This window comes from Artibeus jamaicensis, unplaced genomic scaffold, assembly GCF_021234435.1.
Source record: "Artibeus jamaicensis isolate MK-2021 breed Jamaican fruit bat unplaced genomic scaffold, CSHL_Jam_final contig_525, whole genome shotgun sequence".
Taxonomy (NCBI): Eukaryota; Metazoa; Chordata; class Mammalia; order Chiroptera; family Phyllostomidae; genus Artibeus; species Artibeus jamaicensis.
In genome coordinates this window covers 14,757,794-15,911,226 of record NW_026521874.1, presented here as the reverse complement: position 1 = coordinate 15,911,226, position 1,153,433 = coordinate 14,757,794, and the positions used below count along the sequence as shown (strand labels likewise).

The 1,153,433-nt window shown below is 44.3% G+C and overlaps 14 protein-coding genes, 1 non-coding gene and 1 pseudogene across 46 annotated transcripts; 8 read left to right on the top strand and 8 right to left on the bottom strand.

Moving 5' to 3' along the window:
* The first annotated feature begins 17,540 nt into the window (after window positions 1-17,540).
* Window positions 17,541-63,733, top strand: AP1B1 (adaptor related protein complex 1 subunit beta 1). Of its 3 annotated transcripts, XM_037153262.2 has the most exons (24): window positions 17,541-17,688; window positions 17,876-18,072; window positions 32,117-32,179; window positions 35,208-35,313; window positions 38,224-38,359; window positions 39,115-39,360; window positions 40,142-40,332; window positions 40,929-41,150; window positions 43,778-43,898; window positions 44,353-44,448; window positions 45,434-45,549; window positions 45,891-46,056; window positions 50,507-50,605; window positions 51,021-51,280; window positions 51,934-52,135; window positions 52,930-52,950; window positions 53,558-53,701; window positions 57,813-57,958; window positions 59,704-59,833; window positions 60,115-60,199; window positions 60,872-60,958; window positions 61,056-61,210; window positions 61,865-61,873; window positions 62,729-63,733. In XM_037153262.2, exons 3-24 carry the CDS (start codon window positions 32,143-32,145, stop codon window positions 62,801-62,803), a joined length of 2,850 nt encoding a protein of 949 aa, XP_037009157.1. In that variant the 5' UTR covers window positions 17,541-17,688; window positions 17,876-18,072; window positions 32,117-32,142; the 3' UTR covers window positions 62,804-63,733. The 3 variants fall into 3 exon arrangements, with proteins under 3 accessions (XP_037009157.1, XP_037009159.1, XP_037009161.1); XM_037153264.2 differs by lacking the exons at window positions 17,876-18,072; window positions 61,865-61,873; XM_037153266.2 differs by lacking the exons at window positions 17,876-18,072; window positions 52,930-52,950; window positions 61,865-61,873.
* Window positions 58,481-58,577, top strand: LOC119055189 (small nucleolar RNA SNORD125). The gene has a single exon (XR_005083650.1). It is a non-coding gene; the product is annotated as a small nucleolar RNA SNORD125 (small nucleolar RNA).
* Window positions 63,734-73,868: 10,135 nt separating the features above from the next.
* On the top strand, window positions 73,869-76,500 carry RASL10A (RAS like family 10 member A). Its single transcript, XM_037153358.2, has 3 exons — window positions 73,869-74,478; window positions 75,490-75,614; window positions 75,912-76,500. The coding sequence occupies exons 1-3, from the start codon at window positions 74,260-74,262 to the stop codon at window positions 76,177-76,179; spliced, it is 612 nt and encodes a 203-aa protein (XP_037009253.1). The 5' UTR covers window positions 73,869-74,259; the 3' UTR covers window positions 76,180-76,500.
* Window positions 76,501-76,700: 200 nt separating this feature from the next.
* Window positions 76,701-82,123, bottom strand: GAS2L1 (growth arrest specific 2 like 1). Of its 3 annotated transcripts, none has more exons than XM_053669939.1 (7): window positions 82,017-82,123; window positions 81,185-81,296; window positions 80,430-81,100; window positions 79,017-79,124; window positions 78,832-78,928; window positions 78,575-78,746; window positions 76,701-78,033 (listed from the first exon to the last, which is right to left on the bottom strand). In XM_053669939.1, exons 2-7 carry the CDS (start codon window positions 81,189-81,191, stop codon window positions 76,998-77,000), a joined length of 2,091 nt encoding a protein of 696 aa, XP_053525914.1. In that variant the 5' UTR covers window positions 81,192-81,296; window positions 82,017-82,123; the 3' UTR covers window positions 76,701-76,997. The 3 variants fall into 3 exon arrangements, with proteins under 3 accessions (XP_053525914.1, XP_037009239.2, XP_037009240.2); XM_037153344.2 differs by lacking the exon at window positions 82,017-82,123 and adding an exon at window positions 81,448-81,577; XM_037153345.2 differs by lacking the exon at window positions 81,185-81,296.
* Window positions 82,124-88,732: 6,609 nt separating this feature from the next.
* Window positions 88,733-116,536, bottom strand: EWSR1 (EWS RNA binding protein 1). 2 transcript variants are annotated; one of them, XM_037153348.2, is made up of 17 exons: window positions 116,436-116,536; window positions 112,118-112,154; window positions 111,926-111,977; window positions 110,644-110,767; window positions 105,879-106,065; window positions 103,481-103,648; window positions 101,582-101,793; window positions 100,443-100,623; window positions 97,626-97,663; window positions 97,056-97,088; window positions 96,363-96,481; window positions 92,112-92,241; window positions 91,351-91,473; window positions 90,362-90,524; window positions 89,828-89,925; window positions 89,271-89,523; window positions 88,733-89,158 (listed from the first exon to the last, which is right to left on the bottom strand). In XM_037153348.2, exons 1-17 carry the CDS (start codon window positions 116,446-116,448, stop codon window positions 89,119-89,121), a joined length of 1,971 nt encoding a protein of 656 aa, XP_037009243.1. In that variant the 5' UTR covers window positions 116,449-116,536; the 3' UTR covers window positions 88,733-89,118. The 2 variants fall into 2 exon arrangements, with proteins under 2 accessions (XP_037009243.1, XP_037009244.1); XM_037153349.2 differs by having other exon boundaries at window positions 97,626-97,660.
* Window positions 116,537-116,569: 33 nt separating this feature from the next.
* Window positions 116,570-122,148, top strand: RHBDD3 (rhomboid domain containing 3). Of its 7 annotated transcripts, none has more exons than XM_053669615.1 (8): window positions 116,570-116,726; window positions 117,210-117,350; window positions 117,689-117,869; window positions 119,031-119,220; window positions 119,861-120,237; window positions 121,207-121,366; window positions 121,456-121,743; window positions 121,828-122,148. In XM_053669615.1, the coding sequence occupies exons 3-8, from the start codon at window positions 117,815-117,817 to the stop codon at window positions 122,003-122,005; spliced, it is 1,248 nt and encodes a 415-aa protein (XP_053525590.1). In that variant the 5' UTR covers window positions 116,570-116,726; window positions 117,210-117,350; window positions 117,689-117,814; the 3' UTR covers window positions 122,006-122,148. The 7 variants fall into 7 exon arrangements, with proteins under 7 accessions (XP_053525590.1, XP_053525589.1, XP_037009245.1 ...); XM_053669614.1 differs by having other exon boundaries at window positions 116,570-116,751; XM_037153350.2 differs by lacking the exon at window positions 116,570-116,726 and adding an exon at window positions 116,912-117,043.
* Window positions 122,149-123,337: 1,189 nt separating this feature from the next.
* Window positions 123,338-163,675, bottom strand: EMID1 (EMI domain containing 1). Of its 7 annotated transcripts, none has more exons than XM_053669607.1 (16): window positions 163,059-163,272; window positions 156,127-156,240; window positions 155,542-155,645; window positions 145,284-145,367; window positions 144,127-144,191; window positions 142,542-142,662; window positions 142,255-142,305; window positions 142,099-142,188; window positions 141,158-141,304; window positions 140,161-140,250; window positions 139,817-139,869; window positions 139,306-139,368; window positions 139,159-139,203; window positions 133,564-133,608; window positions 127,635-127,725; window positions 123,918-124,132 (listed from the first exon to the last, which is right to left on the bottom strand). In XM_053669607.1, the coding sequence occupies exons 1-16, from the start codon at window positions 163,157-163,159 to the stop codon at window positions 124,008-124,010; spliced, it is 1,389 nt and encodes a 462-aa protein (XP_053525582.1). In that variant the 5' UTR covers window positions 163,160-163,272; the 3' UTR covers window positions 123,918-124,007. The 7 variants fall into 7 exon arrangements, with proteins under 7 accessions (XP_053525587.1, XP_053525581.1, XP_053525584.1 ...); XM_053669608.1 differs by lacking the exon at window positions 127,635-127,725 and adding an exon at window positions 128,632-128,716 and having other exon boundaries at window positions 163,059-163,270; XM_053669610.1 differs by lacking the exon at window positions 123,918-124,132 and adding an exon at window positions 128,632-128,716 and having other exon boundaries at window positions 127,641-127,725.
* Window positions 163,676-190,974: 27,299 nt separating this feature from the next.
* On the bottom strand, window positions 190,975-250,561 carry KREMEN1 (kringle containing transmembrane protein 1). Of its 2 annotated transcripts, none has more exons than XM_037153310.2 (9): window positions 250,359-250,561; window positions 233,863-234,025; window positions 229,394-229,485; window positions 213,192-213,316; window positions 209,961-210,114; window positions 199,134-199,466; window positions 198,126-198,287; window positions 196,951-197,035; window positions 190,975-194,982 (listed from the first exon to the last, which is right to left on the bottom strand). In XM_037153310.2, the coding sequence occupies exons 1-9, from the start codon at window positions 250,453-250,455 to the stop codon at window positions 194,814-194,816; spliced, it is 1,380 nt and encodes a 459-aa protein (XP_037009205.2). In that variant the 5' UTR covers window positions 250,456-250,561; the 3' UTR covers window positions 190,975-194,813. The 2 variants fall into 2 exon arrangements, with proteins under 2 accessions (XP_037009205.2, XP_037009206.2); XM_037153311.2 differs by having other exon boundaries at window positions 198,129-198,287.
* Window positions 250,562-257,891: 7,330 nt separating this feature from the next.
* Window positions 257,892-259,559, top strand: CUNH22orf31 (chromosome unknown C22orf31 homolog). The gene is made up of 2 exons (XM_037153308.2): window positions 257,892-258,236; window positions 259,137-259,559. The coding sequence occupies exons 1-2, from the start codon at window positions 257,907-257,909 to the stop codon at window positions 259,557-259,559; spliced, it is 753 nt and encodes a 250-aa protein (XP_037009203.2). The 5' UTR covers window positions 257,892-257,906.
* Window positions 259,560-260,440: 881 nt separating this feature from the next.
* Window positions 260,441-459,054, bottom strand: ZNRF3 (zinc and ring finger 3). 3 transcript variants are annotated; one of them, XM_053669620.1, is made up of 10 exons: window positions 458,620-459,054; window positions 457,750-457,929; window positions 318,435-318,560; window positions 272,353-272,427; window positions 271,804-271,935; window positions 270,327-270,437; window positions 269,321-269,488; window positions 267,588-267,690; window positions 265,133-266,872; window positions 260,441-263,838 (listed from the first exon to the last, which is right to left on the bottom strand). In XM_053669620.1, the coding sequence occupies exons 3-10, from the start codon at window positions 318,558-318,560 to the stop codon at window positions 263,795-263,797; spliced, it is 2,499 nt and encodes an 832-aa protein (XP_053525595.1). In that variant the 5' UTR covers window positions 457,750-457,929; window positions 458,620-459,054; the 3' UTR covers window positions 260,441-263,794. The 3 variants fall into 3 exon arrangements, with proteins under 3 accessions (XP_053525595.1, XP_053525596.1, XP_053525594.1); XM_053669621.1 differs by lacking the exon at window positions 458,620-459,054 and adding an exon at window positions 458,284-458,384; XM_053669619.1 differs by lacking the exons at window positions 457,750-457,929; window positions 458,620-459,054 and adding an exon at window positions 398,752-399,318.
* Window positions 459,055-459,135: 81 nt separating this feature from the next.
* XBP1 (X-box binding protein 1) lies at window positions 459,136-464,232 on the top strand. Its single transcript, XM_037153318.2, is given in 6 exon segments — window positions 459,136-459,422; window positions 460,473-460,569; window positions 461,342-461,482; window positions 462,701-462,760; window positions 462,763-462,846; window positions 463,127-464,232. Coding segments are annotated over 6 exon segments (1,170 nt in total). The 5' UTR covers window positions 459,136-459,192; the 3' UTR covers window positions 463,685-464,232.
* A 2,967-nt stretch (window positions 464,233-467,199) lies between these two features.
* CCDC117 (coiled-coil domain containing 117) lies at window positions 467,200-476,678 on the bottom strand. Of its 2 annotated transcripts, none has more exons than XM_053669916.1 (5): window positions 476,349-476,678; window positions 475,648-475,701; window positions 472,673-472,897; window positions 472,067-472,204; window positions 467,200-470,281 (listed from the first exon to the last, which is right to left on the bottom strand). In XM_053669916.1, the coding sequence occupies exons 1-5, from the start codon at window positions 476,528-476,530 to the stop codon at window positions 470,044-470,046; spliced, it is 837 nt and encodes a 278-aa protein (XP_053525891.1). In that variant the 5' UTR covers window positions 476,531-476,678; the 3' UTR covers window positions 467,200-470,043. The 2 variants fall into 2 exon arrangements, with proteins under 2 accessions (XP_053525891.1, XP_053525892.1); XM_053669917.1 differs by having other exon boundaries at window positions 475,648-475,698.
* A 15,577-nt stretch (window positions 476,679-492,255) lies between these two features.
* On the bottom strand, window positions 492,256-505,434 carry HSCB (HscB mitochondrial iron-sulfur cluster cochaperone). 5 transcript variants are annotated; one of them, XM_037153329.2, is made up of 6 exons: window positions 505,128-505,434; window positions 503,977-504,073; window positions 503,573-503,662; window positions 502,701-502,845; window positions 502,402-502,449; window positions 492,256-492,382 (listed from the first exon to the last, which is right to left on the bottom strand). In XM_037153329.2, exons 1-6 carry the CDS (start codon window positions 505,361-505,363, stop codon window positions 492,291-492,293), a joined length of 708 nt encoding a protein of 235 aa, XP_037009224.1. In that variant the 5' UTR covers window positions 505,364-505,434; the 3' UTR covers window positions 492,256-492,290. The 5 variants fall into 5 exon arrangements, with proteins under 5 accessions (XP_037009224.1, XP_053525910.1, XP_053525909.1 ...); XM_053669935.1 differs by lacking the exon at window positions 492,256-492,382 and adding an exon at window positions 492,420-492,700; XM_053669934.1 differs by lacking the exon at window positions 492,256-492,382 and adding an exon at window positions 495,136-495,760.
* A 171-nt stretch (window positions 505,435-505,605) lies between these two features.
* On the top strand, window positions 505,606-536,106 carry CHEK2 (checkpoint kinase 2). Of its 5 annotated transcripts, none has more exons than XM_037153326.2 (17): window positions 505,606-505,677; window positions 506,013-506,109; window positions 506,563-506,731; window positions 507,709-508,045; window positions 510,026-510,150; window positions 510,269-510,416; window positions 512,055-512,145; window positions 518,272-518,380; window positions 520,434-520,487; window positions 524,630-524,691; window positions 526,265-526,364; window positions 528,252-528,338; window positions 529,407-529,570; window positions 529,801-529,916; window positions 530,951-531,036; window positions 534,976-535,056; window positions 535,867-536,106. In XM_037153326.2, exons 4-17 carry the CDS (start codon window positions 507,715-507,717, stop codon window positions 535,954-535,956), a joined length of 1,644 nt encoding a protein of 547 aa, XP_037009221.1. In that variant the 5' UTR covers window positions 505,606-505,677; window positions 506,013-506,109; window positions 506,563-506,731; window positions 507,709-507,714; the 3' UTR covers window positions 535,957-536,106. The 5 variants fall into 5 exon arrangements, with proteins under 5 accessions (XP_037009221.1, XP_037009220.1, XP_037009218.1 ...); XM_037153325.2 differs by having other exon boundaries at window positions 505,616-505,677; window positions 505,897-506,109; XM_037153324.2 differs by having other exon boundaries at window positions 505,663-505,677; window positions 505,855-506,109.
* A 4,844-nt stretch (window positions 536,107-540,950) lies between these two features.
* On the top strand, window positions 540,951-1,117,531 carry TTC28 (tetratricopeptide repeat domain 28). 3 transcript variants are annotated; one of them, XM_037153288.2, is made up of 23 exons: window positions 540,951-541,157; window positions 568,245-568,523; window positions 830,281-830,428; window positions 839,618-839,890; window positions 840,809-840,939; window positions 965,186-965,693; window positions 1,018,909-1,020,250; window positions 1,021,534-1,022,057; window positions 1,025,432-1,025,541; window positions 1,027,160-1,027,289; window positions 1,029,259-1,029,477; window positions 1,031,671-1,031,836; window positions 1,074,781-1,074,921; window positions 1,087,504-1,087,648; window positions 1,096,746-1,096,925; window positions 1,098,796-1,099,516; window positions 1,101,416-1,101,540; window positions 1,103,860-1,104,091; window positions 1,104,727-1,104,803; window positions 1,106,295-1,106,318; window positions 1,107,305-1,107,434; window positions 1,110,290-1,110,397; window positions 1,111,601-1,117,531. In XM_037153288.2, exons 1-23 carry the CDS (start codon window positions 541,062-541,064, stop codon window positions 1,113,229-1,113,231), a joined length of 7,440 nt encoding a protein of 2,479 aa, XP_037009183.2. In that variant the 5' UTR covers window positions 540,951-541,061; the 3' UTR covers window positions 1,113,232-1,117,531. The 3 variants fall into 3 exon arrangements, with proteins under 3 accessions (XP_037009183.2, XP_053525925.1, XP_053525926.1); XM_053669950.1 differs by lacking the exon at window positions 1,106,295-1,106,318; XM_053669951.1 differs by lacking the exons at window positions 540,951-541,157; window positions 568,245-568,523 and adding an exon at window positions 717,474-718,237.
* Window positions 627,441-628,197, bottom strand: LOC119055143 (DNA damage-regulated autophagy modulator protein 1-like; annotated as a pseudogene).
* Window positions 1,117,532-1,153,433: the final 35,902 nt, after the last annotated feature.

The window sequence follows — 1,153,433 nt, the reverse complement described above, 5'->3', positions numbered from 1 at the left end:
TTAGTGTCGCTGTTTCACAGAAGAGGAAATCGAGGCACGGAGAGGTGTCGTCATCTACCAAAGTCAGAGAGCTAGTGGTAACAGAGCTGGCATTTGATGGAGTGGCCTCCATCCCAAGGATAGATAAGATGATCCTGGAAGGTGACAGAGAGCTGTGACCTCTGTCAGGCAAATGGCCAATAATAATAATAATAATAAATAGCAATCCCATTTTAGGAACTCTTACCGTGCGTCAGACACTGTGCTAAACACTTCCCATGGATACTTTTATTTATGCCTCACCCTTCATAGGGATGAAGTAAGTGCTGTGATTAAGCCCTATTTGGCAGCTGAGGAAACAGAGGCTCAGAGAGGTTAAGTGACTTGTTCAAGGTCACACAGCAATGATTTACCAAATCAGAGTTTAAATTTTTTTATTATTTACTGATGGTTCCAAAGCCTAAAGGCCCAAAGAGTAGAGAGTAAAGTCTCCCTGTCCCTCCTTGTCCACAGTCACCCAGCTTCTACCTTGGAAGTAATGAGGGTGATTCTTTTAACTTTTTTTTTTATTTTAATTTTTTTAATTTCTCAGTGACAGTTGACATTAAATATTATATTAGTTTCAGGTGTTTAGCAGAGTGGTTAGACATTTACATAACTCAGAAAGTGATCCCTCTGATACGTCTGGTGCCCACCTGACACCACACACAGTCATTACAACATCATTGACCTCATACCCAGGGCAATTCTTAAGCATCCTTTGGAGCAGGTTTGAGTGTTCACAGACAAACCTGGTGTGTGATTCACATCCAGGTTTAAAGCCAGGCCTATGAGATGCTCTGTCACCCATGGAGGCTCAGAGCTTGACACCAAGTGCCCAGTGTGCCCTGGCGGAGATGCAGAACTAACAAAAGCTTCCATACCACCACCCGAGGTCCCCTTCCCACCGCCATCGCGCCTCCCCAGCAGTTGGCAGAGCTGCCTGCCCGGCTGCAGCAGAGCCTGGGCCCTGGTCCAGGCCCCGCCTTGTGACAGGGAAGTGCTGCAGCAGGCTGTGGGGGACCCCTTCAGCCCAGGCTGACACCCACTTTATTATCCCTCAGGAGGCAGCCCCGTGCGGGGGAAGAGCCCGTGCAAAGGCAGGGGGGCTGGAGTGAGCACAGGGGGCATGTGGGTGCAGGTCAGGATGACCGTGGTCTCTGGGGCCAAGAGACCACGGAGTTTGAGTCCTGGCTCCACCCCTTCCTGCTGTGACACCAGGTGAGTCACCCGCCTAAGGAGCCTCTCTTTTCTCAGGACATCCATGAGGACTGAGACAAACTACCTGAAACTGCCTGGGGAACGTAGCGGGCCCCAGGTGAGGGGGAGTTTGTTTTAATTAGGCTCCTGCTCTGGACTTTTCCAAGCTTCCTTCTGACCCCGAAGAAGCAGGGCCGAAAGACCCTCAGTTCTGACTTCCCCTCCACACGCAGAAGGAATTGAGAGTTAATAAACATTAGGAGGTAGTATCGTTGCTGCTGTTACCATTATCACTCTTATTCGGTGCCCCGTTCTGCTGTGTTCTTGGGTAGGTCCCACTCCACCCCCAGGGGAGACACTCCCTGGGGGAGCCCAACCCAGGAGTTTACCCCTCGTGGGGGGCAGGGCAACAGGGGATGTGTGCACAGGTCTGAAGAGTCAGGGAGGGGCACCAACAGGAAGCTGGGTGCGGTACCAGACAGGGTGCAGGGCTGGGAATCAGGTGTCTTGGTCCGTAGTCTTGGCCTGCCTGAGCCTCTGTTTCCTCCTCTGTGAAAAGGAGTCATCATCCCTCTCCCACTAACCCCATGGGGTTTGAGGTGCTCCGGTGCAGGGTACGTGAAAGCATTTGCCACCTGCAAAGCCAAGGTCACAGGCAGGCAGCCCGCAGGCATAGGAGGCCAGCATCCCAGCCGGGCACTGCCCCTCAGGGGTAGTAACAGAATTTCATGTAGAAATGGGTGGTGGTCGTGGCTCTACAACATGGTCAATGTAACTAATGCCACTGAATGGCACAGTTAAAAATGGTTATGTTACATATATGTTTACCACAATAAAAAATATGGGGAAAAGATTTGAATTAGTTTCTCTTATCTGTCACAAAAACAGAGCCTATTTTTAGGGGGATCAATAGAGGCAATTTTGAAAGGCTGAACAGGAGGTGGTAGGGGAGTGGTTACCCAAACTCATGACCTGAACTGTGGAGGAGGGGCTGTCTGGAGGGCACTGGTGCTTCATAGGAAGGGGAGAAATAACTGGGCCTCTTCCCCTACCAGTCTGCATTGCCTCCCATTGGCTGATCTGCCCATTGGCAAAGGAGCTTGGGAAATGTAGTTCACTGCAGTCAGCCCCACTCCCTCCTGTCCTGTATCTCCCACCCCCCAATGCCAAGCAGAGCAGAAAGGCAGAGGATGGGTCTGAAATTACATAGCAAATGACCAGTACAGTTGTCAACATTTAAAAACTGGGTGATTTAGCATAAAACTCTGAATTCATACCTTTCCTAAAATGCCCCTGGGCCTGCTGCCCTGGCCCTGATCCCGAAGACTGAGAAGGGAAAGCAAGACTAAGGCCCTGGGGTGGTGGGCCCATCTCTGTTCGGTCACGCTGGGACACTGGCCTTGAGGGGCCCTGCTGAAGAGCCCTGATAAGCCCGCAGGACCCCCAGTGTTCTTCTGACCAAGGTCCTCCACCGGAGCAGGGATCAGAGAAGGAGAATCCGTGGAGACCCTGAGCCAGGCGGACTGAGCAGGCAGGGCCAGGGGAGCTGGTGGGCCGGGGGTAGCCCCTGGAAGGAGCACACTGGGTACACGGGACTGAGGAACCCTTCCTGACACAGCTCCTGGAGACTGTCTGATCCCGTGGGACGGGCTGTTTGTTCATTTGTTTTGACTGTCTTTCTGAGGCCGACAGGCCTGTGTTCAGACCGAGGCTTTAAGGAAGACCCCACACACAAACTCGCAGCAGAGCTACCCTGGAGCAGCCGGTTGGGTCGCTGGAGTTTTCCTCTGAAAATCTCTGAGTGGGGGACACTGAAACACCCAGGACGGGTCTCAGACCTGCCCGAGGCTGTGCACAGTGTTTGAGGGGAGCTGTGCTGAGGCCGAGGGCCTCCTGGCTCCCTGGAAGCAGAGGACGCTGACTCTAGAGTCCGTTGGAGTTGGGGCAAGTCCTCACTTCAGTTCCGTGACCTCAGACAAGCCCCTTCACCTCTCCTTAGGAGTCGTCAGTACCTCCCTCACAGGGTGTGTGTGTGGGGGGGGTGAGGGGCTTCCCTGTCAGGTGCCCGTATAGTGGCCGGAAGTGCGGTTGTCATGGTTACCAAGGTGTCAGTCCCAGGGCCGTTGGGATGAACTGGGCCGCCTGCCCTCTGACCCCCAAGATTGGGAGAACCCCCATATTCCCTCCTCTGCCCTTCCCGCTCCTTCCCAGGCCACATGGCCAGCAGGAACCTGTCCCCTGCAGGAGTGAGCAGGGAGAGTCTCCTTTTCTGATGAAACAGCAGTGAGGTGATGTCTGGGTTTTTTATATCCCCACTGCTGAACGGGAGCCAGGCACAGAGTCCTGGCTGGATCCCATTAGCTGTGTTTGTCCTTTGAGCTCCTGGACATTCCAGGGGTCCAGCGGGAGCCCAGCAACTGGGAAGACGTTGGCCAGGGCCGACGAGAGCAGCTCCAAGACGGAGCATTTCCACAGGGTCTCGAAGAACCTGCCTTGGTCAGGAATCTTTTCTTTAAAAAAGCAAACAAACAAACAGAACCCTCATATTATTGTCATTGCTTCCCTCTTATCAAAATAAGGAATGCTTTGAGGAATTACCACTCACCCGATTTTGGAGGGTTAACTGGGGCCTACACAGGTCGCCGACCTTGCCCACAGGGACCAGTTATGTCCAGTCATGGACTTAACCCTGTTAATTCACTGGTGCGTGAGCTTTGGAGGCCTGAGTCCTCATTACCATTCTGATCAATGGTCCGGAGACAGTGGGTAGTGGTGACATTATGGGATAATATTTTAAATCGGAAAAATCCCTAAAAGTAGCTCACACTTACTAAAAAAATATTTGGTCGCAAAAATGTCTGAGGTTGGCATGGTAGCCCCCGAAACCTCGCTCCACAGAGACAGGCTCTAAACCCTCAGAATTCCTCTGGATTGTTTTTTTATCCTTCTGTTACAGTGGTCCCAATTTTTCCCCATTGCTCTCCCCTGCCCCACCCACCCACCCCCTCCCACAGTCAGTCCCCACCCTGTTGGTCATTTATATTTGTTCTTTAATCTCCTGATTACATTTACAAGTAAATGTTAATATTTGTATTTTAATAAGCCTGTGCTATACATTGTTTTGCAACTTGCTTTTTCCAAATAACAGTAGCTCGTGAAACGAGGAGGCTACTAGCCAGGCAGATTCACGGCAGATCTGGTGAGGGAAACAGCTGGTACAGTTTTGTGCAAAATCCTGCTGCAGGTGTGTGTGGAGGGATAGTGAGGAAGAATGTTATCAGGCTCTGAAAAGACTCAGATGCAAGCCCCTTGTTTTTCATATGGAGAAAGTGAGGCTGGGAAGGGAAGGGCCAGGTGAGGGGGGAGCCCCGCCCCTCAGGATGGCCTTGAAGGAGGAGGGCAAGAATGCTGCAGTCGCCTGGCCCTGGGCCTCCTGCCCTGGACCCGGAGAGGAGCGGCACCCTGCAGAGCCAGAAGGAGGGTGAGGGAGCCGGCCCCACCCAAGCTACTGGGAGGGGCCTCTGCAGCTCCTGCGGGGAGAAGATTTACGGCCACCAAGACACTGGGGAGGTTACAGAGAAAAAGTCCGATGCGGCACTTGGAGACGACACTGCCTGCAGCTCCTGCCACGGGCTGCCTTCTGGTCAGGCCTGGCTCCTTCAGGTGCAGAAAAGCCCTCCAAGGGACAGGCTTAGAGCGTGGAGGTGGGCAGGGGTCGGAGGACGCTGTTGGGATCAGGGGCCCCACGGTCCCCTAGAGCTAAGACCCAGAGCCCGGGAGAGAGCATTGAGCACAGAGCCTGCCCAGCCTCTTATTACTGTGTTTTGAGTGTTATCAGTCGGCCGGCAGGCTCTGGGGAGCTTAGACGGCTCAGGACTTGTTCCGCTGCAGCAGGAGGATCTGGTATCACTAACAATCGACCAGCTCAAGCACATCTCCTGGGCGGGGCCCCGTGTCAAACCTTGTGCAGGCAGGGAGTCAGCCTGCCGCCTACCCGACAGCCCCTGGGGGTGGCGTGGGGGAGTCCTTTATTCTCTCCCTTTACAGTGACTCACCAACACCAAGGACACTGGCCAAGGCCGCTGGGGTCAGCAGTGGCACCCTGCGGTTTTGAGCCTGGCGCGAGAGCCCCATCTTCCACCACAGCCCCGCCCCGCTGTCCTCCTGGGGAGGGGCTGCACCCCGGCGGGAGGACCGACCCTGCGAGGTGAGGACGGGGCGGGTTTGTTCCGTTTGAGCTTTTTTACCACAAGCACGTGTCACTTTTATAGTTAAGGGAAAACATTTTTTTACTTATTTTAGAGGGTTTTAAAGTAAAGTAAAAAAGGGTTTTACTTATTTTTAGAGAGAGGGGGAAGGGAAGGAGAAAGAGAAAGAAACATCGATGTGCAAACGAAACATCGATCAGTTGCCTCTCACATACACCCTAACCAGGGACCCAGGCATATGTCCCTACTGGGAATTGAACCAATGACCTTTCCCTTTGCGGATGACACTCAATCAACTGAGCCATGCTGGTCAGGGCAGGAGAAACTTTTTTTTTTTTTTTTTAATCTGTGTTTCTGAAATGATTAGCAAAAAGTCCGGCTTAGTGCCTTATAAGTAGGGACCAATAAAGGCCCTCTGAGGCTGGGGTGCTGCAGTCCTCTGTTCTTGGGCACCCCTCCCAGGAAACATCTTCCTGAGACCCAGCCTTGGGGCCGGGAGAAGCTCCTCCCACGACATTCCTGGCCTCAAAGCAGGGTGGGCTTCCCAGAAGAGGAGGCTCCTGAGCTGGTGGAAGTAGAGTAGGGGGTGAGGGGGTGGCAGGAGGCTTTCCAGACCGGGTGTACCTCTTAGACAAAGGCTCAGAAGTGTTCATGAGTACAGGCTGTTCTTGGAATAGGAAGATTGGCCCAGGAGGACTTCTGGAAGACTACCAAGAGCAGAAAGTGCTCTGTTTTAGCCTGGAGGGCCACATGGCCTACTTCCTCTTGGTGAAACATCCAGGGCCAGAGGCCAGGGTGGCACAGGAGGCAAGGTGTCCAGACCATTCTAAGCTGCTGCTTATGTCATTTCTTCCTTCAGCCTGTCAGTCTTTATTTATTGAGCCCTCTCAGCACTAGACCCTGAGCCTCCAGCTGCTCAGGCAGGAGCATGCAGAGGCATGGGAGCGAAAGCACACAGCTCAGGGTGGTGGTTAAAAATCAGGCTCTGCAAAGAGCACGACGGCTGAGAGTTCCATTCCCTGCTCCACTCCTTACTAACGCTGTCATCTAAATACGTACTGAGCCCTGGCTGGTGTGGCTCCGTGGGTTGGATGTCACCCTGCAAACCAAAAGGTCCCTGGTTTGATGCCTGGGTTGTGCGCCAGGTTCCTGGGGGGAGGGGGAGGGGTTCAAGAGGCAATTAATCTCACACATGGATGGTTTTCTCCCTTTCTGTCTACCTCTTTTCCTCTTTCCAAATATAAATAAATATAATATATTTTTTAATGTTTATTGAGCCCTGGCTGGTTTGTCTCAGTAGATTGAGCATCGGACTGTGAAGCAAAGGGTCACCAGTTTGATTCCCAGTCAGGGCACATGCCTGGGTTGTGAGTCAGGTCCCCATTAGGGAGCATGCAAGGGGCAACCATGCACTGACGTTTCTCTCTCTCTTTCTCCCCCCCTTCCCCTCTCTCTAAAAATAACTAAATAAAATTTTTAAAAAATGTTTATTGAGAGCTCTGGCTGGTAGCTCGCTCAGTTGGTAGAGCGCCATCCCAATATGCCAAGGTCGTGGGTTCGATCCCCTGTTGGGGTGCCTTCTGGGGGCAGCTGATCAATGTTTCTCACCCTGATGCCACTTGCTCTATTTTTCACACACACACACACACACACACAATACCCTTGGGTGAAGATTTAAAAAAAAAAGTCCTGGCTGGTGTGGCTCACTTGGAGCATTGTCCCATAACCGAAAGATCACGGGTGCAATTCTGGTCAAGGCACATGGGTTCAAAAGGCTGTGGGTTCAAAACCTGGTCTGGGTGTATATGATCCCTGGTCTTGGTACAGGAGGCAACCAACTGATGCTTCTCTCTCGCATCAATGTTTCTCTGTCTCCCTTCCTCTCTCTCTAAAAGCAATGGGGAAAAAATGTCCTGGGGTGAGGGTTATAAAAAAGAATGAAAAGAACCAACCAATGAACGCATAAATAAGTGGAGCAACAAATTGATGTTTCTCTCTCTAAAATTAATAAATGAAAATTTTTAAATGTTTACTGAGAAACTGTTATGCACCAGGCCATGGTGGGACAGTTGGGAGCACATAGACACACTCTCTGCCCACACGGAGGTCAAAGCCCAGGGGACTCTCTGAGCCTCGGTTTCCTCATCTATGTAACAGAGGTCACAGTAGCGCCCCTCACCCCGCTCTGTGTGTGTGTGGGGGCAGACTGGGTTAACTCCCTGTACAGTCAGTGTTAAATCTACAGGGCTATTACAGTGGGTGGATTTGAGTAGTGCAGGCCCTCCTGGGTGAATTCGGCCTCAGCTCTCGGCTGCGGCCGCCCTTTATGGGGTACTTACTGTGTACCAGCTACTAAGCTGAGCAGTTTGACATTCATCACCTCGTGTCATCCTCTGACAGCTTTATGAGGTGGGCGCAGCTGCCCCTGTTTGACAGCTGAGGAAACTGAGGCTCAGGGAGGTAAGTCAACCAGTCCGAGGTCACATGGTCATGGATTCACACCCAGAACTCTTGCAGCCAAAAACCTACTGCACTTACCAGGACACAGCCCAGGGGCCTATTGGGATTGTTCCGTACGCCAACAGGTGTGATGCACTCTGTTGACACTGGTCCCTTTTCCTTGTGAAATGGGAATGAGAAGCCTCTTCTACTACCAGGTCAGCTGGACTCGGTGGCTATGCGTGTGGGCTCTGGAGTCAGAGCCTGGATTTGAGTCCCAGCTCAGTCACTTCCTTGCCGTGTGACTTGGATTGATTATTCAACTTCTCTGAGCTACAGTTTTCTCACCTGTGAAATGGGTTGATAATATCGACCTTACAGAGCAGCTGGAAGGTTGAACGTGTGATGACTGATCATGTACATTTAGCGCAGTGCCTATCACTTGGAAGAGCACAATAAGTATATGGGGTGGTTCCATTGTCATTGCCATTATTTTGGGTCACATCCGCCCCTTCCTGTGTCATGTTTTAACCTCAGCATCCCCACCAGACATTAATATCATGGGGGCCCAGCCCCAGGCTGTGGGGACCTGGAAGCCACTCCTGCCATCCACAGGGCCAGGGGGCCCAGGCTGACCCAGACTGCCCGGGCCTCTGAACCACCCCCACGGCCGGGGACAGCAAGAGCTTTACTAGGCAGACCGCCAAGGTGTGTTCCCAGTGACCTGATGAGGCCTCCTCACGTTCTTGCCCTCAGTATCAAAGCCTTTATTCTCTAGAAGGGTCAGGTCCTCTGCAAGGTGCTGAGGAGAGTGGAGAATGAGACAGACATGGAGCCCGTACTCCGTCAGTTTCTGGCTTGAGAGTGAGACAGACATGCACACAAACCAGAGGTGTGCAGAGGGTACAGTCTTGTGAACACATCTAACAGAGTTCAGCCCGGAGTTGAAGGTCAGGGTGGACACAGCCCCACTGGAGCCAGGTGGAGTCAGTGGCTTTACTTCCCGTGGCTTCTTGTCCTACCTGTGTGGCTGCTTCTCCTCTCAGCCAGCCTTGGGTGTGTGTGTGTCCAGGCTGATTCCTGGGAGAGTGTCTCTGGACGGTCTGCCCAGCCAGGTGTCCCCTTGGGAGTCTCCATCAGGACTCTGGGCTGAGGCTAGGACAGTAGGCGTATTTCATGACACTGACCCCTCGTGTCTGAATTTCCTCTACGACCTTGCCCGCCCTACCTCCCACCTCCTCAACTCCCAAAGTTGCCCATCATTCAACCTCACCACCACCACTACCACCCACCTTGTACATCTCATCTTCTCTCCTGCACCTACCCATCACCTTCCTGCTCCTTAGTCCTGGCCTTCGGGAAGTTTCAGGTTGGTCTTTCCATCAGGGACACCCACCAGATGCCGCTGCTGAGGGGCCATTCACAGACTCCATCAATGTCCTCAAGAACAGAGTCTGCATGGTGCCCCAGCAGGCGAGCCAGGTTGGGGGCAAAGGGACCAGCCGGCTTGGGGCTTCCTGGGTGAGGGATCAAGTAGAAGGACACCTGTGGGAGGTTATGAGGGGTTCCATTATCCAGTGGGTTTGGGAAGCTGGAAACAGGTTCCACGCCCAAGTGCTACTGCAGGTACTCCCACCCTGGCCCAAGTTCAGGTTACTCTGTCGCTCCAGTGAGGCCCGGAGTGTGGCTTCCGCCCTGCTCTCCAGGCCTCCGGGACATCTGCAGTGTATCTCCTGAACTGCTCTCCCTCGTGCCATGCCCCCACCTGGACCCCGAGGGCTGGAGCTCTGCCAGCAGAACCAGCGCCTGTGGGTGGGGAGGAACGAGGCTGAAGTCGAGCAGCTGAAGGAGCAGGTGGGCCCATAGGAAAGGAAGTGGGCTCAAGAAACAGGGCCAGCTCGTGCTGCCGGGAGCCAATTCTTCCCCTCTTCGAGTTCGCAGTCACAGCCATGGGTATTTTCAGCATAGAAATCCATGAGTCACTTGACATTTTCACACTTTGGTTTTTGTCCACTTCTTCCAGTGTGGCGGGTCAGGGGCCGGGGAGTGCCAGTACCATCCCCAGTGTGCGGATGAGCAGAGGCTCAGGGAAGGCCAGTGGCCTGCCTCAAATCACACAGCCAGGCAGGGTTGTGTTGCAACCTGCATCCTGCTGCAGTGAGTGGTCCCGCTGCAGTCAAGTGTCCCCCTCCCAGGGCGGTGCCAGGGCGGTGGGCAGCGTCTTGAGGCTTTCCTCACACAATGACTGTGGGGGAGACTTTGCCCGCAAGTCCCCCGTCCACCACGGATGACAGTGACACTACCAAGATATGATCTACCTGGGCAGGAGAGGTGGCCAATTTCTCAGAGGGAAAAGGCCAGGAGCCCCTTCCTCCAGAGGCTTTTGTTGGGTTGTAATACACAGGAATACAGGGCAGCGAGGATCAAATAGTAGATAACGTTTCAAAGAAATCTGACGGCTTAGTCTGAGTCAGTGTCTGTCAGGTAAGGGGGTTGCAGAAACTTTGGGAGACATACTCATTTCCTGCTTGGACCTTTAACATATGAATGAAAGCACTCTCAGTAAAGCAGGTTTCACAGGACTTTTAGGAGTTTTTTCTTATGCCAGATTAGCCCGGATCCCACTCTAGTCAGCAGAGGACTGCACTGCCTCCCCCATCACAGGTTTTCAGGCTTAAGTGGATTAGAGCCAGGAAGCGCTTCTCCCAGAGGACATGGGGACTGGGCTATGTCAGAATAGCCAGGAGGTGAGGCTCCATTACTCCCTCTTTGTTGCAGCCCCCCGAGTCCTTCCATGATGGTCTCCCAAGTGATTATGTCTGGCTTAGGTTGCCCCTCCTCTGAGGAGACTTACCTGTCATGGACTAACTGACCATGCTTTGGGGGCGGGGGAAGGAAGCAGAGGCAGCGTTTGCTACCAGAGACAAGCTTTGTCTCCTTGTGGCTCACATTCCGGAGGTCATTCACTCATCCTTAGCCATGGGAAACAGTTACAACTCCTGCAATCAGGCTGAGCAGTTCCCAACGTGACCACAATGGCCATGCCCCATTTTACAGAAGATAGAGAGGAGACACCAGCAGGTTAAGAAACTCACCCAAGGTCACACAGCTGGAGCCAGCATGGCACCCCAAGTCCTCCTTCTCTGTTTAAAATTGAGCTGTAATTCATATACCATAACATTCACCAACATAAAATGTAAAATTCAGTGCTCGTCAGTATGGTCTCAAGGTTGCACAACCTCCCCCCCCAAAAGGAATCCCATACCCACTAGGGGTCGCTGTCCATTCTCCTGTGCTCCCCGGCCCCTGAGCAATCACTAACCTCCTTTCCGTCTCCATGGATTTGCCTACGCTGGACATTTTATGTAAACAGGACAATATACTATGTAGCCTTTTATGTCTGGCTTCTTTCACTGGACATAATGTTTTCAGGGTTCATCTGTGTTGTAGTTTGTGTCAGTGCTTCATTCCTTTTTATTTTTTAAAAGATTTTATTTATTTATTTTTACAGAGAGGGGAAGGGCAGGAGAAAGAGAGGGAGAAAAACAGTGATGTGTGGTTGCCTGCCATATGCCCCATGCTGGGAACTGGCCAGCAACCCAGGCATGTGCCCTGACTGGAAATCGAACCTGTGACCCTTTCGTTCACAGTCCAGCTCTCAATCTACTGAGCCACACCAGCCAGGGCCCTTTTTATAAATATAGACATTCCCCCACTGTAGAGATATAGACATTTTGTTTCTTCACTTATAACCCAGGTCCTTCTGACCACAAAGCCACGTGCTTTTCCAGGTGGTCCTGGGTGCCGGCCACATGAGCTTGGGGTTGTGGGTCTGTGGCCTCACTCTTGCACCTGGTACATGTCAACATTGTGTAGATCCGTGAACGCATGGCTGAGGGGCTGCGATGCTACTTCAGCAGCAAAGGTTCCAGAGAAAAGTTGGCCGAATGGTGTGGAACTCAAGTCCCCTGGACCTGCCTGGGGTCTTCCAGGGGCCCCTGTCCTGCATCAGAGGGCTTGTGGGTAGACTTAGACTCAAGACAGAAGAAAAAGGAGGTTCCTCAGAGATAGCCTGCTCATGCACTTCTTAATGTTAGTGATGGTACAGCTTTAACAGCAATGACAGTGGTGGTAGTACCATCAATTGTGAAAGCCAAGAACAGGGCCAGTCTGGGGGGTGGGCTTCACAAACCAGGTAGGTGACCCACTCTTCTGAGCATCTACCGTAAACCTGACCTTCACTGGGCCCTCTGTGTGGGTGGAGAGGAGGGAGCTGGGTGGGGGGGGGCTTACATAATAAGAATCACCACCTTGTTCACGTTTGACAGTTATCTTGTAGCAGCCTTAAAATAGCACCTTCCATGTAGCTCTCCTTTTTATTGTACAAATGAATAAAATGAGGCCCAGAGAAGTGAAGTGACTTGCCCAAGGTCACAAGCTACTAGCTGAAAACTTGGTCTGTATGACGCTCAAACCTGGGCCTGCTCAGGGAGCCCTCTCTGCCTCCTTCAGGGAGCCTCCGCTGCCCCTGCTCCAGGTCCTCATCCCTGCCCCTCGCTCCGAGCTACCAGATTGGGACCAGCATTCTCCCAGGAGGGCAGGTCTGGCACAGGGCCTGCCACAGAGTCCACAAGTGTTTATCAAAGATGATGAGCAAATGAATGAAAAGTCCCCAGTTTGTCTTAAGCAGGGAGCACTGAGGCACCCCGCCTCTCCCTCTGTCCTCTGATCCTCACACAAGATGCAGCAGATCACGGATATTGTACATCCAGCTCCTTTGCTCACTTGTTCGTTCGCCCAGCAACCGGCATGTGGATGGGGCAATAGAGTCCTAAAGTGAACGCGGTTCCAGTTCTAGATGCGGTGGAGACCCGGAGCAGCCCAGGCCAGCACAGGCCAGGTCAGGCCCTTCCGTGGAGGAAGTCGGAGAGTGGAGGGGTGTGCCTGGGAGGAGAGCAGGGGAAGTTGGAGGGCTGGTTAAGAGCGTGGACCTGGGGCTAGACAGGCCTGGGTTCAATCCTGCCTCTGTCAACTACCAGCTGAGAGGCTCTAGGGAGATGGTGTATGTGAATCATCTGGCGTGGTGCATGTGGTACCCTCCTGAGGCTGAGGGTAAAGAAAAGAGGGCCACCGCAGCTGATTCCAGAAAAGCAAATACAGAGGGAAGTTGGTGATAACGGCTCAGTCCGGTGGGGAACTCAGGGAGGACAGCAGCTCTGGAAGCCCTGAGAACAGGGCTGCCACGGGGGATCTGGTCATAGGGCTTGCCCTGGATTTAATAGAGAAGTGGGGTGTGAGCTGAGCCTTGCAGGGGGGCCTGAGGGAGTTTAGTGAGGAGCAAACAGGAAGCTTCTGGGGGCAGAGACTGTCTATGGGCCCACCAGGCAGGCCCACCAGGCAGGTGTGGCAGAGGCTACTGGGCGGGTGAAGGTAGAATGCCTGTGAAGCCCCCAGCCCCACATCTGTCCTGGCTGGGGGGCTAGCCAGGTACACAGCAGGCCCAACAGGCAGCTGTGATGACCTGGCTCCTCTCAGGGAAACCTGAGCCCATCATGAAATTGGAGTTTTCCACCCAAAAAGCATTTCACTTCCACCTCAGCAGGGATTCGCCCAGACGGTGGATAGCCGGGACTGTGGGATCAAATGGACTGTGTGCTTCAAATCCCAGCCACAGATAATAACACATTTAGTCTGGAACAATGACTGATGTCTGTGGCGTGCTCCCCGCACACCAGGTGTTGGGCATTGCATCCTTTGGTCCTTGTGGCTGCCCTGTGAAGTAGGCATCGGAGGAAACAGGCACAGAGAGGGCAAGTGACTCACTCAGAGTCACACAGAAGGAATGGCAAGACCTGGGTTCAAGCCCAGGGACCTGTGATTCTGGACTGGGCTCTTCCCAGCTGAACTAGCTCCCGCCAGCTCAGCTCTTTTCCAACCAAATGGGCCTCTGCATCGTCACCTATGAAATGAGGATGACAACGGTACCTGCAGATTAAGGGAGACAGTCCAATTAATTAAATGATTTGTTGGTGGAGGCTGTCTGTCCCATGATGAGTTTTTGGCAAATGGTGCTGCCCTCCTCATTGGCCCGCCAACATCACCATTGTTACTGGGAGGCAGCAAAGCCAGGGGGAGGTGAGCACAAGTTTGTTCCCGTGAGACCAGGAATGGATCAGCGAGAGCATTTGCAGCAGGGGGACGCGGGGGCAGAGGAGGGGTCCCAGGCAGCCTCTAGGCCCCTCCGACCTGGGGGCTGTGCCAGGCCTACCCTGGGTGGGAAGGACTTGGAGCTGCCCACCCTCAGCAAGTGGGGAGGGGGCATTGTTAGTGAGACTGCAGAGAAAAGCAAACACAGAAAGAAGTTGGTAACAGCAGCTCAGTCTTGCCTCCTTCCAAAAAGGATCTGAGGCAACTTTTAGACATTTGTAGCGCAAAAACAACAAGCAGCAGAAATTGAAGGAGAGGAATAGAAATCACAGAAACAGAAAAGTCACCTAGAAGGGAGGTGGGGATGCTGTGGGGCTGCCGGTGTGACAGTTACATCCAAAGGGCAGAGTAGCAGTTAACGTCTCCTGTGGGCCCTCTAGTGGGCTGAGATGGAAAGAACACTCATTTCAACATAAGTTTATCATGCACCAATGTGGACGGAAGGCGAGGATGGGCTCTGAGATGCTGTGTGTCAGAAAGAGAACTGGCTTTCTGAAGGTTGCAAAGTGCCAACAGCAGGTCCTGGATCCTTTCACGACATCATAAATACTCCCAACCTTCCTCTGATTGCAGGAAACCTCATGAGGCAGGGGAGGGGGAGGGGAAAGCATGAGCCCTGCAGTCATCAGCCCTGGTCATGACTCCCAGCTTGGCCCCTTGTCACCTTGTTGAGAAAGTTCCTCAGCTTCTCAGAACCTCAGTGCGCTCATCCGTAAAGTGGGGGTTATCATAGGGCCCACCTTCTTGAGAATGGTGATAAATGTCAGGGGCATACAATGGTGCTTGTTCCGTGATGGGTTCAGAGTTTTTAGAAAGGGGAAACTGAAGCCTAAAGAGATGGATGGGCCTGTCCAACATCAGCCAGCTCAATAGGGCAAGGTAGAAAATGAATAGGACTTGGAGGAAAATTTGAAAACTTCCTCCTCCCACCAGGAGGTGATAGTATTCTCAGTAATGATGGGTTGGTTGGGAGAGACGGGCTCTCCAGGTGGGCGTGGCCATCACTGGCTCTGCTCCAATCATCCTGAAGCGAGGTGCTCTTCCTGCTTGTACCACACATGCCCCAGGTGTGACTGTTTTAGACGCAGCTCTCAGGATTTGATGGTGCCTGTGACTCAGGCAGTGTAGCCAGCTAGGTTTGGTGGTAGGGATGAGAGGGAAGCCCCCAAGAAGCCCACTTCCCCACTTCTGTCTCCTATTTTTACAAGCCGTAATTATTCACCCTTTGGCATTGAACTGTGCCTCCTCTTATTAGCATGATATTTTTAGCTTTCCTACCAGGCTGAGCTGTGAGAGAGGAGGCCCAGGCCCACAGGGAAGTGGGGGAGGAATCGGCTTGCCCACTGGCCTAAGTTTTTTAAATATTTACTTGGGGTCAGTTGTGGAATCAAATTTGGGAGTTGGGAGAGTTAATATGTAGACAAGCCTAGCACAGTGCCTGGTTCAAAACTATTAGTAGTAGTAACATCATCCTTGACAGTTCAGGCTGAATGTCATCTCCTCCAGGAAGCCATCCCTGACTTTCCCAGGCTTCATTTGGTACCCAAGTCCCCAGTGCATTCCTGGTCTTTCTGAGCTGTGTTATAATCATCTCTTTATTGTCTCTCTCCCACAGTCAACAGTGGCCTCAAGGAGAGGTTGTACTACATCTTGATCCCTCTTGATCCATCTTGCATCCCCAGTGTGGCTGGCTGAGGTAGGAGTGACAAATACATTTTAGGTGAATGAGTAGGACTTATGACAGCATGTATGTTGGAGCTTGAAAACAGTGCCTCAGCTCTGCCACTCAGATACTCTTTGACTTAAGCTCCTAGAGTTGCCGTTCACACCTACCCAGATGACATGGAGATGATGTGAAGAAGAAATGAGACCCTCTGCACACTGCCATGCACACCCCAGGTGCTACAGAAATATTCCCTGTTGTTCTGCAATTTCAGATTAAATGCCCCCCCACACACACTTGTCCAAGCCTCCGCTGCTCCCTCCAACCCTGGGGGAGCTTTCATCCCTTCTCTGGACTCCCACTCCCATATCCTCAGTGCATCCCCTATTACAGCAGCAATTCCATTTATGTCTGCTGCTCTGTCACCTGCCCCAGAGAAACTATAGGTTCAGCAAGGGAAGGGCCTTTGCCTCATGCAATACCCAGCCCAGGGCCTAGTTCAGAGTAGGGACTTAGAAGATGCTTTTTCTGAAGGACCCTTGCCTTCCTGTCTCTGCAGTATTGTCCCTGGATTATCTTCTCCTTTTGTCTCAGCCTATACAACTCTGTTCTTATTGGGCAAGGCTGAGCACAAACGCCACCTCCCCCAGGATGTCCTTCCTGAGCAAACTGTCACTGTAACTTCCATCTTCTTGGAAATCTTTTTTTCTTTTTCATCTTCTTGGAAATCTTAAAGCTCTGACCTCTTCACTGAACTTGCACCTTTAGGTTAGTTGATTTGTTTTGTTGGATACTTCTTCTCTTTGCATATTACATTCCCAATGAAATTTTATTTTCTAGTGAAGCAGATGGTATTTGCCAACATTTATCATTAGAGAAACATAGTTCCTCTGGAGAGCTGTGCATAGCACATACATATAAAATTGATTTGTTTCTTGCCTACTTCAGAAAAGGATTTTAAAATGGAATAAGTCCTGTTAATTTAGTTAATAGTGTTGTACCAGTGGTAACTTTCTATGTGTTTTTAAAGAAAGGTTTTATTTATTTATTTTTAGAGAATGGGGAAAGGAGGGGAAAAAACATCAATGAGTTTGAACTGGTAAGCCAGGCCTCTGTCCTGACTTGGAATCAACTAGCGACCTTTGGCTTTGCAGGAGGACCCTCAACCAACTGAGCCATGCTAGTCAGGCACCCAGTAAAACATTTTTAAAGAGTAGAAATGAAACAATGTTTTAAAGGGGATGATCAGAAATTATCTATAAGGAGAAAGTTAATAGTAACAGAGTCAGGAGTGAGGCGGCAATAGGAATTGAGGTCTTGACAGACCCAATCAAAGGGGAAATGGGACATTTTGTAGTTCTCCTTAGATAAAAGTTCCTTGGAGGGTCCGATATTAGCTCCTACAACGTGGAATTCCCAAAGGTCTGCGCTTCAAGGCAGTGAGCACTAGACTTGCAGCTCTAGTTTTGACTCTCACTCATAAGGTAACTGGTCTTGAGAAAACCCTGACCCTCTCAGAGACTCAGTTTTTCCATCTGTAAAACAGAAGGAAGAGATGGACCTCAAAGTCTCCACGACTTTTTCCACCCACGTTAATTACTTAGCAGCCAGCTGGTTAATGTTTCTAAACACTCTACAGCACGCCGCGGGGAAGCAGAGCCGCGGCTCAGAAGGGGTTAATCCTCGCTGGCCCCGCCCCCTGGCCCTGCCCTCTCTTAGCTCCACCCCGCGGGCACCCCGCCCCCCCGGGTTGCACCTTTGACCCCGCCCCCAGGCCGTGCGTCCACCGGAAGTGCCCACGCGCAGGCAGCTCACTTCCGCCTGGCAGGTGACAGTCGCGGGTCTCCGAGCTAGCCGGCGGCACTGTCGCACCGGGAGAGCGGGAGGACGAGGCGGACATTTTGCTGCCCAGCCGAGCCGCGCTGTGGCGCCAGGAGCCCTTCAGACCAACGGGTGAGGAAGCAGAGAGTCCGGCGAGGCAGGAGAAGGCGTGGGACAGGGAATGGGGGTCTGAGATGAGGGGTTTTCAGGGTCAAAGGTCATTGAGAGGACTAGGCGGGAGAGGGCGGAGAGTGGCTTCCGAGACCCCGAAGAGACAGCAGGACAGCAGGTTCATTCATTCACGCCCACTTGTCCGCAGGCTTACGCCCCAGCTCCCGCAGTCCTGCAGCCCCTCCCGCGGCGCACTCTGGGACAGACTCCTAGACTTAGGCCCCGAGGAGCTTGCGCTTAGCCAAAGGGGAGACTCCTGTTCATGCCCTGGTTTTCCCCTTCGTACTCACCCCTGTGGACATCCTGAGGCCTCCTGGTCGTTCAGGACCTTATCTCCTTGCCAAGGTTGGAAAAGTATTTTTTTTTTTAATCCAAGAAACAGCCACCTGATCCGAGGTAGACTTGGATTCGGTCTGTCTCTGTGTGCCTCAAGACTAAGTTAACTGGGGACACCTGTAATAATGCTGAAAACTACTGACGCAAATACTCAGTCCTGGTTATTGAGCCTCTGCCAAGTACCAGGTACAGTGTTAAACACTTTACTTACAACGCTGCACTGAAACTTCACAACAACCCTGTGAGGTAGCTCCCGCTGTCATCCCCGTTTTACCAGCGAGTAAACTGAGGCACAGAGGTTAAATCACACGTGTAAGGGAAGTTGGGTAGTATAGATGGAGCCAGGGTTCCTACCCTGGCATTTGGGGACCTGCAGAGTGTGGAGACGAGAGAGAAGCTGGAGGAAGGTTGGGGTGTACGTGCTATTTCATGTCTTTAGTTGCCGTTATGTTTATTTGCATCTAGGCAAAGATGTAGCATATTGCTTCTCATCTAATCTCAAGGGGCATTTGATTCACTTTCACTAGGATGAAACAATTTTTGCAAGCTATTCCTGTAAGTGATTACCTTTCAGGGCAGAGAGGAAGTTTTTCCTGTTGGCAAGTGTGAGACACACAACAGGCTATCCATGAAACTAATTTAAGGAAGGATATTCAGAACCTTTCTTGAGACTGGTTGTGCTACGTTCCTTTTGGAATGAAGAGGAAGCACGTGACCCCTGGGGATCCTCTGGCCCTAGTTCTGGAAGAGCATATGCAACAGAAGGGTTTGCGTCTCTCTCAGAAAAGTGCAGGCCCTGTGACTTATTGGCTGGGAGCAGTCTTGTCTGGGAGATGGTGAGGTGGTTTGCTGGCCCAGAACTAGGCTCTGGGAGCCTGAGCAGGCATTCACTTGCTCCACTTCTACCTCAGTTTCCCTGACAGCACAAGAAAGACCTGCGGCTTTCCTACCCCTTTCTGGGGGTTATGAGACTTAATGAACCCATGAGGGTTTCCACATGCTTTGGAAGTAAGCCGTGATATAAGTATTAATGTAGTACCTTTTTTAACTCTATGATCTGTTCTCCTAGTTCCACTGAATTCATAGAAACTTAATGTTGTCACCTTTTTAAGATTTTTTAATTGATTGATTGATTTTAGAGAGAAAAAGAGAGAAACATTAACCTGCTATTCCCCCTATTCATGCATTCACTGGTTGATTCTTTTATGTGCCCTGACCAGGGATTGAACCCTCAACTTTGGCGTATCGGGACAATGCTCTAACCAACTGAGCTACCCTGCCAGGGGTTAATATTGTCACCTTAGCCCCATCCTTGCAAGAGAGGATTTGAAGTGAAGCGACTTGTCACAGATGGTAGGAACATGAGCAGAGTTCAGAGCATCTGACTCCCTGTCCTGAGTTGAGCCCACTGGGCTCCTCTGACCTCTTAAAAACTGTCAGAGAGAGCAACTTCACTAGTTCTCAAAGAATCAGATCCCTTAGAGGTTACGTAGAAATTATCTGTTGAATGTGGGTTGAGCAGAGGCTTCATCGTGAGAGGCTCAAAGGGCTCAGGGGTATAATGAAAAAAGCACCCCCGACTCCCCATCAGTCAGCCCTGGGTCTCAACTTAACTTCAGCTTCCTGGACCACTCATTTAGGCTGGGCCTCCTTTACTGCAGCCCTAAAATAATACTGGTCCCTGCCCTTCTTCCCCTCCCCCAGCACTGGTGTGCACCAGGGGTCTGAGGAGACAGTGTGTGCAGGGCCTGTTGTGATGGTGGGTGCCTTCACCCGAGGCAGTTGGTGCCAGCTGGGAGCCTGTGTCTGAGGAAAGTTGTCACCCCTGGTTTGCGGGGTGTCACTTCCTTCTGCAAACAGACCTCTATATACAGGACTTCTCCCACCCTTCTCGTTTCACTTCCTAAAAGTGTTTCAGAGCAGGCTCAGTTCGTTGGTCCAGCTGGCTTTGGGCTTGGACTTTCATCTTTTTCTAGTCATCTTCTGAAACCGTTGGATGTCTTGACCACTCACTTCCCAGAAAACGCCTTCCCTGGCACCAGAGAGGGTAATCCAGGCAGAGGATCAGCCTGGATCAGCCCGGAGGCAGCGAAGAGCTTGGCACTTGGAGGAACAGAGAATGAGGCCTGTGGGTTGCGAGGGCTGTGGGCAAGGGCAGGGCCCAGCCATGCTCACATCACACCCTGTGTCAGAGACCCCTCCACAGACCTCCCGAGGCACCTGGAACCCCACCTCCCGTAGCTCTGGTCACTCTGAGTGATGCTGTGGGAGCAACGGGTGGTAGTCTGGCCTCATGGACAGAAGTGGCCAAGCAGTTCTCCTGCTGGAAATGTTGCTCCCTCATCATCTACACTTTGCCCTCTCTTTTTTCTCTTATCACATATTTACTTATCTTACGTTTATTGGCTGTAAAATGGGCTACGGGGTCTGGCATTTTCAATTTCGATTTTGTCAAAATAGCGTGACAGCCAGAGCAGAGGTAGCTCTGGCCCTGGCAGACACCATGGATGGACATTGGGAAGCTGCTCTCCAGGTTGGTTTACAAAGCATGGAATGTCCCCCCGGGGGGGTTGCACACTAGTTGTGCAAATATTTATTGAGTACCTGCTATTTGCCAGGTACCAGTCTAGGAACTAGGAATGCAGCAGTAAACAAAATGGACAAAATTCTTGTCCTCGTGGAATTTATGTTATGGAGGGAGAAAAAATAGACAACGTCAGTACATTTTATAGTATGTTGGTGATACATACTTTGAAAAACAAGCAAAAGGAGGATAGGGAAGTGGGGTGGATTGGCTAGGAATGTGTACAGTTTTTTTAATTATATTCTATTGATTATGCTGTTATAGTTGTCTTCATTTTTCCCCCTTGGCCCCCCTCCACCCAGCACCCCCACTCTTTCAGGCACTGCCCACATCATTGTTCATGTCTGTGGGTCATGCATACAAGTTCCTTGGCTACTTCATTTCCCATACTGTACTTTATATCCCCATAGCAATTCTGTAACTACCTATTTGTAATCTCCTCACCGCTTCATCCATTTCCCTACACTCCCCTCCCATCTGGCAACCATCAAAACACTCTCCATATCCATGATTCTGTCTCCATTCCTCTATTTCCTTAGGTTTTTTTTTTTTTTAGATTCAGTTGTGGAAGATGTGTACAATTTAAAATGAAGTGGTCAGAGAAGGCCTCAGTGAAAAGATGACATGTGAACCGAGACTTAAAAGAAGTGAGGGACTAAGTCACGAGGCTGTTTGGAGAAAGAGTCTTCCTCCTAACTTGAAGCAGGCATGCAAAGGCCCTGAGGTAGAGACGTGCCTGTTTTGTACAAGGGTCAGCAAAGAGGCCACTATGGCTGGAACTGAGGGAGTGATGGGGAGAACGGGGGATTAGAGTTCAAAAATGTAATGATGGGGCATGTGTGTGAGAGAGAGACAGAAAGGGGTGTACATCTCGTACAGGGCCTTACAAACTGTGAGGCCATGCTAAGGACTATGGCTTTTACTCCGAGTAAGATGGGGATGATTTCGAGCAGAAGGGCGCCACTGTCTGACTTAGGCTATAACAGGGTCGTTCTGTCTGTCGCCGAGGTGGGTTGTAGGGGACAGTGCACAAGCAGCTTCATAACAGTGCCGATGAAAGGTCATAGTGACCTGTGGCCTGGTGGTAGTGAGGGAGCTGGTGAGAAGCTGCCTCATGGATTCTGGACTCATTCTGAAAGCAGACCCTATAGGATTTGCTGATAGATTACATATGGGCTGTGAAAGAGAGAAAGAGTGTATTGTCAAGGGCAACTGAGTTTTTTGGCCTGTGAACCTGTTAAAGATGATGTTGGCAGTAACTAGGTAGTGAAGACTGCAGGATGAGGCATTTGCAGGTAGGGAGGAAGCGGGAGGTCAGTTTCTATCATGTGAAGTTTGAGCTGCCTATCAGCCATGTAGACATTCAAGTTCAGGTATTAATTAGGTAGTTCAGCTACATGAGCTGCTAGCTCAGGGAGAAGGTTGGGCCTGGGGATGTAAAGCTGTGAATTGTCAGCATGTAGAAGATGCGCGCAGCCCTGACACTGGCTGAGATTACTAAAGAGGTGGTGTAGAGGGAGAAGGGAAGAGGTAGCAGGTCAGAGCCCTGGAATACTCCAAAATCGAAGGAGGGAGAGAGAAGGAGGAATCAACAGAGGGAACCGAGAAGGAGCAGACATTGGGGTAAGAGGTAAAGCAGAGAGCATGGACTCCTGGGTCCAAGAGCAGAAAGTTTATCAAGGAGGAGGGAGCAGTCTGCTATGTCAAGTGCCAGTCACTGTGAGACTTATTAAACAGGATCACTCCATCTTCTGCGGCAGGATCTAACCAACTCTGGCATCAAAGACCATCTTTGAATCTCATCCTTCCTTGCCTTCAGCCAAGCAGGGGGTTTCACAGATTCCTGAACCTGCGTGCTTGTTTTGGCCTTGGATAAGTCACTCCTCTCTGTCTCTCTAATTCCTCCTTCTTAAATGGATTACCTTTTAAAGGAATTGAAGGAGCTATAAATTGCTTAGCACAGAGGCTGCACCCCAGCCAGTGTTGCTGGCGGTTTAGTTTTTCTCCATTCACTCCCCATTAGGCTGGCATCTCGTGGGTATTCTCCATGTCAGCCCCTCTTTCCAAATCTGACCGTCTCTTCATATTTAGGCAAGCCCTTCATCTAAGAGGGCTTCTGTCCACGTTCCACCAGTTTCAGACACCTCCTCCTCCGAGCATTGGTGACGATTACCAGGGAGGCATGAACACTCTGCTCTTCACCTGCTTCTTTTACCTGGCTGCTGGATCTCAGAACTAGGGCAAAAGGACTCTTCTTCGTCAGCTGTGTGCATGGGCCTGTGTGGAGCACAGCCCCCATCTCAGAGCTGATGGTGCTCCCTATACACCGTTTCCCACGCCGAATGGATGGATGGCTGCAAACCCCTGCAGATCTTCAGGAAGTGCCCCTGTGTATAGGCAGGGAAACTGAGATGTTCAGCTCTGTTCTGTAGTCTTTGGCCTCCTTGTCTTGATTAGTTTTTTTGCCCAGAACAAGCCCTTGTTACTTTTTTTTTCATGCCCAGAGGAACTTTTTTTTTTTTCTTCTCTTTTTCCCCCCTTCAAATTATAAGCGAAGGTTTCTTTAGAAAGCTACAGAGGTAGTAGAAGTGAGCCAGCTGGGCTGCGTGGGCTCAGGAGACAAGTTACAGAGGCAAAAGAAGGGCCCTCGGAGCTCAGGAGAGAGAAGGGTAAAGGCAGCGCACCTGGGGGCAAGGAAAGGGACAGAAAAGGCTCCGGAGGGAGAGGACCAGCTTTTCTTTCTCTTGACAGCCGATCTCTCCACACATTTCTGCTCATAGATAGTTGAGAACTGGCCCCTGATTCTGAAATTGGGTTCTAGAGACTCAGTGCTGATACAGTAACGTTTACCTGTGGCATTTGTCTGCCTCTAGTTTCTTTTTCATTTGAGGCTTTCATTGCCAATGGGTCTCAGGAGATTAATTTTTGACCAATCAATTTTCATCCAAATCCCAGGAGGCCCGTGCCTTGGCAAGCTCATCCAGACAGACTTTCTCTGGGCACGTTACCAAACTTGACGTTTCTGCTGGCCAAACTGGACAGACTGGTCCTAAAACAACCTGTCATTCAACATCTAAGGGACTCTGCAGGGATGTTTGGCGACATATTTTACATACCTTGTAGCCCGGAGTGTGTGTGTTCCTGCCAGGGCTTCATTCAGAGAGGAGGAACGGGACATGTGGGACCTCATTATGGGGCAAGGTTAGAGAGTGTTGGCACGGCCATTTTCCAGCTGTGTGACTCCAGAAAGACGCATGACCTCTCTGGGCTTCAGTGTCGTCCTCATCTGTAAACTTGTGATTTTATCAGTAATCTTAACATAGCATCCAGCCCATAATGCTCATCCGTTTGCCATTACTACTGTCGCTGCCGCCTTTGTTCTGAGTTTTATGCCAAGCCTGAAGAAGAGCAGCTTATTTTCTCAGAGTTATTGAGCCAACTTGAAAGAGCCTGTCTGTCTGAGTTTGGTGACTACACTGTCTCAGAGAGTAAGTCTGAAATCTGGTTTCCCTACTGCTGACTCACCTTTTAATTTTCAAGTTGGCCTTACCTGTTTTCCTGTCTGTAAAGTGACCTTGAGTACTTACCTGTGAGGACCTTTTTCTGTTTAAAAGGAAACTATTGGACCATTGGAGAGTGGCTAGTAGAATCGTCTTCTCTATTGAAATCTGAGCTTCATAGGGGCCGGGGCAGACTCCAGAGCATGACGTGGAACAGGGAGGTATTTGTGGAGTAAATCAACCTCTGCACTTGAGACAGACCTGAAGTGACAAAGCATGTGGCATGATCAAAGTTTGCCTTTTCTGTTCCACATGAGGAAACGGTGGCCCCATCCTAGCCCATTTTATTCTCTCTTCCAAGTTCGTCTTGACTGTCTTTGTGCTAACACGTGCCTTGGAACAGGTTTCTGAACAGGTATTCATCAGGCAAGGGTTTAACCGTGACAGTTGTCAACACTGAAGTTGGCAGCCACCAACGCAGACTTTCAGGGATCTGTTTTCTCTGCCCTAATATCCTTCAATTCAAAGATGGGTCTTGGCAGATGGATCAGACCTTGCCAAATATCTCGTAACCCTTTCCCTTTGCTAACATTCTCTGGCTGATCTCACACCAGCAGTTGTCTCCCTTGTGAACTTGCTGCCCATTCCCTGAGCGTGCAGTGTGCCCTGCTCCTGCTGCCAGCTTCGCGCTTCTCATCTGATTGCAGAGCATGGACTCTCCTGCCGTGAATCCCTGCCATGAATAGCCCTGGTTGCTGGCTGGCTGTTTGGGGAATTGCTTGACTTGTTACTGTTTTCCTTCCTGCTGGAGACCTAGTAAGGTTTGCTGGCCATGGCTGCATTCTGAATTTTTCTCTTTTGTCCTCTTGGAAACCTCTTTTGTCATGCTTCGAACGTGATCATACTCTGTTTCCGGAGGAATACTCATTGGTGAGGAAATGGGTTTGTCATAGAATGTGAGGTGTGGAAGGAGCTTTATCTGTCATGGAACAGATTGGTTTTCAAACTCTGTCTCATGGAACTATGGATTGTCTGAAGGGCCCCTGGTGAGGAAGGGGAGAGTAGAATGAGCTAGGCTAACAGTTTAAAAGCGAGGAGGGGCTCGACAAGCCATTAGTCTTGTTGAATTCTCTTGTTTGATAGTTGGTAAAAGTAAGGCCCCAGATGGAGGGACTTGCCTAGGATCACACAGCCGTTGGTAGCAAAGCCAGGTTTCCCGGCAGCCGTGTCAGCACTGGGCCAGCCTCGCCATGTTTGTTGCAAGTTGCCTGCAAAACCTTATGTTCCTGGTCTGCCCAGTCATCACTGTCTGGCGCTCCTCAGGGAGTCCTGTTGTCTTGATCTATTATGGGCCCTTTGTTTTACAGCTTCTCCGAAAACCCGTGTTTCCATTCATTTTGTCAGCAAACATTCAGTGAGCTCCTGGAATGTGCCAGGCATGGTGCCAGTCCCTGGGCTGACAGCCTTTGACAGGACAGACCTCGAGTTAGAGTCCTGGGGAGGGCTGTGGAGAAGTCCGCGACGGATGAGGCAAGCGTGGGGGAGGAGGCCTCTGCCCTCTTGGTCTAGAGGAGGCTGCTCTGGGGCAGCAGCGTTTGAGCTGAGACTGAGGGGTGAGCACAGGGAGTGGAGCTGTGGACAGACGTACCGTTGCTTTCTAAACTGTTGTATTTAGGAGAGATGATGCAGGCACGGGATAGAAAATTCCCGAGGTAGAAAAAAGTGAATGATGAATGGTCAGACTCTCACCCATCCCTTGGTAATCCAGCTTCCTTTCTGGAGGAAACCACTGTTAACTTTTTTTTGTTTAGCTTTTTAAAAAAGCTCATGCAATTGCAAACATAGTATTTATGTTTTATTAATATTCATATTTTTCTTTTCTAATAGAAATGGTAGTATACTACATATACTTTTGCATCTTGCTTTTTATCACTTAATATCTGAGAGAGTGTTATATACAACCACATATAGAACTGCCTCGTTCTTTTTCTTGGTTGCATAGTATTCTATATGTCTGTAGGCTATGCCATAATTTTTAAACCCATCCTCTATGGAAGGATGTTTAAGCTGTTCACAATATTTTGCTATTACAAAGGATGCTACACAAGTAACTATCTGCATAGTTTTGTACCTTCAGAATAAATTGCTAGAAGCAGAATTGCTGGGTCAAAGGCTTTGCAGTGTGGATAGCTGTTGCCAGATTGCTGTAGGATTTGTAGCAATTTGGATTCTCACCAGCATCATGTGAAGGTTTCTATTTCCCCACATCATCACCAACATGGAGTGGTGTCAGATTTCTGGGTCTTTACACGTCCAGTAGCAGAAAGATGGTATTTCATTATAGTTTCCATATCCATTTCTCTTATTATAAGAAAGCGTAATTGAACTTCATTTCTGTGAACAAGTCACATTCTTTGCCATTCTTCTATTTGTAATCACTTTATGTATATTAAGGAAAATAGGCTTTTGTCTGTGGTGTGGTGCAATTTCTTGTGGGTTTATCATGTCTTTGTTTTTTATTACGCTTTTGTCTGTGTAGGAAAGCTTGATTTTTTTATATAATTGAATTCATAGATCTTTTAAGACTTCCTGATTTTATGTCATACTCAGAAAGCCTTTATTTCCTCTGGGTTTTGCAGTGTTTTATTTTTGTTCTCCAGCATTGGGTTTTGTTTTGTTTTGTTTTGTTTTAATTAAAAAACAATTAATGCCTGGCCCTGGCTGGTGTGGCTCAGTGGGCTGAGTGCTGGACCACGACCCAAAGCATCTCCAGTTCAGTTCCCAGTCAGGGCACATGCCTGGGTTGCAGGCCAGGTCCCCAGCTGGGGGCATGTAAGAGGCAACCAGTCAGTGTCTCTCACACATCGATGTTTCTCTCCCTCTCTTTCTCCTTCCCTTCTTCTCTCTAAAAATGAATAAGTAAAATCGCTAAAAAAAATTAATGTCTGTATAATTTACATTAAGTGAAGTGCTCATCTCTTAAGTATACAGTTTGGTCGGTCTCCACATCCGGATACACACAGTTTCTGTCACCCCCTAGAGTTTGTATGTTTTTAAAAATTAATTAGAGAGGAAAGGAGAGAGAAACGCTGATATGAGAGAGAAGCCTCAATCTCTTGCCTTCCCTACATGCCTAGGGATGTGCCCTAACCGGGACTCGATCCTGTGACCTTTCGGTTAGGGGACGATGCTCCCACTAACTCAGCCACACTGGCCAGGGCACCACTAGAATCCTTCAGACCCCCTTCAAGTCAGTCCTTTCCATCTAGAAGCATCCATTGATCCGACTTCTGTCACCGTAGTTAGTTTTGCCTCTACTTTGTATTTGAGAACTTCCTGCAAATGGAACCCCACAATATTTACAGTGTTTGTGATTAGATTCTTCATGCTTTCATCCTCACAGTACCCCGTCAGAAGATGTACAGGATATCGGTGGAGCAGGAGGTGGTGATGTCCGTAGTTTCAGGAGGGGAAGTTGAATTACGGAGAAGTCAGCTGTAACTTAAATCCAGTACTCTCTTTGAAAAATTATTAGTTGTCATTATTAGCAATTTTGAGACCTGGAGAAAAGTTGAAATATATTTAGTCCTCGTTTTCTTAATGCATTTTTTTATAGATTTAAATTTATTTCATTAGCTTCAAACACAGAAAGATACTCTTTATCTCTGGTTCATAAAATTACACTTAGATATACCAAAACTTCCTTTTTTATGAAACTTAACCCTAACTCCAGTGGCTAAAATTCAAAAACAATCCAAAGTCTTTAACTGGGAATGTTTTTATGAGTTTTTTCCCCCTCTCCTTTTCTTCCTAGCACCTCATTTTTTACACTCTTAGATCATGTTACATGGGTCTGTGGGTGCCATGTCAGTGATGCTCATCAAGGACTTCTTTTATAACCCAAAAACATAAAACTACTCTATTTCAGATTTATTTCTCATTTCCTGTTTTTTAAGCCTAGTGGCAGGAGGAAGCAGGCATGTCAAATGATGGTTTTAAAAAAGTGAGATTAACAGGAACTGGTCCATGATTGTGGCATCAAAGCCGTCTTCCAAGGATGGGTGTGGGGAGGCAGACTTAAGGCAAGGGCAGTGGCAGTGGCTGCTGAAAGGCAAAACCAGGCCTTCCGGGTGTGCTCCTCTTTTACTTCGGACCGTGCCATTTCTTGAGCCATTCCTTGGCCTGTGCATACAGCAGTGAGGGGTGTTCTGGCCCAGAATGCTGCTTCTTAGCAAAAGTGATTTATTACACTGGCCAGAGCAGTTTCCGAACCAAAAATTCCTTCCAGTTACTGGTTTTTTTGGATTCACCCTGCCAATTTCAAAGATGGAATCCAAACCCTGAGCTTTTTCTTGCCCCAGTGGTCTGCCTACGTTCAGCTGTGGCTCAAGTCCCCAGTCACGTTCATCCAGGAATGCAGTCCTCCCCCTTCGGCCTCCATTGGTGGGGCGTGCCTTATGGCGACAGCGGAGCCATGCCCGCACAGTCTTTCCTGTGGCACCTCCAAGTCTGAGCTCCTTTAGGACTGAGTTGTAGGGGGTTTCCCATTCCTGCAGAGAGAACGAAATTATCTCTTGCACTGACATCCAGGAGGCAACTGCAGCAACCCCTCGATAGATCGACCGTGGCAGGTGATCTTTCCCAGTGAGGCGAGCGTTTGAGGTCTGGGTGGAGTGGCTTTGCAAAGGCGTTCCCCTTCTCCCCACCTCCTCACTCTCCTCTACTTTAATTTCCTGTATATAAAACAAATTCAGAGGGATACAGTTTCTGCATCACCAGTCCCATTGGGCCCTCTGCAGAGGGACATGTGAAACAGATACTGCAGAGAAGAGGCAGCCAGCGCACTGAGTGGCAGTTTAAGCTTGTGCGGACGGGGTTGCTTAGCGCCCGTGAGAGGGAGAGTGTCATCGAAAGCTCAGCACCTGTGGTGGTTTGCCTTGACAGACTGCAGTTCTTTTGCTTTTTTTATTCCCCCAATTGCTCACCCTTTTCTCCACCTGGGTGGTGACCTACAACATAGATTTGGCACCAACAGGTTATGTTCTGGGAACTCGGTGCCCCCCTCCCCCATTGTGTTGTGCCTGCGGATCAGGGGAAGGCCCCCCCGACAGCCTCCTTTGCTGGAGAAGGAAGAACCTCTGGGCAGTGCTGACGTGGACATCTGAGGTAGTTTTTCCTTTGTTCACTTTGATTTCCTTCTAGATTTAATGTTTAGAGGGGTTTGTATGTTACTTTCTGTGATTTTTTTTTTTTTTTTGCCTGTGGTTTTTAGCCCCTTTTGCCTTCATTGGTTCCTCTTCTTAGACTGAAGTGAACCCTGGGAAATGGGGAATGCTTCTGCTTTGGTTGCCTCTGCCAGTTCTGCTGGCAAGTCTGGGACTTCTCAGGCCATGCAGCCCTTTAGTTCATGATAGATAATCTCATTACCTTGTTTACCTGCTCATTCTCAGCTCCAGAAAGAATCTCTAGGTGGATGAGGTTTCTCTGAAAAAATGACTTTACGGGTGCTCAAAAGAAAATTGTTTTTAATGTAAGTAAAGTCCTGTAAGAAACAAGTGCCAAATAGTTATGTAACCGCTGTCAGAAGCAGCCTGAGGCTTTCTGGGGTTCCCAGTGGTCCCTTTCATTTCTTTCAACGACTGAACACTGGCCACATGCGGAGCCCTGGGCCAGGTGGGAGGAGGAGGGTGAGTGCAGCTGGGGACCAGATCGGGTGTGCCCTCCCTTTGTGGGTCTGCCCGCAGCCCCACCCCTTGCCACCGGGACTGGCAGTTCGAGTCCCCGCTGTGGACTGGCAGTGTCAGACACAGCAGTCTCTCCTCTTTTCCGCAGCTCCCATAGAAAAAGTGCTGTCATCCTTCTTCAGCCCTGCAAAGCAAAAGGAAAGAGAATTCTGTCTTTTTCTGTGTATCATGTTGTCAGCCAAGCCTTTGTTTCTTTATCTTAATGGGCTCCACAAAGGATTTAAGGCTGCCCCAGGGCAGCAGGTATTTGTTTCCCACTGATCACTGAGACAAAACTCTGTTTGCGCTTCATTCGGGGAGCAGCCCTGTTGCAGCCCTGCCGTAAGTATAAGCTCAGCCTGGAAAAATACAGCTGGGCTGAAAAGGAGCTTTGTTGGCCTTGTTTCCAGAGACTTTGAAGTGATCCTTGACCCCTCACACCCATCTGACCAGTGACTCTCTCTCCCGACATGGTGATGAAAGATGTTAATGGGTTACGTGTTTGAGCCTCTTCCATGGAGGCAACAGAAGGGACAAAGGGAGTGAGTTTTCTGCATTCAAACGTCTGTTCTGGGAGGGGAGGTTGTGTGGGGTTTTTACCACGTGAAACTACAGGTGGGACCGGAAGGTTACATTGGGAAGTCTCATGCGTTGTGAATCAAGGCCTTAGCCACTCCCAGGGCTCTGTCCGCCCTCTCAGTCGGGGAAGCAGGTTCCGTCATCGGTAGAGCACAGGTGCTGAGCTCAGGTGGACCTAATGTGGTCTTCTAGTCCAGCCACGTCCCAGCCATGTGACCTTGGGAAAGTTTTTTATCATCTCCGAGCCTCAGTTTTCTCATCTGTAAAACTGAGGTTAAAGGCAGTTACCTTTTTGGTAGGATTAAATGAGATAATGTGTGTAAAGCCCCCAGCTGCCTGTTATGGGGCCTCGGTTAGTGAGAGCTTCTTAATAAATGTTAGAACACTCTCAGAAGCCTCGGCCATGTATCCAGGGCACTGGGCTCCTTCCCATGTAGCTTCTTCCATCTGTTGACCAAGAGGAACTAGGGAGGTTAGGTGCCCAGTCAATGTTTGCTGAGTGAAGGACCTGGGTACTTTCTTCGTCCTGTCGCCTTAGAACAGCACTCTGCACCGTACATTTTACACGAGGCTATCCCCAGAGATGCTTTGAGAAAATGCCATCCTCACTGGGCAATGCTATAGAGCCTGCAGTGCAGGGATTCTAACCCTCTCTGCAGGCGAATAGTACATATCACTGATAGAGAAACTTGGAAAAGTTGGGGAGAGAATAAATCTCCTTAGCTTTTTAAACATGGCATGTTCAAGCTCATTTGACTTGTTAGGGCAATGATAGTGCTTCTGTAAGGCTGTGGTGAGGCTTCGATGAGTTAATACAGGCGGAGCTCGGAGAACACTGTGGGCAGAGTGAGCACCACGAAGGGGCCGCTAAGCCATGATTATTAGATGCTTTTGTAATCTGTAGACTCTTTCAAAGAGTCTTTACCTAGTCCCTTATTAATGGGCATTTAAGTCGACCTTCCCAACTGCAGGAGAGGACCAGTCTTTGGTCAAAGGTATACAAGTAGTTGAGCTCCCCTGCTAGAACCTCCAAATAAGCTCTCAAAACATGTGATAGATCTGCCCTGGCTGGTGTGGGTCAGTGGATTGAAACCAAAGGGTTGCTAGTTCATTCCCAGTCAGGGCACATGCCTGGTTGTGGGCCAAGTCCCCAGTAGGGGGTGCATGAGAGGCAACCACACATTGATGTTTTTTTCCCTCTCTCCCTCCCTTCCCCTCTCTAAAAATAAATAAATAAATAAACAAATAAATAAATAAATAAATAAATAAATAATTTTTAGTGTGATATATTCTTCAGAATTATTCTCTAAAATCTGATCAGCCATTATCTAACTGTTCATTTGCCCAGTAAAGAGATAAGAAGCTATATTGGCGGTGGAGGTGGGGAGGGGAGGTAGGAGAGGTTATAGGGGGATAATGGTGGAAGGAGACTGGACTTGGGGTGGTGAACACACAGTACAATATACAGATGATGTGTTGTGCCATTGTACACCTGAAACCTATATAATTTTATTGACCCGTGTCACCCCAGTTGGTTCCATTAAAAGACAGGAACTGTGTTCCCACACCACACGTATGTTGGATCCTCCTCTCCTCTCCCTCCCATGCTCTGTGACTGAGAATGGAATGGACACAACCAAAAGTCACCCCTCTCTCCTGTCTTGCAGAGTCTGGCCACAGATAAGGGACCAAAATGACGGACTCAAAATATTTCACCACAACCAAGAAAGGTACAGTTTGTTTCACTGTGGGGTCTTGTCCTACTTTTTGCCGCCCAAGCCTCCTGCTTGCTCCCTGCAGGGGTGGGGAGTGGCGGTAGCGGGTGTGCAGACCTGGAATCAAGTGGTGGGAATTACCCAGAGTACCTTTTAACCCTGTGGATCCAGAAAACCAAACTGCTGATGGCGTAAGAAATTAACCACTCTTTTTAGAATTCAGGAAGGGGAAACCATTAGCTCAAAGTATGGAGGAAAAAAAGCCCTTTTTTGTTCCCCATGGCTTAAAATTGTTAAATATGATTTTTTTTCTGGATAAAAGAAGGCACACAGTGCTGTCAGCAGCCCCATAACAATATGTGTGTGTCTGGTCCTTATCCTTAGGCACATGTTTTATGTGGTTGAAGTCACGGTTTATATCCTGTTTTTCATTTCACATTATCGTAAACATTTCCCCACGGGTCTGACAACTCAGACCTAGTCTGCCGAGTTGCTGTGCTGGAGTTTGCGCAGCCTGTCTCACTTATGTTGCTGCATATTGTGGTTGTTTCTGCTTTTCGGGAAGTAGAGGCGATGTAGCAGCTGACAAATATGCTTTGACCCTGTAAGCATCTCCTGACTGGCCCTTCCTTCCTCCCTCCTTCCTTCCAAGTGATACTGACACACGCCTGCTGACCAGATGAAAAGAGCCGAGCCAGGACACGAAGGCTGCCGTGCTCGGGCATTTCATTTATGGGCTCAGCCAGTTTTTATTGAACACCTTCCATGTGCGTTAGAGGAGACAGACAGACTGAACTGGCTTTGCCTGTGGTTGAGCAGAGAGGACAGTTTATTAAGTAGTGATGAATCTAAAGGACTGGGGCTGCTCTGATAAGGGAGTGTTGCAGGCTGTGGGAGGGCCCCGGGTGGGCCTAGCTAGATAAACGGGGTTTGGGGAAGGGGGGGGGAGCTGCTCTGCCCGCGGTGCACTCAGGGAAAGAAAGCATTTGGGCACAAGTCACTGAGATGTGTGATGGCAGGTTGGAAAGGTGCAGGGTTCGGTGACACAGAGCCTGCTGGGCCAGGCCGGAGCGGGTACCATAGTGCTGAGTGTGTTGGGGTATCTGTCAGTTGTGGGGTTTTCCGTGGGTTTTCTTTTGAGGACAATGTCTACAGAGAGATAGATCCAGATTTGGCATCAGTGAGGGTTTTAAGCAAGGGAAGGTCCAAGCCAGATTCTAATAAAAGATCGAAGGGAGTGAAGCTAGGAGGAGGCAGGGAGACCAGTACCGCAGCTCTAACGAGATGCAGATGATGGCGCCTGAGCTGGGGGGTGGCAGTGGGGGGGAGGGATCAGATGCCTCATATGTGATTGAGGAGGTAGGCTTGGTGACTGAGGAAGGAGACATTCAGATCTCAAGTTCACCTCATCAGCCTTCTTAGGGCCAAGGTGACTCGGGCCTAGACCCATCAATTGATGGTCAGTTGTACTGTAACTGGACAAAGGTTTCAAGCAAAATAGGGACAACCTTGCAGCAGGGCCCAGGGTCAAAGTCATCATGGTCTGCTGGATTCCACAGCTTGGAGACAGGGCCCCTCCGTACCACAGTCTCTTGGAGGAGAACGGTATGGGTTCCTGCAGCCCTACAGAGCCATGAATTTTAATTGCAAGGTCTGCAGATTCTTCCTGGCTCTGTTGAGCAATATCCTCAGTGTTGGCCTTGCCCTTGACTGTGCTGTGTGTTTGTTCTTAACCTTGTTTGCGAGTTCTTTGACAAACACCACGTTGTTCAGTCATGATAAAAACCTGCTAAGTTTTCTTTTTCTCACTGCAAATCCATCTACAGCTTTCTTAGCACTTTAGCTCCACGTGATAGTCTGCTTCACTCCCATCCCAAGTAACTTGAGAGGGAAGCCTGGGATTCTTATTTCTTCAGAAGAGATAGCCAAGACAGAGGGTCATGTGGCAAATTAATAATGGTAGTGGCCACCCATGATGCAGGCCACTGAGTGCCAGGCACTGAAATGAGTGGTTCACATCTGAGTGTTAAATGAGAGAATTCAGTGCCCCTGTCCTGGCAGAGAGTAGAGACTGGAAAACAGGCCCAGAGAAGCAGAGTGCGCTGGGTCAGTCTGAGCGCGTGAGCTTTGGAGCCAGCCCAGCTGGTTTTGAATCTTGGCCCCTCCTCTGACTACCTATGTGTCCTTGGGCAAGTTACCGAACTTCTTACAGCCTCCATTTGCTCATTTGTAACATGGGGAGATGCAGAGTTGCAAGGATGAATGAAATGAGGGAAAGTGTGGGAATAAGTTAGTGTGGCACTTGGCTTAGAGAAAAGCTCAGGAAATGTCGTCGGCTTCCGCTTTGAGAGCCAGAGGCCTATCACTCCCAAGTCTGCCCTTTCAACCTTTTACGAGGGTTATCGGGGTCCTGACTCCCTCTTCATGGCAGGGCCCCAAACAACCCTGCTTCCTCATTTGCTTTTTCCAGATCATCAGGTTCTGAAGAACAGTTTATTGAGTGTTAGAGAGAGCCCCTGCAGGGCAGCTGAATTCCCATTTTCAGAGCTGAGCAACCACTTGTGGCTCAGGAAGTGAAACCCTGAGTGAGCTGTTTTAACTGGAGGTTCTAAGAAAACAGGAAAGGCCAAGTGTGGGAATTGGGGAGATCCTACCCTTTCCCCTCAAACCTCAAGTCCCCAGATTCCATGATAGACTACCTTGAGGGTTTCGGGTAAGGGTGGCCGAGGTGGGCTGTGCTTCGCTCTGTATGTTTTTATCCATCTGGCTGAGCAGAACTTGCCTTCCTGCTATTTGTTTACCCCGGAACCCTTGTAACTTCCACGTGTCCTCCCTCTCTCAATCCGGTGTGAGCTCTGAGCTCTCATCTTGGTAGTTGTTTCTCTTTGAGCCTGCCCCACCTGAGGCCAGGGGTCTACAGCTGCCCCCAGCTGGCAGCATGGAGTGTCCTACCTGCCTCCCTCCTGTTCTTTTGGAAGTCGGGGATGGGGAACTGTCCCCTGGCAGGAGGGCTTGGATCACTCATGCCTGCCTCCTTTTTCAGGGGAGATCTTCGAGCTGAAGGCAGAGCTCAACAGCGACAAGAAGGAGAAAAAGAAGGAGGCGGTGAAGAAAGTGATTGCATCAATGACAGTGGGCAAGGATGTCAGGTGTGTAGAAGCAGGCCGAGTGGCAGCTGAGTCCAGTTCTCTGCTCTAGGGCATCCCTAGGGTCCCGAGTCTTTCCTTATCCAGCTCCCTTCACGAACCTCCTTTCCAAACAGGGGACTTTATCTTTAAAGGGGTCATGAGCTCAAATGTTGATGGGGTCAGAGGGTAATGGAGTGAGTGAAGTGGACTAGGCTGAAAAGGGAGCAAGTGATGAAGCGGCTGTGGCCTGAGCCCTGTCAGGAACTCCAACTGGGCAGGAGAATGAACCCAGTGTGGCCAGGTCTCCTGGTTTTCCAAAAGAATGCAGAGTTGGAGTTTTCATTTTAAATCTCCCTGCTTTTGATTGCCAGGTGACAGTGAACAAACACTGCCCACATAAAACTTGCAGATCGAATTTGTCGGATTTGGTGCCAGTTTGCACCCTCTGGTGTGCATCTGATTGCCTGAGCCGAGCATGTAGTTCTACTGCCGCAGCTTTGATCATGCTTTTCTCCTGCCCGGAAGGCCCCTTCCCCCTTTCTGTGTACCCAGTTTATCTTTCCATGTTTTGAAATCCATCCAAGGGCTCCCTGTGCCTTTCTCATCAGCCCAGCCTGCTGCCCTGCACACAGAGCATCTTCTCCATGTTCTTGACTATTCTCCTCTTATGTGTACTTGTGGTTACCTGCCCACCACACTGTAAAGTCTCCAAGGGTAGGGACTGGATTTTGCAACAGCTTAACAACTTAAGAGTCTGCAGAACACTATCAGATATTTTCCCAGCAGTTTCTTACAATTCATATATTCTAGGTAATGATGTTTCTACTGTCGAAGAAACCAGATAAAGAAGGAGTACAGTGACTGCCCAATGATCACATGGTTAATGGCAGGACTAGGACTCATGCCTAGCCCTTCTGAAACCCAAATCCAGGTCTTTTGCCCGTGCCCTCTCCTCTGTGCCCTCATGGTGCCCAGCCCTGGGCTTCATAGGCCTGGGTGCTGACATGGGGCAGCTGCCCCCTTCAGGTCCCACAGCAGGATCACACTGCCCCAGACTTTGCCAGGGACTGCCCTGCCCCCTTGTCACCCTCAGCAAGCCCTGCCTGACAGTGCCACAGGGGAAACAGTCCTTCTGAGGGACCTGCCGCACTGAAGAGAGGGTGGTAAAGGGACTGGGCGTCTGCTGGAAAACTGGCCTCCTTCCATATCAGATTCCGTCCAGCAGAAAACCACTCTCCTTCAACGAGAACACCAGTGTCACCTCCACACAGAGGAAGGCTCTTTGTTCTACGACTCAAGTGATCTCGCTGTGCCGGTGTGATGGGCCCAGAAGAGCAAGTGGGCTCCTCAGCTGTTTCTGCCTTCCCTTCCCCCCTTTCTTCCTGGTGTGTTGTCTTCCAAGGTGATCGATCATCTTCCAAGGCAATCAGTCTGTTTCAGCACCGACTGGTCTCCTGCCCGTTGGGCGCAGGAAATTCACTTTGATCTCTTAAGTCTCTGTGTTATACCATGTCCTTACCCATAAAAGTCACAGCACTTGAGAAGGGAGGTGATGATCCCAGAGACAGAAAATGGATCTCTAATCATATTTCATATCTCAAGGGGCCTGAGACTCTGGGCCTGTGGGTACCACGTTGGAAGGGGTTCACCCAGAATAACAGCAGTCCTAAACACGGGCGTTGGAGTCCTCAGGCAGATCGTTTGTCATCTGTGAGCCTCATGTTGTCTTCCATAGAGTGGGGACAATCCCCTGGCTTCTTGGGGCTGTTAAATGAGATCAAGTACACATGTAAAGCTCTTAGTGCTAAGCCTTGTATATAGCACATGCTCTGTACATGCTGAGCTAGTTTTTATTTTACTTTATTATTTTTTAAGATTTTATTTATTTATCCCTGACTGGTGTGGCTCAGTGGACTGAGTGCAAGCCTGTGAACCAAAGGGTCACTGGTTGGATTCCCAGTCGGGGCACATGCCTGGATTGCAGACCAGGTCCCCAGTAGGGGGCATGCAAGAAGCAACCACGCATTGATGTTTCCCTCTCTCTCTCCCTCCTTTCCCCCTCTCTAAAAATAAATAAAAGATTTTTTAAAAGATTTTATTTATTTATTCTTAGAGGGAAAAGGATGGAGAGAAACATCAGTGTGCAGGAAAAACATTGATTGGTTGCCTCTGGCATGCCCACAACCAGGGGCCCGGGCTGCAACCCAGACATGTGCCCTGAACAGGAATCAAACTGGTGACCTTTCAGTTTGGGAGACAACACCCAACCCACCAAGCCACACCAGTCAGGGCCTGAGCTGGTTTTTAGTGGGCACCTGAGCTGCCACCTTGTGGTGAGAACAACATGGCCCATCTCTGCTTCCCTACAACCCTCTGAACTGGTAGCCTACCATAAGGGGCCACGTTAAGTATCAGAGAAGGAAAAACAGTCATTTTCATTTACTTAGCACCTGCCAGATGTCAAGGTGCATCCATCGGGATGGGTACCTTAAGTGTGTTGTCTTCTCTCATTGTCACAAGGGCCAGGTGAGACAGCGTTTTGTTGAACCTTTCTTGCAAACAAGGAAACTGAGACTTGGGGTAGGGAAGGGGGTGAAGGAATTTTCCCGACTTCAGACAGCGAACTAGAGGCAGACCTGGGTGTTAGCCAGGTCTGATGGACTCCAGAGCTCATGTTCAAATCCTGGGAAGAGAACAGAGGACTACTTTTTTTGCTTTTAAAATCTCCCTTTGAAATTCCATTTCTACAAATAGGTGTTCGTGGTAACACAGCATAGTTGATGTCCTGTCTCCCTTTTACTAGGCGGTCCTGTTATCTTTTCTTCACTCCTATTCATTGTTCCCCTGCAGCCCCTGCTCCCATTAGCTGCCTGAAAATCTTCTTCTTCCTTTCTTGGCCTTCCCCACACTGATGCCATTTTGACCTTCCAGTGCCCTCTTCCCCGATGTGGTGAACTGTATGCAGACGGACAACCTGGAGCTGAAGAAGCTTGTGTACCTGTACTTGATGAACTATGCCAAGAGTCAGCCAGACATGGCCATCATGGCTGTCAACACCTTTGTGAAGGTGAGCAGGAGCTCGGCATGAGGGGTGTGTGGGTGCTCACGGCTCCATCTCCTGGGGTGAGGCACTGTGGCCATGGGCCGAGATACTCAGGCTCCTTTTCAGGCTTTCTGACTCCTAGCCAGAGGGCTTCATCTTCCAGCAGAGGGCTCCCACTCTCTGGAAAATCTGGTGGTGCAGACCCTGCTAACACATTCCATGTGAAGGTGCACGAAGCCTGTCCATGCCTGAGTGCCACTGGAGTGAGCCACGGCCTGTGTGCTTTACCAGGGCAGGATTCACAAGTGTCGGAGAGCTTCTGTGTTTCCCTTCTGGACTTTGCTCCCTTCTGCATTTTCTGTCCTCCAGAGTAAGGAACAAGCAGGCACTTGAATGTCAGCTCCATGCCCTTTTAGAGCCTTGGCTCCCCCATCTGCAGCGATGCCGATGTGGGCATATGAGGAGTTCTGTGTCCCAGTGGAAAGATCTAAGGTTGTGGTACTGAACACATGTGGGTTTGAATCACAGCTCCGCCCTGTGACTGGGTGCTCTCCTGGGAGCCTCAGCTGCCTCACCTGTGAAACAGGAAGAGTCTTGAGTCCCTGCTCTGAGAATCAGAGGAATGCAGCACAAAGGCCCAGCACGGTGTCTGGCATGTGCTCGGTGCCCACACGTGGCACTTTTGATGCTGTAGGCCACATTTGGTGGGAGGTCCCATAGCAACCGTCTGATGTTGCTTAGCCCACCCCTGTCCCCGGCCAATGGCTGGTTCCCCTCAGGACTGTGAGGACCCCAATCCCCTGATCCGGGCCCTGGCCGTGAGGACTATGGGCTGCATCCGCGTTGACAAGATCACAGAGTACCTGTGCGAGCCGCTCCGGAAGTGCCTGAAGGATGAGGACCCGTACGTTCGCAAGACCGCAGCTGTATGCGTGGCCAAGCTTCATGACATCAATGCCCAGCTCGTGGAGGACCAGGGCTTCCTGGATACACTTAAAGATCTCATCTCAGACTCTAACCCCATGGTAAGCTGCTGCCACTCACTGCCATCTCCACCACCCCCAGGGTTGCTTGGGAAAGCCTTCGCTTGACCCTCACCAGACAGGCCCCAGTTCCTGGGAGTCAGCCTTGCTGGGTGGGGCCGTTGTTTTTGTGTCTGTAGTGGTTTGGGCACCACCTTTGGGGACAGCTAGACCTGGACTCCTTTCTTTGTGCCCTCTGTAACAAGCTGTGTGACTTTGGGCAAACTGCCTAACCTTCCATATCCCTCTTCATCAGTAAGCTGGATCTGATTCTGTGTGGTTGGCAGGAGTGCTGTGAGGCTTAAGCTATGAAGGTAATATGTTTGGTATAGCCAGGCACACAGTGAGTCTGCAGCCAAGACTAGTGCCTTCCTTCCAGTCACTGCCATTGTCACTGCCTTCTCACCAAGATTGTCTGTGAGCTCTGAACGTGAGATACTGCTCCCTTTACCCACATAGAGGCCCCGCTGGAAGTAAGCTGTTGTTGCTGGTAGATGGGAGCTGTGTATAAAGCAGCTGGTTGTGCTTTCTCTGGCCAGGCACCTTGAGCAAGATCTTTCCTTTGTTTCCCCTCTTCTTTCTTCTTCAATGGCAAGTGCACTTATTTTAGTTCCGGTTTACAGAGGAGTCAGTAGAGTGAGGGGGCCTTTGAGCTGCAGACCCTGCCCATCAGGTCATTTTTCTCAGGATATGCACCCTCTGACTGGCTAGCATCACTGGCCCCACTGCCCCCTGGCCTGTGAGCAGTGCCCCCAGCTTCTGCCCCTTTCACCCTCTCAACCAGGTGGTGGCAAATGCAGTAGCTGCCCTCTCGGAGATTGCCGAGTCTCACCCCAGCAGCAACCTCCTCGACCTGAACCCCCAGTCCATTAACAAGCTGCTGACAGCCCTGAACGAGTGCACCGAGTGGGGCCAGATCTTCATCCTGGACTGCCTGGCCAACTACACGCCCAAGGATGACCGGGAGGCCCAGAGGTGAGCAAGCTGCCCCTTGCTTGCTGGGCCAGTGGGGGCTAGTCCCCAGTGGGGCTCTAACCGTGAGCTCGGCCTCAAGCCTCTCGTGGGCCCCTTCCCAGGGCCTTGTCCCACAGACCATCCTCAGACACACCTCAGGGGAGGCCAGGGCCAGGCTGTCAGTGGTGGCCTGCAGGTAGTTGGCTCACGGATCAACGTGGGCAAGGACAGGAGCCAGGACCTGACCTGGGAGCTGACAGAGACCCTGGGCACCTCGGGTTGAGTGCAGGAGGCGGATGGCATCGGAGCCACTATTTGCTGGAAGGGAGGGAGTTGGCATCTATCAAATATTAGCTGCGTGTGCCGGGCACTGTGCTGGCACTTTACATGCGTTGTCTCACTTAAGCCCCAGCAACTCTGTGAGGTCGGCATCATCATCTCCATTTTCTAGGTGAGGAAACTGGGGCTTAGTGTTTTTCACACACTTGGGGGCAGTTTACAAGTAGCAAAATGAGCATCTAGATCTTCCACTACAAAAAAACGTGCTATGTTGATAACTAAAAGCAGGTGTTCCCCTTGTCCGTCTCTCCTCTTTGCCCCCTCGCAACGGACCTCAGCATCTGTGAGCGGGTCACCCCCAGGCTCTCCCACGCCAACTCCGCTGTGGTGCTGTCCGCAGTGAAGGTGCTGATGAAGTTTATGGAGATGTTGTCCAAGGACCTGGACTACTACGGCACGCTGCTCAAGAAGCTGGCCCCGCCCCTCGTCACGCTGCTGTCGGCGGAGCCTGAGCTGCAGTACGTGGCCCTGCGCAACATCAACCTCATCGTGCAGAAAAGGTACCAGGCCCGCCGCACACGTGCCGTGTGTGCTCCTGGGGGCTCTGCTGAGGGGGACGGGGCTCTGAAGGGGCACTGGTGTGTCCCCTTGCAGGAAGTCTCGATAGCTTACACAGGTGCTCAGCCAAGGACAGCTTTGTCCTCCAGGGGACATTTGACAACATCTAGAGACATCTTTGGTTGTCACAGCTGGGGGTCCTACTGGCGTCCAGGGGGTAGAGGCCAGGGATGCTGCTTAACGTCCTGCAACGCATGGAGCAGGGACCTGTTTCGTCCGTAATGTCAGTAGTGCTGAAGTTGAGAACCCCGGGCCTAGCTTAACCAGTAGCAGGCCAGGTGAGGGCTAGCATGGATCTTCTCAACCACAGGCAATGGATGGCTCTACAGCCCACAGAGCCCTCTGGTGTAAGATTTTATGTGCGTACATGCATTTTTCCTGGGGACAGGGTCTGTTGCTCTAGTCAGATTCCCTGAGGTTGGAGACTCTAGGGCAGGGGTGTCAAACTCACTTTCACCAGGGGCCACATTAGCCTCATGCTTGCCCTCAAAGGGCCCAGTGTATTTTTAAGTCCTTAACAATTAGGGAGTAGTTACATTTATACAGTCCTAAACTTATTTTGGCTTTGAAGGCAACCTCAAGGCTGATGTGGTGCCAGTGAAAATGAGTTCGACACTCCTGCTCTAGGTGGTGAGGCGCTATGGACTGTGCGTCAGCCTCAGGGCCCAGGGAGGGGTATGTCCAAGCCGCTCAGAATGCCGTGCAACCTGTTGTGTCCTCCCCAGTGGAAACCATTGTGGCAGGAAGCCACTGAGGGAAAGTGCCTGATGCCTACAGTGGGTGAGGCTGAAAAGCAATCAGGAGCGCCAGTTCCAGGGGCCTGAAGCAGAAAGGGCTTTCCGGAGTGATGCAGTGAGGGAGCCTAGCAGCTCTGCAGAGCAGGGCTCGGCCCTGGAGTTCTGTAGCCTTTTTGGTCAGGCAGCTTCCTCAGCGTGTGCGACAGCTGCCCTGTTGGTGAGAGTGGGGCTGCGTGGAGAACAGGGGCCTGGCAGACATTCTCTCTTGGAAGACAGCATAAGCTCCTTGTCATTGTAGCATCAGTCTGCTTCTTAGGACACTCTTGGGGGCCCAGAGATATCAGTGGAATTGGGACATTGGTGCAGGTTTGGGAATTAAATATGGGACAGCTCTCTGAGTGCCTGGACAAAGGGGGAGACGGGGAGACAGGGAGTCACGGCTGCACGGCGTAGTGACCAGTGGGCCCTGATCAGCACAAAGGACTCGCCGCTGGCTGTATTTAATGTGGCAAATCTCTTCAGAAGTTGACTGCCTTGCCAGGGCACCACCTGGCTCGGTCCTGACGAGCGGTTGGGCAGCTTCGCGGAGTGCTGACTGCAGAAATCACTTCTTCTGCTGCTCCCCAGCTCGGGATCCTGCCTCCCCACAGGCACGATGGAGGCTCTTTGCTTTTCAAGGACCTCCCTGCTGCCTGCACAGCAGCATGAAGTACCCAGGGTCCCTCCTTTCTCCTATGCTGTGTCTTCTCCCTCCTTCACTGTCTGCTCTCACTGCTTTGCCTTTCTCCTTTCTGTTCTGGGAAGGGTCTAGGAGTGGGAGTAGGGGGTGGTGACCCTCATCTTGCTCCCATCCTTGTTAGCACTAAGTGTAACGTGGTGCAGGCCTCTCCACCTCTCAGCTTTCCTCATCTAAGAAAAATGTGGGTGGTGCCAGAGCAGCAGGACACTCACGGGTGAGAGCAATGACGCCGCCTTCTCTGAGGCAGGACTTGGTCAGGCCAGCTGCTTCACAGCAGCCCTGGTACGTGGGGGTCTGTGTCAGGGTCCCGGGATCACCCCACGTTCAGAGATTCACGTGGGACTCGTGAGAGTCAGCATGTAGTTGTGCTTACGGCTAAGATTTATTATCAGCGTTGTGAGGATGCATAGCTGAGTCCTAAGGGAGAGACACAGACGGAGTCTGAAGGAGTCCTCCCTTCCACAGGGCCTGCCCTCTCATATAGCACACGCCTCCCTGCCTGGGGGTGCCTATTTGAGACTCCAGTAGGTAGCCTTTGCCTGACGCCCCCTGAAATTCCAGATTCCCAGAACGAAAGCAGGTGTTGAGCATAGACCATGTTGTTTATACAGACGGTCTGGGCACAGCTAATCACCTTTATCGGGAATGGTGAGAACACTCCCAAAGGCCGAGTTCGAGGACTCCAGGTCTTTCTAAAACTGGAGACTCAGGTCTGCAGTGGTAACACTTTCTGGCACAGTGTCATGCCCACGTCGTGGTGAGGAAGCAGGGGCCTGAGTCACAAGCTGGGATTGGAACCAGGCCTGATCCCCGAGCCCATTGCCTGATACCTGCTGCCTCTCAGATACGAACCGCCTCTTGCTTATATTCCCTCCTGCCGCCCCGGGATGTGGTTCGACACACCATGGCCGGTCAGGACTTTGCCCAAGTCCGTCAGTGGGCCCAGGAGCGGGCAGCCACAGCAGTGACTGCCTTCGTGGATGTCAGGCTCCCCTCACACCCCAGAAGTGTCCCCGCAAATGTGCAAGAAGAGGTTTCTCACAGGGCTTATGACTTGCTTTTTGCTCTTCGGGCACCCCTGCCCCGCCACCAGGCCTGAGATCCTTAAGCACGAGATGAAAGTCTTCTTCGTGAAATACAATGACCCCATCTATGTGAAGCTGGAGAAGCTGGACATCATGATCCGCCTGGCCTCCCAGGCCAACATCGCCCAGGTCAGCAGAGGGTGGCGGCTGGGGGTATGGGCTCCGGTGGTGGGTGGCAGCACCACCAATGAGCTGTGGCCCCTGGACAGGCTGCTTGGTCTCACCGTTAAGTTTATCCGAGAAGAGTGCTTGGCACAGGACACGGGGCTCTGTGAGCAAGCACGCAGCACATGTTTAGTGATAAAGAATCTGGTCTCCCCATTATCACGTACCCATCCACTGAAAAGTGGCAGTCAGGCGGATATGTCGGCTCACCTACACGAGGGCTGCCCAGCCCCACCGGTTAGTGGGGCTTTCCTCTTGGGGTCCCTGACAGTTTTCTTCCTGCTTTGGGCCTTTCACCTTTAACAAGAGGCAGAACCTCATCCTTCTAGGGGCCTGTGTACCCCCACTGCCCAGGAGTATTCCAGGTGGTTGCCCCACTAGATCCCCTCCAATCCCATCTTCTCTTTTTGGGCCACAGGTCTTGGCAGAACTCAAAGAGTATGCCACCGAGGTGGATGTAGACTTTGTACGGAAGGCCGTGCGAGCCATTGGCCGCTGCGCCATCAAAGTGGAGGTAAGGCTGCAACTCTGTCCTCAGCTGGGGGAGGGGCAGGCAGAGGGGAAGGCAGCTGAAACCAGAAAACCAGCTTGATTCTAGCAGAATCTGCCAGCTTCTTGTCCAGAAAGGCCTGAGGGTCACTGCTAGAGTCCCCAAGGCACCTGTTGTGCAGGTTAGGTGGGGCTCACTCTCCTGCTGTGATCTCCTTCAGGCCTTGGAGCTGTTGCAGACGAAATGAACCCCTGGTAACCGTGGGTTCTCCTGCAGCGTTAGCGAAGGCGGTGGGGCATTCCCAGCTGGCGGTGGAGACGTAGCTTTCAGTTCATGGAACTTTGGATCAGGGGCTATGCCTGTCAAAGGTTTTGGCAAGTGTCACGATTCAGCTGTCCATGTGTCCCTTTTTCCAAGCTCCCAAGGGCTCTACAAAATATGACCTGACATTTTATTTGTCCCATTCTCTGCCGATGGAGATGCTCTTTAACCACGGAGCTCACTTTCCCCAAACGGGTCCACGGGAGGCTAGGGGACTCTGGGACAGCCCGTCACCCCAACCCATTATGGCATTCTTCCATTGGCGCCTGTGATGGCATCCTGAGAAATCCCTCTCACAAGAGGCAGGGGGTGGGTCCACCTAGGCTTTCCTAAGCATTTTGGTCGTGGGAGACCTTTGGGAAACAAGAAGAAGCGAGGCAAGGTCGGGCTGGAGTGCGGTCACTCTGCCCTCGGGGCTTGGCCTGGAGGAGCTCCAAGGACTGTCCGCCTCCTCAGAAGCTCCACTGGCCTTCTCCTCAGTCTGATTCTGTCTCCCTGTGTCCCTGCTGTCCTGACGCCTTCATTTGGTACTCATTCTTTTACCTGTGGTCTGGGGTCACTTCTGTTCTTCCCCTGTGACAAGGAAGGTAGGCAAGGCGTGACTGCACCCTCGGCCTAAGCACAGTTTCTAGAAGTTCTTCTGGAAACAGGCACAAGGCCCCGCCCACACCCCCCTCCTCCCACACAGCAGTCCGCGGAGCGCTGCGTGAGCACGCTGCTCGACCTCATCCAGACCAAGGTGAACTACGTGGTCCAGGAAGCCATCGTGGTCATTAAGGACATCTTCCGCAAGTACCCAAACAAGTGCGTGCCCGTCCCTCCCGGCGAGGCTCTCGTGACTCTTCCAGGGACAGGGCTGATGGGCGGGAAAAGCAAAGAGGAGCCTCTCCCGTCTTCCCTACTTCTCTGCCACAGACAGCACTCTCAGAAGAAACCCTTGGTTTCTTCTTATTTCTCCTGAGCTGTCCCTCCTCTGCTCCCCAGACCAAAATAAGAACTCAAATGTAACAAACTCAGATCCCTTTACTTTCCACCCTCGTGGGGTCTTGAGAGGCATCTGCTTGTCTCTTTTGGCCCCTGCTAGGCCTCCCTGAGTTGCCCAGGCTCCTTCCGTGCTCACTGGCCGGTTCTGTGCTGGTCTCTAGGTACGAGAGTGTGATCGCCACGCTGTGTGAGAACCTGGACTCCTTGGATGAGCCCGAGGCCCGGGCTGCCATGATCTGGATTGTGGGCGAGTATGCCGAGCGCATTGACAATGCGGACGAGCTGCTGGAGAGCTTCCTTGAGGGCTTCCATGACGAGAGCACCCAGGTGAGCCGCCAGGCCCAGGCGTGGGCCCTGACCTGAGCTGGGCACCACGCGGCCCATCCTGCTCTGAAACCCTCCCTCAGCCAGCAGGCTCGGGGCCCCGCCCCTACTAAGACTGCACTGATGGTGTGACAGACAGGTGAGTGCTGCGTGGGTGACAGGTGTGGCCCCTTTTCCTCCCACACTGCGCTCCCTCGGGGGCTGTGAGGATGGCCCATGATGCTGAGCCCTGAAAGCAGGCAAAGCTTTTTGGGCTCGTTTTTGTATTTCTCTTTGGAGAGATAATACATTGACTTGGTTCAGAATGTGAAAATTCTCTTTCCCACCACTTTCCTGGCCACCAGTTCTCCCAGGGATCACTCGTGTTATTTACACGTTTCCTGGAGATACTTCCAGAGAGAGTTTAGGAGCACACCAGCAGGTGTACACGCACCTCTGTACATGTAGACGAACATATGTACAGTCAGTTACTGTTACTCGTGGTTCTCACGTTCTGTGAAGTCACCACCATCTCCGAACTAACCAGTACTAAACCATCGCTTCTGGAAGAAATGCAGAGTTGGGTTTCTATGCACCTCTGTTCCCAGCACTTCTGTCTGCTGGTCAGTGCATAACCTGTTTTACTTGTATTTCTGTTTAAAGGCACCTTATTCAATACGCATTGTCGAGTCGTTCACAATGAAGTCATGGCCAACAGCACTATCACTCCTGCCTCAACAAAGCTCCTCTAACACATGTACCCTCTCCAGGAGGCACATCACAGCCTCCTTGCCCGTAGGAGTACCAGGCAGCCCATCAGCGCTTCATATGGGAGTCATTTTAAACAGAGAAAATACCCACAAAAGGCACCAAAATATGAAAGACATGGCACTAGATAGATTGTGAAAAGGACACTCGTTTGCAGTGGAAGAACTCAGACAGAAAGGCAGAGCATTGCCTCGTTGGACCACAGCTGAGGACGTGTTTTCAGACAGCTTGGGTTTTGTACGTGCATGTGTACCTGCTTTGCATGTGTCTGTGAATGACCATGACTGTGCCGAGAGCATTGACTTGGGGGTTACGAGACTATTGTAGCAAGTAGGCAAATTTGCAAATATGGACTCTTTGAATGAGGATCAACTGAAAATATATATTTCTTTCTCATTTATTTTTAAACACTACTGGTAGCATATTACAGACACTCAAATTGTTCAGCACCTGGCCTTTTTCCCTTAAAACTATATATGCAGGCCCTGCCATTAATTCATGAGAACCTTTTACAGCTGCATAGGGATCCTTCATGCAGAGCTCCTGTGTTTAATTTAACCTGCATCCTCTGATGAGTATGTGTCAGTCTTCTGCTCTGTTAGTCAGTCGTGCTGTCGGTCACCTGTGTGAGGCACATCTGCAGGTACAGCTGGGGATAATAAATTTGTGGAAGCACAGTGCCTGGTGAAAGGGCCTGTGCATTGGAGATTTCCCTCAGTGTAGAGACTGTTGTGATTTACACCCCTAGCTCAGAGGTGGGGAGCCCTCGCCTTACCTCCTTCCCGGCCTATGCACCCTCAACTATCTTTGCCGGTCTGATAGATGGCAGATGGTACAGTGATGTAGCTATGTTTGCATTTCTGTTCTGAATAGGGTTGAGCATCTTTTAATTTGTACTCCCTTTTCTGGCAACTCTCTGGTCATGCAAGGGGGCCTTTAAAACATCTGTAAGCACAGAACATCTTTGCTCTCCCCGCTGGGGCAGTGTGGTCCAGTGGGTCAGAGCACGGGACTTGGGATTGGGGACCCCAGTGTCCAAATCGCTCTCCTGCCCCTTCCTGACCCTTGGCTTTACACCAGTTCTTCACCTCTCTGAGCCTATTTCCTCTTTAAAACACGGGGATCATAAGACTGTCGCTCATCCCGTCGCTGTGAAAGTTGAATGGGAGGCTTTGTGTAAAGTCCTTACCACATGTTCAGCCCATGATAAGCGTTCATTAACGGTAGTATTGGTGTTGGTCCAGGCGGAAAAGGGTGTTGGTGACTGACTTCTGTCGCGGGTAGTTCCAGGAATGTGCCCTCTGGCACCCATGGGTGAGGGTGCTCAGATGGTAGCATTGTGGCTGTCTCTGCCTTTCAGGGGTGGCCTCTCCCTTAGGCCCCCACGGTGGGGCCCACAAAGAGTCAGCACTTTCAGGCTACAGCTTAGAGACCCCTGTAATTACTTCTTCCTCAGTAGTTTCAGCAACAGTCCCATTCGCCTTGTCCTGAGCCAGCCGCTGTGACTCTGGCCAGATCTTTGAAACACGCGTCCCTGGATTACAAGAAGCAAGGAGGAAGACAATTTTGTTATTTTTAAGGAAAGCCAGTGTTTCTATTACCAGAAGACAGAATAGATGCTGGGCAGGCAAAAACAACAGATGCCCATGACAAAATAATAGCAGTAATTACCACCGACACCCACTGCCACCTGCCAAGTCCAGCTGCCAGCCTGCCCCAGGGCCGCCTTCACTTTCACCACACGAGACTCTCCTTTGTCTCTGAGAAGCAAAGCCCGGCCTGGGATGGTTCCTGCCCCTACAGGCAAGTTCTGCCTGGGATTACTGCAGAAGGTGTCCTGTGAGGGTGTTTCTACCTGTGTGTAAGAGTAAACCTTTTGCAGCCTCTTCCCCCTTAGCGAAGCGCACTACAGAGCCAGGTTTAGAGAAGTCAGACTGGGAAAACTGACCGGGGTACTTGGGCAGCCTGGAGCGACTTCACCTTACCAAGCCCATTTCCTTGTCTCTGTCACAGGACTCCTGCAAAGCTTGTTCGGTAATGTGCACACGGCCCACTCCAGCGCTTAGCAAACAGTAGCCATGTGGTGGTGGTGTTTTATTTAACTGGTCTGCACCCTCCGCCTTCTGGGTTCACAACAAAAGTTCAAAGCTTTTATATGAATACTTGTTTAGCCCTGGCTGGTGTGGCTCAGTGGTTGAGTGCTGGCCTATGAATCAAAGGGTTGCTGGTTGAATTCCCAGTCTAGGGCACGTGCCTGGGTTGTGGGCCAGGTCTCCAGTAGAGGGTCCATGAGAGGCAACCACACATTGATGTTTCTCTCCCTCCCTCCCTTCCTGTCTGTCTAAAAATAAATAAATAAAATCTTTAAAAAAAAAAAAGAATACTTGTTAAGTGCCTTGCAGTTTGGAAACTTATTTTAGATTATCTCTTTGAGCCTCCTTGCCCTAGGCTCCTTGGTCTCTCCATGGATGAGAGGCTCAGGAAGTGTTGGCCATGGTAGTACGTGAGTCCAGCCTGCATGTGGTCCCTATCTGGATGGCAGGGGCAGCAGCATCATTGCTGGAGGGCTGCTGGTGGGGGGGTGGGGGTGGGAGGAGTTAGGCTGTGGACAGATCTCCCAGGCAGCGTAGCACACCAGGCAGTGAAGAACAGTTCCAGGCAGGCAGCTGACCTGGGTCGGGGAGAACTTGGAAAAGAGTCCCCGTGTGGTGGCCACGCTGATACTGACGGTGTCGATAATTGTTGTGTATTGAACAGAAGACACAATAAGTTCTTCACATTTGTTTTCTTACTGCCTCTTCCATTAACCCCGTGAGGTATTATACCCATTTTATAGATAAGGACACACAATAAGAGAAGTTAAATGACCTGTGCAGGGTCACCCAGCTGGGAAGTGATAGACCCAGAGTTCAAATTGAGGTGTGATCTAACTCTAGCTCCAAGTCAGCTGCCATAAATTGCTGTGTCCAAAGCTCATGAGACCCCCCTGAAGTGGGCCACAGGTCTCCCTCTTTAACTGAGGGCAAGTGGCTTTCACTGCACCGCCTCGCTAGGAAGCATTTCCAGGACTGTAAGGTGGTGCTGATGAGCAGGTGCCGGAGGCTGCAGCACCGTAGGGTAGGGGACTGGGGCGAGCACGAGATCGGGGGAGTGAGGCGGTGCTGGCCGGGCTGAGGGCAGAGAGGTCGGGGGAAGGCAGCAGTCAGGTGAGAGGCAGAGGCTGAGAGAGGGCTGGGGAGGGCTGGTTACCACGCTCTGGGAGAAGCACACCTCCTCAACGAAAGAGGAGCCCTCCGGCCCAGTCCTCTGGGCCTCACCAGCACCATCTCTGCTTATTGACAGATGGTCCCTGGAAGAGCATACTGGCTACACATGTTGCCTTTTTAACCTGTGAGCTCCTTGAGGTTCTGTGAGGCCCAGAGCCCTGTAGGTTTCTGGGACCCTTGGCAGGGCAGCATCCCCTGGCCTGCCCAGGGTCCCCAGATAGTACAGCGGCCAGCTCCTTCCTAAGTGGCCTAGGCTACTCAGCACTGCCAACAGCCCTGCTGACCGTAGTCTGTGTTCTCTGGCTGTCCAAACCTAGGAAAGCTGTTCTCACCTTCCAGGACGTCTGAACACCCTTTTTCCTCTTTGAGGCCCTCGATGGGGGTCCTGCTCTTCACACGTGAAGCCCACACTTCTTTGTCATTTCTCTGTCTTCCTGCAGGTCCAGCTGCAGCTGCTGACAGCCATAGTGAAACTCTTTCTGAAGAAGCCAACGGAGACCCAGGAGCTGGTGCAGCAGGTCCTCAGCTTGGCCACTCAGGTGGGTACCCAGCCTCCCTGCTGTGCCCAGCACAGCTCTCAGTCCACAGGGGGCACTTTGGTCCAAGCAGCCAGACCTGGGTGGTCTGCCCCTAAGACTGGCACCACTGTGGGTTTGGCCCTGGAGCGATCCGGGATCCCTGCTCACAAAGCCCAGTCGCAAACAAATCAGGATGGAATGGGGTCGGGTGGTGAGCTGGGACAGACTAAATGAGCAAGGAGAGGAAAACTATGAGAACCAGAGGGCAGACTGTCCATAGAGAGTGGAGTGGGCACGGACTGCTAGAGTGGGCTAGAGTGGAAAATCGGCGGCGGCCAGAGGCGGGTGCTGGGTCGGGTGTGTTTAAACACACGTCCCTTTCCCCTCACCCAGTGCCTCTCCTCTGAGTTCCATGAGCTTCTCATTACTCCCCAAGGACTCGGACAACCCGGACCTGCGGGACCGTGGCTACATCTATTGGCGCCTGCTCTCCACGGACCCGGTGGCTGCCAAGGAGGTGGTATTGGCGGAGAAGCCACTCATCTCAGAAGAGACGGACCTCATCGAGCCGACACTGCTGGACGAGCTCATCTGCTACATCGGCACACTGGCCTCCGTCTATCACAAGCCGCCCAGTGCCTTCGTGGAGGGAGGCCGGGGCGTTGTGCATAAGAGCCTGCCACCCCGCACCGCCTCGTGAGTGAAGTGGGCCAGCTGCCGGGCTGAGCCTTCCCGCCGGGTCTCTCAGTTCAGTAGCGTGGGGGCCCAGGCTCTGTGTGGTGTCCCCTGGCAGGCTTGGGTCTGAGGAAGATTATAATTCTGGCAGCCTTTACTGAATGCTTCCTACTCACCAGGCATTGACTGGGTGATCTCATTTGATCCTGACAACGGATCTGAGAGATGTCCCTACCTGACAGATGAGTGCAGCAGGCACAGAGAGTTGAGTGCCTGGTGCAGTATCCCACAGCCAACAGAACTGGGCTCGGACCCGATTCTGTCTGATTCCGGAGCGCTGTTCTCACCTTCCTCCTCTGCCACTCCCAGGTGGCTGCTTTGGCCTGGTTGCCCAGCCCTCTGGGCACTGGTGTCCAGTCTTCTCTGAAGAATGGACCGAGTAGTGGAAATACAGACCCTTCTTTCATCCCCTCGAAGCTGCATCTCCTGAAGAGCAGAAAAATGGATGAGGCAGGGGGCCGGGAAGGAAGGGAAGGCGTGGACAGTCCCCGTGAGACAGTGAGGAGACCCAGTGCCTGTCCTGGGAGGGCCCTGGAGACTGGGGGCTCAGACCTCCCTGAGATAGTCTGCCCCCAGCCCTTCTGATCCTCTCTCTCCCTCCTGTGTCCTCAAAGGAACGAGAGCACAGAGAGCCCTGAGACTGCCCCTGCTGGCCCACCCTCTGGTGAGCAGCCAGATGTCATTCCTGCCCAGGGTGACCTGCTGGGTGACCTCCTCAACCTGGACCTTGGCCCCCCAGTGAGTGGCCCACCCCTGGCTACCTCCTCGGTGCAAATGGGAGCTGTGGACCTTCTTGGCGGTGGCCTTGACAGCCTGGTATGTCCTGGTAGCTCCTCTGGATGACATTGGTAATGATCTTCAGAGAAGCAATCACTGAATGCCCTCTCTGTGCCAGGCACCAACCAGGTACCTTTGCCTGTGAAGGTCATCCTGTAGCTCTCTGCTTGTAGGTGAGAAAACTGAGGCTTACAGAGGTCAGGAGACTGTCCCTCCAGGAGAGCACAGCTGTCAAATGGCAGACACAGGACTTAGCCCTCTGTCAGGCTACTGAGCCCCGTCTGGCCCCTTTTCCCGAGTCTGACCCTACAGGTGCCTTAGCCCTGTGAGGCTGGAGGAGCCAGACCTGTGTCCACTAATCTCCCAACCCTGCAGCATCTGGAGACAACAGCCTGGCAGGGCTGAGACTAGCCCGTTACAGGACAGGGACAGTGTTCCCCTGTAGCAATGGGGTGGTGAGACTGGCCTTGGTCTCTCCCAGGAACTTCATCAGGCAGCGGGTAGAACCAGGTAGAGGGGGTAGCAGAGCCCCTGTCCCGTAGCCAGCCCAACTCAGGTCCCCCAAGCCTGTGACACAGGAAGAGGTGGGAAGGGCTGTGGCCTAGGATGTGGGTGGTGGGTAACCAAGGGGGTGGTGCTCATTATAGAAATAGTCTGGGCCCCTTCTAGGCCTGGCACAGCCTTGCACCAGACTCATCTGGGATGGGGCAGCAGTAACTAATCTTTTCTCTTTCCTTCTCCTCTCCTCCCATCTCTCTCTGCGTCTTCCTTCCTGGCTTTTCTCTCTGCATGTGGCTGCCTCTTCTCTTCACCCTGCCTGCTTCTGCTTGGAGATGGGGGATGAGCCTGAAGGGGTACGGTTCAACCCTTGCGTCACCAAGCCTTCGTCCCTGCTCCTCCTGAGAGCACTGGTCTAACATCCCAAGGGTCAGATGATGTCAAAGCAGTCCCTCCCTGGCCTTCTTTCCAGTGTCCTGGCAGCCTCTGCTTTGACCGCCTGGCATCCAGCTGCCACCAGGCCCCCCAATCCATGAACCCCTCATCCCGTCCTCACTACCCTATGACAAAGTTGCCTTTTTGTCCTAAAGATTGCTGGCCCTCTCTGTCCCCATGGCCACTCTCTGATATCCTGGAGGGCACACTCCTATCTCCTTAGCACAGCCCCTCACAAAGGTGTGCCTCTGGTACCCCTCTTATCCGTGGGCTGAGTGTTAGTTTGCAAGTGTCCTCAGCTTTCCCAGAGGTCACCTCCAAGACTCAAGATTTGCAGGGCATGGGATGGCTCCACCCGTCTTCACCCATCTCACTGTCTTGTTTCTGCAACTGAAAAGTAGGTTGACAGCAACCTTGTGGGACCCCCTCCTGTCCCGCCCCCTTGTTTTCTAAAGAGCCAGGTGGCTCCACTCATCCCAGGCCCCTGATGACCCTGTCTGCCTCTGATGCCTTCCATTGCCTTTCCAGATCGGGGGCCCCAACTTCGTGACACCCCCAGCAGCAACAGTACCAGCCAACCTAGGTGCACCCATGGGCAGTGGCCTGAGTGACCTCTTTGACCTGACCAGTGGCGTGGGCACCTTGTCAGGATCATATGTGGCCCCCAAAGCAGTAAGTACCATGCCCCTTCTTGTGGCAAGAGCAGAGAGAAGGTAGAGACTGGTGTGCAGGCTCCTTACGTGGCCCCTTCCATGGATTCTGCTCAGACCGGCAGGGATGGGCTCCAGGAGCAGTGGTTTCCCAGCACAATGCCAAGGGCCACTGGGAGCTGTGGGAGCACAGGGAACAGATGCTAGGTCAGGGAAGGGCGTCCCAGCGGGGGCCTGGAGCTTAGGCCTGTGGATCCAGACAGAATGAGCCTGGCCTAGTTGGGCAGAGCCTGTGGGAAAGTTTGGAGGTGAGGGGAGAGCCTAGAACCTTCTAGGGAACTGGCCGGAGTCCCATCTGGCTGGAGGAGTGCTTCTCAGTGCTGTCCGACCCAGGGCCTCTCGTCGCTAATAGACATTTTGTGACACCCCTTCCTCTCCTACCCTTGAATGAGATCTGTGGGCTGAGCACCTACCTACATGTACAATTTTTATAATAAGATGCTACCACTGCATGGAGGAAAAGGAAGAAAAGTAGTGTAATTCAATGTCAGAAAGGCTGGGGGGCACACCCACCCCAGAAGACCTGATGAAGTCGTTGGCTGCTGGCAGCAGGACAGAGTCACCGTGAGGGCCACATGGGTGCCACGAGTGGTGTAGCTGCAGTGGTGGCTGACTCCCAGTCCAGTTCCAACAAAACAAAGAACAGGCTTCCCTTGATTTTTACCACAGTTAAGCTCTGGCAGTTTTAGGGAATGTCAAACCCACGCAAAACAATTGCTCATTGTGGGAACTGCTGACCCTGGGCAGCATGTCCAGCATCTCTGACCCCGGTCCGCTGAAGACAATGCTTCCCCGCCATTGTGCTGCCTAAAGATCCCCCACAAATGCCTCCTATGCTACCAAGGAGCAGTGCCCTCTGGAGACGCCTGGCTACACAGAGATCTGGGGAGATTAAGGAGAGAGGAAGCTGGTGAGGTTGGCATCACCGGACTCTGAGGGACTGCTCTCCATCCTGGTGCAACGGGTGCCATCGGAAGGCTGGCACTTGAGAGAGATGGCTGTGGCTACAGTGCGGAGGCCAGGTCGGCAGGGGGCGAGCAGGAACAAGGAGCCCGGGGAGGACACCGGCAGGAAGTGATGCGTGCCAAAGGCAGCCTGGACAAGGAAGGTGCCTTAGGGGATGGAGGCAAGAGGCTGAACTAGAGAGCTCCCCGAGAGGTAGGACTGGCAGGGTGTGGGGGCTGCTGAGGAGGGTGACTCTGGCTCGGGCAGTAGGGTGAAGGGAGGCGTTATTTTCTGAGATGAGAAGGGCAAAGGAAGGAGGGTTGAGCTTGGGGCTCACAGACATGTAGGCCTGGAGGTAAGGAAGGCAGGGTGCGGGCTGCACCCTGACCGTCAGGGAAGCTGCCAGTGGAGACAGACCTGACCTGACCTGACCTGACCTCCTCGTAACACTCAAGTCAGACACCGTGTCTGCCGTTTTGTTCCTGCCTAGGGCCCCTCTTTTTCTTCCAAGTTCCCCTCCCCAGAGCTGGGCTTCAAGGGCACAGTGACATCTTTATCATGACTAAGGGGCCGAGAGGCAGTACCTGCCCTGGCCGCACCAGGTGTACCAGCTGTGCCTGCAGCAATGGTAGCTGGAGCCCCCAGGCAGGATCTGGGCCTGAGCGGCCCACAGCAAACAGCATGTCCAGTGCTGGCGGCTGCACACGTCTGTGCCAGGGACTGCGCAAGTATGGCATGGACCCATCCCACCGGATCATTCCCAGCAGCCTTATGGTGCTGTTATTCCCATTTGCGGTTGAGAAATCTGAGTGCTTTTGCCTGAGGTCACATAGCTGGTAAGTGACTGAGACAAACTGAATGCAGGGAGTGGGAGGTAGCACCAACATCTGTGCTCCCAACTCCTATGTGATCAAATCGCAAAGTGTTTTTAAATGTCCTGAGTGCTTGCCTTTTAATGTCGTGGGTTGTCAGAATCAGTAGGAGTGGAGAGAACATACACAGACATGAAAGGAGGTAAAAAGTGTTGAGTTGACTAATGACTACACAGATTGGCTACACCGGTGCACGAGGCCGACCTGTGTGTGTTAGAAGCCCAGTGTTACAGGCAGGAGGCACCAGGTGACAGAGGAGCAGGAAAGTCTCGTGCAGCCCTGCAGGTGCCGGCCCTTACCCGCCATTGCACAGCTGCCAGGAATACGAAGCCTAGAGCTGGCCCTCAGGGTGCTGACCCTGAGGGAGCGCTGTGTTCATTGAAACAGATGTTATCACTGCTTCCTCTTAGTGGAGGGCAAGGTGGGTGTACCAACAGTGAGTTCTGAAATGAGAGGTGCGGGGATCACCAGGTCAGCAGGAATCAAGGCAGGCTGCCTGGGAGAGGATTCCTTGCAACGTGAGCGGGACTTTGCCCACTATTTAGGCACAGGAGGTTCTTGGGTGTGGGTGCTCTTTCTTCAGAAGGAGTAGGTATGTCGTCTACATTTTCCTAACAGCGCCGCGACTACCTAAAATCGTTAGTCCATGTGCATTTGCCCTCCCTGCCTGTAGGACAAACACATTCTCCAGCCTTCCTGGTTAAGGGGATGAGGCTCTAGAACTTGAAATTCCTCAAGCATTTGAACTAGTGGGTGGTGACAGTTCATTGGTTCTTCTAGTAAATGTTGAGGTTGGTGCTAGACTCTATGAACACACAGTGACCAAGAGATGAAGTCCCCACCCTCAGCAGTAAGGCACAGTGACAGAGAGCCAGTTCTGCAAGAACCTGGGAAAGGAGGCCTGGTGAAGGGTCAGGGCACAGGGAAGTCACCATACTTGCACCCTCCCAGTGCTATTTGCCAGGTCACAGTGGAGAACTAAAGCCAAATCTGATGTCACCCTCAGATTTGTCCAGGGAACCCGAAGGATGAGCAGGGTTAGCAGCACAGTGGGGGTGGGCTCTGGGACACACTTACCAATCGGAGCGGCGGATGTGGGTGCTAACAGAGCAGGCACCAGCCGAGCCCAGGGTGGCAGGCACCAGGCCGTGGCAGCCGTGGGCAGCACAAGTGCTTGCAGGATTGGAGGGATTTTTAAGGTGTCACTATCAGCCTCACCTATTAAAGGGGGTCTTTAGCCGCTCTGGAAATAGGAGAAAGAGGAACTCGGCCGGCCACCAGATGGCTGCCGTCTTACCTGGTGAACTCTGATGGGCACTCAGGTACAGGGGACACCTGCAGAGAGGGACGAAGCCAGGAACCTGGCAGCAGTCTGGAGGTGGTGGCACTGACAGGACTCAGGCTACACGGTGGTGGCCTAGGAGTCAGGGTGGGCTGAGGGGGCCGCTGCACAGGTGGTTCTGGGGTTCCAGGTGCTGGCAACTTGAGAGATGGTGGGACGTTTGCTGTCGTGGGACCTGGGGAAGCTGCTGAGGGGCCAGAGCCTTTCACCCTTGCCGTGAGCCATCTGAGTGAGAACGAGGACCTGAGAGGCGTTTGCACATCCGCAGGATGGCTCCAGCAGATGTCCTTCGTGGGCAGGGCTTGAATTCAAGTTCTTTGCTCAGCAAACACGCCCCGAATACCACTAGGGAAGGAGCCTGGGGGTGGCTCCCCTGAGGAGGCAGCTCTGAAGCTGAGACTCAGACGACAAAGGCAGCCAAACAGCAGACTGCCAGGCCAGGGGGCCTCTGAGGTACTGTCCTTGGTCTGACCAGTTTCAACCGTTAAAGGCCAGCCCCGCCTTCTGCGGGAGAGAACAGGCGGTGATGGCCAGGGAGGCCCGAGGCCCTGGCCGAGGCCCAGGATGGCCTTGAGCTCTCCGCTCTCCTTGGCTCATCAGGAGGCTGGCTTGCGTCCTCACCCTCCTCAGCCCTGCTTCCTGAGTGTCTCTTTGACCTCGGAAGACTTGGTCAGCCTTGGGCACCCTTAGCACCTCCCTGCCCAGAGTGGCTCTCATGGCGGCGGCCATGGGCGGGCCATACAGGATCATGCTCCGGAGATGCACATGGTCTTTCCTCGGTACTGGAGGCAGGGGTGTTCAGTCTGGGGGGCACCTCCAGGGTACAGAGGAGATTGAGGAAGGACCCTCAGGTGGGCTGTTGAGTGCTGAGGAAGTGGCAAACCCCAGCTCTGTCCCCACCGTCTTCCCTGCAGGTCTGGCTCCCGGCCATGAAAGCCAAAGGGTTGGAGATCTTGGGCACCTTCACCCGCCAGGTGGGCTCCATCTCCATGGACCTGCAGCTGACCAACAAGGCCCTGCAGGTCATGACCGACTTCGCCATCCAGTTCAACCGCAACAGGTGAGCTCCTGGGGTAGCCTTCCAGGAGCCCCCCACTGGAGACCACAGGGCAGGGCAGGGCTGCCAGGGGCGTGGCACCTTTTCTCTGGTGAAGGCGGGTATTCCTCACAACCATACATAGGCCAAAATTCTCTAGTTTCCCCCCTTAATGTGGACTCCAGGATACTGGGCAGAGGGGTAGGGTTTCTCCTCTGTTTACTGCCTCCTTCCCCTGCCCCAAAACCTCAGCTCCAGTCGAGGAGCCTGCCTTTGGCAAACACCTTACATGACAGGAGCTTGGAGCCTCCTTTCCAGGCCCAAGTTGCCCCCAGCTTGAAAAGGCTGACGGGGAGGAGACCTGCCTGCCAGCCTCCCCCATGTGGCAAAATTAAACTGTCAGGGCCTCTGGGAGCAGTGACAGCTCCGGGTCCCTCACCCCGCGACCTGGTCCCCTGCACTGGGGATCACTGGGGAAGCTCTCCCGTCTGGCTCAGTCATGGTGTTCTTGGTTGGACCAGGCCAGCTAGGCCCAGCTCTCTGGGGAGCCCGGGCAGCCTCTCCTGATGATCCTTCTTCCTGAGCGGCTCTAGTGATGAGCAAACTGAGCCTCTAAGAAGTTGACTGAAGGGGCTGCTTCCTCAGGGAGGGCCTGCGGGCTGGCGAGTCCTGACCCTCTGCCAGACCAGAAGGGGGCAGCTGCTCTGCCGCTGAGCCTCACACGGCCCTGGAGGCCACAGAAACAACGCTGCAAGCTCCTAGGGGTGGTCCCAGTGATTGCTCATGACAAACTCACTGTGTATTGAAAACTTCGTAGGTTCTCGGGCCTGTGCCAAGGGCTTTCAGAGTATTGTCTCACTTGAGGCACCTGCCAGTCCAGTGAGGCTGATGCCATTACTCCCCTTTCAGTACATCATGACACCTGGGCTCAGAGAGGTCACACAGCAGCAGTGGCGGAGCTCCCAGGAAAGCCTGCGGCGCTGGGCCACCTCAAGGGCCTGAGCGTCCCTGTGTCGTCTCCTGCTGTGTCTCAGGCAGGCCCCACTGCCATTGCGGGCAGAACACGGGGTGGGGTCAGACAGCTGAAGCTCTGGATCTCAGCAGTGCCATTCACCCCGAGGGGTCTGGGCATGGGCCTGCCCGCCACCCCAAGTCTCCATCTGGAAGCTGGGGGGCTGTACACCTGTCACACTTTATGCGGATAGGAGTTGGTACAGCATCACACAGTTCACAGCCTCAGTACCATGGTGACGGAGCAACTGGAGCCCGTGCAGGGGAACCTCTCACACTCACGGGGCTCCTCCCGATTTGTCCCCGTGCCACTTCCCCGAGAAGCAGGGCTTTCTCAAGTGTCTCTGGCCATCGGGTGTGTGGCCAGCTCTGACCCAGACAGTAAGACCTGTGTGTCACGTGGGATAGTCAGGTCCCTCCTGGGAGGTGGGAATTGGCAACAGCGACTTGGGCAGTCTCAGAGTTTGCAGTGCAAAGATGCTTATAGGCCCCTGGTCTGAGATGGCGCTCTGAAGGACAGGCCAAGGCCATGCTCACCTGGGTCTGCCCCGTGCCTAGCCCTGTGAGGCCGAGGCTGCAGCCAGCCCACGTGGCCATTGAGGGGTGGAGGGGCGGGTAGGAGTCTGTCTTCCTGGCTTGGGCATGGTCCTGGGGAGAGGCAGGCTTACTGGAGAGGCTTCTTGCCAACCGCTGCCCCAGCTCTGGGGCCCAAGGAGCCTGCTCCCCTTGCCATCCCCACGGGACGTCTCTCTCCCCAGCTTTGGCCTGGCCCCTGCAGCCCCCCTCCAGGTCCATGCACCGCTCAGCCCCAACCAGACGGTGGAGATCTCCCTGCCTCTCAACACGGTGGGCTCGGTCATGAAGATGGAGCCTCTGAACAACCTCCAGGTGTGTTCTGGGCGGGGCCGAGCACCTCGGTCTTTCCACGCATGCCCACCCCAGAGGAGGAGCCCCGTGGGGAGGTCTGGGGCCTGACCTGTGCTGTCTGTGGAGTTGTGCCCTTGCCACAGACATGCCCGGGAGGCCTGATCCAAGGGGACGAAGGGGCTTGGCTCCCCAGGAAGGTGTGTGAGGGCGTCTGCGGAGGTATGGGCATAGGGAGCGGGCCCTGCCTGGGGCCTTGGCAGTGGAGCCAAGCATCAGGGACGGACTCAGGCCCCTGTTTCTAGGTGGCTGTGAAGAACAACATTGACGTCTTCTACTTCAGCACCTTGTACCCACTGCACATCCTCTTTGTGGAAGACGGGAAGATGGGTGAGTTGGGAAGTCACCCCTGGGGTCCCTGGGATAGATGAGTTGGACGGTTGGCCTTGTCCCATAGCAGTAGCAGAGTCCATGAGTCAGCTGGCCTCTCGGCAGAGCCCTGAGTGAGGGTGCACCTCTCTGGGGCCCCCGGAGTCTCATTAGGCCGGCTGTGCCGCCAGGGGTGGGAGGCTGCCGTGCTCTCTCCAGCTCTGCCCTTCGGCCTTGCCTTCACTCAGCCTCTAAACAGCTGTTCCCTGAGCCCTCTGAGGCAGGGGGCCTGGGCCATGCCTCCCACCCAATGCCCAGCTCCTGCGCCCTGGCTCGAACCCCCAGAAGACTCTCCTAGGGCCCAGAGGACTCACTTCCAGCCCCAGGCTATGTGGAGCACTTGGCTCCCTGGCCTCTCAGTCTTGCCCTGTAACGCAGGCTGACTAAGGAGCAGGCTGCCTCAGGCAAGTGCAGGAGAGAGCGATGTGGGTGCTGGGGAGGAGAGGTTCAGGCCCCGCAGCAGGAAGCCGGCATCTTTCATGGGCGGCATGAGTGGCCACCTTCCTGGAGCTGCTGCAGTGGGGCTCCTGCTGCTCCTCAGCGTTAGGCAGACCCACTTCCTGCTCGGTGTTATTGATTGAGCAGCCTCGAGTTTATCAGGGTCCCATCTTTCCTCCCCACCCCCGTCCCCAGAGCGGCAGATGTTCCTGGCCACGTGGAAGGACATTCCCAACGAGAACGAAGCCCAGTTCCAGATCAGGGACTGCCCCCTCAACGCGGGTAGGACTCCTGAGCACCTCCCCCACCCCATCCACTCTGCCCTTCACCTGTACCCTGTCCCTCCCCTGCCGCTGACTGGGGCGCCTTTCTACCCCAGAGGCCGCGAGCAGCAGGCTGCAGAGCAGCAACATCTTCACGGTTGCCAAGAGGAACGTGGAGGGTCAGGACATGCTCTACCAGTCCCTGAAGCTGACCAATGGCATCTGGGTGCTGGCGGAGCTGCGCATCCAGCCAGGCAACCCCAACTTCATGGTGAGGCCCCCACCCCCCTGCTCTGCCAGCCCTGAGGCCTCTACCTCCCTATTTCAGGCCTGGGGGTAGCTCTGATGGGGGACAGTCTAGCCCAACTAGGCTGGAGTCCCTTTGAGCCTGGTGCCAACCAGCACCCAAATTCTGTCCCTATAAAGGACCTTAGAAAGCTCTCAACTCAGCCCCATCATGTTGCCCAGACAAAACACCAAACTGGGTCTCAAAACAGTAAATTGAACTAGAAGATTCTGTAAACATGGGCCCCGTGAGGCGGCACGGTTGGCCTACCTGGGAGGAGGCCCCGGCCCTGCTGCCCTGCCTGCCTGAGCGCCCCCCAGAAGGACCGTGATTCCGAGCAGCACGTCCTTCCCAGTCTTTGAGGCGGAGCCCAGTCAAGACATGGCTTCTGTGTAGTGTGTCGTTGTCCTGGAGGCCAGGGTGCTGTTCCAGGCCCCAGAGAGCACCAGGCTCTGCTCCTTCCCCGGTGCCCGCGTCTCTGGCAGGCATGGCCCTCCAGTCACTGCTCCCTGGGCCCTGCTGGTGGTGTTGGCTCTGGGGGTGGGTGGGGGCCTGGCGGTGGCTGCGGTGATGGTAATTTCGGTCTCCCTATGTTTGGTTGCTGCATGTCCACCTTCCCTGCTGGTGCCCGTGGTGCAGGACTTGGAGGTTAGCAGATTGCCCTTCTCTTCCTCTTTCCCCTCTGTCCTCCCCAGTCACACCTTGCACACCCGTCTCCCAGCTTGGCTCTGGTGCACCCCTGGCTCTCCTGGCCTCTTCTCACCCTGCTGGCCCCCAAATCCAGGCAGACACACATGCAGGCTGCAGGCAGGAGAACACGCTGCCCTCAGTGGACCCCTTGGTGCTTCCCAGCACGCATGGTGTGCACAAAGCCCTTCAGAGGAGACTGGGGCCCCCAGGGCCACTGCTAACTGATTTCTGGAGCTCCATCTGCCCCTCCCCTTCCTAAGTGCACCCTTCAGAAGCAGCAATTCTGGCAGAAGGGTTGTGGCACTTGTCTCTCCTCTGCCTGTGCTTTCCAGGCTCATGTTGCAAAGTGTCTACCAGGCCTGCTTCCTGTGCAGAAAAGCAGGAGGGAACCGCAGGCCCCCACCATCTCCCAGAGCAGAAACCTGCTCCTGCCCAGGCCCTGTGCCTCCTCAGGGACCTCAGTCCCCCATAGACTATGGGGACCTGGCAGCTCCGCAGGGTGGGGGCCAGGCACTCCCTCACAGCTCCGGCTGCTGATTCACGTTGCTTGCCGGAGGGCTGGGGTGGCTGGCTGACAGCAGGTGTGTGGGCTGCAAGTATATTTGGTCCACACCCGGCTGGCTGTGGCAGCCGCCCCCTCTCCTTCACCGCACATCTGCCCCAGCCGCACTGCTGCCACCAGGCCACGTGTGCGTACCACACTTCCATCTGGTCCCTACCCTCTCTGCCGTCCCCACGTGCTCCTTCCCAGCCTGGTAAATGACTGCCCCGAGAGGAGCCCCGGGAGTGAGGCAGCCCTTCTCTCCCCTGCAGCTCTCCCTGAAGTGCCGAGCGCCAGAGGTGTCCCAGCACGTGTGCCAGGCCTACGAGACCATCCTCAAGAACTGAGGCCCCGGCCACAGCCCGCCCCAGCCTTCCGCCAGCCCACTGAGGAGCTCCCTTCGGGGTGACAGCGCCTCCTCCCAGGAGGGGCCTGGCGAGGCTCCTAGCCACCCCCAGGGCTCCCTGCTCCTGAGGGCAGGGCGGCACCCCTCCTAGAATGAGACCTCAGTGTGTTCCCGAGCCGGGAGGCTCCCTTCTTCCGTTGCTGCTGACATTTAGGATCAGTGAGGAGGGGACCAAAGGAGACAGAGACAGAGCAGTCGCAGACGCTGGACAGGGTGACCCAGAGTTCTCTTTCTTTTTCTGATGCCTGAGGGCAGGTACAAGGGTTCCCTTCTCAGGCTCCCAGCCCAGGAAGCACCCTGCCCCTCAGTCTCTCTTGGGTTGGTGTTAACAGCCCTCCCCCACAGCCCGCCCTCATGGGATGGGCCCTTCCATACTGTCCCAGTGCACAGGGAGGGTCCCCTTGGTACCAGGAGAGCTGCTCTGTCAGAGTGTGGGGTTCCCAGGTCCTGCAACCCTACCCTCTCCCTGCATCCGCCCAGCCTGGGGCCCAGCAGTCACACCAGCTGAGCCACGGCCTCCCGAGAGCCCACCTGCATGGGGAAGACCCGGCAGGAGCTCCCAGAGGCTCTGCCCAGACTCCTGCTCCCCTGGCGGTTGCACACCCCCCACCCCCACGCCCTTGCCCCTCGTGCCCCCCGAGGACCGTCACTGCCTATGACACATTCCTCGGTGTCCCCTGCGCTCCCAGCAGAGACAGGGCTGAGGGACGGGGAACGCAGGCAAGCGGGGTGCGCCTGCCCAGGGTCTCTTTGGGATTTCTCCTTAGTGTCTGCTGCCCTCTTCCTGGCCTTCCAGGCGTCAGCGCTGTCTGACAGAGCATTAGGTTCTCCTGTTACCGCTGTTTAATAATAAAGATTCTGCTTTTGGCAATCACGGCCACTTCTTTCCCGTTCCACCAGATGTCAGAATGGAAACCTGCCTCCCAGTGGTTGAGGGTGGTTTTCCGAGCCCTGCTGTCTAATATATATATAAATAGAGACTATATATTGTATGTTTACTCTTATTTTCAAAAAGAGAAAGTGAATAAAAACGATGACATCAAGCCTGTCCCTGGCCAGTGTGTCAGGTCCTGCCTGAGGCTCTTCTGGTCGGGTCTGGGGCCCCTGGAGCCCAGGGTCAAGCCCAGTGGCAGCGCCTCCCCTGGTGCTCTGAGGACAGCGTGCTTCTCCCTGCCCTGCCCTTAAAATACTGGTCTCCCTGGCACCTCTCCCACCCCGATCCCAGCTCTACCCGAGCAGACTCCGTCTGGCCTTTTGATGTTGGCCTTTTGATGTTCCTTTTGGTGTTCTTCAGCTCCCTGCCATCAGGGAAGCTGCTGGGAGCAGCTCTGGGGGGCGAGCTCTGGCAGGCAGGCTGCGCACCAGGCCTGTCCGGGCAGGCAGCTCCCCACCCTGCAACTGCGGCTCGCTGAGTGTGGCACTAAACTGACAGCCACCAAGGACTCGCCATGCGGCCCTAGTCCTGGCATTGGCCGGGCTGTCAGGGGAGGGCAGCCAGTCCCTGGGCAGGGCTTCAGTGGCAGAGCTGCACTTGGGTTCTCAAGTGTCTCGTGGCTGGTAGGCCTTCAGCCTGCTTCTGAGAAAGGAGCAGCCCAGGTGCCTCTGACCTGTTTCAGCCCCAGCCACTGCCTGCACCCTGCCCACCTCTGATGTGGGGCTGCCTGCGGACGGGGCATTGGCAGGGGCACCTGGCCCTCCACTGTCCCCTGGGTATTGTCATGCTGTCCTGGGAATCACAGAGCCTAGGCCCTGGACTGCAGAGCCCTAGTTCCCATGTCACCGGAAAGCCCCAGGCTCCAAAGGCCCTGCACAAACGCAGCTGGAGTTTCCTCTGCTTGTGGACTAGAGGAGCAGGGTTTTCAGTGCATGAGGAGAGAGACTCTTAACCCCGGCCTGCCCTGTGGCCTGCCGCCTCCGACACACGGGAGGCCGCCTTCCACCCAGACGCCCTGTGAGTGCACTGCTGGCTCTGCCACCTGGGGACAGCACCCTCCACCACTGAGGGCAGAGGAGTGGAAGTGCAGGGTGGCCGCACCCAGTGGGGTGATGACGGGCGGCCAGGCCCAGGACTAAGCCCCCGGGGTGAGGTGAAAAGCTGGTGAGAAAGACTGGCCTGGCCGTACAGATCACCTTGGACAATTGCCAAACATCTCAGGTTTGCTCCCCAGTTCAAGCTATGGCTGGGCCTCAGCAGTTGTAGGCGGAACCTTGCTGTGATTTTGCCCTCTCCCACCCACACGGTGCCCAGCGCGCTGGGACCCAGCGGTCTCAATATACTCGGGGAGAAGCCGAGGCAGGCAGAGCATGCTCACTCCCTGCTCACTCCCCCTTCCCTGAGCCTAGGCTCTACCACGTACCCCTGTCAGGGGGACATGCACCCAGGGCCACCGGGGGCCCAGGGCTCAGGAGGGGTGCTGCGAGGGGTCTCCAGTCTGCGTCCTTCAGCTCCCTGTCCCTCACCTCAGTGAGAATCTGTCACGTGCCTCCTCCCCTCTCCTGGCACTGCCTGGCCCTGACGCGCTGGGCAAGCCCAGGGTTGACGCTTCTCAGGGGCCTTGGCATCCGCAGAAGATTCGCCAGCGTCTGGGCCTTCCCGGCCACGTGGGGGATGCAGCAGCAGCCAGTTGTTTCTGGAACGTCCACCGTAAACCCGGGGCCTGATGGGGTGCCCCCGTGTGCCAGCCACTGTACTACGTGGCTTACATTATTTACTTTTTTCTTACATGGCTTCACTTTACATTTTTTAAATCTTTAGTTGGTCGTTTGCTGTATTTGTTTGTGTTATCTTACGGAGTGATTCTGGACCACGGTAAGGTGAGCCACACAAAGGATTGAGGTCTCTCTCCCACTTTCCCTAGTTCTTTTTAAAATTTTTATTTATTGATTTTAGAGAGAGAGAAATACCAACTTGTTGTTTCCCTTATTTAGGCATCCATAGGTTGATTCTCATCTGTGCCCTGACTGGGCACAGAACCGGCAGCCTTGTCGTGCAGGGACGACCCTCGAACGAACTGAGCCCCCTGGCCAGAGCCCACCCCTCCCTACTTCTTAGTTTCCCTCCCTGGAGACAAACTGTTGCTAGAGTTTGGTGTTCTTCCAGGAATATTTTGTACACGTAGGTAAGCAAATCCACAGAGATATTCATCGACTGGCAGCACACTGCAGGCTCTGCCAGTACTTTGCTTTTCTCACCCCTCTGTACAAACTGGCCCACGTCAGCACCCGCGTCCGCCGGCCAGTGTGGGCTGGACGGAGACGCTGTGGGTCCGTCTGCGGCCAGTCTAAGAACCAGCGAGGTGAATGCCTTCCCGCACACGTCCTCGTTCGAGGGCACGAATGCAGCCGCAGAATCTGGCCCCAGAGTTACCAGAGAGTGTACACATTTTACATTTTATATTTTAATTCTTGTTTTGAAAAGGAAATGTATTCACATTGTTCAAAACCCAAAGGTAGGCTCAAATTTTTATCGGTCAAAAATAAAATCTTTTAAAAAAGAAATTTTTATCGGTCAAAGGTAGGCTCAAAGATGAACTCCATTTTGATAGTTGTTGCTAAAACTCCAGCCGACATTCCCACCCGCCAGGACTGAGATTCCTCTCCCCCTGCTTCCTCACAAACTCCGTACAGATACGTGCCAGGCTGGCGGGTGAGACACTGTATCTTACTGCGTCTTGAGCATGCTTCTGTTCGTGAGTTCCTGAGCCATTTATGTATCCTTTTCCACAAGCTGTCTTCACCCTTTTTGCCCGTTTTTCTTTATGGTTATTGGTCCCTTTCTATCTCTCCCCATTTTGTTACTGCTTTTTACTTTTCCTTGCTGAAGTTGTAATCTTTTCATCTCTTCTTGTGTCTAGTACTTACCTGATCTTAGTGTTTGCATTTCGATCCTGTTCCATCTGGGCTCTTGTTAGAGACGAGGTTGGCGTCCAACTTCCTCTTTTCCCAGATGGTTACCCAGTTGTCTCCACACCCTGTACCGAAGAATTCATTTCTCCCCACGGATCGAAATGTCATTTTATCATACACTAAATATATGGGAGTGCTTCTGTGGATCTGCTCTGTACCAGAGAATTTGTCTGTTCATGAGCCACTGCATTTTTTGAAAATGTATTGCATCTTTATATTTTCATAATTGATGGTACCCTCTTATTTGCCTTCTTTGTTCCATTTGAACTTTAAAAGTACTTTCTTTTTTTTAAAAAAAATATTTTATTTATTTAATTTTAGAGAGAAAGGAAGAGAAGGAGAAAAAGTGGAAGAGAAACATCAATGTGTGGTTGTCTTTCATGTGTCCCCTACTGGGGACCTGGCCTGCAACCCAGGCATGTGCCCTGACTGGGAATTGAACTGGCGACCCCAGGCTTCACAGGCCTGTGCTCAATCCACTGAGCTACACCAGCCAGGGCTAAAAGTACTTTCTTTTAAAAATTACTGATGGAAATATTTTTTATTTAGATTACACCAAATACTTATATTAACTGATGGAGAATTGACATCCTTATAATGATGTCAACAATAAAGCCCTGGCTGGTGTAGCTAGGTGGATTGAGTGCGGGCTTGCGAACCAGAGGATCACGGTTTGATTCCCAGTCAGGGCACATACCTGGGTTGCAGGCCAGTTCCCAGCAGGGGACACACGAGGCAACCAGACATTGATATTTCTCTCCCTCTTTCCTCCCCTTCCTCTCTAAAGATAAGTAAATAAAAAATCTTTAAAAAAATGATGCCAATAATAATACCAACTTCATATCCAAATACAGGTGTAGATGCTTTTCCATTGGTTCATGCTTTCTTTGATATCTCTTTGTAATATTTTGGTTTCTTCACTAAAAGTTCTTGCATGCATATTTATTCTTCTTATATTGTTTCATTATAGTTGGCATACAACATTGTATTAGTTTCAGGTGTATAGCGTAGTGACTCAGCATTTTTACGTACCTTATGAAGTGATCACCACACTGATTCTAGTAACCATCTGTCACTGTCCGAAGTTGTCACAATATTATTGACTGTACTGGTTTATTCTTGCATTGATTCGAGTGTTGTCTTTATCATTTTCTAAATGTTTTAGTTACAGTGACAGAATTTTATTAGTTACAGGTGTACTCCTCAGTGATTAGACATTACATAGCTAATTAAGTGATCATCCCAATAAATCTCACACTCATCTGACACCATACACGGCTATTACGATATTATTGACTCTGTTCCCTATGCCATACTTTACATGCCGTGACTGTTCTGTAACTGCCAATCTGTGCTTCCCAGTCCCTGCACCTTTCTCACCCATTCCCCCAACCCCCTCCCACCTGGGAAATAGCAAAATGTTCTAGTAGCTTATCTGTCTATTTCTCTTCTGCTTGTTCGTTTATTTTTTAGATTCAATTTTTGATAGAGGTGCATTCATTGCCATTTTATTCATATTTCTTCTTCTTGTTCTTGTTCTTCTTGTTCTTATTCTTGTTCTTCTTCTCCTAGAAGACCTTTAACATTTTATATAATACTAGCTTGGTGGTGATGAACTCCATTAGCTTTTTCTTGTCTGGGAAGCTCTTTTATCTGTCCTCTGATTCTAAATGACAGCTTTGCCAGATAGAGTTGTCTGTTTTTTGCTTCTTTTTATAAATGGCTCTTTTTCATTCTTTTCCATATATATTTGTGATCTAAATATACATTTATAAATATACAAAATATAAATATCAGAATAATATTAAATAACACAAATTATATAATAAACAATTTTTCTTTTTTAAATTGGCTTGAGAGAGAAACATTGATTTGTTGCTCCACTCACTGATGCATTCATTGGCTGCTTCTTGTATGTGCCCTGACCAGGGGTCAAACTCACAACCTTGGTGTATCAGGCCGACGCTCTAACCAGCTGAGCTACCCAGCCAGCACCTGTGATGCATCAGTTTTCAACAAAATTGCAAACCTCCCTCAGACTTCACTCGCTTTCCCACTCATGTCCTCCTTCTGTCCCTCAATCCCACGTCCCTTGTGGTCGTCACTTCTCCGGAGTCTCCTCTGCTCTGTGACAGGTTCCCAGACTGTCTTTGTTTTCCATGACCTTGACAATTACGAGGAGTACTGGTCAGATATTTTGTAGACTATCCCTCAATCCAGTTTGCCTGATGTTTTTCTAAGGGTGAGATGGGAGTTTTTAAGAAGACCAGCCCTGGCTGGCGTAGCTCAGTGGATTGAGCATGAACCTGTGAACCAAAGGATCAAGGTTCAATTTCCAGTCAGGGCACATGCCTGGGTTGTGGGCTGGGCCCCCGGTTGGGGGTTGTGCAAGAGGCAATGAATTGATGTTTCCCTTAGACATCAATGTTTCTCTCCCTCTCTTTCTCCCTCCCTTCCCCTCTTTCTGAAAATAAATAAATAAAATCTTTGAAAGTGGTGCCCTTCTGGTCACATCACCTCAGGGGTACCTGCCATCCATCAACATGACTTAGCACTGTCACGTGAGCCTGCGTCACCTGGCTAAGGTGGTGGTTACAGCTTCCCTGCCGGGGAGGCACTTTCTCTGCGGCTGTGCCCAGTTCTCTGGGAGCAAGTCGCTCGTGCAGCCCGCGGCCGGGGAAGAGCGTAGGGGCAGGGAGCGGCTACATAAATCACTCGGTGTTCTCTTGTAAGGAAGATTTGTTTCTGCTCCCACACTTATTTATGAGATGATTTATATTAGTTTGGAGCCATATTTATTTTATAATTCTGGTTTAAGGCAAAACCACATTCCTTTTTTCTTACACGGTTTCAGCTTTGGCCACTGGGAGCTCTTTCAGGTGGATCCCGTTCCCCTCTGACACGCCACTATCCCTGTGTTCCTTAGGCAACTTCCTTCCTCTCTGGCACTCACTCCAAGACGCTCCAGGCTCATCTCGTATTGTCCTCCCCCAACCCTGGAATCAGCAGTTTTTCTCCAAGGAGTCTGCTTCCTTTATCGGTGAGCAGCATTCGAAACCAAGATCTGGGTACTAGGTGTCCTTGTCACCCCCGGGGTGGCACATCTTGGCTCTCTCAGCTGCTGTACCAGAAAATGCCTGTGTGCACACTCACCCAAGTATACAGAAATACCTCTCTATGATGTTTTATGATTTGCATATAAAAGTGAGATGTTCCCCTGGCTCAATGGATTGAGTGCCAGTCGGTGAACTGAAAGGCTGCTACTTTTTTTTTTTAATATTTTTTTAAAATATTTTATTTATTTATTTTTCAAGAGAGGGGAAGGGAAGGAGAAAGAGTGGGAGAGAAATATCAATGTATGGTTGCCTCTTATGCATCCCTTGCTGGGAACTGGCCTGCAACCCAGGCATGTGCCCTGACTGGGAATCGAACCACAATAATCTGGTTCACAGGCCTGCACTCAATCCACTGAGCTATGCCAGCCAGGGCTAAAAAAAAAAATATTTTATTTAATTATATTTAGAGAGGAAGGGAAGGAGAGAGAGAAATATCAATGTATGGTTGCCTCTCCTGCGTCCCCTGCTGGGAACTGGCCTGTGCCCTGACTGGGAATCAAACCACAATCCTCTGGTTTGCAGGCCTGCGCTCAATCCACTGAGCTACACCAGCCAGGGCTGAAAGGTTGCTACTTCTATTAGCAGTCAGGGCACTTGCCTGGTTTGCAGGCCAGGTCCCCAGCTGGGGATATGTGAGAGGCAACCAATCGATCCATGTGTCTCCCATACATCGATATTTCTCTTCCTTTCTTTCTCCCTCAGTTTCCCTCTTTCTAAAAATAAAATCTTAAATTAAAAAATTGTTTTATATGCACAAATTCCATCCCCTCCAGCCTTGCTAAACTGGTGTCTCTCTCTCTCTTCGTGTCATCTCATTCCATCCCACAACGATGCTGTGAAGGTAAGACCAATTCGATCCCTTTAAAGGGAAGGGACAGAGGCTTGGAGAGTTTAAGTAACACCCAGATACATCCCGGGAGAGGCTCTCACTTCTGAGGCCGGAAAGCCCTGACTGCATCGCCTCCTTGTGTCCCAATGGCTGTGGACTCTGCTGGCTTTGGGGGGCTGACCAGTTATACTCGATGGGCAGCGGCACTGCGGTGGTGACCAAGGACCCACTATAGGCCAGGCATCCATGTGGTCAGGGTAATCCCCACTCAGGGCCTGGGACAAGAGGTGTGGAGCTGTAATTCATGGTCAGGATAGACCACGATTAATGGCCAGCGAGTGGCCTAGATGGCTGGGCCAGAGGAGTCCAGAGCAAATGCCACTGGAAGCTGGTTGCAATCCAAGGAAGGGAATTAGGCCAGTTAGGAAGAAGCTGTGTGGCAAAGGCTGGGACTTGGGGTGGTGGGCACCCAGCTGGCTGGCTTTAGGTGGCTTTTAGCAATGAACCTGGGGACGCAAAATCCCCACACAGTGCGTGTCCCTGGCTAGGCCCTCTCAACCGCCCCTCCGCCCACCCCACTTTCTGTGACTAATCCTCTAGGGCTCAGCTCAGGTGTGTCGCCAGGTCCTTCCTGGACCCCCATCCTTGGGCGGGCTGGTGCACCCTGGGGCCCGTCAGGACCCTGGGCCTGAGCCAGCCCAGTGCTCCTGTTTCTACCTGTCTGTGCCTGGCTGTCTCCCTCGGCAGCCACGGAGGGTGGGCCTGGTGCCCAGCGTTCAGTCCTGGTGCTGAGGGAGCACATGCATGGGTGCTTGGTGGGTGCTGCCTGGAGCACTGCAGGGGAGGCACAGGAGAGGTGCGGCAGCAGCCAGCAGCCCGGCTGCCTCTCCTTAGGGAAGGGGGGAGGGGTCGATGAGAGAAAATCCAAAACTTACATCGAGGGCAGACAGGCAGCCCAAGGTGTCTGGCTAAGCCGGGCAACAGCTGCTCACTCCTGTCACTGCTTAGCTCAGCCCCCCTGCTGACGGGATCTTCCTCAAAGTCCCTCCCCACAGGGCCACAAATGTCCTGCTCCTGAAGCCCCGCTAGCCCCTGGGCCCAGATGAAGTTGGGCTCCTCAGGAAGTCAGGCTCGGTGGCCCCGGGTCCTGGGTTCCGGTGTCCGTGCTGCCACTCTCCTTCTGGACAATGTTGGGCAAATCATGGCATCCCTCTGAGCCTCAATGAGCACGCACCTATGGGCCAGGGCTTGGCGCACCACTGGTCCTTCAGAAACAGCAGCTGCTGCCAGCGATGCTGATGGAAGGGTTTCCTAAGGCATGTGTAACCCCTGCCGCGTCTATGGGGCTTTGTGGGAACTTCAGGATGTGCCCTGTTCTGAGTGCACTCCATCATTCCAAAACCACACACTGAGAAACCACACTGGGACCTGGAGAAGCCCCCCCTCCCCAGCAGCCCCGGTGACTGCTCCTGCAGAAGCCCTGCCCGAGAAGACACTCTGTTGGAAAGTGCAGCTGGCTCCCAAGGGTGGGCAGGAGCAAGAAGAGAGGGTGCCCCAGGCTGGGGAGAGGGCCCCACTGAGGGCCTTAAGGAAGACTAGTCTGATGAGAGTGAGCCCCACACCCTGCTGAGCACCCAAAGGGAAGGGAGCCTTAGTCCATTTATTCCCTGCCTTGTTCCCCAAAGGTGATGAGGTGGTTCACAAAACCCAGTAGCCTGGAAAGTTCCAGAGTGAGAAGCGAAAATAGTGGCAGGAAAGGAAGACAAAGCCAGGAGTCGCCACTCACTGGGCCCGAAGACCGGGAACAACTGCCAAAGGTAGTCACAAATCTGACTCTGAGCTCCCTACTGGCCGAGGAGAAAAGGGAAAGCAGGCTCAGGTCCCTGATCCAACGTGGGAGAGTATAAGCTCACCCCACACCCTGAAGAAACCCCCTCCGGTTGCCATCATCTGCTCCCTGTAGGCTGCGCCCCTCCCCACCTCAGGGTTTAGCTCCCGGTCCTGCCTCCACCACCACCACTCCCCTGCCGCCCCAGCTGAGGTGGCCATGTTTGTGTGCTTACAGTTCCTAGATCCCATGTACTCTGGAACCTTCTCTCCTGAAATAGGACTCCCCCCCCCCCTTCTTTTAAAAACCCATCTCAGCATCGTGGCTCGCAGTGAGCGAAACCCTCAGCCAGTGCAGAAACAGGGGAGTGTGCCTTCCACCCAGTACCTACCCCCGGGCGGAGAAGCGGGAGCCCCTCTGCAGGGAGGAGGCAGGCGGAGAGGGCACCTGGGCGAGCCCAGACTTGCCAAGCCTGACGGGGAAGGAGCTTCCATCGGCTCTGGGGAGGGAGGATTTGAGCTTTGAGGGAGCTACAGGTGGAGACTCGGGCAGAAAATTTGGCTTTAGTAGTGGCCGAGGTGGTGGCAACCAATTTCTAAATCTTTCAGCCTTGCTTGTTTGGGCAGGGATTTGCGACGGAGCTGATGCGCGACCTGGTGCGTGCTGGGCTCAGCACCCGCTGTCCCGCCCTCCCTTGGTGATTGCCGTTTGACATATTCTGCAGCGCTGACCATTTACTTCTGTGGGCAGAGGAAGGTGGGAGGGCTCCTCAGAGGAGACCACCTGGCTGCTAGTCAAGGGTCACCCACTGCCCCTCAACTTTGGAGAGTGCTCTTAATCAGATGGAGATTCCAGGCTGAGGCTGCAGATTCAGGGATCACCTACCTAACAGCTTAGCAAGGGGCCCAGCCCTATAGTAGGTTCTCAAGAAATGATGTCTGCTTTTGATGGATGCGGAGCAGAGAGCCAGCGCAGTGCGGAGACTCGCCCAAGGTCACACGGCGGGAGCCATGTCCGACCCGGGGCGGCCCGAGTCCGGCGGGCCGGGGTTTGTCTGAAACCAGCTTCGGGGAGCGGTGTAAGGAGGAGCGGACGCGGACGTGGGCGAGAAGGGCTTCTATTTTTGAGCGGATGAGAGAAGCGCGGTGCGCGGAGGGGCTGGGTCCCTCCCCGGGCTCCCAGCGCCCCAGTCACCTTCCCGCGACCCTTCCCGGGAGGGGCGTCCCGAGCGGGTAGGGGGAGGTGGGAGGGGCAGCAGGCGGTTACCTCATCGCCTCGCTCGCGCCGCCGGCTGGGGCGGCGACTCCAGGCGCCCGATCCGGAGAAGGACGGAGGGATCGCAGCGCCGAGAGGCAGCACCGGCCCCAGCGCTCCGCTCCACTGCGGGACCCTCGCGGCGAGGAGGTGGGATCTCAGTGCTGCCCGCTGCGCCTCCAGTCGCGCTGCGGGGCGGGGGCCGTGTCTGCGCGTCGGGTCTCTTGTCTCCGAGCTTCGGTACCCGCTGGAGCCGCTCGTGCGCCCGTCGTCGGCCTGCTCCGCTGTCTGTCTGACCTCCCGCCGCCAGCTCAGTCCTCTGGCCTGATCTCTCCGGCCCCGGCTGCTCCAGCGGGCGATGAGCTCAATGGGACCGGGGCACACCGGGCAGGGCGCGCGGGGCGCACGGAGCGGCGCCGGCCCATGAGGCTTCCCAGAGCAGGGCGCGGCAGCGCGCGCCGGCCATGGGGGGCAGCCTGCGGGTGGCCGTACTGGGAGCCCCGGGAGTGGGTAAGACGGCCATCATCCGCCAGTTCCTGTTCGGCGACTACCCCGAGCGCCACCAGCCCACGGATGGGCCGCGCCTCTACCGGCCCGCGGTGCTGCTCGACGGCGCTGTCTACGACCTGAGCATCCGCGACGGTGATGGCGCTGGACCCGGTCAGAGCCCCCGGGGTCTAGAGGTAGCGGCTCGAGGGTCGAAGAGGGGTGTGTCAATGTGCGTGTGTGGGTGGGGTGGGGGTCGGCATATACCAGCGTGTCCGCGTGGGCAGCCCCATGATGCCCAACTGCGTGCACAGACTGAAGGATGAATACGTGTCCTGGTGTTTGTGTGTCTCTCCCTTCTTGCTGGCCTGGAGGTGCACAAGACCAGGCCCAAGGCTGGGCGATTTTGCAAAGTGGTTCTTTCTCGTATAAGTGCCTCTGTATTTGCCTGCCTCCGCTGGTGGGTCAGGATTAGTGCGTGGTGGAGCGTAGTCGGGCCTCCCCCAGGGGTGAGCATTGTGAATTTGGGGCCTTGAACAGAGCCGCAGTGGGAAAGTTGGGGCCAGACACAGGGGTGTAGTTTCTTGGGGGTGAGGATGTTATTCTCTGCTCCCTCATTTCTGTGACCTGGAGCAAAGGCTCGTGCAGGAATTCGTGTAAAGTCCAGGACAGACACTGAATCCTTGGAACTGGGTGCCTGGGAGAGGTGGAGGGGCAAAAGCAGGCAGGACTGAGCAGGGTTTCCAGGAGGGGCGGCATTTGGGCAGACCCTGAAGTTTTGACTAAAAGTGGCAAAAACATCCCAGGTGGAAATAAAATAATGTGTTTAGACCTGGAGACCTAAACGTTTACAGCTGCCCACAATAGGCCCCGTGCTTTGGAATTAGTTTTAGGGGCGGTAGGAACCGCCCAGATCGTGCGGGGAGGAGGGGCCTGATCCAGTTGAAAGCTGGGAAGAGGGGGAAACTAGAGGGCAGAGAGGAGGCCGAGAGTGAAGTAGGGCTGGTGGTTGACCGACTTCAGGCACGGTTTGGACATTTTTACCCTGGTGTCCGTGGGAATTCGGGGGGGACAGGGCTCACAGAGGAGGATGGGGACCACCGAGGTCTGAGAATGAACTGTGGGTTTAGCGTCAACGCCCCTGCAGAAGGTCGCGGCGCAGGAGAGTGGGGAAAGGGCGCCGGCAAACCCCAGCCTCCCGCCCCCAGGAGTGGCCAGATCCTAAAGACTGGAGCCTGCAGGACACGGACGCCTTCGTGCTCGTCTATGACATCTGCAGCCCAGACAGCTTCGACTACGTGAAGGCGCTGCGGCAGCGAATTGCAGAGACCAGGTGAGGTTGAGAGGATGCAGCTGGGTTGAGGGGTGGTGAGGAGGAGGGGGGCTTTTTGTCAGTTTGGTCAGGCCTTTGCCTGAAGGGAGTGAGTGGGTTCTTTCGCCATTGCGGGCCTGGTCTCAGGCTTGCTGGGCCAGGCCTTTGTCTGTGGGAAGGTCTTTGGCCCACACAGGGCCTGGTGTTTGCTTGGGGGTGTCTGGCCGCAGGAGAAGATGCTCTTGTGTGTATAAGCCCACTAGGGGAATTACTTCAGGGTCCTTAGCACCATAGCCCTTATTCCCATCTGGCCCCCAGGCCGGCAGGCGCGCCTGAGGCACCCATCCTCGTGGTAGGCAACAAGCGGGATCGGCAACGGCAGCGCTTTGGGCCTCGGCGCGCACTGGCTGCCCTGGTTCGCAGGGGCTGGCGCTGTGGCTACCTCGAGTGCTCAGCTAAGTACAATTGGCACGTGCTGCGTCTCTTCCGCGAGCTGCTACGCTGCGCTCTGGTGCGCGCGCGGCCTGCACACCCAGCCCTCCGCCTACAGGGGGCGTTGCATCCCGCACGCTGCAGCCTCATGTGACAAAAGTGGACCATGACTCTGATTGGGAACGGGCATTTTGACTGGAACAACAGGGGACCTGGACTGGACGGATTTGTCAACTATTTTCGGATTGGACAGGACAACCTCTTCCCTGATTGGATGAGGAAAGCTCCCACCCTGTCTCCTGGAGGACAACAGGCCTCTCTTTGAATCTCATTGGACCCAGCCAAGGCCCCATTAGGACAAGATCAGCCTTTTCTGGGATATGATCTCATTGGATGGAATGAACTTGACTATGAATCTGATTGGAAGCCCCCAGACTGCTCCTGGAGCCCTTATCGGACAAAATCATAAGTCATATATCTCAGGAGCTAATAAAGGGGAAAACAATTCAAGTGCACCTGGAATTTCTGGGATAGGATAACCAGCCGTAAGCCTAAAACAAGCTGCCAGGCTTTGCCCCCAACAACCAACTCCCGAATCTCAACACGTAACTGGGGCCCCCCAAAGGGTATGATGGCCCTAAGGATGAGTCCCCAAGAAGCAGACACAAGTGGCTGGAACAAAACTTTACTGTCAGGCTCTGCAGGGCCACAGGGCCTCAGAAAGGTCCTCACTGGGCTGGCCCAGCCTCCTCTAAGGCATTCAATAATATTAGTAATTAAATAGCAACACCAATCCCCCAGTCGGAATGTACAACAGAGGTCCCATTGTGCCATGTGGTCCTAAGGGGTCTGGTCCCATGAGGTCTGGTCCCCAAGAGGCGCAAGGGTGGGGATGTTCCCTGATGCAGAGGGGTTAAGGCCACAAAGGAAAAGGAGGGGGAAGTGGGGCCTGGGGGCAGCTGGGCTGGTCCATTACATCCAGGAATCTGGCTCAGCCCTTGGGCTGACTGAATGCAAGGTGTGCCAGGCCCCAGGCACCGTGGGTCCAGATGGGCGGCGGGGGCCCCTAGGTGTGGGGATTCGTGAAGGTTTTTGGTCTGGCTGTGAGTCCATCCGGCCCCGTGCCCAGGTCCTCGGGGGCTCAGGGCCAGCCAGGTGGCTCCCAGATGCATCTGGAAGTCCCCCCACAGCAGGGCAGGGGCTACCTTCATCAGAAGAGCTAGACAGGGCTGGACCTCGGCACCCAGGCAGCCCATTGGCCATCCGGCCAGAGTCCCCCGGTTGGCCACACTTGCCACCCAGGATGCTGAGGGACGAAGAGGAGGAGCTGGTGGAACAGTAGGCTGAGTCGGGAGCTGGAGGGTCTGGGGCCCGAGCTAGGTCAGGGGCTGGTCCAGGGGGGGTCCCACCAACAACAGCCTCAAGAGCTCGGGCATTGGCCAAGAACTCCTCTTCCAGGCGCCTGAACAACTGCTGCTCGTGCTGCGGATCAAGCTGCAGGGGGGTGCGGAAGACACTGGCCGGTGTGGTGCCCAGCTCTGGACTGGGGCTAGGGACCCGGGGAGGCCGGGGCGCTGCAGGGCTGCAGGAACGGGGAGTGTGGGGGCTGCTCCTGCCAGAGCCCCCACTGCCCCTACCCCGTGGCACCCACAGGTGCTGCCCATCTCGGTCCCTGCGTACAAGCAGCACAGCATGCTCCTCGCGGCTCTGGCTCCGGGCCCTTCGGGCAGGACTAAGGGTTGACAGCTGGGCTCGCCTGCCTCCTGGGGCCTCCCGGGGCCGGCCCCGATCCAGCTGGTCTCGGGACTGGCTTCGAGGGGCAGGTGGCCGTCTAGGGGAGGCTGGGGTGCCTGTGGTCAGCCGCCGGCTGGGTCGTTCCCTCGGGGGGCCAGTGCTTGAGTCATCACTTCGGGCACCAAGTGGGCCGCTCTGGGCTGAGGAGGCTGAAGAGTCGCTGTCCCCAGAGTAGCGTCGAGAGCGGGGATGAGGGGGCAGTGGATCCCGGGCCCTGGGCATGGGAACAAAAAGAGATGGGGCATCAGGGAAAGAGGACCAGCGTGCAGAAAGGGGAGGGAGAGGAAGCAGCAGGTTTGTGGTTGGTGGGGGTGGGGAAGGCACCTTCGGTGCTGTGGGGGGTTTTGGTGGGAGTTGTCAAGGGCTTATGTCTGTCCTGGGGACTTCCAGGGAGAAGTGAGACTCTGCAGCAGCTTCCCACAGCCAGGGTCCCTACCCCCACAGCTACCCCAAGGCAGTGGAGGAAGCAAGGCCTCTGGGGCCCTGAGCTCCCCCTCCCGAGCCCTTCTGTTTCCTGGGCAGGCCAGAGGGAAGCAGGGTTGGACTGGCTGCCACCCAGCCCCAGGGCCCGCCCCAGCTGTGTTGTTAGTTTGGTTGGGTTGCCATGGAGATGGGAAGCTAGGCCTGCCCCCACCCACGGGAACTATTCCCAGGGTGTGAGTCACTCTGGAGCACAAGCTCCTCCAACCAGGCCAGGGCAGACGTCCCCGTCCCCACCCCCTAGACCCCTCGTCTCCAAGCCCTTTGCCTCTCACCTGAGTGAGGTCTCAGGCCCCTCCTTGGAACTTCGTAAGCTGGTGGGTGTCACCTCTGGCCGGGAGCCTCGCCGCTCACCCCCTGGGGTTGGGCTACCAGCTCGGGGGCTGGGGGTGGGTGACCCCCTCTGGGGGGAGAAGGTCTGGGCCCTCGGCTGGGGTGGGCGGTGCACTGCAGGGAGGAGACAGGTGGCATGTGAGTGGTGGAGCCACAGATAGGAGCCGCCTGCCCGCCTGCCCCTGCCTCGGGCACTGACCTGTAGAGGAGCAGCGGCAAGGGTCGTGCTTGTCTAGGTAGTGCTCCAGCGTGTCCCAGCCACCACCCACTCGAACCATCACATGGCTCCTCAGCACCTGTGGGAGGCCAGCAGGGCACAGTCCATCCTGTGGGCTGGCGGCCCACCCGATGGACTGCCGCCTCCGGGTAGCCCCCCAGTCTTACCCGTACAAAGATAAGCAGGCTGGAGTCTCCCACGCGGTACTTCCCCTCCGAGATCTTGATCATGGGAAATTGGTCTGGGCAGGTGCAACGGCCCAAGATCTCCCTCACCTGAGGCCAGAGAGGAATGGCTGGAGGTCAGGGGTTAAGTCCCTCCTCCTAGAGAATGATGTCAGCCACTCTAGGGTCAAGAGGAAGGAAGTCCTTCCGGGGAATGGGGGGCATGACTGTTGCCCCAGACTTGGTACAACCTCTACACTTGACCTTTCACCAGCTCTCCTTCCCCTTTAATGGGCAAGGAGAACGAGACGATAGGGTAGTGATCAGGTCAGGATCTGGGACTCCTACAAGGCATATTCCCAAAGCCTCTGAGCCTGGGGGCACCCTGGAGCTATGTTCACTCTCCCTTCACCCACTTCACAGACATGAAGACTGAGGCCCAGGGGGAGGCCAGGTCCCAGGAGAAGGCAGATCCTAGGGGCTCACAGCACAGTGAGGCAAGGGTGATGCAGACACACTAACATGCACACTCAGGCCACCTGCCTGTTGAGCATATATCTGCCCACATGTCCCTTCATGCCCGAGCTGCCAGGCTGGCTATGCGGCAGCCCCACCTACCGCTCCGCCCACCCACAGCAGAGCCGGAGGAAATGAGCAGGTGGAGCTTTGGGTGACCCTGGCCCAGGACAGGGGTGGGTGGGGTGGCAGCCTCTGCCCACGCCATCCGGCTACCCCCCTCCAGGACAGGCACATCATAGCCCTAACCTTTTGATAAGAAGGAAACTCTAGGCCTGGCTGCGGGGGTGTCAGGGACACGTAGGTCCCGGGAGAAGGAGGAGGGAGCTGGGGGCATGGTCCGGTACCTCCTGTGCTCAGAGTAGAGCTAATGCCATAGCTCCCAGCAGCCACAGCAGCCCTGGGCTTGGCTTCCCAGACAAATGATGTGCTTGGGGCCTTGGGAACTTCCCTGGGCACCACTGAGTACCTACTGTGTGCCAGGCACCTTGCTCAGGGCCAAGGGTTACAGAGACCCACTCAACCTCAAGCAACATGAATGAAACTGTCTAGTAGTTGAATAAGGGCACCCAGAGGGGATCAAATCATGTGGCCCTGGATGAAGACAGACACAGCCCTTAGCTGGTGCCTGCTTTGCACACAGGGAAGGGGGTCAGCCATGCTGCGGAGCTCACGTTTTGTCCCAAGCCAGCTGGGCCACAGGACCTCACCCAACACCTCTCCCCCTCTGCAGGCCTGCATATCTCCTCAGGAGCCAGGTACACACTTGGTGCTCAACACACTCACCCTTTCCACGGGGCAGGCTGTCCTGCAAAGAGGTTCAGGGACTAGCTGTGGGCACTAGCGCTGGTTCCTGGTAAAACGTGCAGGGTAAGAGCATAGCAGGGCCACTGAACTCACCAGTTCATCGAGGTTGCGGAGGTCCATGGGCGTCATGCGGGGCCCACGGGCGGGAACCCCTGGTGCAGCAGCAGTTCCGGGGGTGTACTCCTCAGCAGCGGGGGCGTCGGGGGCACTGGGGGCGGAGGGTACAGCACGCAGCTCCTGCTCAATCTCCTGTTCAAACTGCACAAGGCGAGGAGCAAGCAAGCCGAGGCGGGCCCCACGCCGAGCCACCTCCAGCAGGCAGAGCACCACGCTCTTCTCATTCTTTCGCAGCACCAGGTCCTCCGTCTCAAACATGAGCACTTCGGGCACTCCCAGCTCCGCTCGGCACCAGCCGATGAAGGTGGCCACGTTGTCTCGGGCCATGAAGGAGCCGGGCACCACGCTATGAGCCTGGAAAGCCACACCTCGAACTGGGCGGGCAGCAGCCAAAGCACGGGCAGCCTCGGTGACAGCGTTGGCATGATGGCACAGAGTGGTGCCGGTGGCCAGGCCCGTCAGGAAGCCATCGCCGCCACTGGGCAGCCCCAGTCCGTACAAGGCATTGAGCCACTCAGCCAGGTCCTCCTTCATGGCCTCCACATAGGCCTCACTTGAGCGGAACGGCCTCACGCTCTTGGCTGCCGAGCTTGCAATGCCTGCCACTGGGTCCGCCATGCCAAGGCCAGCCGCCGAGTGCCGAGTCACTGTGGGCAGGGACACAGATAGGATGGCTGTGAGGACCCAGCAGGCACTCGATACAGATTGAACCACTGACCACCTGTACCCACCTGTCATTTCAGGCTAAATGCCTGGGTGGACCCCTGGCTGTGAGAAATTTCTCTGTGCCTCAGTTTTCTCATCAGTGAAATGAGCACAATACTATTACCTTCCTCTTCAGACCTAAAGGGATAGTTTTTATAAATGATTTAGTGTCCATAAGCGTTTGCTGTTTGGCTACTTTGGGGGAACCTGGCTGAGTCCGCCTCGCTGCCCGCTGTGACAGGGTTGGAGCCCAGCCCTGAAGAGATGCAGCCCACCGCCCCAGACTCACAGTGGAGGCGAGCAGCCAGGTCCTAACTCAGGCAGGGGTTGGCACCATTGCTCCGGGATGCTGTGCACCCCACCTCCTCCTGGAAGGTCTGAGGTCCTCCCACAGCCTCCTTCCCTCAGGACTGTGTCATTCTAACAACGACATAACAGCTACAGTAACAACCGCAAGGACATGCACGGATATTGGCCAGGGCCGAGAAAATTATCTCCATTTTACAGATAAGGAAACTGAGGCGCAGAGAGGGTAGGAACTCCACCAAGGTCGCAGACCTGTGGGTGATGAAGCTTGGGCCCAGCTGATCCCAAGCCGTGATTAGGAAACCGCTGGCCACGGCCAGGCCCCGCCTCCCCGGAGCCTCCCCAGAGCCTCCCCGGAGCCCAGGCTGGTGTGTGCCGGGACTCTGAACGGTCTCCTTCGGCTGACCAGCCCTTCCGGACTTGGGCCCAGAGAGGGTCTGGGGCTGCCCAAGGTCACACAGCCCGGAGGAACTGAGGCCGCCGCCGCTGCCGCCCGGTTCTCCATCATTGCGCACCCGAAAGGCAGGGGTCGCTGGGGGTCCCCGTGCTCACCTGGCTCATCCCGCGGCCTCGGGGAGCATCGCCCCGGCAGAGGCAGGGGCCGGAGCTGGGCCGGACGGCCGCCGCCCGAGCCACAGCGATCCGGTCCCGCCACTGCAGCCACTGCGCTGGTCTCAGCCCCGCCTCCTTGGAATTTGGATCCGGCCCGGAGGGGGCGGGTGGGGCCGCGCTCTTAAAGGGGCCGTGCAGTTCCCGTCCTGGCAGGGCGTGCTCAGGGAGGAGCTGGAGTCGCCAGACTGGGGGCCGGGCCAGGAACCTGATCAGAGGGCCTGGTCCACCGGGGCAGAGGTGGGACAGATCCCCCAGATGACCCTACCACCCTAGATGTCCCATCCTCATCCAGGCTAGTCCCCACAGTCCCTTCTACCCTCTTTGGTCTTCTGGGGAGGGGGTTGGACGCTTCTAATCACACCCCTCCCGCTATTGTGGCCTCCCTGGAGAAGGCTGCAGGGCCCGTTCCCAAGAGGAAATCCGGAAGCGATAGAGGCTGGGGGCTGCAAAGTCACCTCCGGCTGGAATGGACCTCCCTAGTCAGATAAATGAGGCCACCCTGCCCACCGGGGTTTAGAGCTTTCTGTTTGCAGTGCTAGCCTCAGGGCAGGGAGTGGAGGATGGCCGGTTGTGCCCACTCACTGTCCTGTTCCATAATGAATGTTCATGCTTAACCCTGAGCCCCTTTCTTGGATGGGGACACTGAGGCTTAGAGGGTAGGTAAGGGGCTGAGGCCTGCGGGTCTGACCCTGTGACCCCTTGCCTTACAAGCTGGGGAAGGACCAGTCCTGACCACTTTGACCACTTCTGGCTGCCTAGGATAGGGGAGAGGAGGGTGTAAGGCAGCAGCCCCATCAGCCTGACTCTGGAGGGTTAACCCCCCGCTGGGTTTTTTTTTTCTCAAACTGTAGAGGAGGGACCTGACTGGGATCAGCGGGAAATCCTGCCCCCTGCTGCTGCTGGCTGGGCGGGGACACCAGGCCTGGCTGGGCAGCAGCCTTGCTGGCCAAGGCGGGGCCAGCTTGGGATGGGGGGTGGGGGAGCACTGCCAACAATAGCCAAGGTTCAGAGCTTTAATAAAGCCCCTACAGTGGGCCAGACCTGTTCTGTGCCCTTGACCTGAGGTCACCTCTATGAGGGACACTTTTATGCCCAAACTAGAGCCCAGTCAGGAGGGCAGCCAGAGCTGGGGAGCATTCTCATTCTGGGACCAGGGGCACTGGCTGAGAACTGCTGCATGCCAGACCTGCCAGGGCCAGCCACTCACAAGCACCATCTCGTCAACTCCTCATGACCTTTCAGAAAGTGGGCTTTCGCCCCCTATGCCCTAGATACCTAGGTGGTGCAGGTCCCACTCTACCGTCCCCCCACCACAGAGTGAGAAGGGCCCACAGGAACTGACAGTAATGGCTGTCACTGAGGAGGCACCGGTGGTGTACTGAGTGTCTTGGCACTAGAAACCAAGAGCAAAAAGCAGGGGACAAAACAGCCAGTTCCCATTGCCGGCCTGGGAAGGAGGGAGAGGTCGAGCCAGGTAAAGGGGATCGGGACTCCAGAGTGGATTGGGGGGGTGGGAGGGGCCTGCAATTCTGAATCAATGGAGGAGGTTTGGATAAAGGGAGCTGGGTGGGTGGATGTCTGGACAGAGGGCTTTTCAGGAAGAGGGGATAGACTGTGCAAAGGCCCTGAGGTGGGCATGCACCTGGTGTGTTGAGGAAAGAGTGAAGAGTCCCATGTCGCCGTAAGACACATTGAAACCTAGAGAGAATGTTTCATGAGTTTTTTTGTTTTTGAGCCAAACTTACCACAATTGCCAGAAAGCAAAATCTCAACGGATTGAGCATTACTCCAGAGAATGGCAGTATAACAATTTATTTCATACATTCCAGTCAGAGCAGAAGATATTGGGGAGTTACATGAAGTCCACTGGTGACAGATTACGGAGGCAGGAGAAGGCAAAGCCAGGGAATCTCTGGAAATGGATAAAGAGTACAATGGAGAGACACAGACTTCTTTACACTGGTAGGTACAAAATGTTAACAATGAACATTTACAACCCACGGAGATCGCATGAGGGAGAACAAGATAACAGAGAGGGGCTCTCCCGGGAGGCTGTGCCCTGAGGGGTCCAGGAAAAAAGAAGAAAGGAAATTATCTTGACATTCCAAGGTAACAGCAGACAAGCTCAGTTAAGATACAGACTGACCTTTGCCAGGGAAAGATAATTCCCTACTTGCCTTGAACTGCTTTTAGTTAGAAAGTTTTAATTTCAGACCGTCCTTTGTGGTTACTTCAGATCTCTGAGTTGCTCAGGCGGCCACGCAGGCCTCCCCTGGGCTTGTCAGGTTTTGCGTGTGACCCTCTTTTCTTCCACACATGTGAGACAGGAGTAAAGGGAGATGGAGGGAGGAGGATAGAGAAATTGGAGGATCGGGTGGGCTTTGAGGGACAGGGAGTCAGGAGAGATTTAGAGCAGGGGAGACGACATGTGACCTGACTTTTGGCCGTCACGGTTTCCCTGTGGCTGCTGTGGTGCGCAGGGCAGGGCTGGATTCTGGCTGTATTTTCAGGCAAGAGCTGAAAGAATGTGCTGGCGAGTTGGGTGTGGATGTGAGGGCAGAGTCTAGAACACCTTCTAGGTCTGGGGCTGCTGATACCTGAGAACGAGAGGGCTGCTGGAGGCGGGGTAGGAGCTGCAGGTTCCTTAGCGGAAGATCAGGGTGTGGGTACTAAGTAATTTAATAATTTCCAAATAATTGTATGTGTTGTCATTTATAATTTAAGGCAACCGAGGCCCAGAGGGGGTTAAGAGATGTGTGTGGTCAGCAGCTGGGCAGGAACTTGACTTCTGCTTTTAGTTACCCACTGCACTGCCGGGCTCGGGACATAGGAGGGGTCATGCTCCCCCAGGCCCTGCACTTGGTCACTGGGTGAGGAGGGTAAGCGTCATCTGTAAAATGGGACAATAGTAGTAGTCACATCAGGGAGTCGTGAAACATCATACCCTTACTCAGCTCAGCACAGCCGGGTCATGGGTTCAATACTCCTCCTCTGAGGAGGGGACAGAGTGGGGACTTGCTCCTCCCTGTCTCCAGGCCCCTGAGTTGAGGTCTGAGATCACAGAACCCGACTCCAGACTGTGGACTCTGGGACATGTGGTAGGTATGGTGCTGACTGGTGTGGCCTGACCCCTGGCCCAGGTCACGGAGTTTTTGAGTTTGACCCCTTCTGTTTTGTGACAACCTCACCTGTTCCTTGGAGGACTGAGGGAACCCACAGAAAGTACTGGAAGGATACGACGAAGGTTGTCCTGAGCCTGTCCCCACACCCACAGACCCCAGAGGCCACCTTGGTCCCAGCGCAGGGTGGGCCTGGTGCTTGGCCAGTGGGCAGATGGCTGAGTTTCTTGCCCCCACTGCTGGGTGCCAGGGAGCAGCCTGCTCAACCTTGGTTGCAGCTGCAGATCAGACGATGGCTGTGCGGTGTTTGAGCAAAGCCTCACCGGCAGGCCCCAGGCCTGGTGCTGGGCAGCTGCGGTGCTGATGGGGTCCGCTTGAAGTACTCGGGGGGCTACACTGAGCTTGTGAGCACAGCCCAGTGTGGGTGAGCAGGGACTTCAGGCTGCTCTGTCCAGATGTGGGTCCAGCCATGACAACTGCTTCTGCCTTGGCTGTGGGACAAGTGACCCCAAGCTTCCTGGAGCTGCCCCTTGTGCCTGCATGAGAGAGGAGCAAGCGCAGAAAGCCCTAGGGGACCTGCTTCCTGACCAGCTCCCAACCGGCTTCTGTCACACTCTGCTCAGCACCCACTCCATACCCAACAGCTCTGTAAGGAGCGAGGTAAGATTGGGGCAGCTTGAGAGCCAACTGCTGGCCTGCCGGCCTGGTGTCTGGGGCCTTGGCTCCCAGCTGCGTCAGCCACTGGCCCAGTCACTGCTCTGTCCTTGGCCTCACAGCCACTGCAGCCATGAAGCCCCGAGTGCCTTTTGTGGAGCAGATGAGCCACTCCCCGCAGGCCTTTGTTCATGTGTGGGGCATAGACCAGTCACCCAGTTGACTCCATAACCTTTGTCCAGGCCCTCTGGGTGTGGCTTAGTGGGGCCAGGCGGCTGTGCTGGTAATTTTTACTCCAGGTATGGCTGACCAGGAGCCGAGAGTTTGGAGCAGCGTGTGGAAACTAGGCAGGACTTTTTCTCCGACTCCCCCCTCTCACCAACTCTGTGCTCTCTTGCTCCTGCCCATTCCCCTCCACCCTCCTCTCCAGCCTGGAGTGCTGCCTCAGTGCACCTGAGGCCAGGGCCAAGGCCTTTTTTTTTGGCTGAGGCCTGGCCTGAACACCTCCCCCCAGGCCCAGGTACCTAGGACATAGACACCTCTCTCACAGGGCCATTCAGTGCTAACAAGGAGCCCCTCTCTAGGCAGGGACATGAGGCTACTCCTGGGACAGCTTCGAGCTCTAGGCAGAAGGTAATGACTGTCACATGTGGTGGATGTCTGTGTGAGTCTCCAGTAAGGGCTGCTTGTCATCTCTTAGCACTGGCCAAGGGCCAGGAGCTGGCTGATGCATACCCATGGCTGCCAGAGTACCCAGCCTTTCAGAATGAGAGGCCTGTGTGTGGGGAGACCAGAGGGTGAGAGAGCAGGCTCTGGAGGGAGGCTGCCCTCACCTCTCACTTTGGCTCCTTGAAGGCAAGCCCTGTTCCCCCTCTGAGAACCAGGAGCAGTATACTTCCTATCTCCAGGGTTATTAGGGATTAAATGTGCTGAGGCCGTGCTTGCATGTTGCAGGGATTAAGGTTGGGCCTGAATGGTGAGCACCTGGCTCTGACACTTAACACCTGCCACAGGCCTGGTGGGAGTGTCCTGGGCTTCTTGAAGTAACAGCACAGGCCTGTGTGGCTGGACTACAGTGGGCAAGGCAGGGCAGGGCAGGGCAGCTGTCACAGCGGCCTGCAGAGGCCAGAATTGAGGGCCTGTGGGTCCCGCATGGCAAGGGTGGTGGGAGCCCCACCTTTTGAGAATTGTGATGACTTATGGTGTCAAGAAGTCACTCTGGCCTCTGTGGGGAAAGGGCTAGAGGGGAGAGGGAAGCAGGGGCCCATCAAGGTATGTGGCCTAGACTGTGTGGTGGGAGGCGTGAGTAGCTGGCACTGTACTGTACTTTGAAGAGGGCACGATGGGTGTGGAGGGGCCTAGGGTGGGTACAAGAAAACAAAGAATCAAAGATGCTGAGTTTTCAGGCAAGGGGGCAGGTGCCTGTTTGCTGAGATGGGGAAGGGGGAGGAGCAAGACAGGGTCCAGCCCTGCTTTAAGCCCAGCAGACACCCAGGGGCTGGCACTTGGGGAAAGGGTGCACCATCAGTACAGATGGCAGGAGATCAGCTAGGCAGTGAGGGGGTGAGAGGAGCCCCTTCTATGTTGGCAGCACAGTGATGTGAGAACTGAGAAGGAACAATCACTGATTTGGCAACATGGAGGTTGCTGGTGACTTTGAGAACTGTTTCAGTTGTGGGCAAGACTGATGAGAAGCGGGTTCTGCAAAGGGAACAGAAAAAAGGCTCAGCAGCTGGAGGGGGATAATGAAGGAGTGAAGGAGGCATTTCCAAAGGTGGGATGGTGATGACCTGGTGACTCCGGATCGAGGGCTGTCTCTGCCCACCAGAGCACAGGTGAGTAGTGCAAACTCTGCTGCTGTAGTGGGTGGTGCATCAGCTGCTCCGATGCTTTCCAAAGCTCTGCTCTCAGCTGGTGAAGGGATGGCAGGGAAGAACTTTGCCCCCAAATTTTCTTCCTTCCCCTGGCTAAAGGTCACAATCTCTCCCTGAACCTTTGGACAGTTTGTCTTTTTGACTGGAGCATGTTAAGGCCTGTTGGTTTCTTAACATCTGCCTGGCAGTAAACTTTATTACAGACTTGGAAAACCTCTTTCCGCAGGTAGGCATGTTGGGGCCTCAATCGGCAAATGACTGAAGTCACATGTACAGGCAAGGCTTCAATCTACTGGCCTGGACTTCATGCAAGTCCAGACCAGACTGGACTTGACCAAAGTCCAGTGTGATCTGCCAAGTCCAGATCACAAAGTCCAACATGTGAAGGGTCTGGGGCTCTTCTCACCTTGTGCTGAATTCAAAACATGCTCATTGGACAAAGCCTTGACCTTTGCACACAAGGCAACTGAGGACTGGATCCTAAAAGTGGCCTCTATTTTGTTTTAGGCCGTTGACCAAATTTTAAAACATCAACTCTGAAACATTGAGAAAGTGCCAATATCACTGAGCAGGAGGAATAAAAAAATGAGTCTCCTTTTTGAGCTTTTGCCCAGGCAGGCCTTCCTGCAGTGTGCGTGGCCTGAGTGCCCACCAGGCTATGCCACTGCCTGAGCGTGGCACTCAGAGGTCCACACAAAGTGAAGGGGCTTTGGCAGGCTTCATGCCATGGACAGGCCCCCCAACACAGCTGCCCTCACTGCAAACCACAGACCTGGGCTGCCATGTCCCCTCGGTAAGGGTTAGGATCAAGGTCACACACCAACCCCTTTCTATGCCAGCAGCAACAGGACCAACGATGCTGTCTCGTGCTGTTTTCACATCATGACCATTCCAGGTTTTCCCTCCACACTGAAGTGAGGCTTTATCTGGACCACACCCGGCTCCCCCGTGGGGCAGAGGCCTGCTCCAAGTAGACACACAACGACTGCGGAACAGAGGCCGAGAAGAATGACTGTTTATAAACATTTGGAATTTTATTTAAAAAAAAAAAAGAAAGAAAGAAACAGAAACATCACAACCATGAACATTGTTACAGTTAGTTAGTGGCCCTCTTGGTTCTCCACAATGATACTGAGCATGCTCACAAGGGGTTCCCATTGTTTAGTCTTAGTTATAACAACCATCTTCAGAAGGAAAAAAAAACAAAAAACTCAGCACACTACCATTTAACTTGTTTTAATGTTTCTTCACAAATGGTGAAAAATACTAAAGTACAGACAAGGAATAATCATAATGTTGTGACCAACATTATAAATATGGAATTATAAATTTAAAACATTTTCTGGTTTAAAAAATAAATCTGGTAGTCAATGCAGCTCTGCGGCGGCTCTGCATCTAGTAGGGCCGGTCTCTGCGCTCCTGGCGGTGTTCACCTCTGCAAGGCAAAAGAGAGAGGGCACTGGGCAGGGGGCGGGGTTAAGGCCCAAAATGCAAAGGGGCTGCACCCTGTGCCCGGCAGCCCACAGCCCATTTCCACCATCACATACTTATCCATCTTCCCAGGTCCTCCACGCCCTCCTCTTCTTCCTCCCATCTGTTCCATCAAAGGTCCAGGAGGGCCTCCAGGGCCACCTCGTCTTCCTCCACCAAAGCCACCTCGATCCATGCCCCGGCCACCACGGAAGCCACCTCTGTCTCCACCACGGCCACCTCTGAACATGCCACCAGGACCACCACGATCCATGAGGCCACCTCTTCCTCCCCGCATGCCACCAGGGCCACCTCTGCCACGGTCACCACCTAAGGCAAGGGAAAGGACACGTGAGAACAGATCAGGGGCTTGACAGAATGGGTGGATGCTAAGGTTCTGTAGAGACGCCCCAGGGGCAGCTTAGGGTCTCCTCTCTTCTCCCAGAGCAGAGACAAAGCAGATCCTTTCCTTGATCTGAACCTCTCTGCACAGGGCACTATTTCAGCGAATTCAAAGAGCCCCAGGGCTGCACTCACTGAAACCACTGACCTGGTTTTTAATAGTGGGCAGCCGCAGTTAACAAGAGGTTTAGTACCGAGAAGTGGAGGGTGCGCTCCCCAAACCTGTACCTACCCGGAGGTGGGAAGGGCGGTGGAAGGAAGCCTTCAGGCTTCGGAGCCTTACACTGGTTGCATTCTGTTCTCCAGGCAAAGTTCTGATTTCCACACCCCCTGCATACAATTATATCACAGCAGAAACCACCAGTTAATCCACCTAAGAGGTGTAACAAGCACAGGTGACAGGAAGCAGGCACACACTACGCTACACCACCATAAACAGTGGGTCCTGGTCAGACACCTGTCCACAGAAAATGGACCATGGCCTTAGGCAGCAATGTACCCACAGGACTGGTGTTGGATCCTGTAAGATGTCTGTACGACCACATACATGTGGACAACAGAGTCCAGTGGAACTGTGTGTGACCTTCAGAAAATTCTGAAGCAGCTGGAAAATGACTGATTAGGCCACCCCCCCAACAGATCAATGGGTCATCGTTATGCTCCTCCAGACAGAGAACCCACCACTCCCCTCTCTTCAGAATGGGAAGGGGGCGAGATGTAGAGTGATTCACTCGCAGGCCATCAATTTCCCAAGAAAAGTACATACGGATTGGGGCACTGCCAGTCTCCCGCTCGGTGCTGGACATTTCCTCCTCCAGATGGGTTCCCTCGGGAACCCCGGGGTCCTCTTGGGGGGAAGCCTCCTCTGTCTCCTCCACGGCCTCCCATGCGACCCATGGGTCCCCCAGGACCTCCTGGGCCCCCTGGACCTGCAGTAAGAAAGACCCAGCAGCTCTTTGTAGCACCAGATTTGCTAACAGTGACATATCACATATATGAGGGACATATGAGGGAATTCAGAGACGACAGCTGTTATTGCCCCTTCATCTGCCTCACACTTTCCCACAGACCCCAGCACCTACCCCTGCAATCTGCAGCTGCCCCTTGAACAGTGTGGATTTGGACTGCGTGGCTTAGAACGCACAGATCACGGACAGCGCAGTAGGTCCAACCCCATGTTGTCTGAGGGTCACCTGCACCGCAGTCAGCCCCCACAGTAGTAGTGGGAGGGCAGGTGATTCACCTGTGATCAAAGCAGCACATACGCAACAGCCCCAGGGCTGACACCCAGGTGGTGTTCTACCAGGAGCCCAGCTTCCCTGACTAATCGGGCCATGTTCTGCACTTCCTTTTATTCCTATAAACTTTTACTTGTCTGCATTCAGTGCTCTAGTACTGATTCTGTATCCCTTCTCAGTATTTTTTTTGAAACATTAAAAAAAATTTTATTTATTTATCTTTAGAGGGGAGGGGAAGGAGAGAGGGAGAGAAATGTCAATGTATGGTTGTCTCTGGTGTGTCTCCTGCTGGGAACTGGGCTGCAACCCAGGAATGTGCCCTGACTGGGAATCAACTGCATGGGATCCTTTGGTTCGCAGGCCTGTGCTCAATCCACTGAGCTACGATAGCCAGGGCCCTTCTCAGTATTTCGAATTGGACCATCTTCATTCTGGACATCAAGTTTTTCAAAGAAAAGTGCACTGAAAGACTTTCAAAACAGTTTAAGAGAGCTCAGAGCAGGCGTCCAGCACATACCTCCACGGAGTGGCGGCGGCATCCCCCTGCCCTCTCGGGGCGGCATCCCCCCGCGCATGCTGTTCATTGGCGGCTTCTTCCGAGCAAGGGAAACTTTAAGTTTGCTTCCTTGAAAATCTTTCCCTGGAACAAGATGAAAGCACATCCATTACTCCCAACTCCAACTCTTCCCTCCCTGAGGGGCTTAGCAAAGCTAGGGTGCCCCTTTTCATCAACCCCACTGCCCTGCCACACCAGAGCACCCTGCCCATAGTTTCCCAGAGCTTTCTTGGAAAAGCCAGATAAAGCCTGTGAACACACTCTCTGTACCCCAAAGAGGTAAGCAGGGGGTGGGTGTGAAGTCCCGAACAGGGCAGTAAGCAGCTGGGACAGAACGTGTGGAGAAGAGAGGAGAGCTGGGATTTGTCCTTTGGCACTTTCCTGTTGGTTTTGTCTGTGGTGAAACTGCAGGATCAATCTTAAGGCCATCCGTATGTATTTAACCCAAATGTATGGTGGCTAAGATGTCCATGTGGTTTCTGTGCCTTCTCATACCTCTGAAACCACTTCAGAGGTATGAGAAGGTACCACTCTGTTCTCTGAAGTGGCTTAGAAACCAGTGCAGAGAACAATGCCCAAACAGTCAGCATTAAATTATGTTAGTAAAACCCTCTTTACCTGCAAGCTGACACATGCGACATTTGCTATGAGGCCCTCCATGTACCCCAGAGCAGGAAAGTAAGGATACCAGCACCCACCCTTGTTGACATTAGGGCTCCTACCATCAAACCACTCCACGGCGGCCTTGGCAGTTGATGGATCTTCATAGGACACTGTAGCATCACCTTTGGGTTTTCCTGTTTCCTTGTCCAAGTAGATATGGATCATGGGTTGCCCGGTTCTCTTGTTCATCTAAGGCATAAAATTGCATAGTTAAGCTGTGATCAGAATAAACTAGATATTTTGGGGGAAAAGTCCATATGAAATTTAGAGAAATCTCTCAAACTGTCAAAAAAGCAGCAATTTTAAACGGACACACATTCAGTAACATACCATCTTCTCCTGGTACCCTTGATCATGTTCCATGTTCTATACCCACACTACAGACACCCAGTGAAAGCGGCCACCTCTTAGGCACTTAGGTGGTGAGGCACTGATACCATCACTTAAGACATAATTCGTATAAAGTAAAAATAACCTTCAGATCATTAAGTGCAGTACACAGGGCTGTGCGTGCGCTGAAAGGATTCTTGAGGAGTCCAACACAACTAGTTTTTTCCTCCAGAGCTAGAACAGATCACTAGTTTTTCAGCCGACAGCCAGATGCAGTTGGCTTGAGTTCAGGAGCCACATCATTCAAGAATATGGCTTCCTGTGTGTGTTTTTGCATTAAATTCACATTTGATCGAAGTGTAATCTATACACTTGTATATATCTAGTGGTACTTGAGAGTCTGATTATAGGGCTTTAAAAGGAGGGGGGCAATGGCTATATTTACATGTAACTGACACCTATTCTTCATAAGGAACATACACATAAAGACCAAAAGAGTGGTATGTATGATGAGGTATGTATTTTTAAAGAAGACTTTATTTATTTATTTTTAGAGAGAGGGGAAGGGAGGGAGAGAGAAACATCAATGTGTGGTTGCCTTTCATGAGGCCCCCCACTGGGGACCTGGCCCGCAACCAAGGCATGTGCCCTAACTGGGAATCGAACTGGTGACCCTTTGGTTCGCAGCCTGTACTCAATCCACTGAGCTGTACCAGCCAGGGCAAGTTATGCATTTTTAATCTCCTTTATGAGACGTAGAAACGTACAATGCTCATGAGAAAAAAGACCACTCAGTATTATAAAAATGTCAATCCTCAAATCATCTTATAGATTCAATAATACCCAATTGGGATTTTTAAGGAACTTCATAAACTGATTCCAAAATGTATTAGAGAAGAGCAAGGAATAAACAGTAAAACATTCCTGAAGAGAAAGAGCAAAACAGAGTATCTGCTTTACTAAATAATCAAGATGTAGCATCAAGACATAGTGATTAACTGTTGTTATTAACACACAAGACAAACAAGAAGTAGATCTGGGGATGGGTAGAACTTTCTCTGTGACAGACACAGCACTATAAACCTCAGGGAAAAGGGGAGATCTTTCAATGAATGTTCCCAGAACAAGAGGTCTTGCAAACAGAAAAAACAAAGACATGTACTGATAAGGAAAAGAATGATAAAGTTCAACTAACTTAAAATAATTTCTGTTCATCAGCCCTGGCTGGTGTGGCTTAGTGGATTGAGTTGCTGACCCGCAAACCAAAGGGTTGATGGTTCAATTCCCAGTCAGGGCACATGCCTGGGTTGTGGACCAGGTCTGCAGTAGGGGGCAAGCAAGAGGCAACCACATATTGACGTTTCTCTCCCTCTTTTAGAGAAAAAAAGAATTCCTGTAAAAGACTTTTTTTTTTTTCCGGGCCCTGGCTGGTGTAGCTCAGTGGATTGAGCGCGGGCCTGTGAACCAGAGTTTCACGGTTCGATTCCCAGTCAGGGCACATGCCTGGGTTGCAGGCCAGTTCCCGGCAGGGGACACATGAGAGGCAACCGCACATCGATGTTTCTCTCCCACTCTTTCTCCTTCCCTTCCCCTCTCTCTCTCAAAAAAAATTTTTTTCATGCAAAACTTTTATTGATTTGGTTATTCTGAGTTTGGCTGCTAGTGGTAAGAGGCCGGGAATGCTGCTGCACATCTTCCAATGCATATCAAAGAATAATTTGGCCAAAATATCAACAGTATCAAGAAACTTCACAAACCACTTCTGACACATTCAATCTGCCACAGTACCTTCTTCATTCAGTGCACAAATCTTTTTTTCTGCATTTCAGCTGCATTTTACTTCTCAAAACAATAAAGCACAATATGCCAAAAACGTTGCCTATCTTCTTTTGTCTTCAATATTAACACAGCACAAAAATTCACCATTTTTTTTTTAAAGCATGTATGACAGCTGTCACCATATAATCCAACAAAATTATTTCAGTCCTGGCTGGTATAGCTCAGTGGATTGAGTGCGGGCCTGTGAACTAAGGAATCGCAGTTCGATTCCCAGTCAGGGCACATGCCTGGATTGCAGGCCAGGTCCCCAGTAGGGGGCGCACGACAGGCAACCACACATTCATGTTTCTCTCCCTCTCTCCTTCCCTTCCCCTCTAAAGGTAAACAAATAAAATCTTAAAAAAAAAAATTCAAATGGGGTTAAAGACAACAAGCACTACTGGAGCCATCATATGGAAAAAACGAACAGACTTGTTGGCCAACCCAATACAAGGAGAGACCCTCCAAAAACTGAAATTTACTTATAACAATCTTGCTTTTATTTTTGCATGTTTAAACTTCTGTTTTCTTCAAAATACTCTCCATTCGATGCAATATATCTATCGAGACATTTCCTTACTGCTCAAAACAGTTTTTGAACGTCACTTTTGAGCACTTCTGCCATTTTGTTTCACCTCTTCAACTTGGGCAAAACGTTCCCCTTTGAGGACTTTTTTTTTTCATCCAGGGAAACAAAAAAGTCGCTTGGGGTGAGATCTGGTAAATAGGGGGGGGTCATGCCATTTTTGGTCAAAAACTGCTGAACACTCAGCATGGTGTGGGCAGGTATGCTTGTAAATTACCCATGATGAAAGGGGCAAATGCGTTAAGAGTCTTAAAAAAAAAAAAAAAGAAAAAACCAAAAAGCACTGAAGTAGAATGCAGCCTCTTACAACCCCAGCTGGTGCACTGATACAGATGGGATCCTAGAACACTCACCTACTCACCTAGGGGGGAAGCCTGCCCTCATGTATCAACAAATGACAGCCCAATGAAAAATGAGTATAATGCACAGGCATTTCACAAAAGATGGTACGCAGTTTTAACACAATAAGCAACCAGGGAAAAAGCAAAATGAAAAAATCCCATTTCCATTTTCTTCTGCCAAGTTAGCAAAAGTTGAAAGACATGATTCCTAGTAGTGGTAAGGTTGTGGAGAATGTAGATCAGTAATATACGCTTGCCCAACTGAGCATGAGGTCAACAAAAGACAGCACTCTGCCCCCTTATTCCTCCTCTCTACACACGACCAGAGAATCAACCATGAATAACAAGAATGGACTGTATACACAACAGAGAAACCAGTGCCCCATGCCCCAGGAGATGTGTACAAGAGCACTCACTACAGTGTGGCGCTTATATACTACAACCTAGAAACAACCCAAATGTTTTTAAAAGAATGTATGAATGAGTTGTGATGTGTTTATAAATGATACAGTATCCCCAAACTTCTGAGCTTCTGATCTAGGAACCCTATCTTCCTGCCTCAAAATCCCAGTTTCTCAGTCTTCCCCATCTAACCACCCCAACTCCGCTCCAAGTAGCTTAGACCAAAACTTTACAGTCACATCAGCTTTCCTGAGTTTTCGAGGCAAGCTCCTGCCCAAGGATCTCTGCCTCGTTATTCCATTTTTCTGAAATACTGTCTCCACTCTGAGCTCTATGGATGGATATTCCTTTTTAACTGTGTTCCTTGCTATACGTACACTCTAAGGGTTCTTTTCTGGTTTTTCCTGGTGTATTCTCAGACTAGTACTACCTTACAACTGAATTATCAAGTATGCTTAAACCATGTTTATTTAGCATTTATTTTTAAAAAATCACCTTTTGTCCTGACTGGTGTGGCTCAGTGGGTTGGGCATCATCCCGCAAACCAAAAGGTTATCAGTTCAATTACTAGTCACGGCATATGCATGGTTGCAAGATGTATGAGAGGCAACCAATTGATGTTTCTCTCCCTCCTATCCCCCTCTCTAAAAATAAATAAAATCCTTTTAAAAAAAATGGCTTTTCCAGGGGATGTTAAGGAGCAAACTATAATACAACTAGAAAGAAAAGGTCAGGCAACTTCAAAAACTACTCTTAACATCAATTCAGTATCTTCGAAATGTTCTGTGGTTTGAGGATCTGCCAGATTGGATGGCTTTAGTACTGTGACTTACCTTAACAACTCCGCACTGCTTGAAGAAGTCTGCCAGATCATCTAGAGTCACACTGTCATTTAATCCTTGTACATAAATTGCACTGTTGTCAGAATCTTCATCTGGATCAACAGGTGGGCCTTTCAGAAAAAAGAAGACAGAAGGCAGATTACTGTCATGTATGTATAAGGGTTTATCAGCCAACAGGTCCCTACTGACCAATGGTAAGTAGTCATCATAAACTAAGAGAACTACCAACCACATTAGCAAGCACGCCTCGGAATTTCTGGGTTTACTTTATTTAAGGCTTTTCTTGGGTATGTTAAGGAACATAAGTAGATGCTTTTGATAAAGGAAGCCCCAAACTACCCGTAACAGCAAGAATCTGTCAGGCTGCTGATCTCTCTCACACACAACACATTCATTTATATATTTTTTAAAGATTTTATTTACTTACTTTATGAGAGAGAAAGGGAGGGAGAAAGAATAGGGAAGAAAAACAGCAATGTGTGAGAGATACATGGATCAGTTGCCTCTCGCACACCCCCAAGCAGGGACCTGGGCCTATAACTCAGGCATGTGCCCCTATCAGGAATTGAACTGTCGACCCTTAGGTTCACAGGCCAACACGCAATCCAATGAGCCACACCAGCCAGAGCAGTGTGGTATATTCATTTATAAAGTGCAATGTAAAATACAAGAGCTCAAAATTACCTAGATCAAGATCCGGTCCTTCATCCATGGGTCCTGCCAACCAGGAAAGATCATATGAAATATTATTAGTGCACGCCTTGCAAGCTACAAACCTTACAAACACACATAACTATCTACTACACACCACCATTTGATGGGGCTTCATTAAATTCAAAATGACCCGCACTGCTAAAATGGAGCAGTGCCCCTTTAACATTTGTGAAAGGTTTGCTAGGGTTTGTTTTTTATTTGCTGGTTTGCTTTTAAACCATTAACCAAATACACTCTCAATGCTTATGTGCCAAATTAGTGTTAAATTTAAGAGAAAAAATTTCCTCCAAATAAACCAAATTTTAAAAGTGTATTCTCCCCCATATTACAGAAGCAGTTGCTCAATACTTCAAGTTACCCTTTGTTTTGTAACCATAGGTTAACCATATTACCCCTAAGACAATGCCGGCAGTACCCATTAGTTTCTTTTGTATAGGTCATCTTTAAACCGCTTATGAAACTAATAAAAAAATTATAGTTTTCTAAAAACTGACTGTATTTTTTTTAAAACACTATCCATGGTAATACTCAAAAACTTACCACCAGGCTTATTGAAGCCACCTCGCTCTCCAGCGCTGCTGGGGGGATAAACGAAGAAATGAAGGCCTTTCCCTTTAAAAGCCAGTACCGCTCTGAGCCTTGGGGGGGCTCGTGGGGAAGAAGGGCACTGGCTAAACACATCTCCAAACAATGCATCTCTCTCATCTTGTCACTATGCCTTTCTTCAGGGCAGCTTGCTCAAATTTCCTTTATATACAACCTTGCTTGTCTGATTGTACACACCAGTGTGGTTGGTTCCTTTCATTTCAGGGGGCTGGTATTAATAGTGCAATACTTGGCAAATGAGGGGGAAAAATAGATCCCAAACACCCACCCCATCAGCTGAAAAACAGAAAGAGCTTAGTGAAGAGAGGAACAGAAAGCTGGGGCAACTGCTGTAATGAACCTTTCAATGTTCATAAAGGTGCACCCTCAATCTCTCCCAGGGGAGAGCCGACTGAGGCTCTGGCTTCCTAACGAGTCACAGTATAGTAAAAGCAGGAGACAACAACATTGAATGCCAACAACACACACCAGAGGACGCATCCAGCCAATCTTCAGCATAAAGCCATACATTTCAGGGCACGAGTGAATTTAACAATCGCTGTGAAAGGAGAATTTACAACCAATACCAAAGCTCAATGGACTGGGGGTGCAACTTTATAGACATATCAATTGAGAACAGTAACAGTGGCAGGATAAAGTTACTGCCTTATGTACTTTAAAGGGGAAGGGAATACAAATTGGGTCCTTTTTAAAATTGAATAAAGGCAGCTCCTCAGTGGGAGGCCCTGAACTTTTTCTAACCAGTATTGCACCTTTAATACCTGAATATACAATTTCAAGCTGTTGCATGCAGCTTTGTTTCCTTTTTTAAAAAAGTACACACCATAAATGTTTTCTCTCTTTAAACACAAAAGTTTACACTTTAATGTTACACAATTCTAGAGTATTATACCTCCTCTGGTTAATTACCAAACAACAAGTATGCAGTTACCAAAGTTACAGAAGGATTCCATTTATACAATGAATACATTTTGTTAAAAATATTCTATGTATATTTTTCCTCTCCATATGGACACCGTGTCTAGTCCCACTTTTCATTATGCTGCCGGCTGAGTACTGAGTACGGGTACTTTTTAAGTATTGGTGTATACAAGGCTCTCACTTTGTAACCTGTAGCATATAAATGCGACAAAGCATGTTAAAAAGTTTTCCACGTTTAACAGCCAATGAAAATATCAAAATACTGAGGCAATGAAAAAGGGCATGTTAACAACATTGAGTGCCTTACCTGCAGAAGACACTGAAAACCATCACCACACCACAATAAAAAAGAGGGGAGGGGAAATGCCCCTGTCCTGTCCCCAAAGGATCCAACTGACTGCTTCACAGTCTGTTGAAAAACCTATGGGGAAAGCCATGGTTTTTCCTATGGCTGCAGGAGACTTCTCATCCAGAGAGAGGACCCCTCTGCTAGCAATGTCTAGCAAAATTAGAATGATTACTTCTGAAATATTAAAATGAATCAATTTGAAATTGGTTTTGCGATAGGAAAACACTAAGACTTCTAGGTGATTAGAAACGTGATGATAGTAATTTCAAGTGTCTATGTCTATTTTAAAACATCCATAAAGAAGTGAAACCTTTATAATGGAATGACATTTTCCAAATCAGAAGACTGATTTTACTTTATACCAAATTATTCATAATTTTTTCATGTTGTAAAATGATTGTTTCTTCCAATAAAGATTTCACCAAAGAATTTTAAGTTATGCAGAATACGTAAAACAGTATTTTCAATCAGTATCTTTCAACAGTAAACAGATTTACTAACACAAAGTTAAAGATAAACTTTTTAATAGTCTAATTTTGAAGTCCCCTTCTATAAAAGAGAAATCATATTTAACATTTTTTCTTGAGTCAACAGTAACACCAAACCCAATTTATACTTAATGTAACATTCTGCATAACTTTTTTTTACCAGTTTATATCGGGACAGAACACACACAGAATTAAGCCTTCTGGATTATGTTAACCGCCAACATTATATCTCACCTTCATTAAAGTACAGATATCAGGAAGGGAAGCGGGGATGGGAAAAGGGAGGGGAGGGCAGGCACAGATAGCAGGGTTATGCTACTGATCTAAATCAAGTTTTCTAAACCAGATTGTGCCATCCACCAAAATGGCCAAACCGATTTAGACTTCTTAAAATCTCCAATAAGGAGTAATCCTGTAATTAATTATATACATTACTCTGCAAAAAGCTAGTGGATTTTTCTGCACATCAGGTGCACCTCAGGCCATAGTTCAAGGGCTACGGGACCAAGATCTTCAGCATTAAGTTCAACAGTTCCAAGTGCAAACAGAAGTTGGGGACAAACATTGTGGGAAACAGCTGCATTCATTCCTTTTCTGCAGTATATACACCGGGTATTTTCAAGACAACCATTCAGAGACAATTAGTTAAAAACCTAGATTGTTAGAAGGGTTGTGTGTGTTCCATCCCAAGTTTATTACCCATAGAGGCTTTTGACCTCTGGAAACCATGAAGGGAACTGAAAGCTCTAATGTCAAAACCATTCTTTGTTCTCCCCAACCCAACCAAGTTGCTTGGCAGGGAAAAAAAAGCAAACTGCCACTTAATCTGTGCCATAAAGATGACATTTCCATGTTTTAGAAGATGGCTTGGGCTCAACAGATTGTCCATGGAAATGTAGAAATAAATTTCTTATGTCTTTCAGTCCCTTCTTTCCATTGAAAATCCTACGGATGAAACAAAATTAGGTAAAAGGAGAAAAGGTTTGCTCTTACCCCATTCCACCGCGTCCTCCTCCCCGCCCACCTCTGCTCATGCCTCCACGATCAAATCCCCCTCTTCCCCTGCCCCGGTTATCAGGGCCACTCATGCTCCGGTTCTCTCCTGGTCCGGAAAATCCTCCAGACTCCTGCCCATAAACACCCATGCTACTGGGGTGGTCCTGTCGGAATGAACCTGAGGAAAGAGTCACATCTGTAAGCCATGGACCAGCATTTATACCACTGCCTGTTGTACGCTCTCCTGGAATCACAGAATTCTCAAGTGCAAGGCACTAACCAAGGACCATCCTCTTTATACTTGATAAAGCACCCCTAATCATAGGCTCTTTTAAGTTTAACAAAAACTGCTGGTTCATCAAGGCTGAAGTAATCTTATGGTAGTTAGCCTAGAATAAAGCACTTCCAAACAAACAAAAAAAGCCCTCTGGCCAACAGTTCACAGGGTTCTGTGTTCTACGATGTTTCCAAAAGCTGTTTTTTAAAACTACACTCAACAAACAAAAACAGAGCCAGGTTTTTAGGGCTTTAGCACAGTGCTAAGAGGGGGACTCCACCAAGCAGCACAACTCATTTCAGAGTCATAACAAAACATGCTCATGAGTGGAATTTAATGAAGGAAAAAACCCAAAAAAACCAACCCCCCCAATAATCTGTGTAGAGATTAAACTGTGAAAGACTGAGTTTTTGATAGCTTCTCTACATAAATGAAACTAACTATTCCATGAGGACTTTTGCTTTATGGATACAATAAAACAAAACATCAAAACACAGTGTTTATTAGATGATCAAAACTGCAGTATCTTTAACAATGACCTGCTCACTGTCAGTGAGTTGGGATGGGCAGGTCACAAGAAACACTAGCTTCACTCACTGCATGTAACTTCCCCAAAGAGGGCAGGGATGGCAGTGCAAAACATTTTTTCCTAGTCAGTTACAAACTTTTTTTTTTTGCAAGGCATACTAGTAATTAAATTGAACAAAGTACTTTTGGGACATTCAAGCTATTAGCCAGGATGTTATGCCCCTAAAGATGCACCCTGGAATCCAAAAGCCAACTGGTAAAGAACACCTCCCCGTGTTCAGAAACTCCAAACATAAGCACTCTTATTTGGTTTTCTCTCTTAGTAACTCACTCTGCTGCCCGTAGCTGCTGCTCTGTTGGCTATATTGACTTGGAGCCTGGCTGTAGGATCCAGTCTGGGGGGGGTAACTAGTGGGCGGCTGCTGCCCATAGCTGCTTTGTTGACCATAGCTACTCTGCTGTCCATAGCTGCTCGGCTGCCCATAGGTGTTCTGCTGAGAGTAACTGCTCTGATCGTAACTAGTCGGCTGTGTAGAGGAATAGCTGGAAAAAAAAAAAAGGTTTTTAGTTAGGAGAGGCTTTTTTCTTCAAGTCCCCTAAACATAAGACATTCATATTAATGGCATGTGACATAGAAATCTGTAAGATATAAAGTTACTTCCTACACATCAAAAACTTAAATTTAAAATAAGCAAATATACTTAAAAATATTTTTATTTATTGACTTGAGAGAGAAAGACAAAGGGAGGGGAGAAAGAGAGACATACACAAATTAAGTGCAGCATTTGCTTCTCTAAGTCTGTCTTGAATGATAACAATGATTTTTCTGAAGATACCAGGCCAGTTGGTGTGTCCCCCTCCCCAATAAAAACGGTAATTTTCTCTTGTAAATATATCTAAATTTTAAACTGCTTTGCTATATATATAGCTTCAAACTTTTAGGCATGCTGACCACCTAGAAAATCTGGGCATTAGCCACTATGAAAGATGGACATTAGACGGACATTCATCTTTTTGGCATGGCGAGGAAACTAACCAAAGATACATCCTTACGCAGAAATGAAGGTTTAAAAAACTGGTATTAAATTCTAGATGAATCATGATAATGAACACTAAAATATAAAAACATTAAAAAAATACAATTAAACTAAGCCTTTTTCACCACATCCCTCACAAGTGTATGGGTTCAACTGGCTCTCTTTCCCAAGTTCACCTCTTCAATTCTCCAGATTAACTGCTTTCAGCGTAACAGGTACAAGGGGCTCAGTGGAAAAACTGTTTCATGTCCTCCCCGCCCACTGTTACTCCAAACTGTATAGACACCCAGTCAACTGTATTTGCTGCTGCACTTCAGTGTGCAAGCCAATAAAATGAGTGCAAAAAGGGAGCTGTATCTTCTGGCAATATTAACACTTTAGCACACAGTTCTGGAAATTCACTTGAAAACTTACTTCAAATTACATGGGAGTGAAACAATTAACATCTCTCCCTACACTTTTAGGAAACCCAACCTTGACATTGTAGATGCTGCTATGGTTAACATTAAGACAAAAGAATGCAGAACAAATAAATCTGTAATCAAAAGAAAAGGCCTTGGCTCAACCACTAAAAGGCTAGTGCATGCATGGACCTCTAAGTTAAATATAAAATGCTTAAGGTGAAGTTTCATTTTTCTTTTCCTTCCCTTCCTTCTCTTTCAATCATGCCCTGCATTTTACCTGCTTTCAAATACTTCTGTTTCTCAGTCATTTGAATTAATAAAGAAAGCAAAATTAAAAGAATCTAGAGTGGTAAAAAATATTATCTGTACTTAGCCAGGTACTGTTACGGGAATCTGGGACTGAGGTTTTGGGATTTAAAGCAACAACAACAAAAAACCTCACCAAGGATGTGTTTATTGATTTTATGGGGGAGAGAAAACATGAGAGAGAGAGAGACAGACAGACAGACAGACAGACATCAATGTGAAAGAGAAACACTGACTGGGTGCCTCCCATATGCACCCCAACCGGGGATCAAAACCTTTTGGTGCATGGGACTGTGCTCCAACCAACTGAACCACCAGCCAGGACAGGACTGAGGTTTTAAAATAGCAATACGTGGTCAGGCTCATCACTGGGCATCAGATAATATATATCACCTCAGGAAGCAGAAGCAAACTGGTCCATGGCCTGAAAAAACTGTTTTGTCATTCTACTAGCTCACCCACCACAAGAACAACGATACTGACCTGGTAGGAGGATAGGACGGTGGCGCTGTGACTGGCTGCATTGGGTAGCTCCCGGGTACCTGGGGATAACTGTAGTTACTCTGTCCGTATCCCAGGTTGGGCTGGTTGTAACCCCCTGTGCTAGACTGAGGCTGACTAGTCTCAGTGGGTTTGTTACCATCCTGTGGTCTAAAAGGAGAAATAAAAAAGTGAGACTTTTTATTCTCAACCACAAACTCTTGGGCAAGAACTACAAACTGAAGAGTAATATGCCACGTTAGGATTAAGCGTGGAAATAAATACAGTGGTAAAGTGAATGACATCACACCCAACGTCGGTCCATGTGTATTTGCTGGAAGAGAACACGAGGAGGGGCTGAATTAATCACATCCGTGTAAGAGACACCAACATGCTCCTTTCACTCCAACGGCTGCAAAAGGTGGTCACAATATTTTGTGTTGCCAAGTTAAGTCATCTGAGAGGCAGTTTGTTAGGAAAGAAAATGCTGTGTCTCAAAAACACTGTTGAAGACAAACAAGAAACTTGAACAACAATAATTCAAGTTTTACATCTCTATAAATCCATGGCATTTATAGATTTGGACTGCCTGTAGATTTATGATTCATTTATTAAAAACAGACCCCCCAATTTTTTTTTTAATCTTCACCCAAGGATATGTTCACTGAGTTTAGGGGAAGGAGAGTAAAGGTAGAAGATGGGGGCGGGGGGGAGAAAAGAAACAAAAAAACAAACACCCCAACAAACATCAATGTTAGAGAGAGACAAGGACCAGTTGCCTCCTGTATGTGCCCCAACCAGGGAACAAACCTGCAACCTAGGTATGTGCCTTGACTGGGAATTGAACCTGCAATTCCAGTGTACAGGACAGTGCTCCAATTGCCTGAGCCACCCAACCAGGGTGAAAAAAATTTCTTAACTTGGGACTGTTATAACTTGCCTCCAAGTCTCTACAGTGTAAATGCCACAGTAGGGTAAACAGTCCCCAACCCTCTCCTGGCTCAGATGAACTGGGAAATATCCTTAATGTGAGGAAATCCAATCCCAATCCCCAGGTGGTTTCTACCACCTCTTTGCCCTAGCATTTTGCAGCTGGACTGCAGCAAAGTGAGTCTGAGCTTTTTGAGCAAAGACCCAAGAACCAGCAGACAGACCAGAGAGGATGGGGAAGTACTGAAGCTCTTCTCAAAAGAGCATATGGGTCACAAGTACCCCTCTTCTTTCCAGTGGAAAAGGGAATAGCTGTCATTGATCGCCAGAGAGACAGCTGTTTTAAAATGGTAAGGACTGAAAATGAAAAACATCAAAAAGAATGACTTATAAAATAGAAAAACAACATGTGAAATCCTCCAGCTACAGTCTGGACATCCTGTTACGATAGAGTATCAAACGGGACTTCAAATATCTGATAGCACTCTGAAACAGGGCCCTACAGGAATCCCTTTACCCGACTACTAAAAGGGCTAACAGATTTACACTATACCAAGTAGCTCTGATTACTGACTGTTCATTTTAGAAGTAACTTCATGAGCATTTGCCACAGCTAATTTCTTAACCTCCACATGAGACTAAAGTCTAGGTTACAAGTTGATCTCGTTTACTCCCCAAACAATCTTTCACGTCAGAATTCAGTGTTCCTTCAAGATTGTATGCAGAAGCCGCCTAAGTGTATTGCCTAAAGCGTAGACCTGACACCTTCTGTTAAGTAATAATTAACGTTTACCCGCTAACCAGTCAGAGTATGAACTCTGTCTAAACATTCATCACACAGCAAGGTACCCAATTAAGAATTTACACTTGTCTGTGATAGTCAGAATACCAAGCCACCATATAATACAGAGAAAACCATGCCAAATCCTTAAGCTGACTTTTAGATATGGACATACCCTTTATTTACTGACAACTGAATCACAAAACTATTTCTTAAACCACATGATGCCACACCCCCACGCCATCTAGTATACTGTGAACTACAATGTTCGTCTCAGAGAGAAAGCTGTTACCCATTTACAGGGCCAATAAACTGAAAGTACAATTCTGTGAGTTGTGTTGTTGTGAGGGGAAACCACACAATTTTGCTCTGGGTTTAGAGAAGTCAATGCAATAGCTCCTCCTGCCCTAAAAAGTTTCTCTTCAGAAACTTGACAACCCATTTATCAACAATCCTTATTTTGGCCCCTGGATGGCACCATTCTCTACTAAATGGAGAATAACACGTGGTGTGTTACTGTAACGACTGTAGGAACACAGTCAGCACCTGAGAGTATGAGCAGGACCATTAAAAAGAAACTAAGTAAGAAACTAAGTAATAGAGAGCATGTATAGTTGCTCTCTCCTGAAAACTGAAAACGAAAACCGTGGCTGATGCCCCAGTGAGTTAAAAAGATGAATGTGGCTTTACCTTGCAGGTGCCGTGGCTGCTGGCTGTTGCCCATAGGCTGGGTAAGCAGGCTGAGTGCCATACGCAGACTGAGCTGCATAGGAGGCCTGGGTGGTGGTGACTGTAGCAGTGGTGGTATCGTAAGCACCAGTGCCATACCCCTGAACAGGCTGACTGTATGCCTGGGGGGCAGTCGGAGCAGAATAACCTGGAAGAAAAGAGAGCTGTATCAGATTTCTGGCTCCTCAAAGATCTGCCTGGACACTAATTATCAAAACAATTTGTAAACCACCTACTTTCAACCATCACAATATTTAACCCCATTAAATATTTCCCAGTCGGTTGAGTAGCAACAAACCAGTATTTAAAACCTAAATTCTCTGAAAGCACCCTGTCTTCAGTAAAGGATTGCCTCCTTTTGCTCTAAAACCACACCTAATGGAAAGGAGGAGACAAGAGTATGCTACAGCAGAATGTTGGTATAGAAACCAGGGTTCCTCTGCCTGCCCCCTCTCCCAAGAATTTAATAGAAGACACATTTTCTTTTGCTAATTCTACACTGGTTTTCGATAGCAGGCCTCATAAGTTTCTCAACTAAGGACCCAAACAACCTCTAAAGCAGGAATAAAATGTTCCACAAAGGGAAGTAAAGACAAAGACACAGCATCTTAAAATAGCTACAAATAAGGGTCCAGACTTAAGTTTTAACATTAAAACCTGTAACTTGAAATTGCTTGCTTTCAGCCCCAAGTGCTCCATCACGAGCAGTTCATGTTGAATTTAAGGAAGCTGAAAATTCTAGAGAACGTGCTTAATTTTTAGTGGGAGGTGTTAATAATTGAACGCTTCTAAGAACTGCTAGTTTTGTTTCAGGTAACAAACTACTAAAAGAATGCTTGCTACATTAAGCTCTGAAATGGCACATGAGTTATAGATATACTACAAGTTATATTTGCTTAAATATAACCAACAAAGGTAATCCTACATTTAGCTTTTTTGGTAAATTGCTTAAAAGTAAATGTTTCCAGATAATAAAACCATCTGAGACTCTAAGATGGTCATCAAATAACCCATATCCATTCCTCTCTTATTCACCTACCACAAACAAAAAGATATTCCTGCTTGCCTATACTGGAGGTAGACCTTAGAGCTCCCTGTTTCCCTAACCAAATGTCACAAAGACCTGCTCTCACAGACCAAGACAGGTTCTCTCTCTAGTTCCTGCCTTGGCCAGACTAGGAAGGATCCATGTGCCCTTTCACCTGAACTCAGGCCTGAAGCCTGACTCCGCCTCCCCAAACCTGCAGCTCCTAACTTGAGTCCCTTTCCTGTGAGATATTATAATCTTTCCTGGTGCTGGGGTCTCTTCCTGGTCAATAAGCACAAGCCAGCCATGCAATAATAAGTTAGACCTATTATTCTACAGCTCACTACTTCTACCTCTGTGACTCTAACTAAATAAACCCTTCCTTATAATTTGAGGGAAAAAAGTTAGGTCTAAAAAAAGTTAGGTCTAGTTGTCAGCACTTATATCCATCAAAGAAAAATGCAAATCTCACTAAAGTAAAAAGTTTCAGTGCTAAAAACAAATCCTGAATTAATGACTATTATTTTAGTTAAGCTTTAGGACCTCAGACTCCACAGGGTACTGTGTTCTATATCCCAAACATTTTGGGAAGTTCTGAAGTTAATTATACACAAAGATAGTAATTTTCCTCCCAAAACAGAAAAACAGGAAGCCTCAAAAAATGTAAGTTTTTTGAGTTGGCATGTTGTCCATCTGAACGTTTATTAGAAGTTCAGGTCAGAGTCCTAATAATGTCAATCATGTATAGCACTCATTTATTTAAATTTAACTGGAATCTAATTCCACCTACCCTCTTACTCCTAACACAGATTTTTTTCCCCCCTACATGACAGGCCATCTATAAGATTTACAAGAAGAGCAATTAAAAAAACCAACAAAATAAACTGATCAGGGAAATGTATCACAAACTACGCAGCAACAGAGCCTTGTAGAGCTATAGATTACAGTAACAAACGCTGGGTTAATTAATAATCTTTTAATTAATCTGTAGCACCAACACAAGCAGCCAAGCAAAATGAGCAAAAATTCAGAGCAAAATGATTTAACAACAATTTAAAAAAAGCAACAGCAAAAAATCAACACATCTACTATACGCTGACAACTTTAAGGAAAAAGGTACTAAAAAGCATGATATAAAGTGACCAAAATTTTGAAAATTTTAATATACCTATTTCAATTAATAAATTGAGATTTGCATATTTCCCTTTCTCATAGTTTTTAGAACTTCTAGAAGAGAAAAATGTCTTTTCATACATTCCTTCCAATAATTATCTGATGACTGCCATAAGTAAAGGCAGCATGAGCTAGGGGGAAAAGCAGCAGGTGTGCTCAAATCCACTTACTACCTTGTCAGGGTCCTACTTAGTTTGGGTTGGCTTCAGTTTACCCATGGGGTTTAAATTTGGTTCCTACACGCCAGGGGTTCATGGGAGAATTAAGGGAGATATGAAGGGTCCTCCATATACTATGAAGTCTATACAAATAATTCCTCATTCCTTTAAAAAAAATTTGAAAGGAGGGAGAAAGAGAGGGAGGGAAACATTGATGTGTGGTTGCTTCTCTTGCACCGCCCCCCCCCCACCCGGCTGCAACCCAGGCATGTGTCCTGAACTGGGAATTGAACCAGAGACTCTTTAGTTGACAGGCTGGCACTCAATCCACTGAGCCACATCTGTCAGGGCTAACTCCTCATTATTATTAAGTGCAATCTCTTGCTCATCAAAGCTACTGGTTTCCTGTATTAGACTGTCCTATACTTTTTGTGCCCATAGGCTCTAATAATGAGTTTTTCAACCAATGCCAATGTAAAATACATGGCTTTGGAGAGCCTAGACAGCCACTGCATTTCCTGTAAATAATTTTATCACGTCTCTGTAAAGTAATCTAGGGACTCCAAAGGCTGGTATCTAAGAGTATTATTTATTTTTAAAAATGGCTGAAGGTAGTCAAAAACTTCCAGTTATAAAGTCAGTCATGGAGATTAATAACACTGTATTGTATATAGTCGTGTCTTGGTATCTGCCTGGGATTGGTTTCAGATCCCCTGTGATCTGAGGATACTTGGGTCTCCAACAGAAAATGGCGTGGAACAATGCATGCATGTCCGAAATTTGCTAAGAGCATAGATCTTCAAAGTTCTCATCGCAAGAAAAAAATATATAACCATGTGCGATAATGGATTTAACTAGACTTACTGTGATCATCTCACAATACAGTATATACAGATATAAAATCATTATGCTGTACACCTGAAACTGTTGTCAATTATAATTTAATAAAAAATGTAACAGCTTGACTATATAAAGTTCATCTCACAACTTCAAAATTCTCTGCTAAAAATCCAACAGCACAGTCTTAGTTTCAACTTTCCCTAAAGTTGTAACTATCACTAACAGAAAGTTTAAACATTTTGCAACCTATTCAAGATATGTATTAGATAGGTTGGGAGGTACTTCCCATCAAATCCAGGACACTGTTACTCAGTAAGATAAATTACAAATAGGTTTCCCCCAATAAAGATTCTGATAGGTAATATATAACTTAGGAAACTGAAGATTGAAAAAAAAAAAAAAACATCTGTAAGACTTTTACATTAAACGTTCTTTAGTAATAAAAATAAAGATGGGAGTGAATAGGGAGAAGGCAGGGATCCTAAACATTTACATAGCACTAAACATAAAACTACTGTTAGTTTTTCACATCCTTTACTCTCAATTCCAGTATCAGAATAGTTTATTCTAATTCTTAGAACAGTTTATTTTTTAGCTCCCTGGAATGCTGTTTTATAGATACACATATATATATTTTCGACATACTATGGGTTAAAATAATTAACACTTAAATAGAAAATAAAATGTGTCTGGACTGGAAACTGACAGACAGACAAACATAAGTAACATGCAGGGTGGCAGTCTTCGCCTCTAAACAAATCTAATCATGCATCTACCCTTCAGGAAATATGAGGATATCAGCTGGGGAATAGTCATCTGAAATACCTCTGGGAAAGTGAACTATTATTAAGGCTTGACACAAAAAATGTGTAAAATAAAACAAAAGCAGAATCTTCCCCAAAATCACATAAAGAAAAAGACATGGATCTGCGAATGGCACCTGAAGCAGTTTCCCATTAGCACCTTGTTGTGTGTGATGTTAGAAAGTTTGAGGGTTAAACGAATGAAACACCTAAAGGGTTAACATTACAGGGTTAAACAAGATGGAAAGCATTTCCCATGCAAGAATGAGCAGGATAGTCAAACCTGTACTGGTCCCTTCTACTGTGGAAAGCACAAAACAAAAAGTAGAGGGTATACTATCAGATGAAGTAAACAGATGTGAAAATCAGTTTGATTTCTTTTTAGCAGCTCAGTTTAAGAAGGTTCCTTCTTACCCAGTTAGCATTAGTATAATCTTTAAATATTCTCCATTTTGTTGAGATTATTCTCTATACCTAATAAAATAGTTAAAAGGAAGAGTTCTTTTCTCCCTTGGAATTTATTCCACCCACATTCTATTAACAATCCCTCAAGAAGACTATAAGGGAAAAGGAAAAAAGGAAAAAAAAAAAGCTGCTTCTAAGAATAAAGGATCCCCAGATGCCAAGATATGGACCAGAACATACACCAAAAAACACAAGTAACAAGCTTCTTAGCAAACACCCTAGCTGATGTGACCCCAAAATACCCCCAAGGCAGGCTTTACCTGTGGGAGGCTGTCCATAAGAAGTTGCATAGGCTGTCTGCCCATAGGTAGCAGTGGTCTGAGCCTGGGTATAGCTTACATCAGTGGGCTGTCCATAGGTTCCATAACTTTGTTGCCCATATGCCTGCTCAAAAAAAAAAATGAATGCAAAAACTTCATATACATAAATCTTGTATTTTTAGGGAGGGAGGGGAAAGGACAGGTGATCATAGTATTATGAATGCTTGCTTCCTCTTATCTGATTCACATATTTTTGTAAGTTTAACTACAAAGAAGTTCCCGGGATAATTAGGCAAAACCACTGTTAACTATACAGGAGATTTAACAAGACACTCTCAAGGGATGAGCAATAAGGGAACAGGTATATAATTGCCAGCATTAAGTGTAGCAGTCTAAGCAGCTGGAAACAAATGTTAAGACGATAATATGATAAAAGAGAAAACAATTAAAATGGGGCTGAAATCTGCAGACAATTCTGAAAAACAGATTTTCAACAGGACAGATTTCACTTCCAAGGAAATGAACTAGAACACTGCATGTCTCCTTAGGTTTGCACACCAACCGCATTAGCTTTTGAACTTGGACATCAGTAATACAGAAAACTTGGCAAGGAATGGGGTATTCTTTCAGATATTATTACTATGATCATATTCTAGATCTGAATTACCATTTACATAGTATCTGCCACAGACACCACATTCTGCCTGTTCTAGAATGTTTCCATGAAAGTTATTATTACCCATTTTATGCCCTACATACTATTTCAGAATTTGAGGTGATTTTGAAAACCCTAGGAAGAGGCTAATTGTATTCGAATCTGTTGCCCTAGAGTTTTAAACACGGACTCAGAGCCACAGGAGTTGAAAACCCAACGCTCACCGTGTGACCCCTGACAAACGCCTTAATATTTATGCGCTGCCATTTTTTCATTTGTGAAATGTCACAATATCTCCTTCTTCTGTATAACTGTTGTATGATTGAGTTAAATAATTTTAAGCATAATAAAATAGAAGAACCAAACATGGAGCAGGGTACCTAACTTAAGAAAATGATACTAGAAAGGTAACGAAGAGCTAGCAACTCCAAGTTTGGGGATGATTTCATTTATAATGACATTCCCACTGTGAAAGTTTAAAATATATGGTTATTTTATGATTACAAGCATATCACACTTTTCTATTACCTAATTTCTGAAAAAGAGCTGTTCTAACTACTTGTTTTAATAGCTGAGAGAAACATTTTACTTGGGGATGCTGCTATGTATATTTATCTCAAGGATTACCTGGGTGGTCTGTGCATATCCTTGAGTGGGCTGGGCGGTATAAGCACTGTAGCTGTAAGAGAAATTAAATGGAAGAACTCAATATAGAGCATTCAGATTCCCTTACTAAATCCTCCACAACTATAGTGGCCTCTGTACTTTACAAAGATTACTCAGTCACACAAAACATACTGTTGTAAAAGACTGACTTACCCCTGCTGGGCTGCAGCTTGGCTGTAGGTACTGTAATCTAGAGGAAACAAGGAGAGAAAATTGTATGAGGTCAACAAAAAAGGGGAAAATAGGGGGGAAGGAACTCAGGTGGCAAGAAGACGAACTCTTTAAACTGCACAGAGCAAAGAGTTCCAAATGAATACCTCTTATTAACACCAACCCAAAAAATAAGTCTAAGCCAGTTTACTTCATTTTGAATACAGTGCCAACTAATCAGGTCACATTCAGCTGATTTGGCAGAGATACTTTGCATGTTCCCATGGCTACAAACCCCCTTTATTTATTTATTTTTTAAAGATTTTATTTATTTATCTTTAGAGAGGAAGGAGAAAGGAGAGAGGGAGAGAAATATCAATGTATGGTTGCCTATGGTGCGTCTCCTGCTGGAAACTGGCCTTCAACCCTTGTGCCCTGACTGGGAATCAAACTGTGATCCTCTGGTTCGCAGGCCCATGCTCAATCCACTGAGCTACACCAGCCAGGGCCACAAACCCCCTTTAACTACAGGCTGTCATTCCTAATATGTGATCATCACCCCACGACTAACGGAACAAGATGAACCAATAGGATGAGAAGTTTTAGCTTTATATAAAAAGGAGGCAAGCAACATTACAATGCACAACACCAGATTGATTACATTAGTAGGTACACCTCATCAAAAACTAGTTTTTCTATTGCTCTCTCACTTTTGCAAATCAGACCAACTGTAACTCCCTAGCAAGACTGTGAAATGGAATGGCAGAAAACAGAAGTCATCTCAATCCAGTGTTTTAAAGGGTTTGAGGACTGCAGTTGTACAATAACTTAGAAATCCCACCAAAGCAAAGTTAAGGTAGAATAATCCTGATATATGGCAGAGAAGGCATTTGATCTTTTCGGGAAGAATTTGGTTTTAGATAAAACCATCTTTCTAAAAATTCAGCCCTGGCTGGTGTAGCTCAGTGGATTGAGCATGGGCCTGCGAACCACACACGATCAAGGTTCGATTCCCAGTCAGGGCACATGCCTGGGTTGCAGGCCAGTTCCCAGCAGGGGATGCACAAGAGGCAACCATACATTGATGTTTCTCTCCTTCTCTCCTTCCTCTCTCAAAATAAATAAAATCTTTTTAAAAATTTAAAAAATAAAAAATAAAAATTCAAAATGATTTCGCTCTGGCTGGTGTGGCTCAGTGGACTGAGAAACCAGAAGTGTCACTGGTTCTATTCCCAGTCACAGCACATGCCTGGGTTGCAGGCCAGGTCCCCAGTTGGGGGTTAAGAGGCAACCGGTTGGTGTTTCTCTCCCTCTTTAGAAAAAAAAAAAAAAAAAAGATTTTCAACTTAAAAAAAAAAGCAACAATTTTTCTTCCCCTTTCTTCTTTCTCTAAGTAAAAGTTCCTGTAATTTTCCTTTTTTTTTTAAAAAAAAAATCTGCCCAATTCTCTGCTCTCCACAAGAAATACCTATCTTATTCTATGTTAGCAGACAGCACTGCCACTAGGGCCAAACAAAAGGGGCCTTTCTATCCCATTCAGAAAAGTTTCTCATCTGAAATCAACGGTTTGATGTGGCGGCTCTTCATGGAGCAGTTTCCACCCCTACCCCATCCAAAGGCTGCTCCTCAGTCCAGCAGGCGTGAGACCATTTTGCTGAATCCATCTTCTAAGGCTCACCTTTCTACCTCTACACTTTACTTGACTACTTATTTTTCCCTGTATGCCCTTAACTCAGAATTTGAATCAGCATCATCCAATCAACCTCTCAAAGGCTATGAAGTGACTTGCTTAAGACAACCTTAAGCATTTGAAGGTTAAACCTTAGGGCATTATCAAAAGCACCACCAGGTGTGCTCTCTAAGGCAAGTGAAAATGAAACACAAATCACTTCTTCCACGTGGTATTCACAAAATACACCCCCCCTCAAACATAAAAAAACCGAGTACTTCAACCTATAGTTTGCTGAGGTTTGTGTGAGAAACTCTAAGTTGCTGATATCTAAGTTCAATGTTTGCAAGAGGACTTTTATACAAGAACAGTTATATAAGACATAAAATTGGCAAAGCTGATATGTAACAACCAATGTCCTCAGATCGGTGTGAAACCAGATGCTTTTCACAAGAATTTACCTGCCTACAGCACACAAACATATATGTGTATGGCCTCAAAACTGCTACAGTCACACACTGGTCAGATTTAGCAGTTACATTTTGTTTTTAACCCCCAAAGGCACAGTTGAAGACAACTAAAAACAGGCTGGGGGGCGGGGTGTGTGTGTGTGTGTGTGAGATCCAAGTGGGCCTTCAGAGTGTGTGCAATGTTTTAATTCTTGGTCAGACCAGCAGTCATGTGGGAGTTCGAATTGTAATCCTTTGTAGAAACTAGAAACAGACATACACTGTACTTTAGGTACTTTTTTTCCTAATACACCTAAAATTACCTAAATCGACAGCTTTCAGGCACTTTATGATGGTCCTTATCCAATCGGTAGAGATTTAGAGCTTCAGATTACACAATAAAACTCAGTAGGGGGCAATTATGTGGGAGCCACAAAATGCTCTGCCTAAAGGTCAGAAGGGCTCAAAAATCTCTCAAAAGGTCCAGCCTAACTCCTTTATTTTAAAGGAAAGAAAGCCCAAGTTCAGATACCTTATCTGAACTTAGGACTCCAAAGGCCCCCCTGCCGGGTGGGCTCGCTGCTGTCTTCTAGTACAACACACGATGGGTAGCGGTACAGAAGCATGAGCAAAGACGGGGCGGGGGGGGGACCGGCAGTATCCGGCTACACACAAATTTCGACGAACACATTCTGACGCCCTGAGCTTTAACAGGGGAGAGTAACACTCACTCTTACAAAATTCAAACACTGCAGGGAGAAGGAAGGTGGAAAGGGCTCTTTGAAAACCATTTTCCACCAGGCTGTCTTCCTGGGCTGCAGGGTGTCAGAGTCCTCCTTTTCTAGGGGTATTCTGTACCCTGGCACCAACAACCAGCATTTACCTGCCTGATTACTGACCACATGGTTGGGGAAAGCTCTTAAACTGTCCTTAAGTTGCTGGATTCTGAAAGCTTTTCAATTACAACTCTGAAGGACCCAGAGCGCCTCCCGTCTTCCTATTTTCTCCCAATGCTTTTAAAGCCTGGTGTTAGGGGACATAAGAATAATCCTCAGAAAAAAAAAAAGCCCCACTTTACCAATAACCTCAGGTTAGTTAGTGCAGGAACTGGCTGCAAACTGCAGGCCAGCTTTAGCCCACACTCTTTAAAACACTCCTTGCAGCTAGGACCCACCCTAGATACCACGTTCGAACTCCTATCCCGAGGCTTTCTTTCCAAGTCCACTAAGCGCCTCCTTCCCCGGCGGCTTAACCTAGGCACAGAAATGTATGGTAAGACTGCCTAAGCATAATTCCAATGCCGGCTCGGGCCTTTTGTTTCTACTAGGGCAAAGAGGCCAGAAATTTCTTTCGGTAGGGCCTGCGAGCCAGGCAGGTCTTATTATACAACGCAACTCCCTCGACGTTTGCTAAAAAATTGCCCAGAGAAGCTACTTAATTGCTTTCTAGGGCGGGAAGGAGATGGAACTAATGGTAAAAACCAAGAAGCCCCAGGGACCCCCAACGGGGGGGGGGGTCACTCTCCAGGTGGGAACTCAACCCCTTTAAAGCCCACTCAGGCAGAAGTTCAGCTCGGGGCTGGAACTCTCCAAGGGGGCAGCTAGGCGGCACCGGACGCCCCCGCCAACCGGGCCTTAAGGATGACGGGGCTCCCGCTCATAGGCCGGCGCCCCTCGGCTCGTTAATCCGCTATGCCTTTTTTGTTTGTTTATTCGCTTCTCGGTGGGGCAGAATCACCCTCGCGTTTGGGCCGCCACCCTGGAAATAAGGTGTGGAAAGTCACAGGATACTCGTGGCCTTCGAGGCGTCTGGCACCCCGACCTTCGGTTTCGGGGTGCCGAGCGCTAGGCCGGACCGACCCCCCCTCCCACGCGGGGCCCGAGGCCGCAGGCCCCGCCCACGTGGCGGGCGGCGGGGAGCGCGGGGCCCGACGGCCGCCACACAATGGAGACCACTGAAGGACCCGCGCGCCCCCGCCACCGCTAGCCCCCGCGCGGCAGGGGCGCTGGAAGGTTCCAGAACTGGCCTGCCAGGTGGGGGAGGGGAGAGAAATGCGAGTCCTCGAGGTCGTGGAACAGCGCCGGGTACCTCACACTGTTCTCAGAAACTCCACTCAGTCGTCTCGGCCGCCTCCAGATACGAGCGACCCTCGACTTGGGCGCCCTGGCCATGGCCGGCGCGGCCGCATTTTCTCTACACTCACCCGTGGACGCCATTTTCTCTCCTTCCTTCTCGTTCTCTCAACGTCCGTCTCCCTCTCGCTTTCCCTCTAGGCGCCGCACTGCGCAGGCGCGAAACCCGCAACCTCGGGCGCTACCATCCGGCCAGGCCACGGGGGGAAGAGGGATGAACCACAGCTTCCTAGGCCTCTCGCCCTCAGCTCTTTCCCTAATTCTCTCTAAATACTGCCGGCCGTGACGTACGGGCCAAAGTATACCGAAGGGACCGGAGCGGCGGATAAGTGGGTCTCGGTATCAAGGCGAAGTGATTCTCCGTACGAGGCTAAATTGTTCCAAGTGGTAACGTCCTCTGGCTCTAGGGACCGTCTCTGAAGAGTCGCCTTGAAGGGAAACGGAGAGCGGCGGGAGGGCTGGGGGAAGGGACCTGGGCCTGGAACAACTGCTGACTAATTCGCTGGTGGCGGGGGAGGGGGTGGCGCGCCAGGCGGTCGGCCGCGGGGGGGTGGGGGGTCACGCGCTCGAGTGCAAGTAGAATGGTTTTAGGGTGCTCGGGCCTCGGCGGGAAGCTACAGTCCCTATTTCCAGCCGGGCACCCCGCCCGGCTCTTGGCGGGCGGGGGGCGCGCTCCGCAGTGAGTACCCCAGACACGTGGCCTGAGCCGGCTAGAGCGGGGGCCGAAGCCGGTAGGCTGGAAGGGAGGTCCCGAACGTTGCACTTGGTCCCGAGAGCCCCTCAGTAACGGTCGAGGTTGAGAAGGCTCTTTAATCATTCCTCATTTAATACCCTTGTTTTTACAGAAGGGGAAACTGAGGCCCGAGGACTTTTCCTAGTCACAAAACTGAGTCCGACCCACACCTTGGGAGCCCCACACTCTCCATCACCCGGAAGGCTCTTCCCGGTCCTTGCCTTCCCATTCTGTCCTCCGGCTTCCCAATAAGGTAGGCAGGGCCTGACGGTGCATAGCCCCATTTTACAGATTGAGACTGCGGTCTGGAGGGCTCAAATTCCAGTTCTGTTTGCCCATGGTCAAGTCCTGGAGGGGTGGGGGGTTGGTTGTGAGGGTGCAGGAGGAGGCTTGCAGTGGGTGCCTTGGCTCTGGACCAGGGCGACACCTGTCTGCCTTCGTGGACAACCTTTAACCCAGTCTCACCCAAATCCCACAGCCAGGTGGTGCCAAGCTAGTGTTTTGTGTTCAGTGAACACGTGTAAAGCACCAGCTATGTGTAAGGAGCATCCTGGATAACGGATGAATGACCCTCTGTCCCCCACTCTTTAGCTCAGACCAGCTGCCTGTGTGAAATGCAGGCAAAGGTGTACTCATTAGATGAGGTTCATGACGTGAGGGCCAGAAGAGGGGTTGGGGACGTTTGAGCTGGGCTTCAAAGGGTGCAAAGGAGTTTGCATGTTGAAGATCGAGGCAAAGGAGCTTTCTACATGTTTCCTGCAGGAACTGACAGGTGGGTTTTGATGCTGAGGATGTCCTTGACAAGGGAGCAGGGCAGGCTGGCTTGTCTCTCTGGGATTTTGCTTCCTGCCCTGCAAAGTCAGTTCAATGGGACTCCTGAGACAGACAAGCCTGGCCAAGGGTGAGGAGGTTCCAGTAGGGCCTGGACAACAGGCTGGATGTGAGGGGAGATAAAGGGAGAAATAGCGTTGCTGTGAGGGTTGGGAATGGGCACGTTTGAAAGCCAGAGTCTGAACTGGTGAGGCTGGAGTGACTGCCATCATATTGAGGCCTCCCCTTGCTGGGGCAGCTGGTGGCCACATCTGCCTTCCACAACTGGCTGGGATGGCTCAGTTAAATGAGCAGAAGTGGGAGGCTGCCTTGGTCATTCCTTTCTTTAATCCTGTGAGGAAAGGATTTTCTTTTTTCTTTTTTAAATTATTGTTTATTGCACTTGTAGGGCAGGATTTTCTTAATCCCCATTTTACAGAAGAGGAAGGAGAGGCTCAGAGGTTGGAAAGCTTGCCCAGGGATGTACCACGGGCAGTCGCAGATTCTGGAATGTCCCTGTGGAAAGGGGGGCTATGGCCAGAGGGGCTGTGCTGGGGCTCTGTAAAAGGTAATATTTCAGTTCAGTATCACTTCTCATGCACTGGGGGTGTGGGACTCCTTCTGCCCCACCCCCTCCCTAATCTGTGTGCCCATTGGCTGGTCTCTACCTCTTGGTCTCTGGCAGCAGAGGCCAACTGGCTGTCCAAGGTTGGGCACAGTGGAAAAGAGGAGGGAGGAAGACAGTCGCTGTGTAGCCACAGGGCAGCAGAAGAAGGCTGGAAAGGACCCTGAATTTGCCCCAAGGGTCTGTGTCCTTCTTTTTGGGAGTCCAGGGCCTGACTTCAACTTCCCTGGCCCTGTACCTCCCACCTCATATTCTTCTTCAGGGACCAGCAGTGCTCAGACCCTTCTGGCCTGGCTTCTTTCGATCCTCACACATGGGCTTGGTGGACTGGCGAGATGGCTAAGCACGTGTTTAGGGTCTGAGCTCCTCTAGGGCCAAGTTGCTGGGTCTGTCTCTACAGCCTGTTCCTCTTCTGTAAAATGAAGCTGTTGGTAGGGTAATTGAAAGGAAGTCTGATAAAAGCTGCAATAATAACTTACTGTTTTCCTTTGCCTATAGCACACAGCCCAAAGACTGTCCTTGACCACCTTCAGCCAAGCCATGTATGTCAGAAGCCCTCCTGGCCTAATGTCCCCAGCGCTGCCTCTTGCCTCCTCGGTCCTGATGCTGCTAATGAGCTGTCTGTGGCTGGTGGGGGCTGGCCCCAGCCTTGCCCTGGCTCCGGAGATGCTGTTGGACCCCTGGCAGGGTGAGGGCTGGCTTCCTGGGCCTCGGAGGAGGCAGGAGACTTGCTGTAGGGCCTGAGACCATTTGGCAGGAGCAGCATACCTCTTGCAGTGCACAGACAGGGATAGGACCCAGTGCCCCGGGGAGGGTCAGCCTTGGGCCAGAGCATGTCCTACTCATCCACAACCAAGGAGGGCAGAGGAGGCAGCAGAGGGGTGGGAGCCTGTGAGTAGAAACATTTCAGAAGGGTTCCTGAAATAAGAACTAGGGCTTTCAGCGAAGTACGAGAGTGGACAGAAGAGGTGGTGCTGGGAGTTCGAGGAGTGACCTTGCTGAGTGCCTGTTTCCCAATAATAACAGTAGCTTCCATTCACATTTGAGGAACTGAAATGAAGATCACAGAGGTTAAGTGACTCCATAGCTGGTCTGGCTTGTTCTGTTTAATACAGCAGGGGAGCAGCCAGTGTTTGGAAGCCTTTGGTTCACTCCCGCCCCATGAGTGATTGCTGGCAGTGGACGGGCTTTGGCCCCTGGGGAGGGCAGGCTGGCTTAGCAGGTAGCCCTGGCAGAGGGTGATTCCCAGCCTGGCATACCTGCGACAGCCTTGGGGGTTGGGGACCACTAACCTGGCATATCAGCCCCTTCTCTCTCCTAGCACACAGACTGCTGACCCATGCTGTGGGCCACACGGCCCTACCCAGCCTACTCTTGAGTCTGTTGCTCCTGCCCACGCTGGGCTGGTGGCAGGAGTGCCACCTGGGCACACTGCGGTTCCTGCATGCCTCCACCCTGCTCGCCCTGGCTGCTGGGCTAATGGCTGTGCTGCTGGCAGGCCTCGGGGTGTCCAGTGCAGCTGGTGGCTGCGGATACATGCCTGTCCATCTGGCCATGCTGGCGGGGCAGGGTTACCACCCTAGATGGCCCCATGGGGCACTGCCACCGTGGCTGTCGCCATGGCTACTGCTCATCCTGACACCGCTGCTCACCTCTGAGCCACCCTTCCTGCATCTCCTCTGTGGTCTCCTTGCTGGCCTGGCCTGTATCCTTGGCTGGACCCTGGGCCTGTGTGGATGTGTGGGTTGTGGCTGGGCCCCCAGGGTACCTGGGAGGGAAGTGGCACAAGTGGGTCAGGCCAACATCGCCGGAAAGCTGTGCACACACACTTCAGGACCATCTCTGAGTCCTTGTCTAACCAGGGTCTGGGTTGGGGCTTGGGGGGCTTATGGCCAGGTGGAAGTGCCAATTCACATTTAAAGGGGAACTCGGGAGCGTTGAGGTGGCCCAAGGAGGCACCTAACCAGGACCTCCCCCCCAGTGGAAGTGGCCTCTAAGCTGAGACATGCAGGATGGGCATTTAAATAAAGAGAAGTGAAAAAGGAGAGAGGGGCCAGGCAGAGGGTACAGAAAGTGCGAAGGCCAGGGGAGAGAGCGAGCTGGGGCTCTGGGCACTGAAAGGGAGAGTCACCTGTGGTGGACACTGCACGCACATTAAACATGGGCTTTTGCTCTGAAGATGCTTGATGCCTGTTGGGGAAAGCAGTGCACTCAGAGAGCAGTGGGTGCAGGCGGACCCCTGTGGTTGTTTAGGGTTAGGGGCACTAGGTGCTGAGGCCTTGCCAAATCCTGGAGTGGGGGTATGTTGCCCTGGCCGAGAAGAATAGGGGCATGTGTCCCTGGGCCCAACAGTGTGCCTCGAGTCACACACCTAAACACGGAGATGGGGCTCTGGGAATAGAACAGGGCAGCAGCTGGTGAAACAGGATGAGACAGGTTTTTGGGGTGAGGCAGATGTGGCTGCACCTCTTACTGGTTGAGTAGCTTCAGGCAGATCCCTTCTCCTCTGAACTCCCATTGCTGACTGGGGTGACGACACAGCCCTTGCGGGGCCATAGTGAGAAGACATGGGAATGCCCAGCATACACTTGGCATGGGGCCTGGCATGCAGTGTGGGCTCACTCCTGGCTGGCTCTGGTTTTCCTTGACTGGCCGCCCTGCCCTGGGCAGACAGACGCAGCTGGAGCCTTCCAATGGCTGGAGCTCTCTGAGCGGCGGCTGCAGGTGCTGCAGGAGGGCTTCTTGTGCAGGGTCTTGGCGGAGTGCTGGCCGCTCAGGCTCCTTCCCAACCCAGGCAGTGTGGCCGAGCTGCCTTTCACTCTTCCTGGAGTGAGGTGAGGGCGATGCCGAGGATACCAGCCCTGGCGGTGGAAGCTGTGGCAGTGGCTGGCAGACAGGCCCTCTTCTGCTTCTGCCCCTCCAGGCTTTCCACCCCTGGGCCTCCTCACATGGCCTCCTCTAGGCTTTGGTCCCACAGTGAAGACTCAGCCTTATTTCCACCAGGCCTGGGGCCTATGCAGCCGACCTGGAACGGCTCCACAGAGGTTGGCCTGGCCTGGACCGGGCCCAGCTTCCCCACAGGGACCCCGCTGTGGGCAGCCCTAGATGAGCAGATGCTACAGGAAGGGATCCAGGCCTCGCTCCTTGAGGGGCAAGCCCAGGTTCCCAAGGGCTCACTGTGGCTGCCTAAGTCTTCCGTCTCTTCTCTACGGTAAGGCAGGGTGGATAGGGGTGGGGTCTCCCCGTGTGAGGGCTGGTGGTGGCCCTGATACTCTCCGTCCCCTCCATCTCACAGGCTGCAGCAGCTGGAGCGCATGGGCTTCCCCACGGAGCAGGCAGTGGTGGCATTAGCAGCCACAGGTCGAGTTGAGGGTGCCGTGTCACTGCTGGTCGGCGGGGACGTGGGCGCTGAGGCCCTGGTGACTGAGGGGAAGGGTGGGCCCGCTCACCCTGAAGGTCCTGGGCCCCCCTAGCACAGGCTGGCCCTCAGGTGACAAGAGGCCTGGCTTATGTGTCAGTAGTCCAAGTCCCAGCATGCCAAGTCACAGTGGGTACAGGAGAGGCCCTACAGCACCCTGTACTGGTGCTGCTCAGAATAAAACCAGTTCACTTTTCAGCCTGGACCTCCTTGGGGCAGCAGTTGTATCTGACTGGTATGTGTTGGCAGCAGGGGATGAATGAGTGAACAGCAAACGAAGAGCCGGTGGCAGGCGAGCAGTCTCTGGTGTCCAGCGTCACGGTCCCTGCACCAACCATGTAGCCTCTCCCCCCAGGAAGTTATGTTCTCCTCCTCGGGCCTTGGCTGGGCTGGACCCACTGCTCCAGCCAAGGGGCATTCTTTAGATTTAATTTACTTATCTTTTAGAGAGAGGGAGAAAGAGAAACATCCATCAGCTGCTTCTCGCATGCCCCCAACAGGGGACCTGGCCCACAACCCAGGCATGACTGGGAATTGAACCAGTGACCTTTCCGTTTGCAGCCCGGCACTCAGTCCACTGAACCACACCAGCCAGGGCCCAGAGATGATTCTTAATCACCTGTTTCCCAGCTATGTTCTACCCATTCTCCTCTCTCAGCCTACAGAGAGACTACCCTCCAGGAAACCTTCCCTGATTACCCAGGAATACCATCCTTTCGCTGCCCACGTCCCTCAGTGCCCTCGCTGGACAGGGCCAGGTCAGTCAGCCTCCTGGGCCTGGCCCAGAGCAGGCTGGGAGGCTGGTGGCTGTGCACTGCTGGGCCCTTGGGCAGGAAACAATGGGTGGGGGTGCTGTGGGGGAGAAGCTTCCTCCTCTTTGAAGCAGCAGCAGCCCCTCCCCTGGGAGGGGAGGTGCAGACACCTGAGAGGGCAGTGAATAGGGCATGGGTGTGTTTTGGATGGGCTGGGGAGAGGGGTTCGGTGGGGTGGGACCGGGCTACATGTCCCAGGGCAGTCTACACTGTGGTTACCCTGCTTTTGGTCACCAGCTGGGGACCAGAAACTGCCTAGGAAATTTGAGGGCCATGCTGTCAGTTTCATTTCAATCGAGCGAACAGGCTCAGGTGAAGCTGCCCTGAGGTTGGGCAGCCCCTTGCTCCCCTGGCCCCTCAGAATCCACAGCTGTTGCTGGATACCTGGCCAGCAGGTGGGGGTGGCCTACGCCTCTGTTCTGCTCACCTGCCCCTTTGCCTCCCCACTGCCCAAGGGAGCCCCAGCCCTCTAACTCTGTGTGGCCAGCCTCAACCCTGCTGTGCAGGCCGACAGAGAAGGTCACTGAGAAAAGGAAGGAGGCCCTTGGTCTTGCCCTGGCCCCCCCATGGAAGCACACACGGATCAGGCTGGGTGGGGAATCAGGGTGGGGGCCTTTATTGCCAGCAGACACCTATCTCCCCGTATCTGTCAGAAGCTTTTCGGGAGCAGGTGGCTCCTTGCTTTCCATGCCCCCACCTCTCACCTGGGACATGGGTGTGGCTGGGGGCTCGGGACAGAACTGAGACAAGGAGTCCACAATACCCTGTCAGCGCAGCCAGCTTGACCTCAAGGTTAGGGACCCAGCACATTGGGGGGAGGATGAGAGGAGGGGCGAGGGTGGGCTCCTCTGAGGTTTGGTGTGGGGGAAGGGAGGTGAGACTGCCCTCCCTCTTCATCCCTGCACGTACTGAGGGCTGGGCGGAGCTCCGCCTCCCTCAGTGCCTGCCGGCCTGGAAGCCTTGGCAGCTGACGGAAGACAGAAACCCTGAACCTGCCACCCTCTCCCTGCAGAGAGGAACAGGTCCTCACCTTCTGCCTGGGCCATCTCTCCCTCTCAGGTCCCAGTCCCTGCTCAGCCTCAGGTGAGGCAGGTGTGCCCGGGGTGCCATGCCTAAAGGCCTAGGAGGCGGAGGGACCCTGAGAACATTAATAAATACGGATGGGCGGTCCCTGGAGGCAGCTGGCTGAGTCCAGGCTGGGAAGGGAAGCCTGGCCTGGCCCACCCCCAGGGGCCGCCTCCACCCTCAGCCTCTCTCGTTGCGGCTCCTGGGGGCCACGATCCGGTAGTTGGTTGTGTGTCCTCCCCTCTTGCCCCGAAGGAGGTTGGGGGTGCCTGTGCCGGCAGGGTCTGCCCCTGACCCCTCTGGTTCTGCCGGAGGGAAGGAGAGAGGCTGGGTTAGTGAGGTCTGTGTGAGGCACCCACCTCCCCTTGGCCCCCTGGGGGGTGGGGACTGGACACTCGGCCAGGTGCACTCTGTCCTGGCATCCAGGAGGCAGAGCTGTGGGGAAAACGGGGGTCTGCACACTGGTTAGTGTCCCCCCACCAAGGCGTCATCAGCTCCCAGCCCGTGAGCACTCAGGGCCTATGATTTCCTGTGGAGCGGGGATAAATGAACCCACCATGTTCCTGAAATGCTTGGCGTGTAGTGAGCACTCCACAAAAAGTACAGATCATTTTTTTCCCTGCATTTTTGGGGTGAAGGTGTGCATTGAATCGTCCCCACTTCAGAGCTGGGTAAACTAAAACCAAGGAACGGACGCACTTCACCTAGGATTAGGTCGGTTTGGTGGGAAGGGTTTAGCAAGGCCAGGCTGTGCCGCTGACCTGCTTTACTCTGTGGCTCGGGGCAAACTGGAAGTCTGTCAGGCCCTCGGTTGTCTCTCCCCTGAAAGCAGGGGGACAGTTCCAGATATACTCTAGGGTCCTGGCCAACTCCTGTAGTTAGGAAGCCAGTTCCGGTTTGGCTGTGGAGTGTGCCCCAGCCTCGAAATGAGCTGGACCCCAAGAGTGAAATGAGTACAAACGGTACCTTGGTACTCGTCGTTAATTTGTTAACTTGTGATGAGTGCCAAAACTGACATGAGCAATGAAATATTTTTTTTCTCATCAAAATGAGACGAGTACAGGGTTTGATGAGTTCTGAAGCCAGTGAGTACCGAGGTCTGACTATAATGGGTATTCTTGCCATCTAAAAAAACCCCTACTCATCCTACGAAACCTAGGGCAGGTCTCGCCTCTCCTAGAAAGCCCCCTGTGCCTAGCAACCTCGGGCCCTCTCAAAGCGAAATAACCAGGTCAGAGGGTGGGCTGGTTTTCTTGGGGGAGAGCAAGGCCCAGGGAAGAGCCCCAGGGTGGAGGACTTGACTCAGCCTTTGAAGCCCTGTTCACAGGAGGGACACTTGGCTTTGGTGAGCACCGGCCCCTTACTGAGGGCACTGCTGGGAGAGAGGGCTCAACCCTCCTAATCATGACTGGTAGGCGCCTCGACCCTGTGTTCCAGCCTCCCCTGCACCTCTGGGCTGAGATTTGGGGATCGTGGGGCAAATAAGCACATGCCATCACAGTTGAGGGACAGTTCATGCCTTAAATTAGGGGGCTCAGGCACCAGCGTGAGCCAGGGCCCCGTCCTGCCCCACCATACCCTGGTTCTGTGTCCTGGGCAAGCCAGAGGCCTCTCAGCCTCATCTGGAATGTGGGCTCACGTTCCTGTTGTCACACCCTTGCTGCGTTAACGTGACCAGGAGTGGAGAGTGGTTTCCATAGTACGTGTTGGATCACTGGTCAGTGGGATGATGAGCTTTTGACCCGGGTCCCCTGTGGGTCTGGTCACTGTGAGTTTGTTCATGAGGTGCTGCTCTGACGTAATCAAATTCAGGGCCTAGTGAAGCACAGGTGTCGGCAAACCTTTGCCAGTGGAGCCAGAAGAGCCAGGACAGAACTAGCGTGGACCCCTGGCCTTACCGCTGCTGTTCTTATGGCCCTGAGGGAGTCTGTTTTCGTCTGTGAGATGGGCATCGCATCATCCCCCTAGCAAGCTGGTTGTAAGGACAGGAAGTGGTCATTGTAAGTCCCCCAGCCCAGTGGGCTAGATGTGTGACAGCTGTTACTGCTGCCACCACTGATTACATCCTAAACCTGAGTCCCATCTGGGTCTTTAGCGCCTGCCGTGCATGATGGGCCAGTGGGATGGTTCCACCTTCTCCCCTCCTCCTACACCACCCCTTTTGGGCCCACAGCCACAGCTGGCTTGTGGAATCTTCCTTCTAGGCTCGTGGCCATAGAGTGGGCATGGGCCTTCCTAAGTGACCGGCACTTCCTCTGTGGGCTACTGGAGACAGCTGGTGACAGCTGGTGACAGCTGGCTGAAGAAGGGCAGGATGTTGATCCCAGCCACAGTATGGTCCTCTGGCTCCTGCCACAATCTTCCTGAGAGAGGAGGTGGGGGACACCTGAAAAGGTGCTGAGAGCCTGGGATTAGGGCCTTGGTCCCTCCTCTGTGAGAGGGAAGGAGGTCTGGGAGATGGGCAATTATGTTTCCAGAAGGGAGAGGAGCTGTGTGGTATGGTAAGAGGGGCTTTGGAAGTGGGCCCCACCCCCACCCCAACCTCCAGGCCTTTGCCCATGTAAAACTATGAGGGCTGCCCTTCCCGCCTCTTCCTCCTGGTGCCCTTGTTGGGACCTTCCGGGACCTAACACAAGTGTCCCATCTCCCAGGAAGCCTTCCCCCCATACCCCAGGGAGAAGTGACTCTTCCTCACCCACACCCTTAGGTGCCTCTGTACCCCATGACACTCTTCTCTGTAGATACTGAGGATCTCCTGCCACTTGATGGGCAGTGCCCCAAGGCAGGTACCCTTGGGATCTGCACATGGCCTGCCCAGGCCTGGCGCTCGGTAGGTGCACCCTACAGTTTTGCTGAGTGAAGGAGGCTTGGCTTTAACCTGAGCCCTTTTTTGCTTGGAGGCCTCAGTGCCCTCATTTGTAAAATGGATGGGAAGTTGGACACAATGCCTGAGACCTGTGTGCACTGATGCACAGGGACTGGGTTGTGAGATGGGGCAGAAAAGGGATGCTGTCGGTGCCTCTTAGCAGGTAAGGAGTGGGGCTCAGCCCTGAGGGCAGCCAATGCCTGCCTCTCTCCAGAGTGAGCCACAGACTCCAGTTTAATGGGGGGAGAGACCTCCTTAGCCCCACCTTGACAAGCCAGGTATGGGGAGTAGGAATGCCCACTTGGTGTCTAACCTTCCATGCCTCCCTGACCTACCTTCGAGGACCTTCTCAAATTGGGCCCTGGCAGATCCTGTAGCCCAAGTGTTCACCCACTCTGCAGTCTCACGGAACAATCCCTCTAGGCTGTCTCTGGCTTGGCTTTTTCCCATTCTGTTTTGCTGCCTGTTCACTTGCCCTTGACCCCTGCCCGTCAGGGTTCCACCTCGGCAACACCTCCTCCAGGAAGCCCTCCCTGAGATACCCTCCCCAATGTACCACCCTAGCCAGGGCCAGTGGCACTTCTGCGCTTTCATAGATGCCTGTACTCACTCCACCATAGTATTCCTCACTTCCAGTTCAATGGCAGGTTCCAGGGCTCCCCCTGTACTCCCATAGCCTAAACTCCATGAGAACAGGACTATATCTTATCTGTTGGAGCCTGTGCAGGCAAGATACCTGGCACAGAGCAGGTGCTCATTCACACAAGAACCAGTTACCAGAACCTTCTCTGTACCGGGCACTGTCTGCTAGTTGAAGAGCTAAAATTCGAATGAGTGTCTGCTGGCCTGGGTCCTGCATTGGGAGTCTCCTTCTGTGACCCCAGGCCCTTCCCAGGGTCTTCCGGGAAGGGGCTGCCCCTGCCTGCCCACCCTGCCGTTACCTGGCCAGATGATGGCTTCCAGCAGGGTGACCCGTCTGGCCAGGAGCTCCAGCTGAGCCTGCTGCTGCAGGAAGCTCTGTAAGCTAGGAGCCTGATGGGAGATTGAGAAGAGCAGACGGTGCGAGTCCGGCCTCCGAGGGCTGGGCCGGGGGCCGAGGGTAGGGTGTATGGGCCAAGAGCCTGGGTATGAATCTCTTGATCTCCCCTTCTAAGTGGGGACAGGGCTTTCTTGGCTCCTCAAGTGACCAGATGGGTGATGGGTAGAGAACTGGTGGGTGAATTCCTAGGGTGAGGGTCTAGCTTTCTCAGGCCCCTAAACAGATGCTCAGGGCTGGTTAAGGAGGACCAGAGAGGAAACTGAAACTGTGAAGGGGATAGCTGAGGCCAGGAAGGCGTGCCCTGGAAGCTTCTGGGGGCTTATGGGTGAAGCAGGACCAGAATTGGTGGGCAGTACATTACCCGGAATCCCCTGGGGCCTGAGCCTGACTCTATCACTAACGGTCCCCTGCATTTCTGGAGTCCAGCTCCACAACCTATTGTCCCTGTGGGCCTGGAGACTGGCTTGGTTACTCACGATTTCTCTAGAGCTGAAGTCTGGATCCGTTACCCATAATCCTCCTGTGGGCTGGGCTCTGATTTTATTACCCACAACCCCCTGCAATTCTGGCTCCGTTACCCACAATCCCCTGCTGGTCTGGAGTTTGGCTTCACTGCGCATAACTTCCAAACTCGAAGTCTGTCACCTGTGGTTTCCCCTGCAGGCCTGGAAGCCACGTTACCCACAATGCCTGGAAGCCCAGGTCCGACCACAGAGGTGGGGGCCCTGGTTTCTAAGGCCCCCCCTTCACCTGTGGGGTAGGGACCCAGTCACTGAGGGGTAGGTGGTCTTAGCTTCTCCAGCCTCAAGACTGGGCCCAGGCAGCTCCACCCTGGAGGTCCTGGGGGAGGCTGGTGGGCAGGGGCTGGGCTGTCTGTCCGTCTGTCTGTCTCTACTCACCATAGAGCCCAATCATTGTTTCCAAGATTAAAACCCTCTCAGCTAAAATCTTCAAAGCCTCGCGTAGTTGGTGCAACCCCTCCCCCTGTGGAGGAAAGAGACAGATGCAGCCGTGAAGGGGGCAGGGGAGGGGGCCCTGCAAAGCCTGTCAGTGGCCCATGCCCCACCCTGGTCATGCACCCGCAGCCTGCACCCCCTGCCACAGCCCAGGGCCCATGGACAGCCAGGGCAAGACCAGGAAAGGACAGGAGGGGGACAAAGCAGGCAGAAGCAGCCCCCTCAATAAGTCCTGATGGATCCCAGCTGGCTGCTTCCTCCCCACGCCCTTGCTGCACTACGGGTGAGGGCAGCGGTGCTGTCCCAGGGCCTGTGTGGAATGTGCCACAGAACGTGCCCTGGAGGCTGCTGTGAAGCAGCCTCCATCATCTCTAATGATGGGGCACACTTTTTGCCCACCTCCATCAGTGAGATCAGGCTACTTACCAATATGCTTTCCATTCACGTCAAAAGGAATATGGACAAGTAAAATGAGAGCATGTTTGAGTGGCACTGCTATCAGGAAGTTGTGTCTGGAATGCTGGCAAAACTGAGGTCTGGCCCTGGTGCCCCCTCCCCAGCCCTTCTCACTTTGAGCACAACCCTCCCAGGCTCTGACTGCCCCAGGCCCAGAGTCTGCAGATCCTGGAGCCTGGCCCTCAGCCCCACCCTCTTTTCTAAGCAGCATCCCTAGCGCCCAGGCCGAGGGATGTGGCAGGGGGTCCACAAAGCCACCTTCCTCCCAGGCCTCCCTGATCTGGGGCTCCCCACTCCCAAGTAGTGCCAGCTGCCGCCTGGGGGGGGGGTTCATGCCAGAGACCAGCAGCTGGCACTCACTTTCTCTTGCTCCCAATCTTTCTGTCCTTTCCTGCCCCAGCATGGGGTCCATGGTCTTGCCTAAACTCATACTCCCTCTCTCCTCCTTTCCTAGTCCAGACTTCAGCTAGGTCTGCATTATTGATAACCTCAACCCCAACAGAGCACTTGTACAGCAAATAGCTATTCCAACTGTCTTTCAGCCGGAAGTCTTTCTCGAGGTCCTTTACTCAGTACGGAGTAAGTGAAGGGGTGATGGGCAATGTGCATGTTGCTGTAAGGACAATCCAGCCCTTTAAAGTAGCTTCTCCCTCCCCCACACACACATCTAACAACTGAGAGATCTACTAACACACTCGTGAGCCCGCCATGGCCTTGCTGTGACTGTCTGATATGACCCCAGTGTCCTGTCCACATCACATGGATTGAGCTACCCTTAGGCCACTGACTGGTCATTGCAGCCTGGGGGACAGTCACAGTGTCACCACAGGCTGTCCACTAAAGTAATCCCTCTTCAAGCATCACAGGAAGAGGAGCTAACAATGAATGAGTTTCAGAAATTATGTTAAACCACTCCCGGCGTGGACAGTGGACAAGCTGACATCACGAGTCTCCTGCAGAGATGCAGTAAGAGAGCACCACGTCCCCCTGAAGTGCCCCTGCCGAGAGGACTTCACCTGCGTCTCATCAGCAGGAAACAGACAAATCTCGGGGGCTGAACAGTCGAAAAGAGACAAAGAGAAAGAAAAGCGGGGGAGGAGGCCTGCGTTGGGCGGAGAGGGGCTAGAGACGGGACGACGCTGTGCAATGCAAAAAACTTGATTAGAAGTAAAAAAAAAGCCATAAAAGGCACTTTGGGACCACTGACAAAACAAGTATATGTTATGTATTAAATGGCGTCATTTCACTGGATTAATGTCAGCTTTCTTAGGTGTGACGGTGGTATCGTGGCGCTTTGGGAGAATGTCCACCGTCTTTCCAGATACATGCTGATGTGTGCTAGGGGAGACGTGGATGAAGTTTGAAACTTGTCTTCAAATGGATTAGGAAAAAACGTGTGTAAAGATATAAAAAGAGATACAGCAAATGTGGTAAAAATAGTAATCGTCCAGTCTAGAGGAAGGTAAAAATAATATTCACTGTACCAACATTTCTGCATATTTGAAAATTTTAAAAATAAAAATCTTGGGGAAAAATGTGGAAAAAAAAAAGAGCCTTCTATTTGGCTCCCTCCCCAGATGGGGGGCCTGCTGTTGGCACTGATGACACCCCCGCGCCTCCCTCCCGGCCAGGCCTGAGCGTCCGGGGCCTGTGGGACACCCCCACTGGGCCATCGTCCAGACATCTCCCGTTTTTCATGGGCGAAACTTGGCGGGGGCCTGCTCCTCCCACGACTCTCCTTCACTGTGTGTGTCTCTTACCTTCTCACTCTCCCCTCACAGCCAAACCAGCACCCACGTGTCTCTTAGCTCCACTGACATCTGCCCCTCTCCGCTGCCCCCACAGTCTCTTGCCAGGGTGACCACGACAGCCTGTGCCTAGTCGCTTTCTGTTTTTTCCATCCACTCTCCACACGGCAGTAGGGGCATCTCCCTACCATGTCGCTTCCCTGCTCAGAACTATTACAATGGTTCCCCACTGCCCACTAGAACAAAGTTCAAAGTTCACAGTTCACAAAGAACAAAGTCATGAAAGCCTTTGACATCTGCCCCCCCGAGAACTTGCATATGATGCTCCTGCTCCTCTGCCCGAACACCCTTTGCCTGGTCAATGCATCTTTCAGGCCCCAGCATTAATCTCCTGGAGGCGGATGCTAAGTCCTCCCCCATCACAGCTGAGCTCCCTCTGTCCTGTCTCTGCTGGTTACTAGTCTGTTTCCCCCCAACTTCACTGTGACCACCCTGAGGGTGGGGACTGTGTCCAAATCACGTCTATGTCCACAGTGCCTAGCCTGGAGCCTGGCACCCACCCAGGAGGTGTTTGGGGGAATGTTAGCTGGTGCCCCTAGTCCTGGTTGCTGGAAAGCCTGGGCTTCAGTTCCAGCTCTGACTACAGTTCGCTCTGTAGAGTTGGGCCCCATTTTTCCTGTCTGAATAAGGGGTGTGAGCTTTGTTCTATATGGGCTGGTTCAGCGCAGTCACTCCCTAGCAGTGCCTGCAGTGCATGCCCATGGCCACTGGGTGTCACTGCTGAGCCACAGCAGAGTCAGTTTGCTTAAAAAGCTTGGCTAAGTGGATGGGGTTGGTAAGTAAAATGTGTATAGGAATCTTCCGGGCCCTCCCCACACTGCACCTCATTCCCATCTGCTCCCAACAGAACTACTCCCCTAGCCTACAAAGCCTCATGCAGCCCCCAACCCAGCAGGCCCCCTCCCAGGCAGGCAGCAAGCAGGGGCAGAAGTGCAGGTGGGCGAAGGGGAGGCAGATGGATGGGCAGGGGCCCTGCTACCTCTTGGAGCCCCTCTCACAGGTGGTCCTGACCTTGGGTAGTTCAGGCACCCGTTCTCCTGCTGGGATCCCCATGCAGGAGTGGGGCTGCTTAGCCTAATTCAGACTTCACCTCATGCTCCACCTTTCCTGGGCTGGGTGTAAAATGTCCTCGGAGAGGCCAGGGAAGCAGCTGAGGGAGGCAGAGGGCTGGACGCGCACAGGTCTACCTGACCCCGCTCCAGCTCATGCCGTTGCTGGAATCATGCTTAAGAGGCTCTGGAGCCACCCAGGGGGCGGGGCAGGGAGGAGCTGGGAGGGGCTTGCCAGAAAGGTAGCAGGGTCCCAGAAGTCACGGAAAGACACGGGGTTGGACTCGTGCAGGGTCGGGGACTCCCACGGCTGTATCCATCGCTGACCCCACAATCAGGAGCAGAGAGGGCAAGGCAGGAGCTGGGTGCCCTCACTAACTAGTGCCTGCCAGTAAGTAGGACGGCCCAGCCAGACTGCACCGGGGAGAGGGGCCGGGGAGGGGGGGGAGTGGAGGAGGAAGTTACAATACCAGCCTCCAAAAGAGCTTCCCAGTTGTGTCTCCTGTAGGAGTGTCCGCCCCAATCCCGTCCATGTTCCAAATGTCTCCTATGTCAGTGATGGTTTCCAGTCCCTGCATTTTGGGGCTTGGGTCCTCCCCCAGTGTGTCTTTTGGGTGGGTAGATTTCTAAGCCCTGAAAGTCCTTCACTGCAACTGTCTCCAATGACTGTGAAGATTTCCAGGGTCCCACGTGTAGTCTCCAGGTCCCCTTTCCCACTTTACTCTATGCCTCCTGTGTATGTGACTGTTCCTAGGCCTCCCTTCCCATTCGTTATGGGCTTCCTTTGTGTGTGGTGCTTTCTTGTTCTCTTCACCTCATTTCTCATGGCTCTCCTGTGACTACAACAGTCTCTAGGCATCTCCTTCCGCTCATCCTTGGTCTCCAATGGATGTGACGGTGTCTAGGACCTCATGTTAATTATAGGTCTCCTGGACATAGTGGAGTCTTGGTCCCCTGAACTCACTCATCATGCACATATTTACAGGACAGTTTCTAGGCTTCTCTTTCCATGCTTCATGGATTCCCTATGTGTATGATGGTATCTAGGTCCCTTGGACCTTTACCATGGGCTCCTGTGTACCTCAGCATTTCTATGCCTCCCTTCTGACATTTCGTGGCTTTCCTAAGGCCCCCTGACTGTTCTTCTGTGTGGCTATTGCGTCCCTTTTCTGCTGTAGACTGGGGAGCAGAAGCCGAAGCCCTTGCTTGGAGAGGCTTGTGGAGGCAGGGAATGCAGTCTGGACTGGGTCAGCCCAAACTGCCCAGGAGGGGCAGGCAGGGTCACCCTGGCCTGGGAAGGCTGCAGAGGGAAGGCGGAGACAGGGACATGACGACAGAGAGAGAGAGAGAGAGAGAGCATGGGGTCTGCTGATAAGGCTGGCCCTGTCCAACTGGGAGGGATAGGACAAGGGAGGGCACTCAGGCTGAGGACTGTCCGGGCTCCTCCCTGGGACAGCGGCTTGCAATGGGGGTTTGGCTGGGGTGCCCCCATTCCAAAATAATTTCCCAAAGGCCCAAGGCAAGAGAGGGTAGCAGAAAATTAGTGCTGGGCTGGAGCTTACCCAATGGCTCTTCTCACCGGGATCTCCTTTGGGGCCAGGTTCCCCCTGCAAGGAGAAATAGAGGTAGAAACAATGGAGAGGGAAGGAGGGAGAGAGGGAAGGGGGGAGAGAGGGAAGGGGGGAGAGAGGGAAGGGGGGAGAGAGGGAAGGGGGGAGAGAGGGAAGGGGGGAGAGAGAGAAACATAATGAGAGAGAGACAGAGAGTAGCTTGTACTGGACTAACACTAGATAAAATGCAGAAAATAACTGTTTGAAGGCCACAGAAAGTGATCAAGAACAGCCAGAAACTGGAGGACATTTGGCCTTTGAAAGAAGAAAATGGCGCTGGGAAAAATCCACCTAGCTTTTCCTCTGAAGGGTATATACCCCAGCCCCCTCTGTCCAGCAGACAGCTCAAGCAGAAAGCTTTAGGTTCTTTGGCCTGAAGGGTCAGAGGGGGCTGAAGAGAATGGAGACTGCCAAAGAAGGAGGAAATTGAGAGGCAATAACTGAAAGCAGGGAGGTACTACAGAGAATGACATCTGCATAAAGACTCCCTTTTAACCCTTGGATAGTCCGTGAACTGGCCAACCTCAAGTCCCAATCTGAGTCCAACCCACACCCTAGGCCAAAAGTCAACACTCTTCCGAGGAAGAGAATGGGATCCTTCACCCTATAATAGAGTCCCTTCTCTACATTATCTAGATGGTCTAGTATGGAATAAAAATTATTAGACATGTGAAGAAACTGGAAAATGTGGCCTGTACTCAACAGCAAAATCAGTCAGCAGAAACAGATCCACATCCAACCCAGATGCTGAGCTTAGCAGACACAGATTAAATTATCTACATTAAAGAATCTAGCCCTACTTCCGCCAAGATGGAGGCATAGGTGGATAAGCCATGCCTTCTCACACAACCAAGTTTGGAGACAACTAAATATTAGCAACAGAAAACAGAGCCAGAACACAGAAAATTGAACTTTTCGGAAGTCTGTTAACAACAAATTCTTCAGCCTGACCAGTAAGGGGCGAAACCAGCAGCTGGTGGAGCAGGGTTGCACAGGAAAGCTCGGTCAGACGGACTCAGGCGTGCGGAATCCAGGCGCAGGGTTGGACCTAGTGAGCGACCGAGCAAGCGACCAAGCGAGCAACCGCGGGGAAACAGCGAGGGAGCAGGGCTGCGGGTTGACTGTGGTCACACACAGGTGCGTGGATAGACAAGCGAGGGACTGGGCGATTGGACCGGGACCCAGCCGGTCCCCGCAGAGAGCGGCAGGGAGGGCACCGCCATTTCCCTGCTCTGACCCCACCTCCACATACAACGTCATAACCCAGCGAATCTGAGTGGCCCGACCCAGGTGAACCACCTAAGCCTCTGCTCCTCACCCAGCGGCTCAAAACAGCAGAGGGGGCCGCCATTTCCCCGCTCTGACCACGCCCCCACATACAGCGTCACAACCCAGCAACCTGGGAGTCCAAGGTGCTGCTTCTCACACTTAAAGGGCGCAAACAGACCAAAAATGGCTCAAGAAGATCTCAAAGCCCCAGAGCCTATAGATCTAAGCAATGAAGAAATAGCAAAACTCTCAGACGCACAGTTTAAAACACTGGTGATCAGGATCCTCACAGAACTGGTTGATTATAGCCACAAATTAGACAAATATATGAAGGCGAAACTAATTGAAATGAATGGAATTGCACAGGAAACCAATAGCAATGAAAAGGAAACTGGGACTCAAATCAATGGAGTGGACCAGAAGAAAGCAAATAATGGCCAAACAGAAAAGAGTCAAGAAGCAAGAATTCAAAGAAATGAGGAGAGTCTTAGGAACCTCCAGGACATCTTTAAACGCTCCAACATCCGAATTACAGGTACCAGAAGGGGGAAAGGCACAACCACCAGTGGAAAACTTATTTGAACAAATAATAAAGGAGAACTTCCCCAATCTGGCAAAGGAAATAGACTTCCAGGAAATCCAGGAAGCTCAGAGAGTACCAAAGAAGTTGGACCCAAGAAGGAACTCACCAAGGCACATCATAATTACATTAGCCAAAATTAAAATGAAGGAGAGAATCCTAGAAGCAGCAAGAGCTAAGGGGACAGTCACCTACAAAGGAGTCCCCATCAGACTGTCAGCAGATTTCTCAAAAGAGACCTTACAGGCAAGAAGGGGCTGGAAAGAGGTATTCCAAGTCATGAAATCCAAAGACCTACAACCAAGATTTCTCTATCCAGCAAAACTTTCATTTAGAATGGAAGGACAGATAAAGTGCTTCTCAGATAAGATCAAATTCAAGGAGTTCATCATCATTTCATATTATATGAAATGTTAAAGGGACTTATCTAAGAAAAAGAAGTTAAAGAAACATGAACAGTGAAAGGACAACAAACTCACAGTTATTAACAACCACACCTAAAACAAAAGCAAACTAAAAGGACAGCTAGGTCAGGAGTGGAAACATAGAAATGAAGATCTCAAGGAGGTTTAGCAACAGGGGAGTGGGAGGAGGAGAAGGTTGGGAGAAGGTACAGAGAATAAGTAGCATAGATGGTAGGTAGAAAATAGATAGGGGGAGGGCAAGAATAGCATGGGAAATATAGAATCTAAAGAACTTGAGACACATGGACATAAACTAAAGGGGGGTGATGGTGGGGATGGGGGGTAGGGTGGAGGGGAATGAAGGGGGGGAATAGAACAACTGTAACAGCATAATCAATAAAAAAATAAAATAAAATAAAAAAGAATCTAGCCCTGGCTGGTGTGGCTCAGTGGATTAAGTGCTGGTCTTTGAACCGAAGGGTCACCAGTTCGATTCCCAGTCAGAGCACATGCCTGGGTTGCAGGCTGGATCCCCAGTTGGGAGTGCGTGAGAGGCAACCACACATTGATGTTTCTCTCTCTTTCTGCCTCCCTTCCCCTCTGTCAGAAAAAAAGAAAAGAAAAAAAGAACCTAGTGGAAGTAATACAATGGGTGATGGGATGGGCAATTTCAGGGGAGTTGTGAACATTGTAAAAAATAATCAAATGGAAATCCCGGACACAAGAATGATTATACTTGAAATAAAAAAAAATTCATTAACTGGGATTAACAGAAGATTGGCCATAACAGAAGACAGAATCAATGGACTTTAACACAGGTCAGTGAAAGAATTCCAACTAAACCACAGAAAATAGAAAGATGTTTTAAAGAACTGACGGACCCTCAGGAATTTGTGGGAGGATATGAAGTATATACCTGGAGTCCCGGAAGGAGATAAACAAGCACAGGAACAGAAAAAAAATGTTGGAATAAATATGAATCAGTTTTCTTTCCAAATTTGATGTAAAAACAAAACAAATGCCCAGTTTCTGGTCTAGCCTAAAAAGAGCTCATGAGTCACCATTCTGTCCTAACAAGTAAGATGCTGAACAACCTGGAAACCCAACCACTCACGTTTTAGAACCACCGAGGAAGTGAGCACAGGGCAAGCTTCTGCTTCCCCACGTGCGGAGACAGATGGGCAGAAGCCGCTGGAGAGCCGGTGCCAGGATAAGAAACCCTAAACATCATCGATCAACTTCTGGGGCTCAGCGCGGACCATTCTGAGAGTTAAAAATGCCAGGGGGCCCGGTCTTTGGAAGGCCTCCACACTTTTGAGAGTTTTACCTCTGGGACCTCTTCTAGGTCCATACAGCAAGAGTTGAAAAAAAAAAATCCCCTCATGCTTTCAGCAAGGGGAGAGGAAAAGGAAGTGTCTTGAAATGTACCAGAGCATCCTGGTCTTAACTAGGCTTGCCCTCTGGAGAAACTGTTTTACCACAGCCTAACCTTTGGGGTCTTAATCAGAGCTGAATGGCCCTGGGGGTAGGGAAGTACCTTTCCACACAGGGGCAGGAACCTACCCTCCCACCCGCAGCGCCCTCAACGCCCTCTAGCCATCTTGCTCCGCTTCAGGGGGGAAAGGGCGAAACAACTGAGAAGTGCTGGTGAAGTTCCCAGCCCAGGGGCCCGGGCTCGCCCAGAGACCGAGCCCTCGTGTGGGACTGCGGAGCGCCTCTCCCTGCCCTGGCGCCTTCCCGCCCACTGATCACAGTTCCCTTCACCCAGGACATCGTGTCCTTCAGCAAAAATTACAAGGCAGACTAAAACGCAAAAACCACAGTCTTTTTTCTTTTTTTCCAATCCTCACCCAAGGATACATTTGTATTGATTTTCAAGAGAGAGGAAGAAGGAGAGAGAGAAATGTTGATAGGAGGGCGAAACACTGATTTTTAGGGAATTTGTTCAGTGTGATTTGACAGTGGTGCACGTGTGTCACTGCACGTGTGTCAACAGGCACAGAACATACACACCAAGAGTGAGCCCTCGTGTAAACTTCGGACTTCGGGTGATAATAACACGCCGAGGGGGGCTCGCCAGCTGTGCCACATGTACCACCGAGGTGCGAGATGTCTGCAGCAGGGAGAGTGTGGGAATTCTCTCTACTTCGTGCTTAACTTTGCTGCGAACCCAAAATAATGCTCTAAAAAAAGAATTTAACAAAAGAAAGCAACCAGCAAAAACAAATAGACTAGCAACCTAAAAGATCCAGGAATCTCAATGAACACAAAGAAAAGCCAATTACATCGTGATCAATCTGTTGCAACCAAGGGCGGAGAGAAATCTCTAAAGCCAAAGAAAACATGTGCAGGAGGACAAGGACAGGGACGGCAGCCACTTGCTCCTGAGACACTGTGACAGCCGGGTAAGCTGGGAGACCATGGGACAACATCTGTGAAGTGCTGAACGGGGAGGAAAAGGCCAACCTATAATTTTATACCCAGTGGGAATATCTCTTCCACTGAGTATACAGACAGCTTTGATAAACAAAAACAGTGAGGACTGTCTGTCTGCAGACCCACAGGACAAGAAAGGTTAAAGGACATTCTTTAGGCTGAAGAAAAATGATGTCGGGTGGGAATCTGGACCCATAGGAGGGTAAAGAGAGTATTAGAAATGATAAATAGCCCTGGCAGGTGTAGCTCAGTGGATTGAGTGCGGGCTGTGAACCAAAGGGTTGCCAGTTCAATTCCCAGTCAGGGCACATGCCTGGGTTGCAGGCCAGTTCCCAGTGGGGGACCCACGAGAAGCAACCATACATTGGTATTTCTCTCCCTCTCTCCTTCCCTTCCCCTCTAAAGATAAATACATAAAATCTTTAAAAAAATCAAAGTAGAACTCAAGACAAAGAGTATTATCGGAGAGGAAGACAGTCATTTCATGAAGATAAAAGGGCCAAGAAGACAATAAAATCCTGAATGTGTATGCACCCATCAACAAAGCTTAGAAAACAGATGAAGCAAAAATGGACCGAACCAAAGGAAGAAACACAAATTCACAATTATAGTCAGAGAGATGGACAAACAGAGAAATGTAGGCGTCGGAGAAAGAGAGACAGAGGAAGAGAGAAACAGGTACAGATCCTTTGAGACGGAGGTGGCTTGACCCTAAGAGGCTGCCAGGACCCTGAGACCGGGAGGGAGAGAGGAGACCGGAGCATGCCCTGGACCAGACGGGGCGGGCCAGGACGCTGGCCACGGAGGGTGCACGGAGGATCCTGGAGGGGGCGCTGCAGGGTGGGCAGCATCACTCACCCGCTGTCCCACGGAGCCTTGGGGCCCTGGCTCTCCAGGAAGTCCCTGTGTGGGAGGGAGGAGAGTATGGAGTCAGCTGTCAGGTGTCTGACCCAGGGCCCCAAGCCTCCCCAGATCCCTTCGCCCAGGGGCCAATTCAGTACTCACTCTCTCGCCTTTTTCTCCGGGGTGTCCGGAGACTCCTTTGGGTCCAGCGGGGCCTGGGGGTCCCTGAGTAACAAGACAGGGCCTCAGCCTTGTGCTGGGGCAGGGTAAGAGTGGACAGGGGCTTGGGGGCAGAGGTGTGGGGAGGGAGCGGGGCGTAGCCTGCGCCTCTGGGCCTTTCACACATCCCATCACGGTCATGCAGTGAGAAGTCCACACAGCTCGGTGTTCACAGCTGTGGCCCTGGAATCGGACAGCCCCCACCTTGCTCTGGAGATTGCCATGTGCTGGCCACAGCTCTAGGGCAAGTGTCTCCACCGTCCTTGGCCTTAGGTGACAACAACAGGGCTTCTCGTTACTCGGACGGAATGAGAAGCTTTATGGAAAGTAGTTTGCACACTCAGCGCTCCGTAAGTGCTTGAGTGAATGACGGAAAGTAGAGATGGATGGACAGACGACAGAGGGGGAAAGGGTGGGTGGGCAGATGCGTGGGAGTACTTGGAGAAATACTCACTATGTGTCCGGGACTCCCAGGGGTGCCCATGGGACCGGGAGGACCGGGGGGACCTGGAATGAGACAGGCCATCTTAGCAGATGTGACTCGAGGTGGTGAATATACAATACGATATATATACAGGTGATACGTTACAGAACTGTACACCTTGAAACCTGTGTCATGTTATGAACCAATGTCATCCCAATAAATTCAGTTACAAACGAGAAGACAGGATATCCTCTGCACCGAGACAGCGCACAGTGGCTTGGAGTCTCTGCCATCAGCTCCCTCCCGGCAGTCACCGCTCTCGTCCCTGTCATCCCTCAACCCCACCGCTTACCCCAGGCCCGGACTCAACTTACCCATCGGCCCTGGGGGGCCAGGGGGCCCAGCTGGTCCCTGGGGCCAGTGGCTGCTGGCCTCTGTGAAGGTGTTGGACAGAAATGGGTCCCCTGCAGGAGGAAAGGTGATGAGTGGGCAGGGCTGGGTGGGGTGGAGCACCGGCCACCTGTGCCAAGACAGCTGTGACTGCCCTGTGGGACAGCCTGCAGCGTGGCTAGGGCCACTTGTCATCTGCTCCAAGGGTGGGAAGCAGGGAGAGTGTTGGCCACACGGGCCCGGAGGCAGGGAGACGTAGGTTCTACCCTTGCCACAGTCTAGCCAGTGACATCCAGGAAGACTCTTGCTGGGCCAGCACTGTCGCAGGTCAAATGGGAATAAACAATAAAGCTACCATTTTTGCAAGAGTGTCACAGAGCTCTGTCATTGTCCCCACTGCACAGATGAGGAAATGGAAGCTCGGGGAGAGAGACTGAGCGGTGGGACGGCATGAACGGAGAGGGGTCTGGCAGGGCATCACTGTGACGCAGACCGGGTTGAGCCCAGCACCCCAAGCTCTGACCTCGGGCGTCACACGTGTAGGTCAGGCTGGGGAGGTGGTGAAGGGAGTACGGCGGGGTCTCGCTGGGTGGAGGGGGCTGGGGCCTCTCTGAGCACAGGGCAGGGCTGTGGCCTTGGGAGCTCAGGGCTCGCTTCCTGCTACGGGGCCTTGAGCTTCTCTGAGCCCCGAGGGCTGGATCCTGGCCAGCTCCAAGGCCCGGTGGTTCCAAGAACATGGTCAGAGGCCGCCCAGGCCTGCAGCCAGCCCCCCATGCCCCAGCTGTGTGGTCTGCCCTCTCTGGCCCTCAGTTTTCCTCATCAGTGAACAGAGGAGGGCAATGGCACCCACTGGAGCACTGGGTGCCCAGCCAAGGGCCACAGCAGGTGCCTGGTAGACCACAGTGGCATTGTGGTTACCCGATGCTAGCCTCACCCTACTCCCACCCCCACCCCCATTTGCTGTGACCCTGAGGGACTCACCATGCTCAGGGATCCGGGCGTGGGGTGGTCCAATGGGGGCTGGGGGGCCAGGGGGGCCAGGAGGCCCTGGTGGGCCCGGAGGTCCCCTCTCTCCAGGGGTTCCCATAGCTCCGTCCTGGCCAGGGCTCCCTGGGGGTCCCTGTGGCCCTGCAACAGAACCAGGGGGTGGGTGGGTATTCAGGAGGCAGAGAGCCCAGGGCGGCTGCCAGGGGGCAGGACACGGCAGCCCGGGGCCTCGGGTGGGAGAGGGTTGCGGAGGCCCCGGAGAAGGGCTGTTCCTGGGTGACTCTCCTGGCTGTCCACAGGCCGATAAACAACGCAGCCCTCGCTAGGGCCTTTAGGACAGTGGACGCGTGGTGCTTAGTAGACGCTGACTCCTAGAGTGTTCTCTGTGGGCCCTTCCAGGCTTTTGCACGCGTCCTGCCCTCTGACAGGCCTCCCTTTGCCATGCCCGGGGAGTCATTCGGGTCATCCTTTTGGCCTCACCAAAGATGCTGCCCCCACTGAGAAGCCCTCCCTACCCCCACCCGATCCAGGCTGGGTTTGAGATTCCTTTTTGGGGGCTCCCATACCTGCAACATCCCCCTAAGAACCCTGGTCACACGGGTGGGCACTGCTGTGTCTCCTCTGCCTAGGCCCACCCGGGAGCTCCAGGAGGGCAGGGACTGGTCTGGCCCACCCCCAGCGCCTGGCTCAGAGCTTGCTGGGAGCAGCTTCCCAGAGGACATGGGCCGAGTGAACGCAAACGAGGGTTTCAGGAGCCCAGTGTGAACGGGGCACCCTCGGAGGGGTGGTGAGCCGAGAGACAAGTGAGGGCAAGGGGCCCAGGCCACCTCCAGCTGTCAGGGTCAAAGAAGGGAGATCCTAGCCCGGGTCCCCCTGGGTGGGGGGAGCTGGCCAGAAAAGTCTGGGGGGGGGTGGGTAGTGCTGCGGACACTCACCTGGTGGGCCTGTCATTCCTGTTGGGCCCCGGCTGCCAGTGTCTCCCTTGGGGCCGATGGGCCCAGGAAGCCCCCGGGTACCCACTTGGTCTGGGGGAGAAATCTCATCAGCTCCGGCCTTGCTCCGGCCCCACCCAGGCCCCCACCAGTACCTACCATCTCGAGGGAGAAGCGGGGCCCTCAGGGTTTCTCTGGCTCCCGGTAGCCCTAGAGTTGTGGGGGGAGGCAGGGGTCTGCGTCATCCGGAGTACTCCCCCCCCCCTTCTACCAGAGAAGGTGGGGCAGGATCTGTAGGGCCTCCCCGGACTCCAGCGCTCAGGGGCCCCAGGAGATCTGGGAAGACCCAGGCCCCCCAGGGGGTCGATCTGGGAGTCGGCGGCAGAGTGGAACCTGGCGTCTCATTCCCCCAACTCACTCCCACAGGGGAAGGGTGACCAACTCACCTCGCAGGCCTCCGTCCCCAGGACTGCCCCGGGCAGCTGGGGAGCCCCAGAGGGGGGCAGGGTCCTCAGGGGCAGCCGGGGTTGGGGGCACTGTCTGCTCCGTGACAGTCAGCACTGCCACCTGCGGGGGAAGAGGAAGAAAGAGAGATGGGGGTGGGTACCAGGGCCGCATCAGGGACAGGCCAGCCGAGGGGCCCCAGTGTGGGGGACAGGAGACCGAGGAGCCAGCAGAGCCCAGCTTTGTCTAGAACGTCATCAGAAGTGACTGCAGTTTTCAAACTGCACAAATCATCACATTTGTTGTAGACGAGTCACCACTGCCACCCAAGGCGAGTCCTGTGACCGCTGCCCTGTTGGATTTTCGCTTACGCTCACCTGCATAAATCGTGTGAAACCTCTCTCCATCTGTTAAAGCACCACAGGCAGGATTTTTACTGAATTTGAAGAGATGTCTGGGAGCGTCTGACATGAAATGCCAGGAGGTGTTTACAAAACCACTTTGGATGTAGTAGGGATGGGCGGGGTGGGGGGCTCTCAAAGGTGGGCAGTGACCCAAGGCACTGATGAAGATTAAAGACAGGCCGGAATGTCCACTGATGGGGGGGGGTGTAGGGGATTGTGTGGGGAGGCCCAGAGAAAAGCTGGCGCGCTGGGGCAGACCTGAGAACCACAGCCCAGATCTGGGACTGAGCGGCCCTCCTCCCAGCTTGGGAGCTTGGGCGGCCCTGCAGGTTCCGGGCGCTCCCACGTCTCGTATCTGAGGTTCTAGTACGTGGTGTTTCAGGAGCTTGGCTTTTCCACTTGACATATCAGAGGCATCTTTTTACGTTCGCTAATGGAGGTGGTGTTCACGGCTGCCTAATCCTGCGCTGTGCCTTGCTCCCTAATTGGACAACCACCCTTCTGTTCTCTGGTTTTCAAATCTCCCTGTGAATAGTTAACACTCTCGTCAGCATCGTCACAGGTCCTCTCCTTCCCAGAGGGAAGAATAGTGGAGGCGGGCGTGTGCAGACCCAGTGCGTCTGCCTCTGGGCGCATTTAGGGTCTGGAAGAGAAGATGCTGGCGTGTTAAGTCGCTCTCTGGGGGCACAGGTGAGCGATGCCAACAGTTCTCGGGGAGGTGTTTTCCGGTTCTGAGTTTCTCATGTTTCTGAAAATAAAAGTGTCTTACTTTTTCACTGTTAAAACCTTGTTGTCTTGAAATCATTTGAGACATGCAATACGTTGTTTGCTTTGGAAACTGGGAAGACGGTGACTGGGTTACGGGATGAGGGTAATGGGGCAAGGAGGGGCCCAGCCAAGGGCTCTGGGGGTTTCTACAAACATCTGGCTGGGATGGGATTGGGGGTGCAAGTAGGGGGAGCTCCAGGGGATCCTGGAGGAAGAGCAGGGCAGGCTTCCCAGGGCGGGGCACTGGGGCGGGGGTGGGCGGCCAGGAAGGCTGGATGGGAACCAACAGGAGGGTGGCCTGTGCCTGGCGGGGCAGCTGCCCGCCCAGGGGTATGGTGGGGACACTGAGTGGGCCGGGCGGGGGGTGCAGGGCGTGGGTGGGAGGCTGCGGGCGAGGGGGCAGCTGCTTACCCACCTTGGCCTCCAGCACCTTCAGCCGTTCCGTCAGCTCCAGCTGCACTTTGCTGCAGTTGGCACAACCTGTGGGAGGGAGGCGGTTGGGGCTGGGGCTCCAGGTTGCCCTTAGAGACTCCCAGCCCCTGGAGGCAGGATGGAGGATTGAACGGACATCTGATGACCCTGACACATGAGACAGCTCAGCACAGGGAAGGGGCTGCAGAGAACAACCCGTCAGGGTGGACCATGCCCCAAAGGTCTCTCCCAGAGCAGGACCAGGGAGCCGACTGGACCCCTTCAGCCTGGGCATCTAACACGACTCCTTTCCGGGAAGCCGGGGCAGGAAATCCTGTGGCTTCCTCCTGGTTGGGGTTCCCTGGGCTTGCTGGCCTTGGAAACTGACACATTATAGTCTGAAATGGGCTGGCCTCAGAGGGGCCAGCCACTGACTGACCCTCCCTCCAGACCCGTCATCCAGCGCCTCTGGCCTCACCGGTGATACCCCTTAGTTGTTCGTAACGGTTCTGGCTAATTATGGAGCCTCTGGCTTCTGGCACCACTGAACGCTTTATAAGCCTGTCTCTCCAGTCCTCGCCATGACCCTGAATTTCAGGACGAGTGTCAGCCCTGGCTGCACCTGAGGATACGGAACTCAGAGCAAGGGTGGGCGAGCACGTTACAGCCACAGAGCCCGGGGCGGAGTCCCCACGCTGCCCCTTCCTGGCTGTGGGGCCGCAGGCAGGGCACAACCTGTCTCTGACCCTCAGCTTCCTCCTCTTTAAAATGGGGACAGTGGTGCCATCCTGGGGGACAGGGACACAGCTGTGAGGTTTAAACAAGCTGATGATGGAGAGCACCTGGCATGGTGTCGCTCATGTTACAGCCGCTCAGAGAAGTGCAGTTTAAACAAAAAGGAAACTGGGGGCTTGGAATCTTGCACCTGTAAGAGTCTGGGGGTCACAGGTCTCAGGCTGTCTGAGCCCAGGTCAAACTTTCCTCTGGGGCCCTTCCTCTCCCCTCAAGGTTTTCCTTCCAGCCTGGGGCAAGCAAAGGCAGGGCGCCCTTCCTGACCCACACTGCAGGACCCGGATGGCTTTTAGGGAAGTCACCTCATTGCCGGTCCCTCCGGGTCTCCCCTAGCACAGGGACACCCCAAGCAGCTGCCCCAGGACCCACCTGAGAAGGCCGTGGGCCGAAGTGACATCCGCCGCATGGCACTGCCCGGCCACCCGGGCTCTGCGAAGCCAGAGGCGCCTGCAACTGAGGGACGGTGGGAGTGAGAGCCTCGCTCGACAAGACTCCCCTTCCCTGCCCGCCACTCTAGCCCCAGCAGGGATCTCTACCCCCTCAGTGCAGAGGGAGGCAGAGGCCCAGAGAGGTGGGGCGGTTTACCCGGGTCACACAGCATGAACTGGGTTGGGCTGGAACAAGGCTGCAAGCCTGATAGGGCTGGGGCAAGGGGGCTGGCAATGGGTAGGGGCCATGGGTGAGGCTGGGGGCGTCCCCAACAACCCCGAAAGCTGCATGTATTAGAAGCTTAGAGGTAACAGATGCGAGGTTGGGTCTCAGCCCTGTCACTTGCTGGCCTGTGTGACTTGTCTTCTCTGGACCTACTTTCCCAGCTGTAAAAGGGGGTCATAAGGCCCCTGTATCTCCCAGGCTGGTGTGAGGGCTGAGGATGGCAGCATGCGCAAAGGACCCACTGTGTACACACACACACAGGACCTGGTACACAGTAGGCACTCAGTCAGCGGCAGCTGCGACACTGCTGTCCACCCTCTCCCTGCCCTACTGGGTAAGAAGACACTGAAGTGGATCCAGACCTGGTTTGAAATGAAAACCAGAGGGAGGCTGGCTGCCTGGGAGGGCCGGGGGGCTGTTCCAGGAGCCCACCCCTGTCACCACCCCTGTGAGGAGTAGGCTGCTCGGCTGGTCTGGTTTCGGGGGCCTGGTTGCCTCCACAGCTGGAGGGATGGTCTGGCCAAGCCAGCAGCTGGGGGTGCAGCTGGAGGGGCTCTGAAGCCAGCAGGGCAACTGCTCCCCTCTGCCCCCCGGGCCTGCCTTTTAAGGCCAGGAAGTGTTGTCTGGGGGGAGACAAGACCCAAATAAGGCGCAGGCCTGGCAGCTGGGAGCCAGGCTGTGGGCTGGTGCAGGGAGTGAGAGGCGCCAGGAGCTCGAACCAGACTGGTCCCCCTGGCCAGCCCCCAGAAGGGAGGCTGCCAGACCCTCTCTGGGTCCCACCGCGGGCCTGGGCTCAGGCTGGGCCTGTATCGCCAGCATCCTCTCCCCAGCGACCTGTGACTTGCCTGGCACAGGGGTACATTTTGCCCAGGAGGGAGAAAGGTGGGCGGGCAGCCCAGGACTGGGGCAGGGGTTAGGGGCCCCGTGGGCGGGAAGGGCGGTGCCACTGTAAGCCCTGCCCAGTGCGAAGTCTTTTACGTAGCCCAACTGGATCCCGAGAGACAGGTGATAATAACAACAGCTCACGCTTGGTTCACATACCCTCTGGGCCCCGCCCACGAGAAGCACCTCACACGTACAGTCAAAGCCCTGTGGGTGGGTGGTTGTGTCACCCCCACTTCACAGATGGGGAAACTGAGGCCCAGAGCAGCTCGGATGGCCACTCCTCTGTCCCGCAGGCTCGGATGCATGCATGAGTACGGATATTTCCCCTGGGGGAAGGGAGGCAGAGTGGCGAAAAGACTGGCCTTTGGTTGTCCACCTGGAGGCTGGAGTCTGGATTTGAACCCAGGTTGCTGTGACCCCAAGGCCCAGCCTCCTCTGTGCTGGGCCACCTGGCACCTTGAGTCAGCCCAAGTCCCACTGGGCACAGCCCAGGAGGCTCAGCGCCAGTGGAAACGCTGGTCTCTGGGAAAAATGGCCCTGCCAAGCCCTCCTCATTCTCTGCCAAGCCCTCCTCATTCTCTGCTCCCAGGTGAAGGGGTAAAAGGCCACTTTCTTACTTTTCTCAGGAAGTCGAAGAAAAAACCTCTAAGCCCATGGAAGTTTGCATTTTCTCTGGAGGGAGCTTTGACGTAGCCTGCCCCCTGCGCTCACCCCCATACGGTTTCCCTTTTCTCTCTGTGGCACTTCCCGCTCTCTAACATGTCATTTACTGTGGCAGTTCCCCAGCCCCTGCCCTCGTCTGCCCGCCAGGCTGGAGCCTGCAGCCCACCAGGGCAGGGGGCCCCTCTGTCTTGTGCCTGGCCTGGAAAAGGGCCTGGTGCACAGTAGGGCCTCAGCAGCCTGAATAAACCGTCTGTTGATGAATGCAGGAATCTCTGGCTGAAAACAAATTTAAAGCAAGCAACCAAAATAAAAGGCGAAATAATGAGACGGCACACGTTACTGTCCTGAAAATGAGCACAGATGTTCTCACGTCACACTACGGTGTCCCTGGGTTATAAATCCGTGGACTTGTGGCTGAAAATTCTTTTTGGACCAGTTTGCTTTCAGACGTTTCACCGGGAGCCGGAGAGAACCAGAAAAACAGAAGGGAACTTGGCCTGGCTGGCAGCACAGATGTAACTCGCTCAGAGTAATTGTGGGTTAGAATGAAAAAGAACGAAGAAAATTCAAAGAAATAATGAAACTGCCAAAAGAAAAAAAGCCCTTAGAAAATGTTGGCTTTGGACTTAAGATTCACAAAACATTATGCTTCAGTGCCCCCAGATTCTGATAAAAGGGCGGGAGTACTTCAGGGGACAAGCCGGGCTGTAAAACGGTCCTATAGCTCATGGGCTTTCCCGAGGGGAAAAGCAGGGGTTGAGGGGCAGGTCTGTGCAGGACAAAAAGGTCATGTCCCTCCCACTGGCGTTGGCTGAGGGCCCCTGGTGCAGGAAGCCCGCAACCAAGCCCGGTGGTCCATCCTGAAGGGCCGCTTCCCAGCCCCAACCTCACCCTCCCAGGAGCTCCGAGCAGGTCCCAGGGCCACGAACCCCAGATCCACTCTGGGGGCCTGACTTCCAGCCGTTTCCCACCACCTGGGAGGTCCTACCAGTGCCCCGCACCCACCCACACAGCCCCCCACCTTCAGCCCCACAGCTGCTGCTCCCATGCCGTCACCTCCAGGAAGCCTTCCCGGACAGACCATGGCACCCACCAATACCTCCCCCTGGACAAAGCTATCATCACTCCCTGCCTTGACCTCTATAAGGCCAGTGCCACCTGCAGTTTCTAGCCCTGTGCCCCCAACGACTGCTGCCCTTCTGCCCTGGCTGGGTGGCTCAGTCGGTTCGAGTGTCTTCCCCAAACGCCAAGGTTGTGAGTTGATCTCTGTTCGGGGCACACACAGGAGTCAACCAATGAATGTATGGATTGGCGGAACGACGGGTCAACGTTTTTCTCTCTCTCCCTTGCCCTCCTTCTCTCTAAAATCAGTAGATAAAAAAATTAAAAAAATAAAAAAGCAATCAACAAACAAACCAACCGCTGCCCTTCCCTCTGCCCAGTGCTGGGCTCAGCCCCTGCGCCCCTTTCCCGAGAACAATGGGGCCCAGAGAGGCTGCCCATCCACCTAGCAGGACTAGGGAGCTGGGATGAAACCCTGTCCTACTTCCGCCAAGATGGAGGCACAGGTGGAGACACGGTGCTTTCTCACACAACCAAGTTTAGAGACAACTAAATATTAGCAACAGAAAACACAGCCAGAACACAGAAAACTGAACTTTTCGGAAGTTTGTTAACAACAAATTCTTCAGCCTGACCGGTAAGGGGCGAAACCAGCAGCTGGCGGAGCGGAGTTGCACAGGAAAACTCGGTCAGACGGACTCAGGTGCACGGAATCCAGGCGCAGGGTTGGACCCAGTGAGCGACCGAGCGAGTGACCGCGGGGAAACAGCGAGGGAGCAGGGCTGTGGGTTGAGTGTGGTCACGCATTCGTGCACGGGTAGACAAGTGAGGGAGTGAGACAAGCGAGGGAGTGGGCGATTGAACCCGGACCCAGTGGGTCCCCGCAGACAGCGGCAGGGAGGGCGCCGCCATTTCCCTGCTCTGACCCCACCTCCACTTACAGCGTCATAACCCAGAGACTCTGAGTGGCCCGACCCAGGTGAACCACCTAAGCCTCCGCTCCTCACCCAGGCTCAAAATAGCAGAGGGGGCCACCATTTCCCTGCTCTGACCACGCCCCCACGTACAGCGTCACAACCCAGCAACCTGGGAGTCCAAGGCTCCGCTCCTCAGACTTAAAGGGCACGAACAAACCAAAAATGGCTCAAGAAGAACTCAAAGCCCCAGAGCCTATAAATCTAAGCAATGAAGAAATAGCAAAACTCTCAGATGCACAGTTTAAAACACTGGTGATCAGGATCCTCACAGAACTGGTTAATTATAGCCACAAATTAGAGAAACATATGAAGGCGAAACTAACTGAAATGAATGGAATTGCACAGGAAACCAATAGCGATGAAAAGGAAACTGGGACTCAAATCAATGGAATGGACCAGAAGAAAGCAAATAATGGCCAAACAGAAAAGAGTGAAGAAGCAAGAATTCAAAAAAATGAGGAGAGTCTTAGGAACCTCCAGGACATCTTTAAACGCTCCAACATCCAAATTATAGGGATTCCAGAAGGGGGAAAGGAACAGCCACCAGTGGAAAACTTATTTGAACAAATAATAAAGGAGAATTTCCCCAATCTGGCAAAGGAAATAGACTTCCAGGAAATCCAGGAAGCTCAGAGAGTCCCAAAGAAGTTGGACCCAAGAAGGAACACACCAAGGCACAGATCATCATTACATTAGCCATGATTCAAATGAAGGAGAGAATCCTAGAAGCAGCAAGAGCTAAGGGGACAGTCACCTACAAAGGAGTTCCCATCAGACTGTCAGCTGATTTCTCAAAAGAGACCTTACGTCAAGAAGGGGCTGGAAAGAGGTATTCCAAGTCATGAAATATAAAGACCTACAACCAAGATTGCTCTATCCAGCAAAACTTTCATTTAGAATGGAAGGGCAGATAAAGTGCTTCTCAGATAAGATCAAATTCAAGGAGTTCATCATCACCAAGCCCTTATTATATGAAATGTTAAAGGGACTTATCTAAGAAAAAGAAGTTAAAGAAACATGAACAGTGAAAGGACAACAAACTCACAGTTATTAACAACCACACCTAAAACGAAAGCAAACTAAAAGGACAGCTAGATCAGGAGTGGAAACATAGAAATGAAGATCTCAAGGAGGGTTAGCAACAGGGGAGTGGGAGGAGGAGAAGGGGGGAGAAGGTACAGAAAATAAGTAGCATAGACAGTAGATAGAAAATAGAAGGGGGGGGCAAGAATAGCATGGGAAATATAGAATCTAAAGAACTTGAGATACATGGTCATAAACTAAAGGGGGGGTAATGGGGACGGGGGGTAGGGTGGAGGGGAATGAAGGGGGGGAATAGAACAACTGTAATGGCATAATCAATAAAAAATAAATAAATTAAAAAAAAAGAAACCCTGCCCTAAACTGTTCAGAATTGGGGTGTGAGAAGTTGGGGAGTTCCTGTGGGTTCTGCCTTTGACTTTCTCTCCCAGAAGAGAGGGGCTTCCTTGTTCCCAAGCCGCCCCCGGGTCAGTAGGGTCCATAATGACAGGCCACAGGGGCACGGCCTCCCAGTCCCAGCCCAGGTCTCCTCCAGGGAATTTACTTGGCAGTTGTAAATATTTGCTGCTGTTGGCTTGAGCCGGGGGTTGGGGGTCAGGGCCGGGGCTGGGAGCTCCAAGAGCCCTCCAGCAGGCCACCAGGAAGCTTTGGTCCGTGAATAGCCTGGCCTCTTCTTTGGGGTAAAATGAGGTTCCCATTCATTACCTGTGCACCTGCTTTTGGCCAGATCCATGCCAGGCACAGGAGACACAAGAGTGGAGATGGCAGGGTGGGGGCCACTAGAGCCAGGCAGGAGCTCCAAGAAGGTCACAGGCAGAGGGGACAGCCACTGTCTAGGACACGGAGAGGGAGAAAAGGCCAGTGGGGGCTGGGGACAAAATGGAGAGAGGGCAAGGCTAGGTGGCTGGGAGGGTGGAGAGGGGAGCTGCCCGGCTGGGGGTGGAGGGCGCCCTGGCCAGGAGCTGGGAGAGGGGCTGCCAGGCCTCCTGACAGCACCGGGGTGAACGGCAGCAGACCTGGTGTTTAGTCTCGGGGCTCTGAGCCCGCAGAGTGAGGCACAGGTGTGGCACCTGGTTAGTGTGGGAGGGACAGTGGAGAGCCCGAGCTTGAGAAGGGCCCAGCCTGGCAACTCCAATCTGCTCTTTTCAAAAAAAAGATTTTACTTATTTATTTTTAGAGAGAGAGGAAGGGAAGGAGAAAGAGAGGGAGAGAAACATCAATGTGCGGTTGCCTCTCGTGTGCCCCCAACTGGGGACCTGGCCCCCAACCCAGGCATGTGCCCTGACTGGGAACCGAACCGTAGACCCTTTGGTTCTCAGGCCCGAGATCAATCCACTGAGCTACGCCAGCCAGGCAATCTGTTCTTAAAGATTAAAAAAATTTTTTTTTTTTTTGAGAGAGGAAGAGAGGGAGAAGGAGAGGGAGAAAAACATCGATGTGAAAGAGAAACATTGATTGATTGCCTCTCACATGCACCCCAGCCAGGTCTGAACCCACGGTCCAGGCATGTGCCCCAACCGGGAATCAAACCTGTGATCTTTTGCTTTGCGGGATGACACCCAACCAGCTGAGCCACAGCGGTCAGGGCTGGGCTTAGGCTCTTTTGCTGTGTGACCTCAGGCAAACTCCTCTCCTCTCTGGTTCCCCATCGTGGAAGACAAGGGCCGTGGGGCTCCATGGGCAGGGGAGGTATGTGTGCGGTAAGGACAGTGGGACAGAGGGGGAACAGAGGCAGCCTGGTTACGGGGGGCCCATGGGAGAGGAGGGCAAGGGAGCCCCCAGTCCCTCTGTCTTTCTATCTGGGAGGGCCGGGGCTGAGACTGGCTTCTGGCAGCCCCGTGGCGCCCCAAATGCCCGAGCACACTCCTCCTCCTGAGGGGCCTCGGCCAGCGCTGCTGCAGAAGAAAGATCCTGGCTCTGGGTCAGACTGACGGACACCGAACCCCACTGTGACCCTGAGCAGGGCGTTCCCCTCTCCCAGCCTCAGTTTCCACACCTAGGCTCTCTGCACTGTGGCGCGATGGCATGATGCAAGTGGGTACAAGTGACACTCCTTGGCACGGAGGATGGTGGCAACCTTCTTTCCCCTTGTCAATATTACTGAGGCAGCGGGATGCTGCAGACCTCAGGTCAGAGCCCTGCGGAGAGTCCTGGCCGTGATGCTTGCTTGCTGTGTGACCTTGTGTGAAACCCACACCCTCTCTGATCCTCACTTTCCTTGTCTGAACGATGGGGCCGATGGGCGAGATATCTGTCTGCAGAGAGCCCCTAGAGGCACGGCGACATGGCGGCCACAGCAGAGCTCACCAGCCCAGGCCACTGAGCAGGTCAGGACCAGCCCGCATAGTAGGTTTTGGCCTTGGTTTTCCTTGCCCCTTATTTCTGGAGGAGCAGGCAGCCAGGGAGAGCCTCGCCTCCAGGCCCCCTCGCTGCCATCCAGCCCCACGTCCGAGACCTGGAGGCACTGACTGATGCTCGGTCACGCAGGTCCCAGTCCCGCGGCTTTCATGGGCTGAGTAGCCCCAGGCAGTCCCTTCACCTCTCTGAGCCTCAGTTTCCCCACCTGTGAAGTGAGGTCCATTCTCGTCCCTTCCTCAAAGGGCTGTCAGGAACATCAAAGAGACCACCCTCCCGCACCATCATGAACATTCCCATTGTGCAAATGGGAAAACCAGGGCTGAGCGCCGCGGGGTCCACGGCCTCGAGGCCAAGTCTGGAGACTCGAGGCCTGTTTGCCGAGCAGCCAGCCCAGAAGTGGAGTCTCAGAGCTGGGAGGCGGGCAGTTCCTGACAGTCACCACAGGACCCCCAGCACAGGGGCCGCAGAAAGGAGGATGGCATTTCCGGAGAATCTGCTATGGGCAGGGCGTGAGCCCTGGTCTTCTTAATAAGGTACGAGGTGAGTACTTTTCGGTCTCAGGTGATTTCCAGACAGAGATGGAGCTCAGAGAAGTGAAGTGACTTGTCCCAGGCTACACAGCAGAGTGCAACTGATCCAGGGCCAGAGTTTGGAATGGGAGGTGTTCCCTCTCCTTCAGCTCATCATGGGCTGCTCTGAGCCCTGTCGCCCCTGGTGACGCCCCAAGGTCATGTCACAGCACTGAGTAGACCACAAGGTCAGTAACCAGCAGGGGAAACAGCTGGGGGAGCTGGGCCTGGACATGGTGGTCAGAGGAAGGGCAGGGCCCGGGATGAGCCAGCAATGTCCCCATGCCTCCTCTCCCCCGGTCTCCGGGCACCAGCAGAGTTTTCCAGAATATCCAGGCTGGGGCATCCTTTACTCAGGTCCCACCCTGTGGGTGGGGAGAAGCCAGCCCTTCTTGTCCAATCTGACACCACCAGTGCCCACCTAGGGCCCCCATGCCATCTGCAGGGTCTTTACTGCCCACGCCCACCCGAGGCAGACTGTTAGCCCGACCATTTCCCAGGTGAGGACGCTGAGGCTCCGTGCAGGGTGCCGGCTGCTGCGAGAGCAGCTTGGTGCCCTTTAGAGAAGGCACCCCTCCCTCTCCGTGGGCAGGAGCCCAGTGCTGCTTGAACTGCAGCCTCCCCGCCCCCGAGATGGGCTCTTGACAATGACCTGCACAAGGAGGCCCCGGCCCAGGGCCACACAGCTGGTGTGTGGTGGAGCGAGCCTGGCCCCTGAAGCCCGGGATAACCCCGTCCCCAGGCTGGGGCCCGAAGGCCCTACAGAAGGAGCTGGCAGGCATCGGGGTTGGCCTGGCCCGTCCGTCCAGTGTGGTACGCCTTCCTCACCGTCGGCAGAGAGCTTCCAGCCCTGAGCCTGGTGCTTGGGCACATGGCTTCCAGCTGTCGGACTCAAGAGCGAGGGTGCTGCCCCTACCTGTCCTCTGTCCTTACCCCCTCTACGCTGGCTCCCCACATCCGGGAAGGTCTGCCCTTGGGAGAGGAGCCAGGGGCAGAGTGGTCTTTGCCTGGGCAGGCCCTGCAGGCCCAGGTGGCCACCCTGGGGACTTGCTCCCTCCCCACCAGCTCCTCTGTGGCCTCTTTGGCAGCAGCCCCTCCTGGCAGGCTCTCCTCTTGGCCCCCAGAGACCTCCCTTCCCCTCTTCCTGCTACCAGGGAGGGGAGGGAGCTGTTCCCGGCCCCCCTGCAGGCCCGCCCCTCCCAGCCCCCCACACCGGCCTTGGTGGCAGTCTCTGCACAGGACCCCTGCCGGGCTCCGGCTCCTTCCCAGGGCCACCGAGGACTCCCCCGCCCCCATCACACCCATCAGGCCCTTCCCTGCTGCACTGGGTGGTGGGCTCTGCTTTCGGCCCCACGTGACTGAGCATTTCACCCACTCCAGGTCCCTGGGCCTCTGCTGCCCGCTTTGTGAGCAGGGTCTGCGGTAGGGTCCCAGGGGGGTGAAGCATGCAAATCCTTCCAGAAGCACCCACGAATGGTGACTCCTGTTAGCATCCGTTCCCTTGATTCGGAGGCCGCGTTACCCACGTTCCTGTTTCTGGCATCAGACTCCGTCTTGCAGCTGACAATTCACATTGACGGGCTGCTCCGGGGCCCTGAACGGTCTACTGTGGTGCCTACAAGCCTGGTTCTCAGGCGGGTTCTAGTCCAGTCCGTCCTCTTTAGGGCCGTTTCCTAACACAGCCGTTGGTACCTAAAACCTTCCTCTCAGTGGGCTCAGCCAAGCAGCAGGGGTGGGAGTGGCCTGGGCCACTTAGCAGGAGAGGTCTTACCAGGTGACCGTGTGGCCAGGCTCCTGGGGAGCCCGGGCTGCCTCCTCTGTGACTGTGCTGGGCGCTCAGCCCTGAGCCACCCTGGGGGCAAGCAGAGAAGTGGGACATGCCGAGCAGGGTCCCCCTGCCTGGGACACACGCCCCACATGTGGCGCCCATTGGAGCTCTCCCATCCCTGAGGCCCTCGGGGCAGCCAGGCAGACCAAGGTTCCAGTGCGGATGCCACTTAGGAGCCGTGTGCCCATCGCCTGCCTGAGCCTCTGCCTCCTCCGCGGCAGGAGGGGTGACCTTGCTGGCCTGCTGGCCTACATGGTGCTTTGCTTCCACGAGCTGTTACTGAGGCCCAGGGAAATGCTGGGTTTCCCCGTGTTCGGAGGAGAGGCTTGGGATGGCGTGACTTAAGATGTGAGCCACAGAGCATGTATCAAATTTCTCCAGGGATCCTGAGAGTCTCCCACCAGGCAGGCCGACACCCACAGGGCAGCAGGTGCCTACTGCGTCTGAGCCGTGACTCACTGGCAGCTCCATTCAGGGGACCACAGTGTACAGGGATTGCACACTCCAGTGTCTACCAACTTAGCAGCAGTTTGCTGCTCCCCCCATCCACCCTCGGGGAAGCATGTGGCCCGAACCCGGGCCAGTCCTACCTTCCTCGCAGCCAGCCCCCGAATGCCCAGGGCAGCACCTCCACTCCCGGGCGGTCACTGTCTTGTACATCACCTTGTATGTGGGTCTCACCACGGTTCTGTAGCTGAAAGAGTGACCAGGTGGCCCCGCTCAGACACAGTCCTCCGCTGCTTCTCCCACTCTTCCGTGGGGACAAACCCAGAGCCCCCAGGGTCTTCTGCCCCCCTCCAGGCCCCTTTGGAGCCTCTCTCCTCCTGCACTCCAGGATTCGGCCCTTCCATTCCTTCCCAATATTCCAGCCTTGGGGGTCCGGTACCAATTGGACAAGAAGCCCCTGCAAGCTCAGCCAGCCTGTCCCTAGCAATAAATGCTCGCTGAGTGAAGGTATGTGAGTGAATGATGGCACCCCTCCCCCAGGAAGCCCTCCAGGGTGCCCCAAGAGGAGGTGATGAGAGCGGGTAAAGGGCCAACACTCCCTTTGCTCCACCGCCCGGGGTCCCAGCCTGCCCCTGCACACCCAGGGCACCCCCGCCACCAGGCCTTTGCCCATGCTGTGCCTTCACCTTCGAGGCCACCAGCTTCTTCTCTACCGCGGGCTCACTCACCTGTTCCCCGGGCAGCTCATAGGCCAGGGGCAATTCTGCAGCACTCGCTGAAGGTACGTGCCGTTTTGCACATGGCAGGAGATGGTGCGGGTCACCACGTAGGAGCACCAGTTCCTGAAACAGACCCGAGGGGAGGAGTCAGGTGCCACACACAGCCCCCTGCCTGGGGCCCCGGCAGGGAGAGGGCGGAGGGCCAGGTTCTCTCCAGGGTCCCCGAGGCTCCAGGCACAGAGACCCCTGAGCTCTCAGAGTCCTCAGGGCCCCAGTGGGAGTCTCCGTGCTGCTGTGGTTGAGGGGTGAATTCCATAGCCCTAGAGTGGGTGGCCGTGCGGGGGGCTCTCGGGAGGTCTTGAGGAGTGAGCTTCGGGGGACAAGATGGGAACAGGGCACCTTTGAAGGGCCTCTCCCTTCTCAACATCTCTCCTCTCAACCCTGACCCGTCTAGACCACTCTTGCCTCCTGCCTCCCAGCCGCCACTCCAGCAGAGGCCTCTCGTCTTGCCTTCGGCTTCTCCCCAGAGGGAGTGCAGTGCAACGGAGACCTGGCCTCGCCTCCTCCACCCTCGGCCCTTTAGAGATCTTGTGCCCCGTCCGCCTTAGGGCCCTCACCACCAGGCCCTCACTCAGGCTGGGGGCCTGCCTGGAGCGCCCTTCCTCCGCTGCTCCACGGGGGGCCTCTCCCTTGTCTTCCCCACCCCCACCTCCACCCCAGCAGGACTGCTGGTCCCCTGCCCTGGGTCCCGCAGCACTTGGTCCCCCTGTGGTGGGGATTCATGTCAGCTCCTCCCCTCCTGCCCCCCACCCCAGGCCCTGTCTCACTTATCATCCCCGTGTCTCCTCTGTGTGACAGCTGTGATGTGCAGTGTCCCAAGCTTAGAGAACTTCTCCAAGTGCTAACTCATAATCCCAGTGCGCTGCACATATTGAGCACCTATTGTATCCTAGGGGTATTTACATCATCTTCCCAGTGATCCAAGAAGGCAACCCCATTTTACAAAGGGGTAAACCGAGGCTCCAGAGGGGGAAATGCTCACTCACATCACAGAGCTGGTGCACGGTGGAGCAGATTTGAGCCCAGTTATATGGACAGCCCGCTTGGCCCCTAACTCCACCTCCAAGGCCTCCTCTCTGCCTCCCCTCCGTCTCCTGAGTCACAGGCCCGTCTCCTGAGTCACAGGCCCGTAGCTCCTTGTAGGCTCCAGCCTGGGAACTGGCTGACCTCGCGCTTTGGGCCACAGAGGAAAGCCACAAAGGGCTCAGGCTGAGAAGGGTCACCTGAAACGGTCCCTCTTTTCCCAGCCCAGGCAAAAAATGCAGGGCGCGTGACCCCATGCTGGGCCGAGGGCCACTGAGAACCTGGAATGTCACAGAGGCCACAGAGCACCAGCCGTCACAAAGGTGCCTGCCACCATTGAAATCCAGCCCCCCAACGTCTGCCCGGCCCTTACCCAGGCCCACCTGAAGGAGAAAGGCCTACGAACTTGATGTGCGACCGTGGGGAAGCTTCTTAGCCACTGTGTGTCATGCTGGAACCAGGCCAGGAGGAGGGGAAACAGCTTAGCCAAAGGCATGGAGGGGAGAAGGCAGGGAGAAGGGATGGCTGATGGCGGAAGAGCCCTGGGCCGACCGCCCCATGGGGGAGGGGGAGGGGGCAGGTGCTCGGGCAGCGCCCTCAGGAACTGCACAACCTGGGAAAGGTCTGACCGGGGCCACTGGACGTAGGTGCTGGGACAGAGCCCGAGGTCTCCCTGGGACGCCATTAAGCCTGGTTACAGGGGAAAGCCCGCGCAGACCGCCAGAGAAAGACTGCATTTCTATTACACTCGGACAGAAAGTCGAAGACTGTGTACACACGTGTGCACACGTATAGCCATGTGTGGGTGAAGTTAGGGGAAGCTCAAGCTCACATCAAATTGCCACCCCTGGGGGCACAGAGGGGCTTTCCGTAGGCCCCACCTCCTGTGCTCACAGCCGCTTCGGGTCGTGCTTGCCGTGTGCCGTGTGCTGTGTGCCGTGTGCCGAGAGCTGGGCCCCGGGCCCTCCACCACCCGGCTATAAGTGCCGCTGACAGAGGGGAGGGCTGAGGCCCCGGGGTCCAGACAGACCCTACGCACCCTGGGGGAGTGACCTGGTCACGGTGGGAACGCAGGTCTGTCTGACCCCCGAGCTTGTGTTCTTAACCTTACGCTGGAAATGATTTTCCTGAGAAGCAGGTGGGGATTTTTATAAGTTTAATAAGATACCTTAGGGTCCCAGGAGCTGTGGTTTTCAACCTGCTGGGGTTTTTGTTGGGGAAAGTGATGTGTGTTGTGGCTTTTCCCCAGAAAAATGCACAAAAATTGGGGGCACAAGTTCAGGGGGATTCAAGGACTCCCTGCAGTCTGTGAAGACCCCCCTGGCTGGCCCAGGGACGCTGTGAGGGAAGGAAGGAGGGAGGGAGGGAGGAACCTGGGTAGCAACAGAAGCTCCAGATGCAGGAGGGGCCCTGGGCACAGAATGAAGACCATGTGCGAGGACAGACACACACTCACAACACATGCATGCAGCACACTCTTCAATGTACACACATGAGCACAAGGCATGCAGAAACACTCACACATGCTTATGTGCACACAACTCCCAGACACATACAGACCCCTCCTGGGACACGCACACGTTTGGGCACACAGTCGGACCAAAGCAAACCCCACAGAAGTGACTGTCCTCGTAGCACCAGGGCGTACAGCTGCACACACAGGGCTGGGCACCGCCACACATGTGCCTGGACCATGCTGGGGGACACGGGCCTGTGACTGCCCACAGCTGCCCCGGCTGCCCCTCTTTGGGGAGCCAGAGAAAACAATTTTTTTATTCTTCCTTAATTAAACGCTCCCCCCTGTGGGTCGCGGCATGGCTCAGCCGTTCATTTCCCACGAGCTGGAGTTTGCTTGAATCCTCTGCTTAGGAGACAGGGAGCCAGTGGCCAGCTGGCCAGACATTTTAGATGGAAGGGGACACTCAGGCCAGGAGGGACACAAAGTTAGCCCTTGGTCCCCTCCTCCTGGGCCTTGAAGACCCCAAACCTGTTGCCCCCAGGGTAAACCCGAGCTCCCATACAGGGTCCCAGCCTGGTCCCGCTGCCCGTCTGCCCGCCCCTGGGTCCACTTTCCAGAAGCAGCAGAGGCTCTTTGCAGAGCACAGACCTAACGGTGCCACTGCCCGTGGTGGAGTCTGCCCCCGTGGCTCCACATCGCCACCCTGTGAGCCCTGACCGCTCTGCCCCACGCGCTGCCCCCTCCCTCTGCCCTCTGCCCTCCCTCCCACCTGCTGCATTCTCCCGCACCTCAGGTCTTTGCACACTAGAGTCTCTCTGCCTCGAAAGCCCTCCCGCTGCTCCTGCATCCCTGGGGTCTCAGTCCTGAGGACACCAGCAGAACTAGGCATCTCCAGGTGCGCAGAAGCCCTGAGCATCTGGGGGAAGGACATTGTACCAAGCCAGGATGGGATTCAGCCTGAGGGTTCTCGGAGAGGTTTGCTGAACGACTGAGAGCTGTGGCCCTGAGCAGAGGGGTCAGGACTCAGGTTCTCAGAGCCTGGAGACCCTGCCTCAATCCTGCTGCCCCTGGGGGCTTCCTTTCCTGGGTTGTGGTAGGTGATAAGCTGGCCAAGAACTTGGTGAGGCTGGGCCACCTCTGGTGGGATGGGGCAAGGGCAGGGGCCGGGAGGAGGTAGCCCTTCTCTCCTGGGCCTGCCACTTCTGCCTACTCAGCACCTTCTGGGCCACTGGGGGAAGGAAGGAAAACAGGCCAGACCAGCTCAGCCTGGCACCAGCCGTCCCACTGGTCCCCCTCGCCCACCCCCAACTTGCCCTCCACCTCCTGCCGTGAGGGGCCCAGGGGACTTTGTCTCCGAGGGGCCCAGGGCTGCGATCCGGAACAGTGATAGGGGCTAATTGCAGGAGGCAGCCAAATGGGCTGGGGGCCAGGGCCGTTGTGAAAAGGAGAGGAAAGAAAGGGAACCTACCGGCTGGGGGTGGGGTGACTACAGCCAGAACCCCACACTGGAGGCAAAGTTGTGGTCCTAGCTCGGCTGCTTCCTAACTCGGTGACCTTGAACAAGGCCCTGACCCTCTCTGGGCCTCACTCTGCCCATCTGCAAATGGGGACAGCAGATTCTCCTCTGGGGAGGTCTCACACAAAGCGCATAGCACGGTGCTAATAGCTACTGGCAATTCTTGTTCCTGCACTGCCACACAGGCCCCACAGCCCTCAGCTGTGGCCGGGGCCTTCCCTGGGGCTTGGGGACACCAGCACAGCATCTTCCACACAAAGTCCTCTCCACGAGTGCAGGGTATGAACTGTCAGGCTCTGCATTTCACAGAGGGGGAAACTGAGGCTCCGAGAGGGGTCACCTCCCCTGGACACCCATGTAGGTGTGGCGTTGGGTCTGAGCGCCCTGGAGAGAGGCTGGGAAGGGGACTCCCCAGTCTCCTTGATCTTAGCACTTGCCCCCAGGAAGCCGGGACTGCAGCAGGAGGAGGCCTGGGCCAGGACACTGGTGACGGCTTTAACCCCAGATGAGGGTTCAGGTTGGAGGGGACCTCTGAGGGGCAGGAAGCAGTCCCAGCAGGGATGGGGGGACAGACAGGGGTAGAGGTGAGCCAGGCAGCTCTGCACGCCCTGAGGCGCCCTGGTTCCTGGGGTCTCCAAGTCTCACCACATTCCTGGGGCTGGGGGCGGCCCCTTGGATGCCTTCCCAGCACCCCCCCACCAGACACAAAGCCTCTTTTCTGCCTCTTGTCCCTTGGCTGCCAAGGGGCGCCTGGGGCGCTGGGCTGGGGGTGGAGGGAGGGCGAATGGGGCGAGACATCCCCATGCTGTCTCCAACGACGCTGGGGTGAGGCCACAAGGGGAAGTCCTGGCAGCCAGGGCCGACAGATTCCTCCAGCTCGGGGTCCCTTCCCCCACCTAGTGCTGGTGGTGGCAGGAACCTCAACTGTATGGCAGGGCCCGAGGTGGTCCTTCCCATGGGGACCGTCCGTTCCAAGAACAGGCCTGGGAGCAGGGGGAGAGGGCAGGAGAGGGAAACAGAGGAAGCTGAGACGGAAAGTGAGACCCGGGGCTGCGAAGTGACCTCCCTGGCACATACTCAGTGGGTGGGAGAGCCAGGGCCACGACCCCTCACTCCTAACCACGACCCGCAAATCTTTACCAAACCCGGAAGCTGACCACTCTGCTAGGCTGGAAAGGACGCAGGGATCGGGAGCTGGCCGGCCTGGGCCAAGGGGCCTCTGGTCCTTTTAGGCCCCAGTCTGTATCTAGAGACCAACGGCAGTGCCACCGGGGCGTCTGTGATGCTCAGGCCACCGTGGACTGTCGTGAACACACAGGGTGACAGTCCCCAGTGACCACCAGACAATACCCACAGCCACCGTCCTGCTGCCACCCAGGAAGCCCTGGGGGTGAGGAACCCAGGGTGGCAGGCCCTGTCCTGGACTGGATGGGCGGCGGGAGGGCAGGCTGGGCCTTACGTCCTCTCAGACCTCACCCTGACCCAGACAACGAGAATTCCCAGTTCAGAGTCTCGGTCATCTTAGCAGCTGGGATCCTGGGGGTTCACATCCCCCCTTGATCCTCAGTTTCCTCTTCTATGAAAAGGGCACCAGAGAAGCACATGCCTCCTGAGGTGGTTGGGAAGATTTGGGAGGCGCCGGATGCAGGTGACATGCCCAGCCCAGGCCAGCGGCAGCCGGCAGGCAGTAGGTGGTGACTGTGACGTCTGCTACCTGTCTGTCCATCCCTGTCTCAGACGACGGGTCTTCCGGCCTCTGAGTCTCAGCCGCCTTTCCCTTCTAGCTCCACCCATGTCACCTGCTCTCGCCAGCCCAGAGGGGGCATGCTAGCTCCCCAATCACCTGTTGGAGTGAGGAGAATTTCTGAAAGAAATAGAGAAGTGAGGTCATAGCGAGTGGGGGTGGACAGGCATCCCAACGTGAAGAAAAGGCCAGGGAAAGCCTCACTGTTCTCTGTCACTTGCGTGGCTGGCTGGCCCCTCCGCAGGGACCCCCCGGAGGCAGGGGCTGCAGCCCGGACAGTGCCAGGCAGGCTCACATGGTGTCATCAAGGATTGATGCGGATTGGAACCCCAGCCCTTCTATTAATGACCTGCAAGCCTAGAAGATTATATCAATTTGCTGGGGCCTCAGTTTGCTCATCTGCTAAGTGGGAACAAGTGTTGCAGAACCTCTTTCAGTCCTTGAAGGCTTAACAAGGACACTGCCTGTAAAGGGCCCCTGGCTGGTCCTGGGAGATGCTCTGCAAACGCCAGCAGAGAGAAGAGAAGGCTCCAGGCTCCTGAGAGCTCTGCAGAAGAGCAGCCCTCCTATCTCTGTCCAAAAATGCCAGGTCCCAGGGGGCCGACACTAACCCGGGGGCATTGAAACTCCACCCCAGTCTTTTTCCTCCTAGTGAAATAAATAGCCGGTACTAAAAAAAGCCAGGAGCAAGGAAAAGGGAGGGGAGTCCTCGAAGTGTCAGCTAGGGGATGTCCTGGGCTTTCCTAACTGTGGGGCGGGTGGGGGGCGGGGGCTTGGGTTAAGGGGACCAAACTCCTTGCGGGGGGGGGCGGTGTCCCCGTTGTTCCCCGTAACACTCCTCTGGGGATCTGGGGGTGGGGGATGGAGGAGGCTGTCAGGGAGGGGGCGCTGCCGGCTCCAGACACACGGAGTAAGGGAACCTCAGCACTTCTGGGAGCCTCTGCCAGATAGTGGGGCGAGCCAGGGCCCCTGCCCCCACCCGGGCTGGCACTGCGGTGGGGGACTAGGTTCCTTTCCCAATTCAGGGCTTGCACGAAGGTTGCGGGGGGCGGAGGGAGGCAGGGAGTGCTTGGGGTCCCGGGCCCCCACCCCAGGCTGGCAGGGCACAGAAGTAAGTGGCCGTAGGGGCCAGCCCTTACCTGCGTCCGGAGAACTGGGCTGCTCCGACGCTCCAAGCAGCGCTGCCTCCCGGGAGCAGGAGCCCGAGGAAGAACAGAGCCCAGGCCCGCGGGCCGCCCATGCTGCGCCCGGCGCCCTCCGCGCGCGGCCCCTCGCCGTCGCCGCCCCCAGCCTGCCGTCCACGCCCGCCCGCGCCGCCAGCCGACCCGGACGCGCGGATCCCGGTTCCCAGCGCAGCGGCGGGAGGGCGGGAGGGAGGCGGGCGCGGGGCGGAGGCGCGCATCCCGGACTCGCCCGGCCCCTCGGCGCGGCCCCCCGCCCCCCGCGCCGCTGCTGCCAACCCGGAAGGAGCCCCGGGGGGCCGGGCGTCCCCGCCAGGAGGCCGGTCAGGTGCCCACCTGATCCCGGAGCTCTGCACCGCGTGGTCCTTTGGGTGCGGGGTGCCAGTTCGGAGATGCCCTCCCACGTGCTGCAGACTGAGGGACTGCGTCCCGGGCCGCGGTCTCAGAGCTGCCCTAGTCAACCAAGAGCCGGGGGCTGCCAAACCTGAGCTAATGATGGGGCAGCCTCATCCCCCTTTTTTTTGGAGGGATCTTGTTCCTGAGGCACGTGGGATCGGCCATCCATGCAACAAAGGCTTGCTGAGCAGTGAGCGCCTCTGTGTGCAGGACACCTAACCTTCGCCTCACATCCTGTTTCAGTTTAAGCTGCCAATCCCTCTGGGAGGCACGGGCACAGCTATCCCCATTTCCCAGAAGGGAAAACTGAGGCCCGGGGTCTCCCTGGAAGGACAAGACCTGTGTTAATCCCATGAGGTCAGTGTCCCCTCCTCCCTGTATTACATGAGAAACCGAAGCCAGCGAGAAAACATCATTTGCCTAAAGCCCTCCCTCAGTGGTTGGAAGAGCTAGGTTTTGAACAGAAATCTCCTGACTTCAGAGGGGGTCCACTCTTAAGCACCAATCCAGAAGAGAGCACATTGGTCTGGGGCTCACTTTTCCCATCTGTACAAGGCAGGGACTGGCTTGGAGTGGATTTCCTCCACCGGGGGCACCTGGGTGAGCCAGCCCCTGGGGAGAGGGCTGTGAACACCAGGTGCAAGCAAATGTGTGTTTGTGGTGCGTGTGTATGTGCAGGAATGATGGGTATGTTCACGGGGCAAGACCACTGCTGTCATCAGAGGGGACCCAGAATCCTCTGAAACTCTAGCACAGCCTCTCACCCGCTTTTGCCTGGAGTGAGGTGCAGCGGGCAGTCTGGGGCTGGGGAGCCCCTGTCCAGCTTGGTGGTGCAGTGGGGGCCTGTCCCTCAGAACCCTGCCGTGGGTTTGTGCAGATTCCAGATCTCTGCTAGGAACTCGCCAGTGGGAAGGGCCTGCCAGCCCCACCTTTGAGCTCTGGGGACTGCCTCTCCTGGACCTGCCACGGGTGGGTGCACCAGCTCCTGGGGCCCTGAGTCAGCGCCAGCCAGGGTGTGCGGATACTCAGGGAGCTGACCCCTGTCTCCCCGAGGGGGTGGTTCCAACCCAGCCTCTGCCCCCTCTGCTGGAGTCAGCTTGGGCAGCCCCTCCCTTCTCTGAGCCTCAGTTTCTCTTTGTAAGGAACACAGTTGCATATTCCCTAGGGGGGCATGGGCAGGAATGGGATGTTACAGCTATGACCTGACACCCACCCACCTTCCCCTGCTTTACATGGTCTCCCAAGGGCAGCCCACGTGCTCCAATGACATCATCACCGTGCCAGCTTTGCCCCTTTGGGAAGCTCCCTCCCTCCCCTCCATGTGCGATTTTGGGGCACCTCCTATGTGTTGCTTATTTGCACCCCCCAAAAATGCAGCTTTGTGCCTCTCTGGTTAGCCCTTGTTTTTGACACAACTTGATCAGGGACTTAATCCTTTGGGTGACTTGTGGTTCTTGAGGGGCCATCTCCTGAGAGGCGGCCAGGCCCATCCTCATTCTGGTTGAGTGGCCGCGATCAAAAGGGCGCTCTGCAAAGGGCACTCTGAGGGGCAGCGGGTCTTCAGGGAGGGGAAGGGCCGCGCAGTGGCCCCTGTCCCGGGAGGGCTTCAGAGGGCCTGTGAGGTGACCGGGAGCTCTGACGGGTGCCACAGAGCGAGGAGCCACCACCAGGGCTGTCTGCAACATGTCCGAGACAGTCCTGTGATCAATGGCATCTCATCCCTTTCCCACTGAGCTCATGGCAGCTTCCGGCCACTGTGGAATTTCTCCACCAAGGGACCCTCTCAGTGAAAGCTGTCACCAACATTCTGACATCGAGAGGACCCTCTCCTTGCTGTGAGGCAGAGACCCCTTTGGCCAGGGTATTTATTTATGGCTACAGCTACACGGTGACAGTGTAGCCTGATGGTTACTGCATAGGCTCAACACCCCATAGGCCTGGATGTCCATTCCTGTGTGACTTGGGACAAGATACCTCCCTCTCTGAGCCTCATTTACTTGCCTGAAAAATTAAGTCCTTGGACCTTTTTAAGATTCTTCTGACTCAAGAGTTTACGCTTCTGGGAAAATATGAGGACTTTGGGTCTCCCTACACGCACAGTCCAAAGCCCCCCGTTTTTATGGTGTATTTTTTCCGTCACCATTAGTCCCCTTGTATCCCACTCCTCCCTCCCCCGAGCTCCCTTTTAAGGGCACACTTTCCTGGTGACTGTCAGCCTGTTTTCTGGTCTTCTTCCCTCCCTGAGCAGGAAGGGCAGGAAATGCTGCGGAGACCTGGGTCTTAATTATTTGAGGTTTCAGTATTTGCTGAGACCAAGGGTGGCGGGGAGGGGCCTCTGGCTCGAGGTCTCAGGCCTGTCCCTGTGGGCGGGGCCTCCTCCCCAGGGGCTGGTCCTTTCTGCTGCCAAGACCAGACCACAACCGCTAGTAAGGCCAGCAGCTTCCGGTGGGAGCTCTGACTGTGCCAGGTGCTGCGCTAAGCGTTTTGCTTGCTTTGTTCCCCGTCCTGATCTCCACCACCCGTGGGGGCCTTTTCACCCCCAGGTGTGGGGGCTTGCCCCAGGGCCCCAGCTGGTGAGTGATGGCTACCCACTAGACCACACTGCTGCCCTCTGGCTGAGCCCTTCAGTGGGATGTCTTTGGGGGAAACAATGAACACTCATCTCAGACTCAGGCTCCCGTCTGGGAGCTGATGATCTGGGAGAGCACACAGAGACCACACAGGGACACGGACTGGGACACGCACACCCGAGTGCATGCACACCCGCACACACACCCTGTCTCCCGCAGGCCTTCTGGCTGGATTCACAGTGCGTCCACCCTGGCCTAGTCCAAACAGGAAATGCTGTTCTCCCGTACAGAGAGAAAGCCTCCTTCCCCTGTCACCTCCCACTGGGCACACACTAAGTGCCTCTTTCCTGTGCCTGTCTCCTACTGGACAGCCTCCCCAGCTGGGGGCGCCCATATCAGTCCTGTTTACACACCGGTTTGCGTGAGCTCAGGCCGTCCACCAGATCTGGGCCCGGTTTGCGCCCATTCTATCGGTGAGGAAGCCGGCCACGGGGAACGAGCCTTGCCCAGAGTGCATGGTGGCAGCAGCCCTGGATGTCATGAAAGGGAAGGGCCATGTAAACCCAGTGGCCTTCAAAGCCTCTGCCCAGACAAAGGGCCGGCTCGGAGGGCGGGGCCTTCCCTGTGCTTGCAGGTTGGGGAACAATGCCCGCTGCCCGCTTTCTGTGCCTTTGATCTGGAGGCCTGGCCCCCCTGCCCCTCCATCCCAGAGCAGGGGCACCCTGTTGGGCCAGAGTGGGGTTACTGGGGGACCCAGAGAGCCTGCAGCTGCCTGGCCAAGTTATTTATGCCTCACGAAGCTTCCCTTCTCACCCAGCTCATTCCTTTGCCACGGAGCTGGGACTGGAGCTGGAGGGGAGTGAAGGGAGGAAGGAAGCTGCTAGAAAATCATAAATTAGGGGAGGGCCTTCCTGCCCTCCTCAAGAATCCTCAGGAGGAGAAGCCTGCACCTTTGGGCAGGGGGAGGACAACAGAAGGACAGGGCAGGGACAGGCAGGCATGGCAGGCAGGGAGCCTGTACTTGGGGTTAGGAGACCCAGATGTTCGGGGTGGCCTACAGTGAGTCCCTTCTGTCCAGGCCTCGGTCCCCCCATCTGGAAAATGGGGTGGTATAAGAGTTGGGGAATTTCCTGAGACCATGTAGGAATGGACAAATGAGAGGCCTTCTCCTTAAGGTTCATCCCACTTCCCTTCCCCCAAATCCCCTCCTTTCTGCCCCACTAACCTTTGTTGGGATGCCTTACTCTGCTTCTCTTTCCATACCTCTCCTCCTGCAAAAATGGACTAATGAAGTCTCCTGAGGCAGTGTCTACCTAGCTGGAGATAGAGGGAGGAGCTGTTGGCTCATTCACACTAGAGTGTTCAGGACTGATACAGTTAATATGGTTAAATGTTGGGAGGCAGTTAACAGGGATTCTTCTTCATTTAAGGCCTCAGTCCCTAATAGTGGAACTTCTAGGCTGGTAAGGGGGGGGGGTGCTTGCTGAGCAAGGGTCTAGGAACCAGATTTGCCAAGGGGGATGACCTTCTGTGTGGGAAGGTGTCCCTCTCTGCGCCCCTGTGAGGTGAAACCCACCCTCTGCTGGACACATCTGAAATGGTGCCCGGAGGCGCTGTGGGTTGGATGGGTCTGGCAGGTGTGAAGGGCAGGCAAGAGGGGCTACTCAGCGCAGAGACCTTCCAGCAGCCCACCTGCCCTGCACACATCAGGAGGTGCCTGTGGAGCCAGAGGCACCTGGGCCTACCCCACCTGACACCCCCCATGTGAGTGGTTGCCTCCTCTGAGCAGGTGGTTCTGAGGGGGAGGGGCAATGAGAGGAGTAGAGAGAGGGTGGAGCCGGGGAGAGTCACGGAGATGCTGGGAAAGAGAAAGAGGGCCAGTGAGCCAGAGATAGAGTGATGCAAGTGGGTCGGAGAGATGTAGAAAGAGACAGGGGGAAAGACACACAGAGAGACAGACAGGAAGAGAGACAGGCAGACAGACACCGAGGGGAAGGCGCTGTGGGAGGAGGACCCCAGGCTGTGGGTCTTCGCATCCGTGGGAGCTGGGCAGAGAGGCTGTGCCAGGGCGCCAGCCCGGCACCGGGCCAGGGCCTCAGCTGTCCCTCTGCACCCCATGGGCTCTGGCCTCCCTCAGACCTGCACCCCCACAGCCTTGAGGCCGGGGAACCAGCTCTCCCCCCATCTGCCACCCATGTCTGGCACTGGCTGACCAGTGGGCTCGGGACTGCCTGCAGCTGATATAAATTAGGAACAGGCAGTCCTGTTACGCAGACGCAGCCACTGGAGAAAGGATTCCCAGCCTGGAGGCTGGCCCGGGCACTCCTAAGTAGATGGATGGGCTTATGGGGGATGTGCACTCCCCAAGCACCTGGACTCCAGGCTCTTCCTTCCCCACCCTCCCGCCCAGCCCTGCAGGGCCAAGCCTGGATCCCCTCCATCTGCCCATTCCTTGGCTTCATCCCATCTGGCCTCTACCCTCTTGTGGGATGTGGCCTTGGTCTCCTTGGTGGCCTCTCACCTCCTCTCTGACTGTTCCAGGCCTTCAGGATCCTCCCAAAGGCAAATAGCGCCAAGCAAGCCTGTGAGTCTCCCTGCTGCTCTCAGGCCGAGCACTGAGCCTGGCTGCCCATCCTCCCTCTGTCCCTGGACACCAAACGTGCCTGGTTGCACAGTTCCCAACCCAACTGTGTTTTGCAGCTGGCCTCCGGGCTTTCCCATCCTGTCCCCTCTGCCTTCCAACGTCCACTCACCCTTCAGTCTCGGCTCAGACATCATCCCCTCCCTGCCTCTAGGAAGCTGCCCCGCACCCCCAAGGCTGGGTCATGTGTCTCCTGGGCTTCCCCACTCACCGCATTCTGTGCTGGAGCCATCTGTCGATTTCTCTGGTTCCCCTGATGGATCATAAGTAGGTTCAGATACTGGGCCCTTTTGGAATTTTCCTAAGGGTTCTAGGAAAGATATAGAACCCTTGGCTAGGAAAGATATATATGCCAGAAGCCATAAAACATACATTTGGCTACATAAAAATTTCTTCACAGACAAAAACTAGTTGGGAAATTTTGCAACTCATCATTCAGATAAAAAGGCTAATCTCCTCCAAATATAAAGAACTCTTACAAATCAATAACATCAATCAATAGCCAAATAGAGAAATAGACAAAAGTGATAAACAAGGTGGAAGGAGAAAGCATTCAACTTCACTTAAAAGTAACACAAATGAAACCCACAATGAGGTGGCATCGCCTTCCACAAGTGATGGTAAGGACTTAAATCTTTGATAAAATGGGTTGGTGAGTGTCCCTTCACATATAGAGGCTTTGAAGCACAATTGGTAATATGTAATAAAAGCTAAAATGGGCACTTCTTTGACTGAGCAATTGTACATATATTCACAGAGGACACGAGAAAATTAACTGCAATGTTATTTGTAGAAGCCGAAGACTGGAAAGAACCCAAACACCCACTGCCAGAGACTGACATATGAGGGCACATCCATCCATAGAACCTGAGGGAATGGACCAGTGAGAGGCCTTCTTCTTCAGCTTTGTCCCACTTCCCTTCTTCTGGTCTCCACCCCCAAACCCCCTTTCTATTGCCATTAAAAAGAACAAGGGATTCCCTGTCAGGGCACATGCCTGGGTTGCAGGCCAGTTCCCAGCAGGGGCCAGTTCCCAGCAGGGGATGCACCAGAAGCAACCATACATTGATCTTTCTCTCCTTGTCTCCTTCCCTTCCCTTCTAAAGATAAATAAGTAAATAATTAAAAATAAAAAGAACAAGGGATAAACAAATTGCGGTATAACCATTAAAGTGGAATATTAGCTAGCCGTGAAAAAGGAACAAAGTATTGATACCTACTACAGCATGGATGAACCTTGTAAACATTACACTGGGTGAAAAAGCCAGACACAAAAGGCCACATATTGTATTTATACAAAGTGTCCAGAATAGGCAAATCCACAGAGACAGAAAGTAGATTAGTGGTGGCCAGGGGCCAGGGGAGGGAGTGGGGAGTGGCTGCTAATGGGTAAGGGATTTCTTTTTAGGGGGATAAAAACGTTCTCCAGTTAGTAGTGGCGACAGCTACACAGCTCTGAGCATACCGAAACCCACGGGAGTGCCCAAGCTAAAGGATGCGCCCTGTGGTATGTGAAACATACACACAAAGGCGAGGTAGATCTTAGGGTTTTGTTATGGAGCAATTCCCAAGATCAGTTAAGTGAAGAACGAAGTGCAGCTGTGCGTAAAGGATGCTGCCGTTTGTGGGAAATTGCAGGAATGCAGACCCACAAATACTTGAATCATACACTCACTGTCTCTGAAGGATCTCAGGAAACTGGTGACCGGCTGCCTTTAGGAGGATGAGCTGTGGCACTGACACTGTTAGTTTTCGTGTGCATTTAGTTCTTTGCCCTAATAATTAAATAATGTGTGTGCGCATGGTGAATGGAAGCTCTTACCATTCCACAGCCATTATCTGCAGTCATTGCCTGAATGCTGGGTGAGGTTTCTACATGGATTCCCACCTCTGGGCAGGCAGAGGACCCATAAGTACCAGGGATGGATCAGGAACCATACCTCTGAACAGCTGTGCCCCTGGAAGGCCCTGCGCCCCTGTCCTCAGCAGAACTGGCCCAGGGCTCCTGGTTCCTCCTGACACAACTGACTGGAGGCTGTTCAGGGAGGGGGTGGGGAGGTAGGGACCCTGGCCAGAGGGAAGGGCCTGCACCAGGAGCTGGGCGGGCAGACAGCCAGGACTGCCTCCCCACCCCCAGGTCTGCAGGCCGAAGCCACAAGAAGCCAAGATTGGCTGTGTCCTCCCTTCATCCCACCGAGGGAGGAAGAGGAAGAGATGGGGAGGAAAGATAGAGACAAAGAAGAGGAGGGTGAAAAAGGCAGAGAGAGCGCGGGAGAGAGGGAAACTGAATGGCAGAGACAGAGAGATAAGCCCAGAGGGAGTCAGGGAGAGACTGAGCCCTAACAGCAGCATAGAGGAGCTTGAGCCTGAGTTGAGTCACACAGGCAGAGAGTTGCGGAGAGAACAGCGGCCGAAGGAAGACAGAGTGTGGAGAGGGGTGCGGGGTGTAGGGAGAAGGGGCAAGCTTTGACTTGCTTTCTACTGGGACAGTAGAAGCCCTGAGCCTTTAACTGTGGGACTGCAGACTGCGTGCATAGTCACGGCCACCCACACAGGAAAGAGGAGCCAGGGAAGGGATGAATTGCACAGCCAGCGATAGCAGAGCAGGACTCAGAATCTGGGTGCAGCACCTGGAGCAGCCAGATAGTCCGGGCTGAGACGTGGCCCTGGGACCCTGCACTGTGCCCACCTCCCTCCTGACAGGTCCTGTTGGCCTCCTGGGCTCCTCCAGCAAGAAAAAGGGGTCCAATGCTATCGCATGGGGCCAGCATTGTGGGGTCTGTATCCCCTGCATGGCCAGGAGGAGGTTTCGATCCTGCCTATGTCTTCCTCCCTGTGTGACCTTGGCCAAGTTGCTTCCCCTCGCTGAGCCTCAGTGTTCTCGCCTGGAAAGCGGAGATGGCAGCCCTGGCCTCAGGGCGGGTCGCTGTGAGGAACGTTTAAACAAGCTCCTTGCCTTGTGCCTGAGACACACTGCTTGGAAAAGGAGTAGTTATATTGAATCCAAAGGATGTTACATATAGTTGCCAGAATGAGAAATCTCAGCAGCCTGGAATCTGAGGCCTGGGACAGACAAAACGTTTGGTCTTCGGTGAGCAGAATATTGGTAAGGATCTGGTGGTCCCCAAATTGTTGCCTGAAATGTTTCTGTTGGCCAATCTCTTGGGATGAAGCAAAGAAGTCCATGTTGAAATTCAAAACTCTTCTCTAGGAGGACTACTGTGTTTATGGAAGACTAGACAGAATCGTTCATTGACTGTCCTTTTTGTCTTGGTTGGCTAGGGAACCAGTCTTTCTAGGTACTCTGCCTGCAATTAGGAAGCTTGGCCACTAGGTGGCGTCTTGGATTTGTCCCGGCAAAAAAATGAAGGTTTTCATTTGTTCCCTCCGATCCACTCCTAGAAGCTGCCTTTTTAAAAACAGATTTTATTTATTTTTAGAGAGGGGAAAGGAGGGGAAAGAGAGAGAGAGAGAGAAACATCACTGTGTGGTTGCCTCTCATGCACCCCACACTTGGGACCTGGGCCGCAACCATGTACCCTGACTGGGAATCGAACTGGAGACCCTTTGGTACACAGGCCAGCGCTCAATTCACTGAGCCACACCAGCCAGGGCAAGTAGGTTTTTTTTTAAAAACAATTGAGCATAAATATTAGAATTACTAATTACTGTTTGAGACTAGATGGTTATAAGAACTATTTTTATAATAAAGAACATATAATTCAGGAATGGAGAGGCAGCAAGACACTTAAGAAAGTAAACAGCCTTTCTCACTAGTCATGAATGGCTAAGAATTTCTATTTTTTCCCCACAATAAGTTTAAAAAGAGAAACTTGTAATGCCTTTTATTCCCCCTTAATAGTGGCTCTTTCCTGTGTGTTCATAGACAACTCACGTACCTTCTTGCAGTGAGAGGTTCGCAGCTCCGCTCAGGTCTGTAGCTGTCTGCTCACTTGGCCTCTGTCTCAGAGTCAGTTCTTGGACAACACAATGAAGGAGGAAGAGGGCCTCTCAGCTGCCTTCTTCTTATGAATTGCTGAGTTTTATAAAATCATTATGTTGCATCAGTAATCCCTCAAAAGCTTCATAGACTCTTTTTAATGGTAAAACATTATAATAATGTAATATTGTTAAACATTTTTTTAAAGTAAAGAAATCAGGTAACTTGTCTCCGAGCCCACGCAGCCCGGCTGGCTCACTTCTTTTGTCTCTGTGACTTTCTAAATAAAGTTTTGCCCAGTTTTTTTTTTTGGGGGGGGTGCTTCCTTTCTTTTCAGTGCCTTTTTTTTTTTTTGCCAAAAAAGAGAAGTTTCATCCCCCCCTTGCAGATCTTTCCCCCTACCTCCAGAATACTGACAGTCTTCCTTCTTTCTCTTACTGTTTTTTTGTTTGTCTTTTGAAGTCACAGCTGGTTTCATTGTCATCGGCACTGAATGGTTCTTTACTGAGAGTCACACGAGGGGTCGAGGGAGCCAGACGCAGGGTGTGGAGTCATCTTGGTTTCCCCACACACGGCTGTCTGTTCACGCTTCACACAAGTAAACGTGTGCAAAGGGACATCTGCAGGGCCAGACACGAACTAACTCTGGTGCAAATTATGGGTGTGTCTACATTTTCTTGTTTTTATAATTTGTCACTTTGGTGATCTCTAATGTGTCACATTTGAAACTTAAAATATAGCTTCTTTGTAATTTAGAAAACATATTCACCACTCCGAGGTATATACCCGAGAAAAGTAAAAGCATAGATTCACACAAAAACTTGTACGTGACCGTTCATAGCAGCATTATTCATCACAGGCAAAAGGTGGAAACATCCAAATGTCTGTCAGCTGATCAATAGATGAATAACGTGGTCTACCCACATGGTGGAATACTATTCAGCAATGAAAAAGGATGCAGTACTGCTGCATTACAGTGTGGATGCATCTCAGAAACATTATGCTAAGTGAAAGGAGCTGATCCTAAATGACCACGTACTAACTGAAGTTGTTATAGAAAGCACACATACATTCAAACATAGCCTAAGATTTTAAAGGGGGGGAATTATCACCAAGACTCTGAGGAAGGAAGATGGGCAGCAGTGGGAAGGTTCAGCCATATCTGACCTTCATGCACTGCCCCTGCCCCCAAAACACATTGCAAGATGCCAATTATGCCCTGTAGTGGGTGGTGGCAATTTTCTGGTGACCAAGGTGGATGAGGAGACATGGGCCCTGTCCTGGCTGAGGTTCCAGTTCAGAGAGCAAAGACAGGGGAAATCACGTAATACTCCACTTCTGTAGCTTATGGCAGCTACTGTCCAGGGTCTGTGGGAGCCTGGTCCATCGAGGAATGGGGAGGAAAGGCACACCCACACTGTGGCTCGGCAGGTGAGCAAGGCATCCAGGTGAAGCCCAGGGGCAGGATCCCAGGAAGGGAATAGCAGGGCGACAGAGAAACCAGCAGAGCCAGGCCATGGGAGCTTTGGGGGTCAAGTCTGGGCTGCCTCCTAGGCCCTAGCAACCACGGTGAGATTTTAAGGAGAGGAGGAGGTGGATCTGGTCTCTGCTTGTGAGGGATCCTCTTTCACAAAGAGATGGGCTAGTTGCAGCGACCCAGCTCTCACTACGGGGTCTGGGGCCATAAGGAGAGGTTGCATGACGATCCCCAAAAGACACGTCCATGTCCCAGTATCCAGGAATGTGTCTTTGTTTGGAAAAAGAGTCTTTGCAGCTGTAAGGAAGGGTCTTGAGGTGAGATCATCCTGGGTCACCTGGATGGAGCATCCAGGTGACAAACGTCCCTGTAAAAGACACCCAGAGGGGAGACAGAGTGAGGACAGAGGCAGAGTCTGGAGGGGCACAGCCACATACCAGGACCTCATGGAGCCACCAGAAGCCTTCAGAGGGAGCTCGGTCCTGCCAACACCTTGACCTCAGGTTTCTGGCCTCCAGAAGCAGGGGGCCCGGGGTGGGGTGGGAGGGGGGCGGCGGGAGGAGAAGTTTCTGTTGTGTTAAGTCACTGGTGGGTGGTGATTTGTTATGCCAGCCCCGGCACACTAATACAGGAAGTCACCATGGGGATGGAGAGAAGTCACCTGATCCCAGCGATTTTGAGGCAGGAAAAAGAAACCTCCGGTACATCTCCTCTCCCACCGGAGTTCCCAGGCAATGTCTTTTACTCCAACGGCAGCAAGAATTTGAGCCTCCTCCCTCAACTGAAAACCGTGGCAGTCGCCTGTAAATGGGATGGTAACAGCTGCCCGGCAGCCAAAGGCTGGGGGGAGTGTATGCCCCGTGCCTGCACGCAGTGAGAATCCAGTCCATGGTGGCGACCGTTATAAATCCAGAAAACCTCAGAGTATGTGAAATGTCACTGCACTTTGCAAACATCCCTGACACTCAGGACCTTCCCCACCGGCCCACAGGGATGCCGAGAGGAGTAGCAGCGTCAGGGAACGGGAGTTGAACTGTGTCCCCAGAAAGGCTGAAGTCTTCATCCTTCATTTAAAAAATGAAATCCTAAATCCTGTTATTTAAAAATAGTCTTTGCAGGTGATCCAGGTACGATGAGGTCATGCGGTCACGTGGGCCCTCGTGCAGCACGACTGTGTCTTTATAAAAGGGGTCGTTATGGCAACCCCACAGCACTCCCGTGGGCCCCAATGAGAGGCGTCTCACCCTGTGAGGCAACTGGGAGGTCCAGGGCTTGGCTGCCTCTCCGCCCCCCACTGCTGCGGCAGGAGGGCACCAGACACTTCCAGGACAGAAGTCTGGGACGCATTAGGAGATGCTGGCAGAGGGGTTTCGAGTTCAGCTCCATCTTGGTCAGCGGGGGACCCTCCATCTGGATCCTGTTTGCTGTCCCTTGGCAGGGAAGTCTGAGCAGAACAGTAGAAGGAAAATGGTCAGGGAGGGGATGGCCCCCCTCGAGGCCTGGGCGCCGAGTGGGCAGACGGCAGGCCCCGCAGTCGGGCCCTGCGTGGGGCCCTGGGCCTCCCACTTAACTTGCTGGGTGACCTTGAGGCTTCTCTGTCCCCGCCCTCATCTTGGTTTTCTCACCTAGAACACGAAGACAATCCATGGTCGAATTTATCTCCAAATGTTGCTGCCGGGATTCAGTGAGATAATGTGAACAGGAGGGTGCTTGATGAAGGGAGACCTCACACGGTTTATATTTTTATTTTTTTTAAATTATGATAAAATATGGACTTCCGCCAAGATGGAGGCATAGGTGGATGTGCCATACCTTCTCACACAACCAAGTTTAGAGACAACTGAATATTAGCAACAGAAAACACAGCCAGAACGCGGAAAATTGAACTTTTCGGAAGTCCGTTAACAACAAATTCTTCAGCCTGACCAGTAAGGGGCGAAACCAGCGGCTGGTGAAGTGGGGTTGCACAGGAGAACTCGGTCAGACGGACTCAGGCGCGCGGAATCCAGGCGCAGGGTTGGACCTAGTGAGCGACCAAGCGAGCCACCAGGCGAGCGACCAAGGGGGAGACAGCGAGGGAGCGGGGCTGCGTGTTGACTGTGGTCTCGCATTTGTGCGTGGGTGGACAGGCGAGGGAGTGGGCAGTTGGACCGGGGCCGGCAAGCGGCAGTGGAGGGTGCCGCCATTTCCCCGCTCTGACCCCATCTCTACTTACAGCGTCATAACCCAGCGACTCTGAGTGGCCCGGCCCAGGTGAACCACCTAAGGCGCTGCTCCTCACCCAGAGGCTCGAAACAGCAGAGGGGGCCGCCATTTCCCCGCTCTGACCACGCCCCCACATACAGCGTCACAACCCAGCGACCTGGGAGTCCAAGGCTCCGCTCCTCACACTTAAAGGGCCAGAACAGACCAAAAATGGCTCAAGAAGATCTCAAAGCCCCAGAGCCTATAGATCTAAGCAATGAAGAAATAGCAAAACTCTCAGATGCACAGTTTAAAACACTGGTGATCAGGATCCTCACAGAACTGGTTGATTATAGCCACAAATTAGAGAAACATATGAAGGCGAAACTAATGGAAATGAATGGAATTGCACAGGACACCAATAGCAATGAAAAGGAAACTGGGACTCAAATCAATGGAGTGGACCAGAAGAAAGCAAATAATGGCCAAACAGAAAAGAGTCAAGAAGCAAGAATTCAAAGAAATGAGGAGAGTCTTAGGAACCTCCAGGACATCTTTAAACGCTCCAACATCCGAATTATAGGGGTACTCAGAAGGGGGAAAGGCACAGCCACCAGTGGAAAACTTATTTGAACAAATAATAAAGGAGAATTTCCCCAATCTGGCAAAGGAAATAGACTTCCAGGAAATCCAGGAAGCTCAGAGAGTACCAAAGAAGTTGGACCCAAGAAGGAACACACCAAGGCACATCATCATTACATTAGCCAAGATTAAAATGAAGGAAAGAATCCTAGAAGCAGCAAGAGCTAAGGGGACAGTCACCTACAAAGGAGTCCCCAACAGACTGTCAGCAGATTTCTCAAAAGAGACCTTACAGGCAAGAAGAGGCTGGAAAGAGGTATTCCACGTCATGAAATCCAAAGACCTACATCCAAGATTGCTCTATCCAGCAAAGCTTTCATTTAGAATGGAAGGACAGATAAAGTGCTTCTCAGATAAGATCAAATGCAAGGAGTTCATCATAACCAAGCCCTTATTATATGAAATGTTAAAGGGATTTATTGAAGAAAAAGAAGTTAAAGAAACATGAACAGTGAAAGGACAACAAACTCACAGTTATTAACAATCACACCTAAAACAAAAGCAAACTAAAAGGACAGCTAGATCAGGAGTGGAAACATAGAAATGAAGATCTCAAGGAGGGTTAGCAACAGGGGAGTGGGAGGAGGAGATGGGGGGAGAAGGTACAGAAAATAAGAAGCATAGACAGTAGATAGAAAATAGATGGGGGGGGCAAGAATAGCATGGGAAATATAGAATCTAAAGGACTTGAGACACATGGTCATAAACTAAAGGGGGGGTAATGGTGGGGATGGGTGGGTAGGGTGGAGGGGAATGAAAGGGGGAATAGAACAACTGTAATGGCATAATCAATAAAAAAATTTAAAAAAATTATGGTAAAATATGCATAATATTAAACTGACTCTTCAAGCCATTTTAAAGTGTGCAGTTTGGGGGCAGTAGGGGCATTCACGTTGTTGTGAAATATTACTGCCCCCCCGCCCCGCCTCCAGAACTGCCCCCTCCTGCACAACCAAACTGTCCCCATTTAGCACCAACTCCCCGTCCCCACCACCCCCTCCACGCAGGACCCGGTGACCGCCACCCCGCTGTGGATCTGACTGCTCCGGCTCTGGTTGCTCACGCAAGTGCAGTCGTGCCTTTGCTTCCCTGAGCACAGTGTCCTCAAGGTTCCTCCGTGTGGCAGCGTGCATCAGAGTTTCCTTCAGTTTTTTTTTTAATGAGGACTGTACGTGGCTGCTTTGTGCTGCGGACGGTTCCCAGTCTCCTCGGGTGGAGGCACCAGGCCGCCCGCCCCTCTGTTTATGCGATGGGGGGGGGCAGGGACAGGTGGGCGGTGGGGACCTGTCACAGGGTCTACTCCTGGGCCACCTGCCTCCCTGTCTGGGCAGCTGGAGGGAACATTGTGTTAGAGGTACTGGGGCTCCTGGTCAGCTTCCTTTTAAGTTTCTAAAGTTTCTAGAAAGAGATCCCAGGATTCTAGGAATCCACCCTGGGCTGCGGAGGGTGGGAATGGCTGTGCCACAAATGTTACAAGTATAAAGCCATTACGAGTATAAACCTGTGTGAACTAAACAGGGGGAACGACTAAAAGGCTGAGGGCCGGGGACCCAGGCTAATCTGGGGTGGCTCAGCCAGCATCTGACAGGGGACCCAGAAATCTCCCTTCCTGGGTTAACCCGAGTCAGGGTTCACCCTAAGTGTGTTTAGACTACACTGAGAAAACCCTGAGGTTCCCAGATACAGGACAGAGCCCCTGACCCCTGTGTCACCCTCTGCCTCACAAATGGCTGGGCTTCCAAGGCTCCCTCTAACCTCCGACCTCCGACCTCCAGCAGAACCTTGTTCCATGGATACCCTCCAAGCTGGGATGGTTCTTGGATGGATGGTGGACTCAAAGGCTTTGGGGTCACCCTTCTGCCCAGCGATCTTTGTTGCCCAGGGAGAACGGGATGCAGTGGAAGGTGGGGCCAAGCCTGGGGCCTGGGGGGCAGTAGAGGTGAGCTGCCCACTGGCCTGAGCAAGGAGATTCACCTCCCTTCACCAGCTGCGGTATTCTCACCTGTCGGCCAGAGGAAAGGACAGCTGCGGCCACCTGATGGGGCGGGTGGGCGAGGATTCAGCAGGGCAATGAACAAGGCCCAGCCTGCGCCCGGCGGGTTACGTAGGAGTAAATGGTCCTGTTACCAGTAGGAGGGAGGGCAGCTGTCCTAGCCGAATGTGCGGCAGGATGCCCCCTGGATTTTTTTTTTTTTGGATGCGTCAGCTCACTTTCTAGCTGCCGGCCTCTTCTAGAAGTTGCACACAGATAAAAGGTCCCAGTTAATGAGGATCCTGGTTCAAGTTTTAAAATTCACAGCAAGCCCACTCCGCATAATAATGTATCAGAAACACAACAATCCTTTAATCTAGAAGGAATTAATTGCTGGCTTCAGAAATTCGGGGCACGCTGACAGAATCCTTAATTTCTTGAGCTGATGGTTTTCTAAAAGCAACCGATTTTAGACTGGCTTTTCTCTCCGCATAAGTAAGACTCCCACAGTTCTGACAAAGGGGGAGATTGTCTTGATGCCTTGCTCAGTAAGATTCGTGTATGTGGGGCGTGAATTAATGTCAGCTCTGAATTTTGCCTGCTGGGTGGAACGTGGCAGGCTTGAATCCCCAAGAGATTCAAGGCCGGCTCCGAAGCCCGAACATGCTGAACGCCATACACAGAATGTCTTCACCCGTCTTCCGTACGTTTGCTGAGCCCACTTGGAGCCCGAGCTCAGGTTTGGTGTTGGCGATGCACAAACGGTCATGGCCAAGTGCGAAGACAGCCCACAGAGAAACTCACAGCCGGATATCTGTAATTGCACATCGTGATAAGGAAATCATGGGAGAGAGTGAGGCAGGGCACATGAAAGAGAATAACATGGACCTGACTGAGATAGCAGGACTTGGTGGAGGCTGGCAGGAGGCAGGTCCAAGAAAATCTTTGTAGGTGGGAAGCTGGAAGACGAGGGGAATGAACTGGCAAAGAGGGAAGAAGATGCTGAGGAAACACCCTGGGGAAATGCCGTGTCTGCTGTCACAGGGCTAGGAGCTGTCCTCCAGGAGCTCTCCGTGATGGAGGCCCAAGGGACAAGAAAAGAAAAGCGGTCATTCTCCGCACAGCCAGACGAAGGGGGAGCATCAGAAAGGCTGCACATGGGCTCCTGTGCCCTGGGAGCCAGGCTGCACCTCGGGGAATCTGAGCTCTGCTGAGACCCCAGGAGGACCATCTTTGGTGCCGTTTGGAGGCGGGAGACAGTGGAGGGCACAGGTTCCGGGTCGGAGGGCCTGGCCCTGCCTCTGGATTCCCCTTTCAGGATGGGAGGGATGGCCTCCGACCCCGAGTGCAGCGGCTTCTTTATTTTAGAGTTCGTTTTATGTTAGGTCCTATATCACATGCTATTGTTTATTTTGAACAGTTTTAATGAGGTGTGATTGACATACAATAAACTGTGCACACTTAGAGTGTCCGATCTGATCATGTGTGACCTGTGTCTGCACCTGGGAAACCTCCTTCACAATCAAAATAATGAATCTGTCCACCTCCCCATCCCCCAGCTTCCTCTCCCCCTTCATGGCCCCTTCCTCCCCATCCTCCATCCCCCCCCCCCAACACTTGCAGGCAAACACTGATCTCCATTCTGTCACTATAGATTATTTGCATTTTCTAGAGTTTTATGTAAATGAAATCATACCATCTGTACTCTTTTTTGGTCTGGCTTCTTTCTCTGTACATAAAACTGTTTTTAAGATTCACCCATTGTTGTGTACATGGATAGTTCATCACCTTTAAAGAAAAATAAAAAAGAACCCAGATCTTTCTTTTCTTTTCTTCTTAAAAATAACTGTAAAATTTCACTCATTCTCCCACAACCCTGCCTCCCTGGCAACCAGCAGCGTGCGCTCTCTCTATACCCACGGGTCTGTTTCTGTTTTGTTTTGTTTATTCATTTGTTTTGTGTTTTTAGATTCCACATATAAGTGAAACCACATGGTATCCATCTTTCTCTGACTTCTTTCACTTAACATCATGCCCTCCAGGTCCATCCATGCTGTCGCAGATGGCAAGATTCCTTTCTCTCTTTATTGCTGAGTGGTATTCCGCTGTGCGTGTACGTACCACTTCTTCTTCACCCATTCATCTGGCAGCGAGCACCCAGGTTGCTCCCCAGCTTGGCTGTTGTAAATAATGCTGCAGTGAGCAGAGGGGGGCTTGTATCTTTTCGAATTGGTGTTTTGGATTCCTTTGAATAAATACCCAGAAGTGGAATTTCTGGATGGTATGGCAGCTCTGTTTTTAATTTTCTGATACTCTCCACACCGTTTTCCATAGTGGCTGCACCGATTTACCATTCCTTCCTCTCTCTCTCTCTCTAAGATCAATAAACATATGCTCAGGCGAGGATCAAAAAAACAAAAAAGAATTTCTGTTTCTGGGTGAAGAGGTGAAGGGATTAAGAAGTACAAATTGGTAGCTACTAAACAGCCACGAGGATATAAAATACAGCACAGGGAATACAGGGAATGAATAATATTGTAATGACCGTGTACGGTGCCCGGCGGGTACTTAAAATATTCGGGGGATCACTTAGTAAATTATATGATTATCTAACCACTGTGCCGTACACCTGAAACTAATATAAAATAATATTGAATGCCAACTGTAATTGAAGAATAAAAATAAAATAATAGAACTAAAAAAGAATTTTTGTTTCTGTGTTTTGAGTGATATTGAATTACAGTTTTTTTATTCTTGTAATACTCTTATCTAGTCTTGGTGTCAGTGAAATAATGGCCTCACAGAATGAACTGGGATCTGCTTCTTCCTGTTCAATTTTCTGGAAGTTTGTGTGGAATTGGTATTATTTCTTCCTTACATGTTTGCTAGAATTCCCAGGCCCAGTGAAGCCATGTAGGCCCGAAGTTCTGTTTGTAGGAACGTTTTAACCACAGATTCAAAGTCTTTAATAGATAGAGAGCCCTCCAGGTTGTCTCTTGGTTCTCGAATGAGCTTTAGTAAAGGATGTTTTTCAAGGAATTTGTCCCTTTCATCTAATTGCTAGTTTTATTACCAACAGTTATTCAAAATATCCCCTTTTTGTTTTTTAAGTATTTGTAGAACCTATAGTGATGTTATCGCTGTGGCGTGTCTTTTTCTACTGGCCAATCTGTCTAGAGGTGAATCAATTTTATCGGTCTTCTCAGAGAACCAGCTTTGGTTTCAGCAATTTCCTCTATTTTTTTTGTTTTTGATTTATTTGACTTCCACTCTGATTTTTATGTCTTTCTCTGACTTCCTTTGGGTCTAATTTCTTCCTCCTCCTTCTAGTTTCTTAAGGTGGAAGGAAATGCACTTCAATCCTTTCAAGTTAACTGAGTTTCTTTTATGGCCCAACATATGGTCTGTCTCAATAAACGTTCCATGTGCATTTGAAAAGAATATGTATTCTCCTGCTGTGGGGTAGGGGCTTGTATAGACGTCAGTTAGGTTGAGAAGAATGTGGAGAAGTCATGAGCCAGTCCGGGTAGTGAGGTCCGGGGGTCGTTGAAGAAGCTGCAGGGATATTCCTTCCCCCTCCCCCCAAGCCATGGACACCACTGACCCTTTTGCTGTCTCCACAACTTTGCTTTTTTCAAAATGTTGTATATTTGGAGTCCTATAGTATGTAGCCTTTTTTGGGTTGGCTTCTTTCACTGAGTAACATGCATTTAGGTTTTTTCCCATGTCTTTGTGTGGTTGGCAGCTCATTTCTTTTTCGTGTTGAATGATATTCCGTCGTCTGGATGCACAACAGTTTATCCAGAGACCCACCGAAGAGCATCCTGCTTGCTTCCAAGTCCCGGCATTTAGGAATAAAGCTGCTATGTAGGCTGGTGTGCAGGCTTCTGTGTGCATGAGGTTTCAGCCTCTCCTGGTCAATACCGAGAGCATGACCACTGGGTCATGTAGTAAGAATATGTTTAGTTTTGTAAGAAATCCCCAAACTACCTTCCTCTGAGCTTGGCATTGCTTCCAGAAGTCTGAAAGGTGATGATTGTCATTTGTGTTTGGAATGGGACAGCTGGATATGACTCTGGAGGCATAAAGCCCTGGGTTTCAGTGCTAGCTTTGCCACCACTCACCAGCTTGATGACTCGGCAAGAGTGTGTAGGGTTCAGCAGAGAGCCTGGCCCTTAGGCCTCCCATAGATACTGGTCATTGATGTGACCACATACCTGTTCTTCTGCAAGTGTTAGTCTGGGGCTGGGGCGGCTCCTCTTGGCTCTGTGCACACCCACCCCCAGGGTTCTCGCCCGGAGTGGTCTTAATGCTGTGGCTACTCACAACCCTTCACCTGTAGTGAGTGCCGGAAAGTCGGAGGCTTTCTGGGGGTGGGGCCCTAGTACTTGCTCAGAGTTTTGAAGATGTAGCAGGTGTCCCTTCAGAGAGCATCCCAAGGCCCAGCGAATGCACAGGTACAGCATCCCCCACATCTGCCACCCCACCAACCTGCTGTGGACCCACTGGTGGAAGATCAGACACCCGGCTGCTGAGGGCTAATTACTGACTTGGCACCCATCTGCCCAGGGAGAACTTGCAAGAGTTTTTCTCTTTCCAAAGGCATAAACGTTTGTACAGCAAGGAGCCCAGGGAAATCGGAGACGTTCATTTGGTAGTTAACAAAGAGAAGGGCCTTTTTGTTTGAGGGCCAAGTGTCCTTCTGGGCAGGGGAGAAGCCTTTAGGAGACACCCCCAACACTAGCAGGTGTCTCCGAGGGTGATTCAAGGTGGGGCGGGGCAGCTTCATTCCCTGCTGATGAAATAAGATCCTTCTACCAGAAGAAAGATCTCTCTGTTGCCCGTTCTCATGGGGTCAGAGCCCAGAAGACTCACCTTACCGCTGAGCTAGCAAATCGGAGAGCTTCTAGGTGTCATGGTGAGAGTGAGGGTCCTGGGTTCAACAACAGGCTTCGGGCCTGCAGTCAGTGATTCAGGGCCAACCACCTTCTGCAGCTCTCTGTTCTTACCACTGGGCGGCGCTAGCGAGCCAGGCTGCACGGGGATGGTTCCTGCAGCGAAAGCAAGGGTGCGAGAAGACAGGCTCTGGGGTCTGTGCGGCCGGAATCCAGCTGGCAAACAGCTCCTGGGTGCCTTCCCTCCGCCCGCTGACTGCCTGTTGGTCCACATGGGGCCAGTGGGGCACTATGAGAACACCAAATTCTATACTGGTTCCTGACCTGAAGCAACAGATAAAGAAATCCACTGCAGGACAGAAGCCAGCAAAGAAGAGTATTTTCACTCAATAGATAAGTCTCTGAGGTGGTGAAGGTCATTAAGTACTTTTTAAAAAAAGATATTATTTATTTATCATTAGAGGGGAAGGGAAGGAGAGAGGGAGAGAAATATCAACGTATGGTTGCCTCCTGTGAGTCCCCTGCTGGGAACTGGCCCAGAACCCAGGCATGTGCCCTGACTGGGAATCGAACCACGATCCTTTGTTTCGCAGGCCCACTCTCAAGTACTTTTACAAAATAGGGCCACATAATGGATGTACCAGGACAGGGACACTAGCTACTTAAAGGAACCGGGTCAGGAATTATTTTCTAAGGAGGGAGCTGCCCTATTTTTGTGCACTGTGTGCTTGGAGTTGGACAAACGGTTCTCGAGTCCAATGCAGAGCGCACCCGAGGTCCCCATGTTTTTGGTGGTGCCTGTGGGTCTGCTGAGAGCCTGTGATTCAGCCCCCGCTGCAAAGTGGGGACCTTGGGCCGGGCCCTTGACACACGACTCCTCCAGGCCTTTGTGGCTCAGAGTATCACCAACCTTGGTTTACTAACAAAAATCATTAAAATGCTGGTGACAGAAGTAACCCTTTACCTTTATTATATTGTTTAACCTTCACCACAGCCCTGTTACACCTCATGGATGAGTAACCTGAGGTTAGAGAGGCAGAGTACCTGGCCTGAGGTCTGGGAGCTAGTCATGGGAGAACCCACAGGTCCCCAAGTGGGTCCCCGAGTCCAGCGCTCACCGTCTCAAGGCTCCTAAGGAGGAGCCGAGGTTTCCTAAGTGAGGCCACGCCACGTGGCCACGGTCACCCACACAGGGTGCGACATTGAGCCTGCTGCCTTCTCTGGCCCCTCGGGCTCCCACCTTCCTCTGCCCAGCTTCCAGGCCCTCTCGCCCCAAACGGCACACAGGTGCAGCCTGGAGTGTGTTTCTGACGTAGAGACTTCATTCCAAAGCCTTGGGCCCGAGCTGCGAATAACTAAGGTGGAATGGCAAGACGGCGAAGTGCACCAAGAGGAAAGGCCGTCCGTGGCTGTCTTCCCAAGTGTGAGAGTCAGCAGGGGAGGCGAGGCGTTGGGGGGAGTTGAGCAGATTGTCTGCCCCTTTGCTCGGAGGTGTGGAGGGCAAATCTCAGTCCAGCGAGGCAGCGCACAGAAGGGCGGGCCTAACCGGCCCCATGGGGCTGAGAAGAAAGGCAGGTTTCTGAGAGACTGGGCTCCCTGCATGGGAGAGGGAAGTGGTTTTAGAAACATGTTTGGCTGGGAGTCCGCTCATGGCTCCAACTCATGGATGTCAGCGAAGGAGACCCAGGAATTGCTGAGGATGGCAAACTGGTTATAATTAAGAGAACCTGGGAGACGCAAAACAATGCCAGGCCACCAGCTGTCCTGGATCTGGGTCTCCGCCTGGAGGAACAGCTCAGAAAACAGGCTGCCCTCCCCCGCAGTGCAGGCCACTCAGGCGAAGAGGCTCCCCACCCCTCCCTTGTGCTCCCAGGGCCTGAGTGCTGCCCGCGTTAGCGTCCCCCTTTCTGCTCCACCAGCACCTCCGCTCTTCCTTTCTCCACAGTTTCAAGTCACTGGGTCTTGTCTCTCAGGAATGTAAACAGCCTCTGGGGTGGGTTTAATCATCCTGATTCCTGTGCTTCTTGAGCCTCAGTGTCCTCGCCTGACCAATGGGGGTGAGAGCAGCACTTGACTCAGGTGCTGCTGTTGAGCGTTAAGTGCGGCTAGTGGAAGGGGCTGGCGCCGGGCAGAGGGCAGCCGGCTACGGCAGTAGGCATGCCACCTAGCTTTGTTGGGCTTGTGAACGAAGAATGCTTCTCACAGGTGTTAATTGTTGGGGTGGAAAGTCAGAAGAGTAGCACTATTTGGTGACATGTGAATGTGATATAACCTGATAGTTTTTGTGCCCATAAATTAAGTTTCATCAGAATACAACCTGCCATTCGTTTAGATATTTTCTGGCTGCTTACGTGCGGGCCTGATGCCCTCTCCCCATGCCAGTCCCCACCCCTCTGGGAGTTACCTGGCTGGCTCCAGGGCCTGCAGGGATGGGGTCCTGGAGGGTCCCAGTGGACAGGCACTGGTTCTAGTCCCACCAACCAGGGTGGGCAGGGGTGAGTAGTTGTGACAGACACCAGAGGCTACACGGTTCACAAAGGAGGAAACAGTTACTACTTATCCCTTTGCAGAAAGAACTGACCGACTCCTGCAGTAAGTGCCTGACACTTAGTAAGTGATCAGTTAAATGCATTATTATATTCATACTCTTATTGTTGTCCTCTTTGGGTCTAGTTTTAACTTGTAGGTACCAGATACGTACTGAAGAGATTCTAAACCTGAAGTCTATGGGAAGGTTTTAGGTCTTTAAATCTGCAGAATTTCCATGCCGATTTTTGTAGGTGGGATCTTTTTGAGGGAGGGGCATGATAACATTCATCCAATTCTCAAAGGTGTTTGTTCTCAAATAAGAAGTGTAGGTTCCACACCTTCCTTGCCCCAGACAAACTGATCTATACCTCCCCCAGGCTGACTGGAGGCCACATTTGTGAGGGTGAGATACCTGGGGGCTTTGGGGCCCCCCTCAGAGCTCACCTGCCGGCCCCGAGGGGCATGAAGTGCCCCAGAAGTGAGGAGCCCTGGCCTTGAAGCTGGCCGACTCCTGCCCTTGCCTGCCCTCAGCCCCTTCTCTGCGCGGCCTCTGTTCCCAGGCTGGGCAGTCACAAGGATGGATTCTGTAATGTCTGTTGAGTGCTCCATACAGTGTCTCACACACATAAGTGTTGCCCAGCTGTTCGCTGCTGTTGTCCTCCTCGTCCTCCTCCTCCTCATCATCATCCTTGCATTTTCAAAACCTCTTTGCTCAGTTCACCCCGGGGCCCATAAAAAGCTGTGCTAGATTTGATTAAATGTGAGGTTTGCACACCCCTCAGATGCTCTTGATCAGCTTCATCTGTGGTACTAGCAACTCAGGCAAGTCTATTAAACACACTGACACAGTCAGTGTGCAAAACACCAGCCCCCCCACAACTAAGTTTTTAAAAGTTCAGTGGCCTCATTTGAACAGGGACAATCATAAACGTTCCTAAGGAGTGAAATAAGTGAAATCTGAAACTTCTCTGTTGCAAAAGCCTTGGCTGTTTCAGATTTTTCTGTTCTACCCCCCCCCCCAACCAACCCCTACCCCCAGGAGTTAGCCTGGACCTCAAGCTTGGATCTATTTTCCTCCTCAAATGCTTCTCTGTGCAGCCTGGCTCACCAGCCCCGTCATCCTCAGCTAGCAGGTCCATTCCAGAGCCCAGGGACCACCAGCAGGAGGGCCGAGGGCATCCTCGCCGCCAGGCTGTCCCGGAGATGGACCCCCTTGACAGACTGGTCCACGGCCAGCCCGGCCTGGTGCTGCTGCCCCGGCTGCCGGGTGTAGTCCCATTCAGCCGACGGCAGCTGGACACCAGAAATGAAGACTTCCAGCCACAAGCAAATGTTGCTGCTTCTTGAGGTTGAAATATCCTCTACCCCAAGGGCTCCTTTCAGCCAAGCGAAAACGATCCCCCACAGGGACCCGGCCCCTCGCCGAGGAACAAAAGCGTCCAGTTCTCCGAGTCCCAGAGACTGTCTGCAGTTTCAGGCACGTGGGGCCCAGTGGGGCAAGGAGATAGATGGTCATGTGATTTCCAAGCTTGGCGACAAGGGCCGGCCCTTTCTGTCTCCACAGGACCCGCGGGAAGAAGAGGCTTTGATTGCCTGACAAAGGGTGAGGCCAGGCTGACCCGGCGTTGGCTCCTGGGTGGGCGGGCCTTACAAGGTCCGCATTGCTCAGGTTTGGGAAAAGGAGAAGATGAGGTCAAGGTCAGCGGTCCCCCAGGTCCACCCAGATGGGGATGGCAGCCTCTTCCCAGTCCTGCTTTAGTCAGGACAGTTCCATTTATTTATTTTTCTGCCACAGGCTGATCCGTCTCCAAGAAATCCAACAGTGAGGCCACCCCATTTGTTCTCCACCAGCCATTAAAAACATCTTCCCTCAGCACGTATTTGCAAATGACACATCTGATAAGGGGCTGATAGCCCAAATAATAAGGAACTCATACCACTCATTAACAAAAATATAAACAATTCAATCAAAAAGTGGGTGGAGGACACGCAGAGACATTTCTCCGAAGAGGACACGCGGACGGCCAAGGGACACGTGGAAAGATGCTCGACGTCGGGGAAGTGCAACTCAGAGCCGCAAGGAGGCAGCGCTGCGCACCTGTCCGAACGGCTGTCCTCAGAAAGCCGCCTGCTGGCGACAGTGTGGAGAAAAGGGAGCCCGTGCGCACTGTTAGCGAGGCTGGATGTGGTGTGCTCACTGTGGAGAATGGTATGGAGAGTCCTGAAAAAACTAAAAAATAAATCTACCGCTTCGGGGTATTGACCCGAGACAAGCACACTGATTTGAAAAGATATATGCACTCCTATTTTCATTGCAGAATTATTTACAATAGCCAGGATATGGAAGCAACCTAGGTGTCCACAAACAGATAAATGGATAAAGAAGATGTGAGATCATGTGTATATATATATATATATATATATATATATATATATATATACACATTTATATATATGACTCACCAATAAAAAAAAAGAATAAAATCTTGCCATTTGTGACAACACAGTAGACCTAAAGAGTATTATGCTCAGAGAAATAAGTCAAAGAAAAGAGAAAGACAAATACCATACGGTTTCATTTATATGTGGAATCTGAAAAAAAAATCACACATAAATGAACGAACAAAACCAAACAAAAACGGACTCATGGCGGCAGGAGGGCGGGGGCAATGGGTGGAGAGGGTGAGGGGCGGGGCTGACAGGTGCGTGCTAGGCCGGGTGTGGCCGTCATGTGGTCAGGCATGCGGATGTACAATCATGATACTGCACAGCTGAAACGACACAATACTGTATACCAACTGTGCGATATTCCAAAAATCATCTTAAAAAGTCAGAAAATCTTCTCCTTCAAGGAAGGCAAGAGCTTCTGGGAGAGAAGGAAAGCTCAGAGAAGAGAAACTCGCCGGCGAAGCTGGCCTTCCAGGTGCGGCCGCCTTGCAGCGGCAGCCGCGGCGGAGGAGGCTGGAGGGACGGAGAGGGTCACAAACTCCCGTCCAGGTGACGCGCCTGCCAGAGAACCTCCGTTGGTCCTCGCATCATTAATAGGCTCTTGGAAACTGCAACTTTACACGAAACAAAGTATAACAAAGCTAATTTTACAAGAGTTGATAGAAACAAGAGTTAAGTTACTACGGCCTATTTCTAGTTACAGAAAGACATCGCCGAACTTCTAAATAAAGACTTTTCAGCTCTGGCTGGTGTGAATCACAGGGCTGTGGGTTCGATTCTCAGTTAGGGCACATGCCTGGGTTGTGGGCCAGGTCCCAGGTAGGGGGTGTGCAAGAGACAGCCTCACAGTGATGTTTCTCTTTCTCCCTCCCTTCCCCTCTCTCTAAAAATAAATCTTTAAAAAAAGACCTTTCAAAACACTTCTAATATTAAACATTGAAATAAATGTGAGCGAAATCCTAGACACTTTCTGGTTCTTGAAGCCCCCACCTCTTCTCTAGAATAACAAAGCACAGCTACCTTTATGGAAACCACACTCAGGCAGCAACTCATCCCAGCCCCACAGGCAGGAACTCCAACTGCACCCAGCGACAGATGAGAAAGCAGGCACCGGGGGCTGAGTCACTCGCCCAAGGTCTCGTGGGAAGCCCAAGCCCAGGCAGTGGGGCCCAGTCACCGGCCCCTGGCAAAGGGGCGGAGCCAGCTTTCTCTCACCTGGATCCTCCCTCCCTCCGCAGTGCTGGTCGGGGTCCTCGGCAGGCCCTCTGAAACTCTCGTGTGGACCTGTGTCTGCAAGCCTTCTGATGAGCCCCCTCGCCCGGTCTTCTCGCGCCACTCCAATCTGGTTTTCCCAATGCAAACAGCAAACGCTTCTAGACTAGGAACCTGGTGCCACTCCTCCACCAGAACCCTCCCTGGTCTGCGCTGTACACCCCCTGGCCTCTCAGCAGACTGACGGTGGGGGATGGATCCTGTCAGCTGACTCGGGCTGTGCTCTTGGCTCCTACCTGGTGCTCCTCTCTGAGCCTCAGTTTCCTCATCGGCAAAATGGGGGCGACAGCAGCTGCTGAAAGGGCTGGTGGGGTACCCAGCGCGCCCAACAGGAGAGTGCCGGGTGCAGAGCAGGTAGCTCACGTGGCGCTTCCATCGCTGTTCTTAAAAAGGACAGGGTAGCGAGAGGAAGAAGTGGTTGCTCTGCGAGGCAAGGTGAATTCCACATTGGATAATAATAATTACATTAGTGTTTTAGGGCCATTTTCTCCCTTAATCTCACCACCTTCTGAGGCGCAGGTACCGTGACGGTTTACAGGGAGTGAAAACTGCAGCCGATGGGCGGATGGACTAATTTGAGGCCAGTTCAGACCCAGGTCTGTCTGGGTGCAGAGGCACGGGCGGGCGGCCATCCCCACTGTGTGGGGTGCTGACGTGGAGCGCCAGCTCTCTCAGGCCTCACGGGCTGGAGATCAGCTGTGGGTCACGGCCGCAGCGAGGCCCGAGGAAGCCTGGGGCCACTCGGGAGAAGGCGAGCGGGCGGCCAGGCCCGGCAGGAGCACCGAGGTCAGGGGCGCAGGTGCTCCCCCAGCACGTGACCCCTCCGACGGGCGCGCCCACAAACACCACGCACGAGCCAGGGCCCGTCGCCCTGTTTCTACAACAATGAGAATATTTATTTTCTCCAGGCAGTAAAAATAACATTTTTCTCTCTTTTGCAAAAGTTAAGTACCATTACATTCCATTTTCTTAAATAACAAAATCCTAAAAATATATATTAAATTGTATACAGTGCGGCACACTTCATCTCATCTTTTAAAATACACGATGTTTCTACTTTATTCTCAAAGTTGCATATTAAGAGCTTATTTACAAATAAAGCCTTATCATCCAAAGTCGGGATCCCCAGGGGCGGGGAGTCTGGATGCGGGCAGGCCCGGGGGCGGCGGCTCCCCACCCTGCTCCGGAGACGCGTCCTCTCTGAAGCAGCGGACTTGCCTCGGACCCTCCTCCACACCCGGTTTCTGTCTCACTGAGTATGTTGGACTCAGCCAGACGGACGTCCACGCAAAGCGCACGCCCCTGGGGTCGCAGGCAGAGGGGGAGGCGCCGTCACCCCTGAGCCGGCCAGCCCGGGGGAGGCAGCTGCGGCTGGAAGGTTTGAGAAACACCCCATGCCAGGGCAGCTAAGCTGAGGGACCCGGCCAGGAGGTAGAGAGTGAGGAAGGTAAACAAAGACACCGGAGGAAGTAATCAAAGGTTAAAAATCCCCAAGGTAGTAACAAAAGCAGACATCAAACACCAAATAGGAGATTTGAAACCCAAGAGGGTGCCAGTTGACTGGAGTGGAGAGTGGGGCGTGGGCGGCTCCGAGGGACACCCGGGGTGGCCTTGGCGGGCAGGGCAGACGGGATCTGGGAGGCTGCCCACTAAGTGCTCGTGAGGATTAAGTGCCCAGGACACAGAGGCTTGGCAACGGCCCCACCGTGGGCTGACAATGGGGCATGTGGCCTCAGGTCCGGGTAGTTGCACTGGCTAGTGCTTTGATCGTTGTGGGTTTCTGGCTGATCGGAGTCTTGAGCCAGAGCGCACACTTCAGAAGCTACAGGAAGCAACCAGGTGACCTTAACTAACACACAGAGAGGCCTTACCCTGCCCTGACAGGGGGTGTCCATCCCTGCTCCTTCTCTGCTCTGGAAGCACTTGATCATGGGTAAGAACATGGGGCGCTGAGAGCCTTCTCGAGGGGCCGAGGCCGCCGTGAAGCATGGCCAAGACAAGGTGCGGCCACCACGGGAGGCAACAGGAGCGGCTGCCCGAGGGCTGAACCTCGGGCTGGGGCACAGCACCCGTGGAGAAGGCAGGGCCTGGGAGCTGGCAGTGGACGGCTGAGGAGGGCACAGCGGTCCTGAGTGAGGCGCGAGCTCGTGGCGCCCTCCACGCTGCACCTCGGGGCCGAGGCTCTGCACAGGATGCTTTGAGAGCCCGTCCACAGTGGTCCCCGGAGGCCCCCTATTCATAATCTCCTGCTGTGTCATCTCTAATGACCTTTCTCAGGGACGCCTTTCCCATCACCTCCAACCCCCGCTTGCTCTTTTCTAAAGAAGTTTCTTAGAAGACCAAGGGCTCCCTCCTTCGATGCTCCTGGAAGCACGTCCCACCTCTTCTGGGACGAGTTACTTCTCAGGTGTTTACTTAGCTGCAGGGACCTTCTGTAGGTGTTGCCAACAGGTTCTGACCAGGACCATGGCCTGACTGTGGCCATGGGACTTATGGGAGTTTGGCCTGGGACAATTTATGGTGACCTCCCCGCATGCTGTCCTGAGGCTGGGTTTGGGTTGCTTGTGGTCCCTCCCTGGGCTGTAAAGTGATCCTGGTGGCATTGGGCTGCGCCAGGACCAGCCGGAAGGAGAGTCCCGGGGCCTCCCCAGCCTTTCCAGGATCTCTGAGAAAGGGCTGACCCAGCTGCAGGCCCAGACACCCACTGGCTTGGCGCCTGACCGGAGGCATGAGGTGAGCAGGGTCGGCGATCAGAGAAAGCCTCAGGCAGCTGAACAAGGGCTCCGGGCTGGGCGAACCCTTCGCCACATTCCACACTCCCTTTGTGCCGGGGGCGGATCTGTCTGCAGCACAGGGCCCTTTGTGTCTGCACACCTGACGCTTGGGTTTGAGAGGAGATGCCACAGAAGCCAGGAATAGCTTGGACCGGAGACTGCACATGTCAGCGTACTTCCGGCGGTCCTCGTATGGGACAGACCTCTGTCTCCAGACCCAGGGGCCTGTGGACAGCTGCTCCATGGTAACCGCCCTGCCCAGATCAAAGCGCGAAGCCAGCACGGAGCAGATGCATGCTTGTGCTGGGCCTCACGTGGTGGCTGGGGAGGGCAGTACCCCTGCCCTCCTGTGGACACACTGCACCTTTCCCCTCCTCTGAATGCCCCTCTGCCTGCCAGCTCCTAGTGTCTTCCCTGGTCGCCAGGCGTCACCTCTCCCTGCAGACACCTCCCAGCTAGCCCCACACGGCTCTCTGTATTTCTAGCAGCAGCCGGTTTCAGATGGGTTGCCAACAGGGCAAAACCCCAGGCAGGGCCGTGGTAGGCAGTGGCTTAGGGACTTGGGGAAGGCAGGCAAAGTGCTCTGAAGGGGGAACCTCTGAGGCCAGAGGCACAGCAAGACCCAAGGCCTGACAGCCTTTGGGGGGTCGTGTTCTGACAAAGGCTCAGGCCTCACCTTCAGAGGCGTAGGTGGCTCTGCTCAGCCGCTCTGGGCGCAGCCTGCAGTGGCCGGTGGGGGCTTATGACCTGGAGACGGCTAGGACTTTCCATCCGGAGCCACTGCACTCGTAGCTGTCAATCTTGGAGGCCGGTCCTCAGAAGGTCCCCGGTTCCCAAACCCTCCCTCTCTCACTCCTCAGGCCACCGCTGTGATTCACCTCCCACCGGGGGCAGGGCAGCGTGGGACCAGGGTTAAGGGCCCTCTCCTTCTGCACCAAGCCGTTCCAAACCCCGGTCTGTCCCCAAAGGAAGGAGCAGAGGGGGCCACAGAGAACGCCGGCTGTGGGGTGTGTTTCATCTTTTTAAAATGAGGGACGGCTAAAGGAGGGACTGCTGGCCAGCCTGTCTCAGACAACGCTGCCAAAATGCCAACCATGATCGTTACACTCTCTGCTCTGAGCTGAGAGTCAGCTTAGAGCATCGCGGAGAGATGAGGGCCTGGCTCGGTTCCACAGGACCGCAGGCTGTTCGGGGGCCAGGCCAGACAAAGCCAATCCAACGGGGACTTGTTGAGCACCTGTACGAGCTTTCGGCAGAGCCTGTTGTGTGAACGCGTCAATAGGTGTTTCATGTGGCCGCTCCACAAGCTTGCTCTGTTGGTCACCAAGCTATGGGGGAGGTTTCAGATATAACACGAATGGGGGTCAGCAGACCTCGTTCTCAGGCCGACGCAGGTGGGAGGAGGCCTGTTCTCACCCAGTGCCCGGAGGACAAAGCCCCAGAGTGAGCACGGAGCGTGGGCCCTCTTTAGGGCATTGGGACATAGGAGTACTGGACCAGGCCAGCCCTCGAGAAAACCTCAGAATTCTCTGCCCGGCCCTCTTCCAAACCACAAAGACCAGGAGAAAGTGGTCTGTGTGTGGACAACATGAAGAAGCAGTGAGAAAGACTCAACGTACACTACACCTACCCACCACCTGACAGTCATCTAGAAGGTGCCTGAACCCAGTGCCCGACACAACCGCCTTTGTCCTCTCAGCCCCAGTGTCCTGACACCCCTATTCCTAGATTCCTAGATCAGAGAGAGACACACACAGGAGGCCCGGACCCTGGGACCTTGAGTGTCTCTCTCTGAAGTGCAGCGGATGAAGCAGGAGGGACCCAGGCCACGCCGCCCCTGCAGCAGGCGCCCCTTCCCAGTCCACTGGCAGGCGGCGGGGAGGCGGGGACAGTTGGTGGGAGGAAACCACAGGAGGCGGTCCCCTGCGGCCTCGCACTCGGAGGAGCCTCGCGTCCCGGGACGGACGGGTGCTTTAGTCACTCACAAGAGGGTTGCGGTCATCTTGTTGACTCTGACCCTTGAGCTTCTTCTTAAAGATGGAAATCGAAGTAGAAGGCTTGTAAAAAATGCTCCAGATCTCCCCCGACGTCCCTGCTTGACGGCAGTCCCTGAGGTCTCCGGACGCAGGAACACGGTGCGACCTGTCAGGCAAAGATCACTTAAGAGCTCTGTGCGCGCAGCCTCCAAACACCCTGCCATCTCGTGAGACACCTACACCCAGGAAACGGGGCGCTCAGTGCGGGACAGACCTAAACGCCGCCTTGAGGGCCCAAAGGGCCTCGGGCCGACGCAACGTGCCCTGCGGGAGGGGGTGGGAGTGCGGCGGGGCAGACTCCAGTTCAGAGGAGCAGAGAAATTTCTAACTCGGAGAGTTGCTCAGATCTGGAAAGGGCTGTCCTGAGAGATTATGAGTTTTCAAATTCTTTCTTTCTTTCTTTTTTTCTTTTTTTAAATAAAAGAACTCTTTCTTCAAAGGACATTTACCTAGACGCCGACCTAGTTAAAACGGGATAAAGGCAAAACCACTCAGCCTGAAGTGGGTCCTGCTCTCCACCGACACTGCTTGGCAGGGGGGCTGCAGAGGGACCGTGGTGTCGGATGGGAGCCAGACGTGTGTTAGGGCCTCAGTGTGGTGCCGGCTGCTGGGCCCTGGAGGAAGCCTCCCGCTTTCCTGCAGCGTAGGAGACACATGGTCAGGGCTGTGCCTGAGAGGCTTCCAGACCATGTGAAACTGTGACTAAAAAGTACACGTATGGCATGTGAGTGGACTCAGTAAACAATAGCAACATTATTTTCATTGTAAAATGTAACGCCCAGGGTGGAGAGGCTGGGGGTGGCCCCAGTGTGGCCCAGGGCGGCTGTCACAGGGCAGTGAAGGAGCCGTCATTTAATGCACTAGAAAGTCTTCGGCAGACGGCTCGTGAGAAGGTCGGGGAAAAGAGGCTTTCACTGGACACCGATGTTCAGGAAGGCCTTGAAATGGAGACAACTTGGATACCAATTATACCTCAATAAAACTCGGGAGAAAAAAAGAAATGGAGAGAGTCTGGGCTGGGAACCACAGGGAAGAAAGAGTCAAAGTCTAGAAAAAAACAGAAAGGATTCCCCTCTGTAAACACACAAACTTCGGTACCCCCTTTCCTGGGAGAACAACAGTCAAACCAGAGCAGCAAAATATCGGAAATGTTTTTTTCCAAATGGTCAGAATTGAAGGATGAAGTTTCTATAAGCTTCTTAAATAATTTTCTTAAGCCCTGGCTGCTGTGGCTCAGTGGGCTGAGCACAGGCCTGTGTACCAAATGGTTGCTGGTTCGATTCCCAGTCAGGGCACATGCCTGAGTTGAGGGCCAGGTTCCCAGTAGAGGGCGTGTGAGAGGCAACCACACATTGATGTTTCTCTCCCTCTCTATAAAAATAAATAAATAAAAAATATTTTTTTAAAAAGTAAAAAAAAAAGCCCTGGCTGGTGTAGCTCAGTGGATTGAGCGCAGGCCTGCGAACCAGACAATTGCGGTTCGATTCCCAGTCAGGGCACATGCCTGGGTTGCAGGCCAGTTCCCTGCAGGCCAGTTCCCAGCAGGGGACGCATGAAAGGCAACCATACATTGATGTTTCTCTCCCTATCTCCTTCCCTTCCCCTCTACAGATAAATAAATGAAATCTTTTAAAAAATTGCCTTAAAATGATTATTAAGCTATAGTTAATGTTAGTATTTTCTTCCTAAGGACCTTTCCCAATTTCTAGAAGGCATCAGGAATATATATACAGTGTTGTCCTAGCAATTCTTTGCTCTCACATCAAAATCTCTTTTAGGGTCCAGCACAAGGCAAAAAAACCAGAAATTGTTGCTTTTTATGCCTAGACTGTTTCAATCTTCCCTGAAATTATATCCTTTGGACACAGAAGCAAACACAGTTCCTCAGACCTTAGTGAAATTAGTCCAGTTGTACATTTCACCCCACCAAGAATGAGGAACACCGACTGCCTTACTCTCCCTAGGACTGTGGAATCACGTTCTGATGTTACACTTTTACCCGGACAAATGGAGCACAGTAGGAAAGGAGCTCTGAGCCTTCCGTTCGGGAACTAGGCAGCTCTGTTATACTCACTTGAATGTGATGTGCAGAAGTATCTTTGCTACAATGGCTGTGACCGTGAGAATGAGGAGAGTTGCCAGGCCATACACAGTCCATCCTGCAGGTGCAAAAGACAGGCTTTATCAGACTGGTTTGACCTAAGCTTTTCGAAGGAAGCCCTTGGTGAACACTGGCAGCTTAGAAATGAAGGTCTGGCTAAGGAGCTGCCTGCAGGGGGGAAGAGCCACCAAATGCAGCTTAGAGCTAGGCTGCATGGAGTCCCAGCCTTCTGAGCACCTCACCTGGCTTTAGACAGGCAGGTGGTGTGGTCCAAAATGCACTGGACTCTGAGCCAGAAGGGGTCTCTACTGTGCACATTCTGTCTCTGTCATCTGTGCAACCACAGATGAGTTACATAAACTGCAGGCCCCGGTTTCCTCAACTGAGGAAGGAAATCCTACCGGAACACCCTAACCAGTGACGCAGGACAAGCGCTGGGAAGGCTCTCATCCCTGGGCTTCTGTGCAGGGTCCTTGGGGGGACCTGGACAATAGTCTAAAATCTCTAGGCTCGGTCACTGCTAACAGAACACTGCAGCCCTATCAGCTCATAAAGGCCCCAGTTTCCTTGGCAGAAAAGAGAGTATGGAAGTCTGTGCCCAACTAAGTTAGCTAGCTTGAACCACGAGACCATCACCCACTCCCGTTCCTTCTGCATGACTTTCCTTCATAGCTCTCATCATGATCTGGCTTTTATTTTGCTTCTTGTCTTTCTCTCCCCACTTATAGGCCACTGGAGGGCAGACTTTTTTGTTTATTGTATATATAGTCCAGTGCCTACAACAGCGCCTGGCATCATTAAAGCATGTGCGTATTTTTTGAATGAATGAATGAACAGAGCTCTTAAAATTGCCAAAGAATTTGGGGGGCTACAACTTGTGGCTCTAGAAAGACAATTCTCAATGAGAGAAGACACAGATCAGCCGATCAGTCACAGGGGATGGAAGGCGCCCGTGTCGGGTCTGTGTTAGTGAGCTCTTTCCCGAAGGACTAAGGAGTCAAAGGCCAGGCAAACATAGTGACAGAGCCAGGACCCTCGACGTGCCTTTGAACGAGAAACACCCCCCAGCGCTCTTGTTCTGTAACCACCACGAGCACTGCCTTCAAGCTCTGTGGCTTCCAACCCCTTTGAAGGTGCCTGGGAACTGCTACCTGGGATGGTCTGTGGTGGGTGGCTGGGGCTGGTGGTGATGACATAGAGGACTTTGGAGGACCGGGCAGCGCTGACGCTGAGGTTGGCCTGCTCTGTGATCACCTCGGCCAGCGTCTGGTTGGCAGTGGGCCTCTCCTGTGGCGGTTCTTCCTTGACGGCTAGAAGAGCAAAAGGAATTAACTGGGGAAAAGCTGGTAAAGACAATGGATAGCTTGGCGGGGGGGGGGGGGGGCACTCGCTGTGCAGAAAGACTGTTTCCTCTGATCTCACTCTGGGTGCGATCCTCTCCACTGGCCCTGCTGGTGCCCACGCAGAACCTGCTGGGCCCCGGCCCCGAAGGAGGCAGAAGGAACAACCTGTCAACTTCCAGTCGTTTGACTGGGCTCTTGGCAGACGCCTGAGCATACTTTATCATCGTCCTACCCTGAGCCTTCGTAGCTATGGCTCCGTCGGCCTGGAAGGCCTACTTGCTCCCTGTCTACTGACCCAGATCCTGCCTGATCTTCAAGGCTCTCCCTCCTCCCTCTGACTCCCCTGGAGCCCACGGACCGAACCCTTCCTGACACCCCTGACATCTAGGACAGAGACCACGTGTCGGACACCCGCTGAGTCTCTCTGTGCCACAGAGGTGTGCCTGGAACACGTGTGTCCACAGTCGAGGGGCACAGAGCGGGGCTCCATCCCAGGGGGATTTTAGGGTTGGCTGCGGTCCTGAGAGGCAGGAGGATGAACCAAATGACCTCCTCAGAGCCTTCCAGTTCTACCAACCTCAGCTTTTTCTTTCAGCTGTTTTAACCCTCCCATCAGAACTGCTAACTTGGCAAAACTGTCAGGTTTTACCTCTTTTCTGTACTGTAAAATGTATACAAGTTATGAAATGGGAGATGGGGGAATCCGGAGGTTGGGTCAGTAGCTCCTGACTCCGACCACCTGGGAAGAACCGCCCAAGGGCCACAACCACAGGTCACGAGGCAAGAGACACCCGGGGCGCACAGAAGTCTTACCTTGGTATAGGACAGCAAAGCCCTGGGCCTGATTGATGCGGTCGGAGAAGAAATACAGAATGACAAAGTCCCGAGAGACATTAAAGGACAAAGGCGGGCGGCTCCTCCCGTTGAAACGGACCAGGACTCGGTGGGTGTAGCCGTCCAGCAGCTCCACCATGTCTGCGGAATCCCTGATGTCAAACAAGGTGAAACTGAAGTGGATGTGGGCGGCTCCCGGAACCCGAATGGTCCAGTAGCAGACCCTCCCGGTGGCGTAGGTGTCGGGAAAGTCAGGGGAGTAGATGACAGAGGTCATGGCCGAGTAGTTCCCACCGCAGGCACCGATGAGAGCTGGGGAAGACAAAGGACACAGGCCCTCAGCCGGGGCTCGGCCACGGGGCTCACTTTCCAACCAGTTACAAACGAAACTCTTCTTAACTAATGTGATACGGTTTAGGATGTTGGGGTTTTTTGTGTATAAAACCAGACTGTCTTCTGTTTCAGGATCGAATCACAAAATGAATCGCTTAAACCCGGAACTGTGGAGGCTCTTTTATGTTTCACCCAGGAGACCTCGGAACGAGCACACGGCACAGTGGAGCGGCCCCAGGGTGGCGGGGGTGGGCTGGGGGGCGGGGGCCAGGCTGGAGTCAGAGAGTCTGGGTTTGGGACCAGCTGGGCCATGCGATCCTGCACTTCCAGGCGTCTCGCCTCTCAGTCGAGGATGGAGAGACCACCATCTGCTCCCGTATCACGTGGATGTGTGAGGACGGATGAGATAAAGCCCATGAAACCACTGGGACCTCTTTGCGGGGGAGGCTCTCCACGAGGTGCCGTTGTACAAAGAGAAGGGCGATGTGCATAGGAGGGCCCGTGCTTCTTTTTCAAGTGGGAGACGGCCCAAGAAATGACCTCCTGCGTGCAGAAGGCTCACTCGATTCTGATCACTCTGTCGGCACATTCGATTTCTCTGGACTCCTGTTTCTGATCTGCAGCCTCCAGGAAGAGGATACAACCGCCCGACCATGTCTTATGTGGGGACGTATCAACTAGACCCTGGAAATGAACGTCCTTGAGAGGGAGCGTAGGGCTGGGGTTGAAAAAGCTTCCGGGGAGTTCCACTTCCCTTTAGGATGTAGAAAGCAGGAGGAGAATCCTGCTTCCATCCAAACGAGAAAAAGTTCCAAACTTTTATCAACCTGTCAGGAAGCTGAGGTCTGGAGACAATTGGAATTTAATTCTGAAGAGTAAGAAGCCCCTTCAAGGAGAGCCAGACAACACTGAAGTGTTTCATCGTTGACAGAGCACAGAGGAAGAGGTATGAAAGCAAGTACGAAGGAAGCAGCTAAAACTTCAACAAGTCTGAAAAGGCGTGCGGGTCAGCCCCTCAGTCTAGGAAAACCAGCAGCCCCTGACACAACAGAGTCTGCACTCACTCGCAAGCGGTTCTGGGCAGGCCTCCACCCAGTGCCCACCAGAGTGACCTGGTAGGACAGTACGGTTGGTGGCCCGGGTGTGGTGGCAAGATGGCTGCCGCTGGTAGGCAGGTCGGAGACCCTGCGGCTTCCCAGAGACTCCTCTCAAGGGAAGCAAAACCTTCCTTTGAGCTGCTTCCTTCCTTAAGCTGCTGGGAGAGGGGCACCAAACCCTCTTGCTCCCAGAGCCAGGGTAGAAACGAAACCTGTTTGCCCCTGCGGAGAGGGAGTAAAGGACTCTACCCTACTTGCCAAAGCAACCAGGCAGAGATCTGCTTCTGGGGGAAGAGCAGAGGCACAAGCCACCAGCCCCGGGTTGCCCTGAGCCCTAGGATCCTGCACCAGTAAAAGCAGGGGCAGGAAATCTCTCCTTCCCAAAAGCCACCTGAGATGCAGGGCGGTGTTTGGCTGCCAGGGAGGGGGGGTGGTGCAGGAATGCTGGAGAGGTCCCACCGTGAAGCCCAGTAGCACATCCTGTTTAAGAGCGAGGATGGACAGGAGAACCAAGACCCTCCCCGACCCAGAGCACAGCACTAGGGAACAAGCAGCAACAGTCCACCACTGAGGGGGGGAAAGACACCCGTGGGGGCATGGGCTTGCAGCAGCTGCTCGACGCTGAGGGAGCAACAGGAACACGGGAGAAAAGCCGCTGGCACCCCAGGCTCCACACTAAGCATGAGCACCAGCAGCTCGCCCCTGAGGGACACTGAGGGGGCCCGGCTCACACTGAGGACAGTGACAGGGACGAGGGAGCCCAGACGCAGCTCATTGCTGCCAAAAGGGCTCCGTCCCACGCTGGACAGGCCTGCTCTTTCCAGGTGTGAGGTTTTTTCCCCTTAGCCTCTGCTGTTCTTCTATATATTGTGTGTGGCATTCAGTAAAATATTACAACACACACGACAGCAAGAAAGTAAGCAAGACAGGACGAGGGAAAAAAAGACTCATTGTTAAGAGATAAAACATCTGGTCAAAAAATACACGTAATCTCAAATCATTATGTTGTAAACCTAAAAAAATACAACGCTGTATGTCAATTATATCTCAATTTTGGGAAAGGAGAGATGAAACGACCCGGAGAACCAGACTCACTCACTAGTGACCCACGTGCCAGAGCTACCGAGACTGTGAGTGACAAGGAGAGCACGGAGTGGGAAAGGTGCACCACGTGCTGCAGCAGACCGGGCACTCAGCAGAGGTGAGCACGGTAAGAAGAGTCAGGTGTAAATGCTAGAAGTGCAACAAGCCATGATCAGAGATAAAATAACTCCTCTGATGGGCGTATACACAGACTACACGTAGCTCAGGGAAGAATAAAAACATTTGAAGATAGGTCAATAGAAATTACCCAAAATGAAGCACAGAGAGAAAAAGAAGTGCAAAAAAACAGAAGGAGCACCCAGCGCCCGTGGAACTACATCAGGTGGTCTGACAGTCTGTAACCGGCGTCCCAAGAAGAGAGAGAAAGGGAACAGGGCAGAAGAGATACTGCGAGAGAAAATGGCTGAGAATGCTCCAAAGTCAATGGACGTGATCTGAGAGTCTCAGCCAACTGCAAGCAAATAAATTTAAAAAAATAAATGTTAAACAAAAGAGCAAAGAAAACACACCTAGACGCATTGTAGTTAAACGTGGAAAACCAAAAACAAAGATAAAGTGCTGAAAGCAGGCAGAAGATGAGAAGGGATTATGTACAGGGGAATGGAGACATGGCAGACGTCTCTAGAAGCTGTGCAAGCCACAGGACAAAGAAGTATTTCTTGAAGTAGTAAAAGAAGAAAAACCGTCAGTATAGAATTCAATAACCAGCAAAGCCATTTTTCAAAAACGAAAGTCAGTTAAGGCTTTCTCAAACAAAAGACAGCAGACCTGCATTAGAGAAAATGCTAAAGAAACTTCTTTGGGCCAAAAGGATATGATACCATATTCCTGGCTAGTGTGGCTCAGTGGATTGAGCGCCAGCCTGCGAAGAACCAAAGGGTCGCTGGTTTGCTCCCCAGTCAGGCAGGTGCCTGGGTTGCAGGCCAGGTCAGGCCTCCAGTAGGGGGCGCACCAGAGGCAACCACACATTGATGTTTCCCTCTCTTTCTCCCTCCCTCCCCATCTATTATTTTAAGAATATGATACCAGATGGCAAATAAGAACAAAAATAGATGTTCAACATGATAAGTAATTATGGAAATGCAAATTAAAATCATCACACACCTGGTAGAATAGCTAAAATTAAAAAAAAGAGACAGTAGCCCTGGTTGGTGTGGCTCAGTGGACTGGGTGCTGCCCTGTGAATGGAAAGGTCACTGGTTCGATTCCCAGTCAGGGCACATGCCTGGGTTGCAGGCCAGGTCTCCACTTGGGGGCGTGCAAGAGGCAAGTGATCGATGTATCCCTTGCACATCGAGGTTTCTCTCTCTCCCCCTCCCATCCCCTCTCTCTAAAAATAAAAAAAATCTTACAAAAAAAACAGACAATACAGAAGTTCATGTGAGAACGTGGAGCAAGCAACTGGAAGCCTCCTACGCTGTTGGTCAGAATGCAAAGTGGCGGGTGTAGCCACTTTGGAAACCAGTTGGCAGTGTCTTATAAAGGTTAAACACTCATTCCGTACAGGACCCAGAAATCCTGGACTACTAGGTGTTTGCTCAAGAGAAATGCAAACATATGCTCATATAAACACTTGTGCATCTCTGTGGTTAGCAGTTTTATAGCACCTCTATCATAAACACATCAATGTTCATCAACTCTAAATGGATGAACAAACTGTGATCTATTTGTGCAAAAGTACGCTTTTCACAATAAAAAGGAACTACTGAAGCGACATAGGTGAATCTTAAAATCACTGTCTAAGTGAAAGCAGCCAGACACAAATGGTTAAGTAATGCATGATTTCATGTATGTGACCGTCTCAGAAGACAGAACTGCACAGATGGAATACAAGGTCAGTGGTGGCTGAGGGTGGGGTAGGGGGCGGACTGACCACACAGGGTCACGAGAGATCGCCCTTCCTCCCACCTTCCCTCCCTCCCCCTCTCCCTTTCTTTTTAGAGAGAGGAGAGGGGAGAGAAACATCGATGTGGGAGAGAAACATTAACTGGTTGCCTCTGGTACGCACCCCAACTGGGGGCCAAACCTGCAACCCAGGCAGGTTCCTAGGCATGTGCCCTGACCAGGAATCAAACTGGTGACCTTTCATTTTGCAGAGGACGCCCAACCAACCGAGCCACACCATTCAGGGCACGAGGAAATTTTTAAACTGACGAAAATGTTCTATATCTTGGTTGTGTATATTTACTAAATATCACTAACTAAAAGGGTGATATTTACTGTATGTAAATTATACCTCAAAAAACCCAGGTTAAAAAAACAACATGGATTCGTAGGCTCTAATCCCGACCACTTTACCCCACAGTGACTATGTGGTAAGAGTCTTTCTTCTGCACACCTTTGTTTCCCCATCTGTAAAATGGAAACGACAACAGTTTCTCCCTCATGGGGACTGATACACGTTAAAATGGGTTGATACACGTCGAGTGTCTGGGTATAGGACCTGGCACATAATACAAGCTCAGTATGTATTAGCTACTCTGTTATTATCATAAAAGAGTAAAACACCCACGTTAAACTGGTATCTCAACAGCAAAGGCAGACCTTAAACTTAGAACTTTTGATTCCTAGATGCCAGCACGTCCAGTCCAGCGGTTCTGAGAACAAATGCATGGCATCTATGACGGATCATGAAAATTCAGGGGTAATCTAGCAAGAAACCTGAAACTTAGGAACACACTCAAGACCTTCCTTTTTGTGGGGGAGAGCAGCCTGACACGCACAGCCTGGGGTGCGTCTTTCAATCAGCGCGCACCCGTTTAATGGAAGCACTTTCCTCCTCACTGGTGTGTAAAGTTGCGACTCACAGGTGATGGTACCTTGGAGTCTGAAACATGGGGACTAACGACGCAGCCCCCGCAGTCAGCTTCTGCCTGGCCCTGGGCCCTCACTCCTTTCCACCATTACTCTCTTCCCCTCCCACTAAAACACAAGTCCCATAAGGGCAGGATTACTATCTGTGGGACTCTGGGCAAGTTACTTTGTGAACCTCTATTTTCTTGTCTGGCAAATAAGGATAAGAACAGCTGCATCACTGAGAATTAAGGGAAAGATCGCGGGGACAGGGAACAGCACAGTGCCCTGTAAATGTAGGCGCCCAACTAATGTTACAGAGTAAGACCCAGTCTCTTGGATTCATCGATCCCTTCAGCGCCTGAGGGAGGCTTAAGAGGACAGCTTGGACCGTCCCTGTAACCCATTGACTGCCTGACTGTGTTTTTGGTTCTGTTAATCAAGTACATTAAATTCCGGGGGCGGCAGAGGCTCTGAAGCCTCCTTTGGTGCTGCATCTACACACATGCACAGTCTGACTTCCCTGCGCACGTGAGCGCTTGCTGCAAAGTCAGCCGTGGAGTCTAGGACAAATTACTTGATGTGGCAAAGCTGTCCGAGCAGACAGCTTGGCCTCCACAGTCTCTCTCCTGAGGTGCGAATGCAGCCTAAGGGCCTGGAGCCCGAAACGCCCCTTTGGAATGAGCAGAGGACAGAAGGGTCTCAGGGAGGGTCGGAGATCCAGGGTCGAGCCACACTGGTAGCAGAGCCTGATGCTCTAGGACCTGTAACCTGGGACTGTTACCTGGTCCCTCTCTCGCCATCTGAGTTCTCTGATCTCTTCCCAAACTGTGGGGCGGTCTCCGGGCACCATCTTCAAAATGCTCAGCCTTATCCATCCAATGGATCACAAGCATCTTTGTGAGGTGGGACTCGAGCTGTTTAAACGATTCTACTCTCTCATTAGGTGACACTTTAGAGATTGTTGTTACAGCGCCATGTTTTGTACCTCTCTTTGCAAAGCTGTGGGGTATGCACCCGCAGAGCTGGCTACCGTCAGGGGCCCCTGCCAGCCAGCACCCGCCAGGGCCGCAGAGGACGGGAGCAGGCAGCTCCTGAAAAGCTGCAGAAGGGGCGCGTTTGATGATAAGCAGGACCGTGCAAACTTTGTCCACAGACTTTTAAAGTATTAAATTGGATCTGTAATCATGACCTATTTTATTACTGTTAATAAGAGAAATTCAAGCCGCTGAAAGTAGGAAAGCCAAGAGCATGGCAAGCCTGGGTTGGAACCCTGGCTCCCGCACTGGGAGCCTGTCTGTGGGCGGACGCACAGGTTTCTCACCAACGGGGCTGCTGCAGGGATTAAATAACCAAGCAGACAGAAGCGCCCAGCGTTAAGTCCAGCACACACAGCAAGCGCTCATAGACAGCGACTACTTTCACTGTAACAAATTCATTTTAGTGCACCTTGAGTGAGGTCCATCTCCTAGATGGAGCCTATTTATCTCCTAGATGTGTTTCTAGTACCAAAGAGGACACTTGACATGTGACTGAATGTAAAGCAAATTATTTCCGTTTGATACCTCCAGCAGAGGCACTGTGCTAAATTAAACATAATTTCATCTGCCACAAGGCAGATACCCCAGTAAAAATGTGCTGAATGAAAACTTACCATATAAAACCCACATTCTATCGTTTATTAATAAAAATGTCTCCATTTTAACCATTTTAAAGTGTATAATTAGTGGCACCAGCACGTTCACAGTGTGGTACGACCATGCCCGTCATCTGCCGGCAGCAGATCTCCGAAACCCCAGGAGGAGAACCTGTGCCCAGGCGGCGGCAGCCACCTCCCGTCCCTGCCCTCTCCCCAGCCTTGGTAAGCACGAGTCTGTGCCCTGTCTACATGGATGTGCCTGTTCTGGACGTTTCCTATAAATGCAACCACAAAACGAGTGGCGTGTTGTAGCGTGTGTCCGCACTTCATTTCTTCCTGGGGCTCATGACGATCTCCCTGCACAGCACACGGGCCAACCTCAGATACTGCATGTTGGTTCCAGGCCACTGCCATGGGGCAAGTATCGCAATGAAGTGACTATTTCAGTGAAGTCAGCCACGGGAATTTGGGTTTCCCGCTACACATAAAACCTGTGTTTCGCCCTGGCTGGTGTGGCTCCGTGGACTGAGCACTGGCTGTGGATCGTGAGGTCATCGGTTCGATTCCCAGTGGGGGTGAGTGCCTGGTCGGCGCATGCAAGAGACAAGCAGTCGATATTTCTCTCCTTCTCTTTCTTCCTTCCTCTCTCTCAAAGAAATATTTATATTTATTTTATTTATTTTTATAAATTTTATTAAATAATTTTTTTAAAGATTTTATTTATTTATCTTTAGAGGGGAAGGGAAGGAAAGAAGGAGAGAAACATCAATGTATGGTTGCCTCTCATGCGTCCCCTGCTGGGAACTGGCCTGCAACCCAGGCATGTGCCCTGACTGGGAATCGAACTGTGATCGTGTGGTTCATAGGCCCACACTCAATCCACTGAGCTACACCAGCCAGGGCCCAAAAGAAATATTTAAAGGTTATGTTTATACTACACTGTAACCCATTAAGTATACAATAGCATTATGTCTAATAAAAGTACATGCCTTAATTTAAAAACTTTATTGCTAAAAAATGCTGACCATCACCTGAGCGTTCAGCAAGTCAATCTTTTTGCTTTAAAATGGTCTCACCTTTAATTTGTAAAATTTAAAAAAAAAGCAGTATCTGTGAAGTGCAATAAAATGCAGTCTGCCTATACCACATTTTGTTTATCAGTTCATCGCTTGATGGACGGAGGGTTGTTGCCACTTTTGGCTGTACGGGTGTCTGTACGAACATATGTTTCCGGCTCTCTTGGGCACATACCTAAGAGTGGAAACTGGGTCAGAGGTAAGTCTGTTTCATGTTTGAAGACACTGCCAGACCGTTTTCCAAAGCAGCTGCACAAGTCAACGTTTCCACCAGCACCGTATGAGGACTGCCATTTCTCCATATCCTCAGCACCACTTACTTTCCGTTGTTAAAAATTAACACAATACTCAAGTGCTCTTCTATGCACAGGTCAAACCCGGGGGGCACGAAGGAGAGGCAGGGGGCGCGGGGTGTGGAAGCTGCATGCCGGGAGGCTCTTCATTCGTGGATTCCTCTTTCCTGAATAATGGACTTTAAATCTACATATCTATTTGATTGTTTTCCCCTAAAACTTTAACTAAGCTGCTGTTTTCTTCCACGCAACACTGTATACTTGATTGTGTACAGAAGCTGGTGAGCACGCTCTCTTCCTACATAAGCAATGGCAGAGTTTGACATGCAAAATTTAAAAAATTTAAACTGTCCTGATTCTAGTTTGTAAATGGAGAAGCAATCCTACCTTTCTAAGCAGTAATGGAGGAAGACTAGTACTTTGTTTATATTGATATATTTAAGTTCATTTTTTTCCACAATACTTTTGATACCATTGGGTTTCTCCTATTTTCCTAGTTCACGTACATCAGAACACTAAATAACACTGTTGGAGTTTTATGTTGCAAGAACAAATGAAGTGAGCTTGAATAGTGCTACAGAAAATTAATACCATATTCTGTTCAAAGTGGAAAAGCAGGTAGTGAACCCACGTACCCTGCTTCTGTTTACTGGCTAGAGCCCCACACGGCTTGTCCGCAGAGTGAGCCTCAGTGAGTCATCTATCCTCTCACGTCCACGGACCTTCTAGGTCAGGTTGGAGAGATAAAATAGTGCCTTCCTCTGATGGCTGCTGGGGGACCGAATGTAATAATTTCTATAAAGACCCTTTACATACAAGGTAGTCAATGTTCACCTCCTTCCTTTCTCCACTTAAGGGTTTGCTAGACAATTTGTGAGCTCAGGAAACATACTCATCTGGGTTAGGCTGTCCAGGCAGAGGATTTTACAATACTGAACCCTGGAAATGAAAGGTTCAACAGAAGTACGGTGCATACTGTTTGCCAGCTATTCTTCCTTTAACATTAGCCAAGGTTCTGTATCTTTAGAGGCTCGGTTTTCTTTAACAGAAACTGAGCATTTGTCCCTGGACAATGAGAGGTATGGACGTCACTGGCAGTCTCTGCTCGGTGACCCTTCCCCTGCCTCCCTTCCCCCGAAACATAGCTCTCCAAAAAGACACGTCGAAGTCCTAATGCCTGGTGTCTGGGAATGTGACCTTATTTAAAGACAGGATCTCATCTTTACGGACGCAATCAAGTTAAATGAGGCCACACTGGATTAGCGTGGGCCCAACATCCAATGACGAGGGTCCTTATAGGAAATACACAGAGAGACACAGAGGCACAGATAGACACCGAGGAAAGATGAATAGAATACGTGAAGACAAAGGAGAGACTGGGAGTAACGCAGCTCAAGCCAAAAATGCTAAGGAGTACCAGCAATGAACAGACGCTAGAAAAAAGCAAAGAAGGGTTCTTCCCTGGGGCCTTTAGAGGGACCGTGCACCTGATGACACCTTGATTCAGACTCCTAGTTTCCCGGACTATGAGAGAATACATTTCTGAGGTTTTAAGCCACACAGTTTGTGATCATTTGTTATGGCCACCCTAGGAAACTAACACACCATATGACGTTTCTGCCTAAAACTGAGCCACTCTGCCTAGTGATGTTAGGAGTGTAACAGAAACATTATAGACTATAGCATGTTTTAGTGATCTCAAGTCTTTCTCACATCTGCCTCGTTTGTGACCATCTCCTTTCTGCCACCTTGAAATCTAGGACTGTGGTACCAGAGAGCGCTGTTGTGGCTCTCAGAGTCTCCCTCCGACTGAGTGGGCGTGGCTGGGTTATGACGAGGGATCAGGCGGCCCAGAGGTTGTAACCAGTTGTTGGAGAGGCCCAGGCCTCGGATCCATACCCCATTCGGAACACATGCGGCCTCCAGCCAGCATTTCACAAGTGTGGCAGGTCAGGGAGGAAGTGGGTCAGTCAGGGCACACTCAGTACTGGGCCTGGAAGACACCTCAAAGCTTGTGCTCTGCTCAGCTGCATTACAATAAGATATAAATCCCGAAAGGCCTAAGAAAACACTAAAAGGGCTTGGTGGTCACATTAAAACAAGATGATTTTTTGTTTGTTTTTTAAAGAGGATCTTAAAGCTGATGCTGAATCAGTTTGTCAGCGTCTCCATCAAATTGGAAAGGTCATCTTTTCTAGGTTGTCTCAAAAGGCCATGGCTCTTCCAGCACAGGACACACTGTCACTGGTCACTTGTTAAATGAACGCCTTCCCTTCTAGAGGGCAGGGGCGGAGTGTTTGTGTTCAGCGCTGTATCGCAGGGTCTGGTCAGCGCCTGGCCTGCAGAAGGTGCCTAGTAAGCATTGCCAAGTGGATGAAAAAAACCAATGGAAGGAAGGGAGAGCGAGCAGGCCTGTTCCCCAGCCCAAGGGTTCCGTGTCTTCAGCAGCAATGGGCCCAGGGCATACTCACTGTCGAAGAGGATGATCCGGCCATCGCCACCACAGGGCTGGGCGTGATCCCCGAAGCAGACGCTGTTGCACTCGGTGCTGGCGGCCTCCCCGTACTTCCAGTAATCGGGATTGTTGCCACAGAAGCAAGCGTAGCCTGACTCCATCCCAGCAAACTGCCACAACAGAGAAGCGGTACTTGGTAAGTGTCAGCCGGAGATGTCACGTGCCCTGAAGGAGCCTGGGAAAGCTGGCCCCAGCCAGCAACCAGCCTCTCCGTCCCAGCCCACCTTTCCCTCGGGACCTCGCCCTTGTCCTATTCTTGTTAACACTCGCTACACCGCGATCAGTAACTGTGTTACCACCGTGTTTCCCCTTCAGAGAGCATGCCTTTTAAATGTTTACAGTTCTGCTGAATTCAACTAAGTTTTAAGGGGGGAATCCCAAATGCTTGAAACAGTGGTAATAATAACAGCTAAGCATTTTATTGAATTTTTACCATGTGCCAGATGGTAAGTTCCTTAGAGCTAGTCCTCCAGCAAACTCATTGGAGGCCCCGTTTAAATTTTTATTTATTTTTTCTATTACCATTTAGTAAACTATTCATATGATGTGGAGCTCTATGAACTTCAACCCGGGCACAGGCTTGTGTGACCGCTCCTGCAATCAGGACACGGGACAGGTGCATCACCCCCATAACCTTGGTCACGCTGTTACTGCAGTTTCCCCTCCTACAACTCCTGGCAACCACTGACGACTTTTCTATTCCTGCCGTTTGTTTGTTTGTTTGTTTTTTTCCAAAAATGTCATATGCCATGGACTGAATGTCTGTGTTCTTCTCCCCTACCAAATTCCTATGTTGAAAGCTCATTCCAGAAGTGACAGTAATGGGAAGTGAGGCCTTCGGGAGGTGATGGGGTCATGAAGGCAAAGCCCTGGGATCAGTGTCTTTACAGAAGAGACCCCAGAGGCCTCCCCTGCCCCGTCTGCCAGGTGAGGACACAGGGAGAATATGGCTGCCTGTGAACCAGGAAACAAGTTCTCAGCAGACACCTCGTCTGCCAATACCCCGATCTTGGCCTTCTCAGCCTACGGACCAATGATACTGAGTATCTTTTCATGTACTTACTGGTCACTTGAGTATCTTCTATGGAGAAATGTCTATTCAAATCCTGTGCTAATTTTTTAGTTAGGTTGTTTGTTTCCTTATTGTCATATTGTAAGAATTCTTTATATACTCTAGGCGTTACATCCTTTTTCAGATATACGGTTTGTAAATATTTTCTTCTATTCTCTGAGTTGTTTTTCACTTTCCTAATAGTGTTCCTGACACAAAAAGGTTTTAAATGTTGATGAAGTCCAATTTATTTTTTCATCGATTGCTGTTGCTTTTGGTATCATAACTATAAAACCATTGCCTAATTCAAGGTCATGCATATTTATACCTGTGCTTCTTCCTACGAGCTTTATGGGTTTAGCTATTCCATTGAGATCTTTGATCTGTTTTTAGGTAATTCTTGTATATGATGTGAGGTAAGGGGTTCAGAATCATCCTTTCGCATGTGGATCCCCACTTGTCCCAGCATCATTTGTTGAAAAAAACTATTCTTTCCCCATTAGATGACATGGCACCCTTGTCAAAAATCAGTCAACTTCACATAAATGTGCATATGAAATTCTGGACTCTAAATTCTATCCTATTGATCTGTAGGTCCATCTTTATGCCAGTACCATAGTTCTTTTTTCAGAAAAAGTTAATTTTGTCTATGATGTGTTATAAGAATAGAGGTTCATTTTTTTTTCTTTTCCATAAAGAGCTCCAGTTTTTCTCCAAAATCATTGCTGAAAGACCATCCTTTCTCCCACTGAATTATCTTGGCATCTTTGTTGAAAACCAATTGTCCATATAAGTGCAGGTCTATTTCTGGACTCTATTTATTTTCATTGATCTACAGCAGAGATTGGAAAAGTTTTTTTTATGAATGACCAGATAGTATAGCAAATATTTTCAGCTTTGTGGGCCATACGGTCTCTGTTCAATTTCTCAGCTTTGCTGTAGATTAATGAGTGTGATTATGTTTCAATGAAACTTTAGAAATAGGTGGGTGATAAGATTTGGCCCACATGTCATTGTTTGGTGACTTCTGACCTATGGAACTACTGTTATGCCAATACCACTTTCTTGATTACTATATGTTTTTTTAAAGATTTTATTTATTTATGTTTAGAGAGAGGGGAAGGGAGAGAGTGAGGAAAACATTACTGTGTGGTTACCCCTTGAGGGCCCCCTACTGGCGACCTGTCCTGCAACCCAGGCATGTGCCCTGATTGGGAATCGAACCGGTGACCTGTTGCTTCACAGTCCGATGCTCAATCCACTCAGCCACTCATTTTTGTCTTTCTGTATCAAAAACTATGCACTATGCTAATAACTTCAGTCCCTGTCCAACATTACATGCGTCGTTCCAGCTTTCCCTGGCTCCCTTGTTCAACATGAGAAACATGGCTCCCATTGCACTCAATATATTTACTTAGAAGATCAATCCTTTGCAAGCAACTAATCTCTCGATCATGCCGGGCCAACTGTCTTGTTCAGTCACCTTTCTGACAAAGGTCCTGAGCTCTGCTAGGTTATTCTCCTTGCATGGGCCTGATTAATGGACTTTTGACTGAATTAGTAAGGAGGGAAGGAAGAAAAGGGGGGAGGGAGAGAAGGGAAGAAGAGAAGGAGTGAGGGAGGGAGGGAGGGGCAGAGGGCGGAAGGAAGGAAAGAAGGAAGGGAAGGAAACAAGTTAGTTCTTTTTTGATATAATAAACAATAGCATTATTGATTTTTAATGGCCAAAGAATGGATTTCAGATAGAGGAATGGCTAGGAAGGAAAGAGGACATTTGGAACTGTGTCTCGGCTGGGCCCTCAAACGCGTCAAGGAAGTGATAACCTCGTTGGCTTACTCCCAGGTCTCCAGTAGAGCCCGAGTGCCCTGCTCATTCACACAAGGGCACAAGGAAGTGTGTGACTCTGTCAGAAATCACATAGCGATGCAGATACTGGGGATGTTCCCTCAGGTCCTTTTCTTTCAGTCTCCTGAATCCTAAGCCCCACCCTTCCTCCAAATTCTTGGCAGAAAACTATAAAGTTGTATGGCTTACAGGGTGTGTTTCAAAGACACACACATGTTTTTAGGTCATCTCAGCAGAATGCATTTACATCTTTATCTATTTCTATAGATATACAGCCCCAGGGCAATTACCTTGAACCTCTGACTCCGACAGAAACTGATGCAGGTCTGTATGGTCAGTTTGTTAGATGTCTTACTGGCGCCAGTTAGAGGAGGTGGGTTTCCGTGATCCTTGTAGCAGCCGAGGTTTCCAGGCACTGGAGGAAAAAGAACAACAAAGGAATTTCACAACGTCTGGCTGGGAAACACCGAGGCGGAAAAGCATGTTGCACCAGGTACTGTCATCTCAGTCAATCTTTCCACTCCTCAGGCACAAATAAATAACAAATAACAAGCTTTCAAACTGGAAGCCTTAGTGTCCTCTGCTAAATGCCACGTTTTTGTTTCTTTGTTTCTCACTTTGAAGAGTAGGTGAGGCCCATATTACTAACCCTAGGAAACTTTTTTTTTTTACCTGTTCACTATTGATAGAATTTTGTATTGAAGAGAACTAGGAACACTTTCCTTAAAAACAGAAGCTACGATGTGTAAATTGTTTCAGAGTCACTAGAGGGCAGGGAAATGTCTTGGAAGTCTGTCATTTTACCCTTTGTGCCTCCCATCGTCCCTTCAAAAGCTCCGCAGTGGGTCTCCCCAAGGTCCTTTGGTAAGTGTACTAGTGTCCTACTGCAACTAGAACAATCAGAGGCAAAGGCAGCGTAAATTCACTATCTTCAGTTCAGGAGGTCAGAGGTACTAACTGGGTCTGATGGAACTAAAGTTAAGGTGACAGCTGTTTGTCCTTCTGGAGACTCAAAGGGGGAGCCCCTATTCCTTGCCTCTTCCATCTCTGCAAGCTGCCCCTGTTCCTTGGCTTGTGGCTGCAGAATTCGAGCCTCTGCTTCCATCGCCACATCACCTTCTCTTCCTCAGCTCCTCCTCTTCCTCCTCTCTGTTACCAGGGCCTGTGTAATTACATTGGGCCTTACCTGCATAATTCAGCGTAATCTCTCCATCTTGAAATCCTTAACCTAATTACACCCCCAAAGACCCAGTAAGGGATTACATAGACATTGTTTTTGGTGTGTGTCCGAGGCACATTTTTTGGGCCTATCGTAGTAAATGTACTAGTGTTTCACAATCACACAATCAGATGTTTTGGTCTATGCTGTAACTGAGAGTACGGAAACCTGAATATGTACTGACTGCGACACAGCGTTCAAAGATGGCCCTCAATGACCCCCACCCTCCTGGTGGTCATGCCCTTGTGTAATCCCCTCCCCTTGACCGTGGGTTGGAGTAGTAACTTGCTTTTGACTAACAGAATGTGGCAAAGTTAATGGAATGCCACTTCTGTGATGAGGTTCCAAGAGACTGTGACTTCTGCTTTGCTGATAGCAGACTCTCTCTATTGCCTTCTTGGCATATACAGTTTGATGGAGTAATACGTCATGTGAGAGAGGAACTGAGGATGGCCTTCGGCCAACAGCCCGCAAGAAAACGAGACTTTAAGCTTCTGCAAGACTGAGTCCTACCGATAATTACGTACGCCCGAGGTAGATCCTTCCCTAGCGGAGTCTTTGGATGCGACCCCAGACCCGGCAGACACTTTGACCGCAGCTTTACGAGAGACCTTGAAGCAGAGGACCCAGAATAGCCACGTGCAGGTCTCCTGACCCACAGAGAGTGTGAGACAATAAATGTGTGCTCTTTTAAGTCACTGCACTTTAGGGTGATGTGTTATACAGAAAGAGCTAACTAGAACACCTATATAATACATACTAAATACAAGCTTATTGAATGAAGGAATGAATTTATTGTGGCCTATAAACTAATCAACCTCTCTGGACCTTAGCTTCCCATCTCTGTTATTAATTTATGAATTACTCTGCTAGCAGATGAAGCCAGTTCCCACTGTCCTCTGTTTGACTCCTCACAGTTTATATAACTGAAGGCATAATAAGACATGAATGAGGCATGGTCCTAGAGGCACTTCTAGGTCAGTTAAGAGTTACCTGCTATTCGACTCCAAAGTAAGCCATATAGACTCTTATGTTTAAGGCTGGGAAACAGCACAGTCCAATTTAATACAAAAGCTTTATATCCACATTAGCCTTTTGACATGTACAAATATACATGTGTGTGTGTATGTACACATCCAGGCTTTTAATTTCTGCCACCATCTGCACCTACCCAGTGCATTGTAAATTGGCAGGAAGTCCCTCTCTGCCGACCCAGAGTCACCCTGCCCCCTCTAAGCCAAGTGGTTACCCGTCTCCCTGACGTCACACGTGGTTCAAATATAACAAATGTGGCTCGCCACACAAACGCTAAAATGCATTTTTCGGAAACAAACCAAGTCTCTATAGCAGCAATGTAAACAGAAAAAACTCCAGGCAGTAGGAGCCTGGTGTTCAGGGGGCCCGGCTTGGGAATGGCTGGGTTTCAGAATTTAAACAAACGCAGAGAGTTAAGCATCTCTAGCTGGGAGCACAGCATGTAAGCCAAGTTTGTTAAAGGGACTTTGCATATGGAAATGCAAATCATGCACTTAAAAAGTTTTTAATGAGAGCTACTTGATCATGATCATCTTGGTCATTCACTTTGACTTTTGTCTCACTTATTCCTTCATGCTCACTAGTTAGCGTGTTATTAGTATTAGTTTATAGAGAGCCCAAGGCACAGAATCATAAATGTTAAGATTAGACATAAACAAGGCCATGGGTTGCATTAACGCAGCTGGAATCCATCAGCTCTATTCACGACAGTTCAGGGAGCAGATCCAGGCAGCTCGTGCTCCACGGGGGCAGGGAAGTCCCAAAACACACCGCGAGGCAGCTCGATCACTGGAGACCCGGTCACTCGGTGTTGCTGCTCTGTCCACTTGCGTATCAAGGGCCTGAGGTATCATTCTTGCCATCCGACTTAATCACTTGCCAGACACTGTCAATTGTACCTCCTAAAATACTGCAGACGTCTGTCCTTGTCTGTCTTTCCAAACTGCCACTTCCCCAGTTTAGAACATCAACTCCTCCCCTCTTTGATGTGCCGCTTTGGCCTCCGATTCCAGCCCCATTTCCAGGGTCAACTTCCTCTAACTGAATTGGCACACTGCAACCAGGATAGTCTTTACAGGACATTCCAGGCGGAAGAAAAGAAAAGGGCAGAGGCCTAAGGCAAGAATGAATGACCTTGGCCTTTGCAGCAACGAAGAATCCAGTCTGACCGGTGATACAGAGACTGGAGAGCAACAGGAGCTGGAGGAGTATGCAGGGCCCTGCCTAAAACCCTCAGACTCCTGGCTGCTGCTCAGGGTGAAGTCCAAACTCTCTCACACGTTACACTGGCCTTGTCCTATCTGTGCTGCTCCCCTTCGCCTCTCGCATCAGGATGGCCCCCCAGTCTCTGGGCTCATACTCTGTATGTAGGTCAAGAAAAATCCTAGTGTATCTGCAAGTTTCCCAGTTGCACACTGTTCTCTGGCCTCTGGACTTCCTCATATGTTATTCCCTCTGCTGGGAATATTCTTCCCTACTTAAGACGGCAGCCCGTCGTCTTTCTTCCTGGGAAGTCCCATGACCCTTCCATCATACTCTCTGCCGCACACAAAAAGGCTGTCTGCCCCTGCTGTGCCGTCCTATAGCAGCCTATGCTGAACTTGATTCTCAACACCTGCTTCTGGGTTGCTCTCCTCAGTTACCCACAAACCACCAAGGGCAGGACTGCACCTGTCAGACACCACTGTATTCCCAGGGCTGGCACGGCCCCAGTCACACAGCAGCTGCTCTAAGGAACAACTGCTCTGCGTGCCAGCTCAAGTCACAGAGCGAGTGGGTGAAGGTGCTTCTTCGGTGGCAGGAAATGAGGAGAGCAGAACAGAAGGGAAAAGCGGAGCCAATCTGTAACAACGTTCCCTTAAAGCAAGTGACCATGGGTTTTGAGACCCGCCTGCTCCCTGCCCTCTCTGGCTACCCAGGGACACCATTTTAGATAGCTGTTTTCCAGAAAGGTTAACTTTAACACTTATAATGTTATCTTCATGATTTTGGAAGAAACCTTTCTAAAATGCATTAGCTATTTTCCTAAAACAGCAACAATAAAACTTCACTTAAACTACTTAAAATGTTTCTTCGAGGCTTGAGGTTATCAAGTGTACTTCACCAAATGACCCCAGACTGGTGTGCTATTTTAATGTTCTTGTTCTGACTTTTATATTTAATCTGTTGCTCTGGCTGGTATGTATGGCTCAGTGGATTGAGTACAGGCCTGCGAACCAAAGGGTCACCAGTTCAATTCCCAGTTGGGGCACATGCCTGGGTTGTGGACCGGGTCCCCAGTTGGGGGTGCATGGGACGCAACCACACACTGATGTTCCTCTCCCTCTCTTTCTCTGGAAATAAATGGGTAAAATCTTTTAAAAAATGTATTCTGTCTCCTTGGTTACTGTCACAGCAGCTGAACGTTTGAACTTAGCACCTGCCTCTCTCGACTGTCGGTGTGGGCAGTCTGCGCTCACCCTCTTTTTCATTGGCTGCTTCGGAGGCTTAGAACGAAACTATCGAACTTGTTAGAATTATGTGAAAGAAAAGAATAGTTTCTAAAAGAAGGAGGACCTTTATGCTCCCACCTTCTGCCATCCCTATAGTGGCTCGGGAGCTGCCCTTCCTTGCACACCCCCCAGCACGTGGCAGCACCGTGAAGGGCACGGCGCTTCCTTCCTCTGTCCGGAAGCGGTCAGCAATGGTCCCGAACGGGGGCGTTGGGGGTCAGAGAAACCCTACGGTGAATGGTGGCCCCTCTGCCACAGCTTTTCCAAGGTCAGTTTTATCAACAGTGGAATGAGGGACAATACAGCCTCACAGCAGAATTAAAAGAAGATACTGTAAATAAAGTAACGGGACAAGACCTAGCAAGATAGTATGTGCCGAATAAACAGTGTTTATTATCGTTATTTGGAATAAGGCTTTTATCCACCAACCACACAAACAGGAACAACATGCTTACTAACAGAAATGTAAAAGAGTACTGAATTAAAGGACAAAAATCAAAGGCAGCCACCTCAGAAAACTGGCTTTGATTCCAGAGAGTCAAATGTTAATCTTTTCCATCTATCTGGCTAGCATACAACCCATTTTCACGTAAGCATCTTGCATGAAACTCAGAGCCTGCTTAGGAAGCCAGGACAGACGATGTTATTGCTACGTGACGGAGAAGGAATCAGTTTAACGAGGTTAAGGGCCTTGCGTGGGGGAACACAAGATGAAAATGGGGGGCAGAGTGGCGCTCTAGGGGTGCAGATTCCCATGCCATGGTTTTTTTCCTCGGGGTCCCCGGCCCCTTTTCCTGATAGGGCCAGTCTGGGGAGCTAAGTAAAGATGACCCTGAGATTAAAGACAGAATTCTCAAGTGCATCAGTCCCTTGACGCTCGGCGGCCAGCCTCTGAGGGGTGCCACTGCCCTCTGAGTCGCACTGGAAAGTGTGGCTCGAAGTCTCGCCGGAGGAGACACGTCATGTCATCTTCAGAAGCATGACTGGTCAATTGAGTGGATTTCCAGGCCGTAACCCACCCTTAGCTCTTCCCAGAAGCAGAGAGGAAAACTCAATTTGAAAAAAGGATATTTGTTCTCAAATTCCTTTTCACTTTCAATGCTATTTTAAAGTCCTGTGGCTTGGTCATGCATTTTTCGTCTTACCAAAGAGGCTTCATCATTTTCACAAAAAAAAATCATCTTAAAATACTAACGACCCCTTGTGTTTATCATAGCTGATGCTTTAAAACCCATGACGGTCAATCAGATGTTCAGAGTCATTAACAGAGGCAAGTTCTAGAGATGTCACCCAGGAACTGCACTGTTCTTTTACTGCCACCAGGAATGGCTGGGAAGTGAGCTGGGAGGCTTATTTAACGCCTGTGGCATTTGGTGATAACTGTGGCTTCGCTGTGGAGGTGCCACATGTGTCTCTGGTGGGGGGGGCCCACAGCTGACTCCCACGGGGGCCACCAGATTCTCTCTCCCAGGAAGGTGGAATTGGGACTCCGGTTGGTGAGTTGCAGGCAGCGGACCTGTAAGGTTCCGTCGATAGGCGTGAAGACAAACAGCCGTACCTGGGCCACGTGGGCGGAGGAGTGAGCTGCCTCTGCCAGTCCTCAAAGAGGAGGCAGGGTGACCGCCACGCCGAGGGGGCAGAGGCGGGAGCCACGTGGCCCCAGAGAGAGTTGGCCAGAGTAGAAACTTCCTTCCCAGGTTCCTGGGACACTGGGCTTGGGTTCTGTGATCTACTCCCAAAGTCCCTTTTGCTCAAGTCAGCTTGAGTGACTTCTATTCCTGGCGATCAAACAATTCCTAACAAAGGCAGAAAGCGTGCCTATTGTGGTAAAAAACTCAGTTTGAATGTGCATCTTCGGAGGAGAATTTGCATAAGAATAAGTCCTGACTGTCACTGTTTTCTATTCCAGTGCTCTGGAGAGATCTGGGGTATCTGTTTAAGAAACTAAAAGCAAAGTTCTTGTCCTGCATTTTAGAAAACTCTTCCCTGGGTCTGCAGAACATTTTATTTTTTCTTGTAAGTAAAATCTGCTTCTTCAGAAATGATGCAGTGGTTCTGCTTATTTTAAATGTCATGTAACCTTGTGTGGCAGAGACCATTCTGCCCCAGGCACTCAGCACTGATGCCTCAGTAGCCGATTTCTCCTTTCTGCGGTAGGCAGTTAGTTAGACAGATGTGAGCAAAGCAAGGAAGATAGGCCAGGTACAGAAAGTCACCAGGGCAGAAAGCCCTGGGTGCTGGGCAACAGGGAAAACAAGGACCTCACCCCCAAGCTGATCTTCCTCCCCTAGTGAACCACTGGACGTGCGGTTCAGACCCTCCCCCGAACTCTCCTCCCTTGGCATGTTGCCAGTCACGTGGTAAACCCCCTGGAGGAGGAGGAACAAGGGGCCTGAAGGGTGGCCTCATGGGACTCCCATGTGGGCTCTTGAACAACCATTCCCTTAGCAGGAAACCCTAGAGATGACATCTAGGCCTCAGTTGCATTTCAGCTCCAGGCCCAGAAAAACAGCAAAACCAGACAAGTGATGCCCTGGCTGACATCAGCCCAGCTGCACTGACTAATGACCCCCTGCCCTGGCACTGGCTGATCCGTCAGTGGAGACCTCCGTCCTGAAAGGGCACACTTGGAAAGCTGATTAATATTCTGCTGGGATCCTCTCCTGCGACCTCCCCTAAAATCCTCACCCTGAAATTCCCCAAGGACAGAGGACCCAGCGCACACTCCCTCCCAGGAGCACACCCACCTGAACTCTTCCCTGCCCCCCCAGGCCCTGCACCTTTACTTTGCTCTTTCCTAAGCTCCAAGGGCACTTTTTCTGCCTCTGTAATTTGTTTCCTGAGCCCATCTCTTCTACTGCTCACTTCTTCTACCTCTCTGACTTTCTAAATAGACTTTATTTTATAGTTTGAGTCTTGGCTTGGAAACCTTTCCTAGCCAGAACTTAAGTACCGACGTTGCTGAAGCAAGGTTAGGTCCGACACCCCTGGTCTAACCTGGTGCCTTCTCACCACCCCCACTTCCCTGAGAACTAGGACTAAGAACACACGAGATTTTGCCACTGGAATCCTATCAGAGGACTTACCATCTAGAATACTTCCATCAGAGAATCAACGAGGTAAATGTAGATTCATCCACACCCTGAGCCTGTAACCATAAGCATACTGTACCCCATCCTGCCCCACTAAAACGGTTTCAGCCCTGGCTGGTGTAGCCCAGTGGATTGAGCGTGGGCCCACGAACCAAACGGTCACCAGTTTGATTCCCAGTCAGGGCACATGCCTGGGGGGCAGCCAGGTCCCCGGTGTGGGGAGTGCGAGAGGCAACCACACACTGATGTTTCTCTTCCTCCTTTCTTTACCCCTCTCTAAAAATAAATAAGTAAAATCTTTTTTAAAAATTCAAAAAATAAAAAATAAAACTGTTTGGAACCCAACAGCTGTCAGTCATCTTGGTCAAAGTCCCATCACAATATGGCCCCTCCTTACCTCCATGCATTCATTCATTCTAAACACCGACTCTCCTTTTCAGTCACTCCGAGTCTCCAGGCAGCGCCGCGTGTGTCTCTAAGTCTATAATAACTCACCGAAATAAGTAAGTAAACAGCCTTTTCTCCCCTGTGAAATTTTACCTTCGGGGGAAGGTAGCAGGAGTTCCTAAGGACCCCACCCCCACGCAGCCCTGACGGGTTACAGCGGCAGTTCTGGTGAGAGTTCCTTCTCTGAAATGAAACTTCTGGTTATTTAACGTGGCAGACGGTCTCCAAAGGAGACTGTAATGATTTCTTTCCTCCTCCCTCCACACGTATGTGTTGTTCCCTACTTTAATAGTTGGAATCAGTTTCATCTATGCTTGAACCTCAGCTGGCTTTCTGGCTTGCTTTGATCAACAGAATGTGGTGGGCTTCTGAGTTCATGCAGCTCCTGCTTCCTCGTCTTCGGAGGCCAGTGGGCCACCACAGACGAGGTCTGAATACGCTGCTGCGAAGAACAGCCACCCAGGTGGGGCCCGAAGGCCACTCGGAGTGCCCTGCCCCAGCAGAGCCGGGAGCTGAATGCAGCTGCCTGGCCGAGCCCCCGGGAGAGAGGCAGAATCGGGGGAGACGGTCATCTGTTGTTTTAAGCCACTAGGGTTTGGGGTGGCTTGTTAGGCAGTAACAGACAACTGACACACCTTACTTGACAAAAGGCCAGTCCACGTTCAAGAGGAATGATACAGCTGTGTCTCTGGGAAGAAGAGCCGTTTGTTGACTTGAACTTATTTTTCAGGGACACCACAAAGGCCCCAGGCAAGCAACCACAGAGTCATCTTTTCCTATTTCTGCTGTTTCATCCCTTATATGTTATACTTGTCATCAAGTTCAGTCTTCCCCCTAAATGTCTTGGGTTTAACCCTTCCTGACTCATCTCACTGCTGCCGTCATCGCCCAGGCCTTGCTCCCCGGATGCAGAAGTCTGCACCCACTCCCTCCTCCCCACACTCCCTTCCTCTGATCCATCCTACAAACGGACGCTGGGCTCACCTGCCTAAGCTGGGGCTTTCAGCATGTCAGGTCCCCACCAGTGGACTCTGGCTTTCAGGGGCCGATCTGGTTCCTCTGTGTCCGTGCTCTACTCCAGCGGCTTGGTCCCCAACCCACAGGCACAGCTGCGCCCTTCCTCCAACTCTCGGTCAGACTGTTGCCTGACCCATCCAGCTCCATCCGCCTTTCTCTGCAACGATGTCTCCAATTTCCACAGCCCATCCTGAGCCCTCTTGTCTTCAAAAACTCAACTCAATCTTATTTATGTAATTGATGGGCTGCTCTCCAATTTTCTCCCATGTTTATAACTCAGATTCCCAATGACATCGTAAGATTGACAGAACTATTTCTTGTGTTTATATATATATTCCTTACAGTGTATATCTGTCACCGAGGAAAATGTCTATTTGGCTCAGAAAGTCTGTACTTTTAATGGCAAATTAAGTAACACCCACTGGCCAAAACAAAGACTAATTGAGTAGATGCCAGGTCTGAAGTCACAGCTGCCCTGTAAGAACGAGTGCAGGGCCACATCGGTCCCCAGAGAAATGGCCACCACAGATGCTGAGGCGCGCCTCTCAGCCCCGCGGTCAGTCAGATGAGAAAGGAATGGACAGAAACAACACACGGGTGAGGAATGACCTCCTCAGGAACTGGGTGATAGGAAAATGCCAATGGTAGTCTGTTTCTGGGGGGGAAGCATAGGCCACCCCAATACCAGCTGGTGCTTTCGTGCCTACCATGCACCAGGTCCTGGACTGAGGATCGTGTATATTTTAATCATTAATCTTCAAAATAACCGTGGAAGGCACAGATGAAGGCGCTAAGGCCCAGAGGAGAGTCATTGTGCCATAAGCTCTCAAGTGAATAATTCAAACCTAAGCTTGACTGGGAAAAGCCCCCATAAATTCCATCAGCACCCCTCTGTAAATAATATACAATCCAAGCGAAATGAGGATTTGCCTGCTATGCCAATACAGCTTCAAAATAAACCTGTGAGTCCCCCTTTCTAGCTTCAGCCTCTCCTTTACAGAAATTCCAGAGCCATTTCTGCTCCTGCCTTTGAAAAGCTTAGTCTAGTTGGGAAAACAAAACTCATATAAAGCAAGAATAAATAATGAAAAACAGGACTCTGACAATGCTAATTTGGGCAGTCTAAAGAGTTCAATTAAAAACATTACAGAACTGTAATGGAAAGACAGAGAGGTGAAAAAACTTAGTGTGCATGATTTGTATTGGTAACTTTGATATTGCTTTGGCTATGGCCTAAGTCTGAGGTTTCGTTTCAGCTGTAAGGGGTTACTGATGCACAGAGTTGTTGTGTCTTTTTCAAGGTGAACTTCAGCTCATGCAATGAAGACACAGAGAGACCCTGAGGCCTGGGCAAGGCTGCTTGATGCAGTGTTTCATGCAAAGGGTCCAACTCTGGGGAGCCCGTTCCCAGCTGAGAACAGCTGGGCTGGGAACACCCGCGGAGACAGTCCAACATTCTGCAGAGCCACTCTGCTGTGTGACAAATGCTTCCTGGATACCACTGCAGCCTGCTTTACTCCTGGGGCCTGGGATTTCCCAAACCCAAAGAAGAAAAGAAAATGACTTGGAGCTAACAGCTTGAACTGCAGACCCTCTGTCGCCACTGAGCTAATCCTTGGGTTTCCACAATGTCGAAAAGGCAACCTTAATACTTCGGCATACTGTCAGAAGTTCAAACTTTAATTCCCTAACAATCCACAAAGAAAATTCTCAAGAATGACCTCAACAGTAGCCTGGATCCATCCCAGGGCCCCTGTTTTCACGGAAATGAAAGAAATGGGGCTGTTCTCAAGGACTGGAAGGAAAAGGCACTGGGCCTGCCATCGGGGATCCCAGCTTCAAATCCTGCCGGCTCAGACTACAGCCTCATCAAATCACTTAACTACGCTAGCCTTGTTTCCTCTTTTGAACAATGGGTGATGGGTCATTAGAAAAGGACACACCTCTGGCTTCATAGGATTGTCAAAAAAGTTAAAAAGATAATGTGAATATAAGTGCTTTGTACTCAGTTGGTACTGGGTACATAGTTCAGTAGTAGCTCAAATAAAAGCTTAGACAAACTAAAAAGCAGGCTGACATTAAAGTGCAGGAAATGCTAACAAATACGAAACACGTTCTGTCATGGAGAGACCGTCTTGACCACCACTGCCGCAGTGCCCTGGGCTTTTCATTCCCGCTCTGAACATAGCTTTAAAAACTCTTATTAGGAATCACCATTGGAAGCTTTCAGACCCTGTGTTTCAGGCTGCATGTTTGTGAGGAGCAGCAAACCTGTTTTAACAAGGCCTGGGTGCTGTTTAATTAAGAGGAACTTGAGCCAGTGAGGTCACTGGCTGAAACTGACCGAAGGTCCCATGTTGCTCAGGGGCCGTCACCGGCATCCTCGGAGGGGATGTGAATGGCAGGGTCACTAGAGAACCTCTCACAGACTCAGAGGGGAAGCCTCACCCCGAATCTCTGGCACGGAGATTTAAGAAACTATGGAGAAACGTCTCCTTCTGACACTTCACACTCTCCTCAGCCTCGTCCCTGTCTTTCTGGGTCAAGTCCAAGCTCCAGAACCAGACCATAAAACCTTCCATTATCTGGCCCTGCCTAGTTGTTCTCAGACCTCATCTCCTGCCTTCCTTCTTAAAATGTCTGTCTCAGCAACACTGGCTCTGCCGGGGGTGGGGGGGGGTGCACATGCGCACACACACCGTTCCCGCTGCCTCCAGCGTCCTCCTGCCTGTCCCAGCTACTGCTGACGTCTAGAACCTGGCTACTGAACGGCGTGGCCCTGCAGCTCCGGCATTGCAGGGGCTTGTTAGAAACAGTCTCACGTGTATCCCAGCCCGGCTGAATCGGAATCTGCACTTGAATAAGACGCCTGGTGACTGCACTACGAATACATTTTTATAAGGGAATTTAAAGCTGGAGAAGCCTCTCACCAAGACCCCGCTTCTTGCAGAAGCCCTCTCTGACAAACAGCAGCCCCTGCCTCCCACCACGCCAGGGCGGCCACCTGTCTTCAGTGCTCATGTCTCAAATTACAGAGTCTCTTGCATGCGCTTGTCTGTTTCTGTGTCCGTCTTCAGTTCTAGACCAGGGGCTCCCCCCGCCCACAGGCTGCAGACCATGCCATCCTTGTGTTCCCCATGCTGTGTAATTTGGCCTATGCCCAGAGCTTAAAAAATGTCATTTGTCACAGCTCATAATCCCTGAAGTCCTTGTGATTTTAAACTTTAATAACTAACTTTAACAATAACTATCTTTAACAATAACTATCTTTAATAGTTAGCTCTTTTTAAAATATTTTATTTATTTATTTTAGAGAAATGGGGAAGGGAGAGAGAAAGAGAGGGAGTGAAACATCAGTGTATAGTTGCCTCTAGCACACCCCATACTGGGGACATGGCCTGCAACCCAGGCACGTGCCCTGACTGGGAATTGAACCGGCGATACTTTGGTTCGCAAGCCTGCGCTCAATCCACTGAGCTACACCAGCAGGGCCTAGTAGTTAGCTTTAACTTTAATAGTAACTAACAGTTTTAATAACATTAAATACCTACCAGTTTTATTAACTTCAATAACAAAAACTATAATCACTAATTTTAATGACTAACCCAGATACCTGTGAGCTACAAGTAAAAGCATGACAATTTAGGTTACTCTTGTTACACATTTGAATCCAGATACTTTGAACATTGTATGTATGCATTTAACTTTTGTCATATTTAAAATATAATAAAATTTATATTTTGCAATGGAAACTTTCAAATATATACAAAAGTAGGAAAGAATAATGAGCCTATAACCCCACATCAACAAATGTTCACTTTAGGAAAAAAAACATTCTCACCCTGGCTGGTATAGCTCAGTGGATTGAGCACAGGCCTGAGAACCAAAAGATCATGGTTTGATTCCCAGTCAGGGCACATCCTGGGTTGCAGGCCAGTTCCCAGCAGGGGACATACAAGCGGCAACCATACACTGATATTTCTCTCCCTCTCTCCTTCCCTTCCCCTCTAAAGATAAATAAATAAAGTCTTTTTTAAAATCCATTTAAAAAAACCCAAAAAACATTCTCATTTAATCTATTTCCCTTACCTGTATCTACTCACTTTTTGGAAGACTGGGCCATTTTAATACAAATCCCAGATATATTATTATTTCAACCATAAATATTTCAGTATGCATCTATAATCTAAGGGAATGTTATTGGACCTAATCAAATTAATAGTGATTCCTTAATGTAATCTTTATAGTCTATATTCAAACTTTGCTAATTATTTCAAAGATACATTTTTACAGTTGAGTGTAGAAATCAAGTGAACTATAATTGCTATAATTTTTTATAGCAAACAAAAAAGAGCTCCCAGGAATGAGAAGGTAAATTTCTCACGGCCGTGGCCCAAATTAGCTATGTGTGAAAAAAATTATATTGGCCTTTAATGCCATTTGCAGGTTCCTCTCTCCACTCACAACTAGATTTTTTTTTTTTAAAAACCTGTTATAAAGAATCCATAGGTAAAATAGAGCAAAGCAAAAGCAATACTGAGGTCCATACAAGTGTGTCCCTCAAGAGCAGTGAAACAAATAGGAATTGTAATGGTGAGGATGGTTTTTTATAAAAGAGATATACAAAAAATAGATTTTAAGCCCAATGACTTCCCCCTCCATAGCCAAATAGCCAGCAGGCCTTACAGACTTAGAGAGTAGAATCTAGAGGGATGGTATATTTGCTGACGCTATTTGCTTTTAAAATCTGTATTACTTTTGCCTGCACTAAAAACTTGGGGCTTCTGAGAAACATGTTGGTAGAAGTGGCTTGAAGAGCAAATGCAATGATCTCGAAGTCGTTGTCCTCTTACCAGCGAGTTCTGCTCCGTGCTCCCTAGGTCAAGGGCACCGCTCCCACTTCTCTCAGCCCCCGTTTGGAGTCATACTTCATCTAGGCCCCCCTGCTTGTTTGGCTCTCTACATAACACGCCGAGGGGCAGAGATTCCGGCCTCCACACAATGGCCCACCATTCAACCACATTCTGCTTTGTTCCTAAACATCCACTCCCCCCGGCTCCTGCTGGGTCTGTTATATTCAGATATAAACTGTCCAAGGATCTGATCATGTCACAGGCCTTTTCCTGTATGACAAGTTCAATGCTAATCATGAATAGTGGGCTTCACACAGAGGGTTAGTATTATTCATGAAAATTATGACTCCACGTCCAAAAATAGGGCAAAGCGGAAACAGACAGGCTGTATCTCAGCCGAGTCCACGAGTTGGTTACCACGGTCTTTGCTGCCAACCTCACGGGAGCTTTCTCAACGATGTTGGTCACACACGCTGGTGTTCTGCTGGATTCAAGGTCTGAGGCTCGGCTTGATGGGGCACCCTGGCGCCCACAGGGTGAGCATGAGGCTTTTTCAAAGAACCAAAGCCAGACACTCCCTACCCTCTCAATCTAGGTGCTCCCCAGTTCTTACTCCCAATTTCTTTAAGTCTCCCTACCCAGAGCATTTCAAGGCCATCATTAGAAGCTTTGAGAGGGTTACCAAAGGGACATAAAAAAATAAAGTAATATTAAATTTTCCTTTTTGGGAATAGCAAGGCACATCCAACAAATCTTATGAACTGGAGGGGTACTGGGTAGCTTGCATCAATTTTGATCTAATTCTGTCTCCTGAAACTTAGTTTTCGGTGACCACGTGAGTCAGCTCCCATTGGCCCAAATTATATTTTATAAATGCAAGTTGAGGATTATCTTTCCAAATAAAAGCGACCAGATTGAATCCCTTCTTTGCCATTCCTGAGAGAATGACATAGGCTGGCACTAAAAGACTATCTTTGTGTAGAACAAATGGACCGAGGAAAATCTGCTTTCCTTTCCCCCCTGCCCCTTTCTTCTTTACATAACTAGAGCCAAATGAGATGTTTTTCATTTTAAAAATCTGATTAAGCAGACTGAGCAGAAGCCCTTTCTTCTGGGCTTCGCTGTTTTCTCAGTTCTGGGACTGAACCAAGACATACGCAGGTTGGAAGGACAGTGAAGCTAGGGCCTAGCTGCCAGGCAGTGGTGACACTTGGAAGGATAACTTCTGACAGGTGAGAAGGACTGGGCCAGCAGCAGCAGTTAGAAGGGGCCCTCTCTGCCCTTGAGGCATAAGGATCGGACTGCTGGAGGGGGCACGAGGGAGGGGGTCCCGGGTTCCATGCCAACCACTCGATATATGCTGTGTATACAGGCTCCTGGCCTGAGGGATGAGAAACATGGCAGGGCAAGGAGTAGGTTTAAATAATAATGCAAAACAGCCCAGATGGAATTATTATGAGTGAGCGCCCTGCCCTTCAACTCCGGGAACTGAGAAACCCTGCTCCTTTGGCGTATTTAAAAAGGTATTTTGAACATGACATAGGTAAGCTCTTTAGTACCGCATTTAATTTTGGCTTCTGCACTTTAAGTCCTCGTACAATACTGTTTTAAAGTAGCTTTGCTAAGACTCCCTGCCCCATCATACGTTTCCTGGGGCTCAGGGTATCTTCCTGCCTCTGTATCTTGCATCTCATGAACACTGAGAGTAGGCATAATGAGTGAACGGTTAGAAAACAGGCCTCACAGTAAAAGACTGAGGACGTTTGTTTTTTGTTTGTTAGTGGAAAGGGACAAGTTGTAAATTTTCATAAAAAAGCAACAGAACCTCTTTACGCTAATGCGAGGGAAAGAGCTATGACATTAGCTTTGGAGGGCATTTAATTAGATAGTTACTGAAAATCATTTTTCAGGGGACATGAAACATTAAATCCAAATAATAAGTAATGTCATAGCTTAGTTTTACTGTTTTCATTCATTCTAAAAAAAAAATCATTCACAAAAGTACAAGGTGTTTTTCCTGGCTTGCTACGGAGCTACTGTTGCCGTCTCTGTCGATGAAGGAAGAAGCATGAGGAAATGGAGTAGAAGCAGAAATTCTGGTTGAGCTTATCCACCAAGGAAATGGGGTCCTGAGAGAGCCGGGCACTCCCATTTCTGAACAGTTCAACAAGCAAAGTGGAAATCCTCAGGCCGGGATGGCTTCTCCTCTCACCTGCCTCCTGCAATCCACCTGCCAGAACTACCTCTGGCCCCCCGGCCCCCCGGCCCCCAGCAGTGGCCTTCCCACTCTGCACTCCTAGTGCCCCGAAGCCCGCGGGTGGTGCGTTAGAGCCTTACTCTGGCAGGCCGGGATCTCGCAGTACTTCCAGTAGACGCCGTCCTCATGCTCGGCCACGTAGCACCAGGGGCTCACATCTCCATCGGGGTTTCTGTTGGGGAAAAGGACACACCGGTAACACTTCCATCATTCCACGGCAGCTGTCTCATTGCTTTTCAGTTTTACGGAAGAGGAACGCTTCAGCTTCTGTGATTTTTCATAACTGGTATGTGCCTCAATGCCACCTCCTATGAAGGAAAAGTTCATACCGCCTTTCTCCTCCAACATGTACTTCAGAGTCTGGAGGCCGGAAGGTGTAGGTAGGGAGTAAGCAAAGGTGATATGCGCTTCTACAAATTCACCCCAGTGTAACCGGGACAACAGACCACTGAACAAATCACGACAAACAGCACCGGCACCTTAGGTGGGAGTGTGGCGATTCCCACGGCTGAGGGGGCACAGGTCCTTTCTCTGCTGCGGATAAGAACGGAGTGATGCCGACCGGCAGGACGGCAATTTGGAAATTCGAGTCGAAGACCCTTTACTTGGCAATTTCTCCTTTCGTACTTTAAGGAAATCTTTACTTAAAAGGTATACATCACAGCATTTTTATAATATAAAAAAGTTAGAGCCTGGGCTGGTGTAGCTCAGTGGATTGAGCGCGGACCTGCGAACCAGAGTATCGCGGTTCGATTCCCAGTCAGGGCACATCCTGGGTTGCAGGCCAGTTCCCAGCAGGGGACGCTTGAGAGGCAACCATACATTGATGTTTCTCTCCCTCTCTCCTTCCCTTCCCCTCTAAAGATAAAGAAATAAAATATTTTTAAAAAAAGTTAGAAACAACAATTAAGGATTGGTTAAGTAAATATGTTACAGCCACATAAGGGGATGCTGGGCAGCCAGCCAACACGTGGTGTGGAGACACATTGTATTAATGTGGAAAACTTACCTAATAGTCTCCACGGACAGGCTTTCACCTGGATCAGGCTGCTCAACTGGTTCCATAGAAATGGGTCTTATTCTACATCAAAACCCTAACTTCTCAGAGAATTCAGAAGAAAATGAGGCCAAAGAGCTTCAGTCAGAACCTGCGGTCCTGTAATCCCAGTACCAACTTCTGATACAGCAATAATACTTCTAAAATATTAATTTCAGCCCTGGCTGCTGTGGCTCAGTGGATTGAGCACTGGCCTGCGAACCAAAGGGTCGCTGGTTCGATTCCCAGTCAGGGCACATGCCTGGGCTGTGGGCCAAGTTCCCTGGTGTGGGGCACGCAAGAGGCAACCACACATTGATGTTTCTTTCCCATTCTTCCTCCCTTCCTTCCCCTCTGTCTACAAATATATTTTAAAAATTTTAAAGATTTTTATTTATTTATCTTTAGAGGGGAAGGGAAGGAGAGAGGGAGAGAAATATCAATGTGTGGTTGCTTCTCATGCGACCCCCACTGGGAACTGGCCTGCAACCCAGGCAAGTGCCCTGACTGGGATTCGAACCACAATCGTTTGGTTCGCAGGCCTGTGCTCAATCCACTGAGCTACACCAGCCAGGGCTATATAAAATAATTTTTTTTAAAAGATTTTATTTATTTATCTTTAGAGGGGAAGGGAAGGAGAGAGGGAGAGAAACATCAATGTATGGTTGCCTTTCATGCGGCCCCTGCTGGGAATTGGTCTGCAAGGAACTGGTTTGCAACCCAGGCATGTGCCCTGACTGGGAATCGAACCGCGATTGTCTGGTTCGCAGGCCCGTGCTCAATCCACTGAGCTACACCAGCTGGGGCTATATAAAATAATTTTTAAAAAAGAGATTAATTTCTCATTTCTAAGAGTAGGTGGCATTCATGCCCTTAAGGCCGTTGCACCTCGGCGATGCCATGACGATAGTGGGCAACACTGCAGAAAGGAACAAAAGAATGGCAGGGCTTACCGGACACACAGAAGAGCCTCGCCTCTCTCCACTGCTTCCCAAGCTCCCTTTATTTAGGCTCAGAACACTGGAAACCTGACACTCCAGTGAGGCCGGAAACGGGCATAAAGACCCACAGCCGGGGCTTTGAGCAACCCCTGTGGGGTGGGGGGGGGGGGAGAGCGGTAAGCCTATTGTGTGGCCCGGGAGATAAGGCACCCCAATGCACAAAGGGTCCTTCTATTTGTTGTGCCCAAAGGCAGGTGCCAGCGCCCATTCTGCTCCTCCTGTCTCCGCCCCCTCCTCCACCCCAGAAAAGCGCACCCCATCACTCGCCATCTCTCAGACATCTCAGCTGTGATGGGTCTGGAAACATCTCACAAGACAAACACAGTGTCGGATGTCAGCGGAGAAATCAAAGTAGGCGAACTTGTACAGAGCCCTTCTTTAAACAGCATTTCACTGTTGTTCTCCTCCCTCTATTCAGTGTTCTGCTTTGATGGAGCATTTGGTAAGGGCCTTAGAAAACAACTGTTTGTTATCAATGTCAAAACCGCCCCGAGAAGCAACAGAATAGCTTAATAAAGAACAATCGAATGCATCTCTGACTTCACTGCCTTGCTAAAAACAAAAGGCCCAGACTCTCAGATGTGATAACAATCAACAATTTCAGCTTCTTTCTTTGCACGATAAGCTGGTAGTGCAGGTCTGGAACATTCCATCCAATCAGTGCAGGGGAGGGCTGCAGCCGGCCAGGGCTAGGGAGGAAGGTGGTCACCCCAGGCCCTCACTCTGCATTTAATTTACTAGTGCATTTCTAGGAGTCTGTGGAGAAAACAGGGTAACGACCTATGAGAAATGTTGTTTTTTTTTTTTTCATATAAATGAAACCTCAGTCTGTGGAGAAAACAGGGTAACGACCTATGAGAAATGTTTTTTTTTTCCATATAAATGAAACCTTGTTGGAAATTTCAAATTTACCTTAAAGTCAGACTCATCAACAGGAACTCTTCTGAGAAGACTTGTTTGGTAGAAAGCAAGAGACACTTTAAAACAAGAATGTAAATAACTACGTAAAAACAACAAAAACAAACAAACACTGGTTTCCTAAATACTCTTTCCAACCTAACTATTTCTATGAATAGAAAAGCAAGGGGAAGGAAATAGATGAGAAAGGAATTGGGGTTAAAATTTTAATTGTGCAAAAAATTTTAATGAATGTATAGTTTTGAAAATAAATTATAAAAGAATTACTTAATGAGCGTGTGTAACCTGAACAATAAAATACAGAAAACAGCAAAACATGGAGTAGCATATATACAAATTGTTACCTCTGGGAAGTGGGGCTTGGTGGGGGGGGTTTGCAGGGAAAGAGGTAAAATGTGGGACTTTACACAATACATATCTGTAGTTTCTGAAAAATTTTTTGGAAAAGCTTTTAATACTTTTATAGTAACAAACTAAAAAAGAATGCCACAGGAGAAAAAAAACAGAGGGAAGAGCTGAGTGCTCAGGAATCACAAACACAGATCGCAGGCCTGGCGATGTCAAGACAACCACAGGGCCCTCAAGTGTCAACGAAAGTACCAGAGAGGGCGAAAGGTAAACAGTGTAGCCTATGCAATGCAGGTATCAATGTGTTGGCTGAGCTGGGTTGACACGCCGGGCTGAATTTCCAACATATTGGTAGAACCAGGGACACCACGTGTGGCTCAAAGCGTAGCTTAGGGATCATTCTTCCTTGTCCCAGGGGCTCAAGAGCCTGCCCTTGCACCTGTCTGAATAACAGTTAAATTCAACACATTGCTGAACCATGAGTCACATTACCAGGACCTTGGGTATAAATAGCTAAAACAAAGCTGTAACCAAAAGTGCTTGGAATTTTTGCTCTGATCCCTACAGACCAGTACTTTTTTTTTTTTTTTTTTGCTTGTTTTGGATCGCTAATAACTGAGAATCTGATCAAGGTCATGGCTAATCTCCCCAGAAAATTGCAAGTGCTCATTGAAGCACCGTAGGTCTCAGGTTAAGGGTCCCTGCAGGAGTCAGACAGGTGAAGAGCAGAGCAACACCTCAGTCTACAGAAAGGAGGGAAAAGCACAAAGCTGAAGGCTGCCACTGCGGCCGGAGAGAGGGTGTCCTGGGCTGGCGGAAAGTGGGTTAATGCAGGGCAGCTTTTTTTGCCCAGAAGCAGAGGGACGTTTGGGCCACAGATGGTGCTTTAGCTTGACCGCCACATTTGCAGCAGCTTAAGAAGCTTTGCTGTCTGTGATGGTCCCGCCGGTGGCAGGGCCAACTGGGAAAACCCCCCTCAAAGAGACATGCGGGTGGCCAGACAGGAAAGCAGAGCTCTGAACCCAGTGTGAAAGCAACCCAAGTGGAGAAGCGTGGTGGCCTGTACATGTGGCTGTCTGTGCACATGAGGTGTGAGGGACAGATTTTAAAAAACAGGAACAAGAAAGGCCTTCTGAGTTGGCCAAAAGGAGGCAAAACACTTTCCCTTTTTGTGAGCAAGGCTGGAAAAGGCTGAAAGAGGAGACCAGAGATTTGTTTTTTAAAGCACTGTGCGGCCCTGTCTTACCTGCAGTAGTTGTGCTCGCCCAGGCCCCCCTCCCCGTTGGGGTATTTCAGAGTGTTGTACGGGTGCTGAAAAGTCTCGTTCCAGAACAGGCATGGCTTCCCGCCTTGCAGCGCCGTCCAGTTCTGCGTTCCCCTATAATCTGCACCATTGGCTGTGAAACATTCTAGGAGAAAGAAAAGACAGTGCAAACTAATTTTCTGGCAACATCTGTGGTCTCCTCCCTCTCTGGTTGATGTTTGTTTTGTTTGGACCAGGCTGGAAATGGATAGCGTCTTGCTAGATCCTAGACACAGGAACATTAACACTGCTAGGGCTGAATCGAGACACCCTCCAAATGCTGGGCTAGTCTTGGCATTAGTTTGTCTATATCCACTAGAATGTCTGCCCTTAAAGTATACAGATCCCAGCTAAGATATAAACAGGGCACAGAAATGTATTGAAGCCCATGAAGTGTGCCCCCAAATCTGGGAACAGTTGGTAACAGCCATCCATGAGGAGTTCTGGGTGCTCAAGGGGGTCAGTGCTTCACCAGGGTCTCTGTGTGGTAACCAGAACCAGGGCACCAGCTGTAACTGAGCTCTCCCCTACAGTCTGAAAGGCTGCAATGACACTTGGATTTAATAAGACCATCGGATACAGCAATGCTTTGGAATCCCAATCACACAAGTCTGGGAATGACTCACATTCCCTGGTAATGAAGAACAGTTCTCCCCACGCTGATGGAGATAGAGGGGCAACATAACAGTCAACAGCAGGGAGGAAAGGCCGGGTTGGCATTTCCTCTCACCTGTTTCTGAAATTCCTCCCTGAACGTGGCCTCAGATACATTTTGTACAATGAACTAATAGAGGTGCAACGATGTGCTTCTAAAATCTTCTTCTCAGACTTTGGGGGGATGGGAACTGAGGCTGATAGGATTTCCCCCCACATATTGCATGCATTAAATTCACAGAGGTTCATGAGAAAGGCACAGTACAAAGAGCAATTTTTAAAAATTAGCTTAGTTGAAACTGACAGATAGGAGTACTTCAAACACTTCTTTAAGATGTATCACTAGGAACCTGACAATCTGGGGGAGTTACACTAACATTTAGAGCTTTACTTGTTCCCTTCCCTGGGCGTGCACTGACCCACAGCTTCCGGCACAGAGGGCCCCGTGGCGGCACACGTGACCACTCCAGCCTAGGCGCGAGCACACTGCAAACACATCTATATTCTACAAGATGCTTTTTTAAATATTTAGAAATCTATCCACAGGCCATGTATCCCCTTCCTGTACCCCTTTTCTCCCACTAGCTGGGCCCTGTGTTTTGACTGGAATAGCATGGTTTTATGGACAGCCAAAATAATCTGGAATTCCAGGCTGCACAGAACACTCTAGTATTTGGTGGGACATTCATATGTTATGATGTGTGACACTTCATGTACCATGGCAACCAAACCCTCTACCAAGAGTCTGCAGATATAAAAAAGTTCAAAGGTAATTGAAGGAGGCAGCTCAGTGTAGCACGAAACACACTGAACCAAGAGACTAAGCCCTGGCTTTGCATCCTGGACCTGCTGCTGACCAGCTGTGTGACCTTGAATGAATCACCACCATCCACATCACCACTAATGCTTACGGAGCGTTTTACCGCGTGCCAGGCTCCGTTCTAAGTGCTTTACAGACACCAACTCACGGCTGAGCCAGTGAGGAGGTCCCTTGACGCTGCCATTTTACAGATGGGCAGCGGGGGTGCTCACACACCCTGCACGGCCTCTGGTAGACCCCCTCCCATCGTCCCTGTTTTCCCCATCTCCCTCACCCGCTTCCCACTCACCGGCAAACCCTGGCCACTTTCTTAAAATACATACCCTGAAGCCACCCTCTCCTCTCTGGCCTGGGCGCCACCACCTCAGTCCCCTTCACCATCCGAAGACAGTACAGCCTTGTTCAGGTCTCACAGTTTCCACTTTTCTACTTCTGTGACCTGTCCTCTGGAAGACGTGAGCACTGGGAACAAAACTCCAACCCTTCCACCTTGTCTGCAATGCTTCCGGGATGTGGCCCCAGCCCTCCCCCCACGCTCTTCCCCTAGTCACTTGCTGTGCTCCAGCCACACTGGGCCCCTTTTAACTCTGTCCACACTCCACATGACGTCCTGCCCGAAGTGTGATTCCCCCAACACTTGCCATGGCACACCACACATTACCTCCTGGGATAAACCTTCCCCAACACCTCCACTCCCATCTTCTGCCCTTACTTTGTCTGCTTCGTAGGATTATATGTTACTTGCTAGAGAGAGGGAGAGAGGTGGGGAGAGAGACTGAGTGTGTGGGTGTGCACACCACGCTAGAGCCCTTTCCTGATGGCAGGGTTAGAGAGGGACCGGGGAAACTGTATTTCTATAAAGCTGCCCAGCTGATTCTGTTAACTAATCAGGCTCGGGAACCACCAGATTAGATAATTCTAAGAACATCAAGCCAATTGTTAGCAATTACTGGAATTTTAATTGCTATGTGTTAGTACATCTTTTTTCTCCTGTGAGTGGCTAAGGAGTGTTCCAGAAGCTAGAAATGCCGGTCTTTGCAGCAGATGGCAGCCTGCAGGGTGGTGGGGTCCATGTCCCCAGAGGCTCAGACAACCTGATTTGTGACACAGAAGGACGTGGCAGCCACCCACACCTGTGCCGGTCCTCGTGCGAGGGGGTGAGGTGGCATCTGGAGAGGGGACAGACACGGGCAGGCTTGTCTGCTTCACTCAGCTTCTCCCAGACTCGACCTTGTTCTCCTTACCTCACACTAGGGAAACTGAGGAAATGGACGAGATTTTATGATTATTTTTTTAGCAGACTTGCCCAGGGCATGTCAGTTGTGAAAAAGTGCGAGAAAAACAAACTCGAGTCGTCTAGATGAAAGTTATGCGTGCATCTTGATTTCATCAGAACACTAGGGTGTGGTGCTAGGTAATGAGAATCCCGACTTCCTGATTTTCTGCTGCTATGAAACTGACATAAGCTTTGGCTAGATAGGCAAGGAGTGGCTTAAACCAATAAAAAGTAAAATACCACATGGCCAGCTGTATATTTATGCATTAAGTGGAAGCAAATGAGCAGGGGCAATAGATATAATCTCCAGGGTATTATTCCTCAGTCCATTCAACAAATATACAGTCAATACTTACTAGGCGCTGTTCAAAGCACCGGGTCTGCGGCGGTGGACACTGCAGCAGTGGACACTGCAGCAGTGGACACTACATGCTAATGGCAGACATGCTCATAATAAGCTAGTCAAAATTAACGCAGTGAGAAGGGTTATAAGGAAAAATGAAGGGGCTGGAGATCAGTTGGTGTGGGTTTTCTGTTAGATGGGATGGGTCAGGAAAGTCTTGGAGAAAAGGAGACGTTTGAGCAGAGGACAAAGGGAGGGAGCAGACCACTAAAGTGAGGTGGGAACCCCCTGCGAGCAGGAATGTGCCTGGCAGGCCTGGAGAACTGGAGACACCTCCTCCGATCTGACTGAAGCAGGGCAGGTGGTGGGGAAGGGTGGGTGGGGAATGAAGAGGAGGCGGCAAGGCCAGGACAAGTAAGATCTTGAGGGCTGTTATGCAAATTAGACTTTGGCTCTTGTTCTAAACGTGAGAGGAAGCCACTGGAGGGTTTGGAGCAGAGAAATGACACGATCTGACTTACTGATTAATGGAACTGTCTAGCTGCTGGGTGGATGAAGAGAGTCGAGAGTCAAGAACTCAGCAGGGAGACCGGGTAGGGCGAGTGGTTTCTGCAGAAGACAGGCTAGAAGAGGAATCTGGGCCAGGGTGGTCGCTGGAGTGGTGGGAAGTGCCTGGATTCTGGGTGTATTCTGAAGCTTGGGGTTGAATACAGGGCCTCAGAGAAAGAGGAGTCAGGTTCAACAGCAGGGGTTTGGGGCTGAGCCACTGGGTTGAGTGGTGACACCATTTACTGCAGTGGGGAGGACACAAGTGGGGTGCACTATCTTGGGCTAGAACCAAGGGTTTGGTTTGGATCGGTTAAGTTTGAGACACCTTTCCGAAAACTGGATGGAGATATAGAGTAAGCAGGACATTATCAGCCTGGAATTGAGGCGTGAGGCTGAGGTTAGAGCTAGAAATGAGGTGGTGGCAGCACTTCCGCGTGGAGAGAACAGGACAGCTGTGTGTGCAGAGAGAAGACGTCCGGGCCTGAGCCCCGGGGCCCTCCAACATCCCAGGCTTGGAAAGAGGCGGGCCTGGCCATGATCACAGGGAAGTACAGCTGGGGAGGTAAGGAAAGGTGAGCGAGTACGTGGGTCTTGAAAGTCAAGGGGGAAGGTGTTTTGAAAAGGAAGGAATACTATACTGTGAAAACTGAGGAACTTTTCTTTCCTCCCCATCTTCTCCAGCTAGGTCCCAATGACTGCACAGAATTCATCTCTGTTCGACCTCACCTGTCCACCAAAGAACTCCAAACCTTTTGTTTTGGGGATTGAATGAAAACAGTTCAATATAAGCCTGGCAGAAACTTACCAATACAGTAGAAAATTTCCCTGCTAAAAACGTCCAAGGCTGGCATCAAAACACTTAGAAGAGGACTTCCGCCAAGATGGAGGTATAGGTGGATGTGCCGTGCCTTCTCACACAACCAAGTTTAGGGACAACTAAATATTAGCAACACAAAACACAGCCAGAACACGGAAAATTGAACTTTTCGGAAGTCCGTTAACAACAAATTCTGCAGCCTGACCGGTAAGGGGCTAAACCAGTGGCTGGTGGAGCGGGATTGCACAGGAGGACTCGGTCAGACGGGCTCAGGCGCGGAATCCAGACGCGGAATCCAGGCGCAGGGTTGGACCTAGTGAGCGACTGAGTGAGTGACCAGGCGAGCGAGCGCGGAGGAGACAGCGGGGAAGCGGTGCTGCGTGTTGACTGGGGTCGCCTATTTGTGGGAGAACGGACAGGCGAGGGAGTGGGCGGTTGGACCGGGGCCCGGTGTCCCCGAGGCTAGCGGCAGTAGAGGGCGCCGCCATTTCCCCGCTCTGACCACGCCCCCACATACAGCGTCACAACCCAGCGACCTGGGAGTCCAAGGCGCCGCTTCTCACACTTAAAGGGCCAGAACAGACCAAAAATGGCGCAAATTCTCAAAATCCCTGAGCCCATAGACCTAAGCGATGAAGAAATAGCAAAACTCTCAGACGCACAGTTTAAAACACTGGTCATCAGGATCCTCACAGAACTGGTTGATTATAGCCACAAATTAGAGAAACATATGAAGGCGAAACTAATTGAAATGAATGGAACTGCACAGGAAACCAATAGCGATGAAAAGGAAACTGGGACTCAAATCAATGGAGTGGACCAGAAGAAAGCAAATAATGGCCAAACACAAAAGAGTCAAGAAGCAAGAATTCAAAGAAATGAGGAGAGTCTTAGGAACCTCCAGGACATCTTTAAACGCTCCAATATCCGAATTATAGGGGTACCAGAAAGGGGAAAAGGCACAGCCACCAGTGGAAAACTTATTTGCACAAATAATAAAGGAGAATTTCCCCAATTTGGCAAAGGAAATAGACTTCCAGGAAATCCAGGAAGCTCAGAGAGTCCCAAAGAAGTTGGACCCAAGAAGGAACACACCAAGGCACATCATCATTACATTAGCCAAAATTAAAATGAAGGAGAGAATCCTAGAAGCAGCAAGAGCTAAGGGGACAGTCACCTACAAAGGAGTCCCTATCAGACTGTCAGCTCATTTCTCAAAAGAGACCTTCCAGGCAAGAAGGGGCTGGAAAGAGGTATTCCAAGTCATGAAATCCAAAGACCTACAACCAAGATTGCTCTATCCAGCAAAGTTTTCATTTAGAATGGAAGGACAGATAAAGTGCTTCTCAGATAAGATCAAATTCAAGGAGTTCATCATCACCAAGCCCTTATTATATGAAATGTTAAAGGGACTTATCTAAGAAAAAGAAGTTAAAGAAACATGAACAGTGAAAGGACAACAAACTCACAGTTATTAACAACCACACCTAAAACGAAAGCAAACTAAAAGGACAGCTAGATCAGGAGTGGAGACATAGAAATGAAGATCTCAAGGAGGGTTAGCAACAGGGGAGTGGGAGGAGGAGATGGGGGGAGAAGGTACAGAAAATAAGTAGCATAGACAGTAGAAAGAAAATAGATGGGGGGGCAAGAATAGCATGGGAAATATAGAATCTAAAGGACTGGAGACCCATGGTCATAAACTAAAGGGGGGTAATGGTGGGGATGGGGGCGTAGGGTGGAGGGGAATGAAGGGGGGAATAGAACAACTGTAACAGCATAATCTATTAAAAAAATAAAAATTTAAAAAAAAAACACTCAGAAGATTAATTCTACCTTTCCAAGTGGGAAATTCTCCCCCCTCACTGCCCCACCAAAATCTTTCAAAGTATGGCAGATGGCATTTATTTTAAATATTGGGGGTGCTAATTCTATTAAAATTCTGAGGTAAGTAGAATCACAGCAGGGGACACAAATCCTCAGTTGAGAATCACAAGCAAATGGTTTTGTGCAGACTGTTTTCTGTACCTCCTGCTACTGTGCACAAGGCCTGACTCCCCCTGGTAGTGAGATCTAAGAGCAAAGACCCCATTTGGGTTAAAGCTCAAACTCCTTCATGGTTAATAAAAACTAGCTGGAGTTTTTTTTTTTTATCATAAAACTATTATTGTTTATTCTGCTTGGGATTTAGAAGGGCTGGGTATAAAGAAAAGACCAATTGACTAATGGCATATATATATTCTAAACTTTAATATCTATACTTCAAATCCCGTAGGATCTCACAGACATGCTGTATGTAAAATTATTTGAAGATTTCAATTAATGTACAGGCACAGCATGCAGAAGACCTACAAATATTTCCCAACGTATTTGCCACATTACAGTTCTCAAAGTCAGTCTATCTGTTGATGTAATGGGAAATCATTTAACGTTTATAAATGGCACATACTGAACTAGAGAGGTGGCCACTAGTTCCTGGTAAAGGGACAGAGGTTATTAAGCAGTGGAGGGGGCCTGGACTCACACTAACAGGGCTGCCTGACTGCAGGGCTGAGCATCACCGCCTCTCTCAGGGTGGAAGAGCACTGGGCGGGAAGAGCACTGATGAGCGGGAGCGAGAGCTCTGGCTTGGCCACTCTGCTGCCTCGGTGCACAGCACATCCTTTTGCAACTTGTGTTTATCTCCGACACAAAGGGGTTTGACTAGATCCGGAGACCTAATTATTTTAGGGAGGTTATCAGGTCTAGACTAGAGAGAGGACCACTTCGAGATGCTGGGGAGGCGAATTCTACACACATAATGCACTGAGAATCACTCAAATGAAGAGGACATGACCCCCGTTAAGTAGCGTACACTGTGCAGTTTCAGGAAATCATCTGGACACTTTGGGCCTCAGTTTCTTCACCTGTGAAATGAGGGGATTTGAACCACACGGTCTCACTGTCTTTTCACTCTGATTTCAAGATTCTAAGGAAATAGACCTGAGGTTCAAAAGTCTGAAGTGACATGACTACAAAGGACTGACATCCCATCCAGGCTTCAAATTCTCTAATTCTACATGTTTCTCTAATGTAGAGAAACTCCAGCCCTGGCTGGTGTAGCTCAGTGGATTGAGCACGGGCCTGTGAAGCAAAGGGTTGCTGGTTCCATTCCCAGTCAGGGCACATGGCTGGGGACACATGAGAGGCAACCACACAATGATGTTTCTCTCCCACGCTTTCTCCTTCCCTTCTCCTCTCTCTAAAAATAAATAAATAAAATGTCTTAAGAAAAAAAGCTGGAGCCCAGTGCTCTGATAGACAGTAACTTAGTGCATTGTAAGTCAACCCTAAAGGAAACAAACCAAAAAAAAACCCCAAAAAACTAGACAACTATTTGAAAGCACAAGATCTAGAATAGTTAGCACTGTACGCATAGAAACCAGGGGCTCGAAAACTAGCCCCAAGTGCCTGCTGCCACAGCTCTTACGAGACTTGATGACCTTGAACTGTAATTGCTGAAGAAGAATCTGGCCCTGCTTCCACTAGCCTGCGAGTTTCTTGATTAGTTTCTTGAGCAACTCTCTCATCTTTGCACCCTTAACAACTACAGACCACACAGAACATGCCTGGCTGGCAAATGTTTGTTTAATGAGGGAAGCAGGTGTATGGGGAGCTTGGAGGATAAAAAAAAAACATTACAGACATATTCAGAGTGCCCTGTTTTCCTTACCAATTTATGTCTCTAGGCTAGTAATCATGACTTACCTAGGGAAGTTTATGTAAATCAAGTATTTGAAAAGTAAAATACTTGCTATTTAAACCAGGGGAATCTTCTATTAAAAAAAAAAAGCCTATGGTGAAGCCACTTGTAATAGGGAACAAGCAACACCTTTGCAATGAACATACATTTTTATATTCCGAGTTTGCTTTAAGCAGGAGGTACGTGGCTCAAATCTACACTTGGCTTCACCATCTCCGGAGCAACCCTATTGCACACCATCTGAAGCTCTCCATCAGTCTAAAAGGAGATCAAATAAACTGACATAATCCAGCTTCTCGGCAAGTTCTATCAGTATTGTCTGTGCTCTATTTTTAAACTTCGATGGGTAGATTTCTCCAATAATGGTGTGCTGGAGGGCAGCCAACGCCCCGTGGAAGCCAGCCTCTGTCTGAGCTGTTCAGCTGCCCTTGGTTGGTATGAGATGGCCACATAATACAAGAGTTCTTGGGTGGGGAGCTGACTGCCAGGTACAAAGCTTACCTGTGTCTTTAAAGTAAAACCTGAAGCAACAGAGTTGTAATCTTCTATGAAATGGCACAGGGATCTCTCCTAATCAGAGATATTGGGCACGTAGTAGGCATTTGATAAGCACTTGTTAGTTGGTCTCAAGATAAAAATGACTTCAGTGGCGTGTTTCCAAGTGCTGACCAGGGAGTCGGTCTGGAGCCGAAGGAAGGACTCAGTGGTAGCTGTGACCCGTAAGCAAGAACAAGCAATGCGGTCATCTCTAGCCGCCCAGAGCAATGAGGGCAGCGGTGGCCAACAGTTTGATCTGACAGACAAAAGTTTAAAGTTTCACGTAATGTTTCATGGATGTAGACAAAGGCTGCCAGATTTCGCAAATGAAAATACAGGATGCCCAGTTCAATCTGAATTTTAGATAAACAAAGAATCATTTTTTAAGATATTTAAGTATTCATTGCATGAGACAGACTTATACAAAAAAATGATTCACCGTTTATCTGAAATTCAAATTTAACTGAGTATCCTGTATTTAATCTGGCAATCTTAGTTGAGACAGTGAATCACACATCTCCCGATTCCATCAAGATTCCTGAAACACTGTTTACAAAAATGCTTAATGAGCTTTAATACAGATAATGAAGAATCACTTTCTTGAGTGAAAAAATGATACTGATCAGAGTTGCCTACTCTTGGGACACAGGGAAGGGAAGGACAGAGGAACAATACAATCGGGACCCGGTTTCTCAACCTCGGCACTACTGACATTTGGGCAGGACGATTCTCTGCCGTGGGGCTGTCCTGTGCATTCCAGGATGTTCGGCAGTATCTCTGGCCTCTACGGGCTAGATGCCAGTAGCACACCCCACCCTACCCCGAGTTGTGACCACCAAAAATGTCTCCAGATATTGCCAAATGTCCCCTGGGAACAAAATCTCCTCTAGTTGAAACCACTTAATTAGAAGCAATGGTCAAGTAAACAGAGAGTGTCATATCCATTTACCAGCGGTCAGATAACAAACGATTCTTCTCAAGGGAGAGATTTTCAACTTGCCTCAGGTCCCTCCAAGCCCCTGGCAAGGATGAGAAGGCCTAGGCACTTCGGCTAAGACCATCAGAAACCCTTTGGCTGCCAGAAGCGCCCGAGAAGGCTCTTCGGTGAGCCAAGCTGACGATCACAGCACGCAGGGCGTCGCACCCGGCCTTTGAAGACGCTCCTTTTAACTTAACCTCCCCTCCAACTAAACTTTTTCCAAATCTCTTCCTGCCATTTGGAAGTCGAGCGATTCTCAGCTGAAAAGGCCTGTATATACGAGGTGCAGATGGCAGCAGTTACGGCCCTCACCAGATGCTGCAGTCTCTAATTTGATTGAAAGGATATAATTAGACAACAGAAACACTTTAATGAAAGAGCAAAACATGGAGGGAGGGAAGGATTGAAGGCCCTTAACTGATGCCAAAACACCCACCAGTAATAGAGGCTTTGAGTCTGGGGAAAGGGAAGGGGAAAGCCCCTTAAAAGGACAGTCCCCATCCTGTTTATTTCCCCACAGAAATAGGAATAGGGATTTTATTATTGTAGATTTCCACTGTATTTTATGTGGGAACAATCTGATTAAAACCAGAAGGGTCTTCGGAAGAACATCAAAGAAAAACAAATATGGCTTCTGTGGTCATTATTAAAAATATTTTTACCAGCCCGATAATCTTCTTTGAAGATGAATTTTTATAGATTGAGCAGCAGCAAGTAATTTACATACTGTGATGGCATTGGTTAGCAAACCCTACTATTCTAGGGGAGAACTACTTAGTCGCCATACTCTCATCCAATGTCAGGACACCAAGGAACACGGGCAGCCGTCTAACATGTGTTCGGGAGGAAACCATGCAGAGTCCTATATGCTGATGCAGCAACCATTCTGAATCATCCTTAAAAGTTGCCTATGTTGTTTTTACCATTTGCTAGCTTTCAGACTTTGAGTATGAGTATAATGTTCTGGTTCTAACCAAGAATCTGACCAAACTGAAAGAAATCCAGCCCTCAAAACCTGAAGTCGCTAATGTGCTGTGACACTCGAGTTTGGAAGCGGCTGCAGCCTCTGCAGCCCACTGGAAGCGAGGCCCCGCCCTTGTGGTAAATTGAACAATAAAAGTTTAATGCTTTGTCAGGGATTAACCCAGTGGCAAAAGAAAGCAGACACTGGGCCCTGCAGAAGGGCAGCCCTGAGTGGGTCCTGTCATCACTGGGTGGGGGAGAGGGAACCTTGTGTGTGAGGTGGCCTAAAATCTTTGGCCTGCTAGGTGCTTCCTATCACTCAACTTTATTCTTCTTCAAACTGGTGCAAGTTCAGGCTAGGGAGATGTTTACCTAGAAAGAAGATTAAAAGCGGTGGGGGAAACCCTGGCTGGGTAGCTCAGTTGGATAGAGCATTGTATTGATATGCTAAGATTGTGAGTTTGATGCCCAGTCAGGGCACATACAAGAATCAACCGATGAATGCACAAATAAATGGAACAACAAATCAATCTCTCTCGCTCTCGCTCTCACTCTCCCTTCTTCTATCTAAAATCAATAATTTTAAAAAAAAAAAAGCAGGGCAGAGGTGGACACTTCCTCAGAGGAGGAGAAGGCAAGTTTCTCTGGAGTGGCTATCTTTGAGTAGTATGAATACCCTCATGGCATTTTTACAATGGCCTCCCTCCTTTCCCCTTTCAGTCCCAATCCAGGACAATATCTCAGAGGTGAGGTCTGGAGAAGTCCTGCTATCTTGATACGACGACATTGAAGACAACAGAGAGAGAGAGAGAGAGAGAGAGAGAGAGAGAGAGAGAGAGAGAGAGAGAGAAACAGGCTTTTCCTCCTAAACTCCTACTTCCACGTTCCAGCTGGAGTCTCGAGGTCTAACAGAATACGGAAGGAATGTCAAGCACTGTTCTCGGGGCCTGCAGAGTGAGACAGCCAGGAACAGGGCCTTGAGGAAATCTCACTTCTAAACCTGTCCAGGTAGTTTCCCAAGGGAGACATACACTTCCTCCTCTGCTGTCCTTATTCAGGAGGCAGAGACGCAGAAAAGAAAAAGCTACACACCCAAACTTCCGCCCTCTCTCAAGTGTTTTGTATTAACTGTTCTACAGTACAAACACAATCAAGTTGGTATGTTTGAATGTTTCATGCTGTTTTTTCAAAAATGTTTTAATTAAAACAAAATAGTCAGCTGGGCTAAGCACACTGTTGTTTTTTAAGGGGAACTTTAAAAATGACAATAGAACCATGGAAATAAGATTCAACTGTTTAGGAAAGTCACCGAAGTTTGTTTTCTTCTTCCTTTTTTTCCTGGCTGCTTTTCTAAGTCTCAGGGCTGCTGCCACCTGCTCCTAGGCCTTTTCTCTGGGAAACAGACCTCTCAGCGGCTTGTTCCCACAACATCTGCATAGCTGAACGAACCGTAGGCCGGTTCCAAGGCAGGCACTATTTTCTTCACGTAGTGAACACTGAGCCATACTGAATTTCTTTTTAAAGCATTTTTAAAGGTCTTTTTAAAGGCCCACATACATGCACATGAACTTCCTCTGCCCAACGTGTATCTTTAGAAAAAATTTTTGGTAAATTACACATAACGTAAAATTTACCATTTTAATTATTTCTCCCAGATGTCTTTTAAAGTCGGTTAACAGTAAAAGGTTCATTCATTCACCAAAGTCAAACCTCCCTGTCACCTTTCCAGACCAGTGAAAAGATCAATACGTAGGGACCTACCGCAGGACTTGGCAAAGCACAGCCTGGGGGCTGAACCTGGCCCAGGGCCTGTTTTTGTATAGCCCGTGAGCTAAGGATGGTTTTTTTTTTGGGGGGGGGGGGGGGGTATAGTTGTTTTTAATTAGTAAGTATGAAAAACGTCCCTGGCCAAAGTTGTGTTCCATTTTTACTATCAGTAAACAATATAGCATTGAATTGTTGAGGAGGAAATTTGTTTCTGTTGGTATTTTCTTGTCCATTTTATTTTATTTTTAAATTTTAAAAAAATTTTATTTAGTTATTTTTCAAGTTAAGGATGGTTTTTAAACCTTCAAATGGTTGAAAACAATCAAAAGAACAATTTGTGTGACCTAAAAATGACATGAAATTCAAATTTCAGTGTCCGCCAAGTTTTATTAGAACACAGCCGTGCCGGTGCATTTCCATTCTGTGCAGGGCTGTTCCGCCCTGCAAAGTGGGACTTGAGTCACTGCATCAGAGCCGGTGTGCAGCTCCCCAAACCCAAATTATTTAGTTTGGCCCTTTATGAAAATATTTGCCAACACCTGGCCTAGAGCCTCAGATGGGATTATAGGTCCCAAAATCCAAGACTAAAGTCGATACATTGCCCATCACCAAGAACCTCTAATCTGTATTATGAAACTATTTAAAGCAATATATTTTTTCTTCATTATTAACTGCTATTGATCCAACTAGGCTAAATCATACACATTTACCAATACCTATATCAAGTGCACCAATTTGCTGTCTATTTGTACTGAGACTAAATGGAACTACTTTTTGCATTAAGATCTATAAAAGGCCTCACTGTATATCTCAAAATTAAACAGCTTTGTCTAGGCGCCAAACCCAATTTTTACATAAAGACCAGGCTTCTTTGATACCAGGTGAGTTTTGACAGCTTTGCATTTCTTAAAATAGTCAAAGCATAAAAGCGGCTGGCATGCACGTCAGTCACTTTACTCCTCTCAGCCCCTATGCTGCATACAGGTAATCCGATGAACATTAATGAAGTCCCCAAGAAGGACAGGGCTCTCTATACAGTATGAAGCTCTCGTGCTGTTAACGGAACGGATAGGTTTTATGGCCAGATACACTGTTGGCAAAGGGGATGAATTCTATCTGGATGAGGAGTTAGAGGAGAATGAGCACCAACCATAAAGCGCTGTTTACGGCATACGTAACCAGAGTTGAGAACCCCTGTTTCTGTGCACCTGACAGCCAAATGTCATGAAACATCCAAGCAGGTGGTTTGCCTTTGACAGGAAACTCAAACAGCCCAAGTCTACCCAGGCTTTTCTCTTCTTCCCGCCTCTTGGTTCTCCCTGCAGGTCAATAAATTCCAGACGGCAGCTCATTTTGAAAAACCCATCAGCCCCATCCATGGCCCTGGCTGCTTTCCTGCCTGGAAAGGGAGTCAAGCCTCCACCATTAATCTCTACCTTCCTCCTATCAGTTGTGAAGGAAGAAGAGAATCTTAAAGGAAGAATGGAGAGGAGAAGGGAGAGCCTTTGGGGATGGCTACACACTGTAATTAGAAGTAGCATTGACGGGGAGTGAGCTAACAGTTTTTATAAAGTCAGCATTCAAAATTGCAAACCACCAGTAATTTAAATATTACAAAATTGTACAGAATGTAAGTACTGAAATAATTTTTTCCATCCACAAAATTTTAGAGAAAATTATAGTATCAAAAAATATAAAATGGCAACTTTGGCATATCCTCGGAATAAAACTTTTTTTTTCTAATTGGACAGGATTTTAAAAACTAGTGGGTAGACTCTAGATGGGCTGTGATGTTTAAGACCATATGATATCTTCTTAAAATTGCTTTCCGGAACTAAAGAGGAAAAGTCAGAAAAGCACTGATTTACCAGGATAATAGGAAAAAAGGAGCTGACGAGGCTCAATGAATTGGGATTTGGGGCCATTTATCATGTACCCTTTCACAATGGTTATTTATTTGTCCCCACCTCAGACCCCCAAATAGAAGCGCACAACATCTGAGGTTCAAGCTATGTTAGGGTTCCTGCATTTGGCCCTTCCTAGCAAAGCAAAGGTGCCTGGGGAAAGGATGCCACCTTCCAACAAGTGGAAGCATAGTGTTGCCTCACTGAACACTTTTCAGAGCTATTGCGCTGCCCTGTGCAGAAGGGAACCCGTTCGTTTCCACCGGCACCTCTCTCTCCTTAGAGGACATTAAATCCTGACCACACAGATGGCAAAGTGGTGCTAAGGGGTTACTAGGTTACAGTTATGTTGACATATCCTGGCTCTCAGAAAGTTCCTCCTTCATCCCTCACATACGGCAAACAGTAGAAGTGATCAAACTTGTGTAGAAGTTTTTGTAGAGGTCCCCTAGAAGGCTACCACCAATCACTCAGAAACCACTTCCTACGCCAAAGATTTAAAGTACTTGGAGACACCCCCGCCCCCTGCCCCCCCCCCCCCAGCCCCTTCTACTGAACAAAAGCCAAGCTCTGCCTTTTACAGGGATTAATCAGACTGGAAGTTCAGAGCATTCGCAGGGCAAATAAGGTATCTAGTACTTGGTGAACTGTGAAGCGCTATAAAAAGTATTATTAAAATGTTTATCGACTGACTTCTGTGTGTGGGTGTGTACCTGCAGTGTATCATTAAATCTTCACAACACCCTGCAAGGGAATTATCATCATCTCCCCTTTACAGAGGAGGAAAGTGAGGCTCAGAGAGCTGGAGGCATGGCCTGAAGTAACACTGTAAGTGACAACACCAAGTCCTATCTTTCTCACTGATTCAAGCCAGTAAGTAAACAACACAACTCTGAGTTCTCTTTCAGCAGCAAAATCCTGTCTTTTCGACATCACAGCTTGCGACTTTGGGTGGAGAACCCACAGGTTGGTCTTCATACTCAGGCAAAACAGCAATGAACTCTTGCCTCCTTTTCCACTAAAGCCCAATTCTCAACACCCAAACGACCTGCAAAGAAATACAACTGGGCCAGACAACGCCTTCTTTGCCTGGTCTTGAACCTGGAGTGTTCTGCTGCTAGGAAGGATGTGTATGGAAGCTAAGCAAAGTCCCAGCTTCCATCCTGGTCCAGGGCTCCTACTCGGGAAGACCTGGCCTTGGCTTTGGCCTTGGCCTTGGGAGCAGGAGACCCTATTCAAAGGGCGGGGCTCCCCGGGGAACGGGGCTCTGTATCGCAGCCTCAGTGCGCACCCTCAGGACAAGCACCCGAAGCTCTGTAGCGGAGAAGTTCCCCATCACTCCGGCCTTCATCCCTTCCTCTCTCCGAGCAGGGCCGGCACCCAGTCTAGGGGCAGTTCAGAGCGGCCCCGAGAGGTAGGGCGAGGGCGGTCCAGCTGAGCACAGCGGGTCGTCCCGGGACCCGGACCTGCCTTCTGCCGAGCGAGCAAGTCAACTCGTTTCCTCGCCAGGCAGAAGTTACGGCGTGGGGCCAGCGGGGCTGGGCGCCCGCTCCTCTGCCTTCCGCAGCCGTCCTGGGCGAGGAGGCGCCGGGGTCCCCGCGGTGGAGGGGGCGCGGGGGCGTCGCTGTGGGGCTCGCGGAGGGGGTGCGCCGTCTCGAGGCGGGGTGGGGGAGCGCCCGGACCGGGGAGCTTCGCTGAGGGGCCTAAGGACGCGACCCCAGGAGGTGCAGAAGCGGAAGGGGCATCCCTGCCCCGGGGAGGCGCTCAGAGACTTGAGCAGGGACCCGGAGTCCCGACACCGAGATGTGCCGGCCCCGGGGGCGTCCGGCGAAGGGGGCTCGGGAGGTTCTGAGCAGAGAAGGGCTCCCAGGTGCCGAGGCAGGTGGGCACCAACCCGGCCAGGGGAGTCGCCGAGGGGCCTGTGCGGAGCCCCGAGTCCTGGGGCGCGGAACGGGCCCGGCCCGAGGGGGCGTCGCCGAGGGACTTGGGGAAGGAGTCCCGGAAGGCGGTGGCGAGGTGATGGGGACCCCCCGGCGGGCCCCGCGGGCCCGCTCTGCACTGGGCCGGCGTCGGGGGTCACTCACTCACCGGGTCGGGGGCCGAGACCGGGGCTGGGTGCGGGCCGGACCGCCAGCGTGAGCGCCGCGGCGGAGAGCAGGGCGAGGCGGGCGGCGGGCGGCGCCATGGGCCGTCAGTGCGGGGCCCCGGGGCGCGGCCCGGGGGAGAGGGGGCAGCGCAGGGAGCCGGGGGCGGCCATCGGAGCGGGACGCGGGGCTGGGACGTGGCCCCGCCCCGGCCGCCCGGCCGCCCCGCCCCGGCCCGCCCTCCCAGCGCCGCCGCCGCCGCTCGGGCCGCCCCGGGGCCTCCCCGCCGCCCAACGAGGCCGGAGAGGCGGAGCCTACTGCGCGCGCCCGCTCGACCCCACCCGCGCGCCGCGCCTGCCACTCACGCGCCTGGCCCCGCCCACATCCCCCCTCCTCACCTGAGCCCGCCCCCCGCGGAGCATTTTATTGGTCCTATCCGAGGGCGGGGCCAGCAGGTGAGGGGCGGGGAGTTTGGGACCCCGCCTTCGAGTCCCCAAGGGAGGGTTAGGCCCGAGGTGGAGGCGGCTTGGCGCCTAGTGACCCCCTGCTCCACCCTCACTCGGGTCGTGACCCAAGCGCGGGCTCAACCGCAGGGATAATAATCAGGACAGCAGTTTGAAAACCGCGTGGCTCATCGTGGTGGTTGAAGGGTGATCTGGAGTGAGCCTGTCTTGGTTCATATCCCCCTGGGTCACCTGTTAAGGCCTTGAGCACGTTTAAAGAGAAAACAGCTCCCTTATTTCAATGTCCTCATCTGTTAAATGGGGGCGTTTGACAGCAGCTACTCCCAAAGCCGTGCTGCTAAACGAAGCAGTGTATGGAAACTTTTACGCACTCAGTAGGAGCTTGGAAAGTGTTGAGTTCCTTTCTCCATCCCAATTCTTACAGCCACAGAGGCAGCACACCGAGCCCGGTTCCGAATCCTGTCGCACATCCTTTGTCAACTGGAGCAAGTTTCCTACTCTGTCTGAGCCTCAGTCATCTGCAGAACCGGAATCATAAAGGGTCTTCACAATATCAGGTGACATGGAAGCAAATAAAGCGCCTCACATAGAGACAGTCCAGAAGTGGATGGGGTCATGATGCTTTCAGAGAGCGCAGGCTTCCTTTAACTCTCGGCCCCCCTATGAGAGGCCTTTGCCCTTCCCGCTCCCCCCCCCCCCCCCCCGTTTCCCCAGCTGCATTCGGGGTCTGCGGTGGGCCTCCCTCTTCCCCACTCCCCCAGGCAGAGGAGATTTTCCTTGGGCTCCCGCCGAAAGCGCCGCGGTGACGCCCCGAGAGGCAGGTCTGGGCGGCGCGCCGGGCCCTTTCAAGTCCCTGGTCCCGGACTTGCAAGTGCGGGCCTGCGCCCAGCGCGGCGGCGAGAACATCTGCCCTTGTGTGCCGACTCGCCGCGCCCAGAGTGGGTCTGGACCGGTCCCGGCCCGCCTTTGGTGCACCGGCCTCTATGCCCCCTCGCCCACTCCCAGGGTCCGCCTCCCCCCAAGCTGTTCCCAGGGCTGGGCCTCAAAGGCGCAGCTACCTCCCAAGAGGGCTCTCAATCTCCGTCCCTCTCCACCCACAGGACCCAGAGCTGCGGCAAGAAGAATCTTGTCCAGGCATTGTTTTCACGATATCCTTCCCGAATTCAAGAATCCTCTGGGCTTTTTATTGGAGCCGGCGGGGACACCCCCGGCCAAGCGACACCTGGTCCCTGAAGACACACCCTCCACTTCCCACCTGACGCTCACTCACCCTTTCTTCTCCACCATTTTGGACCCTTCCCACATCCCAAACCTCCTCCCCTGGTAAGACCTGGAACTCTTTTCCTCTCCCTTGTGCCCTGGCAGCAGGCGCAGGTGGGGCACACAGAAGGAGCGTGAAATGAGAAGTTGCAGGTGAAACCGTCAGCAAAGAGTAAGCACTCAGTAAGGGTAAACCTCCCTCCACTCAATGAATATTCTGTGAGAGGCAGCGGCAGGACGACGTAGACTTTGGGTGGTGAGCACACAATTGAGTATACAGATATGGAAATATAATGTGGTGCACCTGAAATGTATGTTTTTAGTCAATGTTACTGCAATAAATTTAATAATTAAAAAATTCAGCCCTGGCTGGTGTAGCTCAGTGGATTGAGCTTTTTTTTTTTAAAATAAAAAAAATAAAAATATTTAAAAAAAAAAAAAAAAGGGGTGGGGGGACCTGCGAACCAGAGGATCGCAGTTCGATTCCCAGTCAGGGAGCATGCCTGGGTTGCAGGTCAGTTCCCTGGGACGCACTAGAGGCAACCATACATCGATGTTTCGCTCCCTCTCTCCTTCTCTTCCCGTCTAAAGATAAATAAAATCTTTTAAAAAATTCAGCAAGGAACACGCCAACAGCAGAAAAAGCACAACCTTACATTCTAACCTAGATGAGAGGGCTGGCTGAGCCCCATGGAAATAACGTGAATTTCAGAGAGCACAAAGTACCGCAAAGACAAGAAAATGGTATTGACAGAGAATGATCTGTTGGACTGTTTGAAATACGTAGCTGGGGAAAATTTTTAGCAAAGCAGGATCTGGCTCTCAACAATGTACCAGGCTCTTTTGCATCTCTTCCCAGTATTTGAGGAAGGGGCAGATGGGAGGTTCCAAATAAGTTTTTCCTTGCAAAGTCTGGGGATTCGTGCCTTGTGATAGTAGCCGTGGCCTGTCCTGCACCCCTGCAGGAAGGCACGCCTGCTGGGTGGGTACCAGCCCTACTCCTTCACTTGGCCCTCTGGGCCTGTGTACACCCAGAATGGGCTACGTGACTTGCAGGGCCCAGCGAGAAATGAAAATGTGGGGGCCCCTCATTTAAAATGATTAAGAATTTTAAGATGGCAAACACAGGTCATTGAACCAAGTGAGGTCCTTTCAAGTCTGGGTGCCTGTGTCACTACGCAGGTTGCAGGCCCGTGAAGCAGGTTTGTATCACAGAACTCAGACACAGTGTGCAAGCCCCTGCCCCCACTGGCTGCTGTGGGAAACATCCCTCATGCCTTCCCCAGGCCTCCCTCCCCTCTCTTCTAGCTTAAAGCCCAGCGCAGGTGATGGAAACAGTGCACAGAGGCTAAAAATACAGCTGAGCCAGTCTAGGTCAGGGCACTTAATGGCTCAAGGTCTTTTGCTCAGTTATGTAGTCCCGGCCCCTGGTGAAGAGCAGTCTAAGATATTCATTTCAGTGCTTTGCATGCCTTGGTCGGTTAGCAGCTTTGTTTCATGGAAAGAGTGAGGACACTGATTGTAGCCCATGGGCCTCTAGGAAGATGTTGCTGCTTGTCTGCCTCTTGTGTTCTGCATTTGGACCCTTTGTTTCCTCAGTGGGCAGCAGGATTTGTCAAGAAGCTGGGAGATCGCAGCTGGTAGAGTTTGGGTGATCCTGGTGTCTTCGAAACGCCAATTGGGGTCATTTCTGCTCACAGGGCTGTCAGGTTGTTGTGAGCACTGGATGAGGGGCCTGATTATAATAATAACGATGATAGCAGCCGTGGCTGGTGGGGCTCAGGACTGAACACTGGACTGTGAAGCAAAAGGTCACCGGTTTGATTCCTAGTCAGGACACACGTCTGGATTTCGGGTCAAGTCCCCAGTAGGGGGTGCGTGAGAGGCAACCACACATGGATGTTTCTCTCCTACTCTTTCTCCCTCCCTTCCCCTCTCTCTAAAAATAAATGAATGAATAAATAAATAAAATCTTTTAAAAAATCTAAATGAATGGCAAAGAATTCAAGATGAACCAAATATAAAATTTTTAAGTAAAAACAGGACTTAAGTCCTGATTTTCCTTTGGCCTCAGGCTCGACTCAGCTGGGCGCTGTCACGGATCCTGTCTCCCTGGTTCCTGGGCCAGGCAACTAGCGATGAGTCAGGAGAAGCAGTAACTTGCTTGTTCTGATGAGGGTGAAGGGGGAGAGAATTCGGGTTGAACCTAGTGAGTTAGAGATGTCTGTGGCACATTCAAGGGGTCGTATCTGAGAACTCAGGCAGGTGGAAGGGGGTGGCAGGGTGGGCGGGCACCCTTGTCTCACACACTTGGCCCACGATAGGTATTAGCACATATGGTCTCAATCCCTGGTCCTCAGAGCTTGCGTCATTGTTCAGGAATGTTTTCAAATTCTCACATCCAAAGTTTTTCTCTTGTTTCCTAAACCTGCAACATCACTAGCCTCAGCTATGTTCCCATGTGGGTGTGGATGTTTACTGCTTGGGTGTGAAAAAAACATCTTCTGAGAAGATTAACAGCAACTAAACTCCACTAGAACTTGCAAGTGGGGCAAGAAGGGAAGAGAAAAGAATTAATACCAATTGGCTCAATTTCCTCTTTATTAACTGATCCTCAAGAAGAAGAAGAAGAACCAAGAGAAATTAAAGAGGAGAAAGGTTGTAGGAAAGGAAAAAAGAAAGAAGAAACTTTATAGGAGCTAAAAATACAGTGAGGAGAGTTTGGCTAAGCATCAAAGAAGGGCAGATGTGTTTCCAAATAGAAGTGGTGGTTTAGAGATGTCAGGAAGCACAGCTCCAAATGACGGGCGGGAAATTAAAGTTATTTAGCCTGAGCTCAGAAGAATAAAAAAGGTTCGGCAGTGAATCCAACTGAGGAACAGGCCTTTGAGTAACATGGAAGCCCTACTGCCTCAACCCCAGGTTCATGAATCAAGTGCTGGCGCCAGCGACGGAAACTCTTGCCACGGTTTCAGGATCCTGAACCAAAGAGAGTCTTTCCATCCCGACTTTGTAATTCCGAACAGCCTTTGACAGAGCAACCTCGGTTAAAGACTAGTCACTTTCCTCGGGGTAACCCCAGGTACCTGTCTCCCTTTCTGACTAATGAAGCGTGGGACGTTCCGAACCACTCCCACGCCAGGGGTCATGCACTTTCTGTGAAGCAGATGAATCTGACAAAGGCTTAGTGAAGATGGACCATAGGAAAAGAAATGCTGAGGTACTCAAGTCAGATCAGAATCCTTCAAGAAGCTCACTGCATGGCCTCGTAATCCCGATGGGTGTGCACGAGGGCCCGGGATGAAATCCCCGTCAAATGCAGGGTTTTGTCACTGAGGGGAAGAGCACGGTGAGAACAAGCGTGGGGTGGCGTGCACCTGGGCGGCAGCCAGTCTTTGTTGGCTACCAGCTTTGGGGCTTCGTTCTTGAGCAACTTGTGCCTCCGTTTCTTCATCTGTGGGGCAGGGATGGCAACAGTACCCAAACTCATAAGACTGTGGGTGTCATTCCATGAGATGATACTCGTAATTGTCTAAAACAGTGCTCGGCCTATAATAAGCATTCAATAGATACAAATTTTCCTGACCCTGGAGAAACAGGCCAAAGTGCGCTGGGTTAGTTGTGAGGAACGTGAAGGCGTCTTGCTGGGGTACAGTCAGTTGATGGGTCGGAAGGCACAGTGTGATGGAACTTGAAGCATAGGCATCAGCCACCATCCATGTGAACAGAAGGAGTAGATTCAGAGTGTTTCTCAGAGCCAGGGCCCCGTCGCTTGGTCCCTGAGCGAAAGGCCTAGGAAAGTAAATATACCAGCTGAGTGTCTGGTCCAAGGATGTGTGGGAAGGCGAGAAGGGAAACGGGAGAGCTACTCCCAGGATGCCTTTCCCGTCCCGACTTTTGCCCTCTCTCCCGGCCAGGCGGTGTGCAGGGAGACAGCAGCCCAAGAGCCTAACGCCACCCCTCTGGGATTCACCGGCTGTGAACGGATGCTTGCCTACCCAGCCTCCAGACGTTTGCAAACCTTCCCAAAGACAAACCCTTTCCAACGCCCTGCTCTGAAACTGACCCACCTCCGTGGAGGTGAGGCCAGGGCTCAGTGCTGAATGAGCCCCATTGTCCTCCGGAGCATCTGTGGGTCCAGATGCCGTCGGCCTGGAGGTGGTTCTACCACGGCCTGCAGTGCGGTCTGCCTGCAGACTTTGATTCACTCCAGGGACAACACTCGAAAAAATCAAACAGGCAACACATGCGATTCCAGGAACGCCTGCCAGACGCATACTCTGTTTTTCCATCGTTTCGCTCTCCTCCCCCTCGGGAGGAAGCCTCCTTTGGCATTTTGCGGATGAAAAATCAAAACCACCAACGGGACAAGCACCTGATAAGGAGCTAGGCATTGCCCAAGAGTTCCCAGGAAGACGTGTCTTTGTTCTTGTTTCAAGCCCTTGACACTGCTAACAGCTCTAATTACTGCATTTGCCATGGGATGTAAAATAAAACCACATTCCAGAAACCGTATAGTCTTGGGGCGGGGTGGGGGGGGGGACACGAAGGGAGAGGTGCCCAGGGCTGCAGGAACGTGTTCTTTCATTTCTGGTCCCTAACCTTGGCAGCTAGTCTGAGAACTTAACAGTAACTTCTTTATGTGCACGAAGAAGGGCACTTTTGCACGTGTAAGAATGCATCTCGCTACCTGTACCCGCAAATCTGGTCTGCATATTGGACTATGTGGCATGCAAGGCATCCTTCTTAAGAATGGTAGGAACTTCAAAATTCATCCAAGCCATTCTGGGGGAAGGAATGACTTCAAAAGTTTTTGAGGCTGTGAACACAACAAAACAGAACTTCTCCCAGCATAATTTAACTCTAAAATTCAATGATGTAACACTTACCTACACCCACCCACATCACAAAACACAGTGACATCACAAATACCAGAGATAATGGTTCAAAACTGCTCATATGTGACCGAGGCAGAGAAAGGTAGGTGACTAGAAATATTAAAACAAAACAAAAAAGACAGAGAGAGAGAGAAAAGGAAAAGACATATTTCTTCCCCCTACTAAGCTAGCTAAAATAAAATTAAAGGCAACCGAAATATGGTAAGGTGATTTCATTTTTTACAGATAGCATTTCTTAGGAGGCCAGGTCTCTGTAAAGATGTGATTCTGATTTATCCAGATTGTCCTGCCCTTGTTGGCTGCTCCCAGGAAATGGAGGCCAGCATCATTTACGCTGTGCTTTTGCCTTTATGGACCGACCCCAGAGTGTGTTCTCCTGCTGAGCAGCTTTTCCTGGCTCGTGGCAGTCTGGTTGGAAAGGGTACTCAGGGTTCGGCCGGCCTGCACCTGCCGTCGTTTCTGTGAGGCAGCATGGCTGAGGAGTGACCATGGCTTCTGTAGGACTCTCGAGTGATCCCATCTCCCGTCCTCTTCCCGCCACGGGCCCACTTTGCTTTCCAGCTGACAGGAATTGTCTTTGATTCCTTGTCAAGTTCCCTGACCCTCCACCTCTGGCCCGATACCACTGTGGCCTTGGTAGAAAGGCTTTGGTGAGCAGGGGAGGGGATGTGTAGGGAGATTTCTGGGATGGGTGTGGAAGAGATGGACTCCAAAAAGATGTTAGTACTGTGCCTCAAAACTAGACCAGCTGGTCTCTGCTTGAGAACTAGTCTTTCCCTTTGTTCCTCCTCCCCCTCCTTCTAATTCTAGCATCCGATCTGGGTGAGGCGAGACCCCAGCATCCCCACTTATGGACTCCGACAGTCGATCTCACTGAACAGCAGGCTGCAGGACTGCTATGTGGACTCGCCCGCTCTCACCAACATCTGGATGGCCAGAGCATGTGCAAAGCAGGACATCAAGGCCCCAGCACCAGGTACCACCTCCTCCTGGGAAGTGGTGAAGAACCCATTCATTGCCAGCTCACTCTCCCTGGTTAAGCTGGTGCTCCGGCGACAACTGAAGGAGAAATGCTGTTCAGTACCGGGCAACACTGGAGAAGCAAAACCCTCAAAGAGATTAAAGCCCGAGGACGATTCGGCAGGCAAAGCCACTCGGCGGGGCGGGATGAGAAACTCCATCAGTTCCAGGAGCAAGCAGCCCCTGGGGCAGCAGCCGGGCTCACCCAGGCGCAGGAGGCCTGCGGGGAGTGCCAACGAGGTACACGATGGCTGGTGGTGGAATAGATGTGGTGGGTGGGAAGAGGGGGATGTTAGCTAGAGAACGCTTCAGGCTTGAGAGATTTATAGGAAGCGAAAGAAATGCTAAAGCTGAAGACAGGATTGTGGGGAGTGGGGGTGAGAGCACCAGGTCTTGGGGCAGATTATTTATGCCCCACCTAGTACTACAGGAGGATGGGGTGGCTTTCATAAACACAGATGGCAGGAACTTGATTGAAGGGAAATAAGGGTGGGGAAGGGCGGGATAGGCTAGAGCAGGCAGGCAACTCATGCTGGGCCAGCAGAGGCGATGTGAACCCCCACGTGGAGAACCTGGCAACTGGGGGGCCCTGTCTGAGGCCAGCTCCTTCTCTCACCTTGGCCAGCAGGGCTCAGCATGCACCCTGGAGCTAGGATGTCGGGTTCAAATCCTGGCTTTGACTATAATTAAGGACAATGGTGGGCTTAGCCTTTTTTGGCCTTGATTTTTTGGTCATTTATAAAATGGGGGATACCAGCCTTTCCTTCATAAGGTTTCATGTGGATTAAATGAGTAAATACACGCAAAGGGCTTTTGAACACAGCCTGGCACAGACTAGATGCTCAGGATCCTGTGTGGCATTCAATGGATGACAACTGCGGTCATTAACTTTCTCGTTGTGTGGCCTTGGATAAACCGATTCCAGTTCCCTTGCCTTTAAAGCCGTCTCCCGCTGACCTTGCAGCAGGGTTATGGGGAACGCAGGCAGGGGTGCATATGAGGGAATTCAGTGAACTAGCACACGCTAGACAAATGTTGGTTGTGGCTGTAACCAAGACTCTGGGACACAAATCCCAGATAATTATTCTGAGCTCCCTTCTCAAGTTTTAGCTTTGACTTCTCCGCTTTCTTCCTGGCTAGAGTAAAGAAAGTTCAAAGGAGAAAAAAGGAACAGTCAGCCAAGATCTTGAGCACAGATATGCTGAACATGTGGCTGCCACCCAAGCACTAAGCAGGGACATCGGAACAGCGGCCTGGAAGGGCCAGGCGCTGCTTCCTGAGGCCAGAAAGGGACAGCAGTTTCCCGACATGCTAACCATCCACGGCCTCCCCACAGAGGGCTACCGGGCCCTGTACCACGCCGTGGTGGAGCCGATGCTGTGGAATCCTTCAGGGACCCCCAAGAGGTACAGCTTGGAGCTGGGCAAGGCCATCAAACAGAAGCTCTGGGAGGCTCTGTGCAGCCAGGCTGCCGTGCCCGACGGTGCTCAGGACCCGGCGCCAGGCAGGATGCGGCTGGAGGGCGACCAGGAGCCTGTGCCCAAGTTGAAGAGGGAGAACTAGAAATGGACTCACAGGATTAGGATATTCTCTGCTAGATATCTGGAAAATAAACACCACTTTGCATCTTGCATGTTATCTCAGAGTGCTTTGCAGATCAGTAACTACCCTCTCGGGGAACACAACTGGGTAAGTACAAGACTCATTTCAGACTGAGGGCGGTCCCCCTCCACTCCCCTGAGCAGGTGATCTCCAGGCCTAGATACTTGGGGCTTTTTTTCCCTCCTATAAGCCCCTTTCCCTTAAGTTTAAGGGTCTCTCAGTCCTCCAGGTAGGAAAAGTCCTAGCAGACGAAGCTGATGGTTTTATGACCAGCCTATGTTCTCAATTTTATTATCGTTTTAAAGAGATTTTATTGATTTATTTTAGAAGAGGGGAAGGGAGGGAGAAAGGACAATAAACATCTGTGTGCGAGTGAAATATCAGTTGCCTCTCAACCTGCCCCAACACGGGACCAAACCCACAACCCAGGCATGCGCCCTGCCTGGGAATCAAACCGGTGACCTTTAGACTTTCCAGACAACACCAAACTCACTGAGCCACACTATGCAGGGCTGTTCCCAATTTTTAAAAGGCGGACTGCTAGGATTGATTGCCATGTCCCTCCCTCTACACAGGGCTGAGCAGAAAAACTATCATCACCTCAAGGGCATAATCCCACACACTGTCTACTGGATGTTCTCTCGTGACGCCATCTAAATCCCCAATACCATGGCCTCTCTGTCACCCCGAGAGGAAGTCACAGAGCGGCTCCCACGGGTGAGCTGCAGTTGTAAGGCACCATGCAGAGCTCTCCACTGCGGAGTGTGTGGGCCTTTACCAGACAGTAATGATGACATACCAACAGGTACTTGATAAAATTGTATTTTTTTACAGTCATTTGTACAATTTGTTACAAAACCATAGAAGACTACAACTTGTTTTAAATCATTTTTTTTGGTCGGCAAAAATGTAAAATCTGTGTGCAATTATCATGTATTTACAGGGCCTCATGTTAGTCATTTTCAATGATTATTCCAACAATGTCACACTTTCAACATAAGACATGGCTTAAGATAAATATATTAGTAAATAAATATTCTGAGAACATATTTCCATAAATGAAATGTGCTGCTATACATATACAGAATATACATAAGTTGTTTTCTAGCCTTTAAAACATTTTTTTTTAAATGGTAATGTTGGAGAAGGAGCCCTTAGACCATTTTCTTACAAAATCTTTACAGCAAAGTCTTTACAAAACATCTTTTAAGTGCTCTGGGAGAAAAATTAAAAAAAAATTAAAATAGTGCCTTGTTAGACCAACACAATAGTTTATATAAAGAATAGAAAAAGGCAGTTCTGTTTAAAAAATAATACTCTTGATTAGAAATTATTTTTTAGACCTCATTTCCAAAGCTTTCATCCTACATGAACTTGAGTAGAAACCAGCAGCACAAAAGGGAGCGTCTGAGCAGCGGGGCACTGGATGGGGCTCCAGAAAAGGGCGTGGGCTCAGCAGAGGGGTCAGGGGAAGTGACTGAGTGACAGCCAGCATCCTGGGGCTGTGTCACCAGAGAGTACCTGATTGGAAGAATTCCTGACCCCCCATGTGAATTGGTTGGAGCACTCAGTTTGCTTGGCTGTCCCACAAGACGGCTGGGCTGTGAACCACACCCAATAGTCCTACCCTAGCAGGGGGGTAGGAATTCTCCATGGAAAATGTGATGTTCCCAGTTTCCACAGCTATATAAGCCCCCCAGGGCACTGAGAGGTCCCTAAGAAAGGTACTTATCATCCTTGCAGTCTTACAACTCCACAGAAGGTGTTTCTTTTGACTTCAATGGTGAGGCGATAGTAGAGTTGATTACTATATTCTGGTGACCTCCCTGTCTGGTAAGTCAGCCACAAACTAAAGATAGTGGCTGATGGTTAGAGTTCTGAATTTTTGTTTTTCTGTTGCCACCACCCTGTATACGACCAATATTGAAACGTGCTTCTTTTGCCATCTGTAGTTATTGGTCTTTCAGGTGAACACTGGACACATTCATTTTAATAAGCCCAGTCGAAGCCACATTCTCTACTCATCTATTCATTGCTTAAGGCTGCTGAGCATGGTTTTCCAGCTAGGGCGAAGGAAAGCTAGGTTAGGGGGATGGTTTCAGGCAAGGAAGGTAATATGCAATCAAAGGGATTAAAAAGAAACAAAACCACAAACAATAAAAAGAAAATCTCAACGAGACGCTGCTTTTTGCAGTTCATGGTAAAAGCCATACCCCCAAACCCCCTTCCCCAAACTACGTAATGGAAGCTGTCGTCCTTGGCAGCTGCTGGTTAGATCTGGTCTGAGAAATCAAGGCAGCCCAGATCACACGTCAACAGCTTAGGCGCTTCTCACACCCTCGCCAACAGTGTGCTGCGCACAGGCCCGGGGGAGCAACTCCCAGGGACTGCACCTTAGAGGCTAGAGGACAAATCTTACCCAGTGGCAAGCGGGTGAGTTCCTAAATGGCAAATGGCTCAATCATCTGACACTGGAATTTCCTTCTGTCAAATCCTGGCTAGAATTAAGTCAATTTCCTCATCACAGGCTGCGGTTTTTAAGAAAAAAGGATTCCGATACAGTGAGAGTCTCATTCATAACATTCTGGTCTGGACCCTGGGCTGACCACCTGGAGCCTCGCTGCAGAAGACCGGGTCCGGTCTCCGGGCAGCCCGGGGTGGTCGCTATTTCGCCACCTACAGGGGATCAGCTCCTGGGGCTCCTGTTTCACAAACAGGAGCTTTTCAGGTGGCACATTATCTGAATAAACAAAAATGACCAGAAGAGTTAGTAAACATGGGGCTAATGTGATTAGTTTCTCCTTTAAGAACAAGAAATACATTGGACAAAAAGGATGGACAATCCCTGATCTGAAATACCTTTAAATAGATTCTCCCTTTTGCAATGGAAACGTCCTTAAAAAATGGTTTGGGTTTTTAAACTCTCCCTCTCTCAAAAACAAAACAAAACAAAACAAAAAGACAAAAAAACCCACCAAAGGCTGGAAACATATACAAAAACTTGCCCTTTGGGTCTAAACTATCTGATAGTCTCTCTCTCTCTCAGTCTCATGGAGAATCGACACGCAATAGTGCATTAGGTAGAAAGGATAGTAGACATGTGCAGGCGAGATGAGGGACTTCAGCTGGGAGCAGAGCGCTGAAGAACCCTGAAACAGGGCTTCCGTGGGAACTGGGACGGGAAATGTATCGTTCAAAGGGAGCGTGGTGCCGACCCGATGGGTCCTGGCCAAGGGCCCCCGGGAAGGCAGCTCAAGGATGCAGCAGTTCCGGTGCACCCTCGGGCCCCCAGTCTCTCAGACACTGAAGCTGCAAACTACATTCCTCCTGAGTGTCTGTCCCCATCCACCCCATCGAACCCCTTCTGCAGCCCATGGCAGGAAGCCCACGATCACGACTGCGAACTCTCTCCTTTGCCTTAGGACGATTCTAGGGAACAGACTGTGGACACTGGGCAGAACTGTCCCTGTCACCCAGGGACTAATGAAGCAATGGCTTGTCCCCAGCTCCCCGGTGCTGTAGACCGTCTACCCTGTTCCTAGCTGCGCCCATCAGGCACAGGCTAGGCCGGAGAAGCATGGCTTCTGAGAAGACCTGAAATTTTGTACACTGGGATTTGCCATGAGAAAGAGGCACATTGCATTGTTCCTCAGAGTTTGTACCCATATCGACTAGCTTTACTTCAAGTTTCTGGTTCATTTTCTAAGGCAGGTGTAGCCCTGAGCTTTTCAAAGGCCTGAACTCCCTCCAGGGAGACAACAGTATCTACACATGATGTGGTTCAATTAATGCAGCAGTGATTTTTTTTCAGCAAAAGTTGGCAGTTAGGGTTCTTTAAAATATATATATTTAAATAACTTTTTACATTTACATATAATATCTTAAAAAACAAAGCCAAGAACTCAATCCCACACACCTCGGAACCCCAAGCACACACACTTTACAAAACAGAATAACATGTTATCAAAAAAGGCAAAGACTCGGAGAATTTTGTCTGTTGGTTTGTTAATGGGATGGGAGTTGCCACAGGGGGCTCACATTTTGGGTTGAGAAGGAGGGCTCTCTTTTTATTTTATTACCACTTTTGTGTTTGTCAAAGCTAAAAAATTTTTTTCTTTTCTTTCTTTTTTTCTGAAGGCAGTCAGAGTTTGGGGTCTCTGTACAGTTCCTGTTTCCACACAGAGTTCTCTCGGGGCTCAGGCTCCTGTGCCCGCGCTGGCCGCTGGCCGAGATCTCTGTCCTGGGAGAGAGAGAGCAATCATCAGGGAGGAGCCAGCACAGCACCACAGGCACTGGGGACAATGCACAGGGACCAGGCCAGGGATCAGGGGACCCATCCCCAGCATGGGGCAGGCTCCCGGGAAGTGACAGGTCACAGCACTGGACAAACTGTACATATGGTAAAAGGCTTAAGCCGAGGTCCTCATTCTGCACTGAGAGCACGGGTGCCTCCTAGAGAGCCAGCCTCCCTCATCTGCACCTGGAGAACCTTCCAGAAGCCCTTAGGCAGCTTGAACACACAATGTGCAGAAGAAGTGCATCAGGCACTGGGAAGAGCAGGGGAGAAGCCCCCCCTCCACACACCCCCTCAGCTCAGAGACCTCTGAACAAAGCGATTTCAGGCTGGGAAAGCCTGGGAAGGAGACAGAGGGTGAGAGTAACCTCGGAGGCCGTGGCAGGGGGTCATTTAGGCTGAATTCTGGGGGAGAGAAGCAGCAGAGGCCTAGAGGCTGGAATGAGCTGGAGGAACAGGACGGAAGCCACAGTGGCTACATTTTTAAAGTTCTAAAGGTCACAGCAAGTCACCGATAGGCTGTCTCATGAAAAGACGTAGGTGTATGTTTTAAAAAGACCGCTTCACTCCCATGTGGAATGGAAGGCAGGACCCGTGACAGGAGACCAGTCAAGCTACTGCCTTCACCCTGGGGAGCGGAAATGAGCCGAATTGAGGGCACAGAGGCGGGGGTGAGAGGTCAGCATGGGTACACGCTGGAGGTGGGACTTGCTGCAGTGCTACCCAGGGGGCTGGGCTGCACCGTTCATCACAGAGATGATGTCAGAGACTTCACAGCAATCTAACAACGTCTGCTGAGCCCAGGAACTAGAATCCTGGACTTGGATTAGACATGTCTTTTCCTAAGTTTCATTTTTCTGGGAATTCAACTTTCTGGACAATTCTCAGACAGGTTGAGAAGCCCAGGACACAAGCGTAAGGGGCAAGGTGAGCTCAAGGACAGATAAGGCCAAGGCTACTGAGCTCCGTCTTGGAGGAGAGCACAGAGGGAGGAGCCTGAGAGGACTGTTGTGGACACAACAGACTGGGGTGTGTGGCATCTGGGGGGGGGGGGCGGCAGGGAGTCATGGAAGCCAGAGGCACAATGGGTCTGGAACTCAGAGGAAGGGGTGAGCTGGGGAACATCGGAAGTTGTTGGGTACAGGTGGTGTTTAAAGTCAATGGCATGAAGGGAGTCTCAGAAAATGACTGTGGAGAGAGAAGAGGACCCAGACTCTGCCCTACTGTCACCTGCTCTCACCTGCAGCCTCAGTGGCTGTGGCACTGGACCCCTGAGTGTCCTGGGAGGCACCATGGAAGCTGGCCCCGGCAGGCCCCGCCTCCTCCTGAGGGCAGCCAGGCAGCAGTGGTGCCCTGGGCTGGTGGCGCAGGGACCGCTCTTCTTCCTGGGCTCCTCCCAGGCCCCTGTGGGGCTTTAGGGCATCAGGGCCCACTGTCCCACCCCAGGGGCTGAGGCCATGGGTCCCTTGGCAATCCGAGGGCAGGCCCAAGTCACAGTCCACATCCTCCGGAATGATGGGGATGCGCTGGCTCAAGTCCCGGGTCCCAGGGTGGCAGCTGGGCGGGGACTCCTGGGTAAGCGTGTACTGCACGCTCACTGAGCAGTCCTCAGTGTAGCAGCCGCTGCCCCCTCTGCCGCCACGGGCCACCTGCTTCTCTTCATAGAAGCAGCAGGGCAGGCCCTCATATTTCACCCCATCTGTCCTGGGCAAATGGTCTGGGTGAAGGTGGTACAGGCCCTGGGAGCTCCCCGGCAGGGACTCCACGCCTGCGGGGCCGCAGCCCTCACAGAGCGGAGGGCCCAGGAACAAGGTGCTGCCCCGGGCTGCTCCCTCGCTGGGCTCCAGTGCGGAGGGCTGGGGCTCGCAGCAGCAGGCACAGGATGGCCCCTCGTGGCCCCCCTTCCAGGTCCTCCTGAGGTCTGGGGCGGCCCCAGAAGCCTCGAGCCCCACTTCTGAGGTAGCACTGTTGGGCCCCCTGTGCTCCAGGGAGGAGTTGCTGCTGTAGTTCATCTCCAGGCTGCAGGTGGACAGCTGGTCCCCCAAGGAAGAGGCAGGGCCAGGCCAAGGCTCTCCCCGCCCAGCACCTTGACTGTGGGCTCCTGGGAGCTCCTCGGGTGGCAGGGAGCCCTCGAGGTGCATGACAGGCCCCCGGCCTGAGCCCCCCACATCACTGGTGCGACAGGGGCTCCGGCTGCGATAGATGAAGGGGTCATAGTCGCTGCTGAGGGAGCTGCGGAAGGTGGAGCAGCTCCCATACACGCCCTGGTTGCTGACCTCAGTGCAGTCCACCACCGAGTCGCTGGAAGAGCAGTGGCACTGGCCGGAGCTGCTGCTGCTGCTGCTGTCGCTGCCCGGGCAGTCTGCCAGGTAGCCACTGCACACTGAACGGTGGCCATGGTAGCAGCTGAAGCTGGACGTGCTGCCACTCTCCAGGTGGGAGGGTGGGGCCAAGTGCACCGAGGTGGGGAAGAGCAGACTGCTACTGCCACTAGGGGGAAAGGCACGAGCCGGGCCCCTGGGAACGAGGCTGGGTGGGGCCTGGCCCTCCTGCTCGGGGTAGCTGAGGCCCTGGAAGTAGTAGTGTTGGTACATGGTCTCATACTGGGAGAAGCAAGCTGCCTTGGAGAAGCTGCGGCCACTGAACTTGGGCCTGCGGAAAGGGTGGGCTGGTGAGTAGGCCCGGTGCTCCAGGCCACAGCGGTGAGGGGCCAGGGTGTGGTCCTGGTGGAGGGGTGGGTAGCCTCGGATGTAGGTGGGGGTCTGGGGTGAGTAGAGGCCCTGCTCCCCATGCCGGTCCATGGTCAGCAGGGTGACGGGGTTCCCATGGGAGTCCATGCTTGTCCTCGTCGGGTAGGCTGGGACGGCGTTGGTCCTGTGCACGCGGCCGGGGTAGTGCACCGGCAGGATCACCCTCTGCTGCCGGCTGCGTGTGAGGTTGCTGGTCTCCACACACACGGTGCCTGGGTTTCCCTTTTGTTCTGCAGGGAGGCAGGGGAAACAAAATCAGCAGGACTGAGCACATGGGTGTCAGGGGCTAGACAGAGAAACCAGGGCAATGACCGAAGTAGCAGGATGCCTAGGCTCATGACCCCGCCCTGCTCCACGCTGTCCCCAAACTTGGCTGTGCTGGCAGAGGCTGACCCGCTCCTCTGTCTGAAAGGTGGTCACTCCTGTCAGGGCTCATCTCCCATGTTCCTGCTGCTCTGCCTGACAAAGGCGCCGCAGGGGTTTGTAGAGAACGGGGCAACCGCGATGAAAGGCACTGCCCCCATGGACACACAGCGACCTGGAGTGCACCCCACATCCCAGCCCCTCATCCAACACCGCAGCGGCGCCGGAGCAGCATCACAGCCCTGCCCCTCAGTCACCGTCTCCTGCGGCCCAGGAACAACTCCCCAGTCCCGGGCCTGGGCCACCACTGCTACTGTCATTCCCTTCATAGGGACTGTGGGCCTAGGGCCTGGACAGGCCAGGACGCTGGTTCAAATGAAAGCCAAAACTCGAACTCAGGGCAATTCTTCACAAGTCTTCACAAATTCTCCAAACTCTCCCCTGAGAGTTTGGAGGCCCGATGACTTCCACAACCTGAGTGCTCACACCTCCAAGTCCAGATGGCGACGCAGGTTATGCTGTTGCTAGGCACTTGGTAGGGACAGTGATTCCTCAGCAACAACAGAGGCGGGTGACGATTACCTATGATGTTGTGCCGACAGTGGGGGCAGGTGTGGTGCTGCAGCAGCCAAGGGTCAACGCACTTCCTGTGAAAGCGGTGAGCACAGGGGATAACCCGCAGCTCCTGGGGAGGGAGGGAAGACACGCAGCCTGAGGGAGGGGCCGGGCAGGGGCAGCTCCACCGGTCAGCCCCGCATCCACTGCCTCCGTGGAGCCCTGTGCGCCATGCCGGTGTCTGGAGGCCTCCTCCCCACCTCCTCGACCTCTAGCTGCAGATGGGCTCCATGCCCTGGGGTCAGAGCCCATGCATCCGTTCTGGGGACAAGCAAACGAGCCAGCCCTCCATGGCCCTCAGTGTCAGGAGAGGAAGCACAGAGAGGCAGTCTCTGTTCTGGTCCCTGGAGGGAGGATGGCACACTTATGCTGCACCCGAGGGAAGGCCAAGGCCATGTACTGATGCAGACAAGCAGCCCAGAAGTGTGAGCAGAGGGCCGGGACCTCCGGGACCCTCTGCATCTCTGGGATGGTGGCCGCCTCCACGTACTCCAACGGGGACGAGTAGAAAGGAAGGGGCAAAGCTCTCCTGTCCTCTCCTTTGCTAGACCCTGAACACTCTCCTGGGGCATGTGGTTTATAATAAATAAAGCAGCTTATGCGGTGAGGAGGTGGTGGGGTTTTCTTAGGCAGAACCACCTCTGCAGTTCCTGGGCCCAGGCACCGTCCAAATGTGCTAATTTTACTTTGTTTTTCCATTCTGTGACCAGCTCAATACAGTAATATTCAAACGAACACCTACCACCGAGCCCGACGGTGGCAAGAGTTCTAACTGTATTTTCTCATGTAACCCTGCAGTCACCTGGGTAACCCTGCAGGTCAGACTTGGGCCCACGTCACAAGCACAGGCAGAGGAAACAAAGTCACCTGCCCAAGATCCCAAAGCTAGAACCCACCTGGGCCGGGACGAGAGCCCAGGAGTCTGTACTTAGAGATCGTGTGAGATCCTCTTAATGCAAATGCCTCTGCAAAAACTCATTTTTCATCCAATAGTCTATAGAGCAATGGAATACTTTCATTAAAGGGGCATCACATGCCTGCAACTAATTCTGAAGTGGTTCACCCCCAGATGCGCAGGTGCATGAGCCTCTCTCGAGAAAGAGGTTAAACAGACACGGCAGAGTCACACGCCTGATTCTAGGTGGACGACACAAGATTCACGGTGTGACTTACAGAACGTTTCTGAAGGTTTGAAATTTTCAGAATAAAAAGCTAGTCGGGTAAAAGGGGATATCACATCCCTTGACTCTTTATAAGTAAAAACACCAAATGCCCCGCCCAGCTTTCCAGGAGAGGTTTGTATCAAGTCAAGTCTCAGACTTTTCAGGAGAGCAATTCTAAAATTAAGACATTAGAGCTCAGTGCGAATGTTCTCAAAACCAAGCATTTTCTGGCCTCCCACCTATTTCTGATCAGCTTCCCAAATCACCTACATCCAGCCGGATCCTCTGGAGAGAGTGTCCCTGCACCACGGCCACCCCCTTGCAGAGGCAAAGAGCAGTCAGAATGTCTCAGGCCATTCCCTTGAGACCCAAGGGGCTCGACCTCCTTAGAACACAGGGCTCAGTTTTTTCCCAAGCTCTTCTGCGCCCGCAAAGCTGCGGGAGGACACGGGGCCCCACCTTCTAAGTCCTGCGCCCTCTGCTGACCCGCCTCACTCAGCCCAGGGCCTCCCAGGGGGACCCAGCCTCTGCTGTTACCTCTCCGTCGATGTACTTCTCAAGGCAGATGGCACAGTCGGACGTGGAGCTGCTGCTGAGCGTGTCCAGGGCCCCACAGCTCCCCTCCCGGCGCCCCTTGTTCTTGGAGTTGAACTTTCTGGTCTCCATCTTCTCCAGAGCCTGCACAGCCAGCCTGTTCATGGAATTCTGCGTGGCAGAATGTGGTCCGCATTAGAGTCTGGAGCACACTAAAATCGGTCTCTATCAGGCCAGAACAGACTTTTGGGAAGTCACTAAAAATTTGGACTGCCGCAGCACAGATGTGCCCTGAGTGTCCATGACATCAAACCGGGCTTTTCCCAAGTGGCAGGACCAGCAGGGGTCTACTTCAATTACTTGCCAACTCTGTCAGACTCTGCTCTATTCCAAGGGTCCCTCCTCCTTACCCTAAAGAAAGTCCTGAGGACAAATGGGAGTGTGTGCCCGAGGGCTCAGCACTGGGCAGCTCAGGTGCGCTGGACAAACATAGCCACTGTTTTACCGGTGATGGCCACTCAACCCTTCTGAGAACCTGGCGATTCTCCTCTCAACAGACTGCCTGCCAAGGTCCACCACCGCTCTCCCGAGACACCCCCCTGCTACCCACTTTAGAGTCCAGATTCCCGCTTATCCTCTCTTCACCCTCTACCCTCAAATCTCTGGAAGATGTGGATTTAGATTCAGGAGGTCTGTGGCGGGACCCGAGATTCTGCATGTCCACCAAGCTTCCAGGAGATACTGATGCTTCTGGTCCCCCGACCAAGGCTCCAGGGTTCCATATTACCATTTAAGCATTTTTTTTGAAAAACACCTGGCTGGCAACACCCCCAAGGTTCAGCCTTTGTAAGACTAGGCCTTTTAGAACAGAGAGGAAAGTCATAGTGCTATAAGCGTTTTTCTAGTTTTTCGTCATCTCTGCTGTTGCCAGGTCGCTGGACACAGCCCCGATTTTCACCAACGGCAAGGTGGCTGGCATTGGCGCTCACAGGCTGCTCTGAGGCATTACCTGACTGCGCCGCTGTTTCAGCTTGATTTTGACAAGGAGGATGAGGCAGACCAAGGAGACCACGACAAAGAAAGCCAGGAAAATCCCCATGTCGAAGTATTCCGTGGGTTGCTGGAACAGAACGGAGACACAATGAGTCACAGCTCACTTCAGCCCAGGGATCGGCACATGGGCTGTGTAGGCCAAGGTTCGGATAAGAATGGGGCGGCTGGGGTGCATGTCCCCTCATTTTCAGGAAACACCTGGGGTTCTGCCAATGTGCACACTTGGCGCTATTCAGGTGCAGGTAGCACCCTCCAGTGTGGCCCGGGGGAAGCCTGCGGCGGTCTCAGCCAGGTCTCCTAACAGCTGAGAGGGCTCAGTTCAGACATCCTTAGCTCCTGTGGAAAGTTTGCTATTACCAGTAGGAGCGGCCCTTCCAAATAAACACAAATATCACATTTTTGGGACAAAGGAATGAGTGTCATGTTTTGAGGGAACAGTGATTACTAACCATATAATTAACGGTTTACAACAACTCAGAAAATTGTACACTGCTTCCACAAATATCAGCTTCCACTATAATGAGTCATATTTACCAAAGTGTTCTTTTTTTCCTTTAAAAATAAGCCAGCATGTCGGTTCTTCTGCAAACTCCCTCTAGTTTTACTCCTTACCTTTCCCCCAGGGCTCACCACCTCCTAAGACCTTGAAGGCCCTTCATCTAGGTGGGCCATGCCTTCAGCCGAGAGGAACAGAGTTTTGCTAACCGATTGCTGTAGGGATGCACATGTTATCTGCACACAGAAGAATCATCCCAGATGTGACTATCCCAATGTTTATGAGGAGACACACCCTATATGGGGCACCTGTCCCAGGTTCCTTGAACCTTCTTCAGCTTGAGCTTTGGGCAGAGGACACCAGACAAGAGTTAATGGTCAGCAGTGTCCCTTCAACCCACGTAAGAGAAGCCTTAAATACCATTCATTAACCACCTAGAAATCATGAACTTCAGTCAAAAGCTAACTTTTCCAGAATCAAGTATCAGGAGGTTTTGACAATGCAATTGGCCCCACGAGAAGAAGGAAGTACTGGCTTTCTCCTCTGGTCTGGGGTCTCGTGGAAGGAGGAGACACGGGAAGCCCAGTGCTGGGTATTCCTTCGCTTCCATCTTCCTCTGTCAGGCTTTCAGAGAGACATGGGGCAGAAGAGGAAGAAGAGGTTTCCCAGAAGGAACACCAGGAAGAAGAGACCAGAGAGACCCTGGCCTGGATCATCTACTTCTGGTGAGACTTGTCAGATCCCTGCTAAAGGGATACGGGTGAGATCTCTCCCTGGCTTTCAGCCGTTTATCTGACCTGAACCCATAGGGACTTGGAGTGCCAATGGCATTTGGTCAGAAGGAAGACAGGAACCACAGCCCGAAGCCCAAAGGGAATAAAGGCTCAGGCAGCATCTGGGAAGGTGCGGGGCGCAGCTGGCTGGGCTGGGGGCTCACTCGAGGGGGGCGGTGCTGGATCCTGGCTCGAGCCACTTTCTGCTTGTTGACGATGTTCATCAGCTTGATGGCGTCTGCGCCCTTCACATACACCACTGGCCTCTTGAGTGGGTCTTCCGAGCCCTGGTTTAGCTAAAGGAGAAGAGATGCTCCTGGTTAAGAGATGTGCCTAATTTAAGAAGCAGGAGAGGAAAATGAAAGGCTGGAGGAAAAGAATACTAACTGCCCCTTTGGAAATCACCAAACTCCTCAAGCACCACGGACTGGGGGCTCCCAGAATGGCCAGGCTGAGGATGATTTTGCTTGTTTTAGGGTGGATGGGCAGACTGAAGGCCGGAAGGGTCTCTGGAAACGTCCCCCAAACCCCACCTTTCCTGGCTCTTAACCCCTCTCAATAGTCTTGACTTGGACTATGCTGCCCAAACGTGGACATCTAAGGCCACCAGACAAGTGCAAAGGCCCTGAGACATGGCCGGGACAAGCCCGGTTAACTAAAGGCAGTGCTTCTCTCAAGGAGAAAGCAGCGTCAGCATGGCTGGAGGCGTTTACCTGGTCGATAGCTTCTGGGTTTTCAGACACATCGAAGATGACTGCAGTGGCTCCCCGCTGCACTGCTCGCTTGGCCTGGCAGAATGAAAAAGGGCGGTTGGCACTCTGGACCTCCTACCTTTCCAAAGCTGGCCTTGGAAACCAGACCTATATTTGAATGTAGAATCTGACAGTTACCAACTTATATGGCTTTGGGCCAAGGTACTAATTTTCCTAAGCCCCGACTTTCCCATCTGTATAAAAAGGGCAATGCCACCTACACCTCAGGGCTCTCCTGAGAACCAGATGAGTTAGCATAGGTGAAGATAAATAACTGGGTGCTCAATTAACCTCTGTTTCTCTTCACAACCTAAACATTAAAAATAAACCACAAACCGACAACCTGCCCAGTCAGCATAAAGGTACTCGTTTCAGTATTTTCTGCTATGAACCCAGAACCACTGGCAACCAAAGCAAATGCCTTTGGTCCTTCTCTTGTGGTCCTTTTCTCTTCCCCCATCACCCGGCACTGCAGTGGGAGCAGCATACTGAACATTTCTGAAGGAATCTCAACATGGTCAATGTCAACAGCACACAGGCCGAGGACCACTGGAGGTGCTGTCAGAGGGGAGAGCTACGAGGAGTAACTGTAAATGGGGGTTTAGAGCGGTTGGCCGCCAAACCTGGCTGCACATCGAAAACCACTTGGGAAGTTTGTAAAGCAGATTTTCTGGCTCAAACCACAGAGACTGATTCAGCGGGGCTGGAGGAAGGCCCAGGAAACAGAGTTCTGAAAGTTTTCTGAGGGTTTCTGATGATTCAACCACTTGGGAAACTATTGATCGGAGAGATGAGATTAGACTGTTTTAGAAACAACTATGGTGATATTCTCTGGGGGAGGGGGGCCGAGGGCGGGGAAGGATTTCTTTCCATCCTGATAAACCTTCTAATGTTATGTCCAGCTAAGTGGACAATGGGGGAGAAGCTACAGAAGAAAGAAATATAAGATATAACCCTTACTTTTAGGGACCTGTATTCTTGTTAGGGAAGTAAGACAATCTCTACCATGAAGGGGAAACAACCAAAACCAAACCAAAACCTCCTACTAGGTGGGCAAATGATGGCTAGTGCTCAGAGGTTTGAGATGGTGTCTAGGACCAGGATGCACGAGAAAGAACATCACTTGAATTCTTTCCATAAGATCAAACATTCTGGGCCCTGGCTAGGTAGCTCAGCTACTTAGAGTATCTCGTTCTCAGGGCACACACAAGAATCAACTGACGAGTGCATAAATAAGTGGAAAAAGGAAATCGATGTTTCTTTCTCTCTCTTCTACTCCTTCCCTCCCCCCCTCTCTAAAATCAATAAATTAAAAAAGAAATCACGCTACATGGATGCAGTAAAAGAGACACTGAACTTAAGTGGGTGAGTGTATTACCAGACCAGTGACTTCCCTAGCCCACTAGAGGGCAGTCTTATCCCACAGATTTTACAAGCTCATTCCCTGTGTTTCATACCAAACAAGCAGGACAGTTGAAGTCCTGGGGACACTGCAAAGTCCTCTGTAACTTAAGCTCAGGCACCCAGCTGCCGTGCTGCAGAAGCTGTCCTAGTTCTGCTGGGGACTCTTGCTTGTTGATTTGCAAGTCAATGTATTTAAAATCTCTGCCGCTTGTATATTCCACCCCATTTCATCACCACCACACCGCCGTCAGGAGTGACCCTTAAGAAGCTATTCCTGGCTCTGCCACTGAAAAGCTGCCCACAGCGGGCAAGTCACAGAATTGTTTTCAGCTCCAGCCTCAGTGTCCCCACCTGTAAAAGGAGAGAGCCTATGTCACTGAGACCAGAGCCTCTTCCAATTCCAGTCTTGGAGACTCAACTGACTATCTATCCAGAGCCACGGGGACAGAGCTGGAGCTGCCCTATCACCGGCACAGTGGCGTCACTTTCCTCCCTAAAGCTCTTTAGGGGCAGACTCCTTTGCCTGAGGCTGACAGCCAGGGGACCCCGGAGTTAGAAGTAAATTAGGTGCTTGTGTCTTCCGCTTGAGTGGTGTCCCAATGCTTCACATTCTCCCAAGTTGCAGAAGTGCCTTGAAGAACAGCACAGAAAGGAGGTAATAAACAGGACCTCTCACTCCCTTATTTGGCTCTCATTCCACAGTCAAGCACATCAAACAGCACCTGGGGGGAATGTGCCTTCAGAAGCATCTTGATCCGAAGCGCCCAGCACCTCCTGCTTTGATGCTGGCGCACCTGGAAAGTCTGATGGCCTCGGGATGAAAGCCTGCAAGACGGGGAAATGCAATGCCTTCGGCCACGTGGCTTTCAGGTTTCCCTGCTCCACAAGAAGATGGAAGCTGCAGGGCTTTGGAGGTGAGGCCTGACCCATTCCAGGCAGGCACTTTTAAAAAGACATTTTTAACAAAATCTAGAAGCCTGGCCAGTATCCTGGTTTCTCCAGTGAAGACAGCAGGTGCGGAAATCCCATTTACGGCCTGACTTGAGAAACAACCAGGCGCACACACAGGATCCAAGCACAAATATTTAGTTTGAGAAAATGATAATTCTCACAGTTGACTTAACTTTAAATGTTACCTTTCACGTAAGCTGCTATTAAAATAAGGCTGCATTTCCTGCATGTACCAGAACTGAGCAGGATCCTACTAGGAACCTGCCTGGCTTAGGATTTAAAACAGGCCACAAATAATCGATACTTAGAAAAGGACACATTTATTATATTATTCCCAAAGCCAATTAAGAGATACAGAATGCCACTTGGTCACACCTTCCACCTTGCCGCAGGTTCTCAGTTTGACTGATGACACATATTCCTTAAGCTAATCTTTGTATCTTAGATTGTTCACTATTTCACCTACCTGAGCTTGGGCCAGACTATTTTAAAACCAATCTTAACCATAGCTGGGAGATTACCAGTCTTTTGCTTGCCAAAAACACTGTCTTCATGTCCAAATTTCTCAAGACAAGGCTATTTCAAAGAAAGAAGGGGAACAAGCAGCCTGGTGGATGCTGCTAGTTGAAGGGCACCGGTAAACCGGGCCACAGTTGCAGAGGGCAGTTACCTGTGGACCACGCCCAGAAGGGAATGGGAAGAAGAGCATGAGGAGGGGGTGAGCAGCAGAAAACAGGCGGAGTGTCTCAGCAGGTCCTCCCAGAAGGGGCCAAAGGCCTTGCCTTACTGACCCCTGTGTATGCTCTTCCCCTCCACCCCACCCACGCAGGTATTTTCACACCCTTCATCACCTGTTTTTTTTACCTCTCTGCTGCTTTGATCAGGCCAGGTCAGGTTGGCACCAGCCAGCAGGTGACCAGAAACCCAGCAGCAGAATGTGGATTAAAAGGCCCCAAGCTTCTTTATTTACCTTTCCAGGCCTGCAAGACCTGAGGCTAGACAATGCCCACAGCCACTGGGGCAAGTTTCAAAAGTGCAAACATCTGCACACTTACAGTTTTCAAAGTACACAATTTCAAGCCCTAGAAAACAGGGTCCTACTGTGGTTGGCACTTAACTGCAATGCAAGACTCCTATGGTTATTGAGTAACTGTTTATGCTAGATGAAAGAAAGCCTGCCCAGGACCATACATCCTCTCAGGCTATTGCTCCCTGAACGTGGATGAGGTTTTCCCCTAAGGAAGCCCTTCTCTCAGTATGGTTCTTCAATTTCCAGATGTGAAAGGGGCATTCCGATGAGCATATTCCTCTTCTTACCTTGTGGATGGGAAAACAGTCTAGACACTGCTTTAGTGTCACTGAACTTCGGGAATTCCGAAACGGAACGGACCTGGCGTGTCCTTGGCATACTCGCACTGGGTTCGGGGCTTGGTCCCACCCACGTCTGTCCCTGGAGGCCTTAGGCAGACTCCACTTTCCTCCTGTCGTTTATCTGTGTGTCAGGCACTGGATGTGGTGTCCCCAGTGCCCAACCTTTATTGTAAGAAAACTGACAAGACACAACCTTAACGGGAAATAACCTAAAAGGTGACTAAAAACATCTTTTGTCCCAAACTACTGACCATGGGATAAACAAGGAAGCTGGGGTGTTGGAGCCGATACGGAGACAGGTGTCTCCAGCCTCTTACAGGAAGTTCTGACATATGGGGATCCAAATAGATTTTTTTCCCTCTACTGAGTAAGAAGTATTTTGGTGGTGTTTTTTTTTGCACTTATCATAAGATGAAAAATTCTTTGTCAATATTTTTAAGGGATATATCTTCGATATATCCTTTCATATACTCTACTTGCTAATGTAGTTTTGAAACTTGAGCTATTCCAGATTTTTATTATAATTAATGCTACATTAAATAAATCTTGGTTTACACTTCCAAATTCCTTAGAATGGAGGTCCTGGGCCAAAGAATATGGAGATTTTTAAGAATCTTTTTTTAAAAATTTTATTTAGTTATTTTTCAAGTACAGTTTTTTGTCTATTTCTCCCATTCCAGCCCCCCCACCCCATGCTCCCCACCTCCCTCCCATTTTCTCCCCCCCAGTCCTCATCCCTGTGTCCTTCATACTTGTTCCTCCAAATCCCTCCCCTTTTTCCCCCTTAAATTCCCTTCCCTCTCCCCTCTGGTCACTGTCCCCATTTTTAAGAATCTTAATGTAGCCCTGGCTGTTACAGCTCAGCGGACTGAACACCAGCCTGAGAACCGAAGGGTTGCTGGTTCAATTCCCAGTCAGGGCACATGCCTGGGTTGCGGGCCAGGTCCCCAGTTGGGGGCGCATGAGAGGCAACCACATCTGGTTTCTCTCCCCCTTTCTCCCTCCCTTACCCTCTTTCTAAAAATAAATAAATAAAATCTTTGGAAAAAGAAGAATCTTAATGTAATCCACATAGGATTTTAACCCCCCTCCTTAAAAACCCGCACAACTCATGACCTGCAGTAATGACGAGATTCGATGGCACAGACAATACAAGATAAACCTATCAAGCGATTTAACTTCTGGGTAAACTGACCTGTTGGTAAGCTGGCCAGGAGAAGGAAGTCAGTTTGTTAGTAAGTGCGCATGATACTTCACACGCAGAGACACTCCAGAGTGAACTACGAGTTGATCATACCTATTTTACTGATTCTTCAAGGTCAAGTTCTTGTGCTAACCCGCCCATAAGACTAACAGGTGCTTCTCTTTAGTCAAAGCAGCTCGGATCCCTTCCTGAGCTCTAATGTCTCTAATGACCTCCCTTTATTGTTTACTACTTTTCTGATGCAATTTGCTCCCCAAATATGACCATTTTTAGAGCTTTTGCTGCTTCTAAGAAGTAGTATGTCTCTGATGTGAAAATTTTAGTACAGCAAGACCTTGAATAAAACTGTTCTGTTCAAGTGTTGATGAGATTCCTGGCTGGGGCCGTTGTCTGTGCGGAGTCTGCGTGTCCTCCCCGTTCTCTGTGAGTTTTCTCCGGAGACTCCAGTCTCCCTCTCTGTGCACCTGTCTCCCACAGATGTGCACGTCGGATGGGCGTGTCTGGTGTGCCCACAATGTCCCCACCTGAGTGAGTGCGTGTGCTCTGCAGGGGGTGATGTCCTGTCCAGGGAGTGCTCCCACCTTGCACCCTGAGCAGGCTCTGGCCACCTGCAAACCTGAACTGGAATACGTGGGTTAGAAAAGAATTCTCTTCGTGCTTTTATTCATCTTTCTTAAGTGTGTGTATAAATCACACTTATTTCGATGTTTAATATTAGAAGTGTTTTGGGTCCTTATTTAGAAGTTGGGTGGTGTTTTTACGACCAGAAACATGCCATAGGAACTTAACTCGTTCATATCAGTTAGCCTGTGGTCCAATGGACTGTTACCTGTTTTGCTTAAAGGTGCAGTTTCCAAGACCCTTCTAATGAAGTTAAGTGAGGACTTATTGTGATTCTGAAATTAAAGCAAAAAATAAGTCACCCGTTATTCCCTTATATCCCCTTATATCCCAGTTTTATAACAGAACAGTGTGGCTTATATCCTTCCATTAAAAAAAAAAACCCATTCATTAGCAGGAATAAAATACATTATGTATGTATATACTCACATATTAAAATGATACTTAACAAACAGCCACAAGAGGTCCTGCGGAGTCAAAGGGCACAGACCTCTTGCATGTGAATGCCTCACCCTGGTGCCAGGCTGGCCCGCCCTCAGGGTCTAAACTGAGCCAGGAGGCAGCTCTTACCGACCAGTCTGTGTGCCCCATAAAGCCTAACAAAGTGGACTGCCCTGGGATTCTCCGCACTCAGCCAAAGAGCACAGTGGGTGGGAGCAGGGTTTAGTTCCGTTTGCAGTGCCATTTATGAATTTATTTCACAGTAGTAATTAACCCGCTGCTGTGTGTGTAGGCCCTGGGGATACACGCAGCAGCGAGCAGCAGGGTGGCAGAGCTCTCTGTGGAGGTCAGGGGAGTCATGACGCATGGTCTGGGAGCTTAGTCCCACGGGCAGATGAGTAGGGATTGCGACCGTGGGATCACTTAGCTCATGTCTCTGTAGAAGCCGTCCCCAAGTATGATCAGGGACAACGGATTTTCTCGGCCAGTGTCCTCTGGGAAATGCTGAATGTTCTCGAGGGGTTAGCCCTGACATTTACTGAGCACATTGGTATGTTAAGAGGCTCTTTCAAGCCGGCACCCCCAACTTTTTTGGGCGAAGATGTTTTTTATAGCAACTCTCGTGGGAGACCTCTCGGGACCCAACGCCCTGTGGTGGGTGGCGCAGTAACGTAAGAGGAGTGCCCTCCCCCATCCACTCCCTCACTGCTAACTCGCAGGTAGAAAGAAGGCTGAGAGATGTGACAGGGATCTACGTTTTGATCTGGAAACCACCACGTGTAAAGGACACACACATTACGATTTGGGTGAGATGGTTATTGGTATGAAAACATTCGATTATACAGTTCAATCTGCCAAGTATTTAAGAGGGCCAACTGTGTGCCAGGCACCCCAAGAAAGACACAAGCCAGGGCCTCCTAGAGGCGTCTGTCACAGCGCAACCGCTGCTGTGCTGCAGGCGGAGATCTTGCTTGGCAATGAGCAGGGTGGGCGCGCTGAGAGCGCTCTTCCTTCTTATCCAACCGCGGGCTCACTTGCGGCCCTGCTCTGACACACGTCTATAACCATGTGACCCAATGTGGCAGAAGTCATGGTGCGGAGAATCCAAGATGGCACCAGGTTCCCAGTACTTGGCATCAGCATTTTGCTTCATCTTGGGTCCCTAAGTTCTTTCTGTGGCCATTCCCAGAGCACAGCACACTGTCCCAGACGTCTGTGGGTCATTTCTTGCTCAGGCTAATACGGATGCCTGGGGTCTTGCAGTGAGCCCACCCTTCACCCCATCCTTACCTTACAACCTGGGTTCCCTCCTCAGGAGTGTCCCTCCCCTACCTCCTGGGGGAGGGACTAAGTCAGACCGAAGCCCTTTTCCCTAACCTCTATACTCAACTGCTTACCACGTTTTGCTGATCCCATCTTCCAAATCCACCCATTTTCCCACCCCCGCTGCTGCCACCCTGTGGAGGACACCAAACTCTTCACTTGATCACAGCCACAGCCTCCCTCGGGGGGTTCCCCACTCTACCTCCCTACAGCCACAGAGGGACCCTTCTAAGTCACCGATCTGGCCAGTACCACTCTCCTAGAATGACTCTGCACTACCCTTAGAAGATGTAGGGACCCCCAACTGCCTCCCACAAACTCAGCACTCCAGCCCTCAGTCTAACCAGGCGGAGCTTCTGTGAGTTCTCTGACGGCCCGATGCTTCCCCTGGAGGAACACATGACCTCACCCACACCAACAGCGCTACCTCTTCTCCGACGGGCTCGGGTCCTGCTCCCTCAGTGGTGTTAAGGCCTGTGGCCCGGCCACTGCAGCTCTCATGACATCACGCTGTAATTGCTTAAAGCGCCTCCCTCACTGCAGGGCAGCCAATGTGTCAGATTTTTTTCCTGCTGAATCCCCAGAATCCAGCAAAGGGCCTGGCACAGGATAAATGGTCAAGAAATGTTTGTCGATTAAACTAAAAAGGATCAACTTTTGCCCTTGAGGTCAGCATCAAACACCCTGGGCCCTGGACTCTGAGCAGACTATTACTCCTGGCCACCTGGTCTCCTCAGAAAGACCATTCTTTACCAGATCTTCCTGGAAATCAAGACTGTCTATCCTTCAGATTCCCAGGATCTGCTTTCTTATTAACCAACGCAGGCCTTCTGATTGGTGGTTGGCTGTAATGTAGATAACACTGTCTCTGGGCAACTTTGGCCCCGGCCCCTGGAAGCAGCTCTCTCTGCCTGGTTGTAGATCCTTATCACGCCCCAGGCCTCCATGTGAGTGCATCTTTGATGTCAAACCTCTTAGAAAACAAGTCCATGCACTGGCGGTGTTTGTTCCTTCACTCTCAGGAGGAATGCAAGCCCCCTTGAGAACTCACACCAAAGGAGAGCCGCCAAAATGACCACCCTGGGCATACCCACGGGCATGAAGGAGACTTTTAGTTTCCATCCACCATCACTTAGGGGACCCAAAAGACTGATGGAGTCAAACCTGAATCCTGTGGAGAAAGATCGTCTGCACTGAATGAGCCCATCCTGGGAAAGTCTGTGGCCTGCCTTCACCTGGTGTGAAGATCTGAGCTTGGCTTTCTGAGTGAATGGGTGGCAGATTCCAAACTGCTGAACACAATGGTTTAGGGCAGTAAGGGACCCAAGCACAGGCTTCTGAGGCACATCCACCTGAGACCAGAGCCTTGTACACATCACTGCCAGAATGCAGGGCGCCAGGAACGAGCAGCCCCGCTTATGCTGCCACTGCTGCAAGAGCTGCCACCGCTGCAGGAGCTGCCCCTGTGGCCAGGGAGGGGCGAAGGACCGTGAACCCCGACAGAGACCAACCAACAGTCCCAGAGACTGGGCACGTCTGACGCCCATCAGTCTCTCTTGGCTGGTCCTACCCCAGTCCGGACGCTGGGGCCTCACTGGGGTCCTTCATGTCTCACCCTTTGGAGGCCATGCAGTGGATTTCAAACCCTTCCCTCCTCACTTTTTCCTTTCCCTCTCCCCCTGTGTTCTTCACTTAGTAGTGACCACCCAGGCACCAGGCTCTCCATCATTCTGGTCAGCTGCTGTTCCCTGAAGCATGAGTCACTGCATGTTAGGGGACACGTGTGCCAGGCACAGGGGCTTGTAAGGCCTGTCTCACCTAGCCCTTTTTCCTATAGCAACCTTTCATTCCATAGGAAATGAGGTCACACACCAAAGCACATGGGTAACGGGTGAGAAAACCCTAGTGCCCAGAAGGGGGCGGGTGTCTGAAGAAAGTGGGAGGGGAAGGACCCCAATACATACAAACCCCCCCAGGGAAACCACCGGCCTCTCTGAGGGCATTAGTAGGGAGGGGTAGGGAACGAGGGGGTATACACGGCTTAAAAGAATACCCTGGTTTCTTTTTCATAGACTATACAACATGTATGATATTACCAAACCAAACTTGTAGGGTGTTTTCTTCCTTTCATGGCTTGGAGCCTCTAATCCACAGCCCGAAGGAGACTGCAGAGGAACAGGGGTGTGTGTGGGGGGTTTGCTGGGCAGCCAGGCGGTTTCACTTTCGGGGGTGGGAGGGGAGGTGGGCGCGGGGTGAGGGTGGGTGGTGCAGCCCTGCCCGCTCCACCGACTCCTGGCTCCACGGCTTGGCTGCAGCCTGGCTTGACCTTCCAGGTTTCCCTGGCAGGAGATCAAAGCCGTGAAGCCACAAACACGACTCAGAACTCAGAGGCCTGTGGCCTCCCCCAGGCTCCCTCCTCCCCTTCCACCCTTCCAGCCAGGCTTCTCCACGCCCTCTCCCAAGGTCCTGCCCCCTCTGCTTCCCCACGCCCCCGCAGTCCCTTCCCCACCCAGTGGGGCGGTCTTTGGGGGGCGGCTCCCATCCGGCCTTCTCTGACCCCAACAGGCTGGCCGCACCCCTCCCACCAGGGGAAGGTATTTCTAGCCATAATTAAAGTCATTAAGCCTCAGAAGGCTCCGATCGGCTGCTGGTTCTGAGCTCCGGAACGAAGATGATGCATGTTAAGTCCTAGTTAAGATTATGCTGATCTATTTCGGAGACATGTAGCAGCGAGAATTCAGCGGTTAAGTTAGTGGTTAAGGCTGCCTAAGTTTAAATAATATCATTTATTCTCAAAATATGTAGCAGCCCCACTTAATTTTTCCTAATTAAAGGAACTGACAGAAGCGGCTGCAGTCCGAGGCCATGTCACAGCGCCATGACACAGGTTGGTACCCTTTTCACAATCAGAAAATACCTGGTGTCAAAAAGAAATGCATTTCCCTAGATCTTAATCTTAAACACAGACGTGTAGATCAGTTCCAAAAAACACAATGACCCTTTCTGTTTTAACACCTGACAAGGAGCACCAAAACCCCAGGAAGCCTGTCCACACCCTCCTTTCCATGGCTGCTGCTGGGTGCGGGGCGGGGGGGGGGGGTTATAGAGAAAGGCTGCAGTTGGGGTGTTTTTGTGAGACGTCTGCCCCTGGAAGAGAACCTTTGGGAAGAACTTGTTTGCTATCCTGAGTTGAGCCTCCAGAGTCCCACTTCAGGCCAAATCATATAAAGTCAGCAACTAGAAACTTCAAAAAGGACCACCCCCTTCTCTGCATATGGCAGCTAACACTTGTTTTATTACAAACAAGTGCTAATTAGGTGGCGGAATCAGGCTTAACCAGGAACAGTGCCTGCAAAATCTGAAGACCCTGGAGTAGCCTTCGTGGAGGACAGGCCCTCTCTAAGGGCTGAGGGATGAGCTCCCCGCTGCTGCAGCCACCAAGCAGGCAGACCTGGTTCTCAACCTTGGCCCACCGAGGAGGCAACTGGGGAGATTTAAAAATGACCCATGCCTGAGCCCCGTCCCAGAGATGATGATTTCATTTATGTGGAATGGAACCTCGGCAGCAATATGTTTCCAAGTTTCTCAGTTAGTTTTAAAACTTAGGTAGGGCTGAGAAGCACTGGGCCCCAAGCTGCACGAAGCCTCAGGCATGACGGTTAAATGCTAGTGCTGGGGGCCTCTCCTGATACAGCGGGCCGTGTCGGCCCAGAAGCTAACTAGCCAGCACTCCAGGCAACGCTTAGGATGAATGAGGCAAAGGACAATGTTAGCGGATTTTTGAATCAGCTGGTAAGCTGAAAGAAAATAATAGGATTATTTTGATCACATGATTTTATTTTTACTAAAGAGAAAGAGTACCCGGATGAAGACATTTTTGCATGCCCAAAGCAGGGCTTGGGACAAAACTGAGCAGATCATTAAATAAAACATACATATATTTTTATCTTACCCTTCTTTCTAGACAGATATAGCCTCATAAAGACCTGAAAGGTTAGGTTCCAAATGGGATTTCTCTAACTCCTCAGAGCTCCTCGATAGATCATGTCAGTTTGGAGAAAGCTGACTCCCCCCATTTCAAGGGGGACTTACACATGAGGACACCTCAGCCTCAAGGTCAAGGTCTGTCTACCATTCCTGGGATGAGGGGTATACTGCCAGGGCAGTCTGTCCTCACAAGGATGTCCTGGAGAAGTGGTCTGCAAGGTTCTAGAAGCCAGCACAGGGTCATCTTGGGGGAGTTTGGGGATCCCAGAAATGTTTTAAAATAAAAGGGGGCTTCCCCCCTTGAACTCTTCACCAGGTGGGACAGAATTTTTAGAAGCTGGGCCTCTCTGGCCTGGTCTCGGGCAGTATTGGCCCAACACATCAGACTCCAAGAGAGGAAAGCAAGGGAAGTACTTTTTATGTACTGGGCAAGCCAGTGGGTGCTTTTAAATGGTACTGAACTTGCACTGCATCTCTGCAGAATAGGTGGTGGTGATCCCACTGGACAGCTGGATGCTCAGAGGTTAGCTGGACACTCAGCTGGACACAGCCACAAAATAAGGAGGTGACATTTGACCTCAGTCTCTCTCCGTAATCCCAGGCTAGAGAAAACTCATGTTATTCTAGGGGTATCCAAAATCAAGCATGATGAAGATGTGTGCACATATAGAAGCATGAATGCTGAAACCCCAACTAGCCCATTAACAGCTTATGTAAGTATTGTATTTCCCAATCGTACAAGGAAACTCCAGATCACTCTATCCTAACCCATCTGGACTCTCTCATCTTTGAAAGTCCTTTTATAAATGTCATGCAGTTCCTAGAGTCAATATAAAGAGGGTTGGCGAGGTGGAAAGTTTTACTTTTGTCCAGGATTAGCTGGTTGAAAGCTCAGGGCTTTTTCGTCAGAGGCGATTTCATTCAAAGGAGATTTTTCCACTGCCATTTTAGCCAACACAAGCTCATGAACAGCACCACTTTCCCTCACATACTTGTAAAGATCAATCTAGATTTTTTCAAGACAGACCCCTACATAGTCTGTTGTATCGAGTCCTTGTATCTGTGACTTTGTATTAGCAGAATACAAATCTCTGCATAATACAACTGCTGTTAACAGCAACAGAACCAAATCAATCTCTTGGAGAACGGCAAGGCCGCCTTCACCTGCTATTCTTATCTGAGTGCAGTTTGATGATACCCAAACTAAGGTGACCTTGAGGAAGAAAACAGCTTGAAGGTGACCTGTGAATAGGGGGCCAACCCAGGTTCTTTTTTAGCACTGCCATGGGTGACAGGCAGCAGGAGGAGTTGTCACCTCACACTGCTCGGGCCGAAGTTCTGGCTCCACTTACTAGATCTTGTGACCAAGCAGATGTGATGACCTTCCTGTGCTTCCATTTGTTCGCCCGGACAATGGGATAACACTGACAGGAGGAATTCTCACAGTCGTTGGGAGATAGATGAGAAGATGCCCGGCACATGGTCAGAAGCATTTAGGCACAATCTCCCTCCTTTAGACATGGCACAGGCACTACGTGTGTGTCTCCTTTGGGCACCCGGCCCTTCGGTCAAGGACTGTCTGAGTACAGGACTCTTCTCCAGGCAGAAGAGCCGCGGCACCCTGTCTGATCCCTCCCACAGGCACAGTTCCCACAGGGCAATGGGCTCTCAGAGTCACAGTGATTCTGCCATCTGCACATCACACACACAGGGACATCAGGGTTAGGGCAAGAAATGATGCCATGGTACAAAACGGGAAGGCAGGTGGTCTGTGGCTGTCGGCCCAGCAGCATATGAGAACATCCTGGGGTGCTTTTTAAAAACATAGGGGCAGACCCCTCCCTGGAGACTGAGGGGCACTGGGATGGACGTGGATCTGGCTCCTGTAGGTTTGAAAGCTCTCCAGGCTGATTCCTAGGCACAGCCAAACTGGGTAACCACAAGACCAAGAGCCTAAGGAGGTCAGGGGAGAGAGGGCGGCAGGCAGTGTGCTTCCTAATCCCACTCATCAATCCCCTGTTCCTCCCCTCCCAGAATTGCCAGATTCCTTCAGAAGTTACAGTACTTTGTTTCTAGAAACCCATTTACACTGTGCTAACTCAGACTTAAGGAAAGCACTTGTTAAAAAGAAAAATATGCTTGAAGGCAGTAAATGATTGAGCTTCTTGTGATGTCTGGCTGTGGGAATGATAACCCCTTAACGAGAAGCCTGAGTCCCTTACAATCTTGGGATTTTGGGAACTTGGAGTCAGCCCCTAGCATGGCATCTGGAACCCAGCAGATAGCAGACGCTGCAGGGCACGGATGCTGAGAGGAGGAGCTGTGGGCACAAAGACCATGTCTATACAACATGGGGCAAGACATAGCAGAGGCTCCCTGGGCTAGGCCTTTGGCTGCAGTGATGTCTGGACTCCACGGGGGTCCCAGGACCTTGAACAGGGGACACAGCAATAGAATCTAAGTTCCAGAAATCTTCTGTGATAACAGGATGATAACAATTCCAAAAACTGAGAACCCAGCACTTTTTTTTTTTAATATTTTATTTATTTATTTTTCGAGAGGGGAAGGGAAGGAGAAAGAGTGGGAGAGAAACTTCAATGTATGGTTGCCTCTCATGCATCCCCTGCTGGGAACTGGCCTGCAACCCAGGCATGTGCCCTGACTGGGAATCGAACCGCGATACTCTGGTTCACAGGCCCGTGCTCAATCCACTGAGCTATGCCAGCCAGGGCAGAACCCAGCACTTTCAAGTTTAAGTCCCATTTTTCTTCACAAAACACTTGCTTTCAAACACACTGAGCTGAGTTAACCAAGCCACAGAACTTGGATGCCAACTGCCCGAATAATACCCACTTTTCTGTAGTAAGTCATGACAGCTTTTGCCATGAGGAGCAATTCCAGTGACAGGGACCAGGGGCATGGAGAGGGGATACAGGGTGTAGGAGGCTGTTAAACATAACATGAGTTAAACCCAGAAAAGTCATATTTTAGCATCTAATTCAAAGAACAAGCCCTAAATCCCACATCTACAGGCCAGCGAGTTGAAGGCCATGTTGAAACTGCACTCTTATTTTTTCCCAAAGGCATTCCAGTCCTGGTACTCAATAAACAGTCATGACAATGGTGGTGGTGATGATGGAAGGGGAAGGAAAAAAGGTGAACAGGCACCAAGCTGGCCTTCCTCAGGCCAAGAACAGTTGTGAGCTGGAGAGCAAGAAGTTTTGGGGCATCTCTACCAGGTGTCGGGGTTGCAGCAATAGTACTTCCTGCTCCTAGGTCCGCCATCCCATCCATGCTCCTCCATGTGGGATGCAAAGGAGTTGGGGGGAAGGGCAAGGTCTCATCTGTGCAGATGTGAGCAAGCTACTGATTTATATATATTTATTGATTCCAGAGAGAGAGAGAGAAACAGTGATGTGAGAGAAATATCAATCGGTTGCCTCCCGTATCACCCCTACCAGGGATTGAACTAGCGACCTAGGCATGTGCCCTGACCAGGAATTGAACCTGTTGACCTTTCAGTGCACAGGACTATGCTCCAACCAAGTGAGCCACACTGGCTGGGCTCAGTTGATTTAGAAAAACAGAGTTAGCCCAGCATGGAAAACAAATGGATCAAGAGCTCACCTACGTGAGACCACCTTGAAAGATGCTCAAAACAGGCCTAGAATAGATGAGCTTGAATGGGGGTGATGTGTGTTATGGGCTGGCGTGGTCAGGATGGGCTTCAAGGAGACCGAGCTGCCCAAATGAAGAGGAAGGGAAGACTGGCCAGGAGCTGGGCACATGAGGTGCTGCCTGAGGCGCTGCAGCCCCTTCAGACACACAGCAAGTACCAGAAGGGAAGAGGTCCGCACTTGGTTGCATGATGATTATGTATCATCAGTCCACTCAGAAGGCTCTACATACACTTACTACCGTATTTTATGCCATGCATAATGTGCACCCACGTTTTTGTGTGCATTATACACAGCGCACAAAATCATACCCATCATATAATGTAACCACCATACCCATGTATAATGCACAGCCTTATTTTCCCTCAAAAATTTGCGTAAAAGAAGTGCGCACTATACACTGCAAAATACGGTATCTATTGACTGGCCTTTCAGGGAGCAGTCAGCGTGCCCACAGGTTAATTTCTGGTACACGGCACCCAAGTAGCCCCTGCGGTTTACTGCCATTTTTGAGTCCCTGACTAAAATTGTATTTTCTCTGGATGGGATTCCCTAACCCTTAGACAAGGTTCAGCATGGCAGTTATGTGCTCCTAGGCACAGAGCTTAATTTTGACTGTCCCTCCCAGGATTTATTAACTTGGCACATACTTAGTGAACCTACCCTGCTGGTAGTCCTAAAAGACCTAGTTTCCCTTCTCAAGGAGCTCCAGTAGTCACACTAGGGACCCTGCGTGTGCAGCAAGAAATACTCCTCGGACAAAGTGAGACAGACAGACAGACAAAACAGAAAGACAGAGGGAGGAAGAAGGGCCTGTGCTGTGAGCCCACGTGTCTTCACTCCATGTCAGATTTCAGCTCTTCCCCGAGAGCGGCACACCTCAAGGGTACGCACGTGTTGCCTCTGAAGCCTCACTTGGCAAACATCTACTCCATATGGACACTCAGATCCAACAACAAATACACGGGCAATTATTATTTCAAGAAGACAGATTAATTTTAAAGAATAGTTTGATAGCCTTTAACCATGTGGAAAATTGAAAAAAAAAAAAAAAACCAAACAAACAACAAAACAAAAACCAGTCAATGACTTTAGAAGTCATTACAATGAAAGAGACTACAAGGGACTATGAACCACAGAAAGGTGGAGTTGGGCTGGATCACTTCCTTTGGTCAATAATAGGTTGATGACTGTGTCATTAAGAAAAGGACTTCTTGTTAAGGAACACCTTAATCCCAGGAAAAGGAAAGAGTAAAAAGGTTATATTAAGGGAATCAGGGATAATCTCTATCAATTACCCAGAGCTTTTCCTGTTGGGGAAGTCTCAAAAAGAACAGGAAAAGAGCTGGGTCACGATCCAGGTGCTTACCCTTTGTTTTATGATCCAGGAGTTTGGCAGCCTGGTTTGTGGGTAAGAGGAGAGAGCTAAAAACTACAGGTGCTATTTAACCCTCCCAAACCACACAGATAATTGTAGAATATGGCAATACTGGCTCAAGAGCACCCATCTATCACAAGGGCATGGGGGCCTGGCTGGCATGTTTTTGAGGCTAAACACGTCAAAATGCAGACCCTCCTAGTGGGTGGAACACACAGAAGGACTAGTGAGCCAAATGCAGAAGAGACTGAGCCTACTTCTCTTGGCCCCGAGAGCCAACATGGCCCACCTGAAGAGTCACTGCAGTCATCGTGCAGAGGGACAAAGGGGGCCACTTAAGCAACAGTGACCCTGACTATGGTCCATCTGAATGGTTAAGGGCCCTTTGGTCCTGGAATGGGATTAAAGAGCACCCAGTCCCATGTCCTAGCTTTGCAAAGGATGCAGTGACTTCCCGAGGTCAGGATGCTGGCAGCAGGGGCGGGCGTTCAACTCAGAGCAGACTGCATCCTGTCGACCCTGCCCCCCACTTTTACAGTCCGTTAGGTTTTGTTATGTCCAAGGTTTTCTTTTGGGGGGAAAGTCATTACTTAGGGGAATCCAATGTTAGTTTTCCATAAATAACTAGAAAGTATATTTGACCAGCACCTTTTAGTAAGAACATAAATGTTTTGTGTATTATTTTAAGCAGTCATTACTAAAATATTCCTATACTAAGACATTTGAAGTGGAACATTTAAGGGAAGGATTTTTAAGATGATTTGTGAACAGAACAAGATGACTGTAATGGTCTTGCTTAACTGAGGACACGCGTATGTTAACTTAGAGAGCTAAGGTGACTTAGCTGGAATCCTTAAAAGTGCAAATTAAAATAATTTCAAATGTACCAGTTGAGTTCACTATAAAAAACCCCTAAAGTGAGTACTTTTGAAACAGTAACAGAAGCCCCCTAGTTTCCCCTGTATACTGAGTTTGCTTCTATTGGGGTTAGGGCACAATCAAACTTCCGAAACACAGAGCTGACTGAAGCCAGAGTTCTTCACAGAGCACGCGACCCTTGCTGTTCTTTCTGCTGGTCGCACCAACACACACATAACCCTGTTCTCAGTAGATCACGAACGCGTGCCGCATTAAGATGTGATGGTGTGCAGGGGCCAACGAAGACGCAGAAATACCAGGTACCTCAGGGCCCCAGGCCCTACTTCAGTTTTCGCCGAGCGAAAAAGTGCCCCAGGATCTGGGTCTGACAGTCAAGAGGAGGCTGGGTTTGGGGGTCACGTTAACAGCTAACAGATGAAGTTACAGATTAACTCATCACTGGCATTAGTTGGTTAATGTACAATTTTGTAGGTAACTTCAATAGTGCTGGCCCAAGTTCAGAGTAAAAAAAAAAAAGCGTTCCCCTTTCAAAAGGAATAAACTACTGATACAACCAACATGGATGAATCTCAAAGTAATTATGTTGAGTTAAAGAAGCCAGATTAAAGACCAGATATTATATAATTTATTTATACAAAATTATCGAATTCAAACTACAGTAGGATAAAGCAGATAATGGTTGTCTGGGGATCGGCTAGGAACAAAGAAGAGGTGAGGGAAAGCTTCAAAGGCACTTGAGGAAAATTGTTTTTGAGTGATGGAAAGTTCATTATCTCAATGTGTGTGTATGTGTGTGTGCACGCGCATGCGTGTTGGTCAAGACTTACCAAACTGTACATTTTAAATATGTGCTGTTTATTGTTATCTATAATACAAAACAGCCCTGGCTGGTGTGGCTAAGTGGACTGAGCACCAGCCTGTGAACCAAAGGGACACTGGTTTGATTCCCAGTCAGGGCTCATGCCTGAGTTGTGGGTCAGGTCCCCTAGTAGCGGGTGTGCAAGAGGCAACCACACATTGATGACTCTCTCCCTCTTCTTCTCTCTCCCTTCCCCTCTCTCTAAAAACAAATAAATACAATCTTTAAAAAAACCCTTAAAACAGAGGTGGGAGGAGAATCCACAAATATTCTTCTCCAATTAACTCTCTTATTGCTTAAAAGCAACACTTTAAAAAAATATTTTATTTCTTTTTTTAATTTTTAGAGAGAGGGGCAGGGAAGGAGAAAGTGAGGGAGGGAAACATCAGTGTGTGGTTGCCTCTCACGTGCCCCCACTGGGGACCAGGCCCGCAACCCAGGCATGTGCCCTGACTGGGAATCGAACCGTGACCCTTTGGTTCGCAGCCTGCGCTCAATCCACTGAGCTACACCAGCCAGGGCTAAAAGTAACATTTTAATGACACAAATAACTATCATGTAAATGATGTTAATTTTAGTCAAAATAGGAAAATTCTAGCCCTGGCTGGTGCGCCTCAGTGGATTGAGCACTGGCCTATAAACCAAAAGGTCGGTGGTTCGATTCCCAGTCAGGGCACATGCCTGGGTTGTGGACCAGGTCCCCCATTTGGGGGTGTATGAGAGCAACCAGGCAATCGATGCACATATCTCGTGCACATTGATATTTCTCTCCCTTTCTTCTACCTGCCCATCTCTTTACAATAAATAAAATCTTAAAAAAAAAATATATATATATATATAGGAAAATTCTAAAGCTAGTTTTAAAAATGATCCAGGCTGAGCAAGATAATCCCTCTTTCTGACATCTAAAACTGCCTCAGTATTCCGACACAAACCCATTCTCTGAATCTGGGTAAACAGGAGGGTCGGACCAGCCACACACAGACTGCATGGACGCTGGGGAGCAAGCAGATTCCAGGTCCGTGTGCTCGAGAGAGCACGACACCAACACAGGGATGATCAAGATTAGGGGGTGTGCTCATATGTCTTGCTACTGCTGCCCACAGTCAGGGGAACCCAGTGGCCCAAGAGATCTTTTTTATTCCTGGTTCTTTTACTAAATAGATGCCCTTGGGCAAGTCACTTCATACCTGATCCTCGGTTTTGTCCTCTGCAGAACTGAGATAGTGACAGAACTTCATAAAGCTGCTGAGGGGATCAAATAGTTCATGGGTGTAAAGTACTTGGCATAACCTGGGCACATGGTAGGCACCAACTGGCAGCAGCTATGATTACTATCATTACTCACTGACCTGGTCTTAAATGAGTAATGACACTAAGCGGTGTCGATTCCTGTAAATCAGACAATGCCGCTTGGAGAGAGGCAACTCAAGTTTGAGTTTTAAACTGGGAATATCAATGTTTTTACTAATTCCTTTAGCTTGATGTCATGAATACAAGTGGCACTGCTTTCCCCTGCACTACCTCTAGCTTTCATTTGGAGCGGAACTGAAACCACTTCCTCCACAATCAGATGGGTCTTCAGAATCTAAATTGCTCCATTGTGATCTTTAATTCTTCCTGGCTCAATTGACTTACACCACTGACCCCCAAAAATCAAATAGTTCTTCCTGCCAAGTGTTATAAGAAATTCACACTTGTCAGGGTAGACTGGGCATGGCGGGTACAATACTTTTTGATTCCTCCCATCAGGGGGTGGAGTTTATTTCCACAGCCCTTGAATCTGGGTTTGGGCATGTGACTTACTTAGACCAATGGTTCATTAGCAAGTATAATGCATGCAAGGGCGTGAAAAGTGCCTGTGCATTGGGCTTGTCCTCTTTTGCTGCTGGGAACCCCGAGACCACCAAGTGAACAAGCCTGGGTTAGCCTCCTGGATGATGAGAGATTGACCATGTGTCCAGAGGACACAACTGTTCCAAGTAAGGCTCCAGAAAACCAACAACAGACCACAGAGATCAGCCAAGCTGGCCCAAACCAAAACTGCTTGGCTAACACACAGAATCATGAAGAAATGAAAATGAGAGCTGTTTTTAAAATACTAAGTTTCACGGTAGTTTGTTATGCAGCAAAAACTAAGTGATACACCTGTGCTAACTGAATGCTCAGCAAGATCATGTTATCTCACCTGGGTGGTCCTCTGGGCTATTCCTCAATGCCATTAACGCTGCTTGGGCTCATGAGCCTGCTTCGCTTCTCTGTTTCTCAGATGTTCAGGTTCCTTTTTCTGACTCAAACATGGTCTCACTCACTCGCTGCCTGCCTCTGGAAATTCCGAGACACTAATATCCTATTTACATATCTCTCTCCTTCACTTCTCCTCAGTCCCTTTTATTGGCTTTCCCCTCTTATCATCCTTTATTCCAAGTTTCCCTTGACGTCTTGGGCTGATCCCCTTTCACTTATGAGTCTAATACTTTCTTCCTGGACAAGCTCATTCAGACACTTGGTTTGAACACACACTCCCACCTAACGACTTCCCAACCTTCATCTCCAGACCTGACCCCTTCCTTGGATTCCAAAACTCCAATGCAGCACAACCAACATCAGTCACCAAGTTTCCCTCAAAGCAACAATACTTGTCTCAGATTAATGGAACAGCCATTGTGCAAATCCAGAACCTGAGTCTTCTCCCCACCCCCACCCCAGCCCTTTTCTCTTCCCCTCTCCATTTCCGGTTTGCTCACTTCTACCTCCATAATGGGTCACTCTCAAGTAGGCTCTTCCTTTACATCCCTGCTACCCTGTACCTACCCAGGGGCTTCTCCGCCTCCGGCCTTTCCCCAGTTTATCCCACAGATAAAGGCCAGAATCATCCCCGTGACCTTTACAGACTCAAGTCCCAACTCCTTTCCCTGTTCTTCAAACGTCACCTTAGTCTGGACTCATTCTACTTGGCCTGCCCGCTCTCCCACTGTCTGCCCCTGAGCACTGCGTGCCAAGACACATGGGCACCTTCTCTACCTCTCAGAGCCCTTCTCATGCTCAAGGACAACCTCCTTTTTCTGCAAAGCCTTGCTCAGTTTTTTTTTTAGAATCATCTCTGTGCCACTGTAGCATCCATGGGAGAACCTCGTATGAATCTTTACTTCACTCACCCTGGTTGATGGAACATAAGCTTCTTGTTTTCATGTCCCGTAGGACTAGGATGACCACATGTCTTGTGCCCAGCATGCCCAGCACAGTCCTGGTTTATACGTGTTTTCCCACCATAATGATTAATGAGAGCGCCCCCCTCCAATCTCAGAAGTGCCCTGGCTTGGATGAGAAATGATACGGTCACCCTACAGTAGTCTTACAGAGCTTGACACAAATCAGATGGCGTAAAAGAAGTCTGCTGATCCAACCGACCTTGGATCGTTCTTCAGATTTATGGTTTGACCATCATGAAATATTGGTGTGTTGCTCTCACTTAATTCACTCAACCTTCCACAGGCAATGATGATGGTATTTCCCCAATAGTTTTAAATCATACAACGGTGATCGCAAACTGAACTGCCCACGGGGGCCAGATGTAAGACTGATGGCAAGGGAGGAGCTGCTGCAGTGTGAGGAAAACAGCAGAGTGGGTGGGGACTGCGGCAGAAGGGACAGAGCACGGCTGTCTGATGGGCGTGGTTTCCACACAGCTCAGACTATCTTAATCAGAGGGACACGGCACCAATGTTGTCAGATGGTCTCATTTGCCAAAAGAAGGTAGAAATGGGGATTTGATATTAAATCTTTCAATGTTAGTGTTGACGACTGATTTATACTTCAGACACCGCACAGGTGCACCGTGAGTGCCCAATGCCTCACATCTTTGACCTTCAGCAAACACACAGATCTCTGCTTGGAATGGAAGCAGAGATCCATTTCCATTCCCACCTTCAGGAATGGAAATAAATGAGTGGGCTCCAGAGGCCGGCTGAGTCTGTCTCTGCCACACACCGGCTCTGCCACAAAGATCAGTTTATCCAGAATATAGGGATCAGATAACTTTTCTTTCTAGCCAAGTGTTAATTTTCTTTCCCATTTCAAGTCTTTTGTATGAAACATGTTGCAGAGGTGGCTTCACTGGCCCACTGGGCACGACCCCTCGGACGCTATGGGGAGCTTCAGGCGGGAAGTTTCCCCTGCCAAAGTCCCAGTGCTCTGAGATGCTGCAGCGGCACTCTGCTCACAGCTCGCCCCACCATGAGCCAGCACTCAGCTGGGACAAGTTCTTTAAATCACAATGTGAAAACGTCTCAGTCCTTGAAACTCTCTGGTTAATCAGTAATCGCTCTTATAATACTAAGAGGTCACTCACATATTAAGGAACAAATACATTTCTGTTTCCAATGCCTCTAACAGGTAATTTACAAAAATCCCTAAATTCAAGCTCTGTCTCAAGTCTCATTAAATTAACCCTTAAATTTAAGCCCCTTAAATTAACCTTCACTGAACAAGTGAACGAATGGCCTCATTTAGGCTTTTCTCACTATAATTATTCAGTGTTAGCAAGACTTTACTTAGTAGAACAAACAAAGGAAGTGGGTTCTCGAATAACCTTTTATTTGCTAGAGTTCCCACCCCTTGCCCCAGCAAAGCCTTGTTTTTCATTCATTTTTTTTTTCCTAAAGAGAAAGTTCTCTAACCCGTTCCAACCAGTCCCCACACTTTCATCTTCCTGAGATGGTCGAATGCCACTTCGCCTTCCCCAACACACCTACCACGGGCTGCGAGTACAGCTCGTCCGTCTGGTCTCCGGATTTTCATGGGAACATGAGGTCAATGCACTGGGAAGCTCTGCATGAACTGTGACAGTGACCTTTGCTGGTACCACAGACATCATTTAGTAACTATCTGCTGACCTCTTGCAACATTATTTAGTTTGGAGTATAAGATACAACCCTCATCAGCCAAGGCAGCTTAAGTTTTAATCAGTGCTCCCCCCACCCTTCCTTCCCTTCTTAAAGTCACTGGGAGAGGGAAAGAAGTAGAAGGAAGGATATTAACCCAAAGCAATACACTAAAACCCAATTTCGATTGAACCCTGGATTTCTTAGGCTACAACTAAGCATTACAAAAAACACCAAGTGGTAAGTTTTAGGCAATTATTAGAACAAAGGTTCTGAATATATATCCTTTTACATCACACAGCATATTCTATACCTTTCAGAGGGTTTAAAAGCAATTGTCCCAAAATAGTCAAGTAGATAACATTTAACAAGATACCTAAAATAAGCAGTTAACTCTGTGCAAGATTTGAGTGCCCTATATGGTAGCAAAGTGCTGTATGAGGCTTAGAAAATAACAGGAAGCACAGGAAACAAGAAAGCACACCTCAGATGCGCCAGAAGAACAGACGATGGAGCTGTACACGTGTGGAGGCAGGCAAGCTACAGTGTGGTGAGGGCTGGGGAACGTCGGTCTTCTCTTCCAGGAACCTTGACTCTGAGCTCTCAGCTCCAGACAGCCTGTGCAGAGACTCCCTGCTCCCACTCCCACCTGTTTATTAGTCTGGCACCACACACCCCAACCTGCAGCTGGCCTGCTGTGTGTATGTGTACTTGCTGTATTGTCTCTGTTTCCCCTCTACTGACCGGGAGACCCAGGAGGGGAGGGGACTCGTCTATTGGGGTCGCCACCGCATCAGCAGACTCTAGCACATGGCCTGGGATGTAGCAGGTCCTTAATGAAGGATGAATGAATTCCAAAGATGTAATCTGTTCTTCTCTATGAGCTACAAAAGGGAGCTGCTTATTATCGGGATCACTGCAGGGTTCCTTTTCAGGGAACTCTGCCTCCCATCAAATGAAGGTACTGCGGTAAGATGGTCTGGTAGGTCCTGTCCCCACCCTGGCTTTTGCACGGTGCCGCTGAACTGCCTTTGGCTCAGGGAGCCCACATACATCAAGAATCAGGCCACCTGAGCCTATCTTACGGCTCCAGCAGGCCAAGGGATGACTGCTACCAGGGGAACTGCTGAGGACATGCGGGGAATTAACAAGTGACTTCAGATGGCTGAATGACATCAAAGATGCCACTACTATTACTTGCCTTGTTCAAAAAAAACAAAAACAAAGGCCAATTTTTAAAAAATGGGAGATGGGGAACATGACACAAAAGCAAGAAAAACAACAGTGGTAATTAGAGGGACATTTCTCAGCTCTTCCTGGGGGCAAGGTTTTGGCTAGGATCCCCACAGTTGTCACAGCAGCACGTGGGACATCTGCATGACATTACGGCAACATGGAAATGACCAGGGCAGAGGAAAAATACAGGGAAAGATATTTAGGGAACAATATAAAGACTATTAAGACTTTTGCACAGTTTTTCTTCCCAAGCACGGAGATATTTTTAACAACGCTAGGCTGACCTGGAAAAGCTACCGCTGAGAGTCTGTGATGCGCAGGGCTGTTTATGTCAGATGGTGGTGCCACGCTGACCCGGGGCCCGGCCCACTCTACCCAGCTCCTCATGCGAAGGCAGTAAAGCAGCATTGCCATAAAGCCAGTATTGTTCAATGTATTCCACGTCATCATGTGTATGGCCCCCACAGGCAAACTAAAAAATCTATGATAAAATTTGGTTCTTGACATCTGAGTCCCTTCCCCAACCCGATGATCCATGCCGTTCCTTAGGGGCAAGTGCAAGTTAACTCGCAGATTATCAGAACTCCGCCTGCCCCATTTCAGTCTGACACAGCTCTAATTCAGTTATGAGTGTGTAACTTGGCAAAGTTGTTTGGTTGTTTTGTTTTTTGAGAGAGGGGAAGGAAGGAAGAGAGAGAAACATCGATGTGAGAGAAAAACATCGACTGGTTGCCTTTTGTATGCACTCCAACCAGGGACCGAACCTGCATTGCAGGCACGTGCCTGAGCAGGAATTGAGCTCACGACCGCTTCTGGTTTGTGGGATGAGGCCCAGCCAACTGAGCCACTTTGGCCAGGGCCAAAGATTTTTTTTTTATAACCACAAAAGTAAAGTAGCTACCATACTATGCCATTAAGAATTAAATTTCCAAAAATGCAAATAAATAAGTCAAAGACATATCAGTAAGGTTTTCTTTTTATGGGATCAACCTAGCATCTAAAAATTCCATTTTCTTTTTCTCCATGGATCTACCTGCTTCCCAATGACTTGAGGTAGTTTCTATAAAGCCCCACTGAAAATCAAACCAAGAATAAGAAGTTGGGACACAGACAGTTACTAGCACTTAAAGGATACCCTTCACAGTCATCGTTTTGCCAGGCAGCCAAGACATTGGGCTGTTTTTCTCTAAAAAAGAAGCAGCAGCCTAACCACAAGCATAGAACTGAAAAAGAAACATCTTGGGATTCCCTGAAACTTAACTTCAGACAGTTTGAGCAAGCTGGGGAGTCTGGGAGATAAACACAGCAGACACATCCACCTGGCATGTGACAATCAGAAATGGGTGGCTCTTTGGCAGCACTGGGCTCCAAACCAATGGCACAGCAGACTGTCGGCTGGGGGTCTGTCAGGTCTATCCTTTCACGTGCGTATGAGTGAGGCTACCTACAAGGCTTTGCTTCTAATTCGAAGGACAGCACTGATGTGCAAAGAAGAGTTGAGGGGACCCAGAAAGAGCCAGTGTGAAGTTAACTCGGGGCCTGAGCAGAGTCGTATGTGGTGGCTGCAGCTAAGTCTCTTCTCCCAAGACTCAGTGTGGCCATTGTAAAGGACAGTATCGACCAGCTCACAGTGTTGTGATTATTAAAGAAAACTTTAGCGGGATAGAGCCCAGCCCGGGGCTCACCATGGAGCAGCTGTTCAGAAGAAGCATTCTTATATTTGACTGAGAAAAGTGCAGGGGAAAGATATTTAGGGAACAATATAAAGACTATTAATGACTTCAAATTTTGAAGTCATTTCGGCATCCTGTACTAAAGCAGTGAACTTAATGACAACTGAGTTAACAGCCCTTGACAACACGTCAAATACCCAGGAACACAAAATTTTCACGTACCCCTTCACATTTACCAATGTGAAGGGTGACAGATGCCTCCGAGAAGCACAGCTCCCCTGAATGCCTGGCAAGACACATCGCTCTAGTTATCTAGCACTGTCTGACGTGGGTTCTAAAATTTACCAATAGCCCAATACTTTGGCCCCAACTACACTGCTTATTTGGCTCTTTAGGACCATAGAGAAGTTAAAACGAGTGAGACCATCAGTTCTAAGCCCTTGAGGGTACCTGGGTACGCTGATGATGTACCCACATCAAAACAGAATAAAACTGGTAACATGTGGATTCTCTACATATATGATACTTCTAGATAGATATTTTGAGAACTAGGAGGTGATCAATTTGAAAAAACAAAACAAAACAAGACAAAACACACAGCTCATTTCACTGCCTAGTCAGGGGTGTCCGACCTGTGGCCCGTGAGCCGCATGCAGCCCAGCACAAAATCGTAAATTTACTGAAAACATTAGGAGACTTTTTTGTGTGTGATTACGTGTTGCAATGTATTTAATGTGTGGCCTAAGACAACTCTTCTTCCAGTGCGGCCCCAAGACTCCAAAAGGCTGGCCACCCCTGGCTAGGTCCAACAGGGAAAGAAGCGTGTGGAAGGCTGAAGAGGTAAGAGTCCCTCCACCTGCTTCAAATTCAACCTTCGCCTAGCACCTCAGAACTGCAATTCCCCCTCGCTGCTCTGCATTTTGTTCACACTTCTGTTCGCCTTTGAGACTTAAGAAACTTTACTTGAGGCATAAGCATGGATTTGAGTGTCTTACGGGGTGGCGGTGGGGGGTGGTGGTGAGGGGTAGGGGTGGGTTGGAGGGTATGTGATCCAACTTGGCCAACAACTTCAAACAACTGGCCAATCCAGGTGACCCAGACTCTCCAGCCCAGACCACGCTCTTTGTTTTGGGTTAGGCTGGTGGCAGGGTCCCCTGGCTGTGGTGGGCCCACATTGTCAGCTTGTTGCTTCTTACCCAAAAGAGGATCTTGTTACAAAGAGAAGCTGGAAATTTCTTTGCACACAAGCAGAGACATGGCGGCCCTGCAAAGGCCCCAGGGTAAGGATTAAAGAAAAACAAAATAGAAACCCTTCCATCTCTAATTAGGGTCTTCATTTGCCAAAGTGCCATTCCCCAGCAGGAGGATTTACATTCAGGCCGTTGCTTGGAGTTACTTGGAAAACGTCTCCCAGCAGGTTGGTTCCTCAGTTCAGGCTCCTTTGAGCCAACAGTTTCTGGTTACTTGGAGGAGAGCTGCCCGCATATTGTTTTAACTGGCCTGGCTTCTGCAGCCAGCTTAGCTGTGTGAACAATCTCCCATTCAGAATTCAAAGATAAAAGCACAGTTTGGTTGAAAAATCTTTTTAAAAAAAACTTGGGAATTATAGGTTTTGGAGCTAGCATTATTTCTCTCACACACAAGAGTGTTTTTTCCCCCTCCGCCTTGGTTCTATGCCAGAAAAGGCTGCGTCCTGGAGCCCGGCCAGCCGCCAGCCCCTACTTCCTCGCCATTCACACCATGGGGCTGGTGGCAGCTGGCCATGGAGGCGGACAGGAGCTCCCTGGTTGCAAGAGGTTGACCACAGAATAGTGCAGTCAGCTTGCTGGACCCCTGTGGCCAGCCTAGGCAACCTCCTGTGCACTTATCATTCTTTGTATCTATACCAGCACATCTTCTAAAATACTGAGTCCCGAGAGCCTGGCCCAGGAAGCAAGATTTCTTTTCCTTTCTGGAATTCTCAGGACAACAGTATAGTGTAAGTCAGACTTAGTAGTAAGATATGTTTGTATAGCCTTGTGCATGTTAGGTGAAAGTGAATTAAGGTGCAAACACGAACAAGAGAAGAGAGACGCGGAAAGGAAAAAACATAGAAATTGAATTTTATTAAGACGAAAAAGTTTTGTTTCGTCAAAGGAAACTACCAACAAACTAAAAAGGGACCCATGGAATGGCAGAAAATATTTGTAAATCAGATAAGGGATTAATATATCGGATAAGGGATTATTATCCAGAATGTATAGTGAACTCCATCAACTCAACAACAAAAAAAAGGAAACGACTCAATTAAAAAATGGGCTAAGGACTTCAACAGTCCTTTCTCCAAAGCAGATACACAAATGAGTACATGAAAAGATGTTCAACATCTCTCATCATTAGGGAAATGCAAATCAAAACCACAATGAGAAACTACTTCGAATCCCTTAAAATGGCTATATTAAAAACAACACACACACACACACACACACACACACACACACAGAAAACAAGGAGCATTGAGAGGATATAGGGAAACTAAAGCCCTTTTACACTGTTGGTGGGAATGTAAAATGGTACAACTGTTGTAGAAAATCGTATAGTGCTTCCTCAAAGAATTAAGCACGAATTACCATATGATCCAGCAATTCCATTTCTGGGTGTGCACTCAAAAGAACCTAAAACAGGATCCTGAAGAAACATTTGTGTACCTGTGTTCACAGTTGTATTATTCACAATAGCGAAAGGTGGAAACAAGTCAAAATGTCCTTTGATAGATCAATGTACAAACAAGCGTAATATACATATACAATGGGCTATTATTCAACCACAAAAGGAAATTCTGATACATGCCACAGCATGGACGAACCTTGAAGACACCATGCTAAGCGAAAAGTATACAAAAGGACAAATACATGATTCTACTTATGTGAGGTACTTGGAGTAGTCAGATCCATAGAGACAGAGAGTAGATGTGGTTGCCAGGGGCTGGGGGAAGTGGGGAGTAGGGGTTGGTGTTTAATGTGTATGGAGTCTCAGCTGGAGAGGAGGAAAAAGTTCTGAATACAGATTGTGGTGATAGTTGTACAACAATGTGAATGCACTCAATGCCACAGAATTGCACACTAACGCATGCTTAAATTGGTAACTTTCATGTTATTGGAGGGAGAGGGGTCAAGATGAAAAAAATTAGCACTGCAGAGAAAGGAAATTAGAGCCCTATTTGTGTTTTATGTTGGCAAGTTCCACCAAGCACCACTTTAGTTCATTCACGTAAAAACTGTCCTTGATTTTACATTTTAAGGTCTCCAATGTATTAAGTTGTATTCCTCTTCTTTACTTAAACTGCCATAGAACAGCAATATCAGTGACCTGTCCAGCCTGGCAATTTATTTCCGGGCCTAAGCACATCCTGTTCCCTCAGCTGGAAACCCACTCTACCCCCTCCTGCCCCTGCACACTTCTCTTTTGCACACCTCTTGATGTATTGCCTAGAAATGCTGTCCCCACTAAGGGGATCTTCTCTTGCCCTCTATAACGACGAGGCCCATGCCAGTCACGCTTTCTGACTGGTCCTGGGACACACAACGTATTACTGCTGCTCCTACTGGCCCTTCTTCTGGGATTTGCCCCTCCATCCCTTCCCCACCCCAGATCCATCCTTCCTTCCTTCCTTCCTTCCTCCCTTCCTTCCTTCCTTCCTTCCTTCCTTCCTTCCTTCCTTCCTTCCTTCCTTCCTTCCTTCCTCCCTCCCTCCCTCCCTCCCTCCCTTCTTGCATCATGCTTTATTAATAATAATGCTTCTTAAAGGTTTATGTGCATGTTGACAATTTTGGTTTCTTTTCACCAACAGTCCAGCAAATCACATTCAGTAAAACTGTGAAACACTATAAGCTTGATGTAATGAATGCCATAATACCCAAATACTATATAAAAATGTAATCTCTTTTATGAATGTCAATTGATATTGTAATGTTGCTAATAAAGATAAGAAAAATATTGCCAGAGCTTTGAAAAATTACCTTGGTCAACTTGTAGGTTATATACTAAATAAACCATATATTATATGTTATACATAAAATATTACCTTATATGTAAAGTGGGATAACTGTTAATATTTCTGTTATTTATCAGTCTATTATTAATTAGCTCAGTAAACCCTTTTTATAATGGAATAAAAGGTATATTTTTGCCACAATGTTATTTGTTTCTCATGTCACATGTTAATGAGGCTCATGGTCCAGCCAAAATTTCCCCAAGCCGAGCCATTCTTGAAAGTCAGTTTCATCTCCTCTGTGAAGCCTTCCTGGCTAATGCACTATTTGTCCAGGAAGACTTTCAGGAGAAAGTAATGTTTACGCAAAGACCTGAAGGAGCCCATCCCGATTCTCTGCCCGTGATGGCCCTGCAGTGTCTGGAAGGGTATTTAACAACCTGTACGTGTCCATACCTTAAATTACAATAAGTGAATAAACCTCCTTGGTTAACCAAAATGGATCAATTGGCTACCTAGATTATCACACCAACAGAACCTGGACAAACAAAAGAACTCAAGTGAAGAATCAACTGCAAGTAGTTGGAGACCTCCAACTTCCCTAATCCTTGTATTATAGCTGCCAACAAAGATAATCATTGGTGTAACTGATGAAAAACCTATAACCTTCTGAATTATTCAAGTCAAGAGCCAGCACTAATGTCCTCTCTACCTGGTCTGGATATGAAGTAGACACAGGCTTTCCCATGTCCTTCCCCATTAAATTCTGTCCCAAGAACACACAGAGAGCCCTGGCTGGTATAGCTCAGTGGGTGGAGCACGGGCCTGTGAAGCAAAAGGTCGCTGGTTTGATTCCCAGTCAGCGCACATGCCTGGGTTGCAGGCCAGGTCCCCAGTAAGGGACACATGAGAGGCAACCACACACTGATGTTTCTCTTCTACTCTTTCTCCTTCCCTTCCCCTCTCTGTAAACATAAATAAAAAATATTTAAAAAAAAACACACACAGAGAAAAAGATGCTCATTCATTCAGCCTTGCTGAGCTATGTCCAAGTTAGATTGGCCTGATGCTGGAGAAAGAAAAGAAATAAAACCCAATGATTCAAGTGAATCAGAATCCTAAGCCCCTCTTTCCCACGTGTCTCTTCAAGACACATGCCTGACACTTAAATAAGCCCAAGTAAATCATGCCACCATTAATTTCTTCATGTGAAATTAAAGAATCTCAAGAGGGTTAGCTCAGAACACGGAGTATACGAAACCATCACCTCCAGAGACAGCACACTCAGGGTGATGGGCAAACCTGTCCTCGGAGGACTCCATATCCATGGCCTGGTGCTCTCAAACGTGTGGCCACGATGCCCTAGCTAAACCCTAACAGCTCATGGTCTTCAACTCCCACTAGTAAGAATAGAATTTGGAGCATGCACTCTGCCCACCAAGCGGGACACAGTGGGGATAACATTTGAATACAGAAAAATGGCGCCATCCTCCTATGTCCTTCCTCATCCTCTGAGCATACAAATGAGAGTGGTGCCATTTCAGACAGTTTTGTTCAAGAAAAGAATCAGAGTTTTTGTAGAAATGGCAAATGTACGAAAGAAAAAGACATCACCAAAATATTACAAAAGGTAGAGATTGGTAGCAAACTCACCGAAGGAACATTCAATTTCCCACATATGAAAATTATGTATATGCTATGTATATATGCTCTCCATATGTGTGTGTGTGTGTGTGTATGTGGAGTTCAGTAAGCTCAAAGTAGAAATTAACATCCTTAAACAAAGAGGGGTAAGCTCTTCAAAGGATTTGCACCTTTTAATTCCAGCATCATCATGTAGCAGCCTCCCAAGATCATGAAACCACCAATTCTTTCTCTCCAATCAGATGTGAGAGGTTTCACTCCTCTGCATCACTCAAGAAGCAAAACCAAACTTCAGGTCTGGTGGGCGACTGCTCAGGCCCGCGGGCCCTGGAGGGGTGCAGACAGCGCCACGCTCAGGACCCCAGCTCCTGGGACAGGGAGCAATGCCACCTACCTCGGTTCCATTCTCTACTGGCCCAAAAGGCAGCTCCGGCTAAGAAAGTCCCACGTGGCCTCTGGGCCCCACTACCTTCTCCAATCCAAGTCTTCCTCTTCCTTCCCCTTTCCCACCCCAGACGAGGCCACCTCTTTTCCTATAAGGAGCCTAGGCTTTGCTTGCTCTTTTCTTCAGTTTCAGAAAGGCTCCCAACTCTCTCACCAGCCTATAATCCCAACATCCCATCCAACTCTGCAAGGGGGCACATGAGACTCCTGTGCCATGGAGTGCGTTCCTACGTGTGCCTGCTCTGTGCACATCCACGGGCTTTGCTGGAAGGTATGTCTGTGAGGTTTCACAGCCTCACTCAGCAAAGGCAAAGCTTTCCTCCTGGCAGGCAAGGGTCAGAGGCCTGGCTCCCAGGAGCCGCTTATTGTGTGGCCGCCTGGGGCAGGCAGAGGCAGCGCTGGGAGGGGAAAGGTTCCCTTTGAAGCACATGGTGCTAAGAGCTTCCCAGTGACCATGGAAACAGGCGCAGTGGGTTCCCAGCCTGAGAACCAGGGAGAGCAGCCGTGATTCAAACACAAAACACACACAGGGTCTGAAAACCGGAGACAGGAGGGGCTGGGGTGAGGGGCAGGCAGTCCAGGCTGGCAGGAACTGAGCGGCTCCCTGGTAGGAAAATCCGGCCAGTGAAGCTGAGCAGGTTCACGGGGTTTCCTTTTCATTCCTGAGGCTTTCTTCTAGCTCCCGTCATTGCCCCTCGGGTCCTATTCAGCACCTCATCAGATCAGTAGAGCCGGGCCCTTGGCTGGCCTGCTGTCGGCAGGGCCTGGAACCAGGCGGGAGGTGATCAAAGGAGCCGCCGGTGCAGCCGCCACCCTCCTCCCCTCCTCCCCGCCTGCCTGCTCACCCGCCTCGGATGAGGCCCTGCCAAGGTGATCCAGTGGAAGCCACTGGGGGAGGGCAAGGGAGAGAGGCGGCTTTTATGTCTGCCCTTCTATTAGAAGAGACACAAAGCACAGCTTGAACGGAGACATGCCACTAGGTCAGAACTCCCTCCTTCTGGGATGTCTCTGTTCCCAAACCAGGCAACGGAGAAGCCACCTAGTCTAGCCTGCTTGGGGTATACATGGACGCCCAGATCCTAAGTCACAAAGACTAACGCCCCTGTGACATGCTGCTTCCAGGTCCTCTTCCATAGCTGCCCACCTCTCAACCCTCACTAAAAAAAGTAATCTGAGATCTTGTGCCCCACTTCTTCAGGCTCCAATTTAAAGAGAAGAAAACTATCTGGAATTTTTTAGCAAGGAAGAGGAAGCGATGTGATTAGAGTCTGCTAAGAAGGAAAGATTTTCCACTTACTGATGAGTATCTATTCTCTCAGTCGGACTGAATCAAAGTCCAACAGTGTCCTGTCAGGCACAGGGCCAGGGCCAGTGAGAGAAGCAAGCCCACTTCTGGGCCAGGCCTTGCTGCCACCAGGGAGCAGGGCAGGCTTCGACCTTGACCAGCGTCTCTTGAAGAAGGCAGTGTTTGGACAGGCCTGTAATTCGAGAAGCCCATTAGGTGCATTCTCCCTTTCTTACCTTTGTTGGGCTGCCAAAATATTTACTTGACTTCTTAACTCTAAATCTCTGAAACACACCTGCATTGCCTAAAACAGGCAATTTTCTTATTTTCTTGTATTCAGAGAAGAGAGCCCAACCTCAGCAAAGATGACAATAGCAGAGAGGGATAAAGAGGGCAGGGCCTGGTAGGAGATGCAGCTTTATGAAATACAACCACCTCTTAAGGGAAGGGTGTATAACGCATTTGTCTCTTTTTTCGGTGGGGGGTGGGGGTGGGTTGGTTTGCAAGGCAGTGTGGATGGTTGAAAGTAATTCTACAGGTAATCCTTTTGCAAAACAAGACCTTCTATCTTGACCTTTAGGGAAGAGTCCATTTCTATGCCAAGTGAAAATTCTGTATGGCAGCCAACTGCATTTATTTATTTAACACAATCATGACATAAAAGCAATTGCACTGTAATACCAGCAGACAAAGTAAAGATTGTATAATAGGAAAAATGGGGTGCCTAAGCAACAGACAGTATTTACAGGGTTTTAGATGAATTTCAAACAATATAAATGGCCACAAACAACTGTACCCCCCACCCCTTTCTCAGTGCTTCAGGCATCATGAAACAGAACTTGGGGAAAACAGTCTCAGGTCTAGCAAGTGGGAAGCCCATTTCCCATTGCCAAGTGCGCCTATCAGCTCCTGTGTCTGCCAGGAGTTTTCTGAAGTACGCACTTGCCAAGGCTGAGTGGCCCAAAGTCAGACCTTCCAGACAGGCTGTGGTTTGTGGGTAGAACTCAACAGAAGGTCCCTGTACTGCCTGTTGGTGCTCTTCTTAGGAGTACAGCATACTGGTCAATGACCTTCATTCCCAAAGACACCTGGCCCCCCTTCTGAGATCAAAGACCTGGTCATCAGTTGAGGGAATTATTTTCAGTCGGGTGCTCATCAGCAAACCTTTGAAAGAAAAATTATTTTGGAAACATTTTCCAGATCTTGAATATACTAAAATGGAATCTTTGAGCTGTTATCTTTTCAAAGGCACTAAAAACCCCTGCAAGGGTAAGAAGCCTGACTGACAGCTGTGTCTCGCCTACACCCTTTCTGTAGCATTTCCAAAATGGCACCTCTCTCACCTGTATTCTGATAGGCTGTCTTGTCTTCCCTACTGAGACCTGATGGAATATAACCTTAAGCCCATAAGAAATCGAGTCCCTAAGGTTGGTCAGCAGGAGCATCCACATTCATGGGTACTTTGCTGGGATTCTAGGAAGTTCTTCCCAAAACATCATTAGCTAAAAAAAGGAGGAGGATGGGGCAGTAGCTCTGCTGTTTTCCCATATTTTTAATTTTGACATTCAGCTACTGAGCTGGAACTGAAGAGGTAGGACCACTGTCATGTCTAGTTATCTACCATTCTCCTGGCATAAAGGTATGTGGAGAGTGTAGTGGCTCTGATGGCACAGGTGCAGTCAGGGACCTGGGAGGGCAGACCAGGGCTGGGACCAGCAATAACCGGAGATCAATGCTTCCTGGCCCTTGGTTAATTTAGAGTCAACTTTCAGCTTTGGGAGGGAAAGAGAGAATAAGTCCTTTATTACAAATGCTAGAAGGGCCTTAAACATGACCATGTAAAATACCCTAAGAAAGACAACTAGCAGGTCTCAGTGAAAGAATGAGTCTTCCGATGGTTTTTTAGATGTGACACCAACAGCACAAGCAACCAAAGAAAAAAATAGATCAACTGGAGTTGGTCAAATTGCAAACTTTTGTGCTGCAAAGGACACCGTCAAGAAAGTGAAATGAAAACCCACAGAATGACAGAAATTATTTGCAAATCATATACCTGATAAGAGACATGCATCTAGGACATATAGAGAACTCATACAACTCAATGACAAAAAGATAAATTAATGATTAAAAGATGAGCAAAAGATCTGAAAAGATACTTCTCCAAAGAAGATAAACAAAGTTTCGATAGGCATATGAAAAGATGCTCAACATCATTAGCCATCAGAGAAATGAAAATCAAAACTACGAGACACCACCTCATATACACGACTAGCATGAATGTGATAAAAAAGATGGATGATGACAAGTGCCAGAGAGATGCAGAGAAATCACACCCTGCTGGTGTTAATGTAGAATGCATGGTCACTTTGGGAAACAGCTTAACCTCCTGCAAAAGGTTACACACAGAACTACTGTGACCCAGAAAACCTGTATCTATACAAAAGTCTTATATGCAAATGCTCAAAGGAGCATTATTCTTAAAAACCAAAAGTGGAAACAATCTAAATGTCCATCAACTGATAAAATAAACAAGTAAATTGTAAACAACTTACAATGGAATATTTGGCAATAAAAAAATAACACAGTGACACATGCTTTCATGATACAAGAAATGTGGATGAACCTTGACCTTGAAAACATCATGCTAAGCAAAAAAAAAACAGATACAAAGGACCACATATTGTGTTATTCCTTTATATGAAATGTCCAGAATGGAGTGAAGGTGACTGGTCACAGGTAAGGGTTTTTTTTTTGGCGGTGATGAGAATGTTCACGTATCTGACAAGGGACTTGTATCTATAATATACAAGGAATATAAAAGTGCTGTAAAATTGATTGAGAGAGGGTTGCACAATTCTATGGATATATTAAAACCACTATATACTTTTTGTGTTAGTTAGAAAAAAATATGTTAATGCTATAAATTTTGGGTATTACCTTTAAAGTTAGGTGTATAAAAACTGAAGATTGTGTCGACTGAAACAAAAAAAATATTAAAAAATCTACTGCTTACAAATGAACAAGAAAGCTTTTGAGGCTAAACACTTTAAAATTCTATTTCTAAGAGTCAAGCCAAGGAAACAAAAGTTCCTTGCATATTCTTCATTCTTTTCTCCGAGGTTCATTTAAGAGCTGATACTCCTGTGAAAATCTGTCAGCAACAGGTTAATGTGTAAATGGTGAAGATCAAGTGCCTTTGCACACCCCAAAATATGGCCCACGTTCTTGAGGCTGATGAGAGCTTTATTTTATCCAGCAGTGGTTAGAACAATTAGAATGTGTTGAAATGCTCTAAGTATTTTTATAACTAGCAAAAAATGATGCAGAATTTAAAGTATTTCAGTATCCCAAAGGAACTGTTTACACTGCTTCAAACTTAAAACAGAGCACAAAAGGCATTAGTCAGAACACAGAGCCCAATGTTTGATTTGGAAAACAAGATCACCAAAGCAGAAGGCTACCTTTTATCAAATAAAATATGAAGCATTTTGGAAAGAAAACAGACACAAAAGACAGAAGAAGAATAAGAATTTGCATTTGTCTGCAGTCTGAGATGGTCTTGTAACCTAGGAGGGCAGATGGGATCTTGCCAACATCCCCCTCCTTCCTACTTCTGTGCCCAGAGGGAATTTCTGCCCGGGCTGGGGGCGTGCCACTCTCAGACACAAGTGTGACTCAAGTCCTCGAAAATGTGCTATGGTCAAACCCTGTGTGCAGGTTTTCCAGGGGCTTGGTATACTGTAAACCAATAAATTACACACAGTCACTGTCAAGACAGTCCCCCAAATCTGAAGTGCCCGCGGACATGGCCAGAGACGCATTCGAGTGACAGACCATGCATTTGGGTTAATTCATGCACATGGCCAGGCGTGTGCAAGGCCCCTCTATCTGAGAGAAGACAGGGCTTTGGGGCTTGTCCCAGGTATGGGATTTATTTAGTTCACCCAACTCGGGACTGGTACTATACGTATCACAATGACTTAACGTGTTAGCTTCTAACTTCTTTCACACTTCAAGATGGCCTCTCAAAGGTAGACAAGGCCATTAGCTAATTTGGACAGGCTTTTCCTCTGGCCTGTCACACCATTCCTAGTTTCCTAGGACAGCCTCAAGTGTGGCCCTTGCTCTGCTGAGAGTTCAGTTCAATTAGCAGGGACACATGGCCAGAAGGAATACTGCAGGCCAGGCTTCCCCTGGTCTGGGGAGGAGGCCAGTAGCCTATGCTCCTTGGGTTAGCAGACGAATTATTTGTTCTATTCACTTACTCTATCTTATAAACTCACTTAAGCCTCTCAGTGGATTTTAAATAATGGTTTTGGTTAGCCTTTTATAGCTGAGAATGTCTTAGATGTAGTGGAAAAAAAAGCAGCAGCAGCAGCTTAATATAGCCTTTTAAACAAACGGTTCTTGGAAGGTTTAGGTATAGAAGAAAGGCATAGAACTAAAAGTTTGTGACTTTCAAATCAGACACATGACCTCAGAAGAGAAGTGGTTTTCCCTTTTTAACCAAACATGGGAAGTATTTACCCAAGTGTTTCTTAAAATAAATCTGAAGAGCCTTCCAAACTTCCCCTCCAACAAGAAACCCATCTCAACTCACCTTAGGAAAAGGGTTTGCATCTGCTTTGAGGAGCATATTTACAGAGTGGAGGAATTGCTACTTGTTGAGTTTTACACATTCCAAGAATTAGATACGCATTATATATATTTTTTAATTATCACAACTGTCTTTACAGAAGAGGAGAGAAGTGGAAGCAACGAGAGATTAACTGGCTCAGAGTTACCGGGCTAATCCCAAAGCAGGAGGGTTATCATTTGTATCTAGGCCACAAGACTCCAAGATCTGGGCTCTTTGTGCTACGCCTCAAGTGGAAACAGGAACGTGCTCTAACACTGATCATGCACTTCAGCAAAACATAGCACAGAGGCTGCCATGAACCTGTCGTTACACTGGAGGGCAGTGGGGCAGAGAAGGGAATAAAGGAGGAAAGAGTGGAATTGAAGGTCTTCTTAGGGCGGTAAGACTTATACGCCAGGGTAAGACAGGATTTCTCAACTGCAACACTGTTGACATCTGGGGCCAGATAACTCTGTCATGAGGGGCTGTCTTGTGCTGAGCAGCATCCCTGGCCTCTACCCACTAGATGCCAGCAGCAGCCCCACCCGCTCCTAGGTATTTTTGTCTCCAGATATTGCCAAATATCCCCTGGGCTTGGGAGGGAAGGAAGGTGGGGCAGAAGACGGGGAGCAAAATGCCCCCAGTTGAGAACCACTGCAATTAGAGGAGTTGGATCTGGGGACTGGTGGAGGTTTGACACAGCTAAGTGTCCCAAACATAGGGTGCTCCCAGGGATCCCATAGCAATGAGCTGCAGTCACAGTGCCCTGTGCTCAGGTAGGAGGCAAACACCAGCTTGCTTCCCTGACAGGAGGAGGCTAATGCCTATGATGTGAGCAGCGGCCTCTGAGACCCTGCTACAGTTGTCACCTTCTCCGCTTTCCCATAGCAAGTCAGGGTTTCAGTCCCACCATCCCTCTCGAGACAAGGATCTCATACCCAGGAGTGTTGAGCTGGGCTCAGCATAAGGACCAAGACACTCCAGTATCACAGGAAATGAACATCGTGACCAAAAACTCAAATGAGAATGGCACGCTAAAGGAAAAGCTCCTCTCTGACCCCATAGCAATGTGGCTCGTAACTCAGCAGCTTTACCCAAGTTCCCACAAGCTCCTGCCTCAAGTAAGAGCCCTCCAATCAGCCTGTTCAAGAAGGCCACGGCTGAAGGTTATATAGCAAGGCAAGCATCGAAGATACCAAGGCATTTCTCACCTAAGTTCTTTAAATTCACTGTTTGGTTATTTGTTATTAAATGAGGAAAACAGCAACCCACTGGCTTTATTCAAACTACTAACACTTCAGAACCAACAATCTTTTGGCTCCACTACTGCAGAACAGAATAATTTCATGACAACACGTTCACCTTTATTTCCTGTATTGTCCCCTAGTTTCTGCTCATTTCCACTAACTTCGTAACAAGGTTTCTCGCTCGGTCAAACTCTATGAGATGATCTTAGAGCGGGGACACAATCCTAGCTCGGGGCACTCAAATCTCTGGTCGACTTTTGCAGTCTTACAGTTTAAGAACCCCAAAGCTACTCTGCTTCTGTGTATTGGTATTTTTTCATATGAGGAGTTAAAACCGAAAAGTCTTTGAAAACAAGAATGTGTAAGCACACATTCCATTAGCTGTCAGAGGAATGAAGTCACCACACAAAATGAGGCCTCTGGAAAACTCCACTGCACACTTGTTAGAGAATGACAGGGACGAGGGCACGTGCCACCTTAGTGCTGTGACACCGGCTCTGCCCTGGCGGGGCTCCCTGGGGAGGGTCTTGAGCAGCCCTGAGGGTCCCCTCACCGCACTCCGGGAACCACTGTGCCACATCCGCACTTAGGCCATGATTTTACTCATCACTGTGGGGCGACGACAGTCCCCTTTCTGGATTATTCCGGAGTCCTTTGCTGCCTTTAAACACCAACTACTGCTTATCACTGTATTTCATCTCAGTTTCTGGTTAACATTTGGTGAAGAAACTCAAACGTCTTTGGATTGCAGTTAGTGTCAATTTTCCTGTTTTCTACTGTCATGAAAAGAGAACACAAATAAAATTCTGTTTTTCCTTTACTCAAATTCTCTATTTTGGCCCTGCTTCTTTGAAAGATAAGTAAGGAATTTTCCTGGTCGGTCAGAGGTGCAAAGGGAGACAAGGCCTCTGTCCTGGCTGCAACTGTAACACATCTTATGGGACAAAGAGTGTGCTTTCTGCCAGGCCTCCGCAGAACCAGTCATCATTCAGGATGAGACAATACTCCACTCCTACTAACAAAATGCTTTACTTAAAAAAATAATAATAACACTTGCTAGCACCCTGATTGGTGTGGCTCACTTGGTTGGGTATCATCCCACAGAGAGAAAGGTCGCCAGTTTGATTCCCGGCCAGGGGCACAGGTCTGGGCTGTGAGTTTGGTCCCTGGATGGAGTATGTATGGGTCAACTGATCACTGTTTCTTTCTTGTATTGATGTTTCTCTCTCTAAAAGTAAATAAATACAATCTTTAAAAAAAAACCCACTAGCCATCAAACTCCATATACTTATTGTAAAATGATTTTTTCTTTTTCGTTATTGTGGTAAAATACACATGATATTTACCACCCTAACCATTTGTAACAGTAGCATTAAGTACATTCATATTATTGTGCAATCATCACCACCATCCAACTGCAGGACTTTTCCATCTTCCTCACCTGAAACTTGACACCCATTACACACTAACTCCCCCACTCCTCTGTGCCCCCCTTAAGGGCCTGGAAACCACCATTCTATTTCCTGTCTTTGTGGATTTGACTCCGTAAGTCCTAGCACTTTGAGCACTAAAAGAAACTGAAGGGTAACAAGGCAGGGAGAGACAAAGGAAGAGAGGATGGTCAGTAAGAGTTGCTACTTCATTCGATGCTTTCGGTTGTGCCAGAAGCAACGGCCAATACTGGACACACGAGCTCCTTCAGGTGCTGTTCCCGTCTAAAGAGGCAGAAACATGCAGGTGTTAAGGGGCTGCTCCCAGTCACACACCTCAAAGGGCTAGAACTGAGGTTTTAACTCAGGTTAGTTTGACGTCTAAACCCAAGTGTTAACCTTATGTTACGTGTTCCCTCTCCTCACCACCTCTCTGAAAAAATAAAATTCCTTTGGCTCTGTTTTCTCTCTTCCTGTCCTTTTGGTTACCAGAGTCTTGACACAGTCTTTGCGAAGTTACCAAGACACTCTGACGCCTGGATGTGGCTGCGGAAGTGAAAGTGAGCAGAAGGGCCCAATTCTCCGTCAGCCTCTCATCCCTGGGTTTCCTGCCGCTCATCCAAAGAGCCAGGATTGCAGACCAGCTCTCCTGCCTGAACATTTCACCTTTGCCTAAATGTGAGCACAGAAAAGGACAGATGAGGAAGCTGGGCATCTGAAGGCAAACACCAGGTGCCCTGGGCAACATCACTGACTTGGGCTTCACCAAAGCATTTAGAAGAATCGACAGGTCCATGCAGTTTCTGGGAACAGCCAGCAGCAAAAAGAAATACCCCCCCCTCCAACTAGCCTAGCTGTGACTGCCAAATGAACGTTTCCAAAACTGGAGGGACCCTATGGCACACGTCCCTTTGTCAGAAACCTTCAGTGGCTCCCAGATACCTAAGGGATGAAGACCAAACTCCTTAATCTGAAAGGCTCTTCTTTCTCCAGCAACTTTCAAAGTCCCTTGAAGAACATCCTCTCCCTTTCTCTCCACCCTGTTCCTGGAGATGATTCCCACGTCTCACCCTGTCTCACACAAGCGCCTCTCTGTAAACCCCGCCTGGGCCCTGCAGCCAGGTGGACTCACTTTCCCTCTCACAACACAACAGTGAGCGTCTGGGCCAGGGACTGACCCTCAGTTCAGGGCAAGAGGCCCTGACTCTTCACAGCATACATTAACCACGAGTCCCTTCCAACCTGAACCTCTCTGAACGGAATAAACTGGGGACATCATCCACTGGCTTGGTGACTAGAGAGGACTGCTTAGGAGATGGCAGTTCAGCACTGACCAACCAGCTTTTTCCTGGAGGGCACATCTTCCTCACACTCCCCACACATGGCTGGGCAGGAAGCTTCGTTCCAGTGAGCTCCCAGCCTCAGATCACAGCTGACCAGACTAAAGGTGGGCACCTGATGGGCCAACAAGTCCCTTTTCTGGAATCCTTTAGACTTGAAATCAAGAGCGTCAGGCCCAGGGATAATGGGGAGCTGTGTCTCCCACCAAGTAGATGGAAGGGTGGGGGGAATAAGGCGGATACACAAAGGAAAAGACTTGGGGAGGGGCCATGGGCACTGAGCCCTGGAGTCAGGTGTTCCAGAAGAACAGCAGCACCCCATCATGGTATCCAGACCCTCAGAGCAATGCAGCTCGAGTTGGGTTTCTAGGAACAGTCCTATCCAAGCCAGTGACTACTGAAAAGCATTCGATTTTATCTGAAAAAAACTGATGAAGACAAAAGGAGGCGAGGAGAAGAGACAAACACCAGAGAGGCAACGGAACAGTCTTCACCTCGGGTCTCAGCTTAGCTACCTGGGAGTCAATCAATCCTAGGTTATGTAGAGAAGGTCTCTGGGACTCAATTTCCATATCGCAAAATGGGAATCTGCACTTAGTCTGACAATGAAAGAAGACACTGCATACACCACTCCCAGCACATGCGGGCTGCCAACCCACGATGGCCGCTTTTACACTCTCACCGGGCCTTACCCTGAGCCAGCTGTGCTAAGTGCTCCACCAACACCTTGCAGAGCCCCACCACCACAACAGAAGCAGCATGAGCCCCAATGAGAACAGCAAGGCCCAAGGTCACTCCGGTAAAGCTGGATCTCTGTGACCTAAAATGCCCTGCCTTTTGGTCTTTTCACTAACTTCCTCACCATCCTCTCAGTACTGGAAAGAGTTAAGTCCATGCCTGTTGACCAGCCTTTCTTTCAAAATCCTCCCTAGGATTCCACCCCAAGATGGGGTGTAAAGGTGTGTATGGGGGTGGAGAGTAATCTGCCTCGATATGAAATCTGGGACAGGTGAGCTTTGTTAAAACTCCAGCACATCTTACGTGTTCCCTGCCATGACTCTCCGAGGTTGACAGGTCGCAGAAGCAGGCTCCTGCACTTTGGGGACAGTTTAAAACTCTGACTTTCAACTGGCAAGCTGCTCAGAAACATCAATTTTTTTTCTCTTTTAATTTCCTAGGACTTAAACTGTCACAGGTAACGAAGTCTGTCTTTCATTACTGCAGTTCAAATCTCTCCCAACTAGAATATCAAGGGAAGATTTTAAATATATACAGAAGCTCAAAATATTAAAAGAACAAGTCGCCCAGAACAGCCTCTTCACATTCAGTGAAACAGAGGCCCCCCAAAAGCTAAGACGTGCCCCGCCCGCGGGGGGCTCACCCTCGTCACGACTCTGTCCGTCTCCCTCGCCCACCCTACTGCCTGTCTGTTCCACCTCTTACAGAATCAAGAAGATTACGAGGAGGGGATCATAAATCACTTTTCTCTCCTGAGTTTACAGTGTTCCTTTCAGAGGAGTTCAAAAGCACTCAGTAATAAACCAAGGCGATGAGTTTATGTCTTCTGCTTTTAAAATGAAACTTTATTTGAACTCCTGGAGAGGCATTTACATTTTTTTAAAATTTAGGACATTCCTCTCTTATTCCAACTTTTCGCCCCATGGCACTTTCTGTGGGGGGCGGGGTAGTGAGGGTGGGTGATGGCAGGGGGGCCTTGTGTGTCTGTCCCTCCCCTGTTCTCCCACAGGCTTTTCCGAATGCCTGAAAGACAAAGTCCTCTCTTCTACGGTTTTTAACAAGTCCCGACATCCACACAGAGAAGTGCCTCCCCCGCCCTCCACACTGACTTGGCTGCTTCTCCTTTTTGCTTCTCTCTCCACTGCCCACCTTCTCGCCTTGGCCACGAAGAGCCAAGCCATGCTATCTGCACGGGAGCGGTCTGCCCCGGGGACCGCTTTGCTTTCCTTTGCCCTAGTCTTTTGCCACTGCCCCTGGGGGGCTCAAAAAGGAAGAAAACACAGCTAGCAAAGTTAACACAACTGAAGCTTAGAACAACTACACTTTAAGAAGATGAAAGAAAAAAAGGGGGGGAAGATGTCTGGCTTTGTGCATCTCTTGTACCAACCCAACTTTTAACAAATGTAAAACTGTCTCACCCAAGCATTTTTGCTAGTGATTTTACTCAGGTGTTAAGCCAAATTTCAGTAACTAACCGCAGGTCAACACTGCCTGGCCACCACGCAACCTTTCTAGACAGAAACATGGTGTGCGGCAGGGGGAGGCTGTTGCTTGTAAGCAACTCACAAGCAACACGCTTAGCTTCTGGGCCCCCTGCATTCAATAAATATTTCGTAAATGAATAAACCAAAGAAGTACTTAATAATCTCAGGTATACCTGGGTTTTTATTCCTCCTGGCTTCACAGGCCAGCAAGTCAAACCATAGAAAACTTTCCAAGTAAAACCACTACAGGGTTGTTCTGGGTAAAGGAGGAAACAATAGAACAGAGCATCCCTGGGGACCCCGTGCCAACCCATGTATGGACGCGACAGACACGAAGGTGGGGTCCCACCGAACTGGGGCCAAGCAAATTAAAACAAGCTGCTGAGCCCTGCATAGCAGCAGCTTAAGTAAAGGAGTAAATAAATATATTAGGAGTGTACGACCTGCAAGGAAAGCACTGTCCTTAGAGGGTTTGGGTGTAGCTGGCACTTCTCCTAGGAAAACAATAAAGTATTCTCAAGGGGGTCACTGACCTCCTAGCATCATTAAGTAGTTCTGGCCAACTATTTAAATGCCGACCCATTGGCCTGGCCCACCTGAAACACCCTGACTTAACTTTGTGAACTATAAACCAAACAGGTAATAATTCCTGTGTTTGTCATTTCCTATAAAGGAGCAAAAGAATTGATAAGTGTTATGAAGCTACTCAGAGGACAAGTGGAAGGCGAAAAAAGTAAAAATAAAAAAATCATAGATTAGACCCATGAGGGTCTCCTGGGCCAGAAGTCTTTTAGGAGACACTAGTTGGGCTACTCCAAGGCTAGGAAAGGCTCTCCTCCAAGCATCTTGCATCAAAACCACCTCTTCTCTTGCCTGGATCTCCCAAGAAATCCTCAGGAGTCCAGGAACCAAGACCGCATTTCTCACAGCTGTCTCCCCGTGGTACATAGAACAGCAATTTCTGAGAATGTAAAAAACATACAGACAAAAACACTATCCTTAGGAGATACCACCCTTCCTTCAATCAAAATTCTATTAACTTTCTCCAAACCTTTCCCTTGCACAAAATGATCCAGTTTAAAACAGGTAGTTTTACCTGTCATTTCAAGATCACTGACAAATGGTTTTCCAAAGTAAATTCAGTTCTATCTTATACTGAAGTCAGAGGTAATGCTGATACTCTCGGCTAAAAACAGTGTTTAGTACTTCTCAATGGGATGACAACAGCCAATGGTAGCAGGCATGCTTTGAGAGCTTGGATTCTGTGCTAGACGCTTGCCTCTCATCTCAGTTCCTAACCATCCCATGAGGTAAGTTCTAATACAGGAGCATAATTGCTGTCTGCTGTTCTGAAACCAAAAAAGCTCTAAGACTGAAAAGTTTTTCCATAGCTTACTTGGCAGCAAAACTTACTAGACCTGAACTCATTTTGGAGGCCGAGCTGTCCTCCAGCTTCGCTATTTAGGTTTTAGTTGGCCCACTAATGTGAGTATCTGTAAAGTCTGCCACCCAAATATGACTGTGTTTGATTACCAAGTACTGACCCAGATCGACTGGGAGCTACTTATACAATATGTACATCTTAATGCCTTTCTAAACCCTCCAAGTCTCAGAATTCAGAAACATTTGGCCCCAGGGGTATAGGATAAAGTATTGTGAATCTATTATAAACCCATTTCACAGATAAGAAACTGAGTCGTTGAGGGGAAGTACCTTGCTTAAGGCCACAGAGTGGTCAAGAGGTGGAGGATGGCAGTCTCCACCAGAGTCCTGGCTGGTAATACCATGGTGGGCTGTCACAAGACATGTCTTAGTGCTCAACCCACTGGGCGCCACAGGAAAGAACACTTTGCCAGCGAGCATATTCTCTGTAACCAACTCTCTGAGGAACTGAGCAAATGGGAGAGTGGAGAACAACAATCAGAGCTAGAGAGATTCTGAAGGCCAAGTACTTACCTTGCCCAGGACAGTGAGGCATGGTTTTGGGTCCAATTCTGGCTGTTCCAGCTTCACCACGCCTACCCAGCCATATTCGTACAAGTCCTCTTCATCATTGTTATTACACAGGCCCAGTGGGTGCATCTAGGAAACAAGAGGACAAGAAAACTTCAACTCACCGGCTGCACATGTGATTGACTCACACTGTGCATATCTCGGGCTTGAGAGTCAAAAGTAACCTCTAAGCTCAAAATTATGTGGTGGGTCGAGGGTGCATTTTCCAACTCATCGGGAATCCTATCTGAGCACAATGCGCTGAGCACTGGGGAAAAAGTGATAGAGCCACAATAAATATATTTTATGAATGCTTTCTCACTGCTTTGTAAACAGTGGTCACCCAAGGTGGACACCGCCCTGAGGGATGTAGTGGGAAAAGCATAGCACCCACCATGCAAATGCCAATCTAATTTGTTTGCTGTGTAATCCCATAACATTAAGTAGCAGTTATAGATGAGACTAGCTAGGTTAGTATCCAAGATTATTTGGCTTCTAGACCTTAACAACACATCCACTTCAGCTTATGCAAGAGGACCTGAAAACACATTCTGGAATTTACAGAGAGACCACTAGAAATATGACAGAATCACCAGTATAATTAACAGGCTATTTAAAGGCTATCCCTGGTTACTGGGAAACAGATTAAATTCTTTGAGGCTTTTTCAGAATTTGCAAAGCACAAAAGTCAAAGATAGGTAAAGGAGCATTGTCAAATTTTGCTAGGAAAAGTGCAGTCCATGGAAATCTGCAAACAGAGTAATCTAAGGTTTGTTCTGATACAGCTGAGTTGTACCAGGTCCTAGACTCCCTAATAACAATCTGAGAAGATGAGATCCTCATGGATAAGCCCAATTCATCAAGGTGTTAGTGAGCTCCTAAATAACTGGGAGAAATTTGTCTTTAGAGTCATGGCATTTTAGAGACACAATCTAATCCCCAGAACTGGTGACTATGCCACCTTACATGGCACGTGAGACGACAGATGTGATTAAGTTTGAGGTGGGGAGGTTATCCTGGATTAACCAGGTGGGTTCAATGTAGTCACAAGTGTCCTTATAAGGGAAAAAGGGAGTCAGGGAGACAGCAAGGAGAGGGAGCAACGGGCTTTGAAGATGAAAGAGGGAGCCAGGAGCCTAGGAATATAGGCTCCTACTATATAGGAATATAGTAGGCCTCCGGAAGCTGAAAAAGACAGGAAATGGATTCTCGCTAGAGCCCCCGGAGGAATGGTGCCGTGCCAACCCATTTTTGACTTCTGACTCCCAGAATAGCAAAATCAGAGAAAAAAAATTGTGTTGTTTTAAGCCACTAAGTTGTAGTAATTTGTTATAGCAGCAAATAGGAAACTAACACACCCTCCTTAACACACCCCACTCATTTTACAGGAAGTTGAGCATAAGTAGTTTTTCCAAGACAACACAGCCAGCAAGGGGCTGCATTCAGAGGGAACCTGGGTCTTGGATTCACAGTCCAGTGTCCTCTTGCTTTAGCTGCTTAACTTTATTGTCCCTTCTTCCAGCAGCTGGTCATTTGATGGGGAGAAAAGTCTAAGTCATAAATATTTTAAAAGTTGCCCACCAGCTCCAACTCCTGTGGCATTAGAGTGCAACGTGAGTTTTGTGCGGGGAGTAAGGGTTGCTAGGATGTTTGGGGAGACTGTGCAACTGCTAAAGCTTGAGCCGAGCTTCAAACAAAGAGTTAAACTGGTTTGGTAAGGGAAAATATGAGAGGTGCCAGGCAGTCATTCCAAGCCTGGGGAGGAGAAGCTAAGGTCTTGAGGGGGAAGAGGAATGAGACCCGCCTGATCAGTATGGGGGAGCACAATCCACACCAAGAAGGAAAGAAATGGGCTAGACAACTAAACAGGAGTGTGGACACTAAGACAACAGCACAGATTCTTCAGAATAAGAATCGCACATTGATAACAGTTTATGTTAGGCAGAGGGGCGGCACACCTCTGGCAGTACTGGGCCTGGACTTTAGAGGCATCAGTGGGTAAGGAGTAAAGGGAGCAACCTGGAGAAGAGAGATCCTGGGCAACTCAGTGGAACAAGGAGGCTGGCACAAGCCCGTGAGGCAGATGAGCACAGGGAGCACAAGGAGCATCCAAAAGCAGTCTTTAGGGGAGATGAGGGATAACTGCCCCCTAGGAATTTCAATGAGACAGAGAGCCCCAGGACATCCAATTTCTACATGAGTCCTCAGGCTTTAAGAGTGTGCCCAAAGGACTGATGAGGGTCCTGCAACCTGCCCGCCAGCTGCCCCTGAAGAACTCAGCCCACTCTAGGATGTTCGATGGTTATTAAATGACAAGTGGCTTGAAAAGCTGGCCTCACACTGGGGAGAGGATGGCTAAGGATGATAAGCCAATCATACCAATAGTTCAGTCACCTCTGGTCTAAGGAAAGGGCTCCCAGCCTGGCTCAAGTCAGCTTCCTGAAACCCCAGGTCAAGTCATGTCAATGGTAACCACACTACGGACACTTTTCCATGGTGTTTCATGGTTTTTTAAGCCTGGTCACATGACTTGGACGTTTCCAGATGGAGAGCTGCTTTTTGTTACTTATATGTGTACGGGGTTTGGCCAATAATAAGGAGCTGTGTTGGAAGAAGCAGAGGTTACCATGCAGCGTAAGACCCTGTGTTTATATCAAAGAAGCCAGATACAAAAGACCACATATTACATGATTTCATTGATATGAAATATCCAGAACAGACAAACCTATGGAGAGAGAAAGCAGATTAGCGCTTGCTGAGGCCGGGAGGAGGGGGAAATGGGGAGTGACTGCTTGATGGGTACAGGGTTTCCTCTTGAGGCAATGTGAATGTTCTGGAATTGGATGGTGGTGATGGTTGCAGAACACTGTAAATCCACACCATGCCTCTGAACTGTACACTTCAACTAAAATGGTTGAAATGGTGGATTTTATATCAATTTTATTACAACTAAAAAGTTTTTTAAAAAGTGTCTCAAGAGTTTCCTCAGAGCAACTGTCCTCAGCTAACAGGGGATCCACAGTGAAGGACGGCGTGGTTTCCACCCTTCCAGAGACTAAGCCAGTTGCCGCAGCCCTTCTGGAAACGCTGTCCTGCAAGATGAAAAACAGGTTCTTGTACAAGTAAATAACTTGAGAAACTTCATAGGGATTCAGGATTTGCACTTATAAATTAAAGGTCTGCAGAGGCTTAAGGTTTAAAAAACAAAAGGTTTTTAACCTTTATTAAAACCAGCATTTCCTACCTTTTGATTATAAGCCCGCTTGGTGTTTAATATGATCACACTGTCTCATGGGACAGGCTTTGAGAAATGCATACACGCATGACAGAATAAACCTAAAGCAAACATGATTCAAATGCTGAACACCCATGACGCGAAGAATAAAGGCGATGGTGAAAGAGATGGGGGGACAGTGGAAGGCAGCCTGGGAGGGTGCGCAGGACGTGGGGAGAGGAGGAGGGTCAGAATGGGAACCAAGAGCAGAAGCACAAGGCAAGCCAAGGACTGGCGCTTTGTAGCCACAGGGAGGAGGAAGTCGGTCTGACTGGGCTGGAGGATTCTGCTGTGAGGAGCAAAACTCAGGGCCACATTCAAGGGCGTGTCCTTGAGTATATAGAAATCTGAATGATGTCAGCCTCAAGCACACCTGCTGGTCCCCTTGAGTCTGTCAGGCCTGGTGCCCTGGGCTGCACTTCATGGCGGGCCCCTTGTCCCTCCTCAGAAGTCATGCCCTCCCATTCTACTCTAAGACTCCCCTATCAAATCACCCATTGACACTGGGGTGACTGTTAGCAGCTCGAAATGCCAGCCCTGTCAAGGGTGTTGACTTCTGAACAGAGATCAAAGACTTAAAAACCAAAAGGAATGTTTCTAAAGCGCCAGTGGGTGTGATTGATTGGCATGGGTTGTTTATTTTCCCATGGAGGGCAAAGAGGCCACCAAAAATCGAATCTTAGAGGATCGAAAACCTATCTCACAATCTCCATTTCTGAGTTACTCTTCTCCTGAGGAACTTATTCCAGTTTACATCTCCAAGTGCCCAAACTATTTGTCCTGGTAATTTAATCTCAACTACGTTGCAAGTATAACTGGCCTCTTTGACCCATATGCCGAATATTTTATGATTTGGGTCTTTGTCAGCTCACCTTGATGACAGTATCAGCTTCCAGAAATGCCCACCACCCCAGGCCTCCAACCATTTACAACCTGGGGTTCTCTTTTCTCAAGGGCTTCAAGTCATGAGCTTATCAGAATGTTTTATAGAGAAGAACAAGTAGCCATAACATGAAAATATTCCTTCGTGAACTCACCTGTCTTAAAGGATGAAACCGTCTAGGCAAAGACATAAAATGCGAACAGATACAGAAAGTCTGGGGAAAGTGAAGACGGGGATGACATCTACTATGTCGGTATGTTTGTATATTTTATTTTATTTAATCCTTTTAGTAACCTCTTGCAAATTGTTGAACTATCAGATGATATAATGACTATCTAGACCACATAAATAAATTGCAAATTAGAACTCGAATCAGCCACTGATGCAGAATATAATGGAGTCTACCAAAGTCATATTAGTCGATAACTGGATTCCACTCAAAGCCAGTGGCGACCAGTCTAGTGAAGGATTAAAGAGAAAGAAATCCACATGGGAGCATCCATGGAGAATGATCGAAGGGTTAAGACGGAACTTTGGAAAAAGTGAGAGTCCTCTAATATTTTTGGAAAAATGACTTTTGACGACCCTCTACTTGAAGTCAAACATAAGAAGAATGCCATACTCTTGTACAATTTTGCTGAAAATATCCGAATACCGCCCACATGGGATTCCTTCTTTGTTTACTCTCAGAAATCAGTACAAAGCAACTATTATAATGTACCTTGTTAAATGTAGTTTTTCAGTTTCATGTTTCAAGATAAAGCTCTAACCAAACCTTTCTTTCTACTATTCACTGAGGAAATATTAGCCCCTAATTTAAAAAGGCCCCTAAGTCCCTTTCTGGATAACAATCGTACAGATAGATAACGAGGACTTCCGACATATGGGATGCACGCATTCTCCTGAAGACTCAGCCTGATATTGCTTCCACGCTACCACTCCCAACAGCCATTACATGGAAACCAGCTTGTTAGTTCATACATGTTGACATCAGCCACTGACATAAAGGCAGTGACTACCTGTGAGACCTGTGTGTGTTTCTGAGCACTTAACTATTCAAAATGAATCTTAGGATACTTCAATGAATGATGTGCAAGAATGCTGACTTTGAACATAATGTTGCACATAAGCATTTAAAAATTATAGGCATTTCTGACTTTATTTGCTTAAAATGTTTGACTATTTGGGGTTTAGCTGATCAGATGTTTAAAGTTTACAAAGTTTTTGTCTTAAAAATTTTAAGAAGGTTAAAAATGGTTGAATTGTGTAAGAACTCAAAATGTCAGAAAGAACTACTAATGAAAAGATAAAAAAACAAATAAGCTCAGAAATTTAGAACAGAAATTGAGAAAGACCCCACTGGGCAGAGGACACTGAAGGAATGGAAGGACGGCCTGAAATGGGAAGACAAGCAAAATCCTGGGACAGATCCACAGAAGAACAACGCAAGTAATTAACGAGATACAATTAAAGTATAAGGATATAACAGAAAATATGCCCTGTGTTATTATACCTTTGGTCTTATGCTCTCAGAACAATAATTTTGAGATGCTCAACATCCTTGCTTAAGTCAATTGAAGGAAAATGCCCAGTGGGTTCTTTATCATGAACTCTGACATTACGATGAAACTGTGGCTCCTCTCTTCCTTCTGACTTTGTTCCAAGGGGTGTTTTGGGATGGAAAGAACAGAAGACTTGGAATCATGCAACTTTGTGTCTAAAAATCCTGCCTCTTTCGAGGCACATCTCCCTGGGCAGATGACTCAGTCTCTGTAAACCTTGATTAGCCCATCTGTAAAACGGACAACAGCACCTGACTCAACTGAATGCTGCCGTAAGGATTAAATGAGATACCATATATAATCGCTGTAGCACAGTAGACGCTCACTCAGTGGGAAAGCCCCCTCTTCCTTCACTTACTCCAGACTCACCAAGTTTGCTTACACTTTATGGCTTTGCCTAGAACACCCTGTCCTTCAAGACCAGCTTAAATGGCACCTCTTCCGTGGAGCTTTCCCGAATATACCGATAAGAGCTTGTTGCTTCCACCCCTATGTCCCAAATGCTTGGTTTGGTGCTTAGCACAGTTCTTTCAGCCTCCCCTCTAAGAGGGCACCTGCTTCTAGGAGGACACACCATCCAGAGCCTTATGCCCAACAGGTGTGCACTAAATGACTGCTGGGTAAGTAGCCTCCAGCCTGGAGGCAAGCCTGCTGCCCTGCCTCATGCCTTGTTTTTGGTAAGCCACTTGGATCTCTGCTCACCTAAATGAGGGACCAGGGTAAATGGGTCAAGATTAATTAAACTGCTGAATGAAACTTCAAAGATCTGGCTCTTATAGTCTTTGATGATCAAGTCACCAAAGAAATTCCTGGGCCAAAAAAGACTTATAGGCAATGGCATAGGAGCAAAGGCTATTCCTTCTTCGTCCTGCTGTGGAGCTGCAGCAGCTGGGCATGCAGAGGCGCTCCCGCTTTCTACATACAGAGAGCACCGCACAGCTGCCCTTGACTCAGCAGGCCGTGACAGCACTTTATAAGGGCAGTGGAGCAGGAAAATGAATAGAGAGGATGTTCCTCGCTAAAATGCAAAACCTCGTTTCCCATCCCACGTCTGATTTTGAAAGCTGCTGTCAACTCTAAAAACAAGGGAATAAACCAAGGAAGAGGCAGGTATGGGATCCAGGACATAGAGAATCCAACAAAGCAGAGACACAGAGGGAATTCCCAGGATGATGGCAATAAGAAGTCCCCGGGTAATGGCTATGCAACCAGCCTGACCGGTGACCAGTCCCACAAAGACAAGAGCTGCAGGAGAGACAAACAAAAAATAAACAAACAAGCAATAACCCAAGTCACTCACTACCCCGTGGGTTTTACAGTTCTGAGAAGAATATTATAGTTCTCAACCAGAACATGAATGTGATAGTTACGTAGCAAACTGAAATAATGGGGGGGAGTGACAATCATTAATTCCAGGGGGAAAAGAAAACAAAGTTACACTAGAACTCTAAGCCATAACCAAAGTATGGGCTGTGTGGCCCGGGTGAGAAGGGGACGACCACAGTGTTGTAAACCCTGATCTAGGCAACAATTGTAATAAAACTATAATGTAAAAATGCAGAGAAGGGAAGTGGGGAGGGAAGGTGAGCGGGGAGCGGGCAGTAAGAGAACAAAATCTTCATTCTTCATAGCAGGAAGTCAAAAAATTTTTCATGGACTGAAAATATGAAGCAGCAGTATAAACATGTTATTAGAAATCACTCACAGAAACTCAGAAATATTCACAGAGGTGACTAGCCAGAAGAAATCACTTAATAATTGAAAATAGTTGCCGGAGAATAGCAATCAGAAATAACAATGGGTAGAACCCAGAAATACTCTTTAAAATTTTTAAAAATTTATTTAATTAATTTATGTTTAGGGAGAGGGGAAGGGACGGAGAAAGAGAGAGAGAGAAACACCAGTGTGCGGTTGCCTCTCACACGCCCTGTACTGGGAACGTGGCTGCAACCCAGGCATGTGCCCCTAACGGGAATTGAACCAGCCACCCTTTGGTTTGCAGGGCCACGCTCAGTCCATTGGGCTACACCAGCCAGGAGGAGAAATGTTCTTTTTAATTATAAGCCATGAAGCACTCTTTGCCTTTTTATAAGTATTAATATGCATAATTTTGATCAAAAACTTTATATGTACATTTAACAGAAGTCCCCTTTTCCGGGTGTCCCAGCAGGGGACATTCTATGGTTCCCGTGGGAGAGCCTGCAGGCTCCCTGCAAGGGACAGTGGACACCAGGAGGGAGTCTGTCTGGGATGGCTGCTCTGGGAGCCACCCAGGATCTGGGCTGGGAATGGCTGAGGACACTGCACAGCGATGACTCGGGGAGACACGGTCTAAGAAAGAACCATCAGCCTTCAGCTCCCTCGGACTGTGAGGGAATGACAACCAAAAGCAACTCTCAGGTGCACCCAAGTGGGATGCAGAGGTGGGCATTACAGAGATGACAGACACAATAACCACAGTGATCGTTCTGAGGGGCCCCAGTTTTCTCCCAGACACAGGTCCTATGACCTCTACAAGAGGCAATGAACATCCTACTTGCATGTCCAAATAAGAAGCTGCCAGGGCAAAATGGCTAACACAACACACACTGCGTATACCTGACTATCATCGGGACCGGGTATTCAACATCTGGTTTTATGCTGAAGTAGGAAGACGGACCCTCTTCAAATTTCTCTGAGCCCAAAGAGGTTGTTGACTCTCATGGTTTCACTGTTTTCTTAATGGACAAAGAATTCACGGCAACTTCAAAGCCAAAGGACTATGTTAGACAAGGTTAAATATCTAAAGAAACAGAACTATGTTCCCCTGAGTACGGGAACATCAAGCCAAGCTTTGAAAGCAAGACCAGCTCTTTAAGAAGCTTTCAGTACAAAATCCTTGAGATATACTGGTGCACTTTCCACATGTCTGAAAGGGCAAAACTGAAACCCGGGCTGGTGGTGCTCTTATCCAAGGTTACAATATCTCTACACTCCACTGAAAGTTTAAAATAACTTCAAAAGGGCCGCCTGCTTCTAAGTGGGTTACTGTTACACAAGGAGCCAAACACAGAACTAATAGGAGGAGAGACATTTCACTCTGTAATATTATCTCATCAAAAAATTCCTGGGGATTTAAAAGGGAAACTTCCTTTCTTTTGTCCTTTTGCCGCTGTCAGCCAGGGTAGGGTGTCACTGCGGTACCGGGTTTCACATGAAACAACAGTCCCAGACCTTAAAAGGTACAGTGACTAGCTGGAATCAAGACTTATAATTTATGTGAAGGAATGGAAAAGGATAGCTCCACCTATTTTCTCTTGAATCGTAAGGATTATTTTTTTTCTCTTCTATGCACAATGAAAACAGACAACTGTCTTTGGCTCCTTGAACAAACAGCCTTAATCTTTTTCTGGATCTCGAATCCAGAAGTACCTGAATACCGGTCCCCGGCCCTCCCTCGTCTCCCCCTCCCCCCCGCCCCCTGCCATCATAGCAATGGGGGCAGAAACTGCTCCAGACACAGAAAAGGAGCTGGCTATTACTGCTGTTTGCTGGAAACATTCAAATGGGAATTGCCTGAGGATTAAACCAGCATTTCTTTGCTGAGGGCTCTGGTTTTCAGAACACTGAGCTGGATTCTTTGACAGTGGGTGTCAACTTTTAGAGAAAACCCAAGAACAGCTTCTGTCCTGTTTGGTTCCTTCGTATCAAACACACTGCCTACCTGGACTTGGGTATATTACCAAGTATTTCAAATCCAACTTTTCACTTAACTTTCTCCCATCCCTCTTGAAACTTCATTTTTGCCAGATATTATATAAAAACTTAGATATGGCCCTTTGTATATATCATATCTGACTTTACAAACCTCCACTTAGAATTTCTATTTCCAATTTCAGTTAGGTAAGAAGATGTTTTTCATAATTTTTTTGGAAAAAGAATATAATAGGCTATAGAAAAGCATCTGAAAACATTAGCAAAAGTTGATTCTAAATCCATTCTTCAAGTGACTCATATGGCTACCAGATGACAAGTATTGATCTGTGCACAGAAATTCACTGACAGTTTCACTACAAATTGCAAAGAAACTTAAGAATGGACATTTAATTGTTCTTGTTTTTAAAAGGTGAGGGCTAGGTGATTACACACACCAAAGAGTTATTAAATTAAGAAGAAATATGTAGAAGGGGAAAGGGTAAAAGTGGAATCCTCATTCCTCCAGCTTAGAAAAAAACCAAACACACCATAAAACAAGTCAATAAAACTACATGGTGCTGATCTGAAACTAGAAAAAGAAAACAAGTGGAGGAGAAATTCCAAAAACACATTTAAATTGTTATAAGATCTCACCATGACACAAACCAGGACTAACATATGGATACATAAAGCAATCATGTAATAAATTCTGTTGGGACAGGTGGTTAGCAATGTAGAGAAAAGTTCAGTCTGGCCATCCCTACGTTGTTCTGAGAAATGATGAGGCAACACAAATTAAGAGATGCCTGTAGGCCAATTATCATGATAGATAGCAACAAAGAAATAAAAGAAAGAAAGAAAGAACGGTGTGTTGTTAAAACTTCTCTATATGTTCACAGTAACAAAAAGGAATGAGGTATGTGTGTGTACACACACACAAACATAAAGTTTATAGTAAGAAAATAGATAAATCAACAACCTTGCTGCTGATTAGTGCACAGCAAGATCACCAAAGTAAACCAACCGCTAAACTCCACTGCGGGGGGTGGGGGGAGGGTGGGGGAGGGGGGCTGCAGGGATGCACGTAAACACACTGGCCAGGCTGCAGATGGGCCCCACTTGGGTAGAACTGGTCTGGCAACACACACCAAAGCCCACGATCCTAATGTCCTTCTTTCCCCCATAATTCCATTTTAATTTATTTTTAAAAATATATAGTTATTATAATATTTTTCCATTACTATTTAGTCCCCTTACATAATTCCATTTTTAGAATAGATCCTGAGGAAGTAATGTACAACAAAGAAGCGACTTTATAAGGACTAAACTTTTCATGGTTTAGTCCTCTAAACCATGAAAACTTAGAAAGTTTTCCTTAGAAGAAAACCTTTTTTCCCTTGATTATATGGCCAAATACCAAATAATCAAGGAAAAAAAAAGGACACAATTTATAGGATAAAAAATCACAAGAGGATAATAATGAAGATAGCATTATACAAAAAATACCACACATATGAAATTTGGAGAAAAGTTTATGTATAAAACAATTCCTATTTTAAAATAGCATTTTAAAAAAGATTTTATTTATTTACTTTTAGAGAGAGGGGAAGGGAGGGAGAAAGAGAGGGATAGAAATAGATTCATCAACTGGTTGCCTCTCGGACACACCCAAATGGGGATCTGGGCTGCAACCCAGGCATGTGCCCTGACCGGGAATCGAACCAGTAAGGTTTAAATCAGCATAGGGTGGAATCAACAATAAATACTATTTTAACTGATGATGGCAGCAGTTTACCCTAACACTTTGACTTGGTCAAGAGGGCCACCTGATCATAGAAACTTTATGAAGTTACATCATAATTTTGTTTCATTTCACACACACACAGACGAAAAAACCCCACTCAAACCAGAAAGCTAAATAATTCTTTCACCGTATGCCTGAAAATACACATCCCCAAATATTACAATAAAGTGCAAGTCACGGGTTCTTTATAACATACAGACAATGATTCTTGTTGACCTTTGAGAATTTCTTACAAGGAACCAATGGACCAAATACGCCCAATCTTGCTGTGATCTCGAGCAGTTTTCTGAATGCAAAGGAAGGCGGGCTTTTGAGAGGCAGTTCACTGTCTCCCAATCAAGATTCTAAGTTCATTTTTATTTGGAAAACCTATTTAATTAGAAAAAAAACAGAAAGTAAAACAGGAAGAATAATCCAACATTTGCAAAACAACTGTTCTGAGAAGATTTTTAACCCAGTGTTAAGAGTGTCCAGCCTCGAAGCAGAGCCTGTCATTATGTGACGACACCACTATGGGACTGTGGCAATAACTCACTACGTGTCAGACACCGACAGGGGCTTTGAGACCCTGGCAAGGGTGGATCCCGGCATTGCCGCTTGACTTCTGTGTGGCTTTGGAAGAGCCCCGTAACGTCCGAGCCCTGTCTCCCCATCTTAAGGGCAGAGCTGGTCCTGCCCACCATGCACATACTCCCAAGGATTAGTTATGAACTGGGCCCGTGTGACTGGCGAGCGGAAAGTGGGGCAACAGATAGGATACCAAAGAAACCAAAGGGAAAAATAGATCAATTGGGCTTCCATCATAATGAAAGACTTTTGCACTGCAAAGGACATCATTAAGAAAGTGAAAAGACAACCCAGAGAATGAGAGAAAAATATGTGCAAATCATATATCTGACAAGAAACTAGAATATAGAAAGAATTCTTATAACTCAATAACAAAAAGACAAATTATCTAATTAGAAAATGGGCGAAGGATCTGAATAGCTATTTCTCCAAGAAAGATAAGCAAATGCAAATAAGCACATGAAAAGTTGCTTTCCATCATTAGCCATCAAGGAAATGCAAATCAAAACCACAATGAGATACCACTTCCTTCATTCTGCTAGGATGGTTGTCATAAAAAAGACAGAAAAGCCGGTGTTGTTTAGGGTGTGGAGAAATTAGAGCCTTCATACACTGCTGGTGGGAACGTAAAATGGTGCATCTGCTTTTGAACCGGTCTGGTAGTTCCTCAAATGATGAAACATAAAGTTATCATCTGACCCAGCAATTTCACTCCTAGCTATGTATCTAAGAGAAATAGAAACATGTCTATGCAAAAACGTGTTCATAAATGTTGACAGTAATACCAGTCATAAGAGCCAAAATGTAGAAGTAACATAAACATCTACCAGTGGGGTGAGTGGATACACAAAATGTGGTACATTCATACAACAGAATATCATTTGGCCATAAAAAGGAACAGAGTACTGATACCTGCCAAGACATGAGTAAACCTTGAAAACACTACACTGAGTGAAAGAAGCCAGTGACAAACATCCACAACTCAAATTACTGTATTCATATGAAAGTCCAGAATAGGGAAATCTATAGACAAAAACGTAGATGAGCGATTGCTTAAGGCTGGAGTGTGGAGGAATGGGAGGACAGATGACAGGGGTTCTCAAGAGTTAAATATTTTAGCTTCAGTCATAGTTGATAGACTTAAGTGAGTAATGCATGTGGAAGCTGTTATTCCAGGAACTGGAATGCAAGACCCTGTGCTGGCAGGAGCAAAGCAATCTTTGTGCCTCAGGGACCTGCAAGGATAGAGATGGTATCGGAGCCTTTGAGTTTCAGGGTGGGAGCAGAAAAGTACTAGGAAAATCACATCCCCCTTGCAACTCTTATTCAATTAACCTTTTTTCCAAACCCCTTACTACCCTTTCTTCTCTTTATAAAAAGGTCAGCTTGAGATGAGATATTAAGATGTTTTTTCAGGGTACACAACCTGTCGCATTCTCAAATCGCTGGCATCTGAATAAAGTGCCCATAAAGATTCAATCCTTGTCTATTTATCGGTCCTGGTAGTGACAGGCGGCACCATCGACTTTTCTGGTTTCACAGTGAGGTAGGAGCTCGAACGTATGGCATTTCTTGTAATCAAGCAAGAAACCCATCACAATGAAGGCATGAGAGCAGGACAGTGATAATCTAGGAGGGGGAGAACACCCAGGGAGGGGAAAGACACCTTGGGTTCCTTGAGGACTCACTAGCTACACCCACAGGCTACAGATTCACCCCATTCTATCCCTGCCTCTCTGTAATTGCCCTGGTGAGTTTCCAAACCAGAGCGCTTCAGGAAGAGACACTTGATGAAAATCACCTGATTAAATATTCCTGCATAGTCTGTTAATAGCAGGGGAAGGGGGGTAGAGGGAGGAAAGAAAACCACAGGCTCAAGCGTTACAAGCAATAAATTATATGCTGGGCTTTGCCACCCTGTATGACCTTGGGCAAGTCGCATAAGGGCCCCATTCTCTCTGATCCTTAGAGCAAGGGGAATGCCTGCCACCTGCCTACCCCATGGGGGTTTAGGGAGGATTAATGAGATAATGTCTGAGCTCTGCTTCAGGCTCCTTGGAGACAGTCACTATATATCAGGAATTATTAGCACAAGCTAGGGCAGTTTCTTGCCCATTCCTCACCTCATTAAGCTACCTATGCTTTATTACCTCTGCTATAAAAGTTCTTGCCCAAAGAACCAGTGGGCTGGGGAGGTCACAGCCAAAGCTGGGTCTGCCCTGGCCGATCGTTATAGGTACTCCTCACACCCACACTTGTCAACAAGAGGGCAACTTGGAAATTTAACAAAGTGCCCAACATTTGACACCAGAGATGAATGACTAAAAAGCACCCTGGATTTTTTGTTTTCAATCGAGATCCTTTTGCTTTGTGTTACCATTCCCCGCCCTCACCCCCAACATTCTAGGGCACCTTGGATGGTGAGGGTGCACAGGGGGCAAACTCCTGGAGTTTTCAACAACTCATTTCTTAGGTATCAGACTGATGGACAGGGCTTTGCTGTATCTAATTTCAAATAAACCAGGTGGGTCTTAGGTCACCTGCTAAGAAACCTGTATCTATGGTGTTTCTAAGCAAGGCAAAGCCATGTTGTATGAGTGTGTATAATAGATACAAAAAACCATACTCAATGTGGGTCTCCATCTTCAAGGATCTTTTACTCAGTTGGGTGAATCTGATATTTGCTTACTGACCTTGCTATGTACAGGAGAGAAGTCATAAAAAGGGTCCCAAGAGCTTCAAGTCCAAAGAGAAGAGACTGTGGGCCTGTGGGTCAGAGGGGAGAGGGAACAGCTCGGCCATATCACCCTCACAGGTACCCACATGGGCCACCAGGCACAGGTTTGGGTGACTGTGATCCTCAACGAACAGGAAAGAACTTGGAGGAAGGTGAGATTTTGAGGTGCACTTCAAGGCCATCTCTCTGTCACCTCCCTGTCTCAGGTGGGAGGCTGTCAGGAGACAGATTCTCATCAGCTCCCAGGTTCCAGTGAGGAGGAAGCTCTCTGTCTTGCTCCCCTCAGAACTTGGCCATACCCAGAACTGACTCCTTAGCAACAGGGTATCCCACAATTCACACTGCAGTCATCTGGCCCCTTCTGTCTCGGTGTCAGACATTCTTGGTGTGTGGGACAAAGACCATGAGGAGCTGGCACCTTTGGCTACTCGTTCTTTTACTTCTATGTAAGTAATAAATTGTCTGAATCTGAAAGTGGGTCTCTGCACCTTTACCAGTTCAACCTAGCCTTGGCCTTAGCTTGCCTTGTCATGTGTGCTTGACTAAAGGGTGCATCTACCTCTCACTTGGATTGTATCAACGCCTTAGGTTGGGAGAACTTCCCAGGGACGATCAAAAGAGAAGGCAGGGTAATAAGCCTTAGGCCACGCAGACCAGTGACTCCACCTAGCACAAAAGAATTCCTTCCATCTGTTTTATCATCTGAGCATAAGGATTCCAATGCTGACACTACCGGGTCCTCGTGAAGATCAGAGATAACGCACGTCCAACTTCCAGAGCAAGGCCCGGCACTCAAACATCAGTGATGTTAACAACCACTAAGCCCTGGTGTGCTTGCTGTGTTCTGTGCACCACTTACTGGTTTCATAAATGTTAACTCAATTAACCCCAACAGCCTTTAAGGTAGGTATTCTTAGCATTCTTGTTTTATACAGGAGGAACCCAAGACAGAGGAGGTTCAGTGATTTGCTCAAGGTCACACACAAGTAGGTAGCAGAACTGAGATTTAAACCCAGGCAGCCTGTGAGCCTGGGCTCTTGACCACCCTTGCCTCAGCAGACACCAAATATGGGTGGGGCAAAAGTAGGTTTATAATTAGTTGTTTGTATGAAAGGTAATAATAATAATGAATAAATAGTGATATAAGAATAAACTCTGTGTCTTGCGTACTCACAACTGCAAACCTACTTTGCCCCACTCTATTACTTTCTTGTTGCTAAAAAGAAAGTGAATGTGTTTTATCCAACCAAGTGCTAATTATGGTTCCTGTCTAATATCTCTTCAGTCACTGGGTTGAGCTTGAGTAAAAGACAAAAACCAAAACCATGAGACAAAGAGAAGGACGGACAGGCATCTAAATAACAAGGAAACTCTGGAAGTGATGGGTGATGCAGTCTGGGGCGGCGGTGGACGTTCACCAGGTTCACAGTTAAGGAGAAGTCCAAACTCAGCCCACAACCCTCTGCCTCCACAAGTCAGAGGACACAACTTTGGGACAATGCAAACATCCACAATACATTCAGCCAAATGCTGGACCCGTTCAGGTTAAGACCCAGCAATGGAAACGAAAATACCAAATTCAAGATGGTGGTCACATTTCACAAAAATAAAAAAGGAGGGAGGGGAATACTGTTTCATAGGCTAATTCATGAACATCCAAGTATATGATCTATTGTTCTGGGTCTCAATCCCTCCATATCTTTAGAAAGCAGAAACTTGATATCTTGATGACATAATAAATCCGCCCCTAGAATTCCCATTTTCAAGCACATTCTACCTACTCTATAAATCAGTGATCATCCTACTATGTCTCCTGTCTACTTTCAGGTATTTTCCCCCAAAGCCCTGACTGACAAAAGCCTAGTTCCTACCTCTTGATGTTCGTAGGTTCTTGTTTAACTGGAGGGGAAAGATGTAAAAAATTGAGCGTTTGAAATTCAACAGGGTACCGAAAGACACTTTGGAAAGAAAACCATCAATGTATATGTTTTCCTAACCTGAAAAAAGTAATACATAATAAGAAACAGTAAGTGCACTAACTTGTTCTAGCAACACATTAATAAAGGAAATAGGTCCTGATTGGTGCGGCTCAGTTGACTGGCCGCCATCCTGCAAAGCAAAAGATCACCAGTTCAATTCCAGGTCAGGGCACACGCCTGTGTTGCTGGTTTGTTCCGCACCCGGGGAGGGTACTAGAGGCAACCAATAAATGTTTCTCTCACTCTTTCTCCCTCCCCTCTCTTCTCTCTAAAAACAAACAAGCAAACTTTTTAAATAAAGGAAATAGGTCTTTTCTTTTTTTAAAGCTGGGAGGTGGTCAAAGAAGTAGAGAATATACCAGGTAGTTAGTATGCTGGTACCAGAGGACAGATAACCAGCCAACCTTTCCATCTCCTTCTTCAGGACGCAGCTGACCCCCACCCAGAAGCTAGGAAGCAACTCACAGCCCTGGCACAAAAGATCATCCACTGCATACAAGTCCCAGCAAGAAATCTACAACTTAACATCTTAGCTTAGAGAACTAACTCCAGATCACTCGGGACATCTGCTTAGCTAATTTACCACCCTTAGGAGAGGTGGACAGAACACAGGTTCTGGGTCCCAGCCTTTCACAGCCATGGCCTTGAACCTGTCATTCTGCCCCTTTGAGCCTTGAGGTTCTTCATTTATAAAACACAGGAGGAAACACCCCAACTTGGACAGCTTCCGATACAGTGTGAAACAGAAGGTGCCCACTCAGACGCAGGTCCCCGCCCCACTCAATGGGACTGAATTTGTGGCTGCCTAAGAGCAAATCCTTTAACTGGGATGTAAGCAATAACCTATTGCTTTACTATTTAGGATTAAGGCATGCAATGAAGTAGAAGGGTAGACAGGAAAAAAGACTAATTTAAAACTGTTACTTATCTGTAGATGACCTGTCTTCTCTCTTTCTGTAGTTTTGGAGATTTTTGCCTTATCCCTTCATTGGGTTATTTCACTGCAAAATGTCTGAGCTGGGCTGGTGGATTTATTTTAATTCATTTTATTAAGCAAAGTACTCAGAGAACAAATTGGTGGCTGCCAGAGGTTGGGGGTGGAAGAAATGGATAAAGGGGATCAACGGTGAAAAAATATATTTGTGATCATATATTCGTGATCAACACCAAGAAAAAAAGAAGTCCAAACCACTTCAAAGATTAAAAAACAGCTTTTCATCAGTTCATTTCATCCCATTAAAACCTGATGGGATTTACTCAATTTGGGGAAAAGGGATACATTGTTGATATATACTAGGTATGATGATATATGTAACAAAATCACTTAAAATGTTACAGCTTCGAAAACTTTAATTCAGAAACATGATCTCTTGTTGTCCCCCTCTTGAACCAAAAAAGAATGCCATTACCTGAGATAAGGAATGACAGAATAGGTTTGTTTTGGAATGAACTCAGTCAGAGGCAATGTGCGTGCTGAGACACACAACAGCCCTCCTTGCCTCGCCCTTCCAAAAGGACATTCACAGCATGGGCCACTGAGCATGAAGTGACTGACTTTGTCGCACCTGAACTAAGAGCAGTCCCTTACCTGTGACAGGGTTTTATACCAGCAGACCCAAGGAATTCATACACCGAATTCCAGTGAGAGCCCGAAAGTCACAACAGAGAACATTCTTTATATATATACATACATATATATATACATATATGTATATGTGTGTGTGTATATATATATATGTATTCTTTATTCACTTGTTTATAGAGAGAAGGGAAGGGAGAAAGAGAGAAACATCATTGCATCAATGTGTGGTTGCCTCTTGTGCACCCTTATGGGGGACCTGGCCTGCAACCCAGGCATGTGCCCTGACTGGGAATTGAACCTGTGACCCTCTGGTTCTCAGGCTGGCACCCAATCCACTGAGCCACACCAGCCAGGGCACAGAGAACATTCTGAAGGACAGAGGCAGCAACATGGCTCATTCCTTCATGCAGGAGCTCTTCTGGCTGCAGCTGTCCTCCCCGATCGCACCTCCCCAAATTCAGGCATGTATCTTCACACTCACATGTTGATCCTTCCACACATGACCATGTAAACATGTGTCACTAATGGCACAGGCAGCATGCCACATACAAATACGATACGGGACAAATGATAACACCGCTCCCGGATTCTATCGTGGCTCGCTGCCCAACCACAGCAGCACCAGTACAAGAGTAGCTGCAACAGCTCAAGCTGACAGTGTCCCCCCTCTGTGAAACACAGGTGGCAGGTGGCCGAGTGTGTCTTTTATGGGAGATGAACCAGAGAATGTAAGAACATGGCCTGAGACATGTCTGTACGACAGACAATTTCATCACATCCCTCTGCACTCCGAGCCTACTTTGTAAGGTCAGAGGTTATGGAGAAGTTAGAGGTTAGAGATTAGAGGGTCAGAGGTTATAGAAAGATCAGCGCTGCCCAACAGAACCTTCTGCAGTGATGGCAATGTTCTGTTTCTGCACAGATAATCTAGGAGCCAAAAGCCACGTGTGGCTACTAAAACTGGGGGGCTGAATTTTAAGTCTTACTTAATTGTAATTCATTTAAATGGAAATAGCCACACCTGGTGAGTGACTGCTATGTTAACTTTAGGCTCTGAAATCTCTTACATCCCTATAATGTCAAAAAAAGGGAAAAAGTCCAAACACATTCATAACCTGTCCTCCTCAAGTTATCTTAAAAAGAAGCAAATGAAAGTCGGGGCCTGCTCAAATCTAGAAAATAAAAAAAAACGTGTTTGATGCTACAGGTAGGTTACAGCGGGAATGTTTTTTTAACAGACTGTGTTGCAAGAACACCGTGCAGGTAGAACAGAACACAACACGGCAGGGAACCAGCAAGGGAGGCCTTCCGGGGTCAGAGGCTCAGGCTGCCGCTCATCTCACCCTGTCGTCGAGCAAATAAATAATTTTTTCTCTCTGGATCTCAATTTCTCAACAATACGTAGGGTTTAATGACCTGCCCCGCGTAATTCACAGAAAAGGCGAAGAGTGCTAAAGAGTATCAAATGCTACCTAAAGCAAGCTGTCATCATAAACTCACCTCAATCTCCTGAAATTTTTAATGCCCCATTTGGGGGCTGAGCCCATTCTTTGTAATCCACTTCTAGCTTTACGGCTTCTGTGTGATCTTCCCAGAATCCTTCAGCTCACTGACACTGTTCCCACCTCTCAACACCTACCTGGTTTGAACTCTTCTAAGCTTAACTACTGCATGTGTATTCTCTCCCCATTTGGAAGGAGGGAGGGGAGGGCGTGTCAATCACTGGCTCTGGATCAAATGAGACAATGCATGTCAAATGACAAACTCTTATATTACAAAAAATAAATGGCAACATCATAAAGTGAAGGGTGATAATGTGCTCAAGTGAGTCACAAGGCCAAAGCCAAGGATGATACTGTCTTATACACTTAGAATGACTGGGAACAGCCACAGAACAAGGAGCAGATGGGAAATCCTAACCATGAAACTATAGGGGAACCCTCTAAGGGGAGGATCAGAGCAAGCAAAAGCCTGGCAGGCAATGGGCTCTGCTACAGTCTGAATGTGTCCCCCTAATTCCTATGTTGAAGTCCTAACCCCCAAATGTGACGGTACTAGGTAGATCCTCTGGGGAGTGCTTAAGTCATGAATGGGACCCTCATAAATGGGATTAGTGCCTTATAAAAGAGGCTCCACAGAGCTCCCAGACTCTTCTGCCAGGTAAGAATACAACCAGCAGTCTGAAACCTGGAGGAGGGCCCTCACCCAACTATGATGTCACTCTGATCTTGGGCTCTCAGTCTCCAGCCCCACGAGGACTAAATTTCTGTTGTTTATAAACTACTCAGTTTGCGGTATTTTGTTACAGCAGCCCATACGAGCTCAAACTCTGAACAACGTAGGTTCTACCCTACACGTAGAAGAGGCAGCAAAGTGGGCCCAAAGGTGAACTGCAATTTCTTTCTGATCGAATCACCAGAATATCTCTTTAAAAAATATATATATCAATATGATCAAAGATCTACAGAATTCAGAATGGCAACCTCAGTCCCCAGCCCTCCCTGCTAGATCAACCTTCTAAGCTGTGGTGTCATTCATTAACCATTCATTAACCGTGACTGCAGCTTCAGCCCTTATTAATAATCCCTGGGGCGCTGTTAAAAAGTAGGGATTGGCTGTGAAGAGGCAGGAGGGAACTTTCTGGACTACTTGGCCCCAACGTTCTTGATCTTGACAGAAAAGATAGAGGCCGGCACATGGGATGCATGTGTCGAAATCCATGGGATAGTATACTTGAGATTTGTACAATTCACTCCATGTAATAATGAAAACAACGAAAACTGCAAAGCCAAGCCACACTCTCAACCCCAATCAGAATTTCTGGGACGGGGCAAACACTTTGAGTTTTTAACATGCTTCCCAAGTGATTCTGATGAAGGTGAGCCCCTGAGAACACTGTACAAACTACTTTGAGTTTTTAACATGCTTCCCAAGTGATTCTGATGAAGGTGAGCCCCTGAGAACACTGTACAAACTACTTGCCCACACCAAAGAAAACAGATTAAGTATAGACAAGGAACATACTCAAACTGGGCTTCCCAGTTTCTATGTGAAATTGATTACACGACAGAAATCATAACCGAATACTCTCAAGAAGTGGTAGGAAGAACAGTATGAAATGGCCACTACCTGCCAAGTTTTTATTTGCAAAAATGGCACTTGCATATGCTTCTAATATTGTTATGGTAATAAGATGCCATCAAAGGACTCATGGACATGGACAACAGTATGGTGATTGCGGAGGTGGAAGCTATTGGGGGATAGCATTTATCAGGGGGATAAATGGTAATGGAAAGAATACAATAAAAAATAAAATAAAATAAGCTTAAAAAAAGATGCTATAACTTCAGATCCATGTACCTTGGTAAGTGGGTAACATTAGCCATAGAAAAGCATACTCTTATTTGAGAGAGGTCCACTCAGGCCAGAGGTTTATCTCCATCCTGAACTAGACCGCTCCCTCCAGGAAAGGGAGAGGAGGCAGCAGCTAAGGGGTACGATGGTCAAAAGGCCAAACATTCATCTACTTGCCTCGCTCTAAGCTAAGGGGTAACTACCTAAATGGGGAGCAGTGGAGCTGCTCAGTCAGAGGCCAGTGCAAGAAGACGTGCTTCTTCCTTCTACAAAACCAGCTTACATTTTCTTGTTTCTGAACTCTAGCTTTACAACAAAATCAGAATTCTCACCCCAATGGTGGCCAGACAAACTTGAGAAGCAACTCAGCCCACCCTTGGGAAGGACAGGACAGTGAGTTCACAAAAGGTAATTTTCGCAAGCACTTGTGGTGGGTGAGAAATCCCCCTGAGAGAGAAAGGGTGCTCTCCTCCAGGGCTTGGCCTTCCACAGGACTGCTGCCTTCTCTGTTGATAAAGCTGGTGCTCACTTTGCCAAGCTCCTAGAGTAACCATCGTGCAGTCCTTGCTGTGAGATGCAAGGACACAACGTACCAGATGCAATTCATTCCGTTTTGAACAGAATAACTTGTTGACCTTGAGCTAAGAGAGAAGCCACACTGGGAAATATGCCAAATGAAGGAAACTGGGTAAATTGGTACCCAATAGAGTAGGGAATGAAAGGCAGCTGGTCACATGCCTGAGACTTCTGGAGTCCTCTGTGCCTCACAAGGGCCACTCTTACACCCTCTCCCCCTATAAATGGCAACCACTTAGGGGTGGACAGTCTTTACAACTCTTAATGAGTGTCATTTCTGCTGCATTCTCAGTGAGGTGTGCAAGACAGAGATCACTGCCTCTGTGCAATGAGGAGGAGCCTGGGCTCAGGAGGTCACCAGGGCCCACGTTCAAACTACTCCCCTGCCCTCCCATGCCTCCACTAAATACCCCTAAACCACTGTGCCATATACTTTTCTCAGTAGGAAAAAAATATGACTTTTAATCATTCTCTGGATTTGAGGGAGACAAAGGTAAAACCAACTGTTTTATCCATCTATAAATCTATCCATCACTAATTTCTGGCCTGCCTAGTAAGCACTCAAATAGTCGTTGATGGGTCAACTGGTTAGTGTGTTTCAGCAAAGACAAAACTCACTCCAATGAATTGTAACCTCAGCTCTCATTAACCACTAGGCAGAAGAGTCCTTCACTTTTCAAAGCATCCTTCTGGACTCCTCCCACCCCCAATTCTCCACACTCCTAAACTGGGCACAACCAACATTTGTTCCCACCTGAAAACAAGGCACAATCTCAGGGGGTGCAGTGTACAATCTAGCCCGATGCAGTGCAACAAAGTCTCGGAAAGACGGAGCATTATTGTCTAATCAGAAAGTGATTTGTTAGTTTATAAACTCATTCAATAAATGTACTGAGCACTCTTTGGGTGACAGGAGCTGCAACAGGTGCTGTGAGGGACCCAGTGAAGAGTCAGACCAAGGCTCCCACTCTGGAGTGGCTCCAAAGGATAATCATCAGCTTGGAATTTTCTGTGAGCCTTGTCTTGTAACCAGTGTCACCAAAGCAAAATCTCAGAACTATAAAGACCCACGACAAAGAATTTGAAAGGCACTGTCCTGGCTCCAAATCATAAGCCTATGGTTGTAATAAACTCAAAGACGGTACATGTAAATATACACTGTTCTATAATTCAGCTTCTAAATGCAGGCAGCCTTGAACAAAAAGACCTGTGTTCTGCACACGATGCCCATAACCTTCTAGACCTAATTCCAATCTACCTCCTGAACAAACTGGAAGGGGAAGTGCCAGCTGAAACTCCTGGTGCCTTTGGACCCCACTTTGCTGGTAAGACCCTAGGGCTGAAGATATTTTGGGGTGGAAAGAGGTGGCAGTCGTCAGGCCCTTTTCCTCCACAACTGACCTGGCCTGATTCCAAAGCCCTCTAGGACTATTACACCCTAGGCCTGAAGGGATGGAGCCCTCCCTCCCCTACAGAATACCTTCACGATCAGGGCGGTCTCAAGAAGCAGGAATGCCTCACTCTGTTCTCAGCTCTCTCTGAGATAAAGTTAGAGACAGGAAGGGTGAAGTCTTCTACAGTAACCTAACATACTGCTTTGGGCAATTAACTACATTTTTTTTTTGCACCACTCAAGGTTCAAGACGCTAGCAAGGTGCGGTCAAAGGACTGAAAGACAGGCTCCTTGCATTATAGATAAGCTTCTTCCAAGAAAAGACAAAACTAGCTTCCTCAACCCCATGCTGCATCCTTGGTCACACAGGAAACACCAGCCCCCAGTAAAGGGAAGAGAACAGTCAGGAGGTCCCTTTGTTTATAGGAAGCTAAGGTTTTTATCTGATGTGGCTAGTGCTTAAAAATTAAAATTAAAATTAAAAAAATCAAGAAAAAATATATTAAATGCACCTCAGAACATCTGAAAAATGTCATCAGACCCTTGCATCTAACAGGAAGGTCTACAGTTACTATCCATCGCCTCTCCCTACCTTATCTGCACCACATTCCTATCTAGCCCTTCTATTTGGGGGCAGGCCTTACACATCACTTCACCAGCTCACTTCCATCCCTGAAAGCAGCCTGCAAAGACATCCCTGTGCCCAGCCACCTCTGTGATCTACAAGTAGAGTTTCTTCCCATCAGCCAGGTGGGCCAATGTGCTCTGCCTGTCCTAGGGATGTAGAGAGAGTATGCATTCCCATCCTGCCCGCCCTGTGGGACCTCGGCAAGCCACGTTTAGTACTGGAAGTCCTTTTGATAAACCAATGCTTAAATAAAATGCTAATACAAAAGATGGACAAAAAGCAGGGCCATATTGGGTGAACAGGATCTGAAGCTATTCCTTTAGCTTCCTTGCTCCTGGTAGGGGCTGTGAGGCAGCTCCATGAAATGGGATCTGAAAACCCTCCACTATACTTGTTCCTTCCCAAAACACAGGCCACAAGCCGCCAACCCACAGAGGATTCTGGGTGGTATACAGGTGGGCTTTAACAATAATAGACATCTATTCATTTTAGTGAATTAGATAGAAAAGATAACTAGCACAAATTCTTGATAAAATTCCCATAAAAATACCCGTTTCATCAAATCTAAAATACCATCACCCATATATTTTTGAGTGGACAAGAAAAAAATTTAACTAGGACATGCTGTGGATTGTAAGACATTCCAATTTCAAAGATGATATGATATAAAAAAAGAAGAAGAAAGAAAAGCACCTAAGAATCAACAAAATATTTCTGTAGTAACTTTAAAGAAAAGTAAGTGACCACAGGTGGCACACAGACGTGGCAGAAACTGGGCTGGTGCCATAAGAATGACTAAATAATGTGACAACGGCCCGCAGAGTGTCACGCTGCGCCCCACTCCAAGTGCTTTGTGTACATGGACATAGTTAGTCTTTAAAACAACCCCACAACGTGGTACCACAATTGTGCTCACTTTCAGAGCAGTAAATTTAAGTACAATGAGGGTGGGTGACCTGCCCCATGTCACACACAAGGACGTTCCAAGGCAAGAATCACAACTCAGAACAAGGCATGTGGGTCTCTTCCTGCTCTTCTTAAGCCTCGCTACAGAACCCCAGCTAGGACCATGGAAAACTGCCAGAACTCAACCCTTTCTGATTTGCAAAAATGGCAAGGTCATAGGCTCCAACCTAACCGACATATGTGCCATTTGTTAAATGTCTGATTAATGACTGACACGCGTCTGGCTGAAGAGAAAGATCCTTTCAGGATATAGAGAAATCGCCATCACTGGTGGAATATCACTAACCTCAATCCAAGCTCTGAAACTTTTGAAATATTCTGGAATGTCTATCCAAAGCCCCCTTCATCTTCTTCACTCAGATTCAGCCTCCAGAATCAATGAAGGTCAGGAATACTTACTTGTAGCAGAAAGGTGTAAAATGAAGGAATATAAGCACACTCTTTTCCTAGACTTCGGGGTGGGCCCTCAAGCAACTTTAAAGCAACCTTAAGAGACAACTAATAATTCTCCAGATTGATCTTTCACAGGCTGTGGCTTCGCCCCTGTCAAGCTGTGGCTGAGCTAGCGGCTGGAGGGCAAAGCCATAGCCCAGAGTTGGCCAAATACTCCTCCGGATGAATGATTTGGATGAATGACTAGGGCTAAGGACACAGAATATCAGGGGTTATGGCTAGGGTCAGTTTCTAAAAATAATTATGTGCTAATCAACCCAAGAAGCAGGAACCTCCACCCACCCCGCCTTGCCTGTCAGCACCTGCAGGCAGGGCCACACACTGCCCTGCGCTGGCCCGTACCCTTCACACCCCGGCCTAATCCATGCACTGTAAGATGAATGGGGCCCCTGGAGTTGTGCAACATGCTGGCCCTTCTTGCATGTATGTAGAGAAGTATCTCAGGTTTCTAATAACACTGGGCAAATGCCCAAGGAAGATCTGAAGTTAGGCAGAAACCTGATACATACTACTGTGATCATCTGGGAGGAAGACAAGGAAAAAACCTGGATCCTATTTTAGGAAAATGCTACCTTATTCTGACATTTAATTCACAATATCTAATAGTCAAGAACTTTGTGTGGGTTAATACTCCTGGTTCTAAGACCAGCGGACCCTAATATAGAAAACCCTTTTATGTTTATTTCTTTGCGACTTCTAAAGCTCATTCTCCTTACTAATATAACTCCATTAACTCTTAATTCCAAAGAAGTTTTAAATACACACATTCTCAAGCATTATTTTTTTTAATCATCAAAGCTCTGCACAAGAAAAAAATTAACTCAAGCCGGAGAAGATTATCTTCCCAAACATTATGTTCCTATTAGAAGTAAACTGCTCTTTCCCCTTAAGCAAAATAGAACATAACTATGCAGTGCCTTTTGTACTTAGTTTCCAAAATGTGAATGGGGACACTTTTCTGAAGTCACAAATGTACAAAAGAACCAAACAACATCGCAAAAAAACATGGAAATGAAAAACTTCTCTCTGCTGAAAGGAATTGTTCATTGTTGATAAAGGGAGGTTCAAACATATTTTAAATATTTTTAAACAAAGGCCTAGCTGATGTCCCTTAATCCATCCATCCAGCTCAACTTTCTGCCCAGGCAGCTGCTGCAGCAGAGCGCCCATGCAGAAGGGAGGGCCAGAGGCATTTCCTCAGCGTCCCACATTCCTGGGGGACACGGGACTTAACAAAGTTAACAGCAATTTTCAACCTCCAATGCAAGTACAACAACATCTTCATAAAAGTTTTACAAGGACATCCTGGCAAGAAGCAAACTACCACGAAGGGTAATGTTTCGGGGCCCTGAGCATTCCAGCAGCTCGCTTTTCTTGGCCACCTCCCCTAGCTGTGTGGTGCAAATAGGCGGTCAGCTGGGAACCCGCAGGAGGGTCCCATGGAGAAAGCACTTGGAGAAAATAAAGCCAAATGACCCATGCTGGCTCAATGCTCCTTGGCCCCCCGGGAAAGGGAAGCAAGTGGAGGCTGGACAGATTTCAACATCTTCAATTAATGCAGGGGAAGAGGGATGGCAGAAGAAGGGATGGAAGCACATTCACGCAGTCACCTGCGGCCAGGGGTAATACCGTCTCTCCATCCTTCCAGAAGTCACTGCTCTCAACCTTGCATTCCTCATTAGTGCAAGCATTAACAGAGCAGGACTCTCACATGGCGGGGCACAGGTCACCCTGAGGGACCACCCATGGTGTGACCTGTTGAGCAAAGGTCCAAGGTGAATAACAGAACTACCAGGCCTTAAGAGACAGCAGCCAGCCTTGAGGCCCATTTTAGTTTCCCAGGGCCACCCTAACAAAGTACCACCACGTGGCTTAAACACCAGAAAGGTATTGTCTCACAGCTCACCCAGTTCAGGAGGCTGGAAGCTGCAGACCAAGGGCTGAGGGAGAATAGTTCCAGGCCTCCCCCGCCCCGCCCCACTTCTGGTGGGCTGCTGGTCACCTCTGGCATTCCTTGGTTTGCAGAATCATCACCCTTATCACTGCCTCCCATCTTCATGTGGCATTCTCCTGAGTGTGAGTCTGTGTCCAAATGTCTGCATTTTATGAGGACACCAGTCATATTTGGTCAGGACCCACCCTAGTGATCTCATTTTAACTTGACTACCTCTGTAAAGACCCTCTCTCCAAATAAGGTCACATTCTGATCCCTCAGATACTGGGGGGCTTAGGGCTTCAAACATAGGAATTTGGGGAGGACACAATTCAACCCATAAGAGGGCCCGAAGGAGAACCACTGGTGGTTGGGAAAGGAAGGGCCCTGTATGAAGATATTAGCATTTTCCTTCTTCAGCAACGCTTTCACAACCAGTAAAAGTAAACTACAGAAGCCAAAAGTCTACATCACAATGAAGGAAAAAGTTAAATGAATAATTTTTTAAGTGGGTGGAAAGATGTGAGAGAGAAACACAGGCAAGGTGCCATCACAGGGGGAAACAAGGAAAAATGAGGTGTAAAATGATACGTTCATAGACTGTTTTTGGCAGAGACCTGTTGCCAGTAGGTATACAGTAGACTCTCAGAGTTTGGCAAGATATAAAAGAGGACAAGGCCCAAAATACATTAATGGCCCAGCTATGGCTTTAGATAGAGTCACAATTGGCTGGGAAACACCCTTGTAAGGGCTCACCTTACAATTCCATGAACTGCTAAGTTTGAGTCTCCTGCCATTCAGTGAGGATTTACATGGCAAGGATTGGGTCACGGCCAGCCACTGGCCTGGGCTTGAACTAGACACCAGCCTAAGGTTTTCAGAGTAAGGAGTGCCCTGAGAAACAGTCATATGGAGGAAGGGCCTAAAGGGCCACTACCTTTTCAAACTCAAAACATGAAATAAGGGAAACGCCAACTTTGGCAAAGGTGGGTGATGAAAATGGTCCTCTTATTGGAAGAAAAAAAAGAAAAGGGAGTAGAAAATGGGAAAGCATTTTACTTTTAAAGAAGCCTCAGTGGTAATGGCTTTGTGATTTGGAATATTGCTGAAGACTAGGAAGACTGATATAACTACAAGGTGCACAGTGTATTTTATATATTACGCTATACGTAATATAGTTTCTATCGCCATACAGATTTATGCTAACATTCTCACATAACAGAGAGGAAAGCACTTCAAAATGTTTTTATCCCAATTTCCATGAAATACAATCGAACTCAGCAGTTCTCAAAGTCATCTGTCACCACTCCCCACCCCCAAACCCCCCAGGGTGTAGGGCAGGCAGGAGCCTTAAAACCGTCTGAGGGAAGCCAAGGGCAAAGAGCAACCGTGGGAAGAAACTGTTGCGTGATTCCAGGCAGGGGCGCCAAACCACACCCTCGATTATTGTATATGTGCAATTAAAAAAAAGAAGTTTCCCTTAAGAATGTTGAGGAGGCAATGCTGATGAAGTGATAACTTAATTGTATTAGTGCCTGACTCCTGAGTACGTGCTTTTAAATACTCCGTGTGACAATCCGGGGAGTGCACAGACAGCACTTCCGCTGCACAGTGCAATGGCTGCCTCGAGGTAAAGTATTTGCGTGGCGGTGAGTGGCAAGCCAAACTAGCCACTTTTTTATGGGGCACCATTTTCACTTAAAAGGACAACTGACAAAGTACAGTTATCCAGGTGGTCTAGGGCAGGCATGTTCTCAACAATGAACAGTGTGCTTGTCCCTTCAGGGAAAGCAATTGATGATACTTGTTGCCAATGATAAAATTTGGGCTTTCTTAAGCAAAATTAGAATTTTAGGAAACTTGTGTACACCACCATGAGCTTGATAGAATCCCAATACCTAAACGCTTTTTTAAGTTTTTATTTATTTTTTATTTTAAATTATTTTTCAACTACAGTATTCTGTCTTTTACTCCCATCCCAGCCCCCCGTGCCCCCCACCTCCCTCCCCTTTCCGCCCCCCTTAGTTGCTGTCCATGTGTCCTTTATACTAGTTCCTGTACCTAAACACTTTTCTATTGAGATGGGTGAGGACATTAACGAATGTGATTTTTTTAATGCTGTACAATGAAATGTCTCAGCATTTGGAAGAGCTGCCTGACTTACTCACTTTTTTCTAAATGACCAATGCACGATAAGACAAAATAATTTATTAGTAAAAAGATCCATTCAGAGTGCAACAGGGACCAGTGGATTTCAGTGCAAAAGGTATGAAGCACTCATCTGTTACCAGGGAGAGACCCGACTCAGCCGCCACCTGGCCCGAGGGTCACCTCCTCAATGGGTGAGACAAGTCCCCCTCCTCCTCCTGCCTTCGTTTACTACCCATCCCACCTAACACATCCGTACGGTTTCAGACTCCAGATGACAACTAACCTTTGAGAAACTACCTCTTCTTGATGAGTTTTGATATGGCACTAAAAAGTACCACAATTACCTTAAGAAGCTAATAAAAAAACCCTTTCTCCAACTGTATAACTGCATAAGGCCAGATTTTCTCCATTTACTTCAGCCAAAGTGAATCGAAGTAGAATGGGGCAGAAAAGCAGGTGTGAGAATCCAGCTGTCTTCTGTCAAGCCAGCCATGAGACTTACAAAAAGATAAAACAAAGCCATTCTTCTCGATGTATTTTCCAAAATAAATAGTTTCATTAAAAAGTGTTAGTTAACATGTAACATGTTTGCTATTATTTTAAAATTAAATGTTTTTAAAGTTTCTGTTGGCAAATAGGCGTAGATATAACCCACATAAAAAAACTCTTTCTGTGGTCTTTAACACTTTAAGAGTGTTCAGAACTCTTACAATTCAATAATAAAAGAATAATCCAATTTAAGTGAGGAAAAGATCTGAGTAGACATTTCTCCAAAGAAGATATAGAAATGACCAGTAAGTACTTGGAAAGATGTTCCACATCATTAGCCATCAGAGGAATGCAAATCAAAAGCACGAGATACCATTTTACATATATGAGGATGACTTATAATAAAAAAAGACATAATAACAAGTGTTGATGTGGAGTGAGATAAGGGTTCCAATGTAAAACAGTACAGCACTTTGGAAAATAGTCTGGCAGTTCCTCAAAGCATGAAACAGAGTTACCATATGACCAAGCAATTCCACAGGTTTATATCCAAGAGAGATAAAAATACGTCCACACACATACTTGTACATGAAAGTGCATTAGCAGTACTGTTCATAATAACCAGAGCAGAAACAACTCAAGCAATCATCTATCGACAAACGGAATAATAAAATGTGGTATCCATACAATGTAACATAATTCAGGAATATATGGCCGCTAACAGGGTACCGGTTGAAAGGAAATTCCACCTAGACACCTGTGGACTTCCGCATGCGCCTACTTAAAGGATTCAAAATAGAAGAGAATGTCAATAACTGAACCCTCTCAAGAGAGCCAATCCTGACTTCACCAGTCCACGCCCCCGCCACCCCAACACGATGAAGCCAACAGAAGCTAGTTTCACCCACACTGCAGCATTCTGGACTGGCCCCTCAATGCCTTCCCAGGAAATGTCTGCTACATTCATCATCCTCCCAGCCTTCTGGATTTCCCAAGTAATGGGTGGCAGTGAGAGATGAGGAAGCATGAGGTTTGTCAGTCCATGATTTCATAGCTACTTATCCCTCTACCTCAACCAACCTCACAGTCAAGTTCACCACAACAGACAGTACAGATCTTTCTACCCTCAGCAGCCATCACCTGCTACAGCCAAAAACAAATGAAACCCACCCTTCAGTCCCCAAAATCCTCTCTCTCCACCCCAATGTCCCTAGACGACCTGCTCACAAATCATCATCTGCTAACATATCTCATTTTTCCCATATCACAAATATAAAAAATAAAGATAGGGCCCTGGCTGGTGTGGCTCAGTGGATTGAGTGCCGGCCTGCAAAGGAAAGGGTTGCTGGTTCTATTCCCAGTCAGGGCCCATGCCTGGGTTGTGGGTCGGGTCCCCAGTGCGGGGCACACGAGATGCAACCACACACTGATGTTTCTCTCTTTCCCTTTCTCCCTCCTTCTCTCTCTAAAAATCGATAAATCAAATCTTAAAAAAATAAAGATAAAAATAAAGATAGGATCCATAACTAGTGATTTCAACCACCAACAAGCAGAAGGACTCACAAAGCCCACTGCCGTTCATGTACCTTCAGCAAACGCACAGCCACCTGGACTGTGCCCAAAACACCAACACCCGCGCGGAAGTCAGGCATCACTGCCTGACTCCAAAAGACGTTCTATTATCTTATTGAGTCCCTGCTGAGGGGTATAACTTCCTATCGGATAAAGCCACAAAGCCATTTCTCTCACACTAAGAATGACGGTGGCGTTGATTTAAAACAAAACACAAAAAACAATAAACCCCACAAATACATTTTAATGACAAAAAAGGAAAAGAACAGAGGTATTTTCTTGGTTGACTTATGAAGAATTACTTAGCTTTAAGCAAAAAAACCTCTCAATGTATTTTTGGAGGGGGTGGAGAATACATTTCTAAAATATATACTTTATTTATTTATTTTTAGAGAGAGGGGAAAGGAGGGAGAAAGAGAGGGAGAGAAACATCAATGTGTGGCTGCCTCTCACTCATCCCCTACTGAAGACCTGGCCTGCAACCCAGGCATGTGCCCTGACTGGGAATTGAACCAGCAACCCTTGGGTTCACAGGCCTGTGCTCAAAACACTGAACTACAACAGCATGGAGAATAAATTAAAACAATAACAACGACAAACTTTCCCAGCTTATTAAAGTTAATACCTGATCATTGAAGAAGTCGGAACATGAAAAAAATTAATATACCCTAAAATCTCATTACCAGACAAAAATTGGAAAGCAGAATTTTATTAGTCTTTTTTCTATGTATGCCATACATTTCTTCTCGTTTCTAAATTAAAATTAGTATCATACCATATATTGTATTATACTCTATTTTGTTCACTTAGAGCCTTTTGCCTTGACATTAAACACTTTCCTCAAACAATTATAATGTATGCATAGTACTCTACGAACAAAAGTACTATTACTTAGCCAGCCCTTGATTGTTAGATATTCTCATTGTTAGTAATTTTCTATTGTAAATAACATATTAGTGAAAATCCTCACACAAAAACCTTGATATGCATCTCTAATGCTAAGTTCCTAGAAGAAAAACTGTTAAGTCAAAGAGTATCAATATCAAGATATTGATGTAGAGGCAGCAAGCATGTCCCCATCAAAGTCTGTCAGCTGCAGAAGAACCACAAAGGTACAGCTCCCCTCAGAGCACAGCAAGAATTGGGGGGGGGGGGGGGAGCAGGGGAGGGGGGACAGGAGGCAAGGGAGGAAGGGAAGAGAAAAACATCAGACCATGATACATGGCTACAGACCATGATATATGGCTACAAACAACCTTCCCACCAGCAGTGCAAAGAAGTGTCTATTTTCTTTACCTTTATACTAAAATGGGTGCTAATATTATTTTGGCCTTTGCTACGTGGACAGGGGAGAAAAGGATTAGTTTTTGTTTTAATTCAGGGGGTTCTTTCAGACTCTTGATATCCCACAAGGTCCTTGTTCCATCCTTATCCCCAGCCTCGTCCAAGGCAAGTCCCGAGTAAACAAATCCACGCACTAGCTGAACACAGCACATCAGAACCTGTCTGCTCAGGATAAGGGCCACATATTGGGGGATCCTATTGCTTTCAAAAAAGAAAGAGAAAATTTGATGTTTTGGGGAAAAAATAGAGGTGTTCAAATGTGTGGAGATTTAGGTAATGTGGCAATTCCTAGAGCTCAGATTACATCAGGAAACAAGTTCAGTGCCAACACACACACTTGGGGAGCAGAGGGAGGAGCAAACGGTGCCCTTCCCCTCCATGTGTGTTAATCACATTATATGAAAAATGAGAAGTAAATCAAATAGCTTCAATAAGGAATCACTAGAACATCCACTTCCAAATTATCTCATGACTTGGGAAACTCTACAGTTAGAACTATCTTTGATTCAGCACAAATACTACACACACACACACACACACACACCCCTCCAAACCTCATATTCTAGAGAGAGAAAACACAGGCTGGGAGATGCTGGGAACCCTAAAAGAAATGTGCTAACAGCGGGCCCCTACCCCCAGCCTGGTAAATCTCTCATCTATAATCCAACATGAGAGACAACAGACAAACAGCAAGAGGTCATCTTCAAAGAACTGGTTGCTACGGGAAGCAAGTGTAGAGGCAGAAAGCATGTCCCCATCAAAGTCCGTCAGCTGCAGAAGAACCACAAAGGTACAGCTCCCCTCAGAGCACAGCAAGAATTGGGGGAGGGGGGAGCAGGGGAGGGGGGACAGGAGGCAAGGGAGGAAGGGAAGAGAAAAACATCAGACCAGCAGCAGCTGCCCAGTCGGGCATAAAACCTGGTAGTTTTGTGTCATTCAACCACTGGAAAAGCAAGGGGAGAAAGAAAATACATAAAATAGCATTTCCCGAAGCTGCTTTTTTAAGTGCTAGTCAAATCTTATGACATATGGAAAGATAAGGCCCACAGCTATGGAAAGAGAAACAGAGCCATTAATAATACAATGGCAAGTACCATCTCAGGACAAATATCTCTTGGTAGAAAAACCTCTAAATCTTTATATAAAATGACTTTTTTCCAACAAGACTTCCAGTCTAAATAGAGAAATCTAACGGTGCCCCATAATTAGGATAGAAGCTGCCCTCCTTTTTCCAGGCAAAAAAAACAAGAAGCAATATAGACTTTGCAGCCCCTGATGGGCTTCTGAAATAGTCCCTTACACATCTGACACCTCCAACCCCAAATGTGGCCCTGGCCCTGGAAATCATGTAGAACCCTGGGGGGAGAAGAGCCTGCTAGGGAATCAAGTTCCGCTCCCTCATTCTGAAGACCAGGGCATTAAGAGACTTGCCAAAGGTCACCCAGCTCAACTGGAGGCTAGGTCTCCCAGCTATGAGGCCGAAATTCTTTCCACTGATGGGCAAAAATCCATGAAGGTTTAGGGACCAGAAGGAGGGGGACTAAAAGCCTGGTTTTCATTCTTACTTAGTTTCTGGCTGCTACTCAATGGCTTGATGTGCTTACACAAGAGCGCTGGGTCTCTCTTCTCTTCCAGAGAAAACCTGTCATCTGTTGTTTTTAGTGGGTTTTCGCAGAAGTCAGGCCCAGGCAGGTGGACACATCTGTAAGGCTCTCGCCCCAGCTCTCTGCTGAGAAAATGCCCAGTCTCTCAAAGAAGGTATCATTTTGCTCAAAATGATTTCCTGCAACAGGTGAGAGGTTTGTAGGGCTAGATATACACACACAAAGGGTTCAGGCTTGAAACTGTATCACAGAACCATAGCTCATGTGAAAGGGCAAAGCTAAAATAGCAGGGGTGACTTCTAGCATAAACACTCAGGAATCAAAGGCTTACGCAGTCTGATTTTATCAATGACTCTGTCTTCACTACGTTTTGCAGGTATAAAATGTGCTATGTTAAAAACAAAAATCAAACAAAATTTCAATGGCTCTTTCAATAGGCCAAGGCTTTGTCTGTATTTGTCCTTAAACAGAAATGCACATACATGAAATTATAAAAAATGAAACACTCCTCTGAATTAAAATCAGTAAGTATGTATTTGCACTTACTTCGGACGTCTTACTGGCCACACAGCTAATAAGCACCAAAGTGAGGGCCTCATAATGTTCCTCCTCAGCAGCCACTGCCACCACCGTCACCTCAAGCTAGTCCTTTTTATAGTGCTAGGATTTCTAAGAATCCTTTTTCTACTCTTCTTTTTTTCTTTTAGTGTCAAGGAAAACAGAAGTGTGAGGAAAGATGCAGACACTCACTTACATGAAAACAGCCTTCCTAAGGCCCTTTTCATTCTGTCACTAAAGATGTCAGAGAACTAGAGACAGAAAAAGAAAGGATTGCATGACAGTAATTCGAGTGCCTGAAAAGAGACAAATGTCCAGAAAATGAACAAGCCCAGTGAAATAAATTCCTGTTACATTTGGCCATACACGTGTGTGTGTGCGTGCGCGCGCACGCGTGTGTAGGCTGAAAGCATCAGAAGCTTCTGACTGCAATGGTAAATCAGGGAGGAGAAGGAATCCTTGCTGGGGGGTCTCCTTCACGGTTCACAACTGGAGAGTGAGGGACCCAACGCAACCCAACCCCCTACCCAAAGAATCAGACTTGCTTCTGCCCTCCTGAGCCTTTGAAGGCCAAGAGGAAGACCTCCGTGGCCCCAGGTCAGGCACAGGCAACCTCTGACGCGGAGGGCAAGGGCCTCTGAATGACCAGATTAAGTCTGAATGGAAAAAGAACCTGTGATTAAGTTTTCTGAAGAGTTGGCTCTCTTAGGGAGAGCAAACTCCTTCAAAAAAAAAAAAAGAAGGCAGAAACCTAGTGTGGCTCTCTGTTACTGCCCCGCAGAACAGGGGCAGCCAGCTCTTTGAATCTAGGAGAGTGGGTTTGCACATACACAAGTCAAGCCTATTTTCCAACCAAAGTGTGTTCAGCTGATTTTCTAGGGGAAGGAGGAAAAAAGTAAAACTGCCACACTTCTCAGGATTACTATTTAGACAGTTCAGGTTGACATGGAACATGTGTTTACCACCAAATCCCCCAGGACAACAAACTTAGAAACTTCTCCGAGCCATCAAACAGCAAAGAAACTAGTCTTTCCTTTAACTCATTTAGCCTCATCTTCTACCAAAACTTCTTTATAAGATTGTTCCAGCTTTGCTGGCCCAGAATCATTTCAGAATGTTCTCTACCCCAGGCATGAGCAGGGAAGGAAAAGAGCAAATGCATTTCATCTAACCTATGGCAGCCTGGTTAGAACTGTCCTGGCTACACAAGACGTAGGCCTGCTGAGGTTTTGTTCTGCTTTTCTAAGAGGGGGAGAAATATCAACATAAATCTTTCCTCCCAATGAAAGAGCCAAGGAGTAAGTTAATTCATAACACAGACTACTCATATATCAAGATATAGTTCATTAAAAATCTTGTTGAACAAAATGTTCGATGACCCTTCTATGTTAAAAACTCACATTTGGGTATAAAAGGCTAATCTCTAAAAAGCTGTGGTCGGGGAGTGACAGGGTGGTTGGGAGAAGAAAAAAAAACTCCCAAAACCCTAACGCTTGAACTTGACCCATCCTAGCATGTGGGATGTGAGCCCCTTCTACAGCATCTGGTTCTGCAGCTGATATTTAATGTGTTTCCATTAAGCTGCAGGGGACACAAGAATGAAAGGCACAGATTCTGCCCTCCAAAGAGACTGTAGTTATACAGACAGAAGGCAAATAAAATGTGTACAGGAGTGAGGCTTGAGTATCAAGAGTGAGACCCAGCAAGAGAGGGCTCTGAGAAGGCAAAGATGGGGGGGTAAGGAGTTCTGGGAGGGCGTCAGGATTTGGTCTGGGGAGAGAAAAGACAAGAAAGAAGCCTGTGACATTTGCTTCTATCCTTATTTCTATCCTGAACTCTCCAAGGATTTCTAAAGGCAAGGTTCCACTGAGCCATCGATGTAGCAGAGATTATACACTGATATGTATTATTAACCCCATTAAATATGGGGTGAGGACAAAAGTAGGTTTATAGTTGTTCGTATGGAAAATAAACAGTTTCACACACTCACAACTGTAAACCCATTTTTGCCCCACCCTGTATATGAAATACATAGGATACATTTATATATTTATTGAGCATAATAGCTAGTTCTCGATATGTAGTTATTTAATTTTAACAAATATAAGAAATGTTTTTTTCAGATACTCATAACAAAAACTCAGAAAGGTGAAGTATCTTGCCCACAGTCACTCAGCTAAAAAAGTAACACTTGGAATTTGAAGTCAGGTCTGATTCAAGTCTGATGCTACACTTCCACTTTTCAAAACATTGAAAACCCACCAGTAACATAAAACCTCCAGTACAATACTTATCATTTGATCACTTATTTATCCGTATATCTCCTTAACCACACTGAGTCCCTGCAGGAATCTCTCACCTTTGTATCCCAGCATGGAGTGAGGCACAGAGGACACTGAATGAACGATGTTCATCTTCAGACACGTGGCTTGTGGCACCCAAAATGCCCGAGAGCCTGTCCCAGTGAGAAAGTCATCGAAGGGTTTCCTCGCTTCACCTCCCTGACCCTCAGTTTCCTCATCTGCTAATGGGGATAATAATGATACCTATTTCATAAGGTTGTTTTGATAACTGTGTTAGATAATATACGCTAAATGCTTGGCAGTGCCTGGAACATGCTAAGTACTCCACAAAGGAGGGCAAATAATCTCTAACCTCCAATGCAAGATAAAAGCTAGGTGTGCCAGACCTCACCTTTAACCTACTAGATCTAGAATCCAGAAACTGACACTAAATTTTAAAAGGGTACAAAACAATGTATGCTACCTATTAAAACACAATGGAGAAGATCTAGATATACTGATATAGAAAACTCTTTAAAACATATTTAAATGAAATGAAAGTATGCCCCAAAATAAGAAATGTGTGTGTGTAACTATGTGTGTATACAGTGTATAGAAAAATACTCTGAAATATGTAGGGAGTGGGATGCGAGGAGTGGGATGTGGGAAGAGGTCTTTCACTTCTGTCTTTATGCTGTTCCAATACGTGACTCTTATTATGAAAATAGTTTCATGTATCTTCACTGAAAGTAATAACAGTGTGAAATTTAGTTAATGTACCAATGTTGGTTCCTTAGCTGTGACAAATGTACCAAATATCTTACATGTAAGATATTAACAAGAAGAGAAACTGAGTACAGGGTATACAGGAACTCCATTCTATCTTTCAACCTGTCTGTAAATCTAAAAGTATTCTAAAATAAAAAGTTTTTTTTAAAGCAACGGTATGCATGGTACAGAACTATCTTGGCTTTTCAGAATATGCCCATAAGTATTTACAATCTAAAATGTTAACAGTGTTCTGAGTGGTAAAGCTAAAGATGATGCTCATTCCTTGTACCTTCTACATCAGCGGTTCTCAAGGGGTGGCTGCGGGATCAGCAGAAGCATCTGGGAACTTGTTATAAATGCAACTGCTCGGGCCTCACCCCAGAGGCACAGAATCAGACACTCTAGAGGTGGGGACAGGTGATTCTGATGCACACACAAGTTTGAAAACACTGTTCTAGATCACAAAGCTGGATCTGTAACAAGTGTCACTGGTATAGTCAAAACAATAGAACAATGAGACTTGAAAAGGGGTCCGTGTGCCGATGGATGAATAGCGCTTTAAACCAGACGCATGCCCGGACACAGCACACGCACTGAGAGGCAGGCACTGGCCAGTGCCAACTTCAACAGGCCGGTTCTGTCCGTGCCCCACCAGCTTCTGTGGGGGCCTCTGGGAGACCAACAAAGACAAATCTCAGACAAACAAGTCTGGCATGGGTTTTTTTCCTCTTTTTTAAATTTATTGTAAAAGAAAAGTTAGTTGGCAGCAGCTTATCATCTTCATCTTCAAATTTATGGCCTCCAGTCTCAGTTTTTTATTAACAGCACAAGCCAGGGCATGACAACTAACAGTTTTAAGAGGTAGAGACTCTCATCTTCATAATTAAAAAAAAGAAGAAGAAGTCCTAAGCTTGTATGTAGTAGCAGCTTAGTTACAAGCGCTGGCTTTGGGAGGCTCCTCAAGTCCTTCTTCAGTCCTGTTCCAAGGTCCAGGAGACTAGAAAATCCATGAAGTTTAGGGGCCACATTTGTGGGATGGCTAAGCTCTATGAAAGCCATAATAGTTGAAAAGAGAAGAAAAGAAAAGGCACAGAAATCTAAAAATTAGAAAGTTACTTTAAAGATTACCACCTTGTAGAGCCAAGAGGGTTGGAGTGGGAGAGGACCAAGAGCTGACTGATCGGAAGCAAGATGGTCTACCCTCCTCCCACACTCCCTGGGTTAGTGAGGTGGCTGGGGCTCCAGGCGGGAGTCTCTTTGGAGACCCTAAGACTGCTGCTCGTGGGAGTAATCCTATGTCAGGCTTAGGAAAATGGATTCTCTCATGAACTATAGTGATAGTACTGTAAAATATCATTTCTGTAGCCACGGGAACCCTATGAGCCTTGGAGGAGAAGGGAGGATGCAGCAGGCTGATGGGACAGCTGGCCAGATATGCCAGTGTGAGCACCCCACCTTCACACAGGGTCAGCAGCCAACAGGCCAGGTTCTCAGGGTACAAAGAGAAGAGCCTTGACCTCCAGCAGTGGAGCCTGGTGAGCGTACTTCAGGGGAAGAGCCCGGAATGAAGAGAGATAAATCAAAGCCATGAGCTGAGCACCCCAAAATTAAAGCGACAGGCAGACATGCCATGGCTGGGAACCTCAAAACAACAGGGCTTGATCACATGGGACACTGAGGTGGGTTGCCTGCAGGGCCAGAGCAGACCACATGCCTGGGGCTCTCACAGTGGAGCCTGTAGGGACAGGTGGGTAGGATCTGGGCATTCCTATTTGAGGTAGAAGGAACTGAGATATTCAGAAATTTCATTCTAGAAGAGCCCCATTAGACCAACACTGGAAAAAACAAGAATCATGATAGCCCTAGCCCAAACTGAGGCCACGTCTGAAGCTTAAAGAGATTAAGATCCATGCCATTCCCCCACAAATGCCTCTGAGTGTGTCCTGCTTCATCCAATCTGAATCACAGGACATGGTGGGGTTTGGCTTTGGTGCACCCTGCCTGCCCTACTATGTACAATCAGAGAAGCCCCCATCACCAAGTCAAGGAAAACAGGGTGCATAAATAAATGCACAGAAAAGAAAAACCAGACACGCGGCTGGTCACAGTTGTATCTATAGGAAGAAGAGGATGGTGGGAGGGCTTCTCCTTTTTAATCTAAATACTTCTAGTGTGTATGCCTTCTTGCATTAGAATTCCTTAAAACAAAAAAACAAACAAACAAAAAACTCCTTTTAAACAAGATTCAAGGCCCAAAGGACAGGGGAACCCAAGGAATGGCTATCAATGAATGGCTTTTCATACCAACTCTCAATGCACCTCATCAGCTCTTTTTCCAAAGGGTATTTAAGAGCAAATAAGAGGCAGAGAGAAATGGCCACTCCAAAGTACTCTATACAGAAACAGACTAAAATTTTACGGGGCCCACTAGGCTGAGAAGCTATTAGACGCCACAGCTCCAAAGCAGCTAGGTGGCAGAGAAAGCACTCCAGAGAGCTATTCAAGGGCCGCCAAGGTCTTCCCATTTTTAAGTTTGAAAGTACATTTGTTCTTCTCTGGGCTTAAATTTCTGGGTCACCCAGCCTTTTGTTAATAACCAAATGCACACATCTGCAGTAGAGCAGAACCCCCTTTCTTTGTTTCCCCAAATATGAGAGACCTGAAGAGCATTAATACCTTCGGTACTTCAGCAAAAGCTCTTGACTATGTTTAATTGCACCTCGAAATCACTCCACCTCTGTGAAGCAACTTTAATGACTGTTGCAAATAGGAAAAAGGGTACCATTTATCATTACACAATAAAATAATTACTAGACCCTCTTCTCTGGATCCAGACAAGAGAGGGAGAGAGAGACTGAGACCACATATGTGTGTGTGTAGGGGACTATGCCATGTTGCCAGGAAGTTACAAAATGTCAAGACAGCAAAGCCCATGTACCCACGAGGCCAGTGTTTCTTTGGACAAAATCAAGAATCTTCCTTGATTGAGGCTTAATGTCTCTTCTCATCCTGTTCTAGCATCTCCTTGGAGGAAAAACAAAGCTGACTACCAGAAAAAGTTCCAAGTAATTGTTGATAAGAGATAGCAGCAGAGGAAGCCCTCTGGTTAATGTTTAAACATGGCAGAGGTAATGTTAACTCCTTAATAGTTAGGGTGCCTACCGGAAGATGAGCACACTTGCTCAGTGGGCCTGTGGTTCCTTAGGAACACCGAGTACTTCATTCAGGTTCAGGAATGCTCTTTAAAAAAAAAAATCAGGACACCTAAAACTTCTTTTATTATCACACTGCTCAGGCTTGAACTGATTCATCTTTGAACAACCATAATCTACAATGCTCCCATTTTAGTAAGTATGTTCCAAAAACTTCTGGAGAAATTATGGAGAATAAAGAGAACAGCATGGTAGAATTGGTGTATAATTGAGAAGAATGCATTTGTTTGTGAGCTTAGATATTTTTTAAAACCACAAGCTATTAAAATGCAGCTCTGCTGTAAGAGAGAAAGAAATCTATATTCTACAATGTCAGATGATGTAGTTTGAAAGATTTGGCCCCTATTATAGGTAGAACACACACACCCACACACCCACAATACTTCATTCTAATAAACTTTGACAAACTGTTTCCATATAGTTAGAAGTTCTGCTTGCTTTCTTTAAGGCAGAGGGAGGGAGGGGGAGGAGGCACGGGGAAGAGAGAAGAAAAAATTGATCTCAGAGAAGACATATACTGAAGCCTTACTGCTGGTACAGAAAGGGCTGCAGAGCTCCTGGTGAGCAGATATTTCGTGACTTTCTTCTGTGCAGGTGCTTAAAGGGAGCCAACCACAGCCAGTGACATTCAAGACAAGGATTTAAAGAAATATAGGTCAGCCCTGCTCAGGCCTTCAAGGTTCTATTACTGTAGGGCAGAGCAGCCTGGTGACAGATTATGAGTGCATGTACACAGTGACCCAGGGTCGCCGGTACACTCAAACCGATTCTGCACATTCAAACTGGGAACTGGTCATCTGCAAAAGAGACATTCTGCATTCACTCCAAAGACAGTGGAAACCAGGAAAAGCCAGGTCCCTTCCACTCATGTGGATCACTGGTCAAAGATCAAAGAGGCACCTGGTTACATTCTTAACAATGTTAAGATTTTTCTTTCTTTTCTTTTTTTTTAACTTCAAACCAGGAGAGGCTTTTGTGATGCGGGCCTTATTTTCCAGATAAGGAAACCAAGCCCAGGAGTCTGGTCAGAGCTCTTCCTGGCTTAGGTAAGCAAGCATCAGATCCTCCACCTCCCCACTGCCCCAGGCAGATCTCCCTGCTTCTACACTTTCATCTTTCATTTCAAACAGGCCCTCAGTGTGGAGCCGAACAGGTCCTCTCCATGCTTGAGCAGGGTAAAGTTGTCCACCAGCTGAGCCTCAGCTAAAGGCACCACACAGACCTGTCCCTTCCATAGCCTTTGTTCCAAATTGGCCCCCCACCCCCAATGACCTTCATTGTCCTTACTGTCATTCTCCCAGGCTGTCTACAGTGATGTGTCACCAAGCTGTGTCCTCATCATGCTTTCTGCCTTCTCTGACTATTGGAACCTCACCTATATTTTGCCATCTAACCAAAGCTTAGCTGTTCCTCAATCACACATTCTCTACACATCTGGCTCAGTGGAACTGGGTGGGAAGAGTCCTCTGATTCCAGAATGACAATGTGCTGAGACCTAGGTGAAGGTGGAGAATTTTGTATTTTCCGTTGCAGTATCCCTAGTGCCTAATATAGTAGCTGGCACTGACAGATGGATGGATGGGGTTCCCTAACAAAGCAGTAGCCTCCTTAATTGTTCCCCTCAATTCCCATGTCAAAACAGTAATGCTAGCTTCTGGGTAGACAGAATTTGTGCTATACTAATAACAATTTGGACTACTAATCCCAGGGTTTCCCTGATGATAACTGCGCCACAATTTCAGTCATCTTTGGGTTACAACAGTGCTCACGAAGTAATGTCTTCACCTACTATGCAGATTCTAGCTTTCCTTGGGGGGCAGGGAGAAAAGCTACAAAGAGCAATTGGATCTGCTCCATTTATGCAGGGCCAGTTTCTCGAATCCACGGAAACAAAAGGTTCTTCAAGATATGAACAGATTATCTGTTCATAGATACGTGCAAGATTCATCTAACCATTCAATGGCACGAGACTTTGACCGACAGCTCCAATTGTTGTTCAACCTTCTGGTCAAAGAAAGAAGTACCCTGACAAAAATAAATAAAATTTCTTATCTTCCAGAAGGCTCTAAGGTGCAGGACTGAAACAATTTCTTCTTTTCCTCTAGGGTGGTAGAGCCCTCATGAGTCACTCGCTGTGCAAGGGTAAAGCACCGGAGGTGAGCGCAGCCTGGCTGCCTCTCACACCCCAAGCCAAGCCGCAGGTCCTCCCACCTCCCACCCCCTCACTCCTGCTTCCTCTCTGGGTTCATCACTGAACAGCTAGAAATGTCTATTTGATTAAGACCTATGACAAGGACCCAGTTTCACCACCAGTGTGGTAGGAGCTCGGACCTATTTCTTCAGGAACGGGTACACATGTGTGCTGGGCAAATCCTCCTCCATTTCCTACTCTGACCAAAAGCTCTCACTGAGAGGGTTCAAGTGCTCTGTGGTCAAAGAGCAAGAAGCAGCCAAAATCTATTCTCAGGCTCAGCAATAGCTGGTTCATTAATAACATACCACTGTCCCACAGAACATTTACAAAGACACGTCCTGTTAAGTGACCTGCACGTAACCTGCAGGATAACCTGCCCAGTAGTTAAGACAAACATCACTATCATTACCACCTGACAGATGAGCAAGCAGAAGGCTGGGGCCATTAAGGAGCTCACTGCCAGGACTTCCAACTGCAAAGGCGGCACACACTTAGAAAGAGTACCATCTTCCTCCAGAGCCCCTCCACGCACTTCAGAATAGACTAGGGACTATAAACAGACCTGCCCAATTAACCACTAACTGGTACCTGCTCCCACCACAGATGTCTGGCCAGGAAACTACTCTACAGAACCTGCACATACCACCTGGTGTTTCTAGATCTGTTTAAGCCGACTCTATCTGCTGTATGCAAATAAACTAAATCTTTCACAATGCAAACAATAAAGTTGTATCCTAGGAAAACTAAGTCCAGTACTTAGGAAAGAAAAATTAAATGAAGGCAAATAAAAAATGGCTGAGAACTAAGTGCAACTTTTAAATTAGATGTGGGGGGTGGGGGTGCAAAACTCTGGAAAGCTCTTGATAGCTTTATAAGGTTTTTCTTTGCTAAAAAAAAAAAAAGAGAGAGAGAGAAATGTAATGTTAAGTGAAAGATCAAGGGTAAGGCTACAGAAAGTCTAGGGAGTGCAAATCAGTGGCACTATTCAGAAAGACCCAGACTTGAATGTCCACTTACAGGCTTTAATTAAAACATAATTTTAAACTTTCATTGTTTTTTCATCATTTGCTGCTTCAACTTCACTGACCTCTTTCAATGACCCAACCAGCTACAGGTCCCAAGAGTATCAGATGACAAGGCTCCCGCTAAAGTGTGAAAATCACGGAAGGCACATACTCAGTTGTCATCTGTCAACTGATTTCAATCCCTTGGCCAGTGACATCTAGAAATTTCTGGGTTCTCGAATGGGACAGGTTTTAAAATAATTTAATTCTCATCATGACAGAAAGTGTCCCTTCAGACAAATGCATCAGTAAGCAAGTTAAACTCAATTACTAACCCTGAAGAGTTTCTACAGCAATGGGTCTCACTAAGGACAATTTTGACACCCCCACCCATTCAACCCAGAGGCATTTGGCAATGACTAGAGACATGTCTAGCTGTCATTACTGAGAGGGGAGTTTGCTACTGGCATCCAGTGGGTAGGAGCCTGGGATGTGGCTCAACATCCTCCAATATGCAGGCCAGCCGCCCACAACGAAGAATTAGTCCCAAATGTCAAGGGGGCCAAGGTGGAGAAGCCACCTTGGAAAAAAAGGAGTCCCAAGACCTATAGACTGATACATTATCCAAAAAAGCCAGCTTTTAAACAAACAAAAGGAAGAGCTGATTTATTCCCTCTTGATTCAAACATTACTCAAAGGCCACTGGCTTCCTGGTATTCTTAATAAAACTCCAAATTTCACAGCAAAAATTTTCAAAGACCACAGTTTTTGGTTATGTGGTGAAATGGCAAAACAGCCCTGGTCAGTTTTTTTTTTCTTTTATATTCCACAATACCTCCAATTATTTCATCTATGGTTATAAAAATGAACTTAAAAAAACCTAAGTCTTCATTTTTAAACAACATAAGAGTAGGTAGAAAAGTAAAACTGGATTGGTCTATTGTGACAGTAGGGTTATGGAGAAGCCTTTCCTTTGATTTTGCTTCCCCTTACTGTTATAGTGTCTGTGTACCCGTGCAATGTAATCACTGTAAGTCAAATGCTATAGGAGGACCTTGAATGGATCCTGCATTTTTTAAGAGCCAGCTATGAAAGACATTTCTGAGGCAATTAGAGAAATTGAAATATGTCAAATTCATAAGTGTGATGATGGCACAGAGGTCAGGAGCATACCCTTAACCTTAGCAGATACGTGCTGGCAGACTGGGGGATGAAACGTCAAGATATGGGCATCTTTCAAATGGTAACGCCGAAACACACACACACACACACACACACACACCCCAAAACTGAGAACTATGGAAGCCTAAGCCCCTACAGCAGGGAAGTCACACATTGGAAGAGCGTATCCATTCTACAAAAAGGACAAATCAGGTGAGCTTGCACACCTTGTTCATTTCCTGCTTAAAACCATGAAAGTGCTTCTTCACTAAACGACTTGACACACACACACACACACACCCAATTGCATCAGCCTGTTCTGGAGGAAATACAAATCAAAGCAAATCAAAGAAAAAGAACAGTTCAGGGGAAACCAGTCTCAGTGCAACAAGCTGTGGTTCATCTTAGCTTTTACAAAACTTCCTCATTTCTACATATATAATAAGCCAAAAGATTCTAGATTCCCAGGATCCTTTGAGCAGTTTTACAAGTCAGAGCTAACGCCTTTCTATGAATAGGGTAAGCTGACTTTGCCAATTTTCATGAAATTTCCCTCAAAGCACAAGTTCATACTGATATTTCAAGAAACATGACTTGTCTTATCCACTTTAAAAAATTTAAAAAACACAATAGTGTTCACACTCGAGACCTTTCAAACCAGTTGGGTTAAAATCTACCGGAAGTTCTACCTAGCTGGCTAACTGCACACTCTACAGGAGAGCTGCTGTACAAAAATATCTGAACAAAATGAGCCTGCGCTCACTGCAGCCACAAGGCCATGCCCCCAGAAGGCAAAGGGCGGGACAAGACAAGGAAGGGCAATGGGCTCTACTCCAGGAAATGTGAAGGGGCAAGTCATTCAAACACAACAAAGTTGCCAAAGCAAACTCCATGCCCCAGGTGGTCCTCTAGCCATTACAAACTTCTCCTGGGTTATGCCATGAGTGTCTCAATAATGAATGACGATCCTCAGGGCTGTTTCCAACTTGAGAGAGAGAGATTGAGATAGAAACAGAGGTAGACATCTGGATCTAAAAGTGGGAGACACAGAATGAAAAAAGCAAATCTCAAAAAACCTGGTCACATCCATTAAAACATGTGAACATCTACCATGTGAGGGATATACATGCGCTCAAAGTTTCAAATATTAAAGACATATCACATGCACATATGGAAAGTAATTCATGGTAGAAATATAGGTGGCGGGTACATGGGTGTTAAACAATAAAATTCATTCCCTTTTCCTTTATGTCTGAAATTTTTCCTAATAAAATAGAGGGGAAGAGCCCTTTTGTAAAAGATGGGAGAAATCTGACGGGTAGGTTAAAAAGAGGGGGGAAACCCCCTTCCCAGTCTTGCCCTTAAGAAGCTTACAGACATGGCAAGAGGCATCACGGGGCCTGAGGAGATAAGACAATCTAGAAAGATGCCAGGTATTTAGCTTGAGTAAAAGACAAGAACTCAAGAGAATCGATTTGGAGAGAGAAGAACAATCTGGTTTTAAACAAACTGAGTCTGGATGCCTCTGAGATGCCAAGGTGGACTTCAGTCCCCCTGCCTTGGACTGGAGAGCAGCTGAGATCGCAGTGGTCCCAAACTCCGATGTGGAGAAGACCCTGGGAAGGAACTCAACGTCCAATAGCTGACTCAGTGGCTGAAGGGCTGCTTTGTCTGTGTAGGTATTTGTCTGTAAGACATATTAAGCAAGAACAGGGAATATGGTTGCAAGGTACATATGGGCAGAGGGTTTCATCAATGGGTGTGTTGAACAACAACTAAAGGCAGGGACACTGGCTCAAACTGCGGACACCCAGAATTATGAGGCACTCGTCTGGTTTTTATAAAGACTAGGAGAAAAATCAGGCTGAGGGAGTGAAGATCCTGGCATTCGTCTATATTCTTGGAGACCATCCGCAATGGGATGGCCCTACTTGCCAGCCTCACACAAACCTGTCCCACCTGCTAGAGAAGGGACAGATGAGCTCCCTTACTAGAGGCGGGGCAGGAATGAGCAAAAGCAGCCTGCAGACCCCTTGCCTACTTCACCGGGTGTGTTCCAAAGCCTGACCCACCCAGCAGAGGACCCTGCCTTCAAGATCTCAGGAGTCACTTGGGAACAAACCTGACCACCCTAAAGGGACAAAAATCAGCTGCTCTTCACAGAAGCAGCTTGTCTTTCACGGGAAAATCTGCAAGTCCATCTAAGGCAACTAACTCCAGCCTCTTGCAACATTCCTGCCCTACCGCGGATCCACCAACCCGGAGTGGAGCCCCTCCAGATGCCGTGTGCCCTCCGCAGCACACGCTTCACCTCTCTAAACAAACAAGGGGTGTCTTTGTTTAAATTAAAAAAAAAAAAAAAAAAAAGAACCTGTCTCACAGGCTGAGATTACATCAGCGGAGCTCTCTCATTCTCTGCATCAATCTGAGCTGCTCCCGTGGCTTTGAAGCGCGGCGCCCTTTGATCTTGAAGTTCCCGCTCCGGGCAAAGCCGATACCATCGCTGCACCCACGCCTGGATCCACCATCCACAACCCGATCTCCGGCCAGCGCCCTGTCGTCCCCACCAGACCAGGACACCAAGCGTTGGTCCAGGCTGCCGGGGCGCGGGCACCCAAGTGTACCCGGATGGATCACTTACAGAGTGTGGAGAGGGGGGATGGGATGTCCCTCGGGAGGATATATCACTAACTTAACATTAACCTCTTGTGGGAAGAACATTGGGCTGTTTTTTTTTAAAGAATTTTTATCTTTTAGAGATACTAAAAGATTTACGGAAAAAAAATATGGCTGGCTTTGCTTCGAAATAACATGGGGGTGGGGTGCACATGAAACAAGGGGGGACCTGGGGTTGACAACTTTCAAAGTGGGTGACAGTTGACGGTGGCTGTGGAAGGACATTGTGTACACAACTCATTCTGTCTACTTGTGAATACATGTAGCATTTTCTATAAAAAGAACCTGAAAAAGAAACTAACCTCTAACCCTTTGCTATTTTTAAAGGTTATTCCACACAGGCTTTTAATTTAAGAAGGAATTTGACACTGGATGGAGCGAGGGCGGATGACATCCCACTCTCCTCCTTGCCCCCAAAGCAGTCAGTCATCAGCGATACCCAGACAAGTAGGAGGCCCAAAAGGCCAGCTCCTCCAGGGGATCCCTGCGAGGGGCCAAGCACTGCTGTTAGGGGCTCCTCGCCCATTTTGGGATCTCAGACTTCTTTAAGAGAGAGGTAAGTATGATGGAGTTCATCTCCAGAAAAATGCCCACAAACACGGCACAGCCTAGAAGAAACACCAAACCCACTCTCAAAATCCGTTACTTTGAGACACTGGATGCACCATGGCCCCGGGAGTAAGCACTGCAGGTTGCTTCACTTGGACGACGACTCCTCAAAGACTAGTGGCACTCGGCCAGCCAATGGACGCCCAAGGCTGCCACATGGGGCCACAGTGGGACGTGGCACATCCCCGGGCTGCCCCCCAAGGCCGATTTTGCTCCTTAGTGGCGCTTTGGCCTTGGGTAGATCACCGAACCTCCTCGAGCCTGGCCCCACGCTTCATGAACAGAGAGCTACTGATGGCCTCCCATGCTGTCACCCCGTCTTCTGCTACACATTTAACCAGAAATGGAAAAAATGCCAAGAAGGAAAAGATCAATGAGGCTGCAGCTGAGAGAGCCACGCAAAGATCAGGCACAAAAGGGTTAATGGGAAAGAGACACGGCCCAGGACTGTTAGGTGTGTTCAAGGCCAGAATTTCATACACATAGGCCAGAAGGCGGAGGAAAGGACTAGAAGGGGGTGGGGAAGGGAAAATAAATCCTTCCCATTCAGGTGGATCAACCTTTGGGAGGTCAAACTAAAATTCCAGTGAAGACCATCAACCTACCTGAACCCCTCGGTCAAGGGCACAACCACAAACTACAGCGAGAGTCAAGGAGATAAAATACACGATCACAATAGTTAAATACTTAGAGATGTTTTTAAGAGAAGAACCCAACTGTAACAGTGTGATTGAGATCCAAGAAATGAGTTAAGAGGAAAAGTTATAGGAACACTGAAATAAAAGCCTAAAAATAAAAAGGCAACTAACTGGGCAGTGAAACAGCAACACAGCAGATTGAAAATCGCATGTATGGTCGAGTCCAGCTTGAAGGGGTCTAGGCCAGAAATCTCCACCATACACTGATTCCCAGTCAAATCACACATAGAAAAATGCACACTAACTCCCTGATTTAGTTAAGAACTCCCTGATTTGAAAGATCGGACTCATTTTCCAAACCTTTCTTTTAGAAACTCATTGATCGAGTCTTTCATTGATCGAGTCTTCCATTCCTATTAACAGGAAAATGATAGCATTTCAGTCCCAGATCCTTGTTAGCATCCAACCCAGGCCTATGGAGTACCAGTGGGATACGAGACAATTCACGATGCATGCCTCTGACCTCAGCAGGCCCACGGTCTAGTGAGGAAACAGACACATCTCCAAACTAAACAACAGAAGTAACATTTATATTCAGTGTCAAATGAGTGACCAGACTAGGCCGTTTCAAGCTCAGAGGCAGCAGAGACGATTGGGTGCTGCCATGGTCCAGGAGAGCTAGTGCTGGAAGCGGCCACTTTGAAAGATGGCAGAGCACAGGCAAAGATACAATTAGAGGCCAAAGGCTGTTCGGAGGAGCCGTGTGTCTGGAAGCAAGGGCGTCTGTAGTAGTATACCAAACTGCAAAATGACTAGGAGCAAAATGCCAAGGGGTTTAGAATAGTAGGGTAAGACAGGATTTAGCCTTCATCCTATGAAGAGTAAAAAAGCTCTTAAAGATCTGCCAGGAGGGGTGAGACATCTGGCAGCAGAGTAGCACAATGGGAGAGGGGTTTGCGACCTAAGTGAAACAGACCACTGTGGGGTTGGGGGGGTGCCTTCTGCCAAAAGAGAAACGGCTACTCAATAAACTGGACGGGACCATGTGCGCAGACTACCAGTGGTGGGGGTTTTGGTGTGTGTGTGTGTGTTTTAAACAAAGGGATGAAGATCAAAGGAAACTTCCCAAATGAGAGCCCTCCTACTCCTCTGACTTGTCATTTCTATTCCTTTCATCTACCCTCCTGTTTGAAATCCAGGTGAAAAGGCAAGGCATATGGCCAGTGGACTGCCAGCCTGGCCCTGGGTCTGCTCCCATGTGCAACCGGGGGCAAATCATTCAAGCTTCCCTGGTGCCCTCCCTCCCCTGCAGCTTAGGAAGGTCACGGATGGGATCTCAAGGCCCTTGAAGTAAGTGCCAAGTCTGGATCTAGGCTAGGGAAAGACCAAAGCCTACAGCTAAGGTTTCCTAGAGGTTCGGGCTGCCCATCCATCCCCAAGACCAAGACCTTCAGCTGTAAGAAAGACATAGTTACAGAGCTCTGCAACCATCATGCCTCCCTCCTTTCGAAGGAGAAAGAGAGGGGCAAAAAACAACACTTATGTTATAGAGACATCACAGAGAATTAGAAATTAGAAAAGATCCATTTAAGAAACCTCAAAGCAAAAAAAGCATTTACGTCTATTGAAGTATAACTGATCAGCAAGTGTCAACTGATGAACATAACATGGGTCAAAACTGTCACAATGAGAAGGGTTCGCTGCTCTGCTCCTTTCCCTGAAAACGGTGTTGGACCAGGTTTGGGGCACAAATTAAATTTAATCCTCCATCACTTATTGTAACTTGTAGCTATGAAGAGTAAAGGATCTAAAATCAGCTTAACTGTTATCAGTAGGTAGTAAGACCTTGGATAAGTCATTTCACTTCTTCAAGCCTTAGTTTCCTCAACTATAACATGGGGACAAGAGCACTTAACAGCATAAGACTGTTATGAGGAACAAATGAGACCATTCATTTGAGACCATACCGGTGTGGTATTTTAAGTCACTGGCCCTCACCCCTTGTCTAAGAGAGATAGGAGGTAGTGTAAGAAGATGTATGAAACCCGTACAAAAAGAGCAATTCCCAGGGAAGAAGGGACTGCAAACTGCAGTCCAGAAAGAACTTGTGTGGCCTCATCTGTGGGGAGAAACAGGTTGGCATTCTTCTCTAGAGTATAACAGCTGCCTCTCCTCCCATCTCACCCCAACCCCTCCTCGGCTGCAAATACTCAGGGATTAAGGAGACATTCAAGCTTTGTTCCGTCTCATTTCTGCTCTGGCATTCTTCTCTTTGGCCCCTTTATCCGAAATGCCATTTCTGTTCCACAGCAGGCCCTTAGTTAGAGCGGTGTCTTGCACTTTCTCAAGGTGCTCCCAACCCTTTATTTCCACTGGTCCTCACTTTACCAAAGGGGAACCTGAGGTTTAAAAAGTCAAAGCATCATGCTGGGTCCAGCTTTCCGACTCCAGCAGGGGGGCAAGAAGCAGGGCTGGCCGCTTTAGGACCAAGTGGAAACACTTCGGCTTCACATGTACCCGGGGATACCACCCCCACTGGAGCAGCCCCGGGGAGCAGTGCGGTCAAAGGGATTTCTGCCGCCAACTTTGGCGGCTGCCTTCTAACTATCTCTCTTGTTGAGAAATACTCCTTTTGGGGGAGACTTTAAACATAAACACACATACACAGAGAAAGCCAGCTGTGCCTGGGCTGGAAGCTGTGAAATATGTGAGCAGAACCAACCAGCCCAGTGGGTTACAATGAAGGCTGGGGGCTTAGTCTCTCAGCAAACTCCCTGGAAGAGAAATGCATTCAAGCCCCACTCCAGGTTTTATTCTTCACCAGGTTTTACCCTTCACCGCTTCTCCCAACACTTCAAAGGAAGTATTTTTGTACAGCCCAGGGAGGAGTGTAAACTGGCCAGCTGCTTCCAAAGCAGAGAAGTTAACCCTGGAAGGGCTGCTGGCCTCACAGGGAGGGGGTGAGGAGAACAAGGTCGTGGGGAGCCTAGCGTAAGTCCCCACACTCAGCCAGGCCTGCCCTTTCAGCCCACACCAAGGGCACGGTTCTTAAACCACTACAGAAAGGCAGGGCCTCAGTTCCTCTAAACACGCAAACAGCTAGTTATAAATACCCTCCCAGGCTGGAGGTTCAAAGGATCCAGCAGTTAGCACTTCAATGGAAACTCCAGCTAACAGAACAGGCCTTTCTCAGTGTCCCTCCCTGAACCATGCAAGGAACTGCAGGGCCCAAAAGCTAACACAACAAAACCTGCCCCCAAAAGTCCAACTGCTTCAGGCTTGGCAGCCAGGGGAGAGCATTCTAGCAACTGAGCCCTTTCTAAACAGTGCCTTGAAGAGGGAGCTAACCCTGCCCATGTATTCTGAATGGCAGGCCAGGAAATCTTTCCCAAGGGACAGCTAAGGAAAGAGGAAGACCCTATACACTATTAGGCCTTTGTAAGAGCTTTGACGTGCTTTTAAAATTCTTTACCTTACAGAGAGTGCATCAAACTCAAATTTAGATTCACTGTTCTTCAGTTACTTTGTTGAAATCCGAGGGATCCTGCCAGGTCAAATTAAATGGATGTTGCACTGGACCCTCCGCTGTTTCCCCTGTGATTTAACCTGACAAACACCCCTGCACAGACCACCAAACACACAGCCACCTGTGGATGGGCTTCTCTCCAGAGCACCCGGACCTGGGTGCCTTTTGTTTTTTATTACCAACCACTCCATCTCAAAGGATGATGACTTTACTGGAAACGCCCCCCCGCCTCAGGCATCCCAGCAGGCCCTGGCCCAGGGACGCCCTGAAAGCTCTCAGGTGGGGCTCAGCTCCTACCTACCACCTGGCTGCAAGCTTCTGGGCAATCGGAGGGCGGCAGGCAGGTGGGTGTTCGCCCCATCCCACTGGCAAGAGCATCCTATAATTTACTGACACTGAAAAGTGTACTATAAATAGTTGGTGTCTGTAATGTTGTCGGGCCTCCAGAACAGAAGAGGCCTAACAGCTGTGTGGGGCCGGAGCTTCAGGCATCTCAGGGCTACAATTTGGAAATCCTGGGGGGGGGGCGCAGCCAAAGCATCTTCAAAGAGAGGAACTGCAGGAGTGTCACACGCCATCTGAAGAGACGGCAGCAGAGGGAGAAAGTCTGTCAAAACTATCAATCAGGATGTGCAAACCATCATTTAGCAGAAAAGTGAACAGCACTGAGGGTCTTTTTGTGGGAAGTGCCACAATTCAACAGCAGGAGAGGAAGCGGCCGGAACAGCACCCTGAACCCCAAGATACCATTTCTGACACATTTACCTCTAAGATACAACAGGATGCTCCTGATTAAATAAACATACGATAATTAAAAGGATTCATTTTGAACTCCGCTCTGCTGGGCACTGAAAATACACAGAACAAAACAGATGTGCCTTTTCAACACACTTTCTAGTGGAGGAGATGAGCAATAAAAAGTAAAACAATCTCCAAAAGTGAAGAGGATACCTTATAATTTTAAATCTAATTACACTACAGTCTGGCATAAGAGTATGTACCTAAAAGAAGTTATATTCAATTAACTGAGTTACTTCTAGGCCTTCAGACAGCAATTACACTTCAAAAGAATAAATACATCTCTACGTTTATTTGCTTTTTTTGAAATGACTATCTCCACTGGCTTTCCTAAAACTGAAGCAGCACGAGGATGGGCAAAAAGTGGTGAACAAACTTGGACCCTGAGCACTTGACTCTAAACATGAACGCCCGAGTCAGAAGAACTGATGGCTGACACAGATCTCACGAGGGCTGGGGGGAGCAGCAAGCACGGGTTTGTGTGTACAAGTAATCACGATTAAAAGGCAAAAATTAAAGATGAATGTATTAAAATTGCTACCAAAACTTTATAGGTCTATATTATTTTTTTTTAATTTTCAGAAAGTTATCGAACCACTTTTTGGAACAGGTATTAGAATGAATTCTATCTCAAATACTACATAGAGTCCAGGGTACGTTGCTTTGTCTCTCTTTCACTGAAGCAAGTCCAGAAGGCTCCAGATGGTAAGGGGCCTCAAAACTATCTCATGATGAACAGAAAGAACGGGGGTTGCTTAGTGAAGAGCAAACCAATTGTGTTAGTTTTGCTGGTGGTGGTGGGCAAAGGAGAACTTCCTTCAAAGCTCTGCAGAGCCCTCAGGTCTTAGAGGCTCTGTGTTACGGTCTGAGTTGTGTCTCTCAAATATTCGTGTGTTGAGCCCTGGCCGGGTAGCTCAGTTGGTTGGAGTGTGGTCCCGATAGGCCAGGGTCTCAGGTTGCATTCCTGACCAGGGCACATATAAGACTCGACCAATGGGTACATGAAACACGGATGGGTGGAACAAGAAGTCGATGTCTGTCTGTCTCTCTTTCTAAAAATCAATAGATAAAGAAAAAAAATTTTATTTCATATGGTCAGGTCCTCACTCCCAGGACCCCGAGTGTGGCTATCTGGAGACAGGGGCCTTAATCCAATGGCAGGTGTCTTTATAGAAAGAGGAAATTTGGACACAGAGGGATATGAAGGGCCCATATGAAGACACAGGGAGAAGTCAGCCATCTATGAGCCTCAGAAGAAATCAACCCAACCATCACACCTTCATCTAGGAATGCTGGCCTCCAGAACTGTGAGAGAAATAAATTCTGTTGTTTAAGCCACCTAGTCTGTGGTACTCGGTGGCAGCCCAGGAAAACGAATACACTCTAGAAGGAAAAATGAGAACCAAGGAGCAGAAGTTCGGTTCTGTGTAAGGAAGAGCTTTCTGAGGATCAGCACCCAGCAAACAGGATGTTTCCTTAAGGGAGGGGGGGTCAGTGTGTATAGTTGGGGTGGGGTGGGGTAGGGGTGTTGAGAAGAGACTGAGCCCTGCCCTCAATGTAATAGCAAAGCCTGGGGCCTCATCAAAAGCCAATGAGGCAAAAGGCTGGATGCCCCAGGCCAGGGAGAGCTTAGCTGATGACAATAACCATGAGGTGGGTCAACCCCAATTTATGAAGGTTTTTTAAAAGCCCTAAGTCAACGCTCTATGAAATATGACACAGAGTTGAAGAATTTAAACTTCTCATCTTGGAGTCTCCCCTTAGTACATCACAGGGGGAACATCCCAGCCGTGCTCATCTCACATTCTTCCAATGGGCAGCTAGAGTCAGAAAAGCAAACCTAATCTTTCGTGCATTGACCAAGGAAGACAAACCTGAAAAATGCACATCCATGCAGCTCAGCCTAGTACCACCAAGGCAGTGGGTCCCCAAAACCTGGCAGCCAAAGTCACAGTGTAAGAGTCAGAGCTGGGGAGGACAGCCACCGCAAGTCCAGGATGTTAACCCAGCAAGGGGCAGCTGGCGGGTCAGCCAGAGAGCACGCATTTCATCCGGCTCTAGCGTGCCAGCCTCGGGGGCAGTCTAAGAGACCGGGCTCCGCGACGCGTGCAAAACACAGGGGTAAGCTTTCGAAATGTCATTTAGAACTTCCTAAGTACCCAGGCACTCTTCTATTTTATCTTCCCTCACTGACAGTCCCCGCGGTCCCCACAGCCACCAGATCCCCACATTCACTAAATCCCAACAAAGGCGCTCCTTCTAGCCCCCTCTCTGACAAGTGCCCACAGGACAGGCTCTGTGGGGCTGGGACTGGAGCTGTGCTTGCTTTGGTGTCTTTTGTACCCAGTTGGAGGGTACTTCTGTTTAACTCCTTCATGAATCTTCCCATCCCCACAGAAATTAAATTTCTCAGAGAGAGACACTTACTACAACTCCCTACCCTACCACCCACGTGCAGAGAAGACGACAAAACTGCTAAGCTGAAAATGGAAGAGAGTCCTCTCACAGTTGAAAGGCGTCCGGGCCATTTTTACCGGTGAGGACTGTACCCCAGTGCCCCACAGTCTTGGCCTTCCACAGTCATAATTCAATGGAACAGCAACTGGACAAGTGCAGACCCTAAACCAACCGAATACGGGCTAGCTGGAGCAGAATTTCCCCCAGCGCCTTGGGGCCTTTGAAAGAAAGGAGTTCTGCGATCAAGTATACTTGGGAAATGCCAGACTGGAGAGAGAGCATTTAGATTCCTTGTTAGCAGGATTTCTCAGAGCCCTGAACTCCCTACTGTACAGCACGAATCTCCAAGAGGGAATGATGGCAAACAGTGCCATCCGTGGGAGTTCGCCAGGGAACTCTCTCCAGAGCACTCTGTAGGACTGCTGTCCTTTAGGAGATGCCTTGAGAAAAAGCTCAGGTGGAGGCATAATCCAGAGAAATCTGCACTTGGTTTTAGAAAGTGCTGCTTCTGTTTTCATACGGGTGTGTCAGGGGCCCTAAAGACTCACAACATTCCCAAGCCAAAATAAATCACCAGTCACTCACTAAAGACTCAAATCAGCAAGAGCTGGGAAACTTGTGTCCCTGAGCCTGATGGTCTTGGTCAATCCCAAAAGAACCGCCTCGCTGGGACAACACCGAAGGCAAGGCAGACTCAGTCTTCCCCTCCCACCCAGGGTTTACCCTGCACCTGACATCTTTCCTAGGAAGGGAGAAGCAATAACTGAGTGCTTTGCTTAAGAGGAGGGCCTTTGATTAGCATGTGTAATCCAACATAGCTAAAAGATAGGAGATAAGGATCAAGTTTAAAAAAAGAAAAAGCTACTTAAGCAAAAAAGGAATAAAGGTCACAAGGAGCTGGAACTATGAGCAGCAGGGGAAGATGAAACCAGAAAATTAAACATCCTAGAGAAAATTCCGCCTGGACTGGCCTAGTTCATTCTGCACCTCTTGCCCTAAATAAAAAAGCTGACACGTGCTTTGGTCCTGGCCAGAGCAAGCAATGCTTCTGGAACAACTTCACCTTGGTTACATATTTCTACTTGAAACATTCCGAAGTTGCTGACGGCCTCCCAGGAGCATCTGCTCCTGTTTCTTGGGAGGGAGTTAGTTCCTGTGGAAAGTGTTTGTTTAGTTTGATTACAGCTTTGAAGAAGGGTAGGAATTCTGGCCCAGAAGAATTTAATGGCCAGGCACTTCTCTTACATAATTTGTAAACAAACAGAGTTTATCCCAGTGTGGCTCATTTGGCTCAATGGCTGGATTTAGAAAAATATTGTCCTCATTCATTTGGGAGAAGCCACAGTAAGGCCTGTCAATAACCAGAAAAATGTCCCGAGCAGCCTGTCACTCTATTGCCAAACCCTAATGGACCTCGAAATCTCTCTTCTGAAACCCCGAACTGTCAACACATGGAGCCCAAATTGAAGGGTGATGGGCAAAAGGTGAATGGCAGCTGGTGAATCACTCCCCCAAGTTTCTACACATTGGGGTATATGAAACCCTTTGGAAAAAAGGCCACGACAGCAAATTTCCCCGTGGTGTCATGAACGGCCGAGTATACGGGTAGAGAACAATTTGTTACTAATAAGTTCAAGGCCAAAGTTGGCGTGAGATTTATTTATCTTTAATAAAGTGAATTCAAGGTTGTCACTAGACAGTCACTTACTCCCTTACATTCCAGGATACTCTCGGGAGAGGAGTGACTGCCAGGTCCCCTGACCAAACCCCTAGGCTGCAGGAGAACATGGGGCAGGGAGAGATCGTGTCATCAAAAATTTAGCCATACACATGGACATCATACACATGGTCTCCTGTATGGCTATGGGACTCATTGGTCTGTGTAATAAAAGTCAAATGTCTTTCCTGACATTCAAAGATCCTCCCTTAGTGCGTCCCTTACTCGCCCTCTGAGGTCTGGTTCCCTCCCTGATTCTCCAGTTTGAGTGATTCTCCCTCTCCTGTTCCTGCCTGGCCCTACTCCCCTCCAGGGATCTCGCCCAGCCCCCAAGGCCAGTTTATAAATGTGAGGGCTGAGGATCAGGAAGACTGGCGCGCCTAGGGTCCCGCTTAAGTGACAGATAGGGAGCAGATAAGGTTTTTTGTCTCCTGGCCATGGCCTCACTCTGCTACCAGCACATTCCACACCAGGCAGACTCCAGATACCCTAAAAATGAGGAAACGCATTGTCAGATGCCAACCCAGCTTGGGTCTCAAAAACGAGAATGCCTTGCCCCCACTAAGGACCAGCAGGGGCAAATCTAAACCACAGGCTTCCCTTAGAACCTAGCTGGAGACCTGCCCCCAGAACCACTCTCTGCATTAGTAGGAACTGTCTCTCAGCTCCAGGCATGGGGTGCTCACGTCTCAGGGACACATTCTGTCCTCCCCACTGGCCCATAAGCCCACCCCTACAGACCCTCAGGAGGAGGCCAGCAGTGATTCTGTGAACACTAACCAGAAAATGTCAGGCCCAACATCCATCAAACTGCTCCAAGAGAAAGAGCATTAAGCATGGCCAGAACACCTTTAAACATCCAAAGTCCATTGCACGCACTTTCCCCTTCATACCCAGGAATACAGTAGTAACCAGGCGGACCACATCCACAAGAGGAAAAGAAAGCACTAAGTCACTCTGTTTTTTCTTACTACCTTTTGCATCTAAAGTCTAACAAAGAAACTGAGGATACAAATCAGATTTCATCAAATTCACTATGTAAATAGTGAATTACAAGGACTATTAGGAAATTACAAGGACTAAGAGAAGATGTGCTTTCTTCTTTTCCTTGAATGACCTTTCTAGGAACATAATCATTCTAAAAGCAAGAGCAAATTCTGGTTTGACTGTTTTCAGGGAAAAGAGACACAGTGAAACTCATCCGGTTTAAAGGCAGAGTCCACAGATGGGTTAGCAACGGATCCAACAGGAAGCCCCCGGAACCCGTCAGTGTTTCAAGGTGCTGGCTCCTGTCCCGAAAGGGCAAGATTCCCATAGGTGACAACGAAAAGGTAACACCAGGAAGGACTTTGAAGTTTGGAAAGTGGTTCCAAACCATAAAAGCTTCTTTAGACAAGTGTGCCTGTGAAGCCCAACTGAGACATTAGGCCCTCGCCAGGGAACCGGTGGTCTCCACCGGACTATTAACTTCACCTTTGCTCCCCACCCAGACAATGCTACCGCCAAATTAAAAAACCCAAATTGCAAGCATGGGTTCTATTAGTGTATTATCAATTCAGGCTTTTCCTTTCTTGAGCAAAAACAAATTGCATCCAACTGATCGCACACTCAGCAATCCAGCTAAGTAAGCCTGAGGAAGGAGTGCCCATGCAGAACAAACGGATTTTGCTCTTTTTTTGATAGCTAGGGGGTAGGGACAGACATATCCCATAAGACATGGGACAAATCGATGCTCCACAAGTATCATTAGAAAATGCAAACATCACCTTGAACGGGCCGGGCCCAGTGGTACTAATTCAACCCTCTTGGACTTCTTTCTGTCCAAATTTTGTTAGTGATACCCACTGATCCCCTCCTCCAAAACACAGCTGTACATACTTCAAGCTGTGCTCCCAGACGCCACTGCCTTATCCACAGCATGGCCAGTGTGTGCCGTGGTCCAAGAATAAAAGGATGCCACCAAGGCGCCCAAAAGAAGGTAAATAAATGTAGAGTGTTGTCAGGGGTTCTCTGCAAAGAAGCCTGGGCTTCCTTAATTCTCAATTACCTCTACGGAGCTGAACTACAGCCAGTTTCAACTGCATGCTTCCCACTCTCTGCCACTTGCCCTTCTTCTGAATCACCCTCCCAATCATCTGCTGTTTTAGCTGAATATAAGCTAGTTTCAGTGTGAAATTAAAATGCTATTTAAAGAGTATGGGTGCCAAAGCTGAATATAAATGACCCACCTTCATGGTGCCTTCAAACCGAGCCAAATCAAACATTATCTTTGTGGTTCAAAAGTAGTAGTTTGAGCATCATCACTTCAAATCGACAAATTCAGAAAACATCCACTTCCAACTCAAAGCTCCCTCACTTAGCAGGAAAAACGCAGAAATGACCTTAAATCTCTATTAGCAAAAGGTTCCTTTGGGTTCTGAAGTCTATAAGGACAAAAGAAACTGCCTTTCAATGACATCTTTTGTTCTAGATTAAGTATGATATCAATCAATTCAACAGGTGAAAGTACGCTGACGCCCACTCTGAATCACGCACTGGGGGCAGTTCCGAAGCTCTACTGCATGGCCGCCCCCACTGATGCAGAGCGGTGGGTAATGTGGAGAATGGGATTTGTGTTTCCAGAGAGCCCACGACAGAGACAATGAAACTAGGCAGAGAAAAAAGGTACAGGGCTGGTAATCAAATCTGAATATGGCGCTGGCTTGGAAAACCAAATCAAAGCAAAATCTTATCAACAAATCCCCATGGAACCAGTCCATGAGAAGGCACGGACACCATCTGGGCACCCTGGGGAACAAAAGGATTACCACCTGCTCCCTCGGCGAGGCACTTGTCCATTCTCAAGGACCGTAAAGTTCTCAAAAATTAGGGGAAAATTAGATAAGATTTAAAATAGTGGTTGAAGGATAACATGAAACCATACAAGATAAACTGTCAATTGGAGTGCCATTTGGCATCTTGGGGTTTTACGTAAAAATGACTCCGGGAAATCTTTCTCCAGGTGGCAATTAACATTTCAGCTTAAATTCCCGCAAGGGAAAGGGAAATTTCGGTAAGAGGGAAGGGAGTGATCAGTGACTCAAAGGCTCTGCCTAGCACAGAGTAAGCACTCAATACTTACTTACCTGCTGAATGACAAAATACAAAACCCAAGCCAGTGGCTCTGTCCTGGCCTGATAAGCACCTGCACACAGCACCTCTCTCTGCTGTTGCTGCCAGTTTACCTGACTAATACCTGGTTTACCTTCTTTGCTCGAGGACTATGAACAACAGTCCTTGAGAAAAGACAATTATTTGATGGTGGCAATTCTATGCAGCAACAACCACAGGTTCTAACATATATTAAGCACTTACTATATGCCTTATACATATTATCTCATTTAATCCTCACACTTGTTTGGAGATACAAGCTATACTGTCCCATGCTGGAGATGAGAAGACAGAGGTTCAAGGTGGCTGGGTGACCTGGTCAAGTCACAGAGGCTGGAAGCAAGAAAGCCCAGAGGCACAGGCTCACCTGGCTCCAGGGCCTTGCTCTCCACACCTGTGCCCTTTGCATGGCAGGAGCCTGGTCAGCTCTGAACTCAGAATGCAACACTCAGTAGATTTTAGCTTCATGAGGTTTTTAGCTCTAAGAGGTTTGTAGACTGCCATCAGATTTACCTGACTCAAACTACCTTACGGTGAATCTGCAAACAGAGTCATGAGCTTCAGGCCAGTGTCTCCATTCACTAGCAGTGTTAAAATCTCTCTGCACCTTTGTGTCCTCATCTAAAAATGCAGAGATGGAACCTCTTATTGCTCAGAATCCTCCTGATGATGTAGTAGCAGAAATACTGTGAAGCTCCAAAGACAGAACCTAACACGATATTTATTTATTCAATTATCTCCTCAACCACCTACGTGACCTTCAGCCCTAAAAGGCTTCCACATAGAAGGCAGAGCCAGCAATGATGGAGGGAGCCATGAAAGGTTCTGGGCCCAGGTAAGTGACAGCAGCGGAGAGTTCAAAGACTTGGATCGTTTCACAAGCAGAATGTTTACCCAGCGTCCAGTCTAGAGAAACCGCTGTCCTATGTTCTGTCATTTGTTTTGATTGGTACAAAGTTTACTTTTGCTTTTTCTTAATGGTTTAACAAATCAACATCGAAACTCTGGTTTTCCCATCCCTGAGACTAAAATCTGTGATTCTCTACTGCAGCCAAGAAGTCCGGCAAAGCCAAAACAGAGCAAGCCTGCAACAATCGAGAGGGAATTCTGCCTACCTGCACTTCCCGCCCTGAGTACCTCCTAACCTGCTGAGGCCAGGGCAACACGTGCAGGCAGAGGAGGACGCTGCGCCCCAGCCATCCATAAGGAGACACCTCCACACACAGCGTGCAGGTCTCCATGCTTATCTGAATGCTTTCAGGTCAGTGAGAAAGCAGATTCCTGAGCCAAATCCGAACAACCTCAACCTCTAGAAAGTCCAGGGAAGAAGAGAAGTGCCTTAAACAATCTGAAGCAGGCAGGGTGATACAGAGAGGTGGCCCTTCCTAAAGGAGCAAAAAGAAGGGTCAACCTCGTGTGTGTCTGCGGCCAAAGAGCTTCGCCAAAGCTGCAAAGGAAACAAAAATAAACTAACAGGATAAAAGGAAAGCTGTTGCATGAGGAAGAACTTTTGCTCCAGTTTAAAAAAAAAAAAAGAGAGAAGAAAAGAAAAGAAAAAGAGAGCACACACTGAAATGATCTAAAGCTGCCTATAAATATTTGGGAACATCAAAGGCAGTCCTGTTAAATTAAAAATGCTGTCACACAGATAGGAACTAGCCTCTAGCACTGCCAGCTCCAACATGTGAGCCTGTGATCTGAGGAGCGAGGCTCAGCTCCTCGAGAAATCTGATTCACTAAAGAAAAAAGTGAGCGAGCAGTTGAGTTTTAATAAGGGCATTAAATACCTTAGGAATGAGCTAATTAGAGTTTAACTCTTTCAAGATTGTCCGAGCTCTTAAGAATGCTGTAAAGTAAGCTCTCTTCAGAATCTAGTTAAATCGGTCTCGAAACCTGCAATGTAAAAGTATTAAAATAGCACCTTAGGACTTCAAAGCTGGCAAATCCTATAAGGTCCCCCCAGACTTCAAGGCAGAGGCCGAATGAAGGGAAGGGAGGAGGCTAACTCTGAGCTGTTTTCCGAGGTGATGTTAGGGTGCTTGCTTACTTAGAGGCATTTTTTTTTTTTTAAATTTGGACTGCAAAAGCTCACTTTCTAATACCAGATTCCTTCTACCCTGTGAGTATGCCCTTCACACAAGATGCTTTAAGGGGATCGAGTGGGAAGACTTCCTCCACTGATTTCTCTCATTCGTTCACACGCCACATGAGAAATTACAGTTGAGCCTCCCCAGACACACTCAAGGTCACTAAAGGATGTCACCCAACAGTGTCCCTACCCAAATTCTGGATCAGAATCCAGAGGAAACCAGGAAGAGTTGCAGTTAGGGACGTTCCATCAGGATGGCAAGTCCTTCCAGGAGCAAGACTCGTTGGCCTTTAAAGCAGAAAAAAGTGAAAGCTCTACGGGACACAGGGAGAAAAGCACAGCTGCACAGAGGGAGAAGCGGCGTCTTCCCATCGCCCAGTCTCAGGAATGTGCAAGAAAGTGGTAGACAGAGATGGAAACTACCTTCTCTGTTCACAGAGAGGAATGCACAGCCCAGTCTTGGCAGAGGAGGGTAGGAGTGAGTTAAAAGAGAGGGAGGGAGAGAGAACGAGAACCAAAATGCACTCCTATCATTTCCATTTTTAGAAAAAGTCAATGTGTCTAATGTGGGGGGTTAAGATTAATAAAGTATTTGCTTTGGCAAAAATCACGCACCGGATCAAACCAAGCACTGAAGCCTCTTGTGCTTGCCACAGGTCCCATATAATTAGGCCCCTAGAGCACAGCCTTAGCATATCACAACATTCCACGTGTCCTGGCCAGATCTACAGAAGCAATCAACCACCCAGCGTTCCTTCAGAGCACTCGAGCCCGTATGCAAGCCATGTGGCCCCAGGAACAACAGGCAGGCTGGCCTAGAAACCCAGCCTCCTATCCACTGGACTCACAGTTCACATGTGTGTGTCTGTATGTGCACATGTGCCCAACTGAGAACACTCAGGGCCTGGACAGTGATCTGGCTGTAGAGCACAGGCACGAGCAGATAAAGATGCAGCAAAAACTCTCTTCCAAGGAACAGAATTGAAAAGGGGAGCTGGGAATTAGGAGAAATGAATACACAAAGCCTCTCAAAGAGGCCTTGGGAACCACTCTGGGGAGCCCGTGAGCCCCACACTAGGGAAGAAGGGACACAGAGGCAAGTAGCCAGACACTGAGTGTATTACAAAATGATACGTATTACATGATCACTTCTCAATGAGTAGCACCTTTGAATTCTTTAACCTTCAGAAACTACCATTTCATAATAAAAATTTCAACCATTTGCAAATGACAATGTAAATGTTAAGTATGTCTGAGGGACACTGTGAAATTATGTAGGCTATTTTCTTCGTCCTCATCATCGCTAAACACAAATCACACACCACAACTCATTTAATCCTTGCAACAATTCTAGGAGAGATTTATCGCCATTACAGATGAAGACACTGAGAGCCAGGGAGGCAAAGTCACCTTTCCATACAGGTAACTGGCAGAGTTGGGATCCAAACCTAGGCAGTCTGGTTCCAGACTCGGCATTCCACTGCCTCTCCCATAAGCAGGGCAAATCCAGAGCTGCTTCTTTCTGCAAAATTTGCACCACACTTTAAATAAAACTGACAAACCTTGGGTATCTGCATAGCATAGTTGGAAACTACTGCTTCTAACAGTTTTTATCAACATTGGATGACAAAGGAGTGTCCTCCCAACTCCTCCCAGATACAGTCGGCCCAAAGTTATACTAGTAACATAAAACTAAAGAGACCTTACAGTCAAATCAGGTTATAGCCCAAACGGTAACTTAGAAGTGTGTTGTTAGGAATACATTTGTATATTCTCCCATAAAATGGTGGTGGTGCTGTTTCTGCTCCACAAAGGCCTGCCTTTTCATTCTAGTGCACCGAAGGTTTGAGGACCCTATCCCAGTCAGCACAAAGCAGAAAAGCAGCCAAAGCAGATGTCAAGAATCTGCGTCCTAAATTCTTTAGTCCCCCTTGATATCTTGTTTTCTAACTTTACACTCAATTCTATCCACACATGGTTCCCTAGTTTTCTAGGAATGGAGTACAGAAATCAGAAGTGGCAAATCGGAATTGCCGACAGAGAAGCACTGGAGAAGAGGGGACGACTTTTAGACAGGTGCCACATCGACCAAGAGGAATATGGCCTCGTGCACTGCACAACTCTAGGGGGTGCCATTCACATTTGTGGTCTTCCTAGGTCCATGTTATTACCCCTATTTGTGGCAAACAGAAGACAAGTTTGTCTCTGGAGGAAGAGACAGCTCTTCTTAATTTGTACAAAGGGGTCCTTTGGGCTGGAGTGGGAAAAATGTCAAAAGACACCAGCCCCGCCCTGGAGGAGGACACACTCTAACAGAGAGTCACAGATGGTACCTCCAAGTCAGCAAGAGAAGATTAAAATCTGTGGCCAGCCTTGCCTTCTGCAACAGTAAATTTCCATTCAAAGGAGTGAAGGGTGTGCTCTTTTGTGTGATAAGTCTTGACGGCAGACTCTGCAGGGAGAGACTCTCTAAGCTGTTGAACCTTCACAAATCAGACTCCAGGAGCTCAGGAGACTGTGCCCAGGAGTCCCATCTGGCTTAACAGGGCTGATCAGTTCCCTTCTGGACCTTCCACTGCACAACACTAAGGACCACAGCATTCAGAACAACATTTGCAAAGTGGCAAATGGTATTCCAGTGCGGGATACCAGGGACACATCCCTCTTCTTCCCATCCCAGATCCAATTGCCAAACCTTGCGAGCTGGGCATCCTAAGACCCCACTCATGGGTGATGGCATCTGTGACCACCAGGGTCTTTGCTTACAGAATATACAGGGGTAGGCAAAAGCAGGTTTACAGTCGTTTGTATGGAAAAAGACATACAGGTTATGACTATAATAATACGAGAATGAAGTCTGTTTCACATACTCACAACTGTAAACCTACTTTTGCCCACCCGTGCATAAGAATAGGGAGGGGAGAGGATAGGCCTTCTTGAGATAGGCAGTAGGAAGGAATGAAGATACGAAACTGGGGCAGGGGAGTCTCCCACCCAACACCCTCCTCTCTTCTTTTCCTCCCCTCCCTCGATCAGCCATCACTAGGTTAGAGTTACCAGAGGGCAAGGGATGTGGGCTGAGGGTAGGAGGAGGAGGCGTTGAAATATTAAGAGACAGAAGATTCCCTATTTACCCTGTAGCAAGTAATGAAGACATTCATACATGAAAGGCCCACCATACAACTTCTACGAGTTTGCAAGAGGACAATTAAAACAGCCTTGCATAAGTAAATGAAGAAAATTAATTATTAAAAAAATTAATGTTACCTGAGCATGTAGTAAGAATTCTAGAGTTCTCTACAACTTCTTGTGGGGGCATATATAGTCAATAATCTTACCGGGAATGTTCAAAATTATTCTACCCCATCCCATTGGTGTTTCAGAGTCTCCCCCTTCCAAAATAGAGGTTGGCAAGGCAACCAGAGCACCAGTCACCATGGTCCCTAACCACATCCGCCAGGGCTTGGCATGCTGAGACGTGTGCCAATTCTGTTGTCTGTAGGGCACCCCTGGCCGCAGTGCACAGCAAGCTGTAATCAAGTCAGAAACCACCACATTCGTATAGAACTCAGCTCAACATAAATATCCATTAAATGTGAAAACTTACGGTGACGCAATGTTGAGACTGCAAATTTAAACACAAGAGTCAGGAAATGCAAAAATTACCACTGCCACCAGAACCTGAAATCACCCACACGGCACATTTAATGCCACAGAGCGAGTTTATATGTGTTCTGGGGGTTTAAACAAGTAACACCAAAACTTCCACAAAACTATACATAAGCTGTTCATTTACCTTCCTGGATGAGGGTAACATTTACTGATAGGCACTGAAACATCTGTGGAGTGGAGATGCCATGAAAAGGCACGAAAACCCTCTAGTACAGGTGAAATACAACACATAGATAGACTCTGGAATATTCCTGAAGGTCCCAGTGCCCATATAACAGCCGCTGTTCCACAAAAAACAAAAGACCTCGACATGCCAACATGCGTACATAACTAAGCGACACGGTAGTCCCACCTTATCCACGGTTTCAGTTACCCACAGGTCAACTGCAGTCTGAAAAATTTAAATGGAAAATTCCAGAAATAAACAATGCAAAAGTTTCAAATTGCACACCTTTCTGAGGAGTGTGATGAAATCTCGCACCTTCCTGATCCATCCTGCCTGGGACTTGAATCATTCCTTTGTCCAATGTATCCATGCTGTACATGCTACCTGCCCATCAGTCACTTAGTAGCCATCCCGGTTATCAGATCAGCTGTCACAGTATCACAGTGCTTGTGTTTAAGTAACCCTTATTTTACTTAATAATGGCCCCAATGCAAAAGATGCTGACAATTCGGATATGCCAAAGAGATGCCCAAAAGGAGCCATAAAGTGCTTCCTTAAGTGAAAAGGTATATGTAGACAGGAAAAAAACAGGGTATACACAAGGCAGGACCCCCCCCCAAAAAAAATCCAGAATTATCTTCTGGAGGGCACACCCCTTGTAGTACAGGCTTCCCCAGCTAGGTGAGTGTTCTAGGGACCCATCCGAATCAGTGTGCCAGCTGGCTTTGTGAGAGACTGGGTTCAGCTTCGGTGAATATTTTTTGAAGACTCTTTCAATACCTTTGCCCATTTCATGACGGCTGATTTACAAGCACACCTGCCCACACCATGCTGAGTGTTCAGCAGTTTTTGACCAAAAAAACAGCATGACCCCCCTGTCCCACCCAATCTCGCCTCCAGAAACTTCTGGTTTCCACAGATGAAAAAAGCCTTCAAAGGGAAACATTTTGCTGATGTGGAAGAGGTGAAACAAAAAAAATGGCACAAGCAGTAAAAGGCATCAAAATCAATGAATTCAAAACTGTTTTGAGCAGTGGGGAAAACGTCTCAACAGGCATATTGCATCAAATGGAGAGTGCTTTGAAGGTGACTGAAGTTTACACATGTCAGAATCAACACACAATTTTTTGTAAATAAATTCTAGGGGTTTTGCCCCCCCATCCCCCCACATAGGTTATCTGCAGTTTCAGGCATCAACTGAGGGGTCATCATAGAATGGGGGACTACTGTAATTTAATAACTCCTAAATGCTTATAGTGAGCCACATAAAGAGTTAGATCCTTGGCTGGTATAGCTCAGTGGATTGAGTGTGGGCCTGAAAACCAAAGGGTCTCAGGTTCTATTCCCAGTCAGGGCGTATGCCTGGGTTGCGGGCCAGGTCCCCAGTAGTAGGGGGCATGTGAGAGGCAACCACACACTGATGCTTCCCTCCCTCTCTTTCTCCCTCCCTTCCTCTCTCTCTAAAAATAAATCTTTGGGGAAAAAAAAAAGAGTTCTTCCCTAGGATGTAAAAACTTTAGGAAAAAAAAAAGAGTAGAAAATCAAATGTTTATTAAATTGAAATATCAAGTTTTCCACAGAGAGCCTGCTGGCCTCTTTAGAAATATGACTCTAGTCCTTTAAATCTGCTTCCCACAACACACTTAAACACAGGATCAAGGCCCATGCAAGAAGTTCCAAAGGGGGGGCACGTAACTTGAGAAAATAATACGGTACAAATTTAATAAGGACTCACATATAGTTGCTTCTGATGGGTCATTCCGGAACTGCATATAATTTTTGCTGCTCCCCAAAAGTACCAGTTTTCTAAGTGACGCCAAGATAGTATTCATATTTAAATATGAATAATACACTCCCTAAAAGTCTACAGTCAGACTGAGATGTTCTCTTCTCCAGGATTCTTTGAACAATGTACCCAGGGAGTCACTCCAGGCCTGGAGGAGTTAGATGGTGTCATCTCCCAGTCCCACCTCCTTTTTCCAGACCTCCCTCCTGGAGAGCAGAGGCAAGGTGAAATTATTTTGAGTCTGGTCCACCCCAACTATTTAGAATAGTGCTAGGACACACCCATGTCTGAAAACTGCTTGTGAATTAGTTCTACAATCAAACAAAGTTCTGCCTCAAAAGCCGAGTCTTTTTCTGGCCACACTAATATCCCTACCACTATCCTCTCACAAATTATTTTCATCTAGAAGAAGAATTTCGATTCAGTAAATATTTAAGAGTTCTACTGCAAAGCAGTAGGGGGACAAGTAAGACACGAGCCCTATCTATCAGGAGCTGTGATCTTGTGGGGCAAAGAAAACATTAATGAAAGAATACCTACAATAAGGAATTTAAGACCAGCTGAGAAGTGAAAAATGGAGTGCTTTGATTTGAAGGGACACACCAGGAGGGCTTAGCAATGCTTGATAGGAAGGATGGGAGGTTGGGGAAAAGAAAGAATAGAGGGCAAAGATGGGGGTCAAGAAAGTGGAGGCATAGAAATTATTGTAACACAGAAGGGCAACCCAAAACAAAGGGCATAGAGGGAGGAGAGCTCAGGACCCGTTCGGGAAATACGGGCAAAAGCACACTGCACCCAGACCCAAGTCCCAAAGGTGATAGTGAGAAGAGAGGCTAGAGAGAGCGAGCACAGGTCACCTCCGAACTCGGTAGTAAAGCGTGGGAGGACACTGAATGGTCTGGACCAAAGTGGTGAGGAGATCAGAGGTTACTTTACAAAGAGGGAGGAAGCAAGGGGAGGAAAGAGAGTGTGAGTGAGGCAGGGAGACTCTGGGCAGCACCTAGCATGAAGAAGTAAAGAGCAAACCAAGCATCATCTTGCATCTTGAGTACACCATTTCCCTTTGACTTGGCCACGAGCTACTTTGATTTAAATTTTGAAATGGCTTTGCAAGTCAAGCTTGCAACATTCTTTACATGCCATTAGCTGCCTGCTTACCACCTACTCCAAGACCGAGGCACTTTCTGAAAAGATGCCAAGTCTCTGGGTAACCAGTGTTACTTCCATAAAGGTGTTGAACACACAATGTCAAATGCATTTAAGTGAAAGTGCACAATTAGGTCCCAAGAAAAGCATTCCATATTAAGTGTGGGACAAGCCTTGGCAACCTGAACAGCAAATGGCCTTCTGGGGCAAAATCCAGGGAAGGTGCTCCTAGCCGAGGGGCTAAAACAAGATAATACAAGTGAAAGTGCTGTCGGGACCCTAAAGCACCAGGCTCATGGAAGATTTTCTGGAACTCAGCCATCAGACGTAGGATGCCATTCTAGCAAGACAAGCACGTGAAAGGGCTAAAAGACCCAAGTTCTAACCTCAGCTCCTCTTGTGGCCAAAGGCCTAAGGCCCTTGCTCACAGTTCCCTCACTTAAAAGGAGAGCTGAGCCACAGCATTTTCAGGGTGTCAGTCCGTTCAAACAGTAACTAGTGGTCAACCAAGGGCGAAAAGAGAGAGAAGGGACAAAGATCTTAACAAAGGTGCAGGCCAAATGGCCCTGAGACTTGAGCCTTCGAGAAGAGTGAGAGTTAAAGAGAGCACCCTGGTCGAATCAGGGCCACTCTGGCCCTTCCTCAGTAGCATAACTTGAGGCTCATGGGGTCCCAAGTGTCATAATGCCACCAACGGACATCAGACACACTGGCCAGTTGAGGAAGCCTTCAGCTTCAGATCTTTCAGAGACAGAAGGTGACAAATCCCAATGCCTACAAGGGGCAGATGCTGGTAAATGTAACTACCAGTGAGTGAAGTACGCTGAAGGGATGCGACAGGGACTTGTGAACCATGGGAGGGCCCGTGTCCCACCTGAAGGGAACAGCTGCAACTTCAATGGGGCAGGTCAGGCTATTGCCCACGAGGGAATGTGGGCCTACCAACTGCCAAACTTTTTATTTTTCAAGAGGAGCCCAAACCCCAGATTTTTATGTAACATTTCTACATTTTTAAGGGATCAATCCATGAAGTCATTTTCAGCCCAGGGACCTGCCATTTAAATGTATCCCTGATAGTCTAGGACGTGGCTCTACCTGTGTCTCTGCCTACCACAGACTGACAGTGTTACTCCAAAAGGAGAGGACAGATTTAAACCGCCTTTCCAAAACCAGCCTGCTCACAAGCAGACAGCCTGCACCACAGGGAAGAGGCAGGACAGAAAACAGGGAGCGCAGAAGCATCCCCCTGGGCCACAGTCTGCTGCCCGGCAGCGCACCGACTGCACAGTGGTCCCTTCAGCGAAGGCTTCTCTAGGTCTCTGAGCACTGCCATCTGCCTGGACAGCCACTGTGTCCCTGCCCAGAACACAATAGCAGCTCACTGCTGATGAGTTGTGCTCAGACACATCTACAAGGGAGGTTCCAGATATCACGCCAGGGACCTTCCCTTCTACGTGGACATTACTCATGGCGGAGGGAAAAGCCAGGATTTAGTATTTACTGAATGACTGGAATATGCAGACTTCTATTTTTGTAAAGTTGCTTTTTGGTTCTGGTTGTTTTTAAGAAACAGATGCGACCCAAGGGGAGCAGGGGTGCGTGGGAACGTACCTGTCCCAATCTGGTAGGGGTGTGCGAATTAGAACCACTTTTCTGCAGACCAAGCTGACAACAGGTAGTAGGAACATTAAAAATGTTTACATCCATTGACCCGGTGGTTCTAATTCTAGAAGTTCATCCCATGAACATAAGCAAGGGATAGAGAAAGGCTATTCTTCACATCATTACTTATAATAATGAAAAACAAATATGTTACACAGACACTAAAAATGTTTCAGAGCATTTAGTAAGAGGAAAATGCTCAAGGTGGATGAAGGGTTAAAAACACCATTATGTTCCGTCCCAGCTCAAGGAAAAAAAAAGTTGTAACAAAATACAAAAGGTTAACAGAGGTTATCTATAGATAGTGGGGTTGATTTCCTTTTTCATACTTTTCTATATTTTCTAATAAGCATGCATTATTTTATTTTCATAATTAAAACACAAGCCATCGTTCCGACTGATGTGGCTCAGTGGGCTGAGAGTTGCTGTGCAAAGCGGAAGATTGCTGGTTTGATTCCCAGTCAGGGTACCTGCATCAGGGCCTTGGCTCCCCCGGTCAGGGTGCAGGCGGGAGGCAACTGATGATGTTTCCCTCCCTCTCTTTCTCCCTTCCTTTCTCTCTCTACAAGTAAATAAAATCTTTTATAAAAATTAAAAATAAATAAAACATAAGTTATGGGTTAATTATTTTCAAAGGAAGATCTTGACTCCAATTAGAAGAAAATGAATCTATTCTAATATTCCTGCCTAATTCTACCAGAAATACACCTAGGTCCCAGGCCAGCAGGTCAGTAAATTTGGGCTTCAGGTGACCCAAGTTCAATCCTAGCTCTGTGGCCTTGCTAAGCTTACTTAGACTCTAAGCCTCAGTTTCCTCTGGGGCAAATTTAACTGTCCATATTTGTACGGGAGAAATCACAGAAATAACATTTGAAAAACACACTTCATGGGGACATAAAAGCTATGTTTCTTCTCTAGGCTGTACCTACAGTAAGATACAAATTACTCGAATTAAGACTAAGTAAAAATTCAAGTTTTAATCAATTCTTACAGCACTGGGTGGGACCTTATAAAAAAATCAATTGACTACAACCTCTACTGTTTTATTTTACAAATGCAACAGCTTCTGCACTAGGAAACCAGAAGTTCCCGTTCCAACATGCATTTTCACATCAAATTTCTAGGATCATCAAAGTCTGTTATCACTGACTTGACTTTGCACACTGAGTTTCTAAACAACCATATCATACTGGCTACTGGGGAGAGAACAGGATTAATATTGTCTTACAACACATCTTAAGGGTAATAAAAATAAAATACTCTTCCTTGAACCAAAATGGGTCAGCTGACCTCATTCTCTGTACACTATCATGAGTCAACAGAGCCTCTAAAAGTCATGTTTTAAAACATCTCATTCAAGCTACAAATGGAACAAAGAACCTCTTCTCTTTGCATCCTCCCTATACTGTCTGACAGGTATAAAGGCACGTCTCCACAAAGGGGTTATCATCTTTAACCTCAAAGGTAGGTAAAAATGAGTTAGAAGAGGCCAGGAGGCGCAAATCCAGGTACTGTGTCATTAAAGACATGTTTCTTCAGAATGGGTTGCCCAGGCCTAAACTTAGCACCCTGGGCCGGGTGCTCCCCACCCCCTCCGGTATCCTATGAATGTGGCCTCCCAGATAGCACTGTGGCTCACATGCTGTCTGCCCCTATACTCAGCTGCCTGCGGCCAGGGACAGCGCCTTACTCACCCCCACCTGCTGCCTCGCCTCGCACAGGCACAGCTTCTGGCAGACAGAAGGCAGCACTGAGTGCCTGCCTGCTAAGGAATGCGGCACCCATAATAAGTTTTAACAGCCAGGAGGATGAAAAGAGCAGGGAGAACCCACAGCTTCAGGTTCTTAACAACCTTTTAAATCAAACAGGGAATGAACACAAGACATGACCTCTTTGGAGAAAGCCATGCAGAATCCAACATGGCCTTTAACAAGTCAGCCACAATTCCTTTAAATGCCAGAACACTACAGACAGTCCAACTTTCCTAATAGAAAAAAAAAAAAAAGGAAGTGCCATCAAGTGACAGCTGGATACTTCAAATCACTGATCCCTCTTCCCAGACTTATCAGATTGGCTCCTCATGGAAAAACACAAGTTAGAATGAGACTTCTGTGGTTAAAAAAGAAGGAGGAGGAGGAAAAGAAGAAAGGAAGGTAGGTGGGAAATAAATCTCAGTAAGGGTAGTTCTCTCAAAGTTGCAGATTCATTTCTTGGTCAATCTGTCTGAGTTCATACCCCAACTCTACATCCCACCATGAATTCCCAGCTTCTCATCTGAAGCAGAAGAAAGTGCCAAGTGAAGCACTCTCAGGAAAACAGAAATGGCTTAGAATCAGTCATACCTGAATTTGAATCTCAGCCTTGCATCCGACTTAGTGATTTGGATAAATAACTTTACCTATCCAAGCTTAGTGTGTCATCTACCTCACAGGCTAAATGTGGACACAGCAACAGGACTGTCTTACCAATATGCTATACACCTGAAATGAATACAAAATAATGCTGAACGTAAACTGCAATTGGAAGAAATAAAAAACTCAAAAAAATTGTGAACAAAGCATTGTGCACAGTATCTGGCATATAGGAAGCATCAGTAGCTATTTTTAAAAGTCTGATAGACAGGAAAACAGAGCAACTCAAGATCTAAATTAGAGGAGAAAAGAAGCTGCTTAAACGCAATGTACAAGCTAACAAGAATGGGCCTTCCCCAATTATATCCCTGACCACAAAGCACACTTCGACATCTGCTCTCCCTGGTGCGCTCGGCTGAGGTGTAGCTGGGTGACAGAGAAGCTCCGAAGCCTAGGAGTCGGGAGACCCAAATGTGAATTCAGGTTCACCTCTACTTTGCCACCCGGCTCTGGGCAAGGCACTTCGCTTCTTTGGACCTCGGTCTCCTCACCCAATACATTAGAGGGCTGAATCTGTTTTTTTCTGATTATCAGAAGTGATTTAAATGTCACTTTTCTCGTGAATTCTAAATCCATTCTACAGACTTGAGGAAACACCATCCAGAAGCAAAGTTTTCCCATGGCATATATTCAAGTTAAGGATGATTTTGAATACCCAGACTTTCAAAGTTACTCCCAGGGACATTATGGCTTGGTTTCATGTTACCTCCATCCATAGCAGCTTTTCACATTAGAGCTCTGTCAATATTCAGCATCTTATCAAACAAAGACCACCTTCAGACCTTTATAATGCCAGGTGTTCTGCCCCTGAATTCTCACACACACACACACAGGTCACTCTGGTACAACTTTGCATAATACCAGTGACTGTATCAGAACCAGAGAGAGGTCTACTCTTTCCCTCGAACCCAGCACGTTTCTGGAAATAACAACCCAATAAAAAGAGAGCCCCAAAATGTATAAACCAAACCAAATTAAATTGTTCTCACCAATTAACCCAAACCCACTAAGACCCACTGCCTGCCTGGTGGCAACTCTAAATCCATCGTTCATTCACTAAACATCTAGTGTCTGATAAGTAGCAGGCACTGGAGACCCAGGGGTAAATCCAGGGATGAGCGAAAGCAAACAGACACAAACCCACAGGGCCCAGGTCCACAGAAGAGGTGTAAGAAGTTGCTCCTAAGTCATGGCAACACTGACAGATGCTCCACTTCATTTTCCATTGCGCGGTGAAAGGGAACAATTTACGCACTGCTCTCCTGCATCAAATAGCTGCCTTTCTGCACTTTACCATCTAAGTACAGGAAATTCTTTGAATGACTATTTTCTCACTTCTCCCATGGATGATGCATTAAACTAGTACCAGACAGATGCAGAGGAGAGCAGTTAATCCATTATGGACAATGGATGCTGTAGGAACTAAAGGCTCAATGCTGTGAGGAACCCTGGTTAGGTAGGGTTATCATTCATCCATACACGTCTGTCTTTATAAGAAAGAGACAGTGAACTCCAGGAGACAACAGCATTATAGTGTCTGCTATAGACTAGGGCTTTGGTAAACCTCTACCAAATAAATATGCACAGTGGCAGCGTGCAAACCTGGAGACGACCACTTCTCTACAACTCTTGCCAGCCTGAGCCTGACATCATTCCCCTGAAATTCTTACATGGACTGGATGACAGGTCCTAGGTTAGTGGCTCCTTTTTTCCTCTTGGGGAGGAGGGACATAACAGAACCCTCCAAGAAGCAAAACTGTCTATCTTCACAGGGAAATAAAAGTGCACACACGCAAGATTGTATGCATAATTTCAGGGGTTCACGTGCCATCACTGGAAGTCTGTGACCCTCAGGTTAAGAACCCTTATACTAAACTGTTAAAAAGTTAAACTTGAGTTAATGTCAAAATCCTAACTGGCCAAATCTATTTATTTGCTAAAAAAGAGAACAAAAGAGCCAAACAGACCTGGGTTTTAATCCAGGTTTTATTATTTGCTAGCTATGTGACAATGGGCAAGTCAAATGGCCTTTCTCGGCCTCAGTTTCCTCATCTGTAAAATGGGTTAGCAGTAGTTGCTAATTCCATATTAATGTCAAGATGAGACAAGCAAACATGTGGCATGCTTGCCACAGTGCCCCCCACACAATAAATGCCCATAAATGGAATAATGCCCATAAATGCCACCACCTTCCCTTTAGTCTACAGACTCCACACTTACCCCCCACTCCCATCTTCATCTCCACTAAGAACTCTATTTGTAACTCCCATGAGATTTCAGGAGAAAAGACAGAAAATAAGAGCCCCTAAGATCACAAAACATGGTCCTAATATGTTCTCCCCCAATCGAATGCTTGATTTTAATCTTTGAAGGCCCTTCTGACAAGACAGTCAGCAATCCCTTTCTGCATAAATCCAGATCAGCTGTCAGCACACAAATGTTTTATTAGGCCAAGTCCGTTTTTAGAGGCAGGCCTATTAAGTTAACTTAAAATGGAGATGAAAAGGATGTGTTTGATCCAATGCTAAACTGCAGAAATGCACTGACAGGGAAACAAGGCAGAGGAGTTCATTTCCTAAAATTATTCTCTGTGATATCCTTAGTTAACATTGGATTTTTAAGGACATCACTTAGCCTTTCTAACCCGCCTTCCAGCTCTCCTCATAGCTAAAGGTACCATATTACTGCCTAATGTTTTCAGCTCTTCTCTGCTTCCAAGACCATTCAACACTTAACACAGGATCCAGACAGGCGGATTTTAAAGTTACAGAAAGCCTATCATTCGAATTCCTTCTACAAATGAATTTCTCAAGTGTTTCTAAATATTTGAGTTCAAAAAAAAAAAAGGAAAGAAAGAAAAAATTTCCACTTTAAAACAATCTTTCATCTCTAGTGATGCAAATTTTCTTTGTTTAACAAATCCACATACCACTAGTCAGTGTTTAATTGGGCCTTTATTTAACATGAGTTGCACAGCCAAGTCTGAAAGTTTCAGATAATAATCCCATTAACAGCAATAAATTTGCTCAAAAATGAAATATGTATCAGTATGTCTAAGAACCCTATAAAGCTCCATGCTTCAGAACTCCAGGAAAAATGTAATTAATTCCTCCAGCATTCACATTGCATGCCCGACACTCTCATAAGCAAGTGGGCTTTGATGTTGCATGAAAAAGACAATCAAAGTAATTAACAGCATTTCATATCCACACATTGTTTTCACAACTTTCACAGATGATGTCAAAAAAAAAAAAAGTTCTCTGTGTTAACAGAGCACACTGTGACCTTGGGAACGTTATTTAAGTCTAAAATGCACACGAAGAGAACCAAGAATCCTCTGACTAATCCCAAGGTTTGAATTACTCTCTTTCAAACACAGACTTCTTAACCAGGCCTACCCTTACCCTAAACCATGAAAATGACTGAACAGGTACTTTATAAGTATCTGGACAAACCAGACTATGATAAGATATCTACTGTATAAACACACACACACACACACACACACACACACACACACACCTTCATTGCATATAATATGGAGGGAAATCACTAATACAAACCAATTCTGTATTTGAATTCTTAAAGGAGAGAGGCTCCCAAACAGGTTTTTTCTCCCCTAAACCATGAACAGCGGCTACTGAACCCCGCTGGAAATAGCAAAAGCAATGCCCTAGTGCTACTATTTAGGTTTACTTGTAGAATATGAACTCTGCTCTGAAGATCAGAAAGTACTCAATAGCAAATCCTGCAGGGGGGTTTTAAAGATAAAAAAGTAAAATAAAAGGAGGTTTGAAAAGCTCAATAAGGATACTTAGAAAATGTGATTAATCTGAAGCTGAACACCAATTTGTTTCTTCGGCATTATCATTTCTCCTGCAAAAGGTTACATTCCCTCTCAGCAGTCCTAAAAAAGATTAGCTTTCCTTACAAAAACCTCTTCCAGGGCTGAACACCAGTTCCTTAAATTGGGAAGTGCATTCGAAGAACTAATAAAAGCGTGCCAGCCTCTGTACCCACACAGCCCTGAAAGCCACACTGCACTCCTGTGCATAGAAAGGCTCAGCGACTAGGTCCCCACCACAAAGTTATTAAAGATACAGAGTGAGAATGCCAAGAAATGACTATTCAAACAGCTCAGATAAACTCACTAATATTACTGCATTTATAAGGGAATTAAGGATACCTACTAGTGATTGCTTAACAGGTAAATTTATTAAATACCCTTTAAGTCATTTTTCTTTACTTAGCAGCTGTTTTATATATATATATATATATATATATATATATATATATATATATATATATATATATTTGGCTAAGCTAATGGACTACAAAGAGATAAGCACTTCAAAAAGTTTCGAAAGAGAATGGATACCTTTGGCCAAATTCACACATTATCTCTCTACTCACAAGGATAAAATACTTACAAATGGTGTGTTTAAACTGCTAATTTTGTATTAAATGGGCAACCCAAGATTATCTCCAAAGCACAGCACTACTCATAATGGATAGCTCGCCAAACTACCATGGAGAAAGAGTGCAAGTTAAAACACTGCAGATAAAAATCGCAAACTTCAAAAGTCTCCTTCAAAAAGTGAAGAGTGTGTTAAAACATCTTTTCTCTTGGGAGACCATAAATCAAACATTTCTAAAGCCATCAGGGCACAGTGGAATCCTCAAAGAGAAATAAGGAGTCACAAATTGCAAGTTCTAAGATTCAGACTCGTCTTCAAGGCTGCAACTGAAATGTGTAGGAATCTTCAGCAGACCATCGTCTCTAAAGCTTATACATTAAAGACCATAATTATAACATTATTAAAGAAAAACATCCGAAAGCCTTTAACGTATGTAGTCACAGGACTCAAACAACATGTGTTTCCCTGTCTATTTACCCCGCAGAAGTTTAAGACGGGAATAAGAGCCCTCTAAGACAATGCTGCTAATTAATCGTCCAGCAGAGGCGCCTCCCCAGCTTCGTGAAGACACACCTCTAAGGAGCCAAGCCGCACAGCTCCCTGTCCTATCCACACCGAGCTTTGAGTCTGCACCAGAGAGGGGGAAAGGAAGAGGCTGCTACGCAGTCATTCCATACAGTCCCCTTCTCTTCATTCATAGCTTATCGGATAGTAAAGTGCAGAAGGCCCAAAGCTTGGGCCCTGCAGCCATGCCCATCACCCGAAAAGGTTCAAAAACAAGCCAACCATTTCAAATCGCCCCATCCGAGGCATGCATATTTACCACCATAAGTGCGCTGGCCGTCCACCAGCAAGTTGATTAAATCATAGCCAAGGAAGCAGGAAGGCATCTCTACCCAGCTCACCCACCATCCGCGGAGGCTTGAGCTCAGCTTCAAGCTCTCCCTCGCAAGCAAAGTGAAGGCCCTGTCAGCGAGCGACCCTATCTACCTATTCCCAGGCCTTCCTTAGAAGTCCCTGGCTCTGGAGCAAGCAGGCTGTCTCCCTCCCACCCTCTGTATAGGAAGCACGCAGAGAGGACTGCGTTCCACGGTCACTCCAGGGCACTCCTCCTCGGCCAGCTCCCCCTGCCTGCTGCTGCTCGTACAGAGTCCTGAACAGGATCAGCCCCCAGGTGAGGCTGCCCGCAGGTTCCAGGGAAGAGCCTGATTGTACTCCCCCTCAGACAAACCGGGCTGCTCCCAAAACGAACATGCATGGATGGAAAGCAAAGCCTGCTACCTGAAACGAGCCACCCCATCCTTCATCACTCATCTTTCCAAAGTTGACATTCAACAGGTAGTTCCCGGGACTTGCACCTGAGGCTAACCAACATACACAACCCGCCCAAGGGGGTCGCCCCAACGTGGGTGCCCAGACTCGAGGCTCTCTTTACTGCCCCCAGACTCACAGGGGGCCGAGCCCCCACGTGCGCTAGCCCCCAGCTTTGGCGCCCCGGAGGCCGCGTCCCGCCCGCTCTCCCGCCAGGGAGGGATGCCGCCGGCCCCCTCGCCGCCCCTCCCGCCCGCCAGCCCGCGGCGGGGTCGGCGGGCGCAGCCCCCGGAGCCATCTTGTGGCGACGGTGGCGCGGGGCCCGAGCGGCGGGCAGCTACCTGCACGATCTCGCCCTCCGCGCTGAGCGTGGCTCCGGCCCGCGAGAAGCGGCCCGTGAGGCCGGTGGTGTAGGTGGTGTAGTCTCCGCTCGGGCTCGACTCGAACAGCACCACCTCCACGAACGCCGTCTCCTTGGCCCGCGCCGCGCCGGGCCCCGCGGCCGCCAGCAGCAGCCCGAGCAGCAGCGGCAGCGGCGGTGGCGGCGGCAGGCGGTGGCTGCGGGGGCCGCGGGGGCGGCGGCGGCGGCGGCGGCCCGGGGCCCCTGGGCGCCCGCCCGAGCGTGGCCTCATGGTCCTGCGGCAGGAGGGCGCGGAGGGCGGGCGCGGCCGGGCATAGTCGCGGGCCGGCGGAGGAGCGAGTGCGGGCGGACGCCTCACAGCCCCATCGCGGCGGCGGCGGCGGCGGTGGCGGCAGCAGCGGCTTTGTGGGTCGCAGGCTCGGCTCCGCTCCCCCGGCCGTCGCGCCGCGGCCCTTTCATCTGCTCCACGTGAGGGGTTATCCCCGCCCCAACAGCGTCGTGACCCGCTCTCCCCTCCCTCCCGGCGCTCGACCGCCGCGGCCTCCCGGGGGAGCGGGAAGGCGGAGCGGGCGCGCCTGCGGCGGGGGGCGGGGCCCGGCGGCTGAACACGCCCCCGACCTCGCTCCGCCCCGGCCTGCGCCCCACCCCGTTTCCCCAGCTCCGCCCTCCGACTGTACTCCACCCCATTGTCCTTGCCCCGCCCATCGTCTTGCTCCGCCCATTGTCCTCGCTCCGCCCCGTCGCCTCTACCCCGCCCCCTCACCTTCGCTCCGCCCCCACGTTCACGCTCCGCCCCTTCATCCCCGCTCCGCCCCTGCAGCGCTTGGCCTTCAGCCGCAAGCATTTCTCTTCGCGGTTGACAGAGTTAGGCGGGAATGGGATTTGCTTGCTGTTCTCTGGTGATGTGCGTCCCCTCTGGAGGACCCACGCCGCCTAGTCCGGTACAGTAGTTAGGAGACCCTTGTCCTTCCCGGCTCCCCCACCCCAACCCACAGTTCCCAGGAGCCGGGCGCCCGCACCTGGCCCTCCACGCTCATTCCCACCTCCAGGATCAAATGGGAAAGGCCCTGGAGGTCAGGGGGCCGTTTGCACCTTAGCCATTCTGGCACGTGTCAGGTTCCTACACGGGTGTCGCTTAGACAGTTAATCTCAACGAGGTGGGGCGGAGCCATTTATCCATTTGGATTTTAATGGGGTTCATTTTTGTACAGCCTCGGAGACTATAACTCAAACATTTACCTGGAGAAGTTCTGAAACTGAGTCTTGCCTTAAGCAGAAGGCCAGAGGATTCCAACACATCACCCTTTATGCACAGATTGATGGCTGCCAAATTAATGTACCAAAGACATGTACTACAGGGCCTAGGAGTTCCCAGTTACCAGAAGATAAATTTTCAATTCCCTGCTCCTCTTTGGAACGTGCCATTTCCTTCCTCATCTAGTCCTCTATCAGAATGAAACCCTTCTTTTAAAATTCAGTTTCAATTCCCACTTCCTCTGTGAAGTCTTTCTTCATCCAGCAGAATGGCTTTGGTCAGATATTCACAAATATTTGATTAGAATGATCTGCTTCTACTGGCTACCACACGCAAAATATGAGAAAGAAAGAGAAAGAAAGAAAGAAAGAAAGAAAGAAAGAAAGAAAGAAAGAAAGAAAGAAAGAAAGAAAGAAAGAAAGAAAGAAAGAAAGAAAGAAAGGAAGGAAGAAAGAAAGACTATTTGAGAATCTATCTTGGGTAAACAAGGTTACATTTTAAAGTAGAAAAAAAGACTTTCATGATACAAAATAGATAATACACTTTTTTAAAAACCACAGATCTGCATTGCCACATTTGTACCACCCTGAGCTTTTGCTAAGGAGAAAGGTGCCTGGGAAAGCAGGGATCTGTTTGTGGTGGCTTTTTAGTTTTTCCAGAACCAAGCCTAACTAGTGCTAACTGAAACTGGGCAACATCAGTCCTGACGATTGTATCCCCCTAGGCTGCACAGTGCAGTCTTTATTGGGGAGACCAATTCCTGCAGCCCATCCATGACACTTTGCACTATTTAAAATTCAAGGTCACTGTCAACTGATGAATGGATAAGCCAATGTGGTATATCCATAAAATGGAATATTATTTGTCAAGAAATGAAGTACTGACACATTGATGAACCTTAAAAGCATTATGCCCTGAAAAAAGCCAGTCACAAAGCACCTTGTACTATATGATTCTATTTATATAAAATGTCCAGAATAGGCAAATCTACAGAGACGGAAAATAGATTAGTGGTTGCCAGGGGGTGGGCAGAAGCAGGAATGGGTAGTGACTGCTAACAGGTTTCTTTTTTGGGGTGATGAAAATGTTCTGGAATTAGATAATGGTGATGGTCGTACAACTCTGTACATATACTAAAAACCACTGAACTGTATACCTTAAAAGGGTGAATTTAATGGTATGTCGATTATATCTTAATATAATCATTAAAAATTTCAAAGTCAGCCCTGGACTGGTGTAGCTCAGTGGACTGAGCATGGGCCTGTGAAGCGAAGGGTTGCTGGTTCGATTCCCAGTCAGAGCACATGCCTGGGTTGCAGCCCAGGTCCCCAGTAGGGGACACAAGAGAGGCAACCACACATTGATGTTTCTCTCTCTCTCTCTTTCTCCTTCCCTTCCCCTCTCTCTAAAAAATAAATATTTAAAAAAAAATTTCAAAGTCATTAGTGGTATTTTCATGCAATCACATACACATACATGTACGCAGAATACTTTGTAAGGAGATTCTCAGCTTAGTTCAGATATCACACCTTCAGCAAGACATACCCAGGCTATTCTATTTAAAATCACAATGCACATCGTGTCCCTGACTCCCAACCTCCCTCAGCCTGGCCCCTCCACCCTCTCTTCCCCACCCCTGATGTGGCATTTATTACCTTCTAACATACTAAATAATTTGCCTATTTATTTTTGTCTCTCCTCCATATCCCACAAACATACATGCCAGAGAACAAACTCCATAACGGCTGGGATCTTGTCTTGTTCACTGACTTAGGAAAGCTGCCTGGCCCAGAGTAGGCACTCAGAAAATATTTTTGCATGAATTAATGACTAAATGACTTAGCAATAAGCTCATCCTCATGTATCCTTTCCATTTTGCAGATATTTGGGGCAGCTTGTTAACTGACAGCTGCTTAGGAACACTGGGTTTCATGGGATCAAAATAAATTCTGAACATGGAGAACAGTCCTTTCCGCAGTGACTTCAATGAAAACCCAGATAAGGGTAAAAAAAAACCAGGTTTCAATTTCTAAAACTCTGCTTCAAGAAATATGGTTAATAAGACACAGTCCAGCAACACAAAGGTAACATGATTCATCTCTCAGCAGTATAAAGCTGTTTAGAAATGGAGGTATTTACTGAGTAATGAAATTTCACCAAAATCTGGCAGGCAGTAAAGGGAGATGGAAAAGAACTTCAAATAAAAGATAAGACCCATTGGGTAGGCGCAAGGACTGGATAAGCAAGCTGGATCAAATGATACAAGTGAAGGAAAGTAATGCACTTTCATTATCTTTCATGACACATCCCTAGCAGACTGTCTTGAGTTGAACTTATCTTGTTCCTTTCCCTGTTTATCAGACTCAGATGAAAATAACCAACAACAGGCACATCAGCATCAGTTCAAACTGCCAGACCTTTGGCAAACCTCATTGACTTGGGCCAAAAACCACGCAAAGCTTCAGGAAATTTTCTGCCATCAACATTCTATTTATATGACCAAATAGAAAAGATCAAGGATTTCAAATCTATAAAAATATGCTTTAGCCCTGGCTAGTGTGGCTCAGTGGATTGAGTGCTGGCCTGCAAACCAAAGGGTCACCGGTTCGATTCCCAGTCAGGGCACCTGTGTGTGAGAGGCAACTACACATTGGTGTTTCTCACCCTCTCTTTCTCTCTCCCTTCCTTTCTCTCTTAAAAATAAGTAAATAGCCCTGGCTGGTGTAGCTCAGTGAATTGAGCGCGGGCCTGCGAACCAGACAATCGCGGTTCGATTCCCAGTCAGGGCACATACTGGGGTTGCAGGCCAGTTCCCTGCAGGCCAGTTCCCAGCAGAGGATGCATGAAAGGCAACCATACATTGATGTTTCTCTCCCTCTCTCCTTCCCTTCCCCTCTAAAGATAAATAAATAAAAATTAAAAAAATAAAAATAAAAATAAGTAAATAAAATCTTTCAAAAAAAAAAAAACATTTGCTCTAGTACCTGGAGAGACTTATGTGTATCTGTACTAAATAAAAACAGACATGGAAACATGCTCAGCTGTAAAAAGCTGGGTTTTAAATTTTGAGTTTTAAAAAATGTACATCAGGAGCAGCTGGGGAGGGTTTTTTCTAAAATCAAGTTTGATTTTCTGTGTGTATGGCCATTCTGTAAATACTTTGGGGTTTTTCATTTTTTTGAAAGGAGACCAAATCTGTGGGCTTTTCCCCCTGAAACATTACAAAAGAATCTGATTATTTACATGCAAATAAATTTCTTTGATTAAAAAAAAACGAAAACAGACAGGATATTCAGTGCAGTATTATTTTCAACAATAAACAACCTAAATGCCCACCATTAGCAGATTAAATAAATTATGGTACAACCATTTAATGTATGATGGAACACATATTAAGTAGCCATTAAGAAGAATGAAGAAGCACTCTATGAACAGATACAGGATGGGCTCCAATACATACTGCTTAGTGAAAAAGACGTGCATACGGAATGCTGCAATGGGGTTGGGGCGGGAAGGAGACAACATATGTGTGAAGGCTTACAAACATAAACTGTGTGTGGAAGGAGGCATAAGAAATGAGTTAATGGCTGTCTCTGGGTGACTGGGGGGTAGGGAAAGGATGGAGGACCTGCTTTTCACTGCATACCCTTTGTACCTGTTGAATTTGCTCCAAGACCATATATTACCTACTCACAGGTAGTAAAATAAAATCAATAGACTAATCTGCTAAATAAATCAACAGATGATAATATTAGTTCTCTATACAAAGGCATATTCATTCAATAAACATTAAACACCTACTATGAGACACTGGAATACAAAAAGGAATTGGCGTGTGGTTATGAAAGACATTAGCTTGGGGGAATCTATGTAATAGGTATACAGGACTACTCTGTAGTTCTGCAACTTCTTCTAATTATTTACAAATAGAAACTAAATTTTTAAAACTTGGATTGGCCGGTCCCTCTGTTCAAGTAGTTTCCTTCCTTTTTCCTTCCTTTCTTCTGCAAATATTTGTTACTGTATGGGATGGTTAAAAGTCATAAAGGGTGACAAACAATATACTTTAATTTTTTACAAAAGATTTTAAGTTTGAATTTCATTTTGCTTCTTTAAGATGATTCAAACTTAAGACCTGGTAGCATTCTTCCACAGTATTTATATCTATTTCTGGAAACTTTCATTTATTGTATTTAAACATCATATAATTCTCTTGAAAGGTACAATAGATGTAATATGGACAAGTAGCGGCAGTTCTTTCAAAACTCTTAGAAGTGCCTCTTCCACCTTTGAAGTATACCATCAATCTATGTCTACTTTACCCTTGAGGCAGAGACCAATCTGGGCCCCGATTCATCAGTGATTTAAACTCTGCTTCAACCTGTTCCTGCTTTGCAATGGCCACCCAACCAGGAGTCACAAACTCAAACAAAGCTCCAGGGGTCAGGCAGGGAATGTGACTGAGTGAGGTGGGCCAGGTGTAAGCAAAAATAACTAGCAAGTAAGATGGTAAATGATGAAGGTCCCTCGGGCAGGAACACCCTTAGGAGTGTTGGCCTGGGAACACACGGCTAGTCCAGAGGGCCGATAAGCACATTGTTGTTCTTGGGAACATGGGCCCATGATTCATAGATCTTCTGATTTGTTCAAAAGAACCAAAAATTCAGGTACATTTGTGGTGTCTCCTGATTTCTGAATGTTTGTAATAGATCTTTAAAATTTGTATTGTGTGGGACCAGGTAAATACATCTACAGCACATTTTCGGGCCAAAAGACACAGAAGAAAAGTCTTATTCTGAGTGGATCAGGTCATAAAACTATCACTCCTAGACTGTTAAGGTGGAGGAAGAGACAGAAACTTTAAGATCTACCCTGGCTGGTGTGGCTCAGTGGACTGAGCACCAGCCTGTGAACCAAAGCGTTGCCAGTTCCAGCCCTAATCAGGGCACATGCCTGGGTTGCAGGCCAGCTCCCCAGTAGGGGGCACGTAAGAGGCAGCCACACATTGATGTTTCTCTCCCTCTCTTTCTCTCCCACTTCCCCTCTGTCTAAAAAAATAAGTAAGTAAAATCATTTTAAAAATGTAACCACATGCCTATTTGACCAAGAAAGGTCGATAGTGCATGAGGAGGTCAGTACAGCTTTGAAACATATAAGTTGGGTTGCTTTTACACTGATTATACCTCTATTTGAAGATAAGAAAAAGAACTGAGAGAAAATACTAGAAGAAAATAATGACCAGTCACTTGCTTTTGTACAACTGTACAAGACAGATTGGCTGAGCACAGCAGTGAGTTAAGAGGATAGAGAAGAAAGAGTTGGGCGAGAATGCAGAAATGTACACACATTCCCATTCACACTGCGGGGGAAGCAACATCACTTTGCAGGGAGGTAATAATAAACAGGAATTGTTGACTCAACATCCATTCCTTGTGAGTAAAACTACCCCTTCCTGGCCCATGCCAGCTCTCTGTCACTCACAGAGTTCATCTCCTCATACAGGTGGGAATGTGATCTTGACTGGCCAATCAGAGTAATCCGCTCCCCTAGCTACAATGATTGGCTCAAAGGTAGGCATGTCACCAGATCAAAACCAATTAGTCTTCTATAAAATTTGATCTACTGAAAACTGCAGGACAGAAGGTCTGTATTCTGTAGGATCTCTATGAGGATCATGTAAATTTAAATTGTTTCTGGATATTTTTCCTAACTATATAGAAAACGGTACTGCTATAGGAGAAGAAAGAAAAAGCAGAGACAAAATGAGACAAACAGGAAGAAGGAATGTACTACTGTATTCTTTGAGCCCATGGATACATCCTTATCGCACAGACTCCTAACAAATACCACAACAATAAAGCTGAAGTTCAAGCACCATTGTAGCAACACTAGGAAGCATGCACGTGCATGTGCATGTGCATGTGCACACACACACACACACACACTCCAAAAAACCAGAGAAACTCTGAGATGGAAGTCAAGAAAACCAAATTTTGGTAAAACCAATTGAATCAAACACTAGTTTCATCTTGAGATCTTTAATATATATGCCCCACACCCACAATTACTACAGATCAAGAAAAATAAAAAAGTATTCCAAAGCAAAAGAACTAAAATGGGCAAAACATTCAGTAAATGGGTGAACGAACGAATGAATGCTCTAGTCTCTAGTTCTAGAGACTAGAGTTTCTTATTTCATTTTGAGAACACTTAAAAGTAATTTAGGACTTCCACCAAGATGGAGGCGTAGGTGGAAACACCTTGTGTCTGTGCACAACCAAATCTAAAAACAACAAAGTTTTAACAATAATAAACGCAACCAAACCACACAGAAAATCGACAATACGGAGTCTGAAAATAACGAAATGCTCAGCTAAACTGGTAAGAGGGGTGAAGCCAGCAGCGGAGCAGGTTGGCCAAAAAGATCCCCAACCCAGGTGGTGCACAAGCAGCTGAAGGCGCGGATCCCAGGTGCCGACTAGCTACAGGTGGACACAGGGAAGAGGCTCGGCTGGCTGTCTGTGGTCGGTCTAGCATTTGCGTGCAGATAAACCAGTGAAGAGGCGAGCATTGAGACCGAGAGGCACAGGGTGGCCGGCTCGCACATTTCCGCTTAGATAAACAGGCAGGGGCGAGCGGTGGGATGGACTGGGCCAGCAGAGAGGACCGCCATTGCTCCCTCTCTGACCCCGCCCCACATACAGCATCACAAAACAGCGACCTGGGTGTCCCCGCCTGGTAAACAACTAAGGCTCCGCTCCTCATACGTAACAGGCACAAACAGATAAAAACATGGCTCAAGAACAACTCAAAGCCCCAGAGCCAATAAATCTAAGTGATGAAGAAATAGCCAAACTTTCAGATGCACAGTTCAAAACACTCGTGATCAGGATCCTCACAGAACTGGTTGATTTTAGTCACAAATTAGAGGAACATATGAAGGCTAAACTAATTGAAATGAATGGAAATGCACAGGAAACCAATAGTAATGGAAAGGAGACTGGGACTCAAATCAAGGGAGTAGACCAGAAGGAAGGAAAAAATGACCAAACAGAAAAGAATGAAGAAACAAGAATTCAAAAAAATGAGAAGAGGCTTAGGAACCTCCAGGACATCTTTAAACATTCCAACATTCGAATTATAGGGGTACCAGAAGGGGAAGAGGAACAGTCATGAGTGGAAACCTTATTTGAACAAATAATAAAAGAGAACTTCCCCACTCTGGCAAAGGCAATAGACTTCCAGGAAATCCAGGAAGCTCAGAGAGTCCCAAAGAAGTTGGACCCAAGAAGAAACACACCAAGGCACATCATCATCACATTAGCCAAGATTAAAATGAAGGAGAGAATCCTAGAAGCAGCAAGAGATGAGGACAGTCACCTACAAAGGAGTTCCCATCAGACTGTCAGTGGATTTCTCAAAAGAGACATTACAGGCAAGAAGGAGCTGGAAAGAAGTATTCCAAGTCTTGAAATCCAAAGACCTACAACCAAGATTGCTCAATCCAGCAAAGCTTTCATTTAGAATGGAAGGACAGATAAAGTGCTTCTCAGATAAGATCAAATTCCAGGAGTTCATCATCACCAAGCCCTTATTATATGAAATGTTAAAGGGACTTATCTAAGAAAAAAGAGATAAAAAAGATGAACAGTGAAAGGACAGCAAACTCACAGTTATCAACAACCACACCTAAAACAAAAGCAAATTAAGAGGACAGCTAGATCAGGAGTGAACCATAGAAATGAAGATCACATGGAGGATTAGCAACAGGGGAATGGGAGAAGGAGAAGGGGGGAGAAGGTACAGAAAATAAGTAGCATAGACAGTAGATAGAAAATAGATAGGGGGAGGATAAGAATAGTATGGGAAATGCAGAATCTAAAGAACTTGAGACACGTGTTCATGAACTAAGGGGGGAGAATGGTGGGGGAGGGGTGTGCAGGGTGGAGGGGAATGGAGGGGGGAAATAGAACAAATGTAATGGCATAATCAATAAAAAACATTAAATATGAAAAAAGTAATTTATTATGCAGAAAACAGCAAAACTGTAATATTCAAATATGACATGGAATTCAGAGAAGCCTCACATTTTATGGCTGAAAGACACCTTAGAGGTCCCATAATATAGTTGTCATTTTTGTTTGACAGGTGAGAAAATCAAGACCTAAAGCCCACAAACTAGTAGATTGGTACAACTTATACAGCACAGCCTCCCCAGCTGCCTATACCTTCTCATTTGTACACAGATGATATCTGGCAATAATTAAACACAGCACAGATGTGATGTGGAAGAAAGATAAAACACAAGTTCCCTTTATTTGTGTGTGTGTTTGGGGTCACTGGTTGGCAGCAGCCAACCTTCTCCTACCCTGGTCAGCTAAAGCCTTAAGGATCTTGGAAGCCACAGCCACCAGGTCCCAAGCAATTCTTTCCAAGAACAGCTCTGAGAGTGGCCTTACTTCTACGGCTCTCACATTTTCCGTTGCTCTGGGCATCTTTTCCCTTTCCATTTAAGATAGAAGAAAGAAAAGAAAGATCAAGAAGCAAGAACCTGAAATGAAACAATGCTGAGTATGAAGTTTGAAAGATGCCCAAGATTGATGATGCAGAGTGGAACCTGGGGCAGCTCCTTTGGAGGACAAGTGAGCAAAATCTATCAGAATCCAGAATTCTCCACCTTTGGGTCCAACAAGCTCACTAATGTAAATTTATTTTACAGATACTTTTACACTTCCATGAAAAGATTTATTTACAAGGGACCTTCATTTTAGCACTGTTGACAGAAGCCAAAAAGTGGAAGAGTGTGTGGGTGGAGGTAGAGATCAAATAAAATCAGCACATGTTGGTAATTATTGCAGCTGGGTGTTGGACATATGGAACTCCATTGTACCATTCTCTTTTGTATATGTTTGAAATTTTCCATGATAAAGCATTTAAACATTTAAATCATATGTCCATTAACTGGATATTCTGCAACAGCTAAAAATTAAATAGACCCAGCCCTGCTTGGTGTGACTCAGTGGATTGAGCACCGGCCTGCAAACTGAGAGGTTATGGGTTCAATTCCCAGTCAGGCCACATGCCTAGGTTGTGGGCCGGGTCCCCACTTGGGGGTGTGCAAGAAGAAAGAGATCCATGTTTCTCTCATACATTCATGTTTATCTCCCTCCCTCCCCTGTCTCTATAATTAAATAAATAAAATTATTTTTAAAAGTTAAGTAAACCTATATGTGCTACTATAGCAAGAGTTGTAAGACATATTGCTCCATACAACACGCAAGGTATGTAACAGCATAGATAGTATTTTTCCAATTTATTTTTCTCTCTGAACCTCAGGTTTATAGAATTAGATTAGTCATGGAACACACATCTTGGCCCATATATGGAAAGCTTTTATTTATTTAGTTAGTTAATTACTTTTAATAATGTAATAATACCCATGATTCTACCATTCAAAATAAAAACTAGGACCTTGAAACATAATTACAATAAGACATTTACCATAGATTAAGAGAAGCACTTTTTATAAATTTTATTTTATTGATTATGTAGTATAGTTGTCTCAATTTCCCCCCGTTGCCCCCCTCTACACAGCACCCCCTACTCCCTCAGGCAATTCCCACACATTATCCCTGTTCATGGGTCATGCTTGTAAGTTCTTGACTACTCCATTTCCTGTGCTGTACTTTACATGCCATGGCTATTCTGTAACCACCTATTTGTACTTCTTACTCCCCTCACCTCCTCGCCCATTCCCATATACCCACCCCCCATCTGGCAACCGTCAAAATGCTCTCTGTATCCATGATTCTTCTATGTTTTTGTTTGCTTAGTTTCTTAGATTCTGTTGTTGATAAATATGTATTTATTGACATTTTATCATTCGTAGTTTTGAACTTTTCCTTAAATAAGTCCCTTTAACGTTTTGTAAAATAATGGTTCGGTGATGATGAACTCTTTTAGCTTTTTCTTGTCTGGGAAACCCTTTATCTGCCCTTCAATTCTAAATAATAGCTTTGCTGGGTAGAGCAAACTTGGTTGTAGGTCCTTGCTTTTCATGACTTTGAATACTTCTTGCCAATCTTTTCTAGCCTGCAAACTTTCTTTTCAGAATTCAGCTGACAGTCTTATGGAGACTCCCCTGTAGAGAACTAACTTCTTTTCTCTTGCTGCTTTTAGGATTCTCTCTTTATCTTTAGTCTTTGGAATTTTCATTATAATGTGCCTTGGAGTGGGCTTCTTTGCATCCATCTTGTTTGGGACTCTGTGCTTCCTGGATTTGCATGTCTATTTCCTTCACCAAATTAAGAAAGTTTTCTTTCATTATTTTTTCAGATAGATGTCCAATTTCTTGCTCTTTCTCTTCTCCTTCTGGCACCCCTATGATGTGAGTGTTGGACGTCTTGAAGTTGTCCCAGAGGCTACTTACTCTATCCTCTCTTTTTTTTAATTCATTTTTCTTCTTCTTGTTCTGATTGATTGTTTTTTGCTACCATATGTTCCAAATCATTGATTTGATTCTTGGCTCCATCCACTCTACAGTTGTGTCCCTGTACATTGTCCTTTATTTCAATTAGTGTATCCTTCATTTCTGACTGGATCTTTTTTTATGCTGTTGAGGTCCTCACTAAGTTCCTTGAGCACGCTTATACCAAGTGTTTTGAACCCTGCACCTAGTAGATTGCTTGTCTCTATTTTGTTTAGTTCCTTTTTTGGAGTTTTGATCTGTTCTTTCATTTAAGCCATGTTTCTTTGTCTCTTCCTTTTGGCAGCCTCCCTGTGTTTATATTTCTATATCTTAGGTAGAGCTGCTATGATTCCCTGTCTTGCTAGCATGGCCTAATATAGTAGGTATCCTGTAAGGTCCAGTGACACAGCCTCCCCTATCATCCAAGCTGAGTAGTTGAGGTGTGCCCTTCATGTGGGCCGAGTACACCCTCCTCTTGTTGTTGAGCTTTGATTGCTATCAGCAGGTCAATGAGAGGGATTTACCCAGGCCAGTCAGCTGCAAGGACTGGCCATGACCACTGACCAACAAAATGTGGTCTGTAGCTATCCTCTGGGTGCACAAGCTCTGCAGTTTTCGGGTGGTGCAGGCCAAGGTCAGCCCCCATCTGTGTTCTGCCCTGTGGCCACCCTGCATGAGCTATAAAGCAATCTGAGTGGCTGCTACTTGTGCTGGGCCTGGAGATTTCCAAGTGAAGCCAATCTATGAATCTAAGCTGGCTGCTGCTAGTGCCACACGTGGGTCCATTTAGCAAGAGGTACAAGGGCTGAGGGTTGTGGGCTTACTAACGCTGGATGTTGCTTGTTTGATAGCATTTAGGAAGTTGTTAATTATGAGCCAAGATCAGCCATTCATATCTTGGGTGGCCCACATGTTGAATGGGACAAAGTCTCAGGGGATCTCCGGGGCAGAACAAACAGTGTTAGCCAGGGTGATGGAGTCTCAGATATGACACTCACCTGCTGGCTCTGCATGGGGAGGGTTCAGAAAAGGGACAGTGGCCTCTGCCTGCCTTTCTATCTGGGAGAAAGCTGTCCCCCAGCTCCCACCTTGATACCAGACACTTCAGTTCCTCCCTGTATGCTACTGGTGCCTTTTAAGCTGGTACCCTAGTGCTGGAACTCAGAGGGAGTGAGTCTTAGTAAGTCCATGTGTGGGTTCTTTAAGAGGAACTGCTTTGACTCAATCACCACTGGTTTTTGCAGCTTGAAGTTATGGGGACTTATCTTTCTGGCACTAGAATCCTGGGCTGGGAGCCTGGAGTCAGGCTGGGACTCCTCACTCCCGAGATATCCCTCCCGAATTTTTATCCACCACATGTAGGTGTGGGGTCAGCCCACTCAGCATCTCTACCTCTCCTACCAGTCTGGATGGATGTGGTTTCTTTAATTTTATAGTTTTCAGACTTCCATTCCACTCTGGTGTTTCTGATGTTCCTGAGTGATGGTTGCTCTATATTTCAGTCATTATTTTGATGTGCTTGTGTGAGGAGGTGAGCCATTTTACCTATGCCACCACCGTGACCAGAATTCAAGAGAAACACTCTTCACAAGAGCAAACACTTGGAAATAGCCTGAATGCTCAACAAGAGAAGAATGAAATGAACAAACTGTGAGGTATCCATGCAAGGAAGTATTTATTATACATGACTCAAAATTAGTGAACTTCAATGACTCATGATAATATGGATGAATAGTAGCAATATAATATTATGTGGAAAAATAAAGATAGGCCCTAAAGATTATACTCATTATTATATCATTTTATGAAGTTAAAAGCAACTAAATTGAATAAATAAAAGTTGCAGGATTACATATAGATGCAAATAAAGTACATAAACAGAAAGCAAAGGGTTCAAGATGGTACATAACTCAAGGGGGAGAGGCAGGGTGCTGAGATGAGGAATCTTATAATTAAGTGTTCCTTGTTTGTAAAACAAAAACATATATATAAACGAACACACACACACACACATATATATATATATATATACATATGAATGACACTCTTTCTCACTCCACCCCACCCAAGGTACAGAAAAAGCTATCACCAGAATTGTTTGAAAAAAGGAAAATGGGAAGTCTGGGATGAGAGAGATACTGAATGAATGGAATCCTTTCTCTCACAGTAACAGAAATCAAACTCAAACTGCCTTAAGGAGAAAGAGAAATTAAACGGTTCATGTAACTGCAAGCGAAGGGTAATTTCAGTTTCAGACCAAGCAGGATCCAAGGGCTTACAATGATGTTATCAGGTAGTTTCTTTCTTTAGCTATCAACTCTGCTTTCCTCTCCAATATCATTTTCCTCAGTTTCTACAAGCCAGGTGCCTCTCTTCCAGGCTCTTAGCATCCGTGCTGCCAACACTCTCAGTGAAGAGAGCACTTTCCTCTAGACTCCAGCCCAAGTCCTGAGCTGACTCTCATTGGTCATTGTTGGTTTAGTAGATCTCACCGAACCAATCACTGTGGCCAGGGAGATGGAATTTGCTGATTGGCTAGATCTGGTTCAGTTGCCCCTCTGTGGAGCTGGGCCCTTCCAACTAGATTGACTAAGACTGGCCAGTGACTGTTTCTCCTTAGCAAAGATGAGATGGATGCTGGGCTGGCAGAACCCACAATGACAAAAGTAGATGCGATGGTCTCCTCCTTGCCTGGCTTCTACCCCTGGGTACAGATGTTCCTCTCTCATTTCTGTCACATCTTAAGCAGATCCCTTTTAAAATGCGGATCTTGCTGCACAATGTTTATCTCTGTGCGTGTCTGTTTCATCCTACTAGACCGTTGAACTCCTTGAGGAAAAAAAAACTACATTTTTCACTGAAGTCAGTAATTCTGGGCAAAATGGCTTACACAGAACTGGCACAAAATCAATATTTGTTAATTGAATGAATAGCTTTTCGGTCCATGCCAAAAACAAAGTCCCGACGTCCAAGGCTGTTCCCGATCAGGTCTCAAACCATCCTTCCTGCCCCTTCTGCACCTTCAACAGCCCATACATCAGCAGCTACCCCGCTCTGTGTCTTCATTCTGCTGCTCCCTTAGCCTGACTGCCCTTTTCCCCACACCCAAGGGATTAATGAAGGAGAAACCTGGAAAGGTTGGTCAACCAGCTTTCTGATCACAAGACCCTGCAGTTGAGATTTTTAATTAGACTGCTCAGCTTCTTCTCACCTCCCCTTTTCTTAACACTAGTCCACACACACCTGAGACTGTGTTTGGACAAATGGACTCCACCTGTCTCCCCTGCTGTAGTTGGTTCTCTGGCTGAAGAAGTCAGAACCATGGTGCTAGTAAGTGAATGGGTGGTGCTGGAGCCAGAAAGGATGGAGAGGCTGCTCCTTGCCATGTGAAACGGTAACAGCAACTCCTGTTTATTGAGCATTTATTATGTGTCAGGCCCCATGCCACGGGCTTTGCATGCATTTTCTCCTGTGGTACCTACATGAGGACTGTAGTATCCCCATTTTATAGGTGGGGAAGGGGAGAGAAAGTGGCTTGCCTGAGGTCACAGAGATAATATGATGAGGCCCAAACCAGACCTGACTCGATGCTAGAACCCTTGCCCTTCACCCCAGAATAGAGGAGAGTAAAACATGTGCTTGGTGAGAGGAATTACGTAGTCCCAGAAAAAGAGAGAGAAGGGGACAGTAGCTGCCTTGGCTCCTGATGCCTTTGCTGGTCCCGGCCCCTGTCTTTCAGGAAGCGTATGCTTTCCGATGTTAGGTTAACGCCCTAAACCCTAACAGTTCGTTCTCTTTCATGAGAAAACCAGTTCTGTGTTGTTTCTTTTGCCACTGACAAGCTGTGTGTCCAGGGCTAGTTCTCTCCTCGGACTTGGGTTTCCTGCTCTGTGAAATGTGGGCAATGCTCGCCCCACTCCAGAGAGTGGCATGGGGATTACACGAGATGATGAATGGGCCATGGAGGGCATGGTAACTGGCACATGGATGCCCACGATGGCCGTCAGCTCTGCCTCCCCCAGTTCTGAGCTGAGGGCAGGTTCTGACTGTCTATGTCTGTGCCCACCACGCCTGGCACTGAGACATGCCTATAGAAAGTGCTCAGCAAATGCATGTGCTAACGGAACTGGAGTGGCAGCCGCTCCAGTAAGCAAGACTTCCTAACTTCCATGTGGTTCTCAAGTCCTGGTGCTGAAGATATGCCCACACTCCTGTCTGTTTCTCCAGTGAGTTAATGATTTACCTTCGTTTAATTCTGTTTAAACGGACATGACCCCATTGGTGCCCAAGTCTCTGTCTCTGCCAAAATGGCTCAGGGATCAAAGGAATCCAAAGCCACAGGAAGCCCTCCCACGGCCCCCTCCCGGAACTGTCCTTTAGCCTGCTGGCATCCACCTCTGCACCACTGTGCCCTCGACCTTACCCGCCTTTTAGCCATGCTCTGGCTAGCCCTTAGCTTCTCTTTGCCATTAGGCTGCCTTTCTCTGGCCTTCACTGCCTGGTGCTCCTTAAGCCTCCCTGGGTCCTTCCTGCTTCTCTCTGTAGATGAAGTATCTCAAGGTGTCTGGAGGAGATTCATTTATTCCACTGAGGACACTGGGAGCCAAAGATCCTTCCTCAGTGGCTGTCACTTACACCTCCTTCCAGGGTGCTGTCCCCCCTCCCAGACCTGGGGATCTGGACCTGCCTATCAGTACAAGAATTGCTCTGCGCCCGGTTTAGACACGCTTCATGCTGCCACCCACCTCATACCCTCTGTCCTGCAGTCTCGGTTCCCTGTCCATTAGCTTTTCTGGCTCCCCACTCCAGCTTCCTGCTTGTATTCGTCTCCTAGGGCTACCGTGACAAATTGCCACAAACTTGCTGGCTTAAACCAACAGACATATATTCTCCATAGTTCTGGAGGTCAAAAAGTCTAAAATCAAGTTGTTGCCCGGGCCACATTCCCTCCAAAGACTCTGGGGGAGGATCCTTCCTTGATTCTCCCAGCTTCTGGTGGCTGCCAGAGTTCCTTGGCTTGTGGCTGCATCGGTCACTCCAGTCTCCGCCTCCATCTTTGCGTGGCTCTCTTCTTCTCTCTTCCCTCCTTCTCTCCTCAGTCTTTCTGTCTTCTGCCTCTCATGAGGACATGCCATTGCATTCAGGGTCTACCCGGTAATCCAGGATAATCTCATCTTGTGATCCTTAAATCAATTACATTTGCAAAAACATGTTTTCCAAATAAAATCACATTTACAACTGCTGGGCAGACATATGTCTTGAGAGACCATCATTCAACCCACTATTAACTGAGACTATTAACAATTAGTCTCAGTATTAACAATTCAGCCAGTATTAACGGAGACCAGAAGAATACGAGCATGCGCGGTAGTAAGAACAAAACCAGTGGAGGCTATTGGTGATACAGGACCTGGCCAATATGGCTGGAGCACAGGGGAGTGGGGAGAGGTGAGGCTGGGGACTTCGTGGTGGGGTAGTTCATGCAATACCTAGTAGACTGAAGCAAGATCAGGGCTTTTCTTCATGGCACTGGAGACCCATGAAAGAAAGAGCTTTAAGTGGGAGAATGACAGTCAATTGTCATTGATTATTGAACATCTGGTGAACAGACAACTTGTTATCCATGTAGAAAAAATGGGGGAAGGGCTCTCTGCATCATAACATACCCAAAAATCAATTCCAAGAAGACTAACTACCTTAACTTGAAAAGCACAACTTCAAAAGGCAAATATTGTTTTGACTTTGGTGTAGGAAAAGTTTCTTAAACAAGTCAAACCATAAAGGAAAAGAGAGGGAAATCAAACTTTAAATCTTCTGTTAAACAAAAGGCACTATTAAAAGGGGAGAAAAAAATGCAAACCACAGATGGGAAGATTTTTGCAATATGTAATCAACGAAAGATCAGTATCAGGAAGACAGAGAGCATCTATAAATAAATAGGATAAAGATAAGCACCGAATAAAAAAGTAAGCAAAACATCAACAGGCAAGCCACAGAACAGGCCATCGGAGTGGCCAATACGTGTGTGAAGAAATTCGCTTACAAACAGGGAAGAGCAAATTAAAACCACAGTGAGATTCATTCCACAGCCATCAGATTGGCAACAAGTAACGTCTGATAACACCAGTGCTGATAGCGCCGTGGAGCTGCAGGAACTCACACTGCTGGAAGAGCGCAAGTAGGCACTATGGGCTTGAAGAGCAATTTCACAGTACCTGGTGAAGTGGTGAAGCCGAGGGTGCGCACCCCCAGTAACCTCTCAGTCACACTCCTACACGCACATATCTGTGAAGAATCTTGTTTATGTGCACAGAGGGGTGGATACAAAGTGTTCAGGGAACACTGTTTGCAGTAACAAAAAAAAAAATTTGAGAAGAAAATGACCATTCACAAGAGAATGGATAGCTGAGGCACATTCACCATAAAAGAGCTCAGAGCTGGAAAAGTGCATGAACTACAGGGACGTGCATCGACTTGGCCAATTCATAAACGTTAAATAAAAGGCGAAGAAGAATGCACACTGTATGAGTTCACCAAAGTCAGCTGTACCGACATGCAAAATAATGCCCCTTCTTCTTAAGGTGTATATATATATAGATGTAATAAAGTTACCCAAAAAAACCTCATGGGAATAATAAATACCGAGCATGGGACAGGGTTTACTTGGGGGAGAAGAAGAGAGTGGGAAGGGCACAGGGGAGAGTGTGTAGTTTGGGGCTGTTTTATTTCTTAAGCCATGTGGTGGCAACGCAGGTGTTTATTACCTGACCCTTCATATCTTTGGTTTGCCAAATATTTTACACTTAAAAAAAGGCGATACCAAAGAAGGTATATAAATATCATTAGGTCATCAGGGAAATGCAAATCGAAACCGCAATGAGACACCACTTCCTACCCACCAGGATAGCCACGATATAACTCATTAATTAACAATTGGTGAGAATGCAGAGAAACTGGAACCCTGGTGCGCTGCTGGTGGGAGTAGTAAATGGTGCAGCTGCTACGGAAAACAGTGGCAGTTCCTCAGAAAGTTAAACATAAGTTCACAGTATTCTCCAGCCCTTCCACTTCTAGGCATTTCCCCAAGAGAACCGAACTCAGGGACTTGCACACCAACATTCGTAGCAGCCTCATTCACGATAAGCAAAAGGTGGAAACAACCCGATTGTTGACCAACAGATGAACAGATCAACAAAACGGGGTTATACATACCATGGAATATTATTCAGCTATAAAAAGGAATGAATTCGATACATGCTACAGTCCGGATGAAGTCGAAAACATGTTAAATGAAATAAGCCAGACACAAAAAGACAAATATGGCCCTGGCTGGTGTAGCTCAGTGGATTGAGCATAGGCCTGCAAACCAGGAGATCATGGTTTGATTCCCAGTTGGGGCACATGCCTGGGTAGCAGGTCAGGTCCCCAGTGGTAGGGGGGCACATGAGTGGCAACCACACATTGATGTTTTTCTCCCTCTCTCCCTCCCTTTCCCCCTAAAAGATAAATAAATAAAATCTTTTTAAGAAAGGACAAATATGTTATTTCACTTGTCTGAAGTATCTCGAATAGGGGAATTCACAGGGACAGAAAGCAGAGTAGTGGTTACCAGGGGGCTGGGGAATTATTGTTTAATGGGTACAGAGTTCTGTTTGAGATGAAGAAAAATGTCTGGAAATAGACAGTGATGTTAGTTGCACAACATCTGCATGTACTTATAATGACACTGTATTGTGCAATTAAAAATGGTTAAAATGATCAGTTTTATGTTATCTATATTTTACTACAATAAAAAATTTACCAAAAAAGTAAAGAATGGAAAAAGATATATCACGTAAATTCTAATAAAACTGTAGTGACTGTATTTTTTAAAAAATACTATAGCAGAGTAACACACTACCAAATCTAAGCTAATTGTCACCAATAATTGCTTTAAATGTATTAGTTATTAAACAATAAGCTCTTAAAAGTAAAGTTTCTGTCCCAGAGCATGCACATTATTTAGTGAAATTTTTATTGAAGGTTAACATATTTGGAGGGAAATGCACAAATTATCAGTGTACAGCTTGATGAATTTTTAGAAAATGAACACATTTGTGGAACCAGCTACCAGACCAAGAAACAGAACATTACCCCACCTCCAGGAAGCCCTCCTAACACGTGCTCCAGCCCAGACACCTTCCCTTTAAAAGTAACCATTGTCCTGCCTTGGCTGGCATAGCTCAGTGGATTGAGCATGGGCTGCAAATCAAAGGGTTACTGGTTCGATTCCCAATCAGGGCACATGCCTGGGTTGCAGGCCAGGACCCCAGTGGGGGACACATGAGAGGCAACCACACATTGATGTTTCTCTCTCTGTCTTTCTCCTTCTCTTCCCCTCTTTCTAAAAATAAATAAGTAAAATATTTTTTTAAATGCACACTCTTATTCTATTTTTTAAAAAAAGTAACCGGTATCCTGACTTTGATTACGACAAACGAGTTTTATCTGTTTTTTACCTTACTGTAAATGGAATTATATGGCCTATTGTCTTGTGGCACTTTTAATTCTCCATTATGTTTATGAGATTCATTCTACAGTGGCAACAAATGTTAGTTCCTTCATTTGCACAGCTGGTTAGAATCCCAGAGTGCAGATGTACCCCAACTTATATACCTATTTTACTGCTGATGGGATCTGGGGCCGTGTGTAGTGTTCACTATCAGGAAGAGCGCCGCTGTGGCCACTCCTGTGCACGCCCTTTGCTGCACATGGATGGACGTTTCTGTCGAGCAACTGCCTAGGAAAAGAGATGTTGGGCCATGGGGTGTGTGCATTTTGTCAGCTTCAATAAAAACTGCCAGTTTCCCAGAGTGGTTTCTCAATCATCACTCCCGCCAGCAGCGTGTGGAAGTTCCAGTCATCCCACATCCTCAACAGTGCGTGTTGTTAAATGCCTTTTTCATCTTAATCGATGTACAGGGTACCTGGCCTGCGTACTTTTAAGAGCTTTGGTTCATGTTGGCCAAACGGACCTATGGAAGGTTGCTCTGATTTGCATTTCTGCCAGTAATGCCCAAGAGCTCAGAAATCTTGAGTTCCTTGATGAGTTCAAGGTGAAAAATATGTCCCCAGTGGTCCCTACAAAAACCTGCACCATGTTCCCTTGAACTTGTACGGTGTATTGCCTTTTGCAAGGTACTTTCAGATATAGGATCTGATTTGACCCTTACAACCTGAGACAGGTAGAACAGGTATAATTGACCCAGGTCTTCTGTCTTCTATCCCAGTAATGCTAATAATCGAACACATTTATTGATACCCATTTTTAAATCGCTGGGGGCTAAATCATACAATGGAGATATCTTCCAGGAATGAAGCTTGAGTTTGTTCCAAATTTACATGGAAGAACCTGATCTTTGTGCCTAAATGTAGATACATTCTGTACCTGGGTCTGAAAATCCCAAGCAAAGTTCTGAAGGTCAAGGGCCAAGTTGAGTACATGTTCTCCTACCTCTTAATTGCTTTGAAATGTGTTCACCAACATTTCCACACAAGAAAAGCCTTTTTGCTAAGCCAATGAGCTAACGCATCATCTTCTTCAACCCCTGCTAAGCATTATAATCATGTAAAGAAGGAAACTTTTCTGTCTCTACCCGATGTACAAAGTCACTGAAGTATTGACTCCACACCACCCAGAACCAGCCTGAATTGGTCAACACCCAAGAGATCTCTGCTATTCAAGCCCCATTACATAGAATGCTGACACTGGAAGTATTTTTAGAAATAATTTAAGGTTAACAGAGAGAACAAAAAGTGTTGTTGTTTTTTTCTCATGGGCCAACTCTTACCAGCTGTGGTGTTGAAAAAGATTCCAAGGCTGTGTCAGGGCTCAGTGGGAAAGGCTGCTGGGGCTGGTGAGAGATACCCACCATAATGCAAAGCGGGTGGGAAGGCACGCGGGACGTACGATTGCTGTGTGTGTAGGCCTGCGCTTCTCAGTTCATGGGTGGAAGCTGGTACTCAGAGGCGAAGTCCCCCGGCCTTGAGTACACAGAATGTCATCTGACAAGCCGGGCCAGTTTCCTCGTTCAGACCGCGGCTCTCCCTCTCTAGGGGCGGCCTCAATGGACCATCCCGGCACGTGCTCTTCTAGACATCAAGCAAGACGGTATCACTAAATTGCTTTCTCCCAAACAAAATCTCCATCTACACCTCAGGTTTCCTCCTTCTGGGTGTCCGTTTGTCATTCACAGGCAATTTATTTCCCTAACCACATACGTAATCCATGACAGAGAGGTAAGTGATAGATCCAAGATTTCATGGGTTATCCAGACCTGTTCCCTTGGGTGGAAGTTTGAGCGTCTAACCAGCTGGGGAGAAAGCTCGAGTTTGTGAGCCTGACGTTTTGGAAGGGGTCCGGGGACCAAAGCAAGAGAGCGTATCAACCCCCGGCATGGAACAGTAGGAGCCAGCAGAGCAGACTGGGTCCCAATGTTCTGATCGCCCCCTAGTGCTGGAAGTAAGAACAACACCCGAGGCGAGTAGTAACATTTTCCAGCTGCGAAGAATTGACATCAGACATCTTAATTCAATCAAAACCCTTTATTTCAAGTTCTTACAAGGACACTAATCCTACCAGATTAGTAAGGAAGTTGAGCAGGGCAAGGTCCGAAGAGGTAAAAGGCAATCACTAGGACATATGGTAACTTACAGGTGAAATCAGGACTAAAACTAAGTCCTAAATGTCGACTGCATTCAGGCCGTTTACCACAAAGTGACAAACTCAAGAAATAATTTTATTTAAAGAAGCTAGGACCCAACATAGTACATGCTATAAAACACACAGCAAAGTGCATATAAAAAAGTCTTTCTTCACCCTGGCTGGTGTGGGTCAACGGACTGAGCACCAGCCTGCAAACTGAAGGGTCACCGTTGGATTCCCAGTCAGGGCACATGCCCGGGTTGTGGCCCAGGTCCGCAGTTGGGGGTGTGCGAAAGGCAACTTATCGATGCTTCTCTGCCGCATCAATGTTTCTCTCCCTCTCTCTCTTCCTTCCCCTAAGCATAAGTAAATAAAAGGTTTTTTTTCTTTTTAAGTCTTCCTTCTTTTAGAATGTCAGTTATTTGATGTCAGAACCTTCGGAAATGTACGGAGTACCATGAGGATTAAGAACTGGTAATGACAATGACGATGGCCTTTCCCATCTATCATGCTATTCCCTTGTGCCAGGCACTGGGCTTAGCGGTGCTTGGCTGGTGTGACCACTACCCCATCCTCCTTCTGTTGTTCATTCAACAATACTCATGGAGTGCCTCCTCTGTGCCCGGAACCGCTATTGGTGCCAGAGAGGCCAGAGTGGCCGAAACAGAGTCCCTGCCCTCAGGAAGACTGAAGTCTAATTGGGGGAGCTGGATGGTAAATCAGTGACCAAACACATGGTATGTGGGTGTTGTGGACTGAAAGTCAAAGCCCTAAGCCCCAATGTCTCCGTCTTTGGAAATAGGATCTGTAAGGCAGTAATTACGGTCAAACGAGGTCAAAAGGGCGTGAGGGAACTGATCCAATAGGATTAGTGTCTTAAGACACCGAGGGCACTCGCTTGCTCTCTTTGCTTGCCTGTGTACGAAGAGGTCATGTGAGCGCACAGTGAGAAGGCCACTGCTTGTAAGCCAGGAAGAGAACCCTGACCTTGGACTTCCTGACCTCCAGAACTGTGAGAAGATAAACGTCCGTTGTTTAGGCCACCCAGTTTATAGTTTTGTGTTTTGGCAGCACAAGCTAAGATGGTAGAGTTGTCATAACTTCTCTGAGGAGAAATGAGGCAGGGCCAGGGTGCCAGGGGCTTCAGGTGATGGGAGGTGATAGGCTGCTCCCACTAAGCTGGTGTGGAAAAGCGTCTCTGATAAGGTGCTGGTGTGCAGCTCAAGGAATTGTTTACATGTGTCATGCTCATGCATCACCCACCCAGATGGAGATAGCAAACATTTCTAGAACCCCAGCACACTCCCCGGTGCCCGACGCCAGTCCGTATCCAGCTAAGGGTCACCACTGTTATGACTTCCATCAGCACGGACTCATTTTGTATGTTTCTGAACTTCATGAGGGTGGAATCCTATAGCATGTTGATGGACATTTGGGTTGTTTCCAGTTTGAGGCTATTATGAATAAAGCTGCAAAGAACATTTTTAAACATGGCTTTTAAATTTTTTTCTTTTTTTTTTTTTTTAGACCAAGCATTCAGTTCTGTTGGGTATAGGCCAGAATTAGAATTGCTAGGTTGTTGTAGAGTGTACATATGTTCAGGTTTAGTAAGTACTGACAATATTTTTTTTCAGAGCGGTGATATTAATATATGTTTCCACCAACAAAATAAGAAAGCACCAATTGCTCCTCACCAACACTTAATATATGTCTGTCAGTCTTTAAACTTTAGCCATTCTGGGGAGTTTTTCATGATATACCTTTGTAGTTGTAATTCACATTTCTCTTGTGAAAAAAAACTATGTTGAGCACCTCTCCATGTGTTTATTGGTCATTTTGATAGTATTTTCCCGTGAAATTATCTGTGCAAGTCTTTTGCCCATTTTAAAAAAATGGGTTATTTAAATTTTTAAAATTGGGTTATTTACCCACAGAATGGGAGGACTATTTGCAAAGCACATACCAGGGTCCAGTATCCAGAATATACAAAGAACTCCCATGACTCAATAACAGAAGAAAACCTAATTACAAATAAGAAAAAGGACTTGAATAGACATTTCTTCAAAGAAGGCACACAAATGGCCAACAAGCAAGTGAGAAGATGTTCAATGCCATTAGTCATTTAGGGAAATGCAAATTAGAACCACAGTGAGATACTGCTTCACAACCACTAGGATGACTTTTTTTTTAAAGGAAAATAAGTATTGTCAAGAATGCAGAGCCATGGGAACTTACATACATTGCTGGTAAGACTATATAATGGTGTAGCCACGGTGCAAACGGTTTGATGGAACCTCCATAAGTTAAACATGAAAATACCCCACGACCCAGCAATCCACTCCTGGGTACATTCCCCAAGGAACTGAAATATACATCCACACTTGTACTGATACAAAAGCTTGTATACAAATGTTTATAGCAACTCTATTAACAATAGTCACCATGTGGAAACAACCCAGTACTTATCAGCTGATGAATGGATAAACAAAATGTGGGGTACCATAGGAAGGAATGAAATAAAACATGAATGAATCTTGAAAATGTTATGCGAAGTGAAAGAAGCCAGGCCCAGAAGGTCACGCCTGGTGTGATTCCATTTACATTGAGATATCCAGGGTGGGAAAATCCACAGAGAAGAAAAAAAGTCAGTGGTTTCCAGAGGATGGGGGAAGGGAGGATGGGCAGAGTTTCTCGGGAGGCTGATAAAAAGTTCTGAAATTAGACAGAGGGGCGAGTAGCACAACTTTGTGGGTATACTTAAAGCCACTGAATTGTGTACCTTAAGGCTTCCAATGGCAAACTTTGTTGTATGTATTTTACCGCAGTAAAAAATATTGGCTTGCCTGTTATTTCACATTGATCTGTAAGAGTTCTTTATGCATTACGAATGTGAGACTTTGCCAGATACATTGTGTTTCTCTCCCTGTCTTATCTTTTTACTCCTAATGTTATCTTTTGATGAATGAAAATCTTAATTTTAATGACATCCAATTCATCGATCTTTTCTTTTATAGTTAGTGCTTTTTTTAAAAAAAGGTTTTATTCATTTATGTTCAGAGAGAGGGAAAGGGAGGGAGAAAGCGAGGAAGAGAAACATCAGTGTGAGAGAGAAACATTATACCTCCAACCAGGGACCTGGCCCAAAATCCAGGAATGTGCCCTGACTGGGAATCAAACCAATGACCTTTCAGTTCACAGGCTGGTGCTCAATTCACTGAACTACACCAGACAAGGCTATAGTTAATGCTTTTTATGTCCTATTTAAAATTTCTTTTTGCCTCTCCCCAGATTATGAAATATCCCTCTATATTTTCATCTAGATGCTTGACTTGTCTCAAATTTAAGTCAATAGTTCATTTTAATTAATTTTTGTGTATGGTGCAATGTATGGGTCAAGGTTCACTTTCTTGCATGCAGAAATTAAATTCACCCAGATGGCTTATTGAAGGCCACCCTTTCCCCACTGCACTGCAGTGTCCCCTGGATACGAATCTGGTGACCAGCGATGAGAGGGTCTGTTTCTAGACCCCGTGGTCTACCTGTGGGCCTGTCGCCTGCCCCTTGTACGAATGAGCGCCACCTTCTCCAGCTTGTAAGAGAGTCTAAAGATCTGGGACCTTAGGTCTTCCAGCTTTGTTCTTCTTTGATATTACTCTGGCTATAATTGGTCTTTTGCATATCTATATACATTTTATTATTTTTTATTGAATTTATTGGAGTGACATTGGTTAATAAATTATATCACCTTCAGGTGTACGATACTACAATACATCATCTGTACACCGTGTTGTGTGTTCACTACCCCAAGTCAAGTCTCCTTCCATCCCCATATACCCGCTTTATTACCCCTCGATATCTTCAAACTCCCCTACCCCCCATTCCCTCTGCTAATCACCATCCTGGTGTCTGTCTATACCACATAAATTTTAGAATAGATTTGCCCATTGACACACACATGAGATTTTGATTAGGATTATGTGACTCCACAGATCAATTTGGGGAGACCTGACAGAGAGGTGAGAGGCCACCTGCAAACTCTCAGGGAAGCAGGGGAAGAAGCTGCCCCGCCAGGCTCAGCTGCCCCTCCCTGTCCTCTCATCCGCAAGGCTCCACCAGCGCTGCTTTGTCCCGGAAATACTTGGCTCCTCCTCCGAACTCCTACAGCAGGCCCTCCTGTCTTCCCAAGTACCTCGACAAGACCTCCACTGGGTGAATTCAAGTCCTTTGGTTACCTGGTTGTCTGTGAGCTCCTAGAGGACAGGGGACCATATCTGATCCGTTTGAGAGTAGGTGGGGGGAGCAGTAAATAGGAAGAAAGAAAGGTTCAGACGAGCACAGTCCAATAGAGGTCTGTGATGATGGAAATGTGCTGTATTTGCACTGTCAGTATGATGGTCCGTAGCCAGGTATGGATCGCTAATGGATGCTCCAAATGCGGTGCGCGTGACTGAGGAACTAGCGTTTTGATTTTCCTTCATTGTTAGTAATTATATTTATATAGCCGTGTGTGGCTGTGGCCACCATTCTGAACAGGACAGGAATGGACTTTAGAGGGAGGCGATTGACCCCCAGCTCCACCACTCACAGGTGGTCACCAAGCCCTGTCCACTCTACTCCTCAAAGAGGCCCCAGACCCATCGCCTCCTCCCACCCCACTGTCACTCTTGCTTAAATCACAGCCACAAGTTTGCCCAGACTTTTTCCTTCCTGGTCTTCTGGATAGAAAATCTGATCCTGTCCCTTCTCCACTAAAAATTATTTTGTGTGTTCCACTGTCTAGAGCAGCTTCTCAAACCAGGAGCCAATGACATATTCTCGGGACTCGCTCAGCTCTCTATCTTAATTTTTAATAGATCAATATCAAACCTACAGAAAAGTGGAAATAACCATGTATATACCTTTTATTTAGAATTGCAAATGATTAAGCTTCTGCCCTATCTGTCTCATTCTTGCTGGGCCATTTCAAAGTTAGTGGTTGATAAGAAAATATTTCATTCTTAAACACTTCATAATATATCCTCTAAGAATAAGGATGTTTTTGGCATACCCACAATATGATTATGTTTTTGATTATTCTAGTGTTTTGCTTTAATAATGTAAACAAGTTAATGTAAAGATACTCTGGATCACCCAAACGACCTCTTCATAGTACAGTACTGCCGCTCAAATTCAGCACTTGTGTTAGACAGGACAGGCTAGATGACGCTGCAGTAACAAACAGCCCCCAAACCTCAGTGTCTTATAACAAAGTTCACTGCAGTCTCAGGCTACGTAACCATTACACGTTTGCTGGTACTTTGCTCCATGTCCCTTTAGATGCCAGGGTGATACCAAAGTAGCCCCTGTTTTGAATATTCCTGGTTGCCATTACAGAAGGAAATAAAGTTCTGAAAGGTTTTACATCAGCAGTTAAATGCTCTGGCCTAGCTCACAATTCATTGGTTCATAGGTGCCCCCAAGTCAGAGGCAGAACTTTGGGTAAACAGAGTTAGTGAACACCACCATACCCTTCTGGTTCCAGCCAGCACAAGTCCCCACGGGAGCCCTCCTAGCTGATGAGGCTAGCTATACAGCTCCTGTAGCCTGGGACGGCTGTGGTTTTTCCTCCTTGTCTACCTACCCTTTCCCACCTCCCATGAGCCAGGCAAGGCTCTCATGTCTAATGCTCAGACCCTCTACCACTGTCACCCAGCTGGGCTTGTGATCCCCTCTGGCCAATCAGAACATTCATCCCCATGTCCGCAAGGCTGGGTTTAGGTGTGGGTGCAGGAGTCCAGCAGGGCCAATTAAAGTCTTGTACCACCCTAGAAGCTGCACCAATTAAGGAAGAAGCCTCTCAATGGTTTTGAGAACAGTTGCCATTTTAAACTAGAAACTTTCTAGGCAGAGCTTGTAAAGTGGTACAAGGTCACGCAAATCCCTCACGTTTCCTCCTCTTTCTACCTCTAGGGGTACCCATCCTGGGGAGCCCCTGACACCATCATGCCCAACCCTTCCCTGACTGCCTAACTGCATCCCCTCCCCACATCTCAGATGGATGAAGGGTACCCACTCCTAGAGACGTAAGTTGGGTTTGCTAGAAGCAGAAACTGAGGCAGGCGGGTATTCTTGTGCAAGTGATGTCTTGAGGGAGGGCTCTTGGCAGAAATCTGTAAGAAATGAGAGAAGCTGGACAGAGTCAGGAAGAAGCCGAGCAAATATGAGCTTTCAAGAGAAGTCTCACCGCGGCCCCATCCCACAGGGAGCTCTGGGGGCACTTTTTACACCGCAGAGTTTGTCCTGCCTTGAGGCCAGGGCTTTAAACCCCACCCAATTAGTCAGCCCTTGGCCATGGGCCACCCAGCTGTGTGTGTAACGTCCCAAGCATCTCCTGGCAGGGCAGCTTCCATTAGCTAAGAGAAGCTGCCAAAGAAGAATGGAGCCAGGAGCTTCTAGCTGCCAACACCCAGAGCAGCTGGGAAATGGGCGCGCTGGCCTGATAAACAGGACCTGGGCGGGGCTCGGGGAGCATCCACCATGGAGCTCCAATCACTATCACCGAAGTTCAGTGTGATTTAGAAAGAAATACTCTAAGCAAAGGCTCAGGATATGATGACGAGAAAGGATTAGTGACATATGTGTCCTTGGATATGTCTCCACAAAGTCTCATATGAGAATGATTGATTTTACTATTTAATGTTTGTTATGTCACATTGGTTTAATTAAATTGTCCTTTGGCTTTATTATTTTTTTCTGATGTCAAAAGAAATCTGCATTCACTGTCAATTATCCAAATGCTAATGTAATTTGTAGCTTAGAAAGCACAAGTTCCCCACACTGTCATCCCCCCGCTCCCCACACCCCCATCCTGACACAGGCACCATTCAGGGTTGGAAGTGAACATCTCAGCTGTTATACAGGAGTTGCTGTTCTGAAAAGTCTAGAGAGCAGAAGAGATCTCATTAAATCTGACCCACTAAAAGCCCTTCACAAATATACTTAATGGTAAATTTGAAAGCTTTCTTTCTGAGGCAGTGAATGAGACAAGGTACCTGCATGCATCACAGATACTCACCATCGTCCCAAAGGCCTTAGACAACGCAACAAGGCAGTAATTAAGACATAAGTTTTGGACAGAAAGAAGTCACACTGCCATTATTCAATAGTGACATGAAAGCCCAAATGAATCTAACGATAAATTATTGGAATGAATAAGTTAATTTAGCAAGCTTGCTAGATACAAGGTCAATCTAAAAATGTACTTCTATACACAAGTAACAATTATAAAATGAAATATTAAAAAGTACAATGTACAACTGCATCAAAAATATCTAGAAATTAATATAAAAAATTGTGCTGATCTCTAGAAAAAATCCAACCAACAACTATACAATATTACTGAGAAGTGAAAGATTTTTTGAGACACTGCTCAGGCTTCCAATAGCAAACCTTTCACTTGGGCCTGTTTGGCTGGGTTTCTGTCTCCTGTCTGTCTCCTCATCTTCCCCTAAACATTGGACAAATTGAGAGCAAACCTTTATTTGTCAGGGAACAGTGTCAGGTATATGACATGCATGCTTTTCTTTATCTTAAGAACAGTTCTATCCTATGTTATTATTTTCATTTATTAAAAAAGCCCGAGGATCAGAAATTTCAAATAACTGCCCCCAAGTCACCCAAATAGCAAACTCTAACCCAAGCCTTTACTTAAACTTAGGCAACAGTGCTCAGAATCCCCATTCAATGACTGGAAACTCAATCTTCAGATTTATAATGAGGCAGTCTTTTTAAGTCCAAGGTTGTAGGAACTTGTGTAAAATGAATTTTTAAAATTCCACAAAACAGCAAAGGGTAATCTTTGTGTGAGTAATTTGGTGTGAGTTAACCATTTTGGAGAACTGTGGAATAGAACACTTGCATGGGCAGTGAGAACAACTGACCACTAGATGGCGGTGCAGCTCACATTTAACCCCAGCCTGTTCGGCCAAAATACTGGAGAGCAAAGAAATGAGAAAAATAAGCATAATGTAGGGCATTAAAAAAATATCTTAATGTACTAAATTTGAAAGACCATCCTATATTCTGAGATCACATACTTCCTACTCTTTTGGGTAGTAATAAGTGATTGTTCCTATCGTGAGACCCGTCCCCCCCTTTTTTAAACCTTTTTGAACTGTAAATTCCGAAAGTCTGGGACTAGATTCCCATGGAAAGCAAATCCAAGTCAAATAGTTAAATGTAATTTAAAGATTTCCAGCCCTCAAGCAGCAGCCCTTAAAATAAACAAGCTAAAGTTCCTGTGAAATTTAAATATAGTCATAATCATTTTACTTAGCTCTTTTCCTTCCTTCCTTCCTTCCTTCCTTCCTTCCTTCCTTCCTTCCTTCCTTCCTTCCTTCCTTCCTTCCTTCCTTCCTTCCTTCCTTCCTTCCTTCCTTCCTTCCTTCCTTCCTTCCTTCCTTCCTTCCTTCCTTCCTTCCTTCCTTCCTTCCTTCCTTCCTTCCTTCCTTCCTTCCTTCCTTCCTTCCTTCCTTCCTTCCTCCCCTTGCTGGTGAAATGAAAAGATGTAATAACAGAATCACCAGTCACCATGGCGGGCTGGCTCAGCTGGTTGGAGCATCGTCCCATACATCAAAAGGTTTCAGGTTCAACATGGTCAGGGTGCATATGGGAGGCAACCAGTTAATGTTTCTCTCTCACATCGATCTCTCTCTCTGTCTCAAATCAATTTTTAAAACAAAGAATCATGAAGTCAAGGAAGTGCAGAGTGAGTGGGTGTTTCCCAAGGGAAATATTGTTAAATAGTTGGAGTGTCAGGAAGACACAAAAATCTGGGGAGTTGGTTCTAGAGAAAGTAAAGCCCGAAGTCTTTCTGCACAATTGAGGGGCTGACGAAGAAAGCTCAGAACCACTGGGAGGTGTCCTGAAATGGAAGGGAGGGGAACTGGGAACAGGAATACTGGATGGATATAGTCTTTTGTTCTGCACTTTAAAGATGGCGCGTGTCCAGGGCTCTGGGTGTGGTCAAAATACATCAGGGCCCCAGGGATGGGTGTAGAAGACCATCCAGTTGTGGACTCAGCGTGGCAGCACCCCCACCCACACCCACCCCCTAAGAACTATTGAAATCTGAAACCATCAGCTCAGCCTTCTGGAAGTCTTCCCTGACTCCTGCTGCCTTGCATACACACTGAACCAGCTGTGTGGGGCTGTTTCTTGGCATTACTTAATATTCTATCTACATCAGTGTTTCTTTGGCTAATAATTTCTGCACGCCTACTGTGTGCGAGTCACAGTTCCAAATGCTGTGTTTCTTCAATTTTCACAATGTGAATAATTTCTTCCACGGTATCAGTGAGCACCCTGAGACTACAGAGAGATGTGACAAATTTCTCAGGGTGACTTTCCCTCTTGGTCACACAGGTGGATCCTGAATCCTACCAAGGCCAAGTTCTGGGAGCTGGGCTGGGTGTGGATGCCCTGCCACTGCAGGCGTGGGGTGTGGATGACAGAGGACCTGGTGTCTGAGCCCCGGATGAAGAAAACCAGGGGAAGTCCCAAATGTCCAGTTAAGAAAAGTGGGTGTTGGGTAAGAGTGAAATGAGAGGCCAAGGCTGGGAATCTGACTAGAAGCAAGCAAAGTGGACAAGAAGGTTCGGGAAGCAGTGCTGAAATGATTCCCAGAGATTCAGGGGTCCAAGGGCAAGAGCATTCTGAGGGGGCCACTGCCTGGAACCTGGAATCTATAGCCTCGAATGGCAAAGGGCAGCTATAAAAGAGACTGGCCCCAGAAATGAGACACTGCTGGGAAGGTGGAGGAGTCTGTCCCCTGCTTGGGACAACTGTCTCCCAATTCTCCCACATGTCTCCTCCCCTAGGTACTCTGAGCTCTAAATTAGCCCAGTTTTTTTTGAAGAGGAAATAGGCGTGCCAAAGAGTTTAATAGGCTTGGGATTTGGTCATTTTGTCTCTAGGCTTCCCTTTTAAAAACTAGATTTTAAGTCACATGTGCTGATTGTTTTGGTTTTAGTCAAGGCGAATTCAAAAGGTTTACAACAAAAGCCAGGCATCGATACCTTGCCCCCCCCACTCCCTGCTCACTGATCTTACTCCTCAGAAGCAACTTCTCTGCTGTCCGTCTTCATCTTCCTGGATGGTAACCTTACATTGTTCTGTCTTGATTATCGATCTTTGATTTTGTTAACTGACTTCCAAATGAGGCATTCATTTGCTTTTTACAGTCACCCCATATACCTTCATTTTCCCTACATACTTTATAGCACCGTTTTTATTAATGGGGTTCATTATGAGTATAGAATTATTATTCGCAGCTGAGGCACATAGTAAATGATGATTAAATTTTCTTTTCCTGTGTGGCCTCATATTTTTATTTCTTTTCTATGTACCTATTGCTTTTTTTAAAGCAAACACTTCTGTGGATCTTTTTTTCTCCACATCTAGAGCCTTCCCACCCCAGTGCAGACAGCTTGTTCTCACGGCCAATGGCACAGACTCCCCTCGGATTCTCTTCGCCTCCTCCCGTGTGGGGGCCCCTCTCTCCCAGACCCCGGGCTTCCTCTTTCATGGGATATTCCCTTATTTTCCTAAACACAACTGCCATTTAGTTCCCTAAATATGTTCAATGTACATTTTAAACAGCTTAATTTGGAAATGATTCACACACCACAGAATTAATTGAGTTAAAGTGTAAAATTCAATGGTTTTTAGTATATTCACAGTGTTATGAAACCATCACCACAATCATCACCCCCAAAAGAAACTCCATACCCCTTAGCCATTACCCCAAATGCCTCTCGCTAGCCCCCCAGCCCTAGGCAACCACTAATCTACTTTCTGTCTCTATTAATATGGCTGTTATAGATGTTTCATAAAAATGGAACATACCATATATGGTCCTTTGTAAGTGGCTTCTTTCACTTAGCATAAAGTTTCCAAGATCCATTCATGTTATAGCAGGTATTTACAGTTCATTTATTTAAGTGTTTAATTATAATAAATTATACATAACATAGAAGTTACCATCTTAACCATTTTATTTTTAAAGATTTTATTTATTTTTAGAGAGGGGAAGGGAAGAAGAAAGAGGGAAAGAAACATCAATGTGTGATTGCCTTTTGAGCACCCCCTACTGGGGACCTGGCACGAAACCCAGGCATGTGCCCTGACTGGGAATCAAACCAGTGACCCTTTGGTTCCAAGGCTGGCACTCAATCCACTGAGCCACACCAGTCAGGGCTTAACCATTTTTCAGTGTACGGTTTAGTAGTGTTCATTGTATTCACATAGTTTTGCATCCAATCTCCAAAACTCTTTTCATCTTGTGGAGGTGAAACCCTATTCCATGGAACAGCACCCAGTTCTCCCTTCCCCCACCTCCTGAAAATCATCATTCTACTTTGTCCATGAATTTGACTACTCTAGGTAGCACATATCATTGGAATCAGGCAGTATTTGTCTTTTTGTGACTGGCTTAGTTCACTTAACACCATGTCTTCAAGGTTCATCCATGTTGTAGCATGCATCAGGATTTCCTTCCTCTTAAAGTCTCTTTGTTTATTCGTTCCTCCACCTTTGTATATTTATATACAATGCTGCTATGAACATTTACAAACAGGTTTTTCTGTAGACATGTTTTCACCTCTCTGGGGTACATACTTATGGGCAGCATTGCCGCATCCTGTGGTAACCCTGTTTCACATTTGAGGAACTGGCAGACTGCTTTCCGAAGCAGCTGCATGATTTTACGTATCTATCAGCAGTATGCGAACATTGGTTTGAATTTCTCTACATCCTCATCAGCACTTTTTACTATCTGTCCTTTTCACTGTAGCCACCCTAGTGAGTGTGAAGCGGAACCTCATTGCGGTTTCCATTTGCATTTCTCTGCTGACTAATGATGCTGAACATCTTCTCAGGTGCTTTTTGGCCATTTGTATATCTTCATTGGAGAAAAGTCTACTGAGATCCTGTACCCATTTTTAATTGGGCTACTTGTCTTTTTACTGAGTTGTAACGGTTTACGGATTCTAAAAACAAGTCCCTATCAGATACGGATTTGTAAAATTTTCCTCATTCTGTGAGATGGCAAGATTAATTTTTTGAGTTCTTGGGTATTTAAAGAAATTCCTTATTCTGTCCTGACACTTGATCAGTGGCTTGGGATAGGTCAAGAAATCAAAGTAGAAAATAATTATTTTTTTCAATATTTGAAGACATTGCCTGTGACTTTAAGATTGAAATGTTACTGTTGAGAGATTCTATCCATTACGACTCACAGTCTATTGCATATGATTGTTTTTCTTTCTAGAACTTCAGTATCCTCTCTTTCCTCGTGGGCTTGTAAACTAATGATGCCTTTGTGCAACTCCATTCATTCTGTGTCAGGCAGCCAGAAAACACTTCTCAAATAGAGATTTATGGCCACTAGCTTGAGAAATTTTTTAAAAATTTCTCTGACAATTTCCTTACCTCCACTTTCTCTGTTCATTCTTACTGAGATGTCTCTAATGTCGGACCTCCTGGGGTGAGCCGCTGATTTGCCCATTTTTCCCCTCCTATTGTTCATCTCTTTTGTTCTACTTCCTTGGGGCAAACTTTTTTATTTTATTTTTTAATTTTAATGGTCATACTTCTTAATATCAAGAGCTCATTTTGCCTTTTTATTTTTTAATTTTTAGAGAGAGGGGAAGGGAAGGAGAAGGAGAGGGAGAGAAACATCAGTGTGTGGTTGCCTCTCACATGGCTCCCACTGGGGACCGGGCCCACAACCCAGGCCTGTGCCCTGACTGGGAATCGCACCACGACCCTTTGGTTCACGGCCCTCGATCAATCCACTGAGCTACACCAGCCAGGGCTCTTTTTCCCTTTTTTATAGCATCCTGTTCAGGTGTTGTGGGTGCGATATTTTCTCGGTCTCCCTGAGGGTAGTGACTGTGGGTTTGGGGGCACTGCTTACTATCGTTGTTTTGTTTTCTCATGCTCCCTGTATCGCTTCTGTTTTCTCAGGTCCCTTTTCATTTTTGTTTTGCTCTCAGCCTTTCACAGGGAAGATTTCCCTCAAATGTCTGGGGATCCTTGGCCATCAATTCACAGTTAAGAATGGGGAAACTAGAAAACCTCACTGAAGCTACTGTATTTGTGGAAGGGGCTTGTGAACCACTGGTTTTCCATGAGACATGACCAAGGGGAAAACGTCTTTTTTACTTGAGGACCCCCAAATGACAGTGTGGGGGTCACTTACCTGAAACAGGGAAGTTTCTCTAGAGAAGAACCTTTAGCCTCCTGATTGGGGATAAACTTTCTGGGACGTAGGAATGAGAAAGAGGCCTGGAAATGCAGCCATGCATTGTGCGTTTTCAGTTAATGCCTTTGTTCTCAGTTCTGAGTCTTATTTCCATCTCCTGCCAATGTCCGGGGCCCTAAATTTGGGGAATCTCACATTCTATTTGTCCAGACTCTAAATTTAGCTCCATGGGTGAGGTTTCTAGGGAATCAATCCATTTACTTTTCATGATATATTATTTTATTTTATCCCTTAATGATGGCAAGCCTTTCTATAATGCTTCAAGCATAGGATTGCCAGATTTAGCAAATAAAAATGCAGGGTGGCCAGTTACATTTGAATTTTAGATAAACAATACAATATCTGGGACAATCTTTGTATGTGAATCAGCTTGGGCTGCCATAACAGATACCACAGACGTGGTCACTTAAGCAACAGAAATGGTTTTCCCACATTCCGGAGGCTGGGAGGCCAAGATTAAGGTTCTGGCTAATTTGGTTTCTCGGGAGAGCTTCTTCTCCTGGAGTTCGGACAGCTGCCTTCTCACTATCTATTGGCATGACTGTCTCTCTCTTTAAAAAAAATTTGAGAGAGAGAGAGGAAGGGAGGGAGAAAGAGGCATAGAAAGAGAAAAAGAGAAACACGGATGTCGGAGAGAAACACTGATTTGCTGCCTCTTGCACACATCCCCACTGGGGACCGAACCCGCGACCTAGGACCGTGCCCTGACCAGGAATCAAACCCAGGATCTTTCACTTTGTGGGACCACACCCAACCAGCTGAGTCTCCTCAGCTCAAACACCATAAAGTTCTCCAAAACAAAATTATGTACAAAAGCCGCATGCCCAAACATGAGTAATATAGCAAACTCCTTCCCTCCAAAAGTTGTATTCACAAAACCACCTAAGAAATAACAGAAAACAGTTCTTCAGAGCAACACATTTAAAAATGGTTGACTCCACTCCAGAGAACCTTGTCAAATTGAGTATTGCCACATCCTCTGCCTTTTTTTTAGGATAATCATCTTTACCTTTAAAAACTGTTTTTTTATTTTAATTCTCGAATGAGGTTTAATTAACATCAGTGAGATGCACAGATGTTACTGTACAATTCAGATTTTTTGACAATTGTACATACTCTAACAACTGCCCAAAACAAGATGGACACTATTTCCATCAGCCCAGAAGTTTCCCTCCTGCCTCCGTCTGGCCCCCACCGCAGCCGCTGTGCTGATTGCCATCATCTTAGATGAGCCTGTTCTCGAACTGCGGGCAAGTAAGTCCACACGGGTCATACCCTTTTGTACCTGGCTTCTGAACTTCACAGAATGTTTCGTTTTGCTTTTGATCTAGGCGAAATTCACATTTTAAAATTCACCATTTTAAAGTGCCCCATTCAGTGGCCTTTAGTATATTGTCAATGTTGTGAGATCACCCTCTGTCTGGCTGTCATTTTCGTTACCATCCCGCCCCACAAAGGAGCATCTGCCCCTAATAAGCAGGGAGTCTCCAGGCCCACCCCACCTTCAGCACCTGGCAACCAGGAACTGAAGTTCTGCCTAACCTTTACTTTTTATGGTTTGTCAGTTCTCAGCTGGCTGCTAACATTGCACAACTAGAGAGGAATTCTTTAAAAGAGCTCCACGCACGGGAAGGCAGGAGGAGGACAAAAACAACAGCAGGTGAGGTAAAATTAAGCCGGGCAGTCAAACCACGGAGGACTACATTCCTAACAGCAGCGAGATAAAGCCAGCTTTTCATCTTACGCAGATGCCTCCTGCTCCAACCAGTCTTGAAGGCGGATCTGGCGCTATATACGCAAGTGGTATTTATTTTCTTATCAACAAAGCACAATTCAGTGTCAACGTGGAAAGAAAAAGCCCCACAGCTGTTCTCTCGACAAAAGGCATTGACATAAAGACCAAAGTAAATGTTAGGATCCTGGAAACAGCAGCAGGTGTTTTAAATACAACAACAGCAGCCACTGGGGAGAACTGTGGCCACCTGCTAAGCAGCATCTTCTCAGAATTCCTTTGAAATGGTCATGATAAGAATGCTGATTGACTTCTAGGTGCATTCTTATCATTGGTCTTTTTGCTAGATCTTTCTCTGCATTGCAGGGGACTTCCAGATAATTTCTGATGTTTTCTAATAAGGTTCCTGCTCACCACCCTATTCTTAACACCTCGTACCTAGTGTGATGCTTAGCACATAGTAGGTATACAATAAGAAATTTTGGAATGAGTAAATGATCAAATGGACAAAGTGTCTGGGCTACTAATTGTAAAAGTGGGATTATAAAACCACTGCATTTTAGACTCATAGAAAAACCAGAGAGAAGGAAACAAAATAAACGACCTCCCACAGAGGCTATAATCCCACGTAAGCCTCAAAATTATCTTACAAGCTATCATGATGCCAGCGTCACAGATGAGGAAACTGAAAGTCACAGAGGCACCCCGCTGTCTTCCAGAACGCGGAGCACAAACCTTTCATTTCGTAATTGAAGAAACTCAGGCCCAAAGCAGGCAGGAGTCTTGACCCGGCTGACAGCTAGTCTAGGTAGCAGCCTCCCTAGAATGTTCCCTGTTTCTAGCTGAAGGCACAATGTAATGGTCCTGGAAGCAGAGTGGCCATTTGTGTCTAAGGTATAGAAAGTTTCCAAAGCTAGAATATTTACTTTAAAAAAAAAAAAAAAAGGAGCACATAGCCTCCTGGGCAGCTTTCAGGCAAATAAGCCTCTACCGGTTACCCTGGGTAGGCCCACGCCTCATGAATCCCGGGGACGGTCACGGGTGAGCAGCAGCAGGCCTGGCACTGGGGCACCCGGGGTTTGCCAGTGGGCCCGGGCCAAGAAACTCAGCCTTTCTGTGCCTCAGATAAGCAACTGATTACAGATGCTCTGAGTGCTTGTCCGGCGCTCTACCAAAAAGGGCATTTAGTCGAAAATAATTACTGAGTCCCTGGGGTGTACAAAGGTACTTAGATCCAGTCCCTCTTCCTTTCTCTGATAGGGTGGCCCACCATCCTGGGCCTGTCCTGATTTAAGCACTGAAATTCTCGCATCCTGGGAACCCCCCCTCAATCCCAGGCCACTCCAGGACAGTTGGCCACCTATGCGAGGTCTTGAGGGTCCGAGGAAACCACAACTCACAATAATGGTGAATGCTGCCGGTAGTGTGTGATGCCGTGTCTAAAATAGAGACCCCAGCAAACACAGGACAATAGTGTCATGTCCGCCACGTGAGAGCCTGCAGTAAAGAAAAAAACATCAACACCAATCCTTCTCTATTTAAAAAGGCAGCACCTTGCCCTGACTGATGTGGCTCAGTGGGTTGGGCTCTGGCCTGTAAACTGAAAGGTCGCCGGTTTGATTCCCTGTCAAGGCACATGGGTTGTGGGCCAGGTCTCCTGTTGGGGGTGCATGAGAGGCAATAGATCGATGCACATTGATGTTTACTTCTCTCCTTTCCCTTCTCTCTCTAAAAATAAATAAATAAAATATTTTTAAAAAATTAAAAGGAGGCGCTTTGTTCATCATGGATTTTTTTTGCATTAATTTAGTTTTTCCAACATTGCATCAAAATATTATTTACGTCGATTACTGGATTTTGGAGTACTCCCTTGAGTTTCATGTCAGAGGTCAGCGCTTCTCTTGCCCCACCCTGGTGCCGACCACAGAGGGCAGCCCTCAGTGCCGACCGCAACGCCTCCAGATAGTCTGTGAGGCCAGGGACAAACCGCTGGCTCCTCTGTCTGACTGTCCTCAGCCACGTGCAGAGAACAGGGGGCTACACAGCCCCTAGGCTCCTGTCCAGGTCCGCGGTCCGACCTTTCCTGACTAGGTGTTCAGGAACTGAGAGGAGCAGAAGGTAGATGGGGCCTGGGATGGTCAGGGAGGAGAGAGGGAGGTAGCATGTCTTCTTGTCTAGTTTCAGAGAAATAGAACCAGGAGGATATGTCATAGACGGGGGGGGGGGAGTCCGGCACAAATAACGCCCCTGTTTTTATCACATAGAAATCTTTTATCACAAAATTATAAGCATGTAATGCTGTGACACAACAACATCACACTCGAACATACTCCATGACCTTTTAGGTGAAATGTTCACATTGCTGTCCATCGCATGTGAGACATTCACGTACCCTCCCAAACATACTCAATGGCGTTACTTCTGCTGGGCCCCATGCATTTACATGATGTATACGCACATGTATATGTGAGTGTGTATATATATTTGTGTGCATAATTTCAAGGGGTTGGCTTATGTGGCTGTGGGTCTGACAAGCTGGAAATGCGTAAGGCGGACTGGCACGGGCCGACCCTACGGTTCACAGGTGGCCTTTCTTCTTCTGAGAAACCTGCTGCTTCTTAAAGCCATTTCTTGATTGGATGAGGCCTTTACTTAACGATGATCTTTTCACCTGAAGTCAACTGACTGTAGATGTTAACCACATCGACAAAATTACCTTCACGGCATCATCTAGATTATTGTTTGATGGAATAAGTATCATAGCTCAGCCAAGTTGACCTATAAAACTAACTGTCACAAAGAGAGAAAACTGTTCTGAGAAGTTAGGTAAATTGTCCAAGGTTATCCAGCTGACTGGTGTCAAAGTCAGGACTGAAAATGTGCTACGTGTGACCACAGAGTCCTCATTCTCCCACGAGTCTTGTTGTGCCTGGGCCTCTGGGGACGTTCCTGAAGTAGCAAAGCAGATTTTTGTCTTTCATTCCTTCTTTTTAGTTGAGGAGAGAGAGAGACATTGATTTGTTGTTTCACGTATTTATGCGTTCATGGGCGGCTTCCTGTAGGTACCCTGAGTGGGGATCAAGCCACAACCTTGGTGTATTAGGATGATGCTCCAACCAACTGAGTGAGTCTGATTTCTTGAAAACCCTGTGAGGTGGGTCCTACTATTATTTCGGGTCAAGTGTTAGGAAAATGAAGGCTCTGAAAACTAAAGCCTTGTCTAAGATCACAGAGATTGTAAGTGATAAAGCTCACACTCAAACTCGGACAAGTGGACTCTATCTTTGGCCTGTCTAACCACCCTGCTGCACTACTCAAGCCAAACTGAGCCCGATTAGACCCCAGATATCATCCGACTGGTTTCCGTCAATTCCAGGCAAGGAACAGAGAAGCCCGAGTGTTACAAATGGCTGCACCAGGGCCGAGGCTCTGGGCTCCTAGCTCCCAGGCCACGGGCGCATTGCCCTGGCCGCCTCTCAGAGTAAGGCCTCGCTGGGGACCTTGCATGCCCCGCTGGGTCCGCCAGGTGCTATTTACTCAGTGAGGCGTGGGCTCTGCCTGGCTCCGGGTCTGTTGTTTGCAAGGTAAACGTCACCCTTGCTACACCAGTCTATAACCCCAGCCGAGGAATGGAAACAGAGACCGGCTGAAAGAAGCATTCTTTGCTGGTTTCAGACATCTTACTTGAGTTTTCGGTTTCTGTCTACTACAATGCAAATCACTGCAAGTGGGGGTCGCCTCAGAAGTGTCAGGTCCTAAAAGCAGTGGGCCCGGCCTTTCCGTGCCTGTGTGCTTTCCAGGAAGTCACAGGGGCCTGGGTTTCGATCCCAGTTCGCCACTGACTGGTTGCATGACCTAGGGCTCAATCTTTCAGAGTCTCATCTCCTCCTCTGAGAAATGGAGTCAGTTGCAAGAATAAAAGAGAGAATGGATGCCAATATCTCAATATCTTCACACAGTGCCCGGCACACATTCCATACTCATTAGCTATTGTTCCTAATATTGACTTATTTTATACATCCTCATGCCAGTTTCCTTGAAAATAAATAAAGCATTGGAGTAAGGAGGGCAAAAAGAAGTGTAAATGTTCTTTGCTACTCTGATTTCCTATTACTTGGCTTCTTTCTGTAAAAGGCTCCAAGAATTTTTGAAGTACAACGTAAACAAGGAAGATTTTAATGGGTAAAGAGAGAGAGGCAGATTTTGTCTTTCTCGGGAAAGCCACCCCCTGTAGTTCAACTCAAGACTCAGTGAGTGTCTTCACCTCCCTGATCAATTCCCAACAAGCGGTTCCGGTTCCTGAACCAGGCAGGATATGCAAACAAGGGCCCTTACTGGCTTACTGGAAGGGAGGTGTCCCAGACGGGCTTCCAGATTTCATCAGGTGCGCTCTTTCCCAGGAGAGCTGGTGGCACCTGTCGTGCCAGCAGCCAAGGCCAGAAGACAAGCCCAGCATTTCAAGGTCCACCGGTCCTTTGTCCTTTATTGAGTTTTCAATTTAAGCAGGATGCATTTTAAGAAATGCCAAGGAGGAAACAATGCTGATTTATAACTGCCAAGCCAAGGGAAGTGCAGTGAAAAAACAAAGGGAAATAGAAAAGGTCAGCTACCTCATTGTGCAAAGTGATGAGGCAGGACAGGCGCCGGGTGCACAGCCTCAGAACTCAGCAGCCCTGGATTTCCATCCCAGCTTCTGACCCTAAGAGGTAACCTCTGTCTAGGACTCAAGGGAGACTTATAACCCTGCCCAAGCTTGGACACTCAGGGTCCCTTCTGGGGAGAGGAGAGCAAGAAAGGGGAGGGGCAAGTACAGAATTTAAAGCCAAACAAGGGAGTGTGGTGTGGTGGGAAAAGCCCTCCCTCTTTCCTATTCCTGACTCCATTTTTAAATAAAATGTTTTGGTTAAAAAAAATTATAAAAAAGTCTTGAAGAGGGGTGAGGATGAAAGTAGGAAAGAGAAGGGATGTTCCGAGAGAGTTACAATAAGTATACGGAAATCCAGAAGGATCTTCTTGTCTGCTTAGGGTTGTCAATAGTCGCAGGTGTTAAAGATTGAATATGTATTTTGTGTTAGTTTCAGGTCTTTTTAGCACCAGACGAACTGTTACTGTTTTCCCAAGATTCTATCTCCCCGGCCAGGTGGCATCTAGCTTCTCTAGCAGGGAGAGGGGTCAGGAGAGAAGAAAAGCTAAATCCTGTGCAAACTCCTACTTATTCTTCATGGCCCACAAGAAGATCACCCCCTTTATGAAGCCTTCCCGGGTGGCCCTGGCCACCACTAACGGCTGATTACAGTTATATTGCATCAGAATTATTTACTTATCTCTGTTCTGTCCTAGATTCTACTTCCCTGAGAACAAGATAAAGACAGCACAGAGTTCAGGATGAATGAATGACCCCAAATCAAGGTTTTCCTGGCCATGGTTCTGTTCATGATACTGGAAATACCAGTTTATTGCATGTGGATTGCATGTGGATGCCTAGCCCTTGGGCACCAAATTAAAAAAACCTTTGAATGCCAGTGTTGAAGTTTGGAGATTTGAGGGGAGAAGCTCAAGTCAGTATAAAGGCAAATTGCTCTCTTGTCTCCTCTGACCCACCTCCAGTTGTGCTGGCACCTGGGGGAACGTGGGACATGTGCTCAATCAAGTGTTGTGTACCGCTCTGTCTGTTTTCAGGAATTGTAACTCTTACCCTTTGTGGCTAAGGGCGAGGAACGACCTTTGGAATGCAAGCCGCAGGAGACAAAGCTTGTCCCTGGTAGCAAATGCTGCCTCAGTTTCCTCTCCCTGCCCCCAAAGCGTGGTCGGAAGTCAATGATGGGTAAGACCCCTCACAGCAGGGGGCAACCTAAGCCAGACTTGATCACTTGGGAGGCCTTCATGGAAGGACTGGGGGGCTGCAACAAAGAGCAATGGCCTCTTGCCCTCCCAGCTTTGACATAGCCCAATTCCCCATGTTCTTTGGGAGAAGGGCTTCCTGACTCTAATCCCCTTAAGCCTGAATACCTGATGGGGAGAGGTGCAGGTCCTTGCCTGGCTAGAGTGTGTCCTGGGAAAAATTCTGGCACCACAAAGACCTCCTGATAAACCTGTGAAATCTGCTCTGCTAAGAGTGCTTTCATTCATATGGTAAGGGTTCGAGCAGGAAACCCTAAAACTCTGTTCCTGACAGACTCTGACTCATACTAAATCCTCAGATTTCTTTGAAATGTTATCTACTGTTTGATCCTTGCCGCCCTGTATTCTTGTGTATTAGAACCCAATAAAAGATCCTAGAGGAGGGGGCTGGAGGCCTTTTTCTCCTCTGAGAAACTGGCCACTGCTCACAGCCTTTTTCCTCTGGGAAAATGGCCACTTCTCCCTAAGCAGATCACATCATGTCTCAGTCATATTTACTCACATCCGTGGCAGCTGGGGGGACTTGCGAGGAAAGTCACTCCCACAATCAAGGTTAGGTGAGTCCCTTTAGAAAACTGTTTTCTATTCCCCCCCCCCCAAATTTTAAAGTAAAACCAAGAATCAGACAATCCACTGCCTACAAACCTGAACAAATAGGACTTCTTAAGACACCGATTAGAAACACTTCAGCTGAGACATGTTTATGCTCATCCAAGGGCTAAGCTATTTCCAGGGCAGCTCTCTTCTTGACTCCTTTATCTGTTCCAGAGTGTAAGAGAAGTCAGACGTACATAACCTTTGAGTTGTAAAGTCACCTAGTCACCTGGAAGGTGAATCTAAAGGACCCCCTGCCCCCACTGTATGTATCTCTAGGATGTTGAAGAATCTGTATTCACTCCCTCAGCCACTGCCCCTGTGTCTGCACAGAGCAGCCCCCTGGGTGGGCACCAGAGACTGTCCCCATGTGCCAGGGGGGCTATTTGTGGGCAGGGAGGGCTCACAAAGTTCAGGAACAGGTTGTTCCTGTTGTTATCATCCTCTTTTAGATATCAAGGCAGATCTTCCCAAAATGAAGTTGAGTAGCTCAGGCTGGGATGGCCACCTTTGCTCTGGAGTCTGGAGCTAAATGATATAAGCTCCTTCTCACGTGCTAGGCTCTCTGTTAGGTTGTTTTCCTGCTCATTCCTGCCTCTTCTAGTAAAAACAAACAACAATAACAAAGGAAGCTCTTGAAGAGGTTTATGGTTTATTCCAGGTCACCCAGCAGAGCCAAGTGCCAACCCCCACCAGGCTAAAGTTCAGTGGTCAGTCCACTATCTCTCTGCTCCCCAAGAGGCTACAGATTGCTGCAGATACAAATAAGTATCTTTGGTTACCTACTGTGGCTCCTAAGGACTATAAAAAACGCTATGATTCTGCCCTGGGTGGTGTGGCTCAGTGTGTTGAAGGCCAACCTGCGAACTGAGGGGTTGCTAGTTCAATTCCCAGTCAGGGCACATGCCTGGGTTGTGGGCCAGGTCCCTGGTTGGGGGCACCTGAGAGGCAACCACACGTTGATGTTTCTCTCCCCCTCTCTTTCTCCTTCCCTTTCCCTCTCTCTAAAAATAAATAAATAAGATCTTAAATAAATATCCTGTAATTCTGAAAGTGCATGCTGGAAAATACAACTCATTTTTAAATGGAAAATGAATGTGTTTCACACAAAACAACAAGGTCCCACGTTAAAACTGCAGATCCCGACCCCCCCCCCCCCCCCCAAACACACAGCCTCACACACTGGTTGTGTGTAGAGCGGCTCCCACAGGCCCCCGGCACCCAGTGATGGCGCAATCCCGACTCCGCCCCGTGATCTCTCGGGATGCTCACGAGATTGTGTGTTTAGCTAACATTTGCAGCTCTCTGCTGGGAATGCTGTCCCAGGTCACAGCAACAGGGCAGATCCCTGGCAGCCAGTGGCCAGGTCTGGCCCACCCATGGGTCAAAGTTGGGGGAGGGAGCCACTGGGGAAAACTCGCCTGGTGTCCGTCCTTGTAATATTTTTCCTGCTTCATGGACTCCCACCCCTGCTTGGAATCGGTCATTAAATTTTATACTTAATTAGAGACATTTTAAAGACTTGGACACGCTCTTGTTTCACTTAGCCTTCTAGGACCTGTCAAACTTCTTGATTACCAAATATGGAAAGATATGGAAGAAAAGATGAGACTAACAGAGGACTAGGACCAGTTTGGGAATGTCCAGTGGCCTTAGGGTAACCTGCTTCTGGTGGTGTTGATACTTAACCTGTATTATGTGTTTTCATGGTGTTGTGTGCTGTGTTAAATATATACTCTTGTTCAATGCTTGACTCTCATTTTACTGACAAGGAAACAGAGGCTCAGAGAGATTAAGTAACTTGTCCTAGGTCACCCTAACTAGTATGTTTTTGAGCTAAAAACCCTACCCCCATCTGTCTGATTATTTCATAATCCAAACCCCTAGTCACCAGGATGTAAACATCTGTCTTACAGGGTCTGGAAATGAAAGCTGGATGACCTCCGTCCCAGGGTTCTTAGAAGCAATCATTCTACTTCCCCCTCTGCTCCTAAAGCTTTTTTCTTCTCTCATCCCCTTTCTTCACCAAACCAGAGTTTGGTCTGAATTTTACCCCACTGGCTCTTAGAACCACATACATCCTGGCTGTTTTCATGAAAAAAATAATTGTGCAAGAACAGAAAAAGTACAACTTGCTGTCTATCCCCACATGTACATCAAATGTACAAAGTCAGCCATAAATCAAAGAGGATATTTATTTACCTCTTTATTTTTAGTGTTGAAAATTTCTGGGCCATTCTCAAGAAAACCAGTCTCTTTTGAGCCAGGTTTGCAAAAAAAACCTCACAGCATCAGCTAAAGGCAAGGCCACCTTTCCAAAGGGGGGAAGGAATTCAGTGGTGGCTATTGTGGAGTCAAAGTGCAGAGTATGTATGTACCTGGGAAGGTTCAACTTGAGTGAATTCAGCTCTTCAAAGAAATACTATTTATGGAAATTAGTCATAAAACATTGTGTAACAACAGAGGTATCATACAGAAGCAATAGCAGAAACGCAGAGAAAAACTGGTCAAATCCCCGTGAAGTCCGGAGTTTAGTTAATAGCAGTGTGTCTGTGTCGGTTCCTTCGTTTTGACAGATGTGCCTCAGGTGATGTAAGTGAGTACCACTAGGGGAACTGGAACCAGTTGGGGGTTCGTGCGGGAATTGTCTACTGTCTTTGGAACTCCTCTGTCAACTAAAATTACACCAATGCAAAATGTTTACCAAAAACATTTCAAACCCAGTGGAACTGATATTTATTCTAGCACAAATGAAGGGGGCCTGCGGTGCTTAAACTTCCAGGAAAATAAAACTTGCTTCTCGTGCCGACTTTGAACGTGAGTGTCAATCAAGGGATGGACGATGGAGAACTTTTGGTTTTGTGCTTTATGCAGAGCCACTGTGGGTCGATGCCAAGTGAAAAAGGGAGGAGTGTGATATCTTTGCGCTTTTCAAACGAATCTTTCCTTTTGTTGTTGTGCCCTTTTAGGCTCTGTTTAATTTACTGGGCATATGAACTATAGCCATTTTGCAGAAGCCAAAGGAGTATTAGATTTCTTAGAACGCGAACACGCACAAGTGAACTTCGGGAAGTGTTGCAACTCCTCTCCAGAAGGGGTGGGCTGCTGTGGGATTGAAGGAACTAGAATTTCCTGCTCAGTGTCTCAACTTTACTTGAACAGTTCATAAATGTCCTCCTTTAAAAAACATGTTGATAAAATTAAAAGCACCAGGATCATGAGTCCTAGCGAACCAAAGAACTCCACCCATTTCTAGAGGGTAACAGAGCCCCACGCACCCAGACTGGTTCCTTGGTTGTGACAAAGGTACCACAGCTGTGGAAAGGGACAGACACCGAGGGAGCCTGGACCTGGGTGAGGAGTGTGCAGAGCACTTTCTGCAAGACTAAGTTGAAACTTTGACTTCATTAGGGGGAAAAATATTATAGAAACCTTTGCTGATCACTTTTTCATGTCATTGGAAGATTTTTCATTTTTCTTTGTGAGAATATAAAAAGTTGTCTTAAAATTTTTGCTTTTCATCCTGGCTGGCGTGGCTCAGTGGATTGAGCACCGGCCTGCAAACAGAAAGGTCTCTGGTTTGATTCCTGGTCAGGGCACATGCCTGGGTTGTGGGCCAGGCCTCCAGTTGGGGACGTTGCAAGAGGCAACCAGTTGATATGTCTCTCAAGCATTTGTATTTCTTTCTCTTTCTCCCTCCCTTCCCCTCTCTCTCTAAAATAAATAAATAAAATCTTTAAAAACTTTTTCCTGTTCCATTTTAATTGCTATTTAGCAAAATGAGCAATGTAGTGCTTTCTTGCTGGACTCTGCCTCCTGACCACAGTGTAGGAGTTTATGAAACGTGACCCCAAGAAATGGCAGGGGACGCACGAGTCTTTAACAATAACTGTCAAAGTCATAGCACGAGGGAGCAAGAAGTCCTGAATTCTTTTCCCACTCTTCTCCTGAACTGTTCTGGAATCTGTTTAGTCAGTAAACAGAGGGGCACAGAAGCGATTCGGATGCAGTCCCTGCCGTCAAGGAGCTAACAGTGTAATATGGAGAACCCAGCAGGTGAGACGTATCAAGAGTCACAGGTGTTTTGCCGGAAGTCTGGGGAGGACTGCCCGGGAACAAAGCAGGTGCAGGCTGGGGTGTTATTTGACGTCAGTGTAGAGCGGTGGTTCTCAGCCCGGGAAGATCTTGGCCCCCGGGCAACATTTGGAAATCTGGAGACAATTTTGGTTGCCATAACTTGGGGGGTGGGGGCAAGATACTATTGGCATCTAGTGGGGAGAAGCCTGGAATGCCACTAAAACCCTGCAGTGCACAAAACAGCCCCCTCAACAAAGAATTGCCCAGCCCCAAATGTCAATAGGGTTGAGAAACTGTGGTTTAGACAGAAAGACGAGCAGGAGTTTGCTGGGCAAACTCAGGGGAAAAGGATATTCTGAGAAAATGAAAGGACTGGAGTGTGGGACAGACAGATAAGCTGGGAAGGTAATCTATAGCATTAAGCTGATTATTTCTTTCCTTTGAACTCAAGCTTCCCAGCCACAGAAGAGTGATATTATGATGTTAAATGACTCTTCCTGGTATCAGAAGGAAGTACCACTGATAAAAAATTAGGTCTCTAGTGCCCTGGCTGGCGAGGCCCAGTGGGCTGAGTGCCAGCCTGTAAACCAAAGGGTCACAGTCAAGGCACATGCCTGGGTTGTGGGTCAGGTCCCCGTAGTAGGGGCACGCAACAGGCAACCGCACACTGACGTTTCTCTCCCTCTCTTTTTCCCTGCCTGCCCCTCTCTAAAAATAAATAAATAAAATCTTAAAAAAAACATTATGTCTCTGGACATTTCTACTTTCAGTCGTCCTGCTCAAGCTTACTGGTTCCTCAGCAGTGCCAATAGTCTATTCAGAAGAAAAACAAAGACTGTGCTTGAGAAATCTAACTTAGGGTGGTGTGGTAGGTAAGTTGCCTGTAAAAGTGAGGCCCGTGTTGTATGGCTTGTGACAAAAGCCCAGCCACCATGGTATTAGTATTTCTCATGTAAGTTGGGATCTGGAAGTGGGAAGTTTCAAGCGAGGTCAGGGCCGGAGGGCCACTCCATGATGCCATCAGGTGCCCAGAATTCTTTGGTCTTTCCCCTCTGACGTCTTTATCACATGGCTTCCTTGTTCGTGCCTGCAAGATGTTGCATCTCTTCAATCTTTTGACCTTTCAGCAGCATTCCAGGTAAGAAAGAATTGGAGGAAAAGGGCAACAGGCAAAAGATGACAGGCTTCCTGAGTCTCCTCCATGACACAAACCTTCCTGGAATTCTCTCTGCCTAGAATTTCCACTTAGATGTTGGCCTGACCTGCATTACAGGGCTATTTACAGCTCCAGGAAGACTTGGAGGTGGTATTTAGTAGGACATTCTGAACTTTAAAAAAATTTTTTTAATAAGGAAAAGAAGTAGAATAGAATTAGAATTAGAATTAGAATTAGAATAGATGTTGTGTAGGAAACTAGAAATATTGCCTTAGTGCATTAAAATGAATACATTCCAGACTTTTGTTATAAGAAATTTGCTTTCAAGAAAATGGTATTATACAACAATATTCCAGGAGAATATAAAGGATGTCCCATCATTTAAAGCATACTTGAGACAATCTAATAATTCACTAATCATTAAAAAAATATTGAATGCCTAATATGTAACAAGCACTATACTAAACACAGAAGACCAAAGAAGTATAATACATGGCTTCTGTTCCTAATGAGCTTGTTGAAATTCAATTAAAAACATACAGGGTAAACAGGTGAAAAGTGGGGTGACAATGAAAGTGTGAAATAGCAATCTGCAATAGTTATGTAAGGAATCAGTCCAGTGCTGGTGGGAATGAGAAACAATGAAACCGCTTTGGAAATCCGGCAGGCAGTTTCTAAGAAGTTAAACATACACTTACCACGTGATCCCACAATTTCACTTCTAGGCATTTACATAAAAGAAATAAAAATGGGAAGATTTCTTTCACACAAAGATGTGTGTGTACACAAATGCTCATCGCTCCCTTATTCAGAAATGACAAAACTTGAAAAAAAATTCTATTTCTGAACCTAAAACACAATGGTCAATCTCAGTCTTTAAGAGTCAATGGGATCAGTTATGGCCAGTGTGGCTCAGATGGCTAAAGTGTCGTCTCATCACCAAAGGATGGCGGGTTTGATTCCCAGTCAGGGCACACACCTACGTTGTGGGTTTGATCCCTGGTCTGGGTGTGGGCACAAGCAACCCCCAGTCCGGACATGCAGGATCCCGGCTCTGGGCCTGTACGAGAGGCAACCAGCTGATGCAACCAGCTGATGCTGATTTCTCGAACTGATGTTTCTTTCTTACTTCCTCTCTCTCTAAAAGCAAGGGGGGAAATGTTCTCAGGTGAGGATACAAAAAAAAAAAAAAGAGTAAATGGGATCAAATTTTGTGAAGGTTTCTATTTTGAAAAAAGCACATGTTTTTTTGTCGGGAGGAAAGTTGTACTACTCAGATCTTTTCGTTTCGGCTCCATCTGTTGATTCTGAGAGAGGTATATGTGGGATTATGGATCTGCCATTTTCACATTTTGTTTTATATGTTTCAAAATTATGTCACTATGTTTCTAAAGATTTACGACTGGCAACTTTTACCTTGAATCAATAGGAATCACCCTTCTCTGTCCTTGTTAATACCTTTGCTTTAAATTCTGTTGTGTCTGATACTAATGTTGCTACATATGCTTTCTTTCTGGAAACATTTCCTGATAAGCCACTTCCCATTCTCATGCTGTTTTATGTGCCACCTCCTATAAAGAGCGTGTGGCTGGGTTTTGGGTTTTTCCTTCAATCAGAGCCTTTCCCTCTGACAAAGAGTAACAGTCCATTTGTGTTTATTTTTTATTATATATTTGGGCTTACTGCTACCATGTTACTTTATGTTTTCTACATATTCTGTTTCTCGTGCTTTCCCCTTTTCTTAGTTTTTCGGAATGATGGCTTATTGTTCTTTTTCTCACTCTTGTCCTCTCTTTCTCTCTCCTAATATTGTTTCTATTCTTTTGCTACAATGGTCTTAGAACTTTTTTGTTCATATGATCCCTAAATTAATTTAGTAAAGCTATACACCTCCCATTTTAAATTTGGCATCTAAAATTTTTCATGATAAGATTCAGTAGTGGCAAAGGCTGTTGTTTCCAATGCAAATGAGAATATTGGCATTTTAAGTAAATCTTTTGTGTCCCTGTCTTAGATGTTGTGTTCAGTAGGATCTAAATACCATAATTATAGTTATTAGCTGTCATTATCACACACATTTAAATACGAGCTGAGGAGCTGGCAAAGAATGGCTGGCTGTAGGTGGGGTTGTCACTTTCTGGGGCTGAAGATTCAACTAGCCATTGCCAACAGAGTGGCCACATACATTTTCATACATGAGAATTTAGCAGAGAAGTAACCATATTGAGGCTAATTGTCATAGAATAGAGTTAAATTATGAAAAGAGGGAAGGCTAAAATAAACCTTTTGATGTTAGATTGGAACTGGAGTTTTTGCTGTGCACTTATGAGTTTTTAATATATAGAGAGATATAAAAACAGGGATATATGTACATACATCTATTTCTATATATTTCTAAATATGTGGCTATGTATATACACCCACATAAATATGTTTCTGAGTTTTATTCACTGAAAGGATTTAGAAGAAATGACACCCCAGTAGCAATAAGCATACCTAGTGCACTGATTTTTGTCACTAAAGGTCATTCTCCACAAAAAGAAGTCAGAGCTCCCTGCAGAAAGGACTGATTCCAGGGTTGGACCTGGGAAAGAATAGATGAATCTGTAATATCTTGTTGTGCCAGAAAATAAGGATGGGTTCAGAGAATGACTGGGACGTGTAGGAAAGGACATATGTCAAAAGCAGGCTCCCATACACACGACGCAGCTAACCTTGAAGATAGTGTGTTAAGGGAAACAAATCAGACGCAAAGGGACAAGCACCGTATGGTTCCATTTACATGAGGTAAGTGGAACAGGCAAATGGAAGGGACAGACAGTACAACAGAGGGGACTAGGGGCCGTGGGAAGGGAGCAATGGAGAATTGCTGGTTAATGCACACAGTGTTTCCCTTTGGGATGACAAAAAGTTCTGGAAGTGGATAGTGGTGATGGCAATACAACAGTGTGAGTGAATTAATTCCCTTAATTAGACATCTAAAAAATGGTTACAATGGTAAATTTTGTTATATGAATTTTACCACAGAAAAAAGAGAAAGGGCTTCCACTGGCCAAGCCTAAGACAGTTTAAGGATCAAAATAAATAATGTAGTAATAGATTTTAAAAAGTCATTGATTGCTTAAAAAAAAAAACCTGGCTGGTGTAGCTCAGTGGATTGAGCGCGGGCCTGCGAACTAGACAATCGCGGTTCGATTCCCAGTCAGGGCACATACCGGGGTTGCAGGCCGGTTCCCTGCAGGCCAGTTCCCAGCAGGGGATGCACGAAAGGCAACCATACATTGATGTTTCTCTCCCTCTCTCCTTCCCTTCCCCTCTAAAGATAAATAAATAAAATCTTAAAAAAAAAGTCATGGATTGATTTTAGAGAGAGAGAGAGAGGAGGGGACAGAGAGAAACTGATTTGTTGTTCCACTTGAACATGTGTTCATTGGCTGGTTCTTGTATGTGCCCTGACAGGGATGGAACCCCGATGCGGATCCCGGCTCCTGGGGTCTGCAGCGCTGTAGATGAGACAAGAGACACATTTGCACAGACTGCCAAGTCCTGTGGAGGAAAAGGGACAGCGTGGCTTCTCTCTCAAGGGAAGAAAAAGCTTCGGAGCGCGTGGACCCTTGCCTTGACAAGCTTTTATTGGGTTCAATTTGCCCAGGAATACAGGGTGTATTCGTAAAGCTCATCAGTCATTGTCAGGCAGAAATGATTAAACAACAGATAACATTCAAAGAACTCTAAGGGCTTATTCTGAGTCAGGGCCATAAAACTTTGGGGAACAAACTCACTTTCTGCTTGGACCCTTATCATTTAAATTGAGGGTGTTAGCAAAATAGCTTCCATAAGATTTTATGCATTCTTTCTTAGGCCTGATCACCCTAGGGTGATCCCTTTCCAGCACAGGGCCTCACCCACCACCAGCATTTTTTCAGGCTTAAGTCAGGTAGGGGAAGTAAGGCAGCCAAGAGATTAGGAGACTTCTTTCAGACAGAATGAGGACTCAGGCTATATCAAAGCTGAGGGGCGAGGGCCCATCAGCCCCTTTTTCTATAGCTTCCCAAGTCCGTCCCTGAGGGCCCCTTTTCAACCATGCCTACCTCAGGTCTTCCCTCTTTTAGGGAATCTTACCTGTCATTGGCTAACAGGTCATCCACCCCGGGGCCGAGCAGGGTGAAGAGAAACCGGGCAGAGGTGGTGCCCCTACAAGGAAGATAAGCTTTTTGTCCTAAGTGGCTTGTTGTCCCAAGGTCCTGTTCTCAGCCTTAGCCATGGGGGGGTTACAGCTTCTGAAAGCAGGAGGGGCAGTTTCCAACAGAACCCACAACCTTTGTGTATGGGGAAGACACTCTAACCAACTGAGCTACCTGGCCAGGACCTGTGGTAATAGAGTTTAACCCACAAAGTTAAATAGGACTCCATGAGTTGATGCTGAAATGAATAAATATATAAGAAGGGAAAGTTCTGGCATATCATAGAATTTCAAATCATAAAGACTGAAGGAATTGTGAGCAAATCATTATTGTACTAATTTAGAGAAGAATCATCATCAATGAATCCTAAAACTGGTGGGTGAAAGTCTAACGCATAATAGGAGGGTTAAATATGTCAAAATATCCTCCACAAAATACTTGTTAGTAAGTATAATAGTAATTAATTTCAGAGTGGAGAGACTCGACAGACACCATTTTAAGCAGTTGGTAAAGTTAATATCACTGGTTAGGGGACAAACGAGATCTCGCGCCTCATGATACGATGCACTGAGCGGAACATGGCATCGTACCTGTAGCATTCCTGCCCAACACACATAAATCATGAGGTGTCCCTAAATGCATTGAAACGGAGGGACATTCTACAAGGTAAATTGATCTGTAAATTTCAAAAAAAAAAGTTAAGGTCAGAAAAGACCAGGTCTCAATGGAAGGACATTAACAAGACACAATCATCACCATGTGCAATGCTTGAACTTGGACCAGATTCTAGACTATAAAGGGCACTATTGGAACAATCAGAGAAATATGAATGGAATTTGGTGATTGATAGTGATACTTTACATATGCTAATTTCCTGATTTTGGCGGTTGTATTTATGTTATAAGGAGAATATACCTTGGTTTTAGAAAATATATAAATACAATATTTTAGGAGTAATAGGCATCATATTTGCAATTCATTCATAAGTGGTTCAGAAAAATTTAAATATATAAATGACATATATATACATATATATACACACACACACACACACAGAGAAAGACATAAGACAAATACAGTAAAAAGTTCGTGGAAAGTCCAAGTAAGGAGTCTGGGTGAAAAATATATAGGAACTATTCTTGCTTCTTTTCTGTAAGTTTGGAATTATAACAACATCAAAAGTTTACTTTTTATTTTTTCAATTATATTTTGTTGATTATACTATTACAGTTGTCCTGATTTTTCCCCCTTTGCCCACCTCCGCCCAACACCCCCCACAGCCTCAGGCAATCTCCCCACCATTGTTCATGTCCATGGGTCAAGCATATAAGATCTTTGGCTACTCCATTTCCTATACTGTACTTTACATCCCCATGGCTATTCTGTAACTACCTATTTGTACTTCCTAATTCCCTCACCTCCTCACTCGTTCTCCTCCTCCCCCATCCAGCAACCTTCCAGCAACTAACTTCTTTTCTCTTGCTTTTAAGAGTCTTTCCTTATCTTTAACTTTTGGCCTTTCAATAATGATGTGTCTTGCTGTGAGCCTCTTTGCATCCATCATAATAGGGACTCTCTGTACTTCCTGGACTTAGATGTCTATTTCCTTCACCAAATTAGGGAAATGTTCTTTCACTGTTTTTTCCAGATAGATTTTCAATTTCTTGCTCTTTCTCTTCTTCTTCTGCCCCCCCATAAGGAGAATGTTGGACCTCTTAAGTTGTCCCAGAGGCTGTTTATACTATCCTTTTTTTTTTAGTCTTTTTTCTTCTTGTTCTGTATGATTGTTTTTTGATTCCTTATGTTCCAAATCATTGATTTGAATTCTCAGCTTCATCATTCTGTTGTTTCTTTGTATATTGTTCTTTATTTCAATTAGTATATCCCTCATTTCTGACTGGATCTTTTTATGTTGCTGAGGTCCTGACTAAGTTTCCCAAACATTGTTAGACAGTGTTTTGAGCTCTGCACCTGACAGATCCATTTTGTTTAGTTCTTTTTCTGGAGTTTTCATCTGTTCTTTCATTTGGACCATGTTTCTTTGTCTCCTCATTTTGGCAGCCTCCCTGTGTTTGTTTTTAAGTGTTAGGTAGAGCTGCTTTGACTCCATGTCTTGGTAGTGTGGCCTAATGTAGTAGGTGTCCTACAGGGTCCAGTGGCACAGCCTCCCCATCACTCAAGCTGGGTACTTGAGATACACTCTGTGTGGACTGAGTACACCTTCCTTTTGTAGTTGAGCCTTGGTTGCTGTGACCACTGACCACCAACCTCTGCCCTCTATGGAGGATCCAGCTGTGCAGGTGCAGTAGCTGTCCACTGGGTGAGCTGGCCTTGGGGTTTTCTGCATGGCCGAAGTCAGCCCCCACCTGTGTTTTGCCCGGGGCACCCTACCTGAGTTATAAAGCAATCTGAGGTGGCAGCTGCTCTTGCTGGGTTTGACAATTCCCAGGTGAATCTGTCTACCTCTAGGGTTCGCTGAAGCCAGCTGCTGCTTGTTTGATAGGATTTAGGAGCCAAGATAAGCCATTCTTATAAAAGAGCAGCTAGGGTGGGCCAGTAAGTTGGGTGCGATAGAGCCTCTGTGAATCTCCAAGGTGGGTCACGCAGTGTTAGCCAGGTTGATGGAGTCTCAGATAGATATGGCACCAGCCTGCAGGCTCTGTGGGGGGAGGGTTCAGCAATGGGACAATTGCTTCTGCTCACCCCAGTGTCAGACACTTCAGTCTCTCCTTGTATACTAATGGTGCCCCTCCAGCTGCCGCCCTGGTGTTGGCATTCAGAGGGAGTGAGCCTGAGTAGGTGAGTCCATGTGTGGGTTCCCCAAGAGGAATTGCTTAGGGCTCCCTGCTGGTTTTTGCCACCAGGAGTTGTAGAGATTTCTCTTCCTGGTACTGGAATCCTGGCCTGGGGGCCTGGTGTGGGTCTGGGACTCGTCACTCCCAAGATATTCTCCTGAATTTTTATCCACGTGGATGTGGGGCCACCCTGTTCTGCATCTGCGCCCCTCTTACCAGTCTGGATGGATATGGTTTCTTCAATTCCAAAGTTGTTGGACTTCCATTCAACTTGATTTTGGATGTTCCTGAGTGATGGTTGTTCTATATTTTAGTTGTGATTTTGACATGGTTGTGCAAAGAGGTGAGCCGTGTCTCTCTATGTCCCATCTTGACCGGAAGCCTATACAAAATAAAAAGTTTAAAAAAGTACTAACAAGTTCTTTTATAAGAACCTGTAATTGTCATTTCTCTTTCTCTTTTAAGTTGTAGTCCCATTCAACTTTATAGGATTTTATCCCAATGTAATATAGTTCTTATACTTAAAAGTCTATTCTTGATTATCTAATAGGCTACCCTGCAAAAAAGTACATGTATTTAAGTATTTAAAAACTTTCTTCTTATTGTAAGAATAATTCGGCGTGGAGCTATCATAATTAAGTTAAAATAAGATAGAGCTTATTAAATTATAAAGTTTATCAAAACAATATACATTCCTAATTTTTGATGAATAATTATTAAACATAAAAAGTAAAAGTATATTGGAAATGTATTTTTGGATTCATGTATCAATGATTTAATAGTACTTTTCTCTAGAATGAGACAGGATTTGGCATCACTTTTGTTTTATTTTTCATTACAAAAATGTAAGTGCCCAAAACCATTATTCATACAGCTAAGAGGATGAGGGTGGAAGGCATTCTGTTTGAACAATGTCCTTCAATTGTTTGAACATCTTTTGAGTTAGAAGCCAAGTCACATAATGATTCATCACCCAAAATTTTTGTATTGAACTCACAGCTGACAACTCAATTTTGTCTTCCTTCCATTTTGCTGAAAACGAAGAATGAGAACAGATGAAGTTGGGAAGGAATTTGATACTCAGTGGTGAGGGTCATTTTTTTTTTTTCTCTCAATACCATCACAAATAGCTTGCCTGGCCTATTTGTTCGGAACCCCAGCGGTTTTTCTAAGTCAGGACCAGGCACCTTGGGAAGATTCAGCAGGAGTGAAAGGAGGGTCTCCCCTCTGCAGGGTGCAAGGATGGTGACTGAGAAGAGAGATGGGGAAAAGAATCTGCTTCAGAGACACCATTCTCAGGCATGTGCATCTTGGAAGAGAGGTTTTATGCATGTGTCCACACATGTGGCTGGGAAAGTCTCTTTGTGCCCTTAGGGGCACATGCACATTAATTAAAAAAATCACTATGAACACATCTATTTATTGTAATTGTGTCTAGTATTAATCATTATGCATATCTTTTCACTAAAGGAGGCAGGAACCTTAACACATGTTTATCTACCTTCCTTCTCTCTGTTTACCTGTGCTATCTTACACATTGAAATATCAACTATACCAGGGCTATCCAATAAAATATAGTGCGAGACAAAAAATTTAGCAGTCAATTTTCAAAAAGAGGTAAAATCAATTTTAAAAAAGCAGTTTAACTCAAAATATCAAACATACTATCATTTCAACATGTAATCAATATATCAATATTTTATACTTTTTTATACTAAGTCTTCGAATACACTGTCTGTCCTTCATGTTTGCAGTGCATTTTAATTCAGAGAAGCTACATTTCAAGTGCGTAACAGCCACACACAGTTAGCGACTGCCATATTAGAGTGGTTCTTGAATTTTAGTTTCTGTCTGTTACTGGGTTTTGTATTGTTGCATTGACACTTATTTAGGCTTAATGATTTCCTGCTTCTCATCACTTGATGATTTCCTGCTTCTCTTACAGTTCACCAAGACTAAGAACTTTGTATTGCATATACTTTAGAACTCTTATCACTAGTGCCTAGTAAATGCTTTAAAAGGCTAATGGCATCTGATGCAAGAAACGATCAGATTAGTCTTACATGGAGGATTTGAAACTATTCAAAGGTTTGCCTGTGAGTGCTGGAGACTTCATAAATAGCAATCTGCATTGTGTCAAATTACTTTAAAACGGGCATGATTTAAATTTTTTTTTTTCGTGAAAAGGTAGTTTTTAAAAAGATTTTACTTTTTTATCTTTAGAGGGGAAGGAAAGGAGAGACAGAGAGAGGGAGAGAAACATCAGTGTATGGTTGTCTCTTGTGCGTCCCCCCCTGGGAACTGGCCTACAACCCAGGCATGTGCCCTGACTGGGAATTGAACCTCAATCTTTTTCGCAGGCCCTCAATCCACTGAGCTACACCAGCCAGGGCTGATTTTAAATTTTATCAAAAAGATAAAAGCCTTGAAAACTGGGGGAGTTGGTTTCAACATTCCTTTACTACACAGTTAAGCAAGACCAAAATGAAATCTATCCAACTTTTCTCCTCTGCACCAGCATCTTGGGCCTTCTACACATGGTTGGTTACTTACTACATTATGGAGACCTCATGCATTTTCTTCTTATGCCTAAATGATTTAAATTTCTTTTTTGTTTTCCGGGACTTTTTTCACACAGTGCCAGACATTCTCTTGGCCTTCACAAATATTAACTTAATAAATAAAAGGTTGCATGACAATTACATGACTTTTCTCAGAATATCTTACAGCTTTCCAAGGTCCTTTACCCTTAAATGTGAAATTTTCAACCAGAAGAAAGTCCAAAAACTTCTCCCGAAAGGCCTGGGAGACCAGAAGTGACTCTCCTACCCTTGCAGGTACGTTAGGACCCACGTAGCTCAAGGCTGACCAGAGTTAAGGAGGCATCCTTCTTTGTCCTGGGGTGTCTGGGATCACCACTGCCTCTTTTCCTGTCCATAGAAGCAGCGTATGCTCAGGAAGCCGTGAGCTGGGCCAGCTCATTTTAAGTAGTCACTGATTTCACTTTGCCTATTGGGAGGAAGCAAATACGTGTTGGGAGGCTTCATGGGGCACCCATGGGAGTAACAGGAACTGTGCCCCCGTAAAGGGCCTGCATATCAAGAGGTTGAATTTAGTTCCTTCTTCCCATCTTGTTCCCTTCACACCAAAATATAATTTAAGAATTAATCTGACATATTAACACTGTAGAATTGCCTAGAACTAACTCTATCTTTTCATTTTTTGAAGATATTCCAATCTGGTTAGTTTACTAATCTTTGCCTCCCTAGAACTTAGAACTGTGCTGAGCAGAGGAAACTAATTGTATTACTTTGTGACTCTAGGGAACTTAACAGTTTATTTGCTTTTAAAAAGTAAACTTACGTGTATGAGGTGTTTTCTCGGGTTTTTCCATGTTCGTATTCGTGTGTCTAAATTGGTCCCTAGCTGCTGACCCGAGGACCCCTCTTTCTCAAGGCCGTTCTCCGACCGCCCCCCCCCCCCCGCACCCCACGCCAGCTCCTTCACCCCCATCACGCTGCAACCACAACTGCGGGGCATAAACCTTGAACCTCCCTTCGTTTCTACAAGTGAATTTTTTTTTGTCCTTAAAAAGGTTACATACGCTCATACTAGAAAACTTAAAAATGCAAAGAAAAAATTAAAACACATGTATTCCTGTCACTCGGAGATAACTATCATTTTTTATTAAGCCCTTACCATAAGCTAAACCCACGCTATCTCATCTAAATAAAGGCTCTTAATTTGCAGAATTTCTTTACAGGCTTTGTTTTTCAACTCAAGGCCCGATTCTGCTCTCTCTCGACTCTCCGTCCACTCAGGGTGCCCCGAAGTGGCGCAGGAGTTAAAATTCTATCAGCCAGCGGTAACGATCTGTTCGTCCAGGTAAAAATTCCTCCGTCCGGAAGTCCCCTGGTTTGGAATGAAATCGTCATTCCGAGTAAAAACGCGTCAGCCCAGGGGGAAAACTAGTTTGCTACGGAGACTCCACCTAGCCCCAGCCATACGGGTCCCCGTAATCGGCCAAGACTGGGTCCTGCTGGTCGTCCCAGGAGAAAAAATGTCGCCCGCATATCCCAGGAGAAAAATGCCGCCACGCTAGACGTTTTTGCTCCGCCCCCGGAGGGGGCTCGGAACCAATAGGCGACGATATTTGTTGTGCGTCACTCGGCGCTGGCCAATTGCGGGGGGCCACGACCATAGAAAGGCTGGGGCGGCTGAGCCCGCTGGCTGGGCGGTGGCTGTACTCATTCGTGTGGACACTCTTGGGCCATGGTAGTGGTGGCATCCGCGCAGAGCCCGGCCGCCGGGGCTCCCAAAGTGCTTCTTCTATCCAGCAAGCCCGCCGCTGCCGCCGGAGCCCCGGCCGGCCGGAATGTGCCACTCATGCTGCCGGCGGGCCAGCGAGGGGCCGGCCCAGAAGCAGAGAGCGGGGGTCCAACTCAAGCACGAAAGCGACAGCGCCTCACACACCTGAGCCCTGAGGAGAAGGCGCTGCGGAGGTGGGCGAGGGATCCGGGTCTGGACTGGATGTGAAGCCGGTACAGGGGTCTGGGTCAGGATCGGGCCGTGCTCGGGCGCCTTGGGCCCAGCCAGTCCGGTGCCAACGTGGCGCGGGGCGGGACAGGAAGTCCGGACCGAGGGGATCCACCACGTTGAGTTGAGTCCGGGCTGCTCAGCTGTTTTTATTTCCTTCTTTTCTATCTCGTTAGAGATGCCTAGAGCTGGGTACGCAGGCACCTGGGTTCCAGGCCCCTTTGATGTGTGATCACAGAAGCAGCTTTTCTGAACTTGGAGTCGAATAGCCAGCCTCTCGGTTAACCTACTGTATTTTGAGGAGCAGCTGAAATGACAGCTGTGAAAGGGCTGTGACCTCTGTGCGGGTTTCTAGTCAAATTCAGTCTCCGCGTTCTTAAAATGGTAATTACTTCATGAGGTCGTTGGGGAGATTAAGAGAATAATGCCTGTTACCTAACTAAGTAATGTTAGTTCTTTTCTGAGCAATGCACACTTAGTGGTTTATCGAGTGTCTCCTCCAGCGGATGCGGATGCGGCTCCGGCCTAGGATCGAGGATCCAGGACGTGCCTAGGGTCTCAGCACTAGAGGGGAAGGCGTCAGCCTCTCCCCTGTTTGAGCTGTGCTGGGGGGAGAGGGTTTATGTCATTGCGCAACTGAGGCCTTCACTAGATTTAGATAGTCCAGGTTGATCCTGGTGGAGGGAATTGGAGTCAGGAAGCAACGGGGGAGTAGAAAAGGGAGGAGGAAATTTCTTATGTTACAAGATGAGTAATATTTGTGCCCAGCCCCCGTGCTGTGGCCAGAATAGACTGAGGTGGATGACGCAATATGGGAGAGAATAAAGCAGTTCTTCAACCTGGATTGTAAGAAGGCTGTATTTTTGTTTTCTTTGATTGAAGGGAAGAGCCTGAAGTGTGTTTTACCATCAGTCTACTGTATACTGTAAATTGATGTGAAAGCACCAGCTGGCCACGTTTTCAAATATAAATAAGGTTTGAGATGACTCAGTGTGGTATATCCCTTCTGTTCCTAGGAAACTGAAAAACAGAGTAGCAGCTCAGACTGCCAGAGACCGAAAGAAAGCTCGAATGAGTGAGCTGGAACAGCAAGTGGTAGATTTGGAAGAAGAGGTAAAAATACTTAAGGCTAGACTCTTTTATCCATTGTAATACCCTTCCTTGATAAATGTTATGATATTTGTTGCCCATTCCAAGTTGTTTCAGTCCCTTTAGAATAAAACTGAACCTAATTCAAAGTTAAACTAATCTAAGCGAGGGTAGGTAGGTAGTTGGTTAAGTGGTGAAGTCTGATGAGGGAATGATTGACCTTCTGGCCTGTGGTGCTAGATCTGTTTCAAAGCTGGTGAATTACAACATTATAACAGTGTTTATCAAGTTAGTACTAAGAAGTTATTAAGCGCAGATAGGAAATCATTGCTTAAACTTGAGCCCTTTCCTGGGTTGGCTCAAGTCCACTAACGGTTCCCTGTCCCTTTTAGGGGCTTCCTAATCTTAAATTGTTGCCAGTTACACATCCTGAATACATAAAGATTATTTATATTGTTTTTATTTCTTGTTTTACACATTTTGACTTTATGGTTCACTGTTATAATTACCTGCCAGTTCAAGATAGGAGTTTTTAAAAACATATTTAAATTAAAGCTACAAGTCACCCTTGAGGGTGAGGTCTGTATTAGTTGGAGGCATTGTGTTATTTGTGACCCCATGAAATGACCCTTCTTAAATAACTTAGTGATTATGACCGTGCCTTCTAATACCTAATATGAACTGGATAAGCATAGTTTTTCCAATATAGAAGGAAATTAATTGTAGTGAAACATCATCTAGTGTATTAAATGAAAGAATTAGATGTTTTAATAGCCTCTTATGAACTTTCTTCCAGAACCAAAAACTTCTGCTAGAAAATCAGCTTTTACGAGAGAAAACTCATGGCCTTGTGGTAGAGAACCAGGAATTAAGACAGCGCTTGGGGATGGAGGCCCAGGGTCAGGATGCTTCAGCAGGAGAGGAGGAGGAGACCAAGGTAAGTATCTCCTTTTTTGGTGCCATGTGTGAGAAGTTATATGGTTCTAAATGACATGACATGACCTTTTTCTTTAATGACACTTATTTTCAATTGGGTTTTGAAGAGTACTCAGTCCTAACAATTAAAATAAGTTACATGGCTCTCTAACAGTAAGTACTAACAAATGTTGCTAGCCAGTAAGATGGGCTAGTATTAAGCAGAATTAGAATAAGAGAGCCAGTCAAATCTGACTTTGAGCGTTACTAAATTTATGGTAGCTTTTTGATGAATATGAATGAGTAGGGAAAGGATACATTTTCATAGTGACATTTCTTTACAGCTTTTAGCCCTAGCTGGTGTGGCTCAGTGGATTGAGTACAGACCTGCGAATCAAAAGGGTCTCCGGTTCAATTCTCCCTCTAGGGCACGCGCCTGGGTTGTGGGCCAGGTGCCCGCTAGGGGATGCTCAGGAAGCAACCACACATTGATGTTTCTCTCCCTCACTTTAACAACAAAAGATTTATGGCTTTTAGTCTTTGGATTCTCTTAACTTCGGTGACAATGCTTACAGGGTCTAAGATCGACAGTAGGGCTGTTCTACTCTGTGAAGTTTGTAGTATTCAAGACAAACTTTAAAATAATTACTATCCAAAAAGATTTAGGGTCTAAATTTACTATAGTGCTCTATTACTGAGGACATTGTTACTGAGACTATCATTAAGGTATTATTTTAAAATATCAATCCTAGCTCTGGTTGGTGTGGCTCAATGTGTTGGGTGTTGTCCACAGACTGAAAGGTCATCAATTTGATTCCTGGTCAGGGCACATGTCTGGGTTGTGGGCCAGGTCCCCGACTGGGGACATGCAAGAGGCAACCGATTGATGTTTCTCTGGCACATTGATGTTTCTCTCCGTCTTTTTCTCCCTCACTTATCTGCTCTCTGCAAGTAAATAAAATCTTAAAGAGGACTATTAATCCTGCTTGAATCTTTGGGGAGTAAAGAATGTTTCATAGCATATAAAATTACAATGAAAAGTTAGTCTTACTCCCTTTTCTCATCTTTTCTTGAGGAGGACTCAAGAAAATGGAAATAACAAAGGTAAGGGAGAGATTTCAGCTCTAAAGATTAGTTTTCTAACTTTCTTGAAAGTTGAGAATCACGTTCTCTGTGGGCATTTTCCCTTGGGGATTCTCAGCTGTTTGGGCAGTTTACTCACTTTGGTGTCTCCTCTCAGGGGGATGAAGCGAGGCTGGTGGCCGGGTCTGCTGAGTCCGCAGCACTCAGACTACGTGCACCTCTGCAGCAGGTGCAGGCCCAGTTGTTGCCCCTCCAGAGCATCTCCCCATGGATTCTGACAGTGTTGACTCTTCGGACTCTGAGGTAGGGGTTATTTGAATTTACTGAAGAGCTATAGGACTTGTTTGATGCCCAGTCTCCCTAACCAGACAGATTAGGGTATAAGTTAGCTTGGGTTGGGTTAAGGGTGAACACCTACTACCTTCCTGTGTCCAGGTGATTCCAGGTAAGTGGATTTGGTGGGTTGCAGAGATTATCATACAGCATAATGATTAAATTGCATTGTGCTAAGTACTAAGTATTTTAGGTGGATTCCCAGGTGCATTCTCATAGTTGGACTCCATTTATTTTTTCATTCTTGCAGTCTGATATCCTGTTGGGTATTCTGTTCAACTTGGACCCAGTCATGTTCCTCAGATGTCCTTCTCCAGAGCCTACCAGCGTGGAGCAGCTCCCAGAGGTCTACCCAGAAGGACCCAGTTCCTTACCGGCCTCCCCTTCTCCATCACTGGGGACGTCATCAGCAAAGCTGGAAGCCATTAATGAACTGATTCGTTTTGACCATGTATATACCAAGCCCCTAGTCTTAGAGATCCCCTCTGAGACAGAGAGCAAAGCTAACGTGGTAGTGAAAATTGAGGAAGCACCTTTCAGCCCCTCAGAGAAAGATCACCCTGAATTAACTGTTGCAGTGAAGGAAGAACTTGTAGAAGATGACTTCATTCCAGAGCTGGGTATCCCAGATCTACTTTCATCCAGCCACTGCCTGAAGCCATCTTCCTGCCTACTGGATGCTTACAGTGACTGTAGATATGAGGGCTCTCCTTCCCCTTTCAGCGACATGTCCTCTTTGCTTGGTGTAGACCATTCTTGGGAGGACAGTTTTGCCAATGAGCTTTTCCCCCAGCTTATTAGTGTCTAAGGAATGATCCACTACTACCCTTTTCCCTATTACACTGCCTGGAAGATAGCAGAAGCGGCTTTTTGTGCTTCATTCAAAAGCCAAAGTAGAAGGTACATAGCAAAGTATTTGACTATTCAAACCTCACAGGTCACCCCATGTATTGACATTCAGCAGTGCAAGGTACTCCGGTACAGTACAGTAATGCAGAATTACAGTTTTTGAGGTTGTACCTTTATCTTAAGGGCAGCAGTTTGCCCTAAAATACTTATGTAGAGGACATTAGACAGGGAATTTATGAGGGGCCCTTTATCATTTCTTTCTTCTCAGCATCCCAGGCTTGCCTCTAATTTTAGGTCCTTTAGTTTGCTTCTGGAAGCAAAGAGAAACCTACCTGAGAGGGCTCCTTTTCCCTCATGTACAGTTCCAATAAAGAGTAAGAATCTTTTATAAAGCTGTAGAAATTTACTATGTAAATGCTCAACGGAGTCTTTCCCTGCTAGTGTAACTTCTGAAGGTGCTTTCTCCATTTATTTAAAACTACCCATGCAATTAAAAAGTGCAATGCAGTGTCTTTGTTCTTTGATTCTTTCTTGGACCTTGTCTTATGTTCCCTCTAGGTGTTTTGCTGTTTGGATAAATGGTAGCGATTTATCCAACTTCAGTAAGTATGCCAGTTTTTAAAGTGACTGAAGATTTTTCGCCCTTATAATTATACTGCCTGCTCCAATTCCTGGTGGCCATAAGTGATATACTCTACTCTGAGCAGTTACTGTATTTGAGGGTTTCTCCAGCCTAATGGACCCAATATCACAGCTAGTAAGTGGCATAGCTAAAACCCTTAACCACTGTTAACCACCCTTAACTGATTAGTGGGTATATAAGCCAGTTGTGCTGTATCTCAATGAACATACAGAAGTCACAAGGTAAAGGTTTAATTCTTAGGAGATTATAGACTTTAACCAATGCCATAAAATATTCCTGGAGTAGGCAGCATTACCTTCTGCCTACAGTTCTGTGCCTACTTTGTTTGCTCCAATAGTATGCCTGGAAAAACAAGGAAGCACACAAAGATCGGTGTTACGAGGCCCATTAAATGGCATCATGCTATATACCTCATGATATTTAACATGCCATTAAATATCAAAGTTCTCTTACAATTATTAAAGGAATTAAGAGCATATTCTAGAATCAGACTCCCTGAGTTTAACTGCCACTGTTAGCTGGGTAACCCTAGATGTCCAATATCACTTATTTCCCCATCCGTAAAAGGACATAACAGTCAACATCTCTAACAGTTGTTAAACAATTCACACAGATGATATATTATAAACACTTAGGATATGCTGGGCACCGTCCCAAGCACTCAGAAGTTAGCTATTATCACCTAATCCACTTTGGAAGGATTTTAATCTCTTACAAAATTGGATACACTTGAACTAGTTTCACTAAAGAATGAACCTGTTCAAGGAAAAATCCTACACATTAATACAATCCCCAAACTAGAGACTTGATGACCACATCATCCTTCCTGGTGCACCTCCTGGGAATCCTCTTAAAAGATATTAAAGGGCTTCCTTACTTAAAAACATTTCACCTATGCCAGCCTTCTGTGCCAGTGTTTATTAAGATAACCCCTGGGGGGGTCAAAGTGAATGAGTACAGTACGGAAAAGATGGGATTCACAGTCTCAAGCAGCAAGGAAATGGCAAGGTAGAATTTCAACCAAGTTCAACGGAATGCTTTTGGTGTGACTGGAGCCATGTCCCCAAGCATACTTGCAAGATGGCCTAAGATCCCCGGTCACTGAAGCCGGAGCCCAATCCTGGTTCTTGGCATGCAAGCTTACTTGGACTCTTAAGTTTGTGTATCATAAATGTAAGGACTGTCTCCAGCTGTCCCTGTGATTAAAAACTTGACCACCTGAGTTTCTGTAACTGAAAATTTAAGAGCTGAGAATATATTTAGGGATTGTGTAGGCAGATGCAATTACAGATGCATTTTCTGCCTCCATCATAATAGCACAAGCATCTGGAGATTGAGGTTCAAGTAGTTTCCATTCAATGACATCACATGAAAGAGGCAGCTGTACTAACAGGAAAACACAAAAGACATACATAACCTGTGTAGATTTATCAGGGTTTTCATTTCCTGCACAGATGGGTGAAAAAACTGAACACTGCTCAGTCTTGAGAAAACACCTGGTATTCAAGGACATCTTCATATTGAAACACTAAATCCAATGGTTAGCAACAAAAATCAAGACCTTCTTCCTACAAAACCAAAACATGATTTCTATTAAATGTTAAGAGTTGTCCATAATGGAAAGAATCAGGTGACAGCTGCACACCATTTCCCTGGGCCTTGTAACACCGATCTTTGTGTGCTTGTTTTTCCAGGCATATTATTGGAAAAAACAAAGTAGGCACAGAACTGTAGGTAGAAGGTAATGCTGCCTACGCCAGGAATATTTTATGGCATTGGTTAAAGTCTATAATCTTCTAAGAATTAAACCTTTACCTTGTGACTTTTATATGTTCACTGAGAGACAGCAAGACTGGCTTATTTACCCACTAATCAATTGTTGAAAGACAACATCTTTATCTGGCTGGAGTTATCATCTCTAAAATGCCAATGGTAGAATATTTAAACCGAACTGATATACATAAAACTATATTCCCCCTCAAGTAATGAAATATTATACTGCCTGAACTTCACTGTAGATTTTGATGAAATCTAAATGCTACTTTAAGTATTGCTGCAAAAAGACTATAAAACCACTGGTCAAATCTGAACACTAGACCTGGTGAATTGGATTATAATACAATTTTTATAATTATAGTACAATTATAATTATAATACAATTTTTAGTAGTAGTTTGTCACTACTACTAAAGTTTTAGTTAGCAAACAGGTAAAAACTTTTAAAAGTAACTTTTAGCTGAGATTTCCAAATTTTGGTGAAAAAATAAGATCCTGAATTTTCTATAACTGCAATCCAAACTTAACTCTGCCTTGCCCATAAGTCAAGGATCCATATTTATTAACAATGGTTGCAAATATGCAGGCAACACTGCCACCCAGTGACCTATCAAGTCAAGAAAGGAATGATCATGTAATTGTTCATCATGGAATTTTTCCTATTCCTTATTGTTAAAGGTTCCAAACCTATAAAGACAACAGAACTGTGAACTCTATATTCCATTTTCAACTTCATATTTGAACATTTTTGAAGACTCAGTCACCACCACCATCTGAATACTCCCAACCAATTGCCATTACCAATCAATGCTGCTGATTGACAAGAGTGAATTGCTAGTAAGAGTGGAGAGCATTCTAAGGGCTTTGGAATAGCAAGAAAGGTATGCCTGTTTTGCAAATAGCTAATTCATTTATAAAATTTACCTTTAGCCCCAAATAATTATCTCTTCAGAATACATTTTAGCCCCTCACTGATATGAACACACTTCAAATACAATTTAGAGGAAAGTAGCTATTACATTTACTTAAGTACATGAATACAAATTTCTCAAAAAGTCCAAAACACTTACGAAGTTTTATTGAAAACAATAAAATACAGTAACACCAGGTTCTCATTTTAAAGTAAAATTGACAGAATTTTCCTAGTACTGTACCATTCTTATCACTATTAAAAAACAAAACCAAGTTCCAAATCCAAAATACTTAATAAACTTGCTAGTAAACATTCTTGCCATGGTTCTCATTATTTTTCTAAATTTTATATTTGCACCTTTCAAGAATGAATTTTTTTAAAAAAATTGGCTGATTAATATTTGTGAGAACTTGACTTTCTTCATACTAAAAACAAAACCCACACACACCCTACTCAAACTCAGAGAAAATATACATTTGTTCATTAAAGCTCACTTGCTTTAGATGATTTTTTCTCTTCACACATTAGCATAGAAAGCTAATGTTTGATCCATGCTGCAAAAGCTGTACCAAATGAAAAGGCCTATTCCTTAGGAAAACCTTAAGGCAAAAGCAAAAGCCTTATGCTACAAAAGAAAAACAAAGCAGAAGCCTGGGGACTGTGGAGAAGGCTCAGATAAATAAGCACCACAACAATGAAGTCGACAATTTTTGCATGAACATATGAAAGAATTTTAAAAAGAAGCATTAACCATCCATTTTCCTGCAGAAATAATTATGTCAGATATCTTGACTCCTGAAACAAGTTCTATTTAGATTTGAATTAACAGAATTTTAATCCTCTCCTGGATTTATCAATGGTACCACAGCCTTGCTTGGGGGCTCCTCTTTCCTCCTTTTCATCACACAGACCTTTGATCAGAGGCCTGCCCAACAGTGCCTACAGAAGACAATCGGTGTATCTGGGTGCTTCTTGGCAAAGCCGTCACCTACCCTTCCACCCGAACACTGGGACTAACTCCAAATCCCAGGCAGTTGCTTCATATTTTGGGGTTATACTAGAACAGACTTTTTTTAGCATGGAGATTTCTTTAAGGCTACAAACTTTGCAAGTTGGTCCCATTCAACAATGACCTAAAAGCAATTTTTCAAATGACATGAATCAAACACTTGCAGATTTCAACAGAATACAGTTTACATTCATCTCTAAATCTGAGATTAAGAAACTATTAGCTGGTTTAAATACTGGTTTGAAGTTTGAGTAATTTTACTGTGTAGACATTAAATATTTTGTTTAAATATTAAACATTAAATCTTTTCCTGACTATCCAGACAGAAATAGAGAAAGCAGGAACAAAAGGCAAGAGAAGAAACAGTCCAATAAACAGACTTGTGACTTCTACGCCATCTGTAACAAGGGAAGGTATTTCAGAGTGTTTCAAAAATGTCTGGGAGCTATTTACTAAAGAAGTTACCTCTATACTTAGCATTAATCATTTTTTTTCCTACACAAGGTATCTGATTCCTCCAAAAGGGGAAGAAACCCAGAAAACAAAAAGAACCGGGGTGGTCTCCTGTTCACAATGTGTAAGGAAAGGGCCAGTATCACACTATTACACTCATTTAATAAGTTATAGTGAATGTTCTGTAGCATTAAAGGAATTGTCATTTCACTTTGCACTACTGAGTCCTTGTCACACAGAAGAGTTCTTCCTGAGAAATGAAAAACTTCAATCCTGGTTATTCTCAAAGGACATCTTGAGCTGGTTTAGGTCTGAAAAATGAAGACTTCCTCTAGCAGGAAGCTACTCTCTGCTAACTTTTAGGATACTACACAATAGTTGAAGCACCAGGCAAATTGGCTATTTCAGTAAATCTCAACATTGCCTGCACATATGTCTCAGTTAATTATTCAGTCGTTGTTTTCTAAATTAACATTAAAAGCTCAACTAGCTAATAGAGGTACAATCTTTTTTTTAACTACTGAAGTTATCAATGCTGGGCTTAGTTAATAGCACTTCCTTGGGATTACCTATAAGATAACTTCTCTCATAGCCAATGTGCATAGGGGTTACCTTTAAATCTTTTAAATCATCACTTGAAGTTGATTAAGTTGTAAACATTACTGAATAGCTTGGCTTATCAATCACACAATCCAAGGAGCTACAGTAATACAAAGCAAAAAACCCTCCAAAGAAAATCTCCTCTATTTTCATTGCATTTTCAGAGGCAAATAGGTGAGCCACAATGCTACTGGCTATTTAGCTACATTAAATTGACAACTAATGTACAAGTTTCAGAGCCTCTATTTAAAGTTTCTTAGCAACAGGCTTAAGCTGCTGCTTTCCCCCCTCCTTCTCCCTGATCATAGTCACCCCTGTAAACAGAGCTCATATCTACAGATAAAGTTATGATTCAACTGTCAGGGTACAGTTGTAGTGGCAGTATTCTTCTTTCTTAATGCATCTTTTTCAACTCAAGTGTCTGAATCTTCTCCAAGTGTTTGAGTAGTTTAGATCAGGGGTGTCAAACTCATTTTCACCGGGGCCACATCAGCCTCACAGTTGCCTTCAAAAAGCTGAATGTAACTTTAGGACTGTATGAATGTGACTACTCCTTAACTCAGCGCAAGGAGCTAGGCACTGCCGCAGGGTAGAAACAAGGTGAGGGCTAATCAAACAAAGTGGAGGGCCAGATTCAGCCCGTGGGCCTTGTGTTTGCCACCTGTGGTTTAGAACATGTGACAAATGACTTAAGTCACCCTTACACATATAGTTTCTATACTTGCCTGTGCATACTGTAATGTCACAATAATAATTCCTCTAGAAAACGGTTTTTCCCTTGAGACAAGCTTCCTTGGCAACAAGTTGAATTTAAGAAATGGCTACCCAAAATGAGTCCCACCCCAAATCACAGGTGGAGATACACCCGTTTCAATTAAACACATGAGCCTTCTAAAATTGACACCTTTAGTATAGAAACAGATTTCTAGAGTTCCATCTCTTCTTCTGTGCAAGCAGCTGTCACCAAACTACTGTAAATATTCATCCCTGTTTGCCGAGGTTCCAAGAACAGTTCAGTTCTCCCAGGGAAGGCAGTGCCAGCAACAGCATGCTTAGTTTGGTTCTCTCCTGTGTAGTTCTTAGCATTTGATGATGGCTTTGGCTTATCAGAAAGGAGTTCAGGGAGAGGTTTCCAGAGCACAAGCTCCATAGAAGGACGGCTCCTAAAACATAAAATACAGATTTTTTTAATAAAAAATTTTAGAACATGGAAATAAAAGCTGTATGTTAAAAAGCTAATGTCTGCTATTTAATGTGTAAAGAACATCAAAATAAATTCATGATAATCCACATTAATCTTTAGAAAGGACACTCAAATACATAAAATTTTACAGTTCTGAATTTTTTTAAAACAAACCAACTGGTTGTACTGGTGCTGTGATAAGAATACAAACATCCAATGTGAAAAAATAAGAGGCCTTTAACATCTTAACTTTTTTAATAGTATGGTGTGGGCTACTATCTAGTACTAAACCATTATAGATGAAAATGAAACACTGGACAAACACATTAAAAGTAGCTCAGTATGCCCTTTACTTATATAGCTATGAAGTACCAGTATAAATGCTTTTTGAAGCAAACCTAAACAATTATGGGCCCAATGCCTACACCTGTCCCCACTATGCCCTCCGTCAACCACTAACGGTTTCAGGGTTTCTAGAGCCCAAAGGCAAGTCAGGCAAAATGAAACACAATGAAGAAGACCCCCCCAAAAGTTAGCTTATAGAAAACTACCAAGGCTGGAGGGCAATGTGATCTGCTTACTCTTGGCTAACCACTTGGCTTACTCTATCTACCCACTCTCAGGGTTGGCAGTAAATTACAAATTTAAGCTAGAGGGCTAACCCAAAATCTCTGTGATCTAACATTAAGTAGTGGCTGAACTCACTGTGGACAAAGGCAATAATGCCTCATGTACCTAGGACTAAGAGAATTTTTCAGATATTTGACCCTTACCCACACTAAGCATCAATTCTTACCAGAGCAACACCTAAACGGCACTTCGTAACTTGCCTACAGGAGATGATGATGACTTGAGATCACCTAGGCTCAAGGACTACAAGAATTACAGAGCTATCATTAGTTCTTGTGTTAACCAGCCCCAGGATGTTTTACTTTTTGGGTTCTTATGTCCACTTTCCCGTGTCTTCTCTTATCCTCACACTATACTTCTACTACTCACTACTATGAGTTTGTTTGTTCTGCTCTCACGAGCTGCTGTCTGCTTCTACTTTGATGATCTAGGAAACCAGAAAACTGAACTCATTAAGCTGTGTCTAAACTAGGGGTAAGATGGTTCTTAGGGCTAAAGGCCTTTATACACGATGAGACAAGTACATGAGCTGATTTGTAGCCTTTGTGATACTTTTTTGATTGCTGGGAGACATTTTTTATTCTCTAGGTTTTGATGGTGTTCCCCAGATAACTGAGCAAGCCAGGTAAACAAGAAGTTTTGAAATGTGGATCCTATGCCCCTCTCATGGACCTCGCCTCTCCCTTCCCTCTCCTTCTTCCCCCAAGACACGTTCATTGCCTTTGCCTTTCTCTTCCCTAAGCTCCAAGGGCCTTCTGCCTCTGTAACATGTTTCCTGAGCCTAAGCAAGCCAGTTTTTTTTCTATTTCTATTACTTTTGTAACTTTCTAAATAAACTTCCTCTTATAATTCAAAAATGTCTTTTTAAAAGAATGGATTCTCTCTTGTCAATCCTCCCATTCCCAAATAGAATATAGTGCATTTCAGGACTTTAAGAATCCAGCGTACGTAGGCAAAGCAGCCTGAATCAAAAAGGTCTGTCTGCAACCCGGGCTAAATACGAAACTTACTGTGCTTTCACTTGGCTGGCGATCAGGACATGAAGAAATGACTAGGGTAGGACACCCAGCATCTAGAGACACTGGGTTTTCCCTTCAGGATCGTAACTGAATGGAAACCAGGAACCAAAACTTACATGGACTCAATCATTTTCTTTGTAAAGACTTCATCAAATTCCCTCTTCAAACCTGTTTTCATGGTATCAGAAAGGACAAGACTGGGGAGATGGTTAATATTTCTGTCAGGTTCAACTTCTTCATCTTCGTCAATTATCCTAAATAAAGGCAGCAGGAGCAGAGAAAGAAAACTTACTTAGTCAAGCTATTATATATTCTAGTAACTGGACACAACTTTTAAAATAAAAAAGGGTAAAGGCAACAGGTGCTACATCAAAAGGTCAAGTAAAATAAGGCTATACCTGAGTGAAAAAATTATATACAGAAGAGCTATTCAATAGTTAACAAAAGTTTTATGTTAATGCAACCAAATTTAAAGAATGTGTCCCTGAAAAGTCCCATAAACCAAAAATTAATATTCAGAGATAGGAAGTAAAAATATCCTGTCCAATCCTATGAGACGAGGTTCCTTTACCATTTAATGTGTACGAGAATTTCCTTATTTTTACAGTCTCTCTGAAAGGTTTAGGGTCAAGGTGTCATCACATGATGAATTAGACTAGATTAAAAGAGTAGCAACATTGCAGAGAACAGCAACATGCCCTCTATATATGCTACCCATTTACCTGTCCTCAATTTCCTGAAGCCTCCTTCTGGCAACTTCACACTGAGGTTCTCCAGTTGTCTGATCCATTTCTTCACAAATAACATCTAACATGCCAGGTGCAGAAAGGCCACTAGTGCATGAATTTACTCCATGACCTTCTATATCCTGATGTGCACAAAGAATCCAGTCATTAGGACCGGCACAGAGCCCGGCTTCAGTTAGCCTTTTCTTTCTTACTGGGCAACTGGAAAAAAAAAATTACAATGAAAATCCTGACTAATATAAATGAAATGTGTATCATCCCTCTAATAACATTCTTATATAAAAAAAAAAACTAACAATTTTTGACAGTGTGTGTTTACAATTTGAGAAAGCGTACACTTTCTTTCCTGTCACTCTCACAAACGCCTTCAGATGTCTTCTACTGCTCTCACTGCCAAACTAAGCTGTTCCCCCAAGATTCTGCTTTTTCAAATTAGAAGTGCTCATGGTTGGAACTAAAAGTCATTCCTATTTATTTGACTCTGGATGGGTCGAGTGGGAGTAAGGAAAAGCAGCAATGCAGCACCAGCCATATTTTGTCATAGTGCTGCTGCTCCATCAAACTGGTCATATGGGGAGGTGGTCTGCAGGTACCCTATATTCCCTTATGGCAAAAACACATGCCTCATCACGTCTGTTCCAAATACTACAGGTGATGATATTGTTTACTTCTTGGTACTCTGCCAAATGTCATACTGTCATTTGGCTCTCTGAGTTCTTGATTAATGAGGTACACTATTCTTTAAACATAAACTATCTTTACTTCCTAGAAAACTTTGTATTTCCTAGAGACTTTAGAATTTATCAAATCCAATTTCTTTGTTTTGCAGATTTGGAAACTAGAACCTAGAAAAACTAAAGTGCACCCTCCAAAGTGTAATGTAAGATAGGGCTACATGTTGGGCACCAGACCCCAAAGGTCCTGAATCCTACTTCTGTGCCATTTTCACTGAAACCTCCAGCCTCCTTAGTAGAGTTCAACTGTTCAAACCCTTACCATGAACCAGTATTTGCAAGCACTATGACATGACCAACTAGTCATGCTGAAAGCTGCCTGAAGCAAGTTAAGAGAACCAGCCCCTTTCTATTTAAGTATTTAGACCAAAAGTACTTTATTGTTTGGTATCAAGTATAATCTCAATACCAGAACATAGCTCTACAACCAACAAAATTCATTCATGACTACCACAGCTTCTCATCCTCTACACTGAAGGTCAAAGGAAGCAGTACATTTCACGAGGAGAAATTTCTATTCTATGTTAAGACTATGAAAATCAATATTAAAGTCTCTGGTGATACAAAATCTGACAAGTAATAATGCTCTCTCAAACCTACATTTTTGTTTGGAATCAGCTATTAAATATGTTTAATTTAGCCCTGGCTGGTGCGGCTCAGTGCACTGAGCACCGGCCTGTGAACCAAAGGGCCGCAGATTCAATTCCCAGTCAGTGCACATGCCTGGGTTGCAGGCCAGGTCCCCAGTGGCCGGGGGTGAGGGAACACATGAGAGGCAACCACACATTGTTGTTTCTCTCCCTCTCTAAAAAAAATAATAAAATCTTTTAAAAAATGTTTAATTTATAATTAATTTTAATTCCTAAGAAAATATTAAGAATGTCTAGCTATACATATTTCTAAAATACTTGAATTGTTTCAAGTATGTGATGTTTTGGAAAACAGAAAAAAAGTTAAACACATAAAATATTTTAGAACAGGTCATTTCCTAGCACATCTAACAATTCAACTATTCAATGAAACTAAGTGTAAGTGCTGGGTTCTGATCTCTAGCCTCCAACATAATTTGGACTAAATTATTTCATGCTTATAGGTCTACTTTGAAAATAATGAGGGAAGAGTGATGATTAAGTCCCAAAGAACAGGTAATGTAAATGACTCCCAAGTACTGATAAGAGCTATGGAGTGGCAGCTGGGCCATACTTCTGGACATTCTACACCCAAATGTTGAGTCCCTCATCCTCCCAGGGCCTCACTCTCTCCATCTGTAAGTTAAAGGTGGATAACCTTTTAAAAAATTTTATATATTGATTTTAGAGAGAGGAAGGGATAGGGGAGGAAAGGAGTGGGGGGAGAAAGAAATATTAATTTATTGTTCTATTGTCTTATGCATTCATTGGTTGCTTTTGATCCCTGACCAAGGATCAAACCTGTAACCTTGGCCTATCAGGACAATGCTCTAACCAACTGAGCCACCTGGCCAGAGAGGCACTAGAATCCTTTATTCAACAGCCTCTCATAGGAAAACCCAAAAAGATAAAAGCAAAGAGGTCCCTGTGTACCCAAGGCAACCCCGAGGCAATAAAGAACATACATACTGTCGGGATCAGTGGTTTTTAAAATAAGGCAACTTTCAAATCTACTATCTTTTCCCCCTTAATTTTAAAAATATTTATTTATTTTTAAAGAGAAGAGAAGGGCATGAAAGAGAGAGAAATATCGACGTGCATGGGCTGCCTCTCACACGCCCCTAACCAGGGACCTGGCCCACAGCCCAGGAACTGAACCCTCAACCCTTTGGTTTGCAGGCAGCACTCAACTCACTGCTCCACACAGGCCAGGGCAGCTTGTAAGTTTTTAAACTATCTTCCACAGGAGACACAAGTACTAGGCAACAGGGTTGCCCCTGCGGAGAACAGGGAGCATGGAAAGTAAGCCTTTCCACCATGCACCCTCTTACACACTTGGAATTTTCACTTTGTGCACGTAACAACATTCACATGGCTGGAAATGTAAACTTCACAACCCATCATAGAGTGAAAAGTTTCTGATCTTTGCCAGCCACCCAGTTACTTTCTCCTGCAAATGTCACCACTTCCTGCGACCTCCTTTCAAGACACCTAACGTCTCATCTTTTCACTTAAAACAAATAATTGAGGATATAAAACGAGGTAAGTGAAATGACGCTTAAGCGAGTAAATGACACCTGAAACTTACTCATCATCTTCCAGGTCTAGCTTGTGTTTCTTTTTGCAGGGAGCCGAAACACTGCTGAAACAAACAAACGAATGAATCAGTCACCGGAGAAATGGACAGAGCCTGTGCTTTCCGCGTCCAGTACAAGGTCCCCACCGCACACCTGCCGGGCGGGACGGCTGCACGGGTCACAAGGTCCATGGGGTAAACGCTGCGAGGTCCGGACCTAACCGGGGACTGGGACCCAAACTTTCCCTCCTGTTGCGGGAATGGGAGATACACTTGGGGGATGCACGGAGAAAAAAACGCATCCGGGGCCGGCACCGGGATGAGCGCGTTCTTCCCACGCTCTCTCTAGAAGGACCCACTTCGCGGAGGAGGAAGCCGACGGTCCGAGCCGCGCGGGAAGTCGTGCCCCGCAGCGGCCGCGCCGCGTCTGCGAGAGGGGCGAGCGCGGCACCCGCCGGGGGACAACGGGGCTCCCGAGGGCCCGGGTTCCAGCCCCAGCCCGCCCCGGTCCGGCTGGGGAAAGTCTCCTCACTCCCCAGCGGGGGTGCAAACGGGACTCCCGCGCTGCACGACCTCCGGGGACTTCCAGTGCGGGTCTCTGGGGATCAGTTTTCTCCGCCGTAAACTGCAGCCTGCAGCTGAGAAGCCTCCCCCTGAGGGTCCTGAAGAGGGAGCGCCCGACCCTCCCGCTGCGCGCCCGCCGGGCTCCTCACCGTTCGCGCGCTGCACTCCCGCCGGGGCTGCCGGGGGAAACGCGGGGTCCCGGCCGAGGGGCCAGCTCTGCACCGTCCGCCCCCGGCGGCAAGGCCGGGCCGCAGAGGGCCGGCGGCGGCTGCAGGAAGTCCGAGCCGCTACTCAAGGGGAGGCCGCTGAAGGGCCGACCGAGCGCGGCCATAGCCGGGGAGTTGAGCAGACTGCGCCCGCGGCCCCGGTCGCCCGTGTCCCCAGGTCCGGCAGCTGCAGCCACAGCGACTGCTGAGAGGTGTCCGCCTCCAAGCCTGCTCTTGACCTCACGTCACGCCTTCTAGAACCCTCCACCCCGGGCTGCCCAGGGGCACGCCGGGATTTGTTGTGTGTGGAGAGCTCCTGCCGCAAGGAACGCCGGAAGTTGTAGTCCTCGCAGACTACAAACAAGATGGCTGCCTCGGTTTAGGCTAAAGCCTTCAGTATGAACTGGGTTCGAATCCTCACTCCATAAGGTATGTAATGTATGTAATCTCTGTATCTTAGTTTTCTCAGTAGTAAAACTCGATAATAATAATAATACCTATCTTCATAGGGTTGATGGGAGAAGTAAGTGAATTAAATATATAGAGCACTTAGAACACTTCTCGGCACACGGTGCAGATTCATTAAATATCAGCTATTAATTCCTTCTATGTTTTCATGTAAATGAAGTTGGTGATGCCTCGGAGGGAAAGACAGGGAGCGTCAGTGAAGACCACAGAGCCCTTGGGAGAAGCCTTCCAGTTTCTGCCTGGGGCATCCGAGACTCCGGCTTGCAGGGCAGTTGGCAGAGCTGGTCAACCCCGGCCACCGATTATGCCTATTTTTTTCCATCTCGGGGAATGGCCCCATCGTCCAGTCCGAGTTGTTCGTGCCAACATCAATGCCCATCAGCCAAAGACCGCCGAGAACATACCTCATAATTGAATAAAGATGTGTTTATTAATAGACTCCTTCCAGGGAGGGAGTCTCTAGTAAGTACAACTTTTTGTAGGATTTGGGCTGTCTTAGGTAATTTGCGGGAAGGTTCAAGGAAACAGAGCTTTGTTCTAGAATTAATATTGTTGGGAAGCAGAGATAATTCTATGATTGGGTATCTTAGTCAATCTTTTCAGAAAGGTGTGAGGAATGAAGATTGGCTAAGCATGTAGTTGGTAAGGAGGCAACAGTCCTTCATATTAGCCAGGATAGGGAGATTTTTGGTTGTTTTGTGTTTTAGACAATGTTCACATTTTTGTGTGTATTCAGACATAATTACGAAGTAGTCTTGTTTTTATCTTAAAAAATTTTTTTTATGCTCTGGCCAGTGTGTCTCACACCTGGAGCATCATTCCATAACTGAAAGGTTGAGGGTTTGTTTCCCAGTCAGAGTGCATGCCTTGGTTGCAGTTTCCATCCCCGGTCCTGGGGTGCGGGGGGGGGGGGGGGGGCAACTAGCCAATGTTTCTCTCTCACATTGGTGTTAATCTTTCACTTGCTCTCCCTTCCTCTCTAAAAGGAATGACAAAATGTCCTCAGGTGAGGATAAAAAACCAATTACATTTTTATTGATTGATTTATAGAGAGAGGAGAGAACATCAACTTTTTGTTCCACTTTTAATTAATTTATTTATTTTTTTAAATTTTTTAATTGATTATGCTGTTACAGTTGTTCTATTCCCCCTTTATTCCCCTCCACCCTGCCCCCCCATCCCCACCATCACCCCCCCTTTAGTTTATGACCATGTGTCTCAAGTCCTTTAGGTTCTATATTTCCCATGCTATTCTTGCCCCCCCCTTCTATTTTCTATCAACTGTCTATGCTACTTGTTTTCTGTACCTTCTCCCCCCGTCTCCTCCTCCCACTCCCCTGTTGCTAACCCTCCTTGAGATCTTCATTTCTATGTTTCCACTCCTGATCTAGCTGTCCTTTTAGTTTGCTTTCGTTTTAGGTGTGGTTGTTAATAACTGTGAGTTTGTTGTCCTTTCACTGTTCATGTTTCTTTAACTTCTTTTTCTTCGATAAGTCCCTTTAACATTTCATATAATAAGGGCTTGGTGATGATGAACTCCTTGAATTTGATCTTATCTGAGAAGCACCTTATCTGTCCTTCCATTTTAAATGAAAGTTTTGCTGGATAGAGCAATCTTGGTTGTAGGTCTTTGCCTTTCATGACTTGGAATACCTCTTTCCAGCCCCTTCTTGCCTGTAAGGTCTCTTTTGAGAAATCTGCTGACAGTCTGAGGGGTACTCCTTTGTAGGTGACTGTCCCCTTAGCTCTTGCTGCTTCTAGGATTCTCTCCTTCATTTTAATCTTGGCTAATGTAATGATGATGTGCCTTGGTGTGTTCCTTCTTGGGTCCAACTTCTTTGGTACTCTCTGAGCTTCCTGGATTTCCTGGAAGTCTATTTCCTTTGCCAGATTGGGGAAATTCTCCTTTATTATTTGTTCAAATAAGTTTTCCACCGCTGGCTGTGCCTTTCCCCCTTCTGGTACCCCTATAATTCGGATGTTGGAGCGTTTAAAGATGTCCTGGAGGTTCCTAAGACTCTCCTCATTTCTTTGAATTCTTGCTTCTTGACTCTTTTCTGTTTGGCCATTATTTGCTTTCTTCTGGTCCACTCCATTGATTTGAGTCCCAGTTTCCTTTTCATTGCTATTGGTGTCCTGTGCAATTCCATTCATTTCAATTAGTTTCGCCTTCATATATTTGTCTAATTTGTCGGTATAATCAACCAGTTCTGTGAGGATCCTGATCACCAATGTTTTAAACTGTGCGTCTGTGAGTTTTGCTATTTCTTCATCGCTTAGATTTATTGGCTCTGGGGCTCTGAGATCCTCCTGCGCCTTTCTTGGTCTGTTCGGGCCCTTTAAGAAGCGGCGCCTTGGATTCCCAGGTCGCTGGGTTGTGACGCTGTTTGTGGGGGCGTGGCCCGAGCGGGGAAATGGCGACCCCCTCTGCCGCTTCTCACAGCTGGGTGCGGAGGAGCAGTGCCTTAGGTGGTTCACCTGGGCCGGGCCGCTCAGAGTCGCTGGGTTATGACGCTGTATGTGGAGGTGGGGTCAGAGCAGGGAAATGGCGGTGCCCTCCACTGCCGCTTGCTGTGGGGACCTGCCGGCCCGGTCCAACCGCCCACTCCCTCGCCTGTCCACCCTCGCACAAATGCGCGACCTCAGTCAACACGCAGCCCCGGCCCCGCTGTCTCCCCCGCGGTCGCTCGCCTGGTTGCTCACTGGGTCGCTCAGTAGGTCTGACCCTGCGCCTGGATTCCACCGGCCTGAGTGTGTCTGGCCGAGTCCTCCCATGCAACCCTGCTCCGCCAGCCGCTGGTTTCGCCCCTTACCGGTCAGGCTGAAGAATTTGTTGTTAACGGACTTCCGAAAAGTTCAATTTTCCGTGTTCTGGCTGTGTTTTCTGTTGCTAATATTTAGTTTTCTCTAATCTTGGTTGTGTGAGAAGGCACGGCACATCCACCTATGCCTCCATCTTGGCGGAAGTCCTTTGTTCCACTTTTTAAAACAGATTTTATTTATTTATTTTTAGAGATAGAGGAAGGGAGGGAGAGAAATATTGATATCAAAGAGAAACATCAGTCGGGTGGCCTCTGCTGTGGGCTCCCACCAGGCACCGAACTGCAGCCCAGGCACGTGCCCTGACCAGGAATCTAATGGGCAGCCTTTTGCTCTGCAACCGAGTCACACCAGTCAGAGGTGTTATTCCACTTATTTATGCCCTCATTGGTTGATTCTTGTATGTGCCCTGACCAAGGATTGAACCTGCAACCTTGGCGTATCAGGACAATGCACTAACCAACTGAGCTACTTGGCCAGGGCTGTCTTGCTTTTATCCCGATCCATCAAAGTCACATCTCAGTCCTTGTTTGGTGTGGACATTCTGGGAAATCGTTTGACAGGAAGACCCCAAGTCCTACCTGATAGTGCCAGGCCAGTTTCAGTTACCAAAATATGCTTTTCTCTTTTGAACCAAAAACCTAAGCATCATCCAGTCCATGCCTTCTTTGTGTTCACTCCTGTATTTAATCAGTTAGCAAGTCCTATGGGCTTAACTTGTGAAATGCTTCCAGGTTGTCTTTCTCCATTTCCATTGACCTCATAGTGGCCTAAGAAAAAAAAAATGAACGAACCCCTTTTGCCTAATGTAATAGAATGGATTAGGTTTAAATTTTCTTAGTGGCATTTATAAACCAGTATTGCCTCCCTCAGATAACACCCTGCTTGCCTCAACTGGACTTAAAAGATAGTCTCCTGGGTCACTTCTACAAATGACCACCTGTTCCTCACTTTAAAAAAACACCTTGCCAGCCCCAGCTGGGTGGCTCAGTTGGGTAGAGCATTGTCTCCACCTACTAAAGTTGTGGTTTTGATCTCCAGTCTGGGCACATACAAGGGTCAACCAATGAATGCACGGATGAGTGGAACAACAAAAATCAGTATTTTTCTCTGTCTCACTCTCACTAACTCTCTCTAAAATAAATTTTAAAATCTTGCTGGATAATGTTATGTACACATATAAGTATATATTTATAAAAAGGGAGTCTTATTCTATATATTATTCTGAAACTTCTTTTCTATATTTCTTGAATGCCTAACCAGATTCATTCTTTCATTCACGGTTCTATACCAGGTGGCATATCTCTTATCAGCCAATGTGCTAGAATTAACAATTTAGTAGGTAATTCCTATTTGTAGGTGCTCTTTTTTCAGGTCATGAGGATGGAGCCCTTGTGAAAGAGGGGGGTTACTCTCATAAAAGAGACTCTCCCAACGGGCTCCCTTGCGTTTTTCACCACATGATGACACAGCAGAAAGGTGCCCATCTATGAACTAGGACGTGGGCCATCACCTAACACTGAATCTGCTGGTGCCTTGATCGCAGACATCTCAGCCTCCAGAACTGTGAGAAATAAATTTCTGTTGTTGATACCACCCAGTCTGTGGTATTTGTTATAGAAGCCCAAAGGACTAAGACAGGAGATTAAAAAACAAGGGACCAAAAGAAGAGTGGAGTGCCCGCGGACCCGCTTAACATTCTGTTCCGAGGAACAGCTGGTGGTATGCTGGAACAGGCCTGGGACCTCTCACACTTGAGACGGACTACGGAACAGAACAGCACGTACCGGAGGTGGAAGCCAAAGTTCCAGGTAGAGGGACAGCCTTACTGAGCAACTGAGGTGATGTCAACAGCACCAAGTACCTGTGCTGGATTTCCAGGTGGACCTGAGGAGGCATCCTTAGCTGAGACACCAAGTAAGAGGTGGTTAAAGCAGTCTTGGAACATCTCAGGGAGCTAATTCTGAACCAAAAACCAATGTAATAAAGATATCTATGGGGGGAAAAAAAGAGGTCAAAAGAAGCAATCAATGCCAGCCGCAAACATTATTAAGCACTTACTACGTTACTAGGCACTATACTGAGTACACTCCTTCATGTCAGCACCAGCGTAACTCTGCACTAATATCACCACTTTGCAGAATAAGAAACTAAGATTCAGGGAGGGGAAGGACTTACTCCAGGATCCCAGAGTTTGTAATGATGGTTCTGGAAAGATGTGACTAATTCCAAAGCCAGGAATATCATCACGACTTTCCACAAATCAGTAAAAACATTCTTTCCTGCTGAGCACCCATAAAATGCACATTCAAGGGAAGATCCCTGGGTTAGTCAGTGTTCCCCAGGAAAATGGAGCCGATAGATATACAGAGACGTACAGGGTGTGGCAAGAGTAGGTTTATAGTTGTGCGTATGCAAAATGCAGAGTTCGTTTTTTATTAATTTAGATTTTAGTTATTTATTTTTAGAGAGGGGAAAGAGAGGGAGAGAAACATCGATTGGTTGCCTCTCACATGCCCCTAAGCTGGGGACCTGGTCTACAACCCAGGCATGTGTCCTACCTGGGAATCAAACCCGCAGCTTCTCAGTTCACAGGCCGGTGCTCAATCCACTGAGCCACACCAGCCAGGACCAGAGTTTAATTTTGTATTATTATTTATTAGTTATTGTATGATTTTCCAAAGAAACAACTTTTGTCCCACCCTGGGTATAGGAGGAGATCTATTACAAGACTTGACTGACATGGTTATGGAGACCTGGAGATCCCACCATCTGCAAGCTGGAGAACTAGGAAAGCCAACGAGGTAAGTCAGGCCTGCCATTCAGGGGGCTGATAGTGTAAGTCCCTGTTGGAGCCTGAGAACTGGAGAGCGCATGTCCAAGGGCAGAAGATGGATGACTCAGCTCAATGGAAGAGAGAGAGAGAGAAAGCCAATTTGCCTGTCATCCGCCTTTTTATTCTGGTGGCCCTGGGCAGATTAGATAATGCCCACCCACAGTGGAGGGCCATCTGCTTTACTCAGTTTCCCAATTCAGAGCTAATCTCTTCCAGAAACATCCTCACAGACACACCCCAGAGGGAATGTTTTACCAGCTATCTGGGCACCCCTTAGTCTAGTCAAGTTGACACATAAAAGTAACCATCACAATCTCTAAGGAACCAATGCTCACGTATAAAAAATGGCGGCGCCCACTGGTGTCACGGGCAGACTGAACCCTGTTTGTGTGTTCAGATGTTGCCAATGAAATTCCAGATAGGCGAGCACCTTCTCAGAGGTGGCATTTGTTCTTAGATCATAACACTATTGTTGTATTATGGTCATTGGCATGAAAAAATGTGTGTCTATGAGGACAAAAAGGAGGAGTAATGTGTAGACAGGAAAGGCCGTGTCAAGATGTGGGAGTGTCTCGTGATTATTTTAAAGCAGACTCCAGAATCATATTTTATTTGTAAATGTATTAATGTTTATCTCTAATAAATACTTCTCAGAAAAAGATAACCACAATGCCGTTATCCAGCTTAACAAAATTAGTAATAATTCTTTAAAATTATCTAATCAGTATTCACAGTTTTCTAAGTGCCCCCAAATATCTTTTTATATAGTTGGGTTAATGGCATCACGATTCAACATTGCATTAGGTTTTCCTGCTTCTTTTTTTTTAAGATTATATTTATTTATTTGTAGAGAGAGTGGAATGGAGGGAGAGAAAGAACAATGTGTAAGAGATACACTGATAGGTTGCCTTCCGCATGCCGCCAACTGGGGACCTGGCCTGTGCTCTGATCAGGATCAAACCAGCAACCTCTCCGTTCACAGGCTGGCACTCAATCCACTGAGCCACACCAGCCAGGACGGTTTTCCTGTTTCTTTAGTCTCCTTTAATCTAGGTCCCTCTCTGCTTTCTTCCTTGTTAATTATTTGTTGACTTGCTAGGACATTTGGACGCTGGCATTATCATCATGGGCACTGTTGGTGGCAATGAGGCATCTCCACATGGCTTCCCAGGCCCATATCAACCAGTGAGCCTGGAGTAGAAGAGGAAGGACATGGTAGTTACTACCACCTGCTTGGTAACCGTAGTCCCAGTGGGTGGTAGGTAGCTTCCTCTTGTAAGCAAGTAGGACTTTGCAGAAGAACTGGGGATATTGTATTATTGTGACCCAATTCATTATTGCTTGCCTGCTGGAGCCTCCTTGCTCATCTCGTTGGTCTACTCTTTCCCCTCCAGCCCATTAGCATTAGCCACGGGACAGCCAGACATATTTGTCCACCCACAATCCTGATGTGCTATTCCCCTGCTTTAAACCGTTCCGTGACTCCCTATTATTACTCTTGGGAGAAGGTCCAGCCACCTTCAGGCTCCACATTCCTCCAGGATCCTTCCCCTTCCCATCTCCCCAGCTTCATCTCCTCCCATTCCCCACCTGATGTCTGGATCTAATAATTTGGATTTGCTTCAGTTTTCTATGGAATTGCTCTCTGTTCCTCTCTCTTACCTTGAAACTTGCATACATTTATTTTTGTCTCTGGTAACAACTGCTGTCTTTTACATCCAAACAGACCTTTCCAGTATATCAAATGTTTGTGGTGCTTTTGGAGCCAGAAAAAAATGGCGGTATTGTAGATCGCAGACAATGACAAGTGGTCCTATTTAAAACTCTTGGAGTACCTTACGGAATGTATTGTGCCAAGAGCAGTGTTGAAAATAGGAAACCAGGGATTTTCACACGGTTCTTTGGTGTTCACATCAATGGACATGCCCACAGTGTTCCTTGGTTTCCTTGGTGCCCATGACTGGGGCAGGATAAATGGTTCGTTGGTCTGAGCAGGGGACCACCTCCCTTGTTTCCCCATTGTCCCAAGGAACAATGGAGAGCCTCCAGTACACTCTCTTGGCTATTTATTATACTTTGTTCTCTCAGGTCTCACGTGTGTTTAAAAAAATAAAACTGTGATTTATTAATAAAGTTTTACCCCTGCGTTACATTGTGACGTGGTCTAAAATTTTCTTTATATTATTTTTACATGCACAGTGTGACAGAACGTGCGTGCTGGCCTTGGTCGGCCCGGGGCAGGTATGCTCCTCTCTAACCACAATGCCCACTCACGGTGGCAAGGAAACTTAATCAAAGGCGGCTGCTGCCAGTGCTTTAGCTATCTTCAGTCTTCTGAACTCTAGAGGTTTCTGCCCATTAACATGAGCAATGTCAGAATGAGTTTTCCACAGATAAGATGAGAAGTGCTTTAAGATATACAGATGAACTAGAATTACTAGAGGTGTTTCATCCTGACATTAATAAGGTATAAAAATCTAGTGAGCCCTGCAACCTCCCACACTCGAGATGGCATCCCAGGTTTGATACTTAAGTGGTCCTGTGCCCCATACTGGTGGGGAGGGTTCTTGGTCATATCCTAACACTAGAATATGTTTTCATTGGCCTTGGATGAACCTTACGTGTAAGGAGTTTTGGTGAAACGAAGAGAAATGGAGCTGGAACTTCAATATTCTAGAATAAGTTGTTTGGCTCTTTCTTTCCTGCTTGCTAAGTGTCCGTACCAGAGGCAGATTTTTAGGGGAACTTGCTTTTATTAAAACCTGGTAGAACCAAAGGGTGAAAGAAGACATCACAGGGGAAATTAGAAAATGCTTTGAGATGAATGAAAATGAAAATGCAACATACCAAAATGTAGGGGATCCAGTAGAAGCATTGCCTAGGGGGGCTTTATAGCTATAAACACCTATTTTAGAAAACAAGATCTCAAAATCAATAATCTCAAACTTCTACCATAAGCAACTAGAAGAGGCCCTGGCTGGTGTGGCTCAGTGGATTGAGTGCTGGCTTGTGAACCAAAGGACTGTGGTTTGATTCCCAGTCAGGGCACAGGCCTGGGTTGTGGGCCAGATTCTCCCAGTACAGGGCACATGAGAGGCAACCACACATTGATGTTTCTCTCCCTCTCTTCCCTTCTCTCTAAAAATAAATAAATAAACTTTAAAAAAAGAAAACTGCGGATCAATATCCCTCATGAATATACATGCAAAAATCCTAACAAAATGCTAGCAAGCCAAGTCCAACAACATATTTAAAACCAAATCCAATAACATGCACATTATGACCAAGTGGGATTTATTCCAGATAAGCGAGGCTGTTTCTACACTCAAAAATTAATCAATTTAACCACCACATCAACAGAATAAAGAAGAAAAATCATATGATCATCTCAGTGGACAATTTGGCTAAATTCAACACTCTTTTATGATAAAAACACTCAACAAACTAGGAATAGAAGGGAAATACCTCCTGATGAAGGGCATTTATGGTAAACCTATGGCTAACATACCATTATATCCAATAAGGGACTGTATCCAGAATATATTTAAATTTTTTTTTTTTTAACTTTTAACATCAATGTATGGTTGCCTCTAGCACACTCCATACTGGGGATATGGCCCGCAACCCAGGCATGTGCCCTGAATCAAACCGGTGATGCTTTGGTTCACAGCCCTGCTCTGAGTCCACTGAGCTATACCAGCCAGGGCCGTATTTTTAAATTCATAAAACTCAAAGACACAAATAATCTAGTGTTAAAATGAGCAAAGGATGTGAATAGACATTTCTTCAAAAAAGATTTCCAGATGGCTAGTAAGTACATGAAAATATGCTCAGGATCATTAGTGAGAAATGTGAATCAAAACTACAATGAGATACCACTTTACACATATTAGAATGGCTAAAATGAAAAAGACGGGCAATAATAAGTGTTGACAATGATATGGAGATATCGGAACCCTCATACACTGCTAGTGAGATTAGGGAGTTCAGCCCCTCCTCAAACCCACCCTAAGCTGCAGTTTCTCTTCCTGGGTTTCCTGTCTTAGTCAAGACCCTCTCCGTCCCCCAGTGCTCACACTAGAAACTTGAGGTTTCTTAACTCAGCCCTCAGCATATCCAATTAGCATCTAAGTCCTAATGATTCCATCTCCTAGAATGCTCTTGAGTCTGTTCACCCTTCCCCTTACCACAATGCTGCCTTAGTTCAGAAACCATCACCTCTCAACTCTACCAAAATGTCCCCAGATGGGTCTCCCTTTCTTAATTGCCTATACTGCTCCTCCTGATATGGCTGTGTCTTTCTTAATATATCTCTGCCACTTCCCCACTCCTACCCTCACAGCACTGCAGTAAGGCTCTTCATTTGCATGTATACCGTTTCTCCCACTTACCTACCTGAAAATGCCAAATGCCTTCTTATCCAGCTTCAAGATCTAGCTCCCAGATGCAGTCTCCAGGAAGCCTCTGTGATTCTGCCCCTAAGTGCTGGTGAGGTTCGGGGCCCCTCCTTTCTGCTCCCCTCTCATTGTATGGTACCCACTAATATTTGCTGAAAAATATTTAAAAAGTATTCAGTGTGCATTATTTTATATACTACTCACTCCTGATATCATATCCATACTTCCTCATGATTGAGGTTGATGCCATGGTTATTCACATTTTTACAGATGAGAAAACTGATCTTTAACTGCTCTAAGGCACGCGGGAGTAAGAGAAGGCACCAGATGTTAAACCCAGTTCTGTGATTTTATGAAATCTGCGGCATCACAAATATAATTAGTAACCTAACTTCTACTTCCTTCCCCAGTCCACCGGGTGAGCTGTTTCCTTTTTCACTGTTCGGTTCTCACATCACCTCCTCTGCAAAGTCTGTCCTGCCCCTCTCCTTTCCCCAGCAGAGTTAGCTGTTTCTTGCTTGGTGCTTCCATGGGCCCGGGCAGCCTCAGGGAAACTTCCTGTTAAAATTCCCATTCCAATTCCCCTTGGAAAAAACCAGGAGATTGTCAATACCGTGTCTGAATCTTTGCAGGGCAGCAGCTACCAGAGTTGAGTGGTGTGTCCCTCTTTCTCCCCAGCTTTCAGATGAAGCACTGCTTCTCCATTACCTTGGAGACCTCACCCCTCTCTGATAGCATCCACCTCCACCACCATCTTCTGTGTGTGTTTTCTGCCTGGAGCCCCAATGTCTCTGTACTCTGATTTGTTTCTGAGTCTTTCTTGCCTCCAGACAGCCACCCCTGGAAAGGAAAAGATGGCGTTTTCCCCCCCCCCCCCCCCCCAGTCTGGCCACATCTGCTATGTTCAGCATGTCACCAAGTGACTGAACCAAAGGAATTGTTAAAGCCAAACTGTAGGTCCGGGTCCGCTGCAGCCATTTATTTGTTACTTGCCACTGAACACAAGGTGTAACTGCATTGTCAGCTCAGAGAGCAGCATCTTCTGTGGTGGCTAGAGACAGGAAAACCCCCTTTAGCAATGCAGGTGCTTTCCTCTCTGAATATAGATTGTTTTTATATAATTCCCTTGGCTATGACAGGACTCCCCTTGGCTTCTGCGAAGAAATGAGTTAACAGCAGCTCTAAGATTGCACATCCTTAGGTCTGCTTGGAAGGTTGGCCCTTGGTGCCTGAGAACTTGTATCTGAGACTGTTTCCCTATGCCCAGAACTGATAAGAGTGGTCCTGTCTGCTCCCATCTCATTGTATGGTACAATGAGAGTGGGTCTCAAGAGTGTTCCTGTCTAAATTGTACGAGCAATGTAGTTTATGTTGGGAACTTGTTTTCCTTCTGGGAACCTGGAATTCTGGCACATGCTAAACAGGAACTGTTTATGTTTCCAGCACCCAAGAATGCTCTGGGTACTGAGACTCTAAGGAGCTTCCCTTGCACTCAGCATTTGCTCTTGGATATGTGTTGTCTCGACTTGTTGCTGGGGGAGCTGAGGGTGTCCTGTGTGATTGTGTGACTCCACTGGGAGAGGACGTGGCATCTGGTGCCTGGTTTCCATCAGGTTTCACTCCATGTGCCATTTTCCTTTGTTGATTTAGCTTTGTCTTCTTTCTCTGTAATAAATCATAGCCATGAGTAGGACGATATGAGTCCTGTGGGTGTTCCTAGTGAGTTGTTGAGCCTGGGGGTGGTCTTGGGGACGCCTGACACAGCTTCTTTCTGCGTGTCTGAACCCCATGTCCCCTCTTCCTTGAAGCCTTCTTCCCTGGTTATTGTACCTGAGAGCCATCTCTCCCTGAGCCCAGTGAAACTGTATGCTCAGGCTTTGGAAACAGGGGCTCAGGTCATATCCTGCCTCTGCTTGGTATGGTGCAGGCCCTGGCAAGTGGCCCCTCTTGTAAAAGTTGTTTAATCCTCTTGGCTTGTGCTTAATCTTAGTGGGTTCAGCCTTCCCAAGAGCACAGGCTTTACAGAGAGATCTAGGTTTCAATCCCAGCTCTTGACAGTCTTACCTCCTGAAAACTTGTTTCTTCATGTGTAAAACAAGTTGAATTTGATGGAATCATGCAAACTACTGCACACTGTAATTGTACAGTAAATGGGAACTTATATTATTGTTTTGGTCGTTGGTGTAAAAGTCCTCTCCCCAAGTAGATGGAAAGCATCTAACTGTTCTGTGTATCTCTCCAGGGCTGAGCATTCTTTTACAAAAAGAATGCCTAAAACTTTGTTGAAAGGATAGTATTTCTTCTATAGTAGAAGGCATGACTTTGTTGCCAAAATGAAAATAATACAAGTAGTCCCTTTCATTTAAAAAATCACATTTGAGGCCTAGCTGGTGTAGCTCAGTAGACTGTGTGTGGGCCTGTGAAGCAAAGGGTTGCTGGTTTGATTCCCTGTCAGGACACATGCCTGGGTTGCAGGCCATGTCCCCAGTAGGGGGCGCGCAAGAGGCAACCACACACTGATTTTCTTCCTCTCTTTCTCCCTCCCTTCTCTTCTCTCTAAAAGTCAATCAATAAAACCTTAAAAAAAGAAATGCTAAAAATTTCTTTTAAAAAAGACATTAAAAACACCCACATGTGAGTGCTTACTTGTGTGCCACTCACTGTGCTAATTTGCATAGATAATTTATTTCATTTAACCTTCACAACAACCCTGTGAAATAGGTACTATTATTGCCATCCTTTTAAAGAAGGAAGGAAGCTTGGCACAATGACAGACTCACAGCAAATACGTGGCAGAGCCAGGCTTAAAACCCAGGTGTACCAGTCAAGCTCAAGCTACAATAACAAAATACCATAGACTAGGTGGTTAAACAGCAGAAATTAATTTTCTCAGACACTGGAAGCTCAAGTTCAAGATCCGGGTGCTGACATGGTCAGTTTCAGTTTCTGGGGAGGAGTCCTTTCCTGACTTGTACACAGCAGGCTTCTTTCTTGCTTTCTCACAGGGCCTTTCCCAAGGGCATGAGAGAGAACAAGGGAGCTCTCTGGTGTCTTTTTAAAAAAAATAAATAAAAAGTTGATTTTTAGAGAAAGGGTGACAAAGAAAGAAGCATGGACTTGTTCCACTTATTTATGCATTCATTGGTTGCTTTCTTGTATGTGCCCTGAGTGGGGATTGAATCCACAAACTTGACATATCAGGATGACATTCTAATCAACTGAGCTACCCCACCAGGGCTCTGGTGTCTTTTCTTATAAGGATACCGATCCTCTAGGATCAGGGTCTCGCTTTCATGACCTCATTTAACCTTAACTACTTCCATAGAGGTACCATGTCAGTACAGCTACAAGAGGGGGTGAGGGCTTCCACGCAGGAATTTTTGGGGTGGGGAATGCAAGTGGTCCATAACACCATGACTGTCTGACACCAGATTGGACAGTCTCAAAGTGGAGAAGACCTCTGATTTGCTCAGATACTGTATTAGCAACGATGTGAGGTTGGGAGGTGGGTGCTTCATTTGCTTCACTGAGTCAGAAGCTTTAATCCAAATAGGGCTGCTAACCTCTCAGATATCTAGAAGCACGCCTCCCATAGGGCTTGGTCAGGGAACACTTTCAAGTGTTCTTGGCGTTAGGAGTCCAGCTACACTTAAGGGTTTAGACTAAAAGGGAAAGAATTTGGAAGAGGGGAAAAAAAGTAATCCCACTGACTTAGAAGCTGTGACTCAGAAATAAAGTCTTTTTTCTTTATTCCCCAAGTCAGAAATAATTTACTGGAAAGCCCAGTGACCTTTCCAGTTGAAGGCAACAGGTGAGGGAGTGTTTCTTTGAAGTTCCTCCAGAGATGTCATTTGAGACAACATTTATCTGAGTTCTTTTTTGTGGTCAGATGGTTTTGGTCCTGATCACTGTTCTGGAGAAGGAACGAAGGCTGTCTAGGGAAGTGTATCAAACCCTCCTTTCATCTCCTTCTTTGCCGAAGAACCAAATTTAATCAGCACATGTGCTTGCATTGTAATTATTTACTTAAAGGACTCCTTGTATGTTTTCTACCAAGTAACTCATTCTCCTTGTAAACCGTGAGAGGTTGGAGATTGGACTGATATTCCCAAGTCCCATTAAGCCAGACAGCTGCTCTGGTCAATTTTCCTTCAGAAGATCCACAAGTTCTCAAATATTACTGAGTATAACTGGATCAGGATCCAGAAGATATAAATTCTTAGACTAGGATAAGGAAGGATGCAAAACAGCTGCAGTTGTAAGCTGTGGTGGTACGTACACTGTGATTCAAAACCCTGAATTTTTACAGTTATAAACAAGCAATTCTCTCCAAGAGTTTGAACACTGTTTGCTGGAATTTTTAAATCAGAATTTTCTCTTCTAATCTTCTTTGATCCAGAGACTTAAAAAAAAAATGCTTTTTTTCTTTCTGGAAATGAATCAAGAACTAAAACTGAATTTCCCAAATTCCAAAAGGGGAAGTGGAGTTGCTTCAGGTTGGGTTAGAAGAGCATGGAAATCAGGACGAGAAAATGTCAACTGACAGAGAACTTAAACGTGCTCTGTCCCTAGGTGGAGCTGAAAATGTGGTTAGTGTTTATTTTTTTTTAATTTAAATTTATTTCTAGAGAGGAAGGGGAGAGAGAAGGAGAGAAACATCAGTGTGTGGTTGCCTCTTGCGCACCCCCCACTGGGGACCTGGCCCACAACCCAGGCATGTGCCCTGACTGGGAATCAACCAACAACCCCTTGCTTCACAGGCCAGCACTCAATCCTGAAAATGTGGTTAGTGATTAATGCTAGAGTGATTCTTGATAATATTAACTACATTTTGAAATGTAGGCCAGAGACTCCTTAGGCAGCTTTGCATGGTTACCAAACAGGATGCCTGGAAGGCCATGCTAACAAGAGGACCATCAGTGAAGGAACATGTGGTTCTAGGGCAAAGGTGGGCAAGCCCGTGGCCAAATCTAGCTCAATGCCTGTTTTCTAAGTAAAGTGCTACAATGGCAAGTTACGTAGTTACAACATGAAGCTCACAAAGGCTAGAATACTTACTACCTGGCCCTTTGCAAAAGAAATTTGCCAAATCCCTCCTCGGGCCTTGCGTGGGCCCATCCCCACCTCCTCGTCCACTGGCCTAGCTGGGGACATGGTGTATCAGCATCACATGAAAAAACTGACCCCTCAAACTCTGACTAGGCCGTCTCTGCCAGCATGACAAACTTTGCCATCCATTTATGCTTGAGCCAGAGGTTTAATTAAGATGATATACACAGGTAAAACATATCCAGTCTCAATGAGCAGAAGCCAGCCAAGAAATATACAAGAACTTTATTTTTAAAACTTTAAAACTAGCAACAATTAGAGGGGAATCTTCTTTAATTTGATCTTTTCTTCTACGTTTGAAAAGTATCTCATCTTTGTTAAAATTTCCTTGGCTTTTTCCAAATCATCTGAAATAAACAGAGACATTAGTGTGAGACTTCATCTCAAGCAAGAGTAAAGCTGTCTATCGACTAAAGCAGCCAGATTCAAGTTGAGTCCCAGCCTCTGGAGGGCTGATCAATTACTCAATATGTCTGACCAAGAGACACCTGGATTATTAAGGGGCAGGGGGGGTGGGGGGGGTGGCAGCATCTAAAAAAGACAAAAGCATGCTTACTTACTGGGATCATACTTTAAGTAAGAGAAGCCAATTCTCTTCAGGGCAGTTCCCAAATAATAAATGGTTGTTTCGAGAGCTTTCCTGTACCACACATGGTGATTTAACCCTGAGGAAGACGGGGAAGAACTGGGGAAGAACTGTCTCTGTATCTCAGTTCTGGGAATGAAGCCCTTAAACTGGTGGTTCTCGACTGAGGGTGATTTGTGTGTCTACTGGGAGACATTTGGCAGTGTCTGGAGACAGTGTCTCAACTGGGAAGGTGATACTGACACCTAGTGGAGAGAGTCTAGGGCACTTAGCTGCTAAACATCCCACAGCATAGTGGACAGCCCCTTCTGCCTGGCCAACATGTTGGTAGTGCCAAGGTTGAGAAAATCTGACTTAAGATGTATGTAAAACTAAATGGCATACTGTTATGTTCCTATATGGTTAAAACTATCCAGAAAAGCAAGGGAATGATTAACACAAAATTCAGGAGCATGGTTACAGTGGAAGGCGGATGCAATTGCACAGGGCCTACAGGGGACTGGAAGGCAATGGACATGTTCTATATTCATTTTATTATTATTTTTGTATTTACAAAAATTCTTTTGTGACAAAATACACGTAACATGAAATTTACCACTGTAACCATTTTTACCTGTAGTGTTCAGTGGCATTAAGTATGTTCCCATCGTTTTGCAGCCCACACCACCGTTTAGCCACAGAACTCTTCTCACCTTGTAAACCTGAAACACTGCCTGGGAAACGCCAACTCCTCCTCCCCACCCGTCACTCCGACACCCGGAAACCTCCGTTCCATTTCGTCTCTGTGAGTATGACTGCTCACGTCCGTGGAGCCACACGGTATTTATCTTTTCGAGACTAGTTTATTTTACTTAACATAGTATCTTTGAAGTTCATCCATGTTGTAGTATGTATTGGAACTTCCTGCCTTTTTTAGGGCTGAATGATGTTCCATTGTACATATACACACACACCATATTTTGTTTATCCACTCAACTATTGATAGATGGACACTTGGGATGCTTCCACCTGTTGGCCATTGTGAAAAATCCTATGAACACAGGTGTCAACCAAAATTGTTCTTGACCAAACTCTAGCCAGGTTCCCGAGCTCTTCTTAACTAGGCCTCGACCTTGACCTATACTAACAAACACTAACATAGCTTCTAATAGCTCAGGCCTGTATCCCTGGGATGATCCTAGCTTCTCTTAAAGTGCCTGCCTGAGTAAATTCAAGGCTGCCCCTAAATTTGCTATTTATTGCAGCCAATACCTGAAGACAGGGCCCCTATTTCCCAGGCTCCATGGGAGGGTAGGAGCCTAACTTCAGTAAGTGCCAGTTAGCAAACCTAGGTGGGTGTCACACGGACCAAGCCCCCCATTTCTGCTTTTGGAATTTCTCACTTCCCTGCCTGTAGGGAACCCCTGTGCTCTCACCCCCATTCCCTCATTGTCCTGCTAAAATGCCCAGTTACAAATTGAAGTTGAGTTTAGTTTACACTGGACTATTTTTTTAAAATATTTTATTTATTTTAGTTTTTAGAGAGGGGAAGGGAGAGAGAGAGGGAGAGAAACATCAGTGTGTGGTTGCCTCTTGCACACTCCCTACTGGGGACCTGGCCCACAACCCAGGCATGTGACCTAGACTGGGAATTGAACCAGCAACCCTTTGATTTGCAGGCTGGCACTCAACCACTGAGCCACACCAGCCAGGGCACACTGAACTCTTTTCCCTATTGCAACAGTTATTACTGATAAAAATCTGTACTTTGAACTTGAATTTCTGGCTTTGTTTATCTTTGACAATTATCGGGCACTGTGACTTGGATCTGGATTGAAAACACCATCAGGCTCTTGGTAGTAACAACCAGACCTTTCAACAAGCAGAGACCTTGGCCTAATCTTTAGTCTGATGCTCATTTGGGTATCTTGTGGTGAGTCCAACTTCAGTTCCCCAGGTAAACCTCTGTTGAAGGACAGTGAGGACAGATTTGGAGCTTAAGGATTCTGAGTATACTCTAAAGCTGGGTCAGAGTCCCAGGATGCTTTTGAAAGGTACCCGCTGGGCTAGAATTTTTCCTGGCTCCTTGTTTCCAGTGAGGACTGACTCCTGGGCTGGAAATGTTCTTCTTCCTGGCTCCCTGTAAGGCCTCTTTGTTCTCTCTGTTTGAGTCTGCTCCTCCATGGGAACTTCTCAGTCGACTGAAGCCTCCCTTGTCCAACTCCTGCTGGTAGTACGTCACCGTGGTGCTCTGTGCATTTCTTAGACAGTATGACTTTACCTAGGAAATCTTGGAAGTTCTGTGGCTTCTTTGAGAAACTGAAGATTTCCCCAAACTATCTCCTCCAAGACTTCTCCTTCCCGTCACTCCCACTCCTTCTTCCCCCTTTATCACCTTCCATCTTCCCTTCAGCTCCCTTGCATCCTTTGCTATGTCCGCTTTCAAGCCCCTACCTCCTCCACCGCTCTGTCCACCCTGCCAGACCTTCCCCTTCCCACTCCCACCCCTCAACTCCCTATAGTTCCTGGAACTTTGGACTACCTGTCGCTACTGGGGGCTCTCAAAGGGCTCGGGCACCCCAAAAGTAACTATCGGAAGCTAAATAAGAAAAAAAAACACAGACATTTAGTCCACAGCTTACATAAGATTGCATATCAAGACAAAAACAAAACAAAAAAAGTTTGAAGGTTTTTTTCCCAGAAATATTGGTGGAAAGCTTCAGCCCTTATATCGAGTAGGTAACTTTGAACTTCCTCCATTGCCAGAAACTCAATTCGGATAAATACACAAAACGGAGCAAAAACAAGAACCACTCTATATGTAAACTAATGAGTTTTATATTATTGTATTTATTTATGCCTGACTTATGGCTAAAACCTTAGAATGAAAACCGTATGATCTCTATTTGCCTTGGCCGGTCTGTTATGTTTACATATATAAATGATATTTTCCTACCTCCCGGTGGTATATTACCAAATTAATTTATAAAACTCCTTCAAGGACTTGTATCCTGCCCTGGCCAGTGTGGCTCCTCCGGTTGGAGCGTCGTCCCCTGACTGAAAGGTTGTGGGTTCAGTCCCAGGTTCGGGTGAGTATGGGGGGTAACTGATTGATGCTTCTCTCTCGTATTGATGTTTCTCTCCCTCCCTTCCTCACTCTCTAAAAGCAATGAAAGAGAATGTCCTTGGGTGAGGATAAAAAAAAAATAAAAAAAAGGATGAGTTGTATGCTAACTGGCTTAGAGCGAAATAAGATTTATATAAATGAAATCGTCCTAAAATATCCAGAAATATAGGAACTAATTCAAATGTTTTTCAATTTCACATAATTTAGATAAATCTTTGGTAAATAAGACTTAGTTTGATATTGTTGGTTTAATAAAATAGGTATGTCTTCAGAGTTGCCAACAGTAAATACAATGCAAACAAACGTTTTTATTCTACTTGGGTTTACTAGTCAAATCCACTAATATTATATTAGATAGTTAAGGTTATAGAAATGATAAAATTGATATTACTCAAATTAAATTATTTTGAAAAACTATTTCAATGATAATTGTAGGTTTTTAAAAAAGACTTTATTTATTTTTATAGACAGAGTAAAAGGGAGGGAGGAGAAGGAGAGAAACATCAATGTGTGGTTGCCTCTCATTAGTCCCCACAACTGGGGACCCAGGCTGCATCCCAGGCATGTGCCCTTACCAGTTACCATTCATACTGGTAACCCCTTGGTTTGCAAGCCTGTGCTCAATTCACTGAGCCACACCAGTAAGGGCAATAATTGTGTTTTATAATTAGTCACCTAAAAGTCTTTTCAAAAATCTTTTTGGCAATTTACAAACTTAGAGATATGTTAAGCTAAGTTAAATAATAGACATTCATTAAGTATCTAATGTCTAAATAAGATACAGTTTTATTAAGCATTAGTTTAAGTTTATATACTTTGGCTTCTTATTTTATATGGTCTAGAGAAGCCAAAGATATTTGGGTCTGTTAATAAACATGTTCTCACTACATTAAAAAATGTATTATAAAAAGCATATATCTCTAGAGATTGTGAGAGGGTATATTCACAAAATTTGCTAATCTGCTTATAGAATTCTGGTATATAATAGTTCTCAATTGTCTACTTCCCAGTTTTCTCTATAAAATAAGGATTACTAATAGTTAAATTTATAATCAATGTATAAAAACAAAACTACTACGAACAATAAGAGTGAAGGGAAACAGCTTTGTATACAAAGTATGGAAGAAAAGTAGGATGTGTTTTTATTCAAAAAGTATGCAAGGAAAGGAGAAATGTGTTTCTGTTAAGATAAAGAAGAAAGTGGTTTCTGTCCTAAAGTAGAATGTGAAAGAGCTGGATAAAACCTGAATGGGCATTAAAAAATGTATGTTTGTGGAAAAGGAAGTGTTTATGTTGTCAAAGCTGGCTAAGATTAAGTGGATTTATATATAAAGTGTACTCACATAGACCAGAGTTCCGTTTTCTCTCTGTTAAAACTACAAAGTTGCTTGGATTATTGGTCTGCTCTTAGTAAAAGACTTTAAGAGGCATTTCTTTAGTTTTTGGAAACTAAAACATGTATTCTGTGTCTTCTCAAAAAATTTCCTGTGCTTTATGTCGTCCTTATCATGGCCTTGATTACTGAAGAGAACCAAATCTTACTGTTCAAAGAGCTAAGGTTTCTCCCCCCTTCTTACCTCCTATATTTGTCTTTGAAATCTTTTATCGCCACTTTGGTTAAATAAGTAACTAGTATTGTTTCAAAATGAACTATGATCCTACTTAATTAAATTTTCAAACCTTTTGATATTTTTGACAACTTCCCAAATCAAATTCTAAATAAAGTCTTCTTGAACTTGAACTGAGTTTGAAGTTTCCAAGAGAGTCCCTGGAACACTTCAAAAGCTTTGTTCTCTCACCTTATAAAAAGAGAGACGTGAAACAAATTAGGTGTATTTGATATACTAAATTACGTGAGAAGCAGCATCAAAGAAAAGATACTTAACCTTCCCTAGGTGATAATTGTATGGGTAAAATGTTATTATTTCAGAAATTGTGTAATTTGTAGAATCTGTCTGTGCCATCACTATCCATAATATGTCTTGGTATAATGTGATCAGTCCAGTCATTATTTTAAAATGTGTATGTCACAGAAACAACCAAATTTCCTTGTCAGCTGTGTTATTTTTTTTAAAGGATTTTATTTATTTTTAGGGAGAGGGGAAGGGAGGGAGAAAGAGAGAGAGGGAAAGAAACATCAACGTGTGGTTGCCTCTCACATGCCCTGACTGGGGACCTGGCCTGCAACTCAGGCATGTGCCCTGACTGGGAACTGAACTAGCGACCCTTTGATTCACAGCCCGTGCTCAATCAATCCACTGAGCTATACCACCCAGGGCAGCTGTGTTATTTTTTGAATGAACTTTCATCACATCTTTAACTATGGTCACTTTAAATCTTTTCTTATCCATAGATAGATGTTTTACTCTAATGCTTTCCTAAAAGCTACTGTAACCAGCCACAGGCCAGACTACTTGTGTTTAACAAAAAGGGACTGTCTGGAAGACCCACGAAAAAGGACTGTGCCAGGTACCCTGGGGAACAGGCTTCTGATGGCATTTGCTGAATAACTTTGAAATCAAACCAGTAAACTAAGTCAGGATTTCTAAAAGCCAATGGGTTCATGAAACTGTTAACCCAAGACCAAACAGAATAAAATTAATTACATGGGACTGAATTAACTGATAAATTATAGTCACTTAAGAATGACTATATTTTTTAAAAAGATGCTATTTTAGAGAAAGGGGGAGGGAGAGAGAAAGGGAGAGAAATATCATCGTGAGAGGGAAATATCAATTGGCTGCCTCTTGTACATGCCCTCACCAGGGACCAAGCCTGCAACCTAGGCATGTGCCCTGACTGGGAATTGAACTGGCGACCTTTTACTTTGAGGGACAACACCCAACCAATGGACTCACACTGTTCCGGATGACTATAATTTTTTAATATATTTTTTGTTTGAAATATTGCTGGCTCTTAAATGCCCTATTTTCCAGATATAAAAAAAAATCTCATTCCATTTTCTCTTAAGCTACCTCCTTTTCTCCCTGCCCAATCCCTCAAAAAATTGGAAACTATTATTGACTATTTATTTTCATAGCAATATAGTTATTTGTATAGGTTTCATAAGAATCTGTCCTGTTTGGAATAGAATTATAAAGGTTTTGACTGGGATGCCACATTTGAAAGTGAAGAATAAAATTGGACATGGCCAGACAGTTTTAAGGAGCTAAGGCTGACTCTTTGCATCCAGTGCTTACAAAACCCTCTTGAAAAAACTGGCCTGGTATCTGGCTTAGAGAGGTCTCAGCCTTACAGTGGGTAAGTAAGGTAACTTCCTGGTAACAGGAAGGTAACAGGATATTTCAGGGACTTTGAAAAGAGAGGAATTCATCCACTGAAGGTGATGCCTGAAAGAAGATGCTTGGCTTGACTTCCTAGCCCTGAGAGGCTTTTAAAGACCAACCTGAGATTCCCTATAAAAAGTTCCATAAAGAAAACTTAAACAGGCCTGTATGGTCAATTACCATTCTTGCTGGAGTTACATAAATAATCAATGCAAACTTAATGAAAACTAAAACTATTTTTTAAACAAAAATAATTTTACTTTATCTTTGATTACAAAGGGGGGTGACTGTGGAGGGAAATTTTATGTTTCAGTGGAAAAGTATGACACACTCTTGTGGACTTGTTCATTATCTTCAAAGTTTTATTTACCTGTAAACTGAACTGGATCTTGCCATCTTACACATTTTGCCAGTCCTTACTAAATCCTCAATTCTTCTAGTTTCCTTCGATATCTGGCCACAGCTCTACAAACTGATCTTTCCAACTTTTCACCCTCCCTCCTAACTTGGTGTCACTAAGGACTAAGACCTGACTGCCTAGATCCTTTTTGGGACTTAGGTCCTCTTGTAGTTGCTCCTTTCCTCCAGAATCTGAGAAAGTCCCACGAACTGAAGCCTGGTAACTTAGAGCTACTGGTACATGGGCCACTCAGAACTCCTGCATGTTCCATGCTCTGCTCTGGGAAGTAACCACGACTGTGGCAATGATATCTTTGCCATTGCTACACTCAAACTATCAACCAGGAAATCCATCGGATTGCCGCTGCCACCCTCATGTCACCATCTAAAAATGCTTAAGAGTTCAGTGTTTTCTCAAGTGGCTTCATGCTTGACTCAGAACATGGGTTTATATTCTGCTGCAACTAGTTATCTTTGTTTTTCTTTTTGTTTCTATAGAGATGCTCATTAAATGCTTGATTGCTCACATTATTCAACAAATGTCCTCTAAATATCATCTCCACAGATGCTTCAGCTAGTCCTTAACAAACAAAAGGCAATCAGATGAGAAATTGATTTATATTGTCCAGAGGAAAGAATATCTATTCTTGCTGTCACTTTCTGACTGTTTGTTCCAGCCAACATGTGCAGACAGGGCACCTGTCTCCCAGGCTCTGTGGGAGGGTAGAAGCCTAATTTTCTAAGTTCTAGTTAGCAAATCCAGATCTATTTCATGTGAACCAACTCCCCCCCCTTCCCGCTTTTTGGAATTTTCCACTTCCCTGACTCTGCTTAGCCCCTGTGCACCCCTTCCCTATTTCCTCATCCTCTCTTCAAAGTGCCTAGTCACATGACAACAACAAAAAATTAAAACAAAAAACGACTGTAAAAATAAAAAATAAAATAAAATGCCCAGTCACAAATCAAAGTTTAGTTCATGCTGGACTCTTCCCTATTGCAATAATTATTACCGATTCGAATCTTTCTGCTTTAACTAGTATCTGTTTGCCTTTGACAGTGCACAGATATCTTTTTGAGTCCCTGCTGTCAACTCTTTATGTATAAACCCAAAGGTGGAACTGCCGAATTGTATGGCAATTCTATTTTCAACTTTTTAGGGAATGCCATATTGTTTTCCTTAGTGGCCGCACTAATTTACATTCCCAACAACTGTGCACAAAGGTTCCAACGTCTCCACATCCTTGCCAAGACACTTTATTTTCTACATTTCTGAAAAAAATTTACAGTAGCCATCCTAATGTGTATGAGGTGGTATTTCACTGTGGCTTTGATTTTTATTTCCTTCATGGTTAGTAATGGTCAGAACATTTTGAAGTGCTGATTTATATATCTTATTTGCACATTCTATTTCTTAAGCTGGGTGGTGAGGACGTAGGTGTTGTTCTGTTATTATCTTTTAAATTGTAATTACACATTCTTTTTCAAAATTGTATTTTATATCTAAACAATAAATAAAAGTATACAAAGGCACAACAGGAGCTGAGGGTGGGCCCTGGTGGAACACAATCTGACCATCTTAGCCTTTGCACTGGGTGATATGGGTTTCCGGCAGACACGTGGGGTTCCTGTCTTTTCTGCTGTTAATCTTTATTTCTCATCAGCTTTTTAGAGACCCTCCCTGTGCCTGCTTTTCAGAATCAACCCCTATAGTCTTTGCAAAGTAGGCAGCACACATGTAAGCCTATCCCCATGGCCTTAGCTGACTGTACTGGATTGGACACTGGCTAAAGCTGGGCCCAATCAAATTCCCTCTCCCAGAAATCTAGGGCACTATAGTCAGATGGTGAAAGGCTGTCTGACTATTCTTATAAGGTAATAGACCGAGGAGGACTAAAGAGTTATCCATTGGGAGAGGCCACTTTAGGGCACTATATACCAATAAAGAAGCACATAGAAGTGGTTTTTAGAGAGGAGAGGATGGAATGAAGTACAAGGGACAATGAGTCAAGGGCCAGTCTTGGTTCCAGGCTGCTTTTTGGTTCCCAGCTTCTGTCCCAGAAAAGCTCTTATCACACTGTACTATAACCATTGCCAGGACTTTCTCTCTAGATTCTGGGAGGTGGCCCTGATTCCTTACAATAATTTCCCTTTATCTGGGCTACCCTGAGTGGCTTTCTGCTTCTTGCATTAAAATGAACCCTATGCTAAAGGACTATTATCTCTCAGTTAATTAAGGGGTGATGCCCATTAAGAATGGATTGAAAGGTTTTTCTTGCTTAAAAACAGGTAGCAGTGAACACAGTCTCTTCAATCTGAGAGCCAGGACAGTGGGGACAAGGATGAACATTCCACATTTGTAACTTGGGCAGTGCCCTGCTATGGGCCTCTGCTGGGCTTTGCAGAAAACGGGGTGTGCAAGCCTCATCAAACGGCGAATGTGCAGCTTTGCCCTCAGAACCTACCTGTGTTGGTTTCAGCCCACATCCCTCATCCCATTTTTTCCTACTTGTTAAAGGGGAATGAAAGGACTTTCTCTCATCTAATCTTTCACTGGCACATGATGACTTTTGGTACACAGCTTCTATTTCCGGCAAGACTGGGAATCTGAAGGCAAAAATGTTCACTCTTCTGTATTTAACACATCCCTATGTAACTATCATAGGATGAGTACATAATAGCTATTTGCTGAATGGATATTTGTATAGCAGTGCTTATAATTCTTTCTATATTTGAGAATGTCAAGAAATGAAGACAAGCCCTGGCTTGTGTGGCTCAGTGGATTGAGCGCAGGCCTGTGAACCAAAGCATCACTGGTTTAATTCCCAGTCAGGGTACATGCCTGGCTTGTAGGCCAGGTCCTGAGTAGGGGTGTGCTAGAGGCAACTATACACTGATGTTTCACTCCCTCTCTTTCTCTCTCCCTTCCCCATCTCTCAAAAAATATAATCTTTAAAAAAAATTAAAAAGAAAAAGAAATGAAGACAGTACCTTGTTCAAAAGCTCTGCTCACACTGTCAATCAATTCTTTCTGTTTCGCTGAAAGAGAAAAACCATTATCTTAATTTTTCCATTTAAATAGACTCGTGATATATTAAAAAAGGCTGCATTCCAAAGAGGGAGGGATGTTACAGCTCTAATCTCCAGACAAAATTGGTTTCAGTATACCCAAGAAAAAGATACTCCCTGAATCACTACGATGACCAATATGTACTCTTTATATTCATTTTTCACTTAATGGGAAAACACTCATAATAATAAAATGCTTTTGGTGGTATTTTATCTTTTACCTCTGACAATACATTCAATCTCTTTCATGGCAGCTTCACTCTGAGCCTCTGCAAGCTTTTCATTGATATCCATTATTTCCATGAGGAATTGCCTGTCCATTTCATAATCTGTTCCTTCAGGAATCTCTACTCCATGGAGCTTCAGCTATTGGGGAACAAAGCAGGGGAAATAAGTTGTGTTCAAGAAACTGTGGTCAACATCATAAATCCTACTCACCTTTCCAAACAGGATACTACTCAGGGAAAACGTGAACTATCCTAATAATGAAAGTGTGAGGGCAGTGTGCTGGAGACTCAGACTGAGAAAGGAATGCTTAGACGGGATCTCTTTCTGCTACTTAGAAATGTGTGACCCCAAGGGAGCCATTCCTTCACTTGTGAGTTTGAACTAGGTATTTGTAAAGATTCTATTAAATCCTAAAATTCTAAGGTACTCATTTCTACCTTCCGCCCAAACCCCCCAAATTACTTTCCTTAAAGCCATCTCCATACAACATTGAAATGTATAGAAAATGGTTTTAAAAAATGCAATTAGGCAAGTAAGATTTACAGACAATATTCAGAGAAAAATATACTTATGTAGTATCTTTTGGTCCCTGAATTGGCTCAGGGCTCAAGTACTTCTCTGCTGAATACAGGGGGGCAGCAGGGGTGTCCAACCCCCAGCCCACGGGCTGCATGCTGCTCAGGATGGCTATGAATGCAGCCCAACACAAAATTGTAAATTTAGTTAAAACAGTATGAAATTGTTTGTGATTATGTGTCGCAATGTATTTAATGTGTGGCCCAGGGATGCCAAAAGGTTGGACACCCTGCCTTAGTGCAATGGACACCAGGTAGTCACTCATAGAAGGGTTGGGAAATCACCTTACAAGGTATAGTCCCCTACTCAGGGGGGCCAGAAGGGTCTTGTAGGCATCATTCACCAGGGTTGAATGCTTCTCTGAGAAGTCCTTTTCAGTCTGTAGTGGAGAAGAAGACAGTCTTATTACCATCCAAAGCAGCCATCTTACATTAACAAACTGTTTCATAAAATACTGATTGGCAGGGGCCTAAGGAAGTGGCCAAAATGGAACTGGTGTGGGATGAGCTGTATTTATCTTCCATGGATGGGTTCTAATTCTACAGGGCAGGTCCAGGGCCCAGCTGGCTGCCACAGGGTGGAGCTGGCTGTCCAGCTCTGTCCTGGAGAATCAAATAACTTCAAAACCACAGCCACCCACTCAGAACGCACACATGTTTGGGTATGATTAAGGATGGCCAATGGACTGACTACCTGAGATCTCTGGCTGAAGAAATCTGGGTGGATAAGACGCTGCAGTTGTTGGTACCTACGCTGGAGCTTTGCAGTATCAACTCTGAAGGATCGGTTGCTGGAAGGAAATTGGGAGATAAAATTCATGCATCAAATATTTCTAGATTTGTATACTATGGGCCTGGTTCCTGTTCCCATGGGGGAATATGCAATAAACATGCAGACAGGGATAATTCCCAAAATTGGTAGGTGCTTTGAAGAAAATCAGAATAGGGTCAGAGAGACTGGGAGATGCTGTGGACAAAGAGATGGCATTTGAGCTGCGACCTGAATGATAATGAAGATAATGACAGGAGAGTCATCTACACAGAGGAAACACGCTACTTTGGCACCCCTGAGAACCTTAAAAGAGTTTTGTTACCGCAGTCCATCATAATTGCTCAATGGCTGGTGGGGGCAGATCCCAGAGATTAGGGGAAGGGGCATTACCAAGTCCCACTACCAAATTTTTCCAAGGCCACGGCGTCCCTTCATCTGTCACCCAAGGTGTTTTCATCCAATCCCTTTCCGATTTCCATTCCCAGAGCCTGCCCTATCTAATCAGTTTCTCTCTCTCCAAATTTCACCACCTCTTCAAGCTCCTCAACCTTTGAAGGAACAGGAAAAACACTCATTTCTCAGATACTCTCCCTCCAATTCTTACATTTCCCTTAGACTCTGCCCACCATGTTGAGTTTTCCGTGTTTTTACTGCCTTATTTTGGATAATACTTCGGTACTCCCTTCTTTAAAAGTTTTAACCCAGCTTTCATTGTTCTAAGCTCATCCTTTCTCTAATAGGGCTCTTCGAGTAACCCTTCCCTCAAGCCGTGCCCCTCAAGTCTCCCTCTCTGTAGCCTCTGGCACTCGATTTTCTCTAACTTTATTCTCTGCAACTCCAGTCCTCCCTCCACTCTAGTCTCCATCCCTTACGGGTCGCTATTCAATTTTCTCTTTCCCAGGTCATACTCCATCTTCCCTTCTCCTAAACCCCTTCCTCTACCCTTGGTAGAGGGTTCCGCCCACCTATCTACTAGTCCCACCTTCTTCCCCAGATCTGATCCGCCCTTCCCTCGCACGACAGCTCCTCACGTCTCTCTTGACCTGCGTCTTTCCCAAAACCGCCTCCCGTACCAGTCCATAAGGCTGAAGTGGTCTCTAGTGGGGTCAGGTGGCTGCAGCGCCCGGCACTGTGGGCAGAAGAACCCGTTCCCACGAATGAGGTTCCCTGGGCCGCCGCAGTTCCAACACTGGGGGGAGTTGTTTCCTTTCAGTGACGCAGCATTGCAGCTTAGTGGTTTCCTTCTGAGGACCCCTGTCAGCCAAACCCCTGCCACCCGGGGCAAGGCCCCGATCCTCCCACCCAACATCTGGCAGTCGGCCTTTTTCGCCGTAGTCGATCGGGCTGGGTAAACCGAGAGACAGCCGCCGAACCAGATTAGTGCTGTTGATTGGCTGGAACGCTGAGGGGGCGGGACCACTCGGGGGAAACTTGGATTGTGAGTCCCGCTCTACGTTTTAAACTACAACTCCCAGCTACGCTTGGACAGCCCTTGCTCCTCATTGGTCCAGCCGCAGCAGCGGAAGGGTGTTTTGATTGGTTGAGAGTGAAGTTTGTATTTGTTTAGCGCCACGCCGCGAGCTGCAGGTACTGAGAGTGTGTGGTTCCAGGTGGGCTCACGCGGTGAGTTTTAAGGGGGAAACTTTTCTTGGGTGTTTGGGAGTTCGAATCCCGACCTGAGCGTTTTAATGTGAGCTGAATCGCCCGACCTTCCGCTTTGTCTTCCTTTTTGAGCCCCGCGGCGGGGGAGGTGGTGAGATTGGAGAGGAGTGTGTGGGCGACTCTCTTCCTTCTTTGTAGATGAACTTCCAGGTGAAGTTCATTTCCCCCGTTACTTACAAGGAGAAGCTGGCCCAGACGTGCAGCAAAAGAAGCAGCAAAGTTGTACTCTTCAAAATCAGAGCGAAGTTGCTTTGTGGAGAGTTCTATAAATGTCAGCAAATATTACCGTACTTTAGGTTCAATCTCGAACATACCTATCGAGAGCCTTCTGCTACGCGCTGCAGGGGCAGGATACACACTGACCTGTGTAGAATTCCCTTCAAGCGTCCACAAGTAAGTGTGTGTAATGGGGTGGCGAGGAGAGGGTGGGAAGGCACCAGTCCTCCTTGGCTTCTTTAGTTTGGAAAAAAAAAAAAATGTGTTGCACTTGTAAAGTGCTGTTGGATGCTATGGGACTGGAATTCGGTGGGAGGATTAGTATATTGATACTGATATTGATATATCTTGATAATTCCCAATTATCAAGCGTTGGTGGGGGAGGAGCTTCCGTGCATCATTTTTCATTTAACCCTCAGTATCTACTTTTATCAGATAAGGTTCCAAGAGGTTGCGATCTACCTAAAGGTCATGCAAAGATCTGACTCAGGCGTCTGACTGCAGACCTATTTGCCTCTAACCACTCCTGGCTGAGGTACTCGTGGCTGAGGCTAGTGTGGTCCCCACCTGCTTGACCCTTATTTATCATAAGGGATGATAGCGACCTCTTGACACACTGTCTTTTGCCAGTTTTCAGGGTGAAGTCTCTCTCAAAAAATTGCAGAAGAACACGGCCTGGCTGAGGTAGTATCAATGCAGCTGGAGTAGCAGACTCAGCTCTGGCATCACCTTCCTCCTTTGCTTTAAGGAAAACTCATCAGGACTTTAGTATTTGGAAAGCTGTGTAAATGCAGTCAGTGTGAGTACTGCTTACTATGTTCTCTGGGAGTAGTCTGAATTTGGGAATTTGGAGAGAAAGTAGCTTTTAAAGAGGGTCAGATTAGGGACTTAAAGTTAGGGGTTTGAAAGTTACTTTGACTTTACTGTAGGTTGTTATCAGAGTTTAACTGTCTATCGGTTAATTCTAAAGCAAGGGTGGGAACCTCTGTTAGGGTCTTCTGTGGCTCAAAGATTGGCTCCTGCAAGATTCCGAAGGGCTGGCAGGCCTTTTTGGATGCTGAAAAGATGCTCCTCTAGTTACTTAGCATCATAAAAGACTAGGTAGAGTTGTTTATAGCACTCTTTGTGTTCTGTCTGACTCTTTAAGTGGCCCTGCACTTAGCCGTTAAGGAATCTCTAATCAGCCAACAGAATTTGGTCCTTACCTTCCGGAGCTGTTTTGGGGGAGGAGGAGCACCGTTGGCCTTTTATGTAAATGCCCCCACCCCCGCAGTGGTGCAACAAGTAACTGAGGTTTCTCTTTGCCTATCTGCCACCCCATAGCCACCAGACCCTTCTCCTTTCTCTTTCCAAACAAATGTGACATTTAAGAGTAGTGTTGGTTGTGTTAATGAATACATTTTAGGTTTTATTTCTAATTTTTAGAGACTGGATGAATGCAAACTAAATCTTTCCCCCCCTCCTCAACTCCATTTCATTACTTTTTAAAATTATAGCCTTTGAATAATTTTTTTTTTTTTTTGCTTCTTTCCCCTGCGGTTTGTGGCTATCAGACCAAAAAAACAAAACAAAACAAAAATCCCTGATCTAGAGAAAGTGATCACATGAAAAACTCAGCCCAAAACTATAGGTCTAGACTGTTAGAATTTTAATTTTTGCAGAGCATGCTTGTCCTGGATTTTTTTTTGCCCATTACAACATGCTCATCTTTTATTCCCGTACTCTTAAGTCTTCTTCCTCGAAGCTCACCTTATTGTTGGCTACTTACTTTTTGAGGTCGTGATGTCTCAGGAGCCAGACGTGGAGTACCAGCAGTCCCAGGGCAGCGGCGCCTGCTCCCAGTCACCAGGTGTTTTCCCACAGTCCCAAGGCCCCTCCTCACAGACACCAGGCGGCTCCTCACAGTCCCAGGGCACATCCTCTACCAGCTCCTCAACCAGCACAGTGCCAACGTCCAGCCAGTCATCTCACTCCAGCTCAGGGACACTGAGCTCCCTGGACACAGTGTCCACTCAGGAACTGTATTCTATTCCTGAGGACCAAGAACCGGAGGAGCCTGCCCCTGCCCCTTGGGCTCGATTATGGGCCCTTCAGGATGGATTCTCCAATCTCGGTAAGACCCTTTGTTATATCGGGTGATATTAGTATGGCGTTCAGAAAAACAAGTACAGATATTTGTTGCATTAGAAAGCTCAAGACGCTGCCAGTCGTAGGGCCCGTACAAGTTGACCCAGGACTACAAGCACCTGTGCTAAGACCTGACCCTGTGCCATATACCACAGTTGAAGTGTTGAAGAACTGCAGACTCTTGTCTACAGAGGCTGTATCATTTTACATTCCCACCAGGGATGTATGAGAGTTCCAGGTGCTTTGCATCTTCAATACTTGTTATTTTCCTTTTGGAAAAAAAATTATAGCAATCTTCATGGGTGTGAAGTGGTTGCCTATGTGATTTTTGATAGATCTTGCCAAATTATCCTCCCTAGATGCTGTAAAGTTATATTCCAAGTGGCAGTTTATGAGAGTAGCTGCTGCTTCATAATTCTCATGACCATAGTATAATATGGGCCTTTGGATTTTTGTTAATCTGATCATTGGAACATGGAATCTTAATGTATTTTTGGTTTTTAAAATCTCTTGTATTGAGCCTTGGCTGATGTGGCTCAGTCGATTGAGTTCCAGCCTGTGAATCAAAGGGTCACCGGTTCAACGCCCAGTCAGGGTACATGCCTGGGTTGCTGGCCAGGTTCCTAGTAAGGGGAGTGTGGTAGGCAGCCACAAATGGAGGTTTCTCTCCCTCTCTTTTTCCCTCCCTTCTCTCTAAAAATAAGTAAATAAATAAATTTTTACAAAGTCTTGTATTGCGTTGGCTTGACCACCTTGTCATATGTTTAAGACATTTGTGCTTCTGTCTCTTATAACTTGTTTCTATATGCCTTTCACACTTTTAATCCTCACCTAAGGACACACTCATTGATTTCAAGAGAGTGGGAGGGAGGGAGAGAGATAGAGAGGGAGAGAAACATTGACGTGAGAGAGAAACATTGGTACCCTTTCACACACACCCCAACCGTGACTGCGCCCCGAGGGGCCGTTCCCTGACCCGGACCAAACTGCAACCTAGGCATGTGCCCTGACTGGGAATTGAACCCGTGATGACAGTCCAACCAACTGAGCGACACCTACCAGTACCTCATCATTTTCTACTGGATTGCTTGTCTTTTTCTTATTGATTTGTAGCAACTTATATACATTAGGGAAATCAGTTCTTTGTGATGTGAATTGCTAATATGTTCTCTAGTCTTTCCAGGAATGTTTACATGCCTAACATATGCATTGTCCTAGGTGCTGCAGCTGTACTTTGAAACAAGAGACTCAAGGCTGCCCTCCTGATGTTATGTTCTAACAGGGGGATGCTGGGAGACGATATACAAATAATCAAGATAATTTCCTCTTGTGGTCTATACTTAGAGGGAAGTGAAACAGGCTCTTGTTAACAATAACAGATGTGTGGTGAGGCGGGAGTCTCCTTATGCTGAGTGGGACGGGATCATTGGAGTCCAGACACAAAGGCAAAGTGGCCATGGAAAGAAGTCACTGGGAATAAAGTATGCAAAGGCCATCACATGGCTCGTGGGGCCTGGCATAGGTGGGGCTGTGAAAGGAGTCCAGGGGGGCTGGCGGGTTGAGCCAAGTGGATGGGGGGCACAAGGTGAGGCCAGGAAGGGCCAGGTCCTGGGCATCTAGCCGCATTGAGAAGGAGTGCAGATACGCTGCGTTTGATAGGAGGCCTCCGGAGGGGACCGAGTAGAAAATTATTATATCGTAAGTATTTTTCCAGATGATTAAATCTGGAGGACTTTTAATGACTGCTTGTTATTTCATGGTTATGTATGAACCATAATTTATTAAACTCAGTGTTGGAAAATGTTTGTTTCTTCTCCTCATTTTTAATCTTCGAACATGTTGATAAATCTATCATTTTGATTGCCTTCTTAGGCTATTTTCCTACTAGTAAATGTTATGAACAATTTTGAAAGGTGTTTGATACATGACATTCAACAGCTCTCTGGTGTGTGCTTTGGTGTTGCAGAGTGCGTTAATGACAACTACTGGTTTGGGAGGGATAGAACCTGCGAGTACTGCTTTGATGAGCCGCTGCTGAAAAGAACAGATAAATATCGGACTTACAGCAAGAAGCACTTTCGGATTTTCAGGGTAGGTGACAAATAACCACATATTTGGAAGAGCTGGTAATCTAGTCATCACTCTTTGATATCTTCTCACGATAACTACCCTCTGTTAAAACTTTGAAATCAAATCTTCTCTATTTTAGGAAATGGGTCCTAAAAACTCTTACATCGCATATATAGAAGATCACAGTGGGAATGGAACCTTTGTAAATAGAGAACTTGTAGGGAAAGGAAGACGCCTTCCTTTGAGTAACAATTCTGAAATTGCGCTTTCAGTGTCGAACAATAAAGGTAACTCATTATTTTATGGTTGTTGGATTCTTTTTCCTCCAGTAAAAAGGAAAATCGAGCCCTGACCAGTGTGGCTCAGTTCATTGGACCTCATACCACAGAGCTAAGGGTTGCTGATTCTATTCCCAGTCAGGGCACATCCCTGGGTTGTGGGTTTGGTCCCCAGTGGGGGTGCGGATGAGAGGCAGCTGATCAGTGCTTCTCATGTTGATGTTTCTCTCTTTCTGCCTTCCTTCCCCTTTCTGTATTTAAACTAAAAAAAAGGAAAATTGACATTGTGTTCTTTGTAGACTACCGAGGGAGGACCCTCTCAAAAAATCGGAATTACCTTTTGGAGGGCAGACCCCTTGTAATATGGGCTTCCCCCATTAGGTGAGTGTTCGAGGAACCCATCTGTGTTAGCGTGCCCGCTGGCGTTGTGGTGAGAGGCTGCGTTTGGCTTCATTGGATTTTTTTTTGAAGACTCAACACATTTGCCCATTTCATGCTGGGTGATTTACGAGCACACCTTCCCACACCACACTGAGTGTTCAGCAGTTTTTGACCCAAAACAACATGACTCACATCCCCCTTCCCCCATTCACCCAATTTCACCCTGAACAACTTTTTATTGTTTCCCTGGATGAAAAAAGTCCTCAAAGGGAAACATCGTGCCAGTGTGGAAGAGGCAAAACAAAAAAAGGCAGAAACACTAAAAGACATTAAAATTGATGAATTCAAAAACCGGTTTGAGCAGTGGGAAAAAAGTCTCTGTAGGTGCCTTGGATCAAATGGAGAGTACTTTGAAGGTGACTGAAGTTTAAGAAATAATATACAATTTTTGAAAAATATTTTATTATTTTTAGAGAGAGTGGAAGGGAGGGAGAAGAGAGGGAGACAAACATCAATGTGCAAGAGTCACATTGATTAGTATCCTCTCGCACACCCTCTACTGGGGACCTGGCCTGCAACCCAGGCATGCGCCTTGACTGGGAATCGAACTGGTGACCTTTCGCTTTGCAGGATGATGCCCAACCAACTGAGCCACACAGGTCAGGGCAAGTAGGGTGTTTTCTTGGCAGTTGTTTTCTTTTCCTGAAATAGAGCATAAATAATGAAGAAATAAGGGGGAATTTTTGGGAAAGTGCTATTTATTTAACTTTACAAGTAGATTTGATATGGTCTGCACAATAAATACTGATCTATAAAGGTGTAAATGGCTAAAAGAAGATAATTCTAGTGTAATAATCTACAGCTTAATTTTTACTGGGATGTTTTTTGCCTTGAACAGGTTTATTTATCTGAGGCTGAAAGTTACTGCTTTTAGGTTGTGGTCTTTTGTAATCTGCACAGGTATTCTATATTAATGCAATTGATTAATATTCTGAGGTCCTGAAATAAGACTTGTATTTATGTGTGGATTTTATGCACTATAGTGACAATGATGCTGTGTATTGCCATTGAAGCATGACTTTTGTCACAGTTTTCTATAGCTTCTATGATATGTTTTAGCCTAGCTAAATAATTTCTTTATCTTTAGGTATTAAATGTAATTAAAACAATTGTCTTATATTTCATATATTAACTACAGTTTAGGACTACTCATCTTTTCTTTATCTAATGAATTAATGAGACCTATTTCTGCCATTTTCCCCTTAGTTTTTGTATTTTTCGATCTGACTGTAGATGATCAATCAGTTTATCCCAAGGAATTAAGAGATAAATATATCATGTCAAAAACTCTTGGAAGGTAAGTTTTTTTGTCTTGTGGAAATTGTACTCAATTTTTTTCCTAAACATTTGTTGTTGCTTAGTTTTTAGTTCCTGGTTATGTAACATTCATTATCTAGTCATAATATATTTGTAGGTCACTGATTTGTTATAGATGTGTTATTGATTTATTTAATGTGATCACTTGAAATGAATAGTTTTTCCTTATAAATTTGATCTGTCATAATTTTTTTAAAGAAGTTTCAGTGAGATACTATTCACATACCATATAGTTCAAACTTTTAAAGGACAATTCGGTGATTTTTAACCTTCCGAAAAGAAATGTGTACTGCATTTTTGCCCCACTCAGAACTTGTGACATTTTGGGAAGTGAAATGAAAGTGACCATTGAACAGGGCAAAACATTTGGTCTGAGGACCCTGAAGAGCTTTTTTAATCATGTGTCTTAAGTCTATTGGTATATACTGTATTTGAAATTAAAATGGAGATGTTAATATTTATTCATTAAAAGTAAACTCACTTATGTTAAGATAAATAAGATTAGTGAAAAATAATTATTTTCAAAAAGATTGAGGAAAAGGGCATCATGTCAGATTTTGCAAATCTTTTTGCTATCTAGCTTACTAGAAAATAGCTAGATTGTGATATTTGTTTCTTTTTTAAAATTATATTTTATTGATTATGCTATTACGGTTGTCCTGATTTTTCCCCCTTTGTCTTTGTCCACACCAACACAGCACATCCCCACTCCCTCAGGGAATCCATGTGTCATCGTTCATGTCTGTGGCTCAGGGCTATGAGTTCTTTGGCTACTCCATTTCCTGTACTGTGCTTTATGTCCCCACGGCTATTCTGTACCTACCTATTTGTACCCCTTCATCCCCTCACCTCTTGACACATTCGCCCAAAGCCTCCCTACTATCTGGCAACCATCAGAATGCCCTCTGTGTCCATGATTCTTTCTCTGTTCTTATTTACTTAGTTTTTTAGATTCAATTGTTGTTAAATAATGTATTTTTTGCCATTTTATAATTCGTAGTTTTGATTTTTTTCTTAATTAAGTCCCTTTAACATTTCATATAATAATGGGTTGGTGGTGGTGAACTACTTTAGTTTTTTTTTGTCTGGGAAGCTCTTTATCTGGCCTTCGAGTCTAAATAATAATAGCTTTGCTGGGTAGAGCAATCTTGGTTCTGGGTCCTTGCTTTTCATAACTTTGAGCATTTCTTGCCAATCTCTTCTAATATGCAAAACTTCTTTTGAGAAATCAGCTGACAGTCTTATGAAAATTCCCTTGTAGGTAACTAACTTCTTTTCTCTTGCTGCTTTTAAGATTCTCTCTTTATCTTTAACCTTTGGCATTTTCATTGTGATGTGTCTTGGAGTGGGCCTCTTTGCATCCATCTTGTTTGGACTCTCTGTGCTTCCTGGATTTGCATGTCTATTTCCTTCATCAAATGAGGGAAGTTTTCTTTCATCATTTTTTCAAGTAGATTTTCAATTTCTTGATCTTTCTCTTCTGGCACCCCTATAACGCGAATGTTGGACCTTTGAAGTTTGTCCCAGAGACTGCTTATACTAGCCTCAGTTTTTTGGATTTTTTTCTTTTGTTCTGATTGGTTGTTTTTTGCTACAGTATATTTACATTGTTGATTCTCAGCTTCATCCACTCTACGGTTGTGTCCTTGTAAATTGTTACTTATTTCAATTAGTGTATTCCTCATTTCTGACTGAATCTTTTTTATGCTGTTGAGGTCCTCACTGAGTTTCTTGAGCATCCTTATAACCAGTGTTTTGAACTCCGCATCTGATAGATTGCTTATCTCCATTTTGTTTAGTTCTGTTTTTGGAGTTTTGATCTGTTTTTTCATTTCAGCCATGTTTCTCTGTCTCCTCATTTTGGCAGCCTCCCTGTGTTTGTTTTTAAGTGTTAGGTAGAGCTGCTTTGACTCCGTGTCTTGGTAGTGTGGCCTAATGTAGTAGGTGTCCTGTAGGGTCCAATGGCACAGCCTCCCTTATCACCCAGTCTGGGTATTTGAGGTGTGCTCTTTGTGTGGGCTGAGTACACCATCCTCTTGTTGTTGAGCCTTGGTTGCTATTGGCAGATCAGTGGGAGGGGTTTACCCAGGCCAGTCAGCTGCAAGGATTGGCTGTGACCAGTGACCACCAACCTCTGCCATCCGTGGAGGATCAGCTGAGCAGGGGCAGAGAGGTATTGCTCCCATATGTTTTGTAGCTGTCCACTGGGGGGCACCGGCCCTGGGGTTTCCTGGATGGTGCAGGCCATGGTCAGCCCCCACCTGTGTTTTGCTGGGCTTAGAGATTCCCAGGCAAAGCCAAGCTGTTAAGCTAGGCCGGCTGCTGCCAGTGCTGTGTCTGGAGTTCACTGAGGCCAACTGTTGTTCTTTGAGGAGATTTAGGAAGTTGTGAAGCAGGAGCCAAGATCAGCCATTCATTTGGAAAAGCAGCCCTTGGGTGGCCCATAAATTGGGTGGGGCCAAGTCTCTGGGGATCTCCAAGGTGGGTCAAACAGTGTTAGCCAGGTTGATGGAGTCTTAGATATGGCACCAGCTGCTGGTTCTAGTTGAGGGTGGGGAAGTTTAGAAAAGGGGCAATGGTCTCTGCTCACCTTGATGCCAGAGACTTCAGTTCTTCCCTTTATGCCACTGGTGCCTTTCAAACTGCTACCCTAGTGCTGGAGCCCCGAGGGAGTGAGCCCGAGTAGATACGTCCTTATGTGTGTTCTTTAAGAGGAACTGTTTGGGTCTACAGCAGCTTCTTCCACGGACTCAATCCCTGCTGGTTTTTGCAGCCAGGAGTTGTGGGGACTTATCTTCCTGGCACTAGAACCCTGGGCCTGGGGGCCTGGTGTGGGTCTGGGTGTCCCTGGTCCCAAGATATCCCTCCCAGATTTTTATCCACCACATTGTGGGACCAGCCCGGTCAGCATCTGTGCCCCTCCTACCAGACTGGATGGATGTGCTTTCTTTAATTCCGTAGTTGTCAGACTTCCATTCAACTCAGTTTCTGTTGGTTCTGAGTGAAATTGTTCTGTAGTTTAGTTGTAATTTTGACGCGATTGTGCAAAGAGGCGAGCCGTGTCTGCTTCTACTGCCGATATTTACTTCTTTATTCGGTCTGTTTTGACATCATGTGCCATGCAGCCTTTGGAAAACTACATATAGTTAGTAGAGAATGAAAATGAAAAAGGCACATAATGGTCTTAGTATTATTCTGAAAATAATTTTGACTTTGTAGACACCTAGAAAGAGTCTTGGGGGTCTTTTAGGGGTTCCCTGATCATACTTTGAGAACCGTTTTTTCAGGGAAGGGATTCAGGATACCTTTACCACATTCTACAATGTCCTTCATCCTCCCATTCCTTCCCCACCCCAAAGACCTTTCTAATCTGTTGATATTTTTAGTAACATGAAAATAGAAAATAATGGAAGGAAATAATCATCTGTATTCCTGCCACACAGAATCAAGTGCTGTGTACTCTTTATGACCATCTATAAGAGATATTTTAGTTTATGGGCAATAAACTCAGTAACTCATTGTGTTTCCTTATTTGCGTTGGCTGCTTGGAAGCTCGTAGCCAAATTTGTGCCTGCCTTTAAGAAATAATATGGGACTCTTATTTTTTTCTATGGGAAGATTCAACACACATCTTCTAACTTGTAGCGGGTGACAGAAACTTAAATGAGTCAGTTAAGAAATTTATTTGCTCTCGTAACTAGGAAATACAGGGGCACAACTGACTTCAGGCATGGCTGGACTGGGAGGCCTTTGATCTTTATTTCCCTCTTGAATTCTTATGCTCAGTTTGGCTTTGTCTGTGGCTGGATCTGAAGGCTCCCACCGTGTTGTCATGGCTCTGGCTCTGTCTCTTGATTCAGCTATAATTCGTTGCCTGAGTATAGAATTGCTGTCTCTGTGCAGCAGGAAAAATAACTTCCAGGAGTTCAACATTCATGTTTTGTTTTGTTTTGTTTTTGCTTCTAGAAACCATAGCGGAGAGAATTGTTTTTCTCCCAACATCAGCGTTTGATTCCAGGGACAACCCTGATTAACTTAATTTTATGTGTCTACTTCACATTGTTCTGGTAGTGAGTGTTGTACTATTACAGGCAGTGCCCTGGACGCAGGGAAGACTTCTCCAGCAAAAGGTGACTGTTACCAGCAGAAGGGAAATTGGACAATGGTTTGAGCATTTTAAATGATAATAGTTACCTGGACCATTCTCACGTAGGGACAGCTCTGCGTGACCTTTGATTTGACCGTGGCTACTTAAATGTGGCACCAAACCCACAAGCAACACCAGAAAAAAAAATAGGTGTATTAGACTCCATCAAATTTAAAAATTTTTGTGCATCAGAAGACATTGGTGGGAAAGCGAAACAACTCACAGAGGAGAGAAAATATTTACAAATCCTATATCATAAAGATTTTGTATCCAGAATAGAGAATTCTTACAACTCAAAACAAAAAGAGAACCCAACTAAACAATGGGCCAAGGATTTAAATAGACATTTCTCCAATGAAGATAGACAAATGAGCAAAAACCCTGTGAAAAAATGTTTAGCATCATTAGTCATTAGGGAAATGTATCACCATAGCAAGATACCACTTCACACCCATTAGGATGGCCGTAATAAAGAAATGGAAAATAATAAGTGTGAGGATGTGAAATTGGAGTCCCCATCACTGCTGGTGGGCATGTAAAATGGGGCAGCCACTGGGGGAAATAATTTGGTGGTTTCTCAAAATGTTATACATAGAACGTTGCGGCTCTTTTCACAATAGCCAAAAGGTGGAAACAGCCCAAATGTCCATCAACAATTGAATGGATAAATGAGGGTGATATATCCATACAGTGCAATGTTACTTAGTTATAACAAGGAATGAAATACCAATACACCACATGCTACAACATGGAATGAATCTTGAACACATGCTAGGCGAAAGAAGTCATACACCAAAAAGCTACAATATCGTTTGATTTTACTTTAATAAGATATTTGGAACAAGCAGATTGCCAGGAGCTGAGGGCAGGGTGGAATGAGAGGGAGTGAATACTTAGTGGATATAGGTTTCCATTTGGGCTGATAAAATTGTTCTGGAACTGGATAGGGGTGGAGGTTATAGAACACTATAGATGTTCTTAGGGCTACTGAATTGTACACTTTAAAATGGTTACAGTGCTTTGTTATTGTACATAACATAATTTGTTATTGTACATAACATAATTTTATGTTATGTACAATACAGTACACAATAAAAAAGAGGTCTTGGCCAATGCTTCATGCCACTCAAACCCATAACACTTATAATGGTCTGCTTCAAGCAGGTAATGAATGACTGGTATTCAAGTAGGCACGACTTTGGGCTGACCATGCTTTGGAGAACAGCACCGAAATGGGACTAAGTAGGTACCTGGTGGCATCCTAGGTTTGCGTTCCTCCTCTATTATAATATCCTAATCCATTGTAAATCTGAGAGCTCACTGCAAGCGGGTTAATTGTGTAAAACTTTTGGTTTCCTAGGTATTATAAGTTTATTTAGGGTGTAGTTCATGGCATCAACTGCTTACGCACTTCCTTCGAAGGCAGAAAATAAGACAGAAGTGCGGCAATGAGAGTAATTAATTTGCAGAGATTGTTTGCTGTAACTTGTTTCAGGCACTTATTTTTGACTAGGGCTTTGTTTTGTTGGATGTTTCTCTGACGTCTGGGATAAGGCACTTCTCCTTGTCCTGAGTGTCGTTATGAGAAGGTGACCATCTGGCGTGCCAGTAGAACCAGTTTGTATCAGCTCGAAACCTGGAGTTGGGAGCTGACCTGGTGTTGATGGATTGTCCACATTCACTTACGCCCTTGCCATGTTACGTCGGGGAGGTTTCACCATGTTTCTAAACAGGAACAATGGAAGGATTGTGTATGGACTACTTTTGTGCACTTGTGTGTGTGTGTGATCCTTGCATGGGAGCCATGCTAATTTCCATATTGTTGCAATTTTTTAGCATATGTGCTGCGAAGCAAGCACTGGACCACCTTTAACTTGCAGTAGTTGAAGCGAACTCAGGAGTGATGGGTCTCGTGATTAAAAGCATTCTGACAGTCTCTTTCCATGTTTTTCCCTGTAGTGGGGCCTGTGGTGAGGTGAAACTAGCTTTTGAGAGGAAAACATGTAAGAAAGTCGCCATAAAGATCATCAGCAAAAGGAAGTTTGCTGTTGGCTCCGAGAAAGAGGCAGTAAGTACATGTTTTTGGCTGCTCAGCTGTTCTTAACATTTCTTAATTTCCAAGAATCATTTTGGAGTGGTTATTTTCAGTGTTGGGATGAATTTACTGCTCAGGTGTGTGAATTTGTATCAAAGAACATTGAATGTTTTTGAGTGCATTCAAGTAATCTAGAAACTTGTAAATAATTTGGTTCCGAAAAATATTTGGTTGCACTTAATAATGTGCTAGTAGGAAGTTGGGTTTTTTGTATTCTATGTTGTCATAGGACTGTTTTTACAATAAATGAAAGGAAATTGGGGGGGGACCCCCAGCCATATATATATCGCCACCACTGTAAACCACAGCTGTTTTCAGTTTTCTTTTTCCTTTCTAGTCTTTGTTCATATGAGTTTGTTTTTAGATGGTCAAAATCGCGTTGTATATACAGTTTTGTAGTCTGCTTTTCCATACGAACGTTAATGCATAAATTTTTCCTTAATATGTCCTTTTTGATGGTCAAGTTTCTATTTCATCAACTATATCATAGTTTGCTCAACCATTTCTCTGGCTGATCAGTTAGATAATTTCTGATTCTTTGCTCTTCCCAGTAATGTGGCGATGGATATCTGAGTGTTTATAGATTTTTTTTTTTAAGATTTTATTTATTTATTTTTAGAGGGGAAGGGAAGGAGATAGGGAAAGAAATTTCAATGTATGGTTGCCTCTCGTGTGTCCCTTGCTGGGAACTGGCCTGCAACCCAGGCATGTGCCCTGACTGGGAATCGAACCATGATACTCTGGTTCGCAGGCCTGCGCTCAATCCACTGAGCTACACCAGCCAGGGTTGTTTATAGATTTTTTAAAATCTTAATTAAATTACTTTACTAGTCCCTTTATATACTAGCCCTTCCTTTGATTACATTTTATGTAATACGTTCTTACTGCGTGAATGAAATGTCCAAGTGTATTGGTCTTTTAACAGATGACTCAACACAGTGATGTAAAATGTGACCCGTAATCATGTTTTCCTTTGTGGCCAGCTGTTTCTGGCTATTATACTTTCACATTCCTTAAAGATGAATTTTTTTTTCCCCTAAGACAATGCCATTCTCACACGGCAAGAGGAATTTCCTTTCTGTGTTCACTGTTATAGATCTTTTCCCCTGCGATTCTGGATTTTGTTTCCCATTTGCTGGAGAAAGATTCCTAATGACTTGCAGCAATATTTGAGTTCTTAATTTCATCTTTCAAATCGTTTTGAACTCTTCTAGACCTCTCTATCATCAGAGCACACCCTGACTTAGTAATGAGTTTAACGGCTTACAGGAAGAGGCAGGCTTTTAAAATTAAACATCTGGGTTTCTTAGCTGAAGTCCATTTTACATAAATATGTAATTCTATATCCTCTGTGCTTGTGGAGGGTGTAGCCCATGAGGTTGAGTAACTTGATTCATCCTTTCGGAATTGTAGTGGAGAACAACTTCAGTAACCCTGAAGCTTCCCCTTGTTAAGAATCTCAGTAAATATGTCAGCCTGCAGTTGAAATCGAAACCTGGGCCCACTCTATTCTTAGACATTTGACTTGATGGTTTCTTAATATAGTTTAACCTTTTCATGTGTGGAATTGTTTGTTTTATCATTTTTATGACTGCAAACAATTCCATAGCTAATGAGATGAGCAGAACTTACCGAGTGGTAAGTATGAGAATAGTGGAAACACTTGTTTCGAGCTGTGCAAACTGGAGCAAGTGGCTCCCTTTCTCTGAGCCTCAGTTGCTCCGTCTATAAAATGGGGGTTATTGTGGAACCCAGTTTACTTGGTGATTATGAGCCTTATGTGAGATGATATTTTTATCAACATCTTGGTCATTTATTGAATGCTTTCTCTTTGCCAAGCACTTTACACAGTGATTTCAGGCAGGTTGTTTAAATTGTTATCCTGTGGGCTTTGATTTCTCTGTATGAGTAGAGCTGGGTTTGGCACTCAGGCAGCCGTTACTCAACAAAGTTTAACTGTGAATATTTTCTAACTATTGGCTATTGTTATTATTAATAAACTCTAATGTTATTTTATTTATCAAAGGATCCAGCTCTCAATGTTGAAACAGAAATCGAAATTTTGAAAAAATTAAATCATGTAAGTATTTCTGTAAAATGTGGCTCATACTTAAAATTATTTATCTGAAAATAGGAGAGGAGTACAAAGCATTTCGATGTAATAAAGCTAGTATTAACCTGGGTTCTGTAATTGTGTCTATACACATGCATATGGGTATTTAGTTGTCATTTACCCCGAACTTAAAAAAAAAAAGATTTTACTGGTTTTTTAGACAGAGGGGAAGGGATGGACAAAGTGAGGGAGAGAAATATCATTGTGAGAGAGAAACATCAATTGGTTGCCTCTCGTACTTGCCCTGACCAGGGACCGAATGTGCAGCCCAGGCGCGAGCCCTGACTGGGAACCGAACTGTGACCTTTTGCTTTGCAGGACAACTACCAGCCAGCTGAGTCACACCGGTCAGGGTTACCCTGAACTTTTAAAAGAACAATACTGTGTAAAGATTTCATGATTAAATAATTATGCGATATTTACACTGTTAGTTCTTGAATGGAAGACATAGTAAATCTCCTAAGTTTCATATCTTACAGGGACTTTATCAATTGATTATGTTTGGGAAGATAATGCTAATTTGGTAAATTTGGTTTGATTATACCTGAAGTTTTAATACCTCTAAATACCTTTCGATGGTGCTTTTTTTCATTTACCTCATTTGGAGTAAATCAAGTAAATCCAAGTGGTTTCCAAATATGAATGACAACACCCTGTCCTTAAATTTGAATAAATGGTGTCAGTGTTAATAATTTCTGTCTTTTTTGTTTTGTGCACTGCTGACCTTGTTACCATGGAAGGTTAAAGATGTGAGAAGAGAAAGTTAGAGGTGCGGGACTGACTCCATCCTCCTTGTAATTGTTCTTTCCATTTCTTTATTAATTCATGAGCCCCCCTGAAGTCACGAGCAAGGTGGGCACTGGAGTTAAATTTGAAACAAGACCTCCAATCTGTCTAGCTAAGGATGATCTTATTTTGGTTCCTAACATCCAGACAACAAAAAGATTTCTTCTCCCTTCTATCACCTCCTCAGATCCCCCAAACAAAGAAAAACTAAGACCAAAATCAGTGCCATCAACACAACAATTCAACTCATGGGTGGGTTGGAAAACCCATGAGAGAATCCAAGCGGCTGACACTCCTGCTCTGCTTTCTTCCAATTCCCTTGCAGCTTCTTTCTCTTCTCTGAACTCCCCTTTTCCAAGGCATCTGGAATCTCTTGTTAAAGAGAGGGTTGCCTCAAATATACCCCTAAGGTAAACACTTTGAATGCTCAGAGAATTTTCTGTGGTGTCAGAGGGTCCCCAAACAAAACATTTATATAAATCCAGTGTCCACTGCAGTCGAGAGGAATTTAGAACCCTATAAATTGTCCTTGTAGATATTACTTGTGCCAGGGCACGTGGAAGCCCTTGGGAATTCGGTATGGGCTCAAGAGTTCATTTTGGGAACAATGAGTAGAGCCAGGCACTGATTCGATCAGCTGTCAAACACATTGTGTCAGCCTCTCTTCTGGTGGCGAGCACACGGGGACTCAGCCATGCTTCCTCTCATGTGGCCTGAGTCTGGTGGAGACACAGACCTGGGTTCCCATCCCATCTCTGTCACCTGGCAATGAGAAGGTCATTTCACTTTTCAGAGTAATGGACACAATAGGAGTACTTAACCTTGAAGGTCAGTGTGAGAATTAAATGAGATGTGCTTAGTAGAGCTTTCAGCATAGAAAACACACTTGGGGAGTGATAGAGATCTGTAATTCCTTAAACTTTTCTCTGTATGACCAAAGTGGAGGATCGAGGTTAGTAACCTCTGGTTCCTGAGATACACTTTCAGGTGTGCCAGCTGTAGCCAGTGACCCCGGGGACTGCTTTATGCTTTATTAGCTCCCAGTTACACCCATTCCCAGGTGGTCAGTGCCTATTAAGAAGCCAAGCAGAACCAAGAAGTTGAATGAGCCTACGAAGTGCCTGGGGAAAGGAGACGTGTCTGTGCTTGATGTTAGTTTCTTTTCTTTGCCCTCCAGAGAAGCTCAGCCTGGCTGGGAGACAGATACTGAAGATGCAGGGTGGGGTGGCACAGGTTTGAACCACTGCTGGGTGTGTGGATGCATTGTGAGGGGCACATTTTAGCTGCGGCCTGGTGCCTGAGGCCGCGTGAGACTCAGGCCACAGAGGCTGACACAATGTGTTTGACAGCTGATCGAATCAGTGCCTGGCTCTACCGGGCTACCAGGCTCTACTCATTGTTCCCAAAATGAACTCTTGAGCCCATACCAAATTCCCAAGGGCTTCCATGTGCCCTGGCACAAGTAATATCTACAAGGACAATTTATAGGGTTCTAAATTCCTCTCGACTGCAGTGGACACTGGATTTATAGAAATGTTATGTTTGGGGACCCTCTGACATCACAGAAAATTCTCTGAGCATTCAAAGTGTTTACCTTAGGGGTATGTTTGAGGCAACCCCACCCCCCACACTAGCACCCCCACTCTTTAACAAGAGATTCCGGATGCCTTGGAAAAGGGGAGTGTGCCCGGAAGGCTGGATCACCAGGCAGGAGAGTTGCACAAGCAAAGGTGTGACGCTGGAAAAGAGCACAGGGAATCCAGGTGACAGGGGAGTTTCGCGGCCTGGAGAGGAGGATGTGTGGGACCTGGAGCAGGAGACGAGACTGGGGCATGAAGGCCTTGCTAATAACCCCTCTGAGAAGTTGGATTTTAGCCTCGGGGCAGCACAGAGCAAAAGGTTTTCTTGTTTTCCTTTCTGCCTTGCCACTTCTTCCTTCTCTCCCTCCGGAGGCTCTTGTCCTTCCTGTCTTTAAATATTTTAAAGTCATGTAATATTTGACACATGGAAAGTAATAAACAAATTATAGAGCAAACCATTAGGATGAACACCTTTGAACTCACCATTCGACTTCAAAATGAAAACGCGACCGTACAATTGAAGCACTTTGTACTCTTTGAAGTCTCTCACCACTTGCCTTTTCCACTGGGCATTATGTTTCCAAAGCCCATTGTGCTGGGAGGGGCAGGGGGGCATCAGTCACCGCTGCATAACAAACAGTTCACCGTGGGAAGGTACCATTTGAGGGGGTTAATCAGAGCAGTGGATATGGCGAAGCGTGCTTTGTGGGAAGATCACTCTGACAAGTGTTGCTACTCTTTAATCCAAAATCCTTACAGCTTTCTTCCCCTTAGTTCTGTTAAAATCACAGTCATCCTCCTTGCTGGGGCGTAAGGGAGGTGACCCTGATAGAGATGTGAGACCACATCTTTTATGTCTCTTAACCACTGAGCTCTACTTTTTTCTGTAAAAACCAAAGGTGTGCTTTCTATTCATCAAATCATTGTATTAAATGTGCATTGTAAGCTATATAGTACTATTCTTTATGTTATATCCATCTTGCCTTGACCAGAGTCACAAACTCAGCCATCGCAGATGTGTTTCAGAGTTCTTATGAAACTGGAATTTCCCTTGAAAAATGGGAGGAGCCCTAGCTGGTGTGGCTTGGTGGAATGAGTGCTGGCCAGTGAATGAATCAAAGGGTTGCTGGTCGGATTCCCAGTCAGGGAACACGCCTGGATTGTGGGCCAGGTCCCCAGTAGGGGGCGCATGAGAGGCAACCACACATTGATGTTTCTCTCCCTCTCTTCCCTTCCCTCTCTAAAAATAAATCCATAAAATCTTAGGTGGGCAGGGGGAGAAAAATGGAAAGATCTTGTTGCACAGCGTTCCCATTACCCTGTGGTTCCAGTTACACAGAGCCGAATAACCTGCTGTCTGTCTGCGTGGCCGGGCACCCACCTGGCCTGCTTTCCATTCCTGCCGCTTGTCAGGCTCCTCCAGGGTATGAGGTGTCCTTGAGCACCGATGCTCTGGGGCAGTGAGCAGGAGGGCTGGGAGGAAACAGGCTTCCTTCCGCGGGGCCCTCCTTCTGTGTGAGACATGAACCAGTCCCTCGCCAACGTGGTGGGGTGGCAAGTTTCTTGTACGTTCTCACTGAGGAGCCACATTAATTCTGTTCTGCCTTCTTCCCCGCATGTCCCAAGACGGGACCAGATGTCTGGTCTTGGCCTCCCCCAACCCCTGGGCAAACACTGCGCGTCCTGCTCTTGTGGTTTTCCTCTTGAGAGCTTCTCATAGTTTTCCTCTTTTCCCTCTTTCAGCCTTGTATCATCAAGATTAAAGACTTTTTTGATGCCGAAGATTTTTATATTGTTTTGGAATTGTAAGTAGTAAGCTTTAAAAAAAAAACAAAAAAAAACCCCTTGTTTTTATTTAAATGCTTATTTAAAGACTAAGGCTGGCTTGCGTTTCTCATCCTGGGGACCCTTTAGTGTGTGTGTGTGAGGGTGGGGCCCACCAAGTATTCAAGGGGCTTAGTATCATATCTGAACCCCTCCAGTGTTTTCAAAGGAAGGCAGCTCAGAGGCTCCAGGCCCTGAATCTGAGGTCTGGGTTTCAATCCCACTCTGCAGGTGACTAGCTGACTGCCCAGCACTGGTAGACTTCACTTCTCAGTCTCATTTTCCTGGTGTTAAGTGGGATAATAACGATCCACATTCACAGAGTTGAAAAGATGAAACTCTATGAAGCCCCCAACAGGGCACCTGGCACACATAGGTGCTGAGTCACTGGGGGATGTTATTACTCTGACATACCTGCCTTGGTGGGAGTATTTGCTTGGGATCATAGTACCAGGTTGCTGGTCCCACACCTGAGTATCTTCCAGGTGCTGGTTTATTTCAGTGGCTCTCACATCCTGTTTTATTCCGTGTGATCAAAATAACTTTCTGTCTCATTCCTGGAAGAGGCCTGTTTGATGTCCATTCCTGCATGAATACGTAGTGTTTCTGGGAGCCTCTACTGTGGCAGACAGGCAAAGCTTTGCTCCTGAGTGGCTGTGCAGGTTGTCTGCTAAGATTGTACAATAAAGACCAGTCTTGCTCGGAGCATTAGGGGAGACTAGACAGCCCTTATGGTGCTTGAGGGGTATCTGTTGCTGTTAAATAGAATGTTACCTGACTGACGGGGTCTAGTTAAAACAGTTTAATAGTAGTAGTAATACAGTGACAGTAACGGATACTAATTAAGCACTTAATATGAGCCAAGGACTGCTCTAAGCACTTTAGTTGAATTGAGTCATTTAATCTTCATAACAGTCATCCAGGTAACTTACAAGTTACTGGTGAGCTACTACTTTTAGCCCCACTTTACAGTAAAGGAAACTGAAGACTAGAGGGATTGAATAACCTTGCCAAGCATCTGTACGGTGCCAATCTGCGTCAATTATCTCTTTAATTTTTACAGCAGCCTTCAAAGTAAGTGGGGTCATCCTTATGTTTTTGAGAGGCAGAGTCAAGATCAGAGACATTACATGATTTGGCCTAAAGTCCCCCAGCTGGGAAGTTGTAGAGTTGGGGTTCGGACCCCTGATTATCTGGTTGTATCTACTGCTTGCTGCTCTACACCAGTCTCAGAAAACCCTGGTGTGTGTGATTAAAATGCAGATTTCTGAGCCCTGCCTCCTATCCAGTGAATCAGGTTTTTAATAGCTCGCCAAGTGTCTCCAATGCCCACTGCACCCCCTTTCCATCTTTCCTTGTTTCTTAGTTTCCACTGGGAACATCTTCATTGTGGTTGAAGTTTAGCACCGCATTGCCTTTACGATGGAAGTCAAGGGTGAATAAATATGGCAACTCTTTGCTTGTCTTAGTGAGTTTGTTTTGTTTGTGTTATTATTGTCCACCCAAGTGAGTTTCCCTCCAGGCATGACCCCCTGCTTTGCCTGTGTGTTGCAGGATGGAAGGAGGCGAGCTGTTTGACAGGGTGGTGGGGACTAGACGCCTGAAAGAAGATACGTGCAAACTATATTTTTACCAGATGCTCCTGGCTGTACAGGTAAGACACCCACAGTGCTTAGGACAGCCTACTTTCTCGTCGGCAGAAAGTGAGGGACCAGGGATGAAAACTTGGAGAACAGAGTCTGTGTGTGTTATTTGTTCTGTTCTTGGCAAAAACATCTCCTTTGACTCAGATGAGAAAGCTCTTGCTGTGAAGCTTAAGACAGAGTAAGAAAGGGTGTTCAAGAAATAAACACATGGTCCCACAAATCTCTTTAGCTCGGAGGTATTTCTGGAGGGGCATTAATCTCTATTTCTTTCTGATCCTTTTCGAACCCTGCCTTACCTCTTGGTGGGAGCAGAGCAGGTATAAGGATAAGGCTGGCAAGTTAGGGTGATTGCGACAGATCGCATCTCGGTGGCCCAGCACTAGGTGTCCCCTTCCTATGCAGCGTCCGGTTAACTGCAGCAGGCAGGCAGGCCGGTGTACTGCCTTCTCTTTATTCCATGAAAGTGCTGAGGGGAGGAACGGCTGGTGGCATGTTGCCTGCTTTGAAGAACAGCACTTTCCCAACCCAAATTTGGTTGTGGCGATTCTCAGCCAAGGTTTCTTCCCTTGAAAACCTACTCCGTGTGTGAAATGTGGTGACTGGGACCAGCTCTTGTATTAAGTGAGGAGTGAGGGAGATTCTCCTGGGGCTGGTGCACCTGGGCTTACCTTCCCTGGGGGCTTCACCAGATCCCATTCCCAGGGCACGTGTTTTGGAAGAATTTTTGTTCTAGGGCAGGGATAGCCAGCGAAAATTGAAGCCCCTAGACAACTAACCAGTTCTCTTTCTGCATGATTTATTTACTCCTTTATATTATACCAAGAATATTAAGGTGAAATGAGTGCAGATCATTGTACATAGGAAATTGTTTTCTTAATGAGATATGACAGTGTATAAAAATGAACATACGAAGACACATCACCGTACTACAGAAGGTCCCCTTCTGTGGATGGTTTGACTTAAGATGCATTTGTTAACTCTGGGTATTTAAATGGAGTTAACGTTGAAATATTATTTTCAGGGTTGGAATAACCAGATGTATCATTTTGGTGGAATTTTTATGGTTTACTTTATAATAGGGTCTTCAAAATATATCACTGATTTATATTTTTGTTATTGAAATTGACACCTTGCTCTGGCTGGTGTGGTTCAGTGGATTGAACGCTGGCCTGTGGGCTGAAAGGTTGCCGGTTCTGTTCCGGGTCAGGGCACAGGCTTGGGTTGTGGGCCAGGCCCCCAGTTGCGCATGTGTGAGAGGCAACCGATCTGTGTTTTCTCTCCAACATTTTTTCTCTCCCTATCTTTCTCCTTCCTTTCCCCTCTCTAAAAAATGAATAAGTAAAATCTTAAGAAAAAAAGAAATTGAAAATTGACACCTTATGTTTGAAAAGTGAAATAAAATGTGCACTTACTAGGTTGTCGTGTTCATTTTTGTACTTTTTTAAAAAAATATTTTATTTATTTTTCGAGAGAGGGGAAGGGAAGGAGAAAGAGTGAAAGAGAAATATCAATGTATGGTTGCCTCTTATGTGTCCCCTGCTGGGAACTGGCCTGCAACCCAGGCATGTGCCCTGACTGGGAATCGAACCGCGATATTCTGGTTCGCAGGCCCACGCTCAATCCACTGAGCTACACCAGCCAGGGCCATTTTTGTACTTTTTAAAGATTTTCTTGAAAACACATTTGGTTTTTTCTTAACACTAAGCCCTTTACCCAGTAGTTTTCTGTGATTTGGGGGACTATATTAATATTTGCGAGTAGCATGGCTTACAGTTTCACCCAGATGTAAGGTGTGTGTGCGTGCGTGTGTGTGTGTGTGCGCGCGTGCGCGCTGTGGTCTCTCCTCGTGTGCGTACTGGGTGAAATCTAAGTGTCATGCCTCCCTTTCTGTGTAGTATCTTCATGAAAATGGCATTATACATCGGGATTTAAAGCCAGAGAATGTTCTTCTCTCATCTCAAAAAGAGGATTGCCTTATAAAGGTAAGGAATTTATATTCTGTATATGGCTATTCCCATAGATTTTTGTTCAGAAACTGTGTTTGCAACCATCAGGTAACACGTGGGATCGTAAAAAGGTTGAGAATTCGGTCTTTCCACTTTCAGCAATTATTTTTGCAGATCAGGTGGCGTTGCTTCACTCCAGATTCTAAGGGGCATCTGTTGAGCTCCACCGGGTGCAAGCCACTTTTATGTCCAGAGGGAAGGAGGGGCATCTAAACCGATGAGTGAATTTACTTCCCATTTTCTTCATCCCTCTATCTGAGGCCGTGCTTCCCAAACTTGGCTTCCCTTTAGAATCTCCTGTTGATTAAAAAGTAGTAAGAAATAAATAAAACCATGACATCCAGACTGCTCCTCCAGAATCTCTGAAGATGGCATCCAGGCAGAAGTGTTTTTTCCCAGGCTCTGTAGATATTGCAGTGGGCAGCCCAGGTCCAGAAACTGGGATCTAACAAGAACCATGCATAACTAATAATCCTGCAGTGTCTGTGATAACGGCTATAATAAACCTTTTGTAAGGTTTCAGAGAGTACAGATAAGTTGGGGAAAAAGCACGGGCCTTGAGTTTACTCAGCTCAGGAATTTTAATTTAGGCAAAGTGAACCTGGCTGGTGTGGCTCAGTGGATTGAGCACTGGCCTGCAAACCAAGAGCTTGCAGGTTTGATTTCCAGTCCATGAGACACATGCCTGAGTTGTGGGCCAGGTCGCCAGTTGGGTGCATGCGAGAGGCAACCGATCAATGTTTCTCTCTCAGATTGATGTTTCTATCCCTCTCTTTCTCCCTCCCTTTCCCTCTCTCTAAAAATAAATAAATAAAATCTAAAAAAAAAAAACCCAAGATATTCCTAATTAAAAAATTTAAATAACTTGAAAAGCTCAGAATTGCCTTAAATTACATATGAATTTATCGATTCCAGATTAACAGCAGACGGGAATTGTAGGATAGAAACTGATCTAACCTGCATGTCTTTTGGGACTGGCAGGCTATACTGATATTTTTATTTATGCTGTCATTAAAAATGATTCCTTCTTGTCTTTAATTTTAGATTACTGATTTTGGGCAGTCCAAGATTTTGGGGGAGACTTCTCTCATGAAAACCTTATGTGGTACCCCTACTTACTTGGCCCCCGAGGTTCTTAATTCTTTTGGGACTGCCGGATACAGTCGTGCAGTGGACTGCTGGAGTTTAGGAGTTATACTTTTTATTTGGTAAGAAAAGTTTTCATTGCTTCAGAGTCCGATTGTAGTTAATTAGGTGAAATCAAAAACATGTCCAGGTAGAGGGCTTGTGTTTAATTTAGGTCACTGTTTTTGACCATTGATTTATAGAAAAATTTAATTATTCATTACACTAAAAAAAAAAAAAGAAATCTACATATCTGAATGCTACAGAAAATGCCACTTGATTTCTTTTCCTTTCTCTCTCTACCATTGTTAAGCCTTAGTGGGTATCCACCTTTCTCTGAGCATAAGACTCAAGTATCACTGAAGGATCAGATCACCAGTGGAAAATACAACTTCATTCCCGAAGTCTGGGCTGTGGTCTCAGAGAAGGGTATGGATATGAAAGGGTTAAAAAAAATTATGGTTTGCTGAAATGTATGTACTGTGGTGGGAGATGTTTTGTTTTGTTTTTTGTTTTCAAATTCCGTGATGTTTTTCTCCTGTCGATTCTGTTCTTATTTCCTGTTGTTTTGAACCAAATCGAGAGGCGAAGGAAGGTATTAAGAGCATGGGCTCTGGAGCCAGGCAGATCCGAACTCAAGTCCTTGGTCTGCTACTCTTAGCTATGTGATTTGAGGCAAGTTGCATAAACTCTCTAGGTCTCTATTTATTTGTCAAGGGAACCCAATAAACCCCTACTTCAAAGGGTTTTTGTAAGGGTTAAGTGTAACATACGCAAGTGCCTGGTACCTATTTAAATATGCAAAATAATAAGTAACTGTTTAGTTACAGGTTTCTTTTCAGTAAATAAGCATGTAAGAGCTAAATGTAATTAGTTACTTTGTGTTTAAGAATTTAAGTGTGTAACTTTGTAATTCTCAAGAGAAAAAAAGTAGGAGACTAAAACTAAATGACAAATAATGTAACATAGATGATTGTGTTACATGTAGGTGTCTAAGGAATAACATTGTTGCAATGTACAAGCCAGCCTCCACTGTTGCTGGCCATCAAGCTTTCTATCCGCCAAGCCTGCAGTTCCAGGAGCCTCTCACCGCCTGAGGAACTCTCACCATCCATCTGTGGGTCTCAGGAAGAGCTGGCTCTGTATCCTGAGCGCCTTAGAACTGGGTGGAAGTTCAACTTTAATTAGTTTGAACTTGCTTCCAGCAATGAGAGGAGGAGCAGAGAGCTGAGAGGTTGTGATGTCTGAGCAGGGTGAGATGGTATTCTCGGAGCACTCTGATGAATACGGACAGTGAGGGGGAGTAGGAGGCCCTGCCCACCGTACCTGCTGACTCCTTTATGATCTCAGTCCCTCTCTCTCCTTTCTGGATATTGGCCTGTGATTCTGGCATACTTCAATTTTGCTGATTGAATGTATTTACCCTTCTCACTCTGATTTACCCAATTATCTTATTGCTTTAGCTCTGGACCTTGTTAAGAAGTTGTTGATAGTGGATCCAAAGACACGTTTCACGACAGAAGAAGCTTTAAAACACCCGTGGCTTCAGGTGGGTATGGGGCAATGCCTTGTAGCATAAAATACATGAGCAGCCCTGACCTGTGTCTGAGAGATGAGGAAGAAGATGGAAACGTTTGCTTTCTGTGCCCACATAGTACAGCTGTTTTAGATTGAGCTTCAGGTGTGTGGGGTATGTATGGATGTGTGTGGGGTATGTATGGATGTGTGTGTGAGGTGGGGTGGGGGGAGGTCTTTGTGTGGTGTTTGGGTGCAACCTTTTTAAACTCGATTTGTGGCACTTGGGTGGACAAGCTGACTTTCTGGCCTGCCTTGGTTCTACTTGGCTTCCCTGGGTCTGCAGTTTGCTGTATTCCTTTGAGAGGCCGCTCTAACTCTGACCCTCCACCTCCAGCTGTGTTCCTCTCTTTCCTCAAACCCCCTACCCCAAACAGGTGGGATGGGCTGCATTCCAGCTACAACTTTAAATCAAGGAAGCAGGGGTTGGATTGGGAGGGCAGCTTCCCTGGGAGAGAATCTAACTATTTCTTAAGCCCAAGTGATTGGTTATTAAGAATCCCACTTGTTCATGGAGAGTTAGCATGCCATTAGTGCAGACTGTCTGTCACCTGTGCATTTCAAGCGTGGGTTGCCTCTCTGTCTCTGCTGGGAGTTGTGGCTGCCATTAGATTATGCGCTGACCTCATTCCAGCTGCCAGAGTTGGAAATCCTTTGTGGCTTTGCTGGGGTAATCTTTGGTTTAGGAATTACAGCATCAGGCAGGTTTTCTGATGGATGTCAGCTCTCCTGTTAAGTGCAGTTCCCTTTAGCACAGCCGTACCCCTTTCTATGAACTTCCATTTGGTGTCTCTGTTTCCTGTGGGGATGGGGAACTTAACCAGGTAGTTTGAGCTAGAGGCTCACATACTCTGGGGATCACTGGGCCAGGAACTTCTCGAAACATCCAGCCTCAGCACTGTGCTTCTGAGACTCTGGGAAGACTGTCCCCATTGTCTTTCCCTTTCAGCTCTCTGCATCTAACAGTTTAGCTCAGGGCAGCTCAGGTTGAGAACAACAAATCCTTAAAAGAAATGTTTAAAACGTAGATATATGTGTTTGGGGTGTTGCCCTGGAAACAGCAGTCCCCTCCAGAAGAAATCTGTCAGATGGTTTAGCTCTTAACAGACCACACAGCTCTGGAACAGCAGGACCCTGGAGAAAAGGAATTTGGAAACAAAGGGTGCCTTTGCATGTGGGAGTTTGATTTTGATGAAAAAGAAAAACATGCCTCTTGGGCTCTTTTCATGTGCCCTAATAGGGAAACTCTTAGGGGCCAGATGTGGAAGCAGAGGAGCTGTGCTAGTCTTGAAAAAAGACATGGAGCTGCCTAGTGAGGCCTGGGAACAGGGTTTGCATCTGCCCAGCATTTATGAACAGGCATAGCCTGTTTTTCTTGTATTTTTTGTTTCATGAGAAAAGTGTCATTAACAGCCGAGGGAAAGGTGAAGTTCAACCCAGCCACAGGGTTCTCACGTCAATACTGTTTTGTCTACATTTTGTTTTTGCAGCAAAAGGTGGCATGAACATTAAATGAGTAATAGTTCAGTGTTTACTTGGGGGGAATTCAGGGTTCTTAAAGAAATCAGGTTGTTCCGTGGGGTCTGGCGCGGGGCTGAGCAATGGGAATGTGAATTCTGGTCCGTTTTGTCACTAGCAGGGTACCGTTTGGGGAGCATCCCTTCTATACACTTTTTGCCTCGGGTTCACTTCCTGAAATAGCATTTCTTCCTGCTTGCCTTTGATGCACATGAACAGTTTAGTAGTTTTGAATAGATGGGACAATTCAAAGAAAGCGTGTTTACAGATACACATTGCTAACCGTGACATGTTAGTATTAAGAGCTCTTTTGACATATTATTACTCATTGATCACTTGTTTTATGTACAGGCCTAGATAGGCTTTTGGTCAGCTCTATGTGGCAGCTCTGTGTGGCTGCGACAGGAGGTATGTCCCACTGTGGTTTTATTTCTTCATACATTTGTTCTTTCAGAGGGTAGTTAATGAGCTCGTGTTGTCAGCTAATGTTTGGGCTCCCTGGATGCAAAGAGGAATAAGATACTTAGTTGCCTTGCGGAGCTGAGAGTCTGGATGGGGCCAGCTCTGACCACAGTCTCTATAGAGCAACATGATATGTGGGGTGGTAGTAGCAGGTGCAGAGTATTGGGGATCCCTAAATGAAAGGGGGCCACTACTCATGGGGCTTTGGGGCTTTACACCACAGGTTTACTTGGTATAAAGGGCATCCAAGAAGTGAGTTCCCTGGGGATGATATGGGTATATTCGTTTGTTAGGCCTGCAATAACCAAATACCACAGGCTGGGTGGCTTAAACAACAAATTTATTTTCTCACAGTTCCAGAGGCTAGAAGTCTAATTTTAGGGTCTCAGCAGATTGGATTTCTCCTGGGGCCTCTCCCCTTGCCTTGCAGATGGCTGCCTTCTCTCTGTCCTCACAAGGTCTGTTCTCTGTGTGTTCACATCTCCGGTGTCTTTTTCTGTCACGAGGACCCTGGTCGTGTTGGATTGGGGGACCCACACTAACAACCTCATTTTAACTTGTAATCACCTCTTTCAAGGCAGTGGCTCCAGTTTCAGTCCATAACAATGGGATAGCATTTTCAACCCCGACTGAGTCCTTCCGATATGGAGGCTACTGTGTCTCTTACAGTGCTTAGCATCTAAGGGAAATGTCCGTTCCCTGAGTGAATAAGGAAGGTGGGTAAAGTAGGCGGGTGGGAAGGCAAGAAGGGCATTCCTGATGGAGGCTGTGAGTGGGTACAGGAGGATAAGGGGTGGACCTTTGAGAGTGGCACTGCCTACGAAGTGGGATCCTGAGGGGTAGTGCGCAATGGAATCCAGATAAACTTGGCAGTCTTACAGTGTAAGGGCAGTGGGGAGCCACTCTGAATGATACAATAAACAGTGATGGCAGCAGGTGATTCTAGCTACTAGATACAGAACAGGTGAATGAATCCTCGAGCACTGTAATTTTTCTATAGCCATCAAATTGCTGGGTGTCGGAGGCCTTCGCTTCTGTGTCCTCCCCCCACCCACCATGGCACACTTGGCTTAGTGGGAGGAATGGAGGGGGGTTAGGTGGGAAAGTACATGGGGCTTTGGAATCAGGCAGCTCTGGTCTGTATTCTGCACACACTACTTCTCTCGGCTGAGCTGGGCGTCCCAGCCGGTCCCCAAGCCTACATCCCTAGTCATGGAGGTTTCACCTTTCTGAAGGTGAGGAGAGCTGCACCAGGTGGCCTCTCAGGGCTGCCAGATGCAAATCCTTGATCCCGGGGGAGGTGAGCGTCCAGGGAGGTGAGGTGGGAGTCCTCTGTGTACACTCCCTCCCTCCACCCTTCCAGTAGGAAGACACACCGTTACTGCTGTGACCTGTTCCCCTGTCTTCCTTTCTCATTAGACCCAAGCTCTGGATATGGTGGGTTTAAAGTCCTTCCGGGCACTTTTACAGCACTTGCTGGGTGAATCTTCATAGGGTGCTGGGTTGGTTTGTTAGGAGGGCCCCAGTAACTGGTCCCATTGTTGGCAGGGGGTGGGCCAACCTTCTGGAAGGACTCGGGAGCTGCATGGAGTCAGCCCCAGTCTCTGGCCTCCTGATTGCCATCTCTGTCAGGATCTGGGCTGTGGCTCTGAAAGTCTTCTGACTGTTTGGATCGGTGGTTCTCTTGGACCCACCAAGACCTCTTAAGCCTGTGGTTTTGATTCAATCAGTGCCTATTGAGCACTGACTGCTGATTAGACTACTCTGGGAGGCAGGTGGTCCTTTCCCTCTCAGAGCCTCAGCAAAGGCGTGCCACGCAGGTGGCAGACCGGATGTCTTGGCCCATTTTGCTGTTTCCAGGAGCTTCCTAGCCATATCTTTGTAGGAGCTTTCTCTCAAACACAACCTACTTATGTTTCCCATTTCTTTATAGGATGAAGACATGAAGAGAAAATTTCAAAATTTGCTTTTTGAAGAAAATAAGTCAACAGCTTTGCTCCAGCTCCCAACCCAGGTATTCCAGATGGTGGTCATTACATGTGGGCCAAGTTTAAAGAGCCTGTGAGCAAGGATGATGAATTTGAAGGACCTCTTTAATAGCAGTTTTATTTTTTAGGGAATAATGCGGTAGATATTTTGTTTCAGCTTGATCTGCTTTCGTACTCTTAGAAGATTTAATAATGAAGAATATTCTTAATACATTGGGGAAGCACAGCTAGGGATTGTCATTCAAGAAGTCTCCTGCAAGGCAAGATTAAAAGACTCTATTAGAGGTTCAGATTTGAATGTATTGAAACATTTAAAATTGGGAGAGTGGTTGATGATTTATTGATTATAATTTTACTCCCCCCATGATCTTTATAAGTTAACATCTGTTCATTCTTGTTTGCCTTTTGGTAAATGATAATGTTCCTTTTCCCCTCTCGCCTTGCAATTTTATAAATGGGAAAACAAAAACACAAAAAAAGGCTGTCTTCCCACAAAAGAGCAAGACTTTGGGCTCCCAGTAAAGGGTATTGCTGTCTCTTTAAAATTCATGATTTATGAAAAGATGACCAAGAGGAGGCTGGTTATGCTGCCTACTGTAAATATACACCATTGAGTGATGGGAAGCCACAGGGAGAGAAATGTCCATTCAATGAGTACATGTGAGTCTGGGGGCTTGGTGGGGATTCACATGTCAGTGAGGACAACCAGTAATTCTTGGTACTAGGAGTTTCACATGAAATGCTCCAAATGTACTGGGAGCATATTGGGAAACTTTGATACTCTTCAAGCAGCCAGTGGTTTTCTTTGAACACTTCTTCCTTTTCTTTTTTTCTAGCCTTCTACGAGCCGAAAACGGCTCCTTGAAGGGGAACCGGAGGACGCCGGCACCACAAAACGCCTGGCTGTATGTGCTGCTGTCTCATGAACACTGGTTGAACATGAAAGAAATGTATCTTCTGGAACTCTGCTGACATTTTCTTTATATTTGGTTTTTTTGGTAGTTTGTGTTTTGGTTATAGGAAGAGTCACATATCCATGGTCATCGGTACACAATTAAAAACCTAATGGAACCTGGGCTTTGTGCTTCGGCTTGATGATCTGCTCTTTAGTTGGCATGCTTTTTTGTGTATTTGAAATGTGCTTTTTGTCTGTCACTCTACTTTGCACGCAAATTTCTCAGGATATGTCCCTGATTTCAGCCTGGGCCAGATGCATATACATTCTAAAGGCTCCCTAGAAAGTGTCCGGGAAAGGGTCACGGTGAAATTGGGGCGGAGTCCATAGAGACTGGCTGGCTGCCAAAGTCCTCCTGAGACAGTAGGTACATGGGTGCATGGACCTGTTTTAAATTCTCGTCCTTGCCCTCGTAAAGATACAGGCCCACAGTTACGCTCAGGGAAATATGCTAGATATTGTATGATTCCACTTATGAGGCACCTAGAGTAGTCAAATCCACGGAGAGAGAAAGTAGAAGGGTGGTTACCAGGAGCTGGGGGTGTGGGAAATTTTGGTTTAACACACAAAATTTTTATTTTGCAAGCTGAAAAGTTTTGGAGGTGGATGCTAGTGATCATTGTGCAGCAGTGTGAATGTGCTTAATCTCAACTGTGTACTTAAGAAAAAATTAAGATGTTAAATTTTGTTACGTATATTTTACCACAATAAAAAATTTTTAAAAAGAAGATACAAGACCGCAGTTCCTTAAACCTTGGTACTGGATACGTTGTAAAACTCGGTATTTTCATGATTTTAGGAAGGGGACCTGCATGGCACATCTACTGTATTATGTGTAGTAACCAGCAGAGTCCCGTAACCAGACATTTATATTTCTGCAGCAGATTTCTCAGTAAAAGGGATACAGAAGACTTTAAGGCATATCAGTTCAGTCTCTTCTGTCAGATGAGTTAAGGGTGACTCATTTTCAGAGATGTTTGGGTTTTAGAAACGCAGATAAAGTATGTGGCTTTGTCCTGCTGACCCAACAATAATCAAAGAGGCCCCATGTAAAGCCCCTCCCTCGGTTGGTCTTGTCTAGTCCTCGAGGTGATTCTGTGGGCTACTAGCTCCTCTGACCACCCTCATGTTGTAGGTGAGGAACCCAGGCTGAAGGAACAAGATGACCTGTCAAGTGTCACACAGTTGTTAGTGGCAGAGCTGGGACCCAACCCAGGTCTTTCTGACTCTAATATTCTTCATTTCCTTAGTCCCATATTTAATTAGACTCAGAGATGTCGACTCTGACAAAACTCAAGAGAGACTGATGTCTAAAATCTTGAATGTTAGTGTGTTAAATTATAGGTGGGTACAGCCCTATCTGAAAGTTGGGACACCTTGGTTCAAGGAGCAAGAGGCCTGTTCAAGTTACTTCATGGAAAAGGGGATTTGTTTTCAAGGTTGCAGATGGCTGGACCTGGGAGAGACCAGGACACCAGATAGTTCTAATGGCTACCTCTTGTCTGTGACCCACTCATTTGGCTTCTCTTGTAGCTTCAGCTGGTTGATGCCACATTGTAGCTTGCTGGCCATGCCAGAAAACGAGTGCCTCAGTTCAGATGCCACCAGCGAGCCAGGCAGGGCAGCCTCCGGGGCACACAGCTGTTGCTCCAGGCAGTGGAGGTAGTGGTTGGCATTTTCCATGAGAAGGGTGTGCAAGTATTCTGAGGCTTGGCTGGCCTGGGGTTGCGATGGGGATTTAGGTGGTTTTCATAACTTAAAGGAATGGGGTTGAGATTGCCAAGTTAGATGGGGTTTAACTCATTTGAATAATGTTAAGTCTATGGTTTCTTGGGCATTCTTCCCTCTGGGGCAGTCAGCCAGCTCTTTCTGTTTCTAGAGCACTTTGTATTAGCTTCCTCTGATTATATATACCATAGCAGGCTGAATAATGGCTCCCAAAGATGTTCTCATAATCCCCAGAATTTATGAATATGTTCCTTTACATGGCAAAAGAGACTTTGCAGGTTGGGGTCTTGAGATGGGAAGACTGTCCTATCTTTTTGGGGTGGGCCCAATGTCATGACATTGTTTGTTAGGAGGGACACAGGAGGAGTCAGTCAGAAGAGATGGAGTGAAGCATTTTGAAAATGGAGAAAAGGCCACAAGGCAAGGAATACAGGCTTCCACTAGAAGCTGGGAAAAAAGCAAGAAAATCGGTTCTCCCCTAAAAGCCTCTGGAAGGAACCAGTCCTACACCTTAACTAGCCATGCGAAACTAAGAGAATAAACCTGTGCTGTTTGAAGCCACCCAATTTGTGATAATTTGTTACAGCAGCCATAGGAAGCTAATATACTCACCAGTGGAGAGGTAGGTGCTGATCTAGGGCCATGTAATATTTACTTTATAACCTCTTATTTCTTGGAGAGAGGGTTGTCCATCCCATGAAATGGAGGAGGGGGAGGTGATAAAGCTGTAAGAGTCCAGCTGACCCCTCACTAGGAAGCTGAAGGGCTACCTAGGGCAGGGGTGTCAAGCTCATTTTCATTGAGCGCCACATCAGCCTCACGGTTGTTTTCAAAGGGCCAAATGTAACTTTAGGGCTATAAATGTAACTACTTAACAGTTAAGTGAGAGCTTGGTGCTGCCTCAGGGTAGAAACAAGATGCCAGGCTGAATAAAACCAGATGAAGGCTCGGATTCAGCCCAAGGGCCTTGTGTTTGCCACCTGTGGCCTAGGAGCTTTCCCTGGTAGAGATCGTCCCACTGGCCGGCCATCCAGCTGAAGATGATCATAGGACTTTGAAACTTGAGCAAATGAAGGTGGAGCAAATGGATGACATCAGTGGTAAGAACAATATTGTGCTAATCTGAACTCTGCATTTTCTGACTTTGGCTTTGGGCAAGTGACTTCAAAGCCGGTACAAAGTAAGAGTACCGACCTCATATGGTGTTTATGAGGATTCAGTGGTAGAAGGTCTATTTAAAGTGCCTGGCATGAACATGGTAAGGGATCCATCCATCAGTGTAGGCCTCCATCATTAAAGGTGGGAGGGCCACATAAGTAGCAGGGGGGAGCCACTGAAAGTTCATGAGCAAGGAAGTATCCTCTGTTCAGCTTTTTGGAGGGCACACAACATGGGTAGACAATTGAGATGCCTTTGACCAAGCAGATTTGAGGAATGCCAGGTCTGGGGTGTGTGGTGGGGACAGAGGTGGAGGGGCATTTCCCAGAGATTGAGGTAATTGCCACTCCTGAAGAGCAAGCATGTTGCTCTATGGTGGACCTGCTGTGTGCAGGTCACCATGGTGATGCTGGTGCAGTGGACAGTCTTAATTGTGCCAGTCCTCTATCTTATACCTCTTATTCTAACCGCATCCCCATTTTCCTGGGGAAGAAATCCTTCAACCCACTTGCCCCCACTCCTTGTCCTTTAGGAGAACTTGACTGCACCTGTTTCCTAAAGTGGCTCCATGTAGCCAGGTCTGGCCAATCTTGTGATGGGCTCAGGCAAGGGCATATAACCCAAACCTGAGGTTGAAAATTAGCCCTGGGATTTTGGAGGGAACTATTGGGAATCAGCTCCTGCTTTCCTGGTCAGATATGAGGTAGGACACTGGGAAGAGAATGAAGACATAGGGGGAAGCAGAGCTGAGATTGGAGAGAGACTGAGGGTATTGTTGGAGTGCCTAGATCTAGCTATGCCTGAATGAGGTAACACCCCAGGACTTTTCGGTATGTTCCCTGTTTTATTTTACTTCAGGCTGAGGGTTGTTGGCTTTTTTTTGTCACTTGTATCTGGAAAAGATCAGACTAATAAATTCAACCATTTACAAACTCCAAGAGAAGCTTGGAGACTCCTTTCTCATCCCTAAAACAGTTATGTTTTACTAGGGAAAACATTCTCGGCTCCTGTTTTTCTGCCAACTTTAGGGTTTTCAGAGAAGTTTGGGGCAGAGAATGGAAAGCAAAGATGTGGGAAGTACCGGTCCTTCCAGCTTCAAGGTTGAGTGAACCCCTCCCAGCTAATTACACCACGAGGTTTGGGAGCAGAGCCCCTTTCCTTAAACTTTTAGGAGTCTTGGAAGGATAGGGCCGGAGTCATATCAGTGAAGCTTGAAGAGCTTGGTGTGTGCCAGACATTGTGCTCAGGGACACACATGCATCGAATCCTGAAAGCTCATCTCTGTGAATTATTTCTGCCACTCTCCCTTTGCAGCCTTAGAAATCGCGATTCTCTGGCTCAATCAAGTGACGTACTCAAATTTTCCCAGTTTGAAAACGATGGAGGTGAGATTTAATTAAGCAAAACTTTTTAAAGAGGTCTTGACACCCGTTCACCACTTGGTACGTCTTAGGCGGGTTATTGACAATTTATCTGGATTATTTCATTGTGTCCTCTCAACACACCTTAGTTGTCAGACCTTCCTGATTAAGGAGAAACAGACGCCCAAACACCTGACCTTAATCACGCAAAAGTTAGTAGAGATGCGGGATTCTAAGGGTCTTAATAATGGATTCGGGCTCTCCCAGAAACACCGGGATCCACTCTGCCAATTACGGTAGCGCACGTGCTCGCACACCTCGACGACCTCTCTTCATCTTAGACACGTCTTCGCCCGGCACTTTTTGGGGGTGATTCCCTCGTGGTCCAGACCTTCGCTCCCAGACCCCACGTACAGGGTGAAGCAAAAGGAGCAATGCCAGTAAGAGGCCGAGGAACCTGGCCTGGGGTCTTCCGCAGTGCGGCAGGCGGCGGCGCCGAACCCAGATCGGCTAGCGCTCCAGCAGGGCCGGACTGGAGCAGAGGGGGTGGGTGCCACGCCGGGAACAGCGGCCGGCTTAGAGGGCGCGAGGCGGGGCACGCGGGGAGGGGGCGCGGCGAGTGCGCGCTTGCGCGGTGGATCTGGGGGTGTTCCTCGGGGGCGCGCGGGGAGCGGGCGCGGCGCGCGTGCGCGTGCGCGGTCGCGGAGGAGGTGGTGTGGGTTGCCTCGGCGGCGCGCGGCACGGCGGGAACATGGCGCGCGGAGCCGGCGCGCGCGCCTAGCTGGCGGGACCGTTAGCTCGAAGCGGACACGGCCCGGGGCCCGCGGGGATGGAGCAGTTGCCGCCGCCGGCGCTCGAGCCAACCCCGGGGCCGACCTCGGCACGGAGTCGTAGGCGGCGGGAGCCCGAGTCGCCGCCGGCGCCGGTGAGTGCGTGAGGGGCGCGGGCCGGGAGACTTTCTTTGTGAAACTCCGTCGGTGCGAGCGGGGCCGGGCCTCCGCGGCTGACTAGTGCCCGCGAGGCGGAATCCGCCCCGCCGTACGGGTTCGAACCCCGCCTTGCATCGCTGGGCGGCGGGATCTGGTCTGTCGCCTGCCCCAGTTTTTGCGGGATTTTATGTGCGCGCGCTGGGGTTGGGGGGGGTGGTTAGCGGTATTCAGTCGGCGCCTAATGCGCGCGCTTACTTCCGTTCTTGCGGGGCAGCGGGCCCCAAACCCCGGGCCCACGGGAGAGGTAGGCAGCAGCCGCCGGGAGACAGGTGTCGGCGCAGCCGCGGGAGGCTCAGGTGCAGACATCCATCCCCAGGTGGAATCTCAGTGAGTGAGCTGTCCGTCCCAGGAAGGAAGCAAGTTTGTCGGTGGCTTAGTACAGAATGATTTGGGAATGTTTGTAAACATCCACCCCAGCTCCGTGGTGAGTTTGGAGTATTGGTCAGGGTGAAGGATGCTGAGTGAAATGGACTTTGGAGGTGTGGCATCTTGCTGGATGGGATGGGACGGCCCTGAGCACAGGGTTCTCAAAACAGCCCGGGTGTAGGAGCCCTTGATGAAAATACAGGCCCACGGACTCTTCAAGGCATGCGAGCAGATTTTGAATTTTTAACAAGCTCCCAAGTAATTACGGTCAGGCCCATTTGATAAGCACTGTCTTCCTGGGAGCGGGGGCCTGTTCTGTTTATAGCTCACCATGGCATTCTGGTACCAGGTGCAGTGCTCGGCACATGATGGATGGTTGGTAAATATTTGTGGCAAGACTCAGTGACGTAGGGAGTTTCCAAAATAGTTTTTGAGATATTTTCAGGATCATTTTGAGACTAATGAACATCAGATTACTGTATAATGTGATTTTTTATCAGGTTCCAATATAACTTTTGTGACTCTTTGAAATGCCTTGTTTTGAGTATGTTGTAGGCAAAGCAGAGGATACATTGTTTAGTATAAATTATAAACTATGTATACCCTAGCTAGTTTGAAACTTATTCTGAAACAAAGTTCTGAATAAAAAACTTACATGCTCCACCCACACCTCCCCTCCCAGAATTTCATGTTTCTTTCTCTCCATCATTTGGGAACACTAGGCTGAAGGATTTTGTTCATTTCAGGCAGGTAAATATTTACATTTTCATCAAAGCAAATCTGAATTATTGTTTATTCGAAAAAGTTGGAGATTAGCTTAAGCCTCTGAGTATTTGTCCTCTGTATATAATGTTTTGAAATTGAGATTTATGTTTTGTTCAGAGTCAGTGCTTAAATATAATTATTTGATTGAAAGTTATTTGATATTTCAGGGTTTTTTCATGTTTTTTGAATTTTGGTAGTTGATTTCATTTCATTAGCTTCTTTTTTTGTTCATTGACAAAATATGAATGTGTAGAAAGACTTCCTCAACTTTAGGAGTTGAGATTGCATCTAAATAAGAATTGAAAAATTAGGTGCTCTATTGTTTTAGTATGACATTTTTGTATAATAGTTTATGTGGATGTTATTATTTTTTTAAATCTTCACCCGAGTACATGCTTACTGATTTTAGAACGAGGGGAAGGGAGGGAGGGAGAGAGGGAGAGAAACATCAGTGCGTGAGAGAGACAGTGATTGGATGCTTCTCCTGTGTGGCCTGACCAGGGACCAAACCTAAGCATGTGCCCTACTGAGAATTGAACCCTCAACCTTTTGGTTTATGGGATGATGCTTCAACCAACTGGGCCACACCAGTCAGGGCTATTTTTTAATTTTTAAAATTGAACTATAATTGACATATAACTTATTAGTTTCAGGTTTTCATCAGAATAGTTTGATATTTGTATATATTACAAAAATATCACTACAATTAGTCTAGTAAACATCTGTCACCAGGGATAGTCAAAAAATTTTACCCCTGTCATGAGAACTTTTAAGATATACTCTCTTAACAGCTCCCTCATATACAGGATAGTATTATTAACTAAAGTCATCATATGCCCACGACTTACTTCTTATAAAAACCAACTTTGTTGAGATAATTCACCTACCATAAAATTAAAGTCTTTAGTGTACAATTCCCAGTTTATAGTATACACAGTATATGTCCAACATCACCATTATCTACTTTTAAAGCATTTTTATCACCTCATAAAGAAAGCCTGTACCTATTAGCATTCCTCATTGGCCTTTCTTTCAGCCCCTGGCAATAAATGACCTACTCTTGACCTCTATGAATTTAACTATTCTGGACATTAACCATAATGTAACATGTTTTCTTCTGTGACTAGTTTCTTCCACTTAGCACAATTTTTTTTGGAGGCTCATCCATGTTGTAACATGTATCCGTAGGCTATTCCTTTGTATTGCTGAATAATCTTTAATTGGAAGGATATACCACATTTTGTTTATCCATTCATCTGTTGATAGCTGTGAATTTTTATACTTTAAAATATATTATTTGTTTTTAGAGAGAGGGGAAGGGAGGGAGAAAGGGAGAGAACCATTGATGTGCAAGAGAAATGTCAATCCACTGCCTCTTGCACACTCCCAACCAGGGACCCCCACCTGCAACCCAGGCATGTGTCCTCACCAGGAATCAAACCGGTGACATTTTGGCTCATAGGATGACACCCAACCCACTGAGCCACACCAGTCAGGGCATACTTTTTGGTCATATTTGTCTTTCGGTATCTATGGGAAATTGGTTCCAGAGGCTCCCACAGGTACCAAGATCCCAGGATGCTCAAGTCTCTTATATAAAATAGTATAATATTTGCATATAACCTATGTATGTCCTCCTATATATAGTAAACCACCTCTAGATTACTTATAATACCTAACACAATGTAAATGCTATATAAATAATTTTTGCACTGTACTGTTTAGGAAATTTAAGAAAAAGAACAAGAAAAAAAAGTCTCTGTGTTCAGAGGCAACCATCCTAGGCTTAACTACGTGGTACATGTTAGCAACAACAAAACTTTTCTGATTACTTTCTTTTTAAAAAATATTTATTTATATATATTGATTTAAGAGATAGAGGAAGGGAAAGAGAATAGAGAGGGAGGGAAAGAGAGAGAAACATTGATTTGTTGTTTTATTTGTTTATGCATTCATTTGTTGCTTCTTGTGGGTTGACCAGAGATCAAACCCACAGCTTTGACACAATGGGACAAAGCTCTAACCAACCGACCTACCTGGCCAGGTCTTATGTGACTATTTGCAATCCATTGATGTGAAACCTGTGGATATGGAGGGCCATCTCTATTATGAGTTATGCTGCTGTGAACATTTATGTACACTTTTTAGTGTGGATATAAGTTTTAATTTTTTTTGGGCCTATCCCAGTTGCTGGGTCCAAGAGTTACCCAGTTACATGGTAACTCTTATTTTAACTTTTTCAGGAGCTGACAAACTATTTTCTAAGACACTGGGCTGCATCATTTTACATTCCCAGTAGCAATGTGTGAGGGTTCCAGTTTCTTTACATCCTCGCCAATACTTGTTATTGTCTGTCTTTTTAACTTTAGCCACCCTGATAGGTGTAAAATGGCATCTCGTTGCAGTTTTGATTTGCATTTCCCTGTTGACTAATGATGTTAGGCATAATTTTTTGTGCTTATTGGCCATTTATGTATTATTTTCAGGGAAATGTCTATTCAAATCTGTTCATTTTTTGGAGGGGGGATCCTCTTTTTTAATGAAGTTATTTGTCTTTTTATTAAGTTGTAGGAATTCTTTAAATGTTCTGTATATTAACTCCTAATAGATATATGATTTGCAAATATTTTCTCTGACTTTGTAGGTTGTCATTTTACTTTTTCGATAATGTTCTTTGTTGCAAAAAATTTTTGTGTGAAGTCTATTCATCTATTTTTTCCTTTGTTCCTTATGCATGTGGTGTCATATCTTAGAATCCGTTGTCAAACCTGAAGTCTTGAACGTTTACCCCTATGCTTTCTTCTAAGAATTTTTTAAAGAAGATTTTATTTATTTTTTAATATTTTATTTATTTATTTATTTATGTATTTATGTATGTATTTATTTATTTATCTTTAGATGGGAAGGAGAGAGGGAGAGAAACATCAATGTATGGTTGCCTTTCGTGTGTCCCCCTGCTGGGAACTGGCCTGCAGGGAACTGGCCTGCAGGGAATTGGCCTGCAGGGAACCAGCCTGCAACCCAGGCATGTGCACTGACTGGGAATTGAACCACGATCCTCTAGTTCGCAAGCCTGTGTTCAATCCACTGAGCTACATCAGCCAGTGTTATTTATTTTTTTTTAGAGAGAGGAACAGGCGGGGAGGAAGAGAGGGAGAGAAACATCAAAACATCAATGTGTGGTTGCCTCTCACGCGCCCCCTAATGGGGACCTGGCCTGCAACCCACCCTTCGGTTTGCAGGCCAATTCTCAATGCACTGAACCACACCAGCCAGGGCTCTTCTAAGAGTTTTAAATCCTTAGCCCTTCTGTTGTCGATCCATTTTAAGTTAGTTTTTGTGTATGGTGTAAAGTAGTGGTCCAGATTCATTCTTTTGCATATGTTGATCCAGTTGTCCCAGCACTGTATATTGAAAAAACTGTTATCTCACTGAATGGCCTTTGTATCTTTATTTCTCAACCCTTTATTCTATTCTATTGTATCTGCTCATGCCAGCACTATAATATTTGATTACAATAGCTTTTTAATAGGTTTCAAGATTAAGTGTTAAATTCTATAGCTTTGTTGTTCTTTTTCAAGACTGTTTTGGCTTTTCTAGGTCCCTGGGTTTTCAGATCAGTTTAACAATTCCTGCCAAAAAATAGCTGGGATTTTTATAGGGAGTGTGTTTTTCTGTCCTTTAATGATGTGTTGTAGTTTTCAGGCTCAAATCCTGCACTTCTTTCACAAATTTATTCCTAAGTATTTTATTGTTGGATGCTGTTGTACATAGAAGTTTTTTTAAAAAAAATATTTCATATTGTCCACTTTTTATCATTAGTTCATTGCTATTACATAGAGGGAATACAGTTGAGTTTGGGATATATCTTTTAATTTCATCATTTAGTGGTAGACCAATCCAATTTTCCATTTCAAATCCTCACCCCCACACCAAAATAATGAGGAAGAATTGTCTTTGAAAGCTTAAGTATGGATCTAGATTCACATTTCTAAGTTTTGGCTCTGTTACTCACTAGTTGTATGAGTTTTGACAAAATTTAACTGTTACATCTCAGTGTTCTCATTTATGTAATGGGACAGTAATATCCATCCCAAAGAATTGTTAACTAAAAGAGAATGTAAGTAGGTATTTAGAATAATGCCTTGCATGTGGTAGAAATTTGGTATTTGTTGTTTATCTTCTTCTGTTAATTAACTCCATTTAAAAGCATGCCAAAAAACAAAAAAGCAAACAAAACACCAAACCAAAACAAAAATAACCAAAAAAACCCTCCCTTAAACAAACCCCAAACCACAGACCCACATACACATAAAAAAAAAAACAACCCACAGACAAAAACCTCAAACCTCTTCCTGTACCTATCTCTTTTCTGTGACCCGAGAACACTCTGTGGGTGCTTGAGGAATAGTGAAAGACAGAGTCTCAGACATCACACTGTTGCATGTGAGAGCTTCCTCAATCCAGGCTGCACATGGTGTGTCTGATGTGTATTTGTAATTATGATTAAAAATAATAACTACAGCTCAAAGTCGTTTTATCCCATAGTTTTTATTTAATGTGCTGTTCATTCACTACTTATTTTTCTAAAAATAAAAGTGCTTTAAATAAAATTAATTCTTGTTTCTTTTGGATGATAGCTATTTACAAAAACTGTTACAGACAAAGGTTGATGTTTGAACTTAAATTTAATAGTGCTTTTGGTGTCTTTTCAGTAGGTAGAGTAGATTATTGTGTATGGGAAGAAATCAGAAAGACGATATAACCCAAATATAATGCTTGGAATGTATCCTTTTCATTGAATGTGTATTCAGTATGAACTGAAGAAAATAATTATTCACACTGGAAACACTATTTTTTTAAAAAGATTTTATTTATTTACTTTTAGAGAGAGGGCATGGAAGGAAGAAAGAGAGGGAGAGAAACATCAGTGTGTGAGAGATTCATTGATTTGTTGCCTCTCACTTGTCCCCAAACCGGGGACATGATGCACCACTCAGGCCTGTGCCCTGACTAGGAGTCAAACTGGCAACCTCTCTGTTCGCAGGCTGTCCTCAATCCACTGAGCCACACCAGCAAAGGCTGAAAATACTATTTTTAAAAAAATATGTGTTATTAATTATGCTATTACAGTTCCAGTTTTTTCCCTATGCTCTCCACCCAGCACCCCCCACTCCCTCAGGCAATCCACACATCATTCATGTCCTTGGCTCCTGTGTATAAAATTTTTGGCTACTCCACTTTCTATGCTGTATTTTACATCCTCATGGCTATTCTGTAACTACCTATTTGTACTTCTTAATCCCCTCACCTATTCTCCGATAGCCCTGCATACCATCTGGCAACTATCAAAATGCTTTCTGTATCCATGATGCTGTCTCTGTTCTTGTTTGCTTAGTTTGTTTTTTATATTCAATTATTGATATGTATTTATTGCCATTTTATTGTTCATAGTTTTTATCTCCTTTTTCTTAAATAAGTCCCTTTAACATTTCATATAATAATGGTTTGGTGGTGATGAACTACTTTAGTTTTTTCTTGTCTGGGGAGCTCTTTATCTGGCCTTCAAGTCTAAATAATAGCTTTGCTGGGTAGAGCCATCTTAGTTGTGGGTCCCTACTTTTCATGACTTTGAATATTTCTTGCCAATCCCTTCTAGTCTGCAAAATTTCTTTCGAGAAATCTGCTGATAGTCTTTGGGAACTCCCTTGTAAGTAACTAACTGCTTTCCTCTTGCTGCTTTTAAGAGTCTTTTTCTCTAACCTTTGGCATTTTAAAAAAGGTTTTATTTATGTATTTTTAGAGAGAGGGGAAGGGCAGGTGAAAGAGAGGGGGAAAAATATCAATGTGTGAAACATCGATCAGTAGCTTCTCGCACAGCCCCAACTGGAGACCTGGCTCACAGCCCAGGCATGTGCCCTGACCAGGAATCAAACCAGCAGTCTTTTGGTTTGCAGGCTGGTGCTCAATCTACTGAGCCATTGCAGCCAGGGCATCTTTGGTATTTTAATTATGATGTGTCTTAGGGCTTCTTTCCATCCATCTTGTTTGGGATTCTATATGCTTCCTGGTCTTCCATGTCTATTTCCTTCACCAAGTTATGGAAGTCTTCTTTCATTTTTTTTTTAAATAGGTTTCCAGTTTCTTGCTGTTTCTCTTCTGTTTGTGAGGAGAAAACTTCTCTGTCTCATTTTTTACATTCTTTTTTCTTCTTGTTCTGATTGGTTGTTCCTTTCTTCCTTATTTTCCAAATCATTGATTTGATCCTTGGCTTTATTCACTCTACTGTGGTTTCCCTGTAAATTGTTCTTTATTTCAATTAGTGTATCCTTGGTTTCTGACTGGATCTTTTTTATGCTGTTGAGGTCTTCACTAAGTTCCTTGAGCATTCTCATAACCAGTGTTTTGAATTCTGCATATGATGGATTGCTTATTTGTTTAGTTCTTTTTCTGGAGTTTTGATCTGTTCTTGCTTTTTAAAAAATACTTTTCATATATATTTTTAGTCTTTTTTCCCTCTCTCCTTCCTGCCTTTCTTTTCCTTTTCTTTCTTTCGAAGGGAGGGAGAAAGAAAGGGATAGAAACATCAATGTGTGGTTGTCTCTTGAGCACTCCTTATACTGGGGACCAGGCCCGCAACCCAGACATGTGCCCTGACTGGGAATCAAACCATTGACCCTTTGGTTTGTAGGCTGGCACTCAATTTACTGAGGCTCACCAGCCAGGGCTGATCTGTTCTTTCATTTGGGCCATGTTTCTTTGTCTCCTCATTTTGGCAGCCTTCCTGTGTTTGTTTGTATGTGTTAGGTAAAGCTACTATGACTTCCTGTCATGGTAGCATGGCCTAATGTAGTAGGTGTCCTGTAGAGTCCAGTGGCACAGCCTCCCCTATCACCCAAGCTGGGTACTCAAGGTGTGCCCTTTGTGTGGGCTGAGTACACCCTCCTCTTGTTGTTGAGCTTTGGTTGCTGTTGGCAGGTCAATGGGAAGGATTTACCTAGGCCAGTAAGCTGTGAGGATTGGGTATGTCCACTGTACACCAACCTTGGCCCTCTATGGAGGATCATCTGTGCAGGAGCAGGGTGATGGTGCACTGACACAGACTGTAGCTGTCCACTGGGTGTGAATTACCTGGGTTTTCCTGGGCGGTGCAGGCCAAGGTCAGTGCCCACCTGTATTTTGCCCAGTGCCACCCTGCTTAAGCTATAAAGCAATCTGAGGTGGCTGCTACTTGTGCTGGGCTTAGAGATTTCCAGGCACAGCTGAGCTGTGCATCTAGGCTGTCGGCTGCTAGTGCCAAGTCTGGGGCCACTTAGCAAGAGGTATGGGAGCTGGGGGGTCTCTGAGGCTGTTGCTTGTTTGAAAGTATTTAGGAAGTTGTGAAGCTTGATCCAAGACCAGCCATTCATATGGACAAGCCACTGTTAACAACTATAAGTTGCATGGGATAGATAGAGCCTAAAGGGATCTCCAGGGTGGGGCAAACAGTGTTAGCCAGGTTGATGGTGTCTCAGATATGACACAAACCTGCTGGCTGTGTGGCTCTGAGGGAGGAGAATTCAGAGAAGAGACAATGGCCTTCTTTCTGTCTGAGAGAAAGCTGTCTTCCAGCTCTCACCTTGATGGCAGACACTTTAGTTCCTTCCTGCATGCCACTGGTGCCTTTCAAGCTGTTACCCTAGTGCTGGAGCTCAGAGGGGAGTAAGTCTGAGTAAGTCTGTGTGTGGGCTCTTTAAGAGAAACTACTTGAGACTTAGAAATTTCTTCTACCAACTCAGTCCCTGCTGGTTTTTGTAGCTAGAAGTTGTGGGAACTATTCTTCCTTGCACTGGAACCATAGGCTGGGGGACCTGGTGTGGAGCTGGGACTCCTCACTCCTGAGATACCCCTTCCAAATTTTTATCCACCACACGTGGATATGGGGCTAGCCCATTCCATATATCTACCCTTCCTACCAGTCTGGATGAATGTGGTTTCTTTAATTTTGTTGTTGTCGGACTTCCATTCAACTTGATTTCCAATAGTTCTGAGTGATGATTGTTCTATAATTTAGTTGTAATTTTGATGTGGTTGTGTGAGGAGATGAGCTGTGTTTACCTTTGCCTCCATCTTGACCAGAAGCCTGGAAACACTATTTCAACAAAGCTTTACTTCCCAAATCACAACTACGATTATATTTATACTGTAATTGGAAAATAAAAAAAATTATAACTTGCAAAATCACAGATTGGAACTCACATTTGTATAAGAAAATCTAAAATCAAAGATTTATTAGTCTTCACTCTAATAAAACCCCCTTTTATTATGAAAGCTGAATACGTACATTGTATAAAATTAGAAAATATGAGACAAACTCCATAACCTTACCCATACAGTGATGCTGCTACATTTTTTCCTGGATCTTTTTCTGTGCATCTTTCTAACAGTAGTTACACACATTCACACAAATACATATAGACATTTTAGCTAAAATAAGATGAAAGTGCACAAAATGCCTTTAATTTTTATTATATTTGAAATCTTTATTTAGGTATGATTTACATACTAGAAAACTTAGTTTATCAATTAAAAATATTTATTTATTTCAAGAGAGAGGGGAAGGGAAAGAGAAAGATTAGGAGAGAAACATCAATGCGTGGTTGCCTCTCATGTTTCCCCTACTGGGGACCTGGCCTGCAACCCAGGCATGTGCCCTGAATGGGAATTGAACTGCGATTTTTTGGTTTACAGGCCCGCGCTCAATCCACTGAGCTCTACCAGCCAGGGATTAGTTTATCAATTTTAAGTGTATATTTTCATGAGTTTGGGAAAATATGTACAGTTGTGGTATCACCACCAAAGTTGGTAGAAGTAATAGAAAATTGTTCCTTTTTATTGCTGAGTACGCCATTGTTTTTGTCCTGCAGTTTGTTATTATGCACCTGTTGATGGACATTTTGGTTGTTTCCAGTTTTTGGTGATTGTGAATAGAGCTACCACGAACATCCACGTACAAGTCTTTGTGTGTTCATATATACGTGTGTGTGTATATTTAAATATATTTTATTGATTATACCATTACAGTTGTCCCATTTCCCCCCTTCATTCCCCTCTACCCTGCATACTCCCTCCCTCCACATTCCCCCCTTTAGTTCATGTCCATGTGTCACAAGTTCTTTAGCTTCTACATTTCCCATACTATTCTTGCCCTCCCCCTGTCTTATTTTCTCCTCATCGTCTGTGCTACTTATTTTCTGTACCTTCTCCCTCTTTCTCCTCCTCCCTCTCCCCTGTTGCTAACCCTCCACGTGATCTCCATTTCTGTGGCTCTGCTCCTGATCTAGCTGTCCTCTCAGTTTGCTTTTGTTTTAGGTGTGGTTGTTAATAACTGTGAGTTTGCTGTCCTTTCACTGTTCGCATTTTTTATTTTCTTTTTCTTAGATAAGTCCCTTTAACATTTCATATAATAAGGGCTGGGTTATGATGGACTCCTTGAACTTGGCCTTATCTGAGAAGCACTTTATTTGCCCTTCTATACTAAATGAAAGCTTTGCTGGATAGAACAATCTTGGATGTAGGTCCTTGCATTTCATGACTTGGAATACTTCTTTCCAGCCCCTTCTTGCCTGTAAGGTCTCTTTTGAGAAATCAGCTGACAGTCTGATGGGAACTCCTTTGTAGGTGACTGTCCCCTTATCTCTTGCTGCTTCTAGGATTCTCTCCTTCATTTGAATCTTAGCTAATGTAATTATGATGTGCCTTGGTGTGTTCCTTCTTGGGTCCAACTTCTTTGGGACTCTCTGAGCTTCTCGGAAGTCTATTTCCTTTGCCAAATTGGGGAAGCTCTTCTTTATTATTTGTTCAAATACATTTTCCACTTGTTGCTCTTCCTCTTTCCCTTCTGGTACACCTATAATTTGGACGTTGGAACATTTAAAGATGTCCTGGTGGTTCCTAAGCCTCTCCTCTCATTTTTTTGAATTCTTGTTTCTTTATTGTGTTCTGGTTGAATGTGTCTTTCTTCCTTCTGGTGCACTCCATTGATTTGAGTCACAGTTTCCTTCCCATCACTACTGGTTCCCTATGCATTTTCCTTCATTTCTCTTAGTATAGCCTTCATTTTTCATCTAATTTGTGACCAAAATCAACCAGTTCTGTGAGCATCCTGATCACCAGTGTTTTGAACTGTGCATCTGATAGGTTGGCTATCTCTTGGTCACTTAGAAGTACTGGCTCTGGGGTTTTGAGCTGTTCTTCTATTTGAGACATAATGGTTTGGTCAGTTTGCACCTGTTATGTATGAGGGGTGGAGCCTTAGGTGTTCACCAGGGCGGGGCAACCCAGTCTCTGGGTTGTGATGTTGTATGTGGGGGCAGGGTCAGAGAGGGAGCAATGGCGCTTGTTCTGCTCTGTCTCTGATTTTGGTCCCCTCTGCCGCTTCCCACAAGCAAATTGGGCCCTTCTGGTGCTCGTTCCCGGCTGGGTGGGCTTGTGTACATTCTAGGACCCTGTGGGTCTCTCCATTGAAATCTCCTGTGAGGCTGGAAGTCTCTCCTGGCACCTCAACCTACGCAAGTTTTTTCAGTCGGTGCTTTTAGGCTTTATTTCCCGGTGCTGGGGCTCTGGGTTGTGGAGTCTGTCTAACTGCCCATTTTTTGCCTGGTTTATTTGCACGCAAATGTATGTCTGTGGTCAGCCAACCACCTTGCACGCCTCACTGGGTTTGCTAGTTTCCTCCCTGCACCCAGGTCCACTAACCACTGCCTTTTCCTGCCAGGACCCCTCTCTGCCAGCCGATGACTCTGCCCCTCTTACTGGTCTGGTTGAATGGTTCATTGTTGTTGGAATTTGATACAGTTCAATTTTCTGTCTGTTCTGGTTGTGTTTTTGTTTCTAAATCTTTGTTTTCCTTAAATTTGGTTGTGTAAGGAGGTACAGTGTTTTCACTTATGCCTCCATCTTGGCCCAAAGTCCAAAATATCTGTATTTTTTCATTAAGTACTTAATAGTGGGGTTTTAAGAGTGGGATTACTGGTTTCTTTGGTGAATATATATATTGAGTTGGCTTTAAAGTTTATGTGTTTTTTCCTCATAAAATAAAGGCACGTTTTCATTTTCACCAATAGCTTTACCTATTTGGACATTTTAAGTATGTTGGCTATCTCACACATGGTATAATGTTGTTTGTTCTCAGTTAATATCTTGATTTGATCACTATTAACTTCATCTGGTCATCCAGGGAGAAATCGCCAGCATGAAACTTTGCAAACCATTTTTGACACATTTGATCAAACATAATACCTTCTCCATACAGTACACAGATATATATATATATATATATATATATATATATATATATATATATATATTTGCATTTCAGTTGTATTTTTACCTTTCTTGGAATAATACAGCATAATATGCTGAAAATGTTGCTTATTTTCTTTCATTTTTAATATTAAAATGGCTACACAAAACCACAAATTTTGGTAAGTTTTGAAAAAAATCACACTGATATGACAGCTGTCACAATACAATCTTAACAAAATAGTTTTGAACAAAGTTAAAGACAACTAAGTGCTACTTGAGCCATGCTATGGGAAAAAACCCAACTTTTTGGCCCACCCAATAGATACTGTTTTTGAAACCCACTTTTTTTTTTCAGTCAACAATACCCCAACTTTTCTTTAAAAATTTTTTCCAATCTATTCTAGAATGTACTTTAAAGTTGTGTCACAATGAGTATCTAATTCAGGGCCATGCCTTAATTAGTGCCACTTAAGTTTCTTTTAATTCAACATGGTCCCTTTGTTCATGACATTGACTCAGAGTAGGGACCAAACCAGGTGTCCTGTCTGTCTGGTAGCTTCCATATTTTACATAATTTATCTTATTCCTCTATTTTCTATAATGTAACTGTATAGGCAGACTCAATGGATATAAGTTAAATATTTTTGGCTAGATTATATCATCGGTAATGTGTACTTACTGTTGGAATATCAGGCTCATTTTGTTATTAGTGTTTTCTTGCTGTTGGCAAAGGGCAAGAAGTGGTAATGTCCCTCTACTCTTTAAGTAGAGATCAGAGATCAGATGCTTTTCGCCTAGAGACCAGAAGTAGTATTGGGAGACTGAAAAGGTGGTAATGATAACTAGAGAACAGAACAATGAAAGAGGGGAAGTAGGTGTCATATATGGTTCCAATTGCCCTCACAGTGACCACTACCAAGATCCCTTTTTTCAAAAAAAAGATTTTATTTATTTATTTTTATTTATTTTTAGAGAGAAGGGAAGGGAGGGAGAAAGAGAGGGAGAGAAATATTAATGTGCGGTTGCATCTCATGTGGCCCCCAGTGGGGGCGTGGCCTGCAATCCAGGCACATGCCCTGACTGGGAATTGAACTGGCAACCAACCCTTTGGTTTGCAGCCCACACCCAATCCACTGAGCTATACCTGCCAGGGCCAGAAACCCTTTTTAAATGTTATGGCTATATGACCTCTAAGAGAGAACATCTCAGTCTGAAGAACATGCATTATTTATTTTTAAAAAAATTTTATATATTTATCTTTAGAAGGGAAGGGAAGGAGAGAGGGAGAGAAATATCAATGTATGGTTACTTCTAGTGCGTCCCCTGCTGGGAACTGGCCTGCAATTCAGGCATGTGCCCTGACTGGGAATCGAACCGTGATCTTTTAGTTCGCAGAACATGCATTATTTTAAGTGATTAACAGTGTAGAGCTAACCTGTGGTACTCTGAAATGTGATTTGTTGAGATTCTAGTTTACACTTAATTGGTGATTTGTAATGAGAAGGTGGTATTAATTTTGTGGATAAAGAATAGATTATAGCAGGTAGTCTGAGTAACACAGGGAATCTGACTTTGTGTTGTGGTTTTGCAATAGTAAAAAGAGAGAAAGAGAGAAAAAGGAAAAAGTTTAGCTATGAGTGTCAAATAAGGAAAGGCATATTATTGTACATGGGTTCCTGTTCCATGATTATATTTTTGGTATTTTCATGTTATCTCTTGCTAAATTTGCTGTAGCAGAAGTTCAAAAATTACCATAGTAGTATTTTGACTTACTATGGATTTAGTGTAGAAAATGGTAGGACAAATTTATCGACATTCTTTGTAGTTACAGAATTGTGCAAAGAATATCACTTTGGTAAAGATGAAAATTGTTAAGCTTACTAATTGTCCTCTAATGTCAGTCATCATAAAAAATGAAATTAACATTGGCATTTATATTTTGACAAATCATCAATATAGAAAGCCATACTGCTCACTTTTAGATTATAAACACAAGAAAAATTAGTTCTTGAAAGTGAGGAGGAGAAAGTAATGATAAAATAGATGAAAGGAAAAAGATGTATTGGAAAAGAATCAACCAAATAAGTAGAAAGTGGAAGTAAATGGAGATGGGAGCAGAGAAGAGGATAATGACTAGATTTATAGAACATTCTAAAAAATATTATTGGAATCTGTGTAGCTGGGATACTTTTGTGATTGAACTCTGCAGCATCAAGTACAGCTGTAATACGTTTAGTTTTTTAGGGAAGAGTGAAGTTATTTTCCTTGGTTATTTTGTTTTAGCAGTTGACTAGGCAGTTTAAGGAGTGTAGCTTAAAATAAGAATAAGTCTAGTTTTGACATCTCAATTCATGGCACAGAAGACTTAACACGTTAAGGTAGCAGTAATCCTCCAAATGATTCAAAGATTAAGGGCAATCCCTATCAAAATTTCACCTCTTTTTTACAGAAATAGACAAGATGATCCAAAAGCCCATATAGAAGTGCAGGGTACCCAGAATAGCCAAGATGATCCTGAAAAAATAAGAGCTCTTTTCCCTTTCTTGATGCTACCTTTTGACACAGAAGCTTTCAGTTTTGATGAAGTCCAGTTTATCTACTTTTTGTTTTGTTACTTGTGCTTTTGGTATTATATTTAAGAAATCAGTGAGTCTTGACTGGATAGCTCAGTTGATTAGAGTATCATCCTGATATGCCGAGGTCATGGGTTTGATCTTGGGTCAGGGCACATACAAGAATCAACCAATGAATGCATGAATAAGTTGAACAACAAATTGATGTTTCTCTCTCTTTCACTCCCTCCCCTTCCTTTACTCCTTCCCTCTCTTCATCTCTTTCTCTAAAATCAGTCAATAAAAGAAAAAAGAGAGTGAAAATAAATCCTGCATAATGGGAGAAAATATTTGCAAACCATGTATTGATAAAGAAGTCATATCAAGAATACATAAAGAACTCTTACAGCTCAGTGATACGTAGATAACCCAGATAAAAAGACAAAGTATTTCTCCCTGGCTGGTGTAGCTCAGTGGATTGAGCATGGGCTGCAAATCAAAGGGTTACTGGTTTGACTCCCAATCAGGGCACATGCCTGGGTTGCAGGCTGGTTCCCAGTGGGGGCCATGTGAGAGGCAACCACACACTGATATTTCTCTCCCTTTTTTTCTCCCTCTCTCTCCCTCTCTCTGAAAAGAAATAAGTAAAAATTTTTTTAAAAAGAACAAAGCAAAGAATATATACAGATGCAATAAGCACATATAAAAGTATGTACATCATTAGTCATTAGGGAAATACAAATTAAAACCCTAAGGTACCACTTCACACCTACTAGGATGGCTGAAGTAACAAAGACAAGATAATAACAAGTGTTGCTGGTGATGTGGAGAAATTGGAGCCCTTATACATTGCTGGTGGGAATGCGAAATCATGCAGCCATTTTGCAAAAGTTTGGCATTTCTTCAGAATGCTAAACACAGAGCTGCCACATGGCTGGCCCCATAAGTCCACTCCTGGGTATACATCTGAGAGAAATAAAGGCTTTTGTTTCCACAAACACTTTTATATAAATGTTCATAGCAACATTATTTATAATAGCCAAAAAGTGAAAACAACCTTTACGTGGATCAGCTAACTGTTGAGTGGAAAAACAAAATGTGATATATAAGAATATATGGAATATTATTCAACCATAAAAAGGAAGAAATACCAATATATGATATAATGTAGATGAACCTTGAAAACATTATTCTGAATGAAAGAAACTAGTCATAAAAGATCATACATTGAAAACTCCATTTATGTGAAATATTCAACACAGGCAAATCCATGGAGACCCAAGGTGGATTAGTATTTGCCAGGGGCTTCCAGAGGGGGAATGGGGGATGACTGCTTCTTGGCATGGGGCTTCTTTTTGGGGTGATGGAAATAAACTTCTGATAATAGTTATAAAACTGTGAATAAATAAAAAACATTGGACTGTACACATTAAATGGATGAATTTTATGGCATGTGAAATATATCTCATTAGTGGTGTATACAAGTAAATTAGAAAATAAAAACATCTAATATTTAAAAATGCCTTTATAAGCACTGGCTGGTGTAGCTCAGTGGATTGAGCACGGGCCTGTGAACAAAAGGGTTGTGGTTCAATTCCCAGTCATGGCACATGCCTGGGTTGCAGGCCAGTTCCCAGCAGGGGACGCATGAGAAGCAACCATACATTGATATTTCTCTCCCTCTCTCTTTCCCTTCCCTTCTAAAGATAATAAAATCTAAAAAATAAATAAAATTATTTAAAAAATAAAAATGCCTTTATAGATATTAGGGGTCCTAAATCTTCACTCCCCCCACCCCCATTTTAATGTTCACTAATACATGGTAAAATGAGCAGGATTATACCAGTCATCAAAGATGATCCTGTCATCTAGGGCTGTCTTGTGGAGTGACAAACTAAATTCAAAGGTAATTGTTAAAATAGAATGTTTATATATAAGCATTTCAAGTATATGGGAAAGTACATTGAATCTAACAATAAGCCATTCTATTCTCATTACTTTAATAATTATTAACATTTTGCTAATAATCAGATACACTTGAGAAAATAGTGAAGATTTCTAAAGTAGAATAAATGTTCACTAAGCATTTATATAGAAAACACCAGAAATTTAGATGGATGAGGAAGTTTCTGTGAGTTAAAAAAATGTCATGTGAGCCCTGGCCAGGAGGCTCATTTGATTGGAGCACCATTCTGAACATCAAAAGGATTGTAGGTTTGATTCCTGATTGGGGCACATACCTGGATTGAGGGTTTGATCCCCCTGGTCAGGGCGTATATGGGGGGCAACCAATAGATGTTTTTCTTTCCTGTTCTTCTTTCTCTAAAATGAATAGAAAGCACATCCTTGGGTGAGGATTAATAAAAGAAGTCATGTGAACATGTTAAGATGTCTGAACTTTTTTTGAAATAATTAGGTCCATAAATGACAACATTTTTAATGCAAGCATGTTAATCTTGATGTGTTTATGAGATTACTTTGCCAAACTGTATGTAAAGCAGAGGAAACTGTCAACTCCTTAAGACTTTTTGTGTGACCTATTCTGTATTAGGAACTTAGTTGCCTGATATTTAGCTAGCACAATTTGATATTGAAGAGTATATATTTAAAAAGCACTTAGGGTAGGATAGTACCTTTCATTTTGGAGTTAACTGGTATATTTTCCTTTTCCTCTCAGGGGCTTGCATGTTACTAACATGAATTTGGAATTCAGGCACCTTTATTGAACATTTGGCCCTGTGTATTGTTTCTTATTACTAGGAAAAATATACTATACTGGATTGCACAATTTTCTGATAAGGTACTAAAAACACTGCCACAATTGCTGTTGTTCTCTGTGTGCTGTTTTGTATGGAGTGCTGTCTTGGATCTTGTGATTTTAGTTTATGTAGAAACAGGGTTTTTGAAATTTGTTCCACTGTCAAATAATGTTCTTGTTTAAATTCATTGCTTCCTAATCTCCACAAAAATTTATGAAAGCCACTTAAATTGTTCAGGAAATTGGCCATAAATTCCAAATATATTTTATAAAAAATAAAATTTTCATTAGGCATATTTCAAAGTTCTGTGTAAATTATAGAGTACTTGGGTGGCATAAGTTTAGAGTCTGTTGGTTTCAAATTATTACAACTAACATATTGTGCTTACTATGTATTAGACATTGTTCTAAGTCCTTTATGAATATTAACTCATTTACTCCTCACAATTACCTTATGGGGTAGATACTGTTGTTATCCTTTTTTTTTTTACATGTAAGGAAACTGAGATACAGTGATGTTAGTAAGTAACTCATTCAAGATCACACAGCTAGGAAGCTTAGTTGCTCTGAATTCTAATTTAGCAGTCTAGTTCTGGAATCTACATTCTTTTTTTTTTAGGGATTTATTCAATTTCTTATTTGCTCTCTAGACCATCACATTATTCCTTCTGAAACCATCACTCTTAAGTTAACTTTGTCACATGGATGATGCTATTGTAAACAACACATCCAATTAATGCAAAATAAGTTTGGAAAGCCAGTTGGTGAAGTTTTTGTGGCTTTTTTTTCCCCTTTTACAGTCTTTAGGGGAAAAAAACGAAAGGCTAGATGAGGCGTTGCCCTGGAGCTATTCACACGAATGGCCTCATTTTTTATTCATTGCCACCCACTTGGTCCCTCAGCAGCCAGCACACAATTTTCTGGCCACTAGCCTCCTCCTAAACCACACTGTTTCCATCTGTTGTACTCAGTGCAAGCATATCCCTTCGGTACTGTTTCCCTGATGCATTCGTGCTGCCTGGTCATCCAGTGCCTATGTGTGTGTCATCGCCAAGGTTCCCCCAGTGCTCCTGGTCCCCCAAGTGGCTTCACATGCCCTTTCCTACAGAGAAGGAAGGACACCCTTTGGCAAACTATACAACCATGAACTTTGTGGAGTCTGCATTCTTAACTGTTGCACTAGACTGTCTTTGATTTGAATGATCACCAAATAGGGGTCAAGTATAACTATCACTTGCTACTAAATGTTGTTAGACTTATTGCAGGACAGGAATGTAAACAATTCACCTGGGAATGTTGTTAAAACCTACTCTTTATTGTGAGTTTTAAGGTTAGTTGGCACAGTAGTATTCTGGAATTTGAGTCTCACCATGATGATGATAGAGTAGAGGAATGAGTATTTGATACTAAATTTATTCTTGAATTTTATTATCAATTAAAAGATAAAATTAACTACAATGTAAGCAATTTAATTTTTAATTATTTAAAGTTAGAAAACCTTTTTCCTTTTTTTTGATTTTATTGATTATGCCATTACAGTTGTTCTATTTCCCCCCTTCATTCCCTTCTACCCTGCACCCCCCTCCTCCACCATTCCCCCCCTTTAGTTTATGACCACGTGTCTCAAGTTCTTTATTTTTTATTTATTTATTTTATTTTTTAAAGATTTTATTTATTTATCTTTAGAGGGGAAGGGAAGGAGAGAGGGAGAGAAACATCAATGTGTGGTTGCCTTTCGTGCGTCCCCTGCTGGGAACTGGCCTGCAGGGAACTGGTCTGCAACCCAGGCATGTGCCCTGACTGGGAATCGAACCTCAATTGTCTGGTTCGCAGGCCCGCGCTCAATCCACTGAGCTACACCAGCCAGGGCCTTCAAGTTTTTTAGATTCTATATTTCCCATACTATTCTTGCCCTCCCCCCTAGCTATTTTCTACCTACCGTCTATGCTACTTATTTTCTGTACCTTCTCCCAACCTTCTCCTCCTCCCATTCCCCTGTTGCTAACCCTCCATGAGGTCTTCATTTCTATGTTTCTGCTCCTGATCTAGCTGACCTTTTAGTTTGCTTTTGTTTTAGGTGTGATTGTTAATAACTGTGAGTTTGCTGTCCTTTCACTGTTCATCTTTTTTATCTTCTTTTTCTTAGATAAGTCCCTTTAACATTTCATATAATAAGAGCTTGGTGTTGATGAACTCCTTGAATGTGACCTTATCTGAGAAGCACTTTATCTGTCCTTCCATTCTAAATGAAAGTTTTTCTGGATAGAGCAATCTTGGATGTAGGTCCTTGTATTTCATGACTTGGAATACTTCTTTCCAGCCCCTTCTTGCCTGTAAGGTCTCTTTTGAGAAATCAGCTGAGAGTCTGATGCTAACTCCTTTTTAGGTGACCATCCCCTTATCTCTTGCTGCTTCTAGAATTCTCTCCTTATCTTTAATCTTGGGTAATGTAGTTATGATGTGCCTCTGGGCTCTATTCTGTTTCATTGATCTATGTGCCTGTTTTTATGCCAGTACCATGCTGATTTTCCCCACTACTTTTAGAGAGAGAGGAAGGGAGGGGGGAGGGGGGAAAGGGGATGGAGGGGAGGGGGAGAGATAGAGAAAGAGAAACATTAATGCCAGAGAGAAACATTGATCGGTTGCCTTATTGTATGTGCGCATCCTGACTGGGGAACAAACCTGCAACTCAGGTCTGTGCCCTGACCCAGAATTGAACCTGTGACCCTTCAGTGTGGACAGTGCTCCAATCAACTGAGCCACAATGGCCAGGCCATCATTCTGGTTTGATTACTATGGCTTTGTAGTATAGTTTGATATCAGGTAGCATATGAGGCAGTACTACTGGAAAAAATTGTAAAATACTTGAAATGGAGTTGGAAAAAGATTACGGGTGTCTTCAGTGGAAAACTAGGCTGTCTGAAATGCAGTGTAGCCTTCTGGGTTTTCTGATGCTAAGAAGTTTTTGAACTACTCTATAGCGCTGTACATTGTAGATAACTGAAAGCAGTGCAAATTATTCTTGTCTTAGATATGCAACTGTGCTTTCCACGTTGAGGGATAATTGATTTCACTTTCCTCTTCCTCTAAAAAGGCGAGTTTGTATCAAGTTTAGAAATTCGTGTGTGGTGCTTTGAATTCTCCTCTGAATTGGTTGCAGTATTTTACTGGGTCACTCATTAATAGGTTAAATAAAATCTTTAACAAGTGTTCATTTTACATTTGTATGTGAATCATGGTTTTACCTTTACATAAATGGATATTTTAACAGGAACAAGATTGCTGAGTGGTTTTTATTTCCTGGCTCACCTCTCACAAAATGCCTGTCAAAAAGAAGAGTGTGAAAGGGTTCAGAGATCAGGAAAGCCCCGGGCCTTTCTGTTTGTCATGATTGCTGAAGAATAGTGCTTTTAAAATTTAATGGGATATGATAATATAAATTATTCACATGTACATGTTAAATGCTTAAGTTGCATGTATTCATAAGTTGGTTGGACTTGAAATTTTAATAATTAGTTTTGACCTTGTGTATTTTGAATATGTGTTGTTATGAGTGAACAAGCCAAATATTTTTCTATATTAGCCTTAAAAGAAGGGAATTGGCTATTTACCTAATAAAATGGTATTTAATCACATCAGGTGCATAGAACAGTATAGAAATACAAAGTACGAGTATCAGATTTATGTTGTAGTGAATCTCAAAATCAGGGTTTTTATTGAATGGTTCATAGTGTATTGTCCACTGGCATGAAACTAGGGCATTTAAAAAGCGGATACAGCTTAGAGCTGACTGGCCCAACCTTTCTTAAAACAAAATCAAACCTCAACAGGTTGTAAAATCTAAAAACTAGGAACTGGATTATTTTTAAATGAACAAAAGGAATTTTGGACATAGTTCTAGCATGTCTTGTTCAGGTTGCAAGAAAGACAGGCCTAAGTACTAAGTAGTCTATTAGTATTTCCTGAACTGTAGGAACAAAGTTCTGTAAGATTTTAATAAGTATTCTGGGAGGTGAATAAAATATGTTTTCAAATAATTCTGAGAGGGAGTTATGATATAATGGTAAGATCACAGACTCCAGAGCCAGACTGCCTGGGTTTGAATCACAGCCCTACTACATACTAGCTTATTCCTTTCACACCCTTCCTTTTTGGTTAGTCAAGTTATTTATTTAACCTTTCTGTGCCTCGTTTTTTAATCTAAAAGCAGGGAAAATAATAGTTTCTACTTCATAGGGTTTTGTGAAGATTAAGTGAGTTAACATATGTAAAGCATTTAGTATAATTCAAGGCACATAAGTGCTCAATAATTATAATTATAGTTATGTATAATTATAATTATTGTTTTTTTGGAAACACTGTATATATTCTATCTCTTTCCTGGAAACTCACTATATATGTTGGCAAATTAAAGATTCTAAGGAAGGCTTACAGTAACCAAACTTGTTTTCCTCCAAAATATTGGAAAGTATTGGTAACTTTTCCTGGAATCAGCTAAAAGAGGTTTCAAATCTAAGAAGTAAAATTTTTAAACATGTGAGTGAGGAATTTACCCCAAATTATTTATATTAATTTTCTCTAAATTGTTGGAAAATGGGATACCTTTTCAAGGATGCCTATTAAGATCATTTTTAAGGAAGAGTTTGGGAAGTGCTCACTTAACTGGCCTCAGGAGTGGGAATTTATTGTTACAAACAAATGGCAGCTCTGCTTTAGTGTGGAGAGCTGATGACCTCTTGTGGTGTATCTAGTTTTTTCTTAGACTTGTAGTTCTCTAAGTAGCTGTGTGGTGCGATAGCCAAGGAAGTTTTAGATGAGCTCTGTCCAATAGGACTGCCTGTGAAGACAGAAATGTGCTGTATCTTCATTGTGCAGTCCATCACAAGCTACCAAGTGCGCTTGCGATGTGGACAGCACATCTGAAGCTTTATTTAAATTTAATTAAGGAAAATAAAAATTTAGCTACATGTGGCTGGTGGCTACTGTATTGGATAGTGTAGCTCTAAACAGTTTGGGCCCCATAGTTACCTCTGTTACCTTATATGCCTTTCTACCCTATTCTCATCTACACTGGCTTCTTTGCAGTTCTTCAAACATGCCTGGCTCTTACTGCCTTTATTTTGTTTTCTCTATATACTTAATTCCATATCTTTTTGCATGGCTGATTTCTTTACCTTCTGATTTGTCACTCCTTGATTCAGAGGATCTCTGTTGGGGTCTGGTCGGATCCCTTGTGGTTTGGTTAGGAGGATTTTTTTCCCACTCTAGAAGCACAGCGTTTTACAAGATATGAACTGCTTGAGTCTGCTTGTCACAGATGGAGCCAGTGTTTTTTCTGGTGAGCAGCTTGTACTGTTATTTACAATATACAGATTTTATCTATATGCCCATGAGGGTGCCTAGCATATAGTCGATAATCTTAGTATTTTCTTTGGGTATAGAATTCTAGGTTAGCTGCTATTTCAGTTTCTATCATTTCTGTTGCATTAACTGTTTGTAGCTTCTTTGAAGGTAATGTGTCTTATTTTTCCTTTGTCTGCCTTAACATTTTTCTTTGTTTTTGATTTTAGCAGTTTGCCTATGATGTGTGTAGGAGTAGTTTTCTTTGTGGTATCTTGTGGTTGGGTGAAATTCTTAAAGCAGTGGGTTCAATTTCTATAAGTTGTTGTCTTTCATCAACTCATAGTTTCAGAAAATTCTTAGTCACAAAGTATTCAAATATTGCTCCTATTCCCTTCCCTTTTCTTCTGGGATTCCTATTACATGTGCGTTTCAAGCAGTTTCTGGTCCAGCTAAGAATTCTCCTTGATCTCATTATGTTCTGTGTCTCCCCTCTCAGGTTCACGATGTGCACAGTAAAAGCTCTGAGAAATCTTCCATTGAAACAGAAACTTAACCTTGTCCATTTTAGTATCCTGAGGATAATATTTTGGAAAATGTTACTTTATATTACCATAAATGGAGGGAGTAGAATGTAGACACTTTCTTTTTTTAGTTTGGTTCTTTTCCATGTTGGCATTGAACCAAAATTACTACTCTAAGAAATAGGGAATGCTGTAGTACTAGAATCACATCTTTTTTTACTTTTAAGCTACATATGAATCTAATGATTTTACTTTTAAATGCTGTTATTGCCTTTTAAATTGTACCCCTGAATTCTCAAATATACATATTTTCCCTGTTATTTATGGCTAGTACTGTTGGTGGTGGTGAGAATGGCAGCAGGTGTTAGACCACTGGTGGGGTCAGACTGGACCTTGGTTCACCACCCTTGGTACTTGAGTTCTGTCTAGGAAAGAATTCAGGGCCAAGACTCAAACTGTAAGAGAAGGTTTATTTAGAAAGTCATAGTTGTAGAAGAAGTGAGCTGTAGAAGAAATGGGTCTGGGAAACACATTATGAAGGCAAAAGAAAGGCCCTTGGAGCTTAGAAGAGAGGAAGGTAAAGGTAATGCACAGGGTGGGGGGGCGGTTTGGGGGAAGGAGGGTGAGGGTGAGGGGAAAGGCACAGGCAGCCTCTGGGGAGGGGGAGCTCCTGCTCCCAGGAGGGAGGGAAGGGAGAGTGGACTGGTTCTTTCTCCTAAGGGCTCCTAATGGCTGGCATTTTAGGGGGATGTCTCAGAGGAGATATCAAGAGCTTTGCAGGTGTGTCCTTTCATGGTTGAAGTCTCTGCTGATGGGTCAGCACCAGGGCAGGGGGTCATTAGTCAATCCATCTGGTCCTGAAGTCAGTCATGGCATCGCTTGTCTGGTTTTGCTGCTTTTCTGGGTCCAGAGCGGAAATACAACTGAGACCTAGATGTATCTAATGCAGGTCAGAACCTCATTGTCCTGGAGGCCTAATGCTTAAGGGCTATCTTCTGTCTCCCTTGTTTGCTCCCCCTCTAAGGGGGGACCTGACTGGTAGGACTAGCAACATGCCTGGGGAGGAAGGGTCAGAGGAGGGTCCAAAGTGCAGGACCAGCAAAGATCAGGGGGTCTAAACCATGAGCCAGGGATATGCTAACGGAGAAAAGGTTGCCCTGGGGGCAGGGTCCTTGTTTTCCCCAGGTTTGCCTGTAGCTTTCCACCCTGGTGGCCTTCTGTACCTGTCCTGTCGTCCTTGATCTGCTTGTGTCTGTCTGTCTACCAGAGTACTACCCTTAAGTATTGTCATGATGACTATATTTTCTGAAATGAATTTAGTCTTAGGCATTGTCAGTGTCTTATACATTGGTTTGATGATGGGGATAACGTGATTAAAAATCGAGACTGTTCAGGAAAATCCTGGTTGTTTGGTAAATGTTTCCAAGTCTATTTACTTGCAAGCAAAATGTTTCATGATCATAATAAAAACAACAACTAATGAGAATACGTTATTCGTTAGCCTCTTCCAGTATGAGGAAGTTGAGGGATATAACTTGGACTTTGGTATTTGAAACTTAAGGATATTTTAGTGTGTCAAATTGTCCTGGAAATCTAGGATACACGATATTCCTGTGAGCAGAGGAAGATAGTGGTTGTCTATGTGGGAAATTGGCTCTGTCTTTCTTTCTTCTTTCAGTGGAATTTGTTCTTTTTAATGCAAATAACTCAGTGAGGAGTCTGATAGTTTTGAACAGGTCAGTGTTACATATTAGATCTACCCTCTTTGGAATTGAAGGGCTGGACTTAGTCTTAAAGGAAGATGTGAAGAAGAAAATTACACTTTTTGTTTTAATTTCAGTTAAGGCAAGCCTGCTTACACTCGCAAACTATCTCTTTTGATACTTCTCTCTTAAATTACTTCAGTTGGGACTCTAATGCAGTTCATAATTTTCATATTTTAAAAATAAATAGCATTTCACTGAATCATTCTCTTTGGTTCTAAGGTCACTGCTATAAATTCATAGAAAACTTAGTGAGTTGGAAAATCAACATTAAAATTGGGTCATAAATTGCCAAGATATAATTTGTAGCAGATTTTTTTTGGTGATCTCCAAAAACTGGTGTTCATCTTAGAATTCCATGGTAGTAGCTAAATTAGAGTTACAGATTTGCCTGTCTAAAAAAATTCATTGCCTTGACTGGTGTGGCTCAGTTAGTTGGGCATTGTCCCTCATAGCAAAAGGTCTCTGGGTTCGGTTCCTGGTGGGGGCACATGCCTGGGTTGTGGTTTTGATTTCTGCTATGGGCATGCATGAGAGGCAACTGATGGATGTTTCTCTCTTGCATCTATGTTTCTCTCCCATACTGTGGTTTTTCTTCAGAACACACAAATCTTTTGCCTTTTTCTATGTTTCTCTCCCTTTTTCTCCCTTCCTTTCCATGTCTCTAAAAAAATAAACAAAATCTTTAAAAAAGATTCATTGGTACATTAAAATTTACTTTTAAAATTTATTTAAAAAATTTAATTTACTTTTATAGAGAGAGAGAGGAAAGGATGAAGAAAGAGAGGAAGAGAAATATCAGTTGGTTGCCTGGGGACCTGGCCTGCAACCCAGGCATGTGCCCTGATTGGGAATTGAACCAGGAACCTTTTGGTCTGCAGGCAGGCACTCATTCCATTGAGCCACAAGAGCCAGGGCTGTTTTTTAGTTTTAAACCTAACATATGCTCATTTCCTAACATTTGGATAAGATAAAATTTTAAGAAAATAAGAATAATTCATAATCTTACATTTAAAGATACCTTAGCATATATTTTGATCTTTTTTTCATTATTTTCTTAAGTGAAACCATCTTAACATAGCTGAGATAATATTGTTTATATAGGTTTGTATTTCAGTCTTGCCCTTAGTATAACTTTAAATTGCCAAAGAAAAGCTCAAGTACCCTTTTACATTCATTCATTCTTTCTCTCAATAAAAAATATATACGTATGTAAGCCCTGACTGGTGTAGCTCAGTGGATTGAGCGCGGGCCTGCGAACCACACGATCGCAGTTTGATTCCCAGTCAGGGCACATGCCTGGGTTGCAGGCCAGTTGCCAACAGGGGACTCATGAGAGGCAACCATACACTGATATTTCTCTCCTTCTCTCCTTCCCTTCCCCTCTAAAAATAAATAAATAAAATCTTAAAAAAACAAAAACAAAAAATATATATACACCTATGTAAATGTTACTATGTAAGTTTGTAACTATGCATACACATACGTATATGCGTTTGCACTCAGGCACTATTGTTGGTTGCTTTGTGGGAAGTTCATTGTCTTTTAGGGCACAAAGTTAACTGTAGTGAAAGTAGACCATGAAGAATGTCTATGTTCTCTTGAAGTTCAGACACGGAACCCCTCTGGATTACCAGAACTTTGTCTCACGAAGTCTCTTTGTTTGTAGATTCCTCTGTTTGGCGCTAAGACTGTTGGCCAGAGAAGTCCTGATGGTCCAGTGCTGAGCAAAGCGGAATTTGTTGAGAAAGTTCGTCAGAGTAACCAGGCCTGTCACGATGGAGATTTCCACACAGCTATTGTTCTGTACAATGAAGCTTTGGCTGTCGATCCTCAGAACTGCATCTTATACAGCAATAGATCTGCAGCGTATATGAAAATCCAGCAGTATGACAAGGCCCTGGATGATGCAATCAAAGCTCGACTTCTCAATCCCAAATGGCCTAAGGTAGAAATTTGATTTACCTTCACAGAATCTTTTGTGCTGATTTTTAATTTTGATATAAAATTTTATTGCCTCAGTGCAGGTGTTAATATTTTGATAGCCTATACTTTCGCAAAATGTAGAATGGCTTCATCGAGTTGGTATACCAGTGAATGGTTTCCTTTTTTCTGCTTTGGAAGTATGCTTTCTATGTCCACATTTAATTCTTTTCCTGTATGTTTAAGATTTGAACTTTTTTTTCATTCAGCTTCTTGATAGGATACATTCTAGTTATTTAACAGGTTTTGGACATCATCTTTATTTTTGCACAGATGTTTTAGATGGAATGCGATAGTCATTTTTCTTTCCTTTGATTTAATTACTCCCTGTCATTGCTTATTTTCAGAATGGTATTTGACCAGTGAAATTTCTTTTTCTAATAAACCATTGTAATTATCTGTATTCCCTTGAACGGTTTAAGGATTGAGTTATTTTTGTTTTATAAATATACTTTATTTTCAGTGTGCCTATTTACTACCTAACTCCCAGTTTATTTTAGAAACAATTTCTTAAGATGTGACTGAAGCGTTTGAGATATTTTTTATTGAATGCAAAACCATTTGATCTCATTCTTGGTTGTTGGGCTAACAAAGGTTAATGGCTCTTTCTTAGAGATTTAAAAAAGATTCTGAATGTCTTAATGATATGTCACCATCATCTTCCTTTATACTTCAACTTCAGTAGGTGTTTATTGGCCTCACTCAGTGGAATTTCCAGTATTGCTGCTGCCTCAAAAATTGTTTAGTATTCTGTAATTCCATAAGGGATTTTTTTTTAAGAAAATTGTTTTTCAAGTACAGTTGTCTTCATTTTCACCCTACCCGCCCCCACCTGCCGCCCTCTATTCTACCTGGTTTGGCTTCGTCCTTGTGTCTTTTATACATGTTCCTTGATGACCATTCCCCTTTTTTCTCCTGTTATCCCCCTCTCCCCTTCCCTCTGGTTAATGTCAGTTTGTTCTTTATCTCAATGTCTCTGGTTATATTTTGCTTTAGTAATATAATCATTATAAATGAAGCAAAATCTGTTTTTAAAAAATGGTTATATGACAACATTTGGGAGTTAGAATGCTGTTTTCAAAGGACAGAACTAGGTTCAATATTTTCCCTTCTATTAATGACATATGGCTTTGGGTATATCTCTATTTTATTTTTTCTTTTAATTAAATTAATTTATTTTTAATATATTATTATGCTATTACAATTGTCCCATTCCCCCCCTTTATTCCCCTCTGTCCTGCATATGCCTTCCCACCCACATTCCCCCACTTTAGTTTATATCCATGGGTCATACATACAAGTTCTTGGCTTCTATATTTCCTATGCTATTCTTAACCTCTTCCTGTCTATTTTCTTCCTATCATTTATGCTATTTATTCTCTGTACCTTTTCCCTCTCTCATCCTCTCCCACTCCCTTGCTGATAACCCTTCATGTGATTTTCTTTTCTGTGATTCTGTTCCTGTCCTAGTTGTTTGCTTAGTTTGCTTTTGTTTTTGTTTTAGGTGTGGTTGTTAATAACTGTGAGTTTATTGTCATTTTACTGTTTGTATTTTTTATCTTCTTTTTCTTAGACAAGTTCCTTTAACATTTCATATAATAAGGGCTTGGTGATGATGAACTCCTTTAACTTTATCTGCCCTTTCATTCTAAATGAAAGCTTTGCTGGTTAGAGTAATTTTGGATGTAGGTCCTTGCCTTTCATGACTTGGAATACAGTCCAGCCTGTAAGGTCTCTTTTGAGAAATGAGCTGACAGTCTGATGGGGACTCCTTTGTAGGGACTGTCCCTTATCTCTTGCTGCTTCTAGGATTCTCTCCTTCATTTTCATCTTGGCTAATGTAATTATGTGCCTTGGTGTGTTCCTTCTTGGGTCCAACTTCTTTGGGACTCTGAGCTTCCTGGACTGCCCGGAAGTCTATTTCCTTTGCCAGATTGGGGAAATTCTCCTTTATTATTTATTCAAATAAGTTTTCCACTGGTGGCTGTTCCTCTTCCCTTTCTGGTACCCCTATAATTTGGATGTTGGAACGTTTAAAGATGTCCTGGAGGTTCCTAAGCCTCTCCTCATTTTTTCTGAATTCTTGTTTCTTTATTCTATGCTGGTTGAGTGTTTATTTATTCCTTCTGGTCCACTCCATTGATTTGAGTCCTGGTTTCCTTCCCATCACTGTTGATTCCTTGTGCATTTTCCTTTATTTCACTTAGCATACATAGCCTTCATTTTTCCATCTAATTTGTGACCATATTCAACCAATTCTGTGAGCATCTTGATTACCAGCATTTTGAACTGTGCATCTGATAGGTTGGCTCTCTCTTCGTTGTTTAGTTGTACTTTTTCTGGAGCTTTGATCTGATCTGTCATTTGGACCATTTTTTTTGTCTTGGCATGCCTGTTACTTAGTAAGGGGCAGAGCCTTAGGTGTTCACCAGGGTGGGGCAACTCAGGTTGCTATGTTGTGATACTGTGTCTGTGAGAGGGGTCTGAGAGGAAAGGATGCCATTGTTCTGTTCTCTACTGGTTTTCAGTCACTTCCTCTGCTACCCACAAGCAAATTGGGCCCTTTTGATGCTGACTGCTGGGTGGGTGGGTTTGTGTACATTCTAGGACCCTGTGAGTCTCTCCAGTGAGCTCTCCTGTGAGGCTGGGAGTTTCTCTGGCTACCCCCTCAACCCCCACAGGTGTTTTCAATCAGTTTTGAGGCTTTATTTCCCCGTTGGAACACTGGGTTGTGCAGTCTGTCTCACTCCCCAGTTGTTCCCCTTGGTTTATCTGTGTGTGAATGTGGGACTGCCCAGTCTGCAATCCACAGCTTCACCTGGTCCTCCAGCTGCCTTGCCCTGAGTCCTCTCTACCCTGGCTGCCCATCTCCACCCTTCCTACTGGTCTGGATGAATGTTTCTTCTTTAACTCCTTGGTTGTCACACTTCTATACAGTTTGATTTTCTGTCAGTTCTAGTTGTTTTTTGTTTTAAATTTGTTGTTATCCTTCTTTCAGTTGTGTGAGGAGGCACAGTGTGTCTACTACGTCTCCGTCTTGGTCAGAAGTTCCTATTTTATATATTTCAATTTAGTAAATATCTATTAGGTATTTACTATAGATAAGCATAGTTCTGCTACTCTCTGCTCTGGTAACAGTATATAATTGATTTTTAAAAAAATTATGCATACTGCCTTGGCTGGTATGGCTCAGTGGATTGAGCACCAGCCTGTGAATGAAAAGGTTGCCAGTTTGATTCCTAGTCAGGGCACATGTCTGGGGTGAAGTTGAGGGCATGTGAGAGGAAACCAATTGATGTATCTCTCACACATTGATGTTTCTCTCCCTCTCTTACTCCCTCCCTTCCCCTGTCTCTAAAACATAAATAAATAAAGTCTTAAAAAAATGATGTATACTGACTTTTAAAAAATCGTTTTAGTGTTCTACCTCTTCTTAATGATTTTGGGGAAAAAGGAATGTATTGGTGATCTGTATTTGTATCTGCCAGCTTTTGTTCTATAACAAATCACTGCAAAATTTGGTTGCTTAAAATTCCCTATGTCAGTTGTGTAGCTCTTATGGTTTGGGTTGATGCAACTGATTTCTGCTGGACTTGCTCACATGTTTGAGGTCAGCTAGAGGTTAGACTGGTGGTTGAATCATCTAAGACAGTCTCATCACATTTCTGACATTTCTGACACTTGGTATGGTATTGGCTAGGGGAATAGCAGCAACTAGGCCACATGTCTTTTATCATTTGGCAGATTTTCCTGGGCTATTTTTTTTTAAAGATTTTTTTTTAAATACTTTATCTCGGTATTCTTTGTCAGATCACATTAACAGTATGGTACATATTCATGTACCATCACTTACAGGAGATATCCCTTTTTAATTGTATCTACTTTATTTTGACTTTTTACCCTTTATATTTCTGTTCTCGAATCACATCTTTTCAGACAAATCAGTTGTGAAGTAGTTACTATCATTGTAGTGTGAATTATGAATTACATAAATAGTTATATTATTTAAGGGTTCCTACCATAGAAAGAGAAACCCAAAGGAGCAGGAGATTTTCATATAGTATAACACCATAGAAGGGAAAATTTTACAAGGGGATTTTCCCATTAGTTTTAAAGCACACGATTAATGTCTCTCTTTCTTCAAGGATTTAAAGCTCTTCCCATTCGTTGATCGTTCCTGATGACAGAATTCTGTCATTGGGTATAATACTTGATGACAGAATATTATACCTTATGTGTCAGGTATTATACCTAATGACAGAATTATATGTAAGAAAGAAAATGTTAAAAAATATCTTGGCAACATGTTTCATTTCGACGTACTTATAATAGTAACCAGATATAATAGTTCTTATTGAATGCTTATTTGCTGAAGGATTGTCTGAATCCTTTTATTTGTGATACCAATTTTATACTCACAGTAATCTTATGGAGTAGATATTATTATTCCAACTTTACAATAGAGTATATATTTTTAGAGAATTTATTTATTTTTTTAGAGAGAGGGAAACACTGATATGAAAGAGAAACATTGATTGGTTGCTCACTACGTGCCCCAACCCAGGCACATGCCTTGAACGGGAATCAAACAAGCAACCTTTCACTTTGCAGGATGATATCCAACCAACTGAGCCACACCAAGTGGGGACAATAGAGAATATTTATATTTAGTGAGAGATTAAATAATCTGTCCAGGACATCTAGCTAGTAACTAGAAGAGTTGGACTTTATTTTTTAAATCTTCATCTGAGGATGAGCTCACTGATTTTAGAGACAGGGAAAAGGAGTGAGAGGGAGAGGGAGAAACATTGGTTTATTGTTCCACTTATTTATGCATTCATTGGTTGTTTTTTGTATGTATCCTGATCGGGGATTGAACCTGCAACCTTGGCATATTAGGATGATGTTCTGACCTGCTGAATTACCCGCCCAGGGCTCTGGGGCTTTTTAAGCTACTGTAAGCAGGTAATATTTTTTTTTTTTTAAGATTTTATTTATTTATCTTTAGAGGGGAAAGGAAGGAGAGAGGGAGAGAACTGGCCTGCAACCCAGGCATGTGCCCTGACTGGGAATCGAACCATGGTTGCTTGGTTCCCAGGTCCGCGCTCAATCCACTGAGCTACACCAGCCAGGGCAGCAGGTAATATTTTATTCAAAGACTAATGGGATATCACTGGAAGACTTTAAGTGGAGGAATGACATGTTTAATGTATGAATATGTTTAATTTCACATATTTATGACTCAAAATTTCCTCGTGTTATTGATTTCAAATTTTATTCCATTGTGTTTGGAGAACATACTTGATACCATGTCAGTCCTTTTAAATTTACTGAGGCTTGCTTTATAGTTTAACACATTACCTTGTCCTTAATGTTCTATGTGCATTTGAGAAAACTGCATTCTACCCCACTGTTGGATGGGGTATTCTGTAGATATCCAGTATGTCTAGTTTGTAGTGTTTGTTCAAGTGTTCTATTTTCTTTTTTTTATATTTTAAACTTTTAAAAAAAGATTTTATTTATTTATTTTAGAGAGGGGAGAGGAGGGAGAAAGAAGAAGACATCAGTGTGTGGTTGCCTCTCATGTGCCCCCTAATGGGGGACCTGGTTGCAACCCAGGCATGTGCCCTGACCGGGAATCGAACCAGCGACCCCTTGCTTCATAGGCTGGCATTCAATACACTGAACCACACTAGCCAGGGCCAAATAACATCTTTTTTTTTTTTTACAAATTACATCTTTATACATTATAAACCCATCAGCATAGTCTTACAATTATTGCCTTATACCATTTTCTTTTAAATCAAATAGTTTCTGTCTTTTTATTGATACTCTGTATTTGGTGAGACATTGTGTTCACACTCTGTTTTAAATTCTTTAGACAGCATTTTGTTTAGTACTTTGAATATGTTTATAATAGCTAATTTAAAGTCTTTGCTTATCTCTCTCACGTCAATGTTTCTCTCCTTTTTCCTTTCTCTCTCCCTTCCTCTTTCTCTAAAAGGTCAATGGAAACATGTCCTTGGGTGAGGATTAAAAAATAATAATAATAAAATAAAGAAGTCATTGTTGAGACCACCTGGCTCAGCACTTTCATGGACTTTGGGAGATTTCCCATTCACAGTAAACACCAGGCTGATAGTCGTATTGCAGAGCGTTGTTGCAGATGCTTCCACTTTGCTGTTTGCTGTGTGGACAAAGGATCTGCAGCTCTGCCGTGGCCACTAGTCCCACAGATGGTGAATGTGTACCACACACATCAACGTTTCTCTTTCCCGTACCTTGGCAGTATCCTCGTGGATGAGTATGGCATGGAAGAGGGTTGTCAGCAGGAACTATTGGACATGCTCCAAGCACTATGTAGCCCCACCTTTCAGCTGCTAGCTTAGCAGAATGGGTGCAGAATTACCCTGACATCGTGGATGACCTGTTCAGGCTAGCCACCAGGTTTATTCAATGTGGCCCTGTTACCTTACTGAAGAGCTAGGTGGTCATCCCTATCTTATAGTGAGCCACTGCCTCTACTATTCTGGTCCACCAGGATGCCAACTTCAGTGTTGTGAGGTTCCTACGAGACCTTATCCATACAGGGGTAGCCAACAGTCGTGAAGAGGACTTTGAATTGTGGAAAGAACTGATTGGACAGCAACTTGTAAGCCAGCAGCAATACACATGCTCTTTTTGTCTTCCCCCATACCCTACCAAATATGTCCAAAGTGCTGTGGGGGATCATGCAGGTTGACAGAGCAACTTCTTGTTGATGGTTAGAGAATTCCTTGAAACGTTTGTCAAAGGAGTCAACTGTGGGAGCTCTCAGTAACACACAAACAACTAATAGATTTCCACAAACAAGTCAGTAGTGCTGAGGAATGTAAACAGGTTTGCTGGGCCTTGGGAGACTCACCAGGTTGTTTCAATAGCTCTCATTCCTACACTGTGCCTGTCACTCAGGAATGTCTTTTTAAATTAGAAGACAGGAAGAAACAACAGAAAAAACAGACTGTGTCCCACAATGAGAAACCTTCATTTTGGCAGAGGGGCCTTCACTGCCACCAGGGTATCCCACCCGACAGGGAGAGATTCCAGTCTTTTGAGGTCGTCCTGAGGAGGTCCTGTTTGGAGGTGTGAAGGAAAAAATCAGGGTGGTTTTAAAAAAGATAGCTGCAGCATGTCTGGTGTTGTGGGAGAGGAGCTGGTTTCCTGGCAGACTTGTTTCTAAAATGAAAAATAATTTTAAGGAAATAAAAAAGAAAAAAAGGAAAACTAAACTGAAACCAGAACTGATACATTTGCCTGGCAGCAAACAACACACAAGCATTCATACATGCACTTGCATACATATGCTAACATGTATGTAATCACACAGAAAAAGAAAGGTACAGACATTCTCTGAAACAAAAAACAGTTACTTTGGGAAAATGAGAATTCAAATGAATTAAGTAGCTGCGATTGGAAGAAAAGATTCAGGATCATCTTTTAAGGTTTTTTATTGTTTTGTCCTCTCACTTTTCCACCTTTCTGTAATATTTCCCTCCTTTTTGTAACGAAGTGAGCAGAAATTTCTTCTGTCCTCCCCAGCCATTTCTTATCACCTTTAGAGTGGTTCAGGCAGGGAGGAGTAAGCAAGGAGACTTTTATGTTTTATATAGAGGGCATGTCAGGGTTACTAGGACCTGCTGGGGCCAAAGTTCATCTGTACCCCAACCAACTCTGACCACCCTATTCAGTCTCTGAAATCCCTTCCAGTCCACAATGAGTTGTCAGTCTTTTACAAAAGAGCCAAAATCGGGATGAATGAGATATCAATGTATATTCTAAGTTTTAGTTTTTAAGATTTTTTTTAAGTTAATGTTTTACCCACAGACAAAGAAAAAAGAGGATGGGAATATGAAAAAAAGTGTTTACAGGGCTAACTGTATTTTACTAAAAAATATGAAAATTATTTGACTTCATGGGGATGAGGTGGGAACAGGAAGCCCAAAGCAGATCTGAATGTTTTAAAGGAGTTGTGGTTCTGCACAGGCATTAGATATGGTGCTGTTCTCTCGGGTGTTGAGGCCATCTCAAAAACAAGTCAACAACAGCAACAACAACAAAAAAAATAAATGAATATTTATTTATTTTTAGAGAGAGGGGAAGGGAAGAAGAAAGAGAGGGAGAGAAACATTGATTTGCGGTTGCCTCTTGCATTCCCCCAACTGGGGACCCAGCCCACAAGCCAGGTGTGTACCCGGACTGGCAAACCTTTGGTTTGTAGGCCGACACTCAATCCACTGAGCCAACATTAGCCAGGGCAGAAAAAAGAAAAAAATTTAAAATTAAAAAAGTCTGTGTTTAGTAAGTCTAATATCTGGATTTTTTCATGGGCTATAGTTACCTTTTAATGTTGTTTTATTGTCTTTTGTGAGTTAGTGACTTTCTTGGACTAATTTTTAAAGTCTGTATTCTTTTCATATGTAGCCACTGAAGTCTGCCCAATAAGGGGTCAGATATTGATTAAATGCCTTGAACCGTCCTGACCGGTGTAGCTCATTTGGTTTGACATTGTACTTGCAAAGTGAAAGGTTGCTTGTTTGATTCCTGGTCAGGGCACATGCTCGGGTTGCAGGTTTGGTCCCTGTTGGGGTACACAATCAGTCGATGTTTCTTTCCCTCTCTTTCTTCCTCCCTTCCCAAGTCTCTAAAAAATAAATAAAAATCTCCAAAAATTGCTTTGAACTAGTATGTCCCTAAGCCTTTGTTGAAGAGGGCTGGGCAAGTGTAGAGCCCTGCACATTTGTAGGTTCCCAAGAATATTTTGGAGTTTTTCAAAGCCTTGTATAAACATGTAATGCTCAAAAATTTTCTTTAACATTTTTTTAGCCTCATATTTATCCATCTTGTATTTCTGCTTCAGGCAGCTGTGATGTTAAGCAGTCGACACTGATTGTGTTGACACCTGCCCTGGCTGTTTTGCACTGAGCCATCCCTGAGTCAGGTAAAACAAAGACCTGTGGCTAGGGCTTTCTTAGGGAGCTGCCAGACATGTCAAACAGTGGTAATTTTCTGGGGACGGGATGTTTTGGGAGCTCCAAATCATTCTGACTCCTCTATTGACTCCTAGGCTCTGATTTTCACAAATATTGTGCTTGAGAAGCAGTTGGTTTTCAAGTCGACCACAGGGCTAGGGAAAGGGGATAGAAATGGTCAAAGGTAAAACCCCACAAACTTGGTATTGTTTTGAGACTCAGCAATTTCCCTTGAAGAAAACTTGTCGGGTTCCTGTAAGTTGTTTAATTTCCACAATTCTGAAAAAGTTGATTTTTGTCCTGGCTTGTGTAGCTCGGTGAATTGAGTGCGGGCCTGTGAACCAGAAGATTGCGGTTCGATTCCCAGTCAGGGTACATGCCTGGGTTGCAGGCCAGTTCTCAGCGGGGGATGCATGACAGGCAACCATGCATTGATGTTTCTCTCCCTCTCTCCTTCCCTTCCCCTCTAAAGATAAATCAATAAAATCTTTTTTTAGAAAGTTGATTTTTGACAAGTTTTGCTTGTGTTTTTATTGCTTTTAGAACAGATTTTTGGGGAGGTCCTTACTCTGTCATTTTGGAAGTGTTCCTCTCTCTCTCCACACATGCACATGCACACACACACAGGCACACACACGCATGCACGCACCTTTTGGTGCGTGTGTGGTGAATATAAAATACCATGGTTAGGGACATGGAGAGCAGAAAGGTGAAAGCAAAAGCAGGCAGGCTAATGACGATGCTTAGACTAGAGTAGTGGTTTGAGTTAAGACTCAGTAAACTGTATAACTGGAAGGCTCTCACGGATCCTCACAATAGTCAGCCGCTCGCTGTAGGTGGTGCTGTCTCTAGTTTATAGGTAAGGTGAGATTCAGGGAGATTTAGGTAATTTGCTTGGAGTCAGAAAGTAAGAAAAAAAATCAAGCTTAGAAATTCTATTTACCTGACTCCATATATTCTTTTAAATAAAGAATATAATTATTCTTTAAAATAATTATTTTATTGTTCAATTACAGTTGTCTGCATTTTCCCCCACATATTTTCTTAATATTTCTGCCTCATGACATTAAAGTTTTATGTCAAATACTAAGTTCATAATAAATGTTTACAATAGAGTTCACTATCTTCCTTACATAATTTTTTCATAATTCTTGTTTTTAAGATGGTGAGAACTTAGACTTTTTATACACAGGTGGAGGGTTAATCGGGAACAGGGGGTTTTCACGTGTGGGAGTGTGATACTTCCCTTAAATGTAAGTGAAATTCACCATAGCCGACATTCCTGTTTTGTTGTTGTTTGTTTGTTTCGAACTATTTTATTTATTTATCTTTAGAGGGGAAGGGAAGGAGAGAGGGAGAGAAATATCAATGTATGGTTGCCTCTCGTTTGTCCCCTGCTGGGAACTGGCCTGCAACCCAGGATGTGCCCTGACTGGGAATCTAACTGTGATCCTCTGGTTTGCAGGCCTGCGCTCAATCCACTGAGCTACACCAGCTAGAGCCCAGCCATTACTTTTTTAAACGTTACAGATTGTATTACCAAAACCAATATTATTACCAATCTATCTATGGGAATCAATGGTTTCTTCTTATTAATATATGCCGTAATGTCTTAAACACAATTCCATGACAGGCTTATTATTTGTATGCCTTTGAAACTATGTTTCAGGTGGTTTCGGGTTAATCTATAAATTGTACATGCACATACACACATATAAACTTTTAATTACAAAAGTAGTTCAGTATTCCTTTTGAAGAAAGCTCAAACAATAAAAATTATATTTCTCACATCTACTGCTCAGCTTATTCTCCATTCCAGTCTGAGTATTTTTTGAGGTCTTTCGCAGTGTATCTACAGCTCTACACAAATGTACACATGTGCTCACACACACATACTTACATACTTTTTTATAGAACAGGGATACTTAAAAGATTCTATTCACTTATTCCTAAAGAGGGGAAGGGAGGGAGAGAAACATCACTGTGTGGTTGCCTCTCTCGCACCCCCCACTGGGGACCCAGCCAGCAATGTAGGCATGTGCCCTGACTGGGAATCAAATCAGTGACCCTTCGATTGGCAGGCTGGCACTCAATCCATTGAACACACCAGCTAGGGCAAGAAAAGGGGTACTTTTTAAGCATTAGATTTGTGGGTTTTTTTTTTTTTTGCTAATATGTATACCTAATTATTTTTATTAGCTGTGTAATATTCCATGTTGTGAATATGCCAATATAGTATTTTTAATTTTTTATTTAAGGTGAAGATAAAATCTATAATAAGAGATGAGGTAAAAGTGATTTAAAGGTTTCTATTTTTTTGGGTATGTGAATGAATCAAAGACACAGTAGTCTTTGTTTCTTATTCAAGAAAAGACTATAAATAGAGACTATAACAAAAGTACATTTTCTAGTTGGCCACAATTTGATTGGTAGCTTTTTCTATTTGATGTTGGAAGTGAGTCTCCTGTAAGTTCACTGGTCATTGTTTACTTATTTATATATTTAGTTTTAATTTTACTGTTGTTGATTTGAGATGAAAATCACAGTTTTTTTAACTGAGAAATTTTTCTCATAAACATGAGCCTGAGGTAATGCAGGGTTCACAGCATCTCCTTGGAAACCAGGCTTCTGTGGGATAGAACCAACTGGTTTAAGATGGATGCTTTGTCCTTAGGAAGTGATGCAGGAAGTCTTGTTAAAGGAAATTCAGGATATAGGAGCTCAAGTACTTAAATTCTCTCTTTGTCATAATTCATTTCAAGAATATTCTAATAACCAAGTTATAAACATATGATAAGTAACAACTTTTACTTCAGCTCTCAGATGGCATGTATTTATCACTGAGGAATGTGAATACATTGTTTTAAATGAAGTGAAAGTTTTGTCATTTATACTTGACAGTTGACTAAACTGTAGAGATGTGCTTAACGGGTGATACTATTTAAAGTGTGTTAGGACACAGCTTCTAAAAGTTTCTGTTTATCTTTTCTCCTGTAATAAAAGCTTGATAGCATTTTTTATGTTAATGAAGACAAGCTATTCCAAGGATTTACACAGTCATTTCATAAAAGTAGTCTAAAAAATTTCAGATTAGAAGTTATGAAAGCAACTTCAGAAAACAATGGCAAAGAAATAGTTTTCCCAAAATATATTTTAAAATAATATTAGTAGATGACCAATATAACCTAAATAAAATTAATCTTTTTCAGAAATTGAAGTATTACTACCAAATTAGAACATTCTTCTTATATTTGTATTATTATAGCAATGTAGGAAGTTTTTTTTTTTTTTAAGATTTTATTGATTTATCTTTAGAGGGGAAGGGAAGGAGAGAGGGAGAGAAACATCAATGTATGGTTGCCTCTTGTGTGTCCCCTGCTGGGAACTGGCCTGCAACCCAGACATGTGCCCTGACTGGGAACCAAACCAAGATCCTCTGGTTCATAGGCCTGTGCTCAATTCACTGAGCTACACCAGCCAGGGCAATATAGGAAGTTTTTGAATAAATTTAGTCATTGTTTAAATTTAGTGATTTTTTTCCTTATAGAAGATGAGTTTATATTTCAGAAATGTTAATCATACTGTGTCAGCTTTGAAGAGGGCTTTAAAAGCATTATTTTTACATTATATATTTTTAAAGTTACCTATAGATAACTTTCTAGAATTTTTACATTATTACTTTCATTTGAATTCTCTGGAAAGAGTACCTTCTGGTTTAATTTAAGGAAACTATTTTTTTCTTGCTAAATGAAGGAGGTTTTTAAGAATTGAAGTTAGAATTGCCTCATGTGTTAATTAGTTTGGATGAGTTTTGAGATGTACTATGTGCTACTGTCAAAGCATTTATTTATTTTATTTTTAAGTTGATTTTAAAATAGTTTTATGTTTGTTAGTTTGGATATGTTTTTTAAAATATACTGCTCTCCATTGTCAAAGCATCTATAGATTTTATTTGCTTATATATATTTAATTTAAAAATAATGTGAAACATAGAAAAATTGTGAGATTATTTCAAAGGACTCCAGAATACCCTACACCTAGATTCCCCCAATAATTAATAGTTTACTATATTTGTCCTATAATGTACTCCACATCAAATAAATTGTTATTTTCCGAACCATCTGAGAGTAAGTGCAGGCATGATAACTCATCACCCCTAAATCTATCAGTATGTATTGAAACTGCTGTGATATAAAGCCACAGTATAACTATTAAATTCAAGACATTAACATTGATACAGTACTGCTATTTCATCTGCAGATCCTATTCAAATTTCAGTGATTGTCCTAGTGATAGAGGCACTCCTTCCTTTCTGGTCCAGGATCAAATACTTGGCAAGAAGTTTGCTAGGAGTCTGTTCAGATAGTTAGACTGTATGTAGCATCAGGGCAGTACTACATGCTCACGTGACAAATAACTTATTTGACTGGATTTTTACCACTCCTGGGTCCTTATTCTTATTTCCTTTGTTTGGGCCCTGACTTTTGATCACTAAAATAATATTTTTAACCTTTGTTATGGACTGTCAGCCTTTGCCCATATTACCTAACCTGCAGCTCATTGCTGCTAGTCTGGACTTTTTGCCTGATTCTTTTGATCCTAGCAGTAGTTCATCTCTCTTTTTTGTTCCTTTATCATAATGATACTTGTATATAAGGGGTAAATAACATTTTTGTGCCTTCATCTACCATGCCAGGTCCTTGTGTCAGGTGCCTCTTCTCTGTAGGTAGAATTTAGGTACAGTGTGAAATTGTTGACACTCAGAATAATTTCATGTGTCACTGCCAGCATTAGGATTATATAAAGCTGAATAGAGCTACACACTGAGAGCTGTGTGTGTGTGTGTGTAGATTATATTCTGCTGTGAATCTTGAGGTATACATGTCCTCTGGAGTTATTTTGGATTATGCTTCTGCCTTTAGGTTCTGTAATCTTAATCTGGTTGCCTCACCTACAGGAACTCCTTAGGTGGTAGCGTGTTATTTCATGAGGAAGTGAACTAATGAAATCATAACCTACCACTTGGGATTGGTTGCAACTCTTGGAATAGATCATTGTAGACACAGTATTTACTGTTTGAGAATTAAATAGCCGACATTATTATGATACAGATTTGTATCACTTTGTAAAAGTTGGAGGTCTATTTCCTACATGTAAGTTTATTATGATTCTAATCACTCAACGGATACATTTTAATGGTTTTTGAACATAGGCATTTAAAAAGTTGTCTGACATTTAAATAGTGGCTTTTCCAAGAAGTTAGATTAAAAGGTGGCATAAATATCTGATTAAAAGTAATAATTTTTCTTGATGAAATATTAAATTTAGGTTTAAAATCAATTTGGATAAAGAATTTGTATTATCTAAGAAGCAGTAATTTGATTTCCCGAAAGCATTGAGAAAGGGAAATAGTTTCAGTGCAGTTGACCTAAAGTACATGCATAAGGAATCCTTTAGAAATCCGTGTGACCATATATATTTTTTCTTTTAAATAACATTTATCTTTTTGTTTTAATCTTTTATTTTTTAAAGATTTTATTTATTTATCTTTAGAGGGGAAGGGAAGGAGAGAGGGAGAGAAACATCAATGTATGGTTGCCCTTCATGCATCCCCTGCTGGGAACTGGCCTGCAGGGAACTGGCTGGCAGCCCAGGCATGTGCCCTGACTGGGAATCGAACCGTGATTGTCTGGTTCGCAGGCCCGTGCTCAATCCACTTAGCTACACCAGCCAGGGCTGTTTTAATCTTTTAAAAATATATTTTATTGATTATGCCATTACAGTTCTATTTCCCCCCTTTATTCCCCTCCACCCTGCACACCCTCTCTCCCACCATTCCCTCCTTTAGTTTATGACCAGGTGTCTCAAGTTCTTTAGATTCTATATTTCCCCTACTATTCTTTTTTTTAAATATATTTTTTTATTTAGTTATTTTTCAAGTACAGTTTTTTTGTTTCCCCTACTATTCTTGCCCTCCCCCTATCTATTTTCTATCTACCATCTATGCTACTTATTTTCTGTATCTTCTCCCCCCTTCTCCTCCTCCCACTTCCCTGTTGCTAACCCTCCATGTGATCTTTATTTCTATGGTTCTACTTCTGATCTAGCTGTCCTCTTAGTTTGCTTTTGTTTTAGGTGTGGTTGTTAATAACTGTGAATTTGCTGTCCTTTCATATTTTTTATCTTCTTTTTCTTAGATAAGTCCCTTTAACATTTCATATAATAATGGCCTGGTGATGATGAACTCCTTGAATTTGATCTTATCTGAGAAGCACTTTATCTGTCCTTCCATTCTAAATGAAAGCTTTGCTGGATAGAGCAATCTTGGATGTAGGTCTTTGGATTTCATGACTTGGAATATTTCTTTCCAGCCCCTTCTTGCCTGTAAGGTCTCTTTTGAGAAATCCGCTGACAGTCTGATGGGAACTCCTTTGTAGGTGACTGTCCCCTTATCTCTTGCTGCTTCTAGGATTCTCTCCTTCATTTTCATCTTGGCTAATGTAATTATGATGTACCTTGGTGTGTTCCTTCTTGGGTCCAACTTCTTTGGGACTCTCTGAGCTTCCTGGATTTCCTGGAAGTCTATTTCCTTTGCCAGCTTGGGGAAGCTCTCCTTTATTATTTGTTCAAATAAGTTTTCCACTTGCTCTTTCTCTTCCCCTTCTGGTACCCCTATAATTTGGATGTTGGAGTGTTTAAAGATGTCCTGGATGTTCCTTAGCTTCTCCTCATTTTTTTGAATTCATGTTTCTTCACATTTTTCTGTTTGGTCATTTTTTTCTTCATTCTGGTCCACTCCCTTGATTTGAGTCTCAGTTTCCTTTCCATCACTATTGGTTTCCTGTGCATTTCCCTTCATTTCAGTGAGTTTAGCCTTCATGTGTTCCTCCAATTTGTGGCTAAAATCAACCAGTTCTGTGAGCATTCTCACCACCAGTGTTTTGAACTGTGCCTCTGATAGGTTGGCAATTTCTTGTTCGCTTAGATTTATGGGCTCTGGGGCTTTGAGTTCTTCTTGAGCCATGTTTTAATCTGTTCATGCCTATTACGTATGGGGAGAGGAGCCTTAGTTGTTCACCAGGGCGGGGCTACCCAGGTCGCTGGTTTGTCGACCATATATTAAGAGCTGCAAATTGTTAGGTAAAATGCAGCTTGCCTTTGGTTTATTAGTTTCCCAGACTTGTGCGCCCTCTTGTGTTTAACTTATAGTTAAGACTATTCTACATTATGTGGCTTTAAGGAGTTTGATGAGTTGGGTAAGTACACAAGCCTTTTTGAAGAGTTTAAAATTTTTCAGGTATAATGATAAATATTATGAGGAAAATATATTAAGTGCTTCCCTGATTCTGTTCCCTACATTTACTTTCACATACTCCACATCAAATTTTATTATATTTAAGTAATGTATTTATTGAGGTATATGTCCTTGAACATATTTTTTAAAAGGCCAAGAAAATTTAATTATACTATCATTTTTATATGAAGGTTCGTGGCTGTTGTAAGCTATGTTGGGTTATCATGCTAGAAAGTACTTGGCACATTGTAGGTCTTCAATAAATATTTGTTGAAAGTGAGAGTGGAAGTGTTATAACTAATTACTTGTCTTTGCTTATTGACTGAAATAATTGAAATTAGCTGGATAATTGACAACTTGATATATTCTGAAAGACAGTTTTTTTTTGCTTTGGTTCCAAAGACACCTAGAGAACTAGTGATTTTTGATCTTGGGGTAGTATTTATTTGAAGTAGGGCCTTTACATGTAATGGTACTTATAACTGTATTAAAATCTCAGTCAACAGCCTTCTTCTAATTGACATGGGATGATCCATACCCCACCTTATACAGATCCTTTATGGACTGAATTACTTTTAATTGATTTTATGAATCTCATTAGACACAGATCAACTTTGGTGCAGGTTGACGACGAACCATTGTGCCAAGCCTATTTTATACAAGCTTAGCAAATAGTGTCATAAACAAAGTATTTCTTTCAAATGGGGGAGGAACTAAAAAGGTGATTATAAAGAGTTCATTACCAAAGGTTCAGGATTTGAAAATCCTTTGCCTGCCTAGTAGATAATAATAAAACCGCCTTATATTTGATTTTTATAGGCAATTATAGGCCAAATCATACAACTTAGAGATGAGATAAAGGACCTTACATGGCTTATTTATTATATTCTCAAACTGGATACAATTTACCTTTCTTTTTTTAAAAGATTTTATTTATTTATCTTTAGAGGGGAAGGAGAGAAGGAGAGAAACATCAATGTATGGTTGCTTTTCATGCATCCCCTACTGGGAACTGGCCTGTAGGGAACCAGGCGGCAACCCAGGCATGTGCCCTGACTGGGAATCGAACTGTGATTCTCAGGTTCGCAGACCTGTGCTTAATCCACTGAGCTACACCAGCCAGGGCCAATTTACCTTTTAAAGAGTGAGATGTAGGATTCTTCATGTAAGTCCCATAGATCTATAACTATCTAGTGTCAGAGAGTGGTAGCTTTGTCCTTGATTTTAGCACTGATTAGTCCTGTATGGAATCTTACCTGTGCTTGTGCCCTTGTAATTTTCATTGAATAAGTATTGAATTTCACTGGTAGTTTTGCAATCTACCAAATCACTACTTCAAAAGAAATTACTCTGTAAAAAGTTACTTATATAGTATGTTTTTCTATAGATTTGCTGCTCTGTATCACAAATAAACATACTCATAATCCTGTCCATTTTGTTCTTGTTATATATAGCATGTAGATTTATATTTTGACCTTTTAACTTTGACTTTGTCACTAACAGATTTAAGAGAATTCATTTTTGATGTACCCTGGCTAGTGTGGCTCAGTGGATTGAGCACCGGACTGCAAAGCAAAAGGTCACTCACTGGTTTGATTTCCAATCAGGGCACAGGCCTGGGTTGCCGGCCAGGTTCCCCGATGTGGGGCGTGTGAAAGGCAATTACACATTGATGTTTCTCTTTCTCTCTTTCTCCTTACCTTCCCCTCTGTCCAAAAATAATTAAATAAAATCTTTTAAAAAAGAATTCATTTTCGATGTACCAAATGTGTAGAGGAATTTTGCTGTCTCATCATATTTAGGATACTATAACATATTTTTTAAATGTTCAGTAAATAATAATTATATGCATGGACTATATTGATTATTTCTTAGTTATCAGTACTACATTTGTTTGGATTTATCTTTAGAAATTCACATATATGTAGAAGTATTTACAACTTTCAAATTGCATTTACACTTACTATTTCACTTTTTTTCTTGTTTCAACCCTTTGAGGTCAGCATGTCTTTTAAAGATGAAGAAATCAGCTCCAGAGGGTTTGTGACTTGATTAAATGAATTGATATGTGGGAGCTTCTTGTAAAATATAAAGGCTAAAAGTATAAGAGAATTTTATGATTACTTATTATGCTATTTTCAAATTAAAGTTTTTTTAAGTCTAATATTCTTTCTGTGTACTACATATTTTTCATATAAACAGATCATATCATGTTGGGTAGTTGCTTTTCTGCTGGTGGCCAGTAACCCTGCTTGTTTACATAATTTTGTTAGTATTCATGGTGGGTTGGAAATAGTGTGGTGTGTGTATTGCAATATAATTCCTTTCTTCTGTGTAACTGACTATATATTGGAGACAATTCTTAGCCCCTTCTACTATGTAATCTTTGATTAAGGAAACATGAAATTATTTTACTAAAAATAAACAAAAATACCAACACAAAAGCTTGTATACAAGGTCTGTCTGGAAAAAGTCCAGCCATAGTTAATATAACAAGAACAGTTTGCATGTCATGATGTAACTGAGCAGCCAAGGAGAGTGGACTGGAATGCACGTGTGTGAACAATGATGACTTCACTGTACTAGTCAGTGAGGGAGGTAGATGCTGTTGAATGAGCATGTGTACAGTGTGGCCATTGCATTCAAAATGATTGAGCTATTAGCACAATGAATCTGCATTGAATTTTGTATTAAGCTGGAACATTCCTCTGTGGAAAATTATTTGGATAATTCAGAAGGCCACAGTGGTGGGCAACTGGTGATTGGCAGCTTCATCACAACAATGAACCTGCTTACGCATCACATGTTGTGCAGAGCTTTTTGACAAAACATCAGATCACCCAAGTGACTCAGCCCCACTACAGCCCATATTTCTGTGCCCTCTAATACCTGGCTTTTCCCAAAACTAGAATCACCTTTGAAAGGGAAGAAATTTCAGACCATTGATGAGATTCAGAAAAATACAATAGGGCAGCTGATGGTGACTGGGAGAACTGTGTGAGGTCCCAAGGTGCCTACTTTGAAGGGGACTGAGGTGTCATTGTCCTATGTACATTGTTCCTTGTGTCTTATTCTTTAATAAGTGTCTCTATTTTTCATAGTACATAGCTGGATACTTTCTGGGCAGATCTTGTATACAGTTTGTTTTGTAGGGGCTTATGTTCTGTTACACTGTAATGTTATCTGTTAAAACCAGGGAGTGACAGAAACGATGTAGAATGGTGCCTATTAGGGAGGGAGGAGACAGGGAGTTGTTCAGTGGGTACAGAGTTTCTGTTCTGCAGGATGTAAAAGTTCTGAAGATTCATTGCACAACAACGTGGACAAACTTAATACTACCGAGCTGTACCCTTAAAATTAGCCAAGATGGTAATGTTCTGTGTTTTAAAGTCTGTTATGATTAAATTTTATTGTAAAAAACATTAAAAAGGTAGAGAATACAAAGTTTAACATATCATATATTCAGGAATCTACTTGTAGAATGAGCAAATAATGATAATTTCTCTGCAGTGACTATTTGTGGGGTTAAATTGAACTAAATCTTGGTGTTTTAGCTTGGTAGTAGCCTGGAGGTTTCTACAGCACCTGTATCATCTCAGGTGAAATATAAACCTGCCCTTAAGTTTTAGGCTATTGCTGTAGTTTGTTCAGTTAATATGGTGGGACATTTTTGCTTTCAAATGTATGTTGCTTTTTTCATTCTGGTTTCTCTGATAATAGGAAGAGATTTATTATATTTAGTGACATTTCCATACTTTTACTCAGGAACCCCCTCTCCAGATATCTGTCTGGCACTCATAATGAGCTTTTTGGAGATATCCTGGGCTTTGCAAAATTAATAAGTGATTAGCATAAGATCCTAGTATAGTCATCTGTGATGTACAGTAGTTTATGGAGCTCTTTAATATTTTCCAATAATGACTGTCAAAATCTGATTATTCTAACTTCTATTAAAATGTTAGTAGATGCTGCTGTTTCATCCGTTAGTTTGAAGATTTAATTATAAAATAACCACTAAAAAGTAATTTATTAAAACAGAAAGGTTCACTAGCCAATAGCATAGTAAATTTCCTTCTCAGTATTAATTTTCCTTTTAGTGTTACTTACTATGCAAATGTAACAATTCAAATTGGCAAATACTTACTATGTAACATTAAATAACTTATCATTTCACTTAGAATAAAATTCTTATCATGGCTCATAAAAACTCTTATCTGGTCCCTGTGTACTTTTCTGATATCATCATTTATCACTCACTCATTGGCTCATTCTACTCTACCCACAGTCCTTTTTCCCCCCCTTATTCCTCAATTATTTGCTTTTCTTGCCTACTTTGGGCCTTTTGCATTTGCCACCTGAAGTTGTCTTTTCCACATATAGTTTTGGCTGGTTCTTACATTCAAGTATCAGCTTGAATGTCACTGCTTAATCTAATGTAACTACTTAACTATCTGTAGTCACATTGCCCTATTTAAATTTTCTCTATGGCTTTTCTTTCTACCTGATTTTTTTTGTCATCTGTTTTTGCCTCTTAGAATGTATGCTCCATGAGAATAGGAAGAGAGAGCTTGCCTTTTTTCCCCACCACTTTATCCCCTGTGTTCAGAGCAGTGCCTGACTTGTAGTAAATGCTTAATAGTTGGACCAATGACTGAACAATTCGTTATTGTGTCTTGCTTTGTGCTAGACACTGCCAAGTCCTGTGGAGGGTACAGAGTCCTGTGGAGGTCACTGAGACGGAGAGTTAAATAACTATAATATACAGTGTTAAGTGTTTTTTAAAAAATATTTATTTATTTTTAGAGAGGGAGGAAAGAAGGGAGAAAGAGAAGGAGAGAAACATCAATGTGTGGTTGCCTCTCATGCGCTCCCTACCACAATCCAGGCATGTGCCCTGACTGGGAATTGAACTGGCAACCCTTTGGTTCTCAAGCCGGCACTCAATCCACTGAGCCACAGCAGCCAGGGCCTAAAAATGTTAAGTCTTAAAGTAGAGGGATGTATAAAATGCTGTGGGGCGCTGATCAGTGTGGCTCAGTTGGTTAGGTGTTGCTCCACAAAGTGAAGGGTCGTGGTTCTATTCCTGGTTGGGGCACATGCCTGTGTTGTGGGTTTGGTCCTGGGTCAGAGTGTGTGTGAGAGGTAACCTGTCTATATTTCTCTTTCACATCGATGTTTCTCTCCCTCTCTTCTCCTCTCTCTAATAAATAAATTAATCTTTTTTAAAAAATGCCATGAGACTGCAGATAAAAGAGTAACTAAATTCTCTTCGAGGTAGGTCATGGGGTATTAGAAGTGAATTAATATATTATTAGTGCTCCATACTGTGGCACTTTGCAGATCAGTTACTGACTAGTTCTTGAATTTCTAACACTTCATTTAACCTTGCTCTTTACTTTTCTGTAAAAAGATGGTGGTGATATTGACCTCAATAATGCTGTAAAGATTAATTGCTTAATGTTGGCTAAGTACTAAGGGATAAGATACACTTAAACTCTGAAAGTGGCTTGCTGCTTCATTGATTCTCAATTATCACAGTTTTTCCCCCAGATCTTCAAGAGTTTCCTATTTCATTATTTAATGAAATGTTTTGAAAGTGCAAAAGTTCTTAATCATATTAACAACCATTTTTTATAATTAAGTTTTATTATGTACTGTGTTCCCAATTATTCAGATAGAAATAAATATGACACTTTTTAAGAGAGAGTATTTGGGAGAGGCCTACTGTTATTTGACATGAACCTTTTTACATTGTTTTTAGTAGGAAATAATATCTGTATTTTCTTTTTGCACCCAATTTCTCACCCGAGTAGTAATATACTGTAACCCCCAGGGGGCAGTAGGACACCAAGAAGACTGTGTGTGGAGTGAGCTTGAACCGAAGTGTAGTCTGTTAGTCTTTAGTGACTCGCTTTGACATGCAGAGACTTCCCTTCTCACTGATGATATTTCAACAGGTATTTTGACTTTCCCGTTTCTGTAGAATTGGGTTTTCTTGTGTTTAAGAGTTTGTTTTCATCAAAAAGAGGATTCTGTTTCAGGTCTTAAAGTGGAATATCTAAAGATTGTTTTATATGTGTACACAGAGGTACCTCACTTTATACAATAATATACTATCCTATGCTTTTTTTAATTAAAAAAATTAATGAATAGATTGGAAAATTAATAGATTGAATCTTTCTTTAAATTTATTTTGGCAATGTTTCAACCTTTGTTTCTGCCATAAAGTGCTAAGGGATAAGATACACTTAAACTCTGAAAGTGGCTTGCTGCTTCAGTGATTCTCAATTATCACAGTTTTTCCCCCAGATCTTCAAGAGTTTCATATTTCATTATTTAATTAAAGAGTCCTATTTCAGAGAGTTAGGCTAAGACAGACATCTTGACAGAAATAGGGTGAATGGCTGTAAAAAGAATATTATTTTTAATATTTTACCCTGTGTCCCATTTATCCTTAAGGTTATTTTTATTTTTTATTTTTAAATTTTATATTTAATTATTTTTCAAATGTAGTTTTCCATCTTTTACTCCCATCCCAGCCCACCCACCCCCGTGCTCCTCACCTCCCTCCCATTTCTACTCCCCTTAGTTGTTTTCCATGTGTCCTTTATACTAGTTCCTGTAAATCCTTAAGGTTATTTTTATATTAACATACCAGCAACAGTGTTTTCTAAATTATGATTTAGAAAATCACAATTTTTAACAGTGAAGCAGTTGGACACTTATAGGTTCTTCTGTGTGCTTTTGTAATACCCCACCCTTATCCCTACACTAAATAGGACTTATCACACTGTATCTTAACTGTCTGTTGCTTTTGTCTGTATCCCTAGACTGGGAGTTTCTTGAGGGTGGGGACTTTCTCTTGTTTACTTTATGTGCTCCAGGCCCAGTTTGGTGCTTGATACATAGTAAATGCTCAACAAATACTGTAAATGAATGCTGGATTTGTGTAGACTTGAGATATTTTAAATAAAAATATTTAGTGCAGAAACAGAAAGATGCCATTTACAAAGTTCTTCTGCTGTAGAGGGTGTTTTGGAGATGTTTTACACAGCACATTATATCTGTGAACTTCCAGGAAATTCTTATTTGAATACTGGTTTCAGAGCTTCCTGAAAGCACCAATGGACACTTAGAACTGATTTTAGTCCTCCATGACAAATATACAGATGCTGACAGGTTAGATATTAGGGGTCTTTTTTTAATAGACCATTTTACAAATTTATTAAAATCACTTTGAAGCTTTGAACTTTAATTCTGCTTTCTAAGGTTATAATTCTTCTAAACTTGGTTTTACCAGCAAATGATCAGTATACTCTCAATATTATGTATAGATCAAAAATTTGCATGGGTTATGGTCTGTTTCTGATAAAATTCATATATATATTAATCTTAGGAACAACAGCTTGAAGCTGTCATTTGCAAAGCTTGTCATTATTTGCCAGACCAGTGGGTTTTATAATCTACTTGTTAGGCTAGATTGAACAAAAACCAATATGGCCTTATAGCTCTTAGCAGTTGTAGTCCATTATAATTTCTAGCCACTAAGAGTTTTGTCTTAGGAGTTTTGGTTTTTATGCAATAAATGTTAATTGGGTATCTATTATATGCTGGATAAGGTTGTAGGCACTTGGGATACATCTGTGTACAAAATGAAAAAGTTTTCATCAACTGAGATGGAGCTTTTCAATGGGCAAGAGAGAAATAATCAAAACAAATGGATGGCACTTTAGAAAGTGATAAGTGCTGTGAAAAAAAAAGCAAGACAAAGGTATTGTTGGTAAGATGGATGGGAGTGAGGTAGGTTTTATACAAAACGTAGTATTTGAGCAAAGATGTAAAGGAAGTGAGGAAGTTAACCATGAAGTTATGTGGAGGAAGAACATTCTATGCAGAGAACAACTAAAGCAAAGGCTCCTAGGCAGGAGGGTACTTGGCTTATTTGAAGAAGGAATTTCATATGACTAGAACAGAATAAGCAAAGGGGAAAGTAATAGGACATTAGGGAGACCAGGTCATGTAGGTCATTGTAAGCCATTATAAGAACTCTGGCTTTTACTTGGAAAATGTGGAGCCATTAGAAGGTTTAGAGAAGGAAAATGATAATCTAACTTGCCTTTTAAGAGTATTGTCTGGCTGCTGTGTTGAGACTGGGCTGTGGGGCATAAGAATGAGCACAGAGACCAGTTAGAGGCCATTACAGTAATCATGGGAGAAATGATGGTGGTCGTGTGGAGACAGTGATATAAATATCCAGGTATACATCCAGATCCTGGGCGCATTTCAAAATAGTACCAACAGTATCTTCTGACAGCCTGGAAGGAAGTCAAGGATGATTTCAAGGTGTTTTGCCTGAGCAACTGGAAGGGTAGATTTGCCATCAACTTAGTGGGGAAGGTTAAAGTTGGAGTCGGATTGGGCAGATTAGGAGTTAATTTTGGACATAAATTTGAGATCTCTAAAAAGCATCCAAACGAAATGTTGAGTAAGCAGTCAAATATATGTCTGGAGTTTTAGAGAGAGGTATGAATTGGAGATATAAATTTGTATGTAAAACCATGATACTAGATATAATTACTGAGGGGATGTAGAGAGGAAAGAGGTCTAAAGGACTGAATCTGGAGGTGACCATTCAGAGGTTGGGGAGAGGCAAGCAGAGGAAGTTGTGGAGGAGTGATGAGTGATGCAGAAATAAACAAGAGGCTGTGGCAAGCCATAGTGAACCTCATTGGGCCAAGTTATCATTGGGTGTTAGCATAATTAAGATACTGAAAATGTAGCCCTGGTCCAGTATTTCAGTTGGTTAGAGCATCATTCCTTGTATGCCAAGGTTGTGGGTTTGATCCCCAGTTAGGGCACACACATACAAGAATCAACCAGTGAATGTGTGAATAAGTGGAGCAACAAGTCTATTTATCTTTCTCTCCCTCCCCCCTTGCCCCTTCCCTCCCTTCATCTTCTTTCTTCTCTCTCTCTAAAATCAATGAATAAAAAAAATTTAGAAAAAGATACTGAAAATGTATATATCCAGAGATGCTTTGTGACTGTATCGTTTCTGTAAGTAGTGGGTTTATTTTAAGTGGGTGTGGAATTTGCTGACAGCATTCTAGAAATGTTCTTTAATTGAAATTAACCCCCCCCCAATTTCTACAGTTATTTATAGAGCTTCATTGATCCTGCTAATTTATTGCATAAGCAAATATTTTGCATCATTGCTGGAGATTTTTGGAATTCTTGCAGATTTGTTCTAAATTTTTCATGGAGAAGATTAGCAAGGTCTTCTGTAAGATTTAGGAATTGAAAGATGCATATGAGACCAAATAGGAAGTTATAGGAACCTTTTCAAGTTTTGTTTAATTTTTAATTCATTACGGATAATTGCAGGAAGTTGCCAAAAACCTCATAGACGCTATAAAACTTGATTTACATATAACTGTCCCTTTTAGGAAAAGTGTCGCTAAGAATGTACAAGGTCATTTAGATAAACTAGAGGTTGATAATTTTGTCTTTTAGGACTTACAAACACTTGGGATAAGAATTGGAGGGTCTCGTTTCAGAATATCTCAATGCTACTTTATTTGCCTAAGTGGTAAAAGAGAAATGAGTGCTAAGAAGGCTTAAGCATAGTATATGTGTAATTAGAAATGATGCTCAGTGAAGAATGCAGTTTTTTTTTTCTCCAGGCTCTGAAAACATGAGATTGATAGTATAAATGTATCTCAAATTATTTTTGAAATGCTACTTTAAAAATCATTTATTTAGGGATTCTATGAATGAGCAGGTTTTCGTGAGCCTTGGCAGCAGTGTGTAGACCTTGGGTTTAGGCTTCCCAGTCACTTTATAAAGTTAGGAGTAAAGGTGCAAAAGTCCATCCAAAGTAAATGCTTTTTCAATGGCCCTGGGATAGAATGAAGTTAGGCTTAGTACCTTGTGTGCTCACGGTGGTCGAGGGTCTTCAAGTTTAAGAAGGTATTGTGTTTTTTGTACTCTTGTGCTGTCAGATCTGTTGGTATTTGTGCTAGGTACTAGGAAAGCAAAGGGAAATGAATTTGGATCCTTTCTTGAAAGGAAAAAAGAATCTAGTTGGGAAGATAGACATACTCTATTTCAATTATTGTCATTATTTTTATTTTTAAAAAGATTTTATATATTTTTAGAGAGAAGGGAAGGGAGGGAGAAAGAAAGGGAGAGAAACATCAATGCATGGTTGCCTCCCATGTACCCCCAAGTGGGTACCTGGTCTGCAACCCAGACAGGTGCCCTGACTGGGAATTGAACTGGTATCCTTTTGTTTTTCAGGATGATACCCAACCAATTGAGCCACAGTGGTCAGGGCCAAAGGTTGTTATTTTAAAAAGGCTTTTCCCACTAGTCTTTACCACGTTGATCATAGTAATTTTACATTTCATAATGTGCTAGTTCCAGTATCTGGGCTGATTCTGTTGATTGCATTGTTTCTTGACAGTATGTTACCTTTTTTTTGCTTCTTTCTCTGTCTTACATGTTTTGGTTGAAGGCAGACATCTTGTCAGACCAGTAGAGATCAAAGTCAGTAGTATTTATGCCTGTCATGCTTCTTTTGCTTGGCCTGTGTTCTAGGAGTTGTGTCAGGTTAGTCAGGAGCTGAACTGAGTTTGGGTTTTGTTGTTGCTATCCCTGTCTGTAGTCCAGCACAGACTTCATATTCCTCTAGTGTTATCTTGTGCTCAGGGTGGGGGCTGGTTTACCAGAGTATTTTTTTTCAAAGTCTGACCCACCTTTAGCTTCTCTTTGTACCTTTCTGTCAGAGAGGGTCTCTTTCCAGACTCTTGCCTCCCCTTGTCCCCGCCCCAAGTAGATCTGCCAGTATCTTACTCATTGTATCCTAGCTCGGTACTCGGGGCCAGGGAGGTAGTGTTTTGTGTTGTTCTGGTTCAGCCTCAGTCTTAGGCTTTTGCTGCACTGGGGTCCTTCTTGGTGTTCCTGACCTCAGTTTCCTCAGAGGTGGGAGATGGTCTGGATCTAGAACATTTTCCTGTCTCTTGCCCTGCCTTAGCTCTTTTTATGGTCTCCTTTCCCAGCTTTTGTTCTGTGTGGGAGAAGGAATCTGATGGGGCTTCAGGGCTTTTCTTGGAGCAGTTGCTTTCCTCTCTTGAACCTGCACCACACAGGAGGCCTTCTCCAGTTTTTCACACTGCCCTCACACTTTCTCCCCAGGACCAGGTAAGATCTCTAGGGGAGAACCTGTGGGTGGTTGCCAATTCCCCTTGTTCTGGGGCTCCCAGGGGTTCTCTTCTCTCATCCTGGGCTTTTAGAAATTTGTTAAAAATTTTAGCTGATTTTTTTCCCCTGCCATGTATATAGCACCTGGTATCTGCTCCAGGTAAGCAAGTGTTGTCTCCTGTTTCTCCTTGGGGGGCATCTATGGTTCTTTAGATTTCAGGGTCATCGATTGTCCTCCATTGAGCTTGTAGGGTGGTGATCCTGGAAGCTTCATGTGAGTCCCTGTTCCAAAGGGAATCACTGTGGACAGTGAATGAATCACTGTGTGCTGAAGATATTGTGCACCTCTGTGCTCCAGTTTTGGTTGCCTGAGCAGACCACTGCCACCCACAACTATAACAATGGCATGGCAGTGGCCGCATGGTTTGTACTCTCCTACCCAGAGCTAGACTTCTTGAAAGACTGGTCTTGATTTGTAGTCTCTACTTCTAGTGAGGTTTACAGATCTACTACTCTACTGTAAACTCTCAGTCTGATATTATCAGTGTTCTCCTAATTGCCAAATCTAGTGGCCACTTTTCAGATCTTCAGCCATTGCTTTCTTTTCCTAACCCCTAAAATGATACTTTCACAAAACAACCAGAAAAAGCTTTCTAAAATGTAAATCCAACCTTTTAGTAATTCTCCATCATCTGCAGGGAAAAGTACATCATTCCTGGTAGAATAAAAAGCACTCTTGCTCTATCTAGATCTGCAGTGTCTAGTAGGGTAGGTGGTTAGTCATATATGCAGCTTAAATTTAAATTCAAGTTAATTACAATTAAGTAAAAATAAAAAGTGAGTTCCTCAGTCACACTAGCTACATATATGAAGTGTTCAATAGTCACATGTGACTAATAGCTATTATATAGGTCAGCCTAGATATAAAAGTATTCTCATTGTTACATAAAGTTCTTTGGGACAATGTTGATTGAATTCTAGATATTTAAAAAGGAAGATAGGTCGACATTATACCAGATCTAGTTAGGTTGGGCAAGGGAAGCAGAAGTGATCATGCTAGAGAGCTCATATTTGTTAACCTGCAGAGTCAAGGTTCCTGAAGAGCTGGGGCTGCCTTGAAATGAGGAATACCTGGAAGATCAGCAGGACTGATGGTATCAGGAGAAACAGGAGCTGCTTCTGTGATTATGTGGGACTATGGATGAGGAATAAAAGAGAGAAAGAATGGAAAACTGCTGGCAATTTTACTTTTTGCATTTGGTTCAGCATTTATCTCTGAAGAAAAAAATGGTGTGTATTTTTATTATTAAGAGAAAAAAATAGATGATTGAGAAACAGTTTCTTGGGGCTTTACCCTTCTGGTAAATGAAGCCTCAAACCTGATATTAATTTATTATCTTTTTTGGCTTGAAGGAATTTTGCAAGTATAATGCTTTTGCTGAGCTGAAAGGGATATTTTTATTCTCATATTTTGTCAATAGTCATCTCTAGTCTTTGGATTTATTTTCTGTTCAGTTTATAGTCAAGAATGCTATGACTGTTTTACTTCCATCTGTATAAGTTATTAATGCTGTGATTTTTTAGAGCTCCTGGATATTAATGTTTTAAGTTCCTGAACTTCCGCAAGACAGGGTCCATACTGAAAGACGCAGCTGTAAAATGCAGATGCTGACAAGCAGAAAAACAAAGAGATTTTCACAGGGAATTATGGGTATTTAATGTAACTCTTTAGTTCACAGTTAAATAAAACTGTGTTGTTTCTGTGCTACTGCATTCTGTATTAACCTTCTGTTGTATTGAACAGCTAGTTTTAAGGATGAAAGAAGTGGTACATTTTTCATCTTTCTGTCTTGAATGTTACCTTTCAATCCTCGGAAGGCAGGGATTCCTGTCCAGCACAATTTAATCCATTTGAAGTAGTTTTGTACACATTTTTACTTTTACTGAATTATTGATGAGGAAACTTCAATTTATATTTTCTCAGGCTTGTGAAAGTGAAAATGAATCACAAGTGAAACTGACTTTTTATACTTGCTCTATTGCCTCCCAATGTCCTTTTAAAAATGATTTTGTAAAATAAGAATACTGAAATGGTGTAGAGGAAGAAAGGAAGAGGTGGTTCCATTGCAAGGGCGGATAAGGGGGCAGTCATTGAGATCACTAGGCAACAGGATGTGAGAAATGTAGCATTTCTCATTTGCGTCGTCATGTAACTATGGAAGAACCACCATAGAACCTAACTTGGTATTTCTTTTTAATCAAGTCCAGCTGTTGGTCATGTGAATATACTCTTTCCTTCGTGTATTAAGGGTGTGTTTTCTCCTTTCCTATGGTATCTTAAATAGCTACTTGTGTATCACCTGAAATGTACTCATGTGCTTTTAAGAGCCCCTATTACACTGGTCACTTTTCTTTATGAATCACAAGTAAAATGTTCACCCCAAATTGCATATAAAAACTTTAGAACAAAGAATGTGACTTGACCACATAAGTATTCTTTTTTTTTTCTTTTTATGAATAGAGCTCTTGTTTTTAATTTGATGAGCAGGGAACTTTCCAACTCTAACCCTCGCTTTACAATCTGTCTTTAATTTGCGAAAAAGATGCATTCCAATTTTTCAGACATAAAACTGTTTAATGGATTTTTTTGGATTCGCTGGTTCTCTAGTCGTGTTGGGTTATGCTGAAATTCAACATATGCTATTTCATGGATTTCAATCTCCTTTTCTCATTTTCACATTTACATTTACTGCTTTGATATTAAAAAATAATTAGATGGCATCTCACCTTAGTCCTCCTTAGATAATGCACAGTTACAGCTGTTAGACTGTTTTTATAGTGTTGTTACCAACCAGGTCTTCTCTGAAATAAATATAGAAGCATTTTCAACATATTGGATCATTTAATTCATTTTACCCTCTGTGAGACATAATCTATGTGTATTTTTGCTGCTCTGTGTTTAAGCATGGAACTTTTTATTCCACTATATCTTCTTGGTGGCACTAAAAGAGAACTATTTTTTTCCCTCTCTTTTCTGAGATCTTTTCTCTATCACCCCTTAATGTTGTAGCAAATACTTTAGACATTCTAATCCCTACACTAGACAGAGCTTGGTCAGTTAATCATCCTAATATATTCAGATAAAAAATCTAAAAACCTATATAATAATCATCTATTTTTAGTTAAGAACACTGAGTAGTAATTTTGAGTATTTAGTTTATAGGTCACAACATTATTACAATAATATTGCTTTTTTAAAAATAAGCCACTTAATATTGTCAAAACATTCTCAATAATACATTCTGTCAAAAGTTTATAAAGCCCTTCATATTATTAGTGGGTTGTTTATAATGCATTATCTACTAATAAGGTTATGTCAAGTAACATACATACATAGGAAAATAACCATGTGACAAAAGGAAGAAATGTCATTACAGTGATATCTGTAGATATAAATCATTGAATACTTGTTAGTGGTATCCTCCTCCTACCTGTTGAAATTTCAAATTGTATATATGTGTTTGAAAATTAGTCATTTCCTTAAATACTTCTAATAGTTATTTAGACTTTTCTCCAGCAGATCATAATGTTATACATTTATTTCTTGGAATCTTCTGATATTACTTAATTCACTACCAAATTCCCATTTTTGACATTCTAGGGTATAAAGGTTATCTCAAGGAATGATATAAATTATTAAAGTATAATTAATTTTAGTTTGTTTTACATAAAATATTTTTGTTTTTGAGGAAGGGAAGGAACTATTGTGAAATTAAGAAATAATACAGTAGAATATTTTATTTAAATAAACACTAATTTTCAGCTAGCTCTAGAGAATGTATTTTGAAATGCCTGCAATTTTAGCTTGCTAAGACAGCCTTTGCAATATTTTTAGAATGAGATAGATAACTGAAACCTGAAGACCCATTGTTTCCTCTCAAAATGTCATATTTTATAAATGATTTATAATCTGGTTTTAGGAATTAAGACCAGATTTGTTAAAGAAAAGCAAATAGGTTCAGGTAAAAATAATTACAATTCTATATTCAGTCAGAAGAGTGTTTAATTCTAGATCTTATATAGTGTTTAGTACATTACTAGTATTGGGTATATATTATTGTATAATGTGTCTACTAAATGCTTAAATATAGCTATGTTTAAAATTTGTGTAAAAATGGCATTAGTTCTAAGCAGATGGGTAAATTCATGGGACTCCTGAAAAACTAAGTTGAATACAGCACATAGGGAATCTGTGTAGAGAGGTGAAGAGGGGCTGCAAGACGCCATGGCTCCAGAGAACAGATCGGCGGTTACCGGAGGAAGAGGTTGCAGTGTGGGAGGGATGGGTGCCAGTAGTCAGAAGGTACAAACTTCTAGTTATAAAATAAATTTAGGCATTAATTAGTTAATTTATCGGGTGACTTAAACAACAGAAGTTTATTTTCTCATAGTTCTTGAGGCTGGAAATTCAAGATCAGGGTGCCAGAATGTTTGTGTCTTGGTGAAGGCGTTTTCCTGGCTTGCTGACATCTCCTTTCCATCTGTGCCCTCACCTGGCTGCGGTCATTAATGAAGAATAGTTACCTCTGAAAATGGTAGGCCCATGAATGTTAAGGGCCACCAGAACGACCAGTCATAAGATGCGGAAGACATTGGTGAGGGGTTAGAGAGGTTATAATTGACCTGGGCCTTGAAGAATGCATGGGTGTCTTCCTGGCAGGCAGAGCCATGACGTACACATGTTCTGGAGGCTGGGAGTCCAGGAAGAGAGAGCCAGCCTGGTCAGGTCAGGGAGTTCTCCCACTTGTAGACTTCTATTGTTTCCTCAAATGATGGAAAGGCAAGTTTTGGAAATTCAATGCACACCCAGGTGACTGACTGTAGTTAACAATACATTTTTTATTACATATTTGAAAGTTGCTAAGAGACTAGCTCTTAAATTCCTTATCACAAGAAAAATAATTGTAACTGTGAAGCAACGGATGTTAACTGATTACCTATTGTAATCATTTTTCAATATATACCTATATGAAATCATGTTGTATACCTTAAACTTATATAATGTATATGTCAATTACATGTCAAACTGGAAGAAAAGTGAAAATCTCACTGAGGGGATAAAAAGATGGTGTGATAACTTAATAAGATTTGGAGAAGAATCACATTAAAAGACATAGCCCTATAATAAGAAATTAAGAAGTATAGTTACTCTTTTAGGCTATAGCAGTACATATTATTTGGTAGAGAAGGAGTAATAAGTCAAAAATATCCTCCAGTTTGGACAGAGTGCCACTTCTCTGTGTTTTCTTATTACCCTGTATGTATCCTTATCACTGTCTTTATCACTTAGTACTTTGAAATTATCTGTTTGCCTAGATATATATAGGGAGGGGAGAAAATAGGTTTACAATTGTTCATATGGAAAAACATGCAGGTTATGATTATTACAATAGTGTTATTCTGTATTTTGCATACTCACAACTGTAAATCTAGTTTTAACCCCCTTGTGTTTTAAAGAAATAATGTAAAATATGGGCAAAGATTTTTCAAAAAGATGTCTGTTACAGTATTATTTAAAAGTAATGAAAAACTGACCCTGGCTGGTGTAGCTCAGTGGATTGAGTGCTGGCCTGTGACCCAAAGGATCGTGGTTCAGTTCCCAGTCAGGGCACATGCCTGGGTTGTAGGCCAGTTCCCAGCAGGGGACACATGAGAGACAACCATACATTGATGTTTCTCTCCCTCTCTCCTTCCCTTCCCCTCTAAAGAGAAATAAATAAAATCTTTAAAAATAATGAAAAACTGAAAACAACTTCGAAGTCCTACATTAGGCAGATGGTCATGTAATTTCACTTCCTCCATCTGAGGGGATGTACTGTGTTGGCCTCGTCCTCAGGCCAGTGGAAAGTTGACCACAACAGTTCCAGACACACCAGTGTCCAGAGGGAGCTCTGAAAAGGAGCTCTCGCTGCGTTTCTCTCCGTTAGGACTGTGGAAATCTTTCCCTGAAGTTTCCTGCTGACTGCCCTTATTTCTCATAGCCTGGAGTTGGGTTTCATGCCTAGGCATTGGCAAGGGAGATAGGATGTATGGTGACAAGGGTTCAGTCACAGTGACTCCTACAACAACATGTATAAAACATTAAGAGTGGTTATACTTTTGTCATGGGAATAATTTTATTATCTCATTTTTACTTTCCTAGCGTTGGGGTTTAAATACTGAATAAATATTACTTTAATCATCAGAAAAGTAGATATTATTTAAAATATTTATCTCTGCGTATGTCTATGTCCCCAAGCCATTTGAGGGCAGGGCAGTGGACTATGACTTTTAAAAAAATTTGTGGTAAAATTGGTATATACAACTGCATATATTTCAGGAACTTCTTTATCAGAGTATTCCTGGTGCTTACTTAATCCATGCCTGACACATAATAGGTTCTCAGTATGTTGCACTATACCAAGAATTTAATTAAAGTTAAAAAGAAACACTTGGCTGATACGTCTCAATGGTTTGAGCATTGACCTGTGGACCAGAGAACCAGAAGGTTGCCAGTTTGACTCCCAGTGAGAGCACATGTCTGAGTTTCTGGCCATGTTCCCCACTTGATGGCCTGCGAGAGGCAACTGATCAGTCTTATCTCTTACACATTGATGTTTCTTTCCCTTCCTTCCTCTTTCTCTAAAAAATAAATTAAATGCTTAAAAAAAAAAGCCCTGGCTGGTGTGTTCAGTGGATTGAGTGTGGGCCTGCAAACCAAAGGGTCACCAGTTCAATTCCCAGTCAGGGCCCATGCCTGGGTTGCAGGCCAGGTCCCTAGTTGGGAGCGTATCAGAGGCAACCACACATTGATGTTTCTCTCCCTCCCTTCCTCCCTCCCTTCCCCTCTCTCTAAAAATTAAATAAAATCTTTAAAAATAAACAAGTTATAAAGGAATGATAATGCAAAGATGGGGATTTATTTAACTCTTTTATTCCTTTATGGCACATATGTACACATCCTGTCCTCCTATTTTCCTGATATAATTCTATCATAAATTTGTATAGATTAGAATTGATTGTTTATATTAGCATTACTCTGAAAAGGCAATTCACAGTTCAAGCATTTGGAAGACTATGATTCCTATTAATTTTTTTGTACAACTTTGTTTTCTCTTGAGTTAATAACTGTCCCCAGTGTTTTTCTGTGTATTTACCACCAATTCATTCTCAAATCTCTGCTTCTCTACATCTCCTCTCACTGCATTTCAAATGCACTGAGTGTCCTGTTAATTTCACCATCTTGAGGGCATCTCTTCCGACAGGTTGCCATTAGGACCAGCTGCTCTTTCCCTGCCAACACTGTCGTCTTGGGATCTTCCTTACTGGTCTGAAAATTGCCTTTGCCCGTAGCTGGTGTTGAATCCTGGTTCCTGATACTATTTCTTCTTCATTCATTCTCTAGTTTTGGTGCTGTATTTTCTTCAGTAGCTTCCTGAGAAAGAGTGGGTGAGGTAAATTGTCTGAGATATTTCAAGTCTGAAAAATACCTTTTTACTCTGCCTTACACTTGATGATTTGACTGGTTATAGAAGACTAGGTTAGAAATTTCCCTCAGATTTTGATGGTCTTCTGCTGGGGTGCCCTTCTACCAGAGTTTCTCAATCTGAAGCCATTCTGAATCTTTATCCTCCTATGAAACCTGTTTTTTCCCCATATGGAAGTTTTAAATCACTTTATATTTATTCATAGTATTTGAAATTTCTTGCTGATGTATTTTATTTTAAGAATATTAGGTCTTTGATGATCTCTCTCAATCTAGAAACTCATCATCAATTCTGCTTTTTTTAAAAAAAGATTTTATTCATTTCTCTTTAGAGGGGAAGGGAAGGAGAGAGGGAGAGAAACATCAGTGTATGGTTGCTTCTCATGCGTCCCCCTGCTGGGAACTGGCCTGCAACCCAGGCATGTGCCCTGACTGGAAACCAAACCAAGATCCTTTGGGTCACAGGCCAGCACTCAATCCACTGAGCTACACCAGCCAGGGCCAATTCTGCTTTTTTAATTGTTAATTTATATTTTACCTAAAAAATTTTTCTTTCTGACACTTCTATTTTACAGATGTTAGACCTCCTAGACTGACTTTCTAGTTTTCTTGTCTTTTTATTTTTATGATTTTGACTTTTTTCTCTGCTTTGCAGGAAATTTTGTTTTCCAAACCTTTCATTGAGGTTTTTTTGTTGTTGTTGTTTCTCCTATCCTATTTCTAATTTATAAGAACTTTAACTTTTCTTCTTTTTCTAAACAACCCTGTCTTGTTCCATGGATATAGTGTCATATAAAAGAATAGTTATGATAATATTTTTAAATCTTGATTTTTTAATGAGATGAAAATGAAATGAAGAAAAATGAAAGTTAACTTAGTAAACTTATTGTTAGAGTAGCAAAGTTGAAAGTTTCTCATCCTACATTCAAGTTCTCAAAATATATATATAGCTTCCTTTTTTTTTTTTTGAAATGACTTTACTCTTTCTCACAAGTATCTTACTGGATAGTGTTAGGCAAAGAGAGGGGTAGGGTGTTAGACTGCTTAAACTTGCCAGTGATGGTCTGTTTTAGGATGTAATTCAGCTTCTCTAAGGTACATGTTCAGTCTTTCAGACCACTCCCCCTTTCCTTTGTCCCCTGCGGTGCTTCAGGATGCTATTTGAGTGCTGTGAGGGTTGTTCTAAGGTGGTTTTGTGGTGGTGGTGGAGAGCATCTTGGAACTGTATGCTGATCATTGGTCTTCACTGGTATCTGCTCTAATATTGTTCTTGACTGATTCAACTGCTTAGATGTTTTTTCTATTCTTTGGGAGTGATACCTCCAGAGTTCATGGAACTTCTGGATGCTGTCTCTATAAGTAGGCTATGGGGAGCCAGTAGTATTGCCTCAGCTCATTTATAATACTTGTTGCTACTGGTATTCCTTCTTACCATATGGTGTGAGAGCCATCCTGCATGATGGTCTACTCTCATGTGGAGAGCTGGGCCAAAGCCTCCCACTACTTTTGATTTTTCCCTTGTTTATATATACTAGGAGTGGAAAGGGTGGAATTTCTTTTTTTCCTAATGTTTGGAAGGTCCTTTACTTCACAGCTCCTTCCTTGTCCCACTCCCTTGATTGGAGTTATGATGGCGGGTGAGGTATAGGGAGAGAAATTTGCTAATAAGGGAAAATCCAAAAGTACTACCCCAATTATATTAGTTAATCATTTCATTATATAGCAGGAGAGATTTCATCATCTCCTTTTAAAATGATTTCAGCACTTCTTAATTTTTTTCAGCTTTAATAGTAAATATACTTTTCTGACTCTGATCAGTTATTCAGTCATGACTTGTGATATATAATCTCAAAACAAAATTTGAAATTAGTAAGCCATTAGTAAAGAGATATTTTTGTATTTTTATGGCATTTCCAGAAGTTGCCTGGATGTGCAGATTCCATTATAGTTGCTTTTGATTTAGATGTCTTGGATCAGATCCAGTTCTTTGGAAGATGGATTATGTGAATATATAAGTGTGTTTTAAGAGTATTAAAATTTGTAATCAAGGAATTTCTTTCTAGCACTTTTGTACCAACCAGTCCAAGCAACATATCTTATTAATTCTTTAATAATACCTCCTGTCAGGTATTATAATGTCTCCTGTTTAGTACGTTTTAGAGCAATTTAATTTTGTATGGAAACTTTGGTACATTCAAATTGCTCCTAATTTCTTCTTCTGGAGACAGAGAGCATAGCCATGTATTACCCAGGTATATTGTTTCTCTTGTCTTCACAGCTGAAGTGAGTAATAGTTTTTCTCTGCTGTGGATTATTAAGTTGTCAGCCTAGAGTAGTGTGCTGTATAAGGATGAGCCTCACTGAGTATAGCAGAGATTGTCACTTTTGGTGGGAGATAACATATTCCTCTTTGAGAGTCTGATGAAGGCTATCGATCAGACTTCCTGTACCTTTGCACTACAATAGTTCATAAACACAGTTGTTTCTACTCTAGTTTTTTGCATTAGAATATGTATAATTTGTAGGCTAGTGGTTCTGAAAATCCATGGCAGAGGCAGGGCCAGGTGAAATGAATATGGGGAGAGAGCGATCAGAACGATCTGGAATACTTTAAAATACTTTAAAATGTGTACATGTCCTCTTACGTTCTTTGAGGTATTCTGATACACCTTGTTAGGTAGGTATCTAGCTGTTTGAGAATCACTGCTAGAGTAAGCCACTGTTCTTCATGTGTAGTATTGTTTAGGTGTTTAGAATGTCAGGAGGAAAAAGTACAGAAAACTATCTCAGACAAAAATGTAATAGTGGTCTATATGGCACTATGTTAATGTAATTTAATGTAAAAACTAGTAAGTTTATGGTTGCTTCCAAAAAAGTTGAAGTGTCCCAGCTGGTGTGGTTCAGTGGGTTGAATGCCAGCCTGTGAACCAAAAAGTTGCCGGTTTGATTTCTGGTCTGGCACATGCCTGGGTTGTGGGCCAGGTCCCCAGGTCACGGGCATGTGAGAGACAACCAATTGATGTTTCTCTCCCTCATCAGTGTTTCTCACCCTCTCTTTCTCCCTCCCTTCTACTTTCTCTAAGAAATAAATAAAATCTTGAAAAAAATGTAAGTAAAACAAAATTAGGCAAATAAAACAATTAAGCCTGAATAAATGATTAAAATTGTGGAGTACTCTTTGATGTGGCATCTTTGACATTAATTTTATTCCAGCCTTAGGTTTAAAATATATATATATATATTTATTGTAAAAATTTAACACTTAGAAATTGAGGTAGAATTGACATTATATAAAATTAACCATTTTAAAGTGAATAATTCAGTGGGATTTAGTACATTTGAAATATTGCGCATTCACCACCTCTAGTTATTTGTTACAAGACATTTTAATTACCCAAAAGTAAACCCTGCACCTATTAGGTAGTTATTACCCATTTCTCCCTTTCCTCAGCCTCTCTCAACCACCAGTCCGCATTCTGTTTCTGTGGATTTACCTATTATGGGTATTTTATACAGATCAACTCATACAACAGGTGATGTTTCGTGAGTGGTATCTTTCACTTAGCATAATGTTTTTGATGTTTATCTACTTTGTAGTATTTACAGTGCTTCATTTCTTTTTATTGCTAAATACTACTTCATTGTGTATGTGTGTACATATGTCGTAATTTATTTATCTGTTTATCCATTGGTGGATATCTGGGCTATTTTCACCTTTTGGCTATTGCGAATAGTGCCGCTGAGTACTTGTGTATACACGTGCATTTGTTTGAGTCTTGTTTTCATGTCTTTTAGATATGTACATAGGCATGGAAATGCTGGGTAAAGAAGAAAACTATTGTTCCCTTCTTACACTGTTACAATACCTCTGACATCAGATGCATGGGTTTTTCATACCAAACAGTTCTCCGTTCTTTGTGGACACCAACTGGGTGTCCTACAGTTTAAATCAATTGTGACCCTAACTACTTGGAGTTAGCAGACTACACAGGTCAAATAATCGGAGCTGCAATACTGCTCCTCCACTTCAGACCTTCAGATACTAGTTGCGAGTACTACACTGTCACTTGCACGTCTGACTGAATGACTATAAATCCGGGTTTCTCACACCCCTCCTCCTTGGGTTTAATACTTTGCCGGAATGGCTCAAAGAACTCAGGGTAGCACTTTACTTATTATTATGTATTTATTATAAAGGATACAATTCAGGAACAGCAAAATAAATACATAGGGCAAAGTATATGGTAATAGGTGTGGAGCCTCCATGCTGTCTCCGGGGAGGCCACCCTCCCAGCACCTCAATGTGTTTACCAATCTAGAAGCTCCCCAAACCCCTCTGGTTAAGTTTTTTTTTTTAATGGAGGCTTCATTATGTAGATGTGTTTGATTAAATCATTGGCTATTGGTGATTCAACTCCATTGTTTCAACTCTGGAATCACTTGGTTGGTTCTTCTGGCAACCAGTTCCCATCCTGCAAGAGCTTGTACTCATTATTACAAATGCTGAGCTAGTTGAAAGGGTTAATAACAAAAGATGGCCCTCTCACCTCTGCCACTTAGGAAATTACTAGGGTTTTAGGAGCTCTGTCCTTCTTTAGGGATGAAGACCAAATATATATATTTATTATATCACAACATCACACTGGATAATGTGGTTATTTTGCACTGAACTTTTTGAGGAGCTGCCAAACTCTTTTCCATGACAGTTATGCCACTTTATGTTCCTTTCCCACTAGCAGTTTGAGGGTTCTGTTTTCTCCACAACCTCACCAACACTTGTTATTTTCTTGAAAAAAATTATTATTATAGCCCTCCAGTAGGTGTGAAGTGGTACCTTATTGTGATTTTGATGTGCATTTCCCTAGTCACCCTAGTGACTGATGATGTTGAGCATCTTTTCATGTGTTTATTGGCCATTTATATTTCTTCTTTGCATTAGTCTTTGGTTTTGCACCAACTTACACCATACACAAAAATAAATTCAAGGTGAATAAAAGATTTAAATATAAGCTGCGACACCATTAAAGTCCTAGAGGAGGACATAGGCAGGAAAATTTCAGATATTTCATGCAGCAACATTTTCACTGATATGTCCCCTGGGGCAAGGGACATAAAAGAAAGAATAAACAAATGGGATCTCATCAAAATAAAAAGCTTCTGCATGGCTAAAGAAAACAGTATTAAACAGAACCAACTGTATGGGAAAACATATTTGGTTTTACCTGAGACAAGGGTTTAATCTCAAGGGCTTAAAGGGGAAGGGTTTACAGAAACAAGTATAAAGGACAGGTGGACAAAAACAAGGTGGGCCAGTGGAAACGGGAGGGAGGTGGGGAGGGCTGGAAGGGGTGAAAGTAAAAGGTAGAAAACTGTACTTGAACAATTAAAAAAAATAAAAATTAAAAAAAGTCTTTGGTTTTGATGATAAGGACTGTTAAATACCTTGATTTACAAAGGTATTTCATAGCAAAGCAAATCACTTCAACCCATACTTGCTTTGTCAGAAATTACTTAATTTATCTCAAGGAATTCCAGTAATTTCTAAGACTTATATTTACATGTATGTTATATTGTTAGCTCTGCCCTTTAACAAGGTCACAACATCAGTGACACTCTCTTGGTTAGTAAGAAAAGAATTACAAATATACATTTTCTACTGAAAGTTATTGAGCAAAATCTTTTATTAAAAATTTCAGTAGATTTCAGTCTTTCCTTGAAGTACTTGGAAAGCCACCCTCTATCGAAGGGATTGACTTCAGTGTGAAAGACAGACTTCTCTCGGGTTTTGGCAGTCTTTGGCACAAAGGTTTGTGTGCTGGTTGGTCAGCAGTTGTTTCTCAGCTTTAAACCTACCCTTCTAACTCTGATCCTGGGGATGGGACTCTGCAAATGACTTTTTTTTTGGCCAGCTGCTCCCTTCTTTTAGTGCAAGGTGTTAGAATGAGAGTGGGAGTCAGGAAATAGAAGGTACACGTTTGTTCTTGTTTGCTTGCTGCTTGTCAGTGTCATTCCAGCAAGGATACTACTCCACCCTGGCAGTGGCAGTTGGTTTGAGTCTGTATTTATATCATCCTTGAAAACAACCTTATCTTGCCCTTTCAGAGATACACACACCATTAAGTCTTCATGGTGTTGTTTCTTAAATTCACCTTTATGTGTCATAAATGTGAAATAATTTTTTATTTTGCTCAAATACACATATCTCTGTAATGTACCTATAATGAAGAAATTGAAAGCTTTGTAAGTATAGATACAAGGTAGATGTTGCTGTGAAGGTCTTATATGAAGCTATTTTTAGTTAGCGTTCATGAAGGACGCTATATTTCTTTTTTTTTTTGTTTATTTTTTTTAATTTTTTTATTGATTATGCTGTTACAGTTGTTCTATTCCCCTTTTATTCCCCTCCACCCTACCCCCATCCCCACCATCACCCCCCCTTTAGTTTATGACCATGTGTCTCAAGTCCTTCCGATTCTATATTTCCCATGCTATTCTTGCCCCCCCATCTATTTTCTATGTACTGTCTATGCTACTTATTTTCTGTACCTTCTCCCCCCTTCTCCTCCTCCCACTCCCCTGTTGCTAACCCTCCTTGAGATCTTCATTTCTATGTTTCCACTCCTGATTTAGCTGTCCTTTTAGTTTGCTTTCGTTTTAGGTGTGGTTGTTAATAACTGTGAGTTTGTTGTCCTTTCACTGTTCATGTTTCTTTAACTTCTTTTTCTTAGATAAGTCCCTTTAATGTTTCATATAATAAGGGCTTGGTGATGATGAACTCCTTGAATTTGATCTTATCTGAGAAGCACCTTATCTGTCCTTCCATTTTAAATGAAAGTTTTGCTGGATAGAGCAATCTTGGTTGTAGGTCTTTAGATTTCATGACTTGGAATACCTCTTTCCAGCCCCTTCTTGCCTGGAAGGTCTCTTTTGAGAAATCCGCTGACAGTCTGATGGGGACTCCTTTGTAGGTGACTGTCCCCTTAGCTCTTGCTGCTTCTAGGATTCTCTCCTTCAGTTTAATCTTGGCTAATGTAATTACGATGTGCCTTGGTGTGTTCCTTCTTGGGTCCAACTTCTTTGGTACTCTCTGAGCTTCCTGGATTTCCTGGAAGTCTATTTCCTTTGCCAGATTGGGGAAATTCTCCTTTATTATTTGTTCAAATAAGTTTTCCACTGGTGGCTGTTCCTTTCCCCCTTCTGGTACCCCTATAATTCGGATGTTGGAGCGTTTAAAGATGTCCTGGAGGTTCCTAAGACTCTCCTCATTTCTTTGAATTCTTGCTTCTTGACTCTTTTCTGTTTGGCCATTATTTGCTTTCTTCTGGTCCACTCCATTGATTTGAGTCCCATTTTCCTTTTCATTGCTATTGGTGTCCTGTGCGATTCCATTCATTTCAATTAGTTTCGCCTTCATATATTTGTCTAATTTGTCCGTATAATCAACCAGTTCTGTGAGGATCCTGATCACCAATGTTTTAAACTGTGCGTCTGTGAGTTTTGCTATTTCTTCATCGCTTAGATTTATTTCTGGGGCTCTGAGATCCTCCTGCGCCATTCTTGGTCTGTTCGGGCCCTTTAAGTGTGAGAAGCGGCGGCTTGGATTCCCAGGTCGCTGGGTTGTGACGCTGTATGTGGGGGCGTGGCCAGAGCGGGGAAATGGCGACCCCCTCTGCCGCTTCTCACAGCTGGGTGCGGAGGAGCAGTGCCTTAGGTGGTTCACCTGGGCCGGGCCACTCAGAGTCGCTGGGTTATGACGCTGTATGTGGAGGTGGGGTCAGAGCAGGGAAATTGCGGCGCCTTCCACTGCCGCTTGCCGTGGGGACCTGCTGGCCCGGTCCAACCGCCTACTCCCTCGCCTGTCCACCCTCGCACAAATGCGCGACCTCAGTCAACACGCAGCCCCGGGCTGGCTGTCTCCCCCGGAGGTCGCTCGCCTGGTTGCTCGCTGGGTCGCTCACTAGGTCTGACCCTGCGCCTGGATTCCGCGGGCCTGAGTGTGTCTGGCCGAGTCCTCCTGTGCAACCCTGCTCCACCAGCCGCTGGTTTCGCCCCTTACCGGTCAGGCTGAAGAATTTGTTGTTAACGGACTTCAGAAAAGTTCAATTTTCCGTGTTCTGGCTGTGTTTTCTGTTGCTAATATTTAGTTTTCTCTAATCTTGGTTGTGGGAGAAGGCACGGCACATCCACCTATGCCTCCATCTTGGCGGAAGTCCCCGGACGCTATATTTCTTATTCTCTTTCCCAAGTAGTATGCGATTCTATTTCCCTTTCCTTTTTTGCCTCATTATATATATTTATTAAAAGCATTTAATTACTGTGTTTATTCAGTATTTTAAAGGTGATCTAATTATCTAATTCACCCTGTTGTGTGACTATACATTTTAATGACCATTTCTGGCAGTCTATAAATATGTGAGAATCTTACATGTGCCAACTATTGTGTTAAATACTCCAGATATAATGATCTATAATTCAGATGTGCTTTTAAGGAATACTAATTTTGACAGGACAGACAACTCTTAAGTAATTAATTACAAAGTTAATACTTCATGATAGAGAAGAGACAGAATAGTATAAGAGCATATGCTGGTAAGGAGATTAAGCCATAGTTGACCTACTTGGGTGATTCAGGGAAAGCTTCTCTGAAGTGATATTTAAGACATGACTTAAAGAATGAGTGTAGGTTAGCTGGATGTGAGGGCAGGGTATACGGAAGGACATTCCAGGCTCAGCACTGAGAGGGCATGTGAAGACAGTGGTTCCAGATGAGGCAGAAACCATACCCCAGTAGAAAACAGTATTTTAATATTGTTTTCTTTGGCTTTGGATTTATCTCAAAGCCAAAGGGAAACCACTGGGGTGTTTTTAGCAGAGGAATGGTGTTATGTTTATTAAATACCTGCTGCACGTCAGATGCTCTTGTAGGCACTGAGGGATACAGAGGTGAACATAGCAAAATTCCTTCCTCTTGGAATTTCCATTCTGATGCAGGAGGCAGACAAATAAATATACAGCATCATTTCAGGTAGTGATAAGTGCTATAAAAGAAACAAAGTAAAGTAATGAGATAGAAAATGAAGGGGAGGTAGCAATTTTAGGTAGAGGGATTAGGGAAGTTCATCCTGAAGTGGTCATCTGAGAAGGTCTGAGTATACACTTAAGCAGAGACTTGAAGGAAGGGGGTGAGTCATATTAAGATCTGGGGAAAGTGTTTCCCAGGATGAGAAAACAGAGTGAAAATACGAGCTTCATGTATTCAAGGAAGTGCAGTAAATTTATGAATGAGAGGACAGGTTATGCGTGAGATCAGAGAAGTAGGCACAGCCCAAGTCCTGGCTCATGGGATCTTGTAAGCCATGAAAGGAAGTTGGATTTTATTTTAAATATGGTTGGAAGCCATTGGAAAGTTTGGGGAAGGGGGACAGTGCAAAAGGTCACTCTGGATGCTGATAGAGAATAGAGTATAAAGCAGGAAAACCAATTAGGAGACTATTGCCACAATCTAGGAAAAAAATGATGATGATCTGGACTGGGGTGGTAGCTGTTGAGGTGGTGAAATTAGTTCGATTTATTTTTGTGGACATAGTCAATAGAATTTGCTGAAGGGCTTTGTGGGTTGTGAGAAAAAGAGAGGATAACTTCTAGGTTCTGCGCCTATGCAGTCGGATGAATGCTAATGCCAATTCTGAGATGGGAAGGACTGAAGGAGAAATAGATTTGTCTTGGAGGGTAGAAGTATAAAACCAAGAATTCTGTTTTAGATGTTAAATTTGAGATTCTTCTTAGACAGCTAGGCGGAGATGACAAGTAGGTGTCTTGGCTCTTGGGAGAAGTCAGGACTTAAGCTATAAATTTAGAATTTATTAGAACATAGATGGTAATTAAAGCTATGATTTGCCCTGGCTGGTGTGGCTCAGTGGATTGAAGTGCTGGCCTGCAAACCAAGGGGTCAACGGTTTGATTCGCAGCTAAGGCACACACCTGGGCTGTGGGCTGGGTCCCCAGTGGGGGGAACATGAGAGGCAACCACACATTGATGTTTCTTTCTTTCTACCTCTCTACCCCTCTCTTTAAAAAGAGGAGTAGATGAATCTTTTTTTTTAAAGTTATGATTAAACTTGGTGAGATTCTTAGAGAATACATATGCACAAGAGAAAAGGTTTGAAGATGGAGTCCTGTGACATGTCAACATTTAGGATTTGGAAGGAGGTAGGCAGATGAGCAAAGGAGCCTGAGGAGGAGTGGCGATGTGGTAGAAAAAACTGGAGAACATGGTATCCTAGAAATTAGGTCAAGGAGGCAATGATCCACTATGTAAAATGCTAAGGTATGTCATGAAAACCATTTTGATTATATGTGTATAGCATGAATGAGGGACTACTGAGAGGAAGACTAGAAGTTATAAAGCAGAATGCTGTTGCATCTTCCCAGAAAAGAAATGATATATAGTGCCTTAGATTGGGGCAGTGGCAATTGGGATGGAGCGGCAGAATTTATAGACTTGATAATTGAATATGGGTTGAGTGTTATTGGTCTTAGATATAATAATTTAAAAGACTGAACTTTAAAAACAAAAGTATTTAAACAAGCAAACAAATGAGTAAAATGCACTCCTGACAAGCAGGGTGTGGAAGACTGATTAATTGTTGCAGTGTTGGTTACAGAGAAAATACATCACAGTTACAGTTGGTTCCTGAACATTGAGTTATTCAAATAAGTATGTAGAATTTTTTGTGATAGATGAAATGACCTAAAACAGTCTCTTTTAAAAAGAATTGTAGTTTCACTAAGGAATATTGAAAGCATATTAATGTAGGTAAACCTTTCTGACATTTTATATTTTTGAAGGGAAATCAGGTCTTAAGCTGCTTTGGCTAAGATATAAAGATGAATTGTAGTCATAATTTTGACATTACGGCTTTTTGTCCCTAAGAAATTCTTTAAAAGAATTTACTATCTACTTGTGCAAAATATCAATAATATCATTTATCTCTTTTTTACAGGAATGGAGTGAAGATTAACTCTTTGGACAAGGAAAAATGCCATCTATTAAATTGTTATGTCACATTACTAGAAAACATATTTTCACTGAACAACTGTAGAGAAGAGATAGTTATTATTGATTTTAAGAATTTATCACAAACCTATTTGCACTAAAAATATTGGGAAATTAAAAAGTGCAGATATTGTGAGCAAAAGTAACATCAAAACTCACTTATTAAATACAGAAGTATGGTGAGGATTTGAGGGTATGATATAATCATTTATAACTGTATTTGTAAAATTAGTGATCTTTAGGTTGAGGAAAAAGGGGTAAAGGCCATGATTCCTACAATTATTTTTGTCTTCCAATTAGCTAATCAAGCACATATTTTTTACAAATGTGTGAATTGTAATAAGCAGATAACCACATAGCTCTTCCTTTGAAAAGGGATCTGAACTACAAAATACCCTTGTTGTGTATTTTTTAATTTGAAGATGTTCTTTTTCAATTAATTGGCAAATGTTTGATTTCTATATATTAACTTTATAGTAGGCACTGTGGTAAATACAAAAGAATTAAAACAGACTTAGAAACCAAAAGAGTAGAATCTGAATCTCAGGAGAATAGGACCATTTGTTTTTATTTCTCTGTTCCTGACACTTAGCCCAGGGTCTGTGAACAGGACACACTTACTGAAGGTCAGTCGAATGAATAGATGAATGAGAAGGACCTTGATGGTTGCCCTCCAGAAACTTCAGAGCCCTTAGATAGAATATGATTATACAGGAAACCAGCCTGAATAATAGACAACATATTGTTATATGCTAAATAAATAGACTTCAGAGGTATTAAAATTTGAATGAAACACTAAAACAGTTTTCAAACATGGTATTTGGAGTGCTGTTACCAGAATTTATAGTTGCAAAGCCAGGTGAAGTCTTCTTGAAGAAAGTGGGACTTGAACCAATTCTGAATGATTGGTGGGGTTTGGATGTGAATGTGGAAGGCATCATAGGTGAGGAGAATATCATGACTGATACGGGGATGAGAAAACATGGGCCAATGAGAAAAACGACCTTATTGGAAAACATTAAGCTGTAACAATGTTGCGTTGGTAGGTGGTGTTTGGACAGAAGAGTTTAGCTCTCCAAATTGCATCTTTGCTATTTACCAGCAGAACTGATCTGCTGAGTGCTGCCGGCCATATCCATCTGCCTGTAGTCTGCCTGGCACACTGCCTCTCAGTTATTTGTTCAGATGGTTTGACAGATGCATATGTGGCAAGAAATGGTGCTCTTGGTGTCAGTAAACCTGTACTTTGTGGAAGCTACTAAACCAGCATAACTGTAAGCTTTATGGTTAATGAATTATGGTGATGTTACATAAAAAATGTCACCTTATATGATGTAGGATAGTCTGGGTTTGCTTGATTATTCAGAGGTTGCAACTATGATATCAGGCTGGAATGTCACTGCTCCCTGCACATCCTACTTCCTTAGCATCCTGAGGTGCCAGAATCAAGTGACACTTTGCCCACTGATAAAACAGATCTTTAGAGAAGGGACCATGCTCAGCTTACCATGAGTGCATTTCTCAGTCTTTCCCTAAGATGAGGATTTAATAGAAAGGTAGGTAGCAAGAGCATTAACTCACTGAATACCAGTGAAGTAGGAAAAATAGTAAGAACAGCACAGGCTAGGGGGACAAAGGGCAGAGAAGAGGCTTGAAGAACCAGTCACAAATTTCATCCACATTACAGTTTTGCTCAGAGCTGCATCTGGAAATAATTACAAATTTGTTTAATATTATCATAAGACCTTATAGTATATTAGGATTGGATTTAGTGATTGGATAGAACTGTACAGTATGGATTGATACTAAGAAGAATTGAATTCTCATTCTACCCTTGTCTGTTTATTAGCTGTATGATTTTTTAAAAGATTTTATTTATTTTTAAAGAGAGGGGAAGGGAAGGAGAAAGAGAGAGAGACAAACATCAATGTGTGGTTGCCTCTCATGCACCCCTTGTTGGGGACCTGGACTGCAACCCAGGCATGTGCCCTGGGAATTGAACCAGCAACCCTTTTGTTTGCAGCCCATGCTCAATCCACTGAGCTGCACCACCAGGGCTGATTTTTTTTTTTTATTGTTGTTCAAGTACAGTTGTTTCCTTGGTTTTTTAATAAAATCATTTATTGTATTAATTGAGAAAAGAAGATTACAGGAATCAAGTGAAGTAACCTTGGAGTTCTCTTTTAGTACTAAATTTTTGTGAATCTTTGTGAGCAATAGAACAATGCAGATTGAAATGAAATTCGTGGATACATATAATAAAACCCCTAATGATTGCAATTTGGATAAACATACTCATTGAGGATCTGTTTATATTTCTAATGGAGTTAAGCTAACAATTGTTTGCAGAGTATATACTTGGTCTTTCATAAGCTAGAAGCATCTTTCTACTGTACTGCTTAGTTCTTGGTCAGCTTTATTTTTGATTATAATAGTATATTAAAAAAGCATACAGTTTTTTTAAGAAAGCATGTAATTTATATGAGCTGTCCGGGTACAAGCATTGTTGATTGATTTTTAGTCTCTCAATAGTTTTTATTGATCTAGTAAAAGTAGAATTAAACTGTAATGTATGAACATTGAGATATAGTAATGATTCAGAACTAGTCCTACACCTTTCATCAGATACCTACTTAGAAGATGTCTGATTTGGTAGAGCCTCCAGAACGCTGGCATAGGTCTGGGATGTCCAATGTAGCCTAACATGCCTCTGGTTGGAACCTAGGAAGATGTTTTGGTTGGGAACTGATGACAGGAGGCTCACAGCCAAATTGATCAATTCTTTATGTTGAAGTCAGCCTCTGCCCTGCTGCAGAGCAGAGTTCAACACCAAGATTTATTTGGAGGTTACGTTATTCTTCCAAGATGATCTGGGGCTAGTCCAGATCCCTTAGTGTGACTACAAATTGCACTTCCCTCCCTCTGTCAATTTGTATCAAGGGCATGAGCACTAAGGTGGGGGGAAGAAAATCAAATGTCACTGGATTGAGCATCCACCCTTTGTTAGACAATATTTAGGTAAATGACTAGTAAGTTAGAATTATGTGACATAGAAGAATTCCAAAAGAGAACAGCAGTGTTAGGTGATTAGAAATGGATGAGAGACCTATAATTTTCATATGTAGTATTCTTGATGTAGTGATTGTAGTGTTATAAAACTGTGATTAAAGATGTGCTCATTTAAACATTGGCTGAAGGTTAAATCATTTTAACTGTTTACCCACTGTTAAAACAACGCATTTTTAGAGAATGATCTACATTAAGCTTGCTGTGAATGAATTTTTCGGTCTTTTTCTAGGATCAGGATGTAATAGGGAGGTGGGTAGAATGAACACAAGCTCTGCTTTTGCACAGTTTAATTTTTTGGCTAATGAGAGTTAAGTGATGCATATCTTTAGATTTGTTTTATGATATTTTTTAAAACATGCCTCAGCATTGAAATGTCCTTAAGAATATCACATTATATCATAAGAGTCTGACTATGGAAGGAATGCAGCAGTATTACAGTGAATAAATTTTTTATGAATACAGCCAATGGATGTTAAATAAAAAATGATGGCTTCTTGGATTTGGTCGCAGTGTCAAGTTGTAACTCAAAAATACTAGGTTCATAGACTAGGGATGGAAAGACAACAAGACATTTAGTTTGAGAGGTAGAGAATGTTTTGCATTCTTTGTGAAAGAGAGATGAGAATTTTGAGAGTAGTTTTGCATCATTATTAATGGTAGAACTACTTAGCTGAAATGAGTGAAGTATGGAAGTTTTTATTATTTTCTCTTCATTCATCTGGTGTATAGGGAGATGATTGGTGGTTAAATGAATCTTTGGCTACATTTATGTAGGGAACACTTATTTGGCTATCCCAATCACTGGACAGCATAGCCATAGGAGGCCGTAGCATAACTGCCCATGTTCTGTGGTCACAGACATGCATACACACACAGATCTATCTTAAGAAATCACTTTATTGGGTAGAACTAGAGTTCTGGCTAAGATGGAGGTGTAAGTAGAAACCCTTTCCTTCCTCACACAATCAAAAGGAAGATAACAATTAATCTAAAAACAACAAACCAGAAGTGCCAGAAAATCAAACTTTGGGGAACTCTGACAATGAAGGAATTAAACATTCAAATGGACCAGTAGAAAGAAGACGGGCAGCTGGGCAGGAGGAGGAGACCAGCGGCAAGGCCTCCGACTTTGTGGTTGGGGCTGGTTAAGAGGTCCCCTGGGCAAGGCAGCGGACCAAGTGAGCAAGGCAGAGCTGGCTAAATGGGAAACTAAGACTCAAAGCTAACTGTAAACTATGGGAGGAGGGTTGCCCCAGCGGGAGAAACTCCATCTCACACAAGGGTTCATTGGACTAGCAAGTGAGCCTCATTGTTCCCTCTCTGACCCCTCCTCCATGAGCAAGGAGGGTTGCCCTGCCTGGGTGAACACCTGAGGCCCTGCCCCCTTACAACATAACAGGTGTGCTGAGACAAACAAATGTGGTCCAAATGAAAGAATAGATCGAAACTCCAGAAAGAGAGCTAATCAATTAGGAGATAACCAATCTATCTGATGCAGAGTTCAAAACACTGGTAATTAAGATGCTCACAGAACTGATGGAGCCTGGTCAAAAAATGAAGGAAAAAATGAAGGCTACCCATAGTGAAATAAAGCAAGATTTTCAGGGAATCAACAGTGACAGGAAGAAAACCGGGACTCATATCAACAATTTGGAACAAAAGGAAGAAATACACATCCAACCAAACAGAATGAAGAAACAATCCAAAAAAATGAAGAGAGACTGAGGAATCTCTGGGACAACTTTAATTGTTCCAATATCCGAATCATAAGGGTTCCAGAAGGCAAAGAACAAGAGCAAGAAGTTAAAACATTTGAAAAAATAATGAAGGAAAATTTCCCCATTCTGGTGAAGGAAATAGACTTCCAGGAAGTCCAGGAAGCCCAGAGTCCCAAAGAAAAGAAGGGACTAGAAAGAAGTATTTGAAGTCATGAAAGGCAAGGCCCTACATTCCAAGATTACTCTATCTAGCAAAGCTATCATTTAGAATGGAAAGGCAGATAAAGTGCTTCCCAGATAAGATCAAGTTAAAGGAGTTCATCATCACCAAGCCCTTATTATATGAAATGTTAAAGGAACTTGTCTAAGAAAAAGAAGATTAAAAATATGAACAGTAAAATGACAATAAACTCATAACTATCAACAACTGAACCTAAAAAAAAAAGAAAAAACAAAAACTAAGCAAACAATAGGAATAGCATCAGAGAAATGGGCATCACATGGAGGGTTGCAGTGGGGAAGGGGGGAAGAATAAGGGAAAGGTACAGGGAATAAGAAGCATAATTGGTAGGCATTAAGTAGATGGGGAGAGGTTAAGAATGATATAAGAAACAGAATTCAAAGAACTTACATGTACAACCCATGGATATGAACTAAGGGGGGATACTGAAGGGTTGGGGGGTACAGTGCAGAGGGGGGATAAAGGGAAAATTGGGAAAACTGTAATAGCTTAATCAAAATATACTTAAAATCACTTTATTGAAGTATAATTTACATATATTAAATGTACCCATTTAAGTGTATAGCTCAATGAATCTAACAAATATATAAATATCTAAATATTCAGATTTATATATTTATTTTGACTATGCTGTCAAGATATAGAAAATTTCCATGAACCTAGTAAGTTCCCTGTACCCCTTCCTCATCAGCCCATACCTGTACCCCCACCCAAGGCGAGCTCTTACCTGCTCACTGTCACTATACATCAGATTTGTATGTTCTGGAGTTTTATATGTATGGAATCACACAGCATAGACTCTTATGTTTGGCTTCCTGGCTTAGCATAATGTTTTTCGAGATTCATCCCATGTTGTTCTTATTTCAGTAAGTCATTCCTTTTTTATTTTTTAAATCCTCACCTGAGGATATGTTTTTAAATTAATTTTAGAGAGAGGGGGAGGAAGGGGGGGAGAGAGAGAGAGAGATAAGGGAGAAACATCGATCATTTACCTCCTGCATATGCCCCGACAGAGGTCCAACCCCAACCTAGGTATGTGCCCTGACTGGAAATCAAACTTGCAACCTTTTATATGGGATGATGCTCCAACTAACTGAGCCATCTGGCCAGGGCAGTCATTCATTCCTTTTTATTGCTGATTAGTATTCTACTGTGGTATTCTGGATATGCTACAATTTATTCATTCACTTGTTAATTTACCTTTGGATTAGTTTTATTTTTTATTTTTTTAAAAATAAAACTGCTGTGGGCATTCAAGTACAAGTCTGTGTGTATGTAAGTTTTCATTTCTTTTAGATAAATACCTGCCTGTAGAATTACTGGGTCACATGGTAAGTTTATGTATAGCTGTAAAGAAACTAACAAACTGTTTGCCAGGGGTTTGCACCATTTTACATTGCTATCAGCATTCAGTTTCTTGACATCCTTGTCAACGTGTGGTCTGGTCGGTCTTTAATTTTAGCTTTTGAATTGGTATATGGAAATATTTCATTGTGGTTTTAATTTGCTTACCCTGATTAGTAATGTTGGATGTCTTCTCTTGTGCTTACTGACCATTAGTGTATCTTCTTTGTAGAGTATCTCTTCAGTTTGTATGTGTGTTTTTAATGGGCTATTTATATTCTTATTATTGGTTAATAAGAATTCTCATTATTTTCTGGGAAATATTATTTACTCCTCATTAGAATTTTACTTGCTCATTTTTAAACAGTTGGGATATAACTGATGTACACCTGAAACTAATGTTGTACAACATAATCATTTAATATTTGTATGTACTGTGAAATAGTCACCACATTAAGTCTACCTAACAGCCATCATCACACAGTGTTATTTTTGTGATGAGAACTTTTAAGATCTACTGTCTTAGCAACATTCAAATATACAATATAGCATTATTAACTAGGGTCACCTTGTTGTACATTATATCTTCATGACTTATTTATTTTATAACTGGGAAGTTTTTATTTTTTGACCACCTTCACCCATTTTGTCCATGTGCTGTCTCTTGCTTATGGCAAACACCAATCTGTTCTCTCTCTCTATGAGTTTATTATTGTTATTATTTTAGATTCCACAAATATGTTAAAGCATATGATATTTGTCTTTCTCTGTTTGAATTATTTCATAGTATAATGCCCTCAAGGTTCATTTATGTTGTTGCAAATGGCAATATTTCCTCTTTTCTTATGACTGAATAATATTCCGTTGTGTGTGTATATACATTTTCTTTCTTCATTCATTGATGGGCACTTAGGCTGCTTTGATATAATGTACAACAAGGTGACCCTAGTTAATAATGCTGTATTGTATATTTGAATGTTGCTAAGACAGTAGATCTTAAAAGTTCTCATCACAAAAATTTTATTTACTTATTTATGTTGAGATGCATTTTACTTATTAATTTTGAACTTTAAACGTTTTGAGGAACCTCCATACTCTTTTCCATGGTGGCTGCACCAAATCATATTCCCACCATCAGTGCACAAGTCTTTCTTTTTTCATATATCTTTGCTAATACTTGTTATCTTGTCTTTTTTAATAACAGCCGTTCTAACAGGTGTGAGGTGATAGCTCATTATGGTTTGAATTTGCATTTCCCTGATGATCAGGGACGTTGAGCACATCTTCTTTATCTGTTGGCCATCTTTATGTCTTCCTTAAAAAAATGTCTATTCAGATTTCCTGCCGTTTTTAAATTCGGATTTTTTTTTTTTGCTGTTGAGTTGTATGAATTTTTTATATACTTTGGATAGTAACCCCTTATCAGATGTAATTTGAAAATGTTATCTCTCATCTGGTGGGTTGCCTTTCCATTTTGTTGATGGCTCTCTTTGCTGTGCAGAAGCTTTTCAGTTCATGTAGTCCCACTTGCTTGGTTTTGCTTTTGTTGCTTTTGCCTTGAGTGTGGAATCCAAAAAAATCCTTGCCAAGACCAGTGTTAATGAGCTTACTGCCTGTGTTTTTTTTCTAGGACTTTTATGTTTTCAGCTCTTATGTCCAAGTCTTTAATCAATTTTTAGCTGATTTTTGTGTATGGTGTAAGGTAGTTATTCATGTCCTGGCTGGTGTAGCTCAACGGATTGAGCACGGGCCTGCAAACCAAAGGATTGTGGTTCGATTCCCAGTCAGGGCACATGCCTGGGTTGCAGGCCAGTTCCCAGCAGAGGATGCACGAGAGGCAACCATACATTGATATTTCTCTCCTCTTTTTCCCTTCCCCTCTAAAAATAAATAAATAAAATCTTTTATAAAAAGTTTCTTATATTAAAGAAGGATAGTCATTCAGTTTCACTGTTCAGTTTTTCAAACATCTATTGAAGAGATTGTCCTTTTTTTCACTGTATGTTTTTGCCACTTTTGTCATAGATTAAATGACCATGTATGTGTGGGTTTACTTCTGGGTTTGGTTCTGTTCCAGTGGTTATGTGTCCGTTTTTACTTCAATAACATGTTTTTGATTACTGTAGCTTTGTAGTATAGTTTGAAATTGGGAAACATGATGCCTCCAAGCTTTGTCTTTCTTTTTCAAGGTTGCTTTGGCTACTTAAAGTCTTGTGATTCCATACAAATTTTAGGATTGTTTTATTTTTTTTGAAAAATGCCATTGGAATTTTGATAGAGATTTTCTTGAATCTGTAGCTTGCTTTGGGTGGTATGAACATTTTAACCATATTAATTCTTCCAATGCATGAGTACAGAATATTTTTCCAATCCATGAGCACAGAATTTGTGTCATCTGAATTTTTACCCTTTCATTTTCTTGTTTTTTTTTTAACTAAAATAAGTAAATACTTTTATTTTACTCATTCAGCCATGAGGTCCAAGGAAATGCATGTTCTTGGAAATTAGAAATAATGCCCAAATGTCAGGCCAGCTTTAGAGGTTGCCTAGAATCAGTGGAGTGGGATTGCCTGGAGTGAATTTTGGCATTTTCAGTTTGCTAAGCCATGTGTAATATTTTTTCTAGCCTGTGTAGCAAATTTCTGTGGTAACTGTCTAGCTTGAAGAGAATTGTCAGAATCATGAAGTCTAAATAATTGAGTTGTTTACAGTACTCAAAGCAAAACAGTCAAGAACTGTTGGTTTATCACTTAACTAGTAAATCAAAGTAAATCTCATTAGGCAGCACTACAAATATCCTTAATCATTCCTTTATTTGTTCACTCATTCATTCATGCATTCAGTGAGCATTTATGAAAGAAACACCTACTGTGTCCCAGGAGATACCCGGTTAAATGCTGGAGTTTTAAAGGTACATGTTCTGCCCTCAAGGAACTCCCAGTCTGATCTCCCAGAGAGATGTGGAAATGATGGTTTATTATGAGACGTGCTGATAACAAAAGTCTGATTAAAGGAAAACCTACCATGTACTCATTCTACTGCAGTTTCCGTGGTACAGGTATGTGACATTGCTCCTCTCCAGAGTAAGAGCTGCTTACGTAGCTTTAATCAGTCTTTAAGTTCCAGTGTGACAATGGGGTTCCATAGCATTCTGACAAGTCACGACAGATCTAGAAATGGTTACCAGGTTCCCATTGCTGAGCACTTAGGGACACACAGTTTGTCCTTGCAGAGGACACTGCTAACTCTCATACTTCACTCACTCAACAAGTAGTTACTGAGAGCAATCATGGGCTCACCACTCCTAGACTCCCTCCAAGGCTATCCAAGTGAGGACTCTGCCCTTGACATATGCCCTCAAGAGTTGTACTCATTTGGCAAAACACAAGTTTGTGTTTGGAGGGTGCATGAAGGAGAGTTCCTTCTCTTCTATCTTTCATATGCAGACCTGAACATTGCAAGGCGCACTTCTGCTGGAATGCCTGGCTTTTTGTTTGTCATTGGTGATTTGGGCAAAAAGGTGGAGTGTGTAGGTCTTGCTTAACAAAGGGCCTGACTCGCAGTCTGTAGGGTGGGCAAGTATACAGCCACAGGCATTAAAGAAACAGCAAATGAATTGCCCTCAGCAGCCTCTCCTTTCTCTCTGGGACCTATGTTCTCTTCAAATAAAATGAATTTGAGATGTAAGTTTCAGCTTCTGAGTCTGACTGTATAAAGTTATGCCAGTAACAACACAAGGTGCTTTTAAAAATGGCATTTTTAATGATTTTCACAGGTTGGCTTTGCGGAGGTTTGGTATTAAGTGAAATCTCCTTCCCATAATCCTGCCTTCCATGAGTGCTCCCTGAGACTCACTTTCCCTCCTTGCTCATCTAGCTAAGTCAGCATCCCGGAATCCAGGGAGGGGTTTCCTGTTAGTTGGTCACCTCCATTTACTCTGTTATAAAGTTTTTGATTTCTAATCAGCATTGCTGAATCCATCCCACCTAAAATTATGCCCACTACAGACTGCCAGTCAGCAGTAAGGGAACACCTCCAGCTCTTGTGAGCAAGGAGGCTGAGCAGGACTGAAGTTCAAACTGAGGTCTGCTGTGTTCACTTAGAGTTGATGCATATGTTGGTATTAAGGCTTTTTGATAGAAACATTATGCTTAGTTCATCTAAAAAACAGTGTCGTAGTATTAATTTATTAACCAAATCTTGATGATCACTAGAAATTGAATTTTACAAATGCCCCCATGGTACAAAATTATACAGTTCATTCTCTAAAAATATTTTAAAATATCCTGATTTTACTTTTTAATAAATTCCTCATTTAGTGTAATTCCAGAAATCATTTACACACACACAAAAAACAACAGAACTGAATCTATACAAAAATAAGAGCTCTCCATTTTCCATAACATCTTATCTTTTGTGTAATGAACTTGTGAATATAAAAAGTCAGTTTAGAAAATTAGGACTTCCACCAAGATGGAGGGGTAGGTGGAAACATTGTGCCTTCTCACACAATCAAGTTTAAAAACAACAAAGTTTTAGCAACAAAAATGCAGCCAAACCACAGAAAATTGAACTATATGGAAGTCCGACAATAATGAACCATTCAGCCAAACCGGTAAGAGGGGCAGAGCCAGCAGCAGAGCGGGATTGGGTAGGAAAGATCCACTGGACCTACCCAGGTGCGCGACCCAGGCGCACAGGCAGCTGTGGGCGGATCCCAGGTGTGGAGTAGCAACGGGCGGACCCACTGAGGGCACAAGGCAGCAGGCTGATCGTGGTCACACATTCGCGCGCAGATAAACCAGCGATGGAGCGAGCAGTGAGACAGACCGTGCAGGCCCCAGTGGTGGGAAGCAGCAGAGGGGGCTGCTATTGTCCCTCTCTGACCCTGCCCCCACATACAGCATCACAAACCAGCGACCTGGGTGGTTCTGCCCTGGGGAACAACTAAGGCTCCTCTCCTCATACATAACAGGCGCAAACAGACCAAAACATGGCTCAAGAAGAACTCAAAGCCCCAGAGCCGATAAATCTAAGTGAACAAGAAATTGCCAGCCTATCAGAGGCACAGTTCAAAACACTGGTGATCAGGATGCTCACAGAACTGGTTGATTTTAGTCACAAATTGGAGGAACATATGCAGGCTAAACTCATTGAAATGAAGGGAAATGCACAGGAAACCAATAGTGATGGAAAGGAAACTGGGATTCAAATCGAGGGAATGAACCAGAAGGAAGAAAAAAATGACCAAACAGAAAAATATGAAGAAACATGAATTAAAAAAAATGAGGAGAGACTTAGGAACCTCCAGGACATCTTTAAATGCTCCAACACCCAAATTATAGGGGTACTGGAAGGGGAAGAGGAAGAGCAAGTGGAAACCTTATCTGAACAAATAATAAAAGAGAACTTCCCCAGTCTGGCAAAGGAAATTGACTTCCAGGAAATCCAGGAAGCTCAGAGAGTCCCAAAGAAGTTGGACCCAAGAAGGAACACACCAAGGCACATCATCATTGCATTACCCAAGATTAAAATGAAGGAGAGAATTCTAGAAGCAGCAAGAGATAAGGGGACAGTCACCTACAAAGGAGTTCCCATCAGACTGTCAGCAGATTTCTCAAAAGAGATCTTACAGGCAAGAAGGGGCTGGAAAGAGGTATTCCAAGTCATGAAATCTAAAGACCTACAACCAAGATTGCTCTATCCAGCAAAACTTTCATTTAGAATGGAAGGGCAGATAAAGTGCTTCTCAGATAAGATCAAATTCAAGGAGTTCATCATCACCAAGCCCTTATTATATGAAATGTTAAAGGAACTTAAGAAAAAGAAGATAAAAAAGATGAACAGTGAAAGGACAGCAGACTCAGAGTTATTAACAACCACACCTAAAACAAAAACTAAGAGGACAGCTAGATCAGGAGCAGAACCATAGAAATGAAGATCACATGGAGGGTTAGCAACAGGGGAGTGGGAGGAGGAGAAGGTTGGGAGAAGGTACAGAGAATAAGTAGCATAGACGGTAAGTAGAAAATAGGGGGGAGGGTAAGAATAGTATGGGGAAATATAGAATCTAAAGAACTGGAGACATGTGGTTATAAACTAAAGGGGGGGAATGGTGGGGGAGGGGGTATGCAGGGTGGAGGGGAATGAAGGGGGGAAATAGAACAACTGTAATGGCATAATCAATAAAATATATATTTAAAAAGTGAAAAAATTATAAAGACATTGCTACACTGTCATAAATGCTCTACATTCTCTAGGAAAATATACCTTTGGAAGTAGTACAACTATTGGGAATCTTAATGAAATTCAAGTTCTGTATGTGCCGCAGATGCCTGCTGCAGGGCAGAATTCAAACCCTGTCTGCTGCCTTTGCCACTTCTAAAATCATCTGCGACTTTCAGTAAGGTATAATTTTTCTTTCTTTATATGTCATTGGTGATTTCTGTGGGTGTCCTTAAAGTGACACTCTGGAAATCATAGATAAATGTTATGAAGTAGAAAATAGAACTGAAGGCTACTCACTGCCCATTCATGGATCACACTCACCATGTGATATGCATAATCCTTTTCCTTTGGATTCCACTCCAGCTTGGTTATGGAAATTTGTGAAGCATCAGCAATCACAGGGCTGACAGCTCCACAGGAAATGGCAGAGATGGCCATCCCTACCTGGCATGTGGAGAGGCTCTTCCCCTGGGGACATGATTTGTAAGAGATGGTGGATTGCAGGAGTGTGTACACCACACCACAGATAAAACCCAAAAAGGTACTACTGCCCTGGACCACTGGGACAGCTAATTCCCGAAAATTGGTGACAGTGCCCATTCTGAGACATCCCACCAATTCCAGAGCAAAGGACACTAAGTTAAAAACAGGAGTGTTGAATTAGCTAGGTTGATTCCACTTTTCTACCATCTTATATCTTGTGTACATTATGGCTTGAAAGTCAGAGAGGTTTATCATAAACCCCAAAATACCACTGTCTGAAGGTGTTGTGCCTGTGTCACTGTTGTACGGGAGGAAGGGCTTGACATTCCTGGAGAGCATGGTGACCATGTAGGAGACAAGTGGCCAGGTCACTAGAAGAAAGGGGACAAAGGCCATTCCCTTCAGGAAGCACAGTATCCTGCCACCCAGAGCATGCTGCGCGCAGCTGGGGTGGGTGCCAGGCTTCTCCATGGGGCAGGACAGGAGGCTCCTTGATGGTGGAGGCAGGCCCAGCCCCACTTAACTATCTTTTGAATAAAAGTTATAAAAATCGATAAGGTCTAATTTATTCATGTTTTCTTTTATAAATTATGCTTTTTCTGTACTAACTAATAATCTTTGCCCACATGGATCATGAAGATTTTCTCCTAGGTTTACTATTGTAGAAGTGTCATGATTTCCCTTTTATGTTTAAGTTATGATCTTACTTAAGGTTAAGTTTTGTGTATGGTACAAAGTAAGATTGATACTAATATTATTCCACAGGGACACTCTGGCGCCTTTGTCAAAAATCATTTGATCATATATTTATAGGGTCTATTTCTGGAATCTCTATCTGTTCTATTGATTTATTATGTCTTTCTTCTTACGTAACCATCACACGGTCTTGATCACTGTAGCTTCACAGTAAGCCTTGAAATCAGTAGTATGAACTCTCCAACTTGTTTTTCTTTTTCATAATTTCTCTGACTAGCTTAGGGTCTTAGTATTTCCATCTAAAATTTAAAATTAATTTCTTACCAATTTTTACAGAAAAGTTTATTGGAATTTTTATTGTGATCACATTTAATCTGTAGATTAATTTGGGTAGAAGTGACATCTTGACAATATTGAATGTTTCCATCTATGAATATGAATATGGTATATCCATTCATTTTTTATCTTCTTTCTTTCATCAGTGTTTTATAATTTTTTGTATAAGTCTTATATATTAAATTTATCTTTAAGTATTTAATATTTGGGGGTAATATTATAAATGATATTTTAAATTTTAAAAATTCCCAATTGTCTATTGCTAGTATAAGAAATATAGTTGAGCCCTGGCTGGGTTGCTCAGTTGGTTGAAGCATCATCCCAGTATGCCAGGGTTGCAGGTTCAGTTTCCCATCGGGCACATATAAGAATCAACCAATGAATGCATAAATGTGCTGAACAACAAGTCATTATTTCTGTCTCTCTTGAATCAGTTTTGTTTATCATGTCTCTCAAGGAATTTGTCCATTTCCTTTTAGATGTTTAGTTTATTGGCATAAAATTGTTCATATTATTCCCTCATTATTCTTTTAATGTATGTAAGATCTGTAGTAATGTGCCCTTTGACATTCCTGATACTGGTAATTTGTGCCTTCTCTTTGTCTTAATGAGTCTGGCTAGCAGTTTACCATTTTCATTGATTTTTTTTTCAAGCAACATCTTTTTGTTTAATTAATTTTCTTTATCTTTTTAAATTGTATCAATATTTGTCCTTATTTTTATTATTCCTTTTCTTTATTTGCTTTCGGTTTACTTTGCTCTAATTCTTTTATCATTGATTTTGGACTTGACTTCTTTTCAGTAGTAAGTATTTGAAGACATACATTTTTCTTCAAGCACTGCTTTAGCTGCATTCTATAAATTTAGATATGTTATGTTTGCATTTACCAGTTTATATTTTCTATGATTCTTTTTGTTTATCCCTTGACTCATGAATAGTGTTTTACCTTAAATATTTCAGAATTTCTGTAATAGGTCTTTGTTACTGATGTATCATTTAATATTTTAATACATTTATTTTAATTGTGGTAAAATATACATAACATAGAATTTACTACTTAAATCACTTTTAAATGTGTAGTTCAGTGTCAAGTGAGAGCATTCACAATGTTATGGAGCTCTCACCACGATCCATCTCCTGAACTTGTTCATCTTTCAAATTTGAAACTCTGTGTTCATTAAATAATAACTTCACATTTCAGAATGTGTCTTCTGTTGAGCATTGTTATAATAACTTTTTGTTTTTTAAATATTTTTTTATTTTATAATAGCTTTTTAAATTTGCTTGTTTGCTAATTTCATCATCTCTGTCTTTTGAGGTATATTGATTTGTTTTTTTGTCTGGTTATGTTTTACATGCTGCTTTTTCCCCCCACACTTCTGGCATTTTTAAAATTTGGATGTGGACATTATTAATGTTTCCCTGTTGTGTTTGGATTTTGTTGTGTTTATTTAAAAAGGCTTGTCTGCATTCTAGCAGGCAGTTATTTACAAATCTGTGTAGTTCTCTCTTCTTTGGGTATCTGGTTTGCCACCTTCAATTGCCTCAGTCTTGCTGAACTCTGACCTCTGACTCCTAGTTAGCAAGACCTGTCTGTGCTTTGTTTTTGATTTCCCTATGTGTTCTATGCCCCAGAATCTTCCTAGAAGGTAGAAGGTCCCAAAAGGCAGAATGCATGTAAATATGCATATATTTTATTTATATTTTACCAAACAACCTTATTTGTTGCCCTTCTCTGAGGTGTTACTGTTTTTTGCTGTCTGTGGTCCAGTGTCTAAAGAGAGTTGTTTCCTGTAGCTTGGTCACTTTTCTAGTTGTTGCAGCAGGGCATGAATGTGGTCTTTGTTACTTCATCATGGTTGGAAGTGGAAGTTACCACTGGTTTTAATGTAGTTCATAATACTTTTTTAGGTGTGGTAAATAACATAAGTATCAAAGATTCATCCTAGTAAATCTATGAAAATAGTTTGGTCTTTTCTCATTGCCTTTTAACTAGTATCTCCTTGCTCTGTGGTGATGGTACCCATGATGGAATGACTCAGCATGGTATGTAGAAAGAAGACAGCATCTGGAAAAACTCGAGCTCGTTTTGCCACTGTTTTGTTGTGTGTGTCTTTAGACTATTCAAACTATTCAAATATCCATTTCTTTGTCTGTAAAATGAATGAAGCATGTTAGGCTGACCTAGGATCTGAAGTTTTTTTCCAGTTGCAAAATTCTGTAATTCTGTATTATATCTATAAATGTCACTGCAGATTGAATTCCAAGCTCTGAAACCAGTTAAGCATTATTTAAAAATGAAAAATACGGGTCTGTCTCTGGCAAAGTTCATTTCTCTCTTTTTTAAAGATGTTATTTATTTATTTTTAGAGAGAGGGGAAGGGAAAAAGAGAGGGAGAGAAACAGCAATGTGTGGTTGCCTCATATGTGTTCCCTTCTGGGGATCTGGCTTGCAACTCAGGCATGTGCCCTGACTGGCAATCAGACTGGCGACCCTTTGGTTCACAGGCCTGTGCTCAATCCACTGAGCTACACCAGCCAGGGCTGATGTATCATAATTTAACAGTCTTCCATTAGTGGATTATTTTATGCTTTGCTGTTATACTCAGTGTTATAATGAGTATATTTACTTGTAATTTTTATATTTACCTTAGATTATTTATATTTTAACCTAGCTTATGTTGTGTTTTTTAAACTATGCATAAAAATTTTTAAAACTATGCACAAAAAGAGTGGCAGAATCAATAATGTTGAATTAAGTGTACAAAGGTTCACAGAATTATTTTCTCTACCTTTGTGTATGTTTGAACATTTTTAAAAAATATTTTATTTCTTTATCTTTAGAGGGGAAGGGAAGGAGAGAGGGAGAGAAACATCAATGTATGGTTGCCTCTCATGCGTCCCCCGCTGGGAACTGGCCTGCAACCCAGGCATGTGCCCTGACTGGAAATTGAACCTTGATCCTCTGGTTTGCATGCCTGTGCTCAGTCCACTGAACTACACTAGCCAGGGCTTATGTTTACATTTTTGATCAATGTGCAATTTATTTTAGTGCGAGAGGATTCATTTTTATTTTTTTCCAAGTTGGCTACCCATCCATCTTTTCCCACTGACACACAATTTTATCTTTATCATGTCCTGAATTTTCATTTTCATATATATATATATATATATACACACACACACATACACACACACATATATATATACACACACACATATATATATATATATATATATATACATATATATATAGTCTTTGGATTCTCTCTTTCATTGATATATCATATCTGTCTTTTTTTACCTCATAACTGTGCTGGTAACTATTGTAGCATTATAATGTAAAATTTATGACTATAGTTTAATATCTGAGTTGGCTAGTACTCCTTTTCACTTCTTTTTTTTTATTTATCTTCCGAGTTTTACTTGTATGTTTGTTTTTTGTTTTTGTTTTTTTCAATTATCTTCTGAGTTTTACTTGTATGTTTTTTTTTGTTCACTTTCATTGCTTAATTGATAAGTTCTGTTGTATTTTGGGGGGATTGCATTATACTTATAAAACAAAATAATTCTAGATCAAAGAATTGAAATTGAGCCTTTCTATTCAAGGTCAGATAGACCATTATATTTGTTCAGCACTGCACAGTAGCTTTAAGAGATTTTATCATGTGAATCTTGCACTTTTCTTGATAACCTGATTCTTAGGTCATTCATCTTTTTTGTTACTCCTATAAATGAAATGGTTTTCTCCTTTATATCTTCTAAAGTAGTTGCTTATATTTTTGAAGGCCATTTGTTCTTATGTTAATTTTATTGGCTTTAAAAAAATAGCTTCTTTAGTTCATTTCTTTGTGTTTCCATGAATTCAACCATGTAACTTTACTTCCTTCTTCTAAATTTTTAAACTTTTATTCCCTTAACTAATTGCATGAACTGTTACTGTGAGAACAGTGCTAAGTAATTTTGTCAATAGAGAATATGTTTTTGCCTTTTTTCTGATTTTGTTGGGAATACCTCTAGAGTTTCTTTATTAAGTATGATGCTGTTTTTTAGGGTGAGATCTAAATAAATGTATATGAGGTCTGTCCAGAAAAAGTCCAACCATTGTTAAGAGAAGGAGAATGGTTTGCACCACTTCAGTGTAACCTAGCAGTCAAGTAGAGTGGGCAGGAATGCACATGTGTGAACACTGATGACTTCACTGTACTAGTCAGTGGGGGCAATAAGTGCCGTTGGGTAAGCATGTGTACTCTGTGGCCGTCACATTCAAAATGACTGAGTAGAGCCATGAGTCTGTATCAGATTTTGTGCTAAGCTTGAACATTCCTCGGCAGAAACTACTGGGATTATTCAGAAGGCCGCATATATGGGCAACAGGTGATTGGCAGCTTCATCATGACAACACTGCTTATGTATCAACGTATTGTGCAGAGCTTTTTGGTGAAACATCTAATCACCCAGGTGACTCAGTCCCCTACATCCCAGATTTCTGTGTCCTGTGACTTCTGGCTTTTTCCAAAACTAAATTCACCTTTGAAGGGGAAGAGATTTCAGACTTTTGATGAGATTCAGGAAAATATGATGGGGCAGCTGATGGTGACTGGGAGAACTGTGTGAGGTCCCAAGGTGCCTACTTTGAAGGGAACTGAGGCATCATTGTCCTATGTGCAATATTTCTTGTATCTCGTATCTTCTTCAAGAAATGTCTCTTTTTCTTATTATATGGCTTAATACTTTCTGGACAGGCTTCGTGCATCTCTTACTATGTTGAGGAAGCAACTATGTCCTTTTATTAATTGTGATTTTTTTTAAATTTCAGGCTTCTACTCTTTTGTGTTGATTATATGTTATTGGTATTTTTATTTATATGTCTCCCTGCTTATTTACGTATTTCAGTTTCGTTTCCATGGATACTTTAGACCTGTGTTTAAACTATTTCGTTTAAAGTGGTTTGTTTGAAAATGAAACCAAAATATCAAAGCACAGAAGGTCATACAGAGATTAGAAAGCAAATAAATTAATTTCCATTGATAACAGACTGATAGATTTGCAAAATCACTAGTATAGTGTAAATTAAAAAGTTTCTGTATAATGTTAACATATTACAGAATTACGATATATGAACTTTAAATATTCTGTTTCTGTTTATATTGACTTTTTTAGCTAACTTATTTGCAGTTTTTAACATACTACTGTTGGTGTTACCATATGCATACTTAATAATCTACTTATGATACCAATTCATGTAAAAGGTAAGAACCTTGTAATAGTCTATTTCTGCTTACCACCATCCCTAGCCTTTGTGATGTTGTTGTGATATATATTACACCATACACTATAAACCCACAACACAGTGTTTTAGTTTTTCTTTAAACAGTCATATATTTTTTTAAGAATTGAGAGATACATTTTAAAAAATTATTTTTATTTTGTTTTTATCCTTACCAAGCACGTTTTTGTTGTTGTTGTTGTTGTCATTACTTTTAGAGAGAGGAAGGGAGAGAGAAACATCGATGTGAAAGAAACATCGATTGGCTGCCTCCCGTACATGCCCGGACTGGGAATTGTATTTGCCCAGATCGGGATGGAATCTACAACCTAGGTATGTGCCCTTGACCTGGAATCGAACCTGCAACCTTAGGTTACAGGAACCACTCTCCAACAGAGCCACACAGGCCAGGGCAAGAAAGAAGATGTTTTTTTCTGTTAACTCATCAATTTATCATTTCCTGTGCTGTTCATTCTTTCCCAAAGATGTGAGTTTTCATTTGGTATTTATTCCCTTCAGCTTGACAAACTTCCTTTAGAATTTTCATAGGGAAGGGTTGTGGATGATAAAATTCTCTTGTTTTATTTTTGTTATAAATAACTATTTTTGTCCTAATTTTTGAAGAATGTTTTCACTGAATTTAGAATTCTAGGTGGAGAGGTTTTTTTTAAAACATTTAAAGATATTCCACTTTCTCCTGGTCTCATTGTTGCTTATATGAAATCTTCACTATTTCAAACTTCAATGTCCCATTCTTTCCCAATTAGTACCCTAAATTTCAGATGACAAGCTTGGTGAGACTGTGAATTCAAGTGTTGTCCTAATTCAGCAACACACAGTTTTGTTTCATTTGCAGCAAGATCTGCTCTGTGTCTACAAAGAATAAAAGAGTCTTGTAGAACTGTCGTGGAAGGCCTATGTCTCAGACCATGACTGGAGCTGAGAGCATAGACTTGAGTTTGTCATTTTTCTCCTATGATTGTCATTGTTGTAATTGTGACATTGGTCTGTCAGCTACTTGAGCCCCCTAGGCACTTGCTTCAGTTGGCACTTCATTACAACCACAGGTGGTGTTTTGATTAACTTTGATACCACTGCATTCCATGGGTTATTAATATCCTATTTCTCATTGGCAAGGAGCTCATACTTCCCTCAAAACCAAGGGCTGAAACAGATCAATCCCAGAATCCCATTTTAGGGCTGTGTTTCCTTGGACCACACCCTGTAGCAATTCTGTATCAGTCTGGGTTGAGTCAAGAGACTGATTTAAGCAGAGGTAGTTTAATATAAAGAATTCTTAAGCTATGATAACAGCATATCTATGATTTAAATGAATTCTCTGGAGTAGCCTAAGGTTTAGGGAGAGTATTCAAGAAAAGACAAACTTGGAAAGGTGAAGCTTCCCCAAGCCTGGAGACCTTGTTGGAGAAGGTATACTGTAGTTTGTAGCCATTGGATAGCAGAGAAGTTTCTGGTTTGCTTGGGCCAAAACTGGCCTGCAGTTTCTAGGCAAGTGTGAAGCAACTATTGGACACAGTCAAGCTTCACACTGGTCACCTCACTCTGGTAACGAGTCATACGGGAATGCAGGGGAAGGGAGTAGCAGTGTACACCTGGGCTTGGAGTACAAACCTCCAGGGGAAGGAGCAAGCAGGAGTTGAGGCATCTGCATGGGCAGGAGGCCTAGAGTGTGCAGTATCTGTGTTGAGAGAGCTGCAGAAAGGTAATTACCAAGCTGAACTGGGGGCTGTCTGGGAAATTGTTAAGGGACTGAGTGTTCTTAGCACTTGGCTGGAGCAGAGTGCCACCTCCCCATATTGACAGCACTGATATGTGCAGTAGCCAGGAAAAAAAACGAGGAGTGCCTCTTCCTCCTGCAGTGGTCCTCTAGCGCCCTCTACTGAGAAAGCATAGTATCATATTGACTGTAAAGGAGAATACCTGCAGAGCAGGTATTGAAGGGTGAATTTAGAGCTTAGAGACAATAAATTAATGACAAATAAATTCATCCTCTAAATCCTCAGGCCAGTAAGACTGTGGCTTTCTGTCTGAGTTCTAACTGCCCTTGAACTGTGGACTCCAAGTGTTCTCAGACAAAAAGCCATGTACGTGGAATTCTTGGCAACTGCAGTTCTCTTCTTTCAAGGGTTGACTCCTTTCTATCTTCTGTCTGCTTTTGGTTGAGAATTGCCTTTAAATAGTTATTTTTAAAATTTTGTTTATTGTTTACAACATTTGTTTTGGGAGGGTTTTTATAAGCTACTCTGCCATGACTAGAAGTGGAACTTGTATTTTTATTACGGAAAGAAAAAATTAAAGCTGTGAAAGATACTTGTTAGAATAATTGTATCTGACATATGCTGAACATTTACCATGTATCAAATGGGGTATTTTATTTCAGCCTTAATACTAGATAGTAATTATTGCTAGTAGTGTTTCAGATTGAGGATATCGAAGCTCAGAGTTTTCTTTATTTTACGAAGATCATATGGCAGAGCTAGTAGTTGGGTGCAAATGTGTCCCACTCCATAGTGCATGTCCCTTACCTACAGATGTGAGAATGAGCACAACATTGCTCACAGTGTTAGTATAAGAAGTCAAGAAAAAGTTCTCTTATTAGTGTTTTGACTAGAATTCCAGTCTCTTAAGTGCAGAATGGTGTGCCATCTCATTTTTGTGATGAGTTCTTATGGTACATGGAACATAGTAGATGTTTGCTGAATTGGACCCATTACAGCCTAAAAGCCATACAGATATCTGTAAGTACTATTATTATGAAGTTATTAATTAAAAATACTTTTAGGGTTTAAACAGGTTTGTTAATGCTTAAATATGTTCTTGGTTTTCAGATTTACTTTCATGTTTACATGAAGCTTTAATTAATATTCAGAATACAAGTAAGAATCTGCATTATATTCACAGAACCCACACAGAGTCCATTTGTAGTATTAATGTTCTCTTTGCTCAAGAATTTAGATTCTCTTTGCTTATAGAATTTAGATAATCTGACTACTTACACATTTTATTTATAAAAGAAAAAATGTGTTGTATTGCGTAAGTTTAAGTATTTTCCCTTCCCCAGAGTGATCCTATTTTTAATTATTTAAAAAAGATGCAAGTGTATTTCTGCCTGAAAGATTTTTACTAGAGAATAACTAATAAAATAAGACTTTGGATTAAAAAATTTTAATAACAGAAAATTTTAGTTATAGATCATTTAAAAGATACACTGAGTAGAAAGAAATGTTACAGGTAATGTAACCCCCTAGCAGTAAGCATAAGCCCTCTAAAGATTTTTTTCCTCTGATATGTGTTGAACATTTTTTCATGGCACTAGAATATTTGGAAAAATATGACTTGGAATAATTAAATACTATTTCAGTATATACAGGTATTATAATTTTACTATGATTTATTTATTTAACAATTTTTCTATTCGGGCACATGGAGATTGCTTCCAATTTTTCAACATTAAAATAATACATGAATCTTTGCCTGTGCTTATTCTTTCGTATAAATTCCCAGAATTAGAATTACATGGTTAAAGAGTGTTACAATTTTTGTGGCCAACAATATATAATTCCAAATTGCCCTCCAGAAAGGTTATACTAATTCATATTTTCATCAGCAGCATATGAGAGTGCTTATTTCACCATGCCTTTGCCAATGCTGGAAGTAATAATTTAAAAAATAACTTCATATTTTTGGTGAGGTAAAGAATGGTTTCTTTGTCAATTTGTGTTTCTTTGATTTCCAGTGAGGGTAACATTTTGCATACAGTTATTGGCTACTATTAATTTTTCAGGGTAAATTACTTATTCACGATCATTCATTAACCTTGGAGACAACTTTTTAAAATTTCAAAGACTTAAAATTGTTTTTAATAAGGGTGAATTTTGATAAATTGAAAATTATTTAGCATCTGCTTTTTAACAGTCTTCCTCTTCCTGGTTTTTCTACTAAGTACTATTTTGCCTTTACATAGATTTTAAGAAGGCAGAGGAAAAGTGGGAAAATGTGAGATAATCAATGTAAGGCTCTTGGTGTATTGTGCTTGGCATTTATTAAGCACTTTATAAAAATCATTAGTATTGCCATTGCTTTTATTGTTATTATCATTAAAATATAATGTTTCCTATTGGATTTCTTCAGGTCCTACTTTTTAAGATTTTAGCTATTTGTGTTCCAGATTTAGGCAGAGTTGGCTTCAGTTTGCTGCTTTACTACTTACAGATGTGACTTTTAACAAATTACCAAATCTCCCTGACTTTCAGTTTCCACCTCTTTAAAATGGAAATAATTGCATTTATCTCACAGGTTTCTTATGAGAGTTAAATGTGAAAATGAATGTAATGTTCATCTCTGTGCTATCATATTGTAAGTGATCAACCAACCAATGCTGGTATTTGAAAAGATATTCTTCATTTAACAGGATAAATACCACCAATTTTGTTTTCTTACTAAAAGGAGCTTTCTGAAAATCATATTTCCATCAAAGAAGTAACTTCAGTAGAGGGAATTTCAGAATGTGGCAGGTGGTAAGGGGAAGCTTTTCGAGTGAGGAGCACTTTTTGGTAGTGTGGAGGAAACCTAAGGGAAGTAATTATATTTTTGAAAAGGAAGAAGAGAATTCACTAATACAGAGTAAAATATCATGTGAAAGTTCAGTTCTTCATAGGCTCAACACTCTGACCTTTATAGCTGTCACTGTTGTGGCTCATTTTGAATGGTTAAAACATGCGCAGCAGTGACTGTGTAGATTGACAGGAGAGGATTACAAACTATTAATGACATTAAAAAAAATGACATCATTAACTTTTTATTTCTTATAGCAGATCCTTTAGGAAAGTGACTTACTAATGAAGCTAGTAAGACTGATTTATCTTAGTGTAGATTTTGTTATAATAGGTTATGATTAGTCTCCATTGTTCCCTCTCTCATAGTATTGCAGACTTAAAAGTTTTTTTGATTTTTAAAAAATTTTCTGCAATTTGTGCATTCCTTTATTCAGAGGATCTTTTTTTTAAAAAATTTTATTTTATTGATTGTGCCATTATAGTTCTATTCCCCCCTCATTCTTCTCCACCCTGCACCCCCCCATGTCTACCATTCCCCCCCTTTAGTTTATGACCATGTGTCTCAAGTTCTTTGGATTCTATATTTCCCATACTATTCTTGCCCTCCCCCTATCTATTTTCTACCTACCATCTATGCTACTTATTCTCTGTACCTTCTCCCAACCTTCTCCTCCTCCCACTACCCTGTTGCTAACCCTCCATGAGATCTTCATTTCTATGGTTCTGCTCCTGATCTAGCTGTCCTCTTAGCTTGCTTTTGTTTTAGATGTGGTTGTTAATAACTGTGAGTTTGGTGTCCTTTCACTGTTCATCTTTTTTATCTTCTTTTTCTTAGATAAGTCCCTTTAACATTTCATATAATAATGGCCTGGTGATGATGAACTCCTTGAATTTGATCTTATCTGAGAAGCACTTTATCTGTCCTTCCATTCTAAATGAAAACATTGCTGGATGAGGCAGTCTTGGATGTAGGTCTTTGGTTTTCATGACTTGGAATACCTCTTTCCAGCCCCTTCTTGCCTGTAAGGTCTCTTTTGAGAAATCTGCTGACAGTCTGATGGGAACTCCTTTGTAGGTGACTGTCCCCTTATCTCTTGCTGCTTCTAGGATTCTCTCTTTCATTTTAATCTTGGCTAATGTAATTATGATGTGCCTTAGTATGTTCCTTCTTGGGTCCAACTTCTTTGGGAGTCTCTGAGCTTCCTGGATTTCCTGGAAGTCTATTGCCTTTGCCAGACTGGGGAAGTTCTCTTTTATTATTTGTTCAAATAAGTTTTCCACTGGTGGCTGTGCCTTTCCTCCTCTGGTACCCCTATAATTCGGATGTTGGAGCATTTAAAGATGTCCTGGAGGTTCCTAAGTCTCTCCTCATTTTTTTGAATTCTTGTTTCTTCATTCTTTTCTGGTTGGTCATTTTTATCCTCCTTCTGGTCTACTCCTTTGATTTGAGTCCCAGTTTCCTTTCCATTACTATTGTTTTCCTGTGCATTGTCATTCATTTCAATGAGTTTAGCCTTCATATGTTCCTCTAATTTGTGACTAAAATCAACCAGTTCTGTGAGCATCCTCATCACCAGTGTTTTGAACTGTGCATCTGAAAGTTTTGCTATTTCTTTGTCACTTAGATGTATGGGCTCTGGGGCTTTGAGATCTTCTTGAGTCATTTTTGGTCTGTTCGCACCCATTAAGTATGAGGAGTGGAGCCTTAGGGGCGGGGCCTCCAGGGCAGGGTCGCTGGGTTGTGACGCTGTATGTGGGGGCGGGGTCAGAGCCGGGAAATGGTGGCCCTCTCTGCTGCCTCCCGTAGCTGGGACCTGCTTGTCCTGTCTCACTGCCCACTCCCTCACCGGTTTATCTGCGCAGGAATGCGCCAGCACAGTCAACCCGCCGCCCTTCACCCTCGCTGGATCCGCTGGTTGCTCACTGGGTGGGCCCTTTGCAAACCCACGCCTGGGATCCGCGCGCCTGAGTCTGTCTGACCAAGTTTTCCTGTGTAACCCTGCTCCGCCAGCTGCTGGTTTTACCCCTCTTACCGGTCAGGCTGAAGAATTTGTTGTTATCGGACTTCCGAAAAGTTCAATTTTCTGTGTTCTGGCTGTGTTTTCTGTTGCTAATATTTTGTTGTCTCTAAACTTGGTTGTGTGAGAAAGCACTACGTCTCCACCTATGCCTCCATCTTGGCGGAAGTCTAAAAGTTTTTATTGATCCCTATACCTCCAAAAGGTATAGGGATACTGCCATATAAATATCATTTGGCTTGTAAATTCTCATTCTCCTGTGACTCAGCAGACTTTGGGCTTTGGTAAATTATACGAAACTGAAACAAATTAAAATAGAGGGGCAAGATCATCATTCTTTCATTCCTTGTTAAATATTAATATGATTTGTATAATTTGTGTTTTGTGGCTTTCACTTAAAGGCAACTTTTCCAATTCTTTGTAATTTAGTTTGGCTTTAAAACTTTTATTTTGTCCTGTTCCATAGATTTCCAATTTGCTATCTTTATTAGCCAGACTTTATAATTGTTTACTTTTATGATGATAAAGTAATAAAAAGTTTAAAATCTTTGTTCCTTTTTCTTCACTTTACCTCAATTGTTACTTAGGGTAAATTGCTTAAGTGCTTCTTAAATTTTTCTATAAAAATATACCTAAAGACAGAGTCTATTGCTGCTTCTTAGAAAGTTTGGGCAGAGCAGGCTCCTGTGACTAGAATAATTCTTTTTTAAACTTAGTGATGTGAATTTTGTTTTTTACTTACTCCATAACATATTGGTATTTGTGTTAATAATAGATGACTCAGGTTATTTTCCAGTGAACAAAAGTGATACTGCAGGATGAACCATGTTTTTTTCTGTGGTCTTCTGGGGTTTCTTGTCTATCACTGCCTCTTTGCCAAGAAGTTCTCATATCAGTTTGGGAAGGCCTGCTTACAGAATGTTTTTTCTACCTTTTGGATAAAAAAATGTGAAGGAGGGCCTACTAGAAAATTACAGAGGATCTTTTACAATGGTTTCATCCAGGACTTGCCTTGGGTCACATTCAGGCTGTTTGTTCTTTTTCTTCCCTCCTCTAGAGCATTTCAACAATAGGCTTGGCATTGAGCCATGGCTCCACTGTTTTCTTTGTTAACTATATGATCATGAATAAATCACTTACTCTTTCTGAGGGTCTGTGTCCTTGTTTATAAAATGGGAGTTCTGCAGCTGACGCATCAGGCTATTTCAAAGCTGGAGGGGACAACGCATGCGAAGTGTCAAGCCCACAGAATGCTCTCAGATACTGACTTTCCCTCCTAGCCCCCACCTCCCCTGGCTTCCCGTTGAGAGTCCGAGAGATCACAACTAGAGCAAGTTCTGCCTTGTTGAAGTGCCTGAAGGGCGGAAACCTGTGACTGCCCAGGTGGAGTTTTGATGATCGCAGTGCTATGTGGAAGTGTGTCTTCTGGGGTCAGGATAGTCCTGTCTCTGTGGTGACAGCTGATTCAAGCTGTGCAGGTTTTCCTTTTTAAATGGGCTCACACCCTCTTTACTGAAAAAATGTCTGTTAGTAACAGAAAACACCTAGATAACCTAGCTTTCAATAGCACAGAATCCATTGGGAATGAGCACACCAAGATTTACCTGTGAGGTCTCCTAGCAAACAGAATGGGAAGGCTCCAGTGTTTCTGAATTATCTCTTTGGATGTTGGGCTTGCCAAGCCTCATTAGGGTTATAGTGAGAAAAGATCTGTATCAGTGTGTCATGAGGTTAAACTGAATTATTTATTTTAGAATTAATATTCTAAATACCTGAGAACAGGGAAGGCTGAGTGCCCGAGGCTAAGTGCCCATTTAGTGGCACTCAGCAGCTTCATATTGTACCTGCTTTGTTTTTGACATTATTTTAGGCACTGGTGATAGAGCAGTGAAAAAACAGACCTAGAATCTGTGTTACTGAATTTTTATATTTATACATTGGTTGAAAAGACAAATAATATAGATTGTGAAAGATGCTGAGCAGTAAATACAAAAAGCGTTAGAGAACAACAGGAGAGTCCTAATTGAGATAGGGTAGACATTTCTGAGATTCCTTTTAACAGGAGACATGGAAGCTAAGGAGCATCTAGCTTTGTCAGGAGCCCGAGCACAAATGCTTCAAGTTAGGAGAAATCTTGTGTATTCTCTGTCCTGACAGGGGGGCTCCAGATTGAGATGCAGTGCTCAAGAGGCAGAGTTGTAGGAAATGAAGTTGGGCAGGCAGGGGCAGAACATATAGGAGCTTTATTTTAAGATTAGTAGGAAGCCATCTAATGGATTTAATAGGAAGTGGCATGGCCTGATTTGCATTTTTGAAAGGTCACTCGAAGCTACGAGGAGAATGGATTTTAAGGGGGCCAAAAGTGGAAATGGCGAGATGTGAGGTCATACTAGTGTCTCAGTGTCATGTGCTGATACCTTGGAATTTGGAAGTAGTATTAAAGATAGAAAGAAGTGCAAGTGTAGGCGATAAATTCTGGAGATAGCATTTATAGGCTTGCTAATGGAATACTGCTGTAAGGAGAAGAAAGAAGTCACAGAGGACTTGGAGGTTTTTATACTTAGTACCTGTTGGGGAAGAACAGACTAGTGAAGGACATGGGCAAGGTCAGGAGTTCTCTTTAGGACGTGTTAAGTCTGAGATACCTCTGGTGGACTCAAGAGGAGGTATGAAACAGGTGATTGGAATCAGGAGTTCAGAGAATAATAGGTCAGGGCCGGACATAAACATTAGTGTGTAAATGGTATTGAAAGCCATGGGGTTGGGTGGAATCACTAGGGACCATGTGCAGTTTAAACAAGAGGAGAGGGCATAGTATTGAGCCCTGTGGAACCCCTGCATTTAGAGATCCAGCTGAAGAACCAGCAAAGAAGATTGACAGGAAGCTGCTACTGTGATGTGCTGGAGAGCAGTGTCATCAAAGCTGAGAAAGACTAATTTCAAAAAAGGGTCACAGTCAGATGTGTCAAAGGCAAGTGAGAGGTTGAGTAAGATGACTTTAGAGAAGTGCCATTGCATTCAGCAGTAGGGGGGTATTTTTGACTTCAGTAGGTGTTTTCTGTGGAATGGTTTTGCCAGGTATATTCATATGAGAGGGGGGTGGGGTTTGAGAAAGTTGGGCCACAGTATTTTGGGTGGGGTATACCTGTGAGGTGAAGCAGAGAAAGGGGATGATATTTACTATTTTACATGCCTAAATACTGTACCTGACTTTATCCCAAATGTGTGAAGGAGGAGGCATGAAGGTCACATTAAAAAAAAAATCGACTTTAGACAGAGAGGAAGGGGCGGGGGAGGAAGGGAAGAGAGAGAAAGAAACATTGATTACTTGCCTCCTGTATGCACCCTGACCTGAAGGTCCAACTGGCAACCCTTTGGTGTACTGGTTGATGCTCCAACCAACTGAGCCACCTGGCTGGGGTGGGCACATTTTTTTAAAGCTAAGTTTCAAGTTAAAAATGAACTATATATGGGACTTTAACTTCAGTTTTAGTCTGGTGCAAGTCTGGTCCAGGCTCTCAGAGCTCAGGATAGACACACCAAAGTTCACATCCGAGGAAAGGGTGCTGTAGGAGCCAATTTGAAGAATAGCTTGGGCTAGCCTTCTTTGTCCAGAGGGTTTTATCTGTTTTCCATAGGTGGGAATTTTAGGGGAGGTCCCAGGGGAGGATTTCAATATTCATTAGATTTCTGGGTGTGTTACTTAGTAAGCTAGTGTAATAGCATTTTCTGGTTAGTTTTAGCTTTATCTTGGATTAGTCTGGCTCTAATAGGTTTTTTGTTATCTGTCTCCCTAAAGGTGATTTAAACCTCCTGCTCTTAAGATATCTTTGTTTAGTGAAGATAGAGTCTTGTGATTTATCAGGTAGCTGTCATTCACTTGTTTCCTTATTCTACTTGGCAGGGAATTTTCCTAGTTTCTTAGTAACCTGCCTCAGATTGTATTAGCTTTGGCTGCATAACCACCTCAGAAATCTTTGGCATATAACAATAAACACTTATTTGTAGCTCATGGGCCTCGGGTTGACTGGGTAGTTCTACTTCAAGCTGCAGGTTGTGTTTGGTTTTACTTCATGTGTCATTGATTTGCAGCCCCTGCTGATGGAGTAAGGCTATCAGGGCATTCTCTTCTTATGGTAGATCAATTAGCACAAGACTCAATCCAAACAGTGCAGATGCATTTAAGGCCTTTGCTCTTGGCATACTCCCTGATAATCCATTGGCAAGATACATGGCCAAGCCCAACATTAAAGAGAGTGGAAAATACCTTAGTGAGATGGAGAGTAAAATTTACATGTTCTGAATAAACATTTTCCAGTCTATCATATGGGTATATATAGACTGAGAATTGTGGTATCTTCTTACTGGATTAATTTTTAAAGTTACTATAAAATGTCTCTGTCTCATGATGCTACTTTTGTTAAAGTCTTACATTCATGTAGCATACCAGCCTTTGTTTGGGTTGTGTTTAAATGTTTTATCTTTTTCTATCCTTGAACTTTTGATATTTCTGTATCTTTATATTTAAAATGTATAACTTGTAAGTTACATAGTGGGTTTATTTAACTTTTGTCAATAACAGCTTTATTCACATATAATTTATATACCATTATATCCTTTTAAACACATTTCTTTTAAAAATATATCTTACTTTTAAATTACAGTTGACATACAATATCATATCAGTTTCAGGTGTACAACCCTTTGATTAGACATTTATGTAACTTATAAAGTGATCACTCTGATAAGTCTGGTACTCAACTGAAACCCTCTGTAGTTATTATACAATTACCGACTATATTACCTGTGCTGCACTTTACACCCCCATGACTTTTCTGTAACTACCAATTTGTAGTTCTTAATTCCCTCACCTTTTTTACCCACCCCAGCAACCCCTCTCCCCTCTGGCAACTGTCAATGTGTTCTCTGTATCTGTGAGTCTGTTTCTGTTCTGCTTGTTTATTTTGTTCTTTAGATTCTACATATAAGGGAAATCATCTGGCATTTGTCTTTTTCTGTCTGACTTATTTCACTTAGCATAATAGCCTCAATGTCTGTCTATGTCATTTGCAGATGGCAAGATTTAATTTTTTCTTTTTATGGCTGAGTGATTGTTCATTGTATATATGCACCACTTCTACTCTATCTATTCATCTGTTCATGGGCACTTAGGTTGCTTCCCTATCTTGGCTATTGTAAATAGTGCTTCAGTAAACATGTAGATGTCTTTTGCATTTAGTGTTTTGGGTTTCTTTGGATAAATACTCAGACATGGAATTGCTGAGTCCTCCTTTGTCTCTTGCTGTAGCCTTTGTTTTAAAGTCTGTTTTGTCTGGTATAAGTATTGCTATCCCAGCTTTTTAAAAATTCCATCTTCTGAAATATCATTTTGTATCACTTTCTTTTCAGTCTATGTCTATCTTTCTATGTGAACCGAGTCTTGCAGACAGCATATGTAAGAGCCTTGTTTTGTAATCCATTCAGCCACCTATGTCTTTTGATTGGAGCATTTAATCCATTTGCATGGATTAAATGTAAAACCATTAAAGTAATGGTTGGTAGATATGTAGTTATTGTGATTTTATTATTCATATTTCTTATTCTTTTTTTCTCCTTTTTCTTCTTAAAGATCTTTTAACATTTCTTGTATTACTGGTTTGGTGGTGAACTCTTTTAGCTTCTTCTTGGCTGGGAAACTCTTTATCTGTCCTTCAGTTCTAAATGATTCCTTTGCTGGGTAGAGTAATCTTGGTCGTAGGTCCTTGCCATTCATCACTTTGAGTATTTCATGCCAATCCCTTCTGCCCTGCAAAGTTTCTGTTGAGAAATCAGCAGACAGTCTTACGAGAACTCAGTTGCAAGTAACTGCTGTATTTTGCTGTGTATAATGTGCACTTTTTTTGCCCAAATTTTTGAGGGAAAAATAAGGATGTGCATTATATATGAGTAGTACCTGAAATACCTTGTCTCTGTTCTTGTGTTTTGTACTTATTTGTTATATAAAATTTCTTGTATCATATGTTAAAAAATAAGTGCTAATTTTTTATTATACAGAAAACAGATGTCTAAATATAAATAAATAAAAATTGAATTAAAAAACTAAACAAAAGATTTTTTTCCTGGCAGTTTGGGCAAAAACCATGGGTGTGAATTATACATGGCAAAATATGGTAACTGCTTTCCTTTTTGCCTTCTTTTAAGATTCTCTTTTTATGTTGAACGTTTGGCATTTTAATTATGATGTGTCTTGGTGTAGGACTCTTGGGTTCATCTTATTTGGGATTCTCTGCACTTTTTGGACTTGTATGCATTTCCTTCACCAAGTTAAGGAAGTTTTCTGACATTATTTTGTTTCAAATAGGTTTTCAATTTGAAATTTTTTTCTAATCCTTACCCAAGAAAATGCCCATTGATTTTAGAGAGAAAGGAAGGGAGGAGGAGGAGAGAGGAAAACATCAGTGTGATAGAGAAACATCGAATGGTTGTCTCTCATAGGTGCCCTGACTGGGCACTGAACCTGCAACCTAGGCATGTGCCCTGACTGGGAATTGAACTTGAGACCCTTTGGTCCACAAGATGACGCTCCAACTAACTGAGCCACACTGGCCAGAGTGGTTTGCAATTTCTTGCTGCCCCTGTTCTCCCTCTGGCACCCTCATGATGCAAATGATGGTATGCTTGAAGTTGTACCAGAGGCTCCTTACACTATCCTCATTTTGAAAAATTTGTGATTTTAGAGAAAGAAAAAGAGAGAGGATGGGGATTTGGGGAAGGGAGAGAGAAACATCAATTTGTTTTTTCATTTATTTATGCATTCATTGTTGATTGTGGTATATACCCTCACTGGGGATCAAACCTATAATCTTGGCTTATCAGGATGATGCTCTAACCAACTGGCCAGGGTTACCCTCATTTTTTTATTTCTTTTTTCTTGTTGCTGTTTTGACTGGGTATTTTCTGCTCCCTTATCTTCCAAATCCTTGATTTGATTCTCTGCTTTATCTACTCTACTGTTTATTTCTGGGAATGTATTCTTCTTTTCAGTCAACGTATTCTTTATTTCTAACTGGTTGTTTTTGTTTTCTATCTCCATTTTTATGTTTCCTATCTCTTTGTTGAAGTTCTCACTAAATTCCTCTACTCTCTTCCTAGGTTCATTGAGCAGCCTTATAACCAGTGTTTTGATGCTACATCTGGTAGATTGCAGGTCTGTATTTTGTTTGGTTCTTTTTCTGGAGTTTTTTCTGATTCTTTCATTTGGGCCATGTTTCTTTGTCTCCCCATATTGCCTGCCTCCCCGTGTTTGTTTCCATGTATTAGGCAGAGCTGCTATGTCTCCTGGACTTGGTAGAGTGGCCTTATGTAGTAGGTGTCCTGTAGGGCCCAGTGGCACTGCCTTCTTAGTCACCTGAGCTGGGTGTTCCAAGCGCATCCACCCCCAATGTGGGCTGTGTGTACCCTTCTGTTGTAGTTGAGCCTTGATTGCTATTGGTATATTAATGGGAGGGATTTACCCCCAGGCTGATTGGCTCCAAGGACGGGCCAAAACCACTCTGGAGGATCTGCTATGCAGAGGCTGATCCCACAGAGAAATCACTTCAGCGGGGCTCAGGTATCCTTGTCTGCTTGTGGAGGTGTTTGGGTCTGGAGCTATCCACTGAGTAGGCTTGCTCAGCGGCCTCCTGGATGTTGCAGGCCAAGGTCAGCTTCTGCCTGTGTCCTGCCTGGGGCCACCAGCACGAGCTACAGAAGTGATATACAGATGGTGCTGGGCTCAGAGGTCACTGGTAGACAACCAAGGCTAGCTGCTACTAGCGCTGGGCCTGGGACCACTTAGCAATAGATACAGGGCATGCAAAGATCAGATGCCCTGGTTTAAGAGATTTTAGGAAAGTCCAAAGAATGAGCCAAGAGAGGCCATTCATATGAAAAACCCATTAGAAAGGGCTTGAATGGGTCTTTAGGTTGAATGAGGCCTCAGGGAATCTCCAGCATAGGTGATTGTTACATTGTTAGCTAGGTTAATGGAGACTCAGGTATGGTACCTGCCTGCAGACTCTGTGAGAGGAGGGCTCAGCAAAAGAACAGTGTCCTCTGCCAGCATTTCTATCTGGAAGAAAGCTACCCCTCTGGCTTTCTCGTCTTGATGCCAGACAATTCAATTCCTCCCTGTCAGTGCCTGGTGACTGTCGAGCTGCTGCCATATCACTGGAGCTTAGAGCTAATGTGTATGAGTAAGTCTGTGTGGGTCCTTTAAGAGGAACTCCTGGGACTACAGCAGCCCTCCTCTTACCCGCAATCTCTACTGGTTTTTACAGCCAGAAGTAATGAGAACTTCTCTTCCTGGCACCAGAACCCTGGGCTGGGACCCCTGGCTCCTTAGGGGGGACCTCTGTAGCCAGGAGATCCTTCTGATTTTTAACCAACACATGTGGGTATGGGACCAGCATTTTCACAGTCTTTTGCCCCTCTTACCTGTGTCCCTGTGGCTTTTTTATATTCTTTATTATAGGACTTCTGTTCAGCTACATTTCAGGCAGCTTTGAATGATAGTGGTACTGTAGTGTAGTTGTAACTTGAATTGTGGGAGGTTCTGAGTATCAGAAGTTGCCATCCTGACCAGATGGGCCCATTATATCTATGTAAAGTATATTAATTCAGTGTTCTTCAGCATATTTACAAAGTTATATATGCATTATGACTAATTATAGGACATTTTGTTTCATTCAAAAAAGAAATCTGTACCTTTTACTAATCATTCCCCATTTCCTCTATCTCCTTGAACCTCCCAGCTCGGGAACTACTAATATCTTATGTCTTTATGTATTTGCCTTTTCTGGGCATTTTATATAAATAGAATCATACAATATCTGGTCTTTTGGCTTCTTTTACTTACATTGTGTTTTAGTCTCATCTATATTTAGGATACATTAGGGCTTTTTAAGTATTTATTTTTTGTTCTACTTCAAGTCATTTTCTAGTGGCTTGCTTTCTAGTTCATCAGTAGCCTGCTGTTAAACTCATCTGTTAGATCCTAATTTCAGTAGTTTTTAATTTCTATTACTTCAACTTTATATTGTAATTCTCTGTTGAAATTCTCAATTTTTCTCAATATTTTCCATCAGTCTCTCCATTTTCTAAAATGTATTAATCATGGTACTTTAAAAGTTCTTACTTGCTAACTCTATTTTATGAATCACCTGTGATTCTCTTGTTTGTTTTCTCTCTTGGTTGTCCGCCTTGTCTTTCTTGGCATATCTGGTAAATTTTGATAGGTGTATATACATTGCGTATAAAAGTTGGTGTGTCTGCAGATAATGTTTTCTTCTGCAGAGGTTCTCTCTCTCCTCTGCTGTGCCTGTGGAGTGGGGCTTAAGCATTTTAACCCAGAGGTTGAGCTGAGGCTAGCCTTCTAGAACTTTCAGCTGAGAGCTCTGGGTTCACCATGGCTTCTTGCCTTAATGGGTTCTGAGCTCTAATTCTTTTCTCCTCAGCATTTTGAGACTGCTGAAGACTTTTCCCTGCTTTTGAAGCCTTTCTGCTTAGCCTCTTAGTCCTACACTATTTGGCAAGTGTCTTGAGAAAGTTGGCAATGTGTCAGGCTTATTTCTCTACCTTTCTCTTCTCTATGGATCTTAGCCCCTCAAGTTTCTAATTTTGTTTTACTAGCCTCAGGAGACAGGCAAAAGCTCTGCTTGTTTCTGTTGTCCAGAAGCAACCTTTTTTCTGGAGGAAAGCCTGTATGGATTCTCAGCCTCTTGACCTTTGCCCAGAATTAGCGATGCCCCCAGGGACAGGGGGGGCAGCAGAATGTTCGCTCACCTCTCAGTCCTTTTCTTTTCTCTGGAGTCTTGGCTTCTCTGATTCTAGTTGCTTTATCAGCTCTGATGCTGTTAAACAGGCAATTAAAAAATATCGTATCTGGATTTTTGGGGAAAAAAGTATATATTCCCAAATACACACACACAGGCACATGTATGTTTTGGTCTGCCACCAACTACTGCATAAATACCTAAAATCAGTGGTTTGATCTAACTGGGTAATCTCATTCATTTTGTTTTTGAGTGAGTCAGCAATGTTGGTCGAAGAAACACACTAATTTTTATAGTTTATTTATATCCGTGCAAGTGACTTCCAGTTTTCACTGTAAGTAGGTAAAGTGTTGATACAGATTACTCCAAACCATGGAGATGAGATTTATTTATAAGATGTATATGTGGGACCTAGCTTGTGAAAGGCTCATATAATTGTAAAGCATTTTCAAACATTTTAGTTTATTTGGTGCTTTTACCTTTGTGAGGATAAGCATTAGTATCTTCCCATTATTCAAATAAAAGTTGAGCTTGAAAAGACTGAAGACTATGACTTGTCTTCTGTCTTTCATTTGTTGCTTTTGGGTAGAATTAGGTTTCAAACTCAGTTTATATGATCCCAAATCCAGTGTTATTTCTCCACCTGCATGCATCTGGAGCTCTAGAAACTGGTGTTTGTGTAAATCACTTTGTCTTACTGCCTAAAAGAGCACTGTATAGTGTTATAACTCTACAGCAACGTGTAACGCCGGTATACTCGATGCATACACTTGCTCTTTCTTTCTCTTTAATTTGTCCTAAGTAGAACATCAGCTCACAAATCATTGTGTCTTGCTTTAACAGTTAGCATTTGAAAGTGATAAATTTTGTTTTTATCTTGTTTGTTTTTCTTCATCCTCTAATTTAGTAAAATGACCAAAGCAAAATTGAAGTGCCAGAAGAGAAATAAGACCCTTGAAGAGTTGTTTTCTTCTATTCTGTACAGACTCAGTTCACTGTGAGGGCTCCTGGGTCTGATGGTCAAAATGTTTCAGTCGCCTCCTACTCTGTCAGCTGCCATTTAACATGTTCTCAATGGTTTGTTGATGTAGTCAAGAGTTGATGGCATTTCCTTCCTGTGGTCCTACTTAGAATAGTCAGAATGTGGAGAAGCAGGACTTCTGCCAAGATGGAGGCGTAGGTGGAAACACTGTGCCTTCTTGCACAACCAAGTCTAAAAACAACAAAGTTTTAGCAACAAAACACACAGCCAAACCACAGAAAATTGAACAATACGGGAGTCCGACAACAATGAACCACTCAGCTAGACCCATAAGAGGGGTGAAGCCAGCAGCGGAGCGGGTTGGGCAAAAAAGATCTCCCGGCCCAGGAGCACAGACAGCCAAGGGTGAATCCCAAGTGTGGGGTAGCAACGGGTGGACCCAGTGAAGGCGCAAGGTGGCAGGCTGGCCACGGTCACACATTTGTGCGCAGATAAACCAGTGAAGGAGTAAGCAGTGAGATAGACTGGGCCGGCCCCAGTGGCGGGATGGAGCAGAGGGGACCGCTATTCCTCGCTCTCTGACCCTGGCCCCGCATACAGCGTCACAAACCAGAGACCTGGGTGGCCCCGCCCTGGTGAACAACTAAGGCTCCTCTCATACGTAACAGGCGTGAACAGATCAAAACATGGCTCAAGAACTCGGAGCCCCAGAGCCGATAAATCTAAGTGAACAAGAAATTGCCAACCTACCAGAGGCACAGTTCAAAACACTGGTGATCAGGATGCTTACAGAACTGGTTGATTTTAGTCACAAATTGGAGGAACATATGCAGGCTAAACTCATTGAAATGAAGGGAAATGCACAGGAAACCAATAGTGATGGAAAGGAAACTGGGATTCAAATCAAGGGAATGAACCAGAAGGAAGAAAAAAATGACCAAACAGAAAAATATGAAGAAACATGAATTAAAAAAATGAGGAGAGACTTAGGAATCTCCAGGACATCTTTATACACTCCAACATCCAAATTATAGGGGTACCAGAAGGGGAAGAGGAACAGCCATGAGTGGAAACCTTATTTGAACAAATAATAAAGGAGAACTTCCCCAATCTGGCAAAGGTAATAGACTTCCAGGAAATCCAGGAAGCTCAGAGACTCCCAAAGAAGTTGGACCCAAGAAGGAACACACTAAGGCACATCATTATTACATTAGCCAAGATTAAAATGAAGGAGAGAATCCTAGAAGCCACAAGAGATAAGGGGACAGTCACCTACAAAGGAGTTCCCATTAGACTGTCAGCTGATTTCTCAAAAGAGACCTTACAGGCAAGAAGGGCTGGAAAGAAGTATTCCAAGTCATGAAATCCAAAGACCTACAACCAAGATTGCTCTATCCAGCAAAACTTTCATTTAGAATGGAAGGACAGAGAAAGTGCTTCTCAGATAAGATCAAATTCAAGGAGTTCATCATCACCAAGCCCTTATTATATGAAATGTTAAAGGGACTTACCTAAGAAAAAGAAGTTAAAGAAACATGAACAGTGAAAGGACAGCAAACTCACAGTTATTAACAACCACACCTAAAACAAAAGCAAACTAAGAGGACTGCTAGATCAGGAGTGAAAACATAGAAATGAAGATCTCAAGGAGGGTTAGCAATAGGGGAGTGGGAGGAGAAGGGTGGAGAAGGTACAGAAATAAGTAGCATAGACGGTAGATAGAAAATAGATAGGGGGAGGGGCAAGAATAGAGGAAATACAGAATCTAAAGAACTTGAGACACGTGGTCATGAACTAAAAAGAGGGGATGGTGGGGGAGGGGTGTGCAGGGTGGAGGGGAATGAAAGGGGGGAATAGAACAACTGTAATGGCATAATCAGTAAAATATATTTAAAAAAGAATAGAATGTTCTAATAAGTATTTAACAAGTATGTTTAAGACATTGAAGTGACTTTATGTAGTCTTCTCGGGATGAACTGTGGGACTTTAGGTCTATTGGGAAGGGACACTGCTGAAGTCTTCCTGTTGAGGTATATTCTGTAGCCTGTATGAATTTTCTTCCCGCAGAGGTAGCCTTGCCACTCAGTTGTATACTGGATCCAACCAGAAGTTATCTGGTTGAGATTCTGTCTCTCGTAGGCTCTGCCCAGAGTTCTCTGTTTTTATTCCTATTGTGGGCAAAGGGGAGGGTGGCTATCTTGACTATGTTCTGTGAAATTTTTTTTCTTTAGATTGCTAATTTTGTTGAAGAATGTCGTGTCTTTAATGATGCTCTACTTCGCTTAAAGTTGTGCAAAAGCTGGTTGGAAGAAACTCTTTAGCTACATATTTCCTTGTTTTAATATTTAGGACCCATTAATTTTTACCTTGGGAAGAAAATTTTATATCTTGGTTTTAAGGAACTGTTGTCCTCAAACACTGGACACAAATAGAATGACAGAATTTAGAAATGTAATGTATCAGGGAGTCCACTAAACATGGGAATTGGGGAGCATTTTAGTCAATAGATTTATCCTTACTTTTGGCCTTCAAAGAATGCTAGATTTTTTTATTTTATCCTGTTTACATTCATGTTATAGAAACTATAATTCTAGTCCCAATCTTCTCTGCTAACTGGTCCTTAGAGGATTTGAGCTTTATCCTTTTACTGTCTCTTTAAATTTGCTCAGTGTGATGTAGAGGAAAGCCTTAGAGTCAGAAAACACCTGATTTGAAACCCTAGCTCTGCTACTTACTAACTGTGTAGCCCTGGGCAAGGTATGTATTGTCTCTGAGCCCAAGTTCCTCCCCCATAAAATGGGTTGTGGTGAGTGTTATCTACTCATTAGATTAGGGAGTTGGAGTGAGTATCATTGATAGTATTCTATCATCTTGGAGAAGGCATGCATTTTACAATTCCATCATTGATTTTTCAGAACCATTCTTGTCTTACATTTCTAAATAGATTGTGGTTTTGAAATGCTTAAATAGTTCTTCAGTAGTATCACAATGTCTATCAGACTGCTCATGTCTCAGAAAATTCATAGCATTGCCATATTAGTTTACTGTTTATATTAAAATATGGATAATAAAATCATTTTTCTAAATCACATGAATTCATTGAAATTTTCTTATAAACAGAAATATGTTACTCTTCATTTTTATAAAAAGAATGTAACAAGTTTGTTATGTAATACCTGACTTATTTAATGATTTACATAATTTCAGACCTCACAACATACACCATATACAGTGGCCAGCCTGTATCTCAGCCTCAAGTGAGAAGTGTTAAACGAACAGATTATGAGGCTTTTCAAAGATTGCCCAAAGATTAGGTTTCTTGACATTTGCTTTAAAACCCTGAACAGTTTGTATTAAGAGCTCTGCTATTTGTTAGATTACCTCCATAATCAGCATGTTTTGAAGCAAGACCCCACCTGAAATCTTTCCACAATACTTTTTCAGTTTTCCTGTACTTCAGTGTATGGTTGTATATATAGACCAATGGGAAATACGATTATTTTTGTGAGTAATGTTGCTTTTTCCTCCATTTTTTCACTGCTTTAAAAAAAAACAAGAAGGATCTTTAATACCTCTTTGAAAATAATTATCAAGGTTTTTGACTATCTGGAGTCATAAACATCATAGAATCCACTATATAATCATTTTAAAATCTTTTAAGTGGGGCTTTTAAATTAGAAAATTAGAATATTATTGAAAGCTTTTCTTTGCTAGAAAAGCTGCTTTGATTTTTATTTCATAATCATTAATTAAAAATATCAGTTATGTGAGTTATGATTTACAGCTCACATAGTAATTTTACTCTATCTTCATAAGAAAATTTACTGTAATCTTTTTCATAAAGAGATAGTAAACAGCACCTGCCAGAGCACTGTAGTGATAAGAGCCATCAAGAGTGTATTCACTCTATTATGCAAAACAACAGTGAAAGAGTTAATAGAAGCTGAATACGTTACACAATTACAAAGGTTTTTATTTATTAGGGGACAGGGAGCGCATGGGATACAGGGGATGAAACATTAATAACCTCTCCATTCTGCAGGACTGACCTGTTGCTTTGGAACTCCTCTCAGCCCCACTGGGACTGTGAAACTGTGTTTTGGTGGTCTATAGGAGAGGTTCAACTTGGCAAATGTAGTGGTGAATGATGTCACTGAATGCATACCATATGTATTGAGAGTACGCGAATGCTATTCTCACTGCCGTGAGCAGGCATATGTAAGTGTTGGAATGGAAAAATCATTTTTATGAAAATACGGAGAAGTAAAACAAGAATGTTCTGTCCTGGGCCTGATCAAATCACCAGTAGCTGCCAAGTAAGAATACTCCCTGTAAGGTTTTCTCCTCTTAATTCTCCAGCTTCCGGCCTTTTGTTGGCTCTCAAAGTAGTCCATTCGAAGGCCTTATTCAGCATGTTCTTCCTATTGATATGATATGAACACCAAATGAAAGTCCCATTTTCTCTATTTAAGTAAAGCTGGGAGAGTATTTTAGTGTGCATGGTTTGCAGCAGATGGAAAAGATTAATTGATTTAGCTAACTTGCCAAATTATTCTCTTTTTCCCAGTAGGGAAGCATTATCTGAGAGATTTGTACTGCTAATCATTTTCCCACTCATTGATATATCAGAAAGGATATAATTGTTTTGTTTTAATTATTCTCATTACTATTATTTAAGACATTATGCTTTAATGGTACAGTTATGGATATGTCAGATAAATAAAGCAACTAATTCCTATTTTGAATGTAGTACCTATAAGATAGAATAGAAGAATACATGGAGATACAAAAATGTGAAGTACCTGGGTATTTTATTCTTAAATTTTTATTAACAAGTCACAATGTCCTTAGTAAAAGTCCAATGTAATTCTTCTTAAGCTTGAAATCTTAAGCAGTGTTGTATTATATCCAAAGACCACCTTATATAACAGTATGATTTTAAAGTTATCTAAAATAAAAGCAATATTTGCTCATATAGGTCATTAGAACACATAATAAAATAAAATATTTTGACAGAATTCTGTTATGCTTTTGATAGAATTCCTTCTAGTTTCTGTATATGTACACATGCATGTGTGCAAGAACATATATGTGTCTATTGACATGTGCATGTTTTAATTTTCATAAAATTTGGAAACCCTTTGAAATTAATACTTTTTTTTTTTACCATTTTTACTTGTGTATCATGAGATTTTCCTCATGTCATTAAAATGGTTTTAGAAATCTCATTTTTAATGAGAAATGAGTGTTTTAAAAAGGAAATGCTGCCTTTTGGACTAGAAAATGGTCAGTATACTCTTCCATTTCAGCTCCTAAAATTTGAACCAAGGAAACATGGGTAGGATTAAATCGTGAGGTGGTTGAAGCTATCACTTGACACATTAACTCTAACTCTGTTTTTTTTACATTATGAATTCCTTAAATGGGCTCTTTTCATCCCACATCAGGGCATGACTACTATAGGTATAAAGCAAGAGCTAATGTCATCCTGACTTTGCATCGGAAATTCAAAGGGTGGGCTGGTTAATAACCATTATTATCATGTTGTTCTGAATATGAGTATTGAGGAAGAAATTTCCAGGTGGGAATATTAAAAAAACACATTATGAAGAATTAATATGGACAATTGTTTTTTCAGTTAAAAAAGTTTTATTATAAAAATTTATAAACATATACAAAAGTGGACACAATAGTAGAATGAATCTATATCAAAAATTCAAAAATGATCAGTTCATAGACAATCTTACTTCATTTTATGTCACTCTACCCACCCCTCCTCGCACTATATGCACGACTGGATCTTCTTGACCCAAATAACAGAATTTATATCAGGAAAATATTTTATTAAGAATATGTCTTCCTTCAGAGCTGGGAAGGGATAACCCCAGGGACTGACTGTTACAAAGTATGATTCAGTGTCAGAAAAATGATGGAGAGAAACTGTAAATTTCATTCAGCAAACATTCCCGAATACCTGTTATGTTGAAACATGGTACTAGGTGCTGGGGATGTAGATTTAAAAGACTTTGACCATGCTTACGGAGAGCTCACTTTCTAGGAGTGAGTACACCCCTGCGTAATAAACACTACATTTTTATAATGCAATGGAGCAAATGTTGAGTTTATATACAGGGCTAGGCAAAAGTAGGTTTACAGTTTACAGGGAGGACAAAAGTAGGTTTATGTGAAACAGATTGTTCTGTACTATTATTTGTTAATTATTGTATTATTTTTCATATGGACAACAAGAAACCTACTTTTGCCCCACCCTGTTTATACATATGTATGTGTGTGTGTGGTGTATATATGAGGTAAATTTATAAATACATACATACACACATATGTATAGGATACTATAGGAATACTCAAGAGAATTATATAGCCCAAGGTATAAAATTACATACAAGTGTGATTAATAGTTACTCTTTGTGTGTCTTACTTTTAGTTTATGTAAAATTTTTAAAGTCTTTTCATGAAGGTGGTTAGCAGAAGGAGATACCTGAAAGAGGTTAGTGAAAGCTTTGGTTTGCATTTATCACACAGATGAGAGGGGAGATAGTGTTTTTCTTTACTGTATTCCTGGTCAGGTTACTGTAGAACATAGGAAAAGAAATGTATGTTGTTATTGCCAGGTTTATATTAAAGATCAAAGTCTGTAACTGTAGCAAATATAACAAATTATTGATTTACATGAGTTTATTGACTTAAGTGTACTTGTGAGTGAATTGGAGAAGCTCATCTTTCCAGTATTGATCCACACTTTAAATGGCGTATTCGTTCATGGGGCCGGCTCCGCAGGAAATGCTTCTTTTCTGAGGCACGACTCAGAGAAGGCCTGCCAGGCTCTTGTGTGAGAAGGGCAGTGACTGCGAACTGGAGTCTTTAGATCAGTGCTCAAAGTCTGCCACAGGATGCCGCTGACTGGAACTAATGACTACTTACTCATTTTCATCAGGTCGCCCCATTATTTATTAGCATCTCAATAATCTGTGGGATTTTTAAAGGCCTTAGCAAATACTATTAAGACGTATTTAGTTAAAGCCAACATTACCTATGTGAAACATACTTACTGAGAATAATAGATTAATATTTTTTGCAATATTTTAAAGCTTAGAGTTTGCCATAAATCCTAACAAGTAAGTTAGCCTTTTTTAATCATTGTTTCATTGATATGGAAAGTGAAGCCTAATGATAATTAAGTGACCTTTTAAAATTTACCTAATAAGTAGTAAAGGTAGGGTTCAAACTCATTTATTTATCAACAAATATTGATTTGCAGAAAGCACCAGGGATAAAGTTGTGAAGACTCATGGCACTTATATCCTAAGGGAGAGCCAGATATTATTAAACTAATCAATCATGGGATTAATTATTTAACTACAATTGTGATTAATGATGTGAAGGAGCACAACGCAAAAATGAGACCAATGCAAAAATGAGAGCATACAAAACAGGAAGACCTGACCTAGTGTGGAATTCCCTGGAGAAATAGCTCACCTGAATTCTGGAGAAGATGGGGGAGTGTTTCAGGTAGCTGGAGCATCATGGGCAGTAGTACTGGGCGAGAAAAATATTGTTAGGTTGAGAAACTAAAATTAGGCAAGTGTGTTCAGATGACAGAGAATGTCTGTTGAGAGAGTTAGGGGTCAGTGTCCGAATTACATTTCTGCTTTTTAACAAAAAAATTCAACAAATTCTTTAATGCCTACCATTTATGAGATGATGTGATGCAGTACAAAAGAATACAAAACCTTCCATCTAAATTAGAAAGTATTAAAAAAAAATGCTGCTAAAAGCCAGCCATGGACTTTTATGGACATTTTGGTATTATATGGTCAATTTTTAAAATCATTTTTTTCTTTTTAAATTTCTTGATATACAATATATTAGTTTCAGATATACAGCCCTGTGGTTAGACATTTATATAACTTATGAAGTGACCACCCTGATAAATCTAGTACCCATCTGACACCATGTATAGTTACTACAGTATTATTGACTACATTACCTATGCTGTTCTTTATATCCCTGTGACTGTTCTGTAACTACCATTTGTAGTTCTAAATCTCTTCACCTTTTTTCTTTAAAAAAGATTTTATTTATCTTTAGAGAGGAAGGGAAGAAGAGAAGGAGAGAAATATCAATGTATGGTTGCCTCTCATGAGTCCCCTGCTGGGAACTGGTCTGCAACCCAGGCATGTGCCCTGACTGGGAATTGAACCACGATCATGTGGTTTGCAGGCCCACGCTCAGTCCACTGAGCTACACCAGCCAGTGCATCTTTTCACCTTTTCTACCCATCCTCACAACCCCCTTCCATGTCTGGCAGCTGTCAAAGTGATGTCCGTGTCTGTGAGTCTGTTTCTGTTCTTATTGTTTATTTTGCTTTTTAGATTCTACATCCCTCCTGATTTTTAAATGCCACACGTGGGTGTGGGGCCAGCTCATTCAGCGTCTTTGCCTCTCCTACCAGCAATGTGTCCTCTTCTTTTTTTTGGTCCTCTTCTTTATATTCTAAATAATAGAGGTTCTATTGAGGTAGATTTCAAGCATTCTGAATGATGGTTGTTCTGTACTTTGGCTGCAGTCTTGAAATGGTCCTAGGAGGTTCTGAGTTCTGTGTCTACCTATGCCTCCATCTTGACAGGGCACCTCAGTTTTTACTAATGTAATATATAACCTAAATGAGGACATACTTGCTTTTGGCTTGTTTTTAAGAATTAATCCTTTTCCTTTGACTTGCATAAAAGTTGGAGGAGTGTTATTCAAGATTTCTGTAGTAGACAGCCTTATTGGCTGAGTCTTGTGGAAAGCTCTTTAGAATGACTTTTGGTTGCTACCTTTAACTTTTCTTCTGTAATTTCTTCATAAAGGAGTCTTCATGATTCTTATTGTGTGGCTGGTCAGTAAGTGACATGTAGTGATATTGAAATCAGCTGATGAACATTCCTAAGCTGCAGCTCTGAGCGGTGCCAGGGATATGGGGGATATTGGTGCTCCATTGTAGAAGCAGCAGCTGTCTCCTAACTGGTTGTTACCGGGTGGATTTTCGAGGCTTTAGTTAGAGACCATCGCCAAAAATAGTAATTCCATGCTCTCTTATTTGTGAAATATATATGAAAGTACTATATTAACAATGTAAGTCTTAGAACATTTGATTTTAAAAATGCTTTTTATAGATAGTAGAGAACACTTTTATAGTACTGATCAGCTCTTCCACTTAAAACAGCAGAACATGTAAAATACCTGGAACTTAATGATATTTAAAAAATTCACCTCATCCAAAGAGAATAGATATGAAAAGTGAATAGGTAAGTGATAATTTTTGAAATCATAAATGTGTGTTTTCAACATTGCATAGATTGTGTAAAAAAGCAGAAAGAATATCATAATGAAAAGAATCCTGTCTCATCTATTTCCAGTACCAAGAAAATACGAAGTTTTGAAATTTACTTGAGAAAAGTAGACTTTTACTGCTTAGTAAAAGTCTAATTTCTTTAAAAAATCTGGATCAACACATAAGATTTCTTCAAACATATAAAAGTTGTTCTTGGAGGGGAACTTGTATAGGAAGTAGAATATGAATACATATCATATATTTCAAACTGACTTATCAGATCTGTAGTACAGACATTCATTCTGAGATTCAATATGTGAAGCTTCTTTCTGCACAGGAGTGTGAAATATAAGCTATATGTGTTTTGAAGTAGTATCCTGATCTGACATTTATTTTGTGTCCTTTATTATATCAGGTATAACATCCTGTGATTAAAAAAATATTCCTCTTCTCTTCACTTCCACTGACACTCCCCTTGTTCTGACACACATTAACTTTAAAAACTTCATTTTGTTTATATATAATATACACACAGAGAAGTGCAAAACCATGTCTATAAGAGTGAGCATATTCATATAACCATCACTGAAATAGAAGAAGTAGAATGTTATCAACATGGAAGCACCTCCTTCTGTTCCCTCCCAGTTATTACCCATTCCTCTCCAAAGGTAACCTCTATCCTGAAATCTAACATTGTAGATTTTGACCTTTTTAAAAATGGAATCCAATAATATACATTTTTTGTGGCTTCAGTGTGTTCTGGCTCATTTAGCTTACAGTGTGTTTGTGAGAGTGACCTAGGTTACATGTGACAGTGGTTTGTTCACTTTGCTGTCTATACAATGATTTACTTACCCATTCTGTTGTTGTTAGATACTTCGATTGTTTCTAGGTTTTGGTGATTATATTATGTTATGATCATTTCTTGGGTGTACCTTCAAGTGCACATGTATATACATTTTTGTTTAGTGTATACATGGGAATGTAAATACTGTCATTGGGTAAGTGTGTGTTCAACTTTATAGGTAGTGCCAATCAATTGTACTAATTGGAACTCCCTTAAGAAGTTTATTAGCCTTCCAGGTTTTTCACATCCTTGGTTACTCTTAGTCTTTTCAGTCTGTTTAATTGTAGCCATTCTGGTGATTGTGTAGTGATATCTCATTATGGCTTTCATTTATGTTTCCTTCATGACTAAAGAAATTGAGCACATTTGCTTACTGGCTGTTTGGATATCCTAGTTTGTGAAGTGCTCATTGAAATCTTTTGTTGATTTTATTGTGTGTGTGCTTTTTACTGATTTTTAGAAAAGCTCTTCATATAAACTCTTGGTCAAGACATGCAGTGCATATATTTTCTTCCATTCTGTGGTTTACCTTTACATTCTTTTAAAGGTGTCTTTTGGTAAACAAAATTCTTTTTTTTTTAAGGTTTTATCTATTTATTTTTAGAGAGGGGGAGGGAGAGAGGGAGAGGAACATCAATGTTTGGTTGCCTCTTGTGTGCCCCCTACTGGGGATCTGTCCTGCAACCCAGGCCTGTGCCCTGACTGGGAATTGAACTGGCAGTCCTTTGGTTCACAGGCTGGTGCTCAAATCTACTGAGCCACACCAGCCAGGACTGCCCCTCTTTTTATGTCTGAATAATATTCCATTTTATACATAACTCACCTTTTCTTTGCCCATTCATCTGTTTATGGACATTTGCTGCTTCCATCTTTTTGCTGTTGTGAATGATGCTTCTGTGAACATGGGTATTTTTAAGATTCTGCTTTCAATTCTTTTGGTTGTATACCCAGAAGTAGGATTGCTGTATCATACAATAATTCTATTTTGCAGTTTTTGAGGCATCTCCATATTGTTTTCCTTGGTGGCTGCACCATTTTACATTCCCACTAGAACACTAGACATTCTATTAAGGATTTGATTCTATGAAGGAGTTGATTCTATGAGGAATCAACAAGGATTCAAATTTCTCCACATCCTCACCAAAGCTTGCTATTTTAAGGGTTTTTATTTTTGATAGTCACTATCCTAATAGGTGTAAGGTGATATCTCATTGTGGGTTTGATTTGCATTTCCCTGGTGATTAATAATGTTGAGCATTTTTCATATACTTGTTGGCCATTTGTATATTTTAATGGGAGAAATGTCTACTTTGGTTCTTTGGCCATTTTTTAATCAGGTTCCTTTTTTTTTTGTCCTTGTTGTAGAGTTCTTAATATATTGTGAACATCAAATCCTTATTAGATATATGATTTACAATTATTTTCTCCAATTCTATAGTTTGTTATTTCACTCTTGTGGTAGTTCCCTTTGGTGTGCAAAAGTTTTTAAGTTTTATATGGTGTCATTTGTCAATTTTTGCTATTGGTGCCTGTGCTTTTGTTGTCATATCCAAGAAATCCTTGCTAAGTCTACTGTCATGAAGGTTTTTTCCTTGCATTTTCCTCTGGAAGTTTTATAACTTTAGGTCTCACATTTAGGTCTTTAATTCCTTTTGAGGGTTTTTTTTTGGTATGTGGTATAAGATAACTCTCCAGCTTCATTCTTTTGCATGTGGATATCCAGTCTTCATCCAGCATTCAAAATGACGGAGTAGAGTCATGAATCTGCATCAAATATTGCCTTAGGCTTGAACATACTTCCCCAATACCATTTGGATGGCTCAGAAGGCCACAGCTATGGGCAACTGGTGATTGGCAGCTTCATCATGACAGTGTGCCCGCTTATGCATCACATCTTGTGTAGAGTTTTTTTAGTAAAACATCAAATTATGCTGGTAACTCAGCCCCACTACAGCCTAGATTAGATACCCTGCATCTTCTGCTTTTCCCAAAACTAAAATCACCTGTAGAAGGGAAGAGATTTCAGATTATGAAATTCAGAAAAAAAAAACAAAACTATAAGGCAGCTGATGGTGATTGGGAGAACTGTGTGAGGTCCCAAGGTACCTACTTTGAATGACCTAAACATGAGGGTCATTGTCCTATGTACAATGTCTCTTGTATCTTCTTCAATAAATGTCTCTGTTTTTCACACTACATGGCTGGATACCTTCTGGACAGACGTCGTGAGGCTTCATTCTTGGGCTATTATATTTCATTAGTCTGTTTGTCTGTTTATGCCAGTACCTCCTGTTTTGAATACTGTAGCTTTGAGGTGTTACATTAGGTTGTTTATTTGAGGGCTTTCTGCTTTTTAAATTTAAATCTTTACTACTTATACACTTTCCTTTGTTTTAGAGATTTTGTTTATTTTTAGAGAGAGGGGAAGGGAGAAAGAAAGAGTGGGAGAGAAACATCAATGTGTGGTTGCCTCTCCCATTGCCCCCTACTGGGGACCTGTTCCTGCAATCCAGGCACGTGCCCTGACTGGGACCAGAGACCCTTTGGTCCACAGGCCGGCACTCAATCCACTGAGCTGCAGCAGCTCAGGAATAAACTTTCCTTTTAGTACTACTTTTACTATATCCCATACATTTCAGTATGTTATGTTATATTTTCATTTTCATTTGTCTCAAGATATTTTCTAATTTATTTTGTGATTTCTCCTTTGACCCATTGCCATTCTTATGGATATGTAATGCTATGTTATTGTGGTTTTTAAAGTTTAACTTTTCCGATTAATTAACAACATTATACATCTTTTTCTGTGCTTTATTGGTTATTAGTATATCTACTTTTGGAACTATCTGTTCAATTTTTTTTGCCCACTTTTTTTTTGAGTTACACAATATATTCTGGATACAAGTTCCTCATTAGGCACATTTATTGAGAATGTTTTCTACAGTCTGTACCTTGTCGTTTGATTTTCTTAATGGCATCTTACAAAGAATAGATGTTTTAATTTTTGGTTAAGTCTAATTTATCATGTATTTTCTTAATGGTTCACACTTTTTAGTGTTATGTCTAGGAAGTGTTTGTATACTCAAAGATTATAAATATTTTTTCCTAGATGTTTCATGGTTTTAGCTTTTACACCTGGTCTATGATCAACTCTGAGTTAACTTCTAAGTGTGGTGTGAAATGAGGTTTCAGGTGCAGTTTATTTTCCATGTAGATATCCAGTTGTTAAAGTATCATTGATCAAAAAAACTATCTTTTGTCCCACAGAATTAATGTGGTAATTTTGTTCAAATTGAATTGCTTGTATATAAATTCAATTTGATATACAATTGAATATCACTGAGTCTACTTCTGGATTCTTTATTCTGTTCCATTGATGTGTGCATGTATCATGACAGTAACCTCACACTGTCTTGTTTGTGATCTCTGTTTGGTAAGCCTTGAGGTCAGATAGTCTGAGTCCTCCAACTTTGTTCTTCTTCCCCCCAAAAAAACTGTTTTGGCTATTTTAGATTCTTTGCATTTCCATATAAGTTTTAGAATCAGCTTCTCAGGTTTTACAAACAACTAGCTAACATTCTGATTGGATTACATTGACTCTATAGATAAATTTGGTGAGGGCTGATGTCTTAACAATGCTAATCTTTTAATCCACAAACATAGTATATACTTATATACTCCATTAATTTAGGTCTTTCTTAATTTTTCATCACCAGGGTGTTCCAGATCCTACATGATCTAACCTCTGTTAAATTTTCAGCCCCAATTCTTGCTATTCCCTGCTTCTAACTTCTTTTTCCATGTACACTGAATGATTCATGACTCCATTCACACACCATGTTGTTACATGCTTTGAAACTCATGTGGATTCCTTTCCTGGAACACCTTACATGTTGCATTTTCATATGATTAATAACAGGGTCTGGAGTCCAACAGCCTGGATTTGAATCTATCTAAAGCTTTTAATATAGTGCCTTTCTCATGATAGTTGCTAAAAAAAATGTTAGCTTCTAAGATGCTTGTATTTTCTGTATCCACTAGACTGTAAACTCTTGGAGAACAGTGACCAGTTGCATTGTGTGTGTGTGTGTGTGTGTGTGCGCGCAGTTAGTGCCTCATACAGTGCTTGGTATGTAGTAGGTGCTCTACACAAGTTTGTTTCATGAGTATTTGCAAAAGGTCTGGAAATAGGCCCTGAGGAATATCATTCACAATGTTCAAATTTCACATGAGTAAGAAATATTCCTCTGGCCCTGAAATTTTATCAAATAAGATGCCTTGTTTTTCACTTTGTAAGCAAATTACAAGCGACTGTAATGGAGTGGTCAACATATTTCTATTCCAGCCACAGAGTGCAGTGCCTCAAGTGATCTGTTTCTAGTTTGTCTTCCCCTTGTCTCAGTTTGTGACATTGTTAACTAAATCTGTATTTTATTCTTTGTACAGCTTTATGAAACTTCAGTTTTCAGGAGTCACGCAGAAGAGTCTTACTGCTAACAAAAAGTGTTACTGTTAATGAAAATTATGGGATTAGTGTGATAAGGAATTATTATAAATTTTGAGGTTTTTGCATATTATAGACTTTAATGTAATTAGCTGTGTCCTAGCAAGATTATGTATTATTCAACAGATAAAATAGAATATTAAGGAATACTACTACTTTACCATTTTGTAATCTTTTTTTCTTTGTAATGATGGATCCTTCTATAAGAAAAATATTTTTGAAAGATTATTGCATGTAGCTCACATTACCTCTGAATTCTTGCTATTTTGTGAGCAAACTTGTTAAAGCCATATGGACATAATGATGAAAATAAATGATCTTAAACACACTGATAGTGGAATTCCAACACCAAAACATGTGAATGGATGACATCAAACAAATGCTGCAGCTGTCAGCGAGCTCATGGTAGTCTTTTAGGTCAAGGTGGTGATGGTTCTTTCCTGGAGACTTCTCTCACTTTTGCAGGCTCTCCAAAGGGTTTAACATGAGCATATCAATTGAACAAATATTTATTTAGTACTTATTGTTTGGAAGGATGTTAGAATTAAGGTATGTTATTATTTTTTAGCTTTATTGAGATATAATTGACATAAAATTGTAACATATTTAAAGTGTACGTCACAATGATTTGATTCACATATACATGTGAAAGGATTCCCTTCATCTAGTTAATTAACACATGAAGTGAATGTGTTAATACACTTCATGTATTTATTTTTGGTGCGAACATTAAAGTTCTGCCTTGCAAATTTCAGTCATACAATACAATGTTATCATCTATACAGGTGCTATGTTTTACATGAAATCCTCAGACTGTACTCATAACTGAAACTTTCTGTCCTCTTACCAGCCTCTCCCTGTTTCTTTCACCCTCAGTTCCCTGGCAACCACTTCCACTCTCTGTTTTTTTGAGTTTAACTTTTCTTTTTTTATCTCACATATGTGATGCCATGCAATAATTGTTTTCTGGCTTATATCAGCATAATGCCCTTAAAATTCATCCATGTTGTTGCAAATGACAGAATTCCCTTCTTTTTCATGGTTGAATAATATTCATGATATATTTGAATATATATCACGTACTTTTTATCTATCCCTTGATGGACACTTAAGTAGTTTCCATATTTTGGCTATTGTGAATAATGCTTCACTAAACACAAGAATGCAGATATTGATTTGATATTCTGTTTTCTTTTCCTTTGGCTGTATACCCAGAAGTGGATTGCTGGGTCACATGGTAAAAATATTTTTAGTTTTTTGAGCAACCTCTATACTGTTTTTCATAATAGCTGCACCAATTTATATTTCTACCAAGAATGTGTAAGTGTTCCATTTTGCTCCACATCCTTGCCAACACTTGTTTCTAATCCTTTTGATAAAAGTTGTTCTAATAGGTGTGAAGTGACATCTCATAGTTTTGATTTGCCTTTCCCTGATAATGAGTGGTGTTGAGTACCTTTTCACATACCTTTGGTCATCTGTATGTCTTCTTTGGTAAAATTTCTGTGTAATTCCTCTACCTTTTTCTTACTCAGATTATTTGTTTTTTGAGGTTGAGTTGTATGAGTTCTTTATATTTTCATCTTAATCTCTTATCAATTATATGATTTGCAAATATTTTCTCCAATTCAGATTGCCTCTGCATTTTTGGATGGTTTCCTTTGCTGTGAAGAAGCATTTTCTTTTGATGTGGTCCCCATGGGGTATGTGTGAGTGTGTGACCCTTCCACTTGAACAGTATGTGTGCTTAATTTTTTCCAGCTTTACACATGTTGACATTATGTGACTTTAAAGTGTATAATGTGATGAATTTATATACATATGAGTGATAAGGCATATTATTCAAAACCATACTCGTGGACCTGCTGGGATGGCTAAAATTTTTTAAAAAATCAGATGATAATAATAAGTATTTGTAAGAATGTGGACCTTCATTACACTACTGTTGGGATTGTAAAATGGTGCACCACTTTGGAAAACAGTTTGACACTTCCTCAAAACATGGAAAGTTGTCGTGTGACCCAACAACTCTACTTCTGGAGACATGCCAAAGGAATCGGAAACAGGTACACACAAAAACTTTCACAAGGATGTTCACAGAAGCGTTATTCATAACAGCCCAAAAGTAGAAGCCACCCAGGTGTTAATCAGCTGACAAACAGACAAACTGTGATATGTCCAAATAATGAGTGTTATTCAGCCATAAAAAGGAATGAAGTATCGATACATGCTACCACATGGTTGAATCTTCAGAATATTTTTTAAGTGAAAGAAACTAGATCACATATTGAATAATTCCATTTATATGAAATGTTCATTGTAGGCAAATCCTTAGAGATAGGGAGTAGTTTAATGGTTGCCCAGAGCTGAGGGGGTGGCAGAAATGGGGACTGACTGCTAATGGGTATGGAGTTTCTTTCTGGAGTGATGAAAATGTTCTAAAATTAATCATGGTGATGGATGTACAACTCAGTGAATATACCGAAACCATTGAATTGTACTCTCTTGTATACTTTAAAAGGATGAATTTTCCATTGCATGAATTATATCTCAATAAAGCTGTTATTTTTTAAAAATAAAATGGTATTAGAGTTTACCTAATGGGCTAATTGAGAATTGCAGTTTTATGTTATCTTATCTATGTATACTGTCTCCACAGCTATATTTTAGGTTCTTCCAGGACAGGAGCCATGAATTAGTACTTTCTTCTATTTCTAGGGCCTAGCATCTCTCTATATGTTAAATGTACTCTCTCTATGTACATATCCACACACATGTATATGCACACACACGTATACACACCTATGTATATGTGCCTGTATTTACACACACATATATCACACATGTGTATGATTTTAGCTATTTGAGTCATCTCTCTCTTTTCTTAGTCTAGAGAAGAGTTTGCTGATTTTGTTGATCTTTTCAAAAAAAATTAGCTCTTTGCTTTATGGAATTGTTTTGCTTTCCTTTTTTATTTACTTATGCTCTAATCTTTATTTTCTTTCTTCAGTTAACTTTGGGCTTAGTTCTTTTTATAGTTCCTTTAGGTATAAAGTTAAGTTGTTTATTTGAGATATATATTGTTAAAGATTTTATTTATTTTTAGAGAGAGGGGACGGGAAGGAGGAAGAAAGGGAGAGAAATACCAATGTGTGGTTGCCTGTCATGCACCCCATGCTGGGGACCTTGCCTGAAACCCAGACATGTGCCCTGACTAGGAATTGAACCAGGTGACCCTTTGGTTCTCAGCCCACACTCAGTCCACTGAGTCACACCAGCCAGGGCAAATATAGCTTTCTTTTAAAGGGAGTAGCATTAAGCTTGGAAGTTTAAATCTGCTGTATTATTTGTTTTCAGTATCTCTGACTCATGGTGTCTTATTTCTTTAGATGGTTTAGGGATTTTTAAGCAGCATTTCCATATGAATGGCTGGTTTTGGCTCATGCTTCACAACTTCCTACATCTTCTCAAACAAACAACAGCCAGCCTGGGAGCCACCAGCCCCCATGCCTCTTGCTAAGTGGCCCCAGGCCTGGCACTAGCAGCAGCCAACCTATATTCACAACTTAGCTTTCCCTGGGAGTCTCCAAGGCTGGCTAGCACAACTAACAGCCATCTCACATTGCTTTATATCTCAGGCGGAGTGGCCCCAGCAAAACACAGGTGAGGGCTGACCTTTGCACTACTTGGGAAACCCCAGAGCCTGTGCTCCCAGTGAGCAGCTACAGACCATGTTGGAGCACAACTGTGAACAATGAAATGGCACCCCCCCCCCCAAACCCCTTAGATTCTATCTATGGGTTTGGATTCTATCCACAATTGAATCTAAAAAGCAAACTAAGCAAATCAGAAGAACAGAGACAGAATCATGGATACTGAGAGCTTTTTGGTGGTTGCCAGATCGGAGAGGGCTATGAGGGAACGGGTGAAGAAGTGAGGGGATTAAGAACAAATGAGTAGTTACAGAATAGCCATGCAGATGTAATGTATGGGAAATGGAATAGACCAAAGAACTTATATCCGTGACCCATGGACATGAATGATGGTGTGGGGATTGCCTGAGGCAGTAGGGGGTGCTGTGTAGAGTGGGGCAAAGGGGGAAAAATTGGGACAACTATAATAGCATAGTCAGTAAAATATTTAAAAAATAATAAAATTTCTTTAAAAGACAATTTATTAGTACATATTTATTTAAACGTAGTCCTAAGAGCCTAAATTGAGGTATGTAGATTTCATGTGAGATTTACATTTATTTCTGCCAGAAACCAAGGGCTGTGTACATCTGAGACCATGTTAGTGCTATTAAAGAGTCTCAGCTTAATTTCAGGAAGGAGATTCTGATTCTCGTCATTCAGGTTTCCTTCCTCCATGCCTCTTGCCCTCTTTCAGTTCTTTGTTCCCGTCTCTACCTTAGACCTTTCCCTTACTTACTCAGAAGCTCAGAAGTACACTAAAGGTATTTTTATAGCATATTCTGGATATAGTTATATAATAAAGGAAGTCTTTTTTTTGTTTGCCATGAGCAAAACTCCAAGAAAGTCATTCCTAAGAGTATTGAGAAACATCACATACACTTGCAATGTTCATTCTAGGTTCCATTGATAATAATGTTATGTTACATTCATATAATGCAGGTTTAGTAAGAGTTTTCACATGTCTTCTCATTTAATCTCTATAGCAGCAAAGTATAAAAACCTTAAAAACAAAGGTAGGCATGGGTACCATTAAAATAGTCATTTCCAAGAATGAGGGATTGGCTTTATAAATCATAATCAGGGTGGATATTTTGATATTAGTATCTATAACATGGTGTCTTGTTTTTTGTATTTTATTTTCATGTAGCAACAGAGAACATGCTTACAATGGATAAAGAAAATAAAATTGTATCTTTTATGATTATAATTGTCAATTACGTATTTACGTGGGTAGCCATTAAAAATGGACAGGGCAAAGGTAAAAACACTTGGTTTAAGGTGTCGGGATTATGAAGTTTTGCTCATTTCATTCTAGTGTTGTTCATACAATTATACAGTTAGAGGCATCTGAAATGTATTCAAAGGATATTAATTTCCCAGTTCTCATTAAAATCCGTATATTCATTTGTACAGAGAAAGAAGTCTAAGATGGGTGTGTGTGTATGCTTATTACATGTCAAAATCTTAACTACTGTTATCTTGGTTGTAAGATTTCAATTGATTTTTTAAAATGTATACTTTGATATTTTATAAATGCCCAGTTTTTAAAAGTAAGGGTAATTTATTTTATAATGATAAGAAATGATAAAACTGTTTTTGTTTGGAATAAATGTCCCATGTACTATAAAAACTAGACTTTGATTTTAAAATTTATATTTTACTGGGGCTGAGGGTAGAAAAGCTTATGTCCAAAATAAAAGTAAATTTACGATAACTCTATAACTCTTACCTCCATGACGAAATTACATGGCAATTGAAGACTAAATTTCTCAACTAAATGTTCAGTGAGAGTCACTAGGCTTCAGAAGTTCACATAGTATACTCAAATTTTTGATCACTTAACAGGAAATATCAAACATTTCAATTTCCCTAACTTGTATACATTATTAGAGTAATTAATATTTACTGAGAAAAGAGCCAGGTACTCAGGTACTATATGCATATGATATTTAATGCCACAATCATCTTTAATTTCACAGCCATGCATTAGGTTTCCTTCATTTTGTGCTTTTCTGAAAATTGAGACTCAAGAGATTAAATAATTGGGGCAAAGTCATTTAACTACCAAGTGGAAGAGTCAGAAATTAAACCCAGTTCTGAAGGATTTCAAAGGCTTTTCTCTGTCCAGCATGGTCTCCCCTGAGCAGCAGGTCCTTCCTGCCATTTATCTTATTTGGTCTGTATTTATACCATTTCCACCTGGTACTTGGGTATTTCAACAAAAAAAGATATTAAAAAATACACATAAGAATTGATTAGTTGTAATTCTCTTAAGATTTGAGGGACCCCCTCCCCCCTTTTATCAGTCTGCAAATGGTTAAACTTGATGAAATACTAATGAAGAATTACAGAGTTATTTGTTTGACTTTGCCACTTGGGACACTTGGCAAATGAGACAATTCATCTCAGTGTGCAGCTAGTCTCATTTCTTAAAGAAAATTAATTAATGCAGTTTGTCTTCCTCCCATATCTTTGAGTATAGTCCTTTTATTATACATTCACTTTCCTGCTTTACTTTTCTCCCCTGGAAATATCTGTTTTTCAAGGCTCTCTTGTTTCTTCCAACCTGATAAGTAAAAGCAATCTTCCTCAGTATGAGTGTATATTTGTAATTTTAGTACACTTTAGACAAGACAGAAACATTTGTGCAATATCCTATAGGAAAAAGATTCTGTACTAAAGAATGTCAAAGGCACCAACCCCTTTGAAAAAGTGATTCAATCAATTTTCTTTCATAATTGTCTTTATTACTCATTGTCTTCTTTTTGGCAAGATGGGTTAGTATTGTTTATATCTTACTACAGTTGTCTTGCAGAATAACAGCTCATTACTTAAACTTATTAACAACATAATTTTTTTGTTCTTAATATCTTTAAATTTAAAATAGCTATGATTTGGGGGCAGTTTTTAAAAGTGGGTTTTAAATAACAGGGAGTTGTTTCCTATAATTTTAAGTTACAAGCAGAAATGCAATTTCTTCTGAGTTTGTTACTCAGTCTCTTTGAATGTATTTTTTCCTCTATTTTCACAGTGTGAATATATTTTTTCTCTCTTTTCTTACTTTAAAGGTAGAATGATTACATGCTCAATTTTCTTTCTCTTTTGATAATCATCTGAAAAAGTGGGGTTTCAGTAAATCTAGCTTTTATATCACTTTTAACATTTTTTCTCCACCCCACAAACCTAGCAAGGAATCAGTTGAAAGAAAAAAGATTGTTATCAATAATCTCCCATACCAATATTGTATAAAAATTTTTAAATTATGTGCCCTGAACATGGAGAATTTGCATGAATATATTTAAAGTAACAAATATTACTTTATGGGAAAGAAAAAATGGAAATGCAGTGAATTAGGAATTAAGCAAATTCCTATATTAAGATAGCATTTTGTATTTTTATATTAAAATTAAGTGAAAGCAATATAAAAGTCACTGTTATAGGTTATAGTGGTTTTCAGATGATTTTATATTATATAGAGGATATCAACGTCTGTATAGCTGAAGATGAAATGTGAATGGCTTCCTTCAGTCATGATGTGATACCAGTTTACCAGTGGAAGGGTTTTAGTTTTCCTAATTTTTCTAGCAGATTATGTTTTAGAATTATCAGATCATTTCATTTATTCAGTCTTTTAAAAAAAGTTGACTTTGTATATGTTACAGAAATACTGTTCCCTCATTTTCCTCTGTGATAGCTGATATGTGACAGTTGAATGAATGGTAACCTTTGAAGTGAAATAACTCTGTCATAATATCATGGCAGAAAACTTACAGGACAGTAAAAATATACTGGACTTTGAGGGGCATTCTAGAGAAAGCAGTTTACAAAAATTTTTTATCAGGAAGATTCACAAATGCCATGCTATTCTGTACATTTAGTGTCGAGTTGAGGAGGCAGATCAGACACATGAATCATGTTTGAGGATTTTATGATAACCCAGAAGAGAGTCTTCAGATTTCAGAGAATAGTTCTGAGGTTGGGCTGTTATTCTTTTTTCTTTACCTTTTGCTTGCTTACTTCTCTTTTTGTCTACTTTCATTGAATTCCTTCATTGTAAATCTATATGGTTTTGTCATTTGAGGTTCTGTTGGGTTGGAGTAGTGGAGTGTTTTCCTTTTTTGCCCTAGTCTATTGCGAGTTTAGTATCCACGGTAGGAAACCTGAGGAGCAGGGGAAGAGAATAATTATATAGAGTTACAGTTAGGACATGAGTAGAGGGGACATTTTGGGGGTCTGTACCCCACCATTGAGGCTTCCAGAGAGGAGTCATAAGAACCTCATATATTAAAAATGACAAACCATGGAGTTTGCCTGTTCTTACAAATAAGTTTGACATTCTGAAGTGCTGGAATTATAAAGCTTTCTTTTTTTTTCAATTACAGTATACATTCAATTTTATTTTGCATTGGTTTCAGACATATGGCATAGTAGTTAGTCTCATACTTTACAGTTCATAAGCTTTGGAGGTGATGGATGATGACTGTTGCGGAGCTTTTGATGAGCAAAGAAAGACTAAAGGTTATTGCTTGTCAATCTTTACAAAGTTGAATTACATATTATGAAAAAAACAACCTTATATTAACTATTCACCAATCCTGTTGTGAAGTAGTATATTCTATGTTACTTTTTGTATGTGTAGCCAAACATTTCAGAAGTTTTTACATTTCTTCAGTACCTTTTAAAATTTTGTATTGGATCATCATATACTTAATAGTAAAATATAAGCCCAATTTCTTCATCCAGTGATTATGAGTTTAGTTTATGCTATACAGTTCTCTCATTGTGCAGAGATCCTCTGGCATTGCCCTTGACCCTATAGCAGAAAATATTATTTTAGAAGATTACCCTTTTTGGATATGAAGTAATAATTAGGTAAGATTATATCACAACTATAAATAAACTTTTTGGTTACTTAAATTTAGAAGAACCCCAAATTCAAATGGTTAATATGGCAAGTTTTTTAGAATATTTATCTAGCTGATACTAATACTTGTCTTGAAGAAGAATGTCCAGGTTCAAATTTCAGCTCTGCTACTTACTTACTAGTTGGACAAAGTACTTAAGCTCTTTTTGTTGAGATCCTACATCTGTAAAATGTGGACAATGATATTTCTTACCTCACAGAGTTGTTAGGAGCATCAAATGAGATAATATGTAAAGCATTTGGAGCAGGGCCTGGTTCATACTAAGTGCTCAATAAATGTTTTTATTTATATATATATATATGTATAATTAAGTAATATTATAAGTGTATAATTAAGCACAGCATTTTTCTCTTTTCCACAGTTTTGTTTGCTGTGGTTTCAGTTTCATGTGGTTAAGCGCAGTCCAAAAATATTAAATGGAAAATTCCAGAAATGAGCAATACATAAGTTTTAAATTGCATGCTATTATGAGTATCATGATGAAACCTCGGGTGTCTAGCTCTGTCCAGCTCAGGACATGAATCATTCCTTTGTTCAGTGTATCCACACTGCATATGCTGTGTGCCTACTGGTCACTTAGTAGATGTCTCACTAGATGTATAATGTTGAGTTGGCCAAAAAGTCCATTTAATTTTTTCTGTAAAATAAAAGGTACACTTTTCATTTTCACAAATCACTTTAATTATTTGGATATTTTGAGTATGTTGGTTATGTCCTGCTATTGGCTTCTAGTGGGTAGAGGCCAGGGGTGCTGCTAAACATCTTCTAGTGCATAAGACAGCCCCACAGCAAAGAATTAGTTGGCCAAAATGTTAATGGTACCAAGAAACTTTGCAAACCACTTTTGACATATTTGGCTAGTCACAGCACCTTCTCTAAACAATGCACACATTATTTTTTTTTTGCATTTTGGTTGTGTTTTTACTCTTTCTTGAAATAATAAAGCACAATATACCAAAAATGTTGCATATTCTATCTTCAGTAGTAAAATGGCTGCAAAGAAATTCACCAATTTTAATGTTTTTAAAAATGCATACTAATATGATAACTGTCACAATACAATCTAACAAAATTGTTTTGAATGAAGTTTAAGACATATTCTAGAGTATAGGTGGAAAATATGTTCAAACTAAGCACTACTAGAGCCATCGTACAGAAAAAACTAAACAAACTTTTTACTCTTGTGGTATCACAGTGCTGTGTTCACATAACCCTTATTTTACTTCATAATGGTTCCAAAGCATAAGAGTTATACAGATAATTCAAATATGCCAAAGAGAATCTGTAAAGTGCTTCCTTTAAGTGAAAAGGTGAATTGCTAAGAGCTGCAGTAAGAACAAATCTTCTATCCATGAAATTGTGAAAAAGGAAAAAGAAATTTGCCCTGGCTGGTATGGCTCAAGTGGATTGGGCACTGGGCTATGAAGCAGAGGGTCGCTGGTTCAATTCCCAGTCAGGGCACGTGCCTGGGTTGCTCCCCAGTGTGGGGAGCATGAGAGGCAACCACAAGTTTCTCGCCCTCTCTTTCTCCCTTCCTTCCCCTCTGTCTAAAAAGAAATAAGTAAAATCTTAAAAAAGAATTTTTTTCTAGTTTGCTGAGTGAGAGACATATAGACAGAGTCCATATTCAAATAACTTTTATTCAGTCTAATTCTAGTTTATTATTAATTGTTAATTTATTGTACCATATTTATAACTTGAACTTTATCATAGGTAGAAAAAACACAGTATATAGGGTTTGCTATTATCCATGGTTTAGGCATCCACTGGGGGTCTTGGAATGTACCCTCTCTGAATAAGGAGGGACTGCTATGTATTTTAAAATAAAATTTCCTTCATTAATTTTAGTCATTATTATTTTTTTTTTACTTTTAAAAAATTATTTATTTATCTTTTAAAGGGGAAAGGAAGGAGAGAGGGAGAGAAATGTCAATGTGTGGTTGCCTCTCCTGTGTCCTCTGCTGGGAACTGGCCTGCAACCGAGGCATGTGCCCTGACTGGGAATCGAACCTCCATCCTTTGGTTCACAGGCCCGCACTCAATCCACTGAGCTACACCAGGCAGGGTTCAAAAGAGACCTTACAGGCAAGAAAGGGCTGGAAAGAAGTATTCCAAGTCATGGAAGGCAAGGACTTACATCCAAGTTTGCTCTATCCAGCAAAGCTTTCATTTGGAATGGAAGGACAGATAAAGTGCTTCTCAGATAAGGTCAAGTTCAAGGAGTTCATCATCACCAAGCCCCTATTTTATGAAATGTTAAAGGGACTTACCTAAGAAAAAGAAGATAAAAAACATGTATAGTAAAATAACAGCAAACTCACAGTTATTAACAGCCACACCTAAAACAAAAACTAAGCAAACAACTAGAACAGGAACAGACTACAGAAATGGAGATCACGTGGAGGGGTAGCAACTGGGGAGTGGGAGGGGGTGAGAGGGGGAAAAGGTACAGAGAATAAGTAGCATAGATGGTAGGTAGAAAATAGACAGGGGGAGGGCAAGAATAGTATGGGAAATGTAGAAGCTAAAGAACTTAAGACACACGGACATGAACTAAAGGTGGGGAATGTGGGTTGGAGAGGGGGTGCAGGGTGGAGGAGAATGAAGGGGTGGAATGGGACCACTGTAATGGCATAATCAATAAAATATATTAAAAAATTTAAAAATGTAAAAAAAAAAGGTAACCAGTCTGAATTAACATTGAGAATAAAGTCAGAAAGAGAACATTACTCAAGCCAAAAAGATGAAAGTATTTTGGAAAAATGCTATATAAGAAATGTTTCATGAAAAATAAATAACATTTCACTGACGATTACAGTGTCTAAAAGTATCTAATGAGCTCTTTTCATGTTGTTCGTGTATCAGAGAGGCCTTTCCTGGCTACCTGATATTAAGTATATCCTCCCACCACTCTCTGTACCCCACTCTGGCTGATTTTTTCATATCATGTGCCACCATTTGACATGACATTTATACATACATATATTTGAACATGTAATATAATTAGTGATTAGCTTGTTTATTATTTTCATTTCTCACTAGAACGTAAACTTCCTAAGAGCTGGGACTTTATCTTGTACATAGTTGGTGCTCAGAAATGCTTACTTGTCTATGGAAATAGCTGGGCAGCTTTCTTTCTTTTTTTAAGATTCTATTTATTTATTTTTAGAGAGAGGGGAAAGGAGGGAGAAAGAAAAGGAGAGAAACATCAATGTGTGGTTGCCTCTCACGTGGCCCCCACTGGGGACCTGGACCGCAACCTAGGCATGTGCCCTGACCAGGAATCGAACTGGCGACCCTTTGGTTTGCAGCCCGCACCTAATCCACTGAGCCACACCATCCAGGGCTTGGACAGTTTTCTTAAAAAGTTAAACATAGTGTTACCCTACAGTGTCACTCCTAAGTGTAAATACATGCACACACACATTTATAGCAGCAGTATTCAAAATAGCCAGTAGGTGAAATGGATAAAGAAATTGTGGCATATACATACAATGAAATATTATTCAGCTATAAGAGAAATAGATATCTGCAGCAGGAATGAACCTCAAAAACATTATGCTTAGTGAAAAAAAGTCAGGCACAAAGGGTGCATATGATTCCGTTTGTATGAAGTGAACAGAATAGGTAAATCCATAGAGACAGAATACAGATCTATGGTTTCCAAGTGGCTGAGGGAATGATAGGGCTTTCCTTTGAAGTGACGGAAGTGTTTTGGAACTGGATGGAAGTGGTGCTTGCAAAGCATTGTGAATGTATTAAGTGCTGCCGAAGTGCTCACTTTAAAATGGCTCATTTTATGTTATGGAAAATTTTACTTCAATAAATTATTTTTAAAAGTGCTTGCTTGCTTGCTGAAGAATGAATGTGGTCAGTTTGTTTTGAGTTCCTGAGGTGTGTAGGGCATTGTATATAAGATTGACAATTACTAGCTCTGCTATCTGAGCAAAATGGGAGAGTGGGTACAAGCAACGATTAGACTAAAATTCTACAGAAATCTTTGATTGATATGATGGAAGGGAAATATTTGATTGACACAGGGCACACTTGGAATAGTAGTTCCTCAAACCTGGTGTAATTTGAGGGATGGAGCAGAATAAGATAGCTGGTGCACACAGAATCTCTGTGACACAGAATCTCTGTGACTGTGACACTCGCCTGCCAAGTTCAGAAATGCTCATTCTTTGGCTCTTACCTTCCCATGAGACTGGCTGCCAGTGTGACAGTGTTCATTTTACCTGCTCTTCCTTACTTTATTCTTATTGTGGGTCTTACATTACAGCTGAAGTCTTTTCAGCTAGGAGATGCAGTAGAAGCCTGGCAGCCTCAAACCACCCTGTAATTGGCTGTAAGTATCGCAGTTGAGTGACATGATCTTTCTTTCTAGGGGACTGAAGGAGGAGAACAGTACCAAGAAATTAATCCAATTCTCTCAACATTTGTATTGAGTCATTTTATCCCAGCAGCTGGAAAAGCTTGCCCTTCTTCAAAATAGAACAAATTTCTAATTCCATCTGTTCACTTAGTTTCATTCTGTAGCTTTGTTGGGTTCCACAATGGTTGTCGTATGCAGACTTCGTGAATTGTGCCAATTAGAATCTAGAAGTATTTGGATTATTGTAAATTATAAGCAAGCATCCAGACCTGATGTTTTCTGTACTAAAATACAACCTTTTGTGTATATTCTATAATCACAAAGTGCTTTAAAAATTTTACCTATATTCCATTTTTTTTTGTTTATATTCCCATGTGTTTAATTGTTATCAATGGTTTCTTTATTATAGGAATCTCTCAAAATGGGGAATAATCTAAGCAGGGTTATTCTCAAATGTAGATTATAACTGCTTTATTATGGAAATTAATATTGAACAACCAAAAACTCTATGGTATGTCACCTGTCATATAAGTGACTGAATTAAAAGTTAAAAAGAAACATTTCATTCTTTAAAAGTACCTATCTTGAAATAGCTAGATTTTTGTGTTGGATAACTTTCATAGATGTAATACAATATATAACAACAACAAAAAGAGAGTAACAGAGTAGCGTAGTGGTTTAGGGCACAGGGTTTGGGATCAGACCTAAACTTGCATCCTGTCTCTGCTATTTGCTGGCTGTGTGACCTTGGAGAAATCATTTAACCTCATTAATTCTTTGTTTATCCATTTATAGAATGAGGATGATCATCCTATCTTTGTGGTGTGTAAAGCCCTTTAGTGACAGCCCTTTAGCCCTGTCCTGCCGTGTCCCCCAGAGTCACAGATGAAATGAGGCTAACAACACAAGATCCGCCTGGGGAGAAAAGGCTGGCTAATCTCTCAGAGAAGAGCCCCTCAGTCCTTTCTCCTGGGGCTTTCGTTGAGAACAATATGTGCAGGGGTATATAGCATACATGCAAAGCTCATCAGTCAATGTCTGAAGGCCATAGTTAGAGATAACAGATATTATCTATAGATAACAACTGAGGAAACACAGAGATCTGCCTCAGGTTAGGGTCTGTTAGAGGTGCTGGCCCCAGGGGGTCGTTAATGCGTGGCTCATGAGACTAGGAGTTCACTCCTTCTGCTTTGGAATTAGATATCTGACTCATGGCAACAGGGCTCCACAAAGCAAAGCAAGCCTCAAGGGGTATGATGCATTCTTTAGTCCAGATTTCCCATGGGAACCCTCGATGCTAGTGTCAGGTCATGCCTGCCTCCCAGTATTCCCAGTGTTCTGTTCAAGACTTACAGGCCCTTATTTAAGGACTGGCTTATGTGGGGCTACAATTCCTGATACCACACAAAGTGGTCCCCAACACTGTAGAAAATAGGACCTGATGTTTTGGGGGGTGATTATTATTTTTTAAATATATTTTATTGATTATGCCATTACAGATTATGCCATTACAGTTCCATTTCCCCCCTTCATTCCCCTCCACCCTGCACACCCTCCCCCACCATTCCTCTCCTTTAGTTTATGTCCATGTGTCACAAGTTCTTTAGATTCTATATTTCCCATACCATTCTTGCCCTCCCCCTGTCTATTTTCTACCTACAACTATGCTACTTATTCTCTGTACCTTCTCCCCCCTTCTTCTCCTCCCACTCTCCTGTTGCTAACTCTCCATGTGATTGATCTCCATTTCTATGATTCCACTCCTGATCTAGCTGTTCTCTTAGTTTGCTGTTGTTTTAGGTGTGGTTGTTAATAACTGTGAGTTTACTGTTCTTTCACTGTTTGTCTTTTTTATCTTTTTTTCCTTAGGTAAGTCCCTTTAATATTTCATAAGATAAGGGCTTGGTGATGATGAACTCCTTGAATTTGACCTTATCTGAGAAGCACTTTATCTGTTCTTCCATTCTAAATGAAAGCTTTGTTGGATAAGGCAGTCTTAGATGTAGGTCTTTGGATTTCATGACTTGGAATACTTCTCTCCAGCCCCTTCTTGCCTGTAAGGTTTCTTTTGAGAAATCCGCTGACAGTCTGATGGGAACTCCTTTGTAGGTGACTGTCTCATCTCTTGCTTCTTCTAGGATTCTCTCCTTCATTTTAATCTTGACTAATGTAATTATGATGTGCCTTGGTGTGTTCCTCCTTGGGTCCAACTTCTTTGAGACTCTCTGAGCTTCCTGGATTTCCTGGAAGTCTATCTCCTTTGCCAGATTGGGGAAGTTCTCTTTTATTATTTGTTCAAATAAGGTTTCCACTCATGGCTGTTCCTCTTCCCCTTCTGGTACCCCTACAATTTGGATGTTGGAGTGTTTAAAGATGTCCTCGAGGTTCCTAAACTGTGCATCTGATAGGTTGGCTATCTCTTGGTCACTTAGAAGTATTGGCTCTGGGGCTTTGAGCTGTTCTTCTTCTTGAGCCATAATGTTTTGGTCTGTTTGCACCTGTTACGTATGAGGGGCAGAGCCTTAGGTGTTCACCAGGGCAGGGCAACCCAGGTTGCTGGGTTGTGATGCTGTATGTGGGAGTGGGGTCAGAGAGGGGCAATGCCACTTGTTCCACCCCCTCTCTCAGATTTTGGTCCCCTCTGCTGCTTCCTGTAAGCAAACTGGGCCCCTCTGCTGCTGGTTCCTGGATGTGTGAGCTTGTGAACCCTCCAGGACCCTGTGGGTCTCTCCAACGAACTCTCTGGGAGCCTCTCCCGGTACCTCGACCCCCCCCCAATTTTACCAATTGGTGCTTTTAGGCTTTATTTCCTGTCGCTGGGGCCCTGGGTTATGTGGTCTGTCTCACTGCTCACTCCTGTGCTTGGTTTATCTGTGCGCAAATGTGTGACCACAGTCAGCCTGCCACCTTGCACCCTCACCGGGTCTGCCCGTTGTCAGCCCACACCTGGGATCTGCCATCTGTCGCCTGTGCCCCTGGGTTGGTCTAGCTGCCCTTTCCTGCTTGACCCTTCTTCACCAGCCACTGACTCTTCCCTTCTTACCAGTCTGGATGAATGGTTTATTGTTGTCGGACTTCCATACAGTTCAATTTTCTGTCTGTTTTGGCTGTGTTTTTGTTACTAAAACTTTGTTGTCTTTAAACTTGGTTGTGCGAGGAGGCACAGTGTTTCCACCTATGCCTCCATCTTGGCTGGAAGTCTGATTTGGGGGGTGATTATTTTTTTTAATTAATATTTCGTAAATAAAATGGTGGGCAGAGGTGGAAGTGCGAGTAAATGGGCATGGAAAGAGACTTGACTTTAGGTGGTGAGCCCGTGGTGCAGTGTGCAGATGATGATTTATTGAGATATACACTTGAAACCTGTATGGTTTCATTAACCAGTGTCACCCCAATAAATTCAAGAAAAGAAAAGAAAAAAGTTTGCACAGTAACTTCTCTTTTTTGCACCTCTGAATACTTGCCTACATATTCTCTTTTGGTTTGCTTTCCTCCGTAACTATTTTCACCATTGTCTCATTCCATAAGAAACCGTCTTTTTTTTTTTTTTAAAGATTTTATTTATTTATCTTTAGAGGGGAGGGGAAGGAGAGAGGGAGAGAATATCAATGTATGGTTGCCTCTTGTGCATCCCCTGCTGGGAACTGGCCTGCAACCCAGGCATGTGCCCTGACTGGGAATCGAACTGCGGTTGTTTGGTTCACAGGTCCATGCTCAATCCGCTGAGCTACACCTGCCAGGGCTTATAAGAAACAGTCTTAAAAGCATAAAAAAGCATTAAAAGAATAAAAAAATAGGCTAATCTAAGAATAAAATGCCTTTTCCTCTTGTAGTGTTTGGAACCTCAGCTTTTGACTTGGTTCCTACGTATGCATGCAAATGAAACACTGAAGAACTGTAGAAAGGGCCTAAATAAAACTTTGGTTTTACCAATCATCAGATTGTTAGTGCATTAGAGAAATGTGCCAGACTGCTTTTGACAGAACCAGAATGAAAGGCTTTTTAAACAGCATGCCAACTACTAATTAATTTTCTGAACATTTCAAGATCCCTACTGAGTTTATATTCCTAAGCCTTTCTGTGGAGTCTGTGACCTGATATTGTTGCCAGAAAGTTGATGGTGAGGTCACAAGTGTAAAATATAAGTTTTATGGCAAGATAGTTGGCATAAAATCTTACAATCTATCTATAGCTTAGTTACAGGAGAAACAAGTGTATGAAAAACAAGAGAGAGAAAATTGTTGGATATGTTTGCAAAAATTTCCCCAACTCATTAAACAAATGCTTTTAGAACGAATGCTTGTAGCAGCACTCTGTTTTCCTCATACGCAGCCTTTGTGAGATTACTGCGGTAATCATTGTGACTGACAGTTCACATCTGGAGACTTGTAAAATCTGCATATTGATAACCCCCATTTGGCTTTGCCTCATCTTCTGTAATATGAGCTTGCTGCTTGCCTTTTTCTCTCCCTCAGGAAAAAGATGCTCAGTCTCTTAGGTAAAAATGCTATCTTTCATAGTTTTATTTTTCATTTCTTATATTATTCAGTAAATGCGTAAACATATGCATGAGTTCATATTAGTGGAAGCTTGGAGGAGAAGGGCTAAGACAAGGGGATTGGAATGGATGTTCAGGAAAAGAGAGTGGGGAAGGAATGGGTAAGTCGATAGTGGATGGCAGGGTGGCAGAGATGAAGAGACTGGGAGTGTAGGACACAGGGATGGGGGAGGATGGAGAGAACAAAGATGATTACTTTGACATTAGTGTCAGTGAGAATTTACATAGTTCTCATTTTAAGCTTTAAGATTCGGATTATTACCTCTTACCTATTGTTTTTTGAAAATGTTTATTAATTAATTTTGATTTACCAGTTCTAATGCTTAAGTCACTGGAGGTTTTATTTCAAATTGGGGAAATCAGAGAAGCCTACCAAAATGGAAATTCTCTGACATGCAACAGCAGTGATGAATGTAAAATCCCCACTGTCTTGTGATTGGATAAATCTTTATAGTCCCCCCAAAAGAAACACATTACCTTTTGTATGAGAGTGCATTGTGAGGATACATGTGTGTAGCACTGAAAGTCACCCTAATGGGGTTATACTCACTTCTGACACAAACACCAGAAACACAGAGGCTGTTATGGAGAAACCAGCTTGCTTGTAGTTAACAACCTAAGCCAAAGGGCTCTCTTCATTCCTTCTACTGTTTGTATGTTTTTAAGAGAGATACTTGGATTGAGTCAGCTTGCTGCTCATCATTGAGTACCGCTTTTGGTTGTAGTTCTGTGAAGCCATGGCAGAGGTGTTTTTTTCTCCCTTTTAACTTAGCCCATATATATTGCTTTGACTTGTACTTTTGAAACTTGTTCAGTCAGCTATGGTTTGATTTCTTTCTTCTTTGAGCACTTGCAGTGAGCCAGCTGATACTAGAAGCTGGGAAATGAAAAGTGAGCAAGAGAGGAGGGCCCCTGCCTCATGGAGTTTATATTTTGGGAGTGTGGATGTAGTGAAACAGAAAATAAACAAATGAATGAGCAAGGTAATTTCAGATGTTGGTAAGTCCTGTGAAGACAGTAAATCAGGCTGATGCAATACAGAGTGACTGGGGAGATGGTCTGTTTTAGAGCTGGTAGAAGGAAAGCTACTCTGATAAAGTAACATTTTAACTGTGGCCGCAATGAGCTTGACAGAAGGAGTAAGTAGCTGGTGCAAAGGCCCCAAGGTTAGTTGGGTTGGATTTTTTTTAAAAAACACTTTTAATTATAAAAAATTTTAAACATATAGAAAAGTACCAAAAAAAAGTACAGAGAAAGTATAGTGAACCCTTGTACTCATCATTAGTTTCAATGATGAACCTTTCCATTTCACCCTCATGTTATTTTTCTAGACATCATGTTGTTTTATCTAAGAATATTTCAGTGTGTTTCTAAAAGATAAGGACTTTTAAAAAAGATATGACAAGAATGTCATTATCATAACTAGAAAAAAATTAACAATGTTTCCCTAGTATCATCGAATATTGAGTCAGTGTTTAACTTCCAGTTGTCTCAAAATGTTTATTGGTCATCTATTGTTACAATTAGGCAGTGTAACAACCACAAAACCTCAGAAGATACAAGAATAAACATAGAGTCCGAGGATCAGCTGGATGGTTCTGTGTCTCCAAGCTGGGGTTGGAGAGACTTATGTGTCTGTGGTCAGCTGTGGGTGGATTAGGTGATTTTGTTGGTCTTGGTTGTTTTTTCCCCACATATTTAGGATCTCGACTGGGCTGTCCTGATTCTGCCTCATATGTCTTTTCCTCCAGTAGGCAATCTTGGGCATATCTTCATGGTGAAAGCAAAGGAGCAAAGAGCAAAGCCAAATTGTACTGAAGAGCAGGTGAGAATGAATGAGTGCTTTTCAAGCCTCTTCTTGCTTCACCTTTGCTAAGATCTCATTGGCCAAAGTTAGTCAAAGTTGGAGGGAACTATAAAGATGCAGAACAAAGTGAGGTGAATTCAGGAAAGTCATTCAAGTTTATTAATGCAATCAAGCCAATAAATTCTGTAAATGGTTTTCTTTTACATTTTGTTTGAATCAGAATTCAAGTAAAGTCCACACATTGTGATTAGTTGCTATTTCTAGGTTATTCCCCCTTTTCTTTTTTTAGATTGTATTTTATTATTTAGAGGAGACTTTGGAATTTCTAATAAATGAAAAGGTCAATGAAATAGAATGCAGTAATGAGGGAAAGCATGATAAGCAAGGTTTGGAGAGCACAGTTTAATTCATTTGGTGCCTTGTGGATTATGGGAAGGAGTTTGGGTTTTATTCTAAAAGCAGTTGTCAAGCCATGCTGGATTTGGAGCTGGGGAATACATGATCTGATTTATGTTTTGTTTTGTTTTTTATAAATCCAAAGTACATTTACATGTAGTTAAATACTCAGATGAGTTTTGACAAATGTGTATACTCGTGTAACCAGTACCCCAAATATCAGACATTTCCATTACTCCAGAAGGTATCCCCTTGCTCCTTTGTAGTGAATCTCTACTCTTCCATCTAGTCTTCATTGATCTGATTTCTATCTATCATAGATTAGTTGTTTAGAATTTCATATGAATGGAATCATACTAATATATTCTTTTGTATCTGGCTCCTTTCACTCAGCATAATGTCTGTATAATTCATCCATGTTGTTTCAGGTGTTAGCAATTCATTTATTTTTGTTGGTATGAAATACATAATGGTTTTGCCGGTACACAATTTATTTATTCACCTGATGATGGACATTTGTTGCTTCCAGTTTTTTGGCTCTTACAAAGTTGCTATGAACATATGTATATAAGCAGGGTTTTCTGTAAACATGTTTTCAGTTTTAAAAAATTAATTGGTTTTGGGACTATAAGATCTTTTTTAAAATTAAATTTTATTGATTATGCTATTACAGTTGTCCTGATATTTCCCCCTTTGTGCCCTTCCACCCAGCACTCCCACTCGCACAGGCAATATCCCCACCCTTGTTCCTGTCCATGGGTCATGTGTATAAGTTCTTTGGCTACTCTATATCCTATGCTGTACTTTATATCCCCATGGTTATTCTGTAACTACCTATTTGTACTTTAAAAAAATTTTTTTTAATCTATTTTTTAGAGAGGGGAAGGGAAGGTGAAAGAGGGGTAGAGAAACATCAATGTGTGCTTGCCTCTCATGTGTTCTCCACTGGGGACCCGGTCCACAACCCAGGCATGTGCCCTGACCAGGAACCGAACTGGTGACCCTTTGCCTCACAGGCCCGTGCTCAATCCACTGAGCTACATGAGTCAGGGCCCTATTTGTACTTCTTAATCTCCTTACCTCTTCACCTGTTCCCCTACACCTACCTCCCATCTGGCAAAACTCAGAATGCTTTCTGTATTCAGGATTCTGTCTCTGTTCTTGTTTGCTTAATTTGTTTAGATTTAATTGTTAATAGATATGCATATTTTTGCCATTTTATTGTTGATAGTTTTGATCTTCTTAAATAAGTCCCTTTAATATTTTATATAAAAATGATTTGGTGTTAATGAACTACTTTAGTTTTTTCTTGTCTAAGAAGCTGTTTATCTGTCCTTCAATTTAAAACATTAGCTTTTCTGAGTAGAGCAGTCTTGTCTGTAGGTCCCTGCTTTCCATGACTTTGAATATTTCTTGCTAATCTCTTCTAGCCTGCAAGATTCTTTTGAGAAATCAGCTGACAGTCTTATGGGAACTCCCCTCCAGGCAACTAACTTCTTTTATCTTGCTGCTTTTAAGATTCTCTTTTTATCTTTAACCTTTGGCATTTTCATTATGATATGTCTTGGAGTGGGGGTCTCTTTGCATCCATCTTGTTTGGAACTCTGTGCTTCCTGGACTTGCGTGTCTATTTTCTTCACTAAATAAGGGAAGTTTTCTTTCATTATTTTTTCAAATAGATTTCCTATTTTTTGATCTTTCTCTTCTCCTTCTGGCACCCCAATAATGCGAATGTTTGACTCCTTGAAGTTTGTCCCAGAAGCTGCTTACACTATCCTCATTTTTTTGTATTACTTTTTCTTCTTGTTCTGATTGGTTGTTTTTTGCTTTCTTATGTTCCAAATCATTGATTTGATTCTTGATTCATCCACTCTACTATTGTTGCCCTGTAAATTGTTCTTTATTTCAATTAGTGTTTCCTTTGTTTATTATTTTTTTAAATTTTAATTGTTGTTCAAGTACAGCTCTCTGTCTTTTACTCCCATCCCCCATTTACTCCCAGCTCTACCCCCCGCAGTGCTCCCCACCTCCCTCCCATTTCCACCCCCCTTAGTTTTTGCCCATGTGTCCTTTGTACTTGTTCCTGTAAACCCTTTCCTTTGTTTCTGACTGGATCTTTTGTATGCTATTGAGGTCCTCACTTAGTTCCTTGAGTATCCTTATAACCAGTGTTTTGAACTCTGCATCTGGTAGATTGCTTACTCTTTTTCATTTAGCTCTTTTTCTGGAGTTTTGATTTGTTCTTTCACTTGGGCCATGTTTCTTTGCTCATTTTGGCAGCCTCCCTGTGTTTGTTTCTATGTATTAAGTAGAGCTGCTTTGAGTCCGTGTCTTGCTAGTGTGGCCTAATGGAGTAGGTGTCCTGCAGGGTCCAGTGGCACAGCCTCCCCATCATTCAGTCTGGGTGCTTGAGGTGCACCTTCTGTGTGAGCTGAGTACACTCCCCTCTTGTAGTTGAACCTTGGTTGCTGTTGCCAGGTCAATGGGTGGGGTTTATGCAGGTTAGTCAGTTGTTAGGATTGGCTGTGACCACTGACCACCAACCTCTTCCCTCCATGAAGGATCAGCTGTGCAGGGGCAGGGTGGTGGTGCTTAGATGTGGTCTGTAGCTGTCTATTGGTATGCTAGACCTAGGGTTTCCCAAGTGGTGGAGGTCAAGGTCAGCCCCCATTGGTGTTTTGCCCAGGACCACCCTGCCTGAGCTATAAAGCCATTTGAGATAGCTGCTACTTGTGCTGGGTTTGGAGATTCCTGGGTAAAGCTAAGCTGTGAATCTAGGCTGGCTGCTATTAGTGCTGGACCTGGGGCTCACTGAAGCCAGTTGATGCTTGTTTGATAGGATTTAGGAAGTTGTGAAGCATGAGTCAAGACCAGCCATTCATAGGGAAAGCAGCTTGGGTGGGCCTATAAGTTGGGTGGGGCAGAGGCTCTGTGGATCTCCAAGGTGCATCAAACAGTGTTAGCCAGGTTGATGGTGTCTCAGATGTGGCACCAGCTTGCCAGCTCTGTGTGGGGGAGGGTTTACCAAATGGACAATAGCCTCTGCTGGCCTTGATGCCAGACACTTCAGTTTCTCCCTTTATGCCATGGGTCCTTTCAAACTGCCACCCCAGTGCTGGAACTAAGAGGGCATGAGTCTGAGCAGGTGATTTGGTATGTGGTTTCTTTCAGAGGAACTACTAGAGTCTCCACAAGTTTCTTCCAGTGACTCAATCTGCTCTGGTTTTTGTAGCCAGAAGTTGTGGAGTCTTATCTTCCTGGCATTGGAACCCTGGGCTGAAGGGCCTGGTGTGAGGCTGGTTCTTTCTCCTGAGATATGCCTCCTGAATTCTTATCCACCACATGTGGATGAGGGACTAGCCTGTTCCACGTCTGTGCCCCACTACCAGTCTGGATGGCTGTGGTTTCTTTAATTCCATAGTTGTCAGACTTCTATTCAACTCAACTTCTGACGGTTCTGAATGATTATTGCTTTATAATTTAGTTGTAATTTTGATGTGGTTGTTCAAAGAGTTGAGCCATGTCTTCCTATGCTGCCATCTTGACTGAAAGTCATGTTTTTAGTTTTCTTGAGCAAGTACTTAGGAGTGAAATTGCTTAATCAAATGGTTTAGTATATTTCAATTTTATAAGAAACTGTGAAACTGCTTTTCAAAATTGTACCACCCCATTACTAATCAAGGAAATGCAAATGAAGATATCAGTGTGTTACTGTGTTCATGTAATAGATTTATATAAGTGCCACATAACACAGTCTTGTGGGGGGACAATTATCCCTAGGAACTCTCATACTTTGCTAGCAGGAATTTTAACTGATATAACTGATTTTGGTTCACAGGCCCGTGCCCAATCCACTGAGCTGCACCAGCCAAGGCTTAATATAACTGATTTTGAAAGCAGTATGACAATAGTTTGATAGTTGAACTTTACACTCTACAACACAGCTCTTTCACTCCTAGAGAAATTCTTGTAAAAGTGCTCTAGCAGCTGTGTATCAGAGCTTTGAGAGTAACACTATTGATAATAGTGAGAAACTGGAAACCACCAGTGTCCATTGACAGGATAAAGGATAAATTGTGCTGTTTCACACAGTTACAGTGCTTTACATTAGGGAACAAGAATTAACTACAATTACATGCATCATTGATAAAGTTAATAAACAAGCGAAGCTAAATAATATTTTGTTCAGGCATAATGTGATAAAACTATGACAGAAAAGGCAAGGTGATGATAAACATACCATTAAGAGTATTTTCTTAGGCAGGAGGCAGGTGGATAGAGTGACAGAGGTAGATGTAAGTTATTGGTAAAATTATGATCTTGGATTGCTTTATAACAAATATAATATTTAATATCTTTCTCAGTATATCAAGAGACATACCACAACCCAGGCAGGTGCCCTGATTGGGAATCAAAGTGGCGACCTCTTAGTTCACAGGCCAGCGCTCAGTCCGCTGAGCTACACTGGCCAGGGCTGTTTGCCTTTTTCCAGGCTTCTGCCACAAGTAGGAGGAACAGTCCTTGGAGTGTGACTGTTTCTTAAACAGACTTTTAACCTGTCTTTTCACTTCTAACCAGTCTTCATCTCAGCTTCCAGAGGTACATGTGCTGCTGCTTCCTGAACCCAAAAGAGATTCTACAATATAAATTGGGTTGTTTCACAGCTTTTCTCACTGGCCTAAGTTTTGGTTCTGCTAAGTCAGTTATCACTTTCTACCTTTTACAACTTTGCTACTTTTGCCTCTTCTCCTGATCTTTTTTTCATTGTGAGTTTATGTCATTTATAAAATACTTTTAATGGAATCATTTTAGTGGGATTTTAGAAGAGAGGAGACCTAACTGCCTGTATTTAATCCACCATGTTAAACTAATAGTAATTATTTTTGTTAGAGTATTAAGAAAATTGTGTTAACTTGTTAGGGCTGCCATAAAAAAGTACCACAGACTGGATGGCTTAAAAAAGACATGCATTTTCTCACAGTCCTGTAGGGTAGAAATCTGAGATCAAGGTATCAGCAGGATTGATTTCTTCTGAAGCCCTCTCCTTGGCTTGTAGATAGTCATCTTCTACTATCACCACGTGGCCTTTCCTATGTGCCTGTCTGTGTCCTAATCTCCTTTTATAAGAACACCAGCTGTATTGGGTTAGGCTCATCTATATGACCTCATTTAAGCTTAATTAATGCTTTAAACATTTATCTCCAAACACAGTCACATTCTGAGGTACTAGGGGTTAGGGCTTAAACATTCAGCCCATAACAAGATATTTTTTAACATTTATGAAGTGAATTGATTTTATTATTTTCAGCTTGAATACCTTCTCATTTTCATTTCATGATAGTATAAAGAAATATTTTGCCCTGGCTGGTGTAGGTCAGTGGATTCAGCGCAGGCCTGCGAACAGGAGGATTGTGGTTTGGTTCCCAGTCAGGGCACATGCCTGGGTTGCAGGCCGGTTCCCAGGAGGGGGTGCCCAAGAGGTGACAGTGCATTAATTTTTCTCTCCCCCTCTCTTTCCCTTCCCCTCTAAAGATAAATAAATAAAATCTTTAAAAAAAAAAGAAACTCACCCAACCTAGCTTAAATAGTGTTTTTCTTGAGTAGTCTAAAGTCATTCAGATTCTAAATCCTTTCTTTATGACCCTTTATATATACACACACATGTACACGCATATGTATATATAAACATACACACATGTGTACATGTACACACATATGTTTATACATATATAAAGGGTCATAAGGGATTTATATATATAAAATAAATGTGTGTGTACACACACACACACACACACACACATATTTACCCTTTACTATTTTCCTTCCTCTAGAAGCAAATATAATTTTCACTATTCTGAAATTTCTTCATATGATGCCTTGATATATTTTCATTCATTGCATTGAGTACTTGGTGGATTTCTTAAATCTGGAAATTAATATCCTTTGGAATTTTCTTGAATCATTTCTTTCATGATTTTCTCCCTTTGTTTTCTTTATGTTTTTTGTTGGAAGGTTTGTTATGCAAATATTGGCCCTCCTGGACTGGCCCTTGAGTTTTGTTCAACTTTTTTCTCTCTTGTCTTCAACTTTGTTTTATTTTACTTTGGAGAGACTTCCTTAGTTTTATCATACTATCCTCATAGTCCTTAATTTTTATTTTATATTTAATTTCTGAAAGTTCTTTTTTTATTCTCTGAAGTGTTTTTTATTTTTAAAGTAATCTGTTCTTTTTTTGTGGTTTTAGTTTTTTTATATATTTGAGGATAAGCATACATATTTTTATCAAAATGTAATCTACACACACAAAAGCATACAAAACAAGATGTATAATTTATCATTTAGCAAACAACTATGTAATTACCACCCAGGACAAGTAATAGAATGCAGTTTTTCTATTTCCTTTTTACTTCCCATCCCTGACAAGGATTATTTCTTTACTCCTTGAGGCTCATAACCCCCACTGGTAAAAGAACAACGATGCAAGTCAGTCTTTACCATTATTCTTTCTGAGACTAGCAGCCATTAACAAAAGAAATGTCATTGTATTTTTTTTTTAAAAAAAAGAGTGATAGGGATATCAGGAAGAAAACCGTCCAGAGTGGAGAATTGAAACATGAAAAGTAGATGTGATGTTTTATGTAAATTAATATAAAGGAATGAATGATATTAACAGATGCTTTTTTGTGTTTCTTGGTTGGAGTATTGTGTATGTGGGGCTTTAATTAATTATACGGTAAATAAAAGCAGAATCTGTGAAGGAAGGTTTTTGATACTAACTTCTGTCATCCATTTATCATCTAACCATACACCATTTATTAAGTACTGAAGATGCCAAGATGCATGAAGCACTGTCACTCCCCTCCAGAGGCTCGAAGATGCTCTCTGACTTCAAATGGACCTTTCTCTAAGAGGTAGATCCTAGTAAAGGTCAGAACACAAAGCATTGAGTTTTTTTCCCAAGCAAAGGAGATGTATCTGAGCCTGCCTTGGCAAGAGATTGGAATATTATGTTAATATTCTCAGTGTTCTTTTTCATCTTATGCAGAAATCACACTTCACTGATTCTAAGGTTTAGTGGATTAGAGGAAAACCTTAAACCAGAAAGTTAATTCAAATCCTGTATTAACCCATTTGATCATGTCGCAGTACTACTGGATAACTTGTAATTAGTGACGAGCATTTAGAGTTCATGAGTGATCCTATTTGGGTGATTGCTCTGCTCTTCTGACTTCCATGCTCCCTGTTGTTTTCAAGTGGCAAATGGGTACTTTAGTTATCTGTTGTTCAGGACACTGCTTTGCCTTCACCAAAAGATATAGTATCTTCCCAATTTATGTTAAGCATGCATTTTCCTCTGTAGGTCTTCTCTTTTATCACAATCATTTCTAACTAAGTATATCTTTATTTACTATGGTTTTTAGCTCTAGCGTTTCAGTCTGGATTAGATTTCTGTTAAAATAGGATTTTGTTTTTCTCCATCACTAATCAAACAATTTATAATGACATCTTGTCTTTTCATGTAACTTGAAGCCCGAGGAATTAGAAATTCCAGCACTATAATGACCTATCCTATAAAGGTACTACAAGGAGGGATAACACATTTTGGAAAAAGAACTGTATATATATATTGTTAAGAAGGTAAATAAGAGACTGATAGGCTAATGATTATTCACAAAGTATAATTCCTCAAGTTTTGAAAGATGAAGGGATTGGTGATCCAGTCTCTCATTGTTGAAAATGGAAAACGGCTTCTCTCACTGCACTGAGGTCCAGTGATAGTGTTGGGAGAGTGTAGTTTCTGTACTGAGCTTTTCAGATACAGTTGATTTGTGAAGCACAGTTTGGATTCTCTGGTGATCCTCTAAATCTGTTAGGCCTTAGGCTGAGCTGCAGAAAAATCTGGTCACTTCTTCTCCAGGTTTTGAATCTCACCTTCTCTGGGTATCCACTTCTCTTATATTATTCTCTGCGAGCTAAAATGTTCTCCTTTTTCATTGCTAATGTGTGGGTTTTCCCCATACCAACAACCAAATATCTGATCCTCCAGATGCCTGCTGGGGGTTCTACTAACTACAGAGAGTTAACACAGACCCCACAGACTAAGGGCTCAGTCCCACAAGAGTGCTCCCACCTCAGATGCCAGTTACAAGTCCTAGTTTGCCACCTGTACTAAACAACTGAAAATAAATTGGGGGTTCCCATGACCCCCTCCTCAGGTTTGATAACTTGCTATAACGGTTCACATAACTCAGGAAAACACTTTTTGGAAAAGATATTTAGGGTAAGGTCTGAGGAAAGGGGCACAGAGCCTCCAGGTCCCCTCTAAGCATGCCACTCTCTTAGCACCTCAATATGTCACCGACCCAGAAGCTGTCAGGATCTCATCATTTATATTTTGTGGAGGCCTCATTTTGTAGGTTTGATTGATTAAGTGATTGGCCCTCAGTGATTAACTTAACCACCCTAGAGGTCAGAGGGTGGGGCTGAAAGTTCTAGTCCTCTAATTATTGTGGCTTGGTCTCTCTGGAGACTGGCTCCTGGGGACGAGTCATCTCATCAGCACATACAAGACTCTTATTGCCCCAGACAGGCCAGCGATTTTAGGGGCTGTGGAGAGGAGCTCAGGACAAAGACCAAATATATATTTCTTTCATTAAAAATTTCAAAATTTCTATCAAATATATATTTCTTATTTCTTATTGTATCATAGTCACCTTGCTGAATTTTGCCTTTTTAGCTGTGTTTTAGGTTCTAGTCTCTTCTAGTTTCCTTCTTGAAAATGTACCTTTTCTCTGTCCTATTCTTTTAGGACCAAATACAAAACTTTGTTACGTTATTTTGTTGACAAAGTCATGTTGATGGGTTCTGTTGATGTAATTACATTGGGGAATTCCACTTTCAGGTGGAAAGAGTTTCATCGTAAGGTACGGCATGCCAAAGAGAATACCTAAAGCTACAAGAGTGACTATTGTGGTAGTGACTGAATTTTGAGGTCACTTTCCAACTTTGTGGCAAATAGTTTTATCTGGAGATCATGCATTATGGTTCTCAAATACACTGCATAGCTTTTTATACTTTGACTTTATTGGGCTTGCTTTACATCTTAGCTAAGATTCTGGCTGGCCTAGCAAAATATTGATTTATTGTAATGATTTATTGTAATTTATTGTATCTCATGGAACCTAAAGGCAAGATTTGCAAACTAGGTTACTTGAGGGAATGAAATAGAAAGCAATTAGGCCCTGGCTGGGTAGCTCAGTTGGAGCATAGTCATGATATCCAAGGTTGCAGGTTCAATCTCTGGTCAGGGAATATACAAGAAGCAAGCCGTGAATGCATAAATGGGACAGCAGACTGATATCTCTCTTTCCTTCTCCCCCCATATCTCCCTGCCTCCCTCACTCCATTCCTCTCACTCTAGAATCAATTTTTAAAAAAGCAGTTAGGAATTCATGCAACCACTTTCTTTAGTCTCTCTGTCCAGGGCCAGATGACTTCTGTATCAGTTTCTCATTGCTGTTATAACAAATTACACACTTAAACAGTAATTTATTCTCTTGAGGTAGTGGAGGCTCAGAAATCTGAAATCGATGCATTGGGTTCAAATCAAGGTTTTCTCAGGGTCATGTTCCCTCTGGAGGTGTTAATGTAGGTAGTTAGCTAGATACTAATAAAGGGAGCAAGCAAAGGGATCAGATATCATTAGCCATAATTAATTGGGGAGCAGAAGTTTGCTTAGCCAGAAGGTTAAGGGAGGAACTTCACACACTCCCCAGGGGATCACAGCATTGTCCTAGCAAGGATTAATACCCCTCCCTTTCCCAGTCTAGTACTGAATGGTTGGGGAAGACAGGGGAGGTAAATATATATGCAATAGAAGTAAAAATGGTGCAGGGGAGGTGCTTGACCATAGAGACCTGTCAGTGCAATCTGAGAAAGGGATTAATTGGCTAGGGAGGGACCCATCAGAAGCCCACAAAAACTTGGGAAGTTGGTTGGTTATTTTGAAAAAGCACCTGGTCCATCCTAAGCCTGAGATAATATAACTCAGCTTAACAAAGAAGCATTCCCTCTCCTCTGCCCCCATGCTTTTCTCTCTTTTGCCCGGGAACACACCCTTGCCCTGTTTGTTCGTGCAGGCCTAGCAGCCCTGTAGACTCAAAATGCAGGCTCCAGGTGGGAGCCTTTGGACAGCAGCACAGCTGGGAATAGCTCTAAGCTACCTGGGCAGGGACTGAGACTGCCAGTGCTGGAACAATGAAACAGGAACTCTGGACACTGGCCTTTGTTTTGGTCTTCCTGAAGACAGAGTTGGATATTTCCCATGTTGGGACAGATGGAGATATGACACAGAGGCAGCCTTCTATTTCCACGGGAATAAATCTTGCCATACCTCATCCTCTCTTGTGGTCTTCTGGACTGCTTTTCTTGCAACACCACAGGGACCCCACTTTCACCAGCAACACTGGCTTTAGGGGAGAACATGTTTCCTCACCTTTGCCATCTTCTACAGCTACATTTCTTGCATTCCTTGGCTCATGCCCCCTTCCTCCATCTTCAGAGCAATGTGAAGTCTTAGTTCAGTCATCACATTACCTTCTTCTGTAGTAAAATTTCCCACTGCCCCTCTTTTTCAAGGGTACTTCTAATTATATTTAGGGCCTACATGGATGATCCAGGATACTCTCCCCATGTCAGGATCTTCAATTTTCTCACATCTGCAGAGTAGTTTTTGCCATATAAGATAACACTCACAAGTTTTAGGGATTAGGACCTGGATATCTTTGTGGGCTGTTGTTCAGTTTACCAGTCTTTTGTCATTGCTCTTCTATCTGCAACTGTTTCTGCCTTTTTCCTCTTTTTCTGAAGACCAGCTTTCTCTTTTTTGGCGTATCTAACACACAATGGTGTCCTTAGGTCCTGGGTTCACAAGAAAATAGTCCAGACCAATAGGATAGTAGATAATAGAATTGAATGTCAGTTCCAGATTTCTATAAGAGCTTTGATCCCTAACTTGGTCAGATGTCCAATTCTGGTCAGCTTCCTGCAGCTAGGGGGCAGATTCATACAGAACAAACACGCTTCAGACTCTCAGTCATATTGAGGAGGTTCAGTTCTCAAGGTAAGCAGGTAAAATAGGGGGTCTAAATTGAAGTTGTTAATGTAGCCATGACTAGAGACAGAATAAATAAATGTTCTTGAAAGTCATAATTTGAGTGTTTTGGTTGTACCAAGAAGGAAGGATCTAAGAAGAAATGATAGACACTTAATGATTATTATCTCTTTGCTCTCAAAATCAAATGAGAGCCAGCCCAATGATTGTGCATCAATAGAGAGAAACTTTTTAAAATAACATTTTAGAGTTATTATCTATTGTTATCTTTTTGGTAAACTCATATATGTGAAACAAGTAGATGATAAAAGAAATGATAGTCCAAATTAGAGGAGGAATAGGGCACATAAGCTGAGCATTACATAGTTATGTGTCTACTGTTCATAGTTCTCCTGAGATTGCTGATTTTTTAATAGCTTTTGCCATCACTCTAACAAATAGATTCTGTGGGTCTTGGGATTGTGACCTGGACCTTTCCTAGTTGTATCATGCACCTGAAGATACCCTTCCTTAACCATTCCCACCATTTTTAGGCCAGCCCCAGATTCGCCGTAGGGATCCTATTCAGCTTCTTCACAGAGTATGTTGTGTCATCCCCAGAACATGCCCATATTCTTTGAGGATGTTTTTCTTTTGGATAAATCATTATATTTGTATAACATTCTTACTTTCTTTAATTTTTTTGATATTTCAGGTTTGTTTTTAGGAAATAACAGAAATTCTAATCTTGCAAATGCTTGAGACAGCTTTATTTTATATCTGCGTGTCATGTGTATTTTCTAATATGAAAATTTCATACAGAAGACTAATTGAGGATCCATAATTGATGGTACTTGAGATAGAAGAAAATGACCATATTCAACAGTATATTGTTAGTCTAGAAACAAATTGCTACCACAGCTGCCTTACTGAATAGGCTCACACGATATGTCTGGTTGGACCTAGATGCCAACAGACCAGTAAGTACAGAATTATTATAGTAATTGAAAATCAGTATTAGATTTTAACAAATGAAAGCCTTGGTTTTGTAATTTTTATTGAATTTTCAAGAATTCCAGTTATTAGTATGGATTATTCTTTAAGAAATGGAGTAGGATTTATACTAGTAAAATACATGATTCCTAATTTTGGTAGGGGATACTAATTTTTCACAAATCGAGTAAAATGCTCACTTATAAATTGCCTTCCTAATATATTTTAAGTATATTACAGCTGATGTTGACATAGGTATATTGGATTTTAGAATGCTAATTATGGTAAATTGGGAAAAATAAGTAAAAAGGAGCTATACTAAGAAACTAATGAAGGGTGAGAAGTCTGAGCACCCATAAAATACAGAAGATGGGTGGGTGCTGACCCACAAGAATATGCAGAGTGCTAGGCTCTAAAACCATCTGGCTTAATGCATTTATATAGTAAATTAGAGATGTAAATGTAGCCATGCAGGATTAATCACACATCATACAGCCCTTTCTGGTCCTAGTGCCAAATCACATCTCACATTCTTGGTACTGTGTATGATTTCTTTAGATTTTAACTTTTGTATACAATCTTTTATGCAGCATTAATAAAGCTTCACAGTGGGGTTTTTAGATGCTTGTACCTGCAATATGGAGGAAGGACGTTGAAAGGAAAGAAAGAACAGAGAGCATCACATCAGCATTGTTTTATTTCCTTTCATTGCTCAGATTCACCAAAATCCTTGGTACATTTACTGCTGCCTCTAGGTTAAGAATCTCTTGGCATTTTCAGGTACAACCTTATATTTTCTGGCATTTTTCTTTATTTGTTGACCCCAGCTTTATGAGACATAATTGAATACTACATGATATATGATACTTACATACTACAAAATGATTACCACCAGAGCATTATAATACATCTCTCTCATGGCCCTGGTTGGTGTGGCTCATTTGGTTGGAGCATCGTCCCATAACCCTGGTCCAGGAACCTACAGGATGTGACACTGGTCCGGGCATGTGTATGTGAGGTGACCAAGTGATGTTTCCCCCTCACACTGATGTTTCTGTCTCTCCCTTCCTCTCTCTCTAATAATGCAATGAAAAAAATGTCCTTGACTGAGGATTAAAAAAAAACCACTCTGTCATGTGACATAATTACCGGTGTGTGTGTGTGTGTGTGTGTGTGTATGTGTGTGTGTGTGTGTGTGGTGAGTAGATTTAACATCCACTCTCCTAGCAACTTTTAAGATTATGATACTGTATTGTTAACTATGGTCACCATGCTGTACAGTAAGTCCCAGGAACTTATTCATATTATAACTGGAAGGTTGAATTTTTAACATTTTTTCTAGTTGATATTCTTCATGTCAAGAGTTGAGAGACTTTTGATTGAGAAACTGTAAATTGACTTGCCTAGTGCTCAGAGTCCTAGTGCTCAGAAACAATGAAATGTAATCATTCCTGTAGCAGAAATTGCTAGCTTCTTTTTCCTCTGTAACAATAAACTTGGCAATTATTAACTGGACCTTTGGCCACCCAGAATAAAGACTATATTTTCCAACCTCACAGCTAAGGTGTATTGATGAAACCAAATTTTGGCCAGTGGGGTGTAATCAGAAGTGAGAAGTATGATTTTTAGGACATATCTTTTATAGGGAGAGATGTGCTTTTCTTCCTGTCTTTTACCTTCTTTCTACCTTTCTTTTACCTGGCTGGAATGTGGATAAGATGGCTGGTGCTTAAATAGCTGTTTGCACTATTGTTGAAAGCTGTGTGTTGGAGATGGAGGGAGGCATGCTAGGGAAGTGGATCCTTGTGATAGTGAAGATGATAGATCAGCCTTGGACTCCTGATCTCTGGACCTTGTTTATATTGGAGGAAATTAACTATCTCTTAGTTAAACCACTGTTATTTTAAGTCATCTAATGTATGCAGCTGAATCTAACCCTGACTAATATAATCATTCTAAGACTTATTCTCTGCCTATCATATAGTTAGAGAATTGACTATTTCTAGAATTTAGATATGTATTTAAAAATTGAAATGTAGCTTCTGGTTTTCTTCTTCTTATCTATATCTAACCTATTGTATTTCTGCAATTTTCCTACATGCATAAATCACCCTACAAATTGTATTTCAGTAACACAGCTGAAGAAAATAGTTTTCTCCTAAATGAGAGAAACCAGAGTTTGTCAGTAAACCTAAGTCAGTAACCAGAAAATGTAAATCTATGATGTTTTATACTTCTGCTCATTATATATTATCATTGGACACAGAGGTGCAGAAATATAGTAAGAAATTGAAGTTTTGGGGAGTCTATAAAATAGAAAGCATCTGGTGTGAAGTCTATAAAGACCACAATATCAGGTCATTTCAAATTCTTTTGTAAATTGAAATTTGGCTTAATATAAATGGCTTCCAAGTGGTATTGCTTCCTTCTGTTCTGGAAGAGGATATTAAAACAGTGACGAATGCTATAGTTCAGTTGGATGGGTGTAAAAATTCTTGGAGGGTCAACAGTGCATAGTGTCATCTCTTCCAGCTTTGAAAAGGAAATGATAATGGTGGCAGGGTAGGAACTTAGAGATAGTAGAAAAAGTAAAATAAAATACAGTTCTTGATACTGAGAGAGAAAGATATTTTAAATTATCCTCTAATGAAGATACAAGTTTGGCAATATTTTCCCTTCTGAAGTGAGCAAATGAAGATCAATAGACTCTTATCACACTCCAATTTAATCTTTTTTTCATAGATAAGAAAAACATTTCCTGAAGAAAATGGAAAAGTAGGCACCCTTAAGAGACTATAAAAGATATGTATCTAATCAGGAAAACAGGTGCTAAAGTGGAATCTGGCTTCCTCACTCATCTTAAGGGGGCACAAACATGACAAAGCTTCATTTTCCTGTAAGTACTTCCTTCCACCATGCTCTGCCAGATCTCTCTTTCTGATCCAATTCCAGATTCCATAACTTTCTGTGTGCTTTTGGGTATTAAAAAATTCATTTTGGCTTAATTTAAAACTCCACTATTATATCCAACTTAAAGGTCTTCCTTTCTCTTTTTTCCAGAGCCAGTGGCCCAGGTGTCATCAGAAAAACTTTTCTTTCCCATCTTTTCTGGGTCTCTGGCTCTCCCAGTGTACCAGCAGGAACGAGATAGAAAGGGTTAAATGTCTCTTGCTTTACTGGTACAGTTGTAGATCACTCCCTGTTGATTGCTGCAGTGTCTTTGGTCATCATTTGCAAGTGTGCAGATGCTAATTCTCTTATGGGAGCACGTGTATGAATATTTGGAGGGCCCTTTAGGAGCTTCTCCATTGCAGTTTCTTAATATGATAGACTAAGTTCTAGTTCTCTTTTCTGTCCTCTCTGTGTCCTCAGATATGGCTTTCTTATCCATTTGAATGTATTTTATCACTACTTTGAATTGTACTCTAAGTTTTTAAAATATTGTTTTATTTTTTCTTAAGCTCTGATTTAAAAAGAAATAATTATTCTCAAGCTGAGTTTCATGACCTTGGCAAACAACAATATTTTCTAGTAGAACACATTAATGATTTTATTTATGTATTTTTAAATATTTATGCTGTTACAGTTGTCCCAGCTTTCCCTCTTTACGCCCCCCACCCATGTATTCTAAGTTTTTTGAGGCAAAATTTTAAAACAGATTTTTGCATAAAATTAAGACAAAAGCATATATAGCAAAGATATTTTATACCTAGAAAGTCCAAATAAGTTGACTAAGATACTAGAAAAAGTAAGAGTTCAATAAAACAAGTAACATTTCACCCAAGTTAGAAAATATAATGGAACAAAAGTGGCATATTTATCAGAGCAAAAATTACTTAAGAATAATGCAAATAAAAACTATGTATGATTTTATATAATGACGACAGTAAAAATCTCAACTAAATTTGTCCTGAAATTTAACAGGATTAACTTGAAAGTTATTTGGAAGAAAGGTTAAAATAGCAAGGGTTGGGATATAAAGTACAGCACAGGAAATATAAGGAACAATATTGTAATAGCTATGTATGGTGCCTGGTGGGTACATGAAATATTGGGGGGATCACTTTGTGAAAGATATGACTGTCTGATCACTGTGCTCTACACCTGAAACTAACACAAAGTAACATTCATTGTAAACTATAATTGAACAATAAAATTTAAATACAAAAGAATATCAAAGATTTTCCTTATTTGAAAAAATAAAGCTGGGACTTCGGCTGAGATGGAGGTGTAGGTAGACACTGTGCCTCCTCGCACAACCAAAATTAAAGACAACAAACATTTAGAAACAAAACACCCAGAACTGACCTGTACTGAAGTCCGATAACCATTCATCCAGACCCATAAGAGGGGTGGAGTCAGCAGCTGGTGGAGAGGGATTGCGGCAGAAAAAGCCAGTGGCAGCCAGAACTGGGAGTGCAGGTGGCACAGGGCTGACTGTGGTCACACATTCACGTGCAGATAAACTAGGCAAAAATGAGCAGCAAGACAGACCTCACAACCCAGGGTCCCAGCGGCAGGAAATAAAGCCTAAAAGCACTGACTGAAAAGGTGCTGGAAGAGACTCCCAGCCTCACAGGAGAGTTCATTGGAGAGACCCACTAGGTCCTAGAATGTACACAAGCCCACCCACCCAGGAACCAGGACCAAAAGGGCCCAATTTGCTTGTGGGAAGCAGCAGAAGGGACTGAAATCCAAGAGAGAGCAGAGTAAGTGCCATTGCTCCCTGTCTGACCCTGCCCCCATATACAGCATCACAACACAGTGACTGGGTTGCCCCGCCCTGGTGAACACCTAAAGCTCTGTCCTTCATACATAACTGGCGCAACCAGACCAAAAAAAAATGGCTCAAACAGAAGAACAAATCAAAGCCCCAGAGCCAATACTTCTAAGTGACCAAGAGATAGCCAACCTATCAGATGCATAGTTCAAGGCACTGGTGATCAGGAGGCTCACAGAACTGGTTGGTTTTAGTCACAAATTAGATGAAAAAATAAAGGCTACACTAAGTGAAATAAAGGGAAATGCACAGGGAACCAATAGTGATGGGAAGGAAACTGGGACTCAAGTTAATGGAGTGGATCAGAAGGAAGAAGAAAACAACCAAACAGAAAAGAATGAAGAAACAAGAATTCAAAAAAAATGAGGCGAGACTTAGGAACCTCCAGGACATCTTTAAACGCTCCAACATTCGAATTACAGGGGTACCAGAAGGGGGAAAGGAACAGCCACCAGTGGAAAACTTATTTGAACAAATAATAAAGGAGAACTTCCCCAATCTGGCAAAGGCAATTGACTTCCAGGAAATCCAGGAAGCTCAAAGAGTCACAAAGAAGTTGGACCCAAGGAGGAACACACTAAGGCATATCATAATTATATTAGCCAAGACGAAAATGAAAGAGAGAATCCTAGAAGCAGCAAGAGATAAGGGGACAGTTACCTACAAAGGAGTTCCACTCAGACTGTCAGCTGATTTCTCAAAAGAGACTTTACAGGCAGGAAGGGGCTGGAAAGAAATACTCCAAGTCATGAAAGGCAAGGACCTACATCCAAGATTGCTGTATCCAGCAAAGCTTTCATTTAGAATGGAAGGACAGATAAAGTGCTTCTCAGATAAGATCAAGTTCAAGAAGTTCATCATCACCAAGCCCTTATTATATGAAATGCTAAAGGGACTTATCTAAAAGAAGATAAAAAACATGTATAGTAAAATGACAGCAAACTCACAATTATTAACAACCACATCTAAAACAAAAACTAAGCAAACAACTAGAACAGGAACAGAACCACAGAAATGGAGATCACATGGAGAGTTACCATTAGGGGAGTGGGAGGAGGAGAGAGGGGGAGAAGGTACAGAGAATAAGTAGCATAGATGGTGGGGAGAAAATAGACAGGGGGGAGGGCAAGAATAGTATGGGAAATGTAGAAGCTAAAGAACTTGTGACAAATGGACGTAAACTAAAGGGGGGGTGTGCAAGGTGAAGGGGAATAAAGGGGGGGGGAATGGGACAACTGTAATAGCATAATCAAAATATATTAAAAAAATAAAGCTAATGAAATGGGATTAATCCTGCAATATAAAGCATATAGTTTTAGAAAGCAATAATTAAAACTGTATGATACTACTTGATTATTATAAAGATTTAATAGTCATACATAACAATAAATATGAAAGGAATCGAGACATTTCTATGGAAAACACAAATTCTGAACTTCAGGATATGAGATGGCTACTGGTCATTGACACATGGCTATGTTGCAGGAAGCAAAAGTGCCTTTGTTTTGTTGTTTCATTGATTGGCATTTAAGTTTCTTTTCCAGGTGGATCTTATTGTGACACATAGAATACTAACTGTGTTTTAGGAATGGAATTAAAAAATTTTATCTTTGAAGCGGTCATGGTGCTAAAATTTGTGGGAAACAACCTTTCTATCTACTTTCCTTGGGGGGGCTGTTGAGAAAAGTTTTGTGTATAAGCTTTTTTTTAAGAGCTTATATTCATAGAGGGGGTACGTTAAGCTAGCATATGTTATTATAAAGATGAGTTTCATCTTTATTTGGTCTCATTAGCTTTTGTTCTGTTTCATTGGTTCTAACATGTTGAAACAAGACACTACATAGAGCCGTGGTGTTCTTAATAGAATGCTATGAAGTATTGACATATTATATCTTTCAAATGTACTATATACAATTAAATTATAGAAAATGATTCTGTGGTATATACTTACAATAACCTTATATTATCAACACATGTATGTGAATAGAATAACCCATTCAACTAAGAATATTTATCTGTTTTCTCAACTTTTCATGCTGACATTATTTTGTTAATTTTTAATTTTTGTTGTCTGGTACTAGAAGATGAGTCGTAGCTGATGTCAAAGACAAAAAAAATAGAGAAAAAGTTTTAAACAGAGGGAATTATATATTCATTTAACTTTTTTGTGATTGGGGAAAGCTGATAAAATTTTTTTGTTTTAAATCCTCACCTGAGGATTTAAAAAAATTTATTTTAGAAAGAGGAAAGGGGCTGGCATTTGGGGAAAGTGGTGGTGTGTGGTGGGGGGTGGGAGAGAGAAACATCAATATGGGAGGGAAACATTGATCAGTTGCCTCCTATGTGCTCCCTGACCAGCCAGGGATCGACCCTGCAGCCTTTATGGTGCACGGGATGATGCTGGGCCAGGGCAAGCTGACCACATTTTTTCTAACAGCGTTACTGGAATATAATTTTTGTAACAGCTTTATTGTGATATAATTCACATAAATCTGCATAATTCATCCCTTTCAAGTGCATAATTCAATAGTTTTTTGTGTATTCACAAAGTTGTGCAATCCCTACCTAATTCCCAAAAGTTTCATCTTAGAAAACTTGTATTGATTAGCAACCACTCTTTATTTCCCTTACTTGTCAGCCCCTGACAATCACTGATCTACTTTCTGTCTCTGTGAATTTGCCTATTTTTGACATTCACATAAATGGGTTTGTACAATACACAGTCACTTTTATTTTTAGTAGCTTTACATCTGAATCCAAGTCTAGAAATACCAGCTTTCTTACCAGAGCAAGTTTGAGCAAAACTCCTATTTTATTGTTAGCCTGGATTCCACCTCCCATGAAGTGGGGTGATGCATGAAAGTGTGGATTGAATGGTGAACTCATTAACCCAGTGAAGGGGACATTTCAAGGAGAGGCTCTTTTGTTTAGAATTATTAGTGTTGCAAGAGAGAGAAATGCTTAGGAGAAATGTGAAGAGGAAAATGCCTTAAGATACTACATGAAAATGGAAGACAATTAAAAATAATATTTGTACATTTTAGTTAAGTCTTTACCCCTATTTTGGTGGTTTTTTGCTATTTGATCTTTGCCATTTACAGTAATCACAACTGGTAACATGAAAAGTTACTGTTTGTACTGTGTTCTCCATGCAGAAGACTGACCATAGTAGTGCTAGGTGGTATAATCGATGAGTTTATTGTGGAAGCAGGATCTTCTGAATTACTGCCCATGCAGGTCAGTTAGTAGTTGTCTTATGTGTGCATTCAGAACTTAAATGGAAATTCTTTATGTTCTTGATTGCTGTTGCTTAATTTGGTAATCCACTGTCTGACTCAAACATATACTTTTGAAATGGGAAGTAAAGTCCCTTTTATGTGTGTATGCGGATGGCCACGATAGACAGCACTTTTAAACATTAGCATAGGAATGTTTTGACTATCTCACTTAAGGCAGCCTGTCAGTTTGGCAGCTCCGAGACTGTTATTCCTGTCTTTTCTTTCTTCATTTTCATGTTTTGACAAATGAGATTATGCTTTTGACAAGTGATTTGTACTTCATCTAAGGATCTCAAAGTGTTTGAAATTTATTTATTTAACTCTCCAAAGATCATTTTATCCACCCATTTCTGGGGAATATAAGTTTTTCTCTAATACAAATGGAAATAAAAAGTGATAGCACAAGATTCTTGCAATAAAAACATTATTAGACAATAATTATTTTTCAGAATCATGCTCATTTTTTCAAAAACTTTTATTTCTTTCATTTGAACATCTGCAGACTTAAGTCTGAGCATAGTACTCATTTAAGGGGAACAGTTTCTTTTAATGTCACTTGGGAGAGTGTGTCTTTCAGAAGTGAAGGCAATTATAAGTATCCCTGGCCTAGATAAATGAATGAAAATTTTACTGCATGAAAATTTTACCATGCTGAAAATTTTACTGCAAAAGTAAATATTATATGTTTAATCTTATAGCTGACATTAAATTTGATCATTCATTTAACGAATATTTAATAAGAACCTAATATGTGCTGGGAATTGTTCTAAGTACTGAACTTTCAGTGGTGAACAATACATATCCCACTCCATAGCCCTTACAGTCTGCTGAGTAACATAGAGATCAAATGAGTAAATAATGCAATTTCAAATTGTAAAGTGTTGTATGAAGATAACAAAGTAAAACCATATATAGTGAATGTAGGGAGGGGAACTAATTTTGGTCAGGAGGCCTCTCTGATGACTTACTATTTGAAAAGAAACTTGAATATTGAGAAGGAAATACCTATTATGGAGGAAGAGAATTCTGGGCATTCATAACTGCAGTCACCAAGGTCATGAAGGGAAGCTTAAGAAGATAGGTCTGGTCACAGCACAGTTAAAAGAAAGTGTGCTAAGAAATGAAAGTGAAAGGTAGAGGCTATATTAGTAGGGGCTTGTAGGCCATGGTAAAGGTGTTCTATTTTATTCTTTTTGCAAAGGAAAGCCTTAAGTGGGTTTTGAACACAAGAAATGCATGATCTGATTTACATTATAGAAAGATCATTCTGGTTACACAGAGAAACTGAATTACAGGGAGCAAAGTGGAAGCTATTGTAGTAATCCAGTTGCTATTAATGATGTCCATAATAAGGAAGGGGTAGAGATGATGAGAAGTGGTAGGCTTCGGATTAGAATTTGTAGGTAGAGAGCTGAGGACATGCTAATGGATTAGATGTTGGGGGCAAAGAAAGAGAGGAATCAAAGGCAATTGTAAAGTTTTTGGTCTGAGCTGCTGGATCAATACAGATACCAATAGTTGAGATAAAATAAGATTGAATTAGGGCTGGATTCTTGTGGGGGCAGAGGGGATTGAGAGTCTTGTTTCGGCTATGTAAGTCTGATATGTCCATCAGACGTCTTGGTGAAGATGTTTAGTAGGCAGTTAAGTCTGAAGCTCAGTAGAGTGGTAGGTATTTGAAGCATAAATGTGGGAGTCATCAGTTGAGATGGTATTTAGAAGCTTGGGACTGACAGAGATCTCGGAGGGAGCAAGCAATTCATGGCAGAAAAGAGGGCAGAAGACTGCCTTGGAGCTCTCCAGCATCTACACATATCTGTTTGTTAATATATTTTTATGTGAAAAACATTTGTGTCCCAATAAGAATAAAATCATACGTCTCTGTGTGAGTCAGTGAGGGTTCTTAGTTGCAAGTAACAGTAAACGACTATGACTGTTTTATTCAAAAGGTACCTGCATCTCAGCCAGAAAGGTGCCATAGCAGCCGCCGTACCCTGGGTGACAGCTGGAACCACCACTCCGGGAGCTGGATTTTAGATGCCATGATGAACTCCACTGGCATTCATGATTGTAGTAACTGGGTGTTGCTGTCACTGCTCCCAGAATAAGTTCTCCCTTTCACTGTCTTTGGGTCACTAGTTTCACCATCAGTGTTCTGGCTCAGAACTGAACCTACATGTTAGGGAAAGTAATTATCTGACCTTTTTGGTTTCTGTCATGGGAGATATTTCCTCTATCTCACCAGGACTCAGATAATGGGACAGAAACAGAAGATAGGAGTTCAGATACCAGGCAGTTCAACAACCAACATAAAATAGTGTACGTTTTGTGAATGTAATCCAAGATTGTTTATAAATTCATGAAGTTAAACACCAAGTCATTAGAAGGCCTTCAAATGGGTCTCAAGAATAATATTTTATCTCTAATGACTTTCTTTTCTGATAGCCTGTTTCCTGCCCTAGAATAATGAAGAAATCCACTTTCCCTACATTTTATTTAGCTATAGCCAGAGAAATATAGCCTCTTTTGGTTAAAAGCACACTAATAAATAAACCCCCAGTTCAAGCATCTGTTAAAGTGAAACAGATATTGAAACAACCTATACATAGTTACTACCACTGCGCTCTCATGATTTCTTTAGAAAGGTTAATAAATCAAAAGGGCATATTTTGGCCCAAACATCTGACCACTGAATTTACTCCAGATAAAGTCTATAATTTTTAAAACATTTTTATTGTATTTTTTCTATTACTATTTATCCCTATTACACCACCCTAACCTCTATGATCAGCACACTGTTGTCCATGTGCACGAGTCCTTGTTCCTTTTCACTCTATACATTTTAATGAAAGGTAACATGCTGAAAAATTTCCCAGGTTAATAAATTATATAACAACAAAATGACACATGCTGGCTACTAACCTGGTAGAGAGAAGTATCAAGATAGTAGCCCAAGCCCTGGCTGGGTAGCTCAGTTGGTTAGAGCGTCCTAATAAGGCAAGGTCGTATGTTTGATCCCCAGTCAGGGCGCATACGAGAATCAACCAATGAATGCATAAGTAAGTGGAATAACTCAATCTCTCTCACTCAAAAAAGAAAAAAAGATTGTAGCCCAAAACATTACAGTCAATGGATCTGATTTATATGTGAAAATTTGTACAGTCATAGCGTTCTTATGATAGAAGATTAATTGCTTGCTAAAAAGATAAAGTATTTCCAGGTCAACACGCATGTCCTTTAATAAGTATCACTGGAAAATAGTCGAATGCTGGACTTTTTTTCTTTGAGTGGTAGATTTTGTTGTCTTCCTTTAAAGAGTATTGAATTTTGTTCAGGTAGATAGTTAAGTTACTTGTAGATTAAGTTCGCTTTTTTTTTTTTTTTCAAAGTTTGCTTTTAAGCTTTGCTACGTTGAGTTTAGAGTGTACTTTAGGCTAGTTTACCTGTCTTCTATAAAGACATGACCTCTCTGAGGTCTGAACTGAATGTCCCAAGTGTTCTTCTCTGGCTGGTTGGAGCTCGAAGGTTTTACAGCCCTGGTGAGCGCTGGCAGTTGTTCTAGCCTCCTGGAGTTTCACCCTACATTGGGCAAATTCGTATTGGGCCTGAACTCAAGAAGATCACCGTGTCGGTTTCTGGAGTACTTTATCTGTGTAGCCCTCTTAGAGTTCATCTTCCCCATTTCTTTATTCTGCATGTGCCAGCTACTTTGCCCTCCAGACTTTGATCTCTGTCCCCTCAACTCAGCCAGGTCATTGTTCTCTGGGATCCCCTTTCTGCTCTGCGGTCGAGAAAGTGTTTCTAGGCAAAAAGCCAGGGTGGTCATAGAGCTTACCTCATTTGTATTGTTTCCCTCAAGATTCATATAGCATTGTGCTGATTGTTGTCTGAAACAATATGAAAACAGTATTTTTTCTGTATTTTATCCAGTTTTCTTGTTATGCCTGGTGAATAAGCCTGGATCCAGTTGCTCTGTCAGGAACAGAAGCAGAAATGATTATACCACTGAAATACATGAACATTAATTCTGGCAGTTTGTGGCCCTTAAAATATAATCAACACAAAAGTCTATAGTATGATGAAGAAAGAAGAAAATCAGGATTAGCATAGTAAAACAACAATCATAACAATAATACTAAACATATAGCATCAGTATAGGAAATGTGTATGATTACATATATAATTTAATCCTCCCAACAACTGTATGTAGGTAGGGACTATTGTTATTTCCATTTTATAGAGTTGGAAATTGAGGTGCAGAAAATGAAGTAGCAGAAGGTCATATAGCTAGTGTATGGTGGATCTAAGGTTTGAACCAGGCCGTATTGGTCAAATAAGATCTGCTATCTCAAGGCCCCAGGCAGGTCTCCCACCCAGCCTTACCAGGCAATAAATTATATTGTATTTAGAAGTATAGTATTATTCAAGATTTTATTATCCTTACCCCTCTTTTAAAAATTATTTTATTTATTTATTTTTAGACAGAGGGAAAGGGAGGGAGAAAGAGAGGGAGAGAAACATTAATGTGTGGTTGCCTCTCACGTGCCCCCTACTGGGGACCTGGTCCACAACCCAGGCGTGTGCCCTGACTGGGAATTGAACTAGTGACCCTTTATAGTCTGGTGCTCAATCCACTGAGCCACACCAGACAGGCCCCCTTACCCCTCTTTTATCTTCTTGCTCCAAACTCCATCCCTGGGGGAATAATTTTTTTCTTTAACTGAAATCTTTCTACATGTCATCATTATATGAGTGACCACCAAATCTCTTTATAGTTATAGCTTTATATATACAAGGTATGTTTGGAAGTCCAAACATCATTAATATAACAAGAACTGTTTGCATGACATTGGTGTAAACTGACAGCCAAGGAGAGTAGATGGCAGTGCACATGTGTGAACAGTGACAACTTCACTGTACTAGTCAGTGGAGACAGTGGACGCTGTCCAGTGAGGATGTGTACTGTGTGGTCAGCACATTCAAAATGACTGAACTAGTAGAGCAATGAATCTGCATCGAATTTTGCACTAAAATTCTTCCATCGAAATTATTTGGACGATTGAGAAGCCTGCAGTTATGGACAACTGGTGATTGGCAGCTTCATTATGACAGCATGCCTGAACATACATCGCATCTCCTGCAGGTTTTGTGGTGAAATGTCAAATCATTCAGGTGACTCAGTCCCATTACAGCCCAGATTTGGTGCCCTGTGACTTCTGGCTTTTCCCAAAACTAAAATCACCTTTGAAAGGGGAAGATTTCAGACTGTGGATAAGAGTCAGGAAAATATGATGGGGCAGCTGATGGCGATTGGGAGAACTGTGTGAGGTTCCAAGGTGCCTACTTTGAAGGGGACTGAGGTGTCATTGTCCTATGTGCAGTGTTTCTTATATCTTGTATCTTCTTTGATAAATGTTTCTGTTTTTCATATTACATGGCTGGATACCTTCTGGACAGACCTTCTGAAACTTTAACTCCAGACCATAACTCCACCTACCTACTCCACACCCTGTGTATTTCTTATCACTACCTTAGTTTCAAACCGAATTCGGTATGTACCTGTTCTTTCTGTGATTCATACTTGTTAGCGAGGTATCTCCTTTTCCTAAAACGTGATGAAAATTTGGGCATCATCTTTAAATTTTTCCTGTTCTGTCCCTGTTATGTAACAGGTTTTTAGGACCTGTTTTACTTGTTAAATGTCTTTCAAGATAGTTCTTTTTTCTGTTTCTGCTGTTGTAATTCAAGGTTGTGTTTTTCCTTACTGAGGTATTTCAACAGAAACTTATTTGGCCTTCCTGTCTTGCTTGTTCTAGTCTTTCTGTTCTTCACAATATTTCCAGAGTTGGTGTGAAACTCAAATAGATTTGCCAGTACCTTGCTTGAAATCCTGCACTCACTCATTATTGTATTCTAAGCCAGGAGTTAAGAACAAGGCTTTGGAGTACAACTGACTTGAATTTTCTTTCTACTGCTTTCTAGCCGTGATTCTTTGGGAATTTACTTAACACTTCAGTCTTGATTTCCTCTTCTATAGAATGGGCATAATAATGGTTCCTCCGGGTAAAGTGTTAGGAATAATCAACAACAACAACAACAACAAAAGTGTAAAATACTTGGCACATAATAATTGATTGTTATTATTAACACTGTTAAGATAATAGCATTCACAGCCCTCTATTCTTCACTACTTGTTGTCTTGTGTTCCAGATTTCAGATCTCTTAGATCGTTTGCTACCATGCCCCCCGTGTGCATACCTCCGTGTTTTGGCTCTGTTCCTTTAATCCAAAGCAGTCCTCCACAAACCCTTTTTGAAAGGATATGGTGCTCCCTCTCCTGTACAGCCTTTTTTAGTTACCACAGTCAGAATTAATTACTCTTTGGGGCTTCCATAGTGTTAATGAGAGAATACGTGACTAGTTATGCCATTCCTTTAGCTCTTAAAGAGTCAAAGGAATAGCAAGATCAGTAAGTGTTTGGAGCTGTTACTGTTATTTAAGTTGTGTATCTATTTTCTCCTTCGACCTCTACCATACTGCTATCTCCTCTAGGGCAAAAATCATCTGATTCATTTTTTCTCCTCCCACAGTGCCCAGTGTAGTACCTTGTATATAATGAGTACTCAAGTTGTGTTGAAAGTAACACATTGGGCTTCAGCCTCTCCGACACTGCCTCATAGTGGAAGGAAGAGAGGTGGGTAAGGATGGAGGCGATTCTCTCCGGATATTGTGGAGCATTTTCCTCTCTAGCAATGGGAGCATGGTCCTGCATCAACTCGGCTGTGTGGCAGAATCCTTACTGTAACAAGTTACTTTAGATTTCTTGTTTTAACAAAGCAAGGCCTCTCTATGTTCCAGAAGTACCCAAGTGTATGAAATATCACTAACAACGCAAACTTTTTTGGTCTCAAATCTGCTTCTGCCTTTTTATCCCTTTACTTTTCTAACACCTACCTCTTCAGATACTTGAAATAATTTAGAGGTCTTTAGGAAAATTAGTACATTTTCCAAATATTGTTTCACATTGAGTTTAATATCTCACTTCTAAAGCACAATACATTTAAATAAGTATAAGGCATGCTTTTTAAGGTATTTATGCTATAAGCCATGTCAGACGTATCACTCCTTAGGAAATCTTGAAGAAATTCACAACAGTGAAAAAAGCTGTGCTTTCTTCATTCATTTCTCCTTTTTTGCATTTTGTGCAGATTTGAATTGGCAAGTAGTTATTGAGGAAACTGCTATTTTAGTAGACTGTTACAGTATCCTCTTTTGGGGAAGTGATTTGCAAAGTGCTATGTTAAAAAATGAAGGGGTGGTAAAAACGTTTTCCGGTGGCTGCAGATCTGACGAATTGTGTTCTTCCAGTTTGATATCGGATCTTTGAAACAAAAGGCTAAATTACCATTTTGAACTGTGTTACCTTGGTAGCTCTCTATAAATAATCACAATGGATAAAATCTATTGGTATAATAGTAATTTCTTAAATATTTCAGGTAGAATTACTGACTCAATTTGGAGTAAGCAAAATAAATAAATAAAGACACAAAGGGGGGAAAAGATGATTTAAGGTAGTATTGGTATTTAAAGGCTAGTAGGTAATGATCTTCTATTGTGTGTTACCTATTAAATGAACGCTGCAACACCAGACAGCAGGGGGAGAAATGTGATACAAATAAGTGACCCGAAGGAACTGTACATAAAAAACTGAAAACCAATTTAAAGCCTTGTATCACCTTGCCATTTTAGATCGATCCTGTCTTTCTATAGAATCATAAATATATTTTCTCTCTTTGCTTTCCTGATAAAATTCACTGTGCTCAGATCCTTTACCCCCAATTTAAATAACTTTGTATTTTATTAAGTCCAATAACATCTGATCAGGGGAGATTGCATGTCAGACTGCAGAACATGTGTGGGATGCATATGGGTTCACAGATGCCTTCAGAAAACCACCCCCGCAGATTAGGAACCGTGTAGGTCCCTTAATTTACATACAAGAAAGTGAAGCCTTGAGTGGTTCAAGTCAGCAGTCACAAATTATGACTTGTAGACGAAGTTCAGACCTACAGGCATGTTTTGTTTGGCCTCTTAGGATGCTTTAAAGTTTTTGAGCAAACAGTTAAAAATCAGGAAGTTTTTAGCTTCTTGTAGAGATTAGGGGATCTGGAACTGTTGGAGTGATATTCCTGCAGGACATTAATTGACTAGAGTTACTTAGCAGCTACCTCTTTTACACGATTAGTGTATCTCCAGGTTAGGAATTCTTACTATGCCTGATTCTCTTTCACTTATTCATTCACCTGCCTTTGTCTTATACCTGATTCTCTTTCACTTATTCATTCATCTGCCTTTGTCTTATACTTGATTCTCTTTCACTTATTCATTCACCTGCCTTACCATTTTGAAAATTTTTGTTACATAGTAAGTCAGAGGCAGAGTAGAGAGTAGAACCTTTTCTTCTGATCCATAAGTAATTGTCGGCTTTTGCTCTCATCATTCAGGCATGGGTTTATGAACCCTGGGTTCTCACCCTTCCATTGCCATACACTCTCCATGTGGCATTGAATGGGTCACTTAGCCCCTCCAACTTTCAGTTTTGATAATCTGTCAAATGGTCACAATAAGCACTTGATTATGTAAGTAGTTTAGAAAATCTAAAGGCTTATATTAAAAGAGCCTCATAAAGTCATAGTTCATATTTTGTTGTTTGTTAGATTAATTAAGACTGCTCCTTCCACCATGCTGTTTGCCTACTGTTAATCTCTTCAATGCCCTGCATTCTAGAGGTTAAAACTGAAATTTCTTTGCCTTACAATATTCCCTACCACTTGGTTGCAACATACCTTGCAAAAATATCTTTTTCTTGGTGTGGAATGGAATTTCACTCATGCACTGTTCATTCTCCACATACTCCCGATCTCCATTCTCCATTCCCTATTCCCCATTCTTTTATCCCCTAAATATTGAATACCTTTGTGGTGCCAGGCACTGCTTTATAATCCTGGGGATTATAAAGCTGAACAAGACAAAGTCTCAACCTCTAACACTCTTACATTTAAGCCTTATATTTTAGGCAGGTCATTATCTTGTGTCTTGAATCTTACATATGCTTGCTTCCCTTGTTCTCACTATTCTCCTTTTTCTCTTTCTTTTATTGCTTCAGTCAACAAATATTGATTGATTGCTTATTGTGTCAGGCACTATGCACTGGTGTTTGCTCTGTTATGACAGAGAAAAGTTCCGGCTCCCTTGGAATTTTTGTTTTTGAGGGGTGACTAATACATTAAGTAAATAAATAGCACAGATGTAATAAGGGCTTCGAAGTAAGATATAGCAGTGTAGAGAAGCTAGAAAGTAGTTGCGTGTGAGTCATGGTGTCCCTATTGTAGAAAGAATGATGAGAGGCAGCCAAGAGGGTATCTAGAGGAAGAGTGATTCAGGCAGAGGGTGCAAGAAGTGTCTGCTTGCCATAACCAAAGGTCAGTGAGGTGGCTAATGTAGTTGGGGCTGAGGGGGAAGTGAGAAATGAGTTCTGAAAGGTAGAGGGGTCCAGATTCTGAAGGGGCATTGCTGGCCACGGTACCTTGGCCTTATGTTCTAGAATGAGTTGTATCTTCTCTGCATTTTTAATTCAGATTCCTTTGTAAAACCTTCTCGCTCATCCCTGTTTACTGTAATTTCTCATTCTAACTCCTGGAACACTTATTGACCATGTAACTCATGTGTTGCTTCACTGACTAAGGCAATGCCTGGTTGTCTTCTTATACGTCTTCTGTTCTGTCCTACCTTCTTTACAACTTCCTCCAGCATAGAGCCTTAGTCTTCATTCTGTATGATGCTTTCTACCTCATTGGTACTTAATATATATTTGTATTCTACCAATGCTTTCTACCTCATTAGTACTTAATATATGTTTGTTTTGTGGGCTCTGGCCTCAGATGTCAGTGATAGGAATTTGAAAGCAACGTCTAAGAATGAAGTGAAAGGACTTGGTGGCAGATTAGACGTAAGGAATGATATTATGGTTTTAGTTTGTGATCCTGGAAGAGTAACAGCGGTATGGACAGGTAAAGAAAAGTTGGGAAGATAAACCGATTTGGGGATAGATTGATGCATTTGGTTTGGAGTTTATTGAACTTCTCTTCCTAGTAGGATGTCCAAATTAAGTTGTGCAGAATGATTGGCTATGTTGGAACGTGTACAGAGTATTGGTATTATTTGTGACTGCTGCCTGCTGTGTGTAATTGCAGGAGCATGGGCAGGCTGTTACTCATTTCTAGTGCCTGGAACAGGGACTGACCGATAGTAGGTACTTAAGTCATAGGCACTTAATAGTTTTATCAAGATGAGAGATAAGGCAGCGTGTAGCAGGTCGTGGGAAGGGCTTAGTCTCTGGAGACAGTTTGTCATGGGTCTGAATTTCAGCCTTGTCACCTTCTTTGTTTTGTTTTTGGTTGAACAAGTGACCCCTCTGAATTTCAGTGTCCTCATGTGGAAAATGAGGACCTTCCTTGCAGTGCTGCTAGGAAGGCCTGGGAATAAGACCTTCCTTGCAGGGCTGTGAGATAATGACTGTGGGCGTAAGTCCTGGCATACTGTAGTGACTTAAGAAAGCATACCTATTCATCAGCTGTAATTGTTAACATTATTATTAGAAGAAAGATAATGCTTTCACCATTAAACTTCAGACCCTTAGGTTTAGAAAAGATCTCAGAAGTAATCTGTTTTAGTTAACTATTTTGGCTTTTTAAATGACATTTATATATATCACCTGATCCTGCCAATGCATACAGAACTGTGAGAAGGAGTGAAACATTGTTGGAACATTGGACTCATACCTAGTATCCCAGTTACTATTGTTATGTACACCAGTTAGCTTCCTAGTAACTTACACTACTCTTCATGGTCCCAGCTATCAAAATAGCCTTATGATGGGATAGGAGTTGGTAGACATGTTGGATAACAAATAATAGAACTGCATAGTATTTTTTTTGTATTTAGAGTTGTATCCCCTTAAACAGGGTATAATCATTTTACAGAAGATGAATGAAACTCAATCTCCATGGCAATATTTTTTATAGTAAGAAATAATGTTAAGTTTAGAGAAGCAGAGTCTATTTTTGATTTTTTAAAAATTTTGTCAGATACCTTAAATCTTTTTTGTTCAAATCACACATTAAGATTTTGTAGCCTTTTGGTCCAGAGTCCTTTCCCATTTCCTTTTTCTCTCAGTGTAACTCATACAAAACTAAGTATACATGCTTCGAAATGTTTTCCTGGTTTCGTAGGTCTCTTCTGGCTCTGATTCCTTATGAGCTGTTGGGCACCTCTGAAACGTATGTTTTACTTTTTGGTTTGGAGCAGATGTCGTGGCACTAAGACCCAGAAACCGTTTGCTCTGTGTGGCTGGAGCTGGGCAGGCTGTGCTCGCACTGAAGGGAAGGAAGTCATTAGTGCAGACTGAGCTGTGGAGTTGGGTTCTTGCAGGATTTCCTTCCAGCCTTTCCCCACTAAGGTTCTTGGGAATTAAAAAAAAAATCTAAACACACAAACCAAGTTTTCCTATTTACAGTGTTTAGGGAAGGTAGGCATTCCGGGAAGCAAATCCTTTTCCCAAGTTATCCAAGAAGGAAGAGAAAACAGCGTAAAGAAGCTCTGATTACAGATCTTTGGAATTTTCTTTGCTAAATTTTACAAACGAGAAATACACCCAGAATTTTGGGATTTGCTCCAGGCTGCGCGTGAGGGTTTGATTGCTTGTCTAATCTTTTTTTTTTTTTTTTTTTTGAGAAGAGGAGAATCGCCAAAAGGGGTTTGGATGGCAGAAGCCCGGCTGGGTCTCTGCAGCAGCTCGTGTTCGAAAGCTCTTCTCTGAGGGAGGGTCTCCGCAGCCGGCCGGGGGACCCTCTTCCACAGGCTCCTTTTGCGGGTGCGGCCCGGGTGGAAAATGCCCCGCTTTGGCAGGAGTACGCTGGCTGCTGGGACTTCCTAGCCCAGTGGGACGTGTGTTCGTGGTTTGGGGATACTTTTCATTGAACTGAAGGCGGAAAGACTGGACTCTCCTGGCTTTTTCCCTTTGCAGTGAATATGGGAAAGAATTAGGGGGTGGGAGGGAGGCAGCATGACTTGCAGTCGCTGCTGCCTTGTGTCTGCCCTCAGCCCCCAGCCAGCATCTTGATGTTCCACATATCGGCTGTACAAATATGATGAAATGGCAGCCCCGGAAGAAGGTAAGTGTCCTGGAGTGGGGACGGGGCCCCGATGCCCAACCCAGGGAACGGTGACAGGGAGCCGTGGCCCTTGGGTCCCCCCACCCCTTCCGTAGTTTGCTGGGCTGGCTGGTTTAAGCAGCTCCGTCCCCTTAGGGACTTGCCCCACTCCCTTAGGGATGAGTTACCAAGTCTGGTCTGTGTCCACTGCCTGCTTAAGTTTTTCCTTCTTCGTAAACCTAGACTGAGTCTCAAGGGTGACAGCTCAGAAACACCCGGTGGCTTTAGAAGCCTTGGAACCAGGGACATGATTAGCTTTGCAGGAGCCTGCCAAGAGCTGCCAGGGTCCAATGACATGGTGACGCCCCTTTCTCTGGGGGACATTTGGGACTGTACCCCCCGACACATTCCAGAGCCCCTGCAGGTGGGTGTTGTTGTAGCACCTACTTCTCCAAAGGGGTTAATAGGCTCTGAGCCTCTGGCAGCTGCTTCCCCAGGGCCCCGCTGGGGGGCGAGCATCCCCAGCACAAACTGCCCTGCAGCTGGTTCCGGCTATGGTGCCTCTTGCCCGAGAGCCTCGGCCGGCCCAGGAGGGCTTCTGCCTGTGGGCTCCCGGGCGGTCTTGTGGGCCCTTGAGTGAGCACACTGCCCATTGTGTACTGGTGTGTGTCTGTGCGTGTCAGCATGCACGGGTGTGTGTGCATCGATCGTGGGGAAGAGGGGGAGGGGGCACTTGCTTTTTGCAAGATTACTTCCTAATATGGCTCCTTTGTTGAGAACTCAAGAAAAAAAATCCAGTGGTTCTATCAAAATAAATTGCTATTGGTCCCAGAAATAACGTTTCTAAATGTGGGACTGGTCCTTACCCCAGGACGTTCAGGGAGAAAGACAGCTTTCTTCAAGTTGTTGGCAGCTGTAGGTTTGGCTAGGGCTCCCTTTTGCTAACTTGTCTGACTGGTGCTAACTGTTAGATGAACCCAGGGGTTCACTGCACAGCAGGACCTCCCTCCCGCCCCCCCTCACCCTCAATACCTCAGTTGGCTGTGGTTTTTATTGACATTCTTCTGAAGGAAAACATAGCGAACTGAATGTGCTGTGCCCTTCCCCTGCCGTGACCTGTCTCTGTTAGCAGCTGCTTGGTGTTTTACTTGAACTAGCTAAACTGACTCTTTCTTTGTAGCATGATGTGTGATACCATGTTTTACATCAGAGCTTAAATGGAAATCGTGTGAAATGCACAAGAAGATACTGTGCATTTGTTTTATTGCTAGAGAAGCTGACAAACTCTGCTTCAATGTAGCCTGGTGAATTGGAAGGTTTTCTTTGATATCTAATTGATACAATTTTGATCTCTCACACTAAGTCATTTGTACCTTATCCTGAAGTCAGAATGTCTCATAGATTAGTTCTCACCATAGAGCTTCTTTCAGTGAGATCGGTTCATTTATTTTAGTTAAGAGATCCATGTATCTTCCTCCCAAATCCCCATTAAAATCTAAGTTAGGTGAGAAAAACCCATAGAAGAAACCATATAATTAAGCATTTTAAACAGATGCTGTGTGTTCCTGAAGCCACCCTCCCTATTTCTTCTATATTTGTAAGTTGAATATTTATGAGTGCTTTTTAAGATGTCTGCAAACTATACATTCATAAATGTCTGTTTTTTCTATTTTACCCAATATGCAGTAACTCATGTGGTTATGTCTGTGGAAACCCCTCCGGGTACTGGTATTGCTTGAACCATGGAAGTATTATTCTTGGCAGTCAGGTGGATTTCTGGACTCTGGAAGATTCTGTTTCAAGTGTTAAGATTCACTCTGCAGTATTTACTCACTCTCTGATGCTTAAATTGCTATACCAGAAGGTTGTGTTTCTTCACTATATTTATAATCCCAAATCATCATGTTATAAGGATCCAGATATAATTCTGCAGAGTTCATAGAAGATTTATAAATAAGCTGAGCTATCAAATACTGTATGACTATTTGGTTGTGGCTTGAGAACAGTTCTTGCTTCTATATTGGAAATGGAAGCTTCCTTGGAAGAGACTCAGTCTTAAACTTTGGTAGGGCACCAGTAAGTCTTTACAAAGATTAGGTTTATTTTCTTTCTCTTACAAGAATACTCACATGATCAGATCATTGCCATGGTTTCTGGCTGAGTCTGTTAACACATTTGTAGTGCTACAGTCACATGCCATGTGTTTTACCAAACTGTTTCATAAAAACCATTTACACTACAGATGAGAAGTGAGACTGCATTGATGTGATTTTAACAAAGCTAGGCAGATCATTCACAGAATGCTGCTCTAAGCAACCTCTGTCTATGGCCGGACATCATGACTAGGATTGGTTGGTGACTTGCGATCATGGTGCCTGGTCCGCCTCTAACAGTGCTGGCTTTTGTTAATTCTGGTCTCACTGTAAGAGAATGACCACAGGTTCTAGGTTTCTTTGTTTCCAACTGAGCCTGTAGCTGGAGTACATGATTGAAGGGGAGCTCTTCACTCTGCTTTTCTCTGCTTACTTGCTGCGTTAAACTAAATACTAAAATTTAGGATATGGGCTCTGGAGGATTCAGTTAGGGTCTGCTACTTTTGCACAAAAAAACCCTCTAAAGCATGGTTAGTCATGTTCTACCTTTAGGACCAATGAAGAGCTTAGGACCCAGTCTTCCAGAGAACAGCGGGATTCCTACCCAGAGCCCTGTAATTCCCCCAAGGGCAAGATTCTGTGCAGTTGTGATTGCATCATGGTAAGAGTGGCATTTAACATCATGCAAATAGCAAGTACCATTTTTTAGGTACCTGCTCTATGCTAGGTGTCTCTGCTTGATTTATATGCATTCATTTACCTTTTATCTAATGAAGTAGTAGGTATTATAAATTGTATTTTGCAGGTAAGGAAATAAATACAGAGAGATGACTTAGGCAGAGTCACACAGCATGGCAGCTTCAGAGCTAAGATTAGACCAGGCCTTATTTACTCCAAGACATGTGTTCTCCATCATTGTACTCGGAGATTTTGATGCCCAGGGCTCTTAATCCAAGAAAGATAAAGCCTGGGAGAGGAGATGATCCCCAGATATGAAGGTTAGCCACAGCTTTGCTCCCTCATTTCTAGATACCCACACCAAGACACTCTTTTCCCCCTCCCCTTTTTCTTGAAGAAACAATGATTTTATCTACGTGTGAATTCTTGAAGCATTTGCAATCTATGCCCTTTTAGGCTGATGGTCTTTTGTTGATAGAAACCATTATATCTTTTTATGTAGTACTTTTCTCTCTTTATATATCCTGCCTCTTAATTATACTTCAAGCTCCTTGAGTATAGGAACCATATCTTGCACTTATTTTTTGGTGCCAAAAGTAATGTAGTTCAATAAATATTTATTTGATGTAAAAGTATATAAGAACTATTACTTTGTAAAACTTGTATTTTTAGACTTTATTCTAAGAGGTGGTATAAACTTTAAATATAAAAAGGTTCAAAATGTTTTAGTTTATTCATAGATGTTAGACTCTGGCAGATTATTAAAGAAACCAGAATATTTGAGCACTCACTTCTAATCTTTGGTAGATGACACCAGGGAGGGAGGGGACAGGCCTACTTTCCACAAAACCCCTGTGGCGATCCTTGTTCAGACACAGCATCAGGCTCCACGGACCAGGCTCCTGATCTGAGTCAGAGCCCCTTTGTTGATACAACCTTATTGGCCTGGCAAAATACACTTTCCCCTGCTTTTACAGTAAGAGGCTATCATGCAGCACATTCTTTTTTATCTTGTATTTGCAGAAATGATATTAATTAAAATGTTTCTCTCACAGGAACATGTTTGTTTACAATTCTGAAGTGATTGATTTCTGTTCTTTAAAATCCAAGGACTAGTGTCAGATAACACTGTGTAAGTAAGACTGCAGTCAAAATCTTCAGGAAAACTACTGCTGATTGGATTTTTTTTATTGCTTATCTAATGTATTTTACTGTTCACACATAATAAAAGGTCATTAATGGGAATTTGTCACATAAGCTACATTAATAATGTCATTTTAGAATCATATGATATATTTATCTTGTTATACTTGTCACATTAATATAATGTGAATCTGGCTTCTTAAATGACTTCTCTGATGGACCTTCATTTAGAAAGCTTGTTTGGAAGCTCACATGGAAGAATTTTTTCTTGTAAATTTATGTTCTGGAATAGCTTATTTCTTTTACAAAAGAGTGCATTTCAAGTCCCTTCACTTTCTCAGTGATAATGTACTTCCTTTCTGGATTAGGAAGCTGAAGTCTCAAATTTCGGTGTAGCTATACTAAATTACTCAGTTACCTGCCTGAATGCTGTGCTGGCTGTTACTATTAAATTATTCACGTGGGGTCACAGTTTGCACAAATAATCAAGCATTGTGGACAAAAGTAGTTTTAAAGGGAGGTCTTAGAAATTCCATGATAAAGGTCTTTCTGCAAATACATTCTATGTACCATTCCCAGATCAGTGCAACCAGAGACCCAGGACTTGGTTCTGGCAGTTCCCATGGCAGTTCCCATGACCTACGTCCTTGGGCATGTCATTTAGTCTTTCACATCCCACTCCCCACTGTTACAGTTTAGCTCCTCATTATCACTTGCTGGATCTATTGCAAATGGCATCTGAATGATTTTTCATTTTTATCTCTCTTTTTAATTGTTTTTTCCTTTTTATTCTTTTTAGAGTACTGTGTTTTTTTTTTCAGACCATAAGACACACCTAGGTTTTAGAGGAGGAAAATAGAAAAAAAATTTTTGAAGCAAAAAATGTGGTAAAATATTTAGTAACATAAATAACATAATATTTCACCAATGTAAATGTAAACAGAACTCAACAGCAGCATTAACAACCATTATTCCTCCTAAATTTGTGGGGGGAGTACATCTCATAGTCTGAAAAATATGGTAATTGTTAAACACACACACACATCTGTTCCCTTGGTTCATCTTCCTAGAGTCCTGCCATGTCTCTCCCCAGGCCGGTAGAGGTCTCCAGACTGGGGTAAGCCCACCTTGGCCGAGAGGGTATACAGGAAAATGACTGGGTTATTGAGAAAATAGGAGAAATTCTGTTTTTTAAAATGTATTTTTAAATGGAAAACATAAAAAAATTAAGCTCTGGTAATTTTTCAAGATAGCTTGACACTTGTGCCCTTGTGTTTTCAGATGCCACAAGCGGTTCTTAATGGGGCCCACTCGTTGTTTATGTCAGTCATTTATTCGCCTACAGTGTACTGTGAATTACTGTAGTTTCCATAATAAAAATTCTTGCCTTAAGTGGTTAATTTTATTAACGAGAAGAAGTAAAGAATGCAGTATAAGTTCTATAGTAACGAAGAGGATGATGATCTCTGAAGCTAGACTGCCAGGGTTTGAATTCCAGCTCTGTCTCTTAGTAGCTCTGTGGCCAAGTTACTTAACCTCTCTGTACTTCAGTTGTCTTATCTATTGAATGTGAATGGCACCTAGCTCTTAATACAACTTTGAGGATATAACGTGACATGCTCACAAGGAGTACCTGGCATGTAAATGTGCTTACTGCATTTTTCCTCTTAGTATGATTGTCCCCTGCGATCTAGTTGGATATGGTTTACCAGGCTTCTTTACACTTGTGTCTACTCCTTCCTTTGCCTGGAATGTCTTCCTCCTGCTCTATTTAACTTCTCTGTCTTTTGTCACAGGTTGTACCTTAAGCTCTTCTCTGTATGGATTCATCTATAATTGCTGGGCATAGTTGGCTATACCCTCCTTCAACCATATTTGTATGGGACTCATTCATAGCCTTGTCCTGCAACTGTTAGTATGTATGTCTGTTTCTACTGTCGTAAGGTTTTGAGGGACAGGCACAGAGCGGAAACTCAATGAGTAAATGATTGAAAAAATGTAGTGCACTAAAGGTATAAATTACATTTAATGAAAAATGTAATGCAATTATGGATAATGATGTTCAACCAGTTGGCAAAATTCTCATACTTGTTTGTTATTGGAAATGCCTAACTTGCAAGTTTACCTCTACCTATTTTTCACCCTCTCAGAGCACCATACTGACGATGAGTAAGGGCAATTTATGAAAAGGATAATATTAACTAAGCACCTATTAAAAATAAAGTCACAGTTATGTGGTAGTAGTCATACATCATGTATGTACTAAATGCAACCAAATTGTATACTTTAAGTGGTTAATTTGATGTTATATGAACTTCACCTCTATTGAAAAAAAGAAAAAAATTATAGTTATTTTTTATGTTTCTCACAGTTGATCATAAGACATTAATGCAGCGACAGCATGGTTGTAAAACACTGGAATAAATCTTTATTCCCTTCAGCCCTAAATATTTTTGATTTTGTAAAATTGGTTGGGAATGGTCATCTACAGAAAACTACTTCCAGGAACATTTGAGAAGCTGGGGATTGTTGATAGATTTGATAAGAAGTGAAGGAAGTCAGTGATGAGGAAACTTGATTTGATACCTTTACTGTTCGGGAGCTAGTCAGTAAGTATTGCCAGTGTGAGAGGCTACAGACTTTAATTAGCCCAACTTCAAGAGAGGGAGCCAGCAGCCACCTTCATTTTGCTAGTCAGTCATGGAGGTGACATGCTGTGGAAAACACAGCGGAAGCAAGAGAAAACCTGAAATCCCTGTCAGCTTTAGCTTCCACAGTGAATTCATTATATCATTAATAATAACAATGTTATGCCTCAGCTTTAAGACTTTGCTTTTATTGATGTGCTAAAACCATGTAGTCTTATTAAAAGCTATAAAAATTCTATTATTTAGCTGACATTTTCAGGTTTACATGAAGCTTTTGTCCTGAACTTTCTTCTAAGGAGGAGTATTCTCATATAATGGAGTTGTTTACTTATGAACACTTATTTAACCCTGTTAGTCTTCTTTATAATTTTGAGTATTCTGTTCTTTTAGCATATACCTTTTTTGTAATACACTTAGCATTTCCAGGAAAGTTGCCTGAAGTAAGTTTGTTGGCAATTGTCAAAGCTGCACATGAGGCTTTTGCTGGTAGATGTCTCTCAGTTTGGACTCTGGAAGGCCTGCGATTTCTCTCACTTGTTTCTGGTCGTGTAAGCCAATGCCCATTCATGGATGCACCCATATTTCCAGCATTATTTAATTTCTGAGAGGTAGTATTTTAAATTCATCATGTTGGAGGACTGAGACTTGTAGAAGCAGAGATTCTGAGTTACAGAGTAGTTAACATTTGGAATAGGATCAAAGTGGAGTTGGGTGACAGGGGAGGTCATTGTGTGAACACGTTGTGTTTGGATACGTATTCTCCCAAACATGCGATGTACCCAGACTTGAGCCTAGACATGTGGTAGTGGACAGCAGGGAGGAAGGGACCCATGAGGAAGCGCTGTCGCCCAACCTGGAATAACTGTTGTCACCTTTATTGGCATAACAGCACTTATTAGATTACAAATAGGTTTTTTTTTTAGTGGGTAAATGATTCCTTATTTTGACTCATCCAATGTAGGTGTTCCTGTTTTAAGGAAAATAAAAGTACAATATTTTGAATCTGAGAACAGACTGAAATTCACCTATTTTATATAACTTAACCTTGAATGTCCATTATTTATTTGGATTATTAGTTTGTTGCTCTGATAATTAATTGTTAAGCATGTTAGACATATTTTATACTTTTAATATTTGTAAATGAATATACCAGGAACCCATACACACATTTTCAGAGTCATGCTACACTGTGGTATCTGTGAAAATCTATGTGCTCAAACCCAGATCTGCTAGATGTTTTTGGAGCTGTGTTTGTGGAGTTGAGACTCCCCGGCATAAATGAGACTGCTCTGGTTTGGAGGAGTAGAAAGAAAATGTCATGGTGAGTGGTGGTGTATGCATGAGCATTTGGTGGACTTTAGACCTTTACGACTTAATAATTAGTTTTTTCCCAAGAGAAGGGTGGACTGGAGAAATAAAAGATAAAATGCAAAGTACTTAATTTTGTTGTTAAGAATTTTGGTAAAGATATTAGGTTGAATCGTGGATTGCTGATGCACGACCATCTTTTACCTACAAAAATAGAAATTCACTATGGTTCAATTAATATTTGGGGGGATTGGGAAGGGTGGTAGTAAATATTGAAATTATCATAAGGCTACAATGTATTTGAGGGATTAATTATGAATTTTAATATTCCACAGTCACTATGGTTTCTGTGGAAAATTGCTACACTAATATTTAATTTACCTGTGGTATTCTTGTGAATTTCCTGTTAACTGAAATTTAATTCTACTGCCAGCCCTTATTAAATTTCAACCATTTTTATGTGAAATTTTCTAAAATATACTACACATTTTTTGCCTTCTTATGTAGAAGGTACTAAGCATGATTTAAACTTCTGATTACTCAGGATTATTATCACAAACATGAAATTATTCTACTTTGCTATAATATATCAACATTACAGGAGATTTTAAAGAACATAGAATTATGTGTTCCTATTTTGAATGACCTCAGATTGACCTTTTGTTCCTTTTAAAATCCTTTCATGCCTTCTTTGTATAGTTTTTTATCTTTCTTTACATGTTGCCCAAAGGACTGCTGCTGTCATGTGCCTTCCTCTTGTAACTCTGTTTCATATTTCTTTCTTCTCTGTGGTGGGCGAGAGATGCCACTGAACTGGGCCTTAGCTGTGACTGAGGTGAAAGCAAGTAGGCACTGAATGAGGGTTTCTGTTAAGAATATATGAACTTTAGAGTGTGAGTGTGGCTTTTCACTCTAGAGTGTGTGAGTGCGAGCAGTAATTTTGACTGCTTAGAGATTTTCTTTTTTAAAAACTTAGCTTTCTGATTTGAGGCTGGGTTTTATATAGTTGAGATGGTTAAATAAGTGACCTTTTTTTAATAAGTGAGCTATTTATTATGCTATTAATTCTTTGGGGATACATGGTCACAGAGACTGAATGAGTTGATAAATACTACTGTACTTTTCCCTTTTCTGACAATATTTTGGTTATTTGGCCTGGCACTTTTTTTAATTTATAACTTCTTTAAATATATACAAGCAATACAATGCTATGGTGGAAGGAACAAGTATTAGTAGTTTATGTGGAAGGTAGAATTGCATATTCTAGGGAGTATATGTGATTGCCTTTGAGAAGAAATGACCAAGGACTATGGCATTTATTTAAATATTAATCAGTTACATATTAATTAACCCACACATTTTTTGTGGCACAAATATTCTTCATTTTAAACAGTCCTTTTTGTTTTAGCCTAGACTTTTGTTAGACAGTGTTTATGATATTGTGATTAAAACATTTTTAGAAATGAAAGGCAATTTAAGGAGCATTTAATTTTATAGATTAGAAAGCAGAGTGCCAGTAGGGTAAAGTGACTCCTTCAGAAGAAGCGTGTAGCTAGCTCTTCAGAGGCTGGCCCTAGACCTAAGTACTCTAAGGAGAGGGTCATTTCCATTGTGCTGTAGGGCTTCAACTTCTTCTCTAGGAGTTCAGACTCTAGGATTGGGCGTGTGTGTGCGTATAACTATATATATAAAAGACAGTTATATGATATACTTTGAAGGCACAAAACATCTATTTGCTTTCAGACATGTCTTTGGGGACTTATTTCCCTAAAATCCCTCTGTGCTTTGCTCTCTGTTAGCTTGCTGGTCTGTTACCCAGCAAGACATTCAAAAATGTCTTATAACCTCTTGAGATAGCTGGTAGGAAGAGATCACAGTTACTAAGAGTAGAGAAGAAGCAGCATTAAGGGGGTCTGTGTTTTGTTGGGGGGACAGGAGAAAAACATAGTTAGGAGTGGAAATACAGATGTTGACTACAAACTTCACATATGTCATAATTTCAAGGGAGGACGACCCCTAGGTCAAAGTAAGTGATATAAAAGAACCAAGAGGGAAAAAATTAATGACTACTATTAAGAAAGATAGAAGAGCTTTACTTATGAAAAGTAAACAGTTTATATAGGTTAACACAAATGTGAAATAGACCCCATTGATAAGTAAATCAACAAAGTGTACTTGTCACTGTTCTAATTGTGATTAAAATTTCTCAAGAAATTTTGATGAACCATTTAAATGCTATCTTATTCATAGTGGTAATGAAATAAACTGTTCAGAACTGGGGTCCCCAACCTCCCTTCTCCCTGTCTGTGGACCCCTGTCACATTCCCACCTGAGCTCTGCCTCCTGGTCCTCCCATCCCCACAGCCCTCCCTGCCAGCCCCAGACAGGAAAATATGGTCTTCCATGAAACCAGTCCTTTGTGGCAAAAAGGTAGGGGCCTGCTGATTTAGAAGAACTGCCTATTATGAAACCAGGATTTCCACTAAATAACTAGGCATGGGTAAATTATCTGTGTCAATTTGAACATGACTTTATTTTTTAAAGTGGATTCATAACATACTGTTGTAATACATCATATATGTATTAAGAATGAATGAGAATGTAAAATTCCTAAAGCTAATTTTTAAATTATTATGAATCTGTAGAACATACTGCTGATATTTATAAGCTGATTAAAATAGGATACAATATGGAGTAGATTTATTTATATTTTTGTTTAAAATTCATATGTAAAAATTCTGATTTTGAGAAATATCAGTTAAAGGAAGGATCTTAAATTATAGGTTCTTGACTATGTATAATTACATATGCAAATATAATGAACATTTATACTGACCAAATAAACCAGGGAAAATTAATAGGTACAGAGGTTATAATATCTCCATGATGAGTTTTAAACACTAAATAAAATGTACAAATTTTGGTTAAATAAAACCAGATATTTGTTCAGAGTTTAAAATATACATAATGTATTAATGGGCCCTGTAGTTACTTTAAAGGCTGTTTCAATGATATACTTCTAAAGGGAATAGTTTTATTTATTTTTTCTTTTAAAAAAAATATATTTTATTGATTATGCTATTACAGTTGTCACATTTTTCCCCCTTTATTCCCCTCCACTCTGCACACCCTTTCCCACCTGCATTCCCCCCCTTTAGTTCATGTCCATGGGTTGTACATATAAATTCTTTGGCTTCTGCATTTCCTATGCTATTCTTAACCTCCTCCTGTCTATTTCCTACCTACCATTTAAAGGGAATAATTTTATTTTATTATTATTTTTTAAAGATTTTATTTATCTTTAGAGGAGAAGGGAAGGAGAGAGAGAGAGAGAGAGAGAAATATCAATGTATGGTTGCTTCTCATGCGTTCCCTGCTGGGAACTGGCCTGCAACCCAGGCACGTGCCCTGACTGGGAATCAAACTGTGGTTGTTTGGTTCTCAGGCCTGTACTCAATTCACTGAGCTATACCAGCCAGGGCTAAAGGGAATAATTTTAAAAATAAAATTTCTTTTAAATAATTACATTATTAAACATTTATTTATTGGAGCTACAAGTATGAATAAACTACATTTCCTTTGGAAGGGAGGACAAGACAGGTTGACAAACACCTGAAATATGAGGTGGAATATATTAAGTATTACTAGAGAGAGTGACTAAAAGGAGAGGTCACAGCTCAGTTGGTGGAAGAAGGAGAAGGGTTCTGAATTTGGGATAAGAATTAGTAGACCATGGACTTCTGGCCAAGATGGATGTGTAGGTAGATACAGTGTGCCTCTTTGCACAACCAAAAGAAGGACAACAACAAATTTAAAAACAAAAAATAACCAGAACTGCCAGAAAATTGAACTGTATGAAAGTCTGACAACCAAGGAGTTAAAGGAGAAATATTCTTCCAGACCGGTAGGAGGGACAGAAACTGGCAGCTAGGACAGAGAGGATGTGTGGTAAGGCAGCAGCTGGAAGACCCGGTGGACAAGGCAGCAGCTGGTGGATCAGATAGTCCTAAATTTGTGTGTGGATAAACTGGGAGGAACAACTGGAGATCAAGGTAGTCCTAACAACTCAGGGTTACAGTGCGGGGAAATAAGCCTCAAAACCTCTGACTGGAAAATTCCCATGGGGGTTGTGGCAGCAGCAGAAAATCCCAGCCTCACAGAAGAGTTTGTTGGAGAGACCCACAGGGTCCTAGAATGTACACAAACCCACCCATCCAGGAATCAGCACCAGAAGGGTCCAATTTGCTTGTGGGTAGGCGGGGAAGTGACTGAAAGCTGGCCAAGAGCCTAGCAAGTGGCATTGTTTCCTATCATACCCCTCCCCCACATAACAGCACCATAACTCAGCAATGTGGGTTGCCCCACCCTGGTGAATACCTAAGGCTCCACCCCTTACTACGTAACAGATGCACCTAGACAAAGAAATATGGCCCAAATGAAAGAATAGATCAAAGCTCCAAAAATAGAACTAAGCAATGAAGAAATAGCTAAGCTGTCAGATGCAAAATTCAAAACATTGTTAATAAGGATACTCACAGAAATGGTTGAATATGGTCGCAAATTAGAGGCAAAAGTGAAGGCTATGCAAAGTGAAGTAAAAATGTATATGGAACCAACAGTGAAGGGAAGGAAACTGGGACTCAGATCAATGATCTGGAGCAGAAGGAAGAAATAAACATTCAACCAGCACAGAATGAAGAAACAAGAATTCAAAAAAAATGAGGAGAGGCTTAGGAACTGCTGGGACTTTTAAACGTTCTAACATCCGAATCATAGGGGTGCCAGAAGGAGAAGAGGAAGAGCAAGAAACAGAAAACTTATTTGAAAAAATAATGAAGGAGAACGTCCCCAATCAGGCAAAGGAAATAGAATTCCAGGAAGTCCAGGAAGCTCAGAGAGTCCCAAAGAAGTTGGATCCAAGGAAGCACACACCAAGGCACATTCATAATTACATTACCCAAAATATCAGTTACATATGCAAATTATATGCAAATATAATGGAGAGATATATTAAAGATAAGGAGAGAATCTTAACAGCAACAAGAAAAAAGGAGACATTTACCTACAAAGGAGTTCCCATAAGACTATCAGCTGACTTCCCAGAAGAAACCTTGCAGTCAGGAAGGAGCTGGAAAGAAGTATTCAAAGTTATGAAAGGCAAGGACCTACATCCAAGATTACTCTATCCAGCAAAGCTATCATTTAGAATGGAAGGACAGATAAAGTGCTTCCCAGATAAGGCCAAGTTAAAGAAGTTCATCATCACCAAGCCCTTATTATATGAAATGTTAAAAGGACTTATCTAAGAAAAAGAAGATGATCAAAAATATGTACAGTAAGATTACAACAAACTCGCAACTATCAACAATGAACCTAAAAACAAAAACAAAAACAAACTAAGCAAACAACTAGAACAGGAACAGAATCACAGAAATGGAGATCATATGAAGGGTTATCAGTGGGGAGGGAGAGTGAGGAGAATGAGGGAAAAGGTACAGGGAATAAGAACATAAATGGTAGGTACAAAATAGACGGGGTGGTGAAGAAGAGTATGGGAAATGGAGAAGGTAAAGAACTTACGTATACAACTGATGGACATGAACTAAAGTGGGGAGGGAATGCTCGAGCAAGTGTGGAGGGTACAGGATGGAGGGGAATAAAGGGAAGAAAAAAATGGGGCAACTGTAAGAGCATAATCAATAAAATATACTTAAAAAAAAAAGAATTAGTAGACCAAAAGAGACTGCATGGTGGAATGGCATTTCAACTAGACTTGGTGGGCTCATTTTTACCAGACAGAAATAGGGAGGCCATTCCAGGCAGTGGGAATAATATAGGGAAAGGCAAGCTCTGAGCATGTTTTTATAACATGGTAAGGAATCCCAATTTGGCTGGAGAATAGACTTCAAATGCCAGCTAAAATCCAGATGGTAATTGGCCCCAAAGATGGTGAAATTAGAGTTTCACATGCTTATTCTCCTCCTAATGCTTGGTGAGTAACTGTTTTTTTCTCACACTTTCTTATTAAAGGGAAATGAAAAACTGAGTAGGTTCCAAATGATGGGATTTTATTTGGCTCTGCAAGGATTTTTATAAGTACCAGAGCAGCTGTTTACATGTTTTTCATGATTGCCCTATGCCTATCAGAAGAAATCTCCTCATTGTTCCATGCATAAGTCCACATTTGATTCAAGGCTATCTTTGAATGTTTGCCATTCTCATTTGTTTGTACTCCTTTGGGTAGAATTGGTTACCCGATGATAAAAATATCATCAATTTGGAATTCCAAACACTTCCAACTTCAGAGTGTCATCTCTTCACTACACATATAATGTAGGACTGTTAAACAATCAGTTTGAGGTCTGTAGCACAATTCACAAAGCAAGAATATCTCCTGTATTTCCAAATAAAGTATTTGAAGGGAATGATATTTGCAGAATGTGCTATAGTGGTAACTTTAGAGAGTACAAGATAATTACTTGTAATTATGGCAATTTTTGTAAGGGAAATCATCTTAATTTGTTCCTACTAAGAAATAGAATTGCTCTACTCATAGCATTTGAATCTTTTTAGGAGATTAATGCTGTGTGCCTTCATTACTTTGAATGGACATTACAGCTTTTCACTACATCTGAAATTACCCCATTTAATTCAAGCTTCTGTTTGAATTTCTGTTAAATGCAGTCTTCATTTTTAAAAAATGATATTCCAGAGCCCTTGTTGAAGAGGACTTAACATGTCCATGCTAAGCAAATTGTAAAAGAATAGTACATCTCTACAAGGAGAATAAATTTCCAAAGAAGTCACAGTCTGGATGCTGAAAAGGGCCTTTAACTCATACTTGGAGCAGTCTCCTGTCATGCTGTTCCCTGAAGATTTTAAAATTGAGATGGCCTTAAGGCTGATGGGTAATTGCTCTGCCTTGAAAGGAATGTTCTGTCTCTGGGCATTTTTATGAAGATGGAATTCTGACTACTTTTTTATTTTTAAGTATTTAATTATACCATTTGGGAAAGGTAACTTGTATGTAGTAAAGACAGAAAATTGGAAGGGGAAGAATGGGTTCACACCAGACTGTAATTAATTGGAAAGAGTATTGAACAAGAAATGATGGACATATGTTTACACAGGTGACAAAGGTGATAAATATGGGAAATTCACTCATTGTTAGACTCTTATTGTCCCCCCAAATAAATAATTCCAGTCTTCAGGGCTGCTGGAGTGACTTAAAAAATTCTGCTTTTCAATTAGCACCTTCACATTACACAGGAATTTCTTTCGGCTTCAGTGAGTTGAGGCTGGTGCTGTAGTGCTAACATTTCTGTCTCTCCCCGCCACCCCATGCCAGCCGCAATACTCAGCAGCAATCAGAAGCTGTACTTGAGAACAGCAGCTTTTCAGCAGATCAGACAGAGCTAGTGAAATGCAAAAGTCACCAGTGACTGGAGGGGTCTTTGTTTTTGAAGCGTTGTGACCCTTCTACTAAGGCCCGACCTTGCAGTCAAATTATTATTGCAATAATTATTGCAATATATATTTATTGAAGGTCTTTTATGTGTCAGGTGCTGGCTATTTATATCACAATGAGGAAAAATCAGTAATGCTTAATGGTGACTATTATTTAAAAATTTGGGATAGTTCAGTTTTTCCTTATGAGTAAACATTAAGTAAGTTAGTAATTACTGAATTTGAGAGAACCAACTAATATACTAACTACAGGCACTCTAATAATTAATGAAGTGTTAGACCTTGGGGGTGCAGATTTAGATATAATATGATCCACATTCTCAAAGAGCTTACAGTCTAGACAGGAAGTTCAGGTGAGAAAATAAATTTTTGCAATACAACATGATAACAATGGTACCACACCCAGGGTGCTGTGGGAACACTGAAAAGCAAGAGAAAGGAGGAGGAGGGAGTGATGTGAGCTAACCACGGAACTACGTGTAGAAGTTGTCTAGGTTAATAACCAGCATGAGTTTCTATAGAACAGACATTCTCACAGCTTAATCCCTTCATTTTTTTATTACAGTGATTTTGAAAAGTAAATAATCTTAAAAGAATTTACCATTACAATTTCATTTATCATTTCCATGTTTATCATATTGTTGTTCATAGCTTGATTTCTTCTTAAATACTTTTGGAAGATAAATGTGCATTTCTTACATAGTTGCCTCCAATTAGATTAGTTTTCACAATTGGATTCTTAGTAAAACAAGTGCTACCCTCTAGCCTTTTTTTTTTTTTTTAAAGATTTTATTTATTTATCTTTAGAGGGGAAGGGAAGGAGAGAGGGAGAGAAATATCAATGTGTGGTTGCCTCTCGAGCGTCCCCTGCTGGGAACTGGCCTGCAACCCAGGCACACGCCCTGACTGGGAACTGAACTGCGGTTGTTTGGTTTGCAGGCCCACACTCAATCCACTGAGCTACATAAGCCAGGGCACCCTTTAGCCTTTTTTAATGTTTAATTTTTTGCCTTATGGTGTAGTGTCCTTTAAAAATATGTTAACCTTTTTAATCAAAAAGATCTTTAATCAAGACCTTTTTAATATACCAATACAAATTTTTCTTAGTGTATTTTAAATTTAGGAAATCAGTTCTTAAAATGCACTAGAGTCACAGAGGAGGAAAAAATCTGTAGTTAAATACAGTTAGAAGTGTACACACTGCCTCTTTTGGAGATTCATTAGCATATTGCGAATGTTCTCAGAAGTTGAAGAATTAAAAAAGAAAGGAGAGGAGGGGAAGAGAGACTTCTTTACCTTTATTTAACCAAGTATTTTCCACATATTACCTTTTTAAAAACAATATGAAGATATATTTTGGGAATTGCTTTCTTAATGTGTGTTTGTTTTTGGATTAGATATAAGAATTCATACACATAGTATGGAAATATTCTTTTCTTATGGCTGAAATTAATTACAAAGAAATAACAGAAGAAAGAGACAAGAGGAAAATAAAACGAGACAGCTATAGGAAGAGAGTGCTGTGAGAGGAAAATTTTGGTAATGGCAGTAAAAGGTAAAAAGGAAACTTATAAAAATTATCAAATGTTATTAAAATGTGACATAGTGAAATCCATTTCATGTTCCTGGATTTAGTATTTCCCCAGAGATATGAAAATATTGCTAAGTGCCAAAGTATTTTTCTCACATTTAATTTTTTACAGTTCTTAAAACATTTCCCTACTGTTTTTCCTGAAAAATATTATGAGGGTTTTACTTTATTATTAAAGGACTAAATTTTTAACAATGTAAAGTCAGATAAGAGGGCGTAGTAGTTCCCTTCAAGAATTTCACAATGGGGAAAACATTTTCTCTTCCTGACTTTTTAAGGGCAGATAAGTTTAAGGCGGCATTAAAGGGATTGCTACGCGTGACACCGCTTGAGGTTCTGTGAACTCAAGCAGAATGTCTTTGTCTTCAGTGAAGGTACAAATTTTTCAGTTATTTAGTAACTTTCTTTTTGATGGGGTGCTGTTATTCTTTTGGTTCTCTGTTGGGATAAAAGGCCGTTTCGAACTCGATTAGGGGGAGGTCAGGGAGGGCCTTTGATTCTGTTCTTCCCAACCTTGTCAGGTAGCTTGGATGAGAACAGGAACTGAGTGGGAGGAGCACTCTCTTAAGTCTTGTCAAAATATTCCAGTGAACTCTTGCAGGGTGTGCCATCAAGTAATCACTCTACACCAAAGCAGTCTTAGGAAAGAAATTTGGGAAATTGTAGAGATCCCAAGGGGTTAGAATGTAGCCATCTTTGGAATTAGAATGGCCTGATACAAGGCAACTAACTATATGAAGATAGATTGAGAAACCATGTCAGTCAGACTTTTTATTAAATTAAATTAACTCATAATATTTTCTGCTTAGTTTTTTTTAACCCTGTCATACTTTTTTTATTTTTATTTTTGAAAATGTCATCAGCTGTACTGTAGAGAACCAAAGGAAGATTTCGTTGTTGGTTTTTTCTACTTCCACTAGATTGGGTCATTCATTGAATACATATTACTAAGTACCTTTGAAATTTTTAAATATCTGTTTATTTATATTAGAGAGAGAAGAAGGGAGGGAGAAAGAGAGGGAGAGGAACATCAGCATGAGAGAGAAACATCAATCAGTTGCCTGTCATCCATGCCCTGATGGGGGACCGAACCTGCAACCCAGGCACTGGGAATCAAACCGGTGACCTTTTGCTTTTCTGGATGATGCCCAAACAACTGAGCCACGCTGGTCAGGGCAACCCTATTGAATTTTTATAAGGGAAACAAAACACCTCATGGTGACAGTGAGATGGTGACAGGTACTATCAAAGTGAGTAGACCCCAGGGGAAGATGAGACGAGGAGATATTGTTGGCTCCGTTGTTTTAGTGAGGGAGTTTTGTACTGTTTCTCCGGCACTCCCTGGCCCATCTCAGTTCGCCCATCCTGAACTCATTCCTCAAGGCCTTATTCCAGCCCTGCTCTCCATGGCTGTGTGAGAGCCACCAAGTTGGGATTAATCTCTTCTTTCACTGTACCATTTTGCCCTGATTAGGGCAATCATTGCAGTTTGATCAACTGATCAATGAATTGATTGATTAGTTTATTCTTTCAATGTGTTTGTTACACAGTGGATAAACTATTCTACATATCAAGGAGGGGGCTCATTAGTAAGACTCCACCCCTGTCTTGAGTGAGCTAATTGTGCATTGCTTATTGCTTGTTTATATTGGTTTCTCCACGAGATCGTGAACCGCTACAGAGCCACTGCTATTATTCGTCCTCTCCCATGTGCCCAGGATAGAGCCTGACTGCACAAGGCATTCAGCACGTGCCTTTGAATGTACTGAATTTGTTTTTGTTTCTGGCACACTGAACTGAAGATTCATGGATATTGCTCCATTATAGTTGAAATTTGTGTGAGAGGCTTGTATAGGAGGAAACCAAAGTTCTGACAGCTTATATTAAGTGACATATGCAGCTGTATTTAGTAAGTCAGTAACAGATGAATTCATATTCTGATGCTTTTAATGTTAGTTCACAAGCCATTGAACTATTGTGCCTCACTTTAGCTTATTTTAAATAAACGAAATAACTGAAGAACTGTGTTTTAGAAATATAATTTGTAGTAGAAACAAAGGGTTGGAACTTTGTTTATATGTACAGTGATTTAGTAAGCAATAGAGTCAGATGTCAAAAGGCTTTTAGGTCACTGGTTGAGTAGCATTGTGGTTTATTATTTACCTTTCGCCTACCACAAATGTTCTTCTAATCCAAGAACCCAGAGTAAATGTTTGCTGAAAGTCTCTGCAGTGCCTAAACAATGAAATAGTCACATGTGTCAGTGGTAGCAGAACCGAATGGCCAACAGCTGCCAGTGGGCATTTCTTACTGATCTAATCCAGGAGGCTTGTGAAAGAGGAACATATGGGTTGGGGCTCACTGGAAATTAGCAGAGTTTTAAACGTTTGACTAAATGTGGTGATAGTTTGGTATGGCAAAGCCCAGAGGTGAGAAATGACCTCATGTCAAAGCCCAGTGCTGAGAATGAACTTTACTGGAAACAGCCATGACACCAACGCAGAGTTAGGTATGAGGTGCCTTTACCTCGTACTATATTTAGGGAGGTTATCAGATGTATACTAAGGCCTCGCTAAGGAGATACTACTTCAAAATTGTGTGAAAAAGCATGATTTCTGCCTGGGTATAGTCGGGAAGCGCATATTAATGTTCAATTACAGTACAGTATTCTAAGTATTTTAATGGAAGCATGTACTACAAATCATGGGAAAGGAATGTGGGGGAAATAGGTTTCCCACACTTGAAGGTTTTGTTTCAGGTAGGGCATCACCATAGGCAATGGCAGGAAGATGTGAAACAGTAGATTACATTTATTTATTTCCTTATTTGTTTATTGTGAGAACGTAAAGTATGATGGGCAAGTAATTATAAGAGCTTGATTTCCTGTATTCTTTGATTTTTTTATAAAATGGTACCAAAAATGACAAATGGTAAGGAAAATGAACTTTTCTCCAGGTCTTGATTGTATTTCCTAATGTTTAATGCAGCGATGAGTGAAAGGACAACCTTTTATTGCATCTTTCTATGTGCAGTTATTTTATTAGGTATTTTTCCAAGTTATTTCATGAGGTTAATTTTACATAAGTCAGCTACACTAAAGAACCTGGCATTGTATATGTAACAGTCAAGATTTAAATTTTTCTAGTGATCCCAAAGAGTGATGTAGAAATTTGTGATTTTGATAAAGCAGCCAGTGGCCCATGTCCTACCTGTGAGTTGCTTAGCTAATGAGTGAGCATAGCTGGCTACCTAGCAACCTCATATTAGATCACTTTATTTTTTTAAACAGATTGTATTTATTTATTTTTAAAGAGAGGAGAAGGGAGGAAGAAAGAGAGTGAGAGAAACATCAATCAGTAGGCTCTCGAACATTCCCTGACTGGGGACGAAACCCGCAACCCAGGCTTGTGACCTGACCAGGAATTGAACTGGTGACCTTTCACTTTGCAAGACGATGCCCAACCAACTGAACCACACTGGTCAGGGCTAGACACTTTGTAAATATACATGTTTGGGTTGCTGCTAATGTAATTCAACTTCTCCCTGCTATCAGTGCCCACCATCCCCCATCCTCCTCTTTATCATGATAGCTGATGTGCTACATGGTGGCCATCATCAGCTCTTGGAAGCCCTGCTCTGGTTTTACAGACAGATAAGGTTAATGTAGCTACTGTAATGATGTAAACTAATGGAATTTAGTTTATTTGCATGACAGGATTTATTTTAATGGCATATAAATTACTTTAGTCCAATATTTATAGAACCATTGAAGATCTGAAGAGGGTTCCTAAAATTTTCAGTTATATTTTAGTACATTTTGTGGGGAAGCAACATGCTGCAGTATCTTTTACAAATGTGGGGAGTAAGAATGATTAAGAGAGCCCTGACTGGTGTGGCTCAGTGGATTGAGCATGGACCTGTGAAGCAAAGGGTTGCTGGTTCGATTCCCAGTCAGGGCACATGCTTGGGTTGCAGGCCAGGTCCCCAGTAGGGGACACATGAGAGGCAACCACACATTGATGTTTCTTTCTCACTCTTTCTCCTTCCCCTCCCCTCTCTCTAAAAAGAAATAAATAAAATATTTAAACAAACAAACAAACAAAAAAAGAATGATTAAGAGCTCCTTAGGAATGTCAGAGACCTGTAACAGTTTTAAGTTTTTAACTATTAATCTGGGTTCTTTTTCACTTCAGGTATGTGGTATGTAATACCTGTGTTTCTTCATTAGAAAACATTGTACTATGCTTTTACTATTTTGAATGAAGATGTAAATGACTGGGAATAAAACCACAATTTGTATTATCCATTGATAGAATTGTTAACAATGTTAAACTACATTTTAAAAATATATCATTGAATTTTTAAAATATATTTTATTGATTATGCTATTACAGCTGTCCCATTTCCTCCCCTTCATTCCCCTTCACCCTGCACACCCTCTCCCACTCACATTCCCCCCTTTAGTTTATGCCCTTGTGTCACAAGTTCTTTAGTTTCTCCATTTTCCATACTATTCTTGCCCTCCCCCTGTCTATTTTCTCCCCACATCTATACTACTTATTCTCTGTACCTTCCCCCCTCTCGCCCCCTCCCACTCCCCTGTTGCTATCCCTCCATGTGATCTCCATTTCAGTGGTTCTGATCCTATTCTAGTTGTTTGCTAGTTTTTGTTTTAGATATGATCGTTAATAATTGTGAGTTTGCTGTCATTTTACTATACATGTTTTTTATCTTCTTTTTTTTTTAGATAAGTCTTTTTAGCATTTCATAAAATAAGCACTGGTGATTGGGATGCTCACAGAATTGGTCGAATTGGGTTGCAAATTAGATGAAAAAATAAAGGCTACACCAAATGAAATGAAGGAAAATGCACAGGGAACCAATAGTGATGGGAAGAAAACTGGGACTTATATAATTGAATTTTAAAATAAAAATTAGACTTTCAGTGTTTATGAAATAAGGGGCTTTCTCTCTGAGTTTTAAAATGCTTTTATGCTTATTATAGAAGCATGGATAAAATTTAACTTATGTAATGTTATTGAATGGTAAAAGGTGCAGACCATAAAGAATTTAGAGGTATACAAAGAGTTTAGAGCTATATGAGATTTTAAATCACAAGTGAAAAGATGTGAGGATAAGTATTTGTGGTGTTATTATGTGTTTCCAAAGTAGGCTTTTGACCATTAACCCCTGAAAGGCATCCATACACCTGCCCACTTATGTATGGGGTCTTTACTGCTCATCAGAGCTGTTTAGCTGGGAGACCATTCAAGTATAAAGTCAGAGGAAAACAGCTTTAAAAAAATATTTTGAGCATTACATTATTGCCATTATTGTGTAGAGTATAACATTTTGTGCTTTGCTGACTTAACAGAGATATTTATGTTCATTTACTTCTCTCCGTTTCTCTTAAAAATAATCATTGGAATTTTCAAGAGAAATACAACTGATAACCATAATGCCCCCATCAGATCTGTTTAAAGCTTATATGAGACCACATTTTTTTTTTTTTCGTTCATTATACATCTTCTTGATTTGAAGTAGCAACTATTGGCATTTTGGTGAATGCCCTGAGCAGTTACATAGTTTTACCAGTTCTTGTATAAGGGGAATTTCTTCTTTAAGCAGATAATTGGCCACAAATTAATAATTATTGCTAAAATATGTGGAAGAAATATTCCAACCTCATTAGTCATCAGAGAAATATGATACAAGTTTTTTTTGTAATTTTCTTCAAAAAGTCAGTAAATTACCAGTTAAAATGGAATCAAAACAATGCTTTTTGAAGGTCTCCCCATATTACTTGAGTTATTTTAAAATGAGACAAATTAGTTTTCTGGGGTCAAGTTTTATTCATTTAACTTTGAAAGACAAAGTGTCCATTTAGCATGCAAAGCATCTGTTCAGCTTTGGGATGTGTGCACACAGGGTGGGGCAGAGCAGGACGTGCCCCACTCCTTCCCCAGAGTTAGCTGATGTGGGACCGAAGACTGGAAGAGGTCGTATCGGACTTTTACACATTGCTTTGTCAGGTAAACGGGAAATGTGGCTCTTTCCAGAACTGTTGGTTATTGGTCATCATAATACTGGCTTCTGTAGGTTGCAATTCTATAACATAATAAGTTCTCTCTTTACTTTTATCATTTTAATGGTAAAGAACTTTTTATCAGGTCAGTCATAAATATGATACATAGCTTTTGGATGCAATGTGGTATTATATATTCTTAGGTAAAATTGTTTTTATTATTTTTATTTTAAATTATATTTGATTATGCTATTACCATTGTCCCAATTATTCCCCCTTTGCCCCCTCCACCCAGCCCCCCTGCCACTCCTTCAGGCAATTCCCATACCATTGTCCATGTCCATGGATTGTATATATATGTTCTTTAGCTACTCCATTTCCTATACTGTACTTTACATCCCCATGACTATTTGGTAACTACTAGTTTGTATTTCTTCATCTCTTCATCTTTTCTACCCATTCTTCCAACCTCCCTCCCATATGGCAACCATCAAAATGCTCCCTGTGTCTATGATTCTGTTTCTGTTCTGCTTTTTTGTCTATTTTTTTGTATTCAATTGTTGATAGATGTGTATTCATTGCCATTTTATTGTTCATATTTTTGATCTTCTTAATGAAGACCATTTAACATGTCCTGTAATACTGGTTTGGTGGTGATGAACTCCTTTAGCTTTTTCTTGTCTGGGAAACTCTTTATCTGCTCTTAGATTCTAAATGATAGCTTTGCTGGGTAGAGTAATCTTGGTTGTAGGTCTTGGTTTTCATAACTTTGAATACTTCTTGCCAATCCCTTCCAGACTGCAAAGTTTCTTTTGAGAAATGAGCTCAGAGTCTTATAGGGGCTCCCTTGTAGGTAACTTCTTTTCTCTTGCTGCTTTTAAGATTCTCTCTTTGTCTTTAACCTTTGGCATTTTAATTATGATCTGTCTTGGTCTGGGCCTCTTTGTGTTCATCTTGTTTGGGACTCTCTGTGCTTCCCGGATTTGTATGTCTATTTCCTTCACCAAGTTAGGCAAGTTTCCTGTCATTATTTTTTAAAATAGGTTTCCAATTTTTTGTTCTCTTTCTTCTCCTTCCAGCACCCCCATGATGCAAGTGTTGATATGCTTGAAGTTATCCTAGAGGCTCCTTACACTATCCTCATTTTTTTGGATTCTTTTTTTCTTCTTGCTGTTCTGATTTGCCGTTTTTTGCTTCCTTATATTCCAAACATTGATTTGATTCTCAGCTTAATCCACTATACTGTTAATTCCCTATAAAATGTTCTTTATTTTAATTACTGCATTCTTCATTTCCGGCTGGATCTTTTTTATGCTGTTTTTTAAGTTTCTTGAGCATCCTTAAAATCAGCATTTTGAGATCTGCCTCTAGTAGCTTGTTTGCTTCCATTTTGTTTAGTTCTTTTTCTGGGATTTTATTCTCTTTCACTTGAGCCATGTTTCTCCTCATTTTGGCAGCCTCCCTGTGTTTGTTTCTATGTATTAGGCAGAGCTGCTACATTTCCTAGGCTTGGTGGAGTGGCCTACTGTAGTAGGTGTCTGGTAGAGTCCAGTGGCACAGCCTCGTCTATCACCCAAGCTGGGTACTTGAGTGTGCCCTCTGTGGGGGCTGTGTACACCTTCCTGTTGTAATTGAGCCTTGATTGCTGTTGGCACATCCAAGGTCGGCCACTGCCTGTATTCTGTCTGGAGTTACACATCATAAGCTACAAAGCAATCTGCAGGCGCTAGGCTTGGAGGTGCCCAGACAAGGCCAAACTGTGAATCAAGGCTGGGTGCTACTAGTACTGGTCCTAGTGCAACTTAGTGAGAGGTATGGGGCTCACTGAAGCCAGATGCTGCTTGTTTCAGAGAATTAGGAAAAGCTGAAGCAAGGGCCAAAACAAGTCATTTGTGTAGGAAAGCTACTGGAAACAGCTTGGGGGCCCAAACGTTAGGTTGGGTAGGGCCTCAGGAAATCACCAGGGTGGGGCAAACAGTGTGAGCCAGGTTGATGGAGTCTCATATATGGCACCACCTGCCTATGCTGTGGCTCTGTTGGGGGAGGGCTCAGAAAAGGAACAGTGGCTTCTGCCAGCACGTCTCTCTGGGAGAAAGCTGCCCCTCAGCTCTCGCCTTGATACTGGGCAATTCAGTTCCTTCCCTTATGTCTCTGGTGCCATTCAATCTGCTGCCCCCATGCTAAGGCTCGGAGGGAGTGAGTCTGCATGAGTCTGTGTGCAGGCCCTTTAAGGGGAACTGCCAGGGAGTCCAGCAGTTTCTGTCTTTCATAGCCTCAATCCCTGCTGGTTTTTACAGCCAGAAGTTATGGCACCTTCTCTTCCTGGCACTGGAACCCTGGGTCGGAGGGCCCAGTGTGGGGCTGGGACCCTTTGCTCCTGAGATATTCCTCCAGATTTTAATCTGCTACACGTGGGTGTGGGACACTCAGTTCTGCATCTCTGTCCTCCACCCCTCCGCCCCTCCTACCAGTCTTGAAGTAGTTTCTTCTTTAATTTTTCCATTAAAGTAGTTGTAGGTCTTCCATTCAGCTTGATTTCTGACAGTTCTGAATGATGGTTGTTCTATAGTTTAGTTGTAATTTTGACATGGTTGTGTAAGGAAGCGAGCTGTGTTTACTGGAATCTTGACTGAAAGTTCCTGTGTTGTGTTTCTTGGTTTTGTGACTATAAAAGCAGGATTAGAGTTGCTTTCTTTTAACTGCTTGGGGAGAAAAAAATATCCAGAAGATCAAAGAGCTAAGGTGTGTGTCCTCTCTCTTTATTAAGTGTGATTTCTGTGAACCACTGTACCTACAGGGAAGAGAAACTACCAGGTAAGTATTTAACTTTCGTCAGTGTTTGTATTGTATTTAGTAATTTCTAATTGGTATGAAGTTTAGAAAAATAAAACTATTTACTCAAAGAGTTACATATGAAGTTTTGTATTATTCCCATGTTTTTGTTTTACTGCAACCCTAGTTATTAGTTAGTAGTGAATTAAAAATAGATTTTAAATATGGAGGGAGAGAAGTAGGCATGTTTATTACTCAAGATGAACAGTTAGTCATCGGCCAAAAGCTTTCATCTGTCTTCTCACACAATTAAAACAAAATCTATTAGTCCTGTCAATCAGCAGTCATCTGGGGTGATGACAAGGGCTGTACAAACCCTAGTAGCAGCTGCCAAAGAACCAAAGATGTAACTTTCAGAATCAAGCTAGCCTAGTTCGAAGTATTATAAGTCAGCCTTTCATAATATTGGTAACTTGGCTGCTCAACTTCTGATTAATCTGTACATTACTACCCTGTAATTTGAATTTGGGGCCATTTTTCTTTCACTTAGAATCACATGTAGCTCATTTTCTTGACAATGCACTGAGCCTCTGTCTCATTTTAGAGCTGCTATTGGGAAAATAGCATTCTAAAGCTATCTGATTATTTATAATATTTGGAAGAAATGAAACAAAGAGAAACTGTACAGTCTTAGAATATGACTCGGGTTTTATTTAAGGTGAAGTGAACGGTTTCTTTTGTCACGGCCAGTTTGCTCATGACGGAGGCATCGAGTGTTCCAGTGTAACCCGAATGCCAGCACACCATGTCCAGGTGTTTGTCTGCTTTTTAGTTTTTTGTTTTTACACTTAAGTTGTTGATTTGCTGTTTAATGTTTTCAGCAAGGGTGTTAAATTGACATTGTTTCTTAATATTGTCCTCAGACAGTAAAAAAGGCCAGAGTTCTCCTCTGGTTTGTAAGTTTAATTCAGTTGAACAAATATGTGTGGAACATTTACTTTAAGGAAGAAATTAGATTCCGGAATAGGTTCAGAGATTTCAGTTGGTGAGCCCCCAACTATTAAAGAGTGGTCAACTTCTTGTGACCAGTGCAGACCACCTAGGGTGATACAAGACAGAAGATAAGAAACGTAAAGGGCCATGTAACACAGGGGACAGACCAGTTCCTGCTGAGGGGTTGGCGGAGGCTTCTTGGAAGGAATAACATTTTAATTTGTCATGAAAAATGGGTGGAATTTCAACAAGTGGGTGTAGGGTCTAAAACTATTTAAAAACAATGATATTCATTTTTTCAAGTAATGAGTTTGAAAGAGGGAAATGTTGATCAAGTGAAAAATTATGGCTTTGGTTAGTTATACAAATTTTTTAGCTATGATTTTATGTTTGAAGGGTTTTTTTTTTTAAGTTCTTAGGCTCTTAAGAGAGACAAACATTCAATAGAGAGGTGATTCCTATCCCTGGCCTGGGTTGTGTTACAAGTTACATGTTTCTGGACTCAGTTCCTCAAGAGCCTGCTTGAGTAAATCTTGGTAGAGTTCAGCATTCTGATTTTGAGTTCCCTGTGATTCTGTCCAATATCTTCCAGGGTTTGGAAGATAACCCTCCTCATGAGCTTTTATTGCTCACTAAATATACAACCTTCCTTTCATTTCTAAGTTCCCAAATAAAAGCAAAACAAGACCAGTGGACATTTTCAGTCTATACTTACTTATTTGATCCTTGAAATTTCAATATTCAAGTGAGACTGGAGTTTATTGTTAGCAATAGACACATGGGTGCTCAATAAGTATTTGTTGAATAGATAAAATGTACTAAAAATCTTAAGGATGTATTAGAGAGTACCCCACAATAAATTCCTTTAATGGGTCACCTTGTTTTGGTTAATTTTCTCTTTGTTTGATCACAGTGGTTTATAATGCTCTCGGACTTTTGGAAAAGCCCCTCAGGTTTCTTGTAGCCCGTGCTTGGACCATGCTTTGGTAGCTAAGCTCCTGTAACAATATGAAGGACAGCTAGACTAAGTCATATTGCTGAGGATGTCTGTAATTTTAAGCCTTCTTCTATAGTCTGTGTTTTTGCTTCTTTACTCAACCAAAAATTTGCTTTCTAGAGATTCTTAAAAGGGAATGCACACTGATGAGAATTTTGAAGTTCTAAGCAGTTCAACTGCTGTCATTGGGGGTTGAACTGTACAGTGTATTTGATTTGTTACAGCATCTTTATTCTACAAGCTCAGCATTTTCCAGGCAGTTAATTACACAGTGGCTTTAGGGTGCATTCCATAAGATGCTGAAGACACAGCTTCGCTGGCGTCTGACACACTTTCCTCCTTGGTTACATAGCTAATGGCCACTTTGGGATAATTAGTGAGAAGAAACTCCAGTGGCCCAATTACTGTCTTCTCAAGGTTTTCCCTCTTAATTCTTCTTTGCTCAAATCTTGAGAGATTGGCTCCATTGTAGATTATCTTGAGTGTTGTTTAAAACTGGGTTTTCTTAGTTACAGTCAGACAAAAGGTAAAAGGTCTGTATTTTAATGTGTTGGGAGAACTGTAAGAAGTTGATTGTATTTTAGAGAAACCTTAGAGTAATACCATTCGGAGCAAGAGATAGCTAATATTTTCAAAGCCACAGTAATTTCTGGGTTAAGACTCATAGCAACTGTCCTCATCTATCAGTGAGAGGGGTTGAGGTTTTAGGCTTGGAGCTACTAGGGTTTCCAAAGCTTCGCCTGCTATGTAGATGAGTAGTCCAATGTTGTGCCACTTTTCTGTCAGGAAGCTTGACTCGGGGTGTTGTAACTTACCAATGTAATGAAAATGCATGTGCATATGCCTTGGTAATAAAACTATATGAACATGTCTACCACAGTATTTGGTAGGCTGTTAGAATCTAAGTTGTGCAAATTCCTGAGCCATCTAAGTCAGCCATATGTTTGCCTTTTAAAAACTTCTTTCCAACATAGAGCACAGTGATTTCATTCTTTTTCCTAAGGTCCATGTCAGCATAAGGTACTTCTCATTGGAATTGTGCAAGCAAATGTCTACTTCTGAGTTTTGTCTAAATGAGGGAAAAAATGACTATGTTAAAAGAAACTCCTTTGAAAAATTGCTTTATGGAAAGTTATTAATATTATGGCTATACTATGGATGTGTCATTTACTATGAATGTGCTCTTTATATAGCGAGAAGGTATTCAGTGAGTATTTGTTGATTGAGTGAATGTAGCGAAGTTTTATCACAGGAGTTCTAAATCTTTCCTTTCACTGCGGTCTTCCTGTTTGGTTCACATGTGCAAGCTCTCTTCACAGAGCATGTTACTCTCTCCCCGGCCTTTGTTCCAATGTGGTGTGCTGTGCTTTCGCCAAAGACTCGTGAGGGTTGGTAGGGGTAACTTAAAAAAAACGTTGCAGAGATGAAAGTGAGCCAAACCGTGTTGCTGGAACTCACCCTAACTTGTCTTATTGAAGCAGTAGGACTGATGGACATAAGAAAGGAATATTCTAGGAGTATAACAACAACAACAACAAGTTCTGGTTTACAGCCTGGCAAATCTCCCTCTGGTTGGTCTCTGGCAAAGTTAAAGTTCTCTGGGTGTGGAGGGGGGAGTATATGATAGTCAAATAACTTTCACCATTTCAGGTTGATGCATGGAGGGGCAGTGCCTGCTGAGACTGTTGACAAATCTGTAGGAAGCTGTCACTGTACCAGTAGAATAGATTTCTCTAATATCTTGTCAATTAACAAATAGTTTTGCTCAGAGGAAATTTTTCAAAGGGCAAAGGAAAAACAACTCATCAATCCATAGAATAGTACGATCTGCTGTGGCATAAGTAATGAACCAGAGGTGGAGAATAAGACGATTGAATATGTTCCTTATAACCTTTGAGACTGGCTTCTCCAATGTGTTTAGGGTTTTTTATACTTGCATGATGCAAAATCAGGCCATTTAAAAAATAGAGCCTTCTTTCATAGATAAGGGGATATTTAGGAAAATTTAAATTTTAACCTGGAAATGTTGGAACTTCTTTACAAGAAAGAATTTAAGTTCTCTCCTTACTCAAGGACTTTCCCAGAAATTCTATGCCCTTTGTAAATACATACATTCTTAAACTTTTTATTGAAGTTGCAAAATGTGGAAAAGATAATACATTTGTATTTGCAGTGTTTTAAAATTTTATTTGGAATTATTTTGTCCCTTTTAATAAGTTGCATTATTATTTGGATTTTGCCCAATTTTGAGGGTGAAGTGCCCAATAAAACACTGAAGGAAGAGTTACCAACTGTAGCAGCATGAGCTTCCCCCCTGGTGATGTGACCCCTTTCCTTTCGTTGGAGTTGAAGCCAGCAGGCTGAGGATTGCTGGCACATCTCCTGTGTCCTGGCTTTATGATCACAGGCATATTGTGTATCTGATCAGGGCCTTAGGCTTCTTAGCTATAAAACTGGATAAGAACCTGGCCCATCTCAGAGGGCTGTTGTGAGGATCTCAAGGGATAATATATGTGAAACTGCAAAGCAATACCTTATTATCACTTTGGTAAAAGGGAGTCTCAGATCATATTTACCTTTTGGTTGCTGTGAACTATTATAAGTAAATCTCTATTTAAACTTCTTTTTATTCATTTCTAAATGTGATTTCACCATAGCTCAAGAGTCACAATGAACATATGTTTCATTCTGATTCAATAAAATGATAGATTTTTCTTTTAAATCTTTTAAATCTGTACCATATATATTTTTTTCTAATAAAAATTAAAATTGCTTATCTGCATACCTCCAAAGGGTAGTTTCTGCTTTTCTGTAATTGTTTCTCTGGTTAAAATTTCTCTTATTTATCTCAAGGGAATTTCATTTGTCTGATATTACCTTACATTCCTCTTGTCATTTAAGGAATGTGTTAATTAAGCTCAGACTCAATATCAGCTCTGGCACATGCCGCAGACCCGCTTCCCATTTGACACGTTTCCCTTTGTCATTTTCCTGTGTGATCTCAGAGCTACTTTTCAGTCCATGTGGCAGTGTTCCTATTAGGCCAGTTGTAATTAAACTTGTGATTTGGACTCTGAGACCCTGACTCAGGTATTTTGGTTGAGTACAGTTTTAGATCATTGGTTTTTCCATAATTCAACAAATTATGCAATTAAAATATTAGAAGTAAACCAAGTCTGTACAACCTGATTATATGTTTTTGAAAGTTGTAAATATTGTACTGATTATTGCTTACTACTCCATCTATTTCAAAGGAAGATATTTCTTGAAGTTTCTATACAAAATTGAAATTGTTCAAATTACATGGGGTGTGACTTTTTGGACAACTGTCAGAATTTTGCTCCCCTTTTGGTGTCTAGACCATTGCATATTCACTTTTCCCCCCTCGGGGACTGACTTACATCCCGGTGTTATCCTTCTCTCTTCAGTTCTTCTCCCTCCCCACCTGCTAATACACATGTTTGGACAGACAGCTTGGCCTTTTCGATGCTTGCTCCTGTCCCACCCTGTTGTCTGCAGTGCCCCTCATCTCCCAAGCACATGCTTCCAGTGGTTTGTCCTCGGTGAGAATGTTCTGCCAATCATAGGCAAACTTTGTTGCAGTTTCAACTCAGAACCAGCTTCTCAACCCTCGTGTCACATGAACTGTCTCCTTTGAACATTAGATGCTGGGCTCTCTTCACACTCTCCTTCACCTTACACTATTCTAGAGGGTTGCAGTTAGTATCCCAGATGTTTCCCATATTCCTTCCTGCAGGCGCTCCCCAGTTACAGTCCGATCAACTTCAGATTTACTGTTGCTCTCTAGAGGGCTACGCTGCATCTGCGCAGGGTGTTTGTTTCCAAAAGGTCATTCCTGGTGTGAATTCCAACCAAAGGAGATCAAGCCAGAATACAGCCTTTTTTTATTTCCTTGTATACTCGTTTTACTTGGAACAGAAATTAAGGCTCCATTCAGATTTGCTGCACAGCACAGAAAATTAGGCAACGATGTGACATATTAATGATTGACAGGCAGACATAGGTGAAAATAGGAAGAATAGTTAAGCTCATCTAAGTTTTGACATGTGCCTGGGTTTCATAGTGGATTAAATAGAGAATTGTCTCTTAGTTTGAAATTAGTAGTATGTTCTTCTCATCATTTACAGTATCTCCTTTAAAGCTTTATGATATGTTGGCTTTCTGCCTCTTTGTTGGTTTTAATATCATTTGACTGTTGTCATACTTTGCTTTTGAACAACCCAAAGCAAATATTACTCCTTCTTTTAGTTTGCTGTCAGCATCATCATCAGTGAGATGGAATGTAGCTCACGGGAATAGAGGGGGAAGTTACCCATTGTTTTCTTTTGAAGCTTCAGTTTTAATTAAACGTTTCTGAAAACACAGACTTGTTTCTTTAGCACTCTAAATAATTTTGGCAAGGTATTTTGAAGTATAAGGCATTACTCCTGTGTTAAATATTTAAAATAAGTTTTTCTGTAACAGAATTGATTTCCTTTAACCCTTATAGCTGCCTTCCAGGCTACTTATGGTATCAGTATAAGTACCAGAGTTCATTGCAGCATTTAATTTTTCTCTGGATTTCATGAAAATGAAATCCAATTCATGTTTTTCAGTGATACATCAGAAATAGTCAGATGGCAAAGGAGTCATGAAACACACTGGTGCCTGGACTCTTCATAGAAGCCCAGCTGAATGCTCCCAGGCATTAGAGAGCTAAATAATGTAGCAAGTGGGGTGATTTTTCAAAAAGCTGGCAACCAGAGGTTTAGATAACATACATTAAATGGAGAAAGTTTGTTTATAGCTGTTTTGCATTCCTATCTCCTTGCAGCCTACCTGACCCATTCCCTGCCTATTCTGTCAACGAGCATCACCATTTCTTAACATAGAAAGTATTATAGAAAACTACAGTGTGTGCTAATACTGGAAAATGAACAGAAGAGCAGTGGAGTAAGAAACTAACTCAGAGCAGCGCTGACACTAAAGAAGGTGGAAAACACTGTCAGGTGGAGGAAGGATGAGGGAAGGGTATGTCTGTCTGGCACAGAATTGTGAAAACACCTGGCTAGGTGGAGAAGATCACTGTGGGGGATCTTAATTAGTTTGGTGGGAACTTTAAGGAGGCAAGGCAGAAAAGATATTGAAGGCTTGGTATGCCAAAATAAGGAGTTTGGGTTTTTTTAAGAGCCAGTGAACATCCAAGAATTTTTTTCCAAATTTGGTAGAGAACCACGACCATCTCTTCTGTTTGTTTCTCTTGCTCCATGGTAGAAAATGAACTGGCAAAGAGTAGCTTTGGAGAAGGGGTAGCAGGAAGATCTGCCGACTCCCTGAAACACTTTGCAATAGTTCTACTCAAGGGGGAATGAAGCTGGACTGAGATGTTGATCCTGACCATCTGGCATAGCCTTCGTTCATCTTCTACATGACAGATCCTCAGCTGTCCTTTATCAAGGCATATTTTTGGGGACTTATGAAGTCCTAGCTTTCCTCTCCAACTTGATCAGAGTGTAAGGGTTAGTGACTTATCAACCTACTTGTAGAACTTGCCTTACTATTCTCTCCTCATAACTTTTATGTGACTGTACTTTTCTTATTACTCTGAAATTACAGTGGTTTAAAATATTTGATTATTTTGAAATAAATTCAGCAGAGTTTTAGAACTTTTGGAGAGCAGGATCCTGGACACTTGTATGTTATGATTTTGTTGCCAGATCTCAGACTGGCAACAAAGGACTTTAGTTTTGGTTGTTCTTCCTATTCTTGTAAGGAAAACAAGTGTTCCAGGTATAACAGTTGTTTCTGCTTGTATACTGCTACTGAGCAGTAGTTGTAGTTCCTGAAGTGGTTGGAACAACTCTTTTTTAAGGCCTTACTTACAGTGTCTTTGCAGCCAGTGGAGATCATCAGTAGTGAAGGCCATCGCACTGACATTACAACTGTCGCTGTGAAACTGGTGCTTTCCTGCGGCATCATTTAATTCTGTGTCTTTTTGGAGAGGTTATAGTTCTTATTCAGCCATTAAGGAACGTGGCACTCCTTATGAGCAGTGCTTTCTGACAAACTCTTGCAGGAGGGATGCTTTTTTGCAGAACCTCTTTGAGGTTCTGAGGTTGGATAAGGATGATGTTCTGAACCAAAATTCTTTTCCAAGATTGTGTTTTGGGAATGGATTATTGGAAGAAGCTTGCTTTTAGGTTACCAGATATAATAAGCATGACTCAACAGAGTGGGAATGCCTTCTTTAAGAGTGGAATAACTCTGCACTTGCTTTTCCTGGCTCCAATAGCTAGGATCCCCAGGTGTGGCAGTCACTGCCTGCAGCTGGACTTAAGAGACATTTTAAGGGCAACAAAACATCATAAAAATGTAATACTTTTATCTAAAATCTGTTGGAAGAATTTGATCTGGAGTTTTGCTGAATATGTTTTTTTTTTTAAGGTAATGTCTTCTGAACGTATTTTCATTAGAATATTTAAAAGTTTACCTGTAAAACAAGAGAATTTAGTCTATTACTTTTTTTTTACAAACTTGGAAATAAAGGAATTGAGAAGAATCGAGTCTTATTCAATAGTACGCCCAGATTACTGTTTTAGAAACAGTTGTTCAGGTTATCTTTGTTTTGATTTGTTTTAATTCCATCCAAGTAGGGGAGAATAATTAATGAAAAAATTGTATATTGAATTTTACATTATTAAAGATGCTATTTTTCCTTCCAAAAATTGAAAAAAGAAAGACTTCTACCCCCATATATTCACTTTACTTGCTAGTTCATTAAATTATTTTTCTCTTTTTCTAGACATTTTATCTTTTTATCCTCACAAGTATATCCTAAACTCTTAATTTCAATACTTTCCTAGTTGTATCTTTGTAAATACTCGTGTTGGTATCCTCGTGTTCCTTTAGTGTCTCTTGGCTACTCCCTCTTTTTCAGTGAACTCATCCTTTTTGAATCCCAGATGTCATAATTGATTACTAGGGTGTGTGCTTAAATGTCACAATTTCCTCTTCTCTCATTTATGCAGGCTATGTTATTTCTCACAATTAAATGTTCATTAGAGTGTCATAATTTATTTTTATACATTATTAAGCATGTTTATAATAAAGAGTAAGTAACTTTAAGATGAATGTAGATAAACTGGAGCATGCTCAGGATACCCACTGCAGGCAAGATAGTAGAAGATGGGCAGCTTTTAACCTATTTCCAATAAGGAATGGCAGAAGGAAATGAATGTGTTTAGTAATAGTAAGAGGCATGTAATAATGTTCTCAAATATTTGAAGAATTATTGTGTTTCACATTGTCTTAAAAGGTGTGCAAGGGGTAAATTTTATGGTATTTGAATGACACCTTTAAAAATATTGCAAGGACCAGTTGGTGGGAATAACAGGAACATATTTTGGCTTATTTGTCTCATGTAAGAGAGAACTTTCAGGTAGAATGGTTTCAAGATAGGAAGCCCTCCCTCTAGGAGCGGTGTTTTCTGTTACACTGGAGGTGCTCCACTTTGTGCTGTTGACAGAGTTGAATTAGATGTTGAATTAGATGACCTCCCTGCATTGTATTTCTTTGATGCTGAAAGATGCACTTTTCCCAGCCCTTCAGTAATATAGGAATTGCTAAACAATAGGCGTGATTATGAGAGTGACCTCTCTTTCAGTTTTAAGTTTAGAATGATATGATTTAACAATTGTTATTTTTCTTCCAATGATTATCACCAATTTTTTACAGTAGGAGAAGGGTGGAGTGAAACTCCCACATCTTGAGGGCGGATATTGTATAACATTGCAGGGAGGACAAGGAAGCAAGGATAAGAGTCATAGATTGCAGCTGGAAGCTTGGAACGGATTCCTCTACCCTGTGGTAGCTCAGAAAGGACTGGGCTTCAAGTTTAATGAATAACGAAACACGATCTGAAGAAATGCTGTGCAGGAAATACTCTGTTGCCTGGTTCTTCAGTGACTTCAGTAACTGTGCCTTCTGCTCTGCGTGAGAAGCAGATCTCCTTATTCACCTTCTCTTTCAGTCTGAGGTGATGGTTCAGAATTTGCTTGAAAAGTTCATTTTAATTGTAGGTTAATTTCCAGCACATGTTGGGAGCCTGTGGTCAAATGCAGACCAGATGTAGAAAGCACTGGCTTCCAGACTGGGCTTTTAAAATAAAAGTTGGGACTTCTCCTCCAATGTTTGCTGATTGTATATATTATGAAATGAAACATTGCCATGAGAATTACAGAATCTTCTAGGAACCACAGAAAACACCTGATCCAATCTCCTGGTTCTTCCTGAGGAACTAAAACAATTCACTGGGAAATGGGACTGAAAATTTGTGTTTGCCACACACAATAGTGATCTTTTAGGAGCTTCCTTAATTTATTATTAGTTTTCAATCCTTTGCAACTTTAAGGAAGTCCACTTCCTAGCATTTTATTAATTAGGTCTACTATATAAAAATGTGTTCACAAAACAGGAAAAACAGACACTATAGCTGAGTTCATTATAATTTGTACAGAATATAACTGAAATCTAAGAGAGATTGCTATAAGAATTCATAAATATCTTTGCTGGAATACTCTTTTTAAAAATATTTATTTATTTATTTTTAGAGAGGAGGAAGGGAAGGAGAGAGAGGGAGAGAAACATCAGTGTGTGGTTGCCTCTTATGTGGCCCCCACTAGGGACCTGGCCTGCAACGGAGGCATGTGCCCTGACTGGGAATTGAACCAGCGGCCCTTTGGTTCACAGCTCATGCTCAATCCCCTGAGCAACACCAGCTAGGACTGTTTTCTGAAATACTCTTATTGAACAGTACCAACTATATTGCTACTTGTCATTGTAAGAGTTAATTGATAACCTGTGGCCTTAATTCTTCTACTCAACTCACTTTCCTTAGGAAGGATGTTGACTCTGTGACATACAGTTCAGTCCCTCAGGTTGTGGTACTTGGCATTGTACCAGATCCAATAGAACGGCCCCTCAAGGACTAAAAGTGATTGGCTGTGTGAGAACTAGAAAACTAGAGGAGATAAGAAATTTGTCACCAGGGTGATTCAGTTCTTGTATTTATTATATATATATAAATCACAGTGAATATTACACTTCAAAAGTACCTAGACTACAGATATTATTGTACCTTGTAACAACTTAAAGCTTCTTCTTTCTTATAAAATAAGATTAGAACTATGAAAAATTTAATCAGTGAAGTAGTTAAGTGGATTACTAAGCTACACCTACCTTGACCCTCAGCTTTATAGAAATCAAAAAGCATTCTGTCTTGTCCAAACACCAAAACTTTGTATAAAACACTGTGTGTGTGTGTGTGTGTGTGTATGTGTGTGTGTGTGTATGTATACACATAATAATTCTTTCACATTCCCAAACCATGGAGCTCAGGAAGCCTGGGCATGCCAGACAGGCATGCTGGGGAAAGGCCTTTGTTCATTACAATCTTGGAGAAATAAAAGCCCTGAATACCATAAACCGTGGAAATGATCATTTGCTGTACTTGTGTTTATTTTCATCCCTCCAACTTTCTCCAGAAGTATAGTTTGTCCCAGGTATAGGAAAAGACTAGACAGGCTGGAAGAAAACTTTATTACTTTCTATCCTAGAAAATAAGTTAGAATAGATGAATTTATACTAGTGTGCTGTGAAAAAAAGTTTTCTTATTTATCATTTTTTTTTAATAGAGGAATTTGGGGTGGCAGGGAGGGAAGGGGGAAGAAAGAAACATCGATTTGTTCTTCCACTTACGTATGTATTCATTGGTTGATTCTTGTAAGTGCCCTGACCAGGGATTGAACCCACAACTTTGGTACATCAGAATGATGCTCAAACCAACTGAGCTACTAGTCCAGGGCGAATGTGCCATTTTTTGACATATTTGCTCTCACTAGACAGGTAAGGCTTTTTATGAAGTACTGAGAAGGATTAGTATTTATTCAGTTGCTAAAACATAAAATATGTTTCTTTTTAGTTGTTGCTTTTTTAACATCTCCATTTTCCCTCAGGCAGGCCACATACATAATTCTTTAATGCAGGTTAGAATTTCTAGGGCATTTACTTCCTCAGAGGGCCAAAATTGACCCTTTATATATTTCTGTAAATTTGTTAACAGCCTTTTCAAAGGTTTAAAGCATTTTCATGAATTAACAGTAAACTGCAAACCTAGTTTCAAAGAGGAAATGAAACATAACGGAAGTCCGTTGTCAGTCCTGTGTCTTGTCCAAGGGCCTGGTAGAGGCAGAACTTAAACTCACCCAGGCTAACTGGAAGACTAAGGTAGGCCTTGACTTCTGATGTTCTCATCAGGCATTAAGACTTTGAAATTTAGACTTGTTTCTGAGCTAAAGCTTTTCTTCCCATAAGTAGATGTTTACTAGTGCCAGGTTTTGAACTTTTAATGTAGCAGATGTTGCCAAAGTTTCCGATTGTCTTCCTGGGTGTCTCTGAGATCGTTTTGCTGGATGCCGGTGGGAAAAGCGTTTCTAGGCCCACAAGGCCGTTCCTCTGCACACAGCAGGGCCAGGCTCTTCTCCATCTGTCTCAGCCGTAGACTTCCCCCTGAAATTCCGGAAAACGTGTGCCGTGGTAACTCATTAACAACTGTTTCAAAACAGTCTGATTTCTGACAGTTGGTGCATGTGGAGATACCTAATTAAAATAATTCCAGTCTCGTTAATAAGTGTGTTTTCTAGTTGCCGCGGGACTATTGCTATCAAACACAAAGAGCACATTCAGCTGAGTGAATCATGCTTGTATTCTAGTCCCTTTACCAACTTTATTGTAATTTAAGAGTTTAAATCCTCAGTTTTAAAAATATTTTCATTTCAGTGAATGAAAGAGGTAACTGGAGAAATGTTAGGAAGACGAATAACAACAGATGTAGCACTTGTAGTTCTGCAGGAGATTTAGCTACCCAGAGAAGTTCGCAAGACTGGGATGCTGGCACATGCTGAACTCTCCTTTATCACTATCTCTTCCACAGGTCCCTCAGTCGAAGTTGCTCTTTTCTTCCTCTGAACTCCAGATTGCTTTAACTGTATCCTTCTTATGGTAATTTCTCCTCCCTGCTATAGCCATTTATATACACGTGTAATATAAATGCCTCTGCTTGAAGGCAGACCCTATGGCTGACGTCTCTCTTGTTTCCCATGAAGCCTAGTTTAGTAGCTCACACATTGCTGTTTACTCAGTAATATTTGTTGAGTGAATGACCAATATTTAATCTATTTTACATAATTGTATTCCAGGTCTTGAGAAAGAACATAGAACCTGTTCTTAGGCATGTAGGGATGTTTTTATTTTTAAATTTCAAAAAAATGAAGTTAAAATTATTTTAAAACGTTTGCGTGCTGAATTTTATATCAGAAACTGACATATGATTCTCTTAGCAGAATCAACAAAGTATTGCAGATCAAATACCCAGTATATCAAACCTTCAAGAAAACCCTGCATGGAGACTTCTTCGTGAATTGAACACTGCTCAGAGCTATCACTGAAGTCTTCTGTCTTGACAGTACACACCCACATACTATTAAATGGTAAACTCATGGGCAAACAGGAAAAAAAGATGCCATGCATTTAGGAGGTATTAGAAAGTAAAATACTTGATTAGCCCCTGCTTCCTTCAGTCATTTGTCATTCATAGCCCTGCATTACTGTGAAAATAAATGCTACCATTGCTGTCTGCCAGTTTTCTGACTCTCAGTGGTGATCGCGATCACCCGTACTTCCTGAGAGTCCATCTTCCTTAAAACTCTGCCCTCCCTAGATAATTTTCATGAAACAAATGTTGGGATAAAATGGACAGCTAATAATAGTGTTCTTAGTAAGAAATCATAATAGGCACAGCTGGGCAGATACTGGGAAAGAGAAATGGGAGTAGGTGGGAGAGAGGTGATCGAGAGGATGACTGGAGAAAGGGAGGCTTCTAGAGGCTCGGTGCTGGGATAAGGCTCCGGGTGAGAAGAAGCAGGGGAGCAGGGTGGGCGGACAGGCAGGCCAGTGTGTGGGGGAACAGTGGTCCACACCTGCTGACAGCATTTCCCTGTTGTGTGTGCGTCTTAAAAACAATACATGCATTCCAGTTGTCTCTGTTTTATTACTATTCAAGATGTCTCTTTGTTAATGCTGCATGTCTCTTGCTTCTGGAACCTGTTGTTTTAGAAACCAAGAGATCAAAAGCCAAAAGTCTCATGAAGATGGAAGCTTGTTACTTCAGCTTTCTGGGCTGATGATTCTTTATTAAAAATAAAGGGTCTGTCTTCCCCATTGCCTTTCCAGCTTCAACTGACCCTCTTAGACCTGTGTTGTGAATGGCTGCAGAGATTGTTTTTATGACAAAATGAGACCCATCACCACTTTGAACCACACAGAGTTGGTTACCTTTGATGGCAAGAAGCCAAGTAAAACCTGTCAAATGCTCCATTGTAATCTCTCGCACCCTGTTGTATGTGAAGCAGAAAAAATGAGGCATTTGAGAGACAGGTTGCTATTTAACAGCTTTGATTGGCTGACATGTATGCTGGGAATCAAAGATGCCTTGGTTCAGTGCTTCTTCTGAAGCACTTGGGTATGGTAGCTGGAGGAAGAGCAAAATGGGCTTTTATGGAGATAGCTGAGTCAGGATATTATCTGTACAGATGGCCTAAACAGGAGGTAACATGAACAAATGTTAATCACGCTTTGACTTGAGAATCTGGTGTTGTATATAACACGGCATCAGGGCAATTGTCCACTTAATGAATTGAAGTGTCACTTTGGAATGCATGTGGCTTTCACTGCTATACCTCCCTTTGGACCTTAGTATCACTAATATTATAAGGGGGTAACAGCTTTGTTTATTACCCACTGGTATGTGGCTAGAAGAAAATATTGTAGCCAATTGTGTTTCTGTGTGTCTGCCTGGTAGTAGTGATGTCGGGGATCTCAGCACCAGTGACAATAGATGATTGGACAGTAGCAAAGAGCAGTGATTGTATTCTGTGTTCTTTCTGGTAAGTTTGGCAAGAGCCTGTTAGTAAAATTCCAGGCATGTCTCTTGGTTTGCTTAATAACAGACTGATGTACAATTAAGACATATGAAAGCACAGTATCTGTAACCACTGAGATTGATGACTTTCATGGGTAAATTACCTTCTGGAAACTAGGTAGAAGGTTGTAGAAGCTGCATAAACTTCTATAGAAGTTTATATAGAAGTTGTATAAACCTTATTAGCCTGTGACCCCCCCCCCAAGTAATTAGACTTATAATAAAAAGAACATCTGAAGTCTTGGTTGTAAGGGCATAAAACTTGAAATTCTTTTCTAGTTTTATGGATGGAACTAAAACAGAGGCATAGACAAACTGTAGGAAGTTACTAACACTAATGATAAAAATGTCACCATTTACTGAGTGCCTCATGTGCTGGACACTGCGCTGACACCATTACCTGCTTCATGTGCCAACAACACTGCAGAGGGTGTTGAACTGACTGTTTTACAGAGGAAGAGACTGAGGCTCAGACTGGGCCGGTACCTGGCGGGGATTGCAGAGTTAGGAAGTACCTGTAGTGATCTGGGATTTGAACCTGGATCTGACACAGGTGTGCTGCACAATTTCTATAGTTGCGTCTTTTAAGATGAAAAAAAAAATTACAGACAGGCCTACAAAGAAGTAGTGCCAGACTTCTAAGGCCCAGCTTTCAACACGTTGTTGAAGATCACAAACCAACAACATGTGATGATCAAAATGAGTTACAGAATGAGTTATTGAACTAACACTCTGGGGTAATTTCAGGTAACAGAAATTATTAATAGCTGTTATTTTTACATGTGTCACCACAGGAGTTTTAACGAACTGGTTTTCTGTGCTTTAAAAATGACAGTGCTTGTAAGCACCGTTGCCTCCTGTCACCACGTTAGGCATTATTCGGTGTGGACACCGGGAACTTATTTTTCTCCTTCATCTGTCTACCCCTGCTACTGGAAACAGATGTTCTCCTAAGCCGACTGTCTCAGTGCTTCCTATGACAAGCTCATGTGAAGTGCTGGTATTGTGTTTGCTCTTCCTGCTCTACTACTTCGGGGTTTAAACAGAAGACTTTGGTCTCCAGTGCATCGGCACTTATCTTTGCTGTATCTTTGGAGCTCGTATTTAAGTGTAATCAGTACTGAAATTAGACTTTAAATTTGGACAAGTTTAGAGTTGACCAGTAAGCAGATGGGTGGGAGATGTTGGCTTTTATCTAAAAAAAAAAAAAAGGGTCAACACCTGAAAATTATATAGTGTTATTAACTGGTGTTACCCTAATAAATCCGATTTTTAAAAAATCCTGTGTCTGAAACATAGCATCTAAGAATTAAATGCACAGATCTTTTCCAATGAGTTGATATTTACATTTGGCATCATGGATCAGTACATAAGTTGCTTACATCTGTGTTCCACTGTAGTCTAGCAGTATAGTTTGTTTAATGGGCGGTTTCTTTTTTTTTTTTTTTGTCAGTTCAGGGTAATGGGTTTATTTTTTCACATTTGTAAACTACTATTAATAACAATAATAATAGTTTTTACTTTCTTTTTTTTTTTTTAATTACATCTCAATTTTTTTTAAAATTTTATTTAGTTATTTTTCAAGTACAGTTTTTTGTCTATTTTTCCCATCCCAGCCTCCCCTGCCCCTTGCTCCCCACCTCCCTCCCATTTCCTCCCCCCCCCTTAGTTCTCGTCCCTGTGTCCTTCCTATTTGTTCCTCCAAATCCCTCCCCCTTTTTCCCCTTAACTTCCCTTCCTTCTCCCCTCTGGTCACTATCCCCTTGTTCTCTATTTCAGTGTCTTTGTTTTTTGGGATGGGCGGTTTCATTAGGAGACTTCAGCCCATTGAGAATATTATTTGAGCTGATAAAGTGATTAGTTGTGGTGGTTGTGATTCTTTCCCTTCCTTCTCTCCTTCCCCTCCTCCTCCTCCTGCTTCTCGTCTCAAGGACACTTTATTATTTAAAAAATCCTACTGATACACTAATAAAGAGATACCATTAATTTGATAATAATTATCCTGACATTGGGAGTGTATGGCATGTGCATGTTTATTGCTCAGAGCTTGGTGCTTCCTCCACTGGGGACTGCACCCCATATTTGGGAATGAAGGAAAGAGTACAAATATGTTTTTGAATTTGGCTTCTCTGAATGTCTTGTAAGCAGATTTAAAAGTTTGGGTTTTTATTTTTATTTTGTCCATAGAACTTGAATAAGCACTTAGTGATCAAAACCCTGATTCTGTTCATCTGAGGAGGTACCTTCAGTGCAAGGGCCAGTTCTGCTGCTGTATGTCTGCTTTTCTCTCGTTGTTTTCTTGACCAGCTATAATGCGCCTTTGAATTTTCCCTTCTATACAGCCCTCTACCAACCTACCTTTCTGCTTCCTTTTTAGACTGTGAACTACTCTGTGTTATCTTTCTTATCAAATCCCCAGTTTTGTTGCCCTTACTGCTCCTATTTTCTTTCTCAACTCAAATGTAAACAGGAATTATATAAGCTGAAACATTCATTTAAAATAAGAATAAAAGTCCTGCCTTTTCTGTGATTGATATATATTTGTATTTTTTAATGTAAGGTTTGAAGAAATTGGGTTGGATATTGTTAGATTTCTTACATATACATGCTTGTCTAGCGTATAGAGGGCTGAAATAGTAATACTGGAAATATATTAATAAGTGGCCTGAGGAGTTGGTGCTACTGCTTTTACTGCTAGTTGGACTATCCTAAATGTTTCAGCTAATATTTACATATTAAGTCAAAAGTGTATTCATATCTCAATCAGTGTGAATAATATGGCCTCTAATTGGAAAGTTAATTTTTTCTAAATTGAGGATGAGCTGCTTACTAAGTCAAAAGTTATTATTTTGTATTAAGCTTCTATGATAAGGAAATGTTTCCAAGGACAAGGTGGTTGTATTATTGTAGTTGCTGCTGCTTCTACTACTATTACTATCATGTAAAACTATATGTATATTGCGACTTAGAAGGGGAATCCTGCCACTTTTTGAGATCACAGACTTGAGGTATGCAGATTAGTAAAAAGAAGAAGGTAGATCATATCTGGCTTGAGAGAACTTGAAGTAGGAAATGGTTGATGATTCCAGATTTGATACTAATTTGGACAAACCAGCTGCCTTCTATCTGGGATACTTGGATTTGGTCTGGGTATCAGGTGAGATGGGAAATTATTGGAATGGAAAAGTGAAGGTGTTAAAAAATCAGGCATCAGAAGAGTAGGTCAAATATAATGTTATTTTGAAGATGTGTGTTTGAATATGTGTAGATGGGGCAAAGGGAAAGACCTAACAGGATGTGTCGCTACATCAGAATGTTAAATTAGCACTGCTGATGACTGGGCGATGAGAATGTAAAAGGTGATTTAAAGATATTTTTGCTCATCTGTATTTTCTGCTTTTCTACAATGCACATGCTTCAGTTACGATCACAGAAGTCTGCTTTGAAAATTGGCTGTTGAAGAGGAAGATCTAATAGAGTCTCCTTGTAGATGAAGATATAGGTTGTAGTTGAAGATGACTGTTAGTGTGGGGCCAAGGGAGGCCAGAGTACCAGGTGCCTTGACGGCTTAAATCCAGTGACTTTAAGAATATAAAACACCAAGAAAAAAAAGTTCTTATCTTTGTACTGACAATATTTATGATAAATTTCTCAATTTGTGTGCTTATGAGAAACTAAGTTTCCTAATTATGTTTTAGAGTGATAATATTAATTTTTATTTTCAGATTATACACAGATTATGCTGGAAAGAGCTAAAAAAAATGAGCTGGGTGTCTGGGAAAGCCAGCCTGGGGTTTAAATTTTACAGAGATTATGCAGAGTTCATGGTACTGACAGTTTGGCAGAAATCCTCAGGAGTTACGAAATTTCAAACAAAAGCTGACAGGAGACAGTTGGCTGGAAAATGAAAAAGTCTGGTAGAGTTGAAGTGCATCATATATTAGGATCATCAGCAGTGCAGTGAGTTTTCATTGCTAAGTCACTAAAGCTAGAAAATAAAAAAAAATTGTTTTGTTTCCTTTAGTCCATATTTAAGCTTTAAAAACACATATTTGAACCAGCTATTGCAGTTTTGTTTTTCTAAATTGGGGTAGGCAGCAGGATATAGAAGTGATAAACTGGAATTAGAAGAAGGGATATTGGCCAAAGGCTGAAGATACTCCAGTGGTCGGGAAGTTGTGTCTACTCTGGGAAGAGTATTGCTATGAGGCTGCACCCTACCTGGGAAATAGGTTCCAAAGTCAGTACCTAAAGTGAACAATGGAATAGTCAAAATTACCCGAAGAAATTTGTTTAAAAATTTTCATGTTAGAGGTCAGTTAATCAGTGCAGAAGATTTTTCCTCTACTGTTAGAACAAAGCAACATTTCTTTGGCGGAGCCCCAGATATATGTACTTGGCTTGAGGTTTTGTGCCATGCTGTTCAGGGAAAAGTAATGCTTTATACACTAGAACCATCCTCACCATGGGGGCCGGCGTTCTAGCTGGACAAGGTTGATACTGCAGCGTATAACGCCTGTGTCTTTGGGTACATTTACTCCTGGGGCAACTGGAAAACGGGCTCTCAGGTCATCCAGTCTGGTGCCTTTCAGATGTCTGGTCCTGGTTCACAAATTCTGAGGGGGTGTGGGATTCTAAGGATGATTTGGAAGGGTTGCCGGGGGCTTGGGATATATTCAGGGTTCTTGGATCGAAAGGCCTCTGAGATATTGGAGAAGTCTTTCCAAAGTGAAATTCATGTGACCTGGATTTCCTTTGTGCCGTCTGAGACACTGTATTTTATAGAAGAAAGAACACTGAATGAGAGATCAAAAACTTGCTTCTAGGTCACTACTTGTTTGCTCTGTGTTCTTAGGTCAGTGTTTCTCAGCTTTTTACGTTTGTGGCATAGTTTCTGAGTTTTGGTGACAGAATTGATGGGGATAAATGTCTCAAAACAGCATTAACCAAACCAGTAACAATTTCAGTTGAGTCGTACTTAGAGTATCACCGAGTCTCGGCAGCTATAAAAGCACCCTTGTTTAGTATATGTACTTGGTCACTCTTTGAGCACTGCTTTGCTGTTAGAGCTGTTGTTGACTGCGTGACTGTGCTCGCTCATATCATTGCAATGCAACAGGATTTGTAGTTTCATGAAATCACTCTTTCTTTGGCACTTGCTCTGTGGGGTGTTACTCCTCATGCCTCCTATTCATAGCAAATCTGCATTCTGAATTTGTGCTCTCATTTGTTAAGAGGAGAATGTAAGAACTGTGTTACCTACCTCAGGACCATTTTGAGGATCAGTGAGGTGTAAAGGAAGAAAAGTTTTTAACGCTTTGTATAAAGTTATGAAAGGTTTAAGAACTATAAGATTTTTGTTTGCTTGTCTCCTTGCCTTACTAGACTGTAAGTTTATTGTAACTATAATTTGGACTGGGTTTTTTAACTTTGTTCCCAACTCGTAGCTCAATGTTTAGCATATAAAAAATAGTCAATAAATATTCATTAAATAGAAATTTTAAGTTACTTTTATTCTTAATATTGGATTGGTTTACCACATAGCCAGCCTCTTCTGTGCAAAGTGATGCAGATTCTCAGCCAAGGACCAGTAGATCTCATCCTGTGTACAGAGGAGCAGGGTGAGTGGCTGGTGCCTCTGGTGGGTTTCAGTGGGAAGCAGGGACAGAAAGACAATCAGATTTAGGTGACCTCTCTTGAGAAGCATTCCTAACATAGTCAGTGGGATTGTTGCACAGCTGCCATGTGCACGTTGAGTGCAGCATTTCGTTTAGTCTGGTTTGAGATGTTCCGAGTGGTTTTTATTATTATATGTCAATTTGAGGCTCTTCCACAGCCTTATAGATTTCATTTTCTTTAATTGGGATGGGGAGGGAGAGAGAGAACAGCATTAACTTGGCATTCTTGCCTTTTAGAGCTGTGGGTTATTGATTCAGGGGCCAGGAATAGTAATGCTGGGAAGTAAAGGTTCCCCTGGGAGCATCAGTGTTAAAGGGCAAAGGAAAAATGATTAGAATTTAAATCTCCAGACTCTACTGTATTTGTGGCTTCATTAAAAAAAGGGGTGGGGGGAGGAAGCAACGATCTGGGCTGCTGCTGTAGGCTTTGTTTAACGCTTGCATCCACCAACTGATAACCCTGAATTAACAGCCTTTACAAGTTAAGCTACATGGCCAAGTGTGAACAGCCAACCAGTGGACAGACCATTTTTATTGCCAGGCATCATTTGGGGCCATATTCAGTTAGGGCCAATCGATTGTAGCAGAATATCTCTTCTTTTCTAAGGGAGATTGTAACCTTTGGCTCTGGCTTTCTTTAAGCTAGTGAAATCCACAGTAAACCTCTTTGTAGAACATGTAATCACCAAATTACACGCATACCTTGTTCTTTGATGTATTAATCTTTAGAAATTCTACTTCCTTAAGGTCAAGTTTTCCTTTTAGACTATTTATCTGATACCTAGTATTGGTTCTTAGCGTTCATTTCATATTTATCATGCATTGCTACATTACTATTCTATGAAATGAAATCTAGTCTAGTTAATCTTTCAATTTTCAGCTAATCAAAAAAATATTTTCTTGTGGAATGCATGATTTCGTTGTAGAGAGGCCCTGTGTATAGTGGTTAAAAGCATGGGCTCTAGAGTTAGAATGCCTGGAACAGACTCCTTCCTCTGCAGTTTACTAGTTGGTAGTGGATCCTGGCTATTATTTAATCTCTGTACTTCAGTGTCCTCTTCTGTACAATGATGATATTAATAATGTCCGCCTCCTAGAGTTGGTAAAGGTTAAATTGGGTAATAAATGTAAAGCACTTGTTACAGTGCCTGCAAGTATTTAATAAGTATTACTATTAATTTGTTGTTTTCCCAAGGAATCTGCCTCCCTAATGATTCTATTTCAATAAATATTTAATGTAGCATATATTTGCTGAGTATATCCAAATGGGTGGAAAGGCTGCCAAAATTGTTTGAGTTGCAGGGGAATGTCGTCTTGGTATTACAAATATGGGACAATTCATAAGAAGACCAGAGAGAGTTAATTGACAGGTATAGTTGCTAAATTAACATACATTTCAGAAACCTGCAAAAAGTTCCTATCAATGATCTTTTACCAGTGCTTCAATTTATTTTAGAGTCTGCTTTAAAATACATAGCTGTGAGAAGAGGCATCATGGTGCCCAAGTCAGTAGACTTGGGACCACAGCACTGTGACCTTGGACCAGTCACTTCCTCATTTGAAATCTGATTTTCTCATGTGAAAGTGAGGTGGTTGGAACATCTGATCTCTGAAGTACCTTCGAGCTGATATTTTAGAATTCTGGAATTTAGGGCCTAAAGGTACAACTTGAAGGTGCTTTATTCTTTGTCTGTATTAGCCATACTTTGAACATTTCTTAGATTCTAAAAAGAATGAAAATTTTCAGTGACTTTTCCTATTTTGTCTGCTTTGATGCAAGATAAGCCACTGTTCATATCCAATCAGTGATTAGGATTTGGGCACATGGTTTTTCAAAATGTTGCTTTTATTCGGATATATTTCGTAATGTAAATATTTTGGTTGATCAGCGTATGTCAGGGGTGAAATAGCTCTACAAAGGCATTAGGGTTGTTTATACAAGATTTATATAAATACACAATAACAATGAATATTGGGATTGTTGCTGTTTTATAAAGCAAAATATTTTCTGGCACTATACTTGCCTCCCTCAAGAAGAAAGAAAGGAAGGAAGGAAGGAAGGAAGGAAGGAAGGAAGGAAGGAAGGAAGGAAGGAAGAAAGAGGGAGTGAGGAAGGGAGGAAAATGGATTTGTTTTTTTTTTAAAAATATATATGGCAGATTCGTGTGTGTGTGTTGGAAACAAATTGTATTACTGTTACCATGAAAATATATACACACATGTGCACATCTCTAAATTGGATTAAAGGAGCATTGTCAGGCCTGATTATGGATATAGTACAGTGAACTTCTGATTTCCAAGTTTAAATGAAACTCAAGTCCCTGCCCAGGGACTTGAAATGAAAGATAAAAGTGTAGAAGCTTTCATTTAAAGTGGTATGTTGGTTATGGATTTTGTTTACAATAAGTAGATCATGTCGATGGTTCAGTAAGAGTCACAATTACTGTTATAACTCCAGTGTGTATCTGACTATTCTGAGGAGAAGATAGACAAGATATTGGGCGCACAGGAATAATACAGTATCCTGCAGCCTGCACTATTGAAATGCTGTGTGTTCCACATGCTGTAGTTTGATGAAAACAAAGCAGGAGACCACCCTTATTATGGAGATTGGGCAGTAGCCCAAGCAGTTGTGAAAGTGAATAGAAAACTGTCCCTGTTTGTCTCAGTTTTTCCATTCATTTTGTTCAGAAGTTTAGCATCACCAAGCAGAGAGGATGACATTGCTTATTGGGGTTTGGGAGTCATTCTGATATTGTTGCAAATTAGATATTTTTATAACAGTAAGTTGTATTTTGTATTAGCTGTTGAAGTAGTGATTTTGGTGTGATACATAGAAACCTTAGCAGGGAAGGACTGACTCCTTATTTGGGGCCGAGGGTTTTGAGGAATCCCAGCATTTGGGTTTTGTATTTAATATAATGGGAACAATGGCAAAATAAAGTGTATTGTTTTCAGAATTAAATGCAATAACCGTAAGTATTCTGTTCAAGACATTGTGCTAGTGACTTTGGATCACCAGGTATTTTACTATAATATGATATGTGTATATTCTACAAAATTGTACATTGAAAATAATAGGGCTTATGGGAAAATAGACTAAGTGTAGACTACCCAAAATCTATGCAACTTTGAACCATGGAACCAGAAAAAACTCCAAAACCCCAAAAACCAATAGATTGGACAGCTCAGGCAGTCAGCTCAGCATGAGTAGGAGTTGCCATAGATATTAAAAATGCACTAAAAAAAGAATTTTAAAATGCTGACTTGCAGAAATGTGAGATAATGCATTTGAAAGTGGAGCTGTGAGCCAGTGGGGTTACCATTAAGGTGAATGCAGAAGGAAGTTAAGAGTTGCCCTGAGATGAGAACCAGAAATTACGCCTCTCTTAACCTTGTGTGCAGGCGTCACTTTTCATTTTTCTTACGTAGAGGAAAGAGCTATGTGCAGCCTAGCAGAAGCCATTTTACTTCTCCTTCTGAAGATTACAATTCTCTTCTACTATTTTAGCTCCTCTACCCAAAAAAGAAAAACCATGGGACCAAGTTCCATGTTTTACTGACATGAGCTAAACGGCACTGTAGAAATGTTTTGTAGCAGAATGGACTGTAAAAGTGCACATATGAGCCCCACCTACATGGATTTGATCATCTATCTAGCTGAGAATATGAGAAAGTTAAATGATGAAAGGTTTGAAAGTGGCTCAAAGAAATACTGTAAGAAATAACAGAATGATCTAGGAATTTAGAGATGGGGAAAGAGCTCTTCAGAAGGGACAGTTTAGGACAAGGTTGGGTGGTTGATGTTTCTTTTTTAACCCTCTAACTTTCCATGTGGAGCTAAGTAAAAACATTTCACTTAATCCTTCTGAGGAGTTATACAATTCTTCAAATTCTACCACTATTAGATATTTAGTGTTCTCTCTCACTCATATTTTCTACTTTTCTCCCTTTCACTCCCAGGCATTCTTAAAAAATCTCTCAAAGTAGAGTACTTTATGGAGTCACAGTATATAAAGAATACCTGCATCTGACCCAGGTCCCACTCAAAGACACCTATTTTAAGGATGAACCTTCAGTTTTCTCTTCGTGTTGAGTAACTTGTGATTGTGTAGTCAGTAGGTTCGATTTAGCCATCTTTCTAAATGCCACGTGTGGCACAGCACCGTGCTAATTGCTGAGTAAGATGTGGTCCCTGTCCATCAGTGGAGTGTCGAAAAAGAAGCATAAACAAAGGAACATTAAAGTGGAGGAGAAAGAGAAATGTGAACTGTAAAACTGTGGGTGTCTTCTTGTAAAAAATGGGATTTGAATTGGGCTTAGAATAATTGCAAGATTTTGTCAGACATACGGCCTGAGAAAGTATTTTGGCAGATGTGGAGCAAAGAATAGATGTGGGAAAATGCTGAATGTGGGCAGAAATAGTGAACAGAGTTGTGATGTGGGTGGAGTAGAGTTTGCATGGGGGCTAGTGGGTGGGTGTGTTTAGTAAAAGATAAAGTTGGAAAAGTAGGTTGGAGCCAAGTTGTGGAAGTCTTTGGATACCAGACTGAAGAATTTGATTTACTCTCTGTATAATGGGAAGCCTGCTAAAATTTTGAGCCAGGAAATACGTGATCAGAGTTTGAAAAGGAAAAAAAAAACCCTCATAACAGTTGAGTGCCTACTATGTACATTGCTACTAACATTACATGCTTTATATCCTTATTTTATTTGCTCCTCATAATAGTCCTTAAAAGTAGTTATTGTAGGTATGAGGGAGTATGTGGGAACTCTCTGTACCTTCTGATCAATCTTGCTGTTGACCTAAAACTGCTTAAAAAAGTGAAGTCACAAATGTTTTACTTTAAACAAGTGTTACAGATGGAGATTTGAAAGAACTTAGAGACTAATGAGAAGAGGATAAAAAAGACAGGAAGCACTGCAGATACCCCTTTAACTGGGAGAATATCTTCACTTGGTCACTAAATGTTTAATGTGCATCTACTTATTTAAGCAATGGGTTTTCAGAACTGAACTGAAAATAAAGTCCCTGCTTTTGTGGAGTTTATATTCTAGTGTTTGGGAGAGAGTTAATACATAAATGTATTGGGACGGGGTGTGATTTTATGTTTGGTAGAGTAGAAAGGCATTTCTTAAGAAGTAATATATGATCAGAGACCTGGAGGAAGTAAGGGAAAACCCATGTGACTTCTGGGGGAAAAATGAGTAGGAAAGAGTAGTTCTGGTAGAAGGACTGTCTAGGGTAAAAGCTCAGGGAGGACTGTACTAGGACTCAGTATGGGAAGGAGAACAATTTGGCTGCACTGGAGGGAATGAAAGCCATAAGAGTAGAAAGAAGATAAGGTCAAAGAAATTGGGGGGAGAGCAGATCATGAAGCCATGGTAAGGGCGTTGGCTTTTACTCTAATGGGAGAACACTGGAGGATTTTGAATGAAGAAATTCCATGTTCAGACTGATGCTCAAAACTATTATCCTAGCTGATATGTGGAGAATAAACTATATGGGCACAAGGGCCAGACCCATGAGACAAACTGGTAGGTCTTCTTGTAATGTAGGCCAGAGAAAATGATGGTGTGGACCAACGGGGTAGTGATAGAGTGGTAAGAAGTGGTTGGGTTCTGGACTTTTTAAAATCCTCACCTGAGGATGTATTCATTGGCCCAGAGAAGGAGTGGGGGGTGGGGGGGAGAGAGAGACATAGATGTGAGAAACATCGATTCGTTGCCTCCTGTACATGCCCCCACTGGGAATCAAACCACCACCTAGGTGTGTGCCTTGACTGGGAATCGAACCTAAAACCTTTTGGTGCATGGGACAATGCTCTACCATCTGAGCCACCCAACCAGGGCTGGATTTTTTTTTTTTTTTTGAAAGTAGGACTAATTGAATTTGCTGAAGGATTGGACATGGAGTATGAGAAAAAGAATGGAACTAAGTTAATTTGGCCTGAGCAACTGACATAATGGAGTTGCCATTTATTAAGAAAAGGGAAGAATTTGGATAAACAGGTTTTGGGGAAAGGAAGTTGGAAATAAGAGTTCCATTTCTGATGCTATTAGACATTTAAGTGATCTGAGTACACAGTTGAGTGGCTCACATTTGGAGTTATGAACTTGAAAGTTATAGGTTGTAACTATAGTCAGTTACACTGAAATCACAAACCAGAAATGCAGATAGGTGAGAGGATGTGGACAATTTGGGATAAACACACCACTACTGTGGCAGAGGACAGCGTCTCAAACTCAACAATGTTATTTTCATCAAAGAAAGTGCATAAGTAAAGCAACAGACAAAGAGACCAAGATAGGATCAGAAACCAGGAAAGGGAAACAAGGTGGGATGGCTGGTGAATGAATGACCTCAACTGCTCTTTCTTCATCCAGTGTCTTTGTTTGTGGTACTTCCTAACTGAAGAGGTGGTAGATGATAGAAGAATGGAAAGACAATGGAACCCTTGAGGCCAAAAGAGAAAAAATGTTTGAAGAGTGAGGAAGTGATGGGTCAAGTAAGGTGAGACTGAGAATTGATCAGTTTGACAGCACAGAGGCCACTGTGCTTTTGCTTAGAGAAGTTTTGGTGGAGAGGGTTCAAGAAAATGGGAGTGTTAAGGAGCAACAGGATAGATGGCATCCTGCATTTTGAAGTTCTGTTATAGGTACGTTAACTTTTGATGATACTGCCTTTCTGATGAATTTGTCTTTTTGTAATTATGAAATGTCCCTCTTTATCTTTGGTTGTATGCTTTGTTTTAAAGTCTACTTTAATATAGCCATTGGCTATAGCCACTCAGATGTAGATTTGGCCTAGTTTAGCTCTCATCCTCACTCAGTAATTAATATTTTTAAGGTGAAAGTATCTGCACTGCATTTGTCTAATGTCATGTGCTCTAGACCACCTGCTCATTTGCTCATTCACTTGTGTTGGATGGCTGATGCAGGAGCACTTACCGAAGGTCACACCCATTGACAGTCCTGTCAAAGAATCAAGTCTACTCTGTTATCTATTCTTTGAAGACAGCACAAGGTAAATATCATATTTGTTGTGCCTCATTCATATCAGAAACAGGTTTGGGGGGCTAGGAAATACACAACTAATGATTTGGAGAAAGCAGCTCAAAACTCGCCAAGTTTAATAGAGTAACAAAACACCTTGGAATAGTTGTCACAATTGCTACTATGATACTGTAGAATAGTATATTCATACTTGTATCTTGAGGGAAAATGCAGATAATTTACTTAAATTTGACATTTGGTTAGGTTGGAGGATGGTTTGCTTCATTTCTTTTGATAGCCTGGATCATGCCAGCCATCACGTCTTTCGTGACTACTGTGCTCAACCCTTAATAAGGTTTCTGTTGCTACTTACAATAGAGTAATTAAGTCCTTTTACTGGGTGTGCACTGCTTCCACGATGCTTACCTTCCAGCTGTAAATCTGAATGTTGGGCTGGCCATCCACTGGTGTGCTTTTTATTCTTTAGCCAAGTAATTAAGCACAGACACTTTCTCTTTCAGTACCTCCTGCCAGTGCATGTCACATGTACTTAGGGTAGTGTGGAGATTGAAGGGATGCTTAGTTTTTAACCTAATATACTGAGATATCTGAGAAATATGTGTTTTGAAATATAAGTAGAATATAATTGTTAAGGAAAAAATAGTCTTTAAATCTCACAGTTTTCTTTGGCAGAAGAATAATATTAACATCTGCTTACCGAACTGTGGTACCCTCAAAAGAATTGGAGGTGGTCCAATTTCCAATAAAATACTGGATTAAGTGACTTCACTTGAGTTTTTATTATTTTTAAGTACATTTTTAAACCTCTGTTCTCCCTGTAATTTGCAGTTTGCATTCATTTGCAAGCAGTGATTTTAGTTTACATGATGAATCACTCTCTATACTAACATTTGTAGGATACCACAAAAAAATATCATCAGGATGAAAATGCCAGGTTACCAAAATGCAGCAGACAGGAAGGCACCATATCCTAATAAGATAGCTCCATCTTTGATTCTTATTTTTGGAAGAGAGAGAACTGATATCAGTGGACACTGAACTTGTACCATGAGCCTTACATATTTTATCTCTTTTAGATTTTCAATAAGCCTTTAAGAGAGGCTCATTCATTCCATCAACAATCTGCTGAATCAAGAAGGGCAGATATAATTTCTGTTGCCCTGGTTTGGAATCTTAGATAGAGGTTTGTGCGTTGCCTGAGACCACATAGCCAGTCAGTGTTGGAGCTGGGTCCAGACCCCATCTTTCTCATCCCTAGTCATTCCACTGGGTCTCCTGGTCCTTTTTGTTTTTGTTTTTTTTTAGTTTAATGGTAGAGTTGTAAGAAACTTTAGTGGTTTGTTTTTTTTTAGTTAGTTCAGCCTGCTCACCTAACATCCTCTCTTTCAACATCTGCAAACCTAGTGCATGTAATGTGTTTAATCCCAAGGCGAACACTGTACCACGCTGTAGTATAGGTGAGGCAGGCATGACACAAATGCTAGCAGAGACATTTAACAAGCACTGATTTCCGAGGACCCAGAGAAGTAGTGAGTCGTGTAAACTTTCCCAGTGACTGCAGCACTCACTTGTGAGAGCGGGGACAGTAGTACATTCTTCTTAGACTTGTTATGAGGATTAAACAGATTATCACATAAGCCGTGGGTAAAGTATTTAGAACAGTGTCTGACACAGAGTAGCTAATGAGTAAATATTGGTTTTAGTTTCCTGCTTTTTCTACTCCATAAAACCGCCTTTCCAGGTTAAAGTGGGTAAGAAGGTTGAGTATTAAAAACATGGATCTTATGGACAAGAACGGTAGAGGAGAAAGCATGTTTTTTTCTTAAGGGAACTTAAGCAGTAAGTTACTACTCTTTAACAGAGGGATTGATGATAAGTGATTTGGTTTCCTACAGCGTGTTCCTTATTCTTAGCTCCTCCTGTAGCTCTTATGTACGTAGATCCCCACGTTTGTCAGGTTAGGGGTTTGTTTTATTGTCTGTCCTGTGAGTCACAGCTTTGGGAAGGAGGCATTTTTATTTTTCTGTGTAGATCATGATTTTATGCTGTTCAGCGGTGCTTGATAACCTTATTCTCCCATATACTCCCATTCAAAGCAAACGGAACAAAATCGCTTTTCTCCCCTCTAAGATCTAAAATGTGTTCCCTTTGTACTTAATCCACCTATATTAACAGTGGCACTTTTATCTCTTGTTGGAAGTGACATGCTAACAATGCTTTGTTCTTTAAAAAAAAACCAAAACCATTTTATTTTAAAATAATTTTAAACTTACAGAAAAGTTCCAAAAATAGAATAGAGAGTTCCTATATACCCTTCACATAGTTTTCTTGTCTTTCTTTAATCCTCACCTGAGGATATGTTGATTGATTTTTAGAGAGAGAGAAGGAGACAGACATACAGACAGACAGACAGACAGCAATGTGTGAGAGACAGCAGTTGGTTGCCTTCTGTGCACACCTGACCAGGGGTCAAACCCCCAACTTAGGTATGTGCCTTGACTGGAAATTGAACCTGCAGCCTTTTGTTGTACAGGACAATGCTCCAACCGACTGAGCCACCTGGCCAGGGCTTACATACCTTTCTTTAATATGAACATTTGAATAAGCATAGTATAATTATCTAAACTAATAAGTTAACACAGGTATGGCTCTGGCTGGTGTAGTTCAGTGGATTGAGCACGGGCCTGTGAAGCAAAGGGGCGCTGGTTTGATTCCCAGTCAGGGCACATGCCTGGGTTGCCGGCCGGGTCCCCAGTGGGGGACACATGAGAGGCAACTACGCATTGATGTTTCTCTCCCATTCTTTCTCCTTCCTTCCCCTCTCTCTAAAAATAAATAAATAAAATATTAAAAAAATAAATCAACACAGGTGCAGTACTGTTAACTATTTACAGCCCATACAAATTTCACCGTTTTTTTCACTGATATCCTTGTTTTGCTCTAGTATACAACCCGGTATCTCACATGGCACTGAGTTGTGATTTCTCCTTAAGTTGCCTCTAATACGGGATTTGTCTTCTTTGTCAGTCTTTAATATTTTTTTAAAAAGATTTCACTTATTTATGTGTAGAAAGAGGGGAAGGGTGGGAGGGAGAGAGGGAGAGAAACATTGATGTGAGAGAGGAACACTGATTGTTGCCTCTTGCATATACCTCAACGGGGGGACTGAACCCACAACAGGCTTGTGCCCAGACTGAGAATCGAACTAGTGACCTTTCACTTTGCCAGACAACCCCCAACCAACTGAGCCATACCAGTCAGGGCTCCTTTAACGTTTTTTTGTAGTGTAAGTCTGCTCATGATAAATTCTTTTGAATTAAAAAAATGTTTAAATTTTGTTTATTTTTGATTGTGGTAAAATACACATAACAAAATATACCATCTTAAGTTCCATAGTGTTAAGTGCATTCACGTTATTGTGTAACCAGTCTCCAGAACTCTTTTCATCTTGTCAAACTGAAACCCTACATCCTTTAAACACCAGCTCCCCATTCCTGCCAACCGCCATTCTACTTCCTGTCTCTGAATTTGACAGATGGGTACCACATATAAGTGGAATCATACTGTAGTTGTCTTTTTGTGACAGGTTTATTCACTTAGCATAATGTTCTTAAGGTTCGTATTTTATGTATCATGGACATGTGTATCAAAGTTCCCTTCCCCTTAAGACATAATAGTATTCCATTGTATGCGTACACCACACCTTGTTTATCCACTCATCCGTCGATGGAAACATGAGATGCTTCCACCTTTCGGCTGTTCGTGAATGATGCTGCTGTGAGCATGGGTGCATACATACCTGCTCAAGTCCCTGCTTTTGGTTCTTTTTGTTTAGACCCAGAAGTGGAATTGCTGGATGGTATGGTAATTCTATTTTTAATTTTTTGAGGAACCACCATACTGTTTTTTGTTTTTTTTTTTTAAATTTTCAGAGGGGAAGGGAAGAAGAGAGGGAGAAAAATATCAATGTGTGGTCACTTCTCATGCATCCCCTGCTGGGAACTGGCCTGCAACCCAGGCATGTGCCCTGGCTGGGAATTGAACCACGATCCTTTGGTTTGCAGGCCTGCGCTCAATCCACTGAGCTACACCAGCCAGGAACTACCATACTGTTTTCCATACCAGCTTTTATGTTTGAAAATGTCTCCTTTTTGATATGATGTTTGAAAGATAGTTTCACTAAGTCTGAAGATTTCTTTCAGGGATTTAAAGATGTTGCTCCACTTGTCTCTCTTGTATTGTTTCCATTGCAAAGTTTGCTGTCATTCTTAGCTTTGTTCCTGTGGAAAATCTTTATCTTTTTCTCTGGTTGCTGTTAAGATTTTTCTTTACTAATGTGTTTAAGAAAATTGATCATGATGTGCCTTTTTGTAGTTTTTATTATGTTTTTATTTTTAAAATAATAGTTTTTATTAAACCTGGAAAATTTTCAATTTCATATCCAGATATTTTGCTGCCCTTTCCTCTCCCTTTTCACCTCCGGAGACTCCAATTTGCACGTCCATTAGGCTGCTTGAAGATGTTCATGTAGCCCGTGGTGCTCTGTTGAAACACTTTTACTTTCAGTTGTTTGAATTGGTATGTCTTCAAATTTACCAGTATTTTCTTTAGTTTCTAATTTGCTGTTAACCCCATTTTCTGCGTTTTATTATCAGAGACATTATGTTTTTGGGTCTAGACCTCTGATTTGTATCTGTTAAAAAATATCTTCCAGGTCTCTCCATAACATGGTCATGTTTTCCTTTATTTTCTTGAAGATATAAAATATTACTATAATAACTCTTAATATTCTTTTCTGCTAATTTGTATCATTGCTGGTTTTCTATTGATTTATTATTTTTCACATCATGGGTTGAATTTTCCTGCTTATTTGCTTGCCTGATAATTTTGAATTGGTGGTCAGACATGGTGAATTTTACTTTGTTGGATGCTAGGTATTCTTGTATTTACAAAGTACTTTTTTTTTTAAGGTTTTATTTATTTATTGTTAGAGAGGGGAAGGGAGGGAAAAGAGAGGAAGAGAAACATCAATGTGTGGTTGCTTCTCAATGTGTTCCCTACTGGGGACCTGGCCCACAGCCCAGCCATGTGCCCTGACTGGGAATCGAACTGGCGATCCATTGCTTCACAGCCCCACACTCAAGCCACTGAGCCACACCAGCCAGGGCTACAAAGTACTTTTAAACTTTGATGTGGAGCTTCGTTGCTGTTAAATTACTTGGAAACAAATTGATCCTTTTGAGGCTTGTCCACATTTATTAGGTGGGACCAGAGCAGCCTTTCCACTAGGCTACTTCCCTCACCATCGAGGCAGTCCTCTTTAGAATACTTACTTCATGGAGGATTTTTCATTGTGGCTGATGAGAAGACTATTTATTCATGGCTCTGTGTGAGCTCTGGAGAGTGCTCTGCCTACTTCTTTCTGGCTGTTCTTTCCCCAGCCTTGGATAGTTTTCCCATGTGGCTGCATGGATCAGCTCTCAGGTGAATATTTGGAGTGGGAGAACCCCCTAAAGATACCCACAGTTTTATCTCAGTGCAGCCCTCTCCTCTCCAGTTTCTGCCCTGTGAATTCTGCCCACCACGGCCTCTTTGAACCTCCCTACTCTGTCATTTCAACTAAGGGAGACTGCTTGTTGGCCCAGGCTCTTGTTGGCTTCCCTTTCCCAGAGTTGCAGCCTAAAACTCTATTCAGTGAGCCTGGGCTATTGTGAAACGTATTCTCCTCTCTCTTGTTCAGTGTCTGAAACTGTTATTTCTTGTATATTTCCCAGCAGTTTTTTTTTGGTTGTTTAAGTAATTAGGTAAATAAGTCTTGTCCCTGTTACTGCATCTTGCTTAGAGGCAGAATTTGAGTAGGTTATTTAATCTCCCTATGTACCAGTTTACTCATCTATAAAATGAAGAGATTATGGATTTGTGAGAATTAAATAAGGTAATAGGCATAAAGCTTAGTACAGTTCCTGGCACATACTAAGCACTCAGTAGATGTTACTTGTTATTACTATTGGCACCAAAAAGGGGGAGAGAATGTCTTGAACTAGTCTGGGAAACCAGGACTACGAGCCAGTTCATTTTACTCTGATTCACTTTCTCTGATCTGTAGGTATTAAAGAGCAAGAGCTGTTAGTGGAAGTGTCTTTTTCTCTGCCCCCATCCATCCCGCCTGCTTTCTTTTCCTTCCTTAGTACAGTGATTTCAGACTTAGATTGAAATCCTTGCTTCCCCTTTTATTAATCTTCAGTTTAATTATTCTCAGTTGCTTCATTTTACAAAAAAACCTCCCTATACTTCACACGGCTGTTGTGAGAATGAAGTGAGTTGATGTATATAAAGCCCCTTTAGCACAGTGCCTGTCCCATACTTAGTGCTTAGCTTTCCCAGTATTCACGTGCACACCAGAGATCTAAAGCTGAAATGACCATGTTTAACTCCAGGCCTTGGTTTCCTGTTAGTGGGCTTCTATTTGTATTATACAATTTAGTAATATTTGTATATCACTGTATAGTTTACAGAATGTATTCACATACATTATCTTACACTGCTTGAATCTTCGTTTCTATTTTCCAGTGAAGAACCTCAGACTCAGAAAAGATAAGCAATGAGCCACAACTAGAGAGTGACAAGGGAACTAGTTGTGGTTCTAGTTTAAGTGTTCTCTGCACTGTTCATGGGGCTTCCTAGTGACACATTGTGCCTGCATCTAGATTTACATTCTGTGTCGTCAGCGGTGGGTTTGATATTCTTTCGGGTAAGGATCATATGGTGTCTTACTCTTTTTATTTTGCTTAGTGGCCAGCATTCAGTACAGGGATGTTTTTACATGGTATCTGTGAAAAGAAAAACAATTTTCTTTTGCTGTTTACTCTCAAAATAAGAGTAATTATTGAGTAATTAATACACATTTGTGTAGTATACTATTAAATGGCAATTCTTTTTTTAAAACATAGAAGTGTGACTCTACTCTTGAGAGATTTTAATTTTAAAATCAAATATTTCTATGTAGATAAATTTACTCAATTTTCTTTTCAGGATAAAGCTTCTCTAGAATCACATCAAATGGAGCTATTATATGCCAATTTCATAGAAGGTATATTGATTGCTTTAGTAGATTCCACTTACAGATCAAATGTCTTTGATGAAATATAATTGCTTGTGGCTATATCTTATCAAAGCAGTAAGCTCAAAATAACTTCTGTGGAATTTAAAGCATAGAGGAGAGGCAGGATGTTTCAGATAATGGACATTTTCTATTGTTGCTTTTGAAAAATAGTTTTTATTTTGAAAAAATGTCCATGTTTCTACATGTTGCTTTCAGGGAACCCCCCCAAAAAAACCCCCAAAATCAGAAGAACAAAAAGCACCTTCAACTTTTATTTTATATTTCTTGTCTACATTTTTTATATCCTCATGGGGAGAGTTTTCTCTGGGGCTGTTAATTATATGTTAATCATCATGGCCTATTCATGGTAATTGATTTTTCCTCCTTTACTTCCCTTGTATTAAAATAGTTGTACTCTTGTTAAGGAGCCTCTGTTGACCAATTTATTTTTTATTTTTTTAAATTTATACTGCTTGCAGATTTAGACAGAGGATTACTATCATTTTCAAAAGCTAGTATTGATCAAGTTATCCCATAAGCTTTGTCTAGTTATTTGGTAGTAGTCTTATTTATTTCTGTATCTGCTGGATATATATTATTTTAGCCAATAAATCTACGTTTGGTGGCCCTTGCTCTCATAAATAAAATATCCAGTGAGTGCAGATATTAAACAGTAATATTTTGGAATATGTGATTGATATCTATGGACTCTGGGGTTCATCCTCTGTTCTCCAATGGAAGGGTCTGTCAGTAACCCTATAATGCCCTAGGATGCTAAGTGTTACTGTATAAGTAAAGCAGCTTGAGCATTTTGGGTCCTCTTGATTTTCTCATCTTTTTAAAGAACATTAGATGCTTATACGCAACTAAACCTTTGTGTATCATATGAAGGAAGGGCCTTATGGAAGTATCTGAAGAGGTTTAAAATGAAAGTCAAACTCCTAGGTTCTTTTTTTTTTATTATTGCAAAATAGGAATAATACTTGCCTTATATTTTGATTTTTTAAATATGTTGAGCACCTGACACGTACTTGGCATTTAGTAAGTGCCTGGTAAGTATTTGTTATTTGAATACGTGAAAGGATCCAGTAAAGAGGCTGAAGGCACTTACAAAGCATAAAGTTATTTTTGGGGTGAGCTCACCAATATCTAATGTCTTGTACTGTCTCTTCTCCCTGCCCTCTGGGTTTTTCTCCCCCACTCTGTGATATTCTCCACCCTCAGTCTTTTGTTGTGTATTAGAAGAAAGAGGGGTTCAGGCAAATGCAAACTTCAGCTAGAAACAGACTGTTTAGCTAACTTACATGTTACTGATGGAGGCATTCCTAGTTTTGGGGGTACTTGTGCAATGTCACGTGGTCAGTCAGTGTGTGGTCTCTATCTTTGTTCTCCTGACGTCAGTGTTTGCTCCCTATAGGACAAATCATGCTGCTTTTCACATTTTAGATGTTTGCTACCAGGACATGTTGGCAGTGGTGAGGCACTGAGACATGTTGGCACTGAGATTGATTGAGAGGAACAGGGAAGGAGAAGGAGAAGGAAAAGCTGACCATCAGCATCCAAGAGTCTCCTGCCTGGTCCTTCTGTTAGGAACAGTTATTGCTTCCACCCAAGTACATCAAATGAAGAGCATAATCTTGAGAAAAATAGACATTAGTGTCTTATACTTACTTTCCTCCTTAAAAAATGGTAAATAGGACAAACCATGAACAATAGGGATGTGAGGAGAGGAAGTGGCAGCTGGCAGAGGGTTCAGGGAATGTGGCTGAGACTGCGGGGAGAGAAAAACATGGCCATGTGGGTGAGTGAAATGCTCAAGTTCCAAAGTGGCAGCAGTTTTACACTGAAAATCCTGTAATTACGTGCTTGCGTGTTTGATAACATCCTGTAGTGAAGTTACTATAGATTTACTCTGTATTTGAAATGCAGAGTGTTTCCAATACGTGTGTTATCATAGGATGGGTGCTACATCTTAATTTTTTGAAAAAGGAAATTAGATGTTTCAGTAGCAGTTATTCATTAATTTTACAACTAGAATGATCAATTCAGAGTAACCTGACTAAATCTATCATTTGTCAGTTTTGAGGGTTTCCTGTTTTCTGAACTCTTGAAAGAAAAATGTAATGGAAGCAGGTGGTTGTATTGTTAACTTCTTAGATGCAAACCACCTATGGAAAGCACTGGTAGCAAGGGGTGGTTAGATTGACTCTACATGTCCACGTGCGTGCTACCTGGACTGAGACTGAAGTTCATCATGGGTTACTAAGTTATGGATCCTTGGACTTAGTGCACAGGAGTGACCGTTTTACTCAGCTAATGATAGTTAAAATGAATCTGAGTAAATAGAGTTAACTGTAGAAGTGCCCGAACCACCTGGGGATATTCTTAAAAATACAGATTCTGATTTGGTGGATCTGGGACAAGACCAGAGTTTCTGCCTTCTTATCAATTCTCAGGTGGTGCTAATGTTTCTGGGCCAAGGACAGCACTGGATAGATAACACGGGCTCATGGTGTTGCTTCACTATCTTACTCTCCTCCTTCTTTCTGTAGTTCTGTCTTTCTTGATCTAAGTGTCTCTCCGTGTCTTTCTCTCTTTGTCCTTAGCTTTTATCTCACTGTTTCTGACTTACCTTTTCTGTGTATCACTGCTTTTTAAAAAAATCTCTTTCTCCGCTTCGCTCTGCTTTCTCCTTCTCTGTCTTCCCCTTTTCTACCTCCCCTCTCTCACAAACTGCCTCTCTGCTTCTCTCCTCTTCCAGCCTCCTTCTTTCCCTCTCTCTCCCCACCTCTCTCTCTTGAGCATGTGTGCATGTGCATATGCACAGATGCACGTACACACAGTCTCAGCACACTCGCGGTTACAGTGTAGGGCACAGAAACATTCAACACGAGTATGTGATGATGTTGATGATGTAGTTCCCATTTCGAGTCCAAGCCAAAGCCCCTTTCCCCTTTTTCTCAGACGAGAAAAATGCCAAGCGAGGGTGTGTCTGAATTTTTACTCACCACTGGGATTTTGGACACTGACACATTCTTCCCGAGGTGAACATGGTTCCCTTACAAGTATTAGAAAAGCACATAAATTCCCCAGGCTGGTTTTCTCATTACAGAAAGGGCTATAATGGTAATTCAGAATCCAGCAATTTTGGCTGATAAGCTTGATTCCTCCCCATAATTTAATCACAACCCTTCAAGTAGTCCTACTTCTTACAGCCATACATGTACTTACCCCTAGGATTTAGTCCTGATAGAGTTCAGGCCAGCTAGCTAGTAATTTTGAACTAATTATTTAAACCTTGGGTATTAAGTTCCTCATTTGTAAAGTAAAACAGTTGAACTAGATGGCCTCCAAGGTTCCTTTTAGCTATGATGTTCTATGCTTTTAAAAATCATTAGGTAGAGAACATTTCACATATGGGTGCTTCATTTGTTCAAATGATTGGGTCATTGCTATGTGTGTGTGTGTATATCTGTAGAATGGGGCTAAACTTGATATGTTGTAGGTTTAATTTAAAGGTTAATCAATACATTGCATTCATTTCTCAATGATCTTTAGTATTGTAGGTAATGGGTAATAGAAGTAAAATGTCATTTTTATTTACTTTAGAACATGTTATCTAACTACAACAGAATTTTCTTCCTGGTTGGTTTGCTTGGGCTGCTGCTAGACATAATGTGTTTGTGGAGCTGCATGGACCTCTCACTGTCTGGATGTGATATCTAACACTAGGTGATCTGAAGCCCTCAAACCCAGCTGAGTGTCTTTTACTTTTCGGTGTTCTACACTCTCTCTATTTATTATCACTGAACAGAAGTACAATTAATAACTTATAAGATATCATGGATCTTAGAAACATCTATTATATTTTATTTTGGTTTTGGTGGAGAAGAAATGAGGATACAAAGTAGAATGATTAGGGCCTTGATGAGCTGAGTTCCTTATGTATCTGTGTCTTTTCTTTTATACGTGGTCCCTATACTCATTCCTATACTCATTAAATGCAGCATTCACATACTGGTGCTATTCTTAGTGTCCCATGGATTCAACATCTCAAAGTTTCACATATATGTTTTCTATCAAATTTCTTAATTTGATAGGTGATTATGTATCTTCGGAGAAAAGCCTTGATTTTTTTTTTCAGTGAAACCTTTGGATAAATATATAATTGTAAAGGTAGTGATAATACAGACTGGTATGTGCAATCATGTAAATAAATGTTCATTTATTCTTCAGAACAGGTATATCTCATTTTAAAGAAATGTAGCATGTAGAGAGTCAGGGTTTAACGAAGAGAAATTAATGAGGGCACTATTTACAGAGGTTTGGAGAGGATTAAGGAAATTGAAAAAAGGGTAGTGATGTATGTATCTGAACTAGCATCCCTGGGAAGCTGTCACCACCTCCCCTGGGCCAGGAGAAAAAAAGTGTGTAAGTGTTACTGAAGCCTGATAAGAGGTGGCATTGTTGAAGAGCTGTGTAATGGAAGCTGTAGCTGCAGAGGAATGAAGGCGCTGAAACAATTGCAATGAGGCAGAGAGGGAGTTGCGGGGCTGAGGGAGAGGGAACGGGATTAAATACTCTGATACCTCTCTCTCTTCTTGCATTCTGATCTCTTTTTTGCCAGTACCTCCCATTTACTGAGCTCAACCAGAAGCCAAGGGGTTAAGGGAGCCGTAGTTGTCCAGAGAGGTTGGCCTCCTGATGCACAGAGGGAGCAGACAAAGCAGGCTGGATAAGGGGTGCTGGGGGGGGGAGCAAATAAATAATCACAGAAAGGATACGTCTTGATTTATAGACAGAATTAGGTTTTAATGTAAAATGAAGCACATCTATGATTTCATCTCATGTTTACTATACATTTCTGTTAATCTTATGTGTATATTTTAGCATCTATCCTTTAAACTTTTTACAAATAATTTTCACTATGCCCTGTAACTTTAAGAAGGTGGTATTCTACATAAATGCAAAAAAACAAAATTAGCTTGTTCTGTAGATTTTGTTTATTTCTGTAAATCTTTATTACTCAAGGAAAGGAGATATGCTGGTCATGTGAACATTTTCTTTTAAAAGTGATGAGAGATATTTTAATTAAACATGAATCTTTGAAGAACCTGTGAATTAATTTTTAAAACATGACCAGCTCTCAGATGCAATACTTGGACTGTATAAAGAAAGAATTCTATTTTAGCGCCTGATCTTTTTTTTTGAGTGATGTGTAACTAATGTAATTATAGTACTTGTTAAAACCAATTACACAGTCCTGGCCAGTGTGGCTCAGTTGGTTGGGCATCGTTGCAAAAAGCATAGGGTGCACCCGTTTGATTCCCAGTCAGGGCATGTGCCTTGGTTACGGTGCCATCCCCAGATGGGGTGCATAGAGAGGCAACCACTGATTGATGTTTATCTCTCTCATTGATGTTTCTCTCCCTCTCTTTCTCTCTCTAAAATAAAATAAATATGTGTTTTATTATTGTTCTCATTGGTTTGTTTATTTTTATTGTGGAGTTTTGCAGAGCTCTTTTATCATGAGTATAAGTTCTTCTTCAGATACGTGCTTTACAAAGATTTTCTTTCAGTGTCTGGCTTTTTTTTTTAAATAATTCTAATTGTCTTTTGAGAAGCAGAAGTTTTTAATTTTAAGTTAAAATTTTTTATTTGTTATTTTATAGATTTTGCTTTTGGTGTCATATGTAAGAAATCTTTGCTTATAGTTTCTCCTAGCATTTTATAGTTTTAGGTTTTATATATTAGTCTATGGTTGATTATTGATTTTTGTATATGGTGTGAGGTCTGGATCCATATTATTTTTCATCATGTGGATATTCAGTTGCCCCAGCACCCTCTGTTCAGAAGGCTACCCTTTCTTCATTGCATTGCCTTTGTGCCTTCGTCTAAAAACAGTGAAATTTTCTTATTGTGCTCCCCTGCTTTCCTGCTGTGTCATTCAACACTGTGGGGAAAAATAAGGAGAAAAGGTAAAGGCCAAACTCTTTGGAAAATAAACAAGACCTTTAATAATCTGGTCTCAATTTAACTCTCTTTGTTTGTATTCTACCATAACTGGTCTCTTTCCACCTTCCTCGGTTTTACTGTGTGGAATTGTTCTCGGTTCCCTAACTGTGTTGTTAGCTTTCATGCCTCTGTGCTTTTTTATAGGGTCTTCTGTCTGCCTGAGATATCCTTTCCCCAGTGAAGCATCAAGTTGTTTAAGTCCATCCAAATTCTACCTCTGAGAAACCTCTCATTGCCTAAGCTACCTGTCGCCAAGCACTGTAGACAGACCTCTGCTGAGTGCTTTTTACTTTCTGTTGTGATTATCTTCATACCTGCCTTTAATAACAGACTGTGAGCTCCTATGAAGATGCAGAGACAAGAGTCACGACTAACTCATATTTGTATCATAGTGGCTAGAACTCATTATGTAAGAAAATGACAGGAGATTGGGTGATTGAGAGGAAATTAGAAGTGAATATTTTAAGAGAAAAACTGGTTGAGAAAAAAAATGCATTGTGTTTAGATTTGGTTTACCTTTGTGGGCAGAATGTCATGTAGGCTGTTAGGAATCTTAGATAGGACAAAATTGTTGCATGTTTATTTGTCCGAATGTTTCTTTTAATAACTACATAGTCTTCTTGGTTGAATTTGGTATTGTTTCTTTCATGGTTAAAAGCAATTAGTAAATGACAGAGGAAAATAACTAAAGACCGTAATCAAGAAAGGTATGTTGAAAATGATATTTCCAACAAATATTCATGTAGAAGAAGAGGAAGGAGGCTGTTGGACTAACTGCTGCTGATTTGTGGCACATGCCTTCCTTTTGGGTTCAGCTTTACATAGTATTTAGCATATAACCATGTGCAAACTGGTGTTTAATAAATATACTATTAATATGTGCCATAGTCCATGTTGCGCTTTTAAGCCACTTGTGAATAACAGGCATTAAATACTACTGCCTTTTTACACATAGTTTTTAAAAATTCTTTTTTTTTTTTAACCATGAGGAAGAAACCATTCTTCTCCCACTCCACATATATAGAAACAGAGGCACAGGGAGGTTAAGTAATAGCCCAAAGTAAGGTGGGATGTTACTATTAAGTAATACTATTACTTAAGTAATTACTATTACTGTTACTATTAAGTAATAGTAATAGCCCACATGGAGGGGGAGGATAAAGACTGGATCTGAATATAGATATTTTCTCCAGCGCTCTTAAACAGTACCTCTGCTGCTTCTCTGACTGGGCATTCTCTGTCTTTGGGTGGGGCTTGTTTTCTTTCTTTTTTAAAAAATATATTTTATTGATTATGCTATTTCAGTTGTCTCATTTTCCCTCTTTATTCCCCTCCACCCTGCACACCCCCTCCCACCCATCTTCCCTCCTTTAGTTCATATCCATGGGTTGTACATATAAGTTCTTTGGCTTCTACATCTCCTATACTATTCTTAACCTCCCCCTGTCTGTTTTCTACCTACCATTTATGCTGCTTATTCTCTGTACCTTTTCCCCCCTCTCCCTCTCCCACTCCCCACGCTGATAACCCTCCATGTGATCTCCATTTCTGTGATTCTGTTCCTCTTCTAGTTGTTTGCTTAGTTATTTTTTTTTAAGGTTTGGTTGTTAATAGCTGTGAGTTTGTTGTCATTTTCTTATTTATATTTTTTATCTTCTTTTTCTTAGATAAGTCCCTTAACATTTCATATAATAAGGGCTTGGTGATGATGAACTCCTTTAACTTGACCTTATCTGGGAAGCACCTTATCTGCCCTTTCATTCTAAATGATAGCTTTGCTGGATAGAGTATAAAAATACTTTATTTTTGTCATTTTTTTTATTGTTGTTCGAATAGAGTTGTCTCCGTTTTCCCACCACCATTTTCCCCTGCCCCATCTACCCCCACCTTACCCTCACCTCCCACCCTCAATCATACCCACTCCTTGGCTTTGTCTGTGGGTCCTTTATTTATGTTTCTTGATGACCCTTTTCCTTCTTTCTTCCCTGTTATCTTCCTTCCCACTCTCCTCTGATTATTGTCATTTGGTCTTTATTTCAATGTTGTCTCATTATATTTTGCTTGCTTGTTTGTTTTGTTGATCAGGTTCTATTATAGGTGAGATCATATGGTATTTGTCTTTCACCACCTGGCTTACTTCACTTAGTATAATGCTCTCCAGTTCCATCCATGCTGCCATGAAGAATAGGAGCTCCTTCTTCCTTTTCACTGCATAGTATTCCACTGTGTAAATGTGCCATAGTTTTTTGATCCACTCATTGCCTCCAGCACCTAGATTGTTTCCAGCACTTGGCTATTGTAAATTGTGTTGTTATGAACAATGGGGTACATAGGTTCTTTTGAATTAGTGTTTCAGGATTCTTAGGGTATAGTCCTAGGAGTGGGATTGTTGGGTCAAAAGACAGTTCCATTTTTAGTTTTCTGAGGAAATTCCATACTGTTTTCCATAGTGGCTGCACCAGTCTGCATTCCCACCAACAAGGTGCTAAGGTCCCCTTTCTCCACAGCCTTACCAGCACTTACTGTTTGTTGCTTTGTTTATGACAGCCATTCTGACTGGTGTGAAGTGGTATCTCATTGTGGTTTTAATTTGTATCTCTCTGATGGCTAATGATGCTGAGCATCCTTTCGCATGTCTCTGGGCCTTTTGTATGTCCTCCTTGGAGAAGTGTCTGTTCAGGTCCTTTGCCCATTTTTTAATTGGATTGATTGTCTTCCCGGAGTGGAGTTGTGTGAGTTCTTTATATATTTTGGAGATCAAACCCTTGTCTGAGTGATCACTGGCAAATATATTTTCCCATATCATTGGTTTCCTTTTAATTTTGATGGTGTTTCCATGCAGAAGCTTTTTATTTTGATAAAGTCCCTTTTGTTTGTTCTTTCCGTTATGTCCCTTGCTCTAGGGGACATATTGGTGAAAATATTGCTGTGTGGAATATCTGAGATTTTCCTGCCTAAGTTTTCCTGTAGGACTTTTGGTATCATTACTTACATTTAAGTCTTTTATCTGTCTTGAGTTTATTTTTGTGTATGGTGTAAGTTGGTAGTTGAGTTTCATTTTTTTGCATGTAGCCATCCAGGTCTCCCTACACCATTTGTTAAAGAGGCTATTTTTACTCCATTTTATGTTTCTGCCTCTTTTGTTGAATGTTAATTGACCATAAAAACTTGGGTTTATTTCTGGGCTCTCTATTCTGTTCCATTGATCTATGTGTCTGTTCTTATGTTAGTACCAGGCTGTTTTGATTACTGTGGCCTTGTAATGTAGTTTGATGTCAATTATTGTGATCTTTCCTACTTCGTTCTTCTTTCTCAAAACTGCTGCAGCTATTTGGGGTAATTTTTGGTTCCATACAAATTTTGAAGTGTTTCTTCTGTATCTGTGAAATATGCCATTGGTATTTTAATAGGGATTGTGTTGAAACTGTAAATTGCTTTGGGTAGTATGGACATTTTGATGATGTTAATTCTCCCAGTCCATGAACATGATATAATACTTCCATTTATCTGTGTCTTCTTTAATTTCTTTTTTCAGTGTTGTGTAGTTTTTTGAGTACAGGTCTTTTACCTCCTTGGTTAGGTTTATTCTAGGTACTTTATTTTTCTTGTTGCTATAGCAAACGGGACTTTTTTCTTGATTTCTGTTTCTGATATTTTATTGTTGGTGTACAAAAATACCTTCAATTTCTGAATATTGACTTTATATCCCACTGCTTTACCAAATTCACTTATTAGGTTGAGTAGTTTTTTGGTGGAGTCTATAGAATTTTCTGTGTATACTATCATGTCATCTGCAAACAGTTACAGCTTTGCTTCCTCCTTTCCATTTTGGATGCCTTTTATTTCTTCTTGTCTGATCGCTGTGGCTAGGACTTCTAATACTATGTTGCACAGAGTGGTGAAGGTAGACATCCTTGTCTTGTTCCTGATCTTAGTGGGAAAGCTTTGAGTTTTTGCCTGTGGAGTTTGATATTAGCTGTTAAGTTTTTCATATATGGCCTTTATTATATTGAGGTATGCTCCCTCTACTCCCACTTTGCTGAGTGTTTTTATCATAAATGGGTGCTGTACCTTATCAAATGCTTTTTCTGCATCTATCAATATGATCATGTGATTTTTGTCTTTTTTTTTTGTTGTTTATGTGATGTATTACGTGTATCGATTTGCAAATATTGTACCATCCTTTCATCCCTGGGATGAATCCTACTTGATCATGGTGTATGATCTTTTTGATTCATTGTTGGATATGGTTTGCCAATATTTTGTTGAGTAAAGTGTCTGTGTTCAATAGCAATATTGGCCTGTAGTTTTCTTCTTTTGCTGTGTGTTTGCCTAATTTTGGGACTAGGATGCTGCTGGCCTCATAAAAAGAGCTTGGTAGTCTTCCCCTTCTTCGATTTTTGGGAATAGTTTAAAAAGGAGAGTTAGCACTTCCTTACATGTTTTATAAACTTATCCTGTGAAACTGTCCAGTCCAGGGCTTTTGTGCGAACGATGGGAGTCTTTTGATTACTGCTTCAATTTCACCAGCTGTTATTGGTCTGTTTAGGCTTTCTGCTTCTTCTTGGTTCAGTTTTGGAAGATTGTATGTTTCTAGAAATTTGTCCATTTCACCCAGGTTTTCAAATTTCTTGGTGTATAGTTGTTCATAATAATTTCTTACAATCTTTGTATTTCTATTGGTTGTAATTTCCCCTCTTTCATTTCTAATTTTATTTATTTGGGTCCTCTTTCTTCTTTTCTTGAGGAATCTGGTTAAAGGGTTGTCAATTTTGTTTATCTTTTCAAAGAACCAGCTCCTGGATTAATTGATCCTTTGAATTGCCCTTTTAGTTTCTATGTCATTTAATTCTGCTCTGATCTTGGTTATTTCCTTCCTTTTACTCACTCTGGGCTTTGTTTGTTGTTGTTCCTCCAGTGCTTGTAGTTTTAGGGTTAGGTTGTTTGTTCGAAATGTTTCTATACTTTTTAGGTAGGCCTGTATCACTGTGAACTTCCCTCTCAAGATGGCCTTCATTGTGTCCCATAGGTTTTGGACTGTTGTGTGTTCATTTTCATGTTTCCAGAAACTTTTTGATTTCTTCCTTGATCTCATTTTTCAACCCATTTATTTGCTGTTCAGCCTCTATGAGTTTGAATATTTTTGAATTTTTTCCTTGAGGTTGGTTTCTAGTTTTAAGCCTTTGTGGTCTGGGAAAATGCTTGATATGATTTCAGTTTTCTTGAATTTGTTGAGGTTTGTTTTGTGTCCTATCATGTGGTCTATCTTTGAAAATGTTCCATGTGCATTTGAAAAGAATGTGTATTTTGTTTCTTTGGGATGAAAGGTTCTATATATATCAGTTAAGTCCATTTGACCTAATGCATTGTTCAGTTCCCAATATCCTTTTGATATCCTGTTTGGAAGATCTGTCCATTGTTGACAGTGGGGTGTTAAAATCCCCTACTATAATTGTGTTGCTATCTATATATTTCTTGAAGTCTTCCAAGGATTTCCTTATATATAGGTGATCCTATATTGGGTTCATATATGATTACAGTTTTTAAAAATTCTTAATCCCAATGAAAGGGATTTAACTGGAAATGTTTGTATGATCTAATTTTGGTACTATTTTTACATTGTGTTGCTCAGTGATGTTTGGCAGTATTTCCCACAGACTAATAAATTCAAATTGAAGGGTGAAGAGATTAGAGGTAATAATACACAGACAAATATATACATGTGTACATGCGTTAACAGCCACACATAGATTTTAATTTTTACTTGTTTATGAGAATAGATTTCACCAAAGAGAATAAGATTTGTGTTCTTCCAGCATTTGTAGAAACAGCCTCTAAATCGAGGCCCTGAGCTCATTAGTGTGAATGAAAAGAGTCACCCAAGGGAATAAAAGGTAGATATCTTGTATTCGCATGTATGTTCTCATGTATGTTTTCTGTTACAAATAGTTTTCCAAAGCTTGCTTCTGTGTTTTCAGGTTTATGTACTTTTTCCTGGTAGCTAAGCTGTTAGGAATGACACTTAGGTTTCATAGCTATCAATCATTTCATGACCTTATTTTCTAATTTTGAATATCAACGAAATAAATTTATTATATCAGAGTTCATCGTGTGCACTGATGGTATTGAAAGAAGATTAATGTTTCTGAGTTTCAGACTTAATATCCCTGTCTTCATGAGAAGGGTACCCTTGTACCCAGCTTCGAGAATGTTGGACTTTGTTGAAATACACAAAAGTATTCGTGGAGTACAAAGGATTTTAGGGCAATAAAGTTAACGCATGTCATTATACATTTGTCCAAATCCATGTAATGTGTAATACCCAGAGTTAATAAGCCCTAATGTAGACTATGGACTTTGGGTGATAATGATTTTTCACTGTAGGTTCATCAGTTGCAACAAATGTACCACTCTGGTGGGCAATGTTGATTCTGGGGGCAGCTGTGCCTGTGGGGGAGCATACGGGAAGTCTCTACCTTCCTCTCAATTTTGCTGTCATCCTAAAACTGCTCTTAAAAAAGTCTTTTTTTAAAAAACTAACAAACACAAGAAAGTACACTTAAAAGAAAGTGCCATCCCAATGCATATTTTACCAGTGTTCAGAAAATAGTAGTTTTATGTTAAAATATTATGATCATAATTAGTGTTGGAAACTAGCATTATTGCAAGCTCTCAAGTAAGTTCAGGTGGTCTCAGGCACCGTGGTCACGGCGTTCTGCCCAGGATCCCAGGGGAGGCTACATGCTCGGTTAAGCAGATAGGATTCTCTCACATACACTCTGTCCCTGTTGTTTGCATCTAAGCAGGTACTTTTTAATCTGTTTTATATATTGTGTATCTGGTTAAGATTTTGTTTGAAGAAGGATATTGGATGGTTTGTGATGATGATGCTTATGGAGGGAGGGAGAAGGGAGGGAAAGAATGAGAAAGGGAGGAAGAAGAGGAAGGGAGGGAAAAAGGGAGGAAGAGAGAAAGAGGAAGAAAAGTAAATGTTTTGGATTAAGGATCAGATGTTTTAGAAGCAAACCAAACTCTACTAGTTCCATCTCATCTCGGGCAAATGACTTCTGGGTCTTGACTTCCTCTTTTGCAAATGGGAAGTTATACAGTATCTCTATATTCTGTGCATTGCTTGAAATAGGGGCAACCTGAGCCCACCCAGGTCGGGGCTTTCTGCCCTGGCCCTGCCATTGTCACATCCTGGGGGCCAGATGATCTTATGAAGAGACCTGGCATTAGACATTGATAAGAGGCCACTCCGTTGTCTCAGAATTTGCCTCTGAGCTGAATAGCACCCACTAAACTAGTCTTTTGTGATTTAGAAACATAGTTTTTTGGTTACCAAAGTGCATCTGCTGGGTGGTTGGCAGGTGGCACATGGGCTTATCATGGTCTGGGTTCTGTTTCTTGGGATCTGCCCTTGTACTACATACTACCTGACAGGCAGGTGAATATGATTGGATCCAGGAAGACTGTCCCCCCGAATGCCTTAAACACTGAGAAAAACTCTGAAGCATATGCAGAAGCACTTAGTCTCTAACTCCAGTAAAATCAGTAAAATGTGTCTTATATGAGGAAAAATAGACAATTAGATTCTGGCTGGGCAGCTCTTTCCCTAACATAGTCACTAAACCAAATTTGCTTGATCAGTTCAAAATCTGACTTGAGCAGCTATTAAGGACAAAGGTTGTTTAAACGGTGAGGTACGTGATCATAGTCAAGCAAACCATTTTTTCCTGATATTATTCCACCATGACACCCAGGGTAGCCACTGGGAATAATGGAAGAGATTTTTTTAAAAAAACTTCTTTCCTTTGCTTGCTATTTAATTTTTGTCATTCCAATCTATATTCTAGGATTCAATCCATAGGCCTAAACCTGTTAGTAATTAAAATTATACCAATGTTTTTTCCTCTTGCAGTGGGGTGCTCTTATTAAATAATGTGATTACTAGAATTATCATTATTGTGATCTTAGGAGGTGATTTTGTCATACAGTTCAGTAATTTTCTAGGTTAGAGGAACCAGGTACTTCTCAGGTAAGAAGACCCTGTGCCATTTTCCTTAGAGAGGTGAAGACAGGAAATGTGAAGGCCATGTAGAAAGAGGGGGAGCAGAATAGTAAACAAGGATAGAGCCAATAATAATAAGAACCCATTGGGAACTGAATGGAAGCTACTAGTGAAGAAGGAGAGGAAACATAGTGGTCTTCATTCACTCACTGACTGGAGTTCTTCCATTCTAGGCCAGTGGGGACATTGGTAATTCAGGCCAGAGGCAGTCAGTCACTTCAAAATGTTAAGTTCCTTGGCTTAAAATGTTTCATCTATTGCTCAGGAGCATGAATTTTGTGATATACGAGGATATTATTGGTTTAGGACAAGACTCTCTTTCCTAATTGGAGGTGCTTTGTGTGCCCACTATTAGCATACCAGCTGATTCCTCTGGTATTGCTCTGCAAATTGCTGATTATCTGCTTTTATGTGTTCAGAGCTGACAAGTTGCCTCATTTAGAAACAAACAGTAGTGCTCTATGGAACTAGTCAGAAGTTCAAATTGACATTTAGAAATTGTAAACCCACAGACTTCATGACACGTAATGCTGTCAGTTTAAATTATTGCATTTCTACCTAGAAATAGGATAAAAATAGCTCGTAATATAGCCTGTGACCGGTGTATTAGAGAGAGATTCTGCTCTAGTGAGCTGAGAGATTGTGCTATTTGGATCTAACATTCAGTTGCACTTCTTTTTGCTTGGATATTTTCTGGGTGATCAGCCAGTGTGAAGGGTTGACACTGTGAATGGTTGTAACAAATGCATATTAGTTCAACCAAAAAAAAAAAAAACTCTATTCTTGCTTTCACGGGAGAATTTTGAGAAATTGAATTAGGAAACAAATGAGTTGAGAGTTTAATTCTCACAGTACTTTATGTTAACATGAGGAAGCTTAGCAATAGTTTCTCTAACTGGAAAGATTGCAAGAATTATATAAAGTATGTGAAGGAGAGTAAGAAGAGTCAGGTTGAAGGAAATAGCTCCCTCCTTGATTTTGGTATCTCCTTATTATCCTGTTATAAGTATCTGTGTGGCATTTTGATAAGTTTACCTCCAACTAAATCAAGGAACACGCGCTCCTGTAATGAAAGTATGTTGTCATGCAGGGTGGCATGGTCTCACCTGCTGGCTCTGGCGTCCTTTGTGACTGATTGCTGGTGACTTGGGCTGGGGGTAGGGGGCGGCACAGAATGCTGAGTCAAGGTGCATGCATACTGGATGGGAGAACATTGGAGGGAAAAACTAACTGTACTGGTTATCTTTTCCTTTTTTTCATCTACATGTTTATATAAAGCTGTTGAATTCTAGGATGTAAAAAAATCAATTGAATTTTAGAAACTGTGACTGGTAATGACATGAATGATTTCTACCTAATAACTAAACCAGTGGCCCATGTACAGAAATGGTCACTGTTCTAGCTTCTCTCATCTGCCCTTTGCTGAGGAAGCGTGTTACACTGGAGAGTCCCACACTTGGAGTCAGGAGGGATGGTTTTAATTGTACATCCTGAGCCAGTTTTTTCATGTGTTAAATGAGGATACCTATTCATCTCTATTTATAGGTTTACTGTGAGACTGTAAACGAAATTGGAACTCTTGTGAACTGGGATGTTTTGTGCAGAGTAAGGTGGTATTATGATTACTTTGTAGTATAGCCAGTGCAGTTATGTAAGCTCTCATGCTCAGAAGGAGGTCCTGTGCTTAGAATTTAAGGCTATGTGACCATTGTCTTGGAATTCTGAATAATTGTATCTTTCAATTTGCGTTTTGTAGATAAAGTCAGATGGGGCAATGGAGCATGTGCTGGGGGCATGGAATCATTATGATCCAGACTTTTGCCCCTTCTTACCTCCCTGGGACGAATTCTGAGCTGCCCACTTCCCTGCCACTGCCCAGAGACTGCTGCCACCCTGTACCCTGGCAGAGACTTGGGTGTGGGCACCGGAGAAGTGGGATTTGGTGTGTCTCCTACACATGGAGTCATGGGCGGTGCCTCTGAGAGTGTGCATGGCCTCGTGAGCATCCTCGTGCCCTAGGGAGTACAATATTAAGTATCAAATAAAACAACACCATAACTTTTTTAGAGAGAGACCACAGAAAATCTCTTTCCCTGTTTTCCAACAAGAGGACCCACATTTTTATTTTGCACTGGTCTCTACAAATGATGTGGCTGCCCCACGAAATATGTAACCAGGTCCAAGTATACTGATTTTCAAATTCTGCCCTCAGAGCCCTAGGATTTCTCAGGGCCCCTTCAAGGCCACCAAGAAATAGGTGGTAGTGACTTTGACAGGAGCAGTTTGATAGAGGTGGAGCAGGGAGTAGCTAGATAGGAGTGTATAGAGGATTGAGTGAAAGGTGAGGATATAGACAACAATTGAAACAAACTTATTCGAAAGACTGTGAAGAATAGGGAAGAGTGGTAACTGGAGTGGGGCATAAAATAGAGGGAAGGGTTCTTTATTTAGTTTTTTAATTTAAAGAGAACTGAGCATATTGAAATGTTAATAAGAGAAAGTCAGAAGGGAGAAATTAAACATTTTCTAATATATTTACTGAAAATTCATTATGTTGTTTTTCTGTACAGTCTTGAACTGAGATTCAAATGTTTTCATTTCAAAGCAACAGAAGGTACCTTAAATTCTATTCTTTATACCCAAATAAGAGGAGGGTAGTGTAAGTCCCCTTAATGTGGCTCAGGCCTATCATATTTGTCTGCCTTTTCAGCTGTCATGACTGGTGCTGGAGCAGAAGGCTACACAAACCCTTCTTCTGACTCAGTAGTACAGCAGGGCGATCTTCTGCCCCGCACAATGTGTTTGGGTGCGAGATCTGTGGGGGTTTTGCATCCTCAGCTGTGCAGCCTGCTGGGGGCACCTGTCATGTTGGCTCCTTTAGGTATCTGGCATAGCTTTTGGCAGTGATTACTGTTCTTTTACTCCCTAGGGAGTTAAAATTAATCGGCTCGAATAGAATATTTAACAACATTTGAAAGTACAGTAGTCACTCTCTTATCTGTGGTTTCAATTTTCGTGGTTTCAGTTACCTGTGGTCAACCATGGTCTGAAAATATTCAATGTGAAATTCCAGAAATGACCAATTCATAAGATTCAAGTTGTATGCCATTCTGACTGGTATGATTATATCTCTCTGCCACTCCAAGATGTGAGTCATCCCTTTGTCCAATGTATCCATGCTGTACCTGCTACCTGTCCATCAGTGACTTTGTAGCCGTCTCGGTTATCAGAGCAGTTAATATATATTTTGAGAGAGAGACCATATTCTTGTAACTTTTATAACAGTATATTGTTTAATTGTTTTATTATTGAGTTATTATTAACCTCATTTATGAATTAATCTTTATCGTGTGTGTGTGTGTGTGTGTATAATATATAGGTTCAGCATGTGGTTTCAGGTATCCACTGGGGGTCTTGGAACATATCCCTATGGGTAAAGGACTACTGTAATCGATAAAAGAATTTTGGATTATTATATTTTTGTTTATCTTTAAAATAAAATAATAATCTCTACCTCACAAAATGTCAAGAAGATTAAATGAGATAAGATGTAAAATGCTTAGTACAATGTCTAGTACATGATTAGATACTTGAAAAATATTTGTTTCCTTCCTCATTCCTCTTTTAAAAAAATGAAGTTCTGTGTGAATGTACTTTTCTTGATGCAACAGGAATGGTCACAAAAATTATCTGCAAAATCAATTTAAAGTTGTTAATTGTGTTGGATGAAATGTACATTGAAAGAAAGTGTTCAGTGATAATTTCTTTACTGAAGATGGGGGGGAAACTTTTGTAAAGAAAGTAACTCCAATTAATTAAAAAAATATTTTTCTCTCTAGCATTTATTTAGATAAAGGCAAATAGATATTAACCTCCAAATCTCCCTTTTCTTACTTGTAAACTTGGGATAATAATAATGCACAGCACAGTGTTGTTACAAAGTTTATTCAAGAATGGTGGCTAGCACATTGTAAGTGCTCAATAATTGTTAGAATAATTATTTTATTCTTCAAATGCATATTTTCTGAGATTATTTAAAGATCCTGTGTTTTTAAATACTTGCACCTATATTTGTTATAGCATAGTATTATTATCCTTTATTCTTATAGATGTTTAAGATGTGTTAGTTTATATCATAACATTAGAAGAAAGTGTATTGTGAGTCACATACCACTTCTGTTTATTTATTGGGGTAACATACACAAATCATACAATTTAGCATTTAAACCATTTTTAAGTGTATAATTCAGTGGCATCAAGTACATTCACAATTGTGCAAACCCATTACCACTCTCCAGTTCCAGGACTTTTTTATCACCCAAAACAGGAACTTTGTACCCATTAAATACTAACTCCCTATTCTTTCTTCCCCCAGCCCTTGGCAACCTCTATTCTACTTTCTGTCTTTATGAATTTGCCTTCATAACATTATATAAATGAGAGCATACACTATTTGTCCTTTCATGTCTGGCTAATTTCATTTAGCATAACGTTTTTAAGATTCAGCCATATCGTAGAATGTATCAGAATTGCATTCTTTGTATGGCTGAATAATATTCTCTTGCATGTATATACTGTATTTAGTTTATCTATTCATCTGCTGATGGACATTTGGATTGTTTCTACCTGTTGGCTAATATGAATAATACCTCTGTGAACATTGGCATACAAGTATCTGTTTGAGTCCCCACTTTCCATTTTTGTGAAATATACTCGTATGCCTAGAAGTGGAGTTGTTGGATCATATGGTAACTCTGTGTCTGACTTTTGAAGAACTGACCAACTGTTTTCTACAGTGGCCGTACCATTTTATATTCCTGCCTGCAATGCACCACAGCTCCAGTTTCCCCAGATGTTTGCCTACACGGGTTTTTCTTTTTCCATGTTTTGATAATAGCCACCCTAATGAGTATGAAGTGGTATCTCATCTTGGTTTTGATTTTCCTAACTAATGACATTGAGCTTGTTCTCATGTGCTTGTTGGTCATTTTTATGTCTTGGAGAAATGTCTGTTCAAGTTCTTGGCCCATGTTTATACTGGTTTGTTTGGTTTGTTGTTGATTGTAGGAGTTCTTTACGTATTCTGTAAATCAATCTGTTATCACAAATATGATTTGCAAATATTTTCTCCAGTTCTTTGGGTTGTCTTTTACTCCCTTGATATTGTCCTTTGTTACATAAAAGCATTTAGTTTTGATGCCATCTAACTAGTCTGTTTTTTTCTTTTTCTGTTTTTGCCTATGCTTTTGGTGTCTTATCTATGAAAACATTGACATCCAATGTCATGAAGCTCTTCCCCTTTGTTTTCCTTTAGGAATTTCATACGTTTAACTCTTATGTTGAGGTATTTGATCTATTTTGAGTTGATTTTTGTATATGGCATAAGGTAAGGGTCCAACTTCATTCTTTTGCATGTGGAAATTCAGTTTTCCCAGCACTATTTTGTAAAGTCTATCCTTTCCCCATTGAATGGTCTTGGCATGCTCATAAAAAGTCATTTGGCTATTTACATGAGGGTGTATTTCTAGGTTCTCCATTCTGTTCCATTAGTTTATATGCCTGTTTTTATGGCAATACCTTATTGTTTTGATTACTGTAGCATTGTAGTAAGTTTTGAATTGGGATGTAAGAACCTTTGAACTTTGTTCTTCTTTTTCAAGATTATTTAGGCTATTCGGGTTTTTTGAAATTCACACAGATTTTAGGATGGGTTTTTGTTCTGTCTGTATTTAATACATTCATTTTAATTTTAAAAATACTAGATTAAAAATTGTTAACACTCCATAAAATACAGTCCTTAGGGCTTCCTGTAGATGCCAATGTATATGATAGTAAGAAATATACTGTTGATTTATAATCCTTTTTAAAACTCATACTCCATGTGTACAATGAGACTGTGATACAATGAAATTGATCTTTGTGTGTGACTTTTTAGGGATGCCTTATTATTTTAAAGCTATATCACTACAGAGTCATATAGTGATTAAGAGGATGGCTTTTGAAGGCAGACACACCTTTGCTTGAATCCCGGCTTTGTCATTCACTACTTGTATGGATTTGGCCAAGTTATTTCTCTTTGAGCCTGGGTTACCTTATCTCTGAAATGAAAATAATAGGGTTGATTTGAAAATTAAATGTAACGACATACAAGGATTTTAGCACAATGTCAACTACATTTAAATACTCAGTAAAATAGCTTAAAAGAAATTTAGGCTAATGCTTTTTTCTTTCCATGGGTTCAATCCACTGTATTGGTTTATTTATTTTTTAAATTGAATTTATTGGGGTGACACTGGTTATAAAATTATATAGGTTTCAGGCTTACAGTTCTGTAATCCATCATCTGTACATTAATTGTGTGTTTACCACTCCAAGTCAAGTCTCTTGTCTATCACCAGTTATCCCTCCTTGGGTAGATGTCTGATAATGGAAGAATGGGCAGCTGGTGCTGTGTTCTGCCGTCTTTGCCTCTAACAAGCTGCATGATTGAAGATGATTCTGGGTTGTGATTTTCTTATTTGAAATCACATTATTTGAAATAAGAAGTGTTCTAACTTATAATTCTCTAGTTATATATTTTATTTTTGTAACTTTTATTAGATGCATTTCAAACTGTCATATTCCATATTCCTTGTTTCATCTTCTTTTTCCTATCTTTATCTCCCACCTTTTCTGTATTTTAGGTGATTTCCTTGTATAACTCTTTCTCCCTTTAAAAAAAATATTTTCTTTATTTATTTTTAGACAGAGGGGAAGGGAGGGAGAAAAAGAGGGAGAGAAACATCAGTGTGTGGTGTCTCTTGCATGACCCCCACCAGGGAACTGGCCCACAACCCAGGCATGTGCCCCAACTGGAATTGAACTTGTTGTGTGTGACCTTTTGGTTCACATGGGGCACTCAATCCACTGAGCCACACCAGCCAGGGCTGTTATTCTTTCTAGTCACTAATTATCAGCTGTGTATTGTTCAGACTACCTGTTTAAGGTCCCTGCCCCAAGTGAGGTCCCCTCTACTTATTTTTAGAATTTTTATTTGATTAAAATAAAATCTGCCTGTTCATTTTTTATACTGATCCTGTAAAAAAAAACTTAGCTCCTTTTATCTTCTTCAACAATTTAAACAGAGCTGTTTTTAAGTCTCTTTTAGTCTGTTAAATTATGCCTAGCCCTTGTGGTCCAAATTCTTCCATCTACATTACCACTCTGGGTGGAATTTTTCCAGTCCCTAGTTCATGGGCAGCTTTGGCAACTCTTGATTTTATTCAGGTAGTTCATGCCCACTGAACAGCGTGCTTGAGGCCAGCAGCCTGGGCACCTCTCACGGTAGCTGAAGCCTGTGGACTGATTCCAATACTCACAATTCCCGGGAGCTTTATTGGCTTCGGCTCCTGCTCACCACTGTCTTTTATTCCTCTTTGTTTCTAGCACTTGGGAGATTTCCTCTATTTGAATCTGAGCTCAAACATATAGCCTAAAATGATTCTCATGTGTTCTAGCCACTCTGCGTTTTCAGATTGAGAGCTGTGTCTTTCCTTAGTCGCCCTGTACATCATTTTCGCCATGTTGACTGGAAGCCTCTGTAATATCTGGACATGTGTATGCATACGTCCCTGTCTAATAGGTCTTTAAAGTCTTTGATTAAACGTCTCCTCTTTTTTATCAGCCCTAACTTAGTACTTTGTACAGACTTGGTTGGTACTCAGCAACTAGCTGTTGAATGAGTGAAATGAACGAGATCTAAGATATTGGTTTCCAGTTTTGAAGTTTATAGACCGTTGGTGAAACTTGAAACTTTGTTGTTGCTAAATTTTTGTTTTCTTCTGCCTTTTTCTATTTTAAATGAACTATATATAACCTATTTTAATTAAAGTGAATGATTCAGAGGGTAAGTCATAGAGGGGAGAATGCCCAGAAACTAAAACACATCAGAGATCAGAACTGCATCAGGAATTAGTGATCCAAAGAGGGAGGGAAATATCAATAAATCACTAAAATATATTCTTAGACAGAATCAGCAAAAAGCCCTCAGGGACCTTCTGAAAGGACTGAACAGTGCTTATCAGCTGCCCCTGAATCAACCATTTGTGTTTTTCCAGGAAATTCAGCTTCTTATCTTTATAAACAGACTTTGATAAAAGATTGCCAACCAAGTAGTATGTTGTTGTTGGTTTTTTTGACTTCCAAAGCTGCTTTAATTTTCTCATAAATACCAAGATAATCTCACTTAAAATAAGTGCCTCCTCCCATCTTAGCAGAGCCAGTTTTCCTGCTCTTCAGCTTGGGAGGGCTGGTATCGGCTCTGGAAGAACATCTGCTGGCCCCATATTGACACAGGAATAAATTATTCAGCATGTAGTGTTTGGGAATTTAAAAGCTCCGTGATGAATTCTACAAAACTATATTATGTTTCTGACATTCTAGGGTTTCATTATTTTGTCTTTAATTATTCACAAAGGCTTTTCACCTCTCAAAGCTTCTATGGAATTCTTCAGATCAAATGAGCCCAAGGCTGAAATGAGGCATATTAAGATGTGATGCTTCTTTTTGTTTTGGTATCTTTCTTTCCAGGTGGGAAAGAACCCTTTCCCTACACAGATATGATGGAGACCTGTTTGTAGCGGCAGCGAGCTCTTCTGTCTGTAGAACACGACTTGTCAGGAGACCTTCTCACTGGTGCAGTGGTGCCAGTCCCTTTCTGACAGCCCTGGAGAGCTGTTTCTTGAGGACTGTAACAGGAATTCTTAAACTTATTTACTATAAAAATGATCTGTTTTCTAAATGTGCATAGAATGGTACTTTAAGATCTGAAGTTGAGCAAGAGTTTCTCCTAAATGCCTTCGGAATCATTCTGTTTCTCCACTGTTGTTGCAATAACTCTGGCCCTCTTTGTTTTTGTTTGCATGGTTGTGAAGGCTTTCCACTAACTCAGGGATTCTCGTGTGTGTGAGTGTGTGTGTGTGTGTGTGAGAGAGAGAGAGAGAGAGCCACAGACAGACAGACAGAGACACAGAGACACAGAGACACAGACAGACCCCCATAGCAGTCTGGTAGGGCCTGCGATTACAAAAGGACTGATAATAGAAATACAGTTCTGTCCATAGAGTCCTGTACAGCTCAAAGTGTGAAATGTCTTCCAGTTCAACTTAATCCAGACCTCAAAAAATATTCCATCAAAACTAAAAATTTCCATTCTTTGATTTAACCCCAAAGCAATTTTTAGAAAGTTTGAACAAAACAAATTAAACCATGAAAAAACCTTTTTTTGAGAACAGATAATGAAATACTATTAGTACTCTAAAAAGACTAGAAGTAAAAATAAAGATCCAAATATTCTTACAACATTAATCACACACACAATGCATTCTGTTCCTAAAATTGCTAGTAAATCTGCTAGATGCACAGAATTTAGAATAGGGAAATAAGTTAATACAGCTATGTATGCTATTTGGAATGCAGCTGATGTTTAAACTTGCCACTTCGGTACTGCTCTTATAGCCTGCTGTCGTGGTTGTTTTACATACAATGTGTGTGCAAAGGGACAAGGCAAGGTGAGAGATAATGTTTTTCCCCCAGTGCTTATGTCTCTCTCTGCTAATGAGTTAGGTATTGAAAGAAGTACATTTATTTACTCTTTCCAACTTCCCAGGTGCATACTGAACTGATAGGCTGGTATTGTACATGAAGATAACACTACTGTCTCAACTTCATTGTAACATAAGCTGGGTTGACTTTTCAGAAGTGTTGGGTACTCTGAGAGATTAATAGTAACACCCTGGTGTCCTGTCGTTTATTCCCCCCACCCACGTTTTTTTTTACTAGTTAGTGGAGAGTTAAATCTTTCCTGGGTTACAGTTAAGAAATGATTTGCTTTCATATTTTACCCCAAATACATAATGGTATAAATGATAATAATTACTTACATTTGTATCTGTTTATAGAAAATGTTTACTCATTTGATCTCATTTTATCTGCCCAGTGATTTGTGACACAGGTGTGTTGGGGATTACTTATCTCTGTTTCACAGAAGAGGAAGCTGAGGCACAGAGATGCTGTGACTTGCTTAAGGTCACAGAGTAACCAGGTAGTAGAGCTGAAATGGAAACTTGAGCTTTTTGGTTACTTCACAGTGTTCTTTTCTATAACTTCCATCAATGAGGGTTTGCTCTTTGCTTTCTCTGCAGAATCCTTTTGTACTGCTCAGGCAGATGGATGGGCGTTTTTTCAGTCTTTGTAATGGACATGGATTATGTCCCCATCTGCTTGGTAGAAAAATCAGTGACTATACCCAGCATTGTCCATGTAAAATATTAAATTGCATCAAAACTTATGACATTTAAAGTGCATTTATGATGTAGTTAAGATAACAATTTTGTCTGTTCCTATGTAATTACAGAGGTTTTCAGTCACTTCAATTTAGCAGACTGGAAAAATATGACCTCTCGCTCCGTGGCCTTTTCATTTTGTGAGAGAGAGAGAGAGAGTGTGTGTGTGTGTGTGTGTGTGTGTGTGTGTGTGAGAGAGAGAGAGAGAGAGAGAGAGAGAGAGAGAGAGACTAATGAACTTGGGAGGTTTCATTACTTTCTGCCTTGCTTTTCCAATGGCTCTAATTGTCTCTGCTGCAGCCCCCAGGCCTCCTCCTCCTGTCTGCTGGCAGCAGTCAGGATTTCCATGTGACACGGAGCAGCAGATTATTGATTTTGTGCTTTGTGTCAGGGCCCTGTGTGTGTCACTTGAGGTGGTCTTGTGGGCATTTAGTTCATCAGCGATTATGCATGGGGCCCACTTTAACTCGAGTGAGGGAGGAAATGTCAAACAGGGAAGGGCTAGGATTATTCTTTTAAGAGTTAACATTGGGGAATGTATGCAGGAGAGAAACACTGGCTGTCACTTCTCCTTCAGTGTTGCACTTTGATTTCCAGTTGGCATGTTTAAAGAGCCTGACATTTCGTTTCTTTATGTTCACTTGAGCAGGGAGTGTGGGATCAGAAGCCATCGATTCGTTAGCAGTAGTCTATAACTCTTAAGTAGCATTTGATCATGGATGAAGGCTCCACGTGTTTGGAAGCCAGCCCCCAAACAATTGGGTGTATCTACAGCCTGTGAAGGTCTGTCCTGTTCTGATTCAAACGTGGAGAATTTGGTCTGGTTCCACTAGGCTTCAGGGAAGCCTGCCTCCTCTCAGGTGAGAGGGCCAATTCGAAGGACTTTAGGAAATCTGTGTGCTTTATCTTGGCTCAGGTAACCTCTGGAGGCCTGCTGGGTGAGACCAGCACCTAGCACCCTATGGGAGCCCCAGTGAGTCCTGAATATCATCTCTCTACCTTAGTCCTTCAGCTACGTTCGACCTTTTGTGATGGGAGGCACATAAGAAGATTCGAGGGCCAGAGTGCAAGTGGGCAAGGGCTAGAGGTGTATCTGTTGCTTTCATTTTTTGACAATCTGAGACTACATGTGTGAGTTCTGCCATTGTCCCCAGTGTCTAAGAGAGTAATGGTTGTTTTCTTCTACAAATTTTACCTGAGGGAATCTTCTAGCAGTAGGTGGACCATTGGAAATCAAGGTACAGGTACTAGACTAACTTAACAGCAAAAAGGCATGTGCCTGGTTTTTTCCTGCTTGCTTCGTACTCCCGTGGCAAGCCTGCTTTTGGTTTTGATTGGTTGATACCAATCTGATAGCTCTCAAGGGTGAGGTCAAAAACTGATTGCTTTAAGCCCCTCTCTTAAGATACATGAGATGGCACAAGTACCCTTTTCCTGACACCCTTCTCGGTGGGCCTCACCTGCCTCGAATGATGATCTGGGCTTTAGGTGCTTCATGCATGTACATTTTTGCCGAGTAATGTATGGATCATTGCATCTCAAGCTGCCTGAGGTGAAACTCCAGTAATGAAACTTGGGAGATGAAATTTGAAGTTGAGTGGAGTGCACCGTCACTGAAGAAGAGCTCGAAGTAGAAGGAGCTGGAGGAGCACGTGCGAAGGAGAGAAGGGGGGTGAATTTCAGGAGCTTTCCTGTGAAATCTTTAGTTTGTTTTTAACCTGATTACCTCATTAAATATTTGTTTTGCTTGCTTGTTTCTTGACTTCTAATGCTTTTGTTTTTATTTTTGTCCTTTTTATTTAAATCGTTTTTTATGGCCGTGCTGAGCAGTGTGCTTGCCCAGTGCTGCTCCCCAGCTCCTGCCGACATTCCTGTAACAATGGATCAGGCATCTTAATTTCAGCCTCTGCTCTCCCTGCTCTTCTTCCTCTAAATTTCCTGCATTGTCTGTGTGTAAGAAGTCTTGTAGGTTATAGAAGTTGACCATCCATCACGTGTACCGGGAATGGCTATTAGGCAGTTTCCCTGGATACTTGAGTAGATTATTTCCACAAGTCTCACTCATTGTCACTTGCGAGGGCTCTTGTCAGCCAGTTGCCCTGACGGGTGGCAGCTATTGGATCTTTCCCCGATGTTCTGTAGCTCATTGGTAGCCAGCTCGGATCCCCTGTTCTCAAACTGTGGTGAGAGTTTGGAGCTGGTGTTTATCCTCCTGGCTTTCAGAAGTTTCCGGTGAGAGTAAAGTAGACCCAGCGTTTCAAGTAAGAGCTGTTGGCCAGCATGTTTTCATCCAGCTATTCAAATCGCTGTCCCTGATTCAGTCAGATATGTTAGAACGAAAGCAGTGCAAAACTTTGGTAACCCATTTTGACAATATTGGTGATATCTGGTATAAAGAATGATGAACTATGAACCAACATGTGGAGAGTTAGACCTGAGGTCATGTCCCAAATCTGCCACCTATTATCCTATGGCCTTGGATAATTTATTTATCCTTCCGAATCTAAATTTCTGTTCAGTAAAATGGGCTAATAGTACCTATATTACGGATTGTTGTAGAAATTAAATCACAATATATATAAAAAGCCTGGCATTTAATGTTTATTTTCCTTTCATCCATATAAACCATCTATACCACTGACTCACCCTGAAGACTTAATAAGAACTTAAGGTTTATAAGGCAGAATGAGTGGTTCAGGTTAGTTATATGAAATAATTTCTTGCCTATAAATGGTGATTTTGTTTCTTCTGAGAAAAGGTTTAACATGGAATGAATTACCAATTATCCTAAACAGTTTAATATAATTAAAGTTTGAAGTGAAGATGATGGACCAGTAACTGTTTAAGATCCCCTCAAGCACTATAGTTTTATGATTCTTTGTTGTTTTTGAAAAAACAATATGATATGCCTTTCTGCATTTTAAGTTCTGATTTCTATTCAGTAATAGTCTTTGGAAAAAATGAGTGAGCTTCATAAGAAGTTTTTCTTGCTTATGTAACCGGAGCATTAATGTTTTTGTGATGATGTTTTCTCTTAAAAATAAAAACAATTGAAAATGAGTTTCTCTGCCAAACTCTCCAAGTTGCTTTGCCTTGGGCTCTGTGAGCAAGCCCAGGCAGGTCCATAAAAGGTCATCACAGGCACCTCCGCTGACTCGGTGTCTGTCCTTAGCTCACTGAGCAGAGCCAGGCTGAGGGGAACTGGAGAACCGAAGGGCCGGGAAGGAGATGGTTCTGGACTTGAGGATTCAGTGGTCCCATGTACTATGTAAGGATTTTTAGGGGGTGATTATTAGCATTTTGGCAGTATTTTTTCCTTCCTGGGAGTTTTTATTTTGGGGGTCTAGCTTTGGAAGTTCTGTTGCCCAGCACTTTATTGGCTGTAATATGACATATTCCTTTGTGGTTCCAAATATTTGTGGCTGTTGTGGGCTTTTCCTTTTAATTTCAGTTCCTGTGATATTAAGACCAGCTGGTTAAAGTTATTTATTTTGATATGGAAAGGTATTATGACTCTACTGTGCTGAATAGAACTTGAGTTAGGGAGGCAGCATGCTACAGTGGAAAGAGTAGGCGTCTTAAAAGTTAGATATGAATTTGAATCCCTGCTGAATTGCTTAAGGAATGTGTGTGATGGGAGGCAAGCTGTTCAGCCTCTCAGAGGCTCCCCTCCCTCACTGGAAAAAATGAATGAGCAATTCCTATATTTTGGGGTGGTCAAAAGCATTCATTTACATATGTATAGTTTTGTCCACCTTATTACCCACCTTTTCTCCTTCTTCCTCTCCCACTCTTTATTCATGCAATAGTCCAACCTATGACGTGTCAGAGCCTCACCAGCAACAGTGAGCAGGAAAGGAGAGGAAAACCCTCCCTCGCTTCTTCCAGTTAAGCTCAGGGAGGCTCATTTTCTACCCCCTTGGGAAACTTCCCTATCCTGGTGGTGGGCTATATCTTATTTCATGTAGATTATAGAATTAGGATGACTCTAAGTTTGAAATGGAGCTCTTTTAGGTTGTTAATTGTAATAATCCTCATCACTAGTAATATCAGTCAGAGAACAGAGTTATAGTTCCTTCGAATATTTCAGACTTACATCATATTAGAGACTCATTCATACAATTTCCTTAGGGCTTTTTGATTCTTAGGTTTGGCAGGTGGTATCACGGTTCAGTACTAGCAACAAGGTATTTGTCATGTGTTAATTTTGAAACATATTTCAATAAGATCTTGGTACCAGATTCTTTGGATCAGGAAAAAAAAGCTGGAAGAAATTTAAGTTGAGATTATTTTTAAGAAAGCCTGTTGGAATTTGCTGTTATTTTATTGGTATTGTTATTTCAGGGAGTAAGTATATGTTTCACTGTTCTGCGTGGCCAGTGGGTCTCCTTCAAGACACACCTTGAAGCTGCTTGTTTTGCATACAGCCTGATTTGGTGTTGTGCTGTGACATGGCACACCGTGCTGCTGGGCCGTCGGGGGGCGCACGTTCTCCCACAGGCGTGGGCCGGGTGCCAGATGTCTAGTAGAATGACTAAGGCTGTTTTAAAGTAGTAAAGGCTATTTGTTTCTACTGAATTTTATACTATTGCTTAAGAGTAACTGCATATGTACATATGTGGTCGTGTTCATACATAAACAATCACGTATATTTAATGTTGAGGTTAAAAACAATTTTCTTTATCCTTTCTTTAAGCTCCCAAGGAAATTAAAAATACCAGAACATTGGGTTAATCCAAGTTTTTACTGTTTATGTAGTTTTCTAAAATAGGCAGGAGCTAGTTTTACATCAGCATATGGAAGCTGTAGAGCAGCTGCACCGGTGTGCAGAGTACATCACTCAGTGGAAATGTCGCTGCAAACAGAGCAGGCTCCAGGAGATGTTTATGGATGTTTGCACATGTTCCAGATTAGATTATATTCATCTCCAGTGCCATACTCTACAAAGCTCACCAAAAGGACTTACCTGTGCTCCATGAAAGTAATCCCTTGGCATCCTTGAATTAGACTGAGAACACTGTTATTCCTTTATATTAGAAACTTTTAAAGTCGCATGTAATTTTCCCATCCAGGTTTTTCTGTCTAGTCTGTATTGCATTATATTTTATTCTACATTTAAACAAATTTGTGGATTATACACTTTGGAGATACTTTACACATATCATTCATAAGGTGTTGTGCTTTTTCATTATGTATACATGTGTATGTATGTTCCCTTTGGCTATCAAGTAGAAGTTGTTATAGTGAAAATATTTCTTTTTTGTATGTGTGAGAATAGCCTGGTTCTCTAGTAGCAGAGGCTGATGTGAATTAAAAGGTGTTTGGAATTTCCTCTCATGGGTCTAATAAAAATTTTAGACTAAGTCTGAGTATGTGTATGTTAATTTCTCACATTTATTTGAAGACTACTTTATAGTTTAAGTTAGTCTAGTTTCCCTTATCTGGATAGTCCCCCTCGTGTAATCAGTAGTTTGCTCTATAAATTAGATATGCTGTATGGATACATTTATTTGATAAAATTATGGTTTAACTTCATCTTTGAAATGTCATTTGATTAGATCTATATGAGTTCTTAACACATGATTTTACATATATGCACATGGATATAATGACATATACTTTTTTGTGTGTGTCATACACATATAAAATAATAAATGTCTTACAATAAACTTCATCTTGCTTTGTCCACTGTTATCTATGAAAGGTATAGAACTAAAATTTAAACCAATTTAAGCTAAAATAAAAGGTTACAGAAAATCTGTTTTGTAACAAATATATGTCTGAATAGAAAAATATTGGTAATACCTAAACTAAAATGAAGTACAAATACCATATGATTTCACTCATATAAGGAACCTAATGAACAAACTGAACTAACAAGGAAAATGAGGACAGACTCATAGATGGAAAGAGAGCAGGATGACAGCTAGTGGGGGCAGGGGGGTTAGGGGGTGGAGTGTTTGAGCAGAAAGGAAAAAGGACTCACGAACATGGACCACAGTGTGGTGACTGCTGGGGTGGGGACGAGGTATAAGGGGACTAAAAGGTCATGTAAATAAATTCAATAAAGATAAAAGAATACATTTTTTAAAGTTAAAAAACAAGAAAGTGATGATCTCTGGGTAATAGGATTAAAGGATTAGTTAACTTTTGTTGTGCTTTAATATTTTCTTAAATTTTCTAAAATGAACATATTCTTTAATTAGAATAATATAGATCTTTAAATGTATTTTAAATCTCTTTGAAAGAAACACTTTTACATTTTTGGTCCACTCTTTAGTTGAGAAATATGTATTATTTGATTAATAGTGGATTAGCATAAAGAACTTAAAAGTCCAAATTGCAAACTTAACTGTAAAAATAATTTTAAGTAATATTACCTTTTTATTTCAATATTGCATTAATATGTTCATTATGCTTGGAGAACATAGTTCTCTAACCCAGATCCTATGCAGCAATTAGGAAATTTAACACACATAAACCAAAGAGAGATTACTTTTTATTACAGAGTTTATAAGCATGTCCAGAGTACAAATACATGCCAAAATTTGCTAACATGAAAATGTTTTTAAGATATAAGCTGAGCTAGTTCAAAATTGCAAAAACCATTAGGAAGAAGAGAATCAGGGAGTCTGACAAATGCCAAATAAAACACAAACTCTACTTCTGTTATTATGACTTTGGAATTAATTGAGCAGTTTTTCCCCCCTCCTCTATTGTTTTGATGTATTGGTGTCCAAATGCCCACAGTTATTGTTTGCATTTATCTTCGATTCATCTTAATTAGCCAGTTGAACAAAGACAGTGCCCCTTTTACCACAGGGATAGACGCATCTTAGGATCCTCAGGGCATTAGTATCAGGGATTGTTTTAGGCTTCTAGAAGATGCTGCATGTACTCTTTGGAGATTTTAAAATAAAACATTTTCTCTTAATAGTCATCTAGCGTGATTCACTATTTCAGGGTGAATTTAATGCAGGAAAAAGGCATCTGAGCAATAAAAAGTGTGATGTTTTCAGAGCACTCATTAACCTGTGAAATGTTATTTTTTCTGTTCTGGTCATTTTATGGAGGACCTTGAATGTAGACACTGTTTATTAGAGTCCTGAATGCATAAATCAATTTTGACATTTTCTTTGGTCTAATGATAATGTGACTTGTTAATAATGACGGTAGTAACTTCCAATTAATGAGAATTGTGAATTCAGATTGGGTGTCTTCTAATTAATACTTGGTCGTTTTACTTCATCAGAGAATGGTGTTTGCTGGTCTGGAATTAAGGGAAGAGTTCCATTTGGCAATAGCTGGTTCATTAACACATGGGAAGAAAGGAACTGGCTCACACCCTTCTTGCCAATCGCAAGCGTTTTTGTTAACAGGAAAAGCTTGCCTTACTTTGTAGAGGACAGTGGTGGCAGATTTCTTAGCCAAAACTCTTGCTACGTTTTCTTTTTAGGAAAAAGGTGTTCAAAAAGGAGACATTGCAATGAAACCCAGTGTGGTAATCACAAGGCTCCAAATGATAAGGAATGCAGAAGTACTAAGGAGAAATTGGGGATGCCTGGGCAGTTAGCTCTCTATAAGTAATGCAAGAAGACCGCGTTTCATAGCATAGGGTTTTAGAATGTTACAGTTTTAAAGAACCTTAAGAGATCACTTAACCTTAACCTTCGCTTTAGAAATGATGGAATTGAGGCCCCGAGAGAGAAAGTAATTGAAATTAACAGGTTGTCAGTAACAAGTCTAAGACCAGCCCAACGTTTTTGTCCAGTGTTGTAGTTCACTAATATATATTATTACTGTCTTAATTACTGTTCCATCAAAAAGATTAGACTAGTCTAACTGCTTTGCAGGAAATGTGAAAATTGAACTAGAGGCTGGAGAATGTAGTGATTTATATTCTTTAGGTTTGTCAAAAGTTTGGTACAGAATTATGCCAGAGAAGGTAAACTTCTTTCACCATAAGTAACAAAGTATGTGGTGAATAAGTATAAGGATTTTAAAATTTGGCATGTAAATGCTTTTTAAATTAAATGTCATTTGGAATAAGGAGCCCAAATATGTAATTTAAGAGGTGCAGCTCCTGCAGAAGTGTGGATAGAGGCACAAAATGATCAGGCCAGGATTGAATATTGGCAGAACAAAAAACATAACCTAGTTCATTTTCATATGGAAGTTATCCCCTAGCATCCTAGGGCAAAGGGACATTCTTACCTCATCACATGAAATGCTTTCTCTGCTATTGCAGTGTGAAACAGACAGCTGAAAGGATCAGGTTTTGAGTGGGTACTGATGTCTCTAGACTATTTTGATTCAAGTATACTGATATGTGTACTCTAAGTTATGTCTATTTATGTTGAAATCTGGAGACTTTGCTCTCAGGGGAGGATAAGTGAATGAGACAGCAGGAAGAGATCAACTTTCTAAGCCTCCCTTTTTTGTATTTATTACAAGGTGTTTTTACAGTTGTTACTTTTCTCTACTTAAAAAAAAAACATTTAGATTGTTTGAAAGAAGTAAACTAAAATTTGAATGATCTTCATAGACTAAATTGAGCTTTTATAATTTAAAATTCTATTATTTTTGTTTGCTTTGGCCCTGCTTACTGTACTTAAATATTTCTTTAGGAAGGACTTACTCTGATCTGTGATTTCCCTGGCAAAATCAGTGTAAGCACTTGAATTTCAAATGCATGTTTTTACATTTAAATTACTGGTACTATTCTTTGCTATAAGAAGAGCTCATGAGAATGAGCCATAGTTCACAAGGCTGGTCTCTTGCGGTGAAATTAGAGGCCATTAGAACTATTGGTCTGATTTCCAGCTGAATTAGTTAACTGCCTGTTAAGGTTCAGAGCTTATTGACCAATAGGCATGTATTACTCTGGCCATAATGACACAGTGATTTCCATTACATTCCAGAGTTTATGGAAATAAAATAGAGATCTTGCAAAGAAAGTGGTTAGTGGTTGCATTTAATTATTAGGATTAATTAGGCATTAAAATGTGGATATAAAGTGTGTTTTAAAAACAAGTATTTCTGTTTCACTGCTCCGAGCCAATTGTGCTGAAGGGAATGAAGATGTTGTTGTTCTTTCTTGAAAATACAGCTGGCTCTCTTGTTTCACAAAGTGTATACACTGTAATTGCTGAGCCACGTCTTCAGAGAGTGCTTATCAATATTACAGAACTCAGTAGTGTAACATTTGGCATTAATAATATTCAGAAAAATCTTGAAAATCATCAGCATGGTTGCTGTGGGACAGTAGACACCTGAGAGCTTAAGAAAATGATTTTTTTTTCAAGGACTTTTCATGTGATAAGTTCAGAACCTATATTTCTACCACTTTTATATTTTTATTTAATTATAGTCAACAAGGATTCTTTTTAAAACTTATTGAGTTTATTGGGGTGACATTGGTTAATATAATTATATAGGTTTTAGTTGTACCATTCTATGATATATCATCTATATATTGTATTGTGTGTTCACCCCCCTCCCCAAGTCAAGTTTCCTTCCATCACCATTTACTCCCCCACCCCCTTTTCTACCCCCCCATGATAATCACCATACTCCGCTGTGTCTATGAGATTTTTTTGGTTTGTTTAATCCCTTCACCTTTTTCACCCAGCCCTGCAACCCTCCCCTCTGACAGCTGTCAGTCTGTTTTCTGTGAATCTGTTTCTATTTTGTTTGTTATTTTATTTTATTTATTAGATTCCACATACGAGTGAAATCATATGGTACTTGCCTTTCTCTGACTGGCTTATTTCACTTAGCAGCATAATGCTCTCCAGGTCTGTCTATGAAGGATTCTTTACATAAGAAATCAATTAAATTAGGGACTTTGTGCATCGTTTTGAACTTGTAGTGGTTAAAAATGTATCTTAGGAACTAGTTAAAAGAACGTATTAAAAATTTAATGCATCCTGAAAGAAGGTAGAAAAAAATGACAGATCATGAAGTGGAACCTAGTTTTTAAGCATTTGGGATTTTATCCATTACATTAAAAATTGATATAGAATCTGAATATTCATCTCCAAAACCATTTGAAATGATAAACTGCAGAATTAGAGCTATTTCTCCGTAGAAGACTCATTTGCAAGTGTCAGCCAACGTTCCTTTCAAACAATGTGAAATGGGTTTCTTAATTTGGTTTAGAAGTATGGTTTCAGAAAGTTGATGTAACCAAGTTCATTTGCATTTCTTCTGGACAGGATAAATCCACTTCATTGATATTAGTTTGGATAATTTCTCCCCAAGGGGCAGTGCATCTTTTTCAAACTCAGATATCCAAGAGCATTATGGGTAAGCTTTCTAGGTTAAATTCGTATCTGTCCTGGCTGGGGAGCATGATGAGCTGTATAAAAGATGTAAATATGGATTTGGGCTCTCTGGATTTCAGTGTCTAAGGAAAGGGTGGAGGAGAGAACTGAGACTTTAAAAGACACTGAGTTCAAGGAATGGATTTAAAATCAGAATTGAACATTTAGGAAAAACAGAATGAGAGAAGGTGTGCTAGTGGTGTGGAATTCTTTAGTTAGTAAATATGTATAGGTAGATAGATTATATATCTATTGTCAGTTGTAGTGTATAGATATGAATAAAAAATGATCCTTGCCTTTGAAGACAAGGATCATTTTCTGTTCATTTTTGTTTGTTTGTTTGTTCATTCAGTAATCATTGGTATGTACTCTGTGTCAACACCACACCAGCTATATAAAAATGAAAGGCATTGTCTCTGCACTGCGGGGGCTTTTAGGCTGTGAAGCATATTCCTGACACTCCCATTTGGAACACAGAAAAAGTGCTCCCTTACGAGCACTGTTTTAAAGGGCAACTGTGTGCTGTAGGAGTGGAGACCTGGCTCCAGAGCCAGATAGTCCTGGATTCAAACCTCTGTTCTCACTTACAAGCTATTACCTTGGGCAAGTTATTTAACCTTTTGCAGCCTCAGGATCCCTATCTTTAAAGGAAGACATAATAGTCTACCTTGCAGGATCATTAGGGCTAAATAACATTCATTAAGTGTCTGTCACGTCTCTTTTCTTTTCCGTAATATTGCTAGTCCTGTAAACCAGTGGCATTAGGTTACTGTGAACTGGGTGGATGATATAGCCACCCTTCACAGTATAATTTCTTTTTATAGAAAAAATGCTTAAGACGTTCTAGCAATTGACTTTGAAAGTGAACTTTTATAAACCAATTCCTGTGTAAGTTGGGGAAGACCCATATTCAGTTTTTACATGTACTCGTTTATATGTTGCTTTGGAACATTTTTTTAATTATTATTTTTTGTTATTTTATTTTACTGTTGTTCAATTACAGTTGTCTGCATTTACCCCTCCCCACTGCCAAACCCACCTCCTTTCCTTGCTTCCACCCCTCTCCCTTGGTTTTGTCCATGTGTCCTTTGTAGTTGTTCCTGAAAACTCTTCCCCGCTTTATGCCCTCCCTTCTCCCCTCTGGTTACCGGTCAGATTGTTCTTAATTTCAATATCTCTGGTTATATTTTGCCTGCTTTTTTCTTTTGTTGATTAGGTTCCACTTAAAGGTGAGATTTATTTAATGTGCAGCTTATATGTATGTGTGTGTATATATATCCAAATTGATTACATGTTTTCTAAAATCTGAGATTATGATCTCATATATCCCTGTAGTACTGAATACTTTTATACATACTAGATAGCAAAGACATTTTAAAAATTAAATTTAGTGGGATAACATATAAATTTCAGGTGTACAACTTTATAATACATCTGTATATTCCATTCAAGAACATATTCTTGATAAAAGGTGAAACAGTTATAGAAAAGATGCCAAAGATGAATTAAAAATATGAAGTCATTTTGATTCAGTGATTTAAAACTCGTCAACAAATAATACTAGAAAATGTTTCAATTTTTAAAAAGTCAGACTAAAAGAACTTTTATAGAATGAGAGCTTTAAATGAGGAAGAGAACAATGTTAGCAATTGCGAGCTTTGGAAGAGGGTGTGGAATCACATCATTCCTGCACAAAAATACCTGTCAAATAGTATACCAGAATTATGTGGTGTAAGAGACCCTAATAGGTCAAAGAAGAGTGTTAATTTGGAACTATTTAGCCAACCGAGGCACCAATTGTCTGTGAGTGTTGTTCTTCATGCATGATTACCAAGGCATAGGTTTATTAATAGTTATGCAGTTGTGTTTTGTGGTTGTGCTTCTTTTCAAATGATTTTGTAAAATACAGATAATCCCAGTGAATAGGTAATTTTTAACACATTAATATTATACCTGAATAAAATCTCTGCCCATTTCCCAATAATTTATCAAGTTTCTAGGTATATAGGAACTGCTATGCTGTTCTGATGGCTTTTTTAAAAGAAAATTCATCTGCCCTATCACTGCTGGGTTTTTTTTTTTTTTGAATTGCTGCCATAATTTCATAAGAATGCATCACCAGTAGGACTATTATGCTGATGAATGGGAGCTCCTGCGCCCGTTGGCAGGCACTAAGTAGGCTCTAAGCAAACTGAAATTCACTGAATCTTAGCAGGGCTATTAAGAAAATAAGTGCAAATTGTCAGGAGAAGAGAGATTTGTTCTTTAACATCATCACTTGACTCTTGGGTAAGAAATGTTAGGCAAGAAAGAGACTGTTTCAATTTGTCATTCTCCTGAGACCTCAAGATGTTATCTGCGGTGCTGAAATAAACCATTCCTTCCTATAAGCAGAGAAAATGAGAAAATGGTTTATGCCCAGATTGGTCCATTTAGTTAGGAGGACAGTCACATAAATAACTACTTAAGAAAACAAAAACAAAGAAAGGAAATGGGAAACCTGAATCCCTTGCATAGACACTTGCAGGATTAAAGTCTATGTGAATAAAGTCTATGCAAAACAGAATTCTCTGTTTAAGACAACTATAATGGGCTCAGAGGCAGACACTGTGAACTTTGACCTCTCTTGACCTTAGTTTTTCTATCTATAAAATAAAGGGCATTTTTTTCATGTCTCATAGGGCAAAGCTAGATTAGCTCATGATTGAGAGAAAGCCCTGGCATCAAGGGGTTATTCGCAGTCCGTAAGATCCCGGATGTACACTAGCAGAGAGACAGCATGTATCAATTTCACTTGTTGTCATCAAGTTCTTCCTATTTATTATGTTTTTGTGATTTAGTTATTTTTCTTTTTAAAAATCTATTTATCTATTGATCTATCTATTTAATCTACCAAGAAAGGAGAATCTTTGGGAGTAAGTCATAGGCCACCAGTAAGAAAGGAGGCAGCACGATGTAGGCGAAAAGAGCATTGATTTTGGCATCGGTCCACCCTGGTAGAATTTTTTTCTCAGTAGGTATGCAACTTTTTTTACTTCTCTGACTCGGGTTCCTCATTTTAAAAGGTATGCGATTTTACTTCTTTGACTCAGGTTCCTTGTTTGGATGTAATAATGCCTACTTTCCAAAGTTGTTATGGGAGCTAATGAGTCACCTCATGCCATTCTTTCCCAATGTAGTGCCTTTCTGTAAATTTTTAGACTTAGCTGTCTAGATGTGCAAAGAACCTTATTTGATTTTGATTGGAATTGCATTAAATCTATTTTTGTTTGCTCAGTTTGGGAAGTGTTGATGCTGTACTACATTTAGTCTTTCAGTTCATCAATATGGTGTGCTTCTCCGCATATGTAGGTCTTCAGTGATTTCTTTTATGAGTATTTGGTGGTTTTCAGCATACTCATTTTATACATATTTTGTTAGAGTTAACCTAAATTTTTAAAATTTTGGACCTATTAATAGTATTGTTTGAAAAGTTTAGTTGCTAGTTGTTCTTTGCTGTTATAAAATACAATTGGTTTTCACTGTTAATCTTGTGTACATTGACCTTGTTATATTCATTAATTAGTCCTAGGAGCTTTTTGCATTTTCCTTAGGACTGTCCATGTTGATAATCATATTGGCTGCTTATACGAATATCTTTATTTCTTCTTTTCCAATTTGTTTGCCCTCTGTCTGTCTCTATAGACTTACTGCATTACCACTCCTCCCTGTAGTGTTATTTCTTTTGTCCCTGAAGACCTTCCTTTGCATGTCCTTTAGAGTAGGTTTATTAGTAACATACTGTATTCTTTTTCAGTTTTTCTTCACCTGACAAAGTCTTTCTTTTAGCATCATTTCTCAGGATGTTTTCCTGAAGGGTTGCAGAACTCATGGTTTACACTTCCTTTCTTTCCGCACTTTAAACACATCTTTCCATTGCTTTCTGGCCCCATGGATTGTGATGAGAAATCTGTATTCATTTAAATCGTTTCCCTACATGTAAGATGACATTTTTCTTTGGCTGCTTTCAAGATGTTTTTCTTTGTTTTTTTGCTTTCAGTAATTTGATTTTGTTGTTTCTTTGGGTTAATCCTGTTTGGGGTTTCCTGATCTTCTTGATCTGTAGGTTTATATGTCTGCTTATGTTTTTCACAAAAGGTGGGAAATTTTCAGCCATTATTTGTTCAAAGTTCTGGGATTTTTGTTGTTGTTGTTCCATATTCTTTATTATCTTCTACTGAGACTCCAGTGACATAAATGTTAAACCTTTTGTTATTACCCAACACATTCATGAAACTGTTCATGTTTGCTTTTCATTTATTTTTCTCTTTGTTGTTAAGATTGGGTAATTTACATTGATCTATATTTGAATTCACTCATTCACTTCCCTATCATCTGAATTCTACTCTGTTGAGCCTATTCTTAAGTATTTTACTTTTGGTTATTGTATTTTTATTAAAATGTTTTATTTGTTTTGTCCTATCTTTTATTCCTTTCCTGAGAATGTCTGTCTTTCCATTTGTTGCAAGAGTGTTTACCTTATTTCTTGTAATGTGAATATAAGTTACTTTAAAATCTTTGATGCTTTAAAATTTTTACTGCTGTTTCATCTCAGAGTTGGTATTTGTTGGTTGCTTTATTTCCTTGTGAATTGAAATTTTTCTGGTTTTTCATAGGCTCCATAATTTTGTTTATATTCTAGATGTTTTAATATTCTTCTTTGCATCTCGTTTATATTTTAAGAAAAATGTGGGGTTTTTTTTTGTTTGTTTTAATAAACAATTTACCTGGTTAGGTTTAGGCTGTAAGTCCCAACCAACATTTTGTGGACTTTGGTTTCAAAGTCAGAGAAGTTTTCAGAGCCTTTATAGTTCTATTCAGATCTTTTGTATGTATCACTCAGTGGTCAGCCTGAGAATTACGTGGTAGTCTCCTCCTACACTCTTGGGACCAAGCTCTGTGATCACATGGAAGGGTCCCCCTCCTCAGAATTTTAGCTGCCTGCCCAGCAGCCACTGCTTTTGCTATCTCTGCCACTGCCAGCTTTCCTTGGGGGTGGGGTGGGGAAGAATGGAAACAGGATTTTCCCTACTCTTTCTGACCTGTGGGATTCCTCTTCCTTGCTTCCCTGACCAGAAGAGGAGGACTTTTCTGGGAGTGTTTTATGTTTGGACACAGAAAGGACTACTCCTTCACTTTGTGCTGCCTTTGAATCCAAGGTGGGCCATACCAGATGGGAAAGGATAGGCAAAATAAAACAGGAAACCCATTGCTGGTTTGGTACTGCTTTGAATTCTAGTCTCCTTGCTCAGTTCACCCGCTATCACTTACTGTTCAGAGTCCTCAGAGGGCCATTTCATGAAGTATTTCCAGGGTATAGTTTCTAGAAGATTGGATGGTTACTCCATCTTGCTTAGAAATGGAACCCTTTCTCTTTTGAAAACATATAAAGTGTATTGTTACATTTTTGAGCTGGTAAGTATTGAGAGGCAGACATTTTTTTTCCTCTTAATTTTCATTGTTATATGTGGCACCCTATTACACATGTGCCAGTGTAGAAAGATCACATAACATAGGAAGGGACCAGTAGTAGGCTATAAAGCTTATCACTTAGAAAAACATGTGAAATATTTGTGCAACTGTTTTTTGGTCCCTGCTCTCATCACTTGCTCATGCTACCTTGTTCATGTCCCTCTCCCCAGTACGTGCTTTTTCTGGAGACTTACTGCTAGCTAGCAATTGAAGCAGTTGACAAAAGTAAAGGCTGCCAGGGTTTAGGCAGCATCTCTTAGGCTTTGCTTTCCCAAATACCCAAAGTCAGGAGAGAGGGACTATTCCAAGGATTGGGGCCATAGGCAGAGTGGTGATGGGCATTTTTAAGAGCATCACACACCTGTTATTGCTCAGTCTGGGGATGATGGGCATTTTGAAATTCTTTCTTTCTCTCTGAAATTGTGTGAACTTGTCATTTTATTTTATAATTCTTCATATAAAAATAATTCTCCATTGATTGTAGAAAGGTACCACTGTGGTACAGGATATTGATAGTGGGGAGGCTGTGCATGTGTCAGAACAGTGGTTATGTGTGAACTCTCTCTACCTGTCACTCAGTTTTGCTATGAATCTAGAATTATCCTCAAAATCAAGTTTATTAATTAAACATATTATCTCTCAGAAACTTTAAATAAATTTGACATTTCAGGAGGTATGTTATGTTATTGTATGGCTCTGCCCTTACAGACCCCCATTTGAATTATAATTTGATGAGAAAAGCAAGAGTTGATAGATCAGAAAAGTCAGACAGATCAAGGAGTGAGTCATTAATGGTGGAATTTTATCTGCTCAAGGAAGCCTTATGGAGAACTCCTATATCCCAATATGTAGCACTTAGCTGCAATAATTTCTGATAAATTGCTTCTGGAGGGAGTGGGTTCCCATTAATACGGCGTGATTTGGGTGTATCTGCATTTGGAAGGTGAGATACCAAGTGTTGTTTCTAACAGTGAGACTTCAGGATCCTTTAATTCCCATGTTACTGACCTCAATGTTTTTCTGAATCCACCATTGTTCCTGCTCACCTACATATTTTTTTCCATTTTGCTTCTGGCCTTACCATATTCCCTAGGACTAGCAATGTCTGTGAATGTGACTGAATGAAACCAGAGGTGTGACTACCTGCCACTACAGAAGCCAAACTCGTGAGGCAGTGCCAAAGGGAAGAGGTTTATTTGGGTGACATGCAACCTGGGAGAACGGGACTCCTGTCTCAAAGACCATCTCAGTCTTCCCGATCAGGCCCGAGGTTCTCACAGAGAGAGAGGGAGAGGGCGTTTTCCCATCCAGTTTCTTTTTAGCTTTCTGTGGTGGCCTATGCATCCATCTTTCTAGCGTTCCCTGCATGTTTCGGCCTTATCCATTCATATTTCTAGCTGTTGGCACACTTGGTGTAAGGACCTCCCCAGCCGCCATCTTGGCCAGTGGGCAGAGACGCCCCCGGACCGACTGTTTTCTGTAACGTGAAGGCACACGTGCTCTTTGTTCCAGGGTTGGGGGAGGCTGAGTGGGGCAGGGCACCAGACTCATGCTGCAGCCAGATGATTTCTTGGAGAATGTTCAGGAAACTCCCCCTGGTTTTTATCTTGGCACCACTTTATATTCCTCTGCCACACCCATAGGATGAAGGCATGACATGCAGAGAGGAGACCCATTGCTCTAGGGGACTTCAGACTTCTTTCATTGTTTATTTTTTAAACTTTAGAAGAGCAATTCCAGATTATGATACACAGATTTTTATAATCTGACATGTGCTTTAACATTGGGAATCCCTCAAGTGATAGGAAATTATGCCTCAGTTATTTAACTCCCGGTTTTCATTTCATCTTTTATTTAACTTCTTATCTAATTTTGAATTTCTTTAAAAAATATGTTGCCCTAACACTAGTTACATTAATTTAAAAGTAATTTCAGGAAAAGAAATAGCTGATGTGACATGAAACAATCAGGATTGGAGCACATTTCCTTTAGAAATTGATATCAAATGTACCAAAAGCCAATGCCGGGGAGAGAAGCAATTCACAGCTGCAGATTTGGTTAGAACATTATGTCGAGGCCATTTGGGCCTCTGACTCTGGGTTGCAAACTAAATAATGGTGTTTTCTAAAATAGCCTCCAATCTCTCGCATGTGCTTTCGGCATACAATAAGACAGGCTAGTGAAAAACAGAAGTGTAGTTTTCTGCAGAGATAGGAATGATTACTCCCAGCTGAGCAGGTGAAACACATTGCTACATGAAGAATGTGTTCTTTGCTGATTCTCAAGTTTTATTTTTAATGTAAAGTGTCAGCAGATAGAAGCAAGAGAAAATTCACTCGAAAATGTCACAAAATAAAAGAAGCATAGCAAATTGTATTGCAGGTAAAAATCCATTTGAGCCAGCAAACAAACAACATTGGCTGAAAAGCTTGCTGATGGCTCCTTTTGTTTCTCTTTGATTTAAAGCCTCATGCCTGTAATCTAATTAACATCGAACTGAGTTGCAAGTACAGTGGCCTGTTTGGTTCAATAATAATACATTTTTATGAAAGGTTAATGAAATGAATTTTCCTTCCATCCAATTCATTAAAAATTGTTCTACAATCAACGGTTGCTAATGGAATAGAGATTAAATATTCATGTTCATAAATTTTCTGTGTCATTTCTGATTTTCCTTCATTTCTGCCTCCATAGGTTGAATTTTGCAAGTATAAGAATTCCCAAACAAAAGGCTTGATTTGGAGGTTAATTGCATACTATTAATTTTTTTTTTTAATCAAAGAGGTAGTGTAGAGTAGTGGAAGCAGTTTGGAAGCGGGTTTGTCCCTTTTCACAGCTTTCTGATTTGGGGCAGGTTTCATGATCACCTCTTTTTTGTAACAGTTGTCATAAAAACTTTGTGCAGAATATTGTGAGGGATATTGATGAACCACGGGAAGCACCCACCACAGTGCTGGGCAAAGATCGCTGTTCCACAAATGATAGCTATAAGAGGTTTTGGAAAATAGAACACCTACATGTATGCACGAACCTCTGATAAAGTGTAGTGGCAGGACAGACACGGTGAGACCAGGCTCCTGCATTGTGTAGTGATCCTAGCAATCAGGGTATTAGGATAAACTCAGAGAGGAAGGACGGTTTCATGTTCTGACAAATACATTGTTGGTCCTCTTTTCCACTTAGATGAAAGAACCTTATTTAACTTGAACATGATGTTTTTCTCAAATAGTGAATTTACTAGATAATTAAAGCCTATACAAGCAACTGCCAAAAGTGTAAACATTTTAAAAATCAATTTAAAAGGAAATTTTGTATTATTTTGAATTATTGTTGCATTCAATATTTTTAAAATTTTTTATTTTTTGACTTAGAGAGAGAGGAAGGGGGGATAGCTAGCTAGCTAGCTAGCTATCTAGATAGATAGATAAAAACATCAGTTTGTTCCACTTATTTATGCATTCATTGGTTGATTCTTGTATGTGCCCTGACTGGAGATTGAACCCATAACCTCGCTGTATCAGGATGGCACTCTGACCAAGTTACCCTGCCAGGCTCAATATTATTTTTTATTAGCTTCAGGTGTACAGCTAGTGATTAGACAACCATATAATGTACAGAGTGTCCCCGTGATATTTCCAGTACTCACCTGGCACCAATGTAGTTATTGCAATATTATTGACTGTATTCCCTATGCTGTACTTTATATCCCATGACTGTTTTGTAACTACCAATCCGTACTTTTTAATCCCTTCACCTTTTTTGCCCGTCTCCCAACCCCCCACCCCTCTGCCAGTCATCAGTCCCTTCTCTGTGTCTGTGAGTGTTTCTATCTTGTTTGTTCATTTATTGTTCTTTAGATTCCACAGATAAGTGGAATTATAGGGTATTTGTCTTTTTCTGACTGACTTATTTCACTTATCATAATACCTTTTAGGTCCATCCAGGCTGTTGCAAATGGTAAGATTTCATTCTTTTTTGGGAGTGAGTAATATTTTATTATGTAAGTGTACTACTGTAGCTTTTTTTTTTGAATCCACTTGACTATTGATGGGCACTTGGGTTGCTTCCATAGCTTGGCTATTGTAAATCATATTGCAAATAGCATAGGGGTGCATATATTTTTGAATTAGTATTTTGGGTTTCTTTAGATAAATCCCCAGAAGTGAAATTGCTGGGTCATAAGGCAATTTCATTTTTAATTTAAAGATTTCCCTCAAATATAGGTTTCTTTATAGACTTTATAGTCTTTTGGAATAGAAGATGCCAAACCTAAATCTTAGCTATTTCCTTAATGACCCAAGGTGATGGTTGTGATCGTTAATTTTTGTTTTGGGTCTGATTTTTGTGAGCCCCTCACCCACTTTACCACAGGCGATTTCTAATCTGCAGGCTAGTGATGCAGATGAGCCATCTGATTAAATAGTAAATGACAAATTGATAGTAACACTTAGTGACAAATTCACCTCTGTTCAATTTTTTAAAAAGTACCCACTCTATTTTATGTTAATATGTGATATCAGTTAGCAACTATTGTTGTAACCCTTTGAGGTCATCAGTATCATCCTCTCTGTAAGAAAAAGTTGAACCTGAAGTTTTGTTACTGTAAAACAGTCAGGTGGGGTGGCAGGGCGAGGTTCCACATGGAGTGTGTGAAAAGCTAGCAAAGTAATTGGGTACAATAACCCCCACCCGTACCAGATTGGGGGTGGGACCAGGGGAAGGCAGGCACTTACGCCACAGAAGTCAAAATGGTGCAGCAGAAGGTTCTGGACTGAAGAGGCCCGCCAGTCTAGCCTGAGGAAAGTAGGGATTGGTTGGGAGGTGGACCCACGCGAAACATGCAAAAGTTTGGGAAGCTGGTCAGTTTGAGAAGGCACCTTGTCTGTCCCACACCCAAGCTATTGCAATCCTGGGGCAATAAAGCAGCACTGTTGCTCGGGACAAGGAGAACAGGTGCATTTGCATGCTTTCTCTGGGCCACATGAACCATGGCCTCCAGGAGGGAGCCTCTCTCGCTCGATGATGCACTCGCTGGTACATTGGCGTGCTCTCTCTCCTGGGAGCATGTGGCTGTGAGACCTTGGCAGCCACGTGGCCCACGGCCATGCAGTCTCCACATGCAGGCTCCAGGAGAGAGCCTGAAGTGGTCAGCAGCCGGGAACAAGCTCAGATGCCTGGATGGGGACTGAGGCTGTTCCAAAGGACTGTACTTCAAAATGGAGCAGGAACTCTCCATACTGGCTTTTGTCTTGGCCTTGCTGAGGACAGGTGGGCTTTTTCCATGGTAGAAAGATGAGGTGAGCTTTGAGGCGAAGTTCGTCGTTCTTCCGGGCTGTGCAGCACCTGATAAAACTTCCTTCCTTTTGTACCAGCATCTGCCTGACGAGTCTGGCCTTTGTGGCGACAGGCAGCTGAACCTGCGAGTTTTGTTTGGTCACCGTTTGGCACACGGCTACAGTGTAACTGAGGTTGGGTTTCAGTGTCAGCCATAGGAATCTCTTCTCTTCCCGCATTTGCCCCTGGGGAGTAAGTCACATAGCCTTAGTTCAGAGATTGTGTAGTAGTTATTTCACTTGTTTTGTATCCCTTTCACTTCCCAATTTAGATTTGTGTTTGGAGGTTTGTTAGAGGAAGATCAAACTCTAGAACTGCACTATCCATTCCACCAGCCACTAGCCAAGCTTAAAGTATTTTAAATGAAATAAAATTTAAAATTTAGTCACTCTATTCACATTTCAAGTGTGCAGTGTCCACATGTGACTGTTCGGAGGCAACCATTATTCAAGAGCAGTTCTGTCATTGAAGAGCGTGCTATTAATTTCTCCTTGTTCTAAATGAAACATACATTTCAAACACAGAGCAAAACTAATTTGCATGTATGTGTCCATATAGGATAGGCATCAAATAGGCATCAAATGTGCCTGTTTGATGCCAGATGGTAAAAACTTACTGAGGGCATGGGCCTATGCCTTCATTTTTATGTCACATTTTTTTGTGGCATAATGTGTAATTTGCAATATACAGTATATTTTATAGAAGTAATATGTGTATATTTACATTTTGCTCACATGATGGATATCTAAGTACTACAAGCAGTCTTTTATTTTACCATACAACTTATGCATTCCTTAAAAAGCATATGAAAGTTACACATGTGCAATATCAAATACAAAAATATTATACAAAGACTGACATGTGCAATGAATGGGGAGTGTTAATTCCTAGAGAACCAAAAAATAAAGTCTCATATTGTACTTTTTTTTGAGAATTATTTTTAATATATTCTTTCATTTTATTTTTTTCTATCACGATTGAGTGTAGTTAGTTGTTCTGTGTATATCCAGGGATATTAAAAGGTTTTGTGCTTTTGGCACCCTGTAATCATTTTCATTTTTAAAAAATATTTAGTTTTGGAGTGAAGGGACGGGAGAGAGAAAGAGAGGGAGAAAAACATTAATGTGAGAGAGAAACATTGATGGTTGCCTCTCATATGTGCCCCACCTGGGGACTGAACCTGCAACCTGGGCGTGTGCCCTGACCAGAAATCGAACTGACGACTTTTCACTTAGCAAGATGATGCCCAACCAATTGAGCCACACCGGTCAGGGCTAATTATCATTTTTTGACCCAGTTCTGTTAAATTATAGATTAATGCTGCTTCTTTCTAAAAACTAGTATCAGCATTTCTGTTTTCCCCATTTAGCATTTTTAAATAAAATGAAGGAAATTCAGTAAAATAGTTCTATAATATCTATTGTTTAAAAATATGGTGATGAGGTGGTAGCGGGTAATATGATTGGCTAGCAGGCAGGTAGACCACTATGTTAGAATGACAGGTATTTATTCTTCAGAAGATGTCCAAAAAAGTTGAAATTCAAACAGTGGAAGACAGATTAGGAACATTAAAATACAAACATAAAGGGCTCATAAACAAAGCCAAAGGGGGGTTAGGACTGAGGGTGGGAGGTGGGGGTGCTGGGGAGGGGAGAGTGGGGGCAGGAAAATGGAGACAACTGTTCTTAAACAACAATAAAAAATGTGTACAGATTAAACTGAAGGCATGATATTTGTGAATGGTTGAACTAAGTAATAGACTATGTATTATATGTGTAAATGAATACTCTTAGTTTAAATATTATTACATGTATTTGTCCTATCTTTTGTTATAAATAAATATAGGTATGTACCTCTGAGCGTAGTGGTTTACCTCTTAAGTCGTTTGAGCCGTGGGAGAGTAGGATGTTCGATTGCCGGGTCTGGTGATGCAGCAGAATCGTGCCTGAGGAGTGGAGTGTTCGAAGGGAAGACTTAGAGGCCTTTTGTTGCTTCCAGTGGCACTTGAAGGGTGGATAGCTTACTCTTTCACGTGTTTAGTCTTAGAGGGTTTTTACTTTAACCCTTTCTTAAGTCCAAGGTCAAGGTGACCGCATACTTTGTGTCTTCTGAGGGTCCACTTTCTTGTTAATAGAGAGCTGTCTTCTTGCTGTATCCTTACAGGGTAAAAGGGGAGAGGGGGCTCTCCCTAGTCTCTTTTATAAGGGCGCTAATCCCATTCATGAGGGCGCCCCTCTCGTGACCTGATCTCCCCCCAAATCCCAACCTCTAAATACCATTAAATTGATGATTAGGTTTCAACATACTAATTTTGGAAGGACACAAACATTTAATCTATGGCAAACTTTCTGAGGTGAGAAGAATGGCCACTTAATACAGAATAAATACTAACAGTTTTAACAACAGGACATAAATACCTTAGTCATTAGTTATATTTTTATTACTGCTGAAGTATTACAAAATTCTACAGCTAGTAAACAGTTCTGCAGGTGGCAGTCAGGACATTTATAGTTTTTATATTCTTTCCCTCTAGACTGTGATCACACTGAAGGTACAGGTCCTGTCTTTGTTACTTTGTATTTGTGGTACGTATCACGGTGCCTGGTGCTGTAGATTTTTAGGGAATATTAAGGAAAGAAGGAAGGAAGGGAGGGAGGGAGGAAGAAAGAGAGGGAGGAAGGAAGGGAGGGAGGAAAGGACTTATTCTTGTAACCCATGTATTTGTGAGGTGGTTTATTAGCATTCGTGGAATAACCACTGAGGGTTCTCTGTGGTGAATAACAAAAAACTAAACTAGGCATCCCACCTTTAGCCCAGTGTAGTAACTAGCTCCCTATAAGTTTCTCTTCTTGGCTACAGCTTCAGGTTAAAACCACTGTTCTTAGGGTGCAGGTGCTCTCAACAGTGAGTTCTTATTGCCCTTCCTTCTCCATCTGTGACATAACCAGTGACCAGAATGTGACATCTGTGGTCGATGCTGAGGCAGAGGAATATATCTTCTGAGGTTGGCTGGCCACCGAGTGTTCGATGTTGCTTCATAGGCCCACCTTCCCTTGGCATGTGGCACATATACTACCTCTGTTCAATCCTGAGTGACGAAAAATTTCCTCTTTCCAAGATGAAGCAGCTTCCTTTGAGACCTCTGATTATGAGTAAGAGAAAGATTAGTAGCAGGAATCAATAGGATAAAACTGATAGGCTATAGCAGATTACATCAGTTTTCTTGAAGCTAAGGCAAACAACTGTGAATTTCAGCAGAGTCTGACCTTTGCTTTGGAAGAGGGTGGCAGAGGATGCTGGGAGTGCCTGCTGCGTCTCCCAAGACCTGATTGTGCCGCTTTCTTTTAATCAGGTGGTTCAGATTTTGTCCGGTAGCCTAACAGCATTGAGTTTCCCAGTTGCCAACAGTCTGTTATGGAGCAAGGGGAGGAGTGCATGGAGCGGTGATTAGAACTGAATAATAGAATATGTGTTGGACTACTTACATTCTGTTAGTTTATAATTATGTGTTCTTATTTGGATTCTTTTCTTATTAACTAATAATCAAAAGAGCTAATCATACTGAGTGCTTCCTCTGTCAGGCACTGTGCTGAATTCTTTTTGTTCTATCACAGTAACTCACAATCTAGGTTTTATTATCATTCATTTGAATTTAATAGTGGCATAGCTTTCACAGAAGTATCAATAACTAATTTTTTATTCAACAGTGTTTACACAGGCAATGAATATTGCATGGAACAGAGTGCGAGAGCCACACTGAGTTAGGAACAGGGTTTGTCAGAGCTTGACTTACTCAGCTGTGTTGGCAAGAGTGTAACTCTAAGCTTTCAAGTGAGAAAAATCTTACAAAGTTGGCTTGGCCATTGTGGAAGGAAATGAGGAAAGACCAAGGGAGACCTTTGAGCCTCCTACATTTTTTCAAAATTTTCTCCTGAAGAAAGGAAGCCAGGATTGTGGGCAACCAGGTTCAGTCAGTCACCTTTTCCATCTAATTACTGAGTGTCCTAAGAAAACAAAAACATGCACACTCTTCTTCAACTGCTACGTGAACTCGATGCCGTAACTGGCATTTAGCACACTTTGCCTACTTAGTAAGTAGGTGAGTCATATTCCTCAGTGGTTTCAGGTGGCAGATAGAGAAACTAGTTGTTCTCTCAGTGAAATAATGAATGATAAAGTTTTGCTTTAAATATATAAGAAATTATCAAAATCCATTGCAACTAAGATTTTTGTGTTGTTTTATTGAGATATCATTGACATACAGCACTGAATAAATTTGTTGTACAGTATAATGATTTGATTTACATATATTGTAAGATGATTACCATGTAAATTTTTGTATTTTTAAAAATATATACCAGAAATCAATAACTAAAGACATCTTTTTTCTCTATATAAGTTATAGTTATGGTTTATAGGTATTTGACATGTATATAGTATATAAATAAATTTAAATTGTTTTAGTTTGGCTTTAATATAGCATTTTTGAAAATTACATTAACTAGTTATTTTTAGTTGGAATATGACATATATTGTGTCTTGCATCTTAGAAGTCACCTAAAATGTGAAATGAAAAGGATAGTGAAAAATGTCCATAAAACACATCAAAGATTGAAACAGTGGCTGAGCCCTGTGAAAGGAAGTGATCTTATGAATTAGTAATGAAAGTGCATTTACAGGTTATTGTCTTACTGGGGGTTTGAGTTTTAACAGCTGCTGCTGGTTTAAACTAATAGAAGTCTGAATAGCATGTAATAATCTATGAGTATTTATTCTGTTTATGGGCTGTTTCTTAATAGAAACACTGAATAGTATTACATCTTAAATTACCTCAAAGGGCAGTTGTAAAAATGAAACAAGTAAGTATGTTTGTGAACATTAAAGGTGCTCTCTCACTCTGTGTATATGTGTATGTAATGCAAAATTACAGAATTACTAAGTTTAGTGAGTAGTAGTTTTGGGAGTTGTCTGAAACTTCATTTAGATCTCGTGGATACAATTGTGACAACTCACAGTATATTGGACTGAAAAATCAAACATGCAGTATTGCAGAATGTTTAAGATAAATGGGAGGCCAGGTATTTTGGAAGATGTTATGTGGAGTGGATACATTAATACGTGGCTTTTATGTGTGAGTTAATCAGGCCCAGAGTCCTTTGCTGGGTAAGTACCAGCAATGCTTCGTTCATTTACTTATTTTTACTCTGTGTGCTTGAAACCAAATTGCACTTTCTTGAGACTGTTCTAAAATGTAAATATTTTGTTAATTTTCTGGCCCTTCCTGCAATTAGCTGTAAAGAAAGATGTTCTGCTATAATCAACAACTAATACTAGAAAAAAAACTAATCCAATGAAAGAAAATGACAACAATGTTATTTTGTTTCTAAGCAAAGCATGCATATTTTAGATAGCAGCTTTTTAATATTATGTCTGAAACACTACATTAAATATAGCCTCATTATTAACATTTTAATAATAATCACATTGATTTTTTTCTATTAATTATATAAAAGGGAAAATACAAAACAAGTGGAATCTGAGTATTTCTTATTTACCTTGCACTGTATCACATGCTTTGGGGAGATGTAAAGAAATTTCCCAAACCCTGTTTTTGAGGAGCTTCTGCTGTTAAAGGTGGGATAAGAAATACTTTTTAAATTGTCAAAAAATAACAAAAGCATTATGTAAATAAGTGTCAAAGAATGTGATAAACTTTATGTGTTCTAGAAGTGAAAAGCATAGTTTCAAATATAATTTGCCTACAAGAAGTATGCTTACACTTTATGACATGGGAAGAAGTTAGATTTGATTACAAACTATTACCAGGCTTTTGAACTATGACCGTCTCAGTCTTAGTTCTGCTGACCCATTGTTCAAATGAAGAATCAGCATCAGCCTTGTGTAAGTTACACATGCATTCTGTTTTCTTCCTTTTCAGGCATACTTCCGACAGGGTGTTGCCCTCCAGTATCTCGGACGTCATGCCGATGCCCTGGCAGCCTTTGCATCTGGACTGGCTCAGGACCCCAAGAGCCTCCAGCTTCTGGTGGGGATGGTGGAAGCTGCCATGAAGTCTCCCATGAGAGGTGAGTAGAATACAGCGTTGGGTCTGACACGGGTGTAAAGTTGAGTGTTTCTGGCCTTCGAAGGCTTTAGATGCGGGTGTTGAGAACTGATGGGTTGTCAGATTTGCTAAGACTGTATATTGATTTATTTCTAAACTTTAAGATATCTTTATTAAATAGAAAAGTTACACTATGATTTTTTATACACTATTGAAAGCAATGACTGTTTTGTTTATTTGTCTAAAGTCAGGAGTAGATCCCATTTCTCTCTCACAATATTTCTCTTAATTTAGTTCCAGGAAATAAATAATAGGGTAGATATTTCATATTCCTCTAGATCTATCTACTGGAAAGAAATTTCAGAGCATGAAGAAGAAATAACAGAACATTTTTAGGATCTAACAATTTGTCCTTAGAACTTGGTTAAATTTGGCTTTATCTCAAAGTTGTGTGCCCATCTCCACAGAAATAAGCTTCTATTTTAGTAGTCCTAAAAGAGGTTATATATTTTAGACAAAGAAAGATCAAGAATCACAGTCAGTAACTGACAGTGAGCCAGGATAGGATGATATAAGGCTACTGGCCTAGAAGTTTGTGGAGCTAGATAGCATTCTGGACTTCTGTGCTAACTGACTATAATGTGTGACTGGGTAAATGAATCGATGTCTCTGGATTCCAGAACTACCTGAAGATTCCCTGTGTTTTGTATAGTTCTAAAATCTATAGTAAGATTCTGTACTGCTAAATTGTAATACCTCTAGTAGTAAATTGATTTGCTTAGTTGGACCAATATACCATCTAGCAATAATAAAATAAGAGAAGACGTTAGTTAAACATGCTAATATTTCATAAAAGTAAATAGATGTAACTTTATTTAGGCTGGGAGGGCAACATTTTTCGGAGGAGCATTACAAGATTAGGTTGAAGTAAAAGGAAAGAGGAAGAAACAGACACTAGTTTAAATGGTTTTCTCCTATTATTCTACTTTATGGTTGGTATTCTGGAAAAACAATGGATTGAACATAGTGCTGTGGGGGTTAGAGAAGTTCTAATGCCCCAAACAGATGGCTTCTCTGTGAGGAACATGGACTTTTGAGGAATGAGCTCTTGGGAAGGTGGGGTTGAAAGTGTCCACCAATTGCCATTTTTGCGATGATAGAGACACTAAGGTAGATTTATGACAGACATACAGTGGGAAGCTAATATTTTGTATTAATTAGACTATGTCAAGTAGAACTCAATTTTTGTTTCTGAAAAGGATTTTTTGAATTAACCTAAACTTTTTGATAGCAGTATCATTATACATTTTATCTAGATTGAAAATATTTGCAGCATTAGAGTGTTTTAATATACTGGCTAATACAGTATTTGACTCAAAATGTATGCTAAGTAAAAGTTTGATTAACTAAATGGTACTTATCTGGTCTCTGGGCAATTCATAGGTATAAAAAATATTTTCCTGAAAGTCAAAGATTTCATGTTTTAGAAAACAAGTGGCTAAGGAAACCTCTGAATGTGATTTTATAACTCTACACAAAGCTGAGTCTTTGGTTCGGGAACCTAATGGCTTCTCCCACTGGGGGACCTGCTGTTAATAAACTCTGACTTGGAGCAGATGCGCTTTGGAGCTCCAGGGCTTAGGGGGTGGGGGTGGGGTGGGTGTGGACAAAAAAAAAATCAATTTGTCTCCCCTTTCTGGTTTTCTAATAGTTTCTCATTCTCTCCCTATACCCCTCCACAAGTATTTTACATGGAACATTTTTTATTTAGCTCATGAAGATATCACTTCTTTATTTTGAAGTGTTTCTGCTGCTGCCTTAGAATATTGGAGTGAACGTGTTGAGATCAGCAGAATCATACTTACTGTCGTGCCTTTGAAGCAATTTGCTTAGATAAATGTAAGGAAATCTTCCCTGCACTGTGAGAAATAGCTTAGTGCACTGTCACCCTTAGGGTTTTCTGTGCCGCTTCTTTCCCAGCTTACACTGAGTGACCTAAGGCCGACCCTGGAGAAAGCTGCATCTTACAGGTGCCTGGAGCGCTTCAGTATTTTCTTTTCTTTCCTTAAGGCAATTTAATCTATCTCATTTATTTTTAGCACTGCCTTCACCACTGCCTTTACTCCAGGTGGGCTTTTCTTATTAACATTTTACGGAGACACTGTTTCTTTTCACGGTGGTGTTCTATGCATCATCTCACATCTTGATGACCTCCGTGTCTTTGTTTGGCATAGGATTGTAATGCACACAATCTATCATTTGCTGCCCATTTTTTACCCATTGTTGTTACACGCAACAACGTTACGTGTTGCAGTCTGGGTCACTTCACCCGTAGGTCCGACCTGTTGTGTCAGTTGTTTTCGTTCTGTAACTCTTAAATGCAGCAGAGGACGCTCCCCGGCGCAGATGCTGGTGTCAGCAGGCAGAGCTCCCACGGAATACACCACTTTCCCGGGGCTCGGCCTTTCTGGGGGTTGCAAGATTTCACTTTTTAAAAAAGATAGGGCCAATCTATATTAATATGTCCTTGTTCCCAATAAATATGTTATATTTATCCACATTGAAAACTACTTGATTTTTAAAATAGTGTTGCTGCCTATATTGCTAACTGAATTCAGTCTGTTTTTCTTTATTTTTATGGTTTCACTCATGCTCACCGACCAGATATCAGTTAAACTATTTGTGCTGTGGTCATACTTACATTATATATAATGAATTTCCTTTAAATCATTAATGAACATGTAAAAATAAGTATAAATATAAAATGATAGTCTCTTTTTTATAACTTCTCAAGTTATCCTGTTACTGTTTTCCATTTCTTCTTTTTAGATAGTCTCGCAGCAATTTCAGTTCATTGTAGCTTGTAAATGTTTATGCAGATTTGGATGGTGTAGCACAGTACCACTGCCAACCACGGATTTAATGATATAATTACAAAGTGAGATTGAGTTTACCTGTCTTTGTTCCTCTCAAGACACCAGGGCTGCCTCCTGCTGAGGGTTTTCCTGTGTCTATTTTCCCTCCCCCTGTTAACTCTGTGATCTAAAGACTATTACATTTGCGGACTATCACCTGTCATGGTGTTTCTGCCAGTTCCAGAGGATCCAGGGAAGCTGAGTGGCAAGTGGCTTTTGAATGTAGACGCTTTTTCTCAGAGTCACATCAGGGCTCACCTTTTACTTACCTATTTGTCCACGCTTGGTGAACTCTCTCAGGTGGCAGCTCCTTTTCCCAATCGGCCTCTGTCTGAAATATTATATTAAAAAATATAGACCCCCCCCCCAAAAAAAAAAGGAGACTGGAATCAAATTTGAGCACTGTCACTTGCTCTTCCATTGGCGGAGCAAGACTGCTCACCCTGTGCACTTGCAGTCCTTGTCTGCAAAGGGAAATGGTAAGGCCTGCCTCTAGAGTCAGACACTGGGCTGTGAGGGTGGGCGGCCTGCAGGGGGCCTTCCCCTCTGCAGTTCGATGATGCCCTTCTTCTCCCCGAGAACTAGAGGTAGCAGCGGTAATAATCCTGGGCTTGTATTTGTGGCAGGCGCAGTGCTGGGTGCGGAATGCACACTGCTCGGTGCCCCTGGTCCTTTTTCTGAGTGCTCGCGGGAGGCCTTGCTCTCAGCCCTCAGTTTTAGGAGAAGCGAAGTTTCTCATGAGTGTTGATGGTGTGGGAATTGTTAAAGTGATCCTTTACACCTTTGCTTTGTCCTCTGAAGCATGGAGCCCAGTGTCCTGGCCACCTTTGGGAAGTGTGTCTGCCTGTCTGTGTGCCAAGTTTCATTGTCTTACCCCTGCTTTGCACTCATGTTGACTTTTGTGTTTTCCACTGTATTTCTGTAGAAGGTATTTGGATCTTTTCTGAATGAAGTAAAATATAAATAAATACACAAGCCCAGAAAAATGTGAGGTGGCTTAGACAAAGTGCAAAATGTCAGATTTATTTTCAGTTTTTTCGAGGAGAGTTAAGTTTTGCTTTTAGTATGAACCCAAGTCTTTTAAATTGTAAAGTATACATGTAAAATTGACCACTTTAACCATTTTCAGTTATGAAATTCAGTGGCATTGCACGCATTTACAGCATCGTGCACCCATCACAACTACCCATCTCTAGAACTATTTCATCCTCCCAAGCTGACAGTGTGTACCCATTAAACTGTAGCTCCCCATGCTCTCTCCCCACTGCTCCTGGCAAATACTGTGCTATTTCTGTCTCTCTGAATTCGACTGCTCTGGATATCCTATATAACTGGCACCATACAATACTTGTCTTTTTGTGACAAGCCCAATGCTTTTTAACTTAGTTTCCTCTTTAGGGAATTAGCTTAGGAAAGGTAGAAATTAAAATTATGTGAATATTGTGAATCTTACTTCTAAATGTTATTTTTTGGGGCGGACTACTTCATCCTCACAATGCTTTGCTTACTTCTTACCTCGTCAGTAGTTGCTGTTCTCTCTCTGGATCCCTGTTTTAGAGATTCATCCCAGGGCGGTTTCTCCCAGTCTTCCAGATTTGCAGTTCAGCAGTATGTTTTAGTGATGTGTCTGAGAATAATTGGTAGTGGTTTCACCAGGTTTTTTTTAGGAAAATTGAAGCCTTTTTAGTCATAATGCTAGGGGAATAAGGATAATTTGAAAGGTTCCAGAATGTTTTATTGTGCCTTAGACAGATTGAAGTCTCTAACAATGTTAGTTACCTTGAAGGTGATCTATAGGAGACTGTCCTTTGTATCATTCATTTGGAATAAGGCATTGTGCCTGTTAAATACACTTTTTTCTCAAATTCTGTTTTTGAAAATTCTAAATAGGTCTGAAATTTGTCCCTTGTTTTCCATCCATTTTCTCATTGCAAATACAGAACTCTTCCTCTAACTGGATTTTTCTGGCTTTGTCTGAACCAGTCTATGCTTTGCTATCCTTTTAGAATGACCTTTCTAATGTGTAAGTCTGATCTGTCTTATTCGTCATTCCTCATTGTCCCTGTTGTCTAGAGGATAGACGCCAATCTCCTTAGTATATGATAGCTTACTTCTCTTTCATTCTCATCTCCAGTTTTTAGAAAACAGTTACTTCATTCTAGCTGTAGTTTTTGGAAAACACTGGCTCTTCCTATCTCCATTTTCTATGAAGACGTCCTTCCTTTGGGAAGAAATTGCATTCCCAGACTCACATGGGTAGAATTAGCACCTTTTTCCTCTGAGATCCCATAGCACATCCTACCAATGTGAAGAACTCTGGATTTAAAGCGGCACCCTTATTTTATGTATTACTAAGAAAAATGCTGATAATTAAATAATGACACAATTCTTCCTTATCACTTAACTTTTTGTTTTTATATAAACTGAGAGAGCTTGCTTTTAGGCCCATTAGGACATAGAAGTGACAAACCATTAGGAGGTACCATCAAGTTCAGAGATATTAAACCCCAAATTGAGAGATGTTAAAATGTGAATAAATAAATGTGTATCTCAGAACTGATGATACATAGTACAGTGAGTCTTCACTTAACATTGTCACTAAGTTCTGTCACCTTAAGCAAAATGATATATAATGTAACCAGTTTTACTGTAGGCTAATTAATACAAATAAAAATTAAGTTCCTACAGAATCTCATCAATGCTACAATGAAATGACAATGAACAAAATGGCATTATTTGAGGAACTGCTGTATATCTTTTAGCAGAGTGTGATTATTTATTACTAAGCTCTGCTACATTCCTCAAAAGTCTTTGAGTATCAGGAAATGTGAATTTGTTCATCTTAAATAATTAAAGCCTTTACATTTTGAAAAAACATTACTGGTTTCAATGAATGTTGCATAGGTCTTTTACCTTTTTATGGAGTTGGTTTGACATTGGCTGTTTCATGTATTATGTATAGTTTCTAGAAAGAAAAACATCTTAATAGTGATAGGCTTCCAGAGCTTTGCTCCATATGGCCTGGTAAAATTGTGAAATCAGTGTGTTTGCTAATAGCCCAAGTTTACTCTAGAATAGGAATTAGAATCATAGAGTAATGTAGTTGGAAAGAGTCTTAGAGATTACCTAACCCAGCATGTATATTTTTATACATTAGAAAAAGTATCATATGACTTTTATTCATCAAAAGCATGAATGAATGCTTTTGATGAATAGAAGTGGAATGCTGGGGTTAGTGTAGCTGCTAATTTGAGGTTTTGATTAGTGAGTATGAACCAAAGAGATATAATTATAGCCAAAAGCAGAGAAATTTGACATTGAAAAAATTTTAATTGATGTAAAGTGAAAATCTTGTGTGTGTATGTGCACACACACAGGTACGTGTGTACATGTATGCACATATTTATACACACGTATACACATGCATGACATGCAGGCTCATGTAACCATCACCCAAATCACAATCTGTACATTTGAAAAAGTGAAGAGATGGGGGCTAGATGGCTTTGAAATCCAGACCTTTCTATCCTTAGCTCAGCATTTTCTGTTTTTTCATATTGGCTGTCTTCCCTCTAGGCACGCCCTGTCCCACTCAGGCTGGCCTGTCGATCAGCCCCTGTTAATCCATGTGCCTGCCTCCTGGACATTCGTTTAGGACAAATGTTCTACCTAGAGTACCCTCCACTCTCAGAAAAAAATGCAGTGACTTGTCTGAGTCTTACCCTTCGTGAAATCAAGTGCTGCTTCCCTGAAGCTTCCTGATTACCCTCCATAATCACTCCCTTTTCCAAACTCCAGTAACATGTGCTATATATGAGTTTGCACTATAATTTATCTTTTAATGTATTTACATTTTCTTTCCTATATACTGCAAAAGGAAATCTGAATTTTTTACCTCTTGTTTTTTCAGTTTTATTTCTATTTAGTGAAAATTGGTACAATTAATTTTTTCTTTTTTGGAGGGGGGAGGGGAATGTTCCTAAGAATTTCCCTTAGTCCTCTGTGGGAAATGTCCCTCAATCCTCTGATTTTCCATTACTGGGTAGTTTTAGAGGTTCAGTTAAATGGCTGTTTTTTTTTTTTTTAACTTAGCCATGGTTGCCATGATTTAAACAGTCAGCAGTGGGAGCGAGATATCTCTGCTGGCCGTCAGGCCCTGGGGCGGCGGGGTCTCAGTGCTCTTCCCATGTTGGGGGTTCCTGTCTCATCTCTGCCTCCTGCCGCCTGCCTCCCACTGTAGAACATCAGATCCCAGTTTCCCACCCTTCTTGGGAGCTGGGACTCCACCTTTGATTTAGGAGCTAAAGGCTCAAAAAGAATGTGTTTTGGTGGTGGTGGGTGGCAGTGGTGACACTCATGGTTTAATGGCGGCCTTCAGTACCGGGGGAGGCAGCACTGGAAGCTTTGCCGTCTAGTGTTTAGTTGCAACAGTTACGCTTGTTGCCTCTATCAGGAAGCTCTCGTGACATGATTTTGACTGAGGGCTTGGAGGTCTGGTTGTCCACCCTTCCCAATAGCCACGTGGTGTATTTCTGCTCCACTTGAAACCAGCCAGGATTGGTTTCTTTTGTGAGCAGCTCAGAATTTCCCTGGTGGATGTCATAGGGCCCGGACTTAGAGGCCTGCAGTGGGTCCGTGTCTTGGTGCTGTCCCACACTGTCTGACTTTGGGCGAATCACTTGAATGCTCAGATTCATTTCTAAAGTAAGGGTATTTTCACAGTTTTTTAAGATCTAAAATTATATTATTTTTGCTTCTGCTAAATTGGCCAGTGGGATGCTAATGTGATCATCATTGGCTGCAAAACCCATCAGTGGGTACCACCAAAATTCTGCTCACAGTTCTTTCAGTGTAGTATTGTTCTTTTCTATTACAGCAGTTCCAGGGTTCTTGCGCTTCTATTTAACCCTGTTGGTTAGCTAGTATTTACTGGTTCTGTGTATTGCTTGCACCTTGACAGGTGTAAAAATGTTCTTTGTTTTCTGTTCAGAGATCCAATTGAGGGGAAAAAATTCTCTAGGCATCAGCAGCTTTCGAGGTCTTCGCGGCAGTGTTGATTCAGACAAGAGCTCCTTAATGGACAGTTGAGATTTCAAGTCATAATGTAAAAATTGCACTCAAATGCAGTACTGTTGGCTGAGAGATTCACAGTTTAAAAAGACCAACCTTTTATGTAGTTTTATACATGTGCACAGTGGAACAACTGATGTGAAATAGTTTTTCAGGAAAGCTAGCCACGGATGTGTTGTAAGTGCTGCCTCATTATAGGGCTGTGGTCATTATCGCTGCAGTTGTCTTTTCAAAAAGGAGGAAGGGGCAGCAGGAGTGTAGAGGTCATCCACTTGCAAACCCAACTTCAAATGGGAGGACTTTCCTTTGGCTTCCTGACTGCTAACCCGTGTCTTCACAAACATCACATGAAAATAAAGTATCAACGTTAATGTTGTCTTCCACCGTACCTTAGTAAACTTGGACGATTTCTTTATGCTTTCATTTGTCAAAACAAAAATTGATAGTATTTTTTTATTTGGTCATACTGACCTCAGAAGCAGCAGTGGACACTAGGTGCCCAGTGAGGATGACAGGTGTTTTGTTGGGAGGGCTTCTTATTGCCTCTTCCCGGGGAAAAGGTGGACAGGGCTCATTAATCAAGTCATTCAGATCCAGGTTTAACATTTATTGAACTCCAAATATATTAGGGACTTTTAGGTATGTAGCAATGGCAAGTTTTTTATTTAATGTCAATTGCTATGGAGTTATAATAAAGCATTAAATAGTCCTACAGTGGTTTTCAGATTTAGCTGGGAAAGTATTTTAAAATTAACACACTTGGAACAATCCTAAAATAGTTAAGGGTCGAGCTTCACTAGTAACTGTAAAAATGTAGCAGTTTAGAATGGAAGATTAATGTGGGCTGGAGGACTGGGAATACTGTACAGACAAGGTGGAACTCGAAGAGTGTGTGTAAGTAGATTGAGAGGGCGCCAGCAGGACAGAGAAAGGAAAACCATCCAGGCAAGGCCTGTGTCAGGTTCGAAGGAAGACCGAGGGAGAGGGGAGTGCGGCGCCTGCATGCGAGGATGAGGAGAAGGAGTGGACGGGACTGGGGGGTGTTACAGAGTCACGTGGGTAAGTGGGCAGCGAGGGTGGTACTAGATTAAAGGTTGGAGGGTTTGCACTTGAAACAGGCCATGAAAAGGTATGCTAATCATTTGTTTCTAGAACATCTTAGAAAAGATCATTGTGTGCATTATGTATCCTCCTATATTTTCTTATTTTCTTTTGTTTTTCTTCAGACTCCCTCGAGCCCACTTATCAGCAGCTCCAGAAAATGAAACTGGACAAGAGTCCCTTTGTGGTCGTGTCTGTGGTTGGGCAGGAACTCCTGACAGCTGGCCATCACGGGGCCTCTGTGGTTGTCTTAGAAGCTGCTCTGAAGATTGGCACCTGCAGCCTCAAACTGAGAGGTTCTGTTTTTTCTGCCCTGAGCAGTGCCTACTGGTCTCTTGGAAACACAGAGAAGAGCACTGGATACATGCAGCAGGACTTGGATGTAGCCAAGACCTTAGGTAGAGTCATGCCTCTCTCCTCTAGTTCTGTGCAGAAAGGAAGTAAAGAAAGCTGGTTAACGGGGCCTGAATGAGAATAACATGTGCAGTGACAACTGAGTGTATCTCTAGAATGTACTCTGTTTAGAGTACTCAGGTCTTTAGGACTTTTTGTATAACAAGGTACCAGGGTTCCCAGAAGGCCAAGAGATGTGAATTAACATGTTCATTGCCTTCCTCAGAGATTTGGGCTTACAGATGTAATATCCCAAATGATAGTATTATTGGGTGACTCTTTTGTCTTGTTTCATTTTTGACTACATCAGAACACATCATCATTTTGTTGGAGGAGCCGGCACAGTGCAATGGTTAGGAGTGTGGACTCTGCAGCCAGGCTGCTGTGTAAGCGTGACCTTCAGCAAGTTGCCTCAGCTCTGTGTGCTGCCATTGCCTCACTTGTACAGCGAGTGTGGCTTGTAATTATGATCATCGTTACTGTGATTATTCAAGGACCTGCAGGATGGCAGTAAGGGAAGGGATCTGGTGAACCATCAGCGTACTCGTAAAGAAGGAATATATGGCAGTAGGTTTGGCGTCAAATGACTGAGCCAGCGAGCTGATGGTTATTCGGGACCAAAAGTCATTAGCAGAGCAATGAAGTGACTCAAAGAGCAGCTGGTTTGTGTCAAGGTTTTTAACCTCTCATTTCCAGGACACTTACGTCCCTGACTGCAGTTGTATTTCAGCATTAGTAGTAGTTAGAGATTTGAGTTCTAGGACCATAACCTCCCACACAGAGTATTACAGAAGAAGAAAGGCCTTTTGTAAAAGAAGGCAAGTGAAACCTTAGCTAGTAAGGCTGTGGCTCTTAAATCATCATTTTATAGTAAAATAATGCTATAACTTAGAGAAGTTTTGTCTTTTTTTAAACCCAATCAGGTGACCAGACAGGAGAATGCCGAGCTCATGGGAATCTAGGCTCTGCATTCTTCTCCAAAGGAAATTACCGGGAGGCTCTCACTAACCACAGGCATCAGCTGGTGCTTGCCATGAAACTCAAGGATCGAGAGGTAGGAAGCTTATCTGCAGACCCAAATTACATTTATTTATTTAGCTTTGAAGCATGGAATGTGTTTTGTTGTTCAAAGTGTTTTAAGTACTTTAGAATTTTACTTTCAGAAGTGAGTAATTATTGCTCCTAGTTTTTGTCAACAACCAGGTGTGGGATGGATATCTACTGCCTGTTGGCCTTTGGGGTATAGAGCTAAATAAGACATGGTTTCTGACCTCAGCCTCTAACAGTTGGGTCCAATACTTGTTCTTATTCTATTATGTGCTGTGGTGTAGACCTACGTCAAGTTCGCAAAAATCTCTATCATTGTGATATATTCATTAAATTAAAGGAGCATGCATTATGTTTTACTTGAGATGAACTGGTATTAGTGCAAACCCTTCGCTTTGTTTCTTCCGTGGATTTTTAATGAAGGTGGTAAATGCATATTAAGTTTGATTGAGAGACCTAAACTGTAATGATACAGAAATATTGTCCTAGTCTTTATTAGAGAAATTAAACATTCTCAGAGACTTGACATCTGGTAGATGTGACTTGATTAGAAAGTACCTGCAGAGTAGACAGAGGTGGAGTTTGGGGATGAGGCAGACCCAGTTTGGAATTCCTGCTCTAGCACTTTCTAGCTCTAGGATCTTGGGGGAGTTATTACTTAACTCCTTTTTGCCTCTGATTTTTATTCAGCGAATAATGAGTCCAGTTTATTCCATACACAATTGTGATAGGATTATTAATAATATATGTAAAATACCTAGCATGATACCTAGAATTCCATACTGGAATTCTATAAATGGTAGCTTTTAATAGAATACTTCTAATAAGAAAAAGAAGGTTAATAGCAAAGCCAACAATACATTTATGAATCAATCTATATGTTGGGAAATGTATTTAGTTACACTTGTATCTCAGAATTTCACTATGGGACATTATAGTGATTAATTATATTATTTAAATGATCAGCGTCTTGAAGTCTCTAGAACACTAGGAAGGAACTGGGGGAGAAAATGGCCTGTGCTGGAATTTCCACTTGGGAATCTACAAAGTTTCTCTTGTCCATGGGTGTCAGAAAAAGATCTCTGAAAGCTATCAAAGTAGAATATTAAAGACCATGAACTTTTGGCAATTTTACTCTCAAGAGAATTACCTAAACACTTTTCTCTTTGACAATTTGCTCTTAGATTACAAACAATTCTATCAGCCAGATGATCTGATTTTTTGATGTTAAGAGAATAAAAAGAGGGATCAGACTTACTTATACTCTATTTTCCTAACTTTTATAGTATATGTATTAGCTCATCTACTGTATAGGGTAGGAAGACTTTAAATTAGGGGCATATGATTGTCATAGGTATTAAAAAAGAGAAGTGAAATTTTTCTGCCTCTCCTCTTCTTAATAGTATAATTTTCTATAGTCTGCCCCTTCTGGGTTGTGTAAACCTTTGCTGTACAATGTTATGAAGAAATCATTGAATTATAAGGATGGAAGGGACCTTGAGATAATGCTGGTGCCAAGTCTCTCCCCTAAACCTTCCCATTTTGGAAGTGACCTAGCACAGACGCCCTCTGTCCCTCTTCTGTTGGCCTGTGCTGAACTACCACCGCCGCAGTTCACAAGCCTGCCTACTGGGGAACCCTTCTTGTCTGTAGGTCGGAGGCCCCAAGACTACTTTTTAAATCTATAACCTAGGTGCCTGTCAGCAAATGAATGGATCAAAAAATTATGGTACATATATACAATAGAATTCTGTGCAGCAGAAAGAAAGAAAGGGCTCCTATCCTTTGCAACAGCATGGATGGAACTGGAAAGCATTATGCTGAGTGAAATAAGCCAGGCATTGAAAGACAAATACCATATGATCTCACCTTTAACAGGAAGCTAAACAACAAAACAAACAAGCAAGCAAAATAGAAACAATGATACTGAAATAGAGAACAGGGGGAGAGAGACCAGAGGGGAGAGGGGAGGGAATTTCAGGAGGAAAAGGGGAAGGATTTACAGGAACCAGTATAAAGGACACATGAACAACAACTAAGAGGGGTGGAAATGGGAGGGAGGTGGGGAGCACGGGGGAGGTGGGCTGGGATGGGAGTAAAAGACAGAAAACTGTACTTGAAAAATAATTAAATAAAAAAACCCAAACAAAATAAAACAAAACAACAAAAAAAATATCTTCTTTGGGGGTAGATAAAGTATGTCCAGCTACTGTAATTAATGGTCTTCTCCAAGTTTGTGATTATCAAAACCTAAATAATTTTTTTTATGACCCTCTTTTGGCTGTTCCTATCACCCTGGCCTACTGTGGTTGCTAGTTAGCCATAGCTTGACCACAGCAGAAGCCTCGTTCTGGGATGTTCTGCTCTCTAGCCCATGCTTCTACTGTGTTCCCAAGGCATATTTATCTGATTTCTAGACTGACCTGTAGAATTTATCTTTTCTCTCACTGTGTGCCTCTTCTCTGGAATTTTAGGTACCGTTAATTTTCTTGATAAACGGTATGTTATTTTCTTACCATTTCTCTCATTTTTTAAGGTTCTATCTGAGTGCGGCTTCTAGCCTGCAATTAACTAGAAATCTTTACTTCCATATCCCTGAAACCAGTCACCAGTATTAAGACCAGAGTTAATATTGGTTCAGAACTTAAAGGAATACATAAAATGTCTAAAGGGAACTATTGCAATAATATACGTATTTCTTAGGTACAAAGGTTTAATTGACCAGTGTTCCAGGAGTTAACTGAGTTAAGTGTGATGTCTGCTCATAGAGCACCTAAGGTGTGCAGAGCACTGTGCTGAGGTTCAAGGTCTAGGTGGTGGGTGAGGGGTCACTCTCTTTAAGGGGCTTCTGTTCTCTTCGAGACAGAGCTTTAACACAGCAAGACCATTAAAACCGTCTGAGCAGTAAGTGATGATGTTTTCTTAGTCACTGCCAAGATTCTGGCGTTCTGAAGGAGACGGAGACTGGTGTAGACTTGAGGAAGCTTTGTGAGATGGGTGGAGCTCGGGCTGGCCCCTGAACGGGACACGGAGATTGGCGTGTGGGGTTTGAACCCTGGTCAGCGTGTCGGTCGTGTTTTGCTGAGTGATTAGATTGTTCATGCCTTTAGCAAAGGTCAGATTTTTTCATGATCTTATTTGGTATAGTTACAGGCTCTCAGTTTTTATAAAAGGTAATATTTATTAGTTTTGTTTAATTACATAAGAAATAACAGGAAAATAACCAAGAGTAATTCTACCATCCTGTTAATATTTGGGATATAATCTTTTGAGCATGTATACAGTTGTAGTTGTTTATATCTACTCAAACAAAAGTTGAAATCCTATTGTAATACTGTTACAGAACAACTGGCTCCCTCACCCCCAAGGACAGTATACTAATATCATCCGGACCACCTACTGGGCTTGTCTGTCCGCCACCAGAGGAAAGACATCTCTCAATGCCAGAGATTTGTGAAAAGGAAAGGAAAGGTTTATTTAAAGCTATACAGACTTAAAGTAGTGAACCAATGTCCCCATTGAAACATCAGAGTCCTTCACAGTAACCACAGACGCCCACAGCACTTCCTTACCTCCCTCCCTAATTCAGGGTACCGCAACTCAGGAAACGAAGCACATGTCCGTGATTCAGGCTGCTGGCACCATCAGCTGTGTCGCTGTCCAGGCAGGATTTCTAATTACTCCAAAGCCACGTGGCACCTTCTCATGGCCTACTGGCAAAGAGTTCTTTCACTCTTCTTCCAGGCAAAGTCTCTTCTTTCCTTCACCAGGGCTGTGGAGAGGGTAGGGTTGTCACTCTGGCAAAGCCGAGGGGCGATTCTCTGTTAAAGCTGCGTGGCAGTTCCCCCTACTAAAGCTGCGGGGGTCCCCAATTTGCCAGAAGCCTGTGGCTTTCTCTGTGCACTGCCACAGCCATGTGGTTCCTTCTCCTTCTCACATGGCTGCGGGGGTCCCCACTCTGGCAAAGCCGAGTGGTACTCCTCTAATGGCTGCCATGTCTGGGTTTTAAATCCCCGTGCCAGTCCTCCTTTGCAGACCCATTTCCAACTCCTACAATCAGCTACATTTGCCAGCATTCCTGTATTATTCCAAGTTTACTGGGCTGCCATTGTGAGTCTGGGCAGGTGTGGCCCCCTGGCGTGGAGCCAGTCATCTCCAAGCTCTCACGCAGGCTCTGTAACTTGGGGGACCTGCCCCCAGTTATATCCTGGGTCGAAGCCACTCCCTTCTCTCTGGCTCAGAACTTGGCTACAGCTATTTAACACATCTATGAAACTAATTAAAGGTTATAGATATGTGAAATGACCATGCCAGAGGTTAGCTGCAAAGCCTTTGCTATACAAAACAGCTCTCAATGGCCCTGCTCCATTTGTCCCTTCCCCAACTCACACCTGGCGGGGGGAGGGGTAAGGACATCTTAGTATTTCCTGGACACCTTGAGTTCTGGACCCCGTTCCAAATGTCTTTTGGGGGCCCCCCTCTTGGCTGTGCCCTATTACAATACTGTTTTATAACTTGTTATTTTCACTAATATTTTTCCACTAATTTTTTTGTTTTAATATTTATCTGAGGATACATATTTTTAACTGATTTGAGAGAGAGAGAGAAAGACAGACAGACAATCAGCAATGTGAGAGAAACGTCAGTTGGTTGTCTCCCGTACGTTCCCTGAGCAGGGATCTAACCTGCAACCTAGGTGTGTGCCCTGACTGGGAATCGAACCCACAACCTTTGGGTGTCTGGGACGATGCTCCAACCAGCTGAGCCCCTTGGCCAGGGCTTTCCACTAATTTTTAAACATGTCTTCATTTTATTGAATGTTCTACCACTGAAAGGCTTTATTACAATTTATTTCATCTGCTCCCATACTGTAATTTTGTGCAATTCTTTTCTACTTTTTTTCCTGAATTATTGGGTAGATTAGAGCATTGAGAACTCTCTCAAAACACAAAAATCATCCTAAAAAGCATATCCTTTTGAATATAAAAAGTTCAGAAAATTTACTTTTTTATGGTTATTCTACTCTTGCATTGCATCTGTGACCTCAAATTGTACCTTGGTTTCACTTTTGTATTATAGTTGATTCTTGAACAATGCTGGGCTTAGGGGTGCCAATTCCTGTGCAATAGAAAATGTAAGTATAACTTTTGGCCCTCCCCCAAATTTAATTACAGTTGTCCCTCAGTATCCACAGGGACCCCCAGAGATACCACAATCTATGGGTCCTCAAGTCCCTTATATGAAATGGCATAGAAACTGCATACAGCTGTCCCTCCCCATTTATGGATTTAGAAAAACAGCATCTTTGATCCATGGGTAGTTGAATCCACTGATGTGAAACTCAGGGATGCTGAGTGCTGACTGTGTATCTATTGGCAAAAATCCACACGTAATGGACCCATGAAGTTCACACTCAGGTTGTTCAAGTGTCAGCTGTATTTTGATACTGAAATAAAATACGGAAAACTGCCTTTTGAAGCAAAACTCAACGCTGTGAATGCTGTGATTGGCAAGGATACCAAGCTGCATCTTTCTGCCTCTTACCTCTTTGACTGCAATGCATTTTAAGATTATTCCCATGTAGCAAAATAGCAGCCTGAAACCACTTGGTCCACTTACCTTAAAGAGGAATAGGGCCCTGGCCAGCGTGGCTCAGTGGGTTGGGCATCATCTCACAAAGCAAGAGGTCACCAGTTTGGTAACTGATCAGGGTGTGTGCCTGGGTTGCTGGTCTTGTCCCTGGTTGGGGCTCATTCAAGGGGCAACTGATCAGTGTTTCTCTCTCACACAGATGTTTCTCTCCCTCTCTCTCTCCCTCCCTTCCATTCTCTCTAAGTAAATAAAATCTTTTTATAAAAAAGAGGAATAGGGTTTTTCTTAATACAGTTACTCAGATATATAATAGAGGAGGTGATACCTTCTCCATAGAATTTTTTTCATTCTAAGTAACCTTCTGTCTGCTTTAATGATTTCAAAATTAATTTTGGTTGCCCACAGAGCCCTTCCTGTGAGCTAATATTAGTTGTCAGAAGAGTACATAAATTATATTGTACCAGAGACAATGTCCTTTATTCAGGGAATATGATATGCAAATATGATGACTCTGACTTTTTTTTCCATCAGTCTAATTTCTCTCCTGAACTTCATATTTCTTTATTGAACTGCTGCTTGGACAGCCATCTTCAATTCAATGTTCTTGACTTAACCCTTAACCTGCACCTACGTCTACGTTCACACGTGCCCTATTGCCCCCACCACCTCACTCTCATATTTGGCTTATTACTGGGTTCCTTCTTTCTACCATGGAAATCCCTTTTCTGGCTCCTTCCTTCTGCCATCTTTTGCCTGGACCTTTGCAGTAGCCTTCTCTAAGAACTTTTAATACCTTTTAACATTCTCCTGTAAGCAGCAGAGAGAGTGTCTTCTATTTGGAACTCTGAGAGTACTTGAAACTGCTGCTGTACCCCGATAATGTCTTTCAAGTGTTTGAGAGTATGAACTTTGATATTGGACAAATCTGCCCTGGAACTTTGGCTTGTACTTAGTAACATGTGACCGTGAAAACCACGTAGCTCTTCTAAGTGTGCTGAGCATGTGAGTTGTTTCCAATTCTTTGGCTATTATGAAAAAGCTGCTATAGACTTTCTTTTTTTTAATTAAAAAAATTTTAATTATTGTTCTGTTATAGACTTTCTTACAATAGGTATCTTTGATAGATAGATGTCAGCACTTATATCTGTTAAGTGTTTAGTCATACATATGTCTAGATTTATTAGATTTTATTAGCTTTCTAAAGTAGTTGTACCAAGTCATGTCATCAGCAGTGTAAGGGATTTTTAAGCTTTAATAAAAAATAAAGAAAAGATATATGGAAACACAAATGTCTAAGTAAATAACTCTGTATGAAGAGGAAGGAAGTGATTTTAATGGTAACTGCTTTTTGTTCTGAGAATCAAATGAGTTCATATAAGGTACTTGTTTAGCACAGTGTCTGAGATGTAGTAAGGATTCAAAAAAGATGCTACTGTTATTATTGGCATTATCATTGTCATCATTTAATGATTCATATGAAAATGGCATATGCCTATGTCCTATCAGTGCTTATTTTAGTGTAAAATTGTTTTCCCCTGGATATTCAAGTAAACTGAGCACCCTTGGAAAAAGTGCTGTTTATGTTACTAGGTAGCTTTGTATACCTCTTGTCACACTGGAGTACGTAAATGTTTCAATTTGTGAAATCTGTTCTAACTTTGCCCTGATTCCAGTTTCTACTCTGTCCAATTCGTCACCTATAGAGTTCTGGGTCAGCTCTCAAATTTGTTCTGCTTAAAAGCGGTTGGCAACTTCCTGTTGCCTCCGGGATAAAGCCCAAAGCCCTTCGTGACTCTTTCTGCATTGTCTTGAACTACTCTGTGTGTCATACACCATGCGGCCTGGTCACAAGTCTACTTGCCGTACTTTGCCAAACATGCCGTGCACTTTATTTACCCCTCATATCTTTATTCATTCTGCTGCCTTTGCATAGAAGACCTCACCTTTGACCCCTCAGCAGTGTTTTCCTTATTCAGCTTGAGTTGAATTATCTCTGCCACACAGAAGTTCTCTTTCTCAATTTCCAACTTTTCTGCCCAATATTATACAAATGTTAATGAAACTCATTTTATGAATCCATTTTCTTCAGTGGTTAGTACATTTTATGCCCTATTTAGGAAAATGTTTGTATCCCTAAGTCATGAAGATATTCTCCTATGAGGCTTTATGGTTTTGCCTTTTGCACTTAGGTCTGTTGCTATTTGGAATTTCCCTGTGTTTGGTTTGGGGTAGGGGTCGAAGTCCAGTTTGCTCCCCCATATGAGAACCCAGTTGGCCCAGCACCACATACTCACAAGGCTGCGCTCTGTGCTCCTTCTGTCAGAAGCCAAGTATAAGGTACATAAGGACTCCTTCTGTGCTTTTGATCTATTTGTGTATCTTCATGCCAATAAAATATTGCCTGATTATTGTCGCTTCTTAATGTATCTGGAAATCTCATCACGTGAACTTATAGCTTTGTTTTTCTTTGATTGCTTTGGCTATTTCAGGTTCTTTACATTCAGATGTATGTATATGGGTTAGAATTAGCTTATAGTTCCCCCTCCCTTCACTCAAATGTCCTGCTGGAGTTTTTATTGGAATATCATTGAATCTATAAATATATTTGAATCTTATAGGCCCTGAACATGGTATATTTTCCCACGTATTTAGTCCTGGTAAAATCTCTTCCACTGACGTTTCATAGTTTTCGGTGTGACTGTTGCATACCTTCCCCTCAGTTCTGTCCTGGGTCCTGTGTGTGTATGTGGGCACACACGCATGTGCTGCTGTAAATGGCGTTTTCTAGTTGCACTTTCCTCCGCCCCCTTCCTCTACTGACATGCTCAGTAACCCTTGAGTTCTGCCTGCCCAGCCATCTGTATTCCCCTACTGCCTTGTTTTCATTATATTCTTATCACCACATAAGTAGTATGTGAGTTGTTCATGTAAAAGATAAAACACTGTCCTTTCTAGAAGTAACCCCGCCGCCATTTCCAGTGTGTCCTTTTGGACCTGTACCGTCTGTCCCCTGTGGCAGCTGCTACCACGTGTGGCTGTTGCACATTTAAAATGCGAGTAGATACATGTAACCCAATGTCATTGCTGCACTAGTTACAATAGCCAAGATAGGGAAGCAACCTACGTGTTCATTGGTAGATGAATAGATAAAGAATATTATTTAGCCACAAAAAAATCTTGCTGTTTGTGACAACATGATGGACCTAGAGAGGGTATTATGCTAATGAATAAAATAAGTCAGAGAAAGACAAATACCATGTGATTCACTTACAGGTGGAATAAAAAACAAACAAAAAAAGAACAAAATGAAACACAAACAGACTCACAGATACAGAGAACAAACTGATGGTTGCCAGAGGGGAGGGCCACGGTGGGATGAGTGAAAAAGGTGAAGGGGAGTAAGAGGTAAAAACTTGCAGTTATACAATAAATGAGTCATGGGGACGTAATGTGCAGCACAGAGCATGTAGTCAATACTATTGTGATAACAAGCCACGACGCATGGCTACTAGACTTACTGTGATAACCATACCATAAGGTATGTAAGTGTAGAATTACTATGTTGTATGCTTGGAAGTAATATGATATTCTGTGTCAACTATAATTTTAAAAATGTGAGTAGTTTGAATTGAACATGCTTTAAATGTAAAATGCACACTGAACCTCAAAACTTAGAATGCAAAAAGAATGTCAGGTAGCTCATTACAAAGTGTTCATATTGATTACAATATAAAGATAATATTTTGATACATTGGCTTTCATAAAATATTACTAAAATAATTTCACTGTTTTGTTTTACATTTTATGCAGTTACTAGGAAGTTTTAAAATATATATTTATTGATTATGCTGTTATAATTGTCCCTTTTTTTCTTCACTTCATTCCCCTCCGTCCTGCACACCCCTCCCACCAGCACTCCCCACCCCTGCTTCATTCATGTCCATGGGTTGTACATGTAAGTTCTTTGGCTTCTCCATTTCCTATACTATTCTTAACTTCCACTTGTCTATTTTGTATCTACCATTTATGTTTCTTATTCCCTGTACCTTTTTCCCCATTCTCCCCCTTCCCCTCCTTGCCGATAACCCTCCATGTGATCTCCATTTCTGTGGTTCTGTTCCTGTTCTACTTGTTTGCTTAGTTTTTGTTTTTAGGTTCAGTTGTCGATAGTTGTGAGTTTGTTGTCATTACTGTTCATATTTTTATCATCTTATTTCTCTTAGATAATTCTCTTTAACATTTCATATAATAAGGGCTTGGTGATGATGAGCACTTTTAACTTGAGCTTATCTGGGAAACATTTTACCTGCACTTCCATTCTAAATGAAAGCTTTGCTGGTTAGAGTAATTTTGGATGTAGATCCTTGCATTTCATGCCTTGGAATACTTCTTGCCAATCCCTTCTAGCCTGCAAAGTTTCTTTTCAGAAATCAGCTGATAGACTTATGGGAACTCCTTTGTAGGTAACTGTCTCCTTTTCTCTTGCTGCTTTTAAGATTTTCTCCTTATCTTTAATCTTGGGTAATATAATTATGATGTGCCTTGGTGTGTTCCTCCTTGGGTCCAACTTCTTTGGGACTCTCTGAGCTTCCTGGACTTCCTGGAAGTCTCTTTCCTTTGCTAGATTGTGAAGTTTCTCCTTTATTATTTTTTCAACTCAGTTTTCCACTTGTTGCTCTTCCTCTTTACCTTCTGGCACCTTTATAATTCAGATGTTGGAATGTTTAAAGATGTCCTGGAGGTTCCTAAGCCTCTCCTCATTTTTTTGAATTTTTGTTTCTTCATTCTGTTCTAGTTTAATGTTTATTTCTTCCTTCTGCTCCAAATCGTTGATTTGAGTTGCGGTTTCCTTCCCTTCACTGTTGATTCCCTGTATATTTTTCTTTATTTCACTTTACATAGCCTTCACTTCTTCCTCTATTTTACAATCATACTCAACCAATTCTGTGAGCATCTTGATTACTGGTGTTTTGAATTCTGCATCTGATAGGTTGGCTGTCTCTTCATCACTTAGCTCTATTTTTTGAGCTTTGATCTGTTCTTTCATTTGGGCCTTTTTTTTTTTTTGGTCTCAGTGGACTTGTTATATTGTAAAGGGCAGAGCCTTAGGTATTTGCCAGGGTGGGGCAACCCACATCACTGCGTTGTAGTGCTGTATGTGGAGGAGGGGTCCAAGAGGGAACAATGATGCTTGCTCAGCTCTCGGCCAGCTTTCAGTCACCTCCCCCACTACCCACAAGCATGTTGGGCCCTTCTGGTGCTGATTCCCAGGTGGCTGGGCTTGTGTATGTTCTAGGACCCTGTGAATCTCTCCAACAAACTCTCTTGTGAAGCTGGGAGTTTTCTCCCACTGCCAGTTCTCACAGGTTTTACAGCCAGAGGTTTTGAGTCTTTATTTCCATGTACTGGAACCCTGGGTTGTATGGTTCATCTTGCTCCCCAGTTGTTCCTTCCAGTTTATCCGCTTGTGAATGTGGGACCGCCCAGTCCACCTCACCCACCTGGACCTCCAGCCACTGCCTGGCTGTGCATTCTGTCTGCCCAGATGCCTGTCTCTGTCCCTCCTACCGTCTAGATGAATGTTTCTTCTTTAAATCCTTGGTTGTCAGACTTCCATACAGTTTGATTTTTTTGGCAGTTGTGGTTGGTATTTTGCTTTTAAATTTGTTGTTGTCCTTATTTTGGTTGTGTGAGGAGGCAAAGTATATCTACCTACACCTCCATCTTGGCCGGCAGTCCCTAGGAAGTTTATAATCTGTTTGTATTATACAGTATGGCTCTAGCCCATTTTCTTGTATGGTTTTGTTTTTCAAATAATTGGAACATGATATCATTTTCACTTAATAGTGTTGAACCTCTTTTCATGTCAGCATATACAAATCAGTTATATTTTTTTAAACTTCTGTGTAGTGATATGTAATATGGATGTACCATTCACCTGCTGGTGAAATGTCCAGGGAAGTTTTTTATTTTGCTTTTACAAATACAGTTGCAGGGAAGAAAACTACCTTGTTGAAATCTCTTGTGTACATCTAGGATTAGAGTAGTATCTAACAAGTGGGACCTCTGGGTGAACAGGTACCAAACATATTTTAGATTAAAATATTTTCCAAAAAAAGGCTGTTCTCAATCCATACAATTTAATACCAATATTATATATTTTTTCAAATTGATTGGCAAACCATAGCCAGAGTGATACCTCAGTCTCACTTACTGTTTATTTGCTTGTAATGCTGGCCGTCTCCCCACTGAGTAACTGACAGCTCCGGGGGTGGGGGGGAAGGAGAACGGCTTGTTCATAGTCGTTAATTCATTCCTTCAGCTCATGTTTGCTGGGTGCTCACTGTGTTCCAAGAGGTATAAAGGGGAATATGTCACTGCTTTTGCCCTCAAGGAGCTCAAACCTTCTTCCAAACCTCCTGTAGTGTTCCAGTTCAGTGTTGATAAATGCTTTTTGACCTGTAGGGAAAACATTGAGGGCTTCCCGTAGGTAAAGAGCGCTTGCCTCTCCTTGGTTTTTATGAAAGGTGGTCTTTGTTTTACTCAGAGCTGAAGAAGAAGTTTATGAAGCCCAGTAATAAATGCCAACTAAGCTTACTCATCATTTCATTATTGTACTTATGTTGCTGTGAATAAGTAAAATGTAAAATTCACATTCATAAAGATACTTCTTATATTCTCATAATGCCTCCCACATAAACTATCTTTTAAAATATAATTTCATTTGTTCTGGTCTTGCAGATTAAAGTTAAATCATAATCATTATCAATATATGGCACCTGTGGGTTCACAGGAAGTTACTGACTCCCCCCCCCCAAAAAAAAAAGACCATTTGACTTGGTGAGAAAACTGAACATTCTGGATTTTCTTTAGGATGTGGCTACAGGAAATTCATTAGATGACTTTCAATGACATCATCCTGACCATAGCACTTTCTCCAAAAGCAATGCTATTTTTCTTGGACCTTTTTGCAGACGTTTTCTGCGCCATGTATATTACTGTATTAGCGGTGCTAATAGGAAGTCCGCACAGAAGTTTACGGGGTGTGTGTGTGAGACGGGGATGGAGAGACAGAGAGGGAGGAGGGAAATGCAGTGAGATAATTGTTTTCCTCTCAGCAGCACAGGAGTGTGGTTTAAAAGGTAAAAAGCGTTCCATTTTAGCTGAGAACCATATCCTCGTAGGGAGTGTTAAGTTCAGGAAGGGAATGCTTGACAGCCTTTTCAGTGGGGTGTGTCGCAGGCTTTGGGAAACAAGATTGTGAAGCTGGAACTCTTCAAATCACTGCAGACTGTGGGATTTGGAAAGCAGACACTGGTGAAGAATGGAGATAGGATATCAATTTTTTGATTATGCTCTTTGTACTTTGTATTATGTCAGCTGAGCCAGACCTTTCGGGCCTGTAATGGGTAATGGAATGCTCTCTTTTTTCCTACTGATAAAATAGTTACTACCTGGTGAATATGTGTGTGTGTGCAGTAGTGCATCCTTAACTGTTGTTTTGCTTTTCCATGGCTTCTTTAACTGTGGTCAACAGTGGTCCATAAATACAAAATGGAAAATTCCAGAAATAAACAATAAGTTTTGAATAGCATGCCATTGTAAGTGGTATGGTTAAATCTTACGCCTTCCTGCTGTGTCCTGCCTGGGACATGAGTCAGCCCTTTGTCCAGGGTGTACATTAGCTACCTGTTATCACTTAGTAGTTGTTTCGGTTATCAGATGGACTGTTGTAGTATAGCATTTATATCCAGGTAACCCTTATTTTACTTAATAATGTTGCCAAAGTGCAAGAGTAGTGATGCTGGTAATTTGGATATGCCAAAGAGAAGCCATAAAATGCTTCCTTTAAGTGGCAAGCGGAAAGTTCTCAATGTAATAAAGAATTCTGTCAACTCACATCATCACAAGGAGAAGGGTGAATGCAGTACAACAAGATATTTTTGGAGGACCACAGTGATGTATACAATAGATTATCATTGTTCTATGTCATTATTAGTTATCGTTTTTAATCTCTTATTGTGCCTAATTTATAAATCAAAGTTTATGATAGATATGCACATATGTTCTGCCAGTCCAGAAGGTATCTAGCCATGTAATACGAAAAATAGAAACATTTATTGAAGATGATATAAGACACAAGAAACATTGTACAGAGGACAGTGACACCTATGTCCCCTTCAAATTAAGCACCTTGGGACCTCACACAGATTTTCCAATTGCCTTCAGCTGCCCTGTCATGTTTTCCTGAATCTCATCAATGCTCTGAAATTCTTCCCTTTCAAAGGTGATTTTAGTTTTGGGAGAAGCCAGAAGTTTCAGGGTGCCAAATCTGGGCTGTAATGGGGCTGAGGCACCTGGGTGATTTGACGTTTTGCCAAAACACTCTGCATGAGATGTGATGCATGAGCGGGTGCATAGTTGTGATGAAGCTGCCCGTCCGTCACCAGTCGCCTATAGCTGCAGCCTTCTGAATCATCCAAATAGTTTCTGTGGAGGAAAGTTTAAGCTTAATGCAAAATTTGATGCAGATTCATTGGTCTGCTGGCTCAGTCACTTTGAATGAGATGGCCACACAGTACACATGCTCACTCAGTGGTGTCTGCCACCTCACACTAACTAGTACAGTGACATCATCATTGTTCAAACATGTGCATTCCACTCCACTCTCCTTGGCTGCCAGGTTACATCAATGTCATGCAAACCATTCTCATTATATAACAATGTCTGGGCTTTTTCTGGACAGACCTGGTATAGGAAGAAACATATGTAGTGTTTAGTAATATGTGCTGTTTCAAGCATCCCCTGGGGATCTTGCACCCCCTGCAATTAATGGGTAACTGCTGTATACGTAATGCATATGTTTACATATCATTTTGCCCTCAGCTATTCTATATTTTTCAAGTTCTGTTTTATCATCACTCTACCAGTTATATTTTTGGTTGTCTCTTTCAGCCACAGCATATTGTAGTCTCCTCCTCTACAGAGTAGAAGGAACTTCAGACTAGGAATTAAAAGATCTAAGTTTGAATCCTGATTTTGCCACTACCAGCCATATGTTATGGGCAGACCTCTTGGTTGCTGGTCCAGCATCTGTAAATAGGAACGCCAGATCACATGACCTTTGGAGTGGTATTGCCCAATACAGTAGCCCTTAGCCATGTGTGGTTACTTTAAATTGGTTAGAATTAAAGCAAAAAAAAAAAAATCAGTTCTCCAGGCACAGTAACCACATTTTAAGAGCTCAATAGCCCATGTGTCTAGTGGCTGCCATATTGGACAGCACAGAAAAAAATTATTTTATCAGTTCTATTGAATTAGTGCTTCTAGAGTCTCTTGTAGCTCTAATCTTTAAATTAATCAGAGGGCAGAAGTGCATCATTATCAATCACAGACCACCTTCACTTTTTCATAGTACCTGCTGTTTATACTAGAATCTTTTATGTTCTTTTTAGATACAAAAGGAAAGAGGGAAGGTTCTGCATCAAATAATGGCAAAGTAGATCAGCCACATACAACAACTACAAGCTGGAGAGTAACCCAAAGCAGGCAGAATTTAGAGGAGAATTTAATACTTGGAATAACACTAGATGAATTATCCATTTTTTAATGTCTTTATTTACCACAGTGCCAGCTCCAGATCTCACAGTGTTATTAAAATATGTATAGAAACTTGTAGTTTTATTGATTGTGGAATCAGAGGACAGAGTTTGGGCTCACAATAGCAACCAGAAAATGAGGAGCAAATCCTGGGAAGGAGAGAGCTACATAGGGGAGCCCCAAGTTCTATAGGTTATGACCAGATCTCTGGGTAACCGCTGGAGTAAACATTTGAGGGCACATTCCAAGCAACTCAGCTAAGGCTGAAAGAACTGGGTTTCAGCTGCTGCTCACCTCAGGGGAACAGCTTGGTGTTTGAGTTCATTGGAGTTAACTGTCTGCAAAAAAAAAAAAAGTTGATGCTTTCTGGAAAAATATAACAAAGCCCTGAGTGTCTTCAGTGTATCATTCACAGTGACCAGTATATAGTTCCAAATTTTTATACATATGATGAAACCAGAAAATGATTTGTATTCAAGAGAAAAGCACTCAATAAGGCCACCCCTAAGAGAACTCAAATGTTGGAATTAATGGTAAGGGTTATGAAAGAGTTATAATTATGTTCAAATATGGAAAGTAAAAATGCTCATAATGAATGAGTAGAAAATCTTAGAGGAATAGAAATTATTTTATAAGAAAGTAATGAATACAGAATGGAAATTTTAGCACTGACAAATCCGAACCCTGAAATAAAAATATTTACTATATGGGTTTAATAGAATATTGGAGATAACAGAGAAGAGGCATAAACTTGAAAATAGGTCAGTGGATATTATATGTTCTAAATATCATAGAGAAAATAGATTGAAAAAAATTAACAGAGCCTCAGTGTATTGGGGGCAATATCAATGGGTCTTACATATATTTTGCAAAAAGACAAGATAATAATGGAAAAAAATATTTGTAGAAATAATGGCTGAAATTTTTCTAAATTTAGTAAAAATAAATAAATAATTGTACAGATTCTAAAAACTCAACTAACTAACCTTGAGCAGAATAAATAAAAAAGAAACCACACCTGTGTACTTTATAGTGAAACTGCTATAAACCAAGTATTTAAAAAAGAAAATCCTGAAAGTGACCAGGGGACAGTGACATCACAGAGACAAAACGAGTGTCGGCCCATTTCTTAGGAGAAACAGTGGAGACCAGAGGACAGCGCCACGGAGTTTTCAAAATGCTGCAAGAGAAACTGAGAACATCTGTTAACCTAGAATCCAATAACCAGCAAAAAGAGTTTTCATGAATGACAGCAAAAGAAAGACATTTTAAGATAAGTCAAAATGAAGAAAATTATCCACAGACCTGCACTGTAAGAAATGCCAAGGGAAGATTTTCAGGCTGATGGGAAATGATGTGAAATGGAAACTCAGATCTTCAGGAGAAAAGGAATACTATAAATTAAATAAATACTCATAAATAATAAATATGGTGGGAAACAGAAAAGGCTACTTTTACATTGTTTTCTCATAATTTCTTTGATATGTGAATGACTGTTAGAAGCAGAAATAACAGCAGATCTGGCATTTATGGATGTAATTAATACATTCAATTTTCATATATTGTTGAAAATGTTAAGTGTTACAACCACTTTAGGAAAAGGCCTTGCAGTTTCTTTAAAATCGAAACCTACACTGGCCTTGTGGCCTGGCAGGTCCACCCCTGGATGTTCGCTCAGAAACGGAGAACATGAGTCCACAGAGTGACTCGCCGGAGGGTGCTCACAGCGTTTCATTCATAGTCGCGGAGTCGGAGAGGAGCCGACCTGCCCCTCAGCGGAAGAATGGGCGTGTAAACTGCAAGAGACACACAGCAACATGAGTGAACCTAGAAAACACGAGACTGTGTGAAAAAATACAAGCACAAAAGAGCACATGTTTTATGATTCCATTAGCAACAAGTTCTAGAACAACAAAACTGATCTGCGGTAAAACTGTCAGGTCGGTGGTTTCTGCCTTTGGGCAGATGTGGGGGCTGGGATTGATCGGGAAAGGATGTGGATGGAATCTCTAAGGTGATGGGGAATGTTTTATCTCTTAATATATGTTGGATGCATGGGTGTGTGCTTTTGTCACAACCCATTGAATGGTAATGTTTAAACTGTGTATTTCACTATATGTACATTTTTAATAAAAAAGTAAATATTGAATTTTAGTTAGTGATAGACATGCTGTAGTATTTAGGGAAAAAGTACACTAATGTCTGAAATGTACTTTAAATTGTGTAAAAACAGATGGGTTGATGAAAACGTGTAGATACGTGGTAAAACACATTTATTAAAATGTTATGATTGCAGTATCTTGCTGTGGATATATAGGTATCAATGTATAATTCTTTCAACATTTCTGTATTTTTGTAATTTTTCGGCATCAAATGTTAGAGAAACTAAAGAGGCTTTGGTGGTGAAAGAGTGATAAGCAGTTAATTCCAGTGATCAGACTGCTTGGTGGAAACTGGATGCCTGAACCACTTCCACCACCTACCACCCCGAGAACAAAACCACACCACCGCTCCCTTCTGCTTCCTGAATGCACGTACATAGGATGTTCTGGTGCAGCATCGCAGCAAAATGTTCATGTGTGCAGGAGGCCCGTTTAAGTAAATGTCAGAGACTGAGGCACTGAACCTCATTGGCCTTGTTGGACAGTTGGGTGGTGTGTGCGGAGGGGAGCATCGGTGGTCTGACGGCCTCTGCCTCCGTGAAGGTGGGGATGCTCCCCTTCTCTGTGTGGCCAGTGGTCTAGTCTTACAGCTGTGGCTGTGGCCAGCTGCCTTTTCCTTGCCAGCAGGTGGTAGGCCAGGGCAGTGGGTAAGATTCGATCTCATGGAAATAGTACCTTTTATGCAACTTATTCGAAATCACCACAGCTAACTTTTGATTTTATCATAAGAAATGGGAATCCTATAGAAATAAATTGATTTCCTCAACAGTGAATTATTATCTATTATATTTAAGAATTATTTTCTTCTGTGATTGAATATGACACTTCTAAAGATCCTAAATTAGTTAAGTATTTTCTCGATAATGATACAGTTTGTGGAATATTAGCTGATTCCCACTCATTTAAATGATGACCAGTGATAAAAAAATTATGTATGTGTGATTAATGTTTACTGTTTACAAATAAATTTCTTATTTTCTTATACATTTTTATATTATTCTCACAAAAACCCAGAACAATTATTTGTGTTACAGGAATGGGTTTTTAAATTAAAAAAAAATTTTTATTTTAATTAAATTTTATTGATTGTGCTATTACAGTTGTCCTATATTTCCCTCCTTTTCCCCCCTCCAGCCAGCATCCCCGCTCCCTCAGGCAGTCCCCTCACCATGTGTGTGACATGTGTCATGCATGTATGTAACTTCTTTGGTGACTCCATTTCCTATGCTGTACTTTACATCCCATGGCTATTCTGTAACAACCTATTTTACTTCTTAATCCCCTCACCTCTTCACCTGTTCTCCTCCTCCCCCATCCCACCTGGCAACCATCAAAATGCTCTCTGTATCTGTAATTCTGGTCTCTGTTCTTGTTGTTTGCTTAGTTTGTTTTTTAGATTCAATTGTTCATAGATTTGTATTTTTTGTCATTTTATTGTTCATAGTTTTGATATTTTTTTTCTTAAATAAGTCACTTTAATATTTCATATAATAATGGTTTGGTGATGGTGAACTCCTTTAGTTGTTTTTTTAAATTTTTATTTAATTATTTTTCAAGTACATTTTTTTGTCCCATCCCAGCCCCCCCTCCCGCCCCAGCTCCCCACCTCCCTCCCATTTCCCACCCCCAGTCCTCATCCCTGTGTCTTTCATACTTGTTCCTCAAAATCCCTCCCCCTTTTTCCCCTTAAATTCCCTTCCCTCTCCCCTCTGGTCACTGCCCACTTGTTCTCTCTTTCAGTGTCTTTGTTTTTATTCTGTTTGCTTGTTTGTTTTATTGTTCAGCTTCCTGTCAAAGGTGAGATCATATGGTATTTGTCTTTCAATGCCTGGCCTATTTCACTCAGCATAATGCTTTCCAGTTCCATCCATGTTGTTGCAAAGGGTAGTAGCTCCTTCTTTCTCTCTGCTGCATAGAATTCCATTGTGTATATGTACCATAATTTTTTGATCCATTCATTTACTGATGGGCACCTAGGTTGCTTCCAACTCTTGGCTATTGTAAATTGTGCTGCTATGAACATTGTGGTGCATAGGTTCTTTGAAATTGATGTTTTAGGATTCTTGGGATATAATCCTAGCAGTGGAATTGCTGGGTCAAAAGGCAGGTCGATTTTTATTTTTCTGAGAAAATTCCATACTGTTTTCCATAATGGTTGTACCAGTCTGCAATCCCGCCAACAGTGAACTAAGGTCCCCTTTTCCCCACACCCTCTCCAACATTTGTTGTTTGTTGCTTTGTTTATGATAGCCATCCTGACTGGTGTAAAGTGGTATCTCATTGTGGTTTTAATTTGCATCTCTCTGATAGCTAACGATATTGAGCATCTCTTCATGTGTCTCTGGATATTCTGTATGTCCTCTTTGGAGAAGTGTCTGTTCAAGTCCTTTTCCCATTTTTTAATTGGGTTAGCTGTCTTCCTAGAGTGGAGTCGTGTAAGTTCTTTGTATATTTTGGAGATTAAACCTTTGTCTGAGGTATCATTGGCAAATATGTTTTCCCATACAGTTGGTTGTCTAGTTGTTTTTTTTATAAATACTTTTTTTTAAAGATTTTATTTATTTATCCGTAGAGGGGAAGGGAAGGAGAGAGGGAGAGAAACATCAATGTATGGTTGCCTTCATGCATCCCCTGCTGGGAACTGGCCTGCAACCTGGTATGTGCCCGGACTGGGATTCGAACCGTGATTGTCTGATTCGCAGGCCCGCGCTCAATCCACTGAGCTACACCAGCCAGGGCTCTCCTTTAGTTTTTTCTTGTCTGGGAAACTCTTTATCTGCCCTCTGATTCTAAATGATAGGTTTGTTAAGCAGAGCGATCTTGGCTGTAGGTCCCTGCTTTTCATGACTTTGAATATTTCTGGCCAGTCCCTTTTAGCCTGCAAGATTCTTTTGAGAAATCAGCTGACAGTCTAATGGGAACTCCCCTCTAGGCAAATGACGTTTTTCTCTTGCTGCTTTTAAGATTTTCTCTTTATCTTTAACCTTTGGCATTTTCATTGTGATGTGTCTTGGTGTGGGCCTCTTTGCATCCATCTTGTTTTGGACTCTCTGTGCTTCCTGGACTTACATGACTATTTCCTTCACCAAATAAGAAAAGTTTTCTTTTATTATTATTTTTTAAATAGAAAAAAATCTAATTTCTTGCTCTTTCTCTTCTCCTTCTGGCACCCCTATGATTTTTTCTTCTGTTTGTTCTGATTGGTTGTTCTTTGTTTCCTTATGCTCCAAATCTTTGTTCGATTCTCTATACTTCCACTCTACTGTTTTTTCCCTATAAATAGTTCTTTATTTCGATTAGTGAATCCTTGGTTACTGACTGGATCTTTTCTATGCTGTTGAGGTCCTTACTTAGTTCCCCAAGCATCCTTGTAACCAGTGTTTTGAGCTCTGCATCTGATAGGTTGCTTATCTCCATTTTGTTTAGTTCTTTTTCTGGAGTTTTGATCTGTTCTTCCATTTGGGACATGTTTCTTTGTCTCCTTGTTTTAGCATCCTCCCTGTGTTTGTTTCTGAGTATTAGGTAGAGCTGCTTTGATTCTGTGTCTTGGTAGTGTAGCCTAATATAGTAGGTGTCCTGTAGGGTCCAGTGGCACAGCCTCCCCATCACCCAGGCTGGGCACTCAAGGTGCACCCTTCTTGTAGACTGAGTACACCCCCCTCTTGTAGTTGAGCCTTGGTTGCTGTTGGCAGGTCAGTGGGAGGGATTTACCCCAGCCAGTCAGCTGCAAGGACTGGCTGTGACCACTGACCACCAGCCCCTGCCCTCTGTGGAGGATCAGCTGTGCAGGGCAGAATGGTGGTGCTCTGTCCATAATCTGTAGCTGTCCATTGGGTGGGCTGACCCTGGGGTTTCCTGGGTGGTATAGGACAAGGTCACCCTTGACCTTTGTTTTCCCTGGGGCCACCCTGCTTGAGCCATAAAGCAATCTCAGATGGCCTCTACTTGTGCTGAACTAGGAGATTCCCAGGTGAAGCCAAGCTGCGAATCTAGGCTGGCTGTTGCTAGTGCTGGGCCTTGGACTTACTGAGGCTTGTTTGAATGGATTTAGGAATTTATGCAGCTTGAACCAGGACCAGCCATTCATAAGGAAAAGCAGCTGGGGTGGGTCACTAAGTTGGGTGGGGCGGAATCTCTGGGGATGTCCAAGGCAGGTCAAACAGTGTTAGCCAGGTTGATGGAGTCTCAGATATGGCACCAGTTTGTGGGCTTTGGGGGAGTAGGGTTACAAAGGGACAATGGCCTCTGCTTGCATTGATGCCAGACACTTGAGTTTCTCCTTATTTGCCACTGGTGTGGAGCTCAGGGGGAGTGAGTCCGAGTAGGTGAGTCGGTGTGTGGGTTCTTGTGAGTCGGCTTGGGGAGCCTGGTGTGGGGCTGGGACTACTCACTTCCAAGATATTCTTCCCAAATTTTTATCCACCACACATGGGTGAGGGACCAGCCCGTTCCACATCTGCACCCTTCCAACCAGTCTGGATGAATGTGATTTTTTTAATTTCAGAGTTGTCAGACTTTCATTCAACTCAATTTCTGACAGCTCTGAGTGATGGTTGTTCTATATTTTAGTTGTAATTTTGATGTAGTTGTGCAGAGGTGAGCCATGTCTGCCTACGCTGCCATCTTCAGGAATGGATTTTTAGATAGTTCAATATATTTAAGTAATTTCCTGGAGAGATGGGCTCCCTGGGCTATGCCAAAAGCCTTTTGCTTAATAATACAGGTGGTACCATTATTAGGAACTGTGAACTGAACTAAGGGCTTGCTGAGAAATTTGAGCAAAATGAGTCAAAATTAAAGAACTCAGAAACAGATAAAATCTGACATATTCTGTAGATATGTGTGGCATTGTCTAAGGACTGAGAGGAACTTGAGTGCTCTTATTCCTGAAAGTGCTCATGACAACCCGTAGTGCTAAGATGCTGTCATTTAGTGTGGTGGGTGGCAGGGTTCCCTGATGGAACAGTGTCTGGATTAATCACACTTTCCTGATTTTTAACTTCGGACTTAACTGTTCTGGAGACCGTGGAAACCTATGGAGAAACTGAAGCAAATTGGTGGTATTAGTCCTGTTTTATAGGTGATAAAATTAAATTACGTCTTAAAGAGGGATGGATAATTTTGCTTTGGGCCATACAGCTTTTAAGTGTTAGAATCATTGTTTTGGAAAACAACATGAAATACATTCTACTTGCTATTTGAAATAGGATTTTTTGATACAAATCATTAATCCTTGCTGAAATGAAACCTATTCTGTGTGTCCAGTTTTTAACAAAGTAATTTCCATTATACAGCAACAAAAACCATAATTTTTTACAGTTCATTTAAATTTCGTAAGGACATCACTAAGGTTTGTTTAATTTTATGTCATTGTGGGTTAGAACAACTAAAATCTGATGAGAATAGATTGTAAGAACAATGCCCTTCCTATCTGCTACTACAGATGATACAAATTAGGAATCCTTTCTTTCTTTCAAGTTTAGTTCACTATAAAAAATCTGTTTTCACAGCACTAATCAGAATCTTTTATTCCTGAATAAAAGCACTTTCCTCTAATTACCATAAAACACATATGAATTTCAGAGTTCTTCTTTCTGCAGAGAAATCACGTCCCAAAGAATTTATCATCGAATTGCTTATTGCTTTCATTTCTTAATCCACATTCTCCTGCCGACTCACTCGCCAGGTGTCCACTGGTCTGGGGGGTGTGTCGGAGCACGGCTTCAGCCTTTCCTGGAAGACAGAGGTTGAGTGCACCATGCATCTGCTAAGTTTTATCGTTTCAGTGTCTGAATACACTTCATTAGTTAAACAGTTAACTGATTCTATTTATAATTTGTAATAATTGGTTAAGCCTACATTTTTACCTATTAACTATCTTTTAAGAGGTTTTACTAGACACATCAAGAAGCTTAAATGATCACAGGATGAATAAAATGCTTAGGACAATAGACATTCCCCAAATCTCCAGCAGTATCAGGCATATGAGGAATTAACTCTGCCGATCTGAATTGATAAGCAGAGCATGGGTAAGATCAAAGAGCATTGGCTGAGTCCTTACTCTGACACTTGTCTAGTTGTGTGACTTGGAGTAAGTTACCGAAGCTTCTTTAAGCCCCAGTCTCCTAATCCATGAAAAAGAGGTGATACATGATAAAGTGTTGAGCACAGTTTAGTGTAAAGCGTGTGGTCGGTTGTTCAGTGAGTATTAGCTGGCACCATCCTCATCAACTTCTTTATTATCTTCTAGCCAGGAATCCTTTAGAGAAATTCTGGTTACTATGTATACTTGACAGTATCATAACCACCTATTTAGCCAATCAAATCTTATTACTGATTCAGAACCACCTCTTTCCTGGGCCCAGATCAGCGAGGAACTTATTTTTCCTTTGATGTATAATTTTACTGTCTTACTTGATCCCAGTAGCTTAGGCTAGCCAAGACGCGAGTGTTACTCCATCTGAAGTATCCCTATAATAAAAAGAGTGGTGGGAGCCTCTCTGTGGTTGCTCTTTTAGCCGTCTGTAGAACCGCCCTCTAGAGCCTGGCACTTCTGTATGTCACATTGCTTATGGTAGTTCAGTGCTGCCTCAGCTGGGGGGTCAGAATCACTGGGCAGCCTTTCTAAATCAAACCTGCCAGATCCCACTTTTTAACCTATCTGCTGATTTGATGTTCTCACCGTCATGATGGAGTGGAGTGGTAGACAGCATAGTTTGAGAAAAAAATTTCTTAAAAACTTCTCTTCTCCCACAGTAGCTTAAAAACCTATTACTTTGCTCTATCTTAGAATACCTTTACACTCTCCAGAAAAGCAGCAATAGTGCCATCTTTCATAAAGGAAAGGAAGAAAAGGACTTCATGTAAGAACAATTATAAGGTCCAGTTGGAAATACTTCTGTCACCTGCCTGGTGTGGCTTGGTGGGTTGAGTGCTGGCCTCTGAATTGAAAGGCCGAGGTTTCAATTCCCAGTCAGGGCACATGCCTGCCTGGGTTGTGAGCCTGGTCCTCTGTTGGGGGCGTGTGAGAGGTAGCTGATTGATGTTCCTCTCCCTCCCTTCCCCTTTCTAAAAATAGATAAATAAAGCCTTCTAAAAAAGGATGTGCATTAGATGAGACACTTCTATACATGACTGTCTTTTCGAAGGCTCAGCAAAGTCTGGTAAGAGTTTCCTAAACTGCTGAAATGGAAGAGTATTCAATACCTATAAAGCCCAGACTGGGTTTCTGGCTCCTAACGTCCAGTTTCCAAGGTACCTGCATTGCATATGAGAGCTGATAAGAAAATGATTTGGAAAAAAACAACTGCTAAGTCAGTAAGACTGCTTTATTAACAGTTCGTATCACAGACCATGTACCAATTGTATTTTTTGAAACAAACTTGTTAATGGGAATTTAAGAGCCCTCTCTTTGTTCCAAGTGAAATATGTATGAAGTACAAAAGGGCTTTGCTAAAGTTTTCATGCCTGACTGATAGATTTTTCTGAAAGCGCCCTTAGAAATGTAGAATTTCTTATAAAATGTATGTAACACAGCCTAAATAGTCTATCCTATTTTAAAGTTTTTATTTTTCTAGTGACTGTTTAATGTTCAGTCTATGGAAAATGGACCCAAAATTGTGAGATCCAGGGATTTGTGTTTATTTTCTCCATCCATCCTATCAGGTTTCTCATTTCCTAATATATCCTCATTAGCATCTTTCATGCAATCCATACTCTTTTTTTGTTACTCTTAATGAATAATTCTTTTGTTCTGGTCTTAGATTTTTTTTTGTTTTGCTAATCTTTAAAATTTATTTCTTTTAGAAACAAATGTTTTATGAGATCAAATTCCCAGCCTGGCTCTCAGTACCTTCATCACTTTATAATCTATAGATGAACTATAAGCTTATTTAGTTATAAATCTTAGCTCTAGAAATTATATCTCTCTTTTTCTGCCTCACCCTCTCTCCCCCATATGCGTATATATGAGGTCTGTCTGGAAAAAGTCCAGTGATTGTTAATATAATGAGAACAGTTTGCATGACATCAATGTAACTTGGCAGCCAAGGAGAGTGGACTGGAAGCACATGCATGAACAATGACCACGTCACTGTACTAATCAGTGGGGGCATTAATTGCAATTGGGTAAGCATGTGTCTTGTGGGGCCATCACATTCAAAGTGACTGAACCAGTAGAGCAATGAATCTGCCTGCATCAGACTTTACCTTTGGCTTGAACATTCCTCCACAAAAAATAGTCAGATGATTCAGAAGGCCTCAGCTATGGGCAACTGGTGATTGGCAGCTTCATCACAACAACACACCTGCTCATGCATCACATCTTGTGCAGGTTTTTTTGTGTGTGTGTGAAACATCAAATCACCCAGGTGACTCAGCCCTGCTACAGCCCTGACTTGGCGCCCTGTGACTTCTGCTTTTTCCCAAAAGTAAAACCATCTTTGAAAGAGAAGAGATTTCAGAACATCGATGAGATTCAGAAAAATATGGCGGGCAGCTGGTGGCAATTAGTAAAACTGTGTGAGGTCCCAAGGTGCCTACTTTGAAGCGGACAGAGGTGTCATTGTGCTCTGTACAGTTTTTCTTGTATCTTGTATCTTTACTAATACATGTTTCTATTTTCCATATTACATGGCTGGATACCTTCTGGACAGACGTGTGTGTGTAGATATATATATGTGCATTGACACACACACACACACACACACACACACAGTCTTTTTGAATGAGTGTTTGTGGAATAAATACCCAGAAGTGAAATTGCTGGGTCATAGAGCAGTTCAATTTTTAATTTTTTGTGGAATCTCCATATCGTTTTCCATAGTGGCTGCTTGAATTTACAATGCTCCCAACAGTACATGTGGATTCCCCTTTTCTCTACATCCTTGCCATAACTTGGATTTTGCTGTCTTTTTTCTAATAGCTATTCTGACAGATGTGGGGTGGTTTTTATTTTCATTTCTCTAATGATTAGTGGTGTTGAGCATCCTTTCCTATGCCTATTGGTTATCTGTATGTTGTCTTTGGTGAAAGGTCTACTCAAGTCCTCTGCCCATTTTTTAAATTGGATTCTTTGTTTTTTCTTGATATTGAGGTATATGTTTGGATATTAACACCTTTGCTAATGACATCATTAGCAAATATCTTCTCCCATTCAGTAGGTTGCCTTCTTGTTTTGTTGTTGATTTCCTGCCTTGTGCTAAAGATTTTTAGTTTGACATGCTCCCATTTGTTTATTTTTGCTGTTGGTGCTTTTGCCTGAGGAGACATATCCAAAAAAATATTGCTAAGACTGATGTCAAACAGTTTATTCTGTATGTTTTTTTCTTCTGGGAATTTCATGGTTTCAGTTTTATTTTTAAGTCTAATCAATTTTGAGTTTAATTTTGTATATGATGTAAGAAAGTGCTCTATTTATATTTATTTTGCATGTACTTGTCCAGTTTTCCCAACATGTTTTATGGAAGAGACTATCTTTTCCCCAAGGTATATTCTTGCCTCCTTTGTTGTAGATTAATTGATCATATAAGCATGGGTTCATTTCTGGGCTCTCTAACCTCTTCCATTGATATATGTGTCTGTTTTTGTGCCAACATCATACTGTCTTGATTACTGTAGCTTTGCAGTATAGTTTGAAACCAGGAAGGAGCCTAATACCTCCAACTTTGTTCTTTCTTAGAATTGCTTTGCTTATTCAGTGTCTTCTCTGGTTCTGTATGAATTTTAGAATTATTTGTTCTGGTTCTATGTAAAATGCCATTGGTATTTTGACAGAGATTACATTGACTCTGTAGATTGCTTTGGATATATGGACATTTTAATGATAGTAATTCTTTCAGTCCATGAATGTGATAAGTTTTTTCACCTATTTCTATCTTCAGTTTCTTTCATCAATGTCTTACAGTTTTCAGAGTACAGATATAGTACCTCCTTGGTTAAATTTATTCTTAGGTATATATTTTTTTCTTTTCATCCAATTGTAAGTGACATTGCTTTCTTAATTTGTTTTTTGATGATTTGTTATTAGTATATAGAAATGCAACAGATTCTGAATATTAATTTTATATCCTGAAATTTTACTGAATTTATTTATTCTAATAGTTTTTGGATGGAATTTTTAGGGTTGTCTATATATAATAACATGTCATCCGCCACTAGTGACAGTTTCACTTCTTCCTTTCCTATTTGGAAACATTTTATCTCATTTTTTGTTTCTTTGTTTCCCCTCACTTGAGGATATATTTTTTACTGATTTTGCTTTTTGAGAGCGAGGGGAAGGGAGAAAGAGCAAGAGAGAGAGAAACATTGTTGTGAAAGAGATACATCAGTTGGTTGCCTCCCGTATGCTCCCCAATTGGAGATTGAACCTGTAACCTAGGTACCTGCTCTGACTGGGAGTTGAACCCACAACTTTTTGGTGTATGGATGATGCTTCAATCAACTGAGCCTCCTGGCCAGGGTTCACTTTCTTTTTTGATTGCTGTGCCTAGGACTTCCAATACTATGTTGAATGAAAGTAGTGAGAATGGGCATCTTTGTCTTGTTCCGGATGTTAGAATAAAAGTTTTCAACTTTTCACCATTAAGTATGTTGTTACCAGTGGGTTTGTTATATATGGCCTTTATTTTGTTGGGGCATGTTTCCTTTATTCCCACTTTGCTGAGAGTTTTTATCATAAATGGGTTTTGGGTTTTGTTAAATGTTTTTTTTGCCATCTATTGACATATGATTTTGATCCTCATCTTGTTTATCTGGCATATCACATTGATTGATTTACAGGTATTAAACCATCCTCACTTCCCCCAAATAAATCCCACTTGGTAATGGTGTATGATCTTTTTAATGTATTGTTGAATTCTGTTTGCTAGTGTTTTGTTGAGGATTTTTACATATATGAGATAAGTCCAGAAGGTATCCAGCCATGTAATATGGAAAATAGAAACATGTATTAGTAAAGATACAAGATACAAGAAAAACTGTACAGAGCACAATGACACCTCTGTCCGCTTCAAAGTAGGCACCTTGGGACCTCACACAGTTTTACTAATTGCCACCAGCTGCCCGCCATATTTTTCTGAATCTCATCGATGTTCTGAAATCTCTTCTCTTTCAAAGATGGTTTTACTTTTGGGAAAAAGCAGAAGTCACAGGGCGCCAAGTCAGGGCTGTAGCAGGGCTGAGTCACCTGGGTGATTTGATGTTTCACACACACACAAAAAAACCTGCACAAGATGTGATGCATGAGCAGGTGTGTTGTTGTGATGAAGCTGCCAGTCACCAGTTGCCCATAGCTGAGGCCTTCTGAATCATCTGACTATTTTTTGTGGAGGAATGTTCAAGCCAAAGGTAAAGTCTGATGCAGGCAGATTCATTGCTCTACTGGTTCAGTCACTTTGAATGTGATGGCCCCACAAGACACATGCTTACCCAATTGCAATTAATGCCCCCACTGATTAGTACAGTGACGTGGTCATTGTTCATGCATGTGCTTCCAGTCCACTCTCCTTGGCTGCCAAGTTACATTGATGTCATGCAAATTGTTCTCATATTAACAGTGGCTGGACTTTTTCCAGATAGACCTTGTATGTTTATCGGTATATTGGCCTATCATTTTCTGGGTTTTTTTGGTAGTGTCTTTGTCTGGTTTCAGTATCAGGATAATGCTGGCATTGTAGAATGAGTTAGGAAGCAGTACCTTTGCTTCAGTGTTTTGGAATATTTTGAGAGAAATAGCTATTAATTTCTCTTTGAATGCTAGTAGATTTCTTCTGTGAAGTCATCTGGCCCTGAACTTTTATTTGTTTGGAGTTTTTTGATTACTGATTCAGTTTGGTTACTAGTAATTAGTCTGCTTAGATTTCTGTTTCCTATGATTCAGTCTTGGAAAAGTGTGCATTTCTAGGAGTTTTTCCAGTTCTTGTAGGTTGTCCAGTTTGTTGGTGTATAATTGTTCAGAATGCCTCATAATCATTTGTATTTCTGTGGCATTAGTTATCATTTCTCCTCTTTCATTTCTTATTTTACATATTTGGGCCTTGCCTCTTTTTTTCTTGGTGAGTCTGTCTTAAAGTTTATCAATTTAGTTTTGCTTTTCAAAAAACTAGCTCTTAGTTTCATCAGTCTCTTCTATTGTATTTTTTAAATCTCTATTTCATTTTTTCCTCTATGATCCTTATTACTTTCTTCCTTATACTCATTTTGGGCTCTGTTTTTTCTTCTTCTTCTAGTTCCTTTAGGTGTAAGGTTAGACTGTTTATTTGAGATTTTTCTTGTTTCTTGAGGTATGCCTGTATTGCTCTGAATTTCCCTCTTAGAGTAACTTTTGCTGTGTCCCATAGATTTTGGATCATTGTGTTTCCATTCGTCTCAGTTTTTTTTTTTAATTTTCCTTTTGATTTCTTTGTTATCCTATGGGTTGTTTAGTAGCATGTTGTTTAGCCTCTGTGTGTTGTTTTTCCATTTTCTTCTTTGATTGATTTCTGGTCTTATATTGTGGTGATCAGAGAAGATACTTGACGTGATTTCAATCTTAAATTCATTGAGGCATTTTTTGTGGCCTAACGTGTGGTAAGTGGTCTGTTCTTGAAAATGTTTTATGTGCACTGGAAAAGAGTATGTATTGAGCTGTTTTTTTTTAATTGGTGAAGTGTTCTGAAATATCAATTAAGTTCATTTGGTCTAATGTATTATTTAATGCCACTGCTTCCTTGTTGATTTTCTGTCTGGAAGATTTATCCATTGGTTTAAGTGGAGTGTTGAAGAACCTTACGATTACTGTACTTCTCTCGCTCTCCCCATGTACATCTGTTATTATTTGCTTTATGTATTTAGGTGCTCCCTTGTTGTATTCACAAGTTACTTGTTGGACTGATTTCTTTATCATTATGTCATTCCCCTTTTTGTCTCTTGTTGCAGTCTTTCTTTTAAAGTCTTTTGTCTGATATATGTATTGCTACCCCAGCTTTCTGTTTCCATTTGCATGAAATACTTGTTTCCATGTCTTCACTTTCTGTCTGTGTGTGTGTCTTTTGATCTGAAGTGGGTCTCTTGTAGGCAGCATACGCATGGGTCTTGTTTCTTTCATCCAGTCAGCCACCCTATGCCTTTTATTGGTGCATTTAATCCATTTACATTTAAAGGAATTATTGATAGGAATGTAGTTATAACATTTTATTTATTGTTTACAACTTATTTTCATAGTTTTTTTTGTTCCTTCTTGTCTTGCTTTCTTGTCTTTAACATTGATTTTTTTCTGTTGTGGTATTATTTGGTTTCTTTCTCTTTATTTTTATTTTTTATTTTTTGTATATCTATCATAGGCTTTTGGTTATCTCAAGACACATAGATAACAAGCTAAGTTATAGCATCTATTTAAAGTTGATGATTGTGTACAATCAAATGCATTATAAAGCACTGCATTTTTTGCTTGTCTCCCACATTTATGTTTTCAACACCACGTTTTAGACCTTTTGTGTGTGTACCAATGTATTATTGTAGTTGCATCTGATCGCATTGCTTTTGCCTTTTAACCTTAAAAGTAGCTTTGTTATTGGTTGATCCACTACTTTTACTAAATGTTTGCCATTATCAATGAGATGATTTTTTCCCTACATGTTCTTTTAGTTTTGGCCATTTCTTTTCTGCTTAAAGAAGTCCCTTTAACATTTTTCATAGAGCCAGTTTGGTGGTGATGAACTCCTTTAACTTTAGTTTTTCTGGGCAACTATCTCTGCTTCAGTCTGAATGATAACCTTGCTGGGTGGAATATTTTTGATTATAGGTTTTTCCTTTCATTACTGCCATTCCCTTCTGACCTGCAGGTAAAATCAGCTGCCAGCCTTCTGGGTTTTCCTTTGTAAGTAAGTAGCTGCTTTTCTCTTGCTGCTTTTAAGATTTTTCTCTTTGAGCCCTGGCTGGTATAGCTCAGTGGATTGAGCACGGGCCTGCGAACCACACGATCGCGGTTCGATTCCCAGTCAGGGCACATGCCTGGGTTGCAGGCCGGTTCCCTGCAGGCCAGTTCCCAGCAGGGGATGCATAAAAGGCAACCATACATTGGTGTTTCTCTCCCTCTCTCCTTTCCTTCCCCTCTAAAGATAAATAAATAAAATTTTAAAAAAAAGATTTTTCTCTTTGGTTTTCATTTTTGGGATTTTAATTATGTTGTGTCTTGCCATGGACCTCAATGGGTTAACCTTGTTGGGGACTCTGTGCTTCGTAGACTTGGATGTCTATTTCCTGTACCTGGTTAGGAAAGTTTTTAGCCATTATCTCTTCAACTAGGTTTTGGTCTCTTTCTCTCTTCTCCTTCTGAGACCTCTATGTTATGAATATTGGTACACTTGTTCCAGAGGCCTCTTAAACAATTCTCATTTAGAAAATTTTTTTCTTTTTGTTTTTCTGATTGGGCGATTTATATTACCTTGTATTTTAGGTCACTGATTTGATCTTATGCATCATCTAATCATCTAATCTGCTGTTGATCTCTGTAGGGTATTTTAAAATTTTTTATTTTTATTGATTTTAGAGAGAAAAAAGGAAGCAGGGAGAGAGTCAGAAACAGATTTGTTGTTCTAGCTATTTATACATTCATTGGTTGATTCTTGTATGTGCCCTGACTGGGGATCAAACCCACAACCTTGGCATATCAGGATGATGCTCTAACCAACTGAACTATCCAGCCAGGACCCTCTGGTGTATTCCTTATTTCAGTTATTATAGTCTTCATTTCTGATTGGTTCTTTTTTATACTGTCTGTCTATTGAAGTCCTCACTGAGTTCATCTATTTTTCTCCCAAGTTCACTGAGCATCTTTATAACCAATGTTTTAAATTCTTTATCCAATTGGTTGCTTGTCTTTCATTTAGTTATTTTTCTGGGGTTTTGTCCTATTCTTTTTAGGAACATATTCCTCTGTCTCCTCATTTTGGCTGTCTCTTTTTGTGTTTGTTTCTATGAAGTAGGTGAAATAGCAACCTCTCCTGGTCTGGAAGAAGTAGCCTGGTATAGGACCGTCCCCTTTGTAAACTGCATGTGCTGGATGCCTTTGGTAAGCTAGCTGGAGCTGAAGTGGCCATGGGCTGAAGGGAGTCCCACGGGCACGCTGTGCCGGGGCCACCTTGGCAGGTCAGTTGGAACTGTAGTTAGAGTTGGCTCAGGTCTCAGGTAATCCCAGGGGCAAGCCACATTGGGCCTCAGTCTTGCAGCTGAAGTAGATTCAGCCTGAGAGAAGGGAGCAAGCCCAAAGGAGCCTGTAGCTGTAGCTCAAGTGGGTGCTGGCTGTAGGATGCCTTGGGGTCAGGGTACTTTTGTCAGTGGTTGGCTGTAGCTGTGTAGGGTACAGGCCACAGGAAGTTCTGAGGGCAGGCCTTTTAGAAGCTGCCTTGGCAAGCCAGATGAAACTTCAGCTGGAGCAGGCTGTGGGTATGGAGAGGCCCAGGGGCAAGTCCCACTGGAGACCAGAGTTGTGGCTGAAGTGTGAGTGGACTGTGGGAAGTCCAGATGCAAGCTGAGCTGGGGCAGGAGCTGTAGCTACAGCATGTGGAAGGCTTGGGAAATCCTGAAGAAAGCTGCAGAGGTTGATGTGGGTCTGGGCACTGGGGTGCCCTGGAATGGCTGTGGCTGGCCAGCTAGAGCAACTTGATCAAGCCACTGCCTGTGCAGTCAGGGTGAAGGAGGACATACAAATGGCACTCTCAGGCACCTCTGATCCTGGAGAAGGTTCTTGCAGTTCACCTCCTGCGTGGCAGATGCTCTAGGTTTAGTAAATGGATTTCCTTCTTATACAGTCTAGGTGCCATTTAAAGCAGAGTTTTTTTTCCTGTGTCCCATTGTGGGTGTGTCTGCACGGGGCTCCAGTGTGCTTCTTCCCTCCTGCAGGTCAGTGCATTGGGGCTGGGGCTCCCATGGTACTGTGTCTGTCTGCCTTTTCTACCCTTTTCTGTGTGGTCTTGTTCTTGTTTGTTTGTTTTTGCAGGAGCTGTGCAGTCTGTCCTCATTTCCTCTCCAGGCGGTGTTGCTCTGTGTGTAGGTGTAGATTTGGTGTGTCAGTGGGAGGAGGTGGGTTCAGGGTCTTCTACCACTGCATCTCAGACAGAATTATTATTGTTGATTCTTTGAAGATGTCTTTTCCCCACTTCTTGTTTTTTATTTTTTGCCTTTGGTTTTCTGCACTTTTGCTATGAAATTGCCTGCATGTGGTTTGCTTTGTATTTGTTCTGTGTGAGGTTTGCTGAGCTTCTCAAGTTTGTGGCTTGATGCTTTCATCAATATTGGAACATTCTTAACTCTTACCTCTTCAAATATTGCTTCTACCCCATTTTTTCTGTCCTCCTGGGACTCCAGTTGCATGTAAGTTATGCCTTTTCATCATGTTTCATCTGTCCCTTATGCTTTACACTGTATTTTCCATGCTTTTTATCTCTGTGTATTTCCCCATAGATCTTTTTTCTATCCTATATTTTAGGTCACAAATATTTCTTTTTTAGCTGTCTAACTTGCTAGTAAACCTATATGTCACATTAATTTCAGTCATTTTATTTTTCAGAATATCAATTTGATTAATTTTTATAGCTTTCAGTTCTCTGTTGAAATTCTCCATCTTAGTATTGTTTTTGAATGTATTAATTACAAATATTTTAAATTTCATATCTAATAGTTCATGGGTTTGTTTCTATTTTTTCTCTTGGTCCTGTTTTTCTTGTGCTTGGTTCCCTTTTTTAACTGAATGCTTATCATTGTACATGAACATATTAAGAGATCTCAATGATATTATCTTCCTCCAGATAGAATTTTCTTTAATATATGGTAAACATTTAGAGCAGGAGTAGATCACCCTAATTCAGTCAAGAATGAGGTATTTCAGAGCTGGGTTCCATCGGATCAGTTTCTGGTTCAACTCTACTTCTAAGCTTTAGTCCTTCAACAGTCCCAAGTTTAAGCTTTGAGGTTTTGTACTTACCAGGCTCCACCACTCTGGTGGGCATTGAACTTCAGTTTCTATCTTACCTATACCATGGGAATAGTATTAACGTGGTTTATTGCAGTAACTTTCTAGTTCTTCCTCAGGATATGCTAGTTGTAAAGTAGTGACTGTCTGGACAGCAAAGATGGCTCACACTCTCGGGCTCACTTCTCTGTACCACTGGTCGAATCTTGACTTTCTTGGTAATCCTGAGCTTCAGTTCTTATCCCCTTAGTCCCATGTGATTGCTGAAAGCTCTGCTAAGTTTCAGTGCTTTATAATAGCCACTTTATACTTAACCTCTCAACCTTTTTCCCATAACCTTTTCAAATTGGAATATTTCTCCAGAGGATATTGGATGCACCTTGTTGAGTTTCCCTTTGTCCAGGTTCCTGGTCCCTTAAGTCTCAAATGCCTGGAAACCACTCCACTGTCTTTAAATGGATTTTTAAACCCATTTTTTTCTAGGTGTTTTTAGCAAGTGAATTCTGCTACGCAGTAGTCTGCCATAGCTGAAAGTAGTTTATTATGGACTTTTAAAAAACTAATGAATATTCTGATTCCTTATTATTTTAAGCTAGAATCACAGCTTTGGATCAGATAAGGATCTTAGGAAGCACCTCATTTTATAGCCAAGACAGTGAGGGCCCTGAGAAGAGAGGCCTACCCAAGGATGCACAGCCTATTAATGGCGGTTTGCATGTCAGGGGCTCCCAACTTCTAGTCCACTGGGGTTTGCACTGAGTCGCTCATAATGCAGCATTTGTGCCTTCCCACTGAGGTCATACCATGTCTAACCAGTGTTACATAAAATCAACTCCACCTTGACCTGGTTGAGTGATGATCATGCACTGACAGACTACATGTTACGAGAAAAGAGCTTACATTTTAAGGATTTGGTAACATTATCATATTGCAGGCACACCCATGAAGACTTATCTATGTTGTTAATACTCCCACACTTAAGACTCTGAAGTTTTTTCCCTTATGTTACACTCTACATTTGAAATGACTTTTTTCAATCTAAAGAGGATAATTCATAAAGAACATTACCAGATTATGTCCATCTGTAGTGCTGTCGAGAAGTACATATTAACCACATTAACTCAGCGGGTGTGTCGGAGCAGAATAAGATACACGTGACTGTGGATGACTGCAGTCAGAGTGCTGAACCAAAGAGCATTGTTGTGGACTCTCACAGCTTACTTTGAGAATGTTTGAATAATCTTAATCTTATTTCTTTTATTAGTCTAGTTGATAGCTTCTCTTGGAAAGTATAAACTTATTTTTAAATTCAGAGAGTACACAATAGAATGAATGGAGCTGACTCTGGCTAATGGGTTTGATCTGGCTTATGGATCCCTTAGAGAAGCCATCGACAGTAGCTTTATGGTAACATAGCTTGATTGCCTGGTTTCTAATGGTATATAGAATGTATAAAGTAACATTTGGGTTGCATATCTTTTTGCCTCTTAGTTTTTATGTTAGGAAAAGTGAAACATAAGTAATGGAAATTGCTAAATAGATAAAAACATTAGTGTCCTGGTTGGGTAGCTCAGTTGGTTGGAGTGTCATCTCAATGCGCCAAGGTTGTGGGTTCAGTTTCAGGTTGGGGCAAAAAGCAACCAATAAGTGAATAGAGAGATGGAGCAAGAGATCAGTGTTTCTCTCTCTCTCTCTCCCCCTACACACACACACATATATATAGAAAAAAATGTCCAGGTTCAATGAATAAAAACTAAAACAAGAGAAAATGACATTAATGGGGAATAAATATTGCCTAGCATTTGACTTTTGTGCGTCTAAAAGCTACTTTAAACTGGTTTTTTTGTGTGTTTTCTTTTAAGTGACCAAGTGTAATCTGTGCTTGTTGACAGTATGGAAAAAAAATTCTAGTATTGTTTTGGGCTCTCAGCTTCTCCAGACAAAGTGCATTTGTTAGGCAGTGTCTGATCCAGGTATTCCTGCTATTTAATAGTATTGCCAGAGCCACAATTTTATGTGCTTGCGACTTTTCTCATTCTTCTCTATTTTGTTTTAGAATGAATGTAACCCCAAGGAGTAACATTTCTAATATTTGCCCTTTTTTAAATGCAGTGGTAGGATTCAAATGCTTCCCCAATGTGTCTCATTTTATCTTTTGCCTTTTGCTTTATTTTCCACAAGGATTGAAGGACTAATGAATGAATATAAGGTAAGCAACAGGAAATAAATCAGTAATTTCTTTGTATCCCGGCCCAGGGACACATAAGAATTCTAGAAACTGAATTTTAGAGGTGGAAAGGAGTTAGGGAGATCATTTATAGCACTCTTCTCATTTCTATAGATGAAGAAACCAAGGTACGAGGGTTGTGTATAGAGCTGATTAGGAGTACATTGAGAACTAGTCTGCATGTTCTTCTTCTGACTTCTTATCATTGATCCCCATTCTTCCACATGTGTTTCTTCCACTGAAAAGGCAGGGTGCTTTGGTATTTATCATTGTGCAGCTTGGGCTGTATCTTGGGCTTTTTTTCCCCATTTCTGACTTATAGAGATTGTTGTCACTTTCTTGTGTGAGATCTCTGCTTATCTTGATTATTAAAAGTAGGCTTACAGAAGAAAAAACAACACATGGTCCCTCCTCCACACACCGTTTATAAATATCTTTATCCCAATAATACCAGACTTGAAAAATACTCTACTTTTCCATACTCTTTTTCTGATTAGCATAAATTCAGAGCCAGTTGTTCTGAAAGCTTCATCCCAAAGTTACATGTAGAATGACATCAAGTAAATTTGGCATTTCATGCAATGTCTTGTTCACATCATAAGCTGTTTTATTGTGTTACAGAAATTAGTGCAAGAAGTCACTATGCAAGAAGTCAAAAACTCATCCCTCAAGACAGTGTTGGTAAATGTAGCTAAATAGGTCTGGCAAAAATGGGCAATGTACAAAAATAACTTTAAAGGACAAAACTGGGAAGACTGTTGAAAGACCACAGGGACTTAAAAGCAGAAATTCAGAGGAAAATGAAGAGAGCAAAGCAATGTGTTTCTTGTTGGGCAAAGCTCCCCGAAGGGACCCTGATTTCAAATACTTTTTGACATTGCATTTCAATCCTTAGCTTCCAACGGCCACTGATACCACAGAGACCCAACAGTTAGTAATGGTTCCTCCATCTCCTGGGCCTCTAGATGCCTCCTATTACAGCCCCACATTTAAAAATAGCAGGGAAATGAGGGAAAATCATAAACTAGCTATAATAAAATTAGTGCTTGCGTGAAAGACTATTGCCAGAGAACAGCTTTTAGAAGGCCTAGTGCTGCCAGGAGGCCGCTGGATACTGGCAGTGTTCAGGCATTCACTGGCCAGCACGCCGAGACCCTATTTGGGCATTTTATTAGAGTGTCTTTTCTTCATGATGAGTGTAAAGGGTTTTTTTAAGAAACAGAAAATAGAGCAGAAAAATATTTTATCATAATGAATAAATGTGTTACTCTTTCTTGCCAACATAGAAAAGTAGAAATTAAATAACTTTGAATGAAGAATATGACTGTTTTTCTAAAAAAACCCAACAACAACAACTGGTTAAGTGAAGGGTACACAAGAGCTAACATCTAAGAAACTAGATGTCTATATAAAGAATACCACCATCACTAACAAAAAAAGAACTCTTTATTAACTTGTAAATGGGGAAAAAGTAGGAATTAGACATGAACGTATGGTGAGGATCAGTGCATTTCCCATTAAATGCATACTTGGAGAAGATCTGGAATTCTCATTACAACTTGAAAGGAAAACTGATTCTTTTAGAATCCGATATTTTCAAACTAGTATGTCACAGAGCCTGCTCTGGTTCAGTGGTTCTCGCTACTAAGTATGTATTACCATGGCTATTGGCTTTCATTTCCACGTATATCATTAACACAGATGAGTCTTGAAGAAGTCAGTCTGCCTTTCATGGATGTGTTTCAGTGGCCTGGATGAAATTATTTTTTCACCTAACCTCGTGACTCAGTCTCTTGAACGGACTGTTGCTGGCACACTCCTCCTACCCTGTCTCTGCTGTTCAACCTGTAGTCCTTTCCTACGCCCCCTGCTGGCAGTGGTCTGGGTCGCATTTCCCTGGATCAGTCTTGTCTCTAGCAGCCTTGGGAAGAATGAGCTGGAGGATTTCGGTGTTAATACTGTTACAAGGGCCATTCTAGTGAGAAACCTTGGTTAAATCTAAAAAGTTGGATGGGCATCCAGAGCTCTCATTTTAGTTTTTACTTTTTCAAATTTAATCTTTATTGTATTTTTTCCATTACCATCTATTCCCCCTTTACCTTCTCCTCCTGGCAGTTACCATGGAGCTTTCATTTTAAGTAAACTCTGCACTAGGGCTGCAGGGGCCAGACCATTAGTCCGGTTCATATACTCCATTTGCTTTTTAGTCTCTTGAGTGGACAGAGTATGCATTTGCATTCTCAATGGACAAAAAAAGAGAGCTCGTTCTTGATGGTACAATAGGCTTTGACATGCCCTTTAGGTTTAAATAATATAGAAGACTTGATATTAAACTTTGAAAATGTCAGTAGAAGGATTTCACTGTAGCTGACCAGCTCTACTCCCAAAGGAGATCTCTATGCTGTACTCTTACGTAGGAATGTGGGATAAAAGTCATTTTAGAGAGATTTCAGAAACAATTACTAAAACCTTGAGTACAGACATTTGAATTTAGAAACTATAATATACGTTATTTGCTTTAATGTATCTGGAGAACGCCTGTTTCTGATTAGGGAGTGCAGGTTTAATGCCTGTGTGCTGGTGGGACAACGGGATTAACACAGCTGGCTTCATGTATATGATGATATTCCTCTGCACAACTCAATATGTTTTATATGTCATAGCACATTCACTGTTATGGCTCTCACACATCCATGTTTTCTTCTTGGTATCCTTTATTTCTATTGGTTACAGAAATAATTGGATGTAGGTAAAGAAAGGATCACAAGAAAGCAATGACTTGGGTCTTCCTCCCACCAAATATCAGAAACAGGTATTTTTCATGCCTCCTCCCCATTGCTGAGTGTGGTTTGCCCTGGCACCCAGCTGCGCTAGTGTCCTGAGTGACTACTGCAAGGAATGAATTTCCCAGCTTATAGAGTTTTTTCTAGATTGATAGGCCAAGATTAGACTCCGGATTACTGGAGAAGCCTTTCCAGAATATAGGAATAGAAATACAGCTGCTTTTTCTTCTCTCTAGAAACCAGTGTTTCTGTGTAGTTTGCCAACTGGCTTCTTTCAAGGTATAGAATTTAAACATCACAGAAATTGTAAATAGAAAAGATACTTTAGGTCATTTAGAATTGATTTAGTACAATACCCTGCTGCTCCCCCACATGCACCTAGAAAGTGAACTGTTATACAAAACAGTTTTCTCTAATGGATACAATCTTAACAACTCACTATCCTTGATGCCTTCTGATTTTGAGTTTAGAAGTAGTCAGATAGGAAAGACCCCATATTTGATGCAACTCTATTAAAATCTAACTGCTTACAAACACCAGAAGAACAGCAATTTCCCAAACCCTCGTTCAGACACACACAACTCATGTCATTGTTGAGGTGTCACGTAATCATTCATTCTGGTGGGGTTTGGGCTTTTATAGGGTTGCCGAGTGCACAAATTTCACATGCTTAATAAATCATGTTTAGCACTTTTCTGTTACTACAGTAATGTATGACATAAAAACAACCACAAAAACTCAGTAGCATACAACAATGCACATTTATTTTTGCTTACATATCTCTGATGAGAGCCAAGCTCAGCAGGGCTTCCATGTCTGCAACCAGCTGAAGTCAGGTGCTGGTGGCTCGGTAGCTTCCCTGATCTTGCCCAGCATCTGTCACATGTGGGAGACCTCCCCTGGGACAACTCGGTGGAGCAGACTCTGTTCCACCTGTCTTACCTCCTGTGGGTCACCCTTAGCATTCTTTTTTGATGAAGGCTGAGAAGCAAGTACTTGGCCAGCTTCTGCTTGTATCACATTTGCTAACATCTGACTGGCCTAAGCAATAGAACTTGACTTAGGTCAAAGTCATTACTACATCCTCAATAGGGGGAGTGAAGAATTTCAGCTGTCACGCTACCACATTGTGATGGTTTAATTATTGCATAAAGGAGCATGACTGAAAATCACACACCCAAGTTATAAATACCTTAGTATGTGTTGTTTTCAATATGGTTATTTTGGGAAGTAATGAACTTACTGTCCATGTCTTTAGAAGGAAGACTGGGACAAAGGGTGACTAGAATTAGTTTACCTGGCACTTTTCACATTTTTGTTTCCATTTAATTCCCACAAAAACCTATAAGAAGAATTATTTTAATAACTCTAATAATTATTGCTATCCCTGAAATATTTGGGGTACCTCACCTCTATCTGGGTACTACTGAAGAAATGTTGATGACAACTTTTAAAGGCTATTTTCTACCCTAAATTTTTTATGATTCAGTGGTTACTGCATAATTTTTCTGAGTACATGTCTCATTTACTATGTTATCATGGCAAAATGACTTTGACTTTTTGTTTCAGCATTACTCTCTCTACTATTTGTCTTGTCTAAGAAATATACAATTTAATTGGAAATTTTATTTTTCAGCCCTGGCTGGTATGGCTCACTGGATTGAGTGCTGGCCTGTGAACTAAAGGGTTTCTGGTTCGATTCCTAGTCAGGGCACATGCCTGGGTTATGGGCCAGGACCCCAGTAGGGGGTTGCATGAGAGGAAACTACACATTGATCTTTCCCTCTCTCCCTCTTTTCTGTCTAAAAATAAATTTAATAAATCTTTTAAAAATTATTTTTCAATTATAGTTTATAATCAATATTATTTTATATTAGTTTCCGGAGTACAGCATAGTGGTGAGACAATCATATACTTTGTAAAGTGCTGCCTCCCCACAGTATTTCAAGAACCCACCTGGCACCATACATAGTTATTACAGTATTATTTACCATCTTCACTATGCTGTACTTTATATCCTGCTACTATTTTGTGATCACCAACTTGTAGTTCTTAATCCTTTCACCTTTTTCAGTCCTTTCATCCCTTCCCCTCTGGCCACCCTCAGTCTGTTCTCTGTGTCTGTGAGCCTGTTTTTATTTTGTTTGGGGTTTTTTGTCTTTAGATTCTAGATATGTGAAACCAAGAATTTGAAGTTCATAAATAAGTTAATATAGGTCAGTCATCAATGACCTGACATAGGAGATGGTTTTTTGAGTAATGGTACTGGTCATTTAGCTACTGTGGCGTGATAACAATAGCTACTATTTACCAAGCCTCTCTTGTGTCCCATGGGATACATGCATGCATGGGATACACGCAGTGCCTCTTCTAATCCTCACAGTAAACCACAGAAGTAGGGAATATCATCTCTGCTCTGCAGATGTGGAAACTGAGGTGCCATCTTTGAGAATGCATTTCAGCGGGTGATCCGGTACCCATCTCTTCTCATTCCTTCCCTCCACAAAGACCGATTGGGAGGGAGTGAATTAATGAGCAGTGACAAGCCATTTGAAAAGCTATAGTTACTAGTTCCTCACATAGGGGAAAAAAAGGATTATTTGCATGACCCCACAAAAGACATTAGCTTGAAATTACAAATGAGTAATCCATCAGTCTTGTAGTTCCATTAATTGTATAATTCACGCAAGTTGCTAATAATAATTTCTCAAAATCACATTTAAAAAATGGGCACAGTTAATAAATGTATGTTTAATCACTTTATTTCTTCCAGGTTATTTGTGAAATATCTGTTGCAGATTCTATTTTACAAATGCTGTGCATTTACATAGTCTTATTTCCAATGAACTCATGGGTCAAATGTATTATTTTGTTGAAATTATTATTTTGTAGGCAAAAAAAAAGAATGTTGGTAATTTCATATGGTTTGACCTTTGTAGTCAGTACTGTTATCTGTGACAGAAAATGTGGAATCACTCAGAAAGCACTAGAAATAGTTTCATCCTAGACCTCGCTCTTAAACTTCAAATCTGTATTTCTGACTGTGTTCAAACCTGTATTTCAGGGTGTGTCATAGGCACCTTCAATTCATCAGTTCTAAACCCAGGCTCTTCCTCTCTTCTCCCCCATGTGATGTCTCTGATTCTCCTGGCTTCCTCGATGCCCATTGCAGTGACCGAGAAGTCATGCTAACCTCTCACATTGTCCGCAGCCAAGGCAGTCTTCAGGCGCTATCCAAACTGACACACACACACACACACTGATATAGATCACACATATGTGATAGATATATAACTATCTACATTTTAAAATATCCTTTATTCTCCTTCCCAGGAGACCCTCATCATCTTCCCCTGTACCCATTTAATTTTTTTGTTTGCTTATTTCTATATTGTTCCACAAAGGATGGAAGGGACAACAATCTCTAAGTTGGTCTTTTTGCCGACTCACTCTCTCCTTTTGACCCATCCTCCCTAAGACTCGAGAGCAGAATTTCAAACTGCAGATCTAAATCCAGAACTCCCATGTGTCAAGTCCACCGAAAGCTCACCACAAGTCAAAGTCTAACCTCATTAACCCTGGCCCTTCCTGACTCAGCTCCTAATTGCCTTTCCAGTATCATTTACTGCTATTCTGTTTGTGGATCCTATCTTAGAGCACAGACTAACCTCTTTCTCTCTTTGTCTGGAGATCAAGCCTCAAATCTGCCTCATCCTCTCTGGTCAGCCTTCCCCAAATGCTGCATCAACAGGATCTCTTGCCAGATAGACTCTGAGGAGGGTTTAGTGAAAAACATTATGTGCCCCAGGTTCATTGATCTATCAATGTTACTCCATTAAGAATAAAAAGCTTTACATTCTTTTGTCTACTTTGTTCCAAATGTATATAAAAACTGACACAGGCACCTACTGAATACTGTAGATACAGGAAAGTAGGATGATGATATGAAATAAAAGGCAGACTGCATTGGGATGCAGTGAAATTGTCCCAGTTCAGAATTGAATGTTCTTATTAAAACAATAATGGACACATTTCTGATTTTTTTGCTTGCTATCCATTTTTGTGTGTGTCAGTAGCTGTGTGATATTTATTACAATACATTATTATAATATATTGTAATATGTGGAGCACAAATGTAATAAATTTTATTACAGTTTTTTAAAATTGAGTTATAATTGACATATAAATTATATTAGTTTCAGCTCTATAACATAATGATTCGATATTTGTATGTATGTGAAATGATCACTACAGTAAGCTTAGTTAACATCCATGAGCATACATAGTTACAAATTTTTTTGTACGATATAAACTTTTAAGATTTACTCTCTTAGCAACTTTCAAATATTGTAGTACAGTATTATTAGCTGCAGTCACCATGGTGTACATTACACCCCATGATTTTGATATTTTGTAATTGAAAGGTTCTATTACCTTGGCCAACCCCCACTTACCACCCCTGGCAGCCAGTCTGCTCTCTGTACCTGTGAGCTCCTTGTGGTTGTTTTTGGATCTCACATGTAAATGAGATCATACAGCACTTTTCTTTCTCTGTCTCACTTATTTTACTTAGTGTAACACCCTCAAGGTCTACCCATGTTATTACAAGTGGCAATATTTCATTCTTTTTATGTGATATGTATTCCTCTGTGTGTGTGCACACACGCACCCCACATCTTTTTCCTTCACTCGTCCACTGATTGGCATTTAGGTCGTTTCCACATCGTGACTATTGTAGATATACTGCAGTGAACATGGGGGCACACCTATCTTGTCAAATTAATGTTTTTGTATTATTTTGCTAAATAGCCAGAGGTGAGGCTGCTGGATAATAGGGTACTAATATTTTTAGTTTTTGAGGACCCTCTTCACTGTTTTCCATAGTGGTTGCACCAATTTACATTTCTACCAAAAGTGCACGAGGGTTCTCTTTCTCCACATCCTTGCCAACACTTGTTGTTTCTTGCCTTTTTGATAGCATTTTACCAGTTGTGAGGTGATATCTCATTGTGGTTTTGATTTTTGTTTCCCTAATTTGCTGATTAGGGACGTTGAACATTTTTTCATGTATCTGTTGGACATCTGTATCTTCTTAGAAAAATGTCTATTCAGATCTTCTGTCCATTTTTTAGTGGAATGTTTGTTGTTTTTTTTTGCTATTGAGATGGATGAATAGAGTTGATATTTAAAAAAAAAACTTGAATGGGACATTAACACAATAGAATTGTACTCGGCTGTAAAAAAGAAGAAAATTTTACCCTTTGTGACAGTATAGATGGACCCGGAGAACATTATGCTAAGTGAAATAAGCCAGTCAGAGAAAGACAAATACCATATGATTTCACTCACATGTGGAATCTAATGAACAAAATGAACTAACAAGCAAAACAGAGACAGACTCATAGATGGAGAACAGATGACAGCTGGGGAGTGGTTAGGGGGTGGAGGGATTGAGCAAAAGGAAAAAGGACTCGTGGACAACAGGGGGTGATTGCTGGGGGAGGGGTAGAAGGCAACTAAATGCTAATAGAAAAAATCTAGTAAAGGTTACACTAAAAAATGAGTTAGCTGCTCAGTCTTTCTAAACCTTTGTTCATTCACCTGTACAAGGAAGATAAAAACAAAATACTTCACAAGACTATTAAAGAGATTAAATGCTTGTAACACGCTCACATCATGCAGAGTACACAGTAAGGATACATTATGTAGGTGTTAGTCATTATGATTGTTTATTTCTTTATGCCAGAAACTATGTCATTTATCTCTTATTCATCTCATTTAACATCTGATCCAAAGTTTCACCATGAACCCCTATCCCACAGCTTCCTTTAAAACCACTTTCTACATCTTAACCCTTATCCTGGAATTCTTCCCAACTACCCTCTCTGCTAGCCTGTCTTCCCTTCCTTGTCCTTGCCAGTTCTGATTGGTGACACACCCCTGCCTCCTACCCCTTATTTAGGCTCTGGGACTTGCATCCCGTTCTGCACCTGGTGTGGTTACTTGTCAACTACATTGGATGCTCTCATAGTGTCATGAGGGGCTGACTTCTGTTAGTCTTTCTCAGGTCTCATGAGTCACCCCTCTCCATGAGGAAGGCCGTGGTTCTTTATAGCCAGTTGGGGCTTGTAGGATGACAGAATTGTCATCTTTACCTGCCCTCGAGACAGAAAAATCAGACTCCTCAGGCTAATATTTAGTCAATCCCCGCCTTAGGACTTAACTGAGTGATTTGTATATGATATGTGACTCCTTGGGACCCTTAACTAATGGCAGTCGTATGCCTTCATCTCTTAGTTTAAGGTTTCTTCATTAAGTCTGATTTTATTTTATACATATTTTTAACTTTAAGAGAGAAGTCTCAGTTATTTGTATCAGAGATGAAGCTATAGAAATAGGCTGTTCACTTATATTAGGTTTCAGTGACTAAGAGATATTGTGGATGTATGAGATTTATCTGAGATACTTTGATGTGAATGAGAGAAGATCAGAGAAGCAAATTGGATAATGAATATACTGCTTTGAAAAATGTAATGTTAATTTAGCCTTGCTGCGGTGTGGAAAACTCTATTTTTCTAGTTTAGTGGCTCAGAACTATTGTTCGAATAAAGTCTAATTTACAAAGTTAGTTCCTGAGATAAACATTTGTGTCATGTACAAATGGCTGCAGGGCTGAATTAGTTGTTGTAGTTCAAGCAGTAGAACTACTCTTATGTGACAAACAAGAGCCACTAATAAGGTCTCTACCCAAACCGATGACGTTAACTTTGACTTTCCAGTTGCACAGTATGTTGAGGGAGATTTTAGGTCTGATTTTGCTTCCAAGTACTGATTCCCTTCTCATTGTTATTATTTCACTGTAGCAAGAAAGAAAAAGGATAGATATCTAAAGTCTAAAATTGTTTCATCTGTTTTTCATAACAAGTTTTGTTGATTCTGTGTAATACGAGGTTAGTTAGAATTTTTCTATTAAAATGTTTCTGATACAAAATCTTTGACTATTAGATCTCAAAGGCCCTTAAAGATCATCAAGCCCAATATGTTCTGTTCTGAGTTCTAAACTGTGTTCTGTAAGATGTTAGAAGGTGTTCTAATGATAAAAGGGTTTTATGGACATAGTAGGTGTAAGATATCCAGGGTTAAAAAGTAAGCTTAGTAGGCTTCTTTCTGTAGGAGTTCTTAGAGCTTCAAATGTGCTAAGATACTTTGTTAATCATAAAAGGTTTATGTAGGGAGGGTTAATTAAGTAGAGAGTGACTCAAATTTACTGGAATTCTTTTTATGTGGAACTCCTATTAACATCTATCAGAAGGATCCAGTTAAAATAATAAGACAGAATATGCCTATTTGCTGCTCAAAACCATGGAAATATGTTCCATTCTCACACAGAATAAAAGCCAGGATTTACAGTGGCCTCCACGCCCCTTGAAGTCTTGAGCTCCTGACTTTCTCTAATGTCTTTTCTTGCGACTCCCTGCCTGGCTTCCAGCACACTGGACCTTCCCAGCGAGACCTGCTTGGATTATCCTGTTGCCAGTATACCCTATCCCCCTTGCTGCTCTTTTTCTCCATAGCACCAGAATCTTCTATTATACCAACTCTGTCATTGCCATATTTGATTTTTCATTGTTTCCTCCTACTGGAGTGTTACTCAGTGACTACAGAGTTTTTTTCTGCATTTTGTTCTCTGTTGTATCCCTAGCATCTAGAATACTGCTTCACAGATAGTAGACACTCTGCAATTATTTGTTAAGTGAGCCCACTGTCCTTGAGAGAAATCAGTACCACCAATTGGTATGGTGATATTCCTGAGACTTAGAAGAAAAGTCGATTTTTATCACCTCCATGACTTGGCTGCAGGGCCGAATTAGTTGTGGGCCTGACGGGAGACAAAGGCACAGGCATGAGCAGAGCAGGAGGACCCTCCCTAGGGAGTCCCTGTATGAGAAAATGGGAGTCATGTTATAACCTTGTACAGTGAATGTGGTGACCTTTTCCTTCTCAGGACCAAGGGTGAGAAGGGGGAAGAAGTAGGAAATTAGGAACGATGCTTATGAAATAAGAGTAGGTGACGTTGCTCATCTTACTGTGCTACACTCTCCTGTAATTACAACCAGTAATCACTTGAAAGGACAAGGGCAGCCTTCTCGTATGGCCTGACAGTGAACCCTTAGTTTAGAGCAGAATTGGTCCTGAGTCCAGAAGACATGGGCCTGCCCTTCTCTAAGCACATGTATTTGTGGCATACCAGACCATGCCGAACAACTGTAAAAGGAACAGTTAGTTTTATTTGGGGGATGTTGTTTCTCCAGTGACAGATTTTTTTCTTGTTTGGGTTTAAAAAAATTTTTATTTAAAAAAAACCAGGCTTAATATACTTTCCTTTTCTTGTATAAAGTTACGTGGTGGCTGCAGCTGGAGCCTGGGTTCTCTGCACAGAAACTCTGGTGTGGGTCTTTATACAAGACGGGCGTGAATTTCTCACAGGGAGACTTAGTGAACGTGGTCTCTTTCCAGGGGCTGGGGGGGTGAGCTACCTGTAGGTCTTGGAGATGGCATCAAAGGTAGCCTTGATGAAGCTGCCAGGGTGGCAGTACAGCCCCTGGCCAAGGTGTAGCAGTCATTGACACCAGCTATCAGCATCAGCTTCCTGGGCACAGGGATTGAGACAATGCCAGTAACCCTAGAGGTGGAGATGAGGTGCACTAACAGTGCCACAGTGGCTGGTCACCTTGCAAGGGACAGTGTGAGACCTGTGATTTTGTTACCCCAGTAGTTTTGTCTCACAGGGACAATAGAGAGCAGTGGCTACTTCCTTGGAGCACTTAACACTCAGATTAATGTGTTCATTGGAACCCCCAAAGGTGACAAGTGCCTTGAACTGGCCCCTCTTGCCAGCATGGGTCTGCTTTTGCACCCACGTAATCTTCAAAACCTGTCCATGAGGGATGCTCCCAGGAAAAAGTCGAGGATCTCAGATCCCTTGATGGGCAAGAAGAAGAGGTAAATCTCCTCCAAAGATTTGATTTTCATGTCCTTGTCCAGGAGGCCCAGGTTGGTGATAGGGATCCACTCCTTTTTTTTTAAATTTATTTTTATTTTATTGATTATGCCATTACAGTTGTTCTATTCCCCCCTTCATTCCCCTCCACCCTACCCCCCATCCCCACCATTATCCCCCCTTTAGTTTATGACCATGTGTCTCAAGTTCTTTAGATTCTATATTTCCCATACTATTCTTGCCCCCCCATCTATTTTCTATCTACCATCTATGCTACTTATTTTCTGTACCTTCTCCCCCCACTCCTCCTCCCACTCCCCTGTTGCTAACCCTCCTTGAGATCTTCATTTCTATGGTTCCACTCCTGATCTAGCTGTCCTTTTAGTTTGCTTTTGTTTTAGGTGTGATTGTTAATAACTGTGAGTTTGCTGTCCTTTCACTGTTCATGTTTTTTTAACTTCTTTTTCTTAGATAAGTCCCTTTAACATTTCATATAATAAGGGCTTGGTGATGATGAACTCCTTGAATTTGGTCTTATCTGAGAAGCACTTTATCTGTCCTTCCATTCTAAATGAAAGTTTTGCTGGATAGAGTAATCTTGGATGTACGTCTTTGGATTTCATGACTTGGAATACCTCTTTCCAGCCCCTTCTTGCCTGTAAGGTCTCTTTTGAGAAATCCGCTGACAGTCTGATGGGAACTCCTTTTTAGGTGACTGTCCCCTTATCTCTTGCTGCTTCTAGGATTCTCTCCTTCATTTGAATCTTGGCTAATGTAATGATGATGTGCCTTGGTGTATTTCTTCTTGGGTCAAACTTCTTTGGGACTCTCTGAACTTCCTGGATTTCCTGGAAGTCTATTTCCTTTGCCAGATTGGGGAAATTCTCCTTTATTATTTGTTCAAATAAGTTTTCCACTGGTGGCTGTGCCTTTCCCCCTTCTGGTACCCCTATAATTCGGATGTTGGAGCGTTTAAAGATGTCCTGGAGGTTCCTAAGACTCTCCTCATTTTTTGAATTCTTGCTTCTTGACTCTTTTCTGTTTGGCCATTATTTGCTTTCTTCTGGTCCACTCCATTGATTTGAGTCCCAGTTTCCTTTTCATTGCTATTGGTTTCCTGTGCAATTCCATTCATTTCAATTAGTTTCGCCTTCATATGTTTCTCTAATTTGTGGCTATAATCAACCAGTTCTGTGAGGATCCTGATCACCAGTGTTTTAAACTGTGCATCTGAGAGTTTTGCTGTTTCTTCATCGCTTAGATTTATAGGCTCTGGAGCTTTGAGATCTTCTTGAGCCATTTTTGGTCTGTTTGCACTCATTAAGTATGAGGAGTGGAGCCTTGGACTCCCAGGTTGCTGGGTTGTGATGCTGTATGTGGGGGGCGTGGTCAGAGCGGGAAAATGGCGGCGCCCTCTGCTGCCACTCACGGCTGGGGCCTGCTGGGTCCCGTCTAACTGCCCACTCCCTCACTGGTCTATTTGTGCACGAATGCGCAACCACAGTCAAATCTCCGCCCTGCTCCCTTGCTGGTTCCCCGTAGTCACTTGCTGGGTTGCTCCCTAGGTCCACCCGTTGCAACCCTGCGCCTGGGTTCCATGCGTGCCTGAGTCCGTCTGACTGATTTTTCCTGTGCAACCCCCCTCCACCAGCTGCTGATTTCTCCCCTCTTACTGGTCAGGCTGAAGAATTTGTTGTTATCAGACTTCTGAAAAGTTCAATTTTTTTGTGTTCTGGCTGTGTTTTCTGTTGCTAATATTTAGTTGACTCTAAACTTGGTTGTGTGAGAAAGCAAGGCATTTCCACCTATGCCTCCATCTTGGCGGAAGTCCGGGATCCACTCCTTATCCTTGTCCTTGCCTCTCAAACTGTGAGGACTCAGCCCTGGCCAACCCTGGCCATGACCTGGCCCCCACTGCCAAGTCCTCCTTGGAAGCTCTCAGAGTCCCCCACTACAGGGCCCCAGGCCTGTAGCACCTGCACCATCCAGCATTTTGTGTTTCCTCAGAGAAGTGTCTTGTTTTGTTTCTGCAAAGCTCATTCACTTGGTTTTGAGATTTTGATAATTTCACCTTTAATTTTCCAAATCTGTCATGTTAACAGTGAATTTCTTTTTTGTTTTTCTTTTTTCTTTTTTGTTTTTCAAAAAACAATACAGTACAAGTTGGAGTCTCAGTACTATAATAATAATTCTAGTTCCTGCCCCAAAGAAATAGAGTTTTATCTTTTAGTTGTCTGGTTTTGGGGATTCCTTTCTATCACGTATTGCTCAAAAAAGAATAAGAAAAACTTTTAATCCCATTCTTTTCCAGTTAGGTAAAATACACCACTTCTGTTTTTTTTTAGCTAAAATGAATACATTAGTGTCCTGGAGAGTTAGTCCAAACTTTGTCTCCTTTAATGCAAAATATTCTAGTACAAAATCACAACTACTAGTTTTCTACTTCTACTAGTCCTGCTTCATAAAAGTGAATTGTTTAGAGGTTATGTTTATGTCCCATGAGATTATGCTTTAGGGCGCAATTGCCCTAAACAAAGCACAAGCTGCTCTACTATTCCTAATAAATTATGTCTTCCACATCTGTTCTTGTCTTTCCTCTGAAGCATTCATCCAAGAGAACATAGCATTAACTGAAAATACCAGAATTGTGGGAAGACAGTTTCTGATAAATGCATTGACAGCTGATTGGCTGTGATCAGGGGAAAACCTCAGGAGCAGAGGGTTTGGGACTAGAAACTGACTTCCTATTTCTGCTGCTAGACAGTGTCTCCTTCTGCCCTTTTCCCCTTTCCTTGCAATTTCCTCTGAGAAATCATGTGACCCTGTCACTACAGTTTTTAATGCCAAATATCTAAGTGTCTTTAGAATGCAACACAACACTTTTAAAGGCAAATAGTGAAGTAGTTTCATCTGACATTTCCATTATAGCTGCTCTTGAAGGATTCTTGACATCGTACATAAAGGCAGCGAGCTGATTTTTTTTTTAAATCATGATGCAAACCCATTGAGCTGTCTTTTCATATTTGATGCTCCATCCATTGAACATGCAACACATTTTTTTCCTAGAAATGTGATTTGATCAGAGGATATCTATAACAGTCTGGACTAGATTTCTCTAGCATTTGTCTTATATTTTAGAGATAGTCATTTCTCATAGTTCTGTGACATTTCTAAGTATTTCTAAACTAACATCAATTGCTTTGTTATTTCTAGGACTCTGAGTCCAAACTGAAAAAAGTAAGCCCAAAATGTTAAATTGCCACCATTACTGTCAGATTGTTATTTTGTGTAGAAGTTAAATTGCATTCTTAGACTTTGTATATACCATTTGTTTTTACATCTTAAAACTTTTATTAAATTTATTTTAACTCATGCATTAATATTTCAGGAATACCTATTATGGGCTAGGAACAGTGTATGATTTCAATACAAAGATGTACAAGTTTCATTCCCTGCCTTTGAAGAGCTCACAGTACACAAAGAAAGGCAGCTGGCTAAAAGGAAAATTACAGCAATGACAACAATAACAAATTCTGTGACCACATTTTACCAATCGACACCCCCAACAGTGGACAACCAGATTGCCTTCAGCTTCTCACAACCACAGCAGTGCTTCTATAACATTTGCATTTGTTCCCTTCTGGACCTGTAGGAGAATTTCTTTGGAATATATACACAGGGGTGGCAGCATGAGGTCGTATACATACATACAGCTGATTAAACCAGAAAGTGCCAGATTCTTCCCTGGAGTGGGTATATCAGTCTGTACCTCCACGAATGTGTTCCCACTTCACACATCTCCATTAATACCCTTTGCATGCTTCATCATTCTAATTCGTATTGGTCTAGAAGTGTGACATGATTTCTCCTTGTTGTTTGTACCAATGAATTTGAGCATCTGCATGTATTCTCGTTAGCCTTTGAGTTTCCTCTTGTCTAAATGGTTAGCCATTCTTTGTTGTTGTTGGGGTTGCTGTCATATCGATTTGCAGGCATTCTTATATACTGTAGAGTTCACATCACTTGCCAGTATTAGACACTGCAAATATCTTCTATTACTGTCTTTATTGTGACTTTGTGCAATTATTTGTATAGTTTATTGCATTTTTTCTTATAAAAATCAGTGGGAAATTTAAATATGAAAGTGCTAATCCTAGCAAAAAATAAAGATATGTGGGTCTGGTAAACTAGTACAATTGAGATGAGGACGCCAAAATACTTGGCCCTGCCCAAAATAGTACTTCTTTGTCTTCAATTTGATTGTTTTTTGACTTCTCCTGATAAACGAAGGAAAGCAGTGAGACTAAAGAACAAACATAAAATGCTGAACATACATCTTTGAAGATCCTATCTAATAGCTTGGATGTAATTGTAGAACAAGAACTTTCCTTAACCTGAAATTCATTGTTTGACCTGTACACGTTCAGCTTTTGTTCACATTTTTCAAGAACAAATTACACAGCAAAAGTAGGGCATAGCTTGTCTGAGAGACCAGTTACAATGGCATTGCTAAGTAACCTCTACCACTTTAGGGCACTAATTTCAACTGTAATGTGTTCATAAAATATGTTTGGTTTCTGCTAAGAAGGGTAGAAGGTAGGAGGATTAAGAAGGGGTATAGAGAGCAAGTATTTTATTCTTTGGGGGAAAGCTGGGGGAGCCTTTTACTCAATGGTGTTTCATTAGTATAAAGAAGAAAGGTTTCTGTGAGGACAGCAATGGTAAAAATCAAATAAGACTTCCTACAAGATTTGCCTAAAGAGTTTAAATAGTATGAGTACGTGACATCCTTCTTATCTGTCTTTAACTCCCATGTTAAGAGTTTCTCTTCCTCATCACCCTTATGAATATCTTCAGGTCTCTCCTGTCTCAGAAAACATTTCCTTCACCTTGTGTCCCTTTTTAGCTACACACTATGTCTACCACCAGAGTAAGCCACAGTTCTTAAACACATACTCTACACTTAATACTGACACTTCTCACCTTTCTGGTCACTCTTCCTTAAAAAATCTCTTTAATCATGTTAAAATATTTAATTTTATAAGCTTTTAAAAATTACTGTCAAATCAGACAGGACAGGTTAGGTTATCCTTTGATGACAACCAACCAAAAACGTTTCAGTGGCTTCGAACAGCGAGGTGTGTGTTTTGTTCATGCTGCATATCCTTTGTAGGTCACCAGCAGTCTCTGCTAACTGCAGTCGCTCAGGAACCCAGAGTGAGAGATCAGCCACCATCTCAAGCATCACCAGTTGCCATATCAGAGCAAAAGGAGGGTCTCACACTGGAACGGACACATACTTCTCACCTACATACAGGCCAAGAGCTATAATCTTATGTGCTCAGAAGGCACAGAGCTGGAAATATCTGGTGTTAACAACAATGACAGCCACAGTTGTATTTTGTCACATTTGAGGCTAATAATTCTCAGTTGATTGTGTCTTTTTACTCCCTCACAAGAGAATGGCTCTTGTGTGGTCTGTGCTTTTTTCTCATATTGCGAGATCAGCTTTATTGGGAGTGATTGCGGAAGTGTTATTACTGATTAGCTTTGCCTTTGCTTCTGCTGAAGAAACTCAGGGGTTTCCTTGGTGTAGGATTTGTTCTTAATGTTGATTTCTGGGCTTGAGAGTTCATAGGGTTTGGAAGATTTAAATACAGACACCCAGCTGCTTGTCACACAGGCCGGCCAGGGTTTTAATTTGTCACTGGATATAGTGTTTCTGTACAGAAGACATGACAAATTTTCTGTGTCTTCCAGGAATAGTTTTTCCAATCCCCTTTTCATGAAGGAGGAAGGCCTTCCCAGGGCCCTTGCTTTGTATTAATAGTTTCAGTTCTGGTTCTCTGCCTTCCTCCTTCCCTTCAGGCATTATTCCTCATTAGCCGGCCCCTGGGCCATGTCTCCGTTGGCTCCATTTTGGATGTTTTGGTTTTGAGTTCCCAGTTTCTAGCATCTGAGGGATTTCAACATATTATTGTAGCTGACATTTCTGTGTGCTTTAGCAGGAAGTCCACATCTAGTCCTCAGTAGCTCTTCAGCCATTATAGTGAGTCTTTTCTTCCCCTAATAGACTCAGTGTTGTGTTTTGTTTTTTTCCAGTGGTTCATGATTGAATTCCATTTTATCAAATTCCAGGGATACTTTTCATTGCCTTATCTTACCATACTTTTTCTGCATATTCAGTATCCCTGAATAAGCACTCTTTTTGAAATGCTCTTTATTCTTGGCTCTTTTTCTTCTGATTCTTTTAGTACTTTGTAACTATTTCCTCACTTTCATCCCTGGGCTTTTCCAAATACTAAATCCACTCACCAAAATGTTAATCTTCTTCAATTTTATTTTTCTGTGTTTCTTCTACATTCTTTCTTTGAATGAGTCTGTGTACTTTCATGACTATAATTATTACCAAATATGTATTTCTAGCCTTACCCTTTTCTTTCCTCATATATTTCCTCAGTGGTCTGCTGGACATATGAATTTCAGTGCCCCAAACTAGACTTATCTAAAACTGGACTCAATACTTTCTTCTCAAAATAATTTCTGTTCATGAATTTCTGATATCAAGAAATTGATATCAGTAATATCAGGCTCACAGACAGGAAAAACAGACCCTCATCCTAAATTCCTTTTCTCCTTTAACCTCTCATGGAGTCATATACCAAGACTTGCTGTTTTAGCTCCTAAATATTAAAAAAATTAGTATTCCGTGCTCTGTCTCTGCCACTGTACATGGCTAAGTCCTCATTGTTCGTTCGTTTGGTCATGGAACCAATGGGTATTGGACACCTACTGTGTGCCTGGTACTGTGTGCTAGGTGCTGAGGTCACAGTGGTGACAGACACATCAAAGTCCCTGCCCCATGGAACTCATTCACATGTAGGAGTGAACAAATAAATATATAATGTGATGTTAGATAGCAATAAGTCATTGCATTGCAGTGACATTCTATTGTTACCTAGTAATTTAGATAATTTACAGGGTTTGTTTTTTAGAGTGTGAATAAAATCTGTCTTGAAGGTTTAATCTATAATTAAAGTAAGTGCCAAAAAATGCCATACTATGAGTATTTCTCTGAGTTTTAGATATGCAAAACATAAATTAAGTAGTTTAGAAGTCTGAATAATCAATCATTTCCATTGTATTATTGAAATGTATTCTTTTAAATGATTATTTGATTCTACAGATGTTATTTTTGTGATGGCTTTTTCTTTTAGGTATATTTAGAAATTTTTCTAGAAGTAGAAATATATACTGTCTCTGAAAAGTATTTAAATTTTCTTTCTACTTAATATTTTGTTTCTCAATTCATTCTCTGAAATATCTATGAATACTTTTTGTAGGTGTTTTTAAAATGATGCTTTTTTGAAAACAATGACAACAAATTACGGTTTTTGAATGAGCACTAGAGTACTCAAATCCTCTTTTGGCATGTAACAGGAGGGTGTTCATTTGGGTATCTTTATATCCACATTTTATTGTTTTTTGGCTTGCTGGAGTTCATGATGAATTAGTCAGTGTGTCTCTAAAACCAATGGCTGGACCATATAACTCATAACTTCTGATGGAAGAGGAGCAGAGGGGTAGAACATTGATCTGCTAGGGGACAGTGCCAGTTTGTGGCCTTGGAACACAAACCTGAGTTTCCCCTAATGTCCATATCTTTAAAAGACTCCAGCAGTGCTGATGGAGATGAAGCTGGCAGTCTGAAATGAGGAGGAAAAAGACCCGGCATTCAAGTTATTGCAATTGAAGTGTTTCTGTGGCTTCAGTGGCTTTCATTTAGATAAATGCTTCTAGGAAGATGAGACAACACCATTTGCAGTTATGGGTTTAATCATGGCAGTTAAAGCTTAACTACTTGGCTGCAGTTTGTGGAGATATATACCATCGCCCGCCTCTTTCCCTCCTTTCTTGATCTTGCAGCCATTCTCAACTCAGTACATGTCAGTAGTTGGAACACAGAATAGCAGGTGTTGCCGGCTAAAAATGGTGATTGAAGACTTCATCATCGTATTTCTCAAGTGATGTACTGAAGCTCTGTTCTTGTTGGGGAGCTAGCTGATCTTAACCACTGTCTCTTACTACTACTTCTGGGTAATGGGACAGAACTTGTTGAAAATCGGTTGGAATTGTCCTATCAAATAATTTGGAGCAAAAGATAGAAGTGAAATTACTCCAGTGTTGGTCTGGGGCTGTTCTGGAAGACAGTTGTAGCATGTTACCATGTAGCCTCTTCATGTGCTAAATATTTTATACTGAATATTTTACGGCCATTTTTGAGTTGTGTTGTCACTGCATATAATACAATTTAATCTCCTCTTCTGAAAAAAATGAGTAACTGAGCAGAGAATGACTTACAGCTAGCTGACATGGCTAATAACTAGCTGTCTTGGTGGTCTAGGATAAATGCTGACGGTGCTGGTGTGTGTTTTGCTTTTAATCACATGGAATATAGTGTGAGAGAGAGATAAAGCTTTTGATTCAGGATATTTTTTAAATGGATAGTGGAATGGAATCACTCTGTCTCACAGCCCTTTCCATGTTTCAAAGCATGCATTTTCTCTTGTTTTTATACTGTTGGTTAGGATAAATGTTATCATTCCATATTTTAGACTATGTACACAGCTGAAAGAAGGTTGAATAAATTGGTTAAGATTGCTCAATTAATTACTATTCATGTGCCACCATATATTTGTGAGTCACTTTACATTTTAGTTAATGATTAATGCATGTTATATTTTTGTTGCTCTTAACAGCACGAGTCAGGTATGGAACCCACCTCTCTCATTCCCAGCTACTCTTCTAAACCTGGTGCTGGCAGGTGTTTTCAGTAAAGAGCCAGATGGTGGATACTTCAGGTTTGGGGGGCCAGACAGTTGCAATTACACAGCTCTGCTGTTGGGACATGAAAATAGCCATAGATAATAAATGAATGGGCATGGCTTTGTTCCAGTGAAACTTTATTTACAAAAATAGGTGGTAGGTGGGATTTGGCCCACCCTTTCATTAAACCAGTAGTTTCTAAACTTCCCTTTTCTGAAGGGCCTTTTATGGCTTCCATCTGTGACTCCTTCCAGTTCCCATGTTTTGAGAGTTGAACTTTCAGACACACCCTGTATTGAATTATAATGAGTTCATACTCTCATTTTTTAAATTAATGCCAATCAAAAGTTGACATGGCCATGCTTCTTAAAAGTTGTGACCATTGAGTCAGATATAGCATTACAATACCCACAATCCAGTTTCCTGTCAGGGGCACCGTCACGTAGATGATGACTTGAAAGTTAGATATGGCTTTTGCTTAAGCCATGGGCCCCAGGCTAGTTGACTACCTCCTTCTTCAGCTTCTGTGGTCGGTTACATGCTAACCACAGAAAGGGGCCCACCTTGCCATCAGCTCATGAGGATAATCCCCCAGTGGCTACAGTTGTAGGTTGGTATCCCAGCCGGTCTCTCAATTGCTATGCATCCTCACGAAGCTAGGTTACCTGCCCGTTCCCCACAGTTGCTTCCAGACATAACCCTCATTATTGTTCGGGATAATGTGAAATTATTTCCTTAGTGGTTATCTTTTAGCATTACGTGTTAAAATGTGTTAGTGATTCAAATTCAAGTATTAATATTTTTGTTAGGGAATGTGTACTTTTAAAGTTTAAGAGAATTTGACTTATTAAATTAATGGGTCAGCCTTGTGATTCTTAATATATGTAAGTGAATAGTTGATTAGACATAATTTGAAGTTAGAACTGTAAGTTTGTAAACAATATTGGAATATTTTATAGAGCCCAAGAATCACCATATCTGAACATTTAATTTAAAAGAATTACCTATATTTTTAGAAAGGTTTTGTTTGTCAGTCAAATAAGTAGAAAATTTAAAAGAGAACTTACTATATTAAATTTATAAATGTAGTTTAAAGCATTTAAGTGAGTTTAAGTTAACATTATAATGGCCTTTTTTAAAAGTAATAATATAAAGAGAATAATAAGAAAACTAAACTTGAAATCTTAAGAGTGAATAGAGTTTTGCATTGTGAATGTAACAAGTGGACAAATACACCAGAGCACCTGGATAACCTTTTGTGCTCACATCCTTTTGGGTGTTGAGAAGAAAACCCACACACTAAACAACGAGCGTTGGTAATCATCCTGCCAGCGCTGTGCTGCGGGGCTCCAGGGCAGCGGAGCAAAGTGGGGCCTCCTAGTAAGACTCAAAGCCTACGGGCTCCTCGGGGCTTCAGAGATACTGAAAATGGCTTGTGAGTCTCAGTGACTTGTCTTCCAGGAAACGACGTGCCATTTACTTATATTAGACCCCTCTCTTATGTGTGGCGTTAACTTCGTTGAGTGTTAATTGAAATGTTATGCTTACGGCTGAGAGGCCTCATTTGAGTCACAAAAAGAGGAGTGAAACCTCAAAGATGCTGTTCCAAGGACAGTGAATTTGTCTCAACGTGAATAGTGAGTGAGTGGCTGATCTTCAGGCCTGACCTCTGAGGTAATGTCTCAGAACTGAGTTTTCAATAAAATAGATAAAGAACTTTTATTACGTTTCCTGAGCTGGAAACACATCCATCCTCTCATTTTGCTGGACAATGTGTTTACCATTAAGGGCCGGCTGGTCTCCTTGAGAGCTCGAGGCAGCCAGGAGGGCATGCAACCCTGCTGCAGCGGGGAGCGAAGCTTGGCCGGGTCCCAGTTGCATTACAGGTCCTGGTGGAGGTGCTGCCCTTTTGCCCTTGTCCTTGGGAAATCCATCAGTTCCTAGAGCTGCTAGAGATTGCAAGACATTATCTCATTCAGCCCTCTGACTCCAAGTAGGAATTTACTTAAATTACCTCTGGCAAAGGACAATGTCTTCATGTACTACTTGTATAATTCAAAATTAATTTTAAAGATGTGTTTTTAAAAATTACCTGTGGGATGTTTTGTTCTACCTACTCCTACAATCTGCTAACCTATGGGAAGTAATGATGATAAAGATAATTAGAGCTTACATATTTTGAGCATTTTCTGTGTGACAGATACTGAAGAAAAAACTTTCTGTGCAATCACTTATGTAATTCTCACAGCTACCCAATTGGGCAGATACTGTTCTTGTCTTCACTTTACAAATGAGAAGACTCAGAGTTAGAGCTCCCTAGTGGAAGAGCTGGGGTTTGAAGCCTGGGTGTGTTTCAGTTCAGAAGCTGTGTTCTCAACCCCATTCTGAATTCACCAGTATGGTGTTTAGTTTGTCTTCTAATTGTGTTTTTCTTCTGGGGGGAAACAATTAGGCTATATAAAGAATTATATGATCCAGTGAAAATTGAAAGATTTGGGGGATTGAAGTATTAATGTTATTCCTAAAAATCCTACCTGTTATTAACGTGTGCAGTGTATATGATTGGAAGGAAGTATTTACTCACACGGTAAAATCGGTATAAAAGTAAACAGTTTGCATAGTTCTTCATTTTCTCCCTTAGCCACATATCCCATACCATTTTCTTACTTTTCCTAAGTTTTAGTTTTTTCTTGCTATGTGGAAAAGTGGAGAAGCTAGATGAGTGAATTATCAAGCCCTCATGGAAAGAGTTAGGAAACAAACTTGCAAGAGAACAGTGATTTGAAATAAAAGTGTGGACCTTTATTCCTGGCCCCATATGTGCTAGAAGGCTTAAAAGTTTACAAGGCACTCTGGGTAGGATCCTTTCTCTCTTTCGAAGTAAACATCAACGGAAAGCACACGCCAGGGTGGCTTCAGGGGGTGTATGTTATGAAGGGCAGAGCCACAACCTGAAAAGTGGAGTCGCTTTTGAACTGGAAAAAGAATGACCTATTTATTTAGTCAGTGCATATAATAGGGTATATGTGGTTTATCTTCACAATATTTTTGTAGTTGGCAGTGTTGAGAATTGCATTCTGTTTTAAAATCTGATGTCCTCCTTAATTTAAGAGCACCTCTGGAATTAACTCTCATTTCTCCATGGCATATAAAAGTCTGAGAAAGTAGTAGAGATTAAAGTAAATTCAACCCCCAGCCTGGCCTCTGGTTTCCAGGCTGGCTACGGTGAGAACTGTCAGGGAGATAGATGGGGGCTCTAAGGTTTCCTGGAGTTTTCAGCCATGTGTGGGCACCACATGTGGTGTGTTCAGTGAATACAAATACAAGAACACATGCTGTTTCCATTAGGGACACATCAGACCCCTCTCTGTCCCCAGCCTTACTGCAGAGTTGAATGGGTCATTTATCATAGGCCACTTACTGATACTGACTGGTGCTCAGGCCCTGCTACAAGTAAGCAGCAAAACACTGTGACTTAATTCTTTCAGAATGCTTATCATACAGTGATACTATTTCTTAACAATTCACAAGTTCATATGCAAAGAAGCAGTTTAACTAGCTGCTTATAGAGTGAGATGTATTTAAAATGCAAATCTGTCTAGTTCCTTAAACCTTTCAATGACAGAGAGTCAAAATCACTCAAGACTGCCTTCCACCTTCTCTGCAGCTTCATCTTCTTTGCCTTTAGAAGGCTGACCTGCTGCTATTCGCTCTCCACATACATAAGTTTTGGCCTTGCCTTGACCTCTGCTTTGTTCCTTTTGTTGACAAGACCTTTCTCTGCCATCTTTGTCGGAGTAAAGCATCTCATTTTGTAAGACTTAGGTCAGCTATCACCTCATCCAGCAAAGCCTTCCCTATTTTTCTTCCCCCAGACCGGGTGTAGCCTCCCTCTCTGAGTGCTCAGAGAACGGTGAGCTATCATCTGTCTCAGGCAGCTCTTCTCCTACGGTGCTGAAAACTATCTCTGTCTTCACCTTGCAGTGTGAGCAGCCTTGGGTGCCCAGCCCAGTGCTTTGAGCAGCGAGGAGGCAGCCACTACTGGTTCTTGAACTGAGTTGAACTGCCTTGTAAGCAGCTCCAAGCTCCGCTCAGGCACAGTCACATATGATTCTCATTACATTCCTCATCCCAGTGCCTTACACACCCTCACCATGAGAAAGTTCATACCGAAGAACTGGCCGACAGTGCGACTCCCTCAATTTTCCATGACCGAAGAGCTCAGATACACAAACCGAACAGTCTGTTTTCCTGCGCGAGTGTTGCCATTAGAAACATGACAAGTGCTGTCTCCAGTGGTCCTCCCAGGCGCCCAGTAGCCACATAGTCTGTTGTCTACACGTTGGAGGAAACTGCTGTCTTAGAAAGGGTGCCTGGTATCCGGATGATCTTAGATTCCCCTGTTTGATTTGGCGTAGCTGCCCCAGGTCGGACGGATCTTGTGCTCAGCCAGCATCCTCATAGAGTTTCTCACTGCTTCAGTGTGCGATTGTACCCTGTTTACTTTCTAGAAATGCATTTCGTTCCCAAACAAGTGCTGCGACATGTGCAGAACAGTTTAAAATGGTATAGCTTGTCCCCAGCTTATTGTTTTATTCTATTTTATTATTTTTACTAGTTTGTCGTACTTGGTCTTTCTTCTCCTTGTCATTTCTTGAAGAAGTCATGTGTACAACGAGGAAAAATTGGAGCTTTGACGTTTGAGACCTAGGGGGAAAGCTGAACTTCACCACTTATTAGGCTGTGATTGGCTGGTGGCTTAGCTCCTTTGAGCCTCGATTTTCTTGCTTGAAAATGGGATGGTTCCTATGTCATGAGGCAGGTGAGGATTTAGACAGAGAATGATCAGTGGGATCATGACTATAGCTATGCTGGGGTCTGTGTGGGGTGTGAACTACTGACATGGGAATGAGTAAGTAGCAGTCACATAGTGTTACGTGAAAGGTGGCAAGATCAGCTCCTCAAAGAATCACGGAGTAAACTACCTAGTTTGATTCCCCTTAAAAAACACAGTTTACACTCTGATTATATCATTAACTGTATTGACTCAGATTCACTTCCTTATCTATAAAAACAGGGAGATTATTAATATCTATTTCTTTACAGAAGTGGTCTAAGGTTGAAATGGAGTTATTATTATGTGCTAGCAAATACTGGTATTAGTATTGCTGTAATTAATAGCAGATACATAATCTTCCTACTGCATTTGTTTTTATATTGAATATAGTCTATGATTTTTTTCCCCATCGTGAATCATGGAAAACTGTTAAAATAGTTATTCAGTTCTCATACATCTGTTAAAGAAAATTTCTGCTTCTAAACATTATCAAAACCCCAAAGGGAAGCTACCGTTCCCTGCCATTTGTGAATGTAAGCATGACTTCAGAAAAACAACTTTCCACAGTATAAAAATGATGGTCTGGCCTGGTTTCTCTTGCTACATTCTGTTCTAGTGAGCTCTAAGGGCATCTGAATGATAACTGCTTTCTCTGTTAATACATAATGTCTCCACTTGAACTTATCTTGCTTGTAGGCATGACACAGGCAACATCAAGGCTGGGCACTCTCAGCAGACCTCTTCCCAGGTGCATGTGGACAGCCAGCTAGATCACTTTCACTTCACTGAGCTGTGAAATTGACACCAAATTGTGCCATTAGCTTATTTCTGAAGGGTATGTTGTGCTGGATGTTCTCTTCTTGCTTGCATGGTACATGAAAAAAATGACAAGATAAAAATGTCCCATAAATGAACATGAGTGAGGAAATTTAGATGTAATTTGTCATAAATTAAAACATTGAATAATGTATCAGGAGTCCCTGGAAGCAGAGGTGCTGCGAATTCAGAACATGTATTTAGTACTTAGGGAAAAGAAAATGTAGAGCTTTGAGTTTCTCTTTTGAAGCTTTGAAGATTTTCCTTTGCCTTCTTTATACCCTGCTAGCAAGAGGACAGTCTCCTTTGCAATCAAGTCGTTTAGTAGCACTTATCTATATGCTCACTGATTTAAGTATAGAGGTATGTTTATGGTGAACCTTTTCCCTCCAAGTAATTAAATCCTTCTTTGTCTACTGCTTGATTAGAACATTGAGAAAAATTATTTCTCAGTCACATCTTCCCCTACAGTTGAAAGGTGGCAAAGGGTAGCTGTAAATGTGGCGATGGGAAGAGATTTGTCTGGATGGAGCCAAGGTCATCCTTGTGAAAGCCTTCCACGTGGTGAATTGGTGACTGCTCTCTATCCAGCTTTTATGCCTTCTCTTTGCTCACCTCCCAGATATGTGCTTAGGTCTCTCTCGCTCACCTCCCCCAGGCTTTTACTTAGACCTACTGCGGTCCCGCCTGTCTGCCTTCCCTGCTTCGTTTTCCTCGCGGAACTTATCACTGTCTACCTCATTGCTACGTTTACTGCTTCTTGACATATTATGTGTTTCACAATGTAACTTCTCTGAATTTGGAAGGTGTCTAGCTATCAACGACATCTTTAATCCTGAAAAATAAATATGTATATTAGTTTCTTTACTTTTAGTTCAGCCTCTAAAATGTAGATACCATGTGGGCAAAGAGTTCTGTTTATATTTTACATTCTGTATCTCTGGTGCCTATAACTGCCTGTCATATAATAGGTGCTCAATCATTATTTGTTGAATAAATTGTCTGAAGTTCAAGGGATTAGGGGGAAAAGCTATTCTACATTTTTTCCTCTATCCTTGTCTCACCCTCCTAGCCTCTTCCCAGCTTCTGTGCACCTTTATTGTAGCCTGCTTGTCTAAAATGAGAGGACACTCTCATTTCACCTGGCTCCAATCCCATATTCCTTATGAGAGCACTAATGCAGGGAGCTGAGGTGTACACTGGGTAGCTACCTCTTCCCTCTTCCCTATAACTCAAGCCTGAAACTCTAGGAATTTCCCTGCTGGCTCAGGTCTCACTTTGTCCAGTTCTAGTCTGCAGTCATGACAGGAGCATCAATGCTCACACTGTGTTAGGGCAGCCCTTTTCAAACTCTCTGTGGCTAAGGATCCGTTTTAAATTTCCAGTCCGTCACAAATGGACACAATTTGTAAAATACAAAAGAAAAGCAAAACAAAAACCCCGTAAAAAGTGAAATAATTTTTAGAAAAAATAATTTTTCTAGAATATTGCCACAATATGGTGATATTCTAGAAGAGTGTATATAAATGAAATAGTTTTTAAGAGGACAGATATACACTCCTCAATTTGTTAATGGTTAGATTAAACAGATGTAATATTACTCTGAAAATTGATGGAAACGTTTCTCAGTGCTTATTCTCAATGTCTGCACATACCTCGTTGCAGACCAGTAACAGCGTGCAGACCAGGGCCAGCCTGCGGACCACAGGTTGGGGAGCTCTGTGTCAGGGCATGATTGATGTCGGTTTAGTCCCAGCATGAATCTGATTGTTTTTACTTCTTTCTTTTATAGACATTAATGTTCATAATTAAGACTCTAATTACAATAGGAACTTATCTAACTCAGTTCAGCACTGATAATTTGTTGGTTAATGGAAAAATTCACTTAGGATAGATATCACAACAAGTACACATACAGGCCTATTGTTTCAGCTAAAACAAATGTGAAAAAACACTGACCCAGCAACTGGAAGTTGTGGAACCGATGCCTTTTCCTTAATGCTGGCCTTAGAGTTCAGCAGAGGTGTTCTTACACAAACAATACTCGTCTACAATTTCAGTTTCTTCAAAGAGATGCAAGAACTGAGTGTATCATTTGTAAAGAAATCCGAATGCAGAACATCTAAAGATTTTTTTATTTAAAAAATATTTTATAGTTTCACTTAGAGTGAATTTGCCTCAAATTCGTTCTTTCCAAAGTATTCAGTGTCATTTTTTGAGAAACTGAGCTTTGGTTTTATACTTACTGTTCATCAGTTTACCTTACATCATGTAATTATGTAACAAATTCACATGACATAAGCTGGTTTGGGAGCAGTCATGATGCTCTTAGTAAGTGTTCCACGCCATTAGGCGGAGCAAAGGTGCTGGGAAATGCTGGAGGGAGACGGCAGTTGCAGGGGTCAGTGTGCTAGTGCACTGGACGGTGTGTTCCACAGAAGGAGCAGAAAGCAGGGGCTATGGCGTGCATTGGTGTGAAGAACCCTAGAAGTAGTGTCTGCTATGCCATTTTTTTAATCAGTGCTTTCTTGTCTTCAAAGTACCACTTTTAAGCTTCTATCGCTACAACCTTAGTTCTGTCGAATGAATCTGTTTTCAGCCATCTTATTTATGATTATAAATGCTTCATTCATATCCTTACAAAAGAGCCTGGTCTTTTTAGTGTATAACCATGTAACATGTCCCAATTGTTTGTTTTATTTCCTTTTCTCTAATTACATGATCACTTTCTTACATTGTTGTAAGCAAACTATGTTGAGTCCTGTGCCTGAAACATGAAAGGAGATGAAGTCCATTTTTTGTAACTTTTTATTTTTACATAATTCTGAACTTACACATTATAATATCTTTAAACTATGCGGGTATTAGGGGTGCAGACTTCTGACACAGTCAAAAATCTGTGTATAACTTTGGACTCTCCCCAAACTTTGCTAATAGCCTACTATTGACCCAAAGCCTTACCAATAACATAAACAGTTGATCAATCAACACATATTTTTATGTTACATGTATGATATACTGTATTCTCACAATAAAGTTAGAGAAGAGGAAGTATTATTAAGAAAGTCATAGGGCAGAGAAAGTACATTTACAGTAGTTAAAGAATTTGCACATATGGGGACCTGCACAGTTCAAACCCGTGTTGTTCAAGGGTCAGTCTTAGAAGAACCCTCATGTGCCCTTGACCCGGGTTCAATAATTATTTTGACTGACTTGTTTTATCATATCTTTTCTCTCTCCATATACTTTTTATCTTGAACCTTTTGAGAGCAAATTATGGGCATTTACATTTTATCCTTAAACATTTCAATTTATATTTACTGAGAATAAGAGACCTTTTTTTTATTACAGAACCATAGTGTGGTTATCAAAATCAGGAAATTTATAGTGATTCAATACAGTGATTTAATAATAGCATGTTATGAAATACACTGTTCATATTCAGATTTTGTCAGTTGTCCTAATAATGTTCAATCTGGCTTTTTTTTTTTCCTGGCCCAGGATCCAATTCAAGATATTGTATGTAGTTTTTGTATCCTTAGTCCTTCTTTAATCTGAATAGTTTCTCAGCCTTTCTTTCTTTTTCATGATCTTGACACTTTTTGAAGAGTATCGGCCATTTCTTTTGCAGAGTTTCCCTCAGTTTGGGTTTGCCTGATGTTTCGTCATGATTAGATCTCTGCTATGCATCTTGGGGCTGGAAGCCCACAGGAGCAATGCTGGCTCTTCTCAGGGCGCCCTCTCAGGGACCACGTGGCATTGGGGCCTCATTCCTGGGCCGTGAGCTCTGCTCACTTGCCTCAGTGGGAGCCTGTGACTCCCACTGTGAAGAGACTTTTTCTTTATAATTTCTAAGTAATTTTGGGGGAATGCACTTTGAGACTAGGCTATGTATATTTCCTGTTTATTTTTTCTGGTTTTGTTAGTTGACATTGAAAAGAAAGAAGAGTGATCACTTTTCCACCCTTTATTTATTCATTTGTATGGTCTCATGGATTCTTGTTTTATTTTTTATTTTGCTAAATAGGTTACAAGTCTGTATCTCTTGTTATTTAGTTTGATTTGGTGCTCAAATGGTCCTAGACTTGGGAGCCTTTTTAAGCTGATTCCTATGTCCCTTTGACATGTCTCCATTATTCTTTGAGTTTTTCTTCACTTTCTGGTTCCACGAGACGTTCCAGGCTCATGATCTACTCTCACTGTGCAAGTACCAGAATCAGCCATTTCTCCAATTATCCCTGTCCTTTTTAGAGGGAAATGGTTTTAACAAATCGTGATCTCAACCAAAGGTGTGGTCATTTCTAATAAATTATCAATATTCCTCTCTGTAAACTAAGCTAGAGGAAAAAAAAGTGTGTACATAATATCTATATTTATCTATATATATGCTTATACAGAAATGTAGAAATAGATACATGTTACATGTACATATACATACAAATATTATTATGTAGCTATTTTTACATGTAATACTATGAAAAGTTTTGCATGAACAATCATGAGTCCCTATCGATGCTGCTAATTCCAGCCCACACTGTAACTCAGTTTATTCTAGTCTTTCTTCTTTCCCTGTTTGTCACTCCCTTCTTCAGCAGTCAGAAGCCTGACTTCCATCACCCTCAATACATTTTTTCAGGCCTTCAGTCTAAGGAAAGTTGTTTCAGAAGCACTAATCTGCACCAGTATGAAAAACAAGCTCCCTAACCGGAGTTCAGGAGTTATGTAGGATTGTTTTTATCTTTGCCGGAGGCACATAGTCAAAAGTTCAAAAGTTTGGTTTACGCCTTTCCTGGATTAGTTCCCATTCTTTAATATAGTTGTGTTATTCATTTGACATACAGTTAGATTCCTTTGTTTCTGTTATATAGTGGACAGAGTTTAGGGATGGATGCTGCTGAACATCCTGCAATACACAGGACAGCCCCCACAACAGTTACCTATCTCTGAGTGTCAATACAGGCATACCTCATAGAGGTTGTAGTTCCAGACCACCGCAATAGAGTGAACGTCCCAGTGAAGTGAATCGTATGAGTTTTTGTTTCCCGGTGCATATAAAAGTTACGTTTACACTGTACTGTGGTCTCTTAAGTGTGCAGTAGTATTATGTCTACAATATGCATACCTTAATTTAAAAAATACTTCAGTGCTAAAAACTACTAACCGTCATCGGAGCCTACTGAAAAAAAAGGTGCTAATACACTTGCTTGATACGGGGTTGCCACAAATTTCAATTTGTAAAAAATGCAGTATCTGCAAAGCACAGTAAAGCAATGAACAATAAAACGAGGTATTCCTGTGGTGATAAAACTGAGAAACCCTGATCTATAAGCAGTGAGAGGTGATGAGGGCATAGAGGGTAAGTCTCAGGGAGATTAGCATCTCCTTCAAGGAAATTACTTCAGGAGATGTAGTTATAGGCTCTCAGGCAAGGCAAGACTGACCCTTTGGGCTTAAGTTCCTCAGCTTCATCAGAATACACCCGTGTGTCTTCATTCACTTTCCAGGGTCTCATTCCTCTTTCCTTGATCGTCCCTGGGGGAGCCTGGTAGAGCACCTGGAGGAAACCCCTGTCTGCCTTCCCTGTTCCCCAGCGGCCTCACGCTATTATGCTAAGCCTTTAGTAGTTTGTTAAAACGTTTTAGTTTAATCTGTCTCAGGTAAGTAGATGCTCAGGCTCTGTTTCTCTTTGTAGTTACTTGTCTTTCACTGGATTTCAGGTTAGTTGTCTGCCCTGTGACCTCCAGGTCTGATTAGTTCGGGAGAAAAGACATTTATTTGTACTTTGTTCAGCTTTTTAAAAAAGTTGTAGGATGGAGTGATACTCTGTCCAGTTTTCTGTGTTTCTGAGCTGAAATCAGAAGTCATTAGCCACCTTTTAAGCCTCGTGTGGCTACTGGCTACATTACTGGGCAGAGAAGGTTCTTGAATACCAATATTTCTATCATTGCAGAAAGTCTATTGAATGGCACTGTGTTAGACAGAAGGGAAACTGGAGAGATGACAAAGAGAGAAAAAATTAAAATTCTCCTTTGGTCATAATGACACAACTAGGACTAGACTAGTTCTTCTACTGTAAACAACTAGAACACTTGCCAATCTACATGAAAAGCACTGTTTTCAGACATGGAACAAATAGTGCGGGATTGTGATCCCAGAGAGAGGAAATAAGAGAATGGGGCCTTACAGGTACCCTGGTTTTACCTAGTGGGACTTTATGGTTCACGGTGCGAGTAGCAAAACCCACACAGAGCACAGTGGTCCCACCAAATGGAAGAAAAATAGACCGTAGTTTGATTAGTCTAAATATCTGGAAGTTGTGGAACAGAGACCGGAAGGGGCGATGAAGGGAAAGACCCCCAGAAAGCAAGTAGACACACGGATCCCTTGAGTCTTTGGATGAACACTAAGCTGTATTTGCACAAGGCTGGTTTCCATAAAGCCAAACAAAAATAACCACTGGGGAAAAAAACCCCAACTATTTGGGGGCTGTGTTGAACAAGTACCAGAACTACCACAGAGCTAGACTAGAAAGGCTTTGCGGAGCACCCAGAGGATTTAGTAGAGACCCTAAAAAAACTAGGAGTAGGACTAAACATCCCTGGTTAAGGTTATGCTTCAGGCATCCTCACAAACTGAAAAAAATGTCTTGAAATAAACTGATCTGCAAGTAAGTGATACAGATGATGGACTTAACAGGCGAGTACTTTAAAACAGGTACTAAAAATATGTGCAAGGATTTAAAAGAAAACATATGATATAATGAAGAGACAAATGGAAGTTATCAGAAAGAACCAAATGAAACTTCCAGATTGGAAAAATAGAATATTGAAAGTGAAAAATTACTGGATGGGCTTAATAACAGATAGACACAGCCGAATAAAAGATTTGAAAAGAAGAAAACCCTAAAGATGGAACAGCAGAATCTGTCCAAACTGAAGAAAAGGAAAGGTGGCCAAGGCAGGGAATGGAGCTTCAGTGGCCTGTCGGCCATGTCCAGGGTCTATCATATGTATAACCGAATTTCCAGAATAAGGAGTACAAATACTGAAGAAATAATTACCAAGGAATTTCTGAGTGGCATGAAGATTATACAACAGAGAAGCTTAGTGAACCCCATCCATGCAGAATGAGCATTAAGTTAACCACACCAGGGCACACCATAGCCAAACTGTTGAAAACAGATAATCAGGAGAATGGCTGAAGAGCAGCCAGAGAAGAAAAACATTAAATATATGGGAACAAAGATCAGAATGATTGCTGACTTCTCATCAGAAGCAATATAAACCAAATAACCAATAAAATGATATCTTTGAAGTGTTAAAAGAAAAACAAAGTTTATATGTAGAATCTAGAATTCTATATGTAGCAAAAATATACTTCAGAAATAAAGATGAAATAAAGACATTTTCAGGCAAACAAAAGCTAAGAGAATTGTCATCAGCAGACTTCCACTAGAGAAGTGTCAAAGGAAGTTGTTCCGGTGGAAGGAAAATAATAGCAGAGAGAAACATCCACAAAGGAAAGAAAAGAGCTTAAAATGCAAATATATGGATACATAGGTTGACTTTTCCCCCATTTATTTAAAAGATAATTGATGTGTAAAGCAGAAATAATAGCAATGTATTATGTGGCTTATAACGTGTTGAAGTAAAGTATGTTACAGTGATAGCTCAGGTAACAAGATGAGGAAATGGAGGTACACTGTTGTGAAGGTCTTACATTATACATGAAGCAGTGTTCGTCCAGAGTGAAAGGTGTGTACTGTAAAGCCCAGCAGGCTTTCTCAACTGGAGTTCCTCATCTCAATCACAGAACCCAGAAAATTGAGTAACCATTGTCTCAGTTCTCCTGAGGATAGAAAGTAGTACCATTCTACCATATGTGGAAGAGTTAAAACGTGCCACACAGTGGCTGCCTCAGGTCCTTGGGGCTTAATTCTGCCATAGACTCCCAGTTGAAGAGAGCTGTGGTAGCAACCACAAAGAAAGGGGAGGGGGTTATAGGGAATGAGATAGAGAGAGGGAGAACACTAATATCCTAATAGAGGAAGGAAAAGAAAATCCTAAAAACTGGTCACTTGATCCAGAAGAAGGTGAGGGGAAAAGGAACAAAGGAGAGATGAAGAGCTGGGATTGAGCCAGTTGGTCACCCAGAGTGTCAGAGCCACTCCTAATTGCTTGAGCACCCTGACTTTCTGTGAACATATCTGTCCTGCATTACTGTATTCCTCTCACCTTAACACCAGGGAATTTTCATGTACAGGGTGGGGCAAAAGTAGGTTTATGGTTGTCCATATGAAAAGTAATGGATTAAAATAAACTTTGTGTTTTGCATACTTCCAACTACGAACCTACTTTTGCCTCACCCTGCATAGTCCTCCGGTTTCTGTTGATAGGAATTGTAAAGTTGTGTAATTCTGCTGGTGTTTGGTTTCTCTTCACATGTCACGCTCTGGTACCTGACCCTCTGGAGCTTCCAGGACTTGAGACTAGTTACGTGACCATATCGTTGTTCTCAACAGGAGGCAATTTTGCCTGCATGGAAACATTTGGTCATGTATGGAGACATTTTTTTGTTGTCACAACTCAGAGTGGGTGCTATCAAAATCTTGTATGTAGAAGCTAAGGATTCTGCTAAAGATTCTGCAGTGCATAGGACATTTCTGTATAGCAAATGGTTATTCAGCTCCAAATGTTAATATACAGGATTGAGGAACCCTAGTGTGGAAGCAATGAGAGGTGATGTGGGTGGAGTAAGAACTCAAGGAAGAGTACATCTTCTTCAATGTAATTGCTTCAGGGGAGGCCATTCATTGTACGTTGTCGGGCAAAGGAAGGCTAACCCTTGGGAATCTGAGGTCCTCAGTTTCATCAGAATGTGCCTTCATTCTTTTTTCTGGATCCCATTCCTTCTCAGTCAATGCCATAATTAGTTTTCAATAATCTGAAATCTCAGTTCAGAAAATAAGAGCTTCTTTCAGGACTGTCCAGAAGCTTTCTGGTGTCTTATCCTGACCTTGGGTCAGGAATGAATGAATTAATTAATTAACCAATTTAAAACATTTTATTTTATTTTTTTTTTGAGAGAGGGAGAAAGTGAGAGCAAGAAACATTAATGTGAGAGAGAAACATCAACTGATTGCCTTCTACACACACCCCAGTGGGCCCAACCCACAACCCAGGCATGTGCCCCAACCAGGAATCAAACCAGCAACCTTTTGGTTTGTGGGATGATGCCCAACCAACTGAGCCACACTGGCCAGGGATGGGCTGGTAATTTAAAGTGCTTAGCTCATCATTTTCTTTCTTCTAGTTCTCTATCATACTTAGAAGCAAACAACCAAGCCTTCAGCCTTAATAATTTATTTTCATTTATATGGAAGACACTTCCTGATTACCCAATAAAGAAGTGTTGTTCTTTATTGGTACTTGAGTTCAGGTGACTACAGGTAACATGTTGATAGTCTGTCACGCCACTGTATGTCGTGCACTGTCAGTATCCTGTTTAACACTGGCCACAGAGGCACTGATGCCTTTAAGTACAGTCGGATCAGAGAACTATTCTGGATCCCCTTTTATTCTCTTACCTTGGAACTCTGCTGTCAGGACCAATAGTTATATCAGTAATGCAAGCACACATACTATGTATGTTAGGGAATAAGGGATTTAATATAGGAATTAGACCTTACACAAATGTGGGAATAGCTAAGGAAATGAAGGCCCAGAAGCAGAGGGGTGGAGGGTCAGTGGAAGAGTCCCTGAAGTGTGTCCCCTGAAGCACTGGCACCGGTGGACAAGTTGGAGCTCATAGAAGACTCAGGGCAGCTGAGCACGCCCAGCTGCTGATGTCAGATTATGAGGGGGAAGTTCATGGAGGGGTCTGTGGGGAAGCTGTTGCCTCTTTGCAACTACTGCCAGGTATCTGGGGATGGCCCTTAGACTCCTGTTGGTTGGCAAGACCAGCAGATAGGAAGAAAACCTGAATGGGGAGCAGAGGAGGACAAGCTCGGGTATGCCAGGTGCTTCTCTGTCTCTTCACCATTGTATCAGACCATGAAAGCTTTCAGAGTGATAGCTGCTGCTTCACTGCTACCTCTCAGATTCCTTACAAGGGTTTTTGGCCTGAAACCATACGAGAAAGGGGATTCTAGACAACGGAGTTCCAAGCTTAACCAGGTTAACAGGAGAACATATGTGGTTTCAGATTTTTACATTTTTATCTATGATCTATTTTGAGTTTCTTCTTGTATGTGGTCTGAGGTATGGATAGAATTTCATCTGTTTCCAGAAGCTACCCAGTTTTCCCCAACATTTATTACTGCCTCAGTGCCTTGAGATGCTACCTTATCATATTCTAAATTACTGTTTGTACTTGCATCCATTCTGGGTTTGTATTCTGTCCCATTCATTTTTCTGTTGAAGTGCCACTACCACACTGTTTTATTCCAGAGACTTTCACTGTGTTATTATATCTGACATGGCTAGTGTTCCTTTGTAGCTTGAAAGCCTACATTTAAATGCCACTCTGATCGCACTTTAATTAGAACCTCACTTTAATCAGTGCTTCACCTTGAATATTGGGAGTTAATAACAGAAAGGTGAAATTTGAGATTTAGAGGCCAATTAACTTTGCCACTGATTACTGTGGACCTTCAGTGGGAATGAAACTGCTTTCCTATACAGAGGTAGGTGAGGGCAGTAGACCACACACCGAATACTGGTCCAAATGTCACTTCCTCCTCTGGTCTCTTGGTCTTGCCTATTTTAGAGTGGAAAACAAAACAAAACAAACCGTAAGTCCAATGAAAATATGAGAACAACTAGAGCAGCAGTGAAGTCTGGACTAAGAAAGAGTCATCTGAGGGCTGTCGGAGGCTTTGGTGCTGACACTGTGTGACTCTGGGAAAGTTGTTTTATCTCTTTGGGCTTTAATTTCCCATCTGTTGTAAGAGTGCCCCAGATTAAATACCTCCAACAGTCTTTCCTTTTCTAATATTGTAGGCAAACCTCATGATCCTGTGTATCAAAAAAATCTCAGAGAAGAAACACTTGCAATATACATTAGCCCCTTCCTTAAGGATAAAGGCCTCCAAGAACTCAAGTCGGGGGTAATTATTGTCAGCGAGTATATTTCCAGAGCTTATTACATATCACTTGACAGCCCTACTGGGACTATTCAGCATTATAGTTCCAATTTAGAAGTAAATTATATATAGTCTGTTCAGAAGGTATTCAGCCATGTACTGTGAAAATAGAGACATTTGTTGAAGAAGGTACAAGACACAAGAAACATTGTATGGAGGACAATGACACCTCAGTTCCCGTCAACATAGGCACCTTGAGACCTCACACAGTCCTCCCAATTGCCATCAGCTGCCCTGCTGCATTTTCCTGAATCTCACTGATGCTCTGAAATCTCTTCCCTTTCAAAGGCGGTTTTAGTTTTGGGAAAAGCCAAACAGCGCAGGGCGCCAAAATCTGGGCTGTACTGGGGCTGAGTCACCTAGGTGATTTGATGTTTCACAAAAAGACTCTGCACAAGACTTGATGTGTGAGTGGGCACATTGTCATGATGAAGCTGCTAGTCACCAGTTACCCATAACTGTGACTTCTGAATCATCCCGATAGTTTCTACAGAGGAATGTTCAAGATTAATGCAATAATGCAAAATTTGATACAGATTTGTTGCTCTATTTGCTCAGTCATTTTGAATGTGACAGCCACACAGTACACATGCTCATTCAACAGCATCTACTGCACCCACTGACTAGTACAGTGAAGTCATCACTGTTCACACATGTGCATTCCAGTCCACTCTCTTGGCTGCCAGGTTATATCACGCAAACCATTCTTTTTATATTAACCATGGCTAGACTTTTCCAGACTGACCTCATATGTGTGTATATGTGTGTGTGTTTTCCTAACATATCTCTTAAGAGTTCAAGGATTTTATTTATTCCTTTGTTTCACTGTGTATGGTTAAATATTTCCAGGGATCTGAGCTTCTACCTAATTCTGCACCATCTTGAAGTGAAGATGAGGCCAGCATAATGGACAGTGGAGTTTTGGATCCTAGTGAATTCCCTTTCCCCTAACAATTCTAGCAAACTCCTCCACTTAGCTAGTGATGTATTGGGCCATAGAATGCACATTATTTATGGCTCCTTGTGCTCTTGTAAGAAATATGAAACATGGTTTTGAGTGGGGTGATGTATTGCTGGTGAATTTTTAATGTCTGAATGATATTTGGAGTACACATGTGTTCAACTAGGCAATCAACCCCTAGGCTATTTTATTTTTCACTATTTCAGTAGTTGTATAATAGACATATATTTACATATAAAACAATATGGCGATATTCTAGAAGAATGCATGTAACTATTACTTTAATCAAGATGTGTGCATTTTGTGAGGTATAGAGACATGTTCTTATAATGAAGTAAAATTAAAATATGAGCATAGTCATATCATATATATGGTACAATTTAAAAGCAGGGAAGTATGAGAAAAATTATCCAAAACTCAAATATAAATTTGGAGCATTTTTGCCTACTCTTTCTACCAGTGTACTTGATTTTATCCAAAATTATCACTGAAAAAAATCTACAATTTTAAGTCAAATAATGTATTATTAATAAAGCAATAAAGGAAATACAATTCAAAATTAAAGTGAAAAATTTTTAGTACATAAACAATGTACTGTCGTCATGGGAACTCTAAATCAAAGAAAGAAACAAAACATTTAGTCATAAATCTGCAGGAGACATTCATCAGATTATTCATCTGTTCACACTAATTTTCTCTCTTGAGTCACATGCAGATATCAGTCTGCTCTGCTACTCAACTAGTTATTAAATTACACTGAGTCTCAGTTTCTTCACTTGTGAAATGAAGATTGTACTTGGGTTCTTTTGGTTTCAAGAAACAGAAACTTATGAAAAGAATTTAAGAGAAAGGGAGTTTATTGTGAGGATATATGCACCCTGGAATGGAAACGCCAGTAAGGACCACCTGCTTTCTGTATCTGATGGGCCACTAGTGTCTCTTCCTGCCGAGATCTCTGCCGCTCCCTGAGAATCGTTCTCTCGTTAGTTGGCCTTGCCATGAGCACCCACGCCCCCATGCCTGCCCCGTGAGCCTTCTCTTTTTATGTATCCTTTCTGCTTCGACTTTACTCTTAGCCATCTCATTCTCTTAATATTTATTAAAGTCCTTGAAAGTGGCTTAATCTGATTGGTTAGAGCTCCTTTTTTTTCATTCTAAACTACAAAACAGATCATTGGTCATCTAATTGATTGGCTAGCTCTTAGATGCCCATACATGTTTAAGTCAGCTATGATGAGCTGATTGAAAAACTGTGGCACTCAACATGGCCAGCTGTGGCTCTCAACAGTGATAAAGAAGCAGTTTCCTTTAAAAAGGACTTGTGGACTGGCATTCCCCATAGCTGGCTTGTCTGATATAAGAAAATTAATACCTGACTTACATGGTTAAAGGTTAATAATTTTAAAAATTATTCATGGCTCCTAATTTTCAGCTGGATATTTTCCCAAACATCATGAATTACTGTGGCCTCTAGGTGCATAAGTCTAGAATAACTATTTAAGCCTTGTAGCAAATCAGAAAGAAAATTATTTCCCACTTCTGGTCAAGGTGGCAGCATAGGCAGACATGGCTTGCCTCTTTGCACAACCATGTCAAAATTGCAACTAAAATACAGAACTACCATCACTCAACCATCAGAAATTGAGTTGACCGGAAGTCTGTTAACTACAGAATTAAAGAAATCACATTCATCCAAACTGGTAGGAGGGGCACAGATACAGAATGGGCTGGTCCCACACCTACATGTAGTAGATAAAAATTTGGGAGGGATGTCTCAAGAGTGAGGAGTGCCAGCCCCACACCAGGGCCCCTTAGGCCAGGGTTCCAGTGCCAGGAAGATAAGTCCTCACAACAACTCCTGGCTGCAAAAACCAGTGGGATTGATTCAGTGGAAGAAACTTCTGGAGCCCCAAGCAGTTCCTCTTAAAGAAATCACATATGGACTAACTTAGACTCACTCCCTCTGAGCTCCAGCACCAGGGGGGCAGTTTGAAAGATACCAGTGGCATACGGGGAGGAACTGAAGTGTCCGGCATCAGGGTGAGCAGAGGCCATTGTCCCTTTCCTAAACCCTCCCCCTACTGAGCTAGTGAGCTGGTGCCATATCTGAGACTCCATCAACCTGGGTAATACTCTTTCACTCTCCTTGGAGTCTTGAGAGACTCCTCCCCACCCAATTTATGGGCAAACCCGAGCTGCTTTTCCATATGAATGCCTGGTCTTGACTCATACTGCACAACTGCCTAGATCCTCTCAAGCAACAATTGGCCTCAGTGAGCCCCAGGCCCTGCACTAGTGGTAGCCAGTCTAGATTTACAGTTTGGCTTTCCCTGGGAATCTCCAATCCTAGGACAAGTAGCTGCCATCTCAGATTGTTTTATAGCTCAAGCATGGTGGCCCCAGACAAAACACAAGTGGGGGCTGACCTTGACCTGCACCACCGGGGTCAGCCCACCCAGTGGACAGCTACAGACCATATTGGAACACCATCACCCTGCCCCAGTGCAGCTGATCCTCCACAGAGGGTGCAGGTTGGTCGTCAGTGGTCACAGCCAATCTTTGCAACTGATTCACCTGGGTAAATCCCTTCCATTAATGTGCCAACAGCAACTAAGGCTCAACTACAACAGAGGGTATACTCAGTCTACAAGAAGGGTGCACCTTGAGTGCCCCACTTGGGTAATGAGGGGGCTGTGCCACTGGACCCTGCAGAACACCTATTACATTAGGTCACACTACCAAGACAAATAGTCAAAGCAGCTCTACCTAATACATAGTAACAAACACAGGGAGGCTGCTGAAATGAGGAGACAAGGTAACATGGTCCAAATGAAAGAACAGATCAAAACTCTAGAAAAAGAGCTAAATGAGATGGAGATAAGCAATCTATCAGATGCAGAGTTCAAAACACTGGTTATAAAGGATGCTCAGAGAACTTAGTGAAGACTGCAACAGCATAAAAAAGATCCAGTCAGAAACCAAGGATTCACTAAATGAAATAAGAATAATTTACAGGGAAACAATAATTGAGTAGATAAAACTGAGAATCAAACAAAGATATGGAGCATAAGGAAACAAAAACAACCAATCAGAACAACAAGAAGAAAAAAGGATCCCAAAAATGAGAATAATATAAGTAGCCTCTGGAACAATGTCAAGAGGTCCAACATTTGTGTCAAAGGAGTGCCAGGAGGAGAAGAAAAAGAGCAAGAAATTAGAAATCTATTTGAAAAAATAATGAAAGAAAACTTCCCTCATTTGGTGAAGGAAATAGACATGCAAGTCTAGGAAGCACAGAGAGTCCAAAACAAGATGGATGCAAAGAGGCCCACTCCCAACACACATCATAATGAAAGTGCCAAAGGTTAAAGATAAAAAGAGAATCTTAAAAGCAGCAAGAGAAAAGAAGTTAGTTGCCTAGAGGGGAGTTCCCATAAGATTGTCAGGTGATTTCTCAAATGAATCTTGTAGGCTAGAACGGATTGGCCAGAAATATTCAAAGTCATGAAAAGCAGGGACCTACAGCCAAGATTGCTCTGCTTAGCAAAGCTATCATTTAGAATCAGAGGGCAGATAAAAAGCTTCTCAGAGAAGAAAAAAACTAAAGGAGCTCCTCATCACCAAACCATTATATGAAGTGTTTAGGGACTTATTTAAGAAAAAGAAGAAGATTAAAAACTATGAAGAATATAATGGTAAAAATACAAATCTATCAACAATTGCATCTAAAACATAAACTAAGAAAACAAACACAGAGACAGAATCATGGATACAGATAGCATTTTGATGGTTGCCATATAGGAGAGGGCGTAGGAGAATAGGTGAAGAGGCAAGGGGATTAAGAAGTACAAATAGGTCATTACGAAATAGCCACAGGGATAAAAAGTACATTATAGCCTTGGCTGGTGTGGATCAGTGGATTGAGCGCTGTCCTGCAAACCCAGAAGTTGATAGTTCAATTCCCAGTCAGGGCACATGCTTGGGTTGTGGGCCAGGTCCCCAGTAAGGGGCCTGTGAGAGATACCCAGTCAATGTATCTTCACACAATAATGTTTCTCTCTCTTTCTTCCTTCCTTCCCTTCTCTTTAAAAATCAATGAATAAAATCTTAAAAAAGAAAGGTACTGTATAGGAAATGGAGTAGCCAAAGAACTGATATGCATGACCCACGGGCATGAACAATGACGGGGGATTGCCTGAGGGAGTGGGGGTGCTGGGTAGAAGTGGCCAAAGGGGGAAAAATCAGGACAACTGTAATAGCATGATTAATAAAGTATAATGGAAACAGAAAACTTCCCCTAAATTTTCAATCCGTTGATTGATATTTTAAGTTTCATGTAAATAAACCACTTTCCTTTTTTTTTCTTTTATAAAAGCTGGAATTAATGTATTATTAGAAGGTTAAATGACCTAACAGTTGACTTTGATTCCTGGGAGCAACAGATACCTCTCTTCCAGACATTTGTTTTCATGGACTTTGGAAATGACCATGCCCGGTCTGTTGGAGCTGAGCTCCTGATTGCTCTTGCATGGCCTTTCCCCATCAGCCACGTGCAAACCTGCTGACATTCCATGACCCCCTCCCCATAGGACTTCTAAATGAAACCGAACCTGGAGTCATTCCCATCTGGAATCTGCAGACACCATCCCCTCTGGTACTGGCTTTATCTTGTGATTCCGGGAGGAGTTAGAAGAGTTATATATACACAATCTGTGCATTCTGATTGCATTCAGAATATGTATCTGTGCATTCAGATATAATTCATACCTATTAAATACTTGATACATATTTTACCAGTACTGGCTTACTCATGTAGGCACATACATCTCTCTTACTTAACATTTTTGCCTAAAACTCACACAAAGAATAAAGTAATCAAATTAGACTTGCTATTTGGTTATTCCTCTTGGCTAAGGAGGATTTGAATCCTGGTATTGGAATGAACAAGAGCTCCATAGTTCACAGTTATGGGAAGCTTTTCCTGCCCATAAAGAAAAAAGTTGATTCAACTTACTCTAGACTGAATCTTCAGCCCCTTCCCAGCCGGCAGTATAGGGTATACTTCTGAGAGAAAATACTCCATTTCTGCTGAAACCCTCCCAGCATCTCTCTGTGTCTCGACACATTTTAGTGTATATAAGAAAAGCCCCTGGATGAATCTGTCATGGCATGTGAAGGAAATGCTATGGAGGTGTCTCCTTTGAAGACTCTCCTATGATATCCAAAAATCAGTTAAGAATAAGAGAGTTGTTTTCTGGGCAATGAAAAGACAAAGAACTTCCCTCTGGTGTTCAGGTACAGTCCTATTCTGCAGTCACCTGTGCGTGTGTGGTAATAAGTCTTGTCTGGATCTCTCGAGTTAGAGTTAATAACCTGCAGAGAGCTCCAACAGGATCAATAAGCCTTTCACAGCCAGCAGAGCTCTCTGTGTGCTGCTGCCTGTCTGCAAGGAATTCTGCCTCGGCCTAGCTGGAAAGGGCCATTTGCTTTCACTCTCTGCCTGCCTCTCTTGTACACATACTGCCACATGGGCTGATGTGACCATTGCAAGTAGAAAAAGGGCCTGCATTTTTCTGTGTCAGGTTTTGTTACCTTTCACAGTAGAAGTGACGCCCGTCAGAATCGGCTGTTGCAGGATGTAGGCTACTGCCACGGTGGGTTTTTTCATTCTGTCATTTCCAACTGGTGCCTGTCATCTGGTGACCAGGCCGGAGAGCAGGTTTCCACTATCTGAATATTCCCACTGGAGCCCAGGCCCATTGTGTGTGTGTGCATCCTAAAATTTTGTTCTTCTTTAGAGTTTTAAGAAATATAAATATATCAACATGTTTTAATGGAGCTGTAATTCTCAAAACCCTCTCACAGAGAGGGGAAAACATCATTTATATCTGGTACCAGAGGACATTTTTTGAGACGTTAGACTGTGTCTAATCCAGAATGCTTGGAATAAGGCTTCAGAGTTATTGCCACTCACCCGGAACGACCACCCTTAACTCCCAGTTCATGTGCTCGTGGAAATGGAAGGGGGTGGAGGGGAACAAGCTGTCGTGACTAGTAGCCCTTAGGAACTGGCTTTTTGCCTCCTACCCTAAACTCTAAGTAATGTTGGTTTGAAGACCCATTGGCTTTATTATACAATCGCGAATAAATGGTTAGGAAAATAGTGAAATTAGTTGAATCTGGAGTGTTTAAATAAGGAAGTTGGTTCTGTATTTTACTTGTCTGCATTAGAATGGGGCTCAGGTGGATTGAATCGTTTTGGAGGCGGCCTTTGCTGGGAACGGTTGGTGGTCGTTCATTGTGACAGCTGCTGAAAGTTAATTATCTTCTCAGTCCTCTTGGTCCCCCTTGTTGTACAGCTTAACCTAATTTTTGGTGTGTGTTTTAAAGCCACATGGAGGGCTTATTTGTTCTTTGTGTGAGTTTTAAAGGCAGTAGATAATCTACTGAAGATTGATAAGATTAGCTATCTTTTCCTTTGAAACTAACTTTATCATTTTATTGGGGGTTGTCTTTGTTTTTAATCTGAAAAATACTTATTTTGTTGACATAAATATAGTTTCTAAACAGAAATTTAGATATTTCTAAATATAGAAATATATCTCTAAATTTGTAAATGTAAAAATATATTTCTGAATTTCTAAATTTCTAAATACAGAAATATATTTCTAAACTTAGAAATTTCTAAATATTGAAATTTAAAAATAGTTTCTACCAATAGAGAGGAGCCTTCACTTAGAGTAACTCTTCTGCGAATCTGGGGTGTAATCTGGACATGTGCGTTTTAAAGTTTATTTTGATTGTGCTAAAACTTAACATAAAATGTACCCTTTTGACCGGTTTTACACGTACACTTCAGTGGCACTAAGTCCATTCACATTGTTGTGCAGCCATGACCACCATCCATTTCCAGACTTTTTCATCTTCCCCATTGGAATGCTATGCCCTTTGAACACGACCTCCTCATTCCCCTCCCCACCACCCTGTCCGTCCCTGGTAACCACCATTCTGCTTCCTGTGCGTGAACTTGACTATTTTAGTTATCTTTATAATGACATCATAAGTATTTGTGTCTGGTGTATTTCACATACCTAATATCTTCAGGATTTGTTCATGTAGTAGCATGTGTCAGAATTTCCTTCCTTTTTAAGTTCATTAAATATATTATACATTCATCATACTAAATATATTAATATTATATGTATGTTATAGTACATTTTGTTTATTCGTTCATCTGTGATGGACAATTGGGTTGCTTCTCCCTTTTGGGGATTATAAATAATGCTACAATGAATATGGCTAAAGACCCAATATTTGTTCTGGGTTCTTGCTTTTAATTGTTTAAAAGTTCCTGCTTTAATTCTTTAATCCATATTCTATAAGGATATGTGAGGTCTGTCCAGAAAGCATCCAGCTATGCAATATGAAAAATAGAGACTATTATTGAAGGAGACACAAAAAATATTGTACATAGGGCAATGATGCCTCAGTCCCCTTCAAAGTAGGCATCTTGGGACCTTACACAGTTCTCCCAGTCCCCATTAGCTGCCCCATTGTGTTTTTTTGAATCTCATATACTGTCTAAAATCTCTTCCCTCTTAAAGGTGATTTTAGTTTTGGGAAAAGCCAGAAGTCATAGAGCAACAAATCTGGGCTCTAGGGAGGCTGAGTCACCTGGGTGATTTGATGCTTTGCCAAAAAACTCTGCATGAGACATAATGCACGAGTGAACACATTCTCACGGTGAAGCTGCCAGACACCAGGTGCTCATAGCTCTGGCTGCTAAGTCATCCTAATAGTTTCCACAGTGGAATGTTCAAGGTTTATATAAACTTGGATGCAGATTTGTTGTTCTACTTGCTCAGTCATTTTGAATGTGACAGCCACACAGTACACATGCTCACTGAACTAGCCCCTACTGACTAGTACAGTGAAGTCGTCATTGTTTACAGATGTGTATTCCAAGCCCCTCTCCTTGGCTGCCAGGTTATATCAACATTGCAAAAAACATCCTGTTTATATTAACAATGTCTGGACTTTTTCTGGACAGACTGTGTATACCCAGAAGTAGAATTGCTGAGTCATGTGGTAATTCTGTGTTTAATTTTTTGAGGAACTGCCACACTGTTTTCCACAGTTTCAGTGCACAGGGATTCTAATTTCTCCACATTGCCAACACTTTTTATTTTTTCTCTCTTTCTTTTAATCTTTCTCCCTTCCTACCTCCCTTACATCCTGCCTCCCTCCCTTCTTCCCTCCATTGCTCCCTTCCTTCTTTCTCTCTCTTTCATGTCACTAAGTGGCTATATTATAAAAGGAGAAGGGTCTCAAAAAATGATTTCAGCTTCAACCTTGAGAAACTGGAAAAACAAGAGCAAATTGAACTCAAAGTAAGCAAGAAAGGAAATAATAAAGACCATATCTGAAATCAATGAAACAGAAAAAAGAAAAAATAGGAATCAGTAAGCCCCAAAGTTGGTACTTGGGAAAAATTAATAAAATTGATACTCTAGCCAGACAGATCAAGAAAACAAACAGAGAAGAGAGGAATTGCCAAGATCAGGAATCAAAAAGCAGATATCACTATAAATATTAAAAAGATACAGGAATATTGTGGTTTATGCCAATTTGTGCCGATAAATGTAATAACTTGGAATAGACAAATTTCTTGAAAGATGAAAACTGCTGAAGCTCACTGAAGAATAAATAGATGACCTGGATAGCCCTGTATGTACTAAAAAATGAAACTAATAAATTGGACTTCATCAAAATAAAAACTTCTACATTTTGAAAGACACTGTTGAGAGAATAAAAAGAAAACAACACAATTTAAAAATTGGCAAAAGATTTAAACAATCAAAGAATGGCAATGAATAACAAAAACATTGTAAAAACATGCTCAACATCGATAACTTTTAGAGAAATGCAAATTTAACCCCTCCATACCTATGAGAATGGGTAAAATTGAAAAGACCGACTCGGCCAAGTCTTGCTGCAGATGTGGGAGATGTGGAACTTCCATACACTGCTTCTGAGAATGTAAAAGTTTCCTACCACTTCCGAAAACAGTTTGGTAGTTTCCTAAAAAAGTTAAACACACACCTATCACACAGCTTAACCATTTCCCTCCCAGGTGTTTACCCCAAAGAAAAGAAAGCCTCTGTCCACACAATGATGCGTACTCGAACGCTCATAGCAGCTTTCTCTGTTACAGCCAAAAAACTGAAAACAATCCCAATATCCCTCAGCAGGTGAACAGACAAACAAGTTGTGGTTGTATCCAATGCTGCAGTGCTGCTCACTAACAAAAAAGGAACAAACTATTGCTAAAATTGATACATGTAACAACATGGATGGAACTCAAAATAATTATGTTGTGTGAAAGAAATTCCCCCTCCCCACAAAAATGGGTACATACTATATAATTCCAGTTACATATAAATCTGGAAAATACAAACTAATCTTTAGGCAGAGAAGGCAGATCAGTAATTGCCTGGGGATGGGGCCAAGTAGGGAGGGGCTAAAGGCAGGAATTAAAAGGGGCAGGAGGTGACTTCTGGGAACAATGGGACATGTTCACTATGTTGCCTGTTGTGATGGTTTCACAGGTGTATACAAATGTCAAAGCTTATTAAATTTTACACTGTAAACATTTACTATTTTATGTCAATTTCCTCAAATAAATTGCATGCTATTTTGAATTATCTGTGCAATTCTGCCCTTCTTGAGATCATTATTAAACTTTCCCACCGTGTTTGTGTTATCATTGATTGGTCCCTGGAAGAAAAGTTAGTTTCTTTTAATTTGAAGAGTTGATTGGAGACATTCCCCCAGGTGGAAGCAGGAACGAGTAACTTGGGACCATGGAATGAAAATTTGAGACATTCTTGTTTTTTCAGTGAGATGTGGCATAGCTGTGAGGTTTATTATGAGGTCATTAATGTGTAGATAGTATAGTTTAAGGAGCATGACTTTGGAGGCAAAGAATCTGTGTTTTTGCATTTGTTGCTTCTTACCAACATTGGATAATTTGTTACTCTCTAAGCCATAGTTAACATTGCAGGGTTTAGGACAATTGCTGTGGACATGTTTTAGTCAGGAGTCACTTGTTTTAAGTGAACGAACTGCTTTAAACTAGCATTAGCAACAACAATAACAACAACAAATGAATAATAATAATAATGTAATCACAGGATATAGACGTAGGTAATGAATTCTAGGGCAGGGAGTGCAGCAGGACCCTGAGGAGGGACTAGAGCCAAGGTAATTTTTTCTCTCATCAGCATTCCCTCCCTCCCTCCCTCCCTCTCTCCTTAGTTCAGAACCTTCTGTTTCTCTGTGCACGTTGGTGGGACACACAGCCATCCTGGAACCCAGTTCTGCCGTAGTCTCTAGCTTCCAGAATTGATTTCTAGGCCCCTCAGTCTCAGCAGAAACTCCTTAGAGTTTCTGAGGCCTGATAACAAATTCTCAGAAGACATCTTATTGACTCATCTGGGTTCTGGGGTTCTGGGGTCCATTGAGGTATGAGGAGCTACAGTTGGCCATGGCTGGAAGGATGGAGTCATGTAGCCCACTCACTAGGGGCTTTGAGGACAGATTCTTGAGATTAGACAAATTAGACAGGCACATTGGAGGGATGTCAGGAGGGAGAGGGAGGGGGAGAATGGGGACAAAAGGTACAGCGAATAAGAAGCATAATTGGTAGGCATAAAATGGACAGGGGGAGGTTAAGAACAGGTTAGGAAGTGGAGAAGCCAAATATCTCCTATGTATAACCCATGCACATGAACTAAGGGCAGGGGCAGGGTGGAGGGGGATAAAGGGGAGAAAAAATGGGACAATTGTAATAGCACAATCAGTAAAATATAGTTTAAAAAAACTACATGTATTAAAGAACCTTCACACTTTGTAGATCAGCAGGGTCAGCATCACCTGGGAGCTGGTGAGATTGCAGAATCTCAGACCCTGTGTTTTTATATGACCTCAGGTGATACACATTAAAACTCAAGGAGCACTGCTTACAGCAGGGTTTTTTCACCCGAGCATTGACGCATGGGGCCGGATCATTGTTTGTGGCGGAGGCTTTCCTACGCCCTGCAGGGTGGTTAGCAGCGCCCTGATCTGTGCCCACTAGCTACCAGTAGCAGCCCCCTCCCCGACCCCAGTTGCAACAACCAAACATTTTCTAGACATTGCCAGTTATGCCCTGGGGGAACATTGTCCTGGTTGAGAACCACTGCTGCAGAGGATTGAAAGGAATAATATGTAAAGTGTTTTGTAAACTATTAATATCTGTACAGATATTAGTCAGCCTGGTGGGGTTTGCCCTCCAGAAGCCAAAGGCCATGTAAAAGGGTAGGTTTACTATCAGGATTTAAGTGAATTTTTTATTTCTTTATTATGTTAGGTTTTGTAACACCCTTGTACACTTTATTGCATTAATTTATAAAGTCATTTCCTTTCGTCTTTCATGTTTTCTGATATAGTGATAAATTAATCATGTAGATGTACACCCATTAAATCTTGAACTTAGCCACTTGTTTAACAGTATTTGTTTTTTCATAAAATACCTTTTGTCATTTAACAGTGAGAACCTTTCAAAACAATCTCTTTGGGAAGTGCCCCTCCCTCCACCTGCCCCCACCCTCTTTGGGAAGTTCAAGCTCCAATCATTCAGGAAGTTCCACTGCTGTGGCCAACTGTGGAGACGTAAAAACAGATCAGATCCAGTTCAAATAATTAAGTTCTAATGCACAGATGTTTGAAGCTCATGGAAATGGATTATAAAAGCCAGAATCATTACAATAGCTTTCCTTAAACTTTTAACAATGAACAGTGGAAGTAAATATTTTCTCAATTTCAGTTTCTTTTTTTGGAGAAGTAAGCCAAGTACGCTTTCCAGAGGGACTTTGTTGGCTTCACCTAATATAGTTTAAAAGTTCATTTTTAACGTCCTTAATTGCTTACTTATGCTACTATATAAATTCTGGACTTTGAGGACAGAGTCTGTTGTAGTAATAGCATTGAGTAAGCTCTCAAAGAATACTCGTGGAGTGGAAAGAAAGCAGGGCGGAAGAACGAGCAGATAAGCCGTAATGGCGCACGGCATGCCGGCTCTGGCTGGCGTCCCCGTGGAATGCACCTTCCCTGTTCAGTGTCCTGCTGCGGCACCTTGACGGATGGGCCTCGCCGCTCCCGGATGTGTTCTCTCCACAACTCTGGCTCTACGGACATGTTAATCAAATTAATTCTCTTCTTGTCAGCTTATTTAATGCTTGTCCCTCCTTATGAATGGAGTTCTTTCACTGTCAAAGGCCAAAGGGCCATTTTAAAATGCAGATCTATACATATTTTAAAATAAAATGAAAAAAATGTGTGCATAATTTGATCCCATTTCTAGGGTTTAATATTTGTATTACCAGGCTGAAAAAGGCTCATGTATGTAGATTAGCTAAGACCTCGTTTCCAGTCACTCCCTCTTGGGGTCATCTACAGCGTTAACAATCAGATTTGAAGGATTCACTTCAACTTAAAATCTGTCACTATAGAGAAGAATTGTCTGATACTGTCGTGCATGTCTGAGGATGATGAATATCCCTTTTTTTCTTCCCCATTAGAAGGTAAAGTGCTGAACTCAATGGCCAGCCTCAGAAATAGTCACTGCGTGTCTGCGATCTGACTTTGTTCTTGTACATTAGGTTTAGTCATTAAAATCTCACATGCAGGGGCAGAAGGAAGCCATTCTCACATGCAGAATGAATTTCGAAGAGGAAATACTTTTACTTTAGCTTCAGACACTAAAGATACCAAGTGCCAAGGCTTATGTTTTTCTTGTCAGCAAAGAGAGAGGGGCTTAAAATCACCTTCAGGTCATGTGGATTTTCTGGGTTACTCACAGTGGCAGCTGTGAACTACCCTTGGGATTTTCTCTCTTTTTAAAACATGTGGGTGTTGTGTTCTGCTTTCCCTCTCACATCTGGTGATCAGAGCTCAGGGTCAACAGGGAAAATGTCTGACTGTGCACGCAGATTTGCAGTTTGTCCATAAAAGATTTAGTGCTGTTTTTTCAGCCCTCTGTGTCAGGCTTCAACTGCGTTAATGCTCATTAAAGAGCAGCAGTTATGTGAACCCAGGCATGTACACAGACCCCCATCAGTATTGCAAGAAGTGGGTTGTGTAGCGGGGGATGAGGGAGTGGCGGGGGTGGGGGACAGGATTAGCCTCCTAAGGTAAGATCAATAAAGCATGATTTAGTTGCTCCCTGGATTTGTTGTTCCAAAAGTTTTAATTGAGTAACCATGTGAGAACAGCCTCTATTCCAGGTGTGAGGAATACAGAGTTAAATGGTTAGATATAGCCTTTCCCCTCACATACCCGTAGTCTGTTAGGGGAGAGACAGTTAACAGCCGCAACTTGATCGGTGCTACAGTAAAGGCCTACAGTAAAGACAGTGGGCACATTTCAGAGTAAGTAACGTTTGAGCCAGGCCCTGAAAGTTAAGTAGGATTCTTCAGATGGAGATGGGAGAGATAGGGTACTCCAGGCAGAGTAAACAGAGAGTAAGTCTCTGACACATACAAGTTCATGCCATGTTCAGGATGTGTCAGGCTGTTCCGGTGGTTTTGATCTAAGGAGTGTCAACAAGGAGGGGAACAAGACCAGATGGGCACACAGGCTAGACCGCGGTGGTGGTAACAACACTAAGGGTTTAGACTCTACCCAGTGTCCTCAGCAATGGCAACCTATCAAAGCCAGTTTCTGTCTTCTCCTACTTAGCACCCAGTGCCACTGTCTTAAAGTTCAGCCTCACCTAGAAAAGTAGTCAGTCCTTCACCAGATCAGTCTGTGGAGCAAAGGTAGTTCTGGGTAATTCATCAATTGAATCTAGAATTAGTCTTGTTGCCCTAAACTGTGACATGCCCTGACACTCACACACTCCCTGAGCCCTTTGACTGGGCCCTCACTCCATTCTTATTCACGTGGTCCTGGTGACTGGGCTTTTACTTGGTTTCCTAATCAGCTTCCCAGTTCCCTGAACTAGCGCTTGCTTCAGGCTTCTGCCTCCTTGGCTAGAGCCCAGACATCGAGTCTTTCTCTTAGCAGTCCACCTCCTTGAGCCTAGAGTCTTCTCTCTGTGTTCTAGCTGCTCACTGGGATCCTGCTCCAACTGACAGCTTTCCTGGAGCCACACCATTGTCACCTGCTTGTTGCAAGTACCCGTTACAGTTGTATCTAAACGTCTAAATCATAGCAATGTAATCGCGGTTCTCATCTGGATTTTTGCACCTGTATGGATACAAACTTATGTTGATAATAGGCCTATGCTTCTCCTCCATAACTCAAATTCATTAATTTCCTCACCCTAATCTTGGCTCCTGTCAATTTCTTCCTCTTCCCATTAGCTCATTGTCTGCTCCAACTTATCTGTGGTAAACACACTCTTAAGGCAGTTCCTGGATCCCTGCCTCCTGGTGTTCCTGCCCTTTTATAACCCCTTTCCTTGAGTATGAGCAGGACCTATGACTTGCTTCTAACCAATAGGATATGGCAAAAGTGGCAGGACGCACATAATTGTATGTACGTGGTTATATCATGTAAGATTGTAATGCCCGTCTTACTAGCGTCTTCCCCTTGCTGGCTGTGAGGGAGCGTGAAGCCATGCTCGGGAACTACTTGTGGCAGAGAACTGCAGGTGGCCCTGAGGAGCTAAGGGCAGTCCCCACTGCCAGCCAGCAAAAAACTAAAGCTCTCAGTCCTGCAACTGCAGTGACTGAACCCTGTTCCCAGCCACAGGAGCAGAGAAGCTTGTCCTTCCCCTAAAGAGCCTCCAAGTGAGAGCCTCGGCCAGGTGGACGGACACCCTGCTTGCAGCCTGGCAGAGGACCCAGCTGCGCTGTGCCCTGACTGCTGACTCACAGAACTGTGAGATAATAAATGCGTGAGGTTTTATGCTACTAAGTCCGTGGTAATTTTGTTACGCAGCAATAGATAAACTAATACAATGTCTCAATGGAGCAAAACAAGATACGGCAATTAGAATATGTGTTCTGGTTAAATACTTGACTCTGGTAATTAGATGTGTAATTGTACTTTATTAAACATTTGTTCTCTCTTCTAACATTCCTAAGGAAATGGGAAATTTTTATGTTCTACAAGGAACTGGTTCGTCATCTTAAGTGCCCCACTCCTGAGACAGGTGTCCTAGGTAAGGGGCAGCAGATGGGAACCAGCATCTGGGACTCAGCAGCTGGAGCAGGAAACTGAAATCAGAGGGCCTGTCGCGTGCAGCCTCGTGTGTAGCAGGGAGCACAGGAGAAACAGATGATTCTTAAAGCTTGTCTTGCAGGTGTTAGGGAAGGTGTCAGGGGTGTCTGACGCTCAGTGATAATAAATGGTTCAGGATGGGTAGCTGCCATCACTTTTGACACTGAGACGGTTTCCAAGTGTTTACTGGCAGAAAATATAAACTTTTGTCCAAAGCATTAAAAAAATCTCTTATTTCAGAATAGTATTAGATTGAGCTGTTATTTGTGCATCATCTTCATAGTAATTTACCCACCTATTCATAGTTCTTCTGATCTTTAATTGTTTAACCTCTCTTGGCTTTTGCATTTGTGCAAAAATGGGATCATCTCCATTTTATGTAGGGGAAAAAGTTAAAATGACACTTTGTGGTCACCTACTGAGGACTTTGCTACTTGTTTCACAGCTTGGACGATCTTCACAGCAGGCCTGTGAAATGGGGTTATTATTAAATCTCCATTTTGTTAAGGTCAGAGAGGTGAAGTAATGTACCCAAGAGCACACTTCACAGAGACAAAACATAAATTCTAATGACTTCAGTGATGTCTTTCGTCTATATCAGTTCTCAAAGTCTGGCCTCTGGAACCCCTCGTCCTTGAGATCCTTTCAGGGAATCTGTGAGGTCAAATTATTTTCATAACAATACTAAGATGTTATTTGCTGGGTTAAAAAAAGACCGTGATGATGTTTGCTTTGATGGTACAAAAGCGATGGTGGGAGACTGCTGGTGCTAGAGCGTGAATCTGAACACTTGCAGCAGACTGTTCTAGAAGGCGTTATATTCTGCACTGCTGTACATATGCAGTGAAAAGGGGAAAAAGCCAGTTTTACTTACGAATGTCCTCAGTGAAGCAACAAAACCCACTAACTGTGTTGAAACACAGCACCTGAGTACATGTCTTTGAAGGCTGTGCGGCTGGGTAGCCGGTGTGTGTCAGTCACCTCTTCAGCGGGCCAGCCAGAGAGCCCTGCTGGGCTCGGACGGAGACGCTTACGCAGTTGTTCCAGGTGGGAGGTGAGTGGCTGTCGTTTCATGGAACTCACTGTTTATGTGAAAGAATGACTGACAGGAACACTGTGGTTATGCAGACTGGAGAATATGGGGAGATTTTATAAAAAATGAATGAGTGGGAAAAAAATGAATGAGTGAGCCTATCACTTTAGAGAAAACAGTGTTTATTGCCAATTCAAGGTTTCAAGGAAAAATTAGAATTTTCAAAAACTTGAATTCTAAATTGACAGATCTTGACAACTTCCCAATACTTAAAGATTTTTCTGATGAAATTGGTGGTGTGGTTTTTTTATATTGTATAATAAAATGTGTCAGCATTCGGAAGATCTGTAAACTCAGTGAACCGTATTTTCAGATAATGAATGTGTGATGCCACAAAGTCATGAGTAGGAGAAAGATCCGTTCAAAGTACAAGGCAGACCAGTGTATTTTATTGTAACCGAGTTCACAAAGTTCATTGACATAGGCTCGAATTTCACTTTGATGCCAGCCTTTAAAAAATTGCTACTTGTAAAATTTTGGCATAGTGTTAAAGACTAATATTCACAACTATCCCTTTTCTAGTTCCTTTTTATATCTCTGTGAGACTGGATCTTATATTTCAACCCAACAGCATATTGCAACAAAATGAATATGGAAACATGAAAGTCTTGCAGTAAACATTAAAGATTTTTTAAAATACAGTGATGCCACTCTTTATTATTTTGTTGTTTTAGAGGGCCTACTTACGTTTCCTACAAATCTTATTTGTATTAACCTATAATGGATTTATACTTTTTAATAGTTAATATTTAAATTGTTTCTCAATTTTAATGCCTCACACATTAAATATTGAAATGTAAACCCCACATAAGCAAAGTTCTTTAGTGTTGTATTTGTCAAGAGAATAAAGGGGTCCCAAGACCAAAAAGTGTTGCTAGAACTTTCTCGTTACCTTCATGCCTGCTCTGGACTGAAGGAGAATGCTCTGAGCAGATGAGCTCCACAAGGCGCTATACAGACGCACCTGTCTGGGATGGGGACGGACCCGTTTCACCTTTGTTCTAACTGTCATCCTCGATTTGGCTGTTGAGAAAGAAGTCTCCTGATTATATTAGCAGATTAGATACAATTACCACTTTCCTCCACCTCCACAATTTCTTTTTTCCTAAATGGAATCCATAAATCAGACATGACTGGCTGAACTGATATAAATAAGTATGTGATGAAACTTGTTTTACGTTCATGTTGGAATTTATTGTCAAGTCTTTTGTAGATTTTTCTGGCAGGTTACACTTAATTTTAATGGTGCAAAACTGTAGACCATTTTACTGATCAGTTTATGTATACAGGTTAAAATCAGACATACCATTTAAATAATTCCTCAGCCTTGCAGTCTGGAAGCAGTGTACGTCGGGGTTGTTAATTACCCCCTTCCATCTTTCTTGTGTAGTAGAGCGATTCTTGGGACTGTGGCTTTAGGATGGAGTGTGTCTTGTGTGGTCATCAACATGCAGCTATTAGAAGCAATGAGGTCTCTGACCTGGACATTTAATGACACCCAATGAATCTGCTTGGACTGCCCACAGCAACCCTCTGCCTGTATCTGAGGGTTTTTAATTTCCTCCACACTGAAGTTAAATGTTTTAATCACATGAATTGTATTCTTTAAAATAATATTTATTGTCATCAACATCTTTCGTGAACCTCAAGATCAATAACAACTATGGTTTTGCTGGAACTTTGTGGAAGCTGCCAATATCTTTTATCCATTCTTCCTCAGTGACTGATCCCTTCTTCCCTCCCTCTCAACTTTCCCTATATATACATGTCCAGGCGTGTACATTCAGCTCAGTCAGTTTAGAAATAGCAAAGATGACATAAACACTATCTACTCCCTATTGCACCCCACTTTGCCACTCACAACTCATGTGTTACCACGCACCTCACTCCCAATGCCATACGGCTAAAGGACAGTTAGACTCATTCATGAGTTTGGGCACTGAAGGCTCAGTCCAAGCTCACCTCCTCTCCAAACACTTTTCTCTTTCTTTCCACACCCTTTCACTGAACTCAGTCCAAGTTGAATTGATCACTCCCTCCTTCATGCCCTATAGGAGCTTCTTCCCCAAATCAGTGACAATAATTACTGCACTTGCTACGTGCCAGTTCTCCATACTCTACTCGAAACTTCAGCGACAGGGACCATGTCTCATTCTTGCACTCTGTGGACGTTGAGGGCCCTGTTCTCTGTCTCAGCTGCTGCGCTATCTGCTGAGGACGCAACAGTGACCCCAGTTCCTGCCTGCTCGCAACTCAGGCATGTGTGTCCCTGGCACCTTGCCCTGTGGAGTCTGTGGCACAGTAAGGACGTAGCAGAAAATGTCTGTTGAATGGTACCGGGCTTTTCATTCATGGTCTTTTTTTCTGGTGTTTAAGTTTTTAGCCAGTCAAAGTGTAATGAACCTGTACTCCATGTAAGTCTGGCTTTTTTCTCTCTGGTATCAAGGCACCCTTTGTAGGTAAGAGTAAGAAAAGTTAATTTAAAAAATCTTATATTTGCACTATGCCCAATGATTAATGAACCTTTTCTAATATTTATTTCATTTGATTCTTAACGTGTTCCCAAGGCAGATAGAAAAGATGTATTCTCATTTCGTACATAGTCACTGGGATCCTAGCTTTCTGATTTGACACCACTATACCTGTGCTTACAAACACATTGTCACACACACATGTGCATGCTTTAACACCATTTTAGGTGTTTGTCAACCTAAGATGAACTTACTTTTACCTCTTTGAAGATCAGTTTCACAGTGAGTCACTGTTATAGGGTATGGAGACAAGGAACAAAGAGGACGGGGGAGGCATTATTTCTCAAAGCAAAATCCAGTTAACGTGAGCCAGCGTTGGCACCTCTCTGTTCCTTTTGCAGTGTGTGAAACAATAGCACAGTTGGAGCAGTCCTGGGTGAGTGCAGCGTTCCAGTGTTAGATGGCGCCACGTCAACCGTCTGGCCCAGTCTCCTTGACACGGCTGAGGAGGCTGAATGAAGTACAGAGAAGTGAGATGACTTGTCTACAGTCTCCCAGCTAGTCCAGTGGTAGCCAATGTATAGATCACCTGATGTGAAAATACTACTCTGAGAGCACTGGTCTCCTGGTGCATGCTAAATATGTTTAACAAGGCTATGTGTCTGAGAGACCTTTTATTTCAGCTGACCTGTTTTGAGTCAGTGACTGTAATTTTTTTCGGCAGGGCTCAGGTGCTTTAAGGAGAAATTGCTCTTTCTGAATGATTGGAAATTGACCCTTAAATCTGTAGAGGACAAGCACCTTCAACTTCAGTCTAAAATCTGAGCACACTATTTTCTGACAAGCTTGGCCCAGAGCCTGAAATTTGTTTCAGTTCTATAAAGTCTTAGAGTCCATTCTAGGTGATCCCTATAGCCTTTTTGCATCTTTGAAAGTTTGAAATTTTTCTGGTTAAGAGTCAAAATACTGTATTTCAGAGGACCATAGATTATTACGACTTTATAGTGTATTGATTTGTGTAGGAAAAGGCAAGCTGCCGTTCTGTAAGCGTGGACTAGAGAGCTATGGCTGGTAAACTGGGGGAGGTCAAATGTGGGTGTGCGGCTGCTTTTATTTCTCATTTCCAGACTCTGAGCTTCTTTGTTTTCTGGTTGGGGAACACAGAGGTGTGTTTAGACTCAGGGCTGGGACTTAGCCCTGGTTCTTCTGAGTCCTCTAGTGTGGTGCTCTTTTCACCCACCCCGTAAATGTGCAGGAATTCTGGCAGGCTCCGCCTCGTTTGTCATTGTCTTATCATGTGGCTGAAGAGCCTAAGGTCATGTGGAGTGTGAGCAGGACTGGTGAAGGAGGATGAGAACTGCAGCAAAGCACCATCAGGTTCAACTAATGCTGAGTTACATTGCCTTTAGTCATTAAGAAATGAGGATGTGGATGTCAGCGGGTGCTTCTTGGGAAGTCTGTGTGCCCTTTATTCTTTTTGCAAATATGTAAGCACCTTGAAGCATTTTAGGCAGGATACAGAATGGAGGGAAGAAACTACACATGTACACAATCACACACCTAAGGTCCAGATTTACTGCGTTGTGTGTGTAGTTCTCATTGAAGCAAAATGGCTACACAGGGCAGTTCAAGGTGCATCGTAGTGCTTCTCTTGCCTGCAGGGTACACTCTTCCCAGGACAGTCCCCTTGCACGTCACGTACTGCCAGGTTGAATACCTCCTACTCCATATCCCCCACCCCACATTTTAACTATCATTCTCTCTCTCTCTCATCTATATTTTAAGCCACTTCATTGAGGTAAGATTGACGTACACAAAGCTGTGCTTATTTATTGCATGCAGCCTGATGAGTCACACCCTTGTTTTCTCAGGATTTCATCACTCTTTCAGAAGAGTGCCCGCTTACCATCTATGTGCTTAATTTAAGTGTGTGTGTAAACAGGGCACTCCCAGGTCCTCCACCAGGCTCAGAGTGAGCAAGACTGACTCCTGATGGAGAGAAAACAGTGAACTTTCCTGGGTGTCCCTGAGCTGCCTTCAGATTTCCAGCATCTCTGAAGTCTGCCCTGCATGTTGATGTTTATGGTTCCAATGCCAAGTTAAGAAAATGCAAAGAAATATTTTTCTTCTTTATGCCCAGTGTGTTCTGCTATGAATTTACATAGTCAAGAATCTACAAGGTCAGGAATCTTTGGCCTCGCTTTATAACCCAAATAAACTGAGGCCTAGATGGATAAGTGACGTGTCCGAGGTCACACACACTAAGTGGTAAAGCCAAGATTCATCTCCACACCCTGCTGACCCCAAGTGTGGCCAGCGTGTGCTTTCAGCATGCCGTGCAGCCACGGACAGGGTTTCAGGGCCACTGTTTTTCAGTCCTTTTGCGTTCCGCTAGTGGCATGCTACGGTGAGTTTTAAGATAAACTGACCCACAGTGATTATATTCTGTCTCATCAGTAAAGAACTATTTATTGAAGGCCAGTTTTTTGTGCCTCTTTTTATAGCAAATTAGTCCCCATGAAGTCAAGCGGCATCCTGTTCAAAAGGCTGAGTGGCTTGATATTTGCCCTCAGCATTTTCCCCATAAACGTAGTACATTCAATTCACAGACAGCCTCAGTCACAGGTAATCACCAACCAGGACAATATAAATATTATTTACACATGGAGGATTGTCCCAAATTTATGTTCCTAATAATATTTGATATTTTCCAGTGTTGAAATGTTAGAACAAATACCTTGTCCTGACTAGTCTTCTGTTTGTCCTCCAGGTTTTGCTGCCTTTGCCCCTCCCTCGCTTCTGCCCCAAGTGCAGACTTTCCCCCTTTATCTGTAATCACCTGAGTCACTTGCACTTAACTTGCTTTTGAGTGACGGTTTCTTGTAATAGTGCTGAGTGAAGTCCTACTGCGTACAGCAGCTAGGATGTAGTATGGCTCCCAGGGCAGAAACGGATCAGTTTTCTTTTCCTGGCTTCCCCATAGTCAAAATTCAGTGACTTTTCAAATCCCTGATGAGAGGACCCGTCTCTTTTGTTTATGAAGCCCTCATGCTATTGAAGGCAAAATGCAGCTTCTAGCTCTTAAATGATTTAACAGAGATAATACTAATCAGAGCTCATCTACTGCAAGGGACGTATTAACTAGATTTGTACATCAGCAGAGTAGGCTAAATTTTCCTTTATGGCCTAACGTCTGAGCAACGTGATGAACTAGGTTCTCTTATACTAGCTCTGGACACTTAACTGCTGCTTGGGCTAGCACAAATGCTGTAATTAGTATCTAATGATATTAAAGGAGAAAGTGTTTAGAAAGTGGATCCATTCTGTTACTTCTCCATAGACTTAAAGGACACAAAGAGGTGCTATGTGACCCCAACTTTATGTCAAAGCCCACAAAGAAATCTGGGGAGGTTAGAGCATTTGTTAACCAAAATCTTCTCAGGTTTTTCCTTCCTTCTGTAAATGCATGTGTTTGTCCTCACTTACCAGTCTGTGATCATGGGCTTCTGTGTTTTAATTAGGAATTACTACAAAGTATCTCACAGCTGACCCAGTGTTTAATTAGAATAGTCATGGGAGTAGCTTTTGCAAGTTGGCATCCAAGGGACTTAGGTTGAATTTTAAAGTAATAGTGTGCTCCTCACCCTCAGCTGGTTTCTGGTGATGTTTCCTTTTTCTTGACCTCCCGTGGCTGTTGGGGGGTTTGTACAGACAGAGTGCAGTGTCCCTTTCCTGCTCATCAGACACTTAAACTTCAGCATGAGTCAGTGCAGGGGAAATCAATGTTATTTCATGAAAATCAATGTGTTACTTCTTACAAGGGGTTATTTTTAGGTAAGTCTGATCTCTAAAGTGAAACAAATGATTTGTCCCTTGTTAAAGGAATTCACGCAGAGAAAAAGTAAGGGGCTTTAGGTATGTGTGAGCTCCTTCCCTGATCTAGGAAATTATGCCTTTATTTCGAGTTGCTCTCTAAAGTTTTATTTGAATGTATTGATCCCATCAAGTGTTTTATTTTGTTGTTCATTTAACATCTTCATCACTGAAAATTCTCTTTTAATTCATACTAATCAAATAGGTCAATGATTCACCTGTCTAATATTTTTCCATGTGACTCTCAATTCCCTTAGTCCTTTGGGAACCGCTAGATAGAAGTATCATTTTATTAAAATTTAATATCAACTCGACTCTGGAGTGTGAGCAGCCAGGCAGAATTATCATCAGGGGTAATTTTTAGACTGGGCTTCAGCTACACATGATCTTTTTTTGATTTTGTCACATGTATTAATTATGGTGTTGTACCACCTTGAACAGAGGGTCTGAGAAAAATGAGTCTTAAGAAACCTGAGGATATTTTTAAAGGAAAAATTCAACTCTATCAGAGAGAAGTAAGTGAGGGTGAATAGCGTCATTTCTGTGTGTGTGTGTTTTTAACATAAAATAAAAGAACCTCTCGTCATCTTCACTGGATTCATCTACAAGGTTTAAACTCTTTTTGTTCTTTGCTTCAGTCTGACAAGGAGCAAAGAAACATGAAAACACAGTGGGTGATATTTCCCAAGGACCCGTATGATGGAGATGAGGCCAAAAGTGAGTTGGTTGTGTGTGCTCTACTCAGATCACATTTTACCTGGAACATTGGTTTGGGCTTTTGGTCTGAAGCCTAAGAGATGAAATAAATAATGAACAGTTTTAAGATAAGGATAGGAAACATGTAAGTAATAAAATAGTATTTACTGCTACCAGGAGTCCTCATCATTTAGACACTGAAATTTTTTTTGAATGAGAGTGTAGATACGTAGCTGGGTTTTTCTAGTGTTCCCTGTAGTGTATAGCATTTATGAGTGTTTAATAAATTTTTATCATAATTAATATCCCAAAGGGATTGGGATTTTTCTCTGGGGGATGGAAGGACTAGAGGGTTAGGAATCTCGGGGAAGATTAAAGGTGTTTTTTATGAGCTACTGCTTGGCTGTGTCTGTGGGAAGTCCTGATGCGCCTGTTCGTTGTGTTGCTTGTTCATTGTGTTGATTGCCTGAAGCCTGGTTCTGTGTAGCAAAGTGTAGTCGCTTGGTAGAGTGATGAGTGAGGCAAATATTGCTTCTTCTGGACACATGGTGTGAGAAGATCATGGGTTTCAGAGCTGGACAGACCAGGACTTGAATTCTAGTTCTTTTCTAGGCTGCAAAATGGGGACAATTGCGATTTTCTTATAGGGTTTGTGTGAAAATAGAACTAATGCATATAAAGGACCAGGCATAGTAGAGGCTTCTGATATTAGCTATTACTAATACCCTTCAGAGAAAGGTATTGAATCCATGTGGACACCAGAGTAAGCAGGTTGGCCTACTCTCAGTGGCAGTTGTAGTTAGTGTATTGGCTCATGTCCCATCACAGTGAACCAAATTCTGATAGTCCTCAAGTTCAATTCAACACATTTAAAAATTTTACTATTTTTTAAAATTACAGCTGATATTCATTATATTAGTTTCTGGTATACAGCATAATGATTATACATTTATATAATGTATTAAGTGATCCTCCTGTTAAATTTAGTACCTACCTCCAGCATACTATAGGTATTACAATATTATTGACACTGTCCCCATGACTATTTTGTAACTGCTAATTTGTACTTCTTCATCACTTTATGTTTTTCACCCAATCATTCCCCCTCCTCTCTGGAAACCATCAGTTTATTCTCTGTATCTGCGAGTCTGTTCATGTTTTCTTTGTGCATTTATTTTGTTCTTCAGATTCCACATACAAGTGAAGACATGCAGAACTTGTCTTTCTCTGTCTGACTTACTTCACTGAGCATAATACCCTCTCAGTCCATCCAGGCTGTTGCAAATGGTATAGATTTCATTATTTTTTATGGCCAAGTAATATTGCATTATATACATGTACCACATCATCTTTTTTCTTTTTTAATGGTTATTCATTTACAGTTGTCCCAATTTTTCCATTTTTGCCTCCTTTGCCCAGCCTACTCCCACAATCAATCCCAACACCGTTGTCCATGGGACTTTCACATATGTTCTTTTACTAGTTTTTTTTTTCCTTTCCACCCTTTTTCCCTGCCCTCCCTCCCCTCTGGTCACTGTCAGTCTGTTCCTTGTTTCCATGTCTCTGGTTCTGTTTTGCTCATTAGTTTATTTTGTTCATTAGATTCCTCTTATAGGTGAGCTCATATGGTATTTGTCTTTCACTGACTGACTAGCTTATTTCACTCAGCATAATACTTTCTAGTTCCATCCATGCTGTCATGAAGGATAGAGGTGCTTTCTTTCTTTCTACTGCATAGTATTTCATTGTGTAAATGTGCCATAGTTTTTTGATCCACTCATCTACTGATGGGCACTTAGGCTCTTTCCGGCACTTGGCTATCATAAGTAGCGCTGCTATGAACACTGGGGTGCATAAGTTCTTTTGACCTGATGTTTCAGGATTCTTAGGGGAAAATCCCAGCAGTGTAATCACTGGGTCAACAGGCAGTTCCAAGTTTAATTTTTGAGGAAATTCCATACTGTTTTCCACAGTGGCTGCACCAGTCTGCATTCTCACCACCAGTGCACTAGGCTTCCCTTATCTCCACATCCTCACCAGCAGTTGTTGTTTGTTGATTTATTAATGATAACCATTCTGACAGGAGTAAGGCGATATTGAGGTTAAACTTTGCATTATTTTTTAATTTTATTATTTTTATGGCCAAGTAATATTCCATTGTATATATGTACCACATCATCTTTATCCACCTGTCTTTTGATGGGCATTTGGGTTGCTTCTCTATCTTGGCTATTGTAAATAATGCTGCAATGAGCATAGGGATGCATATTCCTTTTCGAATTAGTGTTTTAATTTCTTTGGTTAAATATCTGGAAATGAAATTAAATTCAGCACATTTTTAATGAGTACTTCTGAATCCTATGGGAGAAGTGAATGGGATGAAGTTTAATCAGGGCTGAGCCCTGTGCAACACGTGTGTGCTCTGATGTTTGGAAGAGAGAGAAGCAACCCCTTTGGGGTGGGGAGTCAGAGTGGATTTTATGAAAGATTCAGTAGGTGAGAGAAGTCGTGAAGAATGGGTGATGTTTTGACAGGCTGAGGCAGGTATGAGAAGGGGGGACCAAGGTATTAAAAATAAGGCAATGGATAACCTTTTTGGGAGATCAATAATAACATAATCAGAAGAGTTTTTGAAGGAATAATACCAATCTCCTAGTGGGGGGGTAAGGCAGAGGTGACATAAATAGCAGTGTCTCTGCTGGTGATCATTCTTGAGCCTGAGTTTAGCAACATTATTGGAAATGCAAATGAATGCTCATCAAATGTGTGGGTCACATGGAATGAGTCCAGTGGGATGGGTTAGTCCGTAGGGCGGGTGGGCTGAGTACAGGGCTGGGGCTGGAGGGCAGGGTTAGGCTTAAAAAAAAACCTTAAACTCCTGATCACAGTCAAATGGAGTAACATTCCATAGAGATCAAAGAATTAGTTGTTTAATTCTGCCATTAAAATAAACAAGCCAAGCTCAGCTGGGTAGGGGAATACATAAAAGTTCATGGGACTTGACCTGGAAATTATCACACCTCCTGTTATATGAGCACAGTTAGGGGACCATGGGGCCAATTCTGAGACTTGGGATTCCTGAACAAATGTAAAGAACCTTTATAGGTTACAGTAAAAATAGCTACCATTTATTGAGTATGTACTATTTTATTGTGACAAATAATGGTTAGCACTTATTGAATATTTGCTTGCTGCCAGGCCTAAAATTAGTTATCTTATACCTTTCAATAGCCTTGCAAAGTACCTCTTTATGCCTGTTTTATAAAGCAGAAGCTGAAGCTCTGGAAGGTTCAGTAGCTTGCTTGCAGGCCTACGTGAAAAAGCCACAGTACCCCTCTCGCTGTCCCAAAGTCCTGTTTGCCTCACTTTACCATGCTCCCTTCCACCAAAAAAAAAAAAAAAACAAATATCTGCAAATAAGTGTAAAAAATAAAATCTGAATATATGCAATACATTTCCATTTTTGTTCAATTTGGACACATATGAAAACACTAACAATTTTTTTAATCCTCACCTGAAGACTTTCATTGATTTTAGAGGTAGAGGAAGAGAGTAAAAGGGGGGAGGCAGGAGAGAGAAATGAAAACGTGGATTGGCCACCTCCTATACGGGTCCCACTGGAACTCCAACTGCAGCCAAGGAAAGCTCCCTGACAGAAAAACAAACCTGCAGCCTCCTGGTGTTCAGGGTGATGCCCCTCCCTGAGAGATATATATATATCTCTCACATCTTAATCCATTCATCTGTTGAGAACACTTAGGTTGCTTCCATATCTTGGCTATGGTAAATAATACCACAGTAAACATGGAGGTGCATATGTCTTTTTGAGTTAGTGTCTCTGTTTCCTTTAGATAAATGCCCAGAAGTGGAATTGCTGGATGATGTGCTAGTTCCATTTTGATTTTTTGAGGCGCCTCCACAGTGTTTCCCGTGGCGGTGGCACCAGTGTGCATGCTCACCAGCAGTGCACAGGAGCCCTTTTCTCCACGTCTGTGCTGGCACTTGCTATTTCTTGTCTTTTTGATAACACCTATTCTAACCCCTGCAAGGTGGTAGCTCACTGTGATTTGTGTTTCCCTAAGGACTGGTGATGTTGAACACCTTTTATGAGTTTGTTGGCCTAGACTTTATTTTAAATCTCATTTTCTGTAGGAGGCCTTCCTTGACCGCTGCTGTCTGGGTTAAGTCTTGTTGTTTCCCCTCATCGAGTGCCCCCCAGTCTTTATCAAACATAGTCATTTCTTGTTTGAAGTCTGTGCTCTGTGCTAGCTTCATACTCTTTGTGAAATAGGAGTGCATTCTGGTCGCTGTCATATCCCCAGCCTAGCTGGCAGATAACAGGTACTCAAAAATGTGAGGTTGGTTTTTTAAATAAATAAATGTGGAGACTGAGAAAATGCTGCTGCTATACTTTACTCTTTTCTCTTGGCTAAGGGACCCTGCTGACCCTCAGTTGTCCCACCTTTAAAGGGAGATAGCACTGTCCAACTCTAGCATGTTAGGAGTTTGTGGGCCGGTACGTGTGAACTGACTGACGCATAGTGGATCCTGAATGAATTGCTGTTTTTCTTTCATAAATGGATAAGCCAGAAGGTAGAGATTTTCCAAGAAATACAATTGTGCTTTTAAAAGTAAAGACAAAAATATTATTTATACAACAACACATAATTTTCTCGTTGTAAATCAGGTAGAGCAAGTCTCTGAGAACCTGTTATCAACTGCTTATCTCAGCAGAGTTGGTAATCTTCCTCCTAGGCCATGTCCAGCCTTCTAACCTGCCAGTCTGTTTATATTGCTCCTTAATTGCTAGATGGAGTGTTTAAGATTTCCTTACTCCTGTTTGTTTATTCCCCATTCTGGGCCTGAAATGCCTTCCTGTGGCTCTTAAATTCCCAGAGGAGTTGTTTTTCTAGCCCTGAAATTCAAAACCCTGCTCTAAACTGCCCTTTCCCAGCCCTGGTGTCTGATCTCTGTGGTCAGGAGTTTGAACTGCCTTGTGGAGGGGAGACACGTACCAACCCTGTCTCTGAGCCTATTTGGTCTTTGTTTATTATTTTGAGATCATACTTTTTAATTATGATTTAATAAGACTAGGATTTTTAAAGAGCAAATAAAACTTTTTTAGTTGCAAATTACTACATACTGCTGTAGAAAGTTAGAAAGCAATGATCAAAAAGACAAAATGACATGCCATTTGATTTCCCATCTGCAAGCTCTGTTAACATTTTGCGTTTTTTAGTCTTTGTCCCTTTCCTCAAAAATAAAGTCAGTTTATTTCTGATTTCCTAAATCAATATTTATAGATAAATTATACAGAAATAACAGATGTCATCCATAGCATCACAACTCAAAGATAATTAGTGTCAATTTTTTTTAATTTCTGGCACTTTTTAAAGAAAAAAGATAAATAATACACATATTATCATGATAAAAATTTAAAAATTATTTTATTGTTGTTCAAGTACAGTTGTCTGCATTTAGCCCCCACCACTGTCCCCCCCGCCCCCCTAGCGCCATCCCCACCTCCCTCCCCTGCTTCCACTGCCCCTTGGTTTTGTCCATGTGCCCTTTATAATAGTTTCTGTTATTGTAAATTTTTTAAGCATTACCAGTGAAGTGAATGTACTCTTTGTCCCTTCCCCATCCTTCTCCCTCATCTGCCCAGACTAACACTTTAGTCCATGTAGTGTGTACCCTTGGTAAGGGGTGGGGAGGGGGGCAGTTGTTATTGGCACCTAGTGGGTAGAGGCCAAGGATGCTACTGAACATCCTCCAGAATATAGGGCAGCCCCTTCTTCCCCCAGCAAAGACTCTCTGGTCCAAAATGTCAGAGGTGCCACTGTCAAGAACCCTTCTTCCCTATCTTGTTCTGTAAATATTCACACAATTTATTTTTATGCTGGCATCATTTTTTTCTGCCTCTTTTTGCTCTAACAATATGCCTTAGAGATTATTTCCAACTCAGTTCATGTATCCTTGACCTTGAACAACATGGAGATGGGGATGCCTAGCCCCCACACAGTCAAAAATTTGTGTGTGACTTTTTGGCTCCCCTAAAACTTAACTATTAATAGTCTCTTGTTGACCAGAAGCCTTTGCCCATAACATAAACAGTCAATCAACATGTAAATTATATATGTATTATATAATGTAGCCATGAAATAAGGCAAAGCAGAGAAAAAAGTTATTAAGAAAAACATAAGGAAAATAAATGTATAGTATTTATTGAAAAAATTTTACATACAAGTGGACCCACACAGTTTAAATTCATGTTGTTCAAGAGTCAGTGGCAGCTCTACCTTATTCCTTTCATGCAGAGTATCCCATTATATGGGTTAAGTTAATCAGTCCCCTAAACAGTCATTTAGGCTATTTATGATATTTTAAATGATTTTTCTATCTGATTCGTTGTGCGTATTTTTCTAGAGGATATGTTTAGAACTAGCATTGCTGAGTTGCAAGGTATTCCTCTTGTTTCTGGGACTACGTGGGAAAGGGTAGATGGGTTGCAGTGTACGTGCAGTGTGTTTAACCACACTTTTCATTTAATCTTTATATGACGCTTCCGACAGAGACGGAATTGGTGCTTTACCAAATCTGTTTCCCCCTTTTGGGGGGCCCATGCCTAGACTAGGTTTCCTAGCCTCCACTGCCCTTGGGAAAGGCCTGTGACTCACTTCTTGACAGTAGATTTTTGCTGCCTCTAGGCCTAGCCTGTAAAACACTCCCCTCGGTGATCATCAAAGCTCTTTCGCAACAGCTAGGTGGACACCGACACTGGGAGTAACTGGAAGCTGCAGGGTGCAAATGGCAGAGCCGCTGGCAGCCGGGGCCTCCGAATGCCCGGGTGGAACAGGGTCCCATCGCCACCCGCTCTGCCTCTGTCAGTCTGGCCCCGCCCTGGACTGTCTCATGAGCAAGAAAGACTTTTTACTGTGAAGTTTTGGTGTTCATTACAGCAGGTACCACTATTTTAATTAGTACAGCGAACTTTTTTTGTTTGATTGAATATTTTGAAAATACCATTTTAAATAACTGCATGGTATCTCTTAATATTATTGCATCATAATTTATTTAACCATTCTGCTATTACTGAGCATTTGTATAATCTTTTCACATTTATAATTTTTAATACTTTTTTTGTTTATAATTTTTTCTTATTGTCGTGACAACTTACCTACAAAAGTTTTCATTTCATTTTCTCATTATTTTGTTTGTATAGAGAAGTGGTTCCCAACTGCAAAAAATTCCCCATGCCACTCCCCACCCCCATCCACAATGTCTGGAGACAGGTTTAGCTGTTACAACGTGGTGTGGTGGGTGCTACTGGCATCTGATGGGTAGAGGTCAGGGGTGCTGCCTAACATCCTAAAATGCTCAAGACGGCCCCTTAAACTAAGAATTACCCTGCCCAATATGTCAACAGTGCCAGAGCTGAGAATTCCTGGTCTTGGGTGTAGAAGAACTACTGCCTCAAAGGACTTCTTAGGACTCTTGATTTATATGTCAAGGTGCTTTTCAGAAACGCTCCAGCAGGTTTTATTCCCACCAGCAGTGCATGAGTGCACCCACCTCACTCCGTTCTCATCAATACGGTGAGGTGTTATTTTCTATACTTTGCCGTTTGAAAACAGTATCTGATTTCTTTTGTGTTCCCTTCATTATTAATAGGATGATTTCCCCTCATGTTTGATTGGCTTTTTACACTGTGTGGGTGAATTGTGTGTTCATTCACCCCTTATTTGTGACAGATATTTTTTAAAGAATTTTTTTTGCTACTTAATTTTTTTAATGATGCTTCCATGTTTCTGACAACAGAAATTAAAATTTCTTATGCAGTCATATTTTTTTACTTTATTCTTTGGTATTTCTATTGTTTTACAGCTTAGTCCTACATTCAGGAATTAAGTAATTACCTATTTTTTATAGTTTTGTGTGCTCTGTCTTTTGTTTAACCTTATTATCTGTCTGATATTTACTTTGAAGAATTGTATATTTTTAGTGTTCCATCTCTATTTGCTTATTAATAGGATTTTTTTCAGAAGCCTTTAACACAATTTGAAGAAAAATAGACTTGCACACTGAAATATGTTTCTCATGATTAAAAATTTAACACAAAGATGAACCATGGCCTACAAGCAGGACATGAGGCAGATGTTTAGAAACAATACGCAGGAGGTCTGGGTTGGAAGGAGAGATGTAATAGTGAAAAAGAAGGTTGGAATCCCATTGTGAAAATCATTACTTGCCAAGCCTAGGGGTTGGATTCCTATGCACTGGTAAGTCACCAAAGGTTCTTAAACGAAGGGATGGCATAATCAGACCTATGCTTTAGGGAAATTAATAAAGAATAGAGAATGGGGAAGGTGGAGGTCAGAAGACCTGTTAAGAGACAATGAAGGCCATGCCGTTGAGAGATAGGAGGCCCAGCATGGGGAAGGTCTGAAGTCAGAATGGGGTCTCAAGAAGCTGGTGCCTGAAGCAGCAGAGGCAGTGCTGCAGGTGAATGAAGTGTGTCTGGATGTGAGGAGCCTGAGGATGTGTGCACAGTGTCTGAAGGGGACGGCCACGGTCCTTAGGTCGCTGTTCCTGTGTGAGACTGTGGGTTAGTGCCGTCAGGGTTGTTGTCGTTGTTGTTGTTCCTATGGAAGTCGAAAGCATGTTTTGGGTTTTTTGGGGTTTTTTTGCTGTAATGTTTCTAATTAAAAAAAAAAACAGGAGTACCAAATGAAACATGTTTACTGGCCACTAGGTGCTACATTAGACATACCCAGAGGTAGATTTAGTAGGACTTGCTTATCATTGAATACAGGGAAAGGAGGAGCTTTAGAGGAACCAAGAGCACTTCGGAGAAGGCAGTGTGCTCCAGTGCGGCGTGGCACAGCACACTGGAGCGAGGTACATTCTGGAGCTGGAGTGTCTGGGCTTGAATCCAGCATTGGACGACCTTGGGCAAGTCACTTCATCTCCCCGCTGTGCAGTGGAGATGACAAGAGCATCTGTCTCACAGGGTTGTTCTGAAGATTTAATGTGTTAATACAAGTGAAATGTTTAGGCCAGTGTCTGACACAGAGTACTCCATAGTAAATGATAATTATTATTTTAAGTACTTGTTAGAATGAATACTACAGTGAAGAGACTGGATTATGGGCACAGCCAGCTTGGGTTTTAATCTTTTCACACTTCTCAGGTACATTATTTTACATTTGTATGTCTCACCTGTAACATGGGGAATAACAACACCTTCCTAATTCTGTTGCTTATAAAGGATTGGGCACAGAGAAAATTGTACAGATACTTGAAAACAAATGAAAATAGACTCTCTTTTATATCATATACAAAAATAAAGACAAAATGGATTAAAGACTTCAATGTAAGACTCCAAACCATACAACTCCTAGAAAAAAGAATAGGTAGTAAAATCTCTGACATTTCTATTAGCAATGTGTTTTCTGATATATCCCCTTAGGCAAGGGAAACAAAAGAAAAAAAATAAACAAACGGAACCATATGGAACTAAAAAGGTTTTGCACAGGAAAAAAAACCATCAACAAAACAAATTGATAACCCACTAAATGGCAGAACGTACTCGCCAATGACACATCCAATAAGGGGTTGATATCCAAAATGTTCATGGTTGTGCAAAAGTATGTTTACAATTGTGGGTATGCAAAACAGAATTTATTTGTGTATTATTAGTTTTTATTATTTTATTATTATTATTAACCTACTTTTGCCCACACCTGCATAAAGAACTCATACTACTCAACCCCAAAAAAACAAACAGTCCAACTAAAAAATGGGCAGAGGACCTGAACAGACACTTCTCCAAAAAGGACATACAGATGGCTAATAGACATATGGAAAGATGTTCAACCTCACTAATTGTCAGAGAAATGCAAATTATAAACCACTATGATGTAACACCTTACCCCAGTCAGAATGGCTATCATCAATAAATCCACAAATGACAAGTGTTGGTGAGGATGTGGAGAAAAGGGAACCTTCATGCCCTGGGAATGCAGATTGCTGCAGCCACTGTGGAAGACAGCATGAAGAGTCCTCAAAGAATCAGAAATGGAACTGCCTTATGGCCCAGCCATTCCACTTCTGGAGATTTATCCTAAGAAATCCAAAGCACTAATTCAAAAGAATATATGCACCCCTATGGAATAATGAAGCTATGGAAGAACCCAAGTGCCCAGCAGTAGATGAGTGGATAAAAAAGCAGTGGTACATATGTACAATGGAATATTACTCAGGCATAAAAAAGAACAAAATCTTACCATTTGTGACAGCATGGTATTATCCTCAGTGAAGTAAGTCAGAGAAGGACAAATACTATATGATTTCACTTATATGTGGAATCTAGAGAACAAAATAAACAAAATTGAACAGACTCACAGATACAGAGAACAAACTGGAGTTTGCCTGAGGGGTGGAGAGTTGGGGGACCGTGTGAAAGAGAGGAAGGGAGTAAGAAGTGCAGGTTGGTAGTTACGGAGTATTCACAGGGATGTGAGTAAAGCATAGAGGATGTACTCAACACTAGTGCGATGACTGTGCACGGTGCCAGTCGAGGTCCTGGAAACGTGGAGGGGACACAGTGTAAAGTATACGGCTGTCTAACCACTAAGCTGTACGCCTGAAACGATACAAAATAAAATTGAAAGAAAAATTATGAAATTAAAAAACATTTTTTTTGCACAATGGTCTAGTCATAACTAGATTTGCTGAGTCCTCTTTTATTTTATTTTTTAAACCCTGAGGAGAGGAGGAAAGGGGAACAGGAGAGAAGGGAGGCACTATGGGAAGAAAAACAATTCTTTAAAAGGAAATTCTTAAAACAGTTCTCATATAATATCCAAGAAATCTTCAATAAATTAACGTTATTTGTTAACATATACGGACTTGGGGGTGGAAGCGGGGCTGAGGAGGGTGCGGTGTGGCCCGGCCCCGTCTCATGTTCCCATGGGTCGCCCCCCACTGACCCATGTTGTTAAGTCCTCTTGAAAGGACTTAGGGGTCCTAATGAGAAAAGCGAAACTGAGGGCTCCTCCTAGTTAATTAACTGTGATTATGATCACTGTTTTCCCCTTTGAACATAATTCCTTTGCCTTAGCTCTTTCCCAGCAAGACCCTGTAGTAGGTTAAGGTTACAGATTGAGCTTGTATCTGAGGAAGCTACCCTCCCACCTCTCATTTCCCCAGGTTGGCCCCACCTGCGTCCATCCCCCCTACTGTTGCTCTCGTTCAGGCCTTTAAGCTGCTTTCAAACCTTGTTACTCAATTCCTGACCCACCCCCTTAGTTCAGTCATGTTCCTTCTGCAGTGCCTCCTTCACCTGTCCCAGCGATCCTTCTGTATCGTAAAACTGGAATTAATGACCACGTTAGTTATTGTGCTGTAGTTTGCTTGCCTTTCTGTGTGCCAGTCACTAATGTCAGACTTTACAACTAAACCGTACAATTCCTTTCTAGAGTGCCAAACATATCAACATATAATCTATAGGCAGCTTGAAATACAGTGAGTTTTTTAGACATTATTTGGGGAATTACCTAATGTTAGTGTACGCACATCTTTCCTTGGGACCAATTTTCACAGAAACTTCCAGTCTACTGCCATAGGTAGCTGTCAGCAGAGCAGAAATTGCTCAGAGCAAAGGGAAGGTGCCCATTGAAGAGAATCTCAGCAGTTAGAATGCAGATTTCTGCTGATCTCTGTTTTTAGTGTAGCATTTCATTTCTATCTTCATCTGCACAAAGTAGGCTTCCATCTTTGGTGGACTTGGGGAGCATATCTGGGCTCTAATTGCCTCTGATATAAACTTATATCCCATCCTGTGTTTCCAGCCCTGCATCCCTTTCTCTGAACTGCAGAAACCTCAGTGCCCCAATTCCTGGTCTTTCCAGCGTTCTGCAGCCGGACTTGGCACCCCTCCTTGCAGGCAGTTTGGTTTCTGTTTTCCCTGTCCTACTAAGTCAGTTACCATTCATCCATCTGCTTTCCATCTTCCAAAATTTTGTGGACATCTCTGTGGATATCTCTCATCTGCTTGCATCTTTCTCGGTCTTTTTGATTTTATGGGCTTATGGCTTTAAAAAATCTCTTTCACTGGAGTTTTCTGACAGAAGTTGGTGGACTTGGGTGTTTCCACTTGTCCCAGTCACCCAGATGTCTATCATACTTACTTTTTTCCAGTCTGTCTCCTCAGCTGTAAGTGACTTCGCAGAAGAGTCTTTGTCTCATTTATCTTTATACTTATTTCTAGGGCCTAGGACATAGTAGGCATTCAAATGAGTGTTGAATGAAGAAGTGAATAAATATACTTTATTCTCTGTTAGCTCTGCAAAACATTTATTTTCTTGATGTTTCTGGAAGCAACTGCCTACATTGTCACTCTAGATTCTGCCACAGTGTCGAGGCCTGTGTCCATTGAACGCAGCTGGTGTTCGCAGTGTGCTCAAGTTACTTAGAAGTCCTGGTGGGCACTGTTATGCAGAGGATTTTATTAAGTACCCAATGATGAATACATCTAGACTCTTATTACCAACCCCCTGAAGCACATCCTTGATGCCCCCGGGTGACTTAATCACAACATTGCTCTCAAGTACCCAACACACATTTAATTCACTCCTCTGGTTTTGCCTCTGATAGCACCCATGAGAAGTATGAGGACCACTATTTATCTTGTTGGAAGGTGGTAGAAGGAGCATCCCAGGGGAAATGTAACTCACTTGGGCACATCTGGATTCTGCTGTGAAAGAATGGCAGACCTATGACAGGAGCTGAGAGGGAGGCTGTGGATGGTGGCCTCTGCCTCTGATCACTGGTTCAGCGAGTATAATGTTCTCCTACAATGCTTACGTAAACAAATCAAAGCTCCGTTTCTTTGACAACTCATTGGGTGTACTTTAAAGTTCCGTGTTCCTTTTAAATTAAAGTAGTCACACTTTCACATTCATAGAAAACTGTTTCTGATAGTTGGATGTTTTAGTACAGGTGTTTTTACCCTTCTATTTCTTCTTTTGCATCCCTTCTATATATACATAAGAGATTAATCCTAACCCTTACCCTCACTTAGTGACTCCCTCTGTTTGGCAGTTGCACCTATTTTTCTTAGATTCCAGGCACATGAGCCAGCACAGAGTGAACTTACTAGGAGTACAGTAATCTTAGAACTTGGGAGGCAAAACTTTATCTTCCTGCTTTCTCCTTCATTTCCTCCCTCTCTCCTCTTCTGAACTATAAGATTAGGTAAGATAAGCTTTAGGTGTAATTAGATATGATACAACATGTGCTCCATTGTGGGGAGAAAGTGCCGCTACTTGCTTGGGAAGAAGCCAGAACAGGAAAAGGCTGTAACCACCCCCGTCTGGAAGGGGGCATCATCACTCATCACTTCACCTTCGCCCTTTTCCTGCTTTCTCTCTCTAACAGTGACAGAATCATCACCTCCCCTTTCCCCGATTACTGGAAGCCAGTTAAACCAATCCATTCCCAAACCCAGATTTTTTTTAATTACAAAAAGAGGCTTCTGAGGTTTCCATAAAACTACACGATTTCCAGCAGTCTTCATTTAATACCATAATACTTGGAATGGAACCTTCTGGACATGGACCCTGGCATCCAGGAGCTGGGCTAATTCTTTTCTTCCTGTCGAGTTCCCAGGACACACATTACTAAGCACATGCAGATGGCCCGGCCTGAATTCACAGCCCCATGACACTGTTGAGAAAACCACCTCTATCCCTAAATGAATAAATGTAAACCCGAGTCACAGCCCATCTTCTGAATGTCTGTTCTTACAGACATTTGGGAGCAGCTTTCTGGGATTTTTCAGGCTGGACATATCACCAGTCCTGGACCTGGCGTAGTCCCTACACTGTTCACTTCAGGTCTCAGCCTCTGTGTGTCATCACGAGGATAATATTAATCAAATTAAATACGTCTCCTTAGTCTCATATGTAGGTTGGTAAGCTTGAAGAATTCTAAAGGTAGTTTTTATATCTTGGGTGGGGATAGGGAAGTAAAAATTTGTAAGGTGCTTGGAAAATAACAGTGTAGTAGAATTGTTGCAGGTTTTTTTCTTCCTTGGTCTTAATAAAATTCTGAATGAACCCAGTTTGTTGTACAATTTCACAATAGCCATTTTGAAAAAAATATTGCAGATTAGAGACTCCTGCCTGCCAAGCTCTTCTAAGCACCTGATTGTGAGCAGCAAAGGCAATGATTCCCTTTTGGAGGAAGCGCCCTTGTCGTTGTCTTCACTTTGCGGCTGGGATTTCTGGAGGAAGCAATGCAGTTTGGTGGAAATATTCTGATTGGCGCTTATGTAGGCCTGGATTTAAATTCTCACCTTGCTATTTACTAGTAACTATTGGACTTTGGACCAGCTACTAATGTGAAGGTAAAAATTCCCATCTCATAGGGCCTGGTGAGGGTTTGGGATAATGTAAACATAGCACCTCATGTATCATAATTCACTGATTCTGAGACACTCTTTTTTATCATTTAGTGTCTCTGGAATCAGGATGATCTTACAATCAATAAGTAAGCATGCTATCATTATTTAATTGCAACATTTGTTATCTCTTTACTTGTGGCACGTGTTGTAAAGTGCTTCAACTTGCCTGGCTGTCAGTGAATAGTCCTCATACTTATTACCTGTTTTTTTCTAAGGAAGATTTTAATGGTATTAGAAAGAATCTGAAGCTTACTAGTTTTTCTAGAGCCCAATTTGGGGTACCGTTACAATTATTCTTAGGAAAAGAGCACTATAACAAGTAATAGTGGCTCCTCTTTCGTCATCTCACGTCTCATGTGAACAATGCAAAGATAAAAGGGGGAATGTTTCGTGAGACTTAGCAAGAATACGACTGGTTGGGTGAGGAGCAGCAGGTAGAAGAACAAGGACAGATACGGGGGACCATGAGTTCAGTGCAGACGGACAGAAAGGTGACAGCGGAGAAACATCTATGCCTGTGGGCCCTACATTCTTGCAGGTATAGGCAGTGTAAGTGCACCAGAGTTTTACTTAAAGAGAGCTAGGCATTGGGAGTATTGGTACCACACAGTCCTCTGGTGTTCTTATGCTGGAGGGATAGGTTTTTTAAAAAAAATATTTTATTTATTTATTTTTAGAGAGAAGGGAAGGGAGGGAGAAAGAGTGGGAGAGAAACATCAATGTGTGGTTGCCTCTCACGTGGCCCTCACTGGGGACCTGGCCCGCAACCCAGGCATGTGCCCTGACTGGGAATCGAACCAGCGACCCTTTGCTTCACAGGCCCGCGCTCAATCCACTGAGCTACACCAGCCAGGGCGGGTTTTCTTTTTCTATATCCTGTGCAAGTAAAAGTCCCGTGACTGTCACTTTGGTTCTTCCAGTATTTGCTGGGCGCCTGCTTGGGCCCCGCACTCCGCTGTGCTCTGAAGTTACACGGTTCCTCTCGGCTTCAAAAAGCCCGTCGCCTGACCTGCCCCATGCTATGCTCTTCTTTCCTTCATATCTTGTATCTTCACTTGTTGCTTCAAACAGAAAATGTATGAATCATCTCTTTTTGCTTTAGAACACATGGAAATGTTAGTACATTTTCTGGTATTCACTTTTATCCAAAATAAGCATACTACTGAAAAACAAAATTTAAGACCAACGTAAAAGAGAATTTGATTATACTTGTAATTAGAAACTTTAATTGTTGGCGTAACCTGTACTTAATGTCAGGTTGAATATTTTATAGTAAGCTAACATTTAAAAAATAATTTAGAACCTTAGCTAACAATGTAGTATGTCTTCAGTGAACACGCTGTGTTTCTTTGTTAGATCTCAATGTAATGTCTCCGTTGTTTGGGGATTCCCACAAAGAAATACCGTGTGCGTGTATACCCAAATAATTTCTGTGCCAGAGGAACAGTGACAAATGTCGCACAAGGGAAATGACATTTTCAGGATTTTTAATTAATATAATGAGAAGGGAAGGAAGGCACTAATTTAGTGCATTTAAATTTTAAATAAATGTACAAAATAGATTAAATGAATATAAATATGTGACTTTAAAATTACTTAATTTGCTCAGTTTTATTGGTATTTAGCATCTATAATAACAGCTAGCAGTAATTGGATGCTTGTTATGTGTCAGGCACACAAACGTGGGCTTATAACAGTCCCGTGAGACAGATACTGTCACACCCACTTCATAGATCAGGACACAAGGACAGAGGCAGTCAGCGACTCCCTTAAGGGGATGTGGCCAGCAGAGACGGGGTGTAATCACTGTCTAGTCACCGTGTTACCTGGAACTGATAAATCTGTTATTATTCAGGAGGCAGAAGCAGTAGCTGTAAGAAAAGTTACTAACATTTGGCTAAAGTTATTGAAGTTTGCCATTGAATTTGTCACTGAAAACTGGCTTGGATTTTAGAGAGAAAAACTGTATGTATGTAAATATATTATACAAGCCTCATCTATAATCAGTGTCATATAATTTAAAAGATAATATTTATTATTTAAAATAAAACAGTCAGAAATCATTTCTAAATGGATCTAGTATATAAATAATTGGCATTACATGAAGATTATTAAATTAAAAACTAGTATTATTTCAGGAGTCTAAAAAATCTGGCCTTGGATGCCTGCTGAATTCGAGGACCAAAAGACAGGGAAAAGTCAATGACAACCTGAGCTTTTGACCAGTTGTTGGAAGAAATAGCAATAACGTTTACTTCTTTTATTAATCATGGGAGTTGCAAGAGTGAGGGAGCCTTGGAAAAGGCAATGTGGGCTTGAGTTTGAGGTGACGTAAGATGCTGTGGTGGAATGTTGGCAAAGCAGAGTGAGGAGAGTACCAGCTTGGGGCCTGAAAACCTGGGCTCTGGTCCTGAGTTTGCTGTCCGTTAGCAGGTTGACCTTCGGCCAAGGTACTTGACATCTCTTGTCCTCAGTTTCTACATCTAAGGACACTGAGGAGTTACATGATTAAGTGGTTTTCCAACTCTGCTCTGAAGAGTCCCACAGGGTGCCATAGATTCTCTTGAGGTTACTTGGGGGGAAAGTGCACACTCTAATCTGAGTAAACCTAAACAACTACACTTTTATCACAAAGTCACATGCATTTGTATTTTGGTTTAAACAAAGTTTGAAAACCAGTGGATTAGGTGATCGATCTATAGGGCCTCTTCCAGCTCTAAAATTCTCTGTCTCTTGTTCTGAAATCTGAGTTCAGAATTGTCCAACAGGAATAGAGGCTGAATCAGCCAGAGTAAGCGAAGGGACAGAGAGCTGAGATTGTGGGCCGTCTGTTCCCAAGCAGTTAGAAGTCATGAATTTCAGAAGGTCTCAGCCTGTGTTAGGAACCTGTGCTGATATTCCTTCATGGATGGTTGCAGAAGTTCTCAGTTATTTCCTAACTTTACATCTTTCTAGGTTCCTCGAAGGCTCTTTTCCATCCAATTTAAATATTTCTTTTTTTAAGTTGTCATCTGCTGGCGCCTGCAAATAAGTTGTCCTTTTCTTGGGCTTTTTTCCATCTGAGAAAGGTCTCCTCTGCCTCTTATATGTGCACTTGTACACATATGTGTTTTCCATCTCACTCCCTCTCCAGCTTCCTTCCTTATATCCTGCCCAGGCAATGCCAGATTTTATGATTAATATAAATACTGTCTTCAAAGGGCGATTGACGACCATCCAGCCCCTACAGTGTTTTATAATGCACTAAAATTCAGGTTGGCTGGCAAGTGTGTAATGGAGCAGCATTATGGTAGAAGGTCTCCTAGCCCAGGTCAAGTGACTGCATAAGGAACTCGAGTGAATTGTGTCATGAAAACTCATTTGAGACTAGGTTATGTGCCTATCAGTCTCCCAGGTAAAACTGAAGTTGTAGGTAAAACTGAGAGCTGGAAATAACCTTAACTGATTTTTTCAAGTGAGTGAGAGAATTTATCCCCAACCTCAACTTCCTAATAGGACTACCAAGACTCTAGGGTGTTTACTTGGTCATCATTTTGTGGCCAGCGAGCTTTGTGGAATGAAGTTTTTCATAAAAATCTCCCAAGATGGGTAACATGCGGCTGCAGTGTTGGGATGTAAAGGAGAGAGGAGAACCCTGAAGTGCCCCGGAGATGTCGGGGAGTGACATTTCTGTGCTCTGACGTTCAGCATCGGCCACACCATTCACAGTCCTTCATGAGGAAGGAGCGCACACTTGTCCTTCCGTTGGCTGCCGCTTGGCCAGTATAGCACATAGCACAGATGCCTGTTGTGTTGCGTCAAGTTTACACGAAGCATCAAGTTTTTAAAAAATGAAATCATTGTAAATTCTGGCAGTTTTTATGGTGTAATTAAAATGTCTAACAGGATACCTCTGGGAAAGTAAATGCAGTTTTACTATTTATAGAGCCAGCAGAGGTAGTGTTTCTTGCCAACTTTCCTATCTTATGACCTATAAATTGCTCTTAATAGCTAATCTGTCATCCCAGCTTCTCATATAAGAAAGCTTGTTTCCTTATTAATCTGTTAATTTGCATCTGCAAAGGACATTTACAGATTCTTGGTTTGAAAACATTGCTGTATTAATGCTGGGCATTATAAATAATTTATTACCTGTGATAGCAACTGTTAGGTCTGGGTAATAGATCTCTCTGACAGTGTGTTATTCTTCCAACCCTAATACAATTTTGATAAAAATAATTATTATGAGACCTTCTCCAAACTCATAGAACTAGAAAAGGCTGACAGGTTTCCATGGAGAAGCTATAACTGTCACTAACCACCCTCTAAGTTCATAGTAATAGATTCAAACAACTCTTTCAACTGTGGTACCGTGTGTGTTAGAAAGAACTCAGGTGTGCACAATTAGCCTCTTACCTTTTCAGTAGCTACTGCAGGATAGTCCTCTAACCCCAGGTTTAGGTAGTGGGACAAACTCGTTAGACTGACTATACATAATACACCCAACACCAGTTATTAAGTATGTACAGCATGAGAATGATTTAAGACTGCTAATGAACATGCAATCATGTTATTTACTTGGTCTTTGTCTGATGTTTAAGCCTCTTCTTCAGGTTATGGCTGTGAGTTCACAATTCTTAGAGATCCCATTTCAGGAAGCTTTCTCCCTGCCAAGAACCTTGACATTTATTATATTTTTGTTTGTGTGTTGTTCCTATGTGTGTTTTCCCTCTATTTTAATCCAAGAAGAATTTATGGGAGTAGGAAATAAAACATAAAAGGGAAGAAATCAGAGCAATGCGATGATGAAGGTCATGTAGCCTTAAGCCAGGACAGAATTTGTACGTATTGTGGGATTACATCAGGCTGTTAAAGGGAAGTTTTGCATCAAGCCATAAGATTCCTGGTGACCCAGTCAGAAAGATAAATTTGACCACTTATAAGATTCACATATTTCCTACGATAAAACTATAATAGTTGCTTAGTAGAAGCATTGAAATCCAAAAGCAATTTCTCCATTGGTCCTTATAGAGATGGCACTGAATGATAAGGACAATGTTCTCAAAAATATAGATTATGAATATTTTTCTTATTTATGTCTATTTGGTTTCGTGTGACTATTGAGTAAGCAACTCAAGACCATTTAACCTTTTATACAGAATTACTTTCTCAGATCAGTGCTGATTAAGGGTAGAGTTTCATGATCAAAGGGAATGGCAGACATGGAAAATGCTTTAGATTTCATAAACCGATGGACGAAGAGCCCATCCTGACCCACCTTTCCAGTCTCCCCTCCGGCGACTCCCTGTGCCCCAGGCCTGAGTGGCTTCTCGCTCTCTAATCATCACACACCTTGTCGTACTTCATGCCTTCGCTCATGCTGTTTCCGTGTCCTTGAATTACCCATGTTCCCAATGAGGAGCACTCCAATTTATGTATTTATTTATTTTTAATTAATAGACTCTTTTTTAGAGCAGTTTTAGATTTACAGAAAATTGGATAGTGCAGAGTCCCCGCTGACCTCCTGTCTTCACCACTGCTTCCCCTGTTCACGTAGTATTGGTGTGGCATATATGTTACCGTAACCAGTGTTGACATATTATTATTATTATTAACCAAAGCTCATAGTTTACATGTAGTTTACAATAGGGCTCACTCCTGGTGTCGTGCAGTCTGTGGGTTTTGACAAATGTGTAATGTTATCTACTCACCATATGGTGTCATGCAGAATAATTTCACTGTCCTAAAAATCCCCTGTGCTCCATCTACTCATCTTCCCCTCGGCCCTGCAACCACTCATTTTTTGCTTTCTCTGTAGTTCTGCTTTATCCAAAATGTCATGTAGTTAGGGTAATACAGAGCACAGACTTTTCAGGATGGCTTCTTTCATTAAGCAGTATGCATTCTCAGTTTCTCTCATGTCTGTTCATGGTTCCGTAGACCATTTCTTTTTGGCATTGACTGTTCCCCTGTAGGGATGTTCCAGGGTCTGTTTAATCATTCACCCTTTGGAAGACCTATTGATTGCTTCCAATTTCTAGCAAAGGTGTTGCAAACATTCATATGTAGGTTTTTGTGTGAACACAGGTTTTCCTTTTATTAGGGTACGTTACCTGGGAGCATGATGGCTGGGTTATATGGCAAGGGTGTGCTTAGTTCTGTAGGAAACTGCCCGACCATTTTCCAAGTGGATGGCCCATTTTGCATCCCCACCACCAGTGAATGGGGGTTCCTGTTGCCTTGCGATTCTGCAGCATTGGCGTTGTCAGTCCTTGGGGATTTTAGCCGCTCCTGTAGGTGTGCAGTGGTGCCTCACTGTGGTTTGAACTTGCAGTCCCTGAGGACGTGGGACATGTAGCATCATTTTGTGTGCTTATTTGCTGTCTGTAGATCTTGTTTGGTGAGGTGTCCGTTCAAATCTTTTGCCCATTTTAAAACTGGGTTGTTTGTTTACTACTTATTGTTGAATTTTTAGATTTGGTGGCATATTTTGGATACCAGTCCTTTGTTACGTGTGTGTTTTGCAAATATTGTCCCTCAGCCTGTAGCTCGTCTTTTCATTCTCTTAACAGGATTCTTTGCAAAGCACAGTTTTTAATTTTAATGAAGTCCAAGTTGGTGCTATCTCTAAAAGCTCATCAAACCCCAGGTTCCCTGTATTTTCTTTCATATTCTCTTTTAGGAATTTTATAGTGTGCACTTTACATTTAGGTCTGTGATTTAGTTCAAGTAAATGTGTATGAAGGGTATAAAGTTGTGCCTAGATTGACTTTTTTTTGCATGTAGTTGTTCCAGCACCATTTGTTGAAAAGACTATTCTTTCCCCATTGAATTACCTTTGATCCTTTGTCAGAACTAGTACATTATGTTTGTGTGAGTCTCGAGACTTTTCTTGAGTATATGAATGAATGAACAAATCAACCAGCCAACCAACAGAGCCATAACACTTCGATGTCTGTAAGCTTTAACCACTCGAAGTGAAGTGCTTTTACCAACCTCCCCTGTCCAACACACCAATGATTCTAGAGTGCCCTGGGGTAAAGGGTGAATTTTCTTACACCCGTGTTTGCAGAAAGGTAATATGGGAACTATGCTTCAGCGTATGAAGATGATGACTCTTCCCACCACTAGTGGGACAAACCTGTGTTGTCTTTTTTCGTTGTGGTAATATAACTGTGTTCTGTGTTCTGGCCATCTTCTACCACATCTCTTAAATGAATACAGCTAAGTGGCTGTTATCTTGGTTGGGGCAGGAAGAGAAACTAGAATCTAAAATTTTAGCATCTTCTGTGTGCCAGGTAACAAACCAGGTTCTTTATAAGTACTGCTGTATATAGTTTTCTTCAAGGCTCTGTGAGGTATTAATAGTCCCATTTTACAGATGAGGAAACTAAGGCTCAGAGATGCTACAAAACTTGTGCAGTATCACATAGTCTATAATTTGAATCTGTGCGTGTCTGATTCTAGAGCCTGTCCCTATTCTATATCTTCCTGTCTTTTGGGTTATAGGTGATTAATCCAGGAACTTGAATTTGTGGGCACTGAACTGCCAGGGAACATAATGTACATGTGAATTTGGGCAGTAAAGAAGAAAAAAAGTGTTTCTGCAGGTTTAGTTCCCTCTTTTAAGACTACATGCATTTAGTCAATCAGCAGTTATATCAAATATTCCTATATGTGCATTTACTCCTTCCACAAAATGTAACCCTTATGAAATACAATAAGGGGAAACGATGCTAGATGTAAAGGAAACGTGTTTCGGTCTTTAAAGTAATGTTTAATGGTGGTGTCATCAGTGTGGTTGTAGTTTGGGTGGTGTAAACTCTGCTATTTTATGTCTCAAACTAAAAACCCTTAAAGGTGGTTTGGAAAAATATGAGCTAATTTTTTTTGTTTAGCTCCATGTCCCATGAAACTGACTTGTCAGATGGGGCTCTTCTGCACATCTTTGGGTCACAGAGCAAGGAGTGATGCCTCCTGTGTGCGAAGTCTGCAGCTGGGAATCATGCTTTGGCAAGAATATGAGTAATTTATGTCTTGTAAAGAGAAAAATATTATCTTATTCCAACCAGATAGTTTGTTAGCATAACAGTTTGTGTGCATTTTAGTATTCAAATACAGATGTTCCAAAATGTTTCCACTGTGGGAAGCAGCTGCTGTTCTTCTAGCACAAAAATCTCAAAGAGATTGATACACAAAGGCAGTGTGAACCTTAGTGGCAAATGCAGCATCTGCTTGAGGTGGGGCCTGTGATTCCCCATAGATGTGGGTCTTCAGATTCTCCTTAACAGCCCGAAACCATGTTTCAGATCTAAGCCTATTCTACAAGAACAGGAACAAAGACAAGTGATTAATTTGTAATTCACTTAGCTGATAAATATCATCACAGGTTATTTGCCCGGGGGCTGTAAAACACTGGACTTTATTTCCTATGACAACTGATAGGAATATAGATGTTTGGTCATAATGACTGATGTTTTCAGTTGCCATTGCTAGCTTCTGATTGGTAACAGAGCTCAGCCCAGCCAGCTTGCAGTCATAAAACATCCATCCACACCCTAGCGATGCATTCCCAGAAAACTCAGCCGTTTTCTAAGGACCCTCGCATGCGCTGCTTCATCCGATCCGACCCAAGCCTGCAGAACTGTGTGCTCTCTCATTATCAGCACGATATACGTAGAAAGTAAGACATGAAGATGCAGAATGACTTAACAGGGTTACACAGCCAGCATCTCTGGCTCTAAATCCTGTTCCATTCTATTATTGTTGTTGTTGTCATTGAATTTATTGGGGTGACATTAGTTAATAAAATTATATAGGTTTCAGGTGTACAAGTTCTATAATATATCAACTGTATATTGTATCGTGTGTTCACCACCCCAAGTCAAGTCTCCTTCCATCGTCATTTACTCCCCCTTTACCCTCTTCTACCTCCCCCACCCCCCTTTTTTCTGTCAATCACCACACGCTTGCTGTGTCTATGTGTTCCATTCTTGTACACTGAGCTGCCTCTTGAGTTTCAGAGACTGTGATGTGTGTTCATAAATTACATCATCCTTTTGAGAGACGCTGGTTTCCAGGACACTGCCATGAGGCATCCCAGACTGGCAGCGCTGCCCGGTAACTGGAGGGTGCCAGGGGAGAGCTAATCCTTCCCACTCTCCCCCGCATCCTGGAGGGGAGGTGCTCCAGTAGTCCTCCCCTGGAGCTCCCCTTCCTTATCTTTGGAGAGCTGTGGCAAACGAGCCCCCGTGTCTCCCTGGAATTGAGACAAGTGAAGACCCAGAAGCAGAAGATCCAGGCTGTCATTTGGCATCGTCATAAACCAAAAGCTCCTAGGAACAGTGCCTCCCGGGGTGTTGGGCCTGCCCGAGGCCCTAAAAGTCCATCCCTGTGGTGCTGGAGGGCTCATTGCCTCCAACCTGGTCTCTTCGTTGGAATTATTACATGAATTATTTATGGTTCACACATTTGTCAGAGGCTCATGGCCAGGTTTGAAAACACTCAGGTCTTGGCTTCTGGCTTGTGCCTAGAAATGTATGTCCAGAAACTCAACTTCTCTGAGTCTCAGTTTTTCAGAGACCCACAGAGTTAATTAAGGGCGGTGCAGTTTTGAACCGAATGTGTCTGATTCTGAGTTATACTAGCTCTGTTGTCACAGAGTCACAGGTTTTCCTTTGAGGTCAGCAAAGATTTGTTTGTGGGAGAGTTCGTGGACTGTGTCCTGCTTGCTAGCCAGGCTTGCATGGAGAATAACCGAGAGAGTGAGGTGCGGAGGACCAACTAGAGAAGTTCAGGAAAGAGGCTGAGTCCCTGGGCTTGCTGCAAAGGAGGAAGAGGAGAGTGTTAGGCAGGGAGAGGAGCTGTGAGAGGCAGCGGGCCCATGCGCAATGTGCCAACATGAAGTCCTAACCGCTGGTCCCAAAGTGGGAACCTGCGAACTGGGGGCCAGGCCACGTCTGAGCGGCATGCTGTTTGGTGAGCACCACTGCCACCTCTGCCAGCGGCCCACTGTGGTGGCACTGCCACGGTCGTGGAAGTGTTTCTGCTCTCCACTGCTCAGGAAGAGAAAGAAAAAAGTAAATCTACAAGTATGTATTTCCTATTTTCCTAAATCTTTTGTTGGAACATCTGTGACATGATAAAAGCAGCTCAAAATGATATGAAACCCTTTGCAAACACACAATTTGCAAGCATCATAAAGATGGTCAGTGCCTCAGTTATTTTGATCAAGAGCTATTTCACAGGCAAAGAAATAGGGTAGCAAATCTCTCATCTCTAAAATATTGATAAAGATGTTCTCAAGTGTCCAGATGTAGAATGCAGGTCATAAAGAACCACCATATTGCGGTGGGACAGCACCCCTGGGTGTTTATTTCCTGGCCTGGAGGCCCTTTTGAAGATCACTTGCCTGATTGTGACAGGGCGTCCTTTGTTCTGCCAGGACCACGTGTGCACGTTAGGAAGAGGGAGCAAGTTGAAGAAAGGGGATTACCCAGCCGCAGCTGTAGGCATATTGTTAGGGAAGCCTCTAACTTAGGGAATGGAAGGAAAAGCAGGCAAAGACTCACGTAACTCCCCCTTCATGACCGTGCAGAGGAGTTAGAAACGACAGAGGAGCATGTCTAGGACTGTGTGCCCTTGGTAGGATTCTAGGACCTGCACAGCATCTCTGTTATTTTTGTTGCTTCCATTTGGTTCACTATACTGATTTAGAGTCATTTTCACGGAAACTTCTGACACACAAAGGGTCTGTGTCCTTTTCTTCACACAAGAAATGTGTGCGTGGCAAGCACTGTGAGGGGACTGCAAAGATACCATTTTTCTGCACAGAGGCTTGGGTCAGAAGAGCCTCTGGTAAGAAAAGCAAAGCCGGAAGGGCCAACGTGGGCCTGAAAAGGGGTGGTGGGGCCCAGTGAGGACCACCCCCTGCACAGTAACTAGCACTGGTGAAGTAGCATTAAAGGAACAAAGATAAGAGAACGGGACCCTTCAGTGGGTCCTGAGTCACAAGATTACAAATCATCATTCTAAATGTGTCCCTTACCATTAACATGTCTACCTGCTTTGGGAGAAACAAGGCTAGAGAAGTGCTCTGGAGAACGAAGGTCCAAGCGTGGATTTTTCCCATGAATGTCCTGTGCTATACTGTAATAACTTTTGGTTTTCTTCAACATTTTTTAAACTACAGATGGTAGTAGCTATTAACATAACATATTGTAATATTAGAAATGTCAATAAGTGTTTAAGATGAAGATTACGTGGACTAGAACATGTTTCTGTGAGATTAGGTATTGAAAGTTACTGATTAAAATGTCATTGTCTTTTTATTAGGGGCTTGCTGTGTGGATGGGCTCTTTTTCAGTTCTGCATAGGTCTGTGAGCAACTGATAGAAATTGGGAATTTGGTTGGATGGCTACAGGCAATCTCTGAAACGTTTTATCTGCTGAAACAAACCAAAGCCATTTTCTGATGTGCTTTCGTTTCCCTGTCTTATCCTTTCTCTCCAGGCAGCTTCTTCAGCCCTGAGCAGTCTGGGCCACGTGTACACGGCCATTGGAGACTACCCCAATGCACTGGCCAGTCACAAACAGTGTGTTCTTCTTGCCAAGCAATCCAAAGATGAGCTTTCTGAAGCCCGAGAACTTGGCAACATGGGAGCTGTGTATATTGCTATGGGTGACTTTGAGAATGCTGTGCAGTGTCATGAGCAGCATCTGAAGATAGCCAAGGATCTGGGCAACAAGCGAGAAGAGGCCCGGGCCTACAGCAACCTGGGGAGTGCCTATCACTACAGGAGGAACTTCGACAAGGCCATGTCCTACCACAACTACGTGCTGGAGCTGGCGCAGGAGTTGATGGAGAAGGCCATCGAGATGCGGGCCTACGCGGGCCTGGGCCATGCTGCCAGGTGCATGCAGGATTTGGAGAGGGCTAAACAGTACCACGAGCAGCAGCTGGGCATCGCTGAGGACCTCAAGGACCGGGCTGCAGAAGGACGAGCATCCTCCAACCTGGGTAAGGACAGAATTGCTCGCGAGGTCCAGGGTCAGTTTTGTAGGCTGGAAATAGCTGCAGTAGCCCACTGTCTTTTCCAGAAGTCTGTGTGTTTATATTCAAAAGAACCTCCTCATTGTGTGTGTTGTATGATTCCTTCAGATATATTTCCTTGGAGCCTGTCTGCTCTAAATCACACGATCCTGCCTGTCATCACAGTGCTCTGGGATTAGAACTCTGAAATACTGGAAAAACAAAACACCCTGACCTTTTAATCTGTGAGAAGAGTGACCAGATTTATCTAATTAGAGAGAAGGGGAATGAAATGAGGATATAAAGCTATGTTTGACTTAAATGAAAGAGAAGCTGTTAGGAAGTCATCAATGAAAGAGAATTTGAGACGAGTTTCGTTCAAAGGGGCTGCTTTTCTCGGTGACTTTAAACCTGCAGGAAATGTGCTTTTCCTCAATAGTGTGTGTGTTCACAAATGATATTGATAGTTTAGTGTAAGTGCAAAATTATTTTTGAAAGATCTTTTGAAATAAGATAGATTTTCAGTCACTGTTTTGATAGTACTTGGTTACAGTTAAGACATAAATTTGGATGAATTTTTATGTTAAGAGACAGTAAGTATTGGTAACTGTCTACTTTTTCAAAGGTATTGTCATCTTGTCTCTGTACCCAGGTGTGGGTTCATAATGAGTGGAAGGAACAGATGTGTTTGGAAGTATAAGCTGAACTCATCCCTGTGCCTGGAGCCCCACAGTTGGTTCTGTGTCCACAGGGACTTAGGGCGGGAAGAGGACAAGGAAGAAGTGATCCGATTGGTGTTAGCGTATCAGACACTAGTAGCAGCAGAATGTAAAAATGAGCCCAGGCACCTCATCTTTATATAATTTGAGCACTGTTCCTCCCTCTCCCCACCTCTGCTTATTGCAAACATATGTTTTGTGAATGTGGTTGCTAGAAAAAGTCTGTAAGATCCCTGGAGATGACTCTAACACTGGTATTGAGATCAGAGTGAGAGTCTAGAGAGTCTGTAAGAAACATGGAAATAAGGCCTTGGCATCATATATTCATCCAGTGGACCAAGGATTGATTGAATCGATCATTTATTGAATGATGTGCTGAATCCTGGAACAGTTCCCTTAAGAGATGGAGAAGTTAAAAAAAAAAAAAAAGCCTTGCCCTCAAAGAGCTTGTACTTTAGTTGGGATAGTAAGATTAAGACGTAGGACAGCAGTGGCCTCCCTGCAAGATGGTGTTAAGGATGCCTATTTCCATGAAATTCCTGGAAGGGATACCCTGAGGGCCGGGAATACCCTGTGAAGCTGGAGATTAGATCCAGGTGGATCTATAAGAATAGGTGAGATTTTGGCCAGAAATGGGATGGCATTGATGGCAAGGGGTATATGGAAGAATGTGTGGGGGGCAATAGGTTGACATATCTGAGGGATGGTGGCATGATTAGACTTCAGGAATGTGCTGGAGGGTGGTAGAAGATTAGCATGAAAACTAGGCAAGGGTTTTGCTAATGAACAGAAACTCCTGAAGGTTTTGAATGGAGGCCTAAGAAGCTAGACTAGATGTTTAGGGAAGACAGGTCAAGCAGCGGCTCATGGGCAAATCGGAGGGTTTAGAACCAAGGTTTAGATGCCAGTGTATATTGGGCTATTTAGATTTTATTGATCACCTTGTATCATTTGGGTTAGTTGCATTTTCCAAAGGCTTTGTTCATTTCATTTAATTTATTGAGTTTACTAGAATAAAGTTGTTTACAATATATTCTTACTTTCCTTTGAATGCCTGTAGGATATATATAATGATATGCTTGCTTTCATTTCTGTTATTGGTAGTTTGTGTTTTTGCACCTGTACCATTTTCTGGACCATCCTAGCTAGCTATTTATCAATTTTCTTGATCTTTTTAAAAAATTGGCTTTGTGTTAGTTTTTAAATTAATTATCTGTTTTCTATTTCATTTATTCTGAGTCTCATTTTTATCATTTTCTTCTTGCTACCTCTTTCTAGTTTCTCAGGGTTGAGCTTTAGGTCATTGATCCTAAACCTTTCTTCTTTCTCATACAAGTATTTATAAATATAAAATTTCCTCTAAACACTGCTATAGGTACATCCAATAATTTTTGATAATTATGTTTTTACCTTCAGGGAGTTGAAAATATTTTCTACAATCATTTGCAATTTCCCTTTAACTCTTGTGTTATTTGGAAGTGTTATTTACTTTTAAAATATTGGGGATTTGTTGTTATCAAATGTTCATTTAATTTCATTGTGTCAGAGAATGTATTTGTAGGATATGTATTGTATTTTTTAGCTCTAGAGTTTACACTTGGTTCTCTAAATGAAAATCTCAGTTTTATTGCTAAGATGTATGTGTTTATTCATTATATATGTATTTTTTTCTTTACATAGCTGAGCCTACTGATTACAAAAGCTCTTAAAACTTTGTCTACTGATTTCATGCTGGCCCTCTTATTTAGAGTCAGACTGTACAGGTTGCCTGTTGTTGATGATGTTGTTTTGTAACAGTGTGGTCGAGACATAACTCACTTCCTGTGCAATTACCCATTTGAAGTAGATAACTCAGTGGTGTTTAGTATAGTCAAAGTTGTGCATTGATTGCCTTTTGTACTTAGTGACATTTTATTGTTTCTTTGTATATCCTCTATCCAGTAATGTGGGATTACATCCAATACTGTGAATGATACTTTATAGAAATTCTGGGTTCTGATATATTTCTGTCAATAGTATTGATTTTGTTCTTGATAATTGTTGTTTTATCAGTTGACTTGCCTGAATTCAGGCTCCAAATTCAGTCTTCCCCACAGTGGGTGGCAGGTGAAATCCCTGTCCAGGTCTTTTAGCTTTAACTGAACTGCTTAGTTGGTGCTGTGCACATGCGTATTTCAGGAGTGAGACAGAGATTCGGGTAGAATCGATACTCAGAACTCAAGGTTCCCTACTGTGGCTCGCTCTCAGATTCCCCCCTGATTCTTCAAACCAGTAAGACTGTGTGTTTCTCTCTGAGTGTTAGCCTCACCATATGATATTAATTGGGGTTTGCCTTTTGGGGAAGAAAAGATGCTCTTTGGCATTTTAAAAATGGGAAACTTACCCAGTGCCATTCCCTTCTTCAAACGGTCAGCTCCAACCTCCCTACTCCTGCAACGTCCCTGCTTTTGGTTGTGCTACCTTGCTTTTACACAGCTGCCTCCCTCTGCCGCCTCCATGCCGTGCCCCTCTCCCCTCACCAGGCTTCACAGTTCCTGTTTATAGGAGGGTTGGACTGACATGAGCTACCCCTCTGTTACTGGAACCAGCACTCCTCCTGTGTGTTTGAACCCGCTGCAGTTTGACTCGCTTCTTTTGTCCCTGAAAAAGATCAGCAGCGGTCTTCTCGTGCTGACTTTCCTGATCGGCACGCAGCACTGGCACGCTTTGCTGTTTCTCGAAATGCTCTCCTTTCTAGTTTCTGTGGAGCACGCTGTCCTTCCTAATTTTCTTCCTGGATGCTCTTTCTATACCTTTTCATTGGTGTTTTTTTTGAAAATGGACAATTTTTAAGTTATAAAAGTGATACTAACTTTTGTAAAAAAAAATTCTTATATTACATAAGTATATCAAGTAGAGAAAAGAGATCCATTCCCTTCTCTTCCACTTACCTTCCCCTTTCCCACTCCTCAGAGTTAACTACTGTTAGAATTTGGCTAGAATCTTTCCAGACCTTTTTACTATGTACATAAACATATATGTACAAAAACCTATGTAAATGTACCCAGGTGTACAGAGTGTTCCTTGTGTTTTGTTACTTGATTCTTTTCTGTTCTTTCTCTATATGTTTCTCTTTATCATCTTTGTCACCATATCTTCAGTTACTGCTTCAGTGTACATTGTCTCAACATCTCTATTCGCCAGCTCTGACCTTCTGTCTCAGCCTCATTTTCACATTTCCAACTGCCTAGTGGATACTCCATCTGATTTTCATGCTGACCTGTCAAAATTAGTGAGTACGAACATGAAACATTTTTCCCTAAATTAAGTGCTTCTCCTAGATTTCCTAATTCTGTGGGTGGCAGCCCCACCCCTCTGGCCATCTGTATTAATTGTCTACTGCTGCTGTAACAAATTGCCACAAAATAGTGGCTTAAAACGATACAGATTTATTCTCTTACAGTTCCATGGAGGGCAAGAGTCTGAAACCCGTTTCACCGGGATAAAGTCAAGGTGTCAACAAGGCCGTTTCTTCCGCAGGCTCTAGAGGAGAATCGGTCCCTGCATTCCTTGACTTGTGGCCTCTTCCTCCGTGTTCAGAGTGCGTCACCCCAGTCTCTGCTCCCGTCATCACAGCGCCTTCTCTTCCGTACTGACTTCTCTTGCATCCTCTTAAAAAGACTGTTGTGATTACGTCAGGCCCACTGGAATATTCCGGGCTAATTTCCTCCTCTCAAAGTCCTTAACTTAATCATACCTACAACATTTTTTGGCATGTAAAGTAACATTCGAAAGTTCCAGGGGTTAGGATGTGGACATATGGGCGGGGAGAAGGGAAGGAGGGGAATGGTATTATTCTGCCTATCATACCATCTTAACTTAGCAATCTAATGTCATGATTGATTTTTTCCCTTTTGGGGTTATTTTTTTTCCAGTTAACTCTCAGTCTAACAGTTTTCATATGAAGCTTCTTTTTCTTCATTGCCTCTTCATTGCCCAGTCTCTCGGATTAACCTGCTACTTGGGTTTTCTTCTAAACCATCTGCCTTCCCTGGTCCCCTCCATACCTCACGTCACAAAGACTGATCTCCCTAAAGCGATGCTCCGGGCAGTAACTGGTACATGTTGGGTACCACTTTGTACCAGAGTCCTCACCTTTAAACCCGTCATCGCAACAGATTAGATTAAAAAATAAACCTGTTGTCATTTCCATTCTTTAATTCCACTACTCCTCTGTATATACTCTTTACCAAAAAGTGCACTTTTCCATCTTCCATGATCTCATCACATTTGTTGGTCTTTCTTGCTTTAATATGTTTCTTGAGGCTATTTCTTTCATTTAGGGCTTCTGTGTCCTGTTTTGCTTGTCTAAAGTTTACCCATCTTTTTCTAATTATCCCAAATGCTATTCACTACTATACTTGAAGCATTTGTTGATAGCAAGATAAGTTTCTTACCTCCTCTGGGCCCCAGTAACACTTTAAAAATTTCTTTTACTCTATTTATACTCCACTATAAATTATGGTTATTTGTGTATTCATATAGTTACCACTTCTGGGTGAAAATCATTAGAAGTATGACCAACGTTCTACTCTGTGGTCTCTGCATCACTGAGTATGACCCCTACCCGTAGTGGGTCACTTGGTGAGTATTTATACGGTTACACTGAAAGAGCCAAAGCTCATAGGAAGGTGTCATGCCCAGGTGAGTGGAAGAACAGCCGTGGCTTTGGGAAGAGGAAGGAGAGCTGGGGGGAAGAACTGGTTTGGGGAGGCACATGATAAGTTGGATTTTGTACCTGTCCATTATTGATTTCTCTAATTTAATGTAATATGAACAAATAGAACTGAAAACAAGTATTCAGATGGCATCATACTAATGACTTTTATGAAATAGGGAGGAAAGCCTACCAGCGAGGCTTAGGGTCACATGGAGAAGATCCAGAGGCCCAGGGAGAGCTGGGGAGGGACAGAGTGTCAGAGTATGGGGGCATGCCACTTCTGTCAGAGAAGCCAAGGAGAGGGAGATGCGGGTCACTGAGAAGGCATTTCGACAGCAGGCGCCTCCTGTGTGTCCCCGAGGGGACGTGGGTAGAGTGCGTGGAGCCAGCAGGATGGCTTTGTCCTCTGGTGGTCTGTGTGTACTAATATTTATGTATTTGCCTTTTATTTGCTTTTAAGTAAAGCATGTAGAAATGATTTAGACTCTTTAGATACCTTACGAACAACAAAGAATAGTCTGGCTGTTTTCTAAGCATGTCTTACTTGTGAAAATGTAAATTTTGGCTTGGAAAATGTCCATCTTTTTCTTTTATGCTCACATCAACTGTAGTGGCATGACAGTGTTTCTGTAGACTCTGTTTTTTGCTTTTTGGGTTTTTTTGATGGCCTTTTTTTATGGTTCTAATTTAGGCGATTGGGAGTTAAACCTCAGTTAGACTGCAGAGTAAGTCACTAGATTAAAGCCTGGAGTCCTCTCACCCTGATCACCACAAATCTTGTTATTTTCTCGGGAGCCAGACAGAATTGCCTCTCATCTTACTTTGAGATAAACTGCAATTAGGAAAGTGAAAAGGGAGACAATTAGAAGGATGGCTAGTTTCTTTCCTTCCTCCCCGCCTCTCCCCCATACTTCCCCACCCTCCCTGCCTTCTCCTCCCCTCTCATCCCCCTTTTTTCTCCCTTTTCTGTTTCTTTCATTGTTTTTCTCTTTCTCCTTTTCTTCCCCCTCCCTCTCTCACCCCCGCCCCCTCTCTGGATGAAGGAGCCACTTCCCACATATACAACAGTGTCAGGGCTGGATCAGCTTCTGGCACTGGCTCAAGTATGAGAAATGGGAAGTGCTTCCCACCAAGGTCTGGGGGCAAGTATCTAATAATTCATCTATGGAAAATAATTGAAATTTTAAAAATAGCTGTCCTTTTTAGTAAAAAAAAGACATACCTGGAAAATAACTTACTTGGGAGAGAAAAGGCAATGGGACTAGCATTCGTTAATTAATTTGTTCACTTATTCATCCTCTGATCAACAAATATTTACTGAACATTAGTTATGTGATAGGCACTATCTACCATTTAATAAGTAAAACTGACAGTTTCTACCCTTTTGCAGCTTGTAGGTGCTCTACTTAACAAGCATATGAGACCTATTCTGTGCCACATGTTTATACTTACTTTCATAGTTAGTCATCTCCGTGAGCCTATGAGATCAAGAGTATTAATTAAGTTTACATATGAGAAAATCAGGTAGGTTAAAAAACTTGATCCAGCTAGCCTTAAGAGACCCCTGGCATAAAAGATTCATTAATATTTCACAAAATGATGCTTGGCCTCTTGTCCCCCTGTTTTCAAACCATCCCGGAGTCTGGTGGGTTTTAACAATTCCTCATATTCGTGGTGCACCAGCTGTGGCAACTCAGCTGTTCTCGTTGTGGAGTTTAGGAACTATCACCTGAATAACTTCTATAAAAATTGTATTAAACATTAAGTTCTGCCAATCTGAATGAGAAAATTTTTAATTCCCAAGTAAAGGTGGAACCTTATTACATATTCTCTACATGATACACACACGTTTTGTATATTATTCCTAAATAGATTTTGTGAATTAAATTATTACTATAAACATGTTATAAAACTCAGTATCCTTAAAAAAATCTGTACTTTTAAAAAAGGTTTTAAAATTTTTTATTGATTTTAGAGAGAGAGGAAGTGGGGTGGGGGCGGAGAGCACGCGAGTTATCTGTTGCTCACTGGTCCACGTCACATCCGTTGTGTCCTGCACGCGCCCAGGCCCTGCAGGCCAAACCCAAACCTCGTACATCAGCATGACGCTCTAACCCTCTGAGCCGCCCAGCCAGGGGCCTAAGAAATCTTGTAGTAAGTTTCTTTTGTAGGGAAAAAACAACTCTAAAATATGTCAATCACTCTCTTTTATCTGTTTTTCACATTTCAGTTTTTACTTACTGGGTTTTCTTAGGCAGAGAGAGGCTTAGCTTTATAGGTAAAATGTTTATAATAATTGTGGGTAGTTACTGATTTACACTAATTGGGTGGGTTTCTGTGGAAATTAACAGTGTGATTAGCGGGGTCATGTTTAAAAGAACCACTCAAGATGTCAAAAGGGTCTATGTGACCTCACATAGAAACTCTTGCTAGAGCAATATAATTCCATCATCTTTGTGTTTTATAGTACCTATTTCTTTTTCTAAGGGCCCTGTGAGGTAAACCATCCTTATTCTTTTTCACAGATGAGGACTCAGAGCTAATGAACATTTGTGACTAACCCAAGGTTGTAGAGGAAGAGGCAGAGTGGAGGCTACACACACATCTGTGTCCCACACCTACGGTTCTTCCGTGATGGCATGTTCCACTAGACTTGGGGGTTCCAGTGGCAGCCTGTAATACTGTCCCAGGGCTAAAAGCCAAAGATGCTTCTGGTTCCGCACCTCCCCACCCCCCACTCTTCTTCCCCTCCCCCAATCATACACAGGAAGATGATAAAGAGGAGGCCCCCAGCAAGGGGTTATAGGCCACGTTGAAGCAGTGGCCCCTGCTCATGCCCAGGCATAATAAGACAGCAGGTGTTCCCAGAGAAGTACAGGTACGGTCAGGCGGAAACAACCCTTTCTTCTTTCCTAGAGAGTCTGTTGATTACTTGCACTGAGCTAGACACTTTCTATACATTTTTTCATTTTTTTCCTTATTACAAAGCTATGTGGTAGGCATAGGACTTGTCCAAAATTCATACAGTTTATAAGCAGCAGAGGCAAGGTCTGTATGCTCTCTTCTCCTGCAGCCCGCAGGACCCCTCCGAACCCTACACATTTACTGAACAGTTAGTTCTGCTTGAGAAGCATAAACGAGACTATACAGATTGTCAAAGTTTAATAATGTCCATAATATAGAAAGCCAAACCGCACATACCAGCTTTTCATTCAGAGCAGTTCCTATTAAGGGTCACGAAAAGGAAAAATGTAAATATAAAAAAGAAGTGTCCCAGGGCCTGAAACAGATTTTTCTAGACATTGAAAACAAAGTAACCATCATGTGCTCTCGTTGTTTGGAGGAGATGAGAAATGGAGAGCATCAACCAAAGCAGATTTCTCTGACCAAGCACCAGGGGACCGTGGAGAGTGATTCAGACCCACATTAAGGTTATGACATGTACATCCTGCGCCGTGGCCCACACCTATCAGTGCCTAATAAATATCAATAATATTTATTCTCTCTTTGAGAGCAAGATTTGTTAACCTGCTTGTCTAGACGTTGCTGTGCTCAAGGAGCTGTGATTTGCTTACAGATAGCATGCGTCCGTAAACGTGTGAGGAGGAACAGACGGGGCGGTAAATCTTGGTCGGGGCTGCACTTTGGACTGTCGCAGGAGAGGCTGCCACAGCGTCGTTGGAATAATGAAGAGGGTGCTTGCTGCCAGGTCCCAGAGTTCTGTCTCCAGCAGGCAGTGTCTAGCAGTAAATTAGCTTATGTTTCAGCTTGGCAGTTGGCACTTGGTTCATTTGTAGATGCTAATTGTAATCTGATGTTATCAGCAGCAGGTAATTGAAATGGGCTTGATGAATTACTTAATTTCCTTTAATAGCTGAGTCTTCAAGAACTGAATAAAAAAGATAAGGTGATCAGGAGGAAAATACAACAGTTCTATCTTTCTAATTAGTGCTTGGAGGTTTTTTCTTCTTTACACAAATGATTATGAACATGTGAGGCTGAATAGGTTTATGAGTCAAAGGCCCCCATGGGGGCATTTCCCATTAGGCAGCCCCGTCCTGAGCATTGCTAACACTTCTGGTAGGACCTCAGAGAGGAACACCTGAGTGATGACTTTGAAGAGCATTGGCTTCTGAACACAGCTCTGTGTTCTCAGACCTAGGTGGGCGCTGCCTGCCAGGGGCGCTGCCACGTTGGCATTCACCCTGCCTTTAGCCTTCTTTTTTCTGGTCCATTTCTATGAGCAAGCAGTGCTGCCTGGCACCCTGCAGCGAGCAGGGGAGCCTCTCAGTGATGCTAATCACTGGCTCCTGCTACCCGCACCTGGCACTGGTGCCTCCCACACCTGCCTCTACCTAGGTCTTTCCATCTGTAGCAGCTCCTGTCTAGCCCTTTGCTTTGCCAGCAGTGGTGCAGATGTGACCCTGGGTCCTGCCATCTGTGCTGGACACTGCATCCTGGGTCTACGCCATGTGACTGTGACTGTGACTGTGACTGTGATGAGCCTTGGGGTCTTTCTATTGGAATTGTTTGGCTCTGCCTTAAAACTCATGTTTGTTCCTAAGGAATCCATCTGTTGTGGGACGACTTTGGAGGAATTTACTTTTGACTGATTTCTTGAGAAAATCAAAATAGCAGAACATGTAGAGCAGTAGAATGGGGTCTCTTAGACAGACATTTGGAGCAGATATAGCCAAGTGATTATTCAGATTGCCCCAATGGTTCTCCTTTACAGCAAATTCTGTTAAAGAGAGCTTGTCTTTAGAGGTGAAGATTCCAGGTCTTACTGTAATCCCCCACCAGGACTGCGACAGTCACTGCCTTTGATGGTGAGTGCATTGCAGGGACTCTGGTAATATCCTACTTCCTGATCTGAGTGAGACAGTCACGTGGCTGTGCTCACTTTGTGAAAAATAATATGCTTAAGATTTTATATCTTTCTCACTGTGTGTTATACCTTAATTAAAGGTTTATTTTTAGAAGGAGGTTTCACTTGAGGGCAGAGTAACATTGGAATGGTATGCCTTTCTTGATGCCATCCATGCCCATGCCTTTCACCACCATAAACCAAGTCTGCACGTGCAGAACTCATTCTGACGGAGACATCGGTATAATCCTGTCCCTGTACATCTCCATCTGTCCCCATAGGCTCTTCTCCAAGCCTGTGATTTCATGTGCTGTATTCCCTGTTTCCGAGAAGGGCGACACAACCTCAGTGCACAACCTAGAAATCTCAGTGATCCTGCAGTCCCTGCCTCCTTCCCTCCCATCCCAGGGCTAGTTGATCAGAGGTCCTGAGGATTTGCCACTCCCAGCAGGCTGGAATATGGCTGGAGGGCTGGGTTTTGAGCTTCCCATCATCTCTTTTCTTGGTCATTGCAACAGCTCCCTCTACACTGTTCTCCCAGCTTCTCCTCCAGTTCATTTTCCACATGGCTTCCATGGTGAATCTCTCGAAACCCCAAGTGCTCAATCTTGTCATATCGTTTCTATACTTAAAATACTGCCCTGGTTCCCCATTACCTTCAGGATGAAGTCCAAAATCCTTGGCCTTGAAATAATAGGAAAAATATGGTGTCTCTTCCCAACTCCCTCCATCCCTCCCATTCTCCCTCCTCCTAACCCCATTCCCTACTGGCACAGAGCTCCTAAATCTTTTATTCTAAAGCAAGGGTGTCAAGCTCATTTTCACTGGGGGCCACATCAGCCTTCGGTCAGCCTGAGGTTGCCTTCAAAGGGCCAAAATAATTGTAGGACTGTATAAATGTAACTACTCCTTAACTGTTAAGGAGTTGAAATTACATTTGGCCCTTTGAAGGCAACCACAAGGCTGACCATGGACCCCGGTGAAAATGAGTTTGACACCCCTGTTCTAAAGGCTCCTGGATAGGGGCTGCTCACCAGAAAGACCAAGCCATGATTAGAAGCTTAAGGTTTTCAGCTCCCACCCCCATTCTCCAGAGAGGGGAGAGAAGCTGGAAGTGCAGTTAATGATTGATCATGCCCGCCTGAGGAAGCCTCCATAAAACCCCATAATAGGGGGTTTGGGGACCTTCCAGGTTAGTGAATGCACCCAGACTGGAGGATGGAGACAGAAGCTCCTGCACGCAGCACCCTTCTACACCTGTGTTTCTGCTCCCAGCTGGGCGCCTGTATCCCTTATCACATCCTTTAATGCGCTCGTGAATGTGTTTCCCTGAGTTCTGTGCGCTGCTCTAGTAAATAATTGAACCTGAAGAGGAGGCTGTGGGAATCTCCAGCCTGTGGCCAGTGGTTTAGAAGTACAGTTGATAACCTGACCTTGCAACTAGCCCCGAGGTGGGGGTGCAGTGGAGTGGGTGAGGACTTACGGGACTGAGCTCTTACCTATGAGATCTGATGCTATATCCAGCTAGATAGTGTCAGCAGAACTGAGTTGAATAACTCGGAATAACAATGCTCAACAGCACAGACCAAGCCACTGACTAGTACAGTGAAGTCATTGTTGTTCACACATGTGCATTCCAGTCCACACTCTTGGCTGCCAGGTTACATCGATGTTGTGCAAACCAGTCTCATTATATTATCAATGGCTGGACCCGGCATATTTATTTTTCAGCAACTCTCAACATCCAAAAAATATTTCTTGAGCATCTACTACGTGCCAGAAACTATGCCAGTAGCTGTTTGATAAAGCAGGAATTTTAAGTTCTTGAGGTAAAAGTACTTAGTGACTTCATAAAATATTACATGAGGTGTAATTTTAATTGGGAGGCTGTCAGAAAACTCTCCTCTAAGGAAGTGGCCCCACTTTATCTTATTAATACCATTTTTCTGCCATTTTCGCCCTTCACCATCACTGCAAATTTATGTCGGACCTTCATATTCTTATTGGCGTAAATGATGTCTAAAACTCTTTACTACTCTAAAAGCTCAATTTCTATTATTTTTCCATAGAAAGACACTGTATATGGCTGAAACTTGATTTTTGAAGCCTTTTAAATGAACCAAAAGTATAATCATCTTGAGAAATAGTTAAGCCAGCAGGTGGTGATTAGGTTCTATGATATCATTTTAGTTTAGTGGTAGGAATACTGAACTGAGTAGATTTTCCACATTCTTTTACATAGTTTTTTGCCCTGCAGCTAAATGAGATAGTCTGATTAGCAGGCTAACTAAAAATATATTAACCTTTTTGGATCTTTATCCAAGAAGTTTACAAAGCACAGCTAAAATGAAGCCCTTTGTGCAGGTTTGAAGAACCCTAATATTTATTACTTTTGGACAAGAAAATCACTAGGGTCTTACACTGTTTCTTCTTTTAAGTACATGAACTTAACAGTCTATTCTCCTCTGCACTTAACATCTAGCCTCAGGAAGCTGACACTGGCTTCATCTTTTAGGTATTCAAATAACAGGTTCCGTGGAGAACACATGAAAAGGCCTTTGTGATCTCCCCAGCACACCTTTGAACTGGCGCAGGCATCATTACAGTAAGAAAAGGAATGACACTTACGGAATGCCTCCCGGGTGCTAACACGTAGCGGTTAAGGTTCTTAGGCAGCGTTTCATTAGTTCATTTAAAAATTCAGAAAAATAAGGCTTATTTTTTCCATGTGGGAATGAGAAGCCTGAAGAACGGAGAGGTGAGCTTGGCAGAGGTCCCGCAGCACGTGCGTGGCGGAGCCTCTGAAAGGGGGCCAGTGCCCTTTAGGCCGCTCCACAGCACTGCCTGCACAGGATGGCTAGCGCTGTCCTGGCTTTGAGTGACAAGGGCAATCTGACATTGTAAGTGGGAAAAAGTGGGAAGTGAGCATTTCTCTTTGCCCACGGCTTCTTCCCACGCTCACTCACTGATCTCTATTTTATACTGGGCGCCCATGAGCACTCTGCAGAATGAATGCAGGGCAGCAGCAGACTGCTTATGTCCCCCAACTTGAACTCTTCTCTGCCTCCCAGCATGAAACCCACAAGAGGCTCAAGTGTTTAAGACTCTCTTCAGCGTAATTGGCTATTTCAAGGTACCTTCAAAAAATAGCTTTCACCAAGAACCATTTTAAGCATGTTGTTCCAGAAATTCTTCTTAAGGCTCTCTGACACAGCAGAAAACACGTTTGTTGAATTGGATTAAAGCCAGAATGCAACGTTTAGTCGGCATTGCTGACTCAGCCTGTCCCCACTTGACTTTCAAACAGCTTTGTTATTGCCTGAATACAGGCTCTCAGTTTTCAGTGGGTTTCAAAAAGTGGTCCTTTCTGCTCTCCTTTGAAGAGTTAAGTCATTCTAGGAAGTGAGTGCTTTCATTCTCTTAAAAATTGCATTAGTGCCATTTAAATGGTTCCAAGAACAATTAAAAAGTGAAATAAACGCTTTGTTGTTATGTGTCCAATGTGCGTGTAAAGGAAAACCTCATCAGAACAGGCCCGGTGGCAAAAAGTAACAGATTTGTGTTCCTGAGCCAGCATGTCAGAGTTGGCCACTTATTTGAAGCAACAGCAATTCTGTAATTATGCTTTCCTGATTCAAATGGAAGGTCCCATCAAATCCATTATCTAATACCAAATAAGACAAAGACAGCTTATAACATGGCCCAGCTGTTGGCGTGCCCTGGAGGGAGATAGAATATGCTCTGTGACTCAGTAAGCAGAAGGTAATGACTAAAAGTTATCAAGCCCTTCACAACCAGGAGATCTGGAGTTTAACCAGGAATTTCAGACTGTCAACCTTAACAAAACAGATGGTGTTCTCCAGTTCGCAGCACCATCCGGCGAGCTGGCATGTCTGCCTTGACAACCCCTCGTACTTCTTAAATGCCTGATGGAGAAAGACGTTTTCTTTGTCATCAGTGAAGAACTCGCACTACTCTGTGACAAAGGGAATACGAAGCACCTACTTGCTGAGCCCTTTACTGAACTCATTCAAGATCTTTCTGTCCTCCAGGGCTGTGGCATTTTGCATAAAGAGTCCTGTTGGACTGTTCTTCCTTCTCCTGGCTCCACAGAGACCACTTACATTGTGTGTGGACCTCTTTCCATTTTGATCACTAAGAAGTCCCTTTCACAAATGGCTCCCCATCACTACCAGTGTTATGGACTTTTACAGTGTTATTTAACTGGGGTGACTGTATTATGTAATTTATCACTAGGGGAGTTCCAGGCACCACCAGGATGTAGAATATAGAGCCGCCATACATTTAACAGACGTGAGAAGAACCTGACTACCAGATCAGATAGCCTGGCTTTGGACCTCAGCTATGCCATTAGCTGGCCTTGTGACCTTGCACAAAGTGCTTAGTTGCTTCCTGCCTCAGTATTCTTATCTGTGACAAGGGCATCATACAGTAAGTTAACTGTGAGGATTGAGTGAGTTGTGTGTAAAGCCCTAAGAATAATGTCTGGAATATAATAAATGCTCAAAAATATTTTAATCCTCATCATAGTTTTGTATCAGCACCAAAAGGCTGGTGAGGCTGGTTGCTCACTCTGCTCTTCCTTTCTCGGTGAAGGGAAGTCTTTCTAGCTGGAGAGTTCCCTCTTGGCACTGAACAGAGTCGGCCTGGGGAATGGGAATGATGCAGGCAAAGTGAAACTGTTCTTCCTTCCTTTCTTGTGTGATTATTCTCAAGGTTTTTGTTCCAGTGTTTTGCTGAAGTGTCTTCAGTAGATTCCAGAACTCTCCCCAAGCTGTTTTTGTTCATGGGAAGCTGTCTACTTGCTGATCTTTGTGAGGGACAGAAGTCGGGATCTCCCATACCTCCACTGTGGTGACATCACTCCGACCTCTGATCTCTTCATCTCTTACTGACAAACTCCGCTATCATTGATGACGTGCTTCTGGTGAGAAGCGTTTCAGAGAAGAGAGGCCCACAAAACATAGCCAAAATTTTGACTACAGAGAACTCATCCTAGATTCTCACTCTGTCATCCCTGTTCACTGGTCCGTGGTAGAAGGCAGTCAGGTTTGGACACCGAGAAGGAAAGAACTCCAGCAGACAGGAGAGGCTGGTGTTCTGTGCTTCCGGGACGGCTGGGCAGGGACTTAGACATCCAAGGGCCCCACGCCGAGCACTGGACCTTGCCTTTTGCAAATGGCTTCCTTCTCCTAGGCCTCAGTTTTCTGACACGCAAAACAATTTACAAAGCCTTATAATGTATTTATTTGTTCTTTAAAAGATGGTTACTCTCATCAAAATGAGAATGTTAATGTGAAAACGCTTTGATGACCATTAGGTCCTAGACAAATAAGAGTCACACCAGTGTGACTTCACCGAGAACCAAGAAGCTAGTGTGTGTGTGTGTTTGTTGTTGCTGTTGCTGTTGTTGTTTAGTTCTTCCCCTGTGAGATTTCTCCTGCTAAGGAAGCTTTAAGGGAGATATTTTCCTGCTAGGCTACAGCAAGTGATGGGGTTTGGAGTGAGGCAAAAATTGGCCCAGCCTACCTCATAGCCACGTGTCTTTGTACAGTATTAGCTCTTCTGACCCTCAGGCTCCATCCTCAGGTATTGTAAGGAGATGCTAGCTCTTTAAGGAGCTTTCTCACGTCCGTCTATCCACATCAGTGCTCTACTGTGCCTCTGCACTGCTCTGTGCCTGACAGGCAGGGAGCATGCTTCGTATTACCCTTGCATGGTCGTCTTGCTTGTCTCTCTCTCCCTTCAGCATGCGAGCCCCGGAGAAGCTGTAGGCTCCCCATCTGGTGCATTTATATTCACAGTGCTTTGCTCTCTGCTTGTTAATCTTTGGTGCTGCATGAATTGATGAGTAGTGCTTAGCACATAGCAAGCACTCAGTAAATGGTCCTGCTGTCATTATGCTGCAAGAGATTTGTCTCTTTTAAAATAAGCTTACAGATGTCTCCACTCATCTCAATTAGGTGGAAGTTAGAATGCAGACTTGAGTAAGGAATGACCATGGCACAGCAATGTTGGCTTTGCAGAAGGTTTTTACAGAAGAAAGACCAACTTCCAGTGATTTTTGTAATGGTAAACCTAGGTTTTTGAAATGCTGACCAACCAGCGATCTCAGACATAGTGTTGAAAGAACCTGAAGGTACACCTGGTAGATTTCCAAATCATCTTCCACTGTTCAGCCTGGTAAAGCCACAGCTTCCTAGGATTCTCAGGAGAGGGACGCTGGCAACCAGGACACAGAAAAACCTGAGCCTGGGTATCCCATAGCCTGGATGTGAATTATAGCTCTACTATTTATGAGCTGTGTACCCTTGAGGAAGTTATAATCAGCTCTTCAAGCTTCAGTTTCCTCATCTGTAAACCAGAGGTAAGATTAGAACCTGTCGGGTAGTCTTAGAGGCTGCAGCTCTTCCGAGGGTTAAATGAGACAGTTTTTGAGGAGCGCTTTGTACGATGCTGGCACACAGTCCAGGCTTGGGAAGCTGTGGCTGGTGTTGCACCGAGACCTCCCTCTGCCTCGGGCGCTGCTGGTACCACTGGGCTCTTTTCCTTCTTCTTTCTAGAGTCCCTTACTCTCCTGCTCTGAGTGACGTCCAGGCTCTGGGGAAATTAAAAGTGTGCAGTTCTTCTTTGCGGAAAACTTGAAGACTCCTGACCTAGACATGTGATTGGACCTAGTTCCATTTTGCCGAGGGATTTGCTAGAAGAAAAGTTTTCTTCCATGCCGGTGAAAAAATAACTTTCTTCCCTTACGTGGTTTTAACTTGCATGGAGCTCTTTTTCCTGTTTTAACATTTTAGACCTTTGTGATCATGACAAACATTTTGTTTTTTTCTAACTATGTTTGTAACAATTGCAGAAGCAGCGGGTGCTGGTAAAGTGCATGCCTGGCTTTTAGTCCATCTCTGTGCTAGGGCCTTCCCCCTCCACCTTCTCTGTCTTCCCTTGAAGAAGGCAGTCACACTAAATGTTGTCAAATAACAGAGTCCTGTTTAAGAAACATGTCCCCTTGTGTTTTTTCTCACATTCATTATTTCTTCATATGCTCCATATATGTGTGTGTGTGTGTGTGTGTGTGTGTGTGTATGTATAGATGCTCCTCAACACAAAATTATACTTGAAAGAATTCTTGAAGTCCAAATGGGAATGGTTGCTAAGCATGAACCATCTGGCTTTTCAGTTCTTTATTTTATTTCTAAAGTATTTCAGTGGTATGTTCTCTTTGACCTTTTGTGACTATGAGCATTAACCCACAGGAGATGATTTTATTATTTCATTAATTTTTTCCATTTATCTGTTTGTCCATCTATCCACCCCTTCTTCCATCCATCTGTCCATCAAATAATTTCCATACACCTACCATGCTTGAGGTATCATTCTGCAAGACCAAAGTCAGTGGGGTAGGTCTCAAGAGATGGGGGTTTTAGTTCCAACTCTGCCATTAATTCATTTTCCACAGAGAGGAGAAACAACTTACTCCATGACATGGTGACACAGAGCTCCTTTGCCCTCTGACACTGTATAATGCATCCATACAGAAGTTTGAGCATTGCTGTGTGCTCCGGTTGGACATTTCATCCTCCTCGAGAGTCATGAAAAATGTACAGATGGCTCTGTTGTACAGTTAGGCACTTTAATTTAAGTCAGCATCCAAGCTTCAAAAGCTCCCATTATTCTGGGGAATCTGGTAGCCGTGGTAGTGTTTATGAATGACAGTGTGCCCATCATGTCATCTTGGGCTTGTATGATGGTTCCCTGGAAGTTAACATTGACTTTGTGAAACCAACAGCAGTGGTGGACAAGGACTGTCAGGAAAGTCCAACCCTGACTTTTCTTCTCTGCCTTTCCTTTGTTCTGTTTTTATAGCTCTAGTAACAGCAATTTTATTACAGCAGTTTGTGTCCTCAGCTCTTTTGCTGAGGCTCTGCATAATTTATGATCTAGATTCCAAAATGTTAGTAAATTGCTCCGCCAGAAATAATGGAATGTGACAGCCCTGGATTCCACATTCTTGGCCCAAATACTGGTGTCTGTGGTTTATAAGTCAGTTCAGAGCACGATTGCTACATTGTTCAAGCTGTTACTGGGAATGAATTCTGACAAAAGAAAAGAGTTGGGGTAATTATAAAAACACAGAATGGGCCTATGCGACAGTATTCTGCTTATGGGCGTCAGGAGGAAGAGAATGTTCGCTTGCGTCCGTCCCCTCCTGCAGACGGGGTCCCCTTCTCTCCAGGCCACCGTGCTGAGAGTATCAGCTTGTGCTTTACTCATGAAAAGCACACGTGATGGATGCATGTATCAGACACCGATTCTGTCGGGATAAAGTAGAGATGTGCCCTAATGATGTGCCCTTGGAGGCATCGCTTTCTTTTTTAAGTTTTGTCTTCCTGGGGTGAATGCCTGATGGTACAGTGAGTGAGGAGTCCCACACAAACCAAGCTGACTCCGAAGCTCCACAACCTGTTTAATTCCTTTTTGTTGAAACACATTTTTATTAGCTCTCTCCCCCAACTATCTCAGAACGACCTGGAAGCAGAGCCTACTTTAAATGCAAAGTTATTTAAATGACTAAAAATTGCAGTTACTTAAGAAGTACTAAAGGGATCGCTGTGGTGTAATAAACGAACCCCTCACTCTCATGTTGATGTGGGTTTTGTTGGTGAGTCAGAAGAGGGTTAGTCATTGTGGAATTAACTGCATGAAGGGATCTGGGAGGTTTACTTAGTATTAAATTGTCCTTAGAATAGCAAAAATAAGATAAAATCGTTTTACCAAATTCTTGGACTCTTCGTGAAAGGAGTCCTGTGTGTTACTTCTTGTAGCAGAGCTGTTAGAAAGGACTGGAGAGCACGCTTCTGCACTTGGAAGGATGGCCTCCAGTTTCCAGGACACACTGCTCTTTTCTCTTAGTAAAAATATTGATGACTTGTCTCCACAACCAATTTGAACCATCACTCTATGATCATACCACTTGGGTCATGGAAAGAATTATGAAGAAGAATGTGTGTGTATGTTTGGTATATGTATGTGTGTATATGCTTTCTTACTGTACCCCCCCGTGATGTTTTATTCATTTGTTTACTGAATATTGAATGAGCTCCATGCCTCAGGTACCACTCTAGGCATCAGAGACAAAGTGGCAAGCAGAAGAAAATCTCCACTTGGCTTTCATTCTAGTACAGGAGGCATGTTTTTAAACAACCAAAGCCAGGGAAATGGTAGAAAGGACGGCGAGTGGATGGAGAGGAAGAAGGGAGTGAGAGTGCTGGCTGGTTTATTCCAGGTGTCGAGGTCAAGGAAGGCCTCTGTGAGGAGATAACATTGGAGTGGATGAGACCTGGACGAGGCTCAGCGTGCGCTTCAGGGAGAGCCAGGCTCGGGCTGGGCTTCCATACCGGCGACTGACTTGCCATTGGACCTCTTGGGACTGGTCTCGTCATGTTCAAGTGCAGTGAATAAAATCCTGCTCGCAGGAATGTATTTACTGATATTTCTCCTCCTCCTCCTTTCTTCCTTTGCATTTAAAAATTAAATACAGCTTTCTATTCTCTGACCACACTGATTAGCCCAGAGTTTACCATATTTACAGTAACCGTATTTTTCCAAGTAAAAAAAATTTAAGGTTCAAAAACCTGATCTGAAAAAATACCTATTTCTGATTTTTAAATTTATTTATAGGAATAAATATCCAAGGGAATTATATAGTTAATTATACTTAGTTACACATTAAATTAACATTTGTCTTTATTGAAAAGAAGGATAGTCATTTCTAGAGAGTTCAGGCCCATGGATACCTTAGCTATGTTTTTAAATGCCCACAGTCCCTTAGAACTCTTTTGGGGAGTTCAGAAGTCAATTTTAACAGATCTTAACTTCTTGGAACTTTCAGTGGGAACAGTGGGTGGCATGCGTGTTGGTTGACCTCAGTGGGAAGTGACAGCAAAGTCCCGCGGTCCGAGTTTCTGGTGCGGTGCATTCCAGAGACTCTGACCTGGCTGGGACTGATGTGGACAGCACCGCTGTCAGTTCACACTAACGTTAGAGCTTTTCAGCAAAAGAGTCTGCTGGGACCTTATTAGTTCTAGAGCCACTAGTTGCTCCGGAGAGAGACTCAGAGACACATCAGCCTCCAAGCTGCATCTGTTTTACATCGAGCTTCCTCTCAGGGAGCAGCCCCACGCACAGCTCAGCCCTGGCAGGACTTCCAGCCGTAGGAGCCCCTGAATCTGAAGCACTCAGTCATCACAGCCATCATCGTAACTCTCTGTATCTGCACAGTGGTCGATTCTGACCCCACTGACAGCCCAGCAGAGTCAGGGCAGACCCCCTGGACCTGATGGGTGGGGAATTCACCCAAAAAGCCAGGGTCACACCCAGACCTGGGCCCGTGGGCAGGTTCCCCAGCCATCATGGTGGGAAGGACTAGCATCCTCAGTGCTGGCGCCGCTGCCCTGTGGTGGGTCCTTCTACAGGATGTCATCCGGGCAGCTGGTGCTGTGACCCTGGTCATTCCCACGAGGTGAGCCAGGAGAGGAGAGAAGGGGGGCTGAGCTCCACACCTGGAGCTGCACAGGGCCCTGCCTGGAGAGATGGCACCTAAGGGGGCCTCGGAGGAGGCTCTCCTTGGAACATCAGGATCACAGATCTTAGAGCTGGAGAGGGACACTAGTGATTGTATCGTCTGATCCCCTTAACACTTAGAAAAACCAAACCAAACCAAACAAAACCCATAGCTCAGAGAAGCTGAGGGATTGAAATCACAGATGGTTTGTGGCAAAGCAGTGTGAGAACCTGGGGTTGCAATGCCAGCAAACAGGTCTCCATAGTTTTTTCCTTCTTTGTATCACGCTAACTCTCTTTAACCTCCCCTGTAATGGGCTGTTACTTTTTCAAAGTTTTATGTTTCAAATTGATCCTCTAGTGCCTATGTTTCCCAAACCCAGTGCTGATCAAAATGTCTTTAATTGAAATGAGAGTGGTGATGAAGGACTCCTGCCTCCGTTTCAGTGGATTATCCTTCCTACTGTCGTCTCCCTGATTTGCAAATCTGCTGTGGAGACGGAGCTCCCAGGGAACTGCAGGCAGGTGTACCTCTCACAGACTGTGTTTGGTTTTCTCTTGTTTCACGTGTTTCTTTCCGTGTCCCTCCTCCCATCTGCGCTGTGAGCTCCTTGAAGGCCTGCTGTCAGGCCTCTTGAATCCGTAGGTTGTGTCCCTGGCACAGCGCATGACCTGCAGAAGGATTCACGAAATGTTTTGTTAGGCGGTCATGTTTACACTGCTTCCTTCTAAATTCCCTAAACTATACCTGTCCCCTTTCCCACCCCAGCCCAAATGCAGGGCGAAAGCAGTTGTCCTATAACCCTAAGAGTGACCAGGAAAATGTGGAGCCTCATAATTCCTGCTCAGGTTTGTCCTTCTGAGTGCCTGTATTTTGAGAACTGCTGGTTATTGTTATTCTTTGTTCATTTGAATGGCCCTCTATTTTTGTTCATTATCTTCGAGTTCAGTTCAGTGATATTGATTTGCTTTTAATGGAATAGAAGCTACCTCAGATCTTTCCTGCATATTGAGTTACATGTTGGTGTTGAGGGAGGCAATGCCGCCTAGTGATTAAGAGCCAAGCAGCGGGGTCAGGGGGGCGCCGCTCTCTCAAACCCTACCTGGGGGGGCTATCTCTGGGCAAAACGCTTGGCCTTGATAAGCCTTGGGATTTTCCCGGACTATGAGAGCCAGAGCTGCACTGATCAAATCAGCATCATTACCATTCTAAACAGCGCAATGTTCCTGGATTGTTTTCTTCCTGGATCATCCGTGCAGATGGAGAAATGGGCTTCTGCCAGAGTAGGCATCTTGATGGTGATACTGGGTAGGAGGAAAAATGCAGAACCTTACGTTTTCAACTCCCTTGTTTTATGAGTTATTAAAGCTTCCCTTGTGCAAATACTTGTAAACATTTGCTCAGTGTTTTTTAAAATTTGCAATAGAAAGAGATTTATTGAAGCATTCAAAGATTTTTGGATCTCATTTCCCAAGAGTCTAGCAGTACATCCCTTTACCCATTATTAAACATTTATAAAAGCAAAGCTTTGACAGTCTTGAGATTATAATGATTCCTGTGTCAGGCATTTATTTACTTTAGGCTCTGGGTGGTTGATACTCTAGTTATTTTCACAGACTGAGTTACAAACTGTTTAAAGAATGCGGTAGTTTTAAAATATATTCACAAATTGAATGACATCTCTCCCTAAATTGAATGACATCCCTCCCTTCAGAAAGTAGGGCCTAATTCTCCTGGTCTTGAATGTGGGCCAGACTTAGTGATTCCCTTTAGCCAGTAGAATATGACAGAAGTGATTTAATGTGACTTGTGCGGCAAAGTCATAAAAAGGGCACAGCTTCCGTCCGCTCTCCCCTCCGTGGGTCGCACACTCTGGTGGAAGTCAGACCGTGTTGTGAGAGTGCTCAGATTTAGCCCCCCGGCGGGAGGGCAGAAGCGCGCATCCCCTCCACAGCAAGAGGGGCCCCTCCGTGAGGGGCCTGCAGGAACGGGGGGCACACTCTTTGGTCAGAGGCCTGGCTGTGTGCTGAACGCAAACAGAGTCTGGAATCTGTGCTTTCTTGAGGGGAGAGCAGGAGGGTAGAGATAGGGGCCGGCAGCAGAGAACTGGCATACCCTGTTTGGCAAGCCAAGCATGCACGGCCTTCCCGTGGACCAAAGAAGTTGGCTGGAGGCAACTTTCTGGAAGTCCTCCCAAGAAGGCTGCCTCTGGATGAGGAAACCCAAGCAGCGCAGGGCTGTGGAGTGTGACACCAGGGATGGGATCTGAAAGAGGGTCCCACATCAGGGAGCTAGCTACGCAACCAGTAGATCTCCCACAGGGGCTCAAGAACTTACACACAACTCCCACAATTGAGGCCATTATTTGAGTGCTTGCAAAAAAGGCAGCATCAGTAGCCAGTCTCAGGCAAAAGAGCCAGCAACAAACAAGGGCGTGCTAGTTAAGTAGGAGTCATCTGTCCCTTTCCATGCCTCTCGTCCCAGCGCACTGGAGGGGGGGGGGAAGAGAGGTTGTTCTCTACCAGTTGTCTTCTAGTAGAACTTTGACAGACCTTCCTCTGGTTGTTGTGGTTAAGGTGGTGTGCCAAAGTTTCCTGGCTTCCTTGGCCAGGATATGTTACTACCTCTAGGCAATAAAGTGTGAGGCCCTAGAGAGGACACGTGCAGCTCCCCACTGGTTTCCTGCCACAGTCACTAAGGCGGTGGATGTGCAGAACAGAGCCTCCTGCCCACTCACCTTGGACTTGCAGAGTGAGTAGGAAGCAGATGCGTGGTGAGTCTCTGAGACTGGAGTGTTCTTTGTGGCAGCATAACCTAGCCTGCCCTGATTACTACAAGCAGGGGCATGGGAATGGAATGCCCTCATGTTAGACCCTTCCCTGGACATCTGGAGCCCAGTTGAGAGGGAAGCTGTGAATCCGAGTCTGTACGGCTGGAGTCCAGCTCTGGAGAGCAGCGCTGCTCTGAGTGCGGCTACTGCCCATCTGTGAGCCCCTGTTGCCTGTCCATGGGAAGAGCTGTCTTACAAATGCACGTTGCTGTGACATTTTGTTGCATTTTATAACAGTATTAGTCTGCAACATATTGTAGAAAGCAAAAAAAAAAAAACCCCTCAAAACTGGCCCTTCACCAAGAGAATTTGAGAAGCAACTTCATACTGTATTCAGATCAATTTTAGTTAAAAGAGTAATCAGTTTCAAAATTATTCCTTCTTTGTGTTTATTTCATATATCCATTCTGTCTTAAGGCTTCTTGAACTTTCTTATGAAATAACTGTGATAAGATAACAATTACAATAGTGATATCAGAAGTTATCGGATGTGAAGCCTGCATTTCCTCCTCTTCACTTTCCAACCTGGCTTTACCTCTTAATTCTTCCTCCTCTCAGGTTCTCCTTCCTCAACATTTACCTCTCAGCTACCCTAATCTGGCCTCTTCTTCCACCACGCTTTCGAATGTCTTTTGCTAAAGTCTCCAGTGGTCTTCTAAATGTCAAACCTGTCAGCCTCTCCTTCTACTTTATTGACTCACATTTGGTGCCTTGCCCGCCACTCCTGACTCCCTCCCCGGTTCTGCCTTTGTTTGGCTCCCAGAGCTGCTCCTAGCTCTGGGCTCTTAGTCCTTAACAACTCCGCTTAGCAAAAATTGGGTAGAAATCAGTAGGAGGGTAAGTTTTTAAGAATTTAGTTCATTAATGGATTTAATAAGCCATTGTGCTTATTTTGTAAGGAGTCCTTTTATAATATGAATAAACATTTTCTTAGTTGTAAAAGGTAATTTTTTATTATGTTGTTGTTTTTAGAGGAAAGTAATACTGGAAATCAAACGAACACATAACATAAGCTGATTCACTTTTATCTTCATCCACAGCATTAGGAAACTGTGTCTCCATTTTAAAACAGTTCCATTAAAAACATTTACTTCAGTCATTATTTACTGTGTGCTTTTCACCTGCTGAGAACTGGGCACATTAATTCTTTATCAGAGGCGTGAAATGACTCGCTCAACATTGTGTTGTCAATCTTGTATCTTGCACTTGTAGGAAAATGGAATAAACACATTTTTCCTATTTCTTCCACTAACTATAATTTAAAACTCTAGACATTACATCTAAAGCAAATACAAGAAGTCTCAGAAAGGTACAAAGAGGAAGGCAGGTGAGCCAGCGACCTCTGGACCCAAGGAACATGATGGGGAATTCCCTGAGTTTTCTTTTTGCTTCAGGTATATCCAGACTGGACATTGGAGAAGGCAACAACCTGGAAACACCAGTGGGTGCAGACAAAAAATTAAATAAAATGGCCTGAGAAAAACTCACTCTCTAGCTGAAGCATCAGTCTACCAAGACAGGAAACTTTGAGATAATCTGCTCTTTTTCAGACAGACATCACAGAAAAAGAGTTGAGGCCCCACACCCACCAGCAAGGCTAAACGCAGAGCCTAAATTTTTACCTTAAAAAATGAGGCACACCCACCCACCTGCTGGGGTAGCACCAGAGAAGGCCAAGTGCGGAGGTAGACTTTCATTTCTGCCAGGTGAAACCTTCATCCTCCACCTCATCCCCCATATCTGTACAGCAGAAACCACGCTGGGAACCTAGACCTCCTTCTTCGCCATCCTGGGATGCTGTCGGAGGGACACAGTGGAGAGTCAAGACTTTTCATCACCAGTCAGTGGTAGTGAGGCCACTAACCTTCCACCCCCTCTGGCAGTAATGGGGAGCCTCTCCAGTCTTTTCTCTAAAGGCTTATAGCCAAGTCAGGGCTTGCACTATCTCCCAATAGTAACAAGGCCACACCCTCCTATGGTGTCAGTGAGGCTATGTGGGGGGCAGTAACCCTACCCCTCCCATCCAGGAGGATATCAGTGGAGCCCTGAACTTGTATCTCCACCCTACAAACAAGAAATGCCTCCTCCACCCCCTCAAGTACAATGAAAAATTCTGGGCATTATATATAATACCAACATAAGAACACTCAGAGAGAGAGAAGAATATAAGCCAGGTAGGGCCCTCCAGGCCCGAAGAATGACATGTTAATGAACTCCCTTGGAGCGACTTCCCTCAGCAGAGATGAAGTGGATAGACCTGGACTTCTGCCCCCGTCCTGCAGTGACAGGCAGTATCACCCCCCAGAGTGATGTCAGAGGGGACCTGCTGAACCACAAGATTAAGGTAAAATCCAGAATCTTATTACATAATATCCAGAAAGACTAAATTTCAGTTGAAACTCACTCATCATGCCAAAACCCAGCAAGATCTGAAACTTAATGAGAAAAGACAGTTACTACATGCTCACACCAAGATGATATGGATGTCAGAATTATCTAACAATATTTTAAAGCAAAAATGCTCAAAGACTAATTATGAACATGCTTCAAACAAATGGATGGAGTAAAAGACTTTAGCAAAGAAATAGAAGGTATGAAGAAAAACCATATGGAAATTTAAAACTAAAAAATATAATAACTGAAATAAAAAGATCAGCAGATGGGCTCAAGAGCAGAATGGAGAGGACAAAGGAAAGGATCAATGAACTTGAAGACAGAATGATAGAAGCAGCCCAATACTTCTCCCAAGAAGACATGCTAATGGCCAACAAATGTAGGAAAAGATGCTCAACTTCACTAGCTATTGGGGAAATGTAAATCAAAACTACAACGAGATACCTCCTCACACCTGTTAGAATGGCTGTCATCAACAAGTCAAGTAATAACAAGTGTTGGGGACGTGGTGGAGAAAAAGGGACCCTCGTTCACACTTGGTGAGAGTGTAAACTGGCACAGCCACCATGGAGAACAGTATGGAGGTTCCTCAAAAATTAAGAATAGAGTTACCATATGACTCAGAAATCCCTCTTCTGGGTATTCAGGAAACACCCCCCAAATTTTAAAACATTTATTTGCAAAGATATATATACCCCTCTGTTCATTGCAGCATTATTCAGGTGGCCAAGATCTGGAAACATCCATAGTGCCCTTCAGTAGAGGACTGGATAAAGAAAATATGGTACCTACACACAGTGGAATTCTACTCAGCCATAAGAGGTAATACTACCATTTGTGGCAACGTGGATGGACCTTGAGAATACCGTGCTAATAAGCAAAATAGGTCATTCTAAAAATGCTAAGATATATGTGGGCCATAAAACTGAAACTCACAGACCCAGACAACAGTATGGTGGTGACCAGAGGGGAGGGAGTGGGGGCAGGAGAGAGAGCCAAACACACGGTGACAGAAGATGACTTGATTTTGGGTGGTGGGCACACAATACAATATACAGATCATGTGTCATAGAGATATATACTTGAAACCTATATAATTTTATTTACCAATTCACCCCAATAAATTTAATTAAAAGTATAAACAATAAAATGGCAATAAATGCAAAAAATACTAAGTTGCCTCACTAGGTTTTTTTTACCATAATCTCTGTTAGAGTAACTTTAGTAAGTGTAGGCAAATGGGGATTTAGGAAGATTTTACATGAAAATAGCTGAGCAGTGTATTTAGAGGTAATATTTTATGCATATTTGGGGCACATATGAAACTAAAATCAGACTTGGCATAATGAAGTAAAATGAATGATGGGCTTTTCTTGGAATGAACATAAAATATTTATTAAATTTATACTTTTGCACTATTTTGTTAACATTTTATTTTATATTATATTATTAGAGTATGGTTGATATATTATATTAGTTTCAGGTGTGCAGCATTGTATTTGGACATTTTATATAGCATATAAAGTGATCACCAGAATAGGCTTGTTTAGAGTAAATCATGTTAAGGACTTGCAGGCAATGTTACATTAGCTATTATCGCTGGCCACCAGCCAATCAAAAGAAAACAAAATAAAAACCGGGCTCTCCTGAACTGCCTCTCATCCTGTCTGTGTTGAAGAACAAAATGAACCCGTCTGGGGCTAATGGTTATCAAGTCTTTGTAAAGTATCTTAGATGATCAGTGGTCACAAAATTGTGTATTACTAAATAACTGATGAAACGTAAAACTAAGAAATTAGCTTTCTGACTATTAGAAAGTAGGCATTGTATGCATAAAATTACAGATCTTTTCTGGAAAACCTGACATTGACACATGAAAAGAACATTGTGTTACTGTGTTCTCAAGTGTGGTGTTTGTGTTTCTTTGTGAGTGTTGAAGGGTGGATATTGAAATACAGCAGGTGCACAATGTGTTACTTTACAGTGATATAAATAGCAAGCAGATTGCTAATAAGGTCACAATTTTTTTTTATAAAAAGAAATGATCCAATCAAGCAATAGAGAGAAAATGGATTTTAAAAAAATGATCAGAACCTTGGAAACATAAGAGGCTGGAACAAAAGAGCCAATATTTTTGTTATTTGCGTCCCAGACAGAACAGGAATGGGACTAAAGAAGAATATGAAGAAATAGAAAATTTCCCAAACTCCCAAGAAACATAAACCCACAGATTCAAGAAGCTGCCCAGATTCCAGCAGGGCCAACCCAAAGAGGCGTACACCACCACACATCATACTCAAACTTCAGAAATTAAAGACAAAGAAAATCTGACAGCAACTAGAGAGAAACAACCTATTATCCACAGGGGAAACAGTTTGAATAACTGTGGAATTGTCACCCAGAACCATGGAATCAGAGGAAGTGGTATACATTTTTCGAATTCTGAAAGAATTATTTCAACCCAAAATTCCATAACCATTGAAACTGGAAATTAATGCATTCTCAGCTGAAAGACAAGAGAATTTATTGCCGGTGGATCTACTGTAATCAAAAACTAAAAGAAGTGCTCTTAATAAAAGGGAAATACAAAAAGGAGGAATTTTGTAATATCAGGAAGGAAGAACACAGTAAGAACAAAAATACAGGTAAATAAAATGGACTCTCCTATCAGCAAAAATATATGGAGGAACTCAATAATACCATCAACCAACAGGACTAGTTGACATTTTAAAAACATTCTGCCCAATGACAGCAGAACACACGTTTTCCTCAAGCCCCCAAAGAACATGTGTCAAGGTAGACCGCATCCTGGGCCATCATAACCAAGGTGAAATAATTGAAATTAGAGTGTGTTCTCTGACTGTAATGAAATTGAACTAGAAACCTGTAACAGAAAGATAGGTAGAAAATCACCAAACCCTTGGAAACTAAACACACGTCTAAATGAAATGTGGATTTAAAGAAGAAGTCTTAGGAAAATGAAAAAATGTATTGAACTGAATGAAAACAAAAATTCTGATAAAACGTCAGAATTTGTGGGGATCAGCTAAAGTAGTGTGAGAGGGAAGCTTACATCACTAAATGCTCCCAGAAGACAAGAGGAAGAGTCCCAACTGAATTCGCTAAGCTCTCACCTGCAGAGATCAAAAGAGAAGAGCAACTATGCCTAAAGCAAGCCAAAGAAAGGACATAACCACAGTCAGAGCGGAAATCAATCGAAAATAGGAAAGCGATAGAGAAAACCAGTAAAACTAAGAGCTGATTCTTTGCAAAGATCAATAAAATTGGCAAACTGTAGCAACACTGACAAAGAAATATAGAAGACACAAATTACTAATGTTGGGAATGAAATGGAATATCATTGTAGACCCTGCAAACTGCAAAAGGCCAGGGAAATGCTGTGAACAGCTCTGCATCCATACGTTTGGTAGCTTATATGGAATGGACTAATTCCTTGTTAAGTGCAAAGTACCGCAACTTACCCATTGTGTACTAGATAATTTGAAACTACTAAAAAAAAAAGTGAATTCTTCATTAAAAACCTCCCCAGATGAAATCTCCAAGCCTAGATGTTTTTATCAGGGAACTTTACCAAACATTTGAAGAAGAATTAACACCAGTTCTGCCATCTATTTCAGACAATGGAAGAAGGGGGAGCACTTTCTAACTTGTTTTAGGAAGCCAATATTATCCTGACACCAACGCCAGGCAAATATTTTTTTAAAAATTATACATGTCAAATATAGATGCAAAATTCTTAAAACATCAGCCAATAGAATTCAGCAACATATAAAAAGAATTATTCACCATGACCAGGAGAGTTTATGTCTGGAATGCAAGACTGCTTTAATATTTGAAAATCAGCCAATATGTGATCACATTAACAGGCTCAAGAAGAAAAATCACACGATCATATTAACTGATGAAGAATGGAGAAATCAAAGTGAAAACAAAAATACCTGACAGTTCCAGATGATGGCAAGGACGCAGTTGAAACACTCAGGTCCTGCTGGTAGGAATGCAAAATGGTACAGCCACTCTGAAAAGCAGGCTCACCTCATGACCCAGCGATTCCAGTCCCTGGTATTTACCCAGGAACATAATGTCTCTATACTATCCTTGCAAATAGGAAGTTTCAAAGATAGGAATGAAAGTATAATTATTTCAAAGTAAAAGATTATAAAATAAAAAATGATCACAGAGTAAGCTAAGGTCAGGGCCAGCACTGAGAGCCTTCTTGCCTTTATCAAAAGCTTGGTTAACTATTCTGAACCCTCAAGAAACTGAACTGAGTTCACTCTTGCAGTCTCCAACTGCCAAACCCAGATGCCAAAACTGGTGAACCCTTCTCATACATCAACCTCTTGACTTCCAGAAGCATGGAGAGATTTTCAAGAGTTACTGGTATGTTCTATAGTTCACTGCATTCGTATTTGCTGAAGGGCTTGAAACAGCCTCTGCCCTTTGGTGCCTGTGGCCTGAATCACGCTGTCAGTGGAGTGCGTCTGAGCATGGTCAGTCATGCTAGGAAAAAAGAGTATTCGGCCACCCCAGCATGAAAAGGGTCTTAGAACAAACCATAGAGTGTTCAAGTTAGAAAATTGTTTTATAAAATATTACTCAGTCTAACTACTTGACTGATTAGAACACTTATGTTTCAGGAGATGTATTGACTAACCTGAGATCACACGACAGATTTGTGGCTAAGCCGAGAGAAATGCACACACACACACAAACGTGTGTGTGTATGTATTTGTGTATATGTTTGTGTACATATGTGTATATATTTATGTATATATTTGTGTATATGTTCATGCATATGTTTGAGTGTACATATGTGTACATATATTTGTGTGTGAGTGTGTAGATAGGTGGTTAGTGTCCCTGTGACGTAGTACAGGTCCGGTTGAAGTCACCAGGCTGAGAGTTGCGCTCACGAGACCTACTGAGACACCGGATGAGAGGCTACAGAAGCCTCTCGCCATTCCGTGTTTCCATCTCAAAGGGTTGCCGTGTTAAAGTGTGTGGTTCTGTGGAGTAACAAATCTGATAGAGCGCGATGGCTTCCTCCACGCCACCCTCAGGGATGCGCATCTGCAGCATTCACATTGGGCTCCGCGAGCCCAGAGTTTGCAGTTGTTTTTTTTAAATCTTTTCATTCTCCTTTCTGTTTTCTTATTGCATATAGCTGCACCGTTTCCCTTTTCCCTAGAATGTGGCCCTTGGAGGCTGTGGTCACAGAGACATCACAATGCTAATGGTTTGCCTCTAGCTTACTTGGCATCAGGGCACAAACTTCTGAAATCAAAACTTCTGAGTCTTTTGAATAATGAATGGTGTCTTCCCCCAGTGCTGTTTTAGGGATTCGCCATGTACAGAAAATAAGCAGAAAAAAACAACTAAATATTCAGTGCTATGCAGTAAAAATTATAGTAGCTATCATTTCTGGAGCACCAACTCTATAGCGGCTACTGTGCTGAACCCTTAGCGTGACCTTCACTTCATCCTTAGAACAACCCTTGTCGTGGGTGTTACCACTATTTCACAGATGCAGAAAATGAGGCCTAGTGAGGGTGAGAAATTTGCTCATACCCAGAGTTAGTACATCTCTGTGGATGTACTAACTACATCTGGTAGATCTAAATATTTCATAAAATTGATCAGGAACTGATCTTCAGTCAAAAATATTTACCTGAGAAAACATTTTTTGCTGTTTGGTTAGGACCCGAACCCAGCTTCTCAACATATGATACCTGATTACTTGGTGGACCTTTCAAATGAAAAAGGCCGTGCTGGACCTTTTTACTCCAGTCCTTGCCTGAGCACCTCCAGTACTCAGCCCCGAGTTACCATATTTTTTGGACTATAAGATGCACTTCCCTGCCCCAAATTTGGGAGGAATAATGGTTGTTAATGCTGCTGTTGAGTTCTGTTTACATTTACATGGGTGAAATATTATGTTATTTACGTTAATAAATATTTTATCACATTTTTCGCTTAAAATTTTTTTTCCTATTTTCCTCTAAAACCTAGGTGCGTCTTATGGTCTGAAAAAATACGGTTTCAGGTCTGAAAAATACATTTCACGCAGGCACCACCAGCGTGCCAGGGTGCTGGCTATTATCCCAAAGGTGCTGTTGTTCAAAAGCACCTAAGTACCTGCTGTTCCTGGTGACAGATGAACTTGTGTTCGCTCAGGAAAGCAAGGAAACGGAATCGGAGAGACTGGAGGAGCATCTGTAGAAGTGACTATTAATTGAGGTGCTTTGGTCTATTCATGTAGCAAAATGGAAATCCAGATTTTCAAAGACTTTCAAGGGTAGTTTTCAGAATTATCTTACACAAAAACCTTAACTAGCCAGCTGTCTTTCTGCATCTAGAATAGGGTTTGATTCACCCAGAAGTTTTTCATGCTCAATTTTCTTGAGGACATATTTATATGTAAAGCTGGATGGGTATGTATAAAACAAGAATTCCACTATCATTCTGATAGGACACATGCAGGGCTAAGATCATTATGCCAGAACACAGCTGTGGATGTTGAGAGAGACACCATTGTTATTAGGAAGATAAAACTAGGGTAGCTTCTGAAGCACCAGAGAGAGCTTACTGTTACTTCCCTGAAGTGGTGGAAGAAGCCCAAAGCTCCTTGGAGGTCGTAATGGATAGTCTGCTTTTCCTCTGGAGCAAACAAAGGGGGAAATATCTTTAATTTTACGCACTTGTTTCTTTATACACTTGTAATTCAGACATATGTTCATTAAAGTGAATCAGAGGTTGACTAATAGTTAGAAGGAAAACACTGTACGTAAATAACAACGGGCTCCAACCTCAGGCTTTTCACATGGGATCTCTGATGTAGACTGGTTCCTTTATAGGTATTAAACTTCCTATAAAGTCCATCAAAATAAAAATCACTTTGAAGGTTCCAGAGAGTAGGTGGTACGATATCTCCCCAGAGTATATTGAGGAAATACTGGTAGTGCTTTACCTGGAATGCGCTTTACCAAGCAGTCACAGTCTTGGTATTCAGAGTGTGGCCCGTGGGTCAGAAGTAGCGTCTCATCTCCTGGGAGCTTATTAGAAATGCAGACTCTCAGCCCCACTCAGACCTAGGAAATCAGCTTCTGTATGTTAACAAGGTCCCTTGTGAGTCTTATGCACATTAAGGTTTGAAAAGTCGTGGTCTGCAAAGTACTTTCACGCGCACCATCTCCCCCGCCAGCATGGTAGGAACATGGGAGAAAGTACATTGACCTCATCGCACACAGGAGTCATCCCCCCGAGGTAAGGGAAATAACACTGATGATGGCCACTGCCTTTCCTTAAGCCCCCACTAGGCGCCACTTTGTGTAGGTGATCATATTCCTTTTATCCTCCCACACCTCATGAGAGAGGGATTATTAGTTTTATAGTCTAGGAAAGAGACTTTTATAGTCTCTGTTTTATAGTCAAGGAAAATGAAGCTTAAGAGGGTAAGTAACTTGCCCCAAATCACACCACTAAAAAGTGCTGGAGCCCAGAGAGCTCCCTGACCTCTCAGAGGCCCCGCCCTTCCCAAACTTTCAGCAGCGTGCTGGAATGAGAAGGGGATTACCACAGTGAACTTCAGCCTTGGAATTGCCTGGGGAGCACTGAAAACCACTGATGCCCACTGTCTTAGTGTGTCTGGGCCGCAGCAACAAAATACCACAGGCCGTGTGGCTTATCAAAGGCAGAAATTTATTGCTTACATTTCCAGAGGATGGAAGTCTGAGATGAGGGGACCAGTGTGATCAGGGTGAGGTTGAGTGACCCCCTTCCAGGTCATGGCAGAGGGACTAGGGATCTCTCTGGGACCTCTTTTATAAAAACACTGATCCAGTCATGAGGCCTCTACCCTGATGACCTGATCACCTCCCAAAGGCCCCACCTACTGATACCAACACCTCTCAGGGTCAGGATCTCAACAGATGGCCGTTGCAGGAATACAGCATTCAGTCCATAGCACCCCGCCGCCCCCTCAGAGACTCTGATTTCTTTGGCCTGGGGTCTGGGCCTGGCACTGGGATTTTTAAAAGCTCTCTGAATGATTCTAATGTGTACCCCAAGGCTGAGATCCACTGGTTTACAGGCTGCCTAAATGTCTGTGTTGGGCACTGTTGACAGGACCTGCATCCAGAACAGCTTACCTGCCTTGGTTCACTTGTTGCATGGGTAGACGTTGAGGTTGCAGATAATGCTAGAGCAGTGGCATAAATACCAATGCGTTGATGCATTGCTATGTGCAGCAGTCCCATGAAGTTCAGGGCGGGAGAAATTGATAATAGCTATTCAGATCTGGCCGAGTGTCTAAAGGCAAATAGGTATCTTTGGTAATCTTCACCATGAGTACAGTTCTCTTATCTGCTACTCACACAGCCCGGCTCTCCTCTCCGAGCACCACTTAAAAGCGTGTATGCGCATCCACCGGCAGGTCTCAGTATCAGGCGCGACAACATCAAAAATCAATACCAAGGTTCTAATCCCACTCTATCGATTGGCAACACACATGAGTGCTTCAATAGGGCAAATCCTCAGTTTGCCCTATTTTTCAGGTGAACAAACTGGGATTTAGAGAAAGTAAGAAATGTGCTGGACCTGCAGTTCAACTTGAAATAATGCCAAACGGCCCATGTTCTTTTCTTTTTGCCACACACTTTCTAACGAGGAGGGCACAGCCCTGTAGAGTCAGACCCTGGGAATTCAGGACAGTTCAACAAAGGCTTCTGGAGATCCCCACGTGAGCCAGACATGGTGCTAAGTTCTGGGGCTCTAGAAAGGAAGACTCTAGAAAGGAAGAAAGTGAGGCCATTGCCTCACGGCGCTCACAGTCTTGGAGGGTAGACAGATGGGCTTATGCAGCACTGTCTGATAGAAGATACTGTAAGACACAAATATAATTTAAATTTTTCTAGTGGCCACATTTCAAAGGTAAATGGCGAAATTAATTTTAGTAATATATTTTAATTTAATACATATATTTCAACATGTCATCAATATGAAAATTAATTGCATATTTTACATTATTTTTTCATACTAAGTCTTTGTAATTCTGCATGTGTTTTACACAACCACACATCTCAGTGTGGACTAGCCACATTTGTGGGGCTTGGTGGCCCCTTGTGGCTGGTGGCTACCATGTTGGACAGTGCACATTTGGGGCTACATTGAGGAAAGTCTGTCTCTTGTTGGGGGAGCAGGGATTAGGGGAGGTTGGTGGGTTGTTGCTGCAATTTCTACTTTTAAAAGGTCCCTAAAAGCCCCACATCGGGTTCGGTGTAATGCTGTATTCCTTAGGCTGTGTCTCTAGACTCAGTGAAATAATGCAGTTATGCTTCTTACAGGCCCTCCGTTGGAGGGATTTCAAAATTTCAGCTCTTCATAGAGAGTGTTTCCCAGCCCAGCCTAGAGAAAGGTCCTCTGTGTCTGGCAGGCCCGGTGACCCACTGATGCCTCCTGTCAGTAACAGGTGTTTTTAGTAGGGCTTGACTTTGTAATAACTGCAGTTATATCCAACCTTCTAAGAATCAATGTAAACCAGTATTTCACTTTCTCAGAGTATCTTAAAAATTCACTAGATCACAAACTGTTCTATAGAACCCCTCTCCCTGGAGATGTGGGTAAGGCTGTCTTGCAGTGATCAGATACTTTGGGACGTTAGATCGCCCTCCCGGAAACTGCCCCCGCGCTTTAGTGTGTGAAAGGCTCTGAGAAGTCCTGCAGTAACTGTGTTCAACCCAGGGTTTCTTGCTCATTTGTCTCGACATCTATTAGCATCTTAAAGAACACAGCTGCCCTGTGGGTCAAGGGGCGGAAAACACAAAACTAGATGATTACTTTGCTGTGACCCTGTGTTTACATGATGGCAGCCTTGCCCGCTAGAACTTCTGGGGGAGGCATGGCATGTTCCCTTTTTCAGTTAAATTTACATAGCGTAGACTGGAGAATGACTCTTGGGGCCAGTACACCTTGAGAACTGCCATTATTTCTGTGGAAATACTGCCTTTGTACTTGCTCAGACTTGAGTCTGTCTGTATTTAAGTGAACTGTTGTAGAAAGTGGGACTTGTAGAGGAATGTGGAATATGAATTAACTTCAGACACCGCAAGCAGCTGGAAATGCTGACCAACACTGGTTACAAAACACTGGAAACCCACAGCTCACTATTGTCAAGCCCAACTACAGTTAATTAAACTTGTGTTTTTGAGCAATCTGAGTACATCCAGGGTCCAGCCCAATAATTAGAGTAAACTATTTTGTGATTATATTGTTTCACTATGTTAAGGAAAGGCCACTTGTTCATTTGGGGAGCCACGCCTGTCCTTCACAGGTAGTCCCCAGCCCAGGGCATTTTAGGGACTGTTACCAGGATGGGATGTTTATTACTCCAGAACTGAAGGAAATTGCTGCAGAAACCAGTCGATGCAGAAACCATTCAGTGCTGCCATATCATTTTACATCTGCTTAGACTAATGCCTCACTCCTCTCCACTCCTCTCTAGGACCAAAGTATTTCCTCTCGCTTTGTATGTTGTTTTTTGCCTCAGAGGTGCAGTATCTTACAGTAATAGAGAATATAGTGGGAACTTTGCGGCTTTCTAATTTCCATTTCCCCAGACCCTCTCAGGATTGTTGATGAGCATGTGCGTCTCTGAGCCCCCAGTGTGGTATTTTTTCACCTAATTTATGCAGATGCTTCATAAGAGAAAACTCACCCTTTTGTCTCTTAACCAGTTTTTTGTAATGAGCTATGCAAGATTTTTAAAATTTAATGGATGGGTATGTTTAAAGCGTTTGTGAATTACTTATGAATGCATTTTTATGCTGAATAAATTTCATTAATGATTTTTTTAAAAAATCACCGTTAAGCCAATTAACCTATCATTTTAATGATTGGTGATAATCCCTTCTTCAAACAGACCTCTGTGAACTATTGCAAATAAAAAACACATTATAAATAGGAATATGAATTCTCTTGCTGCAAGCCTACATAGTATTGATCTATATTGTTTCGTGTTAGCAAAGTTCAGGGTGTAAAAGCATTCTTTTTTTTTCCTCTCTGTTGGAAGAGCCTTTAGCAACATTAGTGGTCATTACAGTGAGCACCTGCCTAGCAGAGGACTTTGTGTGTTGTCTGTGGCACTTCCTTTCTACACCTATGACCCGGTGTTGTGGCCACGCCTCCCCGACCAGGCTGTAAGCAGGCCCCTGTGTTCATCACCTCTTATCCTCGATGCCCACTATGGCCCTACAGTAAATGTTTGCTGAAAGAATGATAAAGGTATTTTAGCAAATTATGCCCAAGCCAACAGAGACTAATAAATCAAGTTACTTTTCACTCTCAAGAGTTCACAGGACCCGAGGCTAAGGAGGTAAGATAGGAAACAGGTACATACTGACAGTAACCAGCTGTCTGACTTGGGGTAGGTTGCTCCCCTTCTTTCTACTTCAATTTCTCCATCTGGAAAATGAATGATTAATCACTTTGCCTCCCTCTGAGTAATATGAGAAAGATAAAGAGATGAGAGCACGGTGAGCTCTTTGGAGGCAAGATCAGCATAACACTCAGTCATCATAATTGCCACTGTTATTATTTCTCTAGGGTGTGCAGTGTATTCAATTTACTCCTTTGAAGAGCACAGAAAGGAGAGCTAGCTGGACTAGAGGGTTCATACTGGTGAGGCATGGAAGGTGAGGGTGGTGAGGCAGTTCAGAATCCCTCTTTTCAGTATTAGGGAGACTATGGGACTTTGTCCTAGAGAACTACAACATGGCACCTCCACCTGAAGCTGAGGACGAGACAACTGGAGACCAGGGCCAGGCCTCAGGGAGCAACCTAGAGATGATGTGGAGGTCCCTGAGCATAGGCAGCATCTCCCCGAGTTCCTCCTTGTTGACCTATAACCTATGCCCAGGTGCCATTAAATGCTATCAGATATACTGATTAGAGCTTAAACTGTAGGATTAGACTGCCTGGTTTCCTAGTCCGGCTTGCTACTTTCTAGTTGTATGGCCTTGGGCAAGTTTCTTAACTTGTCTGTGACTGATCTGGAATGAGTTGACCCTTGAACAACATGAGTTTGAGCTGCCTAAGTTCACTTACATATGGATTTTCATTAATAAATTCACAGTTGGGCCTCTGCATCCCCAGGTTTCACATCTGTGGATTCAGCCAACTGCAGATCAAAAACACCGTTTTGATTCTTGTCTGGGAACCTGCAGAGCAGAGGACTGACTGTGCAAATTCTTCGGTACCATTTTCTCTTAAGGGACTTGAGGATTCACAGATTTTAGGATCTATGAAGGGTCCTGGAACCAATCTCCTGTGGACAGATACTAAGGGACAACTGTAGTTAAGTTTCAGGGGAGTCAAAAGTTATGTGTGGGTCTGCCCTGGCCTGCGTGGCTCACTTGGTTGAGTGTTGTCTCACAAACCAAAAGGTCACTGGCTCAGTTGCTTGTCAGGCACATGCCCGGGTTGCATGGTTTTGTCCCCAGTCCGGACACATATGAAAGGCAACAGATCAGTTTTTCTCTCTTGCATTAATGTTTCTTTCCTTTGCTCTCCCCCTCCCTTTCCTACTCTCTAAAATTAACGTAAAATGATAAAAGAAAAAGTTATGTGCAGGCTTTGATTACATGGGGTAGGATAGGGTAGGCAGGTGCCCCAACCTCGTTATTCAAGGATCAACTGTGCTTAACTCAGAGCTCTTGTGTAAATTATATTAACACCTATAAAATGCCTAGAACACTGCCTGGCACATAGTAGGTCCTCAATATATATATAATTTCAGCTATTGAAATGTATTTCATTATACATTGGGAATTGAGCTAGGCACTATATACACGATCATTCTGTCGTCTGGCTAAAGACCTGAGACCAGGACTTGACCAGCCTCCAAGCTGGAGAAGGGAACCAAATCTCACTGGAGCATGTACTTTATTTATAAGTAAATATCAGACACAGCTTCTTTATTTGAACGTCAAACAGGAAAAAATAGAGATAAATGAAAATTGCTGCAGAATAAGGGAGAGGCAATATTGATTGTCAGAAGGTAAGCAGCCCTTTAAAAATTGTTTAATATTGAGGCCCTGGCTGGTGTAGCTCAGTGGATTGAGCGCGGGCCTGTGAACCACACAACCGCGGTTCGATTCCCAGTCAGGGCACATGCCTGGGTTGCAGGCAGATTCCCTGCAGGCAAGTTCTCAGCAGGGGACGCACGAAAGGCAACCATACAGTTTCCGTACAGTTTCTCTCCCTCTCTCCTTCCCTTCCCCTCTAAAGATAAATAAATAAAATCTTTAAAAAAATTGTTTAATATTGGAACTACTAAAATGTGTATACAAGTTTGGCATCCTTAGTATTAAATAGATGCAAAAAGTCATGAAATAGGAGTAGAAGATAACAACGAGGAAGCAGGCCGATAGTGGGGGAAGAATCGGGGAAAGAGGAAGATGGGTGAATTGCAAGGAACCTAAACATATAAAACCCGCAATAAAGTTAGAACTGAGCAGAACAGATAAAGTGGGAAACTGAGTCAGAGAAGTGGAGAATAAACTCTATTAAAATATAGAAGGAAAGAGCAAAGAGATGAAGACAAGAATTAGGAAGTGTTCACAGGGCTTTGAGGGTCTTTTTCTCACCTCGCTCCCACACTTCAGTTGGCTGGTGTGTTGTGAGTGGCTTCTACTGACAAAGAAGTTTGAATCTGCCGTGTACCTCGAAATGCCCTTCTTTGGCTTCTTGACCAACACCAGAAAATAGGTTCCTTTCGTGACATCCTCCACCCTCCTTTTGAGCGAAACCTCTCGTCTAGTGTGGCACCTCTGATAACCACAGTGAGGTAGTTCTGCCACAGCACTCCCCTAAGGATGGTTTGCTTTTCATCGTGAAGACACTGGGAGAAGAGCAGCTGAAATAAAAACACTTTTTATTCTACAAAGCAGAGCTGTAGAGAGCAACATAATGACCACTTTCATTACCAAAACTTATCAAGACAAAAAAAAAAAATAAAACGTTTGTTTACCTCCTGTAAACCCACCCCGAATGACCTAGGTCTAAGCAAAGAGCTAATGGCAGATATCTGTCATCAAAATCCTTTTTATTACTATCTTCCTTTAAGAGCCTAGTCTTCTTTTAATTATGTTTAAAAATTAGTACATACAATATGAACAAAACAATCCACTCTAACACAAAAATAAATTGTCAGAAACTATACTAAAATGTTAGCAATGATGATCTCAGAGAGTCATGAAGATAGAGGCAGAGATAGGTGACTAGATAGATAGAATTTTTCTGTATTTTATACTTTTTTCATTGAATATACTAACAGTAATCTTTTGGCTAAGAAAATCTGATTCATAGTGACTTAAACAAATAGAGGCTTATTCTTCCCACAAAACATTAAGTGTGAGGCACTTGACATTGGTTCAGAGGTCAAGGACAACAGGGCCCATTACTCTGCAACCCCCTTGGCCTCTCTCTCATGTCAGTTCCTTGTGCCTCGTGATCACATGATGTTTGCAGAAGCTCCAGGCATCGTGATGTGTTCAAATCAGGAGAAGCTGGGGATGCGGAGCCAGCTTCTCTGTACCCTGCGATCAGGAAAGCAAAAGCTTTCCATAAAATACCAGCAGACTTCTGCTTTTGTCCACCGATTACAGTAGTGTCACTGGCCCAACCCTGGCTGCAAGGGAGACTGGAAGAATGAATATTTAGCTTTCTAGCCATATAGCCAAAGAGAGCAAGGGAGAAGGAGGAAGTTAAAAGTGAGTGTTGGGTGAGCCAAACTTTCCTGTCTGCCAGAGCATTTTTAACATGTATTATTTTTATAATTGAAAACATATTTTTGAGATCATTATGTTCAATTTTAATCCATTGTAGAATCTCACTCATGTAAAAACATGCACACCAAGAGAACGAAAGAAAGCCACAGAAGCGTTCCAGTTGCCTGCTCTGGGTCTTGGCTCTAATGGCATTCTACATTAGCATCACTCTACGTGATCAGCGTGGGAAAGATCGGGTGGTTTCTCTATTTATGTTTATATAGAAGAAGTGGTTGGGGGGAGATAGGAGTGCACAGGTGACTGGTTTAGACAGACAGACAGACCGGGGCCCATCCCTTCCCGATGCAACAAAATTACAGTGTATCAAGAGTCAGCAGAGGTTTTCTACAGGTTCCTCTGACCCTCCACATCTGCAACCTGAACAGAGGAGGTGAATGGGGTTTTAGATTGCAAACGGCCACAAGAGCTCAGAACACGTTCACTTGCTGTCTCCGCACTGCGCATGCGCAACTCGCATAGGGGCCTCTAATTTCCCACATAATCTCAGTTAAACAGAAAGGGAAGAAAACTGAAAGCAGCACATGGATTCACAATTTCAATTCCATTTTGCTCTTTTCCATGTTTTTGAAAATGCTCTAACCAAAAGCCCATGTACTAATAGAAAAATGAGCAGAATATATGAATCAGTTGTTTTGATAGCATTATGCTTAATCTAGCCAGAACACTTCACACAGTCATAGAGTTTGAGTTTTCTATCCAGTGTGAATTTTTAAAATGAAGCTTTTCAGTCCCAATTGCCTCGGGAAAGCAGATTTCATAATTTGCTCTCCAGCCTTGCTGGAAAATCCATCTGTCTTTGCAATTGAATTTGCAAAGTGAAATCATTTCGAAGGGCTGTTCTTTTGGCCAGCGCCTCTGTTCCTCCTCCCTTTCCCTGTCTGTTTCCAGGGCTCCCTGTTGGTCTGGGCAGACTGTGCCATCTTCTCCTGCTCTCTGGGCTGACAGAATGATGTGGCCCTAGAGGATGGGCTTTGTCCTCACCCCAGATCGCCCAGCTGAGTTTGGCAGCAATTGCTCGCTCAGCCTCTCAGAGGGGCAAAGTAACCCAGGAGAAAAGTGCTGGCCTGGAGCTGTTGGGCCTGAGTTCAGGTCCTAGTTCGTGAGTTGGTGACCTGTGGCCTTTGTGAGTTTCTTCAGTAGCAGACCCAGCCCCCTGCCTTTTTCCTAGAGTTAAAAAAAAATAGCGGGCCCCATGGACTCAGAAAATTGACAAGTGCTGTAAAAGGTTAGATTTAATTCCTCCCAACAATTCACAAACATTTTTAGGAACCTTGCATTTTAGGTTATCTGTGGTGTATCCAGTCGGCAGTTAGATTTATGAGACTAAGATTTAGGAGAGAACTCTGAGCAGAAATCCCATATTTAGAGTCAGATAGTTGGGTCTTGGTGTCATGGTATTAAATGGGAAACAAGGAGCATTTTGTAATTATTGCCATTATTCCCTGCTACTACTACATATTTTTATTAATTAGGAAGGGTTCCCCTCTCCCTTACTAATAATTATCATAATAAACTTGGGAGGAAGCCTGTGTGTGTGTGTGTGTGTGTGTGTGTGTGTGTTTTAATTTATTTTCTCAGTGAATAACATTTCACAGGTAAGAAACTGGTGAAGGCAGTCAGTCAGTAAGCCAGATTTTAAAATTAAGGTTTCTAGTTTCTCAGTCTTTTGCTTAAATTATTGGATACTAGCCAAAAGACTTCCTAAGTAACTAACTTTGATAATTAATTTTAGCAACTTCAGTAAATGATTGCACAGAAATGAAGTTTTTACTATTATTATTATTATTAATAATTAGGGACGGAGTATAAAACCACCTTCACGCACCCAGTGTCTCTCTGCGTGGTCCATTGGCTCTTTAGGCTGCGGTGATTCCCCATCATATGCAGGCCCCCCCCGCCATGGTACAGGTTGTTTGGTGTCCCTGAGCCACCCACAGCCTGCCAGTGTGGGCTCCCAGCCATTCCACAACCAGAAGCACCCACCGGATTTCCAAGTGCCCTTGGGGCCTCCTTTCTCAGGCACATGCTGAGACCTTTAAGGAAATGGGCCCCGTTCTCATTCACATGCAGAGCTTGGCTGTGACCTTCTTAGAGCCCATGGTTGTTCACTCTCCTTAGATGAGGTGTCCTGGTATCAGGTTCCCTTTGGTGTGCTCACTTTGGAAACATGATGGTATCTAAGATGGAGCGTGAATTACTTTCTATAGGGAAATAATGTTGGAGGGAGTGGCATATTTAGTTTTGTTATTTGTGCTACTGAGGACTGTAGTTATCAAAGCTGTTTGGAATAATACGACCACTGTAACAAACAGAGTATCACACTTAGATGGCAACTGGAGGCCAGGAGGAGTAACTTCCCAAGAGCACAAGGCAGCAACCTGATAGAGCCAGGAACAGCGAACTTCCAGTTCTGGTCACAGTGCCTTTGTGCCATAAACACTGTCTCCAAGCAACTGGTACTTCGGGGTTATTGAGATGGATACAATAGGGTCCGTGAAACAAACTGCAGGGAAGACTAGGGCGTAGGCAGTTTACCAGGGCAGTCAGGTGAGCATTCAACAAAGGTGAAGGGTTTTTGATTCTTACTTGTTTCATTCCATAAAGGATTTTACTTCACTTGCAATATCAAATGATGATACAATAGCAATAAAAAATGAAGAAGAGGGAAATAGAAATAAAAGTAGGAAACTGAGATCAGGGAAAGGAGCCTAAACATGCAGCCCATGAAGGCTAAAAGTTAGAGTCAGAGCTTCCTGGTGACCAGAGCAAAAAAGAGCAACACATAATTCTCATTATCCAAAAGATGGGAGCACAGAATTCCTCAAGGGAAGGAAAGCTGAATTCTAAAAGAAATTTCTCAAGAGAGATTTTATATAAGGAGTTCTAGTAACAAAACTTATAGTGTCGATAAAATTTTAACAGTAAAGTTATAATAGATTTCAGTATGCATTTTATAATAGCAAACATGAATCAAAACAAATCAACCCTGGAGCATTAAGATTAAACCTCAGTTCACTGAGGCCTATTCAGTATGGATCCAAGGTAAGTTGGTTTAGGTTTATAGATTTTAGTGAGCTCACTTGATTTGGGGCTAGAATTCAGAACATCCAGGAGGGTGGATGACATAAAAGCCCCTCAGGAAACTTTTATTAACAGGTATCTTTCCTCTCATACAGACGTGGTTAGGACAGTTTGAAACTGCAGGTTATGACAAGGACTGGAGGGCTGGTGTTGGATGGCACGTCCAGCAGGATGTGCTAGGGTCTGATACAGTAACAACAGTCCACAAATCTTAGTGACCTAAACAACAAAGTATATCCACACACAGCCTACCACAGGCTCATATAACCTTCAGGGACAGCTCAGAATCCAGACCTGCTAGGGCTCCGTCTTCCTACAGCGGCACCATCTGGAACACATAGTCAGTGAGGCAGGGGACGAGAGAGCACGGAATATTTTACCCCAGCTCTTAAACGCTTCTGTCTGGAAGTAACACATCGCTTGTACTCACATTTCCCTGGGCATACCTAACTTCTCCTGAGCAGGGAAATGCATATCTGGATGTGGAAGAGAACCAGAGAGTATAGGTCATTAAATTCTGCCACAGATTGGGGAGAAAGGCCGTCCATCCTAGCCAAGCGAGTGGAATGAGAAAATCAGGCATACAAAGCAGGGCGGGACTGAGCGGAAGGGCGAGTGGGGCTGCCTCGGGCTGGCATGGCCTAGGGAGCGCGGGCAGGAAGCCGTGGGTTAGTGCAGGGTCTGGAGAGCTTGTAAGTGCAACCCTTTCCTCTGCAGGCCTTGGGGATCCTTGGAAGGTGCTCCAGGGAGGTGGGGTTGTTCCAGTTTTCAGAGGCTCGGCTCCCAGGAAGGGCAGAAGCAGCTATCTCTGCATTTCAGTAATTCTACCCCAGACCTTGAAACAAAAGAACCGTTGGTTTCATATTGAAGCAACTCCCAACCCCCTGTAACATTCTCTGCATTGTTAACTTATGAGGGTACCTCCCACCTCTTATTGTGATCCAGAATGAAAACCAGGCACACTCTTCCTTTTCCAAACAGTGACTAATGGCGGGGCTCGGCCAGGCGGGCCCAGCATATTTTTCACTCTGCTCTGGGCTTCCCACCAAGTCCTCTCACAGTGGCCTGGCCACAGCCATTAGGGAGGACTGTGCCCAGCTCTTCCTACCTCATCCATCTCCAGAGTGCACCTCTCCAGCCACCTCCTTTTTAAATAGGTTTAATTATTATTTCCCCTACTTCACGGCACGATTAATCTTCCCTACTGCCTCAGGATTTACAGCCGTACAGAACCAGGGAGTTTCTGAGCTGCAGTCGTGGTCTTTAACTATCTGAGGGAAGCAGGCAGTGGGGCCAGGTGTGAAGGCAGGGAATTATCTGTGGTCTCCAGTGGGCTCCAGCCGGGCTTCTGGTCTCTGTTATTGACCCCCTGTTTTTAGGACGATGGCAGGAGGGGGGCTACAGGGAAACGAACTCTGCCTCCGTTCTGCATCAAGGGAGCCTCGAGGGCCAGGGAGTGAGCAATTAGGGGCTCTCTGCTTGGCTGCATTTAATTCCTCCATGTTTGGTTATAAAATGAGTGAGTTCTGGGGATCTAAAGTACAGCAGGGCGGCAGCAGTTAGTGATACTTACATACATGAATTGTGCTGAGAGTTAAATGTTACATATTCTCGCCACAAAAGATGTTGTTTAACTTGATTGTGGCGGTCATTTCACAGTGTGTATGTATATCAAATCATCACATTGTCTACTTCACATATACACAACTTCACTTCTCCATTATGCCTCCAAAAGGCGGGATGGGGGAAAGACAGGCAGTTTCTCGTGGAGTGTGTCTGTAGGAGGGAGCGGCCGCTCTGTGGCCTTATTGCAGCGGGCTCTTCGGAATGGAGACAGAAGGGAGGGGCAGCCGGGATCTGGGGCAGAAGTGCCACTGAACTCTCAATGTCACCGAAGACATCCTGAATTGCTGTTGAAGCAAAAGAAGATAACAGGCTCTCGCCTCACTTATCCTTTGGAGGGACAAAGAGCCCGGTGGGTTGGGTAGGAAAGCAGACAGATGTAATTAAGATAAATGATGGCAGAAGAGACAGGTGATGGCCCGAGAGGTGGCACCCACACAAGTGATTGCACCGGCCTCCTCCTGCTGCAGCCCTTAGGATTCCCTGGTCTCATATGTGTACTTCTTTGCTCTGGACACAAATCTAGCCCGGCCACTAGTCTGTCTGACACAGCTGCCACGAGGCCGGTTTGCTGTGGCAGGATGCTGTTCATAGAGAAGAATGGGGCACAAAACCATGACCACCTCTCACCAGCTTCATCCCACAAGGGGAGCCGGTGAAAGGGTATGGACTCCTGAGTCAGGAGGGCCGAGTCCCGGTGCCAGTCCTGCCCCTTAGAGTTGGGCGGCCCCAAGGTCCTGAGTCTCCTGGGTCTCTGAGAGCACAGTGTTTTAAAGTGTGAATGAGGTCATCGAATAGGTTGGGAGGCGGCACAAATTCTCAGGAAAAGCTCACCTCCTGGGAAGATGCCTGCAGCTGAAACCACGTAACTGGTTTTGGAATTTCTGCTGTTTAAAAATACCTATACCTTTGCTGGCCTCCACTGGCAAAAATGCTGGAGACTTGTCTCCAAGTACATAACTAGTGACTGGCGAATGAGACAAACCTCCAGTGGTGGCATCTCTAGTACACGGCACTTTGACTTCAGCCATCTGCCTGCTCACCAGGTCCGTCTCCTCTTCCCCATCCCAAGCTTTGAGATATTTTAGGTACAATGTACAGGATCTCTGTGTGGAAACTTGGGAGGGAGAGGGTGCAGGCAACTGAAAGATGTCTACAGTCGGAGTGATGGGCACCTGGGAGAACTGGGGCCGCCCTTCCTGGGGGGGAGGAGCACTGCGAGGAGCAGCTGAGAACACACAGCGCTGTTTCTGCGGGGCAGGTGTTCCCAGCTGTTTCTACCACCCCCTCCCACGCTGCCTGTGCTAAAGGCAAAATCTCATCCTGCTCTTTAAGATCATTTAAACTGAAAGGTACAACTAAATATCATGAGTGTAAAATCAAAGCAATGGGCAAAGCACTGTATTGCCCACAGTCTACACATGTCCTCCTCCCAGCCTGGAGAGGACTATGGGGGCTGGGGTAGCTGTGGAGGCTGGTGACCAGCTGATTTCTTTCTCTCCTAAGGTCCCAAACACAGAAAATATGAACTTAAACATCCAGATCAGGACTTAGCCATGAGGAAGAACTTCCTGATCCAAAATGGGCTACACAAGAATGCACAGTACATCCCCCTGCATAGCTTTATTATTTCATTAAACTTTCTATTATGGAAGCTTACAGAGGGGGAAAGAGAGAACAGTGTAATGAACCCCCACATACCTGTTATCAACACTTTGCTAATCTTGTTTCATCTCTTTTCGTAAACATACATAAGCTCACTTCCCAACCCCTGCTAGAGTGGTTTAAAGTAAATCTCAGGCACCGTGTCTTGTTATCTGTAAATACGTCCACACATGTTCCTAACAGAGGAGAACTTTTAAAAACACAGCTACTGTCCAAGGTCACACCTAGTGAGACTAATTAGTAACAGTTCCTTCATGTCTTCTGCTTATTTTGAAAGCAGCGAGGCTGGTACCGCTGAGGGCATGTAGGTCAAGAGTTCCTTCAGCTCTGCCACTAACTCACTCCTCTCACTGGGCCCAGGTCACGTCACTCATAAAGGGAGCCTGCCAGAGGGCCTCTCTAAGTCCCAGGTCTTGCGTCTCCCCCGAGGATAGCTGGTGCTGTGGCCGGGATGAAAGCAGTGAGGAAGAACAGAAGTAGCTCCTCAGCCCCTGTTTGGGCGGGGCACTATTAGTCATCAGAACTGTAGCGTTTTTTGGTGAATGAGAGGAGCCCCTCCACTGTTGGTAGAGGCACCCAGAGGCCCTACTTTTACAGAATTCACATGAGAAAAGATAGCCGGGACTCACTGCTGAAACGTTAAATGCTCCAGTTTCAGTACAAATTCCTCTGCTTGGCTTGTCCTGTTCACACCTTTGCTAGTTGTGCTGGTGATGGTTAACAGTGGAAGCAGGATGCTCCGAGCACTTGCTATGTCATGGGCACCTGCACCAGCCTCTAGTAAGCATGATGCCCTTGGGTTTCGCAGCAAATGGCTCTTTGAAATCAGTGCTGCTCATCTTGTGGCAGTGACCTCTCCTGATGCACGGGGAGAGCGGCCTCCTGTGCCGATGTACCAGCCTGTAACCACGTGCCCTTTCTCCACACACCCTGTCAGAATGCTGCTCTGTGACTGGTCTTCTGCCCCACTAATCGTCATTTAATTACCCTCCCTGCGGTACATTGTCACCTAGCACACCCCCGCTGACAGGCCCTCTGTAAGTCTTCATCTGAGTGACGGCCCTGGAAAATCACGCTGGGGTCTCCAAAGGGAAGGAGGATCTGCAGATTATCTCCTCAGCGTGCGCAGTCACTCTGCTGGCAGCTCGCAGGGCCGCTTTCATGTTGCCTCAACAAAGAGAAAGGCCGCCAAGAGTGTGCAATGTTCTGTTCAGGATTCTCCCGGCTGGCAGCGGCCAGGACGGTGGAGACATGGGGCACGTGACGAGGTTCCCACTCAGCCAGGCCCACCTCCTCCTACCTTTGCCTGTGTCCAGGGTCGCTGCTGAGAAAGTCTTCCTGGGGTCCTTCACAGGTCCGTGGGAGTGTCCGATGAGGAGGAGGAGGAGGAGGGAAGGGGAGTGCACAGCAAGCCGGCTGGGGTCAGATCATTTTGCCGTAACCAGCAGGCAGTTCCTTTCACAAACCATCAAGCCCTGGGTAGCTGTTATAGTCCCGACTGCTCCCTGTTAACCAGGCCTGACTCCTAGGACAGAAGAGCAAGAGACAGAGAATTTCTTTTCCCTTCTCTCATGCTCGAAATACCACTCATACCACATTTAAATAGTTCACACAGATTAGTGGTGGAGATTATGATGTTTCTCATACCACTTCTTTGAGGTGATTATAACCCTACCTTAGTAATAAGGCAAAAAACAACGGGCAAAGGACCTGAATAGACACTTCTCCAAAGAGGACATAGACATGTGAAAAAAATGCTCAACATCACTAATCATCAGAAAGATGCAAATTAAAACCACGATGAGATACCACCTTACACCTGTCAGAATGGCTACCATCAATAAGTCAAAAACAACAAGAATTGGCAGGGATGTGGAGAAAAGGCAGCCCTAGCGCACTGTTGGTGGGAATGCAGACTGCTGCGGCCACTGTGGAAAACACTATGGAGTGTCCTCAAAAAATTAAAAGTGAAACTCCCTTTCGACCCAGCAATTCCACTTCTGGGAATATACTCATATCCTAAGAATCTTGAAACACGAATACAAAAAACAGTATACGCCCCTCTGTTCATGGCCACACTATTTACAATAGCCAAGATCAAGATCTGGAAACAGCCTACGTGCCCATCTTAGATGAATGGATGGATAAGCTGTGGTACATTTACATAATGGAGTACTACATAGTAAAAAAAGAGGGAACTCTTACCTTTTGCAACAGCATGGATGGACTTGGAGAATATTATGCTAAGTGAAATAAGCCAGTTAGTGAAAGACAAATACCATGTGATCTCACTTGTATGTGGAATCTAATGAACAAAATGAACTAACGAACAAAATAAAAACAGAAGCATAGATACGTGGAACAGACTGACAGCCGTCAGAGGGGAGTGGGGTGGCTGGAGGAAAAAAGGGGAAAGGATTAGCCAGAGAGCACAAGTGTGTGCATGACCCATACACAGAGACAGTGATATGGGATTGCCTGGGAGGGGCCGGGGGGCAAAGGGAGAAAAGTGGGGTCCACTGTAATGGCATAAACAATAAAATACAATAAAAAAAAAGATGAAAAAACACCCAAAAGTTTTCAATTTAAAAAAGAAAGAAAGGCTCAGAGACATAAAGTGACTGTCTCTCAGCTGAGTGAGGTGAGAGCCAGGCTTGTAGAACAGAACTTCTTACTTACAGTTTTGTCCTTTTCCATCATAGTGTCCCCTCTAGACGCTTAGCCAGCTTACTGCACGGTGGGGTACGCGTAGGGAGGTGTGGGGGGCTGGCAAGGAGACCTGTGTCTTCGGTGGTAGGGAGCAGGCAAAAAACCATGGCCTCCTCTGATTGCCTTCTCCGAAGGTCTCAACATCATCTTAGCAACCAACTAGTGATTTTATTGGCTTAAAAATCAAGGCAGCGAAATCCAAAAGCTGTGTGTGTGTGTGTGTGTGTGTGTGTGTGTGTGTGTGTGTGTGTGGCGGGGGGGAAGCAATGCAAGGACATCGCTGGGGGAGAAAGTGCTCGGGGGGAGATGTGGCCCTGCTGCTGCCCCTACCGCCCCAGCTCCGGCCCTGTCTATAAGGGGGACTCATGGCTGGCAGGTATTTGGACCTTCATTTCAGAAATGCAGAAATGGAGGAGAGAGGGAGTAAAGTGATTCATTTTCTCTAAGGATACCTAGAAATTTGAAATCTAAGGGGACAGGCCACATGCAGGTCTTTAGAACTGAAATGTTTCCGTCACTAATGATTTTTCACCACTAGAAGGGGTTCCAGATAATGCTAAGGTAGCGCCTCTTGGGCCACTGAGAGATTCTAACCTTGAGACAGGTTCTGAGATCCTTCCAGCTAGGATGCTGGTGACATCTCCAGCCCCAGGGAGTGGCTGGACCCAGTCCCCAGGAAGAGCACTCCTCCTATTGGGTCAGAGTTTCCAAAATGCTCTCAGTAAGTTTTAAACCCAGGGTTATGCATTCATCATAGAAAAAAACACACAATATCGATAATCAAAAAGAAAAAAACCCCTGCCATTTCACCACCCAAAGATCATTACTGTTAACACTGACACAGATTTTATGCTGTACATATGTATAGTGTAAATGTAAGCATTTACATTTACATAAGTATATACACCCAGTCTATTAACATTTTTATTAAAATGTACTGTTTTGTGCCCATATATTTTATTAATATATTGGAGTCTTTTCCCGTGTCAATACATAAACTTCCACTTTATCATTTTTAATGGTGCCATGTTATTGCATTATTTAGAGTACTATGGCTTCTTAGTTGTTTTTAAATTACAGAATATTTTACTCTTACAAGCAAATACACAGAAGAATTGCCACAGTTTATTTAATCTCTACCACCCCAGAATTCCTTTTCCTAAAAGCATCTAGTAATTTCAATAACTACTATTGGAATTTCACTTTATAGTTTACAGTACACTTCCACGTAATTTCATTTGATCCTTCCTACTGCCCTCTAAAGTCAGTAATTATTTTCCTCATTCTATAGGTGAGCTTTCCAAAGCCCAAAGAGACTAAATTATTTATCCAGAACCCTAAGTTCAGTCAATGTCAAACTGGTGGCTGGTACTAGAGACGGCACAGCTCCTGGGGCTGGGCAGACCTGCAGAGCCAGTGGGGAGAAAGGACGTGGGAGCAGAGGAGAAGCTGCCACGCTCCTCCCCTCCACATCTCAGCATTTATTTTGTGTGTGCTTTTCAAGAGCAGACTCCTGTCTTCATTTCTCTCTCTCCCCCTGCTACTCCCTACAGTATTAGCATACAGTACTCAGTGTGTCCTGGGCCATTGTGGGAGTGAATGAATGAATGAATGAACAAATGAACAAAGAAACAAATGAACCAAAGGTGCACAGAGAGAAGGAAATTGCGTTGGCTGGATTTTGACAGCTTTCTTTCTCAGTGCTGCTATTTTCAGTTCAGATATTTTAATAAGAACCCATGTTGGTGTCTCTGAGTTTTTGCATTTTCTGCAGGTTTTGGCCACCACTGCAAAGCTCATACATTGATGCGTGAAAAAGCACGGTCAAAATCAAGGACAAGGAGAAACCGGTTTGCAAAACCCAGCCGTAACTGGGATGAACCATGCTCACCTTAGAGGCATCCCTAAAGTTACCTTTACAATATCCCTCATTTGGAACTACTTGATATTTATGATACATCTCATTTGAATTGCTTGTGAGAACAATAACTCAGCTTAGTAGCTTATAGCATAGTTTATGAGGGTTGTTCGAAGTGCTATTATTGTTGACAGTAAAAGCTACAAAGAAATTTTGGAACAAAAATCATTTAAATCCCATCACCTAACAAGGCCACTATTTTTAATTTTGCATAATTAAAAATTATGCAAAATCCCCCTCAAGGGCTCATCCATGTGCACATTTTTTCCCCTAGTTGTCATCACAGGGAGCCCACAGCATTGTTTTCTGCTTTTTCTACTTAACATATTGTAAGAACCTTCTCCCTCCATTTTTCTGCATCAACCTCATAATTATCTTTTTAATGACCGCACGATCCTCTACTGCGAATTGATATACGTCCCCCATTGTTTGCCGTTTAAGATGTTTCTGATTTTCTACTGGCCTGTAAGGCCGCAGTAAGCATTGCTGTGCATTTAGCCTTTGCGCTGGTCGGAGGGTTTCCCTAGAACCCCACACTCCCCGGAGCAGCAGCACTGTAGGCTCTCGCAGTGTGTGCCCCGGTTCCTGCCGTGCCGCTTGTCCCCAGGCTGTGTCAGCTAGTGTCCAGTGGTTGGTGTGCTCACCAGTTTCAGGGCAACCTCATCTGTGTAGAATGTTGTTTAAATCATTTGTTTGCTAATTTAGTAAAAGTAAAATGGTGCTTCAGGGCTGCTTTATTTTGCATTTCTTTGATTATTAAAACAAATTAGCATTTTCCCCTCTGGTTACACTTTGGATTTCCTTGGCTGTGAGTTGTCTGCTCATGAGGTTCTTGGCCTATTTCAGTGAATTTAAATCTTGATTTTTAAAAAAGTAAGACCAAGTAAAATCTTTATATAAATAGCTATCAAATTTTTAATATATGTTTTATATATGTTCCAGTATTGTGTTTGCTTTTATATATGTGTGTGTGTGTGTGTGTGTGTGTGTGTGTGTGTGTATGTAGTAGAAAATGTCTTAATTTTTAAATAGAATCTGTCAGTTTTTGTTGTTGTTGCTTCAAAGCACAGAAAGCCAACCCCCCTCTGGAGAGCTAATAAATATTTAATTCTACCTTCTGTTATTTTAAACTCTTTAATTCATCTGGATTATATGTGAGTGTAAATTGAGTTGCAAATTACATTTTTTTCCAAATTGCTAATCAGTTATTCCAACCTTTTTCTGTCCCTTTCATTCTCTTTCTCAGGAATCATACACCAGATGAAAGGCGATTATGATACTGCACTGAAACTCCACAAGACCCACCTGTGCATCGCCCAGGAGCTGAGTGACTACGCTGCCCAGGGCCGCGCCTACGGGAACATGGGCAATGCCTATAACGCTCTGGGCATGTACGACCAGGCAGTCAAGTACCACCGGCAAGAGCTGCAGATCTCCATGGAAGTGAATGACCGCGCCTCCCAGGCATCCACACACGGGAACCTTGCTGTGGCCTACCAGGCCCTGGGTGCCCATGACCGGGCCCTGCAGCACTATCAGAACCACCTGAACATTGCCCGGGAGCTGCGTGACATCCAGAGTGAGGCTCGGGCCCTCAGCAACCTGGGCAACTTCCACTGCTCTCGGGGGGAGTATGTCCAAGCTGCCCCCTATTACGAACAGTACCTCCGGCTTTCTCCAGACCTGCAAGACATGGAAGGAGAAGGAAAGGTCTGCCACAATCTCGGCTACGCCCATTACTGCCTTGGCAATTACCAGGAGGCGGTGAAGTACTACGAGCAGGATCTGGCACTGGCCAAAGACCTTCACGACAAATTGAGCCAAGCGAAAGCTTACTGCAACTTGGGCCTAGCATTCAAGGCTCTGCTGAACTTCAGCAAAGCTGAAGAGTGTCAAAAGTACCTGCTGTCCCTAGCTCAGTCCCTGAATAATTCCCAGGCTAAATTTCGAGCCCTAGGGAACCTGGGTGATATATTCATCTGTAAAAAAGATATAAATGGTGCAATAAAATTCTACGAGCAGCAGTTGGGCTTAGCTCACCATGTAAAGGACAGAAGACTGGAGGCCAGTGCGTATGCAGCGCTGGGCACTGCCTACCGAATGGTCCAGAAGTATGACAAGGCCTTAGGTTATCACACGCAGGAACTGGAGGTGTATCAAGAGCTGAGTGACTTGCCGGGAGAGTGCAGAGCCCATGGGCACCTGGCTGCCGTCTACATGGCCCTTGGGAAATACACAATGGCATTCAAATGTTATGAAGAGCAGCTGGATCTAGGGCAGAAGCTGAAGGATCCAAGCCTCGAAGCCCAGGTCTATGGCAACATGGGCATCACGAAGATGAACATGAATGTGATGGAAGAAGCCATCGGCTACTTCGAGCAGCAGCTGGCCATGCTGCAGCAGCTGAGCGGAAACGAGTCCGTGCTCGACAGGGGCCGCGCCTACGGCAACCTGGGGGATTGCTACGAGGCCCTGGGTGACTACGAGGAAGCTGTCAAGTACTATGAACAGTATTTATCTGTGGCTCAGAGTCTGAATCGCATGCAAGACCAAGCCAAGGCTTACCGGGGCCTAGGAAATGGACACAGGTAAACAAGACCGGGGACACGGGTGGTTGACAAGCCTGCACAAAGAGCAGTTGTGACAGTGATGGCAACTTAAGGTCTGCGTGTGGTTTATTGGCTACAGAACATTTTCGTACATACCTCATTTGGTTCTTCCAATGATTCTGTCAATTTAGCAGGGGACAGTATTACCCTTATGTTATGGAGGAGGAAACTGAGGCCCAGAGAGGTTAGGTTAATCTCCAAGATCACACAGTTTAAAAGTGGCAGCTGAGAGTCAGACCCAGGGCTCTCTGACCCCAACTGCACTGCCATTTTGACTCATCATAAGGAGCAGGAGAAATGAGGTAACGAGAATGGGAAAGATGGATGAATCGACTTAACTGATCTTTTCTCAAGGCCTCCCACATTATATGAATGTATTTTTTAATACATCTGTACCCACCAATTATTTGGTCCCAGTTTTGTTGCTTTTAAGGAAAGCTGCCTGATAAAGTGTCAGGAGTGAACAGACATATGCGAGTCCTATCATCATACAAGGTATCTTGCATAGATACTTGCTTAATATTTATAGCAAGCCTATATTGCTACATTTATTATCATCTGCTATGGGATGCGGGATTTATTATCATTTAGAAACAGAGGCTCAGGAAAAAGGAATTCATGTGTCCCCACGCAACTGGTTTGGTCTGCTGCCAAAATCTATGTTCTTCCCACTCCTATCATGTCATCTCTTAGCAGCACAAAAAGACACACTGTTGGCCAAGGTGATGCTTTTCCTTCTGAATGTGGGGAACCCAAGAAGGTGTCTGTGTCTGCAAAATATATGGCCTCTCCAGATAGGCAGGGGATTAGGGCTCCTGGAGTGGAGGAAGGGCAAGGGTCAAACTAAATCATCACCCACAGAGCGTTCCGAGGGGCTCAGGGGGAGAGATTCATGGCTGCAGTAAAGTGATTTCAAAAACATAGTCTAAGCGGCGGTGGAAATTGGGAGGCCTGAAGAACCAAACAGTTCACTTGCTATCATTGTGCCTATTAATATATTTTATGTTTCCTCTGGGGTGTATATCCCATTGAATCTCAGGCTCTTGGGAAGGTCACTAAGGGATGACTTTTGAATTGCTTTCCAGATTATGAAATTCCCCTGCATCTCACTCTAAGGGCACATGATAGATTTTAGCTAGAAGAGGAGTTAAGAGCTTCTATAGTAAGTGACAGTGACAAATGTTTTTCATTTTCTCAGGGGCTTTAGTATGTCTGCACCTGCACAAAATAATATCATTGCTTTTCTGTCTACATCCCCACAGGGCAATGGGGAGCTTGCAGCAAGCCCTGGTGTGCTTTGAAAAGAGGCTCGTGGTCGCCCACGAGCTTGGGGAGGCCTTTAATAAAGCCCAGGCCTATGGAGAACTGGGAAGTCTGCACAGCCAATTAGGGAATTACGAACAAGCCATTTCCTGCCTTGAACGGCAGCTGAACATTGCTAGGGAGATGAAAGACCGAGCTCTGGAAAGTGATGCGGCCTGTGGCCTGGGGGGCGTTTACCAGCAGATGGGGGAATATGATACAGCCCTGCAGTACCACCAGCTGGATCTGCAGATTGCGGAGGAAACCAACAACCCCACGTGTCAGGGCCGCGCCTATGGGAACCTGGGTCTGACGTACGAATCCCTGGGCACCTTCGAGAGGGCGGTGGTCTATCAAGAGCAGCACTTGAGTATCGCTGCCCAGATGAACGACTTGGTGGCCAAGACGGTGTCGTACAGTAGCCTTGGAAGGACCCATCATGCTTTGCAGAACTATTCCCAGGCGGTCATGTACTTACAGGAAGGTAAGTGCAAAGGGCCCTTGTGGTCCCTGGGCCCTCTGAGGTCGAGCGCATGCAGGGGCCCCTCGGAAGGAAGTACGCACAGCCTGAGGGCTGCCTCAGGAAAGCGGTGTTCCAGTGTCTGGAACGCATCACCCGGCTGGCCTTCCTCGGCTAGCCAGCTGCCCAAGGGGCAGACACCCTCCTTGCTTTTAAGAATCCTCTAGTGAGTAAACAGCATTCTCCCAAAGTGAATCAAATTAGCTCTAATCATGGAAAATACCCATCTGTTTTAAGCCCTCTTGTCCATGTAGAAAATATTTCAGAACTGTACAGAAGTCAATTCTGATGTAGCAGCTAAGGTTGAACCCTGAGCATCAGTCTGAGGGTCACTCAAGCACTAGATGAGGCTTCCTTCCTAGGTTATCACCTTCAGTGCTTGGGGCGGTGGCCCCCCAGGGGCTGCTGCTGCTGCTGGTCCCCTTCCCTCCCCCTGCCCTTTCCCTGCTGTTCCCATGCAGTTTATGACAATGTGTTTACCCTTCATCTCGTGGCACTTCTACCCTGGAAAGCACCTCCCCTTACCCAGGCACACTGCATCCTTTCATCCTGGGGAGGGAAATGGCGAGTGTGATGTTCTCAGCTCACTAGAAAAAGGAAAGTGTTGCTGACTTCGAGCAAAAGCTCTTATTTATGGTTTCCAAGGGTTTTCGCATGTACAGTTTATTTCATTGAATTTAATTCTCACGGTAATCTTGAGAGGTTTTTATTCCCATTTGCAGCTAAGTAACCTGAGACTCTGAGAGTACAATGACTTGACCCTGACTGTGTGGTCAGTCATTGGTGGAGTGGGGCTCAGCCCAGGTTTTCTGACCCCAGGCACCACGTAAGCCCCTGACCTCCCAGGAGCAGAGGAGGGTGTGGGCAGTCAGATGCCTGTTCCGTTGAGGCCCAGCTGGGAAGCCAGGAGAGAGGGGGCAGCAGGAAGCAAAGTGGAAACCGGGCCAGAGGCTGACGTTTCTCTGCTAAGCCCAAGGACTGCTCTGGCCTGCAGGCTGAGAGGTTACTGGGAGAGGGTGAGAGCGGCTTCCCAGACCTCCTTTGGCTCCCACTCAGTGGGAGCTTGCCTCTGCATTAAGTATGAGAATTGGCTTTGGGTTTCCTGACTGTGGTGAAGTTCCAACAGACTGGGGGCGATTTTCGGTTGAATTTGTGAAAGCTATTAAATTCAGACCCAGCATATGACAACCTTTCAGCTGTGTTCTTTTGTACTTCCTGAAATATTGTTTCCATAAAGCAGCTGCTTTGCCTGAGATGCTGTAACATAATTCTGTATTTATGGGAAACTCTCAATTTCATTTTTATTGTTTCTTGTAGTTTTAAGTTTCTCGCAGAGACCTAAATTGTTATTGTGGCATCTCCACGGTGTCTGTTTTGTGAATGTGGTCCACCAGAGAGCACGGGTGCCCTCTGGGCCATACAAGATGCCTCTGCTTCTGAGGGGCGGGGCGACAGGAACAGGACACCTGGAGAGCCCTTTCTGAGTTCTCTGAGTCAGGTCTATTCCCTCTTGCATGGAGGGAACAGTTCAGTGGGAAACCCCTCAGTGCTTTCTCTACTGGTTTTCATGGGGGGCAGTGGGTCACCGTCACCCCACCCACTGCAGAAGAATATCACAGCTGAGGCTGGTCTGAGCCTTTTGAACAAGCTCTGCAGGTGGTTTGTATAGACGCTCCTGGTTAAAACCACTGGTCTCATCCAGCTCTTTCTTCCTTTGTGAATAAAGTAAGGGAGCCTTGAGCAATTTAGCGGCTTTCCCTGGAGTTATGGAAGTAGTTGCCGGCAGACCAGCTCTGGGAGAGCTGGATGGGTGGGCCAGATTCCTGAGGGGCAGAAGCAGATAGAAACTGTGGCATAACAGACTGCGACAGTCCAGTGGCTTTCACATCTTCATTGTCGAACCTCTGACTATGGGCCAGGGAGTGTCCTACATGCTGGGGACCCAGCAGGGAGCAAAGCAAAGGTCCAGCTTGCACAGAACATACCTGGGGTGGGGGCTACCTCAGTGAGTTTTACTTCCAGCTCATAGACCCCAGTCTGGCAGGGACAGCTGTACTGAAGAATGAGTGTGGTTGGCTTGTTGAAGGTTAAAACAACCGGCGTTCTCCTGGTGTTTACCCAAGAACCTGGTGTTCTTTCTCTTGTGTTTCTGTTCTGTGAGGTATTTTAAAATGTGAATCACTTGCAAGTATTATTTTTGTTAGCTAGTGACATGATTTAAACCTAAAATGCTATTTCTAAGTTTTCTGTGTTACGTGCATTTTGAAATGCATACTCTTTTATGAGCTCGAACATGAGTATTCCTTTTATTTGCCTCTCAGCTGACTCAGTTCCCTTTCAGAAGTCTGAAACTGCATGGGCCCAGCGTGCTCAGAAGCAGGCTCCCATCTAGACTGCACTGGATTAGGAAAAGGAAGTCCTTCCTTCCTTTGTGTGCACAGTTGCAGCGTGGGAGCCTTCATGCTGCCTTCTGCACAAGCTAAGCCCTGTGTACAGAGAGTGAGATAATGAGGGCAAAGTGATGCTGAGAGCTGCTTAGTGGCCAATACAATAAATGGCCGCCCTCCTATTTGGCTCCCACAAAGCCTTGGAGGTTGCCGATATCCTGAAATTCAGAAGGTTACTGTAGGTAAGTGACCCAAACTGCAGGTGTCTATCTGAAAGCCATTAGAATGAGGACGGTCTCATTTAATACTTTGGACTACTAATAACACTTATTCTGCCACCCTGCTGAGGCACATCAAAGTCTCAGCCTTAAGGGGAAAACAGATTGGACATGAAATGTGTCGGTAGCATCAGCAGTAGGAGGCAGGGTCAGGCGGTGTGAGCATGCTGCTTTCAAGAGCACATCAGATACGTCTCCCATCATTACTGATTGGATCTTGTACATGTGAGATGTGAAAAAGCATCAGCTTGGCTTCTGTGCTTGACTGTGGAACTGTCAGGAAAAGCTGCCAGCCAAAGAGTTGGGCTAGAGCAGTTTTTAGGCCAGGAGTTTTCATTTGCAAAGTGAGGGGTTGCACACCTGGGAGGGTGGCAGGTTAGGTTCTATTCGCTTCAGTGTTTCTGCCTGTCTCGCAGACCTGCCTCTTGCTGATAGCCGTTGCCTGTGCTCTTCCTGGGGAGTCATGGGGTGTCCTGGAAAGGTTGCTGCTATCACAGAATTTGAAGCAAATGCTTACTCTGCCTTGGCTGATTCTGCTCTTGTCCTGAACTTTAATCTAGCTGTGTTAACATGTTTCGTATACACCTGAGGCAGAGTTAGGTCTCCAGGAGTCCTTGGCAGGTGGAATGGTGTATCTTGTATGTGTACTTAAAATTTCTCTATCTGATTTCAGGTTTAAGGTTAGCTGAGCAACTGGGACGAAGAGAAGATGAAGCCAAAATTCGCCACGGCCTCGGCCTCTCCCTTTGGGCCAGTGGGAACCTGGAGGAGGCTCAGCACCAGGTGAACAGGGGAACCCCTGTCCCAAGTAGACTTTCTTTCCAGAATCACAGGGGACCTTGGGATTACTATCTTAGTAGTAATGATATTGGCCAGAAGGTGCTGACCTCCCCACTTGGGTTGACTTACAGGATTTCCAGCCTGTACCGGCCCAGAAGTATTAAACAACAGTAAAGATTGTTGCTCAGTTGTGTGATAGATTTCTCAATAATTTCTTTGGAATTCTTGTATTATGCTCTTCCTCATTAATCCTCAATATGAAATTATATACATACATATTATGACAGAAGTAAAGAATCTGAGAATTCACAATTATTAGATTTAATGTCCTTCTGGTATCTAGTTATACCAGTAGATACCTGTCACCCTCCCTCCCTCTCACACACACACTTACACACACACTCACTCTCACACCCACACACAGAGTTCATGTTTCTGTGTGTGTACAAATACTGGAAGAGCAGTCCGCATGCTGGCTATGGGGACTGGAGTTAGAACTCTGGAGTATGAGTTCCTCTGGCAGGTTGGAGGAGTTGCACGAAACACACGTAGCCACGAAGGCGGCGTGTGAGTTGTCGCTGCAGAGTGCCATGTGCTGGGCAGGGGGTGCAAAGCCTTCTAAGGGGGTCAAGCCCCTATCGGAGGTGCACAGGAATTGAGGACATGGTGTGACTGAATTTTTGCCATAGCATCCTGAAATGTTAAGGTCATTTACTGTACTTTTTAAACTATTAAAGGCAAATTAACAGTTAATTCCTCAATTTAAAAATTAAAACTAATATTGATAAGTGATTTACAATTTTCAAAGTACTTTCTCTCCCTGTGTTCCTTAAACAATCACGTGAGGCAGGATGATAACAGTCCCCTTTCCAGAGAAGAACCTGAGGCTCTGGAGTTGAAGAAAAGTCACACACCCAATGAGTGGCAGAGTCGGGAGTACATTTCTCTGTTCTAGTCCAGGTCTCTTCGTCTTAGCATTCTGTTTTGCAAATTTGCATGAACTTAAAATTTGGTACCATGTTGTCAGCATGTAAGTATCTTTGTGGTCTCAGTGAGAGAGAAGCCTTCAGAGCAGCAGGAAGAGTGTCCCCTTAGGAGTACTGAGTGTCCGGTTTTGTCTGGGGGGACACTGTTGAGGAGGTCAGTGTTGACAGGTGAACCATCTGCGGAAAGCTGTCCCCTCCTGAGCGGGCGCTGCCTTCGTCTCATCGCCCTCCCAGCCTCGTGCATTTCCGGCCGCCTGCACCTGCTCTCATTCCCGTCCTTTGGCGCCGGCATTATGGCCGCTTGTTGCCAGGAGGAGAGGCTTTCTCTTAAAATTCCAGTGCAGCACTTGGTTGGGTTAATAACTGATTTTGTGCTTTACAACTTGCAGACTATAGGTCTATAACCCCTGTCTTCCAGATCACTTTAGCTGACAAAAGTTGATTTTATAAACTGTAATTTACTTGGTAAGATCTGATGCCTTTCCACTAGGACCCTCCTGGATATGGAGTCATCTTTTCAACCCTTAAAAAGAAACTTTTTAGGTTGTACACCAAAATGTGAACAAAAGTAGTTGGTGAATAGGGGGACAGAGGCTTCCGGGGAATGGATAACGTTCTCTGCCCCCTGCTTGCAGCTCTATAGGGCATCGGCCTTGTTTGAAACGATCCGACACGAGGCGCAGCTGAGCACGGACTACAAGCTCTCACTCTTCGACCTGCAGACGTCGTCCTACCAGGCCCTGCAGCGGGTGCTCGTCAGTCTGGGTGAGAGCAGCTGAGGGTCCCACTCTGCCTGTGCGCTGGGGTGTCCAAGTCGTTCCGTGATTGCTGGGATGAAATGCAGTTTGTCACTTCGACAGGCTGTGAAGCCACAACCATAGTGCAGTCATTGAACGTGTGTTCATTTGTTCAACACATATTCATAGAGTGCCTACTATGTGCTCTGTGCCAGCCCAGGAGATTAAAGTCAAGAAGGCCATGAGACCCGTGCGGTGTGATGGACGCTGGGGTAAAAGATGCTCAGGTGCCATGGAAACAAAGCGGATTGGCAGGCAGCCCCGGGGACCAGAGAAGGTGTCCTAGAGCCAAGGACGCTTCAGCCAGGTGTTCCCCCCAGGTCCTCCCTCAGTATTAATAGGGAGAACCTGAGAGGACACCTGGCCCCTTTTCTACTTCCCGTGCCCACACATCTTTTAGTTGCTCTCTAGTAAATGTTTTTAATGCCTGAGTCTGCCCTCCAGACTGTGAGTAGTGGTGGTTCCCCCAGGCCTGTATGCCCCACTGCACCGGGGCAGCATGCACCTCCCCTCCCCTGGGCCTTAGCTGTCGCAGCCACCCCCTTCCAGCTGTCCTGGCCTCTGCCTCTTCTCAGACCTGTCCACCTCTGCAGACCATTTTTCCCAACCCAGAACTTGGGCTGAGGAGGTATATATTGGAACTAACAATGTCTTTGAAATTGAATGCTGAAGCCTTGTCAATAACCCATTCTTTGCTGTGAATGTGTGAATACTCAAATTTCCCCTGGAAAAGTGACCTGTTAAACATACTCATTGCCTGAGATTACAATTTATATCTATTATAATCACAGTGTTAAGTCTGTCTGACACTTTGGGGCTGATTTACCAGTGTGCACAGAAAGCATTCCTGCTGCTCTGGTTAATAACTTAATAGGGTAAAAGAAGATATTTGCATACACACACGTAAATCCCTACTTTCTGCCGATACTTAAACTGCAGGAAGTGAGGCATCCTTGACGAACTGTTGGAGCCATAGCGCCTGGCCTCCTGCCTTTGCCTGCCGTCTCTATGGGCCCCAGTTCTAGCAACGCTTTCATACCTGTGTTTACAGCACAAGCAGGTCCTGTACACTGTGCACCTCTAAGCAGTCCCCACTTAAAAGTATGTTGTTATGTATTGTTTGTGCTCTTATATTTGTGCATTAGCTTTTAAACTAGATTACAGACTAGTTTCTTATAGGAAGTGGATTAGAAGTTGCATTGAAAGACTGAGGAAAAGCTTAAAAGAGAGAAGCAATTTCAAAGAACTAGAGAGCTCAGAGGAAACTTTTGCCTTTGGGGATTAGGAGAGAGAAGTGGGTGTGGGGGAGACCAGAGTGGAATGAGGCATCAGCTCTAGCAGTAATATCACCTGGTGTATATATGGTGCTTTGAATGATGCCCATCAGGCACAGAGACAGCATTGGCAGCAGATGAGTCAGAGGGATAGGTCAATGTGAAGTCCAAAGGGGCTGTACTGAGGAGAGATTGAAAGATGGTCAAGAGCCAAGTCCTGTAAGGCTTATCTCCCAATATCAAACCAGAGTCAAAGTTGAGCAGGGCAGGAAGAGGGTAACCAGAGTGTAAAACATCAGGTCCAAAGAGCCAAGTGAGTGGGGTCAGAACCCAGAGGCTGGTAGGCAACTCGGGATGTAGAGCAGATGCAGAGAATGAATTTTCTAAACAAAGTTGGCTCTCTTGTGGTGTGGCTGCAAGACAGGGGCAGCCTGGAGTCCTTAGGGTGGGGTGTAATCTGAAAGTGTGGGGTTTTGTAAGAGTGGGCCCTGCACCTATCATCTGAGGCAAGGGATTGAATTTGAAACAGTTGTGGCTAAGATTCTGCCACACATTGAAACGCAAAGGTAGTGAGGTTCCTGTCCAGGATCTCTGTAGCTGAATGCCCTCTCCTAGTAAGCACATTCCCCGTGGAGTCCTCAGTCTGTCCCTTTTGTCTCATAGGTCATCATGATGAAGCCCTGGCGGTGGCAGAAAGAGGACGGACCAGGGCATTTGCAGATCTTCTGGTAGAACGACAAACAGGACAACAGGACTCTGACCCCTACTCTCCAGTCACTATTGACCAGATCTTAGAGATGGTGAATGGCCAGAGGGGGTTAGTGCTTTACTATTCCCTGGCTGCGGGCTACCTGTATAGCTGGCTGCTTGCTCCTGGGGCAGGTAAGATCTCTTTCTGTGGGAACAGGGCAGTTATACACTAGACCGAACGTCCAAAGCACAGGTGGCAAACACCAGGCCCGTGGGCCAAATGCCGCCCTCCACCTTGTTTTATCCAGCCCAGCACCTTGTTTCTACTTGGCGGCAGTGCCGAGCTCCTTGCCCCTAGTTAAGGAGCAGTTACATTCATACAGTCCTAAAATTACATTTGAACCTTGGAAGGCAACTGCAAGGCTGATGTGGCCCCCAGTGAAAATGAGTTTGACACCCCTGGACTAATGACTGGAGGTGGCAGAGGTACATTACCATAGGTCAGACTAAGAAGCTGATGTCTGCTTTCAGCAAAATCTCAGCCACAGCGGCAGATAGTCCATGGTGAGGCATTCACTTAATAAGACAGCCCAGCCTTCTCATTCCCCCAAGAAATCGCCACTCCTCACCAGCAAATGTGGAAGCATTTATCAAGGAACACTAAGAGCAGGAGCATTAATTTGATTTCACTAGTAGTCCTATTTTTAGGCAGCTGTTGTTTATTAGCTAATAAAGTGATGACTGCAAGTCCTAATGAGTTCTTTCTAGGTATGATTTAGTGATTGTGACTCTTTGTCGTGGAAAGTTAGAGAGACTGAGACGATAATGGCAACTCCTCTCTCAGTATATAAATGAAGTCGTAGGCTTGAAATTTCTGAGTGTAGCAGAACCTATTTTAACCAGTTCTGTTTGTTGTAAATCTATTTCAGAAGTAAAAAATCTCCTTTGATTAAATTGGCATAAATGCGCAGGCTGTAACAGTTTCACTAAATACAGCACCACTAATTAGCTGCAAGGGCCATATTTTTTGCATAATAAAATGCTGATGGCTTTACCACGTTGGAGACACACCAGATCCAATTAGCATTTATTGACTGGAGAAGTGGATCTTATAATTGGGAATCTTGAAGAATGGGCTTTTTGAATATCTGTAAGCCATTTTCAAAAAGTTCAACTGCCAAGAGAATTGACAAGGTTTTCTTGATTATGTTTCCATCCCTTTGATTTAAAAAAAAAAAAAATGATGGCCGGATGACAACTCTCAGACGCTCCTTGGGTTCTGAGCGCTGGTGCCTGTGCGTTCTGTGCCTCAGCAGTATTTTTATAATCTTTCCCCTCGAATTACATGTTTTTCATGGGCTTTCCTGAAAAAAAAAAAAAAAAAAAAAACATTTTTATCGCTGACCTTTTTATGCCAAAGGTTTTCCGCTGTGATGTTCCTGGCGCCTTGGTGCGTGTCAGCCACAGCACAGCGAGTCCCTGCGTGTTCCCACCCCCAGAAGGGCACTGACACCCAGGCAACACGGCTGACAGCAGAGATGTCAAGCTCTTTCTCTCTGTGGTTGTTACGTTTTGGGGACATGATTTGACAGGTGGTCTATCCAGATCCCTGTAATAATGAGCCATGTATAATGAGGCTCCTATTGTTTCTCTTTCTGTTCCTCTTTGCTCTTAATGAGACTCTGAAGCTTTCACGAGGGCTCTAATCCAATCAGAGAGGGCCGGCGTTTTCCAGGGCTGACACACCTCATTACCATTTGAGAATATGTCTTCTGTTTATTGCTGGAAAACCACTATGGATTCTGTTTTATGCGGCCGTCATTTTTTGCTTCTTTAATCCATTAATGACCGTTGACCAGTTAGTCTTACTTAAAAGTAGCTTTAAATGTTTTTATCTGGCTTTTGTACTACATATTTGTTTTGATTTGCTTCTGTGAAATGAAAGGTCTTTGAGTAGCACAGTTTCCACTCGGCTGGTTGTGTTTTTATTCCGGGTTTGTTTCTGGGGAGACTGTACACTGGCTGCTCATGCGCTCTCACTGAGAGAACGTTCCCCAGCTGGGACTTCTCAGAAACATCCGTTTTGAAATACCTGAGAAGCAGTGCTCACTTCAGGGGCTTCTGAACATGTCATCAGAAGCGAAAGCCCTATCTTGAATTCCCCGGTTTCAAACACCAAACCTGATGGTGAGAGCTGCCAAAAGGATACCGACCAAACTTCTGAAAACCCTCTCGAGATCATGGATTTCCGGATCTCTTCACCTGGTTTGAGAAAGGGATGTTTGCGGAAGAGGTCACCTCGCATTGGCATTTCTGTCCCGCCCTGCACCTTCCCCTCCCCAGCCCCAGTCTCCGGTAACATTGGCTGTGCCTGTCCTCTTTCAGGAATTCTGAAGTTTCACGAACACTACCTGGGTGACAGCACAATGGAAAGCACCGGGGACTTCCAGGCTGGGGGCAGTGCCACTCTCCCCGCAGCCACGAGCTCGGCCCTGGAGCAGCACATCGCCAGCGTGCGCGAAGCCCTGGGGGTGGAGTCCTACTACTCGAGGCAAGTGGCACGCTGTTCCAGATCCCAGCTACAGACAAGGTCTCTGGGGTGTCAGCTGTGTGTTTTTGTGTTAATATCCTACTGGAGATCTTTCGGAAAGCACTTTTGTGCTTAGTCTATTCACAGTTGCCGCAGCAGAAAGAAACGTGTCTCTGGAGTGCAAACCCCTTAGTGGGCCGTGTTTGTTCTTTTTGGTAGTTTTTCTTCAGACAGGGAAGGGCCTCATTCGAAATGCCTATTTCTAAGGAGGGTGCTAGAATGTTTAAACACAAACATGACTTTGAATTGAACATGCCAGCTAATTAAAACTAAAATGAGTTTTTGGTTATATGCAGATTCATAATGAGTTTGTACTGTAGCTGAACGCTTGTTTGAGAGGGTAATTTAGCCAGTGCTGGGACAGGGGCTGCGCTGGATCTGTGCGGTGGGGGCTGAGGTGGAGGACATTGAGTTCCCAATATCAGGAAGAGGAAAGAGGAGCGCTTTTTGCAAAGACTGTAAAAGTTATCCACTTACAGAACCACTTGGTCATGATTGTCCATTTTACATATGGAAAATATGTCCACAAGCCCCCCTGCTCCTGGGGAGAATCAAACGGAGGGGGTGCCTTAGAGCTGGTCGTAGCCAGATTCCCTGGCATTTCGGTCCTCCACCCTGAGATGAACAAGCGTTGAGAAGGTCTCCGTGTCCAGGAATCTGCTGTGATGCTGCTGTCGGGTCCCTCGGGTGTCTGCTCGTGTCTTGAATGATTTCATTTGTAATCAGAAAAATTCTAAGATCCTGCTGTGATTTCTTTAGAGATGCTTATCCCAGGCTCCTGGGTGTGTAGTGGTCATTATCAGCAGCTAGATTGACCTTTGAGGTGCTTATGAAGTTGGTGACAAGTTCTTAGATGAAAAATAATCATTGGATAATGTAATGTCAAGCCTGGAAGAGACTGTCGTGGTCGTGCGTCCAACTCCTTCATGTGACAGAAGCCAGCCCCCAAATCAGCCTTGCTGACAGCTGAGTTAGTGTCAGCCAGGATCAACACACTCTCGCTCTCACCCAGACTCCCAGGCCAGTGCTCGTTTTGTTTTTAATTATCAAAATTAATATCATATTTTGAGAGAATAACTGAAGCATGTAAGAATGTCATCTCTAGCTTCTGCTTGTGTGAAGTCTGAACAGGCGTCAGCCACATGCACGCATTGTTGTCCACTTCCCTCTGTGACTGCGGTACATCCTGGAGCCTCCCATCCTTAACTCTGCGTAATGACAGGGTACAATAGAAATCCCAAGGATTGGAAGCTGGACTGCTCCCTGAGGTTTAATTGATCATAAAATGGGCGAGGCCAAGGGGTGTGCACAGCTGCTTTAACAGACAGAAAGACACTCAGGGCAGTCATACTAAATAGTAATCTGACCAAAGGTATTGCACATCCACAGCAAGTATTAAAGTGGTTGGCCAGCAGCAGAAACGCACACAAGAAAGGGGAGTAAGCGGGGCAGACTTTGGTAGTGCCCATTTCTGACACCGTCAGAAAGAAAATCTTGCCTAAGGAAGTCGAAGTCACATTGGAAGGCTGCTCCCGTGGAGAACTTGCAGCCATCGCGCTCTTACCCTTCCTGCCTGTCCTCCCTGCCACAAATGTCTGAGCGCATGCTAGGAACTGCGTACACTTGAGACTGGGGTTGAAGTGGTACGTAAGACAGGCGTGGCTCTCGCTCTCAGGGAACTGAATGATAAACAAGAGAGCATGTAAAATCTTTTCAGTAAAATTGTCGCGAGAGCTTAAATGAAAATGCAGGGTATAATGAAAATGTCTAAGTGGGAGAGGAAAATCCACACAGGAAGTTGAGGATGCTTCCTGGAGGAGGGGACATCTGAGCTGAGCTCGGAGGAAGGACAGGAGGTGAACTAGATGGAGGCCACTCCCAGCAGCACACACTGAGGCCTTCGATAGCTCTCAGTAGAGTAGACCTCGCAGGCTGTCTTCGTGCCTCCTCTTGTTCGGGTCCTGTGCTGCTTATGACACTTTCTGATTACCATTTGCTTTCTCATGTGAATCTGCTAGCAGATAGAAAATGTACATTGTCAGCCAGCATTCTGATCTGTACAACTCTGTGAGCTTGGGCAGTGACAGTGGGCTCCTGAGAAGCAAAGTGCCTTTGAGCACATGGACAGCAGATTTTCAGACTTGCGAGACCACAGTCCAGGCTTCAGCTGAGATGTGGTCATGAAGGGACCCGGTGTTCAGCACCTGCTGTTTAACCTTTGCACGTGCAGAGGTAGTTTCTGCGTGCCATTTTCCCTTTGGCAGTGTGGTGGCCACGCCCAGGTCAGATCAACCCAAGCCAGTCATTGATAGGGCTCAGCCTGTGTGAAAATACAGATTCCACTGTTTCTGGATTTAGATTAAAATTCTTCATAAGAAGGAAAGTTACCCTTTGACTCTTCCCAGTGCCTCTCTTAAGAAGTTCTTTTATTTGATGCAGAAGGTTGAGCAATTTTGCTCCAGGTGCCTTTTGAATCAGAAAAAAAGGCTTTTGGGTTATAGTTCAGCTCTTTATCAGGGGCAGGGGGAGGGAAAGGACTGTGGCTTGAATTATATCCCACAATTACTCTCTTCCCCTCTGCCCTGAACCGAAAGCTAACAAGTTAGGATGAGTCCTTCGTGAGGATCTCCAGGCAGTTGGACGCCCGATGCTCAGCATGACTGCTCATGCTCAGTGCTGGGCTGCCTTCAGTGGCGCCGATCCCCGGTTTGGGCTGCCAGGAATAAGGTCTTTTCTGTTGCTTCGAACTAGTCTTTTAGAAATTTATTTGTACTTTGTGAGCTTAAACTCAAGTTCTTGATCTGTGATGTTAAAGTTGATACAGTGGTGCAGTTTAAATTTACTAGAATGCAGTTTTTGTGAGACTGATTTCTTCCTCATTTCATAAAAACAATAAGATAATTTCAGTGACAGATAAGTTATTTTCATCTATAAAATTAGTAAATATTTTAAAGCTATAATGCTCACAGATAGTAAGGATGCAGTCTCATACTCTAGGGATATAAACTGGTTTAGCCAATTTATGAGAATAAATTTGTAAGAATATTCTTTCTAAGATTAATTTACCAGTAGTATCAGAAATCTTTAAAATGTTCATGCCTTTTGACCTCAAAATTCTCACTTTAGAAGTGGAATAAAGGTATATACATAGGAATATTTATAATAGGTCTATATCTTACAGAAAAATAAAAACCACCTAAATGTCTACAATAACTGGATCAAATTATTATATATCTATCCAGTATAGTACTATGTTGCAAATAAAATTATGTTTACAGATAATTTTAAATCACACAGGCAGATGTTTGTGGCAAAATACTAAACGAAAAATGCAATATAGAATGATCAAAACCTCACACCCATTAGGAGAGCCACTGTCAAAAACCCAGGAAATAACCAGCATCGGTAAGGTGTGGAGAAATGAGAAGTCTTGTGCACTGTTGATGGGAATGTAAGATTCTGCAGGCAGTATGAATAACGGTATGGAAGAGCTGTTGTTTTTTCTTTTTTTCCACAATAAAAATATATATAAAAAATACATTTTGCATCCATCCACTTCTGTTTCCACGGCCGCAAGTGCGGTGCAGATCCCATCATCTCTGCCCTGAACCAGTGCTGCCGCCTGCTGTCTGACCTCTCTGCCCCTCCCTCTCGTGCTCTTCCAGTCCCCTTCAGTCAGAGCGACCTTTCATGGATGGATTTGGGACCGTATTTCTGTGTTCTCATCACAGAGTCCCCAAACATACTTAATCCCTTCGGAAGCAGTGATGGCCTTCAGAAGTCAGCTTGCATTCTGTCCACTAGCCGCTGAATGGCACTTCTAGTCCTTCTTCAGCTTGACGTCTTCCTGAGCTCCACCTGCAGCTCGCCCAGCCTCCTTTCACTGCCTCGGCTGTACCAGGGTTTTCCCCACCTTAAAGTTCTGCACATGTCCTTCCTTCTCTCTGCAGAGTTCTGCCCGCCACTTTCGGTAAGGCTCGTTCCCTCTCATCCTTCAAATTCCTGTTTAAAATGACTCTTCAGAAAGGTCTTCACTGTTGGCTTTTAACGTCTGCATACTCAGGCCCTAGGGCAGTCCTGCAACATAGTAGTTGCTTAGTAAACATTTGAGTGAACAACGGACTGACTCTGAGTGAATGGAGTACTTCTCCCTTCTGTCCAGAATTGTACTCTTTTTCTGTAGACCATCTTGTTACCCTCTAGAGCCCTGGTCAAATCTCACGCTGTTCCCATCAGGACCACCCAGATCACGGAACATCCACATCAGATTTTTGCTCCCTTCTGTGGTGCCTAATGATAGCACTCACTGTGTTCTTCATTTTTTATAATCACCTGGTTTGTGTGTCTTCCCAAGCAGATGGTGATGCCATGGAAAGCAGGCGCTATGTCCTCTCCCCTCCAAATTCTCTCTGCCTAACACGGTGCCTGGCCATAGTGGGATATTGGGGAATTTGAGATTCAGTCACCAGAAGATGTGCTATGCACAGACTCTCTGTTCATGCTGGGCCAGTTTGCTGATTCTTTTTCCAGTGGGTGTAGAATACACTGTGCTCCTGGAAATGGAATCTCCATGCCTTGGAGAGCACCGTCATCCAATTACCCACAGCCTTGCCATGGTGTCCTTGTTAATCTGCAGACCGTGTTTGCTCTCCCTAATAGCATTTCACTGCTGAAAGGAAGTACCGTGTTACAAAGGAGTTTCTGAAAATGCATTTAGAATAAAAGAACTGCTTTTATTAAGTGTTTAATAAGAACTTCCCGTTCCTTCCTCCCAGATCAAAAGAGGCGTAGATTGAAACCACTGTATAGAACACAAACCTCCCAGAGGGGAGATGTTATGAATTTCAAAACACATCTTCAGTTTTGAATTCTGACATCTAACCAGAGTCTTGCTGCTTCCTGGGCACCTGGGACTTAGCAGTGGTTTTGGGATGCTAAGCTGACTGGTTAGAACACTGTGAGGGCTGTGTTCAGTAGTAGGTCAGATCTGGAAGGAGTACTCCAATAAATAAGTTCCAGTTATAGACTGCCCTTATAATAGGGTAAGTATTCTTCTTTGTAAATGAATATTAAACCTTGATAAGCCATAACTCTTGTATTTTCCTTTAGATGATTTCTATATTTCTGAATTTTCTACAGTGAAAGATATTTTTAAAATCAAAAGTGTTTTCTTACTTCAAAACACTGATTAATTTAGAGTGCACAAATTCCTAAATGCTGGTGATTCCACTTGGCTCGAGACTGGTGACAAGTGGCCACTGTTGACAAGTCTGACGGTGCAAAGGGGCGGAGGAGCTGTGGGTCCACGAGGCATCTTATCTGCGGGAGGTGAGAGAGTAAACTGGCACAGCCACACCAGAAGACAGCTGGGCAATACCTTCTAAAGCTGAATATTCACATACCCTTTGATCCGGGCGTACACCTTAGGTGTACTGTCCGTGAGAGGCTATAGTACATGAACAAGAATGTGCCAAGCAGCACTGTAAACAACAGCAAAGCCCTGGAAATGCCCCTATGCCATCGGTGAGAGAGTGGATGAGTGTGTGGTGGTACAGTTCCTGATGGACAGTCAGACAGCAGGCAGACAGGGCGAGCAGTCAGAAAGAGATGACCTGAGACATGTGGTGGCCGAATCTTAGAAGAATAGCGTTAAGTGAGAAAGGTAGGCCCACAAACACTACCTAGAGCATGGCGTCCTTTAAATAGAGTTCAAAGAACTAACTAAAGACGTGTTTTAGGACCAGATGCGGGGAAGCCTGTGTAGAAGGGATGGGGGCGGGCAGTGGTGGCCGTGGGGTCTGGGGCGGGTCTTCATGGAAGTTGGCAAATAATTTTACATGTTATTCTTCGGCTTTTGTTTCAGATGGTGGTTTTATAAGCTTTTATTTCATTATTAAATTTACTAAATAAGTAAAGGAAAGCAAGCCACGCATGGATCAGATGATGAAGGGGTATCATGAACCAAAGATCATAATTCATCCAGTCCCCAAAGAGATTCCACCATCATCCCTCAGAACAGAAGGAAAAAAAGGCAGGGATTTTTTTAAACAGGTGAATTACAGAAGCAAGACTGCAAGACATATTTGATCATAGTAACGGACAACTGGTAGACTGATTTAAATTATTTATATCTGTTCTTCTAAGCAGTACCCATCCATGCATTGGTCATCGCTGCATCATTGGCTTATTTTAAGTGACAGCAGGTCTTTGAAAGTTTAAAACCATCTTTCTGATATTTTCTAATTCTGGCTTTTTGCTCCTCAAATTTAATCTCCCAATTAATCCAAACTAAAAAGGTTTTATTTTACAAATCAAATGATTTGTCTTACTCCAAATCCTTTTCAGAATTCAGTAGAGGAAAATTAGATATAATGTTTTGGGGCATTTATTTTGTCCCTTAAAACAAAGGGTTTGATTTCATTCTAAATTAGGGTACTACTCGTTTGAAAATATTTTATGAGCATGTAGTCAGTCTGTGCCAGAGCTGGTACTGAGCCCGGAGACATACACATGAATAATAGCTGGGATTCTTGGCCTTACAGTAGCTCACAGTGTGGAACAATCAACAAATGTGTAAATTATTAATTCACCATGTGTGAAATGTTATGGTAAAGGTCTAAACAAAGAAGATGGTGCCTCGCTCTGGCTAGTGGGGAGGAAGTCAGTGGTTCAAGAGGCTTTTAGGGAGGTGATAGTTGAGCTGGGCCCTGATGAGTAAAGGGAGAAAGTCATCGTAGGCAGGGAGGAGGTCCTCACTGGGCAAGGGATGGAGGAGAGAAAGGGCCCAAGGCCCACAGGGAATGAATGGTGATTTCCAGAGGAGGGTGGTCTGTCCGATGTGGCTCTTACACAATCTGAAGTCTTGGGCTGGGTTTGCCTGAGCGAGTCTCTCGTGTCACAGGAGGACACTCCTGTGACATGACTGGGTTCCGAAGGGCAGGCCTTAAGTGTGAGGCAGCTCACCCAGGATCAACCCTCTGTGTGAGGGGAAAAGAGGACACCAGGTTAGGGATTAGAGCGCCGAAGAGAAACAACTGTACAGATGCATGGAATACACTGTAGACTCTGGTCTTAGGCCTCTGATTCCCGAATTTGGGTTCCTTCCAAAAAGCTGAGTATAAAATAAGCCCAGAAGGCTTTGATGAGCTTTCTGGTGTAAGTCAGCAGCTTGGCAATAAGGGTAAACGCGTTGTTCCTCCTGTGCGACCTCTGGAAGAGCCTTGATTGAGTCCCCACTTATATTTCTTCATGAACTTTGTTTTAAAAGCAGAATTCTTAAAATACTAGATGCAAGTGTTCCTATTTATACATAGGAGAATCAGCCTCAAGACCAGAAGCAGAGAACAGTGATTCAGGGCAAACCTCTAGTGCCTGTCATTTGGCAAGTGAGGGGGCCTGGCCTTCCCTGGGCCCCGGGGCCTGCAGTTCTGCACCTGGGCCACAGGGCAGGGGCCAGTTTGGTAGATGCCACGACAGCCTGTCAGGAGTGCTCTCGGACACACCATTTCTTCTTGCTGGTCCCAGATCCTTTGTTCTTGGTCCCAATGCTTGGAATGGCATTCCTGTTGGAAAAGGGTTGAAGGGAAGAGAGGATGGGCCCACTGACCAGTCTGGACCTTCAGTGCTTTCCACCCAGTTTCACCTCGACCATTGTCTGGCTGTGCCACAACCGACTTTGTGAACATTCTTTGAGCTGATCAAATTTCAATACCCCTGACTTCGTGTATCCTGCCCTTTGCTCCAGTACAATTCCCCAGCCTTTTCTTTCTGATCGATTCTGTGCAGCTTTATCTAACAATCAATATTTAAGACATTTAACATGTAACTCTTGAGTTATCTTGCTTTGGGAGAAGAAGCCCTGTACAGCCACCAAGTTCCTCTTTGAACTGGTAAAGTGGGCACCGTTTTCATCCTGTTTGCACATTTATGATTGGAGAACAGAGGTAAGGTGGCTCCGTTGGGGCGCGGCCCTTGAAGGAGCACGTTGACCGTGCCAGACCACGGCTCGCACTGAGCTAGTCTGCTAGTCGGGCTTTCCTTCAGTAGCCCATGTAGCACCTCAAAATTCCAGACTTGGGGCCACAGACATGTATTTCCCGTGCCTGGTCTGCAGTTCAGTGGGGTTCTGCTTTAGGCTTCCTTTGGCGTTTAGGTCCCTGTGTCTTGTCTATGGCTGGCAGTGACCAAACAAGACTCTTTGCATAGCAGAAGTTAAGATCTCAGGAGACCAGGAAAAACAATCAGGCACATTTAAAGCCCTGCTCACCTCTTGTCCTTTCACGTTGCATTGGTTTTAACTACCTTTACGTTACTGGATTTTAGCATGTCAGGCTGAACATCAGCGGGGCAGAAAATACATCTCTGTCATGGGTGAATATGTGCTGACCAGTGGGACCATCTCCCGCTCTCCCCACCTGTGGAGACAGGAGAGAGAGAAGGGGGTCCTCGTACAGACCCCATGCTCCGTTCCGCTCAGCGTGTGATGCTCTTTCCCGCCTGCCTCTCCCCTGAACACAAAATCATTCTCAGCTCCCCAGTCTGGCATACTTTTAGTCCCGATTTTTTCCATGTATTTTAAAGCCTCCATCATTTCTACCCAAGTTCCTTAGGTCTGAGACCTTTGAGTCATTTGTCCTGAAATTTCCCTTTCTTTTATTTCAGCGTATTTAGGCAACCACTGAGCTCTCTTTGATCTTACCCACTCACACCTCACTTCTTCTCTCCTACTGTGGGCCAGGCTCTCACACGAACATGCCCACACCGTCAGCCCGGCCTTCCCGCCTTTGCTTCCTCCTGCCTCGGTGCTTCTGGCTGCTGCCCGCGGAGTTCACCGAGAGCCCCAACGCTGCCCGTGCGCTCCCCCACACACCACGGCCCACGGACAATGACGGTGGCCGAGGAGGGCCTGGAGAAAAAGCTGGTCATCAGGCCCCATTGCTCCACACAGCCCGTCCCACTCTACCTCCCGGTGTCAGCCCTCTGTTCCGGGGGGTGGGGGGCCGGGTTTTCCCTGCCATCTGCACACTGTGCACAGTCCCATGAGTGTGTGACCTGTGTGAGATCCCCTGGAGTTCTGTCCTCGGGGGTTAGAAGCCAAGAAGGGGAAAGTAGTGAGGAGACTGGATGGAGTCAATGGTGCCTGCTGTGGAGGTGACCGCCCGCGCGTCTCTCCTTTCCCTCCCCAGCCAGGATTTAGAAAAGTCTGGGCACACAGAACATAGAACTCTGGTGTACTTGCTGGCTAACTAGGTGTAAATTGTGTAATCGTCCCAGTGATGATGTCCCTGAATGCCACATGCTCGTATCTCATCTCTACATTACCTAAGAGGCCCTCGGTGAGCGCTTGCTGGGCGAGTGGGCCGGCAGTGGGTGGTGGAAAGAGTGGGAGAACAAACTGCTGGGAGCTGGGAGGCACCCGGACATACAGTCAATGTCACGTTGTTCGTGTATGGTCGGCGTGTCATCATCTATGTAGCAAAGCATGACGCTGTGATAACGGGTGTTTCACGGCTCTTGCTCCAGCCTTTTTCTTCCCACGTCCACCGCTGTGAAGTGTCAGGAAAGCCCAGTGTTATCCTGGAAGCCCAAAGAGGCAGACCCGATCCAGGTCAGGCAGTTAATGCAGACCTCGCCTGAACTAACATCAACTTCCCACAACCTGACGTCTGCCTAGGCCGGCACATGAAAGTCTTCTGTTTCCCATTAACACATCAAACTCGGTAAGGTTTTAAAAGTGATGAGATATTCTTTCCTGGCTTTTGATAGACTTATGCTAATGCATTGAGGAGTCACTGCTAATAAGCAGGGAGAGGCGGAATTGATTTAAGGATCTGTCACTTCAGAAAATACTGTCTGATGGAGACAAAGTTATCATCGTAAACGTGTCTTTTTCTTTATGCTTGTGTGTGCTGCTCGTCTCCCTGCTAATTAAAAACATCGGGAAATAACACTTCACTTTCTGGCAGCCCTCATAAAAGCCTCCTGCTTTTAGGAAAGACTGAGTACCTTCCTGTCCCAGGAGCTGGCCCATGGTCGTCCCACACTCGATCCCTTCCGCTGCCTCGGCGCCAGGGTTCCCTCAAGTGCAGTGCCGACCTGGGCGCTGGCTCCTGCCCCGCCTCCTCACCTCCCTTTAGGTGGGCCCAGCGCACCTAAAACCAGAAGCCAGACTGGCCTGCCCTGCCCACGAAAGGCTGCAGCCATGGGGTAGCTCTCAGCCGTTACTGTAAGTTAATATGTACACTCACTAATTTAAACTGATGAGGTTGAAATTGGCCGTCACAGATTGATTGTCACCTCCAGGTTGGAGATGGCCTTTCCTGTGAAGACCGAATGGAAAGGCTGACACTCAGCATCAATTTCCTTTCCTCCAGCTACCCACTGCGAGCCATCTCTTCCTTCAATGCGTTACTTAATGATGCTGTGGGCGCCATGTCCCTGGAGAGAACTTAGGGAATCTCTTTGGGGTTTTTTTTTTAAATAGCCATTTGTCGAGTCTGGGTAGTTTTGCTGCTGTGGGTTCCCATCATTTTCTTCTATCTCAGCACTGAGTGTTTCCTTTCGGCTGCCCCTGGTCATAGTACCAGTCTCTGTGTGAGTTTGTTTTGAAGTGTCTGCCTCTCCCGCCAGACCAGCAGCCTGCTGAGGGCAGGAACTGGGTCTGTCTGACTTAGCATCAGCGCAGCACTCGGAATGCAGTTAGTGCACAGGAAATAGTCTTTGAATGGCTAATGAAATGGGCCTTCTGGCCCCATATAAACACTGTTTACTCGTAATTGTGTTAAAGCTGAAGCTAGGTAAGTTTCTGATCAATGCTAGAACTGGTCTGGCTATGTACAAGAAAAGGCTATTTTAAAGAAAGACACAGAATGAGCAAACTGGGCTAATAGCAGGCCGAGATGAAAAAGAGCAAGAGGAGTGTGTGTGTGTGTGTGTGTGTGTGTGTGTGTGTGTGCGCGAGCGCGCGTACAGACTGCCTTTCGGCCGAGTATAAGCTGATGCTTTGTTGTGGCTTCTTCTTCGCTGCTGTCTCCGACTTTGGTTCAGTGTTGAGTTTTAAGCCCCCAGATAAAAGCTCAGCATAGTTTATCACAAGTAAGGACTTAAGAGTATGGTGATTTTGAATGTTGGAAATGGCTAAGTTTAAAAGAGATAGAGGATTATAGTTGGAAGAAAGTTACAAGGAGAAAAACAGGTATTTGTCTAACTTACCTTTAACAGTGAGTCAAACAGGCAACACAATCCAGATTCTGTAAAACGAGTCATTTCCATTTCCCACAGTAGAGGATTTCTCAGTAGATACAACTTTGATTTCATCTTATACCACTAAATAATATTAATAAACCAAGATTGATAAGGTGCCTTGCCGGGTGCTCTGTTATGCTCATGTTTTAACTCTGACCCCTATTAGAACCTCTCAGATTCCCTCTTTTTGGATAAGGGGGAGAGGCACGGCATCCGTGGCCATCTCCAGTGTGCTAGACGCAGGTGCGCACAGTCACCACGTGTGTGTGACATCCTCTGGGCGGTGATCGTGGTCCCCATTTTACACAGCAGGGAGCTGAAACTGAAGCCAGTCAGTGAACTGTCAGGGGTCCACAGCTCGCTGAGTGGCGGGACCGACATGCAAAGGCGGACTTTAGAAAGGGCTTCTCAGAAACCTGCCTACGCGCCTCCCAGGCTCTGCGTTTTGTTTGAGGATGAGAGAGACCAGACAGACAGAAAATGACTCATTCACTGCCTTCCCAGACTTTTGGTGTTCCTTTGGAGATTTTGGTCAACTTTTCTCCTCCCCTTCTGGAAACTTCCACTGAATTTCCAAGTATTGGGTATTCTCCACTGGCCTTAGCAGTAAAATGGAAGAAAGAAAAATGTAGAAAAATATACAAGATGAAAAAGTAGAGAAACATTCTGTCACAGTGTAGACTAACACATCATTTAAGCAATCTGAGTGTAGTAAATTTGAGAGCAAGAAGAATGGTTTCTCATTGAGAAATAAAAATCCTTTGGCTCAAAGAATATTTTCAAAAAATAAATTCTTCATTACCCTAGATAGTTCTTGAAATGAAAATAGTTCATATCAAGCCATATCATGAAAGACATAATTCAGCAGTCCTTGAGAATTTACCTATTTTCCATTCAGACATTAAAGTGATCGTTTAATCTTACATACAATTCCCTGAACTCTCCCTAAATAATTGCTTTGGTGATTTTAGCTCAGCCTTGAAACAGACTTAGCTCTGTTGTGTATTTGACTTCTTTTGAAAGCGAGAAGCACTTTTGAAGACATAGAGACTTCAGAGGTTCAAACCCTTTGCCCGTGGGGACTAGAAAAGAACAGTGAAGCATGTGAGAGGCCGGAGTGAGGTGAGGCATCAGCTCTAATAACAGTTCCCCCTGCTAGGTACGCGGCACTTTGCATAAGGCCTGCCCGGCATCTTCGCGTGCAGTGCCTCCATTGAATCTTTGCAGTAGGCCTTTGGGGTGGGTGGCATGACTATTAGGATCCCTCTCTTGGAGACGAGGAAAGTGAGCCACGGAGACTGAATTGTCCAAGGCCACACAGATAAAGAATAAACAGAACTCGAACCCAGGCCTCTAGACTTCAATCTGCTGCTCTTTCTGTCAAGCCATTTGTCTCTCTTAATAGGCGAGTATTTACTGTGGACATACTCTTGTTAGATTTGGCAAGGCTCATGCAAAAATGTTTCATTATAATGGAGCTTTTCCTACATTTGAGACGTGGGTGTTGCCTGGGGATTGTAACGGTATTTTTAGAATGGAATTTGAGCTGTAATAATGCAGTTCTGAATTATTTTCTGTGTAACATTAAGCTTTCAGGTAAGCTAAATGTGAATCAATAGTGTGAATAAAACTGTTCTACATAGCTTGGGCATTTGAGATCCAGGGAAAATCTGAAGCTGTTTAAATCAAAGTGGGGTAGGAAAAAGGTAGAAAAGAAGAAAGAAAGATGCCACTTACTGCGATACGACTCTTAAAACAAACAGCTACAAGTGATGGGAATGAATATAGTGTGGACAGTTTGAGAAGCATTTTTCCAAGGGAGTTAGCCTTATGTCCAAATAGAGTTTGAAATCTATCTGTTCATTCTTTTTTTTAATGTATTCATTCAGCAGCTATTTGCTGAGTATCCCCAAAATGCCAGTCACTTGGTGGGCCCCAAAATTCAGAGAAAAGACACATTTCCTGTCCTTGAGGAGCTGACAGACCAGCGGGTTTGTGGGGGTCATGAACTGAGACACTCAGAAGCACAAAGTCTCACAAAATTCCAGCATTCATCTTACGCTGGGCACCACGTTTACCTGCCCCACAAATTTTCAAATCTCTTATTTTCTTGTAGTCAGAATTTTCAGTATTTCATATTATAAGCAATGCTGCGGTGTAATTTGCGAGAAACCTAATTATTGAGACACTCATTCATTCATTCATTCATTCATTCATTCATTCATTCAGCAAACATTTGTCCAACACATACTATGTACCTGCCCTTCTGCTGGGTATTGAGGTTACAGAGATAAAATCAATAGATTTCCTGCCATAAGGTGCTTTCAGTGTAATAGATAAATGATAAACAAATACACCTACTCTGAATACTTACTAGTTGTACGACTTTGACAAGCAGTTTAATTTCATGGAGATTTTGTGGCAATAAAATAATGCCTGAAAAGCAGGATAGAGCTGGGTACTTGGTGGCCTTCATGCAGTTGCCACTGTCTGCTATTGTGAGAGAAGCAGGTCAGAGGGGCCACTTTTGCCTTGGGGGTGGGGCTCAGTCAGGAGAGACTTCCTGGAGGCGCTGCTAGAGCTGCATGGGAGGTACAGTGGGGTTTTGCCAGGCCGACAAGGCAGCAGGAAGTGCATGGGAGGGATGGCTGCCACCCTTCAGGAAATGCAGGGAGGCCAGCCCATTTGGAATGTAAAATACAGGGAGAACTTTGGCCTAAACACTCCTAGAAACCGGGTGGAGAGGTGCAAAGGGGCCAGATGCTGTGTGTGGCCGTGGAGGTGGGGTGCCGTCCTACACCAGGGGCGGGAGGTCTGCATTTGAGAAAGGACACATGGTCCCAACAGTCCACTGAGAACTCAAGGTCATTTTGACCTATTGTCTCTGAGGCTTTTGGGTGAAATAGTCTACACGGCTGGTTATTTTAGGGGAAAAAAAGAACCATTTTAAAAACCTGCTGCACAGTTAAAAGTTGTGTCGAGCAACTGCCTCCAAGCAAGAAATGAAAGGGGGGAGGCTTGCTCTCTAGTTCTAGAGAAAACTAAAAAAATTAACATTGTGATTTGGTCCAACAAATGCTGTAAGAGTAAGTCAAGTGTAAAATATGTCCATTTCCTAGTAATGTCTTTGATTGTTTTGGCAGAAATTACCTATTTCAGGAGAAACGTTCGGGGGACCAGGAGAGGCTCTGGCTGCCTGTCCAGTCCAGACCACAGCGCCTTCCCTTTAAACGCGTCCGCACAGCTGGAGTGTCTACAGTCTGAGATGGTGTCAGCCTCTCTTTTTACCACATCTTCTTTTAGATACTTTTGTCACAGTGACAGTAAAAGTGCATGAAAAAGAAAATGATGATAAGAAAAGGCCTCCTTTTTCTGAAGTGCAGACGGGGCTCCCACGCTGTAGTTGTCTTTAAATGTGGCAGCCCCGGCACTGCCAGAGGGGCTTGCGGGCCCTCACTTCAAAATTGAAAAAAGAAAGAGAACAAAACCAAACATGTTTTTAAAAATTGTTTTTGGCTTTACAGGTTGTTTTCTTAAATGAAAAATGATCACAGTTAGCATGCCCGACCCCGGTTGGTCCGATCTTTTCATGAAGAATCTTATTATGGAAGGAATGTCAGCTTGCTTAGGTCAAAGATTCTCAGTGCCTCTGTGCATTTGCAGTCAGGGGAGAGAATTGAGGGCCAAGTGTGTAGACTGTGAACTGTGGCCGAGTAACCGGTAGTTTCTCCAGCATCCATGGGTTTGCACTTCCTTCTTTGGAAGAATCTCATCTTGGTGGGGAGTATAATTACCCTTGCATATGCCGATTTGGGAAGAGAACGTGTGTCCGTAATCATTGAAAGGAAATATCCCGGCGTGGCAAGAGTGAGTCCTGGCTAGCCTACTGAGGTTTAGCAGCTGCTGCCAAGACACTGTGCGAGGGGGGTGGCCTGGCTAGAATACCAGAGGCATTGTTGGTTTCTGGATGAAACAGGGGAAAGCCACACATTTCTATGCGTAATGAATCAAAATGATGCATCGATGCACGGATAGTTCACTTATATGCATCTCCTATTCATTCACTATTTCCATTTTTTATTTTAGATTTCTAGAGAAAATCTCACTCATTTACTCTTACTATGTCAGTTTCCTTGCTCCTTGAGCTCAGTGGCCGCGTTTGACAATAGTTATGGTAAAACTGCTTTGCAACCTTAGTTCTCAACATAGAGCCAATGTTGAAAGTGTTATTTGAGGAAGAGGTGTCATTAGGCCTGTTTAACAACAAAATGTTAATTTTACATGATATTCTATAGTAGCAAACTACTTTTATTCTGTGACTCATTTTACCCATATTACAACTAGAAAATAGATAAGAGCAGGTATTATTATCTCTATTTTACAGTCCATAAAACTAAGGTGAAGAAAAGTAAGTGCCTTTCGTTATATCATACAGCTCACCTGGCAAAATCAGACCAGGGATGTCTTGCCAGACCCCTGTGGGCCGTACCTCTGTCCAGTGTGGCAAGCCTGATTTTAGGGACGTTCTCCATTACAGAATGTTTTGAGTGGAATCTGTTCTGATTTTAGAAATGCTTTTGTCTCACCTTCAACAAAATACTGGAAAATGGACTACTGTTATAACTGATCCTGGAGCCCTTCTTTGTCCCGGGCATTTGACTTTGTCCCGGTGCATTATTTGTGCCATTTCATGGCACACGGCTCTGTGAGGCGGACAGCCTTGGCTCGTTTTACAGTTAAGGAGACTTAGGCATGGAGAGATGAAGTAAATTTCCAGTAATTATACAACTTCAAAGTGGCAGAACTTGAATTCAAACCCAGATCTGTGCCTGATTCTGCCAAATAGTGCTGACCCTACATTGGATGCCCAGGAAAGAAAAGGTTATCATCTCCACAACACAGATGTTGTATTTATTTAAAGATCTAGTGAATATGTATGAGTCTTAATTATTAGCAGTTACTAAAAATTCAAGTGCCAAAAAATTCCATAGAATATTAAAGAAGTAAAACCTTGCTTCCTGCTTTCAGGATGTTACCTTCAACTTGAAGGCATAGCAGTAACACAAATTAGCTTTAGAACATAAATAACATGGTCATAAAACCACTCTCGGAAACAGAGAATCAGAGAAGCTGGAGGTTAGAGGGTCGTGGAGAGCTCTGTCCAAGCTTGAAGTCGTCCATTTCCCTCTGATTTGTGTGTCAGTGATACCACCAGCTTCCCAAGACACCAAACCCACACACAGGGGGTTCCAGTATATTCCTTCTACTCCTTCGTCTCCAGCCTGCTGAGGAGCCTTGGAAACTACATTTAAAGTGACCATCAATAATATTGCACCCCTCCCTTATGCACAGAAAAAGTAATAAGCCCATGTCAGCTCTTTCACATCCACCCCCAGCCCTGCCCAGCATGCTTCTCCTGGGTCACAGCCCGTCAGCTCTGGGCTAAGAAAAGGGCACCAAACAGGAATCAAGGACCCCATTTCTGTGTGACACAGGCAGCAAACTCTCCGCAGGCACAGGAGCCCCCCTAAGCCGCGACTCGCCTGCTGCTCCCCTGATGAAGGCTGCAAGGACTCATTTCTGCACGGGCCCTCACTTCAGTTTCTCCTCTGCCTCCCAAAGCCACCTAGTCTTCTCTCCATCTCCTCACATACCAGGTTCACACGCCTCCTCTTTGCTTTTGCTTGGAGTGGTAACTTCACCCAGAAGCCTCCCCTCCCTGGAGATGTGGTAAAAAGGACACGGGACTGTGCGGCTCATATCAGTGGGGAGTCGGAGTAACCGGAGTGCCCATCACTGGTGGAGCAGGCAGGTGGAACACGGAGGCACGCCATGGCGTATTGTGCACTGATGAACTCGGTGGCTCTACTTCTAGTGGGGTGAGACCGGCTCCTTCCAGGACCCTGCAACGGCGTGGGGCGGGAAACGCCAACTCTCTGAAGGTCCTAGAGAGTAAACAGGAGCAAACAGCTTCTGGAGGCGTGCATGGGGGTGAAAATGGAAGAAAGGTGTGGCACAGAGTATGTGTCCCTTAGGCTGTTAGCCCAAGGTCACCTGCTGTCAGCGGCCACACTTAGACTCCTTTAGAAAACTATAACCTTTATGGTCCAGAGAGTCAGGTGACAGTGTTAAGGGCACTGTAGCCCCTGGAAAGTGAGGACATGTATATGCTGGGGTGAAAAGGCCCAGAGAATGGAAGACCCAAGTTTTGTGTATAAACTCAGCCCAAATCTCTGCTTGACCCCTGAGGTGCAGATGTGTGGGACCGGTTCTAGCTAAAGATGGAAGAACTGAACTGAGATTCAAGATACAGAGTATTCCAAAATCAATACCCCTTGGAGGAAAGTAATGGAATTTACATCATAACTTTTACAATGTTCTGGATACATCGAGACATTATTTGACGTACAAATGACTAGGAAAATGTGACTCAATTTTCAGAAAAAAGACAGTAAACTGATACCAACCCCAAGGATGACTCAGATGTTGGAATTAGCAGACAGGGTTTTCAAAGCATTTATGACTATGTTCAATGAAGTATTCTCATAATGAATGAAAATATAAAACAGAATAATATATAAATATATTATTAGTTATACTTTCAAATACATAATAAAATACAAGTATATAAACTACCACTCAGAGAACTAGACACTTTAAAAATACAAAGGAAATTCTAACACTGAAAAATATAATATCTAAAATTAAACATTTACTGGATGGGCTTAACCACAGAATAGAATTTCCAAAGGAAAGGGCGAACTTAAAGCTAGATCAAGTATCTAGTCTTAAGAATAGAGAGTTTTACAAAGATTGGAAAAGAACAGGATGGAGCCTCACAGACCCGTGGGGCGACATCAAAAGCTCTAATGTGCGTGTAATTAGAGATCAGGAAGAAAAGGAGAAGGAATGATGTAGAAAAACATATTTGCAGAAAAAATGGTCAGAACGTCCCCAAATTTGGTGAAAGACATACATTTAAAAATTCAAGAATTTCAGAGAATCCCAAGCAAAATAAAAGCCATGCCTTGACACATCGTATCCAAAGTTTTATAAGATTGAGAATATTCTCAAAGCAGCCGGAGCCAATCAATGCATGTGGACTTCTCACCAGAAAGTGTGTGGGCAGAACTCACTGGAATGCCGTATTTTAAATGACGAAAGAAGAAACCGTTGATCCAGAATCCTATTAATAGCCAAAGAATCTTTCAAGATTGAAGACATAGTACAGAGGTTTTCGGAAGACCTGCACTACAAGAAGTACTGAAAGAAGTTCTTCAGCTTGAAGGGGAAATGCTGGGTGGAAGGTTGCATCTTCAGGAAGAAATGAAGAACATCAGAATTGGAAAATAAGTGCTAAAAACAATAGGCTACTTTTCTCTTATTTCTTAAGGTACATAAGACTATATAGGAGATCAGATTGTCTTATGGTGTTTATAATGAATAAAGCTGCAATGCGTATCACAACTGTGTAATAGAAGTTGGAGGTGGTGTCAGATGGACCAGCTGGTTGCAAGGTTTCTACTTATTTACTTGAAATAGTTTGAAAAGTTAAAGATGTAATCCCTAGGACAACCACCTTAAAAAACAGAATGATGTATAGCTGAGCAGTCAATATAGATTAAAAAGGAATTCTGGAAAACAAAAGGGGACAGGAAAGGAGGAAGAGGAGAGGGAAAACACACAGGAACAAGCAGTAATGCATGGTAGACATTCATCTAACGTATTAGTACTTTTATTAAGGAGTGAAATGCTCCAAGTAAAGGATACAATGTCAAAATGGCATTCTTTTAGAAAGCAGAACCAAAATATCTGCTGTTTACGAATATTTCGGTTGAAAGTGAATGTATGGGAAAAGGTCTTCCATGAAAACAGTAAGCATAAAGAAGGTGGGAGTGTGTGCAGTCACCTAAAATAGACTTCAGGACAGTAGTACTAAAGGTTAACATGAATATTTACTGATAAAAGGATCAATTCACCCAATATACATTAAAAACCATAAACATATTTTTGCTTAATGACAAAGTTTCAAATTACATAAAACAAAATTTGGTAGAATTTAAGGGAGAAATAGACATTCTGCAATGGTATTTGGTGAATTTAACATCATAGTTATTGATAGAATAATTAGGATTTGCTAGAACAACTAGAAAAAAAATAGTAAAACATAAATGACACAAAAACATTATCAATCACCTTGACCTAATTATATTTACAGAACACTGCATTTCCAAACTGAATAATACACATTTTTTCAAGTGCCTATGTTATGTTAACAAGATAAGACATAAAACAAATATCAATAAATTTAAAATGATTGAAATACTGCAGAATGTTTTCTGACTTAAAATATTTGTAAATTAGACATACTTCTAAATAGTGTATAAGTCAAAGAAGAAAACAAAAATAAATTTTAACATTTCTAATACTAATGAAAATCACCATATTAGAACTTGTGATCATAGCTGAAAAAAATAGGAAATCTATAGCTTTAAATGTTCATATTAGAAAAGAGAAAGATGCAAAATCAATGGCCTAAGTTGACATCTAAAGAAGAGCACAGTAACTCCAAAGTTAAGTAGTAAGAAGGAAGTGATAAGGGTAAAAGCAGAATCAATGAAAGAGAAACCGCAGAAAAATTTATGAATCTCTGAAAGTTGCCTCTTTGAAAAGAGCAGATGATTGGTCAACTCCTAGTGAGACCGGCTAAGAAAAGAAGAGATGGAACATGAATTGTGAATATAAGAGCTGAAGGAAGCATTATTGCTGCAGACCTTAGGAACATTAAGAAAATATTATGACCAACTTTATACTCATTAATTTGGCAACTAAGATGAAATAGAAAATTTCTTGAAAAAGGTATTTTACCAAAAACACTAGATGAAACAAAATATGAATATCCCTATATACATTAGAGAAATTTAAATTATTAAATAACCTTTAACAACAAACTCACTCAAAGCCTGGATGGTTTCCCTGATGAATTCTATCAAACAGCTAAGGAAAAAAACCCACAACTTTACACAAACTTTCAGAAAATAGAAGAGGAGGAAACACGCTCCCACTTGTGCCGTGAGGCCACAATAATCCTCATACCAAAACCTGACAAGGATATTAGGAAAAAAAGAAAGTTGCAGATGAATATCCACCATGAGCAGAGGTGCAAAAACGTTTAGCAAAGTAGTAACAAATCCAATATACACGACCAAGTAGGGTTTAACCCCTGGAATGCAAGGGTGGTTTCACATCTAAAAATCACTGTCTACTTAACTACATAAACATATTGACAGACTCAATATTGTGAAGATGTCAACTCTCCCCACATTATTGGTTGATTCAACACAGTATCGGTCATAATACGGAACTGGTAAGTTCTAAAATTGAGATGGAAGCACAGAGGACCTAGGACAGCAGCTTATAAACCAGGGCCTGTGGCCCAGCTGCAGTTCTGTAAATAAGCTTTCATTGGAACACAGCCCCGCCCCTTTGTTTGTGTATTGTCTGTGGCTGCTTGCACTGCAATAGCGGTATTCAGTAGTGTGACAGACTCCATATGGCCATCTGGCCCTAAAGAAGTTTGCTGATTCTTGACCTAAAATGTCCAAAGCAATGTTGAAAAAGAAAAACAAAGTTGGAGAACTTACACTACTCTAAAGCTAAAGCAACCAGGACAGTGTGGGGCTAAGAACTGGCAAGAAGACCAGTGGAGCAAAACAGAGCACCCAAAGAGACCCACACATGTGTGGTCATTTGATCTCTCAGCAAAGACACCAGAGCAACACAAGGGGGGAAAGTAAGAGCCTTTCAAATGTTGCTGGAATAACTGGTATCTGTATGGGGAAAAGGAAACCACGATTCAAGTTGGATCACAGGTTTAAACGTAATAGCTCACACTGTTTACAAAGCTTTCAGAGAGTACCTTCCTGACTTAGAGGTGAGCAGGTCACAGAAAACAATAGCTATAAAATAAAAAACACAAGCTATACTTCATTACAATTTAGAACTTACGCTCCTCAAAAGATACCATGAAGAAAATGAACAATCAAGTCACAAATCATGCATTTGACAACAGGTTGGTACCTGAAATAGGTAAAGAACTCTTACAACTTGGTAATAAAATAGCAAACCAATTTGAAAACGGGGAAATATTTGAATATACAAGTCACAAAAAGTATGTGAATGGCAGTAGAGGCCTCAAAAAAACATTAACATCACTAGCCAGTAAGGAAATGTAGTTTAAACCACAAGAAGACACCACCACATTCCTGCCAGCACAGATGAAACTGAAAAGACTGACCACACACATGATGGAGAGCCGCTGAGCAGCAGGACCGCGCGTGCGCACCCCAGAGCACCTGCAGCCATGTGACCACTCTGGAACGTCCTGCAGTGTCCGTGGAACTGCGTATGCCTACCCGATGGGTCAGCGGTTTCACTCCTAAGTATTCACCCAAGAAAAATTAACAGGCATATTTACAATAATTCTGCAGAAATGTATTAGCAGCTTTATTAATGATATTCCAGAACTAGAAACAGCTCAGGTGTCTAGCGACAGGAGAAAAATTAAGCAAACCGTGCTGTGGTCGTGCAGTGAAATGGTGCTCAGCCATAAAAGTAACGAACTGCCAATGCAAACAATAGCATGCATGAATCTAAAAAATACTGGGTTTTCCAAAAAGTTTGTTTAGTTTTTTTGTGCAATAGCTCTAGTAGTACTTAGTTGTCTTTAATTTCATTCAAAACAATTTTGTTAGATTATATTGTGACAGCTGTCATATAAGTGTGCATTTAAAAAATTGATCAGAATAGGTGAAGTTTTGGGTAGCCATTTTAATATTGAAGATGGAAGATGATACACAACATTTTTGGTGTATTATGCTTTATTGTTTCAAGAAAGGTAAAAACAACTGAAACACACAAAAATTTGTACAGTGTGTGTAGAAGGTGCTGTGACTGATCAAACATGTCAAAAGTGGTTCATGATGTTTCTTGGTACTATTAATATTTTGGCCAAATAATTCTTTGCTGTGGGTCTGTGTTATGCATTGGAAGATGTTTAGCAGCACCGCTGGCCTCTACCCACTAGAAGCCAATAGCAGGAGTTAGCCAACATACTCAAAACATCCAAATCAGTGAGGTTACTGGTGAAAATAAAAAATGTGTCTTTTATGGAAAAACCATACAGACTTTTTGGTCAACCCAGTACTTACATAGAAGAGCAGATTGTTTGGTTTCATATATATGAAGTTGTAGAAAGGTTTATTTAATCCATGGTAGAAAAAAAGTCAGAACAGTGGTTGCCTCTGGGGTGGAAGGGCAGAACTGGCCTAAGAAGAATTATGAAGAAACTCTTTGGTGTGAAAGTAACATTCTGTGTCTTGATAGGATTTGTGAACACAAGTGTGTGCCTTTGCCAGAACTCACTGTACATTAAGATTTGTGTAGTTCATTTATGATTTTTTTTCTGTATAAAAAATTTTACATTAAGCTATAAACAAATATTGTGCTCTAGTTAATAGCATGCTTTCTAAAATATTCTTTTTTTTATTTTAAGATTTTATTTCCAGAGAGGGCAAGGGAGGGAGAAAGAAAGGGAGAAAAACATCAATGTGTGATTGTTCCTCGCACACCACACACTGGGCACCTAGCCCCAAACCCAGGCATGTGCCCTGACTAGGAATTAAACCAGCGACCCTCTGGTTCACAGGCCAGCACTCAATCCAGTGAGCCACACCAGCCAGGGCACCTTGAAATATTTAGGGAAACGTTAACTGGTCTGTAAATTTACTTTGAGGTACATCCTAAATACAAAATGAATTTGTGAATGAAAACAGAGAAAAATAGTTAGATAGATATGTGAAAAAGCATAAAAATGTTAATAATAGGAGGACTTCCTCCAAGATGGAGGCGTAGGTAGAAGCACTGGACCTTCTCACACAACCAAGTTTAAAAACAACAAAGTTTTAGCAACAGAAACGCAGCCAAACCACAGAAAATTGAACTACACAGAGGTCTGAGAACAACGAACCCTTCAGCCAAACCGATAAGAGGGGCAGAGCCAGCAGCAGAGTGGGGTCGGGCAGGAAAGATCCACCGGACTGACTGGGGTGTGCAACCCAGGCACGCCGGCAGCTGTAGGCGGATCCCAGGTGTGGAGTAGTGGGCGGACCCACTGAGGGCTGACCAAAGTCACACAGTTGAGCGCAGATAAACTGGTGAAGCAGCGAAGTGGTGAGTCAGACCATGCAGGCCCCAGTGGCAGAAAGTGGTAGAGGTGACTGCATTGTCCCTCTCTGACCCCGCCCCCACATACAGCATCACAAACCAGCAACCTGGGTGGCCCCGCCCTGGTGAACCTCCTCTGCGTATCAGGCACGAACAGATCAAAACATGGCTCAAGAACAACTCAGAGCCCCAGAGCTGATAAATCTAAGCGATGAAGAAATAGCCAAACTTTCAGATGCACAGTTCAAAACACTGGTGATCAGGATGCTCACAGAACTGGTTGACTATAGTCACAAATTAGACAAACATATGAAGGCGAAACTAATTGAAATGAATGAAAATGCACAGGAACCCAATAGTAATGGAAAGGAAACTGGGACTCAGATCAAAGGAGTGGACCAGAAAGAGGAAAAAAATGACCAAACAGAAAAAGGATGAAGAAACAAGAATTAAAAAAAATGAGGAGAGGCTTAGGAACCTCCAGGACATCTTTAAACATTCCAACATCCGAATTATAGGGGTACCAGAAGGGGAAGTGGAAGAGCAATAAGTGGAAAACTTATTTGAACAAATAATAAAAGAGAATTTCCCCAATCTGGCAAAGGTAATAGACTTCCAGGAAATCCAAGAAGCTGAGAGAGTCCCAAAGAAGTTGGACCCAAGAAGAAATACACCAAGGCACATCATCATTACATTAGCTAAGATTCAAATGAAGGAGAGAATCCTAGAAGCAGCAAGAGATAAGGGGACAGTCACCTACAAAGGAGTGCCCATCAGACTGTCAGTAGATTTCTCAAGAGACCTTACAGGCAAGAAGGGGCTGGAAAGAAGTATTCCAAGTCATGAAATCCAAAGACCTACATCCAAGACTGCCTCATCCAGCAATGCTTTCATTTAGAATGGAAGGATAGATAAAGTGCTTCTCAGATAAGATCAAATTCAAGGAGTTCATCATCACCAAGCCCTTATTATATAAAATGTTAAAGGGTCTTACCTAAGAAAAAGAAGATAAAAGATGAACAGTGAAAGGACAGCAAACTCACAGTTACTAAGAACCACACCTAAAACAAAAACAAACTAAGAGGACAGCTAGATCAGGAGCAGAACCATAGAAATGAAGATCACATGGAGGGTTAGCAACAGGGAAGTGGGAGGAGGAGAAGGGGGGAGAAGGTACAGAAAATAAATAGCATAGATGGTAGGTAGAAAACATATAGGGGGGAGGGCAAGAATAATATGGGAAATATAGAATCTAAAGAACTTGAGACACGTGGCCATAAACTAAAGGGGGAAATGGTGGGGGAGGGGTGGGCAGGGTAGAGGGGAATGAAGGGGAGAATAGAACTGTAATGACACAATCAATAAAATATATTAAAATAAAAAATGTTAATAATAGGCTCTAGGAAGGAAGTATTTGGGTATTCAGTATAAAATTCTTTCAACTTTTCTCTGTGTAATGTTTTCCTAAGAAAGTTCTGGGATAATGTAGGATTGTAGTGTGGCCCTGTGGATCTCAAAAATAGTGGAAAATCAGGAAGAGAATGAAGTATATAACACAATATCACTTAACATGATTAAAACACCTACATCCAGATTTGGGGGAAGAAATTCGTGCAAAGTGATATACAGTAAACCCATTACAACAGTTGCCAGCAGAGACAGGAGTGTGAGTGGGGTCTAGGAATGGCAGGCCATGTGACAGATGGCCGTGGGGTAGGTGGGCCAGCGGGGACAAATGATGGTGCTGGGGAGAGGGGGAGAGAGGCTGGGTGGGTGGGTGCAAAAGCACTCAAGTTAGTCAAAGCCTCACCAGGTAGTGCCATCGTAGGCAAGTTGTGTAACTTTAGACGCACTTTTAACATCTGTAAAATGGGCATCGTTATCTCTACCTCACGGAGTTTCTGTGAGCCTTAAAACTGGACAGTGTCCAGGACGGTCCTAGAATAGCCCTCACTGTATGGGAGACAATAAGCAAAGGTGTATGCTCTCCATTCATCTGAATTCTGTGTCCTTTGAAAGGTCTATCTTCTCCAGTTCTGCAACCCCACGCCTCTTTCCGGTTTTCCAGGCTGTCGGCACTTGCAGCCTGTTTCGTCCTATTCCATTCTGTCTCCCACACGTGGAGTTGCTTCGTGTGTTTCAGTCTTATCTCATCTCTTCCACTAACCACTCCGTGGCTTCCCGAGTGCTCAGAGTGCAGCTCTGTGAGTCCCTCTGCCCAGCTCTTACCCGGGATTATGGTGTGTCGTTACTTGTGTGCCTCTCCCCTGCCTGGCCGCTCCCAGAGGGCAGACACGATTTCTGCATTGCTCCCTGTTTTGTCTCCCCAAGCAAGGGGCTCAGCAAATGTTTGCTGAATGAATGAAAGGATAGATTTTACCTGTTTTTCACTGCCTGATGAGCACTTTGATTTATCACTGGTTGTACCTACCCACTGCCACCCTTGTTTGAACTTGGATGCAGTGGTATGAGCATCCAAGTGGTAATTATGAACTTGTTTGAACACAGATGCAGTGGATTGCGCCCAGCCCAGCTTTGCTGTGGGGTATTGCTCCAGAGATGTGCTGGACCCAAAGACAGGGCCCCTCTTTTTACTGTGGGTGCTCTTTCAGCTATTCTGTTAAACTATGGGTAACATTTTAGAGCTGGAAGTGATCTTAGGTCTTATGTAATCAAAACCTCAAATGCTAAAAGTTAGATGAAAGGATCTGAATGTTCAAAACCAATTGGGACTAGTCAGAGAGACTGCCTTCACAGAGGAGGTAAATATTAGGCTGACTTTATTGGTGGGGAGAGATGTGGGTTGTCTAAAGAGAGGGTGGAACATTCCAAGGGTATAGAGTGACACGAGCTGGGGATTGGAGATGGCAACGGGTATGTGCTAGAGGGGAGCCCGCAGTGGGGTGCTGGCTGCTCCGCAGGGTTATCACATGACGTGAAAGAGGAAAAGTGGAGAGTGGAGGAGCTGGAAGCCGTCACCGCTCCCTCTCTGCTCTGGCCTTTGCAACACCCTTGTCTTATCCTTGATTTGGTCCTGACCCCCTCTTCTCTCATCTGGGCCAAAGGCAGGCTCAAATCCTTTGATTTTAAAATGAAATCCAAATGACACATTGGAGATCCTGTATTTCAGCCCAGAAATGTTGGTTCTGCAGTGTGTTTGGGGCAGATAGTAGCAGCTGAGGTGGCCTCAGACCCCGGGGGACCTTTGGCACCGCCTCAGCCTCATATTTCCATGTCTTCAAATAAATCCGAACTACTCATTAGGAAGCCTCGTTTCAGCCAGGGTTCTGCTGCACAGGGGTGGTCCTGAGATCGCCAGAGCCTTTCCTTTGGTCCTCCTCATCATGCCCTCTCCACTCCCATCTCCACCACTTCTCAGGGTCTCGGAAGACACCTGGGGCAGCCAGTTTTCTCTCTGCGAGGGCCAGATACCCAGCTCATGGGCCCCTCCTTCCCCTGAAGAGGTCCCTGTGTTCTTTTCCTCACCCAGACCATCATCCCCACTGACTGGGTCAATCAATGTTCTAGGGGTTTGTTTAAGCCTTCATTTGGATAGCAGGCACCAGGGTGCTCTCTCTCTCTCTGGGTGAAAACAGTCTCCCCCGAAGCGCTTGCTTCGTTCTTTTCTAGGATTCTTAGCCTGTCCTTTCTCACCAGGGGAAAAGAAACGTAGCGGCCCCAGCAACTGCCTTTGAGGACATTAGAGCCCCCGGTCTACCTGCAGTCACAGAGTTATGCAGGCGGGAACCCAGTTCAGGGCCTTAGGGATCCCATCTAATGGGCAGCAGCACTTCTCCATTTAACATTGCTTTGCAAATTACACAATAAAAATAGATTTCTGGAGAAATCTGAGTTGTTATTACCCTTGCTCTTTGCATTTGGATTTTCCAATATTCTATCCTGAGCCTTAATGATCCAGATTATTGCAGTTTGTCACTTCCCGCGATGCATGTAGTATACCCTCGATCATATTCGAATTTCTCAACACTATCTCATCTTGAATGGAAACTATATTTTTTATTTGGTTCCTCAGCAGCGACTGTCAAGTTATGCTTTTTTAAGGTTAAAAAAAAAAACAAACCAAAACACTGGCAGGATAATTCGGGTCCACGTAGATCCTGGGCGGACGCCCAGTGGCAACAGAGGCCACTCTGACGCCGAGGGACCGTGGATGGAGCCCCTGCCTCACACCAAGGCCTGGCTCCCAGGCCTGAGGCAGCAGAAGCCATCTCACTCTTTGCATCGCTTTGTGGCCGACGTGCCGCTGCGTCCGCCGAGCTGTGCAGGCAGTCTGTCTAGCACCCGCGGCTTTCATTCCCGCTCCCACCCTGTTGTAAACCCAGAAACAAATATTTAGCTGGCTGCGGAGTGCCATCTACGTGAGCGCTCTCCCTCTGGGGGTCTGCCGCACACACAGCGCCTGGCTGGTCCCTTCACATCGCAGCGGACGTATAATATATTTACGTCTTGCGTAACCATAGAAACCTGTTGTGTCGGGGAAGACTTTATGATTTTGCTGCTCTCCGGAAAGAGATGAATAAAGCCACAGGGCAGCCTGCCACCTCTTGTTTAGTTACTTTGTAATCGTTTAGCAATTAAGACTGCGGAACATATTTACTATACTTTTCACATCTGTAGACATTTTATAGAGAATTGAATAAACATAAGGAGATAAAAACACTTGAGACATTGTATTAGAAGTCCCATAGTCAACTCAGTTTTGTTGGTATTACTTACACAATTTGTACTTCCATTAATTATTCTTGAACGTGGATTTTTCTCTTCCTGTGGTAAGGTTTCTTTTAGGGAGTCCCTGGCATAAGGAATTCGTATATTTTGTTTGCTGGCTAGCAATGGGCTATAAAAGAGCACCAGTCTGGGACTTGGGAATAGTTGGGTACAAAACCCAGCTTACAGCTGGGCTCTCCTCCTTACTGGTTGGGCTTCCTGGGGTAAGGGACTGGATCTCAGAGTTTGAAAGGGCTTTTAACAAAAACCTATCTTAGTGGGAATAATAATAGTAATACCTACATGATGGATCGTGGTGAGGAAAGCAATACTATAGGGAAAATACCTGGCACATGGAAAAGGATCGTTATAGGGCACTGTTATCATTTCTCTTATTCTTAACTTTCATGTCTTTTGATCTAATACAGGATGTATTGCAAGCTTATTTTGTTTTGTACGTATATGGTAGTTTATACTTATCCAAGGCTCTACAAATATTTATTAATTATAAAACCCCCAAGGGAGCTGAGGAATACAAATTCCATCTCTTTTTCAATTAATTCTGCACCTTTCCATTTGGCAAATACATATGTTTCAGGGCTTTTAATAGAGCAAAGAACCCCCTTGGCTCTTTTGTCTATGCCTCAGATTGTGTAAAGGAATTAGCCACTGTGTCTTGGAAGCTTCAATTTAGCTGCTAGATGACTTGGGCGCCCCCTGCTGGCTGACTGCAAAATCAGGCGTGCCCACCAAGCCGAAAGCTGCGCCCTCGCTCACCACAGGCCCCACGTGAATTAGCTGTGGACTGTGTGGACTGTGGGTGATAGGCTATAATCAAGGCTGTGGCGGCACAGAGTTTACTTTTGTTATTACTTTCTTTATTATTGTTATTTAAATGGGAGTATTAGAATTCAGGGGACGTATCCCACTAGCTAATAACCATTTAAGTTGCATTTGGGGGCTTTTATGACTTGACAGCAGCTTTTCAAAATCTCGAGCTGTGGAACCCCCTACTGGGTTAATGTGGCAGAAAAGACAAGAACGACATCAGCCAGTGGCTTTTGTACAGTGCTGATCACCAGCATCTGGAATAGAGAAGGGGAAGCTGACCCTTTTAGAAAATCCAATTAGAGAGGGGGAAATAGGCTTTGCAGAGAGAGAGAGAGAGAGAGAGCAGGTTCTCCCCCAGAGGTGAAAGACTTCAACATTAACAAAGGGAACTCCTGTATTACTTTGACTTGTTTCAGAAAACCAGTGTTTCTGGGTATTTTCTCTGGAAACAAAGACCACAAGAGAAAAGGGAACTGTCTCCAACCAAAGTTCAATGTAAACAAAAACGACGGCTCAAAAGCATCACAGAGGTAGGGGCAAGCAAAGACTTCCCATGGCCCCTCTCAGAAGCACAGGGTTCACGCGCCCCCCCCCCCCAGCTCTTCTCTCTCCCTTTCAGTTAAAGACTTGCAGAAGGTCAAGGGGACCAGGAGTCATTTTAGAAGTCACCCATTCTTTTAGAGACCGCACCCCTCATGAAAAATAACTCCCCTCCGCAGAGCCTTTCCCTAGCATTTAGTGACATTTGACTTCTCTGCTTGTAAGTGGTTTTGTTATTCACACCAAAGAGACATGGTTTGCTAGCTCTTAGTGACATTATTTGTATAGAAATTTCAAATGTGTGCAATTTACCTAGATTTAGAGGATTATAAATAAAACTACCACACAGCCCTCCAGTGTTGCTCATTAAGGGGATCACGTTGTATTAGAATATGCATTTTCATTATGACATATTAGTGTGGGTTGCATTTGTAACAACTCTGAGGGGCGTTTGCCCAGTGTTCCAGGGAGGTGTTAGCAGCAGGACTCCCATTACAAGCAGACACAGTAGGAGCTTTGCTATAATATTCTCATTATCCTAAACCCTCATTTCTTTTTCATTTGTTAAAGGGGTCATTTGGCTTTTTAATAGAACTTATATTAGTGCAGTTGTAGGAAACAAAATTCTTTAAACACTGACACAGGCAGCCCACCCCTTTAACAGCTAGTACGAGGCATGCCCATACTTTACACTTTCCCTCCACGCTGCTCAAGCTCTGCCGTGTATAAACGCTCTTAGATGATATGTAGCATGCACATCACGTATGCAAATGTTCCTCCCAGAACCCTTCTTGGCTCTTAGTGGACAAGGGAAATGGACCTCATGGTGATCTGTGAAGACCATTTTCAGTTATAACAGTCTGTGTTTTACACAGGAACATGGAATCAAATGAAATGGAAAAGCATGCAAAGTATATGGGAGCTGCTGCTGCTGCTGCTGCTAAGTAGGCTGAGGTTACGGAACCACTTCTGGGAACTCTGGGCTTCTTGGTCCCTGATTGCCTTTAGAAAATGTATCCCTGGGTCAGGCAGCTTCCGAGCCCGTAGAGGCCGGAACAGTGGCATGGAAAGGCACAGGCCTGAATTCAAGTCCGCCTGGCTCCTGGCCCCGGTTCTGCTGCTTATTACCTGGGGGGCCTCGGACGAGTGCCTGTGCTCGCCTGAGTCTGCCTCTAAACATCTTTCACAAAGATGGTAGATCGGCCTCCTGGCTGTGCTACAAGGATTAATGCCAGAAGGGCCCTGGCACTCAGTCATTGGCTTCTGCTGTTATTAATAACATGTGTCAACTCGGTTGCCCTTTGAGTCTGGACTTGGGAGGCCTGCAGATGAGAACGAGTGCCTTGTCTCAATGCCCAGCAGAAGGCCTCGGGGCTACTCGCCCGGTGACTGCTCGACCTGCCCGCACACAACACGCCTCTCACAAGGCACACGCCTTACACGATATGCACACTGCACACACACTCATCTCGTGCCCTCACTGCCACACGGTGTAGACACTCCTGCCCTCACAAAGGCATGCACTCTCCACCTCACTCCCTGCGTCAGGTGCACACACTCACCCGGCCCAGGCTCAGTGAAGCAGTGCCATTGTGAGTCCTTAGATGGTGCCCAAGCAGATTGGGAAGAGCCAAGGCCTGTTCTAGAAAGTGCCATGGACTTGGGACCAGCCTCCAGGGGGCACAGCATCCTCCAGTGCTCCAGAAACCGGGCACTAGAACCCAGCCCTGCTTTTTAAAAAACCCTTTCTACCGCAGTTCTCCCTTTCTCTGATCACCTCACAGGAAGAAAGTTCAAGATTCTGGGAAGGAAACAGAGGAAAGGCACTTTATAATGGCTGGGAAGGCCCTGGTTACTGAAAGGTGCAAGCCGCTCACGGCCACAGCAAGGGGCGGAGGGAGGGCAGGCGGGAACAGGGTTGCTCTTGCTTAGCTGGGTGGCTTTGGTAACTTTGGGTGTGGCAGGTGGTTAAAGTGGAATCTTGCTCTTTGTGCGCCCTTCGTAGACATTTTGGAGGTGCCCTGTAGTGTGCAGGGTCTGGGTGGGTGCACCTCCAGTCTTCCATCTGCTTTCTACAGGCTTGCTCGAGACACCTTGTCAGCCCTGGGCACCTGGCGATGCGCCTCCTCTGGCCTGTCCAGGGGGCTTTGTTGGACAGAACCTAAAATGAGTCATGCCAGCTGTCCCCTCTTTGTGGACCACGTGTGGTCTCAGGAAACAGTCTTGCGTCTCTGACCCTGGCAAACTCTAGCAATGCAAGCTGGTTCCTCTCCAGCGGAGCCAGGGCAAGAATGGGACAGTGAGACCTCACTCAGCAAGGGTCAGACTCCTGTCTTCAGGGCACACATGTCCCAGCTCTCTGGGTGGCACCCCCATGGAAACATTTCCCACCAGGCTTAAGGCAGGAGAGATGCCCTTTACTCCTTGCCCAGAATGGGGTGGTGGCGATGCTCTGGACCGGGGCAGCTCTCTCCAGAGAACTCGCTTCCCCAGTCTCCTCCTTCCCTCTCTCTGGGCCCTCTCTGGAGAGGCAGAGCCCTGGGACGGCTCTCAGAACCACTTCCTGTGTTCCTCTGTGCAGGGGCACCGAGGAAGAGTGCCTGTCCCTGCAGGGGCTGACATCTGTTGTACTGGCGCCTCAGTTAAGAAGGTCTTGTCTTGACATCCTGTTCCTGTACACACACGTACAAACACAGACTCATGTGTCCACACACACATATGCATACACCTGTCATCCAGGCTCTTCTGTTCACACATTGGGAACAGCGATCGTTCCGTGGGAAGACACAGCAGCTTTGTGTTTTCACTTGGTTGCCTTTAAACCAATTTAAATGTTTACAGTGAATTATGTTTTACTTTTAGAGTCAAAGCAAACAGGACTGTCACCATACTGTTTTTTCCTGGCTTTCGGTGTGTTCCGCAGGGAAAGCACGCACCACTGCGAAACGTCAGTACAGCCAAGGGTTCCCCTAAGTGTCCGTAGAAACAGCACAATGAAACCTGCATCTCTAAGCCCTTCACAAGGGGTCCCCTCTGCGTCCTCATTTAGAGCCCAAAGCAACCCCTTGTGGTTGGGATGACTTTCTTTCCTGGACGTGTCTGGGCATGTGATGGGGTGAGTGTGTCTCATCCTCATCTAACAAATGTGCATATTCACAGAACTGGAAAAGGAGAAGTGCCCACTGAGTGAATCGGTGCCCACCTGGTCCCACTAGGTACTGTACTTCCATCATTTCAACTGTGTAATCACCCTACTTACCTGCAAAGAAGAGGGGTCTGCTTGCCCCAGGCGGCATGGGTTCCCACCCAGGTCTCCCAGACTGCAGGGCTTTGGCTCTTTGCCTCCAGCACACAGGGTCCACACGGGCTGACTTGGGCTTGGCACAGCCGGTGGTAGAGAGGGTTCCAGAGTCACATCATCAGGGGAGCGCTCCATCACCAATACCTTCTCAGCAGATTTCAGAAACGAGAGACCAAGTCACGGGTCCTTCCGGGCAATCACAGTCTTCCGTCTTCACGCACACAGACTACTGAGCTAGCGGAAGGGAAGCCTTCTCATTGGCTCTATCACTGTGTTTACCGAAGGAGGAAAAGCTGGGACAAAACCTGCTTCCTCCTCTAACGCTTAAGCACAGACTAGATAATTCCAGGCCAGGAGGTAAGCAAGGTATTCACAAAAATGCTTCTGATTAAAATTGCACAATTGTAATAGATCCCAAAGGCTGGAGGCTTTTGCTTTGTTTTGTTTTTGTTTTTGTTTTTAATTCAAATGGTCATCTTGAGAAGGCATTTCAGAGGAGGACTTTAATTACCAGCTTAACAACCATAATACAGATCAGGGCATATTGATCGTGTGTGAGTGGATTCCTGACAGGTGAATATAATCATTTGCCTTCAGACAAATAGAAGGTTTGTTCAATAAATAATAACTCTTAGGTAATAGTATTGATCACAATCTCGAGGTGCTACTGAGAAAAGCAATTTGTAGAGTGATATACGGGAACAAGGAACTAAATCCAGTGCCATGTAAATATAACCGTGTCCAGAGAGGCAGGTGAGTGACAGTGACTTTGATTTTGTGACAAGAAACTTAATACCCATTGGGCGGTGTGGACAGTGAATACTGGAGGGGCCACATGACTAGTGTGCATTTGAACCAGCGGATTCAACCTCAGAGCCTGAGTTTGCGGTACCACATCCCCTCTGTGTCTGGAGGGGATGTCTGGGATGGACTCCCTGCCAGAGGTTTTCGGAGGAGAGTAGCCTTCACATTGTGCCTACGGGTGACCCCAGCGCATTTGTCTCTGGTGTGCAGCGCACACCCTGCCCACTCTGACTCGTGCCGGCCTGCTCGCCTACGTGCCCCACCAGTTTGAATGATGCCAGGACAACTCGGCAGCTGTGGCACGGCTCTCTGCAGTAAGGACACAGGTCTCTGAGGATACCTGTCAACCCTCCTCCTCCCCCGCCCCCACAACAGTCTTCTCAAGTGATTGCTTAAACCAAAGAGGAGGTTATAATAAGGTTATATGGTCGAGGAGCCCCATGAAATCCACGGGCAAGCTTAGCATGGAAAGGGAAGCTGTGGGGAGCTCCTGGGCCGCACAGGGCAATCTGCTCTTATCACTGCTCAGCCACGTCAGTTTGCTCCTCCTACTGCAGACCTCCAGTCTGCAACTGGAGATTCAAAATGCTTCCGTGCTCTTGGTGCCGGGGTGGGAAAATGGCCACACTACACAGCTCACACAAGCCTACAGAGCTCGCCATGGGAAGTCGCTCTCAGCAATCCCAGAATTTCAAAGCACAGATTTTGTGGAAAGGAATCCGTTTGACCCTGCTTGATGTCCACCACTGGTCCAGTCAGCAGTGGGGGTCATCAAGTATAAATTCGGTACTGAGAACTCACCCCTCTGACCCTGTGGATCAAGGAGGCAACTTCTAGTTGCAGAATCTTTATGTTCAGGGCAGATGCCCCCAAACCGCCCACTCCACCACCGCCGTCCTTCATCCTGAAGACATGAGTAGCCTGTTTCCTGCTTTAAAATCTCATACCGGTATCTGCTTCTCGGGTTCTCCTCCTTGTGAGACAACCCATGGAATCGGGTGGTTTTGCTCCACTCTCCCTTTCCCTGCTGCCCCTAAAAGTAAGCCCAGGCTCCTCTCATCTTAAGGGTTCACTACTTATAATCACTATGAAAAAACAGACAGTGACTGGCAAGTAATCTACATGGGAAATATTCAAAGGTCTCAGCAATCTTGAGTTCCTGAAGTCCCACGTCTTTAGTTTCTGGGACTCCTGCTTAGTGGCTTCTGGAATAAGGGTTTTTTTTTTCAGCTGTCGACTGACTGGCCAGGCAGAGCCCAGTGAATGCCCATGGTACTTGTTGTCTGTGCATCTGCGTATCACCAAGGTGCTCTCCTCGCCGAGCTCTGCAGTCTTGCAGCCCAGGGGGTTGGCCCAGTCGGACCAGCCTCTCGCTGTCAGGAAGCCCTAAGTGATTATACGTGGCAGCAGCAAATGAACTAACTTTTGCTTCCTCGTGTTCCGTCGATTGTAAAGAGGTCTTTGCTTTGAAAGAAGGCGCATCTTTCTGTTTGTGATCCGATTCCATCAGGCCTGGGCCTGCTGGTGTGGGAGCCGCCCCACTGCCCTGCATACTGAAACTGTTGAAGATGGGGCTTCTCGCCCAGGGGGTTGCAGTTGGTGGGTCTTTGGCAACTAATTGGTTTTCAGTGCAAAAGAAGCCTAGAGATGGGGCGGGGGTATAGACTAGAAGAAAGAATGAATTAGCAAGGGGATGTTGAGACATAAATAAGAGTATGCCTGCGTGGAGCTTTAGTTGCAACTGTCAGAGGGATGACGAAGAGTGTGTACTTGGAGAGATCAGGGGCCATGCTTGCAAATGAAAATCCTCTCCGGGGCCTCTTGCCAAGCCCTGTCCCTGAGAATGGGATGAGCTCTGGCACAGCTCTGTGGGGCTTGATTCATGGGCCGTTTCCATCTCTCTGGGGAACGCTGCACGTGAACAGCCTTTTGGAGCCTGCCTCTGGTGATGGCATGATTTATATTCCCCAGAGCAGGCAGGGGCTGGACGTCGCCCAGGTTCTCAGGAGCAGATGCTGGCGGGCAGGTGGGCACCTGGGGAGGCTCTGGACTCTCCAGCCCCCTCTCAGCCCCTCACCAGGATCCATGCCGCCATCCTGCACCTAGGCCAGCTTACACGGACTTTATTTTTTCATTTATTTAGGGTAAATGCATTCATTTCTTCAGAAACGGAATTGCTGGGTCCTCTGGTAAACATGTATTTCATTTGATAAGAAACTACAAAGTAGTTTCTGGAATAACTATACTTTTTAAAAATTGTTGTTCAATTACAATTGTCCCCATTTCCGCCCCATTATTCTCCTTACCCTACCCACCCCCACCTTCCACATTCAGTCCTCCCCCACCCTGTGCCCATGGGTCTGTGTCTGTGTGTCCTTCGGACATGACCTTGACTTGAATAACTAGACTTTTCTGCATCCCCACCACCAGTTGGTCGGTCCTGTCAACACCTGATATTGTCAGCATTTTAAAATTTGAGCCATTCAGGTGGATGCGTGGTGGAATCTTGTCGTGGTTTCAATTTGCATTTCTCTGATGACTAATGACATTGAACATTTTTTTTTCATGTCCTTATTTGCCATCTTTATATTCTGTTTGGTGAAATGACTTCAAGGCTTATGCTCATTTTTTAAATTGAGTTGTATATTTTCTTATTGTTGAGTTTGAAAGTTTTTTGTATGTTTTGGATAGAAGTTCTTCAGCAGATATGTGGTTTGCAAATATTTTCTCTCGGTCTATAATTTGTTTTTTTCATCTCTTAACAGTGCCTTTCACAGAGCAAAAGTTTTTAATTTTTATGACATCAGCTTTATTGATTATTTCTTTTTTTTAAGATTTTATTTATTTATCTTTAGAGGGGAAGTGAAAGAAAGAGGGAAAGAAACATCGATATGTGGTTGCCTCTTGTGAGTCCCCTGCTGGGAACTGGCCTGCAACCCAGGCATGTACCCTGACTGGGATTCGAACCTTGGTTGTTTGGTTCACAGGCTTGCACTCAATCCACTGAGCTACACCAGCCAGGGCTCTGATTATTTCTTTATGGATGATGCTTCTGGTAAAATGTCTAAGAAATCTGTCACCCCAGGTGAAAAAGTTTCTCCTATGTTCTTTTATATTTTCTGTGAGTTTTATAGTGTTACATTTTTATATTTGGATCTGTGGTTCATTTTGAGTTAATTATAAGGTGTGAGGTTAAATCTGTGTCTCATTTTACAAGGTTTTTTTTTTTTTTTTTGGCATATGGATGTGCAGTTGTTCCCAAGCTGTGTGTGTGTGTGTGTGTGTGTGTGTGTGTGTGTATTGTTGTTCATGCACAATTGTCTCTATTTTCTTGTCACTGTTTCCCCACCTCCCACCCTCAATCCTTCCCCCCTTTGGCTTTGTCCATGGGTCCTTTACACATGTTTGTTGACAACCCTTTCCCTTCTATCCCCCGTTATCCCCCTCCTCCTTCCCCTCTGGTTACTGTCAGTTCTTAATTTCAATGTCTCTGGTTCTATTTTGCTTGCTTGTTTATTTTGTTGATTAGGTTCCACTTACAGGTGAGATCATATGGTATCTGTCCCTCACCACCTGGCTCATTTCACTCAGTATAGTGCTCTCCAGTTCCATCCATGCTGTCACAAAGGGTAAGAGCCCCTTCTTTCTTTCTGCTGTATAGTATTCCATAATGTAAATGTACCAGTGTTTTGGTCCACTCATTTACTCCCAAGCTATTTATTGAAAAGACTATCCTTTCTGTATTAAATTGCCTTTGCACCATTGTCAGAAGTTAATTGGCCATTCTCAGGCGCGATTATTTTTGTACTTCATTCAGTTCCATTGCTGTACATGTCTATATGTTCATTACACTACATGCCACGTTAGTAAAAGTGTAGACTTAGTAAAAGTGTAGACACACGGTAAGTCTTAAAACCTGGCAGCGTCACTCCTCCAGCTCCATTCTACTTCTTCAAAATCATTTTACCTTGTCTAGTTTATTTGCATTTTCATATAAATTATAGACTCACCTTCTCTATAGCTACAAAAATTATGGTAAACTTATAAATCATTTTGGGAAAGATGTTGTCTTTGTTGAGTCTTAAAATCCATGATCATGTATGTCTCTTCATATTTTTACATATTTTGGGGGGGGGTCAGCATTTTGTAGTTTTGAGCAAACAGAGGCTGTACATGTTCTGTTAGATTTATACCTAAGTATCTTATTTTTGGAGCTATTACAGGTGGGATCATTTTTAAAACTTCAGTTTGCAATTGTTTTTTGCTAGTACATAGAAACCTTGACTTTTGTGTGCTGGTCCTGCATCCTGCGACCCTGTGAAACTCACTGACTGGTCCTGGGGGTCTTTTTGCATGTTCCTCAGCTTTTCTACGTAGACAGTCCCGTCTTCTGTGAGCAGAGTTTGTTCTTCTCCTTTCCCGTCTGCATGCCTGTATTTTCTTTTGTCTTTTTGCACTGGCTTAATCTTCCAGTACTGTGTTCGATATGAATGATGGGAGCTGACATACTTACCTTGTTTACATATGATGTCAGCTGTAGACTTGTTACAGCTGCTCTTTATCAGGCTGATGAAGGTCTTTTCTACTCCTAGTTTGCAGGTTTTCCACTTTTCACACTCCTCAAATAGCGGCTCCATGCAGCCCATCCAGGGTTGATGGTTGTCTTCACTGGGAAAGATGGGGTGGACTGTGCTTACTCCATTTTTCCTACAATCAGAACCTGGTGTATCAGGATATTTATAAAAACATTTAGCAGCATTTTTTGAGTGAACCAAATGAATGAGACATCACGCAGCTGGTCCTGACTTTTCTCCTGAGCGTCCGACCTGGACTTCTGACGATCTCCAGGCCTCCTGGAAGGACGAGGGCCTGGATGATCGCATCAGCATCTGCACACTTGGCATTTCCAACTCTGCATCCTGTCTGCACATTCAGCTGGTCCAGACTGAACCTTCCTCTTCTACCTCAGCCCCATTTCCACTTTTGCTTTCTCTGTTTGCCACCAGTTGCCCATCTGTTGTGTTTCACCTGCTAGTTGTCTTTTACCGTCTCCCTTCCGAGAGTCTCCCAGGCAGGTAAGTCCTTCTGGGGGTGACATTTCTCCTGCCAGTTCCCCCTTTCTTGGTCTCAGACTGGTGGGAGAGCTGGCCCACCCACAGGACAAGCCAGAATCATTGCTGGTGACAGCAGAGACCAAATAGTGGTGAGGAATTAGGAAGGCGGGGTGAGAGCCAGGCTTGTCTCTTTGCAGACAGGGGATGGGCACTCAGGGCAGAAGAGGGAGCCTCTGTCCAGGTCTGAGTCAAGGTCACCTGGCATATGAGAGAGACCTTAGCAGGTTACTGTATTAACACGACAGTAACTCCTGAGACAGGGACTTCCTGTAGGTGTGAGGGGCCAGTTAGGTTTTACTGAGATTGACCCTGGGCCCTCAGGTCTGCTTCTGAGCCGGTGCCGGTGATAACTGCCTAACCCTTCTCCCCCATCCTGTTTAACTGGCGTTCTCTACTCTGGTCCAGTTGACTGACTATCTCCCAGAGAGCAGTCCTGAGCCTGCCGCCTCCCTCTTCAGGGGCCTGGACTGACAGCTCTCAACTGCCTTCCAAATTCAAGGCCCTCCCTCCACCATCATTTCCACTTTCTTTCCCACTCTTACCCTTTGCTCCAGCTCAACTTGGCTATTCTCTTGGCCCCCAATAGCCCCCACATTGTCTTACCTCCACAACTTTGCTCATACCATTCTGTCTGCCTGGGAGCACCCACCGCCCCCATTCACCTGTCAAAGTTGTACCCTTCGAAATGCTGCTCAGATGCAGCTCATCCCAGGGAAGCTTGTCTGCCCTCCCTGTGCTGCTTCAGTCCACCTTCGCCCGTGCTCACTAGTCGTACCAGGTAGTGAGCGCCTCAAAGGCAGGCGTAACGCGGCTCTCCTCTGCTTGGCCTCTGTCCTTCCACATCGGCCCCACTCAGCAGTCGTTGAATGGAAGTGAGTGGAATCAGGGCCTGCGGCCATCAGACCAGGTGACACGCCATCTCTAGACAGTCTCTCCGAGGAAGGAGGTGGGGCACCCTTGGGACCCCTGCTGTGTGCTGTGCTCTGTTGATGAGGTGTTTGGTAGAAGGGAGATTCCTCTATCATGGCATTGCCTGTTTGTTTTTCTCCTGCATGTTAACACTTTGAAGGGTCAGAAAGCAGGAAGCAACCCCATTAGGCTCCAGGTTCGGAGGGCTCAGTCTGAGGCAGACAGAGAGAGTGGGACTGCAAGACAACGGAGGCCAGTGCCAGTCCAGACGGTTCTTCTCCCCGTTGCAAAGCCCTGAATGACAAGCAGACTCCTCAGCTCCAAGCAGGCAGTCACATTCAGATGATAAATGTGTCCCTGGACAGAGGAGCTCGTTGAGCGATATTTACCAGGGTCTCTGTGAAGGGCCCTCAGCTCCCCAGGGAGCATTTCCAGCCTCCAGCTGCTCGGCTGTTCAGCCTACGCCCGTGGAGTGATGAGAGGAGCGAAACCTCCTTCCCCGCGCTCCAGCCGGTGGAAGCCCTGGCAGTTTGTCCAGGTGCTCCCAAGTGTCTTGGTTTCTCTTCGTGTACTCCTCCTCCCTCCTCCCTGAGACACACCTCAGCAGAGAGAGAGATGGACTGTTTGAGAAGCTTAGAGCCTTAAAGTGGGAGGGGCGGGGAAGTCAGTGCCAGACCTGAGCCGGGCTTGGCCCTGGCTGTCCCTCTGCGTGTCCTCCGCCTAGTTCCTTGGTTTCTCCGCACCCCAGTCTCGTCAGAAATAAGACGGGGATGATAAGAGCTGCCATGCAGGCTTGTGAGAGAAAATGAAGTTAGTGTACAAATACTTTGCACATCACAAGGTCATTCATTCATTCAGGAATTCCTTACGGCAGACCTACTGCGTGCAAGCATGCCAGATGCTTTCCTGGGTTGGAAGGGTCGTTCCCACATGATGCCAGAAGGAAAGCGCGCCTTTGCCGGCCATCAGCGCGGCTCCGCAGTGACATCCTGCTGGGCTCTGGGAACCTTGGTAGTGACCAAGTCTTTACAAGGATACGGCTGGGTTGGGACCCTGGTACCTTGTCACTGAGGAACAGAACCAACAGCGTGCACACATGCACACAGGCACGTGCACACATGCACACAGGCACGTGCACACATGCACACAGGCACACACGGGGTTTATTGTAAGGAGCTGGCTCACATGCTCACGGACACTGAGGTCTCAAGGTTGCAGTTGGTGAGCTGGGGCCCCAGGAGAGCTGGTGACATAGGCTCCAGTTCGAGCCCAAGTCTGATGTCCCAGCTCCTGGACAGTTAGGCAGAGAGGGGCTTCTCCCCTGCTGCGCCTTTTTGTGCCGCTCAGGCCCTCATAGGTTGGGTGAGGCCCACCCACGCCGGGGAGGGCACTTCGTGTTCCTCGGTGCACTGACAGGGAAACGGACAGCAACAACAAAAGCACCATCACACCAGGGTTGATGTTCACGTAGAATATTCAGCTTTACTAGGCAGCTTCACATGTTGTGTCTCATTAGACTCCATAGTGACCCACAATGACCCAGTACCCTTCTCTGCCATGGCATCCTGATGTCACAGGCCCACCAGCCTGGCTGTCAGAAGCAGACCATGTCCACTTTAAACCTAAATCTTTTTTAAAAGATTTTATTTATTAATTTTTAGGGAGAGGGGAACAGAGAGAGAAAGGGAGGGAGAGAAACATTGATGTGTGGTTGCCTCTCACATGGCCCCCACTAGGGATGTGGTCTGCAACTCAGGCACACGCCCCAAGTAGGAATTGAACCGGCGACCCTTTGGCTTGCAGCCTGCACTCAGTCCGCTGAGCTACAGCAGCCAGGGCTTACACCTAAATCTTGGTGTGAGAACCTCTTCCCTCGGGGCAACAGAAGGCCCACTCCTTTCCAGATCCCACTTGCCCAGTGTGTGGTGCTTGCACATCTGTCTGTCCTCTGCCTCCAGTGTCTGGTGCTCCCCACTCTTCCACTGCGTCCCAGGTCAGCGAGGAGCTTCAAACAAAGTGGTCGTGCTGGCTGAGAGTTATCTGTGGGTCAGACGCTTCCTGGTCTCCACGACCTCTGGATGGAGTCATTGCGCCGAAGGAGGGCGGCTCTACACCGGGCTGTGCCTTTGCTGACCCCAGCAGGCTGCGTGCACGGAGGGGCCCGGGAGGGGGCGGCCGCAGGTGGCAGTGCCCCCCCAGCACGTGCTCCTGTGGCATCCGTCTTGGTATCATAGGTTCGTAATGCACAGTTTTTCCGTTTAATAAGCCTTTTGTCATTTTAATAATACTGATGAATCAGGGCACTCCTGGGCATTTCTGTTTATTTAAAACCCATTGTGAGGTGTTCTATTGCATTTTGTCATAGGGGAAATGTGAATTTATTAATTCAAATAATGTAACATCCCAGTGTCGAGCCCGGGAGGTGGGCTCCAATCAGCAGCATTTCTCAAGCCCACATGTCAGACAGGGCTGCTCTGCCCGACGTGGCAGCCAGTGGTGTCTCTTCATCTGGAACATGCCTTTTCAGGCTGCGTATTCCCAGGCCTAACGTGGGGCCTGGCGCCTAAGAGGCACCTACACACTATTTCTGGAGCGAGATGGGCTGGAATTTGGGCTTTGAGGACTGCCTGAGTTCTACCCCCAGAAGAGCGCTCTGCCACCCCACCACAAGCTCCTTCCCAAACAGTCATCGGGCACCCAGAACGTGTCCGGCACATGTAGACGCAGGGAGTGAGTGCTGGCTCTGGCACAGCTCCCTGCTGTAGAGCAGCGGGCCCCAGCCTTGTTGGCACCAGGGGCTGTTTCATGGAAGACAGTTCTTCCATGGACCAGGGTGGAGGGGGGATGGTTAAAGGGATGATTCAATGCATTACATTCAAGCTCACTCCCTGCTGTGGAGCTGGGTCCCCAACAGGACCAGACCACTAACTGGTCCATGGCCCAGAGGTTGGGGACCCCTGCTGTAGAGAGTTTCCAGCCCCATTGGGGTGACAGCCCAGGGACAAGCAACTGGAGTACATCTCATGAAGCACTGGACGACAGAGGGAGGGAGGCCATGGAGACAGCAGGGAGGACACGGGATGAGCCGGTTGCAGGGGGCACTCGGTGCCAGGGGTCCGCTGGGCAGAGGAGTGGCACAGGACCAAGCGGCGGACCCCCGCACTGGCGCTGCCTCTCTCTGATGGGTGTCCTCTGCGCCTCTCCCACAGGGCCTGTGCCGGCAGCGAGACGGGGAGCGAGGCCGGCGACATCATGGACCAGCACTGCGAAGAGGTGAACAGCAAACTCAGCTCGGTGACTGACCCCACCGGCTTCCTCCGGATGGTGCGGCGTAACAACCTCTTCAACAGGCGAGTGCGGGCTCCCTCTCCTGGTCCCGGCGGGGCGAGGGTCCCTGCGCAGCAAGGGGCCCTGCAAGCAGGGAACGTGCTTTAGGCTGCTGCTCCTCCCAGCTGGCGGGGCCTCTGCCCTGTGCAGGCGTGTGCAGAAGTGAGCGTGAGGCTGCCACAACCCCATGTTCCTCAGGGCCTCGACGTCACAGCGTCGAGTCAAGTGAGAAATCAGTGCAGGTTCGATGTGACCGCCTGCGCTTGGCTGTGATGGGAGGCAGTTGCCGCTTCTTCACAGAGCAGTGGGTCTGACTCCCTAAATACCAGGTGGAAGCCGGACAGGGTAGTGTCACATACTTCTTTGTCAGCTTGTGTGGGTGACTCCTGGGCTTGGGTGCCAGCGCTGACCCTCCTGTTCCTAGCTGAGGGCAGCCGGAGAGAGTTGGGGCGCCAGTGTTGCTGGAAGGAGCACTTGTCCAGGCCCAGACCCCCCTGTCTGCCCTCGAGGCCCCATCTCCGTTACTTGACTGAAAAGGTCTTAGTGGTTTGAGAGGAGCTGATGTTTACAGGGGCAGCCAGTTGGGTTGAGGGGCACCTGTCCTGCTGTCAACAACCTGGGAGTTATATTTGGGTAGACTTTCCAGAAAGACACCTGGGACTCGCTCAGGTCCCTGCCACATCCCAAGGGCCTGATGTTGGAGCAGCAGGCCGAGCCCGGAACACGGGAGGGACGCCGTGGTGCTCTGGGTGGAGGCAGCCTCTGCCTGGCCGCCCGGCTGTTCCTGCTCCAGGCCCGGCTGCCTCTCATTATTGTGCCGTCAGGGTGACGAACGTGTGCGTCCTCTCCCAGGGGCGAGTGGAATGGGATGGGGGCCGGGGGCCAGGGGTGTAGGAACTGGGAGCTTCGTCGAAAGGAGCCCAGAACTTCAGGCTGGCTCACGCCCAGTCCCTCCTTCTTTCCTACTCCTGTAACAGGTGTGTGTCAGGGACACAGTCAGGCGGAAGGAGGCAAGGGAGTGGGCCTGGGCTCACATTCTCCTGGGCCAGCTTCTCCACTCTGCCAGATGGTGGGGTCTGTGGAGTAAACCTGAGTGGGGAGGGCTCAGGGCTCGGGTTCGGGCCTTGCTGGATGCCGGCTGTGGGACACTGGGCAGGTGAGAAACCTCCTTTGCAGTGTTCCATTAACGTGGAAGTTAAAGGAGTGTCTGAGTAACACTTGGACCAGCTTCCGAATGCATGGACGGCATTGCACACATGGGGCTTTGTACTGGGAAGGACAAGGCTAAATTTGAATACTTAGGAGAACGTGGGTGGATGAACTTGGGAGGATGAAATTTGTGTGTACTCGTGCAGCAGGTGTCGGCCACCTTGGGTTGTGGCCTCACCTGCCCTTCCTCTGCCTGCCCCACTGCATGACCTTCATGTGAGTGAGTCCCAGAGGCAGGCCCTCAGATGTGTGTGGCCTACCTGATCACAGGTGTGCCAGCAGTCAGGAGCCCTCCTCTGGGCCTCGGGTGCCTCGGTAGGCAAGGGTCAGACTGGGTGCGCCTGGTCCCAGCTTTCATCCCTGGACAGGAGGTGCCGTGAACTTCAGATCACGCCGCTGCTTCTTCGGGGAGAATACTTGTCCTTTTGGGCAGTGCTGAGGTAGGTCCTGTGAGCCCAATGCTTTGGATTAATTTATCGGTTCATTTAAACAATGTGAGCGGTGCCCCGTGGCCAGGCTGAGAACGGGGCCAGCCGAGGCTGGGTGGGGAGCAGCCAGGCCACAGCGCTGGAGCCTGGGCCTCACCCTCCATCTGCTTTGCACCCAGCAGGCCTCACACAGTTGGGGTCTCGGGACAGAGAAGGGTTGGAAGTGGTCTCTGCAGACCCTTCCAGTCCTGACTGTCTGGAGCTTCCTGAGGGCAGGTTGTTGAGAGGAACGGCCGAGCTCTTCAGCTTTAACGCAGTGAGCAGTGAGGCTCAGACAGGCCGCCATGCCCCGTGCTCTGTGACGCCTTCTGACAAACCCAGGAAGGGGGGGGGGCTCTGGCTGCCGTCCAAGGGGAGCAGAGCTACTGGGGCACCACAGTCAGAGTCATCCTTGTCTGTTGGAATGGCTGAGGGGGCTCCTTCTGAATTTCCAGTGCAGCCTGCGTCTCACAGCTGAGGGGCACATTCGGGCTGGCAGGGGTGGAGACCTGCCCAGGAGCGGGTGCCAGAGCTGGCTTCCAGGTCGTGCCTCCCAGCTGTCCTGCCTGCCTGCACCTTCCCACCTGGATGCCAGCCACGTGCGCTCCCCTGCGTGCGTGGGGCCCCAGGCCTCCCTCCCTGCCCCTTCCATGTCAGGCATCTCTGCTCTGAGGCACGGACAGCCACGTAGTGGCTTTTCTTAGATTCCTGGTGCGGGCTGTGGCGGGCAGAGTGCTCGTCGCTTGGAGGCCGCAGAGTCGAGGGGGAAGCACACGCTGGGGCGGCACTGGCTCTCCATCTGGGAGATTCGTGGGTTCCTTGGCCCTTTCGTTCCGGGTGGTTGGCTGGACTGCATGGCGAGAAGGCTGCCACAGCTGATGTGACTGAAGGGAGCCTTGACTTTAGAGGTCTCTCTTCCACCACGGCAGGACGCGGTCATGTTCTGCCTCCGCTTTCTCATCTCAGCATCTATGGTCATCTCCTGGCCTGTGCACTCAGGCAGAAAATACATCTGGGTGCTGAGCCCAAGGCAGGTCCCATTGGTGAGAAAAAACAAGGATTCTTCTTTCGTTTAGCACCCTGGCCCAGGTGGACCCCGTGGGGCAGAGCAGCAGCCCTTAGGAAGGCCTTTGCCTCTTGTCCCTGCAGAACGCTTTGGAAGTAATGCTGAGGGCTGGAGGGCGTGTGTGTGTGTGTGAGAGAGAGAGAGAGAGAGCCTGGGGGCATTTAGCAGATCATTAGGACCAGTGTCCCAGAGCAGTGTTCTGACTCCTGTTGCCACCAAGGTGCGACAGGCACCCTAGGTCTGTGCTTCCCACCTCTGGCTGTAGGGATGAAGCAGCGTGGACAGCGGCTCCCCTGCTGCCCAGAGATAAGCTGCTAGAGCTGCAGCAGAGGATGAAGAAGTGCTGAGTCCCCCCATTCTGAGAGAATGCCACGAGCAGGCCAGAGCCCTCCTTCCGGCCTCTGCAACCTCCAGGTAGCACCTGGGCCACATGCCCCATTCCCTAAAAGAAGCCTGCGTTGGGGAACTTGCCATGGGGATTCCTTGGCCTAGGTGGGGGTCCTCCAAGAGAATCAATCACAAAGATTGGGGGTCCTGAAAGAAGAGGCATCACCCTCTCATGCAGCCAGCCTCCTGTGACCGGTACAGGGAGAGAAGAGATTAAAGAAAGAGGCCTTGCAAGAGTCGGCCCACCGTGGCGTGGTCTGCATGCCCGAGTCCCATGTGGTGCAGATGCGCCTTTCCCAGTGGGCAGGGCACACTGGTGCCCCAACTCCGGCCACTGGTTCTCCCCACCCGGGAGGCTGCCTGCTGTGAAGAGGACCTCAGCAATGAGACAGGTGGGGTATGTGGCCAGTGGCTGGAGTGGGGGACAGACAGCCAGAGCTGGCTGCCCTTGGTGGGGGTGGGGGACACTTGGGGAAGCCCCTGAAGGGGTCTCAGGAGCCAGGGGGACACGCGGAGGCATAACAATAGTGCTTGCCCTCCCCCCCCATCTGCCCTCAACTCTGAAGTCAAGCCCTAACGGTGGGGAGGGAGAGGTGCCCCCAGTGCCTACCTGTTCTCCAAAATCCGTGAGCAAAAGCCTGGCCTGCTGTGGAGGTGGGAGGGGTGTGGCGTGTACTGCACGGGAGGGTGGGAGGACCGCTCTGCCCAGGATTCCTAAGGGCCCGGGGAAGGGCAGTGACTGGGGAGAGATCAAGCTCTGTCCCCCAGGGTCAGCCTAGCCAGTAAGCTGGAACCCGTGCGAGCCCGTGCCCCTCTCCCGTTCACCCCGTGTGTGTGTGTGTCTGCACGGATGTGTCTGCATCAGGCCTCCCTCCAGTCCACCCTGAGGCAGCCACGGCCGTGCCACCAAAGCCCGCTGCAGGCGGGGAGGGCCGTGCAGACGTGGTTCTGTGTGTGTGTCTGCTGCCCGCGGGTCTCGGCGCTTCTCTCCGGGGAGGCACAGAGAGGGAAGAGACCTTGGCTCTGGGGCCAGACAGACCTGGACTTGAAAGCTGGCTGTGCCTTTTATTAGTGGGTGACCTTGAGCCACTTATCGTTTCATCGGACGACAGGGATAAAGGTGCTTGTGGATAGAGTTGCTATGAGGACGCGCTGACTGGAATGATGGACAGACAGGCCCTGCTGTGCAGCGAGTGGTTTCTTTCTCTCCCCACTTAGGTCTGAGGTTTCTGTGGCATGGGAGTGGGTGAATCAACCACTTTTTGAATCAAAGTTTTACTCCAAAACCTGATTGAATAGCTTGATGATCCTCCCCTCACAACCTCTCTCTGGCCGCTAGACACCAGAAAGCCTTGGGATAAACGCAGCGGACGGTCTGATTGGATATCAGTTACACCCACAGCTCTGGCGAGTGCCGAGGTTCCGCACTCACTTGTGGCTGGTGTCCTGCCAGCCCTGTCCTCTGCTCTCTGCTGGTGGCCCCAAGGCTATGGGCCAAGATTCTGTCCGCTCTCCTGCTGGCCTCACCGAGACGGCTGAGTGTTCTCTCCAACCCCGACTGGGGCCAGCCCTCCTGGTGGTGATTCTGGGCAGGAGCCTTCCCTGCCCAGAGCAGCTGCGTAGGTGTGTCCGGTCACTGGGCCTTCGGCAAGAGCCCCTGCCCTCCTCTGGGGGCCCCGCCTGTCCCCATGTGCTGCCGTGAGCCACCCACCAGGCTAACGGACCCCTTGGACCCCTCGTGTGGCAGCACCCTGCTTTCCTTGCCCCCCGCCCCCCGCTGGGCTTCTCTGCAGGCAGCACAGATGCAGATGGGGTGAGGCGTGACAGGGAGAAGTGTGTCAGAAGCCACTTTAAAATCACACCCGTCAGGTGCTGACAAGCTTGTTCTCAGTGCAGCAGGATTCTCCACGGGTTGCCTCTATGTATCAAGCCTGCCAATATTTCTTAAGGCAAATTTAATTTATAAATGATGTTTTCTTTACCACTTGTTTATTTGTTCACTTTCTTGCTCCAGAACTTGACAGTTTACCAAAACATAAAAATGCCACCAGATCATATGAAAAAAAATGGAGGAGAAAATCAAGGAAATGAAGGTAGAGGAGAGGGAGTGGAGTTTGTATACAGACCACGTGCTGTTCCCACTGCAAGAGACAGGCACAGGTCGGCCCCTGGGGTTTCCCAGCAGCCGAAGCGGAGGGGGCGGCGCGGCCACCGTCCCTGACGTACACTCAGTCTGCACGCTAACGGTGGTCCCCAGGTTCTCCTGCGGAGGGCAGAGTGGAGCTGAAGCAGCGCCCTCCCCTGCACCCCACAGCCACTGTGCCACCTCTGTCCCCGTGACCTCACGCCCCAGACGCAGTTTACGTGAGGACCTATCAGGTGAACCCTGTAACCTTTCTGGTCTCCATCCCTCTGCCCATTACCGTTGCCACGTCTCTTCCTGGAGGCTTACTCTCCTCCAGAAGTCGCCATGCAGTGTGACCCCAGGAGGATGCTTAGATGTCGGAGGGGCTCAGTGGAGGTCATGGTCCTGGGCACAGAGCTGGGCTTCCCCCACCCCCCACCCCTATTCCCTGGCTGAGAGCCCTGTACCTATACTGTTCACCTTACCACCCGCCTGGCCGGCAGGCGGCTGCTCATCATCTCATCCATCTCTCCAGATGGAGTTTGGATCACTCTCTCATCCGGGGACTCATCCCGCATCTTGAGAGGGGCCCTGCCGGAGCCCGCCCAGCCTCAAGCCCTTCTCCTGCGAAGGGAGCAGACCCAGTGAACAGGCACTGGGTGGTTATGGAGGGGAGCGGGGAGAAGGCGCCCACAGCTTATAGCGTAAGGGCTTAAAACGCATCACCTGATAGCCTTCGTCCCCCCCAGAGGGGACGGCCCTTGTGTGAGGACGTTCACAGGGGAGAGCCACCGAATGGCATCAGTCCTTTTCTCTCTCTCTCTCTTAGATTTTATTTATTTATTTTTAGAGAGGGGGGAAGGGAGGGAGAGAAACATCAAAGTGAAAGAGAAACACTGATCAGTCCCCAGCAGCTCTAGGCCCCAGGCTGCCAGCTTCCTGCTGCCTGGCCGTCTGAAGAGCAGGACCCTGCCCCTGCCATCACGGCCTCAGGTGAGATGCTTCATTTTGTATGCATGTCCCAGCCTAGACCTGGCCCACACAGAAGACGCCTGTGTGGATGTGTTCCCTTTTGTCCCATCCCGAATGGCAGTCCGAAAGATGCTGTGGCCCAGTGTGCCCGGAGGTGAGTGTCCCTGGATCGGCTCATTCCACAGCCCGGGTCCTGACCGTCAGACGGGAACTGAGACCAGGAGGACAGGACGTGGGGGGGCTGGGAAAGGAGAAGGCGCTCCACGGCGGCCTGGACTCTCCCACCTGCGGCTCCCCCGTGTCCGGGGTCGTGTTTGTCCGTGGTCTGCCCGAGTCTGCCCCGCGCAGCGCTGCCTGCTCCCAGGCTGAGGCGTGTGAAGGGGAAGCCACAGCCAGCCTGTCCAAAAGCTCTGCTGCCTCCAGATCCTTCCCGACTGTGCCCCGGCTGCTGGTTCCTCCCTCCAGACCACAGAGACAGGTGGGGGAGACTCTCGGGGCCAGATGTCTCTGCATGTCCCTGGAGACCACGGACTGGGGACCCCCTTTGTTAGTCTCACCTAAGGGGACGTCGAGCCCCTGCTCCCGGTTCCTCCTGCTCATTGAGGTCTCTGACTTGGCGTGTGTGTGCGTGCGCGCGCCGAGGCAGGGGCTCGAACCCGCCGCTCTGCACAGCGGCTGGTCCCCCTCCTGAACAGAGCCCCAAGGGAGCCACAGCTCCGCAGTGCTGACTGAGACTTCCCACACGCACCCCACAGGTCCCCGCTGCGTCCCCTCCACTGAGCTCGTTCCCACCTGACAGGCAGGCCAGTCCCCGAGGTGGCTACATGTGGGCTGCGTCCGCCCGCGTGACTGCGCGTGAGGCCGGCACACCGGGCCTTCCGCGGGCCCAGCCCAGCTGTAAATCTTCCTGCCCTGGAAATAGAGCTCTTCGTCCCTGGAAGGAGATTCATGAGCAGTGAGTGCTCCCCAGGCCGCCTGGTGTTCGTCATCCTTCCCGAGACGCGGACTACACCCCGACGCTCTGCCCTCCTCGGTAGCACTTCACTTATCATCTCGCTCCGCATTCCCACGAGCGGGGACCAGGCGCCTTCCCCTTCTCCTGCCAGCTTCCCTCTCCTTTTCCCATCACCACACAGATGGCCGTGCAGTGGAGCAAACGAGTATTTCTCCAGGAGTAGGTTAATAAACATCATCTGAGGAGTGACCTCATAAAGACAATGTGGTGTGAGAAAATGCTGAGGGCTAGGCTGTCAATTAGCCAGACAGGGTCCCGGCAGTAAATGGACCGGCCTGGAGGAAAGTGAGCTAGTGCCACCTGCTGGAGAGGCGCGGTGGTGCGGCTGCCCTCCTCCACGCGCTGCTGCCAGTGGCACAAGTGCCTGCTGTCCGCTCCACCCTTACAGACCAGCCGCCGGCAGGGCGGGTCGGCGCCGAGCCCAGGCTTACAGGCTGCTCGTGTGCCCCAAAGGCTGGGAAGGCACAGTGAGAGCCCCACCCCACCGGGTGGGAGGCCTGACCGTGGCCTGGTACATTCTGTTGCCCGCTCTGAACCTCGGTTCCTTGACTGTAAAGGAGGAGCAACCCGGCTCCCCAAGGCCCCCAGAAGGTGCTGTGGCCGTGCGGGGCCTGGCTGGTGCCTGAACGGGGAGCACAGTGCTGGGGCGCACTCTCCTGCCCGGTGGGGAACGTTTCCACCCATCTGAGCTCCCGGTATGGGAAATGGAGAGCACACTTCTTCTGTCTTAAGCGTCTTAGACTCCAGAGAGCCGAGGCAGAGAGGGGTCAGCCGAACTCGAAGGCCCCCCAGAAATCGAAGCGGTGTGATGGCTGAGAGGTCCCTGTCCCAGTCCCATGGCCATTCTCCCGCAGTGCCAGCCAGGGATGCCCTAGGCCACCAGGACAGTGCCCGGAAGGAGCCAGCTATGCTAGCAAGGACAGCAGGGAGCAGGTCACCCACAGTCCCAGTCACGCCTCTCAGCCACTGCCAGCCAGAGGCTTAGAGCACAGAGGACCCACTGCCACACAGCTGTGACTGGAGACCTGACCACAGGGCCTGTGGCAGTGGTGCCAGCTCCCGGGGGCGGTCAGGGTGCCTGGGGGCACGCCCACACGCCGTGCTCCCCTGGGGCGAGGGGGGGGGACTGTGGTGGCGCCATCGGTCAGCAGAGGGTGTGGTGGCTTCCTCGATGGGGTAAATGTTTAGTTTTTTAAAACTTGAAGAGCTGTACAAGGACTTTGGTTAACCCCTTGTTTTGTTTTATTTATTTATCTTTGGAAGGGAAGGAGAGAAGGAGAGAAATATCAGTGTATGGTTGCTTCTGGTGCATCCCCTGCTGGGAACTGGCCCCTGCTGGGAACTGTCCTGCAACCCAGGCATGTGCCCTGACGGGGAATCGAACTGCGATCTTTTGGTTCGCAGGCCCGTGCTCAATCCACTGAGCTACACCAGCCAGGGCTCAACCCCTTGTTTTTTTAATAAGCGAGGAAAAGAGTAGGAAAGGGATGGGCCCCACCAGTTACACCGCCACATTCCCAGGCCCAGGGCCGAGCAGCTGACTGCTTGGCTGTTTTGAGTGGTTGAGGCATCTCTAGGAAGACGTTTAGGTGGATGTAGCCCGAGAGCTGTGGTAGGTAGGTTACTGCCAGCGCAGGGGGGGAGACCGAAGCAACTCCTGAGGGGGGTTCCTTGACTGCAGTCTGCCGGGGCGGCTGTGGGGCCTCGTGCTGGTGGACGGGAGGGCACAGCTGCCGCCACCACGACCAGTGCAGGGGCGAGTCCTGCCTCTGCTCCTAGCCTGATGCCCTCCCCACACCTGTGCCCCTGGAGGGCTCTGGGGTCCAGGGATCCTCAGCTGCTTTTGGCCTTGGTTTCCTGCCCCCCAGTTCTTGGCCTCAGCCTATGGTCCTGGGAGGGCTCTCCAATGGGTGCGGCACCTGCCGCTGCTGTCTGACCGAGGACGGCACGGGGGCTGCCCATGTGGAGAAACTAGACGGTGGTTCCTGCTGGACAAACTGCCGCAGAAAGCCGGGGGCGTGGTGGAGAGGCGGGCCCGGTGGGGGCCCAGTGCCAGGTGCCACGGGCAGGGGGATTCTGCTGAGGCTTGAATGTGACCACTTGGCTTCCATGGCCATCTTTGTGTGCCCTGGGTGCCCTGTCCCCACTGCCCACAGGGCCAAGGAAGCTGCACTGCCTAGAACTGCACAGATGCCGGAGTGGGTGGCCCTGGGGAAGCCCTTGCAGGGCAGACAGCAGCTTTGGTCTGGCTTGTGCTCCTCGGCCCTGGGCCTCAGCATCTGACTGGCCTCCAGCAGAAGCTGCCCAGGGGTGAGGGTGGGGTCACTGTCTGCTGGGTGCTTTGCATAGCCCTCAAAAGCTGTGGGAGAGTCCTCAGGCCAGGTGCGCGCTTCAGACAGCCTGGGCTGCCCACCGGGGGGGGGGGGCTGGCCTGGTGCTCAAGGGGGTGAGCTGGCCTCCCCCAGGCCTCGTCTCCTCCACGTTACCCCTCCAGCCTGCAGCCCTGACCCTCTGTCCACTTGTTCCCACACTGACTGCCCTGGGTCCCCCAGTCTCCATCCCCAGCTTCTGTGCCTTTCCCCACGCTGCTCCCTCGGTTTGGCGTGGCTGCCTCCTCATCCACAGTCAGGGTAATTCCCGCTCACCCCTCGTGCCACATTAGACGGTCTCTCCAGGAAGCCCCCCTTCAGCTCTTCCTGACCAGCGACTGGTCAAGGTCTGTGCCTCGGTGCCCCCCACCTCGACTGAGCAGGTCCCTTTCCTCCTGGCTTGGCGCAGGCACCACGGCCTGGCCCCCTGTGGACCTGCCCGCTGGACACGACGCAGGCAGCACGGCACGTGGGAGGGGTCAGCGGTGTCGGGCCCTTGCAGACGCCTCTGGCACTGCCTGGGCTTCGTAAAAACCCACCACTGCCATCCACACTCGCACTCGAGTCCCCGGCCTTCTGTGCCCTCCTGCCCAGGCCTCTGTCTCACTCCCCCATCAGCTAAGACTCCCACCACCTCTCGGGTTCTGGACGCTTTGCAGCCATGAGCTCCAGTCCTGACACCCGCCCGGTGGGCTGCATTTCCCCTGGCTGCAGATGAGCAGGCCAGGCCCAGGGGGCAGACGACTTGCCCGGCTGGGCTGTCCACCATACACCCCCAGTTCCCTGTCCCAGACGTTTGCCTCTTCAGAGGTACCCTTCTCTGGCACTTCCTTACTGTGCTGCTTCTAGACGTCATGTTTCGAGGTCATACCGCCAGCAGAGTCCCCCGCTTAGGCCCCCAGGGTGCACCCAGCTAAGGTCCTGTGCCCTTGGGAGCCCTGTCATCGGGGGCGTCAGATGGGTTGGGCATGTGGTTCTAGTGTTCTGGAGTGAGTGTGCTCTGGGTCAGCTGAAAGGAGTGCCTGGTGTGTTCCCTGCACAGACTGGATTCCTCGTACCCACAGAGGAGCTTGGAGCAAGGTGCGGGGAGGGAGGCGCTCTAGGGCTGGGGTGTCTTGCTCCAGTGGGAGCTTTTTAGTTAGGCCTTGGGGTTGATGGAGCAACCCCAGCAGTCACCTGTGGCCACAGCCTTGTCTGGGGACATGGCACTTTCCCCGTACGTCTGCGGCTGGGTCCAGCAGACTCCAGCCCCCACAGTCCAGGCGGACACATCTAGGGAGTGAAATGAGAGGGGCAGGGGGGTAGGGGGTGGGCGCTGAGCGGTCCTGCTGCTGCCCCGCTGGGCCATCCCAACGGCAGCGAGGGCTCGCCAGGCTGCGGCCCGTCTGCCGGAGCGCAAGCCCACACACGGGCTTGTGCACAGGAGCACACGGCGCCACGGCTGACATGGGGTGTCCTGCCCGAACGCCCCCTGGAGAGCGGCCGGGTGCTGTCCCCTTCAGGGGAACATTGCTCTCTGCAGTGAGACGGGGGACTCAGCAGGCCTCTGAGTGGCCCTGCGGGTCTCCCTGCGCATCACTGATCTGACGGCAACGACAGGCCGCAGCCGCAGTCGCTTGTAATTACATGTTCCCTGAGTGAGCGGGATGGAGAGTGGACTGAACGGCTCCCCACCCAGCCCCCTCTCTTGGCTCTTTCTTCCCTGACAGTGAGTGGGGGTGGGGCGGGACCAAGAGGGTTCACAGCCTGGCTCCTCACAACCCTGGGATTTAGGTCCAGGGGGACGTTGCCGAGAACAAGGAGAGGGATGGGGGAGGACCAGAGGGTTGACGCCAGACCTGGTTTCATCTGATGGTCATGGATCCTGGCCTTGCCCAGAGGGGAAAGCCACCTTCTTTCTCTTTCTCAGGTGACAGCCAAGGAGTTGTCAGCAGCCCAGGGCACTTAACCAAAGCTCAACAGCGGAGCTGGCGGGAGAGCTGGCCTCTGTCCTTGAGCACTCCGCAGAAAACCCAGAACGGCGCCGCGTCTCTGTCCAAAGGCCGAGAGACCACTGGCCGCCCACCCGGTGCAGGGGACACCACCAAAGACCGTCCCGAGGTCGTGCCGGCCAGGCAGTGGGGCAGGTGCAGACAGCTGTGTGGGGGCAGCCCGGTCCTTGCATTGGAAACGGGCTTGTGTCTCCTCCTGCTGGCCCCCCTGCACATCTGTGCCATTTGTCCTCTGCAGGTCCCTGGGGCCTGTGCCGGTCCCTGGCAGGTAGCTGGTGCTCAGGAAGCATTTTCTAAATGAGCAAATGAATGTTCTTGCCCTGTATGAGACTTGGGGCCCTTGGGCTTGAAAACACGGTCCGTGTTAATGTAACGTTCCCTGAAAACACTGGGACGTGAGTTAGAAGGTAAAACACAGCCCCACGGCCAGGCTTGAGCCGACCGCTCTGCCTGGTCAGCTGTCCCCACTGTCTCCCCTTGGCGGGGGCTGGGGCCTCAGGGCCTCGTGCCGTGCTGGGCTCAGGTGGCTGCCCAGTGGCTGACCTGAGGCCGAGGTTGGGGCCAGCACACTGCTTGTCTTGCTTGTCTTGTCAGTGCCTCCTGCTTGCGAAGATTAATTGGCCTCGGGCCACTGTCCTCCGTCAGTTTGGTGCCTGCTGCTGATTCTAATGGTCCTCACGTTTGCCTGTGCGCAGTCATGCCACGCAAAGATGTAATTAAATCCTCTGAACAGCACTTTGGGACATCTGATTATGCAGACGGACTCCACAGAAATGGAAGCCGTCGTGTGCAGCTGGTTCGCCTGCGGTTTCTGTCCATGCTCACTGTTCTGTGCAAATTTCCTGAAAGGGAGGAGAGGGGGCGAAGCCGGGAGGAAGCGGGCGGGGCCCTGCTGTGTGGCCTCCCCCTGCCTTTCCCGGAACGGGAGCACTGAGGGGCGAGTCCCTGCTGCCCACCCCTCCCAGCCCCAGGCCTTGCTCAATTCCTGGCCCTTCTCTCCCCAGGAGCTGCCAGAGCATGACGAGCTTGGTGAGCAGCACCACGGCACCCACCAAGGACGGGACTTCCTCCCTTCCCCGGAGGCAGAGCTCCTTCGCTAGGCCCCCGCTCCGTGCTCTGTATGACCTGCTCATCGCGCCCATGGAAGGGGTGAGTGCCACCGGGATGTGCCACGTGCTGCTCGGGGCCGTGGGGAGGTTTCCAGAAGCCCGGTCTCCTCGGACTTCTCAGTCGGCCTTTGGAAGTTGGCTGATTGTTTAGATGAGGCACTGAGCTTCGGAGTTGGCAGATCCAGGCTCAAGCGCCAGTTCTGCTCCTTGCAGGCTGGTAAATTCGGTCTCAGTTCTCTTTAGGACAAACCAAGCAATGCTCCCTCCCCAGCTTCTTCACACATTGGGAGGCTCAGGAAGGCACAGGGCACCTCCCAACCATTGTCCGTAGGAACCACCCGAGCGGACACCTTGGGGGACGTGCTAGTGGCTCTGCCCCACCTTGCTGGGGGCTCGTCCCCACGGCCCCACCTCTCTTTCGAGGGTCTTGCCTGAGCAACTTCAACCCAGGTCTGTGCTTTGTGGTGAGAACAGGTCCCTCAGCTTTTGCCGTCGTCCGGATTCACTGACTCTGTCGGAGGCCAGTGTCAAACATACCCTTGCAGTTACGATTTCTCGAGGTGGTTGAGTGGCTGCTGCCAGATTTCTGAGGCCCTGGCCTTTGCACAGGACCCTCCGACTGGGCGAGGACTCAGGCGTCTTCAGGACTGTGAATGGTGAGCCCAGCAGATGCCATGTGTCCGACTGTGCGTTAGTCAGTGCTGGCTGCCGTGACAGACAGCATGGAGCGCACAGCTTAACCCACAGACACTGATCTCCCAGGGTTCTGGAGGCTGGGGGTCCAGATCGGGGTACCAGCGCAGTCAGTTTCCCGGTGAGGGCTCTTTCTGTGGCTTGCAGATGGCCACCTTCTCACTACGTCCTCAACTGGCAGAGAGAGATAAACTTAAGGCTCTTCCTCCCCTTATAAGTGCACTAATATCGTGGGGTCCCTGCCCTTGTGACTTCATCTAAACCAACCAGCACCCACCTCAGGTGGGCCGGGCCTGATGATCAGCCCTGGGAGAGCAGGCGGCAAGCTGCCCGCGGTCCCTCCTGGTGGCTGCCTGCGGCAGGTAGATTTGTCCCACAGCGTGGGAGTGGCCTCTCGGCAGCTCCTCCTCCCACGTCAGCCCTCTGCCGGAGGGCAGCACACCCGGGAAACTGCACCTTGGCAGCGACGCCCTGTCCCCAGGAAGCGTCTGTTCCTATCCCTGTCTGGCCGCCCGAGGGCGTGTCTCCACTTGTCTGCTGATACTTGGGAGGCTGCATGGCCTGCTGGTGCCCTGTGGACCTCCTTGCCTGGGGAGACAGGGATGAGGAAAGCACAAGGCCTTGGGAGCCTGCTGGTTGGACCCAGGTCTGGCACTGCCCACTGCTGGCTGGGTGACCTTGGCCAGGCTGCCTCCCCTCCTTGGGGGCATCTGTCCTCATTAGGAGGTGGAGATCCCACTGCTGAGCATGTCGGTTAGAGTGGGGACGGGATTAGGTGAATGTGAAAAGCACTTAGGACCGAGGCAGCAGGGGGCATGCACCTGGTGAGTGGGGGCTGCTGTGCCCACACCTGCCTCTGCCAGCTGAGCCTCCCCTTACCGGCAGCATCCAGTCACATCAGCGTAGCAGCCAGCCCTGTCCTTCCTTCCCTGCAACCCATGCAACCACCCTGTCCTTCCTAGGGTCACCACCAGCTCAGTGTCCTTTTACTGAGAGGAGCAAGACTGCAGAGGGCACTCAGAGCACCTCGGTTGCCATGCCTCGGATGCCGTTATTTAGTCTGATCCGTGTGCGGTGCCTCGGGACAGAAACACATCCAGACACCCGGCCGGTTTCCCAGCGCTCTTTACTGCTGCCAGTCCTCAGGCACACTGCTCCGGTGGCCTCCCACCAGTCTTGACCTTGCATCCCACACCGACCCTCCAGCTCCTCCGCAGGCTGTGCAGACCCTCCATTGTTTCACTCACTGGGGCAGTGAGACCCTCTGCGAATTTCCCCTTTGGCGTTCAGGTCCCAGATTATTTGCTCCCTGAATGTTGAACTGGAGCTGTGGGGGGGGCAGGGGAATGGCGGAGCATAAAGATGGGGACCGGCTGGGACTGCCGGCCTCTGCCGAGGGTGACGCCAGCCTGTCTCAGTGGCTCGGGTCGTCCGGAGCTGGTGAGCTCTTCGCCTTCCTCTGGCCCGGCACAAGTGCCCCCTCCTCTTTGAAGCCTTTCTTGCCCCTTCTCCCCACACCCTGCAGCCTTCATCCCCTGCTGTCCTTGCTGCCAGGCCCCATGGCACCAGATAACTTCACAGACCTAGGGGCTCACCTTTCCGCGTGCCTCTCATTCATTCTCTGCCTTGCTGCCCACCACTCCCTCAAGGGAAGGAGGGCCGTCACCTTTCTGGGCCCAGCAGCTGGCACAGGGCCCAGTGCGTGCTGGCACTCAGTGAAGTTTAGGGGCTGCCACATGGTCCAAAGCTGCATTACCTTTTTGGGTCTGGTCTGGCATAGAAAGCAGAAGACCCCCGGCAAAATCAGCTAGTGGTTTTTCTGCAACCCCTCTTGTGTAGCCCCGGGAGCTTTCTGATGGGTTACGAAGCAAAAGGAAGGGGCTGGGACTGCTCTTGAGCGGCTTTGAATCTGGTGAGCCCCCAGCCCTGCCAGCCAACACAGTGCTGGTTCCTGGCATATTTCTGGGTAGGGTCACAGTGCCAGCCACATGCCTGCTGGGGACCCGTCTGAGCGTTGTTTCAGTGCTGCCCCCCCCCCCCCACTGGGAAAGGACTCTGTACCCGCGACAAGCCCTTCAGGTGGAGAGCATTACAAAGCAGCAGCTGAGGGGGAGAGATGGTCCATGCAGGGTCCCCGCCCCAGGGAAGCAGCCCGAGGGCGGGGGCTCTGTAAGTTGACAAAGTCCGCCTGTGTTTGTCAGACGGCTTTACTCCCCCTGTGACTTAAAGAAAACTGCGCCACTGAGATTAGTGGCAGCTCTGTCTAGACCATGCGCCCCTGCAGAGGTGCGAGGACAGGGAGGGTTTTCGGGTCCAGCCCTCAGGGTGCGTTGTGCCTTCAACGAGCAGAGCAGAGCAGAGACAGCAGCCACCTTCTCCAGCGAAGGGAAGGAGCAGGAGCCTGCCCCCCCCCCACGTGTGGCAGTGCCTCCGGGTGGTGGTGGCACTCTCTGCACTCAGGACCGAGTTGTGGGGATGGGGTGACGGGGTGCCAGGCGGTCTTGAAGTGAGGCGTTCAGTTAGAAGGCACGTCCTCGGCTGTTGACACAACCACCTCTTTTGTGACTGAGGTGACTGAACACAGTGACAGTTTGTTTGCTTCAAAAAAGGCAGAGTGGACCTTTCAGGGGCCACTGAAGGGACCAACTAGAGCACAGGCTTGTCCTTGGTGACCAAAGCACCTGTTGTGTTTCACCAGCACCGCTCAGCTGCGAAGCTGGGCTCTGGTCAGGAGCCTCTCCCCCCATCCTCTGCCTTCACCCGGCAGTCGGAGCCCCAAGCACGTGCTGGCACGCTCTCCCGGACTCCGAGGGAGGCGGCGGAGGAGCTGGGGGTGGCCCCGCGTCTGATGCTTATGGATGGGTCAGGCGGGCGGACAGGCCAGGGTCAGAGGCCACACGGAGCCTGGGGAGGGCTCCTAGCTCCTCCCCAGCGGGGCTGCTCCTCTGCAGGAGGTGGCCTGGGTCCTCCGGCTTCCCTGGTCCGCACACGCACTCACTTTGGTGACCACTAGAGGGCAACACGACACCGTCAGCCTCTCCCGGCTGGCGGCTGCCAGAGAGAACCAGAGCCTTCTCCATGTTGTCATTGAAAATACAAGTCAAAACAAAGTCCGAGATTACGAATCACTGACACTTCAAGACCAAAACGATTAGTCTTTTCACATGGGGCTTGTAATTATTTGAACAACTGCTTCCGTTTAGCCGCAGTCCTGTTGCTAAGGGACTGGTTGGCAGTAGGAAATGTGGAACAGAACATTTTACCGAAAGCTTGCACCAGTGCCTGACCTGGCTCAAGGGCAGTGGCAGTGCTGTGGCTCTCTCCTGGAACCGCACTGTCCTGTGCTGTCAGGACAGGCGAACATGTCAGGGGGCCCAGTTACATCTGCACAGGAGCCTTCTGCAAATGTGAAGTCAGATCCTGTCTGCTACCAAACGGAGAAAATGTTACCATGGGAAAGTTGCAAGTTTTTAGTGTGAAAGGGACTGGACCCTGTGTGTATCTGAGGCGTTTGTTTTTCATCAGTCGGAACAAGGGACAGTGACCCGTGCCTCCAGCCCAGGCTTCTCTGCCCCAATGAAAGGGCAGAGCCCGGCCGCCCCGGCGGCCCGGTGGGGGGGCTGTGACCCACGTGCTATCGGCGTGTCCTGGGGTCACATGGGTGTGGCAAGGCCCCAGGGCTGCTCTGGGTGAAGCTGCTCATTCACTCCAGTCCCAAATGGGGCCTTCACTCAAGCCAGAAGCTGCTTTAATCAAGGAAATGGATTCAAAATAGGAAATTCCTTAGGATTTGGTCAAATCACTCATTGAGGGTCCATATTGGGGACTTTCGGGGTCCTTAGAGACAGGACTTCTTTGAGTCTTTGGCATCCTTATGGTTATTTCCATTTATTTCAGTTCCTTGTTTCCTGTATTTGCATCTGAAAACTAAAGTTCTAGGACAGGACTTTGATCAGAAAAGGAAAGACCTCCCCCCACCTCTGCTCTTGGCGGACGTGGCTGCCTGTCGAAGTCAAGTTACCTGTTCAGGGCCCGGGGAACTTGCTGTAAAACTCACGGTTTGTGCCGGCGAGGTTGGGAAACTGCCTCGCTGAACGCCGGAGCTCTCCTGCAGGGATGCGGGGCGGGCCGGCCCTGCTGAGGGCTCAGCCAGGAGGAGCGTGAGGCCGGAGTGAGGCCGCAGCTGCTCCGGGGGAAAAACACCTGCAAAACCGAGCAGTGCAGTGACCAGCTGACCCTTGGACAGAGGCCCTGGGAGGTGGGGCTGACCATCCGGGTGCAGGTTTTCTAAACAGACTGCAGCGTTCGGAGATGGCGGGCAGTGTCCGTGCCCAGAAACCACCACCCTCAGACCTCACAGTGTGGAGCGGGAGAGGAGGCCCTGGAGATGGGCACGCGTGGGGCCGGCACTGACTGGTTTCTGACTGAGACACCTGTAGTGACACTCGGATGAGGACGGACCTCCCTGCCGCCCCCGCCCCCGCCCGCAGAGATAGCAGGCACTCCCACTGGGGACTAGGGGAAGGAGAATGCAGGCAGTTACTCACAGGCGTCTGTGCCACTGAACCCGAGGGTAAGAGCTCCCAGGCCCACCAGCCAGTCCCTGTGCGGTCGCTGGTGCCCTCACCCAGGTCAGTGCTGTTGGGTGAGAGTCGTCGGGGTTCTGGCTCCTTCAACAGCCGCATCTCAGCCTGATCCTGGCATGTTCTGGGTAAACTGAGACACTCCTGCCATCGCAGGTGTATGGGCTCGTTTTGATGAGGTCAGCCAGGAAACAGAGAGGGCCCCTGTGCACAGAGGGCCGTGAAGCGTGAGCAGCGCCTTAGGCTGATGTGGCTGAGGCTGGTCCCTGGCCCTTGCTGGCCATGGGTCGTGCCTCTCCAGCACCCAGATTCCTCACCCCTCTCCTTGTAGGTTCTTCAGGCAAGCTGGCGGTTTGTTGTTTGGCCAGAGGACGCTGTTGAGCAGGCTGGATCTTGAATTCTGCATTTCTGGTGGAACAGAGTGTCTATAATCTGGGTAGATGTTAGTCATGGTTTCGGTTACTTACAGCAGGCACAGTAGCTTCTCCCCCATCAGTGCTTTTGCTTTCTGTGCCTTCGGTTACCTGCGGACGGCCGTGGTCTGGAAACACTGAACGAGAAATCCCAGAAATAAACAATTCATAGTCTAAACTGCGCAGTACTTTGAGTGTTGTGATGCAGTCTCACTGCCCCCAGGACAGGAGTCACTCTTTGTCCAGGGTTCCCACACTGCCATGACCCTCTGGAGGCCTCCTATGAGGGGGGAAGAAGCTAAAGGGTTTCCAAAGCACCAGGGCATGGGAGCAGGTGGAAGGGATATTGTCCCCAGACATCTGAGGGCCACGCCAGCTGGTTTGAGCAGTGGGCACGAGTGGTGTCACACAGGCAGCCGGAGGTTGCAGGCTGCCCCTGTGACCCTGGCAGTGTGCACGGAACGCGTAGTTCCTAAGCCAGAAGTCAGGACGTGGGAGTCAGCACGTTTGATACCCGTGCTTTCTAAGCAGCTCAGGAGCCCTGGGCACTGCGAGTGTGTCTGGGAGACCCCCACCGGCCAAAACGGTCATCGGCTCGGAATCCAACACCCCCACGAACACGCGGGACCGTGGGGCTGCCTGGGAGGACTGCAGCCGCAGATACTTGACTCAGGGCAACAGCCTGGTAGCAGACCTCACGCGTGTCAGGTGCCGTGGGCGCCCGGGGATAGCTGTGGGTGATGAGGGTGGCGATGACATGAGAAGGGTAGCGATGACATTGGTGTCAGTCCCTGGGTTAAGATTTGGAACTGGATCCTCCAGAGAGAACAGTTCCATGTTTTAGGCACATGACTGTCCATAAACACCAGAGGGAAAGAGAATGAGTTATTTTGGAAAGTAATTGAGGCCCAGAGGAGAGAACAGTATAAATGATGCCTGTGTTCACCTTATTTCAAGCACCTGAAGACATTTGGGAACTCACATTTGGCCCTGATCTGTGCCACCCGAGTGCCCCACCTGCTGCAGCCCGCCCTGCCCCCTGGGCTCGTGGGGCAATGGAGACAAGTGCTGTCCCATGGGTTTGGGGACTGGGGGTGCAGGCGGTCGAGCGTCCTGTCCAGGTGCTCTCCACCGAGCTGTCCACAGCCTTCCCCACGTGCCCTACCATCTAGCAGATCCAGGCCACGGGGAGCTGCTGACGCCACATCCTGACCCAGATCCCATGGCAAAGGCCTCTGCCAGGCTGCGCCGCTCCCTCCCGGTCCCCAGACGAGGCTTCGGTCCTCCCAGTCCTAGCTGGACGGACAGCCTGGGTCCAGTCAGGAGACAGACACTGCACAGTAGGTTAACCAGGGGAAATTTAATACTTAATATAAAGACTTATTCCCTATGGTAAAAGTAACTATAAATGTTACACACACACACACACACACACTGCATTTTTCAGACTATAAGACACACCCCCTCCAAATTTGGGAGGAAAGGGGGTGTGTCTTATAGTCTGAATGCAGCTGACCTGGCTCGCTGTGGTGGGGGAGGTTCGACAGTGCAGCGGGGTCACCACTGCATTTTCCTCCCAAATGGGGGTGTGTGTGGCCTCAGTGTCACCCCTCTGACCTCATCCAGTGCTCCTTGACTTGCCTTTGATTCAGCTGTGTAGATGCAGTCACGATGTGGGGCTTGTCCTGGGTAAGTCAGTGGCTAAAGGATGACACCTGGTGACACAGGATGAGACTCCCTGGGGTGCAGGCCCTGGCAGCAGGAGCCCGGGGGGACCTGCAGGGCTGGGGCCGATATCTTGCCCAGCACCTTGGCACTGCCAGGTCAACTGAGGTGGGTCTGGTGTTACGGTGCGTGCAGCAGGCGGCCTGAGTCCCCATGTTGCCCACAGTAGGGCTCTCACTGAGCAGCGAGCGGTTATCACTGCTACTGACCTGTCGCTGAGGTCAGGACACCATCAGCCCAGCCATTCCAGCCAGCTTCCAGGTCTCCTGGGCAGGCTGCAGCGGCAGGGGCACCGACCTCCAGAGCCTCCAACCCCCGCCAGGCGGGCAGGGGCTTGGCATGGCCCATGGCGGGTCACCAGGCCCAGGAGCCGACAGATGGTGTGAAGCAGGGCTGCGGGCCCCCACCCTCCTCGCCCCCCTGTGCCTGCCTGAAACTCATCGCCGGCAGCACTGGGGGCATTGATGTCATGCCCCAGTTCTTCCTTCCTGGGTCCTGCAGTGATTCGTTATCCCTTCTTGGGAAACAGCTCTTAAAGCAAGCAGGAAGCCAATTAGCCTAATATTTGCATTTCTGCTTTAGATGCAGCTAGAATTAAAAAAAAGACTGAATGTCCAGCCAGGTCTGTGTCACTTTGGGTCAGCTGAGTGCCGGCCGCCACCCTCAGCCAGGTGCCCACAGCAGTCCGTCCGCCGGATTAGGTGCACACAGCTGCCCCTCCAGGGCCGGGCAGCCCCCCAGTGGGTGCTCCGCTGGGTTGGCAGACAGGGGTGAGGCTGAGGCCCAGGGCCGGGCCGGTGCCCGAGGTGCAGTGTGTGCGTGGTCTGTCGGGCAGATCTCCCCGAGCACGGGCAGCAGCCTCTGTGTCATCTTTGCTTCATCCTCAGCCTGTCCAGCCAGAGTTCCCAACTGTCCCTATTATCAAGGTTCACATGGCCTTGGTCTCCAGCAGCAATTCTTTTGGACAGAAATGCATCTGTGGAGAACAGGAATGGAGGCAATGTCTGCCCGCTTGGGTCTCCATGCACCCTCCCTCAGGTCCTTGACATGGGTGTCGGGAGTGAAGGGGGTCACGTCCCCGGCAGTCCCAGGGGAGTGAATGGGGACAGCACTGCAGAGCCCAGGCCCAGGGGCCACCTCCTCAGAGGAGCAGAGAGGCCTGGAGGTCACGAAAGGCCCTAGAGTCCAGAACCCTCCCCCTGGGGGACGCCACCCTAGCTCCCACACCATCTGTTCGCACTGTTTTCTGGCCTCGCGTCCACTGAAATGGGTGGCACATCCCACTGCGGCTGAGGCCTTACTTTTGAATGAGTCGCTCTAGTACCACCGTTCGGGCGCCCGTGCCAGTGCGTCCTCTCCCCTGGTCCTTTGGGGCCCACCGTGACTCTCGCTTTCTGGGGTGACTCCTGTGGAAATGTCTGGGTCTGCTGGGGCCAGGTCTCGTCTTTGTGGGATCCCCACTCCCTGACTGGTGACCCCAGCCTCCCACCCTCCCCTGTGGACTCGAACACTGTCCCCTAACCTCCTCCTCAGGGCCTGTGAGGCAGCGGAAGCCCCTGCCTGGTGATGCTCCTGTGAGCAGTGCCCAGCCCACCACCCCTGTGACCCTGTGGACCCTTCGGTGCGCCTGGTCCTGTGGGCATGTCCGGGTCCCCTGCTGGGCACTGGCCTGGTGTGCGTGAGCCCCGCCAGGCCCCGCGTCAGCCCTGCGCTTGCTCTGCAGGGCCTGATGCACTCCAGTGGCCCCGTGGGCCGGCACCGGCAGCTGGTCCTGGTCCTGGAGGGGGAGCTCTACCTCATCCCTTTCGCCCTCCTGAAAGGAAGCTCCTCCAACGAGTACCTGTATGAGCGCTTCGCCCTCATCGCCGTCCCTTCCATCCGTGCCCTCGGCCCGCAGTCCAAGGTAAGGCACATGGCACACCTCTGGGCGCTGCGTCGTTCTCGGGTCCTTGAGGCCCAGTCTCCGTCCAGCCTGGGCCCCGAAGCCACAGGGTGTGACCTCTCCAAACTGCTGTGTGGTCAGCAGCTGGGTGGGGTGACCTCAGTGCTGTCCGTGAGCAGAGGCACAGCCCAGACAGTTCTTTGCTACTTCAAATAGCCATGATTCAGGTCCCTTCTCTTTAACTTTCCTTGCTGTGACATCAGGACTGTGAATACTTGGGACACACTGAGCCAGGCTCGGGGCCAGGCCGAGTCCCAGAGGAACATGGTCGCCCGCACGCAGGCCCCCAGCAAGGCGCTGAGGCGTAGCCGGTACCGATGCGGGGGCTATAGGCAGTGGTGGTGGACAAGATTAGTGTCAAGTGGAAGAGTCCCACAGACCAGCAAAAAAACTGAAAATAAATGAGGTGGTTTTCGGGGGACCAAGTGGGACTCGGGTCTCATTCAGCAAAAAGTCAGCGTGGGAAGAAACACCTGTGAAAATCAAGAGGCGACAAGAGCCCCCACAGGCCGCAGGTCCCACCCTGCGCACCTTTGGCCCTGTCCACCTGGTTAGAGCATCGTTCCGGCCAGACCTGGGTTCCCTCTCCCTCTTTCAAACTCACTCAGAAATCCCGAAACCCTGGCTTCTTCTCGCCCTTCACTGCCCCAGCCACAGGAGTGCCGTCACCACCAGGACCTGAACTTCTGTTCAGACCTGGAAATGCCTTCCAGCCGCCGGCGGCTGCAGAGCCCCCAGACCACCAGGCCGGCTCAGTCATGGGGCCTCATGGTGGGGGGGGGGTCGCAGGGTTCAGAACTCAGAATCCAGGCCCAGTGGCCCTGCCATGGCCGACCTCTGCTGGCCTCGGTCATCGGCATGGTTCCAAGCGGGTCATTTTTCTGCTTCACAGGGTTTTGGAGAGCTTAGTTTTGGCTGTTTTTGTTGCTGAATCGTACCTTTCTCATGGGACAAAATCAAGTGAAAGAAATTATTTTCTGAGTTTTCCTCTGGTCCTTGTTGACCGAATCCCAAAGTGAAGCTGCCAGGAGCCCCCGGGACCAGAGATCGCCTCTGTTGAGGGAATTCATGTTGGTGACGACAGTGAGCTGGCTGTGCCGGTGTCATGAGAGGGAAGAGTCCCGTCTCCTGACAGGCACCCAAGAGGCATTTCTCTTACCCGAAGTTTTAAGGCATCAGCACCCATAGGCACCAAAAAGTTATTCTGAAATAATTTCATACTTGATGTTCCCCAGAGGGCATCAGAAGGCATCGTGGGGGCAAATCAGAACCTCACTGGACTTCTCTGTGCTGCCTTTGTAACTCAGTGACGTTTTCACTCTGCAGCACATGGAATGCGGGGATGGTCATCTTTTCAGTGATGCCAGGTCCCTGAAGGACTGGATTTGGCCCTGTCTTCCCTGAGTCTGACTTGCTTTTTACACAGTTTGAACAGAGCCACCTCCCACCCTGACTCATCAGGAGTGGTCTCCCCTTATTTAGGGGCTCCCGGCGAAGGCCCCTAGGTGTGAGAGACATGGGGCAGGTGGCCACCACAGACCCTCGCCTCCAACATTTTCTGTCCTCAGTGCCACCTCCCCAGCCCTCTGAGGTTTGACAAACAGGGGGTGGCCTTCTCACCACCCAGTCCTGATTATTTTCAAGAGCTTGTCATAGCAGGTGTGATTTTTGGTAAGACCTGCACCTGTGTCCGAATGGTGTTGGAAATGAGAGTGAACGAGGTTATTGGGAGAGCAGGTGGGGCGAAGGTGGACCCAGCCCTCGAGGAGAGCTGGCCCCTGTCCCCATGCTCCTGGTCTGATGGTGGCGTGCTTGTCCTCCTCCCTCCTAGTGTCACCTGAGGAAGGCCCCGCCCACCTACTCCAGTTCCACATCCATGGCGGCTGTCATCGGCAACCCGAAGCTCCCGTCAGCAGTGATGGACAGATGGCTGTGGGGGCCAATGCCGTCAGCTGAGGAGGAAGCCTACATGGTGTCGGAACTGCTGGGCTGCCAGCCACTGGTGGGCAGTGTAGCCACCAAAGAGCGGGTCATGAGTGCCCTGACCCAGGCTGAGTGTGTCCACTTCGCCACCCACATCTCTTGGAAACTGTCGGCCTTGGTCCTCACGCCCAGCGTGGATGGCAACCCTGCCAGCAGCAAGAGCTCCTTCGGCCACCCCTACACGATCCCCGAGTCCCTGCGGGTGCAGGATGATGCCAGTGACGGGGAGAGCATTTCGGACTGCCCGCCCCTGCAGGAGCTGCTGCTCACGGCTGCCGACGTCCTGGACCTGCGGCTCCCCGTGAAGCTGGTGGTCCTCGGCTCGTCTCAGGAGTCCAACAGCAAAGTCACGGCTGACGGGGTCATCGCGCTGACTCGTGCCTTCCTGGCTGCCGGTGCACAGTGTGTCCTGGTGTCTCTGTGGCCTGTGCCCGTGGCTGCTTCCAAAATGTTTCTCCACGCCTTCTACTCGTCCCTGCTGAACAGCCTGAAAGCCAGCGCTGCCCTGGCGGAGGCCATGAAGGTGGTGCAGAGCAGCAAGGCCTTCGCACACCCCTCCAACTGGGCAGGTGAGGGCTCGGCGCCAGGGCCCCTGGGTGGGCGGGGAGGGCAGGCGGGGCGTGGGGAAAGCAGCATGGGGAGACTTACCCTCACCAAAGCAGGCCTTTACCACCATAGCGTAAAACAGTCTTTAGCCATTGGAGTGCGAATGTGAAACTCCCGAGGTGTTTCCTGGACAACCCACTTTACTGCGCCCTTGTATAAAATCCAACCGCCGTAGAGAAGAGCAGCAGTGTGGTGAAGACCCTAGGTTTGTATTTGGGAGACCTGCGTTTGCTCCAGCTCGATGGCCAGGCTGCGTGACCTGAGGCAGGTCGCTAACCCTCTCTGAAGCTCAGCGTCCCCAGTGGCCACACGGGGCTGATGGACGCAGTGCTGACGGTTCCTCCGGTTCCTCCGTCTGCATGTAAGGTGACCCTCGAGGACGAGGATGAATGTCTTGTGATGTGAGCAGTGTACTACACCCACCACATCTGCTCTGAGTGGGCCTGCCGCAGGGGTCGAAGGGTCTGGGAGTGAAGGGAGAATGTTCCCTGCAACAGCTGGTCACAGGAGCGGGGACAAGGAACTCTGCCTCTCAGCTCCTTATGATGACCTTTATCCTCCAGGGTCCCTGTGGGCCCTCCTCCCATGCGGGAGGCTGCAGGCCCAACCCGACTCAGGACCACTCTCCCGCCCAGCCTTTCACCCTGCCGGCTGGTTTTGCTGACACACCTCGCAACCTCGGCCTGGTGTGGTCCCTCAGAATTGGCCCTACGCCTCCCAGGAGGCTCCGCGGATGCCATAATGACAGTACTGGCCCATAATGCAGTGTCTCAAACCTTGATAAACAAATACACTACTTTTAAACTTTTACATTTTGTTTTAATGTCCAAAACCATACCACCCATGGATATATTTAAAAGTTGGTAACAAAATGGCCTTCAACTCACTCCTCCTCCCAGGATCAGTCCAGCTGACATGTGCTGATATGGTCAGTGTCACCTGCTCGCTGGAGAAGCCCTGAGGTGGAGCCACGGTGCCCGCAGGCCCAGCCGGCCAGCAAACAGGGAGCCCGCAGGCCCTGGTGCAGAGCTGTGCTGGGGGAATGCCAAGCGGATGAACTACATTATTGACATGTGGGCACAATTGTTTACATCACAAACACAACACAGCCGTAGTATGTTTTCAAAAAGGTATCCAAAAACTACTATGTGGAATCCACCCAGTTCTTCTCATGGCCGAAGAGAAACTCGTAGTTGGTCCAGCCGGCCTGCTCTTTGGGTGCCCCGCCTAAAGGCAGGCAGGTGGGTGCCGAGGCCCCGGGCGGCTATGTTGCTCAACTGCTGCTGCTGCCAGGACAGGCAGGTATGGCAGGCACTGCCGGTGGTTTCCACACCATCACGGAGAGCTCAGCACTCGATGTCCCTGTAACAACATGCGCTCCAGCAGTCGGAAGGGGGTCTGGGCCCACGGAACAGTCTGCGGGCCGTGGGAACCCTGTCTCTGTGCTCAGCTGTTTATTCCTGAGAAGTCCCCTGCTCCTCTGTGCGGGCCCCCTCCGTCTCCCCAGTGTGCTTAGGGATGTGGTATTTTTGTCTTTGTTTAGTTTTAGTGACAGATAATTTTAGGTCACAACTTTGTTCTGGGGAAAGTGATGTTTAATGATGTCCCATTACCCTTAAAAACAGCTTTGGCTCATTCATTTTTTGAAAATCCTTTCCTTCCATTATCTGAGGGCAGGTTGGCCCTACAGTGGCATGGCAGCTTGAGGAGACCGTCCGACCTTACAGAACCGACGCCTGGGAAGGGGGACGGGCTCTAGCTGGACGTGTGGACCTTCCCAGCTTGGCTCAGTTTGCTTGCTCTTACCAGAGCCCAGCTGAGGTGATGAGAGGCTCTAAAGTGTCCTTCTGTGCTCTCCACAGGGTTCATGCTCATTGGGAGTGACGTTAAGTTGAACAGTCCCTCCTCGCTCATCGGCCAGGCGCTCACTGAGATCCTGCAGCACCCGGAGCGTGCACGGGACGCCTTGCGAGTGCTGCTGCACCTGGTGAGAGGGCCCAGGGAGCTCGTCCGCCAGGCTTCCCATGGAGCCAAAACTAGTTGGAGATGCATGGGGGGGGGGGGGGGGTCCGGCGCTGAATGGTTTCCATAGCACCAGGGCACGTGAACAGGTGGAACGAGCGTGTCCCCAGATGTCTGTGGGTCATGCCAGTTCGTCCAGGCAGTGGGCAGATTGTGTGGTGTCATACAGATGGCTGCAATAGTCCTTGCCAGGACCCTGGGGGAGGGGGCAGCCAAGGGGCCCACTCCACAACCATTTAGGGGCCATGTGGCTTCGGGCAGGTCACCTTGGCTCTCTGAGCCTCAGTTTCCTTATCTAGAAGTGGGGATCAACTTTAACTTTTCAAGGTCACTGCAAAGATTAAAGGAAAGATGAGTAGCTGGCACACAATAGGGTGGCAGTAGCCAATAGACAGTATTTTATAATCAGATGACACTGGCCTTCCCCTAAACTTGGTTGGAAGGAGTCTAAGCCTGACCTTGACCTTCATCAGCCCTAGTCTCTGCAGAACTTGGGTGAGAGTACAGAGGCCCCACAACATTGTGCTTGCATTTAAAAATTATAAAGCCAAGAAACAGTGACATAGAACTTGTTCCACCCTTCCACCTTGATAACCCAAAAGGCAGTTTCGAATACTTCTGAATGCTTAGTCTGTTTGGAGTTCTGTGCAAAGACCAGCCCAGTCCCAGCCTGGGGCCCGCACCACAACCGAACTCTTTCTGCTCCATGACCACTTCATTGGACAGAGGTGCGCATGTGGGCAGACTAGGGGAAGAGCTCCCCGCAGGCCCTGGATGTGATCTGAGGGCTTTGAGTGGGAAGCGCAGAGTCAGGGGCTGGGTTCTAGGAAGTTTGCCTAGGCTGGGCAAACTTCCTGCCCCATGGTCTGGGGGTGGGAGCTCTCTGTGCACCCCTGGTGTTAGATCAGACATGTATGTTTCTCAAGCTTAGGGTCAGCCTGAGTTTTTCTTGGGCCTGAAAGAAGTCACCATGGGAACAAGAAAGCAAGCTCTAACCTGAAAACCTGCGACAGCTCTCAGGCCAGCCTTCAGGTGGCCCAGCTGCCTTTTGCAGGGTAGATGTGCTCACGTGCTTTGAGAATTTGGGGAGACTGTTTCAAATACTTTAAACCTGTGCCCGAAAGCTACACAGATCCCTTAAGTTGCTCAGCACTTCTCAGGTCCCTGTCACACCCTGAGTGACCCTCTTTCTTCCACAAGCCCCCAGACTGCCTTAGGTAATTAACTGCCCACTGCATTTGGCTCGCTTCTCCCAGGCCAGGCTGTTGGGCAAGAGCCAGGCCTCTCAGCTGCTCCCCACTTGGCCTCGAGGCTCCTCATGCACATTTACAGGTTTTCTTTCTTAGCTTCATGTCTGCTGTGACTACAAGGGCCATGGGTCAAGTTTACCAGCCCTTATCTCTAATTACCCTCGGTGCCACTTGACTCTGCATGCAGTTATGTCTCCAAGGCCCTTCCAGCCTAATGGACAGCCAGCTGGCTGGTCCTCTGCTTTGCCTGGGACACTCATTGTTTCACTGCCTGTGATGTCAACCCACAGCACCAGGATTTTGCTGTAAGAAGTGTCAGGTGACATCTTGGAATGACTTTCTTGTCCCTCCAGTGATGGTAAGGGCATGTGCCCCAGGGCATGCAGCACATCCTGGATGGACAGAGGTTCTCTAGAGAGAGAAGCTGCCAGGGGAAGGCCCGAGGCTGTTGGGAGTCCTGTGGGGTGCTCCTGGGTCGTGTTAACTTGGGTAGTTACTTGGTGGATTCAGCCCATGTCCCAGGCGCCAGTTTAGGCCCTGGAAGGAAGGAGGGGAACTTTATGGAGGAGGCACAGGTTCCCAAGGCCAGTGCTGGGGCAGGTGAAGGATGAGTCAAAAAGCATAATGAAGAGGGTCACTGCCAGCCAAGGCCCCAGGATGGGCCCTGCTTGGTGTATGAAGGTCTTGAAGGCCTGAGGGTTCCAATGATGGAAGCCAGTACATGGTTTGTCCCTGACCTGAGAGTGGCTTGCAGACAAATCACTTCAGTGTCTGTGGAGGAGAGCCTGGTGTGGGAGGAAGGGGGTCAGGGGAGGAACAGAATTCTTGTGGGTTGTACCAGCTCTTGCCGGGTCTGATTATACCATCCCTCCCCTCTGGATCCTCCCTTGCAAGAAGCCAGGCCATGTCTAGCACTCCGGCCTGGGCGCCGTCGGCTGTACTTGTGGGGCTGTGTATCCCCCCAAAGCCACTTGAAGAGAAACCAGGGCTGGCCCCTGTGCAGAGCAGCACCTCACTCCCCTCTCCCCCTGCAGGTGGAGAAGTCCCTGCAGCGCATTCAGAATGGGCAGCGCAATGCCATGTACACGTCCCAGCAGAGTGTGGAGAACAAAGTAGGCGGCATCCCTGGCTGGCAGGCCCTCCTCACTGCCGTGGGCTTCCGGCTGGACCCCCCAGCCAGTGGCCTGCCAGCAGCCGTCTTCTTCCCAACTTCTGACCCTGGAGACCGGCTCCAGCAGTGCAGCAGCACCATCCAGTCCCTGCTGGGTAAGCCTTGGGCAGGGCAGGGCAGAGCCAGAGGGACTGACTGACACATGGGTTGGAGGCCATGGCTCCTGCACTCAGGAGGATGCTGGATCCCAGGGCTGGGAAGGAGTGATCGAGTGTGCTGAGACGTGGCAGATTCCCAGACACGGGCTTCGGATTTGGAAGAAATGGGTGCTCTTATCTTTGGACTTGTGGTGGCAAGGCGTCCTCTGCCCTGGCTCTGCCTCTTTCTGGGTGACATGAGATGATGCTGGCCAAACAGTAGCTGCTGTTAATATTTAATCAACAGCTTCAGACCTGACAGAGCTGTGCAGCTTCCCCAGAGTAAAGCAGGGTACAGCAGCTCAGGGTGTCCTTTGTGCTTCACTCAGAGGGCATGATGTAGCCCAAATGACTAAGGGTCCTGGGCGTGTGACCGTGCACCTGGAGGACTACAGCAAGGTCGGGATGGCGCCTGCCCCCACCTGCCTTTCTCGGAGACCACTGTCTCCTGAGTCAGACATGGACCTGCGGGTCTGGCTGTCCTGAAGGCCACCAATGCTGAGCATTTTGGGCTTTTTCCCCTGGGAAGGCAGCAGGACTGTGGGTGCAGAGCTCCCTCTGAACTAACACCCATCTTCCTCTTCTTGGTCTAGGTCTTCCCACCCCTGCCCTCCAAGCCCTCTGCAAGCTCATCACTGCCTCGGAGACAGGCGAGCAGCTCATCAGCCGGGTGAGTCGAGCCAGGGCTGCTGAGCTCAGACCCGAGAGCTGTGCCAAGTACAGAGTGATTTGGCCCTGAATAGGAACCTGCAAGCAGTACAGTCTCATTGCCTTTGTGATTAGAAGGAAAAGGCAAACGCTGGGAGTAAGAAAATGCTAGAGATGGAGGGCACTGAGTCCCAGGTGCTCTAGGGCTTTCATAGGACACTTAAGGGGCTGCTGTCACCTGTAGTGCCAGGGCACTTCCTGGCCTCTCCACTCAGAGGCCTTCTGCACCTTGTCACCTCCAACCACCAGTTTTTCATGCTGACTGACATGATTTAAACAGCCACGTTCCCTAAGCCAGCAGGTGCAGGGTGAGCCTGGTTGCAGGCATTCCAGCACTGATTCTCTGAGTACAAACTCCACTTGAAACAGAACAGCCACTATGGCACAGCAGTGACACAAACAGCTCTATTTCAAGATACCACTTAGCAGGTTTTTAAAAATGTGCTTTCTTTTAAGAAAATGTAGCAATTTTACTCAGGCATTTGGAGGAGTCTAACTCTCAGCACTATGTAGGCCCTTCCCAACTTGCTCTCAGACTGCATGACCTGCATACCGGGCTGTGAGAGTCTGGTTGAAGCCCCAGCAGGCAGGTGTGTGTGGCAGGGCCTCTGGAGGATGCAGCAACCCCTGAAGAGCACAGAGCAGTTTTCTCTGGTGATCCTGAGTGTAATAAACTGAAAAAACAACACACATCATTATACATTTATCAGCAGAATGTTTCTGTGTGGAAATCAAGCTCCAGCATCTGGTATTAACCTCTGAAAATCTGAGCGGTGCCTGGAGCCTCCCGTACCTGGGATGCGAACACAGCTTGGTGGTCTGGCTCCTTCTCGTTTTATACTAAGTGCTGTTCTGTCTGCTTGTGAAGGTGGTCAGGAAGACACTTCCGGAATGTCGCATGGTGGAATGACCCCAGGTGGCCTGTGCTCCACAAAGAAGTTAGAATTACACTTGCAAGGCAAGACTGAGACTCCAAAGAGCCAGCTGCATAATTTCTTTTCCTTTTGGTGGCAGCACAGGGACTTTGTACCTGACATCCTCCTGCCTGGCCCCAAGGAAGTATCCCAGGCTGCCCACTGTGGCCGAGGGATAGTGGGCATTTCCTGAGCCACTCTGGAACTGCAGACTTTGGTTTACAGAGAGGCTATTCACACCCGCTGTGCCCCCTCCCTACTTGAGTCCAGCCTGCCCTGCTCCTCTCCTGGCAAAGAAGCGCAGGGCCTGGCTGACCTGAGCCCCTTGACCCCCGAGTGCTTCTGGCCTGGGTACAGCTGCTCGTTTTCCTGTGTCCCTGCTGACTCTTGCTCCTCTCCCCTCCCGGTCAGAGCCGCGGGCCTGGTGTGGCGCTTCCTAAAGCAGTGGTCAGCTCATGTTGCATAACAACCTGTGCTTGGATCTAAACTGTCTTCTCTCTCTCTCTTTCTTTCTTTTCCTTATAATCTGCTGGCCGAAGGCTGTTAAAAATATGGTTGGAATGGTGAGTACTACTTTAAGTAGCAACTGTTGTCAGGTGAGCCCCTCAACCCACCCACCCCCGAGGTCCCCTTGGCATGCTCTGAGCTCGGTGCACAGGTGCTGTGCTGTTTCTCCGAGTCGCATGCACATGCCAACATGCGCTCGGGCTGGGGCGGCCAGTGCCGCTGGCTCAGGCAGTCCACCCCCTTCCTCTGCTCTGGCTCCCTTTCCTGCTCCACCCTCTTGTGTTCTTGATTTGACCTTTCAGCGCCATCAGCACAGCAGGGGCAGAAGCAGCTCAGAGTGAGTGACACTGTGAGGCCACACAAGGCTCCACAGCAGTGTTCACAGAGCCAGGAAACCTGAAACACCATGGGTACTTCAGCAGGTTCTGTGGGTTTGCTGAGTGCTAAGTAAGGTTCCAGAACACTGGTGGTGAACACAAGGCCTTCGGGCTGAATCCGGCCCTCTACCCTGTTTCTACCCAGCGGCAGCGCCGAGCTTCTTGCCCCTTAAGTACTTACGGTCATATAATCCTAAAATTATATTTGGCCTTTTGAAGGCAACCGTGTGCCTGATATGGCCCCCAGTGAAAATGAGTTTGACACCCCTGGTCTAGAATATAACCTTGGATTCCTCTTCACTATTTACTTCAAATCATAAAGGTGATTTTAATTAAATAAAAAGTGGAGATGAGCAGGCCTATAACCTACCCCTCTTCTAGGCCCAAGTCCTCTCTTGTCCTCTTCATCACAAGTGTGCTTGAGGGGAGATGTGAGGCTGGAAGCAGAAAACCTCACTGTGACTGACCTTTACCACCCCACAGCCCCCTGAGCTTCCCAGAAAGAGGACACTGGAAAGAGAGTTTCATATGCTACACACATGTAAGGTCATTAGTGATGACAGTAAGAGGTGACACAAGAGTAACTTAGGGACAAGTCCTTGGCGGGCCGGAGGGGTAGAAGACATTGGAAGAAGTGAAAGCTCATGCTGCTCCCCCCTGCTCAGCTCCACCAGGTGCTGGTCCAGCTGCAAGCCTGCGAGAAGGAGCAGGACTTTGCCTCGGCTCCTATTCAAGTCTCCATCAGTGTCCAGCTGTGGCGGCTCCCAGGATGTCACGAATTCTTGGCGGCTCTAGGTAGGGCAGGCTTAACTGGTTTCTTTAGCTCCATTTTTTAAAAACCTACTTTTCTCTTAATTTCTGTTGGGTAAAGTTGGTAGACTCTTAGGGGTCTTCTGTCTTCTCAGATATTACTCAAAAATAGTTAACTCAAAGGTTCCAGTGCTTTCGTACGATTTCCAAGTGGCTCCCAGCTTCGCCCCATTTCCCCTATACTGTGATTTCATGTCCCTCATTTCCATATGAATCTGCTAAATTCAGTATTGTTGGGAGTCAGGCTGTGTTTAAAAGCTGAACTGTCATAAAACAGTGGTTTCACTGTTGTTTTCTATCATTGTCTACTGGAAACTGGCAGAAAGGAAAACTATTGAAGCCACCTTAAACTTGACTGTAGGGACCCAGAACTGCACATGCAAGACCCTTGTTTAGTTGAAGATGCTCACTTTTCCTTTGACAACACTGTGACTCGGTGGAGGCAGCTCCTGAGGGGACTCCACGAGAGGCTGGAGGCTGCTCTCCTCCTGCTCCATTGAGCCTGTGTGACTTGCTTGGGAACCAGTTATACCGCAGCTTTTCTCGTACACCTGTTATGTGCCAGGCAGTGCTCTAGGCACTGGGCATGCAGCAGTGAGCCGAGGCCAGAAGGCCCTGCCCTCTTAGTGGGGAAGGCGAACACACAGTAAATACCTGACCTGAGGGAGGCACGGGGAGCAGCTCTGATGGGCCAGGAGGCCACAGGAAGGCCTTGGGTTTTCAACCTGAACGCGTGGGGAGACTTTGGAGAATGACACAGCCTGAACTCACTGGTACAGGGATTAACCATCAGCCATGGCAGGGTAGCAAGTCCTTTAAAAAGAATTTTTCCTCTGCTTGTGAGGCCCAGAGATATTCAGCACTGGGCCATCTTTTCTAACCCACTTTGTAGATGACCTTCCCTACCCCACCTCAATTAGATCTGGCACCATTTGTTTTTGAAGGTAAAAAAAGGAAACCCACAAAGCTCCCACTGCCACATACCCTGTGAAGACCTTTGATGTCCTTTATGATCTATATTAGTTGTTTTCTTGTGGACTTAAAGCAGTTGTCTTGGTGTAAACACAGTAAATTGATATCTACATAAATGTAGTCAGTAGCATGTGGAGCAAGAGTGAGGAAGCCCCGTCTATAGCCAGGATGGATCCCTTGTCAGTGTAGGGCTGGTCTTGGGCCAGTGACCCAGGGGAGGTAAGAAGATAGAGCCAAGACCTTTCTTTATGAAAGAAATGCTCTTCCTCGAGCAGGACCTAAGCCTCCCTTGGCTGTGGGCGTGACAAAGTCAGCCCTCCTCGCCTGTGAACTGGATGCTTTGATGTTCTTTGCCAGGTGTATCACTGGCTCTCTGGTGCTCAGGTTGTGGGTGATTTTGCTGATGTTCATCTACTTCTTTGTACTTTCCAAATTCCACTGATACTCAAGAGGTGAGGGGTATGCACATACTTATTTTCAGATCCTTGGACTGAGACTGGGGGTGGGGAAGAAGAGTCTCTGTAGGCTGGGCAGCTGGAGAAGTGGCTCCCTTACTCTGAGGGCGCCAAGATCCAGAGAGATGCCCCCTTCTGGCCCTCACCATTAAGCACGTGTCATCACAACTGTCTCGGGGCTGTGGGCTATTTAGAGGACTCGATTCTGTTGGAACAACCAATTCAAATCATTTGGTAAAAGTAGAGGTTCTAACTAAGCTATTATATTTATATTGACTTGTTTTTAAATGCTGAGTTTTCTGAGACCTTCCTGTTGCTTTCAGGTACTGTTTATGAGTCAGAGGAAAATGTCCCATAGTGACCAGAATGCTGAGTGGCTCCTTAAGTAACCCCAATTTCCACGGGAATGACAGCCTCACACCACAATTGGAATCCTTGTGTAGGAATAAAATATAGACACAAATTTCTCCTTTAGTGAATACCCTCCACCATGAATGCACAGCATGCTGACAAAGGCAGCACTGTAAATGACAGGTTCTTGTCACTGGAACACTGAGGGAAAGGCCTGGCACACAGGTGCCTGCCTGCGGGCCTTCGGCACCAAGCGCTTGCAGGGTTTCGGGCAGAGCTCAGTCATCTGCTAAGGAGGCTCAGTGAAGCTTTTCAGTGCCCAGGGTGCTTCAGGCCCTACATTCTTGCTTGGCAGGGCCTTTCTCTGGACGCAGCCCCACCTTGGTCACAGTGTGTTTGGCTCCTTCCTCCTGAGTTTTTCCTGGAGAGAGGTACTGGATGCCTCCGCAACATCTCTTAAGAAGTCCAAGTGCTGGCTCAACAGCCCACCAGCCAGCCTCTTGCTCCGAAGCTCATGCCCTTTGTTGTGTCTGCCCCAAAGCCTCAGTAGAACCCTTACATTCGGGGAGCAACCTCTCCTGGGATTTGGCAGAGTGGAGTCTCCACAGGGTGGTTTAGCCAAGATAGATTCTCTACTATCGCAGAGAGCTTGTCCCAAAGCCCTCAGTGGCGGACATTGAGCACATATGAAAACATTGTCCTTGCCCTTGAGAAGCTTCTACCTTCCTATGCACCAGCTTTAAATACTGGACTCAGTGCCAAAAAGAGTGGCTAGTTTTTGCCCTGGGCAGACTCCTTTAAGTGGACTCTTCTACGAAAGCATGGAGAAAACAAATGTTAATGAGTCTTTTCTAGTACTGACCCCCAGCTCTCAAGAATGTAGTTAGGCAGGAAAGTGGCCAGTGCTCTGTGAAGGGACAGAGGGCAGCCCCAGGCAGGGCGCTTGCCAAGGGGCCTGTGGGGGTTCCCATGACACTGTATTAGGGGCCTCACAATTCTCATCCTTTTCAGAATATGGAATCTTCCCTAAGGAGCAGATGTTCATACTCTTTGTTCCTCTAGGTTTTGATCTCTGTGAAGTTGGTCAGGAGGAGGTAATCTTGAAAACGGGGAAACAAGCCAATCGAAGAACCATGCACTTTGCACTCCAGTCCCTGCTTGCCCTTTTCGGTAAGAGCTCTGTCCAGGGCCCCTGGGGCAGATGCCAGCACACCCAGCAACTCTGTGGGAAGGGGAAAGAAATGGGGGGGGGGGTTGTGTGTGTGTGTTAAGGACTGTTCAAGAACGGTAAACAAAAACTCCCTGCTCTCATGGAACTTACAATTAAAGTACACATGATACATTAGCTGAGGTGCTGCCAAGTGCTATTGAGAAAACAAGCAGAGTGTGCAGGACTAGAAGGAGACAGGGCAGCCAAAGAGCAGACAGGACAGGGAGGAACCACTTGGGAGGCAGTTTTTAGGACCTGGGGGGAACACCTGCCTTCTCAAAGGTCCGCGCTGGCTGGAACATGAAAACAAAATGCTGGCTCAGATGGCAGCCCTGCTTTGAATGCAGAACCAAGCAGATCTGCTGAAGAATATATGTCAGAAAGAGAGGATCAAAGGCGAGACCCTGTTTTTTGGAAAAACCGCCAGAGGGACTACCTTTTGCTGAGTCTTGAAGGTCCAGGAGATACGGATTTGAGTTTCATCTTGGACACACTCAGTTTCGAAGTATCCATTAAACACCTACGTAGGCAACTGGTTTTATGAGTCTGGAGGTCAGGGAGAGGCCATGGAGGAGACACACATGTGCATACAGGCCTGAGAGGAAGAGGACTGAGTTCTGTGAGCATGCTGGGGTTCAAAGGTCACAAAGATGAGGAGGAGCCGCCAGTGAAGGCAGGGTGCGATCAACCTCAGACTGAGCAGTGATGTGGCACTGATGTGGCAGCAGGGACATCACTGGTGCCTTTATGAGAACTGGGGAGGACAAAAGCCTGAGTGGAGTTGGGTACGAGAAAGTGGGAGGAGAGGTGGTACAGAGAGTGAGTGTAAACGACTGCAGAGGAGGAGGCTGGAATGTGCAGTGATGGGTTTGGGTCTAGCACAGGGGACAGCACAGATTGCTCGCAGGGCCCTATGGTCTCCCAGGTCAGAGCAGGAGGCAGACATAGGGTCCCCAAGGGTGTTTCTGTCCCTATGTAAGATTTCCTATTTCCAACAGAACTGCGTTTTTCAGGATTATAAGACGAATTCAAGTTGTCATATGTAGCACTTTGTATAATGCTTTCCTAGCTTCTGTGCATATAAAGATGCGTGTGACTTTGAAAGAAAACTCAAAACCATACAGAATGCTAACTGCGCTCTGGGCACATGCATTTTCTCTTAGATTCTACTGAACTGCCCAAGCGCCTCAGCCTTGACAGCTCGTCTTCCCTGGAGTCCCTGGCCTCGGCCCAGTCTGTCTCCAACGCCTTGCCCTTGGGCTACCAGCACCCCCCCTTCTCTCCCACTGGTGCAGACAGTATCGCCTCGGACGCCATCTCTGTGTACAGTCTGAGCTCCATTGCCTCCTCCATGAGCTTTGTCTCGAAGCCTGAGGGGGGGTCGGAAGGTGGAGGCCCCCGAGGACGGCAGGACTGTGACAGGTCCAAGAACGCCTACACACAGCGGTCCACGCTGCCTCGAAGCCAGCTGTCCCCCCAGACTCACCCCACAGGCAGCAAAGATGAAGAAGAATATGAAGGGTTTTCCATCATCAGCACTGAGCCTTTGGCAGCCTACCAAGAACACAGAAAGACACACTTCTCACCAGATCACAAACAGTCTCGAGGAGGGGCAGCTGGAGGTGTGAAAGTCTCAGTGAGCTCCAAGGGGAGTGTAAGCACTCCCAATTCTCCAGTTAAAATGACTCTGATTCCCAGCCCAAACTCGCCCTTCCAAAAGGTTGGAAAACTAGCAAGTTCAGATACGGGAGAATCAGACCAATCTAGCACAGAAACAGACAGCACCGTGAAATCCCAAGAAGAAAGCAACCCAAAGCTTGATCCACAAGAGTTGGCCCAGAAAATTCTAGAAGAGACACAAAGTCATCTTATTGCAGTGGAGCGTCTTCAGAGGGGTGGCAGTCAGACCAGCAAGAGTAATAACCCAGAAGATGGCATTTCCATGCCAAACAATGCTGCCGTCTTTAGAGCATCAGAAACCAGTGCATTTAGCAGGCCTAGCCTCTCACATCAGAAGAGTCAGCCATCACCAATTACTGTTAAACCAAAGCCCCCAGCCAGAAGCTCATCCCTGCCCAAGGTGAGTTCAGGATACAGCAGCCCTGCCCCCTCAGAGGTGTCCATCAAAGACAGCCTGAGCCAGCACAGTGGCCGGCCGTCACCTGGCTCTGACTCCCAGACTTCCTTGACCGACCAACCTCTCTTTAAACTGAAGTATCCCAGCTCTCCTTACAGTGCCCACATCTCCAAATCACCAAGGAACATGTCCCCAAGCTCAGGCCATCAATCTCCTGCTGGCAGTGCACCATCCCCAGCTCTTTCCTATTCCTCAGCTGGTTCTGCTCGCTCTAGTCCAGCTGATGCTCCCGACATAGACAAACTGAAGATGGCAGCCATTGATGAAAAGGTGCAGGCTGTCCACAACCTAAAGATGTTCTGGCAGAGTGCGCCCCAGCACCCCACAGGGCCAATGAGAATATTCCGGGGGAGCCCTGGAACGATGGCTTCCAGAAGAGATGTCCTCAGTCTCTTAAATCTGTCACCTCGGCACAACAAGAAGGAGGAAGGAGTAGACAAGCTTGAACTTAAGGAGCTGTCTTTGCAACAACGTGGAGAAATGCCACAAAAAGGCCCGCCCAACGGGCACTGGCGCAGCGAGACCACCACGTTGAGCATGCTGCCGACGCCCACCGGCCCCCCTGCTGCAGCGCCCACTCGCCCTCTGAGACTTCCTTCTGGAAATGGCTACAAGTTTCTGTCCCCAGGAAGATTTTTTCCTTCCTCTAAATGTTAAAGCATCTTTTATACCCAGTGACTCAGAGTGCAGCAGCCTGCAGAGAGGATATCATTCACTTGGCCAACCCCCCTGTCTGAGTGCAGTGCTCCCATGAAGCCACCAGCCACCTGACAGAGGCTGCGCTCTCCAGGTGAGGGGCACCACCGCACCTGCCTGGACACTGCAGACCACACACACACACACATGCAGCTGGTGGCTTCTCTGGGACTCTGGGTCAGATTCACCAAAAGCCAGGACTTCTGTGGGGCTGGTACAGGAGGCTCATGGCATTTTCTACACACTTCACCAAATGTTTACCTTTAAACTCTCTGCTTCTCATCTTTGACATGATTATTCAACAGGATTTTTGTATAAAAACGGTCATGGTTCATTCTGGGTTGGGGAGAGGAAAGGGAGTGCGTATTTTGCTAAGAGGTATATACGCAATACCTTTTATACACAGAAATACAAATAAAGCTTTTTTTTAGGCTTTCAGGTGCTGATTGGGGGTGGGATATATAAAATATCTCTAACTTGAATTCTACATGAAAACGTTATATTCGCCAAAAACAGAATAATGGTTTTTTAAAAATGCCAATGATTTGTGATTGTAGCAATTTTGGTCTCATGCTATTGTAACACTACAGTAACAATGCAATAATTCACATCAGAACTGCACTTCCATCCTGAACTCTGCTTCATCAAGTCTACAAATGTCCTTGGGGCCCACTGTCAACCAAACTTGAAGTTTCTTAAAAAAATCTATGTAACTCTTAACCAGGCATTTTAGAACTATGCAATTGTGATTTAAAATGCAACTTTGTGCTTTTAAAACATTAATGACTTTTGTACATGGATAAACAACTTGGTTTTATTATCAATAGTACTTTGCATTTATAGCTATTATTTTTAAAAGCTCAAAAAGTTTTTTAAAATGGCAAATTTTGAATAGTCATCAGCAAGTAATTATCAAACTTAAGGGTGGACAGACTGAAAGAATTGTTTCCTTATAAGCAAAAAAAAAAAAAAAAAAAAAAAAAATCCCCTGGCTACCTAGATTTAACCAGAATGTAGCCTTCCAGCTCCTACTCACCTTATTAGCTGCTCAATTTTATTCTCTTCTCCTATCCCCAGGCCTTTAAAACCACTTCTGTCTAAAATCTGTGCCAGATTCCCACAATCCCAGCACCCCAGGTCTGTGAGCTACAGTGACCCTCAGCTGTGACCAGGGTCCCTTGCTCCAGCGTCTGAAGGACAAGGCCCCCGCCCCTCCCACAGAGGCTTTAATGTCCACAGCCTGTGAAGCAGGGTCTTTGCTGGGATTTACATCCAAATGTGGCTGAAAAGGGAAACATATCCCTGAAAGTGCTGTTGCAGAAAACAAAGGTGGACTTCCTGACAGCTATGGCAGGACACTGACTGATGTGCTGAGCTGGGAGGAGACAGAATAGTCTCGGGAGGGGTAACCATGAACATAAGAAGTGAAATGCTAAAAATCACATTAGTGCTAAGTTTAGTTAGAGAATTTAAAGAAGCCTCTCCTAGGTAATTCTAAAATTAAAAGCCTGCCATCCTCGCTGTGAGGGTGTGTTTTATCACAGGAAGGTGGGCTTGGCCCAGGACACCTGCAGCCCGTGGAGTGGACACAAGGGGCCTGGCAGGAAGGACACGAACATCAGGATCCCCGGGTCAGGTCTTTAACCTTGGGCAGGATCTCACTTTATACACCGACCACCTGCCCAGTTCCTCAGTGTACTCCGAGTATTTATTCAATTTGTGTTCCTCTGCTCTGCTCTGTCAGAGAGGTTTCTGCACTTAACCCAAACAGCTGACAAAAGCAAACGAGGATGTCCCATTCTAACCCTGACCCAGCACTGGAAGAGAAATACTTTATAAAGATGCAAGCAATTATGAGGTGGTCTTTAAGTTAGTAGGGAAAGAATACATGATAATAAAAGTACTAGTGTAGTAAATAAAAGCCAAGTTTATAGCACTGTGCATTAGATAGCAAAATCAGGTCCTCAATAAGGAAACTAAACCTCAAAGTAAATTTCTAAATCCTTATGTAGATAGTTGGGCTGTTCCTTTCTCAGCAAATCTCAGCCTCTTTCCCAAGTGCCAAGGAGCCCTGGAGGAAAGGCCCGGTGTCTGTGCTCCACCCGTGGGGGTGAGGGTGCCGCCCCGCTGGCCCACCTCCAGCACGCCCTTCACCCCCAGACCGCTTCCCATGGTTATCCAGCCAGCTAGGAGGACTCATGGACCCTAACCTGGTTTTAGCCCTACGTACATTGCTGTTTTACATTTTCATTGTTAAAAAGCCAAATGGTATATGTTTTTTGTTGTTGTTCTAGCTATAAGCTTCAATGAAGGAAAGCTAAGATGATAAACTAATAGGACCAAACAAAAAATCACTGTAGAGTCGTGGCTTCTCTACCTTTACTGTCAGTCTTGGTGTTTTCTATATGAGTGAAATGGATGTGAAATGAGAGTGAATTTTTCAGGCTTCACTGAAAAATGTATGCACTTAAAATTATGTGAAATTGTATAATTCGCAGATTTCTTTGTACAGATCAGAAGTTAGCAAACTACGACCCACAGGCCAAATCAGGTCAGAGGCCTGGATTTTTACAGTCCTGAGCTAGGAATGGGTTTTACATCTTTAAAATAGTTATCTAAATACCTACCTACAGATAGTCTTGATTTTGTCTCTGGGCCCACAAAGCCTAAAATACCTAAATACCGGGCCTTTTAAGAAAGTTTGCTAATTCCTGGTATAGATAACAGAAAACATGATTAGAATAGTGTGTTGTTTCTGCAGTCTGGGGGAAATGAGTGTCAGGTTGTGGACAAAACTGACTGCGTGCAGGAGAACCCGAAGCCACATGGATAGAAGCAAACGGCTCCACAATTGTTGGCTCTTTGTTCCACTTTGGAAGGAATCTGTGGATGTGGGTAAACTTTACAAAAATATTTTTTCTTCTCCATATGCAGATACCTTTGGATACAATTTTTTCACAGCTCAGAAAACTGATTGCCCTGCCCCTATTGTACTCCATCAGATGTGAACACACTGAACACAAGCAATAAAATCTCCCTTCCCTAGAAACCTTAGTATGACCACAAAGCAAGGCAGTAGCAGACTCTGCCTTAATTCATAGCAGTGAATAACAACTACTTTGCCAATTTTAACTAAGTCAAAATTAGCTACTAAAATTTACATTATGATCCACATTAGTGTGTGATAAAATGAAGAAGTTCTTACCTCCATCCCCTTGGGAAAAAAATTATGCTCCACACTGACACTTGCTGGGGTCTCAGCAGGAGACCAGGTGCTGTACACACTGTCGCTACCCTGACCTTGTCTGTCCCAGGAACTCTCAGTAAGTGATCACTGTAGCCAGTCTCCAGTATAGTGCCCGCCTGTCCCACCACCCCTAACACAAGGAGAACTGTCACGTTAGCTTCCGTTCAGGTTGGAAAAAATACCACGCAATAATCTGGTTTGCTTTTTGTAAGTAGGCAGAAAGTGGAAATTGTATAATACTTGATCACATATTTTGTTGTTTTATCTAAAATGATTGTACGTGTGGTTTGTGAACTGGGCCTTGTTTGTGCCAGATCCTTCAAAGATGTTCCACGTAAGGGCATGTGCAGTCACCTGTCCCTGAGACCCTTTCCCCACTTGGCACTCACGCCCCTTATATGCAGTGTTAGCCATCTTTGGCCTATGTGGACAGTTTTGTAAATTACAGTTTCCAGATGGCATTAAACTTTTTATATTATGGAATTTATCATGTAAAAAGAACTTCATATTTTTATTGAGAGTGCTAAGGCACTTGGCCTTCCTTTGTGATTTCAGTGTCTATTAAAGCATGAGCTCCCTCTGTTTTAAGTGCTGAATCTGAATTGCTTTCTGTACACATCCCACACTTTCTAGCTTTCTTTGCAGTGCACGGAGTGGTCACGTATCACTAATGAGCATGCGCCTGTGTGGAGTTTTATCCCTGTAGATACACTGGACCCTCCCACGTGCCAGGAGGAGCGCTCGAGAGAGCACGTAGCACAGCCAACCTGAAAGCAGGCTGCTGCAGCCCCAGGGCACCAGGTACCTGTTGGTGGGCTGCTACTTAGATACCAAACGCTTCTGATCTTCTGTGATGGAGTTGGAGGACCAGAAAATTCTACATTTGTATATGTTTTAGACAAAACAGAGTTCATTATCGCCAGATCCCTGAATGTGAAGAAACTTCCAAAGAAAGCATTTCAGGAAAAAGAAAAACAGTCCTACATGTAAAAGTCTCAGAAGCATGAAGGAATAGTGAACAAACTAGGCAAATGTGAATAAATCGAAATAAAAACTGACTGTATAAAAACTAATGTTTCACATGGGTAGCAATAACAAATTGAAATACTTGACAACAATATGTAAAACAAGGAAGTTAAAGTGTTCTAGGTTGTTTGGGAAGAGAGGTAGATTACTTTTAGAGTAAATTAAATAAATATACATAATCACCCATAAAAATAGAAATAGAGGGTTATACTCACTAGTCAGGAGATACGAGAAACAAGTAAATTTTACAAAACTTAACTGATCTAAAGGAATAGAGACTTCTGCCAAGATGGAGGCATAGGTGGTGACGCAGTGCTTCCTCACACAACCAAGTTTAGAGACAATTACCTATTAGCAACAGAAAACACAGCCAGAACACAGAAAATTGAACTTTTCAGAAGTCTGATAACAACAAATTCTTCAGCCTGACCGGTAAGAGGGGCGAAACGAGCAGCTGGAGGAGCGGGGTTGCACAGGGAAACTCCGTCAGACGGACTCAGGCGCGGGTGGAACCCAGGTGCAGGGTTGGACCTGGTGGGCAACTCAGTGAGTGACCTCGGGGAAACAGTGAGGTAGCAGGGCTGCAGGTTGACTGTGGTCTCGCATCCGTGCGTGGATAGACAAGCGAGGGAGTGGGCGATTGGACTGGGACCCAGCAGGAGCGGCAGCAGAGGGCGCCGCCATTTCCCTGCTCTGACCCCACCTCCACATACAGCGTCATAACCCAGCGACTCTGAGTGGTCCGGCCCTGGTGAACCACCTAAGACGCTAATCCCCACCCAGCTGTGAGAAACAGCAGAGGGGGCCGCCATTTCCCCGCTCTGACCACGCCCCCACATACAGCGTCACAACCCAGCGACCTGGAAGTCCAAGGCTCCCCTCCTCATACTTAAAGGGCACGAACAGACCAAAAATGGCTCAAGAAGATCTCAAAGCCCCAGAGCCTATAAATCTAATCAATGAAGAAATAGCAAAACTCTCAGACGCGCAGTATAAAACACTGGTGATCACGGGACTTCCACCAAGATGGAGGCATAGGTGGATGTGCCGTGCCTTCTCACACAACCAAGTTTAGGGACAACTAAATATTAGCAACAGAAAACACAGCCAGAACACGGAAAATTGAACTTTTCAGAAGTCCGTTAACAACAAATTCTTCAGCCTTACCTGTAAGGGGCGAAACCAGCGACTGGTGAAGTGGGGTTGCACAGGACTCGGTCAGACTCAGGCGCACGGAATCCAGACGCGCGGAATCCAGGCGCAGGGTTGGACCTAGTGAGAGACCGAGAGAGCAACCAGGTGAGCAACCGCGGGGGAGACAGCGGGGAAGTGGGGCTGCGTGTTGACTGTGGTCGCGCATTTGTGCGCAGGTGGACAGGCGAGGGAGTGGGCAGTTGGACCCGGGCCCAGCGGGTCCCCGCGGCAAGCAGCAGTGGAGGGCGCCGCCATTTCCCTGCTCTGACCCCACCTCCACATACAGCGTCATAACCCAGCGACTCTGAGTGGCCCGGCCCTGGTGAACCACCTAAGACGCTAATCCCCACCCAGCTGTGAGAAAGAGCAGAGGGGGCCGCCATTTCCCCGCTCTGACCACGCCCCCACGTACAGCGTCACAACCCAGCGACCTGGAAGTCCAAGGCTCCCCTCCTCATACTTAAAGGGCACGAACAGACCAAAAATGGCTCAAGAAGATCTCAAAGCCCCAGAGCCTATAGATCTAAGTGATGAAGAAATAGCAAAACTCTCAGACGCACAGTTTAAAACACTGGTCATCAGGATCCTCACAGAACTGGTTGATTATAGCCACAAATTAGACAAATATATGAAGGTGAAACTAATTGAAATGAATGGAATTGCACAGGACACCAATAGCGATGAAAAGGAAACTGGGACTCAGATCAAAAGAGTGGACCAGAAGAAAGCAAATAATGGCCAAACAGAAAAGAGTCAAGAAGCAAGAATTCAAAGAAATGAGGAGAGTCTTAGGAACCTCCAGGACATCTGTAAACGCTCCAACATCCGAATTATAGGGGTACCACAAGGGGGAAAGGCACAGCCACCAGTGGAAAACTTATTTGAACAAATAATAAAGGAGAATTTCCCCAATCTGGCAAAGGAAATAGACTTCCAGGAAATCCAGGAAGCTCAGAGAGTACCAAAGAAGTTGGACCCAAGAAGGAACACACCAAGGCACATCATAATTACATTAGCCAAGATTCAAATGAAGGAGAGAATCCTAGAAGCAGCAAGAGCTAAGGGGACAGTCACCTACAAAGGAGTCCCCATCAGAATGTCAGAGGATTTCTCAAAAGAGACCTTACAGGCAAGAAGAGGCTGGAAAAAAGTATTCCAAGTCATGAAATCCAAAGACGTACAACCGAGATTGCTCTATTCAGCAAAACTTTCATTTAGAATGGAAGGGCAGATAAAGTGCTTCTCAGATAAGATCAAATTCAAGGAGTTCATCATCACCAAGCCCTTATTATATGAAATGTTAAAGGGACTTACTTAAGAAAAAGAAGTTAAAAAACCATGAACAGTGAAAGGATAGCAAACTCACAGTTGTTAACAACCACACCTAAAACAAAAGCAAACTAAAAGGACAGCTAGATCAGGAGTGGAAACATAGAAATGAAGATCTCAAGGAGGGTTAGCAGGAGGGGAGTGGGAGGAGGAGAAGGGAGGAGAAGGTACAGAAAATAAGCATAGACAGTAGATAGAAAATAGATGGGGGGGGGCAAGAATAGTACGGGAAATACAGAATCTAAAGAACTTGAGACACATGGTCATAAACTAAAGGGGGTAATGGTGGGGATGGGGGGTAGGGTGGAGGGGAATGAAGGGAATAGAACAACTGTAATGGCATAATCAATAAAAATAAATAAATGATTTTAAAAAAACAAGAAAAAAAAGGAATAGCAAAATGGAAGTAACAACAAAAATTATTTTAAAAGACAAACATAAAAATAAGGTGGAAGAAATAAAAATTGCCAGTAATCATTATGTCAGCAAACCAAATAATTACATAATGGCAACATGCCACATGCTCTTTAAGAAACTATATGCAGTTTGGAAAAAACCCCAAAACTACAAATGCATTAGGCCCCAAATGATCGACAATAAAAGGATTGGCAAAATAGATATTAAAGTAAAAGGAACTAACAAAAACAAAGAGGACTCATAGTCTAATATTTAAAAAATACTTGGCAGAAAGACAAATTCTAAATTTGTATACAGCTAACCATACAGCTTCAAAATTCACAAAATAAAAATTGGCAGAACTACAAGTCTGGAAATCTACATGCATAACTCCAAAACCATAACTGGAGATTCTACCCTCCACTCCCAATAACTGATATATGAAGCAGATAAAAATTTAGACAGTATGGCAGTTTTGAACACATTCAGCAAACAGGGTTACGAAATAAAGAGAACCTGGTCCCTGGTCGTGAACCCACACTCTTCACGAGCACACGGGGAACACTGAACGAAAACAGGCCTTGCACAGGCCACAGAGCAGGTCTCACCAGGTCCTGAGGAATCAGCATCCTTGCCACCATTTCTGCTTCCTTGCTACTTTCTGGATGTATGTCTATAGTACGTAATAGTTTAAGAATAAAATTAATCCAAAATTCCACAAAAGCTAATGGCATGCAGTCAGTGCCATTTTATAGAAAAATGTATGTCCCTAAATGTTTATATTCAAGAGTAATAATATTCAAAACATGTACCTGTCTGAGGCCCCACCAGGGGCTGCCCACCCTAAGCAGCCAGTCCTGTGGTACTTGGGCACTAGTGTATATTAGGAACAACTAACCACTGAGCTAGATGACAAATCCAACAAGTCAGTGAAGTAGCAAACAGAAAAAAGGAAAAAATTTCCACCTTTTTCATCTCATGGCCCACACAAACTATTGGCACAGCAGTGGAAAATTACTGATAAATGTGCATGTATACACACATTTTTTTTTTTTTGCTTAATCCCTTTTTTTCCTATGCAGACCCCCAACCACCCTCCCTTCTGACAGCTGTCAGTCTGCTCTATATGTCTATGCTTCTCTTCCTGTTTTGTTATTCTGTTCGCTAGATGACACATGTAAGTGAGATCACATAGTATTTGTCTTCCTCTGACTGGCTTATTTCATTCACATAGCATAGTATTTTCCAGGTCCATCCATGCTGTTGTAAAAGGTAAAATTTCCTTCTAAAGTTTCTATGGCTGAATGCTGTTCCACTGTGTAAATGTACCACAGTTTTTTATTTTTTTAAATATATTTTATTAATTATGCCATTACGGTTGTTCTATTTCCCCCCTTCATTCCCCTCCACCCTGCACACCCCCTCCGCCACCATCCCCCCCTTTAGTTCATGACCACGTGTCTCAAGTTCTTTAGATTCTATACTTCCCATACTATTCTTGCCCTCCCCCGTCTATATTCTACCTACCATCTATACTACTTATTTTCTGTTCCTTCTCCCACCTTCTCCTTCTCCCACTCCCCTGTTGCTAACCCTCCATGTGATCTTCATTTCTATGGTTCTGCTCCTGATCTAGCTGTCCTCTTAGTTTGCTTTTGTTTTAGGTGTGGTTGTTAATAACTGTGAGTTTGCTGTCCTTTCACTGTTCATCTTTTTTATCTTCTTTTTCTTAGGTAAGTCCCTTTAACATTTCATATAATAAAGGCTTAGTGATGATGAACTTCTAGAATTTGATATTATCTGAGGAGCACTTTATCTGTCCTTCTATTCTAAAAGCTTTGCTGCACAGATCAATCTTGGATGTAGTCTTTGGATTTCATGACTTGGAATACTTCTTTCCAGCCCCTTCTTGCCTGTAAGGTCTCTTTTGAGAAATCTGCTGACAGTCTGAGGGGGACTCCTTTGTAGGTGACTGTCCCCTTAGCTCTTGCTGCTTCTAGGATTCTCTCCTTCATTTTCATCTTGGCTAATGTAATGATGATGTGCCTTGGTATGTTCCTCCTTGAGTCCAACTTCTTTGGGATTCTCTGAGCTTCCTGGACTTCCTGGAAGTCTATTTCCTTTGCCAGATTAGGGAAGTTCTTTATTATTTGTTCAAATAAGTGTTCCACTTGTTGCTGTTCCTCTTCCCCTTGTGGTACCCCTATAATCCAGATGTTGGAACATTTAAAGATGTCCTGGAGGTTCCTGAACCTCTCCTCATCTTTTTGAATTCTTGTTTCTTCGTCCTTTTCTGTTTGGTCATTTTTTTCTTCCTTCTGGTCCACTCTTTTGATCTGAGTCCCAGTTTTCTTTCCATTACTATTGGTTTCCTGTGTATTTCCATTCATTTCAACTAGTTTAGCCTTCATATGTTCCTCTAGTTTGTGACTATAATTAACCAGTTCTGTGAGGATCCTGATCACCAGTGTTTTGAACTGTGTGCATCTGAAAGTTTGGCTATTTCTTCATTGCTTAGATTTATCGGCTCAGGGGCTCTGAGTTGTTCTTGAGCCATGTTTTGATCTGTTCGTGCCTGTTACGTATGAGGAGCAGAGCCTTAGGTGTTCACCAGGGTGGGGTCACCCAGGTCGCTGGTTTGTGACACTGTATGTGGGGGCGGGGTCAGAGAGGGACAATGGCAGTTCCCTCTGCCACTTCCCGCCACTGGGGCCTGCGTGGTCTATCTCACCACTGCTAGCTCCTTCACCGGTTTATCCGCATGCAAATGTGTGAGCACGGTCCGCCCTCAGTTGGGTCCGCTTGGTTATCCGCACCTGGGATCCGCCCACGGCTGCTGGCACACCTGGGTCCCATGCCCGGGGTTGGTCCGGTGGATCTTTCCTGCCCGATCCCACTCTGCTGCTGGCTTTGCCCCTCTTACCGGTTTGGCTGAAGGGTTTGTTGTTGTTAGACTTCTGTGTAGTTCAATTTTCTGTGGTTTGACTGCGTTTTTATTGCTAAAACTTTGTTGTTTTTAAACTTGGTTGTGTGAGAAGGTCCAGTGCTTCCACCTACACCTCCATCATGGCGGAAGTCCCGTACCACAGCTTTTTATCCGCTCATCTACTAATGGGCACTTGGACTGCTGTCAAGTCTTGGCTATTGTAAATAGTGCTGCAATGAACATAGGTCATGTTTTCTTACCCATTCAGCTACCTTCTGTGTTTTGATTGGAATATTTAATCCATTCACAAAGTTTTTTTCTTTCAGATTTTATTTATTTTTAGAGAAAGGAGAAGGGAGGGACAAAGAGAGGGAGAGAAACATCTATCAGTTGCCTCTCACAAGTCCCCAACTGGGGACTTGGGCCATAACCCAGGCATGTGCCCAGCTGGGAATTGAACCGGCAACCTTTCGGTTTGTGGGCCTGCACTCAGTCCACTGAGACACACTAGCCAGGCCTAAAGTTATTTTTGATAGGTACTTATTTATTGCCATTTTAGTCTTTATATTTCTTTTCTTCTTTTTTTTTTAAAAAGGCCCTTTAACATTTCTTGCAATACTGGTTTGGTGTCAATGAACACCTTTAGCTTTTCTTTCTCTGGGAAGCTTTTTATTTTGCCTTCAATTTTAAGTTATAGCCTTACTGGATAGAGTAGTCTTGGCTGTAGGTCCTTGCTTTTCATGTCTGAATATTTCACACCAATCCCTTCTGGCCTGAACTGTTTTGAGAAATCAGCTGACAGCCTTATGGGAGCCCCCTTGTAGGTAACTAATTGTTTTTCTCTTACATGTATTTATTTATTTTTAATGAAAATTGAGACATTTATTGAAGATACAAGATACAACAGGACAATTATGCCTCATCCCCTTTCAAAGCAGGCACCTTGAAACCTCACACAATTCTCCCAGTCGCTATCAGCTGCCCCATATTTTCCAGTGTCTCATTGATGGTCTGAAATCTCTTCCGTTTCAAAGGTGATTTTGGTTTTGGGAAAAGCCACAAGTCCATTGTGAAATCTGAGCTGTAGGGGGGCTGAGTTACCCGGGTGATTTGCTATTTCACAAAAAAAATTCTGCATGAGATGTGATGCATGAGCACTGTCGTGATGAAGCTGCCAATCAGCAGTTGCCCATCCCTGTAGCCTTCTGAATAGTTTCTGCAGAGGAACGTTCAAACTTAACACAAAATTTGATGTAGATTCATTGCCTACTTGCTCAGTCATTTTGAATGTGACAGCTACACAGCACATGCTCACTCAATGGCATCTACCACCCCCACTAACTAGTACAATAAAGTTGTCATTGTTCATACATGTGCATTCCAGCCCACTTGGCTGCCAAATTACAACCATGTTTCTCTTGCATACTTTTAGAATCACTCTATAACCTTTACTGTTTTAATTATGAAGTGTCTTGGTATGGGCCTTTTTGGGTTCATCTTGACAGGAATTCTCTGTGCTTCTAGAACATGTGTGACTTTTTCCTTCATCACATTAGGGAAGTTTTCAGCCATTATTTCTTCAAAGAGGTTCTCGATCCCTTGCTCACTCTTTTTCTCCTTCTGGTAAGTACCCCTATGATGCAAATATTGTTATATGTGATATTGTCCCAGGCAGAGGGCTACTAGATTTCCTTCGTTTTTAAAAATTCTTTTGTTTTTCTTGGGTGCTTATGTTATCTTGCCCTCTAAATTGCTAATTCAATTCTCTGCTTCACCTAACCTCTGCTGTTGATTCCTTCTAGTGTATTCTTTACATCAGATATTGCATTTTTTCATTTCTGACTGGTTCTTTTTTACAGTTTCTGGTCCTTTTAAATGCTTACTATCTCTTCATTTAAGTTCTCACTGAGATCATTCATTCTTCCCCTAAGGTCCTTGAGCATCCTTATAACCACTACTCTGAACTCTGCATCTGGTGTCTTGGTTGCTTCTATTTCATTTAATTTTTTTCTGGGGGATCTTCTCTTCATTTTGCAGCCTTTTTGTGTTTGACTTTGTGTATTAGGAAGATGTGCTAGGACTCCCAAGCTGTTATGAGGGCTTTGTGATGTGGCACAATCTTCTAGATTACCTGAGCTAGGTGCTCCAGAAATGTTTCTTATTTGTTCCCTCCTGTTGTAGTTGAGTCTTGACTGCTGTTGACCCACTCATAGGTGGAGTTAACCCTCAGCCTGGCTGATTATAATAATATAATTCATTCACCATGTATGAGTCGCTGTTCAAGGGCAGCCCTCTGAAGTGGAGTTGTTGCCAGCAGGTTCTGGTGCCTGCCAGAATCCCCCTTTGGCTGTGCTGTTTGTGTGGCTAGTTGGGTTGAGCTCTAGTGAGGTTCTGAAGCCCACCACTGCTGTGTTGGCTCCGGGCCCACTTGGAAGGGTTCTGGTGCAGGTCAGTGCCAGACGTTCTGTGTAACCAGCCTTAGGCTACCTGTCTGGAGCTATCACACTATCTGTTGACTGTGGCTGTGTCTACCGGACCTGGGTGTATGGAGCAGGAGCCAAGCTGTGTTCTAAGCTTCCAGCAGTTCTAAGCTGGAGAAAGATTGACAAAAGGCCCCAGGCTCTCTGAGACTGGTGTCCACTTGTCAGCTACTCCTCCACCCTGAGGTTGCCTGGACTTCCTCCCAGAGCCTTTCAAAGAACGACTGTAGAGTGGGCCCCAGGGGGCTGTGTCCCACCATCCTCTTGTACGTGGCAGAAGCTCAGTAATGTGGGGCATCCAGGTTGGGAAGATGGGGCTAGTGGGTCCCCTACTTGGGGGCAGTGTGGTCAGGAACTCAGTGGGGAGAATGTGGCCCCTACTCCAGAGCCATACCATTTAGTCTCTGCTGGAGTCTCTAACTCTAGCTCCCCCAGGAGGAGTGCAACACCAGTTCAGGTTGGGTGCAGCCAGCTGTCCCCACTGCAGGAGCGAGCTCAGCAGGGTGGGGGCAATGGGACTTGGGAAAACAGATCAAGACAGTCTTCCCTTAGGATGGTGCTGGCCAAGTGTGTAGGAGGGGCTGGCTTTCTACACCTCCCCTTAGCTGCACAGCCACACCTGCTAGAGGGTCTCAGCTCTGACCGGCATTCCCTTTACCCTGCAGACTTGAGCTCAGCAGGATGTGGCCAGCAGGACTTGGAAAGACAGAACTAAGTCTCCCATTGGGGGCGGGGGGTGCTCACTGAGCCTGCAGGTGGAGGGGAAGACTGGCACTTTCCCAAAGCTTCTCAGCACAATGTCTGTCTATCTTCCCCTAGTTTTTCCAGAGAAAGAGTGCACTAAAGGTCCCTGCTGGGTGCAGCCAACAGTCCCTTCTGCCAGACTCCAGCTTGGCAGGGTGGTGTCACCAGTATTTGGAGAATCAGGTTAGTACACTCCACCAGCAGGTGCTGTACAGAGTACCTGACCCTGGGAAGATGGTGCCTGAGTGTGGTGTGGGGTATCGACTCAGGAGCTGGACTTCAGTAGCTGACCCTCCAGATGTCTCTTCTGGTCCACACCACCCAGGTCTTCTCTTTATGTCTTCCATATGCTGAATGGCCTTCCACCACAGCCTTGGGTGAGTGCCTGAGAGCAAGATCCTGTGTGTTGGCCCTTTAGAGGTACATGTGGGATTCTAGCAGACTCCTCCTTCTTCCTGTAGGACAGAGCCCCTGATGATTTTCACTGCCAGATGCTAGTCAGCTCCACTTCCCAGCCCTGGTGCTCCAGGTTCGAGGTCCTTGCATGGGGTTTTCCCCAAGCTCCTTAAAGAAGACTTCTGCAGCAAAAATATCCCTCTGGCTTCTTAGCCGCCGCACCTGAGCACAAGGGCCAGCACTTTCCATGCCTCCACCCTTCTCACCAGTCTCTACGTAGTTTTTCCTATAAACCCTTGGATATAATACTCCTGTGTGCTGTCCTTCAGTTGGTCATTCAGGTTGTAAATCGGTGCAGCTCCGGAAGGAGGTGAATGTTTCTTCCACGTACCCTGCAGCCATCTTGAAACCTAGGACCTTTCTTAATTTAAAGCCTTTCTTCAACTTCCCCGATGAGCATGCATGCTTACAGCCTCTAATAATACTAAATAATGGCAAACAGCAGGAAACTGACAGGCTAATGTTGCATCTACTCCAGCAAATGAGGCCAAAACATCTGGGTCCAAATACATTAAAGGACATGTTGGCATTAAGGAAACATTTTGCCTCTCAAATGGATTCTATCCATTCTCAAAAATATTTATTAAATTTGTAGCAATTTTGCATTTGGGCTATAGAGAACAACAGTATTCTTGAAGATATAAATATTCTCAATATATTTATATTAAAGTTGTATGATTCTAAAATAACTTTAGATCCCAGCAGCAGAACCCAGAGTTTACCCTTTTAGGTAGGTAACTGGGACAGGTAAATGAACTTGATTTCTGATCTGCCTGGCAGCATTTTGCCAAAGTCTAATTTTTTTTTATACAGAGCTTTCTGAAGTATAGCCGTTTTCTTTGTGAACCAAAAATGCGAAAGGAGGCAGGTCTTATTTATTTCAAAAGTCACTCCACAAATATGCACTGAGGGTTTGTTGTGACAAATAGAATATAGCCAATAAAAACTAAATAAGCAGCTAGTTAAAATAGGTGTTAAATAGGTGTTATAAAGTCCATAAAATGAACCTGGTGCACTTCCCTTAATTAGATGCCACTCTCTCCCACGTCACAGAATTCACACGGCTTGAAGAGTGAGAACGCCAATGACTGCGCCCCTGCCCCCACTGCCCTTCCTCAGAATCGCCTGGGCCCAGCCCTGAGAGATGAGACAGCACGTAAAGGCTGTTGTGTTCTATGTGGAAGGACCCACTCTCCTGGCTGCAACTGACTAGGCCAGAGCATCACTTAAAAAGGTAGCCTTGAACTAAAAGTTTAATCCGCTGTTAATTAAGCTTTTAAATATGTGCATATAACGCTCAACTTACTGTAAACACAGATTATGAAGATGAATTACGTAACACCATGAGAAAACAATGAGGCAAACCGGACAGTGGGGCCTACTCCACACAGTGCTTTTCAACACGGCTTTCTGCAGTGATGCGGACCGGGCTGCCCAGTGTGACAGCCCCCAGACTCGTGGCCACTGAGCACCCAAAATATGGTCGATCTGACCAAGGTTCTGAATTGTTATTTTAATATAATTTTAAGTTATTTATATGTATAGTGTGGACTGGTCTGGTCTCTCAACCACTACTAAAGGAAAAAACAGAGGCTAGGTACTCTTCAAGAATAAAAGAATTTGCCCTGGCTAGTGTGGCTCAGTGGACTGAGCACTGGCCTGTGAACTGAAGGGGTTGCCAGTTCAATTCCCAGTCAGGGCACATGCCTGGGTTGTGGGCCAGGTCCCTGGTAGGGGGCCCATGGTAGGCAGCCATACATTGATGTTTCTTTCCCTCTCTTTCCCCTTCCCTTCCTCTCTAAGAAAAAGTAAAACCTTAAAAAAAAAAAAAAGAAAGAAAAGAATTTTAGATAAGATACGTCATGACCAAATGCAAATAGAATTATATTTCTAGATTTTAGCAATAAATACTGGAAAACAAACTTAAAACTAATTCTGTTTACCATTATGTCAATAAGCGTAAAATAACGGATTGAAACATACTGAATTATATAGCTAAAATGGGTGCAATTAAAATGTACATTATACCTGAATGAAGCTGAAGAAAAATATTGTATATGGAATAAATTAAGCAAAGTCAGATATTACCCTCACACTGAAAACTACAAAACACTGCTGAGAAAAATTAAAGGCATAAAAAGAGATACTGTTTTCATGGATGGATTATTCAATATTATTAAGACACTAATTGTCCCCAAATTTATCTACATAGTTAACATGAGTGCAACCAAAATATTAATAGAAAGAAAAAGAAGTTGACCTCATGACTTTAAAGTTACTGTTAGGACTATGGTTTCAGTCTGTAAACAAGCAGATCAAGTGGGTAGAGTTTAGAAATATATGGAAAGAAAAGAACCCAAACATACATGGTCAACTGATTTTCAATAGAGCATGCCAATGGAATTCAATGGGTAAAGGACAGTATTTTCAACCTAAGGTACAAAAACAACTACATATAATTTAGGGGGAAAAAAAGAAAAGGCCTCGATGGTTACCTCAAACCACACTCAAAAATTAATTCAAGATAGGTCATGGAGTTACAGACATAAAAGCCGAAATCATAAAGCTTCATATGTGCAAGAATATCTTTTTGACCTTGAGTCAGGCAAAGATTTCATAAGATACAAAAAATATGAACCACAGGAAAAAAAGTTAATAAATTGGAATCTCAAAACTAAAACCACCTGCTCTTCAAAAGACACCACTTAGAACATGAATAGGGAAGCGCGTCCTGGAAGAACCTAGTCACGACTCTTTTTCACGATGTCTTTACCTGACAAAGACATGTATCTGTAATGTATAATATACCTGCAACTCAGTAGCAAAACATCAAAAAATAAACCAGAGCAAATGATTTGAACAGAAACCTCACAAAGGAAGATATATAAATGATTAATAAGCACATGAAAATGTGCTCAGAATTGACTTCCGCCAAGATGGAGGCATGGGTGGATGTGCCGTGCCTTCTCACACAACCAAGTTTAGAGACAACTAAATATTAGCGACAGAAAACACAGCCAGAACACAGATTTCGGAAGTCTGTTAACAACAAATTCTTCAGCCTGACCTGTAAGGGGCGAAACCACCAGCTGGTGGAGCGGAGTTGCACAGGAAAACTCTGTCAGACGGCGCGGAATCCAGGTGCAGGGTTGGACCTAGTGAGCCACCGAGCGAGCGACCAAGCGAGCAACCTCGGGGGAAACAGCGAGGGAACAGGGCTGCGGGTTGACTGTGGTCTCGCATCCGTGTGTGGATAAACAAGCGAGGGACTGGGCGGTTGGACCCGGGACCCAGCGCGTCCCCGCGGCAAGCAGCAGTGGAGGGTGCCGCCATTTCCCTGCTCTGACCCCACCTCCACTAACAGCGTCATAACCCAGCGACTCTGAGTGGCCCGGCCCTGGTGAACCACCTAAGGCTCTGCTCCTCACCCAGCTGTGAGAAACAGCAGAGGGGGCCGCCATTTTCCCGCTCTGACCACGCCCCCACATACAGCGTCACAACCCAGCGACCTGGGAGTCCAAGGCTCCCCTCCTCGTACTTAAAGGGCACGAACAGACCAAAAATGGCTCAAGAAGATCTCAAAGCCCCAGAGCCTATAGATCTAAGCGATGAAGAAATAGCAAAACTCTCAGACGCACAGTTTAAAACACTGGTCATCAGGATCCTCACAGAACTGGTTGATTATAGCCACAAATTAGACAAATATATGAAGGCAAAACTAATTGAAATGAATGGAATTGCACAGGACACCAATAGCGATGAAAAGGAAACTGGGACTCAGATCAAAAGAGTGGACCAGAAGAAAGCAAATAATGGCCAAACAGAAAAGAGTCAAGAAGCAAGAATTCAAAGAAATGAGGAGAGTCTTAGGAACCTCCAGGACATCTGTAAACGCTCCAACATCCGAATTATAGGGGTACCAGAAGGGGGAAAGGCACAGCCACCAGTGGAAAACTTATTTGAACAAATAATAAAAGAGAATTTCCCCAATCTAGCAAAGGAATAGACTTCCAGGAAATCCAGGAAGCTCAGAGAGTCCCAAAGAAGTTGGACCCAAGAAGGAACACACCAAGACACATCATAATTACATTAGCCGAGATTCAAATGAAGGAGAGAATCCTAGAAGCAGCAAGAGCTAAGGGGACAGTCACCTACAAAGGAGTCCCCATCAGACTGTAGGCAGATTTCTCAAAAGAGACCTCACAGGCAAGAAGGGGCTGGAAAGAGGTATTCCAAATCATGAAGTCCAAAGACCTACAACCAAGATTGTTCTATCCAGCAAAACTTTCATTTAGAATGGAAGGACAGATAAAGTGCTTCTCAGATAAGATCAAATTCAAGGAGTTCATCATCACCAAGCCCTTATTATATGAAATGTTAAAGGGACTTATCTAAGAAAAAGAAGTTAAAGAAACATGAACAGTGAAAGGACAACAAATTCACAGTTATTAGCAACCACACCTAAAACAAAAGCAAACTAAAAGGACAGCTAGATCAGGAGTGGAAACATAGAAATGAAGATCTCAAGGAGGGTTAGCAACAGGGGAGTGGGAGGAGGAGAAGGGGGGAAAAGATACAGAAAATAAGTAGCACAGGCAGTAGATAGAAAATAGATGGGGGGGGCAAGAATAGTAGGGGAAATATAGAATCTAAAGAACTTGAGACACATGGACATAAACTAAAGGGGGGGTAGGGTGGAGGGGAATGAAGGGGGGAAGAGAACAACTGTAACAGCATAATCAATAAAAAAATTTTTTTAAATGTACTCAGAATAATTAGTCATCAAGGAATGCAAATTAAGAAAGCACTTTCCACATTTAGAATGGCTACATTTAAAGACTGACCATATCAAATGTTGGTGGATATACAGAACTAGAACTCTCATACCTTGTTAGTGGGAGTATAAAAATGATACAACCACTTTAGAAAAATGCTTAGAGTTTTTCATAAAACATACATCCACCACCTAATTCTATGTCTAAGTATCTGTACATGAGAAATGAAAACAGATTTCCCCCAAAAGACTCATATAAGAATGTTCATAGATTTTTATTCATAGTAGCCCCCAAATGAAAAAAAAAAACCCCTAATGTTTACCAGCAGGAGAATGGATAATCACATTTCAGTGTAGTCCTGCAATGGAATAAACTGGTAGACACAACAACATGAGTGCATATCAGGCAAATTATGTTGGGTCACAAGAAGTAAAGCTTTATGATTTGAATTTATACTTTTTGATCCCATTTATAGGAGGTCCTAGACTAGTCAAAACCAGTGTTTGGTGATGGAAACCAAGAGTGACTGCCTCTGGAGAGCAGAGGAGGTGGACTGGAAAGGGGCAGGATGGAACTTTCTATGGTGATGGAAGTGTTCTGTATCTTGACTGGAGTGGATCCATTTGTCAAAATGCATTAAACTGCACCCTTAAAATGTATATATTTTATTGTACATAAATTATATTAAAACCCCAGAAGGAGTTTTAAGATACTCCTTTAGCATACTCTTGGGGTGGGTTAGTGAAAATTCATAAGCTGACTAAATTTTGTAAGGAAATGCAAGGGGACAAGAATATCCAACACAGTCTAGAAAAAGAACAAAGATGGAGAAGTTCCACTCCCAGAGATGAAGCTGCACTATAAAGCTCTGATAATGACGAAGAGTGGGCTTAGTGCAAGGATAGGCAGGTGGAAGAAACACTGCAGGAAGTCCCAGAACAGGCCCCACACCTCATTTACAACCAAGGTGAGACTGCAGTACAATGGAGAAGAAAAGGCCTTTCCTATGAGTGGAGCTGAGTTGACAGGATACACATATTTTTAAAAATTAATCTTGGCCTCTACATCATACCACAAACAAAAAATCAGTTCTTGGTGAACTGTACATCTAAACCTGAAAGGTAAAAGTAAAAGGCAGTAAGTCTAGGGAAAATAGAAAAATACAAGAGACTGTCTACAACCTTAAGGTATGCAAATGTTTCTTAAACAGGATATAAAAAGTAACTATAAAGGAAATATTTGATAATATCCCAAGTAAAATGTTTACTAAAAGAAGTCAGACAGGCCCTAGCTGGTGTGGCTCAGTGAACTGAGTGCCAGCCTGCGAATCAAAGGGTCGCCAGTTCAATTCCCAGTCAGGGCACATGCCTGGGTAGGGAGCATGCATGAGAGGCAACCACACATTGATATTTCTCTTCCTTTCTCCCCCCTTTCCTATATCTAAAATAAATAAATAAAAATATTTTTTAAAAAAGCCAGACAGAATAGAGTATATACTGTATGTTTTCCATTTTATATGAAGTTCAAAAACTAGGAAAGCAAATTTATAGTGTTAAAGTTATGATATTGTTTACTCTCTTATACTAGCTAATCTGGATGGGTTCACTTGGTAAAAATCTATCATGTGATACAATTACAATTTGATTATAATTTGTGTGTTATATATCAATGTGTATAAAATTAAAAAGAAAAACCCAACCTGATTTTTCTGCCCAGTCTTGCTCCCTCCAAAGTAAAATGGCAACTCCACCCAGTTGTCCTGGAAGAAGCCGATGGAGCCTCACTCACCTTCTTGTCCTGTATGAGCCACGTACAACCCACTGCAAAGCTGCTGGCTACGACCTCTGCAACCCACCTACTGGCCTCTGTCCTCACCAGCCGGGACCAGTGTAATGATCTCCACCCTCGCTCCACCAGCTCCCACCCTCCTTCCTGTCAGTCTGATTGCCACATGGCAGCCAAGCAACCATTTTCAAACATGTCAGCTCAACTTACCTGTTTGCTGAAAGCCTTCAAAGCCAAAACCCTTCTAGTGCCTACGAAGTGCTCTGTGATCCTGCCCCATCTCTCTCCTCCCTGCTCACTCCACTCCAGCCAGAGGCCTTCTTGTTGCTTCTCGGATGTGTGAGGCACGCTCCTGCCCCAACGCCTTTGCTCATGCTGCTTTCTCTGAGAGCCACGTGGCCTGCTCACTGGCTTCCTTCAGCTTTCTGCTCTAATGTCACCCCGTTAGGCCTGCCTTAGCAATTTTAAAACACACCCTTGCCATCCTGTTCTATCCCTTTTACTCCAGTTTTAGTTTTCTTCATAGTTATTACTATATGGTAATATAGTAAATAATTAGCTTGCTATCTTAAGATCTATTAAAGTAGGCATTTTTCTTTTGTTCACAACTATATCCTCAACACCTAGAATAGCACAATGACTGTTGCTGAATTACTAAGTATAATGAAAAAGACATAGAACCTTCATGTAGAAAGTCATAAAGCTTTATTAAAAGGCATTAAAAAGAAAGATGAACCATATTAATGGATAGCAAGCCTGAATATCATAAAGGGCCAGTGAACCCAAAATTATGCTGAAAATTAGTTGTAAGTCCAATTAAAATCCTGAGTGTTTCATAACATTTAACAAGATCATCTTAAAGTTTATATGGCAACCTGAAGGACCCAGAATGGCCATGACAATATGAGCAAGGGGTACGTGTGCAGAGAGGGAGAGAACCGCTCTACCAGATATGAGTCTGAACAGTAAATGTCTATGGGCAGTTCATGGTCTCATTCCCCTTCCCTGCTCTCCTCTAACTCACAGGCTGGGTGTCAGGAGCTACACACCCCTGGACACTGCCAGCGGGTTTCTGTTGGTTTCTCAGTGACCAGCACTCATATGCAATTTGAAGGCAGAGGAGATGCAGGAGTATATTTTGGTTCCTTTGTCAACGATATGCAAATACCTGATGGACTTTAGCAGATGTGAGATTCTGCAGCATCCTTCAGGTGTTTTCTGTAAACCGCCAGCCTAGGTATTGGTGACAACTGATTATTTCCAGACTTTCTGTAGTTTCTGCACCTTCCTGACTCCCTGAAAGCTGGTGGCAAACCTGAGAGGTAGCAGTCACTTCCTGTACCTTTACTCCAGTCCTGCCACTGCTTTTGTAAACATCCAGCTCCCAAACTAAATCCGTTCTCCCTTGAAATACTTAAACAGGTCTGTTTTCCTCACTGCACCCTGGATGAATGAAAAGTTATGGTAAATAAGCCAGTGTGTAATGATTAGCACAGAAATAGACAACCAGACTAATGAAAGACAAAGCTCAGAATCAGACCTATGATACATGGAAATTTAATATTACAGAAGTAAAACTGCAGATCACTTTCTTAGATAGTGCATAGAGTCTACGGCCATACCACCCTGAACATGCCTGATCTCATCTGATCTCAGAAGCTAAGCAGGGTCGGGCCTGGTTAGTGCTTGGATGGGAGATAGTGCATAGATTAAAATAGGAACTATTTAACAATACTGCTAGAACCCATTTCATAATAAACACCCACCTCAAAAGGAAAAAAAAACTGGATCCCTACTTCTAACCATGTACAAAAATCCATTCTAGGTGAATTAAAGCCTTAAATGTGGAAACAACTTCTATAAGCTTTATAGAAGAATATTTTTATGATTTCAAAGATTTAAGATACAAAAATTATAAAGCAGAAAGGAAATTAACTTCTGCATATCAAAAAGCATCTTAAGTTCTCCTTCCTCTTTGCCCTCCCAACACATTCAGGACAAAAAGCCTGAGGTGGTTTTGAGCAAGGTGGGGTTCCGAATAGAGGGAGAAGCACCGTGGTCCAGGGAGGTAACAGCCCCATCGGCGTGAGGAGGGCAAACCTGATGGGTGGGGAAGAAGCACAGGACACCAGAGCACTGGCTGGCTGAGGAGGATGTCCACGTGCAGCGGTGGCGATGTGGGGTGCTGCGCCTGAGTCGGTGGGCGAATACCCACTCAGGGCAGTGGTGACCTTGGCAGTAAAGATGTGTTATACACACTGGGATTACACAAGTACACAAATTAGCATTAAGGATACTGGGAGTAAGGTTTCTCACTGTTAGAAACAGAGCTATAAATATAGGAAAGTAGAATGAACCCAGATGCTATTGGACTAGAATTGGAGGTACTGATATAAACTCATGGCTTACATCTATCAACTGATGGGTCAACTGACTGATAGACAGATACACTCCCTTCCTCTAACTGGGGGGGCTTGGCAGCAGCAACCCCAATACAAATGTAACGCCTAAACTCACAGTTTGGCTTCCAAATTCTCTTCTTGGAAAATGGCTGATCCCAGGGGTGGAATGCTTTGTGTATCAGGAAGTTAAAAAGTACATAGAAAATGTTTGGTACCTGTCAAAAGTACACAGACGATGACTTAAAGGGGCTCCCATTGGCCAGACCATGCACAATTTGAGTATCTATATGATACTAGTAACAAATCATAGTGCACAGAATAAAAAGGAAATTGTAAGTTCATGCTGATATTTAAAAATGAATACATTGAAAGTATGAAGAACAACATAGTTTCCATCTGTGGAAATTATTTTTTTTTAAGATTTTCCATGTTACTCCTTATCATGTTCATGTTCTGCTCATCTTCTGGAAAATATTAAGTATACTAGCAATTGTTTTAGTGTCCTTGTTTCTTTCATTCTATCATCTGTGCCCTTTCCTGTCACTTTTGAAAGAATTTTCTCAATAAGGATTATTGTTTTCTTACTCTGCATTCCTGCTAATTATTGATTAGATTCTGGACATTGTAACTTTCACATTGTAGTGTGCCTGATTTTTAGGGGGAGGGTATCCCTTTAAATATTTTTGTGCTTTATTCTGGGACATGGTTACTTGGAAACAATTTGATCCTTTTAGGGCCTGCTTTTAAGTTTTGTTAAGTTAGGACCTGAGCAGTCTACAGTCCGAGGCTAATTCAGCTCCACCGCTGAGGTGACCATGTGCTGAGGACCTGTCCAATGCCCTGTATTACTATGACAGTTCTCCACTCCAGCTGGTGGAAGCATAAACTAATCCCATCCCTGTGAGCTGCACTGTGTTCTGTCCTTCAATCATGGTGGTTCTATCCCCAGCCTTGGGCGGTTTCCTCACAAATGTACCAAAGAACTCTCTGCAAGTCTCCAAAGCTCTAAGTCGCTCTCTCCTCTCTGGTACTCCATCCTGTGAATTCTAGCCACCTTGACCTCCCTAAATCCTCGACCTCGACTCACAGAGACCACGAGCTGGCCTGAGTTCCCTTCCCTGTGTGATGAGGCCTGGACACTCTCTCCGGGCAATACACTGGGGCAATCACAGGGCTCACCTCGTCTGAGAGATCAGTATCCAGCACTGCCTAGAATCCAGTGTCTGGAAACTACTGTTCCTCATACTCCCTCAGATTTTTGTTACTCTTTAAGAACTCTGAGGAAGTCTGGACTCTGTTATTCCGACCTGGCTGGAAGTGGATGTGGAGAATGGGATATTTACACTGTTTCAAGGTATTTCGCCACAAAATATTTATCCCAATTACAAAGAGAAAAAGAGTAACTTAACATAGAGAAGCCTGGCAGGTATCATTTTAACAAAGGGACCAAAATAAACATCATCAGAAATGGGACAAATTGGAATCATGCCATTTTATAAAGAAGGTCTTTACTGGATACACTGATAAGATCACAACATTTACTTCTGTGATATCCCTGCCGAAGATGTACAACCTGAGTTTAATCACCAGGAAACATCAAATTCAAACGATGGACATTCTACAACACAACTGGCCTGTGAACTATATAAACATTTTGGGAAGTAATTTGAGAACTATGGAAGATGTTTATACCTTGTGACACAGCAATTTAACTTATAAATATATATTCTAGAAAAGTGCATACACGTGTACAAGAAGAGACCTGTTGGAATGTCCATTTGGTTTTATCACAGCAAAATGTTAAAATCAACTTAAATACCCGCCAGCAAGAGAATGCTGAAATGGACAGTAATGAAAAAGAATGAACCAGAGCTGCACACAGCTACATGGATAAACCCCATCAAAATGCTGAGTAAAAATAATCTATTACAGATAAGCATTTGAATTCTAACAGCAAAATTACAGGGTGGATATGGAGGAAAGAATACAATCTGAGAGGAATATACCAGCAATTTCAACTGTCTTTATAATGTTTCATTTTCCTACCATAGATGGTAGACATGGGTTTTCATTGTTATTTTCTCTTCTCTATATCTGAAACTTTTTTCCTGAAAAATGTTACTAATCTAAGTTTAAAAAAATTCCACCCAAACTGGTTAAAATAGAAACATCGTTAAAACAGGTTTTCTGAAAACTGTACTCATAAGGAGACTATGCAACTAATATCAGATACATTTTCACTGCATTAACAAATAATTTCCAAAACATTTGGCTAGTTTGGTATCGTAGCAAAGGCTATCAATTCCATCTGGAATCTGACCAAATTGACAATTCACTGAGATTTGAATAACTGATGAAGCTTTAATATATCTTGAAAGACTGAGTGGGTTAGCTATTACCAACCAGTGCTGATGGGTGTTTGCCACATACTTGTAGAGAGCTGTGTATATTCAATTTCTTTAAAACAACTCACTTACCAACCAAAATTTGTATTTTTAATTGGGAGTCAAGCACACATATCAGATGATATAGGATAAGAGTCTGAAGTCTCCTGTCGGAGGTAACAGGGTAGAGGTGATTTCTTTCCTAGGCTTTGGGCAAAAGGGAAAACTCATTTAGGTTGGCTATGTCGATTAAAGAATGCTTACTTTGATTTTAATGAGAAAACACACAAATGGAGCCATTTCAAAATAGAGTTGGAGCTGCCATCCCAGAGAAAAGGCCTTGAAGGTCTTGCTCCTTGAGCCTTTGGAATGTTTCAAATGGGCCAAGTAACCTTTGTAGTGGCACAAACTAACATATTCTGAACAACTGCTTGCAGACATACTAAAAGGACTGAAATTTAAGGACAGTCTTAAGACTCAGCACCATCATGCAGAGCTAAAGAATAACTTAGCTTATTAGTCCTTATAGAGATCTGTTTCTTCTATTCATGTAACTATTTCCCTTCCCTTTCCCACAAACACCCCCCCACCTTCACCCCATCGTGGGACATAATTTGGGTTTCTGCCTGAATCTGTGCCTCTGGATTGCAATTCTTAATGATATCAAATAAATACCTGTTGCTGCTCACTTTGGCTTTTTAATTTTTTAGGTTAATTTTAATCTTAAAAAAACAATAAAAGTGCTTTCGTGTGCAGGGTTCTAAAAATGCCAGTGCCATCACAACTGACTGAGTAGACGCCAGGTTGCTTTCTGAGACCACCCAAGTCCCCAACCTCTGCACTGCATATGGGACTTTCCAAACTTTTGGAACTTACAGAAGGATGTTGAGGTTTTGACAGAAGGGTGTGTTTTTGATAAATCTTCCTAGCTACAAAAGAGCATCTGGCATCTGGCAAAATCTTTTTTGAATAAGTTGCAAACAATGGTTTTTTCCTTTGAAAATATGTAATCAAAGAATTCTTTTGAAAGAAAACTCATATGCAATATGATTTGTAAAATACTTTCTATAAATCATGAAAAACCTGTTTTTAAATTTTTATCAATTTGGATATTCTTGTTACAGTAATGCATGCAGAAACACATACGTATATATTCTTCAGCTTCCAAAATTTTTTGAGATGTTCTCAATGAGAGTACAGAATAAAACCCATAAGAACAAAAGAGCCAAGTAATGAAGAGGGCAAAGGAGGAAAGTAAGTGAGTTGCATACACTAGAGGTTCCATCGGATTCTGGTCTGTGGTCATGCACGCAGCTTTGCCACAGGCTGTCCCAGGACTTCTCTAAGCAGGGATGGGATAGAGCAGTGCGGCGCTTTCTCGCTGAGAAACTCTCTTGAGTTCATACCAGCAACAAGTGGCATCCACTCTGTCCTCAGAGTCTTGGCCTGTGTGGCCCACAGCCTGCTCTTTCTAGAAGCCTCCACCCACCACCCCAGGGACCGAGGAATGATCAGGTAAATCCTCCCCCATGAAGGCCGAAGCTCACTTATTCCTTGCTCTGTTAAATTCTTTTTTCAGCAACTAAGAAGGCTTTTAGATGACTTCCAGAAAACAAAAGTGGGGACTCGGGAATCCTGGAGACCACAGGCTAGGTACTAAGCCACTGAGAGGAAGTCTCACCACAGCCGAGGTCTGCTGCTCCCAGAAGTGCATCAGCATGAGACATTTGCCATGAGCTTGAGGAACACAAGGTTACTGCACATCTCCCGCTTACTATTTTCCGGATTTTCTGTTCTGGCTCTTCCCTCTCTCCCTTGCTGTGCTCTGAACTCCAGGCACAGGATTTTATGTTCATTGTAGAATGAACAGATAAAGAGAAATGGCAGAACTGAGAGGTCTTTCTGTTAATGTGACTCATAAACTTTAATGGTTTATTACCCTGAAAGAGATCTAATTACCACAGCTCTAATATCTTGCTAATCTTGTATTAAAAAGTTTCTTAAAGGGCAAAATGACAATGAATAGTATTGCTAATTTCCATTTTCTAAAAATCTGGTTGAACACTAAAATGATATTGTGAAAGTAAAAGTTTTAATTCATTAGGATTAGAATAGGGATAAACAAATATTTTTCTACTTTGCTTTCCAGAAAAGCTTAGAATTCCTCTTTCAGAGTATTATGTCACACAATAATCTGCCAATAAGAACATTCTGCATGACATAAGGGAATATCCAGGATATTCCAAATTTCTTAACTTGAGAAACACTTGGGATTCGCTGACCATCTCCACAGTTCACATAAAGCAGATCTTAAATTGAAAATTTTTCCTCAACTGACCATGAGAAAGACATAACACTGCCCTATGAAATAATAATCTACTCCTTTTTGTGAATGAAATTATGTTTATAAATGCATAGAAAAATAAAACATAGCCAATCAAAATATCATTACCTTAATCCTAGTTTTATCAACTAATTTTATTCAACTCTAATGCTGTAATTTTGCCCAAAAAGTGACAATGAAAAGCTATTATATTTTTCTGTAATACTCTTCTAGCACCACCAAGCACCAAGTGATGTTTCCAAAGGCTGGATTTATCATGACCAAGTGATAGAAATTTGGCATTTACCTCCATACTCGCTAAAGGTGAGGAATGAGAATCTAAATTTGAAATTATTTCTAGGTTTTTAGCACAGTAAAATGGCCCATAGAATTGGCACCCTTTACTAACACCAAACAGAAAACTGTTTCTCATTTTGAAGAAGAAATTTTTAAACATTCCAAGGTTTGAATTACAAATATCCAGACTCCTTAAAGAGGAAAACCAAAAACATTTTAGGGTGGAAAAAGTTTCACAAAGTTTCTTCTGCTTTATCAAACTAGATGCCATCTATGCTCTTTTAGGATTAACTCTGTAAAAATAAATATATTTTCTACTTACAAGTAATACATAAAAGTACATTGAAGAAAGACCCAAAATGTCACCACTATTTAGATAAAATTACTTTCAGCATTTGTTGAATAGCTTTCTAAACACTTTTTTATTATGATAAAACATACGTAACAAATTTACCATTTTAATCATTTTTAAGTGTACAACTCAAAGGCATTAAGTACGTGTGTGATGTTGTGCAACCGTCACTACTACGCGTTTCCAGAATATTTTCATTACCCCGAAGAGAAACTTTGTACAGTTTGTTACGGGTTGAACTGTGTCCCTCAAAAAAAGACAAATAAAGTGCTAACGCCAGTACCTCTGAATGTGACCTTATTTGGAAACAGCATCTTTACAGAGGTGAGAAGGCCGGGGAGGTGAGATCTAATCCCGTATGACTGATGACCTTAACAGGGACATTTGAACACAAACACAGACACACGCAGAGGGAAGAGAACATGAAAAGACACAGAGAAACCCACGTGAAGACAGTGGATCATCTACAGACTAAGACCAGCAAAGGCTGCAGCAAACTACCAAGAGGAGGCAAGGAAAGATTCCCCTACAGGTTTCAGAAGGAGCATGGCCTTGCTGATGCCTTGATTTTGAACTTCTAGCCTCCAGGACTGTGAGCCAATATGTTTCTATTTTTGAGTTCCCCCTGACGTGGGTCTTGACAATGATATTTTTGGATATGACACCTAAAGTACAAGAAACAAAATAAATGGTGGGACTACATCAAACTAAAAAGCTGTGCAGCAAAAGAAACCATCAACAAAATGAAGGGGAACATATGGAGAAAAATTCCCAAACCATATATATCTGATAAGGGGTTAATACCTAATGTATATAAAGAACTCATGTAACTCAATAGCGGAAAAAACAAATAATCCAACTAAAATGGGCAAAGGGTCTAAACAGATGTTTTTCCAAAGAAGATATTCAAATGGCTAACATGTACATGAAAAGATGATCAATATCACTAATCATTAGGGAAATACAAATCAAAGCCAAAATGACATGTCACCACAACTGTTAGAATGGCCAGCATCAAAAAGACAAGAAATAAAAAATGCTGGAAAGGCTGGATTTCCTGACTATTCTTACTTATTTTTCCATATGAAGTTAGTCTTTCTGTTGCCTGGAAAAATACTTGTTGGTATTGAGATTGCGTTAATTTTTTCATACAAGGAGAAAATGACATCTTTGTGATACTGAAACTTCTTTTTTCAAGAACATGGGATATATTTCCATTTGTTCGAGTCTGTATTTGTATATTTCAAGAATGTCATCAAGTTATCTTCATATACCTTTAAAACATTTGCATTAACTTCATTCCTAGGCATTTTTTATTGCTTTTAAAAATGAAAATTTCTCTTCCAGTATATCTTCTATGTGGTCAGTGTTTGTATATAAATGAACATTATAGATTGTTGAGTTAGTTTGAAGGAAAGATACTTTCAACTGCGTAACTTTCAGTAATTCGATTTCAAACTAGGTTAAAAATTATTGGATTCAAAAGAATTTTACATTTGCGTTCAGACCAATGTTAGAGTTTTAGTCTTCTGTGTAGAAGGTATTCATACCACAAAATTCATCCACCACCAACTGCACATTCTATTAATAATCCTAGAAAGGAGCAAAGGACAAAATAAACCTAAAAGATAGAAATAGACATCTTTTCTTCAATGATAGTCTTTTGAAGTTCAAATTAATGCAAATAGAAGAGAATGCTTGTATCAGTATCTGAAGAAAAATCTTTAGGAGTGAGCACGTTAATGCTGTCAATTTTTTAAAAATATGGAATGGGAATGGACTTAATTAATGGAGAGATCTCATTATTTCTCCTATATGACAGCAATTAATAAAGTATCTGCATTAAGATCTATCTTAAGATAAGCCAATACAGGATGCTGAAACATAGTACTAACCTTTCATCTAAAAACGTTTTCATCTTACACTAAATTCGCTACAGACTAGTCACAGAAACGACTTAGAATTCCAGTGGAATAAATTGTAACATACAGAATACAGACATGTCACATAAGTTCAATGTTCAGACACGACATCAACAACAAAAAGTTATAAAGTTTTTCCCCCTTTATTTTCCTCTTCTCCTACCATTTTATTTTGCTTTTAACTTTACAGGCATGTCATCAAGGTACCTTAGTCTTGTAATACTAGAACAAGTAGTAGTTTTGCAATCATGCTTAATGATTATTTATTGATTGATTCTTAACCACTTCAATTTAATAACAAATATTTTAAAGTTTGAGAGTTTCAAAATAGTGTATTTCTGAAATATCTCTCCTGCCACTGCTAAATCTTAGGAGCACTGAATTATAAGAAAAATTAGAGAAGCCAGAATATGTTATTTACTATGAATGGCAAGGAAAGGGGAAGTTCAAAGTCACTGTACTACTCCAGTTTAACAGAATGTTCCCTCCAGCACCAAGTCTTATCTCTAATAGATAATATGTGAGAAGATTCTAGAAGTGAAAACAAAATACAATTACATTTTATTGCAGGAAATTTAGAAACGTATTTTTAACAAAGTTAGCTATTCAAAAGTGTTACCTTAGGCTGTCTCTTAATAGCTCCTTTTCACAAGTGTGAAATTTAATGAAGGCAACAGCATTTATAAGCAACACCAAAATGGTATCTTAATTACTAGCTGCATTTTCTTAGGCAACAAGAGATTAAATGGAAAGAGAAATTAGTTTTACAAATGGCATCATACATCTTTATGTTACACCCCCTCCATCAAGTCACAGATGGTTATGTATCTTAAACTTCCTAATAATGTTGGCAATTTTCTTTTCCTTGGGCATACCCAAATCCATCACTAGTCTAAATTATATACTATTTTGAATCATTTACAAGGACTGAAGCTGTTTATCATAATGACTTGACATTTACTGACCACATGAAATGGGCCTTCCCCTTGTTAGGCTCTCCGTGAATATGAAACGACTTATTGAAACTACTGGTCCAGTCTGTTCACATGTACTCATCACACACTGTTTGGAGGAACACCTCCACCTGGTCTCACTAACTCTAATTAAGGGTTCCCACTTCTAAATCTAACAGCTAAAGCCCAGGGTAAAGTCACTGCTAAGTTACATTACAAAAGCCTGTCACCTAATTCATGTCCGAAAATAAGGACTCCTGAGGGCCCATGTAAGACTGCTCTCCTCAGATGAGTGTCTATAAAACTCTTATATTAAAAAGAGCCCAGAGAGGCCCTGGCTGGTGTAGCTCAGTGGATTGAGCGCAGGCCTGCGAACTGGAGGATCGAGGCTTGATTCCCAGTCAGGGCACATGCCTGGGTTGCAGGCCAGTTCCCAGGAGAGGACCCACATTGAGAGGCAACCATACATTAATATTTCTCTTCCTCTCTCCTTCCCTTCCTGAGATAAATAAAGTCAAACCTTAAAAAAAAAAAAAAAAAGAGTCCAGAGATTTTGCTTCTAATCATGGCCAAGTAACTCATATTGGAACAACAATTTCACATGTAACATCTATAAAATCTGGACAGAATATTGTATTTAAAAGCCCCCTGCAGAGGACTTCCGCCAAGATGGAGGCATAGGTGGATGTGCCGTGCCTTCTCACACAACCAAGTTTAGGGACAACTAAATATTAGCAACACAAAACACAGCCAGAACATGGAAAATTGAACTTTTCGGAAGTCCGTTAACAACAAATTCTTCAGCCTGACCGGTAAGGGGCGAAACCAGCGGCTGGTGAGGGGTTGCACAGGAGGACTTGGTCAGACGGACTCAGGCGCGGAATCCAGGCGCAGGGTTGGACCTAGTGAGCGACCGAGCAAGCCACCAGGTGAGCGACTGCAGAGGAGACAGCGGGGAAGCGTTGCTGCGTGTTGACTGTGGTCGTCTATTTGTGCGTGAGCGGACAGGCGAGGGAGTGGGCGGTTGGACCGGGGTCCGGCGTCCCCGCGGCTAGCGGCAGTAGAGGGCGCCGCCATTTCCCCGCTCTGACCACGCCCCCACATACAGCGTCACAACCCTGCGACCTGGGAGTCCAAGGCACCGCTTCTCACACTTAAAGGGCCAGAACAGACCAAAAATGTCGCAAGTTCTCAAAGCCCCAGAGCCCATAGATCTAAGTGATGAAGAAATAGCAAAACTCTCAGACGCACAGTTTAAAACACTGGTCATCAGGATCCTCACAGAACTGGTTGATTATAGCCACAAATTAGAGAAACATATGAAGGCTAAACTAATTGAAATGAATGGAATTGCACAGGAAACCAATAGCAATGAAAAGGAAACTGGGACTCAAATCAATGGAGTGGACCAGAAGAAAGCAAATAATGGCCAAACAGAAAAGAGTCAAGAAGCAAGAATTCAAAGAAATGAGGAGAGTCTTAGGAACCTCCAGGACATCTGTAAATGCTCCAACATCCGAATTATAGGGGTACCAGAAGGGGAAAAGGCACAGCCACCAGTGGAAAACTTATTTGCACAAATAATAAAGGAAAATTTCCCCAATCTAGCAAAGGAAATAGACTTCCAGGAAATCCAGGAAGCTCAGAGAGTCCCAAAGAAGTGGGACCCAAGAAGGAACACACCAAGGCACATCATAATTACATTAGCCAAGATTCAAATGAAGGAGAGAATCCTAGAAGCAGCAAGAGCTAAGGGGACAGTCACCTACAAAGGACTTCCCATCTGACTGTCAGCCGATTTCTCAAAAGAGACCTTACAGGCAAGAAGGGGCTGGAAAGAGGTATTCCAAGTCATGAAATCCAAAGACCTACAACCAAGATTGCTCTATCCAGCAAAACTTTCATTTAGAATGGAAGGACAGATAAGGTGCTTCTCAGATAAGATCAAATTCAAGGAGTTCATCATCACCAAGCCCTTATTATATGAAATGTTAAAGGGACTTATCTAAGAAAAAGAAGTTAAAGAAACATGAACAGTGAAAGGACAACAAACTCACAGTTATTAACAACCACACCTAAAACGAAAGCAAACTAAAAGGACAGCTAGATCAGGAGCGGAAACATAGAAATGAAGATCTCAAGGAGGGTTAGCAACAGGGGAGTGGGAGGAGGAGATGGGGGGAGAAGGTACAGAAAATAAGTAGCATAGACAGTAGATAGAAAATAGATGGGGGGGCAAGAATAGCATGAGAAATATAGAATCTAAAGGACTTGAGACACATGGTCATAAACTAAAGGGGGGTAATGGTGGAGATGGGGGGGTAGGGTGGAGGGGAATGAATGGGGGGAATAGAACAACTGTAACAGCATAATCAATTAAAAAATAAAAAAAAAAGAAAAGGTAGGCAATTAGCACTTTCTCTTTTTCTAATTGAATTTGTTGGGGTGACATTTGTTCACAGGACCATGGAGGTTTCAATTGTACAACTCAATAAAACATCATCTGCACACTGAAAAAAAAAAAAAAAGCCCCCCGCAACTACCTGAAAGCCTTGGAAAGCAATGAAAACCAGTAAGACACTGTAGTGGAGGACTGAGCACTGGGTGGAGTTTCCTGTTTTATACTTTGGACAGGCCCCAGTCCATGCCAGGCCAAGAAGTGAAAAGCTCAGGTAGAAAATATATACTTTTACTATTTTGTCTCAGTGGAAAGATTTCAGGGCAAATGTAGCAGCTGGTGAGGAGGAAAGTACTACAAAGAAGAGAGCAAGAAGCAATCTCTCTAAATTGTGTTTCTAAATACTGCCCCAGTGTCTGGTTAACTCATAAAGTACATGTGTAAAGAGCAGATTCAAAAAAAAAGAAAAAAGAGCAGATTCCAAGTAGCCTAGATAAGGCTAAAAGAACCAAACAAAAATGTCAGCTACTGCCCATGATGGAGGAGATAAACAGTTTCCAGTTCTAGTTCAGCCAATCTAATGGGCTGACTTTTTTAAAAGAGAAAAAGAAAAATCAATACAATTAGGAGGAATATAACAGAATCCAAAGTCTTTACAATACATCCCTCACAATGACTAAGATACAATCCAAATGTACTTTGTATAAATAGAAACAAGAAAATGTGAACACACTGAGACATTCAATGAAAACTGACCCTGAGAGGACTCCAGATGTTAATCTCCAAGGAATGTGAAGCAGGTACTAGCATGATGTTCAAGGACATTAAGGAGAATACGCTTGAAAGGAATGAGAAAATAAGCTCAGCAGAGAAACAGAAACTGGATGAAAGAAAGAAATGGACCTTTTAGATTAGAAAATTACAGTATCTGAAATAAAAACTTCGCTGGATGTGTTAAAGAGAACAGAAGGATATTGGAAATTTGAAGAGACACTAATAAAATTAGACAGTATTCAGAAAGAAAAATATATTTTAAAAAGTGAAGAGCCTCAAACACTTGAAGGACATGAGAATTAACATACGTAACTGGATTCCTAGGAGGAGAGAAAATGCACAAGAAAAACTATCTGAAGAAACGAATAATGGCCAAAATCTGATTCAGTATTGTGAAAGAGAAATCTGTAGAAGCTCGGCAAAGCCCAAGAAAGATAAACACAAAGAAAAATATGCCTAGGCATGGTCATAACCAAAATGAAAGGAAAATCTTGAAAGCAGCAGAGGCAAAAGAGAGAGAGAGAGAGAAAGAAAACCCCCCACAACAAAAACCACACACATACACACAAGAGAAAAATGAATGATTCAAAATGTCTGCTGACTTCTTATCAGAAACAACAAAGGCCAGAAGAAACAATGGAACAACATATTTAAAGTCCTAAAATAATAAAAATAATAAATCCAGAATTCTATATCCTGTAAAATATATTCTTTAAGAGTTAAGGTGAAATAAAGAAAATTTAAGATTTGAAAAAACCTAAAAAAGTTCACTTTTAGTAGATGTACAAGAAATGCTAAAAGAAGACCATTAGATAGAAGGTAAAAGATACCAGATGAAAACAGATTTTTACAAAGAAATAAGGATTACAAATGATAAATATGGCCCTGGCTGGTGTAGCTCAGTGGATCGAGTGCAAGCCTGTGAACCAAACAACCAAGGTTCGATTCCCAGTCAGGGCACATGCCTGGGTTTCAGGCCAGTTTCCAGCAGGGGATGCACAAGAGGCAACCATACATTGATATTTCTCTCCTTCCCTTCTCCTCTAAAGATAAATAAAATCTTAAAAAATATAAATAAAATAAATGATAAATATGGGTTAAACATAAAAGACTATTATTTTCCACTGATTTCATTAAAATACATGACTATATGTAAAAATTGTAACACTGTATTATGCAGTTTATCATGTTTCTACACGTATTATATACACAAGTATATAACAAATGGGACTGAAGTAAATGAACCCATTTGGCTAAGAAGTTTCTTATATTTTATGTGCTGTGGTACATAAATTTTAAATCTAAATAGATTAGAAAAATTAAGTTTATACATTTTAAATCCTAGAGTAAAAACTTTTAAAGGCATCAGAATTGGACAGAAGTAAAACTGTCTCTATTTCTAGATAACATGATTTTATATATAGAAAATATTAAAGACACAACCAAAAACTATCAGATCTAATCAACAAAGTCAGTAAAGTTGCAGGATACAAAATTAACATAAAAATCAGTGGTTTTTCCATACACTAACAATGTGGACAAAATTTTGAAAAACTGATCCTATCAAATACAATTGTATCAGAAACAACAAAATACTTGGGAATAAATCCAGTCAAACAGGTGAAAGATGTCTACTCTAAAAACTAAGACACTGATAAAAAAATCAAAGAAGACATAAATGAAGAAGTATCTCGTGTTCATAGACTGGAAAAATTAATATTCTTAAATGTCAGTGCTACCAAAGGCTATCAACAGACCCAATGCAATCCCTATGAAGATTCCAATGGCATTTTTTTTCATGTAAGTAGAAAAACAGTCCTAAAATTTATATGGATCCACAAAAGCCCCAGAATAGCCAAAGCAATCCTGAGAAAGAAGAACAAAACAGAAGGCGTCACGCTTCCTGATTTAAAGCTAAATATAAAGCTACAGTAATGAAAATGGCATAGTACTGGCGTAAAAATAGACAATTATACTGAATAGAACTGCAAACCCAGAAATACCCAAATATATGCAGTCAACTAATATTTGACAAGGGAGTCAAGAATACTCAATGGAGAAAAGACAGTCCCTTCAATAAATGAGGCTGGAAAAACTGGATATTCACATGCAAAGAATGAAACTAGACCCTTACCTTAAACCACTCTCAAAAAATAACTCAACAAAATAAAAATGGAGTAAAGACTTAAATGTAATACCTGAAACCATAAAACACTCTGAAGAAAATATAGGCAAAAAGGTCCTTGGCATGGGTCTTGGCAATCACACCCAAAGCACAAGCAACAAACAAAACCAAAAACAAACAAGTGAGATTACATTAAACTAAAAAGCTTCTACAGAGTCAAGTGAAACAATCACCAAAGTGAAAAGGCAACCTACGGAATAGGAAAAAAAAACCTTGCAACCCATTTATATCTGATAGCAGGTTAATATCCAAAATATATATTTAAAAACTAACACAATTCAACAGCAGAAAAACCAATTTAAAAAAAGGGAAAAGAACCTGAATATATGTTTTTCCAAAGATGTTCAAATGGTCAAAAGGTACATGAAAAGATGTTCAACATCACTAGTCATTAGGGAAATGCAAATCGAAACCATTGTATCATTTCATGCCTGTTAGAATGGCCACCATAAAAAGGGCAAGAGATAAATGCTGGTGAGGGTTTCTCCCTGTGCACTGTTGGTGGGACTGTAAACTGGCACAGCCACGAAGAAAAGCAGTATGGAGGAACCTCAAAAATTAAAAACAAAACTACGATATGATCCAGCAATTCCATCTCCACGCCTGTATCTCAGGGAAACAAAAACACTAACTCCAAAAGATATCTGCATCCCCCCATTCATAGCAGCATTTACAATATCAGCATTTACAACAGCCAAGACATGGAAACAGCCCAAGTGTCCATCGACAAATAAATGGATAAAGAATGGTAAATATACACAATGGAACATGATTCAGCTGTAAAAAATGAGAAAATCCTGCCACGACAACATGGGTGGATCTTGAGGGCACTATACAAAGTGAAATAAGTCAGACTGAGAAAGAAAAATAGTGCATAATGTCACTCATGTGTTGAATCTTTTTTTTTTTTTTTAATTTATTTAGTTATTTTTCAAGTACAGTTTTTTGTCTATTTTTCCCATCCCAGCCTCCCCTGCCCCTTGCTCCCCACCTCCCTCCCATTTCCTCCCCCCCCTTAGTTCTCGTCCCTGTGTCCTTCCTATTTGTTCCTCCAAATCCCTCCCCCTTTTTCCCCTTAACTTCCCTTCCTTCTCCCCTCTTGTCACTATCCCCTTGTTCTCTATTTCAGTGTCTTTGTTTTTTGGGGTTTTTTTTTTCTGCTTACTTGTTTGTTTTGTTGTTTAGCTTCCTGTTAAAGGTGAGATCATATGGTATTTGTCTTTCAGCACCTGGCCTATTTCACTCAGCATAATGCTTTCCAGTTCCATCCATGTTGTTGCAAAGGGTAGTAGCTCCTTCTTTCTCTCTGCAGCATAGAATTCCATTGTGTATATGTACCACAAGTTTTTGATCCATTCATTTACTGATGGGCACCTAGGTTGCTTCCAACTCTTGGCTATTGTAAATTGTGCTGCTATGAACATTGTGGTGCATAGGTTCTTTGATATTGATGATGGCTATCATAAACAAAGCAACAAACAACAAATGTTGGAGGGGGTGTGGGGAAACGGGGTCCTTAGTTCACTGTTGGTGGGAGTGTTGAATCTTTAAAAAACAAAAAACCCCAAACTCATAGAAAAAGAGACTATATTTGTGGCTATCAGAGGGGGCAGGGGGAACTGGAGGAAGCTGGTCACAGGAACAAACTCCTAGTTATAAGACATATAAGTACCAGGGGTGTAATGTACAACAGGATGACTACAGTTACCAATGCTGTATGATATCCATTAAAGCCAAGAAAGTAAATGTAAATCCTAGGAGTTCTCATTACAAGGAGAATTTTTTAATTTCTTTTTATTGTCTGTATATGAGATTACAGATGTTAACTGAAGTCATTGTGGTAATCATTTCACGATATATGTACGTCAAACCATGATGCCATATACCTGAAACTCATACAATGATGTCAATTATATCTTGGTAAAACTGGAAAAAGGCAGTCTCAGAAAGTATAAAAATTCAAAAAATGAATGTTAGACAATCTCATTACAATCTGTTAATAAGACCCATATTTCAAATGTGAGAAAAGGTTGCAAGTCAGGGGGTGGAAAAGATTAACACTTAGAAATTATATAATGTCTTGCATTAGCTTTAAAATACCTCCCCCCACCCACAAATAAATGGGGGAGGGAGATAGGTGAAACAAAAATGCCAAATTGATAACTGTTGAAGGTAGGTGATCACCATATGGGAATTCATTATACTTTTCCAATTTGCATATGATAAAAAAGCCTTTATAATAATAAACAAGTTTAAAAAGAAAAACATAGCCTGGGAGAATATTAACCCAAAGTAACTTGGTATAAATATTGGATGAGAGGTAAAACCATTGCTGGAGGGGCATTACATAGAAAATGAGTATCTATTCACCTGAAAGATATAAAAGTTCTCCTATCTTTTTACGCACCTAATGGCTGAAAGAACTACGAGGAGAAAAAAAAAACACAAATCACTGTCTTAGGAAATTCTAACACATCTCTTTCAGTAATTGTTGGATCAAACATATACAAAATCACTAATGACTTAGAAATTTGAACAACACAACAAATAAACTTGGCCTAATAGTCCAAAAACTGGAGAGAAAATAGATTTTTTAAGAATAAGACCTTTACAAAAATGTCACTTATAAAGAGTCTGGAAAAACATTTGATAAATGTCAGAGTTAGCATATATCTCAGAGGAATGACTATTAATAAATGATGCAGAAATAAATGATGACTATTAATAAATGATGGGGGAAAAAAGCCACTGGATCCCTACGCCTCACACCATATACAAAAATGAAGCCCAGGTAGATTAAAGGCCCAAATGTAAACACTTTCAGAATATACAATATTTTTATTACCTCTTGACAGAGAAGTGTACAATTATTTTTTAATCCTTACCTAAGGATATGTTTATTGATTATAGAGAGAAAGAGAGAGGAAGAGAGAAAAAAATAAAGAGAGAGAGAGAAACATCAATCCATTCCTCCGGTATGTACCCATCATCAGCTGGGGATTGAACCCACAACCTTTCCTGGTATACAGGTCCACACTCCCTCCAACTGAGCCACCAACGAGGGCCACAAAGAAACTTTTTAATGAGATGGAACTGTCATATATCTTGGTTATAGTAAGGATTATCATAAGTATTCAATATTTAGTTGACAAAATGCATTCAAAATTGGTGCATTTTATTATATATAAACTATAGTTCAGTCAAGTTGATTAACACCTTCTGCACATTAGAAGACATAAACAAGATTTTTCCTTTCTAAAACAGGGATAATAACAGTACCTACTTTATATGTGCTGTGATGAGTAAATGGGTTAGGGTTAGCATTAGGTCATGTGAAACACTTAGGGCCTGGCATATAACAAAAACTCAAAAACTGTTAGTGGAATAAAATTTTCCTAAAGATAAATAACTGCAAAACAGAGTCATTATAAGCCAGTGGTTCTCAATGGGGGAGGGGCAATTTCACCCCCTAGGGGACACTGGGTAACAGCTGGAGACAACTGTGTGCATGTGTGCAAACAGGATTTATTGGTGATATGTTCACATGGTCTTGCTGAGGAGGGGGGCATATAGGTTCAGGGCAAAGCAGGGTAAGGGTGGCAAAAGTAAGGGCAGCCAAAGGTCAGGGTAGAAGCACAGGAATGACGAGAGCAAGAGATAGCCTTTGTTTTGAGGACTTATATAGTTGTCGGGATAACTGGAGACATTTTTTACTGTTATGACCAGAGGGGTGCTACTGGTATCAGGTGGACAGAGGCCAGGGATGCTGCTAAAACACCCTACAAGGCACAGAACAGTCTCCTCAAACGAATTAT

Coding starts and splice junctions, on each gene's coding strand:
- AP1B1 (XM_037153262.2), top strand. CDS start 32,143: ATGACGGACTCAAAATATTTCACCACAACCAAGAAAG. Junction 38,360..39,114: donor CTGTCAACACCTTTGTGAAG/GTGAGCAGGAGC, acceptor GGTTCCCCTCAG/GACTGTGAGGACCCCAATCC. Junction 43,899..44,352: donor CCCAGGCCAACATCGCCCAG/GTCAGCAGAGGG, acceptor TTTGGGCCACAG/GTCTTGGCAGAACTCAAAGA.
- RASL10A (XM_037153358.2), top strand. CDS start 74,260: ATGGGGGGCAGCCTGCGGGTGGCCGTACTGGGAGCCCCGGGAGTGGGT. Junction 74,479..75,489: donor AGAGCCCCCGGGGTCTAGAG/GTAGCGGCTCGA, acceptor TCCCGCCCCCAG/GAGTGGCCAGATCCTAAAGA. Junction 75,615..75,911: donor CAGCGAATTGCAGAGACCAG/GTGAGGTTGAGA, acceptor TCTGGCCCCCAG/GCCGGCAGGCGCGCCTGAGG.
- GAS2L1 (XM_053669939.1), bottom strand. Junction 78,929..79,016: donor GCCTGCTTATCTTTGTACGG/GTAAGACTGGGG, acceptor GGCCTCCCACAG/GTGCTGAGGAGCCATGTGAT. Junction 78,034..78,574: donor GGGCCTGAGACCTCACTCAG/GTGAGAGGCAAA, acceptor TCCCATGCCCAG/GGCCCGGGATCCACTGCCCC.
- EWSR1 (XM_037153348.2), bottom strand. Junction 110,768..111,925: donor GATATGCACAGACCACCCAG/GTAATCCTTGAG, acceptor TTTTTTGAGCAG/GCATATGGGCAACAAAGTTA. Junction 89,159..89,270: donor GGACCTGGGAAGATGGATAA/GTATGTGATGGT, acceptor TTTGCCTTGCAG/AGGTGAACACCGCCAGGAGC.
- RHBDD3 (XM_053669615.1), top strand. CDS start 117,815: ATGTTGAAGATCGAGGCAAAGGAGCTTTCTACATGTTTCCTGCAGGAA. Junction 121,367..121,455: donor TTCACTCTTCCTGGAGTGAG/GTGAGGGCGATG, acceptor CTGCCCCTCCAG/GCTTTCCACCCCTGGGCCTC. Junction 121,744..121,827: donor TCTTCCGTCTCTTCTCTACG/GTAAGGCAGGGT, acceptor TCCATCTCACAG/GCTGCAGCAGCTGGAGCGCA.
- EMID1 (XM_053669606.1), bottom strand. CDS start 163,159: ATGGGCGGCCCGCGGGCCTGGGCTCTGTTCTTCCTCGGGCTCCTGCTC. Junction 156,241..163,058: donor GCCCAGTTCTCCGGACGCAG/GTAAGGGCTGGC, acceptor GGTCTGTTTCAG/GAACTGGTGCTCCTACGTGG. Junction 140,251..141,157: donor CGCCCGGATCCCTGAGCATG/GTGAGTCCCTCA, acceptor TTCCTCCTGCAG/GGGACCCATTTCTGTCCAAC.
- KREMEN1 (XM_037153310.2), bottom strand. CDS start 250,455: ATGGCGCCGCCCGCCGCCCGCCTCGCCCTGCTCTCCGCCGCGGCGCTC. Junction 229,486..233,862: donor GGCGAGCACAACTACTGCAG/GTAAGACAGGGC, acceptor TTTCCCCAACAG/AAACCCCGATGGAGATGTGA. Junction 198,288..199,133: donor CTTTGCTGTCCTATACCAAG/GTAAGACTTCTG, acceptor TTGCTCTTCTAG/CCGTCAAGGAAGAACCGCCA.
- CUNH22orf31 (XM_037153308.2), top strand. CDS start 257,907: ATGGCCAGAGCATGTGCAAAGCAGGACATCAAGGCCCCAGCACCAGGT. Junction 258,237..259,136: donor CTGCGGGGAGTGCCAACGAG/GTACACGATGGC, acceptor CTTCCTGGCTAG/AGTAAAGAAAGTTCAAAGGA.
- ZNRF3 (XM_053669619.1), bottom strand. CDS start 399,042: ATGAGGCCACGCTCGGGCGGGCGCCCAGGGGCCCCGGGCCGCCGCCGC. Junction 269,489..270,326: donor TGAAACAGCGGCGCAGTCAG/GTAATGCCTCAG, acceptor TCTGCCACGCAG/AATTCCATGAACAGGCTGGC. Junction 263,839..265,132: donor CACAGCCACTGAGGCTGCAG/GTGAGAGCAGGT, acceptor TCTCTCTCCCAG/GACAGAGATCTCGGCCAGCG.
- CCDC117 (XM_053669916.1), bottom strand. CDS start 476,530: ATGGCCGCGCTCGGTCGGCCCTTCAGCGGCCTCCCCTTGAGTAGCGGC. Junction 472,205..472,672: donor CTTCAGGAAATTGAGGACAG/GTAAATGGGTAG, acceptor GCCTTTATTTAG/GATAATTGACGAAGATGAAG. Junction 470,282..472,066: donor AAGAAAATGATTGAGTCCAT/GTAAGTTTTGGT, acceptor TTTATGTTTTAG/GAGCCGTCCTTCTATGGAGC.
- HSCB (XM_053669934.1), bottom strand. CDS start 505,363: ATGTTGGGTGGGAGGATCGGGGCCTTGCCCCGGGTGGCAGGGGTTTGG. Junction 504,074..505,127: donor CACTTCAGCCTTATGGACTG/GTACGGGAGGCG, acceptor ATTTCCTTCCAG/CAACCGATCCTTCAGAGTTG. Junction 502,450..502,700: donor GATTGAATGTATTGTCAGAG/GTAAAAGATAAA, acceptor TTTCTCTTTCAG/CGAAACAGAAAGAATTGATT.
- CHEK2 (XM_037153326.2), top strand. CDS start 507,715: ATGTCTCAGGAGCCAGACGTGGAGTACCAGCAGTCCCAGGGCAGCGGC. Junction 520,488..524,629: donor TTTTGAAAAAATTAAATCAT/GTAAGTATTTCT, acceptor TCCCTCTTTCAG/CCTTGTATCATCAAGATTAA. Junction 529,917..530,950: donor GGCTGTGGTCTCAGAGAAGG/GTATGGATATGA, acceptor TTATTGCTTTAG/CTCTGGACCTTGTTAAGAAG.
- TTC28 (XM_037153288.2), top strand. CDS start 541,062: ATGGAGCAGTTGCCGCCGCCGGCGCTCGAGCCAACCCCGGGGCCGACC. Junction 965,694..1,018,908: donor ACGAGCATCCTCCAACCTGG/GTAAGGACAGAA, acceptor TCTCTTTCTCAG/GAATCATACACCAGATGAAA. Junction 1,022,058..1,025,431: donor GGTCATGTACTTACAGGAAG/GTAAGTGCAAAG, acceptor ATCTGATTTCAG/GTTTAAGGTTAGCTGAGCAA.